This window comes from Stenella coeruleoalba, assembly GCF_951394435.1.
Source record: "Stenella coeruleoalba genome assembly, chromosome: 3".
NCBI lineage: Eukaryota > Metazoa > Chordata > Mammalia > Artiodactyla > Delphinidae > Stenella > Stenella coeruleoalba.
Genome location: NC_137148.1, coordinates 9,290,273 through 10,383,555, shown reverse-complemented (window position 1 = coordinate 10,383,555; position 1,093,283 = coordinate 9,290,273). Strand labels below are relative to the sequence as shown.

The 1,093,283-nt window shown below is 40.2% G+C and overlaps 2 protein-coding genes and 1 pseudogene across 3 annotated transcripts; 2 read left to right on the top strand and 1 right to left on the bottom strand.

Annotated features, from left to right (window-relative positions):
- Nucleotides 1-119,336: 119,336 nt before the first annotated feature.
- On the top strand, nucleotides 119,337-1,054,620 carry CTNND2 (catenin delta 2). Its single transcript, XM_079915963.1, has 23 exons — nucleotides 119,337-119,617; nucleotides 277,644-277,780; nucleotides 456,225-456,337; nucleotides 617,482-617,516; nucleotides 618,487-618,603; nucleotides 635,086-635,258; nucleotides 648,747-649,326; nucleotides 671,030-671,224; nucleotides 682,932-683,187; nucleotides 797,857-797,989; nucleotides 831,927-832,140; nucleotides 870,269-870,452; nucleotides 912,670-912,787; nucleotides 918,508-918,693; nucleotides 934,207-934,380; nucleotides 947,105-947,179; nucleotides 948,221-948,371; nucleotides 999,630-999,840; nucleotides 1,009,859-1,009,943; nucleotides 1,036,377-1,036,503; nucleotides 1,040,237-1,040,368; nucleotides 1,045,871-1,045,944; nucleotides 1,053,141-1,054,620. The coding sequence occupies exons 1-23, from the start codon at nucleotides 119,581-119,583 to the stop codon at nucleotides 1,053,396-1,053,398; spliced, it is 3,765 nt and encodes a 1,254-aa protein (XP_079772089.1). The 5' UTR covers nucleotides 119,337-119,580; the 3' UTR covers nucleotides 1,053,399-1,054,620.
- LOC307183454 (sialomucin core protein 24-like) lies at nucleotides 361,410-361,999 on the bottom strand (annotated as a pseudogene). The gene has a single exon. The product of its transcript is annotated as a sialomucin core protein 24-like (transcript).
- On the top strand, nucleotides 520,940-559,455 carry LOC307183573 (ubiquitin-ribosomal protein eS31 fusion protein-like; the record flags this gene model as incomplete). The annotated part of the gene is made up of 2 exons (XM_079916298.1): nucleotides 520,940-521,117; nucleotides 558,938-559,455. The coding sequence occupies 2 exons, from the start codon at nucleotides 520,940-520,942 to the stop codon at nucleotides 559,438-559,440; spliced, it is 681 nt and encodes a 226-aa protein (XP_079772424.1). The 3' UTR covers nucleotides 559,441-559,455.
- Nucleotides 1,054,621-1,093,283: the final 38,663 nt, after the last annotated feature.

The window sequence follows — 1,093,283 nt, the reverse complement described above, 5'->3', positions numbered from 1 at the left end:
CCAAACTGATCATCAAAATTTGGTGTCAAAAGTTCTTTATTTTAAATTATACATTGTGTAATATGAGAGCACAGAGAAAAATGCTCCTTACAGAGGAATTAACACTTGAACAATCTGTACAATGGGTAGTGTAGATATTTTCACCAAGAAGAGGAAAGGCCACCCTAGGCTTAGAGATATCACTGTATCTTACCAAATAAATGAAGTGATGGATGAAAGAATCTCTCTCACAATTAATAAAAGACAATGCAACCTAATTTCCAAGAGAGGTTGTGTCTGCCTTCTCATGTGGGGTTTCAATTTATGTCTAACGAACTGCAGAAGCATATTGTGAGTTTCATTGCTTGAAAAAGAAAATGATGAATATCATGTCGAGAATTTGTGCCTGTCTACAGGCAGTTATAAACTAGGCAGTAAAAACCAAAACCATCCATCACCCCAAACCATCCATCACCTGTCTCATCATTAAGATAGCTTAATTTCCATAATCACCAAATTGCATAATCACTTCTCAATGCATAATTATTAAAGGGAGTTAACCATTGCATAGGCAAAGTGTCTGGATCATCAGTTCCAAGCATTTCAATGCCTTAAAAGTGAAGCCAATGGCTGTGTCACTTAGGCAGCAGCATGTTTCTAGAAAGAATTAGCAAATTAAGTGGAAAGCATTATATCTACGTATTATAGATTGTATGGGTTTTTGTAAGCTCCAAATTTCGGTTATTTTACAAGTCACTTCCTCCTTTCATGACCATTAAAATCCACTGAACTAATCATTCTACAAATCCCTGGAAATCCATAGTTCTCACCTAGATGAAAATTTATGTAAACTCATCTTTCAGAAGTTAAAGGTAGTAATAAAATATAAAACCTATACACCTTTGAAAATTTAGGGAGTATATGAACATGATTATTAAAAAAGACTTGTGATATTACTGTGCTCAAATAAATATACACTGCATCATACACGTAATGTGGCCCATTTCCTTTTATCATGGGATCACAGAAGTTCCTTAAACTTTAAAAATACGATGTTCGAAACGTGACAGTTTATAGCCATTACTTTGCAGAACATCAGTAAGTTCTTAGGTTTCTAATCAAGACTGTCATTTCCCGCTGACTTCTGATGCTCTCTGAGAAAGAAAAAATTATTTTTCCTCTTGATTTATTCTGCCTGTCTAATATGCAACCCTAACTGAATTTTTATGAGGCTTCTTTCAACATACATTGGTACAGTGGATGGTGAGCTGATGTTTAGACTAATAATTTTTTGTGTGGGTTTATACAAAATTATTGGGTTCTAGAGATTTCCTTTTGGTAAAATACTGAAACATAATGTTCTATATAATAATTTAGGGTGGGAGAGAGATATTATGGAAATTGGTTTAAATTAAATACATCAGCTAAGCAATGCTGTAAAATTCATGTTCTTTCTCAGTGTTGTGAAAACTTCTTACAAACCCATAGATAACATCTGGATGTACCAACCCTAATTAAACAAACACGGCAGGAAAAGATCTCCTTACTGCTAACCCATCTGACACCTGCAAATTCCTCATTAAACCATACATACCAATGAGAAGAAGGTTTTAGACATTAGCAAAGCCTACCTCTACCCTTCACTGCCAAACTTAACAAAAGTCAGTGAAATGAGAAATCAACTTTGTGTTTAAATGTAGACTCTCAACTCCCTTGTTTTACTTTTAAAAGTTAGTGCTAACTTCTAATCTTTTAATGTCTAATCCTTTAAAATACACCACATTTTACATACTAATTTGACGACGTAGCTGTTAAATTCAGTATGTAACTTTATATTTGAACGTACACTATTTTAGGCTTTGCGTTTTAATAAAATCCGAAATAAGGCCAATAATTTCTCTCTTTAGGAATGTGTTATCTCTTCCTCAAGAAAAATAATCCAAAAAGGGCTCCACGTAACTCTATACTTGAGAATATTCCTTAGGTGTTTTATTGACAAACAAGATTTGGTAAACACTACATTCTTTATCTATCTTGAATGGTCATGTTTCATAGGAACATATTAAAGTCTCTTAGAATTGCTGCAGTAAAGACTTGTTTTCATTGATAATAGAACCTTTTTTCCCACTAAAATTCCTGTTAAAAAGATAAACTCTGGTACAACCTATCCTAGAATATTCACCGATCTTAATTTCATTTAGTATTTGCAAAGAAGCATCTCATATAGTAAAGCTAAATAGCCCCTTATGTGATACCAAGTTCCTGTCCACTGAAAGGACTGGCATGCCTAGGACGGTCAGCTGAGAAATCATGAAATGTCCACCATCTGGCAGCTGGAAAACTAGAATGAAAGGTCTGAATCAAAACAGGCCATGTTTTTCAACTCCTAACCCCTCTTATCTTCCAACTTTAAAAAAAAGTGGAAAATGCCCTTTATTCAAATGTAATGCTAAGTAAGTTCCTCTCTAAATAACCGTTCAGCCAAGTGGAAAAGTCTATCAGGACTACTAGAATGCTATCATTTCCATGCATTTTTTGGGTTGAAAAACTGCAGAAGTCTCCTCTGGAGCTGCTTCCTTTATTCCACAGATGACACAATAATCCGTCTCAGTAATTCTTGCACTGTCCTTTTTGTCATGCCATCCCAGGACTTCCTTTGATGGAGCACCATGGGATTAAAGATTAACATACAAATTAATTTTTTTTTATTTTATTGATTCTTTTCTCTTCTATTGGGTATAATGTACAGATTTGAAGCATACCATGGAGTTCTGACAAATAAATACACTCATATGAATGACACTCCTATAAAGATCAATGCACTCATATGAGTGACACTCCTATAAAGGTTAAAAGTTCTTTTTGGCCTTGCCAGGGGCCCCCATGACCACCCCACACACGTGGTTTAGTGATTGCTAGGAGGATCCCAGGACTCAGCATATAGTTGTGCTCACAGCAGCAAAAGGATACAAAGCAAAACCAAAGAAGGGAAAAGGCACACACAGTGATGACTAGAGGAAACCAGGTGAGAGCTTTCAAGAGTCATCAATCAGTAGAGTCACACAGAATGAGCTTCATTCCCCCAGCGGCAAGCTATGATGACACATGTGGAATGCTGTCAACCAAGGGGACTCCCTGGAGACTCAGCACCCATTGTTTTTATTGGGGTTGATCACGTAGACACAATAGGTCATACACAATGTATGAACATTTCAGACTCTGAGAAAGAAAGCAGATGTTCAGAATCAACCAATTCTTTGCATAAACAGTTTAGTCCAAGGAACCATTCTTATCAGAGAGTGGTGGGAACCCTTCCAAAATACAAATTCCCAGATGCAAGTCAAAGGCCAATCTTGCAAGCAGGCCTTGCTAAAGTCTCAGGATTGCTATGCTAACTCTTTTATGCATGTGTGTCCATTGCCCATCAATCCTTCAAGAAATCACAGATCTATTTTCCAGCAAAATAAATTAGTTTTGCCCATTCTATAAATTCCTGTCAATGGAATCACATAGAATAGCAAAATGTTATTTAACCATTTAATTTTCATGCATAATTCATAGTTCTAAAATACTTAGGGTTTGATTTAGTCTGCATTTTAAATTGCAACATTTTATATCTCAGGAACCAGGGCCCTCTGCAGCTCCTGGCTCACCTTTACACAGCTTGGCCCCTCAAAAGGAAAATGAAGTCTCCAGTCAAGTGTCCATTTGAAAACCTCAGGTTTCTTAGTCTATTTGAGCTGCTATAACAAAACATCATAGACCAGGTGGCTTATAAAGAACAGAAATTGATCTCTTACAGTTCTGGAGGCTGGAAGTCCAAGGTTGAGGCACCAGGATGGTCACATTCTGGTGAAGGCCCTCTTCAGTGTTGCAAACTTCTTGTGTCCTCACATGGTGAAAGGTGCTACAGAGTTCTGTGGGGTCTCTCTTATAAGAACACTAATCCCATTCATGAGCGCTCTACTCTCATGACCTAATCATGTCCCAAAGCCCCCTTGCCCCATACCATTATCTTGGAGGGTTAGGATTTCAACATAGGAATTTTGGGGAGACCCAAATATTCAGATTATAGCACCAGCGAAGAATTCTGATTGGCCTTTGTTGAGTGATGCCTCACTTCTGACCAAGGCCTGGAGCAAAGAAGGTAGTTCAGCTGGCATTTACAGCTTAAATAGAGGTTATCGGGGAGGAGCAGTTTTCAGAAAGAGCAGGATCCAGCCGCTAGGGGAGAGGACATTGAGGGAGACCACCGTTCCAATGCAACAATATGATATGATGTTAACATTTTAAGATGTCTATGAATTTTCAATTCCAAACCAAAGAATTTTAATTTATTCAACAATGTCATCACTCTGCTAGGCACCTGGGACAATACAAAAATGAATAGGAGGAAGGTTCTCTCTCACATAATTTGTTGTAGACCATCCTAGAGAATGGCAGTTACAGCCAGCCAGGCTAACATTCAGTAGATCTTATAAAGTGGACAAAAAGCATTCCACTGGAAACAATTACATCTTCCACTTTAGAATTAAAAATATTTTCCCCATTGCATGTTCATCTTCTTTGACTTCTTGATAAGGAAACTTATCTGACAAGTATTTAGCCAGAAAGCTAAATGCCAGAGTTCAATCCAAGACCCACCATCACTCTGCCTTTCCGGGCAGGCAAGAGACTGAATAAAAAGTACTCCCTAGTCAAAACAGAAGTAGACTTCTTAAGTTATTTATTACCATTTTTAAAAATTATGGTCTTAATAGTAATACTTACTCTAATTGAACTGAATCATGGATTAGAAGATGACATATTGAGTGAATATTTTCCCAAACTGATCTATATATTTATTTCAATTTTTATCAAAATTCCAGAAAAATATATATATATTTTTTTTAATATTTACAAGCTTGATCTAAATTTTATTTTGAAATGCAGATGAACTAGAAGAGCTCAAACAAGTTTGAAAAGAAAAGTCTGATTTCAAAACTTTCTTAAAAGGTACAGTAATAAATAGAGTATGATAATGCGGGAAAGATACACATAATGATCAATGTAACAAAGTAGTGTGTCCAAAAATAGACCCACACACGGAGTTTTGGCCAAGGCCAAAACCAATTCAATGGAGAAAGAATAGTGTTTTCAACAAATGGTGCTGACACAATTAAATACCGTATGACAAAAAGATTAACTTGATCCTTACCTCATATGTTACGTAAAAATCCACACAAACTGTTTTGTAGACCTATATGTAAAACTTAAAACTGTAAAACTTTTCAAATAAAATGCAAAAGAACATCTACTATGGGTAGGCAAAGATTTCTTAACTATATAAAAACCACGATCCATAGTTGTAAAAATGATAAATTTATTTTAAAATGGTGACACTATAAAGAAAATGTACAGAGAAGACAGCCAGAGACTAGAGAAAATATTAGCAAATCACATATATGGTGAAGGACTTGTACCAAGAATATATAAAAATCTCTCAAAATTCGATAATCAGAAAACAAGTTATCCAATAAAAAAATGGGTGAAAGTACATGAAAACAGGTTCAACATCACTAGTTACCAAAGAAATGCAAATTAAAACCACAATGTAATACCAAAATATATCTAATAGAATGGCTAAAAAGAGCACCAGAGAAATTTTTGGTGTGATGGAAATGTTCTATATCTTGATCATGGTGTGGTTTCATGACTGTCAAAGTTCTGTCAAAACACAAAAATTAAACTAAAAAAGCTGAATTTTACTGTATCTCAATTAAACCTTGATTTTTAAAAAAGGAAAAAAATCATGACAGACAAAGAGTATTCATGCACAGATGAAATTGTAAAGCAAACCTTTTATTTGGCTTTTTGAAGTATGTTCTCCAATTATATTCCAGAAATTATAACTGTTAAGAAAATTGGATAAACACAGTAAAGTTATCACAAGTAAGTAAAAATTATCTTATTTATGTCTATGGATGGAGAGATTGATGGATAGATAGATATGACATAAATACGGAGATACGTGTTCATTTTCAATAGATTTTTCTCATAAGCTTTTTAAAAGAGTGATTGTCAAGTAATTACTGACAAGTTATAGTCATCTGAACTAGACTAAGTAAAAGAAACTATAATAAAAGACCTAACGACTTTAATTTAAAACAAAACAAAATGGCACAGTCTAAAGCTATTTTCCTGAGACATCTAAGGAACTGAGTGATTTCTCAATATTTTGTAACTAAAGAAGTATTGGACTTAAATAAAATGCTTTGGCACGTCATGAAAAGTCTATGTACTAAATGCAACATTTCCTACAGGTGACTCATGATCTGACCTCTATTTACGACCCTTGCAAAGTTTCTACATATATGTCAGGCTGTGTAAGCTTTTTCTGCTTCTACTTTTAAGAGAATCGTATAATGTGTGCTTTACACTTGAGCTTACTATTTACAAAAGAGTACAGTGAATCACGGAAAGTTTTACCGAGATCGATAATTAGTAATAATTAGTAGTGGAGCCAGGCAGTCTGAATCTGAGTCATCCCTCTTAAAGACTATAGAATATCATTAAGGAAAACTCACTGTGAATTTTGATGTAGATATATTTATATATCAATCTGTGGGTGCTGTTTGATATTTGACCCTCTGGGGCTAGAGCTTAAGGCAAATACGTATCAAATCGCATTCATTAATGATACATTGGGGATAGGTCATGAGAAAGCATCCCGAAAAAGATTAATTTACCAAGTGATCCAAGGGGGTGGAGGAGACAATTCAAGAATCAGCAGACGTCTCCAAGAGCATGGCCTGTGGGGAAGCAATCAGTCTTGGAGTCTGATTGGAAACACAAGAAGGTCAGTTGTATGGGTCAAGGAAAACTCTGCAAAGGAAGAAATCAGACTGGGCCAGGTGTCCTTGAGCGCTCCTACTTCTAATAAATTAGGGGGTGCATCATAAAATGTCATATATATACATATATATATGAAGAATCATTTTTATCATATTTACTATCATGAATATTTCACGTTGAGCGAAATAATGCAGATATTGTTACCACTAATTAATGTTGAAGAAACCGAGCCTCCCTTGGCTGCCAAGGTTTTACATTCCAGAAACAGAGCTCAAACTTGGTTCTTTGAACTTCAAAGGAAGTGTTCTTTCCCCTTTCCAAATTGCTTCTTGTTTAATAAATCCTAGAAACACAGACAGCTAACCCTTAATGTAGAATTAATTCATTATTGAGGTATCTGCGCTGCCACACTTAACTCTGTGTATGAAAAGGAAGGAGTGGTAAAATCTTACCACTAAAATCTTACCATCACTTAAAACTGATGTTTTTCAGTTTTAACATAGGTGGTGCTTTTTAGCACCACCTTTTTAGATAGAGGGCCTGCAGGAGACAACAGCTTGGAGTCAAGGGTTAACACTGAGATTGTGATTAAACCAAAATGGTTTAGATAATCCAGAGTCTAAGATACCTGAATTTATTTTTCATTAGCTAGGAAATCCAACTACATATTTGTATGCATTTATAATTAATCAAAGTATTAAATTAAATATGTATATTTTATATATGGGTTTATGGACACTGTGACACATACCGTATTCCCAGCCCTGCTCACCAAACCCACTCAGCACCAGCCTTCAGCATCTTGTCAAACGGAATTGATTAGTTTTCTGAAAACTTGATTTCGTAAGTGCTCATCTCCAACACCCAAAACATCAGAATGTTCTGCCTTCAGAAAGGGAGCTCAGCCTGGTGCTCTGTGATGACCTAGATGGGCAGGATGGGGGTGAGGGTGGGAGGGAGGTCCAAGAGGGAGTGGATATATGTATACATACAGCTGATTCACTTCTTTGTACAGCACAAACTAACACAACATTGTAAAGCAATTATACTCCAATTAAACAAAAAAAGAATATATCCTCCTCTGATCACTTGTCACACTTTGTCAAGCCGGGCCACACGGGCCAACGTCCATCATCTCTCACACGGCTTCGTCTAAAAGCCTCCTTCTTTTTCCCATCGTCTCCACTCTTTACTCACTATAGTCCAATCTCTATACAACTACCAAAGAGAATGTTCTAAACTGTAAATTATATTGTATATGCAATCCTCCTGCTTGTAACTCTTGAATGGCTTTCCATTATTTGTAACATTATATTTGAAATAAATCCCAAACATGTACCCATTACCAACACAGGCCCATATCATCTACCCTGCTAACTCCCCACTTCTGTCTTCATCACTCTTGACCTCTCTCAGGAGAAATCAATAGGGCATGCCCTTCTCCATCTCAAAGCCTTTATATTTGCTGCAAACTCTGTAACTCACCCTTTCCCCAACAACTCCCCAGAGCTGGAATCTTTCCCATCCCTCAAGTTTTTGCTCAATTGTTCCCTTTACAGATAAATTGTCCATCAACAACTTCTGGAAAAAAGAATACTCTCCCAACTTCCATGCGGTCACTATCCAGTTACCCTGCTTCATTTTCCTATGGCAATTATCATGGCCTGAAATTACACAATTTTTGCATTTATTTACTGTCTGACCTCTAAACAGTAGGCTCCAAGATAGCAGCAACTCAACTGTCCTGCTCCTTATGAAATACCCAATGCCTTGAACAACTTTGGTTTCTCCAAGGGGCTCAGAGTAGATGTCAGTATTAGCGGCCCCATCCTTTCTTCTGGCAAGTGCAGCCATCCCTCAGCTGGAGTGAGTATTGGCTGATAATAAGCTGCCTTCTCAGAGGAGTTCCATCACTCTCCTCTGAGAGGCTACGCGTTCCTTAGCACATGCGGGACTTGGCTAAGGATGACTGACACAGAGGACAAAGGTCTGCCTGCCTTGCACCAACCAAGATGACAAACATTCAGTCCAGTTTGTGCTCCAGAGTTTCTCGGTGGGATTAGAGTCAAACCAGTGCCGAGCTGAGTCCCTAAACCTCATTCTTGCCTAGCTTCTTCTCTGCCGTGCTACTCTGCTCCTCTTATTTCCCCTCTGAGAACATGCCCTCAATAAATTACTTAAAATAGAATCAGCATCTCAAGGGCTGCTTCTAGGGAAGCTGAACAAAAACAACATTCGATAAATTTCTTATGAGTGAATGACTGTTGCCCAGCAAGCCCAGTTAATGAAGGCAGCAGACTCTGAGCCCCAAGATTAATTCTTGGGAACCAGAAGAAAGTTGTGAACATGGAATGCTTTTTTTATATTGGTTTAACTGAACTTTCCTGAAAGTCTCAAAAACCAACATGTTTTTTTAAAAAGAAGAAAAAAAGAAATAGATTTCCTAGTCAAATATTCTTGAGAAACATTATATAATCTAAACATTATATAATCTAATATAAGCACAAAAGGGCTTAGGGATTGATATCAACATATTAAAGGACCTAAAAATATTTAAGCCCCTATAAAATATTCACATACTACTCCTGGAACCTGCGATTCTGCCATGTTAGATGGCAAGAGGAATTAGAGTTGCAGGTGGAATTAAGGTTGCTAATCACTTTATCATAAAATAGAGTATAATAGATTATCCAGGTGGGTTCCGTACAATCAAAGAGTCCTTTAACATCAGAAAGGAAGGCAGAAGAGGAGTTCAAAGTCAGAAAATGACTCCCTGCCTGCTAGTCTGCTGGCTTGGAAGCTGGAGAAAGAGGCCAGGAGCCCTGCAATGAAGGTGGCCTCTAGAAGCTTGAAAAGGCAATGAGTGGATTCCCCCCTAGAACCTCCAGAAGGAACACAGACCTGCTGACACCTTGATTTCAGACCAGTGAGACCCACTCTGACTTCTGACCTCCAAAAACACAAGATAATAAATTTGTGTTGTTTAAAACCACTTTGGGGATAATCTGTTACAGCAGCGATATGAAACTAAGAGATGAAGTAAAGAAGCTGGTTTACTTTTGTTGAATTCAACGTTCATCAAATACAGTGGAGCAAAAACCATATTTTCTTTAAATACCCGTTAACACTTTTTGTTAAATTTAACCGTCATTATTATTAAATAAATCTAACCACCATTATTATCATACCTAAGTTAAACCTGATTTTCTGAAATGTAGAAAAGTCTTCTTTTTTTTTTTTTTACAATATAATGCTTCTGTTTCTGTAAACTATCTACAAATTGTGTCATAGGGAGAAAAAAATCATGATTAAATATTTAATCATACTCAAATCTTGGCAAATAATGAAAATATGCTTTTTGTATAAATTTTGTAGAATTTCGATCTGGATTCACTCCTTTTAAAATAAATATTTATTCAACAATGATAGAAAATAACTTTGCTCACCATGTAAAATACAGAGAAGACCTTTAAACAAGTAGTAGCAGTGCTATTAGCTTTTGAAGCCTTAAACATGAAAGAAAGGTCTCAGTAGCATCTCCCAAAACATCCAATACTTTGCCACACACAAAAAACTACAATAAACGATTAATAAAGTCAGTTTATCCTCTGTCTCCTGCGTGTTTTCCATTCCAGAGATTCACTACTCTCATCCTCTAGCCTGTAAAATATACAAAAATAAATTGTCTTTGATCTTCAAACTACCCTACCCCCACTTTCTCTACCACCACTGACGTTCTTTTTTTCTTTTTAACATCTTTATTGGAGTATAATTGCTTTACAGTGTTGTGTTAGTTTCTGCTGTATAACAAAGTGAATCAACTATATGCATACGTATATCCCCATAATGCCTCCCTCTTGCATCTCCCTCCCACCCTCCTTATCCCACCCCTCTAGGTGGTCGCAAAGCACAGAGCTGATCTCCCTGTGCTATGCAGCTGCTTCCCACTAGCCATCCATTTTACATTTGGTATTGTATATATGTCAGTGCCACTCTCTCACTTCATCCCAGCTTACCCTTCCCCCTCCCCATGTCCTCAAGTCCATTCTCTATGTCTGTGTCCTTATTCCTGTCCTTCCCCTAGGTTCATCAGAACCACTTTTTTTTTAGATTCCATATATATGTGTTAACATATGGTATTTGTTTTTCTCTTTTTTCTAACTTATTTCACTCTGTATGACAGACTCGAGGTCCATCCACCTCGCTACAAATAACTCAATTTCGTTTCTTTTTATGGCTGAGTAATATTCCATTGTATATATGTGCCACATCTTCTTTATCCATTCATCGGTTGATGGACACTTAGGTTGCTTCCATGTCCCGGCCACTGTAAACTACTACAATGAACATTGTGGCACATGACTCCTTTTGAATTATGGTTTTCTCAGGGTATATGCCCAGTAGTGGGATTGCTGGGTCATATGGTAGTTCTACTTTTAGTTTTTTAAGGAACCTCCATCTGTTCTCCATAGTGGCTGTATCAATTTACATTCCCACCGACAGTGCAAGAGGGTCCCCCCCTCTCCACACTCTGTCCAGAATTTATCATTTGTAGATTTTTTGATGATGGCCACTTTGACCGGTGTGAGGTGATACCTCACTGTAGTTTTGATTTGCATTTCTCTAATGATTCCACCACTGACATTCTTGACAAGGTGATTTATGTTCATTAACCACCTTCCATGCACTGTTATCTGATTTTTATTCACCCTCCTCTTTTGGCACCAGGGACTCAGGCTTCATATTAGTAGGTATCCATGTAGCATTTGATCTGCATTAGCATAGCTTCAGGTGGCCTTGAGAGAAGCATTCTAGGTCTAGCCCATTACGTGTATCTAGAGGTCTTGAGTGGTGTGAAGTGGTGTGAAGGTTAGTGTGTTCAAGAGGGCAGGTCCACTGTGGTGGAGGTGCCTTAGAACTGGAAACAACTTTAATTGACTCTGTATCTAGAGGTTCAAAGAATGTCTGTGGGAGAGGGCATGTGGAGAGGCCCTCCAGCCCATGGCCCCGTGGGCTCCGAGCCAGCCACCGTAGAGAGCTGTTCAAGACACCCAGCCCAGTCAAACCTTCAGAGGACTCATCCCCAGCCTCCTTCAGACTACACCCCAGGAGACCCCAAGGAAGAGTTTCCTCTATGATCAGTCAACCTGGAGGACCATGAGAGATCATAAAAACTGAGTGTTGAGCACCTATGTTTTGAGCGTGTTGTTAAATAGCAATAGATAACAAGAAGTAGTTCCCATGTTGCATTTAAGCACTGTTTTGTTTTGTTCCTCTACCTGACTCCATTTTCCATCCTGATAGGCAATACATACTTCTGTGTCTTTCCTAGGGGAAAAAAAAACACATAGACTGTCTGTGGACAGGTTTCTAATCTTGGTAGGTTTTCAGGCAAACAATTATACATAGAGAATTATAACTCATATAATTAAATGTTTAAAAAATACTCTTTTCTTAAATGATGGAATTCTGTAAGGAGTAATGGCTTTATTTTGCATCTGAGCTTAATTCAGTATGTTTGTGGCTCTCAGTTTGTGCTGGACAGTTGTATCATAAAATGCATAATACATTCCCCAATTCTTTACAAAGCTCGGTGAACGTATGTTATTGTGTAAGTTAGTCCTTAAGACTAAATTAGTACTTAGGTACTCATTGAGAGTATTCAATTTATTAACTAATACATTAAGTAGAAAGCAGTGCTAATTCAATAACAGAATTACTATGGTTTAATAAAATCCACTGATCTCTGGGTTTTGTAAGTTTACATCCTCTCGATCAATGTAAACATGCAGAATAACCTAATTAGAACACATGTATACTTGCCCAGTTCTAAAAAATTTAAAGTGAAACTGTGTTTCATTCCATATATTATTGCTTTGATCAATGTTTCTTTATGAAATAGCCAAATACTAACTTGCATGAAATTTATTGCATGAAATTTAATTGCATGAAATTTAATTGCATGAATTTCATTGCATGAAAACTTTAAACATACTTCCAATTTCATGAGAAAAGGTAGATGCTCAAAGGCATCAAAAGTATTGATGTTATATAATGGATGATCTTCCAAAAGACTAAGGCACAGCCAGGCATGTAATTTGTAACATCCTTGCTCAAAATTAAAAGCCACATCTTTGGCATGTTGTACCTTTTTCACACCGACATTTTCAAAACAAGTTTCAGAGTTAAAATGTCCAAGAAATTACTCTCTTTTGCTAAGGGTTTTATTATTTTCTTTAAATCTGAGTTCTTATTTTTCAAATAAGGAAGCCTGTTTAGTGTAAAATAGTTAATATTGATTAAAAACATCACTGAGTACCTGCATTTAATGACCAGGAAAAAAATCAGATTCTATTTTAACATGTAAAAGTTTTAACTTCTATAGACATTTTAATTTTATAAATGGACATCCAAAATTAGCTGCCTTTCAAAAGTACTGAAATATATTTCCTTCTTTTTTGGGTGAAAATGGGATAAACTAGAAGAGTGATTCCATTTACTTATGGTTTGAATGATAAAACACATTTCTAGAAGTAACTGAATGAAAATGTGAGATGTCTAAGTGAATAAATAGTATTTAATAGAACGAAGTTGTATTTTTCCTGTTTTACATTTGTGTTTTCATATTACTTTTGTAAGTAGCAACTACTTGATTAGACATCCTTAAAATTGGTAGTATTATTTATAAAAATTTATATAACTTTTGTTTCTAAAAAAATATTTTAGGGCTTCCCTGGTGGTGCAGTGGTTGAGCGTCCGCCTGCCGATGCAGGGGACACGGGTTCGTGCCCCGGTCCGGGAAGACCCCACATGCCGCGGAGCGGCTGCGCCCGTGAGCCATGGCCGCTGAGCCTGCGCATCCGGAGCCTGTGCTCCGCAACGGGAGAGGCCACAGCAGTGAGAGGCCCGCACACCGCAAAAAACAAAACAAACAAACAAACAAAATATTTTAGAAAGGAGATGGTAACTCAGAAGAATTATTTAAACAATACCTAAAGAAAATGAGGTTCCAACCATAATCTGGAAAGTTTAAAAGTTTATAATCTAACGACTCCTAAAGAAAATGTGAGAGTGTTTTTGTTCAGCAAGTTTCTGAACTCTGCAGTTGTATTCCTGCTGATCAGAAGGTAAATTGACCTAAATTTTATAGGCTCTCCATTTCTGTGTAGGAGAGAGTTGGAGAATTGTCATTCAATTGCTTGGGGAGCATGGCTTCAATTGTAGATTTAATTTATTAATATTGATTTTTGTACCAACTTCACAAAGCCACATGTTTACTTTCTACACAAAATAAAGTATCCTTTTTTTGCAGGTGAGGGGGTTAAATTTTTACCTTAAATTTTGCTGGTGAATCAGTTTCAAGATAATATTGAGCTAATATTTTATGAAATCTACAATGTGAGGCCCTAGAGAGAAGAAAATGAAAGGAAAGAGTAATTTCCTATCAAGATGCATAAATTCTAGTGAGGTAGGCAGACATAACTTGCATAAAGGCTTCTAAGCAGAACTGAGTGCCAGGAAACTTCCTGGGGCCGTATAAAGGACAGATTTTAATTCTGATGGTTGGGATCAGAAATGACTTAATGGGGAAGGTACGTTTGAGATGAAGCATGATCGGAGCTTCTCTTGCTGTCAAGATGGAGATGGAGTGGCAGAGCCTTCTGAGATGAAAAATAACAGAATAATATGCCAAAGTGGCTGGACATCGTAAAGTCAGAGTTAACAAATGGTCTGATGTGGCTGGAACTGATAGACAAAACGCAGCAAGAGAGATGTGGAAAGACAGTGCAGGTGTTAGGAGAAAGGATGTAAATTAAGGCAGTGTGACTGGTAAGTGAGAACAGGAAATAGTATAGATACCACTGTCCAGAGCTAGAACCTGCCAGACTTTTCCAAGTAGATGCAGATACTATTGAAGGATCCGTGTTAGGAAACTACACAGGCCAGCACCCACCTTTATTTTTTATTTTATTTTATTTTATTTTTGCCACACCACACGGCTTGTGGGACATTAGTTTCCTGACCAGGGATCAAACCCAGACCCCCGGCAGTGGAAGCGCAGAGTCCTAACCACTGGACCACCAGGGAATTCCCAGCACCCATCTTTAGATCTCCTCCAGCTTCTCACAAGTTCTTGGTCTCTTTTTATCAGGTCCTACATGTTCAACCTACTTTCCTCCAAAGTCCCATGTGTGGATCTACAACCCAAACCCACCTGTAATGTCTATTCTTCAGAACAATGTGTAAAAGTAAACCATGTGAAGTTTAAAAGGAACTTAAACACCTTTCTTTATTCCTTCATTCTGCTTTAAAAAATAGCAAAGGAACCTTCTTTCCAGGACCCCCCCCCCTTTCTGGCTTCAAGTTTTAATCAGGCTAAAAATGCCCACAAGTGACTCATTATTTCCTGTGAGTAAACATCATCACACAAGCCTTTCAGTCATAAGTCCAGTCCCCAGGCCAGTCACCTGCTGATGAGAGAGCACCTTGTAGACTCACGTAATCAACCAGGGATAGGTCCAAGGTTTCCACCTACTGTGACTAGGAAGATAACTGTGAAATTTACCACGAAACAAAATAAGAAGCAAAGAAAGAATGGAAAAGAAAAGGGAATATAGAAAATGTGAGGAGAAGACAAGGGAAGAAAATGACTGCTGTATGTGTTTGGTGTAGGCTCTTGGTACTGAAAGCTGGGGTTTCCAAGCTCTTGTTAATCCAGGCCTGTGATGTGTATCTCAGGGGTGAAACATTCTCATTCACCCATGCAGCCAAAGTCTGCATTATATCAGGAGAAAGATACCTGTCTGCTAGTGTGCTACAAAGAAGTCTTCTCCTATCTCTAAGTACATACAATGAAATGTTAAGTTCCTCAGTCTTAGAAATCTGTTACTTGTTTTTAGCATTGTGAGGCCTGCATTTGAAATAAGGCTAATATTTTTTTTTAAAAAAACTCAAATTGATACTCTTATTACTACTTGAATAAATATAACAATGTATGATTCCATATGAAGTCTTCATACATATGTCAATCTTAAAATTTATGTTCTCTAATTTCTGTCCAAGGTCATGTTTAACGTTACTTCAGTTTAACTGTACTTTATAAGTTTACAGGAAATTTTCTTTTTTCTAAAGTATTAATAGTGAACAAGTGGTTAGTACTTCTAGATTCTCTATTTGGCATTTCAATTTCAGTCATCATAGGAGTCAAGGACACATTACTAATGAGAGTTCAGGGTTCATCTGTTCAGATGCACAGAACAGAACCTTGATAAAGGAGGAAAATATCAATAAAAATCCAGATGCTTGGGCTTCCCTGGTGGCACAGTGGTTGAGAGTCTGCCTGCCGATGCAGGGGACACGGGTTCGTGCCCCGGTCCGGGAGGATCCCACATGCCGCGGAGCAACTAGGCCCATGAGTCATGGCCGCTGAGCCTGTGCGTCCGGAGCCTGTGCTCTGCAATGGGAGAGGACACAGTGGTGAGAGGCCCGCGCACTGAAAAAAACAAAAAAAAATCCAGATGCTTTACATGACTGTCCAAAGCTACAAAACAACTGTCTTTAATTAGAACCTTAAATGATGTTGTAAAGAAAATTTTTCGATGCATTCTTCATAGTTTATATTTAGTGGATAATGCAATAAACTGTTATGTACACAACATAAACATATCTGCCACAAATAAGTGCCTGTTAAGGAAATTAATGCTAAATTCTTACTGTCAGTAAGACAGTGTGCTGTACCAGTAGTGATAATGATATTGTTATAGATTACACATATAGCATATGTTATTTGATAGTTGCTAGTCTAAGTACGTGACATATTAATTCACAATGATACTATGAAGTAGGCAATATTAGTATCCCAATTTTTCAGATGAGATATTGAAGTTTGGGAAGTTTACTCTGCTTGCCTGAAGTCACATTGTTATTATGTTTGCCAGGATTGGATTCTAGACTGTCTGGTTTCTGAGTCTGAGCCTCTGACCACACTCTAATTGCTAGCACCCTAACATGTCGTGTCTTATTGTGCTGACACTATTTCTATTCCACAAAAAAAACCCACCAGAATGAGTTCTGCTACCCTTTATTCTGTAACAAATTAAAATACAAATTAAAATTTTGGAAAAGATTGTTTTGATGGTAATTGTCAATAATAATGATATTTTCCTTCTGAGAAGAAATTAATATGATTAATTTTAAGAGTTTTGGATAATAATTATTCACATAAATATAATTCAAATTTAGAGAACTAAATCTCATGGATTACAAGTTTATTTATGAGATTTCTTGTTAATACTGAATCATTTTCTCATCTAAATCAGCACATTATAATAGCAGTTGTAGATATTCATTTATTCAAGAGTATTACTGAATATTTCTTACGTACTAAGATAATTTCTAGGAATATCCGGCCTGGATAAAACAATGGATGTTTAAAGGTATAAATGGAGAGTAAAGAACTTACTAAAAATTCAGAGGAAAAGAAAGTACATCAATACATTGCAATTCTTATACTGCTTGCCATAAAAATTACAAAAAGATATTTCAGCTTGGACTCACTTTTATTTCTCAGTGACAACAAAAAGCCATGGGATGAGAATTCAAAATGCAGTTTTAAGCAGCCTCTCATTGTTCTCCACTGAATGATAATTCTTTCGTGTCTTATTACAAGACAATATAACTATAATTGCTTCAAGAGGCTCCTGAGGGAGTGACATCACCAAGAGGGTGACATAGGTCATTCCTGATTTCCCTCCCCCTCACAAGAAGAACTAACAACTGTTCAAGAATAGGACACTACTGAGAGAATTCTAGAACACGGGGGTGAGACTGAAGCACATCCTGCACCTCAGAGACCAAGAGACCAAGACAGATTCCATTAGAAGGTAAAAGAAGTGTCTACACACTGACCGAATTGCCCCTCCCCCAGGCCAGCACAGCATCACAGGGAGAGGCCTCCCCGGAACCTCCTGGTCCTTCTTCTGGGAAAAGAGAATCTGGGGGGACTAACAATATCCCCCATCTTGTGGGTCAATTTGAGGAGCCCCTACTCTGACCCTGCACCACGAGGGTTGCAGAAGTACCACTGGGACACTTGAACAGAGAGCACAGCCTATTGCTTCCCCACCAGAGTATACAGGCAAACACAGAGCCCATCCTACAGCCTCACTTGGGTAGGGAACCAGGCCAGCAGTCCTACCTAACTATTCTCAGCCAGTGGCAACCCCCCACCTTGTCCTCAGAGCCCAAATAGTTGTCTTACCAAAAAACAATAGGTCACAATACCAAGAGCCACCTGCCCAAAAAAATTACCAGCAGATACACCCAGAGACCCAAACTGAGCTGACTGGTGAAGAACTGCTTCTGCCAAAGAAAAACCTGCGAAGTCTGGGAGGAGAGCACCATCATTCAAAAGTGCAAATACAAACATAAGGGATCAAGGACCACAAAAATCAGGCAACCATCACCAAAGGAAACTAATAAAGATCCAATAACAGATCCTAAAGAAATGGAAATCTGTGAACTGTCAGAAGAAAGAATTCAGAATAACTCTCTTAAGGAAGTTTTGTAAACTACAAGAAAACACAAGCAGGTAACTAAACAAAAGTAGGAAAATAAAGCACAAACAAATGAGAAGTTTTACAAAGAAATAGCAACCATGAAAAAAAATGCAGAAATCCTAGAGTTAAAACATACAGTAACTGAACTGAAGAAGTCAATAGGATAGGACAATGGAAATTACCCGGAGTTGCAAAAAGAAAAAAAAGAATGAAAAAGAGTGAAGAGAGCCTATGGTAAACATAGGGAGCAATGAAAGTAAACAATATTTGCATTATGAGAATTCCAGAAGACAAAGGAAAAGGGACAGAAAGTATAGTTAAAGCAATAATAGCTGAAAACTTCCCAAACCTGGTGAGAGAAATGGACATCCAGAACCATGAGGCCCAAAGGACCCCAAAAGAGGTTGAACCTGAAAGGGTCACACTGGGACACATTATAATTAAATTGTCAAAATTTACACACAAAGAAAAAAATTTAGGAGCAACAAAAGAGAGAAGTTATATGCAGGGGAAACCTGCAGACATAAGACTAGCAGTGAATGTCTATCCAGAAACTTTTCAAGCCAGAAGGGAATAGAGTGACATATGCCAAATATTGAAAGAAAGTAACTGTCGACTGAGAAATCTATAGCCAACAAAGCTGTCCTTCAAAAATGAAGGAGGGGTAAAGATTTTCCCAAACAAACAAAAGCTGAGGGAGTTCATTACCTACAGGACTGCCTTACGAGAAATGCTAAAGGGAGTCCTTTGAGTGGAAGTAGAAGAACACTAATTAACATCATAAAAACATAAAAAGGTATCATAAATCTCACTGGTAATGGTGACTATATCGCAATGGTAGTAACAGTGTATAAGTCACTTACAACACTAGTTGAAAAGTTAAAAATGGAATAGAAAGGTTTCCCGTATTCATGGATTGGAACAATTAATTTTTTAAACTGTCAATACCACACAAAGTCTCCTATAGATTTAATGTAATCCCTATAAGTTTCTAATGGCATTTTTTACAGAAGTAGAAAAACACTCCTAAAATTTTATATGAAACCACAAAGGACCCTGAATAGCGAAAGAAATCTTGAGAAAGAAGAACAAGCTGGAGTCATCACATTTCCTGGTTTCAAGCTATGCAAGTAAAGATATAGTCATCAAAACTTTTGGAACTGGCATAAAAACAGACAAAGACACCAATGGAAGAGAACTGAGAGCCCAGAAATAAACCAATGCATATACAGTCAACTAATATTTGACAAGGGAGCCAAGAATACTCAGTGGAGAAAAGACAATCTCTTCAATAAATGGTGCTGGGATAATTGAACATTCACAGGTAAAAGAATGCAACTGGACCCATATCTTACACCACTTACAAAAATTAACTTGAAATGCATTAAAGGTGTAAATGTAAGACCTGAAACCATGAAACTCCTAGGAAAAAATATAAGAATAAATCTCCTTGACATGGATCTTGATAATGATTTTTTGGTTATGATACCTAAATCATGAGTAACAAAATAAAAATTATACAAATGGGACTACATCAACTAAAAAGCTTCTGTACAGCAAAAGAAACCATGAAAAAAGTGAAAAGACAACCTAGAGAATGGGAAAAAATATTTGCAAACCATTTATCTAATAAAGGGTTAATATTCAAAATGTATAAAGAACTTATACAACTCAATAGCAAAAAGCAAATAATCCAGTTTAAAAACAAATGGGCAAAGGACCTAAATAGACATTTCTCCAAAGAAGATATTTAAAAGGCCAACTGGTATATGAAAACTTGCTCAACATCACTAGTCGTTAGGGAAATGCAAATTAAAACCACAGTGAGATATCACTTCACACATGTTAAAATGGCCATCATCAAAAGGAAAAGAGAAAACGAATGCTGATGAGGATGTAAAGAAAAGAACACTTGCATACTCTTGGTTGGATTGTAAATTGGTACAGCCTCTATGGAAAACAATATGGAGATCCTCAAGAAAATTAAAACAGAACTACCAAATGATCCAGCACTTCTGCTTCTGGGAATATATCCAAAAGAAAACACTAACGCAAAAAAATATCTGCACCCTCATAGTCATAGCAGCATTATTTATATAGGCAAAGCTCAGAAACAGCCTAAGTGTCCACTGAAGGATGAATGGATAATGAAGTTGTGAGGTAGATAGACAGATAAATAGTTAGATAATAGGTAGATAGATAGATGATAGACAGATAAATAGATAGATAGATAGATAGATATGCATACAATGGAATATTATTCAGCCATAAAAAATAAGGAAATCCTATCATTTGGACAACACAGATGGACCTTGAAGGCATTATGTGAAGTGAAATAAGTCAGAGAAAGACAAATACTGTATGACTCACTTTTATGTGGGCTCAAAAAGAAGAAATCCAAACACCAAACTCATAGAAAAAGAGATCAGACTTGTGGTTGCCATAGGCAGAGGATCGGGGTGAGGGAGAAATGGAGGAAGTTGTTCAAAAGATACAACATTCCACTTATAAGAAAAATACTAGAGATATAATGTGGCTAACACTGACATACGATATACAGGAAAGTTGTTGAGAGTAAATCCTAAGATTCTCATTGCAAGGAGAAATTTTCCATCTTTCTTTTCTTTTTATTGTATCTATATGAGAAGATGAATGTTAGCCGAATCTACTGTGGTATGGTAATTGTTTTGCAATATATGTAAATCAAACAATCATGTGTACACCTTAAACTTACACAGTGATGTACGTCAATTAGTCTTTTTTTTTTAAAGAGAACTAGGTGTCTCTCTTTTATTTACTTATTAATTTATTTATTTTGTTGTGCCAGGTCTCTTAGTTGCAACAGGCAGGCTCCTCAGTTGCGGGAGGTGGGTTCCTTAGTTGTGGCATGCAAACTCTTAGTTGTGGCATGCATGTGGGATCTAGTTCCCTGAGCAGGGATCGAACACAGGGCCCCCTGCATTGGGAGCGTGGAGTCTTAACCACTGCACCACCAGGGAAGTACCTGTCAATTATTTTTCAATAAAACTGGGAAAACAAAGATGCTCCTCAGTCTAATTATTTATAATGTGTACATTGTAAAATTCATGAATTCTTTCAAAATATGAAAGGTGAATATTTTCATCAAATATAAACTGCAAAGTATATAAATCTCTTATACAAAATAACCATATTTGTATGACTTCCCTCACGACATTTTCCTTCTTTTCTTGTTTATTTGTTTGTTACTTGGTTGTTTTTCTTACTACTACTACTATGGACCATCATCAAGAGTTTGAACTAAATAATGGACAAAAAAGAAATAGAAAGTTACAATGTACAACTAAGGCGTATTCTACAGTGAACTTTGTTGCTTTAAAAATAAATAAATATGATTTTTTTTTTTAAAAAAAGGATCTGTGTCTGTGGTATTTCATCGTGTGTCCCAACTGCAAAACAAAAGGCAACATGGAGAACAGGAACTTCTCTTAAATTGGAACTAAGTAACTTTTGTCCTGGTTATACTTCCAAGTCACTTTCACTTGAATAATTTACTTTTCTTCTAAATTAAGCATAGCAAAATCAATATTTCCTCCTCTTTTCTCTGGAGTACACCAGTTCCTAGAGCTACTACAAATATTTATGAAAACAAAAACAGAACAAAAAAATCACTGGGGAAATTCTGTGTAAACTACAGAACAGGGACTTCCCTGGTGGCGCAGTGGTTAAGAATCCACCTGCCAATTCAGGGGAAACGGGTTCCAGCCCCGGTCCGGGAAGATCCCACATGACACAGAGCAGCTAAGCCCGTGCACCACAACTACTGAGCCTGAGCCTGCGCACTAGAGCCCGTGAGCCACAGCTACTGAGTCTCTGTGCCACAACTGCTGAAACCTGCTCGTCTATAGCCCGTGCTCCGCAAAGAGAATCCACCGCAATGAGCAGCCTGTGCACTGCAACGAAGTGTAGCCCCGGCTCGCTGCAACTAGAGAAAGCCCGTGCACAGCAACGAAGACCCAACGCAGCCAATAAATAGATAAATAATTTCTTTTTAAACTACAAAACATATCAGTGATTTGATGGTGTTAATATACAAGACAAACCTCTCGATGAGACTTTTCATACTCATGAGCTTATTTTATAGGGAATCAGAAAAAACAGAAAAACAATCACCCAAATAAATTTTAAAAATTGCATATTGTAACTCCCAGAAGGAAAAACGTCTGGGGTCATAAATGTTCATAGAAGTGGGGCATCCCTATTTTGGGGTGTTCAGACAGGACTCCCCACTGAAAGAGATATTAGATGAGACAGTTGAAAAGTGAGGTTCCTTGTTTTTTACCCTATCTCCAACAGTGATTCTATGAACGTGTTGTACACCTTTCCCTGTATATGTCATAACGTTGCTGCAGGTAATGTACCTAGGGGTGTAATTTCAGGGTTTAAGGCTATGCATATTTTCACATTTGCTAGATTTTGCCAAATTATTTTCCAAATGGTGTATTCCAATTTATCTTTACATTTCCATGATCATTCCCATGATTTGACATCCTCATTGATACTTAACATTATCTAATTTTAAATTTGTCGCCAATCTGATAAACATGGAGTGGTATTTTATGATGGTTTTTCCATCTCCCTGACTACCTGTGCATTTGATAATCTCTCATATATTCATCAGTCATTCTTATATTCTCTCCTTAAAATTGCCTGTTCATTTATGTCTCCTATTTTTCTACGGAGTTACTTAGTATTTTCATTTAGATTTATATTTTTTCTATCTTAGGAATATTATACATTGCATTAATGTTTTGCAAATACATTTTCCCAACTCTGGCCTATTATTTCACTTTTTACACTTTTTCTTTTTAATTTTGATGAAGAGCAAGTTTTTTTCACTTTTCAGTTTTGGAGTTTTTCTTCATTTTAATGTGGTTGACAATATTAATCATTTCCTTTGTTCTTTTGCTTTGTGTTACTGGCTCAAGAAATTCTCCCATAAAGTCATGAATGGATTCTCTTATTTTATCTAAAATTGTTTAAGCTTTGCATTTTATATTTGAATTACCTGAAGTGTATTTTTTCAATATATAAGGAAGGCATCCAATTCTATTCTTTACATATGGATTACTAATTGTCCCAGAACTCTTTATTAAATAATTCATTCTTTCACATCTGATCTATATGGACAAATCTGTCATGTATCAGATTTGTATATACCTGTGTCACTTTCAGCTTATTATATTTCTTTGATCAATTTGCCCATTGCTGGGCCAACAAAAAACTGCTTTAATTGCAACACTTTATGTCTTTATATCTAGAGGACAACTCCCTTCAACCTGTTCTTCTTCCCTTGAGGGGGTGTAAAGAAGAATCGTAGATTTAAAATATCACTATGGCCGCCTAGGAAAAGCCAAGGTAACTGGCACTAAGGACGTGGTGATCTGAGAGATGAATGAACACTATGGGTGTTTACAAGGTAAGACAGATGCAATAGTTGGTTGGATATGCTTGGTGATGGAAAGAAACATTTGATAGATGACTTCAATATTCTTCCTTGAAGAAATAAAAGAACAATGGTGCCATGTTTAGAGACAGAAAAATACCAAAGAAGGGTAAAGATGATCTGCTACTTACTCAGGAACTAGCAAATGTGTGACTCAGCCAGCATTGGACTAAGATCTAATGTACCAAAACAAAACATGGTTGTTATCTATGATTCACTTGGATTTTCTAATTGTCTCTGCACTTGACATACTTGTGTTGAAAAGGAGAGAATGTTAGCAGATGGATATTACTTGAATGCATGAGGTTGAAGGATAAACTGTTGGCACTGTAGATGCTAGTACTATTTCTGAATTGATAAATTGGTTTTTATTTTGAAAAATGTATTAGCTCTACAAGATAATAATTTCAGACTTGTCCCAGCTAGAATTCCTGCTTTTTTATAATTTTATCTTCTAAAGATTTCACTTTCCATCCTATTATTCTACCTATTGACATTCAAGGGAATTAAGAATTTTGCCATGTTAGAACAGAAAGGAATTTAAAGCTTGTGTAGTTATACTACCTACACTTCAAGGGAAGCAGCTATGACATAGAGGTTTAGAGTTTAGACTCTAAGCTAGATCGTCTGGGTCCAATTCTTCCCTAGAAGTTATATGATTTAGGAAGTTACTTAACTCTCTCTGTCTCAGGTTTCTCCAATTGTAGTGGCAATATTTTTACTACTTCATATAACTGTGATTACAGTGTTTATGCATGTAACAGTCTGAATGGTGTCTGGAACATAGTAAATGGTCAATAAAAATGTCTACTTTGTTATTAAATTTTACTTCCATAGAAGAGATACATGAAATTCCAAATCACTGCCAATTGCCCTTCTTAATGTAGCCAGCCTCACGGGCATAGAATATGGACCAGAATCTATTTCTTTTCTTTCTGATTTCAAATTCTTTCCAGAAGTCTGATGTACATTTCTCCCTCCACCCAACATATACATTAAAGTAAAATGCATACCTTATACTACAATATTTTCATTCATTTATGAGTTGTTCATTGATCTTCACCTATGTGCCAGGAGGAAAAGAGAAATGATAGTATAAAATAAATGATAAACTATACTAGTGATGCTTTATAATCTAATGGATGAACTGATGCTAGAGAACAGTTCTTCTTATACGTGCTCCTTTCTGAAGAGTACAAACATGTACCACAAACCTTCCAGAATGGAGCAAGGGGTGAGTATCCCAACCCCAGACACAGAGCAAGTGAGTTTCCAAATCAGGCCAGTGAGGGTGGAGACAATGGATCGGAGACCTCAAGAAAAAAACTGTTAAAAAAAAGTAGGAATTGGAGAAAATCTTTGAGGTTCCTGTCTTAGCCAACTTTGAATAGATTGTATATCAGTCCAGAGAAAAAAGTACATAAATATTTTGAACCATTATAACCATCTATGGTAAGTTAAAAGAAATTTTGGCAATGCACTGTACATGAATGCTTGCCCAGAGTTTGCAGGGCATAATAATGGCTACAAATCTATTACATTATTGCATCATAAGTAGGGGCATATATTTTCAATAAGGTTAACATACTTCAAAAAATAATCATTTTCTGTACATAGAAGTTTAAAATCCAGCCTGTGAGGGTGGATTTAAGAGTATGTATAAATTGTTAAACTGAGGGATATAGCAGAATCTCAATGGCTTGACTGCAAAGTGCATGATTGGTGAGAAGAGAGGGTTGGCTGCAAAGACTACAATTCGGGTTAGTCTGAAGTGTTAAAACAATTTTTTTATATCCACTATTATTTAAAGGGCATAGAAAGAAGAGTGGTTAAAACTAAGAGGCAAAAACATTAATCTTCTTCTACCAGCTTTAATGTAGTAAAGCAAGACACTTTCTGTTGCATAAAGAAAATTTCATTTGAGATTATTTTTAAGAGGATTTCTGTTATTAGGAAAGTAAGATAAAAAGCAAAACTCCAGGGCTTCCCTGGTGGCACAGTGGTTGAGAATCTGCCTGCTAATGCAGGGGACACAGGTTTGAGCCCTGGTCTGGGAGGATCCCACATGCCGCAGAGCAACTGGGCCCGTGAGCCACAACTACTGAGCCTGCGCGTCTGGAGCCTGTGCTCCACAACAAGAGAGGCTGCGATAGTGAGAGGCCCGTGCACCGCGATGAAGAGTGGCCGCCGCTTGCCACAACTAGAGAAAGCCCTCGCACCAAAATGAAGACCCAACACAGCAAAAATAAATTAATTAATTAATAAACTCCTACCCCCAACATCTTCTTTAAAAAAAAAAGCAAAACTCCATTACCACCCCATTACAAAAGGTCTTGCTATTCTATGAACACAATTGTATTTCAGGAGAAGTCACATGCCCCATGTGCATATTCACAGACAGTAAACTCTGGCTAACCTCATGGAGAGCAGTCATGGTAGAGATGTTGTGAAAGGTGCGATTCTTGATCTCTTTAGAGGAGTATGGTGTGGCCATAGACCTCAGAATTTAGTGAGAAACATACTTGGGATTTAATACTGACTCCTACTCTCTGCTACTTTTGACAATTAAATTGGGTTTTTTTGTTCATAAGATGAGAAAAATAATAGCCACTTCACAACTTTGTTTCCAGGATTAAATAATATAATGTCTGGAAAGCCCCTTACAAACATCTTGCACCTATCCCATTCACCATTGCAACATAAAGAAAAAAATACCTGGGAATAAACCTACCTCAGGAGGTAAAAGAACTGTACTCAGAGAACTATAAGACACTGATGAAAGAAATCAAAGATGACAGAAACAGATGGAGAGATATACCATGCTCTTGGATTAGAAGAATCAATATTGTGAAAATTACTATTCTACCCAAAGCAATCTATAGATTCAATGCAATCCCTATCAAATTACCAATGGCATTTTTTACAGAACTAGAACAAAAAAATCTTAAAATTTGTATGGAGATACAAAAGACCCCAAATAGCCAAAGCAATCTTGAGGGAAAAAACACAGAGCTGGAGGAATCAGACTCCCCGACTTCAGATTATGCCACAAAACTACAGTAATCAAGACAATATGGTACTGGCACAAAAACAGAAATATAGATCAATGAAACAGGATAGAAAGTCCAGAGATAAACCCATGCACCTATGGTCAACTAATCTATGACAAAGGAGGCAAGGATATACAATGGAGAAAAGACAGTTTGTTCAATAAATGGTGTTGGAAAAACTGGACAGCTACATGTAAAAGAATGAAATTAGAACACTCCCTAATACCATATACAAAAATAAACTCAAAATGGATTAGAGACCTAAATGTAAGACCAGACACTATAAAACTCTCAGAGGAAAACATGGGAAGAATACTCTTTGACGTAAATCACAGCAAGATCTTTTCTGATCTACCTCTTAGACTAATGGAAATAAAAACAAATAAACAATGGGACCTAACAAAACTTAAAAGCTTTTGCACATCAAAGGAAACTATAAACAAGACAAAAAGACAACTGTCAGAATGGGAGAAAATATTTGCAAATGAATCAGCCGACAAAGGATTAATCTCCAAAATATATAAACAGCTCATGCAGCTCAATATTAAAAAAACAAACAACCCAGTCAAAAACTGGTCAGAAGACCTAAATAGACATTTCTCCAAAGAAGACATACAGATGGCCAAGAAGCACATGAAAAGCTGCTCAACATTACTAATTATTAGAGAAATGCAAATCAAAACTACATGAGATGTCTCCTCACACCAGTTAGAATGAGCATCATCAGAAAATCTACAAACAACAAATGCTAGAGAAAAGGGAACCCTCTTGCACTGTTGGTGGGAATGTAAATTGATACAGCCACTATGGCGAACAGTATGGAGGTTCCTTAAAAAACTAAACATAGAATTACCATGTGACCCAGCAATCCCACTACTGGGCATATACCCAGAGAAAACCATAATTCAAAAAGACATGTGAACCCCAATGTTCATTGCAGTACTATTTACAAGAGCCAGGTCATGGAAACAACCTAAATGCTCATCGACAGACAAATGGATAAAGAAGATGTGGTACATATATACAGTGGAATATTACTCAGCCATAAAAAGGAATGATATTGGGCCATTTGTAGAGACCTGGATGGACCTAGAGACTGTCATACAGAGTGAAATAAGTCAGAAAGTGAAAAACAAATATCGTATATAATTGCATATATGTGGAATCTAGAAAAATGGTACAGATGAACTGGTTTGCAAGGCAGAAATAGAGACACAGATGTAGAGAACAAACCTATGGACACCAAGGGGGGAAAGAGAGAGGTGGGGTGGTAGTGGGATGAACTGGGAGATTGGGATTGACATGTATACACTGATGTGTATAAAACAGATAACTAATAAGAACCTGCTGTATAAAAATAAATAAAATTCAAAAAAAATCTTGCATATAAAACAATGAATAGATATTAAGTATTATTAGTAGTATTATTATATAATTATTACCTTTACTAAAACAATAATATAAATCTACCAGGCTCAAATCATATACTTGGAGAAAGTGTGTCCCCAGGCAGAGTAATTTTTTTTTAACCCCTATTCAAATCTGATACTTTAAAGACTAATCTATACCCAGTTCTCCTAGGAATCCTATCAGTGGATGCTCCAGCTATCCCTTGTCATCTCTCTTTCTCTGAGAACTCCAACATGTAATACATTGTGATTTCTTTGTAGGTAATCTGGCTTTTCTCCCTAACAAATTTTTAATGTCTCACTTTGTCTTTAATATGTTGCAGTTTTACCACTATGCATCTCGGTATGAATTTTTCATTTATTTTGCTCAACATTCAAAGCACACCTTTGACCAAGACAATCAAGTCCTTTTCCCATCCGAAGAAAAGCAGAGTTTTGTCTCTTGAGTACTGTTTCTGGTAAAGATTTTACATGTTCTCCTGAAATTCCCAATGGATATAAGGGAACACAGATCATCTCCTCTCTGTTTTCCTTTAACATTTTAGGTTTCATATTTTCCAACTCTCTGTATGCTAACACCACACATGCTTGTCTAGTTCTTTATTTTCCTGGGTGGAATCTTCTGTCCTACATGCTGTGTCAGGTTGTGTGGTCCAAAGTCCAAAGACAGCCCTGTAGGAAGCTAGCCGCCATGTCACATGAATGACGACTCTGGAGGGGGCGGGAAGATGAGACACAGCGCACTGTGGAGGGAGAGGCTCTGTGGACAGTGGCTCCTCCAGCCTCTCAATGTGGATCAGAGATAAATATTGTCCATCTTAAACTCATCCCAAATTTCCAACCCTCAAAATAAAATGCTTGCTTTGCAGCAGTAACTTAGAGCAAGGGTCTATTGTTACTTGGCCATAGATATCAATGAAACAGCTGTGTCTCTTTTTATCATTTCACCCACTTTAATATTATTTTAGAACTTCCTTTGAAGGTGTCTATGATTTTCAATTCTTGTGGGACTGATGTCTCTCCATGTTAAGCTGTTCTTTTCTGTAGTTGTTTTGGTTTTGAGTTCATTTCCAATGGAGAATGATTTGATTGATTGATTATTGATTGATTGGCATATACGTGTCCTTGTAGAGCTGCTTTCCCCCCTTTTAAAGCCACACGGTTTCCTTGGTCTTTTCAGCTATTTTCATATTAACTTGACACACAGAAACTCACACCTAGAGTTTTCCATTTCTTGCAGTTGGCTTTTTCCTCCATTCTAATTAAGGATTTGTTTGGTAGTAGCCATCCTAGCAACTTCCTTGTGCCAGTATACAGAGTTTCCCTAGTCTTTTCATTGTGAACTGGGCAGCACTTACAGAAATCTAGCTTTGGGCAGGGGTATTATTTTAAGCACCCTCCCTGTGGGGGCTTAAGCATTTTCTCTTGTCTCTTACTTGAATAATAAAGTCACCAACACCTGGACATTATTTAGGTACCAAACAAATATGGTGGCCATGGTGTTATTTCCCACTTAATGTTCTGCATCTCTCTTCATTTCTGCACATAAGGACTTTCAAACTTGACAACATTTTAAAAATAATCTCTTTGGGTAACTTCTTCCACCCAGGATGCACAAATCTGGGATGAGTGTCACTGCACCCTAACAATCAGAAAAATCTGGTTACACAATTAAACTCAACCGTATATATGAATGTATTTAATTCCAATGCTGGGCAACAACATAGTTCATATATGTAAACTTCTTCTTCCACAGAGAGAACTCTGGCTCCCAAACATTTATATAGTTACTCAGGTACTTAAATCTACTCTACAGATAATGTTGTTTAAGAATTTCTTTTTTTTTAAATTTTATTGGATTGGAGTATAGTTGATTTACAATGTCATGTTAGTTTCAGGTGTACCGCAAAGTGATTCAGTTATACATGTATATATATATTCATCCTCTTTCAGAAGAATTTCTATTCTATGACATTAATTAAAAAAACTTACTAAATAAATTCCGAAGTTTCAAATTTTTTTCTTCCTGTCTTTAGAATACATTCTTCCCAGATATATACTACTGTTCAAAAATAACTTGGATTAGTTCTGTATTGCTTTTTGGAGATGTTATTGTCAATGTGATATGCAGTTAGAGTTAGCGGTTTTTTTCATATCTTTGTTGATATCAATATATAGGTTATTTTTTTTGTTCATTTGTTTGTTTTTATACTCCTAAGCCCATCTGTTTTGTAAACAGCTTTATCGAGGGGTAATTTACATACCGTAACATTCCCTCATTTTACATGTACAACTCAATAAATTTATTAAATTACAGAATTATGCAACCAACACCACAATCTAATATGAAACATTTCCATCATTCCAAAAAGAAATATCATGCCATTCGCGTCCATCTTCATTCCCACTGCCAACCCCAGGCAACCATAAATCATCTTTCTGTCTCTACTCTTTTTTTTTTTTTTTTTTGCGGTACACGGGCCTCTCACTGCTGTGGCCTCTCCCGTTGCGGAGCACAGGCTCCGGACGCGCAGGCTCAGAGGCCATGGCTCACGGGCCCAGCCGCTCCGCGGCATGTGGGATCCTCCCGGACCGGGGCACGAACCCGTGTCCCCTGTATCGGCAGGCAGACTCTCAACCACTGCGCCACCAGGGAAGACCCCTGTCTCTACTCTTATTCTGAACTAGAACAAAGGTCAACTCTATTAAGAAAAATATTAACTAAATTAATTAAATATTAACATTTTTAAATGCATGACATAAAAAATTTGAAAACAAAGAAAACAGTTATAAACACAACTGTCAAATCATTTAAAAATATGATATGGTGAAGTGATACGTGCTTTATTACTAATGCATTAAATAACAATATCTAGTATTGACTCTATAACAAATAATTTTAAAGTAATGAGGAGTATTAGTGATAATTTGAGTATCTGCAACAAGTATGATATGAAAGAAAGATGATTCCTATTGCTGATAAACTCTCATTATTCTTATGGTTTTCTACTTAGATTTATAAATGAAGAAAATGCTAAATCTCAGAAAAATAGTATGTATGTATTTTCTATTCACATTTAATGTAGATTCCCCTAAGTTCTCTTCATGGCCCCCTATGAACCATAAAGAATTCCTGTTCTAGAGAAATAGAAGACAGTTTTGGTTCAGTCATTGGATGTGACTGACTGTGTGTGTGTGTAATGTCATGATGGATTCTTTCTTTTTAGAAAGGTCTCTGAAGGTAGGATAAGTGTTCAATAGCCCCAGGAAACCTCAGTAGATGGAATTTTCTCCAGGTAAAAATTTAAAGCACTGCCACCACATCCTTACCAGTCACATGGCTTTTAAAAGAAACTCATACAATTAAGAGTCTAATCTCTTTGGAATTTTTATGAATATAGCTCTACTTATGATACAATTTTATTGGATTGACATTATTTGAAAAAAATTTCAGTAAAATATTCTTGAAGGAAAAAAATTCTCCCTGAAAGCCATCTGAGAGGCTTTCCATCTTCAGGTTAGAAAATTTATTTAGTCAAAAAGAGGATCAACAGAAACTATTTTCAGAGAACTTGGCCCTGACATCAGATACTCCTTTGCTCCTAGTTGGCAAATAATTTTGCTGTATCCTCAGTATTCACAGGAGGGTGTCAATTCCACCTTAGTTCAACTAATTTTTAAAAATGTGTTCAGTACTTAGCAAGTACCATGAAATATTATTATAGGTAACTGTAAGGGAATATGATATAGAAATGGCTGCCATTCTGGATCTTCTAAAACTCTGGTTGATAAAAACATATTAATATGATATACAAGATTAATAAAGACATGAACTTTATTCAATTTTAGATCATGTATATAGAAAAATATTTTTTGTGCTTTCTGCCACCTTTAAATGTTCTAAAATATATATATATACATATATATTTCATATACGTATACATATGTATATATACATATATATGTATATATCATATACATATATATTTCATATTTTCAATAGTTATTCAGTATTACTTAGAGTTTATGTTTATAAGCACTGTGATATTGAGTTTATGATATTTGTATTGAACATTTGTCTTTTGGGTTAAGGAGTAATTAACATAATCTAGCATGGTATTAATTTCTAAAACCCCTGCCCTACACTGTAACAGAATATAAGGAGAGAAAGAAAAAATACACTTCACAGTTCCTCACTGATATCTCACAGAAAGTATTCCTGAAAGCAAACAACATTATATCACCATCTAAATATAAACTCATCATAAATATAGCTAAAGTTATCAACAAAATAAAGCTATAAATAAAATAAAAGGTAATATTACTCTCTACCTGCCTCAGGTACCAGCTCAGATAAAAAAATCCTTGAAATTAATGCCATACTGACTTTAATTTCCTTATCACTTAACTGGTTTATAATACAATATACCAGTTATCTCATATATTTAAGCCATCAAAGGATCTAAGGTCAAATCAAGATCTTCTCACATGCAAATCAAAGAATACATTTATTCAGAACAAGAACATAGCAAAGTATTGTTATATAAAAGTGTCTATACGGAGAAGTCAAAGATTCTCATATTCTATGATCACATTCCTCAGCGCCTTCAGGTTAAAAAATATCAGGGTAGATAATTTGAATTATCTTTTCATATATTCTCTACTCTTAAGCAATTAGAAATCCATTAATAACATCAGATTTTTCTTTACCCAGTAGAGGGCAGTGCTACATATGGAAACCAATATATTACTAGGTCTTCCAGGGTTAGTGAATGAATGACCCCATTAACTCCCATGCCTGGAATTATTTAATTTGGCTTCTTGAAACAGAGAATCAAATCCAAAGGAAATAAGTGGCGATAGAGATATAGAGCAGTAAAATGTACACACAGCTAAGCAATAACTACAGAGCTGGCCAGCAATGATAACACTAGTCTTACTGTTTAATATGAGTTAGAGAAGTGTTTTCAAACAACGGATCAAACAGATAAGTACATGAGAGTCAGAAATAAGACAAGTTTTCAGAATTAATAGTCAAGAGTATTAGAAAATGTATAAATTATCTTGTATTTTCCTCTGCTTACTAGAATTAAGATTGCAAAAGTCATCCAAGACCAATGTCCTGGATGACATCATAATTTGGTAGGATGTAAATTATAGCTATTGAAGTTTTCACTCCATTTGGATCTCCACAGTGAGTGATTCATTCTTTTGAATCAAAAATCCCAACTTCATGATCCAGTTTTATTTTGCTATATATATTATGATGACATCAATATCCTAGCACCAAAAAAATTGAAGTATTATTTCCTAATAAACCTTCTTTACAAAGATACTGAAATAATAACAAAATGACTTTTTTCAGCATTTGAGCACCTTACTATATATTTTTTTTAATTTTTATTTTATATTGGAGTATAGCTGATTTACAATATTGTGTTACTTTCAGGTGCACAGCAAAGTGATTCAGTTATACATATACATAAATCTATTCTTTGAGCACCTTACTTTAAAAAGCCAGGAGCTGTTATGTGTGTTTGGTCCTTAGAGGAAGACAGCATCTACTCTTTTCTGCTATATATAGTTTCATTTGTTTTTACACTATATACATATGAAACCAGCTCCTAAAAATTGCTATGCTAGTTTATCACTTTACAACTTTGTTACATATTACAATGGGTAAAATGTTTACCTTCAAACATTTCCGCAATATTTTTCATTTGAATCATTCCTTTAAAATTTATTTGTTTTTTTATTTGTAAATGTAAATATAATTACCTGTTGAAAATGATTTCATTCTGGATGTTTAGTCCTTAGACTGCCCTCTTTTCAGATGTTAGTTTTAGGAAGTAGGAATTGTGTCTTCTGTATTTTGTAAAGTGCTTAGAAATAAATGTTGGGTGATGATAATGATGATGATGATGAAGCATCCATGGGATTTCTCCTCTAGTCCATTATTGAAATCTTGACTAAGAGGAATGTCTGAAAAAAGATCTAAATAAGCATGACAAACATTTCCAGCTAGTCTATGTGGCAGCACCTGAATCAACAGTGCTATATGCTGACTCTCCTATTAAAGCACTCTGCAGGGAGGAGAAGAAATTGGTAACTTGACAGAAAATTACTATTCAAAATAGTGGCTTTAAAAAAAAAAGATACCGTCTGCAGAAATCTCCAGGAAACTACTATAAATTATTCTATATTTAATCATTTGACCTGAAAAATATGGACCCAGATTATTCTGCTATCATTAAAAATTCATTGATATAAACTGTTAAATGAGGAGAAAAGAAGATAATAGGAAAACTATTTTATGACTCACAGTGAAATGCTCTTCATTTAGTTCTAGTCTCTGACACTTACTTAGCTGGGTTAACGTCTGTTCTCCTATCAGTTAATTGGTAGTAACATTAAATACCTTGGAATGTTGATGCTAGCATCACAGGCAGATATATATAGGGCGCTTATCTTTATGACCAGGCTGTTTGTTGCTTAGCAAATGCTGATGACTCTCATTAGTTCTGCAAATCACATTTTATTTGATGTTGGGCAAATGATGGACTTCTCTGAATCTTTTCTTCATCCCTCAGATTGGAATTATCATGCTCACCCTTCTTACCAAGGAGTTTCATTGATTTGAAATGAGATAATAATTGTGCAAGTGTGAAAACTTTGCAAGTGATAAAGTGCTGTATAAATATTAAGGTATATAATTAACTGAGAATATACACAGGAATTAAAACTGGCATAAGAGAAGCTCTTTTGCATACACCATCTTCTGGGAAATTGTTAGAAAGATCACTCTGAATGAAAGTTTCCATTGGCTGTAGAGAGCAGTTCATTATTTATAGCATCATTATAATTTTTGTTTGTTTTGTGGAAATCATGTTTACATTTCAGAGTTTTGCCTGAATACTGATGGATTGATTTAGTGGGTCAGAACTAAGTGTTGACTATAAGTATGAAGTACGAGACTCCCAAAATACATTTACATTTACCCTTCTAAGATAAATTTTATTCCATAAACAGGAGAATTTCACATTTTCACTCAAGGAAAATTCTGTTACTGCAAATTTACTGATAAGAAAAGCCTGGCCAATATTACAAGGATTTGTATTCAAAATTACTGTATATATCTGTTACTTGGGAGTTCCTTAAGAGGCAAAGGACATGGATGCTTTAAACCTATAGTCTCTGAAAAAGCCGTGCAAATGTGAAAAGGCAATCTTTTTTTTTTCTCCTTTTCTTTGTCTTTTAATTTGAACAATAACAACCACAGAAAACCAATTACATTTTATTCACACATAATTATCTGAGCTTAATAACTTGCAATTATGCTATTTAAGGTAGGTTTAACTCACACAGTCAGCTCTTCTTTTTTTTGTTTGTATTTTTTGTTATTGTTATTTCTTTAACATCTTTATTGGAGTATAATTGCTTTACAATGTTGTGTTAGTTTCTGCTGCATAACAAAGTGAATCAGCTATATGCATACATATATCCCCATATCCTCTCCTTCTTGCATCTTCCTCCCACCCTCCCTACCCCACCCCTCCAGGTGGTCACAAAGCACCTAGCTGATCTCCCTGTGCTATACAGCTGCCTCCCACTAGCTATCCATTTTACATTTGGTAGTGTATATATGTCCATGTCACGCTCTCACTTCGTCCCAGCTTACCCTTCCCCCTTCCCTTGTCCTCAAGTCTATTCTCTACATCTGCGTCTCTATTTCTGTCCTGCCCCTAGGTTCATCAGAACTAATTTTTTTTTTTAGATTCCATATATATGTTAGCATACTGTATTTGTTTTTCTCTTTCTGACTTATTTCACTCTGTATGACAGACTCTAGGTCCATCCACCTCACTACAAATAACTCAATTTTGTTTCTTTTTATGGCTGAGTAATATTCCATTGTATATATGTGCCACATCTTCTTTATCCATTCATCGGTCAATGGACACTTAGGTTGCTTCCATCTCCTGGCTACTGTAAATAGAGCTGCAATGAACATTGTGGTACATGACTCTTTTTGAATTATGGTTTTCTCAGGGTATATGCCCAGTAGTGGGATTGCTGGGTGATATGGTAGTTCTATTTTTATTTTTTTTAAGGAACCTCCATACTGTTCTCCATAGTGACTGTATGGAAAGGCAATCTTAACATCTCTCTTTTACAGGACTATCATCATCAAGAGCTAAGTCCTTCCAGAGGACTACTGTAGAAGAAAACGTGTTGAATAGCCTTTAACTTCTTCCAGTATCTTTTCCCCACCAACAACCACAGCTTTGCTGTGTCCTCTGAATGCCTATTCATATCCAGCTTCCTTGGAGGATAGGAAAAGACAAGACTACTTCTACATTTAAACAAACACTTTTGGTAGTTGTGAGGATATTGGTAAGACCAAATTTTCTGTCTCGTGTATCTACTTACTTAATTAGGATGCCTTAACCTCCTAAACACACACATACACTAATAATCACTATAAAATTTAAGTAGATGACAGTTGATAGATAGATAGATAGATAGATAGATAGATAGATAGATGATAGATAGATTTTAAGCTTGTGGAATTGCCAAGCCAAAGTCTCTATCTTTAACTTATAAGTGGTAATGACTTATCCCTCTAATGGACCATATTCATAAGAACAAAAAATGAATGGGAGAAATACGTTGTTCACCTTGATGAGGAAATGCCCCAGCCGAGGGTAACATCAGAGACCGTTTGAATTGTTCCCTCCATAGACATCTGAATGGACTCAGATCCCACAGTAAATCCAGCTGCCTAATAAAGCACTCAGAGCATCATACTTTAAGACACACATATCTTGTACTTTTTCCTTTTTTACACCTACAGATTCTTTTTTTTTCAGTTCTTAAAACACATCATGCTACTTCCAACCACAGGCCTGCTTGCTCAACCTGGAATGAAATCTCCCTGCATCAAAGTCAGGCTCCTTTCAGACAGGTTGTCCTAGAAATGAGGCCCCTCCCTTGGGAGTACCCCTCTGTAAACAGGCACTGTATGACAACGTCTATCAATGTGTCTTTCCCACTAGACTGCAAGCCACAGAAAAAGCAGGGCTGGTGTCTATTTTCTCATTACTGTACCTAGAGATCCTTGCACAGTGTAAGCTCATAGTAGGTACCCAGTAAATGTTGCTGAATAAATAAAGTTGGGAGGAATGAGCATTTTAATCAAAGAAGAAGGAATTCCCTTTTGCAAGAGTTTCAGATTATAGTGTCTCATTTTAAAAAGCAAAAGATATTATGGGGTTGTTTTATGGTTAGTTAAGGAGAAAAGAGTTAGCATCAAATCCACGGAGAGGCAGAAAGGTATGGCAACAGAGGGGGAAAATGATGTGGAAAAAATAAAAGTACGCTCTGTGGAGAATTTTGTAAACAGTGTTGGAAAGAGTACGTACATTGAAAGTTGCTCAATGGAAAGTGAGAGGTGACCTAGGAGTATCAAACCGTCCGTAAACATGAGAGGAGATGGTAGCAGAGAATGACTATGAAAGATGATGAAACAATACTTGTTATACGATTCTTGCTGCTGTGAAATCATGTACATTTTCTCCTACAGCTAATTAGGTGCTTGTGGAGTTACTTTAATGTTTATTTAACCAACTGAAAGTAATATCATGATAATACCTAAATAAGATAGAACAAAAGAATCATAGAATGGACTTCCCTGGCGGTCCAGTGGTTAAGAATGCGCCTTCCAATGCAGGAGTTGCGGGTTCAATCCCTGGTTGGGGAACTAAGATCCCACATGCCACGGGGCAGCTAAGCCCATGCACCACAACTAGAGAGCCCGTGTGACTCAACTATGGAACCCGCGTGCTGCAACTAAGACCCGAAGCAGCCAAATAAATAAATAAATAAAAAAGAATCATAGAAGGTAATCCATGGAAAGGTGGAAAGTCAGCTAGTTCAACTCCTCCAGTATGAAAACTCAGAGGCAGAGAGCTAGTGTTTTGTTTCAAGTAACCAAGCACTTTAAGGATACGGGTGGAACTGATCAACTTCTATTTCACCAAATTTTACACCAAATACGACAAACATTTATTAGAATTTGTTACGTATATTTTTTCAGTATACTTTAAAGGGATGCAAAGTAGAAGCTTTTGTTCTACAAAAACTGCTTCTGCTAATTAAATCATAATTAGTTAAAACCATGTAATTTGATTTAATTTTGATGATATGCCTTTATTCTTCAGAAACCGAAAGAGTGTTTCTATAGTTCTGCTTACATTTTTCATTTGGTAGCTATCCAAGTACAGCTCTTTGCAAGTTATGTATCATAAAAGCTAAAAATAATGTCTGGGTATTTGTTTCAGAATAGAAGGAATTCGAGACTAATGTGATAAGTGGCATTCCCCCAGCTGCACCCATCACGATTCCATTTTGGTTATAGAGTCAGTTCCAAGACTATACAGAGTCTAAAATGCCTACCTTAATGTACTTTAAGTTGACGACATTCAGAATTTCAGAGATGGGAATGCATTTGCTTCTGTGTGCTTTAATCCATAGGTATAATAGTGAATTCTAACTCTTATTTTATTTTATCTTATTTTATTTTACTTGAGCATCATTTGAATGGCCAACATTCAGAACATTTAGGTGAAAATTATCAAAATAGGAGCCGTCGTGGGGGGAAATACATATATATATAATATATATTTTATATATATATATATATATATTTGTGTCCCAATGTCCAAGTCTGGTAAGGAGAATGCCAAGGTATATATTTTTTCCTCTTTTTAAAAATGCATTTATGCCCCCTTGAAACTCACATGGACATTGCTGTTATGCCAAGTAAGAAGAGAAAACCATTACTACTTAGAGAGCTAAGAATTTAATGACATTACAATCACATTATCAATGATCAGAATTAAATTAGTTTCTCTCAATATATTCCTTTCTGGTACAATCATGTCTTCAGTCAGAACCACAGAACTCATTTCAAAACGGCGAGGATTCGATTCTAAAGAATATCAAAAAGAGAAAAAAAAAAAAGTTCCCAAATTCCACTCTCTGATCCATCCTTTTAAACTTTTTTTTCAAACGTGTATTTCCCATAATTACAAACAAATCTTTCCAGCCAGCCCAGAACTAATTCATCATCAGCAAAGGAATAGACATCATGGCACCCTGAAATATACATACCATCCTATGTGTCAAAGCTATGACCAAGAAATGGTTACTGTACTTATTTGTACCAATTCCATGGAGTAATAGTGGGGAAAAGTGGGAAATGGGGTTGAGTAATCACCGGCAATGAGGAAAAGCTCTATAATCACTTGCTGGTTGTGACAGAGGCTTTGTCCAAAAGGAAGAATATTTTACTTTTGGTTAGAGATGGATTGGCAAGAACTTGACTCTGAACTAGCAGCACAATGGATACTCATTAATTTTAATTGAATGAATTGAATGTCCAGTCTAGATACAATTTTTCAAACCCAATTAATAAGGTACTTAAGGTATTGACAAAAGTCACTGCAAGACTTCTAGCTATAATTTAGAGAATTTGAAAGGTGGGCAAGATGCCTAGAAATTACAAGAGTCAATGCAGTAATTCTAGTTGAAAGCAGGAGAGAGGAGATGATCCTGTATGCACTAGAAGTCGCAACTTATTTATTCACTTCTGCACAAGAAGTCTGAATTAGAAATGTCAGTTTTAAAACACCTGGGTGAGAGCAGAGTCCTAGGGAACAAACAACACTGCCAAAGAAAGAAAAAGATATGTCAGATTCCTTCTATTTCTCACTGTGCACAAGAGCCAAAATTAACATCTTGTGCTGGGAACACCTTTTATCTCTTCAAATATTATCTTTCTTGTTAAGAATATTCATATTTCAGACTTCCCTGCTGGCGCAGTGGTTAAGAATCTGCCTGCCAATGCAGGGGGCACGAGTTTGAGCCCTGGTCCAGAAAGATTCCACATGCCTTGGAGCAGCTAAGCCCACGAACCACAACTACTGAGCCCATGTGCCACAACTACTGAAGCCCGTGCGCCTAGAGCCCGTGCTCCGCAACAAGAGAAGCCACTGCAATGAGAAGCCTGCACGCCGCAACGAAGAGTAGCCCCCACTCACCACAACTAGAGAAAGCCCACACGCAGCAACAAAGGCCCACCACAGCCAAAAATAAAATACAAATAAATTAATTCATTTTTTAAAAAAAGAATATTCATATTTTTTTCTTCCTTTGGCAAAATGTTTAATATTTTCTCCTCTAAACTGGCCCATTACTTATGCTTAACCATCCCTCTCCAGGCTAAATTTTACTGAAAGATTGATTTGTACATTCTAGCATGCAATTTTTTTTTTTTTTTTTTTTTTTTTTTTTTTGCGGTATCTGGGCCTCTCACTGTTGTGGCCTCTCCCGCTGCAGAGCACAGGCTCCGGACGCACACGCTCAGCAGCCATGGCTCACGGGCCCAGCCGCTCCACGGCATGTGGGATCTTCCCGGACCGGGGCACGAACCCGTGTCCCCTGCATCGGCAGGCGGACTCTCAACCACTGTGCCACCAGGGAAGCCCAAGCATGCATTTTTAAAACTGGTATCACAATATATGGCAATGTCACACGTCACGCTTTCTGAAATAAATACATTCAGATCGAGTAACTTATTCAGTTTGATCTTCGCAAATGTCTTGCATGCAGAGCCCTGTTGCCTTTGCTAAGTCAGTTCTAAGTAAGAGAAGGTTCCCTGGGCTCTGATGGTGGGGCTGAGAGGAAGCTGGCAGCCGGCTGGGGGAGGACGAGGGCCAGGGGCTGTGGCTGCGATCGAGAAGATTCAGAGCTAAACCCTGTGGTGTGGGGTAGCGATCCAGAGCTGGCAATGGGGCTCTGACCAGAGGGAAACCTGATTGACAGAGAGAGTGGATGCAGGAGGAGGGGGCTGATGCCCTGCGGCAGGTCCAATAGACAACTAGAAGCCGTAAGGGCAGAAGGAGCCCAGCTGCAGAAACTGGCGGCAGGTCGGGGTGTCAGGTGTAGAATAGGTCCCTGTGGGACTCAAGTGGAGCGGCTATGTGGGATCAAGGCTGCAAATCATGTGAGGATGCAAAAGAACTTTTTCATGTTGCCCGGGCTCCAGGCTTTAGGGATAGAGTTAATGATTTATGAGACCCTCAGAGTGTGGACAGAAACAGAGGCCATAAGAATGAAAATGCTAATTCTTAACTTACGGAATTATGTATTTTATATTAAGAGAGAGAGAAGCTGCTAGGTACATAATAACGTGCTAGATTCGGATCATTTTAAAAATAATAAACCTACCTTCTGTGTGTGTATGCCTGCGGTTGAATCTAATTATAATCCAATTGAGAATCGAAGCGAGGAGGTATATATTGATCTCAGCCCTCCCGCTGGAGCTGGCCTCACCAGCACCCCTGAAGGGGACACAGGGGAGCACCCTAAGAGAAGACAGAGGGGCTCCAGGACTCAGCAGGAGGGAGGCAACTCTGCCTCTGGAAGGGACTGGAAACAGCTCTGGAGTCCCTTCTGATTTTCTTCCTCTCAACTCAGCTCATCTCAGTTCTGTTTACTGAATCTCCTTCCTCATCAGGCCTGCATTTTTTTTTTTTCCCTGCCATATGGAAGAGAGAAACAAATGTTCTCTCCATTTCCAGACTTACAGATGTTGACGAGATGAATGCCTGAGGAAAGCGCTGCTCATTGGAGCAGATCAGTCACCTCCATGTAGGGCTGGGTTCAGGGCATGAAACGGCAGCCTGTGGCCTCTGCTCTACTGAAGGGGAGAGACTTTAATACAAATGGGAAGTGTCAAGTTTTTTTAAGTGAGGTTGTTTTTATGTAGATCTCACATATGGTAAATTTTGCTCAGATGTCTCATTATTTGTCTGGATTATGAAGTCACATACATGAATGAAAGGGTCAAATGCTGCTTAGAAACTTGTGGCAACTGGATGGGCTTTGTCAAATCCCAGACTGACAGGGAGACAGTTGCAAAGTTGCAAGATCACTGAAACTATGGATATCTCTACCTGGAGGTATACTTTTATTTTCCTTTTTCCCCTTTCCTTTTTTTTTTTTTTTTTTTTTTTTTTTTTTTTTTTTTTTCCTAAGGGTAGGCACCTGATGTCTGGTATTTGTGAAACGGAGGGAGGGGAGTTGGGAAGGGTGGAGGAATGAAAACCAGAGAAAAGTCCACATTTTGGTTGGGAGTTTCCTGACTTCGTTTCCTTCTTTCATTAAGAAAGCTGTGGTTTTATGTTTTTAATTCTCATTTTCATTGAAGAGAAAATGTCAGTTTCCAGCAGCAAAACTTCCCCCAGATATTATCTGTAATAAACATCATCACAGCGGGTCCCACATAGGCCATGTGGAGGGGGATGATGCACTTCCTTACATAGTGCCATTTCCTGCAGCAGCTCTTCATGAATCAGTGGGAAACTGCCCCAATGCAGCTGCAACTCTGCAAGCTTTCAGAACCAAATGGTCCCTGGATACAGTGCTCAGGTGATCTGACTTAATTAATGATGAAATCTGAGAGAGAAAAGGGTCAGCTTGGTCTTCCAGAGTCACCCATAATTACAAAGTCTCTCAAATCACCCTCTGATGATGCTAAACAGAGATATTTCCAGGTTGTGTTCTTTGGTGAAGACTTGGATTGTAAGTGAAGCAAATCTGCCCACTGATATTTAACTCTATTTTATTTATTTTATGTAATTTCAAATGATTTTTATGTCTTAGTATTTTTTAAGAATTTATCCAAGAGAGCATGATTACTTCTCTTGGAAAGTGGGGTCCATACTTTTTCTACCAGGGTTACCAATCATTCCTTACCCTTCTCATGTCCTTTTTTGAATGTATCCCTATGCGTGTTTTGGGAATACCTCCACACAGCGGCCTGTGGTTAGTACTCTGTGACGCACCAAGACTCTGTGAATCTATTGGGCCAGAAGTATTGTCGTTCAATGATATGCGACCTGTTTCACAAAGTTAACCTGAGATCATTATATTCTCTACCTTGAGACTCTGGACCCACCCAACAAGACAATTTGAGGGCGAGGACTTGAGAAAATATGTCATGGAGCTCTGAGATTGGGACAGCCTTCATGGAGCAAAGGGCACAGGAAAGTGGGTAGCATGTAAATATCCAGACACAACTGGTAAGAAGAAACAGACAAAAAGTTGCAGATGCACAGAGAAAGGGAAAAGTCATGAGTAAAAGATATGGGGGTAAAAACTACTTATCTATGAGCTGCCTGGAGTCCTGCCTTTGCAAGCTCTTCTGCGTTCAACTTTTCCCAGAGTCAGAGAGATGCCTCTACACTGTTCGAGCATCAGATAAATCTGGGCATAACAACAGCAACAAAAATGGCACGGACCTGCAAAGACCATCATACAAAAGCACAATTGAAAGAAATCATCAGTGTCTTATGATAAGAGAAAGTTACCTTAAGCCCAGAGATCCCAGGTCTCAGCCCCAGCAATACTCTCCTTACTTTCTTGACCTCTATAACTCAGATGACTCTGGAATCCTTGCAATGAGCCACCTCCTCATTTTTCTTGATCTAGCTCAAGAGCATCTCTTTTACTGTAGAAAAAGAAAGTCAACATTAATTAGCATCTCTTTATTTTACTAAAGATAAATAATAAATGCATAACTATGTATTACATTTCCTTGTGGAAAATACATAAATAATCCTAGCTGTTACTTATCCTTTGTTTTTTATATCAAATGTTATGTCTCAGTTAAGCTTCACAAAGTATCTTTTTTGCAATGAGGAAATTGAGACATTAGTTGCTATTATTACTATAATAAAAATTCACCTAACAACAAGCCCCCTTTTTTTTTAACATCTTTATTGGAGTATAATTGCTTTACAATGGTGCGTTAGTTTCTGCTTTATAACAAAGTGAATCAGCTATACATATACATATATCCCCATATCTCTTCCCTCTTGCATCTCCCTCCCACTTTCCCTACCCCATCCCTCTAGGTGGTCACAAAGCACTGAGCTGATCTCCCTGTGCTATGTGGCTGCTTCCCACTAATTATCTACTTTACATTTGGTAGTATATATAAGTCCATGCCACTCTCTCACTTGGTTCCAGCTTACCCTTCCCCCTCCCGGTGTCCTCAAGTCAACTGGCCCTCTTGAGGAGATCAAAGAGATGGCATATAGTTTAAGGTAAAATATCTAAAGGAATAAAGTAGAAAACTATTTACAATTTAATCCCCAGTATAAATGAAACTAGTTTAAATTAAACCTTAATAAAATGTTATAAATAAAAGAATTGACTGAGTTTGGCTTTATGTTATGAAATTTAAAGATAGGGAGTGAAATTGAAGCATATTTCATATTATGACTTGCTTATAGATATAATTCAAAGCACAAATCTTTATCTTTTTCCCAACTACAGCATATTAGCTGGTTAAGTCTTTGATTGTAACATGTACATATGTTAAACTACTTGAAAATGCATAAAACAAATTATAGCAATAAATAAATTCACTTAGGCATGTTAACATATAGTAAACATGTTCGTTTTAATCATACAAAAATATTTGTTTATTATCTATCAGTCTTTTGTGCAATGTAATATAATAGCTTCTATGAATCCATTCTACTTGTTTGCATGGGTTGTAACAAAAACAACCAAGAAACAAACAAACATAAAAACAGAGAAAAGGAGAATTTGTGACTCTATGAGGATGAGGGAATTTATAAACCAATTTTCAAAGTCTCAACAGGGCATATATTTTTGAAATCCAAATTTTTCAACTCAGTGGTTTATTCTCATGCAGATAGCAAAATGGGAAAAGCATAAAGCATTTATGGGATAGAAAGGTACTGACATTACCCCGTAAAAAGAGAAATGTTAAGAGAGGAAACTAGAAGGATGGAAGGACACTCTACAAAAATGAGAAGCTAAAAACCCAAGAGCTGGTGGAGGAGACTGGCTGGTATTGATCCCACATTAGATGCATCTTGCAAACCCTGTCTGTGTCAAATTCAGTCTTGCACTGGCTCACATATTTGGCCAATATCCTTGCTCTTTCTCCAGCCTTTTTCAGAATCTCTCTGTTTGATCACAAAGGGATTTGATGGTATTCTCAGCTGCTAATCCAAAGAGAATTTTCCCAGGCTGATTTCTAAATGTCTAATATGTTAACTGGATCTAAAAGATCTAAGGGAACTTTGGGGAACCAGGAAAGAACCAGAGTGTTTTCTTTTTTCCTACTGAAAATTTAGAGCATTAATATCAAATCAGAGATAATAAAAACCCAAAGATACTCATGAGGTCTCATTTAAACCAGTATTTTCAACTTCTTTCATTTTGAAATTGAGGCCAGCTCTAAAACTGAGCAGGGAAATGAGTGCTTTGACCTCTGTGTTCTCTCCTACATTTGTCTCTGTGTGGTATGACACTCAAGATTACTGAAAGGGCATCATTTGTGGGCAAGGGAAGAAGGTGAAAGGGAGCAACAGTTCTTTTAACTTCTTTAAGCTTGATAATTAGATCAAAAATGTAATGACTGTACTCAAGAATGTTTAATTAATAGAGTAAATTGGGCAGCTAAATATATCATTCAAATATGCTTTTAGCATACATATTTTTTTTAACTCCATGTACCCCACACTAAACTGTTTATTAGGAACATATTCAATTACAAAGAGTTTGATACGATTATGACATATCAGAAATTAAAGAGAAATTAATGCACACCACACCTCTTTTCCCATGGAAGGATATTTGAATGTTGGTCAAATCGACTAGTCATACCATAAAGGAACTGCGGCAATTTCTACCACACGGAAGGGGGTAGAAAAGAAGATAAAAAATAAAGGACTTAAGGTTTTCTGAGTGCCTACTATGGACCAGAAACCTCAAGAGGAACTTTTCTACATGAGGTCTAACAATTTTTATAAATATTTTACTGGGTATAATTATTCCTATTTAAAGGTGAGTGAAGTGAGGCTCAGAAAAACCAAGACTTGCTGTAGATCACACAAGTAGAAAGTAGCTAAGCTTTTCTGAAATTAATATTCAGGCATGTCTAGGCCCACAAACAAATTATTTTAAATCTGCCAACTTGTTTGTTAAGTTCCTTGTTATCAGATCAGAGAAAGTTTGGCGTTAGTGGAACTTTGAAGTCAATTTCTGTTGCTAAAAAATTGGTTGGGAAAGTGGAAATCAAGAGCTACAAGATCCCATCTACAACCTTAACTAATAAAAAGTTAGAATATCTCTTGAAGTACAGATGCATTTAATATATTTAAATCCATGGGTTCATAATGATGGGGAAAAATGCGTTGGGTATCTTTAAAGTGTACTGAGAAACCAACCAGTTAATTTCAGAACTGGTAGGTAACGGAAAGGAATTTGTTTTTCCATGTGTTTTTCCTTTCCTATATGAACTGTACCTTAAGGTAACTGAACAGTTGATGTGGGAAAGTTCCTTACTGTAGAAGTATTCCAGATGATAAGTAAAGTACTGATAGAATTAGGATATCACCAGTTAGTAACCTGGTTAAAAGCATGTATGAGTTATCCATTATTCTATAATAAATCTTCCCAAAAAATAGTGGTTTAAAAGAACAGTCATGTGTTAGCTTACAGTTCTTTGGAGAGGAAATTCTGTGAATGTAAGGACTCAGCCTAACAGACCTTCTGTTTGTTTCTCCTGAATCACATCTGGATTCAGTCAGATATGCTGGTTTAAGAGAGCATCACTCACACATCTGTCCATTGGCACTATTAGCTGGACCTCTATCTCTACACATCGTCTTTCACATGTAAGAGGCTACTGTAAACTTCTTCAACTAGTGGTCACAGGGCAGCACGAGGGCAAGAAGGTCTCTCTTAGGTACTCCATTTCAAACACCCAAATTCATGTCCACTGAATTATGTCAATCACAGCAAGTCACAATACCAGCCCAGAGTCAAGAGGGTGGGAAGTGAATATATCCTTCCTATATCTTAATGGGAGGATTGGAAAAGTCCATTGCAGACAGAGCAGGGCTAATGGGATGAGAAGAATTTGTGGCTAATTTTGAAATCTATCAATTTTTCATAGCAGCATTATTCATAATAGCCAAAAATGGAATAATCCAAATGTCTCTCAACTGATAAATTGTTAAACAAAATGTAGTATATCCACACATTGGATTATTATTTAGCAATGAAAAGAATAAGGTACTAATACATGCTACAACATGAATGACCCTGAACGACACTGCTATGTGAATGAAGCCAGTCACACAAGACCACATCGTATGCCTATTTTTGTACGAAATGTCCAGAGAAGGCAAATCTTCCAAGAGAATATAGATCAAAGGTCCTGAGGAATGGGGGATAGTGGAAAATGGAGAGTGACTGCTAATGAATATGAATTCTTTTTGGGTGTTGAGAATGTTGTGAAATCAGAGAGTAGTGATCATTACACAAGTCTGTGAATATACTAAAAAAACACTAAATTGTACATTTAAAAGGCTGAATATATAGTATGTGTAGTATATGCCAATTGAGATAACATTTTTAAAAAATAGTAAAATCTACTTGTGACATCAGAGTTACTTTCAATTTAAAATCTCTTTTAGGAATAAATAAAAAGTGCTTAATGCTGTATAAATTTTTCAAGGGCAATTTGAAGATATGCCAATTTCTTAGAAACTGGAATAAAAAGTATATTATCACTGCTGAATTTTTAGACCCAGAGTGGGTCTTCCTTATCTTTTCATTTATTAAATTGCCCATTTTAGAATTATCATTCATTGAACCGAGATAAATTGTCTTTTTGCAGATGAATGAACCAAAGTCAAGTGAAAGAATTTAGAACTTTTAAATGATGTCCAAACTTTAAATTATGAAAAGATGATATTACCCATTTTAAAGAAATATCATTTCATTTTCCTTTCATGTTATTTTACATTCATACTGCTGATAAGCCTAACAACATATCAATGAAAAATACTAACAGTATACATTTCAACAGAAGGAAAAAGGAGAGGATCTTGTATGGTGATTATAAAATGCTGATTGTAACCCAGTCATCCTTTATAATCATGCAAACTTCTAGTTTTTGTTTATTATTTTGGGTAGATTTTGTTTGCATTGATTTATTAGAATGTTTTACACAAGGATATTTGCTCACTGCGTATTATTTTAGCTAGCATAAGATATACGTTTAAAATAGATTTCTACTTTGTCTTTAAGTTGTAAATAAAACTTAACCCAGATTAGCAGTATTGTTGGAACTAAACAAATAAAAGATTAAATACATTGGACTTGTCTTTGGAATGATTTATCAATATGCCTATAAATAACTGGGCTGGTTTAAACAGGAGTGTACTGTATAAAAATCATGGGACATACAGCTGTGTACAATGAAATCACTGTCAAGGTTTACTTCATTTAAATTCTCTTCTGAAACCATCACTTTCATACTTGTTTAATTTGTGTATTTAAATAAATTTAGTGATGCCCCCACCATGTTTTATTGACTCTAAATTTTTTTAAAATAATTTTTAGTTGGTGGATGTTACGATCAATAGAATTTTTTGTTATTGCAGTTAATGTTGCTTTCTTTTCTTTTTTTCGGCTCCTATTTGTTCATTGTGCCATGGAGGGTCCATTGTTAGTCTGAGTTTCATGTTTCAAAGCCTCTGTTTAGTGCATACATTATATTTGATTATATTTGATTAACACCTTGACTTGGATAAAAATAAAAATTTCCATCTTTATTTTGTCTTGGCTGGCTAAAATACAGGGTCTCACTTTCTTCCCCTCAGAATTTTAAACATTACTCCATTATTTTTTCACACTGGAAATTGCTGAGCAGAAATCCTTTTATAGTCCTTTTATAATGAAAAACAAAACACAATGAACATTTTAAAAACACTTGTAGAAAATAGAATCAAAGAAATTCCCCTACTGATTAAAAAAAGCAACAGTGTATATTATATTTAACAATAACAAAGAAAGGGAGACTAGGGATAAATTTAATTAAAGATGCCAGAGAACATTTTGGAGAAGATTACAAAATGTTATTGAATGACATTAAAGAAAGCCCAAATAAATAGAAAGCTAATGTCTCAGATTGCCCCATTCTTTGCATAAAAGAAGGAGTGATTTGGAGTCCCCAAAGCTCAGCCTGATTCTTATTCTAGGACATTTTGCTCAGCTGTTGCTAAAGAGTTTTTTATTCCAGGATGAAGAAGATTCACACAAGGAGTTTGAAAGATGGCACAGACTCAGTCAAGCCTAGATAGAATGATTTTCTTAAATTAACTATAAAGTTAATTCCCCAAACGCTACCCTATTCTAGATGATTTAAAGAGCCATTGCCTGACACCTCCACTTGCTCCAGCAAGCTGGGTTAGGGCCCAGCACCTAATAAATGTATCAAAACATGCAGTAATGATTCCAATTTCTGTCTCTACTCCACCAGGACAGGGTCCACAGAGGGCAAGAACCCTTTTATATGTGTCTTTCATTACTGTGACTAGCAAAGAATAGGTGCTAAATAAATAGGTGTATAAAAATGTCCTGGATGTAAGCCCTGACTTCACAACTACATGTGTGAATGAATTACCAAATGTGCAAATTTGAATTTTCTCATTTATAAGATGAGGTCAGTGATCCTGACCTTCCTACACTCCAGCATGGTTTAGAGAATCAAATGAGATCATGTGAGAAGGTAAGCTATAGATTGCCAGTCATTTATTAGTATTGATTTTATTGTTATTAATTATATACCCTCCAGCAATTACAACTTATATAAACATATGGTTAGTGTTTTATAAATAGTTCTTTTAAACATGAATTGCCCCCAAACTTTAAAAAATGTCATGTGTGTCCTAATGCCTTCATGCTGTGGTATCCCAAGTGTGACACTTACATTTAAGAAGTTGTACAGTCATATATTCAATAAAAATGTACAGAAATGAATTATGAAAATATAGAACAGCAGGAGTAAAGGACCATTGATGAAGTGATGTAAATAGGTTGAACTTTGCCTTCTGAATTGAGTAATTTATAAATTATTATACAAAGAGAATCAGATGTTTGTGTTGGTTACAAGTCATGAAATTTCACTGTGGCAAAGGAACTTGGAGCACTTGCTTAAAAGAAATTAACACATTTATTTTCATTAACCATTAACTAAAATATGCCTTTTCCTTCAAGTATGTACTTGTGCAACAAACCACAGTGGTATCAGTAGTACTTGTGTCTGTCACAAAAAGAAATCACAGATATTGTCATATCCTACTATGGACTTCAAACATCTCAAAATATCACTATTTTGAAATTGTAGAAGTTATCAGACCCAAGGTTATGCCTTGATATTTAATGTGTTAATAATGAAGCACATATATTACCATCGAGCAAACTATTTTATAATAGTTTGATGCTGGTATTTATAATTGCTCCTTTTGTAAACTTATTTATTTTATGAACTTTATTACATTATTTTGAGAAAGGTCCATAGGCTTCATAAACCTCTCAAAAGAACCCATGACACAAATTTTTAAGAATGATTAAGAACCTCTGCCCTACAGGATATCCAATCTTACTCCGCGTCCCCTGTGGCCTTTCTACTAAGAGTGATGACCAGCAGCATTAACTAGGAGCTTACCAGAAATGCAGACCTTTCAGCCCTACTTCAAAACCACAAAATCAGAATCTTCATTTCAACATATTCTTTGGAGATCTGGACATATTTCAGTGTATAATTCTATAATTTTAACATATTTCCTAGAGCAAGACCCTCTTATTACCTATATACTTCTCATGACATTACCTAAACTATAGTCAATCAACCAAGATCAAAATAAAACAGAGAGAGTGGAAGGCAGGAGGAGGAAGGAAGGAAGGAAGGAAGGAAGGAAGGAAGGAAGGAAGGAAGGAAGGAAGGGAAAGAAAGAAAACCAAAAGAATAGCAATAATCTATTACCAATAAACAATGCATTTTCTGGTTTTAATTAGACACAGACACTACTTATCTAAAGTAATTATTTATTATATTAAATCCATGGAGGAAATAATCTTTCTAGGTTCCAAGAGACATGACTGGAACTGCCCCAAAAATGAACACACTTTGATTCTTTTTAGTCCCACTTTATAATTTAAAAGTCCATGAAAATGTGGGTTTATCTTGGGGGCAGGGAAGAAGGAAGAAGAAACAGGTCACAAGGGAACATGAGGGCATTTGGTTAGCAAAAGCATCTATATTAAGACTTGTAAAATGAGAACCAAGAGAGGAAGAGATGGCTAAGGGAAACTGACATTGGCTAATTACTTCAGTTTATCATCCAGTTTTGAAAATTAAACGGATATATTAATATACTCATTAATTTAAAGGGTACTTGGAAGTCACAGAAGTGTCTGCATGATTTTCATAGAAATCCAAAATGATACTGAACTTTTGGAAAGCAAAGTTCATAAAGTAAATGATGCGATATCTTTCTACAAAAATTTTGACTCAGTGATTTCCTGCCAAAAATGTCTTTAGCAGTACTGCTTTCCAAGAACATGAATAAAATGATGAAGCACAGAATACCTTCAAAATATGAGATAAGGCAACATGCTTGTGTAATGACACTTTCTGAAATAAAATTAAATGTGCATTTTTTATTCCTTGACAGCAGTATTTATTGACTATGATGTCAAAATTCTGAGCAGCTTATGAAGAAATGAGTGGAGGAGCAAACACTGATGCTGCAACTTTCTTTTAATTCCATTTATTAAAGTTGAAAAGCTATAGACAGCCAGTTATTTTTTAAAAATAAATAAATAAGACACACACACACACACACACACACACACACACACACACACACACACACCTACTATTTAACCAGGAGATCTAAAGTGAGGATTTTTTCTTCTAGCCACATTAGGAAAAAGTATATTTTTAAAAGAACATTTTTCCTGAGGAAGCAATGATTTATCAGATCAGACACTAAGACTTTTTCATCATAAGAAAAAACTGAAAAATATAAGTGAAAATGATGAAACATACACATTTGGAAATAGAATGGAATCTGTATTATCAAGTATAATTACTATCAGAACTCATGAATAAATGGACATAAACAGTGAGCAAATTTAATTACACTTCTTTCTAGGGAACAGGATTCAAGATTCAGAGTAAAAAAAAAAAAAAGGACTCTCATTGAACATGAGCCACTTTGGAAACTAGACGATGATGCAAAAATCACTCATCTTTGAGAAGAAATAGCCCAGCTGTAAAGAGCAACTACAATAGGGCCCCCTTCCTATCTCACAGTGAGGTTTTACCCTTATGCCTTCAGGTGTGAAAAGTTTCCAATGTAGTCTGCCATCTTGGATTTCTCTCTGCATCCCTGCCCTGATCTGGTGTAAGTTTCAGGTGTACAGCACAGCGATTCCTTTATATATATATATATATATATATATATATATATACTTGTTCAGATTCATTTTCCTTGTAGGTTATTACAAGATATTGAGTATATAGTTCCCTGTGCTATACAGTAGGTCCTTGTTGTTTATCTATTTCATACGTAGTGGCACGTATATGTTAATCCCAAAAGGATCACATACTTTAGACTTGACAGGACCGAGGGTCTCTGTCTCAGTTACTTCACTCCATCATTTTAACATAAAAGCAGCCATAGGAAATATATCAACGAATGATCGTGGCTGTGTTCCAATAAAACAATTTTTGTGGACACTGAAATTTGCTTAATAATCATTTTGCAATAATTTGTGAATATGTACCGTGTTTTCAAGGTTTTGAAACTTATCAGGACACAAGAAAAGTAACTTTTGTGCTCATGATAGGACATGCAGAGGTGCCATCCAGACTTCCCAACAAGGACCGACATTTTCCACTGATGCTGATATGGCAAAGCTGAGCTCCACTTCAAGGACTGCCTCAGCTGCAGAGTCACCCATCCCAAGACTGTGGCCTTTGTGGGCAGATCTGCATCCAAAGACGTATGAGGCCAGGCTATAAAGGCTCACTCAATCATTTCATCCAACAAGGGACAACTCTTCAGGCCATTGTAGCCCTGGAGCTGCCTGGGAAAGGGACCAAGCTTTTGCCAGTCTCCATTGTACCTTTACTCCTCCCTCTTCCCAACCTGCTCCCTGGGTGATGCTGAACCTAAAGGCACTCCCTAATAAGCACCTTGCTCTCTTGCGGACTCGTACTTTATCTCAGAACCTACTTTCCGAGGAACACTACCTGAGACGCTGCTACTTTAGAAAACCTAAGCAGGCAAGGATGGTCTTTGTTCTTTTTCTTTTTTTCCTTTTTTTTTTCCTTCCACCTAATAGACTTTCTCTGTCTAGTAGTCTATTTTTGAAAGTATTCCAGTTAGCTAACTGCCAATTTAGTTGATGGTTAAGCACCTCCCAAGAGTGCATTTTAATGAGGAGATTTTTGAAGGTGATATTGCCTTGACAACCCAAAGGAATGAAGCAAAAATGATAGGAAAAGAAGTAGAAGTTAGTATTTTGATGCAGGCAACTTCTTAGCATCAACTCTTACACCATTAAGGAGCATAGCAATGACAGGAAAACCAATGCTCAAAAGGTCTCTGACCTCAAAAGGAACTCATAGAGAACCAACTAAGAGCAACATAATGGAGCACATAGCAATACACCAAATGAATCTCTACATTCAAGGATCCACTTGAATTATTCCCTAAGCATCTGGGGGAACCACACCTAAAAGGCTTGGAGACCTCACCTTTACCTCTTCCTAAAACACACTTATAAGGATACTCTATTGTTTGGAAATTCTAATGGATCACAGATGTTAGAAGGCTTGCTGATGTCTATCATTCTCATCAACAGCCTTCCCAGAATCATCCTTGGTAATGATCAGAAACCCAGGCCAAGGTGACAAGTTACATGCTGCCATAGTCTGGCCTGTACCAAATGCCCTTTATATACTTTATGTAACTCTTATAAAAATTATTTATGGAAATGATTTTGGATTTGTTTAGGAGCTTTGTAAATATGTCCAATATGTCTAAATTCTCCTTAAATTCATGCATACATATAGCTCTTCAGCAAAAAGCACTCAGTTACATGGAAATAACTATATTTTCTTATTGTAAAAAAATAGTTTGCTTCTTTTATTTTTATATTGAAAAGAACATGTGATCAAGCAATAGAAATTCATAACCACTCATTACATTTAACCACTTAACTTTTCATTCAATATTTGTTAAAGCACTGAGCTTTTTATACTATGGCGAACACGTGACTCAATAGATTTTTTTCTGAGTCATCTAATATCCTTGAAAAGAATAAAATAAGTGGAATATATATATAACTGACTGAAGCCACTTAACTTTCAAAAATATATCCAACAGATGTTTTTAAAGAAAGCATACTATAAGCATTTTTCCATGTAAAAAAAAGTGAAATCTTCTCTTTGGCATAGCAAAAGAAATGAAGTAATTTATTGAATGATTCCAACATAATATGATTTTTACTTGAAATTTTACTTGAAAATTCCACTTGTTCTGTCACTGAAACAAGATAGATTTTTCCATAGTTACTTTGTTTGGGAATGATATGCTAAAAAAGTAATCAGTTGGACATTTGCAGTAACACAGGAAAATGTTAAATACCTTTAAAATACTATTCTTAGTGAATTTAGAGATAGAATTATATTAATTTCACTTGCTTCTTAAAGCAATTTTCACTATTAATAGAATATTTGATGTAGAAAAAAGTGGCATATATTTTAAAACCATCATAGTAATTAATACATATTTTGTGGAGGACACTCTGAGACTGTACAAATATTGTTTCTTGCTAAAATTTAGCCTAATAATTTTAGCATTAATTTGTAGATCTTGCCTGCCACAATTATTATTGTGATGTTCTAATAATGATTTCTATTTCCCTAATTCCTTCTATATTTATGGAACGGAATTCTCTCGTGAGGAAGAGTTGTTCCTTCTATTTATTTCCTTATTTATTCGTTTAATCATTAGTTTATATCAGTATACTCAGAGCATTTGATTTCTATTCACAGGATTTATTTTGAGAATTAAAATCCAAATACTATCATTATTTATTTTGCTACTCAAATTGTTCCAGATTTAGTCATTGAGAGCTCTTTAAGGTTTTTTTCTTATGTTCTTTGGACATGTCCATCTTTATTTTCTCCTTTCTTACTTCTTTGTATCCCTTTGCTTAAGGCACGTTCTTACTTTCTGGTACAAGACACTCTAGACTCAATTATATTTTCCCTGTCTCAACCCCATCTCTCCAAGAAATTCTTCTCTCTTGTGTTAGAGAAGGGGCTTTAGAAACCAAGATCTGGACATTAGGTATATTCATTGCTCAACATGCTTAATTTTATGTTCACTAATCATTTTCACAAAATCATGACATTTCATTAACTTTATTGCCTGTCCATGTCTTTTTTTTTCCATTTCTTTCTCCTTGTCTCTGTGCTACCCATTCTTCAATATTTTCTCCTGATAGTATGATACCAGAGCACACTAAGACATCTTGTTAAAATAAAATAAAACAGAGACCAGGCTTGAAAATCACCCAAGCAGACAAAACCATTTAAGTCACACAAGCAAATCTATATCTAACTTATTTTGTGAACACAAGCAAAACTTAACATATGCTATTTCTTATAAATGCTCCAATAATCATAAAAGAACTTAAGTCATCTTCCTAAAACGGCATAAGATAAACACTTTTAACCAATCCCCTGCCATCTGGAAACTCCCGTTGTAATGTCCAGTCATTGTAGAGGTCAATAACTTCCTCATTTTCATCTTAGAAGTCATCCTGAGCTTCAGCTCAGTTTTGGATTTGAAGACTCCCAATTCTTGAACTGTTCTTTCATGCACAATAAACTCTTACTAAATACTATTTTACTAATCTAGTTTTCATTTTTACTGGATTTTTGACAACCTCTTACTTTTGGATTTACTTTTCTTATTTTGTCCGTCTAAAACTCCACTACATCCTGAAACGTTCATCCTTCTGCTCTCCTCTTTAGTATCTGTCTTAGAAACCTTAACTCATTTCACTGATTCACAATTGACCTACAACGTGGACCTCCTTCTATTTCCTATTTGAGCCCTCCTTTCAGGTTAAATTGCTTCAAATGTTATATTTGCCATATCCGTCCTCAACTGTCTTCAATAATACTCCATTTATTTTCACTAGAATTTTCATGGTGATACAAAAAAGGACTGCCAAAGAGTAGTTTGAAGAGGGAGTTGAATTTTTGAAGGATTTTTTTTTGTCTTCCCCCTGGCTTTCTTTCCATTCTTGCAGGATGTTCGCTAGCAATACGAGAACAATAAAGCTGCCTAGAACTGGATGAAAGCCTTCCCTCTGTAATATGGGTCCTCGGGAAAGCCATAAAATTAGAAAGGGACAAAATCCTGAAACTGTTTAATAGACAAAAGCCTCATCCATTAGGACATAAGTTCAGATACTACTATAACAGAAACCCAAATGACGATGGCTTAAACTAGATAGAAATTTATCTGTCTCCTACATTAATGTTGAGGTCCAGGGTTGACACAGCAGTTCTGCTGTATCAGGTCATCAAGGGACCCTGGTTCCTTCTGACCTGGAATGTTCTGCAGTCTTTAGGGTCCTCCCCATGATTCAAGGTTGCTCAACACCCTCTCTACACTTCAGCACACAGGAGGGGCAAGGAAAGAAAGGAGAGGGTCTTCCAGAAGTCCCAACACCTCTTTTCCCTTTGATATGTTTCCTCTCTACTCTATCCTTGCTCAGGTTGCCCTCTCCTTAAATTTTAACATGCTTCTAAATCACAATCCCTAGATGTAGGATTTTGTAAACCCGTTCACGTATCTTCTGCAGGATCCTGTGATATGTAATGTTAACCTGTACTACACACTTCCATGTATATTTCTTGTGAAATTATCCAAAAACTACTACTCCACATTTGTTTTGCCCCCTCAATAAACATCACTAAAATTTTGGAATTCTCTTGATTCCACTGCTTTATTAAAATATTACTTGGAAATATTATTGCTTCATATATTATTAATAACAAATAAAAAATTTCTTGTGACATGATACCAGGCCGCCGTTATCATGTCAAGAACCCCCTGTATTCACGATTATTAGGAAACACATTAATGATACATTACTTTTCTTTGGAAAAAGTATCAACTGATTCTCATTGTCTGGAGCTTGGATGAAACTCTTTTGTCTGATTTTTATACTTTTTGGATTTAGAAATTGGATACTTGCTAAAAATTCTGTATAGATACTCACTTCTTCCATTCTATAACAGTAAATTTCCATGTCTGAGTTTTTCTCTGGACTGCATTGTTTGCTCACTGGCACAGGGATATGCAAAATTGGTCCCATGGAATATCATATTTGTTTTTAGCAGCCACCCTACTTCTGATTTCCCAAGTCTGCCCATCAACTAAAAAAAGCATTTTCCTACAGAACCAAGAATACATAGTCCTTTGATAAATACAAGAAATTTTTTGTTTCTTTGATCCCAGAAATTTTTTTACTTGCTCACCTTATTTTGTCTTTCCTGTATTCTAAGTTGCCAATGGCCTTACCCTCCTCTCCTAAGGAAGTCCTGCTACTTAAGGCAGCCAATGAAATATTTCGATAATGATAATTTTTCTTCCAACTATTCATTGGTCATTACCCTCTTCATATTAGTAATGGGAAAGTTTCTCCCCTCAAAAATATTTTCTATATTTCCATTCTTTGAGGTACATTATGATTCAAGGTATCACACAATGGTGATTAGATTTATATAAAGAAAAACTAGTGGAAACCATGCTTTATTTCTAACTTATGATCCATCGTGGAATTTTAATCATACAGTATCATTCAGCTCTTCATTTGATTCAACTAGGAATCCCATCCATCTTCAGTTCATCTGAAAACAAAACCATTTCAGTTTTACTTTTCATATTATTTTTCCCAGTAGGACACCATATTCTTAGAAACTTGCACACACATCACTTTGATTTTACTTTCCCATAGAAATAACAGAAGGTCTGAACTACACTGTATGTATTTACATATATTCGCTCTTTCTGCCTGTCACCTCTGTGCTACCTTCCAAAGTTTATCAGGAGCTCCCGCACTATAGTTGCGCTGTGAAGCTTGTCATATGGCATTTTTTCAGTTGCCTTTCACAAAATGGCACCATTTTCTGTATTAACACTTAACTGTCAAGACATTATGCAATACAAGCAGGTTCCTCCAAGATAAAACTCTCACATCTACCTCCAGTTTAAAACAGCAGTGTCAGGTGTGGATCCTGGTGCTTGGTCTGGATCAAAAGAAGGAAAGAGGGAAATAAACACGGAAATCAATCATTCTGTATTAAGCCATAGCTTGAACCAATTATAAGAATTAGTATGCTTGCATTCCAAAGCACACTTGGCAAAATATAATTATCTGTTACTCTTTCCAAGCTCCCCCTTTCCACAGTCACAGTCCAGGAAAGTTCTGAATTATCTGCAAAATGGAAGACTTAGACCAATGGTCTGACAGTAGTTAAAGATGTTATTTTGCTCAGCGGAGTCCCCAAAACCTATCTAATTGGTGCATGTAATTAAATACATCTACAATCATCATCAAATTATCCTCTGTTCCAAGCGATAAACAGCTAGATATTCCCACGCTTGAGTGAGAGATGGTGCATCATGTGGAAGAGCATTATAAGAAAGATGGAATAAAGCATTATAAGAAAGATGGAATAAAGATGGAATAAAGCATTATAAGAAAGGTGGAATAAAGAAAGATTCCATAAAGATGGAATAAGCCTCTGTAATACCTGCCTGTTGTCCTGGAAATTTCTTTCCAAACTTCTCCTTGTGATTTCCTAGCATTTCATGACCTTTGCTACAAGCATCAAGGTCTTTCCTAAGGTGTGGCACCAAGTGTTTTGGATCATCCCTATACATAAACTTTACAGACCCAATGAGTATTAAGGTTGCATAGATCCTACATGAATGCTGGGAGTACCAGCATCACGAGAAAATAAGAATAGAGGGAAAGCAGTCATCAGACGGACATTAGATAAGGAATTACAAAATGATGTTCAACTCTAATGGTTTAAAAATCCTAGGAAGCCTCTAACTCTAAACTCCTGAGGCTAAGGAGGGGCTCTCAGAAGAATGCCACAATCTAATTAAACCATCAAATACCAACTGTTCTCAAAAGGAGCATCAGTCAATGATCTCACTGTCCAGATGACAACCAATGGATGGTTTTCAGAGATTAGTAAAGACAATTGGCAACACTTTCGAATACATATTAAAGTTCAATTCCTGATTGTTAAAAAGACAGAACAGGCTTTTTTTTTTTTTCCAAAATAAAAGTTCAGTGCAAGACATAGGAGAGAGAAAAAGTAGCCTCTGGAGAAAAAAAGTATAAAAAAATATTAAAAAGGAAGGGTTTAGTGGGAGCTTGTAAAAAATGAATAGAGCAATGAAGCTAAGCAATAACACAGAAAGATGGTAAATTTTGATATATCATATTTTGGCCAGCAGTGGAAGTTGGCTTACTGGTGAAGAGACAAAGATCGCCCTGGGGAGTAATAGAAGCAAAGAAGTGGAGAAAGAAAATATGCTGTGTATAGTTTCATAGTTCAAAATCTGAGTTTAATTTTTTAAAAGTCCTTTCATAAGAAGGAGATATACAGAAGAAAATAAAATAAAAATTTTTAACATACACTCGAGTATATCTGAAACTCTTCTACTCTTGTTTCTTATTAAATTCAATCTCAAATTAGATATTTAATTCTAGATTTCACTCTACAATACAAATTTTTAAAGCCAAATAAAGAAACTCCCCTCAGCATTTTCTAGAAGACTTAGAAAACATATAAGGCATTCCCTGGTGGCGCCTGCCAATGCAGGGGACACGGGTTCGTGTCCCGGTCCGGGAGGATCCCACATGCTGGGGAGCGGCTGGGCCCGTGAGCCATGGCCGCTGAGCCTGCACGTCCGGAGCCTGTGCTCGGCAACAGGAGAGGCCACAACAGTGAGAGGCCCGCGTACTGCAAAAAAAAAAAAAAAGAAAAGAAAACATGTATAAGGCACCGTGTGGCTATGCTTATTAATTTAATGATGATGAATCTGAAGAGAAATTTATGATTGTATTATCCAATTACGTGGGTCCAGCCTTGTCAGGAAATAAAATTTGTATACACTCTTAGTAGAGAATAACCACCCTTAATGTTCAGATTGCCAATTGTCAGCAACTAAAACACAGTAAGTATACCTACCTCTGTTTTTACAATTCCTACTTTCCTACCACTCTCCTCAACCCAACCTCCACCCTGAGTATATTTTCTTAACTTCTCTTCCATGCTGACAACTACATTTCCACTCCAGTTGCATTTCCTATTTTAGGATTGGAGCATCCAATCCTTTTCTGATGCTCTTCATTAACAAAAATGGTCAGCCATTGTGTAGGTGAGTATGTGATAAAAATTTAGTACAGTTTAGATAGTGGAACAAAGACCAGTATTCCTATACCATCTGTATTAATATAACCAGAATTTCCTTTACAAAATTACATGATTTTGGGGGGGAGGGTGTTTTTATTTTGGTTTTTATTACTTGTAATATATAGTAGATATACAATATTACATAACTTACAGTTGTACAATATATTGATTCACAATTTTAAAGGTTATACTCCATTTACAGTTATTTAAAATATTGGCTATATTCCCTGTGTTGTACAATATTTACTGGTGGCTTATTTTATACCTAACAAATTTAAGTTTTTTAAATGTTCATTGCGCATGTGAACTTTGAGTCATTGAACAAATTTGTATTCAGTGTTCCACAATATTGTAAATCAAAATTCATTATCTACATTCATACTTGACTTATACACCATGATTATTATTCATTTCATAGTAATTTTATATTATCACCTATGTTACTTAGCTTTTGCTGCATAACAAATTATCATAAAACTCAGCCACCTAGAGCAACCAGTATTTCTTATGTCACCATTTCTGTGGATGGGAATCTGGCACAGGCTCTCTGGATGTCAGTGGCTGCAGGTCTCTCACAGGCTGCAGTCAGGGTGTCATTCAGGGCTGCAGTCTCATCTGGAGGCTCAACTGGGGGAGGATCCACTTCTAAGATCAGTCACATGATTGTGGGAAATCACGCTTTGAGTTTCCTTCTGGGTTTTGGACTAAGTTGTCTTAGTTTGTCACTGTCTGTTCACTGAGGTCTCCCTCCCTGTCTGTGGAGCACCACAGAGAGAAGCTCACAAGATGGCAGCTGCCCTCCATCAGAGTAAGTAAAACTAGCAAGAGAGGGTGCATAAGATGTCTCTTTACACCCTAATCTCAGAAGTAACAGTCTATCCTTTTTTCCATATTCTAAGTGTTTGAAGTGAGTCACTAGGGCCAGCTCACAGAGGGAAATAGATTACACAAGGGTGTGAACACCAAGAGCTGCAGAATTTGGGCACCTTCGTAGGGGTTGCCTGCCACCTCACGTTTAACCACTGATTCCCTGAGTCCATGTGGTAGACAAACACTGAAATGACCCCAACGAATCTGGCCTGTGTAACTGCACCTCGCCTCCCTTGAGTAGAGCCTATGAATGTGATGAGATACCAATCCAGTGATGAAGTATGTGAGAGAGTTGACTACAGAAAGGGAGATTGTCTGCATGGACTTGTCTGAATCACTTGAGCCCTTTGAAAGCAGAGAGCTTCCTCCATGCTGTGGCAGAAGAGAAAGTCAGAGGGAGTAGAAGTTTGAGAGGGATTCAAAGTAAAAGAGATTATTCATTGTTGACTTTGATGATGGAGGGGGCCACATGGAAAGGGACAGAGAGCAGCCTCTAGGAGCTGTGAGGAGCCCCAGGGCCACAGCCAGCAAGAGAGCGGTGATCACAGTCTTATAGCCATGAGGAAATAAACTCTTCAACTGTCAGGATGAGCTTTGAAACAGACACTTCCCCAGAGCCTCTGGATGAGAACTTAACTCAGCCAACATTTTGCTATCTACCTTGAGATACCCACAGCAGAGCATCAAACTGCATTGTGCCAGACTTCTGACTTACAAAGTGTGAGATAATAAAGGGGTGTGGGAAGTCACTTGGTTTGTGGTAATTCGTTATGCAGCAGCAAAAACGAATATACCCAGCTAACCAACTTTAGCCTCCTGAGGCACATTCTCCCTAGAGACTTTTTGGTGTTCAGACAAGCTTATACAAATATAAGCATTTGTGTAGTTGATTTGACTTTTTGAATTTTTTAAACAGGATATTTAACAGCTTGTATTACTGTTACATGCATGCATATCTATATGCCTATATATAGACATATGCACATGAACACATACATATACACATATATGATGACATATTCAATATATTATATCAATAAGTATATATATATTTAATTGTTTTTAAATATACCTCTGAAGATTGCCTCCTCATTTATTACAACTTGGCCATTCCCCCAAGTTCATGACTAGTAATCTAGATCAGTAGTTCTCTAACTTTTGTGGGTGGTTGACAGCAAGGTCAAAAATATTTTCATAATAATATTAAGGCTTTAGTTGCTTTCTTTACTTTCATTCTCTCACAAGTACAAAATGGAGTCTTCCAGAAGCTACATGAAGTGTGATATCACAACAGAATGAATGTAGAAGCAACTATGATAACCCAGGAATCTTCTATTAAGGCAGGCATTGAAGAGATTTTCCAAATGAAAACAATGCCACTCTTCTTGATGTTATTTTTCATTTTAGTAAACATAGTTGTTTTCTTTGAAAATATAATTTATCTTAATATGTAATGAATTTACAATCATTATTTTTAAATGAATGAATACATAATGATTTTGATGTATCCTCAGTATTAATTGCTTCTATGGTAAATATTGATAGGTAACACCCATTTAAATAAAAGTTCTTTGGGTTCCCAATTGTTTTTAAAAATATAAAGCAATCCTGTGACAAAACATTTAAGAAGTCTTATTCTAAACCTTTTCTTTTTGGAAGTGCTTTATTAGCTCACTGAGTGAAGGAACCACATTTTATACTGGGGTATTTGTTGATTTCGTGACTGTGAATTCCTTCACCTTTTGTTTCAAAGTATTCTAGTAAAATATAGAACCTAAAACATACATACCTTTGATCCAGCAGCTCTATTTCTGCGTATCAAGCCTAGGGAAAACAAGTTGTGATAGGAGAGAGGAGAAAAAAATGTAGTAGCAGTATTAATTAGGGAGGCTAGGCTAATCCTCTTGGAACAAAGAAACCCAAAATAGCAGTGAATTCACACGTGAAAGGTTTAAGTCCCATTCATGCTGTATGTCCACAAGGAGGCAGTTGGACTTTGCTCCACAGGGACAAAGAAAAAATTAAGAACTAATCCGAATACTAGACAATTTATTTATAGATGTATGAGGTCAATTGTGCAAAATATAAAGCACTAATGAACTTGTTATTTTAAGACAACACTCACTATGCCACATTAGTGTTGTGATAAAAACATAAAAATAGATTGCTTTATGTGGAGAGGATTAGAAAGAAGTCATAGAAAAGTATGTAAGGCTTTTTTTTTAACAACAATTTAAGGTGGAAGTATATATTATGGTCAATGGCTTATTGTCTTTTCATCAAACTAAATATCTCACTTTCTTTCTCTTTGCATAATATTCTGCAACGTGTACCCATACTTGTCTTTTATGTCAGTTAAATTTTAAGAGCAATGTATTTTAGACAGAAAATTTTGGATGACTTTCAAAAAATAACATTTTTGTGAAGTTGCTTTGACAAATAATTAGATGTGAAATGTGTATTTACGTTTCAGACTAGCAGTTGCTGCCTAGCAGGGTTTTTTTAAGCCAATAAAGCTCGAGTAAATTGTACAGATGACAGATCTAAAAGTTCATAGCTTTTTTCATCAGTCTATTGTAGATACAAGGGAAAGTGGTTGACATATTTTTGAACAGTGGTAAGTTTTTCAGAACGTGATATTTTCAATTATTTTTAAATCTTGAGATTCCACTTCGAAGGTGGAAGGAAAATATCAACAAGGTTTCTCCTGAGAGTTTGAGGATATGAGTTAGGTGCTCAAATCTGAGAGTAATGCACTAGTCACATGTACATAAATCGAAAAATATATATAACCCCCCAATAATTCTAGATTTCCAAATCTTTTTTTTTTTTTTATTTTTTGGTATCAAACTACCCTGATCAAGGATGATTTATTGCAAAAAAAAAAAGGTCTTTTGAAGATGTCATTGACATAACCCTTCAGGACTTTGAGATTTTTGTACATATTTATTCATACAATCTGAAATCTGGCTTCTGCTGGCATGGATTTGCCCAGCAAACAAAATTGCAGCACAAATTATATTCCCAGATTCTGGTTTTTTCTTCATTGTTGTTTTTGTTGTATGAAAAGACCAAAATATAAAAAGCTAACTATGCATACTGAGAACATCTCTGCTGTGACATTCAGTAATCAAAGGCCGTGAAAACTGACAGAGCTATGCATGATGAGAGGCATAATCAAAGAGCTCAAAGTGAATTATTTAAAAAGCTATTGCAAAAGATGCAGATGTAGAGAATGGACTTGAGGACACAGGAAGGGGGAAGGGTAAGCTGAGACGAAATGAGAGAGTGGCATTGACATATATACACTACCAAATGTAAAATAGATAGCTAGTGGGAAGCAGCCGCATAGCATCAGGCTTCCCTGGTGGCGCAGTGATTGAGAGTCCGCCTGCCGATGCAGGGGACGCGGGTTCATGCCCCGGTCCGGGAAGATCCCACATGCTGTGGAGCGGCTGGGCCAGTGAGCCATGGCTTCTAAGCCTGCGCATCCGGAGCCTGTGCTCTGCAACAGGAGAGGCCACAACAGTGAGAGGCCCACATACAGCAAAAAAAAAAAAAAAAAAAAAGGCCGCATAGCACAGGGAGATCAGCTCAGTGCTTTGTGACCACCTAGAGGGGTGGGATAAGGAAGGTGAGAGGGAGATGCAAGAGGGAGGGGATATGGGGATATATGTATATGTATAGCTGATTCATGTTGTTATACAGCAGAAACTAACACAACATTGTAAAGCAATTATACTCCGATAAAGATGTTTAAAAAAAAATAAAAAGCTATTCCATACTACTCAGCCATAAAAAAGAATAAAATAATGCCATTGGCAGCAACATGGATAGATCTAGAAATTATGACACTAAGTGAAGTAAGTCAGAAAGAAAAAGACAAATACCAGATGATATTTATATCTGGAATCTAAAATATGACACAATTTTTCTACGAAACAGAAACAAACTCACAGACATAGAGAACAGACTTGTGGTTTCCAAGGGGGAAGAGGGTAAAGGAGGGAAGATTTGGGAGTTTGGGATTAGCAGATGCAAACTATTATGTATAGAATGGATAAACAACAAGGTCCTACTGTATAGCACAGGGAACTATATTCAATACCCTGTGATAAACCATAACGGAAGAGAATATGGAACAGAATATATATACATATATAGAGAGAAATATCTGAATCACTTTGCTGTACCCCAGAAACTAACACAACATTGAAAATTAACTATACTTCAGTAAAATAATTTTTTTTAAAAGCTATTGCAAAGTGGTGTAGGAAGCAAAAAGAAGTGAATTTGGAATATGGAGAAATAGATTCTGACTGTAGATAATTTTCATGGCACCTCTAAGCAGCTCTATTTGGAGGGAGGAGGATGGAGTCTCCATAGGCTCCCTATGTGGTTACAGCAACTTTCTTGTAGGCACCATCAATCACTTATTCCAAATCAGTCCCACTTGTCCCCTGCTTCAACTTGCTTCAACTGAAGAAAATTCTTCTGGGAAAAAGGAACCACGAGGCAGAAGAAACCTTAAGGTAATATTCTAAACCTAAATAAATATATACAAACATTTGAGGATAGGGGAAAATACCATGAATCACAACATATAAAACTAAGAACAGAATTCTTTTTGAAAAAGGAAGAAATGAAGAGTTGATTTATGTAGGAAGGAAACAAACAAACAAAAAAGATAGAATAATCTTGGAAATGAAGCCTAGACCAAAAGGTTTAATTGACAAGGCAAAACTGACTTCAGTGAAATATAATGAGGACCACTGAAGAAGCACTGTAGGGCTTCCCTGGTGGCGCAGTGGTTGAGAGTCCGCCTGCCGATGCAGGAGACACGGGTTCGTGCCCCGGTCCGGGAAGATCCCACATGCTGCGGAGCGGCTGGGGCCGTGAGCCATGGCCGCTAAGCCTGCGCGTCCGGAGCCTGTGCTCCGCAGCGGGAGAGGCCACAACAGTGAGAGGCCCGTGTACCGCAAAAAAAAAAAAAAAAAAAAAAAGAAGCACTGTAAAATTACAAGAAGAATGAAAATGAGATTTTAAGAAAGGAAGTAAAAAAAAGTCACAATGGGAAGTGGTGGCAAAGTGGAAAGCAAGAAAGGAATAATATTCATATCATCGATGTCTCTGGGAAGAAACACAAAACAATGGAACAGACTAATATTGAAACATGAGCCAAGAAAATTTTCCAAAAAAGGATTAGAATCTAAATACTGAAATAACCTACCCAGCAATCCAGAAAAGTTAACTCTGAGACATCTCCTAATAAAACTGTAAGATTCTAAAATGAAATCTTCAAGGCTTCCAGGTACAAAGATAACTTACATGGGCAAAAGACATCAGTTTCTTCACAAACCACACACAAAACAAGGCAACAATGGAGCAGCTTCTTTACAAAACTCAATAAAAGAAAGTATAAGCCAAAAAATTTATACCAGCCAAGTTTCCCTTCAAGAACCAAGGCTTTGACAGAGGTGCCAAGAATGCACAATGGGGAAAGGATAGTCTCTTTAACACAGCATGTTGGGAAAACGGGATATCCACATGCAAAAGAATGAAATTGGATTCCCGGGCTACAATCCTCGTTTTGCCCCAAATAAAACTTAGCTCCAACTCTCATCTTGTGCATTTTTTTCAGTCGACACTAGGAGGAGCCGAGATTGGCCATCCTTCCTCTCTCCGAGGCTTGATCATTTTCCTTTCCTCTTCACTTCCCCGAAGTGCCTGTGACTACCTTGTGGGGAGGATGGAGGTGGGGAGGGAGGAGGGGTGAGTTTCAGGCACAGGTGCAAGCCAGGCTGTGCCCTAGGACCCTGGCAGATGCCCCTGCTGATTCCCTTCTCTCTTGTCTTCTTGGAGGCCCTCTTGAGCTCGGACTGGACATGGCCCAGGACCAGCTCTCCCCTCAGAAGCTCCCTTGGCTGACCCTCCTCCCATCAGTGAGTCTGGCCCCCAGCAAGGCACATCGCCTAATCCCAGCCCCACGCCCTGAAATACCTTCTCCCATTGCCCACCTCCACCTACCCGCATGTCCAGAAGGGCTAATTACTCGCTCCTGTTTCTCAAAGTAAAAAAAGACTAATAGCACATCTAATAGAGTTGAACCTTCGTATCCAGAGTCAAATGCAAGAATGAAGTTTACTTGGGGGCATTTTAAATGACCAGATATTACAAGTGACCTAAGACTTGAAGTGTGCTGCTGAAACATAAGGAGTCTCATTCAGATAAATTTCTTTTAAGCTATTTTTCTTCTTTCAGGCTCAGTCAGGTTAAAACAGTTGTTAAATATAACGCATTTAGCCAAGGTTGGCAGCAGTAACCCAGGCCTTTGGGGTGATAATCCGTATGATAATAATTTTTTAAAACTGAAGAAATGTTTTGCTTTTAACTGTCAATTTACATCAACTCTAAAATACAGGTTTTGCTTTTTAAATTAACAATAAGAACCAAGCTGTATATAACTTTAGATTTTTATATACGGTAGTTTGATAAGGGTTTATAAAAATAAACACATGCACTTTTTATAATGCCAAACACTGAAATCTGGCATCATGACTCGTGGATATAGCTACAGACGGAAGTGTAGGATGGTATATGTTTAAAAAAGTCTATTTTCGGAAACACTGCAATAACAAACAAAAAAATGTGTCTGAAACTCTTCCTTCTTACGGTCAGTCCCAGCCTGGACATCAATTCTCTGATAGATCGTGTGTGTTCACCTGGCTACGAGGGCATAGTACTAAGTGAGAGGTTTTTAATTACATTTAAAATTGTTTCACTTATAGAATATTCTTAGCAACTAAGGGATATAGATTCAATTAATTAATAAAGGGACACACACACTCACACATAGAGGGAGGATTAACATATTCCACACTGAGCCAAGAAGACCTCTTCTTTTTCTGGATTACATTCCTATACCCAGAGGTGATACGTTGATGAAAGTGTCTGTAGATAAAGAAGACTATAATATTCCTGGAATAACCCTTTCTTTTCCTAAAAAAGTAGGGGTGGGCATATTAGCTGAGGTTATATGTAACACAAAGGCATTAAACAACATGGAAATTAAATTTATAATAACTATGAAGCTCTACAATGCAAATCTAACAGAAATGAGTATTATTTATTAAACTGGATGACACTATTTTTCGTGCAGTAGAAATTTTAGGAAGTATAAAGAGAAGGTAACAAAGAGGTAAGAAACTTATATCATTTCTATTAGCCCAGATTAAATGGGGGGAAAACATATAAGCCATGTAAAATAATTAATTAGGCAAATCTTATGGGTGTATTTATATGAACTACTCTATTTGTATTTATCTGTACAACTTCTTAGCAATTACCCATGAAACATTTGAAAAGCTTACCACTAGCCAAAACTAAAACTTCATGGTATTCTTCAATAAAGCAGGAAACTAAGAAAACTATGAAACATGATTTGCTGTACCACTTAGAGATGTTTTTTAAATGATGATCAAGGAACTCTAAGACCCAAAGGAAATCAAGCCACAATTCAATAAGATATAGAAAACAATGATGAAGACATTATCTCTTAGAAATTATCGAATGTCAACAAAGCAGTGCTCAGAGGAATATTCAAGGCCAAAAATGCATTCATCATTTGGCAAAAGTAAATTAAAATAATTTAGGCATGTAATTTAAAATGTTAGAACTAGAACCACAGACTATCCTGTGAAAAAAAGTGAATTAAAATAGCTTAGGCATGAAATTTAAAAGTTAGAACTGGAACCACAAACTAAACCTGTGAAAAAAACTGAATTAAAATAATTTAGGCAAGTAATTTAAAAGTTAGAACTAGAACCACAAACTAAATCTGTGGAAAGCATACGAATGAATTAGTAAAGATTAAAGCAGAAAATAGTAGCAAAACAAAAATGTTCAGAAAGAACAATACAAAAATCCAGTGGCTGTTTCTCTGAAATAAAATAATAATAGAGAAAAGATAACTAATCAAGAATTTTCTCAAAAGAGAACAAATTCACATATCATAGTCAGCATCTTACATACACATATATTCAAGAAATATAAACTAAAAGCAGGAAGCGAGATCCAGCAGTGCATTAAAATATTCATAAAACACGTTAAAATTTATTCCAAGAAAGCAGAGGTAGCTAAACATTTGGCAATCTATTAATGCAATTCATCATATTAACACATTAAATAGAAAATAACTCATGAAAATGGTAATAATAAAACCCCCATGAGAGGTGGGGAAATCGCTTGGAAATATTCAACACATCTTTAAGATAAGTTGTAAACAAAGAAGCTAAGAAACTTTCTTACAATGATAAGTGTATTCATTAAAAATCTACATCCAACACCATATTTAATGAGAAAAACGTTGAAGCATTAGTTTTAAAGTTAGGAACAAAACAAAGGTAACCACTCTGGCTGAGAGTATCAGCATAAAAACACAGTAAAGACTATCTTATACAATAAGACAAAAAATGATAAAATATTTGAGATTGGAAACAAAAACTGAAACTATCACTGTTAAGAGAAAATACTGTTTAGGAGAGTATCACAGACAAACGGAATTAATCATAAATTTCAACAATGTTGCTGGTTACAAGATCAATATAAAATAGGTAGCTTTAGACGAAACAACTATAACAATTAGCAAATTTATTCAATAAAATAAAAATCCCATTCTGACAGCAACAGAAAACGGAAGTTACCTAGGTGTGAATCTTAAGTGATGTATAAACCTCCATGGAAGAAATGATAAATTCCAGGTATAAATAAAGATGACTATAACATCAAAATTTATACTATTATGTAGAATTAGAAAATGTCTGTTTAAAAATCACACTGCCCATCTGGAGCTGGTTTTTAAGTACTGTGGTGCTAATAGCCAAATTTTTAAGCATATTGATTGTTCTTCAAAAATCAAGGATGTTCCAAGATCAAAAAGAGTAGTATTCCAAGGGTAACAAATTAGATAATATATTGTCTAAAATGTACTTAATACACAGATCTAAATATGCAGTGTGTTATTTAATCTACATGTGGCATGGCTCAAGGGCTTTTAAAGCAGCCCAAAGACGCTGTAGATTGTTTTTAACTGACAGGCAACCCCACTGGCATTAATTTCAATTGACCTTCATGCCCCTATTCCTGAATTTTCCCCATCAGACTGATTATACTGACATCCCTTGTGATGTTAGCTTTAACTCCAGCACACAACTGGGGTGTCCACAATTCTGTCCTCCTTCTTTTTAAATCTTTTTCTTTGTTTTTCTTTTCTCTTTCCTTTTTTTTAAACAAAGCTCAAACAGGATTTCCCAGTTGGTACCTTGGCTACTGCCCCATAGGGTTTCACAACCTTCTCTCTGAAGAACTGCTATTTCCAAATTGAATTTTCTATTTAATGAGCAAAATTTCCTCAGGCCTAAGTATTTAGGCTTTAGAGACAATTTGCAGGGAAAACATACAAAGAGAGATTTTAACCACTGGATTAAAAACACAGGGTTCAAAAGTGGCCACTTGAAAGGAGACAATATTTTGGACGGGTAATGTCACTTCACACCAAATATTTTTGGAGTACTTTCTGTTGAAAGCAAGCAAGAAATTCTCCACCTCTGCTGAGCATAACTTTTTAAATACATCATTTTAGAGTCACCGTTGATTTTTAAATTTAATAATTTATTTAAATATGTATATAATTTTTTACATTTCCTTGAAACCAAGGTGTGTTTATTTGTAGAGCAATATTTTGTTGCAGGAAGAACTCATGTACCTGCATACAGAACTGTGACATTCTTAGGTCAAAAGTCAACTTGAAATTAAAATAGTTTATTATAGAATTAAAATATCTAAAATAAAGTCCGTCCCAAAATTGTCATCCATATTCATTTTCTCTCCCTTCTGGATGATTGAAATATTTAGAGCACCAAGTTCAGCTACAGGAGGTTTTGGAGGAGTTGAAGGGCAGATAAAATCCCTCGAGGCACCTTCACCACCAGGACTTGCTGAGGTCTGCGAACTATTTATCTAGGGGATCTCTCCGAGAAAATCGTTCCTCAGCCTCTGTTGCTGCTTTCTCTTGCAAAATTTCTCATCCAAATTATCTAAAGAGAAATGGATACCCTAGTTGAATGGCTAATCATAAACAATAAAGAACAATAGAAACAGAAGCAAGTGAACTATAAAGACAAAAACAATAATATTTATGTGCTTCTAGACCAGCGATGCCTCCCATTTATATGTCTTAATAAAAATTCAGGAACTCTTTTATTAGAAATGGGTTTTTTTACAGGTTTACACACTTATAACTCTATTAAAAACAAAATTAATGTATTTAAACTAAAATGTCGAATAAACTAGAAAGTAAAGTTTGCATGTACATACATGTATTCACACACATGAATACTAATGCAGCTCTTTACACTAAGGGATCATAAAAATTTAATGATGCAACACAGGATATTCTGAAACTGTTTCAAACCAATTTTGAATGTCTTTGAAAAGAATAGTCATTTATAGTTAGAGTGATCTTCTTGTTTCTAGAAGAGAACAAATTCACTCTTCACCATTATCACATTTGAGTTTTTTGAACAAAGTAGTCTCTCAAAAAATGAGGTCTCAAAAAAGCCCTTCCAAAAAATGTTTATAATGGTGAATGTTCAAGAAAGAGTTTGGTTGATTGACTTTTATATTTACATAAATTACTTTTTTAAGACTCCTTGATGCCTTACTGTGCTTCTACCCTAAATAATATATTGATAATAATTTGATAATTTGAACAATATTTTATTAGTCTCTAATGCTCTTACTCAAAAATAGACAAGTGACATAATGGCATTACTAATTATTTTTATGTTCAGTTTTCCTAATCTTGTGAATATTATTTTTGAAGTCATGAAAAATAAAACTTCTTCTTAAACAATTTATTTTTTTCCTCCACAAATAACCCAAAATAACGGTGAGAACAAAGTACACATCGAAGATTCATACTTTGTGGACAATTCTAGTCAGTTTATATTAACTTTATTGGTTTTACAGTCCTTTGATTTGATTTTTAATTTAGAGATAATTTTGGATTTCTAAAAAAAAGGAAATAAATAAAAACCATTCTCTTGAGATAAGATGATACCTCTGACATATTCTATTCTATTTGATACTTGTCACCTTTTGATGACAGTGAAAAAAAAAATTCTAAGACATTTTTATGAATCATAAATCTTAAAATTAGAATATCCATATCCCAGGAATCTAAAAATAGTAACCCCCCGACCCTTGTGTAGTGCAATCCAATAGAGTTGGCCACAGGGTGTAAACATCAAAATGATATGGAACTCATTCAAAAGGCAGCTTACAGGTTTCTAGAATATTAATTGAAAACAATTACAATCGGATGGAAGGTATATTAAAAGGTGATGGAATTTTATACTTATAGGTGATTCTGAAGAAACTGAATCTTGTGAAGTTTTTTCAGTCTTCAATCCTGAAGAATCTTGTGAAGAATCTTTCATGAATCTTCACATGAAGAATGTGAAGAAAAATTTCATTCACATTGTCTTAAAAAATGACGGTTTGTCTCAATGATCTAATATATTTTATGGACCATTCATTAATCTTCTCATGTCTGTGCAGAATTATATTAAACTAACCCTGAAATTTTTAAAAAATAAAACACTAAATCTATAACATTATTTACAAAGACATTAAAAATTCTAATTACAGAACATAATATTCTATTTATTGATCAAATTAAATAGTATAATAAAGCTAAAGACAGGTATTATTATTTTAATGATAGCATTTTTTGCATAACAACAGTATAGAAGTAAGCACATCTAAGATTCTGATGAATGAGCTGAGAGATTATAAAGTAAAGAGAAATACAAGCTCTGTGGAGAGAGGGTTATTCACGTTTTTTACAGCATGGAGTAAATTATGCTTTGATGACATTACAGAGAAGGATACTTAAAATTTATTTATTTTTTATTGAAGTATAGTTGATTTTCAATGTTGGTTAGTTTAGAAAAAAGGATACTTTTAATAAATTAGCATCTCTAGAATATTATATTAAAAAGTTATCAAGGAAAATACCTATAAAACATGGTAAAATGATAACTAAAATTTTACTAGCTATCTGCAACAGAGTGGCATGGTCCCCTATGTCCTAATACATGATACTGGTGTTCAGATTCCTGAGACCACTCTTTGAATTCACCTCTTCACTGCCTGATTGCTTTGGATGGGCAATTTCTACGTGACCCGCAGGCATCTATGAAAATCAAGAGTTCCTTTGTTACAACTCAGAAACAGGAATCAATTTTTTGACACACAGAAAGGAGTGCCTCTTTAACCTTCCAAAACTTATGCTGCTTCAGTGATTACAAGTTAATTGATCTTTTCTCCTCTGTGAAAAGCCAGTCTAAATCCATGGTTTTCTCTAAGGATGCTCTAACGAGAACTGTTCTTGCCTCTTTGGAAGTATGCAGTTTAAGCCAATCTGAAAAAGATTTTAAGTGTAAAAGTCTCCATCATTTCAAGTATACAGTTAATGTTCTCTATAATTTTATTCAAATCCAACCTTAGAAATATTTTTCTCACAAGGTATTTTTATTTTACTTTATTTTTTTAACATCTTTATTGGAGTATAATTGCTTTACAATGGGGTGTTAGTTTCTGCTTTATAACAAAGTGAATCAGTTATACATATACATATATCCCCATATCTCTTCCCTCTTGCATCTCCCTCCCTCCTACCCTCCCTATCCCACCCCTCTAGGTGGTCACCAGGTATTTTAAAAATGAAGCTTCAAGAAAAGAACTGGGAGAAATAAAAGAACAACCCACAAAAGTATAAAGCTCAGCTTTTTAGTGTTTTCCCTCATGCTTCTTTTGTGAAAAGAAATGGAGGTGGAGAGTTTTTCTATTGAGAATTTGGGTGTGAGATTTATATATTTGTTTCCTTCCTTTGAGTAGTAGCAGTAGAAGGAAAGCTATCAAAACCAAACCTCTCAGATTGCCAACAAACACATGAAAGAATGCTCAACATCATTAATCATTAGAGAAATGCAAGTCAAAACTACAATGAGGTACCATCTCACACTGGTCAGAATGGCCATCATCAAAAAATCTACAAACAATAAGTGCTGGAGAGGATGTGGAGAAAGGGGAACCCTCTTGTACTGTTGGTGGGAATGTAAATTGATACAGCCACTATGGAAAACAGTATGGAGGTTCCTTAAGAAACTAAAACTAGAACTACCATAGCACCCAGCAATCCCACTACTGGGCATATACCCTGAGAAAACCATAATTCAAAAAGAGTCATGTACCACAATGTTCATTGCAGCTCTATTTACAATAGCCAGGACATGACAGCAACCTAAGTGTCCATCAATAGATGAATAGATAAAGAAGATGTGGCACATATATACAATGGAATATTACTCAGCCATAAAAAGGAATGAAACTGAGTTATTTGTAGTGAGGTGGATGGACATAGAGACTGTCATACAGAGTGAAGTAAGTCAGAAAGAGAAAAACAAATACCATATGCTAACACATATATATGGAATCTAAACCAAAGAAAATGGTCAGAAGAACCTAGGGACGAGACGGGAATAAAGATGCAGACCTACTAGAGAATGGACTTGAGGATACAGGGAGGGGGAAGGGTAAGCTGGGACAAAGTGAGAGAGTGGCATGGACATATATACACTACCTAATGTAAAATAGATAGCTAGTGGGAAGCAGCAGCATAGCATAGGGAGATCAGCTCGGTGCTTTGTGACCACCTAGAGGGGTGGGTTAGGGAGGGTGGGAGGGAGGGAGACGCTAGAGTGAAGAGATATAGGGACATATGTATATGTATAACTCATTCACTTTGTTATAAAGCAGAAACTAACACACCATTGTAAAGTAGTTATACTCCAATAAAGATGTTTTAAAAAAAAAAAAAAACTCCTTGTACAGGGTTTCATGTGAGAGAATTTAATCTGAGTACCAAATAGCATCAGGCTCCTGCAAGTGTCTGACACTTCTGCCCCAGGGCTGTTTTTAAACAATTTTCCGCTTTCCTGTCAATGAAATTTGGCATACAGCTCCACGCACTGCCTTATTACTAAAGGAGGAGGAGTAAATAAAAGTCGTTTTCCCACCTAATGAGATGTCAGAGGTGAAATCAACAAAATAAAGCAAACTCGGACTCCAATGTGGAAAAAAATATTTCACGTGTAAATTTTGTACTATGTGGACTCAGTTCTTCATAAAATTAACAGTAGTCACACAAAATATGGATTAGGATTGTTTGGTTTTCTGTGAATTATCTAAGTCCTGATAGTTTCATTTATAAAGATGGGTGAACATTAGCAGTATTGGAATTTCACCTGTAATATTATTTGCAGGAAAAGAATTTAATTCCATGATCTCTGTTAAGATGAAATAACACAATGGAAAAAGTTCCAGAGCCATAAGTAAAATGCATGAATAACTTTTCAGAAATGACTCCAACTCCAGCTGAAATGTTTCTAACGTTTTAAATACGGTCCTTAGACAGAATATGTTCTTTACCTTGAAAGGCAAAAATTTCTCCGATATTTGTTTAGAGAGTTTTTTACTTGTTTATTTCAATAGCAGGATGACAATTTAAAAGAAATGTCCTTTCAGATAATGATGTAACCAAGTTACATTATTTGCTATCAGCTATGATTTTTTTATTAAAACCTACTCACACATACTTGCACAAATACTTATAGATTCATGGCTATAAGTTTTGCCTTCAAAGTAATCTAAAAGTGTTATTTTATTAAAACTGAAGCATAGAGACATTAAATGACTTGAACTTGTACCCAGATAGCTACTAACGGAAACTGAAGTGTAATAAATTTCTAGTGTAATGTTTGCTTTCTTGTTCAATGATAAAATGTATGCTACCAGTGAAATGCTTGTTATTTTAGTATTGGTTGATAAGTATTATTGAGAATAGTCATAATCATTTGTCTCATGCTATTTGCCTTCTGTATTTGTTTTACTTCAAAGTACTTCACAATCATCTTTGAAAAGAAGATATAGATTGTCTAATGTCAGAGATGGAAAAAATAAGACAGGGAGAAATTGAAGGAAAAGGTCAGCCATAACTAAAGATTCAAGCAAGAATTACAACTTAGATCTCTCTTGAAAAGAAATTCAGTTCTAAGTGACCTATAAGACACTGTCACTGTCTGTAAAATTAGTTTTTTGTTTAACATCTCCATTGTTGAAGAATCTCATTTGCCAGATTTGTTTTCAGTGCATTGTATCATTGTTTTATTAAGGTTGCATATAATAATAGAAGGAAAGACCATTAGAATAAACATTGCATCTCTCAATTTATTTGATAACTCCTTTTACACATACCAAACTATGTGACCTTTCTTTAAAGTAAACTTTTAAGTGCACCAAACATACTGACCCCTTTCTTAAATACTGGCATAACGTTAATGGAAGTAATGGGATTGTTTCACGGTATTATCAGAGTATTCATAGTGTAGCACATTAAGACTGGAGGTTACAGAGATCTAAAAATAATAATGAGCAATCAGTACAAAACCATATTTAGATTCCCAGGTGTAAAGCTGTAATATCTTCTGAATCCAATTCCTGAAGGGATAGGACACATTTACAGCAATTAAACAACACTCCTTTTTATCTCATGAAATGGTGAAAATCTATTTTTGCAATCAGCGGCCATTATTGGTCCATTATCCTATTTTCCCTCTGAGGATTGTTCATGATCTTGGACCTCCTTAAACACATGAGCTCCCATCACTTTAGCCTTAAGGTAATAGCCATCACCATGTAAAGACAGCTTAGTAATGGCCCATCATGAAATAAAGATAGAGCACTCAGGACAGGTGGCCTCAGAATATTCAAGTAAATATGTGAAATTAACAAGGGCATTCTGAAATTGCACATCATAAGACATAATCAAGCATATACTGATTATGTCAATATAAATGGTATTCTCTAGAGCGGAAGGAGAACTCAGAAGAATTAAGATTTGGTAATCCACACATAAAAACCAAGCAAGTGCCTAATTATATATGGTTTCAGGGATATCATCCCAGATCAAAATAGCAATAAATAAAATAAATTTATCAATCTAGTATTCAGGGAGATAAGACATAGAAGGAAGCGATTAATGACAGCAGTTTACCTTTTCCCTTGAAGGATTTCAAACTACTTTTGTAACAATAAAAATACACCTTAAAAAAAAACCACCATGCAAGTGCCTCTCATATGCAAAGCACTACTGGGGGCTGTGATGTGGTAGCCTCAGAGTTATAAGCAGAATTCTACCTGCCAAAAAATTTAGTCAGGAGGTCCCACAGGTAATGACTTCAAGGTGAAATGTGATTAACGACCTCTAAGTGGGCAAACCATGCTGGACAGTTATAGCCACTTAAATCACTCCTGGCTGGAATAGCCAGGGAACATTTAATTTAAAAAAAGGAATATTTCATCTGACTTTTATCCTTTCTGGGGGAATCTCAAATATAGCTGGACAAGTTTATTTATGCCAATGTATTTTCTGATACAGGGCGGGGTGGAAAGGCATCCCTAAGACCAGTATACCTGTCCGTTCCAGGCTATTATGAAAAAGGAGGCATTCATTCTAGGAAGGATGCATAGCTACAGTTCTCAAGCCAATAAGTGTATGGTGGTACATAACATGGCATCCTTTGGTTGACTAGGGCCTAAAGATTGTTCTGTCCTCCTGTATGTTGTACCAGTTGACCCTCCTTGAGACAAAGGTGAGAATGATTTTTTTTTATTGAAGGTAGTTGATTTACAACGTTGTGTTAATTTCTGCTGTACAGCAAAGTGATTCAGTTATATGTATATATGCATTATTTTAATATTCTTTTCCATTATGGTTTATCACAGGATATTGGATATAGCTCCCCGTGTTATACAATAGGACCTTGTTATTTATCCATTCTGTATATACTAGTTTGCATCTGCTAATCCCAAACGCCCAATCCATCGTTCCCCCATCCCTCCTCCCCCTTGGCAACCACATGTCTATTCAAGGTGAGAATGATTTGAAGTTCCATGACTTAGAACTTCTGACCTCTAAGAAAAGTGACTACATGCTCATAAAATAAATGGAGTCACCTGGGTAAATACTGTCTGGGTTCACGTGAGTCATAGCCATTTCCACATTTCCTGGAATATGATTCCACTGTTTAAAAATTCCCACCATGGACAAACAATCCGAGATATCATAGCTATGCAGTTTGTTTTCACCCAAGAGCTTCCTCTCCAGATATTAATCCAACTGATTCTCATCTCTCCCTCCAGCTAGCAGTGTTCAAAATCATTACAGGGCACGGTAAACGATGGTTTCCAGCATAAGAGAGAAAGCAAGTTTGTTAGGAAGGCTAAAAATTCTCTTATCTTCATGGTACTATCAAGCTTACCCATTTGCTTTACAAAAAAGTAGTCTCGTTAATTGAGGTTTAGTTAAAGAGTTAAGGAACTCTTTAAAACATTTCCCTCTTACTATATATTAAAGAAGAAAAAAGATAGAACCAATCGTGCATATGTGTTTTGTTTATGCCAAAGTAAAACACAGATCTCATCAGAAAGCCTCTAAAGTGATATATTAAAAGCTGTACCTGGGCTTCCCTGGTGGCGCAGTGGTTGAGAGTCCGCCTGCCGATGCACGGGACACGATTTCGTGCCCCGGTCCGCAAAGATCCCACATGCCGCAGAGCAACTAAGCCCATGAGCCATGGCCGCTGAGCCTGCGCGTCCGGAGCCTCCGCTCCGCAACGGGAGAGGCCACAACAGTGACGAGGCCCGCGTACCGCAGGAAAAAAAAAAAAATGCTCGCTCTTATGAAACTTTCCACAGTAAACAAGTGTTTATTTTTTTCTTTTTTTTTTTAACATCTTTATTGGGGTATAATTGCTTTACAATGGGGTGTTAGTTTCTGCTTTATAACAAAGTGAATCAGTTATACATATACATATGTTCCCATATCTCTTCCCTCTTGCGTCTCCCTCCCTCCCACCCTCCCTAGCCCACCCCTCCAGGCGGTCACAATGCACCGAGCTGATCTCCCTGTGCTATGCGGCTGCTTCCCACTAGCTATCTACCTTACGTTTCGTAGTGTATATATGTCCATGCCTCCCTCTCGCTTTGTCACAGCTCACCCTTCCCCCTCCCCATATCCTCAAGTCCGTTCTCTTGTAGGTCTGTGTCTTTATTCCTGTCTTATCCCTAGGTTCTTCACGACATTTTTTCTCTTAAATTCCATATATATGTGTTAGCATATGGTATTTGTCCTTCTCTTTCTGACTTACTTCACTGTGTATGAAAGACTCTAGGTCTATCCACCTCATTACAAATAGCTCGATTTCATTTCTTTTTACAGCTGAGTAATATTCCATTGTATATATGTGCCACATCTTCTTCATCTATTCATCCAAAGATGAAACAACACTTAGGTTGTTTCCATCTCTGGGCTATTGTAAACAGAGCTGCAATGAACATTTTGGTACATGACTCTTTTTGAATTTCGGTTTTCTCAGGGTATATGCCCAGTAGTGGGATTGCTGGGTCATATGGTAGTTCTATTTGTAGTTTTTTAAGGACCCTCCATACTGTTCTCCATAGTGGCTGTACCAATTCACATTCCCACCAGCAGTGCAAGAGTGTTCCCTTCTCTCCACACCCTCTCCAGAATTTACTGTTTCTAGATTTTTTATGATGGCCATTCTGACTGCTGTGAGACGATATCTCATTGTAGTTTTGATTTGCATTTCTCTAATGATTAATGATGTTGAGCATTCTTTCATGTGTTTGTTGACAGTCTGTATATCTTCTTTGGAGATATGTCTATTTAGGTCTTCTGACCATTTTTGGATTGGGTTGTTTGTTTTTTTGTTATTGAGCTGCTTGTAAATTTTGAAGATTAATCCTTTGTCAGTTGCTTCATTTGCAAATATTTTCTCCCATTCTGAGGGATGTCTTTTAGTCTTGTTTATGGTTTCCTTTGCTGTGCAAAAGCTTTGAAGTTTCATTAGGTCCCATTTGTTTATTTTTGTTTTTATTTCCATTTCTCTAGGAGGTGGGTCAAAAAGGATCTTGCTGTGATTTATGTCATAGAGTGTTCTGCCTATGTTTTCCTCTAAGAAGCTTGATAGTTTCTGGCCTTACATTTAGGTCTTTAATCCATTTTGAGCTTATTTTTGTGTATGGTGTTAGGGAGTGATCTAATCTCATACGTTTACATGTGCCTGTCAGGTTTTCCCAGCACCACTTATTGAAGAGACGTCCTTTCTCCACTGTACATTCCTGCCTCCTTTATCAAAGATAAGGTGACCATATGTGCATGGGTTTATCTCTGGGCTTTCTATCCTGTTCCATTGATCTATCCTTCTGTTTTTGTGCCAGTACCATACTGTTTGATTACTGTAGCTTTGTAGTATAGTCTGAAGTCAGGGAGCCTGATTCCTCCAGCTCCGTTTTTCATTCTCAAGATTGCTTTGGCTATTCGGGGTCTTTTGTGTTTCCACACAAATTGTGAAATTTTTTGTTCTAGCTCTGTGAAAAATGCCAGTGGTAGTTTGATAGGGATTGCATTAAATCTGTAGATTGCTTTGGGTAGTAGAGTCATTTTCACAATGTTGATTCTTCCAATCCAAGAACATTGTATATCTCTCCATCTATTTGTATCATCTTTAATTTCTTTCATCAGTGTCTTATAATTTTCTGCATACAGGTCTTTTGTCTCCTTAGGTAGGTTTATTCCTAGATATTTTATTCTTTTTGTTGCAGTGGTAAATGGGAGTGTCTTCTTCATTTCACTTTCAGATTTTTCATCATTAGTGTATAGGAATGCCAGAGATTTCTGTGCATTAATTTTGTATTCTGCAACTTTACCAAATTCATTGATTAGCTCTAGTAGTTTTCTGGTAGCATCTTTAGGATTCTCTATGTATAGTATCACGTCATCTGCAAACAGTGACAGCTTTACTTCTTCTTTTCTGATTTGGATTCCTCTTATTTCCTTTTCTTCTCTGATTGCTGTGGCTAAAACTTCTAAAACTGTGTTGAATAAGAGTGGTGAGAGTGGGCAACCTTGTCTTGTTCCTGATCTTAGTGGAAATGCTTTCAGTTTTTCACCATTGAGGATGATGTTGGCTGTGGGTTTGTCATATATAGCCTTTATTATGTTGAGGAAAGTTCCCTCTTGCCTACTTTCTGCAGGGTTTTTATCATAAATGGGTGTTGAATTTTGTCAAAAGCTTTCTCTGCATCTATTGAGATGATCAGATGGTTTTTCTCCTTCAATTTGTTAATATGGTTTATCACATTGATTGATTTGCGTATATTGAAGAATCCTTGCATTCCTGGAATAAACCCCAGTTGATCATGCTGTATGATCTTTTTAGTGTGCTGTTGGATTCTGTTTGCTAGTATTTTGTTGAGGATTTTTGCATCTATGTTCATTAGTGATATTGGCCTGTAGTTTTCTTTCTTTGTGACATCCTTGTCTGGTTTTGGTATCAAGGTGATGGTGGCCTCGTAGAACGAGTTTGGGAGTGTTCCTCCCTCTGCTATATTTTGGAAGAGTTTGAGAAGGATAGGTGTTAGCTCTTCTCTAAATGTTTGATAGAATTCACCTGTGAAGCCATCTGGTCCTAGGCTTTTGTTTGTTGGAAGATATTTAATCATAGTTTCAATTTCAGTGCTTGTGATTGGTCTGTTCATATTTTCTATTTCTTCCTGATTCAGTCTTGGCAGGTTGTGCATTTCTAAGAATTTGTCCATTTCTTCCAGGTTGTCCATTTTATTGGCATAGAATTGCTTGTAGTAATCTCTCATGATCTTTTGTATTTCTGCAGTGTCAGTTGTTACTTCTCCTTTTTCATTTCTAAATCTATTGATTTCAGTCTTCTCCCTTTTTTTTTTTTTTGATGAGTCTGGTTTATGGTTTATCTATTTTGCTTATCTTCTCAAAGAACCAGCTTTTAGTTTTATTGATATTTGCTATCGTTTCTTCATTTCTTTTTCATTTATTTCTGATCTGATTTTTATGATTTCTTTCCTTCTGCTAACGTTGGGGTTTTTGCTCTTCTTTCTCTAATTGCTTTAGGTGGAAGGTTAGGTTGTTTATTCGAGATGTTTCCTGTTTCTTAAGGTGGGCTTGTATTGCTATAAACTTCCCTCTTAGAACTGCTTTTGCTGCATCCCATAGGTTTTGGGTCGTCGTGTCTCCATTGTCATTTGTTTCTAGGTATTTTTTGATTTCCTCTTTGATTTCTTCAGTGATCTCTTCATTATTAAGTAGTGTATTGTTTAGCCTCCATGTGTTTGTATTTTTTACAGATCTTTTCCTGTAATTGATATCTAGTCTCATAGCGTTGTGGTCAGAAAAGATATTTGATACAATTTCAATTTTCTAAAATTTACCAAGACTTGATTTGTGACCCAAGATATGATCTATCCTGGAGAATGTTCCATGAGCACTTGAGAAAAATGTGTATTCTGTTGTTTTTGGATGGAGTGTCCTATAAGTATCAATTAAGTCCGTCTTGTTTAATGTATCATTTAAAGCTTGTGTTTCCTTATTTATTTTCATTTTGGATGATCTGTCCATTGGTGAAAGTGGGGTGTTAAAGTCCCCTACTATGAATGTGTTACTGTTGATTTTCCCTTTTATGGCTGTTAGTATTTGCCTTATGTATGGAGGTGCTCCTATGTTGGGTGCATAAATATTTACAATTGTTATATCTTCTTCTTGGATCAATCCCTTGATCATTATATAGTGTCCTTCTTTGTCTCTTGTAATAGTCTTTATTTTAAAGTCTATTTTTTTCTGATATGAGAATTGTTACTCCAGCTTTCTTTTGGTTTCCATTTGCATGGAATACCTTTCTCCATCCCCTTACTTTCAGCCTGTATGTGTCTCTAGGTTTGAAGTGGGTCTCTTGTAGATAGCATATATATGGGTCTTGTTTTTGTATCCATTCAGCCAATCTGTGTCTTTTGGTGGGAGCATTTAGTCCATTTACATTTAAGGTAATTATCGATATGTATGTTCTTATTCCCATTTTCTAAATTGTTTTGGGTTTGTTATTGTAGGTCTTTTCTTCCTCTTGTGTTTCTTGCCTAGAGAAGTTCCTTTAGCATTTGTTGTAAAGCTGGTTTGGTGGTGCTGAACTCTCTCAACTTTTGCTTGTCTGTAAAGGTTTTAATTTCTCTATCAAATATGAATGAGATCCTTGCTGGGTAGAGTAATCTTGGTTGCAGGTTTTTCTCCTTCATCACTTTAAATATATCCTGCCACTCCCTTCTGGCTTGTAGAGTTTCTGCTGAAAGATCAGCTGTTAACCTTAAGGGGATTCCCTTGTGTGTTATTTGTTGTTTTTCCCTTGCTTTTTAATATGTTTTCTTTGTATTTAATTTTTGACAGTTTGATCAGTATGTGTCTTGGCGTATTTCTCCTTGGATTTATCCTGTATGGGACTCTCTGTGCTTCCTGGACTACTTGATTAACTATTTCCTTTCCCATATTAGGGAAGTTCCCATATTAGGGAACTATAATCTCTTCAAATATTTTCTCAGTCCCTTTCTTTTTCTCTTCTTCTTCTAGAACCCCTATAATTCGAATGTTGGTACATTTAATGTCATCCCAGAGGTCTCTGAGATTGTCCTCATTTCTTTCCTTTCTTTTTCCTTTATTCTGCTCTGCAGTAGTTATTTCCACTATTTTATCTTCCAGGTCACTTATCCATTCTTCTGTCTCAGTTATTCTGCTATTGATCCCATCTAGAGTAGTTTTCATTTCATTTATTGTGTTGTTCATCATTGCTTGTTTCATCTTTAGTTCTTCTAGGTCCTTGTTAAATGTTTCTTGCATATTGTCTATTCTATTTCCAAGATTTTGGATCATCTTTACTATCATTATTCTGATTATTTTTTCAGGTAGACTGCCTATTTCCTCTTCATTTGTTAGGTCTGGTGGTTTTTATCTTGCACCTTCATCTGCACTGTTTTTCTGTCTTCTCATTTTGCCTATCTTACTGTGTTTGGGGTCTCCTTTTTGCAGGCTGCAGGTTCGTAGTTCCCATTGTTTTTGGTGTCTGTCCCCAGTGGCTAAGGTTGGTTCAGTGGGTTGTATAGGTTTCCTGGTGGAGGGGACTAGTGCTTGTGTTCTGGTGGATGAGGCTGGATTTGTCTCTCTGGTGGGCAGGTCCACGTCTGGTGGTGTGTTTTGAGGTGTCTGTGGACTTATTATGATTTTAGGCAGCCTCTGTGCTAATGGGTGGCGTTGTGTTCCTGTCTTGCTAGTTGTTTGGCATAGGGTGTCCAGCACTGTAGCTTGCTGGTCGTTGAATGAAGTTGGGTGTTGGCGTTGAGATGGAGATCTCTGGGAGATTTTTGCCGTTTGATATTATGTGGAGCTGGGAGGTCTCTTGTGGACCAGTGTCCTGAAGTTGGCTCTCCCACCTCAGAGGCACAGCACTGACTCCTGGCTGCAGCACCAAGAGCCTTTCCTCCACACAGCTCAGAATAAAAGGGAGAAAAAGTAGAAAGAAAGAACTAGTAGAAGTAGAAAGAAAGAAAGAAAGAAAGAAAGAAAGAAAGAAAGAAAGAAAGAAAGAAAGAAAGAAAGAAAAAGAAAGAAAGAAAGAAAGGAAGGAAGGAAGGAAGGAAGAAAAGAAGGAAAGAAGGAAAGAAAGAAAGAAAGAAAGGAAGAAGGGAGGGAGGGAGGGACGGTGGGAGGAAAGAAGGAAGGAGAAAGGAGGGAAGGAAGGAAAAAATAAAGAAAGAAGGAAGATAATGTAAAATAAAAGAGTAAAATATAGTAATGTTATTAAATTAAAAAATAATTATTAAGAAAATAAAAAGTATGGATAGAACCTTAGGACAAATGGTGGAAGCAAAGCTATACAGACAAAATCTCACACAGAAGCATACACATACACACTCACAAAAAGAGGAAAAGGGGAAAAAATCATAAATCCTGTGCTCAAAGTCCACCTCCTCAATTTGGGATGATTCGTTGTCTAAAGGAGGGAAGGAAGGAAAAAAAGAAAGAAAGAAGATAAAGTAAAATAAATAGAGTTATTAAAATTAAATATTAAGAAAGAAAAAAATTAAAAAAAAGAACGGACAGACAGAACCCTAGGACAAATGGTGGATGCAAAGCTATACAGACAAAATCTCACACAGAAGCATACACATACACACTCACAAAAAGAGGAAAAGGGGAAAAAATCATAAATCTTGCGCTCAAAGTCCACCTCCTCACGTTGGGATGATTCGCTGTCTATTCATGTATTCCACAGATGCAGGGTACATCAAGTTGATTGTGGAGCTTTAATCAGCTGCTTCTGAGGCTGCTGGGAGAGATTTCCCTTTCTCTTCTTTGTTCTCATAGCTCCCGGGGGCTCAGCTTTGGATTTGGCCCTGCCTCTGCGTGTAGGTCGCCGGAGGGCGTCTGTTTTTTGCTCGGACAGGTCGGGGTTAAAGGAGTCGCTGATTCAGGGGCTCTGCCTCACTCAGGCCGGTGGGAGGGAGGGGCATGGAGTGCTGGGTGAGCCTGCAGTGGCAGAGGCTGGCGTGACGTTGCACCAGCCTGAGGCTCGCCGTGTGTTCTCCAGGGGGAGTTGTCCCTGGATTCCGGGACCCTGGCAGTGGCGGGCTGCACAGGCTCCCCGGAAGGGAGGTGTGGAGAGTGACCTGTGCTCGCACACAGGCTTCTTGGCGGCGGCAGCAGCAGCCTTAGAGTCTCATGCCCGTCTCTGGGGTCCGCGCCTTTAGCCGCTGCTCCCGCCCGTCTCTGGAGCTCCTTTAAGCAGCGCTCTTAATCCCCTCTCCTCGCACACCAGGAAACAATGATCTCTTGCCTCTTAGGCAGTTCCAGACTTTTCCCCGGACTCCCTCCCGGCTAGCCGTGACGCACTAAACCCTTCAGGCTGTATTCACGCCGCCAACCCCAGTCCTCTCCCTGCGCTCCGACCAAAGCCCGAGCCTCAGCTCGCAGCCCCGCCCGCCCCGGCGGGTGAGCAGACAAGCCTCTCGTGCTGGTGAGTGCCTGTCAGCACCGATCCTCTGTGCGGGAATCTCCCCGCTTTGCCCTCCGCACCCCTGTTGCTGTGCTCTCCTCTACGGCTCCGAAGCTCCCCCACTCCGCCACCTGCAGTCTCCGCCCGCGAAGGGGCTTCCTAGTGTGTGGAAACCTTTCCTCCTTCACAGCTCCTTCCCACTGGTGCAAGTCCCGTCCCTTTTCTTTTTTTTTTTTTTTTTTTTGTCTCTGTTTATTCTTTTTTCCTTTTGCCCTACCCAGGTACGTGGGGTTTCTTGCCTTTTGGGAGGTCTGAGGTCTTCTGCCAGCGTTCAGTAGGTGTTCTGTAGGAGTTGTTCCACGTGTAGATGTATTTCTAGTGTATCTGTGGGGAGGAAGGTGATCTCCGCGTCTTACTCTTCCGCCATCTTCCCCTCGTCCCCCAGTGTTTATTCTTGAAGTCAGGTCAAGAAGAAACATATGTCTTAGATCCTGCTTTATTTTCTTTCTGTCACTGCAGAGTTAAAGCTATTTTTTACAACTTTAATTACTAATGTTTATCACAGTGCAAGATATTTAAATTTAAATCACATGTTCATATTATTGTGCCAGTTAATTTCTAGTTTCTTATCTGCAGCATTGTTTTTTCCTGTACCCATTTCAATACTTTAGAAGGAAACGAAGGGATGGGGGAAATAAGGATTCATTCAATGATACTCAAGATTCTCTATTATCTAACTAGATTAAGATGCTCACTGTAAAGACTGGGAGTTTGGGATTAACAGATGCAAACTAGCATAAATAGGATGGATGAACAACAAGGTCCTACTGTATAGCACAGGGAACTATAGTCAATATCCTGTAATAAGACATAATGGAAAAGAATATGAAAAATAATAGATATATGTATAACTGAGTCACTTTGCTATACAGCAGACATTAAACACAGTTGTAAATCAACTATATTTCAATAAATTTTTTTTAAAAAGATGCTTACTGTAACTGATATGAAAATTTTCCTGAAATTATTCCCAGTCACTAGCATGGTGTTTTCCCTTATTCCTGTGGAGAAAATCCTATAATTCATTCAAGATTCACCTCAGATCCGAACTCTGTTTAGCATATTCACTATAGAAATTAACCACTATGATACTAGAGCATCTAACTTTGCCACAATCATAGCATTTATCAAAGTTTATATTTTGCCACTCTCATTGCATTTTTATGATATTACATGTTTATTGACTCATTTATTCAATTTTCTTGTTTAATAAATGCTGTCCATTATTCTAAATTCTGAAAAGAAGAAAACTGAGTCAGACTTGGATGTGCTACTCATAAATCTTTCTGTCAACGTGACACTTTGGGCGTGTACATAGATATGTGAGATTATTAAATAACATGCTAGGCCCCAATTAAGAGTTATAGGAGCTCATAAATTGGAAAAGGGAGTATCAGAAATGATGATGAAGAGTATAGTGTGCCACATGGTTGCATAGTTTGGGCTTTCCTCTGTAAGATCAAAGTGAAGTTATTCAGCAGCAGAGTTAAATGGTCAGATATAGCCTTAAGGAAAATTAACCTGACAGCAATGATTATGTTGAGTCAGGCGGAGCATGGTTGGAATGTGAGAAAGCACTACACTATTTGAGATTTAATGGGAACCCAAATTAAGTAAGTGTCAGTGAAAGAAAAGAGAAAGAAATAGTCTCAAGATAAATGTTAAAGGTAGATTTAGCTGCACCCAGACGCTGATGATGAGACATTGGAGGTAAGGGTGGGAATCAATGTTTTGGGAACTGAATGACTGAAAGGTTTGTGAGAAGAGGAATCAGACATACAAGAAAAGAAACCTAGTCTGGAAAAGAGGGCAATTTCAGATGGGACACTCAAGAATGAAGGTTAGTAAGATATGCATCCACATTTTAGGAGACATGTAAACAATTCCATTACAAAATATGAGGAGGAATTTAAAATCCACATAGAGATATGTGAAATCATGATCTAACGAAACTTCTCGGGGGATATATAAAAAGAAAGACAAAGTTGGCCCTTCCTTTTGAGGGTAATTCTTACAAGGAACTTTTTAGTAGGTTATGGTTCCTCTGGGCTGAACTCCTACGTGGCAGGGACAGACAGTATTGAGAGATTTTTATAGGCAGAATTCCAAAACATGTTTACGATATTTAATCATTTCAAAATCTGTGCCAAGGATTTTATGCATGTTTTTATAAGGCAAATTAAGAGGAGTGGATTATGTGCTCCATAAGTTTCTGCTCCCATCTTTGCTTATTTCTGCACAACAAAATTCCTTTCTTTGCAACATAATAGCTTGCTGATAATATCACTGCTAATGGTGAATGAGAGGCTGAATATACAAATGGACACTAGTCAGACCACGTATGACAATGTAAGTCTGAATCACCACCTGGCAGCAACCAGCTCAGGAATCCACACACCAACCTCTGTAAGCTTTAGACCCAGAAAGATCAGGACTTGGTGAATGACTGCCAGCTTTATTCATTTTTGTCCCTGTTAGGAAGCAGGACCAACTAAAGAAAGCCAAATATGTTCCTCTAAGCAATCATATGAGATGCCCCACTTCTAGTTACCTGTCTTCAGCTTCCCCACGCCAACAGCGTCTAGTTGGAGCACATGTGAAGTCTTCTCCTTTTACACTATAAACCTTGCCCACTCCCCTGCCTGCCTTTGAGTCTCTGCCAAGTGCAAGTGATGGTGGCCAACCCCCTTTGCTTCAGCAAGCTCTGAGGAAATAGCTCCTGTCTTTCTCATTTGGGTGGAGCTTCATTTATTTCCATTCTTCCTGGAGAAAACTTCTGCACTGCTCATCCTCAGACCCCAGCCTTCAAACAGGCGCAGGACCCATGGCATCCCCTTGTGCCTTGCCTCTCATAGCTTGTCAAGTCTGCATCGATGTGGTATGTCAACACCAGGTCTGAAATCTGCTGTTTGTGTTGGGGTCCTCAACTATTCTCAGGATGCCTGTAAATATTGTAACAGAATAAAGATTGTCCTGCCAGTAAAACAAACAAACAAACAAACCAAAAAAAAAAAACCACTGAAGATACTGATTTGTTCAATCAGGACCATAAACAAAATTGTTATCCCTCAATTCCCAGTGATACCTATCCCAAATATCGTCCTGTCTTCAATTCCTCTGGAGCCACTGATTTCATTGTAATAGAATGTGCCTTTTTCAGTGTGCCTGTAGACTAGGATAGTCAAGAGCTTTACGCCTTAACCTGGGGAGGACAAAAATATACCTGGACACTTACGCTCTAGGGATTCACTGAAGGCCCCTCCTATTTTTCTGAGGCCCTCGATCAAGACTTAAAAGACCTAAATTTCCTTTGTGATTCAGTTCTGATACAATAAGTAGATGATCTCCTACTGTGTTGAAAGAACAAGGAAATCTATTAAAAGGATCCCATTTTCTTGTTCTCAAGGTTAGAAGAAAAAAAGACATAAAGTTGCAGAAGATAAATTACAATTTTACCAAAACACAGTCCATTATTTAGGCCATGACCTATATCTACAGAATAAAAAAAAAAAATCTCTCTCTACAGACTAAAGCCTATCCACACTTATCCTAGAGCTCTTACATAACAGTTGAGAAGATTTCTAGGTTTAATTGTGTGTTGCAGACACTGGAAGCCAAATTCCTCTGAGACTGCAGCTCTCCTTTATTAATTGCCTCAGTAAGAGACCCGTGGCTTTGGGAACCCAAATATGAACAGGACTTCTAGAACCTTAGGGAGTTTCTTTAAAAGCTTCCTTAGCTACAAAATACTTTTTATTTTTATGTATTTATTTATTTTTGTCTACCTACGCATGAGTGATTTGGACAAACCTTTCTGCCCTTTTGATGGTTTATGGGAACGATCAAAAATTCATCACTTACTACATATAGTCTCACCTTTTACCCAGTTGCAAAGGCTTATCCTCAACCGCCCCTCACACTCATCTTAGGGCAATAGTTACCACTAAAAACTTGTCAATACTTGTGCTAAACTAGCTCTAGGCTCCGTACTTCACCTCCTGATTCTCAGTCAGTAGCCACACAACAGCCAGCTAATTGATGCTGTGAGATTCTGTTACTTTCTTCCTCTTATACTACTATTCACCACTACAACATCCTGAGTCCCACCATTCTCAAATCCCTATCTGAAAAAGAGGGACCTTGGGATTATCTTATGTGGGTTAGGAAACTTTTGATACCTCACTTAGATGTATCAGAGGCTCCCATTGAGAACACTGACCTAATATTACTTGTTGGTGTGTCCTACTCAAAACTGAGTCTGTAGGTTATCAAACTATATGCCACCACTAATTTAAACTCTCCCTTTATGGAATTCCCTGGTGGTCCAGTGGTTAAGACTTCACCTTCCAATGCAGAGGGTGCATGTTCGATCCTTGGTTGTGGAGCTAAGATCACACATGCCTTGCAGCCAAAAAACCAAAACATAAAACAGAAGCAATATTGTAACAAATTCAGTAAAGACTTTAAAAATGATCCACATCAAAAAAAAACCTTTAAAAAATAATAAACTCTCCTTTAGATACAGTCCTCTACCTGAGATAAAATCTGCCCAGATGGAAGAACTTATTGAACTTGCTAGAATTTTTCAATAAGCCAAAGTTCAGAGTGCATATACATATTGATAGCAGGCATGCTTTTGGAGTAGTACATGACTTTGGGATGCTTTGGAAACAAAAAGTTTTCTCATTACCTGGAACACCCACTGAAAACAAAAATGGACTACAAGTCAAGAAACTTTTAGTTGTACTCCTACTTGTAGAGAGATGGCTCTTGTAAAGCTTTAAGCCCATATAAAATAATAATAATATGGAAACTAAAAGAAATTGTCCAGCCAAACAGGTAAGCTTAACCAGTTACAATTCTATCTAAACCCTCAAAAGATAAATCTCTGGAGAGAGTCAAAGAGGCCATTATAGAATACAATGTTTAGTCTCTGATTTTGAAAAGGAAGAATGAAACGATCTGGTTGTACCCTTCACTCTGGTAATCTCACTCCCAAAATAGACTCTTGGTGGTACCAGATGATTTTAAATGGAGATTAGCTAAATTTCTCCATGAAACTTCTTGTCATGATACGTATAAATTGATTACTTTCTTCAATCAACCTTAGTGGAGAAAGTTTAAAAAGATAGCTGACATATTTTCATGGCTTATGTCAACTGTCAACAGCATAAGTGTAAAGGTGACACACAGTCATGAACCAAAGCTTCTAAGGTCCCTCTGAACACCTTGAGATGGATTTTTATTCAGGGTCATTGTTCAGTAATTGTATATGTATATTTTCAGGATGGGTTGAAAATATTCATTTCTGAAGATCTACAGCAATTACAGTTGCCAGAAAGGCTACTTGATTTTGTTTCCAACCAGGAGCATACCAACTTTTTACGAAGAGACTGAAACTATATTAACTTTACAGGATGCATTACAGAAAACAAAAACAGAAACAAAACAAAACAAAACAAAAACCTCTGTAAGGCATGAACACTTACTCAAATACCACAATGCCATTATTACCTACAATCTTCTGGGAAGGTTGAAAGAACAAATGACATCCTTACATTAGAATTAGCAAAGCTTTCAGAAACCCTGAAGCTCCTTTTTCTAAAGGACCTCCCACTATCCTTTATGGCCATATGGTTCCTTCCCTCAGAGACATATCCATTATCTTCCTATGAATTGGTAGCTGGAAGACTGGTGCCTGTAGGAATTTCAGCTTCTTACTAGACTCTTCCCTGCTGCATGAAGACATGGCAAAATGTTGCAAGGGACTCATGTACTATAGCCAGTCCTATCACCAACAGGTTAACTTCAGCTTCCCATAACATCTTCCTGAACAATCTCTTCATAATGTTCAACCAGAAGAGTTCATGCACTAGAAGACACATCAGAGAAGAAGTGCTCTTGAACTGACCTTTGAACACCATCAGATGGATTTTATCCACCTCCCACTCTCCAGGGGATTTGAGTATATTTTAACTATTGTATCTTATCAGTTAACAACAAATATCTTATTGTTATCTTACTGTTAACAAGTACAGCAGTGAAATTTCAAGAAGTCAATCCTTAGGTTGACATTTCACAATTAAATGATCAATTCAGAATTCCATACAATTCGAAGACTATTCCCAGAGAAGGTCCCATGCTAAGGATTCTCAGAAATCCAATGCCCTCAGTCTTACAGACTGCTGGATCAGTTGTCCATCACCAGACCCCCTGATAAATTGCCTCTGGGCAACTCTGGTCTCATCAAATGAAACCATAGAGAATTACAGCTGATGGTACTTCCACTTGCCCCTCCATGGGCAAATGACCTTAAACAAATCCATCTATAAGCAGAAGAAAAGCCAATTGTTACAATCTGTTTGTCAGACCCTAGGTAATTCTAAATTTGAATTCAACAACCTTCATAGGACAATAAGCTAATTATTTGCCACCTAGAAGACACTGATAGAGATCCAAATATGTAGCCCAGATAATGTAAGACCTTGGTTCGGACCTTATGTTGTAATAATAAATATCTTTTCTCCTCCATCTCCATGTACCCTGACCAAGTATTACCTTCCTTTGTGATCAAGATACATGGACCTGTTTGTCTCAGACTAAAGCTTCCTGAACTTCAGGATAGTATTTCAAAATTTGTCTGTACACAGAGATACTAATCCCACAAATAACCAAGGCAGGAGATTCAAAACAAGACATGAGCTTCAAAACAAGGCCATTCTTGACTATGCAGGCAATATACCTGGGAGAAATACTGACTCATTATTTCTGCAAACAATTCGAGCAGTGTTCCCAAAGGAAGGGAATTATACAAACAGAAAAGACTGTAATAAATTGATCGCTAACTTTGACAAATATAATTAATGATAACATTTTGCCATAAATCGGAAGCAGATCAGTCTCAACATGTTGGCAAAAGTCATGATGAACAATTACTTTGCTCTAGATTTCTTGTTGGCAGGTCATGGTTGTGTCTGTGCTATTGCTAATATTTTGTATTGTATTTGGATCAATGAAATAGGTGAGGTATAACAGGCTATACATCGCCTTAAGGAAAAAACTACTTGGCTCTCTAAGGTTGATTCTCATGCCCTATGGGGTTTGTTTTCTTGGCCTGAGTTGGGCAATTGGGGTTACTGGTGCCAAAGCATCTTACAGGGAATGTTATTTGTTCTTGGTGTGTGTGTGTGTGTGTGTGTGTGTGTGTGTGTGTGTGTGTGTGTGTGTGTGTGTGTGTGTGTGTGTGTGTGTGAGATAGTGGTCCTGACGCTGGTCTGATGCATTCTATCCCAGAATCTTAAATTTTCTGTGCAGTTGCTCTCTTCCCAGGTAATCTCCATGATGACACAACAACAAAAAATTCAAGAAGATCTCTAAATACAGTTGACTAAGGAGAAATATGGACCACCCCCCAAGCCATAAAGATCTAGAAATTTAGCCTTCCCTGAACTGTTAAACTTCTCACAAGCAAGAGGGGGGATTAGGACTTGAATATACAAATGAATGTTTGAATATACAAATAGACAATGACTAGACCATATATAACAACAGAACGCTGACCCACATCCCCTGTAACTACCAACCCAGGAAGCCAAACCACAAGCTCTAAGGCAATCATCCCAAAACATTAAGGACTTTTTCAGTAATTGCCAGCTTCCCTGTTTTCTGTCACGACTTCTAAGTCAGACCAGTTACTTTTAGCTAGCTCACCTCCAGCTTCTCCATGTCTACCCCTGCAACCAGAGCACACCTGAAGCCTTCCTTTTAAGTCAATACAGCATTCCCTCTCCCCTCCCTGACTTGGTAGTTATCCAGTGGGCATGATATAAGTATAAATTTTTATCATTTATTGTTCACTGGTATTAAAGGTTGCAAAATATCTTGTGAAAGATGCTGTATCACTAAGTACTCATTTTCAATTATTGTGACTTCTTTTATCAATGTGTATTGGATCCATAAAACTGAATAAAAGCTGAAAGTAATTTCATGTGAAAAAAATCTATTTAAAAATTGTTATAGTTTTATAGACCTTGGTTTAGTATCCATGTTCATAACAAAAGTCTGTGTCAGAAAAAAATAAAAGTCTGTGTCAAATATTTCTTTTGCTATTAAGAATCATATTTGCTATAGAATTGAGAGCAAAATACAATACTAACTCGTTTGTAATTTTTTCCAGTGTTCCTTTTGATTATGTTGCTTTTTGTGGTAATTTATAGAATAAAAAAATCCTGAAACTCAACAGCTTTTTTTTAACTGGTTGGATTTTTATCTTCTAACGCAAAAGCATATTTAAGTCTATTTTTAGAGATATCTCCTCATACAATAATTTTTTAATTACTAAATGTGATCTAACCTAATTTTCATTTCATATCAAAATCAAGATCGAATATATGAATGAAAAGTATTATCTTTCAGATTGTTCATAATGTAAAGTTTGGATCCTCTTGAAACCCTTATTCCCCAAGCCTATTTTTATGGAAAGATATAGACACCAATAAACAAAGTAGGATCTTGGATTGTGTAGTTACTGTAGTATTTACTATGGAAAAAATCTGTGTATAAGTGGACCTGCACAGTTCAGACCTGTTGTTCAAGGGTCAATTGTACTGCATTTTGTTTGTCAGCTAAAGGCCATTTGGGTTGTTCCCACTTTTTACCTATTATGAATAATGCTGCTATGAATATTTGTATACAGGTTTTTGTGTGGCCATGTATTTTCATCCTTTTGGAGACCCAAAAATTGGTCCTCTTACCTAGAGTCCTAGTAGGCCTATGGTAAGTCTGTGACCACATATCACATACAAGAAGTGTGTGAGTGAATCCGTGTGTGTGTGTGTGTGTGTGTGTGTGTGTGTGTGCGCACGTGTGTGTGCGTTCCTTGTGTGTTGGGGGTGGTACCTGTGGAGGTGATGGGTTGTTTGTTTTATGAGATGAAAGGAATAGAAGAGAAATCCTTAAATGGAAATTAAATATAAACATAGCCTTATAATTTAACAGAAAATATGTTTATTTTAGGTTTCTTTACACGCAAAATGACATAGAGACATAGCATTTATAGTTTGTGACATTTTAAAAAATATTTCTAACTTTACTCTGTCACCTAAATAATATCCCAACCCTAGATTCTATTTATTACCTATTCTAATGAAAATACAACTTTGAGATATTGAAGTCTTCCTCATTCTCTTATATGTATCTTAGTATTAATCAACAATTATGCCATTGTTTGCTTTAGCCTGCTCACATGCTTCAGTCAGCTGAGAAAGACCAGCCTGCCACTTAATGGTGTAGAATGGATGAGAAGAATATCAGATTCCATGATCTCCAGAGCAGGCAAAGTGGTTCAGCAAAGCTGAGGGAGGGAGAACATGCTTCAATCCGAGCTCATCCACCATTGGCCTCACTTAGAGTCTGCTGAGGATGGGCTACTCTCGGAGAGTGGAAAATGGTTAGATAATGGATGAGGAATTAATAAGGTGAGTTAATATGCTAGTAAATTTACTACATCGGATAGCAGATCAATACCTAAATTATATAACAATGTTATTCAATGTGACTTTCCAGCAATGAAAGGCAGGATTTTTAATGATAAGCCTCTCTTTTATATCCCTTCACTTACCTGTTAGTTAAAAATGCAAATCCAAGTCTCTGATGATTTTAACCCAGTTTCCTCTCTCCTATGGTGTGCTGTAAAACACACCATCCACTATTTCTGTTCACCATCCACTTTAACTCTATTTTCCTGTTTCAACCACCCATATTTTTCTAGTTATTGTTACATAATATGTGAATGGGATTTATGAGCTCTAAGGATGAAAAAATTGTACTTTAAAAAAAGACTGATATTTCTCTCATAAATGAGAGATTATTGGTGCAATAATGCAGTTATTCTGTCTAGTCTGTTGAGAAATCTGTATTAGTCTGCTTGGGCTGCCATAACAAGAGCCCAGAGTCTAGGTAACCTAAAGAACAGAAATTCATTCTCTCACAGTTCATGTGGCTGCAAGTCCGAGGTGATGGTCCAACAGAGTCAGTTTCTGGTAAGACCTCTCTTCCTGGCTTACAGGTGGACACTTTCTTGCTGTGTCTTCTCATGGTCTTTCTTCAGTTCATGTGCACACACACGAGACAGGAGAGGGGGAGAGAGAAAGAGACAGAGAGACAGAGAGTTCTCTGGTTTCACCTCCTCCTTTTATAAGGACACCAATCCCATCAGATTAGGGCCCCACGCTTTTGACCTCATTTAACCTTAATTGCCTCCATAAAGTTCTAATCTCCAAATACCACGTGGGGGTTAAGGTTTCGACATGTGAATTGAAGTGGTGCAGGGTGGGGGGGGGGGAGGCACAATTTAGTCCATAGCAAACCCAATCAGTTTTGGGTAATTATACATGAACTCAGGTTGTGAGTTTTCAACTTTATTGATTACATAATATTGAGGCTAAACACTATATTCTAAAAACACATTCTAACTATGTGCTAGTTATCTGATTGAGACTTCTATGTATGCTGATACATCAATTCATAAACGAACATCAGCATTCCTGGTAATCTATTCCAATTTTTAAAAGCAGGATTTTAGTCATTGTTTAATTAAAATAATATAAATTTATTTCTAACAGGTCATGAGATAGAGTTGAAAAAAATCTCCTTTCACATCAGATATGCTTGAGCATGTTTAGGAGAGAGAGTATTGGGACTTTGTCAAACTAAAAAGTTTCTACACAACAAAGGTAACAATCAACAGAATGAAAAGGCAACCTACAAAATGGGGAAAAAATATTCACAAACCATATATCTGAGAAGAGGTTAATATACAAAATATGTAAGCAACTCACAAAACTCGATAGCAAAAAAAAAAAAAAAAGTATCCTGATTGAAAAATAAGTAAAGGACCTGAATAGGTATTTTTCTAAAAATGTCATTTGAAAAAATACTCAATGTCACTAATCATAAAGAAAAAGCAAATAAAAAACACTATGAGATATCACCTGTTAGGATGGCTATTACCAAAAAGATAAATGATAACAAGTGTAGGCAAGTGTGTAAGGAAAAGGGAACCCTTGGACACTATTGTGGGAATGTAACTGGCACAGTCTCTATGGAATGCAGGACAGAATTTCCTCAAAAAATTGAAAATAGAACTACTATATGATTCAACGAGCCCACTTCTGGGTATATATCCAAAGGAAATGAAATAAGTATCTCAAAGAGATATCTGTACTCCCCTGTTCATTGTAACATTATTCACTACAGCCAAGATATGGAAACAACCTAAGGGTCTATTTAGCAGATGAATGGATAAAGAAAATGTAATACACAAACACACACACAATGGAATCAGTAGACCATTATTCAGCCATAAATAGGAAATCCTGCCATTTTTGACAACATGGATGAACCTGCAGAATATTATGCTCAGTGAAATAATCCAAACACAGAAATCAAATACTCAAATATATAAGCAAACATATAAGTGAATAATCTCACTAATATATGAAACGTAGAAAAGTCAAATTCACAGAACCATAAAGTAGAACAGTGGTTGTCAGGGGCTAAGGGGTGGAAGAAATGGGGAGATATTGGTCAGAGGGTACAAATTTTCATTTATAAGATGAATAAGTTCTATGGATCTAATGTACAACATGGTGAGTACAGTTAATACTGCTGTATTGTGTACTTGAAATTTGCTGAGACAGTAGATGTTAAGTGTTCTCACCACATACAGAAGAAAGTAATTATGTGAGGTGATGGGTATGTTAATTAAGTTTATTATGGTAATCATTTCACAATAAATACATATATTGGATCATCCTAGAATTTTTATTTGTCAATTACACAAAATAAATAAATGACAAAGAGTATTTCCATCACTAGTATTAATTTTGAAATTTTAAGATAAATAATATGTCGGTCTTGGAAGGCTGCTCTTTTATGAATTTGTCAATAAAATCCATTAGTGTCCCATATTTTTTCTTATGTGTGAAATATACACATATTTGACTGTTTTGCATACTACTTATTGTTCACAACTGTAATCGATTTTACTTTTTTTTTACTATGTGCAATAAAAATGACCATTAGTAGTTTCTTTGTCTTGTGGAAGAAAATTATGTTTGCAAAGATAAATCATGTCTGATACAGAGAAAATGTCTACTCAACTGCTGTTTAATAATCAAAAGTTAAAAGACAAACTTGCTCTGGTAAAGCTGCCAACAACATTCAGAAATACCTGTGTATGCATGTGCTTCCCTTTTTCCAGCAAATTTAGACTACTTACTGTATATAGAATTTCGAGTGGCATTCTGGTTGTAAAATACAATGTTGATGCATCAAATGTCAGGCTGAAATTTACAATAGTAACAGCAAATACTTTTTCATAGTAACCTTCTGCAATTATCACCACATTTAAAAATTTTGCATAATCATTTTGACTGATGTGGTATAAAGTTTTTCAACAAGTGTCCGCTCTCATTCAATGATGAATCTAGTAAATAATAGGAGGCATGTCAATATCAGTGTGGTATCTTAAAGCATAATTTCATTTCTCTATTTTTTTTAATTAAAAATAAGTTATAATTAAAGCATAACCTTGGGTCTGATGTTTCATCCTAACTCTTGTGACCTTGGCCAAATAACTTATCTTCTTTAGGCTTCACATGCAAAATGAGGGAGTTTATTCAAATGATTTATGATATCCTTTTAAGGTAAGACTTTCTGTGATAATCATGTGAAATAAAAAACTCATTTCCTTCAGGCAACAAACATTTTAATCAGACTCAGATTAAAAAGTCTTCCGTTTATGGGCTTCCCTGGTGGCGCAGTGGTTGAGAGTCTGCCTGCTGATGCAGGGGACACGGGTTCGTGCCCCGGTCCGGGAAGATCCCACGTGCCGCGGAGCGGCTGGGCCCGTGAGCCATGGCCGCTGAGCCTGCGCGTCCAGAGCCTGTGCTCTGCAACGGGAGAGGCCACAACAGTGAGAGGCCCGCGTACAGCAAAAAAAAAAAAAAAAAAAAAGTCTTCTGTTTAATGGCATCCCTGAAAAAAATGTGATTTCTGATTCAACCCCCATTTCCTTTCCAAAAAAAAAAAGAACACAATCACTCAACACATACACAAATATTGAATTTAATAAAAACAGCAGTCTAGCACAAAAAAATTAATGATTTATCAGGAACACACTCGCACTGTCTGTGTCTTGCCCTCTTATGGTGTGAACAAGAAATGGGAGGAGTGAAGGTCTAATGGTTCCCTGTTATCAGCCTTGGGTAAAAAGACTTGGAGTGTAAAATATTTGGCAACATCCAATATTTTTATATAATTATACACTGACATGATTTTGCCTAAATACAGTAAAAAAAAAAAAAGAGAGACATTATTTGTCTCATGGAAGTGATGTCAGGATTCCATGACAAATGTGGTTAAAACACTCATACAGTATCAGGCACACAAAACACACACTGATGGGGGTTCTTTCATCCCTGTGGGAGTGTATTTTACCCTATCCCTCACCTCTTCTTCCAGTGGGACAGGCACTCTTCCCACAGACAAGGGTGGTCTGTCTCCTCGCCCTGAAACTGGGGTGGCGGGGATTCTGGCCCCAACTGACCAATGGAATAAAGCTGAAGTGATGCCATTGACTTTCTGAGGCAAGGTCATTCAAAGAACACAGCTTCTTCCTGGTTCTCTCACTCTTTCTCTTTCATTCTCTCTCATTCTCACTCTCTTCGCACAGAGAACCAGCCATCATCTTGCGAGGAAGCCCGGTCCACACGGGGAAACCACATGAAGGTGTCCCAGCTGAAGGTGACAGCTAAGCTTTCAGCCAACAGCCAGCATCAAACCCAGATTCATGGGTGGATTAGCCTCAAGTGGTCCGAGCTCACAGCCTTCACATCTTCCGTCAGAGGCTCCGTGTATGGAGCACAGGACAGCTGTCCTCACTGAGTCCCCTTCAGTTCCTCACCTGCAGAAACTGACAGGTCAGTAAAGGATTACTAGGACTTCCCTGGTGGCGCAGTGGTTAAGAATCCACCTGCCAATGCAAGGGACAGGAATTTGAGCCCTGGTCCTGGAAGATCCCACATGCCACGGAGCAACTAAGCCCATGCGCCACAACTACTGAACCAGCATGCTACAACTACTGAAGCCTGTGTGCCACAACTACTGAAGCCCGCAAGCCTAGAGCCCATGCTCCACAACAAGAGAAGCCACTGCAATGAGAAGCCCGTGCACCGCAATGAAAAGTAGCCCCCACTCGCCGCAACTAGAGAAAGCCCGCATGCAGCAAAGAAGACCCAATGCAGCCAAAAATAAATAAATTAAATAAATAAAAATTTTAAATAAAGGATTACTATTGTTTTAAGCCACAGAATGCTGTGACAATTTGTTACACAGAAAAAGATAACTAATACAACTTTAAAAAATTTTCTTCTGTGATGGAACATTTCAAAGGGACACCCCCTCAGTACCATTGTTACTTAATAAATGTTGATTGACTTGAATTAAAACAAATTTTATATCACAAGCATACACTAGGGTATACCTCACATGCTGTAATCAGATAAAACTCTTGAGTAATGCTTATTATAATAAAGATAATGATAGTTCTAATATTGGGCCCTAAAAAGATGGGGGAGTAAACATAGACACCATATAATGACAGCTAAAGTCATAATTATATGTTTTACATCTGTTGTCAAACGTTAGTGAAAACATACATTTTATTAAAATTATATTATTATTTAAATTAACTAACTAGTAATGAAAAAGAATATTTTAATATAAATGCTTCGTTTCCCCTATTTTGTTGCCCCCCTCACTGAGCCTTAGCCAGGACCACAGTGGCAGCCTGTGATCGTACATAATATAGTGTCCCACTAGGGGGTCCACTTTACTGCACAGGAGGTGCACGAAGAGCCCATTTCCATGGGACCAACTGTTCACTTCACTTTCCTCACCGCTCAGAGGCGCCTGGTCCAAGAAAGTGCTGGGCTGGGCTGCTAGAGGCATAGCTAGAGTGCCAGCTCAGAGGCGGCATGCCCAAAGAATGGGTGCTATTCTCCCAGGACACAGCGTACGCTTTGAGTCAAAGTCCTTTCAATAGCGATGTGTCTCTGAGAAGAAGAATACACGGGTCAGGAATCAAGGGGTAAAAACAGCAGGGTCTCATTTTACAAACTGTGCTTTCTGTCCTTGCAGTGCTGGGTTCTGCAGGTTTTGAAGCCCTGGTCCCCAGAGAAGGTATATTTCCACCAGGGACACACCAGCTGTTGCTGTCCTACTGGTCCTTTGGCCAAGAAGAGAAGTGTATTCATTTCCTAGGCTTGCATTAACACAAATTACCACATACAGGGGGGCTTAGAAAGAACAGAAATGTATCCTCTCACAGTTCTGGAGTCTATAAGTCTGAAATCAAGCTATCAGCAGGACTCTGCTCCTTTTGGAAGGTTCTAAGGAAGAATCTATCCTTGCCTCTTCCCAGCTTCTGGTGTCTGCATGCCATCCTTAGCTTGTAGCTGCACCTCAAATCTCTGCCTCTGTCTTCCCATAGCCTTCTTCCTTGTGTGTGTCTGTGTGTCCTTTCCTCTAGTAAGGACCCAGCATTGGATTTAGGGCCCACCCTAACCCAGTCTGACCTCATCTTAAGTTCATTGTTGATACCTGCAAAGACTCCCTTTCCAAATAAGGTCATATTCTGAGCGTCCAGGCAGAAGTGGCTATTTGGGGGACACTATTCACCCACTCCAAGGAGTCACTCTCCTGGCAGAGTCCACGGACTTTGATCACCAGCAGAGAAAGAAAATACATTGTACAATGGGAGTAGGGAGGAACCTAATAAATATTGGAAAATCCCTAAGTATAAGCTCTGATTTTATTAATATGTTGTGAATATTGATATTTTCTCAGATATATTTAACTGTATATTTTTCTATTAAGGTATAATTTACATTCAGTAAAATTAATTTGGGTGGGAGTGTACTGGTCTATCAGTTGTCAGAAAGGCATTGGAAAAATTTATTAGCTCAAAGGGAAATCTAACTTCCAGGATTGTATACGCGAAACACAAGTTTGTTCTTCTAAATCATCTTGGTAACCCATATGGTGTTTATTCTAGCAGCTTATAATATTTCAAGGCTGGAGGCTCATATTTCATATTGGTGAAGATTGCAAAACTGATTCTCCAAATCACAGAGATTTAGTGTTAAAAACTGTATCCACACATGGGGTCAGGCTTCCAGATAATATTTCTTACTGAGATAAGGGATAGCCTTACAAATTCATCCTCTTACATTGACACAACTATGCATTTGGGTGTCATAAATACACTCCCCTTTGCTCACAAACAGGAGTTTTGTCAACCAGTTGCCTGACCTCAATATCTTCAAAAGAGTGTGAGTATGCTCTGGCACTGGTCACGTTAGTGATGTGACAGTTTTCAATGTTTCCTTGAAACAAAACCTCTCCGAGGGCAAAGCACTTGAACAAGTTCACCTACAAGTTAGTCTTACAAGCAGTCAGTCTTATAAGCAGTCACTCTTACAGGCTGTCTAAGCTGTATCACCTCACCCCGTGATCATTCACAGGGATCATTCACAAGGACAAAGGTTTGAAGAGTGAAGTTTCTTTAAAACAATTTGGTAGAAAAAAGTGTGAGGAGAGTTAGTAGTTGGTAGATAAAGCATACACGTTTTTTTCCTCTTTCAACTCTGAAAGTCCAGAGTGAGTTTTATTTTTCCAGTTCAAAAGAGAAATGCAAAAAACAAACAAAACCCAAAAATGACCCCCAAACCAAGGTCATGTTTCAAAACCCTGCTCACCTTGAAGTGGTAAATCTATTATCCACGTGCCTCATTGCCCTGAGTAATGTATCCTTCACTCCCCATGTGCAAGGTTGTGTGCAAGTTCCTCATTACCTATGTTCAACAAGTAACGGTAGGTTATTTATGGATTTCTGGGACATTTTGAGATTTCATGGACACAAACGTGAGTACATAGTGCTAAAAATTGTAAATGTATATATGACAAATTACTTAAATTTCCTAATTTGTTAAAATGTAGGCTTTTCCTGAAGGATCAAGAAACACTTTGAAAGTAAAAATAAAATTAGAGCTTTAGCCTGGATCCTGACAAAGCGTAGTTATCGGTTGAGGCAACCAAATCCGGGGAGACTGATACTGAGTTGAAGAAGGGCATTCTACACAAAGAGAAATCATGGAAAAAAGGACTCAGAAAACGTTGACCCCATAAAGCAAAATCTGATAGGAAAATCTTATATAGGACATCATACTTTATGGGAAAATGTTACGCTCATTAAAATTCAGTGTAATGAGATAAGGAAAAAAAGGGATGAGATTTCAAAAGGGAAAACACCAACCTGATGATCTGTTAACAGTATAATTGTCTACTTAGAAAATCAAAGGCAGCACTCTTTAAATATCTAGCACCATCTTCTTCACTATTTTTCCTCAGAGACCTTACCACTCACAATCTGATGGTATAATATGGAAAAATGAATTTCTGTGTTTGCTGTGATGAGGTAAGTAATATTGCTGTATGTTCGATGCCTAGAGCATGGTCTGTCGCTGAATTGGTATTTAGCAAATAATTGATGAGCTGATGAACAAATGAGGGAATAATTGGTCCAAGAGAGTGAAACTGAAGGGTGATTGACTGAAAGAGAACTAAACCCTCAATTATCATTACAAGCAATCAGTAGATGGTAGCTAAATAGGAAAAGCCAAGAATCAGTAGCAGAGAAACTTGTTTAGAAATACAGAAGTGAGCACAGTAAAAATAGATGAAGGAACTAGTACTTAGTCTATTAAGCAAATTGATTCAAAGTTTTAAATCTAGCCTAAAAACCTTTTTAACAAATTAGGGAAATCACATTTCTGACAAAATTTTATTAAGAAATTCATGTAAGTTTCTAAGTAAAAGGCATATGGATTACCTATTGTTAAATTTTGCTGGAACTAGAACAGATTTTAGTTTTAAATAAAAGAGACTGAGTTAAATAAGCACAAGTTGGTTGAATACTCCTCATTTAGAGCAACAGCTACTGTAAATCTATCTACTAAAGTTGAAATTTAGTTTTTGGCCACACTTTAGTACATTGATAGTTGAGCAGTGCAGGTAAGTAAGAGTAATTTATGCTTAATGAAGAACAATGTTAAATTATATGGAAAGAGTGAGAATTATGAAACTTGAAGTTAATGGATACATGTCAACCTGAAGAGGTCTCCTAAAAATTGGTACACATTAATGAATTTTAATAATAAAATTAAAACTAATTAAAAATAATAATGTAGGAGGGTTTAATTGTGTCAAGCCAAAAATTCCAGAGGAGTACACAGAATGGTGAGAGGGTGACAGTTAATGAGAAGCAAAGTGACCAGAGGGTTTGAATATTACGTGGCAGCTGGGGATGGCAGTGCTGAGAGTCACAACTAAGTGACTCTGAAGGGGATCCAGGTGGCATCAGAGGTCTGCTAGGTATAGTAGACCTAGTGGGGCTTAATTTTCATGTCCATACTAGGATGAAGATAGCTTTCCAAGCCTGTGGGGAATTAGATTAGCTGGTGTCACTGATGTTCACCTCCGAATAGAATTAGCAGCAGTTTGCAATAGTTAGGAAATTCAATCTTCCCTTGAAGGCACTGGAAGGAAATTTCCCTAAACAGATCGAATGGAGTGTGTATCATTTCGTTCCATGAATACTCATGTCCCAAGGACTGGATGCAGCCAGTGCAGGCCTGGTACAGGGGATCACTGTCCAGAATCTATGACATCCCAAGCTGGACTTGTTCGTACCATTGTTTTAACCTAAGGGAAGGACTTTATGTTTCTCTGCAGTGAATTTCATTTTGTTAATTTTAGACCACTGTGTTCATCTCCTAAAATATGTCCTGAAACTTTTTGCTCTCTTTCAATCCTTTGATTTTTATTTCTTGCATGTCCAACCTCATATTATGCTTTCTGTGCCTTCATTTACTTTTATGAGCTTACAGTATGAAACAGGGCAAGGTCACTTGCAAATCACTAAGAAACCTCTTTTCTGATTGACGTCTATCCATTAAACAACTCCAGAAATCCACTCCACAGCAAAATCATCCTGCTCAGTATTTTTCATTCTTTTTGGTCTGGAAGTGTTTTACAAAATATTTTATTATATGTCCTGGAAAAATAAAGATAGAAAAGTCCTAAGGAAGTCTCGTGATCTCTACCAGAGCAGAGACTCTGACGAAACGAGATAGGTATCTTAATTTTGCATGTGTGCGTGCATGCATGCGTGTGTGTCGTGAAAGCAGCGGCACCCAAGTAACCTATATTGATAAGTTCTTGCTTGGTTATGGCTAGATGTTCAGAGACCAGGATCATTTCAAATGGGGGCAAGGGGAACGACAAGGACACCGGAGACTATCATGGCCTCTTAAGTGCATTAACATTTAAATTATTGCTCTGAGTAATCATAGAAAGGTTTGACTGTTTGCCATGCTCTGCTTAATAAAAAAAGAAATATGCCCTTCAAAAACATTTTACACAACATAGACAAAGTTTGGAATGTTTTTCAGGATCCTGTCATATATTGCAAACTAACCACTAAAACTGTTATGATAAATGTGCCTTTTATTATCATTTTTCCATTCTAACTAACACTGAATATTATAAGTGAAGGAGAGTTAGCAAATTTGATAGTGGCATATTGGCATGGTAAAACTGTTTTAGTTATTATGCCTATTATTACTAAATTCATTTCAGTGATTACATTTTACATATTTTTGTGTATTTTATATAGCTATATGTGGGTATTATAAATTTCCATAATCACATGCACAATCAATCATTTTAAGGTAACATCCATATACTTTTATTCCTAGTGGTACACACTGACTTTCCAAGGGTACTGTTCAGTTTAAGGAAGTTGCTTTCCGTATAATCAATTTCCATATATGTTCTTTAAAAAATGTTATAACCCCATATTATGATTGTTGTATAAAAGGAGAGCTTTCTTCCCTACTCCCCCTTCCAAATTTCCCTCTTTGCCAATCAGACAGAAGAAAGGTGTATCACTCATTCAATCCTAATCTTTTTTATCTTTATGAAATGTTCCTCTTTATCTCAGTAAATTCTCTTTGTCTTAAAGTTCATTTTATAGACACTATAGCTTTCTTTTGCTTACTTTTGTGTGGTAGATCTTTTTTCATCTTTTACTTTCAATATATTTCTACCTTTGTATTTAGCCTCTAGTAGGATCTTCCTTGTTACTCAGTTTTTAAATGGAGTGTTTGAACAATTAACATTTAACATAGTTATTAATATGGTTGAATTTAGATGCACCAATTTATTTTCTTTTTTTATTTGCTCCTTCTTTTTTGTTCCATTGCTTCCCCTTGCCTACCCTGCTTTGGATTACTTAGAATATTTTAATAATTCTGTTTTAACATGTCTATTGTTCTTCTAGCAATATCTCTTTGTATTATTTTTATTATTGGTTGCTAGGGGAAATAATGCACTACTTCAATGAAGACATAGAAACCTTGCAATCATATAAGCATAAATGCCAACTGACATTTATGTTATAGTTGCTAAATGTGTTACATTTATGTAAATCAAAAAACACACCAGAAAACGTTAGAAGTCTCGTTTTTAACAGTCATATATCTATAACCAGACTTAAGAGGAGAGAATAGTCTTTTGTATTTGTCCAGATATTTACTATTTCTGTTGCTCTTCCTTACTTCCTAAAGTTTCAAGTTTTCCTCTGATATTTCCTATCAGCCTGAAGAACTTCCTTTAACTTTTCTATTAGAGCAAGACTGCTAGTAATGAATTTTCTTGTTTTCTTTCATTTGAGGATGTCTTTATTTTGCCATTCATGCCCAAAGGATATTTTCAATGAATTTCAAAATCTGGGTTGATATTCTTTTCTTTCTGTTTTTTTAAAGATTTGTTCCATTGTTTTATACTTCCATACCTCTTTTGAGAAATCTATGGGTTTTTCCCAATTGTTATTTTCCTCTATGAATGTATTGTTTTTCTCTAACTGCTTTTAAGGTTTTTTAAAATGTTTTAGTTTTCAACAAATTTATTTTGATGAGTCCTTTTCCTTCTTTATTTGTATGGTTCTTTCCCCTTCTTCTTTCCATACATAATTGTGTTTTTTATTGCATTCTGAAAAATTCAGATAATATCTTGAAGAGGCACTGGGTTACATTATTTTTCCTCAAAAAATACTGTTTTATGTTGGCAGACAGTTAAGTCTAATAGGGTATGTTGATCTGTCATGCTCTGGTTTTAGGCTTTCTTCAAAGAGGTCTATTACAGTTTTTTCTTTTTTTCCCCCATACTTCTAGATTGTAGCCCTCAATCCTAATGTGCAACTAGCTTTACACTTTGTATGAGTTTGCTAGGGCTGCCATAACAAAATCCCACAGACTGAGTGGCTGAAGCAACAGAAATTTAATTTCTCACAATTCCGAAGGCTGGAAGTCCAAGATCAAGGTCTCAGCAGGATGAGATTCTCTGAGGTCTCTCTCCCTGATTTGCATATAGCCACCTTCTCATCATGTCCTCACATGGCCTTTTCTCTGTGTGTGGACATCTGTGGTTATCTCTTCCCTTTCTTATAAGAACACGAGTCCTATTGGATTAGAGCCCAATCTCTCTGAACTTATTTAACCTTAATTACCTCTTTAAAGGTTCCATCTTTACATGCAGTCGCACTGGGGGTTAAGGTTCCCACATATGAATTCTGAGAGAACAGAATTCAGTCCATACACTCTTTAACCTGATATCTCAACTCGGTCTTTGATTTGTTCATAAAGACTTTCTACTCTATTTAGGCCTGACCACCCAAGTCTCCATAATACAAAACAAGTTCCAGGCTTTCTGCTCAGTTTGCTGCTGCCCAGCAGTTACTCTCTACCTAGCTTTTATGAGTCTTGTGCCCCTCTAATGAATCCAGGATTTGGTCAAGACACCCAAGAGGGAGCTCAATGGAAACTTCTGGATTTCCCTATCCATAACTCCTCTTTTTCAAGTACCTTCTCTTCCAGATCACAACCAGCTTAATAATCCCCAACTCTGATATCTGCCTTTTCTGTCCAGTGAAACTAATGCTCTTGTTTGCATTCTATATAAATGCACCACACCCCAGAAAATTTCCCTAGGAAGAAAACCAGTATAAAAGTAGGACATCCTTTGTAAGTATCCTCTCTCTGAAGGACCTCAGCCTCACATTGACTGCTGTCCAATGCCTGCAGCTTGCTGTAGTTCATATATTTTGTACACGACATAATAGATTTTATGGATACTGTAAAGATGTCATAGTTGCATCTCACAGGTTTTGATATACATATGCTTATCATTTATGTGAATATAATTCAACCTTCTTAAGTAGATATATTCTGAAGTAGTATAGATTAACCTCCTAACAGGGAGAATTTTCTGCTTTCTTTTTTTTTTTTTGGTATGCGGGCCTCTCACTATTGTGGCCTCTCCCGTTGCGGAGCACAGGCTCCAGACATGCAGGCTCAGCGGCCATGGCTCACAGGCCCAGCCGCTCTGCGGCATGAGGGATCCTCCCGGACCGGGGCACGAACCCTTGTCCCCTGCATCGGCAGGTGGACTCTCAACCACTGCGCCACCAGGGAAGCCCCTCTGCTTTCTATTTTTTAAATTGAGTTATAATTAAAAAGCAATATTATATTCGTTTCATGTGTACCACATAGTGATTCAATACTTTTATACATTATGAAATGATCACCACAATAGTTATTCATTTCTGACTTAATTCCACAACTGTCTGAGAATATGCTCTGAATGATTCCAAACATTTCAAACTTGTTGTGACTTGCTTTATCATCCAGCATGTGATAGATTTTGTCAAATGTTACATGTGCATTTGATAATATTTTACATATAATGTGTTAAATTAAATTTATTATTAAAATTAATTTCAGTTGTTATATTTTTAAGTTCTGGAATTCCCAGTGGATTCTTTCTCATAGATTCCAATTCTCTGGTGAACTTCTCCATCTTTTCATGTTTTTCTCTATTTATTCCTACATTCCTATATTTTCTTGAACATATTGATCATTATTATTTTAAAAATCTTGTCTGCTAGTTTCAATATCTGGGTCACCTATGTTTCTATTTTTATCATAGATTTGTTGATTGGTTATTGGTCATTTATTCCTATCCTTGCATAATAAATTTTACTGAATATTGGACACTGTAGATTAAAAATTGTGGAGTTTTGCCTGGAAGGGTTCACTCTTTCCTCTGTTAGTCAAATAGATGACCCGATCACCTCTAATGTAATAGGGACTTTTAGCTGAATTTAGCTGGGGTCACAGCACTGTTAAGTGTCCATCTGTGTCTGTTTTTCCCAGTTCTCAGAGAGCACCCTTCTAGGAATTTTTAACTTAAAACTTGATGAGTTTCCCAAGACACTATCTCAGGAAGGTCTTGGATGCAAATGCTTTTCTCTTCTGCATAACAAGACTGTTAAAATTATATTCTGATTTTCAGAGGCTCTTTTCTTAACTTTTTAGCCCCATGCAGTTCAGAAATTAGCAAATTTTTGAAGGGAAAATCAGCCATGTTTCAGCCTCAGTTCTCCCTCTGTTTCCCCCTTCTCACTGGGATCTTGATTAGGTTTTAATTTGAAGCCCTAGGAGATCAGCAAAACCTCTGCTTGCATCTGTGTCTCAAATGATGACCCTCTGCCCAGGAAAATTCTCAAAACTCAGCCTCTTTCACTGCATCCAGTATTGGTAAAAGTTCCAGGGAATATACAGATATACAGCATCATTTCAACCTTCCATATCTTCTGCTGTTTGAAATCTTGGAGCCTCTAGTCATTTTTGCTTCAGCAGATTTCTGATACTTTAGAGAAATATTTTTGGTTTTTATTCACTAATTATAATTATTTTCAGTAGAAGAATTGGGCGGCCACAAGTGATTCCATCTTAATCAGAAATAGAAGTTTGATCTATTTTTCAATTGGGATGTTTATCATTTCCAACAACTTGAGAAAACAGTCTTAATTGAAACTTTATTATCATGGAAGAAATCATGTAATAACAGCCAAGTGTATAAAATAGAAAATTGGCTATATAATTAATAACCTTATAATAAGCAAGTATAGTCATAAAAATGAAATGGGAAAATTACAAGAATATAATTTTAACTGAATGAGAGGATGTACATTTGTGGACTATAATTAAACAAACTGCTTTAGTTCTGGGTCATGTGATTATGGTTTTTTTTCTTTTTCATAATTTTTTGATTTTTCTAATTTATTTAGTATGAGAATTTGTTGCGTTTAAAACAAGCAAAATTTTACACAAACTTAATGTTCAGTTATTGGGAAAATTCATCCCCAACAATTCTGCAAGCTTGATGGGTATGACTGCAGGAAATATAAAGTCTAACCAGCCATGTGCGTGTTCCATGTACACAGACAAAATCTTAGAGAATATGGGAACTATTCGATAACATTATTATCAAAAGATAAACTAAAGTGATAAATTGTATACAATACCCAATGAATGCCTATAAGATATATACCATTATGAAATATAACAGAGAGGAAAGCTACTTGAGTCTGGTCTGGATGTCATGCATCTTGGAATTCCTAAAAATTCAGTGAAAGCAATAAACACAGCCAGTTTACAAAATGAAGATCAGTGTAAACTCTCATCATTAGTCTACAAGATATACTTATCTGCATGTGGAAGAAATTTAGTTAATGCTTATTAGGAATAATGAATATGAAAAGCATTCATTGACAAGAGTGTATCACCTCTGTGTCTTGATGACTGAATAAGATACCAACAATCAGATAATAGGTGTGCTTTGCTATAGCAGCTAAAACAGCAGGAGTAAAAGGGCATTTGAATGTCATCACTCATATTCTCCATAATTTATTAGTTGCTCCCTGTATGCTAGGCATAGAACCATTCATTCATGTAATTCTCACAATAATCTAAGAAGGAAAATTTTGCTTATACTACCTAAAAAATAGGTAGTAAAATGAGATCTTCAAGAATTTTAATGAGTAAATTCATTTCAGAATGTGAACTCTATACAACCTTAAGAGTAACATTGGAATGGTGGAAAACATTAAGGAGACCCAGAAACTGAAAATCGTTATTCATTTTGGGAGATTGTGTTAAAATCATTGGTTATGTAGGGTGGACTCATTTTGCAAAACTTTGAACATGACTTCATTTATTGGTCACTGACAAAAATCTCATCCTATATTAGATTTCTTTTTTTTTTTTTTTTGCGGTATGCGGGCCTCTCACTGTTGTGGCCTCTCCCGTTGCGGAGCACAGGCTCCGGACGCGCAGGCTCAGCGGCCATGGCTCACGGGCCCAGCCGCTCCGTGGCATGTGCGATCCTCCCGGACCGGGGCACGAACCCACGTCCCCTGCATCGGCAGGTGGACTCTCAACCACTGCGCCACCAGGGAAGCCCTAATAGATTTTTTTAATCATTGATTTATCTTCTACTACATGTAATTTCCGACCATATTGATGTAGTCATTTCTCTGAAAAAATTTAAATTTCATAGAAATATATTGCAAGGGAAATACTTAAAGTGATAACAGCTATAGTAAGCAGAGGGGCGAGATTATGAACATATATATCCGAGATTGCATTTGACTGAACATAACAGAAACCTACTACAATGGCTTAACCAAATAAAGGTTAATTTTTCTCCCATAATAAGAAACTAAGGGAGTAGAAGTCCCAGGCTGGTACAGTGGCTTCAGGAAACTTTCAACATCCTTCTATTTTAGGTTTAGCCACCTTTGGTCTGTGGCTCTCATTCTATGGAAAATTCCCAGTTGCAATGTGGCAGGTCCAAATCCAGCCTGCAGTCTGCATTTCAGACCGTAGGAAGAAGGAAGGAACAAGCAACATTGGGGAATTTTCCTCAAAAGCAAACTGCTCTCGGAACACTCCCTTAGACTCTCATGTTTGTCTTGATGACAGATGACATGCAGCAGCAATAGAAGCTGAGAAGTGTTTTTTTGTTGTTGTTGGTTTGTTTGTTTTTAATACATTTATTTATTTGGCTGTTGGGTCTTCGTTGCTGTGTGCGGGCTTTCTCTAGTTGTGGCAAGCGGGGGCTACTCTTTGTTGCGTTGTGTGGGCTTCTCTTGTGGATCATGGGCTCTAGGCGTGTGGGCTTCAGTAGTTGTGGCACGCAGGCTCAGTAGTTGTGGCGCAGGGGCTTAGTTGCTCCGCAGCATGTGGGAATCTTCCCAGACCAGGGCTTGAACCCATGTCCCCTGAATTGGCAGGCAGATTCTTAACCACTGCGCCACCAGGGAAGTCTGAGAAGTGTTTTATAGGCGGTCACATGCCTCTCCAAACAAAATTTGGGTCCTGTACAAAAGGAAGATGGGGAAGACAGATATTGGGAAGGTAACCAACAGCGATTTGGACTTAATTAGATTAGTTTGGCTTAATTAGAAGAGTGAATAGAGAAAGTAGAGGATAAATAAATTTGAAAGGCCAAATCAAAGTTCTAAGGCAAAACAACACAATAAATGGTGATATCGACAAATATTTGGGATTCAGGGAAGAAGCTGAATCTGAGGCTGTACGACTGAGGGAAAATCAGGATTAATTTGTAGATTCTTCCTATGCATGCATGCCAAATTTAAGGCCTGTGTAGGTGAGTAATCATTAATTATAATTTTTACACTATAAAAATAATAGAATAATAATTAACATGTTTGGTGGGGTCCAAACTCTTTAATGAACACAGCTTCCCTTCCTGAGGCTACAGTATACATGATTATAATAGATAACTATTGATTTTCCTAAGTGAATCATTTAGATATTTCATTCTCAAACCTATTGAAACCCCAATGCCTTATTTCTATAACAAATATTGTATAATGCTTAATTTGCTATTTTGAAAAGAATTTCACAGATATTAACTGATTCTTAAGGGCCTACACAATACTTTAAGATAAATATAGAGAAGAAAAAAAGGAAACTTATTTAAAATAAAATATTATGTTTTTCTTTATGTAAATGCTTGGTCACAACTAGGTTTGAAGAGCTAACCAAATACTCAGATACTTCCCCCTACGTGTAGCATCACCATAATGATAATGGCTATAACAACAGACTGATACAGGAGTCTTCTTTTGGTGAGAAGTATACTACTGGTGACATTGTTCTTAATCTTCTGAACAAACCGTGGTCAATTTCTGAACAAAACAATGTTAAATCTTTCCATAATTTATATCTTAATAGCATTCCTGCAAAATTCAAGTTATATTAAAAGCATGCAAAATTTTTTCTTGCTTCCATGTAAAATGGAGTAATGTAGTTGGTTTAGTTACATATGAACAGGTTCTTAACAACATGGATGAAAAGCTGTGAGGGATCCAAGATTCCTGTATCCTTCCTCCTGTGGGATTTTCACATATATTGCAGAATGTTTAAAAGGTGTGGCTCGTGACCACAGACTGCTAGTGACAATTAGAAAATACCCTCTTCCACATTTCTAAAATGGAAACAGTAATGCTTCCATTAAGAACCACTGACCTAGATGTTTGGTGGAAAAACTGAAATTTTTTTGATGAAATTTTTCTACTAAATCAACTCTGCCTTAAAATTTATCTAGAAAGTCTGGATGAACCTTGATAAGAAATTCTCTGGTCCACTCTTTGGATCTTATTTTACAGGATTCTCCTTCCTATTCTTTGTCTGTAGGTATCAAGCCAGCCAATTTGGGGAGTCAATTCCTTCATCCTCTAGAAGTACATTAAATTTATAAGCATTGCTGATAAATCATAGCATAACATTTATTTCTCCTTGTTACCAATGCCTGTTATTAAGATCCTGCGTCCAGGTCCATACTCCATAATTTGATGTTTTCTTTCTGTATATGTAATTCACCAATGCCTGTTGACCTAGACTTCTGACTCATTGCCCGTTTCTGATCTGTAATGCTTAGCCTTCTCCATGCCTGACCAGCCTACGTTGGATTTAGACATTTTTAAAAAAATTAATTAATTAATTAAGTTTAATTTTTGGCTGCACCATGCGGCATGTGGGATCTTAGTTCCTGGACCAGGGATTGAACCTCTGCCCCATGCAGTGGAAGGGTGGAGCCTTAACCACTGGACCACCAGGGAAGTCCCGGATTTAGACATTTTAATACTAGGTTGTAACTTTTGATACATGTAGGGGCCTTCGTTAGATCCCTCACTTCTCATTGATTCCTTCCCTGGGTTCACTCCTGTTCCGTTGTATCTCCAAGAACCTCAGCCCTTACTGAACACACTCGTTGTATACCTCTTCTTGCTTTGCTTCAGTACTTTAGGTCCTATTTCCTCACCATGCTGCCCATGCCTGGCATAAAACACGAAATTCCTGGAAGAGGCAAAAACAATGAGAAAACATGGAAAGAAAGACATTGATTAAAAGAATCATCAACACCATAAGCATATAGACAATTAGAAAGAAATAAGGCTATATGAGTGTGGTTACGTCGTCAGTATTTTTCTTTTCTCCCATCATCTAATAACCCCAATTTATAATTAAATTCCATAAGGATAGGGATTTAGTTTTCTTGCCTATTGTGTGCTATTGATTTTCCAAATTTTATCCAGTGTCTGAACCACAGTAGATGCTCAATAAACGTTTGCTGGTGAATGAATGAATGACACCATCACATGAATAGTAGCAGCAGTAAAAGGTAGTTTGTGTGAAAGTGCGAGGTTTCAAATCAAATAATGAAATAACCCACACATTTGTCTTAATTATAATGGTTAATTCAAATTAGTTAACTTACTTTGAAAGTCTTTTAATAACATTCTCTAGTAACAAATGCATACTTTTAAGACCAGTAACAGTGTTTATTAGCCATATATATGTGTATATATATATATATATATATATATATATATATATAGTTTTGTCCGTATTTTAGAGAATTTGATTTGAAATTTAAATTGCAAATTTTAAAGGAGCATCATTACTCTCTCTGTTTAAATGCTGGACAGCAACAACAATCACTTACATAGTTTAATTTTCCAACTTGAGAAATTTCCACTTGTTTATCTAGTGGGTAATTCACTTTAAAAATTACACGAATACTATCTTCTATTTGAACCTCAATGGCAAGTTACACTGCTATATTTAAATCACTTCAAATCAAACAAGAGTGTCAATCTCCTAAAACTGGCATATTTTGAAGTATAAAATATGATACATTAATGTCTAAGACTATTTTAAACTATTTGGTCTTATTCCTAAAAAAATAAGTAAAATTCCCATATAGAATATATTTGCTTCAAATTTTGAATTGATCTGAAAAATCCAGAGGTAGAACGCTCAGTATTTAGATGTAATTTCTGTATCACATAACTCTTTTGATGTATAAACAGAAGAAACAGTAAAAATTTCTCTTTTAGCATTGAGTACTATAATTTGAAAATAATAAGTTAATAATTTTCTGGTCTCATGGTGAACTAGGGAATTCAGAATATTCCTTTTCACAGGAACCAACAGAAGCAGGAGGCAAAAGATGGCAGCAGTGAGTCGTTCCAAGATCTCACACTACCCAGGTTCATTTTATTTTTCAATACTATCAAATTGTGCATTTACTAATATCTTCAGTTACAAATTATTTTAGAAGAACAGAAATCATCCGCCTTCTAAAGAAGTCTATAGGCACTGCCTACGGCTCATTTCCAAGGGATACAATTAGTGAATAGGGTTTGCTATTGCTCAGCTCAAAAATAACTCTAAAAAACTTTAGAAAATTATTTTCTTAACTTAGATCTATACGGGCATAAAAGACACCTGTATTTTCTGTGGATGGTATCTATACACCTACTTCAAATTTAATCTAAAATGGAACTGACCTACCCTCCAAGTCTGCATCCGTCCCCCCCACCCCCCACCCCCCCTGCCAAAGACTTCCTGAGTTAAAAGATGCAAAGAGGAGTAAAGGTTAAATTTTTTTTTCTAAAAATCTGACCAAAGCTACGGTGAAAACAAAGAACATCCTTTAAAATATAATGTGCCCTAACGGATACAGCACTGCTAATTAGTCTTGTACCAAATACTCCACAGTAACTGAACTGCCTTTCTGAGAACTAAAATAAAAAATACAGTTCAGCATCTGCTGAAAAATGGCCCAGCAGTGTCCTCCCTCAGAGGAGTCAGAAGTATATATATTTTAAATAAATTTATTTATATTTTTGGGTCTTTGTTGCTGTGCACGGCTTTCTCTAGTTGTGGCGAGCCGGGGCTGCTCTTCGTTGTGGTGCACAGGCTTCTCATTGCGGTGGCTTCTCCTGTTGCGGAGCACGGGCTCTAGGTGCACGGGCTTCAGTAGTTGTGGCACATGGGCTCAGTAGTTGTGGCTTGTGGGCTCAGCAGTGGTGGTGCACAGGCTTAAGTTGCTCTGCGGCACGTGGGATCTTTCCCGACCAGGGATCGAACCCGTGTCCCCGGCCTTTCCAGGCAAATTCTTAACCACTGCGCCACCAGGGAAGCCCCAAGTCAGAAGTACTTTAACATAGAGCAAGCTTTAAACTTGGAGCCAGGTTGGAGAACTACTTTTGGAGGTGAGACCAAGCCTATATATGCCTATCCAGCCTTGAGGTAGGAGGATTAAAAACGTACATTTGCACTGTTGTCAAAAGTCCTTGCTTAATCTTGCCCCTTGCATATATTTCTACCCGTCTAGTCTGTTTAAACACTTCTCCTTTGCTCTTACTTCAAATTTTAACTTCCTCCAAAGTATGCTAGAGAATAGCCTGGGATAAATATTCAGGTCATTTAACTTTGTTGGATAATCTCTTCTGACACAAAAGAGAAATACTTTGTTTCTGAGAATCACAAGCCCCTGGAATCCCTCTGATGACAACTTCCTGTATGCTGCCATGCTTATCTGTGTCTCGGAAACCAGCTCTGGGGAGGGGAGGAGTGAAGATCACAACCTCAGACAGTCTGGGATCCACAGGGTCAGGGATGGTGCACGGTGGCATCGTTAGGAAGGGTGTTTGCCCTGGTCCCCGGGCACGCTGCGCTCTGCCTACCCAAGTCTTGTAATTGCAACAGGGGTGAGCCCCGTCGTGACTTCCAAAACCGAGGGACACTGGTGAAGGCCCAGAGGACTTCCTTGGCACAAGGGTCTTGTTTTCTAACAAGACTTTCACTGTTCACTGCGGTGATGCTCCTTGCTGTATTTCACAGCAAAGAGAGGCAGGCAAAGAGAAGTCCCCATGAAGTCAACGAGCTGTCAAACCAGGAGGTGACACAGAAAACCAATCTGAAAGTGACAAGAACAATACAGGGGGTATAGGAAGACTTTGGGGGAAGAAACGGGTGAGGGTTTTCATCTTAGCCTGGGAGAGGGGGTGGGGGGGGGGAGGAAGACAAGGTGGCAGAGGTGCGGAAGTTGGAAGAAAGAAGAGGCGGCGCTGGAGGAGGAGGTGAAGTTAGCATTACGATCCATTCAAGATCCAGACTAGACAAAGGTCTTTCTCGCAGGAAGTTACATACTTCCAGGTTCAAAACCAGAGGGATTTCGTTTAAGGAGAAAGTCTCTCCACCCGCGAAAAGCATGTTTAATCGAAGCACTGGAAGTGACAGAAGACTGGACAGACGCTGTGGGGAAGACCGGAGATGGATGTCTTGCCTTCTTCGCTCTAGAACCACAGGATTTGAGAGCCTCCATCTCCACCCAGCAGCAGTCACATTCAGCCTCCAGCCTGCCCCGGCGCACACACATGCTGTCTTAGAACCCCCTCCATCCCTGCCCTTTGTTTGCACGCTGACTTCTGCCAGACCACCATAAACTGTCAGCATCTTGCACGTAAATGAAGGCACTGGCCCTATGAGCACCGTTCTAACCCCGGGTTCCAGGCCTTCCTCGGGTCCTTCCCAGCTTTCGCCTGGTTCGCGAGCATCCACCCATCTGAGGGCCGGAGTCTGCGTTCGCAAGGATGCTCAGCCCTCTCCCAACCCGCGGCCTCCTCCCCTCTCTCCTGCTGCTGCCGCTGCTGCAGCGAAAACCAGGAGAAGTGGAATGCGCACGGCGAAGCGCGGCGCTCTCGCGGTGGCACTGGGCATGCTCGGCACCCAGGGCAGGTTCGGGCGGCGGGGCGGACGCTGCTTCACTAGCCGGGTGCCCGAGCCGGCCGCCGAGGTATAGGTGGAGGCTGAGGCTGCCGCGCGCCGCGGGAGGAGCTTCGCCCGCGGCGGCGGCGGCGGCGGCACAGGTGGCGCGGGCCGCGCGCGGGGCGCAGCACGGGAGCGCTCGGCGCCGGGCGCCGCGGCGGCCCCAGGCTCGCGCCCGCGGCGGCAGCCGGCCGAGCGGAGCTGCGGGCGAGGCGGTGGCGGCTCTCTCAGCCCGGCCGGCCGGCGGCGGCGGCAGCGGCGGCGGCGGCGGCGGCGCCCGGAGCCCGGAGGAGCCCGGAGGAGCCGGGAGGAGCCCGGAGGAGCCGGCGGGAGTCCGCAGGAGCCCCGAGCCCGCGGAGCCCGCGGAGCCGGGCAGGGGGCGCTGCGCTCGCTGCGCTCGGAGGGGCCGCCGGGCCGGGCGCAGCGCACTGGCGTCGGGAGCCGCCTCTCCCCCGCGGCGCTCGCCCCTGCTCCCGGCCGGCATCCCTTGTTCCGCGGCCGCGCTCAGACAACAAAAGCGGAAGATGCTGCAGTTGGGCAAGGTCAGGACCTTGCCCTGAAGCCGGGCGGCGGCGCGCACGCCTTTCCCCGGACTGAGAAGCTGTCGCTGGTGGCGGGTGCATGTTCGCGAGGAGGCAGTCGGGCGCCGCGCCGTTCGGTGAGTTGCCTTCCGCCGGGCTGCTGGGGCCAGGCGCATCCTTCTCGGCGTCGTCGTCGTCGTTCTCCTCCTCCTCGCCGCCAGTGGGGGTTGGTCCTCAGCTGCTCCCGGCCGGCGGTGACGGCGGCGGCTGCTGCGCGGTCCTGTCAGCCGGGGGAGGACCGCGATCGCGCCGGGTCCCCTCTCGGAAGACGGCTCTGCCTGGAACGTGGCGCGGGGTTAGTGCCTTTCTCGGAGCGGTGACCAAGTGGCTCCTCTGCGTGTTCCCGCTCCCCGCCACCCGTCTCACCCGGAGGAGGCGTATATAGGGCAACACCAACAATACTGCTCCCTGCCACTCTCTCGAATATACCCGTTGCATCCATGACGTCCCTAATATACGGGAGAAGACGGGTGGGGGTGGGGAGGACTTCCCTCCAGTCTTTCGCCCTTATGTTCAATGTCATTACGATGTTTGGCTAGAACAAAATGGAAATACTTGGTCGTATGTGTCCATGGCTGTTTCTTCAGTCTCCCGCTGCTTGCCAGACCCAGAACCCCTTTGGTCTATATTTAGCTGTTTCAGAGGAAGCATTTGCAGCTCGATTCACAGGTTTCGGGGGCTTCTGCGTCCTGACAATAGAGAGCGAGGCTCCGGCAAGCGCCGTCTGAAACCCAGGTTCGGAACGCTGTGCATGTGGGTGGGAGGTGGCTAGGCGATATTTGGGTGATCGGTAATTAATGGCCGAAGGCAAAGCTGCTTTTCTTTTTCGCCGACCTTCCTCTCGTTCTGGCGTGTACTGTGTTTCTGTCGATTGCTGCTCAGCTGGTTCCAACCACTGCGTCCCGAATTAAGTCGCTAGAGAGGTGGTGCAGCCTCCCTGGTCTGTGTGGTAGGAAAACAGTCTGAGAGGTTTTGGGATGTGTGTGTGTGTCTGTGTGTGTGGTTCCCACCACGAACAGTTACTTATAAAAATGCCTAAAGTTGTGTTTTCCTGCGAATGTTGGGGTAGTGAAGGGTGTGGAAAAAAAGATGGGCAGGTTGTGGTTCCAAGATGTTTATTTTCCCCTTGCGTGCTTCTCTTGAACTGATCTGATTTGCTTTGGCTCTGAAAGGTGTTTTTAAGCATGCATGCCTAATGCTACCAAGCAAATACGTTAGTTTCGAAAAGGGATATGTTACAACCATAGTGTCAGGTCTGATATGTATATATTTTCACTTTTAGGAACTAGGTGACCGATATTTAAGATGCTTGGAATTTTCTGCAACGACTTCTATGAAAATAGGGAGGTGCTGAAACTACTTAAGAGTTATCTCATTGTGCATCTTTCCATCTGCAGCTTTAAATTACCATGGCTACTGATGGTAGTTTAGTTCGCCTCTTTGCTGTTAGTAGTTCACCTGCAGGATTAAAAGGCTTTAGAGCTGTACCACTTAAAAAAATCTCATGGAAGAGTGTTTGATATGACTCATACCGAATTACAGGGCTGAACCTGTGCCTCATTTGGGGCGCTTGCTCTATGAGAAGTATGACAGATAGGGGTGGGCATCCTCAACTGTGGACTCAATGCTTTAAAGCTCTGTGAAATCTCTTTGCCACATGCAGAATCCATTTTTAATGTTTTGGGGAAAACGTTCGATGGCATCCTCACTGATTGGTGGGTTACACGATCTCAGGGCTTGAATGAAGATGATTGCATCTGGAGTTAGATGTTGAAATTTGGGAAGCCTGTAATTATACAGCTAACAAGGCTCAGCGTCGCAGAAGGACTAGCAAGGTCTATATGGCTCGAGTTAATCGAAGACTGTGATTAGTTTTACCAATGTTGCTTTAGTTTCACCTTATTCATATTCAGAGAACTTTCCAAGAGCACTCTGAACACACTCTTGTGCTTGTTGCATTGTTTTAACATCAGATTTCTTGCAGAAAGAAGCAATAGGTGACATACACATTCATTTCTCTTTTCAATTTTCCTTTTGAATCTAGTGTTTCAGTTTTAAACATGATTCTTAGAGGACCAGTAGAGATTACTCTGTGCCTATGTGTGCACACGGAGAGCAGCTGATGGGCGTGGGAAAAACTACATGGATCGGATGTGTGAGTTTTATGTTATATTGCGGGTTGAAAATGATAGTAGTTGATTGAACGGCAGTTGTAGTGAGTACAGGAGGTCGTTGCCCTAGTAAAATTGTCATAGTCTTGTGGAAAGGAGTTATTTAATTTGGTGTATGTTTGTGTCGTTGTAGAACCTAATCATTAGAGATGTCACTAATGTTTTCGTTGTTCACAATAATACTCATGCACTGTCAAATTACAGTAATTCCAGCAAATTCACATCTTTCACAATTAGAATACAAGCCACTTCTTTCTTCCACTGAAATAGTTCATCAGAGAGAAAAATGGAATTCAGATGATATTAGTTGAAAATGTGATCTATAATTTTGTTAAATAACTTCTAAGGATAATATCACATTCATAGTGACCTTTAAAATTAAAATGAAGTTATAATATTATCAAATATAACATTACTTTTGACATGTAAGTGAATACGCAGTACTTTTCCTGACAGTGTTTTGGAACTTGACAGTTTCTATTGTGCTTTTTCAAAGTTCTGTTTTATATGGTATGCATTTATGTAGAATTGTTGAAGAGTTCTCCAGAGTAATTTCATCAGGTTGTCTTTATGTAAGAAAATACTAAAGTTAACATTTAAAATAATTTATTGTAATTTGTCCATAAAGTGAGGGATAGTTTGTATGGACCAGTATTTCTGGTTGTAACAAGTCAGTTGAACTAAAATAGGAACTGTTGCCATTTTGAACTGCCAAAAGTGTTCTTTTTTTTCTTTCTTTCTTTCTTTTTCTGATGATTATCCCCAGAAGATATGAATGCCCATTAATGGTTATTTCTCTGTGTGAACTTTAATTTATTTAGTGGGGAATTGGTTATGCTAGGATTACTATTCCTAAAAGTTTTTATTTTTTATAAAGATTTTTATCTTTAAAAGATGCCACATAGTTGAGAGTACCTAAACTTGAACACACATACTTCAGAGGGTGAACAGTAATCAAGAGAATACCAACAGGTGTTTTTAAATCCAGTACTTCCATTGATGGCGTAGTTCAGTGGGTCTTTGCTGGGCTGAAATACACCTTCAAGCCAAATTCTTCAGTTGGCTTCCATGATGGTTTTCATGACTCATATTCCAAAGGTGTTCTCAGGACTATGGTACTTTGATGGCTTTGTGATAAGTGTCACATGGATAGGGATGAAAAGTTAATTTGAGCGAGAATAGTTCATGATACTTGTTGCTGGCTTTATTTTATCTGATAATATGCCAAAGCAACAGGTTTTTATATTAATGTAAAATATTAAACATGTCATAGATAAATAATTTCTATCACATTCTGTGCCAGTCTAGCCTACTGATTAATAAACTGCCTGGTTGGCTTTAATGAATCCAGTTATATTCACAAACACTACCTCCAGCCCAGGAATCTCACAGAAATATTTTACCATACTGTGCTTTTAGTCCATGAAAAATGTTAAGACTCATTACAGAAATGTGTAGTTATGACACCTCCACTTGTTTATCTTTTGATCACGTAGCAGCTGAGTGTAATTTTAAGTTCTGTATCATGGTTAATTGCTTTGTAGGAAATGTCTTAGCTATATTAGGCTATGGAAGTTACACTCTGTATCAATTAGTTTTTGACATACTGCAAATAATGACTAAGTGAAACAATGCTTCCTAGAAGCTTTCCATCTTAGGCAAATATTCACCTGTGTCCCTTGGTGAGATTCTTGAAAAGTTATCTGTGAAATGAATTACGTGTATTGAAACTTATTATTCCATTAATTGTTATTTCAGGTCAGAAATATATTTCTAGCGAAAAAGTTGGGCTTTGCCCTATAACATATATATGTCATATTTTTACTATTTAACATATTTATGTATAATATTAGAATATAGATATCATAGTGTAATGCTATTTTGGATTCTGCTTCGAGTAAGTGGAGAGGTGAGAGAGCACCGGCTTTGGATGGATCCCAGCTCTGTCTATACTAAGCTGTGTGTCCTTGGCCATTTATGTGATCCTCAGTTTTTAGCTCGGTTTTTTCAGATGTAAAATGGGTACGATAAATAAATGTATACATTCAATAAATAAATAAACAAACAAAATGAACGAGTCATGGCGATGAAATGTACAGCATGGGGAATATAGTCAATAATAATGTATAATAGATTTGTGTGTCTTATTTTAAAAAATGAGTACAATAACACAGGATTTCAAAGTGTTTTAGGGTAAAGTAAGTGCATAAGTAGCTTGTAATTATAAATATTTGTACAAGAGGTGGATATCTATATATTAGGATGAGTACTTATGCTTCGTTGTAAAGCCATGACCCTCTCTAACAAAGGCTTTTAAATAGATATATTCTCTCCCTACTACTATTGATATTATTAGTGTGTTATGTAGATTTACATATAAAATATGTTTTCTGCTCTTCAACATGCCAGTCCTTTACATATGAAAATATATAATAGTTAAGCTAAAAGAGAAGCAAATTATATCTCCTGGCACCATTATTTAAAAAGACTCTAATCTAACAGTCAGAAATTGCAAAATTTTGATATTTTCTATTAACATTATACTATTCACCTGATTACAGTCAAATTTTCTACAAAGATGAACAGTGTACAAAGAATATTATAGACGGTTTAATAAACATCCCTCTTCAGGAGGTCAAATGTCAGACATCCGCTCTGTTTAGAACCACAGAGCATGAATCCCGTCATAAAATCATTGTGACAAAGAAAAAAAGAAACTTAAACAGCTAAATTTATTGCATAAGGAGAAGGCACACCCCACCCATAATTACAATCAAGTTTTTTTGGAAAAAAAAAAGTGTGAGTCCATTGGTACCTTTTTGAAAATAAATGGTCATTTCCACTTGTCCTTTCACTCTTAGTTGCTTCAGTGAAATGCTGAACCCCTCTGGGTTTGATTGTGCCCAGCTCCTGTGAGGTAGAACTGAGAGCTTCAGCATAATTTTTATGATAATAATGCTTGTATGCATCTTAGACTTTGTTACAGAATGTGACCCGTATAACAGGAGGCTAATTTATCTTCAGTCAGAAAAACATTTTGACAATAAATGTGGGTATTTATATTCAAATTTATGTATTGCTGCGGGAACTGCCAGTTATAAGTTACCAGAGTGAAATCCATGTTACCATAAAAGACCGTTCTGCTTTTTAGATCAAAGTATCTGGGTGAGCCAATTATGTTTGGTTAAATAACTATGTGTCAGAGTTTCTGTAAGTTTTGAATGATACGGAGTGTGTTACTAGATGGGATGTTTAGTTTATAACATTAGATGATAGGGAACAGTTAATTCTATCATTGAAATTAGTTATTACATTTATCCTGAATAGCTGAGGACTGGAGATTTTTCATGAATAACATTTTTTGCTTAATAGATGTCATTATTACAACTTTCATTAGACATTTGGTTTAATATATATGTATTAAGAAAAATGCATTTTGTACACGTGTTTTGAATAATGTATGATTTGGTTTAGAAGCATCTTCATAATCTTATAATGCTTATTGTAATCTTTTCCTCCTTAAATATGCAACAACATAAACCACAGAAAGGTATGCATTTACCTCAAATTATAAAATGTGCAGAAATGTGGACTGGTGGTATCTCTAAGGAACCCAGTAAATATCAACCCTCCCTGATTCTGAAAAAAGTTGGGATGTGGGAAGAAAAAAAGGAGAAAGGGGTGGCCACCATGGGGGAAATACCATTTTGATTAGTATAGCCTGATGTGATGCCAAATGACATCCAGGACCCTGGCCTTCCTCCCTCCCCCCTTCCCACGGGGACAGAGCTGGCTCTGAGCTCTAGAGCCCAAGCCTTGCTCTCTGCAGGCAGGGAGATCTCCAGAGGAAGAAGGAAGAAGCTAGCCAAGCTGCTTCCTTTATTCTTGAGAGGCAGAGAAAACCAAGGGCTGGGGAGAGGCCAGAAGTGTTATATTAATTAAGTTCCTTTCGCCTGGAAGGAAATATCACCAGTAGGGAAAAAGTGTTCCTTTTATTGATATGGTTTATAAAGAATTCTGGTTGTAGAATTCTGGATATAGTAGCTTTAATGGTATTTTGCTTGATGGTTGAACTCTTTAAATATTTTATGGTATTTTGACACTATAACAGGAATTACCAGGGGAGTGTGCAATGCCCTGGCTGATTTATAGAGTATGGTCCATGAAATTCAGCTGATTTATGTATTGCCAACTTAAAAATAACTCATTTCTTCCCTTACTCCCCATGCTAGACTTTGACTGCCAGTAATTGGATGGCCTTGTAAGTGGTACAAATTGGACATAAAAAGGACAGTGTCAAAATCTGACTTCCCAAACTGTATATAAATGGTGACCCATGCTAGCTATTATTCACAGCACTTTCTACCTCAGTGTAGATAATTAGAGTTTGGCTGTTGTTTCATGTTTTAACTTTGAATAGGAGCAATAATGGACACCATTAAGAAAGAAGGAAAAAAACAGGATTTCCATAGACATGATGTCTGATTTGACTTCAAGCATGACTACTCAACCTAAAAAAACCCAAAAAACGAAAAGCTCATTTCTTAAAATAAATTTTCTTCTTCTCTCTCAAATATTTTATTTGGACTTTCAAACATTAGAGTAACATAGCGGTCATTACCTTCAGTAACACAGAATAATTTAATTTCCAGGAAGAGCAACTTCTTTGGCAGCAAAGCAAGTCTTCCGAATATAAAAGAGCCCCAATTCAGCCTCTTGTTTCTAACACATTCCTCGTTGGTGCTGAGCATGGTATTTTTAGGCTCACTGGATGAGGAGGGAAGGAGTTCTCCAGAAAGACAGACAGGTGACGTGGGCATCGTGTAGATAGTCTGAGAGACAGGAGGAATCATGTCACATTTACCCAGGGCATGGAAGGTAGTGCAGAAAGACTGGGGCTTGTAGTGTGTGGATCAAACTGTTTGGCCTGAGTTGGGTTGGAAAAGAATATAATGTTGAATGCATAGTAGGTGTATAGACATGCAATGGCACCTCTATCCAACAGAATATTATGTAGCTATGAGTTATCTTTTCAAAGAATAGTTGAGTATATGGGCAGTATTCATGGTACTGAAGGTGAAGAAGAAAATCCAGACAAAAACCTGTATTGAATAGGATACCCATCCTACACACCCACTCACGTAGACACACAAACACAAGAACATAGTATTTATGGCAGTTTCAAGTGTTTTGTTCTTTGTATATTATCTCTCCACCAAGTATATCATAACTTGATATATAATACATCACCACACAGGAAAAAAATCATGCCTTTAAATTTTTGAAAAGAATATTATATATTTGCTTTGGGATGAATTTCATTAATCAGCTGAATGTCTGACTGAAAATAAACAGAGCTCATTGTTCGTGGAGTGCATATTACACATATTCTAATCAGTGCCACACCTAGGTTTTTTCTGCTTTTAAATTTGAGAGATGTATTGTGTAGTTTTAGCAAGTTGTTGTCTTCTTGAGAACTCCGCAGCATGTTAGTGAAATATTTTTCTCTTTTTCAACTAATGCTTTATTATTGTTTTCCGTTTTTAAAAGTAATGCACGCTTATTAACAATTTGGAAAATAGGGAATTGATTCAAAGAAGCTAAAGTTCATGTATGAGTATATTTTTAGTAGAAATGCTATCCCATATCCCATACACATATTTAAATTTGGAAGACTTCTCATATTCTGTTTTGTTACCCTTTTAACATGTAAAATGGCATTTGTCATATAATTAATATTCATCCATACTTTTATATAACATCAGTTACTTAAATAACTTGCTGTTTTTGGAGATTGATGGCATTTTCATTTTGGGGTCGTGTACATGATGTTATAATTAAAGCTATATAGTTTTCATCTGGTTATTTTCTCTAGGTTACTTCCCTAGAACTGGATGTTTTCAGGACTATTGATATATGTTGTCACATTGTCCTCCAGAAAGATTCCATAAATTATATTTCTTCAGGCAAGGCAAGAGTGGGCCAATTTCCCCATAATTTTGATAACACTGGGTATTATAATTAAAAAATAAAACCAAAACAACAATTTTCAATTAAATAGGGGAAATATCGTGTTTTCCTGTGGTTTAGTTTCCTTCTCATTGAATATGGCTGAGGTTAAATATTGTATAAGTTTATGACGCACTCCTAATTCTTTGGAGCATTATCTTTCTGTATCTTCTGCATACTGCTTAATTGGTCTATTTGCCTTGTCCTTGATTTGTGTTCTTGTTGATAGTAATTACATTACCCTTTGCCATGTTTTATCCGTTTATCCCTCATTTTATGAATTCTTATTTTATTTCATTTATTTTTGATGTTGGGGTAGGAGTTTATTAATTAATTAATTTATTTTTGCTGTGGTGGGTCTTCGTTTCTGTGCGAGGGCTTTCTCTAGTTGTGGCAAGCGGGGACCACTCTTCATCGCGTTGCGCGGGCCTATCACTATCGCGGCCTCTCTAGTTGCGGAGCACACGCTCCAGAAGCGCAGGCTCAGTAGTTGTGGCTCACGGGCCCAGTTGCTCCGCGGTATGTGGGATCTTCCCAGACCAGGGCTCGAACCCGTGTCCCCTGCATTAGCAGGCAGATTCTCAACCACTGCACCACCAGGGAAGCCCTGAATTCTTATTTTTAAAGCATAATTCTAAAGCTTGTAGTTCAGTATATCCCCATTTCTTAGAAGGAATTCTTCTTTAAGGAAACTTTCTACTGCTCTCTGCTTCTGTGTGCCCCAGTAGTAAAGATGCCAGTGGAACACATGGAGGGAATAGCTTAATAGTTGTATCTCGACATGACGGAGTTCATAGCTCAACTTTTCCATTTTTTAGTGAGTAGATAAGTTACCACTAAGCGTCATAGTTGATGGAGGGGAAATAAAAATTCCTGTGTCTTCAGGTTTTTGTGTGGGCAAACTAAGAGAGTATGGACTTAAAATACATAGCGAGAAACTAGTACATTAGTGAACCTCACTTACTTTCGTAATTTAGTAATCATATATACAGGTACATATATATCTACATATATCATATATACAATGTACAAGTCATAGAGGACCATGCTTCTCCCGACCCCCACCCCATATTGCTAATCAGTCCCTTTTTATCACTGATTCTAAAATCGTAGGACATAGTTGGCCCACAGTAAACACTCTGCTAATCATGGTGAGATATATGTACACTTTAAAAAAATTTATTTATTTATTTATTTATTTATTTATTTTACAGCAAGTTCCTATTAGTTATCTGTTTAATACATGTCAATCCCAGTCTCCCAATTCATCACTGCCCCCCCCGCACCACTCTCCCTCCCCCTTGGTGTCCATACGTTAGTTCTCTACATCTGTGTCTCTGTTTCTGTCTTGCAAACCAGTTCATCTGTACCATTTTTCTAGTTCCACATATATGCGTTAATATACAATATTTGTTTTTCTCTTTCTGACTTACTTCACTCTGTATGATAGTCTCTAGATCCATCCATGTCTCTACAAATGACCCAATTTTGTTCCTTTTTATGGCTGAGTAATATTCCATTGTATATATGTACCACATCTTCTTTATCCATTCATCTGTCGATGGGCATTTAGGTTGTTTCCATGACCTGGCTATTGTAAATAGTGCTGCAGTGAACATTGGGGTGCATGTGTCTTTTTGAATTATGGTTTTCTCTGGATATATGCCCAGTAGTGGGATCGCTGGGTCATATGGTAGTTCTATTTTTAGTTTTTTAAGGAACCTCCATACTGTTCTCCATAGTGGCTGTATCAATTTACATTCCCACCAACAGTGCAAGAGGGTTCCCTTTCTCTACACCCTCTCCAGCATTTGTTGTTTGTAGATTTTCTGATGATGCCCATTCTAACTGGTGTGAGGTGATACCTCATTGTAGTTTTGATTTGCATTTCTCTAATAATTAGTGATGTTGAGCAGCTTTTCATGTGCTTCTCGGCCATCTGTATGTCTTCTTTTGAGAAATGTCTATTTAGGTCTTCTGACCATTTTTGGATTGGGTGGTTTGTTATTTTTATATTGAGTTGCATGAGCTGTTTATATATTTTGGAGATTAATCCTTTGCCCGTTGGTTCATTGGCAAATAGTTTCTCCCATTCTGAGGGTTTTCTTTTAATCTAGTTTATAGTTTTCCTTTGCTGTGCAAAAGCTCTTACATTTCATTAGGTCCCATTTGTTTATTTTTGTTTTTATTTCCATTACTCTAGGAGGTGGGTCAAAAAAGATCTTGCTGTGATTTATGTCAAAGAGTGTTCTTCCTATGTTTTCCTCTAAGAGTTTTATACTGTCTAGTCTTACATTTAGGTCTTTAATCCATTTTGAGTTCACTTTTGTGTACGGTGTTATGAAGTATTCTAATTTCATTCTTTTACATATAGCTGCCCAGTTTTCCCAGCACCAATTATTGAACAAACTGTCTTTTCTCCATTGTATGTCCTTGCCTCCTTTGTCATAGATTAGTTGACCGTAGGTGCGTGGGTTTATCTCTGGGCTTTGTGTCCTGTTCCGTTGATCTATATTTCCAATTTTGTGCCAGTACCATATTGTCTTGATTACTGCAGCTTTGTAGTATGGTTTGAAGTCAGGGAGTCTGATTCCTCCAGCTCTGTTTTTTTCCCTCAAGTTTGCTTTGGCTTATTTGGGGTCTTTTGTGTCTCCATACAAATTTTAAGATTTTTTTGTTCTAGTTCTGTAAAAAATGCCATTAGTAATTTGATAGGGATTGCACTGAATCTTTAGATTGCTTTTGGTAGTATAGTCATTTTCACAATACTGATTCTTCCAATGCAGGAACATGGTATATCTCTCCATCTGTTTGTGTCATCTTTGATTTCTTTCATCAGTGTCTTACAATTTTCTGCTTACAGGTCTTTTACCTCCTTAGTTAGGTTTATTCCTAGGTATTTTATTCTTTTTGTTGCAATGGTGAATGGGATTGTTTCCTTTATTTCTCTTTCTGATCCTTCATTGATAGTGTATAGGAATGCAAGAGATTTCTGTGTATTAATTTTGTATCCTGCAACTTTACCAAACTCATTGATTAGCTCTAATAGTTTTCTGGTGGTATCTTTAGGATTCTCTATATATAGTATCATGTCACCTGCAAACAGTGAGAGTTTTACTTCTTCTTTTCCAATTTGTATTCCTTTTATTTCTTTTTCTTCTCTGATTGCTGTGGCTAGGACTTCTACAACTATTATGAATAATAGTGGCGAGAGTGGACATCCTTGTCTTGCTCCTGGTCTTATGGGAAATGCTTTCATTTTTTCACCATTGAGAATGATGTTTCCTGTGGGTTTGTCATATATGGCCTTTATTATGTTGAGGTAGGATCCCTCTATGCCCACTTTCTGGAGAGTTTTTTTCGTAAATGCATGTTGAATTTTGTCAAAAGCTTTTTCTGCATCTATTGAGATGATCATATGGTTTTTATCCTTCAGTTTGTTAGTATGGCATATCACATTGATTGATTTGCATATATTGAAGAATCCTTGCATCCCTGGGATAAATCCCACTTTATCATAGTGTATGAGCCTTTTAATATGTTGTTGGATTCCGTTTGCTAGTATTTTGTTGAGGATTTTTGCATCTATATTCATCAGTGATATTGGTCTGTAATTTTCTTTTTTTGTAGTATCTTTGTCTGTTTTTAGTATTAGGGTGATGGTGGCATTGTAGAATGAGTTTGGGAGTGTTCCTTCCCCTGCAACTTTTTGGAAGAGTTTGAGAAGAATGGGTATTGCTCTTCTCTAAATGTTTGATAGAATTCACCTGTGAAGCCATCTGGTCCAGGGCTTTTGTTCGTTGGAAGATTTTTAATCATGGTTTCACTTCCATTACTTGTGTTTGGTCTGTTCATATTTTCTATTTCTTCCTGGTTCAGTCTTGGAAGATTATACCTTTCTAAGAATTTGTCCATTTCTTCCAGCTTTTCCATTTTATTGGCATAGAGTTGCTTGTAGTAGTCTCTTATGATGCTTTGTATTTTTGTGGTGTCTGTTGTTACTTCCCCTTCTTCATTTTTAATTTTATTGATTTGAGTCCTCTCCCTGTTTTTCTTGATGAGTCTGGATAAAAGTTTATCAATTTTGTTTATCTTCTTAAAGAATCAGCTCTTAGTTTTATTGATCTGTGGTGTTGTTTTCTTTGTTTCTATTTCATTTATTTCTGCTCTGATCTTTATGATTTCTTTCCTTCTGCTAACTTTGGTTTTTTGGTGGTGTTGTTCTTCTTTCTCTAATTGCTTTACGTGTAAGGTTAGGTTGCTTATTTGAGGTGTTTCTTTTTTCTTGAGGTAGGATTGTATTGCTGTAAACTTCCCTCTTAGAACTGCTTTTGCTGTATCCCATAGGTTTTGGGTCATCGCATTTTCATTGTTATATGTTTCTACATATTTTTGATTTCCTCTTTGATTTCTTCAGTCATTTCTTGGTTATTTAGTAGTGTATTGTTTATCCTCCACGTGTTTGTGTTTTTTATAGTTTTTTTCCTGTAATTGATATCTAGTCTCATAGTGTTGCATATCGAAAAGATACTTGATATGATTTCAATTTCCTTAAATTTACCAAGGCTTGATTTGTGACCCAAAATATGATCTAGCCTATAGAATGTTCCATGAGCACTTGAGAAGAAAGTGTATTTTGTTGTTTTTGGATGGAATGTCCTATAAATATCAATTAAGTCCATCTTGTTTAATGTATCATTTAAAGTTTGTGTTTCCTTATTTATTTTCAATTTGGTTGATCTGTCCATTGGTGAAAGTGTGCTGTTACAGTCCCCTACTAGTGTTGCATTATTGTCGATTTCCCCTTTTATGACTGTTAGTATTTGCCTTATGTATTGAGGTGCTCCTATGTTGGGTGCATAAATATTTACAATTGTTATATCTTCTTCTTGGATTGATCCCTTGATCATTATGTAGTGTCCTTCTTTGTCTCTAGTAATAGTCTTTTTTTTAACGTCTACTTTGTCTAGTATGAGAATTGCTTCTCCAGCTTTCTTTTGATTTTCATTTGCTTGGAATATCTTTTTCCGTCCCCTCACTTTCAGTCTGTATGTGTCCCTAGGTCTGAAGTGTGTCTCTTATAGACAGCATATATATGGGCCTTGTTTTTGTAGCCATTCAGCCAGTCTTTGTCTTCTGGTGGGATCATTTAATCCATTTACATTTAAGGTAATTATCAATATGTATGTTCCTGTTACCATTTTCTTAATTGTTGTGGGTTTTTTTTTTGTATGTTCTTTTCTTCTCTTGTGTTTCCCATTTAGATAAGTTCCTTTAGCATTTGTTGTAGAGCTGTTCGGTGGTGCTGAATTCTCTTAGCTTTTGCTTGTCTGTAAAGCTTTTGATTTCTCTGTGGAATCTGAATGAGATCCTTGCTGGGTAGAGTGCTCTTCGTTGTAGGTTCTTCCCTTTCATCACTTTAAGTATATCATGCCACTCCCTTCTGGCTTGTAGAGTTTCTGCTGAGAAATCAGCTCTTAACCTTATGGAAGTTCCCTTGTATGTTTTGTTGTTTTTCCCTTGTTGCTTTTAATAATTTTTTTTGTCTTTAATTTTTGGCAGTTTGATTACTGTGTGTCTCAGCATGTTTCTCTTTGGGTTTATCTTGCCTGGGACTGTCTGTGCTTCCTGGACTTGGGTGGCTATTTTCTTTCCCATGTTAGGGAAGTTTTTGACTATACTCTCTTCAAATATTTTCTTGGGTCCTTTCTCTCTCTCTTCTCCTTCTGGGACCCCTATAATGTGAATGTTGGTGCATTTACTGTTGTCTCAGAGGTCTCTTAGGCTGTCTTCATTTCTTTTCATTCTTTTTTCTTTATTTTGTTCTGCAGCAGTGATTTCCACCATTCTGTGTTCCAGGTCACTTATTCATTCTTGTGCCTCAGTTATTCTGCTATTGATTCCTTCTAGTATATTTTCCATTTCAGTTATTGTATTGTTTCTCTGTTTGTTTGTTCTTTAATTCTTCTTGGTCTTTGTTTAGTGTTTGCTTCATCTCGATCTTTGCCTCCGTTCTTTTTTGAGGTCCTGCATCATTTTCACTATCATTATTCTGAATTCTTTTTCTGGAAGATTGCCTATCTCCACTTCATTTAGTCGTTTTTCTGGGTTTTTTTCTTTTCCTTCATCTGGTACATAGCCCTCTGCCTTTTCATTTTGTTTATCTTTCTGTGAATGTGTTTTTTGTTCCACAGGTTTCAGGACTGTAGTTCTTCTTGCTTCTGCTGTCTGCCCTCTGGTGGGTGAGGCTATCTAAGAGGCTTGTGTAAGCTTCCTGATGGGAGGGACTGGTGGTGGGTAGAGCTGGGTGTTGCTCTGATGGGCGGAGCTCAGTAAAACTTTAATCTGCTTGTCTGCTAAAGGGTGGGGCTCAGTTCCCTCCCCGTTGGTTGTTTGGCCTGAGGCGACCCAACACTGAAGCCTACAGGCTCTTTGGTGGGGCTACTGGTGGTCTCCCCGAGGGCTAACGCCAAGGAGTACTTCACAGAACTTCTGCTGCCAGTGTCCTTGTCCCTGCAGTGAGCCACAGCCGACCCCGCCTCTGCAGGAGACCCTCCAACACTAGCAGGTAGGTCTGGTTCAGTCTCGTCTGGGGTCACCGCTCCTTCCCCTGGGTCCTGATGCACACAATACTTAGTGTGTGCCCTCCAGGAGAGGAAGGTCTGTTTCCCCCAGTCCAGTGGAAGTCCTGCAGTCAAATCCCACTAGCCTTCAAAGTCTGATTCTTTGGGAGTTCCTTCTCCCATTGCTGGACCCCCAGGTTGGGAAGCCTGACGTGGGGCTCAGAACCTTCACTCCAGTGGGTGGACTTCTGTGGTATAATTGTTCTCCAGTTTGTGGGTCACACACCTAGTTATGGGATTTGATTTTATTGTGATTGTGCCCCTCCTACCATCTCATTGTGGCTTCTCCTTTGTCTTTGGATGTGGGGTATCTTTTTTGGCGAGTTCCAGTGTCTTCCTGTCGATGATTGTTCAGCAGTTAGTTGTAACTCCGGTGCTCTCACGATACGTACAGTTATGTTTTCATTGTCCAAAATGATTCATGAACTAAGATTTGTTTGCTTTTGGTTCGTTTTGAGTGCTCAGCACTGTGGCTCTCTGGAGGGAACACTGGCTTAGAATTCCGAGTTCTGGCATCCAGGTCATGCTTGATACTAGCTTTCTATCGTGACCTTGAGTCTGTACTTATTTTGTCTTCTGCTCATTGGGATCAAAATTCACAGGGCTTTTGTGAATGTGATATGATAATTCATATGAAAATGCTTTGGGAGGCCGAATCATAACAAGCATTTAAGTATAAAATATATTCCCTGGAACTTTCGATGTGCTTCAAAAATAGAGTAATCTTTTTTTTTTTGCATGAATTGGAATCAAAAGATTTTCTTGTCTGTAAAACTAAGTCTCTGACCTCCATTACTAATAGCGTCATAAACTGCCCAATTCTCTGATGGTTGTAAAGATACTGCTACATTTCACGCCATTGGGTATCGCCTAAAGGAAGAATTCTCCTTTATCCATCAGCGGAAGTAATTCCTGTTCTTTCTTTATACCACTTCAAAAGTTATATGTTATACCAAAGTGGCTCAATAAAATTCCTTCTATATTTTTCTTTTTTGCACAGATATTTGCCACTTAAAAAGGAAGTAGAATGAAGCCCTATTGTTCCTCAGAGATTGAAGTCTGTAGAAATGTCCCCAGAATATTATTTTCTCTCCTGGTGGGCTGCGGAGTCTGGCGCCTGGAAGGCTTTATCAGAACAGTTTTAGAAGTGTGAACGATAGCTGGCTTCCATTTTTTGAGCAGATTTCCTTAAATACTTGGAAGAAAATTTCAGAGAATTCTTATCACTGTAACTGTAGCCTGCCAATAGGAAGAAATCATGTGTAAGTTACAGAAAAAAAAACACCCTTTAATTTGTTCCCTATTCTTATATAACTTTTGAAGGAAGGGGAGTTAATATGCGTCACTGAGAACATTTCTTAGTGAGTAGCAAAGTTTTAGGTACTCAGGAGGAGATGCAAATTATGGTTTTGCTCACTGCTTGGAGCAGGCTCAGGTATGATCCTTTTCTCTTAGAAATATGAAGTCTTCTTTCTGCAGCTGAGGGCAGGTTGGGTGATAAATTGGATAGTGATTTCATATTTCCTGGTTCAGCAGTTGAGATGATTCATGGGGTGCTTTCAGCTTGCACATATGAACCCTAGAAAGAAGCAGAGTGTGAGAAGGTGGGGCAAGAGGATGGCTGGGGGAAATTGATGCTTGGCGACATTCCATCTTCCTCCACAGATACAGACTGTGGACGCACAAGACAGTATGTTCTGGAGAGCTCTGATAGATGGCGTGGGAACTTGCTAACACCTGGGAAGAAGTGTGGAAATTTTAAGTGAGAAGAAGCAGGCAGCTTAAACTACTTTTGGCAACATAACATTTTTTAACGGGCTGGTCAACTGTTCACTGATTAATCCATTCAGTCAACAATGGGCTGAATATGAGTTTTGAAGGAGCAGTAAGTTGTAAATAGTTGCAAACAACATGCTACTTCAGAGCCAGATAATGTGCCCTGCTCTGAGTAGTTTAGCCATTTTCTCTAGTTGGAGAGTAGCTACTTCTATCCTTTGCAGTCTTGGATTTGAAACTTAGGTGGCCATGCTGCCTTGTTTCCCATCACACCTCTGAAATCCTTCCCTTCCTCCCTGCCAGTTCTATTTAAAATGCATTCATTACTGCTAGGACTCAAGATCTTTCATTGCTAAACATAAATACTTTACGTTTATATAGTGTAATAATATGAGTTTATGTGGCTTCCTGGCAGCCTGACAAATAATGCATTTTATAATAGCAGGTATACCTACAGAATAGCAGGTGATACAGACCTACAAGGGGGAGAGCTGGGGGCAGCCTGATAAAGTGCTGTCTTGAGTTGAACAGGGTGTGAGAGGAAATACAAGCGGAGTTATTCCTTTAAGTTTCATAGCATGTTAGTCATTACAGGTGCTTTCCCATATTTTATCTTTTGAAAGGGAGGATAAGGATTTTGAAAGCAATGTAACAGATCTTCGAACCAATAGGAAATTTTGTCAGTTTTGCTTATTCTCGGAAGCTTCTTAGGTGATTTTTTTTTTATCTGAGTTTAAATACATATGCTGATCCTTGCAGTTATTCATGATTTTAGTTATTTGAGATGTGGCGGGTTGCGGGTTTGGTGGCTGGATGAGTTTTTTAGCTCTGACACAGAGAAGATGCTCTTAAACTCAGAACTAGTTTCACAGTTTCGCTCAACGTCTCAATGTTATGCTTACCCAGCTGTGTTTGGTGTCTCTTGTCTTTTCTTCTTCTTACTTTTTAGAACAAGTTGTTTTGTGGACTGTCAGGGAGAATTCTGTTTCTTATTTATTGTACCTTATTTTCAATACGTATGCCCATAATTTACTTTAAAAAGCTGCTCGCATACTATAGGAGTCATTTCAGTGTTTCTGCTACATAGTTTTTATATAAGTAGATCATTGTTACCTACATGTTTACTGCTAATGTATCTCTGAAGATAAATATCTTTGGGCATTTGGCAAAGAGTAAGGCTGCTTCTACATTCATTTCAAGGCATTGAGAAGGACAGTGCGGGCAGGTGGGTCATCCCAGTATATCCATATGGTACTCAACACTTTGCAGTGATACTGTTGGCACATGGAAAAGTTGCCACCATCCTATCAAGAAGCTAAGCTGTGCATGCATATTAAGCTAAAAGTGTAGATGCGAAGTGCGATTTCAGGTGTTGGGATGTGCAGATGTGTGACGTTATGGAGAATGTCATGATGTCAGAGGAATTTGTGGAGCTGTTTGCAGATCACCAGGAGAAGATGGTAGAACGTTCTGACAAGAGATCTATAGACTCCTCTGTAGCACTGAGTGGATAATTGAATACCTTGCTAAGTGGTGGGACTTTTACCTCATTCAAAAATGAGAACACACCATGTCCCCTCAGTCAGAGAATGATATCATTTCATGACTCACTACTAGCCCTCATACACAACCCATGAAATCCCCAGGATGCGCCTAGGGTTAGGGTTGCTAGATTTAGCAAATGAAAATATAGGACACTTAGTTAATTTGAATTGCAGATAATAGTAGGGTTTTTTTTTTTTTTTCCAGTATAAGTATGTCTCAAATATTGCATTGGATACACTTATACTAAAAAATATTTGTTGTTTTTCTGCAGTTGAAATTCAACTGGACCTACCCACGTAGAATCTTTTGGGCACAATAAGGACCTGCAGTTCTCTGGCTCTAATAATGATAATAATAATAAGTTGTTGAGCCTTTATTGTGTGTCATAGACTGCCACACCTTACTTGTGGTAGAAGGCCTTCTTGGTTTACTAATCATTCAACATCATTATTTTAAATGCCACTTTCTTGTGCTAATAAGCCTTTTAGTCTTAACCTCAGGCCAAATTGAACTGCTACAGAAATTTTGTTTTTCATGTATGGAGTATTTCATTGCCCTTTATATCAATCATCTAGGAAAGAATCTGTTATAATTCTCTGGGCACCTCATACAAATGACCATAAATATTAAAATATTTTATGATTGAAAGAGGAGGTTGTGTATCCTCCTCTAGGATAAGCTAGATTATGCTGCTATAACAAACAGCCCCGAGATTTCAGCAGCTTAAAAGGGTAAAAGTTGGTCCATCTGCAGCATGGGTTGGTGAAAAGTGGGAATGGAAACTTGGATAATCCTTTTTACCCTGGGACTCAGGCCAATGGCTCCCACATCTTTGCCTATTCTTCCATGATCATGGAAGTAGCGAAAGGGAAATGGAAAATTGTGTCTTATATCATTCAGTCTTATTCCATCAGGCAAACCAAATTATGTGGCCATGTGCAAATTTAAAGGGAGGGTGAAGCCCAGTCCCACCATATGCCCAGAGGATGAGGAAAACCAGCATACTGGTGAGCAGCCCTGAACACATCATAGAAAAAAAAAAAATATTGGTGGAATCCTTGAATGAGAGCTGGACAGCTTACATATACTCTAACTTTAGGAGTTAGTCTTTGTGAGCCTACAGTTTTTATTAGTGAAACAAATCTTGCTTCAGAATTCTTATACATAAAGTAAAAACCGAGGATTTCAGAAAAGTAGGAGAAGATGAATGTCAAAGTCTCATTAATGGCACAGACTAGGGCGTGAATCATGATCGGGAATAAATATTATGATAATGTGCTCAAATCAAACTGTATACTCCAAAGCCCTCTTGCTGTTTTTCGATATTTCCATGAAAATTAACTCTTTGATGTTGGGAAAAGGCAGATCAAACTTTTCCTATGTATACACACACATGCATATGAATGCATCTGTATCGTTTTTTAAATAAACTTGAAGACCTGATTTTTACATTTCATATTGGTAGAAACCGGGCATCATATCCTGAGACGCTTGCCAATGCTAAAAGTCCCTTTCTCATCTCAGTTTGTTTTCTGTCCTATCATTTCCCCGCCTTCCCGTCCCTGTGGCTGACATGTCTGTCCCGAGGACCTCAGGAGGCCGTGGTGTGGCGGTCAGGGTCCGCTGCTCCACTTGGCATCTGCCTTGCCCCGCCCTCCTCCGTGCGGGCCACCGTCTCCATGGAAACCGCAGGCTGCTCTGCAGGCAGCTCTGCGTGCGGGGCGGCTGGAGCTGGCAGAGGCAATCAAAGAGCGAGCAGGCCTTGAAGAGCCCTGGAAAAAGCTTCCAGTGTAATTGCGGAGACAGGACTGAAAAATGTTATTAATCTGAGACATTCAGGCCAGCGGCGAAGCTCCCAGGAGGCCCCATCTGCCCTCGCATCTTGCAGATGTGATGCTGCCACGTCCACGTGCTTCCTGCTCCCCTACCCTTGTGTTCTCTTTCAGGGTCTGAGGAAATCTGGGGAAGGCAGTGTCCAGGCTGAGCCCCTGCTCACATGCAGGAAACAGGCATGGCTCTTATGCAATAATAATCCAAAAAAAGATGTAGACACCGAATTTCATGGTCCATGGATCTTCAGCTACAGACTTCAGCTCAGGGTTCTAGAAATAACTTCCAGTCCCTTTTGCAGCTCGAGGAGCTGTAGAGTTTTCTAATGTACTCAGTTTGAGTGCTGAGTTATAGAACTCTGCCGGACATTTGCTTCTCCTCTTTTCTCTAAGCATTGATCCACCTTAAGGATGGTAGTAAAGAACAGTACAGATGCCGTTAGTTTCTTGAGTTCCTCTGAACCCTGCCTCACTTGGCCCTGACCTATTCTCTGGGGAGCTGATCCTGGCGACAAGTGAGCAAACTTTTACAAGACATAACACATCTTGGTGAGGAGAGACAGCAAAGAAGACAGAGAAGAAATTCTTCGAGGAAGAGACTGAGGAAAATGTGCGATATCTGTAATAGGTTTTTAAAAAAATACAGCTCTGGTTTTGTTTTTTTTGCGGTACGCGGACCTCTCACTGTTGCGGCCTCTCCCGTTGCGGAGCACAGGCTCCGGACACGCAGGCTCAGCGGCCACGGCTCACGGGCGCAGCCGCTGCGCGGCATGTGGGATCCTCCCGGACTGGGGCATGAACCCGCGTCCTCTGCATCGGCAGGCGGACTCCCAACCACTGCGCCACCAGGGAAGCCCTGTAATAGTTTAAAAAAAAAATACAGCTCTGTTATAACATGTTTGTTAACATGTTTCACATATAAAATGAAAAACAATTCAGGAAAAAATCACATTTTTGAGTAGGTCTCTGATTGCTTCCCAAATTTCTGTTCCTTTGTGTGTGCCTCTATATAACATTGTTAAGCTGTTCTAGAAAGCACTTTCAAAAGCAGAAAGCTTGAATAGGAGATAATTGTCTTCTGCATTTCTTTTCTTATATGCAAGATTGGCTTATTTGATTCTGTCCTACAGAAAGTTTCAAAATTTTGCATGCTGCTCTTTGGTGCTTACATATTTTTACTTATTAGGTGGATTTATATATAGTCTTATAGACTTTGATGTTTATGACTTGAAATTGCATTTTTCTTCCCTTTGTACTATAGCACTTCTTCCCAAGTAAAATAAGGCATTAGTCCTTCACATTTGATTCTCTTATGTCTCTGTCCTAAAGATCAGTGACAGTTGCAAACAGAATATGATGATAATGATGTTGATGATGATGGTGATGATATTAAAAGTGAGGACAATTTTTTCCAAAGCTTTTATTTTCCAGCTGTGGATCAAGCAGTAATATGAAGTAAAAGCTTCTCAATAATAGATACCTTAAACACTGGGGATTATCTCCAAACATACTCAAGTGTTGATAATACAGTTTAAGAATTATTTCCTTATCTTTTGAGAAATACTTCTTTTACAAATTAAATATGATTTATTTCTTATAAGTTGGATTTATAATGATAATTCAAAGTTATTTTTAAAAGCTAACTTTGAGACATCATGATGAATTTTAGAAAATGTAACGGAATGCCAGTTAAAACTGCAAATAGCAACATTCAAAGAATGTACTTAGTGTAGTGCATAGAGACCAACTTTTCACATTCATTGCATATATCAGAAAAGAAGAATAACTGCTAATTAATGAACTAAGTGTTCATCTCAAGAAATTAGAAAAAAAAGGCAATGGAGGAAAATGAAAGAAAGCAAATAAAAGTCAGCTCTTATACAAAGATCCATGCTACAGTCATTCCTAAGAATCCAAGTATGATTTAGTAATAGAAATTTGTTTCATTAATCACAGACCGCTTGAGTATTTACAGCAGAGAGAATTTAATGTAGGGGATTGGTTACCTTAGTTGAGAGAAAAACTGAGAAGTCAAATAAGAAGGCAGAGAAAACTCAAGAGACTAGCCTCAGGAAGCATGACTTCCATTAGCCTAGAGCAATATTTCCCAGTCAGGGACTATGTGGCTTCCTCTCTGCACCAGGAGCAACTCATAACCTTTGGAGATGTTTTGATTGTCATGACTGGGTCAGGGTGCTACCAGTATCTAGTATGTAGAGGCCAGGGATGCTGCTAAACATTCTGTAATGCATAGGACAGTCCCCACAACAAAGAATTATCTGGCCACAAAATGTCAGCAGGGTGAAGATTGAGAAACTATGGCCTTGAAAGATAGGAGGAGGCAAGGCCACCAGAACCCAAGGCCTGGACTTCCCAGAGGGAGGGAGCCATCTAGCAGGACTTAGAGACAAGGAGGGGATGCAGCAGCTGTCAGAGAGGCTGTGGGAGGCCAGAGGAAGGGAGAGTGATATTCTGCCTCCCCGCTCCTCCCACCCAGCCTCCCCCCTAGGGCCTCCTGTTGGCTGAACTCAGCTGAAAGTCTGCTGTTACTGAAGCACAGAAAACTGCCTGCAGGGCAACCCCATGAGGCAGGGCAGAGCCAGGAAGGTGGAGGGGTGGATCTGAGGACACAAGGAGGGGACTAGCCAACAATCACTACATTAACAGGTGAAGGAAAGCAACCATTTCAATCAATGTTTTATAAAAATAATAAATTTTAATACTAGGTCATAATTAACAATTCTTAGTAAACTGGGAATTAAGAAGAATATTCTTAAACTAAAAAATACTGAAATCGTAAATTTATAGTACCATTTTAATCACAAGAACAAAAGAATGCCTGCTGTCACCACTTCTTTGACCTCAGCCATCACAATAAGACAAGAAAAGACATAAGAAGCAAAGTTAACTTTGAGACATTATAATAAACTCTAGAAGATGTTTATAACTCAGGGCCAATTAAAGTGGCAAAAGTGCAAAGCAAAACAATACTGGCTATGAATACTTATTTCAATTCATAACATTATTAAATGTTCATGAATATGTGGTATGTTTTGAAGATAACTTTTTATGTAGTTTAGGCTGTTAGACTATATCTCTCAGCTTCATTTTCCATGCAAAGTTATCTTTCCGTTTTGTTTAAATATTTATATGCATTTTCATATGTATGTGTGTATACACACACACACAGTTTGTTGAAGGAATATGATTATACTGATTTAGCTCTATGAGTAACTGTTAAACTTGTAGACTTTTGGAAATGGAATTCTTCTCTATGAAGTGCATTTGTGACCCGAGTTACCCTGTTGAAAGATTATATGTATAAATTTATAAATATATATATAAATGTATAATCACACACATGACATAGTCTTTCTGTTCTTTCAGGGGAATAGGAATAGGAGTGGACCTGGTCTTCTTCTTTTTTATGTGAATAGCACCAGGTTAAATATCTTATGTAACATTATTCAGTCATCATAGGGCTGTTATGAAAATGGAGAATTTATATGCTTTCTTCATGACTTTCTTTAATTCCTTACCAAGGATGCTCCCTTAAGACTGTTGTGGAATCAGTAATATTCCTGATGGGGAGCCAGTATTTGACTTTTTTTTTTTTTTTGCGGTACACGGGCCTCCCAATGCCGTGGCCTCTCCCGTTGCGGAGCACAGGCTCCGGACGTGCAGGCTCAGCGGCCATGGCTCACAGGCCCAGCCGCTCCGCAACACGTGGGATCCTCCTGGACCGGGGCACGAACCCGTGTCCCCTGCATCGGCAGGCGGACTCTCAACCACTGCGCCACCAGGGAAGCCCCCAGTATTTGACTTTTGATGACCTTGATTGCTGTCTTACCGATGTTTATGGATTGGAAACTCCATGTGCTAGTAGTGATTCTTTCCAGTAAAACCCAGAGTCTAATCCCAAGTGCTAAGGTCCTTTGGGCAGCACTTTTTCTTTGCCAGGTATGAAGATTTTTGATTGAGTTACATATCTTTGAGTAATCACCATAAAAGCAGCATACTTGCATGAGATGGATTTAGGAGGTTAAGAAGCAAAAATTGAGACTGGGGGGTAAGGGAAGTATTATAATTATGAAGTTGGCCACTTGGATAGGACAATAGGCTGGTAACTAGTGTTTGAAACTCAGTAGAATACAGGTTTCTGCCAGAATGATTTGGCAGTTTGGAAACCTTTGTGCTTAAATGGATAAAGGCTTTGTAGTTCTATAGGAAAATTATTTCTAAATTACTCACAAAATTGGAGGATGTAGCCATGAATAGTGTAAGAGGTTAAAAGTCTTATTTGTTTTCCACTTGTACAAACAAATATTTGGGGTTAATTTAACTTTTTCAAAATTGGAAATATCAACTTAAATCACTGGTACATATGCATTCTTTTATATTTGGGATTAATTTTTGCAAAAGTGAAAATATCAACTTAATCACTGGTATATATACATTGTTTTGTATCTAATGTGAAACGTGTCTGGGTTCTATTTTCCTTTGAAAACTAATGATGGGCTTTACCTTGACTTAGTACAGTTTATCTGGGTGAGGGATTGTGGTGCTAATTTCCTAATGTAAGTGTTATTACACATTACTGGTTCAATGACATTTGATTTTAATACCATGTTTTTCTGCAATGTGGAGGTTATGATAAGTTTTTCACAAAGAGATGGTAAGAACGAGAGAATTTTATCATTAAAGGTTGCTGTTTTCACATAGAACTAGGATAGGGCCTCAGTGTATGGGTAATGAGTTCAAAGTTTTCCTTTTCCCCCTCTTTTCCTTTAAAGCAAGTCTATAAAAGTGATCAACATTCTATTTACCATAGACTAGTAGGGCTTGAAAGTCTATATTAGTCATGATATGGCTATTATGAAAATGGAAAATTTATGCATTTACACACAAACATGACAATTTAACCAAACTTATAATACCTTTCCCACAAGTTGTTCTCTTTGGGACACAGATAGCGTGAGCAAAAATGAAAATGTAACTAGCCTAGTTTTTATATTTAGAAGAAAATAACAATGTCCAATGAAATGAGAAATGTGGGATCTTTTATGTGTTCTTACGCATGAGCTATGAAAGTGTTTCCCTGCAAAGGGAAGAGCCTTATTGCATTGTCACAAAATGATGGGGTGTGCAGAGGGAAGGTGAGATATAAAGTCATTAACTGGAATAACAAACAGTATGCACCTTGGGTGTTAGCAAAAGCAAAGCTAAGAAGTTATAAAAAACATGTGAAGTATATACAGTAAAAATGATTTCATATACATCTTAATTTAAAATAATGCCATCAGAACCCTGTTGTACGACTTCAACCCGAATATCAAATTTAAGAGTCCAGACATGTTACCGTGGCTCTTCCCCACATGTAACACACACACAGTATCAAAAATAAATTGATAAACCCTTCATATTCTTGACTCTAGGTTAGTGAGGTGTTTCTCTAAAAATCTTCCAAATAAATAGCTTTAAAAAAGGAAGTATATCTTAAGCCTGTGCTAGTTTTCCCATCCCCTGCACTCCCTGGATGTGGTAATATTAAATGGTCTCTTCTGGGCTCTTTCTCTGTTGTCTTCTTTGTCACCACCAGTGAAGGCGTGTCAGCCCGCCGGGCCTTCTATTGGAACGAATGTGCTGAAGGTCAGTACTCAGCGCAAGGCTGCTGTCAAGTGCATGTTCTCCACTTCTTATCACCTCCTCCTTGGGCCGATGTCATGGGACGGGCCTCTGTTCCAACCCCTTTCCCAGTTGGGAAGGTTCCACTCAGAAAGGGAGGTTGTGGAGTGGCTGCTTTGGCCTCTAGTCCAAGCTGACAATTTAGCTCCGCCAGCAACAAAGTGGATGCTGTGTTTTAAATTCCATCCACTCCTTCCTAATTGGTTCAGAATAGAGAGATGACTTATAGGCATTGTTGTTTATATTGATTTTAACTTTATGATAAAGTGGTAGTAAACGCATAGACAATCAATAAAATCTCCTTGTGACCCAGTTCACCTTGGAAGGTAAATAGATAGGGGTTAGTGAGAAGAATTCTCTGCCATCCCAGGATACGTCTCTGTCCACACGCTGGTCCTGGGAGTAGACACACTGTAGCTCACCTTCCGCTGGTTGCCTTGTTTGGTTTGGAAAAGATGGTCACATTTTAGGGTAACTGTTTCCATCTTAAAGTGCCACTTCAGGTCATTTCAGGTGGTATCATGATAGTGATTAACGTTTAGATACTTGTGTATGAGTGTGCTCTGCCTTAAATACTGTAAATATCTTGGAACTACCTTTGGCTTTTTTTTGGTTGTTGTTGTTATTGTGTAGGAGTTTTGGACAGACATGCAAGAGATTACTAACTGTTTAGGAATGAATAGGTTTTCTGCGGGAAATACCCAGAAGTGGTCACATCGAATCATACTGCTTCTTTACCCACCCTCCCCCAAATGGTTATTGGTTTCTCCTTCCCAATAATAGAATAGGAGATTTGCCAGTGACAGCTCTTACTACCTCCATTGTCTCTTATTCTTCCCTAATCTCAGGTCTCAAAATGAATTGGGCAGAGCGGCTTCACTTTAAACTACTGAAACGTTACCAGCATCACCAGGAGGAACTACATACTCAGTGGGGAATCATTTAGAGACACAAGTAAATCCTCTAGAGGGTGCCAGAAAGTCTGTCTTTGGTACAGCTTATGAGAACTTGGTAAACTGTCAGTTAAGCTTCTGAAGATTTCAGCATCTTTTCTTTTTTAAAAAAATAGGTTGTTACAAAATCTGATAGTTCTGAACAAAACGAAACAGTAAAGAGAAACAAGGGGTTCCATGAAACCAGCCTGCATCGAATGCATTTTGTAGGTTTGCTTCAAAAGCAGTATAGGACGTGAGCTCACTGTCCTTTGAAAAGGAGACCTTGCTGGGGCCTGAGAACCACTGGGCAGATACTCACATGCAGAGTGACTGTGAGTGGAAAAGAGGTCATGGTCAAGTCCACCACCCCTGTCATGCTGGTCCCAGTGAGAGGGCCAGAAGGGAGAGCATGGGGTGGCTGGCGGGGGCATTGGGTCTGGTAAAAGCCTCTTTTGATCCACATCGTGGTTCTCATCCATGGGTGACTTCCCACCCCAACCTCCAGGAGACATTTGGCAATCTCTAGAGACATGCTGGTTACAACAGGAGTGGGGTACTGCTGGCACCTGGCGAATGGAGGCCAGGGCTGCTGCTAAACGTCCCACAGTGCACGGGGTGGCTCTTCACAACCAAGAGTTACCCAGCCCACGACGCCACGGGAGCTGAGGTGGAGACACCCTGTCCCGGGAGAAAGCTGAGCCTGCTTGGTAGTCAGTCTAGCCATTATAACTGTGCTTCCTTTTGTATCAAAAATATTCATATTGGGGCTTCCCTGGTGGCGCAGTGGTTGAGAATCTGCCTACTAATGCAGGGGACACGGGTTCGAGCCCTGGTCTGGGAGGATCCCACATGCCGCGGAGCAACTACGCCCGTGAGCCACAACTACTGAGCTTGCGCGTCTGGAGCCTTGCTCCGCCACAAGAGAGGCCGCGATAGTGAGAGGCCTGTGCACCGCGATGAAGAGTGGCCCCCGCTTGCCGCAACTAGAGAAAGCCCTCGCACAGAAACGAAGACCCAACACAGCAAAAATAAATAAATTAATTAATAAACTCCTATCCCCAACATCTTTAAAAAAATTTTTTTTCATATTGCATGTAATATACACACAGAGGTAAGCCCACAGTAATTTGAAATTAAATTAAACTTGTCGATGTCAGGCAAATATCTCTCAAGTTTATGGACAAATAATAGTTTTTATTCGCAAACCCACAAGTATCAGTAGACTGGGTGCGACACTGTAAAGTGATACCCCCCAGCCACTAGCATTCATCGTTCTACTTTCTCTGTCTCTGTGAATTTGGCTATTCTAGGTACAGCCTATAGGTGGAATCACACAATGTTCGTCCTTTTGTGTCTGACTTATTTCCTGTAGCATGATGCTTATAGCTGAATAATATTCCTTTGTATGTGTAGACCATATTTTGTTTATACGTTCGCCTATTGATGGACACTTGAGTTGTTTGCATCTTTTGGCTATTGTGAATAATGCTGCTACGACATGGGTGTGTCTCCTTGAGGCCCTTCTTTCAGTTCTTTTGGGTGTATCCTCGGTGTGGAATTGCTGGATCTTATGGCAATTGTTTCTTTTTGGGTCACTGCTCTGTTTTCCATGGTAATTACACCATTTTACATTCCCACCAGCACTGCATGAGAGTTACAATTTTTCCACGTTCTCACCAACACTTATTTTCCATTTTTAAAAAATTATAGCCATCCTAAGGGGTATGAATCTGTATCTCATTGTGGTTTGAATTTGCACTTCCCTGATGACTAATGACATTGAGGATCTTTTCATGTGCTTCTTGGCCATTTGTGTATCTTCTTTGGAGACATGTCTCTTCAAGGCTTTTGCCCATTTTTGTAGTTGTTATTGTTGTTGTTGAAGGGGATACTTTTAAAGAACAGGTGAATTCCATGGTCTTCTTGATTCTGACCATCCAGTTGTTTAACAGCAAAGGCCATTAGTTTGATTCATTTAGTTTATATGGGTTTCATCCCTCATTTGAACTGGTACTTTGTCCTAATATTAATGTTTCCCATATGAGACTGCCTTGAGGTTGGAATGCGTACAAAAATGAGGTCACACAGGAAAACACGGAGGCTGTCCTGATAAGTGGTCCAGCCCCAGCTCTTAGTCGTGGTCAACCTGGTCATAAAGCAGCACTGCAGGGAGAGAGGCTGGAAGTGAGGCTGGAAGACCTGCCACTTCACATCTCACCGTGGCCGTGTCTACACTTGACATCTAGCCTTCGTTTAGATCGGAGGATTCGCACCTGCATCCCTTCTCTCCCTGGAACCCAGTTTTCTGTCATGGTGCCCAGAACAGCTTGGCAAGTCTCGACATGAGTCATAGGATCCACTTTCCATTTTATGGTGAGAACTCACTGTAAAGAGGTTCATCCTAATCATTGCTCATCAGTGTGAAGGTGGCAGAGTTTCTAAATATAAAAACCAGTAAAACCCCCCAGGAACCCTGTGAGCATGGAGGCAGCTCTATAATATTGATGAGAAAGATGAGGATAAGAATGGGGAAGTGACTTGCCAGAGGTCACATGTTGTCATGATTGTCACGGCCAGTCTCTACATTGGGACTCTGTGCATGCTGTCCCTGCTTCTGCACGGCGGGTTTTTCTTGGATGATCCAAGATGATGCTGAATGGCATCAACCCCATGATGGCTGGGGAGAAGAATCTGATGAGGGTTAGATCATGAAACAAGGAGAAATTTTACATGTCCAGCTCTGTGTAGATTCCACTTCTGTTTTTCATATATTCTTACAATCTATGAGCAGTCGATTATTTTCTTTAGTTACAATGTAAGTTGGTATTTTAATAGGCATGTCGATTGATCTGTGAAAGTTCTTTTTTTTTTTGTGGTACACGGGCCTCACTGTTGTGGCCTCTCCCGCTGTGGCGCACAGGCTCCGGACACGCAGACTCAGCGGCCATGGCTCACGGGCCCAGCCACTCCGTGGCATGTGGGATCTTCCCGGACCGGGGCACGAACCCGTGTTCCTTGCATCGGCAGGCAGACTCTCAACCACTGTGCCACCAGGGAAGCCCCCCCCTTTTGTTTTTTTAATCTCTTTCCTTTATTTATTTACTTATTGGCTGCGTCGGGTCTTAGTTGCAGCACGTGGGCTCTTTGATGTGGTGGGCAGGCTTCTCTCTAGTTGTGGCCCACGGGCTCCAGGGCGGGCCTCTGTAGTTTACGGCAGGCGGGCTCTCTAGTTGAGGCATGCGAGCTCAGTAGTTGTGGCGCAAGGGCTTAGTTGTCCCGAGGCCTGTGGGATCTTAGTTCCCCTACCAGAGATCGAACCCAGGTCCCCTGCACTGGAAGGCGGATTCTTTACCACTGGACCACCGGGAAGTCCCTGATCTGTGAAAGTTCTTGTCTTAGGAACACAGCTTGGTTACTGATTTTTGCTGGGTGCTTCAGGGTCCACGTCTGACTACTTGAGACCTGCTCAGGACTTAGAGAGCATAGATATTATTGTTAAATGAACTAATAAGCAAAGAGTCTCCCTATCTGTCACTAAGGGCATAAGAGATTGCTCTTTCAAGTTACCCTCAGCTTTAATCCACAGTAATTCGAAAAGTGATGATTGTTCATCTCTCAAGCAGTAACCTCTAAGTTTTCTGCCAGGGTGACAGAGCATTCTGTTGATGGGACAGAACTGCCATCTCCATAGAGGAGAGAGAGAGAGAGAGAGAATCTTAAACAATTCATTAAAGTTCTGATTGACTGATTATAATAATCTGAGACGTTCCTTTTCGTCTGTAGTGTTTTCTCTGATTTTGTATTTTCTTCCCACAAATAGAAACAAAAACAGCAATTATTTCTTGCTTCAAATAATTATCGGACATCTTTTTCTGAAATCACTACGAAGTCTGAGCGAAGGGCAGTTTTTCCTGGCTAGAATTAATGTGATACACGATTAGCACTGAAGCCTTTAGCAAGTTCATGCTTCTCTGGAGTAACGTAATTTGTTGAAACTATCCCTGGCTTCACCGTAGATTTGCATAAGTCAACCGGCTGGGTATTCTAGGCAAGGTCGTTATGCCTTGACAGTCTAGAAGGCATTAACCTGCAAGCTTGAATCAGAACCATGAGGCCTTACATGCAGACTTGTGTTATTAAAACAAGGCTGGGTGGAGAAAATAGAATGCCATATCAAGCATTTGTCACAATGATCGATGTGCTTGCAGACATCCAGAAAAATTGTTACTGCTTATCTACTGCTCCTGATAAGGTGTCAGGGAGGCAACAGCTTGGAGTGAGTTCATGATGACTGGAATCGTGTATTGATCGGGACCACACAGAATAGCACACAGTTATTGATCATCCTGAGGATTCAGAGAGAGGCCTAAGGGCATGTGATTTCTCTCACTCCCTGTGTGTTTTGCATGAGCAGAAGTGTAGCTTGTTGTCAGGCCAACACAGGAAAGACTCTTCCATTGTGGCAAAAGCTTTTTCTGTTTGTCCTCAGGGGAAATGCAGTAGAATATCCACGATAAGCATTTATTTAGCACTTAGGGTGTGCCAGGCACTGAGCTGCATGCTCTATGTACAAAATCTCCTTAACTTCTCCCAATGGGTCTCTGAGATGGATTTCTTTTCGAATTTCCTGTATCACAGATGTCAGCTAGGGCCTCCTGATTTTCACAGATGATGAACTGTGGCCCACACTCCCGTTGATAAGGCTGTTGAGATATGGGCATCTTCCACTGTACAGGTTCTGTAAATTCCTGATAGTTCAGTTGCTAAGGCTTCCCTGTAGCCAAGCGGTATGTCCTCCCATGCTCTGTCAGGTAGAGCAGCTGACTGTGGCAGTTTGCTTTTGCTGCTACAAATTATCATGAGTTGAGTGGCTTAAAACAATACAAATCTATCCCCTTACGGTTTTTTTTTTTAATTGGAGTATAGTTGCTTTACAATGTTGTGTTAGTTTCTGCTGTGTAACCAAGTGAATGAATCAGCTATATATATATATATATATATATATATATATATACACACACACACACACGTATCTCCTCCCTCTTGGACCTCCCTCCCACTCCCCTCCCCCATCCCACCCATCTAGGTCATCACAGAGCACCGAGCTGAGCTCCCTGTGCTATACAGCAGGTTCCCACTAGCTATCGATTTTACACATGGTAGTGTTAGGTTAGAAATCGAATATGAGTCTCACTTGGCTAAAATTAAAATGTTAGTGAGGCTTCGTTCCTTTCTGGAGGCTCTAGGGGAGAATTTGTTTTCTGCCTCTTCTGGCTTCTAGAGGCTGCCTGCATTCTTTGGCTCCTGGCCCCTCCCTCCATATTCAAAGCCAGAAACAGAAGGTTGAGTCCTTCTTACATCACATCCCTTCAATTTCTTCTTCTGCTTCCTTTGTTCACTTTTCAGGGCCCTTGTGAGTTCATTGGGATAATCCAGGATTATCTCCCTATTTTAAGGTTAGCCGATTAGCAACCTCAGTTCTATCTGTACTCTTAACTCCATTTTGCATGTAACATGAAATATTCATGGGTTCCAGGGATTAGAAGGATATAGACATCTCTGAGGGGTATCATTTTGCCTCCCATAGCGATTCAGACTGAAAGTGAAAATCTGACTCCATTCTCGTCTCTATTAATAAGCCATTTATCTCAATTATATCAGGAGTTTATTCACTCTGTCAAGGGCTAAAGACGTCGATGATTATACCGCCTCTCTCCCCCTTTCTCTCGTTTCCTTTTCTCTCTGGAGTTATTGGTAAATGTCCCTCCTTTCTCAAACCAGAGAATTCTTTCCATCTCAGGCATATCTCTCAGTCACAGATGGGCTACCAAAAAAAAAAAGCAACTTCAGAACAATAGAATATTCATCCTGAAAGAAACCTTGGTGAATATGCTTTTCTTCATCTCATGTTAGCCCATTTTACAGATTAACAACAGCAACTGGGACTAGGCAGGTTAGTGATTCTCATCAGGGGTTGATTTTGCCCCCGTACGGGACACCTGGCACCAACTGGAGGTATTTTGCTTGTCACAATTAGGGGAGGAGTGGGGAGCTACCGACATCTATAATAGTTTTCCAGACTCAAGGGGTGCTGTTAACATCCTTCAATGCACGGGACAGCCCCCTCCCCAACTCCCCACCACCCCGCCCCCGGAAAGAGTTCTCTGACCCGTAAGGTCAGCAGTCCCATGGTTGAGAAACTCTGCTGAGTCATGGTGGATCTAGGAAAGTCGCCTGAGTGCCAATCCCACATCTGCCAGACGGCCACGCAGGGGCTGAGTGCAGTAAACTGAGCTATCATTCCAGGGAAGAAAAATGACGTTTTTAGATAAACTTCCAGCTTTTCTTAATTGTAAGATTGTCGTATTTGTTTTTCATGTATCGTGTTCAGAGGATTTGTAAATATCCAAAAAAAATGCATTGTTTTGGCTGTGTTCGCTACGGCTTCCCCATTTCTTGGTAGTCCAGTGATGACTTCTACTATACACCTGCCGTAGACACGTCTAAGAAGAGCAGCATCATTTGTCTGACCTTAATATTACATGACTCTGCTTCTGTGAATGAAACCTTTTTTCTTGAACTGGGTGTCATCGCAGGCCCTTGGTGATGGCATCCCTAGGTTAGCTCTTGGGAAGAATGTCTTCCTGTGATTAATGAAGACAAAGCAAGTCAAGGAATAACTAGGAGGTGGAAATCCTGACCTGAGCAGTGAAGTGAAACAATAGCCAGTATTTATCATCCGCTTATGATAAACCAGTAGAGAAGGCCTGAACTATTGAAAGAAACCAGAGTTCTGTTCTATGTGGACCACAAATTAGACCTTAGATAAGCGGATGTTAGGCCTGGGTGTACTAATTCTGATCTCAAATGATCATCATTCCTGTTTCATAGAGAATGTTAGAGCAAATTCTAGAATTTGGAAGTGTAAAACCATTTCTTTGTCTCAGACAACTGTAAATCAGACTACCCTTAATTATATATTCTATGTAATATGTTGCCTTCAAAAATGTGATTTTTTTTTTTTTTTGCGGTACGCGGGCCTCTCACTGTTGTGGCCTCTCCCGTTGCGGAGCACAGGCTCCGGACGCGCAGGCTCAGCGGCCATGGCTCACGGGCCCAGCCGCTCTGCAGCATGTGGGATCTTCCCGGACCGGGGCACGAACCCGCGTCCCCTGCATCGGCAGGCGGACGCTCAACCACTGCACCACCAGGGAAGCCCCAAAAATGTGATTTTAATATTCTCAAGTTTAGTTTGGACAGAAGTGGTGCTTTAATGGAAGAAGCAAAGTATGGATGTGGTTACAATTTTATGCTGATTATTTACTTGTAGCACTTTGATATTTACCGAGCAGTTGTTAAGTTGAGCTTCCAGTGCTCAGATTTTATTATTTTCATGAAAATCAGCACTAAGAAAGAAGAGCTTCCCTCTCCTCCTGCTTTGCCCATGTAAGACATACACAAGCACCTATTGTCCTAATAATTGAATTTACTTCTGGAAGTTATTAATAATGGTAGTAGCCTTCCATGTAATGCTTTTACCAATGAAAAATAATTGGTTTGGGAGCGGGGGAAGCTATTATGCTTGGGATCTAGTTGTGATATATCTGGCTCCATAATTTGAGTTTTTCCCATTGAGTAAAATCCTTTGAGATCTACAGCTCAGGTTCTGAAAGAGACTATTTTTCGGGATATACCATTTACGGTAGGAAACAGCTAGTGTTTGGCAATCAACAGCTTTATTATTGGGTATTTATTTGCATAACAGTGTGCTGGGTACCATGAAGAATGTATATGGACATCAATATATGGTTTATTCTCTTTAAGAGAAAGCTTTCAATTTCATTAGAAAGACATAAAACATGAGCATTTAAAAAAATAAGTTTAAGAGTTAAATAAAAAACGAGAAAATAGATATCATCAGGTTGCGTTGCTAAAATGGGGAGTCCTAGACAATCAAAGCCTCCGGATCAGATGTGAGCTGCACAACTGAGCCTTGAAGTCTAACTAGTCTTCATATTTTATTTTGGCTCCAATTTTTCTTTTGGGAAAAAGAAAATGGGATGCAGAAGACTTTTTATTTTTATCTTGTGTCTTCAAATCATAGTCACTCTACTTAATTTATATTCAATTTTGATATTCAATTTAATATCAGCCTCGTTTGTATCACATTACATGTATTAAAAAATGGATGGTTAGTGGGCTTCCCTGGTGGCGCAGTGGTTGAGGGTCCGCCTGCCGATGCAGGGGATGCGGGTTCGTGCCCCGGTCTGCGAGGATCCCACATGCCGCGGAGCGGCTGGGCCCGTGAGCCATGGCCGCTGAGCCTGCGCGTCCGGAGCCTGTGCTCCGCGGCGGGAGAGGCCGCAGCAGTGAGGGGCCCGCGTACCGCAAAAAAAAAAAAAAAAAAAAAAAAAAAAGGATACTTAGTAAATACAAAGGGGTTTGAGAACTGTCAGTAGGCTAAAAACAGGAGAGTCGGCCCCGCGGTAAAGGGAGTAGATTGAAGTATAACCAAGAAACAGTGTTCTCATAATTACGATAAAACGAAGACTCCTTTTGGGCCAAAGGGTGGGAGTGAGAAGGAACATGAAGTAGCAGTCGTAAGGTTATTATTTTTTAGTAACTCTTCAAAATGTCAACCTTTTAGGATTATAAGGTAACTCATTAAAACTTTTATTTTAGTACTAATGCTAAGGAAAGCATCAAGTTCTTGTTTCCTAATGGCATTCTATACAAATGCATGTTTGGGGTGAACTCTTTGAATAGGTGGAATATAAGTTTATTTCAAAACCATAGTGCCTGCAAAATAGGAAGAGGGCATGTTAATGAATACTCGGACAGATTCCATGGTTTGAAAGGAAACATCCTCAAGATTTGACCAACAGTCCTTAAAATACAATGGCAAGCATGAATGACTGTGGCAGATACCTTCCTATATACTAGTTTATACTGGCTGAAACAGAACAGTCTTTGAGAAAAGTTTCATAGCAATCAGTCCATATTTATGTGAAACAAATGTGGATATTTGGTTAAATCAGCAGTTGGAAGAAGTCTTGATTTTTATTTTCCATTTCATTTCATTTCACCCAATTAGAGGAGAAGGTGGTAAATGCTATGAAAAAGCATACAGCGTGGTTAGAGGGATCAGGTTTTAAAAGATAGGGTGCATTATTTGAAATTTTAAAAAGGGTAGTCAGAGTAGGCTAGATGGAGAAGTGTCATTTGAGCTATACTTTCAAGAAGGTTGGGATGTTAGCCTTGTGGCCAGCTGCTGGCTGGAGAGCTAGGAAACAGTGGATGAGGTCCCCAGGTGTTCAAATGCCCAGTGTCCTCAAGGAATAACAAGGATGCCAGTTGTGGCTGGACCACAGGAGGGATAACTAATAGGAAATGTAGTCATGACAACAGAGCAGCAATGGGAGGGCAAATGCAGTGATTTTGTCCTCACCACCGTGAGGACACTTCCACTTTCATTTCTGAACAGTTTTGAGAAGAGAAGTGACGTGATCCAATCCATGTTTTAAAAGAATTCTCTGATTGCCCTGGAAAAGTTGGTTGGGGGGGCGAGTGTGGAAGCAGGAAGCTCAGTTGGGAGCCTCTTGCAGGGATCCAGACAAGAGCTGTCGGCTTGGACAGTGGTGTGGAGATGCTGAGAGAAGTGACCGTATTTTGGATATGTTCTGAAGGTCAAAGAACTTGCTGACCAATTGGACAGTGGCATAAGAAACAGAGGGATAAAAAATGACTTCAGGTTTCTGATGGAAACTGGAAGAATTGACTTTAGTCCTCTGATGAGAGAGGAGAGAGTGAAGGTTGGAATGGAAGTTCAGTAGATCACTTCTGTGATGTTATTATGTTACCGTTATGTTATGTGGCAGCATTTTTTATCTGATATCAAAGTGAAGGTGTCCAGTAGGCTATAGATTATGCAGGTATGGCCTTGAGCTCTCTGCTTAATAGGACTAGGAAACGTGAAAGCATGAGGTTGGTAATCATTATATAGACATAAAAGTGGACTACATATGGGTTTAGAATATGTATGTGCAGTTTGTTTTCTGTTCAGGTCTTTTCTGTGGTTTACAACTTAGAGAACAGTAACAGGAAGAACATTCCAGTGATTTTTAGAACGCTGTCATTTAACAATCTTATTTAGATTGTTATTTGCAATATAGAGAGATTTCAGAAGACGTTAACCTTTAACAACAAAAAGAAACTTATGTTTTATTGAGAGAAGACTTCTACTCTCGTAGTACAACGTAGAGGAAAATTTAGTCAGACCTTGTGCCACGCTCCGTACTTACAACACTTACAGAGATGGAATGTTTTACGTGAGATCTTGGATTAATGGGATTTGCCAGTCTTCTTCAAGAACTATTATATTTAAATGCCACATCACAGTTGCTGAGGTCACTGCTTGAACTAAAGAAAATTAACAGTTCTAATTGATGTCTAAATTACCTGGTTTAGCTTCTTTGTGTGCTTTAAGGTAAATTATAGCACTTGTTTATTTTTTAACAACAAACTGACCTCTGGCTTCCATAGGATGTAATTGTTACAAGCAGTAAAGTTATATGTTTTACTTTTTCCTGTTGTGTAACTGGAACACATTTCATGTGCATTATAGAATTTTATGTATAATTACCAGGAATCCAATTAAGATTCTGAAACAACAAAATTTACAGATGAGCTTAAAAGTACCTAGCTCTAACAGAGAATTGGTCATTCACCTCAGTGTTAAACATTACTGATCATGTGTCTTTTGAAATGCTACAGAATGTATTACTAAAACAACAACATTCACAACTGTGCTCTAAAATTTTCTGAGAAGGGAATTGCCCGGCAGATGTGATTACAGGATTGACCAGTGGTTGAAACATTAGTAAATCTGCAAAAAGCAGTTGCAGAGAGGGAAATGTGAGAGCTGTTTTACTTAGAATATGCAATGCTTCTTAACAGAAGAATTGAACGTAAGATTAAACCATTTGTATAGCCAGTACGTCTTGGTTACAAAACATCCCAATTTTTTTTTAAATGGTGTGTTATTACAAATATCCCATCTATACATTCATATTCTCTAAGGATTCAAGAGCATCCCAATGCTATATAATACTTACTGAAATCACTTGCTATTTAATTCCAGGGTGAGCCAGTATAAATAGAGGAAGCATATACTGCTTAGAAAAGTAAGCTTTAGAGCAGGAATTGCTTGCAAAAAGTAGCAATTTTTTCATTCTCAGTACTCCTGCAATTTCTATTTTCATGGGAAATGGAAGTGGCAAGGCTGAAATACTGATAGAATCACTGTTCCAATGGCATTCCCTGGAAGATTAGAAACCCAGGACGTCTAAAGCAGAGTCCAATTTCTGAATGCAGTTGTACTTCACATTTACTGTCCAGGAAAGTTGTAGAGGTTTTACTTTTTTTTTTATCATAGGATAATCTGGTTGAACCAGAAATACTTCAGAGGTTTCGCCTGATTGATTTCGATTCATAAGATGAACCAGTGTATGACTGACATGTGCATAAAAATAGAGCACCGATTCAAGTGACATTTTGTTTGGTTTTGTTTTGTTTTCTCACTGTGACAGTTACATTCCATCTCTGTAAGTGTTGTAAGTATGGAGCGTGGCACAAGGTCTGACTAAATTTTCCTCTATATTGTTCTTTGTAAATAAGACCGGGGCAGAATCTTGTCTATTGCTGGTAGTGTCTACACTGTGCTTATACTGCGGCAAGTGTAGGCATTGAGGACAGCGTGCTCAATCCAGAGCAGCTGTACTACCTGCCCTCGTGGTACTCGGTCTTGTGGCAAAGCTGAGCTGAAAGCTAAGCGGGAGGAAAGCAGGATGCTGGCAGAGAGAGTACTGGACAAAGGCTGATGTGTGGAGTGTACGTGAGAAACAGACATGTAAGTAGGTCTACAGAATGAACAGTAGTTATGAATGTAGGAGTCGGAGATAGAGAGCTCTGGGGAGAGCACGTGCAGAGACTCTGGGCCAAGAAAAAGCATAGACCCTTCCCTGAATTGAAAGAAGGCCTGTGAGAAGCAGGATGGGGAACAGTGGAGGCCGTCCAGGTCAGGGTAGAGATTCAGAAGGGCCAGATCATGCAGGAACTGGATTTCTTCTGAGAATTGGGAATTTATATTTCCTGTAATAATGTCATGAATTGAAATTGGGTCTGATGATCGGCTGAAAGATGTTTTGATGATTTTTGTCATTGTTGTTGGGTTTTTAAAATAAATTTATTTATTTATTTATTTTTGGCTGCGTTGGGTCTTCATTGCGGCACGCGGGCTTCTCATTGCAGCGGCTTCTCTTGTTGCGGAGCATGGGCTCTAGGTGCTCAGGCTCAGTAGTTGTGGCTCGCAGGCTCTAGAGCACAGGCTCAGTAGTTGTGGTGCATGGGCTTAGCTGCTGTGCGGCATGTGGGATCTTCCCGGACCAGGGCTCGACCCCATATCCCCTGCATTGGCAGGCGGATTCTTAACCACTGCGCCACCAGGGAAGCCAGTCATTGTTGTTTAGTGTATCTTGTTTTGTTTTTCCAGACCTGTTGCTACATGAAGGTATACATGTGGAACTTAACTCGTGCAGAGAGAGTGTGAACTATAGCTGCTAGCACTATGGGTTAGGTGTGATATCGGTAGCACAGGAATGAACTGCTTCAATTATTTGTAGGAAGCAGACATCAGTGTTAAAGGAAAGTGAAGTGAACTGCTTTTAGCTGGGTTTGAGCCACATTGGCTCTAATTTTATTCGATCACATCATTTTGAGGCAGTAAGTCCAGCCACCCAGAGCCTGCCGCAAGGAGTCCCAGTCTTGCTGTGGGCCCCAAGCACGTGTTCCTAAGGAATTCACAACGTACGTGTCTCCCATCAGAAAGTTCTCTCTTCTCCAGCCTCGTGCTGTCCGTGAGCAGGCCTCGTCAGCCTTTCGTGGATCCCAGTTGGAAGGCTTATTTTGAAATCATAATATATTATATTGTGTCTTCTTCTTTTTCCTATATGCTTGTGTACTATATCAAAACACATAAGATAGCAGACTGGCATCGTTTCCCTTAGATGGAGATGATATTTTTTTCTTTAATAGAAGAGGTAGTCAGTGATTAAATATGCACATTTGTAGCTTAGCTTATCTTGATTAAATATGACATTAAGTGGGTTAACCCATACTTAATGATATTAGCTCGTATGCTTATTGACCCAACAGATACCCTTATGAGTCAGGAGCTTTTTTTTTTACATTATTCTGGGTCTGGATGACAAGATTTGCATTACTCATTAGAACATAAGCATAAACTCATTGGCAAAGAGTAACTGGATCGTGTTATTCTTCTGCTTACCACCCTCCCCAGCGATTCAGTGCACTAGGGAGACCACCTTTTCCGTGGCCTGCAAGGACATGCCCCTTTGGCCTCTGGGTCCCACCTACACGTGGCGTCTCCATTTCTCTCACACACCAAGTATGTTCCTGCCTCAGTGCCTTTGCATCTGTCACATGTCCCTTCACAAATATCTTTGATGGAGCTTCACACCTTGATGTGGCTGGCTGGTCCTTATCATCTTGGACTCTTTTCAAAAGTTTCCTCCAGGGCTTCCCTGGTGGCGCAGTGGTTGAGAGTCTGCCTGCCAATGCAGGGGACGCGGGTTCGTGCCCCGGTCCTGGAGGATCCCTCATGCCGCGGAGCGGCTGGGCCCGTAAGCCATGGCCGCTGGACCTGCGTGTCCGGAGACTGTTTCCTCCACAGGGAGGCCCATTTCTATATCTATTATCTTATACAAGATTTAAATTAATCACATGCAAGTAGAGAACGTTGAAATATGAAAACAGATGTTTTCAATGTTCAGAACAAACTTTAGGATTTGGGAATCTAGTCCTGATGTTGGTAGCGTAGGAATGATTTCTAAGTACAGATATCTAAAGAAGAACATGAAATTTTTAAAACGCACGTTCTCAAAACAGCTAATTGGACATTGGTATGTCTTTATCCCTGACTAATTTCAGCTGTGTAAGTGGATTGTGTGGGGATTTGATAAATTCGAGAATAAACAGTCTTGCGTAGTATTAAAGGGGTTTCCATAATCGTGTTTCCATTTTGGTTTGACACTCTAAAGTGCTGCGATTTTGGTTTTGTTTCCTGTGCACTAACCCATCATATAAAGCTCAAATTTTTTCCAGTACGAATATACATTTTAAACATATTGTACATAGCTTAGCTTCAGCCACATTATCAGCAAATGCATCATATCCAATGCCACATGCATGTTGAAGGAAAATATATTGGGAGGTTCATTTTAGTTTTAAACCTGGGACCATATTTGGCTCATGCAGTAAGTAACTCATCCTGCAGATCTAGCCATTGATGCCCTTGTGGGCTCTATCCAAATTATGCTTTGCGGTTTTTGCTTCCATTCCATCCTCATCACTTCTCTTTCTCTGCACAGCAGTCTATTCTTCAAATCTCTATCTAGCCTCTTTCTTCTCTGCACCTCAAATTGTTACTAAACTATCATCCTGAACTGAGTTTTGTGGACATGGAGACACTCTCTAAGACCTTCAGCAACTTTGTACTGAAAAAAAGAATAAAGATCAAACTCCTCAGGATGACAACCAAGTCCCAATAGCACATCCAGCCTCCTCTCTAAGAACATCCTTGTTACCTCTTTGCCTCCTGCCATGCCTGACCAACTACTGTTGTGATCATTCCTTGCGTGTTTAATGTTCCAGAGCCTTTCTCGGTTGCTTCTTAGTTGTGACATCAGGAGCTACATTTGGCTTTGTATTTTTGTTAGTCTTTCTGGGTCTGAATACCTCATAATGTTATAAACTCCCAGGGGAAAAGGCCCATGTTGTATTCTTTTTGTCTCTCCTGTTGTATAGGGTGGTGGCCAGGTAGATATTTGTGAGATGAAGGTTTTATGTCCTGCCAAACCAAATACAATTTTACCATGAATACTGTTTACACTTAATGTTTTCTACAGACATTTTCTTGCAATCAAACACTGTAAACTAGGCGCTCAGATACAGCAGTGGAGAGTCAGGTGTGATCCTTCATTGATACCTTGTCTTTTGGGAGTTGATGGCTTAGGGCAGTGGTTCTCAGACTTTGGAGCACGTCCCCGTCATCTGGGGGCTTGTTATAACTCAGATTGCTGAGTCCCAGACCCCCAGTTTCTGATTCATTAGGTCTGTGTGGAGGCCCAGGAATATGCATGTCCTCCAGGCTGCCAGCTGATGTGGATCCTGCTGTCCCAGAGCCCTGCTTCCTGAGGGAACCTCAGGTTTAGGGTGACCGGGAGTCGCTGGTACTCTGTCCTAAAGTGACTGAGGCAGAGAATGCCCACTCTGGGGGTAATCTTAACACTAGAGGTTCAGGTAGAGTCAAGTCATGTCTATTTCCACATCCCCTTTGGCTTTAGATTTTCTTTGTTTCTCTTCCCAATGAGAAGGTGCTTCCCCACCTCCCCTCCACTGGCCTTTACTTAACTGGCAGGGAAAATGTTTTCACCCGCTGTATACATATATTGAACTTTGTTTTGCTCGTTTCCCCAGGCTTGGTTACCCAAGAGAATTCCTTGGTTGACTACAGGTCTTCTAAGTGCTCCGTAGGTGGTAGCTCATGTAATTCTCAGGCTAAGCGTAGGGATTGTCTCCATTTTTCAGATGGGGGGAGGTTAGGCAGTTGGTCCGAGGCCATTTACACTGTCAAGGTAGGTGAGCCAGGGGTTGAACCCGGAAGTCTGGCACAGGAGCCCGGGCATCTCACCCCTTTCCTTCGGTCTCTCTCCAGGTAAAATAAGCTGCTGTTGTCCTTGTCTCAAACCTATGGCTTGATGCCTTCTCCACAAATCCTTTTGGCATCTCCAGTTAATCCCTGGTTTAAGGCTGCCTTCTGGGCATCATAGGATTCTGACGCTTGAATGGGAAAACCCAAGTAACCATCACTCTTTAAGGAACTGTGTCTCAATCAGATTTATTTTGGTCTGTGAGTGCAGCTGCACATCACAATTACAGAGTATTTTTATTACTTGCTTTGTAAAAAATGACAGCACATGGCAAATGGTCCAGTGCAGGGGAAGAGTGGACCCTCTCATATGATCTTTTGCACTTTTGAATTTATCGTTTTACATGCATCGTCATATTTGGTCTTAAACATAAAAACAACAACAAGAAACTGTGAAACAACTATGAAACTGTGTATTCTGATTTTATAGAGGAGGAACTGGGTCTTGGGGAAATTAAAGAATTTCTTCAAGGCCAAGTGGTAAGAACGGGGTCCCAGCTCATCTCTAGGTTTTTGATTCCCAGTTCAGTACTGAGTTCAGTCCACATTAGGAATCTGCCTTAAGTTGAAATATATGTCTTTTGTAAATTTTAGGGCAGATTTTGCAAATATTGCATACAATTTTCAAGTTAGTGCTTTGAGTATTCTTTTTTTTTTTTTTTTTTTTTTGCTGTACGCAGGCCTCTCACTGTTGTGGTCTTTCCCGTTGTGGAGCACAGGCTCCAGACGCGCAGGCTCAGTGGCCGTGGCTCACGGGCCCAGTCGCTCCGCGGCATGTGGGATCTTCCCGGACCGAGGCACAAACCCGTGTCCCCTGCATCAGCAGGCAGACTCTCAACCACTGTGCCACCAGGGAAGCCCCTGGGTATTCATTTATTCAACAAGTGTTCACGGAGCCTCTTCTTTGAGCCAAGCACTATTCTGGGTGCTCAGAATATATTAGTGAACAAAACGCAGAGACGTGTTCGTGGGGAGTTTGGGCTGTCATGGGGGGACTGACAGTCAGCAGTAAGCATAAATGAGTGAACTATAGTGTATGTTAGAAGCCGACAAGTGCCATGGAAAACTAAACAAAACAAGAGCAAGGCGAGGGAGAGCGGTGAGCAGGGAAGAGGAGGTTATTGACATTTTGCATTGAGTAGCGAGGAAGAGGTGAGGCTGAGCAGTGAGTCAATGTGAGGGAGTGAGCCGGGGACCTGTCTGGAAGAAGACTGGTCCAGGCACTGAGAGTGGCCGGGACAAAGGCCACCTGGACGTGGGATTTAGGAATAGCAAGGACGATGTGGCTGTGGGGATAGGGGTAGGGGAATATATCAGAGAGCTGATGCTCAGCCGGAGTTTTCTAGGGCCTTGTGTCCCGTGGAAGGTGTTGATCTCAGGACCGGCGTGATCTGACATGGGCTTAGATCAGTCTGGTGACTCTGTTAAGAACCCACTGTAGGGAAGTGATGGTGGAAGCAGGGCACCAGTTAGGACGCTGTGTCATGAGCCCAGTGAGTGAAGATGGGTCTCAGACTAGGGACAGAGGACCGTGGAGGTGGTGAGAGGTGGCCCAGCGCTGGATGTATTTGGAAGGGAGAAGCAAATGAATGACCCAAGGGGGGTTGGGCATAGGGTGGGGGGAGGCAAAGCCGGGTTAAGATTTTTGGCCTGAGTAACCACGAAGGATGGAGTTGGCATCACATGAGACATCACAGAAGGATGTGGGTAGAGTAGGTGTGAGAGGTGGGTGAGCTTGAGAGATCAGTGCTGAGTTCAGAAGGCCTCTTGGGCATTTGGATGTCAGTGTCGAGTAGGCGGGGTGGGGGAGGATTTAGGCGTCTGGGTCCAGGCTGGAGAGAGTGATAATCAGCAGGTGTGTGATGTTTGAGGCCACCAGACTGGCTGCAATCCCCCAAGAAGCGAGTGTACAAGTAGAGAAGAGGACATCAGGCCAGTGAGCCGTGGCGCACATGTTATAGGGAGGTCAGGGTAAGGAGGAGATAGCAGAAGAGCGAGGACGGGTATGGCCAGTGAAGCAGGAGGAAAACCATCAGAGTATGATGTCCATGAAGCCAAACAAAATCAGTCAAGACCTTGGCTGTGGTGAAACCTGAAAACACTGTTGGTGGATGAAGGAAGGCAGGCCTGAGAATCCACCCTGAGTTTACCAAAGGGATGGCCACAGGGGGACTGTGGCCAAAGTGGTTTTGGTGGAGTGAGGGGAGCAAAGCTGAATGGAGCGTTTCCCATGGAGTGGGAGATGGGGCGGGGTGTGGGCACAGTGGATGCTTCACACAAGTTTGCTTATTCAGCTTCCAATTTGGAGATGATTTGACTAGGTTCCTCGGATTGGACTGTTATTTGATTATTTGGGGGAGGTTCAAAAAGAGAAAAAAACATTGAAAGATAGATACAGGGAAGCAGATAAGAGACAGGGGAGAAAGAAAAGAGATGTAACAGAATGAATGACTCTCCGATTATGGGGGGGCGGGCGGGGACTTTGAGCTGTGAAAGTGCACAAGGCCAGATGCATTATGAAATCAGTTTCCTATTGTTCATTTCCAGCCACCTGTTTCTTCTAATGAATAACAGTTGGGTCCTCTGTGAACACGTAACTCAAGTACATGTTTTTGGCCTTCTGTTACATTTCTTACCTGGTTAAGCTTCGGATGTATCCCATAAGCCATTTCCAAAGGGTCAGTGGAATTCCAAGATCTAGGAGAGACTGTGTTCAAACCCCATTTAAACAAAAGTTTTGAGGTTTCAGAATGTAAGTGTAGAGTATCTTTTCACTAGATGTGTAGTTTTGAACTTGATGCTATTTGGACACCTTGGTGGTGTTGAGCCTCTAATGTTGTTTCTCTGACCCGTGATATTGTCATAATCTCTGTTGAGGAAAGGGAGTGTCAGCAGTTTCCTTTGTATGATGCTGTACCATGAGGAGGTGCCCCGTGTTTACTCAAATATGATTTCTTACAGTATCTTCCTCAGTTTTCTATTGATTCTTGTTATTGTTTGTATTACGATTAGACCATCACTGGGGTCAAGGGAGGAAAATAATAGTTTAGAATTGTACTGATCAAGTTTTATCTATCACTAGCAAACAGGGATTCTGTTATCATTTGTTTCTAATTTGAAGAATGCACTTTTCTTTTTAATCTTTTTTGGACTTTTAAATATCACCTTTGATTATAACGAATGGCTCTGAAGTGAGCCTTTCGAGGTCAGGTGCTGGGTGATGTTCTTAGAGCTGAGCACAGGGCAGTTGCCCATGGTGGGAACTGAAAAATGTAAAGTTAATAACTGGAAGCTAATGACTGAAAAAGGTAAAGGAAAGGGAGAACAAACAAGTAACACTGGATACAGTGAAGGAGGGAGCAAGGTCAAGATCTGTAAGCCTCTTCTCAGTGAATAGAGGGGAACAGAAGGAGATGGAGAGGGAACGAAGGCTTGTGGTTGACTTGAGGTAGAAGGAGAAAATGCACCATGGCTGTTTGACTAGGAAATCATACTCAGAAGCTTTTACTTACGGTTTCTGGAACGCGTGGAATGCATTCAGCTGCCCTCTGACCTAACCCATTTGTTTACCACTGATTAAAATATGAATAGCTTGTTCTGGCTAGGTTTTTGGAAATCAAGACTTAGATTTTAGAGATTACTTTTACCATCAGCACCTTAGGAAACATATTGTGTTTACCAAAATCACAAATGGCATTGTTTATTGCCAAAGTGGAGAGCTGGCAGCAACACACAGGCCAAGCAAACTCCCAGAAATATAAACAGTCTTGCTGGTGGATTCAGAACTCCAAGCAGAATTCAGCACTTATGAGAGAATGTCCTGGTGAGACTCTGTTGAATGACTTTAGAAGTAGGATCACCAAACAGGCTCTGTGTTGATTAACAAGAAGGCAGAGAGCCAGCTGCTCCTGTTGACTGTGGATGGGTGGAACCAGCCACCATCAGGCCCTAGAGTGGAGTTGGGAAGTTACCTTGAGAGATAAGTAGAGCTGAGAATACAGAGCGCCAGTTCCTTCAGTCATGCAGAGTAAGGACTTTTCTTCTCCTCATAGGTAGAGTTTAAGCCAAGATCTTTTTTGATGGCATTTAAATCTCATTCCAATAAAAGAAATCCACTCCGTGGTGAACCATGTGACCATATTCTGTTTTATCATTGAAGGTGTAGATTTTCATTGGTAAATGTATTAGTCAGGATTCATTCTCTCTCTCTCTCATATATGTGTATAACATATAAGTAATATATGTATATATTATGTATAAATATGTATAAAACATTTACACATATCTAGAGAGAGAGATACATATCTATCTATATATTGATTTATATATATATATAGATCTTTAATCGATTTTGAGTTTATTTTTGTGTATGGTGTTAAGGTGTGTTCTAATTTCATTCTTTTACATGTAGCTGTCCAGTTTTCTCAGCACCACTTATTGAAGAGGCTGTCTTTTCTCCATTGTATATTCTTGCCTCCTGTGTCATAGATTATGTGACCATAAGTGCATGGGTTTATCTCTGGACTTCCTATCCTGTTCCGTTGATCTATATTTGTGTTTTTGTGCCAGTACCATACTGTTTTGATGACTGTAGCTTTGTAGTATAGTCTGAAGTCAGGGAGCCTGATTCCTCCAGCTCCATTTTTCTTTCTCAGGATTGCTTTGGCTATTCGTGGTCTTTTGTGTTTCCATACAAATTATTTTAAAAAGGCTACAAATGAACTTATCTACAAAACCCAAATAGAGTTACAGATGTAGAAAATAAATTTATGGTTAAGAGGGGGAGGGATAAATTGGAAGATTGGGATTGACACATACATACTACTATATATAAAATAGATAACTTATAAGGACCTACTGCATAGTACAGGGAACTCTACTCAATACTCTGTAATGTCCTATAGGGGAATAGAATCTAAAAAAAGAGTGGATATATGTATTTGTATAACAGATTCACTTTGCTGTCACCTGAAACTAACACAACATTGTAAATCAATTAAACCCCAATAAAATTTTTAAAAAATATATAGAAAGAGTAATAAAATATACTAGGGTTCTCTCTCTCTCTCTCTTTCCCTGTCTTTATATATAAGAGAGAGAGGGAGAGAGAGGGAGAAAGATACATATCTATCTATCTAGATTTATTTTAAGGCATTGGCTCATGTAATTGTGGGGACTGACAGATCCAAAATCTGTAGGGCAAATTGGCAGATTGAAATTTTAGGTGAGAGTTGATGTTGCCATCTTAGTCCATTTGGGCTGCTGTAACAAAATACCACAGACTGGGTAGTTTATAAACAAATTTATTGCTCACGGTTCTGGATGCTAGAAGTCCAAGATCAAGGCGTCAGCATGGTCAGGTGAGGACCCTCTTCCCTGTCTCTTGCAGACTTCTCCTTGTATCCTCACATGGTGTAAGGGGCAAGGGAGCTCTCCCAGGCCCCTTTTATAAAGGCATCAATTTCATTTTATTGGCTCCACCCTTATGACTTAATTGCCTTCCAGAGGCTCCGCCTCCTAATACCATCATATTGGGGCTTAGGATTTCAACATATGGATTTTGAGGGGACATAACATTCAGACCATGGCAGTTACAGTCTTAAGTTCAGAATCTGCATGGCAGGCTAGTCAGCTGGGAACTCAGGCAGGGTTTCTATGTGGGAACTCAGGCAGGGTTTCTATGTTGTAGTCTTGCGGCAGAATCCCTTGTTTGGGAAACTTGAGTCTTTTCCTAAGGATTTCAACGAATTGGATGAGGTCCATCCACACCTGGAGGGTAATCTGCTTTACTTCAAGTCAGCTGATTATAAATGTTCATCACACCCACAGACACCTTTACAGCAACATCTAGACTAGTTCTTGACCAAAGAACTGAGTACCATAGCCACAGCAAATTGACACACAAAATTAACCACAGTAAATGGGGAAGCTTTAGGTAGTAATTTACTTTATAAATAAATAGTATGTCTGAACTATATTTAAGGAAGCTTATCTCAGGTGGTATAAAGGATTATATCTATTTGAAATAGAAACTTTCACTTTTCATTAATCAGAGGCAAATGTCTATGAGTGAAATACTGTAATCTTAGATTTGTATCCAGGTGCTATTATCTTTATTTATTAGTGCCCAGTAGCAGAATATATTTGAAAATAAATGAACAAAAGAATTCCCCCCTATAAACAATAAATGCTGGAGAGGGTGTGGAGAAAAGGGAACCCTCTTGCACTGTTGGTGGGAATATAAATTGATACAGCCACTATGGAGAACAGTATGGAGGTTCCTTAAAAATCTAAAAATAGAACTACCATATGACCCAGCAATCCCACTACTGGGCATATATCCAGAGAAAACCATAATTCAAAAAGACACATGCACCCCAATGTTCAGTGCAGCACTATTTACAATATCCAGGTCATGGAAGGAACCTAAATGCCCACTGACAGACGAATGGATAAAGCCGATGTGGTACATACATACAATGGAATATTACTCAGCCATAAAAAAGGAATGAAATTGGGTCATTTTAGAGACATGGATGGATCAAAAGACTGTCATACAGAGTGAAGTAAGTCAGAAAGAGAAAAACAAATATTACATATTAACTAATATATGTGGAATCTAGAAAAATGGTACAGGTGAACTGGTTTGCAGGGCAAAAATAGAGACACAGATGTAGAGAACAAACGTATGGACACCAAGGGGGGAAAGTGGCGGGGTGGTGGGGGTGGTGGGATGAATTGGGAGATTGGAATTGACATGTGTACACTAATGTGTATAAAATAGATAACTAATAAGAACCTGATGTAGAAAAATAAATAAAATAAAATTCAAAAAAATGAATAAAAGACGTTTTCTTATGTTAACAAAGAAAAAAAAAAAAGAAAGGTGTCTTTCCTCAACTGAATTGCTTTTGAACCTTTGTCAAAAATCAGTTGTGTAGGGGCTTCCCTGGTGGCACAGTGGTTGAGAGTCCGCCTGCCGATGCAGGGGACACAGGTTCGTGCCCTGATCTGGGAAGATCCCACATGCCGCGGAGTGGCTGGGCCCGTGAGCCATGGCTGCTGAGCCTGTGCGTCCAGAGCCTGTGCTCCACAACAGGAGAGGCCACAACAGTGAGAGGCCCACGTACCGCAAAAAAAAAAAAAATCAGTTGTGTAAATTCAACAACAACAAAAACCAACCTAATTCAAAAATGGGCAAAGGATTGAAGAGACATTCCTCCAATGAAGATATACATATAGCTAATAAGCATGTAAAGATGCTCAACATTACTAGCCATTAAGGAAATGCAAATCAAACCCACAGTGGGATACCACTCCATACCCATTAGGATGGCTGTTATTTAAAAAATGGAAAATAATCATTGTTGTCCAAGATGTGGAAAAATTGAAACCCTTATGCATTGCTGGTGAGAGTGTAAAATGGTGCAGCTGCTGTAGGAAAGTTTGGCAGTTCCTCAAAAATTTAAACATAGAGTACAATCCAGAAATTTACTTCTGAGTATATGCCCAGAATATGAAAGCAAACAGATACTTGTACACCAGTGTCCATAGTAGCATTATTCACAATGGCCAAAAGGTGGAAACAATGCAACTGTCCATCTATAGATGAATGGATAAACAAAATGTGGTATTATCCATTAAATGGAATATTATTCAGCCATAAAAAGGAATGAAGTACCGATACATGCTACAACATGGATGAACCTTGAAAACATTATGCTGAGTGAAATAAGCCAGACACCAAAGGACAACTATTGTATGATTCCACTTGTATTAGGTTCCTAGGATAGAGATAGATAGTAGGACAGAGATTGCCAGGGAGCAGGGGAAGAGGGAAATGGGGAGTTATTATTAAAGGTTATGAAATTTCTGTTTGGAATGAGGAAAAGGTTCTGGAGGCAGATGATGATAATGGTTGCATAGCATTTTAAGTATCCTTAGTGCCACTGAACTGTACACTTAAAAATGCTTAAAATAGTAAATTGCTATGTATATTTTAAGTAAATTTTTTTTTAAAAACCAGTTGAGCATAAAAAAAAGAATTCCCCTTATTTTTAGGAAAAATTATGTTTTTACATTAGTAATATTGGCCTTCCTTCTCATTCCCCAATCCAGTTTCTTCTGTCAATTTAATTACTTATGAAAAATGTGCAGTAGGAATAATATTAGTATTCATAAAGGACATAAAGCTGGATATTTGGTAGAAATAATGCAAATGAATCCATGCTTTCTGTATAAATGAGCAGTTGATTGTTAGTAGCTATTTTATTGCCAATGTATTACCTTTAGAATTTCACATCTAGGAAATGTGCTTGTCTTTATGAAACAAAATATGTTCATAATTTTTAATTTGACACACAATTTAAGCCTACGTTTTCCACTTACCGTTTCTCATTTCCTTGGAATTTTTGGCAAAGTGGAATGAAACTTCCTTCATGTTGGTAGTCTCTTGTCTTTGGATGTATTGTATAAATGAAAACTTCTAGTTTATCTTTGTGCCCAGAGCACCCCCTCTCAGCTGGCTTGATATATTTTTTATATTTATTTTATTGAAATATAGTTGATTTACAATGTTGTGTTAATTTCTACCATACAGCAAAGTGATTCAGTTGTACATATATATACATTCTTTTTCATATTCTTTTCCATTATGGTTTATCACAGGATATTGAATATAGTTCCCTGTAGGAACTACAGCTGATTATAGTGATTAATAAGAAAAAGAACCCAGTTAACTGCGATTTCTGAAAAACCATCAATGCATCAAAAGGCTGGCAACAGGATAAACATGGCATCATGGCATCACCTCAAAGAGGTGAGGTTAAAGTAAACAACAGGTGCTCTGTGAATCCAGGAGTTCTACAATGAAAAACAAAGTGATATAGATGTTCTGGGCTGTACTACTTTATGCTGTAACCGATTTCTCAATTTGCAGAATGAATGAAATAATTATAGCTAGGAGATTGCTTTCATTTTAATGGGAATTTGCACATGCATATCCTGATTTGCTTCAGGAGTTGCAATGTTAGACTTCAGAATCTGGCAAGGAATGGTGTGTGTGTGTGTGTGTGTGTGTGTGTGTGTGTGTGTGTGTGTGTGTGTGTGTGTATTTCAGTCTATCCATCCCTTACTTAGGAGTATTCCTAATGCATTCAAGATAGATGGCTTTATCAATTTTAAAAAGTCTTTGGGGGGCTACTATACATCCTTCTTAGAAATATGTATTAAAATATTTCTGTGAGGTTATTCAGTCTTAAATATCACATAGGCTTTATTTGGATGAAAATGGGTTTTCTTGGGTTAAAGAGGAGGTCCTATTTTCCTTCCACTTACATAGGAATATGGACTAAGGAGAGTGGAGCTGGAGGAATGATAGTTCAACACCCAATGACCGAGCAAACTAAAATCTCATAATTTAACCTTGATGAGAAGTAGGATTCAAACTGAGTTCTCTTGAATCTAAATCCAAATTGGACAGCAGTGTTTGAACCACTTTGGGCTACTGATATTTTTAATATTTTTTATATTTTTATTTTTTAAATTTCTTTGCATTACGTGGGAGCCTGTCACTGTTGTGGCCTCTCCCGTTGTGGAGCACAGGCTCCAGACACGCAGGCTCAGTGGCCATGGCTCACGGGCCCAGCCGCTCTGCGGCATGTGGGATCTTCCCGGACCGGGGCACGAACCTGTGTCCCTTGCATCGGCAGGCGGACTCTCAACCACTGCGCCACCAGGGAAGCCCCGGATATTTTTTAATTCAAAGATAGATCCAGCTACTCTTCAGATTCTTTGTGCCAGATCCAATAATATTTTTTTCTCTTTAAAAGCCTGGTCTGTTAAAACCACATAGCCCTTGAAAACATTTACTTTTTGAGATTTTATTGATCCAAGTAGAGACAATCTCGTAGGACCATAAATAATTACTTAGCATTTTTAATAGACAGCTAGAAGATGAGTTACTTAAATCCGAAATATGAGCCAGAATTTTGTAGCTTTGTCTTGGAATCAAGAGAGTTAATTGTTTTGCATTATCTTCAATATCATATTGGTGAGATAGATATTTCTTGCTAAACTCTGTTGTCAGTCTTCATCATATATTGTTGATCAGATTTATGGAAACAGAGAGACTGTATTCACTTATTTATTTTCTCCTCCTGTAGTAGTGAAGCAGGCTGGCTGGGAAGCTTGACAGTCTCAACACAGCAATCTTTGTTCTAATAGGTGATGTGTAATTTATCCACATAGACAATAGCGAGGGTCCGTGGCATCTTTGGGAAGATGTCCACCTGCAAGCATGGATATCAGTTCCTCTGATCATGCTCTAGCCTGTCTGCACCCCCACCAGTCCTTCTCCAGAGACTCTTAGATTCAGTGATGAATCTGTGGAAGTGATGACATTCCCTACTGGGCATGTTTGGAAAACAGGAGATTTCTTTACCTGCTCGGGGTCATATAACATTATTAAGTCCTTGTTCTAATGTTTGGTTGTGTCTGAGACAGGTTAATATTTCTTCCATACAGTGGGGCTCCACACGTTTGAAAAGAGCCACCATGTGTCCTCCTGGGTGTGTCTACAGTAGCGCTGTCAGATAGAAATAAAATGGGAGCCACATAGGCAATTTAAAATATTCTAGTAAGCCATGTTAAAAAATGCCCATAGGGCTTCCCTGGTGGCGCAGTGGTTGAGAGTCCGCCTGCCGATGCAGGGGACACGGGTTCGTGCCCCGGTCCGGGAGGATCCCACGTGCCGCGGAGCAGCTGGGCCTGTGAGCCATGGCCGCTGAGCCTGCACGTCCGGAGCCTGTGCTCCGCAACGGGAGAGGCCACAACAGGGAGAGGCCCCCGCGTACTGCAAAAAAAAAAAAAAAAAAAATGCCCATAGAAATAGGTGAAATTAATTTTAGTAATATACTGCAGTTAATCCAATATATCCAACATATTATGTCAACATAATGAATATAAAAATTATTAAAGAGATATTTCACATTCATTTTTTGCTTACTAAGTCTTTGCAGCTAGGGGTGTATTTTATGCTTACAGAACATCTTAATTGAGACTAGCTTCATTTTAAGTGCTAAATATTTGCATGTCTTTGGCTAGTGGATTTGTGTGTTACAGAGCACATTCTGAACTAAGCATCCCCAGCGCCTTTGAATAATCCTGATAGTTATAGGGGTTTAAGCTTATCCCCTGTCATGGTTTAACTGATCTACATCTCATTATCATGTGATGACAGGTACTCCTGTATTGCAGGTGTGGTCTCCCTAGGCTGGACTAGAGTTTCACCTGGTGTGACCTGGTTAAGAGCTCGGGGTGGCACTTCCCAAGCTTTGATGTGTATACAAAATCACCTGGGAACCTTTGTAATCTGCAGAGTCTGCTTACGTATGTCTGGGGTGTGTCCTAAGATTTTGCATTTCTAACCAGCTCCCAGGTAATACTGATATAGCTGGTCCAGAGACCACACTTTAGGTAGGAAGAGCCTAGGGCGACTGCCTGCAAGAATCTCTTATTATAGGTTATTCCAACATATACTTATTACTGCTAAAACTCCTAAGGAGATTTTCTTCATATGTGTTGCTACCCAGTCTCTCCATGCGATTCTTGTTCATTTGGTTTTCTAATCCCTAGTGTAGAATTTTGCATTTGTTATTGATACATCTTACAGGATTCAGCCCATCAAACTGGACTTAAGAGGTCACCGAGGATCCTGGTTCTTCAGCCAGTGTATTCAGAATTGTCTCCTCCCTTCATGTAATCCCTACTTGTGGTACCACGTCCTCAATATCATCTTTCATATCATTTAAAAAAATGTCAGAGTTTCTGCACTGACATTGATTTCATCAATTACAGTTTTTCAGGTTATGAGGATTTGGGCAGTAAATAATCAGTAACAAATTAGATATCTTACCTGTTCAGCAAGATAAGTTAACATGGAATCCTGAAAATTCATTGCTAATGTTCAGAAATATTATATCTGGTCAATAAATGGTACTGGCAAACTGGACAGCACATGCAAAAGAATGAAACTGGACCACTGTCTTACACCATACACAAAACTTAACTCACTGGCTGAAAGACATGAGTGTAAGAGCTGAAACCATAAATCTCCTAGAAGAAAACATTGGTGATAAGCTCTGTGACATCAGTCTTGGCGATGATTTTTTGTATCTGACTCCAAAAGCAAAGGCAACAAAAGCAAACAATAAACAAGTAGGACTACATCAAACTGAAAAGCTTTGCAAAGCAAAGAAAATCATTAATGAAATGAAAAGGCAACCTATGGAATGGGAGAAAATATTTTAAAGTATATATCTGATAAGGGGTTAATATCTAAACTGTATGAAGAACTTATACTACTCTATAGCACACAAACAAACAGACCCCCCAAACAATCTAATTATAGAATGAGAGGAAGATCTGAATAGATATTTTTTCCAAAGAAGACATACAGATGGCCAACAGGTACATTTTGAAAAGATGCTCAACACCACTAATCATCAGGAAATACAAATCAAAACCACAATGAGGTATGAACTCACACCTGTTAGAATGGCCATCAGCAAAAAGACAAGTGATAACAAATGCTGGTGTAGATGTGGAGAAAAGGGAACCCTTGTGCACTGTTGGTGGAATTATAATTTGGTGCAGGCACTATGGAAAACAATATGGAATTTCCTCAAAAAATTAAAAATAGAACTGCCATATAATTCAGCAATTTCACTTCTGGATATTTATCTGAAGAAAACGAAAATACTAATTCAAAAAGATATATGCACCCCCAGGTTCATTGCAGCATTATTTACAATAGCCAAGATATGGAAGCAACCTAAGTGTCTGTCAGTGGATGAATGGTTAAAGAAAACGTAGCGCGTATATATATATATATATATATATATATATATATATATATATATATATGAATATTATTCGGCCATAAGAAAGAATGAAATCCCTTCATTTGCGACAACATGCCTGGACCTTGAGGGCATTATGCTAAGTGCAATGAGTCAGACAAAGAAAGACAAATACTGTGTGATCTCACTTGTATGTAGAATCAAAAAACAAACAAGAAAACAAGCTCATAGATACGAGAACAGATTGGTGGTTGCCCGAGGTATGAGTGGGCAAAATAAATGAATGGGCTCAGAAGGTACAAACGTCCAGTTATAAAATAAATAGGTCACGGGGATTTAAAAAACAAAATTAAAAAGTGTTATGTCTATTTTATAACAATGTTTGCTAGTTAAACAACGTTCTTAGATTAAAAAGAAGAGCTCAGACCTTGCCTCTCGGCGGGAAAGGTTCATAAGGAGATGCAGCATGGTGGTAGATTGGAACCAGAGGGTCTTTAGTTAGTAGAACAAACTCTTCACTGTAAGGCTTTCTTTTTATTTATTTTGCGGTACGCGGGCCTCTCACTGTCGTGGCCTCTCCCGTTGTGGAGCACAGGCCCCGGACGGCTCACGGGGCTCAGCCGCTCCGTGGCATGTGGGATCTTCCCGGACCGGGGCACGAACCAGTGTCCCCCGCATCGGCAGGTGGACTCTCAACCACTGCGCCACCAGGGAAGTCCCTGTAAGGCTTTCTTTTGAATGAAAGGTCTCTGAGTGACAGAACTTCAAAGCCTGAAGGTCCATTAAGTGCCATTCTAGTCTAATCTGTAATTTTACAGATCAGGAAATTTGGAACTAAAAGGTTATGTGATTTGTCCAGGGAAAGCCAGCCAGTTTCTAGATAAACCATAAAATATAATGTCACCTCTGCTGAAATGTCAACCCCCTAGAAAGGCCATCCCTGCCAGGGTCACTCTCTACATTCCTTGCCCTGCTTCATGTTTGTTTCTTACCACTATGTCTTTATTTTGCTGTTTATTTCTTGTCTACCTCAACTTCTAGAATGGAAGCTCCAAGAGAAGAGGCATTTGTTGTTTTGACTGTTTTATTCTTTTGCCCGTCACAGAGTGTGTGGTCAGTAAAGATTTTCATTGACTTAATCAATTTAAGGCTTAAATTCAGTGACCATGTTCCAAGTTTAATTAATTCTTTAACTGCAGTGACTTACGGGGCTGGGGAGGACCCAGTATCTCATTAGATTTTTTGTTTTATTTTGTCTGGGATTAATTGATTGCAGGTCTGGGAACTAGATATCCTATAAGGCTGATGGTAGTGATTCTGTAAAGGACTGGCATGAGGAAACAGGGGCTTCTAAAATGGACTAGTGAGGAACGAGAGGGTGAAGATTGCCTGTGGGAAGGTTATTTTACTTCTTCTTTCATTATTGTTGGTTGTGAAGAGTTGAAATGATTCCTTGAGCATTTACGGAAAATTGGGTGGTTTGTACACTGGGTTTCTTAGATCTAAAATTGAGGGGATATCATTGGTCTTGTAGGTTTGTGGTGAGAATTCAATGAAACAAGGTATATCAGGATGGTGTTTAAAATAAAATGTGTTTCATTAATACCATTATCATGAAAATATCTTAATTGAAAAATTTTGTGTCATCAATTTCTCTGTTACATTGAAAACATATATATATATATATTTAGCATCTTTATTGGAGTATAATTGCTTTACAATGGTGTGTTAGTTTCTGCTGTATAACAAAGTGAGTCAGCTATACATGTACATATATCCCCATATCTCCTCCCTCTTGCGTCTCCCTCCCACCCTCCCTATCCCACCCCTCTAGGTGGTCACAAAGCACCGAGCTGATCTTCCTGTGCTATGCGGCTGCTTCCCACTAGCTATCTCTTTTTCCTTCGGTAGTGTATGTATGTCCATGCCCCACTCTCTCACTTTGTCCCAGCTTACCCTTCCCCCTCCCCATATCCTCAAGTCCATTCTCTAGTAGGTCTGCATCTTTATTCCCGTCTTGCCCCTAGGTTCTTCATGACCATTTTTTTTGTTTGTTTTTGAAAACATATTTTTAAAGTTTGTTAGTGGCTGCTTTTCAGGATAGGTATGTACATTAAAAAGTGGTATTTCTAAATCACTTTAATTCATAGCACCTGGACAAACATTTTGGGTGTTTCTTGTTTTAAAGTTGAATACATTATTTACCAACATTACCTACCTCCTGTTAAATCTATGATTTCCCCTTGTGCCTAATTCCCATTGAAAATCAAGCTCAAAATGCTAATTCTGGAGGCTTTTTACCCTACACAGCATAGATTCTCATTCACATATACTCATGATCTTAAATAACATGAAATAACACAGAATTATTTTGGGGGGCTTGGCTTGCAGCTTTTAAATCCGAGTGTGCAGGTTTTAAAAGTTGAGTCTAAATCACAGAGAATGGGTATTGCCCCGTTAATGTTTGTTTCATTGAAGAATATAAAACATATAGAGCATGTTTATTGTTTTGATTATTCAGGTCACTAGACCTCACATTTCTCCAGATGCAGTTCATAGATAAGAAGAAATACCTTCCACTAACCTGAGATAATTAATTCTGAGGGACACAGATCCTTTCATAGCATTTTGAAAGTGGTCTTCCACACATGGTAGTAAGCAATGAATATTTCATAAAGAAACATTATTTATGGTATTTTAAGCAACTTTGTTGAGAGATTTCGTATTGATCCAGTTTGTCTTTAGGAAAGGCATGCTTGCAGATCTGTGAATTTTTTTATGCTGTTTAGAATTGTTTGCCTTGGAAGAATACTTACATGTAGTTATGATATTTTTTTTCCTACTAGTCAAAAATATCGCAGTAACTTTTATAAGTTTTTTAAGAAAAAAAATCAGATTTTTCAGTGATTAACTTTCCCAGTAGAGATTATTTAAAATAGAAGGCTTGACTTTAATGTTCAGAGAATGGTCACTTTTTAAAATTTAAAATACCTCCTTGTGGCAGTTTTAAAACTTATCCATAAATTTAATTATCTGCTCCTTGAATATAGACTGGGTTTAGTGATCCAGTTCTAATAAATACTATGCAGAGGACTCATGACTACGTAGGCTGGGTCATAAAGAGCTAAGCAATTTCCATAGGCTCTCTCTCCATTTCTGTCTCTCTCTCTGTCTCTGTTTTTGTCTCTCTATATCTCTATCTGTATCCCTACCCCTATCCCTGTCTCTACCCCATCCCTACCTCTAACTCTATCTCTTTCTCTTTCTCTCCCTGGAAACACCCACCTTTGGAGCCCTGAGCCTACATGTAAGAAATCTGACAACTAGAAGCCAGCATCCTGGAGAGACCTCATAAACAGGCCACATAGAGATTGAGAGAGTTGCTCAAGGAACCCAAATGTCCTATCGCCAGCTGTTTGTGTCTTTCCATCTCAGGCATCATATATGTGAGATGCCTCCAGCCCTTAGTCGCTCATGATCTGGCTGCAGCCCCTTGCAGGACCCCAATGAACTCCACTTAGTTGAGCCCAAAGTAACCCTTGCAGCCATGATAGGTAGCAGTAATTTTTAAAATTGTCATTGTTTTATACTACTAGGTCTGGGGTACTCTGTTATGCAGAAATAGGCAACGCTGCAACACTCTGTTTCCTGAAGGGTGCTCATGATGAACCCGAGTTTGGTGACCCACAAATCAAGAAATTCAGAACTGAAATGTGGTCCAAGTCCCTCCCTTTCATGGCTCCTGAGAAGTCAAATTCACTCTTGGAAGGAAAGACTTCAGTTCTCTAGGTGATTAAATACTAGATCACCATGTCAATTTCTCTTTTATACTTTCATATTTAAATATCCTAAACTGAGTTAAATAGATCATTTTAATATTGTACCTTTCTGCCATCTTATTTCCATAATACTATTAGAATTGTTTGGTTACAGCTTCTCTCTTGTCTTCAAGTTACAGTAGGACTTCCTTATCTTTAAATTTTGATTGTACATTGCACCATTATATTAGGTGTTAATGTGAAAGAAGAGATGCTGACAAATATTTTGAAGATGCAGTTTTTAAAACATAATCCCAACATCAAAGACATTAAAATGTGAAAAAAAGTGTGTCTCATAAATGGATGCAATATAATATTTAATATTGATACTCATATTTAGCAAAGAATACTAAAAACTAAAAATTACATTTCAAGATAGGCATCAGGGAGCGCCACGTGATTTGGGTGAGTCTGCTCTAGGACCTGACTTTCGTTCTAAAATACAGAATTCGGTAGTCAGTTACTCAAAACAGAACCTTTCTGGGGCAGCTGAATCATATTACCCCAGATCCACAGCAGTATCTTTCAGATGTCCACATACATCAGAATCCTTGCCGGGAGAGCTGGTAAGTCACAAAAAGGCTGACATTCATTTAAGGAGAGGACTTGGGCTTCTGCATCTTTACCAAATCTTCCGTCTGACTCTCACACACTCCAAAGTTTAAGAACTGTTACTCTGGAACATACTTAACTTCACATCTGGCAGAAAAAAAATGCAAAATAAATGTGCCTGATGGTTGTGAAAGCCTTAAGGGACAGCTCAGGAAATCTAAAAATGAAGAGCTGGAAGAAAAGGAGTTCCAAGAAGCATAAGTAAATCCTAGGAATTGTGCTGTTTGGTGGAAGCAAAGGTCTGAGGTTTGGACAATTAGGAAATTCCTTTATGGGGAGAGGAACTATATGAGATGTGAGACATCTTCCTGGGATGTCAGGAAGGGCGGGTTCTCTAAGGAGGGAACACAAGGATAAAAATGAAAGAGAGCTCGAAGAAGATGAGTGGTGTTTTCAGAGCAGAAACTGTGTGTAAAATGTCCCAGCACGGGTGAGGGACCGGAGTCAGGGGAACCAATTATATGTGCCTCGTGCCGGTCCAGGGGGAAGGTAACGAGAGCTTGTCATGGGGGAGGGGCTGTTGTAGTGAAGAAGAGTCGAGGCCCTGGAAATATTAATAAGAGCAAAAGTATATACGTTTAACTCTTTTCAGAATTGATTTCTTCTCAAAATATGATCCAAAGTCCCAGTAACCAACTGCTTTGTGGATATTCATGACCAGAAGTTGTGTACTTTATTTTCTCAGTCTAGAACGTGTTCTCAAGTCTTTGAGCTGAAGAAACAAATTCAAGAAAAGATCAAAAAGTCCTTGAGCTGGGAAAAACAAGAGCAGAAACTTCAAACCTCTTGTCCAAAGGGTCTGTTTGGTCCTCAAAGATATTCATACTATAAAAGTTAAAAAACATGGACAGATCCATTTTCGCACAATCCAACAGCTAGGGCAGTGGCATAAATACCCAGCTATGGACTGTGATTCCAGATCGCCACCTCTTATAGTGACTAGTCTTCTCTGCCCTTGCCTAATCTTCCTTTCCTTATCATATGCTGGTTAAAACAAAAAGTAAATAAAGCTAATTAGTTAAAAATTCCATAAAAGCGATGAAGTCATGAGGCCTTATCAGTTCTGTTCCTCAGATATTGACCACTGGCAATGATGTCCTTATTGTATATTTGCAACTTCCAAAGCATTTAAAAAAGGAACCAACCTGAAAAGGTTACATATTGTGTGGTTCCATTTATGTGGTATTTATGAAAGGATAAAATTATGAGTGACAGAGAACAGATCAGTGGTTGCCAGTGGTTAAGGGAAAGAGGAGGGTGTAGTACAAAGGGGCAAGGGAGTTTTTTGAGTGGCGGGTATGTTCTGTGTCTTTATTGTGGCGGTGGTTATGCAAATTTATGCATGTGTTAAAATTCATAGAACTGTACATAAAAAGGTAATTTTACTGCCTGTTAATTTGAAAATAAAATTCAAAAAATGTGAACCCTAAAAGTAACGGAAAGGATAGAGTGTCGGTAAAAGCTGCAAAAAATATAGAAAGGATAAAGATACTTGAGTTATCTCAATACCTCACAATAATTAACTTCTCTGGACTTCTCTGGACTTAGAAAAACAGTATTTCATACACACACACACACACACACACACACACACACACGTATTATGTGTATTTATAGCTGAATTACAGTTGAAAATAATATATAACTTTTAAAATTGAAAATTTTAGATTCATTGTCATCTAAAGAAACATAATACTTGTAATATGATCACATGCTCCATGATTATATTTGGTTTGTATGCTGTTTCCTAAGAATGAATCTGAAATTCTGTTATGTGATAACTAATCATATAAAAATTATACACTCATCAAGGAGGACAATATATATAGAAAGTACTGCAGAAATTCTAGCAACTGGTTTTGATTTTCTTCTACAAATACACAAGCTATTCATCACCAATTTCTATCTTAAATATTAGATTAACTTAAACAAAGCCCTGTTAGGTACCCTGTCAGAACAATTTGTTGGAAATGAATTGTTTTCAACAGGTAAATTATTACCTTCCAGTGGTGGTGTTACCTTTTTATTATTATCAATTACCAGTATTAAATGGCCATTAATTATGTTTAGTGCATGCCATGTATTTTTTTAAAGTTAATTAATTAATTAATTAATTTTTTGGCTGTGCTGGGTCTTCGTTGATGCGCGTGGGGTTTCTCTAGTTGAGGCGAGCAGGGGCTACTGCTTGTTGCAGTGCACGGGCTTCTCATTGCGGTGGCTTCTCTTTGTTGTGGAGCACAGGCTCTAGGCGCATGGGCTTCAGTAGTTGCGGTACGCGGGCTCATTAGTTGTGGCTCACGGGCTCTAGAGCACAGGCTCAGTAGTTGTGGCACATGGGCTTAGTTGTTCCGCGGCATGTGAGATCTTCCCGGACCAGGGCTTGAACCCATGTCCCCTGCATTGGCAGGTGGATTCTTAATCACTGTACCACCAGGGAAGCCCCGCATACCATGTATTGAGTAGATTCCTTCAGTAGTCTCGCTTCATGGGAGAACATAGGGTAGGGTAAGCCAAGAGCCTTGTAGAGAGCAGGCACTCAGTACATTTCTGTTCTCTTCCTTTCCTCATCCATTTGTTTAAAAAGTTCTGTAGTCATGTTTCTTTCAAGGGATGTCACCTTGAAAGGGGGCAAGTTGAGAGACCTGTGAAATCAGGAGATGTGCTTCTTGTGTTTGTCATTCTGGTTTCCCCAGTGTCAGAGTCAGAGTTCAGTACTCTGTTATGTAATAAAGGGACACTCAAAATGCCATCCATCCCAAGGCCCTGCAGGGTACAGGTGTTCATGTATATTCCAACTTAGCTGAGTGCTTTCAGATCACCTTTTATCTTATGCTCAAAAATCAACACTGCACAATTACTTGTTTTGGCTTCTCGTGCTATCTAGGGAAGCAGAATTAGAACGCATAGGAAAAATCTGTGGATACTAGTGGTTCAGGTGTTGCAGATGAAGGTAAACATGGGTGGACCGGGAGAGCGAAGCAGAGGAAGAGATCATGATTTGTTTTGTAAAGCATTTATTTTCACATGTGTAGGTTTACTAAAGGGGTGGCCTTAATATTTTTGCAGGCATTTTGATGGCGCAAGGATTAGGAGTATTAGCTCTTTGTCACCGGGTGTGTGCTTTCATTTTAATCCCCAAAGTTCTCTTTCTCTTTAGTTTTTTTTTTTTTTTTTGAGATTTTATTTTTTAATTTTTAAAAATTTATTATTATTATTTTTTTACAGTAGGTCCTTGTTGGTTATCTATTTTAAATATAGCAGTGTGTACATGTCAATCCCAGACTCCAGGGGAGGGACAGATTGGGAGTTTTCCTTCAGTTTTTATCTTAAGCTACTGCCCGGCTGCTCCAAAAACACACCACCCCCTCCCCTCCTCCAGGCTCAACTGCCTCTTCCACATGCATTGAATTTGTCACGGCATTAGTCCTTTGGATCTCTGTCATGTGATTCATATTTTTAAAAATTCAAGTATGTTTCAGGATAGATTGAGGCTTTGGTGTATAATATCCATACAATAAAAGTCAAGTTTTTAGGTTTAAATCCAATGAGTTTTGACAGACGCGTACAGTCTTATAACCACCACCCGAAGTGAGATATGAAATAGTTCTCTCCTTCCTCAAAGCTCTGTTTTGCCCCTTTGTAGTCATCCCCTCTCTCCATCATATCCCCTGGCAACCACATCTGACGTCTGTCCCTGTAGTTTTGCCTCTTCCAGAATGTCATTTATGAGATTCACACCATATGTAGCCTTTGGGGTCTGGCTTCTTCACTCAGCATAATGTAGTTGAGTTCCACTATACTGTATCTGGCATCAATAGTGCAATAAAAAGCTACTGCATAGCATTCTGTATGATGTATCACAACTTGTTTATCCATTCACCAGTTAATGGACTTCTACCTGGTTTCCAGTTATTAGCTATTATGAATAAAGTTGCTATAACCATCTGCTTACAGATATCAGACATATGTTTTTGTTTTCCAAGTCCATGCCTCTGAGTGGAATTGCTGGGGCACACTTTCAAGTGTATGTTTTGGCTTTTTAAAAACCATCAAACTCTCCCCAAATTGCTGTTGCACTTTTCCATTCCCATCACCAATGTATGAGGGTTCCAGTTCCTCCACATCCTTGTCAGCACTCTGAAGTTTTAATATATTTCTCTTTTATGCATTTCAGTAAATGGGTAGTGGGATTTCATTGTGGGTTTACTTTGCATTTCCTTAATAGCTACTGATGTTGAACACTTTAAATGGCCTTTTTGCCCTCTGTATTACTTCTTTGGTCAAGTGTAAACACTCCAGTACCACAGTCCATGATTGGTTGAATCCAGGGATGTGGAAGAACCGAAGGTGTGGAGGAACCATGGGTACGGAGGACCCATTATAAATTCTATGTGGATTAACCCCTGCATTGTTCAAGGGTCAACTTTGTTTCAAAGAGCAGAAGTTTTAGATCTTAGTGAAGTTCTGTTTTGTCATTTTTCTCTTTGATGACTCATACCTTTTGTGTCATATGTATGAGATCTTTACTTAACTCAGGGTTATTTATAAAGACTTCTGTGCTTTCTTTGAGCATTTTTACACATTAAGTTTTACATTAGGTCTGTGATCTTTTTAAGTTGATTTTTTGTCTATGGTGTTAGGTTCCTTTTATGTATATGTCCAAAAATACAGCATCATTTGTTGAGAAGACTTTCTTATCTCCAATGAATTATGTTGATACATTTGTCAAAAAGCAGTTGACCCCCTATAAGTGGGCATATTTCTGAAATGTCTTCTATTCCTTGGTTCTATAAGTCGGTTCTTATGTCAAAAAGATATTGCCTTGATCACTCCAGCTTCATGTTAGGTCTTGAATGAGATAATGTAAGTCTTCCAACTTTATTCTTCTTTTTCAAATGATAATGAGTATTCCAGTGCATGAGAAAACTACCTTTCCTTTAATTTCCTTATAATTTTCACTGCATAAATCTTGTTATTTTATGATATTTATCCCTACATATTATATATGCTTTGATACTATAAATAGAATTGTTCTGTTTCAATTTCCAATTGTTCATTGCAAGCATATACATAAAAAATAAATTTTTCTATATTGATCTGTGTCCTGCAGTCTTGCTAAGACAACTTATTAGTTCTAGTAATCTTTATGTAAATTCCATACGAATCAGTACATAATCAATTCTGTTGTCTGTGAATAATTACTGTTTCATTTCTGCCTTTCCAAACGATGTATCATTTATTTTCTTTCTTTTACTGTCTAACTCTCTAGGACAATGTTAAATAAAAGTGGTGAGAATATACATCCTTACTGTATATTCATTCTTAGAGGAAATCATTAACTCTTTTGTCATTGAGTGATTTTAGCCATTAGTTTTTTCCTAGCTCTTTGTCAGGTTGAGATTGTCCCCTTCTGTTCTTAGTTTGCGGAGAGGTTTTATTATGATGCTGAAGTTGGTCAAGTGCTTTTTCTTCCTCTGCTTCCTGCAGAGGTAGGATGGAGGGCTACCCTTTCCCCTCCTCAGGAGAAGGACACTTTTTGCTTCTACTACCCACCGCCGCTACCACCCTCACTCAGGCCTGGAGTGAAAGCATTTGCTGACCCCCCCCACCCCCCCCACCCCCGCTTAATGCTCTTTTTCCCATGTGAGAAGGGTTTGGGGATGAGGGCTGTGTTTTTTGCCTGTTGGTTGCATTTTTAACTGTGTACTAAGGACATTTATGAGGCGACTTCTCATTGGCAGAAACAGTGCTTATGTCTAACTCACTTCTTTTCAAGTCTGGATGGATTCTGAGGGACCTGGTGAGAAGAGCATCTGTCTCATATTTTTTTAACCTAAACATTTTTATTTGCATTTATAAATGTTTTCTAAAATTCCAAATATATGTACATATATATACATACACACACACACATATATATATACACATATATAAAATTATGACATTACACATATATTGAAAGATAGTAAAAACTACAGTGAAATGGCATTTATTACCATAACATCCCTATTCCCTGTGTATAAGAGCAGTGTAATCTCTTCAAGTTTCACGCCTTTGTTCTCTTCCTTACCTATTCCAAACCCTCCATGAAGCTAATCTGACATTTTATACTTCTCTAATACAGCAGCTTTAAATACCTTTCATGTACTTCCCTGTCAACATAATCAATTTTTTGAAAATTTCTGTAATTTTTTTTGCGGTACGCGGGCCTCTCGCTGTTGTGGCCTCTCCCGTTGCGGAGCACAGGCTCTGGATGCGCAGGCTCAGCGGCCATGGCTCACGGGCCCAGCCGCTTCGTGGCATGTGGGATCTTCCCGGACCTGGGCACAAACCCATGTCCCCTGCATCGGCAGGCGGACTCTCAACCACTGCGCCACCAGAGAAGCCCGAACATTTCTATAATTTTAAGAATTATTTAATTTAGTCCTACTTCTTGTCCTCAGAGATAACAGTTACAACTCATCAATTAACTAAAACAAACAAACAAGCAGACAATACAAACAAAATATTCACTAATGTTTCTGTAAATGTGTCAGATGGAGGACTCTGCACATTTAGCTTGTTTTTTGTTGAATGTGCAGGTCAGAACAGAAATGCTTGATACCCACTTCCTTTTTGATGCTTTCCAAATTTATTTAAATTACTGATAACGCTTTATTATTTTGCTATTGATGCTTTTGTGCAAAGTGCTTAAGAAAGGAAAAAACTATCTTTATTCTTAAATTGTTTAACTTTATGCTCATGTGTGTATCCATACAAATAAAGAGGTCTGTGATAAGGATGCTAGTGACGGAGCATAGCAATATACCTTTGGAGCTTAGTGATTAAAAGTGCCTCACGTTGTGTATCATACTTTGCATGTAAACACTTCCCGGGATGTCATTCATAATTTCTAATAAAGATTTAATTTTTAAAGTAAAACTGTATGATATAGCACTAAAATGGTACCTAATAGCATAGAAACCTTTTACATATCATCATGAATACCTTCCCCCCAATTAATTACTAATATGAGAACATTGTTCTACCTTATAAAATTTTTGTCATGTAAAGAAAATATATAACATCAATTTACTTAATGAAAATGAGCTGCATAACAGCTAAAAATTCAATGGTTTGATACTGACTCGTATTTACACCTTCATCATCATTATCTTCAGTTGTGAAAATATCCTCAGTGATTAATATCTGAGTAGGCTGCTAGTATATTTCCATAACTGTGACTGTAATGCTTTTAGTATCAAGCTAACAATAAATAATGAGATGTTGTATTTGAAAATATTTGAGAACCAAATTGAGTCAATAACATTCCTGATAGACTATAATAATCCTCTCAGTGCAACCCGGCCCAAACTCAACAACACAGTAATTGGGAAAAATTGCAGACATCATTAGTGGTTTTCCTTAATTTGATCTTTTCATCTTCTATTTTAGAGGGCAGTAATGTCAAAGCTTAAAATCTTCACCATGTGTAGCTCTTTAATTCTTCTCCTTTTAATCAGTGTTTTACTTCTGAACAAAATTCCTATTAATTTAGCTCAATATATATTTGAATTATTGACACAGGTATTAAAATTATGCTTAGGATATAGATTCAAGGAAATTAGAACTAAATATAAATAATCAATGGCTAGAATAATTGAATCATTTTAGCATAGCATTATTGAATGTTTCATTTTTTGTTTTGTAACAAAAAAAACTGTAAACATAACAGCTTAAGGCAGTATACATTCATCATTGTATGGCTTCTGTGGGTAAGGAATGGCCTTAAATGGGTCCTCTATTTCATAGTCTCTCTCAAGGCCTGAATCAAGATCTGCAGTCTCATCTGAAGGTTTGACTGCAGAAGGGCCCACTTCCATGTTCCCTCATAGTTCTTAGTAGCCTTGAGTTCCTTGCAACTTGTTAGAGTGAGGTCGTCATATCCTTGTTGGCTTTTGACCAGAGACCTCCTCAGTTCTTTGCCATGTTAGCCTCTCCACTATGGCAGCTTGTTTCATCACTGCGTGCAAGCAAAGAAGCAATAAAGAGAGTCTACTAGCAATAAGAAGTCACAATTTTAACCTAATCATGGAAATGACATCCCATCAACATTGCCTGTTATTGGTTAGAGGGAAGTTATTCATAGGGAAGGAATTACACAAGTCTCTTAATACTGGATGTGGGGGTCATTGGGGTCTGTGTTCGAGGCTTCCTACACATTGAAATAGCATTCGTTACACAAACCAGGTATTGTTTGAATCTTTTGTTAGACTAACTGAAATTCTTCATCCTAGTATTAAGTTGCTTTGGAGAATTTGAAACTCATACACTGTTCATGGTTTTTTTTTACCATGTCACCAAAATTTCTTCTCAACCAAAATGTTTTTCTGAATTCAAATTGTACCATAATTTATAACAACCTTTCATTTCAAAACACAGTGTTAGAAATACAGATGAAGATGGTTATTAGGAATATAATGGAAGAAGTCAAGACATGATTTTATTCAAATTCTTTTCCTGCCAGCTTTTACATATCTTTGAGACTCATTTCTTCTTTTTCAAATGGATATAGCAATGCCATCCCATTTGATAGTTTTTACAGTTTAACATAAGGTAATAAAAATAAAGCACTTAATATAGTACTAGTACACATTGTTACATAAATGGGCTTTATCAGTATTATGCATATCATTACTTAAAGAATGAGGAAGCCTATTGATGAAAAACTGTTAACTCATCCTTAGTAAACTGAAGTTGTTTGCTAATTTTGGAACATTTTTGCTGGTAAGATTGTTTATTTAAAGTGACATTTAAGTGAAATAGAATTGAAATGATCAATTATTAATTAGTTACTGAATCGTGGGCTACAAAGGAGCCATGTCTTATTGAGAAGTCTCCATAAATCAGTTACTGAGGTCATATTTCCAGATTTAATATTGTCAAAATGTCCATATTTTCCAAAATGATTGACATCGATGCAATTCCTATCAAAATGCCAATGGCATTTTTCACAGACACAGGAAAGATGTCCTGAAATTTGTATGAAACCACGAAAGACTTCAAACAGCCAAAGCAATCTTGAGAAAGAAGGAAAAAGATGGAGGTTTCACACTACCTGATTTCAAAGTATATTATGAAGCTATAGTAATCAAAACAATATGGTACTGGCATTAAAACAGACAGATAGATAAATGGAACAGAGTAGAGAGTCCAGAAATAAACCCAGGCATATAAAGTCAACTAATCTTTGACAAAGACACCAAGAATACACAATGGGAAAGGATTGTCTCTTCGATAGAATGTGTTGAAAAAACTGGACAGCCACATGCAAAAGAATCAAATTAGACCCTATCTTACACCATCCACAAAGATCAATTCAAAATGGATTAGAGACTTAAATTTAAGACCTGTAACCATAAAGCTATTAGAAGAAAACCTAGGGAAAAAAACTCCTTGACATTGGTCTTGGCAACACCTTTTTGCACGTGGCAAAAAGAGCACAGGCAACGAAAGCAAAAATAAATGAGTGGGACTGCATCAAACTGAAAAGTTTCTGCACAGCAAAGGAAACAGCAAAATGTGAAGGCAACCTACAGAATGGGAGAAAATATTTGCAAACCATATATCTGATAGGGAACTAATAGCCAAAATATATAAGGAACTCATACAACCCAATATAAAAAACAACAACAACTATAACAGCAACAACAAGTAACCTGATTAAAAAATGGGCAAAGGATCTGAATGGACATTTTTGCATAGAAGATTTATAAATGGCCAACAAATACATGAAAAGATGCTCAACGTCACTAATCAGTAAGAGAATGCAAGTCAAAACCATGATGACATATCTCCTCACACCTATTTAGATGGCTATTTTCAAAAAGTCAAAAAATATCAAGTGTTGGTGAGGATGTGAAGAAAAGGGAACCCTTGTACACTGTTGGTGTGATTGTGAATTGATGTAGCCACTATAGAAAACAATGTGGAATTTTCTCAAAAAACTAAAAACAGCACTGATGTATGATTCAACAATGCTATTTCTGGGTATATAGGCAAACAAAATGAAATCAGTATGTCAAAGAGGTATCTTCACTCCCATTTTTATTACAACATTATTCACAGTAGCCAAGATATGGAAACATCCTAAATGTCCATCAACAGATGAATGGATAAAGAAAATGTGACACACACACACACACACACACACACACACACACACATACACACACGAATATTATTCAGTCTTAAAAAATAAGGAGATCCTGCCATTTGTGACAACATGGATGAACCTAGAGGATATTATGCTAAGAAGCTAGACACAGAAAGACAAGTACTGCATGATCTCACTTATATATGGAATCTAAAAAAATTGAACTCATAGACAGTGAGAATAGAATGGTGGTTTCCAGAGGCTGGAGGGAGGGAAAAATCAATCTATAGATATTGGTCAAAGGGTACTGACTTTCAGTAATAAGATGAAGATTTGAAGATCTACTGTACAGCATGGTGACTATAGTTAATAATAATGTGTACTTGAAATTTGCTAAGAGAATAAATTTCAGCTGTTCTCATCACAAAGAAAGAGGCATATATAGAAAAAGAGAAAGTTTAACTTAGACATAACCGTCTTTTCTAAAATTTGTTACCCTGCATGGAAACAAATGAAATAGTAAAGTAATTTGCAATTAAAAAAAGTAAGTTGTGTATGTTAAGTACTCTATATTCACTGTATATTTAAATACCTGCCAACTAGTGTTTAATGTTGCCTACCATCAACTAGAACTCAGTATTTCTTTATGGTTTCTTCTTAGGTAAACTTTACATAAAATGGTTTGAATAAACTTGTGTCCATTCAATAAGTTCTGATGAATGAATTTTCTTTCAACCTTAGTTTATATGTGATACATATTTAAAAAAATCAGTGTGAGAAAACAGAGACAACTGGCCAAAGTTACCTATAAAAAATCATATGAATTAAAGTTATAAATAGAGATTTTATTTTTATAATAAGTAAGAGACAATGTTACAGAATGCCAGGGACATCAGTAGTTTGACCAATAAAGGATGGTTAATACATCCCTCTGCAAGCTTAATTTACCATTGAGGATCATTTCTGTTACTGTGAAAATCCTGGGACTGTCAGACTGCTGCCAACTGGGGAATGAACTGGACTTGACATTTACTGCAAGTGCAGAGAGCGGGCATCCTTTAAAACCCACTTCATGCAATGCCCGAAGTTGCAAGGAATTTACTCAACTTGCTTAATAGAAATAGAGCAACTATCTTAGTGAGTGCCATGTTGACAGAAGACCTTATATCAAAGTAGCACATTAATTTTCAGACCATATAGAAAAAATCTGAATTGGAGAAATTCTGTAAATTGTGAGAAATTAAATCCTGTATGTAGGGTCATTGGCCAAGAGAATTTCATTTGAATATGTAAAACTTTTTATGAACACATCTTAGTTTGAGAGTTGGAAATGTTGCCATTGTGTTAATTTACCATAAAGTATGTGTCAATACAGACAGTGTGATTAATTTTGGAGCAGACACTAGTGTAGTATGGATAATATTTTTCAAATATTAAAGGAATGCATTTAAATTTCTACATGCAGACTTGTTTGGGACACCATTCTCATTCTACATTTGGGCCTTCAGGTTTATAGTGCTGGGGAAGGAGATAGATATTAGCTAGTGTGGAGAGGCAACTTTGCATGTCAAGTTGACTTTCTTGTCCTCTTAACATGACAGAGACATGAATGGCATGGGATGTATAGACATAGAAGGATATTCCAGATTTCCTTAATCCCATTTACCATATAACCAGGATTGGCAGATTAGACTATAGAGTTTCATATCTGAGTCCTGATCAGATGAGGAAATGAGAGCTCCCATTTTATGCCTGTGGGTGCTGTAAAGAAAGGAGACAAAGCAGGGGAATCAGGTAGTTGGACATGTGTTCCTGTGTCCCCTCTTCCAACCGGAAGTTCTGAAAAGAAGGAGGTGTGTTAGGTCAATGTAGGAGAAAACCAAAGGCGGAGGGTGATTGAGGGCTCTTTAGGTAGCAATCAGAGAAGAATTCGCTTTCCATACTGCTAAGTAAGAACAGACTCATGAAAGTACATTTGGGGGCTTTTTGTTTTTTTAAGAGTGCCGGCTTTGTTTAGCTCTCCTGTAGCACTCTGAGATCTCCTATCAGGGAATAAGTCATGAAGTACCCCGACAGGACCCAGGAGTCTGCTGAGATGCCTCCTGGAGAGTTTGCCAAAGGTGTCGCCAGGTCAGAGGGGCCGCGCCGTCAAGGATGCAGCAAAGATTGTCTTGGCCTGGATTCGTCCAGACCTCAAGAGGATGGAGAGCACCTGCTGGCTCACCTGAGTCCTAAGAGAGGCTGAATTGACTCTGCTCCAGCGGAGCATGAGAAGAGATTCTGAGGTTTCACCTGCTTCCAGCGTCTGTAGCAAAACCCGACAGAATGCCAAGGGAGAGTCCCAGCAATGCTTCGGCTCCAAAGATGGTGAACAGTCCAGACCAGAGAACGTCAGGCATTTGCAGAGTCCGTCTCCCTGTCCACGTACTCCGGGCACATTGAAATTGGGTACCGTCTGGGGAAGGAAAGGGGTTGGCCGGCCTCTGAAATACTGAGCATTGATCCCAGACGTACAGGTAAAGACTGTTACCTTTAGGCTGTTTAAATTATTCAGTCTTGTAAGAATCACCTCATTGCAGTAAAATTTAATTTTCTGCCAACTGGTGGCTGCAGCTCAGGGAAATCAAAATTGTTATGGAGAATTAGGAGACATATGTTTTTTAGGCTGGCATGTGTGAGTGGACAGCTGAGACTTCACTCTGATGTTTCTCTTTGTCAGTTTTGTAGTTAAATTATTCTAAGGTGTATTTATTACGTGCGATAAAAACCGTAGCTGGTATATTGCAGATATACGCCCAAAGTCCATAAGAAACAAGGAAAACCATTTTGAATTCCTTGCTTCACCTCTCTCCACTCCTCAGTATGTCTTCAGGAAGACCCAAGTGTAGAGGAAAATAGGAAAAACTTATTAGTTGCTGCTGCCTCAAGCTACAGAACCCTGAACAGAGATGGATCCACCAGAGCTGGGATAGTTCCTGTGGGGCTGCATCCCACAGGCCTGCAAGCCTTATAGTTGTCCATCCTCAAGACTGAAGAAGGAGCCTGCAGTCAGCGACAGAGACATCCATGGCTTAATGGTTGGAGGAGCTTACTTGTCTGAAGCCAGGTCCTAGAGCGACTCTCCACCGTGTATGGCAGATGGTGGGCAGGATGTGGCAGTCATGTTCGCTCTTGGGGACAGGGGAGGTGTTACCAGTTATAGGGGGAATTGACCTTGACTTCAGGGTGGCTCATCAGTTGCCAGAGAAACCAGCAGAGGAGCACACCCCTCACTGCCCCTTTGATAAGCTATTAGGGTGGAGATGTTCTGATACAAAGATTAGAACAATCACTAGTTGGGGTGCAGGGTAAGTACGTAGACATTTACTGAGGAGGGAAGGTCAGTCAGGTGAGTAGGTGTAGGTGAGGCAGGGACTGGTCGAGCAGGGGATGCACAGATAGCAAGAGAACAGCCATCGTGGGGGGCCTGACCATACATTCCCCAAAAGTATCTGAAAAGAAAATTACTTGAGGTTTTGCACGGTTTTTTTTAAGAAAATAGAGATTTTTGTTGCTTTTACAATCTGTGAACCTTCTTTTCTCTCATACTCATAAAGCCTGATTTAACAGTATTAAGTATTTATTGAATTCCTACCATACTGGTATGATTTAAGCGGGGTCTCAGTAACGCACAGCCCTTTCCTACAGCTGGGATCCGCAGCGCGGCTGGTAAGCAGGGCACAGGGAGAAGCTGTTTCCTCTCCTGACAGGTACCCTCTTATATCTCAGTGGGTATCTTGGAGATCCCATCAGTGGCATGAGGGGTGGGAGTGGAGCCTTCCTCTCTGGTCTCCCAAAGTTAGGACCAGACTCCCCACTTCTTAGTGAGTCTTGGAGGAGGCAGATGGCAGCTCATCTCAGCTGCTCTCCTTGGAGGGAGAACCTGCTTTGGGATTCTGCTCGAATGCCCAGACAGCAGGAAGGGTTCCATCCTTCATCCTGTTATACTAACCAATGGTTGGCACAAGCTCCGGTACCTGAATGACACCTGAATGACGCAGTTGATTTGATCAGATCTGTCACTAAGGAACACTGCTTTCATGTAAGGTGTGTATTTACCACTTAGATTTTAAAAATTTGGCATTGTAATCCAGGTCATGTTTGTTGTACAACACAAAGAGCAACTGATCTGTAATCAGAAGAATTCAGTTTGAGTCTCATAAGGATTTTATAAGATAAAAGTAATCAGCAGCTGTCAATTGGTTGAAACAATTTGTCAAATGATATCTTTCATTTAAGCATTTACTGTTACTGGTATAAGTATGAAAGTAGGCATATTGTTGGCAATATTTCCTCCAATTTCAATATGTAAAGTAAAATAATACAGGTAAAAAGTTCTACATTAATGTTGGTTCTAATTAAGATTTAATGTTAATTTTAATTCATTGGTACAGAAACTTCACCTTTCTCTGTGGTTTTGAATTAATTTAAATTTCCTTATTTTCATTTTCTTTCCATTCATGGCAGTCTTGTGTTATCTCTATATCTGGTTGTATAGAACACCTTAGTGATATCTGTCCTCTTTTAATGAACCTGCATTTTGTAGGGATTTGGGTTTTAGATATAATTTGTAGATACGATTTCTTTAGCAAGTAGGATCCTGGCATTCACAAAACTCTCATTAATGAGAATTCTACAAAATGAGAGAAGAGCTTAAAGGTAAGTTCTTTGAAAAGTATTTACCTTTTATAATATAAACCTATTGGATTTGCCCTGGTCAATTATAACTTAGCTGCATTTGGTCATAATAGTGGAAACACCAACTCACTTATCTTGTTAAGAAATCCTAACTCTAGGGACTTCCCTGGTGGTGCAGTGGTTTAGAATCCCCCTGCCAATGCAGGGGACACGGGTTCGAGCCCTGGTCCGGGAAGATCCCCCATTGCCACGGAGCAACTAAGCCCGTGCACCACAACTACTGAGTCTGCGCTCTAGAGCCCGCGACGCATAGCTACTGAGCCCACATGCCACAACTGCTGAAGCCCGTGTGCTTAGAGCCCATACTGTGCAACAAGAGAAGCCACCGCAATGAGAAGCCTGCACGCTGCAACGAAGGGTAGCTCCCGCTCGCCACAACTAGAGAAAGCCTGCGTGCAGCACCAAAGACCCAACACAGCCAAAAATAAATAAATAAATTTATTTAAAAAAAGAAAGAAAGAAAGAAATCCTACCTATAAATCTATATTGTAACCTCACAATGAGACTTATGGTGTTTTTTCTGCTATACGTTTATTTGATGCTTTATTTTATTTTGATCAAGTGGAGAAAGTTCTCTATATTTGGGCGACGGACTGAGACTTGGGAATCTCTAGCAAGATCCTTGACATTTGCCCATTAAAACTTCAACTTTCGGCTTCCCTGGTGGCGCAGTGGTTGAGAGTCCACCTGCCGATGCAGGGGACACGGGTTCATGCCCCGGTCCGGGAAGATCCCACGTGCCGTGGAGCGGCTGGGCCCGTGAGCCATGGCTGCTGAGCCTGTGCGTCCGGAGCCTGTGCTCCGCAACAGGAGAGGGCACAACAGTGAGAGGCCCACGTACCACAAAAAACCAAAACAAAACAAAACAAAAACTGCAACTTTGATAGGATTCAAAGTAGCTGAGCCCTAACCAGCAGTAGCTCACCATATGCTATATAGCTTTCTCTTTTCAACTGGCCAGTTGCCATTCACTTTGCTTTTCATATATATCATGCAGTTCTCTCCATTCCATCAGCTCATGTGCTGTCACTATTGCTTTCAAACTTTTAAGGTACATTTTAGATGGCTCTGCCTTACTGTCATAGAACTATTTAAATGAGCAATCCATTACAGTGTTAATACATCCATCAGTGATCTCCCACCCACATAGACTTGAACTGCCATCGTCTACCACATCTTTTAATTAAATGGGTGTCCACTGGGAACCCAGGGTTTCACAATAAGATGTCTTCACTGTTAAGTATGAGATTCCCGATTGCTCTCTGTAGGTACACTGAAATGTGTTCTGTTTCAAAGTATAGACACATTTAATATTCATTTTAAAATCTGCAGTAGCATGATTTGAAATATTTTGGGTACCACCTAATTGAACTCTGAAATATTTGAATTTCATCAATATTAAAACAACATATGTTGGAAATAATAGATATATACATTAAATAAGACACATAGATGATGAAAATATTATTAGATGCATAAACAAGCATAAATTAAAAGGTCCCCAAATTATAATAACAGCATAATTTTATTAGCAATTTTATGGTAGCTGTAATAGATTATACTTCTCAAATAATTAATCAAGTTCTTACAGGACTTACCTGGAGCAGTAAGTGTGCCCATCAATGACTTGTGGTAAAGCATGAAGATTATAGCTTCATTTTAAAGCCTCGTTAACATTTCAATTAAAATGCTTCTTAAAATATTTGTTCTAAAACAGATGTGGGCTCTTTTAGAAAGTGGATGCTGGCACAAAATGAGATATATGTATCACCAAAAATGTTGGTTGCTAGGGAAATATTTGGATATTCATGTCAGTTCATACAAGACCCAATTAAGAGCAGCAGTATTTGAATACACTTCTGTAACAGGTGATGGAGGAGGAGAGTTATTCAAGCTATGAAAATGATAAATTAACAGAGAACATTTCAGATTGTGAAGACATTCCAGGGTTTGGGTAGCTGAGGCAGAGCTATGCTATTTCACTTTATTCTGGAAGGGTGTAATACAAATAGATTCTGAAAAAGCCTCATGAAGGTGTATATCTGAGTATGTGTGTACATTTTTGTGTATGTAGGGGGGGTGGTAGTTTAGGTTGCTTTGGTCCCATAAAGTAGGAAAAAAATAGTTGTAGGGATTTATTACTTGACATATCTGAAAAGTCTGCTGGTATCGTGAACTTCAGGCATGGTTTGATCAGGGCTCCATGACATGTCTATGTGATTGCCTTTACTTTGTCTTCTCCTAAGAGGCAGCTTGATTCCAGGCTGTCTTCCGTTATCATAAAACAAACGCTATGACAGTTCTGTGTGTCACCTTTCCAAATACATAAACCAGAGAAAGGAACCTTCTTTTTCCTGACCAGCAAACAAAAATGCTCAGCTTTGTTTGCTCTCATTTTCCTATCTTAGATTTTGTGTACATCTGAGTTGTTCACTGAGGCCAGTGGAATGACATGCGTGGGTTAGCTTAGACCTGGGATACTGACCCATCACTACCCCAAGTTCTGTCACAGTGTGCTGATCAAGTCAGTCCAAAGCAAAAGCCATGGCCACTGAAAAAATGGGCTAGGAAAGGAATGGAACTCTGCAATGTCTGCTCTTGGGGAGAATGTGAAATAGGAAACCAGAAGGATAAAACAGGGGCCATGCCATGTCAGCCTCAGAATGGTTTCCAGGCTTGCAGTTCTAAAACGACAGAAGGAATTTGGACCTACTTCCAAACTGAACTCTTAACTAAAGAGTATGTTTTTCACAGAATCTTAAAAAAATGTTCTAATATAACATAAGAATAAAAATAGGGCTAGAGGGCTTCCCTGGTGGCGCAGTGGTTGAGTCCGCCTACCAATGCAGGGGACACGGGTTCGTGCCCCGGTCCGGGAAGATCCCACATGCCGTGGAGCGGCTGGGCCCGTGAGCCATGGCCGCTGAGCCTGCGCGTCTGGAGCCTGTGCTCCTTAACGGGAGAGACCACAACAGTGAGAGGCTCGCGTACCGCAAAAAAAAAAAAAAAGAAAAAAAGAAAAATAGGGCTAGAATAGCAATGACTGCAAACGTGGAGTAATGATAATAACATGTGATTGTAATTAACGTAATTAACTTGATTCCTGCCCCTTAGGTGACTTCTTATCTTTCTTCAGATGTTTGTGTTCTCAGGGAGGACATCTTGATCCACTCTGTTTAAAAAGCAACATCTCTTAGCACAATTCCAGTTCACTTTCTCTGCTTGATTTCTCGTACACAACTGAACATCTGTAACGCACTAATTTATTTCAATGTATAGTGTTTATTTCTCTCCTCTAGAAGATAAGCTCCATGAGAACAGGGATTTTTGAACATTGAATGGAATGGTGCTTCATTTGGTAGGTGTTTAATAAATAGTTGATGGGTACATTATCATGTATCCTTTTATTATGTTACAGTAGCACTTGAAGTTTATGAGGATGACATTTTAATAAAGGTTTTTAAAGAAGATCATTGAATAGAAAAGCACTCACATATCTTGCTCAGGGATACCATGTCTGATGCTGTTCCTAACCTAAGACACTGCCAGCTTCCCTCTGTCCAGCCAAGGATAGTGTAGTAGTCAGCTCGAGCTGCCATAGCAAAATGCCAGAGACTGGGTAGCCTAAAGAACAGAGATGTATGTAGTCACAGTTGTGGAGGTAAGAAGTCCAAGATCAAGGTTTTGGCCAATTCGCTTTCTGGTGAGGAGACTCTTCCCAGCCTGGAGGGAGATGGAGAGGGGGAGGGGCAGGGGAGGGGAGAGGAAGGGGTAGGGGAGGGGAAGGGGGGACAGGCGAGGAGGGCAGGAGGAGGGAGCACACAAGCTCTGGTTTCACTTCTAAAAGGACACTAATCCTGTCTAGTCAGGGTCCCATTCTTATGACCTCATTTAACCTTAATTACTTTCTCCTCCAAATAGAACCACACCGGGGCTGGGGCTTCAACATGTGAATTTGGGGCGAGGGGAAGGGAGTGGAGTACAGACATTCAGTCTGCAACACACAGCTTACCTGAAGATCCGGGGTCTAAAAAGAGGCTGGCTACCAAGTTTTAACTCACAGAGTGACAGTGGAACTCAGTATCATGTGATTTTACTAATCAGATCCTCCCAGTATTGAAGTGGAGAAATCTTGACTAGTTGTTCCCCTTTGTCTTTTTTTTTTTTTGACTGTTTAATTTTTTTAAACATCTTTATTGGAGTATAATTGCTTTACAATGTTGTGTTAGTTTCTGCTGTATACCAAAGTGAACCAGCTGTACGTATACATATATCCCCATATCTCCTCCCTCTTGCGTCTCCCTCCCACCCTCCCTATCCCACCCTCTAGGTGGTCACAAAGCACGGAGCTGATCTCCCTGTGCTATGCAGCTGCCTCCCACTAGCTATCTATTTTACATTTGGTAGTGTATATATGTCCATGCCACTCTCTCACTTCATCCCAGCTTACCCTTCCCCCTCCCGGTTTCCTCAAGTCCATTCTCTACATCTGCGTCTTTATTCCTGTCCTGCCCCTAGGTTCATCAGAACCTTTTTTTTTTTTTTTTGAGATTCCATATATATGTGTTAGCATATGGTATCTGTTTTTCTCTTTCTGACTTACTTCACTCTGTATGACAGACTCTGGGTCCATCCAGCTCAATATAAACAACTTAATTTCGTTTCTTTTTATGGTTGAGTAATATTCCATTGTATATATGTGCCACATCTTCTTTATCCATTCACCTGTCGATGGACACCTGGGTTGCTTCCATGTCCTGGCGATTGTAAATACTGCTGCAATGAACATTGCGGTACATGACTTTTTTTGAATTATGGTTTTCTCAGGGTATATGCCCAGTAGTGGAATTGCTGGGTCATAGGGTAGTTCTATTTTTAGTATTTTAAAGAACCTCCATACTGTTCTCCATAGTGGCTTTATCATTTTAGATTCCCACCAACAGTGTAAGAGGGTTCCCTTTTCTCCACACCCCCTCCAGCATTTATTGTTAGTAGACTTTCTGATGATGGCCATTCTTACTGGTGTGGTGTACCTCATTGTGGTTTTCATTTGCATTTCTCTAATGATTAGTGATGTTGAGCATCCTTTCATGTGTTTGTTGGGAATCTGTATATCTTCTTTGGAGAAATGACTATTTAGATTTTCTGCCCACTTTTGGATTGGGTTTCTGCTTTTTTTGATATTGAGCTGCTTGTATGTTTTGTAGATTAATCCTTTGTCCAGTGATTCATTGGCAAATATTTTCTCCCATCCTGAGGGTTGTCTTTTCGTCTTTTTTATGGTTTCCTTTGCTGTGCAAAAGATTTGAAGTTTCATTAGGTCCCATTTGTTTATTTTTGTTTTTATTTCCATTTCTCTAGGAGGTGGGTCAAAAAGGATCCTGCTGTGATTTATGTCATAGAGTGTTCTGCCTATGTTTTCCTCTAGGAGTTTTAAAGTGTCTGGACTTACATTAAGGTCTTTAATCCATTTTGAGTTTATCTTTGTGTATGGTGTTAGGAAGTGTTCTAATTTCATTCTTTTCCATGTAGCTGTCCAGTTTTCCCTGCACCAATTATTGAAGACGCTGTCTTTTCTCCATTGTATATTCTTGCCTTCTTTATCAAAGATAAGGTGACCATATGTGCATGGTTTTATCTCTGGGCTTTCTCTCCTGTTCCATTGATTTGTATTTCTCTTTTTGTGCCAGTATCATATTGTCTTGATTACTGTAGCTTTGTAGTATAGTCTGAAGTCAGGGAGCCGGATTCCTCCAACTCCATTTTTCTTTCTCAAGATTGATTTGACTATTTGGGGTCTTTTGTGTTTCCATACAAATTGTGAAATTTTTTATTCTAATTCTGTGAAAAATGCCATTGGTAGTTTGATAGGGATTGCATTGAATCTGTGTATTGCTTTTGGTAGTATAATCATTTTCACAATGTATAGTCATTTTCACAATGTTGATTCTTCCGATCCAAGAACATGGTATATCTCTCCATCTGTTTGTATCATTTTAAATTTCTTTCATCAGTGTCTTATAGTTTTCTGCATACAGGTCTTTTGTATCCTTAGGTAGGTTTATTCCTAGGTATTTTATTCTTTTTGTTGCAGTGATAAATGGGAGTGTTTTCTTAATTTCTTGCTCAGAGTTTTCATCATTAGTGTATAGGAATGCAGGAGATTTCTTTGCATTAATTTTGTATCCTACTACTTTACCAAATTCATTGATTAGCTCTAGCAGTTTTCTGGTGACATCTTTATGATTCTCTATGTACAGTATCATGTCATCTGCAAACAGTGATAGTTTTACTTCTTTTCCAATTTGGATTCCTTTAATTTCTTTTTCTTCTCTGATTGCTGTGGCTAAAACTTCCAAAAATATGTTGAATAGTAATGGTGAGAGTGTCAACCTTGTCTTGCTCCTGATTTTAGAGGAAATGGTTTCAGTTTTTCACCATTGAGCACGATGTTGGCTGTGGGTTTGTCATATATGGTCTTTATTATGTTGAGGTAAGTTCCCTCTATGCCTACTTTCTGGGGGGTTTTATCATAAATGGGTGTTGCTTTTGTCAAAAGTTTTTTCTGCATCTGTTGAGGTGATCATATGGTTTTTATCCTTCAATTTGTTAATATGGTGTACCACATTGATTGATTTCAGTATATTGAAGAATCCTGCATCCCTGGGGTAAACCCTGCTTCATCATAGTGTATGATCCTTTTAATGTGCTGTTGGATTCTATTTGCTAGTATTTTGTTGAGGATTTTTGTATCTATATTCATCAGTGATATAGGTGCGTAGTTTTCTTTTTTTGTTACATCTTTGTCTGGTTTTGGTATCAGGGTGATGGTAGCGTCATAGAATGAGTTTGGAAGCATTCCTCCCTCTGCTATATTTTGGAAGAGTTTGAGAAAGATAGGTCTTAGCTCTTCTCTAAATGTTTGATAGAATTTGCCCATGAAGGCATCTGGTCCTGGGCTTTTGTTTTTTGGAAGATTTTTAATCACAGTTTCAATTTCAGTGCTTGTGATTGGTCTGTTTATATTTTCTATTTCTTCCTGGTTCAGTCTCAGAAGGTTGTGCTTTTGTAAGAATTTGTCCATTTCTTCCAGGTTGTCTGTTTTATTGGCATATAGTTGCTTGTAGTAATCTCTCATGATCCTTTATATTTCTGCAGTGTCAGCTCTTCCTTCTGCTTTTTCATTTCTAATTCTGTTGCTTTGAGTCTTCTCCCTTTTTTTCTTGATGAGTCTGGCTAATGGTTTATCAGTTTTGTTTATCTTCTTAAAGAATCAGCTTTTAGTTTATTTATCTTTGCTCTTGTTTTCTTCATTCCTTTTTCATTTATTTCTGATCTGATCTTTATAATTTCTTTCCTTCTGGTAACTTTGGGTTTTTTTGTTCTTCTTTCTCTAATTGCTTTAGGTGTAAGGTTAGGTTGTTTGTTTGAGATTTTTCTTGTTTCTTGAGGTAAGATTGTATTGGTATAAACTTCCCTCTTAGAACTAGTTTTGCTGCATCACATAGATTTTGGGTTGTTGTGTTTTCATTGTCATTTTTTTCTAGGTATTTTTGGTTTCCTCTTTGATTTCTTCAGTGATCTTTTGGTTATTTAGTAGTATATTTTTTAGCCTCTGTGTGTTTGTATTTTTTAAAGTTTTTTTTTTTTTCCCTGTGATTGATGTCTAGTCTCATAGCGTTGTGGTCAGAAAAGATACTTGATATGATTTGAATATTCTTAAATTTACCAAGGCTTGATTTGTGACCCAAGATATGGTCTATCCTGGAGAATATCCCACGAGCACTTGAGAAGAAAGTGTATTCTGATGTTTTTGAATAGAATCTATAAATATCAGTTACGTCCATCTTGTTGAATGTGTCATTTAAAGCTTGTGTTTCCTTATTTATTTTCATTTTGGATGACCTGTCCATGGGTGAAAGTGGGGTGTTAAAGTCCCCTACTATTATTGTGTTACTGTCGATTTCCCTTTATATGGCTGTTAGCATTTGCCTTATGTATTAAGGTGCTCCTATGTTCGGTGCATAAATATTTACAATCATTATATCTTCTTCTTGGATTGATCGCTTGATCATTATGTCATGTCCTTCTTTGTCTCTTGTAATAGTCTTTATTTTAAAGTCTATTTTGTTCATATGAGAATTGCTACTCCAGCTTTCTTTTGATTTCCATTTGCATGGAATATGTCTTTCCATCTCCTCACTTTCAGTCTGTATGTGTCCCTAGATCTGAAGTGGGTCTCTTGTAGACAGAATATATATGGGTCTTGTTTTTGTATCCATTTAACCAGTCTGTGTTTGGAGCATTCAATCCATTTACATTTAAGGTAATTATTGATATATATGTTCCTATTACCATTTCCTTAATTTTTGGGGGTTTGTTATTGTAGGTCTATTCCTTGTCTTGTGTCTCCTGCCTAGAGAAGTTCTTTCAGCATTTGATGTAAAACTGTTTTGGGGGTGCTGAATTCTCCTAACTTTTACTTGTCTGTAAAGCTTTTAATTTCTCCATCGAATGTGAATGAGATCCTTGCTGGGTAAAGTAATCTTGGTTGTAGGTTTTTCCCTTTCATCACTTTAAATATGTCCTGTGACTCCCTTCTGGTTTGCAGAGTTTCTGCTGAAAGATCAGTTGTAAACCTTATGGGGATTCCCTTGTATGTTATTTGTTGCTTTTCCCTTGCTACTTTTAATATTTTTTCTTTGCATTTAACTTCTGATAGTTAGATTAATATGTGTCTTGGCGTGTTTCTCCTTGGATTTATCCTGTTTGGGACTCTCTGTGCTTCCTGGACTTGATTGGCTATTTCCTTTCTCATGTTAGGGAAGTTTTCAAGTATAATCTCTTCAAATATTTTCTCGGACCCTTTCTTTTTCTCTTCTTCTTCTGGGACCCCTATAATTCGAATGTTGGTACATTTAATGTTGTACCAGAGGTCTCTGAGACTGTCCTCAATTCTTTTCATTCTTTTTTCTTTATTCTGCTCTGCAGTAGTTATTTCCACGATTTTATCTTCCAGGTCCCTTATCCGTTCTTCTGCCTCATTTATTCTGCTATTGATTTCTTCTAGAGAATTTTTAATTTCATTTATTATGTTGTTCATCATTGTTCGTTTGCTCTTTAGTTCTTCTAGGTCCTTGTTAATCATTTTTTGTATTTTCTCCATTCTATTTCCACGATTTTTGATCATCTTTACTATCATTACTCTGAATTGTTTTTCTGCTCGACTGCCTATTTCCTCTTCATTTGTTTGGTCTGGTAGGTTTTTACCTTGCTCCTTCATCTGCTGTGTGTTTTTCTGTCTTCTCATTTTGCTTAACTTACTTTGTTTGGGGTCTCCTTTTGACAGGCTACAAGTTCATAGTTCCCCTTGTTTTTGGTGTCTGCCCCCAGTGGGTGAGGTTGGTTCAGTGGATTGTGTAGGCTTCCTGGTGGAGGGGACTGGTGCCTGTGTTCTGGTAGGTGGGGCTGGATCTTGTCTTTCTACTGGGCAGGGCTGTGTCCGGTGGTATGTTTTAGGGTGTCTGTGAACTTACTATGATTTTAGGCAGCCTGTCTGCTAACAGGTGGGTTTGTATTCCTGTCTTGGTACTTGTTTGGCATGGGGCATCTAGCACTGGAGCTTGCTGGCCATTGCGTGGAGCTGGCTCTTAGCATTGAGACAGAGATCCCTAGGAGAGCTCTCGCCGACTGATACCACATGGGGCCAGGAGGTCTCTGCTGGTCCAGTGTCCTGAACTGGGCTCTCCCTCCTCAGAGGCTCGGGACTGACACCAGGCCAGGGCACCAAGACCCTGTCAGACGCACGGCTTAGAAGGATAGGGAGGAAAAAAGAGAAAAAAATAAAAAATAAAATAAAATAATTAAAATAAAAAAAATTAAATAGTATTAAAATAAAAAAGTAACAAAAAAAAAGGAAGGGAGCAACCAAACTAATAAACAAATCCCCCAATGTTAACAAGCACTAAGAACTATACTAAGATAAACATAAAAATCAGAAACAAGTCAGTCGCTGACAGGAAACCCCAAGTCTACAGTTACTCCCAAAGTCCACTACCTCAGTTTTGGGACAATTCCTTGTCTATTCAGGTATTCCACAGATGCAGGTACATCAAGTTGACTGTGGAGATTTAATCCGCTGCTCCTGAGGCTGCTGGGAGAGATTTCCCTTTCTCTTCTTTGTTTGCACAGCTCCCAGGGTTCAGCTTTGGATTTGAACCTGCCTTTGCCTATAGGTCACCCTCAGGCTTCTGTTACCGCCCAGACAGGATGGGGCTAAAGGAGTGGCTGATTCAGGGGCTCTGGCTCACTCAGGCTGGGGGAGGGAGGGGTATGGAATGCAGGGTGAGCCTGTGGCAGCAGAAGCTGTTGTGACATTGTACCAGCCTGAGGCATGCCGTGTGTTCTCCCGGGAAGTTGTCCCTGGATCATGGAACCCTGGCAGTGGCGGGCTGCACAGCCTCCCGGGAGGGGACGTGTGGATAGTGACCTGCGTTTGCACACAGGCTTCTTGGTGGCTGCAGCAGCAGCCTTAGCATCTCATGCCAATCTCTGGGGTCCACGCTGATAGCCATGGGTCGAACCCATCTCTGGAGCTCGTTTAGGCTGTGCTCTGATTCCCCTCTCTTTGCACACCCCGAAAGAGTGGTCTCTTGACTCTTAGGCAGGTCCAGACTTTTTCCCGGACTCCCTCCCACCTAGCCATGGTGCACTAGCCCCCTTCAGGCTATGTTCACGCAGCCAAGTCCAGTCCTCTCCCTGGGATCTGACCTCTGAAGGCCGAGCCTCAGCTCCCAGACCCCATCTGCCCCGGCAGGTGAGCAGACAAGCTTCTCGGGCTGGGGAGTGCTGGTCGGCACTGATCCTCCGTGTGGGAATCTCTCCGCTTTGCCCTCTGCACCCCTGTTGCTGTGCTCTTCTCTGTGGCTCTCTGAAGGAGCCCCTGCCACCTCTCCCCTGCCACCCTGTCTCCGCCAGTGAAGGGGCTTCCTAGTGTGTGGAAACTTTTCCTCCTTCACAGCTCCCTCCCCGAGGTGCAAGTCCCATCCCTATTCTTTTGTCTCTGTTTTTTCCTTTTTTTTTTTTTGCCCTACCCAGGTACCTGGGGAGTTTCTTGTCTTTTGGGAAGTCTGAGGTCTTCTGCCAGCGTTCAGTAGGTGTTCTGTAGGAGTTGTTCCACGTGTAGATGTATTTTTGATGTATTTGTGGGGAGGAAGGTGATCTCCGCGTCTTACTCCTCTGCCATCTGGAAGGTCCCTCTCCCCTTTATCTTTAAATGTCAAAATGAAAATAGATCAGAAGCTTAAGTCACTTTTTATCAATGCATAATATAGGGCATATATATAGGGCATCAATTGGACTCTGTTGAAATTGGGTAGATCTAGCTTTTAAATGGGAACTTTTGCCACCTTACATGTTGGCTTATCCAAAGGGAACTTCTGAAAGCCTACTCTATTTATTTTTGTTAATACATCATCTTAGTTCCTTACAGTCTTTTACAAAAATCTAATCTAGGATCAGTCAATTGTGTTACATATGTGCACTCAGTCAGGGCAGTTAAGATGGCATTATCGGCCAAATCCTATCAGCAGTTTTACCGACCCATTAAACTGAGCTGGAGTCGGTGTTTTCAGTTCCCAAGGCAGTATTTAACCACCTTCTCTGTAGTTTACGCTCTCTACCCAGCTGTCAATTAAGCAGCAGTGTTGGGCTGGGGAGAGCATGTGGCGATTGGAATTGGAATACCAAGGTCAGATTTTAGCTCAGCTGCAAGATATGTGAGAAGGTTTGTACAAGTGATGCAGTCAACTCTTAGGCTCAATTTCCTCAGTATCTCTTACAGAACCTGAGAGTGCCTGCTTCCTAGGAAATCCAATAAGTATTTGTTGGCTGAATGTAAAATCCTCATATATTTCTAATAATGTTTTTTGAATACAAAATTTTCATTTTTAAGATGATTTCTTAAGGCTTAAAGTATAATGAACGTATCTGATCCATATAAAGGGTAGTATTATGGATACCAATATACGAACCGTTTTCACCATTGTATGTCACAAACTATGTCTTTCTTTAAAAATAGGTCCTTACCTACTGACTCCAAGTATTGATTAATTTACCCTAGGATTTTAAGCTCACATTTAAAATGATATGACAGTATTTAATTAGCTGATTTAAGAGGTTCATTGTTTTTCATTTTAATCAATAGCATACGTGTATACACACATACACCCACAAACACACCCAGGTAATTTGGTTGCTCTTTAAATTACAATCATGCCTTATAATTAGCATTAGAAACAAAGTTGTTTTTTACATTAATGGTTTTTCTAACACAACACAGTTGATGTAATTGCAACTTACATTTTACAGTGAGTGGAAAATATGCTCATTTTTAATTTAGAAATCAACATTTGTTAAAAGTACTAATCCACATGCAAAAATTTAATGCAATGCACGTTTAATTTTCAAAACATTGCTTCAGGCAGTGGTTTGACATTTCTTATAATTTATCAGATTGCTTTTCAAAATTAAGCTAAAAAATTAATTTGCTGTAGTAAACCCTTTAAAAAATTATGATTATCATCCCAAACTCTACAACCGTCCTTAATGAAGGCCTTTCTTCTTTTTCATCATCAGTGTCATGGTTATTGTTAATTGCTTTTTAAGCTTATGTCATAATCTTAGCAATTTAACTCCAATTAACACGATAGCTCAGATGGCAACTTCAGCAAATGCTCAGGAAATGTACGTAACACCCTTTAAAATTACTGTGCTGTATACCAGATATGGATTTTTGTATAAAAAACAGCATATTATATGGAAATATTTCATAGATTCAAGAATATGAAGTTCAACTTGGGTGCATGTGGCCTTAAATTTAGTTCTTATATTTAGGATGCCAAGTTTTTCTGGGCATATGGTTTTTTCAGTATTTGAAACATGGAGAACTGTCAGGTTCCATGCTTTTGCTTCAGAGACTGACATTTTCTTTGGTACATTTACTGGATCATTGATGCCTGCATTTATAGCTGATAGTGTTTCTTACGTTCTACTCTTCCATTGAGAACTGGTCCAAGTCCTCCCTCCTGAAAGAGAAACTTTTCATGATAGGGTACCAGCGACTTCCCTCATACTTTGCACCATTTAATTATTACTGATTGCACCATGCATTTGACAAAAGATACCATTGATTGTTGTTCACAATTGTTTTTCTGGTTCTCCTCAGCTAAATTGTGAGCCTTCTATGAGCTGTGACCCATTCCTTTATCTTGGTGTAAAACAAGAGCTTTACCTTGTCTCTGTGTACACCTAGTGATAAATCAGTATTTGGTGATGATGAGGAAGTATCACCTGATTTTGGAGACCTGGGAGTTTGCTCTCACTGAGTTATTCCTTTGTGTGCCACAACGGATGAATTTCTTCTAAGGCTCACTCTTTCTTTACCATTTGCTACATTCATGCTTTAAAGGTATCCCATGGGGCTTCCCTGGTGGTGCAGTGGTTGAGAATCTGCCTGCCAATGCAGGGGACACGGGTTCGAGCCCTGGTCTGGGAAGATCCCACGTGCCGCAGAGCAACTAGGCCCGTGAGCCACAATTACTGAGCCTGCGCGTCTGGAGCCTGTGCTCCGCGACAAGAGAGGCCACGATAGTGAGAGGCCCGCACACCGCGATGAAGAGTGGCCCCCACTTGCTGCAACTAGAGAAAGCCCTCGCACAGAAACGAAGACCCAACACAGCCATAAATAAAATAAAATAAAATAAAATAAAATAAAAAAGGTATCCCACGGAGGTGAGTAAATTCAGAGTTGGGTAATGAAATTGTGTGCATGTTCCCTGATTTTTGAAATAAGCTTCCCAGTATATAGTCTAAGAAAAGATGACTAAGTTAGAGTCCTGCCAACTTACTGTGACACGCATATACTTTTTGAATTTGAAGCTTGATACCTCTCAAAATTCATCTTTTGTGTTCTATTATGTTATGCATGGCTTTACATCACTTTGAGTGGTGTAATTCCGTGGAATACTAGAATAATGGGTAGCCCATTTAGAATTCATTCGTGCTGAGAGGCTTACAATAAGGTTGCCATAGTTGAAAACCCGATGATGAAAACATCCAGATCCCCCGTCCTCACTGCAGAAATGTTTATGTTTTCATGTTTTGCACGTACATTTAGAATTTAGCTCGATGCTCAACCAGCACCATTCCCAGGGAGGTAAATTCTGGGAAGCCTCCACTTCCATTTCACCCACAGATTAAAGTAGCCCCCAGCAGCTTCGTTGTTGATAATTCTGGCAGCCTTCCCTTCTTATTGGACTTGGACCTAAGTGGCTCAAGTTAATTTCATTAGTATCTCCTTGGATGTCTTATTGGTAGTTGTCAGTACTCTCGTTTCCACTTCCAAAATCTTTTATAATAATACATATAATGAAACTTATTTATAACCACTGAGCTTGTGGTCACATGAATATTGAGATGAAAATACGCTTTGTATTTCAGTACAAATCTGTTTTGCTGAAATGTTTTTAAGACATGTTCTGATGGATTGGAATAAATAACTAAAGGAGGATAAAATCACTTTAAAGACGAAATCTCAGTATCAGATTTGATGTGCGTTTGATTGTTCAGGGACCAGATAGTGTGGCCAGTGCAAGTATTTGATGCCTTACCCACGATTTGGAGATGCAGAAGGCTTGGAAAACTAAGAGCTCTTTCACGTGTTCATGGAAACGCCATTGGGGCAACGTCAACCTGGACAGATGCACAGTTATACATAATCATTGTTTATCCCACTTATCGTGAGTACTCATATTTTTGTCTCAGAAATGTCAACATGTTTGTTGATGAGTACTGTCCCGGACCCTGCTGGGGGTGTTAACTAAAAATGATGGATGCAGCTTTCTCAGTCCAAAAGAATTTGAACATGGGAACACATGTGATTCCAAGGATCCAGATAACCAGCTGAGGAGCCTGTAAAAGATGAAGGTTAATAATTTTTTTTTTTTTTACTGAAAAATTGATGGGGTCATGATCAGGATAGAGAAGAGTTGCTGCATCTAGGAAGATACAGACATGTTGGTCTCTATTGCTAATTCTGCACTGAATGACTGATTTCTATTTCCTTAGCCTCAGTGCCTGTCATAGATGAAATAACTGGATGCCGGTGAATCCAAGGTGGTGAACTAGAAGGGAAAGATATTAAAATATAAGCCATCTAGTTGTAACAGAAATCAGCTTCTGACAGCTATAAAAAGCACCACAAAAAGTTGGCATGAAACTGCTCGAAAGCCCAGAGGTACAGAAAAGCCCTGAGAGGATCTGATTCTAAATTAAAGAATTCCCAGTGGAGGTTAGGTTTGGGTTAAGTAGTGATTGATCTTAGTACTTGCTGAGCTGCATCGTTATTGCCTGTTTATATCTCTGTACCCTGCTCTAGGCCACAAGCTCTGAGTGTGGTTGTTTCTATGTTATGGGGGGAGGGCTTCTCAGTTCTGAGCATGTGGCCTGCCAGGTGGTGGGTGTTGATTAAACATTTGGCCATAAGTGGATGAAGTGTCTTTAGTTATGCTCCAGTGACTGTAAGTCTGCACATTATATTTCAAATCTATGATGTTTATTGTGGTTTGGTGGAGTAGGGGAGAAGGAGGGAGGTGGCCACAGGCTTCTAGAACCTCTTTGGACAGGGAAGTGGGATTTATTTTCAAACTACAGTGCTCATGCTGTCCATCCAAATTCTGATATGTCCTGGCAGCCTACATCTGATGAGAATTTCTGTTGTAAGGAACCAGTATTACTGGTGGAATATTTCCTGTTTTTGCTTTGCATCAAAGTGAAAAATAAGGGTGAGAACCACTGTAGAAACAGCACATAATTTAGAATCATGAATGATACCAGTTAATGTGTCGGCTTAGCGGTTCTAATAATAATGGCTGTTTTAATATATATTTGATAGAAAACCCATGGCATGCATTTCCTTTTGGTTAAGTAAGCCTGTGGAACATGCGGACAAAACTGGGATGTCTCCATTCATGGGTCTCAGTACATGTAAATTACAGACAAAGTACCAAGGGGAAATGTGCAATGTGTTACGGTTGGCTTTGCACACACAAATCTATAGCAGTGACAGCGTGAAAATTCTAAAGTAATGTTCGAGATTAAGTCTGTGTTTTCTTGGATTTCCAATAAATTCTACCATGTAGATCACAGCTCTGAACTGTATGTTATATACTCTCATTTCTCTGGCCTTGGTGACCTTGGTACCATAATTGCTGAAGTAATACTGGGGAACATTGGTGGCAAAAGAAATAGAGGCTTATGAATATTATTTAAATTTAAAAACCTAACCAATACAGGAACTTAAAGTTCTAAGTACAAAAATTGGGAAGCAGACAAGAGTAGGGATGGTTTAAATGAGCTAAATTCTCCTATATTAAAGTAGGAAGTCAAAAGACAATGTCTAATTAGATATAACAAGCATTCATGAGATATAATTTATAGGTGTGGAAGTGACCAGTAGGAGAAGCACAAATAGAAAAATGTTAGTGTCGCCAGCACTAAATGAGGAAATGAATGCAGAACGAGGTGGGAAAGGAAAGAGTTGCTTTTCAATATAAATCCTCCTGAACTATCTAACATGCAAGTATGTGAATATATTATTTTCATAATATAACATTTAAAAAGAGATGATATAAGCATTGACTTAATATATCAAATTGATTCAGAATTTTAAATATTTTTATTACAAGTTAATACAGATTCATTAGCAATTTGAGAAATACAGAAGAGCAAAAATTAAAATAAAATCACCGGTGATCCATCCACTCAAAGGCAGTTGCTACTAGCAGTGTGGTGTCTGTCCTAGCAATTCCATGCCTGCCCCACAGATAACAATAAAATGGAATTTTAGAGTAATTGCTGATCATTTGTAATGATAATTTCTTCATGATAATAAACATCATCATAATGCTAACTAGTATTTTTTGTTATGATAGGTATCCTTTTAAGTGGTTTATATATATTAATTCTTTTTATTTCCCCAGCACCCTATGAAGTAAGTGCTTTTACAGTTTCCCTGTTAGAGGTAAGGTAACCAAAGTCCAGAGTGTTAAGAACTTACTTAAGACACTAGTAGATGGCAGATTCTGGAAATGAACCCTGGAAATGAATAAACAGGAGTGATAAAAGATTGTCAACCAAATTTTGAATATGTTCTACCCTATGCGATACGAATTAGATATTAAGATATCTTTGATCCTTTAAAATTCCTTTAGGTATCTCTTCTGTATTCAGTGTATAATGTGGACTCTGGTTATCAGTTCCTGTTGCTTTTATTCACTTTAAATTGTTAAAGTGTAATACTTTTTTTGAAATACATTTTAAAACATTTTAGAACAGTTTTATTTCTACAGAAAAGTTGATTAAGATAATACAGAGAGTTCTTGTATGTCCGACAACTGGTTTCCCGTTATGCATTTCTTATATTAATATGGCATATTTATTATAACTAAAGAGTCACTGTTGATACATCGTTAATAACTGAAGTCTGTACTTTATTTCAGATTTCGTTAGGTTTTACCTACTGCCCTTCTTCAATTCCAGGATCCCATCCAGGATACCGCTTAGATAACTCTTGCCTGTGGGTATTTCTCAGTTTTCTCTTGTTTTTGTTGATGTTGACAGTTTTGAATAGTACTGGCCAGGTACACTGTAGGGTGACTCCTACTGGAATTTGATGGTTTTCTCATGTGTGGACCAGCCTTAGTGTACGTGTGAATGTGATTTTCCATTGGTGATGTTAACCTGATCACCTGGCTGAGGTAGTGTCTATCAGATTTCTCTCATGTAAAGTAACCCTTTTCTCCTTTGCAGTCATTGTGCAGCCCACACTCAAGGAAGGGGGAGCTATGTTCTACCCTTTTTGAAGCTGGTGTATCTATATGAATTATTTGGAATTCTTTTGAATGAAAGATTTGGCCTTTATTCTCTATTTATTTATTTATTCAATCCTTTATTAGTATGGACATGTGGATATTTATTTTATACTTTCAGTTATAATCCCATATTACTTTATTTTCTTGCTCAAATTGTTCCAGCTTTGATCAGAGGCGTTCCTGCGTCTCTTTGACATACTCCTATCTTTTTTTACTAGCACTTCCTTACTTTCTGACACCATAAGATGCCCCAAACTCATCTTTATTTTCTCCATTGCAGTCCTAGAATCATCCATGTCTCCAAGGAGCCCTGGCTCCTTTTATTGGAGAATGGTGTTAAAAACCGCGAGTGGTAGGCGTGCTCATTGCTACCGGGGTGTCCTTGTTTTAGGCCCTCTCAGCTGACTGAGCAACAAATACACAGTGAGTGTATTCACCCATCAGTAATTGTTTCTGTGTGTAACAGTATGTATCTGTATGAAGCTATCCATGAGTCCATGTGATGTCTGCAACTCGATTCCCTCACCACATGGATCGTTCTAGCCTCTTACCCTTGTTTATGTGTAGCTTCCCGCTCTAAATATGAGGAATCTGGTTCAAACCACCTGCCATCCATTTACTTAGTCATCCACGGATAGTTTACACGGATAGCAGGAGCAGAACTGTTAACCTGTGCCCCTGTGGAAAATAGCATCAACTAGATGACAGTGCTTTAGAGCAGTTTATTTCCCCTTCAGTCTTGCAGACTCCTCATGTCTGAAGTTACTTAGGTCACACCTCTCTCCCCCTGCCCCTTCAGTGAGATTATTTCATACATTTGTAAGGCAGTCAGATTGCTTCGTCACATTCCGCATTCCATTCTTGGATTCCCTGGTCTCCTACATGATTTTTAAAATTTGCATACATCAAGCTTCACTCTTGTACTGTAAAGTTCAGTGGGTTTTGGAAAATGTATAATGTCATGTATCCACCGTTACAGTTTCATATTGAATACTTTCACTGCCCTAAAATACCTCCTGTGCTTCACTATTCAGCCCTTTTTTTCCTCCCTCAGAACCCCTGGCAACCACTGATCTGTTTACTATCCCAATAGTTTTGCTTTTCCCGAGTATCACATATTTAGAATCACACAGTGTGTAGCCTTTTCAGATTGGCTTCTTTCGTTTAACAATAGGCATTTAAGATTCATCCATGTCTTTTCATAGCATGATAGCTCATTTCTTTTTGTTGCTGAATAATTTTCTATTTTCTGTGGATGTACTGCAGTTTATCCATTTACCTACTGAAGGAAATCTTGGTTGCTTCCAGTTTTGATAATGAATAAAGCTAAAAACATTTACATGCAGGGTTTCTTACCCCCTCCCCCAATTTATTGAGGTATAAATGACATGTAATATTGTGATATGCATATATCTATTATGTATGTATTTAACGTATACAGTGTGACAATTTGGACATGTTTTCAAATAAGTTGGGTAAATACCTAGGAGTGTAATTGCTGGATACTATAGTAAAACTATATTTAGCTGCCAGTTGTCTTCCAAAGTGGCTGTACTGTTTCACGTTTCCATCAGCAATGAATAAGCGTTAAGTTGTTCTGTATCCTTGGTAGCAATTGGTATTATCAGGTTTATCCTTATTTTTTAGCCATTCTAATAGATGGGTAGTGGTATCTCGTAGTTTTAATGTGTAATGTATTATCTAAAAGAAACGATGGCTTTTACTTGAAATAGCATCTAGAAGTTCCTAGACGTCCCTGATTAGAGTCTTTGCGAATCTTACTCCAGAAAGTGTGGAGACTTTGAAAATGCGGAGAACTCATATGAATCCTCAGAATGAATGCCAGCAGTTAAAATTTAGTAAGACTTTTTTTTTTTAACTGATTTGAGCAGAAAAAAATGAGTGAAAAAAGAAAAAAACAGGATCAGATAAAGGGAAGTGTGGACACTGGCAATAAAACTTTGAATTCCAGGAGGAGTGGTATAAAATTTTGTGAGTCCTGGGATCTTCCTTTGAAATAGTAAGAGAAATAGCCTATAGAATAGTAATAAGTTCATCTTCCATTGGAAGGGCACTAGGCAATGGCAGCCTGAAAACCCCCGGAAAATGAGCTGCGTTTGAGTCACGTATGGCAGGAAAAGGGTTAATTTCTTTAATATTTCACTAGCCTTCAGTTTGGTGGCACCTATCTTTCTTTTACCCCCATTTACTGAATCACTAAGAAGTCCTATTGAGTCCACCTCTGAAATATCACAAAGCCCCCTAGTTTATGTCATCCATTCATAATTGGATGGTGGCAACAGCCTGTTCTACTCAATCTTGTCCACTTCAGATCCATTTTCCTCATTGGAACCAAAATAATCTTTCAAAAACACAAAGTGAAATTCCTTAACAGCTCTTCTTCCTATGAAAGCTGAAACTTCTTAATTTGGTTAAAAGCCTACGTGAACTCATCCTTTCTTAATAAATTATTTATACATCAAGATACTCTCTTCCTTCTTTTTAAGTCAAGGTCCCTGATCTTTGGTGTTTCAAGAGAAGTCTAGGACACTAGATTGTAAGTTTTTGAGAGCAAAGACTGATTTTATTACGTAATTGTTCATACAGAGTACTCAAAGGTTATTAGTTGAATGAATATACATTTCATAAAGTGTTTATTATAATGCACTTAATAATAATAAGTAAAATTTTCCAAATAGCTAATAGTAGGAAACTGTTAAATAAATTAGAGAGAGCCATATAATGAACTACTATGTACTGTTAAGTGGTGTTTGGCTTGTATTCTTGGTAAAGTATATGCACTGTAACAAACAATAAATAAAGCTGTTTATATAGTATGATTCCAGTATCAGACACATATGGACATAGAGATGAGTTTGGAAAAAGGGCATCAGAACATTAGTACATTAATATCTCTTGAGTATCAGGACTATTTTTGTTTCTATGCCTTTCCTGTATTTTCCAAATACTCTATAGTTAATCATGGAATTGCTTATTTTTTCAAAATTCATTATAAAATATATTTTTGTATTCTATAGAAAACAAACTTATGGTTACCAAAGGGGAAAGGCAGGGGGAGGATAAATTAGGGGTTTGGGATTAACATATACACACTCCTATATATAAAATAGATAACCAACAAGGACCTACTATATAGCACAGGGAAAAATACTCAATATTTTTAAATGACCTATGAGGGAAAATAATCTGAATATTCTTTTTTTTTTTTTTTTTTTTTCTGCGGTATGCAGGCCTCTCACTGTTGTGGCCTCTCCCGTTGCGGAGCACAGGCTCCGGACGCGCAGGCTCAGCGGCCATGGCTCACAGGCCCAGCCGCTCCGCGGCATGTGGGATCTTCCTGGACCGGGGCACGAACCCATGTCCCCTGCATCGGCAGGCGGACTCTCAACCACTGGGCCACCAGGGAAGCCCAAATATGTATTTTGAGTATATAAAAGAACGTATATATGTATACATATATATGTTCATATATATATGTATATTTATAACTGAATCACTGTGCTGTACATCTGAAACTAACATTGTAAAAACTTAAAATAACTGATTATTGTTTAGTGATTTGATATCATAGGATTACTTTTAACTTTGACGAAAGAAAAGTGCTAGCTTTATGTTCATGCAGTTAAAAGGTCCAGTTCTAAGTAATACAGTATAGCCAAGGGTATAGAAGCAGATACAAACACCAAAAAAACAAACAAACTCACACACAAAAAACAATTGCTGCCTATGGAGATTCCCCAGTTATATACCTGGAATGTTCTAGCCATTCTCATTTCAAATGCTGTTAGATACAGTGTCCCCCCAGCAGCATTGCAAAAAATGGAAATGATAATTGCTGAGTTATCATAGGTAAGAAAAAGCCAGTGCTAACTTTACACATCTCTGTGCCTACTCAAATTAGGTTATTCACAACTGAGTGAAAGCCCAGGTTTCTTTATTAAACACGGAGCCAAAAACAGATGTGAGTTAAGAGAGATCCAAAAGCAACTGTGTCATCAATTCAATGTTTTGTACTTTGTAAATGCAGCTATCACTGTTACTCACCCTAGGTAAGAGTTTGCTCATTATTACATTTGTTCTGTATTGGCTCAGAAAACAAAACCACTGTGTAACTTACACAAAAGCGCCATGCTTAAATAGCACCTATCAGCTATCAAGGCATTTTGCCAGTGTGCTGTTTAACTTGGAACAACAACAGCACAAGAATGTATTCGTTTTGGAAGATAAAATTGTAAAAGAAAATTGTGGAAGAACACCCCCGGAACTGTGGAAACCATGTATCATTCCTGCGGGAAATTAGCTTCTTAAATACCTTCTTTCTTTCAGCACTGATAGATGCAAAGAACACGCTCCTGAAGAACGGTAAGGAAACACCGTCTGCAGGTCCTCATTAGGTAATTAGCATGCTACTAGACTCAGCAACAGTATTTTCTGGAAGTCCTAAAAGTACGAGAAGGGAAGTACAAAATGTATTTTATTATTTATAAATATCATAAAGTATCTACTACTTTATCTTTGGGCTTTAAATATAATACTCAATTTTAAAGAAGAATCATCAGGTTTCCCCTTAGCTGATTATGACAAAATGCTGTTATTCTGCTAAAAGATACTCTTGCTGCCTGATTATCTCAGTTGATTCCATTTTTATCAATCATTGTTTCATATATTGAAGAAGAGTCTAATGATAATAATTATAAAATCTTTTTTAGCCGACTGAAGGGTAGGCCATTTTTTTCCACTGTAACGGGTACCCAGCAGAATTTCTGGACCACAACAAATATCCGAAGCATGGATGAATAAATTAAGGAATTTATTCTGTCAGCTTGACAATTCAGCTAATTAGATCGTCAGACTCGATAACATTCTTAATATGTATTATGTGATTCCATGACTACAGTACTGAGTATATGATGTCTATTTAGAAATTTGAAGTGTATGTCTCCACCTGTTTATGTCATTAAGCATTTTGAATCACACAGACAATATTAATATTCAGTGCTAGGGGCCCAGCTATCTTTATGCCGTACCATATTGAATCATCTTTGTCTTCAGCTCTTCTCAGCAGTTTTATACCTGCTAATAGGTGGTTACATAGGGAAAGCCCAAACTGATACTCTGTAATGTGAGTAATTATTTGAAGGTTTAAATTCCATTCAACAACATTTACTCAACATCTATAATGTATCAGGCCTTTTCACATACTTTATTTCATTTAGTTGCTTCAGTGACCCATGAAGTGGATATATTATCACTTACATTTTGGGGAAAATATTATTGAAGTTAAGAGAAATTAATTCACTTGACATAGTAAGTAGCTGGGTGCGCAGCCAGTCTAAGATTCTGTAATATCCAGCGCTACCACCCTAGTCTGTTCCTCCTTGAAATAATTTTAGAGGGAGTTTGGTGTAGTAAAAAATTCATGCAGTATCTTGACATGAGTCTGAATCCCTGCTTTGCTGTTTGTTTGTACTATGACTTTGAGTAAATTACATAAACTTTTCCAGCTCATTTTCTTTTTTTTTTAATTTATTTGATTGACGTGTAGTTGATTTATAATGTGTTAGTTTCTGGTGTGCAGCAAAGTGATTCTGTTATACATATATATATATATATTTATATTCTTTTCCATTATAGTTTATTACAGGACACTGAGTGTAGTTCTCTGTGCTATACAGTAGGAGCTTTGTTATCCATTCTATATATAATAGTTTGCATCTGCTAGTCCCAAACTCCCAATCCATCCCTCTCCCATCCCTGCCCTTTGACAGCCAGAAGTCTTTTCTCTGTGTCTGTGAATCTGTTTCTGTTTCATAGATAAGTTCACGTGTGCTGCCGTATTTTATATTCCACCTGTAAGTGATATCATATGGTATTTGTCTTTCTCTTCCTGACTGACTTCACTTAGTATGATAATCTCCAGGTCCGTTGGTATTGCTGCAAATGGCATTACAGTACTATCTATACTGTTAAAACATTGTTTCATTATAAAGTGTTGCTAACACATATGCAACATTAAACAGCCCCTTCTTTAGATTTGGACAGAAAAAGGGGGGATATTTCGTAGTAGAGGTACAGTAACATCTCATATCTTCTCCCGTTAAATTCTATATAAATGTCTATAAATTGCCTGAAAGAAAATAAGCGCATTGAAAATAATATAACTTAAAGTGGGAGTAGAAGTTCATAAAAAGCAATGTTGGATGATTAAATGTTTTGAAAACACACATAACACCTCAAAGGTGGGGGGCAGTAAAAGTGAAGAAATGAACTCTAAGCCATGAAATTCTGCCACAAAATAAAGACATCGAAACCAGCAACGAATCCAGATCTTTACTCCAAGAGATAAAAGAGTAAAACATGCGGTAAAGCAAAACAATATGGGATAAAAAAAAAAAAAAAACCAGAGAAAGAAAACTACTGTAGAAATTATTAAAGTGACACAGAATGGGAAATTAAATCAGTGAAATAGAAGGTAAAGTCCTGACACAACTGGAGAATGTGGGAAAACTTGTTAAAAAGATAGAGTAGGTGACAGATCATGTAGGACCCAAAGGAAAAAGTACAGAAGTCCAAACCGAGTATACTGGTTTCCAAAGTGGCAGAAAGTATATCACATACTAAATTGCTGAGTATTTCCAAAGTAGAAAGAGGAATTGAGTTTTCAGTTTGAGAGACATTATAGACTACCAAGAAAAATATGAAAAACACAAACTAATACAGAGAAAATTATTTACAAAGTTTATAAACATTAGGGGAACCTTGATATATGGTGTAAATTGAAAAATGTGCATTGTGTATAAGTCAACTCTTTTGGATGTTTCCCCTATTAACTGAAGGTCATGATACGTGTGTGTATATATATATATATACACACACACACACATATACACATACACACATATATATGTGTATGTATATATATACACATGTAATGCATATATATGCATATATGAATTTCACTAAGTGATATATACTTGTGTAAATAAGTTACATATATATTTCCAGTATTATTTTACTGAAATAAATTGATGTTAAAGAAATGAAAAATTCACCTAAATGTTTCTCCACAGTTTCAGGATCAGTTATTCTTGAATGGAGGGCTGTGACATTGCTGTGGAAATGTATGAATTATGACAATTAGTTATCCAGACAACTTGTATAAAGATGCCATTCATTATATAAGCACTGGAGGGAATAAATGAATATTTAAATAAACAAAGCAAAACTGTAATTTAACAATATCTTAAATTTAATGCTCAACAGGTCAGTCTTATAATAAGGAAAAAAAAGTGAAAATACAACATGTTATTGTTATGGTCTGAATGTGTCCTCCAAAATCCATATGTCGAGCAACCCCCCCCAATAACGTGATGGTAGTAAGAGGTTTTGGGTGGTGATTAGGTTTAGATGAGGTCATAAGGTCTCTTATAAGGATTAGTGCCCTTGTAATAGTCACTAGAGAGCTTGCTCTGTTATGCTCTCTGCCTTGTCCGATACAGTGAGAAGATGGTCGTCCATGAGCCAGGAAGTGTGCTCTTACCAGACAGCGGATCTGAGAGGACCTTGATCTTGGACTTCTAGCCTCCAGAATTGTATCAAATGAATGTTTGTTTAAGTCACTCAGTCTTTGGTATTTAGTTAAAATAGCCTGAACTAAGTCACCAATAGGGATTTGATAATGGCATAAAACAAGCAAACTTCTTCTGCATGATCGTCTGTAAAATCATATGGTAAATTAGAAGAGCTAATAGTGACTAAAATATGAAGTAAGTGGTAAAAACTTTAGTCCAGTGAGATGTGTGATCTACGAAAAGAAAACTTAGAAATTTTATTTGAAAATATGTGTAATCTTTTTTGTTTAGTAATGTTTTCTGGTGATCTATACAGTTTGATTTTGTACCCACATATATTATGCTCCTATTTTGTGCCTTGAAGAAAAGGTAGAATACAGTGTTTAGTTACTCAATCAAGTTACTTCTTGATTGAATGAATGGTGGCTCTGAATCAAGACCCCTCTTTCCAGTGGATGCCATTTCTGCTCCAAACTACATGGGTTCATCCATCTTTGAATTCCTTAGAACACATTTACTTGTAGCACACTTTTAGTTAATTCAAGAACTAGTTATATATATTTGCTAGTGAATTATCCTCCTTAATAATAATGATAAAAATTGTAGGTACCTCTGTTTAGGAAAGTGTTACAAAATGGAGATCTCACATATTTAAATTTTAAATAGTTGTGTTGACACCAGAGCTTGTTTATTAGGGAAGAATTGCATCTTCACTGATCATGTAATCAACTTGAAATGTGCAATGTGCAGTGATAGTTTCAATGCATTTAGTGTAAAGTTTCTCAGGGAACAATGATAAAAAATGAAGTGCATGAGGGGAAGCTAACAAACTTAGATTTGAATGATGCTATTAATGTTTTAATGGTTTCTCAATGGTTTAACAGTATATGGGTTTAAAAAGAAACTTTTTTTTTTTTTTTTTTTTTTTGCGGTACGCGGGCCTCTCACTGTTGTGGCCTCTCCCGTTGCGGAGCACAGGCTCCGGACGCGCAGGCTCAGCGGCCATGGCTCACGGGCCTAGCCGCTCCGCGGCATGTGGGATCTTCCCGGACTGGGGCACGAACCCGTGTCCCCTGCATCGGCAGGCAGGCTCTCAACCACTGCGCCACCAGGGAAGCCCTAAAAAGAAACTTTTTTGAGGATAAGATTATTTTTCTGTGGTAATGCATTTCTAAAATATAAGCCAGCTTGAAAATTGTTGTCCAGTTTCTCAGGAATATCTATCCTAAATTGAAGACAACCTCTTTTGAATTTTATGGATGAGAAGTATTTTTTTTAATTTGATCTCTTCCTCTGAATCATTCTCGAAAATCCTCTATTTCAATATAAATGTCTCCTCTGGATTCTTCTGGGTAAATAATTTATATTCTAGCCTACTCACTTGCCATTTGAATCTGCATACAAAGTTCTGTTGCTCATATTTGTCAGTGATATTCTAATTAGTGTACATATTTATGATGTATTGTTTCATGAAAATATTGAATTATAAACATAATTTTCTATTTCATTGAATATATTAGGATAATGTGTTTCATAATTCATATCACCCAGAAATGCTCCTTTGGAATGGTTTTACATTATTATTATTATTTACAAATAAATGCTAGTACATTGAAGATTGAAGATTTTACAAATTAGTAAGTTATGGTTTATAAAGATTAACTAACTCAAAGAACACTCAACAAGGAAAAAAAAATATTGAAAATATTGAAAAAGCAAGATTCAGCCTTAGCCTTAGCCTCAGAATTCTGAGCTAGCCTTCTTATTTATGAATGAAACTGCCTGCAATCTCCCTCAAATTCTGAAATAAAGATGATCTGTACCGTGAGAGGTACGAACATTTTCTAAATGATTTACACTACATGATATGTGCTGTGTATAATGTGTTCAGTAAGTTTTAATGCAAAGCCTTTTCAAGCAAAACTTTTCCTGCTGAATACTTGCTGCAGAATAATGTTTACACCTATATAAATTATCTACATTTTAGAAAATGTCAAAGCATTTGGTGTTACTTTACACTTTACACACACACATAGACACACACACACACACACACACACACACACACAAACCAGCAGTTATCAGAAGAACGGAAAGATTCTAATATACAAGAAAATGGTTCCCAGTATAAGGAAGTTGTATGTAAAATATTTAACGAAGTACATTCATATCTTGGTTTGAAGAAACATAAGCCACTGAAACACTTTCTCTTTTCACTTTTGCTCTGTGGTACATTTAAACTGCATCCAGGGTTAAATAAAAGTTACTTAAAACATACAGAAAAAATAGAATGTTGCATTTTTGCATGGTTACTGATGGGGGAAAGGCAACGCATGAGACCATCTTTTTTGTTAAATAAGTCTAGCAACTGTGCTTATGAATTAAATTGTTAAAATGAATTGATACAGGAAAATAATTAAAATTTACATCTATTGTTAGATAATCTTAAATTTCTAGGGTACTAGCAAATATTTATTGCCAAGCATATTTTGAAACAGTCTATTATTTTCATAATTGTTTAAAAAAATTCCACATGTAGAAATATGATTATAGACATTTATATTTAAATTATTCAGATAAATAATGTGGAGATGTAAGTTTAGAGATGAGTTACTTGAGAACAGCATATTTAATACTGAACATTTAATTTGGGATAGTATGCTTACAAGTGATTATTAAATAAAATACTTACACAATTTATGTTTGATCATAAAGTTATCCTATAATAACGATACCACTGAACCCTCGATCTTCAGATACGTTCAAAATGAAGGAAAAAAATAATCCTTCTTATCCTTTTCCCATTCTGATAGCCCTGGCTGGAGACCAGGACCTTTCATCAGTCCAGATGAGGTATGGCCCGGGTGCAGGGCTGTGACAGTGACAGGAATGCAGGGTGTCCCTAGTGCCCTGTGACAGCAGTCAGGCTACCCCAGCTGAAATGATCAAGGATCATTTATTCAATTGCAGCAGTGAACGGAGGGGACTTTTAAAACTCTTTTCACAGTTGTTTCATCAAGAGAGCTCATTTAGGAAAAATACTTGCAACATCAATCTATATTAAAATTTTTCTTCTCACTTAATTTTGCCTTTTTTAGGATCTTTAATCACTCTTTTTCTGGTTTATTTGCCTTTTGACTACTCTTGGTAATGAGATAAATGCAGGCACAACCCAGTGTGTGGGGGGGCCTTGGTTCTGTAAAAGACTTTAGTCCAGTGCTAAGTCAAAGAAAAAAATGGATAATAATTACAAACTTGTCTTTGACAGTTTGCTTTTTAAGTTGCACCAACTGCAGTATCACTAAATCTGCTCTTTTTGGTAGGAGTTTTCGGTAATTTCTATAGGTATTTAATTTTAGCAGCCATTTTTTTTTTCTACTGAACTATTCTGTTACAAAAATATAAGTAAATGCATTGTATAAATCAACGTTCAGTTTTCATATGGATTTTTGTGGCACTTGACTATTTGAAGAATGAAACCATCCTACAAATGGCCCTAATACCTATGATTTTAAGTACAGTATTTCAGTTTTTAAAAAAGGTTCAGCTCATTACCTTGAAAACTGGCAAATGTTTATACTTGAAAATGTTGAAGGAAAGCAGTAAGAAGTAAATTAAGTGGTTCACAGTGCGAGACAGGGTTTTCACAATGCTGTGGCTACAGAAGGACCAACTGCCTGTCTTGGGAATTCTTTTTTGGTAGGGATTATGCTGAAATACACTGCAGAGGAAAGCCCTCTCAGTCAAGGCTGGAGGGGAAGAACGTGCCCCTCAATGTGCTCTGTTCAGAATAAAATAGCATAAAAATAATTTCTAAGGAAGTAATTGGACTGGATTGGACCTCAGGTGTGTGGGCAGAAACATGGCATATGTGTGGGTTGGCGGAAGAGTGGCCCGCAATGATATCCACGTCCTAGTCCTAGGAAACTGAATATGTGATGTTACATGGCCAAGGGCGCTAGGGTTGCAGTGAATGAATGTTGCTAAACAACCAATTAATGATCATGGGAGGAAGCAGCTGACCTTGAGAGGGGGCGATGAACCTGAATTACCTGGTGGGTCTGAAGATGAGAACTTGTCCTGGCTGTGGTCAAAGGGAGAGGTGACTGGAAGAAACAGAGGAGGACTCTACCTGCCCTGGCGGGCTTCGAAGGTAAAGGGAGGGGCCAGGAACCAAGTAATGTGGGCAGCCTCTAGGAGCCGGAAAAGGCAGGGAACCAGATTCTCCCCAGAGCTTCCAGAAAATAACGCAGCTTTGTTGGCCCCTTGATGTGGCCTGCTGAGACCTGTGCTGGCCTTCTGCCCTAAAGAGCTGTAAGGTAATAACTTTGTGGTGTTGGAAGCCACAGAGGCTGTGGTAAAAATTTTCCATCAGCAGTAAAAATCTAAAAGGTGAGGTAGAAATGTCAGACCTTCCATGCTGAATTGTTCCTTCCTGTAAAGGAATAACATTTTGCATGTTAAGAAATTGCATTTTCCTTCCTGAGACATCTTGGCCTCCTTCCTCTTCAGCTGGCATGTACCACCAGCCACTGCTGTCTTGCCTTCCACATTCTGAATCCGTCTCAGATCAGTTTGGTTCTTTCCATCCCCCTTGCTTTTCTTCTACCCCTGCCGTTCCACTTTGAATCTAGATCTGGAAGCCACCTCCTAGCTGGTCTCCATTCTCTAGTTTCACCCTTGCCTTTGAGAGACCCATTAAATCTAGGGTCACGAGCCCTAAATTCCACTTGACCTTCTCAGTTCTCTTCAGGGAAAACTGCTCAGTGGGTTCTCATGACTCATAGGATAAAATCGCATCTCCTTGAAGAATGGTAAATCTTGCTTTCAGACTTGAATTTCTTTGTGGTTTGTATCCTCACCTGTTGGTTTGGTGACTCTTTCTTTCTTCAGTGCTCTGCTTAAGTGTCTCTTCCTCCAGAGACCCTCTTTGACCTTCTAAACAAAGGTGAACTTGGCATCTGCTACCTCTGCCTAACTCCCCACAGCGGTGGGCTTTAAAGTTTACCTGGGTGCCACTGGGTTCACAGCCCTTCGTGAATTATCTAGCCTGGTAGGCTCACTCTGTATTTGTTTCAAAATTGAATGAGTTAATGCATAAATAAATGGATATTTATTATCCCTGAAGCATATTTTAATTGATTGTTTTTTCACCCCATTGCATGATGTTGTGAAAAGAGAGAAGTCAAAAATTAATGAGAGGGCTTCCCTGGTGGCGCAGTGGTTGAGAGTCCGCCTGCCGATGGAGGGGCCGCGGGTTCGTGCCCCGGTCCGGGAAGATCGCGCATGCCGCGGAGCGGCTGGGCCCGTGAGCCATGGCCGCTGAGCCTGCGTGTCCGGAGCCTGTGCTCCGCAACGGGAGAGGCCACAACAGTGAGAGGGCCGTGTACCGCAAAAAAACAAAACAAAACAAAAACATGAGAAAACATGAGGCTGGTGATTACAAATACAGTACTATTTGGAAAGAGAATAATAGTAAGTTTGTTTTCTAGGGGGCTTATAACATGAGTTTTCCTGTGTTGAGCCTACTAATAATGAATACAAAAGTTTAAACCATTACAGATGCAAAAGGACATCCAAGTGAATATTCCTTACCCAGGAAGACTTGGAGCCACGCAGATGGGGAAAACTCATCTGCTTGGGTCCTAATAAGCATTCATTTCATTTCCCGTCAGTCATTCATACACTGGAGGAAAGGAGGTCCAAAATCTAATTTTGTAACTGGCTGGTGTTTATAATTCTTGCTCTCCCTACTGCTTTACAAGTTATTGCCTTTCAATTCTGTTGGAAAATCAGGATTCCTCGTGGACAAAGATGTTTAAGCACGCTTTCATATAGTAAATTAATTCTAAATACTTAAAAAATATCCCAAACAGAGATGAAGGTACAGATGACAAAGCAAACCAAAGAGAGAAACACACACAGCAAGACTCCAATCCTCTCATTGATCTAAGCCTCCTCTGATCTCTTCCAGCATGGAACATCTGTCTGCACAATTTAGCAACTAATTACACAGCGCCTCATATCAGTAGCTGTTGCATTTCAGGTTCACAAACTATTTTTTCCAAGTTTAGCTCGGTTACTACATTTTCAACGGACTGATTGAAAAACTGTAAACCCAATGGATGTATTAAAATACAGTGAGAAATGATAGTGCTTAGTAATTTTGAGGACTTCAGCTGGCGTTTTTGCTCATCCCTTTTCCAGCAGAAAAACGCTTTGGGAAACAGAATTAATATTGAAAGCTTGACTGTGAATAAAGATGAAGAGAATCTCTACTTGGACCCCAGGTGGATTGCCCGCTGTGTAGACATGTAGCAGGTGGACAGGCTTCTCCGCGATCAGCCAGAGAGGGTGGAGGAAACGACAAGCCATCGAGCTTCATACCTTTTCCCATATTTCTTCTCAGTCAATTTAAAATAATTTTACACCATGAGTATTGGAGTCAAGGTGAAACTAACAGTATTTCAACAAAAACTTGCTTGTGGGAAGAAAAACCTAGGAATAGCCCCAGAGTTAGAAGGGAAACATTTGCGAGTAACTGTATAGGTACAGAGAGACAATAGGATTGGCTGATGGATTGGATACTCTATTAGTTTGCCAGGGATGCTGTAATAACGTACCACACACTAGGTAGCTTCAGACAACAGAAGTTTTTTTTCTTATGGTTTTGGAAGCCAGAAGTCTGAAATCAAGGTGTCAACAGGGCACTGCTCTCTCTGAAAGCAATAGGGAAGGATCTGTTCCAGGCGCTTCTCCCAGCTTCTGGTGGTTCCCTGGCTGGTGGCAGCATAACTCCAGTGTTCACATGGCATTCTCACTGTGTGTCTCTGTGTCCAATTTCCCTTTTTCATAAGGATCATATTGGATGGGGGGCTCACCCTACTCCAATACAACCTCCTGTTAATTACATCTGCAATGACCCTATTTCCAAATAAGGTCATATTCTGAGATATTGGGGGTTAGGACCTGAACCTATGAATTTGGGGGAGGACACAGTTTCACCCATAACCAATACTGTATGTGAAAATAGAGAGTCAAAAATGAGGCAACTAGAAGAATACAATTGCCCTTCAATGGGGAAGCGAAGGCTGAGAGGACCAGATATATGGGGGAAATCAGATGTAGGGCCCTGGAAAAATGGATTTTGTTGGATCTTTTTGAAGAGTGTATGTTTAGAGTGAGGATTGGGGAGTCTCATAAACCAATAAAACAATAAATGACAAAATATTTAATTCTCTGTGTCTGGAAATTCATATCAATAATGCTTGTGTGGAGAAAAATATATTGATTGCATAAGATAATTTTTAACTATCCAAAGCATTTATAATTTTTCTTAATGGGCATCAAGGGGTAATCATCATCTATATTAAAGAGTTATGCAAATGCGGACTTTTTCTTTTTCCTAAATAAATGTATCTTATGCATTTTATCCCTGAGTTAGTTTTTCATTTCCAGTCTTTGCTGGCAAGAGTTTATGGGCTGTGAATGGGATTTGGCAAGGAAGCCTTCCTTAGGGAATAAGGAAATGGAAAGCAGAATAGAAGCATTGTGCACTGCTAGAAGATTTTTCTTTTAAGAGGACATTGCTGTTTTATTGGTGGAAGTAACCATGGAATTTGATAATTAAAAGAAAGAATAAGCAAAATTCCAGGCAACAAGAAGTGAGACTTTTATAAGAAACCATGTGAAGCATGAATAATATCTTGAACACTCAATTCATTGGCCTTGATATACTTCCTCTTAGACCCCTGCTGTAATCATATTTAAATTTCTGAAAGCTTTCATGCTCACACAAAAGGAGACAGGGAAGAAGTGTCTCAGGACTTTTTCTCTCTCTTACAGTAGCAGGCCATGTGATAATACAATATTTGTGTATTCTTTCAGTTAACCATTATTTCTGAATTATTTGGAAATGGAAAGTAAAACATAAGCATCACAGCTAATTCGATAGTCATACATTTGGGCTAATAATTATCAATGATAGATTTTTAATATCTACACATTCAGACAATTGAAAGATATGTGCATATATGTTATAAAGAAAATTGGATCTTGGTATCTATATCAGTCAGCATTGCTCAACAATTTTTGAGGGTAGAACATTGCAATAATTATTATCTGTCCTTCCTAACTATGTAATTAGAGCATTGAGTTTGGCAGGAGGTTTCTCATTTAAATTGATGATCATTGAAGAATAAAAACTTTTAGACTGCATGGTCTGGAAAAGAGAAAAGAGAACTGGTGGTGAGAAATCCTGGTTTTGTTCCCAGATTTAGAATAGCTCCATCATATGACTTGGAGAGCAAGTCAATTAATTCTATTTGTAGAGTGTTAAATGCAGTCACCCACTTTCTTGGCATGGTATCCACATCTTTGATCTTGTTTGACCAGAGTGAAACCAGCATGACTACATTTTGCATGCCTAGACTATCTGATCAGATAGAGTAATGATCCATGTAGCCTTAGTCATCAGTCAGGAAATAGGGAAAGATGAGGAAGAGGAAATTCTGAAGGTTGAGATTGACATGATCCAAGAAAGGTGCAGAGCTCAAGTTTTAGCAGCAATGAATTGATGGGACAAATGTGAGTTACCAGGCAAGAAAGAGTCTCAGTGCCCAAGATGCTTTTTCGTGAACCACTTTTCTTGCAGAATTACATTGGGGATTATGACTTGTTTAGTGTTACTGTGCCTGCAAGAAATTGTGCTTTATGGCAACATCTACAAGACACATTGTCAAATATGTGCTAGCAATTAACACTGTAGCCATTACCCAATGAATTAATGAGTATCTGATATAACTTTGGTAACTCTTTACCCCAGTTCACCATTATGATAAATGGCCATATTCTTTGCCCCCTTCTAGCCATGTCCACTTGTGTTCTGCTTGGTTCACAGTTCAGAACATGATCCTGTTTTCATCCTAGCTCGAGTTAACATTTGACTTAATATCAACACTTTTTTGTTACCGGTGCTGTACCACCTTCCTCTTGGTTTATTCCTTTGACAACCTGAAACTCCAGCCATTCCCTGGTTCTGATCCACAGGATACTCCTAGGGCTGCCATAACAAAGTAACTCCAAGTGGATGGCTTAAACAGAAATTTATTATCTTAGACTTCTGGAGGCTAGAAAAGTGGAATCAAGGTGTAGGCAGAGCCACACTCCCTCCAAAGCTTCTAGAGGAGGATCCTTCCTTGTCTCTTCCAGCTTCTGGTAGACCCAGGTGTTCCTTTGCTTGTAGATGCATCATTCCAGCCTCTGCCTCTCTCGTCACCTGGCGTTCTCCCGGTGTGCTGTTGTCTTCACTTTATCTTCTTCTTTTTATAAGCATACCTGTCATATTGGATTAAGAGCCCACGTTCCTCCAGTGTGACCTCATCCTAACTCTTTATATCTGCAAAGGTTCTCTTTCCGAATAAGGTAACATTTACAATCACTGCAGGTGGGATGCCCCTCAACAATTCATCTTGGGGGACACGATTTAACTCAAACGTCACTTTTATGAGTGATATTTGTGCATTTCCTGTGTAAACCCTGTGCATCACTTGACATGCGAAGGCTGACATATCCAAAGAAACAAATGCTTATGTCCCTGTTGGTCAAGGAAAATCATCACAGTCACTATTTATAGAAAATCCTGTATATACCAGATACTCTGTGAGGATTAACTTAGTGTTTTCAGCAGCATGCAGGTAGGTATATTCATTTTACAGAGGAGAAGTAGGTCTCATATCACACAATTATCATGGGCCACATCAGATCTGACTCAAAAGTTGGTGCACATTCTGCAACTGTATGACACTGCCCTCGACCCAGAGGGCTTATTAAAGTGCTCTTTGAACAATTAGTGATAAGCATATGGTGGGCACTAAGTGGGTGAAACGTAATCTGGGTCAGGGAAATGGAAAGGGTGTCAAGCCAGTGACACAATGTAATTTGAGTTGATTAACCAAGGGAAGGTTATTTCAGAGAAATTTAATGTTATATAAGCAATACAGGACCCCAATACCCAAACCAGAAATGGGTGAAATTATAATTATAAATTATTATATATAATAAATTATAATTATAAGTGAAATTATAGCTCAACTTCACTTCTAAGCATTGGAGCAAAAACCTTAAGTAAAATTCAGTCATATAAATGTGAAAGGATCATAGCAAATTGAGTTTTCTTTCAGATATGCAAGGATAGCTCAATATTAGAAAGCTAAATAATGAAACCTAGCATATTAATATTAATCAGAAGATAAGCCTGTGGCTATGTCCACAGATGCCTAATATGCATTTGATAAAGTATAATACCCTGTCATAATGAGAAATAATTATTTTAGGAGAATAACATAGACAGGAAGGTCTTTAACTTCTTGAGGAGTTAACAGTCAGAAATATCATATTTAGGAGTATAGTAGAAGTACTTCCATAAAAATATGGAATATTATGCCTTCTACCACCTGTAATATTCAGCATTATACTTGAGATATTAGGCAATCTTAAACATAAGGGTTAAAAGGATGGGGAAGCAAGAGACAGGCCATCATATTTGTAGAAGTCACAGTCATGTACCTAGAAGACACAAGGGAATAACTAACAAGCTGTTATCACTAATAAAGTGAGTCCATTATGCTATCCAGATCCAATCTCAAAACACAAAAAAATCAATAGTTTTCCTACATACCGGCCATAAATAACTAGAACATGTAAAATGGTATGAAGTCCCTTCTACAAAAATAATAAAAGCATAAGATATGGGTAAAATCCTCACAAAAACATGCAAAACTTATTGGGAGAAAAATATTAATTCATTAAAGTCCATAACAAAGACCAGAGGAGAAGGAGGATATATATCAGATTCATGAATGACAAGACTCACTATAGAATCCTTGCTTATAAAAGAGAGAATTCTTTCTAGTATACAAATTTAATGCACCTCCATTCGAAAACTCCAAGATTTTTCAGAAGTGGGGAAAAATTGATTCAAAAAATCACATGTAAATAAAAATGAATAAAACAATCCAAGACAATTAAAAAATAGTCATAATGATAATAAGACAAAGTAAGTACAGGCACTTTTTTTTACATGAATTACCTCGTTAAGTCCTTAAAACAAAAATATGAAGACTAGAAATAGACTTCTATATATGTAACAATTTCATATATGGGAGGGAGAGAAAGAAGAGACTCTTTCAATCAGTGCTCTCGCCCGAATGAGGTATCATTGGCTCTCTGTATGGAAAAATGAAGTAAAACTAGATTTCTGCCTGCACACTATAAAAAAACATAAATTCTGGGTAAAGGCCTGTTTTAAGAGAATAAAATAATAGGTAAAGTCATGGAAATGTTTATTAACGTTGCATATTTAATGTCCTTATGGTCATTAAACGTGAAATGGACAACACAATTAAGGATTGAGAAATTTAACCATGTCGATCCTTAAATCTTATGGAGAGAGAAAAAAAATGTCTTCATAACTAAGGTTAAACGTCCAGGGACAGGGGCTTCCCTGGTGGCGCAGTGGTTGAGAGTCCACCTGCCAATGCAGGGAACACGGGTTCGTGCCCCGGTCCGGGAAGATCCCACATGCCGCGGAGCGGCTGGGCCCGTGAGCCATGGCCGCTGAGCCTGCGCGTCCGGAGCCTGTGCTCTGCAACGGGAGAGGCCACAACGGTGAGAGGCTCGCGTACCGCAAAAAAAAAAAAAAAAAAAAAAAAAGTCAAGGGACATGCAAATTAAAACAATAGCGAGATACCACAACTCATCTACTAGAATGGCCAAAATACAAAAATACTGGTGACACCAAATTTTGGTGAAGCTGTGGAGTAGCAGGAACTCTCTTTTATTGCTGAAGGGGATGCAAAATGGTGCAGTCACTTTGGAAGACAGTTTGTCAGTTTCTTACAAAACTAAGCATAGCCATACCATATGATCCAGCATGTGCTCCTTGGTGTTTACCCAAAGGAGTTGAAAACAGCTCCACACAAAAACCTGCACATGGAAATATGCAGCTGTATCCATATTTGCCAAAACTTGGAAGCAACCAAGATGTCCTTCAGTAGGTGAATGGGTAAATTAATTATGGTACAGCCAGACAATGGAATATTATTCAACGCTGAAAAGAAATGGCCTATCAAGCCATAAAAAGACATGGAGGAAATTTAAATGCATATTACTACGTGAAAGAAGCCAATCTGAAAAAGCTGTGCTGTATGATTTCAACTTGATGTCCTGGAAAAGGCAGAACCATGGAGACAGTAAAAAGATCAGTGCTTGCTAGGGGTTGGGGGAAGGAGGGGTGAATAGGTGGAGCACAGAGGCTTCTTAGGGCAGGGAAAATACTCTGTGTGATACCATAATAATGGATACATATAATAATATATTCGTCCAAATGCAGAGAATGTGTAACATAGAGACTAAGCCGTAAGATAAACTGTGGACATTGGCTGATTATGATGTGTCAATGTAGATTCATTTGTTGTAACAAATGTAGTGCTTTGGTGGAGGATGTTATAATGCGGGAGACTCTGCATGTGTTGCGTGGGTGATATTGGAAATCTCTGTACTTTTCCCTCACTTTTGCTGTGAACCTTAAACCTCTCTAAAAAATTAATTCTGAATACAAAAAAGCCAAGGGACTGATGGGAATACACACTTATAAAAGCAAAGAATGAATACCGTGAATATGTACAGAACTCCCATGAATGAATTTTCAAAAGTCACATACATGAATAGAAAGGAAACAGAGATGGACAATACACATAAGAAGAGACGCTCAACCTTGCTTGCACTCTGAAAGCGCAAACTAGAAGGAAATACAGTTTTCACCCATTGAGGTGACGGTAATTAATGTTGGGTAGTATGATGATTAGCTAAAGGTGTGGGAACTCTGGGACTCAAGCTGAAGAGCAACTGCTTGGGAGGGCGCTTTGGCAAGATTGTGTTAAATTTGACATCTGCATCACTCATGCTCCAGCCATTCTGTGTCTTTGTCTCTTTCCTGTATCAGTGATTCTAAAAGTGTATCTCCATTCTAGCAGCATCAGCACCACTTGGGATAATATCAAAAATGCAGAGGTTCCAGCCCCACCCTGGGTATACCCAATCAGCAGTTAATGGTTCAGCAGGTCCTCCAGGGTGATCCAAATGCCCAAATTTGACAAGCAGGATTAGGGCCGTTATTAGGGAAATAATAAGGAATGACAGAGCCATGCAGTGGAACACTATAGGCTGTAATTAAGCAAATATGGGATAGATCTGTAAGTCTTGCTATGCCAAGTTATATTGTTTCCACCATGCAAGCTATAGAATAGAACGTGAAGAGTAGCCATTTATGCAAGTGGTTCAGGTAAGACTTGAGTCTTACCTCAAATGATTCCATTTGTTATGAAGGAGAAAGTATCACGTGTTATGTATGTACATTAAAATGAACAACAACAAAAGGTCTTCCCGAGAGTGACTAGCCCAGCATAGACCAAATAGAATTCACCATCGCCAAGTGGGCCATGTCTGGCATGGTCTCCAAATTGGGGTATGCCCAAACCATACAGTACACCTTGGGCTCTTGGAGAATACATTAGATATTCTGCTTAAATATTCAGTTTTTATATCCTGAAACAGGAAGAAAACATTGAATTTTATAAGTTTTAATAATGGGATGATAAAGGGGCCTTTGTTCTGTACATCAGATGGTTGTCTGCAGTACCCATGATAAACTGAGGGAAGGGTTGATATTCCACCGTGCAGTAATGTACCTCTGATTTTTCATTGTCTTTGGTTTATTCAGTTTAAAAGGTTAATGGAACATGTTCTTTTAATATCACAGAAACTTGATGATACTTTGTAATGGCTAGTGAGGGTAAAAAAAAAATTTGTATTCTATGTTCACAGGTTAAATGATCACTGATGGGAAAAGTTGCAACCTTCACATTTCCCAAAGGAAAAGGTTTCAAGTTTTCCTGAATTTTTCTGTGATGACAGGTGGCTGTCAGAAATATACTACATATTTGAGAAGAAAACACATTTAAAAAGTGGATATTTAAAAGTGGCCCTTAAAAAGTGAAGAGTAAGTTAAGTGCTTTTATAAGTGTGTCATTGCTCTGGAAGGAGCATTTTGAATGTTTGAAAGGACTTGGAATGTTTGATTAATCGTTACATGATTTTGTTGCTAAAATCATGTAAGCCATCTTGTATTTTTTTTCGTATTCGCCCACTTCACAAACCCTGAAAAATAGACGTTCTAAACATTTTCGATTATTCAAACATACAATTTTATTTGGAATTTGGACCCATTTGTTCAAAGCTATTAACATGAAATAACTAAGTTGGATGACCAGAGTGGAAATAAAAAATTACTACCTCAAGTTCAATAAAATATACCTTAATAGGGCTTCCCTGGTGGCGCAGTGGTTGAGAGTCCGCCTGCCGATGCAGGGGACACGGGTTCGTGCCCCGGTCCGAGAAGATCCCACATGCCGCGGAGCGGCTGGGCCCTTGAGCCATGGCCACCGAGCCTGCGTGTCCAGAGCCTGTGCTCCGCAACGGGAGAGGCCACAACAGTGAGAGGCCCACGTACTGGGAAAAAAAAAAAATATATATATATATATATATATACCTTAATAATAATGAATAATAGCTAACTTTAGTCAGTTACAAGTGAAATTGATCAAGCATGTGCAGAAAGGAGCACTCAGTCTCTTTGCTGTTCAGCTCTCTCTCTGCTATTCTCTTCATTGCTAATTTCTAATAATTCTGTATTTTCTTCCAAAAGCTCCCTTTTCCTTTTCTTGCCTGTCCCACCCATGCCTCTCTCACTTTGGCTGATTTTATGGAAGTTGTTGAAAGATCATCACTGTCTTGCGCAGAAGCCCAGTTCAAGGAACTGATTCACAGCAACCGTGGTCACCGGCCAGGGCTTCAGAACATGTGGTGTCCCATGCATGTGCTGTCAGGTGCAATAATCATTTTTTATGAAGTTTATTTCATTCATTCAAATTTTCAGCCAACACAAATGGGTGTACTTGAGATGAACAAAATATAATTCCTTCCCTCAAAGAACTGGCAACCTAGGGAGGAAACGGTTAATACAACAGCAGTGTACATAGTCGTGGGGAGAGTCTGGGACCATATGGTTTATGTGACCATCTGGGAGGAGAAAGACATCAAGGAAAGTTTCCAGGAGAAGTAGGATTGGCCAGTTGGAAACAGGGCATTCTAAGAGCATACAAAGACAGGAGAGTGAAAAACAGTATAGTTTTGAGAGGAAATTACCGCGGTTTGCTCTGCTGGTAGAAAGCTGGTCCGCAGCGGATGAAATCTGGTTTTAGGCTGTTTTATTCATTGCATTATAAAGTTGTGGTTCTCAGCCCTGGCTGTACATCAGACTTCTCTGGGACCCAACCCTGACACTACTGAATCAGAAATTTCAAGTGGGCCCAGGCACTGGATTTTTTATAAGGTTAGTTAATTCTGAGGGGCTGAGAAGCTTGTCTACAGGTTGTCTGTATTTAATGCTCTTTTGATATTGCAGAGTCCCTACTTTATAGTTTACCTGTTTCAGCATGTATCCATGGCATTCCTAAGTTAGTTAGTTGTTTCCAGGCCTTGGTGTTTGCTGGAGTTGAAGGCAGCACTCTTACAGATTTGAGCAGAGCTTACTAAGAGTCCTCAGCACTAACTTGAGCATAAAGTTATTAGTCTGATTTAATGTGCAGGAATAACCTTAATAGCCAGACAATGAAAGTCTTGAATACCATGCTAAGTTATTTAAAATTTAAATTGACTGAAAAGGTGGATAATCAAACAGAGCAAAACCAACCAGGGTTAAAAATTAGATGTGGCCATCAGGTAATGACTTCAGTTTAAAATCTCCTGAAAATACCTTTAATTTGGGTTTGAACAAGAGGAACATAACTGGATTTTCAGCGTCTTCTCCAAACACAGTAAAGTGCGAGCGAGCAGTGTTCTACAGATGAGTATCAGCTGTGTATTTGTTGGGAAATCAGGCATTAATTTCTAGAGCCCTGTCAATACATATTCATTTCTTTATACGTCCATGTAAAAGTGCATTAGAAATGGGACCTGGTCTCAGCAGGAAGTAGAAATATTCTCCCAACAAAATGCAACTGTATTTTAGGATTCACTTTCATCTTTCTTATTGAAACTCCAAAGATCGCTGTATAAAGTAATCTTCATAGAAATAATCCTTCCTAACTCATCTCAAAACTAGAGTCAGGCAGGCACACGCATGCATGCACACTCACACGTACACACACTGAGCCCATTATTAAGTGATGGGAGTTTGTGCAAAATCCAATAATTTCTAATATAAACAGCCAAAAATTTCAAATGAAGTTTCAATAATCCTTTCTGTTAATTAAAAATCTTAAATACTCCCGATTCAGCTTATTAAGAAATAAAAAGTAAACTTTATAAGTGCTCTACATAACTAGACTGATTGCAGATGTGATTAGAGTAGTCATAACTGGAGAACCTATTTCACAGTGTAGCTATGGTGGCATAGACGTGATTCCCTAGAAAAGTGGCTAAAACAGTGTTTAATAAATCATGAATTATGATTGTTAATATCGCTGCATTTATTTTATCTGTGATTTATGTTCACTCTCAGATCTTTTTCTGAGTTGTGACATAGAAATATCTTATAGGTCTTGATTATGAACAGACTTTTCAATCTAGGTGTACATATGCATAATAATTTTGCTTAGCTCTATTTAAGCAGAATAGTATATAAAGATACCACTGTTTAAGTGAATAAAATTTATTAGTAGTACTGAAGACTTGCATTTACAAACATTTTGTGTCTTTAATAACTTGCCCACTGTAGTGTAGTCCAGAAATTCTACGTTGGGGTGGGATAATTCTGTCCATAACATGTCACAGATGGAGAGCTGACTTTAGCTCTGGAGCACATGTAAGTTGTTGCTATGACTTTATTGTTTAACCAATTTCGCATCTTTGTGGCAGCCAAGCATTAAGAAGGTAAAGAGTCCCTTCCTCTGGAATTTTCATGATCTGACTGCTGGCCTACGAGTCCATTCTAACACTTAGAAAAAAAAGAAACTCTCGGGCAATAATAATATGAAAATGTGGGTAAACCCTAAACTATCACCGGGAATCACAAACTCAGTATATTAGTTAGCATAACGTGAAAACTTTGGACCATTGAAGATAAATGTTTATTCATGAGAGTTATTAAGGAAAAAGTGCCAAACTTAGAAGGAGAGAGATTTCAAAGAAGAGTTATTCATTTTTTACTTCAGTTCAGTTTCTTTCGTCCAAAATAAACTGATTTGCTTTAATGATCCTAGGATAGTTTCACATCATCTTTGTCATTTCATTTTCATTTTGTCTAACACCTGAAAATGTTTTATCTGTATCTTGCTCCAGCCTTTTCTGATTTAAGGAAAGAAGTGAATTTCCAACATCAGTTAATTTTCGTAACACCTCTCTGGAAAATCAGTAGCATTTACTTTTCTGGCCTGGGTATTGAGGGACTTAAGGTGTCATGCTTTATTTATAACCACTGCAATGATTTATCGAACAGAGAGCACCCTGGGAAGCTACATCACTTTAAGAAGTATTAATACATTAATAGAGTAACGGAAAGCAGTCTCAAGGAAATATGCAAATTGAAGCATTCCCTTCTGAGAGGGCTGTCTTACACTTTTCTAAAATACAATTATGACAGTTGTAGAAGCGGCTCGTGATGATAGAGAAAGAAGCAGCAGCCCCTGGGGTCCGGGAGCTGTCCTGGCGCCCAGGGCTCCACCCGGTGATCATCCGCACTTCAGCAGGGGGAGGTGGGCCAGGCGTGCAGCCCCGAGCTGGGTACACAGAGATGCTCCAGGGAGCACCGCTGCTAAAGGAGATAGCAGCGGGACAGCCATCCATGACTGCCCAGAACACTTCACTGTCCAGCGCGAGAGGCTGCAGGGCCAGTTCCGCTTCAGGCCTGGGAGCTGAGATTCAGGAAGGGGCTCAACTCCAAACACCATATCCTGGTCTTACCAGTATGTCACCACTTCTGCTATGGGGGAGGAGCTGGGGGAGGAATTCTCTTCCCCTCTTGAAAAAGTTGGGGAAGATGCTAACAGCCCATCTCCAAAATTCAATCAAGGCACTTTCTTCTGCAAGATAAATTCTGACACTAGCTGCTAAGGTTCATTTGTCTGTTTTCACTGTATAACCTCCAAATTTGGGATACTATTATATTTTCTATTTTGCAGTTTCCGTTTTTTCTCTGTTAACAGTATGTGATTGGAGTATTTTCATTCCACTTCTTCTTTCAACTATGTTAAATAGTATAGATCTATTTTGATAGAAAATGCATTAAGCAACCAATTTGGATTTTATTCACTTTAAACTGGAGCTTAATTTTTTTTAATTAGCTTTTAATATTTGATGTTAAGGTGTTCAAGGTACTGTAAAGTATTTAAAAATGGTTATCTTGTTAAAAAACCACACTGATGGGCTTCCCTGGTGGCGCAGTGGTTGGGAGTCCGCCTGCCGATGCAGGGGACGCGGGTTCGTGCCCCGGTTCGGGAAGATCCCACATGCACTGGAGCGGTTGGGCCCGTGAGCCATGGCCGCCGAGCCTGCGCGTCCGGAGCCTGTGCTCCGCAACGGGAGAGGCCACAACAGTGAGAGGCCCGCATACCGCAAAAAAAAAACAACACACTGATTAACCTTTCTTTACTTCAGCCATCATTATTTATTATATTTCTTTTAAAACTCTACCTGTCCTACTTCTAACCAGATGGCTTACAAAATTGTTAGTGACTATTTTTGATCCACAAATTATCATAATCTTTTACTAGGTATATGTAAATATTATAATATTGGGATACATTAATTATGTTTCAGTGTGTTATAATTCTCAGTATACACTGTAACTCCTATTTTGTTGGAAGGAAAACAACTATGCATAAATGTTGCAATTAGATAAACAACTGTAATCAAGAATTTTTTGTTTTTCCTTTGTGTGCACATATAAGCAAGATAGACATACATGTAGTCACGTAATTTGCATGCACAGTAGAAGAAAAGTATGGCACAAATTGTGCCTGTGTTATCTGTTGCTGCATAACCAATTACCACAAAGTTAGTGGCTGAAAACAACACCCATCCGTTATCTCACACAGTGTCTGTAGGTCAGAGGTCCAGCCGTGGCTTAGCTGGTCCTTAGCTCAGCACACCGCCAGGCTGAAATCAAGGCACTGGCCAGGCTGCAGTCTCACCTGCAGGCTCGACTAGGGAATGATGCACTTCCACATTCTTTCAGGTTGTTGGCAGAATTCATTTCCTTTTGGCTGTAGAAGTCACGGGGCTTGCCTGTTCATAGCTGATAACAGAGAAAGATAGTCTGTGGCTTCAAGTTTTTTATCTCTAGACCTGCTTTAAAGAGCTCACCTGATTAGGTCAGGCCCACCAGGGCACTGGACATCCATCGTATTTACAAGTCTTGCCCACACTGAAGAGGAGGGCATATAACACAAGGGCAGAGGTATTAGGGGTCATTTTAGAGTTCTGCCTCCCATCTCCCATTTCCCAAATTCAGTTATTACTGGCATTCTTTGAGTTACTAGTATATGATAGAACCTGTATTATTATCATTTATTAAGCACTTAAAATCGTTATTTTCACAAAAATTTTAAATGTGCCACATTTAAAATTTCTCTTATTTTCCATTGTCCACTTGACTTCCATGAACATTTGTTTGATGGCTTGCATGTTTTCCAGTATGTCAATAATTGTTGTCACTTTGCCATAGCTTATGTCATTTCCACCAAGGCACCAATACATTTTACTGTTAGCAACATCGTATTCGTTCACTGATCCCAGCAGAAAGTCTCCTTATTCTCTAGTGGGTTTTGTGAACTGTTGTTGTTTTTGTTCTACTCTGTTCTGCAGCCACAACGGTGGGTACAGTGCCTACTGAACGTGGTTGCGATGCCCTGCTGTGTAAGTGGGTTTACAGGGCTCCTCCCTGACTCTCCTAGCTTCTCTGTGAGCGTTCTCTCGCCCAGGGCACCACGGAGAGCCATCACCCATGAAGTCCTGGGGAATGGGACTACCGCGTGGGTGGTCAGGGCCTCAACTACCCCTGGTGGCCTTGGGAAGGAAACTAGGAATTCCCTGAGCAGTGGAGCAGAGTAATGTCTTTTTTAGAATTAGAGCAGGTGATGTAATTGTAGGTGGCAAATTGGAAGCCCTGCCAGGATGAAACAGTGGTGCCTATTTGGCAGTTGGTAGTGGACATCATGACTGGGTCTGCTTGTCTACCAGTAATTCCATGTGTGTATGCAAAGGGGGAGAAGCTTCTTTTGCCCAGCTTTCGCTTGCCACATGGAGGCACACCAACTAGAGCAATCATCTGAATTTTTCTCAGCAGCTGTGTCACTCCTGTCCCCTTGGTTGCTGCAGAGCCTACGAACTGGCAGGTATGATCCCACCCCTCTTTCTTCTCTTTGGGATCTGCCTCTCCATTGCCCTGCTTCTTAATTGGTTAAGTTGGCCAAAGGCACCCTCAGTCCGTCTAGCTATGTATATGCTTCAGTATTAGAATTCCTTCTGACCCACAGCTGTAAACCGCATTCACCAAAGTCCACTAGACCAGCACTGAAGGTGAATTTTCTCTGTACATTTGCCTGAATCTTGCATCAGTCTCTTCTTTGGTTCTAAACCTGAGTGCTAAACATGAGTGCAATTTACTCAGCTTCCTAGAGGATTCACATCATAGATGTTGGGGAATTGTTTCATAATCACAGGAGAGGTCAACATGTAGAAGAGAAATAAAATTCTTATATCATAAAGAAATATGATAATGAAATATGTGAAAGATATTGTGCATTTCATGGTGAACCTAGATAGTTCAAAGATGAAAAAGGTTAAATTAGGCCCAAGCCAATGATTTTTTTCGGCATGCTGCTTGAAATAAATTTTTGGTAGTGATATGCAACCATTATTAAAATATTCCAGCAGTAGATAACAAAGGATGAAGTTTTAAAAGAAAAACATACATATATGTAGACTTGCTTTTATGCCGCCATGTTGACACAGGATTTGCTTGGATGGAGCCTAGATGATGGGTCTACCTTAGCCATTTTGTTGCCTTGTTATAGGATGACATAGGGTTAGTCTTCAATCTTATTCCTTAAAAGCAAATTCTAAATATTGTAAGTTTACAAAAGATAATTTTTTTCATACTTAGCATTTAGTAGAGCAGTAGCTTTCAAACAGTGGCACATATTAAAGTTACCTTCCCAAATCCAGTATTCACCGCAGCTCAATTTCATCAGAATCTCTTGGGACAAGGACCTAGGTATCAATATACTGATATTGATATATCAATATGTATATCAAATATATATTGATATCAATAAATATCAATATATATTTAAATCCAGACAATCCCAAAGTATAGACAAGTCTAAGAACCACTGTAGCAGTAATTTAAAAGTAGTACATTTCAAATAGTCAGCGTGTAGAAATTAGAGAGATGGTGGTTACCAAATACATGTCCATGTTATCAAACGTGGTCATTGTGATACATTGCCAGTGTCATTCAGTGTAGAGAAACTCAAAGGAGAAAAGATTGTGAATATATTTTTTTTGCACTGGTGATAAATCAGTTGTCAGCCTGTGTGAATTATTTAATGTGTAAATTGTTACGTATATTTCAGAGAAAAGCAGACATTTCCCCTTGCATGTTACTCTTCATTTCAAAATCTATCTTAACATAGGTTATGTTCACAAAGCACCCTGCAGTTTTATCAAGTATTCTCCAAATTATAAAACTTATTGCAAAAAGACAGTTGAAGTGCAGTAAGAAGCAAAAGCAAGGAGGCCCTTGGGGAAAGGAGCCCTCAACCTTGACTGTACGCTCCCAGAGGGCAGGACCCAGTATTGTTCATTTCTCTGCATTCCTCAGAATCCTTAATGCTTGGTTGTGTTTCCATTAAACTCTGGATACTTGGGAAGTGATCGTGGTAGGGAATTTATAGATTGGAATGATGATGCAGTGAGAAAGGGCATGAAATTGGAAAGGTATGGCCTTTTTATATTCAGCTGGGTGGACCTCAAGCTGGGTTGTATTTAGTTCCCTCCTCTGTAAATAGGATTAGTGTCCTCTATCTTATCAGCTTGGTTAAGTGAGATAGTATTTGTAAAACTCCTAGGGACTGCAATAACATATGTATGTTAACATAGTTCTTTTCCATACCTGTCTTGAAAACAATTTATCTGTGTATTTAGGTAAAGCAGTGGCTATAAAAAGGAAATAAAGTAGTTGGCTTGGGACAAAGGTTAAGGATGTTGTTACATTTAAATTTGAAGGAAATGGAGAGCCCTTTATTGGTTAAAGAAACTCTTGTAGAATACAATTCAATTTCAAAAAAAACAACCCAATCATAAAATGGGCAGAAGACCTAGATAGACATTTCTCCAAAGAAGACATACAGATGGCCAATAAGCACATGAAAAGATCTTAACACTGCTAATTATTAGAGAAATGCAAATCAAAACTACAATGAGGGGCTTCCCTGGTGGCGCAGTGGTTGAGAGTCCGCCTGCCGATGCAGGGGATGCAGGTTCATGCCCCAGTTCGGGAAGATCCCACATGCTGTGGAGCGGCTGGGCCCATGAGCCATGCTGCTGAGCCTGCGCGTCTGGAGCCTGTGCTCCGCAGTGGGAGAGGCCGCAACAGTGAGAGGCCCACATACCACAAAAAAAAACAAAACTACAATGAGGTATCACACTGGTATCACACTGTTCAGAATGGCCATCATAAAAAGTCTACAAATAACAAATGCTGGAGAAAAGGGAACCCTCCTGTACTGTTGGTAGAAATGTAAATTGGTGCAGCCACGATGGAAAACAGTATGGAGGTTACTTAAAAAACTGAAAATAGAGGTACCATATGATCCAGCAGTCCCACTCCTGGGCATATATCCGGAGAAAACTCTAATTCGAAAAAATAATTGCACCTCAGTGTTCATAGCAGCACTATTTACATTAGCCAAGACATGGAAGCCACCTAAGTGTCCATTGACAGCTGAATGGAAAAGAAGCTGTGGATATATACAATGGAATGTTACTCAGCCATAAAAAAGAATGAAATAACGCCCTTTGCAGCAACATGGATGGACCTAGAGATTATCATACTAAGTGAAGTAAGTCAGAAAGACAGATACCATACGGTATCACTTATATGTGGAGTCTAAAATATTGAATATGATACGAGTGAACTTACTTACAAAACAGAGACTCACAGACATAGAAAACAAATTTATGGTTACCAAAGGGGAAAGGGGGTGGGGGAGGGATTAATTAGGAGTTTGGGATTAAAATATACATACTGTTACATATAAAATAATCAACAAGGACCTACTGTGTAGCACAGGGAACTATACTCAGTATCCTGTAATAAGCCCTAATGGAAAAGAATGTGAAAAAAGAATACATAGATATATCTGAGTCACTTTGCTGTAACCAGAACTAACACAACATTGTAAATCGACTATACTTCAATTTTAAAAAATTGTAAATTAAATATTCAAACATTAAAAAGAAAAAAAGAAATTCTTGTAGAAATCCATGGCCCCAGGTACTTTGCTTTCCTTGTTTTCCACCTCAGTGGGAAATGACTGGCCAACTTTTGATGGGCTCTTTGGCTCCCTGGTGATGTCACTGCCCTGTTTGCTTACAGGGCTGGCCTTGGGGAAGTCATAGAGAAGGAAGGCACCGCCTGCTTTCAGCATCTCCAGGTTCAGCTTTCTGTGCCACCTTCCTTGCACCAAGGAAGCACCCCTGCCAGCCTCTCTCCACACCCCCATCCCTCTCCTGGTAGGAGCCAGTGAGAGAACGTCTGTGTGACTGGGGGTGGGCGTGCTAGATGGGATCGTCTCTTCTCTGAACTGGGGATAGGGGTCCATGGGTTCAATCACATTCTGCCTTCAGAGGTTTGCCATCTGGGGGTTCTCACTCAGGGGTGATGAGAGGTGCCATTTCACAGAACAGTCACCAAGGCCTCAACACTCCCCGGGGTGGGGGGGGCAGCGGGAGGAGTCATGGTGGCCTTTGGGGGCCAGTGCAGTGTGAACAGAGGCAGTCCTTCCTCATCTTCCCCAGGTGGAGGGGCGGCTCGGGACCCTGGAGGGTGTTCCCTTCCTGAGGTCACGGCAGTGACTGACAGAGGTGGGCGATGCCAGCACGAGTGGAGTTGACCACTCGCTGAAGTTGACCATCAGGAAGAAGTGTTGTGATGGCTGGCTGGCATTGCTTTGAATTTTGGTTTCTGGGTGGGTGAAAGATGGGTCCCACCTGTGCCCAGGGGCTCAGAATTGGGCTGCAGAAGGTGGATGAGATGGGAGCCCTCGGCTTCCCAGGGGACACAGTGGTGCACTGCTCTCAGGCATGTGACTTGAAGGTTGCAGGTGGGTCATCTGGATGGCTTGGTCCCTCCTCTACAGGGTCTGCTGATGCTCAGAACAGATGCTGTGGTCCGACCTGCTCTCACGTGGCATGGGAGAGCTTTGTCTTTCCAGGAGCTGTACAGGTGGGACCCCTTCCAGAAAGGAGACGTCACACTCAACAGGGAAAGTCACATGAAGGCCCCATTAAAAAAAAAAAACAAACCCGGGGCTTCCCTGGTGGCGCAGTGGTTGAGAGTCCGCCTGCCGATGCAGGGGACACGGGTTCGTGCCCCAGTCCGGGAAGATCCCACGTGCCGCGGAGCGGCTGGGCCCATGAGCCATGGCCGCTGAGCCTGCGCGTCTGGAGCCTGTGCTCTGTAACGGGAGAGGCCACAGCAGTGAGGCCCGCGTACCACAAAAAAAGAAGAAAAAAAATCCTGCCTTGACCTTTCCCAAATCCTAGAAGAGGAAGAGAGAGAAAAGAGAAGTTGCAGCATGTAGCCTCCACTCTCTGTACAGTAGAAAATAGATAATTGACTTGAGAATGATGTTGGGGTCTTAAAATTGACAAGCATTAAGTCCTATTAACTGAAACAAGACTGTTTTAGTAACCAAGTCAATGAAAATTTAATAAATTGGACTCAGCTGTCCTGAAGCAAACCAGCCACCCAGCAGAAAAGGAAAGATTGACAAATCACAACAGGTAGAAGTTACTGGAGAAGAGAAAACCATTTGATATTTATACATCAACAACTGGCAACTTCTCATATAACCAAGAATAGATACTTTGAGACCAGGAGAAGCTGTGATAACAGCTGATCTCCGTCTAAGTGTCTTACCAGTTCTGCCGACTCATTACCAATGTTCTAACCCATGTCAGCACCCTGTTATAAGCCAGTAGATAACCCATGTTATATGCAGACTGAGATCACCATCTTTCTGGGTGCTCTCTGTACAAGGCACCCTATGATTCCCCCCCCCCCCCCCGCCCAGGGCTTGTTTGTGCCCCTCGTGTTACCATGAATTGGTAATTTAGCTAAATAGCATATAAACCAATGGAATGGAAGGTCAAAGTGAAAGCTGTTGTTTCAATGAAAGCTACAGTAAGTGCTGGAAGGTGAGAATGAAAAGATAGCCATTGGATTACGGTGTGGGAGAAAGCAGTAAGAAATATGGTTAAAAAAAATCATAAAAACCCAAAATTGGTCTTCATTCAATCTATTTCACGGTTTTGTTTTTTAATCCGCCCACCATTTTCAAATAACTGAGATGTGAACTCATAGCGCCCACACCATGCATTACATATCATGTGTGAGGATAACGTGACCTTCTGATCCAAGGCTCAGACCTCACAATGGCGTGTTCTTCCGTAAAAAAGATGGGAGATGTGTATATTATGTTCTAAGATTTAAAAATATTGAGATGTATCTAGTTCTGTCAATTTTTTAATCATAACTGATTTTTTGGCATTTTCTTCTTATTTTAGGACACTTTTAGATTTACAGAACAATTGTGAAGATAGTAGAGAGTTTCTGTATGCCTCACACCCAATTTTCCCTATTATCAATATCTTACATTCTTATATTACATTTGTCACAGTTAACGAACCAATATTGATAATTACTCTCTTAAGTCTATAGTTTATTCAGATTTCTTCACATTTTTCCTAATGTTTTTCTGTTGCAGGATCCCATCTAGGATTCTATGTTATATTTAATAGTCATGTCTCCTTAGGCTCCTCTGAGCTATGCAGTTTTTCTGACTCCTTATTTTTGATGACCTTGACAGTTTTGAGGTCAGGGATTTTTTAGAATATCCCTCCACTGGGATTTATCTCATGTTCTTCTCATGAGTAGACTGGGGTCATGGGGTTTGGAAAGGAAGACCACAGGGATAAAGTACCATTCCCATCACATCCTATTAAGGGTATGTCCTGTCAACATGACTTGTTTCCATTGATGTTGACCTTGATCCCCAGGCTGGGGTAGTTGCTCAGAATCACCTGGAGAACTAACTCACTGACCATTCACACCCTTGGGCCTGGAGCTTTTCGTTCCAGAATTAAAAGATATTGATCACAGGTGGTTGATACAAACAGTGCAAGGACTGGAATGCAACAAATACCATTAAGAGCCTTGGGCTCTGAAATTTTTAAATTCTGGGACCATCTTAGAACCAAATGCCAGGTGCCAAAACTTACAAGTTTATGGCATAGACCAGTGGTTCTTAAATACTCAAGTATATCAGAATCACCTGGGAGAGCTAATAAAGTACCCCCAGGGTTCCCAGGGGCCTGGAGTCATTGAAAGAGCCAGGGCCTGGGCTTTTGTATTTTTTACTAAGATTTTCAGGTGAATTTTGGTATGACTGATGATTGAGAACTAAAAATAAAAACATTGGATGTAGAATAACTTTACTGTGGAAGATGCCTGTTTTTTTTGTTTTTTTTCCTATCAAGCATTCAGTTCCCTACTTCAGTCACAAGCCCCTAATACTTATTAGAGAAGCCCACCCTTCCCAATGTTTATGGTGGCCTCTGCTAAGATTCATAAGTGAAGCTCTGACCTGGCTAATCAACCAACTCCATGTTCCTTGTCTCAGAACTTGACCCGGGACTGGAAAGATGAACACGTGAACCTGATTCACTGGAGTTAAGCATATTGAATGGGAACAATGAATATATACTTTGTTTCTAACACTTTTGATGTATTGAATACTGACATATGAAATACCAAGGTAAACTTGACTCAAGAAGTGTTTTGTAGGGCTTCCCTGGTGGCGCAGTGGTTGAGAGTCCGCTTGCCGATTCAGGGGACACGGGTTCGTGCCCCAGTCCGGGAAGATCCCGCATGCCGCGGAGTGGCTGGGCCCATGAGCCATGGCTGCTGAGCCTGTGCGTCTGGAGCCTTGTCCACAACGGGAGAGGCCACAACAGCGAGAGGCCCACGTACCCCGAAAAAAAAAAAAAAAAAAAAGAAGTGTTTTGTAATCAATAGTGAACTGATTATCTAGTTATAGGCAAAACGCCGTTTTGGGACTCATGATAGATGGCTATTGTTAAAGTAATTGTGTATAAAGGCCCTGTTTGTTGAAGAGAAAGGTGATTCATTTGTAGCTGAGAGGCAGATTCTCATGCCAAGAGATGTTTCTTGATGGTTTGCTCATGTGAAGGTCAATTATGGTAATTTATTTAAACAATTCATTGAGCATAATAAAACAAAGTAATTGAAAGTGAGGATGTGCTTCTACAATTAATTTTTTTTTTTTTTTTGCGGTACGCGGCCCTCTCACTGTTTCGGCCTCTCCCGTTGTGGAGCACAGGCTCCGGACGCGCAGGCTCAGCGGCCATGGCTCACGGACCCACCCGCTCCGCGGCATGTGGGATCCTCCCAGACCGGGGCACAAACCCGTGTCCCCTGCAGCGGCAGGTGGACTCTCAACCACTGCACCACCAGGGAAGCCCCCTAATTTTTATTATGGGATGCTTCCTAGTTCTCAATTATTCAGTTATTTTGACCTTTATTGTTAAGAACTTGTAACTATAGAATGTTTAAATATAAAGTATTTCTATCCTTTAGTATTCAAGAGTATGTCCTTTTTTAAAAAAAAAAGAACATGGAATATTTTGCTTACTACGTGATTAACTTGGGAACATCTTGCTGGGGTAAAGCAACCTGTAATCGCTACAATCAGGTATTTTGTGTGGGAATCCCAGATCAGTCACTCATCAGCTGTTTGTGAGGTTGAATATGTTAATTAATCTTTCTAAGTCTCGGTGTTCCCATCTGTGAAATAATTGAGATTTTCAATGTTACATCTCTGATTCTGTGGATAAAAAAATACGCAATAAGCCTATCGATAGTATGTACTGAAATAATGGTAGCTCTTTTAGAGTCTTCATCCATTGCATCTGTTACTTTTCCCCATCCGTGTCCCTGCAGACACACTTGTATTCTCAACAGAGGCGTACAAGGAATTAAATTAACAGAAGATATTCTTTAAAATGCATTATTGGTAGAATGCGAGTTGACAATTTCAAGTCCCAGCGTTTTCAACATTGTTTTTCTTGCTCACTGGCTGAGAGGTGAAGTCTCTCAGCTCCCCACCCCCTCTGCTCTGCAATCTCATGACCACAGCAAAACCAGATTCGGGCACACTTCTCCCTCCCCAGGTGTATTTGTTTCCTAAGGCTGCTGTAACAAATTACCATGAACTGAGTGGCTTAAAGCAAGAGAAATTTATTCTCTCACAATCTGGAGGCTGGAAGTCCTCAGTCAGCGTGTCAGAATGCCACGGATGCTCTTCGAATGCTCTAGGGGAGAGGTCTTCCTTGACTCTTCTAGTGTTGGTTGGTTGCTGGCAATGCTTGGTGTTCCTTGGCTTGTGGCAACATGCTCCAGTCTCTGCCTTCAGCATCCCATGGCCGTTTCCCTCTATGTGTATCAGTGTCCAGATTTTCCTCTTAGAAGGACACCAGTGATTGGATTAGCCCTCACCCCAATCCAGCATGACCTCTGCTTGATTACATCTGCAAAGTCCCTATCTGCAAATAGGATCCCATTCACAGGTTCCAGCTGACATAAATTTGGGGGGGACACATTTAAGCCAGTTCACCAAGGCTTCAGACACATGCTCCCTCCCTAATCCCTTCTGGAAACCAGGGTCTCTCACATGCTTTGCCCCTCTGACCCCTCTGCAAGCAGCAGCCACCCATAAGAGCGACGCATAGCCCTCCATGACATTCTGTAGGAAGGAAAGAGGCCAAGTTCTCCTTGTGATATTATCCATGTCAATTCATTAGGTAAAATAGCTGTAAATCCTCTGTGGGGTGATAGTCTCTAGGAGAAAGTGATGTCAAGTTGCAAGAGAGTTGGGGAAAATGCAGTGGAGGAACATTGTCGTAGTTATTGAATGTTCCCTGGTGTGGTGAGCTCAACCTTCATGTGCTCAGCCTCTCCCCTCCCCTCTCCTCCCCTCCCCTCCCCTGTTAGTACTTAGTGTTATCTCAATTTCACAGATGAGGAAATGGATATGGAAGTTACATGACTTCTTCAAGATCCTGTAGCTAATACATGGCACAGAGGAATTGTATGTCCAGTTTTCTCCGACTCAGATATCCAAATTCTTTCCTGTTCTCCAAGGATTTAGGATATGTCTTTTTCCCTTTGAACTGCCCACTGAATTTATATCATCTTTTCTCATGTGAAATCAGAATGGTGAAATGAGTCCTGAAAAGATGATCTAGTAAAAACTGCACCTTTCTAACCAGAGGTATTAGTACCCCATGTGTCCTCTTCATCCTCTTTGTTTTGCTGTCTTTGATTAAAAACCCTCTCTGACTGCTCCTTAAAAGTCAGACAAGATGTGCATTTTGCAGGACAGAAGGAAAACCGGGATGGATTTGGATGTGAGAAGTGAATGCTTCTGGAAACGCTGCTGACTGCGCTTCCAGCTGAACTGTATTGTAGTTGGAAAATTGCCAGCGTTTGAAGTTACGGGAAAGCATACGGTAACACAAAAAGAGTAGTATTCTACAGTTGAAAAAAATCCATTCCTTAGATCAAGACTGAGATTATACATTATTTCTATTTTGCAGATGAGCATTTAAGTGACTGTAATAATATAATCAACAAGGCCAGCATAGAAACCAAGTGTTTCAGACAAAAGCCAGCATTGTTTTGTTCTCCATCAACAAATAAACAAATTGATTTAGGCTTGAAATATATTCCAATGAACTATTCTGTGTATGTATTGAAAAGTTAATGACATAGTAACATTAAGGTTTATTTAGTTTTTTTTTAAGTTATACTTGAATTTCCTTCTGTTCAATATTATTTGATAACCAGTGTTCCATCCTACAATTAGATTAATGTACTATCACTTCTTGCTTTACATGTTCAGTATTTTATCTCCTTTAACAAATTGTTCAGAACAGCAAGTGCAAAATTTAAAAGATAATGTCTATGGATCAACCCTATTGTTCATTCTTAGTATTAAAAAAAGAATTGAATGGCTTCTACGTGATGATTTCCTTTTAAAATTGATTGGGTATAAATTTGCATGTGTTTTGCATGCTTTTTTATTCGGTCCTGATATGTGGAAACTAGTTATAAAGCAAAACAAAATTATGAGAGTTCTGTCCTTAAACAGCATCTAGGGCTAAGGCTAAGCTTGGCATAACTAATTCTATATCACAATAGTTTCCAAATCAGTTGTCTATATTATTCATATAATAAAAATTAACTGTTTTGAGCAGTATTTTAATACTGCACAAAATAGGACAGCTATAAAAACCTGAGTTTTACCGCTTGAGAAAATGATTACATTTGCGTGGGCTTACAGACATATTTAAATTTACATGTGGATGCATTTTTTCCTGTTACTTTCTCAGTTGGGTGAGTGAACCCTTGCAGATTATTGACAGGAAGTTTGGGATTTTCAGTGGGCTCTACTGGTATTTGAGGTTGATTTCATGGTGGACAGTCACTGTTCAGCACAGAAAGCTCCCTCTGTGATACTGTCAATCCAGTTTTGCAGTAAAGCCAGACAGTCTGATACAGGATGATGACTTGGGTCATCTTATATTCAGCTGTTTGAGATAAGGGTGCATCTCCCTTAACTAGTCCACTGCATAATTTATTTCAGATTCTACAACTGTCACAAATTTGACTTAGGATGAGTCGTTCAGAGAACTTCTATTTGCAGAGGTAGAAGAGGAATTCATATGGCACATATTTTGCCCCTTGAACCATATTCTAATACAGTATTTTCAGATTCTGCTCCAGATTTCTAGGATCTGCAGCTCATCCTTTAGCAGAAGAACTTTGCTGTATCTGTTGGGCTTTGTGTGACATTTCATTGGAACAAAGGTTGGCAGTGGCCAAAAGATCAGATGGCTATGTCTGCTCTTCTGAAATTTAAGGGGATTTACCATCTTTTTAAAGAAAAGGGCCACTGTGTGCTTAATCTATATTTTATTCTTTAAAGCCAAGTTCTTCACCATTTAGGTTTCATATGCCTCACTGAGAATTTCACAGAAGCTATAAGACTTTTTAGTAAAATTCACAAATGCATAGGCATCCAACTTTTCAGAGACAATTTAAAATATTCAAAGTCCACTGTAAGACCTGGGATCCCAGGTTAAGAACTCTTATCTAAATTTTATATTACTGTTATTAATTCTGCCACCAGAAAACCTGAGACAAAAAGCCCTACCACTTGACTTTATACTCTTTATCAAAATGAATTCAATAGAGATGTAATTTTAAGTCTAAAAATAAAATTTTAGAAATAGTTGAGAAAATGTAAGTATTCATAGAATATCAGAAAATCAAAGGCAGAAATAATAGTCAAAGATTGAATCAAGATTAAAACTTCAAATTTCTAAGTAACAAAATCAATAACATACATATGCTAGTTAGAGAGTTCATCTCTCTCCTATGTAAGGAACAATGTATAAGAAAATCAATGTCACAATGGTAGAAAAATGGATAAAGACCATGAATGTGCAGATTGTAAAATGAGAAATAAAAATGGTCAAGAGGGGGAAAAATCATTTTCCCTAGTAATTAAAACTATGAGGTAACTGTTTGTCCTTCAGATCAGCAAACTTGACAAAAAATTCCTAGTACCCAGCATGGCATTCTCATTTTCCTACTGAACCCATAAATCGAACAAGCTACCTGGAGTGAAATTTTTCAGTATGTTGCAAAAGCCCTAAAATGGTACAAGGCTCGAGGCAATAATCCCATCCCAAAGAATTTAAGAAAATGGACAAGCAAGCAAGGTTTCTGTTGCAACCTCTTTCAGTAGTGGAAAATTGGAGACAAAGTACAAATTCAAAACAGCAGATGGAGTGGATACATTATAATGCATCAGTTAATTAGATACAGTGGAGTCATTAAGATACTGCAGAAAATGATTACTGATATAGAAGGGGGTCAAGAGAGATATTAATAGAAGACGGCGTGTTACAAAGTAACTATAGAATTTTGTGTATCTATGAAAAATATCAGTTTTATATGTCAACATATTAATATTGGTTTTCTCTAAATGGTGGTAGTTTAAGTATGTTTATTCTTTAAAAAATTATGTTGCTTATCTGTATCTTCTGTTTGCTATTGTAGTCCTGTGCTAATGGGATAATTTTTTTTTTATTTGGTCAGGCAGTTGCAAAGGTTTTATTTCCTCTGACCCACATATCTAATTGTAGAAGTAGTTTATTATCGCTGCTTATATTACAAATGTGTAGCTAATTAACTCATCATATTCTCCCTGAAACATTCTCTTCCCCCTCCTTCTGTGCTCTCAGTTTCTTTTCTTTTCTTTTCTTTCTTTCTTTTAATGGGATACTTTTTAAATTTAAGCAAGTTCATACCAAATTCTAAAAAAATAGTGCTGAAGATGTGGCTCTATGAAAGATGTAGTTATTTCCAAGATGGTAAGAGATTTGGACTCCTTCCTTTGTTATATCGTAAAGCTTTTAACTTCATGTATATATGTGATTTCATATATATATTCCTATTCACATGCATATATTCGTATTAGTAGGGATATGTGATTCTGATGGAATTCAATTCATATATGGTTAAGAAAAGAAGTGGGATTTGTTTTGTTTTATAATGATGTAGTTGTGTCTCCCTAACCCAAGAAGAGGCATGTGGCTGTTTCAGGAAACATGAAACTAATCAACCCTCTGCTTCTTCTTGGGCACTTGCTGTGTCCCTCCCCCCCCCCCCGCCCCCCCATTCATTCTCTCTCTCGCTCTCTCGCTTCCTCCCTTCCTCTGAGTCTCTCTGTCTCTCTCCTTGCTTTGCTGGCTGACATGGTGGAAAACGCAAGCACTCACTGCTTTCAAACTCTACAGTCTTAGGGCTGTGGTCGTTGGAGGAAGATGGCGTAACCCCCCTGGAACCCAAGCCGAGGATCCCAGGGTCTGTCTGTGGTGGCATGGGTCAGATGCCCATGGCAGACAGTTGGCTTGGAAGGAGGTGTGCAGTGTGGTCTAAGAACATGTCAGCTCTCCCCTGCTCCCTGTGGATTGCAGTGCAGGCATGAGTTGTTCCTTGAACATTGGGAAAAGATCAACCAAGTGAAAAATGTATCCACCATACTGAACAGTCTTTTTTGTTTCCTTTTGCGTAATGCCTGACTAGCTAAATCTGAATCTTCACTAGTATTTCATGATCTTTATATATTCTAATTATGTGTCCTTGGTATAGTGTTAGTTCAGCACTAAACATTCAGATTAAGATTAGAGTAATAAATTGCTATCAAGTTCCGTGAATGCTAGTTCTGTGTTTTGAAAAATATGGTGACCAGGTTTTGGTGCTCCTCCTGTCTGTCTCTAAGTCTGTGATGCTGGTGAGGTCTTCTCAGCTTCAGGGCATCTCTGTTTTGTCTTCTAGCACGTGACTACGGCTTCTCTGCAAAGACTTGCCCAACCCTGAAAGCCTAGGCTATTCTTAACGATTTAACCCATGGTGGTAGCTTACTTGAATAGTTCTCACAGGCTGATTACATTCTTTTACATTTAGCTTTTTTGAACTTCATAATTTTCCCCAGAGTTCTAGCAGAATATAGTCCTAAAAATATACAGAAAGTTATTAAACCTGGAATTAGACTGCCAACATATTTTCAAATCAAATGCTTAATTTCATAATTGGAAAATGATACATCTGCATGGAGAAAATCAGTGGGGTTGGAAAACAAATTATGTGTCTACGGTGTTGGTACAGAAAAATTATACATATTTATGAACGGCCAAATCATCTTATTACTGGAATTTGAAAATATAATTACCAATCATTTATAATGATTTCAAGTGAATGCCCTATCTCAGGGCATGTATTTTATGTGTGTGTGAATTTACACATATATGCTATATACTATACAGTATTTCTAGGTACCGTCTGATTTGATTTTTTAACTAGAATTCAGATTTTAGGGAATTCAGTGCTAGGGCAGATAGACACTATGTGAAATGATTAGTAAAATAAATTGCCACTTTTAAGCTCTAGAAGAATGCTATGCTTTACAGTATTTTAATAATAATGTATAATATACACTTTAAGTACATTGTGTGAATTGTTCAAAGACCATATTAAACTAAGTTCCTTGAAGGATTTCGTTTTACGGTCGTAAATGTGAAAGGATTGTTCTTCCATATGTGTTTTTATTGTAGTTCATATAATTCTCTCTTAATATTGCTGGGACTGGGTGACATCAACCTTCAGAGAGACACTCTGGAGGCCCCACCACTGCCTCCCACAAAGTTGCCATGGAGACAGCCTCACTGCAGCTTCGTGTCTGGGTTGTCAAAGTGAGGTGCAGGGCAGGTGGTCCCTGCAGTGACCCGGGCCCAGATCCCTGAAGGAATTCTGGAACTTATAAATCTGATTTTCTGGTATGCTGCCTAAAAATCTACATTTTTACCAAGGTCCTCAAGGTGATTCTGTTACACATTGAAGTCTGAGACCCACTGATTTGATTCAGATGGGAAATGCATCCTTTATATAATGTATGGAAATCCGAGCATAGACAACACTTATTTCCCTTTTAAGAGAAATCGACTTTATTATCTTAGCGGAGTGAGCCCTATCCTGCAGAAATATAAATCTGGGCAGAAAAACTCCACTGAAACTTTCCATCACTGAATTCTCCAAATGTCTGAAAGGCAGAGAAAGATCCCAGGATCCTGAAGACATGGGGAATCTGGGTCCTTAGTGGCAGTCTGTTTCTCTTGGGAGCATCTCAGTGATTCACCTCTGGTACTGCTTTGTCCTCAGAAGTGACTACAGGTAGTTTTTGTCAGTCAGCTCGAGACAATAGTATTTGTTTGCACGATGCAGGATGGCGTGCTGCTGAGAACACCGAATGCCCAGTCAGACAACCTGGGTTCTGGGTCTAGCTTAGTCCCTCACTGGTTATACGAACTTGGTAAATTCTTAGGGTCCCAGATACTTTGGCCCTTTACTAACATCCGGATTGGAAGGAGGCTCTTTGGGTTCTAGGTGACCCTCACTGCCCACGATTTAGTATAACATGTCCGTAATGTACTGCAGTGGTTGTTAGAAAGGCAATAGACTAATTGAGGGACGACAGAAAACGGGGTTCATTTAGTTTTGTGAAGCTTCATATAAGAGTTTTTTCATCCCTAATACTGTAATTAGACCAAAGCATTTGGAATGACAAGGCATGTCAACCCCCATTTTGGGTTATTAATAGAAGAGCAGGAGTCTGTAAATGCAACCTAGAATTTTTATATTTTAAGAATTTGGTCAGACATTATTGGAATACTCTCCTAGTTGACCAATAAAACTATGGGTTATTATGCATATTATTTGCATGTGTTATATATTTTTGTTTTCACTTAATTTGATAAATATTATCCAAAGAATGTACAATGAAGTAGCCGGGGGTGTAGCAACAAAGATTCTGTGGACAGAATGTGCAGTGCTGTTTGTCAGGTGGTCATCAAATAACAAGTTTGCTTCACGCCACCTTCGGCCCTCCTTTGAAAGTGGACATCAGTACCCGGTCAGTGGGAAACCAGCGCAGACTCAGGGAGAATTGTGCCTTATGGCAGTCGGCCGTGATATACATTCTCTAGGAATCTATTTTCAGTATACTAAAAGAGAGGCTAAAAACACTCTGGAAGTTTACCAAAAGACAGTAAGACAAAAATGGGCGTTCATCGGACTCACTCTGCAGAGGGATATCATTCTTGTTAGTGGCTCCTTCTAAATCATCTCTTGAGCGTAGCATGTACCCGGTGGTCTTTTGTCTTAGAGACAGAGGTGCTCAGGCTCGCACCCTGAATTTCTGGAAGTGGAATCGTAGAAATTCAGTGGATGTATATGAACAGACAGGGATAGAGACACAGCACACACACACTCACACCTTAGTCATCGACGGACATTGTGTAGGCAATGGTTTTCCTGCCATCAAAGCAGTATTGAAGTGGTGGTGGTGTTCGGGCCACCACGTACAGCTGCACAGGTTGTACACTGCACAACTCTAGGAGATGTTATCCATCTATACCTCTGCCTCTCACATGTGCTTACGATCTTGTTACAATGCTCATTCCGTTCAGCTGCCAGGTGAAAGCCAATGCTGCTGGTGTACTGACCACATGGAGTAACGAGTACCCAGATGACAATGTGGATGGAACCCCCCAGAGTTGTGTGGTGGTGGAGCCCTGGGGCTGAGTTAGGCTCACAGTGAAACGCCACACTCCTGGCCACAGCTGCGTGTTACAGAGATCAGCCAGTCCTCGGTGCCCCTCACCTTTAGGGTGTATTACTGTGAATACTTCTGACTCACAGTCGTTGCCCTAAAATACAGGGTAGGTTTGAGATTTTATGTTAACTCTGCTTTAAAATTTAAGAGCAAGGAGAGATGAGAAAGAGAAGTTACAGCACATCAGTTCATGGGTGACAGGACTAAACAGCTTCCCTTCATGGATAGCGTGGGGCTTCCAACACCACCCTGGTCTGAACTGAGGGTCAATTAAGTGTCCCCCAGGCTAACCATTCTGAACATCAAATGGATCCAAGTCACCAGCACTAATATCATTGTAACTTGCATTATCTCGATGTAGTGTTTTCCAAATTCTCCACATGGGATGTGCATTCACTCAGCCAGCCAATGACACGTTGACTGCACAAGTATATGTTAATGATTTATTGCTAGAATGTGATCTAATTATTTAATGTAAATTTAATAAAAAAATAAAAATGTATAACTTGAGTTCTCATTAGAGGAGTGAAATAGCTAAAATACCTGTTATAAATACCACAGGATTTCCCCAAATTGAATATTATAGTACTGGCTTCATGGAAGATATTTTAGAAAATCCAAGTCTTTGTGTTCTATCTCTATGATGACTCTAGTTATTCAGAAACCATGAAAAGTCCACAGTGTATAATGGATCTGTTCTGATGCAATAAACACATAACATTTTACTATCTCAATAATTGTTTTTAATTGAAATATTTAATAACTCATTACTGATAAATTACCTGTTATTGAAAAATCATGATCTAACCCTAAGTAGTTTTGAGTCATTTTGAAACACCCACGTCCATCAAATGGGCTGCTTTTTTTTTTGTTTTTTTGTGGTACGCGGGCCTCTCACTGTTGTGGCCTCTCCCGTTGCGGAGCACAGGCTCCGGACGCGCAGGCTCAGCGGCCATGGCTCACGGGCCCAGCCGCTCCACGGTATGTGGGATCTTCCCGGACCGGGGCACGAACCTGCGTCCCCTGCATCGGCAGGCGGACTCTCAACCACTGTGCCACCACGGAAGCCCCTCAGATGGGCTTCTTGATATTGATTCCTGGCATCTCCTGTCTTTGCCCTTCTCTCCACCTTCTTATTTGAGCCCATTATACACATAGATGACTCCAAGAGTCTTATAACTAAACTCTCCCACAACTACTACACCTTTTTTCAAAATAATTTTCAGGCTGGATTTAGAATAAAATTTTCAAAATATTATCTCAAAGGTCACTAGCCCATGGATGAAATCTCATTTTTAAAAACATTTTTATGTTTTAAAATTTGTTTTATTGAATTATAGTTGATTTACAATCTTGTGTTAGTTTCTGGTGTACAGCAAAGTGATTCAGTTATATATATATTTTTTTTTTCATATTCTTTTCCATTATGGTTTATCACAGGATATTGAATATAGTTCCCTGTGTTATACAGTAGGACCTTGTTGTTTATCCGTTCTATAATGGTTTGCCTCTGCTAACCCCAAACTCCCAATCTACCCCTCCCTCACCCCCTCCCCCTTGGCAACCACAGGTCTGTTCTCTATGTCTGTGAGTCTGTTGCTGTTTCATAGATAAGTTCATTTGTGTCATATTTTAGATTCCACATATAAGTGATATATCATGTGATATTTGTCTTTCTCTTTCTGACTTGGTTCACTTAGTATGGTAATCTCTAGGTCCATCCATGTTGCTGGAAATGGCATTATTTCATTCTTTTTTATGGCTGAGTAGTATTCCATTGTATATACGTACCACATCTTCTTTATCCATTCATGGATGAAATCTCTTAATTCATGGCCAGGTTCTTCAAAATATCTAAAGAGTGCAAGTTCAAAAGAGTGGACACCAGACCTTTCTGGCCTGGATCTTCCTTTCTTTCTTGTTACATCTTCTAAGAGTCTTTTCTCTGGGCCTTCACTCCACTTTTCTGATCCATTTGGCAGCCTGGAGACTTGCTCTATATATCACTGCCTCAGGCCAGCACGCATACTCCCGGTTACTGAAACTCCCCTGCTGACCGACTTCTGCCTGTCCCTCAGGACTCAGCTCAGCATGCTCTCCTCAGGGGTACTCCTGACCTTTCCGTGCCTGCCTGGCTCCGTCAGAACATTTGTCTCACTGCAGCAGCTGTCTCTTTATTCATCTGCTTCCCACTCAGGACCACAGAACTGCAAGATCCTTTGACTTCATTTCTCTGCCTGCTGTTCCCTGAGCTCAATGCATTAAATAGGGGCTTCATGAACACCTGCTGTCTGAGCAGACTGAAGGAAGGAAGAAGGAAGAAAGGAAGCAGGGAGGGAAGGAAGGAAGGAAGGAAGAGCCCTACCTGAAGAGAGATTTAGTGACTCCCTTCTTGAAGACAGATATTACAGTATGCACGGTGCATATTATGCGTCCATGGCCAACAGAATCTTGACACATTTGCAGTCTGAGTTTGTGCCAGTTAGACGATGTTCTTTGCTTTTCATCTAGACATATTTTTCTTGGTATGAATATAACTTATTCCTGCGAATTGGATGTGCAAGATTGGCTATTAAATTGTAAGCCCTTTGTAGTAGAAACAGCTTTTCCTCTTAATGTCTTGACTCTCTGTGTCTAGCACAGTGTCTGGCCCTTGGGAAATACAATTTTAATAGCACAAGGGACCAGTGGTATTACTGCAACCAGGTTAGGTAGCTGGATTGAGTGAAGTGTATCAGTTAGGGTCGTTGGTTGGTTACAAATCAAAGAACCACTGATTTGCTCAAGGGGGAAAAATTATTTGTTGGAACAATATGAGATGCTCATAAAAGAAAAGGACATGTCCAAAAGCTAGGGTTTAGGAAGGGCAGGACCCAGGAAAACTGCAGAGGTATAGGCAGCAGGGACTAGCAGATGACTTCAGGGTGTCCCCATCGGCAGAATCAAATTCAACTATTTTTTGTCTTTGTGTTGCTCTCCTTAAGGCTCAGAGCCTAAGAGGAGCTCACTGGATTAGAGACATGCCTACAATTGGCCAGGAAAGCATGCTGTATTAGTTTCCTATGGCTGCTGTAACAAATCATCACCAATTCAGTGGCTTAAAACAACACAGATTTATTGTTTTCTAATTCTGGAGGTCAGGGACCTGAAATAATTCTCGCTAGGCTAAAGTCAAGGTGTTAGAAGGGCTGCATTGCTTCTGGAGGCTCTAGAGGAGGACCTATTTCCTGCCTTTTCCGACTTCGAGAGGCTGCCTACATTCCTAGGCCCGTGGTCATCTTCCATCTTCAAAGCCAGCAATCACATCCCTCCATCTTATTCCATTGTCCTGTCTCCCCTGACTCTAACCTTCCTGACTCCCTCTCCACTAGTTGGGATCCTTGTGATTACACTGGGCCCACCCAGATAATCCAGGATCATCATCTCAATGGAGGGCAGCTAATTAGCAATGTTACTTCCATCTGCACTCATCCCCCCTTGCCATGTAACATGACATAGTTGCAAGTTCTGGGGGTTGGAACATGAACATCTTTGGGGGCCATTGTTCTGCCTACCACAGATGGGCACCCTTGATTGTGAGCACTAGAAACTTCATGCATTGTAAATGAATAACTCCCCCAGGGAAAAACTCAAGGTTCAACCAGCAAAAGCAGGGAGGAGGGCTACAGATCAGACAAAACCAACAGACTTCCCCTGCACATGTTGAAGTTCCATTTTTAGCACTAAAAAGTGCATTCTAAAGATGTTTCTCCTTGCAGTGAAGGTATCTGAAATTAGGTGAGTAAATTTGACAATATGAAATGTTTAAAATAGCATTCATGTAAGTCATTCTCTTTCTTCCACTGAAAGCTCTTGTAATGCCAACTGGCCAAGTCTGGCAGACAATTAAAGCCAAGTCAGCATTTCTTCTACAAAAGTATTGCCTTGGTCAGTTGAACCATAGGCAGGTGAGACACTAAATGACTGCTACAGAGAGGGTTCCCATCCTACAGTGAAATGGCCTAAAGGCTTTGTTATCAATTTGCATGTTTTCAGAGGATTGCATTGGCCTGGGTAACCGGGCAGATTGTAATAGCTCTGAGTAAAGGTGTGTTTCTACCATTTCTGTTGCCTTTTATGAGCCTTACTGAAAGCAAGTGGAAAGAGATTCTGTGCCCTAGATTAAGAATAGTTGTCCAGGCAGGATTCAATTCATGAATTCTCTTTCTTTTGCCAAGTTAAATGTGTGATTGCAGAATCAAACTTGCAGATACGCAGTAGAAAAGAGGACACAGGCCAGTGTTTGCGGTTGGCTGGCCCCTATAGAAGATGTACTTACTTCCTGTAAGGAGTTGCTCCTGGCCATTCGAAGACAGTTAAACTCGTAATTCATGATGCCCTAGACTAAACTCACAAGGTCACTGCAAAGCACATGAATAAAAACAAGCAAAGGAGAAATACGATTGAACACTGTCATTTATCTTAAAGCAAGCTCTCATTTGGAAATTGTAGTGCTCCTTTATTTCATCTTTCATTTACTTTTTGAAGTAATTCTTTTTCGGGTCATTTCGTTTCTTGGATACCCACGTGTTTCATGTTACCCATAAGAGGGTTGTCCAGTGCCAGCTCTTCCTTTTGGTTCATTGTGCAAGAGTACAAGATTGGAAGCTTGCTCTAGACATTACAGTGTATATATCTAACAGACGAAACGTATGGTTTTATTCTCTGCTCTATTAAAGACTCAGGGTTTGACCTTGAAAATATTACATAGTTCCTTTGTGCCTCATTACCCTCCCATTTATAAAATATATCTGCAAAGAGTCCTTACTGGCCCAGGCTGCTTGCTCTAGGGCTGCTCGTGTGCTTCTGTACTTTTTGCTGTGTAACAAGAAGAAACTTATGCATTAGATGTCAGTACTGTAGGGGACTCCAGGATTGATGAAGTGAAATTGAGGTTTCACCTAGTTATATCAACAACAAATGTATTTTTCATATTTAAATTATTACTTTATATTGGAGTATAGTTGATTTACAATGTTAGTTTCAGGTGAATCTGAAAAAGAATAGATATATGTATATGTATAACTGAATCACTTTGCTATATTTTTCATATTTAAAGGTGAAATTTATCTTCCCCATATCTAAAACCTAAATATATTAGAAGTCACGTATGTATGGGAATAACATAGGTTTTCCTCTTACTAATTTGACCAATAACACTTACTCTACATGATGTGATTCAGTCCCTTGATTTTTCAAGTCCCATATTCTTCTCAACATGAGAGAGTCCAGTTTCCAAATTTGCCTAACATGTTAGCTAATGTGGTCAATTTGAATTTTAAATTGGAAGTTGTCTTGGTGACCATCACAAGCTACACATTCTTTTGGTATAAAATCCTGTATGTTGGAGACATTGGTTTTAGAGCCTATTCATGGTTAATGGCAGCTGAGTGAGGTCTTCTGCCACCATGGCAGCATTTCTTATATTCAGACTCTGTTTATCATCTGTTCTGAGGTTGTTCACTCCTAAATCCTTATGTAGTAACTGTAACAACTTGAATATATAAAATTAAAATTCAATGCATTATTATTCAGTTTTCTCTAGGTACTTATACAGTGACTAAATCATGACCAGTTATAAATGATCTTGAAAATAAAATCTGTAAATTAATTTCTGATTAATGTTCTTCACCCTATTTTGTTCAATTCGTTCAACCTATCACTGGAACTTTAATCCTGTGTTCAAAGTTCAGAGAGATTTAAAAAAAAAAAACAGTTGAGGGTGTTTTTTTCTCAATTGCACAAATTATATGTGTGGTACACAGAAATTAGATAATGATTTTTCCGATAGGGTGATGGGTTGATTTGTTATTCTAAATTGAAATTCAGTCACTTGTACAATTTAAATTTAGCATCGTTCTCAGAGTAATTACTGTTTCATAAAAGCAGTCTATCAGATGGCATTGCCTCATGTGGCTGCCACGTACAGACAAAAAGTCACAGGGGAACAGAGGCAGAATCCATGCAAAACAAAAGGTTCTTTCAAAACCCGGCATCATTTTCTTTGGTGGAATTATTGACATCAACAAGTACCGATAGCCACTTGTTTCTTAATTAAGTTAATAAATGACTAATTGATCTAGTAAGTAAATGATTCCAGGCAAAACAAATGCTCATACAATGAAAAGACCAACTAAATAATCACATACAGACGAATAAGTTAAACATTATCAATTCACTTGCTACGTTATTCATTAATTCATTCAACAAAGCAGTATTGAGCCACTGGTTGGTAAGAAAAACTCTTAACTAAGGGATTGGGACAAGTCAGTAAAGAGAAGTCATTTAAAATTAGAGAGTCATTAAAAAATACATAAAAGATATATTCATTTGATTTTGACATATTTATACCTGTGTTCACTGATCTTATAGGACCTGGTCCATTTACTTAACTATGGGCCTGCTCATAAAGGTTCCAAACGAACATTCTTGCAAACCCTTCCTCACCCTAGTCTCCCCTCATTGCATCCTCTACGATGTCCAGTTTCCATTTATCTAAAGTAAGAAATCAAGACACTTTTGGAGTATTTTGAAGGAAAAATCCTTCTAGATGTGTATAATTGTTCCCTAGCCATTTACAATCATCCCATCTATAAATCCACGGCATTTTAAAATGGATTTTCTTAAAGGAGTTTCACCAAAGCATTAAAAAAATAGTAATAACAACAACCTTTTATGCAGTTGTATCTCACTGGTTTACGTGTTTAGTTAAATAATAGAATCACAAGTTAAACTGGAATGAATGGATTTGGAAGCAACACAGCTAGCTGCTGGTAAACTACCCCTTAACCGCTGAGGGCAGGGAAGGCCCAGCCTGCTTTGGAGTGGAGAGCCGACCACAAGTGCGGAAGGGGTCGGTCAGCGAGGGTTTAGAATGGAGCCAGTTAAAAGAGCTTCTAGAATATGTACTGCTCATTGTGCTAGGCACTGGGACACTAAAATAATAAGCACTCTGAAGGCATTCTGACTTGTAAACTTTTCCTCTTTAGAACAAAGATCCACACTTTAGATCCAATCTCTGCATTCACCATTTTTCTCTGGGGCACCTCCAAGGTGGGAAGAGACCATTTCCTATTTGTTTTTTGCATCCACTACTCGATGCCTAGTAGTGGGCCTGGCACACTTTGTGGTCAGTGAGTTATTTTTAAATTAATGAACTGCTTTTTAAATTGGTACCAGCATTGAGGCATCTTATAGATTTGTAGGACAGTATTGTGATTGAGAACCACAGGCTGTGTAGCTTTAAACAGTAGCTCCTCCCTTGGTAACTTAGGGAGGTTAACCTCCCTCAGTTTCACCATCCGGGAGTTGGGGATAGTAATAGAAGTGCAGCATAGGGTTGTTGTAGTAATTCATCATACTGGTGAAGAGCTCAGGAGAGTGCCTAGTACACAGTAAGTATGCATTAGTATGCTTATGATATTGTCTTGTAAAACATATTTATTCAATTGTAACTTAAAATTTTAAATATAACTTCATAGCTATTTCCTCATTTGTACAACCATCCACTTATAGATAATATTCTTTTGTATACCTGCCAGGTTGGGTATGACACTGATATGCATTTTTTATTGCTTTTTCATCTAAGACACAGAAAGTAATTGATAGGAAACTTTATTGTAGGGAAGATAAATATAAGAGAAAATTTTTGTAGTTAAATATTTATGGTTTTTCTAACCAAATTCTATATACCTACGGTGTTTACATAATTGAGATTTTTAAATAAATACCATGTTGATTTATCTTTAGGTAGATTTTATTTTTTTAAGTCTCTTGGACATTTGGATACAAAAAATTCAATTTCCAGTACTTGTTACTATGCTTTTAATAACCCCTACAGTTTAATAAGGTTTTCACATTAGCTAGAACTTAAAAACTTTTTTCACCCTTTAAAAAATAACATCATCTTTGATTGAAATTTCATCTATCAGTTATCTTTTGGAGATAGTGAAAGTTTGTCAACAATAGAAAGATATAAAAGATTGTAATCAAGTTTACTCTTGGACCTCTCCCTCCAGAAAGACCAATACAAACACCGAAATATTACCCCATAAAAAGTACAAAATTCCTACCTAAGTGGCAAAAATTTTATTTTTCTCTCTGGACATAAAACCACAATTTCATTTTATAAGGGTTATGCTCATTTTCTTTAAATTTGTCTATATTTGAACTCTTATAATTGACTAATTTTTTTAATTGACTAATTTTATAACAACTAAATATCAAAATGTTTGGCATTTTATTCAGGAATAATTTGTGTACTAGAGAGTGGGAACTACTGACCTTGGGAGATATTGTAAATATTTAGGAAAAGGAGAAAGAAGAAGTAGAAAGTGGGAAACCTAATGCTAGAAAGAGACTTTTCCCCATACATAGAAGGAACTAATTGTGAAAGAAATCATTTTTAAAAGTATACTCGAAAAATGATACAGATGTATTTTTAAATGTTAAATATCAGTTTTAAATCAGGAATATGACATCATCATACCAATCCTATTTACTCATATCTGAGATTTAAAATATGATGTGATTGCGTACAATCACAGAACATATAGAGAAAATTTTTCAAACAGCTTTGCTGAAATTTTCCCTTGGAGATTTGAACAAGTTGAGTCTTTTAGCGCATGATGGACTTCATAACATATTAAAAAGGTGTTGACATAATGGTGACTTAAAAAGGTGACATTCTATTTTCAAGATCTCAAGAGTAGTTGGTACCTTAGTGACAAAAACCTAAGGATTTATCTAAAATTAAAAAAAAAATAAATCTTCCCTGTAACTGATGAGTATTGTTTGGTAGTCAGATTTTTAATGTAAAAGAACTATTACATTCAAACATTGAGAATCCTGAGGTCTAATCAAAAGGATATGACAAGATATCAGGTATTTGAGTTAAAATCCTCGATCCCTGTTGACTTCTTACCTCTGAGACTGGACTTGCTATTTATTTTTTCTGAGTCTCATTGTTCTACACTCGTGAAATGAAGTTATTAGTAACTACTTTTTACGTTTGCTGTGAGGGTCAGAATTTTTATCTGTAATCTCAGTACGGTGGATAAAGTGCTATAAGAGAAACATAATAACACCCACTTGAAAAGTCACAGAGTGAAAGATGACTCAGGTTTCTCTGTGGTTGGAATCAGCTTTTTGTTTGCTGTATTTATTCTACAATTTAAAATATAATTTTATGGGAAGAGGCGCTGAATAGACACTTTTTTCCAGAGAAGATATATAAATAGCCAGCAGGTACATGAAAAGGCACGAAACATCACTAGTCATCTGGGAAACACAAATCAAATCCACAAGGTAACATCGCACCCCTGTCAGAATGGCTATCATCAAAAAGAGAAGAGATAGTCAGTGCTGCGGAGGATGTTGGGAAAAGGGAACCCTTGGGCACTGTTTGTGCAAATGTAGTTTGGTGCAGCCATTATGGAAAACGGTGTGGAGGTTCGTCACAAAATTAAAACTCTAGAACTACTTTATGATCCAGCAATCCGACTTCTGGGTATATATCAGGAAAAGCAAACAGGATATCGAAGAAATATCTGCTCTCCCATGTTCATTGCAGCATTATTCACAGTAGCCAAGATACGGAAACAACCTGTGCCCATCCGTGGATGAATAGATAGAGAAGATGTGGTACATATGTACAATAGAATATTATTCAGCCGTGAGAAAGAAGGAAGTCCTGCCATCACAACAACATGAATGAACCTGGAAGGCATAATGCTAAGTGAGATGTCAGACAGAGAAAAACAAATGCTGTAGGATATCACTTATATGTGGATCTAAAAAAACTGATCTCATAGAAACAGAGCCTAGAAAACAGAAAACAAATTGGCAGAAGTAGGGCTGGGGATTGGTAATCTCCTCTTCATATATCCAATCGTTCATCCATTTAAAATATTGATTGATCCCATACCAAAGATATTGAAACCCCTGATATGTAATATTTAATGAATATAAATACAAAAATAAGAAAGGTTCTTTACTGTATAACCTTCACAAGTACAATAAAAACCTCTTGTACACATCTAATTTAGATTTAATTCTCTAAGCAAAGCTTTACTTTTTTTTCTCGAGGTTGTGTGCTGTAATAAGCTAATAATGTCACTTAAAATTTCTGTCTGTAGGTAAAAAATGTCAACATATCTTGGCAACTTTCAGAAATGATCATGACTGTATTTAGGTTTTGTTTTATTTTTGTTCTTTTAAGGACAGTAGAGAGATTTATTTTTAAAATTTCCAAGTCTGTGCTAACACCTAAAGTTGTATAGGAGTAGCTGAAACGCTGTGTTCTATAGTTAAATATAAAATACTGATTGACAGTTTCCCTGCTGCAGTGGGTTAACTATATCGGCTAAGGAGGACAGATATCTATTTACGGTGTGAGATTTTGTCCTTGAATGCCCATTGATAGTAATTCCGGAAAAAAAAATGCGTGGTTGAGCTCCAGTATCTTGAGAAATTGTGAAGTGGCAGATACGTATTTGGAATCAATGTGAAGGGCAAATTGCCATAATTTGAGTAGACACTTTCAAGTACTATGAAGTGAGACCACGTTGCAAGCCAGCGTGTGGGTGGTATTTGGGGACTTGTTTAATAGATTGTGACAGTCAGAGTTGGTACTTCACAGTAAATTGTTGTGCACTGGCTTTAGAGTATGATTTTTTTTTTTTTTGGGCCAGACTTCATCTTGTGAATCTATGATTAAGCAAAGAAATATAAAATGGAAAACTGCATGTTTGTGTAAAATATTATTAACGAGAATATTTGGGAAGCCAGGTTGTCTTTGCTTATAAGCTTAGACGTTGTTCAGCCTCTTGCACAGAAACGATGTAGGAGATGGATGGTAAGTCTTCAGAAGCTGTGCTAAGGGGAACCCCAGTGCCTGGGACATTTGGCAACGACAGTATTTTCTGGAAAGTCACTGTGTGTGATGTGGGACGAGCACTGGATTAGGAGCTGCGCTCAGCATACTGTGAAATTTCAGCCAAAAGAATAGTCGCTCTACCACTGAGCCTCTTTATTATAGAATATATTAAAACTTCCCCTCCTATTAAGGGGGAGTCAAAATCTAAAATATTTTACCTATTTCAATTTCTGTTGAACTTGCTATTACTGTGATGGATCTATTCTTGCAGAATCTCAGACTTTCTTTCTCTGGCACAAAGAGAAATGTCTCTGTAGCCTAGTAAACCCATGGAATCAACTGTTAACACATATTTGTGGTGTCTGGGAGAGCTAGGATGGTTATTGATTCTAGAAGTAGGGTCACTATCTGTTTTTTCGTAAAGAGGAGCCCTAAAATTTTATACTGTTTTTATAATAATTAAAATTGAAATAATTAATTTCATCCAGATATATTCCCACTGTAAATGTAGACACAGGTATGATTAGGAGAACTAGATATGGTTTGGCTACTTTAATATTATATATTACCCACGCTCAGTAATTTGAATATTTTTATTTTATAAACCCAGGAAGATTTATAGGACATTTATGTACCAATCACTGTTGTAAGAGTAAAATTCCCTGACAATTTTAAATAGGGCTGATGATGCATTATAAATATTCTTTCATTATAACTTATTCACTAAGCATTAAATGATGCCAACTCTTTACTGGGAACTATTCTAGGTACTGAGGTTGTTAAAATGAATAAGACAGTTTCTGTGCTCAAAGAATTCATGACCTAATTAGGAGATATATAATGTAAAATAAAGGGTATTTCCATAAATCTGAGATGCTGAGAAGTGTATCATTGATTTAATAACTTTTAGTGGCAAGTGACACAAAATCCATCCCAAACGACTTAAAGGAAAAGGGTGCCAACAGTCACGTAAAGAAGCATCCCAATTTTAAAGACATTCGAAGTTTTAAAAAATCCCAGAAGAGGTAAGATCATGACAGCTCGTTGTGATAAAGGCACTGCTTGAGGGAGGTTCTAGTTATACAAGTAGCAGTCAGGAGGAAGTGGTTCAGATTGTGGAGTGGTTCAGAAAGGCTGTGGAGAGCAAGAAATGCTTGTGGGAAATTATGAAGGAGGAAGAGAGTTTAATAGCCAAACAAAATCTTGGAGGTGATAAAAACATGCAGGGAGAGAAATCTGCGTGTGCAGAGTTTGATTGGATAAGACGTATTTGGAACTATAAGAAGCTCAGGGTATCTGTGGTATAAGGTGTGAGGGGAGAAGCAGCCGGGCTTGAGAATGGAGATGTGAACGCTGGCCGGAGCAACAACAGCCTCCTACGTCAGGCAGAGGAGATTTCACTCCATCCTCCAGGTCACTGGTCTCCAAACTCTCTTGTAGCCATCAGTTTAGTGGGTGACCATTAGGATTTTTAAATGAAATGGAATAAAATAGAATAGAAATATGGTGCATCCCATGTTTTAAGGTTTTATATTTCCTGAAATTTTGTTTCAGTTAAGATGTGGGAGTCATGATATAACATACATTTCCTGTCTCTGTAGGTGTTGGAAACCTCTGTCCTAGGTGTTGGGATCCATTCAACTCAATTTAGAAAAAAGGTGTGTCATAATCAGATTGATGGTAAGAAAGTTGACTCTCCCAATAAATAGTGCAGGAGTTTGATTGGGCGAGGCACTATTTATTGCAGGCAAGCCAGACAATTTGGACAGTTTTTGTGGCTGTCCAGGCGAGAGATGAGAAGTCACGCCAAATTTGGTGCATTGGTGGGGTTTTCAGGGAAACATTTGTAATAGGTAGTGAGATATTTGGATATTAGGTGTGAACTCGCGGGAGAAAACATCTGAGTCATTATTTGCATACCCAATGTCAGGTGTGCATGGCTTTACCCAAGAGAGGTGTGGATGGTGTTCAGTGAGAAGAAATGGACCATGTGAAGCCTTTGGAAACTCACGTGTAAAACAAAGGTTGTCAGTCTTGGTGTACTGGCCCACCGGGATTCCACCAACAGTTGTAGAAAATGTCTCAAGTCACTTGTGAATGTAATAGATGCGACAAATCATTTGTTTTTTAAAATTACCAAGTTTAAGTTCATGATCTCCATCAAATTCCAGGTCATAGCCAAACTTCTAACAATCAAGAATCTCCCTCCAGCCCAGCAGCAACCCCCAATTACCCCCCTCTCTGTGTTTCCAGGCTCACCCCGATACTGCCTGAATCCCAGCCCAGGTGTTTACCCTTCCTGCTCATCTTATCTCACATTATAGATTTATTCTGGTCCTTTCCTCTCTGCCAGGAACCCCTGGCCTTTCCAATGTCCACTAGTCAAACCCCAACCTTCCTTCAGCTTTTTCTCTTACTCATTGGGTTCTGAGGGGACCCTGCTTGCAGTTGAGGAATCTGCCAGATGTCACTAAACAATCTTACCTGTCGGGAGACACACGTGTAGGAGGTTGAGGTACCTGCCCCTTGCTTTACCTGTGTGGACTTTGGCATCTCAGGTCACAAGCTTGGCTGGGGCAGGGCTCAGGAGGGCCAAGGACTCACCCTCATCTGCTGACTCCTTGGTCACGAGTACAACCTTTTCAATACTTTTTTAAGGTATTAAGTGTTGATAGAGTGTTTGTTAAGACTAGATGAAGATGCCTGAGATGATGCTTTAGAAGACAAGACTGTGAGTTACTGAGAGAAAAGAGCCAAGAGAAGACCCTCTCCTGTCCTCACCAACTTCATTTTGCTAGAACTTTCCTGTGTGTGTGCCTCCCCCAGGCCTGAGCACTGCTATGCCACCTTGCCCCGTGGTCTCCACAGAAGCTTTCTTTTTTACCTTCAGACATAATTCAGGTCCTTAAGAATAATCATACAGGTGGGCCTTAAGTCTGTGGTGATATTTCGGTTGGTCCCATTTTCCTCAACAGTTAATAGAGCACGCGGTGACTCATAATGGATTTCCTGACCTTCCGTGTTAGGCTCAGCCTCCTACTGTTCCCTCTTTTCTGAATACAGGTAAAAGAGTCCTGTCATGTTTGACACATGGACTCAGCATTCAGAACTCAACAGCTCTCCACGCTGCCATCATACATCTTCCACCACAGCAACCAATGACCTTGTGTCTCTGACTCCATGGCTATCTCACACCTTATCCCCAACTTATCAGGTAGAATCGGACATTTCTCCACCTCCTGGCTTTGCCTGCTGGTGCCCCTGTAGTTGCATGTTCTGAATATGGCTCAGTGCTTCTTCCCATCCTTGCGTGGTGCTCTCCATAACTTTTGCCAGATTCTGTTTGCAAGTTGCGGGTTGCAAGTATCAAGTCCTAGAAGCCCCAGAGTGTGCTCGATGGGTGGTCCTTGTCTTAGAACCAACAGCCCAGGGTAGTGCACTAAGGCAAAAGCCTTACACTCGTTCTAGGATTTGGGAAGAGCAGCTTTCTTGAGTCGAAATAAAAAGATGTCATTTCAAATATCATTTAGAGAAACGTTCTTAATGCAAAGCCCGTTTTACTTATATTACGTGCTCTAGTGAGCAACCACTACTGATTTTATAGTAATAGTTCATGCATTAACTCAGCAAATATTTATTAACTGGCTGCTATACACTAGATGCTGAGCTAGATGTGGGAAATTTAACATCGACCAAGACAGGTTGAGTTTCTGCCCTAATTGTATTGAGTTTTGACAAATTTTAATTATGATATTGTTTATGTTATTAGAAGAAGCTGAAATTTTACAGTTTTCTTTAAAAGGAAGGAGCAAGGATGGGTATATCTTTATGTGTGTAGCGTGCATCTGAGAGAGAATGATGCTATGCCTACTTCTCTTGGTAGTGACATGCTAGTTACAGATACAGAATTGCAATTTTGGTGACCAGAGTGGTTACACAAATGAGGTGTTCCATAGTGTTGTTCAGGTCATTAGTTCATACTAATTCACACATTCCCTGTACCCTAATGTTAATGGGATGTTTAGGCTTATTCTTCCATTTCACATAATCATAGTCTTTTAAATGTTGCCTGTGGAGTGGAAGGTTATAAGATCAACATGTTAATTACGTTCAGTTTTAAAATATTAAATTGCATATGTATTATATATAGATACATATATAAATGATAATATTTGGAATATTCTAATGGCCAGTTTCATTATCTACTTGGGTGGAAGGTGATGGCCAGTTATGAAAGTGATGCCTAATGTTGAGGGTAAAGCTAAAAGTCAGCATTTGCTAATATTTTTGTGTTTTAGAACATAGAAGGGGGACTGTCTTGAAGAGGGTGGGACTCATGAGAAGGGAGTAAGGCTAGGTGTGGCAACATGAGTTTTGCTTGCTGGTTTGGTGTGAGGGCAAGAAGTCAAGAAAGTTAATAGCAGAGAGTCTTGAAGCCATAGTCTAAAGGTGAGGGAAGAAGAGAAAAGTTCTAGAAGTTTCTAGCAACTGTAAAGTAAAAAGTGAAAAGGGACCTGGCTGAAGGGGAAAAAAGCAGTATTTGGAAATCATCAATCTTTACATTCCCTCATTCACATAAGAGTGTGGTTTCTGGCTAGAGCTGCTGTGTGCTGTCCAGATGTCAGCAGCAAAGAAGACTCACAGGTATATGTATTTGAGGTTGTAATTTTTCAGGCCAGGTCACCTTCCTCCGCCCCAAATCTGTTCCAACTGCAGTGTGGACACCTTGGCTGGTGGCCACTCAGACCAAATCCCGGAATCACCTGTACTCCTCTCTCTTTGTCTTATGTACCACATGCAGTCTGTCAACGATCCTGGCAGTTCTCACTTCAAAATATAATTATAATCTGACCACTTCTTCCATCTTCTACTGCCCATGACTAAAGCCAAAGATGAAAGATTACATGAGAGAATTGACTATAGGGTCAATTGGGTATAGATCAAGGCCGTCAAGGGAGCTTTCTCCAATAATGGAATTCTTCTGTATTTTCACTGTTCAGTGCAGTAGCCACTGGCCACATGTGGCGGTTGAGTACTTGAAATGTGAATAGTGCAACTCATAAACTGGCTTTTTAAAATGTTATTTAAATTTAAATAGCCCCATGTTGCTAGGAGCTACTGTATTGGACAGTGCAAGTCTAGCTAATGAAATACAAAGTGAGAGAGTGGCATGGACATATATACACTACCAAACGTAAAATAGATAGCTAGTGGGAAGTAGCCGCATAGCACAGGGAGATCAGCTAGGTAGTTTGTGACCACCTAGAGGGATGGGATAGGGAGGGTGGGAGGGAGGGAGATGCAAGAGGGAGGAGATATGGGGACATATGTATATGTATAACTGATTCACTTTGTTATAAAGCAGAAACTAACACACCATTGTAAAGCAATTATACTCCAATAAAGATGTTAAAAAATGAATTAAACATATGACATTTGTATTTAAAAAACAATATGTGTAAATAAAGTAACATTTTGTTATCAATGTAAAAAAAAAATACTTAGTGAGTCCCACTGTATGCAAGGAATTTGGAGACTCTGGAATTTGAAGCAGGTAGGACTTGCTAACCTAGGAGGAAAAAGAAAACAGGTCTCCATGACAGCAGAGTATAACTGAAAGGATAAGAGGTTGTGGGTTACAGATTGGGGGTGGGCAGCTCAAGAGGAACAAAGACCGTATCATGGCGAAAGGAACTTGTTTCTGACTCAGAGAGGAGGAGATCCAGTAATGCTGGCACAAGAATGCTGGGTTTGTCACTGAATTAGATGATTGTGTGACACAACGGTTCATCAGTTATTTTTTGAAGATGGCTTTATTTTGGTGTCAAAGTCATCAGTTGCTAGGCAGAAGTGGCTAAAGAAGGAACAGGTTTGAATTACAGAATAAAATAAGGATTTATTTTCCTTCTGTGTGTTGGAGGTCAATAAAATATAACATTGAATTGAGAGCAAGAGAGTTTAGCCTTTCTAAGCGCAGATGCGATTTTAACATGTTACCTAGTGTAAATTCATAGTGACTATGTTTGGAGAATAAAGGTTTAGAACATATATTTGGACCTTACAAAATCTTATTACATATGCATATAAGAGTTCAAGTTGAAAAAGAGTCTCTGTATACGGGAACTACCTGATTTTGCTATTACTGTCATCCTAACCAAGCTTCCTGAGTTTCTTATCAGATTGTCTACGAAAGTGGTCGTACTATGGATGTTCTTAAGTTAGTGCTTTGTTCTCCAGGCTTATTTCACAGCACGGGCACACATCTTTTTGTAAGCTTTGGTTTATCCAGGTGTGCTGATTTGAAGCAGTCCGTGCCTTATCTCGACACCTGTAGTTCATCTGGGATGAGTGTGTTAGCAGAGGGCTGCACTAAATAGTACCACCCTGCTACTCTCGCGATTCCCGGGCCTCCCGTGCCCACCCGGAGGTAATTAAGGGAAAGGAAGCTGAGAACGATCTAACCCTGTTTGTATCAGTCTGTTTGGGCCGCCATGACATGGTATCACAGACTGGGTGACTTAAACAGCAGACATTTATTTCCCCACGGCTCCGGAGGCCAGAAGTCCAAGATCAAGGTGCTATAGCCACGGAGGTTTCTGGTGAGAACCCCCTTCCTGGTGGTCACTTTCTCTCCGTGTCCTCACGTGGTGGAGAGAAAAGCTCTGGTGTCTCTTCCTCTTCCTCTTTTTTTTTTTTAATTTACCATTTACTCATTATTTATTTATTTGGCATGCAGGATCTTAGTTCCCCAATCAGGGATCAAACCCGTGCCCCCTGCAGTGGAAGCACGGATTCCTGGTCCCTGGACTGCTCTTCTTATAAGGACACCAGTCCTCTCAGATTAGCACCCCACCCTTATGACCTCGTATAACGTTAGTGACCTCCCTGAAGGCACCATCTCCAAATACAGTCACAGTAGGAGTTAGGGCTTCAATCTGTGGTTTTTGGGCGGCAGTGAAGGAGGGGAAGGTGACACAATTCTGCCCATAACACAGCTCCTGCATGTGAGAGTGTAGAGCAGTGTAACGTGGGCCCAGGGGCGGCTAGTCGTGTTGTTTTGTATTTTCTAGACCTAGAACATGTGAGTAGCAAATTCTGCTAGAGAATAAACCACCCAAAATCTGACATTATGGTTCCTTCATGTTGTCTCTTTTTCTCATGCTGATGATGAGTCTGTTTAACATGCAATTTGGGTGTTTGTAGATTCTCATTCGACTACATATATGGAAAGACTTCTTACACAGTAATCGTGTAAAGGGTGTGAAGGGGTATTGTATGTAGGAGGAATAAATCTGTGGGAAAATATTTCTTGTATTCGTGGTAAAATAAAAACAAAGTCAAAGAGATAAGTTTTTCTATATCAAGTTGGTGAAAGCAAGACAGGGTAATAAAGGCCAGTGTTGTCATCCTTTTGGGGAGGAGACATTCTCATGACACTGCTGGTGGGCAGGTATGTTGATTTGCTGTTGGCTCTCAGAATCCGTGCAGATTCTTCATTCCATCAAGTAACACTTTTGGGAATTTATCGAAAATGTCAGAAATGTAAAAATGGGTAAAATGATAAAAAATAAGTGAATTATGATGCATACAATTATTGAATACTAAATATTTATTACATCATTAAACTATATAACAATTTTTGCTGATGTAAGAACTAGTTCATGATAATGTTGCTGAGTGAAAAATTTTTTAAAAATCAAAAATATTACATTAATACTCCATTATGTAAAGTTCATTATGCAAAATAAGTCAAATCAAAAAAAAAAAAAGGAAAAAACCTATACCAAAATACCAAAGTAAATATGTTTATCTGGGATGGCAGAATTACTAATGGTTGCTTTTCCTTTTTTTTCTTTTTTTTCTTTTTGTCTCTCTACATTCTACAGATTTCCTGGAGTTAGAATAGATTAATTACTAATATTTAATGGATTAGCTCTGTTTAAGACTGAAGTACTTAACCGTAGGCTGCAAAGTCTGAAGGCTTAAGGCTTTTTATACTTATTAGCAATCCAGGGCTTGGTTCTGTCAGTATTTACCCAGCACTCCCTCTTTTCTGTAAGCTCTAAGCTAAGAAGGTTGGAAGTGGAGGGCTGACAGTCTTTACCACCCATACGTAGTGATGACCAATGGTTAAATTAAATCTGGATGTTAAAAATTACGAACCACGGAAATTATTCCAAGTCATTTTCACTAGGACATAGAGGTTGCCTTGGGTAGCAGTGCCTCTATGGTGGGAAAAGCCTTAAAGATTTCACTTCTCTTTCTGTTATTGCGATCAGGGGGAAGGAGGGAGCATATAAACAAACCGAATCATTGCTTGTACTCTGTGGGTCAAAGTTGTCAAGTGCCTAAGGATATACTTTGATTTGTTGCCTATTAAATCCCATATTTTAAGAAGACAGGTGACTGTCATACTTTTAAGAGTTACATTTTATAGAAATTGGTGTGTAGACAGCATTTAGAAGGCAATAGAAGGTATGGGAAATAGGCTGAAACATCAAAGCCCACTAAAATAGGGAAAAAAAGGGAGAAAACTTGAGTTCTAGGTCCACTTATGTTACTTAATAACTTTGGAACCTCAGACAATTTCGTTGTTGAAAAATTGTGTTGATAATAATACTGGCCCAGAGCTTGAATTCAAATCAGCCCAATAAAATTTAGAAACCACAGAAGTTAAAATAATAATTTGAGGTATGTAAGAACCCTTTTTTCTCAGCGTAAGGCTGTTCTTACGTAGAGTGCCCTTTGGAGGCCCCTGCCATGGATGTAGGTGGAGATGCACGGTCAAGGGGGGGCTCCCCTAATGACCAGAGGTGACTCTTTCTTCAAGAACTGCCATTTTCCTTTCTTCTTTCTTTCTTCCAGTGCCCTGTTCTCCCATCTCCCAAACTTCCCCTAAATAGAAGGACATGCCTTTCAGGCTGTTTTACCAGGCATGACATTTGCTGGTCTGTTTATGTCCATCCTTGTGATTATAAGGCTTGATCAAATTAGAAAACCACATATGAAAGTAAACTGAACACACAAAAGTACTTTATTTTTAATTTCCCACCCCCAGCATCATAATTACCTAAACCTCTTTCTTTCCTCCTGTTGGTATCCATCACCTAATATACTTTCCACTTGTTTGCCATGGTTGCATTTGGCCAAATTATATTTCACTTGATCCTTATCCTTTGCTTGCATTCTGCTTGTTAATGTCATTTGCCCAAATCCTCCCATATATTCTATGTTTGTAACAGATTTATTTTTCCAATGATATTCTAATCCCCATTAGTAATATTATAAGGAACTTCAAAAAATAAAAACAAGTCAAAACTAAATTGGAATGTCCAATGAGAACATTAGGTTACCACGTTTTTGTCATATATTTAAAGGAAAATTCTATACTGGAGCCCTTTGGGGTTTGCATATCCCTAAATTATTAACTAAATGCCGCTAATAACATAGGACAAGGGCTGTGAAGAAAATTATGTTGCTTAGTTTGAAACCCAGGATGCTCAGATACAGTATAATAGGAGATACCTTTTAACATTCACACAGCAATGGTTCCTGGAAGGACATGTAATATAATAGCTTAAGGCAAGAAAATAACCTTGATCTACTGCCAGCCTTTTATTTGAACAGTGATTTTTGTTGTGCCTGGGTAAAAATTGCCCTGAGTTACTTATTACTTCCTCTGCTGATGACCATTGCTAAGTAATACATGTGACAGATACTTCAGTCATATTTATTTGTGTGAGAAAGAGAAGTACAGTGGAAAAAATAACTTCTGAGAGTCCTGTTTTTAACCCATACATGTCTGTCCCTTTATGAAGTGGGCTGATGTTATCTGAGTCTCTCCTTTCTTTCATCAGTGAACTCAGACAATAAACTGTGGCCAATGAGTCTCGCCAGCTTTGCAGCTCTTGTCTGCTGTTGGTCTCAGAGTTAAGAACTCAGCAAATATTTGTGGAGTAGGCTAGCCATTTACTATATTTCACAATAGCAGCCGAGGTTCTTATGTCAACTGTGGTGTTTCTTAATTACTTATAAATTATTGATCACTTATTTTGTGTGATTTTCATATCGAGGAGAATATCTTTAGGTTTTCTTTTTTTGAGGTGAAAGTATGTCAGTGCACAAGTAATAAATGTATCTAAATCAGATAGAAAATGGTAGTTTGACGAGCTTTTTATCTTTACTTCTTTATCCCTCTGTTTTTTCTCATCTTACTTGCCTTTTCTATCTCATCATTTCTTCCTCCATTTACCTCAAAGACAAGACACAAAGTTGTGAGCGTATTTTGGAATTTGGTCGGGGTGGATATAGGAGAGACTGTCTATTTGCTTGCTTCTCCTTCTACAATTATGTCACGTGCTTTCTCTGTAGTTCATACTTTCCATCTTGCCAAAGTGTACCTCTTAGAGCTGCCTGATAGTTACGTCTGTTTACAGGGCCAATATCCAATGGCACTGAGCGTGTCCTCTTGCATTGCAGGAGCTATGCCTGTCCCAGACCAGCCTCCATCAGCCTCGGAGAAGACCAGCTCCTTGAGCCCTGGCCTCACCACCTCCAATGGGGATGGCTCAGAGACAGAGACCACCTCTGCTATCCTCGCCTCGGTCAAAGAACAGGTAGAAACATTCCACTTTTCTGACATACACGTGGGGACATTGTAAACATCATTCTTTCCAGATGAAAGATGGTGATTTAATTATGTTGGGATGAAAATCATGGTTTTCTAGCAGAATGTTGGTATTCATTATACAATTGCTATTCACGTATGATTATAATAGCTTTTGACTCCGTTTTTATTTGAGATTTAGGCAGCTTTCCTTGAAAAAATATTCTACAGGAACAAAAACGAAAATTGCAGTCAAAAATCCTATAGGTGAAGTTTTGGCAGATTAAGTGATGGACCTGACGTTTAATACTGTTAAATGTGTGAAGCCAAATAATTGGTCTGTAGAAACCTAAAGTTTAATAAAATTTCAAAGTATATCCATGACGCTAACAAACTGGTAAGAGTGAGAGCAGATGAATATCGTATCATTGTGGGCCTAAGCAAATTTGTTTTCCCAGTGTTTCCAAGATGGCTCTGGAAGAATGCATTTGAGAACTTTTCCTGTAAAGCTGTAGTCTAAATGATTCTTCCTCGACCGTTTCTTTGCCATAAAAATGAATAAGCAGATAAATCTGAAGTCTTAGATTTAAAAGTAATTGTTTCATAAAATTCATGTTTCTTATAATTAAAATGTAATAAATGATTAAAGAAAGCTGGAAAATAAAAAATTTTTAATTTGTTTCTTTTGCTTACCATGAGCTAGAATGCAAATCAATATTCTTTTTAAGAGCAAAAGCATCCTGTGTTTGAATTATATGATTCAGGGAATTAGCAGCAGCAGTGGGGTAAGAGTGACATAACTTCACTGATCCCAGGAACCTCTCAACAGAGCAATAGACTAAATGCGGCAATTAAGGACTCAACTAGTAGAAGGACTCAGTTTTCCTAGAGGACATTGATTTTGTTTAATAAATGGGGACTGATTTAGGTAAAGGTAGATGCTCAAGTTATCAAAGAGTAGCTAAGGAAAGGTTCATTGATGGAAAGGATCAATGATGCTGTCAGTCAGAATTGTGTCACTAGGTCAAGAAAGTGTGAAGCAAAAGTAGGTTCACAAAGGAGAGTCGAATAGATTGATTGGATAATCTAGTTTGTGAAAATGGTAAGTGAGCAGGAAATTGGGTTGAGGCCCAGGCTGTATTGCTTGATTAGTTTGCTTCCAAAAGCCTACCTGTGAGAGTTTTCTGATTATTTTTCAGGGGTAATGGAAAAGGGGAGCAAAAGTTCATGATACTTCTTATACTCCAAATACTGCTTTGTTATATAGCTGGGTTAGGTCATGGATTTTTATTCTGTCATGGTCTGGAAATCTTGCTAGGCCACTAGCTTTAGAGCAGTGACAAAATGTAAAACACGAGGAATAAATTTGATAAGATAACCAGACCCGTCTGATGAACACTATAGTATTTTATCAAAGCACATAAAAGAATTCAGAATAAAGGACAAGGCATGCTACAGTCCTGTGTAGACGAGCTTGACACCATACCAATATTACTGTCTCCCAAATTAATGTAACATTTAGGCAGTTGTACTCAGGATTCTGTGGCTGACTGTTTCTTTGGCAAATTGGATCAAGCTATTTTAAAGATCATATGGAAGCATAAATATGTGAGAGTTGCAGGGAAAATTTTGATCGAAATATTTTACCTTGGACTTATATATACTACCAAATGTAAAATAGATAGCTAGTGGGAAGCAGCCGCATAGCACAGGGAGATCAGCTCCGTGCTTTGTGACAGCCTGGAGGGGTGGGATAGGGAGGGTGGGAGGGAGGGAGATGCAAGAGGGAGGAGATACGGGGATATATGTATATGTATAACTGATTCACTTTGTTATAAAGCAGAAACTAACATACCATTGTAAAGCAATTATACTCCAATAAAGATGTTTAAAAAAAAAAAAGAAATATTTTACCTTACTAAACATACAGTTGTGTCCAGTTGGCCCCAAATAGAAAGAATAATCTCTCTAGGACATAACTAGAGATTCAGAACAGATTAAAAAATATAGAGGAGCCTGACTCATTTCACAGTATCTCAGTTGAGTACAAAGCAGTGGTGGAAATGGTGTTAGCATAACTGACTAAACATCTGGAAGAAAATTAAGGCCCTTAACTCACAATATATTCAGAAATAAATCTCAAAGGGAAAGCAATGTAACTGTCAAAATAAAACTATAGACTTGATGGGAGAAACATTGGGAAAATATTCATACAACCTAGAGGTGGAGAAGGCTTTCTAAAGTACGTGCAGGAAACTCAGAAGCCATACATGAATGGTTGGTACAGTTGGCAGTGTGAATACCAACAATAATAGCAAGGAATAATTTAACATAAAAAAGGTTAAAAATAGACCACGGGAAATAACGTGTCACAAATATGACAAAATGTTGATATAATTAATATATTAAGACTTCCTAATGTTGATGAGAAAAAGACAAAGGAATAGAAAACTAGGCAAAAAATATCAACAGGAAATTCAGAGAAGAAAAATGCAAAGAACCAATAAACATATGCAAATATTTTTCACCCTAATGTGCCAATCAAGGACATAGAATTCAGAATGAAAACATGATTTTCTTTAATCTACCAAATAGACAAACATTAAAAAACAGTATATATTATAAGCTAGCTACAGTTAAATTTTGAGGAAATTCACATTCTTTTTCATTCCAAATGAAAATGTGCTTTACTGTAATCTTTTTGTAAAATGGTATGTTGCTGTGAGTTGGGTTTTGAAATACTTCATAGCCTTTGATTAGTCATGCTTAGACATAGGTTCTATAGAAATGAGTGACCTAGAACATAAGGTATTAAGTATGAGTATGTATTGCAGAATTATTTGGGATAGTAAAAAAAAAAAAAAAAAAAAGAACAGTATTGATTGATGAAAAGTTTTAAAAATGGTATCTCCTTTATATAAAATCCTCCATATAAAAGATATATCCTTTCTATGCAGTTATTAATAAAAGTGAGTTAGATATATATCTAAACTTTGAAAAAAATCCATGAAGATTTTAGAAAGGAATGGTATAGTATTGTATTATCCTGTTTTTAAATAGCGAAATAGTGAACATATTTTTTGTTTGTACATGTTTATGAGCCTCTAGAAAAGTGTACAAGGAAATAAGCCAAATTATTAGATTTCTTGCCATACACGTTTACATTTGGACAGAGGTAGGAATGGGCATAGAGGACTTAGAGGGTCAGGAAGTGTATCAAAAAAGGGGAAGATAATTGGGAGACTGGAAGAAATATTAATTGGGTTTGGATAATAGGAAATAGTCCTTCAGCTTAAATAGTGATGTCTGTAGTTGAGAGAGTGGATAAGCTACTTAAAGGAAAAATACATTACAGTAAATAAAATGGCCTCTCCAAAGCCTTGATGAGAATTTAATAAAAACTTACTGTGAAGAGTTTTTTTCTAATTATTAAAATAAATTCATTGCTCGTTTTTGGACAGTAAAGGTGAGATGCTTTGTGGCAGATAAGTAACGTGAGGAGGAATGAAAATGTCTTGGGAAGCTGAGTTAGGGCAGGTGGGAGCGGCCGAATCAGAGACGCGGCGGTCAGGTCCCATGTGTGCTGTCTGGCAGTTTGAAGGCAGAAATCAACAAGCGGCTAAGCCCGTGGACTTCCTTAGTGTGGCCTCTTGCAAACAACCAAGCTCTTCCTTCACTGGGACATTTTTGTCCTAAATTATTCTTAAAACGTCCTTCCTCTCTTTTTCTCATGCATAGACCATCCTTTATGGAGTTAAAACTAAGTTAAATATATTTTTAAAAAATATTAGCTGAGATGAAAGAAAAACGACATTAGAAATTAATACCTTCTATGATTCTTAACAATTACGTGTATAACCTATTTATAAATCTTTCCACGTAAAGAATATCGTTTGCCTGGTGCTTCTGGTGCTCAGAAGAGATAGCTTTCTTGAGTAAAAATCCTATTTATTCATTTAGAGAATTTCAAGTAAAAATATTTTATGACATTACAATTATGTACCACTCTAGTCCTGGCTTCTTGGACGTCAGTTCTGTAGGAGGGAAGTGATTTTTTTTTTTTTTTAATCATAGCAAGCATATATTCTGAGCTGACTGGATATAATAGGTTCCATAATGTAATTACTAGTTCATTAAATATATTGCATACCTTATTTAAGCAAATCACAATAAAGGATAATAACAGAAATGGATACGTAAAGAAAATTCAGTCTAGTAAGAATTCATTGGAATAAGTTGTTAGTGAGACTAAGAACAGAAGTTCTGGGGCTGGTAGTTGACATTGCATAGAAATAAATTCTACTCTATAACCATGGAGTGGAACTTAAGTCATGCCAAACCATGAACCATGAAATGCACCCCACGTAGCATGTATGGCACGACTTAGACATTTTAAGCTGAGCCCTAAGTGTTTGAACACACAGCAGCCATGGATTGCTCAGTGAAAAGGTGTTCATTGATTTTTTTCTTTCTTTGCTCTGATTTCCCATCTTGATTGCTTTTTAGCTGGTGAATTTTGTACTTTTATATTAACATAAACAGAACCATGATTTATGCTATACTCTATGGATAATTTTCTGTATTTCAGACACATCTGTCTCGTTGCCAACAGTTACCAAGTCTCTTGTCCCATGGGGCTCTAAGAGAGAGGGACCCAGTCCCCACTCCCTCTCTTGTGAGTGTCCTTCACCAGAAGAGGAAGAGAGGACAGAGGTTGGGCATGTGATGATTCCCATCATATCATTTGAGCAAATAGCTGAGAGGAGACTGATAACCCTTCATCACAAAGAGGAGACAGAATGATGTGATGGCTAAAGGGGCGAGAAGGGCCGAGGGATTTCAGGCTGGGAGATACTGCTATGATGATGGCAGTGACCCAAAAGAAATTAATGATGCTCGGGAGGGGTATAATTTCAGTGGGAAAATCACTGAGTAGGTGAGAGTGAAGGGGACCCAGTGCACCAGCAGAGGGAATGGCTTTTAGAACAAAGACATCTATGAGAATGGGAGAGAGGCAAAGTTCATGGCCGCAGGAGGTCTGAAGGCTTGGTACGGGAAACATATGTATTTCTCTTCTCCTGTCATCAGGTAGACATGGTCAGTTTGTTTTGAGTTGTTTTGGGGTCTGGAGAGCTGGGCTGAGCCGAGGTGGAGAGGCACTGGATATGATGAATGCAAGAAAATGATTATAGTGACGGATTTTGGAATTGCTGCTAAGTGAAAAGGGGTAAAAGGCAGAAAAAGTGGTAGGAACAGTGGATTCACAGAGTGAATATGTATGGTGATAGCATGAGAACTGTGTGCTTAAATGAAGAATTTGAAAGTAATTATTGTTAGTGTCGAGACCTAGGTAATGACTCTGGGAAATGAGATCAAATCAAGAAAAGAGAGAGAGGGGACTTCCCTGGTGGCGCAGTGGTTAAGAATCAGCCTGCCAGTGCAGGGGACACGGGTTCAAGCCCTGGTCCGGGAACATCCCACATGCCACGGAGCAACTAAGCCCGTGCGCCACGACTACTGAGCCTGCGCTCTAGAGCCCCGAGCCACAACTACTGAAACCCGTGTGCCTAGAGCCCATGCTCCACAGCAAGAGAAGCCACTGCAATGAGAAGCCCGCGCACCGCCATGAAGAGTAGGCCCCGCTCGCCCCAACTAGAGAAAGCCCGCGAGCAGCAACAAAGACCCCGTGCAGCCAAAAAAAATAAATAAATAAATAAATTAATTAATTAAAAAAGAGAGAGAGAAAGCTTGTTGTTGACTGTGAAAGCTGATGTGAGAATGAGGACAGGGCAGAGGCTCACATCCCCATCACTGGAGAGACCCGAGGTGGCCTCATGACTGCAAGAAATACAACGTGTTTGCTTGTGGTTTGCCTGGGAGTAGTCATCTGATCTTCATATTTTCATTAAAAAAAAAAATTGTTCCAGTGCTGGTCTGTACTATTAGACAAGAATTTACATTTACTCATGCCATGTAATGTCGACCTATGTATTTTACCTTAAATCAATATGTGTACTACTTTGCTCTTAAGAAAACCATGGCTTTCCTAAAACTACACTTGTTTTGAAATACATTTCTTTCCCTTCAGTTGACCTATGTCTCCTTTGATCATCACATGCTTCCAGAGTTGATATCTAAAGGGTCTTCTTATGTAAGCTAAAAAAATTATGGGGACTTTAAAAACCATGTTATAATTGAAGTATAGTTAACTTACAATGTTGGGTTAGTACAGCAAAGTGATTCAGCAAAGTGATTATGATTTCAGATCCTTTTCCATGGGGAACTTTTTAAAAACCTTTAGAGCTCATATTGATCTTTGTAAATTATTATGGCTCAGATAAATGTGTTTTTTGTCATGATTCTACCAGTGAAATATACTTAATAATGAACAGATTAAATAGAAAATTCTAGGTACATAACAGTATATGCAAATGTGTCATTTTGTTGGGTTTATTTAATAGTGTTTATCAATTGCCTGCTATGTGCATAACACTGTGCTTCCCCTGGGTGATACACAGATTTGGAGTTTCACTGCTTTCAGTTAGTTAGCCATGAAGCTAAAAAGATAAGACAAACATATATAAAAAGTTATAAAACATTAAAAAATTGTAGGTGAAATTTTAAGAAAACTCTCGTCAATATATTATGAAATTCCAAGTTATTTATACCAATAAACTTATTCCTTAAACTTTGTAGTGTTTATAACCTTAGATACTGTATTGCTACGGTAATTTCTCCTGTTCTTTACATTCCACAAGGACAGACGATTACATTATTGCTTTTAGAGGAAATTTTTAGGACCACAATTTAGGGTATTGCTGATTTTCAGGTAGTAAGACAGAATTCTCTTGCTTTTAATCAGTTTTTTATTATGTTTAATGTAGAAAAGTAGGAGAAAGGCATTTCTGAGCTCCCACTCTGCAAAACTACTGCACAGAGGACTTTGTATATGTTTGAACCATATAAAGGTACTAAAAAAGCATTTTAAAGGATTTATCTTATGTAAAATCTAAAAAAAATGTAGATCATTTACATTGACTCATGTGTGAGGATAGCATGCCTTTATTTTCACTTAGTGTCTACATTTATAATTTTAAAATTACATAGCTCTGTATAACAAGAATGCTATTGGGAAGGAGTACATTATAAAACACTTCCTTAATTGGTATTTTTCCAGTGCCACGTAGCAATGCAGAATCTCTCAGTATTATTAGTGTTCCTGTAATGTGCAACAATAGTTTCTGATAACACAGTGTGGGAAATGACCTATATAACTAATCGATTTCCCAACTGTATTTTGGAAAACCGTTTTATGAAAGTAATGACAAAATTATCGTCCATGAAAAAGAGGAAATTAAAACACCTTTAGGAAAGGTCGAGAAGATAGAGAAGGATTATCTGTAAAGACTAGTGAACTTTATATTCATTTAATCAGGGAGGAAAAGAATTAGACCATAGTGCCACAAGTTGAACTTTCTACATGTATTAAAATTAAAATGAGGATTATTTGATTGATGATTTTCAAATTTATTTTTTGTGTTAGGCCAGATATAGATTGAAAGTGAAAAAAAGGGCATGATTTTCCCCCTATTTTCATTGCTAGACCACAGACTATGTTAGGAGCAGTAAATGACTGTCTGGACATGTGGATGGGGAGAGGAAGGTGCAAGCCAGGAATCTGTAGACCTGGGTCTTTGTCGATGGTATAGTTCATAACAAGGAAAGTATTAGAAAGCCTTGTAGATATCACATATACAGGAGGGGAGCCAGATGTAGATATAGTGACCAAATGGGTATTAGACTTCCAGCCGGGCAAAGAAAGCAAGCACGTGGTGTAGGTAGAGTTCCAGACTTCCAAGTAGGAAGGAAAGGGATGGTCATGTGGCACCAGCCTGATAGGACTGGCTAGGTTTGAAGCAAGTCTGTTTCTTTGTGTATCGTGGATCTTTTGAATCACAAGAATGGTGGTTGAAATTGGAGATCAAAGAAAGACAAGGGTCATAAACCATTTGTGTAAGATTTGGGGAATTAATGCTAGGAGTTCTAGTTATGGCTGAATAATTCTGGAAGTGTGGATACATCATCTGCCTCCCTTCTCCGCACCCTCCCATGCTCCCTCATGTGTATTCTAGTTGTGCCTGTAAGTTATTTTGACTTTTTTTCCTAAAGCTTGATTTTTCCCTTAACATTTTACTTTGTAACTCTTCTCAAGACACATACATACTCATCCGTCTTTTTAATAACCCCAGATTCTATTCTAAGAATTAATTCATTTGGTTGCTGTCTGCCCCGCCCCTTTGAAGGTATTAGTTCAGTTTTTAGGGGACTGAAGGCTATAATGGGAAAAATAAAAATGGATTAACCCTTTATATGCTAAGTTAGAAGGTAAGCTTTTAATAGGTGGGATTTTGTAACAGGACATCATAGTGCATTTCTAATGCTTCTTTCATATTTATTGTTAGAATTCATTGTTGAATATTAATATGTGAAATCACATTGACTATTTTAAATGTGATGTTTTAATAGTTTTTAATGAATTTGCCATTATAAAATAATTCATGCACATTGTGGAAAGTTTAAAAAACTCAGAAAGGAATAAAGATGCAAATTTTCTTTGAGAATAACACTGCAGCTAGAGGCTGCTGCAAGTATTTGGGAAGATTTCCTTCTAAGATTTTTACGTGACTATAAAATTATTTGTGCACACTTTTAATATTTTATACTTTGTACATTTAACAGTTATATCAAGAGTATTTTATATCACTAAATATTAAAACATTTTTCTAATGGCTATATGAGCAGACACACTGAATTATTTAATATTATAATTTTATTTAACTTTTTCCATCTTAATCCAGTTCTTTGGTTGATTCAGTTTTCTCAGATTGAAAAAAAAAATGACATGTCTTACTTTCTTGTACATAAATCATTGGGTCTACTTTGACAGAGGCTGCCTGGAGCAAAGTTTTGAGAATGATTTTAAAGACCCTTACAAACTCACTGAGAAAATCTGCCAAAATTAATTACTGATAAGAGCCACAGGCAGGACATATGAAGCAGGAGCTCCTGGGGTATAACCCTCTACAGGATTTGTACAGAGCTGGAAATTAACAAATAGAATATTCTAGAGGGAGTAAATGGGGAAAACATGTTTAGTATTCAGAGCAACTGAACCAAATATGGTCGAAATAGGCAAAATAAACATAGGAATTATCATAGGGCGAGGAGACAATGTTAGTGTCTCAAAATAACAAAAACATTTTTTAAAAGGACAGATGTTAAATTTCTTTAAACTTTGTATATTTTAATGAAATATATATTATATATTTCATTAAGATCTCTATGTAAATCTTATTTCATCAGACATATAATTAAATAATGACTTTTTTCTTCAGTGATTATTTTGTTCAGTGTTTCCTGTATATGACCAAAGAAACTCGAACTTTAAAAACTACTCAGTTTACCTACCATATAGGAAATTGCTATAGAACTGAAATGAGAAATTAGCTTGTTTTTCTCTATGACCAAGGTTTTGCTGAGGTCAAATTAAGTGTTGCGCCTTCCTGTATTGTTCTTATTTAACTCAGAAAAGGGAGGTGGGTCATTTCACCAGTTTGATCTGCAATGTGTTTTTGAAATCTGAAGGAATCATTAATGAGACTCCAAACAGATAGAATTCAACGAACTTATACAGCTCAGTGTTAGTTAATTTCTGTGGAGAAAATGTGAGGCGACAGGAGTCCCGTGGATTAAATACCGTAACATTGCTTTCCTGGAACATTCCTGTTTCTGAGAGTCAGTGGTTTGGACTGACGCTATCTCTGGCATGCATCAGCAACACAGGTAAACATGCCCCAGGCAGCCCATCGATCATGTTCAAGTTGCTGTCATTCGGCTGCAGTCATTAAAGGAATGTGCAGGTTCATGCCCTGGGCTCTAAATGAGCCGGCTGTCTAGCGGCTGCCATAGAAAAGTGAAGACCAGCGTCTCTCACTAATGACAAGTTCTGACTTTCACATTCTACTCATGGTCTCTGAAAGCAGCTGGAGGACTCAATATCAATGAGACCAAAACAAAAAAAAACAAAAATCACTTTTGACAAGTAATCTTCGGCATTTATGTAGCGAATACTAACTAGTTCTATTCACCAAGTCTATAGATTTAGTTATCTGGGGAATCATTTTGCAGCTTACATCTCCTGGCAGATCTGCTGTATGAAGAAGTTAAGTTCAGAATTAAAAACTGAATTACATAACAGTCAACCTAAGGTTGTTCCACAGTTGTAGGCAAGTCCAAGCAATTCCATGCACAGTTGGACACTGCCATCTCTTGTGCTCTGGGAAGCAGGACTCCAAGGTATCAACTAAGGGTCTTTACAGCTTTGAGCGGATTGGAAGCTTTTGAAGGGCAACTGTAGCTCTGCTGGCCAGCGCTTCTGCCCAACACCTCCACAACTGAGAAGCCCTCCACCCAAACAAAAGATCTGCTTTGAACCTAGCCCATTAGCTAACGCAGACACTTTTAAGAAATAATACCGTTCATTCCAGCTGCTTGTCAGAGACCTGCAGTTGCCTGCTATAGACCTGTCGAAAGTCAGAGGCAGTTTATTCTTAAAATGAATAACCTAGAATGTAAATTCTCTCTATTTTGGGATCTCTGCTCATATCAGGGATCGCACCTCAGTCCTCCGCAGTAATGTCTTCCAAGAGCATGGCTTTAATAATGCTGCAGTAATGCGATGACTCCACCTTTAGGGAGAATAGAGATAAGAAATTACCATCCTGGGAGCTTTTCTGGGTTGTATGGAAACCTGATGTTGAAAACCTTTTGCACACTGTAGTCACTTGATTTAGCAGAAATGAAACATTTTAGTACTAGATAGATAATACTGTTATTCCTAGAAATAATAATTAATAATGCTTATTTTCTGAGAAACATCTAAGTTTACTGATTAATTTATCGGTTAGGTTGTGACCAGGTCTCCTCCCCTTACTGTGTCACCAGCACCCAGGTGAGTGCCAGACCCAGAGGGCATGTTTAATATATTTGTGTTGAGGGTGTAAGTTGACGAATAAACTTACTGTGTTTTCCTGTTCTGTTGTAGCTCAAAAGTGAATGCTTTGTCTAATTGTGATGAAAGCCATTAGTTTAGTTGTATGGCACAAGGATCTCGTCTCCATTGTTACACTGATCATGTTCTTTTATCCTTATTTGAATGGTTGTATTGCATCCGTGTCTTCCCTGCATGTTGTTTCAGAATTAGCCCATTTACTTTGATGAATCCCAGACCCCCAAATTGCAGTTTCCTCCATAAACAACCCAAATCGAAACTTTAAAATGAGGCATGTTAACTGAAACATATCCTTCACTAATAAAATATGTAGGCGAGTGTCTTTTTTTTTTTCCTTGAATGGACTTGTGTGCCTTATTTCAGCCGAAAGTAAAAACAAAAAACAAGCCACCAACTTCCCTGTTAGTACATGAATCAGCAACTTCACACATAAAAAGACACACAGACACCCAATTCCTTTTGTTTCTATGCAGTTATACCAAATTTCTCATATTTGTTGAGTATCTGTCTCAATCATTTCTAACTATTCTTTGAAAATATACTTTCCCCCAGAGGTTAGAGCAATCCAGCTACAATAATTGTTTGCTGGTCTTGCATTTCCTTTGTGTTTGGGAGATTTTTCACCTATTCACAGTTGATGGAACTCCATATGGTCATAGTAGAATCTTCTGATTATTACAGATTTTGACATACGTTGTTCTGTAGTTGCTATTTATTTGTATGTTTTTTTAATGGTGGTATGCTGTATGTATTGTGGGGTTTTCTTGTTGTTGGCTTTTTTATGTATTGGCATAAGATATATTGTGTCTTTTAAAATTAAATTAATTTTTAAATTGAAATATAGTTGATTTACAATGTTGTGTTAGTTTCAGATGTACAGCAAAGTGGTTCAGTTATATACATATCTGATATATCTGATGTATATCTGATATATATATCAGTTATCTATCTATCTATCTCTCTCTATATATATTCTTTTTCAGATTCTTTTCCCTTGTAGGTTATTACAAAATATTGAGTATAGTCCCCTGTGCTATACAGTAGGTCTTTGTTGTTTATGAATTTTATATATAGTAGTGTGTATAGTAGTGTGTATAGTAGTGTATATATGTTAATCCTAAACTCCTAACTTATCCCTTCCCCCCATCATGAGCTTCTTTATTTGGACTTTTCTGGACACATAGGAAGCTTGCTTCTTCATAACTCAATACGAGACTAATTTCAGTCGTATCTGCAGGTTACAGGAAATAGAGTCTTCATATTAAAATGTTATAAGGATTTCGTTTGAATAATCATAAGCGCTATTGTAGCATATCCTGATTATGTCCCCAGCTCATTTGAGGGTTATTTTGCAGGATTTTCTCATGAGAAAACTCTACAAAGTGAAGATGGCCTTAAAACAGCTTGTTACTGAAAGCCACTTCACTAAAACATAAAATCGGAGTATACTTTCTATGTCAACACCAGAAGTGCACAGGTTGTTTTTGTGAGAAATGTGGACCCTATATAAATGTTGCCTCATGGTGAATTAAAACAGGTGACAATATATTGACCCTGTAATACTCACTGTGCGAGGTTGTATTGTCAAAAAGTGGCCATAGCGTTATTTCCCATCTCTGTGACCTTCTTCTGATGTGATTCTGACACTCTCCCATTGACAGATGGGCTCTCTATTCCCTGTCCTTCACTTTGTATGGACTCGAGACTATGGCGGAAGTGACACCGTCTGACTTTTAAGACGAGAGTGTGAGGGGCAGTACACTTTCTAGGTGGTTCTCTTGGGATACTCATTCTTAGAAACCAGCCACCATAAAGTGGAGGTGACTATGTGGAGAAATGCTCAGTCCTTGAGCTCATAGCCCCGTCTGAACTTTCAGCTGACACCAGCATCAACTCGCCAGCTTTCTGTCATCAACTTTCCAATGAGTTATCTACAGTCGAGTCCCAGACAAGTGGCCCCAGCTACAGTCTGATCCCACCGATACTTGAAGAATGATGACCAAGCTAAACCATTGTAGTTTTAAGCCAGTTTGGGAGTGGTTGGCTGCATAGCAGTAGATAACTGATTTAGTTGATTTTCCATGTTTATAAAAAATCAGTTGTATTAGACCGTCTGTATACTTTTCTCTACTTCTAAGTCTTATGGTTCTATACATCCTGAGGTAACTTTAAAAGATAAGCTTATTGAAATATAACTCACATACCATACAGTTCACCCATTTCAGTGGTTTTCAGTGTAGTCACAGAGTCAAGTATAGTCACAGATGCAACCGTCACCACCATCTAGCTTTGAAACACTTTTGTCCCCTCAAAAAGAAATCCCATGCCCATTAACGGTCACTCTGCATTCTCTCCAAGCCTCACAACCCTAGGAAACAATTAATATACTTTCTTTCCTGATAGATTTTCCTCTTCTGGCCATTTCATATAAATGAAATCATACATATATGGTCTTTTGTGAATAGCTTCTTTCACTTTTCATAATGTTTCAAGGTTCACCCATGTGGTAGTATGCATCATTATTTCACATTCCTTTTTATTTCCAAATAATATTCCATTGTATGAATATATTTCATTTATTTCATTTATCCATTCATCTCTTGATGGGCTTTTGGGTTGTTTCTACTTCTTGGCCATTGGGGATACCGTTGCTATGAGTAGTTATGTATAAGTTTTTGTGTGGACATATGTTTTTATTTCTCTTGGGTAAACACCTAGAAATGGAAGTGCTGGGTCATCTGATAACTCTCAGCTCAGTATTTTGAGGAACTGCCAAACTGTTTTGCAAAGAATTTGCATCTATTAGTGTACCACATTCTTCACATCCTGCCATCACTTGTTCTTGTCTGTCTTACTTACTTTAACCATGCTCTTGGGCCGAGACAACTTTTTTAAATGAACTGCTAGACCAGAGCCTGAGGACACACACCAGACAATCCTATGGTAGATCAATAATACATATTTAAATATTTAAGTATTATATTTTAAAAACTATTTAGCAATATATTTTTGCAGTAGACAAAATAAGCTCCCAAACATTTGTTATAAGCCCCAGTGTTTCCAGGGCAGCATACTCAGTCCTGTGAAGAGTCCAGAAGCCAAGTTACGTTGAGTTTCAAATGGAAGAGCCAATGATGTTTGGCTTGCAAACTATGGTGGTAGAGTGGGAGGGGTGGGAGAGGGAAGAAGGGCTATAAGAACTGCCGTCAAATATGGAAAAGAAGGAGGAAACATCTATTGAGCAGATGTTGTACGGCTAAGAGAATTAGGACAAAGGATCAACATTTGGAGGAGGCGCGTTTCAGTTTCGTATCAGACGTGATTCTTAATTGAAACTTAGGCAATTTTAAGCTGAAAAGGAATAATGCAAAGACATAGGTAACTCATGAAATATTTTGAAGGTCCAAATAGTCAGACTTGGGGTTCATATTGCTAAGGATGATGGCCAGTTTTCTTGCAGGTCTACCTTGGGGATGGGTTCAAAAGGTGGTAACTTTCAAAAATGGAAGGAATGTTCTCAAGGATGCTGGCAAATGACAAATTTAGGAAAGTACCAAAAAGTACAACTAGTTATTACTGCCTCTTCAGGAAATTCACCAGCAAATGAGGATCAATGGCAGCCCTTTTGACCAGTGGGTGGCAGCACAGAAATGTACCGTGATTGTCTATAAATTTGTTGATAGCGATCCCTGCAGCCCTGGGTGGGGCTGGTGGGGGAGCCCTTTGTTGCCAGTTTCGTCTATTGCCTTTCCACAGGATGCTCAAAAAATGTTATTCTTTTTCTGACTAGGACATAAAACTAGGATATGGAATTTCTAGGATACTAGGATATGAAAAATTGGGGAAGGATATGTGCTGTACCATTACCTAACCCCCAACCCCCCCAAAAAATTAGACTTCCCATAATTTCAAAGAAAGAAACATCAAATTCTTGATTATTAAAATTAAGCAAGGAGAATCTAAATGAGTATCTGTCAGGGACTCACTTTGGATAAAAGGTTGAATTAAGTGAACTCAGGGCTTCTCCAAATGTTAAATATTTTTGAAGTCTGACATTCAACTTGTTAGTAAATAAAATCTCCTAATTAGTACTCCATCACTAAAGACAAATATTGCAAATTATTTTATAAATATTGGCAAAGTTTGAATGTATGCAGATTTGTCATACCTGCTAAGAGTCTTTTCCCAGGTCTGAGATAGTCCTAACTTTTAAATATTTGGTATCTATCAACAGACCGATTATTATCGCGGAGCATTAGAAACTATTGCCTCCATAGCAAGTCCAGTTAAAGACTTAAGCTAAGACATTTGATGAACTTTGATAGGGGGAAAGGCAATTGGCATTACTGGGCTGAAAATGTTTCTTCCAGTTTCAAGGACAAATTAAAACTTCAGAGCTTCTGCCATGGCACCATAGTAAGCTAGCAGTAGCTCCTGTAGGTGAAGTGTATCATCTTGTTTTAATGATTTATTTGTAAGTAGATATGGGATTTGGGCCAATATTTGGCATGATGGGAAAAGTAATAAACTTGGCATCAGTAGATTTGATTCAAATTCTTCCAGCATTTTCTTATTGAATGGCTTTGGTTAAGGCATGTAACATCTCTCCAAAACTAAGTTTGATGATCTAGTGAAATGCGGACAATCATATATCAGAGTTACGATGGAATGTATGCAAATTATAACACAACTTGTAAAAACACATGTTATTTAATTAGTTCATTATGATCTCATGGAAATCTATGCTCTTAATGAGTTTATATCAGCTTGGTGAATTGCTCTTCACCAGTCTTTCTTAGGCAGTTAAACATATATGCAATCTCAAACTTTGGATGAGTTCATGAAACCCAAAGGTAAATCTGGAGTTTCTTTAGTTACTTAGGAAATTGAGAGAGAAGAGGCTATTTGACTGAGAATAAAACTATATTAAATTAGCTTTTAGAGTTTTACTTATTGTCAGATTATTACATGAGATGGTCGATAAATGTAATGCTGAAGAGAGAGTGTGGGAGGTGTTTTGAAGCTCCTTGATGACACATAACTATGTTAAATTTCAACTTGCTGGGAGAATATGTAGATCATTCTTTCTCTCACTTTTCTAAATCAAACTCTTCATAAAGAAATAAAGAAACATGTGTTTAGAACTCTTGATAATCAGGTCATTTTTGTTGCTGTGATTTAAAATCCTCTGAAACCACAGGCCTGTGTAAGTCCTAGCACAGGCCAGTGTCTGATATCAAGGAGTCTGGGGAAAATCAAAGACAGCAAGTTGTGTTCCTCATATTCGTCTGCACGCGGAATAGTTGTTGTGTTTGAGAGAGGAGGGAGCTCTTTCCTACAGACCTGGAGCTCAGAGCCAAAGATGCCTGGAAGAACATTAGGCCCTAGGGTTTGCATAAATCTTGGGCCAGTGGGGATTCTCACAAAGTGAAATCGGGGACCCCAGGTAGTTCTACTTAAATATCAAGGACATTAGCAATATTTGAATGATACTGTGGAAAGTGCTCCTTTTTTCTTTTGTATACTATATGAAGGGCCTTTCATAGTACCTGGCATATGGAGGCTGCTCTTTGTACAGTGGTTACAATGAAGAAAGTTGGCATTATTTTGTTAATTAATAATATGACTAACAGTAGTAATGAATTTCATTCTTAACCACCAAGGTTGAATTGATTGTGTAAAATTCATTCCAGGAGTTCTGATATTTTATTGCTATTGGACTGTTTTATGGAAGTAAGTGAAATGAATCCACCTATTTCATTCAAATTGTTGGAATCCTTATAGTGTTAATAAGTGAGCTTAGTGAAACACATTTTATGGCTTTTGCAAAATTTTTGTTTGATAACAAAATTCCTAGTATCAAGGCTCCAGTACTGTCTAATTTCATAACTGGTGATGATTCAGTTTTTGGTGGAACGAATGAATGAATAATTAAATAACAGCTGTTAGGAATTATATGTAGAAAGAAAATAAGTAGATGAAATTTAATATTTTTAGATAGAGGTAAGAGTTGTAAGGTCATGATGTAACTATTTCATTAGCAGTAATACCTCACATTTAATTTTAAAATAATTGAAGCAAAGTAAACCATCTTTCCTACTCACAATAATGTGATACGTCCGGGTATTTGCTTGAATTGTACCTTTCTGATAACGTACACATGAAGAATGAATGAGAAATTGCATTTTCACCTTGTTAACTTCCTTCATTTATGATTTCGTTCTTTAAACTGCTTAGCTGTGTGTATAACTGAATTGCTATTCTTTTTATTGCTAAGATTTACATTTTTTTAAGCATTATGACTTTATAATGACACAGTGTCACTGCAGGCCTCCAGAAGTTTACTACCAGAGATGAGACAGCTTAGAGGTGTCTGCCAGGTTACCCTAAGCCCCCAGTTTTTGTACAGTCCCAGTTACCCAGTGTTTCTGTTGGCACAGAGGATTGATGGCCTCTGCGTGGCGACTTGAACAGTGGTGGGCATATTATCACATTTCTCTGAGTCTTTTTGTCCCAGCAGTTTATATTGAGTAGACTCTGATGGTCTAACATACGAAGTTTGGACAGTTGGAGGTCTTGTTGACCTGTGAAGAAAGCCAGAACGCTTGGTTGTTCAACTTTTTGAAAAATTCACTGAGATATCCCAGTACCTTTCCAATAAGTTATTATTTTTTTAACACCTTTATTGGAGTATAACTACTTTACAATGGTGTTAGTTTCTGCTTTATAACAAAGTGAATCAGTTATACATATACATATATCCCCATATCTCTTCCCTTGCGCCTCCCTCCCTCCCACCCTCCCTATCCCACTCCTCTAGGTGGTCACAAAGCACTGAGCTGATCTCCCTGTGCTATGGGGCTGCTTCCCACTAGCTATCTATTTTACATTTGGTAGTGTGTATATGTCCATGCCACTCTCTCACTTCGTCCCAGTTTACCGTTCCCCCTCCCCATATCCTCAAGTCCATTCTCTAGTAGGTCTGCATCTTTTTTCCTGTTTTACCCCTAGGTTCTTCATGACCATTTTTTTTGTTTTGTTTTTTAGATTCCATATATATGTGTTAGCATACGGTATTTGTTTTTCTCTTTCTGACTTACTTCACTCTGTATGACAGACTCTAGGTCCATCCACCTCACTACAAATAACTCAATTTTGTTTCTTTTATGGCTGAGTAGTATTCCATTGTATATATGTGCCACATCTTCTTTATCCATTCATCTGATAATGGACACTTAGGTTGCTTCCATGTCCTGGCTATTGTAAATAGAGCAGCAGTGAACATTTTGGTACATGACTCTTTTTGAATTATGGTTTTCTCAGGGTATATGCCCAATAGTGGGATTGCTGGGTCATATGGTAGTTCTGTTTTTGGTTTTTTAAGGAACCTCCATACTGTTCTCCATAGTGGCTGGACCATTTCACATTCCCACCAACAGTGCAAGAGGGTTCCCTTTTCTCCACACCCTCTCCAGCATTTATTGTTTGTAGATTTTTTGATGATGGCCATTCTGACTGGTGTGAGATGATATCTCATCGTAGTTTTGATTTGCATTTCTCTAATGATTAATGATGTTGAGCATTCTTTCATGTGTTTGTTGGCAATCTGTGTATCTTCTTTGGAGAAATGTCTGTTTAGGTCTTCTGCCCATTTTTGGATTGGGTTCTTTGTTTTTTTGATATTGAGCTGCACGAGCTGCTTGTAAATTTTGGAGATTAATCCTTTGTCAGTTGCTTCATTTGCAAATATTTATTTTTTGATGTTTGTTTTGTGTCTTTTTTTTTTTTTTTTACTTAAACCAGTTCAAATTGAGCTTCTGTCACTTAAAACCAAATGAGTCCTGGCTAAATCATGTATTTGAAAATGATGGGCAAGCTTGTTAAAGCAGACCCATCACTTTTCCTTCTCTATTTTAAGACACATAAAAAATGCTTTAAAAAGGCTGTTGAAGAGTTAAAGCATTCCAGAATATTGAGTTCCCGCAAGACCTCTCAGAACTGAATTCCCAGCAAAGAGCAGGAGAAGAAATCTGCTTTCCACATGTAGCTGTGATTTAGACAATATTTTGTAGTTGGTTAAAGGATCTTTTCCTTGGGTAAGAAAAGACTTGCTTGACTCAGAGGAGAGTTCTGGAAGTAACTATGAAGTCAATTATTTGTGAATACTTGTAAAAAAAAGTCATCACAAGGAGTCGATCAAGATGCATTAAGAAGGAACTTTTACAGATTGCCTTTTAAAAAATTTTTTTCTTTTTCAAAAAATAGATTAACATACAGATAAGAGCAGTGACAATCTGAAGATGTAGTGCTTTCTGAGTTCAATAAAGCCTTTGACGGTCTCCGGTGATATTCTTATGTAAAATGAGGAAGTGAAGCGTTTATGCATGACAGTACAGTTCACATCTGCACTGGCCATGGAAATAAACTCTTGCCCAGAGAGTACTGAATATTAAATTGGGGCACTTAAAAAATTCTGCCTGCCTGGATTTATGGCAACAGAGGGAAATCTAATCTAAATTTAATCTAAGACAAAAATCCTGTCTCCCAAAAGCTTAAGATATTTTATTTTTACATAGCCACTATTGTTGCTTTTAATAATGATAATCATAATAACATAATAGCTAAGGATTACATGCCATAATACAAATAAGTATGTATCACTCTTTAGCTTCCTGAATCCTTACAACTTACTTGGGAGGAAGGTTGCTTTATCCCCATTTTGAAATGAAGTTGAGATTGATAGAATTTGCAACTTGCTCAGATTATATTATATTATATTAAATTATTATATTATATTAAATTTCAGAGTGGATCCCAACCTAAATTTCCTTGCCTTGAAAGCGAGCTCACATCCACACTGCTCTATAATGTATTTAAATGAAGTAAGCAATCAGGGCAACAAGTGTTGGGCTCTGAAACTTTACCTGAATAAGGTGTCAGAGAGGAGAGAGAGAAATTCAGGCAATTATTTTTAGAAAAATATGGAGGTTCTCATTTAAAAAATCATCATGCCTAAGAAGATAAAAACGTTTAAAGACTTGTTGAGGCGTTTGTTTCTCTGTCTGGAAGATCGACACCAGTCCATTTTTGCTGGGGTTTCCCTTTTTCATTTTCTACCAGTTTTAGCACCACAGGAACCCTCTTCCATCAGATTTGTTCACTTTGTTTTCAGATATAATCACAAGAAAAGTCTTTCAGGTTCTCTTTAAAAATAAACCATCACTCACAGGAAACATATTCTCTCTGTATCACGGAATTAAATATAGAGGGTAATTTACAGTTAGGGAAATATTTCACTTGCTGTCAGACCTACAGTCTTGTCGGAGACAAGGGTTTGAATGGGTATAACTTGAAATCCTCAGGGTGCCCCTGGTCTCCTCTCCAGGAGAACAGTAGGTCAAGATGGATTGAGCTTTTCAGACCACTAATTTTAATCTTCAGATCCATCACAAATTTTCTTCCAATTTATACCCTAAGAAAGATGCAGAACTGACGCTCTGTGTTAAACTTAATTTCTCCCTATTGAAGTGGAGCTGTTTTAAAATATTTTAATGATATTGACGTTGTTGGTATAGAAGCCTTATCTTCCTGATGAAAATACTAGGAAAAGAACTGTTCTGGGTATGTGCATATTTGCATTTCTTGTGTATCTAGGTGCTAAATATCTCTATAAAGAGTAAATAATTCTTAACTCAGCCTTCATAATAATAGCAAAAAAAAATATGGTGTTGGTGAAATATCTGAATCATGTTCATTTCTTCATCCTAAAGTGAAAATAAAACACTGAGTATATTTACTATTTCTGTTTGGTCATATTCAATGTTATTTTTCATAGGAAGATATAAATACCTGAAGTTCTCATTTCTTCCATCTTTTAATCTAATTTGCAACAGTGTATACATAACACTTTTGCAGTGACTGGGATTATAACTTTATTTTTATTTAGCTTTAGCATGATTTCAGGCTCATATAGAAGAAATTATTATCAAGAAATAACCCTACTTTCATATGTGCTTTGGTACCATTTTCCCATAATTATATTGCATATAATTAATCAAAAATTAACCTTATACAGCCTTTCCTTCTCAAACCAGTATATTTGTTTTGTGTTGTTTTGAACCTATTTTAAGCCACTGGATATGGGAACTGTGGGAAGTTACTAAAGTCTAAGTTCTAGAATGAATGACTGGTTAGTGTTATTTTACTCTTTGTTTGCTACATGCAAAAGCAATGCTTATATCTCTAGGTTTTAAAAATATTGAATTATACCCATTTACTCAACATTGTTGGAAAATGAGTTTAAAATAAATAAGGGAATTTACATTTTATTAATGTTTGATCTTTGTCAGCACTATAATATTTTCATCTAAATTATCTTATAAAATTATTTTTATCTTAAGATCTATTTCCTTTAGTGAATTAAGAACAAACACTGAAAACATTTCAAAGTTTTCTTGTTGCCTGGGTATTGTTTGTGGGAACACAAAATTTACTGAATTTCACCCATAATTGTAGAAACAAGGGCTATGAAACTTTGAAGAGACAGACCTGTGTCCCAAGACAATCTCAGAGAGTTGCTTTGTTGAATATATTCCTGAAAGCTGTTTCTCTTTTCTTTTTTTTTTAAAAATCATCTCCCACTTTGCCATTAAAAAAAAATGTAGTGAAAACATTTCGCTGTGTGAGCTCAGGGACCCTGAAACTTTCTGAAATGGTAATTGTGGAATAAAAGGTCAAAGCAATTTTCTCCCAGTTGATTTAGTAAAAGTGATAGTTTGTATGTATATAGTTCTTTACATTTGACCAACTGCTTCTGCAAACACGGTTTGATGTGGTTTTGTGCTACCTGATGTGGTCGGCAGAGGAGGTTTAGCTCATTTCACTCCACAGGTAAAGAAACTGGGGAAACTCGGGGCTTACGTGTCTTCTCCAACATTATACAGATTATTAGCTCCAGATCCAAGGCTAGAAGTCAATGTCGAATCCTAGTCATAATAATATTAACTAAACATCATTGAGGACATACTCTGAGCCAGGCACTGTGCCAGACACATTATCTTATTAATCCTCCCCATATTCAAGCGTATACAATTGCAATGCCCATGTGACAGATGAGGTTTAGTGAGGTAAAGTAACTTGCCTAATCCCATGTGGCTAGTATGTAGCAAAGCACAAATGCTCAAGATGTAAGAGTTATTCATAACTAAAAGTGTTGTAAAATATATTTCATTACGTTATTTAACCTCTCTGTGTTTCAGTTTCCTCATCTGTTCATACATCAGTAATACTGTCTACCTCATAAGGGCTTGTGAGAATTTCACAGTTCATATGTAAAGAGCCTCAGACAGTGCATGGTATGTAGTAAACACGCCATAATTATGAGATATTACTTTTATGTGATATTAGCCTCAGAATATCTGCTTATTTTTTTAATTTAAAAGACAATCGTAAAACCTGAGCATTTATGTCTTTTATAGCTTGGTGTTAAACCAATTGAAAGTGACAGAAATACATTTCTATATATAGGTGGCAAGTGATAAAAATGCCCTACAGGTTAAAATTAGGACTATGCCAATTAAATTATAAACAGTGTCATCAAATAGGACCAGTCATGGGTAAACAAGAATGTGAATCTCAGTGGTACCCCTTGGAGAACTAAATCAATAAGAAAGACATTTGAAAGCAAAGAGTAGTATCTGTATGGGTTACGTGGAGTGACAGGTGATTAAAACTTGTTTGCCTTCATGTGTTTAAAGTTAATCGGCAAGGGATCAGATCACATTGTATTTTGTTTTGCCATGACAAAGAATAAAAGAGTGGGCTTCCCTGGTGGCGCAGTGGTTGAGAGTCCGCCTGCGGATGCAGGGGACACGGGTTCGTGCCCCTGTCCGGGAAGATCCCACATGCCGCGGAGCGACTGGGCCCGTGAGCCACGGCCACTGAGCCTGCGCGTCTGGAGCCTGTGCTCCACAACGGGAGAGGCCACAACAGCGAGAGGCCCGCGTACCGCAAAAAAAAAAAAAAAGAATAAAAGAGTAATTTAGCAGAAATCTTACTGCTAATAGTTGAATCATGCCTACCCTTCCGCCCACTGACTATGCTCTTGTGGTGGCCCACTATCCCGAGCTGCAGCTGCAGCTGCTGGAGGAGGGACCAGGGTAGGGTATTTAGTGAAAACACTAGATACATGCAGTTAAAGTCTGATTGATCTTCAATTCCTTCCCCCCAGACCTATCCTAGAGGATTTCCATGTATAAACTAATGAAAGAGAAAGTTTAGACATCCTTTCTGTTGCTTTTGCTATATCTGAGATCAGTTTGCAGGGAAACTGTTTTAGGCTTCTTCACAACTATTTGACCATCAACTCCATTTTTTCAACTTCCAAGAAGTATTTAGTTTATCACAGAGACACAGCCTTGGATTCATATGTCAAATCTGGGGAATAAATTCCTTAGAACTGTTGAAGAGTTCACCCAGTTAAAGTTAGACTTAACCCCTGTATCTCTTCAGATTTATTGGGCTGGAATTTTGAGAACATCAGCTGAGGAGCTTTGTAAGAGATATGTTAAATGAGCTCATTTACATCATATAGGAAAAGCAACAGCGAATTAGGTATAGGATAGGGTCTTGAAAAAGTTCATTCATGTGTTCATTCAACTATTTATAGATTCTACCAGTCAACAAACATTTATTGAGCTATTTATATGCCAGAACTGGAAAGATTAGTGAAAGTTCGTGCCTCTTTGAACAAATCACAATTAGAGTGGTGGCAGTGGTTGTGTTTTAAAACAAGAGAGTACTGTAATCAGATTATCCTTTGGGGAAAAAAAAATGACTCCAGGGGCCTTGCTGGGAATCTAATCGAAAGGGTAGGAGCTTTTGCAAAACTCCAGGAGAGCGAAAGCAGACCCCTATCCCAAGGAGGTAGCCTGGGGAGTGGAGTAGCATAAGAGAGAACTGAAGGTGATGGGATTTGGTCGCTGGTTGGATGTTGACAGTCACAGGGAGGGGTTAGTGGATCCTTTTAGCCTAAAACTTTAGGTGAGGGCTTCGCTGGTGGCGCAGTGGTTGAGAGTCCGCCTGCCGATGCAGGGGACACGGGTTCGTGCCCCGGTCCGGGAGGATCCCATGTGCCACGGAGCGGCTGGGCCCGTGAGCCATGGCCGCTGAGCCTGCGCGTCCGGAGCCTGTGCTCCGCAACGGGAGAGGCCACAACAGTGAGAGGCCCACGTACCGCAAAAAAAACAAAAAAACAAAAAAAACTTCAGGTAATTTAGGACATGGAGACAAAGCAAAGCTGGTCGAGATCCAAATTAATTGTTCTTGGCTTCCCAAAGCCTCCCCAAGGAACAGTCATCTCTCCTGTGCCTGCATCTCTCTTGGGACCCATCACACTTTTCAACTGGTATTAGAGTTATCTGTGTATGTCTCCTCTCCCTTGCTAGATTGAAAGATCCCTCTGGGTTTAGGTTAATTCTACAATGAAAATGTGTTTAACTTCCATGTATCACAGAATACAGAGCATTCATGGATTTTAAGTGAAACACTACAGTCATTTTCCTAAGTACATTTTGGTAATAATCTACCAATATGATTTTTATAGTATCTCCATTTAATCTTATTTAAATGAGGTTAATTTCTATTTTTTTAAATATACTTAGATGGCAGTTTTACTACAGGATGTTTTAGCTAACAGAATATGAATTTAATATTAAAATATTGTTCTTGGGCTTTCCTGGTGGCGCAGTGGTTGAGAGTCCGCCTGCCAATGCAGGGGACACGGGCTCGTGCCCCGGTCTGGGAAGATCCTGCATGCCACGGAGTGGCTGGGCCTGTGAGCCATGGCCGCTGAGCCTGCGCGTCCGGAGCCTGTGCTCCGCAGCGGGAGAGGCCGCAACAGTGAGAGGCCCACGTACCGCAAAAAAAAAAAAAAAAAAAAAAATGTTCTTTACAAAATCTGTTTATATTAACAAGATCCCAATCTTATACTAATTGACAACAGCATTTGCATTCTTTTCACATAATTTGAGTACCATTTCAAAAATGCTGGAAACCATTCTCTCTGGGCTGCTCTTACTGCTTTTTGCATAACTTTTAACTTTGTACATTGTTTTTGCAGTTCACTGCATGTTCTTAGTAAGCAGGAAAGACATTAAAATAACTCAAAGTACTTGGCATTATTGTGTACCATTTTAGAATACAGTATTAGTTCATCATCATATTTTATCCGACGTTTTGACAAGTGTCTTAACAGATCAGAGAAAAGAGAAGCTTTTACATGATTAAATTATACAAAGAAACACAGACAAACCATATCACAGTGTAGCTGAGAGTTTTCCCAGAGTCAGTAATCATTAAATAAGAGATAATTCATACCTATATATAACTGGGCCTGGGAGTTAACTCTAGCTACTGAGGTCCTTAAAAATGAAAAAATGTAAAAACTCTTTGAACTTTTAAAGTCTCTGCCAGTCACTGCAGATTGGCCAAGTTCAACCACCATCTCCCTTTCCGACCTTGCTATAAAAATGAGAAAGCTGAATTTTACCTTCCAGCTTCTTCTACAGCGAGGCTGACATATATTTGACAAATAAGAGCATAAACCTACCGAGACAGTTCTCGCTTCCCGGATAACGGTTGATGCACTGTCCTTCCCCATTATCCCTGCCTCAACTGTGGATTGATGCCTGGAACTACAACAGCAGCTCACGGCCCTGAGTTGGCCAGCAGCACACCCAGGATGGGGAAGCGTCAGGAAAGATAGAGCTTGGGTCTTCAGCATCTTTCAGTCACAGCATTGAAGTCCTAGACTAAATACCTCCAGACTCATCATGCAAGGAATATAAACCTTTAGTTTTTAGACATTGTTATTCAGATCGTGCAGCTGGACACATCCCAGCAGATATAACAGTAGGTAAATAAAAGAGTTATAGTTAGTGTTATTTTAAGTATTAGAAGTACTAGAATCTCTCTGATGTCTGGAAAGAGCCATAATTAAACCCTTGCAGAAGGATGTAATCTTTTCTTACTTAAAGCTTTTCGTTGTAGGAGATTTTTCAGCCTCCTCTGATATATCTTGATTGTGGTAGTGCTTATACAACTCTAGACATTCGTTAAAATTCGTTAAACTTTATACTTAAAAAGGGTGAATTTTACTGAATGTAAATTTTACATCAGTGAACTTGACTTTTAAAAAGTGTTTGGAGAACACAGGTCTTGAGTTCTCCTCATCCCTCTCCCCTGCCCTGCTCATGTTTTATCACCATGATTCAGATCCTACTAATGGAAATAGTTTCAGTTTCAGAATTTTGCTTTTATTTTGTTTTTGGCCTAAAACAGCACACATATGTGATTTCACAGTTTCTGCAGGTCAGAAGTTTCTGCATGGTTTAACGGGGCCCTCTGCTCACAATTTCACATGAAGGTGATACAGGTATCAGCTGGGTTGGGTTCTCATCCAAAGGCTCAACTGAGGAAGAATCTGCTTCCATGTTCACTCAGGTTATTGGCAGACTTCATTTTGTCACACCTGTAGGTCTGAGTGTCCACACCCGTTCAGCCTGTAAGAGGTTGCAGGCTGCCCTCAGCTCTTGGGGAGGCTTCCCTGGTTCCTTGAAATTGCCTGCAGTTCCTAGCCACGTGGACTTCCCTAAAGTGACTGCTTACCTCACCAAGCCAGCCAGGAGAGTCTCTTCAGCAAGGCTGTTAGCAAAGGGAGTCTTAGTAATGTAGTGTAATCACAGAGAGTAATGTAATGTAAATCTTTTGGTTAGAAGCAAGTCCCATGTGCTACCCATGCTTAAGAGGAGAGTATTACACGAAGGTGTGAACACCAGAAGACAGACATCATGGGGGTATATCCTAAAGTCTTCTACCACAGCCAGGGGGAAGAGAGAGGGGAGTTTGCTGGTTACTGGAGGGGAGCAGTTCATGGCATGACAGAAGTGGGAGCTGGATCAGGACCAGGGAAGTACTGAGTATGTGAGGATGAGCGTTTGGCAGGGGGTGGATAGGGTAAAGGTTCAACTTTGACTCAGCATTACAGTACTTTTCTGGAGAGATGTCCACTCTTTCCAGAGACTAAACTCAGCTCAGATCTTTTTTTTTGTGGTCCGCGGGCCTCTCACTGTTGTGGCCTCTCCCGGTGCGGAGCACAGGCTCCGGATGCACGGGCTCAGCGGCCATGGCTCACGGGCCCAGCCGCTCCGCGGCACATGGGATCCTCCCAGACCGGGGCACGAACCCGTGTCCCCTGCATCGGCAGGCGGACTCTCAACCACTGCGCCACCAGGGAAGCCCTCAGGTCTTTTTAAAATGGTATTTTAAGAGAATCAAAAGGTACCTGTATGAGGAAAAAGTAGAAGTTTCACCTTCCTTCCTTTAGCTCATGACTCAGATATCTGTTTACATCTTCAGATGTTTCACGTGAGATATTTTCTTCATATGCCTACATATACATATATATTTATATAAATGGGATCAGGCTATATAAACAGTTTTGTAGCTTATTGATCTATTTCTCTCATCTTTTCTTTTTCTAATAATTATTATTCTTCTTTGAGTAGAGATCTTGCCCACAGTTTGCTCAAGAATGAAATTGGGTGGGGGAAGTAATCTTGGTAGGCCTACTTGCTCAGATATGTTCTGTTTCTCCATATACAATCTGTAGCATCCTTTGGACTGGAGACACATCTCCAGGTGAAGGAGTGGATCATCCTGGAAGAGGGCCCATGTGGTATTTTCCCTTTACAGGTATTTGACTGGCCATTTGGATAGGGTTTATTTCTGTACCGTTGGCAAATGTCAGCTCTTCAAATGCTTGTAGTTATTTTCTTTTTCTTTCCCTCTGGCTTCATCTTCAGTTTCTCTAGTTTAATTGTCAGAAAATGGATCATTGGTTGAGACTCTGAGGATTCTCTTATTTTATTCTAGAGAAATCTGCCTTCTGGTCAAGCTCTGGAGAGAAACACTTTGGCTTTTGTGTATCCTTAGTTGAGTTTCACTGGTTTGCATTTGTGTTGTACATATTTTCTGTTTTTAGTATATGTGATTACATCAGTTATTCTCCTTCATTCCAGGAGGTTCCAGGGAAGGGGGCCAAGAAAATATACTTAGGCAGCTTTTCTCCTTTTCGTAACTCTGAGCCACAACTAAACTGTAAAAACTACTTCATAACTAGGCTGGACAGAAGGTCTATAAAGGAATAAGCTGAATGTATATTCATTTAGATGTGAGCTTAAGTGCATTCATCATATTATGGGTTAAAGATTAGGATGCATCCATTAGAGCTGATACAAATGGACTCCTCTAGGACCAGCACATTCAGTTTTAAACCTCAGTGGCCTCCACTAATGTGTGCTGTTATCTGAAAACCAGAACTTGAGCTGCATCCCTGAGGCTCAGGGCTGGGGTCCAGGATCCCTCTGCGTGACTGTGGTGCCTTCAACACTCCGCCACGTGAAAACTGAGAGGCGCTCACTCCTGTTTTCATCAAGTCCATGTTAAAGTTAACCATCTGCTACTTGACCTAAGTGAAAAATGGTATGTGTCACTTCAGTTCTCATTAGATAGGCATCTGTATTCTGAGAAGCCTTCTTAATTAATCTTCATGAATGTCAGCCAAGGCCATGCATGGGACAGTTCTGAAGTGTGAGCTTCCTTCACACCTTTGTAGGTGGTCCTTTGAGGTCAAGCCCAAACAAGATTGATAGGAAAGGTGCTCTTGAGACTTCTTAGATAATTAATTTCAAAGGAGTTTGACTACATGTAGTCTTCTAGTCATTGCTATTAAAACAGTATGTTCAGATATTTGATTCAGAAATCATTTTCTTTCTTCTTCTCTCTCCTCCTAATGAAAGATGCGAAGATTGTAGGATTATGGACTAATGATGCTTTGAGATGAAGATTCCAGTGCAAGTACTAAGATACTATATATTGTCTTTTAAGATTCCACAAGAATCCCTCAGGCAAGAGATGATTCTTTTCGTTTTCTCCCTCCAGGAAAATATTCCTTTATTCCTTCTTAACTAATTCAGTTACTAATTGGTTCTGATCAAAGACAACTTGTTCTAATTAAAGTGTATTTTATACCTTTATTCCAAATTCTAATTCTTTGGTAAATATACAAGATATCCAGATAAATAATTCAAATCCAGTTTTTTTAAATTACCTTTTTCAGACACAAAAGACTGAAAGTCGTATGTTTCTTTATTTACTAAATACTTCTGTGCAGTTATCTCTCTACTCCCTTGAGGGTAGAGACAATGTTTTCTTCTGCTCTAAATCCTTGAGACAACTAAAGCAGTACCTTGAGCTTAACAATTGCTCGATAAGCATTAGAATGATGGTGAAGATTTTATTTCAATATATATTTGAGGTTGGCAGGAGCTGTGATTTGACAGTGACAATACAGGTTTGCCTGTGTAGCCTGTGAGTGCCTCTGTGTTACACTCTGACTCTGCAAAACTCAGTTAAAGGCAAGATGGGAGCATGTCGTTTCCAATAAACAGCATGGTCCAGGTACCTCTCAGGTTTTTCTGCTGGAACAATCCCCCAAATAGCTCAAACCCCTTTGGTTAGTTGCCATCTCCTGATTCAAAGGTAGCAAAACTATAGCCCCAATATCTATTTTGTTTGGACCAGGTTAAGATTTTCTTTAAAAATCAGTTGCCAACTATGTATTTTTTATTACTTTTGAGCATTTGGAAGATTGAAACACTTTTCTTGGGAAGGATTGACAAGAGCTTGAGTAGCTCTTCCCTGCTTTGGATGGAGCTAGCAGATTCTGGTCAGTTCTACGCCAGCCAACCCACTGTAACCATGTGCATTACCTGCCTGATCCTATAGGAATTTGCCTTTCTGGTCCCTGGAAACTTCACCCTAAATCTCCCTGTGGCGGGTTTCTCCTATTGCCATGTTTTGGAGGTGACATTGTGACTAAAGTTGACATGATGAGGTACTTGGTCTCTCCTCCAAGTTAAGGTAAGGAGCTTGGTTGTCTGGCTTAGGGTGGGGTCATTAGACCTCATTTGCATCTGCAGAGAGTTGAGCCAGAAGAAATGGAAGAAAGCATCCCAGGAAAAGAGGGACTCAGTACCTCTGAGTAGAGAGAGAGAAACTGGGTTAATAACCTTGGTGTTTTTGAAGAGTGTCTAAGGGAAGCCCTCCCTATATGAAGGGATTATGTTCACATCTAGGCAGAACAGCCGGACAAGGTCTTCGCCTTGGGTTTTCACCACCAGGATCCAACGTAACAATCCTTGACCTTCAGAGAGTGGCTTGGGGATGGTGACACTTGGTTATCTTTTCAGTTGTGTGTGGAAGGAGGAAAAGAAGAGAAGTGATATTGGTGGTGGATAGAAGCACTAAACGATGTGGAAAAAGTAGAGCTCGGCGGGGTCAAGGAGAATGACTCATGTTAACATCTGGGCAAGAAGTACAGTAAAAGAAGTACTCTCTGATACTGCCTTCGTGTATTCTGTGTAACTCTTGGTCTGTGGATAGGGGAAACTGACACATAGGTGTGGGCTTGCAACTGATTTTAAATGATGTCCATCAAAACAGGAAAATGAACTGGGAGGTACCTTCAGATACCAGGGGATTGATAGCTATGTCAGTCGTCTGTTACCAAAATTACGCTGTGTAACAGCAACCACAAAACCTCAGAGGTACACAGCGAGAAGCAGTTATTGCTCACAACGCTGGGATGTTAGCTCAGTTCTGCTGACTTGGGCTACACTTCCTCATATGTTTAGGGTCAGCTGGATGTCAGCTGGGACAACTGGGCACCCAGGTCTGCTCTCTATGTTTCATAGGCTCATCTTTGCTTATTTTCATAGCAGTGGCTGAAGCACAAGAGAGAGGACAAACCCAACTGTGCAAGTGCTTTTCAGGCCTTTGCTTGTGTCGTGTTTGCCGTTACACATTATTTGGCCAAATCCAGAGACAGAGTGGAAGGGCACTGCAGAATTAATCTTCACTAAAATTTTGTTGTGTTAAGCCACTAAGTTTTTAGGATGTCCTTACTATAGTGTAACCCAGCCTACCTTGGCTGATGGAATTATTAAATATTTTCTCAGCATTATTTTTTTGTCACAGATAAAAAGTATACAAATGACAAATATGTATGGTCATACATTTTACAAGACTTTGTGATGAAAATTCTATGCTTATACTGTAGGGATCTTATATAAAGGAGTGTGCCATAACACTCCATTCTCTCTTATTCTTTTATTCGTATATTCATAAACAGGTATTTTTTAATGAATTTTAATACACTGATTATGTTATAGTAAATGAAGTGAAAAAAATTATGTTCTCATATACTGTCATCACATATATAGTCACCTATAAAACTTAATAATTCAGTATCTTATAATTCCTGAAGTTTAGCTTAAGGTAAAATAAATATTGACTGTATAGAAATCCTTTGAGACATTTATATTGATATAATCACTTTTGTGCAAGATGTCAATTGGCTGAATTTGATGTTATCATTAAGCTGTCAGTTAATTTCAATGTGGATTCATTTATACTTTACACACTTTTATCTTGAGCATTCAGCTGCCAGTTCCTCATGTCTGTCCAGCAGACTGGTTGAACTGCAGTTGTTATCTCTGGCATCGGGTGATGGAATTCCTTTCATGGGAAGTTCCTAGCTGATGGCATAGCGCTGGAGGCTCCTCTTAGGAGATGTCATCATGGAGAGGAAGGTCTTATTAAAGCAGAAATAGACACTCAGAAAGCCTGCTGTGCCTTCAAATAAAGAGGAGAAATATCTACTCGTGGCTCATGTTTATCTTAGAAGCCCCCTTTCAGAATTTTGACAACTCAGCTAGACACCCTAGATAATTATTCTATGCAGAATGGTCTTGGGTGATCACAGAATATTTAACCAAAATAAACATCTGTTTAATAAAGCAACTGCCATTTGATTAGGTATGATATTAATGAAGCAGAGATAATCTTCTCTGAGTAATCCAGAATTCACACAGATTCTATCTTCACCAGCTTCTTACCTATCCTGTCAACAGAATAAGTTTATATTGTAGACCCAATCCTCTAATTTCAGTAGATCAACATGTTTTAACAACAAATTGATCACTTGTTTTTAAAAGGCCTGTCTTTCTCTTTAGCTCAGTTGTTCATTAGGACTCTTATTTCAGGATCACATCTCTCTCTCTCTCTTATTTTTTGAAGCTTCCAAGAATTGTTGAGTTTTTAAGAAATTCTTGTGAATTTCTATTGGTATTTATAGTGACTGTTGGCTTCAGTGAGTGGACAGGTAACAGAAAAAAGTATGCCAGTGCAAGAAGATGACAGAAAATACAACTGTGTAGTGCAAATGAAAAGCTCTCAAATGTGTGTAACTATGTGGCACATTTTCACTGCACGTTATTTTCCAATCACACTTAATAAAACCAAGTGGGGATTTGATTCATTAAGTCATTATCCCACAATAAACTGTAAGCTAAGTGTCAGGGGCCATCACCTTCAGTAATTAAATCTTTGAATCAAAAATTAATTTTCAGTAAATATTGAAATGATATTAAATGCACACACACACACACACACACACACACACACACAAACATTTTAAAACCCAATGTATAAGTGATCTGGACAAAGCCTCTAAGATCAGTAAAATGGAGTTTCTGCAAAGCACCCAACTTCCTCTGCTATACAAGAATGAAGCTAGACCAAAGAGGAGGGAAACCACTTTCTATGAATTCGATTAAATTTACAGTCTGGTGCATTGTATTCTTTTCATGCTCATCCTTATAATTTCTAATTTCAGAAAGGACTAATTAAAATTTTGCTTAAGCAGGTATTTTCATTTTGGAAAGAAACTTGTGGACTATATACAATTCCATGTGGCAAGAATTTATAGAGATGCCAACAAGAGAAAGGAGATGTGGGCCAAAGTTGTTTTTATTTTATTTTTTTTTTGAGGCTCCTCTTTCTCTTCTTCTCCTTTAAATATTTCTTTTCCTCTTGTCTCTTTTCTGTCCCTCTCACTGTATCTTTGAAGAATATTTTCCTTCCCGTTTTCACTTACATTGCTGAAAATTTGGAAAAGTTTTGCCCAATACTTTCTTCAGTGATTTAGACTTTTTGATTCAATTGCCCATTCCCCGTGGACACCTTGAGCTCAGCACACCCTTAACTAACCTCATTTTCCACCCACCCCAATCTTCTTCTCTTGTCATCCTCAATCTAAATCCTCAGAAGACTCAGTTTTCCTCCCAGTTCCCAAGCAGAAAGCCCAAGGCCATGACATGCTCCTTTCTTCTTTGCACACAGCCAATTAATTACCAAGCCCTCATTCTTCTCTCTTACCTCTTTTTAATATCTGTTCCCCTCCATCCCTACCTCCACTTAGTTTATGCTTCTGACTCCTTACTTTCCACTTTGTCTCCTGATGGGCTCTTGACCTCTATTCTGATTTGTTCCAACTTATCCATACAATGACGAGCAAAACTCCTGAAATGCAAACCTCACAATATCATTCTAGTTCTTAATATTATGATTGAGTGTGGCAAACCTATTCTACAGATATTCATTGATAAGTATTGACATGATTAGTGACAATTTTTAAAAGTTTGCTCCCTTTTTAAAAGAATACCTACATACTTCTAAATAATACATGGGTCAAAAAAGAAATCTCAAAAGAAATTTTTAAATATTTTTAACTTAATCAAAATGAAAATACAACTTATGAAAATTTGTGGGATGCAGCAAAAGTTATGCTTTGAAGGGAATTTATAGCATTGAATGCATATGTTAGAAAAGCTTCGCTCTAAAATCAATAATCTAAATTTCTACCTTAAGAAATTATAAAAGGAACAAATTAGATCAAAATCAGCAAAAGAAAAGAAATAATGAGAATCAGAGCAAAAATCAATAAAGTTAAAAACAGGAAATCAATAGAGAAAATCAACAAAACCCAAAACTGGTTCTTTGAACAGTTCAATAAAACTAATAAGCCTCTAGCCAGAATAACTAAGAAAAAAAGAAAAAGGACACATACTACTAATACCAGAGATGAAAGAGGGGATGCCACTACAGACCCCATAGAAATAAAAAGGATAATAAACGAATACTGTGAACAACTCTCTGCCCCAAATTTGATATCCTAGATGACATGGACCAATTCCTTGAAAAGCAATTTGCCAAAACCTCATAAGAAGAAAAAAAGATGAACCAAATTGGCTTATATCTATTAGAGAATTGAACTGACAATAAATAACCTTCCAAAGCAGAAAGTGCCAGGCCCAGATGGGTTCATTGGTGAATTCTACCAAATATTTAAGGAGGAAATCATAGCAATTATCTCTAATCTCTTTCAGAGGATAGAAGCAGAGGGACTACTTTCTAACTCATTCCATGAGACCAACATTACACAAATACCATAAGTAGACAAAGACATTACAAGAAAAGAAAACTGCCAAATTTGCCAGAAAAGACCAATATCTCTCACAAACATAGATGGAAAAATACTCAATAAAATATTAGCAAATTAAATTCCATAAGAGTGTATAAAGAATTATACACTATGGCCAAGTGGGATTCATCCCAGTTAAACAAGGCTGGTTCAACATTCAAAAATCAATTAATGTAACCTATTACATTAACAGACTAAAAAACGAAAATCATCTTAATAGATACAGACAAAGCATTTGACAAAATCCAACAACCATTAATGATAAGAAACTATCAGTAAATTAGGAATGGAAGGGAACCTTCTCAAACGGATAAAGACTATTCACAAAGATACCCCTACAGTTTACATCATACTTAATAGTGAGAAACTTGAAGCTTCTCCACTAAGATCAGGTACAACACAAGGATGTTTCCTCTCACCACTCCTTTTGAACCTTGTCCTAGAAGGCCTTACTAATTCAATAAGTCAAGAAAAGAAGATAAAAGGTGTACAGATTGAGAAGGAAGACATAAAAATATCTTTGTTCACAAATTGTGTGATCATCCATGTAGAAAATCTGAACGCATCTGTAAAAAAATCTCCTGGAACTAAGAAGTGATTATAGTAAGGTTTCAGGATACAAGGTCATGTACAAAAGTCAGTTGATTTCCTGTATAACAACAATGAGAAAGTGGAATTAGAAATTTAAAACACAATGCATTTCCATCAGCACCCAGACAAAAAGAAAAACTTAGGTATAAGTCTAACAAATTATGTACAAGATCTATATAAGGAAAACCACAAAACCTGATGAGCAAAATCAAATAAATGAATGGAGAGATATTCCGTGTTCATGGATAGGAAGACGCAATATTGTCAAGATATCGGTTCTTCCCAACTTGATGGGTAGATTCAACTCAATCTCAGTCTAAACCTGAGTAGGTTATTTGGTGGATATTGACAAACTGATTCTGAAGTTTATAAGGAGAGGCAGAAGACCAGAATAGCCAACACATGTTGAAGGAGAACAAAGTTGACACTACCCGAATTCAAGACTTAGCATAAAGCTATTGTAATCAAGACAGTGTGGTATTGGTGAAAAAACAGACAAATTGATCAGTGGAACAGAATAGAAAGCCCAGAAGTAGACCTCATAAATATAATCAATTGATCTTTGACAAAGGAGCAAAGGCAACATAATGAAGCAAAGATAGTCTCTTCACTAAATGGTGCTGGAACAACTGGACATCCACATGCAAAAAAATGAATCAAGACACACACCTTACACACTTCACAAAATTTAACTCAAAATGGATCACAGACCTAACTGTAAAATGCAAACTATAAAACTCCTAAAGATTACATGGAAAAAACCTTGATAATCTTGCTTTTTAGACACAACACTAAAGACATGATCCATGAAAGAAATAATAGATAAGTTAGACTTCATTAAAATTGAAAACTTCTGCTCTTTGAAAGACAATATCAAGAGAATTTAAAAACAAGCTACAGACTGGAAGAAAATATTTGCCAGAGACATGGCTGATAAAGGACTGCTTTCCAAAATAGTCAAAGAACTCTTAAACACTCAACAGTAAGAAACCAAACAATGCAATTTTAAAAATGAGCCAAAGACAATAGACCAAAATAGACATACAGATGACAAACAGCATATGAAAAGATGCCCCACATCATATGTCACCTGGGAAATGCAAATTAAAATAACAATGAGATACCACTACACACCTACCAGAAAGGCCAAAACCTGGCACACTGACAACACCAAATGCTGGCAAGGGCGTGGAACAACAGGAACTCTCATACATTGCTAGGAGGAATGCAAAATGGTAGAGCCATTTTGGAAGACATTTTGATAATTTCTTACCAAACTAAACGTACTCTTACCACAGAATCCAGCAATCACACTCCTCGGTGTTTACCCAAAAGTGCTAAAATCTTATGTCCACACAAAATCCTGCACATGGATGTTTATAGCAGCTGTATTCATAATTGCCAAAACTTGGAAGCAACCAACCTGTTCTTCGGTAGGTGAACGGGTAAATAAACTATGGTATATCCAGATAATGGAATAGTGTACAGCACTGAAAAGAACTGAGCTATCAAGCCATGACAAGACACAGAGGAACTGCCTGTTTCTAAGTGAAAGAAGCCAATCTGAAAGCCTCCATACTGTGCGATTCAAACTGTATGACATCCTGGAGAAAGCAAAACTGTAGAGGCAATAAAAAAATCAGTGGTTGTTTGGCGCTGGGGTTGGCGAGAGAAGAGTAGAGAGACCAGAGAATTTTTAGGATAGTGAAAATACTCTGAATGATATTATAATAATGGATTTATGTCATCATACTTTTGTCTAAACCCACAGAATGCACACCACCAAGAGTGAACTCTAAGGTAAGCTGTGGACTTTGGGTGATTATGATGTGTCAATGTAGATTCATCCTTGGTAAAAAGAAAAAAAAAAAGAAAAATACCATTCTGGAGAGTGATGTTGATAATGAAGGAGGTTATACATATCTAGAAGTAGAGGGTATATGGAAAAGCTGTGTACTTTCAATTTTCTTATAAATCTAAAACTGCTCTTAAATCACAAAGTCTTAAAAAATAAATAATAAAAAGATGATTAGATAGCTAGGTAGCTAGGTAAAATTACAGATATGTGTGTATGTATATTATGTATATAGAATTATATATTTAGTTAACTAAAACATAAATTGTAATAATTTTAATCACTTTTTAAAGAAAACAATTTTATCTTTTTCTTCCAGTTTTATTGAGATCTAATTGACTTATAGCACTATAAGTTTGTGTCCAGCATAATGATTTTACTTACATACATCATGAAATGATGACCATGATAAGTTCAGTGAATATCCATCATCTCATGTCAATACAAAATTAAAGGAAAAAAATGTTTCCTTGTGATGAGAACTCTTAAGATTTACTTTCTTAACAATTTCCATGTATAACGTACAGCTGTGTTAATTATATTTATCATGTTGTACATTACATCCCTATATTTGTCTTATAACTGGAAGTTTGTACTTTTTGACTACCTTCATCCAGTTCCCCGTCTCTCACCTCCTGCCTTTGGTAATCACAAATCTGATCTCTTTTTCTATGAGTTTTTTGTTTTTGAAGTATAATTGACCTACAACACTATGTTAGTTCCTGGTATGCACCATAGTGATTTGATATTCCTGTGCATTTCAAAATGATCATCATGATAAATCTAGTTTAATTGCTTTTAATAGCATAGTAGTATGTGGCAATAGGTAAAAGGAAATATGTCTATTGATATGAATTATGCTTGAATAATTGTAATTTATATAAAAATTTATAGTTTAGAATAAATGATAGACTATATCTGTAAATTCTCTAAAAGTTTAGTTTTCCAAAAATGATGTGCATAATGGATTACATTTGACAGTTCTTACTGTCAACTTTGTTGCGATACTAGCTCCACTGCTTTTGTGATGTTTTCAATGAATTTACCTATGGCTCAGTTGGATAAGAAAAAAAAAAATTCTTCCTATTTAAATTCAGTCCCTTATTTCCAGTGCTCCAGGGAGAGGGAGGTAGGTGCAAACCCGAGAAAAAGGGAGTGTGTAATTTAGTGTAAGATAATGTATTCCTTTAATATGAGAAATACAGTGATTTATCCTCAGCATCAAGTTGATTTCATGGAGAGTTAGGTTGGGGATCATGGTTTAGAAGCTTTTGAACTGTTTCTTAAATGGGCTCTGGCAGTTTCTCTCTCTACAGCATTTACCCAGGTCTAAGCTGCTATTGTTTCTGGTCTTCAACAACCACTAGCCTGTGTCACCTTATACATTCTTGTCCCCAACTCTCCTTACCCAGTTTCTACTCAGTCACCAGAGTGATTTTTAAAATTAAATCTGATCTGTGACTCTCCTACTTTCAACCCTGCATTGACTTTCTGCTGCCTTAACACGAAAGCCTAGCTCCTAACCACGGCTTCTGGTTTTCCAGGCGTATCAGCTTCCTTTCTGTTCCAGGAACAGAGAAATCTTCCAGATTCAGGGTCTGAGATGCGCTGATTGGAATGCTTGCCTTTTTCCATGGATGATTCTTTCCCATACTTTAGGCTTCAGTTTAAATTATCCCTGCTAAGATAGGCTTTCCCTGAAGGCCCTCCTAAGCAACCCTGCCACCCCAAAGTTCCTCCACCTGGAAGTGCAGAGGTTAAGAGCACAGACTCAGCCTCCAGCAGCTCGGGTTACAATCCAAAACCACCATCTTAAGGTTTTATGATGTCAAGAGATTCCTTAATCCTTGAGGATGTCCTTCAGCTTCCTCATCTGAAAGATAGGGATAATAACATTAGGGATAACTTATTGGATAATTTGGGGTTTTGAATATGTGTCATGGCCTCAGTGCATGAGGCCAGTGCTTGGCACATAGAAATCCCTACTGTGATTTCTATTATAATAGAAATTGTGTGATTATAGTGATTACTATGCTACCCTGTTATTATCTTATAACATAGAAAAGAATGTTTAATACATTTTGTTTGCTTACTTTTTAATTCCCTCTTTTATAATAACACTGTCACGTCAGTGACCATATCTTCTTTTTTCTACCACTATTTCCCCAGTCATTCCTGGCACATAGGAGAACCTCAGCCAATATTTTACTGAAGATCTGTGAATTGAGGTTTTCGTAAATGAAATCAAACCATATTGCTGAGGCACAACCTTTTTTTTTTTTTTTAAACAGCTAAAAGTGGAAGCAGTTCTCAAAAGCAATTCTGCCATGCCTACAGACATTAGTAAGACAAACTGATTCTCAAGCAGGCAGGAAAAGAGTGCCTCCGCCTGTATGTGAGATCAGAGAGTCCCTTCAGGCAGGGCTGATTTCAGCTACTGTGCCCTGGCCCCGCTAAATCGGTTGTTAAATGCTAGCTGTTCGTGCTAGGTGGTATATAATTCCTGGCAGTTCCCAGAGTTCCTCTGACCTCCCTTAAAATCTATAGGAGCTCTGAATGAGTAAGAAAGGGTTAAAATCTGGCACTGAATACCACTAATTTCAACAGTGAGAGCTCATTTCTAATATCTGTTATGCTAACAAGCCCCCAATTTCACCACTGACAACTCATTCTGATATAAATTTTAAAAAATAGCTGCTTAAACTGGAGATCTGCAAACTGCAGCCTGAGGGCCAGATCCAGGCTGCTGCTGGTTTCTCTGTGGCCTATGAGCTAAGAATGATTTTTCATATTTGTAAATAGTTGGAAAAAAATCAGAAGAAGAATATATTCTTTGACATGTGAAAATGATGTAAAAGTCCAATTTCAGCGTCTATAAACAAGGTTTTATTGGAACACATTGTTTATGCACCGTGTATCACAATTTGGCATTACTATGACTGAGATGAGTAATTGGGACAGAGACCTTGTGACCCAGAAATCCAAAAATATTTACTTGGTACCTTTGTTGCTGAACCAAACTTGGGTCCTCTCACCTGCACACACACCTGTACACAGTAAAGCCAGTTTACTGATGTGGGGTTGCAGTGAAGGAGAGTTCAGTGTTTATTGTAAGGTGGCAGACGAGGCGTCTGGGGCAGCTAATGCTCAAAAACCCTGAACTCCCTGATGGGTTTCAGGAAAACTTTTTTTTTTAAATTTTTTTTTTGATGTCGACCATTTATAAAGTCTTCACTGAATTTTTGTTACAATATTGCTTCTGTTTTATGTTTTGGCTTTTTGGCCACGAGGCATGTGGGATCTTAGCTCCCCCACCAGGGATCGAACCCACATCCCCTGCATTGGAAGGCGAAGTCTTAACCACTGGACCGCCAGGGAAGTCCCAGGGAAGCATTTTTAAAGGCCAGGTGAGGGAGGGTGGTTGCAGGGTGTGTGATCAGCTCGTGCACAATTCTCTGCTTGATGGTGAGGTAACAGGGCAGTGTCACTGGGGTTAACGTTATCAGTCCTCAGGCTCCAGTAAGTCTGGGGGCTACATGCTCATGGTCATCAAGTATTTAATTTCTTCCATTTAGTGGTGGTTTTAGCATCTGCAAAATAACTGAGGCCATGTGCATGAGATACTGTTATCTAGGTACTTCAGAAAAGAGCTAAAGATTCTGTGACTGCCATATGGCTGATTTAGTGTTTAAATTCTTACCAGTTCTCCTGGTCCAGTTGCTACTTTTGTTACTACCTGTTAGCATGCTTTGGATCACTAATTCTTCAGCCAGGCTTTTGTGACTCAGGGGAGGCCTGGGAGACTATAGCTTTTCTATAAACAAGAGGCAGGCAGGGAGGATGGGGGGAGGGGTCTATCCCAGGAAGGCCCCATAGGGTCCTGCTTGGTCACACCTTTACAGAAAGAGTTTGTTGATCCTGGCTTAAACTAACACAGGGGCAATATCACGCTATCTGTGCTCAGTATTTTAAAGCAAATTATAGATATTTGTAAAAAGTGTACAAATACTTATAATAAATGTGGCTAGTGTTTAAATAGCTCAGGCAATACAGGTGTGAACTAAGACTGTCACCTGCCATATCAGTAAACAAAGGATGTTGCAGCCATCAGCCAGTAGATCTGCCCTGGGACGGTGCACCCTGAGGAAACTCAGGATGAGAAAATGGAGGATACTGGCCCCAGAGAGCTGAGGTGCATATCAAAGGAATGATTTCAGTGAGCCCAGACTTTGCATTATCCCATACACAGAAAAACGCTAAATTCCTTAACTTGAGATGTCTGGTTTTCTTTAATTAACAGTCATCTTTTGGTGTTCTGACCACCTGGTCTTTGTTACAAAAACTCTTATGTATCCTGGCTCCAACCCCCTTGCATCTTCAGAGCCATCTCCCAGTTATCTGAGATGCTGGGTCCCAGGCTTAAGTCCTCAGGTTTGTCCACCGAATAAAACATAACTCTCAACTTTTAGGTTGTGTGATCAGCTCTTGCACAATTCTCTGATTGGTTGATGGTGAGGTAACAGGGAAGTGTCACCAGGGTGAACATTGAGGCACAGGTACTGTGAACTCTTTTGGAAGACTGTTTAGTGACATTGGACAATGCTCATTATGTATTAAATGTTTAAAATACATATGTATTGAGATCACAATTTTAATATTAACATATGTACATTTATAATGAAAAAGAAAGTGGGCATATTAAGGGATTATGGATTTTACTTTTCTGTATTTATTGCCTAAATAAACCTATATTTATTGTACATAAGCCTCATCAGCTTTAAAATAACAAGACTCCATAATAATATAAAACGTCAAACTCATGCCAAAGCAAAGAAAAAGGAAGTTTGCATAGTCTTTTTTTTACAAATGAAGTAAACATGAATGTGACATCATTAGGGAATAAAAATATTTCATTTATTCACAAGAGATAGGAAAGCATTGTTATAAGATATCAGCAGGAAAACACCTCTGAATTGCTTGTTATTTGTCCATCGTATTATAAGAGAGGAAGGAGAGGTGGTGGGTGCTCTCTCTGTAGTGCTTAATGATTCTCTAGAGAATAATTCTACTCTAGTGCTTTAGTGGGGTCAGAAACTCTAAACCAATGCACGAAACACAGAGCTGTCAAGACAAAATATCTTTTCCCCTCACTGCTTGCCAGGAGCAATGGCTTGGATAGATTATGATAGGGTATTAATTTCCTCTAAAGCCAGTTGCTAGACTTTGTCCTGAACAATAAGGGATGTGACAGGATGTGACAGAATCAGCATTTTTAATAATGTACTATTTAAACCCACTTCCTCCTTTGTGTGATGTCTCTTCTTCCAGGCTGCCTCTTCCTGATCTGACCTTTTGTGATTGTAACTTTCTATAGTCCTTGATTGAAGCTAGTGATTTTCTCTATCAGCTTCCTCTTTACTCAACCCCATGTAACACATTTCCATTTCTTCTAACTGTTCCACAGCCCAGCAATATTTGTTTAAGGCCGTACCTCTGTTGGTAACATCTTTCAAAATAACCTGCTGTATATAATATTTTTTGGATGGCAACTCTACTGTAAATATTTAAGATGACAAGCAAAGTTGTGAGATTCTTAGTCCTGTTGTATATGTTGTTTCCATTGGCCTTAAAAACCTCCCAAACGTGCTCATTTTCCTATTTAGCAAGCGCTGATTGGGTGTTTACTGCTTGAAAAGCAGTATTCAAGATACTGTTGAACAGAGAGAAGGGGAGAGGAGAAAGGTATATAAGATTAGCAAGTGTGATCCTTATTGGAGTCTCTTATATTCCCTATTAGATATACAGTCAGTCCTCATTGTTTGCAAATTTTGTATTTGTGAAATTTGCCTACTTGCTAACATTTATCCGTAACCCCCAAATCAATATTGGTGTTTCTTTTGCAGTCATTCACAAGACTTGCACAGGGTGGGGAAAACTGTTAGTCACCTGGCATGCACTTTCAGAACTGAGGTCAAACGAGGTGACACGCTACCTTTCTTTCCCCAGCTCTCATACTATAAACAAGTGTCCTTTTTGCAGTCTACTTAGTGCCCTTGTTTCAACTTCTGTGCTTGTTTTGTATTTATTTTGCTGTTTCAAATGGGTCCCAGGCATAGTGCTTACGTGCTGTCTAGTGTTCCTAAGTGTGAGAAAGCTGTGACGTGCCTTATAGAGAAAATACGTATATTAGGTAAACTTCATTCGGGCATGAGTTATAGTGCTGTTGGCCATGAGTTCAAGGTTAACGAATCAACAATATATTCTGAATAAGGTGTCTTTAAACAGAAACTCACATAAAACAAGGTGATATATTGATAGGTTGTTGAAAACGTTGTGACCCAGAGCCTCGCAGGAACCTAACCCTTTATCTCCTCTATGAACAGTGGTTCCTTTGTCACTAATTCAGTGTTCACATTGACCTTGTAAAACATAAGAGAATCTACTGTATTATGTTTAGGTTGGTACCTACTTTTAGGGAAAATTCTTAGAATAATTATTGATAATAACAGTAGTTATTCATTCAACAAATAGTTATTGAGCATTTCTGTGTGCTAGGTGAACTGCAGTGATCAGAAGATGAACATTCCTGCCTTTGTTGTGCTTCCATCACAGTTAAGATTTTTTGATTTCTAGGAGCTGTGCCCATCACTTCATGTATATCACATAATCCCCTCAACAGTACCATGAAGCAGATATTTTTAATCCCATCTTAAAGAAAGCAAGCTGTAATTCAAATAAATAAGTTGTCCAAGATAAAACAGAGTATCTTCCAGGATTGAGTTTCAAACTCGAGATGACTTGATCTAAAGTCTGTGCTCTTAAGTACTATGCTATTATGTCACCATTTATTTTTAAATTACCGAAAACAACATGCTGAGAATATAGTCATAGAAAATCCACATGACTACCGAATATTTGTTTCATATATTAAATGCTACAGAGTAGCATTTCTTCAGCTTCAGTAATTTAGATGACTATTACATCATGGTACTAATTTTGCTTTGTCTTTGGTAGATCTTTTTCATCTTGTTCTTTGGAAATTGGAGTTACCTTTTGAAACTGTTCTTGGTTTCTGGATTGTGAGTTTATGTGTAGCAATATGTGAAGATAGATAACCCAGACATTTTTAGGTTTAAACTTTGAAGAGGGATGGAGATTTTTTTCTAAAGTTTTGGGGCCACAGGAAGAAGAGATTTTTATCAACCATCTCACAGTTAAACTTCTAAAAATTTTTAATCTATGTCTGCATCATTTTCTAAATTTCACTGTGGCATTTATCATCTCAGCGTCATTGTCTTTTCTGTCTCATATGCCTCCAGCCTCCTCTTGAGCTATTCCTCATCCTCAGGACCCTCCTCAGTCTTTATGTCCTCTTGTCAACATTTCTTGGCTACCCAGTAAGACAAAGTCCAGACACTGAGAATTTACCAAAGCTGTATCTGTGGCAGCAGGCTCATTATGCCTCTGGTTAGTTTCGTTTTAATACCTTGTTCTTTTTCTGATATTTTTCCAATTCAAGTTTTATATTTTTTAAGATGGCTTAAGATTCATATTTCCTTATTTTAAAAATAGGGTGTTTTTTTTGTTATTATTTTGTTTGGCTTTTTTTTTTGTTTTGTTTTGCTGGAGAGTTTAGAAAAAAGAGCAAAAGGGAGAAAATTAAAATCTCCAGCAATTATATGCTCAGTGTTTTCCAAGGTTAAAATTAAAAAATATATTGCAGCCATGTTTCCAAATTATTAAATATTCATCTGCTAAAACACAAGGTTTTAATGATAGCATCATCATTCAAAAATATATTTGTGATGTTTTGAGATATTAGGTTGAGTAAACTTTTTTAAACTAAAATTTCAATTGTATACTTTAAAATTATTAGCTACATAACCTTTAGATTTTAGAGAACCACTTCAAAGAAAATGTTAACATTTTGTGTGGAAAAAGGCACTGAGCACATTTAAAAAATATAGTTGCATAATTGAGAACCAGAATATTTCTTTATTTTCTTTATACTTAAATTTTCCTTCAAAAACATAAAAAATTGTATTGAACTTTGTATCTTTAAGATGAAAGTCACTTTTCAAAGCATTGATGCTTTTGTTGAGTACTTGTGTGTTTGGGGAACCTATAATTTTCGAAACTCACCCTGAATACCACATTCTGTGATCTATTAACCAAACATATCATTTCTGTCAAGATATTTACTTCATTCACATTCCTTTGTCTTTATCTTGTGGAGACTCCGTGTCTGATGGATTTTTTTTAAAAAGCATCAAAACAATGCGGCTGTTGACATGGTCAGAATCATTACGTTTTGTTAACTAAAGGTTTACTTTTTCTTTTCAGTGTGTTTTCAGGTTAGTATGCTACGATCCTCCTGTGTGGAGTTATTAATTTCATGTTAACCCATAGTAAACAGTAGTGTTTTATATCATAATTATAAATAGTCAGACTTATTATTTTGGAAACAGTATTTTGTTGAGAGCACAGATTTCTTAAGTCAGAGCTCCTGCAACCTTGAATGAGTAAGAGAGCTGTGGCGTCATTTGTGCATTTTCACTTTGTTTCACTTCTCCTATAATTCTAAAAATGAAGCAGCAGTTGAGGACCATGTGGTCTTCAACAAATACACTTTCTTATTCATTTGTAACATTGTTTGACAGATTTTTTTTAAACGTTTAGTTGTGCATTTAAGCTCCTGTGTTGCTGAGTAAGGATTTGTCAACAGTTACATGATCTTGTGATATGCCAGTGGCCTGATACATTGGATTGCATTCTCTTCCAGCTCACTCCTGGCGCTGACTTTATTTCCCCATCAAAGTGCAATTTTCTTTGACTTTGTCACTTTCAAGTCATTTTACAATTGCGGCAATTTGAAAATTGCCAAACTTGGAATGATTATCTTTTAAAACTTGTACTCAGGTTATTCTTTCTCAAAGAGCAAGACAGATTTCTCCCTGATGTTTGACTGGTGCTACATATTCTTCACAATTTTGTGTAGGAGGGAGGAAGAATGGCGATTCACTCATGCCGTACATTTGCTATCCTGCCTGGAGGCCAGGGATTGTAATACTGCTGTGACAAAGTAACTTTTACTATATGACAGGATATACTGTTGGAAAGAGATGGTAGGATCCTCATATTAAGTTGGAGGAAATAAATTTCCTTACTTTAGCTTTCCAGGTAATTTGATGTAACTCATTCTTTATTTCTTTATGGTCACAAGCTTTTATAGCTACCCCTTGTCAAATGTCACAATATCACCATAATAAAATGTAGAAGTGGTCTTGCTGAATAACAGACCTATTAGACAGTTTCTGCAATTCAGTGATTATTAACTGTATGAAAATGCGACACATTCTGTGTGAAAAAAAAATAGTATGTCTCAACATTTTCTACAGTGACATTCACAAATTGATTTATTTACTCAAAAGTTATGAAAGAGAGTGGAGTGTAATGCTGGGTTTAGGTTCTGCTAGTTATCTAGATGGTAGAAAAATTCCTTCATATATATTTTATAATTATAATAAAATAAATCCTTAGTATAACATCATGTAATTTTAAGGCAACACAATTAATCCACAAATATATATGGAGAGAGAGATTTTCATTATCTCTTACCTTCAGACTACACATCATCATTTTTAATAACCTACCGTATTATTCGTCCTGTAATAAACCTTTAAAAAAGATATTGTCACCCCCATTTTACAGATTGGAAAACTGAGTACCAGGATTAAAATAAAGAAGCATGTCAAAGATCTCCTAGGTAGTTAAATGCAGAGTCTCTCCTGAGTCCGAGCACAGTGTTCATTAGTCTTTGATTGGCGCTACAGCTGCTCTGCATTATATATTACAGATTATACTACTACATCAGCATTAGACTAGACAAAAATACAATATAATAAAACAGCACTATGGAGAATAGACACTATCGGGAGTAGTTTTGGCATAAATACTGTTGGATCAAGTCACCTTGGCAGTTCTTGTCAGCGCCTCTAGTTTTGTGGTCCCCACTGCCTCATTCATCAAAAGGGTGACGCCGTCTGTGATTAGTAGGTGCAGAATGAAATTCTTTCCTGCTTATGTGCTACCCCCTCACTCTCAAAATTTGCTTCACTGTCTCAGATGGTTGTTAGAATTTTTCTGCCCCATCCCAGCTCCCTCTGCTGCAGCCGGTCTGCTCTGATGTGGGTGTTCTTCTGTGCTCTCTGTGCTGTAAAGTGTAGAGCTGTTCAGTACAAGCAGCCAGCCCCTTCTCAGAGGACGTGGGTTCCTGAGTTCTAGGACTGCGTCTGCCTCTAGTCACTTGTTATTTCAGGCCTCAATTTTGTTACTTGGAGAACTGAGATACTTCAGTCTGAAAAGCACAGGGTTATTTTTGAGACAGATTTAGAGAACACATGCAAGAATTTTGAAAATTATAAAAATAATTTTCGCAAAGTAGTCTAGTGTCTCTGAACCTGATTGCTGAAAATCCAAACATGATGTCAGTGGGAGACATATGCTTATTTTCTATCACCGTTTTTAGAATCTTTTTTAAAAAATAATTTTTATTGGAGTATAGTTGATTTACAATGTTGTGTTAGTTTCAGGTGTACAGCAAAGTGATTCGGTTATACATATACATATATCCACTCTTTTTTATATTCTGTTCCCATATAGGTCATTACAGAGTATTGAGTAGAGTTCCCTGTGCTCTACAGTAGGCCCTTATTAGTTATCTATTTTATATATAGTAGTGTGTATATATCAATCCCAGTCTCCCAGTTTATCCCTTCCCCCCCAACCCCCTGGTAACCGTAAGTTTGTTTTCTACATCTGTGACTCTATTTCTGTTTTGTAGATAAGTTCATTTGTACCCTTTTCTTAGATTCCACATATAAGCGATATCATATGATATTTCCTCAGCTCACTGTGGCATGGACACTTTTTGTTGGCCTTCTGAAAGTGTGTCGCTTATTGTTCATTTGTTTGTTCACCATTTATTCATTCGTTCTTTATCGAACCATCCCTGCATGCTGAGCACCCAGAAAATCGCTGGTACTGAGATGAATGACAGAACCTTGTTGAGTCGGAGATTTGCAAAGGCTTCTGTAATAAATGCCATGATGAAGGTACTAGGTACCCTATGGGAGCAGAGACAGAGGGTTTCTTACCCAGCTTGGAAGATTTGGGTAAAATTTCCCACAAAGATGAATAAGTGCGAATAACCAGCAGTGGAGTAAGACCCAACATCCTTACAATGGCTCCCAAATCACAGCACAATCTGCTTCGCCGTGGTTTTTTGTTTAGTTTTGTGTTGTTTTGTTTGGCCAAGCTGCACTGCGTGTGGGATCTTAGTTCCTGAGCAGGGAATCGAACCTGTGCCCCCTGCAGTGGAAGCTCAGAGTCTTAACCCCTGGACCATTAGGGAAGTTCTACTATGGCTTTTCTGATTTTATTCTCACGGTCACCTCGGCAACTGTGAGGCAGTCAGCCTCACAGGTCTCCCTGCCATCCTCAAATCCAACAGGCACATTCCCTCTGCAGGGTCTTTACCCTGTCCTTTCCTCTGCCTGAATCTTTTTCCCCAGATGTCCATGCAGCTGCTCACCTACTCACCTTCTTCACATCTTTGATCGAATGCCACTTTCTCAAGGTCTTCCCTGCCTGCCATACTTAAAGTGACACTTCTGCTAATCCTGCATTAGTGTTCTTCATAGGAGTTTTTAACTTCCAGCATACTATATAAAATTCATCAATTTTTTAAATTGTCTGTCTCCACTGGAATACGTGTTCTATGAGGGCTGGGGTTTCCCCTGCCTGTTCTGTTAAGTGTAATGCATTTTTAGCTCTTAGAATAGGGCCCTGCAAGTATTACCAGTGGGTGAGCCAAGCTCTGTAGGGAAAGCTTTCCATGCGTTATCTCCTTTGATCCTTACAGCTAAGCTCTGAGTTAGGTCCGATTAGGTCCTTCCTATTACAGCAGAAACCACGGCTTCAAGAGGTATAGCAGCTTCCCCAGGCCTGTGCTAGTGAGGTATCGAAGCAGGTTTTGAATCCTGGTAGATGCTGCTAGAGCCCACACGCTGAATCTTTACCCTTGAGTCTAGACAGGAAAGAGAACCCCATGTATCGGGGGCACTGGGAATAGTTACAGTGATCAGTGTGATGGCTGTGGGTCAGGAGTGCCAGAAATGGAGGCAGTGAGGAGGCCAGCAGGAGGCCGTGATGGAGGCTGTCTGCTGGCTTCGTGGTGCAGTTCGTTTTCTATACAGGACAGTTATTGTAGGATGCTGAGCAGGGGGTGATGGGATCAGACTTGGGTTTCAGGAAGATCATTCCAGCTAAAGTATGAATAAATTGGAGAGAATCAGTGTTCTGTTTTGGAAGCCAGTTAGGGGGTTATCAGAGTAGCCCAGGCAAAAAATGGACAAAGAATTGAACCCGGTGAATGGCAGTGGAAATAGAGAGGGTGAATTCAAAAGACTTTTGAAGGCAAAATGGACTGAATTTTAGTAAAAGTAGATACACAGAGCACGTGAGAGAGAGTCTTGGGTTACACATTTCTCGGAGGGATGGGAGATGAAAGTTTCCATTTTCTTACCTTCTTGACTATGTTTTCTACTTTCCTCTATATTAAAAATATATTACTCTATAGTTTATATAATGATTATGTATAATATACTATTATACAGTATTAAATATTATATATGACTTCCACTAACAAACCATGTTGTGAGATTTTTTAATGAGAATTTTATCAATTTTTAAAAAAAAGTTTTTGGTGAGATTTTTTTTAACGTGCTAACATTTAGGGATGTATCACCCTCGCACATTCAGCAGCAAGAGCTGTTTCATGAGGGGTCAGGGATACTAGCTCTGGTAACCCCTGTCGGGAGCTCACAGATGCTCCTGCGAGAGCCCTTTGAATATGGCAAAAATAAAAAAAATAAGTATAGTTTATTCATTAGTAATAGTATTATCATTATGATGATGATGATGTAATTTAATAGCACATCCTCCCCCCTCCACCCCCGTCAACTAACAGCTCACCTCCAAAAGGTTGCTTCCCTAACTGCCTGGAAAAGAAGGTTTACTGAATACAGAGGTGGGCTGCTGCTGACTGTAACCAGTGCAGCGGTCTGCTGTTGGCGGGTTCTTCTGCCATGCCTGGCAAAGTTATCCACGGTCTCTTTATCCCTTTATCTTTTGTACTACAGCAGAATTTTCCAAAGTGCAGTGTTTCCTATGAGTTTTCTTTTTTAATTTGTTAAGCTTGTATTTATAATGTATGTGAATGTTAAGGGGACTTCTTTTTAGGGATTGTGAGGGGTTAATGATAAACACTTCCGATCTTCATCGCCTCATCTCTACACTAGGGAAAATAACTCCCATGTAGGTGTGGTGTGTAGGAATTACATGAGATAATGTTTGTAGAGTTTCTCGGAACAGAGATCAATAAAATTACAAGTGTTCGTCAAATGGCAGTTAGGAGTAATAAGATTGGTATTATCATTAAAATGATTATTGCATTATTTATGGATTTAATTTACCCTAGAAAAACCTTCCAGTGTTTACATGCAAAGCTTGCTGTCTTGAGGGTCTTTATTAATAAGTAAAAGGTTGAGTTTAAGAAAATAATTTTGTTTGGTAAAGTAAGTTGTAGTTAGAAGAAATTGCTTTATTTAAATTAATTCTTACACCTAAATCCCCAAATCTCTCTTGAAGCAACTGGTAGGTCATGTAATACTAGTCTGATTGTTTACATAAATTTGAGTACAACCTGGCACTTGAATAACCAGAAAACTCAAATTTTTTGTAAGAAATTCATGAAAGATGAGATTGTGAACTGTCCCTGTGTTTATTATGATGGCTGCCATTTTTATTTCATTTTTAAAGAGATTGAACCAGTTTTGGCAGAACATGCGTTCTTCGGGTCACTTTGGTCCTCATGACTCCCTTAGTTTTTATGATCATCAACTTCATACATACACTTCACCTGCTGCCCCTCTTTTGAATGTGTGACCTCAGGTCTAGTGAAGAAAAATGTCTTAGCGGTCAGCATCATCTTGATATTCCTGAATGCTATCTGGGTTTTGTAATCATCTACTTTTCTGAAAGTAACAATCCACTTATGCTGAACTACATGGAATTGCTGATACTAGACTGTTTTAGACCCATAAAATGGCACTTTTATTTGGTTCTATCACTAATAAGACGAAGGTAATAAGCTGCAAAGCTTCAGTCTAATGCTAATTTCATGAGGGTAACAAGTAGGTGATCATTTAACAGAGAAGAGGGAAGACAGTGGATCCTACTTGTTTGACTATAATAGTAGAAAGGATTCTAAGGAAGGAAGGTCAAGGAGTTTCAGAAATGGGGAAACTCTTCTTGTCCTTAAAGCAGTTAAGTAAGGAGATGATTCACATACACATCTTGAGACGTACAGGTGAGATGCCTCACCAAAGTGTTTGTCCAAGCACATAGTAATCACAGGAGTATTCAGTGGATCACATGAGAGTACTATAGTGACAAAGTACTGCAGGTACCGTATACTCTGCAACATCAAGCCTTTTGATCACCCACCTTGATGTGCTTTTAGTGAATATTATAATAAGCCTAATGTGTTCTTCCTTCTTTTTAGTCTTTGTGAAGTTTTTGGTTCTTTACTAGGGGTTCTCCTCCAATCTTCTGTCCTTTTGTAGCAAAATCAAAAACTGTCAACATGTAAAAAAGTTGTTAATATAAGTAAACATAACTGGTTTGAAAAGCCATGTTGACATTTATAATTAGAAAGGAAGGACCTTCCGGGGCTGGGGATGGGAGGAATACTCCTATCTGTCTAAGAAGTAAAGTTCTGTTGGCATCAAGCACAGACTGTAAGATCACAGCTTCTCTCTGAAAGCGAAATTGCCACGAAAAGCCTATCATCATCCCCTGGGATATACTCGATAGTGTGTTGAACACTGGTCAACATGAAAATCAGACAGACACACAAAGGCAGGATTTTTTTTGCCTATACTCTTCCCCAGATGTGGCACAGCTGCAGAAACCTTTTAAAAATGTGTCACTGTCGTCCCGGAAATCATGCGACCCTGGCACTTTTACCGTCATAACGCTTTAGAACTGTTCAGAGCTCAGTTTATTTCCTCCAAACCCTTCATGTTACACATGAGGAAGTGGGGACGTGGGCAGGACACAGTGATTTGGAGCTTTGACCTGGAGGCTGTCACTCAATCATCATGATGGAAATACACTGTCATCCTGGCTGGAGCTCTGTATGTTGTTTCTCCATGGGGTTTCAGCAGAGATTTCTAGTTTACCCTGTGTGATTTCAAGTGGCATTTTAAAGGCGCGAGATTGGAAACTCACTGTGTCTGATCGGGGTGATCTGTCCCTTGGACCATTTTAGCCGTGGCATTTCCACTTCCCAGAGCGTATTTGCCTTCACTTAAAAGTCTAAGAAGATATGCATTCCTTTTCTCTTTGAGCACTTTATAAAGAGCAGTCTTGTAGAAAAGAAACAAAGAATGCTAATTATCAGCAGAGTACCATGTAAATGCACAGGAGGCTTTCAGCAATTATGGGATCATTAAGTTAGGTTGTCTATGAACCATTAAAAAAGATAAATACGGGTTTTGGGGGGGAAAATCATCGTCTTTATACTGGATTATGAGTATCCTACTGGTAATTTGATCATGGATTATAAATCAAGGTTTAAATATGTGACTTAGGAGAAAGTAAATGTTAGAAGCAAATGAAACTTGCTCACTTTCTACTGCTGTTTAACACATAGTTTGTGCAACGCTGAGAGTACTTTAAATTGTTGCAGTGAAATTTTTATCACCTCTTTGGAGTTTACATTCTGACATGGAAGCTTAATATTCTGGTTAATGCACTGCATTTAAAAGAATATTTAAATGTCTTGAGTCTCCACTATGTGTCTGTGAATTTCTAAGTGATGTACAGAGAAGGATAAGTAAGATATGTCAGAAACTAGTCAGGTAACCGATAAGAACATGATTAGTAGCAGTGCAAACTGAACCTTAAGAAAATACAGGTGAATTTATAAATCGATGAATGATTGATTGGCAGATATATGATGGGGAAAAATGGGATTTAAATTATGTTGTGGTGATATCTGTTCTATTCTGAGAAAATTAATAATTATCTGTATTAAATTATTACATTTTCCACTTTTAGTTTGTAAATTTTAATTCTCCCTTTCTTTTCTTCCTCATTCATATGTGTTTATTTCTGTGATATTTGTTTTGTTGCTGTTGTCGAATCCTATTCTGAACAGCAGAATACGTGCCAACATATTTAGGTTCTTGGTCTGATTATTTGTTGCCTTTCTCTCCAAGACTAAGGACCCTTAGTATTACCTGCACTGAATCACTGAATACCTGCAATATACCAGGAACTGGGAATGAGACAGTATGTGTCTCCTTCTACTGTTCACCTTCCGTTTATCGTGAAATGTGTTTGGATATACATTGCACCAAGTTTGTTGACCTTTATAAATATAGCAAAATAAGTAAGAAGGAAAATAAAGGTGGACCCTTGTTTTTCTCCTCCAGATTTACTCAAGGAAATGTCCTTCCCATATACATTCAGTGGAATTCTTTGCTTTTGAACACATTCACCATCTACACATGCTCACATTTTATAAGTGTATCCAGATGTCACTGGTATAACGTGCAAATGGTCCTGAGTAAATTGTGTTTGGATCATCTATGGAATATTGTGTGTTAGGGCGCAAGGGCGGTCTTCAACACCTGGCCCTATCTTGTCATCCTGCTTCCAACTGTTGGTTGCCAGTAAATGTTGAAACCAGCCCAGTAGAAGTGCCCTGGGCTTCAGGTACAGAGAATCACTTTAATACAAAGATCTGCTTATCTCAGAAGAGGATGTAAGGCTGCCATACATTAAACCACGGCGCTGCCTCTGCATGTCTTCTCCCTAAAAGCCAGAGAGAATTCAGATGCTGCATGACTTTGTGCTGTGATTCAATGGCGGGGAGCTACAGAGAGGCCAGTGTGCTGTTCCCAGGTGCCCGGGGGGAGAACATGCAGCGCATTTACCTGCACAGAAGGACAGCAAGCTGTTGCGGTCATTTCTATGTAGACAGCTTGTCTGTTTCCTGCTATATGGTGATAATTACTTCAAAAGGTGGCCAGGGGAAGGCTGCTGAGAAAAAGTAACCCTTTCCTGACATGTCAGGAGATTCTCATAACAGGTAATTAGTAAACTTGCAGGTAGCTGGCAAGATCTGCCTTTCTGAGGGGTGTGAGCCGATTTTTTAAAGGAATTTTGCATAAACTTGTAACACGTATCCTGGAATGGTCAGTAGTAATTACCTTGTGATAAATGACTTTATAATTAAGATTACTGTGTAGTAATAAAAAGTGTTGGCTTGTACAAATAAATGAGTCTTTATACTTTTCTGTTGCATTTCTCCTCCCTTCATTAACTTACCCTGTTGGAAAGAGAAGGAGAAGGGTTTGTTTACTCAGGAACCAGGATTGCTGAGAGTCTTTTAGGTAGTGCACAGTAGAGGCACTGTGGAATAGGTAGCAAGATCAGGTTTGCTAAAGAAACCAAACCAGTACTGTATGCTATCACTCAACTGTGGAATTTAAAAAAGCCCCGTGCATAGCAACAAAGACTAGAATGAGGGTTACCAGGGGCTGGGGTGGGAGTGAGGAATAATGGAAGATGTAGGCCAAAGAGTACTAACTTCCAACTATAAGATGAATATATTCTGGGGATCTAATGTACAAACATCATGACCATAGCTAATAACACTGTACTAGAAAGATGTTAAGAGAGTAGATCTTAAATGCTGTCACCACCAAAAAAGAAATGGTACACATCTTCCTTGATTTACAACGGGGCTACATCCCAATAAACCCGCTGTAAGTTGAAAATATCCTAAGTTGAAAATACATTTAATACACCTAACCTACAGAACATCATAGCTTAGCCTATTCTGCCTTAAAATGTGGTCAGAACACTTATGGTAACCTACAGTGGGGCAACATCACCTAACACAAAGCCTATTTTATAATAAAGTGTTGAATGTCTCATGTAATTTGTTGAATTCTGTACTGAAAGTGAAAAGCAGCATGGTTGTCTGGGTACAGAATGCTTGTAGGTGTGTTGATTGTTGACCCTCCTGATCGCACGGCTGGCTGGGAGCTGAGGCTCGCTGCCACTGCCACGAGAGAGTATCCACCACATGTTGGTAGCCCTGGAAAAGATCAAAATTCAGAATTCAACGTATGCTTTTCACAGGATGCATATCCCTTTCACACCATCGTAAGGTCAAAAAATCGTAAGTTAAGCCATCATAAGTCAGGGATCCTCTGTAGTTTGTGATGTGATGCAGATAGCTAACACTCTGGTGGTAATCCTTTTGCAGTACACGAATGTATCAAATAAACACAGACCCCCTGAAACTTATGCATTGTTGTAAGTCAATTATATCTCGGTAAAGCCAGGGAAGGGGAAAAGCCAAACTAAGAAAGTAAAAGGTAATCTGAAAAGGCAGGACTCATACATCAGTGCAGACACATGCTTTTGACTTTAAAAAAGTAAAGTTTTTATTAAGTTCCAAAGTCTTTAATTTGGGATCACTTAGATTCATTCATTTGAATATTTCTTGAGTGTCAGCTGTGAACATGGTTCTGTTCTTATTTTACTTCATCTCCAGACTCCATGCTATAGTGTTGAAGGCTCCATCCTTCTTGAAATACTCTTTTGGCTGCTGAGTACAAAATATTCTTCTTCTCTGGGTTTACCCTCTGGCTGTTCCTTTCATTTCCTTTGCCACCTTATTCTTCCCGTCTTTTTTTTTTTTTTAAGTATTTTCTATATATAATAGTGTGATTTACAATGTTGTGTTAATTTCTGCTGTGCAGCAAAGCAATTCAGTTGTACATACACATATATATGTATTTTATATATATATATATATATATATATACATTCTTTTAAAAATTCTTTTTTTATTATGGTTTATCACAGGATATTGAATACAGTTCCCTTTGCTATACAGTAGGACCTTGTTGTTTATCCACTCTATATATAATAGTGTGCATCTGCTGACCCCAAACTCCCAATCCATCCCTTCCCCACCCCCTCTTCCCCTTGGCAACCACAAGTCTGTTCTCCATGTCTGTGAATCTGTTTCTGTTTCTTAGATCGATTTATTTGTGTTAAGTTTCGTGTTCCACATATAAGTGATATCATATGATATTTGTCTTTCTCTGACTTATTTCACTTAGTATGAGAATCATCTCTAGGTCCATCCATGTTGCTGCAAATGGCATTATTTCATTCTTTTTATGGCTGAGTAGTATTCCACTGTATATATATGTACCACATCTTCTTTGTCCATTCATCTGTCAATGGATATGTAGGTTGCTTCCATGTCTTGGCTATAGTGAGTAGTGCTGGTATGAACAGAGGGTTGCAGGTATCTTTTTGAATTGTGGTTTTGTCTGGATATATGCCCAGGAGTAGGATTGCTGGATCATATGGTAACTCTGTTTTTAATTTTTTGAGGACCCTCCATACTGTTTTACATAGTGGCTGCACCAACTTACATTCCCACCAACAGTGTAGGTTCCTTCCCACCTTTTAAATGTGGAATAGAACTCCACGAGGCTCTGCTGGAGCCTTTCTGTGCATCTCATCCTGGTCTTCCTAGATGAGCTCATTCGTGTCCATCACTGACATCTGTAATTAATAACAGCCCCACCTTCCCTACTTCCTCTAAATCTCCACTTCACTGCTTCAGAGGCACCTCAAACTCAAAACATCCAAACTGAGTGTGTATTTTTTCTCTCCAAAAGCTGGTCTTCCTGGAGCCTTCCCTTTGTTGGTGAATGGTATCTCTACCTGCCCAGTTGCAAAAACTAAAACCATAGGAGTCATTCTTGGAACCTTCTCTTCTCATGTTCCCCCCCATGGCTGATTACAAACAAGCCCCTTGGGCTTTGCTTCATGACATTTCTTGAATATGCTCCTACTTTTCACCTCTGCAGCCACACCTGTCTGTGCCATCATTTCTGTTCTGACCTCCTGGAGCAATTCCCCCTTTGTCCACCCCACATCTACTGTTGCTCTCCTATTTGTTTTCCTAGTAGGAGCTTCAGTTTTTTGTTTGTGTGAAGTACATTTTGTGCACATTTTAACTTAGTAGTTCTCTGCCTAAAACCTTTCTAGGTCTTCCCATTGTTCTAAGGCAGGGTTTCTTAACCTCAGCACTGTTGACATTCAGGCCAGACAACTCTTTGTTGTGGTGCTGTCCTCTGTATTGTATGATTTAGCATCATCCCTGGTCTCTACCCGCTAGATGTCAGTAGCATCCCCATCCTCACAGTTACAACAGCCATGAATATTACCTTATGTGGCAGAAGAAATTTTACAGGTGTGATTCAGTTAAAGACCTTGAGAAATTGTCCTGGATTATCTGGATTTTTCACAAACCATCCTTATAGGAGGGAGGCAGAAGGGGGGATTTGACTACAGAAGAAGGCAATAGGATGATGGAAGGAAGAGGTGACATTGCTGGCTTTAAAGACAGAGGAAGGGGCCATGGGCCAAGGAATGAAGGCAACCTTCAGAAACAAGAGAAGACAGTTAAATAAAGTCTCCCCTAGAACCTCTGGAAGGAAACAGCCCTGCTGATACTTTGATATTACCTTAGTGAAACTGATTTTTCACTAAGTGAAACTGAATTAAGACCTCCAGAATCTATAGTGCGTTAAGCCACTAAGTCTGTGGTAACTTATTATAGCAGCAATAGCAACTAATACATCAAGGCAAAGTTCTAGTGGTGAGAGAATCTATGGAGAGAAGATAGTTTTTGGCATCAAAGACTTTATAATCTAAGTTTAAAAATACACATAATTATAGGACAAGATAAATGGGTTATAATTGAGGTACAAAGAATACGCTGTTCTGGTGCAAAGGAAAGATTGGCAATATCCTGTGAGAAAGATCAGGAGAGGCTTATTAGAACATTTGCAATTTGAGGGGGTCTAAAGGACACATGGTGTTTGGATGCACAGAGATAATGTGAGGAAAGTTCAGGCAGTAGAAACAGCTTGCAGGAGGGAAGGATGGAAACTATGAAATACATTGGGGAAAAAGGTCTAATTTATCTTGAGTGTAGAATGCCTTGAAATTAACTGAAATGAACTCAACAGCATGAGTTTGCTCAGTAAGGTAGGCTGGGACAGATGACAGAGGATCTTGACTGACAGCTATCCAGTTGGTCACATTGTTCGGTAGCCCATGAGAAATCACTGAAGTTTTTGACCAGGGCATGAGATGATAGAGCTCTGCTTTAGAAAGCAAGCCTTGGTGCATTGTATAACATGTGCTTGGTTAGAGAGAGACTGGAGACAGAAAAACAAAGTAGATGTCTTATCAGCCGAGGTTAGAGATAACTAGACCTTGACTAAGGGTGGTAACAGAGGGAATAAAAACCAAAGGAACATCTGGAGAGATATTTTGGAAGTGAGAGCCACAACAATGTAATGAAAGGTCAGGAGAACAAAAAAATTGATGTTGTCACCAAATAGGGATTTCCATCTGAGAAATGAGGGTGTCAGAGGAACGAGGTAGTTTGGGGTTATGATGGTGAGTACTGAATGAATTTGGCTCATGCATGGGACGTGCAGAAAGGGCAGCTCCTGTTCAGAGAGGCATGAGCTGGAGATCCTCCATCCGGAGAGTCAGTAAGTGAAACGCTGGAAGGTGGGTGAGATTGCCTAGAAGGTGGGGCCTGTGAAAAGGAGCAGCCGTGTGGGTTTAGGGGAAATTACAGGATGCTTTAGGCTGCAAGAAACAGAAAAATCTCACCTCAGACTAGCTTAAACCACAAGATAGTGTGTTATTCCCCAAAGCAGGGTGTATAGAGATAGGTTGGATCTTAAGTCTTGCTGCTCCACTGTTCTTTCAGGCTTGCTGTCCTCTGCTCGTAGACTCAGTACTCAGGCAGGTGGGAAGCAGGCTGTAGTACACGTAGACATGACAATTTCCAGACAGAGAGGAGGCTAGCTCTTCCAAGGTCTCTTTCTTAGTAGCAAGACAGCATATCACAGAAGCATCACCCAACCCTCACATGTCTGCCTGCCAGTTTCAAACTGGTACATCCCTGAACCAGGCACTGTCAAAGTGACCGGGATGACCATGATTTGCTTGGTAGACGCTTCCTGATCTCCCCCCTTCACGTTTCTGACTACCCCCTTCAACACACACTGACCGTGTGGAGGAGAAGTAAACTCCTGACCAAATCCTGGTCCTGGGGAGGGATCAGTGTTTGGTAGGCGTCCAATAGTGTCTGCTCATGGTGATGTTTAGGAAAGGCAGGGAGGACGAGGAACAAGTCAAGCAAGCATGGAAAGAAAAGTCAGTTAAGAATAATTCGAAGACACTGGTTCCTCAAAAAAAGACAAGAAAGGAGAGTTTCAAGAAACTGTTCAGCAGTACCAGAAGCCACAGAAGTGGTGCAAGGTGAGGTGATAAGAAGGTCATTGGTTACATGAGAGGGGACATTTCAGTGAATAGGTAGCCACAATAAATCAGGTTAAAGGGAGGCAAGAGCTTGAAAATAATGAAGATTCACTCTTGGCTTAAAATGTTTGACAACAAAGACAAGATCAAAAGAAACATGACACCGGCTTAGAAAGATATATTATGTGGAGTTGGTTTGCCTCTGTTTGTTGACATGTTTATGAAGGTAGTATGTAAGAGTCCTGAGCATATTTAGGTACAGAAAGTAAGGAAGTTGGCAAGAGTGGTAAAAGAAAGGGACCACTGAATTAGCCAGTAAAGCCATTGAGGCAGTTATTTCAAAGTCTATCCCTAAAGCTTTGGGTTGTGGTTAAAGTTATTAGCACCTGACTGGGTGAGACCCAGCCTGGATGAAAATTCCTTGACCTTATTGCAGACTGTGTTTTAGACTTGGTTGTACACTTCTGTTAATTACAATACTTTAATTGGGATAGAAATGGATAGCAGCATCAGTTTTAATTCACATGTTTCTGGTTTTCTAGGGCTTTGCACAGGCCTGGCCCATACTAGATACTCAGTAAATAGTATCCAAATGGAATGAAAAAAAAAAATGTCTGTAGTAGACTCATTCTGTGTGGTTCTATTGGAATGGTTGATTTTAGTTGTCAAGGATAGGGATGTGACTCATGTCTGGCCAGTGAAGGACTTCATCTCCTTGATCACAGTGATTGGTTTCTGGATGGACATCACCCCATGAAGGGTTAGTCAGAGTCCCTCCATGGAATATAGTTATAAGGATGCTGAGAAACTGTATGTTTGTGTCCCCCACAAATTCATATGTTGAAATCTAATCCTCAACGAGATAGTATTTGGAGACAGGGCCTTTGGAAGGTAGTTAGGCCATGAGGGTGGAGCTCTCATGAAGGGGATTAGTGCCCATATAACAAAGACCCCAGAGACCTTCCTTGTCCCTTCTGCCATGTGAGGACACAGTGAGAAGACTGCCATCTATGAACCAGGAAACAGGTCTCACTGACACTGAATCTGCTGGTCTTAGAATTCCCAGCCTCCAGAACTCTGGGAAATGAATTTCTGTTATTTATAAGTCACCCAGTCTGTGGTGTTTTGTTATAGCATCCTGAACAGATGAAGATACTCTTTCTCCTTCTGGTATCTCAAACTTCCAGAATGTTGTAACCCTAGAACCATCGGTGTCTATCTTGACACCATGTGGAATATGTATATCTGTTAATGGGACCAAGCACAGGCCAGTAAAGAAAAGAAATGGTAATGAGAAAAGGATCAAACAGACATCTCTTCTTGGTTCCTGGAACCAGCTATGCCAGAAACTCAGGTACCTGGACTTCTCATTTATAGGAGCCAGAAAAAAAAATTTTTTTTTAAACTAAGCTATAATTTGCCACAGTCTTATTAACACAGTGCATTAGAATAGTGTTTGTTACTTTTTACTGAAGGAAGAACAGCCTTAACTCTTTTCATGATCTGCCTGGTTTACGTGAATTTAACCAGATTAATTTGCAGGGTGGATCAAAGGATGCAGAACCTCACGTTAGACTTAATCCACTGCTTGTATCAATATCCAGCAGTGCTAGAGTGCTGTGCCTTAATATTTAACTTCCTAACCAAGCCCCATGGTTGTTATAGCATTAACTAATCCTTCTTGTTTCATTTGAGATCTTTCATAGACTCTGCTGTGTGCATTGTGGCCTCTTGACCTGTCCAGATGAAGGAATACTGGGTTTTATTATCACTCTGGACTCAGTAGAGGCCCATAGCTCTAGACAATTCTATTCAGGTAAAATACAGTCCTGAAATTCTGAAGTCATCACTCAGGAAACCTAGGCTCCCCCCAATAGATATTGGAGTTGTTAAGTTGCAGCTATTTGAATAGTAAATGAAAGCACATTTCTATCAGAAGAGGAGGTAACTCCAAGTTGGCATACAGAGGATTGATCTGATACGAAAATACCTACTCAGATTATTTTCCTGACAGTGAAGGGAATTCTGACGTTCCATATTTGCTTCATTGTCAATGCCGAGTTATTTTTAACTGTTTATTGTCAAAGTTTTGGTCAATTTCCTGCTCATCAATGATTTATGATGGAGTGGATGTTTCTTCTGATTTGATGAAGGAATCCTTTCTCTCTCTTTGTGGTACACTATCCATTTATGGAATGTTGGGCCAGAATAGTATTCTGAAAGGGTAGAAAATAAGGAAAAAGAAACATTTCCAACATAAATAGGACCCCTGAAGTGTTCCGCTTGAAACCTCCCGAATCAGGTTAACCTGACCTTTGCCACAAATCTGGACTTCTTGTTAGAAATGTCTTGGATAAGCACTGACAAAATCTAGGTATTTGGTGAGGAAATGATACATACTTATGATCAAAATAGAATTTACTCAGAAAATGTTCATTTTCACATTTTTGAACAACTGTGATTGGATAAAAACGACGACTTGAATGCATGGGTTTGCCTAAGACTGTATATAGACTTTGTAGTTGCTCACATTTCTTAAATACATTATTATACCTCATAGTTTTAAATATTTCTGCTGGAAGCCTTTTCCACCTCTTAATATCTCTTCATATTAACCTCTGTTTCTAGGAATGGCCATCACTATAATAATCTGTCTGGTGTCACTTTACTGGAGAACCACTTAGAAACAAAAAGGTCAGCAGAGAATCAATTAAGCAAGCCAGGAGAAAATGAAAAGTTTCGTTTACAGTGGAAGCAACCAATGGAGAACCATCCTTTTAGAGAATTTTGAAAAAATGGAATGTTTGGTAAACTTTATACCATTTACTGGTAATATATTAATTTACACAAAAGGGAAACAGATTCAGTATTAATTGGAGTAGTATATTTCATAGGAAAAGTCCTGGGCTTAAGAATTTGCAGTCAAATATGTGGCATCTAAAAAAATGCTACAAATGAACTTATTTACAAAACAGAAACATACTCATAGACATAGGAAACAAACTTATGGTTACCAAAGGGAAAAGGTCGGGGGAGGGATAAAGTAGGAATTTGGGAATAACATATAAATGCTACTATATATAAAATAGATGAACAACAAGGACCTGCTGTACAGCACAGGGAACTATACACAATATTTTGTAATAACCTATATGGGAGAAGAATCTGAAAAAGAATATACATATATATGTATAACTGAATCACTTTGCTGTACACCTGAAGCTAACACAACACTGCAACTATACTTCAATAAAAAATAAATCAGTTTTAAAAAGAATTTGAAGTCAAGCAGAATAGCAGAAAACCTTGGTAAACTTAAAATACAATTTATCTACACCAGTGAGGAATGTCTCAAGTCCCTTCTACCCTTGAGAGAAAAACCCTGTGAAGGAATGATAAAATGTGGCCCAGATTTAGGGTTAAAAGAGTTTTTTCAGGTATTGAAAAAATAACTCCAAGGGATTTGAAAGATGTACATCTTGTTTCTTTTAACTTTTGTGACCATCCAAAGATTATTTAGACTAAGTTTAATATTCTGATTGCTACCCTAAAACTTTGGAGATTTACATCACTCATAAATGCTCATTCATTTCCAATCTGCGAGCTTCTCCTTAATGTATTTAATCACCGAATTTCACCCCACTCTTCTCCTTTCTGACTCCTTGCCCCATAAATCAGGCCCGGGATTGACAATACTGAAGATGTGTGAAACATCTATTTCACTTCCATATTTTATGACTCTCTAAGAATTTCCCACCTCTTTTCTCAGTAATTGTAACCCTGTTGAGAGTGACACAGCAATCGTGACAATATTCAGCTATGATGTAGATTTTCTTACCACATCTAATAAGGCCTCTTTAGAAAGTAAGCTGCTAGAGAAAGCTGTCTTTATACCTGAAAGGTAATAGAGAAAAAAGGGAAATTTATGTAAGCCATTGAAAAATGTTATGCATAGGTAGGACTTGTGTTCTTTAAAAAAAATTCAGGGGGCTTCCCTGGTGGCACAGTGGTTGAGAGTCCGCCTGCCAATTCAGGGGACACGGATTTGTGCCCCGGTCCGGGAAGATCCCACGTGCCGCGGAGCGGCTGGGCCCGTGAGCCATGGCCGCTAAGCCTGCGCGTCCGGAGCCTGTGCTCTGCAATGGGAGAGGCCACGACAGTGAGAGGCCCGCGTACCGCAAAAAAAAAAAAAAAAGAAAGAAAAAAAAAATTTCATATTTACTGAATTTATGGATATTTCATTCACAGGGAAAATTTTTGATTGTTGCTACATTAAAAATCTCTTTGGGGTCACCTATGATTTGAAAGACTGACAACAGAAAATGCAGGAGAGAAAGGAAGAAACAAAAAGAGAGAAAAATTGGGGAGGGCTCAGGTTACACAGAGGTGGTGAGAGAAAATGGGGTCCTGGGAGGAGCAAGACCAGCCCTTTCCAGTTGCTTCAGGGTCTCTGTAACCGCTTGTGTTTCCCTCCCTTCTGTCCCACTGCATTTCCTGACCAGAGGCCACCATCCCACTTGGATTCAAAATGTCTGTACCCGCCTGGCAGACCACAGGTTCTATTTGGATAAGTCTCTGTTGGCTATGCCAATGGATGTTTCAAAAATGAGATGACAGAATTGAAACAGGGGTTGGAGTAGGTGGTATGGAAGACAAGTTTCTACCTGCTGCACTGATTGGTTTATTCCCCATTTCAAGTACGTGTATGGCATATCAGGTGCTTTTTGTTGTTATTGTTTCTGTTTTTGGTAAATGCTATACTTTCTTTAGTTCAGTGCCTTTCAGAATAGTTCCATCTGCAATCTTACTTTGAATATTTGAATCAACGCAAAAATTCTGCCTTCCTTAAGTAGGTTATAAAGCTCTTAATGAAACTTGACACATGTTATCAAACCAGACTCATTAAAACTCTCTTTTTGAAAGTCAGTGGATTATTTCATTAAGCGAAAAAGCTCTAGATACCATTTTACTTTAAAATCCGCTGGTGTACCTTATGTTTGGCATTCAAAAGACATTCAAAGGTTCAACACGTAGACTGACCATATTGTATACTTGTTTGGGGTCCAAAAAGTCATCACATTTACTCATTTGAATTTATGGATGACTTTTTCTTGTAATTAGATACTTAGATCTATTTCCCAAATCTCTGTGAATATATGTGGCTTCACTTCTTTTTTTAAGGAGATGAGTGTGCCCAGGTCTGGTCAACATGGTTTAAACTGAATTGATCTTCCCTAGATCTTGAACTTATCAAGTCATAATTATGGTCTAGGGGAGATGCACAAATCAGAAACCTTGCCAGGAGCCAACACCTGGGAACCTTTCCTCTTCCTTTCTGTGGTTCTGATGTAGGACTTGTTGATCAATGAGAGAGCCTCCAACTAACATCGGTATATAGATGTGTGTGTGTGTGTGTGTGTGTGTGTGTGTGTGTGTTCAGTTTTGTATCCCATTCTCTTATTTGAAGTTATGAATAAAGGCCTTCCTAAAACACCACTTTAATTTTAATGTAAAAATCAGTTATTCCTGATATTGAATAAGTACCAGCATGCTAACTTCAACTCGAAACCTTAATGCTTTTGGCCAGAGGCCATTGTAAAACTTCCAGAACAATAAAACACAGCCTTCGGAATAAGATTTTAAAATATGAGAAAAAGATTAGACTGAATTCCCAAATGTAAAGCCACAACATCCCAAGTTAATTTTAACTCATAAAAACCAAAGCATCTGCATAATTACTTACTGCAATTTGAAACAAGTCTTTGCTCAGTGTTGGAAGCAGCTTTTCAAAAAAAAATACTGTAAAACCACAAACATGCCTTTCTACAGTGGCATTTATATCCATATCTATCTATATACATAGTGAGAGCTATATCTGTAAATAGATGGAAAGATAAATATAACGAGAGTACAGGCAGTAAAGGCAACAGCAAGAAGTACGGCCCCCCTGCTGCTCCCTCCTTGTGTGGGGAAATCAGATTAATCCCACCTAACGCTGCATAAGTTCCAGACTTTCTGGAAAATTCAGGAGTGGTGTGTTTCCAAAATGGAGGTCTTGGATTTCCTGATTGTATAACCTGTGAGTATTGAAACGATCAACTAAAACATGATAAGTGATTTGCCGATTCGTATCCCAAATTTGTGGCCTTCATATCAGTTTCATAGAAATCTGATTCTCTCAACTTTAAATGCAAAAGAATTCATTCACTTCACATTACGAGAGAGTGATTAAGACGCTCCAGCACGTTCTTTCTTTTGTTTATACAGAAATGGGCCAGGCAACAAGCTCTGTGTCTACTACTCAGATGCAGAAAGAGAACAATGTGCAACGATGAGGCACAACTAGTGTCGTTTTACAATCTTATTACAGTGCACTTTTATTTTTACCCAGACGTATTCCTCCAACTTAATGTGGGGAAACTTTTTTTTTATTTTGTCAGTTCTGACTATTGAGATCATCCCATCTATGAAAAGTCTTCTTTAAAACTTCCTCTCTGAAGGGTGTGTGGATCTTTCTAGGCAAAAGCATTCTTTCCTTGTTCTTTGTCCTTTTCTTAAGGTACTTGTTTTCTTCTGAGTCTCTAAGGTTTGGTTTCCCCTCTGGTATGCAAGCCTATTGACTTGGGATGTTCATTCTAGGAAGACAGCCCTGGAAAAGGGTGCATAACTCAGCCAGTGTAATGATTTCAGCCTCTAGTTACTTATTCCTCCAACAACTTTTTGGGCAGTGCACAAACTGTGCAGCTGGACATGGGGGCCATGATGTTATGTCAGGTTGCAGTTTGTGTAAATGCCTTTATCCCCCTTAACCTTTGGTTTCAGAATCATCTCATCTTTCTTCTCCATCCTTCTATAGTACAAATCCAATTTGTGTGAAGTAAATTTAATAATTGTTTGCTCACTGCATCCAGGTCTGGTGAAGAGTTCAGATCTTTGGAAATTGTTTATATTTCTTTGCTCATAATACATATGATTCCTAAGTGATGTTTAGCTTAAAAATATGCTGTATTTTCTTCTCCTCTGACACATTTCAGCTGTATATCATAAGCATGACACTGTATTTGAGAAGCAGGAGGGTAACTGGTCCATTTGGAAGTACAAAGCAGAGGGATTCAGGCAAGGTGAGGCAGGTAAGGCTGAGGGGATTGACTGCAGTGAGTCCTTTCTTGTCACTGAGCTGGTCTCTGAAGACACATCTTACTCAGTTCTCAATTCTGCACCAACATTTTAAGATAGAAGTTGATAGATTTTATTTAATATATGTGCAATTCTGTAAAGCTACCATTTTAGAATGTTAAAACTATCCAAGAAAATAGCCATGCTTGATGTAATATCTGCTATAACGTTAAAATATAAAACAAATTACAACACCTGAAAAGGAGAAAACCCTTATATCACGTAGTCTGTTTTCTTTTCAAGCTAAATCCCTTACGACAGTAACTTTCTGTCTGTGGAAATATGGTTAAGAATTATACACAGGTCTCAGGAGTTCTGTTTGTATTATGTAGCCTGCTGTATGCTACAACTAGATACTTTGCAATTTATATCAACCTGTACAACAATTCTTAAATATAAATGTTATTATCCCAATTCTAGTGACGAAGCAACTCAGCTTAACTTGTTCACTATCTCATCGCTAAGTAGTGGGGCTGAGATTCACGGGCTCAGTTCCCAGGGAGTCTTTGTACTCATCACCATATCTGTGAGCTACATAATTTCATTATTGATACATACTGTGTGCCAATTCCAAATATTAACCCAGTTACCTGTAAACTCAATCGTGACTTTAGTTAGTTATTCAGCGGAAATCTGGTTGGGGAAATTAACTTCCATTTCACCCTCGCGCTCATTGTTTAACGAGGGCCAGCACCTTGAATACTAGGAAACCAGAAGACACCAAATATAAACATCTCGGTGATTTCTCATTCAGAGGAGCCATTCCTTTAGCTGGGGTTCTTTCTCCAAAGCAGTGATTTCACAATGCAATTAATTTGTCTTCGTTCTACAATTACATACTTAATCCTGCAGTGAAGAGCAACTTCATACTTCATTCTCTGAACAAGAGCTAATGGAGCAGTTCATTTTGTGGAGAATTGAAAACTAAGTTGTCAATTCCAGCTTTCCCCGATAAGTATCCGTGGGGGGAAGTAGCAAGGCAGATGAATTAGAGCTGATAATTTGGATGAAAATGATCTCAGCCATCTGAGACTCAGGCAATGAACACATGTTTTTCTGTGATATTTTAATTTGTTCATGAGTTTATGTTATGAGATTAAGGTATCTATTTTAATTTTTTAAAGTCTCCTTAATACAATTTGTCCTGAAATTGTATTTTTTCACTATTTATGTTTATTTATTTATTTATTTTAACATCGTTATTGGAGTATAATTGCTTTACAATGTTGTGTTAGTTTCTGCTGTACAACAAAGTGAATCAGCTGTATGTATACATATATCCCCATATCTCCTCCCTCTTGTGTCTCCCTCCCACCCTCCCCATCCCACCCCTCTAGGTGGTCACAAAGCACCGAGCTGATCTCCCCTTGCTCTGTGGCTGCTTCCCACTAGCTGTCTATTTTACATCTGGTAGTGGATATATGTCCATGCCACTCTCTCACTTTGTCCCAGGTTACCCTTCCCCCTCCCTGTGTCCTCAAGTCCATTCTCTATGTCTGCGTCTTTATTCCTGTTCTGCCCCTAGGTTCTTCAGAACCATTTTTTTTTTTTTTTTAGATTCCATATATATGTGTTAGCATATGGTATTTCTCTCTTTCTGACTTACTTCACTCTGTATGACAGACTCTAGGTCCATCTACCTCACTACAAATAACTCAATTTTGTTTCTCTTTATGGCTGACTAATATGCCATTGTATATATGTGCCACATCTTCTTTATCCATTCATCTGTCGATGGACACTTACGTTGCTTCCATGTCCTGGCTATTGTAAATAGAGCTGCAATGAACATTGTGGTACAGGACTCTTTCTGAATTACGGTTTTACATTTAAAATTTTTTTAAAAAAATTAAAAAAAAATTTTTCTTGAAGAATGTCCCAGCAGTGATCTTTTTTTTTTCAAATGCTCTTTTGACAATGATATGGTATGTGCGTAAGTATTTGATAGATGTTAGCAACCAGTTTCTATTAGTATGGAATAGCATTTTCATTAGCAGCTTCAGCTGAGGCATTGAGATCTGAATGAATTTCAAAACTAAACCTTTTTTTAATTAACTTCTCTGTAGCTTTGAGATATGTTGGCAACTAATGGAATTTGAAGATGGAGTAGCCATCTGGTTTTAAAATGGTTTCTACCTTCTTGGCTCACTAGGAAGTGCTAATGTGGAACATTGCCAATCAAGTCCCTTCTACCATCATTAAAATTAATTTCACAAACTAACATAATTCAATGACATAACTTAGAGTTACTTAATGCTATCAGGCATGAATGCAATGGTGAAATAAAGAATATCTTTAAATATTATTATTTTACCTATCTAATATCTTATACTTATTTTCTTATTCTTCCTGAGTGAAATTCTGACTCCTTTCTGGATTATTTTATTAGACATAATCCTTGATTATTCAGGGTCTTTGAACTGAATGTTCATGTTTGAAGACTTCATGAGAGTTTAAACTTTGGCTTCATCATCTCCCATTTATAAATACTGTACTAGAATATAGTCTTTTAGAAGGGTAATTAAGAAGAATGTTTATCCTCTGTTAATTGCAAACATATACATTCTGTACATATACACATGTAATACTAATTCATGGTCTTAGGAGCACATCATACTTCAGCGGTCTTTCTTGTTATTTTCATAAAGAAAAAAACCATTTGATTTTCCAGGAATAGATATCTTTTCTTCCCGCAATATCTCCATCCTACTCATTAAGCACCTTAATAGTTAACTTGACTCTATTTTCCGTTGGATACATAGGCTGTATATATTACAATGTCACTTGCAGATAGGAATGGAAATTCAAGTTCATCGTTGAATATTTCCTCTTTAGTGGGAAAATATGATTCTCTTTTAATTATAGATCAACCTATGGACAGAGAACATTAGGATAGTGGAGAACATTAAGATAATCTTTTTTTTTTTTTTTTTTGCGGTATGCGGGCCTCTCACTGTTGTGGCCTCTCCCATTGCGGCGGAGCACAGGCTCCGGACGCGCAGGCTCAGCGGCCATGGCTCACGGGCCCAGCCGCTCTGCGGCATGTGGGTTCTTCCCGGACCGGGGCACGAACCCGCGTCCCCTGCATCGTTAGGTGGACTCTCAACCACTGTGCCACCAGGGAAGCCCAAGGTAATCTAATTTTTATTTCAAGTTTATATTTCACATCAGTTATGCAGACATGGTGTTCTTCAATGCCATGGTCACTTTTTCTCCAGAAAGTCCAGATTCATGGAAAGTCATCTGCAATGACTCGGTGGGTGCTGTGTTTGAGTCTTGCCTTCATTAAGACACATATTAGAGGCATTTCTTTAAAATGAAAATCTTAAAAATAACTAGGAACCTTTGGTTTCTTCCTGACTCCCAAAACCCATTTAACTGATGACTTAATACAATCCTCTCTGGTACTTTCTTTCTCAAGCGAGTAGAGACTGGAGAATTTTGGCTACTGTGTTTGTTCACTGGTGGCTTTTGTCTAAGCAGTTGTCTAGTAATCATGTTAGGCTCATAGAATGAATTGAAGTAAAAGCCTTAGTTTGCTTTCCTTATTATTTACACCAATTAGAAGGACTTACTCTTCACTTGGAACTTATTTCTGTCTCCAAAAGGTAATAAGAAAAGAAGAAATATCCATCTCTGAAATAGAAATCTAAAATTCTTTCTTATTTGGTCTTTCCAATCAGAAAGAAGTAATTACTTTCTAAAGAGGGAGGACATGGCTCTCTTTCCATTTTCAGTTCCATGAGTGGCTTTCTCAATGGCCTAGTAAAGGTAAAATTTGCAGCAACTTTAGAGATATACTTTTATAAAATTATCTCATCTGTATATTTTAACAATATATTAAAGTAATTTTGAGATGATTTTAACAATATATTAATTTTGAGATGATTTAATCATGTTTAGGGAAAATTAATTTTGTGAAATATAAACCACTGAAGAGATCACACTGAAGAAAGTCACAAGACTCAAAAAAGTTGGCATTTCAAGAGACAGGTGATGGATTCCATAAGAATCAGTGCCTTAGTTTAAGACATCAGGAGCTAAGTTTCTAAAGGGTCTGAAGAGGCAGTAAAAAGTTAGAAATGTAGTTCCAATTTTGCTGCTTTTTTCAGTGTAAACTTTTGCAAATTCTTCTCACCTTTCTGAACCTCAGATTTTCTTCTCTAGAAAGAGCGATCTCTAAGATGTCTTCCAAGTAACATCATGGGATCTGTGTGGCAAAATAGAGAGTATTCTTGCTTTTGTCTAGTACTCTTTTTAAGTCTAGAGGCTTTTTGCTCACTCTCACTTCTTATTATAATTATAATCAATTTTTTAAAAATTAATGGATTTCCTGGTAACTTTTGTAACAACTGCTTTCTTTGGGTTTAGTAGGAAGAAAAGAACAATCATCATACACTTATATTTATATCCCTAAGAGTTTATTTTTCAGATATAATAGACTGACTTTTTAGGTTTTCTTATTTTATATATTTCACGGGGAAAGTTATCATGGTTAGTAAATAAATATTACTTGAATAATTCTTTAATCCAGGAATCAACTACACATGTTTCAGAAATTCAGGCACATTTTCAAATGCCACTAATATTCTTCTTTACAGTTTTCCATTTATTATTTTTTCTCAAGATTTTAAAATTAAATTTTGCTTTTAATGATACTCATCCTACATAACTTTGTGTGCTTTAACTGTGTTTTACTTTATTATCACCTGGATAATACTGTGTCATTACAATGATAACCGTTTTAAGGTTTAATATGTCAACTTGGGAAACACAGACACACACAGACAGACAGACAGACAGACACACACACACACACACACACGCAAGCTAGATTAATACTTTAAATGCAAAGACTTCTAATGGTCCCAAAGTATGAATAATTGAGACCATGTAGGTATTGCCATCTTCCCTTTCCCAGTTTGGGTTTTTCCCCAAATTCTATCTTATGCTAATGATTCATTGTCTCTCCTTATGTCACTCACCCATCTCCTACATATAAACAAATATTCTCAAATTAATGTCTTGAATTCAGTTCTATCAGGAGACTCTAGACCAATATTATCAGCTGTCTGTTGGTCCTTTCCATCTTGGTACCTCATTTTTCAATGTTTGCTATCCTACCAGCCCTCCCACTCAAAATGATAGAGTTGTTTTTGAAATCAGCTACTTTCGGGAATTCCCTGGCAGTCCAGTGGTTAGGACTCCATGTTTTCACTGCTGAGGGGGCTGGTTCAGTCCCTGGTTGGGTTATTAAGATCCCACAAGCTGCATGGTGGCCAAAGAAAGAAAAAAAAAAAAAAAGAAAGAAATCAGGTACTTTCCCCAAATTCCTCATTTCTAGTGACTGTACTTTCCCCCTCCCCCAGATCAGGCAGACTCAAAACCTTTGGCTTGTACTTTTCTTGCACCACACTAATCTAGTTGTAGTCCTTCAAAATGGAGTGTACTACTATCCTTGCATTAAATTCCTCACTGTCCCCATCCTTGTTTGTGGCCGTACCACCTCAGGTAGCAGCATCTTCACTGGTCTCTCTGTCTATGCAGATCTCATCCCTTTTCTGGTCTCTGCTAAAGCTCAGCTGGATTAAACTCCCTCAAGCACAAACTGTTGATCTCATGCTATGGGCTCAGGATTCTTCAAAGCTGCCGCTTTGCCAATCTAATGGAGTAAAAACTCTTTATTGGCAGCTAAAGAAGTCCAGTGTAGTCAATGGAATATGACTCAGCCATAAAAAGGAATGAAATTGGGTCATTTGTAGAGACATGAATGGACCTAGAGACTGTCATACAGAGTGAACTAAGTCAGAAAGAGAAAAACAAATATCGCATATTAGAAAATGCATATTGTGGATTCTGAAAAAATTGGTATAGACGATCTTATTTACAAAGCAGAAGTAGAGACACAGACGTAGAGAACAAGCATATGGATCCCAAGGGGGAAGGGGGGGAGTGGGATGAAATGGGAGGTTGGGATTGACATATACACACTACTGACACTATGTATAAAATAGATGACGAATGAGAACCTACTGTATATCTCAGGGAACTCTACTCAGTGCTCTGTGGTGACCTAAATGAGAAGGAAATCCATAAAAGAGGGAATATATGTATACGTATAGCTGATTCACTTTGCTGTACAGTAGAAACTAACACAATGTTATAAAGCAACTATACTCCAATAAAAATAAAAAATAAAATTTTAAAGAATAAAATAGGATGGACCAATGGGGAAAAGAAATCTGTTCTCCTTTTTGTTCTCTTTTATTTCCTTCTTTTGGATTTATTGTTATTATTATTATTGTTATTCTTTTCCTTGCTAGTTTGTAAATTATGTATTCTATTTTCTTTCTTTCAATAATTACTCCACAAATAAAAATATTTACACGTAAAACAAAAAAAAAGTCCAAAATCTGATTCCGTCTATCTTTCTACTATTTCAGTAAGTGGACCTAATATTCTAACCTGTTTTAGTGTTTACTGGTCACCTGAAAATGTTCATTATGTTAGTTAAATACTATTACTACAATAATAACAATTCTTCTTCACGTGTATTTGACTGGAATTCTGCTTCTGGTCATAAAGAAACAATTAGTAGAAGATGGGAACTTATGGCATAAGCAAATGTAAACACTGAACAAATATTGGATATGATGCAGTCATTTTCAGGCTTTGGCCAACAGGTTGTGCAGGACTTGATTCTTGAGAGAAAAGAAGCACATGAGGTGTCTCATATTTGTCTCAGCTTTCAGCCTAGGTGTGGTTTCCCAGCACTGACCCAAGGAGAGAAAGTGGAGCTTTGTGAGGGAAGGAGCAGATATCAGAGAAGAGGAAAATGTAAGATCTGCATAGGATGGTCCCTCAGGTCCATCTGAGTGCACCTGAGGGCTGAGTGCACATGCACAGGAAAAGACTCCCAAAGGCTTCAGGTAGGACAGCTGCTGTGGAACTAAGAGTTGAATGGAGATTCAACTCCACAGTCAGAGGTCATGTGGTGCTGAGTGATGTTGGAGTTCTGGTCTCTCCAGAATGAATCAGCCTAGCTGAGCACAGTGGACATTCAGTTGAGATCCCAGAAAAGCCACATTTTGGAAGTAACCACAGCCAAGAGTAAAAGTGATGTCTTAGTACTAAGGAGAAAACCAGAATACACTGACACTATCACGCATGAAATCAAGCCTGACTCTGGGGTGTTTTCGAACCCTAATAACCAGTTTTCCGATTCTCTGGATACCAACCAGGTGCTCAACAAGTAAATTCTGACAGTAACTACCCAGAGTTATGATAGATCCCACAGCTTAAGCGCTCAGGGCTGCAAGACTGCTCCTCATTTCAGATGCCTACTGCAAGTCCCGGAGTCACCTGTACTTCTAATCAACGAGCTATAAATCGGGGGTTCCCACAACCTCTCCTCAGGTCTAATTTGCTAGAACAACTCACAGAAATCAGGAAAACACTTTACTGTGACTCATTTATTGTAGAGGATACAGCTCAGGAACAGCCACATGGAAGAGATGCACAGGGCAAGTTACATCTTGTGGCATACAGAGTTTCCATGCCCTCTCTGGGTGCACCAGCCTCCCAGCAACCAGTGTGTTCAACAAGCCAGAAGCTTTCTGAACCCCGACATTTAGGGGCTTGCAGAGGAGGGTTATGGAGGTTTCATTACACAGGCATGATTTAGTAAATCATTGGCTACTGGTGATTATTAACTCAATCTCCGGCACCTCTCCATACACCCCCCCACCAAATTTGGGGGCTGGGGCTAAAGTTCCAAGCTTCTAACCAAGGCTTGGTCTTTCTTACAACCAGTCTCCATCCTGAAGCTGTCTAGGAGCTGGCCAAGGGTTGCCTAATTAGAAAAAAGAGGCATGCCTATCAATCACCCTTATCACTCAGGGAATTCCAAGGGTTTTAGGAGCTGTGTGCCAGGAGCCTGGAACAAAAAAACAAATACATATTTCCTGTTATACCACACTGAGAGAATCCAGATGTTCCACTTGTAGCTCAACTATCTGTTAGAGAAAAAGTTAGCACACTTTATAGGGGAACAGCGTAATCTGCACTCCCTGCAATGAATCATTAACAAATAGAAAAGTGTAGAAATATGGTAGATTAAATTCAACCTTATTAAAAATTACAATAAATATAAATGGACTAAACATTCCATTTTAAGGGTAGAAATTGTCATATTGTGTGAAAAGAAGACTCAAATCTGTCTACAAGAGTTACACTTGAAGTATAAGGTCACAGATATTCTGAAAATAACTTAAAAATTATACAGGCATAAATTGTTTCATTGTGCTTCTTTTTATTGCACTTTGCAGATAATGAACTTTTTACAAATTGAAGGTTTGTGGCAACCTTGCATTGAGCAAGTCTGTTGGTGCCGTTTTTCCAACAGCATTGACACACTTCATGTCTTTGTGTCACATTTTGGTAATTTCTGCAATACTTCAAACTTTTTCATCATTATTATATTTGTTATGGTGATCTGTGATCAGTGAGTTTTGATGTTACTATTGCAAAAATATTATGATTCGCTAAAGGCTCAGATGATGGTTAGCATGTTTTAGCGATAAAGTATTTTTAATTAAGAGATGTGCATTTTTTAGACATAATGCTATAGCACACTTAATAGACCACAGTATAGTATAAATGTAGCTATTATATGCACTGGGAAACCAAATAAATTTGTGTGACTGACTTTATTACGATATTTGCTTTATTGCAGTGGTCTGGACAAAACTTGCAATATCTTTGCGGTTTCCTGTGTGCAGATTTTTTTAAATTAATGAAATCTAAATTGACCTTTTAAAAGTTTATATTTAGAGCTTTCCTAGTCTCTCTAAAATATTCTTCCCTAGGTCAAGATTGTAAAAATATTCCCTTATAACAAGGATAATGCAGCAACTGGACTTTTCATATATTACTAGTGGGAGTATAAAGTGATATAACCATTCTGGAGAAAATTCTGGTAGTTTGTTATAAATTTAATCATACATCTACCATATGACATAGCATTCTACTTCTAGATATTTACCCAAGAGAAATGGAAACGTTTGTCTGAAAAGAGATTTGTACCAGAATGTCATGGTAGCTTTATTAATAATAGCCCCAAGGTGAAAACAACCCAAATGTCTGTGATGATAAGCGTATTGTGGTAGAGCCATAGAATGGAATATTGCTCATCAATGATATATGCATGTATGTATGTATATGTATGTATACACACTTCTGAAACATACAACAACATGGATGAAACCTCAAAAAATCATTTTGCTGAGCAAAAGACCCTGAACACAATTTATTTGTGATTCTGTTTATATAAAGTTCAAGAACAAGCAAAACTACTCTCTGGTGACAGAAATCACATAGTGGCTGAGGCATGAATAAAAAGAACATGAAGGTACTTTTAGATGTGATAGAAATGTTCTGTGTCTTGACTCAAGTGTGAATTATCTGGTTGTATGTATTTAGCAACTTATCAAATTATATACTTAAGATCTGTGCATTTCACTTTAGGCATATGTTATCTCATATTTTCAAGAAGATAATTAACTACTTTAAGAAATTGAGTTTGACCTGGAAAAAACAAAGAAATGAGAAAAATACTTTTGAATGCCCCCTTGTCTGACTTTTAAAATTTTCTAATTTATTTCCTCTCATTTGAATCCTACCGGGCTTCCAAGCCCATTTCAGATGGGAATTACACTAAATTCTAGGAATTACACTAGATATACATGGGTGCATTCATAGAGCAACTGTCAGAAATGATCCTGCCTCACAACTGTTTGTATAAATGATATATCAGCAAACATAAATGTCCACTGCTTAAGGCAAATAATTCACCTGTTCATTCAAGAAAAAATAATTGAACTGGACATTGGGCTGAGTGTTGTCAAATCTAAGAAAAGGTACTGTCTTGGGCTTCAAGGCTCCTTTTGTTTTGAATGAATTTGTTCACTAAATGGATCTATTAATAGCATTTATTCCTCAACATTTATTTTACACAAAGTATTACCTACCATATTCAATAAAATGTTCCCAGGCATTAAGGATAACAATGATGTCTAATAGAATATGGCTCATGACTTCAAAGATCTCACAGTTAATGTTCAAGTCAAACAACTGAATAAGGAATTACAAAAATTTAGACCTGTGCCAAATGCTTACATAAGGTTAAAAGAAGCAGACTGGGGAAATGCCCTGGAGGGAAGGACTTTTAAATTGAAACTTGAAGAGAGAATATTAGGGTAAACCTTACAACCTTGCAGTATTGCTGAGATTCCGCTACTTTTGACCTACAGAAATGGCAAATCCATATGACTCAAGCTAATACCTACAAGAGCACTGTTTCTAGCAAGAGGACCTGGGGAAAGGCCCCCAAAGAAAACAAAGTATGATGCATTCAAGGAACTGAACAATTTAATTCAGTTCTAGTAAGACCAAACCCTAGGGTGAGAGTTGAAACTGCAGCACAATGTCAAAATTATAGAGTGAGGCAGCCATTATTTCAGAATGGCAATGAGAAGAAACAAACATCAGAGAGAGAGAGGAAAAAAAGCACAAAAACATCAAGCCTGAATTCAGGAAGTGATGCATTTGGCCATCACATCTCCTAAGCTTGATGTTCTGGAAGGTCCGTTACAGCTGCATAGAGAGAACCCACTGAACAGGTATCATGAGTCCTTATTCCCATGGTCCCTGTTCCAATGCTATCTGTAGAGACATTTATGAGCTGGTGCTCCTGCTGTAATGGACCTGCTGAGACTGGGAAGCTGTGATGCACTAGACAAATAGAAGAATGATGCCTGGAAGTCTAGAGTCTCCGCTTACTCCTCTATAGGACTTAGTGACTCATTCGAAGAGCATATACTACATTAAGAACCTTTGCGAGAAAATAGCCTACCAATTGTGCACAACCTACCAAAATGAATTTTTTAACTTTTTATGAAAATGTGAAATGATTCTAAAATGCTATCTAGTTATACTCACCATGTAATGATAATATTGAAATCATTGTAGATCTATACATTCTTTTCACTTATTCTTTGTAAACTAGATAAAAATGTGACTTCTTTTTATCAAAAATTATTGTAATTTTTATTACAATTTTACTACAATTGAAGGACTTCAATTTAGAAAATTCTAAATTCTGTACCTCTTTTCAAAACACATCTTAGCAGCCAATAATGCTAATTCTCAGGAAATGTATTCATATAGCACAGTGTAAACTTGTAATTCACTAATGTGTCACTTCCTCCCATTAGGAAGCAACCGTCATTTATGGAGAGCTTGAGAGCAGAGTGCACAGAGCCGGAGGGCTTAAGTGACTTCAAGATGTTGACTGTAATGTTTTTAGGGCCTTGACAACGATGAGGGATGTCAGGTTTTTTCGGTTTAGTGAGTTTCCCACTGAATACAGCAATTCAGCATAGCACAGGGAGACAGGAAGTAAGAGCTTTCTGGTAATGGATTCTGTTTATTTGTTGGTTGTCAGTGATTTGACTTCACTCCTGATCCACTCCAGAACAGCCGATGAACTCAGAATGCACCACCGCCATCAAGCTACTGTAAAATACCTGATGTTCAGACAGGCTTTCCTTAATGCATGTTTCTTTCTTTCTTCTTTTTGCTCTTGTTCTTGACCTCTGCAGTGATTATGTTCCTTGTTATCTGTGAAAGGTCTGTTGAACAAAGCTCGTGTGTCAATATGAACACTCATACATACAAGTTATTTTCAGGAAATATGTGTTATTCTCATTTGGTGACAAAGATATGATAATGCCAGTTTCACCTTCTTTATAAAACTTGAAAGTTTATTGTAACTTGTGGATATGGACATTCAGAATATGTTTGTTATGTTAACTAGCAAATAAAAAAGATGAATGCAGTAATTTTTTAAAAAAGAAAAAAATTACTTGAATAATAAAATAACATTCTCTTGGACGATGGTTTGGAGAAGAAGATTTTTCAGCTACTTTGAAGATTATAAACATCTATATGGCAAAAGTCATGGAGTGAATAAGAAACAACCCAGGTATTTATGTCATTTAAAATATAAAGCATTGAGGCTTCCCTGGTGGCGCAGTGGTTGAGAGTCCACCTGCCGATGCAGGGGACACAGGTTCGTGCCCCGGTCCGGGAAGATCCCACAGCGGCTGGGACCGTGAGCCATGGCCGCTGAGCCTGCGCGGCCGGAGCCTGTGCTCCGCAACGGGAGAGGCCACAACACTGAGGGACCCGTGTACCGCAAAAAATAATAATAATAAATAAAATAAAATATAAAGCATTAACTTGGTGAGTATTTGAATTTTAAGTTCAATAGGATTATCAGAAATACTTTAAAAATATATTTTGATTAGTATGCCATTTAAAATGTACTTATAAAAACATATTAATTGGAAAATTGCTTTTTGTATTATCAGTCTTCAGATTCATTGTCATTAATTGTGTGACTAATTGTCAGAATCACTAGCACTATTTAAATTATTGCCAAATTTCATAAAATCTGAGACACTTTAAATATGCACCATTATTTTATATACAACTAAGAGAGAAAGGAAAAGGGAAGAAAGGAAGAAAAGGAGGGAAGAAAAAAAGAAACAGCAGAGTAAAGGAAGGGGAGGGGGAGGAGGAAAGGGAGAGAGAGAGAAGGAAGGGCAGGAGGGAGGAAGGAAGAAAGGAAGGAAGGAAGGAGAAGGAGAAAAAGAGAAAGAAAATTAGGATGCAAACTGGGACACAAGGGTTTTTTTTTACTTAAAATTTTGTTTCATTCCTATTGGAAAAGCTCTTTTAGATTCATCTAGATATAGATTTTTTGTTATCATATATTATTGTACATTCTTAAAAATGAACGTACAAGCTCCATAAGTTGGTGAAGTATTCCCAAAACTTTTCCACAGTCTCTCTTATGATTCACTTTTGATGCTCTGTCATCAGCATCTTAGTTTTCCATGCACAGCCATCCTCAGTGACACTAAAAGTGGTGAGGGTACAGAACCTTTTTAAGAAGGGTTTCACGGTTGCCTCTGTGATTGTCTATCCAGCTCTTGTGGCACATCCTGCAAGTTTTCTTTTCTTGATCTCACCAGAATATGTTCCTGGAAGGTTTTCAGATAATAGTCAGAACTGATATTTCTTCCTCAAAGTCCTTCAAGTGGTTTTTGAATGAAACACAGCAGGCCCAAGTTCCCACCTGTGGCAGGACTTGAGAACAGTGTCATGACCACCATCTGGCTGAAAGTGATTGTAAGAAACTACTGGCTGGAAGATGCATTCTGATTTCAGAGATGTTAGGATATGAAAAGTGTGCATCTCAGAATTGTTGGAATGCAATAATTTTATCATTCGCTTCTTTTTGTCACTCTTATTGAGTTTGTATAGTTAAATTAAAAGGTGTTAAATGTCTGTCTTATGGGGCTCTGCTTTAAAGCTCATCTGTGTAGGACAGGTTAAAGGCTTTCCTATCTGTAGGTTTCTGTGGCTCATAGGTCAGTAAGAACAAAAGTTACCTCTTGAGATGGAGAGCTGCTGAGTTCATTGGGGGAGACAGCATGATATAGGTTTGAGGTAACCTCTGCGGTGACTGGGACAGAGAATCCAGAACACAAAGAACCTTTAACAGATGCTCTGAGGATGAAAATGGGGTTGTACGGTGGCTCTAGTCCATGTTGGTATGGCACTTTTCTCTGGCAGCATTCAGCAGAAGGATAGAAGCAGAGATGTGGGGTTAATCAGAGGTAGAGGTTTTATAAAGCAAGCTTCGAAGGAAAATCTCCTAAGACCCACACTGCTCTTACTTAGTTGAGTTTTGTACGACCACTGCAAAGGGTGACATTGCAAACAGAATTAAGGAAAGAGCAGAGAGGTAAAACCACTTCTTGATTATATTTCTGCATAAGGTGCATATGGATTAAAACAGGAAAAGAATATAAATATAGATTTTAAAAGTTCAGATTTGTCTTGCTTCACCTGCCAGTCTTCTTTGGCTGCAGTTCAGTCTTGTGCCAATTTATAGGTGTTCACATTTTGTGGAACTCTCTCTAAGTTCTGTAACCATTTCAATGACTGAAACCACAAGTGTGTGTAGTGTTTACTTCCCAGGTAACCATATATGAAATGTGTGAGAGCTGCTTCCGGCTGCTTCTAGTGCATTTGGATTGATCTAATTTGATTCCTAAGCCCTGAGTGAAAATAATCATTCAGTATAGGCAAAGGCTTCTGCCATTTGGATTGTGATTTCTTTCAATCAAAAACACATAACCTTGGGCCGAACAACGAATGCCTTCCTTAAAAATTACCTCTAAATATAATTTATTATAGAATGATTTTAAATTAACTCAGAAGGATTAATGACGACAAGAATGAGGAATAAATTTCTCCTCTTGCCTTTCCTCTGTATTTACAAATGCCAGTTGTTATCTATCCATATTATGGAAATCAGAGGTCTCCTGGGTGATACATAGCTTTCTTTTCCATCGAATATATAGCCCTATTTTGTAGGATGTGGGAGAGCTTTGGTACCCTATAATAATGAAAAATCCAGGAAATGATAGTCACTGACTGAATATAAGAATCTCAATATTATTGGTTTTTTTAATAGGTTAGACAGTACCTGTCTTAAAAAAAATAGTAGAAGTTCTTTTTTATTTTTTAATCCAAAAAACATGTACGTTTATTTTAAATCAGTTTGGTACATGATACAGATTGGTTTTGGAGTTTTTAATGAACTGAAATAGAAATTTCTAAATACAGCAGTGTCTGTGCAACAAATATCTGTAAGGTAAAATAAGGGATTTTAATAGAACTACAGTCTACCTGAACAAGTCAGATGAAAAATCTGCAAAGGTTTCTATATACCTTCGGGATTAAAAAAAAAACCCCAAATTACTAATGGCTCAAGATACTAAACAGCTAAAGGAAGAGGGGAAAAGGCTGTGAGTTCTGTTGTAAGAGCTCTTTTTGTAAAATCCAATTCCATATTATCATTCTGTTAGAGCAGTATTCAAAATTACAGAAGATGAGAGGCTTCATCAGCTATATTTTCACAAAAATAGCTATAGTGTTAACATTAATGTGTGGCAAGGTATTCCTGTCTAGGTAAATGACAATTATAACATTGTAGCTAATTTTTACCACTTTGGGAGAATGGAAATTGTGTATATTTTCAACTGAATCTTGTATCTTAAAGCACTCACTAAAAACTAATAGCCATGGCACTGTAATAAAATTTGTTGTGCAGTACCAAAAATATTACTACTGAGGGAAACAAAAATGTGAGGTAAGCCTGCCTTTCCCCAAAAACCTTTGAAGCCAGAGATTTTAAACAATTAAGGCACTTGAAAACATTAGGTATATATACCAGTGTGCAAGTAAAACAAACTTTAGCTGTACCAGCAAGTAAAGGAGAAACAGTAAATCTTCATTTTAAGAACCTTTTATTATCTAAATGTAAGGAATTTTGGCTTCAGAAATGGACCAAAGCAACTTGTCATTTCTTACTATAAAATACTGAAAACCAAGTGCTAAACACAGCTGCTATAGGCTAGAGAAACTAAAACAAAAAACCTTAATGACCTAGAAAAGCAAAAGCTCATTTTAAACTGATTTAAGCCTCTGAACTAATGCAAGGTGTCAAAGGCAGGGAAGAAGTATCCCTCTAAACCTGAAAAAACTAGGGCTTCATAAGGAAACTAAAAAAATAAAAGTATGCATGCTTATCATACTACAGGAATTGAAACTAAGAAGAAGGAAGGGTGGAAAAGGAGAAAGAAAAAGTACAATCTATTTATCCAGGGCAATCATCATTAAAAATCTACAGTAATCTGATAAACTAAATTTTTTTCTGAAATTACACTGCTCACATTTGCTATCTTAAAACGATTGTCTTATTTAAAGAGTTAATAAATGATTCTAAAACAACTTCTTTCTTTCTTGCCTTATAGAAGTTACTTTTCCAGAAAGCTTGGTGGAAATCCTTTTAAGGTACAACAGTGTTAGGATAAGTTTTTGAAGTACAAAGGAAAATATAATTAAATCAACTTTATACTTTTTAACAGCCATAAGCAAAATGTTGGGAGGTTCAGTAGATCAAGGCTTTCGACTTTGTGTAACATCCTTTAAGTTACTCAGGCTTGAGATAAAGTAGGTAAGTTTTCAATTAAATAGTAACATTATGGTATCTAAAAGCAGGTTTACTACTGCTCACATCAACAGTTACATCCTCAGTCCAACCTTTCCCTTCATTAATGTGAAAGAACAAATCACCAACATTTTAAGTTACAGTCTACCTTTCAGTCTGTCTTTTAAGGCACTGTTCTTTATTTTCTCAACGATATAAGGTGCTTTACAAGTATCAACAATAACCTGCTACACTTTAATGTTTTGTATACTTTCCCTTCATTTCTTTAAATCTGGAATGTAATTCTTTGTGTGGCATCTTTTTTCTAATGTAGAAAAAATAACTTATCAAGCACAAAATTCCACTCTAAGGATACTAAATTTATAAATTTATTCCACTTTTTGCAATTGTAGCCCCAAATCCACCTGATTGCTGCTCATTTGGCACATTTTTCTCAATTCTGGTCACTAAACTACATCCCAAGTTAGCATGAAAAAATGCAGCTTTCAGGCTTTAAAATGACTACATTTGAATTGCTAAAAGAGTCATGAGGTCGTCTGCGCAGGACAATGTTTTCCATCACTTATAGAGTTACATTTGGCATGTCAAGAAGAGAGAACTTAATCACACAGCAGCAGCCATTTAAAATAAAAGAAGACAGCCACAAGCATTCATGCAGAATATTTTAAATATTCCCGTTGAGCAAATAGATTTAACTGGTTTCTCTTCAAGGGCGATGCTCCTATATGTATCCTCTGAAAAATTAAAGATCCTAGAATAGCGTCTCCCATGTGGCACATCTTGGAAGAGAATATTTTGGTTTCAGTGAGTTACACACCAGTCCGTGTTAATTTAGCGGATCTGTTTACAGAGTGCGGTAGTTTCGATCTTTCGATTTGCGGAATTTATAGAGAAAGAAAATTACAGCCTGCACACCCAAGACAAGGACACTTCCTTCAACGAAACTGGCTGCCCCAAAGGTAGACTTGCGCACAGGTTGTGAAGCCGGAGTTGAAGTGGTATCCGTTGTGCCTGATGTAGTAGCCGTGGTGCAGGCTGTAGACGGGGAAGGCGGAGTTGTGGTTTTCGCTGCAGAATTGGTTGGCAGTGGTGTGGCAGGGAGCCCAGGACAGAATTCTGTGCTGGTCACCCCCTTGCCATCACGAACTGTGGGATTATCTGAACAGTAGCTTTTACCTTTGCATTCTGACCCCAAACGGGTAGCGTTAGCATCAAAACAGGAAACACCGTGCTGCGGCTCTCACAGATTTCTGGGGCTGGAGTGGTGCCCGGCGGGAGCGGCGGCGGCGGCGCCGAGGCTGTGCTGGCGATAGTCGGTAAAGCCGCGAGTGTAGTTGCGCTCGCGGCCAGGGTGGTGGTGTGAGCCGCGCTCAGCCCGCAGAGCGCTGCCAGTCAGACGGCGGCCAAAAGCCGCGGTCGCCGGAGCCCGGGCATCGCGGCCGATGCGCTGGCCTTCGAGCGAAGGCTGGGACACCCAAGGTTGCGTCCGTCCCTCAGAAGTTCTTTTACTAGAGGAAAACTAGAGGCCTTACCCCTAAAGTGGAATAGGATGTCTAATGCAAAATTATTCATTTAAAATTTGGGGGAGGTGCTAACCCAAACAGTTTTTTAAAAGCATAGAAAAGGATGCATTTTGCATATTGAGGAACAAAACCTAGCTTTATTTTGATGACTTCCCTGAATAACCCAAGATAATCAACTGATAATCGTTGGAATTTATAGCTTCAACAGGTTAGCAAGAAAATATACAAAAAACAATGCTTTCCTGTAGACTAGCAATAACAAGATAAAAATAGATTGAGAAAAGTTTCCCTGGTAAATATCAATAATATATGAACAGATAGAAATATAGTACTTTACCCATGATTTGAGAGGTAAATCTGAGAGCTTAGTAGCCAAAGTCATGGGTTCTGGAGCCAAGAGAGTATACTAAAAATACCAGCTTTGTCACTCACTGGCTATGTGATACGAAGTCATTTAATGTGAAGAGCCATCTCTGTGCTTCGGTTCCCTATCTGTGAAATGGAAATAATAACAAGGCCAACACCAAAGGGTCACGGTGAGAATTAAAGTAGTTAATATTTGCAAAGCATTTAAACAATGTCTACAGTGTGGTCAGTACTCTGTAAATATTACTTCTATTGACAGTATAAAACTTTACTGAAGAACATAAATAAGTAATTGGATAAAAAATAATCATAATACTGAATAGGAAGACTTAGCATTCAACACTGTCAGTCCTTCCCAAATAAATCTAGAGATTTCATCCAAATCTGAGCCCAGTCTCAACAAGAGTTTTTATAATGGAAGTGATGCCCTGTAGTCATACATGGCACAAGTTCTAGAATCAGACAGCTTGAGTTCCTTCCTTAATGGTGCCAATGATTGTTCTCCTAATCTGTAAAGTTAATATAATGATGAAGTATATCTCATAAGATTAAGTTTGATGATTCATGTCAATAAAGCCTTTGACCCAGTGCCTGACCCATGGAAAGCAATTTGCAAGTAAAAGTTGACTGTTAATATTTGAGGGGGAAAGTGTTTTACTAAAGAAATAATTGTACAAGAGTAGAAAAGTGATTTTTTTTTTTAAATAAGGGAAGGAGGGAAAGGGGCAATGACTCAGGGAGATTATTCTAGACAGGGAACTGTGTTCTCTTTCTACAGCAGTTAGAACAGTGCGGCACAGGCTCAAAGATGAGCGGGTGAACAGAGCTGAAGATGAAGTATCTAAACAGATGACAGTAATAATCTACAGGAGGAATTAAAGATCTACTCTGTATCAGTACTCTTTTGAGCAGTTTACATGTAAATTAATCACAACACTGAAAGATACTATTGTTGTTACCCCTGAATTACAGAGGCACAGGGAGGTTAAGTGACCTGCCCGAGGACTAGTGAGTGTCAGTGTGGGGTTGGATCTGAGAAGCTGGCCCTAGAGTCCACACTCTTCTCCACGCCCTAGGAGATTTTACTGTTTGGTAGAGCTGAAACGTTAGATCACGGGAGAATATTTAAAGAGTTTGATAAATAGTGCTAGGATAACTAACCAACTGGAAAAAGAACTATATATATATATATATATATATATATATATATATATATATATATATCGCCTTACATCCCAAATTGATTAAAGATTTGAGCATGCTAGGTAAATCTAAATAAACTTGGAAGAAATCATCATGGGAAGGACTTTCCAAAGTGTAGCAAGGTGTAAAGCTGAACCCAGATGGGTCTGTTGATTCCTCGTTGAGAAATGGATGGGTCTTCATTGGCATCAGTTAGCAAGAGTCGATAAGCTTGGAGAAAGGGGCTTTTGAAGCAGATGTCTGTGCAACCATCCCTAAAAAATGAGAGCTGAGGCATGGGGATTAACAGGGCAGGACAAAACTGCCTGGCCTTGGTGGCCTCTGTATGGAGAGAAAACCCAGGAAGAATCTAATTCCATCCAGTTCAGTTCATCTCAGTAACATGAGCACCTGCTGTGTGCCCTGTGTAATGTTGCAAATACAGTGTGGAAAAAAATCAGCACTTTCTCTGTCCTCATGGGGCCAGTTTACAGTCAACTGAGAGAGACAAAAAAATTGTGTAAGAAATTATAATACAGTGTGTTAAGTGCTGTGATAGAAATTCAGGCTGTTTTGAATAAGAAGGGCACTTAATCCAGATTTGGCACTTATAGAAGGCTTCCCAGAGAAAACAATATCTAGGCTAAGATCTCAAAGTTAAGTAAGATGTAGCCAAGCATGCCTGCCCCTTTTCCTATGCCTATTTGTGACCACAACCATATTTTATCCAGGTGGCAAAGGCAGAAACCTGGACTTCTAAGGAAATAGGCAAATAAACAACCAGATATATAGGCTCCAAATCAGGAGCAAGATTGGATGGATGTGTAGAATGCAGGCCTCGTCAAGCCAGCTGCTAGTGATGGAAAACACATGAGAAGAGATTGTCAAGGGACAGGGTGTAGAGTTAGCACAGGTCCTAAAGCAGCATCCCGAGTCACCACCAGTTCTGGGACAGACAGAGAAACCCAGAAAGTATAGTGGGAAAGGGGAAAAATCATATAGAAAAACACTAGGAGAGTGAGGTGTCCTGGAAACCAGCGGAAGAGGATTTCAGACTTACAGGAGAGGTGAAGTGAGATCATCACTGATGAGCAGAAGGTTGGTGTGAGAGCTCAGTCCGCAGAGGAGTTCACGAGGAAGCCAGACCACAGTGGTCAGAGTGATGGATGGAGAGGAGGGGCCAGGTGACTGGGGACCTAGAAGTACTGTAGGGAGAGCTGGGGTTGGATTCCCCGCAGCATGGGTTCTCAGGAACAGCAGTCTGTGCATCTGGGCTATTTTTCCAGCGGAAATCAAATAGTTGGAACTCAGACATGGAGAAGGCAGACAGCCTAATTGGATGTTTTGCCAGACTAGTAATGAAAGGAAATGGACAAGGGATTTAGAGGTCCTTGAGGAAAGCTGGCTGAGGGTTTTAATACAGCGGGGAGTTCAGCTAAGGAATGACGGGAGTGAAGAGCACTAGAGATGCTGGATAGGCAGAAACGGTGATGGGACAGGCCAGTCGTCACAGGTCGAGTCGCCCATGAGCACAGGAATGATTTTACCAGACCTAACGGATTGGAGGTGCTGGAAGAATAGAAGGCTGAAGTGGACTAGAAGACAGAAAAAGAGAAGGCTGTTTTTACGAGGCTCCCCTGGACTTTGCAACCTGGGCACACGCTGCTTTGGCATCCTGGAGACATTGTGAGGGGGTGTCGGGAGAGACGGTCAGTTCTAAGGAGGAGAGTGCCCAGTGTGCACGGGGACCAAAGAGACCAGACCCCAAGTGTCAACAGCTCTGTGAGCATGGAGGGACAGCACCTGGGACCAGAATGCACCTTTGGCATCTAAGGGTTTGACTGCATTAGGAGGTCAGACAGCGTTATCCTTGGACATCCTCAGGAAGTCTAGGTCAGTAGGCTTATTCCTCTGGTGAGCTCAGGAGGTATGAGACTGCGGAGGAGACTCCTACCTCAGCAGATCAGAACAAAAAGACAAATTGAACAAAAATATTACTAAATATTGAATAAAGAAAATTGGATCCCAAGAAGTGGACAGCCAAGAATTTCCACACATGTTTGGCAAAATGTGAATTGAAGATCATTTGAAAATACATGTCACAAGTTTTAAATTAGGACATGAGTAATTCCACTGCGGGAAATTTATTCTGAGAAAAACGTTCTGGCAATTTGGGTTTCAAGGTCTGTTTCAGTGAAATGGTTAAGGGAGGGTTATAGAAAACTGACCCTCCTGGATTTGGATCTCAGCTTTGCCGCTTACTATTCTTGATGACCTTGGGCAATTCCTCTGTCTCTCTAATTCTCACTTTTCATTATCAGTAAAATGGGTGCATTAGTACTGACTACTTAGAAAGTTTTGAGGGACACCATAATGACACATATAAAACCCTGAACACAGAAGCTGAGATATCACATGGTAAGTCCTCAGTTTATTTTAATCATGCTAAAAAAAGAAAAAAAAAACAGAGGGAGAGAAGAGAACTGAGAAAAAGAAAAGGGGAGAGAAGAAATCATTCACAGCCTACTGGTGAAATAAAATACAGTATATTGAGAAGATGAATACTATATTATATATTTATGCATATTGACAAGAACAATTGTGGGAAACAGATTTTTTAATTTTACAAAAGCAGATTATGAAACTAGATAAATAGCATGATCCCATTTTTTAAAAATTTGAACATGGTTAATTTTTATAAAATAAGTATTTATACAGATGTAGTTTTTTTTGTATTATTTCATAGGTGGTGTGATGATTATTTTCTTCTTAATATTGTTTACTTTTCTGAATATTTTATGGTAAGGAGGTAATACTTAGATGATCAGTAAGCACACAAAAATTTTTATTTTCCTGTTTCTAAAAAGGAAACTACTACAAGTGAGTGAGTAATACAGAAAATGTGTCTGGAAGTGCTACAGACTTTTTCTTAATTACTGCACCAGAAGAGAGTCCCAATCTATTGAAAGACTATAATGATTATCATTGACATATTCAAATATCTCAATAAAGAATTGTTCATATATGGTTTAATTTAGCACAAATAACTATAGGAAATGATTTTAATATCTCTTTTAAAAAATGCTATGAAGAGCAAAATTTCTGGGTATAATGTTATGTTATATATACCTGTTTCATATTCTGCTGGGTCATAGTATAATAAATATATGGAAGGAATCATTATAGCTTGGAGTTTGTATATCAGAGAAAATTAATAGTTTGCTTCTTGATGGTTTTATAACACATCTACTAGGTTTCTGCCATCAAACTAAATTACTTCTGTCGTATCTCTACTTGAAAAACGTACCCATTGAGTTTATTTTAATATTTAACCTCAGGTTGATTTATAGGTGACAAGTATCAATTGTCTAATTTTATGCATGAAGGGCCAATACAATGATAGACAGTCATGACTGATGTCCTCTGTCATTATGTATTTATAAAACCAGCAGGATTTAGAAAAATACATTATGGGGTATCATTCACACAATTTAAGTGTTGCTGTAGTTAGAAGTAACGATTACAGTTGTTTACCTAAAACATGTTCCAGATATTTACAGCCATAAAATAAGTTAATGTATTGCCGTACATATTACACAAAGTGACACTTTGGTATCTGTGTTCTCTATCTGGCATGACGTGTTCCTATCAGCCTTTCAGATCCTATTATCTAGGTTGTTTTCACTTTTTCCTATTGATCCATTTATTGATTCAACTATTAATGAACCTTTTCCTACTGTGGAGAAGATGGCCAAAAGTAACAAAGTTGGACTGTAGACTAAGTGATTTTTCTTGTACTTCGTACACTGAATATTTAAGAAACAAAATCGAGGGGCTGCTTCCCATCATCGGCCTATCTTGTGTATTTGACAACTGGAGTGGGTCATTTTTTAACATTCCCTCCTCTAGACAAAAAGTTATTTCCAATAATAATTATGAAATCAGATGAATAATAGTTATGACCAGAGAAAAGGTGAAATTGAAAATTTCTTTGATTGTACTTTTATGTATATTCAGGCTGGTAAAAAACAAACAAATATAATGGTAAAAAGGAAATATGTAATTGTTTCATATTTCTTAGTTACATTAGTGCATTTTTGAGGAAAAAAATAGAAAAGAAACATATTGCTTTTTGGTGTCACACAGTAATAGATAATATTACAGTTTAATAAACTACATTTCAGGAAAAATTAAAAAATAATACTGCAGTTTAATAAGTTATGATATAAGATGAATAACAATTTAAAAATAATTTTCTAAAGTTGCAGTTGAAAACAAGTAAAATATTACTTGTATGAACTAAAATTTGCACACACACACACACACACACAGAATTACACCTTACAGTTTGCAATCTGTTTTGCTGTTTTCAATTTGAAACACAAGTGCCAAGAGCTTACATAGAATATAACTCAAGATCTACTTCTTTGCCGTTCTAATCACTATCCTATCCTGACTTTGAATCTAAAGGCAGTAGATCCGCAATCCTGTAGTACCACAAGGATTGGAGACGCAAACTGAATCCAGAGCAAATTCAGGCAATCTGGATCATTACAGACTTTCTCCTGCAATGAATACCTGTGGCTGAGTCGGCAGCTTTTAGGGGTTGACTGATAGCAGGAAGTTATACTGTATATCTTACAAACAATTAAAATTTCACAGTAACCACAGCAATCATTTAGAACTTAGACCAACAGATTTAGGGGTTGAGAAGTATTTTATCTGCGACATTGCTTAGAGTTACTGGCACGTGATGTAAAAGAAAAGTATAGTGATTCCAGTTGGGTTTTTTTAAATTGAAAAATATTTTTTAATTGAAGTATAGTTGATTTACTGTGTTGTGTTAGTTTCAGTTATCAGCAAAGTGATTCAGTTATACATATACATATATTTATTCATTTGTTTGTTTATTCTTTTTCAGATTATTTTCCATTACCAGTTGGTTTGTTATTATCATTAAATTCTCCACAAAGTGTATCTTTATTGCCTGTACCTAGGTGCTCTCTCCCCAATGTCCCACTCAGGGGAACCCTGCTTCCTCTTCTTTTAAGACCTGGCAGGCCCCCTATCACCTCTTGGCCCTCACCTGCCCACCTTGCCTAGCTCCCCTGCAGGCCTTGTGCATGCCAGTTTGGTTTAACCTCAGGGCCTTTGCATTGCTCCTTCCTCTGCCTGGAAAGCTCATCTACTATTCTTTTTAAAAATACTTGATTAGCATTTCCAGCAGACTATATAATTTGTTATAATAATCATTATTTATTTTCTGCCTCCTGCTGCTAGTATCTAAGTTCCATGAGGACAGGCATTTTTGTGTGTTTTCATCACTGAAGTTGTCCAAACATCTGGGCAATATCTGATACATAACGGTACTCAATCAGTATTTGTTGAATAGCTACCCCTTGATTTTTACTATGTGTAACTGGGGTACAAAGTTGTTTTCAAAGCCTTGTGTCTTTTTTTCACTTTTAGGAAAAATTTTCCCTGATCTTACATGTCAATCTTGTGCAATTTAATATCCACTGAGGACAGCAAGCAACAATTACATTAAGCCTTATGAGAGAAGGATGTGATTGTATCATGCCCCATAAAGAAGAGGCTATTGGGAAGATAATGGGATCAATGAATAGCTTTATCATTTTATACAAATGTTATTTTATGATACCTGAATGAATTCTTTGAATAACCTTGTGAGTGAGGGAAAAATATTTTTTTTTCCTTTATTCTTGTTCTGAGAAGGAAATAGATGCCAAAAGAGATTGAACGACTTTTCTGATAGGACATGGACAGTCATAGCAGAAGTGAGAGCGGAGTAGAGTTTATCTTGTTCCTGGACCAATGATGTTTCCAGTGTATGCTTTTAACCCTCACATTGCACACAGTAGGGCAAAATGTCTGAGAGAATTAAGAGGTACCTAGCTGATGATTCTATACTGTTAAAGAATCAAACTGTTCAGTAATTTCACATGGAATCATAAAAGGGGAGGATGGCTCGCCTTTTCCAAAATCCTGTACCTTGTACTCAGAGTGGGCTTGAATCCATTCATGGTTACCTTTAGAAAAACCTCTGCCCAACACCTTGAACTCAATCCCGCATCTCATAGTAAACACTTGATTTTTTAAAAATATAAATGCTACACTCAGTAAAAGTTAAGTACTTTTAAGGTTTGCTCTTAATGCTGTGTGGCTCTGGCATTTATCACTCCACTGATCAGCGGAATTGATGTGGTTCATTATCCCTTTATCACACCATTGATTGTCACAGGTGATTGGGCTCATTTTTCCTTATGGGAACTCTGTCCAAGAGAATGACTTTGATAAACTGAAATGACTGGTGTTCACCCAATGATGTCTCAGTAGCTAGGTAATATCTCAGTAGCTAGGAAGCCTTAAAAATATAAATTTAAAATAAAATGATAGTAATTGCTGGTACCACACTGCCTTATTACGTACAAGATCCCTGCTCTTATAGCTCAGATCTCTCATGCCATGTTGGTACAGGTGTTTGGTAAGGAAGGTATAGTGCTTTCTTTTATATGGCTGGGGGTGCCGTGTATGGGGAATTCAGACCTTAATAAGGCGGCGCTGTTGAGGTTTGAACCCAGACATGTGTGACTCCATGTTCTGGTCTTGTAGCCATTATTCACAGATATAAAGGTATGCTTTTTTTTTCTTGTAGTGTAACACTGTATCTATTTATAAATAAGTCCATTAAGTGCCAGGGATTCAAACTTAGTATGTAGCATCCCTAAGGCATTGTTAATTGCTAAGGAAATGTCCATGATTTTTGCAAAGCTGTGGCAATTCCATTCATTAAGTGAATCTTATATAACCCTTAGTATAATTAGTGATGAAAAGAGACAGTCTGTGACTACACATAATTTATGTGCATAATAAAGTCACCATTGGCCTTGAATTACTTATGTCTTTTCCCTTCTATTTTGCAATTTGTTCCAAAGAATTGCTTGTGAAATGATTTTTTTTTTTTTTACTGTGACATTCTGAAGAAAGTGTGATATCACTAGAGCAGTCAGATAGTATGAGGAAAGCATGTATCTTTTTAATATGATTTCTGAACAAGGAGATTTCATCTTCAGGCCTAAAGTTTGTTTTTCCTTTCAATATGCAGTGGTACCCAGGAGATTCTTCACTCTCAAGGCAGGCCTTGGGTTTTGTCTTTTGTTGAAGCAACATGTAGTATCATAGGTAATAACTCATTCAAGACGCTATTGAGAGAGATCTGAACTTTAATCAGTTTCTCTTTAGTTTCCATGCTGAGAAAAGGAAAATGTGTTCTGTGAAACCTTAAGCCTCTTTAATGCTCTGAGGAAAAATAGATCCTATGGTTAAGTAATTTGGGGAAATAGTACATATGATAGCTCTCTCTTGGAGATTATTAAGGTACATTAGCGTATTAGAGATTTCAATACATTTAAGTTTGCTCTACATAGAATTCTCCATATTATTGAGCAATGGATTTTTTTTGTGTATGTAACAATGACTGATATCCAGTGGAACTAGTGGTAATAAGGGTAATATTGTATTAAAGACAAGATGCTGTAGCAGTGAGCCTATTATTTAAGTTAAGGGTATTCTTTTGGGCTGTGAGACAGCTGATCTTTTATAACACTTAAGGATTGACTAAGTGTTGTATAATCAGTGCTTCTCAAACTTGACAGTCCATGTGAATCACCTGGTGATCTTGCTAATGTAGATTGATTGAGTAGGTCTTGTGGTGGGACTCAAGTTTCTAAGAAGCTTCGAGAAGAGCTCAAAGCTGCTGGTATGAGGACAGTACTCGGAGTAGCAAGAATTCAGATCAAGGCTGTCACCCCTGGCACAACTGGCAATTTGGGCATCCCTGTCGTGTGTGGTGTCCTGTACATAGTAGGATGTGTAGTCCCGTCGCTGGCCTCTGTCCACTAGATGACTGACTATGTAGCACCTCCTCACTCAGTTTTGTTTTGTTTTGTTTTTTTTTTGCGGTACACGGGCCTCTCACTGTTGTGGCCTCTCCTGTTGCGGAGCACAGGCTCCGGACGCACAGGCTCAGCGGCCATGGCTCACGGGCCCAGCCGCTCCGCGGCACGTGGGATCTTCCTGAACCGGGGCACGAACCCGTGTCCCCTGCATCGGCAGGTGGACTCTCAACCACTGTGCCACGAGGGAAGCCCCTCACTCAGTTTTGACAGTCAAAAACGTCTACAGACATTGCCAGATACTCCTTGGAGGAAGAATCGCCCTCTTTGAAAGCCACTTATTATGATAGTTTGTACTGAGATGATGTGCTGTCTCTGATTTCTCAAATCTTTCTTTACAGTTCCAGTGGAAATGATTGGCCAAAACCAGGATATTTAAATTGTCATAGATCATGGAAGTGTTTTCTTCTTAAAAAGCAATAAGAAAGTAACCTTTTGCAAAATGGGGGTTACTGGAAAGAGAGTAGTTGGCCCCCATGTTCTGTTCAGTTATAGGGATGGTTGGTGTGCAGTTAACGACTTTTTTCCAGGGAACATGTTTATAATTCAAATGGACTTTGTAGAACTGAAGAACTAAACGGGAATTCAGCAAATTTAAGGACGTATGCAGAGCTAACGAGGAGAATGAAGGCATCCAGTGTATTGCTAGAATACCAGTTATACCTTAGACTAATGCTAGCGCTTCTTGCTAATTTTTAAAGTGACAGTAGAATTGAGGCAAAAAGAAAAGATTAGGAAACATAATATAAAATGCGAAAAGTTAGTGTTGATAGCTTTCCGAGGAACTGGATTCTCTAGTGAGAGAGTCCTTGGCAGAACTTTTGGGAATGGATCATTCAGTCTGGAGGCATCCTTTTTTAAAAGTGTTTTTTTTACTATTATTATTATTATTTTTTTTTTTACTGAAGTATAGTTGATTTACAATATTGTGTTAGTTTCAGGTATACAGCAAAGTGATTTGGTTATACATATATATGTATATATCTATATTCTTTTTTTTCAATTATTTTCCATTATAGTTTATTATAAGATATTATAGTTCCCTGTGCTATACAGTAAATCCTTGTTGTTTATCTATTTTATATACAGTAGTGTGCATGTGTTAATCCTATACTCCCAATTTATCCCTCCCCCCTTTCCTTTTTGGTAACCATAAGTTTGTTTTCTATAACTGTAAGTCAATTTCTGTTTTGTAAATATGTTCGTTTATACTATATTTTAGATTCCACATATAAGGGATATCATATCATATTTGCCTTCCTCTGACTTACTTCACTTAGTATGATCATCTCTAGGTCCATCCCTGTTGCTGCAAATGGCATTATTTCATTCTTTTTTATGGCTGAGTAATATTGTATATATGTACCACATCTTTATCCATTCATCTGTCAATGGACGTTTAGGTTGCTTCCATGTCTTGGCTATTGTGAATAGTGCTGCTATGAATATTGGGATGCAAATACCTTTTCGAATTAGAGTTTCCATCTTTTCTGGGTATATGCCCAGGAGTCGCATTGCTGGATCATATGGTAGCTCTATGTTTAGTTTTTTAAAGAACTGTGTGCATGTTCTTTACAGAGCCATAGAGAAGAGATGTGCTGTAGCCAGACCTGGACATTAGTGTGCTGTAGCCATTAATCTCCAGGAGGGGGCAAACGCTACCCCCTCATCTAATCTAAAGTTCTCAGAATACATTCACAAAACTTTAAAAAGTCTGAAGTGAATTCATTTGAATTAAAAGAGAGAGAGAGAGAGAGAGAGAGAGAGGCCATTATCTTTTCTCATTAAAATCAAAGACTCTGGAGACCAGTTCTTTACATTAGATTTTACTGATGCCTTGTTCTCAGGTACTACTTTTCTCAAGCAGATTAGCCTATATCCTTCTATGTATTTCTTCTCGGGGCCCCAATGTCCTTCCCTATAAACTTTACAGCTACGAAATTAAATGGCTGTCTTTTTATTCTGATTCCCATCTGTTTGAGGTAGTGACTCCTTTTTCTGCTGGTATCCTTTTTTTTCCCCATGGTTTTCTAGATCATGATACTATTTATTCCTAGTACAGTCCGCCTGCACCTTGGAACTCCGAGAAATAAATTCTAAATGCATAAAAGTCCATGTGAGGAATTGCCTCCAACTTCTAAGTGGAAGGTCATCGCTTACTGTTTATGCGGTCTCCACTGCTCTTTCTTCATGCTCCATTCAGCACCAGGGTGCAAGTCTTCAGCTTGCTCTCTGCATGAATTGATAAATAGATTTGCTCCAAGTGGATGCACTCCAGCTGGTTGCTAAGATGACACACTTTATAATGTTTCAGAAGTATCTTCCAAACTCGAACATTGGACCTGATTTTCTTTAAGAGAGTTCCACTTTTTCAGGCAGTAGAGGTGGCTTGCCAAGTTGTACTGGAGGGTGGGATATAATCAAGAGGGGGTAGAAATACTCACTGACAGTTGCCTGCACTGTCATCACTGCCTCTTATTAGTGGATATTAGTCATTGGCACAACTTCCTCCACTCCAAGTCTATATTCCCTTTCTAGAAAAAGTTTTGTCTCCATAATTACTGAGGACAGGAAATCTCTGCTATAACCGCTATCTAGATGGAGGTAGCAAAGCAGTATGCCCCTTCACAAAAATTACTTCCTACTTTAATAGATATTTCATCCCAGAATGGGAAGAAGGGGAAGGCAAAGCTGATATTTCCTGTAGAATGATCCTGGGGCAAGAGTAGATTTGAGACTGGCAGTAGTTACAGCTATAAAAGAGTCTATAGCCAACTTATAAAGAGTTGTGTTTGTGTGTGTGTGTGTGTGTGTGTGTGTGTGTAATTTCCATTGGAAGTGTAATATACATGCTAAATTGATTATGTATCAAAGGATCGTTTGTAGTGTTCATTGAAGGGGCAGGTTTTTCTCATTTTTCTTTCATCTCCTTTAAACTCCATTAAGGTGATAGTAGAAACATGAATGAATGGGGATTAAACTAGTGATGCTGTGTTCTTCATGTCCTCAGAACATGAAGAATTTGAACACAGTTCTAGAAGACCGCAAATTAGCAGAAGAGCTTTGACTTATGACATCAAGTAGGGGACAGAGAAATTCAGAATGCTTGCAGAAAAGCTGGCATCCAGGATGAGGGAGGGCTGGAAACTGGGAGCTGATCTGCTGATCTGCTGGCAGAACCCAGAGAGGCTCCAGGTCCCGGACAGGAGATCTGCAAGGCAAGACCGAAAAGGGACCTGAAAACAAGGAGTTAAAAAAATAGCCTATCTACCTTATAAGAAGAGAAAGCAAGCTCTTTCCTGTGAGGAATGTCAAGAGCTGATTTACTAAAGTACAGTCATAGAAACAGGAAAAGAAATGAATGTTAGAAATAAGATGAGCATATTAACCGTGTTGAGATGTGGCTGAATTGTGGTGATTCTGAAAAAGAATTTGGAGAACTGTAGATGTTAATAATAGAGATGTATTATCCCTGACGTCCCTTCAGAAATAATGAAAGTTCCATCCTCCCAGTCTCAACTCTTAAAGCGCCTATGGAATTATTTCAGTACATAATAAACAAGGCCCTGGTGAGCTCCATTTCTGCCCCTGCATCTCCTCCCTCCCCCAAGCTTCCTGCTCTCTTGTTTCCTTCCTGCTTAGGAGGTGACCTTAAGACTCCAATTTCTCATCTTCTATCCAGTCATTACCCCTTTCTCAGGGGTGGTCCCTTCTCCTTTTTAAAGATAACATTTAATCACACTCCTCCACACTCTTTCCTGTCCATATTCTTCTGAATCTTGCTTCATAACTTATTCTTCCTCAAATTTTTAATAACACTCTTTCTATTGCTCCATATTCTTTGCCTAAAAACATGCCCAAATCATTGCCTCCATCCTATATTTATAGGGGAAAAAAAATCTTTGATTTTTTCTTTTCAAGCTATCTTTCCCTTGCTGTTACCACCAAATGTCTTGAAAGGGTGCTGTACACTCTTTGCCTCTAATTCCTCATTTCCTATTGATCTTTCAACCTCTTGGCTCAATCTTCTGCCCACAATATGACATTAAAACTGCTCTAAAGGCTCATGATCTCCAGGCTGCCCAAATAATAGCCTCTTTTTGTTTCTTAACCTATTGACATGTTCACAGCATCTAATACTGTGGGCTGCACATTTAGGAAACTGTTTTCATCCTGAATTTTCTTGAAAATTCTTCTCATTTCAAGCACTGGTTCATTTTCTTCCATCTTTCCCTTAAATATTACAATGCCCGTAATTCTACCCTGATCCTCTTGCCACTATTCACGTACTTTCTGGGTCATTTCATCTTACCTTCTCTTCAACTACCACCTACTTAAAACAGTAAACTATTTAACTTTCCTGACCTGTCTTTCAAACTTCAGTGCATAGAGTGCACAGAAACTGCAACCATTGAGAACTTAGCCTCTCTTGGGAGAGAATCCTGGTTTGTCACCTCTCCTCTTCCAGAGTAGGAGGAGGACTGCAGAGATGGTACAGGATTGGGACTAAGAAGAATAAAGGAGGCTATCCATGCATTTTACATCCCCATGAAGTGGAAGGGAAAAGTGCTTATCTATTTCCTGCTGCCCAAAGTCCCAAGATGTGAATTGTCCAGAGAATCCATTGGGAGGTTTATGAGTACTTTCAAGAAGAGCTGCCCTGCTCATGGCTCTGTATCTGTGAGCCTGTGGTGCTGCTCTGGTTCCACTGGGGCTAAAAAAAATTGGAAAAATATGGTACTAGGTACAACCAGATAAAGAAAGGATAAAGTTCTCTTTTTCTGGTGAGGGTATGGTTCCTTGAAGGTAGAGAAGATTGATCCCATTGTAGCCAAAGGCCTGAGAGTTGGGAAAGGAAGATAGATGAGATTGGGGGCTACGAAAGCATAAGACAGAGTTGTGTGCAGCAGAAGCATGAGCCTGATTCTGTCGGCCGGATATTGGACTAACAAGGTACCTGGGTTTCACAAGTCATTCCCAGGGGGTGCTGCCTGGCACCATGTCCCTTATGCTTTCTCAGTCTCCACCAGCTCTCACAACGATATTTCTCAAGTTGCTGGGTGTGCCATGATAACCAGCACAAGGGGGATATCCATCTTTTCACTATGATTGGAATTCCGTGGTAGAATTGTTCTTGTTGTTGTCAAACCCAAGTTCGTGTGGCTGACACACAGTGAGGCCAAACAAACTGACACCTTGGAGTCTTGTGCAGAGAAAGGTTTATTGCGAGGGCCAAGCAAGGACTATGGGTGGCTCATGCTCAAAAGACCTGAACTCTCCAATGGTTTTCAGGCAAGAGTTTTTAAAGGCAAATTTTGGGGGGAGGGCTGCAGGGTGTGTGCCTTTCTTCTGATTGGTTGGTGGTGAGGTAACAGGGTGGTGCTCCAGGAATCTCAATCATCAGCCTTCTTGTTCCAACCAGTCTGAGGTCCACATGCTTGTGCTCAGCCTGAAGTTACCATCCTCCACCTGGGTGGGGGCCTTGGTTCCTGCAGAAGAACTGAGAGATATGTTTCAGATTGTTATGTTTATCCCCTGTGGAGGAACTGGCCTCTGCTTTATGTTGCATTATTGTTTCTTGACTGCTTTTCTTTTGTTTCTGTGTTCCCTCACTTCCCTGATTAGTAACTGTTTGAATTTGCCCTTTAGAACTTAGGGAAGGTCTGCAAACAAGAAATGAGGGACACAGAAAGGCTTTTGTACCTGGGAGGGCCCTACAGGGACCTGCTTGGTTTCAATCCTCTGTTTTCTTTGATACTCCTCAATCTTGAGAGAAAACAGGTGAGGAACAAGAAAGGGAATAAAGTTTTGGATACAGAGGTTAATTATAAACTCAGCAGAGAACTTGGCTTTAGGAGAACTGGGTTTCATTGTGTTTACAAATAATTACCCACTTTCAATGACAGCTTCATAAACAAACACCTTCTCTTTCCCTATCCCTGGTTAATACCCAAGGAGAAAGATCGGGTATAAGAAGATGGACTTCACCCCTATCCACTCAAAATCACTAAAAGCCTCAAGTCTAGACCTCATTGGAAGAAGGAAGATATTTGATTCCAAGTGAAGGTTTTACACAAATGGATAGAATCAAGTCTTAATCTGAAAGACACTGTTTTCAACAACCTAATATAACTAGAAAGTTATGGGCTCAGACTGAAATGTTTTAAGAAAGTCTGTACCCAACACAAAGGGGAAGAATTCCAGTGCTAACCATAAGGGTACAAGTTTATTTCTAGACTTTCAATTCTATTCCACTGATCTATATTTCTATCACGTTTTTCTATACATTACTATAAATGGAATACTTAAATCTCCAACTAATAGTGTTGAATTTTCTTTGTCTCCCTTTAAATCTATCAGTTTTTACTTTGTGTATTTTGGGGCTCAATAGTTTATTGCATTGTATGTACAGAAATTTTATATCCTCTGGATGGACTGACCCTTTTATTATTAAAAATGTCCCTCTTTATCTGTAGTGACATGTTTGTTTAAAGTTTATTTTGTCTAGTATGAGGATAGCCATTCCAGTTTTCTCTCTCTCTCCCCCTTTTTTTTCTTCTATTTGTACAGTGTCTTTTCCCATCCATTTGTTTTTTTTTTTTTTTTTTTTTTTTGCTGTACTTGGGCCTCTCACTGTTGTGGCCTCTCCCGTCCCGGAGCACAGGCTCCAGACGCGCAGGCTCAGCGGCCATGGCTCACGGGCCCAGCCGCTCTGCGGCATGCGGGATCCTCCCGGACCGGGGCACGAACCCATGTCCCCTGCATCGGCAGGCGGACTCTCAACCACTGCACCACCAGGGAAGCCCCTATCCATTTGTTTTTAATCTGTTTATATCTTTTAATCTAAAGGGTGTCTCCTCTGGATAGCATATACTTTGATCTTGTGTTTTTTGTGCTTTTTGTTTGTTTGTTTCAGTATGATGATCTATGCTTTTGATTGGATTATTTAATTCATATACATTTAATATTTGCAATAATTGAATTTATATCTGTCATTCTTTTTGTTTTCTATATGCCTCATGTCTTTTTTGTTCCTCTTTCTTGTTTTCTCTTGCATTGAGTGAATATTTTCTAGTATAATATTTTAAATCTTTTAATACATTTTTTACTACGTGTTTTTAGTGATTTTCTTGTGCAGTTGTTCCACAAGGGATTGGTTCCAGGATACCAAAATTCTCAGATGTTCAAGTCCCTCATGTAAAATGGGACTTGCATATAGCCTATGAACATCCTCCCATACACTTTGTCATCTCTAGGTTACTTACAATACCTTATACAATGTAAATACTATGTAAATGGTTACCAGTGCACAGCAAATTCAAGTTTTGCTTTGGGAACTTTCTGGAATTTTTTTCCTGAATATTTTCAATCCGGTTGGTTGAATCTACTGATGTGGAATCCATGGATACGGAGGGCCAACTGTGGTTGCTTTAGGGCCTAAATATGCATATTAACTTACCAGATCTATACTAAATTAATTCCAGGGAGCTATGGAAAAGTTATCCTCATATAGCTTATTTTCTTCTTCCCACTTTTTTTGTGCTTTTATTGTTATATTATGACAAATACCTGTGTTCCATTACAAAACCAAAAACGTATTGTTATAATTATTCGTTGTAAAACTTTATGTTTTTAAAAGAAAATGAGACAGGAAAAGAGAAAAAGAATGTATTTACAGAATTAAAAAAAAAATAATTCTCGGGCTTCCCTGGTGGTGCAGTGGATGAGAGTCTGCCTGCCGATGCAAGGGACACAGGTTCATGCCCCGGTCCAGGAAGATCCCACATGCCACGGAATGGCTAGTCCTGTGAGCCATGGCCACTGAGCCTGCGCGTCCGGAGTCTGTGCTCCGCAACGGGAGAGGCCACAACAGTGAGAGGCCCATGTACCGCAAAAAAAAAAATAATTCTCTTCATTTGTTTCTGCATATTCTATTTATCATCTGGTGTCATTCCTTACTCTAATGATGCTTTCTTCCCATTTATTTCCTTTGTGCCATTTTTGTCAAATACATTTATATATATGACAGGAGCAATACTATAATGATATACACGTATTATTTTATGCAGTTGTTTTTAAAATCAGTTAAGAGAAGAAAGGGGAAGAAATAAACATTTACACTAAATACGTAATTACCTTGAATGGTGCTCTTTGTTTCTTCATGTTGATTTGAATTAATGTCTGGTGTCATATACTTTCAGCCTGAAGAACTTTCCTTAGTACTTCCCATAAGATGGGTGTGCTAGCAATAATCTCTTATTTTTGTTTATTTAAGAATTTATTTATCTCACCTTCATTTTTGAAAGATGGTTTTGCTGAATATAAGATTCTTGGCTGACAGTTTATTTTCCTTTCAGTACTTTGAATATTTCATCCCACTGCTTTCTTATGTCCATTGTTTCAGGTGAGAAGTCAACTGTGAATTTTATTGGTATTCCCTTGAAATGAGGAGTCATTTTTCTTTTGCTGCTTTCAAGATTTCTCATTGACTTTTTTTAACATTTTAACCATGGTGTGTCTGGATGTGAATCTCTGTGTTTATTCTACTTGAAGTTTATTGGGCTTCTTGGGTGTATAGATTAATGTTTTCCATTGAATTTAGGACGTTTACAATTATTATTTATATGAGTTTTTCTGTTTCTATCTCTCTTGTCCTTCTGGTACTCCTTTTACATGTATCATAGAATACATAATAGTGTTCCACATTTCTCTGAGCTATGTTCAATTTTGTTCTTTTTTCTCTGATCTTCAGGTTGCATATTTTCTATTGGTCCATCTTCGAGTTTTCTGCATCTTTCTATTGCCAGCTCAGATCTACCATGGATCCCCTGTAGTGAATTTTTCATTTCAGTTATTGTACTTTTCAACTCCAGAATTTCCACTTGGTTCTTATTGATATTCTGTGTTTGATTAGTCATTGTTCATACATTCCTTGTATTCTTTAAATATTTTCTTTAGTTCTTTTCTTTCTTTATACATCTTTACTGGAATATAATTACTTCACAATGTTGTGTTAGTTTCTGCTGTACAACAGAGTGAATCAGCTATATTCACACACATATCCCCATATCCCCTCCCTCTTGAACCTCCCTCCCACCCCTCTAGATGGTCACAAAGCACTGAACTGATATCCCTGTGCTATGCAGCAGCTTCCAACCAGCCATCCATTTTACATTTGGTAATGTATGTATGTCAATGTTACTCTCTCACTATGTCCCAGCCTCCTCTTCCCCACTGTGTCCTCAAGTCCATTCTCAACACCTGCATCTTTATTCCTGCCCTACCACTAGGTTCATCAGTACCATTTTTCTAGATTCCATATTTATGTGTTAGCATATGGTATTTGTTTTTCTCTTTCTGACTTACTTCATTCTGTGTGACAGACTCTAGGTCCATACACCTCACTACAAATAACTCAATTTTGTTTCTCTTTATGGCTGAGTAATATTCCATTGTATATATGTGCCACATCTTCTTTATCCATTCATCTGTTGATGGACATTTAGGTTGCTTCCATGTTCTGGCTGTTGTAAATAGTGGTGCCAAAACCAGACAAAGATATCTAGGTATTTTTTGATTTCCTCTTTTATTTCTTCAGTGATCTCTTGGTTATTTAGTAGTGTGTTGTTTAGCCTCCATGTGTTCGTAATTTTTACAGTTTTTCCCCCCTGTAATTGATATCTACTCTCATATCGTTGTGGTCAGAAAAGGTGCTTGATATGATTTCAATTTTCTTAAATTTACCTAGGCATAATTTGTGACTCAGGCTGTGTTCTATCCTGGAGAATGTTCCGTGTGCACTTGAGAAGAAAGTGTTTTCTGTTGTTTTTGGATGGAAAGTCCTACAAATATCAATTAAGTCCATCTGGTTTAATGTGTCATTTAAAGCTTGTGTTTCCTTATTTATTTTCATTTTGGGTAATCTGTCCATTGGTGTAAGTTGGGTGTTAAAGTCCCCTACTGTTATTGTATTACTGTTGATTTCCCCTTTTATGGCTGTTAGCATTTGACTTATGTATTGAGGTGCTCCTATGTTGGGTGCATAAATATTTACACTCACTTCTGGCTTGCAGAGTTTCTGCTGAAAAATCAGCTGATAACCTTATGGGAATTTCCTTGTATGTTATTTGTTACTTTTCCCTTGCTGCTTTTAATATTTTTTCTTTGTATTTAACTTTTAATAGTTTGATTAATATGTGTCTCGGTGTGTTTCTCCTTGGATTTATCCTGTATGGGACTTTCTGTGCCTCCTGGACTTGATTGACCATTTCCTTTCCCATGTTAGGGAAGTTTTCCACTATAATCCCTTCAAATATTTTCTCAGACTTTTTCTCTTCTTCTGGGACCCCTATAATTCGAATGTTGGTGCGTTTAATGTTGTCCCAGAGGTCTCTGAGACTGTCTTCAATTCTTTTCATTCTTTTTTCTTTATCCTGCTCCGTGGCAGTTACTTCCAACATTCTATATTCCAGCTCACTTATCCATTCTTCTGCCTCAGTTATTCTGCTATTGATTCCTTCTAGAGTATTTTTAATTTCAGTTATTGTGTTGTCCATCACTGTTTGTTTGCTCTTTAGTTCTTCTAGTTCCTTTTTAAGCGTTTCTTGTATTTTCTCCATTCTATTTCTGAGATTTTGGATCATCTTTACTATCATTACTCTGAATTCTGTTTCAGGTAAACTGCCTGTCTCCTCTTCATTTGTTGGTCTTGTTGGTTTTTACCTCGCTCCTTCATCTGCTGCATATTTCTCTGTCTTCTCATTTTGTTTAACTTACTGTGTTTGGGGTCCTTTCTGCAGGCTGCAGGGTCATAGTTCCTCTTACTTCTGTTTTAGGTCCCCATTGGGTGAGGTTTGTCCAGTGGCTTGTGTAGGCTTCCTGGTGGAGGGGACTGGAACCTGTGTTCTGGTGGGTAGAGCTGGATCTTGTTCCTCTGATGGGCAGGGCTGAATCCAGTGGTGTGTTTTGGGGTGACTGTGAGCTTAATATGACTTTAGGTAGCCTGTATGCTAACAGGTGGGGTTGTGTTCCTTTCTTGCTAGTTGTTTGGCATGAGGCGTCCAGCACTACAGCTTGTTGGCCGTTGGTGGAACCGGGTGTTAGTGTTGAGACGGTGACCTTTGGGAGATCTCTCACTGATTAATATTGCATGGGGTCAGGAGTTCTCTGGTGGTCTGACATCCTGGACTCTCCTCTCCCACCTCAGAGGCTCAGGCCTGACCCTGGGCCAGAGCACCAAGACCCTGCAAGCCACACGGCATGGAGGAAAAGTAATAAGAAAAAATAAAACAAAACAGAACAAAAAAAGAACCCAAACAAACAAACAGACAAAATCCCAACAGAAATGGTTAAAGCAAAACTAAACAGACAGAATGACACAAAGAAACATAAATACATGCACTTACAAAAAGCAGAAAAAGAGAAAACAAAGAAGAGAGCAACCAAACCAATAAACAAATCCAAAAACGAAAACAAACACTAAAAACTAAAGTAACAAAAAATAAAACCAGAAACAAATCGAATGCAGAAAGCAAACTAAAAAAGGCAATGAAAGCATAAAACTAATACACAAAAACGATCAAAGAAAAATGTGATGACAAAAGAAAGATGAAAACAAAAGGAAAAAAATTAAGAAAGGTAAAAATAAAAAAGTATAAAATATAGTTAAAAATAAAGTGAAAACAGAGAAAAACAAGGGAAAAAATCAAACACCAGGAAAAATCACAATATAATGAAAAAGTGCAGTAGAATTAGGAAAGTAAATAAAATAAAATATATATTAAAAATAAAAGAATGAAAAGTAAATAAAAAAGTAAAAGTAAAATAATAATACTAAAAAAGAACAACAGAACCAAAAAAAAAAAAATGGAGCGATGTCGTCCTGTGGCCTCAGCTGTCAGTGTCCTGGCCCCCACAGTGAGCCACAGGCAGTTGCTGCCTCCCCAGGAAGCCCTCCAGTCCTTCTGGGTAGGTCCCTGCACCTGCTCTGGGCTCTGTGGGGCAGCTCAGACTCTGACCTGGCCTTAGTCCTGCGTGTCCTGGCCCCCAAAGCCCATAGTTGCCCCCAGCGTCCCCACCCTCAATTGTGGGCATACTTGTTTTCTATTCAGGTGTTCCACAGGTGCGGGGTTTACCCAGCCAATTGAGGGCGATCAATCCAATGCTCCTGCAGTTACACAGGGATATTTATCTTTCTCTTCTTTGTTCGCATTTCCCCTGGGGTTCAGCTTTGGTTTCTTCCCTGCCCGTGCGTGTGGGCCACCCTTAGGCGTCTGTTCCCTGCCTAGGCAAGAGGGGGCGAGAGCAGTGGCTGATTAGGGCTCACTGGCTCCCTCAGGCCTGGGGGGAGGGAAGGAAACGGCAGTCATAATTGGGATGTGCGGGGAGTGCCTGCTCAGGGCAGAGGCCGGCGTGAAGTTGCAAGAGCCCGAGGTGCATCGTGAGTTCTCTCCGGAAAGTTGGCCCTGGTGCGTGGGACCCTTGGCCGTGGCTGGCTGCGTGGGCTGCTGGGAAGGTGTGGGCAGGGACCTGCCTTCCACACAGGACCCTTGGCGAGAGCAATGGCAGCCTCTGGGGTCCAAGATCACAGCCGCATCTCGTGCTCGTGTTCACATAGGCATTGCCCTGCCGTCTGTGAGTGCATGGAGCGGGAAGCTCTTATGGCATGCCCACGCCTGTCCTTGTGCATCCTGCAACAAAGCTCTCCTGCCTCTCCGGCGGGCCCAGGTTTTTTCCCAGACTCCCTCCCAGCTAGCTGTGGCACACTAGCCCCCTTCAGGCTGTGTTCACACAGCCAACCCCAGACCTCTCCCTGCGCTCCGACCGAAGCCCGAGCCTCAGCTCCCAGCCCCGCCTGCCCCAGCCAGTGAGCAGACAAGCCTCTCGGGCTGGTGAGTGCCGGTCAGTACCGATCCTCTGTGCGGGAATCTCTCCGCTTTGCCCTCTGCACCCCTGTTGCTGCGCTCTCCTCTGCGGCTCCGAAGCTCCCCCGCCCTGTCTCCGCCAGTGAAGGGGCTTCCTACTGCGTGGAAACTTTTCCTCCTTCACAGCTCCCTCCTAGAGGGGCAGGTCCCATCCTGATTGCTTTGTCTCTGTTTTTTCTTTTTCTTTTCCCCTACCCAGTTATGTGGGGATTTTCTCACCTTTTTGGAAGTCTAAGGTCCCCTACTAGCATTCAGTAGGTGTCCTGTAGGCACAGTTCCATATGTAGATGTATTGATGTATTTGTGGGGAGGAAGGTGATCTCCACATCTTACTCCTCCACCATCTTGCAGGTCTCGTCTGGTTTCCTTTAGTTCTGTGGACATGTTTGCAACAGCTGCTTGGAAATCTTTGTCTGCTAAATCTACCACCTGTGCCCCTTTCAACAACAGTTTCATATGTCTCCTTTTGTTGTCCTTTTTATGGGTCCTGCTTTCCTACTTCTTTGTACGTCTCATCACATTTTGGTTGAAACCTTGACATTTTAGATAATATAGATAGTATTAATACACTGCAGCAATTCTAAATACTGATTCGATTCCTCCTCTGACACGCATGCCTGGGCTTGTTTCCATTGTTTGCTTCCTTAAATTTTTAGTGACTTTGGTGGACTAGTTCAGTGAGGTCTGTTTTCCCTGGTCATCACCTGATGTTGCTCCTCAGAGGGTACACCCTTAGGCATACACACAGTCTCCCTTACTGCCTTCCTTCACTCCATGGTTGACTTTGGTTTAGCCAGGCTGTCTTTCCCTGTCTCTTTCCTTGATCTCCTGAGTCTTTGAGATTTGCTCCATCCCCAGGAGCTGTCTGCATAGCTGTCTGTTTCCTGGATTTTCTCTGGTAAACTTCTAGCTGGTCTGCCACTTCATTTATTGCTATCGTGGAGCTGCCAGCTTTCTCTTAAATGCCTATCACCAAGATGATCTTTGTTTTCAGTATACCCTTAGGCTTGAACTTCCCTGTGCTCTGTTTCTAATACATTCAATCCCATCAGGGAGCGGACTGGTGCTCTCTGTTCTTTCTTTCTTTCTTTTTTTTTTTTTTTGCAGTAGGCGGGCCTCTCACTGTTGTGGCCTCTCCCGTTTCGGAGCACAGGCTCCGGACGCGCAGGCTCAGCGGCCATGGCTCACGGGCCCAGCCGCTCCGCGGCATGTGGGATCTTCCCGGACCGGGGCACGAACCCGTGTCCCCTGCATCGGCAGGCGGACTCTCAACCACTGCGCCACCAGGGAAGCCCTCTCTGTTCCTTCTTGCATCTCCCTTTCTGCAGAACATCTGCCCCACTGCTCTGGAGTTGGGACCAGGACAGTGGCCCACTTCTTTGGAGTGACACTCGTGCTCTATGAGCAGAGCGCTGAGCTGGGATGATAATTCCTGGTCTCAGCTTTCCTCTCCCAGCACGGAACCATCTCCTTACAAGCAAGATGGGGTGAGACCAATCAGAGCCAGCTTGCTGCAGCTGGGATAGAGCTTTCCTCATACACATTGGGCTGGGTGGAGAAAGAGTGCCCCAGACCTCTCGGTCACATTGCCTGAAACAGAGCTTCTGCGAGATGGAGCTGCAGGGGATAGATAAGTAATGCTGATAGTTTGCCCTTCCTGAGAAGAAACTACAGTCCTAGACTCGGAGGTGGTGAGAGGGGGAGCCCTGTCTTCTTGGCCTAGCCACCCAGAGTAGAGCTTCCATTCCATTGAAGGGCAAGGAGGGGAGTCTGCGATGGTTCCAATGCCACAGGTTCTCTTCATACCAAGATTTAGTTGACTGTCTTATGTAAAAATTTCTCCCTTTGTTACATGACCTTAAGATAATATCCAGAGATTTTAAATGGTTGCTTGTTTTTTTAAAAAAAAATCATTCTTACCAGTTTGTTTCATTGGAGAAAGGGTTCCTGATGTTTGTCACACCCCCATTCTTGGAAGGGCTTCCCTACCACAGTCCAGTTTTAGAATCTCCCTTACCCTGAAAACTTCTATGTCCTTTTCCGGTTAATCCCTGTTCCCAATCTCAGCTTCAGGCAACTGCTAATCTGCTTTCTGACTCTATAGCTTTGCCTTGTGTAAACATTTCATATTAAAATGACATCCTAAATATATCATCTTGTGCCTCTGGCTTCTTTCATTTTTCATAATGGTTTTGAGAGTCATGCACGTCTTAGCATGCATCAGTAGTTCATTCCTGTTGACTGCTGAGTAGTATTCCATTGTGTTGATATTCCACATTTTGTTTACCCATTTCCCAGTTGGTGGACTTTGGTATTGTTTCCAGTGTTGGGCCATTGGGAATAATCCTTCTATGAACATTTACATCCAAGTCTTTATGAGGACATACATTTTCATTTTTCGTGGATGTATCCTTAGGAGTATAATTTCTGGGTATGATGAGTTTATGTTTAACTTTTAAGAAACTGCCACACTTTTTCAACGTGGCTGTATCATTTTACGTTCCCACCAGCCATGTATGAATATTATAGTTTTTCCACATCCCAGGCAGCATTTCTTATTATCTGTCTTTATTTCAGCCAACCTGGAGAGTGTGTAATGTTGCCTCATTTTAAAATTGTGATAATGAAATAGTTATTTTAATGCCCCTAAGTAAAACTTCTTACATTTTTGAAAGTTACTATAGATTTCCTCTAAAATACCTGAAGAAACTCAGTTTTGTCTGAGGGGAAAACTGGCGTAATTATAAGTTACCAGTATTAAGTGATATTACATATCATATTTTTGAAATAATGATATGTATTAAAAATGATGTACTCTTTCCCCCTGAGATCTCACAAAGAAACATTTCAGTAAATATTCTATAATGTTTAGACATAGAAAGGTGCCTTTTTGTCTCTACGTAAATTTGATTCGTAAGAACACATTTGTACAGTACCATTTTAGAAATACAGATTTGGTTTGATGAGGTATGTCTAATCCTTTTATCTCTTGTTTTATTAAATTGTTCATCTTCAGTCCTGAAGCATGTTACATTAGTAAGTATTAATTTAACATAAATTTTCGTAGTTCTCTGTTGTTTTCACTATTTAATTTTTAATCAACCTACTTTGGAACAAAGGAAGTTTCTGTACCCTCAGTTGGTCTAGATATGATCTTATGTTTGAGACAAGGCATGAAGGTGAATGCCTGAGAAATCCTACCTTCTAGGAAACTTTTCCAGAAATAGAGATAGATTACCTTTTTCACTGAAATTTCTATTTGGCTTATTTTTTGTTTTTTTAAAAGAAGATGTTGGGGGTAGGAGTTTATTAATTTATTAATTTATTTTTGCTGTGTTGGGTCTTCGTTTCCACGCAAGAGCTTTCTCTAGTTGTGGCAAGCGGGGGTCACTCTTCATCGCGTTGCGCGGGCCTCTCACTATCACGGCCTCTCTTGTTGCGGAGCACAGGCTCCAGACGCGCAGGCTCAGTAGTTGTGGCTCATGGGCCTAGTTGCTCCGCGGCATGTGGGATCCTCCCAGACCAGGGCTCGAACCCGTGGCCCCTGCATTAGCAGGCAGATTCTCAACCACTGCGCCACCAGGGAAGCCCTATTTGGCTGATTTTTATAGGCTCATAAAAAATTTAGAGCTTAAACAGACCTTCAACATCATCATGTCCATTCATTTTATTTTAGAAATGTGAAAACCACGTCCTGGCATCAGATTTTAGTTGTAAAGAAACCTTAAACCTTATAAAACTTTCCCTTATATTAAAACTAAATGTTTATACTTCACAGGAAATATGGTGAACAGAGTCCTTATCAATGAAAATATATGGATGTCTTTGTGATAACTTAACAGTGTATCCCTTAATCTAGTATGAATATTATCAAGAACTTAATGTTTTTATTCAATATTGTAGAATATTGAATGGAACTTTTTAAAATTAAGTATCTTATCTTCAGTATATTAAAATACTAAGGCCTTTTGTTTACCATGTAGTAAGAACAGTTTCATAATAATAAAGTCTGTGTATGCTTGTTCAGGAAAAGAAAAACAGATCTTTGCTTCCGAGGAGTCCAGAAAGGACACTCATGAATATATGCAAACTTGATACAAGGTAAAAGTAGTATAGCTTGCGAGGAAACTTCTCTTACGATGGGAAGAGAGTATAAAAGTTCTGATCTTGTAGAGACCTAAATGTGATCCCTGGTCGGGGAGCTAAAATCCCATAAGCTGCACGGTGTGGCCAAAAAAATAAGTAAATAAAAATAATAAATAAATAAATAGATACCTAAATGTGAAAGGTAAATCCTATAAAGTGTGGAGAATAAAATGTGGATAATTTTTTTTTTTTTTGGAGAATGTTTTAATGACATCAGGATAAGAAAAGCTTTCTTGAACAGCCTTTTTTTCCCCCTAAAAAGCAAAAGTCATAAGGGAAAACAATTGATATTATAAGACTATATTAGAATTAGTATTTCTATTCAGTGGAAGAGAACATGGAGAAGTAATTTAAGAGATGTATGAAATCTCTTACATCTGAGAGTTTGGGAGAAGACATGTTTATTTACCAGCAGAGAATTAATACCTATAATATATAAGGAAGCGATAGAAATACATTTTAAAAAGGAGAGGTTATCCTAGTGGAAAAATGGGCAAAAGCATTTAGCTGGACAGGTTGCCAAAGAAGAAACCAAAACCTCTTCTTAGTAATTTGTGAATGCAATTTAATAAAAAGATTATCTCCTTATACCAGTCAGTTTGGAAAAAGGCAGATGATATCAAGTGCTGTCGAGAATAGGGAAAACGGAATCCCACCTGCTGTCCTGGTCGGCGTGTGTGCTGATCAGCCCTCCAGAAGCCAGTACGATTGAACTGGGTGAAATTCGGTCTGTGTGTTGTCCAGTGTCCTGTCCACCCTGGCGGATGTTACCAGAAACATTCTCCTAGCTCACAAGGAGCCATGCATTGCAGGCACCCATCACAGCATTTTGGGTAGCAAAGAGCAAGAGAGATGCCTCAAGGAATGAAAAAACAGTGCATGGAGAACTCAGCATCGACCTCAAGTAATGAGTTGTCCCTATACAGGCACAAGGGCTCAGAAGCATAATGTTAGGTGAAAAAAAAGGCAAACGGAGCTAAAAGACACAATGTGTCTTTTTCAAAGATACACATATAAATAGATAACCGTATGGAGAATGAATTAGAAGAATGTATGGTAAGTCAACTTGGGTGAGTTAGTATGAGGGAATAGGGATTGCATTGAGGATAGAAGATGAAGAAGAGGATGATCAAAGCAAACACATACAAACACAGGAACAAACATACAAAAAACATAGAGTGACCTTTCATAGACCAAAAATAAGTGTTTAACCTGGGGGAAAATATGCAGGTACATTTCTATATTTTCTTCTGTAAAAAATAAGGTAGTTTAACTTTCCATTAATTTAATTAGCTTTGTTTTTTCAACCATTAAAGTAGGACATATCATAGCATGTTTGATTTGGGGACTGACTCTACATTTAAAAGGAAATTGAGCAAGTGTTCAGATATAAACAACATGTGCCTTCAAATAAAACAGAAAATGGATAACACTGTAAATGGGCAAAAAAAGCCAGTGGTGTTACTCAGTTCTTGGTCACTATGTCATGATCTCCCTTAACGGCTGCTAGTTTTTTTTGTTGTTTTTTGGGTTTTTTTTAGGTTCAAACTGTTCTGTTTTAGAGGTAGAGATATTATTTCCACATAAATACTATTATCACTCTTAGTGATGTGAGCATCCTGGAGAATTTTAAAGAGATGCCTGGAGTCCCTATACCGCCTGTGGAGAACAGCTGTTACAATGTGCACCACACACATCTGTCCCATCTCCTTCTGTATCTTTATTGGCTTCAGGCTTATTGACTCTTATGAATTTCCCCCCCTTTTCTGGGTTAGGCAATGAGAGTATAGCCATGTTCAGTAATTCAAAGAAATACTTGATATGCATTTTTCAAAAATACTGACTCGGAACTTAGTTTTTGAATCATAATTAACATTTTCATCGGTTCTGCTAACTAGGTCATTGGTGAATATAGAATTACAGATACTTAGGGTGGCGAGGCACCTCTGGGGTCACCTGGTCAAATCGGCTGGCCTGGTTCAGCTCCCTGAACTTGCGTCATGCACCTTCCAAATGAGCACTCTCCTATGTAGAGGAATTTCCCATTTCACAAATTAGCCTGTTCTCTTTGGGGGCACTTGTAATTGCTAAGTAGTTTTTCCAGTTGGCTCTTGTCCCACCTTCTGGAGTCAGGCCAAAAAGGAAAAGTCCAATTTGCAAAGGACAGTCCTTCAGATATTTCAAGATGACGGTCATGTCCTTCCAAGTCTTCTCAAAAGTTGTAACCATTTTTTGTGTTTTTGGATACTTTACCATCCTGGAAATGCTGTAATTTGGACAACCATAATTTTATAATGTACAAAAAGTGGTGAAGAACAGTCACCCTTCTTAGTCTGGACATAATACATCTGTTAGCACGGCTTAAAGTTGTAATATTTTAAGGGGCCAAGTCACACTTAGACTTCATTGAGAATCAGTGTAGCATGTGGATCAAGGCTTTGGACCTGGAGAACCAAGGATCTCGCTCTGTGTTGTGTCACACACTATTTGTGTGGCCATAGGTAGGTTACCTAAGCCGTCCTCCCAGTTTCAGCTGCCTCATCTTTTACTTACAGATTCTGATATTACTACCTTGTAATGTTAGAGTATTGAGCTGAGTGATACCTGTAAAATGCTTAGCACTTAAACTGATGAAGAAGAGGTGCTCTAGGACTGTTCGCCACTAATTTGTAGTCTTCTATGCATGTTATGGTATTAAGCTTCAGTGTCTTGATCCTGGACCATAAAATATTTTAACTTGAGATTAGGACTTTTTCATTTATCCTGATTAAATTCTACCTTTTAATCTTTAACCCAGTGTTCCAGCATCGTGAAAATTCATCGAATTCTTTCTGTCTTCCAAGTAATAGCTATCCTTAGCCAAATCACAAGTTAATAAAAAAGTCATTCGGATACTGTAAGATAACTCTCTGTCATTTGAAATAGTAGATACTGTTTCCATGTTGTCATTAAGTATCAATCTATATCTAGTGTTACTCTAGTAAATTTTTAAGATGTTGTCTGAAGGACTTCAGCTACAGCTGTCTACAAATATTTTTGAAACCTTAATGCAGGCCAAGCATTATATTACATTACTAGTCATATTCTAGTAGAGGAGGCTGGTGTTAAAACAAATTATTAAAAGCACTGTGATGCACACCTGATAAAATGACATCATAGAGAACATCTGTTCTAAGGAACTAGTGAACAGCTTCTGGTGACTCTACCTGGATTAACTAAGGTCTGCTTTGCAGAGTTGGCCACATCTGGATAGGTCTTAAAGAATGACCAGGAATGATGAGAGTTAGAAGGGCATTCCGGGATACTATGAACAGACTTCTCAGATGCTTGACTAAAGTCCAGAAACATTGTTTTCACAGAATTCGCTAGTTCTTCCAGTGCTCATACATCTATCAGAAAGACAAAAGGTCTGTATTAGGGGACTTGTGCTTTATGACCCAATTTTGGAGCCTAGAGATCACCAGTAATTTTTCAAATGCTTTCCAAACACCTCTGCAAATTAACTCAATTTTTATTCACCATCTATTCTCTACCTGGCAGCTAAAAATAGATGAAACAGGTTCCTGGCTTAGCAGAAATAGTGAAAGATCCTCCAGCACACCAAGTAAAGAGAAAGAAGAACAATTTTGCATGACTTTTAGATTAAAACACCAATGGGTAATTTGTGTATGTGTGTAAAACTCTTCTTATGTTTTTACTTTCCTATTTACATATAAAACTTATTGCATAGTCTAGAGCAAGTATTTCATTTTATAAAAAGCACAAATGACTGTATTTTTGTGGGTGGCTATGGGTGTCATGGCTTCTTCTATCAAAGGTAGTGCTAATCTTGCTGTCTTTGCTTCTCTAAAAAGAGAACATTAATTACACAGTGGCAGCCACCAGAGACAAAGTCAGCGTGTCTAGCAAACACATTCCAAGACCCAATTACTTAACAGCTTGTTAAGTGTCTTAAATACCCTGACTCTTCAATTTGTGGTCGTTGATGGAATATAATTTTGTAATTAGCAATGTGTACATTCCTAATATGATAGTGTTTTATACAATCTCAGTGAATTATGTAAATGTCTTACCTGTAAGCTTATATTTTAGTTTTTACCTAATTACTCAATATCACACATGCTATAGTGTTCACTTTTAAGACAATGCAATTAAAAACTTTAAGCGAGGGCTTCCCAGGTGGCGCAGTGGTTGAGAGTCCGCCTGCCGATGCAGGGGACACGGGTTCGTGCCCCGGTCTGGGAAGATCCCACATGCTGCGGAGCGGCTGGGCCCGTGAGCCATGGCCACTGAGCCTGCGCGTCCAGAGCCTGTGCTCCGCAACGGGAGAGGCCATAACAGTGAGATGCCTGTGTACTGCAAAAAAAAAAAAAAAAAGTTTAAGCGAGGTAATAAGGAGGCCACGACAAGCAATCAGCCTGAAATATGCAGTCAAATGGAATAAGAGGTAAACATTACTGAGTGTTTGGGGGAACAAAAGGCTTGGGTGGAAGAAACGTGTCCTTTTTCTGTGCTTGCAATGGGGAAACTTTCTAACCAATGCTTTCTTAGATTTTAGTTGGGTTTCGTTTCCATTAGGGCCTCAAAGTTTATTTCACATGAGGTATCTGATATACCTAGTACTTTGTATTCAGTCTTTTAAAGAGGTATTAAAATGATAATACCATTCTATACTGGTCAGCAGAATATTAAAAAATATATGTTTTAGAGTATCTGGATGTTCTTTGTCTTCAACTGTATTACTAGATTTTTGCTGTGTACTCATACTTTTTCTCACTTCTTGATATTACCCAATGCTTCTTGCTCTAAGTGTCAATGACTCTAAGCCCCTGGTCATTTGCAGCCCTGGTCAGAGATGACTGACCTTCTCGGAATTGTGTCTATAACAAAAAACAATGTCTGTGGTGGAGAGGGGATGCCAGGGAGTGGTCTAAGGGCTACTAATGATTCATGATTGGATTATTGTGAGGTCCATTTTGACTGTCTAGCACTTTTGTATTGTATCTAGGATTCTGAGTGTGATTCAGATAAAATTCTCAAGGCAGTGGGCTAGTAGCAAAATCCTCAGATAGGATTGGTCTATCTTATTTCATAAGTTTCTTGGGGTGGCTGGTTGCTTTCCACAGTGGAATCCCCTCAAACGAAGAGGTGGAGAAAGATAGATTGACTCTCCCTAACATAGATGAGGATAGTTCTTTCTTTCACGACGTCATGAGCAAGAACTTGAACTCTAAAGATAGAAACCGAGAGACGCCAGGTCTTTGAACAGACCCATCAAGAGTTGGACACCAGTGATATTAGTTGAAGAGACTGTTAAGTTCCCGTTGCGAAGTTCTTGTTTGTTTGCTTGTTTAAATCTCATTCCTGAAGTTATCTCACCAGTCTTCTCACCATCCTTGTTATTGGTCCTCATCCTCCCACATCATCACAGAATCCTGTACCACCTTTCATGTCCTCACCTGTGACCCTGCTGCTGACCTTCACCCTGCCTGGGGGTGAGTCTGACTGGTTCCTGGGTGGTCAGTGTATTCATATCCACCTCCTCCTGTGCTAAAGCTGCACTATAAATCTGAGCCTCGTTACTTCAAGGGAACTGACTCCTACTCTTGCTAATATTTTTCCCCCCTGTATTCTATATTGCTGAAAGAAGCTGCGTTAACTTTTATATTCCCTTCCTTTCTTTGGCAGTAGCTGCCTGACTAGAAGATATATCCACAAAGGAAATATCCTAGGACAGTAGAGATGATCATGCTTATGTTTCCACAAATGACAGCATTTTCCTCAGAATGTATTAAGCTCTATTCCTCTGGAATATATATTTGGGGTGAAAATAATATGCTTGTAATTTTAAAGTTAAACAAGTAATTCTGGGGCTTCCCTAGTGGCTCAGTGGTTGAGAGTCCACTTGCCGATGCAGGGGACACGGGTTCGTGCCCCGGTGCGGGAAGATCCCACATGCCGTGGAGCGGCTGGGCCCGTGAGCCATGGCCGCTGAGCCTGTGCGTCCAGAGCCTGTGCTCCGCAACGGGGGAGGCCACAACAGTGAGAGGCCCGCGTACCGCAAAAAAAAAAAAAAAAAAAAAAAAAAAGTAATTCTGTACCTGAATTATCATCTGAAAAATTAAATCAGTATCTAAACTCTGCAGCAAACACCTGTACTATTAAATTTTTTTGTTAGACTTATTGAAGTCTAATTTACTAAATCATAAAACTGAAAAATGTTAAGGATGTAGTTTGATGAGTTTTGGCAAATGCATTCGGTCATGTAGCCACCACCACAAGCATGACTGGAAACCTCCCCATCACCCTGAAAAGTCCTCTTGTGCCGCTTTGTCATCAGTCCCCTCCTCCCCCTCCCTCTGACCCCTGGCAACCATTGATCTATTTTCAGACACTGTATTTGTGTGTTTTCTGGAAGTTCATATAGATAGACTCAGAGTACTTAGTCTTTGGTGTATGATTTCTTTTAATTAGCAAAGTACTTTGAAGATTCATCCATGTTACTGAGTGTGTCAGTGATATGTTCCCTTTTATTTTTGAATAGTATTTTACTGTATTTGTTTATCCAATCACCAGTTATTTCCATTTTTTTGTGATTGTGAATAAAGCTGTTATGAACGTTCAAGTACAAGTCTTAATATGGACTTGTTTTCATTATCTTGGATAGATGCATAGAGGTCGAATTGCTGAATCATATGTTAAGTGTATTTATTTTTTAAGGAAACCACCAAACTCTTTTTCGAGTGGCCCTCCCCTTTTGCTTTTCCATCAGTAGTTTGGGAGCTTCCATTGTACTGCATCCACACACAGTATTATCAATTGTTTTCATTTTAGCAAATCTAGAGTTTGTTGTAGTATCTCATTGTGGTTTTAATCTGCATTCTCCAGTGACTCACTATGTTGTGCATCTTTTCATATGCATATTTATCACCCATATATCTTCTTGTTTTAAATGCTCAGTCAAATCATTTGCTCATCTTTTTAATTGAGTTGTTTGTAATATTGCTATGATTGAGTCATAAGAGTTCTTCATACACTCTGGTGACAAGTCCTGTGTCAGATGTGTGTCCTGCAGATATGTGATTTCAGTCTGTAATTACTTTTTCATTTTTTTAAATGTTTTTTGGAGAGCAAAAGTTTGCACTTTTGATGAATTCCGATATATGCATGTTTTTATTGTGTAGTTCATTTGTGTATGTTATTTTAAAGAAATCTTTGCCTAAACCATGCTCACAACAATTTTCTCATACTATTCTCTACAAGTTTTATAGTTTTAGGTTCCATATTTAAGTCTATGGTTCATTTAATTAATTTTTAATGGCATGATATAACGGTAGGATAGAGATTGATTGTTTTTCCTTTTTTTATTTTTGCATATCATTTCTTAATTGTTCCAACACAGTTTGTTGAAAACATTATCCTTTCCCCATTGAATTGGAGGGACCCTTTGTTGAAAATCAATTGACTGTGTATATGTGGTCTTTCATTACAAGTTTTAGACAAAATGCACCCCCCACCAATCATCCTAAAAAAAAATTTGGTGGAAAGAATTTTTCAGGATAAAGTCCCTTTCCTATGAAGATGAGAAGTAAGAAACAAAGGACATACTGATTCGTAGCTATTTTGTAAATGTCATTGATTAATTTTTTTATGCTCTAGCAATTTCAGCCACGTGGTCATTTCTCTGCATGCTGTTTCCAATGCATGTTATTGAAGTTAATTGTAGTTTTGTGTTTTGTTGTTGCTGTTAGTATTTCTGGATTTTTTGTTTGGCTTTGCTTCTAAAAATAGAGATAAAAGTAGTAGATTACATGCACTTTAAGTACACACCTGGCATTCAGTAGACTCTAAAAAGATGTCAGTTGAATGAATGCACAATTGATAGATCCAGGTTTATCAATGGTAGTTATATCTTTGAATTTTATTTTGGAATTTTTTTTGTCAAAATTTGGAACACCTGCAAATTTCGGGGAGAGAAAAGATCTATCATTGCGAAGTTCCTCCTGTTAATTTTCCTTAACTGGAGAAAAATCATTTTGTTTTATTTTCCTTTTCTAACATCTTCTGAACCAAAATCACAAAAAACACTTAAAAAATTACTCTTAATAAATATAAATTTTTCTGAATATTCTTGCTCCATTTTTTCAAGTCTCCTTTTAATTTTATATTTGAAATTACATCTGTTTAACAAAATTGCATCTGAAATTAAATCTCTTTAACAAAATACAACCTACACAGTATATTTTGTCAATGACTAAAATGTCACAGTTGTCACTAAGTATTAAAAAGAATTCCTTATGTAAATGAAAACAGTAGTTCGATATTTTTATTCATCCCTAGAGATAGATTTCACATTTGTGCCTCTTTCCTCTTAACAAGCCAGTTGATATGAGCTATTTCTTTAGTTAAAGGAGATGGCTTGAGAGTTCTCATATTTCTGAGTGTTCAGTCTTCATCAAGACATGATCTTTTTCCTTATCCTATAAATTGCTAATATAGTATTCTCCATACCATTCCTACCTAATTTGCATAAGATTTTTTCCCAAATATATACTCTTTTTGTTACTCCTTGTTATATTTTCTTTCACTTTCCTGACTGCCAAGGGGTTTTTTTGTTTGTTTGAATTCATTCCTGAACCCAATTCATATTATATTTTCATCCATATTATTCCTACACACACAGCCACACACACACACACACACAGGAGTAAACACAATTTTGCACCAAGAGAACTCATCCAGTTCTAAACTGGTGGGAACTGAACAATATAGTTCCCTCTTCTCTTTTAAATCTGAGCTTAAATTCTAACTCTTTAAAAGATCCTCTTGTTATTCTAGATCACAGTGACTTAATGAATTTCTCCATGCAGTTACTCAAATGTGTAATTTAAAAACTGTATTTAATTGTTATTCTCTGTCTCTTCCAATAAAATGGAAGGCAGGGAGGGACCATTTCTGTCTTTCTGGGTTTATATCCCCACCACAGACTTGTGCTAAACTTCTAGTCATCACAGGAAAGGGACTTTATCCTCAAAAATTCTTTCCACCAATTTTTTTTTTTAGGATGATTGGCATGGGGGGTCATTTTATCTAAAACTTGTAATAGAAGACCACATATACACAGTCAATTGATTTTCAACAAAGGGTCCCTCCAAATCAATGGGGAAAGGATAATGTTTTCAACAAACGGTGTTGGAACAATTAAGAAACGATATGCAAAAATGAAAAAGGAAAAATAATCAGTCTCTATCCTACCCTTATATCATGCCATTAAAAATTAATTAAATGAACCATAGACTTAAATATGGAACCTAAAACTTGTAGAGAATAGTATGAGAAAATTGTTGTGAGCATGGTTTAGGCAAAGATTTCTTTAAAATGACATAAATGAACTACACAATAAAAACATGCATACATTGGAATTCATCAAAAGTGCAAACTTTTGCTCTCCAAAAAAATCTTTGTCTGTGAAAACAGAATAATAGATCCTCTCTGGGGATCCAATGAGATCTTATCTTAAAGCCTTTGGCACTGAATCTAACACATAGTAAGTACTCAATGCATGAAGTGTGGTCCTAATTTCACTTCTTTACCAGCCTATAAAGAAATAAATATAATCCAGTGCAAATTTATCAATGCATTCTTCTCCTGACTTGGCATTTTTCCCTCTAAAATGAAGAGCAGTCTGCCTGGAGGTTAAAAGTCTCATACATGTATGAAGGAAGGAATATTTCCACTGGAAAATTTTCAAAGAACAACTGGGTAATTTAAGTTTCTCGTTCCGTGGGAGCAGTTTGCCGGTAAATATTCTCCTTATGCTGCCAGAAAGAAACCTGTCATTCTGTTAATGTGACTTTGAAGGACATAGTCATTGGAGACTGAAAATAGTGGAAATCATGCATGTTTTGGAGCAGCATGCCGTTTCAATCATTCTGAAGTTTAATGTGAAAGATACAAAAGTTATTTGCTAGTTTGCTTTTTCTTTCTTTCTAGGTTTTTTTTTCTCTTTGATATAATTGTCTCAAATCCATTTTGAAGTAGACAGGATATAAATAAATGCTTAAGAAGATATGGTTGTATGAGTGTGGGGAAGCTTTCAGGACCATGCTTTTGTGGTGACAAGTTTGCCTCTGTGGAGGCCATGTTTTTCTAGAAAACACTGGACAGAGCCATAGTCAATGTTATCATTTAGCCATTTTAACTGCATGGTCAGTCCAAACAGTTTTGCCATATAGGATGGTTGGAATGAAACCAAATCAACGAAAACTGTTCAGTCCACCAGCCGATAGGAATACCACTGAGATCTCTATTTATTGACAAGGACTCTTTTCAAGAAAATAGTCAAAACTATCTTTTATTATTACTGTGTTTACTGCAAAATTCATTAGCTGTATTTGCTTTCTATTGATGTTTGATATTAAGCTGGCTAGTCTTATATCTCCAATCAATAGTATATTCATTACGTTTTATGTTGGTAAGAAAATAAGTTCATCTAATTTTTGGTCATTTAATGTAAATCTTCACTTGGGAAATAGAATCTATTCAGTGTAAATTCCTATATACAATCATCATTTTAAAGTATATTGAGAGCTAGAGGAACGAGTTACATGATTCCTTAACAGAATTTTATGTTAGGTAATTATTGGTAAATCTGCAAGAAGATACAAGTGTTGTTCATTTCTCTAAGTAAGCATTATGAATTAAACCCAGTATTTGGGTTTAGTCATATTTACAGACTGTTGAATTTTAAAGAATCCATTTGAGGAATTTGAATTTAGTTTTATTTTGAAACGATGATGAATATTTCATTTTTAAAATAGTATATTTTCATTTGTAGATTATATGTGCAGGCCACAGAGGCTTTGGGATAAGGGAAGGAAAGGTGATTAAAGACAGCTTAAAGAACAAGTCAACTCCAGCAGGCAAACTTTCATATATTTAATGAAGCAATCCTTAATATAGGACATAGCCTGGGTCCCTGGGGGATGGGAAGTATCACAGAACAATTTTAGTAGAATCTTTCCATAACATTAGTGCTACAGCTCTTTCCCTTTTGAGTCAGACTTTTTACCATGTTCTCTTTTGTTGCATGAAGGAAACTGGGGTGGGTTGATACCTCATGTATACACAGCTAAATAAAATAAGCCATGCCACATTTGTTTGAAAGCTATGTTATCATGTTTTTACATTATTTAAGCATATTTATGTAAACTGTACATGTGTGCTATTTACAGTTTTTTCTCAATAAAAAATAGGAATTCCACATTCAAGGAAATCTGTTATCTAACAAAATCTCTAAAAATATAAATGAAACTTCTGGAATGAACACCACATTAATTCTCAATTGTGAAATCAGCTCGTAGGCTACTGGAAAAGTGAAATATTTACATTTGTCTTATAGTTCAAGCAAAATGTAATGATTAATGTAATCAACATGAAATTTGTATTTAACAGATTTTTTTCCTTTGCCAAAATATAATTACTGTTGTTATCTGCCAATGAGTGTGTGTGTGTACACAAACATATATTTTAAAATTATCTTCTAATATATGCAAATATGGTAGTCCAAAATCTGATATTGATTTTCCATAGTTTCCTTGATATTGATTTTACATGTTTACATACAGTAGAATTACTTTAAGAAAGATATATGCAAGTGTACGCGTGTGTATGTGAACGTGTGTACGTATGAGATGCATGCAAGCACTCATCCACGGAACTCCTGGGAATGCCGGATAAATAGCAATGAGCCAGGACTTGGAGTTGACCAGGATCTCCGGCACGAGACAGTGTCAGGCAGACCAAATGTTGGCTAACAGGTTGTATTTTCCGTAGCCATAAACAGCTCATCAGGGCCGTACTGGGGCTGGTATGCCCTGAGCACCAGAAGAGCCATTCCGGCATTTGCATTAGGAAACGCTGGGAGTCATATCAGAGCCACTGGGTTGAGTGTCATCTGACACTTGTGCCTAGAACTAGGAACCCAGATAGAGGGGCGGGGATTCATAGTTGACAAACATGGAAACTTACAAGCAGATATTAAGACCTGGACCCAGTGACCTATTGTTTTAAAATGTAAGTTTTAGGGCTTCCCTGGTGGTGCAGTGGTTGAGAGTCCGCCTGCCGATGCTAGGGGACACGGGTTCGTGTCCCGGTGCGGGAAGATCCCACATGCTGCAAAGCGGCTGGGCCCGTGAGCCATGGCCGCTGAGCCTGCGCGTCCGGAGCCTGTGCTCCGCAACGGGAGAGGCCACAGCAGTGAGAGGCCCACGTACCGCAAAAAAATAAAAAAAAGAAATAAAGAAATAAAATGTAAGTTTTATTAGTATTCAGGTATGGTGAGGCCAGCAGATCAGGAGATGGTTGCCATTGAAAAGTCACAGATCCAGAGAGGCAAGGATGTGCCACATGGTGAGGGGCCTTACCGGGAAAGGCCAGGGTCAGTCAGGAGGCAGAGGGAGTAAGGGGGTAAATGTGGGCAAGAATCTGTGTCGTGTTTCCCATGGGAAGGAACAGGTGAGGCAGGGCAAGCAGGTTTAGGATTGGCTAGCTTCCAGAATAATATCAGGGGACTCGGGGGGGGGGGGGGGAGGTGTAGGGGATGCCCCAGCTTGTCTTATTTCCTGGCCCTGGGGGTGATGAAGGCAAGAGAATATTGACCCTGAAAGTGAGAGCGTAATGGAGGGTGCAATGGGGAGCCTGGGCTCTGGACTGGCTCATTTGCATATGAAAGGCCTGCTCCTTGGGAGGGTCATTTACTATGCCTGGGAGGGGCAGTCTCTCCAGAGGCGTCAAAGCATCAGAATTACAGAAAATAAAAGGGCACGATTCATACACCTATGATACAGAATACTCTGGGGAAGAATCACAACAATAACGATACAACTGCTATTTTCCAAGTTTTTATTCAAGATGTTGGAGATTTTTAAAATCTAGAAATGCGAAACATCATTGATTACGAATTTCTTTTTGTTAATATTAAAATGCATTTGACACATTATTTTAAATATTTCTTGAAAGCCTATTTAAAAACAAACGTAAAGCTCAATGTTTGGCCGCAAGTTCAAATCAGTATAACTGGAAATGAGCTGTGACACCAAGTAGAGGGTGCCCACCAGAGATGCTTCCTGCCTTGTAAGGCAATAGAGCCATGTGAAAAATTGAGGCATATACTATGATGATAACTTCAGAATTCAAATAATAAGATGACTCGTGATGTTTCCTCAGTGAAATATCCATATACCTTCCAATTTGGGTGCTCATTCCCTAAGTCCCAACAGATGGCAACAGTCGTTGATGGTGAAGGGTTATGACTCTGAGATAAGTGAGGGAATTAGAGAGTCTCAGTTCCTTGTGCAACATTTGAGAAACTGGGATATTTTGATAATGTCATTTTTGTATACTCAGCTAAACCAAAAATACTTACGCCTTCTGTTTGGAGTGTTTAAACTCTACCGTCATGGAAGCAAGTTCAGAAATCTAAAATATATTAATTATGACCCGCTTTAAAAGTACAGACAGGTTCTGATCAGCAGAGAGTCTCACACATGGGAATGAAAAAAGACTAAATAATGAATAACCCACTGGATCACAAAGCCCCTGTACTTTCAGACCACACACAGGGCAAGGCAAAGGAAGGGGAAAATATTGAAAATATATTTGGAATCGTTTTAGATTTAGATTAGGGTGTTTAAGATTAAGTTTGTAGTGCCTATAAATGAAAGTCATACACCACCAGAAAAAAACCCAGAAAGGAGATAATGGCTTTTTTAAATGATTGTCTATTAATTTTTACAAAATTCTTATTTGGATTCATCTCCTAAAATTACATAACTTACAAAAAAATTGGAGGGCAACGTAGTTTCTGGTTAATTGGTAATATGTTTAGTAGAATTTTATTTTTCGCAAAATGAAATAAACATTTGAGAGATAAAATAATGTACTGATAAAGTAAGGATGCAAACGATGCCAAATATATGTAGAGGCTCATCTAATTCCTGAGAGATTGCTTGGGTGGTAATCATAGTGTTTCTTGTAACTAGAATAGGCTATAATTATTTGATTATAAAAAAAATATTTATTGTAAATTGTACCACTGAATGAGAATTATTTCTTGTTATTATCAATCTAATGTATTAAGTAGTAATTTTACCAAATGACAGCTATTATCATTTAACTCCAAAATCTGTGAGAGGGGTGTGTGTGTGTGTGTGTGTGTGTGTGTGTGTGTGTGGTGAATATTGGGTTGTGAAGATGTTTCCTGGGACTAATTAGCAGTATATTGTCAGCAAGGTCTTAAGGAGACAAGTGACCAAAAGCTTTTTGCCTTTTGAATCTAAACCTGACCTGAACTAATACGATGTATTATTATCATATTAGTTAATACAATGTGCCAGAATTATTTCCCCATAACATTTATGAAAATATTGTTCCCTAGAAGGCATTTGGGAAAATGGCCCATATTCCTCAGCATACCAGTATTACACAGGAATGGAGGTCAAGAGCCGTATTTTACTCCTATTCATATTAATGTGTTCTTGACCTAACAAAGAGCCTAGAATAGCTGCTCAGTAAATGTTTGTCGAGTGATCACATGAAAAATAACTCTTATCCAAGTACACATTACATTATCCATACTCCATAAATGATAAATGAATGGTGTGGATGAGCTAAAAAATGGCAGCATGGAAGGCACAACCTGAATCAAGTTGAGAGATTATGACATCAAGTGCCTTGTGGGTGTTAGATGAGATGAGAATGAAATGGTACCAGGGGTCCAGCTAGTGAGAAATGCCCAGGAATTTCTCTCCAGGGGTGAGAAATAATAAAGATGGTCTCACTAGAGGTAAATGAAGGGTCATATTTGACAGACACTCATGAACTTGGAAATAAATATAGGAAGCAAATGAACAAGAAGAGTCAAAGCTAACATCATGGGTTTGAGCCTGGGGGGCAGGAAGAATGTATTGTTATAAACCAAGATAGGGAAGCTAGAAATAGGAGCATTTGTATAAGGGAGAAAAATACTGTTGTGATCATGATTTTCAGTAACCCTTGGCTCATCCATGGAGGTAATGGACAGTTAGAAATATATTCCTGGGACTTCTGAGGCAAGAGATGGCTGGAAGGGTGAAACACGTAGTTATGATGGATGATGCTTTGGGGGCAGACAAAATAATGGAAGAAATGTATGGAGAAGAATCAATCCTTGGAGGCAGAACGTAAGAGAATGGCTATGTTTAGAAGGAAGCAAGAGGGGACAAAAAGGTGGGCAAAAATAAATGGTGTAGAGATAGAAATTAGGCTAGTATGAACATCACGGCCAAGGTACATAAACTGTGTCAAGAAGGGTGGGTCATCAACAGTCAGATACTACAGACATGAAATGAAGTCTCTCGGGAAGGCAGTCACCCTTTAGAATGAGGAAACCATTGGCCGTGTTTGACAAAGAGTTTCTGTGGAGTGACAATGATAGAAACTCTTGCAGTGGACTAAGATGTGGATGGATGGAAAGAATCGAATGAAATATCTTGCGATGCTTGACAAAAAGTCACAGTAGAAAGTGTCTTAACCAAAAAGGTTGAAGGAAACTACAAAGTGAGCATTTTTGTAGTGAGAGTGACCCAATGAAGAAAGTGAGATTAGGGCTTCCCTGGTGGCACAGTGGTTGAAAGTCCTCCTGCCGATGCAGGGGACACGGGTTCATGCCCCGGTCCAGGAGGATCCCACATGTCGCGGAGCGGCTGGACCCGTGAGCCATGGCCGCTGAGCCTGTGCGTCCAGAGCCTGTGCTCCGCAACAGGAGAGGCCACAACAGTGAGAGGCCCGTGTACCACAAAAAAAAAAAAAAAGAAAGAAAGAAAATGAGATTAAGTGTGAAAGCAAAGTTAGGGGTTAATTGAGCATCCCAGCCCTGGAGGAGCCCAAGCAGAGGGAGGAGAAGAATCTTGGCTGCAGGAGCAAAGAAGGGGAGGCTTCCTGAAGACCCAGATGGATTTTAAAGTACAGGGAAGTAAGAAGTTGCTGCTGGGAGTTGAGCGTCTGTTGAAAGTAGAGGTAAGATCGGAGGGCGTGGAGGCTGGAGAGGTCGTTAGGCCTCAGGGAGACAACAGGGGCTCCTCAAAACTGTCATTCTCCCCTCAAGGTCTTTGGGAAGCTGGGCTTACTGCCTAAGAAGTTCCTCTCGGACGTATCCACAAGGCTAACTTCCTCCTAGAAGACGTTGCTACATCCCACCAGCAACAGTGCAGTTCAGAAAGTCAGCTCAACTCTTGTGTTATCTGTTGTATTCTTTTTAATGCATTTATATGATGTACTAGAAAGCAAACTTGCTAGCAGTCCATACGTATGGTTTCCAGTTATTCGCCTGTCCCCAACTCATGTAATTGTTTTTGGATTTTGGGGTCTCAGTCTTCCCCGTTTGAAAAATCAAGGGCTGTGAATACATGATTTCAAAGATTTACTCCAATTTGGAATTTTTTTCTCTTTCTAAGAACTATCTCCATCGTTTCTAATTTCGGCTTTTAATTGAAGAATGTATAGTCATGCTAAAGTGCTCATTTAGTAGGTGGCCTTACGTTATTTTTAAGAATAGAGAGTATTTTAAATATAAACCCAATTAGGATTGGAAAATACTTTATATTGAGTGTCTACATGTTTCCTTAAGTAACTGCGGATGAACAATAACTACTATCCTTCCATGTTTAATAACTGCTATAATTCCAGTTAAATATATCCGAACCTTTTCATATGTTAAATATAACAAATATAGTTATGCTATAAGAAGTAGAATGGATCTCTTCTACATGTACTTAATAAATATGAACATTAAATATATTTGAATTTTACTCAAATCCTATATTCTAGTAAAATATATTCAAATAGTAAGAACAAACGCATATGTAGGGCCATTACCCCTTCTAGGTGCTGTGTCTGTATATATACTCATTAATTCTCACGAAGGCACTGTGAGATGGGTACCATTATTCTCACTCTCGAGATGAGGAAACTGAGAAAAAAAGAGGTTACAGAATTTCCCAAGGTCACACTGATATTAGTGCCAGAGCTGGTCTGGCTCCTTCATCTGGACTCTCAACCCCATGCTACCCACTCCCACAAAATGGTGAAACACAGATTTAGATGCCTGCATGCTGTGCCCAGCTGTAGTTCACTGAGTTCACTGCTCTGGGATATTCAATCATGTGACAGTGCCACAATTTGTCCATTCACCCTTTATGACCATTTGAGTTGTTTCTGAGGTTTTGCTATTATGAACAGTACTGTCATGAACGGTCTTGTACATACCCCTGGCTTAATTTATAGTTTCCAAGAGTTTCTCTTCATTATATACCCAGGAGTCAAAGTTCATCTTAATAAGTTAATACTAAATTATTTCCAATATAAACTACATTCCTATCAGCAAGAGAAGAGATTCTGTTGCTTCACATTTTTCTACATCACTTGCATTTCTTAATCTTGGTAGACTGAAGTGGAAAAAATAATCCATCAGGTGGTAAAAAGGAAGTCGGTATTTGATACAGAGGCAAAAGACAGCTCTAGAGGCAACAGAACTTGCTGTGTTTGAAATCTTGTTTCTTCAGACTTATCAGAAGTCATACCTCAGGCGCAATTTTTAACCTTTCTGAACATTATTATGTACTTTTGTAAATGAAAGATATTTTATTACTCAGTTAAACATAGTCGCTACATAACAGGCAGTCAGTATAAATTTGCTAAAAATGTGAATGATGTGTAAGTAATTGGAAGTATAATTGTACCTTCAAAGGAATTTAAAACAAAAGTATAGAAGAAAAGGCATATTATCAAGCAAGGAATTGAATTTTGTATCAAAATAATAAAACTTTTAAAGTTGGCATCCATTTTGTCTTTCTGTACATAAATACATGTATATTTTATATACAGTCTGATTTGTCACTGTGGATGCAAAGATGAACAAGATTGAAAGGAGTTGATAAATCTAATAAAATGGAAATGGGGATTTGGTTGGTGAGTCAGAGGAAGAGGAGGGGTAGCAAAGTTAAAATACCCAGATCAGTTGTTATTGAGCTACAGATATGCACTAACTATTACGAAAACACAGATTAAGGTCTAATCCTAATTCCAGCCCTAACCAGGCTGTGGAAAGTAGGGGAGCAGGTAGGAAAGAGGTGACACAGGAACTGAGACTTCCATGGGCAACAAAGCCTAATTCCTTGCGCTACTTACATATGGTTGTCTCTGGGAGGAGTGTGCATGCAGTATTTAATTCAATCCTGAAGCAATAAATTGCCTGTAGCAGAAAGAGCAAATTTTTGTATAAAAATTAAATTCTGAGCAGGTCAATTATGATACCTTTGAATGCCCTGATTGGACCTCAGGTTTGGTTAGCTACTTAGCTCCTAGCAGTGGTTTATCTTCTGGATTCTGTATACCATGGTGGTCTTGGTGATATTTTCTTATCTTTTTTTTTTTTTTTTTTTTTTTTGCGGTACGCAGGCCTCTCACTGTTGTGGCCTCTCCCGTTGCGGAGCACAGGCTCCGGACGCGCAGGCTCAGCGGCCATGGCTCACGGGCCATGTGGGATCCTCCGTGGCATGTGGTATCCTCCCGGACCGGGGCACGAACCCACGTCCCCTGCATTGGCAGGCCGTCTCTCAACTACTGCGCCACCAGGGAAGCCCCTCTTATCATTTTGAAGGAAGCAGCAGGGTTTGCTTTTGTCTTTCATAAATGTCATAGGCAATTTTAATAAGAAGGACTTTTAAAAAGATTAATTTAAGCTTCAACAAATGACATAGACATACACACACATGCATATGTCTACACAGTTGTGGGAAAGAAGCAAGTTAATCTGTAATTTCATTACTTATACAAGCTACTTTAAACAGGATAATTGCTATATGAATGTCATCTTGACATTAAAGGCAACTCCAAAGCAAAATGGATTTTGATTAAGAAATCTTGACATTGGCAAACAATTATTAGAAAATGTCACACAAGAAGTAGGTTGGTACCGTACTCCACAGCCGTAGACCATCAACAGCATCATTCTGTTCAAAGGGGAAAAGATGGGGGAATTACCTGGCAGTCCTCGGGTTAAGACTCCGCACCTCCACTGCAGGGGGCGCAGGTTCGATCCCTGGTCGGGGAACTAAGATCCCACATGCCATGCAGTGCGGCCAAAAACCAAAAACAAAAATAAACAACAACAAAAGGGAAAAGGTGGGCTCAAGAGACTGATGTCATACCCAGGACAGAAAACCTGTGACTCTATCGTAAGGTGTTGTTAATTGACCCTTAGAAAACACTGAAAGTTTTTTTGTGGTTTTGTTTTTAGAGATAAGAAGAACCTAGTCTTATTAAGCAATATAATCTTAAAGCCATGCTTTCTATGAACAGTTTTTCTTTATATTCAAATTTACCATGTAACGTGTACCATGAAAGAATAGGAAGGTGCATAGGTGGTATTCAGTGTATTGTGGCATAAATCTGCTTCTTTAGGTCATTAGTAATTTAAATATATTTCAGGAATACTGAATTGTTTAATATTTTTTGAAGATGATTCCTTCTGAAAAATTGTGGTTTCTATAAAGACAAAACTTCCAACTCAGAAGGCATGAGAAGTGGTATACTGAAAGATAGGGATTAAAATCAAACAAAAAAATCGCACTTTCATATGTTCCTTTTGCCCAAAGTCAACACCGTTTAAGTGATAGAACAGAGTGCCCACCCTCTAATATTTGGGGTTTCCTATCAGAAATGCTCATATATATATATATATATATACAATATTAGGTTTAAAGCTCTATATTTCTACATTTTGTGACTACAGTCTAGGCTTGGTGAATACCTAGAATTGGGACTTATGTCAATAGAAATGAAAAGGATGTGATATTTTGTTCTTAGTGTCAAATGTTCCTTGATTACTTATTTGTATTGGGAACACAAGTAGGAATTACATACAGTCCTTGCCTTCAAAGAGCTCCGAGCTTAGAGAGGACTGGTGGTGAGAGACAAATGTTTATCATACACTGGACTGAGAGTTGGGATAACACATCTGCCTGGTGTTTTGAGCATGTGGTGGTCCCTCTCCTTGGGGGGAGGAGGAAAGCTTTGTATGGCAGTTGACCCTTGAACTAGGCACGAGCTAACGTTTGCCGGACTGGAGTGGTGATTGCTAAGGGATTCCTGTAGAAGGAACCGAACCTGCAAAGGCTTGTGAAGCAGGGCTGAGTGTTCACTCCAGTGATGCTATCTGTCATCATAGAGACACCTAGGGTACCCAGGGCCTGCATGCTGAGCAGAGCACAGGAAGAGGAGACCTGGTCAAGGCGTCCACCTCATCTGTTCTGGGTTCAAGAAGACCTTTATCATTGCATCCTGATCAACAGAGTACAAAGTGAAAATACATAGACTCCATGATTAAGTGTAGACTAACAAGGGTGGTCCTAAATCTTGCTTAAAGTGCAATTTTGAAGGTTTTAGAGTTGATAGATTTTGCTGTTAGAGAGACTCTTTCTACTGACTTAGACCCTAGGTTTGCATCCTAACTCTTGGCTCGAAATTGCAGTCTACCTCTAATCTAATTGCTTTAGGTAAAGTGTCTCCTTTCAGCAGACAAGAGCTTCCTTTGATAGCTTGCAGTAGCATTTTTTCCACCTAAACGTACATGCAGCTAAAGTTCAATAAGGCATCCGTGTAGCCAGATCTATAATATGTCATTTCTATTAGAAATATGAATTTATTGCACTTCTTTGAGATAAATAGAACTCTGGATGATATTTTTGAATCAACATTTTTTCCCTAGGATTGATATAGGCAACATTCATGATAATAATATTCTATTGCTTAAAAGTTACAGACCATCAGCTAGAACCCTAAGGGTTTGTTTTCATAAGCAGAGGAAGGAAAGTGGCTTAATGGAAGGTGGGTGCCCTTGGCTGAGAGGAAAACTCCAGACAGCCCTCTGGCATTAAAATGTAGTGATTTATGAACCTGGGTAACACACTTCACTCCTCTAGACCAAAGTTTCTCACCCTGAAGGGAGAATACTCTTTCTCATGCTTTATGGGGTTGTGGTGAATATCACATCAGTTATCACAGGTTTATCTTTTTAAAATATTTTAGAATGTTCAGCTATTCTTTTTTTTTGGCTTTATTGGGTCTTTGTTGCTGCGCACAGGCTTTCTCTAGTTGCAGCGCGAGGGGGCTACTCTTCGTTGCGGTGCACGGACTTCTCATTGCAGTGGCTTCTCTTGTTGTGGAGCATGGGCTCTAGGCACACGGGCTTCAGTAGTTGTGGCACATGGGCTTCAGTACTCGTGGCTTGCGGGCTTTAGAGCGCAGGCTCCATAGTTGGGGTGCACGGGCTTAGTTGTTCCACGGCATGTGGGATCTTCTCGGACAGGGCTAGAACCCGTGTCCCCTGCATTGGCAGGTGGATTCTTAATCACTGTGCCACCAGGGGAGTCCTGTTCAGCTATTCTTATAAATACATTCTTCAAGATCTTTTCAACTAGAGAGTTTGAAATCGTTAGTATTTTGAGATACAATATACAAAACAAGATGTGGCTTTTGAATGTCATTTCCTTGATGGTACAAACCAAATGTTTGTCCTTCCCAAACACACAAGGCGCTGGGTTTTTGCTTAGGATCCATTTATGAAAGTCACGACTTTCCTTGGGGTGGCTGGGCCTTAGTCAGCTCTGGCCTGGAGACTTTCGTCTGTGCCTTTAGAGGGAACTCAGTGTATGGGGAATGATAGTCGAACTTTGGGTCAGGAACCAGTCATAAAACTCTTTGTCATGAGCACTTATATTGTTATCGTAAATCAACATAACAGATACTAGGACTCAAACCAAATTGCTGTCAAATAAATCAGTTCTAAATTTCTCCTCATGTTTAAAGGAGGTCACTGTGTAGGTTAAAAGATTCTCAATGTGATTTTGTTGGGAGGAAACTAAAATGATAAAAGGCTAATAGAGTCTGGCCAAGTGGAAGAACTTTATTATCACCATGTTGTGAGGTCAAGATCCCAACCCTTGGGGTGGGGTGAGGAGGGCCCTCAGGTTCAGGCCAGCCCTTGGCAATTGGCTTCAAACCTAAGGACTCCTGGGTCCAGACCAGGCTTTGTCTAGACACATCTTTCCAGGACTAGAACACAGTCAGACCTTCAGACAAGGTGTTCCCTTCTGTTACCTCACTGGTCAGTGTTGGGCATTATTAATCTCTACTGGACCAAAAAATAAGTTTCAAAATTGTGTCCATCATCAGTATTATGAAATAGACTATTGTTCTCCCAAAGGTTCAAGAATGTCATTCTCGCATTAGGGTGTCAGTGATTAATAATTCTCCCTCAGTTAAGACTATCATAGTAACAGAGGGTCAACTGAGATCCACTGATTTGTTTGTTTTTTGTTTGTTTGTTTCTGCGGTACGTGGGCCTCTCACTGTTGTGGCCTCTCCCGTTGCGGAGCACAGGCTCCAGACGCACAGGCTCAGTAGTTGTGGCTCACGGGCCTAGCCGCTCCACGGCATGTGGGATCTTCCCGGACCGTGGCACGAACCCGTGTGCCCTGCATCGGCAGGCGGACTCTCAACCACTGCGCCACCAGAGAAGCCCTGAGATCCACTGATTTGGAAGGAAAATTTATACTCTTGAAGAGCGCACATATTCTGTGTTCAGTAGGAAAAGAAATAGCTGCAACCTTAGGTCAACAATTCATAATTCATCAACAAGAAAAAAAAAAACCTTCCTGTTTTGTAAGTAAATAGAAACTAAACCATATTGATTTACTGGGGGAGACAATAAAAGTATACGTAGAAACAACAATCAAAGATGAAAAATAAATAAGCAGTACATATACTTTCAGGTAGTGGTCAGTGGTATGAAGAAAATGAAATACATGGGGCAATGAAATTGAGCTTAAATGGGGGAGAGTTGGGCAAGATTAGGTGGGGGAAGACTTCTTTGGATAAGCAACATGTGTGCTAAAACTCAGAGAAAGAGCAGGAGAAGCCAGGTGAGAAAGAATGATCCAGGTAAAGGAATTGCTTCAGGGGTCTAAGGAAGAAAATGCCATGTTTGGAGCTTAGCGAAAAGAGGGAACACTGGAAGAAAATAAAGTCAGAGAAGTAGGCAGGGACCAAATCCAGGTGCTCTGTGAATGAGATGCTGCTGCTGCTGCTGCCGCTGCTGCTGCTGCTGATGATGATAATGATGCTGATGTTGATGATGATGATGATCATGGGAAGCCATTTGAACATTACAAGCAAAGGAGTGAAATGATGTGATTAAGATTTGGATAAGACTCTCTGACTGCTCTGTGGAAAATAAGACTCTAGAGGCAGAGGGGAATGGGACAAGAAGGGAAGGAGGGAAACCAAGTAAGATGCTGTTGCAGAAAAGCAGAATAGAGATGATGGACTAGTTGGAATCAGTAGGGATGATGTGAGGTGGAGGAGATCAAGATATAGTTTGCAGGAGAGCAGAGCAAACACATTTGCTGATGTATTTTTGTAGGGTATAAGGAAAAGAATCTGGTCCCGAATCTCTTCTGTTTTTGTCCCCAAGGACTGGATTGATGGTGATCCAATTTTACAGAGATGAGGAAAGGTTGGGAGAAATAAAAAAATCTATTCTGGTGTGTGAACTTATGAGAATTCTGGTAAACAAATACCCAGTGGAAATGGGCAGAAGGTAGTTGACTAGACTGGTCTAGAGTCAGTGGGGAGGGCAGAGCCAAAGATGAAAGCATTGGGAATCATCAGCATATAGATGATGTTTAATGCCTTGGGCCTGGACAAGATAACTGTATGAAATTTCTCCTTCCAGTCATTTGTTTTCTGGGTTTCTATGAATCATAGTTTTTCGGAATTTAACAGGACTCTTCATAGCTTCCATTGCTCTGGGTAGGTTCACATTACATTTAGCATAATACATTAAGTTTGCAGCTTCTACTTCCAGGTTTGTTGCAAATTGTTGATAAAACTCACAAGTGCTCTATTTTATAACAGTGCCCTGGGTTCTTTTCTTATGGTTGTTAATGAGCTTGAGAATTTTTTATAATGCATAGTGTCAACTTTAAGCACATTTCCTTGCATGGGACCTAATTATGTATAAATTTCTGCTTATAGCAGAAGGTATGTTGCTTTTAAAATTGGAGGAGGGTTGATACCTGCTGTGTTCATAGACATTCAGCCCAAGTTTTGAGTTTCTTCTACTTGGGATGTTGACAGTTTGACATGTTTAACAGGTCTGAATTAAATAAAACGGTATTTGAATGAACACAAGGAGTATCGTGGCGAAGTAGATTCATAACTGAGACTGTTGGGCACCTTTCTTTCCGTAATTTTTCACAGGCTTAATAGTCAAATAATAGTAATTTATATCAATTGAATTGCAGTTGATTTTAATATCATCTAATAAAAGACAGTTAAACTTCTAAGTGAATTTATGCATTATAATTAATATGTGTTTGCTGTTTCTTAAAAAATTAAATACTTAAAATTGTGTGATTACTGCTAGAATTATTTTAATAGATCATTTTTCCTTGCCATATTTTCAATGATTTTATTTATTTTAAAATGGGTGATAATTTTATATATGCCAATTTTATATAGAGAGACTGTACTCAAAATACATCTCAAAATATATCTATGCAGCTACCTCAGGGGTCAACTTTGCAATATTAAGTGTGTGATTTAGTTAGTTAGGGCTGCTGTAACAAGGTCCCACCAACTCGGTGGCTTAAACAACAGAAATGTATTGTCTCTGTATTCTGTAGACTAAAGACCTAAGGTCAAGGTGTTGCTTCCTTCTGAGGTTGGAAGAGGGAATCTGGTCCATGATCTTCCCAGACTTCTGGTGGTTTGCTGGCCATCTTTGGTGTCCCTTGCCTTGAGGAAGCATCACCCTGGTATCTGCCTTTATCTTCAATGATGTTTCCCCTCTGTGCATGTCTCTGTCCAAATTTCCCCTTTTCATAAGGACACAAGTCATTTTGGATTAGGGGCCACCCTAATGACTTCATTTTAACTTGATTTTATCTTTAAAGATGCTAAAACCAGTTATGATCACATCCACATGTTCTGGGCACTAGGATGCCAATATGTTTTTTTGGGAGAGACACAATTCAACATGTAAAGGTATGTAATCTCCTTTCCTCCCTAACATTGGTTACTTTCCTTAGACATTTTTAGTGAAAAATCTTGAGGATTTTCTAATTTTATCTATATACGTATATCCCTAGGAACACACACGTAGCCCCATTTATACGTTTATAACACATCTGTGAAGCCAGTGTACATCTCCTGCCCTGACCACTTCTCTATGCTCCAAATGTGTATTTCTGCCTGCTTTCTTATCACCTCCAACTGGATGAATGGTAGACATTTCCAGCTTAACATGTTCAAAACAAATTTTTGTTTTCTATCCCCATCCTCTAATGTTCTTCCATCATTCTTTTCCACCTCAGTAAATGATTCTTCTATTCCCCTAAATTCTGCCCAAAGAGCTAAGTCATCCTGACATGTCTCTTTTCCTTATTCCTTTCTTATATCTATTCCATTGCTGTAGTAGTTTCATACTGCTGCTGTGTCAAATTACCACAACTTAGTGGCTGAAAAGGATACACGTTTATCCCACTGTTGTAGTCCACCATGTGTCTCACTGGGCTAAAATTAAGGTGTCAGCGGTGTTGCATTCCTTTCTGGAGGTACTGGGAAGAATAAACTGCTTCTAAGTTTATTCAAGTTGTTGGTCAAATTCACTTGCATGCAGTCCTAGCATTGAGGTTTCCATTTCTCTGCTGGCTGGTGGCCGAGAGCCATTCTCTGCTTCTAGAGCCCACCTGTATTCCGTGGCTCGTGACTCCCTTTCTTCATCTTCAGAGCCAGCAGCAGTGGCTTTGAATCTCTCTGACCTGTTCTCTGCCTCATCTCTTGCCTCCTCTATTTTATCTCTCTGGCTCTAGCTGGAGAAAATTCTAGACTTTTAGTCGCTCATGTGCTTAAATTGGACCAACCTGGATGCAGGATAATCTCCATATTTTTAGGTCAACTCCTGTGTAACTTTAAGTTTATCTTCAAAGGTGCTCCTTGGTGGAATTTCAATGACTGTTTCAATAACCAGAGCACAGGCATCTTGCGGGGAGAGCGACCCTTTAGAATTCTCCTTTTTACAGCTCCCATGTCCTGTTTGCTCCATTTCAGGACAGTTTTGCTTTTCTCCTTTCATCACAGTAACCATATTCCCAACCACCGTTACTTTTCTGGATTATCATCATATCCTCCTCACTGGTCACCCTACGTGATTTCTATGAATCATGGTTTATCAGATCCAAACAGGACTCTTTCTTCATAACTTGTATTATACCAGGTGGTTTCACATTAACTTAATATAGTAAGTCGATCTTTTTAAAAACAATGCCTAGATAACCAACAAGGACCTATGGTAGAGCACAGGGATCTCTACTCAATACTCTGTAACGGCCTATATGGGAAAAGAATCTAAAAAATGAGTGGATATATGTATACGTATAACTGATTCACTTTGCTGTACACCTGAAACTAACACAACATTGTAAATCAACTATACGCCAATAAAAATTAAAGCAAAACAAAAAAGTAAAACAATGCCTGTCACATCACGTCACTTAGATCCCTCCAATGGCTCCCTTTAGCGTAAGATCCAAACCTTAAAATGCTCTACAAGGCCCTGTTTACTCCTGTGAAGTCTTGGTCACTTCACCAGACTTCTTTCTTATCCCTGCAAGAAGCCATCTTCGTCATGTATGGTGGGTGTGAATTGTCTGTGATTCTCTGTTAGAATGTGAGAACCTGATCTGTTTCCTTAGTGCCAAACCTTCAGCTCCTACAGCACACGGACATTGGGATTGTTCCACACGTTTGTTTCCCTGTAGAATTTAGGTTGCTTTCTTAATGTGTACCTTCATTCCATAGCATGTGAGGCTGTTGCAGTGCTGGGTGCCCTCTCCTTTTCCTGATGAGGAGTTCCCCTTAGACACTATATGTGTTAGGCAAGTCCTTGACCCCCCAAAACTTGTAGCTTGGGCTTCCCTGGTGGCGCAGTGGTTGAGAGTCCGCCTGCCGATGCAGGGGACGCGGGTTCGTGCCCCGGTCCGGGAGGATCCCACATGCCGCGGAGCGGCTGGGCCCGTGAGCCATGGCCGCTGAGCCTGCGCGTCCGGTGCCTGTGCTCCGCAATGGGAGGGGCCACAACAGTGAGAGGCCCGCGTACCGCAAAAGAAAAAAAAAAAAGAAAAGGTGAACTGTAAGCTGTGTGAGGGTGGAGCCACTCTGTGTATTTTACCACACTTCAGAATAGTGCCTGGAGCAAAACAGATGTTTAATAACTATTTGTTGAATGAATGAATGAATGAACGAATAAATGAATGAAAATCAAAACAAGAGCCTTCTCAAATTGAGAGATTTCCCAACTTTATTGAGCTATGTAATAGACTTCTCTACAATACTTGTCATCTGTCGTAAACTCAACCTCCGTCTACATTGGCTTTTATTTTTAGGGAAAATAATCTTCCTGGATTTTATATTTTACATTAAAATCATGTGATTATGTAAATCAACCATACTTCAATAAGAAAATAATAATAAAAGAAGAAAATAAAATCATATGATTATGAAGTGGAATGCAGGACCTCTGTAATTAGCCATTAACCATGGATTCCTTTGGGAATCCAGTCTATTTCAAAGCAGGTACTGGCAGGTAATCTTGGTTACTTAAGATCAGGCAAGGTTTTTCAGGAGTCCTAAGGCAGCACATGAAGTCCTAACAGTAATACCAACAAAGGGTAGCAAAGTTGAAAACCATCAGCTGCTGCAGCTGTGACATTTACAGTTATAATGGGGATAACTAATTATGTTTGTTACATGGTATGGTTCATGGTAAATTTGTATTCTTTGAATCTATTTTAAAACTAGAATTGACAACTTTCATATTGCAAGAGTAGGTGGCCTCTTTTTTTTTTTGCTGTACTCTCACTGTTGTGGCCTCTTCCGTTGCGGAGCACAGGCTCCGGACGTGCAGGCTCAGCGGCCATGGCTCACGGGCCCAGCTACTCCGCGGCATGTGGGATCTTCCTGGACCAGGGCACAAACCCATGTCCCCTGCATCGGCAGGCGGACTCTCAACCACTGCGCCACCAGGGAAACCCCTGAGTCACATATTTTAATCATGAGTCATTTACCCTCGGATTCATATTTATATCCATGTGTCAGTATTGGATAATGAACATCCTAATATTTGGGATTTCCTGAAAGTAGGAAGGAAGTAGTAAGTTGATGCATTTTTGAGCCACTTCTAACTTTGGAATCCTCAGCACGTAACTCAAGTATCCATTCAATTGCAAGAGAATGCCATCAGCATGTCAGAAGAAACTCTTTGAGATTCCTTTGAGACTCCCATGCACATATATAATAAGACCCTTAAGAGACTGGGTAGTCATATCCACGTGCCATTTCTCATCAAATCAATAAACCTCGTGGCTTTATGAACCTCAATAGAAAGGCTAAATTATAATTTCATTAAACCCTTTTCCGTTGCTCTGATTCGTTACTGAATTGTACTCCCAGGCATAATTCTCACATTTGATCCACACCAACCTCATAGGTAAGTAGGGCTTCCAACCTTTTTGGGTTTTAGGAACCAGCAAAAATAAAACAAAAAGCAAAAAATCCTTTGACAGCCATGGATATCACACTTTGGGGAAAAACACTGTATCTGGTAAAAACTGTTGTTGGCAAGTTCAAGATTCCATTCATGATTGGGGATAATGAAAACAAATTGCAAAAATGTCATTAAATAAGTACTCAGATATGTTGATACCTACAAAAACGTTCTAGAAGACACAAGCTTCCAAAAAAAATCTGTTAGAAATAAAATACCTGTTTGAGATAAAACTTGCCATGGTAAGTAACTTTTCTCGTTTAACACTGTTTCTTTCAGTTTTCCAGAAAATACCCCTGTGGTTTCATGATCTACTAAAGCAGATTTCCATGCACATTTTAGTTGTTATTACAGGCACTGTACTTACCTTTGATATTTATAAGCCAGTCCTTAGTGAATATTAACTTTAATGAATATTAACATTTTTACACTTGCCTTTATTGATAAAATGTTTTGGTTAAGTCCTGTACTTCTCATAAATTTTCATGGCGAGTGAAGATATGTTTTTTTCAGCTCTTGGTCTTCAATCCATATATGAAAAGGCTATAAGTAATAGACACTTCTTCTCTCTCCTTATCTTTAAACCATCCCCTAGGAGGCTAATGAAGGAGAAATTGAAATGTGTTTCCTTTCACTTAAAGAAGTACAGCTAAGTCATTCAAATGTAAGAGAATAAGAGATATTTAAATTTCTGTATACAATATTGATCTTAATGACCTTTGAAATGGTCCGCAAAACCCTAGTTGGTGAAGGATTACTTAGTAGGTAGACTGGATGGGGGGTAGCTCCCTCAGGAATGTGGCTGATTCTTGGGGGCTGGAATTTCTCCTCATCAGAGCCTTCTTCCTTGGTAGGGGGTAGGGAGATGGATAATCCAATTCTTCATTGCTGTGCAAACCCCATAAGAACATGATGCTGTTGTGGTTTTGGGGCAGTACTCTAGGAGACAAACTTAAACCTTTGCAAATAGTGATAGGTATCATCGTGGTTAATAACACCAGTTCTGAAGTCAAACTGCTCAAGTTTATACACAGGTTTCATTACTTAAAATCTGTGTGATTTGGGGCAAATTTTTTAATCTTTCTGAATCTCTTTTCTCATCGATAAAATGAGATTTAACTTGTTCCATTTAAATGTGTGCAGAAACAATGGTAAAATTCCACTCTGTGCTTAAATGGCTTTTTATTACAACAAAAAAGACAACTCTTCCTTACCCCACGAGGATATGGACTGAGGCAGTTACAGGGCTGTGGGAAGCGAGCCCTCTTTGTTGTCCAGTGGTGAGTTACCTACCCAATAAAAGGCCAGCTTTTCTCATCTTCATTATTTTTTTTAAATATGCCCCAGTCCAGAGTGCTCGATTGTGAATTAAGGGAAGCACATGGGCTTCCCTGGTGGCGCAGTGGTTGAGAGTCCGCCTGCCGATGCAGGGGACATGGGTTCGTGCCCCCGTCCGGGAAGATCCCACATGCCGCGAGTGGCTGGGCCCGTGAGCTATCGCTGCTGAGCTTGCGCGTCCGGAGCCTGTTGCTCCCGCGTACCGCAAAAAAAAAAAAAAAAAGATCAGTTTGGACTTGTGTAGGCGAGCTCCCTGCCCTGCCCCACACACATCCAAACCCACCATAGGGCAAAGAATGAACTTACAGAGTGTTCTCAGGCATCCAAGAAGAAATGGAACAAATACACTATAATTCAGATTATAGTGAAAGATTGCTGAGGAAATATTTAAATATTGCTCTCAGTTAAAAAAAAAAAAAAACTGCAGAGAAACAAATAAAAAGCACAAAAAGGACACTAGAGTCCTAAAGTTAAAGGAACACCAGCCATATTGAGCCTGTTCATCCATGTGTAATCCGCGTCTCCATGACAGAAGTCCCAGTAGCCACTGTCCTCTGTATCTTAACTTCCCACACAGTTAAATCTTAGAAGTGAGAGGACAGAATGTTCCAGGCTAAATGTAAAAAATCGTGCTAATACCCAAGGAGGATGAATATCTTCTACAGGGAATAATTATAACAAAATACTTAGAGTTATGACTTGATGTATTGAAATGTATGTTTTCAAGAATTTCCTCATTTTTTTAAAAACACATCCTTCTGATTTCTTTGAACTCTAGTGGTTTTTTTTTTTTGCAAAGAACTATTTTTAAAGTATTCCCTTTGGCTTGTATCTTAGCCAGACACATTGTGGGAAGAACTTAAAAAGCTTAGTCATGTGCGTTTTCTTATTGGTATTCCTGAGGTGCCTTGGCCTAGGGCAGTGACATCATACCTAACTTTGGCCAAAGGGACAGGGCTCACTGTGTTTTGAGAGAGTATTATTCACGATCACCACTTTACAGAAATGTTAAAGAATATCACATAAAGACATGAGCTAATTATGCAAAAAATCAAAACAAAAGCTACTTTTAATACTGGGAGATGAAGACCCAATAATCTTTAGTAGTCAGGGAAATTGAGTTATTTCTTAGGAGATAGTGCCTCAGATATATGCTTGAGATATGAAAAAGGGTAAAATAAGATAGACATTTTCCATCTGCATTCTGCCATAAGGAAATTTAAAATGTTGCATCATTCTGCCAAGGAGTATGTTTGCGTGTGTGTGTGTGTGTGTGTGTGTGTGTGTGTGTGTGTGTGTGTCTATGCGCAGGCTTGTGTGAGAGACAGAGAGAGAGAGAACTTTAAAAATGAGGAATTCTGCTTTTGTTATTACTAGTCTTTGGAAAGCATGTATACTCATTGTAAAACGGTTGCATTGTGGCGTTTTAGGAGTAGTCTATAGAGCAGATGTGTTTCTACCTCTAATTAATTAATGCATGAAAAAGATTGTGTTCTAAATTCATTCTCTTGCAGTCTTTGCAAGCATGTATTCAGTAACTGGAGATTCCTGTGTTCAGGCTTTGTTTATGCCTAAAATATAAATTTATATGAATTTCATGGATTGACAGTGTACAACATCAGTGATGCCAGGGGTTTGCTGAACTATAACCGGATGGTCAGTACACATTCTATGTGAGAAACCAAGAGTACTTTGAATACAGTGAACTTAATTCCATACCAGAGGAGAGCCCTGAAATCCTTCTGTCTTAGTCCATCATTGTATGAGCTTTAATTTTAGGCAAAGAGTGAAGGAAGGCAAGTGTCTTGCTCAGTGTAAAAGGTCACACATAAGAGGGCATTTGCCCCAATAGGGCAAATGAGAACCAAAGTATGTTTTGTTAATGGGATTTAGTATAAAGATCCTACACTCCTAGTTAGAGGGTTCAAATTTACACCGATTCACGAATATGAGCTGGTGTGTGAAGGTATGTATTTCCAGCCTCTGAGTACGGACAGTCCTACTTCTGAGTGTGTCCCACACCAGGTCACCAGGGTTTAGCTGCAGCAGGCGCCATGGCAGTTTCGGTTTTATTTGAGTCGTTGTCACTACCAGCGCCCTGGGCAAAAGGCCAGCGTTGTTTGTTTGAGTTCCTTCCTCTTCCTTTCCTCCCCTTCTTTCCTCGCCCACGTCCTGCCATCCATTCTGGCCATGGACAGCAGAGATAACTGCAGACTACAAATGAAAAGCTGAACTGGCTCTAAAAATATGACTCCTTGCAACTGTTTAATTGCAAAAGAATCTTTTTGCTAGAGCTTCACCATGCCCCTCAGAAGGCCTACTCAGTAATTTGGCTGTCAGTCATTTGTAATTTTATACCTTAGAGTCTGGAGGGGTAATAAATAGAATTAGCGTTTTCCATTGGAATGCTGATTGTTAGAAAATGAAAAGCCAGAATTTCCAGAAGAGCCTTTACAACGTCTCTTCAAGAGATCTGGTTTTATCAAAATAAATCAATAAACTATTCATAGTAAACTTACTTAAAATCACCACGAAGTCTGTCACTTATTTATGTTAAAGCATTCCTGTATTATTGCTACTTGTTCTTCTTACCCTGCTGTCAGTATTAGTAGATAAAAATAGCCAGGATGTTAAAATGCAGTTTCTTTCTTTTTATGTGGTCTGAGAAATTGGATTATTTGCCCAAAAGAACCACAACATAGTGAATTATTTTAAAACGGATGATAGTACACCAAATAGTGAGTCCTTCATTCTTTGGTTCTACTTTTATTTTGTAAGACTTAAAAAATCTTTTATTTTCTTTTAAAACAAAATTGGTAGGATATTGCTGGAAAACTATAAGGTTAAAATGGTATTTTAAAAAAATCGAGCACGTTAGAAGGTAAATAATATTCCTGTTTTCATGCATGCCTATTATAATGTCCAAATATCTGGGATTGAAGATAACTTAGGGTTTTATTTTTTAAGTATAACATACATACAAAAAAGAGCATATGCCATCAGGTATAGCTTGCTCAAGATGATGTGTGTAACACTCGACCACGGTACTGCATTTGGTTATTGGCTTATTTTCTTTGCTAAATAGCGTTTCACTGTGCACATATAGCATACTATATCCATTCTTGTAACTGGGCATTTCAGTAGTGTCCAGTGGGGGCTGGTATTAATATTGCTGATATGAGCATCCTAGGTGGTGTCTTCTGATGCACTTAAGAACATTTCTGTTGAGTGTATATATGAAAGAATTTCTGGGACACAGAATATGCATAAAAGAGCTTTAAAAGAGGTAGAGAGACATCAAATTTCTGTTACCATTTTATATTCCCACTCACAGTCTATGAAAGTTCTGATAACACCCAATATTTGCCAATATTTGGCATTTCCTTTCCTCTCTCTTTTTTATTTTAACCCTTCTGATGGGTAGGTATTGACATCCCATGAAAGTTTAAATTTCATATCCCTGTGAGTAATGAAGTTGTTCATCTTTTCATTTGTTTATTGGCCATGTGGATATCCTGTTTTATAAAGTGCTTGTCCAAGTATTTTGAAATATATATGTGTGTGTGTATACACACACACGCACACACACACATACACTTGTATATACACACGCACATGCACACATACACAGAATACAATATTTTCTTCCATTACTGCTTCTTCACTTTTTCAGTGGAGTCTTTGATAAACTGATTTCTCCAATTAATATGGCCCAACTTATACCTTTTTTATTCTTTTTATGGTTAGCAATTTTTGTGTCCTGTGTAAGAAAGCCTTGGCTACTGTAAGGTCATACATGTATTCTGTATTTCATTTTCAAAGCTTTATTGTTTAATCTTTCATATCTAGACCAGCACTTTTCATGGAATTGATTTTTGCATATTTTTGAGATGGGAATCAAGGTGCATTTTTTCACCATACAGATATCCAGATGAAAGCACCATCTTTTCCACTGCATGGCAGTGTCATCAGCCTCATAAATTAGGAATATGTGTGGCTTGGTGTCCAGATTCTCTCTTGTTCCACTATTCTGTCTCTCCTTACGTGGACACCACATGGTACTAATTGCCACAACTTTGTAATGTGCCTTCTTATCTGTTAGGTTCAGCCTTCCGGATTTGTTTCTTTTCTTCAAGACTACTTGTTCTTCTTGGCAACTTGCATTTTCATGTACATGTTAGAATCCACTATCCATTACCTCAGCCTCTCCCTGAAAGGAGAGGCTGAAAAACACAGGCTGAGGTTCGTATTGGAATTGTGTTAAATCTATCAGTTAACCCAAGGAGATTGAAATCTTTACAGTATTGAATCTGTCAATCCATAAACACGGTATTTCCCTCCAATGATTTGGGTCTGCTTTAATTTCAACAGGGTTGTTGTTACCACACTCAGGTTAGGCAGCTTGCTGCTCAAAAGCCAATAATCGAGGGGCAAGTGTCAGTAGAAAGGAAAGATGCTGTATTCAGAAAAGCCGGCAATCTGGGGAGAAGGTGGACTCATGTCCAGAAACCAACTCTGAAGATTGTGCTCAGCCATGACAATTTTTAAAGGGAAAAAGGGGTGACAATCTCAGTTAATCATTAAGGTAGGAGGTCGGATTCTTCATCATCTTTCCATTGCATGCAGACCTGCTGACTTCTCCTGATCTTCCTTTGGATGCTTTCTTGCCTGCATGGTCTGCCTGCAGATCTACTAAGGGGAAGCTGGGAGTGTAGAGTCAGACATTCTTTAACTACTTAATTCTTCATTCACTCCTCTAATCCAGGAAAGGAATCAACAGGTTAGGCAAGGCATTGTGTACATTCAGTAAAGCAAGAATCAGGAGCTAGCCTAGTGATCTCATCTTTATGATGAAGGTCTGAGGAAAACAGGGATGAACAAACAGTAAAGGGGCAGAGGAGCTGCTTACATTGTGTAGTGTTTAGTGTGGAGGTCTTATACCACTTTCACAGATATGTTCCTAGTCACTGGATGTTTTTCTATGATATTTATATATATGATTATTGTTTTAATTTCTTTATTGCTAATGTACATTAAAGAAAATTGATGTATTTTTACATTTCCTTTTTGTTTTTACTCTATTGCCTAAGACCTCCAGTATGGTGTTAAGAAGTGTGGTGATAGCAGTGAATGACATTTCATTCATATTTAAGGAGATGTTTTCAGTATTTAACTCCGATTGTAATTTTTTCATTATCAAATGGAGGGGACTCCTCTCCATGCCTAGTTTGCAAAGATAGTTTTTTAAACTACAAATGACTGTTAAATTTTGTGAAAAACAAGTGTTTATGCTTTTTTAGGATATAGTTTTAAACCATTATTATGAATATTCCACAATGTTCGGCTCATTCTGCTTCTTTCCGGGAAACACTAAGATCAACCAAGAATACAAAAAATTAGAAATACGATTCCACTTACAACAATGCTGGGAACAGAATCAGCCACAAACTCATATAAAGAAGGTACGCAGAGTTTAGAAACCGCTTTTCAGATTTCATTCGGTATGCAAATTTCATTTCAAAAGAAGGAAGGAGGGAACGATGGATGGAAGGAAGGAAGGAGGGTCATGACTCAGCATTCTTCATAGGAACATGGAGCCCTGAAGATGTGGGGGAACATGGGAGTGACAAAAGGCCCCAAGGAGGACAAGCTCCAACAAGAGAGAATAATCTTGAGGGGGTGTTACAAAAACTGCATTTTTAGTTTTCACTTCCTTCATACTCAGCACCCCTGTCTTCCTCAATCTGTTTTTAAGCAAAAGTCAGGCCAAGATAAGGTCACCATAATTCAAAAATAAGTAATAAACCGAAGAGTTTAAATAAAGACAGTGGGTTAACACTATCAAAAAAAGTAAAAAATCAGAAAGAGAAGAAAGTAACACAATAATATACAAAAGGCAGAGAAAGTATAACTCCAGAAAATAAAATTACCCCCAGGAAACTTAAGAGAAAGTTAGCCATATTCTTTTTTATAGCCTGAAGACATTTAAAATCATGGGGGAAAAATGAGATCAAAGAGATGATGATAAGACAAAAAAGACATGAAAGGAGTAACAGTGAGCTGGTGACGCTCATGGAAAGATAGGAAAAAATGAAGCCATTTCCTGAAATGAAACCACATTTGAAGCCTCAAGAATAGAGAGTGCAGAAATAAAGAGGACTGGTGTGGGGAAATAAAACAAAGAGAGAAAAACACATAAAAGCAACAAAAAAGAAGGCAATAGATATGGAAGAGAGAGAGCTGGGAACTAATAACTAATTTCTCACCTGGGAAAGTAATTTTCTTAAAAGAGGGACTATCAGCCTGAGAATATCAGCCTCAGGCAGCATTGCCTTCTTCAGTTTTCAGTGTCAGAAGAGACCTGGATGACTTATTCACACACATTGAAGAACCTCTAAGTAGGGCCATGATTTGCCCGACTTCAGGGGTATCTTCACAGAAATGGAGGTGAGCTGAACTCTGGAGGCACCAGGAACACCCCATTCTAGGTGAATAAAGCCTCCTGGCCTTATGGGACAGGGATATTTACCAATCTTGCAGGTGACAGAAAATCTTATCAAATCTGCACTGGCAGGAAACACAGGCACCCATGAAGCATTCTTGCAAAACTGTCTTAGGGACAACATAGTCAATCAAGACCTAGATCAAGGTGCATGATTTAGGCCTGGACATACAACTGTATTAAGGGAGAGTGGGATTGGTGTTGGTGTGTGGAATAAGAAATACCCTTTACTTTATAAAAGTATGTGCTCTTTGAATTTTTAATAGTAAGCTTGTATTGTTTAAAACAAATCAAAACTTACTTTTAAAAAGTCACTGTTTCTACTATATATAAAATAGATAACCAACAAAAGGACCTACTGTATAGCACAGGGAACTATACTCAATATTTTGTAATAACCTATAAGAGAAAAGAATCTGAAAAACAATATATACACATATATATAAATATATATGTATATATATATATATATATATATAACTGTGTTGCTTTGCTGTATACCTGAAACTAACACAACATTGTAAATCAACTGTACTTCAATTAAAAAATTAAAAAAAAATAAAACCACAAAAAGTTTTTTTCAGTTGTAATAAACCATAAAAAAGTCACCCTGTTTGGTTCTTATCTGAGCTAATACTAAATACAGTCCTTTTCAAATGAGGTCTAGTAGTACTTCCTTTCAACATCATCAAGTATTATCCTGACAATTATAGTTGTATAAACTTTTAGAATTAAAGACAGTATTTCGTCAATAAGTTATCACCTTGTTAATACTCTCAGTTACCTAATTACATTGAGCTGTCATCTCTGTTTTTAACTTGCCCCAGTTTGTATAACTATAAAATGTGACCTGAGTCCCTTCCGTACACTGTTCAATAAAAAATGTTTAAAATACGTTGTTCAATTTGTGTGTTTGTAAGTCATGGCTAAAATGGGGAAAATCGGGTAAAAGATTCAAAGGAGTGTTTGAGGTATTATAATAGCTGGGGGTGGATATCAGTATATAAAGTTTAGTTTCAGAGTCAGCATCTAGACAAGTTCTCTTTTCTGTGAGCCTTTTGGGTTGTTTACACTTTGCCGTATTTTTTATTTCTTTTGAATTACAATCTCATTTCAAAAAATAAAAAAAAAATTTGAATAAACTTGTGTTGGTTGCAGTGCCCATCTTTGAAATATAACTAGACTGGCTTTGAATGTGAACTCTAAACAATCTTGAATCTATCTCCTGCCTTTGAATTCACCACGGAAACAAAGTCTAGATTCAGTTTGAGAATAATTTTATGATTCTGTGGGGAATTTTGTTTTTCAATGTTGAGATGCAGGTAGGGATCCAGATACAAATTCAGGGCAAAGCAATGGAAGATTAGAAAACTAGAATTTGCTAGGCAGGCTAGTGGGAGGGTCCTTTTGTGATGAAATGTTGCATAAATAATGCCGATGGGGGTCTAAATTCACTGTTGCCATGGAGACCTTTGTGCCTGGCTGAACTCAATTCTTTTCTCTTTTAAGACTGCAACCACTAAGCTTGTGGTATCTCTGATGCTTCTTGCTTTGCTTTCTCTTCAACAATTTGCAAGTGAAAGCAGAAATTAAACTCTGATAATTTGACGTCCTGACTTTTTTGAGGCTGTTTTTCCACGCCGTTCGTGATTTTTGAGCTCCTCTGGGGTTCCTTGTAGCCGTGGTGCGGGACGGGAGGAGTGGAGGGAACCGCCTGCCTCGTTGCTTGGGAAGGAGGGAAAAGTAAGCCCGCATCTTTGTGGCTAGTGGACTTGTTTGCCTAGACTACGGTTTTGAGGTATTTAAGGACCATTTATTTCCAAAGGTAACAGAGAAAAAATGAAAAGTAAACGTATTTGTTTTTTGAATGCTTTCATTGTGAATGTTGTTTTTGTGATGGTTTTAACTAAAGTTTTAAAACTGCAGGTTGAGAGTTCTGTGTAGAAAACATGGTTAGAATTTATTTCTGGCTTCACAGTTGTCAGTGTGTTCAGAGTATTAATGTTGAAATTGTAAAAGAAAATTAAATACCAAACTACCAAATACCAAATTAAACAGAAAGCAGTTGTAAGGATCGATGTGCCATTTCCCTTTCAACTAACCATTGTAACTGTTTAATAATCGTTTTTAGTAAAACTTGGTGTGCCGTAGATACATACTTTAGATTTTATGAAAGTTACAGGTTGTCCGTGTAAGTAGCCATGTATAATTAAGTGCGAATTATCTAGTAATTAAAAGCTAATTTGGAAATTATGGGTCTTTTCTTTTTCCCTTTCGGTACAGAATTAAATGAATAACCTCACCCAGAAAGAAATTACTCATAGAGAGTAAAGGCATAAAAATCACCCAAACACTGACACTATATAAGGTAACTAAAAATTCAGTATACTGGGCAGCTAACTTGTTGCATTGCATACCCTTTCTTATAGAGGTAATTTGATCCCTTTCTTATAGGGATAATTTAGTTCTCAATGATGAGCTTATATTGGAACTAGAATACAATAATTACATGTTTTGATCGTTCTAAATGGTGCAGGTGTAAATGGGTTTCAGTCATCCCATAATTATAGAAAACCTTTACCATAGAAATGTTTCCAGATTGCTTTTATCCAGATAACTCATTGAGAGAATCATTGACCAAATTTACAATGACTTCATAGATTTTACCTGTGTTGCTGCTAGAGTTAGAATATTTGTGATACTCAAGGGATTAAAGAAACAATTTCAGAATGCTGGCAATTTAACAAGATGACCGTCTGTGGGTGTTGTATATCAGACTGTATATCTGTAGGAGAGATGTACATTGTAGAATTGTGAGTATAGTAAGATGGAATGCCTCATAAAGTCTTTAGGTTTTTATCTTTAGAGCGTTTCCAAATGGATGATAATAGCAACAGAGAATGACTCTCAGCTTATGACAATCACAAATTAACAATTCTACATGATTAGTATTATTTGAAACTTGAATGACTTTGTAACTCAAATACTAAGTACAAATAATGACCATGTTGACATAAAGGAATGATTTATTTTTATCAGATACATATTGTTACATGTTTTAGTATTTTAATTGCCTAGCATGGATAAATTTTATTTTAAAGAAGCTAACAAAGGAAGGCTTGCATATACTCTGGGGGTACCTCTTGATAAATATTTCATTTAATTAAAGTTAAAAGTATATGTTAATCATATTAAGGCTAAGAAATCTTTTCATTTTTAAGGAATGGAAGTAAACCTCAATGGTATAGATTGAGGATAGTGTCTTAAGAAAACTTTGATCTTTGAAAGATTTTCCATATATTGACTTATTTAATAATACTGCCTATATATAAAGGTAAATGACTGTTAAGCTTCACTTCAGGAATATAGTGCCTAGGTACTCACTTTGGGTAACATCAGTCTAATGGGTACAAATGACATTAAATCTTTAAACCACAGAGCACAGTATATGCATTTTATCCAAATAGTTTCTTTCTTTTTTTTTTTTTTTTTGCCCTATGCGGGCCTCTCACTGTTGTGGCCTCTCCCGTTGCGGAGCTCAGGCTCCGGACGCACAGGCTCAGCGACCATGGCTCACGGGCCCAGCCGCTTCGCGGCATGGGGGATCCTCCCAGACCGGGGCACAAACCCGTGTCCCCTGCATCGGCAGGCGGACTCTCAACCACTGCGCCACCGGGGAAGCCCCAAATAGTTTTTCAAAAGACAAAAAGTTAACTGACATGCAGAGATGCTATTACCCCACATTGCCAAGTATAAATATTTTTATGGGAAGGACATTTAAACTATTTTTAAGTAACTTCTTTTTAAAATCCAGGTATTTATATCATGTGGATATATCTGAAAACACACTTAAATAGGTCCTTTAGGTGACATCCTGAAACATAAGCAGAGAGTCAAACAAAATATGATTTTAAAAAAATAGGCATTCTGATGATTTCCAAATGCCAAATGGCATTTGGAAATGGGCTATTTCACTCTTAAGTTTTATGCACACAATTAAGAAAAATATTTTCACATTTACCCAGGAGATTCCAGATTCAGTCCAACTCAGCTGATTATATTGTCAAGTTGCAGAATTACAGTGAATAAATCTGACCAACAGTTCCTGTTGGAATGGTTTTGGAACAAAGATTTGGGTTTGTGTTTCTACAAGTAGCTTATTAACATGTGAATTCTGATTTAGAATTCTGCTTTATAGCTCTTTTATAATTCTTGTATTTCACAATACCTTCTACTCACCAAATCTTTGTTGAGTCCCTTTTAGGTGCTAAACATTGCATCAGATGCCAGGTACAAAAATGGAAAGAGGTATTTTCGAGGTTCCAAGAACTGAAAAATCTGGTGGGGATGCAGATGTGAGAACTAGTAACTGTCATGCAGTAGACTCATTGCTCTCATGGAGGTGTGGCCAAGGAGACCATGAAACGTCACTCAGGTTTATACAGGACGTTAAAATATGTTTATTTGATCCTCCCAACCTGAGATGAAAAAAGGTTAAGTGACTTGTAGAAAATGACTGTAAATGAATGACTATAAAGATCATTTCTGTATAGCAGTCAGAGATATCCTATGAAAATGTAAATCCTATCATGTTACTACTCTATGTAGAGTAGAAGTCAAAGGCCACGCAGTGGTGGGCAAGCCCCTCTGTGGTCTGCTGCCTGCTGCCCCTGTCTCCCCTGCATCTCCTCGGAGTCTTGCCTCTTGTTTACTTGGCTCCCTCGTACAAAACTCCTTGCTTCTCCTGGAGGGCGCCCACAGCACAGGGCCTGTGCATTTGCCCTTTACCTCTGCTTAAAACCCGACAGCAGCCTCCCTCCGCCCCAAATCCAGCCCAGGTAGACACGTTGCCTCACTCCATCAGCTCTTTCAGATCTTTGCTCAGCCGTCACCTTGTCAATGAGTTCATTCTTGATAACTACTTAAATTCCCTCCCCATCTCTTCCTGAATTGTTATTCTCCATCGCCTTTACCAAAGATGGGGCTCTATGTAATCCACCTGTCCGTTTTGTTCAATGTTCATTTTCTCCACTAGATTGTACGCTCCACAAAGACAGGGATTTTTGTCTGATTTTTTCATTGATGCTTTCCTAGCACCTAGACCCATGGCTGCCTTTTCTTTACTGAATGAACAAATGAAGATCTGAATGTAGTTGCCTCTTTGTATTGATGGGTCCCACATCCACAGTTCAACCAACTGCAGATCGAAATAGTTGGGAAAAAGTAATTCCAGAAAGTTCCAAAAAGCAAAACGAATTTGCTGTGCCCTATTTACAAAGAATTTACATTGTATTCACAACTATTTATTGTTACACAGCATTTACATTGTATTAGGTATTATACGTTATCTAGAGATGGTTGAATGTGTGTAGGAGAATATACACAGGTTATATGGGACTACTTTTTATATAAGGAACTTGAACCTCTGTGGATTTTGATATCCACTGGGTGTTCCGGGACCAATTCCTCAAGGATACCGAGGGATGACACCAAATATATAGCGTTCTACTTTATTGTTGTTTCAGATTTTTAAAAATAAAGTAGAGGATGTTGAAAGTTATCACTTGCAACCTATTATTGTAGCTTAAATGTGAAAGCAGTCAAATAACAAGAAGCAGATTCATAATTGCTTGTGCATGAACTTGCTTGCCATGTCTCCTATGTTATTACAGAATAGGAGTTGGGAATTTCCCTTCTGTGGCATGGTCTGTGACATCAGTTGGACTCTTAGTGAAAAAACCCAGCTTCTTCTCCCCTCGTCCCACCCTCCAGCTGTGGAAACTTGACCAATGCCTTCAGTTAGTTTCTATAGCCTTAGGTTGCTTCTCACCATAAAAGCTGTGGTTGTCACTGTAATAGTCCAGCTCTCCCTAAGGTTCTGTCATTTACCTGCATGGTCTCCAAAGTATTTTTTATAAGAAACACATAAAGAAGTATGTAAAATCTCTAAAATGTTAAATCATGTATTTCTTGATGTTTCTAATGTCCATTGACATGAGAAAAAGAGTCAACGGCCTGAATTATTTATGTGATCGTGTTCAGTCAGCAGCTGGGTTAAATAAAATGCTACTCAAAAAGCACAATACATTCTTGGGATCTTAAGAACGACCAATCAATATTAATCGTGTCCGTAGTGATGTCTTGAATCGTTTGGCCATGTCTCATGCTGGCTCACCTAGAAAACATAATAACACTGGGTATATTTTGTTATTTGTGGATCAGATCACCTGCCTCTGTCTCATCAAGTTCATTGTACACTTGACAAGTTTAATTAAACCCAGTACTTGTGGTTTTAAAAATAAACTCTGCAAGCTCTAGGAATTTAGTAAACACTACAGTGTGGCTAATTTCATAGTGACCTTCTCTAGCGTCTCAATATTTTTCAAAGATGTGAAGGTTACTTCCTCTAGGAATAAAACTGTTGACTTTGTCTGTAGATTCCAGTGGTACTAGCTCACTTTTGAAGAAGAAAAACTAATTTTCCATGACGGTCAACTGTCTGTTTCAGTATGAGGCAGATAGATTATTGGACCTTTCTGTATGCCGTAAGCCTCAGCTATTTGCACAGAGAGTGTAATGTTTGTATGCATGTCCCTCCAACGAGAGGAACTCGGAATGTGATTATTTATTGCATGGGCTCCCCATTGGTCACATGGCCCCTCTTCATGAATTTCAGCTGCTTCAGTTCATTTCAAGCCCTCATGCTCTTCTGAACCAATTTCTGATCATTTTCGTCAGCATTAATAGAGTTTCTGCAGGAGATACTATATTTGACATGGAAATGTGAAAGGCAATTAAATTTAGGTGCCACGTTTGGGGATTAACTGCACCTACACTGTCACAGACAACTTCTGCCAAAAATTAAAAAAAAAAACATCAGTGCAGAGGTGAAGGTGAAAAGACTTAATGAGGGAAACTTTGAGTGGGCTGTCGCCTGTGTCTACGAAATCACAGGCCCCTGGGTTGCTGGGCCGTGTGGCCTCGCTGCTCCCCAGCTGTTTGCAGCCCAGGGAGCTGTGCTGGAGCGCAGTCCTGCCTTGTATCTGATATTACTTTGCAGACTCTGTATTGTATTTGGCAAACAAAGTACACAGATATTTGTCAAATATCGTACATTTCCCCTTTAGGGACTTATTTATTCTCTAGGCATATGGACTTAAACAGGAACTTAGCATTTCTTCATTTAAAAAATGATTAACTTGAGCCTTCCTTTTATTATTGCTCTGAAATTATAAGTGATACACTTACTGAGCCCATCCATTGATCCTGATTATGTGTTTACTTACCGTATCTCATTAAATCCTCACAAAGGCCTTATATATGTTAGATATTATCCCTGTGCTATGGATGAGAAACAGTAAGCTGAGTAATCATTTTGTTCTGTGGTATGTCCAAGACCACAGAGATAAATTAATGTAAGATTTAAAACCCGTGTCTGCTTAACTCTGCAACTCACTCTTCTTCAGCCTTCCATCCAATGGCACTGCTCACTTTAACTGTCTCACTTAGATTTTGGAAAACCTTTGTTGAGTTTTGCCTTTTCACTGATACCCACTCCCCACCCATCCCCCCCATTTCATGTCACTCCCTCTGTTTTTTTGTTGTTTTTTTGTGGTTTTTTTTTTACTAGTCACCTCCGGCCCAGGGGCTCCAGTCCACTCTCCCTTTTACTGTAAATGGTTTTACCCACGAATCGGCATGTTCCTATTTGGAATCCTGCGGGGCCCAGAGCTCAGGGATGGGTAACGGTGTGCTCCGGAAAGCCCTCCCGTATCAGAATCAGCAACCGTTATAAATGCAACTTCCTGACTCAGCGTCTCAAAGGCTGGGCTTGGACATCTGCATTTTTAATAGTTTTCCCTAGAAAACTGCTAGATCCATGACTACTTGAGAACCACCTCTCTGATTCTACAGATGGAGAAATTGGCTGTACAGGAGGTGGAGGGTCAAGTTCAAGGGCGATCTGACAGTTCTCTGCAGAGAATAGGGAGCAGGGTAGAGATTGGAACGGTCCTATCTGCCACCTTGGAGACTCATGCAGGTGACAGGTTCAAGGTGATAAGAGATTGGAGGGGTCACCGGCAGCTGATTAGTCTCAATCTTGTATTTTTCCAGACCCTCTCTCTGCTGTGCTGTATTTGTGCATGCACACATAGACACAGAGAGGGAGGCAATCAGATGGGGGGGGTGGGCAAGTTCTGTTTGCCTGGATACCAGCTGGGCCACTCAGTGCTAAGAGGGTGGATGCTGTACACGTGGGTCCAGGCCTGATCTTAGGAGGTTGTCCCCATTTCTCAGTCCACTTCATTTTCACTCCATTTAATAAGTCTACAGATCTCAGTATTTCCAAAGCATCTCACAAGGATGTTTAAATGAAATAGCATACATCGTGCAGTTGTTTTTACAACCCTCTTTACTAAGCTTCTACTACTTGCCATTCCCTCTTCTAAAAGTTAGGAATAAAGAGATGCCAAGCCACTGCCATCGTGGAGCTGTCATCCTAGTAGGGACCGGAAGATAAATCAATGACTACTGTTACTATCACTCCTCCTTTCCAAAGCACCACGATCTAGGAGTAGAGTGTGTTATGGTGACACAGAGGCTACACCCCTCCTAATGAGACACGACAGGTTTATCACTGTCAGTGTTCTGTAAGACCTTACTCTTAACTTCCATTTTTAAAAGGAAGCCAGGGCAACTTTTTGTACCGTCCTTGTTTGTAGGTAACATTGATATTTTGTGGAAAATTCAAGAATGTGTGTTTTCATTGGAGACAAAGTTTGTAGTGTATTTAACCAGGTATGAAGTAGCTTTTCATGGTAGCTTTTCACCCTTATCTGGGGTGTAGTAGGAAAAAACATGGGCCTGGAGGTCAGAGGCTTAGTTTCTTGTTTGCTTAATTTTTTTTTCAGAGGCTTAGTTTTATATGCAGGCCTCGGTACACTCCAATTGTAGGATTTTAAGAAAATGTGGACATACTTTGTACACAACTTTTTCTCCGTAGGAATAGTGACATTCTTCTTATCGTGCTCAGGTGCAAGGTGATGGCATTTATAAAGTATATGGTAACTTCCTTTTCCATCTGCACAGGAACATTTTACTGGATCAAGGTTCCCCTACTGTAATCTTGATTTATTTTGTGGCAGTGTATTATTCATCTTAGAACAGTGTGTGTGTTCACAACTTCTGAAGATAGCATTCTAAAGGGGTTCAAAGTTAGAAGACGACTCTGCTCACTGAGGGATGAGCTGGAAGATGCCGAAAGATGTAGTTAAGTGACTATCTCCCTCCAATCCCTTCTATTTCTTTTCTTTCTTTGTTGTTGTTTTTGGCTTTTGGTTTGTTTGTTTACTTCCTTATGGGGGTAACATATTTGGAGTAAGAGCAATAGAGTGGGATCAGGTCTAGCTCTGGTGTTCACCTTATTTCATTTCATTTTCTTCTCGCTGGTATGTCCCCAAAGGGCTCTGAGGCTCTCAATCTAGTCACTAAATCCCTCTGTACCTCAGTTTTTGTACCTGCAAAATTAAAAGCTTCAATTTTGTGATCCCTTCCAAATGAACAGGATTTTATTATCTCTCGTACAAGGGCCTCCCAGTGCTGAGTTGTCACCGTTTAGCTGTGGAGCAGAGCGGATTGGCTGAAGCTGGTACCATACTCGGGTTTGCCTGCTCACGACTCTAAAGCCAGTACTTGAGAGGCAAGTGGTGGTTGGAAAGGACAGGTTGCTTTATTCAGGAGGCCAGCAACCTGGGAGAAGGTGGATTCGCGTCCAAAAACCTATTCCAAAGATGCTCCTCGGTCATGAAGGTTCTTAAAAGGAAAAAGGAGAAGCTAGTCGCAGTTAATCATTTGGGAAGGGGTTCAGAGTCCTCTTCATTTTTCACTGTGTGCAGACCTGCTGACTCTGTGTAATCTTTCTTTAGGTACCATTTTGTTCACACAGTTTGTTCAATTGGATTATTGAAGGGGAAGCTGGGGGAAAGGTCTAGTCATCTGTTAATTACTTATTCTTCATTTCTACTTCTTTAATCTAAGAAAAGAATCAACAGGTTAGGCAAGGTATTTTGTGATCAAAAGATTTGAAAGGTGTGCTTGGCCTGGAGGTTAGTTAAGCATGGGGCATGGGGGCACCTGGTGTAAAGGTTAGTTAAAGTTTAGCTTTGCTAAACTGACAAGACAAAGGGCCTCCTGCAAAGAGCTGCTTCCTGCAAAGAGCTGCTTACAAGATCAAGTCTTACCTGGGTCCCTGGCCCAACCTGTGTGTGTCTCTCATCGAGGGGTCTCCAGCCTTTGTCAGTTTCACTCCTTGATTAGTAAAAGTCTTTTGGGCAAGAATATCCATTATGTGCTTATTTATTTATACATGATATATATATATATATACTACTGTATCAAAACTCCTATGTTAGAAAATATAAAAATATCATTTAAAAAATAAAAGAACAGTAATTTAAAATATATCAAACCTTTGCTTTCCCAACTCCAGTGGGTTGTCTGGTGCATCCCACTTTAGACACAGTTGCTGCCACATCTGAGCTGAACAGCTCAGCAGTGTTGGGAAATTAACAATCAAATTCAAAACCCGAGGTATGAGAAATAGGTATACTTGTAAAGCTCAGCCATTTGTCCCTTTAAGACCCTCTGCCTTGACTATAACTAAAATTGATGAAGAAGATCATATAGCTGTGAACGATCATTCATCATTTGCAAATGAGTGCATAATAACCAACAGGCATTCTGCAGGTGAGGGGCCAGTAAGGCAGTGTGGACACCACAGTGTACTCCATCTAGGGACTAGAAAGCAATCCAAGGCTTATGCTGTGCTTTGTATGCTGATGGCATGTATTAAACATGTTTTTATATATCCCTTTGGATACACCATTTAGTAGATTGTTAAGAACTTGAAATAGAGCCTGCATTAGAGAAGCATTGAGCTATGTGTGTTCTATTCAAAACTATAATCAAAGAATGGAGCTAATGTCTTCAAAGCAAGCTTATAAAATTTGTAGATTATACAAGGCTAAGAAAGTATGCATACATTTGATGCAAATATGCATGCATTCGATTTCAAGAAGAACCTAAAATGCTGAAAAATTTGAGATAAAAACAAGAAGTTGAAAATTTGGGATATATGTCCAGCCTTGTCTTTAGCTTGAAAGGTATCAACTGCAGACGTACATCCTGTATGGAAACCTAACTTGGCAGCAGTTTAGGGAAAAAAGTACTAGAGGTTTAGTTGAATTCAAATTTCATATAAGGCAACTATTTGACAAGGTGAAGAAAACTAATGCAATCTTAGGTTACGTCAACGGAAGTTCAATTTCAATGCTACAAGGCAAAGGATGCTTAAGTACTTGGCACTTTTCAGACTATATTTGGAATAGTGTGTGAAATGTTGGGTATTAAGAATTAAGGGTTGGGGGAATCTACACACTAGAGAGACAATACAGAAGTGGGTAGAGGATGATGAGACCTCTAAGTACGATGACGAGGCTTCTGAACGGCCCCTTTGTAAATCACAGAAGAGAAGGTGAGTTTTCAAATATTGGTTGGTCTGTCGTATTAGTGAAAAAGTCAGTGTGATGCTTTGGTGAATCAGAAGACAGAACTAGAACAGAAGTCAGAATCAGAATCAATTACTAGATTTTTACTAGAAGGCATATTATGGTTTTGACAACCGGAGCTGTCCTTCCGTGGAATGGCATGCATCTAAGGTTGAGCTGCTGTCCATGGTAGCTCTTCAGCCAGCGACTGTTTGAGGGGCTGACTCATCAAGAAGGATGGATGATGAGGTAAATGACCCTCTAGGTCCCATCCACTTATGAAATCCTGTGAGATGTTTAAGACATTGTATGTAGGTTGATTAGAACTAGATGTAGGCTGAGTGCATCTAGATTTTGACAAAAATCTAGAAAACTCATATTGATATTTGCAGCACCCATTTTTCTACATGCTAAGGTTTTTGGAGGTAGGAGGAAGGATATGAATTTTGAAAACACTGCCCAAGTGATTCAGGCACACCCACTGTTTTTAAGAAAGAAGAAAAATAGGGAAGTTATACTTTTCATGTAAGTATTTATTCATTCTAGACATAAAACTCTATGAAAATACCTTAAACTATATATTAAGTGTCTGTTCCCTTAGCTTAGCAACCAGTAAACTTTGGGTAATCTATTGCACTGTTGCCTCATCTATAAAACAGAAATAATAATTATTATAATAGTGATATTATTACTATTATTATTATAATTATTGTTATTATTTCCTGAATCCCTACAGGATATTCACTCCACTATGGGAAGAGGAGGGGCACATTGCTTTATTAGGGAAAACAATGGCAATGGCCTAAATTAATTAAAATAGGAGGGTTCTTCATGCTGAGTTTAGTAGGATATGGTTTAAGTCATTTTGCTTAAAAAAGTATAAGTTTTATAGATAGGCACATCTTGTTGACTAATTTATGACTAGACTTGCTTTTCCCACTTGAATAGCAAGAGGAAATGGTTTGGGAGAAAATTGGCCTAATGTGTGCAGAACAGCTGCCAGAATCACGAGCAACTTGCTGCCCAGCTCTGTGGCCGGGGAGGTTGACGTTGATCAGCTCTACCCTCTCTAGCAGTTAAAAACTGCAGTTGATGGAAATTACAGTCCCTGGTTTCAGGGGACACGAGGATAATTTGGCTGTTCCTAAAAAGGCATAAACAAAATATTGGCTAAGCACAGACAGATGTTAAGGTTATACTCTGTACATGGATTCATGTACTTGAATTCCCTTTAATAGTGTGGAGCTTATGTTGTAAGATCTTGCAGCCCATTATAACGAAGTTGTTATGGGCTGCTAATTTGCTAGAAGCTGCTGTATCATGAGCTAGCCCAGCTACCTTGATGGGTCTTCTGGTAGTTAATATGGACTAAATGTGAATCTTTTCTTTTTTCCCCTGTGGTCTATCATAATGAGATTAGCTTGTCTACAGTGTGACCAATTCAGTGTACCAGGAGCATCTGGTACACCCTTCTTTATGACTGAAAATAAGCCTGCAAACTTGGTAATGTGTATCCATTAAGACACTTCCCCAAATTGGGGAGATGTGGAAGGATGACGACTAGGGAAGGGATTTATTGGTCACAGTTCATTTTGCTTCTCAACGGTGGTACAGTCATCAACACTGCATTCCTACAAGTTCTTGTTTGAATTTCAGGATGCAAATATGGATATATTCCTTGATATAGTCCACTTAATTCATTTCCAATAGAGAAATTTTGAAAAGGAAAAAAAAATAAAAGGAAAAGAAACTAAAACTTTCATAGCTTGAAGATAGGTTTAAATTCAGCCTTTGGAAGTTGATTAGAGAAAGGATCACAATGAGATGTAGCTACTCAAGCCATGAAGCTACTGTAGTAAAGAGGGTATTTTTTAAATCATCTGTGTAGTATGATAAGGAACGAAAAGTGGACTCAACTCCTGTTGTTCTATTTGTATTTAAACAAGTTAATATAAGAATGTTCATGTTTTGAATGTATTACTACCTAAGCAATGGGGAAATATATTTCACAGATGAAACAAAAGAGTTGATATGCATATTACATACCTGGTCAAGAACAGGAAAGACCTCTGGGCTGGCTGTCACTGTGTTATTGTCTCTGCGACACTACTAACTGGGTAATCTTGAATTATTCACTTAACCTCTCTGATGGCCAGTTCCTTCCTCTTTACACAAATGGATTGTATTTCATATCCTAAATCGTTCACTGGGTCATTTGAAGACAAAATAATTAGAGTAACAGTACAGCTGTTGTTATACAAAGAGTGAAACCATTATACTATTATATCAGGGTACAATTAACATATACTAATAACTCCCTCTTACCTGATGTCAGCCGAGTACTAACCTCGGGTCCCTCAATCAACAGCATATGTAACAGTAGCAATTAGAAACCACTCTAGGGGCTTCCCTGGTGGCACAGTGGTTGAGAGTCCGCCTGCTAATGCAGGGGACGCGGGTTCGTGCCCCGGTCCGGGAAGATCCCACGTGCCGCGGAACGGCTGGGCCCGTGAGCCACGGCCGCTGAGCCTAGGCGTCTGGAGCCTGTTCTCCACAATGGGAGAGGCCACAGCAGTGAGAGGCCCGCGTACCGCAAAAAAAACAACAACAACAACAAAAAAAAAACACTCTGGAGGCAATGAAGAACAGGAGTTCTGAAGGATACACACAAAAGTCACCAGAAAGAAATGTCAATAATATAAATGTAGCGGAAGAGAAATGAGACCATTTCTTTGGTTGTAAAAGCCGATAGCTGTCTGTGTCCACAACCCCAGAGGACTTGACTATGTCCAGCTAATTATGAAAAAACTCTAGAGTTGTCAGGGACATTTCAGGACAGGCAAACTAACATCCTTGCAGTGCAATATCCTTATAATGTAGTATAGGATCTATGTTAACACTACTGACCTTCAGATGTTAAAAAAAAAAAAAGTTAAATTTTATTAGGTATTTCCTTAACAAGGAAACAGATGAGCTCAATAAAATTTCAAGGGACTCTTTACTTGGAGTATGGAAATAGATGAGATATGGTGCATCACAGTCAATGAATAAGGAAAATCAGGATCATTGTTGAATATAACCTTTTACTTCTGTCTAAACTTCCAAGCTAATTTGCTTAGTATTCAGTCTTGCTTTATATGCTTCAATCAAACTGAACTCCAGTTATTCCCTGAAACACGTAAGCGCACGTTTAGTATTTGCCTACTTCTGTGCCTTAATTCATGCTGTTCCATCTGTAATGCTTTTCCGCTACCCTTTCACGTGGTCAAATAGTAACCTCTCTCTGTCCATCTCAGGTGCCACCTTCTGCTTGTGCCATTGTCCTTGATTTCTTCATTCTCCCCACCCCCTTCCATCTTCCCCAAGTGGATGTTGTCTTTGAAATTCATTTAAGTCTCTCATCACAATTTAGTATTTTACTTTGTACTCTAGCTGATGATATACTTTCAAAGAATTGAGAAAGATTTCAACAATTTTGCTAGACGTAAATCAACAGGATCTTTATTAGAAAGGAGCACAATGAAACATTTAAGTCACGAAGCTACTTTAGTATAAAGAGCATATTTTTTTAAATCAACTGTGTAGAATGATAACATATGAAAAATAAAATCAGACTCTGTTGTTCATCTGTATTAAACAAGTTAATATAAGCGTGTCCTTGTTTTTAACATTGTAATTAACACCATCTTGAATGATGCCCGCCTGCATTGGTGAGAGTGGTCTTCTGTACTTAGTCTCCTGTTTCAAATGTCAAACTCTTCCAGAAACACTCTCAGAGATATACCAAGAAATAATGTTTTACCAGCTGTCTGGGCAGCCCTTAGCCCTGTCAAGTTGACACATAAAATTAACCATCACAGGATCCGTACATGAACTAATTTTGTACCCATGCCTTTCCTATTTGTGTCATTCAGCACCTTGCAGAATTCTTTGCATGTAAATATCTGCTGCCCTGCTTTTTTTTTTAATTATTCATTCCATCAATGTTTATTTAGCATCTACTGTTTAGCAGGTACTAGAGATTTGAAGGAAAAGGTAGTATTGTTCTTGCCTTGGAATCAATCATAAGAATAATCACTCTAAAATAATTGGAACTTGTGGTTTGCTACCAGGCAAGTAAGTGTTGATGGCTCAGTCCCCTCCTTAGGTTGCTGTTAGTGAGAAGTATTACTTTTGCATGTCATTTGTGTGCCAGAGGAACCTGAGAAATTAAGCAGCAAAATCACCAGATTACTGGAGACAAATTTTGATTTATAGGGATCTAATGAGAGAATTCTCTAAGAATTTTGGAGCCACTGAAGACACTGGACACATCTCCTAGTTTTGAAATAATGACAGGTGCTCAGTAAACTTCAGAGAGCTACCAGTAAATTTCATTAGAGAATTTTGTGCTAACAAGATGGTAAATCATGGGAAAATTGATTATTCTGCCACACAAATGATATAGCATAAAAGTAACTGACAATGTCAGTTTTACAGTTGAGACTTTTTTTTTAAATACAGATTTCACAATCTCTCAAGAGAAATTTGGAGGCTAGGTCACTAGAAAGCAAGTACTTCCTGATGCTTTTCTCAAAATGAAAGATGTGTTCTGGGCTTCCCTGGTGGCGCAGTGGTTGAGAGTCCGCCTGCCAATGCGGGGAACACGGGCTCGTGCCCCGGTCTGGGAAGATCCCACATGCCGCAGAGCGGCTGGGCCCGTGAGCCATGGCCGCTGAGCCTGCGTGCCCAGAGCCTGTGCTCCGCAATGGGAGAGGCCACAACAGTGAGAGGCCCGCGTATCGCAAAAAAAAAAAAAAAAAAAAGAAAAAAAAAAGATGTGTTCTGTCTTGCTCCGAAAATTATGACATACACTTCCTGGTGGCCAAAGGGAGAATATGTTTGAACATGGGAGTAACTGAGTTGTAATTACCACAAAAATTGTTTGATTGTAATTAAACAGTAGTAAAGTTTGGAAGAAAATGTGATGACAGAATTAAGTTTCAGTTAATTATTTTAGGTTATGTCTATAATTTCAAATTAATAACTATATTAACTTGCAAAAATCTGTCTTTGTGTAAACAAAAGAAAAATATGAATAGGGACAACCAGTCAGACTTGTTTAACACGTTCAAGTCCTCCAATTAATATATAGACTTAAGAGAGACATCATGACGCTTGTGGTCAGGAATATTTCCTTTACTGTTATAAAGCGCTCAGCCATTGGAGGATTAAGTGTTAAGAACTATTAATTTTTATCTTTAGGAAATAAGGAGTCATTGAAAGGTTCTAGGTAGATGAATAACGGAATCACATTTGTTTATTTTTTTAAAGATGTTTTTTGGCTGTATCATGGAGAAGAGATTGAAAGCAGGTACGAACGAGAGGCAGACACTCTAATTAGGATAATGAGTTTAGGTTTCTGGGCAAGAGATGCTGGTGGCCAGAATGAGAGCGGTGTCACTGGGGATAGTGGACAGATTAGAGAGTTATAATTCTGCTGTCAATTTCAGCTTGGGGTTTTCCCTCACAGAAGCAATTCTTTGGTACCTGCTGGGTGTCCTGCAATTCAACTCCATTCTGACACTATCTATCTGGAGATGCCAACATCAGATCCCATAGGCTAAAGGCTCAGTCCTACAAGATCCTCCCCTGACAGCCACCACCCTGACATACACTTAAGATGCCAATGGAAAGTCCAAGTTGGCACTTGTTCTTCTAACCAACTGACAACCTCCTTTGCAGTTTCAGTTAATTGGCTAGACTGGCTCACAGAACTCAGAGAAACATTTTACTTACTAGATTACTGTTTTTTTATAAAAGGATGTAATTCAGAAACAAATGGATGAGAGGTATAGGGCAGGGTATGGGGAAAGGGCCCAGAAATCTCTCAGAGCAGGCCACTCTCCACAAATCACCACGTGTTCACCAACCCAGAGGATCTCTGAACCACATCCTTTTGGGATTTTATGGAGGCCTCATTACATTGGCATGGTTGATTAAATCATTGGCCATTGGCACTTGAACTCAATCTCCAGCTCCCTCCCCCTTCCTGGAGGTCCAGGGGCTGGGACTGAAAGTTTCAACCTTTTAATTACCTTGTTGCTTCTCCTGGCAACCAGCCCCCATCCTTACGTGTGGTCCAAAAGTCACCTCATTAACATAACAAGACACCTTTGTCACACTCTTCTCACTTGGGAAATTCCAAGGGTTTCTGTGATAGAAATGGGGATGAAGACCAAACGTATACTTCTTATTATAAATCACAATATCACAGTGGTACTTAATGATTTGTTACGTATATTTGGAGAGGACAAAGTCCAGAATGATACACAAATTTGGGGATTAGGCAACTTGGGTAAATGAAGGTGCCATTTTCTGAAACAGGAAAACAAAGGAGTGACTGCAGGTTTATAGGCTGGCTGTGATTTCAGCTTTGGACAGAACCTCTGGGTTTTCCAGAATAGATGTCAGTGGACAGTGGGATATACACCATTACTGGTTATTGAAGCTGTGGAAATGGATGAGATTATTCAGAGGAAGTTTAAGAAAATAGAAATTTAAAAGAATTCCAGGGAGAACGGTTGCTTAAGAGAGAGACATTCACTGAGAATCAGGTCAGCCAGAGAGGTGGGAAGGAAAGCAGGGGAGGGGTGTATTGAAAACCATATGACGACTTTGCTCCAGGAAGGAAGGAGAGGCCAACGAATTAAATGCTAACTGTAGGTCAAGTAAAATACTGATGTGGTTTAGTTATGAGAGCATATATAATTATTCCACTGGTATGAATATTTAGCTATTTAAATTTCAACAAAGAGCAGTGAGTGAGAAAAGATAAATATTGGCCTTTTGTCACTCAAACATTTCTGTTCTGAATAGAATTTTTTTTTTAACATCTTTATGGGAGTATACTTGCTTGACAATGGTGTGTTAGTTTCTGCTTTATAACAAAGTGAATCAGCTATACATATACCTATATCCACATATCTCCTCCCTCTTGCATCTCCCTCCCACCCTCCCTATTCCCACCCCTCTGGGTGGTCACAGAGCATAGAGCTGATCTCCCTGTGCTATGAGGCTGCTTCCCAGTAGCTATCTATTTTACATTTGCTAGTATATATATGTCCATGCGACTCTCTCACTTTGTCCCAGCTTACCCTTCCCCCTGCCCGTGTCCTCAAGTCCATTCTCTACATCTGCATCTTTATTCCTGTCCTGACCCTAGGTCCTTCTGAACCTTTTTTTTTTTAGATTCCATATATATGTGTTAGCATACGGTATTTGTTTTTCTCTTTCTGACTTATTTCACTCTGTATGACAGACTCTAGGTCCATCCACCTCACTACAAATAACTCAATTTCATTTCTTTTTATGGCTGAGTAATATTCCATTGTATATATGTACCACATCTTCTTTATCCATTCGTCTGTCGATGGACACTTAGGTTGTTTCCATGTCCTGGCTATTGTAAATACAGCTGCAGTGAACATTGTGGTACATGACTCTTTTCGAATTATGGTTTTCTCAGGGTATATGCCCAGTAGTGGGATTGCTGGGTCGTATGGTAGTTCTATGTTTAGTTTTTTAAGGAACCTCCATACTCTTCTCCATAGTGGCTGTACCAATTCACATTCCCACCAGCAGTGCAAGAGGGCTCCCTTTTCTCCACACCCTCTCCAGCATTTATTGTTTGTAGATATTTTGATGATGGCCATTCTGACTGGTATGAGGTGATACCTCATTGTAGTTTTGATTTGCATTTCTCTAGTGATTAATGATGATGAGCATTCTTTCATGTGTTTGTTGGCAGTCTGTATATCTTCTTTGGAGAAATGTCTGTTTAGGTCTTCTGCCCATTTTTGGATTGAGTTGTTTGTTTTTTTGATATTGAGCTGCATGAGCTGCTTGTATATTTTGGAGATTAATCCTTTGTCAGTTTCTTCATTTGCAAATATTTTCTCCCATTCTGAGGGATGTCTTTTCGTCTTGTTTATGGTTTCCTTTGCTGTGCAAAAGCTTTTAAGTTTCATTAGGTGCCATTTGTTTATTTTTTGAATAGAATTATTCTTACAGTTCTTATCCCATAATTCAAGTTAGTTATACAGAAGTCATATAATGAAAGAGAAAGAGAGAGAGAGAAATTCATGGAAAAGATTATAGAAATTTTGCATTGGAAGTGCCACAAAAGTAATTTAACTTCAACTTCTACATTTTATCAGATGCATTAGTAAGTTTGTTCTATGCATACACACTATTGCACAGTTTCTTATATTGACCCAATATAATATATTTGGATCATACATTAAATCATCCATCCATCATCCATCCATCCATCAATGCATCCATCCATCCATCTATCCATCCATTTACTGAATGCACTCTATGCTTGATGAGAAGAAGGTGATATTCAAAGGCATGGTCTCTGCCAACAAGACATGTATGTTCTAAGAAAGAAGACGAGTATGTAGTTAAGTGAATTCAATACAGCTGTTGGTGCTGTGAATGTCATGGTCATTTGTTGTCTTGTGTAAGGAGTGAGGGGCAGGTCATGAATGTACTTGTATAGAACAGATGGAATTAAATGAGTCAATTGCTGAGATTGGCACCATAAAAATTGAAGGCAAAGGTATTTTCCCTAGACTTAGAATCAAGCAAAGAGTGGGGAAGAGGAAGTGGATATTCAGAGCAATGGGTACAAAGTGAGACCGTTCAGAGTTAATTTGAGGGACTGCAAGTCATGGTTCTTGGCTGAGCCTGGGGTCTGGTACTTCTTCTTTCACCCTTTAAATATTGGAAGGCTGGTCTCTCCATTACGGGCTAAATATAGACAAGGACACTGAAGTATAACCCCTCAGCATCCTCATTGCCTTCATGGGGTATATCTGAGTTTGGCAGTGACCCTCTTAAAAGTCAAGGGCCTTTATTAGAAGAAAATATTTCAGTGGTGGTGTGGACTTAAATGGTACAGTGAGCATAATTCTTCCTATGATTGGACATAGTAATTCCAATATTTTATATCTAGAAAGGGAAGAAAAACTAAGATGAGTGAGCTGTAGTCATTCCTCATTAAGGAGAGTTGTGTTATTATGTTGGCTGTGTTGTTCCTAGTTCTATAGCTTCCATTAAAACAATGCGAACAAATACTCAAGAGCTTTGAGGCAGTGGGGTTCTGAACAGTTAATTTGAGATAGACTTCTAGTCCGAGTGCCAGCTAATCTTTGGGGAAGCTAGTTAACATCCTTAAATTTGCAATGTCTTAGAAAATAAAATGCCTCCCTTTTTGGGTCAATGTGAGGAATAAATAAGTTAATGCATGTAAAGCATTTAGTTGAGCATGATACGCGATAAGTAAATACGTAAAATATTGATTGCGATTATTGTGGGCTGTGTCGTACATAAAAGTTATTCCCAAGTAGTTAAGGGCATAAAAATCACTAGTAGAAAATTTTCAAGATGTACATTAGGGCCCCATTACCAAGAAAATTTTATTTTGTGGCTCTGAGTTACACACCAGGCTTTAAAAAACAGTTCCAGAGATTATCATGATGTAGGTAAAGGGTCACCCTTATAGTAGCATCACTAAACTTTGTATGCAACCTAGTGGATTCTTACATGATCTAAAACGCCCAAGAAATGTGGCCTCCTTTATTTTGTGGAGCCCTGCCTTTTAGTGGAATTAAGTAAATTTTGATAAACAAGCTTTATTTGGATATCAAGGCATTGGCTAGAACAAAGCAGATGGAATCTTACAGATTGAAGGAGTTGGTCAGAAAGAGGTATTTGTTATATTTTATTTTATTGAAACTGTTCTGGAAAGGTGCGTTATGATTCCGCTTTGGGGCGCTGATTCCTGTCATCCGCTGTCTTGCTAGGTGACCCAGGATGACAGCGTGATTGTTTAAAACATTAATCTGTCAGTTTTGGTAACTTTCACGGACAGCTCTTTGCCATAGTTTTTGACTCATCGATGAGGTTTACATAGTTTTACAGTTGACATTGATTTGTTCCATTCCATCTCGACCTCTGGGCTTGTTCTTTCCAAACTTGTTGGATGCTTTGCTGTAAGCCTGCTATTATTACCCTGTCATCTGTGCCACCTTCCCTTCAGATTTGGCTTCAGAACATGTCTCCATGGGATGAAATTAACGTTGCCCAGAATTTGTGGCTATGGAGTCCACTCGTTCATATGAAAGGAGAATTAAAAGTGATGTGAGAATAAAGGTCTCCCAGGATCACTTGATAATACAAATCCTTGATGGGTGCAGAGATGAGGGAATCAGGGGGCAAGAACTCATCTACACAGTGGAAAACTAGTCTTTCATCTTTGCTGCAGAGATTCAAGCCAGAGGACAGAGAACAATTCCTAGACCCTGATTCTCTCCCAGGTGGAAAAACATCTGAGGACAACATTTATACGATGATAATGACTATAATTCACTCTCTAATAAAATATTTCAAAACATTTGAACAGTCATTTTGCTCCACTGTTGCAAGCAGAGTCACTAAGTCAAGATTCCCTAAAATCATTGCATCTTAGAGCCTGAAAAGAACTAGCAATGATCTTCCACTTCTCTCCTTTGACATAAAATTAAAGTGATTGTGTTGATATTGGTGCTTCTAAAAACTAGATCTGATCTGCAGAAAAGATGGCAAGACATGGGGGGGACTGAAATACAGAGGATGTAGTGAGCGTCTGGGCGAAATAGACAATGTGCTGAGTCTCCAGCAAGAGGCAGGGAGATATTAGGCAACGGGCAGCCTTAGACGGGGGGATGGAAGAGGTCAGGGGAAAGCAGAGTTATCTGTTGGGTGAAGGGCTCATTGGACAGGCCAAGGGACCATCGAATGAAGCCAGCAGCAGGCACAGAAATGGAATATAGAGAAAGGGCCTCAGTCCCCAAGAAGGTTGATTCCTTAACAAGACGCTCCTATAAAGGCCCCAGGCCTAGAGCATGATTGCTATCTTTATTACCGACCCAGGGATTTACTCAAAATTAAAACGAGGTATGGACCAAATGGAAGAAATAGAGGACACAGTAGGAAAGTTGACTGAGTCTTTCAATTTTCCTCACAGGACTAGCACCTTGAACAAGACCAGTACCTTCTGTGGCTCATTAATAGGTTTTCCTTCCTCATCTAACTTGATTCAGCACGAGGGGCAAGTTTTCTTGAGGGCTCATTGAGGAGAACCCTGGGGCCTCCACTGTGGAGGTTGAACCCGACAGAGCCCATGCCCCTTTCTGCCCTCCGCCCTCTTGCCCGCCACCATTCCGTTAGCAAACAAGAGGAGGACTTTTGGGCTTCCCTGGTGTCGCAGTGGTTGAGAGTCCGCCTGCCAATGCAGGGAACGCAGGTTCGGGCCCCGGTCCGGGAAGATCCCACATGCTGCGGAGCGGCTGGGCCCGTGAGCCATGGCCGCTGAGCCTGCGCGTCCGGAGCCTGTGCTCCGCATCGGGAGAGGCCACAACAGTGAGAGGCCCGCGGACCGCAAAAAACAAACAAACAAACAAAAAACAAATAAAAAACCTCCTTTACTGTAGGATGCCCTCTCTAATCTACCCACTTCTTTTTTCTTTTTAATTGGCACACAGTTGATTTACAATGTTGTATTAGTTTCAGGTGTACAACAAAGTGATTCAATTGCATATATGTGTATATATATATATATATATATATATATATATATATATATATATATATATAGGTTCTTTTTCAGATTTTTTTCCATTATAGGTTATTACAAGATATTGAATATAGTTCCCTGTGCTATACAGTATGACCTTATTACATAGTAACGGGTATCTGCTAATCTCAAACTCCTAATTTATCCCTCCCACCACTTCCTCTTTGATAACCATAAGTTTGATTTCTATGTCTGTGAGTCTGTTGCTGTTTTGTAAATAAGTTCATTTGTGTCATTTTTTAGATGCCACATATAAGTGATAACATATAGTATTTGTCTTTCTCTGTCCGACTTCCCTCTAGGTCCATCCGTGTTTCTGCAGATGGCATTATATCATTCTTTTTGTGGCTGAGTAGTATTACATTGTACCACATCTTTATCCATTCATCTGTCGACGGACATTTATGATGCTTCCATGTCTTGACTATTGTAAATAGTGCTGCTATGATTCACCCACTAGTCTTAATTCCCATGAAATCCCATTCTCTAGACAGTTTCTAAGTCCACATTTTGGGGGTATTTTTTTAACAATTTTATTTAGTATAATTGATATACAACCTCCACCCCTCACCCCGCCGCCTATATTTAATGTATACAGTTTGATGAGTTTGGACATATACATACACCCAGGATACCATCACCACAATCAAGGAAATAAATATGTAAACATACCCATCACCTCCAAATGTTTCCTTGTGTCCCTTTCCTTTTTTTTTGAGGGGGGTGCTATAGAAACACTAAAAATGAGATATACTCTCTTGACAAAATTTTAAGTTAACAATTTTAACACTGTTGTTAAATATAGGAGATCTCAAGACTTATTCATCTTGTATAACTGAAACTTTATACCCTTGAACAGCAACTCCCCATTCACCTCACTCCCTAGCCCCTGGCAACCACCATTCTATTTTCTGCTTCTGTTGTAAGTTGGACTCTTTTAGATACCTATGTAAGTGGAATCATAAAATTTTTGTCTTTCTGTAACTGACTTATTTCACTTAGCGTGTCTTCCAGGTCCATCCATGTTGTCGCAAATAGTACAATTTTCTTCTTTTCAAAGGCTGAATAATGTTGCATTATATGTATATACCGCATTTTCCTTACCTATTTGTCTGTTGGACATTTAAGTTGTTACATATCTTGGCTGCTGTGAATAATGCTGTGGTGAACATGGGGGTGCAGGTATCTCCTTTAGATCCTGATTTCTCTTCTTTTGGATATATATACCCAGGAGTGGGATTGCCAGATCATATGGTAGTTCTGTTCCTAATTTTTTAAAAAATAAATTTCTTTGTTTATTTATTTATTTTTTGCTGTGTTGGGTCTTCATTGCTGCACGTGGGCTTTCTCTAGTTGTGGCGAGCAGCGGGTACTCTGTTGCGGTGCGCGGGCTTCTCATGGCAGTGTCTTCTCTTGTTGTGGAGCATGGGCTCTAGGTAGTTTTGGCTCACGGGCTCTAGAGCGCAGGCTCAGTAGTTGTGGTGCACGGGCTTAGTTGCTCTGCGGCAAGTGGGATCTTCCCGGACCAGGGCTCGAACCCATGTCCCCTGCATTGGAAGGCAGATTCTTAACCACTGCACCACCAGGGAAGCCCCTGTTTCTAATTTTTTAAGAAACCTCCATACTGTTTTACATAGTGCCTGCACCATTTTACATTTCCATCAACACTGTACAATTTCTCCACATCCTCAATAACACTTGTTATCCTTTGTTCTTTTGATATATCCATCCTAATAGTTATTAGATGATATCATATTGTGGTTATGATTTGTATTTCCTTGATAATTAGTGATGTTCAGTGCCTTTTTTATATACCTGTTGACCATTTGCATTGAATCTTCTTTGGAGAAATGTCTAGTCACGTACTTAATGCATTTTTTAATTGGTTTGTTTTTGTTTTGTTTTTTTACTATTGAGTTGTATGAATTCCTTATCTATTTTAGAAATTAACCCCTTTAAATATTTTCTTCCATTCCATAGTTGGCCTTTTCACTCTGTTGGCTGTTTCCTTTGCTGACAGAAAAGGAAGCTTTTTAGTTTGATGTAGTCCTACTTGTCTGTTTTTGCTTTTGTTTCCTGTGTTTTTGGTGTCATATCATGTTTTATATAGCCTGATTTATATCACCACTTCTCCACTGAAAGTGCCCAGGAGAAGCCATATTAGCGGTCTTGTGCCTTACGCCTATTCTTGTATTTATTTTGCTGACTTCTCTTGTTCCTTGTCCCTCCAAATCCAGATAACCTGCAAAGATCTTTCTTCACCCTTCTTCTCATCTCTCTTTATAGTTTCACCTTCACTGAATTAATTTAATAGCACATATTCACTTACAACCAGTATTATAAAGTTCACTAAATATATCTACATTTATTTTTCCCATTAATTTCTTGGGTACCCACCAGCCCTTATTAGCAACATCCCTCTCTTGAATGCCCTCTCATCTTAAAGTCTCTAAGATACCCAAGAATTATTCAGTCCTGAGAGGTCTGTTCTCCCTCCAGATATCAAACTGAGTTAGAACTGGGGAAGGTCATCTTCCCACCCACATCACAGCATAAGTATCTCCCAATGGAATAGAAGCTCATTCACGGTTGTAATGTTGCCCTGGAGGATACTACAGATGCTTTTACGCCACAGGAGTGATCCAAGTTTGAGAACCTCAGTTGCAGCTCAGCTAGTTCCCAATTCTAAGGTCAGTTTTCAATTCCAAGTGTAAAACCATACAGGACTAGCTTAGGTCCTGACAGTTCCCATCCCCAACCATGTGCTGTGGCCAAAACAGCCCTTCCTATAAGTCTTAGGCCCTTGGGTTGGGGTAAGGTAGAAAATGGATGTAAAATAAGTGACAATGCAGTAAGGCATTTTGGAACCCAATCTCTAGAGTTCATACTAATAAAAACTATTTAAATAATGAGTAAATATGAATGTTAATGAACTTCATAGTTGACACTGACATCTCATGTCTCTACAGTAATGGACTGCTGTGGTCTCTGAAACAAAATAATTGACAGTATTGAGAATATTTAGTTCATTCAATATTAATTCGTTCATTCAACATTTCCCTTCTCTATGTCCAGATCTCCTAAGACATCATCTTTGATCTCATTCTCTTTCCTACTTTTGAAGGAAGAATTTCTTTCCTGACCAAGGCTAATCCTTTCATCCCATTACCTTAACATTTTTGTAAAGTAAGGAAAAAAACAGAACCTAAGAAATAGCAGGTTTATGATGTTTATATAAGGCAATGCATGTAAAGCACTTAGTATCGGTATATTTATTTAAAAGATATTTATTGAGCACCTACTATGTGCCAGGACTGTCCTAGATACCAGATACAGTGGCAACTCAGCAGGAAACGTTTCCTCCTTATATGCTGTCCTAGTAATTATGCACTCAATAGTAAGTGATCAATAAATACTTTTGCCTCCAATTTTTTTATTATGTTTTGTGTTACTTTATTAATAAAATATAGGATTTTAGGTGCAGAAGAGAAACCTCCTTGCTCCTGGAAGACCTTGACATTTGCTGTGTACTCCTTAGAGAAACACAGAGGGAAAATTCACTTAATTACTTGCTTGTTTCATATATGCCATGACAAAGTAAACATTTATTGAATGGACATTTTAAAAGGCAAAACATTGATTCAGTTTCCTTAATAAAGAAAATTCCAATTCAATTAAAAAGTCATCATGCAAACTAAAGATACAAGTAACCCAAAAAGAGCTTCTATTTTTAATACTGAAATAGTGAACAAAATTAAACGGGTAAAAACTTCAGTACTTAGCTGTTTAGTAGTACATTTAGTATGAATTTTTAAATACAGTGGAAAATAAACATTTACAAATCAAGCATGGGGGAAAAATAGTTAATTCTTAATCTTTCACCTTTCAGCTAAGAAAGTAACAGTGACCCAGAAGTAATACCTTCCCACCTGAAACAACAACAACAAAAACAAAAACACCAGTTTTCAAAACACTACACTTTAGGCAATGAAGGACAGTGATTTTTTTTTTAATTTTTATTGAAGTAGAGTTGACATATATATATATATATTTTCAGATTCTTTTTCCTTTTAGGTTATTAAAAACTTTTGAATATAGTTCCCTGTGCTGTACAGTAGGCCCTTGTTGGTTATCTATTTTATATATAGCACTGTGTGTGATTATGAGTGTGTGTGTGTGTGTGTGTGTGTGTGAAAGAACCATAAAGCTCTGTAAGACAACTTTTATTTCTCAAAACTGCATTGTGTGGGGCTTCCCTGGTGGCGCAGTGGTTGAGAGTCCGCCTGCCGATGCAGGGGACACGGGTTCGTGCCCTGGTCCAGGAAGATCCCACATGCCACAGAGCGGCTGGGCCCGTGAGCCATGGCCGCTGAGCCTGCGTGTCCGGAGCCTGTGCTCCGCAACGGGAGAGGCCACAACAGTGAGAGCCCCGCGTACCGCATTGTGTGTATGTTACAAAAACATATATATATATATATATATATATATATATATATATATATATATACACACACACACACACACACACACACACACATAGGTTATATATATAGATTATATACATATATATATATATATATATATAAAACTGAGTCACTTTGCTGTACACCTGAAGCTAACACAACATTGTAAATCAACTATACTTCAATTACAAATAAAACTGAAAAAAAAGATTCTTTAGATACATAAAGCAAATGAGGTGAGCCCTACAATTGCCCCAGCTTACTGCCTTGAGAGAGTTTCCCCACAACAGTGGAGAAAAGGAAGGGGGACCCAGGCAGAGCCCAGAGGACTCCCTGAGTTGGGGAGAAAGTACTGAGAACCCAGAGAGGTAAAGGTGCCTGAAATTTGCAGGGCAAAATAGAAGAAAGGTGATTGCTGCTCAGAAAGAGAACCCTTGAGATCTGCAGAGGGTCCTCTTGGACTATTCAGCAGAGAACTGAGCAGCACATGTATGTAAGGAAACCAGCAGGGGGCAGGGAAAGAACTACCTGGAAGGATGGGAGGAACTAGTACCTGGTGTTCACACCAGGACCCAGAATATGTGCTTACACCCTCCAGCCAAGCTGGGAAACCAGCTGGGAACCTGATGCAGATGCTAGAATTAGCAAATCAGGACAGTGAAACAGTTTTTAATATGTGTATTCCATATGTTTAGAAAGTTAAATAGAGACATGGAGGATTTTTTTAAAAAGACCCAAATGAAACTTCTAGACATGTTTGATTCATCAGTGTTTGAGATTAAAAATACACTCCATGGGACTGATGGTGGATTAGACACTGCAGAAGAAAAGACTGGTTAACTTGAAGACACCAATAGGAATTAAACAAAATGAAATACAAAGAAAGAAAAAAAGACTTTTAAAAGTGGAAAAAGGAATCCATGACCTGTGAGACAATTCCAAGTGGCCTAATGTACACTTAATTGTAGTCACCAAAGGAGAGAAGATAGCGGGAAAGAAAAAAAAAAAATTTTGAAGAATTAATGGCTGAAAAATTTCCAGATTTGATGAAAACTATAAAGTCACAGATCCAAGAAACCCACTGAACCCCAAGCATAAGAAACCTGAAGAAAACTACACCCAGAGAACTTTAAAATCAAGTTGTTCAGCACTGATGATAAAGAGAAAATCTTAAAAGGAGGCAGAGAAAAAAGATACAATATATTCAAAGACATGAAGACAAGGAATATCATAGTTTTGTTTGGTTAGAAACAGTAAATGCAAGAGAGAACAGTGGAGCAAAAATGTCTTTCAAAAATGAGGGCAAAATGAGAACTTTACTAGGCATATACATCTGAAAGAATTCATTACTGAAGGAGCCATATTACAAGAAATATTAAAAGAAGCCTTTCAGACAGAAAGGAAGTGATGTCAGATGGAATTAAATAGCTGCACACAGATGAAGAGCACTGAGTATTGTGACTATAAGTTTGGAAGGCAGATTTCATGAAGAAAATGTCTACTAACACCCCCCTCCCATAAAACTAATGTGAAGAAAACATTTAGTGAGGCCACAGCCTTCAGCAAGCACACCCAAGGGTAGTGTCTGTCCTAGCAGAAGCCCAAAAAGTTTTGTAAATCCTGACTCAGATTGTCTTGCCATATTGGACTGCTTGTAACATATGCAAAAATGCAGCAAATTAAAGTGCTTTAGATAATACGAATAATGAATTTCTGTTTACCTATGAGGAGCTCTGTATAATCTTTGTGTTAATGTTTTTAAGGTGTTATCAATTCAAAAGTATGAGTTTGTTTACTGTTATACAGACACATTTAAGATAAAATATACAGACATACCTCGTTTTATTGCACTTCACAGATATTGCATTTTTTAAAAAATAATTAATTAATTTTGGGGGGCTGCATTGGGTCTTCGTTGCCTGCATGCAGGCTTTCTCGTTGCGGCAAGCGGGGGCTACTCTTCATTGCGGTGCACGGGCTTCTCACTTCAGTGGCTTCTCTTGTTGCGGCGCATGGGCTCTAGGCACGTGGGTTTCAGTAGTTGTGGCATGTGGGCTCAGTAGTTGTGGCTCATGGGCTCTGGAGTGCAGGCTCAGTAGTTGTGGCACACGTGCTTAGTTGTTCTGTGGCATGTGGGATCTTCCTGGACCGGGGCACGAACCCGTGTCCCCTGCATCGGCAGGTGGACTCTCAACCACTGCGCCACCAGGGAAGCCCCCAGACCCTACTTTTTAAAGGTCTCACCCTAGGGCATCCCAGGGTAGCAAATAAAATAAACTCATCTTTTCTGGGAAGACAAATCCCTGTAATGCTGGGAGTTTTACTTCTCCCAAGTTAACCCGTACCCTCTTTTTCAGTATTTTTCCACATTCTTAGAAGGTTTCCCATCCTTAAAATACAACTGTGCCAATAATTTATTTTTTAAAAGAAGTTATTTGTGACATTATGAAAACTTTTTCAGAATTTTTTAGTTAAAATACATAATTTACTATAATTATGTTTATAAAAACTTAAGTATATGGAAAAATAAAACATAAAGATTACAATATGGTATAAAAGTCCTGTAGCTGGAACAGCTGAAATCCTTGCCGTACTCAATGAATCATTTTTCATTAAAGTTAATCTTTTAACAGCGGGTGTCAGGCAGATTTTTAGAAGCATTCTTCCTTGGTTCAGCTGGCTGTTTTTTAAGGTGATGTATCAAATATCACAAAGGTAATTCACCGTGTAATTAGACTCTGTAATTAGAATCAGCATCCTTGTCCTTCTGCTGGAATATAAAGAAGGAACAGTGTAGGTTTAAGGCATTATTTTCTTCAATCTGCAATAGGTAAGTAATATGAAGATGCAATTAGTATATAGAAGCACCTAGATGGCCAGTAGGGACTAAACACGATACTCCAAATCATATAACAAATAAATTATTTATTGTTTCACTTTTGGTTACAGGGGTATTAATATCTGTTGGGTACAGGACATTTGCCAAACATAGCACAGGCTTATTTTTCATGGTCAGTGTCTCATTTAATCTTCACCTCAACCTAATGAAGTAAGTATTGTAAACCCATTTTACAGATGATGAAACTGATCCTTAGAAAGACTATAGCTTATTCAAGGCCCTGCGGCTGATGGGTCCCAGGACTGTGATATGAATTCAGGTCTGTTTGAAATCCTCATCCTTCTTCGGGTCCACATCAGCAACCTCTGCTTCTCAAATTTAACATCTTGAGAAATCCTAATCTTCCCTTTGACCATACTGTCTTTTTGGTCTGATTTCCAGTTTCCGTATAGCTGATAACATTAATCTTTTTGACGGTTTTATTTCAGGAATTACAGTTTGAAAGGCTGACCCGAGAACTAGAGGCAGAACGCCAGATCGTCGCCAGCCAACTGGAGCGATGCAAGCTTGGATCCGAGACCGGCAGCATGAGCAGTGTCAGGTACTGTGCGCACTGCTCCTCAGGGCTGGGCTTTGAGCTGCCAGTGGAAGGAAATTGTGTTTCTCTTCTCCTTGCAAACCTGGCGGTCGAATTAGAACATTCAGTCAGATAGATGTTGGAAAGGAATTGTAACCAACCCAATTTAAGATGTTCAAAAGGTGTCTGATCTGATTTGTACTTGAAACTCTTCATAAAATGAATGCCTGCCCTGAATGCAAATTATGCATCATTTTACACAAAAAGGAGGCCTTGCGTTTAGTCAACTTACTGGAAATGAGGAGATGCCATGTCACAGTCTCTCAGCTTGGTTCTTTTTTCTAAATGATCCAGAGTTGCAGGTTCTGGAAATGAAGGCGAGAAGGTTTTGGTGTAACTTGTATTGTTTGCTAATATACAATGCTAAATTATAAAATTGCTCCTCAGACATCAACCAATGCAATTCCTGTGTGTGAAAGCATTCAAATCCATGGATAGAATGGATTGCTTCTTCAGTTAGGGGTTGGTTTGAGATTATGAAATATTTAAAAACAAACTTAGTCGCTTGACCACAAAATAAATTATCTGCCTAAGGATCATGTGTTCATATTTAAAAATTGAAGTGTGTGTATGTGAGTGTGGCGTGTGAGTGTGTGTGTGAAAGAAACATAAATAAACCTCCGTAAGATGACTTTATTTTTCAAAAATGCATCGTACTTTCCTGTCATCTTGTTCTGTATTGTGGTTTTGGCATGCTACATTTTTAGGGAGGTATATTCTTTAAGGAAACAACAGTTGCTATGGCAAATAAACTCCAGCATTCTAGCGACTTAACACAATAGCGGTTTGTTTCTTATTCATGCAACAGATAGAGGTGGTGGATGCTGGTCAGGGGGCTGCTTCCCTTCCACGCAGTAATTAAGGACCCGGCTTCTCTCTTGAGAGCCCTGCCATCCCCTACGGCCTCTTGGTCAATTGCATTTTCAATTGCATCACTGCAACCACAGTCCATTGGTGAGAACCAGTCACATGCCCTCTCATAGATGGAAATGGGGCAGGGATTCCTAGTCTTGGCATCTGTAGCCACTCTGCCTAAGAGGCAGGAACATGAGTTTGAGGGTCTCTTAACCAACTACTGCCACAAAAGAACTAAAACGTGCTTGAATCCATTGCTCTTAAAATATTCTATCATTGTAAGATTAATTTGTAGTTGGAATGTTTCCTATTGGAGCTACCTGCCATTAATCTTTTAACATTGTTCTTTGCTTTGTCCAACAGTGATAACCTTTAAATGGAAATCATTGCACCTCTTGTTAGACTAAATTGCTTTGAAATATCATTTTCAATAGTAAAGCCTTAATTGCGGAATGTTAAAGCCCATCTGCTTTGGCACACAAGTACCTAGGCTATACTAGCTACAAATAGGTACATTGTAATCTCTTAAACTCATCACAGACTTGTCTGAACATCCATATTGACTAAAGTAGGTTGGACAAGAAAAAGGAGAAGTGAATTGTGTCCACTGGAAATTGTTTTCAGAAGGGTGACTGGTTGAAGTTAGTGAGACTAAAGTATGGGGGAAAATAATATTTATAAGTGTGTATTTGATTTAGTACATGTGGTTGTACATATTTGAAGAGCTCTTTTTTAATGGTGAACATTGCCTGAGAAGCTAAGTCTGTCAGATTTTTTTAGGTCTGTAAACACTGGTTGAGTTGACATCTACATCATTTGCTTTGAAACCCATTGTTTCACCATTGGTCAGATTACCTTTTCAATTTGTATTCCTAATCTTTCTGTGTGATAACTTTGCATACTCTCCATCTCCATCTTGTATTTTGTTTCACCCCCCTCCAGCCCTTGGTAGCAGCAGGCCTGGGGGACCATGTTGTATCCTGTGTCTCAATTCCCAACTTCTGATTGGATCAGAAATGGATATCTGACCCAAGGGTGATTAATCCAGTAACTGGCCTGCAAGAAATTAGTCTTGTGCTCTTGAGAATGTGAACCAAGTGACCCCAAATCTGTGACATCTAATGGTTTGTGCTAGGAGATGGTGGCCATGAGGATTGGGTGCTGGTAGAAGAATCTGTGGTGACATAGAGTAGTCCAACAGAGACTCTGTGTTCCTGAAAGTCAGAGACCAGTTTAGTTCCCATTAGGACTGGCTGCATTTAGATGTTGCATCTATTAGATTACCTTTTAAATTCTTAAAAACTTTCCTCCTCCCTCATTTGATTTGATTGAGTTGATATCTTTTCTTAGGTCTAATGTTTCATGAATAGAACACATCAGTGAACTGCCAAAGTAGGCAGAAAAATTATCCCATGACAGCTTGTGATTATTTATACTGTCTCTTGTATTCCCAGATCACAGCCCATGATACATAATCAATAATTCTGTATTAAATATATATTAAATAACAGTGCTGAGTGCAGATGACTCTGCCTAATTATTTCCCCTTGCCATATAGCTATATATATGTCTTCATCAAGCTTGATTATTTTTGTATTTTGGAAATGTCTAATATATGAATCTGCATTTCAATAATACAAGAAATTTACTGATATTTCACTGGAGAAAATCCAATACATACCTTCCACTGTTTTTTGTTTGTTTGTTTGTTTGTTTGTTTGTTTTGTCACAACCTAGTTGTTTGCTCAGCTTCAGAAATGCATCTTTGGAAATTCAAGTCTTTATTAAGGGTGATAGACTAACCTAGTTAGCACATCAAAGGGGATGTTTAAAAATAAAGAAAATAGAATGTAAACAATTTTTGAAAAAGGAGAGCAGGTAAAGAAGTCTGTGATGGTTTAGATTTGTTTTATCTTCTTAGGGATACTAGGGAGGAGTAAGAGGGTTTGTTAGAGGGAATGAAACAGAATCAAATATTTTTCAGATTTTTATATAAGTGGTAAAAATGACTGGTAAATACAGTTTGGTTTTCCTCTGCCTGTACTGGCGTTAGGAAATTGCTCCATCTGATTCCTAAGACATTTCCTGGTAGTTACACTGACAATTTAAATGTAATGAAAAGACATTATTAGTATGCATTAATAACAGCCAACTTTGTAATAGTCAATCAAATCATAAATGAGAATGCTGAGAATTTGGAGAGGGGATAATCTGGCGATAGCTATTGTTGCAGCACAAAGCAACTTCTGCATCCTCATATCTAGGGTACAAGTAGCTGCAAATAAGAACACTGTGATCTCTTAAACTCTTCTCAGACTTTTCTAAGCAAATTCATATCATAGCTTCCAGAAATCAGATCAATTAGTGGTTGTTGAAGTGTTATCAGTCTTCTAGAATAGAATTATTGTTGCTTCTTACTGTAGCTACAGTTCCACTATGTCCCTCATCGCCTTCCTCTCTTGGCTTTCCTCACTGGTTTCAGGCCAAACCTTTCCAAGCTCTTGGATCCTCCTTCCTCCTACAACAAGAGAGTTTGGTTCCCTGGCTTCTCCCTAATTCCCCAGAACCATCCAGATCTGAATCAGGCATGTTATTTATATAGAGGAGGCCCTTTATTTAGGGTCATGACCAAATCTTTCTTGCTAATAGGCTAATAGCCCAATTCCACCCACTGGCCAGTTGCAACTACTTGGTTCTCACCCATTCCACAGGCTAAGACCTGTCAGGGAGGTCTTGGTCCAGCAGCCCTAGGAGCCACCTGGTCCTCTTCTAGATGGGGCCCTGTGTTGCTCCTGCAAGCCCCAGAGGACCTGCCTGTACCCATGCCCTTGTCATACTCTCTATAGACCCCTGGAACAGCATTCTAATTCATCCCTTTGCCTGCATTCTGCCCAAATCCATCCTCCATGTGGTGTGAAATTGATCTATGTAAACACATAGATCAGAACCATGTCTGTGAAGGACCTGTTCCCGCTTCTGCAATTTCATGAATACACCACTCTTTCTCACCTCACGTGGTTATAGGCATGTGATCCCTTCCATCTAGAATATCCTGCTTCTTTTGCCAGGTCATCTTTTCCTGTGGATCCAGTTACCCAGCTCAGGGCTCACATTCTTCTGAATGTCTTCTTGATCTGTTCAAATTGGGGCCAGATGTCCCTTCCTTGGGAGTTATTAGAACTTAACAAAGTTTGGAGTCTGGGACTCTGTTGACCCTTCTAGAAGATCCTTGCTGCAGAATGTTTTAACCTTCAGTCAAAGGACACTGAGGATTTTCTCAAGTGCTACTGAAAATTTAAGAATACCAGACTAGATGCCTTATTCATATCCCTTGATTCCCATGGGCAGCAGGAGCATAATGGGAGAGAACTTGAATTCAAGTAATAGTTGGACCTATCTTATGAACTCTTCCTAAAGGAGACCTGAAGCTTGGAAGACTGATGATGATGATGCTGACGATGATTTTGACAAGAGTCGGTCTGGAGCTCAAAGACAATGTCAAAAAATTCAAAGCTAGAGAGATTTGACACATGATAAATTCTCCTTTGCTGGCTTTAAAGATGGAGCTAAAGATGTGGCTAGCAACACATGTGGCTTCTAGATCCTGAGAGTGATTCCCAGCTGACAGCTGGCAAGGAGAAGGGGACCTCAGTCTTAGGACCAAAGGGAATTGCATTCCACTCATAGCCTGAATGAACTTGCAAGCAGGTTATTCCCCAGAACCTTTAGAAAGGAAAGTAGCCCAGCAGAAACTCTGATGAGAACCTTGTAAGACCCTGAACAGAGAATCCAGCCATGCCACACCTGAAAAACTTATGAAATTTACAAAATTTACAAAACTTACAAAACTGTTAGCTATAAAAAAATTATATGTTTTCTAAGCTGCTCAGTTTGTGGTAACTAGTTATGCAGTAATAGAAAATGAATACAGTGCTTTTCTATTGGTGGTATTATATATTACAAGCTGAATTATGAAAGTTTTTTAGAGAAAATAAATTTTATTCTATGAGCATCTGTATTCTATTCAAAAGTTTAATTTCTGTTGCCAATTTTATTTTTCATGCATATGCACATGCATTTGGATTCACATATTAAAATAATCTATGGCTTTGATTCTAAGAAGTAGAGGTATTTGAATGTAGAGTGGAGTCATTATTTACTATAGAATAAGGAAAACTAATAAAGCAATCATCTTTAGCCTTGCCATTTTTATAATATAGATACCCAAGACTCCAATTGGAGTAATATATGTTTAAAAAGACAAAATGTAGGAACTTCCCTGGCAGTCCAGTGGTTAAGACTCTGCCTTCCAGTGCAGGAGACAGGGGTTCGATCCCTGATTGGGGAACTAAGATCCCACATACCAGAGGGGCACAGCCAAAAATTACAAAATGTAATATATGTGTAAAAAATGCTTGCTCCACATTAGAAAATGCTCTTTCTTTCTAGCAGATGAATTATTGAATTTCTCACAAACCAGTTTCTTCAAAAGTCTGCCATATTTTGGAGATTGGGATACAAAAGGAATTAATGTTATAAATGTTATCAAAGGTCATTCTCTTTATTAACTAGCTTCTGTGAGTATGCCAACAGTTTTATAAATAGAGTCTAAAAATCTTTTCCAGACCTACAAAGAAGTCAGGCTTATTTTAGAGTAAATACTGATCTGGTTAAATTAGCAGTGAAGAAATATGTCAAGTAGTCACAAACTTTTGTCAGATGAAATGTATTTATTTAAAAGCATAATTTCTGCATTTTCTTAAGAAGTCATATATGAATGTAATTGTTTTCCAAAGTAAGGCATATTGTGCATTTCTTAATTATCCTGCAGGATATGATTTTGAAACAAGTAGATATTTCCATTTATTCTTTTTAAATAAAGAAGGAAGAAATTTGCCAAAATACTTCATTTTGGAAACCAGACATATTAAATAATTACTTAAAATTTTTCAAATAAAGTTTTTTTTAAATTATGTAGATATTTCTACATATACACACATTCCTAAACAGTCATGTAGCCAAAGGCAAAAAAACACTCAAAGCCATAAGATTCTAGATTCTTACCACCAGTGAATACTTCTGCCATTAAAAGCAAAAGAAACAAAAAAAAAAGAAAAGAGCTTTTGAATAATTTTTAGTTTTTAAGAATTTTTTTTTCATTAAATGAAGTTTTTATTTAAAAAACCTGGACAAAAACTGCTGCCTCTTCCTCCCCTGCACTGGGACTTTGTGAGCCTCCGCAGCCACTAGAAGTAGGTGATGGGCCTCTTGTTTCTTCCCCTCATCTCCAAGTAATTCCCCAAGGACAGAGCCTCAGAGTATATGGCAAAGCAGTGGCCATATACTGCTCATAACAGTTCAATCAATGCCGAATGAATGAATAAAAAATGAATGAGTACACAGTACTTTCATTACTGTTCTTATTCTCATTGCTATTTTTTGGGGGGCAAAAATCACCAGTCTTACTATCTATACATATTTCCATCTCTATACATTACATATAAGATATTGTATATTATTCTGACCTTGCCAGATTCCAAAATAGTACTCTGGAATCCAAGGCCTGTTGGTTTGATGTGCTCTGTGGTGTGGAACTGTGGTTGACCTGTTCTCATATTTTCACTCTCATCTTAAGAAGATGATGATAATAGTGATAATTTTAACAATAATAATGGTAGTATTTTTGCAGCAATTTCCATAGGCTGGGCACAATATTAACTGTGGTTTATATAGGTCATGCCATTTACTCTTAGTTAACCCTATGAGTTAATAAGTCTTACTTGTATTTCATTTTGTAGATGAGAAAACTGAGATTCTGAGTGAGAAATTGCTTTCCCAACATCCAGCAGCTAGTGACCAGACATTGGTTTTTGAACCCATGATTTTTGAACCCAGGTATCTTTACTCCCCAAGTACACATTTAAAATGCCTCGCTGGAATGCTGTTATTATCGTGTCTTAAATGGTGTCTTGAATTATGTTGTAAATAACCATCTAAATGTCTTCAGTCCATTTTCACCCTAGAGGTAAAATGTTTTTGAACTGATTTTCTTCTTCTTCCTTCTCCTCCCCCATGCCCCCCCCACCTCCAATGATTATAGCAGTTTCGAAGTTCTTCATCTGAATATGTTTCTGATTTCAGTCTTATACAAATGACGTAAAGAGTGTCAATAGTATAGGTTATCATTGCTTTTAAGTGCATCCAAAGTAACTGTTCAGTATTCTCTTGCAAATTGCCAGTGGACAAATTACACTAAGTCTATAAAATACTAGTTATCACATTGTCTTAGTTCAGGCTGCTGTAAGTGAATGCTATACATTGGGTGGCTTACAAACAACATAAATGTATTTCTCACATTTCTGGAGGCTGGGAAGTGCAAGATCAAAGCACAGGCAAATTCACTGTTTGGTGAGAAGCTGCTTCCTGGGTCATACTCTTTATGCTGTGTCATTACACAGTGAAAGGGACACGGGAGCTCTCCAGGGCCTTCTGTATAAGGGCACTAATCCCATTCATGAAGGCTCCATCCTCATGACCTCACCTCCCAGAGGCCTCACCTCCAGATACCATCACACTAGGGATTAGGTTTCACCATAAAACGTAAATTTTGGAGGGACACAAACATTCATTCTATAGCACAATTAAACACATTGTTCTAGATTTCTGTGGGATAAGAAATAGTCAACTGTCCTGAGAATTTTATGTAGGTCCTAAAAATATTTAATAGTTATAATTATCTGATATATGTCTTAGGGCAATTATTGTATCTTAACACTTTTGCATCAAATCTGAAGCCTGTCCTCTTTCCAAAGTGAGATATCAACAAACTAATATTAGTTTTACATCTAAAAATTATTAATATACCAAATTTTATTTAGAGGTTTTGCATTGTAAAACAGATTTTTGAGGAAAACTAACTCTAATATATATTGAAATTTAATATTCCAATTGGTAGAAAACTGCAAATATTTATAAATATAGTTAGTCTAGAAGATGCTTCATGTTTTCTTTCATCTTTACAGCATTTTTTTTTCAAACTCATAGATCTGAAAGGTGAAGTTTGTGGCTCCATAAATTGGACCTAAATTTCATCATTGTGTTTGTTTTTTTTTTCTTTTTGCTGTACGCGGGCCTCTCACTGTTGTGGCCTCTCCCGCCATGGAGCACAGGCTCCGGACGCACAGGCTCAGCGGCCATGGCTCACGGGCCCAGCCGCTCCGCAGCATGTGGGATCTTCCCAGACCGGGGCACGAACCCGTGTCCCCTGCATCGGCAGGCGGACTCTCAACCACTGCGCCACCAGGGAAGCCCCCATCATTGTGTTTTTATGGTATGGCCTAGCTTTCCTAATTTCTCTGAATTTTACTTTTCTCATCTACACAAATGGGGATAATGCTTTTCAGTAATTTTGTAAAGATTAAATGAGAAATGTAAGTAAAGCGTCTCACACAGCATCTTGCATGCTGTTACTAGTGAATCATATATGTTTTTTGCCCTGATACAGATAAGTTTTTCACTGAAGTCTCCTTAATTTTTCTGCAAAAAATTATAAAATAGTTCCTCTCACTAGGACTAAAAGGATCTATCAGGATAGCACCACTTTTGTCTCTTTCATAATATAGACTAGAGAACCACATGGAAATTGACACAATGAAATGGAAGAAAGCCAAATCAGTTTCCCTTTCACCTGGGGCAACTTAATGTGTCTCTGGACCCACTGCTAGAGCTAGAGATGGGACTTTTGATATTGTGTCATCATCAAAAGGAGAACAGTAATGCAAGGATAACATGTGTTTAGCAGGAAATAGTAAATTAAGGTATAGAAGCCAGTGACTCTCTGAATAGATGTGTTTCAAACAGGGAACAGCAAGAGACGAATGCATTGACCAAAAGATGCACGCTTATTAGTCTCCTGGTTACATAAAGGTATAAGTGTGCTGAGAAGTAGAAGGACCTGTTGATGAAGGTATTTTGTGTGTCCTCCATTCTGCCTTTGCTCAGATGCCGAAGGTCCAAAAGCTTTTACCAAGTTTACTTAAATTTATATTTGTCTGTTATGCTCATGTCAGAGGACTGGAAACCAGTGATATTTCAACTGACAAAAAAACAAGGAGTATTTGATCCACTTAAGAAGAAACAACTTCAGTTGTCAAGACTGGATGATGAACACCATGAACGCTGTATATTCAAATTATTAAGATGGAAAGGCAGTCGGGGCATAGCAGGAAGATCATGGTCTTGGCACTGAAACACTCAAGCTGTGACTTGGGAAAAGTCATTTGGGTTTTCTGGGCCTCTGTTTCCTCACCTGTAAAATAGGAAACATTGAGCACCTAAGTCTGTTCCAGATGTGTCACTGTGCCCTTCATCTCATTCAAACCTTTCATGATACACAGTAAGTCACGTCTGAATATTTTAACATGGGGACTTTTCTTGGACTTGAATAGTAGAGCCAAGTAATTCAGTCGTGAGGATGGCAAGATGTTACCAAATAGATCTGGTGCTTCAGAGGAAGGCAGATAGATGTCTACACGTTTATGTGGGGAGTTTGTTCAATATGGGAACATCTCCAGTTGGGTTATGGCATGGACTTTATATTTGGGAAAACACAGTCTAAAAGAAGTTTGTAAGTATATTGTAAACTGCCTCAGATAGTCTTGGTGTGTTCTACATTGGCTAAAAGCTGGGCGAAAGACAGGTAGCTGGAAGAGAGCTTTTCACACTGAGAGCTCACGTGGACCGGGACTCTTAAGAAGTAAAATCACTGGTTTTATTTATTTAAAAAAAGATGCTTGTGAAAGACTGTATGGACCCAACATGTTAGCAGGCACTCCTTGGGCTTCAAAAGTGAATGTGGGGCTTCCCTGGTGGCGCAGTGGTTGAGAGTCCGCCTGCCAATGCAGGGGACACGGGTTTGTGCCCCGGTCCGGGAAGGTCCCACATGCCACAGAGCAGCTGGGCCCATGAGCCATGGCCGCTGAGCCTGCGCGTCCGGAGCCTGTGCTCCACAACGGGAGAGGCCACGGCAGTGAGAGGCCCGCGTACTGCAAAAGAACAAAAATAAATAAATAAATAAAAAGTGAATGTGGTGAAGCTCCTGGTCTCCAGGGGGTTACTGTCAAATACAGAGAGAGACGCATAAGCAGGCAGAACATGCTGGAACATGTTGGTGCCATGAAGAGAACAGGAGGCCATGCCAGTGATGGTTTCACAGAGGGATATTTGTGTGTCGAAGATGTGAAACATTGGCAGGGAAAGAACTGGGATAAAGGCATTGCTCAGAAGGAAAGTACAAAGTCAGAAAGACAAGGGTGGATAGGAATCAGTGTGGTTGGTATAGTGAGCCCATAGATGGACTGGTGTTGATTAAGGGTGCAGACAGACAGGACCATTTGGTGAGCAGTCAGGCTAGAGACTTTGGGTTTTGTTGAGTGGGCGATGGAACATGGAAGACGGTTCTCCCCAAGGAAGTGATATTCTGGAAGGAAGCATTGGTTCTGCCAGCTGCGTGGAGAATGGATTGAAGCCCATGGAGGCTGGTGACAGCCACATAAGATGCTAGCCTCTGTGCAGGAGATGGGTCATAAAACTGAAAGCAAGGTCATGAGCACTTGACAGTGGTTTCAGAGTTAGAGTTGGGAGGGTCTGGAAACTCACTTGTGTCAAAGGAGACAGAGCAGGATTGCAAAATTACTTTTTTTTTTTTTAACTTAAACATTTGGGTAGGCTAAGCCAACACTGTGAGCTTAGCTCCAACACAGCCATTGCCTATTTTCAACAAGGAACCTTTGATTTTTTTATTTCATGGTATGTGAATGTATGCTAATTCCCTTTTATCCAGGAGAAGCTATCATAGAATTTTAAATTTAAGAGATTGCTGTGTTAGCAGCAGGCAGCAAAGATGTTGCCTAATTTGTTGACAGTAAAGTGGTATTCATAAGCCCCAGTCTTCGGAAACATCTGTTTGTTTAGTACCTCAAGAGCTGAGGAAGTTTAAAACTTGTCACAAATTGTTGCTTCGTCTTACACACTTATTTGAGAATGAAACTCTCAGCAAGATTTTATTGAAAAGATCTGTCCAAGGAATTGACTGCCAGCTTTACCCCAAATCTAGCAATTAACCTTCTCTTTCTGATGTGTAGATGATGGTCTCCACCTGTTGAGACTCACTGTCATTTTGACATTCCTCATTTAAGGTAAAGAGTTCATTCTGTCTTTCGGGATTCTTGGATTGCCTGTCGTATCATAAATGCCCAAGAAATACTGAAGCTCTAATGTTTAGGAGGTGGTCCGGGTGGTGTTTAAGACAATGCAGTTTGGAACCAGTAAGTTTTGGCTTTGAATCTTCGCTCTGCCTATTGCTAAGTGTGTGACATGGGGAAATATACTAGTCCTCTAGAAACTCAATTTATCTGCCTGTAAATTGGGGCGAATAGTACTTATCTGAGATGTTGGTTATAAGGATCAAATGTGGAAAAGTGTTTAAAATAAATAACATAGTGTTTGTCACTGAGAAAATATTTGATATATGTGGGCTAGTCCTCTTCTTAATGAATTAATTAATTTTTATAAATATTATAATTCTGACTCACTTGTCACGTGCACAAGTAGATAGGAAATGCCCTCATCTTCATAGAGCACTGTTATTTGTTTATACCTTTCCTTCTTTTTGTTTTATTTAGTGGATGATTATGATGATATCAAGTTAACTGAAGACAGAATATCTTGACTGTCACCATTTTCTGCTAGGGACACCACAGTATGGTGATATTCTTGAATTAATGTGTGAGCAGTATGTATGTGATCATATAGCCACGATGTACTGAAACATCACACTGTTGGATATGGTCTCATAACCATAAAAATTGCACTTGCCTCAGGTGGACAGTTGCTCCAGTCACTATAATTTTGAGTGTCTGTGTCCTACTGTTATTAATAAGCTCATTTAATGCCTTTGTAACCTGGTACTAGAAAATAATTTTACCAAAGAGATGAAGGTGGGAATAGAGAAATTCCTCCATGTTACTGAAACACTGGAATTGTTAGCACTGTTTTAAAGCCTTTTGAGGTCTTTGAGGGACTGTGGAAGCTAATAGCATCCCTCTGGGACTTGTGTCTAAAGCTGAGGTCTGCCTATCCAGTTCCCAAATCAGAGAAGTGTTGCCCTCAGCCATGTGAGTGGGTTGCTAGGTCCAGTGAAACAAGGACAAGTCTATAAGAACATGGGTTTGTGGAGTCCTCTTTTAGGACAGGAAGGAGTGCAAGATCTCATTCATCCATTCATTCATGGCTTCGTTAAACACACATAAAGTATGGCCCTACTATGTGTCACACAATGTAATAGGCACTGGGAGTACAGCTCTGGATGAGAAAAGCACATTGCCTGCCCTCAGGTAGCTTAGTCTTCATGCTGCCTTAGGGATGTTATTTAGGATAATAGCAAGATCCTTCTCTGCTGTCCTAGTGTCTATAGCAAGATGTCTATCAAGCTAACCTTCGTGTGTGTGATCAACCACTTAATATGAAGATAACGCAGCAAATGCAAGAGCGAAACTCAAGAGACAGAATTAAGTTAGCTCGATTCTATTTAAACTGCCCTTTGGGGTGCGGGTACAGAGATTTATTTTAAGCTTGAACCTGGCCATTTCAAACACTTCTTATATTTGGCTAATGAACTAGCATTCCAGAGGGAGAAAATTCATCCGAACTTCGTTTCCTGTGCAGCTCAAGAGTCAGAACAAAGGAATAATAAACTAATGAAGAAATAAAGCTCTGTAGGATATTTGAAAGTTTTTAGAGAAATATTAAAAACTTAAAAATAAGGGAATTTTAGGAAATAAGATATAAAGGAATCAGCAGTGTTTCTGCCAGGGGATTGAATTCATCATTTTTCACAGATTTCACTGGCATCATTATTCCCAGGGAGAATTCTTTCATGTTAAGTCAGAAAAGCACAAAACCAAATAAAACTCTGAAATGCTAATTGAATACAATGATAAAATAAGGTACTTCCAAATAAAAGTATTCTATTAAAATGGACTGATAGCTTATTTTTTAAATGTTATCATTGATTCATAGGGCTTTAGTTATGAAGTGAATTTTTTTGAGATTATGCTTTACAAATGATTCTCAGAAAAATCTTATACTTTAAGATAGTGGTATATATAGTATAATGAAATATATGATATATACAATGGAAAATATGTGGTATGTTTACATGGATGTTTTCAAAAATGCCACAGCTCTACTGAGGAAATAGAATTTGACCAATGGTTGTTCGAGATGCTTTTCTGCCTTTCTTTAATTGCCTACCTCACCGTCTTAGAGATAAACACTAAACTGAATTTTCATGTTTATTCATTCCCTTGGATTTCTTTGTATTTTCTCACATGCAAACATCCAGATATGCAAAATATTATTTGGTTGGCCTGTTTTTGTTTTTTTGTGTGTTTTTCTAATTAATTAATTTAATTAATTTATTTTTAGCTGCATTGGGTCTTTATTGCTGTGCGCGGGATTTCTCTAGTTGCGGCGAGTAGGGGCTACTCTTCGTTGCGGTGTGCAGGCTTCTCACTGCGGTGGCTTCTCTTGTTGTGGAGCACAGGCTCTAGGCGCGAGGGCTTCAGTAGTTGTGGCTCACGGGCTCAGTAGTTGTGGCTCGTAGGCTGTAGAGCACATGCTCAGTAGTTGTGGCGCATGGGCTTAGTTGCTCCGCGGCATGTGGGATCTTCCCGGACAGGGCTCGAACCCATGTGCCCTGCATTGGCAGGCGGATTCTTAACCACCGCGCCACCAGGGAAGTCCAGTTGGCCTGTTTTTGAATCTTACATAATTATGTTACATATTCTTTGCAACTTGCATTTTTTTCACTCAACCGTCTCTTTTGCAGATTTATTCATGTCGATATAGGTGCTTGTAGTTCATGATTTTTTTTTTTTTCACTGATGCCTCCTAGTTCATTATCTGACTATGCCAAAAAGCATTTATCCTTTCTCCTGAGAAGAACATTTGCAGAGTTTGCAGGGTTTGCTTTTTGGAAACATATGGCTTGGGATATGGTTGTGTGGGACTCCTAGTGTAGGTGTGCATGTGTTTCTTTTGGGTACGCACAGGGCAGCCCTGGCAGCCTTGCAGGATTTGAACGTCTTCAGCTTCCTTTATAAAGTCAAAGAGCTTTCAAAAGTAACTGTACAAATTTACGGTCCCATCAGAGATGACTAATCCTTTGCTCCATATACTCAGCAAAAATTTGCTACTTTCCAAGTTTTCTTGGCCCTTTTGTTGCAAATCTGGTGGCTTTGAAGTTGGCATCTCCCTACCTTCTGCACTAACAGGACTTTTTACATATTTATTAGAGATTTGTGTTTATTTTTCCATTAAATGCCTATTGATGTCTTTTACACATTTTTCTGTTACTGATTTTCCTTTTTCTTAGTTATTTTAATTCTCAGTATATTTGGACACTCATTTTCTGTTAATTTAATGTGTTTACCACCATGTTCTTCCAGTTTGAGCTTTTTCACCTTCTTCTGGTGTCCTCTGATGAACAGAAGGGCTTATTTTAGTTTTGCTAGATTGATCAGTCTGTTTTCTTTAGGATTCATGCTTTTTGGAATCTTGCTTAAGAAATCATATCTACTAAAACAACATTAAAACAATTTCCTAAGTTTTTTGTGTTTTTTTTGGCTCTGCCACGCAGCTTGTGGGATCTCATTTCCCTGACCAGGGATTGAACCTGGGCCACAGCAGTGAAAGCCCGTAATCCTAGCCACTGGGCCACCAGAGAACTCCCTATAGCTTCTTATATTAAAGCCTTTTTTTTTTTTTTTTTGCGGGTACGTGGGCCTCTCACTGTTGTGGCCTCTCCCATTGCGGAGCACAGGCTCCGGACGCACAGGCTCAACAGCCATGGCTCACGGGCCCAGCCACTCCGTGGCATGTGGGATCTTCCCGGACCGGGGCATGAACACGTGTCCCCTGTATCGGCAGGCGGACTCTCAACCACTGCGCCACCAGGGAAGCCCTATTAAAGTCTTTAATTCGCTTGTAATTGATTTCCTCGTTGTGTTTTGGTTTTTGATTTTGTTTTTTTTTTTTGGAGGGGTGCGCCTGGAAAAGGTAGAGATTCAGTTTCTTTTTTTTTTTCATGTAAATAACTGATTGTCCCAATACCTGCTATTGAGTAGATTGTCATTTGCTCCATGAGCTTAGAATGCCATCTGTATCATATGTCAGATTTTCACATATATGTGGTCTACTTCTGGGATATTGGAGGAAATTATAGCTTTGTTATTTTAAGTCTTCCTATTCATGAACCTGATGTCAATCCATTTTGTTTACTGTCTTTCAATGAAGTTTATATGTTTCTTCTTAAAGACTTAGCACTATTCTTTTTTTCATTCATGCTTAGGCCCCTTAGAGTTTTCATTGCTCTTGGAAATGTTATCCTTTTTATAAGGTGCAACTTCTAAGCGCTTCTTTTTATATAGAAATGCAATTGATTTTTATGTATTGATCTGATACCAAGCAAACTTGCTAAAAACTCTTTAAGTATTTCTGTAATTAGTTTTTAGATTCCTTCAGGGTTTTTATATGAGTAACCTGTAAAGATTACTATCTTCTGTTTTCTTTTAAAATCTTTTAACTTTCATTTCGTTTTGTTTTCTTTTTGTACTGATAAGAAGTGGGCAAGGCTAGGCAACCTTTTATTTAATGGAATTCCTTTATCATTACAAGAATTGCTGCAGGTGTTTTTAAGTAACAACTTTATTGATATATAATTCATATACCATTCAATTAAAATGTAAAAGTTAATGGGTTCTAGTATATTTATAGGGTTTTACAGCCATTACCACAGTCAGTTTTAGAACATTTTCATCACCCCAGAAAGAAACCTCATACCCTTCTCAGCCCTATAGATTTGCCTTTTCTAGACGTTTCATATAAATGGAATCATGCCATATGGGGTCTTTGGGGATTGGCCCTTTTATCTAGCATAGTGTTTTCAATGTTCATCCATGTTGTGCCATGTATCCATATGTCATTTCTTTTTTATTGCCCAGTAAAGTTCAAATGAATGGACATAACACACTTCATCCATTAACCAAGTGTTGGACATTTAGGTTGTTTCCAATTGGGGGATATTATGATTGGGCTTCTGTGAACACTCATGTACATATCTTTGTGTGCACAAATGTTTTCATTTCTCTTGGGTGTATAGCTACAAGTAGAATTGCTGGGTCATGCTATATCAATACAGTTTTTTAAAAAATAAACTCAATTATATAGTTAAGGTCTTTCCTTTTAATCCCTAGTTTGCCAAGTGTTTTATCATAAAGAATTATTAAATTTTAATTGTTACAGATATCACTAGCTCATTCATTTTTGGTGCTGAGTAGTATTCCATTGTATGAATGTAGCACAATTTATGTGTTCATTCGCCTGTTGATGGACATTTGGGTTGTTGATAGTTTTTGCTATTTACAGATGAAGCTGCTATGAACAAGTCTTGTACACAAGTCTTTGTATGACATATACTTTCTTTTCATTCAGGTAAATATCTACATGCAGAATATCTGGGTCATATGGCAGGTGCATGTTTAACTTTTCAAGAGAATGCCAAACTGTTTCCCAAAGCAGTTGTACCACCTCCAATCCTATGAATGGCATATGAGGGTTCTATTAAGCTATTTCTAATATGCTAATTTAAATTATGTTTTTCATTTCTCTAAGTTCAATTTGTTCTCATTCATATTTGCTTTGACATATTGGATGCTCTCTTTTAAGTTTCAAAGTCCCCTTTATATCTTTAAGCATATTAAGTATGGGGTTTTTTCATATTCTGAATCTGATAATTCCACTGTCTTCAATGCTTGTGGATTTTATTCTTCTGCTTATTGCTTCTAATTAATATGGCTCATAGGGACTTACTCATTCTGCTGTTTGAGATTTCTGATTGCAGGTTCATGTTCCTAGGAGCTTATGTGTGGGCATTATATGAGGTCTGAGTTTAAAGGTGGTCCTCCAAGGAAGATATGTCATTTCTTCTGCCAAGTATGAGAAAGCCCTGATGACTTAAAAGCACTTTAAACTAAATTATTCACCTGAATTTGGAGAGAGTATCACAAGTAGTATAAACCTGGCATTAAACTCAATTGAGTGATGACTTCTATTTTTTTTAATTAATTTTTATTGGAGTATAGTTGCTTTCCAATTTGTGTTAGTTTCTTGCTGTACAGCAAAGTGAATCAGTCATACATATATCCACTGTTTTTTCGATTTCCTTCCCATTTAGGTCACCACATAGCATTGAGTAGAGTTCCCTGTGCTATACAGTACGTTCTCATTAGCTATCTATTTTATACATGGTAGTGTATATATATGACTTTTCTATCTTGTAATGCCTGTGACTCTCCTCTGTGTTTAGATTGAGCTGATAAATGATACATATCATACTTGTTTTAATTGCTTCAGTACATACTTGTGGCTTTAAACAGAAGTTGTTGACATCATCCATCTTTTTATCAATGAATGAATGAATGAGTAAAACACAACAAAATAAAGCAAAGCAAAGCAGAACAACAGTAAACCTCCAAACTATTTAGTTATTGCAAACATGAATTTTACAAGTGATGTAGGGCTGTTTTTATTTGTAAGTGTTCGGTTGAAAGAAGTATCTTCTGCCCTAAACCCCCATCTTCCTTACATCACAGAATGCTTCTATGTGTGGAGTACACTTACTTTGAGTGGAGAGCACATCTCATTACCTTTCTGATCAACCCCTACTCTATTTCTATGTAAATAAGCATTATTATGAGCCTGGAATATTCGAAGACTTAATCTACATAGAAAATGATAAGAGGACCCTGCCTGTTTTGACTGTCCCTGAATAGGTTAGACCCGAAGTTAGACCCGAAAAGAATTCAGTGATTTGACTTCAGATGATTGAGCAGCCTCATAGGCAAAAGAGGATTTCACTTACTTGACATACCTGTTTGTAACCCCAGAGCACAGTTAGATGAGGTATACACATGTTTATCCGAGTTCTACAGATGCCAGACAATTATGTATCTTGCCTATTCTGAGATTTTGATGTGAAAAATCCAGTGTCAATAAATGAGAAGACTAGAATTCAGAAATAAAGGGCAGGAACAGACTGTACCCCATCCCAAATGTTTCGCCTCTGTTTCCCATTGCTGTGGGTTTTGCAGGACACACATAAATCTGAGGTAGGGTGATGCATTATTAAGCCTTTGTCATTTTCCAGAAAAGGCATGGGTTTTGATCCACACACAAAGAGTGAAAATGAAAATGGAAGCCACCATTTTCATAAGTTTATTGAGAAATTGCCATTTCTTTCAAAGGTATAATTATAATAACTTGACTGGATTATAGGCCTTCTTAAGTTTATTTGTAAATACATAATCATTTCATCACCTTTCCATTACTTAAATAGGATAATATAGCAAAAGCATTTTTAAATGGTAAAATCCAACGTAAATGAACGTTGTTATGGATAGTAATAACATATTTTGCATTACTAGCTGCTATACATCCCCAACTTATGTTGGCCGCAGTAGCCATCAAATTGTTTATTTTAAAACTAAACAAAGTTAATACTCAGAATTCTCATTTTGAGAGTTTACTCAGAGAATGAGCAGAAAAATCTAGAACATCAAGAGAACATTTCAGATAATGGATAAGTGGAGTCATTATTTTACAATTATCCATCAATTTACCTTTCCCTCAAAAGAAGGTGGTATCCACCAAACAGTAGGATTCTGCAGCATGGTATGGGTGAGGGGTTAGAACTTGACCCAGTTCATTATCGATTATGAGTATTTACTGATTCCAAGATTTAAGACTATTCTTTTGGGTTTCCTCTGAAGCTGAAGTGAGCTGCAAGACAAGAGACTTTGAACGCAGCTCATTTGAAGCTGGAGCCGTGTTATACAGGGTGCTGTCGATTTGTAGAAATATTTGGTCAAACTTATGAGATTGCTAATATCCAGCCCCTTGACCCACAGCCATAGTAATTTCATATGGTTCAGCTTCTGAGAGAGGGTGATCCCACTAGAGAGACTAGCAAGTGACAGTACCGTGAGAGTCCCTGTGGTTGCCGACCAGATAGCATCAGCTGGAGAAGGCTGAGATCTCCACTGGCCATTGGTGTCATCCATGGCTTGCTGATTACGTCAGTGTTATATCCAGGAGATTCTTGCACTTGGCTCATCTAGACCACAGACCTGTACTGATGGTCCCCCAAACAGCAACAGTACAGAGTGACTCAGAAGTCACTAAGCCCCTTGTAATTGACAAGTTAAAATAGGTGATCAGAAGAGAGTTGGAGTCAATGCTTCCTTCATTAGGGCTGAGAGCTCTCAAGACTGAACAGAACTGAACCAATAAGGCAAACCCTTGGCTGGGTCCTGGGCCTCAGAGATGGGTGAGCTCTTTCCCAGAGCACCACCCCCCAGAAGGAGTAAGAATTCGAGTGTGGGTGCACTCTGTAGTCAACTAGAGCAACTTCCAAGTCAAAGAACAGTCTTCACACGCACTCAATGTTTGATGAATTCTGCGTCTCACATCTGCCGTGAGGCGCACCTGGAGAGCAGTGACATTGACATTTGCACCTTGGACTGCCCCCAAAGTCTGAACATCGGACATCAAAGAGCACTGCACACTTGTAAGCTGAATTGACTCGAAGTATATCTTACGCATTGAGGAAGCAACAATTAATGTTATAAGCAACAATTTTAATTAACTTTAATAACGATAACTTAGGGATTTTTAAAAAATTGAACGTACACGCTACACATCATTATTATAAGAAATACGGTTTTTGTTGATTCCATTTAAATCTTATCATAGACAGCCAGGTGAAAAATCTTACTAGTGAACTGGAAAACTATTGAGAATTGTTTATGAGAACTTTGTCATTAAAAGTAATATCCTGTGACTTGTTGGAGAGCTCTACAAAACAGAATGCATGGGCCTAAGTGTTCCCAGCCAGTCTGATTAGGAAAGAGCTCTTCACAAAAAATAACTAACAAGACACCAAGAAATAGATAACTTACATTTCCCTTCATTAAGCATCGATATCTCAAGTAGAATGCCATTGAGTAACGATATAATATATAAAGTTGATCAACTGCCAAGATACTGGATTTCTTAGCATCCAGACAGTGTTATGAAAATAGCAGAAGCAGCAGCCTTAATGGCAGCAATTAATCTTGGAAATTAAGATCAGGAAAAAAAATATTGTAATAAATCTCTTTGCCCTATTTATGCAGCATTCTTTTATAGGCTAAGAATACTATTAAAGATAGTGGGCATTGGCTAAATGAGCAAAGTGTTACATTGATAAAAGTTGAAATGAGTTTAAGTTATAGCTGGGCTTCCTTTGAATGAGCATTGCTTAGTGTCAGAAAATTATTACACAATCAGCACAGATGTGTATGCTTTGCTGGGTGTCCTGCAAAGAGCGTGCAGTTTTCTTCCTTTCCCCCCACGCTTCTGTTAGAGGAAAATCCTGACTTCTAAACAATTCCATTACAATTGGGAACTGAGTTTATGTAACTGTGGTGTAATTCGAGGCTGTGGTCAATCTTCCAGTCTCAGGGAAGGAACTGGTTTATGGACACACTGCTGCTTTGCTATTTGGAATAAACCAGCATGAGCATGGATCACCTGTTCCAAAAGGGTGCTCATGCAGGAAGAGTTTCTTCAAATTAAGTTCAGGGTGAATCCCACAAATGGTAGATAGGCTCTGGAGTGGCTTCAGGATATTCTAGGAATACTGTCGGTGAGTACAGAGAGTCTTAAATTGGTGATTAATGAGCTCAGCAGTAGCACTTGTGATTCTACACGCTATAATATTATCTTCCAGGAGAATATAATGGAGAAATATTTATAAAAGTTTTATGAATATGTATTTAAACAGATTGCTTTTACTTTACTTTTCTGTAGGAAGTTAAGATATGCTTTTCATAATTTTATTTACTAAAAATTATGCTGTTAGTATGTATCCTACCTTTCTTCTTGCTCTTGGGAGAGTACCATCCTGTATTCCCACTACAAGAGTTCTCATTCCCCCAACCTAAGGGCGACTATCTTTATCATCTGGTCGTTGCCTTTCTTTTCCATGTCAAAATAGAATGAAAAGGAAATGGCATTTTTAAGGTAACTATTAACTCTCTTTCTATAGGATACTAATGCCCAACTCAAAAGAATCATTAAGCATTGACTTATCATTTGTTAATCATTTAATATCTGAGAATGAATGGATTTTCAAAACTATGAGTGCTATGTGTGAGTCCTATTCAATCCCGTAACGTTTTTTTATTAAAATAAAGTTTTTAATACTGATATTTGCTCTTCATTTTGTGTGGCATTATAACAGAAAGGAAAATTTTAACATTATATTTTAGTTATCTAGTTTGTTAACCTGAGGATGGATTTTGTCTCAGAATGCCTAAGATTCACAGAGATCATTAATTAATGTTAAAGATGCCTGGGTCAGCTATACTCTAGGTAGTGCTTTATAGCTGTTAACCAGCCTTTCCCTCACCACCTCAAATTAATTAATCCATAAAAGAAAACTGGAAAACCGTTGGGAATTCATATCTATAAAAAGGGTCAGTGGTATATTCTGCCTTTATCCCAGTGGTTTGCAAACTTAAGAGGGCATTGGAATGACCAGGAGGCTTATTGAAAGACTGATTGCTGTCCCCCTCTTTTCTGATTCCGTTGGTCTTGGATCAGGCCCACGAGTTTGTAATTCTAAGTTCCCAGGTGATGATGATACTGCGGGTCTGAGGACCATACTTTGGGAATCACTGCTGTCACCCATGAAATGCACTTTGATGTAATTAGCACTATATTTATTGAGTACTTACTATGAATCGAGGGCTCTTGTGAGCGCTTTGCATATAGAATTGCATTTAATTCTTACAACAAGCCCATGAGGGAGTTTCTTGGCTTAGCCCTGTTTTATGGAGGGGGTAATGGAAAGTCATAGAGTTCAAGATACTTTTCTAAGTCACCTAAGCAGTAAATGGCGTATCTGGGATTTAAGCCCAGTAATGAAGGTCCAGAGTTCGTGCTTGTAACACCAGGAGAAAATGATCTTTGTAGGTCAACCCTTTCATATATTTTACTAATTGTGTAATTTTCACACTGCACAGTTTTCATATTCCACCAATTCCATTTGTTCTGAGATGGGTCAAGCATGGAAATACCATATTTTTTTGATACTATTCTGTGAGATTACAGATGCAGTAATGCTTTTTGTTTCCCTTCAATCTATAAATACTCAAGGAACAAACAACGAAAAAAGCTGCCTCTTACAAGATTACACTTGTAAAAAATGCTCATGTTATAATGGACAGTAATGAAAGCAGGGTAAGAAATTTCACACTCAGCGTGATACTACCTATGGGGAAAAATTATGTATAGGAAACAAACAAATTTGAGAAGAAAATACACCATAATCCTAACACACACACACACAAGGGAGTGTTGCTGTATGTTAGTTGGGGTATTTTGAAGCCTGCTTTATCCCATAGCAGCCTGTTTCTTTGACAAGGCAGTATAGTTGAGTAGATTGAGAAAGTGAAATTGTTTTATTAACATTCCTTTTGTATATTAAATTAGTGCAGATTAATGTACCATAGAAGTAGATGTAGTCATTTTTACTTTTTTAAGTTTAAGAACCAAAGCGAGAGCAGGGAGAATGGTTTGTCAGAAAAGTCTTTGAGGAAAAGATAGCTTATGTGTTTCTTAGAATATTTAGACCACAAACATCTAGCAACCAACTAAAGAGGGAGGCATCACTCCCATTTTCAGACAAGGAGCCTGAGACTCTTATTTTAAATGCATGTTGCCATTCATCTGTCGATGTGGTAGATATACACAATGGAATATTCCTCAGCCATTAAAAAATGAATGAAATAATGCCATTTGCACTGACATGGATGGACCTAGAGATGACCATACTAAGTGAAGTAAGCCAGATAGAGAAAGACAAATACCATATGATATCACTTATATGTAGAATCTAAAAAAAACAAAATTAATACAAATGAACTTATTTACAGAACAGAAATGGACTCACAGACATAGAAAACAAACTTATGGTTACCAAAGGAGAAGGGGGGAGGGATAAATTAGTAAGTTGGCAATTAAAACTTATACACTACTATATATAAAATAGATAAGCAACAAAGACCTCCTGTGTAGCAGAGGGAACTATACTCAATATCTTGTAATAACCTATAATGGAAAAGAATCTAAAAAAAAATAGATATATGTATATGTGTGTGTATAAAACGGAATCATTTTGCTGTATACCTGAAACTAACACAACATTGTAAACCAACTATATTTCAACAAAAATTTAAAAAACAAAAAACCCAGCATCTAAATAAATAAAGCATGGTGCCAGGACTCTGGCAAAGAATCAGCCCTGGGGTCTCTCGGCCTCCGACCCCTGTGAGCTACATCGTTTCCTAACTCCTTCCAAGAAAATGGGACTCTAGTGCCTCCCAAGCCTGGGAAGCTATGGTGGTTGCAGGTATTTGCAACAGCTTTGTGTTAGGAGTCCAAGCTGACTCTGCTCAGCACAAGACAGGCCAATAAATCGTGAGAGGAGGTGCTGAGGCAAGGAATATGACTTTATTGGGAGAGCCGGCAGACCAAGAAGATGGACGATTAGGGTCCCCCAAAACCATCTTCTCGGAGACTGGTTACTTGGCTTTCAAAGTGAGGTGCCGGGGGCTCAGGAACATCATCTCTTGGGAGCTTGTCAGACACGCAGAATCTCAAGGCTCTGGGGTGATGTCAGTACACATCAGGGCTTGAGAGGATGTTGACGTGGGGAGGGGAGGCCTTTGCCCAGAAGGGAAGCTTCCTGGTCCCCCAGGAGAGCTGGAGTTGTCTTGGAAGCCAGGGCTCAGCCTCCGGGCTCCCGCTAGAGCTCTGTGGTTTGGTCAGGGCTAAAGGGTGCTGATTGCCTGAGGTCCCAGCAGCTTTTGCTCGTGATGCCCAGTGGATCTGCTGGAAACGTGTTCTCCTTTGGCAGCTGTGGACCAGCAAGTCCCATCCCAGGTGGAAGGAGTCCTGAGGTCAAGTCCCCTTAAGACTTCAGGGACTGTTCCTCAGTATGATTTTTGCAGGGCTATTGAGGGCTATTGTATACATATAAGCATGGCTGATTATGTTGTTCCCTATTAAAAATGCTTATCCATTTAGGCATTAAAAGTCTTGCATTTGATGCGAGAATTCATGTCAATTCAGTATTTTTAGCAAAGATAGTGACTCTTTGGCATATGGATGTGAGCTCTCCTAGACTGCTTTTAGCTCTGAGTGTCTTTGTGATGAACCTGCATTACCGCCTTTCCCCTCCTTGGGCCCCCGGGGGCTGCACTTCACCGTGAACACTAGTGGCTGGTGTTTCCACTAATTGCCTTATCATTTCATAAAGAGGCATTAATTGCTCACATAATTTCCTCTTTTTCTCTGAATTGCATGTTCCTTTTATGCAAAATGACTACTTCAAATGCTTTGCTATCCCCCTCCCTCTTTTTTTTTTTTTCCCCCTGTCATAAGAGAACAACAAGCAAGCCGTGGGTGGCTTTGGAAGCCAGCATCCAACTCATCCAGCATCCTCGACATTTACTCTATGAAGCAGTGCTTAAAGTTTGTTTCCTGAGCTAGCATGATTTTTTTTTCTTTTTTATTCTATTTTGAATATATAGAAATAATTTGAAATGATAGAACGAAATATTTTTATACACGGTGGTTTTCTTATTTCCCGTTAATTTCATCAGTTTCATACCATATTGTCAATAGTTCTGTTCTCTGTAGACTCTTCACCCCAACTCACATACGTACGTACAATACACACACACACACATATCAGTAATCTCCACAGAGTCTACAGAGCAAGGACTATGTTTGTTTTAATATTTTCAGCCCCTGGCAAGGTGGATACCCTGCATTGTTGCTCAATAGCTCAATAAAATTTGCTTTTTAGTTCAAAGGTCTTAAATATCCTTTTGAGTCGGTCTTTTAAAATGTTGAGATTGAAATTGTCTTGTAGAATGCTGTCGCAAAAGTAGTTGGAGATTAAAGAGCTTACGTTCCTAATAAATGCTCCCGTCTTTCAGGCCGGGGTCCCCAGGAAGCTGACTCTGACATGAAAAATAGCATACAGGAGGCTTCTTGGGGTGCTCTTGGGGTCAGCACTGCTCAAGGGAAGGGAAGGGAACAGGACACTGGCCAGGACGGAGGGAGAAGTTGGGCTGTGGTACAGTCACAACAGAGGCTCCAGCTGACCTACAGGAGAGCTGCAGGGCTTGCTTGGGGTAAGGGGGCTGGGCCTACATATCCTCACAGCCAACCAGTCAAGGGTTGTAGGCTGCTCTGGAAGGGAAGGGAGCGTGATTCTTGGGCTGAGCCACTCCCCAGGGGGCTGACAGCTGAGGGTCGTCTGGCAGCTGGGGGAATAGATCCTTCCTGGGAGGGATCTGATCATAGCACCCACCCCAGTTAGTAGGTCTTGTAATAACGTCACTGGACCTGATTTAGTGGACAAGCAAATCAATGATCAAAATCATTGTTAAATGACATTAATTGTAATCTTTGGTGACAACAGCAGAATATAAATTCCTATGTGACGACCTAAATGGGAAGACAATCCAAAAAAGAGGGGATAGATATATATGTATAGCTGATTCACTTTGCTGTACAGTAGAAACTAACCCAACATTGTAAAGCAACTACAATACAAATTTTTTAAAGATAAATAAATAAATAAATTCCTATGTGCAGTGTTTCAACTGTGTAAAAATATTCATAGGAAAGAAGCCTGGAAAATCATATAACAAAAGGATGAGTGTTGTCTTTGGGTGGTTTTTATTTTGTTCTTTTCTGAGTTCTCCGGCTTTAATAATACCGTGTGGTAAAAATCGCCCATGTAAGTGGCTCACCCTAGCTTTTTGAGTTCACCCCCGTGAGCCAAGGTCTCCTACCATCCTCCATGTCCACTTCCCTTACCTGCATAGATTTGATTCGTTGATATACTCCCCTGTTGTTTGCTTTTGTTCCCATACTTGACCTGTTGCCATGCCCCTATTCCTATTTTCCTTGGCCAGCCCTGCTTTTCTGGGAACAAGTGTCTCATCTACTTCAGCCTGATCACACTGGATTAGGCCCTTTTTGTAAATTCAGAATTAGTGGTTCTAAGAAGGTAATAACTTTTTCCATCACTGCCTGTCCCACCAGTGGAGTAAGCCTGTAATGATGATTATGTCTGCAGGATGTGTTACATTGTCCAGAGAGTAATTTATTTTGAAAATAGCTCAGTGTAAAATGCGTGTGTTTGCAAGTTAACATTATTTTTCACCCTAGGCATGGATGATTAGCACTTGAGAATCCCAATCAGGAGTCCATAATCTAGGTATGGTCACTGGGCCCTTCAACAATGGGTACCAAGATCTACACCAATGGGTTCTGCCAATGCAGAAGGGGTGCTAGAGACATGTAGTCATGGATGAGATGAACAGGGTCAAGATATATATATGGTTAGAAATGTTGGCAAGGCCCTGCCGCCCTTGTGTGACAGGGTGTCAGGTTCTGGAAAATCCTGCACTCTAGAACTTTGGGTGCAGTGCTCAGGGCTTGAGGTCCGAAGTCTTGTGGGTCCCACATCTCCCCAGCTGCAGAGGACTCTGTCTCCTGGATTGATTGGAGATTGGTCATGGAAATGCTGCTGTGTCCATCTTGGAGTGAACTTCAGCTTTCTCCTGGAAAGTGCTGGCCCCAGGGCCTAAAAGCAGAGTGGGGAAGGAACTCCCTGAAGCCACAGACACAGTCTGTGTGACTTTGTGTCTACTGGGCAACGATGCCAAAAGGGGTCTAAAACTGGATTCTTTTAAACCACATGGATAGGACAGGATTATTCCTCTCCTACCCATTTCTATTGACATTTACCAAAAGAATCTTTCCTTGTTGTTTTCATTATGTGTATAGAGATAATACACCTTTCTGGAATCCTCACCTCACACTTGCTTCTCAGCTAGAATTATAACAACCTCTTTGGTAATGAAAAGTTTGAGGTGGGCACTTAGAGAGTGAAAAACCGAAGGAACTATTTTACTCAAGGAACATCTGGGGTGCCCGTTTGGTAGAAACATTTTGGTAGCTGAAGCTAAGCTGACTTCAGGGTACAGTATAGCTTAAAGCTCTGGAAAGCATACAGCTTAAAAAGCAATCTCATAGCATATAGTATGCAATTTTCAAGGTAAATTATTATTTCTAAATAATGTAGGAATGGTAGAGTAATCAGTACCAAAGGATTTTGATAATTCTGTTCTAGATACCTAAGCGCATATTGTTCTGAGTAATTTTTGAAGACAATAAACCAGAGCAAGATCTTTTAAATCCATGATTTTAGATTGTTTGAAGTACGATTAATCTCTTTACAGCCCTTTTTTATGAAAATATTTCTAAATCTGTGTGAAATTTTGCTCTGAGTAAAGCTTAAGCTATCTGCATAATCTTGGGTTACTTGGAAGTTCCCATTCATATTCATAGTTTTGCTGAAAATCTAGTAAATCCATCACATGCTTTGCATTTAGGAGACTACAAAACATGTTTCCAAACTAAGCTTTATTTGATTATGCTCCCATGGGGATATTGCTTTTTATTGAATCATTTTTTCCCTGTGAGTTTCTCTTGAGCACAAAAGCAGAGTTAAAAATAGATCAGAGATGGCTCAGGTTATGGGGAAACACAGTGTATATTTCTTACTTATGAACTATAGAAGAATTCCCCTTTTTTCGTCGCCTTTTTTGAATATCTACAAATAAAATGTACTTCACTGAAAGAAGATTTTGGATTTACAGAGCATTTGATTTTTTTTTTTTTTTTTTTTTTGCGGTACGCGGGCCTCTCACTGTTGTGGCCTCTCCCATTGCGGAGCACAGGCTCCAGACGCGCAGGCTCAGCGGCCACGGCTTACGGGCCCAGTCGCTCCGTGGCACGTGGGATCCTCCCGGACCGGGGCACGAACCCGTGTCCCCTGCATCGGCAGGCGGACACTCAACCACTGCACCACCAGGGAAGCCCACATTTGATTTTTTAATAGAAATTAGATAATCCGTTTATTAGCATTCCCAAACATAATGATATCTCTGTTGAAAAAACAAACAAACAGTAAACCTGTTTTTACATACTTGATAGAACATCCAAGCTAAGCATTGTTCCACCCCTGGGCAGGGTATATATAATTAGTATTCCCACTTTGATTTGGGAAGACTTCTTAGTAGGATGGAAACAGCACTGCCTTGGGTCAAGCCTTGATTTCCTTCACCTTTTGGCCAAGGATAACCAACCTTTACTCCCCAGATCTCTCAGTAGGTAATGCAGATTGCCCAAGCATCCCTGTTCTGCTCATTGCCATTTACTGCAAGCATTCACTTACCAAAGTGTGAGCCTGGGGTTTCTCTTCCCCAATATTTTCATCACCCCACTGGTCTCAGCATAGGCCTGCTGCCTCCTGTTAGTGGACTGGAGACTCAGGTGTGTCCCCTGAAGCCGCTGACATAAACTGCCGACCGCAGGCAGCTCTGCCTGGTCCAGGCAGCGGCCATGGGGGCTACCTCCATGCTGATGATAAGCAGCTTGGTGTCCCCACTAAAATGAGGCTAGATGGGGATTAATTCAAAGAAAGGCCCTGCCACACCTGACTGCCTTATTCTATCCAGCAAGCACATGGGTGCTCACATCCTGTGTGGCCTGGTCCAGACTCTGCCCCAGGTGTCCAGCTGAGAATGGTCATCTTCCCTGAGGTAGGGCCAGGCTGAGTTGGGCGGGGTTTTTTGGCGTCGGTGTGTATCTGGCCATTTGGGACGGAGTTGTGAGGACCTTGGCCGTGCTCAGAATCTGGTACCAGACCCCGATCCTGCACCCCCCTTTTGGTGGTTTCCGAGGGACCTGGATTCCCATCCTAGTCGGGGCTGCCCTGATCCCTCTGATACATTTCAATTACTTTGACTTTCTAAAACCTCCAATGAGGCGGAGGGCTAACTCCTGAATATATTTAGTAGTAAGATATTTCATTTTTAAGTGAATCGTTGGGAAAAGATACTCTTCATTTCACGGGTTGCTGTGTTTTACTTGATGAACCCAATTGAAAAGCTGGCCATTCATTCTTTAAGAGTATGGCTTTGAAGCTCTGAGAATAGTCAGTGTTCCCAAAAGCCTCTGTGCATACGGCTCAAGGCAGGCTTCACTTGAATTGACCGCGATGCCTCCTTGATGGATGACGTTGTCATTGGACACCAAGTACAATTGCAGGAATAACAATATGTTCATTCTTTCTGAACCCTGTATGAGACGGACTGTGAAACTGACGGTGATGGATAAGTCCGCTGGGAGCTTTAAATGTGCCTCTCTATATGGGTACTCATATGGCATGCTTTCTTTTTTTCACTGAACCTGTTACTATTATTATGTTACTATGATGTTACTCAAGGTTATTTACTTTTCTTGAGAAATCTGTTTAATTCTGTTTAGAAAAAAATGCTCCACACCTGTAATGCATCTCACTATCCAAGTCACAAACTGTGGCCCTTACCTCGATGACTCCCTAGTGTGTCTGTTAGGAAGACATTTGTTAGGCAAATGTTTAGTGCTTGTCTCTGTGTCCGCTGTTCTCTGTTAAGTGCTGAGGGAAAAATAAAACATAAAATCACCCTCTCTTCTTTAAGAGGACACAGTAAAATTCCGAAGACAGGTTTGTAGGAAATGTTAAACACAGTGACATCGTCGCTTAGAAGAGTGTTACGTGGTCACAGAATTCTTGGTGAGGATCTATAGCTGGCGTAACAAACAAACAAACAAAAAGTCCGAGAGATGTATACTGGAATGTTGTAGAAGATGTTGGTGGAACAGACATTGATGGCTGACGGAACAGCTCCCATCTGTGCTTCAGTTGATCCAAAGTGAAACATGCAAGAACTAGGAAAGGTGATCTTGAGAACCTGGAGATAAAGGGAAGACGGTGTAGGTGGTTAGCTGAGGTAGGCAGGGTGCTGGGAGACGCAGAGTGTGGGTCAGAGGTGTGTACGAAGGAGAGTGGGAGCCGTGGGCAGGCTGGCAGACGGCCTCGTCAGGGTCTAGTCGAAGCTTGGCAGGTGTGCCAGCGTCAGCTGTAGTCTGCCACGATGTGCCTTGCGCACGAGCGTCTCTGCGCGTTCCCATGACTAGCTCTGATGGCAGATGTGGGTGCAGGTATGTGACTCCAGCAGCCACGTAGCTAACATGTGGCCTCTGGTGCCAGACCCCCTAAGCTCTAGGCCAAGCTCTGCCATGTACAGGCTCAAGGATTTAGAGCATGACATTGCACTTGTACCTTACTTCTTTTCTTTTCTTTCATGGTGGTAAAATATAAATAACATAAAATCTATCATCTTAACCATGTTAAGTGTGCAATTCAGTATCATTAAGTACATACACGACGTTGTGTAACCATCACCACTGTTTCTAGAACCTTCTCGTCATCCAAAACTGAAACTCTGTGTCCATTAAATAATAACTCCCCTCTCCCCAGCCTCTAGTAACCTCTATTCTACTTTCTCCCTCTGTGAGTTTGACTCTTGTCGGTACCTCGTGTAAATGGAATCATACAAGATTTGTTCTTCTGTGTCTGCCGTATTTCACTTAGCATCATGTCTTCACATTTCATCCATGTTGTAGCTTACATCAGAATTTCATTCCTTTTTAAGGCTGAATAATATTCCACTGTATGGATAGACCACATTATGTTTATCCATTCATCTGCTGATGGCTGTTCAGGTTGTTTTCCTCTTTTGGCTGTGGTGAATAATGCTACTCTGAACATGGTATACAAGTATCAAGTCGAATCCCTGCTTTCTTTTTTTTTTTTTTTTTTTTTTTGCAAATATATCTGGAAGTGGACATTGCTGGTTCCAATGGTATTTCTGTTTTTAACTTTGCACGTTAGTTTTCTTAAGTATAAAATGGGGATAATGATAGTTCCTAGTGAGCAGGTTGTTGTGAGGATTAAATGTATATGAAGTGTTTAGACGTGCTTAGAGGCATGTAGCAAGCTACAGGTAAGTGTCGGCTGGTTGATTTTACCTGAAAGCACAGCCTTGTGCAGCCTGAGTGGTGAACACCTGCAGATGAGGTCTAAACATCAGCGCTTTTACTAGCAAGGCAGCGTGCCCCTGCCAGTAGTAATGGACAGTCCTTCTGAGATGCGTGCCATCCGTGACAGTCCTGCTGTTCCTCCAGCTTTGGGTATTTCTGGTGTCCCACGGGTAACAGGTGATAGAAAATTAGATCTCCTTACCTGCAAAACCTGAGATCTTAAATCAAAATGTTTAAATTGAACTCCTTCCTAAATTCTTTGGGAAAATCAAATATGATTATGTGTTTTTAATGTGAACATTTTATTCATAATATAAAAAGACAGTGTACCTATTGGTGTACCATCTGTTAATTTTAACTCTGAAACATCACATGTGTTCTAGGAGCGTCCTGGTGAAGGGGGTGTAGCCGGAGAGGTGGTTTCCTGTTGATAATTTAACAATTATTGGCAACTAATAATTCGGTAACCATTTCATATTGATAATCGTGCTCTAAGTGCTATGAGTTGGACTGAGGGTGAAAAATCTTCTTGGATACATAACTCCCACGTGGATGTTTGACCATATTTAACAGCACTAAAGTCCTCACTGGTGCATTTCTCCTGAGGAAGTTAGTACCTTGGATGTATTCCTCACTGTCTCCGGAAAGACTGTCTCTAATAAACACAAAAGCCACTTTCAGCTTCTTTAGACAACCTGCCTTCCTAACTTAGGTAAAATTACTTAAATATTCTATTCAAATTCCTTTGTCAAATCATATCATACAAACAATTGTAAGCTGTGGATCAATGAACACAGCATATAAAGAATGCAAGTTAAAGGATTCAAGTAAAAGGATACCATTTTATATATATATATATATATATATATATATATATATTTTTTTTAGATTATATATATTTATATATATAATATATATATTACATATATATATATATATATATATATAAATATATAATGTTTGCTTCCTTCACATGATGGAAAACAAAGAGAAGCTTTGCAAAATGAGCTGACTCTCCATACATAATTGGACCTATGATGCAAGGCCCAGTGTATGTTGCCACTAGAGAACATTCATACTATATTTATTTTGTTATGGGCAATAACTGTGTGGAGGTGTGTTGGTGCTTTGTTGAAAATAGAAAAGGTGGACTTTTTTAGAGACAGGAATTTGCTAAGGAGCAGACAGAAGCTATTCTCCACCCACGAACCCCCCATTCGTCTCTAGCACCAATCTTCCTAGTACCTAAAATCCTTTTGGAGAGGGCTTTGTTGGGGAAAGAAATGTGTGAACACAGCTTTCTCTGTGCATGCCATGTCACTGTCACCATTAAAGCAGCAAGGACTGGCGCATCGCTTCAATGGTCCTTCTAGACCCCAAACAACAATAAAACTCTTCTGTTTGCTGATGCTTCAAATTATGTTAGCCAAAGAACAAAAGCTTTTCATGCCGCAACTTAACAGCGAGAATACTTTGGGTTTAATGCTTTAGTGTGATTGTGTTGAAGTTGGGTTGTAATAAGTCAAGGAAAGCATTAAAATGACTCTGTTTTGGTAGGAAGAGAAAGGGCACACTTGTGACTGAGTGCCTGGTATTGGGGGTGTGTGGGCAGAGGGGACGTGGTAAGGCAGAGATCCAGGGTGGGGTACACGGGGTGTGGAGGGATGCCAGGGTGCTGAGGGATTAGAGATTCCAGCAGGGGCTTTACGGCTCCTCCTGTCTGTCATCTTACCTTCAACAGAGACAGTTCTAAAAGGAGCTGGCCCCGAAGGGATTTCTTTTTTCTTCTAAACAAGCATTTCTGCCCATCATGATTTATGAGGATCACTTTTGAAACTTGGCTGAACTTGCATAATCAGAGGATTAATTAGCTGAAGAATCACCGTGACAATAACATAGATAAAGCGCCAGGACCCAGGGCTATGGGTCCATGGGTGGAGGATTGGAGACCACACAGATCGTGGAGGAAAGGAAAATGGGAGGTGCAGGCATTCCCACCCCTCCACCCCCCCCACCCCCCACCATGCACAGCAAGGAGAGGTCAGTGTGTGCTGACCGGGTCCAAGGAGGGTTGATGAAGAGTAGGGTTATTGGACCTAAATAAAAAGCATGGACAGGATTTGGATATGTGAAAAGGAGGCATTCTAGCCAGAGTGAGGAGAGAGGGAGAGAGAGAGAGAGAAGATTCAGGAAGCCCTCCATGCATTGGATCTTTCAGACACCAGTACCTAGACCAGTCCATTCTTGTCATTATATTCCACTTGGTGATGCCCTGGCATTTTCACTATTCTGTATTCTGTATTCACCCCAGATTTCTCTCTCAAGCGATGTGGACTCCAGCCTATGGTACTTCGCACATGAACCTCTAAGCCTATGGGCACCTGAGAGATGCCCCTTTGTGGGTCTGGGATTATCCTGGTACAGAGTGGTAAAATATAAACATAGGATTGAAGTTCCTGGTCTGCGTGCTGAAGTGTAGGATCATTCATTGTTGAGGGATTGATGGCTGTGCAGCTGTGCCTCAGTACATACACTCTGTGCATTTGTGTCTACTGGGGAATTATTTTCAAAGGCGTAAAAACAGCTCCAAAATAGAAACCAAACATAAAAAGTAATCTTATGTGATATAAAAATAGCGCTGTTACACATCCACTTATTGCTGCAGATATTGTAAATGATTTGCTTTAGAGCTGGAACAAGCATTGGAGAAAACCTAATTGTTATCCTTCATCATTTTGTTCTGTATTGAATTCTGAACATGGCCAGTATTTGTGGATTATGTGTGAAATTAGTACCGCAGAAAATTTTTTTAAATCAACATATTCAGTAGCAATGACGTGGCAAGCCAGCCCATTGCATATAATCATGCCACATCACTCTACTATAACTTCTTGATATCAGAAATATTAGACAGTGTATGCTGAAAATTTCCTTGTTTTCCCACAGAAACTTGATTTTTAAAGTAATTAAAATTTATGTGTGCTGCTGTACAAAAGTATATGTGTATGTGTAGCTTATAGAGACAGTATTTATCGTACCAAATTTTTCTAATGTCCAGACATTTCTGTCTGCTCCTTTATTATCCAAGAATGGTGCCTGTGTCTATAGGGAATGATGGGATTTAATTAGTTCTGAGTAATGTGATCTGATACCAGCTATGGCCCAGTCTGCCATCTTGTCATGAGTAGGCTGTGATCAGAATGAATGGGAAATATTGGTTTATGATATCTTTGGACTGTGTGAGATGCTCATTCACATGGAGAAAGAGTTGCCTGGCTGCAACAAATCCTCATTGTGAGTGCTGATTTAATATTGTCTCCCTGCAGATAGAGCCAGGATAGAATGTTGAATTCTAAGGTGGAAAATAGAGTTGACTGTCATCTGTGACAGTGCTTCCAGAGGAAGATACTAACAAAACACCGATTGTGATGATGAGGTTATTATTTGAAACTTAGAGTTTTACAACTGGAAGGGAACGGACAGGTTTCAGTCCTGGAGATAAAGTGACTTGTCCAAAATCATGAAATTGAGACTAGACATCTGGATTCCTGTGACTTCCTGTCCAGGACTCTTTCCACTAAATCAACCAGTCTGGAGGCTGAGTAATCAATTGTACCTTCATCATGTCTGTCATGCAAAATTTACAATCATAAATGCAACACACACATTCAAAAATCTGTTTCAGTGACGGTATTAAATGGATTACTCTCTATTTAACATCTACCTACCTATTTAATATTTTAAATTCTCACACTCTTTGATGCCAGATTTAATAGCCAATAACCACACAGTGTGCCGTCTTGATTTGAGATCCATCTCTTTCTTCTCTGTGCTTTAATATCACCACGTAAAGCTGGTCCCAGACAGCTGTGTAGATGCTATAGGTTACAGCAATGTTCTTATACAGGTAATCAGTTAACAGTAAAGAGCAAGAGAGGAGAGTTTATAAATTATTCTTGTTGGGAGTGGATCTGGTGTCACTTGTCACCGTAATGGAATACATAGGTCTCTGCATCATTTCCTAATGGCTGTTTAACGTTGGCTGTGCACTCTTCATTCAGTGAGTATCTGTTGAGTTTGCTGTTCCTAACACTATATCCAGCCTTGGAAGGGATGCAGCATGACCTTTATCTCAGCAGAACTACAGAAGAGGATGGTACATGAACAACACTCCATATACATTTACTAAATGCTTAATTTCTGCCAGATGCTGGTTTAGGACCAGAATCCTCATAATGTGTGGCAGACTACTTTGAAGAGTGCTAAGGACATTCAAAGTAGGTGTTGATTAAGTATTTGTTGAGTGGTGATGGTGATGAGGACGACGATGACAAACGTGTGTTGAGCCTTTACTATGAACCAAGCATGCAGTAAATATTATACCTGGATTATTTCATTCAATATTCAGAACAAAGGTCAGAGCTATTATTATTCCTTTGTAGGCATGATGATGAGGAAATAGAGACTTCGATAGATTAAATAAATTGATCAAGAGTTATCAAGGAAGGCTCAATTAGAAAGATGAGTCCTTTGATAGGCACCTTGATGTTAAGATAGGATTTATTTGACTTGCCATTGCTGGAGGAGGGGACAAAATTAAAAGTACTATTGAAAGGTAAATAGCCTTAAAAATGTATGACCATCTTAATTTTGAAAAGAGCCTTTGATATGTCATTTTTCCTTTGATATGAATATTTATTATATTTCTGAGTGTTAATAAGTATATCACCTGCTTGAGCATTCAAATGACTCCTGTACTTCTCTGTGAATTAACATAGGAAATATAGAAAGTAGGAAAACAATGAAAATTGCATTCAGTAAACTATAAACCAAATAGCACAAAGTAGTCATTTCTTTTCATTTGTTTCTTTAGGTTCAGAGAATCACACTGTTTCCTTGTGAAATGTAAATCATTATCATCATTAGCATTTCTCCTAAACAGAAATCCTGACTATATTAAGTCTATTTATTGCAAACTGCTAGGTGCTGAGCTCTGGCATATGGTAGATGAAATAACACAGCTTCCTACAAAAGCTGCCGAGGAACAGCTGGAGATCAGGGCTGCCCATCTGACTGGGGAAGGCGGAAGCGTGATGTTTGATGAGTTGACACTGGATGCAGGCCCTCAAAACTGGAAGGACCACACTTTGAGGTCAATCTAGACAGCATCAGACGGGACTCTTAAGGAAATTAAATAAAGCCTCGAGTGTCTTGTGAGCGACAAGTCGCTATGACGGAAATCAAGGCCTGGTGCTAAACTGTAGGTTTCTCAGAAACACCTTGTAAAAGGGATTCTACTCTGAGCTTACTCACTTTAGACCTAGTACAGACTTCACTCTGCTGCTCTGAGTTTTGGCTTCCCTGCTTGTTGAGAGGGTGGTTAAATCCAGCATGACAGTTCCCTTCTGGAGAGTTTAAACTCATACCATGTATCACAAACTGAACTGGTCCAACTTTAATCTATTTCAATCTTAGAATTCAATAGAGGCAGGCCAGGATAATACTCGGAATCAACAATTCTGATGCAGATTGGCCAAGGAAGTGGAATTCAGACAAAGCCGACCCAAGCTTTGTCAGAAAAGAGAGCCCTTAAAGTAGAGAGATTCTATGGTCACTCCTTACCAGGTCAGGTCACAGTTTTTCCAGGAAGAAGAGATTAAAGATTATACCCACACTACACTCTCTCCCTTCCCTCCTTCCATCCATCCATCCATCCATCCACTCACCCACCATTCATCTATCCATCCATCCATCCACCCACCCACCATTCATCTATCCATCCATCCATCCACCCACCCACCATTCATCTATCCATCCATCCATCCACCCACCCACCATTCATCTATCCATCCATCCATCCACCCACCCACCATTCATCTATCCATCCATTCATCCATCCACCCACCATTCATCCATCTGTCCTTTGATCTAGAAAACACTTACTAAATACTTCCTATGTGTCATGACTCATGGATCTTACATACTAGTGTGGGGAGACAATAAATCAGTAAACGAGGAAATAAAATCCCAATAATTTCAAACAGTATCTTCTGTCCACCTCTGAAAATGCAGATGCAGAAGCCAAGTTGCCAATGGTATAGGACTGAACCACCCTAATATAGCAGTTGAGCAGAAGGAAAGAGCCCACAGAAGAGAATGAAAAGCAAAGTATAGGAAACTTGAAGTCATAGCTGACAAGAAGAGAGGATTTCAGTGCTGCTTAGAAGATGTGGAAGATGAATCAAGACTAGGAACTGTTGGCTTGGCTAACATGGAAGTCATGGGTGACCCTGGCAGATCAATTTCAGTGAAATGGTAGGCATGAATGTTCTTAGTAGGTGAACAGTACCCAAAGATGTAGAAGCTTTTGAAAAGTTTTGCTGTAAAAAGAAGCAGTAAATGGTTGCTGTTAAGAATGTAATAATGATCACATATGGGGTCTATAAAATGAGACTGAGTTCAGTTCTGGCTCCAGTGGTTGTGAGCCATGTTACAATGTACTGGTCACTTAGCCTTCATGGGCTTCAGTTACTTCATCTGTATAATGATTTTAATAACGCCTATTAAGGAAAGACACACAGGGCTAAATGTTTTCTTTTTTTCTTTCAACATTCTTACATTTGTATACGTGTTTGGAGGTAGGGAGGGGCATAGAAAAAAAAGAAGAAGAAACAGTAGATGTTTTGGAGGTAAAATTATATTGTCTTAAAGTCGCTTAAGTAATATAATCACTTAAATTAGTGTTTCCCTCTCTTAAATACACGATTTTAGGCCTACTAGGTTTACTTGAACTTGATTTTGTGTGCAAGCAATTTAATTTCAGTGGGGATAGATGTAAAGGCTTGACCTTTTTTGTGTGTTCTTCTTAGATTTATTAGTAAGTATATATCTTAGTCAAAGTAGATGTAAAATTATGGAAGATCAAGTTAAGCTGGTGATTGAAGGCATAAGACGATAATCCACACGATGTGCGTATGTTTTGTGCGAGGTATTTAGCAGCGTGCGCTACACGGATCTTATATGGAGCTTACAGTGGTCAAGTATGCTTATTCAGATACTAAGACGTCCTGGTGTCTGGAATATTGAAATTCCTTTTGATATTGGAAAGTAACTATCATATACCTGCCCAAGAAATATGTATTTCATATGCAAGCTACATTGTAGATGGTAGTTAACAATATAAACATCAATACCTGTAATAGTTATTACCATTAATAACTACAGTTACTGTATTTATATGAAAGTACAGTGCCTCTAAGTAGATCTTGTTTTAAATTTATGACATCTTTTTGAGGTAGGCATGGTGAAAGAAAATCCCTCTTCCAAACAGAAATGCTTAAGTTCCTTGGTATGATCATATGGTAGCAGACAGGTGATTGCAAGCAAGGCCTTCTGATTCTCAGAATAGTGCTTTCTTATCTAGAGAAGTGTCAGCATAATTAGATTGATACAGTGCAAGCAAGAAAATATCAAACACAGCTCAGACCATTGTGCAAGTAGTTGGTCTTCATTCTAAGTGCTTTCTAATGGCAGCCAAAACATCTCTGGCCCAATTTTATACAGTTTTTCAACGAGCAGAAAATGAGTATTTTAGCTATAGTTGCACATTCTCCATGCCAAAGAAGCAGTGGTTCTGTTGCTGTAAAGATGATTTTTTAATAACAGCTTTATTAAGTTCACATGCCGTGAAATCCACACTTTCAAATGTACACTTCAGTGAGTTTTAATGTAGTCACCCTGTAGTGCAATTATTACCACTATCTAATACTAGAACATTCTCATTAACCCCCAAAGAAATCCGGTACCCGTTATCTATCACTCCTCATTCTCCTCTCCTCCTATCCCTCTTAGCCATGAATCGACTCTCTCTGTATTTGCTTCTTCTAGACCTTTCATATAAATGGAACCATACAGGGTGTGACCTTTTGTAACTGATTTCTTTATCTTAGCACCATGTTTTCAAGGATCATTCATTTTGTAACATGTATTGATACTTCATTCCTGTTTATGGCTGAATATTCCATTGTATGGATATACCACACATTGTTTATCCAGTCTTCAAGTGATGGACATTTGATTTGTTTTCACTTTTTTTTGGCTGTTATACTAATGCTACAAGAACATTCATGTACAAGTTTCTATGTGGAGGTGTGCTTTCATTTATTGTGAGTATATGTCTAAGAGTGGAATTGCTGGGTCATATGGTACCTCCATCTTTAATAATTTGAGGAACTGCCAGACTGTTTTCCCAAATGAGAGCACCATTTTACATTACCAGCAGCAAATGAATGAGGGTTCAGATTTCTCAACATTGTGGCCGATACTTGTTAACATCTGTCTTTTTTTTTTTAGTTTTTATTGGGGTATAATTGATTCACAATGTTGTGTTAGTTTCAGGTGTACAGCAAAGTGAATCTGTTATACAGATACATATATCCACTCTTTTTTAGATTCTTTTCCCATATAGGCCATTACAGAGTATTGAGTAGAGTTCACTGTGCTATACAGTAGTAGGTCCTTATTAGTTATCTATTTTATATATAGTAGTGTGTATGTGTCAATCCCAATCTCCAATGTATCCCTCCCCCCCTTACCCTCCTGTAACCATAAGTTTATTTTCTATGTCTGTAACTCTATTTTGGTTTTGTAAATAAGTTCATTTGTACCGTATTTTTAGATTCCACATATAAGCAATATCATATGATATTTGTCTTTCTGTGTCTGACTTACTTCACTCAGTATGAGAATCTCTAGGTCCATCCATGTTGCTTCAAATGGCATTATTTTGTTCTCTTTTATGGCTGAGTAATATTCCATTGTATATATGTACCACATATATACATTTCTCTGTTGATGGACATTTAGGTTGCTTCCATGTCCTGGCTATTGTGAATAGTGCTGCAATGAACATTGGGGTGCATGTATCTGTTCGACTTACGGTTTTCTCTATATAAATGCCCAGGAGTGGGATTGCTGGATCACATGGTAGCTCTATTTTCAGTTTTTTAAGGAACCTCCATACTGTTCTCCATAGTGGCTATACCAGTTTGCATTCCCATCAACAGTTAGGAGGGTTCCCTTTTCTCCACACCCTCTCCGGCATTTATTGTTGTAGACTTTTTGATGATGGCCATTCTGACCGGTGTGAGGTGATACCATCTATCTTTTTATTTCATTTTAGCATCCTAGTAGGTGTGAAGTGGTATCTCATTGTGGTTTTGATTTGTATTGTCCCAAATGACTAGCAACATTGAGGAACTTTTCATTTGCTTATTGGCCATTTTTATATCTTCTCTGTAGAAATGTCTGCTCAGATCCTGTGCTCATTTTTAAATTGGCTTTTCTTCATATTGTTGAGTTTCAAATGTTTCCTAAGATTCTGTGGTTTTTCATTTCAAATTCTTAACGGTGTCCTTTGAAGCACAAATATTTTTAATTTTGATGCAGTCCAATTTATCTAGTTTTATTTTTTGTTGCTTACTTTTTTTTTTGTCATATCCAAGAAAACCATTGCCTACTCCTAAGTCATGAAGATATATCCCTGCATTTTCTTCTAAGAGTTTTATAGTTTTAATGTTTACATGTAGATCTGTGTTCCATTTTGAGTTAATTTTAGTATACGTTGTAAGGTTAGAGCTCCAATTTCATTCTTTTGCATGTGGCTGTCTGTTTGTTGAAAATACTATCATTTTTCCATTAAATTTTCTTGTCATCATTGAAGAAATCAGTTGACTGTAAATCTAAGGATTTGTTTCTGGATTCTCAACTTTATTCCATTGATTTACACGTCTACCATTATGTCAGTATTTCACTGTCGTGATTACTGTAGTCTTTCCCAGTTTTGAAACTGGGCAATATGAGTTCTCCATATTTGTTCTTCTTTTTTAAGTTTGTTTGACTACTCCATGCCCTTGCATCTTCATATGAATTTTAGGACCAGCTTGTTAATTTCTGCAAGGAAAAAAAAGATAACAGCTGAGATTTTGATAGAGATTTTGTTGAATCTGTAGGTTAATTTGGAGAGTATTGCCATCTTAACAATATTATAATTTCCAATCTGTGAACGTGGAATGTCTTTACATTTATTTAGATCTTCTTTGATTTCTTTCAACACTAAAAAATTTTTTTCACAGTGTAGGTTTTGCACTTATTTTGCTAAATTTATTCCTAGATATTTTCTTTCTGATGCTACTGTAAGTGGAATTTTGTTCTTAATTTCACCTTCAGATCGCCCATTGTGTAGAAAAGCAAATGACTTTTTGTATATTGATCTCATGTTCTGCAACCTTGTTGAACTTAATTATCAGTTCTAAAAGTTGTTTTCTGGATTTTTAGGATTTTCTTCAGGTAAGATCATATCATTTGTGAACAGAGATAGTCTTACTTCTTCCATTCCAATCTAAGTTCCTCTTATTTCTTTTTCTTGACTAATTACTCTGGCCAGGACTGCTATTGGCATGTTGAGTAGAAGTGGCTGTAGTGAACATCCTTGTCTTGTTCTTGGTTTTAGGGGTTATGGTTTGTTTTAAGATGTAACTTGTAATGAGGTGTATTGGTGGTGACTCTGAAAATTCAGATACTTTTGTTCTCTTTCTTGTTTAGTAATAATGAAATTATTGTACTTAATAAGTTAAGTAAATATTTTTGACCTGAGTGGAACTATTAACAAGTTTTCTATTTACTAAAAGATTTTTATTATTGACTCTATAGCTATTTTAGGGCTTTTTAGCAGAAAGCTGTATCTTTGAATATTTAGATTTTCCTGTAATTAACACATGCAATTCTGCTGAAATTCAAACATGAGTGTTATTTTAAAGCCCAATGTGGTGCTATGTGCATAAAAAGACACTTTGTATTTTGAAGATTGTGTGATCACATATTTGTGTTTCACTTATGTCTGGGATTACCAATACAAAGGAATTCAAAGATATATTGGTATAGACTATGATATAACTCAACCTAGTTTGCCCCTTGGTTATAACGTCTTGAATCCTCTTAACCATGAATTAAATACCTATATGTATGTCTATATGCTATCTAGTAAAGTGGAGCCCCTGCTCTGGTAAAAATATGTCATAAACTGAATTTCCATCTGAGACTCTTTTTTTTTTTTTTTAAGCAAATTATTTATTTATTTTTATTTTTGGCTGCGCTGGGTCTTTGTTGCTGTGCGCAGGCTTTCTCTAGTTACGGTGAGCTGAGGCTACTCTTCATTGCGGTGCGCGGGCTTCTTATTGCGGTGGCTTCTCTTGTTGCAGAGCACGGGCTCTAGGTGCATGGGCTTCAGTAGCTGTGGCACACACGCTCAGTAGTTGTGGCTTGCGGGCTCTAGAGCGCAGGCTCAGTAGTTCTGGCACACGGGCTTAGTTGCTCCGCGGCATGTGGGATCTTCCCGGACCAGGGCTCGAACCTGTGTCCCCTGCATTGGCAGGTGGATCCTTAACCACTGTGCCACCAGGGAAGGCCCCCGTCTGAGACTCTTGATCTCTTTTCTAATTTTTTCACATTGCATTACTATGGTCTTTTCAGCAGAAAGAGGATAGTAGCTTCATTTTGCCTGTAGGGTTTCACATCATTAACCTTCCAGTATCATTTTTATTATATGAGGAAAAGAAATGGACTAATATTTGAGGAAAAGCACACAATATTCTCCATGCTGAGAAAATACACTTTCAGAGTGTGATGACCACAATGCTCTACCAAAGAAAAGCATCCTCTTTTGTAAAAGAATTGATTTTGTTGGTGTGAATTAATGGGATGCATGTTTTTTGCTTGTGTGTTTATTTGTGTGCTTGCCTTGTTTTAAGGAAACTTGATTGGTTTGACATTCTTATTATGTGACACAAACATTAGAATACATTCTTTTCATTACTGCAACGCAAAAAGTATTTGAATGTATTCTATAGGAATATCATTGCCTATGATTTTTTGAGGTGTGTGTGCCTGTATGTGCATGCACGGATACGTGTTTGCATCTTATGCAGAAGTGAGGTCAGAGTCTAAGCAAATGGGTACTTTAGAGGTTTGTTTTAATATGTCCTGTGCATATGCCTAACATGCCAACTCCCGTGCATAACTGTCACTGCACATTCATGCAATGTTGCTTTCTGAGGTCACACTTTGACATTTAAAGACAAGAAAAATTTTATTTTGTAGAGAGTTTAAAGGGCACAATAAAATAATCTTGAAGCTGGTCATCCTTGAAATGTGTTAGCAATTATATAGAGAGAAAACGATTTTTAAATATTTGTTTTACGTTCATACTCTTAAACATGTTAGTAACACAATATCCATCATGTGATTACAGCCAGTTGTCAGGGAAAGAACATAGCTAACTTCTTTCTAAAACAAGACAAATTTATACAACATCATTTTTAAAGGCTGAATTATCTTGCATGTATAGCCAGGTAGTAGGTTTTATCTCAAATCTTTTAGTATATCAATCAAGATGATTATTGCTGAATACTGGTTCACTTCTTAAATTATTTCTTTATTATAAATACATGGAAATGGAATTGCTAGGTCAAAGGCATGCTTGTCTTTAGGGCATTTGATACTTATACCTACCTTATATTATCTTATGATGTATTTGTAAATATATCCCTCTTCCTTTTTAGATTATTGAGTTATATGTTTCTCGACTAAGCACAATAGTTAGTATGGACTTAATAAATGTCTATTAAATAAATGGTTCTACTTATAGTTAGGCTATTTTGGAAATTAAGACATATTGAAGAGATTTTTTTAAACTATAGGACTGAATTGCAAAAAAAAATTCAATCATTTATATGTATTTGGTGATCTTCAGTTATACATTTTCACCCATCTTCTATTTTTTTCTCTAATGGAGGTGGTTTTTAATGTAATAGTGAAAATCATAATTTTTAAAGTGAAATGGTGAGGTACAGAAAAGTTGAGTGAAGTTAAGTTTCTATTCTTACAGGAACATAAGAATTAACAAGGTCAATCCATTCTCCATCCCATTGACTAAACATTTTACAGCCTATCTTATGAAATAGATGTGAAAAGATCCAGAAATATCAGACGTGGCCCTTGCTGTCAAGGATTTCACTGTTCGTTGTTAGTCGGGACTAGTTTGTAGAACAAGCATAGTGTGAGGTCACGCATTCAGGGGCATGAGTTCAGGGCCTTTATTCCTTACAGAGAGAAATGGAAAAGAAGGAGAGGGAACTTTGGACTGTGGACAGTCCTGCAGTGCCTGGAAGGGGTGAGGTGAGTCAAGTCATGCACAGAGCTAGGAAAACAGCCATGAAACGTAGGCCATGATTTCAAGCGGGTGAGTTAGTGCCATCTTCAGGAAGATCTGGAAAGAAGCATTGGGAGAGTTTTGTACCACAGAGAAGAAATGAAGTCAAGAAAGGAAGCATTTGGGATTGGTATGAAAAGTCTAGCTTGAACCGATGCCCTGGAGAGAAGATGTGGTTTGGGAGCATATGTTTTTTTCTCCCTCTGACTTTGGTCAAAGCCAAGGTAATTAATTACCTGCCTGAGTTTCCTCACCTATTCTTGTCATCAGCCACGCTGCTGGAAGAAACCGTGGGCTGGAAGAGAGTCATTCCTCATTGCCCTGGAGCCCTAGGTGAATCAGCTGGCAATCTTTTTCCCTGCAGTACAGTTGACCCAAGGTGAGGGGCCCTACCCAGAGAGAGTGATGAAAAGCGATGAAGAGCCATACACCTCATTAGTAAAATTGAATCTTGAAGGATGGATAGAGTTGTCAAATATAGAAAGGAAGAAGTGACTTCAAGTCCATGTGATATTGACACAGACACATGAACGCCAGGGCGGATGCCCCCTGTAGGTAGGTAGAGGTAAAGATGCTTGGGAATTTACACTGGTGAATTAATTGCAGTCAAGGCCCAAAACACTTGTTTTAACTTTACTCTTTGGGAAATTGATAGCAGAACTTTAGTCTTTAAAAACAAAAATAATGGAGGTGAGAAGTGCCTAGATTTTATTTATGAAACTAATTCTGACAACAGGGTGTAGGGACAGATTATAGAGAGGCAGGACTAGGGACAGAATTTATAGGATTTGGGGACACAGCCAGTCATATAATTCATAGGGTCCAATTCACAATGAAATGTGGAGCTTGTTGTTCAAAAATTATTAAGAATTTTGAGATAGCAACAGCAGAGCATTAAACCAAGCACAGAGTTCTTCTGAGCGCAGGATCCTATTTGACTGCCCAGCTCGTGTGCCCATGCAACCGGCCCTGGTTGGGGAATGAGTGAGAGGTGAGATAAATCCAAGAAACCTCTGTGTTTATGTTTGAATGGATGAAAGTGCTATTGTCCTATTAAATGAAAACTGAATTCTGAAAGAAAATCTGCTTCATGAGAATGCAAGTAGATTTATCCTGATGATTTTGAGCTGATTTCAAAAAAAAATTTTTGGTAACATCCAAGGGCAATCAGAAATATTAATCTGGACCTCAGAGATGTGAAATCTTGAGTAAAAAGCTGAGTGTTAGAAGGTGGTTTGTGATAGCCTCAGGAAAACTATATAAATAAGAGTAAAGGTGACCAAGGACAGAAGCCTGTGGGACACCAGGATTCAAAATCGGGGAAAATTTCTTAGGATGTCTCTTTATCTCAAGTTTCCAGCTCAAGCTCAGTGCTTGGCATATAAAAGGGAAATTAATGGGCAGGAGAAAAATGAAAGGTGAAATAATTATTTGAGACAAGATGGGATTATTTCAAATAATTTGAAATAATCATTATAATTATAATAATTATTCCACAAGATGGAAATAATTATTTGAGACAAGATGGAAACTTTCTCGAACTACATTTCTCGAAATTAGACAGTCCATCTACCGAATGTTCCCAGATGGGCTTGTTCATCACCCTCTAAGTTTGGGGAGAGCCAAATGGAACGGGAAATCCTTGAAGTTCGGTCTCCCCACTCTCTAAGCTTGCCTCCATCATTTACCTTCCTCCTTGAAACCATCTTGGCACTAATATAGGATTCCTGCCATCTCTAACCTTCCCCAAAACCATGGCTCTGGATCAATTATTCTAACTCCCCAGCACATCCTGGGTTAAAACTTTGGTTGTGATCTTTGCCTACTGCAGACAGAAACCAAATAAAATGATATGTCTCTGACTCATTAAATGTTAGGTAATTTTTTCTTAGGAAAGTGAAATGGCCTTTAACATTTTCTGAGAAAACATGACAGAAATGCTGAGAGTAATGATTCCTTTAAACCAGGGGTTCCCAACCCCTGGGCCGCAGACCGCTGTCAGGAACTGGCCACACAGCAGGAGGTGAGCAGTGGGCAAGCGAGCAAAGCTTCATCTGCAGCTCCCCACCGCTTCCAATGGCTCGCATTGCCGCCAGACCCATCTGCCATTACCGCCTGAACCATCCGCCCATTACCTCCTGAACCATCCCCCCATTACCTCCTGAACCATCCCCCCATTATCTCCTGAACCATCCCCCCATTATCTCCTGAACAATCCCCCCATTACCTCCTGAACCATCCCCCCATTACCTCCTGAACCATGCCCCCATTATCTCCTGAAGCATCCCCCCATTACCTCCTGAGCCATCCCCCGTTATCTCTGAACCATCCCCCCATTATCTCCTGAACCATTCCCCCATTACCGCCTGAACCATCCCCCATTACCTCCTGAACCATCCCCCCATTATCTCCTGAACCATCCCCCATTACCTCCTGAACCATCCCCCCATTATCTCCTGAACCATCCCCCCATTACCGCCTGAACCATCCCTCCATTACCTCCTGAACCGTCCCCCCATTATCTCCTGAACCATCCCCCCATTACCGCCTGAACCATCCCCCTGTTACCTCCTGAACCATCTCCCCCATTATCTCCTGAACCATCCCCCCATTACCTCCTGAACCGTCCCCCTATTATCACCTCAACCATCCCCCCATTACCTCCTGAACCATCCCCCCATTATTTCCTGAACCATCCCCCATTATCTCCTGAACCATCCCCCCATTACCTCCTGAACCATCCCCCCATTATCTCCTGAACCATCCCCCCATTACCGCCTGAACCATCCCTCCATTACCACCTGAACCATCCCTCCATTACCTCCTGAACCATCCCCACATTATCTCCTGAACCATCCCCTCATTACCTCCTGAACCATCCCCCCATTACCGCCTGAACCGTCCCCCCATTACCTCCTGAACCATCTCCCCCATTATCTTCTGAACCATCCCCCCCATTACCTCCTGAACCATCCCCCTATTATCGCCTCAACCATCCCCCCATTACTGCCTGAACCATCCCCCCCATTACCTCCTGAACCATCCCCCCCATTACCGCCAAGCCATCCCCCCACCTCGCCATCCGTGGAAAAATTGTCTTCTACGAAACTGGTCCCTTGTGCCAAAAAGGTTGGGGACCTCTGCTTTAAAGAATAACTGCAGTCAGCTCTCAGCAAGACAACATGAAATGCCACAGGGCTTTTACTGTGCAAGGCCTTATTATCCTACAGTTCAAATGCTTGGACATAGTACCGCAGTATGAGTTTCCTGTTTGCTATGTAGAAACTCTGCTATGTGTTCCCCTTTCATGAAATGATGACGAGAGCTAGAGGCAGAATTTCTGTGCAAATGCATTTTAATGTGAGTCTATTTACTTTTTCATTACTTTGAATTCGGTTTCTTACATAATTTTTAATGCCACTCACAAATATGTACAATTAGAGAGAGTCTTAGTAATAACTAATAAAAGAAAAGTTGGAATTAGGGCCGTTCAAATTATATGAACATAACTACGAGGTAAAGTTGTCATAAATGATACCCACCTAAACAAACTCAGTTTATCTCTCATAACAGTTATTTAGACTAGTGCATCTGAAACTACTGATCATAGGAATCGAGCGTCTTGCTGAATGCAGATTCAGACAGGGTAGCTTGCTGATGGAGCCTGAGGATCAGCATTTTTAACAAGTTCCTAGCTGACTCCCATATTGCCAGGATCAAAGACCACACTTTAAGTAGCAGGGGTTTTGGTCTGAGTGCAAAATGCATGACTTTAAAAAAAAAATTGTCATTTTTGTACCTTATAAAGATTTGATTCTGTTCCTGAAACTTACAACAAGCATTTCTGTCTTCCTAAGGAGGGGAACCCTCTCTAGAGAAGGTGAGAAATTTAAACACACTCCCCAGTAAACCCTGTTTGGAACAGCCATGTCTGTGCTATAATGTAAATGCATTTTTGCCTTAAGAAAGGGAAAGGGGCTACTACATGGACTCAAGACTTTTCCTACTTCAGAGATTTTATATGAGTTGTACCTTTTTTAAAAAATAAACAAACCAAACACTCATTTCTTATTTATTTTCCTTTGGAACTCTTTGTGGCCCTTTTCTCTACTGGTCAATTTATATTTATAATTATAAATATTCTCCTACTTTCAAGCCCTCTTACATGATTCACTCTCTACCTCCCCCCCCCATACTTTTGTGTTTTTTTTTTCTTTTTTAATTTACTTATTCATTTATTTATTTATTTTTGGTTGCATTGGGTCTTTGTTGCTGCACGTGGGCTTTCTCTAGTTGCGGTGAGCGGGGGCTACTCTTCGTTGCATTGTGCAGGCTTCTCACTGTGGTGGCTTCTCTTTGTTGCAGAGCATGGGCTCTAGGCATGCAGGCTTCAGTAGTTGTGGCACACGGGCTCAGTAGTTGTGGCACATGGGCTCAGTAGTTGTGGCACACGGGCTCAGTAGTTGTGGCGCACGGGCTCAGTTGCTCCATGGCATGTGGGATCTTCCCAGACCAGGGCTCGAACCTGTGTCCCCTGCACTGGCAGGCAGATTATAAACCACTGCGCCACCAGGGAAGTCTCCCCACCCCTCCCTGCCATACTTTTCTTACTTTTTTCCATTATTTACTTTCTTTTCCTCCCCGCATCCCCTAAGTCTACTACTGGATGGGAGAATCAGAGGAAATATAAAGCTGTTTCCAAGTAGATCAATGTCGTAGGACATCCTATGGGATGCCTTTTTAAATAGTTTTTTTTTTATAGTTCCACAATGTCTGTAATTTCTGGCATCCTCCCTCTATATTACAAGTACCTTTTATAAGTCAAAATGCCTGTATTTACAGACAATTGTTCCCTTTAGCCAATAAAACTCAAACCTGTTCACTGATGCAATCCCTTAGGGAAACCAAAAAAACGCCAGACTTCAGAGTTACTGGAAATGTAGTCTTTTTTATTAACACTTAGTTATTTGATCTTCATGGTACTCTTGCATTGTAAAGCAGTTGATTGGTTTTTGGCTCTAAAAAAATCAAAAGATATCGATAAGTTACCTACATTAAAGTCAAATCATGTTAATATCATATTAAAGTCACCCTGACTTAATGATATTTCTAGTGATTCCCTTCAGTTCTAGCATCAATATTACCTGTTTTGTCATTTAAATGATGACTTGGCAATTGAGCTACATCCTGGAGGAATTTTTTTTGTTACATTTCTTTTTTTCTAACTCTAAGCATTTCTTATTTCCACATGAATATTAAAAATTTTTCAGAGTGCAACATAAAAGAGGTGACTTCACTTGATAATGTGTCGATAGATGGTGTTTGGGGCTACATTAAAGAAAACTAATTTTCTCCGTTGCATTATCATATCAGAAGCAGAAGAGAAACCCCTTCCTCTCCAGCTCTGCATCTGTTGTTTCAACCTGAAGTCTGATGAACACAGTAATTGTTTGCTTAGCCAACTATCAACATAAACGCAAGGAAAACAGGATCCCCTTCAGCCTAAAGCTTTGTATTAAAATGCTATGTGGAAGAGAGAACCTTGGCTACAAAATAGTTTTGTCCCTAAGAAAAGGAAGTGTTTGTAAGCGAAATTTTTCTGGGCCAAGGAGAGACCAGCAATTTCTAGTAGCTGAATTATTTGCTTAGAATAACTCCTCAGAGATAGTAGAATATTATTTCATATACTTAAAGTAATTCTAAATCCTAGCAGCCATAACATAAAGTTGAGTGCCTGAAGACAAAGAGGTAGAGTAAATACCGTGCCTTTATCTGCAGCTAATGCTGACAAAGTAAAATCCTACGGCTTTGTATGTCCAGTGCATCCTTTCCTGATTTGTTGGAGCTCAGCCCACTCAGGGTTATTCTAAGTATTCCAGAGCGTTGCATGTGGGACCTCAGTGCCACAGCTGTGGAATACATCCTCCATCGCTTGCGCTTCGATTCCTCTGTTCCCCAGGGCTCTGTCGATGCTGATATGCCCAGGAGCGCGTGATCTGGGCAACTCCAGGTAGTGGGCTGGAACCGCATCATCCGGTTCTCATAGCATCGATCATTCTAAAACTTGGGAAACCCCACGAGGAAAGGGTGTACACGTGCTCTCAGACCCGGCTGCTGGCCACCCTCGGGCCTGTGACAGGCTTTCAGCAGCGTCATGACGGGGGTGGGGACGCTGCGTAGCTCATTGCCACACCCGTGAGCCCATGGGGCAACACCCCGTGCCACTGAGGAAGAGGATCCCTTCCCCACTCAGAAGCCCAGCTCCTGGAAGAGGGAGATGCTCGGAGCAGAATCCCCTGCCCACCTCTGCAAGGTGGACCCTGTAGCCTGCATAAGACTGTCTTACTCCGTTCAAGCTGCTCTAACCAAGTTTCACAGGCTAGGAGGCTACTAAAAAAACAGCAATTTCTTTCTCACAGTTCCGGAGGCTGAAGTCTGAGATCAGGGTGCCAGCGTGGAGGGGCTTCTGGTGAACTCCCTCCTTCTTGGTGGCAGAACTGTTTTCTCACTGTGTCCTCATATGGCAGAGAGTGGGTGACAGAGCTCCCTGGGGTCCCTAAAAGGGACTGATCCCATCTTGGGGCTTCACCCTCATGACCTGGCCACCTCCCAAGGCCCCATCTCCTGAGAGCATCGTGCTGGAAGGTTAGAATTTCAACATACGAATATGGGGTGGGCCGGGGCGGGGCAGGGCGGGGGGAGGGGGGGAGGTTGGGGACACACAGTTCAGTCCGTTGCAGAGACCGTCACAATACACAGCAGTAAGACTGGGCAGTCCTCATCTTAACCGCATGAGGCTCCAACAATAGAATCCAAGTTATATGGGGCCAAACTCTGTCTGATTTCTAGTCACTGGTTTTTTCTTTTTCTTTTTTTTTTTCTTTTTTTTTTTTTTTTTTTTGCTGTACGCGGGCCTCTCACTGTTGCGCAGGCTCAGCGGCCATGGCTCACGGGCCCAGCCGCTCTGCGGCATGTGGGATCTTCCGGGACCGGGGCACGAACCCGCGTCCCCTGCATCAGCAGGCGGACTCTCAACCACTGCGCCACCAGGGAAGTCCTGGTTTTTTCTTTAACGAGAGTTTAAGAGAGGATCAGACCAGCCCTGATACCCACTCCCCACAACCTACCCCAGATTTTCTGAGAACTGTGTGGAGGAAGTATGAACATGTCTCAAACACAGGCACTGAGTACTTTCTTCCTCTTCATAGGCATAATCCAGCCAAAAATACACCCAATTTATATTACTAAGCAGCACTTAAAGTCTCGGGCTGAAGCACGTGCTGGGTTCACATTTGTCTGCCATCTGGGTGCCTGAAAGGGTTCCCTAAAGCAGTATCCCACCCAAAGAGAGAACAGTACCGCAAAGCTGAATTCCACTTGGCATTATCGAATGCAGGGTCTGCAATAGTTGAAGGAGCACCATTTCAGCTTCAAAAATTCCGAGATCCTTTTCCCCAACAGAACCCCCATCATCGTGGAACCAGAACATCATGATTAGCTGAGGATATTACACCGCACGGCAGGAAAATGACTGCATCTTCCAAAGGCATCTAACTTGTTCCCCAAATATGCATCCGCCACTTGGGGGTTCTGGAACAATTGTCAGGATCAAGAATAAGAACTTATTTTCCAACTTGGAGTGTTGTCATTTAGATGGAATCAAAGCCTTGATTCTTTCAGGTTTGTTCCTTCCACCAACATTTAAGGGCTGATGACTCCGGTTGGGGATCTGAATAGCAGCAGAAGATATTTAATTAAAATAAAAATAGTTTCTATCCTCTAAGCACTCAGATTTCCTACTGGTGGAGGGAGTCAGATGTTTAATGCAAAATGAGGTGATAGATATTAAAATAAAGGTGTGAAGTAAAGCACACTGAGAGGAACATCAAGGTAGGAGATGGCCCTTGGAAGACTGTTGTCTAAAGTGTGTGTTGAAAGGTAGAAGTTATCCAGGCTGACCTCATGGTACGATGGCATGCATAAAGAGAATGAGTAGAAGTAGAGAATCTAAACATTGTACATATCCCTATTATCTAATAAGGTAATTGAATGTTTCCTGAACTATGGACACAAATTATAGTTACATTCTTCTGCAGGGATCTCTTTTCAGTGAGACTTTTGATACTTCTTTTCTTCAGGGCTTTTGCCTTTTTTTCTTCTCAAAGGGGCTTTCTGTCGAATTGTCCCTTATTATATACAAGTGGGAGATCATTCCCTAACACCCAGGAATTGGGTCTCTCACCAGAGACTTCTATCAGTTTAATAGACTCCAGGCATCTGTTAAGGAAAGAGTACCAAGTTCCAGGAGAGAATTTGGTCTCTGGAAGTTTGGGTTGGCACAGTTTGCTTGTCTAGGAGTGTAGCATGTGGAGGCAAGGGGCCAGATACATCTAAAGGAATATCTTTAAAGGAATTTAAAGGAATAGTCAAATAAAAATGCCAGGTGAGTCATCCCCAGACTCTGTACTGGAGGTCTCACACAGAGAGGAAGAAACTGTCAGAAACCCAATAGGACTGGAAGTCATAAGACAGTGGATGCTCAAAGTAGAGAGATGGAAGGATCTAGAAGGCACCAGGGTATTTTATAGGATTTCTGCCCCTGTAATAGGAATATGTGAAAAATGTAGCACAAAGTGAGCCTAAGTCCATCTGATTTGAAGTCTGATCTTCATTGTTCAGCCACAAAGTTTTTTAGATTGTAATAAATTTATAATAGATAATATATAAGCCAGTGTTGACTAACAACTTTGGGGATTTATTTTATATAATCTGGAAAAAAATGTGTTTCCTGCCATATATTTTATAACACATTTCAAAATGCCATAACTCACAGGTAGATATATATAGCATAGAATATATTCATACATTCATTCATTCATTTTTGAACCCATCCACTGCTCTGTTAGTAAAATTAAGATAAGTAAAATCTTCAATGAGCATGTAGTCTATTAGTCTGTAACATATATGTATGTGTCGAAATATATTTGCATATAATGTATGTGTGTGTATAGGTTATTATTAAACATGGAAAAATACATGGTTTATGACAGTTTTGAGGAAGTAGCACAGAAAGATGGAGAAGGAATTAATTCTTTAATTCCAAAGAAAGTTTATTTAGGAGAACATCAGGAAAATGATGGGCTTTGAAATACAGGTAGGACTTTTATGGTCTGAAATGGAAGCAAAGTTTCTTGTGCACAAGGGTGTACAATGATTGGAAGACTGGGAATCTGAGAAGGTGCCACGTGCAGGGAATCACAGGTGCCTGCCTGCCTGCACCTGGGAGAGGAAGTTGGAAAGGTGGGTTGAGGTCAGGCCATTCGTTGCTTAGAATCACCTGGATTGATTCCTCAGGTGGTAAAGAGCCATTGAAAGTTTCTGAGCCGTTTAAAGACAGTATTACGTAGGGACATTACTGGCAACCGTATAAGGGTATTTTCGAAGCCAAGGGGAACTATTATGGGCTAGTACTCTACAAGGGAGTCCATTGTACAGTAACCCAGTGAGGGGCCTCCTGCAGGGTCTAGATGAAATGTGACGAGGGCCCAAAGTAGGTCAGTGGCTGTGGGAACATAAAGAGGAACACAGCTCAGCTTTAAGATTTAATTTTTAGATTTTGGGGGAGGTTGGGGGAATGGGCGGGATTTGGCAATTTATTGGATGTGAGGCTTGAGAAAGAAGTAGAAAATGACTCAGAAATTGATTACTGGTCTCAGTGATTAAAGCTGTGCTAATTCGGTTACTGAAGCAGGGCACAGAGGACAGATGTGAGGTGCTATCTAACAAGCAGTTAACAAAGCTGCTGTTTGTGGAGGGCTAGCTATGTTCCCAGCACTTTGTAAGTCCTTGACATGCCTCATACTGTTTATAATATAATGTTTGTCATTTTATTATCATCAGTGATATTTTATTACCACTTCTGGAGCCCAGATAAAGGAAAAGAGTCTTAATTGAGTAACTGTCCCTGTTGGCCACTGCCCAGTGATAGCCCCTGAGTATGTGGATTTGGAGTCTGGGGAGAAGTCAAGGCTGACAGTGGAAGTTACCCATTTATTCACGGGCTTTACTGCATCCCTGCCAGTGGCAAAGTGCAGTGCTCTCAGCTATGGGCACCCGGACACCGTTGGCAACACCCCAGAAGCGTGAGTTGAAATAACAAGGAGTTGTGAGCAAGGGGGAGAGAAGAAGCTGAAACAAGAGGACCTTGGTTGTGCCCATGAAGGCACCATGGAAGAAGAGGAAAAATAAGTAGTCAGAGAAAGAGGAAGAAAACCCAACTCAACAGCCCAGGAACCAGGGTGGGCACCCTTGTCATTGCTCCAGGAAGTAACTCGATGGAAGAAGACTGAGGAGCTTACTTTGGGGGGTGATGAATTCCCTTCATGGAAACCAGCCTGTATGACTTTCTGAGGGATTATGAAGTGCAAAAGTGGACATATAAGTAGACTAATAGAATTGAGACTTGAAAGAAAAAACAGGGGAGGATAACTTAAGGGAGAACCAAAATGAGAAGAGGTTTTGCTTTTGTTTTCTACCTCAGATTTTTTGGGGTTTTCCTTTTGTCTCCTGATTCTACAACCTGAGGAAAGGAGACGACGGAAGAATGGAAGCTCTCCGTGTTCACAAAGTCAGCAATGGTGGGGAGAGGGTCAGGCAGTTGAAAAACCTGGTTCAAACAGAGAATCGTAAATATGATACATGTGTACATTGGGTATTTTATTTTGACATAAACCTTGTAAATGTTGATTTCTTCACTAACTTTTTGCTTAGGAGCTGGGCCTTTTCTTTGCATGGGGGCCTGCTGCTTGCATTGCCTCCCCATCCATTCTGTACAAACTGCACCCCTAATACTACAGTCCTGCCCCTTCCAGTTCTGGTGTCTTTAAAGAGAAGCGGACCTCGAGTTACTTGTGAAACAATTTGAATACAGAGACCTTCTTGACGGATTTTTAAATATATGGTTCTTTCCCTCTTTGTCCATTTTTTTCTCCTAAGTTATTCAATAATTTTTTTTTTTTTTTCGGTACGCGGACCTCTCACTGTTGTGGCCTCTTCCGTTGCGGAGCACAGGCTCCGGACGCACAGGCTCAGCGGCCATGGCTCACGGGCCCAGCCGCTCTGCGGCATGTGGGATCTTCCTGGACCGGGGCACGAACCCGTGTCCCCTGCATCGGCAGGCGGACTCTCAACACTGCGCCACCAGGGAAGCCCTTTTCAAAAATTTTTGATAATGCCTTTCCAGAGCATTCAACCTAGTTTTCTTAGAAGCATCAACTCTCTTTTACAGAAAGTTTCTTAGAAATGCATCAACTCTCTTTTATAGAAATGTTTTATACTCTGATTCAAGCCTGCCCAGCCTCCAAGCAGGAAACTGGCTGGAGTGGCCCACAGCAGCAGGGTGCAGGGCCACGGGAGAGAAGATGGCCCTTTGGACTGTAGGGCGAAAGCCAGATATGGACTCTGGGGTGGGTGCCTTGCTGGGTCATTGGGAAAGAAGCCCACTCAAGAGACCTGCCAGGAGCAGGAAACTTCAGGAAAGAAGGCTGCAGGGGCACCCTCAGGTGCTCACGCAGGGCTTGGGGTGGGTCTTAGCAAAGGAATGGTGGAGAGCTACTGCCCACTTCCATTGCCCAGGCAGTGGCCTTCAGATGTTCACTGATGAACATCTCTCCCACAAAGAGTCAGCTCCAGAGCATCAAGGCTGGGCCATGACCTGCTCCTGCAATCAGACTCTCCCGTCCTCAGCACTCACTCCCACCCACGGTGACCCCTGAAGAAGTGGGAAACCCCGGCCAGCAAGCTTGGGTGTGAAGAAAAGGGAATGCAAGGCAAGGGGGTCAGTGAAAAGTCCCACACCCTTGACTGTACGACCAGAGACTTCCCAACTGAAGCACGTCCTACCTGGGAAGACTCTTGATGAAACCGTATATATATTTTGGAATTTTGACTCTTACAAGAGACTGGGAATTTTAATTACTGAAATTATCTCGCTTTTATGATTAGTCATGACCAAAAGACTTCTAAAATTATGATCTGAGTAATCAATGTAAGGATAATAAGAATGGGGATAGGCATAGGAATTTTTAAGAGTCTCTTGCAGTGCTATTCACACTAGCCAAGACATGGAAGCAACCTAAATGTCCATGGACAGATGAATGGATAAAGAAGATGTGGTACATATATACAATGGAATATTACTCAGCCATAAAAAAGAATGAGGGCTTCCCTGGTGACACAGTGGTTGAGAGTCCGCCTGCTGATGCAGGGGACATGGGTTCATGCCCCGATCTGGGAAGATCCCACATGCCATGGAGCGGCTGGGCCTGAGCCATGGCCGCTGAGCCTGCACGTCTGGAGCCTGTGCTCCACAACAGGAGCGGCCAAAACAGTGAGAGGCCTGCATACCACAAAAAAAAAGAAAGAATGAAATAATGCCATTTGCAGCAATATGGATGGGCCTAGAGATTCTCATACTGAGTGAAGTAAGCCAGAGAAAAACAAATATCATATGATATTGCTTACATGTGGAATCTAAAAAAATGATACAAATGAACTTATTTATAAAGCAGAAATAGATCCACAGACATAGAAAACAAACTTATGTTTGCCAAAGAGGAAAGGGGGTAGGGGAGAGATAAATTAGGAGTTTGGAGTTAACATAGACACACTACTATATATATTTATTTTTTTATTTTTGGCTGCGCTGGCTCTTCATTGCTGTATGTGGGCTTTCTCTAGTTGTGGCGAGTGGGGGCTACTTTCTTCGTTGCGGTGTGTGGGCTTCCCATTGCGGTGGCTTCTCTTGTTGCAGAGCACGGACTCTAGGCGCGTGAGCTTCAGTAGTTGTGGCTCGCGGGCTCTAGAGCACAGGCTCAGTAGTTGTGGCTTGTGGGCTCTAGAGTGCGGGCTCAGTAGTTGTGGCTCATGGGCTTAGTTGCTCCACAGGATGTGGGATCTTCCCGGACCAGGGCTCGAACCCATGTTCCCTGCATTGGCAGGTGGATTCTTAACCACTGTGCCACCAGGGAAGGCCCACACTACTATATATAAAATAGATAAACAACAAGGACCTACTGTATAGCACAGGGAACTATACTCAATATTTTATAATAACCTATAAGGGAAAAGAATCTGAAAAAGAATATATAGATGTAGATATAGATACAGATATGGATATATAACTGAATCACTGTGCTGTACACCTGAAAACAGCACAACATTGTAAATCAACTGTACTTCAATAAAAACGTAAACAAAAAATAAAATTGAGTCTCATTGTATACACATGTAATTTCTATATCATACGTTTTTCCTTTATAAGTAATTCACAGCCGTGTATGATCTCCACCACTTCCTACAGATGCTAAGTAACTAGCCCAGCCACTGTTTAGATCCCACAACCAGCACAGCTGATATTAAATCCCTTGACCAGTCTTCCATCTCCCAACTCAGAGCAACCGTCAGCTAGAGCTAGTTGTGTATTACGGGTTGTGTAGGATTTGGTCCCCCCCAACAAGGCTCCTTGAGTTTATTTTCTTCAAAGAAAGGTGTCAGTTTGTCCAGCACCATATGACCAGCACCTTAAAAAAATGCACAGCACATAGTAGTTGCATAATAAACATTGGTTGAACCTATGAGTGTAACGGTGACTTTCAAATTGTGGTATAAGGCCCTTTCAGTGTTGAGAGGCAGGGCTTCAATAGTTTCTGCTTGGATGGTCCTTGGTCAGGTGAGAGGTCCGACAGTCACTCTATGTTGGCCAGGAGCACAGATTCTAGAGTGCCATTCTCCTGGGACAGTGGAGCTCTTACCTGGAAAGAGTCCATCATGGAGGCTCCTGCCTTCTTCTTGGAGCACAGAAAACTGTGGGGCTTCTCCTTAGTTCCCAGGAATGGGTTCAAGAGGGATGCAAAGAAGTAAGTCTGTTGAGGACAAGAACTGTGACTTTTTATCCTGTTCTGTCATGTTGGCTAAGCTTGTAAGCATAGTGTTTTAACAAGTTGTCTAATGAAAGAATGAACAGTCAGATAACCTGCCTTCCTTCAGTGACTAAGCAAGAGTCATCTCTGTTTTTTTTTTTTAATAAAATTATTTATTTATTTAATTTTTGGCTGCATTGGGTCTTCGCTGCTGCATGCGGGCTTTCTCTAGTTGCAGTGAGCGGGGGCTACTCTTTGTTGTGGTGCACAGGCTTCTCATTGTGGTGGCTTCTCTTGTTGCAGAGCACAGGCTTTAGGCACACGGGCTTCAGTAGTTGTGGCTCGCAGGCTCAGTAGTTGTGGCACACGGGCTTAGTTGCTCCGCGGCATGTGGGATCTTCCTGGACCAGGGCTCAAACCCGTGTCCCCTGCATTGGCAGGCAGATTCTTAACCACTGCGCCACCAGGGAAGCCCCTCATCTCTGCTTTTAAGGAGTTTTGAAATACGCTTGAGAAGCACAGAAAGTTAAACAACAAGAAAATTCAGTAAGAGAGATATTCCAAGGCAGTTGCTGAGTGATTGCACATTAAGAGGAGCTGACGGCTGACATGCTCATGTTCTTCCAAATGCAGCCCTCACATCAGGGTTCATTAGACTTTGTCTATATCAGTTCTAATAATAATCCTTAGTTTTCTCCGAGTAGCAGATTTGAAGTCTACCTGAGAGAGTACAAAAAAATCAATTCTGTTTATGTTCTTCAGATAAGATCATAACTGACTTTGAGATGCATTTAACATCGCGTACTTCACAGCCTGGTGTTCAATGTCTATGTTAGAAAGTGTATCGGTAGCTACTGGAGGATAAAGCTGGGCGGTATGTGGGGTGACAGACTGGCGATGAGTATGTGGAGAATTCATTTTTCCTGTGACTGTACGATGTGAACCAACTAAAATACTTTTTTGCCTTCCTAAGTTGTATTGAGTATTCAGCCTTTTCACTGGGTATTTTTTTTACTGTTTGATTTATCAGTTTTCGGAACCAGATAAGCACACAGTTCTGGAGAAGTTGACGTCATGTGTAACCAAGAATGGGAAGGTGTATTCTTATTCCATTGTCAATACAGAGAATCTTGGTTTATGTTGTGATGAGTTGTTTTCCTTAATCCAGAAGCTGATTATTTATTTTAATAACTGAGATAGAGTTATTGGGAGTAATTGAGATTTCCTTCAGTTCAACTTCAGCCAACATTGAAGACCTGGCCATTTTTAGGGGGACTGTGCCAGGTGCTTCCATGCATACTGTCCCAGGGCAAGATGTGGAATACATTTTATTACAGCCCATCTGCTCTACAAACAGATCATATGCAGGAAAAAGATAGTTGCTTTATCAGGAAAGGCCTGTTCCTTAGAAGAGTAATGAATCAGTAAAATGATGAAAACACGTATTATAAAAGACCGGAGGGAAGTTCAGACTGAAAGGTAAAAATATGTCTTCCATTGATCCTACTCTCCATTGAGTGAAAGGATTCTCATAGACTTTTGCTCCCTTCTAGATTAAACAGAATAAAGCCACAAATAAACATCACCTGTCTCTAATTCCCAGATTTTAGGGCCTCATAGGATGGAGGAAGAAATTCAATGAGAGTGCAAGGAAGTTATTGGCCAAACCCGAAATGTGGGAGATGCTTTGAGAAAAAAAATTAAAAATTCATTTAAAAACAAATCAATAAAAAAAAAACATTCAGGAAGGGACTATTAAATAGAAAAGAGTAAAGAGATAACAAGCAAATTAAATGTGCAAATTTTGGAGAATCTTGATTTAAACAAACCAACTGTTTAAAAAATCTTCAAGATGAGAAATTTTTTTTAAATATTATATGGTCACGTTATTTATTTATTTAGCTGCACCAGGTCTTAGTTGCAGGATACGGGATCTTCACTGTGGCATGCAGGATCTTTAGTTGTGGCATGCGGACTTCTTAGTTGCAGCATGCGTGTGGGATCTAGTTTCCCAACCAGGGATCGAACCCCAGGCCTCCTGCATTGGAAGTGCAGAGTCTTACCCACTGGACCACCAGGGAAGTCCCAAGATGAGAAATTGTAATATGAAGTTGGGATTAGACGATAGGAGGGATTTCTACTAATTTGGATAATGGTATATCCTCATCATCTAGAGATGCACATTGCAGGTTTCATGGATGAAATAGTAGGATGCCATGGATTTGTTTTTTAAATAGCTCAGCCAAAAAAGTGAGGGAGGGGGAATAGATGAAACCAGGTAGCCAGAGGCTGACAGTTAGAGCTGGGCGACAGGTACACCACAGCATAGTAAATTTCTCTCTAAATACTTATGAATGTTTGAAATAAACCAGAAGCAAGTTGACAGACAGTAATCCTGTAGTGGTCTGGCCTCTCTCCAGGCTTTTAACCACCACTGAGCCTGCAGGGCAATGGGAATTAGATGGATAAAACAGGAAAAATGATTCACATCTAGCATGCGGACAGGATCAGAGCTCTTATTCTGGAGACCATGAACTCATGAGATGTCCATAGATGGGTTTCAGAATGGTCTGAACTCCCTGTAGGTACATACCAAGTTTTGATACGAATTTTTTTCTGGGGTAGCATCTAGGTTTCACTAGATCCTGAAAGGCATTCATGACTCACACAATTTGAGATACACTAGGTTACAGCAGTTTCCGAAGCCTATTTCAACTCTAAAATTCTGTAAACTCATATATCTAAGAACAAGAAATTTAATTGTCCTATTTGAACAACTCTCTGCATAGTGGAAAGGACTCTAGAATTCATGAAATCTGTATTTTAGTATATTTAAATTCTTAGGATATGAGAATGTTTAAGAGCCATCAGATACATTTTTTAAAAATCACATCTAGAGGGGCTTCCCTGGTGGTGCAGTGGTTGAGAGTCCGCCTGCCGATGCAGGGAACATGGGTTCATGCCCCAGTCCGGGAAGATTCCACATGCCGCGGAGCGGCTGGGCCCGTGAGCCATGGCTGCTGTACCTGCGCGTCTGGAGCCTGTGCTCTGCAACGGGAGAGACCACAACGGTGAGAGGCCCGCGTACCGCAAAAAAAAATAAAATAAAAATCACATCTAGATCTTAGACTGGTTCAGCGATTAACACAATGGCCAAATATATCAATGCAATTTTCTCTCTTTTAGATGCCTTTCAATGTCATCCTGGAGTCTATGCAGTAAAACCTCACTGTTAAAAGACTTACTTCAAAAAACCCGTAAGAAGTGGGAAGCATTATAGCAATATAAAAATCCCCCAGTTATACACAAGGGAGCGATGTAATAGCTTTAAGTGCCAGCATCTTATTGGCTGTAAAGACGTGTGCTAGAAAAGACGGAGGTTTCCCTAAGCTGGAAACCGAAATGGTGTATGTGCAGCTGCTCAAAGCAGTTCTCTTTTGCCATTGCATTTTACTGATATCCTTCCCTTTTTTTTGAGTAAAATAATTTTGCAGAAGATCTGAAATATTCTGTATAATGGGTTTATAATGAAGCCAGAGCAGTGCAGTCAGTAGTAGCAGCCTGGTTTAATTCGATTACAAAGTCACGGTCTAACTAGCCATCATTTAGGGTAGAGTCAAGGATAGTGCTTCACATGCTGCCTAGACTGCTAGACTTTATTTTTCGGTTTCTTCTTCTGTTGTCTAGAGGAGAGCAAATGTGTGTGTGTCTGTGTGCGTGCGTGTGTGCTTGCAAGTGCACCTGTGCGTGTGTGTTGGGGGGCGGACACTGAGGGCAGTTCTTCATGTTACAGCTTTGTGTTAACTATTGCTCCAGCAAAACCACGTTGTGCACCACCCAGAGCTCCACAGATTGTTATGCGAAGCATTTATTCACACACTCACAGTTATGCACGTCACTTGTGAAGCGTGGTTTCTGGACGGCCTTGATGCGTGCAGGTTGCTGTCTGCTTTTGCTTCCCGGCTGCAGGCAGGTTCAGATCAGCTTGATGTGTGGTCATTCTGGGCCTAGGATGAATGGGCGTGTCCTTCTTCTGGTTGGTCACCACGTCTTCCTGAGGCTCACATCCCATACTCTTCCATCCCAATGACTGAATCAAGTCCCCTGGCCAACCTAATGTCAGTAAGGCACAGAAGCCTAGTCCAGCACAGTGGGGTGGGGCGGAAGTCAGCTTTGCTGAAAGATAATCTAATTTATCATAGAACCATTTTCTTACAATATTACACAAGTATGTCAATAATTTTTCTTGTTCAATGTATAGGTAGTTTCTGACATAAAAATGCTAGATTTATGGGTGATTTACACATACAAATCAATGTCTAAAATGTACAGCTCCCTGATCTAGTATGGGCCACCTATCTTTTATTTTCTAATATAAAATTCTTCTGCCCTTTGGAGATACTCCTGATCTCACCCCTGCCTATTTTTGCACACTTTCCCCTCACCACTCTTCCCCCCTCTCTACCTCCAGCAGGTCTTTCAGTTTCCTAAAATGCACCAAGCTCTTTTGTGCCTCAGGGCCTTTGCACACACCATCCCTTCTACTCTACCCATAATTCTTTGCCTCCTAGACATCTACTTATCCTTCCTATCTGAGCTTAAATGTTACCCCCAAAGTGGTCTTCACTGACCACTGAATCTAATATTGCCCTCATTAAGTTTGGGTCACCCTACCCCTTTCTTCATAATTTCTATTTACATAGTTCTTTCTTTTTAATTTTTTAATTTTATTTATTTATTTTTGGCTGTGTTGTGTCTTTGTTCGTGCACATGGGCTTCTCATTACAGTGGCTTCTCTTGTTGCTGAGCACAGGCTCTTGGCACACTGGCTCTAGAGCGCAGGCTCGGTAGTTGTGGCCCACAGGCTTAGTTGCTCCGCGGCATGTGGGATCTTCCTGGACCAGGGCTCGAACCCGTGTCCCCTGCATTGGCAGGCAGATTCTTAACCACTGCACCACCAGGGAAGCCCTATTTACATAGTTATTTATGTGATCTGACCTTTCACGTTAGACGAGGAGTGTCATTGATGCAGAAGTGACGTCTTTGTTCTCCTTTGCATTGGAAGCACTCAGCCTGGTACTCAGAAAAGATAGTTTTCTAATGAATGAGTGAAAATAATTAGAACCTGGGGGAGGGGGGATTTCCACTTTTCAGATGTACAGAGTTTATAAGTTTGGAGACACATAGACAGACATGAGTTTGAGCCCCAGCTCTAGTGGTTAACCAGGCCTCCATCCTTCCCCAAGTGACTTGACTTTTCTGTGCCTGTGTTTACTCCTTCTGTCCTCCCACACTCTGATTGTATGTTTGAGGAGTAATGAGGCATACAGTGGATGCAAAGATTTTGGCCCAGAGCTAGAGGCGGTCAGACTCAGGCATCCAGTGCATGGCTACTGTCTTTCTTCTTCCCTGAGTATGAGGCCTGCCCCAATCTCAAACTGTGGCCAGCATTTTAGAGCTCTGGTCATACTTTCTGCTTAGTGTAGTCCAAAGAGTGTGCTTAGACACTGAGTCCAGTAATACTATGATTTATGTCAAAGAGTGTTCTGCCTGTGTTTTCCTCTAGGAATTTTTATAGTATCTGGTCTTACGTTTAGGTCTTTAATCCATTTTGGGTTTATTTTTGTGTATGGTGTTAGGGAGTGTTCTAATTTCATTCTTTCACATGTAACTGTCCAGTTTTCCCAGCACCACTTATTCAAGAGACTGTCGATCTAAAAAATGATACAAATGAACTTATTTAGAAAACAGGAATAGACTCATAGACATAGAAAACAAACTTATGGTTCCCAAAGGGGCAAGGGAGGAGGGATAACTTAGGAGTTTGGGATGAACAGTCCTGTATATAAAATAGACAAACAACAAGGACCTACTGTATGGCATAGGCAACAATATTCACTCTCTTGTAATAACCTGTAATGGAAAAGTATCTGAAAAAGAATATATGTGTAACTGAATCACTTTGCTGTACACCTGAAACTAACACAACATTGTAAATCAACTACGTTATGCATCAATAAAAAGCTGTTTGTTTTGACAAAAGAAAGTAATATTATGAGTGGGACATGGAACTAACGATCATGAGTGACACCGTTTCCATGGGCAAATGAATTTGGACTTCAGAACAACTGGCTGAGTAAAGGGCTTTTGGTTTATGGTACTTAAACAGAGGATTCTCTCTGGTGAGTTCCCTTTACTGGTACTAATGAGGGAATCTCTGTCCCCCCCGATTGCATAGACCTCTCCCAAGTTCATCGTCAAGATGTATAGTATTTCATCCAAGTTCCTAACGTGGCGGGTGGCGTGGGGGACTGAAAACCCTGACTGCAGCTTCCGATGGAATGCAGAATGCCAGTAGCTGCGTCCACTGAACAACCCTATTTTAGCATCCTGGGCCTGAAGAACAGCTCTGATGGCATTAACCCCATGAAGAAATCTGACAATAAAACCACCAATGCCCTGAATCACTGCTGGGATGAAAACCAAACATGCTCTCGGCGTGACAGTTCTGACCCTGCACTGTTTGGTAACCGGGGATGGGGGGTAGGGAGGGGGGCGCACAGGACGTGCCTGATGGAGAAAGAAGACGGCTGAACCTGGCCTGGCTGTTTGAAACCTATTCATTCCTGATGGTCCTGAGGTTACCACACACACTTTCATGGTCCCTACTTTTTAAGGCTGTTTTATCATGGCTTACAACAACAGATAAATAAACGTTAAAACTCAGCCTTGGGCTTCCCTGGTGGCACAGTGGTTGGGAGTCCGCCTGACGATGCAGGGGACGCGGGTTCATGCGCCGATCCGGAGGATCCCGCGCGCCGCGGAGTGGCTGGGCCCATGAGCCATGGCCACTGAGCCTGCGCGTCCGGAGCCTGTGCTCCGCGGCGGGAGGGGCCACGGCAGTGAGAGGCCCACGTACCACAAAAAAAAAAAAAAAAAAAAAAAAAAAAAAAAAAAACCTCAGCCTTGGCGGAATAGCCATGGAGCTATCTTATCCAGGTAGGGAGAGACAGACAGGGAGGCGTCTGGGGCATTGTTTAATGTAATGCTCTCAGTTCAGAATTATCGTGATGAAGGATGCTGAGTGAGTGAATTAAAAAGGAGGAGCTGTGAGGCAGGATACAGGGTGAGGAAAGGAGAGGCATGGTAATAAAGTCGTAGGAAATGATTTCAGACACTGTTGGCCTCATGGTTCCTCTCGAGGGAGAAGCATCTTTGGGGTCATTGGGTTGAGGGGCTGTGGAAGAGGTGTGTGGGATGCGAGGGGCAGAGAAGGAGCTGGGGTTCTGTGTGTCCCCACCCTCTTCAGGCCCCTGTAAGAGAGGCTGGAAGTTAGAACTTGGATGAGTTTCTGTTGCAAAAGTCACTTAAGGGCTGAGCATCATGGCGTGGTCTGCAAGGGTCGGGAGATGCGACAGTAGGAACTCAGAAGTTTAAGAGCCAGGGATGGAAGCTCTGCTGTGACTCTTGGAATATGCAATATCCAGCGAGGGCCTGGGGCGTCCACCTACCACTGTGCAGTGAAAACGTCCGAAGCACTGTGTTCCAGACCTCAAGGGGCAGTGATGGTCTCAGCCTAAATATCGGCTGTACACTGAAGGGCAGTTCAAGGTCAACGCTAGTATAAAAAACTCGATTAGGTCTTCCCTGGTGGCACAGTGGTTGAGAGTCCACCTGCCGATGCAAGGGACACGGGTTTGTGCCCCGGCCTGGGAGGATCCCACATGCCGCGGAGCGGCTGGGCCCGTGAGCCATGGCCGCTGAGCCTGCGCGTCCGGAGCCTGTGCTCCACAATGGGAGAGGCCACAACGGTGAGAGGCCCGCGTACCGCAAAAAAACAAACAAACAAACAAAAAAACTGGATTAAATCTCAATTTCCTTGAGTCCTTTAACATTAGCCCATGGCTTACGTGGTTGGACACTGTTCCTTTAGTCTGCAGGTACATTTTGGAAACCCTGTAAATCTTTGGCATGTGGAGTCATTGATTTGAATAAATAATTATTTTAAGGGAATTGAAGAGGGCTTCCCTGGTGGTGCAGTGGTTGAGAGTCCGCCTGCCGATGCAGGGGACACGGGTTCGTGCCCCGGTCTGGGAAGATCCCACATGCCGCGAAGCGGCTGAGCCCGTGAGCCATGGCCATGGCCGCTGAGCCTGCGCGTCCGGAGCACAGGCTCCACAACGGGAGAGGCCACAACAGTGAGAGGCCTGTGTACCGCAAAAAAAAAAAAAAAAAAAAAAAAAGGAATTGAAGAAATATTGTAAGTACCAGCAATGCTACTCAATATTCCTTAAGACAACTGCTCAATTGTTAAAGTGAAATAATTGACATTTAGCATACCATGATTAGCATTTCAACTTGTTAAAATATTTTGATAAATAATAAATATCACCATTTGACTCTAAAAAGTTTCAATTTCAAGTCAGTCAGTTAAATGAAGTCATTAAAAAAATCATGGGGCCTCTTCTTATTATAATTATTGATTAGACTATAGTAGGAAATTATTTCCTAAGCAGTACCTGTTGTTTCAACCTTAAAGCAAATTAATTCCTTAGGAATGAAAGAAATTTTAAAGAACTTACAAGAAAAGCAAAATTTGACCCCTACTCTATTTAGAGAATGGAATTAGTAAAAAGATACTCACAAATATGAGAAATAATGAATGATGAAATGAGACATGAAGTCTAAATGGAATGCTGAGTACAGAAGGTGTATGTGATCTTTCCTAGTCTTCTGTTCAGTAGAATAAAAATTACCTTTTGTTGCCTCAGTTGGTTGGTGTGATGGGCATAGCGTTAACATGCCTGACCTCAAAAAAACTTGGAACGTTCTCCATTTCTAAAATGGATCTTTTCTACTGCTGTATTAACATTTGGAAAAATTACTTCATATCAACGAGTCTGAAACCTATCAAGAAGAGTGGGAGCCATCTAAGTAAGAAATTCCGAGGACATCACAGAATTGCTTATGATTCTGAAATGTTCAGTCATTTCATTCAGGGCTTCTCCTGACTTCACAAGCTTTCAGGAATGAGTGTATGCTTCATGGAAGAACAACCAAAAGGTGGCAGCATCTCTTTGAAAATTATTTCTATTTATTTCATGTCCACATTTCTTTTTCAAATAACCACTCCCACTTAGTTGAACCATGTTATAATAGGCATTTATAGATCAGAAAGCACCCTTCCTTTTGCAAATGAGATGAATGCAGTAATTGCTATTGATACAATGGAACTTCAAAAAATGTTTACTTTCAATGAAGGCTTGACCTTCTCTTTAGACAAATGGTTCATCATGTCTGATGACGTAGCAACAAAGACACATCTTCTTCCGAGTCAGAAAATATTAACGGAGTCACCTAATCGTTAACAATGACTATTAATTATCATCTGGAAGATTTAGAATCTTGCTTGGCAGGATATTATGAAAACTGATATATTCTTAAAAACCATGAGTAGATCTTTTATTCCTGAAGAGTGGACACTGAATGAACAATCCTTTAAATGTAAATATTTTTCCTTAAGCACAAATCCTACCATTGTTTTCTTATAAAACGTTTTAAATCACTGTGATATTTGGCACTCCTTTAGTGTTACGTATTTAAAATTTTTTTTAAATAATTCAGATGTTCGTAAATCCGAATTCTCAACTACAAATCTACCTTTATCCTAGGTTAATGTTTTTCAGAACCTTAATATTTCTCATATACTGAAGATTTATAGAGAAAATTAGCAAAGCTGAATTCAAAATTTTAATAGTTTGCTCTTCTGAAATAAGACATTATGTAAAACCTCATTGATTCAAATAAAATAAGTTCTGAAGATTAGTATTCTGTTAAATGAAATTTCATTACTGTTGAGCACTTACGGTTAACCTAAATTAAGCAACCTTAGGCAACAGCTCATATCAGAGTCTTGCTTTTATATATATATATATACACCCACACACATTATAGATAGGTAACAGTGACTTCTAGACAATTAGATTGTCAGCTCCATTAAAACAGCAATATTAGAGGGAAGAGATATGGGGACATATGTATATGTATAAATGATTCACTTTGTTATAAAGCAGAAACTAACACACCATTGTAAAACAATTATACTCCAATAAAGATGTTTAAAAAAAAAAAACACTGGGCTTCCCTGGTGGCGCAGTGGTTGAGAGTCCGCCTGCCGATGCAGGGGACACGGGTTCATGCCCCGGTCCAGGAGGATCCCACATGCCACGGAGCGGCTGGGCCCGTGAGCCATGGCCACTGAGCCTGTGCGTCCGGAGCCTGTGCTCCACAACGGGAGAGGCCACAACAGTGAGAGGCCCGCGTACCGAAAAAAAAAAAAAAAAAACAATATTGTACTTTTCTGTATTTTGCACATATGTGTGGAGAGTGAAGATGCCATGCTATATAAGGTCACAGTAAATATTAAGATCAGTGTGTCTCTTTAAGGAATTAAATGACAAATGTACTGTAAGTGGCCTTAAAGATCAGAGATTTTCACACAGGTTTTGATCTTGAATTTCTAGTGAAATCTTCCTCAGAAGTCCAGTCTATAACTCAGCCCAGAGAGGTGGAGTTTTAAGTTGCTTGATGGGTGTGAAGCCTAGAGTCTTACCTCCTCCCGCTGCACCCCAGACACACCGAGACTGGAAACTCAGGGACTCTGCAGACCTTAGGTTGAAAGGCACTGGTGTCGTCCAGTGCCTTAACCAAATCCCTTTTTTTCCCAAATGGCAAGTCAGGATTCCATCACCTAATAAGCAAGTGGTTCAAAGTCATTGAGGTCCATAATTCAAACCCAGTCATTGTAAGAATAATTATATGAATCAAAATCTATATTTCTTTTTATTTTACTATATCTTATGTTAGTCCATTTTTTCACACACACACAAAAAGGCTGGCAGTAGAGAGAAAATCTAGATATAAATATAGGTATAGCTATATAGACATAGATATAGGTATCAGAAAATCAATTCACAGCACATATATATAGGCATACTGTATATATGTATACACATTTTCTGATATATACACATACTTATAAACATGTGTAAGACATACCCACACCATTGAATAAAACTTTCCTAGCGCTGAGACGTCAAGAAACAAAGAATGGATAATATTCTGTAAAGGAAAGAACACTAGTCTAGAAGCTGGTTCGCCACAGGGTAGTCATACAAGATTCATGTTTAAACCTGTTCAAGCCTTGAAGAACTTTACTGAGATAGAGCAAGTAGAAATACCTACTTACCTACCCTACATGGTGGTCGTAGAGATCATGTGAAATAACACAGGCAAGTGTGTTTTGCTAACGTTATAAAGCAACATATGGATGTGTGCAAAAGAGTATTACTGGTTAGGAGATTTGAAATTAATATCCAAGTGCTGTACCCGGTTTCCATTTCACGCCTAAAGATACCCAACAGCTTATTTCAGGATTCCTCACATTGCAAAGGTTATGATCATTTTTGACAGCTGTCCTTATTCTTTTTGAAAATATTTTTTGCTAAGCAAATTCTCATGCATGAAATAGCAGTATTTTGGTGACAGCAAAGTGTCTACAGAGAACCAAATGTGCGATGGTAATTAGAAAGAATGCGTCACAAGTAGTTGCTGAGTTGCTAGATTCTTTCCAAAATATGTTATTTAAAACACTGACTGGGTATCTGCTTGGAAATCAGACTTGTCACCGTAGCATCTTTGCATTTTGGCATCAGCAACTGCTTTAAGGGTCCCCCACTCTCACAGGGAACCAGGGTGCTTGCAGAGAGGAGGGAGTTAACGGGATGAGAGTTGGAGGGAGGCTTCAGTCTTTCTAGAGCATCCACTGTAGAGGCGATGCCTGTTATTCTTGGGAGGATGTTCTGTGTTTCTGTCTTCCTAGGAGGCAGGCAGGGGTTAAGATTGTGGACCCCCAAGCCAGACTGCCTGGGTTGGAATCCCAGCTCTGCCTCTTCCTAGCTCTGGGGACCTGCAAAAACTTTTTCTCTTCTCCATGCCTCAGTTTGCTCTCCGCAGTGTTGGGGATGGTATTAGTAATGTCCTAATCTCCTGGAGTGGTTGAGAAGATGATTGAGATAACAGGAAAGCCCTCAGAATAGTGCCTGGTACCCACCCAGTCAGTGCTGTTTAACTGTTTGCCCTTACTATAGTAAAGGATCCAGCCCATTACACATTCCAAATCCTGTCGTCAATGTAAAAGTAGAGGCCTCCCCAAGGTCCTGGAGGCGACCGTGCATCACTGGGGAAGCTGTTTCTTATCAGGACAGGTGGACCCTAGGTAGAGATCATCATCATAATTGTGTAGCACTGTGGAATTTAAAAGGCCACAGGCCTTCTAAAAATGTACTCTTGCTACCTTTTCAAAAATTGGGGAATTAATAGTCACATTCATCTTACTTTCTGATTTTTTAGTAATGGCTACATTTTCCGTCATAAGCAGTCTCTTGCATTTTTATTTTAATGTGTGTTCTTTTGAATATTTCATTTCAAGGAGGGAGTTTACTTGAAAGTTATTCAAGACTTCTGATTAACTGTGATCATGCATCCTGATATATTTATTAACACTGAAGAATGTGAGGTTACAGATTATCCAAGCAATGAAGAAACAAAATTAAAACAGAGAGAGTGTGTGTGCCCGGACACACATATGTTCCATTTTGTTTCTTAAAGCCAACGTTTATTGTCAGGCACAAAAATTGGAATATAACATTTTAAATGAAAAGGCTTGAGATGTTTAAAGAGTCCTCATTACATTTGTCTGGCGTTTTGTGGATCTTTTAGATCTCTTGGCTAGTGCCTCGACTCGTTTTTGCCCAAGAGTAAATGTGGGATAAGTATGCATTGAATTTCAAAAGCTATGGAAGAAATGAAAGCTATGGAAACTAAATCTGTTTATCTTTTAATGTTTATGTTTTATAAATAGAACATAAGGAATAAAACTCCACATAGTTCTCAAAATATCTTTTCATTTTTAATAGATAAAATACAAGTGTGAACCATTTTCCTATTCTTTGACTTTTAATATCTGGCTTCAAAAATGCATGCATTATTACTTTTTCATGTGGAAATTTTGAAAATCTCATAGACCAGAGTTTTAAAATATCCTGTTGCAAGCTCTGGGTAGCAAAAAAGTCAACCGTTAACACGATCAGTCTAGAAAGTGAGATTCTTAAGGAGAGGTTTAGGTTCTGCTTTATTTTGAAGTTTGTTCCACCACCAGCATGAATTCACATCAGGAACTTTGTGCACCTCCAGTGTAGCCTGGGGTTTCTGCTAGGCTGTCTGGGAAGCGCTTTCTAGAATATGAATCTGAGCCATTACAGAGCAGGTGGAGCCAGGATGCATTGGAATAAACACAGTAAACCTAGAACGCAATTTGCAAAGACTGCCTCTTAGGCGTTCACCAAGTTGTCGTTTCATACACAGCTGTGCCTGCAGATGACAGAAATGCTTTCCTAATAACAAATCTAGTTTTTAAAAAACCTATGAATAAAGCGAATAATAATTGAATGTGTGTTAGGACACCTCGATGAGCAGGTATAGAGAATAAATTTATGCGAATGTAAAAGTTATGTGGGCAGCTGTGTGCCAATCACTGCATTACTACTCATTAACTTTGCTCTCCTTTGCATATTTGGTTACATTATCCAGAATGCATCTCCCAACTCATTCTGTTTGCATTTCACTCGAAGGAAGTAAAACTGTGTGTTGAAAAGCTCCTCTATTCATATGTTTATTTCTATTCAGTGATTTTGAGAGCACATTTATGGAATTTATAAAAGCAAAATGAGTTGAAGGCGTAAGGAATTCAAAAGGATTGCCTAATCCAGCCATATTTTTATAGCCTATAGATCTTATCTAGAAAAATGACAAAGAAGAAGTATCTCTGGAGTTTAAAATGAAAGCATATACAGAGGACTTGAATAGACACTTCATCAAGAGGATATGAAGATGGCAAGAAAGCACTGGGGAAGATGTTCTCCATCATTAACCATTGGGAGAAAGCAAATGGGAACCATAATGAGATATCAGAATGGCTAAAATTTAATAACAAACAATTATTTTTTTAAAAACACTGACAGGGCTTCCCTGGTGGTGCAGTGGTTGAGAGTCCGCCTGCCGATGCAGGGGACACGGGTTCGTGCCCCAGTCCAGGAAGATCCCACATGCCGCGGAGCGGCTGGGCCTGTTAGCCATGGCCGCTGAGCCCAGGCATCCGGAGCCTGTGCTCCGCAACGGGAGAGGCCACAACAGTGAGAGGCCCGCGTACCGCAAAAAAAACCAAAACCAAAAACGCTGACAATACCAGGAACACACAAGAGCTGGAACTCTTACACATTCCTGGAAGGAATGCAAAATACTACGACTCTGGAAAATGAGTAATTTCTTATAAGGTTAGATATCTACTTACCACATGACCCAGAATCAAACTTATGGGTATTTACCCTAGAGAAATGAAAACTTATGTTTATATTAAGACTGAATATGAGTATTCGTGTTAACTTTATTTGTAATAGTCGAAGCTAGAAACAACCCAAATCTCTTTCAACAGCTGAATGCTGAAACTAAATATGGTACATCCCCAGAGGGAATACTACTCAGCAGTAAAAAAAGAACAAACTATTAATTTTTCATGTTTACTTTTTTATTTTATTGAAGTATAGTTGATTTACAATGTTACGTTAATTTCTGCTGTACAGCAAAGTGACTCAGTTATACATATATATATTCCTTTCATATTCTTTTCCATTATGGTTTATCACAGGATACTGAATATAGTTCCCTGCGCTATATACAGCAGGACCTTATTGTTTATCCATCTTATATATACTGGTTTGCACCTGCTAATCCCAAACTCCAAATACTTCCCTCCCCCTTGGCAACCACAAGTCTGTTCTCTACTCTGTCAGTCTGTTTCTGTTTCGTAGATATAAAAAGGAACAAACTATTGATACCTGCCACAACTTCAACAAATCCTAAGACATTTGCTAAGTGAGAAAAGTCATGACATTCTCCAAAGACAAAGTTGTAAAGATGGAAAACAAACCAGTGATTGTCAGATTGTCAGGGGCTATAAGTGGGAGGAAGGAGTGTCTAAAGGGATTGCATGAGGGAAGTTTCTAGGGTATTGGAACTGTTCTGAATTCTGATTATGCTACTGGTCACATGAATCTATGTGTTGAAATTCACAAAACTCTACATCACAAGGAAAAATACCAATTTTATTGTATGGTCATTAAAATTATTTTTTAAAATCATGGGTTAATGTATTTCTAGTTAAACTGCATAAGAAGCTAAAGTCACATATGGAAAAGGCCAAGTCAATGGCAATATCAAAAACTTTAAAATATGTGATGAAATTATATTTTTGGTTAACATGTTCTTTATCACCTTTGTGAACGAGAAATACCTGCCTCTCAGGCAGCGCTAAGTTGGGGGAGTGAGCTGGTGCCCTATGGGATGGTTGCATGTGGCTCATGGCTGAACCTTTGCATTTTAACAGCTATATATTTCTTTCAGTGAGTACTTAAAAGACACAAATAACATGTCAGATCCGTAATTTCATGGATAATGTTGCCTAAATGTAGGCAAACTACAAAAGTGGCAGGATAATTTACAGTCATTTAAAGATTATATAAATAACCATAATGGGTGATTCAAAGATAGCCAAGAAAATTGTTTGAAATTTAAGAGACTCTGAGTAGGTTAGTATTTTCAGAGATAACGAGCTTTTTGGATCATATACAGTAGGAAAGAAAAGGTTATAAGGAAATGACCATATAGTCAGGTTTTTAAGTTACAGTAAAAGTAGTAGTTTGTTTCTGAAAAAAGAAGAAAACATTATACTGAGAATTTCCATTGCTTAAAAAGTGTGTCTGTGTGGGCTTGTGTTGTAAAGGTAAATTCTAAAATGTAGAACAGGCAAGAAAAACCTAGTTTCACACTTTGCAAAATAAAAACTCATGGGTAAAAAAATTCAAATAAATGTTCTTTCTCGATTTATCTATTTTAAATTATTTCTGATGTGACCATTTATATCCTATATTCCATGTTCAGTCATGGATATTTCAGTGAGGATAATAAAATCTCATTAACATACAAGTGAATAAAAATATTTAACTTGTTTCATATTTTCACTGAGCCAAGTAAAGAATTGTTTTTATGTGAACATAACTATGGGCATTAAAATAATTGAACAATTTTATATATTGTCCGAAGCTTTGGGTTATTGCTATGTATGTCATATGCTTCCCAACAAACTGTGGGTATTATAAACTATATTTATAAGCAACAAGAAGGAAAACAAAACACATAGCTAATCAAGATGTGATTATTTATATTAAAATTTAAATTATTTAGTTGACAACCTTGGAAAGATTTTTCTCAAGTTAGAGATTAAAAAAGATAGTTTCACATTGTCATAATACTATGAAGACTACTTAGGTTTGGTTTCTCTGGAGATAAACTGGCGATGATTGTTGAATTGCTTTTCTTTCTCAGTCCCTCCTTTAGTTCTTTTTTAAAAGAAAAACTATCTTATATTGCAGTATAGTTGATTTACAATGTTGCATTAGTTTCAGGTGTACAGCAAAGTGATTCAGTTATACATATACATGTATCTATTCCTTTTTCCTTCTTTCTCCCTTCCTTCCTTCCCATCTGCTTTGCTCTTCCTTCCTCTCCCCTCCTTCAATCCCCCGCTCCCTTTCAGCCTTCCTTTATTTTTTCCTTCTGTCTTTCCACCTTCTTTCTTTCCTTCTTGCACAAGGAGCTTTCGGATCGAAGAGTAGACGCACTGATGTTTCAGTCGTTACTGACGAAACCGGTTTCCTGAAAGGTTCTGCCAACTCACCCCACCTGCTGCCGTGCAGATGAACCCTGGATATTATCAATCAAGGATATCTCATTCTTATATAAATTTGCATTTCCCTGACCACTAATGAGGTTGAGTGTGTTTCCTTCTGTCTGTAAGCAATTTTTATTTCTTCTCCTTTTTGAGTTACCTCATTGGTCATTTTTCTATTGGGCATTTGTCTTTTTCTTCTTGACTGCCTGGGCTTCTTTTTATACTATTTTTATTAGCTATGTATATACTTTGCAAAAATTTTTCAGTCTTCTTTTATATTTTTTTTAACTTTGTTTTATACTGGAGTATAGTTGACTAACAATGTTGTGATAGTTTCAGGTGAAGTGATTCAGTTATACATATACATGTATCTCTTCTTTTTCAAATTCTTTTCCCGTTTAGGTTGTTACATAATATTGAGCAGAGCTCCCTGTGCTGTACAGTAGGTCCTTGTTGGTTATCCATTTAAAATATGTCAGTATTTTAAATTGTTTATGGTATCCTTGGACTTAGAGAAACTTTAATTTGATCACTTCTGCCTTTTGCATCTTGATTATTAGGAAGAGCTTCCTCAGTACAAGATTATAAAATAAAAATAATGGCCTCATATGTTTTCATCAACTTTCATAGTTATTTTTTTCTTCCTTGGATTTTTTTTGTTTCAAATTTTTATCTAGCTGGGATGTATTTTCAATATCATGACACAGAGATCTATGTATTTTTTTCTAAAATGAGTATATAACATTCCTAACACTTATTATTTACTAAGTAATATTATTTACTAAATCCTCACATACTATGAGTTATTCTGGACACTCAGTTATGTCCCATTTGATATAGTTGTCTATATCTGTCCTAATAACAAGCTATTTAAGTTATTGTCATTTTAGAATACATTTTGATAACTGATAGGTCTTCTTTTTCAAAACTGAGTTTACTGATTTTCTATAGGTAGTATTTCATATGAATCTACTTTGACACTGTAAGTAAAGAAAGGATCCAAATAGATTTTGAGGGGATTGCATTGAAGACATATATATGTTCTGGTGAGAAGTGGCATTAAAATAATATTATCTCTTTCTATCTAGGAATATGATTTTTTTTCCCAATTTGCATGAAAGGTTTTTATTTTGTTTTCACTCCTTCAATGAACTTTTATGCTTTTATTTTTTACATTTCTTTCACTTTTTCTGTTAAATGTATGTTTAGGTATTTTATAATTTGATCCTATGGTGAATTTTTCCCCCAATAATATTCTACATTATGTTGTGTTTTTGCCAACATATGGAAAAACTATTGAGTTTTTGATATATAACCTGTCATTAAGCTGATTTCTTTTTTGGAGACGTGGTAATTAAAGATATTTTTCAGTTGATTATTTTTGACCCTTCTCGGTGTATGATAAAATCAAGTATCAGTAGAGAGGGTTTTGTATTTTTCCTATTACATTTCTTTTGGAAAGTGTTGGTAGGCACTCCAGGACATGGTTAGATACCCTAGTGAAGGTAAGGGTTGCTGACTGTGGGAGCATTTTCTAGTATACATTGTGCTCGTCATTTTAAAAACTGCTCTATTTGTTTGCTACCATTTTAACTAGAATCTTTGCTTTGCTTTTCATAAATAAGGTAGTATTTATTTGTCTGATTTTTATGAGTTCATGCTTGTTCTATATAAATACGTACAGATTCTCTCTCATTCTCTGTGCTTTAGAATAGTTAAAATAACAGAATATAATATGCAGAATTATCAAGGAAAACTAAAGGGCCTGGAATATAGAATCTCCTCAGTAAACTACAAGGTAATGGTTAAGAGCATAGAGTTCGGAGGCAGATCTGGGTTTAAATTTCAGGTCTGTCACTGACTCCCAGTTTGACCTGGTGCAGTTTACTTAGTCTGTCCAAGTGGCCATTTCCTGGTCTATAAAGTGCAGATGACAATAATATCTGTTTTCTGAACCGCTCTCACCTGTCTCTTTGATAATAGCCTCCCCCAACATACAGTCTGGCCTGCTGTTCCATATCCGTCCGTTTTCATGTTCTGAAGTAGATTATAAGACTCTTGAGCGTCCTATATTTACATTGAGTCCCCTGAAACTCAGAACCTACAGAGCGGCATGCAATATACTGTCTGATTAATTGAATTTCAGTACTTTCTTCTTTTTTCCTCACATCTTTTTCAGGTTATGATTCTTATTTTGCCGACACAGCACATTTTATTTATTCACCGATTATCAGTAGACTCTGGTGAACTCTATTCTACTAACCAAAACCAGGAAGCTCATTTTTAAACCGTAGCTGAAATGCCTTAAATGCCTTTTAGAAGTGAAGAGTGTATTTGTCACCAAATATTTGTCCTCCATCAAAGGTAATTATTTTTCAGTGTCAGGTATGAAAAGTTAAATTAAGAAGCAAAGGATTGCTTTTGTTATTGACTAGTCCAATGCATCGGGTCTGCTGCTATCTGTGTAATTACAAAGTCGGTACCCACAGATGTTGATAGGAAGGAAAGGTGCCTTTGATCAGAATGCCGGCAATCTGGGGAGATGGTGGACGCAACGTCTCCCAGTAACCACCTCCGAAGATTCTGCTGGGCTGTGAAAGCTTTTAAAGGGAAACTGGGAAGCAACTCAGTTAATCATTGAGATGGGGGTCAGGGTCGTCACCAAACCCCACTGTGTGCAGGCTTGTTGACTCCTCATGATTCCCCTCTAGACGTTATCTTGTTCACACAGTTTGGTCACACAGTTTGTTCAGGAGTTTACTGAAGGGGAAGCTGGGGAAGAGATCTGGTCATTTGTTAATTATTTATTCTTCATTTCTACTTCTTTGATCTACGGAAAGAACCGACACGTTACACAAGGTATTGTGTGATTAGAAGATTTGAAAGATGTGCTAGGGCCGGAGATGAGTAGAGCATGGGGGTGCCCAGTTTAAAAGTTAGTTACAATATAGCTTTGCTAAAGTGACAACAGAAAGGGCTTCCTGCCGAGGGCGGTTTCCTGCAAAGAGCTACTTACAAATCCCCACTTGTCAGAGAACATCATCCCATTGCTATGGGATTAGGGCAAAGGTCTATCTTCTGTAACTTCATGCCGACATAGGCACCGTATTCTCAGAGTGGGTCAGCAAGGGTCTGTAGCATCTCTTTCCTGACAATTTTAATTGCCCGCCTAAATATACGAGCAGAGCAAGCTACAATTATTTGATGCCCATAAAGATATTGGTTATTATAAGCAATAATGTTAATCCCATTCTCTTGAGACTAGTTCTTGGAACTGCTTAGCCATAGATTCAGTACTGCTCAGGATGGAGCAGCTTATGTCATGGCTACTGCCTGGTCATCATGCAGTTAGCTTTTTTTCCTCTGGTGTCAGTTATAGTAAAACGACTCAGGAACGTGCATCAGACACTGAGCCTGTGACTCTGTCGTCCTAATCATTAACTGCTCAGTTTTGTGCTTGGCGGAGGGAGGGGTGCCTTGCAGGTTTCTGCTTGGTTCCACTTTGTGAACATGAAATTAAAAAACAAAACCGTGGGCTTCCCTGGTGGCACAGTGGTTGAGAGTCCGCCTGCCGTTGCAGGGGACATGGGTTCGTGCCCCAGTCCGGGAAGATCCCACATGCCGCGGAGCGGCTGGGCCCGTGAGCCGTGGCCACTGAGCCTGCGCTCCGCAACGGGAGAGGCCACAACAGTGAGAGGCCCGCGTACCGCAAAAACAAACAAACAAAACAAAACCGAATCCAACATGGGGGCAGGGAAGAGTTGGTCTTGGGTGACCCATCTCAGCATGTTTGGGATCCACGGACTCCTCTCTACAGGATAGAGTTGCTGCCTTCCCTAGTGAGTAGATGTTGGTTCCCTTTGGATATAGCCCCTTCCCACGAAAGACTGACCCTTTCTTATTTGTCGGCTCTCTGTTTCTAGCTCTTGTGCTACATCAAATGGAACACACATTTACTGGCTCTTCCATAGGTGTTGCACTGCTGCCTATACAGTATACCATGTATACTTCGATGTACGTGAGCCAAATGACTGATTCAGACCCGAAGTCAACTCTGCACACCACCACGTGACAGAGTCTAAAGTTTATATGAAGTAGTGATGGGAGATGTTCAAAAGCAAATTCTTGGTGAGAGCTTTGAATAAGGAGGGAGTGTCCACAGGTAGAAGAGTAGAGGAAGGGCTTGGAGAAGAGCCTGATCTAGGAGGTGTGAACAAACGTGGATGTGTGTGAAATGTGGAGGGGTCCTCAGTTTAGCTACTTGAACATCGAGTGTGGCTAAAATGCAACTGGAAAACCAGACTGGGGAGGCTGATTCGTGATGCCAACAAATTTGTGCCGCCACGTTGACCCAGACTGATTCTGATCTCTAGTTCTAAGGCCTGCTTTTAATGCCCTTCTCAATTCGACCCTCTTGATTCACTTGTATTAACAATCCGGTTTTCCATCCCCTAGGTCTGCCTGATAATGAAAAGTCCATTCTGGGACATTTCTTTCTTCTCAGTCTGTTTCCTCCCTCACTTTCTAATCTTCCCATATACTCCTAGGACTTGACATTCCTCTAAACTTTGTTGAGCCCTTTCACTATTCTGCACCAGAAATCAGCAAGATCCCTACTCATTCGTGAGGAGCTTACAGGGAGCCTGGGCATCATGCAGGTGGCATAGGACAGGTATAAAGCCAAAGAGAGTGATGGGAGCAAAAGAGAGTAATCAAGGGTTACATGCTCCATCTAATGACACACAAATTCTCCTTTAAAACAACCCACAGCACAGTGAACCAAGCCTGCCAGTTGAGTCCACTCCAACTTTAAATGCTATCTGTTCTCTGCCAACTGCCAAATATCTATCTCCAGCCCAGAATTCTCCGTTGAACTCCAAATTCCATGAACTCCAGAGCTTCCAACTCTCATGACCTCTTGGATGTCTGATGGGCACCTAGCACTCCCCAGGGTGAAAAGTGGACTTCTGCTCTCACCCATCCCAAACCTGAGTTTCTGCGCCCGCCTCTCCAAGTCAGGAAATAGCAATTCCACACTTCCAGCTGGTCAGATAGGAAAACTCAGGTGTTATCTCTGACTCTCATTTTTTACCACATCAGATATTCAGTTCATTAGACCCATTGGCTCTAACTTCAAAAATTATTCTGAATTCAAATTATTCAGAATAAAATTATTCTGAATTCAAAAATTATCCAGAATTCAGACAGTTTTTTCTGCTCCTCTGCTGCCACCTTTGTCCCAGCCACCTCTGCCCTCCGCCCATTTTCACCTTTGTCCCCAAGCAAACTCATTTCCATAGTAGCCAGAGGGAGCCTGTAAACAAAAGTCAAATCATTTTACTCCTCCCTCAGATACCCGTCTAAGCTTTCCCATCTCAGAGAAAAGTCCAATATTTACAGGGGCCTCAAAGACCCCATATACAGTCTGCTTTCTCCCTCTTCCTACTATCCCTCCTTCCCACCCAACCACACTCCCTGCACCACCCACTCACCCCTTCTGGTTTCAATACTTTAGTCTCCTTGCTGATAATGAGTCTTCCAGCCAAGCTCAGCCTCAGGGATTTGCATTTGCTAGAACTTTCCCACCAACCCCCTAGTTCACCACTTACCCCCTCATCTGATTAAAGTCTTTGTTCAAATGTCCCCTTCTCAGTGGGTTCTCGGTGAGACTGTTTTTTTTAATGTATTATTTTTTTAATTGAAGTATAGTTGATTTACCATGTTTCAGGTGTACAGCAAAGTGATTCAGTTATATATATATGTATATATATGTATTTTTCAGATTATTTTCCATTATAGGTTATTATAAGATATTGGATATAGTTCCCTGTGCTACACAGTAGGTTCTTGTTGTTTATCTATTTTATATATAGTAGTGAGTATCTGTTAATCCCAAACTCCTAATTTATCCATCCCCCCTTCCCCCTTTGGTAACCATAAGTTTGTTTTCTATGTCTGTGAGTTTGTTTCTGTTTTGCAAATAAGTTCATTTGTATAGTTTTTTAGATTGGGTGAGACTTTTTTTTTTTCTTTTTAATGACCAACATACCTAAAATGACATCTGCCCACTATGGGCGGTCTCCACCCCATCCCTGCTTCATTATCCTCTCCAGCACTTCTCCCTCTCTGACTCACCATCTATTTTACTTATGTATCTATTTATTGGCAGTCTTTCCCCACTGGAATGTTAGCACCTTGAGGGCAGGGAGTTTTGATCCTTTTATTCACTGCTTCACTCCCAGCCTCTAGAAAGGAGTGGGATACATAAAAGGCAGTCACAAATTCTTTGTTTAATGAATGCATAAACGAATGCATTCACAACTACTGAAGCCTATGTACCTAGAGCCCATTCCATGCACTGAATCTTGAATACTGTTGGGGTCAGTGCTCAGAATATTTATCATTTAAATAGTGTGTGTGTGGAGGTAGCAGGGGAGCATTTCACAAAGGGGCCTTGCTCTACAGACTGATCCCTAAAAACACGATGCGCTGGGGGGTACACACTCCAGACTGAGGAGCTGCCAGAAAGATGCAAAGTATAGAAGCGTGCACAGGAAGGGCCCTGGGAAACCTCCCAACACTGCCTCCTGCAACACTGAGGTCTATGCCAGAGCAAAATCTAGTTCAGGTATGAGGCTGGGCTTCGGTGGTGGGAGAGAGTTGGACTTTTGAGCTATAGCTTTTGAACTGGTACAAAGACGTTTTCCTCAGACCCAGGGAGGCAATAGCAGGGGGTCAGGCGCTCCCTCCAACCCCCAAGGCTGTATGTTGTTCTTTACCCTTTACAGTCGAAAGGAATTCAGAAAGAAACAGCATAGCTAAACACTTTCCAAACAGTGAGGCTTGTACTGACTGCTGGTGTCGGTGATTCCCGGGAGATTCCCGGGAGAGTTTGGTCTCCCTGTACCAGTGGCTTTCCACCTTGTTTGGCTGTGACTGCAGGAAGGAATACGTTTTATAGCCCAGGCCTCTCAGTGCAGATATGAATGTTTAAAATAAAAAATACTCAAGCTTCCTATGGATGAGGCACCCAGAGGATTCCTGTTTCGTTCCCTTTCATTTTATTATTACTACTTTCTTAATGCTGGCTGATGGAGCAGGATTAGGGTAAAGCAAGTGAGGAACTTCCAGCAGCACAGAACTTAAGGGGGAGCCAACAACCACAACAACCACAATGAACCACAGTTAATAGAGAAAAATGCTATTTTAAGTCAATATTTTTAAAAGCCCAGGTTAAGGCAAACAGTCCATCAATATGATGTGGAGACTTTACATAAAGGCAGGTAGTTGTGTTTTATGACCCTGGTCAATGGCACCCTTAGTTACTGTTACAGCATCCTTTGCACTCAGCCGCGCATCCCCTCCAGCTGTGTGTACGAGGGTTGACAATGGCCTGGGAAAGATTGAGCAGCATGGGGGCTTTAAAGTCATGCTTTTTTTTTAATTAAAAAAATTTTTATTGATGTACGTATGTATATATATGTATTTGAATATATATATATATATATATATATATATATATATATGTTCTGTTTCAGATTTTTTTCCATTATAGGTTATTACAGGATATTGAATACAGTTCCCTGTGCTACATAGTAGGACCTTGTTGTTTATCTCTTTTACGTACAGCAGTGGTGTCATGCTTTTTGATTGTAGAACATATATTAGCTTATTCTACTTGGTTCAAAATATGGGAGTGTGTCTTGATGAGTGGCTATAGGGGCACATTTCTCCTTTGGCCTCAGGCTCCAACATGGCTCAGCACAGCACTGTGGGTTGACTTATGCCCACATTTATTTCCTACACAGCTACCCTGTTACCTGCCTTCCTGGGGTCTGTGGCTCCACCAGCCTGGAGAGTTCACTTGATGTCAACCCCTTCCCACCCACCAGTCTCCTAGACAGCCCACCACCCCACACACCTGGAAACTCTCTCACCTGCATGGGGCTCTGCGTCCCTGCTTCTCTTCCAAGAACTTTTTTTTCTTAAATAATCTATTGAATTATATATCCGTGTAAACACACACATTTTTAAATCATAAAGAGGGCTCATTTTATTTGGGGTTTAGTTAACAGAAACATATCTAAGTGGTTTCAGCAGAGTAAAGAACTATTACTGAATTGACATGAGACATAATATGCTGGGGCTCTGAAGGGAGTTTTCAGGGTTCTTCATCTGCGCACCTCACTTACATCATGGGAGCAACAGGTCAGAGAGTAAAGTTCTATAATCAGCTCCTTCAAACAATAACACCAGTGGGGCTTCCCTTCCCTGGTGGCGCAGTGGTTGAGAGTCCGCCTGCCGATGCAGGGGACACCGGTTCGTGCCCCGGGCCGGGAAGATCCCACATGCCGCGGAGCGGCTGGGCCCGTGAGCCATGGCCGCTGAGCCTGCGCGTCCGGAGCCTGTGCTCCGCAATGGGAGAGGCCACAGCAGTGAGAGGCCTGCGTACCGCAAAAAACAATAAAATAAAATAACACCGGAGATACAAAGAGTGCGCTCTGTGTTTTGCTGGTGGAAACTTTCAATCGTAAAGAGGTGATTACCCTGTCCAAGGTTGCTCAGAGTGGCATTGAATTAAAATTCCAAGTTTGTTTCCCCCTCTGGTGTTGAGTATTTTTTTTCTTAATGTTATAGTTAAACATTTTTGCAGACTTCCCTGGTGGCGCAGTGGTTAAGAATCCACCTGCCAATGCAGAGGACACAGGTTCGAGCCCTGGTCTGGGAAGGTCCCACATGCTGCAGAGCAACTAAGCCCGTGAGCCACAACTACTGAGCCTGCACTCTAGAGCCTGCAAGCTACAACTACTGAGCCCATGTGCCACAGCTACTGAAGCCTATGTACCTAGAGCCCATGCTCTGCAACAAGAGAAGCCACCCGAATGAAAAGTCCATGCACCACAACGCAGAGTAGCCCCCGCTCGCCGCAACTAGAGAAAGCCTGTGCATAGCAACAAAGACCCAATACAGCCATAAATAAATAAATAAATAAATATATATATAAATAAATACATAACTTTATTAAAAAAACAAAAACATGTTTGGACCACAATGAGACTTTAAGTGAGGGAGGTCATCAGAGTGGATACAGTTTTCATCTAGTGTCTCCTAACCTTAGATCTAATCTTAGATCTAATCCTATTTGCATTTCTTTATGTTCAGATTTAAGCTTAGCAGATCGACTGTGTTAAAAAGTTCCAAGTTCACAATTAATTGCAGTGGAGATGACTAAGTTGCTTTCAGGAAGCCAGAGTACTCATGGACCAGTGCAGATTTCAGAGGACTGTGAAATGACATGCATAATTATAGTAGGCCAATGAGAAGTTCAGCCCGTCAAGGGGAAAAATAATGTATACCTTTGGGAAGTCATCAAGCAGCAGCAATATGCCCTATCTAAGAAGATCTTAAAAGCTGTTTTCTCTGGTTCAGATAAATGAGCAGATGTGGCTGGTCTGATGTGTTTTGACAAAGTGCTCCAAAGACACTGTGCTTAACAGGCTGAAAAGCCACTGCTCCAGCAATTCCCGTCTTCTGAGAGCCACGTAGCCAGATTTCACAGGTCTCACACAGGATATGAAAGCAGTTTATGAAAGTGCAAGGGATGGGGGCAATTTCAGAGCCACAGGTAAAATGCAGGATTTTACATTCAATCAGCTGTGCTGTAAAAACTGCTTTGGTAAAATAGACATCAAATTCAGAGGTCCCCCAAGCACAGCAAAGGCAGTGGGTTCACAATGTAATGGATACAAGTTGATAAAATAGGGTGGGAGAAATTACAGTCCTCTATGAAATAGAAGGAAAAAAATATGTGCACACACATTCATGTATCAGTCCATCCATACATACAAGAGCAAAAGCCTGGCATGAAGTCTACTGTAAGTGGGCAATGAAAAATCATTCTAATAGACAGGTTAGTTTTTACCAAAGTCATATTGTTTTTTTGACTGAGTTAATTTGAGGTAAAACCCTGTCACCCAAAGCTGAATGAGTTAAGGTAATGCCTCACTATTTGACAGCAGTCATATTTGCTTGATCCTAAATCCCTAAAAACCAGACAGCACAAGAGTACAAGAGTTAATTGCCAGTGGTTCACTATTTGTACCAATGTTTTCTTAGCCTCCACCCAACTTTTCTAAAAGAAATTCTTCATAGACCACTGAAACCACCATAGAAAGATAAAGTTGTAAGCGGTGGTTTTGTGGTCATATCAAGATAGGTGATATGTACTAACTCGTAAACGTTTTTCCCTTGGGTTGAATTTACCTCCCTATCAGGTGTGTCTACTCTGTCCCAGATTACCCTCATATAGTTGTTAAAAAAAACAAAAACAAAAATAACTTGCTTTTCAAAGACCAGATCCTGTAGAGTTGAGAGTTAGTTGTCATGATAATTGTGGTATAAATCATGATCTGCTAATAAAACAGTGAGATGTAAAAACTCCACCTGTAAAGCTATGGGACTGATTTCACTAATAATCATTCAACACAGTCTCATTCTTCTTGACATTCAACTTGTTCTAGTCAAGTTAGAAAAGACATGACTAAGGGCCAATTATTTCCTTAGTCAAATATTCTTAAATGTGAATCCACCAAGTTTCTATGTTAAAATGAGACCCTTATATATTGATAAAAAGGGGGACGGTTCACTTCAGTCATTCGAAGGTATCTTGAACCCTTTCCATTCTGTACGATGTTATAATTTAGTTGGAAGGAAAAGACAAGCACAGAAATATCTCTGATAACACAACTGTGGCTTCAATATTACACAATTGTTTAGTATTATTTTTTACTATAAAGTGTATTTTTTACTATAAAGTATTTATATAGCACTTTACTTTTTTCAGTGTTTGGGGCTATCCTTTAATTAAATTCTAACAATAATCATGTGTGTTTAGTCTAGATTTCTTGCTCTACCCAGATATAATGCCCTCTGGGCATGTCCCCATACTGGATAGGAAATGGATGTTATTATTTATAGAAAAAGAAACTTGTGAGAAGCTGTTACAGGGAAGATTGTTGAGTGTGTGGGTGTGTGGAGCTGTAAATATGTGAAGGTGATTCAGAATCAGCTGGTGTTCAGTTTTGCCTCCAAAGTTTCCTTACCTATCTGGGCCCTACATTGCCTCACCTGAAAAACATGAATGATAATACTTATCTTGCATTATTATTGAGAAGTTTGAGTGAAATTGTGCATGTAACTCACGTAGTATGTTGTCTGGCACCTAGTAAATCATCCAAGTAATAACTTTTATTGGTAATTATAGCTGAGCACAGAAGAGTCAAGTGGGAATTTAAAGGCGTTCTGAAATTCTGAAAAGTCAGTAATAATGTAAAACTATGGATAGCGTTACAAGCCCGTAAGTGGATAATCCAAGTTAATTAGTTCCCAAAATTCTTTGGTTTGAGTCCATTCAGGTTTAGCAATATGAGGTTGTCTCTTTCCTTTATGTAACTATAGGACATAAGATGCCCAAAGCAACCCTGCATTTAAAGATGGAAAGTAGAAAAATATAAAAGTTGAATTGTTTCAGCTTTTGCTTTCCCTTATCAGTTGACTCTGCAATGTATTACAATATCCAAGTTCTTACTTTAATTGATAGCATTGGGAAAGCTTAATACATTAAATTTTAGGCATTCCTTCTGTCCTGATTAGAATTCACTCTTTATATGTGTGTGTCCCCTAAATTCCTTGAGAGGAAGAGTCTAATCAAGTGTTTTGCACACTCAAATTAGGTATATAATAAATGCTGTTGGACCCAAACTGATTCAGGATGGTGTATTGGAAATTTTTATGCCATTAGTTGTTCACTTTTAGGTTCTAGGGTGGAGAGAAGGCAGTAGGAATTAGTCATCCACTGCTCCTTGTGTATCTGGAATCCTAAATTTAATTTCTCGCAGTTTGGCTTCTTGAGTAAGCTTCGTAAGTCATATAACCCCTTGGTCTTACTGGACAAAAAACAAACCAGAAAAACAAACACAAAAACCTCTCATCAATTCTATATTCTCTCACTTTCTGCCAATATCCATTGTAGCTCACACAGGCTGTGTATGTGAAATAAACCTCATGAGCCACATTGCCTTGTTTGCAGTGTGAATGTGAGACTTGCTTAATTTATAACTTCTAACTTAAAGACTTTCCATAGATTGGTGGTTCAGAAAATTATCCCTGTGGAAGCAGCACAGCTTTAATAATCACACCTCAACTTTGCTGGGCAAATGCAAATGGCTGACAAGGAGATGCCCCAGAAGCACACAGAGCCAGTGAGAGGCAGGTGTACACAATACAAGTGCTGAGGACACTTCAAGGGTACCATGTAAGATACTTTGTACTATAGTAAAAAGAGCTGGGAAGCAACCATAGGGAACTTGCTGAACTAATGGGACTCATCTAAGGGGCTCGGTTTGAACATATATAATGAAGTCAAGACTGAGAAATTACAGTTATCCTGGTCTTCAAAGATACTTCATAAGAAAAAAAAAAAATTTCCATCCAATATTCACAATGATGCTCCAAGCCAAGCCATGACTTTGGAGTAGACACGTGCCAGGGCCCCTTTTGTCTTGGTGCCCTCTCTCTGATTTTCCACCAAGAAAATCTCTAGTCCCCACCTCTGTCTTTTGAAAGCTACCCAGTGCCCAAGGCCAAGGTCAAATACTACTTTCTCCAAAGTAGTTTTTTGATTCTCACTTCTTGATTAAGTTTTGTCTTAGTCTATTTGGGCTGCTGTAACAGAAGTACCATAGCCTGGGTGGCTTATAAACAACATAAATTTACTGCTCACATCTTTAGAGGCTGGAAGTCCAAGATCAGGGTGCCAGCATGGTCTGACTCTGCTGGATTCCTCTTCAGGGTTACAAACTTCCAACACATGGCAGAGAGCAGAGAGAGAAAGCAAATGGTCTTATGACCCTTATAAGGGCACTAATCCCATTCATGAGGGCTCCACCCTCATGACTTCATCTAATCCTAATTACCTCCTTTGGGTCTACCACCTAATACCATTGGAGAGGGAGGGAAAGTAGAGTGACTATTTTTTTCTCTTTCTCCTGGGCTCTCCTGATGCCATTTTTGAAACTTGATTCTCACTGTTATAAAAATATTTTTTTTGTATTACAATATTTATGTTCCCACTGGATAGATTGGAAGATCTTTGATAAGTCTTGCTTATTTAGAGGAGGGGGGGTGAAGAACACAGTATCTTGCCCAATGCATAGAGTAGGGGCTAATAATGAATTTAATCATTAAATATATAATAAGTATCTAAATAAATAATTAATCAAAGTCTTAACCATAGAAACTGTGCTTAATTTTTTTTTCCTTCCAATTTCACATGGCCAGAATGCAAAAATCTGCAGTTACAAAGGTTTGGTTTTTCTCTAGACAAATCTCAGTGGAAACCAAATGATCATATACAGATATCTCTCTTGTTTGTGTGCCCTCAGCTCCAAACAGCATCGATGCTTTTCTTAAGGCTCTTGTGTTTGCTGCTTACCAAGGAAGAAAGGGCCCTTTAATTCTAGCCAGGCTTGGTCACATGCTCATGCAGGAGCTTAAAATTATAAGAGGGGTAAGGGATATGTTCACACTTGTCACTGCAGTTTCACTAGGATGGGTGCAGCTCCTTTGCACCCTGAGGGTTATACCCAGCATACCCATTGGAATAGCTGTGTGCCCTACAGAGACTCTTCTTAGATACCCTGACCTCAGACTTTGTCCTGTTATTCATAGTTGTCCTTGCTAACTTCCTCCTCAGTTCCTGATTCAGTAGTTGGTCTTCTTACAGTGTTTTGAGTGTGCGCATACCTGCTGTATCCTCTTCCTGGTGCACCAGGAGAGGTTTTTAACTCTCGCCTGATATGAACATCTTCCCTGGGAGAGGTGTTGGAACCATTCCCCCTCTTGTTGACTGTACCAGTGAATTCTTCTCAGCATCAGTGAGAATAAACCTGCTTGGGCTCCCTCCTTTGCTCTGGAAGCCACTGTGAATGCTGCCCCATCCAGAACTCAATATCCCCTTCTTAATTGAATGGATGCCCTTGGGATGCCAGGTGTTGCTTAAATCTTTATTACTTGGTCTAGAGAAAGCTTATTACTTACAATAAACTATGTGGACATTCAATGCCCGGAGTGTGCTAGGAGATGCTACAAGTCACAGTTGCCTCTTATTGATTTTGCATTTTCTCTCCTCCCCGCTCATGCTGTTGGCATGCCTCTGTTGTGTGCTATAAAATCTTTGAGAATGTAATTGTCATCTATTCTCCTTAGTCCTATACTCAAAGGCTCTAGCTATAAAATGAATCCCATTACTTCAGCTCTTGAGGTCTGGCAATCCATTTTGTATTTTCTGCTGAAGATTTTGACCTGCCACTAAATTTTGAGTATGGGTGACACTGCTAAAATTTAATCAGTAAAGGTCTCTCATCTTAGATGAGACTAGGAAACATTTCAGTTTTATCCATTTCACTCTTTGTACCAAACTTGATGTCACATAATTGCTGGTCGGTCTAACACTTTCATACTGTAAATCTTTCCAAATTAGAAAATATGCTATAATTAAAAAAAATCAATAGCAGCCCTAAATATCTGTAAGAACCTGTTAGAAAACTTAACAGTATAAGATCTCAAATTCAGCGGCTGCAGAACTATAACATTCTTGGAAGTTATTTCAACCAAAACTGCTTGAAATCTAAATGCAGAAACTTATAGAAGTGATAAAAGTGTTATCTATTGAGAGACTTTGTGTAAAAACTGCACATTGAAAAGATGTAAGTTCTTCCCCAACACACTTATAGATTGAATACAGTTCCAGGTAAAAAACCCAATTCATTAAGGATGAGGCAAAATATAGGAAATAAAAATTAATCTAAAGTTTATCTGGAAAAAATCAATGGGTGAAGCAAAAAAACTTAGGAAAAGCATAATAAGAGACAAAATTTATCTTCGATTATGCAACAAAGGATGGTACTGGTGCCAAGCATTTTATACAAAGCTATGGCAAAGCATGAGAGAATTCCACTGCGAGTTATTGCTGGTTATCGCATAAGCTGTAAAGTGAGAATCAACACATTAGTAAGAGTTCTGTTAAGTTCAATGTTTTCCAACAATCATAGGACTCAAATGAAAATCCACCATAAAATAAACCAGGATGAAGTAAGTACTCATATCAGATGAGAGCCTCACACAGTGGTACCTTTCATTCTTCAGCATTTAATTTTAAAGGCAAGAAATTAAACAGATTTGGGGGATGTCTTTGGATATTAAAATGTTTGCTCCTGAAAATAAAGGCTGAGTTGTTTTCACATGGTAACAGGAAGGACAAGTCATTTTGCCAGGCCGTATTATAACCCAGACATAGATTTATTCACTTTAACAATTTTAATAGTTAAATAGTACCAAATTCCAGTACCCTGTGACTTGACTTTGGGAACTAATGTCATATTAAACCTAATTCCTGTTCTTCTTAACAGTTATATTTATTCTCTTTGTCATGGGTAACTCCTACCTGGAAATTAAGCCTTTACAATGACAGGGAGTTCCCATATCAATTTTTCTCAGGATGATTTTGGCACGATACTTAATGAACCCGTTTTTGGCCTTTACAGAATGAACTGTCTGAGCTTTTAAAAGTTATCGTCAATATGTGTCTGTCAGATAGAGAGGGACACACTGATTAGTAGCATGTGTCACCCATTTGTTTAGCATTTACTGTCAGTACATACCTTTATCAAAAGCAATATTCTCTTCCTGGAATTTATTTACAGATGTTGATAACATCACCAACTGTGCTTTAAAGACAGTAGGAAACAATAAATTCTGAGTATAATCAGTCCTTGTTTCTCCTTGTTAAAGAAAAAAAAAATGAAAGAAACTATTTCAGTAGAAGAGGGTTCAAATGTGTCTAATTTCATTTCTTATACTACAAAATATGTCATAAGATCATATAAAAAGAAAATTAAAAAACAATTAATAGCTAGAAAATACATTAAAATTATAAACTTTATACCAAATAGTTAAAATAGAAGGATTTGGAGACTGAGAAATCTAAGTTGAAGTCCAGCTCTGCCCATACTAGTTGTGTAATTTGGTGAAGTTTCTTGACCTAGCAAAATCTCAGTTATTGGGGATATAAGTATGTTAGAACAATATAAGCATTAAATGAGTTATAGAATCCAAGTGCTTAAACATAGGGCCTCGCAAAAAATATTAACCCTCAGTACCTTGGAACCATTATTATTTTTATGGTTTTGTTCAGATAAAGACAGTGAATTTTCTATTTCCCATGAGGAATGTTCTTCTGTGTTAACTGTCATAAAGCCACTGGAGCAAGCTGAGGTTGTGAGAGGTTCTGCTCTATTCCATAGTGCATGAGTTAGGTAAATAATAATTACTGATCATTGAAGTAGACCTCTCTCCCTATGGTCCAAATAAGGGGATATAGCGTAAAAGTAGGAACAGAGATTTTTAACTTTAGACATCCTGGGTTTAAATCCCTACTCTAGCAGTTACTTATTAGCTATGCAAGTCTGGGCAAGCTTCAAATTTTTGTCTACAAAATGTCAGTAATAATCTTTGCTACTTCCTAGAACTATGCAATAGGACATGCAATGAATGTTCATTAATCCTGTTGTTTTATTTTGCCCCATAAGAAGAGGAAACAGTAGCTCTGATGGCCTACGAAACTGGCCAGTGGTCATGCAGCTGGTAAGTGGCAAAGATTTAGAGGTTTTACTACCTCTTTGGGGTTTAGTGTTAGCGGGGGAGATAGGGTGCTTGGACATGCAATGAATTAAACAACTAAATTAAAACGGGTATTTAAGAAGAATCCACAGAGAGGTTGGATTTTGAAAGACAAGTAAAGTATGGATATGTAGAGATAAGAGAAAAACATAAGCCCATTTAACTATAACTTATATAATTATGCTTTTTTATTAGGACTGGCATTGAGTATGATCAATAGTTATAAGTTAATAATAACCCAGCAAACTAGAATCCAATATCAGAGCTGGGTACTTAAGGGAACCTTGTGTTTGGTGATCTTGACATCATAAGTCACAGGATAAAGATGATGTTCAGTGCCTGATGTTGAAAATTGGCTCACTCCATGGAGAAAAATTAGTTTTATCTCAATATCAAATTGTATAAACTCATAATCTAGAATAGTATATTGACCACCATAAGAAAAATATTTCTTAAACAAGATACACAGAGGCCAAACCATAAGTTGAGAATTTGATGTATTTGACTACAGCAAAATAAAAGATTACTACTTTGAGTAAGGGCATCATAAACATAGGTGAAAGCTGGGACAAGGTAATTGCAGCAGGTATCCAGAGTGTGCAAGAAACTTTAGTCCACATCCACTGGAAGGGCAAAATCACAAAATACAAAAAAAAAAAAAAAAAAAAAAAAAAAGAAATGGACAGAGGAGAGGATTAGGCAATTCATAGGAAGCAAACAAATGGTAAAACTTGTAAAAATAAGTTAGACCTTACTAATTGTGATGGTTAATTCTCTGTGTCAACCTGACTGGCCATGGGGTGAGAGAACCCTGACTGATACACTAATAATCAAAAATACAAATGAAAACAGTAAGGATAGACTGCTTTATACCCATCAGTGTGGAGAATGCTGCAAAGTCAAATAAAATTAAATCCTGGGGGGGATGTGGGCAAAGAAGCACTCACATCCCATGTAAACAGGTGCAGGCGCTTTGGAGCTGGATTGCAAAAAGCCCCAGGACCCAGTGTTTCTACCCCTGGGCAAATAAGAGGGGAAAATTCTCCCACAGGACCATAAGGAGACCATCCCAGGAATTAACTCAAGCACTTGGTGTGTACAGAGAAGCTGGAAGTATTCTAGTCTCCATAATTTGAGTCATCGATAAAAGAAAATATGGTTGATATACCCAAAGAACCATTAGGCAGCAGTCAGAAGTAATGAACTGGATGGTTACCCAAACCTAATGTTATTTGAAGAAAGTTTCTTTAAAAAGTTATTGTAACACATAGGTGTTTTTTAAATTATGCATGCAGAAGTACCACCTTTTATCTAATAAGGATAGAGAAGATAAATAGGATGGTTATACATTTAATATGTTAAGAGGATATATTGGGGTAGGCATGGCATGGATGGGTATAGGGATAGAGGATGAAGGAAAAAATAATAAAATAAAATTGAACAAAAGAGGGACCTCACTAAAAGCCTTCTTAAGCATGTGCCATGAACTAATGTGTGACCAAGATGCAAGCGATGAGTGGATGCACCAAGGAGTCCTGAAAAGAAGGGGAGAAACCTGACAAATAAACAGTACCTTAGCCAAGTCATGAAGATCCACATCAACAGGGGAAAGTCATGTGGACGGTGTGCACCCTTGTTCTGACGTGATGAAGTGCTCTCTTCTCTTCTGGGGTCTTCCTCCCCAAAACCTACAATCTCAGTCTTATCATGAGAAAATAGAAAGATAAATCCCAATACTGGACATCCTACAAAACACCAGACCAGCATTCATCAAAACTGTCAAAATCATCAAACACTAGAAAAGTCTGAGACACTGTCTCAGCCAAGAGGAGTCTGAGGAGACACGATGACCAAAGGCAACGCGGGATCCTGGTGGATGGGTTCCTGGGACAGAAAAAGGACATCAGAAAAAAACTGAAAAGGAAATTGAAGAAACTATGGACATTAGTTAATGATGATGTACCAATATAGGTTTAATAATTGTGATCAATATGCCATACTAATATTAATAATGTAAATTATTAATGTAAATTAATAATATAAAAGATGTTAATAATAGGGGGAAAATTGGATGTGGGGTATATGGGAACTCTCTGCACTGTTTTCTCAATTTTTCTAAAACTATTCTAAAAGGTATAGTCTAGGGGCTTCCCTGGTGGCACAGTGGTTGAGAGTCCGCCTGTCAATGCAGGGGACACGGGTTCGTGCCGCGGTCCGGGAAGATCCCACATGCCACAGAATGGCTGGGCCCGTGAGCCATGGCCGCTGAGCCTGCGCGTCTGGAGCCTGTGCGTACCGCCAAAAAAAAAAAAAAAAAAAAAAAAAAGAAATGGAGAAATCGAAGCTGATGGAGCTTAAACCCAAGGCTTTATGATCCAGATATAATCCAAGAGGAAAGAGGACCAGATGCTAAAGGCTCACTACCATAAACTGAATATTTTTGTGTCGTCCCACCCAAGCTGCAACTTCATGTGTTGGGACCTAATCCCCAATGTGATGCTATTTGGAGGTGGGGCCTTTGGGAATTGAATCATCATGAAGGTGGAGCCCTCAAGAATAGGATTAGTGCCCTTATAAGAAAGGCCCCACAGAGCTTCCTCATCCCGTCTGCTATGTGAGGACACAGCAGGAAGGTGGCCGTCTGCCAGGAAGAGGGCCCTCACCAGACTCCAGCCCTGCTGGCACCCTGATTCAGACTTCCAGCCTCCAGAACTGTGAGAAATAAACTTCTGTTGTTTATAAGCCACCACCCAGTATATGGTACTTTGTTGTAGCAGCCAAGCGGACTTAGATATCCACCAAGAAAGAAGGAAATGATTTTAAGCTGGATGAGAAGGGAGCTGGAACAGGGTCTCTGCACAAAGCCTGTGGACTGAAAGGGCAGCCCCACCTGTGGAAAGAGCTCAAAATGCCTCATCACTGATTTGGGATCACCAGGGAAGCTTGTCCTCTCTGGTGCTTAAGTGGGGAAATTTTTCTCCTTTGAGAAACCAGACGTGTTTGAGGGCAGGGTCTGAACTTACAGCTTGTCTGTTGTAAAGAAACTTGAGCTGAAAAGAATAAACTGAAGACTTGTCTAGAAACCCTGAGGTTTCCTAGCATTAGGTGAACATAACACTTTTCTGCAAAGCTTTTCCACACAGTAGATCATGCAAGAACTCCTTAGGAAAGAAGAGAAACCCCACTGATGATAAGCTCAGAGTTCAAAAATGTCAAGGACAAGACAAATGAGTCACCAGGAAGGAGTCAGCACTTTCAGCAGACTAAATGATTTGGGGATCCAGGAATTTGAGTGACTAGAGCAAGCTGAAAGAAACCATAAAATAAGAGACTATAAAATTTTTAAAAGGCCCAAATAGAATTTCTAGGAATGAACAAGTATAGTCACTATAAGTAAAGCCACCCGGGAATGTTTGACTGACTCAAGGATTGTCCCTATGCTCCTTGGACATTTCCGGATAAACACCTTGCATACTGTGTCTGGAGAGTGATCTGAAATCTTGCTGTTCTTTTGACAGATCATCTCTTCTGTGGTTTACACCGTGGAACCACTGAGATGGCTTCATTCTCCCCCAATTTTTATCCTGAGTGAGTTTGCTTTGATCGAAAAGTACTTCATAATCCCCCCCCCTTTTTTTTTTGTTTGCAGTATGCGGGCCTCTCACTGTTGTGGCCTCTCCCATTGCAGAGCACAGGCTCCGGACGCGCAGGTTCAGCGGCCATGGCTCACGGGCCCAGCCGCTCTGCGGCATGTGGGATCTTCCTGGACCGGGGCATGAACCCACGTCCCCTGCATCGGCAGGCGGACTCTCAACTGCTGCGCCACCAGGGAACCACCCCCCCTTTTTTCTTTTACAACAAGAATGCCATAAGTGTATTTACTATTTATCTTAATGACTCTATTTTATGATCACATAATGATAAAATTATTTTACCCTTTCACCTTCACCTCCAGTGGCCAGAAGACCTGATTGATACTTAAATTCTCATTCAAAGGATCATATAACCTATTAGGTTGCTGTGATTCCCTCTTCCATCGGCTGGGGACCACCTTGATCCCAGGATACCTGGCACCCTGGAAATATCACAACAGTGCAGTTTTCTTTTATTGTTAATTGAGCCTTGAGTTTCATTCTCCCTGCTGCTTCTGCCATTTCTTGGTGTAGATTAATTATTCCAGCTTGGCATTTTACAGTGAGAGATTTTTAACTCTAATTTGAATTAATAAAAGAAGAAAAAGCAAATACTTTAGTTAAAAGAAAAAGAACAGCACAGTATCACTAAAAGCTAACATGTACTTTTAATCCTATTCTTTTTATTAACTAAATTTAAAAATAGGAAGTTTTTCTTATTCATCTTTATTCCCCCTAAAAATATTGTATATGTGTTAGATGCTTAAAGACTTACTCAACGTTTTAAATAATTCTGCATATCCAAAAAAATGGAATGTTAGTCGTACAAGACAACCAGTTGGTCATAATTCACTGGAACTAAATCTCCAATACCTGCTGCTTAAATAACTTTAAAATTTCTATAAGTACAAAGATACTCCTAGGAACCCAATCACCTTTTTTAAAAATCGAATCAAAATGTATTTATTTGTTTACTTAGTTATTTTTTTACATACCTACACACACAGAGAAAACCAACCAAATTATATTTCAAAGGCCAGACCCTATCACAAGTTATTTACCTTCAGGAATGTTCTGGGTAGCGTCAGGCACCAGCCCAACTTACAGAACAGGAACTGACACAATAGCCACTCACCCCAGAGACCTCAACTGTCCGGACTCTCCTCAGCCTTGGACATGTAGTAAGACTGGTCCCAGTGAGAGAAGAGGAGAGAGGGGCTTCTCAGGGTTGGTCCATTTGAAATAAAGCCAGGACAAGTAGAAAGCACGCAGGAAGAGGAAGGTGGGGAGAAAAGAGGGAAGCAATCACATGGTCTAGGTGGCCTGTCGTGTCTGGGGTGGGGGCAGGTGAGCCTGGAGAGCCTGGCTCTCCTCACCCTCTGATGGAACCCACAGCCTGTGCTGGTTCCAGTGACACCTCCTGCATGTGTGGGCCACGGTTCAGACCAACTGCAGGCAATGACGTGGGTACCAGTCTTGTGGATTAGCTTATGCCTGTGCTCTTTGGATGGCTCCAGTGAGTACCCTTGTGAGTAATACCACCCTTGGGCCTGGGCATCTGGGTCCTATTATGGGCTCTATGTCTTTGCTGTGTCCAGCCCCTTCTTCTTGACCACACTTGGGATCCCTGGACCCTGGAAAGATGGCCATAACACCGTTTTCTTTCCTTGTTAATTCTACCTGTGTAACATTTCTGCTTCTGTACATGCATGTGTGGAAACCTGACCAACACATAGAACATTGTTTGCCCTGAAAATGAGCCTGTCACAAATAATTGGTTGGTTGATGGGGCGGGGGGAAGCAAGTGGATGAGAAGGCATCAGTCACTTTCATACTGACAGTCTTACAGAACAGTGATGAACAGGGGCCTTGGAAATGCTGTCATCTTGTCAGTATCTCAGGAGTCTGGGAATAAGTATGCTCTTTAGCAAGTAATTTTTTGACTGTCGTTATTAGAGGCATGATTTTTTTTTTAAATACTTCAAATTAGAATGCAAGATGGTAGCTGGTAATTTTGAACACTTTGGAAAAGGAAGAGAAAGGAGATAAAATTTTCTTATTGTTCATAGTAATTTTTACACTTGAGTCTGTAAACTTTCCTCTAAATGTGATTCGTCATAGTCTAGTGTTGATTTGATGGTAGAGTTTGGAAGACATTGGCTAGTCCATTTTGCCATAATTTCTTCAATTTTTTTCAAAGACGGTGGATCCAAACGAACTCATGAATAAACTGACGGGTGAGTGTCAGGATATAGGACACACCGAAAAAAGGTCTAGAACTCAATGATAATCAGTAGCTCTTCCAAATGAGCTACCTTCCAGGTGAATGGCTGTAGGACAGAGCAGTCTCTTATTAAAAATTGTTTTATCTTTTTAAATTAGGAAATAAAAGTCCCATGAAGTTTATTTTTAGTTGTACTCCCAAACTGTTTCCATAAAGTCTGCCATTAGGGAAGGTTACTCAAAAATGGCTATCTGTACCTGTGGACTGAAGTTGACTACTGTCTTTGACCACATTCTGTGTGAGTTAGTCCCCGTGTGCTGTAGCAGTACCCACATTCTTATAATGAAATTCCAAGGAATATCAATAAACTCCAGACGGATTTGGTTATCTTCTCTCCAGTATTTTCTGAGAGGCTAAACTGGACCACCCTGCTAAATGTATTTAATCGCCTTAATCGGTTTTAATATTTTCAGGGTCTGAACGATTGTGGAGAGAGAAACAGATGTTTTGTGATAGCTCTGAATTTTTCAGGAGTTGTTCCTGAAATAATTACAGATCGGGAATCATACAGTCAAAAGTCATCTTCATTTGAGTCAGTTTGGCAAAATAAAGGTGACAGGAAAGCTGTCTCACTTTTGTTTGCTTAATCCTTGCATTTCAAAATTGGGACAGAGATCATGTGAGAATGCCCAGGTGCACAGCTGCTACACTTATTATGTTTCAAATTTTTTACCATTTGCTGAAACATGCATATCCATCTACAGTAATTGAGAGCAACCCATGAATTGTATTCACTTTGTGAAAGTAGCAACATGGACTGGAAGAGAATGCAAAAAAAAGAACAGTCTAGTTTGGGGTGTCTTCTGCTATTTCAAGAAAAACTTTGAGTACACATAGTGAAAGAGTTTTCTAAAAAAATATTTTACAGTTTAATGGGAAAAGGTATGCAGATTAATAACAATATGAACAGTAACTATGTGAAAATATAAGATATATTTAGTAATTTTCAACATAATTATTTAAGAAAAAATGTGTGCTCTGAAAGACAAAAAAACGTTAAGATGTTTATGAAGTCTAAAGAAAATATTTGGCAGGGGAGAAGAAAGAAATATCTTTTCAATGAGGGAAATCAAAGCATAAAGGGAGAAATCATATTGGAATCCCTACCTGTACTCAAGGTAGCTTAGAAAGATTTCCTTCTTTCATGTTTTTAGGAATTCATAGTAAATATGGTCACAATGAATGAACACCTACATCAAACCCATGATTGACTATTCCTATAATTTTAGTTAATAAAGCATATGAGTCAATCTTGGCTCTTTTTATCTCTTAAATCCTATATTCTAACCAATAACCAATCCTGCCACCTTACTTTCATGATCCAGCCAGGGTCAACCACCTCTCACCACCTCCTTACCTGCCTGGTCCACTGGCCCACTGAACCTAAATTGTTACCTTTACCCCATTACCAGCCTCCCAGCTTCAGTTCCCCAACAGTCTGTTCTCAACACCAGAGTCAGCATGATCTTTAAAAGCATAAATTAGGTCAGTTCACTTCCTAGTTCAAATACTTCCTATGGCCTTTCAGATACTCAGAGTAAACATCAAAGTTCCTACAGTGATGGGCCATTCTCCTTCTTGCCGGAGCCCTGTTGCTCCACTGAGCTCGTCTTTTGATGCTCAGCCCCTTTCTGGGCTGTAGGCACACTGTCCTTGGGGTGCTCTGTCCCCCCAGAGACATTGAAGATGCTCCTCCCTCACCTGGGGCTCTCCTGACATCTCATCACCTGCCTGCTCCCTCTCAACATCCACTCAGTGAGGACCCCACAATACTTTATTTAGAGCTGAACCCTTGACACTGCGTATCCCTGTTTCCTTTATATCGCCTTCTAACATACTCTATATGTATTTACTTATTTACTTTGTTATCTTTCTCTCTCAACTACAAGTGAAGGAATTTTTGTCTGTTTGGTTAACTACCAAATTTCCCAATGCCTTAAAGAGGCATAGGCACATTGTAGGGTATCAGTAAATATCTGATGAATGAATGAAAAATCCAACATATTTACAATTTAGTTTTAGAATCATTTACCTAGATATAATCTCAAAAGTGAATCTTAGTTCTGGATCACCTCTAGTTAACAAAAATTAACTCGAAATAATTAATTAAAATTGGTTCTAATTAATTTTGGCAATCTCTGTAGAGCTAGCCACACTAATCAGTTGAGAGTGGAAAAGAAAACCAGAAATCTGTCTCTCTCATTTACAAATAAAATCATATTTATTAGGAACACTTTTCTGGCTGCCAAAGCTTAGCTTGACCTGGAGTTCATGAACATCTGTCTCCTTCACTCAGTGCTTTCCAATTCATTAAAAATCAAAAAGAAAAGAAATTGAGTCAGTGTTTGCTGTGTTTGCTGTTTTGCATGACAAAGGAAAAAAAAGGATCCTTAAGATTAGTTTTTTTTTTATTTAATATTGTAAACACATCCATATATGCTTTCTCGAGTATCTAGGACAGCTAGAACAAGGGTTTTGTGCTCTGACTTAATCCTGGAGAAGGATAAGTCAAGAGTTGGGACATAAGGAATGATGCCAGGAACTGCTTCTCTCTCTAACTCATAGGATCGACTAAGCACAGTGATTTCTCAAAACTCATAACTGGGAACCATATTCCCGTTATGCATCTGTTTATAAGCCTGAGCAGGCAAATGAATGTGATCTCTGGTATAAATTTCTTATTAAAAACACAAGTGAGGGACTTCCCCAGTGGTCCAGTGGTTAAGGCTCCGCGCTTCCACTGCAGGGAGCGTGGGTTCGATCCCTGTTCTGGGAACTAAGATCCCGCATGCCGCACGGCGAGCCCCCCCAAAAAAAACACAGACACACAAGTGAGAGATAGAAAAGTGGTTGCATAAAAAGCCAAGACACCCAAAGGGTAAGTAATTAGCCCTTCTTATGGCTTTATGGATATTTACATAACCACACAGTTTAAGGGATGGATGGGTGGATGGATGGATGGATGGATGGATGGATAGATAGATAGATAGATAGACAGGCAGACAAAGACAATCTTACCTCTTTAGACACATAAGTACATTTTCAAGTTTTGTGCATAATTAACATGAGAAATAGTGCTAAGAGTGTACCATATACCAAAAATAGGATTATTATTTGAATAAATTTTCTAACTCGACCAGAAACTATATAATATAATTACAATACACTTGAAATGAAACGGTAAAGCGGGAGCATTTTAATTGGCAAAGCTATCATGTTGGACTTGTGTGATTAATCTTTTAGAGGAATGGCAAATAGATTTTTAATGAGTTTTAAATGTAAGACTGAGATTGATGGATCGTCCACACTTTATCAAGACTGAGGAGTGAGCAGTATGCAAATACAGAGAAGGGACGGCACCCATGCAGAGTCCACATGGGACAGAGGCAGTTTCTGGGTAGTTAACGTGGTTGTCCTTTTGCTTGCTTCTTTACACTGTGGTGGTTTGTTTGCTGTAAACCAAAGTTAAGAAACACATAGACTGGAATGGTAGCAGCTCATTTCTTTGTTGAATCTGTAATTATTTAAACAAAACACTCTATAATATAAAAGTCAGTTACTTTCCACGACCCCAGTAATGGAATTTATTTCCCATTTATATTTCTAACTTCACTTTTTATTTGAATTCCTTTGCTTCAGTTTTCATGTTGACATTTTTTCTCATTGTAGCCTATTTCAGTATCCAGCTTATCATTCTGAAGAATTTCTTACATAAATGCACTTACAATATCCTAAGACTGAAGCCTGTGGCCACAAATGGTGAACAGTGTCCACTGCCACACCAGGAAGTGGGCAATGAAGAACAGAGAAGCCAGAAGAGGCCAAGGCCAGGACTCAGGTTGAGAGGAGAAGCTTTGCAGATATCAGTGCTTTTAATAGCTCAAATTCAGACTGAATGCCAGGGATCCAGGCCGTGCCTGAAGTGGGAGAGGCAGGTTACCTGAGTCCTCTGCCTAACAAGTCATTAAAAACGAGGCATGAATAGCCTAGACTTTAAAACTAGAACTGTGATCTCTCTAGTCCTCAGCTATTTGCTCTTAGCCAGGAATTATGCCCTCTGTTTGGTCCAAGTGGCCACAACTTGCAGAAGTGTGTTTAGATATCTTTGGATTACAATGAGGAGAGGGGCGTTCATTTGTCAGCAAGGTCAAATTTCAGTGACTCTCTGTGGATGCCTTGAAATCAACCACCATGGTCTGAATGTGTCCCCCCAAAATTCATATGTTGAAATCTTAACCCCCTAATGTGATGGTATTAGGAGGTGGGGCCTTTGGGAGCCACTTAGGTCATGAGGATGGGGCCCACAGGAATGGGATTAGTGTCTTATAATAGAGACCCCAGAGAGTTCCCTCATCCCTTCTGCCATATGAGGACACAATGAGAAGTCTTTGACCAGAGGAGGTTCCTCACCCGACCATGCTGGCACCTTGATCTCAGACTTGCAGCCTCCAGAGCTGTGAGCAATAAATCTCTGTTGTTTATAAGCCACACTCTGTGGGGTATTTTTGTTAGAGCGGCCCAAATGGACAAAGATACCACCATGGCCTGGTCACTCACCTGGTTACCTCCTGCCCTTGTTTTCCTCTGTCACCTTTTGTTAGTTCAACCCAGACCACAGGACTCAATATACCTGGGTATCAAATAACAGTGTAGCACACTGATAGTAACATCACTCTATTCTTCTGTAAATTTTCAAGCTTCACCAGGGATTTCTGTGGATGCTACATAGCATCTCTCAGAAGCAATGACTCAGTCCTTATTTCTTTCTAATCTAAAATTATTTCTTGGAAGATAGTTTCCCCAAGCCTTGAGTGCAAACATTTGAATTTTTACAAATGCCACTCTAGCTTTTGGATCCTCCATCTGCAGTGGCACCGCCGCCAATGTGCAGATTTTCGTGAAGACCCAGACGGGGAAGACCATCACTCTCGAGGTCGAACCCTCGGATGCAGTAGAAAACGTAAAGGCCAAGATCCAGGACAAGGAAGGAATTCCTCCTGACCAGCAAAGACTGATCTTTGCTGGCAAGCAACTGGAAGATGGACGTACTTTGTCTGACTACAACATTCAGAAGGAGTCCACTCTTCATCTTGTGTTGAGTCTTCGTGGTGGTGCTAAGAAAAGGAAGAAGTCGTACACCACTCCCAAGAAGAACAAGCGTAAGAGAAAGAAGGTTAAGCTGGCTGTCCTGAAATACTATAAGGTGGATGAGAATGGCAAAATCAGTCTCCTTCGTTGGGAGTGCCCTTCAAATGAATGTGGTGCTGGAGTTTTTGTGGCCAGCCACTTTGACAGACATTGTGGCAAATGTTGTCTGACCTATTGTTTCAACAAACCAGAAGACAAGTAATTGTATATTGGTTAATAAAAGACATGAACTAATGAAAAAAATTTTCACTCTATTGTTTACTCATTTATGAGGCGTGTTGGCTCAACTACGCAAAAATCCATGCCAGCTTTGAAATTCAAGGATTTTATAATACTATTTCATTGGAGCCAGACATGCTCTAGATGAGTTAGGTCATCCACATTGAAGGGCAGGGGAACAGACTGCACACTGATCTTGACCCCTTTTCTCTGGGCTTAATCCACCCCTGAGAACAGCCAGTCACAGAATTCTTGAAGCAGAGACATTCTTAGTTCCAATAGCTGAGAGGTTTGTGAGCAATCTCTGACTCTAAGTCTTAGTGGGTCTACTCCCACCTGGCCTGTTTCTCACTCCTTGAGTTTATCTTTACATTTAGTCTCAGGTTCTTTTTGTTTGTTTATTAATTAATTAATTTATTTTTGCTGTGTTGGGTCTTCGTTTCTGTGTGAGGGCTTTCTCTAGTTGTGGCAAGCAGGGGCCACTCTTTATCATGGTGCGCAGGCCTCTCACTCTCTTGGCCTCTCTTGTTGCGGAGCACAGGCTCCAGACGCGCAGGCTCGGTAGTTGTGGCTCACGGGCCTAGTTGCTCCGTGGCATGTGGGATCTTCCCGGACCGGGGCTCGAACCCGTGTCCCCTGCATTAGCAGGCAGATTCTCAACCACTGTGCCACCAGGGAAGCCCAGTCTCAGGTTCTTAATAAAGGAGTGGGTTTGGCCTGACATGGGGACCGTTGTGCCTTCTGCACTCTGTTTGCATATTTGGCCACGTGCAGATAAGATTTGAAAATGCTTCACTTATTTATTCACACAGTTGATCCAGTGAATTATTATTTCATGACACTTTTATTCCACAAATTTCCAGGGCTTGAGATTCAGCAGTAAACAAAACAAGCAAAGTTTCTGCCTTCATGAAGTTCACGCCTAGTGAGGGGAGAAAGAAAATTGAAGAACCATAAAGAACAATGAAGGAGAACAAGGGGAAAAAGAGTGAAGGGAGGGGTGCTATGGTGAAATGATGCTTGAGCAGAGAACCCTACAGGAAGAAGAAAGGGAGGAAGCTGTGTCCCAGGGTAAAGTACTAGGAGTAGCAAGTGCAAAGGCCCTGAGGTATTTACAGGAGACCAGCATGGCTGGAATGAGGCCAGATTTAGGAACAGATAGAGAAATGCAGCAGGGCCACTTCTGGGGGTAGAACATTAATCAATTAATGAGGGTGGCATAGTAGAGAACAGTGGAAAGGTACATTTCGTGTTCTCATGCACACATTTCTCAATATGAAAATATGAGTGAAATCTAGTGTCTCAACTTTTAAGCTCTTCTGATGTAAGTTAAATTCAGAAATTGGCTGGGCAGGACTTCCCTGGTGGCACAGTGGTTAAGAATCCGCCTGCCAGTGCAGGCGACACAAGTTTGATCCCTGGTCCGGGAAGATCCCACATGCTGCAGAGCAACTAAGCCCGTGTGCCACAACTACTGAGCCCACGTGCCACAGCTACTGAAGCCCATGCACCTAGAGCCCGTGCTCCGCAACAAGAGAAGCCACCACGATGAGAAGCCCGCGCACCACAACGAAGCGTAGCCCCCGCTCACCTCAACTAGAGGAAGCCCATGTGCAGCAACGAAGACCCAACACAGCAAAAAATAAATAAATAAATACATTTATTAAAAAAAAAGAGAGAGAAGAAATTGGCTGGGCAATTAAGGAAACAGATGACAAATATTAGACATAAATTTATTCTCTGCATTTTTCCACTGAATTTCTTCCTTAGGTCATCTGTTTTCTGTTCCTTCTTAGATTATTGTTTTCTGAGACAGCTCTATGACGAGTGAGATGGGAAGCTTTCAGCAGGCTATTAGTGAGGAATACCAGAGTCTCACCTATGTTGGAGGCACCCTCTGACTGTTGTAGAATGAACTTTTGAGGGCAGAATGTACTGGAAGCAGGACCATTAAATCTTTTGTCAAAAGGGCATGAGAGCCCTGTCCATTCCAGTTGGATGATCTTGTCAAAATGATGCATAAATATTATTGTTTGAGAAAGGTTCAGCTTCATCAAAATTCAAAGTGTAAACTTTGCAATATTGCAACATCATTTGATCAGATTGCTTCAGTTATTAACCGTCACACCCTTTGTTGGTACACAGACCACAAGGTTTGTGAGAGGTGAGGAGAAGAATGTAGAATCTGATTTCATCTGAAGGTACTTGCAACATGATATGGACCTAAATGTATATGTAAAATCATAAAATATTAAGCACAAATACAATATTGACTGAACACACTCTGGCAGGTGTACACATGACTCCTTCCACATGGGTTAGAAATTATATTAGAATAGTTTTATCGTTATTGTCATTTGTTTTGAAGTTTTAAATGAAAGTATATTTCAATATCTTTATGCAAGTTTGAGGATTCATGGTCTGTGGAGAAGAAGTGCTTTCCTTGCCTAGTGGAGAAATAAAAGGATTATCTGGAAACATTTTCCATTCTGAGATCAGATACCTCAGTTAGCAGTGTGTGCTGATGAAGTACGTGAAGGTCGGGCAGCTTTAAGTCTATCACTTTATTTGTTGTTTTTCTTCTTGGCTTTTAAAAAGTGCAAAAAAGATGTATATCATTCTTTTTCAATCTATTGTAGTTAATAAGACAAAGCAAAACCTTTCCATCACCTACCGCCAAGTAGAACTTAAGGCGCAGTTTTCATATTTACGACACTACTTGTTTTTCTAAATTGGCAAATTTAAGACTGTTTCCAGAGATAAGATTTCAGTGAAAACCTAGGACTCTGGCCTCATATTTGGAAGACAGAGTTCTTTTTATCACCAACCGTGTTGTTGTACTCTAAGTGTTTAAGCTTTTTTTTAATTAATTTTTATTGGAGTAGAGTTGATTTACGATGTTGTGTTAGTTTCAGGTGTACAGCAAAGTGAATCCGTTATACATATACATATATCCACTCTTTTTTGGATTATTTTCCCATATAGGTCATTACAGAGTGTTGAGTAGAGTTCCTTGTGCTATACAGCAGGTTCTTATCTATTTTATATACAGTAGTGTGTATATGTCAGTCCCAATCTCCCAGTTTATCCCCCCTCCCTTCCTCCTTGGTGACCATAAGTTTGTTTTCTGCATCTGTGACTCTATTTCTGTTTTGTAAATAAGTTCATTTGTACCATTTTTTTTAGATTCCACATATAAGCTATATCATATGATATTTGTTAAATAGCTTAAGCTTTTGAACACTGTAAACCGAAGAGTAAAATAACAATAATAAAAGCAGAACTTGTAATATCTCCTTTATCTGTGTCAAGCCCTCTGCTAAGCACTTTCCATGCATTGTCTCATTTAACTTTTACCTTCTTTTTTCCTTTGAGTCAGACCAGCACTATAATCTCTACTATATAGGTGAACAAAGTGAGATGGCAGAGTTCAGGGGGTTATCCCCTAGTATTTGCATAGAGAGCTAGTTTTTGGAATCAAGGAACCCAGTGTTTTTCTCTTATACACGTGAATCACTAAATCCAAACCATCTCTGCAAAAGTGAACTTCCTAGAACTGTGTACTCTGGTAACTTTTTCTAACATGGTCTTGTATCTTGTCCTTTATTTTCTCCATGGTAAAAATCTCACATCTGATCTCCTAGATTGGGGTGAAGATAAGATGAACATAGAATAAATAAAAGTTAGGAACAGGAGGACCAGGCTGCAACACAGTTAAGCTTACTGGTTTACAATAGGAGTTCTAAGAAACTTCAATATGTGAATGTGCCTTAGGAGTCTCCAAGGTACAAAGTCAAGTCAGGGAACAGCTATTACTGTGTTCCCCTTCTCCCAGACAGAGAAATAATGAACTGGAGAGGAAGATTTGCTTGCTCTCTGATTCACTTCCCAGTCTTTTGACCCATTCTGCTCAGATACTGTTTTCTTGAAGGGAATTTCACATTCACACATTCACCTGGAATTCCCCAGCCATCAGGCTTGTGTGAAAATGTGCTTTAGGATGACTCATCCCTGCCTATGTTTCCTGGGCTCACAGTGTTCCCAGTTTTCTCATGTTACTCAGAATCCAGCAGCCTATCTGGACGTTGCTCCCATCCCTGTATCTGTAAACCCCATCATTTGTGCTTCTTTCCATGCACCTGTGTCTTCCATGCATCTATGTTGGTCTAGGAACCACTCTCTCATGGAAGTTAGCCAGCGGGTTTCCATTCCTTCACAGATTCACAGTCACAATTCTCAGGGATTTCCCCCAGTATACACATTGGTGAAGACTGGAGAGAAAAAGGGGGTCAAAGGTTGAAGGGCTTAAAAAGATGCTATTTATTCAGCACTAACTAAATGCCAGATTGTTTGGCTCTTTACATGTATTATTAACTCTTTTCATCTTATCAACTTTTTTAGGACCATGACACTAAAACTTGCCCAGCTAGTAAACTGTAGAACTGGAATAGGGTTGAAGTCCAGGGGTCAGATTCCAGAGCCCATGAAAGTAACACTGTGCTGTTTTTTTGTTTTTTGTTGTTGTTGTTGTTGTTTAGTTTTTTGTTTTTTTTTGTGGTACGTGGGCCTCTCACTGTTGTGGCCTCTCCCGTTGCGGAGCACAGGCTCCGGACGCGCAGGCTCGGTGGCCATGGCTCACGGGCCTAGCCGCTCTGCGGCGTGTGGGATCTTCCTGGACCGGGGCATGAGCCCACGTCCCCAGCATCGGCAGGCGGACTCTCAACCACTGTGCCACCAGGGAAGCCCCACTGTACTGTTTTGCCTCTCATCAGGTAACGTGATTAAGTTTCTAGGGGGTTACAGTCAGGGAGACGACAGTGGATTCCAGGGGGTGGCTGAACTGGTGGGAAGCAGATGTCTCAGCAGTGGAGACAGGCAAGGAGCTGAAGGGCCGTGTTTTGGCGTTTTGGAGTCATCCAAAACGATGGCAAGAATCTGCTCTAAGGGAGGCTATGAAAGCATATCCTGGCATGAATTGAAAGGTGACCAAAACAGTCCACATCTGGGGAATAATCAAGCATGACCCTTAGGAGCTGAAGATACATTTCCTCTTCTTTACCAATGATGAATGGATGAGTATTCCAATTTCTTAAGGAAATAAAGTGGAAAGAATGTCAACTGTGGAGTCATAAGTCCTGGTGCCACCACCGACTAGCTCTGTGACCTTGAACAAATGATGTCACCTCTTTTGATCTTAAAAATGTGGATAATACTATAAAGGGTGTCACATGAATTAACGTGATGACATGTCAATTGTCGTGCAAATAAAATGTGGTGAATTAATATTGCTTCTCCATGGTGGAGCTGATATATATAGCAATTCTGCTTCTAAAACATTTTACGTTTTGAGATTATCTGTACAAAATAGCTCCTAGACCTTTACTCTGGATAATATTTGGGGCAAAAATAATTTATGATAAAATTTTTAATTAACACAACATATTGAAGTCTGCCTTCCCAGGTATTAGGACTGAAATGTAGAAACATGCAACTAAATGCATGAGCAGAATTTTCTCTACTCCCGTGTGATACAGCTCTCTGCTGGGTCACAGCACCTGTGTCTAGCCACTGATGTGAGACCATAAATCTGTGTATAACTTCCTGTTACTATAAATACAATATCACGTAAAATTGGAGGGTTTCCCTAAAATGAGTCTCTTTTCCATGCTCACCACACCCTATTTTGCACAGCAAACATGCAGAGCAAGACTGTTTTTACAAGTGGGTAGAACCGACACAGTCTCTTAGACTCAGGGAGGAAAACCAAACAAAATCCTTCTTCCCTTGGGGCACATCAAGAAGTAGCAGAACCCATTAAAATCTATTGCCTAGATGATTGAATTAGATTCTAAATGAACGGTGGTAATAAGTGCGCATTTGGCCAAGTGGATAAAGACAGAAATATAATTTGTAGTCTTGTGGGTGCTGTGCTGTGCAAAGACTAATTCGTAACAGTGGATAAAAGTTCCATTGTCTTTAATTGTATTCATTTAGTAGCATTAATTCTCCTGGCATAGGAAAGGTTTCTTTCTTTTTCTTTTTTTTCCTAAATAAATAAATAGATTCCCATTGCCAATAGGGAAGATTTATGCTGACAGGATCTAATAGCCTAAGTCATCTTGTGTTGTTTCTCAAAGGCGCTTGAGCAAGCAGTCTTGGTTTGGATGGAAAGCAAAATGCTAAACTCCTATTATATATGATGACTTTAATTCTGAGCCAAACAAACATTCCTTGATAAGCATTTGTTACCCTTATTTAGAGTAAAAAAGTCATCTTTTCTCATGCCCTTACTTTCTCTCCTGTTGGAAATGTATGATCACTTCTTGAATGACAAAATGATTGATTTTTAAACCAACACATCCAAAACTGAAAGGCAAAGAGGAGGAAGGAAGAGGGAATGATTCCCACAGAACTTTCTAAGCGGTCTCTGGAAGAGACTTTTAAAGGTCACCTCTTGCCATTTAATTTGAAATTTCCAATGGATACTTGGAATTCTAAATCAAGAAATCTCACGATGAGAGAGAGGTGAGCCGCCTCTGTGTCACACATTGTTGTTCATACAAATATACGTGGCTTGGATAAATTATTTGCACTATAACAGTAGGAGGATCATGGTCATAACGTGTATACCCTGCAGTAAAGTGGCCTGGAAAAAATTAGAAGGGGGTCCAGAAAAAACTGTGTTATTATCCTACCTGGCAAAACCAACAGGATTCTTTACACTGTGCTTTGCCTTGGAAGCAGGGAAAATAATACTGAGTATCTCTTCCTTCTCTTCTGCAACAGAATGAAAGCACCTTTTAAAAGTTACATCAATTCCATGTATCAGTCCTACACTTGGACTTCTTTACTACCAGTGTTTGAATAGTGTACAGAACCTGGTGCCATGCATTCTTCCTAAGTCTACCGAAAAAAACAACAAAAGCCAGAAATTCTTCCCTACCTTGTCCAGCTTAGACCTGGAAAACGTTAATTACTTCCATCTTCAATGTCATGATGCAAAAGGGGAGTTAAATTATTTGCCCATATTCAGTTTCCTAATCCTCAGAAAAGTTATCTTATTTGTAAGAAAGAATCCAAAAAAGTACTCTTCTCAGAAAAACCACTTTCTATCATAGATACTCTATTATATCTTAAGGTTGCATAGCATGGAGAAATCACAAGATTCCTCTAAACAAACATTATATTTGATTTGAATATAAATAAAATTGATTTAGAACCTAGGAAAAACAAAATAAATATCACGCTAATCACATTTGTTTTTCTTCTACCAGTTGTATTGAAATATAATTGACATACAGCACAGTACAAGTCTAAGGTCTCCAGCATAATGATTTAAATTACATGCATCATGAAATGATTATCACGATAAATTCAGTGACCATCCATCATCCCATAGGGAAATGAGATTAAAAAACTAGAAATAACATTTGTGTATGTGATGAGAACTCTTAGGGTTTGCTCTCTTAACAACTTCCATGTATACCACACAGCTGTGTTAATTATATTTATCATGTTGCACGTTACATCCCCAGTACTCGTTTATCTTATAACTGGAAGTTTGTAGCACCTTCTGACTGCCTTCATCCAGTTACTCCTTCCTCCGCCTCCGCCTCTGGTAACCACAAATCTGATCTCTTTCTGTGAGTTTGTGTGTATGGTTGTTTGTTTTTGAAGTATAATTGACCTACAGCGGCAGGTCAATTTTTTTTCTATACATTTTTTTCTATACATTTCAAAATGATCACCAATGATCTTGATATGGCATCACAAAGATATTACTTAGTTATTGACTACATTCTACACACTGTGCATTTCATACCCAATGACTCATTTACTTTGCAGCTGGAAGTTTGTACCTCTTAATTACTACCCTCACCCCTTCCTTCCTTCCCTCCTTCCTTCCTTCCTCTTTCTTTCTTTCCTTTCTTTCTCTCTTTCTTTCTTTCTATATTTATTTTTTTATTATATTTTTATAAGTAGAGTCCTAATATAATCAAGGAAATGTTACAGAGAATACAGGACAACCCATATGGAGAGAATCAAATTAAATACTTTGCTATTTAATAGTTCACCCTGTGGCTCATTTTAAGTATGTTAAAGCTTATAAAATGTTAATGTTGATAAGGTAAATTTTTATTGATAACAGTACTCCATAAGAGAATGAGTCTCAATTCTCCATAAATCAGTCCTGTTTATTATTTATTTATTTATTTATTTGGCTGCGTCGGATCTTAGTTGTGGCACGTGGGACCTTTCGTTGTGGCGCATGGGCTTCTCTCTCTAGTTGTGGCGCCTGGGTTCCAAGAGTGTGGGTTCTGTAGTTTACAGCACGCGGCCTCTCTAGTTGAGGCACAAGAGCTCAGTAGTTGTGGTGAGTGGGCTTAGTTGCCCTGCAGCATGTGGGGTTCTAGTTCCCCGACCAGGGATTGAACCCGCGTCCTCTGAATTGGAAGACGGATTCTTTACCACTGGACCACCAGGGAAGTCCCAGTCCTGTTTATTTTTAAAAAGTTACTTGTCGGGCTTCCCCGGTGGCGTAGTGGTTGGGAGTCCGCCTGCCAATGTAGGGGACACGGGTTCGTGCCCCGGTCCGGGAGGATCCCACGTGCCGCAGAGCGGCTGGGCCCGTGAGCCGTGGTCGCTGGGCCTGCACATCCGGAGCCTGTGCTCCGCGACGGGAGAGGCCACAGCAGTGACAGGCTCGCGTACCGCAAAAAAATAAAATAAAATAAAATAAAAAAAGTTACTTGTCATCAAATTTTAAATGACTTTCAAACACAGTAATATAAATTTAACAAAAAAGAACGATCTTCAAAAGGAAGAGTACAAGTATGCATGTAAAGAATAAAAAGAGAATCATGTTATATCTTTACCTAATGAAAAACGAAATGCTTAAATTGCATAAATGCGATTTTGAATTTGTTTTTTAATGAGATGTTTGTTTGTTTGTGGGGAGGGCTACACCACAGCTGGTAATCCTGGGTTATATATTCTTTCAGTATACTAGAACTAAGATAGAATATTGCGTAGATGGAAAACTCTCCCTCTTTGTCATAAATAATTCTGAGTCTTGTCCTTTTGGTTCCAACTCCATATGATTTACATTAAGCAATGACAAATTTTCCAGTGATTAAATTGCAGGACAATAGGAAAGAGATTGTGATTAGGTCTCAATAAATCTACAAGTGACATAGTTTCACAGCCTCTCCAAAGAGAGCTAAAATATTTTGCAGGGACATTGGGACAGCTTATAGTGGCTGGTGATTTCACTCTTGATAACACGGTTTTTGGTGTTAGAAGTCAGCCTCTGATATTAGCTCCCACCGACATGTACCCATTAACTTAGGATGGTGGTGAAGATTTATTGATACAGTAGTTGTGTCTGTTATAAGTAAGAAGCAGGGTTTTAGGAGACAGGTGTAGTGGAGAGGGCACAAGTTTTGAAGTTGCTGAGATCTAAGCCAGCTTCATTTGTCACCTGCTAGCTCTATGGCCTTTGGCAAGTCACTTCGGTTCCCAAGCCTGTGAAATGGAGGTGATGCCACTTGCTTTTCTGGGTAGTTGACAGAGTCTCAGTTGTATATGTAAAGAACCTGAAACAGGCAGGGACTCATCACTGGTAGCTGTTGATGAGTAGGATAGAAGATTTTTCTCCAGAAATTTCTTTCTTCAACCTAAAGTTGATCAGTGTAATATAATTACATTATGATGGATTTGAAACATATGCATTTCAAACAAATGTTGCACATAGTCTGCAAACCACAAAATTCTTCAAACTTTCACTCAAATGAAGTATTTCAAAGGAAGTTTGAGTTTCCTGTCTGAGCTTTTTTTTCTTCCTGAAAACAGCCAATATTGTGGAAATTATTGGATACAGGTCAAAATGCTCATTGGTGTAACAGGCTACAGAGAACAGATAGAATTAATAGAATCTTGAATAACTACACGTCACTCAGCATCTAGCTGTATTTTACTTTTTTAAAAAAATATGGATCAGACGTTGTCAGATAATGGCATCCATTACTGAACCCCAAAGCAAAGTCTTTAGAAGTTTCAGCAGAGAGAGTTGTAAAAAGTGAATTTTCTGTGAGAAAAGAGCAGCTTTCCAACAATTTCCCAGCTCCTCCCTAAACATCAGTGTTTCCAGTCACATATATATATATATACATATATATATATATATATATATATTTGGAATTCTGCAGTAAAATTGTATGACCTAAAATATTTGCATTTCTGAAAAACTTGAGACTTCCCAGCATTTTAAAAAGGTTTAAATTAGTTTTTGGGTTTTGAAATTTTTTTTAGAAAAAGCGTAAAATTTTATCATTATTTGGGGGTATATTTTTCCATAGCAACTCAATTTCCCTTTGTGGAACATGAAATGCATTTCTGTTTACCAGTGTATTCTCTTCATTAATTCAGAGACTTGCCATAAACTATATCAGCCATAATAGTTGAAAGACTAGGATAAAAAAGGCAAACACTGAATTCCATTTGCTCTTTTTATTGATGTCCTAGAGCCTGGCTTTCCATCCTCTCTGTGCCAGCATTGGGTTCTTAGCCCAGAGGGATGTAATAGTTCTTAACCACGCAAACATGTAACGTCATTAAAATAAGCTAATCTATTATTTTTAAAGTTTCTTCCTGAGGATGCTTAGCCATAGAATTTACAGTTATGCCCGGGATTATCCTTGTAATTACCATAGAAATTATCACTATAGGGGCAAACAACAGAAAAGCAATCTTTGGAATGCTCTGGTTGCTAGTGGTACTTATTTGGGTATAAATAACTAAAGGATAATGCTAAGTAGAAGGATATGCCATTACATTTTTTTTTTAATGAAAGAATGTATTATTCACATGTATTGTTTAATTTGAAAAAGTCCTGATCGGTTTCCTGTTACAGATTTAACATAGGCATATTATAGGATTTAGGCAAACATATTAGATCTTTACTACGTGAATGATATCAGTAAAAATAAGTTGAAAAAGTCTTTCATAATAAATAATGTGCCATTAAAATTTAGTATTGCAGCCTGATGCTATTGTAATATTACCATTCTTAAGATAATTGTGATGGAAATTTTTCAAAAAATGCAAGGCTTGCGTGTGTCATTGGTATACACAGTTGGGGGAGAAGAATTTTGCTGTACTTGATATGCTTCTAAATCCCCTGGTTCTAGCTATGACTCTGCAACCAAAGTAGAGTGAGCTTAGGGAAATATATAATGCCTCTGTTGTAGGAAAAAATGGGGTGCGAGAGGATGGACATGTCCCAAGTCTCGAGTGAGTCCCTGGGCCGGGCATCCAAGTGAGCGTCCTTGGCTTCATGCAGGAAAGAATTCAAGGGTGAGCCCTAGTGAAGTGAAAGCAGGTTTATTTAGAGAGATACACAACCCACAAACAGAGTGTGGGCCATCTCAGAAGGCAATAGCAGGCCCCAAAGTGTAGAGGTGGTACATTTTTATGGGAATTGAGCCACCACCCACTTTTTGACCTTTTATGGTGGGCCTTGGAACTGTCATGGCGCCTGTGGGTGTGTCATTTAGATGCTAATGTATTATACTCAGTATATAATAAGGATTAAGGTCGCCTGGAAGTCAAGTCTTCCAGCATCTTGGGCCTAGTTGGTTCTAACCAGTTTATGTCATATCCTGTTCTTAATGGTTGTGCTCTGCCCCCTTCTTTCCTGTCTCACCTCCAACCTTCAACTCTTACGTTAAGTATGGCTTTTCTATTAGCTGAGCTACAAAGCCTTTTTTTGGGGCATCCAGGTTAAAAGCTTATATACTACTTAAGACTGTGATTATTACCCCAAAGGTATATTTCTAATTCAGAAATGGATAGGTATCGTAAGTATAAGCCTAATCTGCATTACAAGTGACTCTGGTCCTAAAGTTAATATTTTTGTCCTTTTTAAAAAGTTTCTATAAGCCTCAGAAATTTTGCAACATTAAACTACTCCTTTGTATTAAAGACTGCTCCTATATTTCCTTCTTATGTCTACCCTATATGTTAACTTATAACAATGAGAATAGTGTATTAAAAGAGACACCGGGGCTTCCCTGGTGGCGCAGTGGTTGAGAGTCCGCCTGCCGATGCAGGGGACACGGGTTCGTGCCCCGGTCCGGGAAGATCCCACATGCCGCGGAGTGGCTGGGCCCATGAGCCATGGCCGCTGAGCCTGCGCGTCTGGAGCCTGTGCTCCACAACGGGAGAGGCCACAACAGTGAGAGGCCCGCGTACCGCAAAAAAAAAAAAAAAAAGAGGCACCGGACATTTGAAATGAGAATAAGGAATTATTAGTATTATTAATAAAGAAAGAGCACTTACAAATAACAACAAAAAAATAACAAAAATTCTAGTGGAAAAGTGTGCAAAGGATATGACATAAAATTACCAAGAAAAAAGTAACTCTTTACAAGATAAATAAAAATGGAGTCAAGGTTTTAAAATATCAGAGAAACCAAAATTAAAAGAATTGTTAATGGGCTAATATTTGTGACCCCCTCCAAGATTCGTAGATTGAAATCCTAACCCCCAATGTGATGGTTTGGGGTGTTAGATCATGAAAGGGGAGGCTTCATGAATGAGACGACTGCCCTAATAAAAGGGACCCCAGAGAGCTCTACAGCCCTTTCTCTGCCATGTGAGGGTATAAGAAAACAGCTCTGCAACCAGAAGAGAGTCTGCACCAGAAGCAGATCATGCTGGCACCCTGATCGCAGGTTTCCAGCTTCTACAACTGTAAAAAATAAATTTCTGTTGTTTATACGGCACCTAGTCTCTGATATTCTGTTTTAATAGTCCAAACACACTAAGACCAGAAGATATACTACTTGTACCTACAAAATTGAGAAATACATGTTCTGAAATACCCAGTGCTAGCTTGGATGCAGGATACCCATAATGCTCATAAACTACAGGCAGGGCGAGAATATAGGTCTCAATTTTTTTAAGTGGCAATATGTTTGCCATCCTTAAAAATTATTACAGGGCTTCCCTGGTGGCGTGGTGGTTGGGAGTCCGCCTGCCGATGCGGGGGACGCGGGTTCGTGCCCCGGTCCGGGAGGATCCCGCATGCCGCGGAGTGGCTGGGCGCGTGAGCCATGGCCGCTGAGCCTGCGCGTCCGGAGCCTGTGCTCTGCAGCGGGAGGGGCCACAGCGGTGAGGGGCCCGCGTGCCGCAGGGGGGAAAAAAAAGAATATGCATAAAAGTTTAGATATAATTTAATAAGAAAAATACAAAACTAACCCTCAATATAAGGTGAATAGTTAAAAAAAATCACAGTGCATCTACTGGTTAGAGCGTTATTAAGCCATTACTTTTTAATGAGGTGATATAGGAAAAAAATTGACAATAATATTGAGGGACAATATCACATATGCCAATAATACACATAAAAAACAGGATACCGCTGGTTAAGTTGTGTTAGTATAAATTTTATATTTCTCTCTCTTAGCTGTGGAATATGGTTAATTTTTATATTAAATATAAATTTACTATTTCTGAAACTTCAACAATAGCATATATTGACCTGATAAGCTGAAAAAAGGAGACAGTCTGGACACAATTCACTCTTTAATATTGGTAAATTATTGAACTCATTTTCTTGTTCAGAATTATGAACTTGAATAAAAGGCTATTTTGGAACATATTTTTAGGTTTAAAATCCATGTCTTTCCAGAAACTCATGTTTTGTCTTGAACCTTTGATAGGACAAGGCCCTTTGAAGAAGCCAGCTGTGAGCTGGGCATTAGTGGTGCAAACCTGGAGACGTGCTGGCTTCCCTCCCTAGTACTAACATGTTGGACCATTGGATGTGATAATTGACAATACAGCTCTCTCCAGTGCCGTTAAGTCATTCTTAGGAGCTTGAAGTTCTACCCACTGACACCATCACTGGAGACATGAATGTTCCATTGCAGAGTCCTAGAAATTGTTAGGATGACATGCAGAGTAACATCTTCTGTAGATTTTATGATAAAATTTACCAGTAGCAGCTTTGACTGATCCAGATTTGACAAGTATGATGGCCCAAGGGTAGAATCTTCTGAGCGAAATTTACAGTATATATTATAGACATGGAAGAAGTAACCCATTTTATAAAAATGATATGTAGTCAAGATCTGCAGAAGGCAAGGAGTGTGGGCATGAGATGTGTGAGTCAGTGGAGACAAACCATGTCTTTCCTAAGAGCTAAGTCTGGGAAGGGCTTTTCCATCACTCAGCTTATGATAATTCTGTAAAAAGAAGGGCTCTTTCCAAATCTCTCAGAATAAAACTATAGCACATCATGCTTTCAGGCAACTGTAAAGGTGGAGAATTCCTTGGACTAACATTATATTCATTGGATCCAGCAAAAGCTATCTTATATTCAGTCAACATTTATTCAGTGTCTGTGTGCCAGACGGGGTAGATATTGGGGATACAGCAGTGAATGAGATAGAAACTATCTTCACTCTCAAGGAAAGTATATTCTAGTGAATGATACAGATAGTAGGTGACTGAGCAATAAATAATATAATTTCATATTACACTAAGGGACATCTAAAAAATAATAATATCAGTTAGGATGCTTTCAGCTGCAGGTAACAGAGAACCCAACTAGCACAACCAATTAATTTAGTATCTCACTTCTCTTGAAGTGACAGTCTGGATTGGTTGTGACTCAGTGGAGTCATTAGGGACCAGAGAATTTCAGAGTCTGCTTTTCTGTGTACCATGTTGTCTATATCCTGTGAATGCACAACCTCTACCTCCATTTCATAGTCCTCAGGTGGCTCCTGGCCTCTATAAGGCCACCTGTTGTTTGTCCATGTTCGAGGGGAGAGACCAGCTTCTTGATGAATAGCTGATCTAAATCTTGTTGGCATCACAGTGGCCAATAACAAAGTGGGTTTTGGCTGCAGTATTGTAGCTACATGTGCTCATTGTCAAAGCCTAAAGACGCTGAGTTTTCCATCCATTCACTATTCATTTGAAACAGTTGATCAATTAATTTGCCTTCAAATACAGGGACAATGAAATGCTCATGAGACAAAAGCTTAGCTTTCTCTTATAGACAGTCATGTTATATATCTATCAATAACCTTAACATAAACAAATGGCATTTTTATGACAGCATTGAAAACATTTATTTGACCTCATAATGAGCCAGAACAGTGAATTGTTTGTGTATTTTTAAACTTATTTTATTGAAGTATAGTTGATTTACAGTGTTGTGTTAGTTTCTGGTATACAGCAAAGTGATTCAGTTATATATATATGTGTGTGTATATATATATATATATATATATATATATATATACACACACACACACACACATATATATATAGTTATTCACATTCTTTTCCATTATGGTTTATTAAAAAATATTGAATATTGTTCCCTCTGCTATACAGTAGGACTTTGTTGTTTATCCATTCTATATACAATAGTTTGTGTCTGCTAGTCCCAAACTTCCAATCTATCCCTCCCTCACCCCCCTCCCCTTGGCAACCACAACCCTGTTCTCTATGTCTGTGAGTCTGTTTCTGTTTCATAGATAAGTTCATTTTTGTCATATTTTATATTCCACCTATAAGTGATATCATATAGTATTTGTATTTCTCTTTATGAATTATTTGTGTTTTGATTAGAATTAACTTTAAGTGAAAAGTTTAGATACCTAGACGATTGTGTTTTTCTTTTTCATTCTTTGGGCTTTATTAGAATCAGAACCCAGGCACTTCCCTGGTGGCACAGTGGTTAAGAATCCACCTGCCAATGCAGGGGATACAGGTTCGAGCTCTGGTCCGGGAAGATCCCACATGCCACGGAGCACCTAAGCCTGTGCGCCACAACTACTGAGCCTGTGCTCTAGAGCCCGCAAGCCACAACTACTGAGCCCGTGTGCCATAGCAACTGAAGCCCGCACACCTAGACCCCGTGCTCCACAACAAGAGAAGCCACCGCAGTGAGAAGCCCGTGCACTGCAACGAAGAGTAGCCCTTGCTCACTGCAACTAGAGAAAGCCCCCGTGCAACAATGAAGACTCAACACAGCCAAAAATAAATAAATAAATAAATTTATTTTTTTAAAAAAGAATCAGAGCTCAAATTCTAGGATTAAAAATTATATATTAGATAAGAATGGGTGGGTAAGCATTTTCTACCTTTCAAAGGCACTTGAGTAAAATAAAAACTTTAAAAATTTTAAATTAGACCCTTTTACTTGCATTCTTATAGTAACACTTGTAAAACTAAAACCTGATTCTTTTCTTGTTTGTTAAAATACAAAACAAAGCAAAATCAAACACACTAACAAGACATTAATACAGCAAGCAAATCTAACCTCTCTGAAGGTTTTGACATATCCTGATAATATTCTGTTTTGTTTTTTTCTTGGCTCCTGGGTAAGGACACATGTATCCCACCTGTCACCTACTGATTAAAAAATAATAATAATAACTAAAATTTTAAATAAATTTAATAAGCCTAGCACAAAAGTCCATAAACTCAGTGTTCAAATTGATGGTATTCTAGATCACATATCAAATGTTTTTAGAGTTATATATTATTGTTGGCTGTTTTAAACCATTTGGTTTGAACAATGTCAATAGCAGTAACAACTGGATGGCATGGCTAATCTTAAATGCACACAGCTAGGATAAAATTACAGTTTTGTGATTCCACACAGGGAATCCATCACCTTTTTCCCACCATTCAGAAGATTTTGCCTCTCTCTCCTTCTCTTGCTTCCCAGAACAATTGCTCATTGTTTTATTTGGGGGCCAGTCTCACCTCCCAATTTCTACAACCTCATCCTTAGGAAATTGAATATGGTACAGTTGTAGATATCAGACCATCTCTAATCAGCTCATTAGTTAATATAAATAACTAGTATATCAGTCAGTCAAGATTCATGGGATGAAATCACAAGCATTTTTACTTAGTTCCCATTATCCCTTTAAAATGTATTCCGTGGGAAAACTCGTTCCTAGCCCCATGGTTTTCAGGCAGCCCTTGACAGCCAAGTGGTTGTTAAAATATCAACACACTGCTATATGGGTTGATAACAGCCATCTGCCTTGAATAAACCTCACCCATCCAGTGCCAGCCAATGACAGGGCACCCTGACTTCTCCCCTGTAACCCGCTCTTCCCAAATTCCCCATATCTCAGCAGCTTAAATGCACAACAAAGGGCCCCCAAGACTCTGCTCCAACATCGCTGGTACCTATTCTTAGTGACTGGTGCCCATGCCATACTGGTTGTTAACTATTTTGAATATTTGGTTAATAAATATTTTTTGAAGTTACTTTAGTTTTTAAAACAGAGCTGCAGTATGGTACTTAGAATACCTACTCCCGTATAATAGTCAAAGCTTCCAGTTTCATTCAAAGTTACAGCTCTTCAGTCTCCCTCCAGGGAAGGTGTCCTACAGGGTTTTCTTCCGGCTACTTGGGAAGGGAATGATGAACCCCTTGCGAGGGGCACGTGTGCGTGTTTGTGTATGTAGGTAGGTATGTAGGTGTGTGTATGATTATGGTGGGGAAATAGGGAGGAAAGGACCCCAGAGAGTTGAGAGGTGCAGGAAGGTCTTGCATCACTGGCACTGGTCTCAGCTGGCTTCTTAACATCGGCATCCCCAGCACCACCCTCTCTGAAGAGCTCTCACCTGCAGTTGCCTTGTTGCGGACGATGTACTCTCCTGCAGGCTTTCTGCTCTCTCTGTGGAGGTCTGCCCGTCAAGGTGCCCCTCATCCCCAACTCACTGTCTGGTAACCCACATCAGGTCCACAGAATCCACGTCCCTTTCCCACCCCTCTCTCTTGTGCAGCTTGCATCCTATGTAGCCACCTGTCCTTCAGACCATCACTCAGCAGCCAGACAGCCTATCTCTTGCCCTTGTTAGCTTTTCCAGTTCAGACTTAGAATATGAGTCCCTTGTGTCCACACAAATAGTCACTGCAGGCTTGAAGGCACACAGGAACGTCTGCCTCTAAGGACAGAAGGTGAGCATGCAGGTGGTACACTGGCCCCATAAATCTTCTTCCTGTGGCACACCTCACCCCTACCCACGTAGGGGTGGCCAGAGGATGTCACGTGACTGCTTTTAACCTGTGGGGCTAGGAAATCCCAACCCTCCCCTGCATCTGGGAGGAGACCAGAATTTTTGTCAGCATCACTGATTAGTACAAGTCAGGGAGCCGGATTCACTGAAAATTTGCGTCTAAGTTTGCATCTCATTTGGTATCTGATCCATGCTGTCTTATGTCTGTGCCCAAACTTCCATTTAAGTACTCTGTTGCATTTACATTTAATGGTTGAGAAATAATGCATTGCACACTGACACTGTATTTTAGAAAATTGGTTTTCATGTTATTATTTATAGAATTCACTGCCTGACCAAAAAAAAAATCTCCTTGCCTTGTAGAGCATTTGCTTTCCCATTTTCAACTCTGTCACCCAGCAGTTGTGCCTCATCAGCTCTATGATTGATTGTTTTGCCCAAGTTCCCTCCCTCTGACCTCACGGCCCCTACAAATGGGCCTGCATTAATATTGATTTTTTTCTGTTGGTTCCCTGGGGTTCAGTCTTACTGTTTGGGTATCTTAGCATATTTTGGTCCTAGGTGTGGGTGCAGAAAAGCATACAGAACCTGGCAGTGTGGCACCTAGGAGAAGCCTCTTTGCTCTTGGGCCCCCAGCTCTCACAGACTTAAGGGAAAGGGAGGTATAGCCTGCCATTTAGTTCTGGTTCTGACGTGTTGAAGTCCTAACCCCAGAAACAGCACGTGACCTTATTTGGAAATAGGGTCTTTGCAGATGTAATCAAGTTATGATGAAGTCATACTGGATTAAGGTGGGCCATACCCCAACGTGACTGGTGTATTTATGAGAAGAGGGCAATCTGGACGCAGAGACACACACGGGAGAGTGCGACGGGTGGCAGAAATGGGAGTGATGCCTTTGCAAGCCAAAGAATGCCAAGGATTGCCAGCAACCACCAGAAACTAAAAGAGAAAAGAAAGGATCCCCTCTCAAATATACCAAGAGAACATGGTCCTTCCAACACGTTGACTTCATACTTCCAGCCTCCAGAACTCGAGAAAATAAATTTCTGTTGTCATAAAGCCACCCAGTTGTTGATAGTTTGTTACGTCAGCCCTAGGAAACTAAGACAGTTCCCTCTTGGCTTTCTGTGGCAAGCAGACCCTCACACCCACTTGGGGTTGAATAGGTCTTCTCTACCCTAAGCAGACCTCTGCTTGTCAGTTCTTCCTATATTTGGACACCCCATCCATGCCCCTGAGTACTCCCACATCCACAGAACCTCAGTGCAGCTCAGGGCTCTACCCACACTCGATTTTCCACAGCCCCCAAGCGGCCCCCAGAACAGGAGAGGATAAGAACCAGGGTCCTACAAACTCCTACAAACCACCAAGTTCCCAGAACTGGTCAGTTATTTATATATAATTACTGTTTCAAATACATGGACTCGTTCCATCTTATACTCCTGATTTTCCCATTGCTCTTAGCATAGCCACTGGTGCCTTAGAGGAAGTGAATTGAATACTTTTGGGGCATTTTAGAGAATTGCTTTGTCTATATGAGGATCCACAGTTCTCTCCTGTTTTTCACCTGAGTCATTTAAGGCAATGGTAGGAAAAGTCATATTTTTGTGAATGCTTTTCAGTGTATTAGGTTCTAAAGAAGAGAAAATGTTTTGTCTGTTTTCTACATAATCCCAAAAGTTGTTAGGTGATACTATTTCTCCAGTAACCTAGTGATTTATGCAGGACACATATCACTTCCACAGTGTATTAGACCAGTTGTTGAGTTGTCCGTTGCTTACTTCTAAGTGTCTTAATTCTCCTGAATTCTGGCAGTGAGTCAATGTTAGTGTAGCTCCTTTAGCTTTTTCTAGTTACTGTTAATGAACTGAGTTAAGCAAAGCCAATATTCTGCACTACTGATGGAGAGTAATTAATCACTTTATTTATCCATATGTGTAGATCATGCCATTGCTAAGCACCCAATAAACAGTTGGTGTCAGTGTGGAATAAATAGATTAAGTGGAAGGAAACTAATGTTTATCCAATGCATACTTTTTGTTAAGCCTACCCATTAAGGTTGATATTATAATGCTTTCTTGGAAAAGAAACCTGAAACTCAACAGTGTTTAAAAATCTTACTAAAGTTTATGCTGTTGAGAAATCACAGATTGAATTTGAACCTGATTTTCTGTGATTTCCAAATGAAAAATATTTCCTTTGTTGTCCAACTGTCTCATTCTCATTATTTAGAGTGCTGGTAAATGGTCACATTTGGTTTAGTTTTTCTTAGGATTAGCAGTATATAACTTAATGGAATGTAAGGACAAGTAAAAAAACAGATCATCAAAATAGAGAGGAAGATAAAGATAAAAATTTGGAAGAGAATTTCTAAGTAGGGAATTTAAGTTAATCTGTATCTATCTGCATGTGTGTGTATATTATATATATTGAATAATATAAAATAATAATAATCAATATATTACATAGTTGAAGACTGAAGTCAAAATCTGGACTTGTCATAAAACAAAAGTGACCTGTGTTGCGTACCAGTGCCATAGTGCCAATGTATTCTCATTGGGTCACATCAATGGCTTTTCTTCACATGCAGAATAAGTCAATATATACTTTGTTTATATGCATCGTGGTATATATCATGATTGCAATCCCATAAGATATTCCCCCCGTCCCTGTTATGCTGATTCAAGTGCTTTTCTTTCTGTAAACTTCAGAAATAGTTTAGGTTCAAAGCCGGAACACAACACATCTGAATTTACCCTACGTTCACTCCTTCAGCACTGAGCCTTCAACAAAGAGAAACACATTTCACAAAACTATTGATACGCACAATAAGGAAATTCTTGAAGTTTCTGCAGACTAACTGTTCTTTCTTCTACAAATGGTGATTGAATAATTTTTTAGTTCTTATGTTATATGTTTTTAATCAGCTAGTGCAGTTGATTTTCTGTGTTTATTTATTCAGTGTCAGTGTTAGTTTTATTTCCACAATAAGGAGCCGCTAAGCCACGTGTTTAATAGACTAATTAGATAACTCTTTTGTATATGCATAAGAAATGCTAATTTGGCAATCTATCCAATATATGTCTGTATCTTTATCTATATATTTTTATACAAAAATGAGTTAGAGAAAAAATATCAATACACAAACTATTTTAATAACATACACGTTCCCCCCCCCCCACCCTTATTCTGTTTAATAGAGTACTGGTGGCCCATGTAGGATGAATCTGTTGGGTAGATGTGTGGTACCTTTTTCGTGGTTATTTCATGGAAGCTACAGCAGAGTATTGCATGGGTATCTCTTCATTCAAAGAAATATTAAGCTATTGTTAAATGAAAGAAGAGATTGATGGGATTTTTACACTCACAAAATCTAGATTCAAATTTGAGATACTGTAATTGTAAAAACATGAAAGAATGAAAAATTATTGGCACCATGTCAACTGTTTACCTGTAAGTAGTGTTATAAAGAAGGAAATGATAACCCAGTGGAAAATTCAGTCGTTCTCTTTTGCTAAATTAAGTTGAATTTGATCAGAACAAAACAAATTCAGCCAATTATACATAAGCATGTGGAGTTTTAATATTAGGCAGTATTGCTTTTATAGTTCTTTTGAGGAACATAGGGATAACATAAAAGTAGATTTATTGTGTGCTTTATAAAGGGCAGAGTGTTTTTTCAACATTTTAATCTATTTGGACTTAATTTGTATATAACTTATTGATCTTATATATTCCTATATTTTATGAAATTAGGAATTTGACCTACTGAGAATTTTCAGTTTGTAGTTGAATATTAATTTAATCTTTTGTTTTAAGATGTTTTTTGATGTGTGCCATTTTTAAAGTCTTTATTGAATTTATTACAGTATTGCTTCTGTTTTATGTTAGTTTGGTTTTTTGGCCATGAGGCATGTGGGATCTTAGCTCCCCAACCAAGGATCAAACTCTCACCCCTGCATTGGAAGGTGAAGTCTTAACCACTGGACTGCCAAAGAAGTCCCTATGTAGTTTAATCTTAATATGAAATTCAGATTTATTTTTAAAAGCCGTATATGACTTGAACTTTTGTCAAACTAACTGTAAACAGTATTTTTGGAAAGAAATTTGTAAAATTAATTAAGAACACTAAAAATTGTTTGTGTTTGTCCTCACAATGCCACCTCTAGAAATCTGATTAAGGAAAACAATCGAAATTTTGTAACAATTCATTACAGCCATATGTATATATTTATACATATATATATATATAATGAGATATCTATAGCATTTATGAAAATAAATATATAATCAAAATAAATTAGAAATAAACTAAATGATCAAAAATAAGGTAACTTTTAAGTGTTTAATACATCTATAATGATGTGGTATGTAGCCATTACAAATTATTTCCTTAAGGAGTAAAGGCTAGGAGAAATGCTAACAAAACAGCGGCAAATAAAAAAGGAGTATGATTTTAAATTTGTAAAGTATAAAATAAAAAACAAATACATGTTAATGGATAATAGAGGAAGAAAATGCAATGAAATGTTCACAGTGATTGCCTCTGACTTACGGGATTAAAAGTGATTTTAATTTTTTTTAACTTTACTGAATTTCTCACTTTTTTACCATAAATGTGTATTACTTTTATTTTTAAAAAGTCTTAAGAAGTAATCAAAAGAAACTGGATTAAAAGGCACACAAAAGAATGTCATCCCTGACAAGTTTGGAAAAAGACTAGATGAGAAAGCCACATGGGTCTATTTGCTACTGCAATTTTTATGTCAGATATTTAAAGATGAAAAAAAGTATAAGGTAATTAGGGCCCAGAATTATGCTAATGGAAGCACATATTGGAGAAAATATCTTGTTAATAGTCACATTAACTGATGATTAAATGAGAAGACAGTTTGACTGATAGACTTTCCCCCCGACATGGTAACAGAGCTGAGCGGTTGCCTCTGCTCCCATCCCCTGTTGGAAATTTGCACCATTTTCCTTGTTTTCAATTGTGCATATAATGACCTCAATAATAAATGTCTTGTTGAGTAGTTTTTACACTTATACCAACTCTGCTCTATGCAACCGAAATTAAACATTACAAGATTATACATAGTTGTAAGAAAAATTCTAAAATCTCACTAGTTTATTCATTATTAATTCTATGACATATTTCAGTTGCAAACATAATTAATTACCAAGCATGATCTTGATGTCGTATTTTTTTAACTTTGACTCACAGCAAAACTATCATCCTTTTAAAAACAAAATCAGTATAATTGTAATACATTACGTTTTCAGCTCTCTAGATCAAAAGAAAAACATATTCTTCTCAATCCAAAACTGTCTTCCTGGCAACTGTGGATATTCTCTATATAGTTTATATCTTTTCATGAAGGATAGTCAGGCATTGACAGATATATAATCTGTCTCTGCATGATGATATTTACATTATATTTGTTTGCGTACTACTGTGCTTAGCATGTAAAAGCTAAAAGATAGTTGACAAATGTATAGATAATAGGGCTTTAGGAATAACTTTGTGCTCTCTGAAAGTTAAATTTTAATTTGTGGAGGGAATAAATCTGTGCATAGTATTTTCCCAACACCTACTTACTTTAGCATAAATATGTAAACAGATTCATATTAGCCCTCTAACATCATTCTAGCTTTGAATATTGGTACATATATTTTATAATGCTGTGACTGTGAGTATTTCCAAATAGTAGTTACAATTCAAAATATACTTGAGCCTTCTTAGCTTCTGAATATAAGGCTAGATTATTTCCCAGTATTTCTCATCTGGGGATTCTCTAGAGTCAACATGGTTTCATCCAATAATAGTACCTAAGAATTTAAAACTACATTTTATTTGCTTGGAGCTTTTCATAGGAGTTCCAATATTCTCAAGGTAAATTGCCTGTCTTATTAAATAGTTTTAAGAACTCCACACAGCTAGGATCATAACCTATCACAGCCCTCTACAGCCAGTTTTCTAGGAAAGTATCAGTAAAATTGAGCTTGAGGAGAATAAAAACCTACATCATTTCCTTTTAAATTTGAGATAAGATGAAGCATCACTTCCAGAGAATTTTAATGCAGGGGATGAGCCAAGTTTCTCCATTGACTAAAAAAGTTGCTATTTAGTATACATTAAAATTAATGAAAGAATATGTAGAGATGAAGGAAAATTTATTAGATTGAGCAAATAATCATCTAAATAATACTTTTACTTGAATATTAACAATGAAATCCTTAAATTTCTGCTTAATTATGGGGAGAAGGTCCTATTCCTTGTTTGTCCAGAACAGGCTGGTTTATGCCAGTTGTCCTGACATTATTATTAAAAACCTGCCCTCTAGTCTTTCTCTCCAAAAATGTCCCAGTTTGGTTCTACTATTAGTAATAGGTGCTACTATTCACATTCATTTATCCCACCCTTTTCCGTGGAGCCCATTAACAAGAAATTAAAGGAATAAAAGGGAAAGAGTGTTTGACTTCCCCTTTTTGGCTAATGAGGGTGCCACAGAGCTTCTGGCTAACTCACGGTCAGAAGACCCACTCTTCGCAACCATTAAGGTCTGTGGGGACCCTCTGTCCCCCATTACCCCCAAAAGAATACTCTGTGCAGTCTAGGTGTGATTTGCCTAAGGAATGACTTGATGCCAAGTTAAGGATACTGAATGGTAACTAGGAAAAGCATCATATGGCTTGACTTTCAAGTTGAACAGTGTGGAAATGTGTGGCTGGTCACAGAGGCCTGAAAAGCCCATGCCTTGGGTCCCAGGCTTGGCTGGCACAGAAACTGAGACCTGATTATTGAGCTGCCTCTCTGCCAGGTAAATGCCCTCTGTGGGAGAAGGCGTGTCTGCTGCTAGTTGTAGATACACACCAATCATGGTGGTGTGACTCACATCTCACAATCAGCATTGGATATTTCATTGAGTGCTATTGCGAGTTGTTGAACTTGTGTAACTTATAGGTGTAACCACGTTTTCGCAGCTCTATTCACTTGCTCTGGGAGAAGGAATAAGGAATAGAGAAGAATTACGTGTAGATTAGATTTGCCATAAAGGAAGTAAGTCCCTTAAGCAAGGCTATGTACTTTATTTCCTATAAAGTTAAAATCGAGGCATGTCTTTTGGGAAGAAGTTAATCATGTTTTTCTAGACGTTGATTAAATAATCTGATCTCAACTGGTCTATGTAATAAGAACATGGGTGATAATGCAAAAATATTGTTTCTCTTGTATGTGAGACCATCCAAATACTCTCCCTTTATAAACCATAGAGCACTAAGATTAACTAGTATTGTTTTCATTCTTAGTAATTTGCTGTTTCTTACATTCTTTAAATCTTATAACTCAGAACCTTTTATCAAGTGTGATTGTGAAACTGGGTACACATTTTTAGTATGGGACCGTATGTTTTTCTCAAGACCATGGGTAGTTCATATATTAGAACTTGGAAACTCCCTACCTACTCCCAGAATCTTCCCCAGACAGCTCACCCTGTCCAATCCATGTGGATTCTGTATTCACAGTGGCACCTCCTTGTCTGTTCACCATTGAATCCTTGGCTTCCAAAAGTACCTGGAGCATTGTAGACACTCATATATATCTGTTGACTGACTGACTGAATTAATTAATTAATTAAATGAAAAAAATTTAAGTGTGTGTACTTTGGTAGTTGTATATTCTCTATGAGATGCCTTTACCATAGTGATACTGAATGTCCTTTGAACATGAAGATCCTGCTCTCCCAGTTTTGTACATTTGGCCCACCATTAAGCACCTGGCTATTTTGTGTACCTTTGAGATCCTCTTAACCTTCCTCCCCGACCAAAACTCAGCAGTATCAGTTATGGATGGACTATGGCATCTTCCCCCATGTTGCTGGTGTCTGACTGCACAGACACCCTGGGATTGCTAAGTTGAGACACCACATAGCAGCCTATACTGAATCTGCAATGAGCCACACAGGTACCAAGTTTGAGATCTAGAACCTCAGACAAGGCTCAGCCGCCCCTAAGCTTGTGATGCTTGTGTGAAGGTGCTTGTGGGAAATTCTTCCCTCCATCTTCTTTCATCAGGCCATCCTACTGCTCAGAAATCTTCAGTGGCACCTAAGGCCTTCCAAAATAAATGTCAAATATTGGCATTTGGGGTCTCTCACAAACTGGCTCCAGTGTATCATCTGGGACCATCTTCTACTACCCCTTTTTTCCTTTCTTTCCCTTCTTAAAGGCACCTCCTTTACTTCCGACCTACCAGGGTATTGTCTGGGCCCCAGACTTACCCTTTAGGTTCACACACGTCTTTATTTATCCCAATGTACTCTTTCCTTCATGCATCCAGTCCCCAACTGTAATCACACTCCCACTGTTTGTTCCTCAAAAGTCACCCTCAGCTGTCCAGTCCAGCTCCCACACCATCTCTCCTTGGACATTTCTGCTGTTTCTTTCCTCACACCAAATCCTTCCTAACACTGTGTTTCTGATGCCACAATATCCTAGACTTGGTGCCCCCCCAAGCCTGTTCTTGCCACTGAATCCCGAGCACCCCAAGGGAAGGAATGCTGTTTGTTATCTTTTCCCTCCAGTGATGGGCACAGTGTTGGGTGCAGATGAGGCACGTTAAGGTGATGCTAAATGACCTGAACTCTTATTTGTTCCCTCCTTGGAAAACACTCTCTCAGAAGAAAGCAGTGAATCTCTACACCTAACTTGATGTCTTGTATGAGGAATCAAGAACTGCTGTTATGAATGTACAGGGCTCCTGAACCTCAGAGTTCAATAAAACAAACATAAGGAAGCAGTTTGATTATCTTAGTCTTAAAAGGTCTAAACTACATAGTAATAATTCAGTAAATTTTCCACTTGCATATACTGACAAGTGCATTGTTGAGTTTTTAGAGTGCTTCGGTATTTCCATTTGGAACTCCAAATCATTTTTTACAAATGATGAGTTTATTTCAAAATATTAAGAAAATGTATGGCTTCAAACATGGGTAGGTTTAGTATAATAGACTACCCCATATTTTTAGATAGCTATCATTTTCACTTGTAAGTTAACATTTTAAGACATGACTAATAAACTAACAAATAAAATACAGTGTCAACTAATTGAGGTGTTATAGTTATTTAATTTCCATTACTTTTATCTTTCAATTTGTAAGGGAGTCAGTATCAGGGAACTAAAAGATCTTAAAAGCAGTCAGTCTCACTTGTGTCATTTTGAAAGTGTCAGCAAAAGATAATGAGTGAAATTTTGTTAAATTCCATTTTCTAAATAAAATAGCTTGCTTTAACCCCTGACGAGATAAAGAGGCAGATGGTTTACAAATGTTTCATTCTTTTTTCTAAATCAATCAGACCTCAGGAAAATTTAATGAACATCTTTGGAAAGGAACTGATCATTGTAGTCTGCTGAATTCTCAGTAAAGAAAAAAGTTGGTACAGGTAAAAATATCTTCAAATACTGTGCACAATGAGTAACAAGGCCCTGTTACTGAGTATAATCTGTTTAATCTGATATTTTCTCTCTTCCGGTAACAAATTAGATTTGTAAACTGTGACCATATGTGTCCGCTTCTGGATTTAGTCCTTCTAATTGAGGCATTGTTCTAATATGCATGCCTGACTGGGGATCATTTTCTTCTCCTTGATTAATTCCAGAGATGGTGAGCTTCCTCCATCCCCAAGTATAAAACCCAAATCAGATGACTGCAATTATAGGAAGACCTTTTTAATGGATGAATTTTTCTTCCATTCACCTCTTATCCATTGTCCTGTTCCCAGAAGTTAACTAACAGTATAAGTTCCTGAAGGGCAGGAACTAGGTCTTGGTAGAGGTTGGTTCTCCCACCTTGCCAGCACTGACTAGGAGCTGAGTAAAGGGAGGGAATCTCCTCTCCCCTGCAGGAACAAGTCCTCTGAAGGCCCTTACTCTACCCAGCCAGGTCTTCTTTCTCCTACCATGATTCTCTCAACACTCCTCCTAGTTATATCCAGTACTATTACTTTATCCTCATCATTATACATGAATAATAAAAACCCCAAGCACTCAAGGCATCAGGACATGTGAACATTTGACACCCAGTGAATTTGAAAGCAAGACCTGGGGCACAAAGCAAACCCAACCAGAAAAATATCCTGTAAAAAGAAACCTCATCAGGTAATAGAACTATGTCCCTAAAGTTATTTGAATTAGAAGACTTGAAAAAAGTAAGGTTGACATACTAGTTGAAGTTACTATCTGAAACCAATATTCACATTATAAATTCTATAATATCTGTGATGCAAGGTTGCAGTATAATTCAATTATGAATACTCTTCAAATAGAACAGGAGTAGGCAGACTACAGCCCGAGGCCCAAATATGGCCTGCTGCCTGTTTTTGTAAATAGTTTATGGGAACTCAACCCATTTGTTTAGGTGTTGTCTGTGGCGGCTTCTGCACTGCAACACCGGAGTCCAGTAACCGTGGTACAGACCTTGTGGCCCACGGAGCCTGAAACATCTGCCCCAACCCCTAAGTAGAATATCAACGAAAATAGACATTCCTCTCATAGCCCTGAATAACTCAGATATTTCTGTAGTAAAATAGAATATTTTATTTGGATTAGCATTGGAGAAGAACTATCTCAAGCATGTTGTCAGTGATTGTATGTTACACTTGTGCATGCTATATTTTCTATACAGTTATCCAGTTAGATTAGATTAGATACACTCTTTACATGGGGAATTTGCTTTTTCCATTCATGTATACTGCACAACATGTTTGAGCCACGAATATAGGATTCATTCTTTTCCCAATTATTTTCTATCATTTAATTATGAAAAAAATTAAACATGCAGGTAAGTTGAATCTGTTTTACAGTGAACATCCATAAACCTACCACCTATATCCTACCACTAACAGTTTGATATATTTGATTTATCATATTTATTTATGTATTCATCTATCTATTCTCTATTCATGTTATTTGTTATAACAAACAAATGTTATTTCCTGATGCATTTCAAAAAAATCACAGACATAACTACACTTCCCCTCCAAAATACTTCAGCAGGCACGTCAATAACTAGAATTTAATATTTATCTCCAGTTCCTATTTTTTCCTTTGAAGTATAATTTATATGCAAAGAAATGCACAAATTTTAAGTATACCATTCATCAAGTTGTAATAAATAACACAGATGTGTAACCCAAACCTCTATCAAGGTATAGACATTGCCCATCACCCCAGGAAGTTGATTCATGCCCCTGCCCAGTAAATCTGTAAACCTCCACCCTACTATCTCAAAGGCAGCCTTGTTGTTACTCTGTTGTTGTTGTTTTTCCTGCCATCAGTTAGTTTTGCCTGTTCAAGAGTTCCATATTAAATGAAACCAAGAGTATGCATCATTTTGCCTGAATCTTCCTTTATTAAGCATGAAACTTTGGGATTCATCATTACTATTGTGTGTATCCACAGCTGTTTCTTTTCCATTACTAGGCAGCATCCCATTGTATGAATGGACCACAGATTTTTTTTTTTTTTTTTTTTTTTCTGTACACGGGCCTCTCACCATTGTGGCCTCTCCCATTGTGGAGCACAGGCTCCGGACGCTCAGGCTCAGCAGCCATGGCTCACAGGCCCAGCCACTCCGCAGCATGTGGGATCTTCCCGGACCGGGGCATGAACCCGTGTCCCCTGCATCGGTAGGCGGACTCTCAACCACTGCGCCACCAGGGAAGCCCCACAGAATTTTTTTTAATCCATTCTCCTATTGTTGAGCATCTGGGCTCTTTCCAGTTTGGGGCTATTATAAATAAAGCTGCCAAGAACATTCTCGTACAAGCCTTTTTGTATATATATGTTTTGATTTTCTTGGGAAAATATCTAGGCTTGGAATCTCTGGATCATTGAGTAGGTGTCTGTATAGTTTTGTAAGAAACTGGCTGACCTTTCCCCACAGTAATTGCGGTTTTACAGTCCCACAAAAATATATGAGTTTCAGTTTCTTCGCAGCCTTGCCAACTTTTGGTAGTATCAGTATTGTAGAAATAGTCATTCAAGTGAGTATGAAGCACTATCTCATTTTGGTTTTAATTTGCCCTTCACTTGTGACCAAGGGTATTGAGTATTTCTAAATTTTCTTACAAATAATTTTAACATAGGTATTTACTGCTAGTACAGCAATCTTAAAACTATGAAAAACTTGATGTGAGGAAAATGCACATACAGTTTCATTTTTTTAAGAGCAGTTTTCCCTATAAAATTTCCTTATATAACTAATTTTAACCCCCTTTTTTCCAAGACACCTAAGATATTAAAATATTTGCTGTTGCAAAACGTATGTGCATGAACAGAGAATTATTGTAATTTGTTCAAAGCAAGGTGCCCCTGTAGTAGTTTCTCATTACTTTGTATGTTTTTTTGTTTGTTCGTTTGTTGGTTGTTTTGGGGGAGGAGGTTGTTTTATTTTGCCTATCATTTTATTTGGCTTATTTTCTCACACTTTTTCTCCTTCTGATAGATCCCAAATATCAGTGTTCAGTTGAAATGACCAATCTCCCCCCTGACACTTCCCTTTTACCACCACAATAGCATTAGAAGAAATATTTCCCAGGCTGAATTACATTCTGCAGAGCTGAGCTAGGATGTTGTCTAGAAATGTTAAAGTGACTTAAATAAGTTACTGATGTTTATTTTTTCTTTCATCTTTACCTCACATTAGAAACCTGCCATGTCAGTACTCCCTTGGAGTTACCCTCCATTCTGTTGTCTAATTTTATCCTATCATTTTTTTTTAAGATCTGTTCAAACCACATTTCTGCCCAGATAGCTTCCCTGGTGAATTTCACTTCTTTTTTTTTTTTTTTCTGGTCTATGTGGTTATATGCCCCTGTATGCTAAGTTAACAGTTTCTATGTTACCCACTCTTAATTTATAATTTTATACATTGTTTCCATTTCAAACTGTATTCCTCAAGGTAACAAGCCTTAAGTGTTTTACTTTTTTTTGAATCTCAACCCCAGAAGCTTATTGTATGGAGTCCATCTAGTGTGTATTCACTTTCATTCAATGTAAGATTAAATAAAATACAAGATTAATTTACTCAGGGTACAATGAAGCAGATAGTTAAATGTTTGACCCTGTATTTCTGCAAGTATTCTTCTCTTCAAAACAAAATGCAGAAATACATTATCCCTTGTAAATTTAAAAGTCAATCACTAGATCAGTTTCCTTTACTACTGTTGGCTGCCAAGGAGTGTTCTGTGCTATGCACTTGTTTTGATTATCTGTTACCTTTGACAAACTAGCCCAAACCCTAGTGGCTTTAACAACAAACCCTGTTTTACTTGCTCAGGATCCTGTGGGTGAAGAATCCAGGCAGGGTTCATGTGGGTAGTTCTCTTGCATGTGGCATTAACTGAGGTCATACACTCTACTGGCTGGGCTCTCAAAAGGAAGCTCCAGGAAGGGCCTGCATGTGCCCCGCCTCTCCATGTGTCTAACTTGCGCTTCCTCCCAGCATGGTTGTCACCAAGTAGTCAAACATCTAATATAGAGGCTGGCTTCCGAAAGGAGCATTCTGTCATGAAGGGATCTACAACTGTGTATCTCTGAAGGCCCAGCCTTAAGAAGTTAGAAGGTTACAAAGCATCACCTCTGCTGCATTTCAGTGGTCTAAGTCCAGATGCAAGGGGAAAGGGAGTGAAATCACTCCTCTGTGGATGCAGTGGCAAGAATTTGCAGCTAACTTTATCACTCATCTTCCTGACATAAGTGTGTCTAGCTAGTTTAACTGGCTAGACTTCCTTTTAACCAGGATTCACTGCTGCACTGGGGCTATAGAGTATTAGTCTGAAAGCTCTGGGGTGATTTTCTGACCTCTCTATGAACTTGTGGTTTTAGCTGAATTCGCAGCAAGAGCTCTTTGTCACCTTTCACCTCTATGTGCAGAACACAGGCTTGGGATGTGACAGCAATGCAACACCTTCCACCAAAAGAGGGCTCAGGAAAAAGATGAAGAAATTACATAAAAATCCTCTAAAAATGACATAACCTCAGGAAAGAATAGCTACCGAATGCTGTTTTATTTTGCATAAAGGTATTTCTGATGACCAATTCTCAATAGGTAGTATATGCTAATTATTTTTTTTCAAACAGTGATGATACCTTTCAAGGACCTGGGCATGTTAAACTGCTAACCCTGTTGCAATACAGAGCCCACATTTATGGCATAACAGGCTAGAGTTCTTTACTGGATCTCTGGAAAGGATCAAAAAGGGGAGATACAAAGTATGACCCCTATGCTTAGCTTATTTTGTACAGACTTTACATTTTCCTTATGTTAATGCTAAGGTTAAATAATGGCATTTCTATTCTCTACTCCCTGACCTCCCTGACACAAAATGCTGTTCCAACATCCATATTAGGACAAAAGAAGCTTGGTGCTTTTGGTGGTAACGGTGGGGTGGAAGGTGTGTGTGCGTGTGTGCGTGCACACACATGCAATTATATGACGATGGCAAGGGGACAGGAGGTCTAAGTAAATGATGGGAAAATAAAGAAACACTTATTTTCATGAGTTAAATAAATTGACACCGAGTCTAGCTTGTCTAGTCACCATGGGTAAAATCAAGTCATTTTCCAGGATAGTGCATTAATTATATAAAATTCTAAGTTTGGAGGAATTGAAATTTTTGGTATTTTCCTATATTTTGAGGGTCAAAAAGGACAAAAGAAAGGAATTATGATGTTTATTTTTGTTTTGACTTTCCGCTTCCTTTTTAAAAATTTCATATTATTCTTACCTAATAATTATTTGTTTATTTTTCTTCCAGGTTTATTAAAATATAATTGACAGCACTATATAAGGTTAAGGGGTACAGCATCATGATTTGACTGACATACATCATGAAATTATGACCACAATAAATTTAATGAATATCTATCATCTCATCTAGATACAACGTCAAAGAAATAGAAAAAAAATTTTTTTTTCCTTGTGATGAGAACTCTTAGGATTTCCTGTCTTGACAACTTCATCTATATCATACGGCCGTGTTAATTATATTCATCATATTGTACGTTACATCGCCAGTACTCATTCTCTTATAACTGGAGATTTGTACCTTTCGACCACCTTCATCCAGTTCCCCCTCCTCACACCCCTGTCTGTGAGAGCCACAAATCCGATCTCTTTTTCCATGAGCTTGCTTGTTTGTTTTTGAAGTATAATTGAGTTACAGCACTATCTTCATTCCCAGTACACAACATAGCGATTTGGTATTTCTGTACATTTCAAAATGATCACCACGATAAGTCTAGTTTACTATCTGCCACTGCACAAAGATATTACATAATTATTGATTATATTCCCCACTCTGTGTGACTCACTTGTCTTGTAACTGAAAGTTTGTACCTCTTAATCTCCCTTACCTATTTCTCTCCTCCCCCCACCTCTGGCAGCCACCTGTTTGTTCTCTGTAGCTATGACTCTGTTTCTGTTTAGTTATGTTTGTTCATTTGTTTTGTTTTTTAGATTCCCCTTATAAGTGAAATCATACAGTATTTGTCCTTCTCTGTCTGACATTTCATTTAGCATAATACCTCTAGGTATTATTATTTTTTAAGGGAAGTACTTTTATTTTATTATTATTTTTTACTTATTTATCTATTTTGGCTGAGCCAGGTCTTAGTTGCAGCTTGTGGGATCTTTAGTTGCGGCATGAGAACTCTTAGTTGCGGCATGCACGCGGGATCTAGTTCCCTGACCAGGGATCGAACCCAGGCCCCCTGCAGTGGGAGCATGGAATCTTAGCCACTGGACCACCAGGGAAGTCCCTTTAAACTATTAACCATTTATACAATAAAGCAAGAGAGCTATGTCTTCCTTGATTCTGGAGGAATCATTTTATTCTGTTTATGTTCCATTCCAACATTTTACTCCTTTTCATATATATATATATATATTTCTGTAAGATTTTTTTTTTTTTTTTGCTGTGGACCATTTTTAAGTCTTCATTGAATTTGTTACAATATTGCTTCTGCTTTATGTTTTGGTTTTTTGGCCCTGAGGCATGTGGGACCTTAGCTTCCCAACCAGGGATTGAACCTGCACCCCCTGTATTGGAAGGCAAAGTCTTAACCACTGGACCACCAGGGAAGTCCCTCATATATATATTTTTTAAATAACTCATGTTAATTTTTTAAAAGTCACTTTTTAAAGTAATCAGTAATGCAGTTCAACCCCACCAATAACAAATAAAACAAAACAAAAATTACGTTTGTTCTCCCGGTTATCTCCTTCTGAACAGGAAAAGAAAATGAAGAAAATCTCTCCTCTGGTTGGGATAGCATTTTCTCATAGGTTGATACTGACCTGTGTTTTGATAACCTGCTTACTGAAGACACTTTCATTTTACTTTTTTGATGCTTTAAAAAATCTATGCAGAATACCAAGATCTAGTTTCCATGGTACATTTTCTGTGAGAAGAGCTCATTAGAGTAATTCATCGGGGCTTGTATGACTTAGAAATGGGTCCAACAGGAGGTAAACCAATACCACCAACCCATTTCATGTAGACCATTAAACACATTAGGTGATGAAGATTCTGTCAGCTCCCCTCCAGCCAGATTAAACCAACAAATTAAAAATGAAGGATGCCCGCATTGCCTGCGAATTTCCTGAGCTGCTTTATCAAGGCTTCCGCTGGGGTCCTGATTTGCCCTATTGCCTTCGACCAGCATGGAGGCATCCGAAGCAGAACAGACCCAGCCCTCTTGCTGACTCAGCGGCCACTGCTCACTTCAGATTGATCTTCATATAATTGTCCCCAATTAGCAACCCCTAGGAACACATCATGGAACATTTATAAGTGAAAATAATGTTTCATTTAACAGGAAGCTTGAGTGAATGAAATATGGCAATGGGCTTAATTAGGGAGAGGACAATTAGTGTGTTCAAGTCTGTAGGATAAGTAGAATTTAACAGTTGAAAAAGAGAGAGATTACTACATAGTGACATTAAAAAAAGTAGTACTTCTGGGAAAGGACGGATTTTCCTATGTGTGTGGACATCACCCTCACCCCCTACCCCACAGAGGAAACATTTTGCCCACTGCAGCCTTCCCTTGAATCAAGATATACACTGAGTTTTAGAAAAAAAAAAAAAAGGTTATATGTAAATTTAGATATACAGAAATGTAATAAAGGTTTTGTTGTTTTTATAAAAGGATTTGTCATGGTGCAACATTAGATAATAGGTACCCTTGAAGTATTTAATATTTGGGGCAACTGATAGCTTAGCAGCTGATTAGTGAATGTTTTTATTCCAGTTGAGGTTGTACAAGTCAAAACATCCACTCAGGAGGTTACTTGCTTATTCCAATGACGCTTTACGACAGAAGTATAATAAAAGTGTTAGCATTCCCTTTTTTCACAGTGCAGTTCTAAGACAAACTTCAGGGAGATAAAGGATACACTTAGAATACGAAGTGAATGTCCTGCCTTTTACTGACTGTGCTCATCTCCATCGGTGAACAATTTTTTTGAGTACAAGGCACAGAACTTCCTATTTTGAAGTACAGAGGTGTGAGTGCTATTTGGTCTCTGTCCTCAAGGAGCTGACAATCTGGCAAAGACAAATATTAAAAACAAATCATCGTAGCATGTTTTGATAAGTGATAAAGCTGCTCTGGGGTCTCCAGGGATGCAGAGCCTTGATCAGCCTAGACACCTAAGGCAGGTGGCTGAGACTGCCTTCTTAAGGTGGGTCACAGGGTCCTCGCAGACGGAGCGTGCTCTGCAAAGGAGTTTGCTTGGGTTTGATCTCACAGACAGTGGGAAACCACGGAAGGCTTTGGAACTGGGGATTGCCATGATCAGACTTCTGCTTTAGGATGTTGGTTTCAGTGAAATGGAGGATAATTGATTGGAGCAAGAAAAGACTGCAGACATGAAGAATAGGAGAGAGGCAGTTGGGTGGAGTGAATCGGGGAGAATTAAGGGGGATTGGTTGATGTTCTGTTTGTGCCCAGGACCTTCATATACATTATCATTTCATCCTACAGAAGTAAGCTGAGGTAGCTCATGTGTAGGGCTGGCTATATAATCTGCAGCGCCCAGTGCAAAATGAACATTTAAAGCTTGTTGTTCAAAAAGCAGGAAGGGTGGACTTCCCTGGTGGAGCAGTGGTTAAGAATCCACCTGCCAATGCAGGGGATACGGGTTCGAGCCCTGGTCCGGGAAGATCCCACATGTCACGGGGCAACTAAGCCCGTGCACCACAACTACCGAGCCTGCGCTCTAGAGCCCGCGTGCCACAACTACTGAGCCCGCGAGCCACAACTACTGAAGCCCGCGTGCCTAGAGCCTGTGCCCTGCAACAAGAGAAGCCACCGCAATGAGAAGCCCACGCACCACAACGAAGAGTAGGCCCCGCTCACCACAACTAGAGAAAGCCCATGCTTAGCAGCAAAGACCCAACACAGCCAAAATATTAAAAACAAAAAAAAAAAGCAGGAAGGGAAATGCCATTAAATGTACTAAAAAGATACTCAAGCTTTATTCTTTCTTCCATGGTCTCTCTCTTGACTTGTCTTGATTTTTTTTTTAATTTATTATTTAATGTCATTCTAAATAGAGAATAATTAAAATTTCAAATTATTTCCATGCAATCTACCATTTATCTGTATATTTTGCAATGTCAGATTTAAATACAAATACAAGAGCATGTATCTTGTATGCAGAATCACAGGAATTACACAATTCATATTTTATAGTCTATACATGCATATGTATTTCATTCTTACCAAAACAGTAGAAACACTGCACCAATCTACCTCAGCTGGTTTTGTTTCACTTCTTAATATGAGTGTATTCTACCAAGTTCTCTTACTGAAGACTGAGGAAGGACTGGAAGGAAATAGAACTGTGGGTTGACACAACTTCCCTTTCCTCCTAGGTCATCATTTCCAGTATAAGTAGTTGGCTAACCCAGGTAAATAATACGAGTAAGAAAGGGTTACTCTGTGATAAGTTTCCTTGATCATTCGTGCTTCTTGGAACATCATTGCCTTCTTCAATCAAAGGCAGTTCTGGTTCAGAGGGAGTATGGGGGCTGTTAGCCCTCTTGCTGACTCGGTCATAAATGTAACACACTTACACTGTGCTCTCCCCGAGTCTTATTCAACTCCCACAACACGTCATGGCCCCAGTAGGGCTGGATTGCAGTATTCACATATTACAAATGCTATGTGTGAATGAGGCAGCAGGGAACAGAGGAGTCTACTCATGCACGTGTTTCCTTGTCCTGTTAGATTTCACTTGCAAAACACAAGTTCAAAGGTAGAATTATTGGGAGTTCCAAGATGGTGGCAGTAGAGAGTTTAACCAAGCTTGGGGTCCTCTGAGCGTGGAGCCCTATATTATTGCACAGGTCTCCGGCCCATGAAACTGGCACTGATAGCATTATCTCAGTACAAGGGAGGAGACTGAGGTTAGAGAGGGGATATGACTTCGTCCATATTCCTCTCTGGCAGGGGGAACTTGTGATGAGTTTAAAGAAAAAAATTTTCCATGACACCTGTTAAGGAACAGTAAGGCAGACTTTATTCAAGGGGGGCTACCACAGTGAGGTTTTGTCGTAGTGGGGAGAGATTGGGCTCAACGCCAAACATAAGGAATAAAGGGAACTTATTGCTAAGGAACAGGGTGGGAGTCAGTGGATGGAAAAATCACTAACAGAAAATATCAGGAGGGAGAGATTCTGGCTGAACAGACCTAACAGGATTCTTGCTGAAGGCAGGCCAGTGATCAGACCTCATCACCTGGGGGAGGAGGGTGGAGAATGAGGAACCTGACCAGATGTCAAGGGTGATCAAATATCGAGAGTGGGGGGTTCTGGTTGACCTGACTTAGCAGGATTCTTGCTACAACCGGACTTTGCGAAGAAAGACATGAGAACCCAAGATTAAGCCTAGTTGAAAAGAGAGTCCAGAGGAGCCAAACCCAAGTTTGGACAAGGAGAATGTCATCGTCCATGGGAAGACTTACTCCTGTCCTCTGGGTGAGAGATAACAAAACTTGAGTTTCGGGGGACATTTATAGTGGCGAATGGATAGGTAGAGGCTAAGGATCTTAAAAATGAGTTACGGGAAGAAATGCTTTAAATATTTTGAGAGCCTTAGTAGATATTTCAATTCATTGCTTTTTAAACAATTTTATACATTTGACAGGCAGTACAATTGTTTAGTGACACGTCACATCCAAATCCTCATTCTTTCTTAAAAGGAGGAAAAATACAGCTGCCATGTGATGGCAAAATGAGAGAAGGTTTGGAGGCTGATCTAGCTTTTCAGTTTCAAATATCTGATGTTAAATGTTGGAAAGAAAGTGATTTTTTTAATGCATGATTTTTTTTCCACTGCAATAAATATGGAGAGAAACGGCCAGATGTAATCACGTAGACCAGTTTCCAGGAGTCAGGGTGGGGGGAGGGGACCATGAAAGTCGATGGGCACTACTAGTCCCACTATGAATTAGTGGGAGAAGAGGTGCTTACCTGCCAGGTGAGAGCCTAACTTGAATGAACTTGCTTCCCAGCGAGCCAGTGAATTATATCGTTTGAGGTCTCTTAGACTCATGTAGAATGCATTAAGACCTAAGCTTTGCTTTACTACTGTCGACCAAAATGCCATTTTTAATTTTCCTCAAAAGCATACAATAGTAGAAGTGAATGTGGGGATGAGCAGGAAGCTGAGATGTAATGGATAAGTTTTCATTGAGAAGCAGCACAGTTCCTTGCATCTGATTGGCAGTGGGCAGTATGATTGGTATATTATGCTCCAGGGATAATGCCTTCATTTACAGGACAAAGCAGAAATGAGCCGAGAGCAGGGCCACTTGAGCTTTGCCTGTTAAGGATCCAGAGAACAAAAAGGATAATCACAAGTGGGTACTGGTGTGTTTTTTCTTTTTCCTTCCTATTTACTCCATTATTCTCAATCTTCTTTTAATCCTAATTTAATTATTACATGAGAATAATTAACTGATTGCATGTAGAAAAATCCGTTCAGGGCAAAGAAATAAAGTGACACTGAACCATACCCCACTGAATTGTTTTTTACCTTTTTAGTTTGAAATGATCATAGATTCATAGGAAGTTGCAAAATAAAATCCACAGAGAAGTGCACTATGACTTCTCCCAGTTCCTGCCCGTGGCAGCATCGTGCATGACCATATATGTAGCACAGTATCAAGACCAGGAAATTGACGTTGGCACCATCCACAGATTTCCCCAGTTTTACATGCACTCATCTGTGCGTGTGTGTTTAGTTCTCTGCAATTTTATTACCTAAGTAGCTCCTGTAACCACTGCCACAATGAAGATTCAGGACTTTTCCATCACAAGGCCCCCTCCTGCTACCCCTGTTATAGCCACACCCACACTCATCCTCCCAAAGCCCTGATGACCACTAATCTGTTCTCCACTTCTATAATTTTGTTATTTCAAGAACGTTATTTATCTTCTTCCCTCAGCATAATGGCCATGAGATCTTTCCAATTGCTGCTTGTTACATATATCATAATTGGTTCCTTTTTATCGCTACCTGTGTCTCCTTGGTATGGATGTATCAGCTTGTTCAACCACTCACATGTTGCAGGACATCTGGTTGCTTCTAGTTTGTGGAAATTATGAATAAACTACTATGAACATTTGTACACCCATTAAACGTTTGAACTGAACTTTCAAATGGTTTAAAGACCACTCACTACTGGTCGTAAGGAAGTAAAGATATGATGAGAGCTGTTCATGAATATTACATGGTTTCTGCTCTATAAGGGCACTAAAATTGAAATTTATTTTCACAAATCATCTGTTGGTACTCAAAGTCATAAAACAGAAGATTCAGGTTTGTCTTTCCTATAAAACAGGCAATGGTGATTTGCATAATTTTCCTTAAATATCTAAGGGGTGTTAGCTTCACTTATATTAATAAAATTATATCAATTCCAGTCAAACCCAGTACCCAGGGTTTAACATATCTGCAATAGACCACACACTTATGCAGAAGAGCAGGTGAAAGAAAAACTATGAGTACATCAGTGTGTTTTAGAGGAAAGGAAAGGTGAGATGGACCCACATGCACGTTCACACACACTCACACATAAACACACTTTTCACCCACTCACACACACACAAGATCACCCGATCACAGGAAGCTAGGAAAACTTAAACCTAAACCCTCCTTTTGCCCAGCGATGTCTCCAGGTTAAGGTGCTCCCTTCACTGAGGGGACGCTAACAATGGGCATATTTCTGGGAAATTGAATGCAAAAGACTGAAACTTGGAACATCAGAGAACCTTGGTAGGGGCTCCACCTCTGTCAGCAAACACACCAACTAACCTTCTCTTGCCTAAGAAATCAGTTTTGAATGATCAGACTGCAAAATACAGAGACTTTCTGTTCACGCTCAGGATCAGTGAATAGGGCATTCAGGTTAATCAGAGACCTAACTGTGAGTTACGATGAATACCAAAGGAGATTATTAATATAACAATGTATATAACACGGTAGTAAACACTGAGCATATAAACCACCAAAACTATTCAATGTTTGATGGTTTGGAAAGCATTTCAAAATATTATAAGATCTCAGAATCATTTGGTTAACAGTATCCCTGGTCATCTGCAATTGCGATTTATATATTCCAATCTACGGTATGCTCACAGAGATAATATAGTACTTTATTGCCTAGTGTGGCTGGCATTCAGAAATTTTGCTTCAACTACTGTAAAATTCTTGTGTACTAGTATAAGCATCTTAAAAAACACCTAGTCCGTGCGTGAGAAGTCTCCCAAAAGACTGCAGAGGGAAATATAACGTGAGAATTTTCTAGTTTATAATTCACCATTTGTTCCTTCTTCTGATATTGAATTTTACACATAATATGTCTATTGTAGTATAACTACAATCAACTCCAAAACTGTGAAAGCATTTCCAAAAGAGAAACTTGACAGTATGTCTTTCCCATGGTAAGAACTTGGCTTTATTTAGATAGTACATTTAGGGTGATTGAGCCTAGGGCTAATTCTTTCTGGTTGCTAGAAACTGCAGTATGTATTTTGAAGGCATCAAGACAACACAGAATTCCTGTTTGTTCCCCCTCGTTTCGCTCTAGCTGGCCAGCTCACAAACCTGACAGTGTTGTGGTGCCCTGTGATAAACACTGGGGCCGTCTGTATCCAGGCCATGGCCTGGGAGCCTTACCGCTTTGCGGTATCAGTTGCCTGGATAATTGGTCAGCCGCCACGTCCAACAAAATTAGCTTAGGAATATGAATTTCCCCTGCCTCAAACTAAAACGAAATTACTAATAGCAATTTGGGTCTGATTCATTTTCTTCCAGGGTTTTGAAAATAGCAAATGGTCTTTATGCTTTTTACTATGGCAAGAACAGTAGTAGTTGCCAGGTGAGGCAGCCTGTGTGGGGTTTTTTAAGCCCTAGGAAAACCCAGGGTTTGAAAAGCAAGTCATCTTTCTTTGGAAATCACAGACTGCCTCTTTTCCTTCCCCAGTTTAGTGTGGAACAAAGAAAAAGGTAGACAATTTAAATTCTGCAAAGCCTGTAACATATTTGCGTGATAATATTCATTGGCCCCCAACACTGACAAGTGGGATTCTGTAAGATAACTTATTGAACTTTCAGTTCTATGAGTTATTCTTTCTCAGGCCTCTATTCTTTTGCATGTGATAATGTTAGCTTCCTTTGTCTTGTTTTTTTTTTTTTTTAACATCTTTATTGGAGTATAGTTGCTTTACAATGTTGCATTAGTTTCTGCTGTATAACAAAGTGAATCAGCTATATGTATACATATATCCCCATATCACCTCCCTCTTACGTCTCCCTCCCAGCCTTCCTATACCACCTCTCTAGGTGGTTGCAAAGCACCAAGCTGATCTCCCTGTGCTATGCGGCTTCTTCCCTCTAGATATCTGTTTTACATTTGGTAGTGTATATATGTCCACGCCACTCTCTCACTTCTCCCCAGCTTACCCTTCTACCTCCCCGTGTCCTCAAGTCCATTCTCCACATCTGTGTCTTTATTCCTGTCCTGCCCTAGGTTCATTAGAACATTTTTTTTTTTAGATTCCATATATATGTGTTAACATACGGTATTTGTTTTTCTCTTTCTGACTTACTTCACTCTGTATGACAGACTCCACGTCCATCCACCTCACTACAAATAACTTAATTTTGTTTCTTTTTATGGCTGAATAATATCCCATTGTATATATGTGCCACATCTTCTTTATCCATTCATCTGTCAGTGGACACTCAGGTTGCCTCCATGTCCTGGCTATTGTAAATAGAGCTGCAATGAACATTGTGGTACATGACTCTTTTTAAATTATGGTTGTCTCAGCCCAGTAGTGGGATTGCTGGGTTGTATGGTAGTTCTACTTTTAGTTTTTTAAGGAACCTCCATACTGTTCTCCATAGTGGCTGTATCAATTTACATTCCCACCAACAGTGCAAGAAGGTTCCCTTTTCTCCACACCCTCTCCAGCATTTATTGTTTGTAGATATTTTGATGATGGCCATTCTGACCAGTGTGAGGTGATATCTCATTATAGTTTTGATTTGCATTCCTGTAATGATTAGTGATGTTGAGCATCCTTTCATGTGTTTCTTGGCAATCTGTATATCTTCTTTAGAGAAATGTCTATTTAGGTCTTCTGCACATTTTTGGATTGAGTTGCTTGTTCTCTTGATATTGAGCTGCACAAGGTGCTTGTATATGTTGGAGATTAATCCTTTGTCAGTTGCTTCATTTGCAAATATTTTCTCCCATTCTGAGGGTTGTCTTTTCGTCTTGTTTATGGTTTCCTTTGCTGTGCAAAAGCTTTTAAGTTTCATTAGGTCCCATTTGTTTATTTTTGTTTTAATTTCTATTTCTCTAGGAGGTGAGTCAAAAAGCATCTTGCTCTGACTTATGTCATAGAGTGTTCTCCCTATGTTTTCCTCTAAGTGTTTTATAGTGTCTGGCCTCAAAACTCCATTTTGAGTTTATTTTTGTGTTTGGTGTTAGGAAGTGTTCTAATTTCATTCTTTTCCATGTAGCTGTCAAGTTTTCCCAGCACCACTTATTGAAGAGGCTGTCTTTTCTCCATTATATACTCTTGCCTCCTTTATCAAAGATAAGGTGACCATATGTACATGGGTTTATCTCTGGGCTTTCTATCCTGTTCCATTGATCTGTATTTCTGTTTTTGTGCCAGTACCATACTGTCTTGATTACTGTAGCTTTGTAGTATAGTCTGAAGTCTGGGAGCCTGATTCCTCCAGCTCCGTTTTTCTTTCTCAAGATTGCTTTGGATATTTGGGGTCTTTTGTGTTTCCATACAAATTGTAAAATTTTTTGTTTTAGTTCTGTGAAAAATGCCATTGGTAGTTTGATAGGGATTGCATTGAATCTGTAGACTGCTTTGGGTGGTATAATCATTTTCACAATGTTGATTCTTCCAATCCAAGAACATGGTATAACTCTCCATCTGTTTGTATCATTTTAAATTTCTTCCATCAGTGTGTTATAGTTTTCTGCATACTGGTCTTTTGTCTCCATAGGTAGGTTTATTCCTAGGTATTTCCTTCTTTTTGTTGCAGTGGTAAATGGGAGTGTTTCCTTCATTTCTCTTTCAGATTTTTCATCATTAGTGTATAGGAATGCAAAAGATTTCTGTGCATTAAGTTTGTATCCTGCTATTCTACCAAATTCATTGATTAGCTCTAGTAGTTTTCTGGTAGCATCTTTAGGATTCTCTATGTATAGTATCATGTCATCTGCAAACAGTGACAGTTTTACTTCTTTTCTCACTTGGATTCCTTTTATATCTTTTTCTTCTCTGATTGCTATGGCTAAAACTTCCAAAACTATGTTGAATAATACTGGTGAGTCAGCAACCTTGTCTTGTTCCTGATCTTAGAGGAAATGGTTTCAGTTTTTCACCATTGAGAACAATACTGGCTGTGGTTTTGTCATATATGGCCTTTATTATGTTGAGGTAGGTTCCCTCTATGCCTGCTTTCTGGAGAGTTTTTATCATAAGTGGGTGTTGAATTTTGTCAAAAGCTTTTCTGCATCTATTGAGATGATCATATGTTTTTTTTCTCCTTCAATTTGTTAATTTGGTGTACCACATTGACTGATTTGCATATATTGAAGAATCCTTGCATTCCTGGGGTAAACCCCACTTGATCATGGTGTATGATCCTTTTAATGTGCTGTTGGATTCTGTTTCCTAGTATTTTGTTGACGATTTTTGCATCTATGTTCATCAGTGCTATTGGCCTGTAGTTTGCTTTCTTTCTGACATCATTGTCTGGTTTGGTATCAGGGTGATGGTGGTCATGGTGCTAGAATGAGTTTGGGAGTGTTCCTCCCTCTGCTATATTTTGGAAGAGCTTGAGAAGGATAGGTTTTAGCTCTTCTCTAAATGTTTGATAGAATTCACCTGTGAATCCATCTGGTCCTAGGCTTTTATTTGTTGGAAGATTTTTAATCGCAGTTTCAATTTTGGTGCTTCTGATTGGTCTGTTTATATTTTCTGTTTCTTCCTGGTTCAGTCTTGGAAGGTTGTTCTTTTCTAAGAATTTGTCCATTTCTTCCAGGTTGTCCATTATATGTCCATATAGTTGCTTGTGGTGATCTCTCATGATCCTTTGTATTTCTGCAGTGTCAGTTGTTACTTCTCCTTTTCATTTCTAATTCTGCTGATTTGAGTCGTCTCCCGTTTTTTGTTGATGAGTCTAGCTAATTGTTTATCAACTTTGTTTATCTTCTCGAAGAACCAGCTTTTAGTTTTATTGATCTTTGCTATTGATCTTCATTTCTCTTTCATTTATTTCTGATCTGATCTTTATGATTTCTTTCCTTCTGCTAACTTTGGGATTTTTTGTTCTTCTTGCTCTGATTGCTTTGGGTGTAAGGTTAGGTTGTTTATTTGAGATTTTTCTTGTTTCTTGAGGTAGGATTGTATTGCTATAAACTTCACTCTTAGAACTGCTTTTGCTGCATCCCATAGGTTTTCGGTCATCTTGTTTTCATTGTCATTTGTTTCTAGGTTTTTTTTGATTTCCTCTTTGGTTTCTTCAGTGCCCTCTTGGTTATTTAATAGCGTATTGTTTAGCCTCCATGTGTTTGTATTTTTTACAGTTTTTTTCCTGTAATTGATGTCTAGTCTCATAGCGTTGTGGTCAGAAAAGATACTTGATACGATTTCAATTTTCTTAAATTTACCAAAGCTTGACTTGTGACCCAAGATATGATCTATCCTGGAGAATGTCCCATGAGCACTTGAGAAGAAAGTGTATTCTGTTGTTTTTGGATGGAATGTCCTATGAATATCAAATAAGTCCATCTTGTTTAATGTGTCATTTAAAGCTTGTGTTTCCTTATTTATTTTCATTTTGGATATCTGTCCATTGGTGAAAGTGGGGTGTTAAAATCCCCTACTATAATTGTGTCAATTTCCCCTTTCATGGCTGTTAGCATTTGCCTTATATATTGAAGTGCTCCTATATTGGGTGCATAAGTATTTACAATTGTTATATCTTCTTCTTGTATTGATCCCTTGATCATTATGTAGTGTCCTTCTTTGTCTCTTGTAGTAGTCTTTATTTTAACATATATTTTTTCGGATATGAGAATTGCTACTCCAGCTTTCTTTTGATTTCCATTTGCATGGAATATCTTATTCCATCCCCTCACTTTCAGTCAGTATATGTCCCTAGGTCTGAAGTGTGTCTATTGTAGACAGCATATATACGGGTCTTGTTTTTGTATCCATTCAGCGAGTCTGTGTCTTTTGATTGGAGCATTTAATCCATTTAACTTTAAGGTAATTATCACTATGTATGTTCCTATTACTATTTTCTTAATTGTTCTGGGTTTGTTTTCATAGGTCTTTTCCTTCTCTTGTGTTTCCTGCTTAGAGAAGTTCCTTTAGCATTTGTTGTAAAGTTGTTTTGGTGGTGCTGAATTCTGTTAACTTTTGCTTGTCTGTAAAGGTTTTAATTTCTCCATCGCATCTGAATGAGATCCTTGCTGCATAGAGTAATCTTGGCTTTAGGTTTTTCTGTTTCATCACTTTAAATATATCCTGCCACTCCCTTCTGGCTTGCAATGTTTCTGCTGAAATTTCAGCTGTTAATCTTATGGTATTTCCCTTGTATGTTATTTGTTGCTTTTCCCTTGCTGCTTTTGATATTTTTTCTTTGTATTTAATTTTTGATAGTTTGATTATTATTTGACTTGCTGTGTTTCTCCCTGGATTTATCCTGTGTGGGTCTCTCTGTACTTCCTGGACTTAAGATTGACTATTTCCTTTCCCATGTTAGGGAAGTTTTCAACTATAATCTCTTCAAATATTTTCTCAGTCCCTTTCTTTTCTCTTCTGCATCCCCTATAATTTGAATATTGGTGCTTTTAATGTTGTCCCATAGGTCTCTGACACTGTCCTCCATTTTTTTCATTCTTTTTTCTTTGTTCTGCACCCTGGCAGTTATTTCCACCATTTTATCTTCCAGCTCATTTATCTGTTCTTCCACCTTAGTTGTTCTGCTATTGATTCCTTCTAGAGTATTTTTGATTTCAGTAATTGTGTTGTTCACCACTGTTTGTTTGCTCCTTAGTTCTTCTAGATCCTTGTTAAATGTTGCTTTTATTTTCTCCATTCTGTTTCCGAGATTTTGGATAATCATTACTATCATTACTCTGAATTCTTTTTCAGGTAGGTTGCCTATTTCATCTTCATTTATTTGGTCTTGTACGTTTTTTCCTTGCTCCTTTGTCTGTAACATATTATTTTGTCGTTTCAATTTTTTTTGTTTTTTTGATGGGTGGTGCTCTCTTCCTGTCTTACTGGTTATTTGGCCTGAGACATCCAGCACTGGAGTTTGCAGGCTGTTGGATAGAGCCAGCTTTTGGTGCTGAGATGAGGAACTCTGGGAGGCCTCACTCTGATTAATATTCCCTCGGGTCTGAGGTTCTCTGTTAGTCCAGCGGTTTGGACTCGGAGCTCCCACCAAGGGAGCTCGGGCCCAACCTCCAGCCTGGGAACCAAGATCCTGCAAGATTCGTGGCGCAGTTAAGAAAAAAAAAAAAAGAAAGGAAAAAATGAGGAGTACAGTATCAAGGAATAAAAAACAAAATAAAATTAGAAAGGTAAAAAATATAGTAGGAAAAATAAAACTGTAATTGAAACAACTGATTGCTGGGTGTTCCTCCTGTCCCCTTAGGTATCCGTGGTACCCCACCTGTGCCTGGTAGGTGCCCTAGTTGTGCGGAGACGCAAATTCCACGTCCTCCTAGTATGCCATCTTGACTCTGCCCTCCACTTACTTCGTTTTTAATCGCTTCTATGTTCCCAGCACTGTTTTATGGGTTTTACATACATTACACACTTAACTTTTACAAGATCCTGCTCAATGTTATGTAATAACTTAAGTGGGAAAATAATTTGAAAAAGAAAAATAGATGTATATGTATAACTGAATCGCTTTGCTGTACACCTGAAACTAACACAACATTGTTAATCAACTATACTCCAATATAAAATTAAAAAGTTTAAAAAAATTAAATTAAAAAAATACAAGATCCCTATGGGGAAATTTCTAGTAATAGCCCCATTTTACAAATAGGGAAACTGAGACTTGGAGTAAGTGACGTGCTCAAGGTTCCATGGACCTGTGTGCAGTAGTGCCTGAACACACCTGTTCCTGAGTGGTCCTTCCTGCTTTTTGTGCTTACTGTTCCATCCCCCATGAGAATGCCAAAACATGGGGATCTGTCACTGTGTCTCTCTGTCTGCAAGCCCAAAGTCATGGTGAGCACTCACCTAGGGTTTGTGGTGGACGTTGTTTTACATTTTCTCCAGGACTGGGTGTGACCGAGAGCCTAGGCACGGTCACACCATTCCTGGGTATTTCCTTAATGTCCCCTGTTCCCATTTCCCCATGTCTGTCCCCATTTTAACCCTCCCACAGTGTCTGCAGTGTATGCTAAGGGATGAAATAGATGAGAATAAGCCAGAATCTAGAAACCATACAAACCATTTGAATAATAAAATAGGGCACAGTTGCATCCTTACTCAACATGTGCCAGGTCCTGATCACTTAATACATAAATCACTTGATATTAAGTCATTTCTTTAAGCCTCAAAATGTCTCCATTTAGGCCCAGAGAGGTTAAGTAACTTGCCAGAAGTGTCCTATATAGGACAGAGCTGGAGGGAGTCTGGCCTTTGAGCCCACACACCTGGACACCATGCACACAGCCTCCTAGTTTGGGAGCTTTGTGGTCCTATGACTACCCACTGTATCCCTGTAAACATTATTGTAATAGCTGTAAAATTACATGTTGATGAAAATAGTTAAAGCAGGTAGAAGATATGTGACTTAAGAAAGAAATAAACATTCTAATTGCACAGTGGAGATATTATGACCTTCATTTGGGAATATATCACAGATACTTATAGAGACTAAAAGGCAATAGACTGAAAGGAAGTCAGCTCTGCAGAAAGTTCTGGGGGAAGCACGGTTACTCACCAACCAAACTAATAAGGGTTGGATACAGAGCACTAAAGTGCAAGGGCAACAGCAGCCTAAACAGAGCTCCAGAGGTACCACTTCTCACTATTTTTTCTAAATATGTTTTATTTCCACGGTATTCGAGACTTGACCAAGCTCATTTGATTTTGCCACCGATGCCTAGTTTTGTGATATGGCTGCATGCAAAAGCCATATACCAAAAAAGACTTTATGTCATAATACAGTTTCAGGTCATATGGACATCATAAATATAAAGCCCTTTGTTCCTGTGACCTGAGGATCGAACATCAGTTTGGAAACAGTTTACTGCACATTAGTTTCTCTGCCTTATGTTTTAGGTACATTGCTTAACTTGAAAGCCAACTAACCAAAAACTTATAGTTTCCTTCTTTATTTCATTTTGAACGACATTGTGAGCAGTAGCATGCCACACGATACAGTGCAGGGATTGATGCCTTGGACATCAAAAAGTTGAAAAAGAAAATAAGAAAATGTATTTGAGCAGGTTCATAACAGTCAGAGTAGCTGTAGTAATGGTTTGCTTTGTGCCTTTTCCTGACGTTAAGAAAACTCTCTGAACTTTCTTATTAATTAATTAGAAATGGCCCACAGGTGGATAAGGAGACTATCATGCTAAATATGTTGAGGGTGAAAATCACTTCTTGAGGAACTCAAAGGTTATTCTTTGGTTTAAACTAGATTTCCCCCCCCACCTCATCCCCTCAGAACTTGAAAGTTATTGTTTGCTTACTTGAAATGTTCAAAGTATGTCAGACTTGAGCCACAGTAAAAGTGATACTGTCATTTTTCTCATGTGCACAATAGAGGAAAAAAGTAATTATATTCAAAACCATTATTTTTCCTCTATTATTTATAAATTTCAGAATTGTTTTGCATCATTTGAGTTTCAACTATGAGTGACTCCAACAATGATGAGAATATGATGTAGAATTGAATCACAAGGTTTTATGAAAGCATTTAACTAAACATGTTTCTAAATGTAAGATTCGTGATTTCCCTATTTCAAGCATCAGAGACATTCTTAAAGTAGTGTTAACATTTTCCCTTTTTTTTCATAACATAAAAATATAGAGATAGGTCTTCCCTGGTGACGCAGTGGTTGAGAGTCCGCCTGCCGATGCAGGGGACACGGGTTCGTGCCCCGGTCCGGGAAGATCCTACATGCCGTGGAGCGGCTGGGCCCGTGAGCCATGGCCGCTGAGCCTGCGCGTCCGGAGCCTGTGCTCCGCAACGGGAGAGGCCACAACAGTGAGAAGCCCGCGTAACACAACAAAACGAAAACAAACCAACAAAAAAACCCCAAAAAAACCATAGAGATAAAAGTGAAATTCCCTTTTTGCCCCTCCTTAGACTTATTTCTCTCTTTTCTCCCCCAGAGGCCACCACCATCATGAATTTGGGTGTATCTTTTTTTGTTTTGTTTTGCGGTACGCGGGCCTCTCACTGTTGTGGCCTCTCCCGTTGCAGAGCACAGGCTCCGGACGCGCAGGCTCAGAGGCAATGGCTCACTGGCCCAGCCGCTCCGCAGCCTGTGAGATCTTCCCAGACCGGGGCACGAACCTGTGTCGCCTGCATCGGCAGGCGGACTCTCAAACACTGCGCCACCAGGGAAGCCCTGGTTGCATCTTTTTAATCCATGTTTGTTTGATCTCTGTCTCACACACATATATGTGTGTGTGTGTGTGTTTGTATTTATACACAATATTATTTAGTCAGTGTTTTAAATATTTTCATAATTGGAGTCCTGCAGTACACGTCCTATGGGCAATTTACATTTTCCACTCTTATTTCACTTTTGAGCCTGACCCATGTTGATACATTGTGTATCTGGCTAATTTGTTTTACTTGCCAAATAGTGTTTATTGCATATTTTGTCATATATGATTTGGAATCATATTATTATATTTATCCATTCTCCTATTGCTGATAACTTAGGTCATTTCTCTTGTTTTGCTACTGCCAACATAGAGGCATGAACAGTCTTGTACAAGTCTCCTGGGCACAGGTGCACAGGTTTTTCTCAAGGCTCTACCAAGAAGCAGAACTGCTGGACGATTGGGCATTTGCTCATAAAACATTATCAGGTCTTGACTGATAGCTCACCCAAGTGTTTCACTAATTTACTCTCCCACATACAATGTATGAGAGTTCATATTTCCTCATCTCCTCTTCAACACTTAGTACAGTCAGACTTTCTAATTGTTTTACAGCCTATGAAGTATAAAGAGGTATCTTTCTATTTCTATTCTTTCAATTCCTAATAGGGTTGAGTATCTTTTAATGTGTTTGGTGACCATAAATTCCTGATTTTTCTGCTCTGCAGCTGCTTTACATATATTTGTTGACCTCTCTTCTATCTGATCATTTAATCTCTATTTCATTGATTTGTAGGAGTTATTTATTTGTTCTGGAAACTAACCCTTTGTAAGCTGTATGCATTGCAAATATCTTCTCTCAGGATGTGGCTTGTTTTTTCAACTTGGCTTCTGGTGTTTATGTTTTCGTTTTTAATTGCATAGGAGTTCAACTTTTGTGCCAAGTGTGTGAATAGAATATTAGTTCAGAATGTGGCCTCTAGAACCAGATGGCCAGGGTCACAATCATGGCTTAATTATTTGCTGGCTGGGGGATCTCCAGCAACTTCCTTAAGCACTTTTTAACCTTACCTTAGTTTCATTATCAATAAAACGGGAAAATATCACCTCTCTCAAAAGTTTTGTCATGAAGATTAACTATAAACCAGTTAGAATATTGCCTGTTGTAATGTGAGAGCTATCTATGCATTAGCTACTAGGATTTTTGCTTGTGATACATTGTTTTAAAAATTCGTTCCTGGGCACCACAGTGGCTTTGGGACAAGTGCCTGCGTGTGGCCACATCTGCAGGAAAAGAGTGTTTCCTGTCTGTACCCTGACATCTGAGGAGAGGCGCTGCCGACTTTTTTTTTTTAACATCTTTATCGGAGTGTAATTGACCCACAATGCTGTCTCTGCTGCACAACCAAGTGAATCAGCCACATGTATACATGTGTCCCCATATCCCCTCCCTCTTGCGTCTCCCTCCCACCCTCCCTATCCCACCCCTCTAGATGGTCTCAAAGCACCGAGCTGATCTCCCTGTGCTATGCAGCTGCTTCCCACTAGCCATCCATTCTACATTTGGTAGTGTATATATGTCCACGCCACTCTCTTACTTCGTCCCGCACTGACAACTTTTATCCAGGATTTTTTTTTTTTTTAAATAGCAGCATGGAATCTTCCTTTTCTAGAGGCTCCCATGTGGTTTACCTTCTGTTTTCTCAGGTTTTAATTCTAGAAGGAAGAAAGTTTCCACCTGCTACTATAACCATGATTCCACTGAACTGGAAGTGAAAGCTGCCACTCAAGAACTTCAGATTCCTCATGCTTCTGGAACAACAGGCAAAGGAGGGAATTATGGTGTTAGCTGGCGTAATTGATCCTGATTACCAAGTGGAAATTGGTCTACTATTCCAAACTGGAGGAGGGTTACCTGGCATATGAGCACTTCTGCTACTTGAAATAAGTCACAAATTAAGTGAGTGGCAGGATTCTACTTCCCATTAAAAAAAAAAAAAGGCTGTAAAGAGGATGTCTTCTCTTTCCTTCTCCCTAGCTGTGGGGATGTTTTTGTTTTTGTTTTTGTTTTTGCGGTACGTGGGCCTCTCAGTGTTGTGACCTCTCCCTTTGCGGACCTCTCCCTTTGCGGAGCCCTGATTCTTTTTCTTAAAGACTGCTCTAAGGTGGATACTTTTATAAAAAGCAAACTCTTTATTCATTCAATAAACACAAATCATGCCTATGTCTCACACACTCTTATTTCAGGTGTTTAGGAATTACTTGCGGCTTTCTCCCAGTTATATTATTCAATTTAATATAACATAAAAGTCACTTCTGAGGTTGTTGTAACTTTCATGCATGTTCAAATTCAGGAAATAAAGTTTGCTTTCACTACTGAAATTCTATTTCTTTAAATAGAAATAGTTTCTAAAGAATTAAAATTAATAAAAATGTAGATGTAATTTAGATTAGTCTATATTTAAACATAACTTTGTATAAGTTTCAGAACTCAGTTATTATGAGAAAATATATATATATTTATAACAAAAACTATCATAAGTAACATTTACCTTTTAAACATACACATAATATACACGTAAGACTGGTAGTGCTAGGAAAGACATTTTTTTTTTAAGCAAAAAAAAGAAATTTATTGGAAGGATTTCTGGGACCTCACAAAACTGACAAGAAAGCTGAAACACCAACCATGAAAAGTGTGCAAGAGTGAAGAGGCCAGGCAGCTGAAAGCACAGCCAAGGTCAGGCCCCAGGAGCAGTATGAATGGGAAACCACTTGGTTCTGCTGCTACCACGCTAAAAATCTCCAACTGTTTCAGGGTCTTTGTGTCACCAGGTCAAGCTTGAAGTCCCATGTGGAGGCATCCAGCTGACTAAACTTAAAACATCCCCACAGGGGCTTCCCTGCTGGTGCAGTGGTTGAGGGTCCGCCTGCCGATGCAGGGGACGCGGGTTCGTGTCCCAGTCCGCGAAGATCCCACATGCCGCGGAGCGGCTGGGCCCGTGAGCCATGGCCGCTGAGCCTGCGCGTCCGGAGCCTGTGCTCCGCAACGGGAGAGGCCACAACAGTGAGAGGCCACGTACCGCAAAAAAAAAAAAAAAAAAAAAAAAAAGAAAGAAAAAGAATCAAATGCACAAAATATGCAGTTGTATAGAATCCCCTAACAGAGAGAGTAAAGTGTGCACTTAGAGGAAATAAAATCTAAACCCAGTTTCTCTTGGGACTTCTATTTTCTATGATAAGTCATACTTTTAATGCATTTTAACTGTGCTAAAGGAATCAGGAAACCATTTAAGTGATTAGTGCTCTTTGTCTACTCAAAAGGAGGATGCTCATGCTTTGAGAACATAGTTTCATATTCAGTGTCAGTGTTATTTTTTCAATTTTAATAAAAAAGTTCCTTCTTGTTTCTGTTGCACGTAAAATCGAAACACTTTTGAAAGAGACAAACAAAAAGTAAATATTATTTAACAGTGTGTTGTGTAGTTCTGTATATAAAATCACCCATTATGGTGGATGAGTGGATAAATCTCAAAGGATGCGTGAAAGTGGTGGCACCACCTTGTTTGTGCCAGGTGACCCAGGACATTGTCTTCCAGCTCTAAACTGTGGAAATGAAAGATGGAGAAGTAGAAAATGCCTTATGAACTCAAATAATGGCACATTTCTTTATTAGTCAGTGTGACATTTATTCTACCAAAACAAACAACCCTCCAACTTCAGAGTTTCAGCAAAACAGTGGTTTATTTCTCACTTGTGTTGTGTCTTCTCTGGGTTGGCGGAAATCTTCCCTTCGCACGGTTACTCAGAGACCCACCTCAACTCAGGGCTTAACAAGGGAGTACGTGGAGATCGCGTACCTGCCCTTCTGTGCTTGCGGAAGGAGGTGGCACATGCCCCCATCTACATGCCAGGGGGCAGGGAAGTGTGCTCTTCAATGTGCCTGGAAGGAGAAGAGAACGGGGCTTTGATGATACATGGGAGAAGCTTCCAGTGACTTGGGCATTCTTATTGTTTCATGTGGGAAGTAACAAGTGTGTTTCCCTCCATGACTTTTTTTTGTTTTCATTGAATGGAGGATTCTTTAAATTCTGTGGTGCTTTACAATTTTCAAAAGTTTCAGACACATGATTTTATATAATTCTATAATAACGCTTTTTTCCCTCTACCCCTTTCTTACCCCTCCCTTCTTCCCTCTCCCCACTGGTAACCACTAGTTTGTCCTCTACACCTGTGAGTCTGCTTTTTTCCTGTTCTCTAGTGTGTTGGGTTTTTTTTTTTTTTTTTTTTTAGATTCCATCTATAAGTGATATTTTACAGTATTTGTCTTTCTGTGTCTGACTTTTTTTTTTTGCGGTACGCGGGCCTCTCACTGTTGTGGCCTCTCCCGTTGCAGAGCACAGGCTCCAGACACGCAGGCTCAACGGCCATGGCTCACGGGCCCAGCCGCTCCGTGGCATGTGGGATCTTCCCGGACCAGGGCACGAACCTGCATCCCCTGCATCAGCAGGCAGACTCTCAACCACTGCGCCACCAGGGAAGCCCTGTCTGACATATTTCATTTAGCATAATGCCCTCTAAGTCCATCCATGTTGCTGCAAATGGCAAAATTTCCTTCTTTTGTATTGCTGAGTAGTATTCCATTATATATCATATCTTCTTTATCCATTCATCTGCTGATGGACACCTCAGTTGCTTCCATAGCTTGGCAATTGTAAACAATGCTGCTATGAACATTGGAGTGCACTATCTTTTCAAAATAGTTGGGTGTTTTTTGGATATGTACCCAGGAGTGGAATTGCTGGCTCATATGTAGTTCTGTTTCTAGTTTTTTGAGGAACCTCCATACTGTTTTCCACAGTGACTGCAGCAATTTACATTCCCACCAACAGTGTACAAGGATTCCCTTTTTTCCACATCCTTGCCAACATCTATTATTAGTGTTCTTTTTGATGATAGCCATTCTGACAAGTGTGAGGTGATATCTCATTGCGGTTTTGATTTGCATTTCCCTGATGACTAGCAATATTGAGCATCTTTTCATGTGCCTGGTGGCCATCTGCATTTCCTCTTTGAAAAAAATGTCTATTCAGTTCTTTTGCCCATTTTTTAATTGAGTTGTTTATTTTTTTGATATCGAGTTGTATGAGCTATTTGTATATTTTGGAATTAAGCCCTTTTTGGTCATATCATTTGCAAATACCTTCTCCCATTCAGTAGGTTGTGTTGTCATTTTGTCGATGGTTTCCTTTCTTGTGGAAAAGCTTTTAAGTTTAATGAGGTCCCATTAGTTTATTTTTACTTTTGTTTCCTTTGCTTTAGGATATGGATCCAATAAAAAAAAAATTGCTGAGATTTATGTCAAAGAGTGTTCTGCCTACGTTTTCCTCTATGAGTTTTATAGTATCTGGTCTTACTCCAGTTTGAGTTTATCTTTGTATATGATGATAGAGAATGTTCTAATTTCATTCTTTTACATGTAGCTATCCAGTTTTTCCAGCACCACTTATTGAAGAGGCTGTCTTCTCTCCATTGTATATTCTTGCCTCCTTTGTCATAGATTAATTGACCAAAAGTGTGTGGGTTTATTTCTGGACTCTTTATTCTACTCCATTGATCTATATGTGTGTTTTTGCACCAGTACCATACTCTTTTGATTACTAGAGCTTTGTAGTGTAGTCTGAAGACAGGGAGCCTGATTATTCCAGCTCTGTTCTATGACTTTTGGAGTTGGACAGATTAGTTTAAATCCCTGCTGAGTTCCTTATGATGTGTGTGGTCAAGTTATTTAACATCAATAAGCCAGTTATTCCCCATCCACCAAAAGATGTTAATGATTGTTGTGAATTAGCAGAGCCTTGGTGTACAGTAAGTACTCAGCAAAGGACTGAACTGGGAAAAGGAATGTAGTAGCATAGAGATAGTAGTAAATCTTGAAGGATATAGCATGAGAATATTTTTACTGTATCAGAAGAATACTGTATTGGCTTCCTTGGGCTGCCATAACAACTTACTACAACTGAGTGGCTTAAAATAAAGGACATTTATTATCTCACAGTTTGGGAGTCCAGAAGTTCAAAATCAAGTTCTGTCCACAGGGCTATGTTCCCTAGGAAGGCTAAAGGGGAGGAGTTTTTCTTAACTCTTCCAGGTTCTGCTGGCTCCAGACATTCCTTGGCTTAAAGATGCATAACTGCAGTCTCTTCCTCTGCCTCTGACCTTCTCCTCTGCATCTTTCTCCTCTAAGGATCTTTTTTAAGGACACTTGTCATTGGATTTAGGATGATCTTATCTGAAGATCTTTAACTTAATTACATCTGAGAAAACCCTTTTCCAATAAGTAACCATTCACAATTTCTAGGGATTTGGTGTGGACATATCTTTTGCGGGGGAAGGGCACCATTCAACTCACTACAATTATGAAAGCGTTTTCCACCCCTATATTAAATGCCACTTACTAAGTGAACATGCTTTGTAATTTTTAAAATATTAATTATAGGATTACATTTCTGTTTTAAGTGTTAAACTTTGCAGTTAGACCTTACTACTTTATCATGCTATATCTTTTTGAAGCAAGAAGTTGCATTGGACTGAATTTGTAATGTTATCGTTTCATGTATCAATTGTCTATAGCTCTCATCATTGCAAAACCATTTTCCACTTTTCTAAAATGGATTGGCTGAGAAGAAAGATAGCCTAAAAAAGTCATATGTCTCTTAAGGGACTACTCTTATATTCATGTATATCAATCATGGCTATTCTGAATGCTGATTTATACCAGAATTTCCTTTTCCCCCAGCAAATGTATTCAGAAGCCGTCTCTAAGGTACAGATTAAAGTTCTAAAACCTGCTTGCTGTTGTGAAACTGATGAGCTATTCATAGAAGCTGCTTGATCAGAGTAAAAGATCTAGTGAAATAAGGGTAGAAAGTCATTCTCAAAATGATACCTGTGTGTAATTGGCCTCTAGATTTCCCACAAATTATTGACATATTAAAAAAGGGTATGTTGGAACTATTTGCATATATAATGAAAGAGCTGTTCATATTTAGAAATTTTTAATTTATTTTTGTATTTTAATAAATCATTCAGAATAAATTTATGTGCCTACATCATTACAATCTGCACAGTATCTTTGGCATATCATTTAGATGAGCAACCCTTTCTACCTGGGTCATTTTATAAGATGTACTTATAAAGTGAGAATTTGGGAACTGTATATTCAATTGGTGTAAAGTGTTAAAACTTTTATATTACTTAATTTAAAATATAGTAAACAGCTGAAAGGAACTCCTTATATGATATGTCTAGAAGAAGGTATAGATTTATTTTATCTCTTTATAATGAAAATGGAGAAAGTTATTTCTTTGTTAGAATACCTTACAAAGTCTACATGAAACTATTCAGATTTGTATTTTAAAATGACTAAAGTTGAATAGAACTGTATGTATGTAGAAATTATTGTAAGGAATAAGTATGATATGTTGGGATTTGTAAAAAATGAGCTGTTCTTCTGAAAATTACTGAACGACGTCCATTTATAACACGCTAATACCTGTGATTCAAAAGAGGTATACATCAAACATGTTAAAGCTAAGATCGTGTTAAAATGGGATCCCTTTTCTCAGTCAGAAATTAAAGGGAGTTCCATGGAGCCACCATTACTACCCTCATGTGCCTTTGTGTCTTATAGTCTAGAGTTCTTTTGTTTCTAACCGATTCATTATACCTATGTATTCTCTCTTTTATAGTTCAGCAGAAGAGCAGTTTCACTGGCAATCACAAGGTAAAGTACAGCTTCTTTTTTTTATTGAAGTATAGTTGATTTACAGTTTTGTGTTAGTTCCTGGTGTACAGGAAAGTGATTCATATATATATATATATATATATATATATATATATATATATATATATATATATTCTTTTTCATATTCCTTTCCATTATGGTTTATTACAAGATATTCGATATATTTCCCTGTGCTATACAGTAGGTCCTTGTTGTTTATCTATTTTACATAAAGTAGTTTGTATCTGCTAATCCCAAACTCCTAATTTATCCATCCCCTACCCCGTTTCCCCTTTGGTAACCATAAGTTTGTTTTCTATGTCTGTGAGTCTGTTTTCTATTTTGCAAATAAATTCATTTGTATCATATTTTAGGTTTCACACACAAGTGATATCATATGGTCTTTGCCTTTCTCTCTTTGACTTACTTCACTTAGTATGATCATCTCTAGGTCCATCCATGTTGCTGCAAATGGCATTATTTCACTCTTTTTTATGGCTGAGTAATATTCCATTGTATATATATATATACGCACCACATCTTCTTTATCCATTCTTCTGTTGATGGACATTTAGATTGAAAGTACAGCTTCTTGATGAGCATTTATACTTAACTGCTGCATATATCTCTGTTGATTAATTTTCTTGTGAACTTTAGGAAGAGACTTATGAAAATGAATATGACAACACATGACACTAAAATTAGATGAAGCTGTTCTGATAGCTCAAGATTTCGTGGGAGTTAAGTTCTCCCAATTCCCTAGGAACTTTATGTTCTTCATGGATACATGGACTTGGCTGGCCTTGGTTTTTAATGGTGGTTGACCAAGGGTTGCAATGTGATATCTAATGAGCATTTCAAAAAGATAATATCTTTGGTTAGGATATTTTTGATTATTAAATGATAGTCTTAAGCTTTAATATTGACATTACCATGTATTTGTTCATGTCTTTAAAATATTATATTTCAGATGGTCAAAAAGATATCGAAGATGAGCTCACAACAGGTCTTGAATTGGTGGACTCCTGTATTAGATCACTGCAGGAATCAGGAATACTTGACCCACAAGACTATTCAACAAGTGAAAGTAAGTCAAATGACAGTTAAGCTTGAAGACAATTAAAATATAAGAGCATTATGTCATTAATATTATAATATTATTATAATTTATATCATGAGTCATATCTAATAGGACTTCAAGATGTGTTTATACTTGTTTTATCCATTTCACTCCTCTCTCACCTACTTCCTTCCAACATTACCCCACACTAATTCACATTTGATTAGAAACTCTCTTAAGTCAGTAATTATCATCTAGATTTCTCACCAATTATTGACATATTGGTGATCCTCACCAATTCTCTGATATCCTTTTTGGCATCTAGAGTAGCACATTGTACAAACTCATCATTTAGTTGTTTAATCAACACAGTGTCTGCTTTAAAGTTAACTATCAATGCTTTACTCATACAGATTATTGTTGGTAGAGATCTTAAACGGTAGAGCAATTATATAACAAAATAGAAAAAAAATGATGTAACATATGCAGTACTATTTAGCACCATGCTATAGTACTATGCAATAACTCCTTCTATTTCTATGTTTAGCTATCTTGCATAGCTATATTAATCTCAATAGAATATTTAAAGATTTCTTTCTTTTACTTAGTTATGTATTTTTCAACCAGAGTAGCTGAGGCTTTGAAATTAAAGTTCTATGAATTGAAATGAGCCTCATTTTAATAAATTATAAAATTCTCTTGACCTATTTTAATAAAATCCCACAAAAAGCTAAAAATTAAATCATTAAAATGTACCTTACCCTGATAATTTCTACATGAGAAATCAGTGGAGCATTTCATTCCTTAATTAAAAAAAATAAAATTTCCTTGAATACCCATCAAGGTTTGCTATATAAAAGAAAGATATAAGAGTAAGATAGCATAGTGATCTCAAAACCATTTAATTTATATATTAGTTCACTTCTCTATGATCTTTATAATACCACGACTCTTAGGGTAACATCATCATGAATATCCAGATTTATTTTAACCATATGCATCCCCTTAATAAAACTCCTAAAGTAAGATGCATGATTTGTATTATACTTGTTCTCTGTGTTTTATATTTTAAAATGTAAGATTGCTACCTCTTTTTTCTCAACGTCTATAAATATATTTCTTTTGTAGGGGTAGTTGTAGTTAGAACTATATTTAATTAATATTTGAGGCACATGTACTCATTTTATTATAGAGTAAGGAAAGCAGAGATAAAATAATGTGTCTCAGGAGGATGATATTGGCTATCTTATTTTTTATAGAATAATAGAGAAATATATTTTATTATGATTTTAGGAGGGAGATAACCTTTTATTCATAGAAAGTACAGAAAAAAGAAGGAAGAAAAGAGTAAATTAAGAAGCAAATTAAAATAGAAGTGATAAGTCAAGTATATCAATCTAACATTATATGTAAGCACTAAATTCTCTGAAAAGAATGAAAATTCAAATTTGCAGTAAATGAAAATAAAATAGTGATGTTATGTTTAATATACACACTTATATTAATGAAATAAATATTGAAATTAAAGGAATAGACAAAGTAGTGACAGCAAATACAATGAACACAAGGAGTGGGATTGGGAAGAATAATGTGAGGGACGTGGACTTTAATGCAGAAGCACTAAGCAGGATCAAAAAGGAATTATCCAGTAGAAATATCTTAACTTATAATTATGTGGTAAAATCTGGTGAATATGTATGTGCCAAACAAAATAGCACCTGAATATTAAAAATTATTAAAAATGTAAGAAGGTGATGAAAAATATTGTGAACACTTTTTCTTTTAGTATTCAGAATCAGACTGAATCCTAAAAGAAAAAGCCACAGAAAGTTGGAATAAATAATTAACAAATCAATGCATTAAATAAATTAAAAACATTTTTTGAAGAATAATAAACACTTGTTATATATGTCCAAGGAAAATTTATAAAAATTGATCAGCTGATGGACTGTAAAGACAATCCTAAAAATTAAAAAGCATAGGAAGGCCACGTTCTTTGATGATAATTCAGTAAAATTAAAAGTAAATAATAAAATGCTAAGCAAACATATAATCACATTAAAATTAAGAGACATACTTTTGGCTACTGTGAATCAAAACGGAAGCAAAAAGAAAATTACATGCTATTTACAAAGCAAATAGAATAGCAACATTTTATAATGAAAACATAAGTGTATGGTAAAAAAACTGCACTCAGAGGAAATCAGAATTTTATTATTAAAAATAAAAGACAAAGTAAAGAGATGTGTATTCATTACTGGGACACCTTAAAAAGAGTTAAATAAACCAAAAGAAGCTAGGAAGATGGAAATACTAGAAGCAATTCAGAGATAAAGTAATATAAAAAAGAGTAGAAGAAATAAATAAATGAATACTAAAAGAGATAAATAAATAAAATAATAGAAAGGATAAGTATATGAACTTTAAAAAAAAACTTTAAGTCAATTAATAATCCTGAATTTCTGAATTGAGACACTCTGCTACACCCAGGAGAAGTAGAAAGAACTTTTAGTGTTCACTTTTGTATTTCTGCAGAATATTTTCAAACACTATCTACAAAAGATGTATCTTTATTATGGGAAATTTAAATACTCCAGTAAGAGTTTTTTGAAATGTATTTGCTAACTGCTGAATTAGTTGGTTTTCAGAAATTTTACTTAGTTTATGATATTAGGTAGTGAATTATCTTTTTGAAGACTCCTAGGATTTTAGTTAATTATTCTTTTTGGAAGGCCCTGCTTCCTTGTTTGAAGATAGGAAAAAAAACAAAGCAAAATTAAAAAACGAACAAACAGGCAAAAAACGCAGGTGATGAAAATGCCACTTGAAAATTTTATACCAAAAGATCTGAACCACAGTGAAATGTGGAATATTTATGTGCTTATGAAATGTTTGTTCTTAACATTTTCAGAGTCAGTTTGAGACTGAATGAATTGAATAAAGTTTAGGAAGTTAATTTAAAAATATTGAGTAGACAGCTATCATTTGGGGGATCAATTATTGCTAATTTTAAGTACTGAGACTATCATAAATTAAAAATCCTGGGCTTCCCTGGTGGCACAGTGGTTGAGAGACCGCCTGCCGATAAAGGGGATGTGGGTTCGTGCCCCGGTCTGGGAATATCCCACATGCCGCGGAGTGGCTAGGCCCGTGAGCCATGGTCGCTGAGCCTGCGCGTCCGGAGCCTGTGCTTCACAACGGGAGAGGCCACAACAGTGAGAGGCCTGCGTACCGTACTGCACACACACACAAAAAATCCTAATTGCTGTTTGTATTTGCATCAGGGTCCAGATGGGAAATAGAGTCTACTCAAAAAAAGTTTAACTGAAGAGAATTTAATTAGGGGACGATTTACAAAGAACTGAGCAAGATTCAGGGAGCAATCAATGCCTGCAGAAGTACTCAGGGGGTAGCAACCGATGGAAACCCTTGCTACCCTTAGTCCCGAAGGGAAAATCGAGGGACTAGTGCCAGTAGAGTCAAGAGGCAAGGCTGGCGGGAGCAGAGAAATAAATATCCTGGCCTCTCTCTCCTCTAACCTCTGATGCCCTTCTCGTGCCTCTCGCTGGCCAAGTCCAATCATAAACCAAGTGCCAAGTGACCCTTGTGATACAGTCTCTGTGGGGAGAAGGGTGGAGAATGAATATGGGGAACAAAGAGAATAATCAGCACAACCTTCTACTCAATACTAGAACAATATACGTGTTTATATTTATATAAACATAACTCATATAATATGTAATGGCTCTTTGACACGTTTCATATAATTAGCACAAGCCTATGAGATTCTGCTCGTCCCTTGTTTGTGTGATGATTCAATCAATGGACTCATTAGCTAGAACAGACATGAAATAGCTGATGCTAAATTGGACCTGGCACGCTGCCCTTGAGAGCCAGTGTCTTAGTCCTAACCCGAAAGAGACTCAAACAACACGAAATACAGTCTAAAACCAGCTTGAAACATTACTACAATGGCAACCAGTCTCAGCCCCTAAGCACATAGTACGGAATTTGTTGTTTAAAAGCTTTTGTTATCTTTCTTTCCAAGATCTGATTAAAGTAAAATTTGAATCTTAGTAAACCCATCTTCTTGACCCTAAGGCAAGCAATAACTGCTCTAGTATACAGACTGTAGCGTCCTACAGTTATCAGTGTTTTCCAACACTTCGCATTTTTTACAAAGTGCCATCATAAACAGTATGTAAATCATGTGTACAGCCTCTGCCACCCACCACTATTTTGTGACTGCCGGCTGTGTAATTTCAGTTCTAATAAATACGTGTCATGGAGTCACCAGAATTGCTGCTGCTTTACTGGGAAAAAAAAAAAGTTATTGACAGAAGCTCAGGGCCATTAGCTTCTCATATAATATACAGCTTGACCTAAACTGCCATGGACCAAGTACCATATTTAATCCATGCATCCTTGGAGATACAAACTCAGAAATAAGGGTCATTATATCTCAGCCAAAAGTTAATGAAAGTATTTGTCAGTCGAAATCAGAAAGAGAATGGACAACTTGGGGGAAAAGGGCCTATATGTTTATAGAGATTGTTAATTTGTTTAATTATTATATTTTGAAATAGCAAGTATTTTTCTATAGCAGCTGGACAAATTGAAATTCCACCATATCCTAGAAAATCCCAACATTTAATAGGAAGGAAATCTTAGGAAATTAAGATATTCTGAGTATTATGGCAAAGAAAGCAGTGTTATCTTATTGAGTTCTCAAATCAGAATATATTCAAGAAATCAAGAATCAATCATGTAAGTTACCATTCTTAGCAGGTAAAATCCAAATAGAATAATCATATGTAGTTTGACAGAAGGGAATGTATTACTTACTCTTGATTTACAGTCTGTCATTTTCATTTAATTACTGTGAATATACTTAATTCTATGTGGTGAGAAAATTGTTGAGAGATCAGGTTATTAAAATGCTATAAAATGTTATCCCATATATTCTTATGTAATAATAACAAAGGTAAGAGACATCCTTGTGAAGTGAATATTTTCATAACTCCTGGCAAGCATGGCAACAAAGGATTCAGAAGTGGTTTAAGAGTATAAGATTTTTATAGTAATTAGAATAATCAAAATAATAAATATATACATAATGTGGCTCACAATATTGATAACCTGTTGTGGTGGAAACCAGGTCCTCAGTTAGACCCGATGGGGTGGAGAGCCTCTGGGTAGGGGTTCAAGGTAGCCCATCCTGCCCTTGGAACCATAAGACCTGGATTCAAGTCCTACTGTTCCCCTCACTCCACCAGTGGTTAACGACTGTCACCTGGGCTCTGGAGACCCCAAGTCCTTTCCTGGACATGCACGTATTCAAGTTAGTTGAGTACATCCTTGAATTGTTCATTTCTTGTGAAAATACTTCATCATATGCCCTTTGGTCCAAATTTTTGAAATACAAACACGAGAGTCTCCTCTGCAGAAGTTTGTCATGGTTCAAGCCTGAAGTCGTCTGATGCTACATGTGTCCTTTTGTTTCCTTTCCAAATTCTCTCACACCCACCTCCTCCACTACCTTTGGCGTTATAGAGCCAATGGGAAGTTAGCAGTGGAAGGTGTGAGCAAAAGGTGAGGGAAATCACCCAGGTAGCACACAGGCTGTAGTGATATCCTCCAGGGAGCTATCATTATCTTTCCCTCCAGATTTTCTCTCCACCTGTTTTTCAGCTAATGTTCACTTCTTTCTCTTAAATTTCCTTCTTTCACATAGACATTTAAGAAGCATGCTATACCTTCTCCAAAGAGGTCACCAGCTCAGAGGCAGACCTCGGAATTAAGACCTTGTCTTGTTATTGTGGCTTCAGCTTCCACCACTGATGTGCAAAGACGTAAAATACCAAGTGCTCCTTATACATTCCCTAAGCAAGAGAAAACAATGCAAATTTCTCACTAAAAACATCATTCTCATCTGTGTAATCCAGGTCTCCTGGAATCAAGCACAGAGTTTAGAGCCTGGGGAATTTTTTTTTTTTTTTTTTTTTTTTTTGCGGTACGCGGGCCTCTCACTGCTGTGGCCTCTCCCGTTGTGGAGCACAGGCTCCGGACGCGCAGGCTCAGCGGCCATGGCTCACGGGTCCAGCCGCTCTGCGGCACGTGGGATCTTCCCGGACCGGGGCACGAACCCGTGTGCCCTGCATCGGCAGGCGGACTCTCAACCACTGCGCCACCAGGGAGGCCCATGGGAAAATTTTTAATGAAAATATAATTGGGTTTTGAAATTGTCAAGGCACGCTAGGTGCACAACACACAAACATGAGGGTCAGATGAAAGCTGGTGGAAGTGAGGAAAAGTAAAGAGGCAGAAAGCTCTGGTGAGAAAGTCAGATTAAGCAGACTTTTCCCCGGGGCAGAGTGGAGGGAGGGGTCTCCTGGTAATACCTTATGGAGATGTCATATAGGATTCCCCCAGAAGTTAAAACATTAAAACTGCCACTGATCAAACACTAAGTCACTTCAACAGCAATTGATAAAATCAAATCTTAACATACTGGCTTTTTATTGTATCACTATAGGCACAGGTAAGTGTTACATTCTTGTTTTAAACGTCTGTATTAAGCACTTATTAACTGTAGCACAGACAGTCTCTGCCCTTGTGGCATTTACATTCTAGGCAAAAAAGGCTGAAATCAAGCACTCTAAATACTGTAAAGTCAGGTAGGTAGTTGCCTCCAGCAATGACAAAGCCAGTGGGGAGTAGAGTAGGACAGTGTTTCCCAGAGTGCACTTGGGATTCCTGGGGGTCCTTGAGAACTTTTCAAGGGGGACTGCAAAGGCACCCATTTTCACAGTAATCCCATGATGCTCGTTGCCTTTCCATGCTCATTTTCACACAATGAGAGCGAGAGTGAGAATGAGAGTCACAGAGAGAACAGACTTGTGGTTACCAAGGGCGGGGCGCGGTGGGAGAGGGATGGAGTGGGAGTTTGGGGTTAGCAGATGCAAACTATTATATATAGGATGGATAAACAACAGGGTCCTACTGTAGAGCACAGGGAACTGTATTCATTATCCTGTGATAAACCATAATGGAAAAGAATATGAAAAAGAATGTATATATATGTATAAATGAATCACTTTGCTGTACAGCAGAAATTAACACAACATTGTACATCCACTGTACTTCAATAAAATAAACAACAACAAAAAAAGAATGAGAGTCACACATGATGAGTGTTCAGTGAAGCTTCCCGGATGCTACGTGGCACTTGATAGCATCATCGCTCTGACGGCTCATGGAAAGTGTGTGATGCAGCCTTCTCTTTTAAACACTTCCCAGCTTTAGTATCATAAATAGTATTCTATGTCACTCATATGGTAAATAAAAGCTCTTTGGGGCATGTGGGGTCTTAGTTCTCCGACCAGGGATTGAACCTGTACCCCCTGCAGTGGAAGCGTCATCTTAACCACTGGACCGCCCACGAAGTCCCAAAACTACTCTAGTTTTGAGAGAATGATCAAAGGAAGTTATCCTTTGTGAGAATATACTTGATCAGGGACCTGAATAAATGTGTGAGCAAACCATGCAGGCATCTAGGGAAAAGTCTGTGATTTGCAGCAAACCAAAAACTGGTTCTTTAAGCTAGTGTAATTCCATAAATACATTGTAATGTTTTCAGAATTTTGCTTTTAAATTTTGTTTTCTCCTAAACTGATTTGTATTAGTTTTCTATTTCTTTTCACAGTTATTGATAGTGAGGAATATAAATCTATTATCTTCAGACTGTTAATTTATAAAGAAATATAGGGAATGCTTTTCCTCATTTTGTGCTACATTAATTTTTTTAAATGGTAAATAATCCAAAGACAAAACTGTTCAAGGAAATAGTTGGGGACTAGAGCAAGCTATAAAAATACCTTTCTATGGGGCTTCCCTGGTGGCGCGGTGTTTGGGAGTCTGCCTGCTGATGCAGGGGACGCGGGTTCGTGACCCGGTCCGGGAGGATCCCACATGCCGCGGAGCAGCTGGGCCCGTGAGCCACGGCCCCTGGGCCTGCGCGTCCGGGTCCTGTGCTCCGCAGCAGGGGAGGCCGCAGCGGTTAGAGGCCCGCATAACGCAAAATAAATAAATAAATAAATAAATACCATTCTATGATTATAACATTATGTAAGAATCCCATGCCCAGTAAAATTCTTGAGCTGTACATTTTAAACCAAAGTTTTATATTTGAAGTTTATTTTTTGTGATAAATGTCATTTTGCTCATTTCCCTCCATTGTATACAGATGTAAAGAAACTGAGTTACTGTATTTAGTGTGAAAGCTTTACCCATCTTTGGTTATTTCACATACAGTAGTCAAACTCGAAAGAGCGGACTAGCTAGGCCAGTAGCATTGATTGAATCTAAATCAGTTTAAAAACTAAATGAGTACTTCTGTATTCTTGGGACCATTACAGTTCTCACTTTTAGTAAAGCATTATACATTGAAAGGAGCTGACCAGATGAAACTGATATTCTGAAGAAAGAGACTTAGAAATCAAGTTTAGGAACACGTCTGCCTATAGAACAACCACATCAGCCCTGAGCTTTCTTACATAAGTGGGCCGCTCGAGCTTTTGCCCCCAGTTAATTTTAGGGATGGTAGATTTTAGGTTAGTGAAACTCCTTCCTGTGATCTTTTCAAGTTACTAGTGAAGATCAGGAGAAAACAACTAGTTTTTCACTACGATCTACCTCTTATTCCAAGTGGGTTTGTAAATTGGCAAGTTCATCCAAAGCCCATAAAGAAGAAACTGCGGCTGTGAATGAAACTGATTAATAGTGCAATTTAAGCAAAAGTCAGTACTTGTACGGTATAGAGTTAACTTGCAGTTAGATATGACTAAAGTGCTTTAAGCTTGATTTAAATCAGTTCAATCACCTTACAAATAATTGACAATTTTTCTCATTGATTTTGGAATCTATAATAGCCCTTTTGTGTGTGTGTATATATACACACACGTATGTATACATAATTTCCACTAGCTATTTCCTTTCTTCTTACTCAACATTTTCCACTAAAAGATTTCCCCTTTCTTTTTATGTGTTGCTGCTCTAAGATTTTATTTTCATTTAAAATGAAATAATACTTAACCTTCAAGTTATTCTTAGCCTTCCACAAAGATTGGATAATAAGAGCGTGGAAATGAATGCAGATTCTCTGACGGTTATCGATGTGTGTGAATCTTATTGGCTTTATTTTTCATGGTCTACGTAAAGATGAGATTTTATATTATTTTGAAAGAGTCAGTTTAACCTAAGAGTAAGTAAAGAATGTTTCTAAACTTCCTGACAAACGGAAATCTAAACAAAGCTGCCTTTGTCAGTTATTCAGTCCTGAATTTGTCTGTCTCAACTTGTGTGTTTATTATTCCTGATTATCCTGAATTAACAACCTAACAAAACATTCATTGAGCGCCTATGCGAGACATTGCCTAGATCTCATAGCTGTTTATTTCAGTGCCTTCTTGTCAATAACTCTTTTGATGGTAAAATAATCCCTCGGAATTAAATTGATATCTTAGTTACCACTTAGAGACCTTGTCTTGTTCTTGTGGCTTCAGCTTCCACCACTGATGACTTGGAAGATTACATCTCTGTCCTAAAATTTCACTAACATATAACCAAACTTTGATCTTGGAAATTTTTTAAGATCTAGAAAGAGAGTCAGGTCTGTTAGAGCCAGTATTAAAACCAAGCCCAGACTCCCTTTCTAACTATGTGAACTCCCACCATCTCCAACAACTCTGTAATTTTAAGATTAAGCCTGTCCTTCCCCAAAAAATGGGGTCCCCAACATATGTCTCTTGCTAATCCTTCCCTTGGAATGACATGTGAGGGGAGTTTTTGCTTTTTTCACACTCCTTTAGTGAATATTTGCTGAGTTCTGGGACAGATGTTCAACCGAAGCAGACCAGAATTAGCAACTGCCAATAAATCACCTTAAAACTTGTAGAAACAGAAGGTGTGCACCTGACACTAAGAGTTCTGTCTTGTCTGCTCGGCTTTCTAAAAGGACTTACTCTGCACTGTGGGAATCTCCCCAGCGCCCAGTGCAGTGTCAGCGAGATCCTGCTAGAGATCAGCTGAAGAGTGGCCAGTCATTTCAGCTGTCCTTCCCTTCCTGTCTACTTAGTCCCCAAATACCGATGAGCTTTTTAAAAAGGATGCCTCTTAAATGTGCACTTTCTCTTCCTTCCTACCATGGCCACTACCGCAGTTCATGTTTCCTCCATTATTACTGGTTTCCTTTCTCTGCACTCCAGGAAATCCCTGGCCTCTAGTGTCTCCAAGTATCCAATCCCAGAGTCCTGCTGCTTTCACATGAATGTTCAGACTCCCTGTTTTTATCCTATTACTCTACTTCTGTATAATACTGTACACATATCTCTGTTGAAATTTCTCAGAGTCTGGTCTATGCAGAGTGTTAAGGTAGCATGATGGGGGTAGGGTTAATTTCCTCGGGGCAATCAGGTATCAGGGCAGGCTGCATGGAGGAGGTAACATTTAAACAGCACTTGAAGTTTGAGAATGTTTTGAGGTTGATAAAGACAGGAATTTCAGGCTAAGAGAGAACTTTCTCTTCCCCATCTCTTGGCTCTGACACTAGGTTTTATTTGGTTTGGTTTTAATTTCAAGCCATTTTAATGATCTATGCCTTGTATGTCTCCTTTGCAGAATGAAAGCTCACAGGCTGTTGAAAGAAAACACTGATATATGGGACAGTACTATAATAAGGTTTTCAGGACAAATTCCAATCAGCATTTTATTCCCAGATCATGTGGCTCAGTAATTAGATAATTAGATAATAATACTAATAACCGACATTTGTGTAGCAGTTTATATTTTTCCAAGCACTTTCACATCCATTATCTCATTAGGTACTCAAATTTGTAGATATTAAAATTTTAGAGGACAAATAATGAAGCGTGGAAAGAACACACACTCTGAAGCCAGAATGCCTTGCCTGCACCAGGCATCAGTGTGTGTGGTCTCAGTCATTGGGACCTTCAGCTCTGTCATCGTAAAGGGGGATAACGGCACGTTTATTGGGATCTTGTTAAGATTCCAGGGGTTAATAGATGTAAACTGCTCAGGACAGTTCCTGGAACTTAGCACTCAGGAAAGGTGAGCTGGTATTGATGTCCTCATCATCATTTTCATCATCATCATCATCATCATCATCTTCTTCTTCTTCTTCATCCTTATCTTCTTCTTCATCATCATCTTCTTATTCTTCATCCTCATCTTCTTTTTTTTTTTTTTTTTTTCCCGGTACACGGGCCTCTCACTGTTGTGGCCTCTCCCGTTGCGGAGCACAGGCTCTGGACGCACAGGCTCAGCGGCCATGGCTCACGGGCCCAGCCGCTCCACGGCATGTGGGATCCTCCTGGACCGGGGCACGAACCTGTGTCCCCTGCATCGGCAGGCAGACTCTCAACCACTGTGCCACCAGGGAAGCCCCATCCTCATCTTCTTCATCATCATCATCATCTTCTTCTTCATCCTCATCTTCATCATCATCTGTGCTTTCATAAACGTGGAAATGGACTAGAGTCCGCCAGGTCTGCTGAGTTCCAGTCCTGGATTTTTTTCCAACACACACCTGCTCCAACTGGCATGATTGTGACCCAAATAATGACTTGGGAATGCCACTTTGTACACCTCTGGCCTTTTCTTTGTTATTGCAAGGTATGTAATTTAATTAAGGTTTACAGTTTTCTGGGACCAATATTTAGCTAAAGGAGACAAGAATAAGCAATTCCAAATGAAGTCTTTTTAAAATCCGTGTAAAGATAATGAGTGCACATAATCAGGAAAACTCTAAACTATCTAGTTAATTTAAGGAGAAACTGACTATATGCTTTAGTGTATGTTAATACAACCTATAAGTGAGTCTGAAGTTTTATGCAAGAAATGAACACTTTAGCCTTTCCGTCTGCTGAGGTTGACTTCTGCCCCACTCCTGGAGGACAGCAGACTTCCTCCAGCCAACACCTGGAATCTCTAAGGAGAGGGTTTTTGGGGAAGCAGTACCACAATCTGAGGCATGAAGATCTCTCCCGCAAATAAACTGATGAAAGAATTTTTCAACCTTCAAATGTTGATGTGTGTATATGACTTCAATATGCTTTGATGTTAACCAACCACAACTCCCAGAGCTGAAGGTGGGAGACAAGAATAGGGTCTCATCTTCATTTTACGGAGTGTACGACACTGGCCGACTGCTTAACCTCCCCACACTCCTGTTTATATTTCTCAGAATAATGACAAACATACAAGGGCATTTTTTTTCATGGGTTGCTAGGTGGTCTTTAGTCAATTCATATATTGATATTTGAAGACATATTAAGATATTGGTATAACACTAAGATGCTCTCCTAGGATCAATGGCGGGTCCCATGTCCCTCAACTCTGTAGTTCCTTCGGAATTTCTCCCCTCTGTCCATTTGGAACTAGTGTGTCTTTTTCTTTTTTTTGTCCGCACCATGCAGAGTATGGGATCTTAATTCCCCCACTAGGGATCGAACCAGTGCCCCCTGCCTTTGAAGCATGGAGTCTTTAACCACTGGACCACCAGGGAAGTCCCTGAAATAGTGTGTCTTGAGCAGATCAGGGGCACATACTCTTTTGACTTTTATCAATTCATCAGTAAACAGTTTCCCCTCTCCTTCCTAGCCCCCAGGGCTGAGATATTTTGAATAGGACCCCTGGGCTTAGCTTTGAGGACTGTCCCAAGATGGAGAAGGTCCAGAAAGGTCAAAGGAGTCACCTGTGACCTCTTAGGTCAATGTCCTGGAAGCATACATGCGAGAGGGTGGCTTCTGCTTTTGGTGACCTAATAGGACATGGTGATCGACTGTTACCCATAGTTGAAGTTTCCTCTGAAGCAACTAATTACACTAAAGGCAAAATTCCATTTCCCTAGCTGGAATTTTAAACCCAGTCTCTTCCTGTCCCCACTGAGCATCCCAAGAAATCCTCTTACATTGTCCCCATCCCCCAGTGGTGGATATACTTCATGTCCTCAGGAATACAGCCTAATTTTACCTCTAGTCCAAACAAGACTTGATGGAAAGTCCTAAGTTCTTGAGAAAATAAAAAAATCATCATTTAAAACCCCAAACTAAAAATGTTTTTGAAATCTCTGGAAAATTGTATTTTCTACCCCAATGCACAGTAATGTTAATAAAGCTAATCAAGAGTTAGTTACATGTAAATTTTACTTTTATTATAAACTAATTAAGAATTGTCCTGTAATTTCAACCTTTTTCATATTCTCGTATATCTGTCCTCTCTAAAATTGGAGTGAATAAATGCCATTCATCTGAAACCTAGTAAGCAATGGGAAAATCATTCTAAAATGCATGTGGTGTTTTGGCTGTTGTCCTGACTGTTTTGTCCTTGCCAGGTGCTATGTCAGGGTTGTAATATTATGATATATTGCTTATTGTCGCAATTACCTTTGTCAAAGTACATCTTGGTTCCGTGCTTGACATGTGTGAACCAAGTAATGAGACAGAGAATCGTGGTTTGTTTTCATGGAGTATTGATCAGATACACGACTGATTCTATAAAATATGCACAGATTTGATTATTTCATGATGCATATTTCAGGAGCACATAAATCATATTTTTGATTGAAATTGCTTTAAAATGGGACTGTCTATTTGTAGTGAGGTGGATGGACCTAGAGACTGTCATACAGAGTGAAGTAAGTCAGAAAGAGAAAAACAAATACCGTATGCTAACACATATATATGGAATCTAAAAAAAAATGGTTCTGAAAAACCTAGGGGCAGGATAGGAATAAAGACACAGACATAGAGAATGGAGTTGAAGACACGGGGAGGGGGAAGAGTAAGCTGGGATGAAGTGAGAGTGGCATGGACATATATACACTACCAAATGTAAAATAGATAGCTAGTGGGAAGCAGCCGCATGGCACAGGGAGATCAGCTCAGTGCTTTGTGTCCACCTAGAGGGGTGGGATAGGGAGGGTGGGAGGGAGAGGCAAGAGGGAGGGGATATGGGGATATATGTATATGTATAGTTGATTCACTTTGTTACAAATCCGAAACTAACACACCATTGCAAAGCAATTATACTCCAATAAAGATGTTAAAAAAAAAAAAAAAAACAGGACTCTCAAGTGCCACCGTTAGATCCTGCCTGGAGAGCATTTGTAGGTTTCTAGAGACTATTTTATGAATCTATTCAGAATTGACAACTTTGTTTGACTTGCTAGCTACATATGCAAGTTCATCAGAGCAAAGTCACATCATCTCTTTAAAAAAGCAAATAACCAGGACATGCAATGTTTTTGCTTTATAGATTGTTAAATTATTTATATGACAGTAAAGATTTTTTTCCATTTTATTGACATCTCCAAAAGTCTTTGCACTATTGTATCTGTTTCAACTTTCATTGCCCTGGAGATGCATTATCGTGGAGGAGGGGACATGGCCAGTGCAAGCCATTGTGTCAGGGTGGACTGTCCTGAAAGAAATAGCCAAAGAAGTCTCAGAGGGAAGCTGCCCATTGGTAGGTAGAATGCTGACCACTAACCTTAAAGGCCCCCTCTTATTCTACCGTGACTCACTCCCCTCCATTGAGCAGTGACCTCCAGGAGGATAGGGACGAGGGGGAAAGCCCTTGGCTACAGTTCATCACTGTCGTCCCAGTACCTACCTCATTCTCCTCCATTTTGCAGTCAGTTCCCATCTGCCTCTGCCCCATCATTGGTCCTTCTTCCCTTCCAGAGGCTCTCCCACATCTCAGCCTGCCCATGGCCTGGGCATCAGAGACCACCCCTTGACTCCGTCTCCATGCCTGACAGCTTCAACAGCAGCAGTGGGGAAACTATGTTCTTGGCATCCAGAATGAAACTCTGAATGCACTCCCCATAGATGCGTTATATTCTGGTGATTAGCCCTATTATACCATTAGTATGGATTAAATGATTTTTTGCAAGCTATCGCAAACTTCACCATCTGGTATGTACTATTTTCTTGGGACTCTGTTTTCTAAATTGCAAGAAAAAGGATTACAACTGTACTTTTGTTATGCCCTTCATGATGAAATTGGGACTGGATGGAAATGGTTTTATTTCCTTGCTTGACTTTTTTTCCAGAAACTGTATAGATTCCGAAATACCAAGTCTTACCTATTTTAGCTAATTGACTTGTTATCCAATATCTCATGATGAAAAACTATTTTTGCATTTTTTACACGTTCCATCAGGGAATTAGAGGGAAGGGTAAGGTCTTGAAGGCAAAGATTATGTGAACCTATGCTTATTAAGAGAAGACATGTTATTTTCCCACAAAAACAAATGGCCCGTGTCATGTCAAATCTGAAGTCTCATTTGAAATTAAAAAAACATGTTCTGTCCTTAGAAAGAAAGAAGTAAGGAACTTGAAGTTTGTTTATACTTATTAGAAATTATACTATTGTCTAAAAAACAGCCAAAGAGGCAGGTTAAGGATGGGATAATGATTATACCATAATCCATGTGTATATAATTACCCTCCTTCAAAAAAGAAGTGACTTTGTATGATGGTTAAGATAACATGAGAAAACTTGTGATGTCACGTCCTCCCTCCCCCACCCAACTCACTCTATTTACCCCAGTCCCCTCTCAAACACACACAGTAAAAAATAGTAGTATACTTACACTCTTCTATACTTCTTTTCATTCCCGAAGTGAGTATGAAATTTGATTAAAGAAAATTTGCTTACAAAGGAAATGGGCAAACTGTGGCAAAGATCCCATCTAAAAAGAAAGTAAGAAAATAAACCACATTTTCTCATACAAAGTATGATCAAATAATGAGGCCAGGAACTCCTTTCTCCATCACTTGTATTACCAGCCATGTTAGCAGCACCGATTTAAACACTGTATCTCCTCTTTGTTCTCCTACTGTGCGTTGCTGTGATGGCAAAGATAACCAGCCATCAGAGATCATGTGAGATCAGGGTGAATCCTACATTGTATGGGAGCCATTAATATTTTACATACCGTCTACCCTTCAGGCATTAAGGTATTACATCACTATTTATACAATAGAATGTGTTACTGATTGGAAGGTTTTGAGTGTTTTAGCATCCTGATAATTAAGTAGGAGACATAATTATATTAATGCAATTAACACGTATCAAAAGGTAGACCTTTCAGTTATTTCAAATGTTTCCGATATTGTCTGGTATAAAAACAACTGCTTGATTAACTAATTTGTCTTGTTAGAAATGTCTTTTTGTAGGTCAGGATGAGATCATTTGAAAAAAAATCTACTCTTTGGAGAACTTTTAAACCACCAAAAGAAAAAAAAAAATCCCACTTAAGACCTGGAGTCGAATTATACGGTCATTTTAGTTCTCAGAATTCAAAGCATAGATGGCTGGAATCATGTGCGTGTTATAATTCTAGGCTACTCTTCAATAAATAATACATGTCATTTCTGCTTCACTGAAGCTGTCACTTACTGCTCTAAATGACTTTCAATGCAGGGCCCAGCCTGCTCTCCCAGAGTGCACTCCAGCTCAATTCCAAACCTGAAGGGTCCTTCCAGTATCCAGCCAGCTACCATAGCAACCAGACCTTGGCCCTGGGTGAGACAGCCCCGTCGCAGCTCCCTGCCCGCAGCGCACAAGCCCGAGGTGCAGGCCAGAGTTTCAGCCAGGTACGTGCGGGGATGGGGCCCTCTGCTGTGTTGGACTTTGGGCTCCAAGGAGCCAGGCAGGAAGCAGGGTTGTCAAATGGCTGTGGTGTCCCCTCCTGCCTTTTTTACGAGTGCTCTACAACTTTGGAGAGATGCCCTCTGTGCTGTGAGTGAAGGAAATGAATAATACAATATGATTATAGAGTAACTCGGAGTTATAAGCATATTTTCTGCAGGAATGTCTGTGAATTGCTCATGTTCTATCTGCTTTATATATACTTACCTATGTAAATATGCAAATGTGTGCCTGGTTCCTATTTCCGTGTTGATATGTGATGTAAATATGACATACATTCTGAGTTTGTAAGGGCACCTGGAACACATTTTCTCTCCATAAAAAAAAAAAAAAAGCGGGCTTCCCTGGTGGCGCAGTGGTTGAGAGTCCGCCTGCCGATGCAGGGGACGCGGGTTCGTGCCCCGGTCCGGGAGGATCCCACGTGCCGTGGAGTGGCTGGGCCCGTGAGCCATGGCTGCTGAGCCTGCGCGTCCGGAGCCTGTGCTCCACAACGGGAGAGGCCACAGCGGTGAGAGGCCCGCGTACCGCAAAAAAAAAAAGAAAAAAAAAAGCATGAAATTATTATTTGGGGTTAATCATACAAAGGAACACAGTATAAATGCATCAACACATATACAGAACTGTTCTGAAGATACTTGTGATTAGGGTAGGAATAGTTACACTTTGTCAAGTTTGATTTTGAAATGTGCCCTTAGTTGTTTCTTTAAGATATGTACTTGTTCTTATAGTTTCAATGTACACATTTATTAGCTGCAGTTAAAATCAGCTCTTGGTAAAAAGTGGCTACCAACCTCAATTTTTTTTTTCAAAAACATGTAAATGTTGTAATATGTGTGTGTGTGTGTGTGTGTGTGTGTGTGTGTGTGTGTGTGTACCATTTAATACTTCCGTTTTGATAATTTGGGGGTGCAGGCTATATTCAATCAGCCCTCCAGAATTAATCTATTGGAGGCCTATCTTGTTTTAAGCTATTTTATACTTATTTTCAGTATAAAAGGGCCCGAGACCTTTTAATCTCTGTGCATTCATTCCTGGAATGAAGAACCCACAACCCCAAAAGCACTACTTAAACTGAAGAGCTTAATTTCATCCTTTCTGCATTTATTGGACAGTGCCTCTAGGCCAGAAACCCTTCCCCAGGCCCACTACCCACCACAGGCTACTGTAACAACAAAACTCATCTCTGTCACCAATTTATGGTTATTAGGCATCCATATGTCTTTCCAACTAAACTAAAAGCTACCTCAGGGCCGGGCCATTTTCATCTTTTATCACTAGGCCCTAGCCATCCACATGGCCCCCAAGAAATGTCTGCAGACAGAGAGGAGTCAGTGAGAGTTAGAATGTCATCATGCATTCCCGGGTGGCGCAGTGGTTGAGAGTCCGCCTGCCAATGCAGGGGACACGGGTTCAAGCTCTGGTCCGGGAAGATCCCACATGCCGCGTAGCAGCTAAGCCCGTGCACCACAACTACTGAGCCTGCTGTCCAGAGCCCGCGAGCCACAACTACTGAGCCCGCATGCCACAACTACTGAGCCCGTGTGCCTAGAGCCCGTGCTCCGCAACAAGAGAAGCCACCGCAACGAGAAGCCCACGCACCACAACCAAGAGTAGCCCCAGCTCGGTGCAACTAGAGAAAGCCCACGTGCAGCAACAAAGACCCAACTCAGCCAAAAATAAATAAATAAATATATTTATTTTTTTTAAATGGCATCGTACGGTCACCATGAGATGCTTTTCATAGGTGATATGAACATAAATGAAGCATAAGCTGAAAAGTCTCAGCGCATTTCAACTATTAAAGTTAAATGATTGTCCCAGCTATCTATTAAAAACATGATTGTCTTTTTCAGGTAAAACCCTGATCCATCAGTGGCTTTGTAATTTTTACCTTCTTGTGATGCCAAGGTTATGTGGATAAAAGGGGATGGTAAATAAAACATCCCACTGAGATGGACCTGTCCCCCCATGGTGGTCTAGTGCATGACCTGGTTCAGAGGGTGCGCCCACTTTAGATGGAGAGCTGGAGGTGTATGGTGCTTGGGAAGGGAAGGACCTCGAAGTCACTGAGTCCAGGTCCACGCACACAGACTAACCCTGGAGTTGTGCTATTTCCCAGCTCCTGGATCACTGCTCTTTCAAAGCACTGGTCTGTTCTGCCTCCCTTACAGAAATGTTTTAGGACACAAGAGGGAATGTCTAAAAAAAAAGTGTTTTTTAATTAATTAGAAAAAATTATTTGATATACGTGCATTTATCATATATACAAAATAGTCCTTATTGTTTGCTTACGTAAGAACATTATATAATGTTTGAAATACTGAGTGATGTTATTAGCATAGCAAACGTTATTAGATTTTTTAATCTTATTTTGTTTTATTAAAAGATGAAATGGAAGCTATAGGATATTTTTTCTCTAGGTATAGTTTTTTTTTTTTCTCTCAAAAGTATCCCATTCTCGAAAGGAACTATTTTTCATCTTCCCATCTATACTGACTCTCTTTGACAGTGATACAGTGATCATGGTGGAATATATGTAATTTTGAATCCTTTGGAAGCAAGCAAGTGGATTACAGTCCTTTTTTTACCCTTCTATCTGTCCATACTTCTAGGTCCAAGGGGCCAGAAATATTCAGAAATAAGGAATATAGTATACTCAAATTAACCTATGAAAGGTATGAATTTAGCTTTTACCAGTTTTCTAGAACTTCTAAGACATGTAGCTAGTAAAACAATAAAGTTCTGCCTTTCTTTTATTTTTATCTTGAACTCATTTAATACTCATCCTTGGCTTTTTCTCATAAATATCTAAGACCCCTATAATTTGAGTTGAAAACATTAAGTCAAATGAAAAAAAAAATCAGATTTCCCCTAGCTGGGCATCATGGGAAATCGAACTATCAGTATCAAAACAAAAAAATCAGTTAATTATCAACTTGATTTGTGAGCGTCTTATAAGCTCAATGGACACATAGGACTAACTGTTAAATCAAAGCTTTCTTATTTATAAAATTTTATAAAATTAATCATTACCATGTATCGAGGCCTGGAAGTAATCTGTTTCACATACATCCTCTTACTTAATCCCCACAGCAGGGCTGTACTAACATTTACATTTTAAAGATGCAAAAACTAAAACTAAACCCATTTAGAGAAGTTGTACCATTTTAAGGCAGCAGTAGTAAGAATGGGGACAGATTCTTGAATGAATTGAAGTCTAATCCTTTCGAAAGAGTGTTTCGTAGGTTTCCTTTTCTATGTTGACTGTTTCAATTAAATATATCTACAGCTTGACCCTATTAAGAGCTCTATACGTGTGGACAAACAATATGGCGATTGATCTACTTCCATGTTGCTGGAGTTATTTCTGTCATCCGCCAGTCGCCATGGAATTGAAACAGTGAAAGCTCAAAGGACAGATTGGGCCTCACACTAAAAGTCTGCCTTAAAGTTTAATCAGGAAACTTGGTTGTAAAGATATCAAAGCTCTATATTTGAAGGCATCTATAAATGTGGATGTTCAAGGTGGTAACTTCAGTTTGAGCCAAAGGTTACCGGCCTACACTCATTTACCTGACAGGTGGGTGGTTGAAGTCTGAATATTCAAACCAGGGGGTTATTCTAATCCACTTCATTAGCGGGAGGGAGGCTGCCGGTGGATAGCGGAATCCTGTTTATTTTAGCAAAGTGGCGGATCTGGTACCGTGATTCTCTTTCAGCTTCAATATGCTGTAGTGTGAAAGGCGTGTTTTATTGTGACTTCAAAATCATGTCGGAGAAATGCTGAACTAGTAAATCAGTATTTTTACTCGGCATTTAGTGTTATAATACCCTTGAAAGCAGGGAGGCTACATCCCATTCCCGTAACATCTCCTTTCTTCAGATTATCCTAAGAATCCCTGTCTTCCAGGGGTTTTGCACAGCCCTGTGACACATTCTTTTCAGTATTCTGAATGGCTCATTCCTTCCAGGCTAGATTGATTTTTAGAATATCCTGTTGTCATAAAGTGCCAAAAGGACCAGTAAAGTTCAAAAAATGGCTCACAGATGCCAGACCAGGTTAATAAGGTCAATAATCTAGCTCATAGATCACGTCAGAATATAATTTCAAAGGAATATCACGTTCAAAGATTCTTTCAATTTTTAACAAACGCGAGTTTGTTCAACATAATAAATGTTTGTTGGGTGATCATCGCCAGGCTGTACTCCAGGCCCTGGTGCATAGCCTGCCTTGCCCTACCACGTCAGTCTGAAAGAACTGTGAGTCACAAAATTGCTATAAATTACTAAAATCCTTGAAAGTCGTTCTCTTCAGACTCTAAGATGAGTTCACGGGACTGGGCTGGAGGGGAGAGAGAGCGTAAGATCCTTCCCATCAGACCCCAAGGCCTTTCCAGAAAGTGACGTGAGCTGATTCAGTTACTCTTTGCTGCACCCCAGCGCTCTGCTCAGCCGCCCTGCAAGCTCCCCGTCCCAGCCTCTAAGGCTGTGTGTAGACTACCCCTCCGTCCCGCTCTTCCTCGTCTGAGTCAACCTTGGGCTTTGTGTGGCTCCTGTGAGGTGCCCCAATCAAAACAGAGCTGCTTTTCCAGTTGCATTTATAGATCTCTGGGCTATTCTTTTTTTTTTTTTTTTTTTTTTTTTTGCGGTACGCAGGCCTCTCACTGTTGTGGCCTCTCCCGTTGCGGAGCACAGGCTTCGGACGCGCAGGCTCAGCGGCCATGGCTCACGGGCCCAGCCGCTCCGCGGCATGTGGGATCTTCCCGGACCGGGGCACGAACCCGTGGCCCCTGCATCGGCAGGCAGACTGTCAACCACTGCGCCACCAGGGAGGCCCCTCTGGGCTATTCTTTAATGCCTTCAAGATGTTATGTGTGCTTATTGTATGCCATGAGCTATTATATGTGCTTGGGCTGGAGAAGTAAAGAGAACAGACATGATCCCTGTCCTTAAGGAACTTATATTCTAGTAGCAGCAATGGGAATTCAGAAAGTCAACACAGTGAATGAGTAAGTTGCATAGTTTGTTAGAAGGTGATGAATCCTATAAGGAAGGAAAGGATGCAGACTAGAATGAGAGGCCTCCAGAGTCCAGGATGGGGTGTGGCATATGGGACCTTTGCCCCAAGTTTGGGGCAAAGACACGAAGGAGAAGAGAGGGAAGCTGTGTGGCTGTCTGGGGGACAGCAAAGGCAGAGGCTCCTGGATGAGGTGAACTGGCATGTTGACAGGACAGCAAGGAGGCCCAGGTGGCCAGAGAGGGGAGCAGGAGTTTGTAAGTAGATGGGAAGCCAAGTTGGCCATCAGTTGATCATCATGATGACCTTGTCCTTTCCTGGAAGTGGAAACAGGAGGTGGCAGAGAATTTTGAGCAGAGGCACAACGTGGCCCGACTTATGTGTTGAAAGCATCATTTTGTCATCTCACATATAACATCCTATAGTTAGTTGCATGGAAGTCTATCTGTTCCTATCAGATAGCCTTGCTGCAAGAGAGGAAACCATACAAAATTAATGTCCATATCTTGAGTGACTGACCCAGGGTTCACCAAATATTCATCACGTTCCTCAAACCGCAGCCTTCTTGATGCTCATACTGCAAGGGCTGTGGATGGGTGCAGAAGCTGGGTCTTCTCCAGGTTTTGCCTGCTTCCACTCACATCCAATTTCCTGTGCATTATATGAAATGCCGAACATAAAACTTCTGGTCCAGAAGAGTCCCTCTAAAAATGTTGGTTTCTCCCCATGGCCAAACACAAAGTAGTCTTATCAAGTGTTTCCTTCCTCAAAGAAACAAAATAAGCAAGAAATAGGAAAGTATACACCTGTACACAGAATACTGGCAAAGAAGTACAGGGACCAAAAGATTTTAAAACCACTTTCATATCCAGCAGAACTGAAGTGAGCCTCATGTGCCTTCATGATCCTAGGAAATGCCTGCTTGCTGCAGGAAATTGAGAATTGTATGACAGTTTATTAAAATAAAGCTTGAACTGTGGTAGGTACACTAAAAAAGCGGTCAGCTTTTCGAGAAGCAACTTGCCATTTCTTTTGATCTGGCCCGTCTATTTAACGCTGCACTGCCTTTTATGTCTTAAAAGTTCTCATTTGTGCTATATTATAATTATAAATACACCATCTGCTCACTCCTGCCAGAGGCTGACGAGTTTGGAACATTGGTTATTGGTGCACTTTTACATCAGGTAGATGTGAAGGTCAAGGGGATGGAGAACTCTGGATGGTGGTGGGATGGACACAGAGACACCCAGGGCTCAAAGGAGGCAGCAGTCCCCCAATAAACGCCTGCTTCTTGATTACTGAATGCAAGAAGTTATACAGAGAGCTGGTGTGACATCACTCCAGTTTGCTGACTTAGGAAAGAAGTTGTTGCTGGTAGCACCTGTAAAGAGAAAAGTCACTAAAAAACTTGGAAACCACAAAATTGGTGAGATGTCTTTAGTGTAGAATGTATACACTATGCTGCATTTAGAGGAGAAATCATGTCATTTTGTATACGTTGTCTGGCATATCTGTGGGAAACTGGCAGCTTGTTTGTCTTTAAGGTAGGTTTCAGAAGATTACCTGTGGGAAATCCTTTCTCCATGCTCTGCTTTAAAATCTTATCCATTTTCTCTTTCTAGTAGAAATATATTTAATCTGGTTTCAATAACTGAAACATTTCTCGTTGTGGGGAGGGTGGGTACGTGTTTTACTATAACATTTCTTCTGAGTAAAGGTTTGGGGGTATTAAAGTTATACTACGTGAGCCCCTTGCTGAAGTAAAAGTCTTACAGAGTGTAGTTTTGCCAAGGCTCGTGTTTTTTTGGAAAGAGTTGCCATCAAAAAAATCTCTCCTAAAGATAAATTTCTATGACACGCATGTCATTGTTTTAGTTTTTTCTTCTCTATTTTCTTTCCACTTGGTAGACCATAGAAATGATCACGTGAAATACTTTTGAGAATATTTATTGATGATGACCCTAATCATACTTTTTATTAAAGGGATGTCAGAGGGAAGGAAAAACCAGTACCCAGCATGCAAAAGTCTGCACTACCCTGTTTATACTAGTGACTTAGGGGTCCTGGGCAATGGACCACTACCACCCCCTTCTCCTTCTGCCTGCCTGCCTGCAGTGACAGGGGTGATGTTGTTTGCAAGGTATTTCACTCTCTCTCTCTCTTTCTCTCTCTCTCTCTCCATCCCTCCCTCTTGATCGTCCATAATTTGTGGGCCCTCATGCAAAGAGAAAGCAATAAGGGTGGCCCCCATTATTATCTCAAACATTATAGCTCTTATTTAATTGAGATGTTCTCATCCGAGGAAGAAATTCTTTTCAAGTGTCTTCATTTTGCAATTACTTAAGTTTAATTTGCTCTGGGGACCACCTTTCAGTGTTAGTGTAACTTCCCCACCAGGTAAACCCAGCCTTCCTTTCCTCACTCCATCCCAGTGGTGATGCCTTCAGGGATGGTGTGTAAACTGTGCACAGAAGCTGTCTCTTCATTTTACGTTTCATGTGAGTTTTCACCCCAAGCAGCACTCCTCAAAGGAATTGCTAGACAAGGCACTTGATTTTATTTGGTTATTTCCAAAATCACATCTTTCTCACAGAACCAGGATTTTCTATCTTGGGAATTATTTAGAGAGTGGCCTTTCTTCTGAGGACAATTTCAGAAGAGAAGTTACTGAGATTTGGGGAGCCGTGATAGTAGTGTTCAAGCAAATTGATTTCATTCCAGAGAGTCAAGGGCACAAAACGTACTTTGGGGCTGTAGATTCAGGTTACTTGCATTGTACTCTATTACACGCACACTTCATATAATACCGAAATGAGACCTTGGCATTTTGGAGTTGGCGGTTTCTTCTCGTTTCCAAGTTGTGAGAGCAGATGGCTCTGTCCATCTTCCTGTGCAAGGCTAGAACCCTGTGCCAACTTCCCCTAGAAAGTTCAACACATTCTCAGACATTCTAATCAGCAGCGCGTAGCTGATATTACAAAATCATGTTACCAGATCGTTCTGGTTTCGCAATGGATTTCTTCAAAGATGTCATCTTAAAGCCATGTCCTCTTTTTTTTGTTTGTATTCAAAAGTTATTCAGGCTTCTTAACTCACTGAAAGAATGTTCTCTGGTCATCGCTGTTATGTTCTCACCACTTACTCCTATCTGTACTTGCATTCCTTCAAACAGCAGCCAGACTCCTTCCCACCAAATCTACTCTCCATTCCTGTGTTTGGGCTCTTCTGTGGCGCTGGCCCTGATGCCTCTGCCTTCCTTTGAAACGTACTCTCCAGCTCTGCCTCTGCGACACCGTTTGTGCCCAGGAGCACCATTCCTGGCGGTGACCTCAGTCCCTACAACCAGGATGACCTACAAAAGGGAGAAGTCGTGAGATGAGTGATGCCAGGAAAATGAAAAGTGATGAACACAGTCTGCTGGGGGAGCAGACTGCTGATCCCAAGTCATTAGGCTCCCATCTGGGAGGCCACAAAACACAGGCTCCAGCTTCCCATTCCTGACATTGCTGGCCCGGCTGCCCAGCATTCTGGGCAGATATTCCTCCTGACCCGGAGTTAGGGGCCTCGCTGACAATTCCAGGAAACTTGGCAGGTCTAAATGCATCTCCACAAGGACTGCTTGTAAATCATGGGTCTGCTCTATAAAACGTGGTTGTGCTGGTGACAGTGCTAACTCATGATCCAAAGTCACGATTCCTTAGAGAGTTCAGGCTGTCAAGTCCCTTGTTAACTGGCTGTAAGCATTGGGTTTTTGTTTTGGTCTTTTGAGCTGCCAAATCGAGAGTGAGGCTTAAATAAGTTTCCAAGTTTGAAGAATTTTTCCCCCTTGTCACCCTTATGCTGTCTCTACCCTCTTTACAGAAGATACAACCTGAAAAGGTCAGGAAACAGCTATGCTGAGTATTCAGGCCTAATGCCATGTTCTGGTCCAAGAGAGCCATATTTTGGGGGTTGGAATTTCCCAATAAAAAAACAAAACAAGCAATGTAATTGTGAGCCAGATATTATTCTGTAACGACAAAAATATAGCAATTTTAGATCTCCAAAATAATGTCAAGATAATGTGCCCCAGACTCTGCCTACTGGAAACTCTTTAATCAGAGCATCTACTTAACAGTTTTCTGCTTCCTTGTCAATTGCACATAGATGGGTTCCCCACTTTGGAGGGGTGGCAAAGACATTTAAAGTAGTCCTTTGGTTTGAGACTGATTCGGAGAGCTGGGAATGACAGACCCAGTAGGAATTGTCCTGGTCAGTAGCCTGTACTGTGTGATCCAGGACAGTATTGGGGCACCATCTTATCCAAATGTTTCCAAAAAATCTTGTATCATCATTTATCTCTTATTTATCATTATCAGTCAAAAAATGTTCAATGCTCATCACTTGTACACACACATTTCCAAATAGTAGGATGTAATAGTCATTAGTTTAAGAAAAAGTTAAGTTTTAGAACTTTAACATTGGATTTACAGTTTTATTTATAGTTCTAACATATGTTTAAGGTAGAATTGAGCTTCCATGACAGTAAAGTAGATGAAATTCTATGTGTGTTGAAATGTGCTTATATTATCTTTAATCCAATGACCTAGGTCATAATAAACCATCCTATGAATCAGGCAGCTGTCTTGAAATGTATCCTTAAGAGTTGCTAAATGAAATTACATAATGGAACAAAACATAAACACAAGAGTGGAGATAAGCTCCCAAAAGATTACTCTTTGTTCAATTGATGCTAAAAATAATTTTTTCTGTTTAGCCAAGGACCAATCTTAGGTACTTATTATTCTGTAGACTATTGGAATGGAGTATAATACCCCCAGGTTATTTATTAAAAACTGCAGAAGGGCTTACCTAACTGTGCAATCCAGGAAGGTAGCCACTAGATACATTTGACAGTTTAAATTCAAATTAATTCAAATTAAATGTGTGTTAAAATCAGTGCATGTGTCTAGGGCCCATGTGTCTAATGGCTACCATATTGGACAGTACAGATATAGAACATTTCCAACATAGACAATACCCATCTTAAAATGCATATACAGTTTTATTGTTTATGTTTTTCTTTTTTACTTGTAGAAAAGTTACTGGCAACATTTCACCAAGATCCTACCATATTTTAAAAGGTTTTTGAATTGGTTGCTATAGCCTGTCAAAATACCTGGAAATAGTTTGGCGGTTCTCAAAACTTTTATAGATTTGGGGGCCATTTAAGAATCCTTATGAATAATATTTAGCAGAGTTAGCACTTCTCCAGTTGGAAGTTCCAGCATATTAAAGGGAAAATAAATTATTTGCAAAATTTATTCTAGGTTTCCCTAGGATCCATGTTATTCTAATACTTAAAGACTAGAATACTACATGATGTTGTTTTAATTTATATTAGGGTACTTTAGTATTTATTTTATTGAAAACTATGCTACTAGGGAATAGGATCTTTGAGGTCACATAGGGTTATTAATATTATATATCCAAGACATACCAAAAAGTATTTGTCCTGTTGTCAGCAGGGAACTCTCCTTAGACCCTCTGGGGTTCTTTCTCCTCCTCATGTGCCTGTGGGAAAGATTTCCAGAAATTCCTGTTGGAGGCTTTTCTGTCACTTGACAGCTGGGTTCTGCACAGTGGAATGTTGCTCAGGCCCCAGGAGAGCTTCCAAAGAAAAGTGAAGAAAGACAGTCCCTATCTGCACCTTAGCAGTAGTTCTCAGACCAGCAGCATCTTCCGGGAGATTGTTAGCCATGCAGACCCTCAGGCCCACTTCAGAGCCCTGAATCAGAATCTCTTCTAGATCAGAGGCTTGCAAACTTTAAACAAGCATCATCATCACCTTGAGAACATGATAAAACACAGATCCCTGGGCCCCTCCCCCAGAGTTCCCCACTCGGTAAATGTGGGGTGATGCTGTTGCTACTTCTAATGCTGGCTGATGGAACGGGGACCACACTTGGAAAACCACTGCTCTAGGGATGACTTGTTCTTATATTCGATTGTACATTAGAATCACCTGGTGAGCGTCCCCAAAGCCTGATGTTTGGGTCCCCCCTCCAGAGATCCTGAATTAAATGGCTAGTGGATACAGCCTGGGTACTGAGATTTTTTTCAAAAGTTCCCCGGGCAATTATAACATGCAGCCATGTTTGAGAAGCCCAGGCTATGCATTTCATGCTCAGAACTTCTACTGGGAGGGAAGCACAATTAGATGTAAGCAGCTCCCCACCCCCATGACTCTGGATGATATTAGACAATATCTCTGGGGTCCAGGTGAGTGCACCAGCTCTGCAGAGCTTCTCCACCATGGAAACCCTCATGCCAAAGCCTCGGGACCAGTTTTATTAACCATTCCTTCACTAATTCCACAAACATTCGTGGTATCTCTGCTATGAATCCTTCTTGTTCTCGTTGCTGGAGGCGCATTACTGAACAAAATCATGGAGCTTACATTTTACTTCCACTCCTACTGTTGGACTCAAAATAATTGCTTTGTGATGCTAAAGAAAAACCAGAACTGGATAGTAGTTAAAGTGGTAAATACCGTTTCGATTCAGAAAAGAATTTTTAAGTATTGCACTAGGGGAAGAGAGATCTCAGTATAGAACTGGGCTCAATTTTGAAAACAACAAGGAAAAGGAGGAATGTTTAGCCAAGGAGTAGCTTGGAGGTCAGTGGGTGGAAAATCACTAAGAGGAAATGTCAGGGCTTGGGGGGAGATTCTGGCTAAACAGACCTAACAGGATTCTTGCTGAAGACAGGCCAGAGTGCTGCGACATTGCCTGGGAGATGGTGGAGAATGAGGAACTGGAACAGGTATGGAGGGTGACCAGACACTGAGAGTGGAGGATTCTTGCTAAAACTGGGCAGTGCAGAGCCATGTTGAGAAGGGAGTTCAGAGGAGCCTGACTAGAGTTTGGTCAAGGAGAGAAACTTTGTCAGTGGATTGATGAATACATACATATACACACCCACGTATGCAAATACGTGAAATATATACATCATATATGAATAAATACACACACACACACACATACATCTCCCACAGAATGTCTTTCAACAGACTCTCTTCCTATCTAGGATACTCTTAATAGAGGATTTTGATATTGGTCCACTAACTCCCTCAGATCTTCACATGAATCTGACATCCAGATAAAATTTGGAACGCTGTGTGTGCGATGGTCTGTTTTTTGCCAATTGCAGTTCCAAAGCGAGTGGAGAGGCAACATTGAAACTCTTAATGTAGAGCATCTGTTCCGGTCTCTCTCTCTCCCCCTTCCCTCCATCTCACCCGCATCCTCCTCCCTACCTAATTCCCACCCCTAATTTCAGAACCTGCTCTCCCCAGTTTCTCTTTTTCTGTGTACAGTCCTACCCCCTTTTCACACCAGCCTGCTCTCAAAAAACTTTTCTGCTCCTCCGGGAAAGCCTGGAAGATCCCAGAGCTCCTGCCCAGAAGTGGTTGACAATGTAGTGTTTTCATTCGAATGCAAATTTATCTCTGGATCAGATTCAAGGAAAGTGCTTTCCCCTCCAACTGTCTCTCCAGCTCCACCCCAGCCCTTGTTGTCTTTTGTGTTCTTGAAAATAGACCAGAGGCAACTGGCTTTCAATTTGAAGACACAGCTGCAGGGGGCTCTTAAAAGCGAGCTGGAGAGAGAGAGAGAGAGAGATGCTGAAAGATTTGGAGCCCAGCGTTAAAATCTAGAAAAGGGAGGGTTTTTTAGTCTTTTCATTTACAACTGCTCTGCTTCCTCTGGAAATGCTTTTTCTTTTAAAGCCTGAAAGCCCAAGCATATTTATTCCGACTTCATATTTTCCCCTCCTTTTAACTTATCCACAAAGAAGAACCAACGGGAAAATGGCAACAGAATAAACTCCACGAAGTATGCTTATTTCTTACGTTCTCCAGATAAGTAGGCAACTTGGCCAATTTCAGAGGTAGAAACTGTATCCAATGAAATGCCCGTGCGAGTGGGGGGCGGGATGGGGAGGAAAGGCTGGACGCCTGAATTTCTCGTTAAAACTAACAGATCGGGACTGCCTGCAGGTAGATCCCGATGGCCCCGCTGGCTGGCCTTTTCAGAGCGTTCGGAGACAATTGCGATGCCTCTGCTCTTCCAGAAACCTCTGAGATTTGTGAGCAGCATACGTGTCCCACTTGTCAGACGGGATCCCCATCCCCTGGTCAGCCGCCCTTTGCTCTCCGGTTTTTGTTTGTTTGTTTGTTTGTTCTTTCGGTCGGACAGGAGCCGCTCCCAAGCGGCCGGAGGGGCGCGTGCGTCTCCACACCCCGCGCGGTTCTGCTTCTCGGGGGCCCCGGCGCGCTCGCGCCGCCCCGGGTCGCCGGGGCCGGGCGGCGCGCGCGGGGGGTTCCCTCTGCTTGCCGCTGGCTAAGAGCGCGTGTTCTCTGCTCTCCCGCGCACAGGGCACCACGAGCCGCGCGGGGCACCTGGCGGGGCCCGAGCCCGCGCCGCCGCCGCCGCCGCCGCCGCCGCCGCTGCGGGAGCCGTTCGCGCCCAGCCTGGGCAGCGCCTTCCACCTGCCCGACGCGCCGCCCGCCGCTGCCGCCGCCGCCGCCGCGCTCTACTACTCGAGCTCCACGCTGCCCGCGCCCCCGCGCGGGGGCTCCCCGCTGGCCGCGCCCCAGGGCGGCTCGCCCACCAAGCTGCAGCGCGGAGGCTCGGCCCCCGAGGGCGCCTCCTACGCCGCGCCGCGCGGCTCCTCGCCCAAGCAGTCGCCCAGCCGCCTGGCCAAGTCCTACAGCACCAGCTCGCCCATCAACATCGTCGTGTCCTCGGCCGGCCTGTCCCCGATCCGCGTGACCTCGCCCCCCACCGTGCAGTCCACCCTCTCCTCCTCGCCCATCCACCAGCTGAGCTCCACCATCGGCACGTACGCCACCCTGTCGCCCACCAAGCGTCTGGTCCACGCGTCCGAGCCGTACGGCAAGCACACGCAGGAGCTGTATGCCACGGCCACCCTCCAGAGGCCGGGCAGCCTGGCAGGTAAAGGGCTCGCCGCCCGCCTCCCGCGGCTCGGCCCCGGGGGCGCCTGGGCGCGTGCTGGGGCCCCGGACATGAGGCAGGCAGGCGGCTGGGCTGGAGCCAACTCAGGCTGGGCGTGTCCGTGGGCAGGTTTTCAGCATCCGCTGAAGGAAGGGAAGGCCAGGGTGTCCCTAGGTAGGCTGTGGTAGCATCTGAACTCAAAGCTATCGGTTGCTTCTGTTTGGAAGTAATGCAGTCTCCCAAACTCTTAGTGCTCTCTCTCTCTCTCTCACTCTCTCTGTCTCTGTGTGTCTCTCTCTCTCCCTCTCCCTCTGTCCCCCTCTCCCCTTCTCCCTCTCCCTCTCTCTCCCTCCCATCCCCTGCCAATCTGAAGACGAAGATATCCATCCTTAAAGTCAAGTTTAATAAAGAATCACATAGGGCTTCCCTGGTGGCTCAGTGGCTGAGAGTCCGCCTGCCGATGCAGGGGACATGGGTTCGTGCCCCGGTCCGGGAAGATCCCACATGCCGCGGAGCGGCTGGGCCCGTGAGCCATGGCCGCTGAGCCTGCGCGTCCGGAGCCTGTGCTCTGCAGCGGGAGAGGCCACAACAGTGAGAGGCCCAAGTACCGCAAAAAAAATAAATAAATAAAAGAATCACATAGACCTGTTGATCGTATCCAGAAAAAGAGTGTAGAGAATAAAAATAACACTTTCTGTGATCACCCAGGTAGTTATCTACATTCAGTTGTAGAAAAAAGTAAGGAGTTTTCCCAAAGCAGACATTCACCTTACAAAGATTTCAGTAGTAATGAAAAGTTAACCCATGATTAATTGCCTTGAATTTTTACTACTTTGTGATGGCTCGAATTTATTATATTTTGTCTAAGTTTAGTCACTGGGAAAAGGAAAGGACACTCCCATACCTGTCATTGAAATTACATAGATTCCAGCAATGGGGAAAAAGTAACCAGTGATGAAGTCCCTTGAGTTTGTTGCCTGCTTATTAAAGGGACGGGGGAGCTGGGCTGGACTGGGTTTTCGGGATGAAGCCTGCTTTTCTCTGCCAGTTCGGAGGAGGTGGCACTTCTGTGGTCGTTATGCCCATCAAAAACCAGGCTGAACTGGCGAGTGTCTGCTGGTAGCACCATATGTTCAGCTTAAACAAGACACTATGATTGAACGACTAAAGTTTTGTCTCCTAAAACATCTGACAACTAACCCGGATTTACCGTCTTTTTTTTTTTCCTCTTTTGAAGGTATTTGGTAATTGTGTCACTCTAGTAACATGCTGCACTCATATGTTTCCCTTCTTGACATAAATGGATGACTGTGAAGATAAATAAGATTAAATAAAAGGAACTTGGAAGCATGCGAGAGGCATGTCCAAGGGCCTTTTCAATTCAACACAGTAATTGCTGGCGTGGACTGGCCTGGCGTAGCAGGATGCAGGCTGCAATTCCGCTGCCCCTGAAATCTGCTAAGAATGCTTATTCTCTCACTCACTCCTTCTCTCTCTGTAATAGAATTTTGGAAGTGACACTGATGCCAACCTAGTGCCAGTATCCAAATACCTAGTATGTAGGGACTCAGGAGTGGCAATCTAGTTGGAAGACAGGGCTAGGGAGACCTGTATGGAATCTTCTTTTATATAAGTTTGGAAACTTTGTTTTAGAAGTGTGTAAAATAAGTTACTAGATCGTGGCAAGGAGTGGGAACCTGGGGGAGCTTGTGGGAGACTCAAGCCCCAGGACCCACTTCCCAGCCACCAGAGAGAAGAGGCAGCTCAGCCCCAGAGAGGCCCAGGTGACTTGCTAAAGGCCATTTCATCCCCTGCACAGACCTGGGGAAAGAAACCAGGAGTCTTAGCTTGCAGCTCTTTATCTCAGTGATCATACTTGCTAAACTTGGGCATATTCCACTCTATCATTTTAGTAAAAATAGGGAGTGTGGGTCTGGTGGCGGGGGGACGTGAATGGGGCGGGGAGAGAGCCTGACAGCTCCTTATGTCACTGAATGTAGGAAGAAGCTTTAAAAGCAAATGTGTCGTGAAGATCGCTTATACTCTAATATCTGGAGTGAATGTTTCTGAGGATATGATGCGTGTGTGTGTGTGTGTGTGTGTGTGTGTGTGTGTCTGTGTCTGTTTGTGGGTAGGAAGGCTTTGGCCAGAATTCAGAGAACTTCAGTTGTTCAACACAATCCCATGTGCCTTCACTTCCCTCCTCATTTCCATCCATTCCTCAAATTCTCTGACACGATTTCATTTTTGCTCCCTGGTGGGAAAAGAATTCGTTGTGCCATTGAAGATTCTTGATTTATGAGCTACAGCGAGCACTTTTCATGTTTGAATTACTTTGTTTCAAATGCATACTTTTAAATATTCATTTAAAGGTTTTTTCATGCAAATTGCTGCTGGTGGGTTTTTGAGTTCCAAATTATTCTATAACTCTGCATAAATACTTGGGTTGCATAAGATCCTTGGCCCTATTTAGAATTTAGCAAACTACGGCCCAGGAAAGGTGTGGGGACCGAGTCTAACCTTTGTGAGAGATCAGGAATCTTGGAGCTTTTGGCCTCCGTACCTAAATCTGTATGCTTGGTACCGTTCCAGGCATCGTAAAGTTTGGAGCCACCTGGTTTGCTCACTGAAAGCACAAAGTCAAGACTGAAAAATAGCGTTTGCGTTTTCAGGATTGTGATTTTGGAGGTTTGTCACTGATAGCCAGGAAGTGTGAATACAGGGTAGACAGTGACTTACACTGTTGGGTGCATTCATTCCTTTAATTATTTATTAAGCATCTCTTAGGTACTGGCACTGGTTTAGACCCTAGGGATACAGAATTCATCAATATCAACCAAAATCCCTGGCCTCATTTCAGCTGGAGAAGACAGAAAAGTCACAGGAATTCTTAGCAGAGTGGCGAGGGAAAGCTCCACTTAGAAGGTAACTTTTGAGTCAATTATGAAGGCAGTGAGGGTGCTGGCCGTATTAATATCCAGCGGAATGGTGTTCTGACCAGAAGGAGCAGCAGTCTCAAAGGCTGGTAAATGGAGGCGTGTCTGATGTGATTGCAGAAGAGCAAGAAGACCAGTGAGGGTGCATCAGAGAAAAGGGGGCAAAGAAATGACACAAGGTCAGCAAAGTGACTAGCAACGTGGGGCTGGAAGGCCTCATATCATCAGTCTTGATGAAGATTTCAGGATGCTGGCTGTGCCCCTCCCCGGGAGCTGTTGTGCATCTGTGCAGAGGAGCGACACAATGTGGCTTAGTCTGTAACAGAATACGCTGTAGGGGATCAAGGGCAAGAGCAAGAATACAGGTTGGGAGGTAATTACAGTAAAATGTAAGCAAGAGACAGTGATGGCTTGGGCCGGCATGGTAGCATTGGAGGTTATGAAAAAGTGGTTTAATTCTGGATATGTATATATGGTAGAGCTGACCGGATTGTCTCATGGACTAGGTGATGACAGTAAGAGAAAGAGGACTCAAGGATGCCACCGACTCAACAACCAGTAGAACGGAGTCACCATTGACTGAGATGGGGCAGGATACAGAGGGATCTGGTTGGTTTGGGGGCAGTGCTGGTGTATATCAAGATCATGGATTTGGACGTGTGATATCTGTCTATCAAAAGGTACATGTGAAGTAGACTGTTGGATACACAAGTTGGAGTTCAGGGGAGAAGCCCAGGCTGGAGATAAAAATTAGGTAGTCATCAGCAAGTAGACGGTATTTGAAACCATGAGTCTTAGAAGATACTACATAGGAAGTAAGTTTAGAGAGAAGAGGTCCAAAGACTGAGCCCAGATGCCTCCCACCAATGTAGAGGTCTAGGAGCTGAGCGGGAACCCAGACAAAAGAAAGATAAGCCAGAAGTGTAGGTCAGTGTCATTTCTTAGAAGCCAAGAGAATAGCATGTCTCATGTAGTTTCTAACAAAAACTTAATGAGGTAGGTGTGATTCTTACCCCCATTCTGCAGATTCGAAAACTGAGGCTTATTATCAATGATAAGTCTCTTGCCCAAAGTTATCGATACTTTGGCTGGAAATGACAGGGATGCGATTTGAACCTAGATCACTTTGAATCCAACATCTCTATACTCTTCAATACACATGATACATGGATAGAGGTGGTGTATTTTGTGTTATTGAAGAAAAACACCAAAGATGTAGAAATACAGTATAAGTTTTCAACTTATTTAGATGACCAGTGATTTTCAAGAAGCAAAAATATCTCAAAAATGTGTCAACATCCTGTTGAATATGACTAGCAGCACCAATTTTTGTTCAATTTCATAAAGCAGATTACATAATCCTTTCATTTTCCAGTTTAGAACAAAATTAATCCTGTTAAAAATAGAAATCTGAGTTGTAAATATGTATTAAAGTTAAGTCAAACATCAGAAGCTTATTTTTAAGTAAAAATGAAATGGATTAAATGAAGATTCTTAGCCAACGATTGTAATCAAAACTGACCTAATATGGAGAGGAATTTGGTCCAGGCGTGTCTGTCTTGTAACCCTGCCAAAGGGACATCAAACGCACTGTTTAGAGGGGATCACACACTATAAATCCCACATTCCACGTATTTGGAGATCTGATTCATTCCCTGATTTGTTAATACTTTCAGGTGCACCTGTTATAAGAAAGAAAAAGAAAAAAAAAAGCCTAATCCTAGATAAAAAGCTTTGCAATCTGCACTGTCAGGTTCTCAGAGGAAACCTGAAGTCTCCTCAGGTAATGAGCGAGTTTGTTTATCCCACAGCCCTTGGGATGTGGTCGGAATGCAATGTGATACCTGGCTGCTTCAGCCCCTTTAAATTGCATTTCCTGAAGGTGATCTCTCCCTGCCTGTGGACAAATGCTTGAACGACTCTTGTGAACCTTCTGGCTCACCCTCAAGTGAAAAAAGAAAAGAAAAAATCCCAGTTTAGATTTACTAATTAGAATGTGATCAGCCTGTGATATCAGTCAACACTTCCATCTTCTTTCCAAGGTGGTTACAGCTGGCTGTCTAGAACTTCCAGGGGTTCTTTGGAACTGGACCTCACTGGGGACCCTTCCCCAACTGCAGAAGCTCCAGTGCTTTCCCCGCTGGCCATGCCCCTCAGCCCCTTCCCCCTCCTGAGAAGCTCATGCTCTCAGAGCCCCGGCCCTGCCCAGGCATCTCCTTCTGGCTCAGAAAGTAAAACAGATCTCTCTCTTGCACTGTGCACTGAGCCATCCTGCACCCCAATGCACTTGGGGAGTATGGGCCGATTCCCACTCATTGACTGTCTCCAGCTTCCACCAATAAAGTGATCATTCAGCCAGCCATTTTCCCTCTACAGCTCTGGGATCCCATTTCACAGCAGGGAACCCATATCTGAGTGGAAGCCCGCTCTCTCCAGGCTTTCTCTCCAGAGACAGCAGGTACTAAAATCTCTTCAGCAAACCTCCTTTGTACTTGCTGACCCCTGTCTAACAGCCTCCATGTGCCTGGGGGCCCGGGACTCCCAGACATTCCTTTTAAAGTCACTCCGTGCAGCATCTGATTGCAACTTACATAGTATCTGATTGCTCTCCAATTGCTGTCCATCCAGGTCAGACAGCAGCAGGCAGTGTCGTTTTAATATCCCGTTTCTGTGAGTTAATAGCTGGATCTGGAGCTAAGTGTTTGGGATGCTAGGGACCCCAAAGGCTTTCCTGATGCCTTTCTTTTTTGTTTCTTCACAGAAATTAATATCTTCCCTTCTCTCCCTACCACATGGCGACCTTGCTAGTTAAAATGGGGTAAACAGGTCTTTTTTGTTCTTTTGTAAGAGAGTGGCATCTTTATGTAGACTTCTGTGCTAGCCTTTCCAATGTTATTGATACTTACATGATTTTGATCATGCTTTAATTTAACGGGGAACATGTAAATTTTAAAAATGACAGTGTGTCTTGGACAACAGTTAAGCTAACATGACTCTCTCCGCTCATTTGCCTCCCCCAGCCTCAGACCCTCTGAAAAATAGAGTACAGAATTACAATGGAGAATGCAGTCACAAAAGAGACAAGAACACAGAGACCAGCGGGTGGGTGTCACCAACAAGCAAGCCATTGAAAGTGTTCTAGAAAGCAGAGTAGATAGGAATGATAAGCAATGAAAATGTAGAAGTTTCTCCCGAGAATCTGCTATGTCAGCGTGGCGGAGGTGGCTGTCTCACGTGAATGTTTGGCCAGGTTCAGCCTTCAGAGTTCGGCTGGGGGGCTGAAGAGAAGCGAGGCTCAAGGTGGAGGGATTCATTGAAAGCCAGAGCTTGAGACAGTGACTCCCTCCTCCCATTGCATCCCCTCCCTCCTACCAAGATGGCGACCCTGTGGCCAGCGTTTACTCCAGGGGGAAGACCAGGTGTGATCTCTTAAAAAAACTGAACAAACTGCCTGAGAAAGTGAGACTTCAGTTATGGCTGTTAGTGGCCTAGATAAAGTTCATTGCATACAGGCTTGTGGGGTGATGGGCTGGCAGGGGGCTGAGAGCTGCCGCCCACATTCTCATTCTGCAGGAAGGCTGCCAGCCCATATGCCCACCCTTCTCATCATAAATTCTAATACAGGGGCGCACAGTGGAAAACATTTCTATTGATGTCGTAGCAGAAGACGCTGCCTCTGGGTTTCTCCTTCTCAAATGTGAGAAATTAGCAAGGATTACTGAGGAATTTGGGTGAATTAGTGGCATTGAAAAAAAAACAGAAAAATGAACTGCCTCTCAGAAGAAACAGAGCTGATTTACAGAAAAGGGGGAGATTAAAAGAAACAAGATAAAACTTTAGATTCAGTACTGAGAAAGATTTAAGAAGATCTTGTATTTATTAAGTAAGAACTGTGTTGATATGTGAAAGGATCAAAGAACAAGAAAATCTCTTTAGGCTGTAAAAAATATAACTACCCACATTAAAAATTTGATAGAATGAGTGGGAAATAGTCAAGGAAATCACTGGGAAAGGAGAACATACAGGGAAAGAGACAGAAAATGAGAATAATGCAGCAAGAGCCAAAAAGGACAAATCTGGGAGATCTGACATATTACTAACAGCCCCAGAAAGAAAATGGAGAGAAGCAAATTATCGATGAAGTAATGCAGAACAATTCCTCAGAGCTGGGGGACCTGTGTCTTCATAGGAAATACCCTACACTTGGAATAGAAAATATTTCATCTTCTACATCATGAAATTTCACAGCACCGACATAAAATAGATCCTGAAACCTAGGGAGAGGAATAAAATAGCTGCCACCTGACTTTCAGTAGTGATATGGTAGGAAAAGAAACACTCAGGTGATGCTCTCAAAGTTCTGAGGGAAAGTAAGTTTCAACCTAAAATCTGTACACGGCCACATTATCCGTCATCTATAAAAAGAGTATCAGATATTTTCAGACTTGCAAGTACTCATGAAATCTCTCTCTTAGGCACCCTTTCCTAGAAAGTTACCACAATTGGAGGATGTATTCTAGCTAAATAAGGGCATAAAACAAGAGGAAAATATGGTACCCAGGGAAGCAATGTATGCTGACCAGAAGGGCGATGAAAAGAAATCCCTGGGGGGTGGAAAGGTGAGACTCAACACATGAATGTTGACAGTCAGGAATGGAATGTTGGGGAAATTCCAAAGGAGTCTGAGCCATCTTAATATTGGTGACAGAGCAAGTAGAAGCATGAGTAAGTACTGAATTTACTTGCAGTTGTAGAAGAAATCATTGCATTATGTTGAGTTACACAAATACAGGATGCAGTGATTAACAGCATGGATTGAGGGGCTAGACAGACATGGGTGCATATCTTGGTTCCATTACCAGCCCCGTGACCTTGGGTAGTTGAGTTTGGTTCAACAAGTCTTTACTGAGCACCTGTTTTGTGCCAGCCACTCTTCTAGGTGCTGGACACACATCTGTGAACAACAGAGGCCAAAGCCCCTGTCCTCTTAGAGGTAATGGTCTGATGCTGATAGGATATTAGGTGGTGAGAAGAGCCAGGTGGAGAAAGACTAAGAGAATTAGAGATGTTCTAGGGCAGGGTGGCCAAGCCCTCCACGATAAGGTGTCCACTGAGCAAACACCTGAAGCCAGGAGCCATGGCGAATGGACCTGGGGAAGGATGTACCAGGCAGAGGGAATAACCAGTGCAGGGGTCCTGAGGTGAAATCATGCTTAGCCTGTTTGGGGAACAAAATAGGGCTTCTCTGAGATTGTTTGCGTATCCTATTGTGGGGATAACAATACTGCAGCAATTATACAGAGTCATTACAAAGATCCTGTGAGATTGAGATCATGCCTATCAGTTGTTTATTAGCATGTCTGCATGTTAAAAGGGCCCAATAAATAACTATTGTTACTATGGAGAATCATGATATCAGCCCGGCTCTACTGGACATTCACATATACATACAATGAAAGTCATGACTCCGGGGGTCTCCCTTGACTGGAATGGGGTAGGAGTGATATCAGTTCAGAAGTATCTTGTGATACCAAAGCTGTGAGAGAGGACCAAAGGCTGGGGGCATCCGTGGAGGGAGAGGCACATCCAGGTAGGAGGATCAGGAAAGGGCTCTTGAAGAAGGCAGCATTTGAGGGGGGAGTTTAACGAAGTGCAACCGGACAGGTTCAGTCAAGTAGGAGAACGAGGTATAGCTAGGGAGGGACGGGCTACATATCGGTTATGGGTAAGTGTCCAGTGGTGCCCTGAGTCCATGCAGGTTTAAGGTAGAGCTTAGGGCAGGCACCGGGGATGTACGTGAGGTCGAAGCCACACGTGGTCTGAGGTCTGCTCTCCTGAGCTTGGCTCCAAGGAGGTCTGACCACACTCAGGAAGCACGCAGGAGCTAGGGGTGGTTTTTCTGAATAGAGATTTTTATCCCACTTTTTTTTAAATCAGGGTCCATGAGATATTTTTGAAATAATTTCACCAGAACACCTTGTAAGCTTCTTTTCACTTGGGATTAGGACCCCAGGAGTATGGGAATGACTATTTGAGACGATGGACATGGAGGTAAGGTGAGGGTGTGAGGGGTTTGAAGAGGAACAGACTAAAATAAGGACCTGATGCTGCGAGGTGAGGCCAAAAATGGATGGATGGATGGATGGATGGATGGGTGGGTGGATGGGTGGATGGGTGGATGGGTGGATGGATGGATGGATGGATGGATAGATAGGTAGATAGATAGGTAAAAATAAGGACCTACTGTAGAGCACAGGGAACTCTTCTTAATACTGTGTAATGACCTATATGGGAAAAGAATCTAAAAAAGAATGGATATATGTTTATGTATAACTGATTCACTTTGCTGTACACCTGAAACTAACACAACATTGTAAATCAACTCTACTCCAATAAAAATTTAAAGAAAAAAAAAAAAAGGGACAAGTTCTCCAGCCCCAGAAATGAGCCAACTCTCAGGACAATCCCCTTTTTCCCTCATTGAGAAATAGGCCAAGTAGTGTTCAGCCAGGTGTTTCTTTGGTCCTGAAGTCTAGAAACCCGTCTTATTTCCTCAGTGCTGCAGATCACATGGACGGCTGGTAGAAATAGGAGTCTGCTGGAAAAATGCTTTTAGGTATAATGTCGAATCAGAGAAGGAAGTGATAAGATGGGAAGAGAGAGACACGGAGACACACGCAGCCCTGCCTTGGTTGGTCACCTGGACTGTGGCTTCCTAGGGGGACCCCAGCACCCCACAGTGAGAAAACCTAGCTTGTATCTGACACCATGGTGTGAGCTTCTTCCACTCGTCAGACTCCGTGCTTCTGAACTTAGGGCCAATGGGACATCGATGGTAAAATAATGCCTTGGTTCCTCCGCAGTGCTTACACAATTTAGGTCACCGGTGTGGGTTAGTTTGGGCAAACAGGTGTCTGTGGTAGCCACTCACTTTAAGTATCAATGATCCTAGTTAGCCAATATCTCTGCGTTAATAAGTGTGAGGCTTCTTTGAAACATTTTTTCTTTTTATCTAAGCAAGAGGGATTATGGAGAGACCAATAGTTTTAGTAGCTGTGAAAAGAACCTTCGATAATTAATAACTCAAAATCTCTCAAAATGGAGTTCATTTGCAACCGAGCCTGCATCAAAATCCCTCCCACCACGATATTTAACCGATGTGCATTTTATAATTTTTTAAAATTTATTTTATTGAAATATAGTTGACTTACAATGTTGTGTCAATTGCATTTTGTAATGTTAAAAAATGTGTCATATATTTAGCCCATGTTATACATAATATATATGTTACGTATAATGCATATTTCTGCTTATTATCCATATTCTAAATGTATGACAAAAATCACTATGCACACACCCATGTGTATGTATATGTACATACACATATATGTGTGTGTGTGTATATATGTGGGGGGGTAGTTTTATACACGGATAAGACTTTGCATTTGCCATGGGATAACTAAAGTGAAATACCTACAATCTCTAAAGGCTAATCTCAAGCAGATCTATTGATCAATATATGTATTTTTTTGTGCTGTGTATTACGAAAGCACTGACTTTGCTACAAAGAAGAAAGTATCCTGAATTTTCTGCAATCAGAAGAGGCGGAGCATTTAAATAAGGGGGTTTATGGGCTCCCTGAGGGCAGCTGAGCCTTCTGCATGTTTCAGAATGCCTCACCACGCCTCATCTAGTAGATATTCAACAAATGTCTTCAACTAGCTATTATAAAGCTAGCTGGTTGGTGAAAGTGTTACATCCCATTGATAATTGGAAATCATCCTTAGTACAAAGCGAAGCATGAACACAAAGAGATACCAGGTTCTCCCCAAAGTGAGTGAAATATGAAAAAATTACCAACAGCTAACAGAAAAACTTGGCTCAATGGGTATTAAAAATCTGAAGGGTAAAATGCCTGTCCTCTCACCTCTGAGTTTCCCAGTGCTTTGGAAAGTGGCTTCCTATGTCTTTAGGTATCACAGTATTAACAGACGCCCAGACAGCGGTCCGTGGAATGTCATAGGCTCACCGGGAGAGCTAGCAGCTCCCTGTGTGTAACTCCAGAGACGAAAGCGATCATAAAACAGACTGCTTATTCTGTGGCGTCTGTATATGCTAAGGACCTGCCCAGGAACCTGCAGGTAGAGACTTGGCAGCAAAGGAACCAAAGAAAACCATTAATGGTCTTGACCCAGTGGACTTGAGCAGCGCTTCAAATTTCTATTTGCTTGTAAATATCTTCACACATACTTGATAGCATTGATTTTTCCTGTCTGGGTTCCTGGATGGTGCCTGGGCCCACGGGTGCCATGCTATTAAAGAGGGGGAGCCCGTCCTGATCTGGACTGATACCTGCCTGCATTCCTTGGCGTTTCTGGCTTCAACCCTAGCTCTCCTTGAATGGACTGGCAACATATGAAAGGGGTCAAAACCTCCCCTAGGAGATAAGTGCACACATACACGTGTGCGCGCACACACACATGTATTCATTTAGGTCATAAGCTCAGCTGGTTAGAATCAGATCGTGCCACAGTCCCTTCTGTGGCTGAGTCAGTAGCTGATTGTGGTTGACACTGCCACAAACAGACCCTTCACCTTGACAGTCTTCTAGCATATGTAGTATTTGTTCTGCACTGGAAGAATCAATACAAATTTCTGTACTAGGAAAGCACCAGTAACATCACTACTGTACCAAAGCAACTGGTGGTTAGTAGTAACTTCTTTGGATAACGTAACAGACCAAAAAAAATGGGTGGGAGAATTAATAGCCTCATCAATTGTGCATTTATTAGGGAGTTAATGTTTTAATATAACTTGTATTCAAATAGTAATTACTCATGTGTAATTCAGTGACTAACTGGATTCTAAAACACACACATACACATATTAAAGCTTTTACTGGAAAAGAATCAAGGAATAATTTTAGTCCTCGGAACTGTTTATTACACAGCATAATTCCTCCCCTCTCAAACTCTTTTTTTGTATGCCAAGTATTATGTTGAGTAAAGTAATAAAACTTTAATAAAAGTGTTGATATACAGAAATTACAAAATGTAAATATAGAGAATGACTAATCTATGAAACAGCTTATTTGCCATTTTCCCCCCCAAAATTATGTTGAGAGTTAATGGTGTCTTTTGCTTCTGCAATTATCACTAACGCCATTCCGTGGGTATTGGTGAAACATAGAAAGCAGTAGAAAAATGATACAGGGAGAATACATTTGAAGTTTGCGTTTTATCAGATAAATATCAAATTTTTGAAAAGGAATGTATACATCTATCTATGGTATATCTAGTACAATCTGAGTAAAAGGCCTCTGTTTAAGATGCTGAGATGCAGAACATCTCAGTTCAGATATTTTTCAAAATATTTAAAGCAATTTATGAAGAAAATTGCATACCTTAGCTTACTTCTGCCTGATACAACCCTTCTCTTTATCCGTACATTGAGAATTTCCTCTGTGCCCTTTGATGGGCAGAAACCACATGCACAAAAATGAAAACTGAGCTTTAGTCCCCACAGCAGTTAGCTCTTTGGAAAGCAGGATGAAGATTTCCCATCCCTCCCAGCCGAAGTCTGTCTTTGCATCTCGATATAACAAAAAAGATGGGTCAGAAACACCTTGTCCTGGATTCTTTTCTTGCAAAGATTCTTCATTGTCCCTAGCGATTGGGTCTGAGACCCAGACTCCAGATGTACTGTTGGAACGTTGCACTGATGGGGTATTGAGAAGCATCTGTGGAGAGAGAAAATGACACTCGTTGAGTTTTATCCGCCTTGTCGATGAAGAAGAGTATCTGTGTAGATGTGAGACTATCTCCAGGGCTCCAGAAGGATGCCAAAGTTGAAAACGTCTAGCAGCCAAGGTATACATCCATAGCTAAATCAGTAAGTCCTGGCTTCTCAAAGGGTGGTCTGTGGACCAGCAACACCAAGATTGCCCAAGACCTTGTTAAAAATGCAGGACCTCAGGCCCTTCCCCAAAGCTGTTGAGTCAGAACCTGAATGTTAATCAGGGGACTCAAATGCCCGTGACATTTTGAGAAATACTGAAACACACAGCTGGTCCACTCAGAGCCACACTCTACCTACCCTGAGATAAGAAACCAAAAACAGACGGGCGCCAAACCACCACTGTCTATCTTGTGTGTTTCACTAGTACGAGTACTGTCTTAGACAAGTAGGTTTGCACAGACTCTTTACTTGGAGCTATGTGTGAGTTGACACAGAACAACATCCAGTTCAGTGTGGGCAGGGAGCCACATGACCCTGGACTGAAAATAAAAATGGAAATGGTCCGTCCTATGAATGCAAAGATGTCAGACTCCCCATTACTCATGCTTCATTACCACCGTCTCATCACTTTGTGCATGCCTGCCTGTCACAAAAGGAATTGAACAAAAGAAGCCTATTTTTCTAACAGCTTGGGAAGAAATGCTTGTGGTTAGAGAGGAAAGACAAGGAGATAAGATCACAGGGGCACACTTACTGCTGCATCCTGACCAGGGATTTTGGCCTTTAAATTATTCTCACTGTAAAGTATTTGAGCCCCAATAGATGACAGTATTCATTTGGTAAAAGGTGAGGTAAAGTGTCGTAATTACAATAAGTTGTATTGGAAACTTTATCAAGAAAATTACAGAAGCAAATGCTTCTGCGTTTATTCATTGTCAGAGACCGTGTGAGCGTTCAAGTTCTTCGTGATAGCAGCAAAGCAGTATTACGTTGGCAAAATATAGGAAAAAGCTAGGATTTATGAAAAAGATGGAACAGGAGGAAATTTTTTGCTTTCCAAAACAGACTTATCATAGAATCATTTTATATCATCAGATGGCCTGTTTGTTACATTGAAATTATTAAGCTTCAGTACAATTTTACCACTGAATACAAATGAATTAATAATCTCCCTTCCAAACAAATATGGCTCGTAGCCTATCGTATAGGAAATGTGTCCATATATTTTAACATTTATAACAATATGAGATAAGATGTCAAACTAATTCAATGAATGATGATCATTTGCAAATGAAATTTAGTGCATGGACTTGACTCAAGATACACAGGAAATATTTGAGGGTCCTTTAAATACTGAAATTAATATGTGAATTGGCATAGGAGTAGGAAGTAGATTTTGGAATTTTGATTTGTGTCAAAAAGCAAAAAGCAAGAATAAATCAAGTAAGTATCATGGCGAACATTTCTTACATCTAAGGTGTAATATTTGCATCTCTTGGCAATTTACTTAGAACCCGTTTATGATATTAAAAAGTTAACCAAAATTATGTGACCTTTTGTATTTCTGAAAGTGCTTTTGCTGAGGTCATTTTTCTCCCAGGAGTTTAATGATAACAAATATCAAGCCAGACTTTTTAAGAAGTTCAAAGTCCACAGAATACCTAGTTCAAAGCCATAAACTCTCACAGAGGGAAGGCGTTCTGCCTACACAGGCCATGCTGCTTGGCCACGTCGCCTAGTGATGCCAACATATCTGCAGGGAACATACCCTGAAATCAGAGCATTCAGCAAGGAAGAGGTGCAGTGGGGATTTGCGAGGGGATTTGCCAGGCTCTATGTGTCTCTATAAAAGTCCTATTTTGCCCTTCAAAGATGTGGTTTCACTAATAAATAGCAATGCATGAGCTGATTGCACACAGAATATTTTTAAAAAACCCTGAATTCTTAGATTTTACTTTGGACTTTACTTCATAGCACAAGAAGGTTATAGCTCTTCTTCTGAAGACAGCTCTTCATCTCAGAAATGAAAGTACTCAGCTGTGCCATCTGGTCACAAACTCATCGAGTCAGCTTGCTGTGGTCCACTGACCAGTATGTCGTTTAGGTCCTTCCATTTCTTTGCAAATGAGTATGTGAAACTGGCTCCCAAATTTGAAGAGAACAGGTCAATGGCAGTGTGTCCTTAAGAACCTAATATTGATATTTCCAAATGAAAACCTGCAAATATTGTTTCTTTGCAAAAGCAAGTGAATTCACATTGAATTAGAGAGCCAGAAATTGTATAGTATAGAAATAAGAGAATGTGAATGGGTCCCAGTGAAAAACAGAATGAATTTGTTTCGTTCTGTTCAGTAAAGTAATTGGCATAATGTGGTAGTAAATGATATTATTTGAAGAAAGCAAGAAATGGTAAATTGAGGGTTGTAACACATTAGATACTGATTTCTTTCGGATATGCCTATCTCCTCTCTCTTTGATTTATCTGGGACAGGGAGGCTGTCAGGGTGATTCCTGTAGTAGAGTGATGAGGCATATGGGGTGCCCATTAAATGCACCTCGCCGCTCCACGCTTAGATGGACTGAGTTAGAATCTTTTGGGGGTTGTGTTCGGGAATCATTGTTTCAAAGTCTCGCAGATGATTCTGCAAGGAAGAAATGAAGATTTGAGAACTAATCATATTCTAAGGAATGAAAATTCAAATGCAAATATATATATGTATGTATGTGTGTGTATATATATGTATGTATGTGTGTATACATACACACACACACACACACACATATATATATATACATATATGTATTTGAGCTGAATCTTTGGTCATGCAGTTCTCATGAGTTCCTTAAGTGTGATCTCCTGTTGAATATTTCAAATGCTTTTGCTGAAAATGTGGTTACTGTGATTGTGAAATTGTGAGTTAAAAAATATCTGTTCAGTTTTTATAATCAGTTGTGGTATGAACTTATAAAGAGTCCGTATACTAACTGGCATTTCTTTTAAAAGACAATATGGTGGTCACTTCTGTAAGTATTCTGAATTGACTCTCCGACAGAGGGCCTTTGCTCTCACTTCTGGTCCCCTCTATCTGAGAAACACATGGATCTCCCTCCAGCATGGCTCCCTTAAGTAGTCTGCTGCTGAAATGTCAGATCCTCATAAAGAACTTTCTTGACCACCATATGAAAACAGTATACCCTCCGACACTGTCTACCTTCCCCACCCTCCTTTATTTTCCTTCAGTACCTTTATCTCTAAATGTGATGACTGATTTATTTTCAAGGCCAGGGACCTTGTGAGTCTTAAGCATCATGGTGTCCAAAACTCCTAGAAGTTGCTCACTCAGTAAATATGTGTTAAATGAGTGAACGTATCAATCAATATGGATTAACTGGCACGGGTGAACGCTCTAGGTAAAATCTAGCAAGTAGAAATTTATTTGCAAATCAGTCTAGAAGTGTTTTCTGTTGCTGGTCAAATGGAACAGAGCCTGTTGGATTCTCTCTCTGTGGGGTGGAGGCATGAGACGAGCAAGGCAGTGAGGATACTTTGCCCTTTCAGCTTTGTAATTACTTTCCATGTCAAGAACTCCCTGCAGGTCCATCGCTGGCTTCCTTCTGGATCAGCAGATGTTTGCTATCTTCGCTCAGCAAGTTTAATGTATGCCATATCCCTTTCTAAAAAGGATTCCACCTTCTCTTGGTTATTTCAATATTTCTTTCCCTTTGAACTTCATTCATTCCTTCATTCTTTACAATTATCCATTAAAAAGCAACATTAATTTTTTAAGAAAAAATAAAACCTTAAAATTTACATTTTCCAATGATATTTCACAAAATTATCAGCTTTTTTTCCATTTATAATATTTCACAATTAAATCTCTTAAGTTGTTTTTGATATTTTGATAGTTTAAATTACAGTGTTTGATTGTGTTTTAGAATCAAAAGATATATTTTCATGAGATAACAATTTCTTGATTCTAAGATCGAGTGACGTGAGAATACCTATGTTTACGCTGCTTTATCAATTGCAGAGCCCTTCACACAGATTTCTCTGACCTTGATCCTCCCACAATGCCATGTCATACAAACACATACTATTATTTGTATTTTTTTTTAATTTTTATTTACTTATTTATTTTTGGGTATGTTGGGTCTTCGTTTCTGTATGTAGGCTTTCTCTAGTTGTGGCGAGCGGGGGCCACTCTTCATCGCGGTGCGCGGGCCTCTCACTGTCGCAGCCTCCCCTGTTGCGGAGCCCAAGCTCCAGACGCGCAGGCTCAGTACTTGTGGCTCACGGGCCTAGTTGCTCCACGGCATGTGGGATCTTCCCAGACCAGGGCTCGAACCCGTGTCCCCCACATTGGCAGGCAGATTCTCAACCACTGTGCTACCAGAGAAGCCCTATTATTTGTATTTTTACACTAGAGGTAACCAGGGCTCAGAGAGGTTCAATGACTTGCCTTGATTTGCGCAGCTGGTTAAACACAAATCTGGAGCCCAAATCATGTCTCCCTATTTCAGTTTGTTTGGGAAAAAAAAAATGACACAAGAAAAGAGCAGTAGAATTACTACTTTAGATGCTATTTGAGTTTACTTCAAACTGTTGGACATTATACGTCTGTGCTCCTAAGGCCCCCTTTTGTGTGCAGAATTGGAGAGGCAGCCATGCTTTCAAGCTTCTGTTCCCCGAAAACTGGGTTCACTTCTTGGTGGGTGTTGAGCCAATAGCCACAACCGAGCCAAAGAGCAGGAAGAGGAAAGATTTATTACTCGCAGCGAATAAGGAGAACACAGGGGATCTTTGCCAAAGCAGAGTCTCCCCAAACAGCAAAATTGGGGACGTTTTAAGCTAAGGGTCCATGCATCTTCATGAGGGGGCTTGAGCAGAGGAGAATTCAGCATAGAACTGGGGCACAGGTTGACAGAGGCCAAGCTTTAGCTGATTGAAGTCAGGAAGGTCAGCATCATCCTTCCATCCTCTACCGGAGTGAGGGTTTTAGTTTCTGCAGAACTCAAAGGTATATTGTTATGTATATCCCTTAAGGAACCAGGACCCTGCCCCAAGGCTGCACTGTTGTTTCTTGAATGCTCCTCCCTTGTTTCTGCATTCCCTCCCTTAAGATCACTAATTACTGAGATGTGTTCAACGGCAAGCACTGTAGCCAGGCGTAGATCACAAAATGGCTTAGACCAAAATGGGTTCTCTTCTGTCAAGAAAGCCATTCCTGGTTCTCTTTCTCCAGGGACTCCCTAACCTACCTGCTTACACTTCTGTGTAGGAGTTGCTCTTGTAAGTGGTGGTGCTGGAGTGAAGGTACCTACAGAGCTCCAGGGGATGTCCCAGGTCTAGGGCCCCTCTACTCTCCAGGGTCCAGTCTGCCCTCTGAGCCCCTGGAGCCCATATCTCCATCTGTTACCCAATGCAAGTTCCTGTGCCCGACGCACAGTGAGACAAACCCAAACGTCAATGATTGGATCAGAGAAAGGTTTATTGCAGGGCCAAGGCCAAGCAAGGAGAATGGGTGGCTTGTGCTCTAGATACCCCGAACTCCCTGAAGGGTTTCAGCAAAGCATTTTTAAAAGCCAGGTGAGGGAGGGGGTCACAGGGTATGTGATCGTGCACAGTTCTCTGATTGGTTGATGGTGAGGTAACAGGACAGTTAACATTATCAATCCTTAGGCATCTGTAGGTCTCGGGGCTCACGGTCATCCAGTAGTTAATTTCTTCTATTTGGTGGTGGTTTTAGCATCTGTAAAACAACTCAGGAAGCGTACATCAGATACTGTTATCAAGGTACTTCAGAGAGTAGCTACAGCAGAGGACATGGAGGGAGGGGTCTGTCCCAGGAAGACCCCATAGGGTCCTGCTTGGTTACACATCTCTGCCACAGAACTGAACCTTTCCTCTCACCTCCCATTACCAGCGCCACAGCTGAGTGGCCAGGAGTGACCTGTTCTGAGCCATCTGAACATCCTTCCAAGTCAGCCCTAGCAGCAGTGGGCCAGTGACTGAGGTCCTAGGACACATGGTAGCTCTTGTGCAGCAAATGTCTCAAGCCTGTTCCTACATCAATTTGCAGGTTCTTCCCAGTCCTCCAGGGCTCCCGGACCTTCAGGAGGGCCTGGCCTGCACAGAGCACCCATGTGGTTGTTACACTACCCTTCAGCCCTCCTGGATCACAACCTCTCTTAGCCTGTAAGCTGAGCATTCATGCTTTAGATGTGAGTCTTAAAACCCATTGATTTCAGAAACATACTATATATATGAACACTGCCAGGGCCTGGGCTCTCTAGACCCAAACTTTGTCTTCTGAAGAGGAGAAGTAGGACGAGTAAAAGCATATGATAGCATTGAAAGGTTAACATTGGATGCTGTAAGCGTTGTGGCAGAAATTGGTCATAAAGTCTGGACACAGGTATTATACTTGCATGACCTGGGTCTGCAATGGCGGGGGACCGGTTGATGCAGTTGGGCTGGTCCGTGGGGTCTGCTTTCCCTTTTCTCTTGGGCCCATCCATGTTTCCATTGCCCTTTGTCACACTGCTGTTCTGAGCCCTCAGCTTGGTCCAGGTGAGGCTCTCAGAATGGTTCTCCACCAACATAATTGACCTGGACATCTGTGACATTTTAACGAAGTCAGTTTCTCCAGCAATTTTTCTTGTTAACATTGTTTCAGTTTCTGGCAAAGATGCAGATGTTTACAAGTGGTGTTTTGAGTCCAGTGTTAACGCTGAGAACTCACTGTCAAATAGAACTAGATGGTAAAAGAAAATGACTACTAAAGAAAAGCGTATTTTCTTTTTTTTTCTTGTTTTTAAATTGGAGTATAGTTGCTTTACAACGTTGTGTTAGTGTCTGCTGTGCAGCAAAGTGAATCAGCCACATGTATACATATATCCCCTCTTCCTTGGATTTCCTTCCCATTTAGGTCACCATAGGCACTGAGTAGAGTTCCCTGTGCTACACAGTCAGTTCTCATTAGTTATCTGTTTTATACATAGTAATGGATATATGTCATACCCTCAGCTCATGTCGCCACTTAAAAGATCAGCAGGTCCTTTTACTGTTCATCGTTGGATATTTTTAGCTGCTTAGAACCAAGGAATGGTGATAAAGTTACACCTCTAAATCTACCAGGGATGGATAACTTTTATTTAACTATATGACTTTTATTTAACTATATGACTTTCGGATGTAATGACTGTTTCCTTGTTTTTTACACTTGTAAGTCCTTGGCAATATTATCAAAACCTTCAGAGGTAGAAAGAACTGACAGCAGGAACTCAAGGCATATCGTACTTAAATAGATTCCTGGAAGATATAAGCATGTGATAATATTCAGTGTGATGTTGGCATTTGATAAATCAGATGCAATGAACCTAATTATGTAAAACAGTTATTTTGAATCTATCACTCATCTGAACGCTCTCTAAATCAGAACTTATTTAATTACTAGCAAAGGGAAAGGTAAGGAACTTGCCCACTTGATTCCCTTCCCTTCCTCAAAACATTCAGTGTTTGTTATCCAGACCGAATTCATAGAAGTCTTAGCACTGCCCCACTCCTTCAGAATTGCTCTATTCTGTTGATTTAAATATAAAGCAGCCTGTGTAAAATAAACCAGTAAAACATTTATCTGTTGGCAATTTCAAAACTTTTGCATGGCTTTGTCCTCAAATATACTAGACAAGAATATCAAAATCTTTGGGGTTAGATCATGCTGAGGAAGCAGCCCAATCACTGAGCACTGAAGATGTTGGCTTTAAGGTGGCCACCGGTGAAGGCCGGCAAGCAGCAGGACAGAGGGAGAAGTGTCCACAAACACTACCAAAATCAAGGAACTCCAACTCCCTCTAACTTTAAGCTGGAATGGAGGGCTCCCAGTTGGGATGATTCAAAGGCAGTTGACAGTGAAATCCCAGCGTGCCATGCGGGTTATTAGCTTTGGAGAGTTAGCTGAAGGGTCTTTGCTAAAATCATCTGTAGCCTTGTTTGGGTTTTGTGTGTGTCCTGTGCTCACCATTGTTAGATAACCGTCTCTCCTTGATGCCCCTTCACTGTCCCTAGATGTCCTCCACTCCATCTGTCCCCGTGGAGATGATTCTCCTGGCATGTCTACTCCTGTGACTCTGGCTTTCCCTCGGACGAAATATTCGCTCTCAGTCAACATCTTCTTTTTCGTGTGTCAACTCAAGCTCTTAACCCTCACGAGAGTGTTTCCTCTTGCGCAGAGTTTCCCTGTCCCACAGCACTGCTTCAAAGCCACACCTCCTCCTATACAGTGAAGAAAGAAAAAAAAAAGACACAAATAAGGATTTACAACCACTACAGGCAAATGCTATGTAGCCTCGATTTATAAATTAAACCAGTTTGTGGCAACCATTTGAACTGTTTCAGGGGAAGGTAGACTAAATGCAGATCCTTCCATTTGGAGGGTAAGAGTAAAGGAAAACGTAACTTGAAAACCTTTTTCTTTAAAATCTGCTTCTCTCAGGGATTTAGACTACTGTTAAGTCCGAACATTTTGGTTCATTCATTGTCCAGGGAAAAACTGCTGATGAGAGAACAAATTCTGGTCCATTTTTCAGGAACAACATCAAGATGGCTTGCCACCCTGGCTTATGCATTTGCTCATCGTTTTAAATAAGAATTCCTGTCGTAAAATTTCAGGTGCAAGGACTAAGGCATAATAAGAGCTTTTTAGGTTTGACTTCAATCTGACTGATCTCTTTAATGAGGAAACCTGTTACATTCGTTAGGCTGGGAAAGATGCTGTTTCACTGGCCCTGTTCAATGGGCATTTATCTCAGAATCATTATCATCCTTATACAGAGATCAGGTTTGGGCACAAAGCAAGGCAGCTGGGTGATGCAGATAAGCTGATCAGCTTGACCTTTTCCTGCCATTCATCTGATTTTCTGCAGAGTTCAACATTCCTGTCCCCCCCAGATTCAAGTACGTCTTGGTTAAAACAAGTTCTGTTTGAATGTCGGTCGGGTCTTACTGTCTCCTTGTCCATTCCTTTCAGCTGGGTCCCGGGCCTCATACAGCAGCCAGCACGGCCACCTGGGCCCGGAGCTGCGAGCCCTGCAGTCCCCAGAGCACCACATAGACCCCATCTATGAAGACCGCGTCTATCAGAAGCCCCCCATGAGGAGTCTCAGCCAGAGCCAGGGGGACCCTCTGCCGCCAGCACACACGGGCACGTACCGCACGAGCACAGGTGTGTATTCAGGACCCCGATGGGGGACCTGTCCACAGAGGGTGGGCCTGTCCACAGAGGGTGGGCCTGTCCACAGAGGGCGGGCCTGTCCACAGTGGAGTGGCCTGTCCACAGGCTTGTCCATGGACGGGGGCCTGTCCACAGATGGGGGCCTGTCCACAGATGGGGGTCTGTCCACAGAGGGGTGGCTTGTCCACAGAGTGGGGCCTGTCCACAGAGGGGTGGCTTGTCCACTTAGGGGGGCCTGTCCACAGAGGGGTGGGCCTGCTTGGAAGCTTAAAGAACACTCCCTTGTGAAAGGGGTGTGTGTGCGTGTGTGCGTGTGTGTGTCCTGTTTCCTCAGAAGCATTATGATACACCTGCTTCTCTCGTTAATGTTGGTGATGAGGATAGAAACCAAATATGACTCCACTTTAGCTCCCTGAGTAGATTGTAAATGAAATAAGTACAGGGGGGTTGTCAGCTCATTTTGTCACACAGGCAAATCGAAGGAGCAGTACCAATTTTTTGTACATCCTTATTAACGTATTTAATGACTATAACTACTTTAGGGAAGCACGGTCACTGTACAGGACATATAAAGGCATATGCCTCATGCTGGTAACTTTTTTAATGACACAGTCTACCTGTTTGGCAAGCTTGGTGGGAAGGAAGCATATTTACTAAAAAATGTAGCATATTTTGTAAAGCCAACTGAGAATTTATTTCATACACACTATTAGGTTGAATCATATGAAATTATTTCTGAAAAGTCGGTTATTGGCAATTGCATATGGTTCATTCAACTGTATAGCTTTCCTGGATTAAATATATATTTTAACTTGACACAACCTTAGGCCACGTGAAGAAGGACAAGTGTTTTCCAGAACATGAAGCCATTTGCAAAATAACTGGTCAAGTGTCATGATTAAATGTGCTCGAGCACACTTATCTTAACTGTAAAATCAATATCGTTAAGATACTGAGAATTGCACTTCCTCTAAAGCCTCCCATGGCTAAGTTAGCTTAGAAAACATTATGCTGCCGGTCTGCAGACAGTAGAGCTGTCTCCTTCATTTCTAATGATACACATTATCATCCCGGGCAGGGGCCGAGGTATGGGGATGCGGAAGCTCTGGTCCAGGCCTTGGCACCGGGCACTTCATCTTCAGACTGTTGTAACTTCCAGTTCCCAAGAAGTAGATCATAGCAATTTTGTTAAACTTCATTGTGATACTAACTTATATGTTTTGAAATCCAGGCAAGCTACGTTGCTTTTCTAGCTGATTATTGGTATTTACATTTCAGTATTTCACTGCATCATAGGAAGAAAAGCACAGAATACTCCTTGATTTTACTCTTGACGTTGTAAATGCCATCCAGTGTTAATAGTACATATCTTAGTTTAGGTAGAAAGAATACCCATTTATTCTTCTGTCAGAGTTTCTCTCACCTTCAGCCTGCTAAACCTACTCCAGTCTGAGGCTGGGCTAGTTTAACATTTAGCTTGTTGCATATTATTAACTAGGGTAATTTTATTTCCACCCACTCCTTATAAAAGACAAAGATAACAATCTCGGTGACATTCAATATCTAATTTGAAGAAAAACTGACAACAAAAGGGATTATGTTGATTCCCTGTTCCATATTCATAGGCTTTTAGAATTAGCTCTCGTTGATAAACTTCTGGAGGTTTAATGAAAAATTAGCTACAATAGGAAAAAAGTATTTCATTCATCGATCTCAAATTAAGGACCAGGACTGATGTTCACACTTAACAACAACAAAAAAAAACAATGACGACAACAAAAGTAGTGTTTTCTCTAAGCCAGGGGTTGGCAAACGATGGCCCACAGTCTAAATCCAGCTCGTCCCCTGTGGTAGTAGTGCTTGCGCGTTAAAAACGATTATCACATTTTTAAATGGTTTGCGGTCAAAAGATGGATAATATTTGGGGATATGTAAAAGTCATATGAATTCCAAATTGCGGAGTCCTAAACATTTATTGGAATACAGCCCCACCCTTTTGTTTCCAGATCATCTGTAGTTGCTGTCACCCTGCAGCAGCCCAGTTGAATAGTGACAGAGACCATATGGTTGGTTAAGCTGAGAATACTTACTTGCTGCCGCTTTACAGAAGTTTGCTGACCCCCATTCTAAGCCATCAGTGGAGAACCAGGCTGAATGAATAAATGAGTGTTTTTCTCCTATCTCTCCTCTGAGAGAAGGCAGGAGGGTCCTCTGAGTGCTTCAGAGGGGACAATCTGTTTGCCCAGCCCTTTCCCACTAATAGTAACCTCTGTCCTGGCCGAGATCTGTTGAGGTATGCCATCCAGATGCCCAAGACACCCTCCCTGCCCGCATCTTTGAACTTGTGGCACTTTTGAGGAAATATGCTGATTTCTACAACACTATGGAAATTTACAGAAGTCCATGAATGGTCTCTTGGGAACAGGTGGGGAGAAGCCATGTCTCCAGCTCCTAAGCGTAAAGCCACAAGCCCTCTCTCCCTCACCCCTGCTCAGGTTACTCCCTATTTCTATCCTGAATTCATTTCAAGTCCTTACCCTCTCCCAGCTAACCCTGCACCTCCAGGAACTGTCTCTATCAGAACCCACATGTTTGAGAAAATGCTTTTCATACAGGTATATATCTCTCACTTATAAATTACATACATATTATACAATAGTATTAAATTATATCTAGTAGAGGCAAGATTAAACTTCAATAAAGAAACATTTTAAGATTGCTTTCCCAGGAATTCCCTGGCGGTCCAGTGGTTAGGACACCGTGCTCTCACTGTCGGGGGCCCCGGTTCGATCCCTGATCGGGGAACTAAGATCCCACAAGCTGTGCAGTGCAACCAAACAAATAAAGTAAAAAAAAAAAAACATTGCTTTTCTATATCCAGAGGGTTATTTTTCACATCCTCTGTGCTATACACACCCCACACTTAGTGCCACCACCGGTACAGACTTTTAAGAAGCGTCCAGAGTCAGAGCAAATACCCTAATTCCTTGGGAGAAGAGGACAGGTTCTTACGAGGCCTGTTAGACCTGAACTGTTCCGGGGTCACTGGCTTTTGGCTCAGATCGGTGGCCAAGGCGGCTCTTCAGCCTTACCTCTCTGCTTTGAAGTAAGGCCACTGGCCGGAGGTCCTTCAGTTCCATCTGTAGAGCATTTCCAGAGGATACTTCCAGGAGAGTGGGGCAGGGGAATTGAAGGCCACTTGCTGCTCTTGAGGGAATCCCCACTTGGGAGTGAAGTCAAGTGTATTGGCCTTAACAATTTGGGAATTACTGGGTGGTGCTGTCGCGTCAAGCAGGTGAGACAGGATGACAAAGCATATAGCATGTCTGCCACTTTCAGCCATGGTTCTCAATGCTTTGAATGTACTTACTAATCCTCAGAACCGCCCTATGAAGGAGGTGCTATTATGATGCTCACTTTACGAATCAGAATACTGAGGCACAGAGATGTTGAGTAATCTGCCCAAGGTCACACAGGTGGTATGGAGCCAGTCTTTAAAGCTTCACACCCAGGCAGTTTTGCCCTGGGACCTGGGCTCTTAACAGTCATCTTGGTGGACGCTGCATTTGCAAAAATCATCATTCAAAAACAAAATAAAGGGCTTCCCTGTTGGCGCAGTGGTTGAGAGTCCGCCTGCCGATGCAGGGGACACGGGTTCGTGCCCCGGTCCGGGAGGATCCCACATGCCGCGGAGCGGCTGGGCCCGTGAGCCATGGCCGCTGAGCCTGCGCGTCCGGAGCCTGTGCTCCACAACGGGAGAGGCTACAGCAGTGAGAGGCCCGCGTACTGCAAAAATAAATAAATAAATATACACCCATTTTCATCTAGAGAGCGTCAGGATTTCCTGTGTCCTGCGTTAATCAGATAATATCTGTTGAAAACAAACCACGTGCTCCATGGGCTTCAGGTCCAAAGAAGCTTAAACCAACTTTGTCCTCACGCATGCTCATTTTAGTTTCAGAGAAGGACCTAAAATAGGACAAAATAACTGGTAACGGAAGGTAATATATTAAAGGCTAAATGAATATTCCAGACAAAAATGAAGACAGAGTATTAAGAAAAGCACCAAAAAAATAGAACATATTCAAAATTAAGCAAGCAGGATCATTACAAAAGAGAAAAGGACATCCCTCAACTGGTGACACTGGACTCAGAGGCTCAAAAGTAACTCCTTTGAAAGGTCAGCCATTCAAATTAGTTTCTTGGATGCCTGACTCACTTGCTTAGATTTGGCACAAATTCAACTAAACTGAAATAATTTTACTTACTAATATGTATTTTCCTCTCACAGGAAAAACTGGGAAAAAAAACTCCCCTCCTCTTTATACAATTGCAAAATTAAAATGACCTTAACTGTTAAAAAAAAAAAAAAAAAGCACAGAACAACACATACTGTCGTTTCTTTCCTAGATAACATGTAACTCAAGATTGCACTATACACGATTCCTGCCGCCCTCCCAGGTCATCCTGTAGTTTCTCAGCAGGGAGTGGGGCTGTGGAATGGTACCCACTCTTGGTCGCTCAGTACTTCAGCTCTGCTTCCACCTGGCTCAGGGTCCCGGGCATTATCTCCCGTGGCCACTCTTCTCTCCCATCCCTGGTCAGGCCCGTGCTGACCCCATCCCTGGGCCTCCCTTTCCAAACACCACTAAGGCCATCCTGAGTCATAGATTGTACCAGAGCTGAGAGATACACTGAGATGACTATACCGAGAAGAGCAGGAAACAGCTGTAGTCCTCGAAGATGAGACAGAGTGAAGCTCCCTAAACTTCCCCTCCAAAGGTGATTTCTCAGTTAGCTTCTCCCCCTATACCCAACCTACCGCCATCTTTTTTCCATCCCTCCGTCTTGGCCGCCATAGTTACCCTCTCACCCTTGTTACTTTATTATGAAGACTGACTTAGATCCCGATTCAGACAAGAAGCACAGTCTACCTTTGGGTGTTCAGAAAGGTCTTCGAGCCTTTCCCAAACCAAAAAACTTCCTGACCATAATGTCAGAGCCTTACATGCGTGCATTTGTATACATTTGTGTGCGTGTTAGAGAATCTGGGTTGACGACTCCCACTTCTCCCCTCTCACACTCCAGGGTGGTGGATGGTAAAACATGCAACAGGGTTCACAACTCAGACACAAGAAATCAATCGGATTTTATTCAGCTGGGCCAGGACTCTGTGGACCATGGCTGTGTCAGGGAGCATGGTCTGAAGAGGGTCTTCTGCCCGCATCCCAGACCTAGCTCTGACCCTTCCTGCTTGGGCACCCCAGCCAGTGCTGGACAATGTCAACTGAAAGAAAAATGCACAACGTGAGAGGTGTGAGTTGTTTTATTTGGGGCAAAATGAGGACTATAGCCTGGGAGACAGCATCTCAGATAGCTCTGAGGAACTGGTCCAAAGAGGTAGGAGGGAAGGTCAGTATAGATGTGATTTTGGTGAAGGGAGGGGTCCATGCAATCAGGCACATATTTTTTGCAGAAGGTTTCTGCTAGTCACCAGGAGCAGACGTCACCGTTAATGATTTTAGTGCTTTTCTAGATATGAGGAGATGCAGGAAGTGGGCTCATAAAATCTTCCCCTGAAAGTATCTAACTCTCTGAAGACCTGTTCTGCCAGTTTTACCCAGAGCACAGAGGGCAGCATTCCTCATCTCCACCCTGAACTCCTTTCAGGGGGTGTTGAAGGTCAGCGGTCGCAGCAGCTTGTGATTCCATCCCTGTAGAGGCAGGTGGCACGTGCCAGCTTTTAGTTGGCAACAAGAACCACAGACCTTTCCCCCCACTCTGTCCCAGCAGAAGGGAGCAGCCTTGGAGGATGACCACCCCAGCCTCCCTGGGCCCGGATGTGACTTTGTAGGGTGGCAGAGACAGTAGAGAAGTTGCCCCTAGGGGCACCAGGACAGGACTGAGACAGGAGCCAGCACGGTGGCCCCAGAGATCTAGCAGCACGAGAGAACATAAAAGCGTCACTTCCTGAATCAGCAGTGGTCGCCACTCAACAGGGCTCCCCAGAGGGGACCCTCTTATCAGATCCATCCGTGCTGTCTCCCTGGGCAAGGAGACAGGATGCTGTGGCCGCAGCAGAAGACCAGGCCACTGAGCAGTGAGTGGGGCAGTAGAGCCAATATCCCCACCTGCTCTTCCAGGACCATCCACCCAACGTCTGAGTCTTTACTTCTTGCACAATGAAAATTTAAAGAGGCACACTTTTAATTTGGGCGTCGGTTTAAATAGAATATACCTTTTGTCCGGGATAAACCTTGTCCAAACAGAGCTTATATAAGAAGGAACACGGCCAGACAAAGAACGTGTGACTCTCATGGATCTGCTTATGCTAAAGTCTATTAAGATGACACAGATTTTTATTTCAAACTCAAACATATCAATGACTGTCAACTTAGGAGTCCTTTGATGAACGTAAATACTTGATTCTGACAACCCCCCAAACACCTCTTTCTAAACTAGCAAAAATGGCCAACATCGGCTGGGTTGATAGTCACATGCATTTCCTTTCGGATAAATGTGATCCTGAGTGGAGAAAACAAGCTTTCTGTGATGAATGTGTCAGCTTCTAATAAAGAATGAATTAGCGTAGGTACGCTGCAGGGAGAAAACCTGCTAAATATCCTTATGAGGCTGACAAATATTGCAACATAACAAGAAATAAGAATGGGGTGAAAATATTTGCCCATATGGAGAAAGCATTTTTTAAAAAACTTAACTTTCTGCAGCAAGACTCAATGCTTCATAAAGTTATAGAGGGATTACATAGAACCTTCATATTCATAAAATTTTATTGCTATTCTTCAATAAAATATAAATAACATTTTCAATGAAATTCATCTTTTGAGTCCACAAAAGATATAATAGTAACAGTTTATTACTTATTAAAGGCTGTTACTTCAAATTGTAAAAATGATTGCTTCCCACTGGAGTAAGTCAAATTAGATCCTCCGTAACCTCTTAGTTAAAATTTTTACCTCTTTTAAATCTAAAAAGTCAGGGGCACATGATTACCCAACTGGAAATTTTTAATGAGCCCAGTGATAAATATCATCTTAAAACCAAGAAGAGCTTCCAGATGCTTACCTATATCAATTCACCTAAAATGGTGTAAATACAAAGTAATTACAGCTGAAGGAGAACAGAGTGTTTGCTGGTAGAACAGTCGATAAAATTTAGAAACAGCAACATCGACACCAGTAATCAACATCAACACTAATAATAATCCTGCATTAAATGCCTCCCCCCCACAAACATAATGACATATGAAGTTAAAAGATTATGTTAAATTTACCCTTGAATATTTTTCCATTGAGCTCAGCTTGGATCAACCTGTGCAGAGTGCAGAAAATTGGAAGACATGTATAATTCAGTTCTAGATGATAATACTATTGGGAATATAGTGGATTGGGTGGTGAAGGTTCCTCATCCCTGAAATGATAGAGTTGTTATTATTTAAGTAATAACTTTAAAGGTATATAGGCCATGTTTTTGGACCCATTGTCACCTAAGCCATTTTTATTTTCTGAGCTTGCAGAAGGAATGTTATTTAATCAGCTTATCGTTTGCTTACTTTGTATTTTATAACATGTGTAAAAGTATTTTATGTTTTCATATCTCTCTATGTACAAATATACATAAAAGCAAAGATAAATAATATGAAAACAAAAATAAATGTTTTTTCTTTCTTCTGTTGAACCCTACTTTATATTCCATCTCCCAAGTTTCTTCATGTGCCAGAGTCTTGTATTTTATTCTGTTCTCCTTTTTTTCCATTGTCAGTAAATAATGCATGTAACCATCTATCCTCATCAAAATAGAATGTTTGCTTTTATTAAAAAGGATCTCCCTTCCCTTCTTTCAAACAAAATACAACACATAAAACATCTTTTTTTTTTCCCTTTACGCACTAGACCTTTATTTGTGTAGCTCTTCGGAAAACAGATAATTTCATGAGCAGAGTGAAAAGGCGAAGTATCAGGTCAACTGCTGAAGAGGCCACTTTTAAAATCTCCCCGAAGAGGCTACTTTTAAACTCTCCCCAAGGAGACCAGCAGTGTGATTCATTGAGTTGGAAGAGCTTATTGAGGGGAGAGGGGGCTGTTTGCAGAGCAGGTGAGAAGAGAGAGGAGTGTTTACAGAGCTGATAAAGCACCTTTTACTTCAAATGTTTGCCATAAGAAAGTTCAGTTGAATAGAGTAATCCTCCAAGGTGGGTGATTTGGTCAACTGAGCTCTAAAACTCAAATGAGAGCAAACATAGGCCATAACGTCGTTTCGGGTTCCTCCGTACCATCTTGCGAACAACCCGAACGCACTTTTTGGCCAACCGAGTATAACAGGACAGAAATTAAGGGAAAATTTGTGTTAAAGAAAAGTCTTTTAATCGTGTGAGCGGTATCGGCTTATCTGTATTAATAGAGAGCCACCGTCTGCATCAAACACACCGCAGTCTGAACAGGCAAAAAGGGAGAAATCAGTGTTAACGTGTTGAAATCAGTCTTTTACCTCATGCTTAAAAAAGTAGAAAGTATTACATTGTTACATTACCGATGGCTCGTTTGAGATCTCTTCGTTTCTCATGCATTTTCTTCTATATGATCATATAACCTACCCTTTAAAATAGTGTATTTTTCTCCCCATTTGTATTGCTATTTTGCATTATTTTCCTTGCATTGATCAGTCTCTAATTTATTTGAATTTGACAGTATCAGTTTGAGTTCTAATTTTATATTTTGAAATTCTCATCGGGTACTCTATTTATTGTGACCTAAAAAAGTTGAAACTTATGGCTTCAGGAATGATACTTCTGAAAGGCCATTTGTCAAGTGACAGAAATGTGATTGCGATTTTTTTTTTTTTTTCAAATATGATCTTTCTGGAAGTTGTTTACCCGTCTTAAATTTCATAGTCCACTCTCTTTTTTTTTTTTTTTTTTTTTTGCGGTATGCAGGCCTCTCACTGTTGTGGCCCCTCCCGTTGCGGAGCATAGGCTCCGGACGCGCAGGCTCAGCGGCCATGGCTCACGGGCCTAGCCGCTCCGCGACATGTGGGATCCTCCCGGACCAGGGCACGAACCCACGTCCCCTGCATTGGCAGGCGGACTCTCAACTACTGCGCCACCAGGGAAGCCCAAGGGATTGCTTTTCTTAAACTGCTCGTTATACTATGTTCTTTTTTCTTTAATACCTTTTTTTTTCCCCCTTTTTCCTGGCCGTGCCACGTGGCTTGCAAGATCTTAGTTCCCCGACCAGGATCAAACCTGTGCTCCCTGCATTGGAAGGGCGGCGTCCTAACCACTGGACCACCAGGGAAGTCCCTATTCTTTTTAAATTTATAGTCCTTTGAGAGTTTCTGGTGTGGCTAGTTAGCTTGTTTCCCTTACCTATATTGTCTTTTTTTTTTTTTTTTTTTTGCGGCACACGGGCCTCTCACTGTTGTGGCCTCTCCCGTTGCGGAGCATAGGCTCCGGGCGCGCAGGCTCAGTGGCCATGGCTCACGGGCCCAGCCGCTCCGCGCCATGTGGCATCCTCCCGGACCGGGGCACGAACCCGTGTCCCCTGCATCGGCAGGCGGACTCTCAACCACTACGCCACCAGGGAAGCCCAATATATTATCATTTTTTTAACAAGAGTGTTTCTTCACGTTTCATTATTAAATCCTGATCTCTGCCATTTTGCCCTCCCTTCCTGTTAATCACTATATCTAATGTATGAATAACAAATAATTTTGCATAGAAAAGGATTTTTTTCTGATATTAGTAACCCTTTTCAGCAAGCTTAAGTGCAGATATTTAGTTCCTGAATGGAAAACATGCATTTATCTGAAAAATGTCAGGTTATAGTTAGTTTTCCCCGTTTGCCCTTGATTTGCTGGCTGGCTTTTCACAACTCTTCTAGAAAATGAAATTGTGTTTACCTCTTTGCATTTGTTCTTCCAAGAGCATGGTTATGCCTGGCCTGAATTTTTAACCCCTGTCCCCATGACATAAAGCACATTGTTCATAAATTTTAAAACATGACTTTTAATTAGACATGCTTGTAAAATTTTGGAGACAATCTAAATGCTCCATAAATTGCCTAAAGACGTAAGACAGATTTTCTGGTTGTGAACTTAATGCTTATTAGTCTAATCCAATGACTTTGAAACTTAATCCATCAGGGCAGCCCTCATCATTTCGAAATACTGCTCTTCTGGGAAAATAGGCACTTTTTGTTTAGAAAGTTTTCTTAAATATTTTTCTAGTCTTCACCATGTCACAGTGCCTAGTCTCCTAATTTTGGTTATTATAAGATTAAGTATTAAAAGTTCTTTGGAATGAGAAGCCCTGAACTCTGTTAAAATCAGCTCTCATATTAGGATATGTTTCTCCAGTTCACTTTGCAACTTTTTGTCATTCCGACATGATATCCTTAACTTTTAACATTAACGTTGTTTCCTCAATGTGACATAATTTCTTTTGTATTTGATTTCACATATGTCTTCTAATGAGAGAGAGGATAAAATAAGCTCTATCACCATCCACTATGAAGCTCTCAGAAAGTCCGAGTTGTGGGGTGTGATTCGTAATCGGAAACTAATTCCACGTAGAGCTTGCATGGTAAACGGCCTTATCTAGACACTGGCTGTATTTGGGATATATTCCGATCTACAATGCTAGAAAGTAAAGGTGCTATCTAATATCGATCATGGCTAAATATCACAACAATTAATAACAGGTCGCATTCTATTAATATGGAAGATGCTATTTTCATTGTATATGTCAACTAAACCTTAGACGTCAAGTATTTCTGAGAACCAGATAAAAATAATGACAGGAAACAAACTCCAAAGAACCCAGGAAGGAAACAAAAAACTGAAATTCAGTTTGGAAATAGTCAAACCAATTTTAGTAACTGGTGTCAAATCTTCTCCAAACAATTTAGGCGTATTGAAAAGATGCAAATACTTCTGGAAAAGCCAAGTCAGCTTCTTATTTTGTTTGTGTTGCAGTTGGGCAGGTCTTCATCTCCTCTCCCATGCCCACCCTTCACCAAATGTATTTGTTACTATGACAGCTCAACTTGAGAAAGAGGCATATAAAACTCCTGTGGGTGTTTGTTAAACTTTACAAGAACTAGGACAGTCCTGCATTTAATGCTCGAGTACTAACTATGGACCTGTGTTCACCTCCACCCCCATGCATACACATCCTCTCACGTTGCCTTATTTTCTTTTATTTAGGAGAAATTAACCACATTACTAAATTTCTTTCACACCCTGAATAGAATTAATGTAACATCACCTGAGCGAGCACTTTCTGAGTTTTCTCAACCTAAACAGTAAAGAAGTCACTGTACACGACTCCTTAGAAGATGTTCCTTACATTTCTTCTGGGTTTTAGCTCCGCACAGAGTTTACATTTCCGATTAACAAACCTTCTCGTGGAGGTTGGTAAGCAGCAAACACACCGCAGATGTGTTTTTGCCCTAGAGTGGAAAGGTTTATTCCTGAAATAGCATGCTAATTATCACTTTAATGGGTAACATCGAATGTGTTAGTTCAAATATGACAGAATTTTTTTTTTTTTATTCTTTCAAACCCTTGTTTTTGTTTTTGTTTTTGTATGTGTGTAATTTTCCCCCCTGCCTAGACCTGGTTAACCGTTTCTGTGAGCAGGTCCTCAATTTTTTACTTTGTCCCTACTTTCCTGTCCTAGCCCCGTCTTCCCCCGGTGTCGACTCCGTCCCCTTGCAGCGCACAGGCAGCCAGCATGGCCCGCAGAGCGCTGCCGTGGCCACCTTCCAGAGGGCCAGCTACGCCGCCGGCCCAGCCTCCAGCTACGCGGACCCCTACCGGCAGCTGCAGTATTGTCCTTCCGTCGAGTCTCCGTACAGCAAATCCGGCCCTGCCCTCCCTCCCGAAGGCACCTTGGCCAGATCCCCGTCCATCGATAGCATTCAGAAAGATCCCAGGTGGGTATCAACCTTTTTCTCTTCCCAATCACTGCTAAAGAGGTTTTTCAAACCAGGCCTTGTTACTACATGATTTCTTTTTGCGTCGCGTTATTGCCTCCATGTCACTGGCTGAGTATGAAAGTGTTGACTTTGGTTGGGTTTTATAATCTTCTGTTTGATTTGGAATATTGGTATCGATCATGGATCCCTAGTATCTTCTTGGTTCAACAGCAAAGACGATCTTTTGATCAGAACATTTGTAGGTGCTTGAAGGTTTCAGCTATTTGATGAGATGTTGAACAATTTTCTTTCATGCAGTAGAAATGGAGGATTGGGGGGTTATATCATTTGACTTCAAATACTGTGGTCTAGGTATTTTCTTGTCTTAGTAGAAGCATGCTTTGTCACGCTGTATGTTTCCATCCATTAGAGTGGAAAGTGGCACACCTACCAGGTTATACTAAAAATTGGACATTTAGAAAACCCTTATTACCTTCATTTTTGTGTCTGAAAATAAACATGAGGCTGAAGTTGATTGGACATTGATTAAAAACTTGAATATAATATATTAAAGAAATTGTTATTATTGAGAAGTGTTTCTTTTTTGCTTTCTTTTTTCAACAGTGGTGAGGGATTTAGTGATACTCTACTTCTGAAATTGGAATTGAATTCCTGTAGAGTTCAATGATGTTTTATTCATAGACATTTGAGTTATGCAGAGCCCCATAAATACATAGCTGCATCTGTGAATACTATAGATACATCAGATTCCTGGTATGTCTTTGTAACGGGGCATGTGACTTGAATCTGGCGGTAAAATTCATCTCAAGGAATTTTTGGATATTTTCTCTGATAGAGCACACAAGTGCATGTGTACTATATTGAGGGGTTTGCATAGATTCTTTTGTAAAAAGAAATCACTTCTACATACATAAAAGGCAGACTGGGACCATTTTACCAAATGGGACCATTTGGTATTCTTTGAGATCGCTTCTTTAGCACCATTCAAACCTGCTTGGAGGGTTTATGTTAAATATTATACGTGGTAGAACCTCCATTGTAAAGGTGAATTGTAATAAGTGCTCACTGTTAACTACTAGAAATAAGAAGAATTCTTATACTTACATTGTCCGGCATCCTGCTTCTCTAGATTTTCAGTCGAAACAGGGATCTCTATCGTCTTGGTCCTGCAATCTGCCCCAGATCCTTCAGTATTCTTGGCATGTGTGGGTAGAATGTTCTTCAGATAACAACACCTCAACATTCTCTATTTCTTTCTTTCTTCAATATTTATTATTTTTTTATTCAAGTATAGTTGATTTACAATGTTGTGTTAGTTTCTGCTGTACAGCAAAGTGATTCCGTTATACGTATATATGCATGCTTTTTTATACTATTTTCCATTATGATTTATCCCAGGATATTGAATATAGCTCCCTGTGCTCTACAGTAGTGTCTTGTTGTTTATCCATTCTATATATAATAGTTTGCATCTGCTAACCCCAAACTCCCAATCCATCCCTCCCCCAACACTCTCTATTTTTAAATAATTTTTCTAGACATGCTATTGAAAACATGTAGAAATAGAAGCAAACTCCTAGGAAATGCTAAATAGAAAAATACATAATTGGATTGGCATTGCTTTATTGAACATTGTTTACTTAAATTGAGGCTAAGCGTTTAATCTTCAGTGGAAAGGTTTTAAAATTTCATATTAGGGGAATTTGGCTTGATAGGAACCCAAATTTATGTTTCTCTAGCTACAGCTTCGCTTCTTTATTTTATACTGTGTATTAAATGCATTTTATTTTATTAAATGGCATAGCCTTCTTATTTTATGTTACTGTCACTTTTATAGCCTTTTTTCTTCTTTCAGTGTATCATGGCTACTATCTTTTTAAGTTATGGATTATGTGACATATATTTATTGAGTGCCCACTATAAACCAAAAAAGAGAAACACCAATAAGAAATGTTAGAATGAATAAGAGTATACTGGCCACTGACCTTTTGTAGGTGTGAACTTATATACAACTCAGTGTTATAGGAATTACAGTTTACTATTTTATTTTTAAGAATGCTAAGCATTGGCTTTAAATATGTGTTAATTCTGAAAAAAAAAATCATACCACCATCCTAAGGTCAGGTATAGAATCAAAACAAACAGAACGAGATCTAGAACCAGAACTGAATTATTATGGCTTAATGTAAAAGGAACTAATAATAATAACCTGGCATTATGCAAAATGGGTATATAAAATACAATAATGCCTTTCTTGTAGAGTTTTTTTTTTAATAAAGGAATATGTCAAAGTGTTCAGATTTAATTGAGACAGCCCAAATCTAATCTAAAATTCTAGTCCACAATCTAATGCTTCTTTTATGATAACATCTTTGCATCTTCTTTTGAATAATGAATTTTGGTTCTTCCTAGGTGAATATTACTAGAACGGGTATCTTTTACTTTGGGTGTTCAAAATTGTTTTTTTCAGCATTATAACTTATGATTTAAACTTTTCCAGCTTTTAGATTTCTTTCAAGCTTCTATACATACATTTTTGAAGAGAATTTGTTAAAGTTTTATTTATCATTAAATACCAGACCGTGTAAGCCTCTTTGCCATTGCAAACATGTATTTATAGCACATTACAATTCTCAAAGCACTTTTCCTTACATCTTTAACTTAATTCTCCTTTGTGGGAGAAAACTGATATCCCCATATTTTGTGCCTTAAATAAATGGAGAATTAGAATAAATGACCTGTGGGTACACAGGCTAGAATCCACACTTCTAGGACACGAGGCACGTATTGGCATGGGCATTTATATTTCTTTATAAAAAATAAAATGGAAAAGGAAAGATTATACTCACATCTTTTATGATTTTCTTGGAGGACGAGTAAATGGTAGCACCAGTTTTCTGTGTGTAGGAGTGAGTGAAGGAATGAAGGAAATGATACAAATTGTCTAAATAGGTCTGGTCTCTCTGATAATTGCTTATGAATATGTGGTCTTTGTTTTGTTTTTCCTTTCTTTTCTCTTCTACTATCTGCCTATCTGTCTTATTGCAGACCAGTATCTTTTCTCTATTAAGGAGCTTCAGTGAGGAGTTTTCAAGCAAATCATCCATTTTAAAATAAGAATCAAGGTAGCCCCAATTCAGTCATTAGACTTGAAACCAGAAACTCCCTGTTATCTTTTTTTTTTGATATTTTGATGACATTTATTTATTTAGTTAGGCTATTTTATTTTATTTTTAAAATTTATTTATTTATTATTATTATTGTTATTTTTTCGGTACGCGGACCTCTCTCACTGTTGTGGCCTCTCCCGTTACGGAGCACAGGCTCCGGATGCGCAGGCTCAGCGGCCATGGCTCACGGGCCCAGCCGCTCCGCGGCATGTGGGATCTTCCCAGACCGGGGCACGAACCCGTGTCCCCTTCATCGGCAGGCGGACTCTCAACCACTGCGCCACCAGGGAAGCCCTAATTTATTTTTTTTAATTGAAGTATAGTTGATATACAGTGTTGCATTAGTTTCAGATGTACAGCAAAGTGCTTCAGTTATACATATATATATTCTTTAAAACAATTTTTAAAAATTTTTTCTAAGCCATAGGATATGAAAGGATTGGTTCTGAAGGATTAGGTTTCTCTAGCTTACTTGGCTGAGTCATACGGATCGGGGCAAAACTTTGGACTCTTCACTTTTAATTGCCCCTGCTGTACTCCAGCAAAGAATGCACAGAGACCTTTTATGAAAGGAGATGGGGGCTTCCCTGGTGGCGCAGTGGTTGAGAGTCCGCCTGCCAATGCAGGGGACACGGGTTCGTGCCCCGGTCCGGGAAGATCCCACATGCCGCGGAGCGGCTGGGCCCGTGAGCCATGGCCGATGAGCCTGTGCATCCAGAGCCTGTGCTCCACAACGGGAGAGGCCACAACAGTGAGAGGCCCGCGTACAGCAAAAAAAAAAAAAAAAAAAAAAGGAGATGGTAGGATCTGATTGCCTTTTTAAGTCAGCAATCACTTTGAAAAAAAAATTTATATATATAATGTTTGCTTTACAGCCACGTTTGCTGAGAACTTTTTGTTAATTGCATGTTCTCTTCCATAAAATGTGAATTTCTTAAGAATTATCACAGCTAATACGTTGTTGGTACTATACCAGATATTGAGTTTTATACAGTGCTTTTAAACATGTAGGCCAAATATAAATCTTTAAATTATATGAAAGGACTCATCCCAACTCAGTGATGTTGGGAGTGATAAGTCATAGCATCCTTATTTTGAAAATGTGATTGATGAAATAACCAGAAAAAAAGCAAGACTAATGTACCTGGTGTACGAATGATGCTATAAATGTTCTTGTCTATATAAGAAGAAAAGTTATGGCTAAGACATTTACTGACATAACTTAATGTGTAGGTTGCAGCATGAATGGCATCTTTTAATCAAGTTGGATTAATCCCTTTTCAGGGTATTGTAATCGTTGATGTAAACTACCTCAAAAGCAGTTTTTCAAGGCTGATAAAGGAATCTAACTTACTGTAAACATGATTCACAATAAAATCCTATCTTCTTTTTGTTATGCAGTGTAACAGAGAAATAAATGCAGTGACACATCTTTATGCTGAATTTGAGCGCAAATTAGCAACTGAATTTTCAGTTGGCTCTATCAAACTTGTTCTCCATGTTTTGTTTCAATCCCCAGTATTTGACCAATAATCTAAAAATATGCACTTTTAAGGAATTACCTAGTGTATTACTAAAATTATTTTATTATTGGATGTTGTATTAGTATATATTATTAAGTAATACTGCTTATAAATATCATTAGGTAAACCTAGGTTAAGAATGTTTTCCAAATGCTGGGTTTTTTTTTCATTGCTTACCTGCCCACTCTATAACCACACATAGCATATAGTGAAATGAATGCTCAGGAAACAAAATATATACAAAGATGCTTTTTTAAAGGTGAAGATTTAAAAACTATTTTTAGAGTCTTTATTAACATTTAAAGTGCCATTATTATGTCATTTAGGTAACATGTCTGAAGTGTTTGCAATAAAGCAGTCATAATATTCTTCCTGGTTCAGTTACGGGGTGGTGAACCTCTGGGGAGTTTGTTTTTCACTTTAATTGTTCAATAATCATTTATTTAACTGGGGAAATGTCAGAGGGGGAAAAATACAGCATCTGCAATTTAAAGACCCTCAGTGTGAAGAGCACTTGGACGTCATTTATTCAGTTAGGCCAAGGGCAAGCCCAACAATTGGCCATTCAGTCTCTGTTTGAATGCCTCTCGAAATGGGCCACTCACCATCTCTTGAAGCATTTTATTAATTTCTTGAATAATGCAAGCCTTGTACACTCATTTATATTGAAATCTTCACCCCTTGTAAGTTCACTCCCTGATCTTGTTTCTGACCTTTGCAGTCACGTTAGAATATGTCTTTCCCTTCTTCAGAGACAGCCCTGAGGACAGTTATTACTCCTCCCCCAGTGCCTTCTCAGTGAGACTTTTTTTAATTTATTATTTTTTTTATTGAACTATAGTTGATTTACAATGTTCCAGGTGTACAGCAAAATGATTCAGATATCTATATATATATGTATATATATTCTTTTTCATATTCTTTTCCATTATGGTTTATCACAGGGTACTGGATATAGTTCCCTGTGCTGTACAGTAGGACCTTGTTGTTTATCTATTTTATATATAGTAGTGTGTATCTGCTAATCGCAAACTCCTAATTTATCCCTCCCCTCCCCCCTTTCCCTGTTGGTAACCATAAGCTTGTTTTCTATGTCTGTGAGTCTGTTTCTGTTTTGTAAATAAGTTCATTTGTGTCATATTTTAGATTCCACATATACGTGATATCAAATGGTATTAGTCTTTCTCTGTCTGACTTACTTCACTTAGTATCATAAGCTCTAGGGCCATCCATGTTGCTGCAAATGGCATTATTTCATTCTTTTTCTTAATGGCTAAGTAGTATTCCATTATATATATAAAATGAAATTTTATATATATATATATATATATATATATATATATATATATATATAATTTTCTTTTTAACTTAAATGAGGGGCTTAACATTCACTTCTTGTTGGGGGTGATTCCGTTATGTGATACTTCAGATTCCAGTTTTGTTATCCAGCATGATTATTATAATGCACTGCTCCTGCCACTTGGAAATATGAAAAGCACACATATATGTCCTCAGCGAGGTTTTATCAACACATGGCCAGAGCTGGGCAGGGACACAGCCCTGTAGCTCTCATTCCTTTAAACTCTTCCCTCCAGGTCCATCTGAAGGCACATATGTTCTCGGTGACTTTTCTGGGGAATATTGTAGGATGAACTCTGCAGGTGCAATGATAGCATGTAAAGAGCTTCATTCTTTAAGGAGCTTTTAAAGGTATGTGAGAGAGAAAGGTATATCCACAAATGACTGTAGTGCATTGGGTAAATAAGACAGATGTGATAGAAGTACAGAGGCGGAATTGAGTGGTTGGCCGGAACCTTTAGGAATAGTTGATATTTACATATGAAAAAATGGGAGAGAAAGCTCTCTAGTTGAAAAGAAAGGAGGGCTGGAGTCGGGGGTGGTGCCTGTTTGAAGTACTCCAGCCTGGTTGGGCTGGGATGGGAGGGCAGCTGTCCACCCACCGAGTCAGCAAAAAATGTTAGCTTGCATCTCTGTATGCGGATTTTTTTACTTATAAATTATGAACATGGTATGTTAATTTCCTAGGGCTGCCTTGCCATGCAAATTACCACAAACTGGGTGGCTTCAACCAACAAAAATGTATTCTCTTACGGTTGTGGAGGCCAGAAGTCTGAAAAATCACGGCCTGAGCAGGGTCATGCTCCCTCCAAAGGGTCTGGGGTGGCCCCGCCATCCCTTGAATGTGGCTGCAGAGCTTCAGTCTCTGCCTGTGTCTTCACTTACACCTTCCTCTCTGTCTCACGTCTCCCATGCTGTTCCTATGAAGACACCAGTCACTGTATTTAGGATCCACGCTAATCCAGGACGACTTCGTCTTCACCTAATTACATCTGCAAAGACACTATTTCCAAATAAGGCCATATTCTGAGCTTCTGAATAGATATGAATTTTGGGGAGATACACTAACTCAACTAACTACACGTTTCAGTGTACTGTTATACTATTTACACTGTAAAATAGATGTGCACTAAAGATAGAACTTGAAACAGGGGATGTTAAAGATAAAACACCACAATTAAAAGCTTTTATTTCAGTTTACATTTTTAAAATTTCTTTTATTGAAGTATAGTTGATGTACAATGTTGTGTTAATTTCTGCTATACAGCAGTGTGATTCAGTTATACATATATATGCTTTCTTTTTTATATTCTTTGCCATTACGGTTTATCACAGGATATTGAATATAGTTCCCTGTGTTGTACAGTAGGACCTTGTTGTTTATCCATTCTGTGTATAATAGTTTGCATCTGCTAATCCCAAAGTCCCAATCCATCCCTCCCCACCCCCTCCCCCTTGGCAACCGCATGTCTGTTCTCTATGACTGTGAGTCTGCTTTGTAGATAGGTTCATTTGTGCCACATTTTAGATTCCACATATAAATGCTATCATATGGCATTTGCCTTTCTCTTTCTCACTTACTTCACTTAGTGTGATAATCTCTAGTTGCATCCATGTTGCAGCAAATGGTACTATTTCATACTTATTTTACGACGGAGTAATATTCCATCATACATATACCACATCTTCTTTATTCATTCATCTGTCAATGGACATTTAGGGAGCTGTGAAAGACCAGTATACACTTTTAATCATAAAAACCTTTCTTTAGGGATTCCCTGGTGGCACAGTGGTTGAGAGTCCGCCTGCCGATGCAGGGGACGCGGGTTCGTGCCCCGGTCCGGGAAGATCCCACATGCCGCGGAGCGGCTGGGCCCACGAGCCATGGCCGCTGAGCCTGCGCGTCTGGAGCTTGTGCTCTGCAACGGGAGAGGCCACAACAGTGAGAGGCCCGCGTACCGCAAAAAAAAAAAATAATAAAAAAAAAATAAATAAAATAAAATAAAAAATAAAAACCTTTCTTTAGAAAGAGCAATATGGTTGAATGTGTTAGATCTGAGTATATTATCACTGTTTCTGCTGGTTAACGTGGCTGACGTTCATCCCTCCGGGTGTGGATAGATGGGTGAGCATAGCTATTTTCTTAGCCCTTGGCCATGCTTGAATCATTTTTGCTACCTTGTTCGCATCGGGAGGGTTAGTTTAAAGCTAGATCGTATAATCTAAAACTTCACATGGACCGGCACACATCAATAGCAATAAGGAGCCCTAGTGGTCAAATTAGCAAGGGTGTGACTGTCATCCTTGCTGTGTTGTGGCTTCCAGGAAAAAATGCACCGTCATCTGAAATGTGGGCCCAGTGAGAGGGCCAGTGCCAACCTGTGGAGAATGATCGTTCTGAATTGCTTTATTCTGTTTGGTTAAGTAAATAAGTAGAATTTCAAATGTTCTCCCCTCTCAGCCCAGGTGATGATCTTGTGCAGCCCTGCAGTGCAGGCTCTCATCCACCACAGGAAGAGTAGAGGAGGTCTGGGTTGTAAAGGGCGTCTAATACCCAGGGGAAAGGATTCTCAGCAAGTCATGATTCCAGGTGTGATGCTCACCTGCTCTGTCTTCAGCGTCCGTGTATGTAAAGCGGAAATGATCAAAGCACCTTCCTCATGAAGTTGTTGTGAGATGACAGGTGTTCAGACCTCAAGGTCTTTGGGGCGTTTCCCGGCATAGGGAAGGGTCCACTGTCGTCACCACTGCCTCTCTGCTGCCAGCACAGCGCCTGCCTTCAGGAGCACCTGTGGCCCAAGCCTCGTGCTGAGAATGGCACTTGGGAGTCAGAGACGTGGAAGAAGCGGATGAAGGCACAGAGGCCGTGTGCTGCCGAGTGGCAAAGACCGGGGAGCAGATCCTGGGGGGATGCCCTGCTGGGAGGCCAGGGATGGGAGGGCATCTGGGGAGGCCAGAGCACAGGCCAGCAGGGGCGGCAAGGAGGGAAAACTGAGACCTGGGCCCTCACGACCAGGAAGCAGAATCGGAAGATGGAAGGGAAGACTCCAACTGCAAAAGGATTTTGTTTGTTTTACAAAAGCCTCCTTTTCAGGATTCCTTTTATCAACTGAAAGGAAAGCAGTGTTTACACACAATACTTGTCTGTGCCCATCTTGATTCTCCCAGAGCCCAGATTACTCATTTTGCCGTCTGTCTTCTGAATCCCTCGTAGGAGTGAACAATTGCATTTCTAAAAGAGCGACTCATTTGTAATACTACGCCCTCACCTCGTTTACACCAAAGCGGGTTCTGGCATAGGGACCTTGGCAACATCCCAGATGCATCCTTCTACCCAGGGTACTAATTAGTTGGTTAATGAGTCATTAGCAGATACTCCATCAGTTGTGATGGTAGAAATCTCTGCTTTGTGTTTTTCTGGTTTACAGGCTTTCCTCCTGAGAACCAGCCCCGTCCTTCCCCTCAGTCCACATGCTTTTGGTAAAACAGGCTCTACCGCAGGTTCAGAAGGTGAGCCTGTAGCTCACACCTGGTCCAAGAGCCACCCACTCATTGGGGCCTCCACCCACTAGCCAGACCCCCAGGGGTGCAGAGGAGCCTGAGAAAATCAAGTCCCTGCTCTCGAAAGTGGGCCACTGGACTTTCCTGCCTCATTTAGGGCAAAAAGCCAAATCCATGCTACCTGGAGCCTACCACGGGAGCAAAGGCTGTTGTACACCCTCCCCTTCTTCCCAGCAGAGTTCCCCCTCCCCTCCCCAGCCTCTCTGAAGGTGGCCGTGGTGATCCTGGGTTTGGTCTCCATTATGAAGCCAGGAATATTTGTCTTTGGTCACTTAAGTTGTGTCTCTAATGATCTACCCGTGTGTCTGTCATATATCCTGATGCAGTCTTTCCAGAACTTAACGTTAACCCCTCTATTTAAGGCCAACTACACTCATTCCCTGTTTTAGGAACAGAAATAGCATCTTTCCCCTGATTCAAAGCAACTGAGAAGTTCCATTCAATAATTTAATTATCATGAAATCTTTACCCAATCTGTTTATAGGAGAGATGAACTCTGGTGACACCATTTAGCATCAGGGGACCACCTCAGATCCCTAGAAGTCAGAACTCTGAAACATCAGGCAACTTTAGTTTTAATATTAAGGTCCCCAGTAATGATAAGTACAATGATAACATCAAAATAAAGATAATTGATGGTTTACAGGAATGGCATATTGGATTCCTAAGTAAAACAAATAATTAGTTTGCAGTGTTGTTATCAGCCCTTAGTATATTACTTTTGCTAATAATTCATCTTACTTCCTGCCTTAAGGTTAATCTCTGTTTTCTCACTGATAACCAGGTTCATATGTTTGTGTCTGTGTGTTGTCTATTGGACTTAGATGTTCTCATACTGAAGAGAGAGTAGGATCTTGCAGGTGAAGTCATTCTTTGACAGGCATTTAGGATGAAGCAGAAAGCTAAGCTACAGGTGGGAGGGAGGAAATAAATCTCTCTCTTCATCTTCCTTGTGAAAGAAATGATCAGAATATTGAAGAGCCCAAAAGGAGTGTGAATATTAAAAACAGTGCTCCTTAGAAACAAGCTGAGAACCAAAAATGAGGCAGCCTCTTTCCTTGGTTTCTCAATGAGGGTTAGAGAGGCCCACAGACCTGGAACAGAAGCTCCTAAATCTCGGGGCTCCATTTTGGGGTCTCTGCCTCTATTTCCCGTCTGCGTGCTCTCCTTTCACTTCCCACTTGATGCTTTCTAGAGTTCTGGGAAATGGTTTGAAGGAATCAAAAGAAGGGTTTGTGCTTCAGAAGGGATCAAAGGAAAGTTCTGTGGGTCCAGTATTGAATAAGATTATAAAAACAGACAAGAGCATCCCTCTTCCCCAAGGTTGGTTCCCACGAGTTGGACCCCCCCCCCCCCAGGAAAAAAGAGAAACCAAGAAAATCCAGGGTGACAGAACTGGCTTCCTTGGTCAGTCATTCCTCAAGGACTGTCTCCTTCTAGGGGGAACCTAGCCAGCCCTACATTTGATTTTATTAAGGAAACTGGCATCTACATATAGGCCACATAGATTATGTGTATACATATATTATGTGTGTATATGTACATAAATAAACTATCTGTTAATCAGCTCTGCACACAGTTACCCAGAGATAAGATCTGCAAAACTTACGTAAGAACTTGATTTTTAATGCGACAAAAGACACATAGTAACAAGGTATTGATTTTGCTTCTTGTCTGTTTATCCATCAGTCTGCTTTCCCAACTTCTGTGCTTTGCTTTTATTTTGTTTTACCATTTTAAAAGAGTCATTCTAAATAGGTTCCATTCTTCAAGTCCATGTTGATAGAATGTTGAAAACTAAAAATATAAATTCACAAAATGAGAGAAACGCAACATTTGTTTTCCCTTCAGAAATCCCAGTAGCTGTGAGAATATTGGAAAGCACATCCTGGCTGTTTGTTTCCGTCTTTAATCAGCATCTACATAGTTATGCTCAACCTTTTGAAATTATGTCCTCTTTAAAGGGCTCTATGCTTCTCAGAGAACATGACCATATTATGAAAAGAATTTCCTTTCTTCATTATTCAACTTATTTTGCTGTAACTATGGAAAGCCAGTCTCAGTCTGTCCTCAAAACCTCCCTGTTTATCCTACCACAAGCGAAAATCTGAAATCCCCTTTGGTCATTTCACACACAAACCAGTTTTAATATTTTTCTGGATGGCTTAAGTCACTTTTCTTCACCATCTGACTTTGAACATTTAATTGAGGACCAAAATGGAGCATTCAGAACTTTTATTGTCTTACAAGGCAGGTGGTAGTTGACTGTCAGTTTGTAACTAATGGAAATTAATTTCCAGCGCTTCTTGAGATGTTTTGCAGCTAATAGAGCTCATTAATTTAGAGGCACTGACATCTGTAGAGAGAAAGTGAGCATTTTATAGTAAGAAAAAGTACATTTGGAACTGATATTTCCATTGTTCATGATACATTATAAACCTAGTAACTTAAATTCTTTCATCTACTGAAGATCATGTTCAACTACCTTAACTGGTTTGCTGAACTGAGTGTGTTCTAACATCCACTTAATTCTATAAGAAGAGTAGAAGCATGGGGAAGGGGAAGAGTAGAAAGAGAAGAAGATATCCAGTGGGAAATCCAGTGGGCGGGGTTCCTGCAAAACAGAATATTTTACGTATTGAAAGGCATCTCATCAAGTGAGATGCGACATGTGTCCTCATTCTTTTCGTTGTTTTACCTTTTCAGTTTTCTAGGGGCATTTCGCTCTGTGCTTTGCTCTTTCGATGTGCCTATTGCTTAAAATGTCATGCTAGAACAGGGCCCATGGGCCACCAGTTTTGGAAGCTCTTAAGAGCTGAAACCACCACACCAAGACAACTCTGATTGTGTTTGATAACCGGGCCGTTTGCCTAGAGGCCCCAAAAGTGAGGGCCTCCATCTACCCTCAGCTGCTCTGTACTGACAGATGCTACAGTGAGCCCCCAGGGTGACTCCCCATGACTGAAATGTGACACAGTGATTCCCAACATTTTTGGAATACAAACACTAGTTCCATTCCAAAAGCCATGAGGGTGCCAGCCCAGGGTAGCTGGGCTTTTACTTTGCAGATAGTCTTCTCCAGCCTTAGCCTCCTCTTAGCACACAGGAAAGGCAGACATGAAATAACCTTGGAATATAGGACAGTCTTTTCAGTTGCATAAAGGGGCCCCTATGAAAAAAAATCAAAGTTGGTTTCAGACAAACGTCTGGGAACCATTGGCTTAGAAGCCACAATGTAGCAGAAATAATTTCTCTGAACAGGTGGGTAATGTAAAATTAGCTTAAGATGCTCACTATTATTCCAGTGAATGTGAAAAAGAAATCCTGGCCTTTTACCTTATTCTCTTTGCTTGTGTATACTGGGTTGTTTTTTCTGTTTTTGTTTTTAATTTTTATTTTTTTTTATTGCAGTATAGTTGATTTACAGTGTTTCAGGTGTACAGCAGTGACTCAGTTATATGTATATGTATATATATATATATATATATATATATATTCTTTTTCAGATTCTTTTCTATTATAGGTTATTACAAGATATTGAATATAGTTCCCTGCGCTTTTCAGTAGATCCTTGTTGTTTATCTATTTTATGTATAGTTGTCAGTGTCTGTTAATCCCAGATTCGAAATTTATCCCTCCCCCCCTTTCCCTTCTGGTAACTATAAGTTTGTTTTCTATGTCTGAGAGTCTATTTCTGTTTTGTAAATAAGTTCATTTGTATCATTTTTTTTAGATTCCACATATAGGTGATATCATGAGATATTCATCTTTCTCTGTCTGACTTACTTCACTTAGTCTGATCATCTCTAGGTCCATCCATGTTGCTGCAAATGGCATTATTTCATTCTTTTTTATGGCTGAGTAATACTCCATTGTGTATACACCACATCTTCTTTATCCGTTCGTCTATCAGCAGACACTTAGGCTGCTTCCATGTCTTGGCTACTGTAAATAGTGATGCTGTGAACATTGGGGTGCATATATATACAGTTTTGAATATATTTGCTGACTGACTAGAATTATACATTTCTTCTGAATATTTTCAAGTTTTTCAAAGCAGTAATATTCTAAAATATTAATCATTTCTGAAAAATCTCCAAATATTTAGCCTACTTTATATAATGAGCAGTAATAAGGTTTGTAGTAGGTGGTGTCCAAGATGTCCCCGATCACACTGTCATCTGGTGCTCACACCTTTGTGGGCCCTCTCTCACTCTGAATCAGAGGTGGCCTCTGTGACCAGTTCAACATCCTAAGGCTCTCAGCATCCCAGTGGAGAGGTCTGCATGGGGAAGAACCAATTGGCCCACCATGTGACGGAGCCACTTTCAAAGCAGATCCCCCAGTGCCAGTCAGGCCTTTGGGTCTTCCAGCTTAGATCCCAGACATTGTGGAGTAGAGACTAATTGTCCCTGCTCTTCTCTGTCTTGAATTACTGCACAAAGAAGCCATGAGATAATTAATGATGCTTATTGTCTTTAGCCTTTGAGTCGTGGGATGATTTTTTATGCTTAATCTGACTGGTCATCTCACCAAGGTAGTTGGCCTTTCCTTCCAGTATCTTCTGTGAATCCCCCTTTCCCCTTTTCTTGTTTGAACCCAAGCATCCATCAAAGGGTGAAGGGATAAACAAAATGTGGTCTGTACACTGGATTGAATATTATTCAGCCTTAAAAAGGAAGACACGTGTTACAACATGGATGAGCCTTAAAGACGTTATGATAAGTGAAATAATCCGGATATAAAAAGACAACTCCTGTATGATTCCACGTGTATAAGGTCCCTAGAGTAGTCAAAAACAGAGAGACAGAAATTAGAGTAGTGGCTGCCAGGGGCAAGGAGGAGGAGGGAGTTGGGAAATTTGTGTTTAATGGATAGAGTTTCTGTTGGGGATGATGAAAAAGTTCTGCACAGGGATGGTGGTGGTTGCACGGCAGTGTACGGCGAGCTGTAGACTTAAAAATGGTTGAAATGGTAAATTTTGTTATGTTTATTTTACCACAATGAAAAGGAAAGAAAATAAAACAGCCAGCTAAAGGCTGCCCAGGCACTACTAATAGACAGAAACCAAGGTCATCTGGAGGAGCAGCAGATGGGACCATGGAGAAGAAGAATGAATGGAAATGGCTCCGGGGCTCTTGAACGTAACCCCTTGCAAAACAGTGCCTTCCACCACTTTGTGGGAAGCTCTGGAGCCCATTTGTAAGGAGAACATACTCAGTGTCCTATATCATTTATTACTTGCCAGATATGTTACCTAATATGAGCTCTTTAATCTCTTGCTAACGTTTTCTTTTCTTTTTTTAATTTATATTGGCACATCGTTGATTAACAGTGTTGTGTGAGTTTCGGTGTACAGCAAAGTGATTCAGTTACACATATACTTTTAATATGCATAATATACACTTATACATAGATATTTAATCTTATGATTAAATAAAATAATATATTATAATCGTATATTAGCTAATGTATTAGCTGTAAGACTCACAGTTAAAATCATGAATGTGAAGGAGCTTCTTCAATTAGATGGCACAATATTATTCTGTAGAATAAAACTAGTTATTAATATTATTTGAGAAATACTACCTAAGGGTTATAAGTTTGAAATGTTTTCATTCAGTCATTTAACAAATATTTATTGGGTACCAACAGCCAGCCAGCACCCTTTTGGACACTAGAAACTTTTGGATAGGAACGATGAGGTAGGAATATTAACCAGGAAACAAATAGGAAAAAATCTCATTTGAAATCATATAAACTTAAAAATAAATCAAATTTAAACAAAAACTATCTGTTACAGTTTTATTAAAAATGTCCCTTAGTAACTGGTTATACCAGCTACCACATAATTCTATTTTAATAACCTCAGGAGCTCCTACTGTGGTTTTTGCTTTCAGAGCCTAAGTTCTATTTCATGGCTTCTCCTGGGGTTCGTTTTCCCTCACGCAGAAGATGAAGGCAGTAACTCAGACCTCAAAGGTCCTAAATCAGAAAGCCTGCAACCAACACAAACCAAGCAGACAGAAAAGAAAAAGCGTCCCATTTCTCCCAGGAGCCAACAGACCTCCTATTCCTGTCTCTTCTTGACAAAAAAGTCTGCTGTATTTCAAGCCAGGCTATTTTATATCAGAAAAGAAGTCATTAAGATAAGTGGCAATTAACATCTCTACTGCAGTAAAAATGCTTCTGACTTTAAAGAAGAAAATGTAAAACATAGGCTCTTTTAGATAAACTACCATGTTTCTGCAGGGGGCCTTCCAAGATACTTGCTGGGCTTTGTTTTGAAGATTATTGAAACGTAACCAGATTTAAATTCACCATAAATCAGCGTGAAAGAAATAGGCAGTACTGCTAATATTGTCAAAGTGGCCATTAGGAGCACAGAATCTGGGCGTGTCTGTGAAGCAGCGTGCACGCTCACACACAGGCTAGACCTGCCCTGTTTAAGTAACTGCGAATCCTTGATGACTATAAATTTTCATTTGTATCCATTAGAAAGGAAAGGAGTTTCTGTTTGATTACCCTACACTGTTGCTTTAATAAAAAAGAAGGCAAAGCATGCAACATATAATGAGACCCTTAGGTACATCTCCATAGAACATACAGGTCATTCAAGCCATACCGTCTACTGAAGCGCTTGTATGTAACATGCAGCATTAGCTCCCTCACTGCAATAAGCACTTACAAATTGCAAGGAATAAAAATGCCCTCTGGTTACCTCAGTCAATAGGAGCTTGTTGTAAGTTTCCAGAGGGGTATGAAAGAGACAGGAAGCTGTTTCAGCAGCCCCAGCTAGGCAGGTCTCATTGAAAACCAGATCACAGTTCTGGATACAAAAGCTGCTTTGGGGCCCTGGCAGGAACTCCCGAGCACGGCCCTGAGAAGTAGGCATTTGCTGGGGCCTCCTGCAGAGCTTTGGGGTGTGGGGCCTCGGCCACTCTGCCACTGCCCCCTGTCCCCCTCTGACCCCCTTCCCTTCTCCTTCTTGTCTCTTAACACCGACTGCCAGGACTGCCCTGTCTTCTCTCTGCATCTCTCTTCAGTTGTGTGTCACTCTACAGTGCCTTGAATTCAGATGTGAATTCAAGAGGGCTGCAATGTGTCTCCTCAAATTCATATGTTGAAGTTCCAACCCCCAGGACCTCAGAATGGGACCGTATATGGAGAGAAGGTCCTTGAAGAGGTGATTAAGTTAATGAAGCCATCAGGATGGGGCCCTAATCCAACAAGACTGGTGTCCTTATAAGAGAAAAGGCCATGTGAGGACACGAGGAGAGGGTGGCCGTCTGCAAGCCAAGGAGAGAGGCCTCGGGAGAAACCAGACCTGCTAGCACCTTGATCTTGGGTTTCTAGCCTCCAGAACTGTGATAAAATCAACTTCCAGCTTGTGGTTTTTGTGATGGCAGCCCTAGCAGACCAATGCAAGAGGCTGTGTTTGGAGCTACCGGTGGGTGTCCAGGGTAAAACACATTGTATGGCGCTCTTAGGCAGAGCTGCCTTTGGTTCAGCGGGAATCCCAGAGGTATTCAGCTGTGGTGAGATTTTACAATAATCTAGTTATATGTGTCCCCAGAGGAGGGCTTTTGGGGGTACGATTGCCACTCTCAGAAGGCCCCAAAGGAGACAGTTTACCTGGCCAGTCATTTTGCTCATATAGATGTACCTTTTCTGAAGATGATTTTTTTTTAAATAAATTTATTTATTTTTTGTTTTGTTTTTATTTTTGGCTGTGTTGGATCATCGTTGCTGTGTGCCAGCTTTCTCTAGTTGTGGTGAGCAGGGGCTACTCTTCGTTGCGGTGCGTGGGCTTCTCGCTGCAGTGGCTTCTCTTGTTGCAGAGCACGGGCTCTAGGCACGCAGGCTTCAGTAGTTGTGGCACATGGGCTCAGTAGTTGTGGCTTGCGGGCTCTAGAGCATGGGCTCAGTAGTTGTGGTGCATGGGCTCAGTAGTTGAGGCTCACGGGCTCCAGAGTGCAGGCTCAGTAGTCATGGTGCACGGGCTTAGTTGCTCCGCGGCATGTGGGATCTTCCGGACCAGGGCTCGAACCCGTGTCCCTTAAGTTGGCAGGCAGATTCTTAACCACTGCGCCACCAGGGAAGCCCTAAAGATGAATTTTGTATAGTGTTTAAAATATCACATGTAGGTCCACATGTATACTTTATCTTCTGTAAATTTGAAAAAGTTTGTGTAGTTTATGGAAAATGAGATTCCAAATCAAAGAGTAGTTTTACTAATTTTACACGTAAACCATTAAACCTATGACCAACCTCATATAATAAGTCACTAGTGCTTTGATAAATTGGTCATACCCACTTATGGAATGGAATAATTTCTACAAAATAATCACTGTCTTTTCTGTTTCATTCCATCAGTTTTAAAATCACTGAAATAAAGTATCTCGATCCACCACATTTTGAATCTTATATTAGACTATATCTTTGTACTTAAAAAATTACAAATGCTAAAATGACCAAAACTTACATTTTCTAGCTCCTTCTCTAGAGCCTTGTCATCCAAACTGTGGTCCAGGACCTGGCTGCTGGTTAGAAATCCATTTACTGCATGAGAATCTGCAATTTAACAAGACACCAAGGTGATTTCTGTGCACTTGAAAGTGAATCACTGATCTATAGTGAGAAACATCTTAAATATCACATCTGGTTTATTGCAGAAGTTAGAAATCAAGCTATGACATTAAGATGTTAATCATATTTGACCTCGCAAGTGTGCTTTTTATTGTATTGGAATATTAGTGGCATAATAAGGCACTAGGATCATTTGACTTTTGCTGTAAGAGTTTTCTCTTACTTGAAGAAAAGTCTGAATTTAGGAACCCACGTGTTCAAAATATATAGTTGATCATATAATCAACAAAATTTAAAGTCGCCTTTCAAAACGTTGCAGCATGAATTTGTAAAGACATAATTTACTTTAAAAAATTTTATCACAATATCTATTCCCCTTCTTTTGTATTTTTGCAATAATTGTATCATATCTTTATTATTTGTAGCTTTTTTTTTATTCATGTGATATGTCTTGGTCATCTTTTCTGTCAAAATATGTAGGCTGACTTTATTCGGTTAACCATTGCATCCACAGTCTAGGTTGTAACACAGTTTACTTCACCTCCCATGGATTGTTTTCAAGGCTCTCTTCAGGGAACTGTTTTCCTTGATTATTATCCAAGTACTGGAATTTATGAGGTGATGTTGTTCCCTTTAAAACAACAAAATTTTCAGCTTGCCTTTCAAAGATACCCAACAATTCCTTCCCTTTCCCTGATCCCAGCCAAATCCTCCTAATGTCTCTTTTTTCTCCTCTGGAGCCTTCCTCAGCTAGCTGAGGTCATCTGAATGAATCGTGCCCGAATCGCTTAGATTTGCTCACAGCCTTATTATTTCTCCTCTCTTTTCCCTTCCCTGCCTGCCCTTGACCTCCAGCAGACCCATCGTCCTACTTAGCCACATCCAACCTCTCTGATTAGTTTCAGCCCAGAGCATCCCCCTGTAGCCTGAGCCCCCTCATCGTGGAGATAGGCATTTCATGCTCTCTGGGGATTCAGCCGTGCCTTGTGCATTGCTCCTACCAAATCAGGTGGCCAGCATGGAGGTGGATGCAAGACCATCCTCTACAGCAAAAGTGCCTCCCAAGCAGAGCCCTTTAGAAAATGCGGAATCCCAGACCCCACCCCTGACCTGCTGATCAGAATCTGCATTTTAACAAGATCCCCAGGGATGCATTTTGCACTTCAGTTTAGGAAGCCCTGATCTGAAGGTCAGTATTGCCCAGGCATTTTGGTTCTGCCTCATTAAGAAAAGGCCTTGATATGTTGTCACACACTGTTGTGGAGTTTGCACCCCCGATGAAGAGTCTGGAACTAAGCTGTCAGGAAGCACAGGGACCTGGAGCCCTTGGGAGGGAGGAGAGAGAAAGTAGGACACACCCGGAAGGCAGCAGCAATACTGTCTCTGTTGTCCTGATGCTTTCTGAGGTTCAGAATAGGAGTCGTACCCCCTAAATCCTGGACAGGTAGCTGTGAGGCTGAGGCGGTGTGTCCCAGGTGGGGTGAGGAACACTGAGCCTTCCAAGGCATCAGTTTCAATATGCTCAACTTCACCAACATCTATCTGCCTTTCACCCCTTCTCCTTTCTACCTCCCTTTCTCTCCACCATCTTTACAAAGAAAGGCCAACCTCGCACTCATCCAGGACCTCGCTGTATAGTTATGTGAACAGGGTTCTCAAAACTGGCATCTATAAGAGCCAAAAATAGAAAGATCGGTCCTGACCTGTCTCATTCTAGCAAAAAATAACATTCGTTCATGGAGTCATAAACTAATTTTTTAAAACGCTATATCCTTCTCATCAAAGGAAGCATTTTAAATAAAATTATGTCTTATATTTAATAACAGTGTATCAAATATTGTATGCTCTAATCATCATATGTTTTGATCATTGAGTACTATTCATATCCATGATCATAGCTCAAACCTAAAGAAAAAATTTACAGTTAGATCTTTATGATTATGGGAAACAAAGGATATAAAGATATATGTATATATGGACCTGTTTATACGATATTTTAATGAAATAACCAGGCACCGTCTTTTGATCTCCTACAGATGATTATTTTAAAGGGAAAGATCATGGAGGTTCCTTCAACATCTGAGATTACTTCATCATCTAGATTTTACTGGGTCAAGCTCTGAGCCTTTCATTAAGCCTGCAAAGGAAAATAAAACTTCTGAAGACTTCCATTAGGCTTGACCTTTGAACTAGTTTCTCAGAAGAAAGGAAATGTGTAGTGTCCGCTCTTGTTAAACACCAGTTCAGGCAAAGAGGGTTAGTTCTTGTGCTTCAGACTTTGATTTCCATTTAAGGCTTTCTCTCTTTAGAAAAAAAGGATAATGTGTCCCTAGGTTGAAAGCTGGAATAATTAAACTTGGCTTTGAGTTTTTTTGAGAAATCATTCCTTAGCAGATTTCAGAAGCAAACTGTTTTAGCCACAAAACAAATGGTTTCTTTCAATTAATACACAGCCAATGAGGATGTGTGGAGTCCCTTTTAAACAATGGTCCAACTATACTTTTTCCCATCCTTTTACCCTCTCCGCAGTCAATGGCACACTGTGGCAGCGATGGCAGGCTGCCCTCAGGCTGAGAAGCCTTGGGTGTTTCATCTTTTCAAGGAAGCCAGAATTCTCCCCTGCCAGTCACCTGATGTGCCCCCGACCCTGTTAGGATAGGCACCATTTCGTTTTTTCATATTATTAAGAAAAGAGAAGCAAAAGGAGATACTCTCAAATACTTCCAAGGTGGTTAATGCAAGCAGAGAGCATATTTTCTTTCAATGATCCTTGCAATCCATGGGAAAAGTCTCGTTAGTAAATTTCAGTGACAAAGAGAGCATGAGATTACCTTCTAATAGGCACCCTTCAAGGTTTCCCCAGGTGGGTTTCAAGTGGTTACCCGTGGCAAATGATAGGTAGGCTGTAACCTGGAGAACACCGCCGGCAGGGAGGCTGTTGCATAGGATTTCTGTCTGATGGGAAACATTACCTGTAAAGGGGTCTGGGCGTTATTATTTATTGTTGCTTTGGAACCTGTGGATATTTGGCATAGGGACTTAAGAACAGGGTTCCTTGGGCTTGTCCAGAGTTCCTTCTGCCCCTATCAGTAGGTGTAGCCCCTCCAGGCCCTGGAATCAGAAACGATGAAGACAGTGTCAGTCATTTTCGTAGGATTCAACAGCAAGTTGAATCAAGGGCCTGAGCCCACCTTGAAAATGCAGCATCTCAGCTCAGCGCCCCTAAAGCGAGGTGCTTATCTGCTCTGGTGATTCCCATCCCTTCGTGGAGGCTGGAATCCCATCCTGGGCTCCTTGCTGGTCAGAATTCCCAGCTGCCGTCTGCTTAACCTGCCCGCAGCCCACCTGCCCAGACTATATCCCCAACGCCAGGCTCCTCTCCTGAGGGCCATGTTTGCACGCATTGGGTAATTGTTCCCGATACCTCAGAAGCCTTCTATTTTATCTCCAAAGACTCTAAATCTGTTCTGGTCCCTCAAGTCTGTGCCCCCTGCAGCCTTCTATGTCCTAAGCTAAAAACCTGGGCAGAGCTGTCAAGTCCCTCTCCTCCTCCCAGATCACAACATTGGCCGTTGGCTTTATCTCTGACATCCCATTCATCTAGACTTCCCCCTCCAGCCCCACTGCTTTTCCCTTAATGCAGACCCTTGTCATCACTTACCTGGAAAGACGCAAAGCCTTTCACCTTGTCCCACTGACCCGGGTTCTCAGTTCTAGGCATCCTCCTTCCTGTCCCCAAAACACCATGGTCAAAACTACCTTGATCACATCATTCTCCTTCTTAGGAGCTTTCACTCATGCTCTGTTGCCTACGGAATAAAATCCAAATCCACACTCTGAAATAAAAGACTGTGCAACTTTGTACCACCTGAAGTCCTGGACCCCATCTCTACCCTTCTCCTCCATTCCACTGTCTGTGTGATCCAGCGCTCCTCCTTTGCAGGAGATTTTGTGCCCTGTGAGGCTGCTGTGCTTTTTCGCAATCTCTTCTCTCAACGGAAAGGCCCTTTTCCCTTCTTACTTCTGGAAAATTCAAATCCTTCTTCCAGTATCGAGTATGATCTCTTTTGCCTCTCTCTGTGCTCCCCCTGGAGGGTCTACAGAAACCTGCAGATTTGTCTAAAGAAAGGATGGGAAGGGAAAGGAAAGAGAGAGGAAAAAAAAAACAAAAACCCAGAGCCCTATAATTTGAGAAATTTGGAAGCGAAAGATTTTCCAGAGGAATGGAACCTTGGCAAATGTCCAGTTTTCACACACACACACACACACACACACACACACACACACGGAGTTTAATTCTGGAGACTAGAGATCAGTATGTCCCAGACTTATCTTTTAGGAAAAAAAAAAAATCATGAAAATATTAATAAAAATATTAGCACATTGAGGGCTTCCCTGGTGGCGCAGTGGTTGAGAGTCCGCCTGCCGATGCAGGGGACGCGGGTTCGTGCCCCGGTCCGGGAAGATCCCACGTGCCGCGGAGCGGCTGGGCCCATGAGCCATGGCCGCTGAGCCTGTGCGTCCGGAGGCTGTGCTCCGCAACGGGAGAGGCCACAACAGCGAGAGGCCTGCGTACTGCAAAAAAAAAAAAAAAAAAAAAAAAAAAAAAAAAAACCACCATATTTTTACGGAGATTGAGTAATGGCAAGCTAATGTCAATTTAGGTTTTTAATAAAGTTATTAGATTTAAACATTAGGAATGATTCAAAGGTATGCCATTTATTTTGAAAAAGCCCTTGAAAAAGTTTCTTATGTTGTTGTAAAGAAGCGATAAACTAGTTGATTACACAGTGAGATAGTTCAAGGTCTATATTATGTGCTTTTAAACTACCTAGAGGTAGTAGGTCTCCTGCAGGAACTTATTTCTTGCCACTGTCTGAGTCCATTTACTAATAGTACAGGTGACTTTATAGCTTCTTTCTTACTTTACTTTTGCTAATATCTTATTTGACAACATTCTTAGTTTTTAAAACTAGAATGATATAAAGTGTGAACCTCTTCCCCAAACTTGCCATGGTTTGCTGGGCTTGGGGTGTTTGGAAAGATGTGGAAGAATCTCACCCTCAGAGTCGACAGAGACCTTTGTGAAGCAGGTCTTTCTAGTGGAGAAGTGAAATGGAGTGCTGATTTTAAAGTCTTTGAATCCAAAGAGACTTGTCTTTGTCGTCTATCATCTTTTAAAACTCTCCTAAAGATAAGGAAAAAGTAAGCATAAAGCATGAAGTATTTGGAAGAAATGTGAAATGAAGTTAACAACCATGAGTCTTATTAGTTACCCTCAGGAGGTTTTCAGCATGTGATGCTCTTTCTCTTGGGGGTCAAGTTCAAAACCAGGGAGGGCAGGTTGATTTCAAACCTTTTCAGAATGGTGCCACTGGGAGGGAAGAACTTACCTAGTGGCTGCCTCCTGTCTGATGGCAGACTGACTAGTTACCTTTCTCCACTAGTTTGTCATCCTAGATCATGTGACTCACTGCCTTTCAAAATGCTTTGAATATGAGTCAGAGTGTGTGGAAAACATTCAGAAGTATATCTCAGGTGCTAAAGTGGTGTCTCATGTATTCATGAAATAAACTACACTGTGGTCAAAGATTGCTGACAGATGACCACATCTGCCCACTGAACTAAAGACCGTGTTACTTTTGCCCTCTTATCACTTAAGTTTACCCATATATCTTTCAGCAAAATGCCCTGTAGCGTTCCCCAGAGTGCAGGTTTCTCCATACACAGAGTAGGTATACATAGGAGCTTTTGGAAAGTATTGAATTCCTCAAAAGATTACATATATGTGCTTTGTTACCTGCCAAAGGAGAACGCCCATACTTTGAGAGAAATCTATTTTGACTTTGAATATATTTCATTCTATACCATACACATCATTCAAGTCTCTTGCTTGTAGTAAAATAACTTTTTATCTTATAGCTGTCCAGATGAACAGAGCTTACGTGGCAAACGCATTCAAGAGGCCACTCAAAATACATATATATTATTGTGCAATTCCATAAAATATCGAAAACAAGTATCACCCCAATGTAATAACTTGGCTGCTTTTTTATATACAAAAATGACACTTCAATGAGACTTTTATGGGGGATACTGCATTTATGTCACTAATCTTTTTGGAGGCAATTCACGAATACTTATTACATATTATTCTACAACTCTGCCTTCCTTATGTCATCAGAGATTCTTTGCAGCAAATACTGCGATATCATTAAAATTACAGAGATGATTAAGATGTATACACATTTTCAAAAAACTTTGAGATGTCTGTGGAAAGTGACAGATGTCTAGTTCCAGTCCTGTAACATGTGCTAGTAAAATGCTGAGCTCTGGAGCGGGAGCATTTAATGACAGGAGGTAGGGAAAGCTTTTTTTTTTTTTTTTTTTAGCAATGTTTGAAAACTTTTTTCTCTTTTTTTAAATTAATTTACGTTGGCTGGGTTGGGTCTTTGTTGCTGCGCACAGGCTTTCTCTAGTTGCGGCGAATGGGGGCTACTCTTCATTGTGGTGCATGGGCGTCTCATTGCGGTGGCTCCTCTTGTTGCGGAGCATGAGCTCTAGGTGTGGGGGCTTCAGTAGTTGTGGTGCACGGGCTCAGTAGTTGTGGCTTGTGGGCTCTAGAGCGCAGGCTCAGTAGTTGTGGCACACGGGCTTAGCTGTTCCGCAGCATGTGGGATCTTCCCGGACCAGGGATCAAAACCATGTCCCCTGTATTGGCAGGTGGATTCTTAACCACTGTGCCACCAGGGAAGTCCTAGAGAAGGCTTTCCAGAGCAAATTGCACGAGGTGCTTGGAGAAGAGGCAGTTCCTAAGGCAGGCTGATGATGAGTTTCACATGAAAGAAGAGTATGTTCCATGCAGGGAGCAAAAGTTATCCAGCATGGAAGGTGCAGATATACGGAGGAGAGGTGGGGACAGGACACCACCAGGGGGCACAGTGTGTGAGCCTTTGCATTGGTCAGAAGGACTTGGGACTGGGAGATGGTGTAATCAGATTTCATTGTGTCTCAAATCAAGGTCATAAAAGGTAGGGGAATGGGGCTGGACTTAGGAAACTGGCCTCTGCTTTAGGATCAGACATGGGAGACAGTGCTAATAGCTAGTCTTCTGTGTTCCAAATCTCTTCACCAGTGACCACATCTTGACCCAGTACTTGTTCATTACACTTGTGTGCGTGTGTGTATGTGTGTGCACACGCATGTGTGCCTGCGTGTGGTATTTCAGCAATCTCTTTGAAACCAAGCAATCTGTTCCTGCACACGTTTCCCATCTTTCTCTTTCAACTGTATTACTTTCCATTTTTATGAACTTATCACAATTGCAACTTTACATTTTTATTACGTCATTATCTAAATGTCTTGTGTTGAGCAGGCCATAATTTGGGATGGCTTTTGCAAGTGATGACAGGTCTTTCTTCAATAGCGGTATGTGCAGGTGTGATGAAGAGTGTAATATGAGCAGTAAATCAGAGCGACTTTCTCTGGCTTGATGACTGTCGTCTGAAGCTTTAAACCTGTGTCCTGTTACCACTGTCACCTGGGTAGAGCGTGGAGATGAACCCATGACAATGGGCTGGCAGCAGCCATACTACAGAACACAGTGGGTGATCTGTGGAGGGTTATATTGATTTGATCTAATCATCTTTATTATCATTCACGTCTGCAGGTGACAAAAATGGACAAGTAAGTCTTTTCAATGCAGCAAAATGCGTATGTAGAAAATCACGATATTATCCACTTTTCTGTCGAGTTTTCTGATAGCTCAAACTGTTTGAATTCTACTTTGCTTGGTGGTGGATCCATCACCATTTCAGTTTTATGTCACATGTATTAGAAAGGTGATAAATGGATTTTTAGAATGCACTGTTAAGCTCTGCATTTACCTGAGAAAGAAAGGATAATGTGTGTGAATTTTTAACATTGTAGATATTATTTGTTGCATAATATATTGAAGACATCTTCATATTTATCAAGCTGGAAAGTAGATCACATAAAGAAATACATTCTGTTTCTTTAATCTTAAGCATTGGTGTTTCTTTTCAGAATTTTTGAAGATTAAAGAGTACCTTTTTTTGTTTTTCTTTAAGATACTTTTCCTTTTCTATTTATGGGCTGATTAAATGTTTAATATTCTATATTATTTCCTCACCCACAGAGGTATTTTTTAAAACTGTAATTTAGTTGCTGGTTTGTCTGAGGGCGCCAATATTTAGATCAACAAAAAACTGAGTGAAAAAAAATAACAAAAACTGAAGCAATTTTACTTCTAGGAGTGAAAGTGAACTATATTAATATTCCCAAAGAACTCTTTCCTGCCAAAACCTGTCAACTGACTTGACAAAAACTAAAGAAAAAAGAGTTACACCAAATGCATTTGAGCATCAATTTAATATCCTTTTGATACTTGCTTCTCTTGTAAGTGGACTGTGCCAGTTGAATCGAATTAGCAATGCCCGTGACTTATGAGCTTGAAGGTGAAGTCCGTGTCGAATGGTACAACTGTTCGGTTATACAACCGTTCAACACTCAGCATCATTTCCATTTCAAGTGTGATGAGTGTTTTCAAATGCCAGGTCGGTGCACGTGCATCTACAGCTGTAGGCATAATGGCTTCATGGAAATAGGAAACACGCTAATCATTTCGGAGTAAAATATGATCTACTAAAATATTCTGACCATCAGTTAAAGAAAATCCAAATATGCAAAATTGAAAAGAACTGTGGACTTAGCCTGTGATCTATCATGCAAAAAATTTTGCAAATGACGTGGCAGGATTACTTTAAGATGTTCGTTGAACGTACATTTTTAATTTATAAATATTTATTTGGGGTCTTCTTAAAAATATCTATATTGCACAAAATCATGGTGTAGGTATTTAACATTCTTTATTTAACAAATACTTATATGAGCATCAACCGTGGACCTGGCACTTTTTCGGGCGTTGGAAAACAAACACAGTTTCTATTATGTTGGAACTTACAGAGTAGTCAGAGGAAAGAGATGTTAAACAAAGAAATACAATCACAGGTAGATAAAGGGTGCTGAAGAAAGTGAAGCAAGATAAGGAGCTAGAGGATGAAGTGGTGTGCTGCTTTACACAGGGCAGTGGGGAAAGCTTTTCTGTGGAAGTGACGTTTGAATAAAGACTGAAATGAGAAGTGGGTGTCATTCAGCAGACAGCTGGAAGAAGAGTATTTGAGCCACTGGGAACTGGATGTGCAAGGGCCCTGAGGCACAGGCCTGGGTGGTACGTCTGAAGTAAAGTATTTTGAAGGCAGAACCCACAGGGTGTACTGGTGAACTGACTTTAGGATGTTAGAAACAAGGAGGAGGTAAGGACAATTGCAGTGGTTTTGTCCTGAGTGGTGGGAAGAATAGGGATTCCATTTCCTAAGATGGGAGACTCCAGGAGATCTGCAGACTGGGGGGAGGGGGGAGAGGGAAACAGTTTGGGCCTTGTCCATTCTGAGATACTATTTTATATCCAAGTAGAGACTGGAGACTGGAGCTCAGGGGATAGGTGGGAGAAAACTTTGGGAGCCATCGGTATGTAAATCCCAAGAGATTGGAATCTCCCAGAGAGACAAGCGAAGACATGCAGGAACCCCTGCAGCTTGTAAGGGCTGTGCAGAGAGAAGGGTCCAGCAGAGAAAACTGAGCGAGCTAGGAGACCCAGGTCAATGCTGTGTCTGGTATCAGGAAGACAGTGACCAGAGAAAGAGGAAGTAATCCTGATGGTCCTGTGCTGCTGACAGGACCAGTACGATGAGGGTTGAGAATTAACCACCGGATTTCACAGCATGAGGTTTTGGGGGGTGAGGTGCTAAACCCCGATTTACTGGCTTCACCAGAATATGGGAGAGGAAATGTAGGCATCGAATGCAGATAAAATTCGGAGAGATGGTTGAGAGTATGAGCTACCATGGTTCGACTCTTAGCTCATCTGGGTCTGGGCTGATGTGACCTGGGACGTTTAACCTCTGTGTGACTCCGTTTAGTCACATGTAAAATGAGGATGATAACGGTCCTTACTTTATTGTTAACAGTTACAGGATTGTCGTGTGGAGTCATTAAGTTAATACGTGCAAAATACTGAAAACAGTGTTTGGCATTACATAGGTGTTTGCTATCATTATTAATATTTTATTTTTGGTACCATTATCATTTTAAGCATTTCTAAGAATTTTTTTCTAGGGAGAGCAGGGAAGGGAAAATAGCATAGTGCTTAGAGGTCAGTGCGGGGTCAGGAGTGTTTGTGTGTGTGTGTTTGTTTGCTTTGTTTTATTTCAGATAAGAGATTGTACAGCATGTTCTAATCCTGGTGGGAATGCCCCAGAAGAAGGATTAAAAATTAGTGGTGCAGGAGGGAGAGGAGAATTGTAGGTAAGGATCTTACATATGGAAGAAGCAGTGGGTTTAGTGGTACCAAAGGGAATGGGGGACACTTTATTAATTTGAAGAAAAGGAGAGGCAGAGGGGATTGGTACAGACATAGCTGGGTTGGAAGATCTGGTGAAGATAGGGGGGCTGATTTTGCTTTCTGGCCGGGATAAAAGCCTGCTTCTCAGTTGCATAAGGGGAGGGTGCGGGGACTGGAGGACAGATGTGAGATTTCAGGGCAGGGCTGAGAGCCCACTTGGTTTGGGATTTGTCTTCAGTGATGTTCAAGACCCTCGGCAGAGCAGGCAGTGAGCCCAATGTCACCAGCCTAGAGGTTTTGCCAGGTGACTCAGTGGAGGGACAGAGGAGCAAGGGGTGTTCGCATCTCGACTCTGAGTGTCAGCCAGTGGGGAGAGCCAGGGTGCGGGAGCAACACATAGGTGACAGATGGTGAAAAGGTGAGAGGGTCCGTGTGTTGAAGGTTTCCTTGAAAGAAATAACAGATTCCCTGAGTCTGCCAAAGTCAGGGGTCGTGAGACTCAAATCCTGAATTTCCACTGGGAGTGACAGAGGGCTCCCTGGGCACCTCTGAGCACCTCTGAGCACCTCAAGCACGCCACCTATGCCCCTAGCAGCTGTCCAAGAGCTGAGACTAACTCTTAACCAGCTTCAGCAGGAGCTCCAGTACAAAGAAGCATCAGAATCCAGGTATTATTTTAGTACCATAATCCACTGGGTACTAAACTTGAAGTCATGGACTTTTTAAAAAAACATCCGATGAAAGCTATGAGCATCTTAATATTACCAACTTTGCATGTACTCAAATATCCTGGCAAAATTCCATATACAATTCCAGTGTTACTTGAGGGCTAGGGAATTCCATCCATAGGCATGGGAACCCCAGGTTGAGAAGCCCTGCTTTAAAACTCTGCCTTACATAAAATACTAATTATCATTTGAGTGTAAAGCAATGGTGATATTCAGAATTTAAAAATGCTTTGTGTAGAAGATATGCTCTTGGCTGCAAGGAATTAGTTGAAATTAAAAGATAATTAAAAATTACTTATAATTAGCTCAAGAACTATACTTTAAAAGGACAAAGTACAATATAGGAATACATAAAGGTTTATACGATGTTCAAAATTCAATCCAGTGGGTAATTTGGAATCTATTATATATTGTAGGGAAAAAGCAAGATGAGTAGTAATAATATTTAGAAATTATGCAAGAATGTACCTAACTAAGTGTGCTCTCTGGGTACTAAAGTATTAATTTTCTAGCTGACTATGCTACCAGAGGCACCAAGAAGCTGTTATCAGTGAAAAAAGGATGTAGTAAATGGTGTACAGCAGGTAAAACGAGGGAATCTACAGTGAATGGGTTCAAATCTTCATTTGCTACTAATTGGCTGTGTGACCCTAAGCTACGTAATAAACCTCAATAAACCTCAGTTTCTTAGCCTGTAATATGGGGTTAAAATAATAATACCTACCTCATGGAGATGTTTTTAAGGAGGAAAAGAGATAATGCATCTCAAGTGTGTAGAATGTATCTAGCAGCTAATAAGGGTTCAAAAAATGGTAACTGTTGACCTTGCTTTTCAACTTTAAAAGGATGTAACTTAATGAGATATTCAAAAGGTAGTATTTTGTTTTCCCCTTGGCTGTAACCTTCTAGTTGAGGTCTGGAATCAGTTTTAACATTTAGAAGTCTTGTTAATAAAAAGAACTGTAAAAAAAAATCTTAATTAATGGGATCAAATGCTTCTTACCTCTTGGTCTCTGGAGGCACATTAGTCCAGGTGGGTAATGGCCAAAAGTGGTCTTTTTTATTAACTGCTGGAGGATTATCTGAAATTAATTTCTGTCTGCTGGTTATGGGAGGGCTGAGTGTTCCAGCCCAATGTTATTTATAAATTCATTCAAGTCAAACTCTGCTGTCAGGCTTACTGTGTAGGACCAACCAAAGATTAGGAATTTTAACCATCCATTTCCATGGCCAAGGCAAAGCCTGCCAATCTCGACCAGTGAGTATGTCATTGAACTAGAACGCTGAAAACTGAAGTTTTTAATAGCAGAACTCCAACACGTTCTACAAAATTAATTAGCTCTCAGAATAACTGAGAGGAAAAAGTCGAAAAGCTGTGAATTTCTGCTACCCAGCCACAAAAATCAATTGATCTCTGAATTTCCTGTGTTTAACATAGATATTCTCATTTATGTGTGTATTAATAACATTTTAAATCAAAATATTATTATAATTTCCAAGTTATTTCATCAGGTTGTGCTAACAATGATAATTCTAAAATTAAAACTTCCTTGATATAAATTTTTACCATAAAAGCTGGTGAAATGCAAAAAAAAAGTCAACAGTATAGAATTATTTATAAATTAATTTAATCTTTCAGAAACGCAGAGTATAAAGTAATTTAAGGTCTCCATTAATCTCTAAATTATATCATCTTTAAACTAATAAAATGATAACAGAAAGCCCTACTCCTGTATTGAAGAGATTGTCATATGGGATCATTGCTTTATCTGCTCCACTTTTTTTTTTTTTTTTTTTTTTGTGGTACGCGGGCCCCTCACTGTTGTGGCCTCTCCCGTTGCAGAGCACAGGCTCCGGACGCGCAGGCTCAGCGGCCATGGCTCACGGGCCCAGCCGCTCTGCGGCATGTGGGATCTTCCCGGACCGGGGCACGAACCCGTGTCCCCTGCATCGGCGGGCGGACTCTCAACCACTGGGCCACCAGGGAAGCCCTATCTGCTCCACTTTTTATAGTTCAGTGTAGTATAAAGAAGACCATCATTTTGAAAACATTAAACTGATGTATTTCATTCCTGGTGAAGCCTCTGCCACCAGCCACACCTGTTTCTACTTAGAGTTCTTACTGTGAACTAATAGAACCTAATAGAAGAGCTGGGAAATTAGAATTAATAATTATTTTTAGAGGTAAATGAAGATACATGACACCAGTTAAATTTAAATTTCAGATAGTCAATCAGTTATATTTAGTATAATATGATTTGTGCAATATTTTGGACATACTCATACTGAAAGTTTGTCAGTATCGTTTATCTGAAATTCACATGTAACGGAGCGCATTTAATCTGTAACCCTGCCAGCCACACCTGATTGGCCCCTCCCACACTGCGGCCAGGGCACTCACTTCTTCACGGAGACAGGAATCCAAGAACTCGAAGATTACCCCTCAGCTCTAAGCTTCAAACAGACATTTAAAAGCGGTTAGCTCAATTTTGGTGTGCCCACAAGATTCTTTGATTTGAAAAAGCCAGGCTGTGATGTAGTTGGGGGAAGACTTACGGGGTCCCCAAACCACAGCTTGGAGGTTGGCCAGAGAGCAGGCCAGAAACCAGAGAGAATACCAAGCAGATTTCCTGAATTCTGGAAAGAAGTTGAAAGATGAAGCAAAAATCAGGAAGTCTAGAAATTCAGCGAAGGCGGGTCTGGGGTTTGCCGCTGCATGGGACCCTCACGAAGGAACCCGGTGGATCCCACCTCCTGAGGTTCAGCCAGGGTGGGTAGGAGTTGACACATCAGAAACCCCAGAAAGGGTGGCTACTCCTCTTTGGGCTTCTGGAAGCGCCCAAGTGGTCAAGCAGGAAGGCAGCGTGGCGTGGTGGGACCGCCCCTTTCTCTCAGCCTGCAGGAATTCCACATGTTTCCCCAGGATCCCTGCAGAAGCGTCAGAGTGTCAGGCACTTGAAGGAGGGTGTCAGGACCATCCCCCAAGAGGGATGCGGTCCTTGGGTCTTTGTTGCCGGGGCTTGTGCTGCCCTTGGACCTGAGCACCATGGAGACCCTAGCCTAGCTCCCTGCCCATGACCCAGGTCTTGCTCTGGGGGGGGAGAAGGAGGCAGGGGAAGACATTCTGAACAACGTGAGGATTTTCCTCTGGGTAGCAAGGTTGAAAATGAGACACATCTCTAGGAGCTGACTGTAACTTACGAAGCACCAGATTGTAAACGGAATGGAGGAGAGTGTCAGGCCCAAGCAAATAGAGGCTCTGGAACCGGTGGGAGTTTATTTAGAGGAAAAGGAGGCAGTCCCATTTCTTCACTAGAGATTAGTAATGTTGAGATTTCCACCTGCTCCAGCAGGATGTGATAAGGACAAAAGGAGCTGGAAAGCACAGGCCCTGTAATTCTCCATGGAGGAAGGGGAGTGGAAACTGATTTTTACCCGTGTTTTGAAATGCAGATAAAGTTATCCTAGAAGGATGGATGAAACACCAAGCAATATGTTGTTGAGAAGATACAGGAGCATGCGCAAAAGGCAGGCTGTCCAGGGGACTCTGGGGGTATTTGAGGGTCTGTGTCTCAAAGGAGGGGCCTGAGAGGGATGTGGGCTGGGGACGAGGCACCCCACACTCAGAGGGAGCGCACAGGTAAATCTGGGTGCTACGGATGATTTCCACATTGCAGAGCAGTGGGCCTTTGTTTTTGAAGGTAGAAGACAACTCCCCAGGTGTCATGAACGAGGACTGACAGAATCAGTTCTGAGTTGTAGGAAGATTACGGTGATTATAATGTGTAGGATGGCGTGAAGGGACGGATCCGTGAGCTGTCACCAAAGATGACTTTGGAGTTTTAAACCTTAGACAGCAATGTTATAAATAGAAGAAATGAAGGCAGAAGGAGAAATTAAGTTTTAGGGGAAGGTAAGGATTCACTTCAGATGTGTCAAAGAGGATATTGAAGTTCAGTTTATCAACAAAGATGTTTTGAACACCTACTAGGCACCAGGCCTGCTTCAGTGCTGGAGTTGTAATGAACAAGACACTGAAAGCATTCAGGCCCCGTGCAGCAGGAACCCTACAAGGGGGTAGTTTGATTTATTTCTGTTTAGACACCACCTAGCACAGGACCCAGCCCACTGGAAGAGCTCAGATATTTGTAATAAATGAAGCCGGTAACAAACAGACTGTGGTACACTCACATGGAAAAATCTAAGCAATTACACATGCTGCCTAGATTTGCGTCATTACTAATTGCTTCTGATTACTTTTGCCTTGAATGAAGCTAAATTCATTTTTCAAAATAAAAACAAAACCAATAGCTATTGGAAAATTAACAAAGACTTCACGTTGCATGGAGTTCATCACTAATTTTCAGTTTTTGATTAATGGAGCCTGGGGGAAAGTGAACCTACATTCCCTAAATCAGGGTCGGCAGATCCAGCCCACAGCCTGATTTTTAAATAAAGTTTTATTGTAACACAGCCATGCTCACTGTTCATGTATTGTCTGTGGCTGTTTTTGTACTATGAGGAGGAACTGAGTAATTGTGAGACTGTCCTGCAAAACCTAAAATGTTTACTGTCTGGATCTTTCCAGAAAAAGTTTGCTTACCCCTGCTTCTAAACCAGTGAGTGGTAAGTTAAAAGCAGGTTTGCAAATGCAGTAGATCAACAACTTGCTTAAAAAAATGTAATCTAAGCAAAGGGTAATGTTTCTTAGGCATGCAGTTGGTAACACTGATTACAGAACATCTTTACACGTAGTGATTAAAGTAAGGCTCTTCATAGGCAGTACTGTGAGTCCAATGTAATGAATATACTTAAAAGTAATAAATTTCCTTTATTCTGCAAAATTTTCGATAATCCACAGTTTTTATGTCGTTAAACCAAACTATGTACTGATGTTTGTTTTCTTAGGCAATCGTGATATTTTTCCCCTAGATAATTGTTTAGTGAGCGCCAGTTAATATGAGCATACAACAATCTCATTAGACAATGAGTTAATATAATGCAAGTTATTATCAGTGTGAACCTCTTTAAAAATACAGGCAGCACTCAACTACTGGCGTGTCCCTTAGCCCCTTGGCCTCTGTTATTTTTGTTTACAACACATCCGTCACAAATCGGGTCTCACGTGGTCTGTCTCACACTGGAATAAGAAGGCTTTCCTTCCACCAGGCTGCCTCCACCAACTGGCCCCTTTACTTTGTGCTCCGTGCCCGTGAACACACGTGCACGCACATGCACGCACATAGCCATATGTTCACACACATGGGCACACACACACATACACACTCCTCTGTGGTTTGGGTATTATCTCAGCAACGTGGGCCTCTGATCTGCCCTCACTTTATGATCGACTCGAAAGCAGAGAAGGAGGACGAACATACTTCTGAGTGTGGCAGGTGGAAAGCATCCCTATAGCCATAAAGAACACTGGTTAAAACTCCGCCGCCAGGCCACATGCATGAGCCCTGCACACAGACCACGAGCATCGTCCCGGAGAGGGATCCGGAAGGGAAACACAGCCCCTGGGGAGGCGGCCATCCTCAGTTTTGAGGCAGAATGTGGCACTGTCACTAAAGATAGAAGACCAGATTGTATGAATTTAAGGTCAGACTTGGTCCGCTGTGCCTTTTGGGCACAGGGCAAGCCAAGCCTTTGAGGCATTTTGGCATTTAGACTGAGCAACACGGTAAATTATCAAAGCATCAAACAGCCCTGTGCGTACATGTGGATAGAAAAGCACCCCCCTACATTTTAAAGATAGCTGTGCCTTGCGTAACAGGGCCCAAGGTGAACCTGTGTGTTCTGAAAAGTTAGCAGATCAAGAAACCTAAATTCTTCCTGTTTCCAAGGCAACTGAATGACAAGTAGCTTGATTCTCAATCAAATGGATAATATGATGATTCTGGTACCTTTTCAATTAGAAAATGACTGTAGGAAAACAGACATCCCTAGATTCACCCCCATGCTGGCCCAAGGAGCCTATTTTCCAAACAGCATTGATGGAAGCATCCGGCTTCTGATCTGCTGCCAAAAAAACTATAGGCAGAAAATGGAGAGAGAGAATTTGATAACCGTATATTGCATGTTACCATACTAACTGTATGGGATTGGTTCCAGTGCCTTACTTACTTGGTTTATATATTCTTGAGAAAATATGCTGGTGGAGAAAAGAGGAGAAAGAGTGATGAACCCACACTGGGGAATTAGAAAGGCTACAGACTAGGCCCACGGAGCTTTGAAGGATGAATAGGATTTGGAGGCAAAGAGGTAGGGGAATGCAAGCCTGGCAGACGTGGAATGAGGATGGTCAGTGATGGCGGCAAGGGGTCCATTTAAGGAGTGCTGATAACTGACGGGGCCTTGGTCCTGTGATGGGAAAGAAAGACACACAGGTTGGAAGAGGATATTGAGGTTTTAGAAGTTACCATTTCCAGAAATGTGGGTAATATCTTGCAGGCAGAGTGCTATCAGACTTAATTTTAGAAATAGAAATCTAGGAACATGCTGAGTAAAAGAAGGAGAAGTTGAGGCCAAGAGCCCATTCTTTAATTCACATAACAAATGTTTATCAAGAACAACCACTTGCCCAAACCTACCCTCCGACTTTAGCACAAATCCGTTCAATCATCTTCGGCAGCACCTGCACGTCCTTGCTCTGAGCTGGCATCGTCTCCTGCCTGGACCACTGCGGACCAGCCTCCTCACTGGCTTCTTCCCGCTTCTTGTCTTACTCCCTTCTAACCCACTCTTCTCACAGCAGACAGAATATTTATTCTGCAGTTATGGAAATCAGCTTGCCTCCCTTCCCAGTGCAAATCCTTCAGTGTCTTCCCATGACATTTAAGATCAAGGTCTGAAGTCGTCAACAAAATACCCCCTAAGACTGTGCCTGGTCCAGCCCGCCTGGATCTCATCTCATCCACGTGTCCCATCCCCCTTCATCCTGTACATCCTGAATCAGCCTGGGAGGCCTTCTTTCCGTGCCTTCAATGGGCCAATCTCATTTCCACCTCAAGCCCTTCCCACGGGCAACCCTCTGCCTTGGACATGCCCCACCCTTCTCACTGGACCAACCCTACTGGGCTCTCAGGTGTGCGCAAGAGAAGCATGTTTTTGACTTCACCACCACCTGCCCATCTAAATCACATTCTTTATGAAAAGCCTTCCTGGCATCCTTAACCTTTCCTCCTGGACCCCCCAACCCTCAAAGGGGAGGAACGAGGGTCTCTGGAGGAGAAAGGGCAGCTGCAGTGACCTCCGTGACTATCTTCTGCATTTGTGAAACCTGCCAGGGGATGCCTCAGGATACAGGCAGCATATGCCAGGCATTTTCACCTCCTCCCTTTGCCAGGAGGTGGATTTCACCCCACTGCTCTCAGTGGTCCCAGGCAGCTTGGCAGAGCTGGGGACCAGAGGCCACCTTTGTAATTGCACATAACTCTTCGGCATGGTTTCCTCTCCAGTAAGTGTTAGTAGAGAGCAGGGCAAGTATCATAACAGAACTTGGGGAGGCTTTGTTTTTTTCTGCCTGTCTCTTAAGTCAACCTGAGGCTGGTGAGCTCAGTTCTTCTCACATTCAGTATTTATGGGATTTGTTGTAAACCTCCAGCCTCGCCCCTGATAAAGGTATGCACTATTCCTTTCTCCCAGGACCCCATATACATACTTAGCACAGGAGCGGACTGTGAAAACCAGAGCACACACCTCCAAGATTGCAGCCCAGGGCATCCCAGGGTGAGAACAACCATCTCCAGATGGGGGAAGGCTCTGTACAAACAACACCGCCTCCATCTCCCTTGACCTTTCCCTGTGCCAATGGCCTTCCTTCTGATCGGGGGTGATGGTCATACCCAGCCGCTAGGAGAGCACTGCAGAGAGAAACACAGCCCTCCATCCCTCCATCCTTCTTAGAACAAATGAAACAGGTCAACCTTGGGGGAAGAATTTTATCCAAAACCACAGGGAGCAGAGAGCGATTACTGACAAAGCAAAAGCCAGAGGCACGCCTAAGAAAGCGAATTTAGTGTAGGTTTATGATTCGACAACGATCTAATTCCCACACCAGTCCCAGCTACAAGCGCTCCAAGGATCTGGTTCCCAGCTGCTCCTTCTAAGGACTGTCCCTGCCCTCCTCTGATTTACCCATTTTCCAGAGGACACACTCAGTTATTCAGGTTGAAAGCAACGCAGGATAGAACATAACGGGACAGTAAGGGCCATCGTGTTCCAGCAGAAGTGTCATTTCCTTAGGAGAGATGATAGGAAAATCTAGGGCAATTGAGTTTGCAAAGAATGGAATATTTTCTTCTTTTGTGGGGTAGGAGGGGCCAGACCAGGTAGAACTTCCGGTGTTTGTAATGGACGTGAGGTATGTGATTTTAATGTAAAAACGCACATTTTAGGATTGAAACAAAAATGTTTTAACTCACGCCCTGCCTGCCTGCAGACTGTCCTTCATCGTGGTGCTGAGGGAGCCGTGAGCAGCTAGAAATGTGATCTCTTCTTTCTCGACGGTGAATCTTCAGGGGAAACAAAATACATTGTTTTATATTTTTTGGTGTCTTGGAAAGGAGCAAAATAGGGGAAAGAGCATCAAGTTTGAGGAAGTCCTTGAAAAACAAGCCATTCCTGGTTGTTTGTATTAAATTTTTCCAGTGGTGATACAGACCCTTCATGGTTCACCCCTCAACCCATAGTCTTGGAACCACAGGCTTTGGAATCTACTTTATCTCCTAGTTCATTTCAGCTACTCCACTTGAGAGGATCAAAGCTGCTTCCTGTTTTCTGGACCCTAGATGAGGAAGATGTGGGAGGATCATGTACTAAGATACTAGTTACTGTTTAGCTCTGTTTTATTTTCCTCCCCCGCCATCATCTGTAATCCCAGGGGAAGACTGTGCTGCAGCCCCATGTTGTCTGAGGACAGCACCCCTGCCTGCTCCCCGTTTCCAGAAACCTGTTCCCTTCAGGGTATGGGATGGAGAGGGCGGGGCTGCTCTTAGTAGGAGGCAGGGCTGAGCAGATAGTGGGGTGGGGCTGGGGGCTGTCAGCTAAAAGACAGGACATCCAGATACGTTCAAATTTCAGATAAACAGACACATTTTAGTATAACTATGTCGAATATTGCATGGGACATACTTACACTACAAACTTGTTGTTTGTCTGAAATTCAAGTTTAATTGGGCCTCCTATATGTTTATTTGCTAAATTTGGAAACTTCTGGCCTGGAGGAGAGTGTGGACGACTAGGGGGTTCTGTAGTGAGTGGAGCTCCTAGCCTGGTCCTCACACAGGAAACGTCCAGGAGAGATGAGCATGTGCAGAGGCTGACTGGACCCAAGGGATCATGAAAATATAACAGTGGGCATCTCTAAGGTTGCCGGTGATGACCAAGGACCAGAGGGCCACCAGACAGAATAGTTTCCTCCACTTGTCTCCCCAGATATGACATAGCCTTGTGCTTCCTGTACCTACCCTGCCTTTTGGTGGAGTTCCCACCCACATTCCCTTCTCCAGGACCACCATCCTACTCTCTTCTCACAAGAGGAGGGAGTCTTATCTATTTTCCCCATTCAAGGAATCTGAGTGTTATCCACAGGATTTATGATGCCATGGGCATAGGGAATTGAGATCCCTCCTGAAAGGGGGCCTGTCCTCCCCCAGAGACCACGGACTCCATAGCATCTAAGATGATCAAACTGAGAAGTGAACAACTGAATGACAGCAACCAGGAAAGCTGATTACTTCTTTTGAAAGCATCATGTGTAATGTTTTCACATGTATGTCTTATTCCCGTCAATCAGCAAAACATAAAGGCCACTGTTTTTACATGATGCATCACAGTAATGAGACACCTACCCTTGCTGAAGCTCCCTCACCAGCCCCATGACTACTTAAGGACCAAGCTATCTGAAAATGCCAAGGCTGGCATTTTCATGGCTGGCCAAGGCCCCCTGGCATTCTGACGGTCAAGGCTTTGCAGTTGTCTTCCTCAGTGGCCTTAGTCTGGAAGTGACCTCAGCAAGGGATCAGACCCATCTCAGGGCCACACAACAATACGGCCCTTACAGGTGCTTCTACCCTGGAGAACCCACAGATCCTGCTGGTAGGCTGTGACGGCTTCTCAAGGAGTTTCTCTCGAGGTGATGAGCATGTAGAGTAGACACACCTGCATGTGGACCATGAGATGTGACAACAGGAAAGACTGTAGCTCTTCAGGAGTATCATCTCAACAAATGTGTGTCCTTGGCACGTGTGGAACTGGGAGCCAAAAAGTTCGAGTTCCGTCTCGCCTCGGCTACTTTGAGTTTTGTGACCTTGGGCGGGACCCTTTCCGTGCTGAGCCTCACTTTCTTCAACTGTGAAATGGAAGCGATTGTGTTGAGGTCTCAGCTTGTTGAGATAAAAGGTATGAAAAGAGCTTTGCGTGTGCTTCTGTATGATAAATACACAAATGGTAGTTAAACCTTCACGAGTTGAACATCTAAATTTAGGCAAAACAGCGCAGAACAGTCAATCAAAACCCTACGAACTGGTAGGTAAACAAAATAGATACTAAGATGAGAAAAGAAGCAAAGAGAAAGACAACCTAAAGAGTTGACTTAGAGCTGATGGAGAGGCAATATATCATTTTATTCTCTAATAACATAATCCACTAAAGAGACCCTTAACTCATATCCAGAGAGAACATTTATCCATCTGTACCACAAGAGCTTCTGCATGCTGGTAATAGAAAGATGACCCAAGTAAACAGATTTATCAGCTGTATTATAATAAGTGGCCACCACACACCAGGCACTGTTCTGAAGTGTTCACCAATTAGAACTCATTTTAATTCTCACCAAACTCTCTGAAGTACTATTACTAACCCCATATCATAGCTGAGCAAGCTGAGGCATTGACACATGCGTAGTTTGTTCATCATCACTCAGATGTATGTGGTGGAGTTTGGCTTCATCATTATAGCCTGTACCCTGAAACTTATTTTTATACCTACTATGCAAACCGGCCTGGCAGAAGCAATTTAAAAATTTCCCCTAGGAGGGGGACTTCCCTGTTGGTCCAGTGCTTAAGAACCCGCCTTCCAATGCAGGGAACGCAGCTTTGATCCCTGGTCAGGGAACTAAGATCCCACATGCCGCGGGGCAACTAAACCCGCACGCCACAGCTACTGAGCCTGCGTGCCCCAACTAGAGAGAAGCCCGCGCGCCACAACAAAGGTGCTGTGTGCTGCAACTAAGACCCGACGCAGCCAAATAAATAAATATTTAAAAAAATATTCCCATAAGGAACGTTTATAGATAAAATCACCAGAAACAAGATCATAGAATTAATAGAACTAGCTTGATGAGAGACATAACAAAATGAGAGATAATCCAATTACTCAGACATTTTCAAAGTGAAGTATAAAGAGTTCAGGAGAAAAGGAATTTTACCCTTCTGACTTACACATTCATTTCCGAGCTTTAGCATCTAATTAGGAAACAAGAGACAGCCATTTATTTCCTAAGGATTTTGTTATAATTTTAAAATTGCCGTGCTTTTGGTAAGGCATGAAGCTTTGATGACGGGACGGAGTTTCAGTGGCTTACTGCCTTATGTAAAAGTTACTCACTTAGAAATGCAACTTCCTTGGACAGATGGAAAGAAAGGCAACTTTGTAAGGCTGTGCTCAGCATCAAAGTCCTTTGTCAGCCAACTTGTCCAGGGTATACGGTGCTAACTGGGATTTCAACATTAGGATGGATGGTGTTTTCATTTTGTCTCAATTGTCACTGTACATTTTGAGCTGAAAGTAACTAAAAATGTGATGCTTGGAAATTTGTTTGATGATGGGAGGTGAAATACATTTCTGCGTCTTGGAATAAAATCCAGACTAATGCATACTTTAGCCTGTTTATTGATCGTCCCCACTCCTCCCACCCAAATCCTTTGAGACAGTGGTTCTCAATCCCTCTTCTACAGGCTTAAAACATACAGAAAAACTCAAAGAGCTTTTGTCTATGTGAATTATGTCTATTAATATTTACTGTATCAGATACTAAACTTGGAAATGTTTAAATATAGAGTTCAACATGTTCATTAAGAATTCATTTTAAAGTTATAGTGAATCCATTATATATCGATATATTTGTTTTAAAATTACTACATTTTTCCAAATATGGCATTCTTTTTTATTTTTATTTACTTACCTATTTATTTTTTAACATCTTGATTAGAGTATACTTGCTTTACATTATTGTGTTAGTTTCTGCTGTATAACAAAGTGAATCAGCTGTAAGTATACATATATCCCCATATCCCCTCTCTCTTGAGCCTCCGTCCCACCCTCCCTATCCCACCCCTCTAGGTGGACACAAAGCACCGAGCTGATCGCCCTGTGCTATGCAGCTGCTTCCCACTAGCCATCTGTTTTACATTTGGTAGTGTTTATATGTCAATGCCGCTCTCTCACTTCGTCCCAGCTTACCAGTACCCCTCTCCATATCCTCAAGTCCATTCTCTACATCTGCATCCTTATTCCTGTCCTGCCCCTAGGTTCTTCAGGAACATTTTTTTTTTTTTAGATTCCATATATGTGTGTTAGCATATGGTATTTGTTTTTCTCTTTCTGACTTAACTTCACTCTGTATGACAGACTCTAGATCCATCCACCTCACTACGAATAACTCAGTTTCATTTCTTTTTATGGCTGAGTAATATTCCATTGTATATATGTGCCACATCTTCTTTATCCATTCATGTGTCAATGGACACTTAGGTTGCTTCCATGTCCTGGCTATTGTAAATAGAGCTGCAGTGAACATTGTGGTACATGACTCTTTTTGAATTATGGTTTTCTCAGGGTATATGCCCAGTAGTGGGATTGCTGGGTCATATAGTAGTTCTATTTTTAGTTTTTTAAGGAACCTCCATACTGTTCTCCATAGTGGCTGTATCAATTTACATTCCCACCAACAGTGCAAGAGGGTTCCCTTTACTCCACACCCTCTCCAGCATTGATTGTTTGTAGATTTTTTGATGATGGCCATTCTGACAAGTGTGAGGTGATATCTCATTGTAGTTTTGATTTGCATTTCTCTAATGAATAATGATGTTGAGCATCCTTTCATGTGTTTGTTGCCAATCTGTGTATCTTCTCTGGAGAAATGTCTATTTAGGTCTTCTGCCCATTTTTTCGATTGAGTTGTTTGTTTTTTGATATTGAGCTGCACGAGCTGCTTTTATGTTTTGGAGGTTAATCCTTTGTCTCTTGCTTCATTTGCAAATATATTCTCCCATTCTGAGGGTTGTCTTTTCATCTTTTTTTTTGGTTTCCTTTGATGTGCAAAAGCTTTTAAGTTTCATTAGGTCCCATTTGTTTATTTTTGTTTTTATTTCCATTTCTCTAGGAGGTGGGTCAAAAAGGATCTTGCTGTGATTTATGTCATACAGTGTCTGCCTATGATTTCCTCTAAGAGTTTGATAGTGTCTGGCCTTACATTTAGGTCTTTAATCCATTTTGAGTTTATTTTTGTATATGGTGTTAGGGAGTGTTCTAATTTCATTCTTTTACATGTAGCTGGCCAGTTTTCCCAGCACCACTTATTGAAGAGGCTGTCTTTTCTCCATTGTATATTCTTGCTTCCTTTATCAAAGATAAGGTGACCATATGTGCATGGGTTTATCTCTGGGCTTTCTATCCTGTTCCATCGATCTATCTTTCTGTTTCTGTGCCAGTACCATACTCTCTTGATTACTGTAGCTTCGTAGTATAGTCTGAAGTCAGGGAGCCTGATTCCTCCAGCTGCATTTTTCTTTCTCAAGATTGCTTTAGCTCTTCGGGGTCTTTTTTGTTTCCATACAGATTGTTCAATTTTTTTTTTCTAGTTCTGTGAAAAATGCCATTGGTAGTTTCATAGGGATTGCATTGAATCTGCAGATTGCTTTGGGTAGTATAGTCATTTTCGCAATGTTGATTCTTCCAATCCAAGAACATGGTATATCTCTCCATCTGTTTCTATCATCTTTGATATCTTTCATCAGTGTCTTATAGTTTTCTGCATATAGGTCTTTTATCTCCTTAGGTAGGTTTATTCCTAGGTATTTTATTCTTTTTGTCGCCATGGTAAATGTTTCCTTAATTTCTCTTTCAGGTTTTTCATCATTAGTGTATAGGAATGCAGGAGATTTCTGTGCATTACTATTGTATCCTGCTGACACTTTACCAAATTCATTGATTAGCTCTAGTAGTTTTCTGCTAGCATCTTTAGGATTCTCTATGTATTGTATCATGTCGTCTGCAAACAGTGACAGTTTTACTTCTTCTTTTCTGATTTGGATTCCTTTTATTTCTTTTTCTTCTCTGATTGCTGTGGTTAAACCTTCCAAAACTATGTTGAATAATACTGGTGAGAGTGGGCAACCTTGTCTTGTTCCTGATCTTAGTGGAAATGGATTCAGTTTTTCACCATTGACAATGATGTTGGCTGTGATTTGTCATATATGACCTTTATTATGTTGAGGTAAGTTCCCTCTATGCCTACTTTCTGCAGGGTTTTTATCATAAATGGGTGTTGAATTTTGTCGAAAGCTTTTTCTGCATCTATTGAGATTATCATATGGTTTTTCTCCTTCAATTTGTTAATATGGTATATCACATTGATTGATTTGTGTATATTGAAGAATCCTTGCATTCCTGGGATAAACCCCACTTGATCATGGTGTATGATCCTTTTAATGTGCTGCTGGATTCTGTTTGCTAGTATTTTGTTGAGGATTTTTGCATCTATGTTCATCAGTGATATTGGCCTGTAGTTTTCTTTTTTTGTGACATCTTTGTCTGCTTTTGGTATCAGGGTGATGGTGGCCTCGTAGAAGGAATTTGGGAGTGTTCCTCCCTCTGCTATATTTTGGAAGAGTTTGAGAAGGATAGGTGTTAGCTCTTCTCTAAATGTTTGATAGAATTCACGTATGAAACCATCTGGTCCTCAGCTTCTGTTTGTTGGAAGATTTTTAATCATACTCTCAATTTCAGTGCTTCTGATTGGTATGTTTATATTTTCTATTTCTTCCTGGTTCAGTCTCGGAAGGTTTGCTTTTCTAAGAATTTGTCCGTTTCTTCCAGGTTGTCCATTTTATTGGCATATAGTTGCCTGTAGTAGTCTCTCATGATCCTTTGTATTTCTGCAGTGTCAGTTGCTACTTCTTCTTTTTCATTTCTAATTCTATTGATTTGAGTCATCTCCCTTTTTTTCTTGATGAGCCTGGCTAATGGTTTATCAATTTTGTTTATCTTCTCAAAGAACCAGCTTTTGGTTTTATTGATCTTTGCTGTTGACCTTTATTTCTCTTTAATTTGTTTCTGTTCTGATCTTTATGATTTCTTTCCTTCTGCTAACTTTGGGGGTTTTTTGCTGTGCTTTCTCTAATTGCTTTAGGTGTAAGGTTAGGTTGTTTATTTGAGCTTTTTCTTGTTTCTTGAGGTAGGATTGTATTTCTATAAACTTCTCTCTTAGAATTGCTTTTGCTGCATCCCATAGCTTTTGGGTCATCGTGTTTTCATTGTCATTTGTTTGTATGTATCTCTTGATTTCCTCTTTGATTTCTTCAGTGATCTCTTTGTTATTTAATAGCATATTATTTAGCCTCCATGTGTTTGTATTTTTTATAGTTTTTTTCCTGTAATTGATACCTAGTCTCACAGCGTTGTGGTCAGAAAAGATACTTGATACGATTTTAGTTTTCTTAAATTTACCAAGGCTTGATTTGTGACCCAGGATATGGTCTGTCCTGGAGAATGTTCCATGAGCACTTGAGAAGAAAGTGTATTCTGTTGTTTTTGGATGGAATGTACTATAAATATCAATTAAGTCCATCTTGTTTAATGTATCATTTAAAGCTTGTGTTTCCTTATTTATTTTCATTTTGGATGATCTGTCCATTTGTGAAAGTGGGGTGTTAAAGTCCCCTACTATTACTGTGTTGCTGTTGATTTCCCCTTTTATGGCTGTTAGCATTTGCCTTATGTATTGAGGTGCTCCTATATTGGGTGCCTAAATATTTACAATTGTTATATTTTCTTCTTAGATGGATCCCTTGATCATTACGGAGAAATACTCCAGCTTTCTTTTGATTTCGATTTGCATGGAATATGTTATTCCATCCCCTACCTTTCAGTCTATATGTGTCCCTAGGTCTGAAGTGGGTCTCTTGTAGGCAGCATATAGATGGGTCTTGTTTTTGTATGCTTTCAGCCAGTGTATGTCTTTTGGTTGGAGCATTTAATCCATTTACATTTAAGATGATTATCGATATGTATGTTCCTATTACCATTTTCTTAATTCTTTTGGGTTTATTTTTGTAGGTCTTTTCCTTCTCTTGTGTTTGCTGCCTAGAGGAGTTCCTTTAGCATTTGTTGTAAAGCTAGTTTGGGGATGCTGAATTCTCTTAGCTTTTGCTTACCTGTAAGGGTTTTAATTTCTCAATCGAATCTGAATGAGACCCTTGCTGGGTCGAGTAATCTTGGTTGTAGGTTTTTCCCTTTCATCACTTTAAATATGTCCCACCACTTCCTTCTGGCTTGCAGAGTTTCTGCTGAAAGATCAGCTGTTAATCTTATGGGGATTCCCTTGTATGTTATTTGTTCCTTTTCCCTTGCTGCTTTTAATATTTTTTCTTTGTATTTAATTTTTGATAGTTTAATATGTGTCTTGGTGTGTTTTTCCTTGGATTTATCCTGTATGAGACTCTGCACTTCCTGAACTTGATTGACTATTTCATTTCCCATGTTAGGGAAGTTTTCAACTATAATCTCTTCAAATACTTTCTCATACCCTTTCTTTTTCTCTTCTTCTTCTGGGACCCCTATAATTCGAACGTTGGTGCATATAATGTTGTCCCAGAGGTCTCTGAGACTGTCCTCAATTCTTTTTATTCTTTTTTCTCTTTTCTGCTCTGCAGTAGTTAGTTCCACTATTTTATCTTCCAGGTCACTTATCCATTTTTCTGCCTCAGTTATACTGCTATTGATTCCTTCTAGAGTATTTTTAATTTCATTTACTGTGTTTTTCATCACTGTTTGTTTGCTCTTTAGTTCTTCTAGGTCCTTGTTAAACGTTTCTTGTGTTTTCTCCATTCTGTTTCCAAGATTTTGGATCATCTTTCCTATCATTACTCTCAGTTCTTTTTCAGGTAGACTGCCTATTTTCTCTTCATTTGTTTGGTCTGGTGGGTTTTTACATTGCTCCTTCATCTGCTGCGTATTTCTCTGTCTTCTCATTTTTCTTAACTTACTGTGTTTGGGATCTTCTTTTCACAGGCTGCAGCTTCGTACTTCCTGTTGTTTTTGGTGTCTGCCCCCAGTGGCTAAGGTTGGTTCAGTGGGTTGTGTAGGCTTCCTGTGGAGGGGACTGGTGCCTGTGTTCTGGTTAATGAGGCTGGATCTTGTCTTTCTGGTGGGCAGGACCACATCCAGTGGTGTGTTTTGGGATGTCTGTGAACTTAGTATGATTTTAGGCAGCCTCTCTACTAATGGGTGGAGTTGTGTTGCTGTCTTGCTAGTTGTTTGGCATGGGATGTCCAGCACTGTCACTTGCTGGTCGTTGAGTGGAGCTGGGTCTTAGCGTTGAGACAGAGATCTCTGGGAGAGCTCTCGCCTGTTGATATTACATGGGGCCGGGAGGTCTCTGGTGGTCCAATGTCCTGAACTCGGCTCTCCCACCTCAGAAACTTAGGCCTGACACCTGGCCAGAGTACCAAGACCCTGTCAGCCACATGGCCAGGTATGTGGGGAGTTTCTTGCCTTTTGGGTGGTCTGAGGTCTTCTGCCAGCATTCAGTAGGTGTTCTGTCAGAGCTGTTCCACATGTAGATGTATTTTTGATGTATTTGTGGGGAGGAATGTGATCTCCATGTCTTACTCCTCCGCCGTCTTGAAGGCCCTCCCTGGTTTTTATTTTTGAAAATCTCTCTACTTTCTGGCATTTTTTTTTCTTTTTTGCTGGTATTCTTATAATAATTTAATGAAGCAATGACTAGTTGTCTAGGGTTTTACAATTTATGTGAGTCTTTCAGAAGCATTCCATCCTTGAGTTTCAAATAATTCCCTGTGAAGTTTTCTAGGGGTTATGAAGGGGCCTCCCTGACCAAAGAGGAAGAAGCCAAATTGAGGTAATATTATGACCCCCCAAAATTCAGTCTATTGGCTTTTAAAATTTTATATTGGAGTGTTGTTGATTTACAATGTTGTGTTAGTTTCAGGTTTACAGCAAAGTGATTCCGTTACATATTTCCGATACATATACCTGTACCTATTCTTTTTCAGCTTCTTTTCCCATATAGGTTATTGCAGTGTTGAGTAGAGTTCCCTGTGCTCTACAGTAGGTCCTTATTATCTATTTTATATATTCTACTGTCTGGCTTAATAGAAGGCAGCTATGTTCTCATGCCTGCTTCTTTGTTTAGTCTGTTGTGATATATTTTGTTTGAAATATGGGAAGAAAATCTGGCCTCACATAGATGTGTAATTGGAAAAGGAAGGATTATTTTTGTAGCTTTTTAGATAATTGTGGATATTCTTTGATACTACACCAAAACTCTATAAGTTATAGTCCCTTAAAGGTTAGTAGAAATAAGGAATTTTCAAATATAGCAATGAACTTTTTGGACTGTGTTACTTAAAATCCATTGCTCTATCTTGAATGGATCATGAATGTGTTGAATGGATCTCTTGCCCATGATGATGTTGGCATATGTTGCTGATTATGAAGGTATTCTAAATGTTGATACATTTTATTAAATGATATATTTTTTTCAAGTTGTATTCATTAGTATTACCAACAATCTCATGAGAATGTCTTTAAGTACTGGGAAATGTTTAAATTCAAGGTGGCTGGTCCAGGTTTTCCCACATTCTAATGTTTCCATGAACCTTTGAGTACTGTCAGTAACTTTCCTTGAAGAGGGAAGCTCCTTGTCATTGTGGTCCATAAGAAAATGCCTGCACATACCCAAGACTGAGTAGCTGTAGCTTGTCTGTCAGTCTTTCTTCCACGTAAAATTAGTGTCCCCGCAAAGAGCAGCCAATTCATTTCACAACTCAACACACAAATATGTTTCTTCAGGAGAAAACCATTTTAAAGCAGAAGAGCCTTATCTGTATTTTCCACTTTATCACCCAGAATATTAAACAGAAGTGCAATCAAGGGTCAAGATTTAATAAAATTAATCAATTTTTACTGCTATGTCAAGGACAGTCTTAATTGGAACTGGCTTTTTTTTTTTACTGCGACTATGTGACCACGAAGAATATAACGGCTACAAGAACAGTTTGATGTCACTGGCTGGAATGCTGCAAAGGAAGGTACAAGCAATTTTACCCACTGTTGCTTCTGCAGCTTCAGTGAAAATGTCAACAAAGTTGAAAGTACAAATATAATCTTAGTAGCAATCTGACAGTAGTCTTATAGAGTCCCAGAATGAGGTTCCTGGACCAGATTTTGAGAACTGCCCCTCTAGATTAGCCGTGGTCTATGCTGGTTTGAGGACTGCTTTCCCTCAAAGAGAATTTTACAGAAAAACTCACAACTCTCCCCTGGGATATTTAAAACAAAACAAAACAAAACAAAAACACAAACTACACATTTCTTTGAGTAGTGTTTAATGCTTAAAGAAAACACACTTATGTTCTGTATTTAGTAGTTTACATCATTCCTCTCTTTGAAATAGCGAGCAAATGTTTGGGTTGTTTGTTGCTTTTTCATTCATTCACACACTGCATATTAAGACCAAATATAAATTTTGAAATGTGTTCAGAATTTAATTTTCCTTATTTGTGCACAGCGTGATGCTACCATTTTAATTTCTTTTAGCAATAGCATGTTTGCCTCATAAACAGTAAAAAATGTGCAGCCATCATGTTTGATTTCTTTATGATTCATTTCATTTTAAATAATACATCTGATAAATTAGATAAAGAGAAAGTTGCCTTTGGGACCTTTCGGTGAATGTGGGCTTGTCTAAAATAAAATGAATTATTTTATTCAAGTTTCTATTTACATGCAGCACGTGAAGGAATATCTTAAGTGGAAACTCTATAGTGTAGAGAACTGAAGCTGTGTGATTGCCACCTCTGTGACCTTGTCCCAGCCTGGGAAGGTGTCAGAAGAGGTCCTCCAGGGGCCAGGAGTAGAGTGGATATGAGCTTGAGTTTTGGAATCGCAGATGCTTTGGTTTGCTCCACTATTTATATCCAGGAGATGGCCTCAGTACTTAATTTTTCTAAGCATTTGTTTCTAGCTGTAAAATGGAGTAATGGTGGTGTGAACCCCTAACTGTAGATGACCCCCTGGCTACTATGAGCATTAAATAACTGTCAGTCTGCAAAACTTCCCAGCACATTGGCTGGAACTCAGCGTATTAGTTTACTAGGGCTGCCATAGCAAAGTGCCACAAACTCAGGGGCTTCCATGAGAGAAATTGACTGTCTCCCAGTTCTGGAAGCTGGAAGTCTGAGGTCAGGGTGTTGGCAAAGTCATGGTCCTTCTGAAGGCGCTAAGGGAGGATCCCCTAGTAGCTTTAGGAAACTCCAGACTGCACGTGGCGTTCTCCCTGTGTGCACGTCTGTGCCCAAATGGCCCCTAGTTACGAGGAGTCTAGCCAACCATACCAGATTAGGTGGACTCCATCCACCTTACTGCAGGATGACCTCAGATTAACTAATTGTGCCTAATAAAGACGCATTCTGAAGTACTGGGGGTTAGGACTTCAACAGATGAATTTGGGGGGATACAGCTGAACCCATAACACTTAGTAAACCCTCAATAAATGTAAGGTTTTGCTATTGTTGTTTTGTTGTTATATTGCAATGCAGGTAACTCTTACATGGTGAGTAGGAGGAGTTGGAACTGAGGACAATTCTGAGGTTCTAGTTTCGACAACTACTGGATAGATACATAACTGCCATAACGACCGATGGAAACTCAAAAGGAGGAGCAGAGTCGGTGGGGAGAAGGGGGAAGTGGATGGGTCAAGGGTGTGCATTTTTTTGTAATTTAGGAACATTTTATATATCTGGTTGGTATATCAAGTAAAAATTGTAATGAAATCCTGAAGAAGAAACATCGATTTAAGGTAAAATTTTGCCAATCAACAGAAAAAAGTTTTGTCTCTGTATTACATACAAATGTTTTCATTGATTCCACAGACACTCATCAACTGCTTATTCTGTGCCAGGCATTCAAATAATTTTTGTTGCAAGTTACCAGGTATTTGGGAGGTTTGGGGAACTAACAAGTTGTAAAACTAGAGACATGTTTGGAGAAAAATGAATAGACTAGTTTGACAGGAGCCACAAGGGAATTCAAGAGATTCATCTGGAGTAGGTCGGAGCCGGGTAGTAGAGGACCAGATTTTTTTCTTTGTTTTCCTAAAGGTCATGGGAAAGCATTGAGGGCTTTGAGCAGGTAATTGGCATGCGCAAGGCTGTGTTTTCGGAAGACTAATCTGGAAGTAATTGTGTAATGGATTGGAAGTGGTGGGCACTGGCACGGGGAACTCAGGGGATGATTAGATTCACCCACAGGAAAGGGATCAAACAGGGACCAATGAATAGGAGAAACCCATGGAGGAAATCATGATGGTATTTGGAGACTGAACGTAAACAGGGAGAGGGCAGTTGAAATTTACTCCAGAATTTCTAGCCTAGGATAATGGGAAAACCTGGTATTGCTGAAGAAGAATTGAGAAAGGGAAGTCCAGAGAGGAAACAGATTTGTGGGAAGAAGCCATTTGTCTTCAGTTGACATCACACACCGGGTGGAGGAATCCCACTCGGAGGGAACCTGGGTCGGAAGCAACGGCCCCGTGATGTCAGAGAAGAACCTGACACCAGCCATTAAACATGTCGTTCCCTGAAGATGGCTCATACTTGATACCTCTGTCTTAGCTTCTCTGCTAAGTATCCAACTTCTCTCTCTCCAGTAGCTTAACTTTGTCAGGGCCCTAAGGTAGGCGAAATGTTAATTCCCTGGGACCCTGCTCAAATCGACAGCACTGTTAAACCGCACAAAACCAGCTGCCACCACACGTCCCATATTTGGGGCCCAGCGTATCCTACTTTACTTTATTAAGTTAAAGTAACAACTGAGGTTACTTTTTGTTAAACTCATAAGAGTCTTTTAAAAAGACTCAGATTTTCATTTATCTCTTTTCATGTGGAAGAGGGGTCTGAGCCTGAGGGATGACGTCAGAGATTACGTAGAAAGACCAATGTTGGGTAAAACAGATGTTCTCAATGGAATGTATCCTTTTATATGATCCTTTTATAGTTTTTAAAAAGTCCTCTCTGAAGGTCAATTCTGGTTGCATTCAGGATCATTTGTTCATCTGACATCATGAAATGAGGGATATTTATTCATATGAGGTCATGTATGGATGGATAAAATATAACTCTCAAAATAAAAGTGATTATTTGAAGGAATAAAGACATGGTGGAAGTAGAAATGGTCCAAGACAAGTCATCATCTTTATTGTTGAAACTGAAGGTGGGTGTGGAATGCACTATCATTGACTACGTGAGCAGCAAATCCAAAGTGCCGAGAAGAAAGACACAGTCATGTGTGGTTAGTGGAGCTCTTCTTGGGCCAGAACATCCTGTTAGATACCTCATAGGCAGTTCTAAACAAAATTAAAAAGCTACTTTTGTTCTCGTATAGCTTAAATCGAGTTTAAGGGATGAGATGCAAATTGAAATTACTTAAAGAGACTTAGGCAGTAAGAGAGTGGACCTTTGCTCACGAGTAGGGGAAAGTGCTACAAATGAATATTGTAAAACCATGTGAAAATGGAGATACACTCTAGGAGTGTGCCGTAGACACTCATCAGTTTCTGTGTCCAGAATAATAGCTCCCTCTCTTCTGCAAAAGGTGTGTCTCTGTGCTCCATCCACGTGGTTGCCAGGGGAGCGGCCGTTTTCTGAGGCTGCGGAAGGATGGTGACTTTTTCCAGTGGCGACCAATCAGGGCCTCCCTCCTGCTGACAGTGACGACCCACGATTCAGTACCTCACCCGGGCGGAGCCATGGCAGCCCTTCCCTGGAAATTCTGGACTTGGGACCAGAAAGGGTGATGTGCATTTATCCCTGGTGGTGAAGAGTGAAGAGATGGAAGCAGGGGAGTCCTTAGAAGAGATGAGGGACTGCATTTGGAGAGAAGCAGTGATGGGGACCTGGGCAAGAGGGACTGTGAGGCTCTTTTTGAGCCTGCTCTTTTGGAGGTTACTGGAGCTCGATGATAAGGTCCCCTGGCCTGGGAAGCCACTGTTGTTGTTTGCTTGCGTGTTGTTTTTTTCCTCTTGTGTTGTTGTCACTTGCAACCAGAGGATTCTGATTAATACAGAAGAGCACCTCAGAACTTGATCTGTAGGAGAATGAGTCTGTCCTCATCATGCACTGTTTGGAGAGGAAGGGGTTGCTCTCTTGTGAGCGGACCCTATGAATAACTTTCCCAGTGCTCAACTGGTGTTCTTTTGACCAAATTCAGTTTGATAAAGAAGATGCCAGATGCCATATGCATTAGAATGTGAATGTTTTCGTTGTGCTGCTAAGTAGTTGCTCTCCCTTTGAGAAATGGCATCAGAGCCTGAGGTCAGGATATGGGCACCTAGGAGCATCTGAGTGAAAATGTAAAAGACAGGATGTATTTTATTCCTATCGTGGACGTCTGATGGTCCCCCGCTTTGTGTCAGGTACTGTGTGAGGTGCTCGGGATGCTAAGAATAACACAGGTTCCATTCTTCAGGCACTCAGAGCCACGTAAACAGATGACAACCCCAGGATCTGATGAGACTAGAGGTGTGCAGACAGTGACGTGGGGACACGGCCAAGGAGGAGGTCAGGTCAGGGAGGCTTCCAGGCAAGGGGGAGCACCCAGGCTGAGACTGGCAGGCTGTCTCCACCTAGACGGAGGGGACCGTTAACTATAAAGGCACGTGGTCACTTTTAGGGCAACAGAGCAAGAAGAATGGTGTAAGAAGCAGAACTGATGATTTTTTTTAAAAGCCTAGAATATATCAGAGATAAAGAAATTAAATTAAAGCTATATCTTTGCAACTATTTTATGACTTTATATCCTAATTCTGAATCTAAAAGTATGATATTGCTGAAAGGATATACAACATCTTAGCAAACGTATTTTCTGGAAAAAATATAATACAACATATAATTTTTCCATTTAAACTGTGTCTTCTGTTAACTACTAAAATTAATGGAATATGGACTGTATAATCTGATACTTTATTATGAATCTGACATCAACACGTAAAATTCTCTGAAAGACAGGAAGGACTTCTATCATCGGATCATCTCCTCTTCATTATTTCTTACTTTTACCAAGTAATAAAAGCAAGGCACAAAGAGCATGGATGGTATCTTCAAGCTCCTAGGAAGACTGGTCTAGACTAATGATTTTTAAGCTACAGGTTGCAACTGATAGGTAAGGGTTTTGAAATCAATTTTGTGAAACAAGAGTCAGAGAGAAAGAGAGAATATGACAGAATGGAAGAGGTCAGATTTCATCATGTATAGTAAGAATAAAGTTTCTGACCTTTTTGTTCATTTATATACCCAGTGAATAATAAATATAAATATGCATATGTACTTGTGTACATGTACATAAGCTCTGGCTGCCAAGCAAAATGTATTTCTTAGCAAAGGTTACAGGAAAAAAGTGGCGAAACCAGTAGTGGTCTGGGCACTGTGTCCCAGCGGAAGTGAGGTCAGCTGATGGCTCAGCTGCTTGGGAAACAGCAGGATTCTTAGAATTCCAGATGGATGCTCAGGCCAAGGTGACTCCTGACCACCTTCAGGCCAGCATCTCGGCATCTCATTACCGCACAGGCCCGCGGCTCACCTCCTGCTGGTACCTCAGCTGGACTTGTCCTCCTTCTTCCCCCCGAGCGCCCTGCTTTCACCAGGCAATCTGGCGATTCAGACCAGTTTGGTGATCTCTCTTCTTTAGCGCTGGCCAAAGTTGGGACCCCTAAAAGCCACACCTGAGACAAAGACTTGGACGCAAGCGGGAGAGTGAGTCAGGGAAGGAGGGAAAATAACCTAAGCATTGACCATCAAGGTCACTGCCTTTGGCACTGAGTGAGGGGTTGAATTCTAGGAAGCAGACGAATGCTTCCCCTAGTGGTCCGGGGAGGTGGGCTGTTTATCCGCCAGCTTTCATTGGTTGTGGGTTGCCTGGGCTCATTAACTTCCCTGCACTTCTGGGCTATGCTTACTTGCAGCCAAGTGGGCCGCCGTGGTTTTGGTGACGGCCCCAGGCAGAAAGTACAAGACCATGGCAGATACTGCTGTGTCATCTGAACTCACAGAGAAACGTCCCCGGCAGCAGTGGCTGAGATTAGAGGTGGGCCATGAGACACCAAGAAGCTTCTGCTCTGCCCGGTGTGGCTCTCATGTCTGTCACACGATTTGGATTCGGGTGCTTTTCATCTAGTGAAATAACAAAAGGGGAGTGGAGTCCAGCATCCTGAGTCCTAACACAGCCTGCTCCTTCCAGGATCGCCACACTGACCCCACCGCGGATTTTAGTTTGCAAACTTTCTGGCTTGTTCTTCTTCAGTTGGACTAATTTATCTGATACTCCCTGGAGGGTCCACCTTTTTGTAGTATTAGAAAACTGTATTTACAAGTGAAAATTATTTGTTTTTTACACAAAAGAAACATTCTTTCTGTCTCGCTTGAATTATTTATGTCTCTTGGAAGAAGGCTGAACATAAAGGTTCATTTACATCCCTGGCTTTTCATCACCTAGGAATCCAGTAGTCAAGGCAGCCTGGGAATTGCAGATGCTGACAACGGGAAGGATAAATCACCAAGAACTCTGGTCCCTCATGGAGAAGAGTCCCATATTGAGATGAGCTTTTCCAGAGCACACGTATATCAGGCTGGTCTATTAGGAAATGAGGATTCGAACCCAGGTGTTTCCATAAACGTAGAGAAGATTTAGTGCCTTCGTGTGTGCCTCTGCTTTTATTAGGTTTCAACATTTTCTTGGAACCTCAGTGGAATTTAGAAGTGGCGAAGTCCTAATTATAGACTTGTCAGATTCATAAAGCAAATATGTGCCATGTGTGGTTTCCCAGAGTTCACTTTTTTAGGCATAGATGGTTTGACTAATTGCACACACGTAGTGGAGAAGCAGGAGGTTTTCGTTACCCTAATTAGCCCTCCGTGTCTCCTGGGACCCATGACAAGATGACGTCTTGAGCTGATTGCTGTTGTGGATGTAAAGATAAACACTTCGCCATCCACTTTGCTACCTGATCATCGAAATAAGTGTTTGCTCTTTGGAGGTGTCAGGCCCTTTTCCCATCTATTCTGTTCCTACACGATGAGGGTGGCAACTTGGGAGCCTGTTACTTCTCTACCACACAAGAGCCATTGCTGCCTTGCAAATTCATTTACAAATAGAAGAGGAGAATTTTCAACGTAAAATCCTGTTTGATGGGCAACAAGCTCAGTCATGATCTTATTCCCGTTTCTCGTTGCAGCCTTCTCTTTTATTAACACCCCTCTACTGCAGTGCTAAGCTACACCCACAGAGGATCGATATCAATCCCCTCAGTGAACCTGCTGTCTCTCATTTAGGAGCCTTTAGGCAACGCTGCTTCTCTATGTGAAATGCCTTCCTGCCCCCTCTTTGTCAACAACCGTGACATTTAGAACTGTGCTCAAAAGCCATCTCTTCCAGGAAGCTCTCCTTGATTCTCAGCCTGGATGAGGTGCCCCTTATAGCCCAACACACTCTGTACTACACTTTCTGGCTTACTGCTTCTGTCCCTGCCAGGCAAGCATCCTGCTTTAAAGCCGTGTCTGTGTCTTATTTAGTGGTGTTCCCAGAACCTAGCACAGGGCCAGGCAAGTAGTAGGGACCGAAATGGACATACTTGCTTTGCTGAGGTTTCCACATTTAGCAGCGTCTGAAGTTACAATGTCCAGAACATCCCCCCCCAAAGGAACACTTATATCTTACAGCATAGAAGTTGCTGTAGATTTATATATTTTTCATTATACAATCGCGTATAATCAGCCTGAAATATGATAATGTCCAAATTGCCCTATCCACTGTTTCTGACTCTTTTTAAGAAAGCTAGTTCTTACCCCTCAGTCCCTTCTTGCCTCCCAGGATATTTCATTTTCCTAATGAGCATCAATTAGCCTACCTCCATGGTACCTTAAATATTAGACTATCACCATTAATTTGCCCAATGCTTATGGCAGGCAGAACTAGATATGTCAAAAGATCTGTATACAGCCAAGCCCATTCTATAGGTTCATGTAAACTTAATAAGTATCTGATGGCTGACAGCCTGTATAATAACACACATACACACAAGGACTGATTTACATCACAAGGATTTTAATTAGAATTTTATTAGCAAAATTGACATGGTGTTAAAATTAATTAGCAATTGTTTTTTCTGAGTCATCTTTAAAGAAATTTCTTGAAGGCACACTAGAAAACATTTTATGAGCTGTTTCTATACAAAAACAAGAATATGACTGTAGATGATTTTTAATATATTAGTGTCACTTAGTATTTGTGTTTCTTTTGGAATTCTGATCTCATAGGGCTTTAAATATGCAGCAGGTGGTTCCCATGCCACATCACCTTGAAATATTGGCATAATGTTTCATGCAAAAAGAGAAATGACCTGCAGCCATGAATCTGCCTACAGTGACATCATAACTTAGAATGCATTGAATTATTTGTGTCATATCTGAATGATGTCTGACATGGTCCAGAAACCAGCACAGCATACTTTTCTCTAATTCATAATGAAAAAACACATTGTAAAGTATAATACACATTGGCAGATAAATTATTTTCTGTTACAAAATAAAAAAATAAATAAAAACGACAGCCCAGAAAAATGGGTAATTTGCACTGACTGTATCAATTGATTGATGTGAAGTTTTTATTCTGATATAACACTTCAGTACAGTTTTTAGAACTGGTCCAGTGATTTAAATTATAGTTGAGGAAAATCCAGTCATCTTAGTCTCATGCTGGAAAATGAGGCATATTCACTTTCCTGAAAAATGAAACTCACTTGAAAAGCAACTCTCGGAATTGTCTGTCCCCCAGCACTTCTTGCATGTTAATGGGAATTTTAAACCATCCTCTGCAGTGCCATGAAGGTTGTGTATGGCCCACTGTTTATGACACTGAGAAATAAGCAGGACATTACCGTACAGCCCTAGGAATGTCATTCACATATGTGTGTCCATAAACTGTTCTGTGCGTTTGTGACATTTATATCATCATCTCTATGAGTCAGGCTTCTCCAAAGAAACAGAGCCAACAGAATGTATAGATAAAGAGAGATTTATTTCAGGAATTGGCTCATGTAACTGTGAAGTGTGGGCAAATCCAAATTCTGCAGGGTAGGTCATCAGGCTGAAGACCCAGGGAAGAGTTGTGATTTGAGTCCAAAGGCAGTCTGCTGGCAGAATTCCCTCTCCTTCCCAGAAAGTCAATCTTTTTCTTTTCAGACCTTCAGCTGATTTGATAAGGCCCACCCAGATTATGGAGAGCAATCTGCTTTGCTCAAAGTCTGCTGAATTGAAAGTTAGTCTCATCTAAAAAATACCTTCACAGAAACATCTAGGATAATGTTTGGCCGAATATCTGAGTACCATGTTGACACATAAAATTAACCATAACAGCATCATACTACATAGATATAGATATGGATATATAGATCCACCTAAACCTTGCTTTTGTGACTCAACCTTGTTGAGATTTATCCACATAAATGTATGTATACATACTTCATGCATTTTTCTGCTTTGTCGTATCCCATGGCATGCATAGACTGCAATGTATTTATCCGTTCTCTGATTGATAGATATTTAGATGGTTTCCACACTCTTCTTGGTGAACATTTAGCAAGTAAAGACTGTCTTTGTATGTGTGTCCTTTGAAATTGTTGGACCAGAGGGATGTGCATCTTCAAATTTAAGAGCTACCTTTCATTGTCGTCTGAAATGGTTGTGCTAGTTGATGCTCTCACTATCAGTTAACAACAGTTCCTGTTTCACCCCATGTGTGCCAACTCTTGGTATTGTCAGCCTTTTAAATCTTTGCCAATTTGATGGGTCTGTTGTTTCAATTTGCATTTCCTCAGTTATCCCTGAAGTTTAGCATCTTCAGAGTCGTTAGTTGTCTGAGAAATGCCTGTTCACACACTTTCCCATTTTACTATTGGATTAAGAGTGAGGGTGCTGGAACCAGCACCTGAAGGTATTTTTTAGATGAGACTATTACCTGCTTGTAGATCCCACACCTCTAATTGTGCGCTCTTGTACAAATTTAATCTTGATTACCTGTAGTTTATCTTAATCTTTAAAATGAGACTAATATAATTATCTACCTTGTTAGAGTTGTATGTTCTTAATAAATTACAACACGTACAGTACTTAAATGGGCTTGGTGTTCAATAAAGGAAAGCCATTATTAATAAAAATAGGAGATATTTATACATTCTTGATGTTATCTTGATTCTAATATATTCTCCCAACTTATGACTTGTCTCTTAATGGGTTTTTTTTTTTTTTTTGCTTTTAAATTTTAATGTATTCAAATTTTGTTCTTCCTCTGTCTAAGAAATCCTCCCCTCAGCTAAGTTCATAGTATCAGTCTCCTTTATTTTCTTATTAAAATATTTAAGATTTAATTCTTCAGATTTGTTCTCTAATGGATCTTGAACTTATTGTTGTGTATGGCGTGAAGTAGGGATTTAATTTTATTTTATTTTTCATATTAATATCAGTTTTTGGAAAGGCCCTTATTTTTCCAGCACCTTTGCCCCCTCTGATCTGTAATATTACCTCTGACTTTATAATGTGGCATCACATTATTTATCGGCATCCACCTATGCTCTCTTATTAACACTTACATCATGGTGTGTATTCGTAAAGATTTTTAAAACCATGTTGTGTTTAACATATATGTACAGGTCTGCCTCCCCTCCCACTCCCAGAAATACACCCCGGCTTTCAGTTCCCAACTACCTTCTTCATGCCTGTGGGCAGCAGGAGAGAGCCCAGGGCTCATAGGAACTACTGAGGACCCAGGTTGGGAGGGGAGGGGAGGGGAGGGATGGATCAAGAGGACGGAGCTTTATCTCAGGCTCCCCTGCTCAAAGGCACCAGTTCTACTGCTGTCATAACCAGTCCTTGGAGAATGGCCACCTGCCTACTACTCCCTGGAGGGCAGAGGGGAAAATCCCCCTCTTTTCGGGTCCCTAAACCTAAGGGGCAGAAATTATGGTCTAGCACCTCACACTAGCATCCATATCCTACTGGTTTTCTCCTCTAGTCTTTTCTAGAACTCTTTTTCCTGGTCCAGAGAGAGTTCTGGTCTCTTCCTGGCATGATGTCAACTTGTGTTCCTCCCGGTTCCGTGGCTCTCAGTAACTTCTCTAAACCAGGCTTGTGTTTGATTTACAAAGCCAAGTTTTTGTGTAGCATTCCAAAAGTCTTTTTTTTCTGTCCCTTCTTCCAATGAATACACTCTGGCTGTCAGACTAGTGTATCCACTTCAAAAACTGTCTTTTGAAACCCAAGTGGTTGTGAGCTTACATTGCACAAAGGGTGTAAGCTGTGTTCTTCCCTAATGCTCTGAAGCACCTACCTTTCAGTATTTCCTAAAGTTCTTAAATGTCCTAATATTTCCAATATTTCCTAAAATTCAAGGATGGACAATGCAAGTCATCCAAAAATTAAATAATAATGATATGCATAAGAATACATTGCAAAGAATAAAAAGCGTACTAGAGGAGTATTACAAGCAATATAGATTTTATTTGGTAACAGAATCAGAGACTAAAAAACTTATTACCCATTACGTGACTTTCCAATTCTAACCATTACAGACAAATTCTAAGATAGTGTCTTTTGATTTAATCCATACATACCAATGGCCACTTTATACTTCAGTCGTTGTTTTTAGGCCCAATTTAATTCTTTTCTTCTGCCACATGCTTGAACAACAAAAGGAAATACTAGCAAGAATAGTCATTTCTTTTTCAAAGGAATGTTGTGAAATTCAGAGGATACAGATACATGAAGTCTGTAACTGCAAAACTGCTCACCAAATAGAAGGCATTCCTCGCTAATTCGGTGGGTGGGCAGAGGGGAGCTGCACATGGCAGGTGGGAAGGTTAATAAGCATAGATGAGATCGTACCAAGAGTCAGACATCAGATGTACCTGTGAGCTTTGGTCTTCCTCTGTTCTTGTTCAGGAAAACTTTTAGACTGGGGCCTGTCAAAGAGAACCAGAGCTGGACAGCAATTAAAGTGGCAAAACCAGATTTTATTCAGGAATTACTGCAACAGGGGCAAGGAGACCCCAATATAGACCTGAGCTCAATCCTGAATCCAAGAAATAGTCGGTATTTATAGCCCAGGAGTGGATGAGGAGGTCAGCGGGTGGGAAATTCCTAAGAGACTGTGGAGAAAAGAAGAAAATTGTAAAGGTAACCACATTTTTGGAGGATTTTAAGACCAGCCATTGAAGATTAAATCAGGTGAGCTTGTTAGGTTGGCTCCAGGAACTTCATTTTTCACTCTTTCATCTTACAAAGATCTGAGAAGAAAAAAATGCTAGATTGCAACAAGTTTTAACATGAGTTTCCTATGTTGTGAGTAAAAGTTCTGTGGCAAAGATCTATTAGTACTTGGAGGGCACAGTAGCAGGGATATTAATTGTTGTTAGTTAAGGTTGTAGGTAAATCTATACAGCAATTAAAAATTTAAAAGTAATAATTTGTCAGTATTACATTTACTCATGGTTCATTGTTCTATAAGTGTTAAATGCAAGTCCACTATTCATGAAATTCATGAAAGTCTACTTATTTTTTTAAATTTATTTAATTTATTTATTTTTTGGCTGTGTTGGTTCTTCGTTGCTGCACACGGGCTTTCTCTGGTTGTGGCGAGCGGGGGCTACTCTTCATTGTGGTGTGTGGGCTTCTCATTGTGGTGGCTTCTCTTGTTGCAGAGCATGGGCTCTAGGCGTGTGGGCTTCAATAGTTGTGGCACGTGGGCTCAGTAGTTGTGGCTCATGGGCTCTAGAGCGCAGGCTCAGTAGTTGGTGCACGGGCTTAGTTGCTCCGCGGCATGTGGGATCTTCCCGGACCAGGGCTCGAACCCATGTCCCCTGCATTGGCAGGTGGATTCTTAACCACTGCACCACCAGGGAAGCCCATGAAAGGCTACTTTTTATCAGAATTAACCGATTCAAAAAGAGATTAAGTCACACCCACCTGGGTGCCCTAAGTCAATGTTGATTCCTAGCACCTTGGAAGACACAACAGTCATACCATAAAGGTGGGCGCCTGGGAGTGCTGGCTTCAGGTCGTCACTACTGGTCCTCCATAAACCAAGACCACAATGGGGGCTTGAAGCTTATTAGAACCACTTTTTTTTTTCATTTTTAATATATTTTTTATTGGAGTATAGTTGATTTACAGTGTTGTATTAGTTTCAGGTGTACAGCAAAGTGAATCAGTTATACATATACATACATCCACTGTTTCTTAGATTTTTTTTTCCCCATATAAGTCATTAAAGAGTATTGGGTAGAGTTCCCTGTGCTATACAGTAGGTCCTTATTAGTTATCTATTTTATTTTTTAATTAATTTTTATTGGAGTATAGTTGCTTTACAGTGTTGTGTTAGTTTCTACTGTACAGCAAAGTATATATAGATAGATAGATAGATAGATAGATAGATAGATAGATAGATAGATATAGATACAGATATAGATATAGATATCTGTCTCCCCTCTTTTTTGGATTTCCTTCCCATTTAGGTCACCACAGAGCATTGAGTAGAGTTTTCCCTGAGCTATACAGTCAGTTTTCATTAGTTATCTATTTTATACATAGTATCAGTAGTGTATATATGTCAATCCCAATCTCCCAATTCATCCCACCCTCCTCCTTTCCCCCCTTGGTGTCCATACATTTTTTCTCTATGTCTGTGTCTCTATTTCTGCTTTGCAAATAAGATCATCTATACCATTTTTCTAGATTCCACCTATATGCGTTAATATACCATATTTGTTTTTCTTTTTCTGACTTACTTCACTCTGTATGACAGTCTCTAGGTCCACCACTTTTTAATAGGTGCTTTTAAAAGAGTGCTTTTTGAAAGGACACATGATTCTCTGGCTCATAACATTCCCCAAATCAGGTATTTCTTTCTAGGAGGGAGAGTAGTGTACCAATGCCCAACCCTCTTGAGTGTCCCTATCAAGTATACCTTCTTTGGTGATTTAAAAATCAGTATTTTTGGGGCTCTGAAACTAATTGGTATGATAGTTTAATGGTGGGTACATGTCACTATACATTTGTCGAAACCCATAGGTTGTACATCATCAAGAGTGAACCCGGGTGTAAACTGTGGACTTTGGGTGATTATGATGTGTCAGCATTGCCTCAACGTTTGTAACAAATGCTGCCACTCTGGAGGGGACGTTGATAACCAGAGATGCTATGCAGGGGGGGGGAGGCAGGGGTCGTAGAGGACATCTCTGTACCTTCCACTCAGTTTTGCTAATGAACCTAAAACTCTCTAAAAAACTAAGTCTATTAAAAAACAAAAACAGTTCAGTATTTGTTTAATATCTGCTTCATGCCCGTCACCCCACTGGGTGTTGGTGTAGAAAGGTTAGAAACATCAGGCAGAAGGCTTGATTTGCCACCTCTTGAGCATCTAAGAACATTGACTACTGCTGCTGATGGAACTGAGATCTCTAGCCCATAACCCCCACCCCATGCTGAGTGCCCAGCTCGCAGCCAACCCCACCAGCTTGTCAGCCGTGGTCATTAACCATCTGAAGACAGGATTCTCCAACCCCAGCTGAGTCTCCCCACATTACACAACCTGGAGCAGAGATGATCTGTGCCTGCTGAGCCCTGTGTAATTAGATTTGTGAGCAGAATAAATGACTGTTGTTTCAAATTACTAAGTGTTGGAGTATTTGTTAGGCACTATGTTATGGGCTGAATTGTGTCCCCCCAGATTCATGCTTTGAGGACGTACCCCCCAGGATCTCAGAACGTGACTGCATTTGGACATAGGGTCTTTGAGAAGTGATTAAGTTTAAATGAGGTCATTAGGGTGGGCTCTAATCCAGTAGGATCGGTGTTCTTAGAAGAAGAGGAAATTTGAACGTGAAACACCAGGGATGCACAGACCCAGAAGAGAGGCCATGTAAGAATGCAGAGAGAAGACGTCTATCTACAAGCCAAGGAGAGGGGCCTCAGAAGAAACCAACCCTGTGCTCGCTTCAGCAGCATAGATACTAAAACTGGAAGGATACAGAGATTAGCGTGGCCCTTGGGCAAGGATACCCTTGCAAATTCATGAAGCATTGAATAGTTTTTGGTGGTGAGCGTGCTGTAGTGTAACCAGAAGTCAAATTATAAGGTACACATAAACTTACATAAAACAGTGTTACCTCAATTTAAAAAGAAGAAGAAGAAGAAGCCAGATCTGCTGACACCTTGGCCTTGGCTGGACTTTCAGCCTCTAGAACTGTGGGAAAACAAATGCTCATTTTTTAAGCCACCCAGTTTGTGGTATTTTGTTATGGCGGCTCTTGCAAACTAATACATGCAATAGGAAAACAGAGTCAGTCTCCAAGGTTTGACTTCATTTGTACAATCCTTCAAGTGTTTGCTATTGGCCATTCGTTTCCTGTTGCTTCATGGTTGCTGTTTCCTATGATTGAATGATTTCAGTAGCACTAACACCTTTCATGGGGTAACAATGCCAGTCAGTTAAAGGGAACATTTTATAAAAGCTGGTGGATTTTCTGAACTTCTCCTAACACGTGGCTTACCCAGACCTCTTCTAGCCAGTAATGTAAACATACATGACCTTTCCTTTCCCTCACTGAACTTATCTCCTCCGGAATTCACTGGGCTTGTGTAATTATTTCTGAAAGGTGAAGAAAACATTTGCCCCAAGGAGAAAAGAGCTGCTATTAAAGGGCTAAAAAGATAAAATGTTTGATACAATGTTTTTTGCAGTCAACTAGCTACACGTTCATTAATTCTGATTTATCTTGAGGATTTCACATGTGGTAATCAGTAGGTACTATTTTAAAGAGGATAAATCCTGATATTCTTATTGCTTGTTGGCCACCACTCTCTGGGTAATGCAGAGCAAGCCTTTCTCCAGCCAGCACCATCCACATGCATTCCTGTTTGCTCATTGCTGTGTCCTGGGAGTTGAAGACACACAATTGAAGGGGGCTGGGGGTCTGCAGAGGGAGGAGACTGGGCTGGTTAATAGAATATTCAGGGTTGGGGCAGAATGAAACCTTCAGACAAAAACTAGCGGGGGGGCTTCCCTGGTGGCGCAGTGGTTGAGAGTCCGCCTGCCGATGCAGGGGACACGGGTTCGTGCCCCGGTTCGGGAAGATCCCACATGCTGTGGAGCGGCTAGGCCCGTGAGCCATGGCCTCTGAGCCTGCGTGTCCGGAGCCTGTGCTCCACAACGGGAGAGGCCACAACAGTGAGAGGCCCGCATACCACAAAAAAAAAAAAAAAAACTAGGGGGAAGGAAGAGACCCAAAGGACACAACTGAAAGCATTTGGTGATTGTCACAGAGTGTGTAAGAGAGAAACATGCAAGTAGACACTTTAACCTATTGCTGTGGACTGAATCATGTCTCCCCGAATGTATATGTTGAAACCTAAACCCCCCTGTATGTGACTGTATTTGGAGACAGAGCCTTTGAAGAGGCAATTAGGTTAAATGAGGTCATAAGGAGCCCTGGTCTGATGGAACAGGTGTCTTTGTGAAAGAGGAAGAGATACCAGAGCTCTCTCTCTCCCCACCCTGTGAGGATGCAGTGAGAAGGCTGCCGTCTGCAAGCCAGGAAGAGTGCCCTCACCAGAACCCAGTCAAGGTGTCACCCTGACCTTAGACTTCCCAGCCTCCAGAACTGTGACAAATTATGTCCGCTGTTTAAGTCACTGAGTCTGTGGTCCTTTGTTAAGGCAGCTTGAGTAGACTAAGACATCTATTATTCCACCCATGATACTGGTCCGCTTTTAGTACATTGGTATTAATACTGGCTGGCCTCTGTGTGTCCCTCTCCATATGCAGTAAGCTATTTCTGGATTGTAAGTGTCTGAACTTTACAATAAGTGCCGCTTATAAAGATGAGGGGGAGGGGAAAGCAGATATAAGTTACAGAATAGAAAACACCAGACTTTTGAACTGAGTGTGGCTGGGTCTCTTCCTCCGTGTGAGATGAGGCACCAAAGGGATTGAGCACCAGAAGGACAGGACCTTACCTAGCTCTGGGGTGGATCACTCTGAGTACCTTGAAAGTAGACTCCGGGGGCAAGATTCGAAGCAGGGAAGCTTGCTGTTGAGGAGGCCGCTGCAGAAATCTGGGGTAGAGATGGCGGTGGCTTAGGCCAGTGTGGTGCAGGGCTGGGAGTAAGGAGGGCTCAGGTTATAGGTATATTTTGAAGGTAGAGGAGACAGACTTGGCTGCCATCTCAAAGCAGGCTTTAGGCCCAGGAGGCTGTGAGATTGGGGCTGTCATTCACTGAGATGTCGGAGATGGTGAGGGGAACGGTTCTGGAGGCAATTTCACAGTCACCGTTGGGTCACGTTAAGTGTGAAATGTCACATAAACGTCTGAGGGCAGAATCGCAGAGGCTCCAGTAGCCAATTCTGGAAGACAGGTAGTTCTGGATTGGCAGTGTAAACCCAAGAGGCATTTGTGTACGGAATCAAGCAACCATACTTTCTCAGATGCCCAAGATAATCCAATGCCGTTTTTACCCCCAGTGTAATTATCCAACAAATTTCATCATCAGTTTAACCTACCCCTAGTCTGATTAAAATCATGATATGAAATGGGAGCACTATGGCAGGGGGTGAAGATAAAGAAAAGAAGAGAAGCGGGATGAGCCCTGGGGATGCCGCCATTTAGAGGTCAAGCGATGAGAGAGGCCAGCAAAGGAGACAGAGAAAGGGCCTGTGAAAGAAGGTGACCAGGAGAGGGTCAGGTCCCAGAAGATGGTGTATTGAGAAGGTAGGATGACCAGTGTAGGGCCACTGCAGGCACAGCCCTTGGGCGTCTTCTCTGTCCATCTTCATTCATTTCCCCATGAGCCCATCCAGGCTTGAGGCTTTCATTACCAAGGTGTATGTGGACTCATCTGCTGACACCTTGAGCTTCCTAACTGGCCTCCCTACTTCCATCTGTGCCCCTGCCCCAGTCTCCTCTCCTGAGAGCAGCCACGTAAGATCCCCACAGATGTCACCTCCTCGTCAAAGGCTCCCCTGGACACTGGCTTTTATGGCAGCCCTTTCCCCATTTCATTTCCTGTTTGTTCTCTTTAGCACATAGGAATATTGGAGGTACCTTCATGTCTCCCCTACTGCTCGCCTCCCCCAAAGGATGTGAGCTCCATGGAGGAAGGACTCTTTCTCTATTTGTTTCCCTGCCTGGCACATAATAGGTGCTCCATGAATATTTGTGGAATAAATGAATGACAGAAAAAGAAACAGGACCTGTGAAGGAAGCCCAGCGAGTAGTCAGAGGGGGGAGGGAGGCAAGGATAGTTCAAGTGCAGACACCAATGGAAGGAAAACTCATCCGTGTTGCGAAGAGGTTGAGTAGAATGACGAGTGCACAGAAGCATTGGGTTTGCTGGTCCCTTGAGACCACTGACGGAGCTGTCCAGGTGGAGTGCCACCAAGAGAACTGAGCTATGAGAAATTAAGGAGCACGTTATGGCTGAAGGGGCCGGTGGGCGATGCGGGGCCGTTTTGAGAAGATGCTGGGGCAGAACAGAGGCGCTGGAGTGGGGGGGAAATTAGCAAGCAAAGAGGTGAACAGGGTGGGATGCAGGGAAGCAAGGACAGGCTTTCAGCACAGGTGCAGATGTGGAGGTCCACTGAAGCCGGGGGGGGAGCACGGGTGAGGTTGAGGTTGGGTGTCCAGGGCGGAGGGAGCACAGGGGAGCTGCCATCTCCCAAGTGCAGCAGCTTTGAAGCAGAAAGGCCCAGAGCAGCCCCATCACCCCACGGCCGACCACAGCAGTACCTGGAAACTAGCCCTTGCGGTTTCTGGGACTCAAGCTGTTCTATGGTTCTTTTCTTTTTTTAATTAACACATGAGTTCAACATGTTTTATTTTTTAAGTCAATTATTTATTCTTCCTTAAAGAGGGAAACTATAAAAGCAGGAAAAAAAACCCCAGTAATTTCTGTTGCTCATAATAAAAACGATAGTTTTAAATGCTTACGTTTTCTTAAAGAATGTTAGAGAACCAGCACACCTGTTGAGTTGTATGCTTAGATTATGCTCTTAGGACTGTTGTTTAAATCTTTTCTCCCACTGCTCCAGGGGAGGAGAAAAAGGCAAGGGGGCACTTTCAAGTAGTTCTGTACATTAAAGAATATTTTCATTCCGTGTTTTTCTTTTTCTCTTCAAAAATATAGTGTACCTGTTTCATAAGGCTGCCATAACAAATTACCCCAGAGCTGAGAGAACTATATTCTCTCACAGCTCTGGAATCCATAAATCTGAAACCACGGTGTCAGCAGGGCCACACTCCTTCCGAAGGCTCTAGGGGAGGGTCCTTCCTCTCCTCTTCCAGATCTTGGAGGCTCCAGAGGCTGCTTGACTTGGGGCTGCATCCCTCCAGTCTCTGCCTCTGTCTTCAGGTCACCTTCTTCCCTGTGTGTCTGTCTCAAATTCCTCTCTCTTTTCCCTTATGAGGACACCAGTCATTGGATTGAGGGCCCACTCTAAATCCAAGATGGTTTTGTGTTGAGACCCTTAACTACGTCTACAAGGACCCTATTTCAAATAAAGTCACCTTCATAGGTACTGAAGGTTAGGACTTGGGCATATCTTTTCAGGGGCCCCTTTGCAACTCACGATGTGTCGTTTTGTAATTTGAGATGTGATTTATTTCTTGTGTTCATTGTTATTTTGTGTTCTGGAGAGTTGCATCAGTTAAAACAATTATATAAATAAATAAAGTAGCTTTCAGTTTCAAAGAAACAACTAAGTCCATTCTTTAATTGTATTCTAGATCATGTGTAAGGAATGGATGACTTGGGAATTAAAATCAGATATTCAGCAATGTGCAAATTGTAAGTTTCTCTTGCTGACAGTAAATCGACTAGAAAACACAGTTAGGAAAATATCTTTTGAAGAAATATATTTTGTTCAGCACATTCTCCACGGATTGGCACAAAATAGAATCCTGATTAATTTGAAGTCATGTCGAACTTCAGTTCCTCTTGTTTCAAATGATTGTTTCCCTTGAACGTTAAGCTGTAGGAGTTTGTGAATAAGCTGGGAACAGAGAGACGTTTAAGATGTGGGTGTAAGGGGGAGGGAATGAAGTTTATTAAGCATCTACTTGATGAAAAGTGCTCTCACCCTGGAATTTCATTCATTATCAGAGCAACTCAGGGAGATGGATTGAGTCTGTCCTGTCTCATTGTTGAAGTGGCCGTGTCCAGGACACGGCCCAGAGCACAGCTAGGAGCCTACAAAGGCAGGATTTGGAGTGTGAAGACGGAGCAGAAGTCAGTTTTGTTCCTGTTCTGACTTCACCACTTACCCACCCGTGAACCTGAGTGCTGATCAGGAGATGGGGCTGTGAGGTTGTTGAGAGCGCCCACCTCTGGCACAAGATGCCAGGTTTTGAAACCCGTCTGTGCTCCTTGCTTGCTCTGTGACCTTGGGTCACTGCCTATGTGCCTCAGTTTCCCCGTCTGTAAAGTGGGGATGATATTAGCGCCTCCCTCATAGAGTTGTGTGAGGATTAAATGGAGGGATTTATACATAAAGCACTTGTGACAGTGACAGGCACTTAGAAGCCCTGTTGAGCACACCTGGTCCCACCCTTCTCTCACCAGGGTACATTTATTCAGATAAAGAGTGTGAGAGTCAGTCCTTTCACCTCACCTTCAAATCCTGTATAATGAGATGCCTAACTGGTGAAATGCCCTACGAGGACCAAATACCAGTTAAGCCCAACAGGTACTGTTTTTATTTCAATACAAAGATTTTTGAGATTTGCATTAGCTATTAAGAAAAAAATTTTTAGTTTTTTTTTTTTTTTTAGAACTTTCTTGTACATCTGTAGTTCTAAATCTGCCTAATTCTGTCATTGAAAACCAACTCTTTGTTCAAAAACAACCTTTGCTTGGAAAAAGAAAAAAAAAGATACACTATTTTTATCAGAGGCTTAAGGGCAAAAATGAGCTATAGCATTTTATGCAGGGAGAAAATAATCATTAATTATTAGACTTGATTATTTGAGTTTAGAATCTATTTCCAGAGGGATCGTATTTAATTTAATCTATGTGCCAAGACTGTGCTAAATAAACCTTGAACAAATCTTGTTCCAGGGAAATTTTTAACATATTCTGTTGCTTTTTTTTTATATCAACTAGGTTTTTTTGTGGAAATAGTTTTATTTGTTTCTGAATGTTGGTTTTCAAATTACTTTCCAAAGATGTTTGTAATTTGACATTGAGGATGCTTTTTTTTTTTTTTTTTGCGGTACATGGGCCTCTCACTGTTGTGGCCTCTCCCGTTGTGGAGCCTGTCCGGACGCGCAGGCTCAGCGGCCATGGCTCACGGGCCCAGCCGCTCCGCGGCATGTGTGATCTTCCCAGACCGGGGCACGAACCCGTGTCCCCTGCATCGGCAGGCAGACTCTCAACCACTGCGCCACCAGGGAAGACCTAGAGGATGCTTTTTTCATGCATAGTTTTCTCTAGCATTTTTACTAATGAACCTCACTGTGTGTTCACATGAAATGGGGATTTAACAACATGGTAGTTTTATAAGAAAAAGTTATTATGTATTGTTAAAACAGACATACAACCAACAAAAATTTAATAAGGACCCAAAGCAGACATACAAATTGCCACACCAAAGGCCTTAAAAACAAGGCTTTGATTAATATGTCATGTGAAAATTAAGATTTTCATGAAGTTGTAAAATATTGCCCACAGGATAAGTAAAACCATCAATGATCATGCCAGTAAGGTACACCTTGGCTCACCCCCTAGTTAAAATGCAAAGAAGGGATGAATATTGATGAAGATCGTTGTTTAAGGTTTTCCATTAAGCGTGTTCTAAAGAGAAGTATTTATGATGATTGGAAAGAGGGAGAGAAAGAAACAGGAGCAATCAAGGTAAAACATGGTAAAAATTAAAAGCAGAAAACATAAATACTCCCCAGAAACTCTTTGTATTTATTCAAATTGTGTTTGTCCAGTGCTAAATTTTAAAACCTTAATACCCCAAAGGGCAACACATCTTTTTCAGGGAAACTTCCTGTGTATCAGGGTAGAGTAAAACGTTTTTTTCTAGTGGAAAATGTACACAGAGGGAGCTCAGCCATGATGCTTCATGTCCACCTGAAAACAAATAAGAATTTCTTAAATGCAATAAACATGAGGTGGTTCAATAGCCCCATTTATCTGGACCCAGAAGTGGCAATTATCCAGAGTGCAGTTGCTATGGTGAGGAGACAGGAAGTGCTCCTTTTACTGAGATGCTTATTAAGTAGATCGTCTCCTGCTGCAGCTCTGTGCACCTCCTGTGACATCTCCGGAACTAGGCGAAAAGTAATTTCATTGAAAGAAAAGCCCAATTTCCCTCTGAGCTTATGGATCTTAATAAAACAAAAGCAAAGTTTTTTTTTGTTTTTTTTGAGCTTTTCTGTCCTCCGGGCCCTTGGGAGATTTCCCCAGATGTTTTATTATTATTTTCTATGTCTTCTTTTTTTTTTTTTTACATCTTTATTGGAGTATAATTGCCCCACAATGGTGTGCTAGTTTCTGCTCTACAACAAAGTGAATCAGCTATACATATACATATGTTCCCTTGTCTCTTGTGTCTCCCTCCCAAATCACTTGCAAAGTTATTTTTAACAAAGGCATCTGAGTTGCCTTGGCTACAGAGAGGTTCTCCTCTTCAGGGGAATGGTTTTCCCTAGAACCAAAGGGTTACTTTCACATCTGGAGCTGGGGGGTGCGGGGAGGTAGGGTGGGGAATTCCTGCACTTAGTCATGAACCTGGAGCATCTATCACCTGCGTGCTCACCTGGGTACCAGAGTGTGGTTAAGGCTGCAGTCAGATCACTGTTTAATTAATACTGATTAGTATTAATAGAAATTATTATAACAATTTAAAAATGACACTCTAATGCATGGATCAGCAAAGTTTCCGTAAAGGGGCCAGATAGCCAATATTTTAGTCTTTGTGGGCCAAGGGGCAAATCAAGAATATTATGTACATACTTATATAAGAAGAGAGGAAACACATTTCTACAAAATTATTATTAATGAAATCCAAAATATAATAAAATGTTAATAATAATGTTTTTTAATAGATGTCTGTCAATAAGAATGAGATTATTTGGGGGAGATAACATTTCGTGTAATTGGACTTCAAGATTTTAATGTTCCCTATCATCCAATTTATTGTAACTGCCTGTCTGTTAAAGCCATTTCTAGCTGGCAGGCCATACAAACACAGGAGGTGGCCTGGATTGGGCCCAGGTACTAACCCGGCTCAAACATATTGTTGATTTTACGTGCTCATGGTTATAATTCAGGTATTCTTCTCGTAAATATAAAAGTTGATATTTTGGACTTCCCTGGTGGTGCAGTGGTTGAGAGGCCACCTGCCGATGCAGGAGACACGGGTTCGTGCCCCAGTCCGGGAAGATCCTACATGCCGCGGAGTGGCTGGGCCTCTGAGCCATGGCCGCTGAGCCTGCGCGTCTGGAGCCTGTGCTCTGCAACGGGAGAGGCCACAACAGTGAGAGGCCCGCGTACCGCAAAAAAAAAAAGTTGATATTTTGCCCTTATATGTTTTAATAAGATAGCCCTTTGAGTTTAAGTGATTAAAATGAATTTCTATATTTTTATGAAATAGATGCATTCTATCTATAGAATCTCCTGTATCTATCTATCTCTTATAGAAGTCAGGAGTCCATGGCCTGATTGGATTAGTACAGTTTTGTTTTCCAAATGGGGACCACCTATGAGTGAGTAGTCAAGTCAATTTAGAGGTTTTTGACCAGCATTTAAAAGATTGAATCAGATAGCCTAGAATGATCACAACGCCCATAGTAAGGAAAGTTTGGTTTGGTGTCTTGGAAAAGAGGTGTCAGACATGTGAGTGTGTGTGTGTGTGTGTGTGTATGTCTGTGAGTCTAAGATATATTTTTACTGTGGGTCTTAATGCAAAATATATGCAAAACGCTGAGAAGTATTTCCTTTCCCCAAATAATACATTCCAAAAAATCTCCTAGATGCTGACAGAGTAACAACATTATCAAATACCTCCAGCTATTCAATGCTAATAACTTATGTCATAACTGATGGGTATAAATTGATTTGTGTGGCTGTGGCGTAGTGTTTTCCACAGTAGATGTTGAATGATCAGAGGAAGAAATGACATAATTCTGTCAAGAAAATAATGTCACATTGCTGTGTTTTCTGAAGCAGTCCACAAGTTTGAGTGCAAAAATAATCTAAACTCTTCCTTTATTTGTCAGGAATTGGTATTATAACTGCATGTCCTTGTTAGAAAATAGAACTTATAGTTGTAAAAAATATATTTTTAAATATTTTAGTTCACATTCTGAAAACAGCTTAGGCATCGTATTTCACACAATTTTTCTCTTTCCTTGTAAAAGTTGTTTTCTCCTTACGTTAAGTGGGATGGTTTGTATCTCAGAATGAAGTCTCTTCTCTCTGCCTCTTTATTTCAACCTCCCATTCATTTCTCATTCAGCCAGTTCTTGGTAGGGACTCATCCAGTACTTGGAGCCAAAACTGTAGGTGACGTGAGATACTCAAAGGGACCACGTGGTCCTTCCCAGTGATCATGGAAGCCCAGTGTTCCCTCTTCATTTGAATATAAAATATTTCATGAGGGCAGTAGGGCCCAACTGAGAACTGAGATGAGTGTCCAGATGGAAGTGGGCAGTATTGTCACTGTCACTGTCATTCTCATCATCTTCATGTGTTTCTGTAAAGTGTTTCATATGTGTGAAAGAAGGCAAGGGACAAAGGGCTGAGTAGACCAGGAGTTTAAATAAAATTAAAGTCATCTTTCCTCCCAATCTAACTTTAGCCTTTAAAGTTAATTAGTACCCAAATTGTTAAACAAGTATGATTTTATATGCAGTACTTTATATGTGATGTGTGTGTGCATGATTATCTAACACTCATATATTAATATATACATATATGTATTTACATATATTGCACATACTTATGTACATAGATGTGTGTGTCTATATATATGTGTATATATGTATATATATGTGTGTGTATGTGTGTATATACACACATTTTTTAAATTGCAGATTATGACCCCTCAGTGGGTAGTAAAATCCTTTTATTGGTCATGAACAGCGGTTTGGAAAATAATTTAATAGACTCGAACAGAGTAGAAAAGAACAGAACAGCAGCTATCTAAATGCATGTATCTAGTCAGGATACCTTTTCCCCACTGAATTAGGTACACATTTATGTGTGCTTGGGCTTGTATGAACTGAGTTGCAAATATTTCACATTGTGTTTCATTGGAAACAATCCTGAGAGACAGCACTAAAGTCTCAGTGACAGCAGTGATTAACATGTGCCTTTTATTCTCCTGGATAGAGTGTATTTTATCACCATGTGCCAAAGCATAATAATTAGTAGGTTACTTCCTGGAAGTGCATCACATAATTTAATTTAGATAAATATTTGTATGTTTGGTTCCACATGGAATTCACATGAACTATTATTTAGTTAGCTTCTTCTATCTGCTGGTTATTGTAGGTTTTTTTTTTATCTGCTATTTTAAGCTTTCTTTCGATAATAAGGCTAAGCATGGGGTTGCAGTAATCCAATAACGCCAATCAAAGAAGGTATTAAGAGACATAACCTGGTGGTGTGATGAACTGGGAGATTGGGATTGACATATATACACTAATATGTATAAAACAGATAACTAATAAGAACCTGCTGTATAAAAAAAAATTAAATAAAATTCAAAAATTCAGGAAAAAAAAAAGAGACATAGCCTGGAAGTATAATGTTGAACACTGATTTAGGGAGAAAAGAGCTTAATCCTCAATAATACTGCTTCTAATGACACCATGTGTTGAAGCAGGGATCCTGTATTTTTTATGAGTGTTACATAATCTATTGTTTCCCTGTTGCATAAAAATCAATCCAGCCAGAAATCTGACACTGCAAAAGCGTGAGAATTCTCACAGTCCAACTATTACAATGGATTTTTTTGTTTGTTTTTTTACCGTATTGTTTTCCTTTGAATGAATACAAAGAGTAAGCTTATAGAAAACACAATAATGTACCTGATAAGCGGCATAGTTGTTATGTGTGGTATTTCACCAGCTGGTATTAGCCAGTGTATACTAACTACATATAAATGCATTACTTAATGTGTGGGTCTCTAGGTATATAAATTAGTAGTTGCTTGTTAGAACTTGAGAAATAATGTAGAGGCAAAAATCCTACCGTGCTTGAACTTTTTGTTTGTGAGCAAAATAAAAATAAAAACAGCCCCACGTTGGGGAAGCCTTCTAATAGGAACAAATTCTAGTAAATTCCAACACTGTGGAAAGGGAACTTGAAATTGAGGGCTTAAATACAAATGTCATTCAAGTTCATCTTGAAGATTTTGTTTGCACCTTGGAATTCAGAAGTGGTGAAATACAGTGTTTGTGAATGGCAGTGTTTTACAAACATGGGAGCTTTTGGAATATAGTTATTATATGATTACAATACCCAAAGTTGACATAATCATACAGTTCCAGGCTCCATGTGTAATAATTTTCAATCACTTTTTTAATTCTATAGTTCATAGATAGACATCTAACTTTCTGAACATTTCTGCCTTTTGGTTTACGTTATGTGAATGTGAATATTGATGATGTCCTGCATATGCTGACGGGGAGGGCTTACTCCTGTGAAAATCATCCTGCAGGGTTCCCAAGGGCAAGCGTAGAGAGGAACTCTGGCAACAGTTTCAAAAAGAGGCACCCTTTTTGTAAGTATTTACATTTATGCCAAACATGTACTGTGAACTTCATGTACATATACACTTTGTTGACACCAGAGCACCGGTTTCTTTCATTACACATGTAAACCTGCGTCAGTTCATTTGGCCGTCTGACAACACTACAAGTTCAGCATGCGCTGTGGTCCAGTTGGACATGAGGTATGGATGCAACATAAATGTAGGTTGAAGTTTTTAAGTGAAGAAACAGTCTGCTCTTTTTACATTGAAGACTGTATCTATTTTGGTCAAGAACAATAAACCAGAGAAAACATTTTTCTAGCGTTTCCTTTATAGCCCAGAATAGATTTCAAATTATTCAGATTTAAGAGCCCAAAGTGTTATAAAGCTGTTCTCTTATATTTCTCAAGGCCAGGAAATGATGAAAGATGAGTGAGTTGGTATCTCTTGCTGGGGCGGGCATTGTGCTAAGCTCTCTCCCTGCCGTACCTCCCTGACTTCTCTGTAACCCTATAGGCTGGATGCTGGTATCTCCCCATTTTGTAGGCGTGCAAACCAAGTCCCACGGAGCCCACGTACCTGGCCCATGGTCTCACAGCCAATAAGTAGAAGAGCCTGGCTCACCCCAAGGCAGGTTGCCTCCAGAGGCCGAGCTCTTAGCCATGATGTATTTTTAAATGAAACATTTGATAAAAGAAAGAAAAGGAACAGAGTAAATGTCAGTGCCGTGGTTGAAATGAAGATAGATTAGCTTGGTTGACGAACACCCCATACGTCTTCAGACACCTGTGAGAATTCTATTGGGAAAAAGGTCAGTATACATATTGCTCATTATTATGAAAATCCTATTGCAAAGGAAAAGACACTTATGCATAATTTTGAAGAAATAAGTACAAATTTAATTTAACTGTTCAGCAGACCCGTGAGCTGTAACTGGTTGAAAAATGACACTGAGAAAAATACAGATTGTGGTGTCATACATGAGCCTTCATTATATAATTTTCATTTTGTTTAGTGTAAATAGTGTAATGCTTGACATGCATTTGTTTTTTTGTTTGGTTTGTTTTGTTTTGTTTGCGGTACACGGGCCTCTCACTCTTGTGGCCTCTCCCGTTGCGGAGCACAGGCTCCTGATGCGCGCTCACTGGCCATGGCTCACGGGCCCAGCCGCTCCGCAGCATGTGGGATCTTCCTGGACCGGGGCACGAACCCGTGACCCCTGCATCGGCAGGCAGACTCTCAACCACTGCGCCACCAGAGAAGCCCCGTTTGTTATTTTTAAGTTGTACCTTTGGTGATTGTGAAAGTACATAGGTATCTTAATGAAATGACTCTTTAAGCTCACTCAGAATTTTCTTTAAAATAGGCTTCAAGATTCTAATAAACATCTGGAAAAGAAAATGTGGAAGTATTGAGGTAGAGGAGACACATGTCCTGTGGCCACTTCATACAAGACCCCTGAATCACGCCTTCTGCCATCAGCACTTTCACATTATAGGCAGAGTTTCTTGGGTTTCATCGTCATTGGTTAGATCCACCTGCTTCCTCCAGACTTTTCTTTTATAGAGTTTGTCTGCCTAACAGCGACAACTTCTCACCCCTCTCTAGACTTTTAACCCTTCTCTGATACTGTCCCTTCCCTTTCAGTGTTGCAGACTCAGAGGGAGCAAATGCCCCAGGCTTCCCTCTGAGTAACAAATAGAAACAATGCAGGGCTTGGTTAAAATGTTAACACCAAAACCATTAGCACACGCTCTTTTGTGAAGTCATTTGAATAGTTAAATATCCATGCAAAATATAATGAGCTACTAGAACGGAAGATTTTCCTTTAATCAGTCATCTGATTTTCCAAACCAGATGACTTTGGTTATTATTAGGACAAATTTGCAATACTTGGACAATGAGTGCGGTCCTACTAAGTCACACAATAGGTATTTGCCAGTTTAGTGCCAGATGGGTGGGACGACTCCCTCTCATGGTTGGTTGGTCTCCCACAAGGGAGCCTTGGAAGAGGGTCTTGCAAGTTGGTAAAAAATCTCTTAAAGGCCTCATTTATCTGTGTCTCAGTTACTAACTGGTGCCCTCTGGTGGTGGGTGGATTTGATGCACTCAAGCGGCCATCCCTTGCAGATGAAGATACAAAACAAACTGCAGAGATGTTTTTCACACCTCGGACTAGGCATTTACAGACTGATGAGGGCAAACCCCAGCACCACGTGGCCCAATTGACAATGGGTAATTATGAAGGGTGAACCCTCTAAGGGCTACTCCTGCCCTAGGAGGACCATGGCAGTTTAGGAGATTCCATCAGGTCCCCTCCATGCCCTTCCCAAGACTCATCTCTCATGGAAAGTAGCCTTCAGGTCATCTCAGCGCCTTTGTGGCCATTCACCAGCAGGAGGCATTTGTCTCTCCTCGTGATGTTCCCTGGAAGAGTTTCCACATGGGGAGCTGAGCCATCATGGCAGCTTCTCTATTCAAATATGTGCAGTGGAAATTACACTAATTAAGCTGGAGTGTAATTATAGACCAGAAAGATTCTTCACAGTCTGAATTGAATTGTTGTAGATAAACGTGCACTAAGTTAATAGTGTGCAGCTAATTGTGAAAGGTAAAGGAGAGGAAGAGGGGTAACCAGTTTCGTGATGTTTTAGAGATGCTGCTGTCCCAGGCGAACACTCCCATTAAAAGCCCAGGTAACCCTGATGGTGAGAATTCTTCTAGCGTTTGCCTCTGATTTTCAATACTGCAATTAAAATAGCCACCAGTGACTAATTAACCCAGTTAACTCTATTTGTCTGTGGCATTTATTACAGCAGAGAGTTAAATGCAGTGACACTCTGCCGCTTTATGTCCTATCTCAAGTAGATGCGTGAAGTTAATTCTTTATTCTTTACTTAGGCTTCTGTGTGCACTTATGATAATTACGAAAATGAGGTGAGGATCCATCGTCCCTATGTGATTTTGCCAAGCTCCACTAAAGCTGTATTCTGGGAAATAAATTCTTTTTACTTAGAATCAAAACAAGCTCAAGTGGCAGTCATCTGCCTTTTGTTCCAAAGCTATCAGTTCAAAGGATCTGAGAGATGTTATCGTCATGCTGTGAGTACAGGAAGAAATAGTTAGTCATTTAATGCTTTCAGCTAGAGTCTTATCAGTAAGGTGGGTTTCCTGTGTTCCTTGATCAAAGCCACCTGAACTAGCTAAATGAGAGGTACTTTTTTTTTTTTTTTAACACAGAGAATACATACAGTGATGCTGAGTGATTTTTCAGCTAATTTGGGAAAATGTAATGTTCACGTGCCTTCTGAGCAGAGTGGCCTGACGCCCAGTTGAACACTGTTAGAGAGTCTGGAAGAATCTAGCAAAGCCCCGAGTGTTAAAAGGACCTGATGAAGAGGGGTCCTTTACAGAGGATGTGACCGTCCAGTAAAAGGAGGGGGCTGATGTCGTGGGACGTCACACCTCACTGTTTCTTCTGTGTTTCCAGGGAACTTTAAAAAATCCCTTCAGTTGCTTTTCTTCAGCTAGAAAACCAACAGAAATGTTGAGATGTGCATCAGAGTTTTACTGATTCCTTTAAATGTCTGTTTTCTCTCATTTCTTATTTGCAATATTGCTGAGTAGCCTTACACATAGTTGTTTGAGACACTAACAATCAATAACCCTGACTTTTAACTGGAATTTCCTAAACCTTTTCTGAAATATCTGTATGTTCTTTAGAGCATTTATAGCAGTTTCTTTTTTGACTTCATAAAATTTAGCCTGTCTTTGTTGTACTTCTGACGTGTCGTTACTTTTCTTTATGCCAAGATAGTATTGGCATCAGAAAGTTTCTTAAAGTTCATTATTTAATCAGTACACTTTTGAGGAAAGTATGAAGTTTTTCTTGCCTGTGAGATGAGACAGTGTTACTGAATGATGACAACCATAGTTTCTGAAGATTTGATGTCGGGTTGAGACTCCAGAACTACTCTGTAGTAACTGTGTGACTTTGCACAAAGTTTTTAACTTTCAGCCTCAGTTCCCTCACCTGTGAACCAGTAAAATCATTGATTATCTTCCTCAAAAGGTTATAGCAAGGGTCAGCAAACCACAGCCCAAGGGCCAAGTCCAGCCCACCACCTGTTTTGCTTTTTTTAAAATACATTTATTCATTTATTTATTTTTGGCTGCGTTGGGTCTTCGTTGCTGCATGCGGGCTTTCTCTAGTTGCGGTGAGCAGGGGCTACTCTTTGTTGTGGTGCGTGGGCTTCTCATTGCAGTGGCTTCTCTTGCTGTGGAGCATGGGCTCTAGGTATGCAGGCTTCAGTAGTTGTGGTACGTGGGCTCAGTAGTTGTGGCACACGGGCTTAGTTGCTCCGCGGCATGTGGGATCGTCCCGGACCAGGGATTGAACCCATGTCCCCTGCATTGGCAGGTGGATTCTAAACCACTGTGCCACCAGGGAAGTCCTGCCCACCACCTGTTTTTGTAAATAAAGTTTTATTGGAACACAGCCGTGCCCAGTTTTTACATTTCGTCTGTGGCTGCTTTTGAGCTACAACTGCAGAGTTGAATAGTTGTGACAGAGACTGTGTGGCCAGCGAAGGCTAAAATATTTATTTTCCATCTCTTAACAGGAAAGGTTTGCTGATCCCTAGATGGAATAGTAAATTTATGTGTTTGTGTATAAAACATAAAAACCTTTGTGTGTATAATACGACCTACATACGTGTGTGTGCATATATGTACGTAATATGCATATAAAGGTTTCAGCATAATGCTTGGCACATTGCAAGCATTCAATATATGTTGACAATTTTAATTATTATTACTTAAATGTTATTATCTTGTTAAATCCACTTTTACTTCAGTGGTAGAGAATTAGTTATGAAGAGGACATTAGATGAGATATCATTAAGCCCTCAAATTAATCACAATTAAAATACTTTGCTTTAAAAATATTTTCTAAAGTAAAGGCATTGTTTATCACTTAAGCAGATGTTGATTATAAATACATATATCATGGCACGTTCCCCAATGTAGTAGTTTCCTGGAATGGCCATAAAAAATTACCACCCACTTGGATGGCTTAAAACAACAGAAATTGATTGTCTCACCGTTCAGAGGCTGAAAGTCCAAGGTCGTGGTATCAGCAGGGCCATACTCTCTCTGAAGAAATTAGGGGAGGGTCCTTCCTGGTCTCTTACAGCTGCTGGTGGTTGCAGTCCTTGGTGTCCTTGGCTTGCAGACACGCCACTCCAATCCCTGCCTCTGTAGTCACAGAGTGACCCCTGTGTCCGTCTTCACATGGTCTTCTCTCTATGAGTGTCTGTATCCAAATTTCTCTCTTACCTTAAAGATGCTGGTCATTGGGTGAGAGCCCACCCTAATCAAGATGACCTCGCAACTCTATTCCATCTGCAAAGACCCTATTTCCAAATAAGGTCACACTCACAGGTTCTGGGGGTTAAGACTTTAACATAGCAACGTATCTTATCAAAAAATACAGAATCCAACCTATAATATCAAGTAACTACCCTTTAGAAAATGGATAATTGTCCTTATATTTTAGAATATATGTTAGCGCAAAATAGATGATTGAAGTAAATATTTCAGTCAGTCATTTTGATGCCTGGAACTAATAATAAAGACTAACCAAACTGCTATTAGCAACACATTTTTTGAAAGGACATCTCTGTTTAGTTGATTGAAAGGTAAACATGAGATTCCAGATGACAGGCCACCAGAGGCAACATGAACTCAGATGCCCGGTTAGAAGGACCCTGTCCAGGGCAAGGGGGACCACATCCACTGCACGTGAGCCAGGCAGGTCACACCTGGGGCACTGTGTCCACTGTTGGCAGCTTGTGAAGAAAGCAAACCGGAGTGCGTTCAGAGGAGAGGGCAACATACTCAGAATCTCACCAGATGAGGAAGATTTGGCATTTGATGTAAGCAGATATGAAGGGTATGCGGTGGATGTGAGAACGGAGAGGCAGGCAGTAATTATAAGAGCCACCGGAAATTCCCGCTGGAGCGTCGCAGGCCATATGTAAATAAATTAAATGACTCGGACTGGAAAGTCTTTTTTCAAGAAACAGATTTTTTTATAACCTGTTGTTGAAAGGAGTCTGAAGGATCAAGAAAATTGGCCTGTGAATGTAAAAAGTGCCCATGAAACTCCTGATGTCTTTCATAGATAAACTGTGATTTAAATAACTAACATGTGGGATAAGTTCTAATACACCTAGATTTCTTGGTTAACTTAGACCTTTGACGTAAGCTTTTTTTTTTTTTTTTAAACTTTAAATCGTTGTGTAACATTGCCGGTCTGGGTAGTCACTGAGTTGTTTTATGTTGTATCATCCTAGTACTTTAACTTCAGGTTGACTTTCAGAACGGAAAATTGTGAGCCAGTTCATTTGCAGATACAGCTACAAAATCCATCCGATTCCCCGCTTTTTCTTTTTTTTCATTTACCAATACTAGTTGTAGGTTGGAAAGACCAAAGGCCGCTGGAGGTCCTCACACATTCTATATCTGCTTCAGGGCCAGTAGAACTTACAGGTCGAGCCTATATTTGTCCTTCGGCTGTCCCACTCCACAGCTGGAGAAACAAAGCACCCTTGGTTTGTTCAGCAGGATTCTGAGGGCTGTTTAGTGTCCGACACGGAGGCCAAATAAAAATGCTGAGTGACTCTGTCGTGGGGAGAGTTAACTGCCTTTTCAGCCGGTGGATTTTATAACTGGGTATCTGTCGGTCTCCCTTGCCAGGCACCCAGGAGGACACCGGGACGCTTGCCAAAGCCTGAGCACTGGGTCAGCATGCACAAGTAACAGATGCAGTAGTCTATCAGCAAGCTCTGGAGGAAGGAACCCCCCAAATACAAAAAGGCTCGAGCCTCAGCTCCTTGTCTAACTTCGGGGCAAAACCAAGAGACGGCCTGGATCCATGGAAGGCCAGGACCTTGTTTCTAATGCTTACTGGATCATTCGCCTCCATATTTAGAGCCTTAATTTTTAATTTTTTATTAGAGTAAAGAAACCACCCTAAATCCCTTCTGGGCCAAGGTGAAGTGCAAGTACATACATGCACACATGACTGTGGCTCTGAATCATGCTGAAAACGTCCCAGCCCTGCCTGCACCAGCCTGTACTTGGGGCCAGACTCATTCCTCCAAGATGTGTGTGCCAACGACAGTGAAAATCTTCAGCGTCCTGCTCTTGGGCTAGTTGTAATTATGTCAGAATTAATTTAATAATAATAATAATTTAATAATAACCTCTCTACCCACTGACTCATCGAGCCCACTTCCCAGTAACGCTAAATTTAATGTGACTTCCTGAATGACCGCCAGGAACATCATAATCTTTACTTGTCACCTTGCTCTTTTTTCCAGATTATCGACTGTCCTTTTTGTGTACATTAAAAATCCAAATTACATGATATTTTAAAATATTTTTAGATTAAAATATTAGTTGTATGGTCTTCTCACTGGGTTTTCACTTGAGATCTTGTGTTTTTTAAGCCCCCCCTTTTAGATTGTAAGTTAGAGCCTTTAGAAGAAGCAAGACTTTAAAAACGTGTCGTACTTTATACAGTATAGTAGTCATTTGTTACTTAATAGCTCTATGGACCAGACCTTCCAGAGAGGTCTAACCACCGGGCAGGGCCATTTTGTCCTTTAACCTTTCTGCACGAGTGAGTGGTTGTCTGTGTAACACATTTGTACACCTGCTCTATTCCTCTTTCTCGTTCTCATCTTCTGTTCCTCACTCCTAGCGACACACTTCAGGCAGTAAGTATTAGACGTGCACACATCACTCTAGATAGGACCCTCTCCGCTCGAAATGAAACAGCCCGACGCAGCCAAGTGCCATAGAGAGAGGCGCAGGTGAGGAGAAGAAGTTAGGTCACATCTGCGTTATCTCCATTTTAGGACAATTTCCAAGTGGCTTAAAGAGCGTGTGGTTTTTTATTCTTTTATGAGACCGTCGGTCAGGTGAGGCCACATGAGGAGACAGAGAAGAGTCTTTGTTATTCTCACAGATCTGAGGACAAGAGGCCCGCACACCACACAGGGCCACGTGGAGACATCAGAGCGCTCAGAGAAGGCAGGAGGGTAGCACACAGGCCCCAGCCTTGAATAGGGTTTCTGTGGGACAGGCAAGGCAGGACAGAGAGAACAGTTTAGGACTGGCTGCTGGGAATAATCCCAGTGGGCTCTCAACTAGAGGGCTGCTCCCTAGTGGCCTGGCCTCTGGCCCTGGGATGATTAAGGCAGAGAAATACTGCCTTAATATTAACATCCTGGGGTGCACAGGCCAGACAGAGATGTGGCTCTGGGTTAGTTAGTTCTCTGGGTCCTTGGCTACCCTAAGAATTGGGAGCCCCAAGAAGAGGCAGTCTCTCCTCACCAGAAAGGTTTTCTTAAGATGTCGAAACGTAGCGTACAGGAAGTTAAAAATGTATGCAGTACAGTGAGTTTAGCCCTTTAAAAATGTTAGTGAGAAGGCTAGGAGTTGAACTCCCCTCCAGACCCACCCACAGTCTTTTAATTAATTTATTAATTTATTTATTTTTGGCTGTGTTGGGTCTTTGTTTCTGTACGTGGGCTTTCTCTAGTTGCGGAGAGTGGGGGCTACTCTTCGTTGCGGTGCGCGGGCTTCTCATTGCGGTGGCTTCTCCTGTCATAGAGCACAGGCTCTAGGCATGCAGGCTCAGTAGTTGTGGCTCGTGGGCTCAGTAGTTGTGGCTCGCGGGCTTCGTTGCTCCGTGGCATGTGGGATCTTCCCAGACCAGGGCTCGAACCCGTGTCCCCTGCATTGGCAGGCGGATTCGTAACCACTGTACCACCAGGGAAGTTCCTACCCACAGTCTTGATACAGGTGAGGCAGGTCCAGTAGTGCCATCTTCTGGGTTTTTAACAACAGGCTGATGGTCTCAAAATGCTTCTCTCAGACCTTTTATCCCTGTCTGGTGGGAAAGAATTTAACAACATCAAGGCACTGTTTGGTTACATTGCATCCGGTTGCACCTTAAGAACAATGTGACAAAAGCTGTTCCTATAGGCTGTAGTTGCCTGTTGCCTTATAACAAACCACCACAAAATCGAGTGGCTTAGAACAACGATGTATCAGAGCCTCTCGGTTCTGTCCACTGGGAAAAAAAATGCACAACCTAAAAGCTGAGAGTTATGTTTTACTTGGCAGGCATTCTTAGGACTTCAAGCCTGGGAGACAGCATCTCAGATAACTGAGAAAACTGTTGTGGGATTGGAGGGGTGGGTCGGGTAGGCCAGGATATACAGGAGTTTTTGCAACAAAACCAGGTAGTGAGAACAGAAGGTCATTGTCAGCAAAAGAAAATGAGATATTTCAAGTTAAGGAATTTAGTGTTTTTCTACGTATAGAAAGACGCAAGAGTCTGGGCTCACTGAAATCATTCCTTTGATACGCACTTCGGCTCTCTGAGGCTGGTATCCTGTGTTTTCTCATCCTGAATTTCCTCAAGCTGCACCGTTGGGGGGGTGACTGCAGTCTCTTGCCTGCTAGATGGCAGGCATTTCTTATTTCCATCCTGAGTTCCCTCAGGGCTCACCCTTGTGGGTGGCTGCAGTCACTGATGGCTGCGACATCCTTTGTTTACTGACGTGGCAGGCAGCATTCTTGGTCTACATGTCTCTGGGTAGACTGGGCTTAGCTGCAAGTTCTCCTGTGTATCTTCCCGAGGATTTGGTGAGAGGCTGGTGGGACTCTGGTTATGTAATGGCCTCACAGAGGGCTGGATGTTGTGGGGGAGGGAAAATAATTCTCCCTCTGCCCTTCTGAGTTATTGGCTGAAACTCCTCCACCCTGGTGATAAAAGATTAACAAGAGAAAAAGAAACAAGTTTATTAACATGTATACTTCGTATATACGTGGAAGATCCCCAGGAAAAATGGGTGGCTCCCCAAGATGGCCCAAGCCACCATTTAAATAAACATCTTCAGCTAAAGACAGAAGAAAGAGATGTTGGGGGTAGGATTGGTGGGGGGAATGGCCAGTTATGGGAGGGTACCAGGAAAAGCATGGTAAATAAGGGTAAGGTTTGTTATGCAGATTTTAAGTTTCTGCCTTCTCCATTGATAAGTTTCTTGTAATTTAGTGTCATCTTACTCTTCCTGGTACGGAGAGGAAGACACCCTTACAAACGGAGATTTCTTTTATAAATGTAAATGTTTGTCACAAAAGAGTGGCTTCTACTCTGTTTTCAGAGCATCTTCTGTATCTGTCATTTCTCCAAAATATTCAGCTCAAAATAACCCTTATGCCAAAGCAGCCTGTTCGGGGGTGGCCCACGCTGCTACCCTTTGGCCTCCGAGGTGGTGCCCGCTCAAGCAGGCAGCTGATTCTGGATGCCAGCCGGAAGCTCAGCTGGCGCGGGTGACCAGAACACCTACGCCATGTGACTTGGGCTCTCAGCATGGTGGCTGGAATCCAAGAGGGAGTCTCTAAGAGCGAACATCCCAAGAGACCAAGATGGAAGCCATAAGGCTTCTTATGACCTGACCTCAGAGCCATACTCTGTTAATGCAGGCAAGTCACTTAGCCCAGCCCCAGTCACGGAGGGGGGCAGCGGGGAGACGACAGCACTCCACCTCTTGAGGTGGGAAGTAGGTGTGAGGACAGGACAGGAAAGGAGCTGGCGGCTTCTTTAACTTCCCGCAGCACCAAATACAGCCATCATTTGAGATCTGGCGTAGAGAATTCCTATTTTCTCTTTCAGTCTTTATATAAAGTATGTGAGTGTGTGTATATGTGTATGTCTAGATACTTGTATACATCACACACACGTACACAACACACACACACACACACACTGAGAGAGAGAGAGAGAGAGAGATGTAGATTGTAAGAAATTGTCTCATGAGATTGTGGTTAGCTGGTCTGAAATTTGTAGGACAGACCAGTAGGCTAGAAATCAGGCAGGAGTTAATATTGCATTTCTGAAACAGAATTACTTCTGGAAGTGTGTTTTTACTCTTATGGACTTTCAGTTGATGGGATGAGGCTCACTCGTGTTAGGGAGGGTGTTGTGGCCTGGGGGAGAATCTTCCTGAGTTCTTTTGGCTGGTCTGATCATTAAATTGGCACAGACAGATTAACAGGAGAAAAAAAATATTTGGACGTACAGAGGTCTTATAGATATGGAACCCAAGAAGTGGCCAAAGCAGGAAGCTTTTATAATTTTTAGACAAAGAGACAGTAAATTTGTGAAGAGATGACAAGACAAAGAAGTTTGGGCTTGGGCAGTAAATTAGTGGAGAAGTAACAAGGTTTGTTTATACAGGCTTCTCAGCCCCAAATTCCTTATCTCTGGTGATAAGAATGTCTCTCTACCTCCTGCTGCAGGGAGGGGGGATTTCTTTCCTGCACTCAGGGAGACAGAAGGGAGGGTCAGGGTGTCCTGGCACTAGCGGTTTCTTAAGTAATTTTAATTCAAAATAATCCATATGCCACTTTGGCATATTTGGGGGCAGCTTGCCCTGAGCCCCAATAGTTTCCGCCTCTGAAAGGTCCCTGGAAGTTTCACGTATGAAAAGCTGAGCTGGTACATTGCTCCATTATGTCATTGAATCCCTTTCCGAGTCTTGAGAGTAGGTCAGTTCAGTTCATTTCAGGAGGCAGTGATAGAGTTCGGCTACATTACCCAAGCAATCAGGTGTTTAACAAGAGGCATATCTAAGGAAACAGAAGAACACAAAGGTTAATGATTAGGAGCCGACTCTGTTCCAGTTTCTGAGCCCAGGGCGCAGCTAGTCAAGAGATTTCTAAATCTCAGCGTCAAAGCGTCTTTTGCAGTTTGAGATGTCCCCGATGATGGTGTCAGGTGTTCAGGCAAACTTTTGAGTGGCTCACACAGCAACAGGCACAAAGAAGAGTATCGAAACATAAACTGTGGTGGCAGTTTTTCTGAAGATTAAATTAAGTCATGTAGCTTCGGTTTGGAGGGCTTCTGGAAAAAGGGCAGTTGTAGTTCTCAATGATTCCAAGTTAAAAGGATGGGAGCGAAAATTGGAAATGTTAGTTTGGAGAGTTGTAGCCAAATATGTAGGAAACTAGAAGAATTCGGGATCCAGTCCAGCTTACAAGTAGAAAACAAAATCTCAAAGACATTTAATAGAACTAGAATCTGATATCCACAAGTGTATAGTATTATTTCTATAGAAACGTAATTTTCTTCTATAAAATCACCTCCATTTTTACCAAAGATACCCAAGTTAAGACTAATTTGTTTGCAAAATGAGTCTAGATAAACTTGGCCTGGTTATTTACAGAAGTGCAGCATGAATAACGGTTGATCATATAGGCTCTTTTAAGTTTGCTTTGCTGGAACCTTTTATGAAGAATCTCCAGATTGAACTTTCAATAAGCTCTTAAAGCTAAGAAGTCAATTGAAATATTTGCCATCAGACTTCGCTAGCAATACCTATAAATTTGAATGAATTCCTTTCTTCTTGAGGTTTCTAAAATACCCTGAGGTTTCTGGGCCTGCCAGGAAGTGACCTCCCTTATTCACCTAGTAAGGCTGCTGGGAACCCTGTAAACAAGGTACCAGGCTGATTTTCCAAGGGGCTTTATTGGTTTCATAAAGTCAGTCTTAGCTTCTGAAAGCTGTCTGGTCATATCTGAGCCTATGTATGTCTCTCTCAAATATGACACTCTGGTTAAAGCCTTGATAATATAACCAGTTTCCAATTGTGTTGTGTGATAAGGAGAACAGATTTTTATTGAATTTATGTAAATAAATATATTTTCAAGAAAATAAGAATGCTCACTGAGAGTTTCTAAATTCTGGAGGGATGGGATAGGGAGAAAAAGATAAATGTTTCTATTCCACTTACAAAGGTATAATTTACCAAATTTCTCCAAGTCATAGTTAGCTTAAGAGAAAAGAGCAGGAAGTTTCTTTAAATCTGGGGAAACAAAACAAAACAAAACAAAATCAGCAGTTTCAAATTTGAAAACAAAACATTAAAAATTATAATCATCCTCATCAGTTCATTCACTCCCATGTAATTAATTCTTTTGCTGCTTGTTGTTTTGTTAGAAAGTTTTGAAGCCATAAGGTTTTTCTTTTTTTTTCAATTAGGGTTTGTAAACGTTTACCCAGTTCAGTGTTATGATTTAAAGGTTATCAGAAACTTGTATTCTAGAGTACTTCTTAGATTCCTTCTCATGAATTTCTCTGAAGATAAAACACATTTGCAAGAAGCTTTTGTAAAAGCATCTGAGCAAAACAATAATGGTAAATGACAAATTTTCATGTTTAAAGATCTGATTCTCTAATGATGGAACTGACAAGGCAATTTGGTTACTTCTGTGACAGACAACATTTCAGATAATGACTACAACTTTGAATGATAACATTATACCACAACATATACAAATTTTAGGAATTTCATATAATTTCTAGAACATTTATGTTACTAACATTTACCCATACAATATAACCCAAGACAGCTTATCATCACTTATTTGACAATGCTTTCCATGTAATTTAACATTCCAAATAAGCCTAATTAGTTTAATATCTCTCTTTTATAAGGAGGTAAAACAAATATTTTGAGTGTTCCAGGGGCCCTCTGGAAAACCCCAAAGTTACCTCCAGGTCAGTAAGACTTACTTAGAATTTGATTTGGGGAAGTTTGTCCAAAATGTCAAAAGGTTTTAAAACACTTGGTCAAATAGGTCACTGTGAAACAGTGCTTAGTTATGCGTTAACCAAGGTGGCAAAGACATCCTAGGCAAATTCAGAAGGTTAAATAGTTGTAAAATGTCTTAGCTCTTTTAACATTGAAAAGACTTGGTTTACTAAACTAATCAAAAGCCTGATGAAGACAGCAAACACAGGGTATTGTTTTGATAAACCATAGAATCTTTGTTTTTGTTTTGTTTTGTTTATAGGCAGATTACTTTAAAAGGTAAAGAAAACCTTTATCATTGGCTTACCAGGAGCAGACCAATAGTCCAAGTAAACTTTGTTCTTTCAGCAGATGAAAACAATTAAATACCACATTTACATAAGTACACTAATGATATTAAAGCTTGTTTTTAAAACCTTTATAACAAATGCATTTAATCTTATCCAGCTTGATCACATATAAAATTCCTTTCCCAAGATTCCTTTTCAATAAAACTTCTATAACTTTCTGTGTTCATATTAGGTTTGTCCCTTGTTCTTTTTCCTGTTCTTAAAATAACCAGCTTTAATACTCTCTTTTTTCTCAAGAAAATGCATCTCCATACCTCATACCTTTTCTTATCCCCAAATACGTTTTATTTTCTTTGCATACAGAATTGCTTCCCTTATTATTTCTAGGAGATTTATTCACATATATTAGAATTTTTAACCCTTAGAAACCTTTAATTTCTAGTGATAACTAAAAAGTAAGCAATTATGAGCTGTCTTTTACATTAACATTCTGTGGGTTAGCAAATGTATAAATGCTCTTTATAATTTCTAGAAGCATGTCCTTTCTCATAGAGAATTTCTCAGTGTGTCATAAAACATGCTTACTAATAGATCATATTATGTTTATTTCTTTTGTGAAAAGAAGCCAAAAGTAGATAAACCAGGGTTGAGGAATTAATGTTCAAATATTTTATCTTTTTTAGAAATGATCTAGATATCCAATGAAATTCTATCATTTAACTTAGCAAAATTCTTAACAGTGTAAGCCACCAGAGAGATTTGGGTACCTATTTTTAAGTAAACATACCATAAAACAATTATTGTTTAAAAATTCACCTAAAAACTTTTATTCCACTTACATTTATTTAATTTGTTTTCAACAATTGGGTTTAGATTACTCATGAACATTTCATCATACCAAGCTACTTTTTTTTGCTGACAAATTTCGTAACGTGAACTTATTTGATTAAGAAGCTCGGGTACTATAAAAGTTGCCTGTTTGCTTTATATTCAATGTTAATAACTTTAAAGTATGCCTGCTTTAATTAAACCAACATCCTTAAACTAGCTTCAGCTTATTAAAGATTAATCTTAGACCAGGTGAACTTGAAAAGCATTTGGGTTGGTTTCTCTTATATTTTAATTCATATAATCACTTCTTTATTTTTAAGTCAATTAAGTAGAGCTCTTTTACAAAATAATTTTGGCAGTACCGTCTCAAGGTAGAAAAACACCATACCTGTAATGTACATATATAGACATACAGACAGACACAAACAGAGTTCTCTTAACTTCCATCTTAAAATTTTAGCCATGAGTCAGGTACAAGACAACATTCACCAGTTTGTAACGAACAGTTGGACTAAATTCAGTTTACTCACTGAGATGGCTAAAGTCTTTTATTATTTGTGGAGGAGACTTTTAAGATTTGTGTTTGCCCCTGACAAGCAGTCTTAAGGAGGCTGTGATTTAGAATTGGAGCAAAGAGGGCACTTTAACAGTTTGTGTTTAAAAAGGCTTTTTTCCCTTTCTTTTTTTTTTTCCTTTCATTATCAGGTGATTGTGGGCTGTGTTTACATTTTAAAGACTTGGTAAGATTTACACCTTCAAGAGACAGAGGAAGAAAATATGTTTATATAAAAGCATATTTATCTACTATCAGAAGTCTAGGGAATTACTTTTTTTTTTTTTTTTTTTTTTGAGTAGAGGACAATGTTGTTCCCAGTATCTTGATCTTTTACAACATCTACTGGCATTTTGAGAGGAACAGGCAGGGTTTGAGGACTGGTAAAGATAGGTGGGCCGTGACTTGCATTTCTGGTTTTGTGGAGATTTGCAAGACAAAGACAGTTGCTTCTATTAGCCTTTGAATACTGGCTTCCAGCTGATCCATTTTCTGATTATTTGTAGGAAGGCCTGAGGGAATTGCTGAGGATATCAGGGTGGATTTCAAGAAGGGGAATTTACATTGGGTTTTTTGGTTTTGTTTTGTTTTGTTTTGTTTTGTTTTGTTTTAAACCTGATTTCTGGGACTTCCCTGGCAGTCCAATGGTTAAGACTTCGCCTTCCAAATGCAGGGGGTACAGGTTCGATCCCTGGTCAGGGAGCTAAGATCCCACACACCTCAGGGCCAAAAAAACAAAACATAAAACAGAAGCAATATTATAACAAATTCAATAAAGACTTTAAAAATGGTCCACATCAAAAAAATAAAAATCTTAAAAAAAGAAACTAATTTCTCTTCTTTCATCTTATTGGGGCATCCCTAAGGCTAACCCTTATATACTATATATATGTATAATATATATATATATTTTTTTTAACCCACTTTTTAATTTGGTTTTAGGTGAAAGCTCTCTATATTTTTTCTTTTTAAATATAGCCTATTCTGGGACTTCCCTGGTAGCACAGTGGTTAAGAATCTGCCTGCCAGTGCAGGGGACACGGGTTCGAGCCCTGGTCCAGGAAGATCTCACGTGCTGTGGAGCAACTAAGCCCGTGCGCCACAACTACTGAGCCTCGCTCTAGAGCCCGCGAGCCACAACTACTGAAGCCTGCATGCCTAGAGCCCGTGCTCCACAACAAGAGAAGCCACCGCAATGAGAAGCCCACACGCCGCAAGGAAGAGTAACCCCCCGCTCGCCGCAACTAGAGAAAACCTGCGTGCAGCAATGAAGACCCAATGCAGCCAAAAATAAATAAAATAAAAAATAAGTAAATTTATTTTTAAAAAAATATATGTATATATATATATAGCCCATTCCTAGGATCCATTGTCTGGCCATTGTTGAGTAGGATCTTACAGTAATCTCAAATAGTGACTCAAACCAATAAGCCTTTTTATGGCTTAACTGAAGATCCTCGAGGTGTCCCACAAGAGTAGGCAGTCCTCAAAAGATCCAGAAAGTTTACTCTCAGAGTTAGTCTAAGAAAGTAAAAGCCCTTCATTGTTACAGGTGATAAGAATGGTATAGTGAAAATGGTATATCCAGTTTCTCAAGGAACAGGAGATGCCTCCAGATATAAACCCGCTAATCTGTGTCACCTGGCAGAGCTACTGGAATGGGATTTTTCCGGCATTAACAAAGCAACAGGGGGTTGAGACAACAAAGACCCCTTATGGATTGGAACCCCTTATGACAAACTCCCCTGAGAGCTGTCACAGCTAGACGAAGTTCTGCTTGTGACTTCATGTCTCAGAACCTTAGTCTCTTTGGCCAGCAAAGTGCACCCTGCTAAGGGCACCCTCCGGATGGTCATAAAGCCAAGCTCTCAGGACACAGAACAAGATGAAAGGAAAAAACCTCATCTGGTTTTTTACGTAGGGAACCCACCGCAAAGTTGGTCTAAATGGACACCTGTCTAGTGAGAACCATTAACTCGCCAGCCTGTAAGGCTGGCAGGGACAGCAGATTTACAGGGACTCTTCTTGCTGTTCAGCCCTGTGGTTCTTCCTTCTTACGACAAGTGACATAAAAGACAAAGAAAAACAGTGACCATCCCTGGGAGGAAAAGGTTCAATGCCAGAGTGGTTATATCTAAGGAACTAGTTCCCCAAATATTTTCTCTTGCTAATATAAGTGCAGAAAGAGGGAAAAACGATTCTTACCACTTTCCCTTACACTGGGCCCTGCAGGAGAGATCTGGTAAGAAATCTTACCTTCTGCAGGCCTTTGTCAGATGCCCCAGGATTTCTAAGCTGCAGCAGACTCACGGGAAAACAGGGTCCAGCCAGTATCCTGCTGACTATGCCAGCTGTCGGGGAGGGGGAAGTTACCCCCGCCCTTCTCAGTTCTTTTGACTGGTCTAATAATTAAATTGCCGCAAGACAGAATAACAACAACAAAAAAAATCAAATTTAAGTTGTACATACAGAGGTCTCGTGGATATGGAACCCAAGACATGGCCAAAGCAGGCAGCTTTCTGCTTCTCAGACAAAGAAACAACGAATTTGTGAAGAACTGACAAGACAAAGAAACTTGGGCTTGTGTTAGTCAATTGCGAAGAACCAACCAGGTTTGCTTTTACAGGCTTCTTGGCCCTGAATTCCCTATCTCTGGTGGTAAGAATGTCTCTCCACCTCCTGTACAGGGAGGGTACCTTTTACATGGGAGATTTGTTTCCTACTTTCAGGGAGACAGAAGGGAGGGTCAGAGTGTCCTTCTTGCACTGGCTGTTTCTTAAGTCATTTTAATTCAAAATAATCAATGTGCCACTTTGGCATATTTGGGACGGCTTGCCATATGTCCCAACAAGGGTAATCTTAAAGTCAACTGCTTGTAAATGTTAATCTCAGCTGTAAAATACCTTCAAGGCACCCCCTAAATTAGTGTTTAATTAAATAACTGGGTCTGTAGCCTAGCCAAGTTGATGTATAAAACTAACCTTCACAGTATCTATGAAGAAACAGCAGTTAAGGTAATGGAGATAAATGAAAAACAGGAGAAGGACACGAGAATCTTCTAATTCGCTGGTCTTTTGTATGCAGAGGGAAATCAGAAGTAAAGAGTAAATAAAAGATTATGGAGAATATACAGACCTTTTCTGTTTCAGTGCACCTTGGTTAAAACCTTATGAAATCTAAACATAGGAATACTGTTTTAAATGACCTAAAATTCTTGGGGGTTTATTTTTTTGAATTTCACAAACTTCGGAAGCATGACTGCTTTTTCTCTTGATCATGGTGAAGATTGTTTCCTTTCTTTTATATCCTTTTGTCTCAGATACAATGACCTTCTTTCTTTCCAAAGATGAAAAAATTACTTAGTGTTTTGTGTAACCTCTTCAATTAAAATTTAAAAAACCTTTTTTTGTGCAAAAATGAAGAGTAGCCAAAAACTTACCAAGATTGGATGATTTCCCTTTTTTTTTTTTTCGGTACGCGGGCCTCTCACTGCTGTGGCCTCTCCCGTTGTGGAGCACGGGCTCCGGACGCGCAGGCGCAGCGGCCATGGCTCACGGGCCCAGCCACTCCGCGGCATGTGGGATCTTCCCGGACGGGGGCACGAACCCGTGTCCCCTGCATCGGCAGGCGGACTCTCAACCACTGCGCCACCAGGGAAGCCCGAGGTGATTTCCTTTTAATAAGGATGAAGTGATGACCAGATGCTCTTGACTTGGTGGAATAATTAAAACGTGGAAATCTTTTTCAGCTTAAGATTTTCCCGTGTGCCCTTGAATCATTCCCCTGCCAAGCTGGTGCCTGAGCATACGCTTATTTTTCAGTGTTGACAAGTTAATGTTTGAAAGGGTTTGAGGTAACCAGATGGAAGCCACTATGTTTCCAGGGGGATAAAGTTGAGGAGAGCAGGGTCCGGAGCCAGCCCCTCCAAATGCTTTCAGCTTTACCAGCTTTCCAGCCCCTCTGGCCCATATGTCTGTTGCCTGCCTTGCCTGTGGTCCTTGTTACAAGGCAACATATGACGGGATCCCTGATGGGAAGGGTCTTGTGCTGCTCTGATGTCTGGGGTTTGTTACAGGAAATCCATTAAGCCTGAGGTACCAGGCTGGCTTCCTGCCATCACGGTGCTCATGGAAGCGGGGCTGAAAGGATCTGACTTTCAGTGAGATCTCAGTTTGATTGAGACACCAGATCAGTTGCAGAGCTTTATTCACCCCAGGAATGTAACGACTGAAAAAGCGACCCCAGCTCTAGTCCTTGATGGAGGAGGGTCTGGCAGGGTAACAGGAGAACGACGATGATGTTAAAAGGCATGAGGAGAGTTGTTTAGTAGCGGGACACCCAGGTGCCTTTTCTTGCAAATATATGCACAGACTGCAGAGCTGCCTGTGGGGAACCAGCATAAAATAGTCGTCCCTTCAGCCCACGGTTGTAGTGAGCTCTGAGAAGGCAGGCTGTGCTGTAGGAGGCCTGTCGGCCATCAGTCTGCCGCAGGGGTGGCTGACGAAGTCCTAGAACATCCCCTCTCCACCTGCCACCTGCCACGGGGTTCTCTGCGCCTCATGCAGGGCGGACGCCTACGCACTCGCTTAGGTCCTGAACTGAAGGTAAAAGAGGTATTTACTGTACACCTTCCCCCTACTCTTTCCTTCAGACCCACAATTCTAGACCAGAACTCCCTGAAATCCCATGCAGGAAGCCTACTCTGTCTTTCGGCAACTTTATCAGCAGGAAAGGAGTTGGCGGAGACCTACGTCATAGGACCGGAACCGATTAGTTTCCTGTGGCCTTTCTCCGGTGGCATCAAAAGTCTGCCAGTCGTTCTCAACAGGGGGTGATTCTGCAACCCCACTCTCCAGGATATTGGGCAATACCTGGGGACATTTGGGGTTGTCATAGTGTTAAGCCACTATCATGATGTAAAGTGTTCCTAGGAAACCTTCCATAAGCCGAAATGGTGTGAAGCAAAGAAGGAATTTTCACTTTTTGCCTTTTTTTTTTTTTTTTTTTTTTTTTGTAAAAGGGGAAACCCTTTTCAGATTTCTTTCGGTTAGTAAACACAGATACTAATGCAGGTCTTTCCTGAAAGCAAAGTGGTGTAAGGGGATGCCTGTACTGGCATCTCATTGTTCGAGGCCAGGGATGTTGCCAAACCATCTGACAATCCAAAGAAGCCCCTCGCTTCCCTAACCCAGAATCATCCACCCCCAGAAGTCCGTAGTGCTGAGGGTGAGCAGACCTGCCTTAGTCGTGTGTCTTCTCTCCCTTCCCTCACTCCTCAGCCTCCCAGACCGAAGCTCCTGGCGGCCCACGATCTTAACATTATTCGCTGTGTCTCCTTGACATTTGGTCAATAGTGAAGAATGAAGGAATGGGGTCAGGGAGGTGTGGCAAGCAAGGGAGCAGGTAACTATTTAGTTAGCACTTAGATGATATTTGCACTTATATACTTTCTTTCATTGTTACTGTTACTGTTACTGTTACTGTCCTTGAGATGTTTTTACCTTGGAATAATTTCATTTGTTCACTGAGTACCCACTAAACATGAGCCGGTGTGCTTATATACACTAGGAGCTTGGTAATGAGTTCAAAAACCCCATGACCCCTGCTCGCTGGAGTTTGCTTCGCTAGTGAAGAAAACCATCATTAACCAGTTACACAGATAAGTGTAAAATTTCAGGGTGACAAGTGCTACAAACTCTGTTGGCTTGCCACAAGAGAAGCCAGAGAAATTTCCATAGTGTCAGGAACTAGATACCATTTTCTCCATAGTGGTGTGACCCACAGGTGATAGTATGTAGGCTAACGTACCAATATCGCTATAGATATTATCAACTTCTTTGTCATCAGAAAAGGGCTTTTGCAGGTACTAATGCTGGTGCAGAATAGCATTTGCCAGGCAAATGGGAAATGAGCCAAGTTAGCAGTGGAAGAGGTGGCGCTGCCAGGCCTGAGTAGGGAAATACAAACAGTACAGCGGTGGGAGGGAGCAGGGGCCGGTGTGTGGGGATTTTTCTGGAGCAAAGTCCTGTGAGTGAAGGAATGCAAGTGCAGGGTTTCTAGAAGGTCCGTGAGACATTTAGGGTTGCCTTTAGAAGCACTGCAGCTTTAAAGCTTCTAGAACACAGCAGTGGTAGTGTGCAGGATAAACTGGGGGTTCCAGCCTGGAGTGAGGGAGCCCATTAGGAAACGTCACAGTTTTCAAAGCAAGGAGTAATGAGGCCGTGGGCCACGGCTCCAGCAATGGGACTGTTGTGGAAATTGAATTTACAGTTCTCGTGTCTGATTGGATACTGCGAGTTGAGAGAGAGGGAGGGACTTAATAAGGACTCTTTTATTTGCGGTAATATTTTCTTCCCAACTGGTAAAGAAGAAAGAGTCCCTTGTAACTAGTCGTGTTCTTATGGGATAATGGTGCCTGCCTAGCCCTTCATCAGCATCCTTCTAGATTGGGTAACCATCATGTTCATGGCAACTTATGGAGTTTACATTTCAGAGAAAATGAGACAAGATTGACTTCTTCTCTATGTTATAATATTATGGTGATTTTAGTTCTAAGAGTCTTTTCCCAAAAATAGTTGCTATCTCCCCAGCTGCTAAATGAACAGAAAAACAGCTAGGATCCAAAGATGCTTCTTTGTCATACACTTGCCTGCCTGAAGTTCTGGTTGGGTTGTGTGTAAAACCAGCAGATGCAGTCTGCTCTCTGGGAAGGGTGTTCGGAGAGAGCTGGATGCCAAACTGCAGCAGGAAGGAGCCCAGACCTGGGAGTCTCGGGTGCAGCTGGAAAGGCCCATGTTTTCCATAAATAAGGTTTAGTTTTGTTCCATCCCCTCCCCTGCATTACTGATTCCAGCCTCTAAATCACACAATAGGCAGTCACTTACAGTCTCAAGTATTTCAGAGACTCAACATAAATAGGCCAAGGCGTAGGTACAAACACTCATCGATGACACATACATAATAGGGGATGAAGGGAAGGTGTTTAAAACGGATCCCTAAACTTTGAGTTCTGGCGTCCTCCAGGGTACAGATCTTAAATTAAAACCACCACCCAAACCACTTGGCATTACTCTGAGCCATGAAGACACTCAGCTGACTTGTCAGTGTTTTTCACCTAAAGTAGTGCCTTTTATAGCTGATGTCTTGACTATCAAACCGAACATAACATTTTAGTCAACCGTAAGTATTTTCAAATCTGCGAAGGAGGGTGATACTTGCTTCTGTTAACTTCGAGAAATATTTCATAGATATTACACCTTCTGTTTGGATTTTAAAAACAGGAAAATCTTCTGCTTTTTCATTTGTACATCCCCGGTAGAATGAATCTCAGTGCTCTCATAACTTGAGGAAATGTGCATTCTCCTGTGACCTAGTGGAAGAAAGCCTTCTTTGAGATCTTGCCTCTGAGCACAGCCTGTACCTCTGTTACTTATTTAGATGGAAGTCAGACACTCCCTACAGAACACCAAAATACTTGAGTGTGTTTAATTTTATCTTGCAAAACAGGAACAGTATTCTTTGCGCCACCTGTGAATAAATTACTCCTTTGTGCCCAAAGTCCAGCTTCCTTAACCATCCCTGAGAACCACAGCCATGAATGGGATGGGTTCAGCTTCATGCAGTGAGCATATGCTATGGACTTATGGAAACCCAAGGTGACGCTTGGGGCTTCCTTCTACCAACTTTGGGCAAATCACTTAGACTCTCTGAACCGCAGTCTCCTCATCTTTAAAGTAAAGATAATCATAGACCCTACCTTACAGAGTCCTCGGGAAGAAAACTCAATTGACTACTAATATTTATTTAGCAACTACAAAGGCCTATCACTCTGCTAAGTCAGATATATTAAAACTGGGGTGATTCATGTAAATTTAAAAGATCTAGTCAAGATTTTAGCTTATTAGGTTTAGACAGTCATCATATTCCGAACATCCACGCAGTGAAAAGCTTTATGTGGTCCTCATAGTGAATTTGTTTGTTTGTTTTTTGCTGTACGCGGGCCTCTCACCGTTGTGGCCTCTCCCGTTGCGGAGCACAGGCTCCGGACGCATAGGCTCAGCGGCCATGGCTCACGGGCCCAGCCGCTCGGCGGCACGTGGGATCCTCCCGGACCGGGGCACGAACCTGTGTCCCCTGCATCGGCAGACGGACTCTCAACCACTGCGCCACCAGGGAAGCCCTCTCATAGTGGATTTTAATAGAAAATACTACATAGTTTGGGGATAAGGTAATATATTACATCGGGTAAATAAATATAAATAAATGAATATACTGAGGGTAAAGAAAGAACTAGTTTATATCAGACCTTTTTTAAAGAACGTATCTGGATTTAATCCCAACCAGCAGATTTTGATTGGCATAGAAAATCCCTTATGGAAGACAAAAATGGGAGAACACTAAGGTTAGTAGAAGAATAGAAATTAAGAAAATGTATTATATCTGGAAAATGTTATTGCTCTTTCTCCGGTAAGGCCTCTCATTCTCTGTTCCATCACTTGTCTCTGAGACCTGGGACCCTTACAGTATTGCCTGAAATTGTAAATAGAGGAAGCACAACAGACATGCGTGCTTAAAAATAATGTTGCCGCTTTGTAAAAGTCGGCGATATAACATGTCTTTGTGTGAGTTATTGATAATTTTAAAATGATACAATTCGTGATTTAAAGAGAGAAATCAGTTGCCACTGGAAAATACATAATAGACATGGTGTTAGTCCTGATTTAGATGAATTCTGTCTTCTCCTAATTTCTAAGGGATAGAGATGCTTTCTACCTTCCAGTGGTTTGTCGAAATAGTAATGAAAACTGTTTGGTTAGACAGTGTAGCATCCTGGTTAAGAGCGTGGGCTCTGAACCAAATCTCCCTGAATTTTAATTCTGGCCCCGTCACTCGACTGTCTCTGGGACTTCAGGCAAGTTGTAAAGCCCTCTGTGCCACAGTTGCTACCTCTATAAAATCAGGATGTTAATGGCACCGCCCTGATGGGACTGCAGTGGGTATGAAGTAGGTAAGGTGTCCAGAGCAGCTCCGAGCATGCAGAAGGGGCTCAGTAAACGTGAGCTCTTCACTGCGTTGACTTGTGTTTGTGCGAAGGACAGTCATGTCAGTGCTTAATGTCAAGTCGTGTTGTGTAAGGAGATATTCTCTCTGATTATTAAATCTGTAATGGTCTCTGGAGGTAGTGGATAAAATATTTTCTCTGTACAGTCTCTGTTCATTCCAGTTCAGTCAAATCTAGAAAGAGTGCCTGTTACAGTCACCCGAGAGCAGAGTTTTCATATCACTGACCCCATTTGCTTTCCGTGGCTCTCTCGTCCCTCATGAGATTTCTTATCTGGCAATCTAAGTCCATAGAGCCCAACAGAGACCCTGGAGCAAGGGCAGGAAGTGCGTATGCAGGAGGTCCCTCAAAATCAAGCGCACGAATGAAAACTTTAACGGCAATTTGAGACAGTTAAGAGCATGTTGGATGTAATAAGAGAAGTGTTTACAGTAATGCCACTGGCACTAAAGTAGAATTTTTGTCGTGAACATTTCATGAGTCCATTTACTATACTCTTTATTGCTAAAGAGAAGAAAGAGAGAAAGAGAAGACAATTTTAAATGTTGGTACCTCCCCAAATTCTGTTGTAAGCATCTTTTAAATACTGAAAGAATCATTAAGGAATGCTGATTCAGGCCTTTAAAAGTCATAAAATAATACATTTGAAAACATTTACCAAAGGAGAAGTTGTTACAACTGAGTAAGAATATTTTCCCAGATGACAGGTGTTTTTGTTCATTAAACTTATATTCTGCGTCACTTAATTGAAATTCCATATTTAAACTTACAATATAAAGTTCCCCTTCCCCAATAATTCTTTGTTATGCTAAAATTCCTTATTTAGGTTTAGGTCATAGCTATTGGAAGGACCATTCATTTACTGCTGTTCCCAAGCTGTGTGCCAAGGAGCCCCAGGGCGACACAGCAAAATCACACAGCATCTGTCAGATGCCAAGTGAAGCATGAGTTTGACTGAGTTCAGTTTCAAAATTCAATTGTACCCAGACTTCCCTGGTGGTCCAGCAGTAAAGAATCCACTTTCCAATACAGGGGACGTGGGTTTGATCCCTGGTCGGGGAGCTAAGATCCCACAGGCTGTGGGGCAACCAAGCCCGCGCACCACAGCTAGAGAGCCCTCATGATGCACCTAAGACCCGTCACAGGCAAAAATAAATAAATATTTTAAAAAGAAAAGGTAACACCTACTGGTAGAAAGGATCTAAAGAAGAAAAAAACTGAATCACTTTGCTGCATGGCAGAAATTAAGGTAACATTGTAAAACCGTTATACTCCAATAAAAAGAAATAATAATAAAAGAATAAATTAATTAAAAAAAACACAAATGCCTTGTGAACATTGTCAGGAGAGGAACCAAAGATGGCAATGTTTGATGTCAAGGTTTGAGAAGTGTGCGGCCCAGAAGGCACTAGCTCATCAAGACAGAGACAATTCTTAAGTTGTTTGGACCTGACTCCTTTTTTGTTTTTTTTTAATTGAAGTATAGTTAATTTATAATGTTGGGTTAGTTTCAGGTACACAGCAAAGTGATTCAGTTCTACATAAATATATATATATATATATATATATATATATATATATATATATATGTATGTATGTATCTATTCTGTTTCAGATTCTTTTCCCTTGTATGGTTATTACAGAGTATTGAGCAGAGTTCCCTGTGCTTTACAGCAGGTCCTTGTTGGTTACCTATTTTACATATAGTCCTGCGTGTATGTTAATCCCAAGCTCCTGATTTATCTTCGCCTCCACGCCCCAATCTGACTCCTTAGCAAATGAAATGGTCAGGCATCTCTTTGGGCCCAGGGGCACCATGTGAAACACTGACAGACACAAAGGGCCCTGTGATCTATGCGGTTTGGGAGCCTCTGAAATGATACAAAGTCAAGCTCTGCCCAATTATTGTATTCAGTCACTTCTCACAAAGAAAAAATATTTGATTCAAAAATTGAATGTATACAATTAAATATTAAATTAGTTTTCTTCAAGAGCCAAATTATTTGTTTCCTTGTGGCTTCAGTTTGCTGCTGAACTTAAAGCAATGTTTTTCTAGTGAATAAAGAAATGTTTGATGAAGAAACCGTAATTGTTAATTAGTGGAAAAATGTAAAAGAAACATTGTATGCTTTTATTATCTGCATAAAGGAAACTATATTTATCTGCCATTTGCTCTTTTTTTTCTGTAATCAAAACTATTCCATCAGCCCTGTCCACCCATCTACCTCGGTTTAAGTTGTAAGAGTCTGTGGCAGCGGTAACAATGTCTTTAAACTCATTGCGGTTTTCGATTCATTTTCAAATTAATCACAGCCATTCCACTGAGAGTTAGGTGGACACAGAGGTAATAAAAGCCTAGTCTAAGACTTCATCAATGTGTAGGAATTAAAGGTTATTGAACACTATCATCTTGAAAGAAATACTTTCTTCTTACTTTTTTTTTTTTTTTTTTTTACTGTGGCACTTTAAAAAGAAGCTTTAATGTATTCAGCTGCACATGTATGGAATCTTTCAGTGTAGCGGTATACAGCTGGCCGCTCCCTACCCCTTTCACCCATCATCTGTAAGAGCTACTAATAAACAGCCAGTGTTGGTTATTTTATTCAAAATAAAAGGTGATTATATCCTCTGCATTTTATGTTTGGAAACATCCAGACACCAGAAATGGAGGTAAATTAATAGTTTTGTAGCAAAAGTACTGTGAAATATGATGAAAGGAAATATCTATGGATGGAATTCCTTTGCACCTAATGTCTAGTCATGAGAAATAATTGTGAATGGCCACTTGAACACTGTATTCTTTTTTCTAACGTTAAGAGTTTACCCAGAGTATTCACAGCTTCTTTAGAATCCCTTTAAGAGCAACGTGAAGTAATAGACCTAGATAAGCGTGTTTTTGGTACGGACACTAGTAACAACAGACCTAACTGAATGTCGATAGTTTGGGTTGTTGTTTTTTTTTTTCTTCCCTATTTTAGCAGCTAAACAACGACTCTCAAAATCTTTCCTTCCATTCCTAGTGCATTTCTTCAGGTAACAACAACAAAAGGTGCTAAGAGACACGATACATGACGTCATTCATCAGGATTTTATACCCAAGTGTCTGACTTGCTGTCTACAAGATTGCAAAATAACCAGTCAGCGATACAAAAAGAGTTGGAGTGTGGCTTCATGGAGACAGAGCCACTGGTTTCTTCTCTTTTCTTTCCTTTTCTTGTCACTTGTAGTTTTCGTTTCATGTTGACAGAGCTGAACAACACCATTTAACCCCCAGAGTGACGCCTCTGCAGAGGCAGCCAGTGTCAGAAAAGGACGCTTGTCTTTAGCACCTTCCCTTCCCTTTCCCTGGTTCTCACTGGGCAGCCCAGGCCTCATGGCCAAGAAAGAGAAGAGCTGGTCAGGCATCCACAGTGAGGCCTGTTTTTCTCTTGAGCGTAGACAATTTCACAGAATATAAACATCTCATGAGGCCACTCTGATGAGCCACAATGATGGTTCCAGACAAAATCAAGGCCCCCTTATACTCATGTCTGAACACAGACAAAACATGAACATTGTCTGAACCACAGACTGATGAAAACAACCACCTTTCCTGGATCATTTGAATGACTGCTGTTTCTTCACCAGTCATGGTTTGAGCCTTGCTCCGTTCTTCCTTCTTCTAAGAATCTTTAAGATACCCAGTCACAGAATTTCCCCCTCATCCTGGCAGCAGCCAATCCAGAACAAAGTCCTGCTGCCTTGAATCTGCCCAAAGCACGAAGCCCAAATCCTGGAAGTATGTTCTAACACCGTCTTAGTGAAATGCCCCACAGTCCCGTGATGTAGGTTCTTTCTTGGGAGCAACAAGCCGTGGGCACGTGTGGTCCTGATGGTCTTGTCTGGATGGCATCAACATGCTAGCCACTTGGTTTTTGAAGTTTACTCTTCCTGAATAACCACCTCCTTACACCCCATGACCCCGTGTCCGTCAGGAAATTATCCGCAAAACCATAGGAGTTAGCGCTCTCTTCCTTCTTAGATAACGTGCTTTTTCTACTAGATAATAATGCTCCCACGTTACTGACTGCTACAGTCCAGAGGCCGGAATGTTTGGAGCTAGAGGCTTGAGTGCACTGCAGCACAGACTGATGGACGAGTTAGCTTGGGCAAATGTCACTTTGATGAAGCTTTGAATCTTGACAATTGGGCACCAGCGTCCATTCACAGACTCATCTGTGCCCTTGGTCAAGTCACTGAACTGTCTGACCTGAGTTTCCCCGTCTCCACAGTAAGCACAGGAAATGCCAGCGAAGGTCCCTTCCCACTTCAAAATGTAAAGAAAATCAAACAAAAATACATAGTGAAAGTTTTGGAAATTACAAGCCATCATTATGGCTATTCATGATGGTATAGTTATTTATGTTAGTAATAATGTAACTGAACTCAGGTTTGGCCACTCACCTCTCATAAGCCAATAACTCGAGAGGCAAGTGTCCGTAGAAAGGAAAGCTTCTTTAATCAGAAAAGCCGGCAATCTGGGGAGAAGACTGGCTGACTCTTTCTTCAGATGTTATCTTGCCCACGTGATCTACCTGCAGGATTGCTTAGGGGGGGCTACTGGGGGTAGAAAGCTAGTCTTACTTCTTTTCATCTAGGAGAAGAATCAACAGGTTAGACAAGACACCGGTGTACATTCAGGAGAGCATAAGTCAGGAGTTAGTTTCAGTTGCTTAGTGATCTCATTCCTATAATTAGGTTCTGTTACGGTTAGAGGGGAACAGAAATGGGCAAACAGGAAAGGGGCAAAAGAGCTGCTTTCCATTCCTATTTCTGTTATCGTTTAGACTGATTTGAATCCAGCACCATCCTGAAGGAGAGAGGTCACCTCCAAGGGCTTTAAATGCAGCTCTTGCATTTCCTGAATAATGTCTCTTACTCAGGGTATGATCATTACCTATTTATAGTCTGTCTTCTCCACTAAACTATAAGTGGTTTGTAGTCAGGACTCAATATTCGTATCCCCAGGACCTAGGACTAGTCCTAATTCATTAAAAGTCCTATCAAATACTTCTGGAGGGAGACAATGCATGGGTGCTATTTTCAGACAATCGGTTACCTCATTTTAAAGAATATCTTCAAATAACTTTCTCACTTGGTACCTCATCTAAGACCAAATTTTGTTAGAAATTAAGACTTTATTCAGATTTTATTTAAAGGAAGTATCTCTGTTCACTGTTATCTGAAATAAATTAAGTTCTCATCCTTTGGAGAACTAAAATAAGGTGACAAAGGTGTACCTGTATGTGTGAGACATGCTTCAAATATTTACAGGACTAAAATCAACAATGGATATGGTAAAGTAATTGCTGTCGCCCAGAGCGGACTCTGGTTAGCAATCGGCCCTCAAGTATGCACTCACAGCTTACTTTGTAAAGACACCATGACATGTGCCATGGGACACGTTCTCACTTCCAGAAACGTGGAGCCTCCCATGGTAACTTAAGAGATGGTGTCCCTGCCTTTAGAATATATCTCCCAATACAATGTGACTTCTGTCAGAAGTTCAGAAGTTTTCATCAACAGAATCATTACAAGCACTGTTTTCATTGTTTCACAGAGAATGGTCAGATGATCCAGTTACCTGATGAATAAGTGTGCTGCATTCTGTGATTTATACACAGTATATTTCTAGTCCATTATTTGATATTGTTTAACATTAAGTCCTCTTTAATACACACACACGTATATATATAGTATAGTAAAACCTTTTGAGGGTGATCCAGGCCTTTGTGGCCTTCTCTCAGATTCTTAATCTAATCTCGAGGTAGAATCCTGATCATCTCCTGATATTGACAAGGTAAAAACTTGCTTAAAAATACGTGAATGGGGCTTCCCTGGTGGCGCAGTGGTTGAGAGTCTGCCTGCTGATGCAGGGGACACGGGTTCGTGTCCCGGTCCTGGAAGATCCCACATGCCGTGGAGCAGCTGGGCCCATGAGCCATGGCCACTGAGCCTGTGCGTCCGGAGCCTGTGCTCCGCAATGGGAGAGGCCACAACAGTGAGAGTCCCGTGTACCGCAAAAAAAAAAAAAATACATGAATGTTATACTCCTAACCAGGACCTTGGGCATCAAATCCCTTCCCTCTTGTTGTCACTGAAGGTTCACAGGACCAGGTGATTTTCCTAAGCATAATAGATTGTTAATTTTAAAATGGGTACGTAGTCGTAGAATATAAACATTTTCCATAAATCATTATGGCTTACAAGGAGAAGTTTATGGGTACTAATTTGTCGTTCATTTCCCTTGGGCTGTTATCACTAAGCACACCCTTTTAGAATTTCCAGGGCAACTAAATGCTTGTAGGTATGAAGTTAATTTTTTATTGTGGGGCATGTTTTTATTGAAAAAGTCTAGTTGCATTAATGAATAAATAAATAGTATTTAAAACTCAATTGTTACTGAATAAGTATTACAGTAAAACTGATAAGATTCTTTGTAATCTAATGCACTTTTAGAAGTCTTCAATAGAGGCAGAAATTCACTGGCACTTAAAATACATGTGATTAAAAATGGCAAATAATGGCATAAATCTTGCCTGAACATTTTACATTATTTTCACCTCTCAACCCCTAAAAGGCTACTGCTGGGCTAAGATTTACTTAAGGTGCCCAGTATCCGTAATGGTTCAGAAATAACCGATTTTCCCGTTATTTTACTGTTTGTCTCTCTGCAGTTCAGCCCGGTAGAAAACTTGCTAGTTGAAACTGCTCCTGCTTATTCTGAAATAATAGACACCAGTCCCCAAAAGGGGGTCCTAGCCTAACCAGTCCACCCCACTGGCTCCAGGCTGGGCCTGAGATGTGAGGCAACAGGGGTCGCCAGTTCATGGGGACCAGCAGATGGGAGAAGGAGAGGGGGCTTACGGGAGGGATTCACTGGGCATCTCTTTGGCATCCATCTGGCCGCCCACAGTCTGTTCTCAACCCCACAGCCAGAGGGATCCCCTCTGTAGACCCAGCGTTATCAAGGTATAACAGCGTTGTCAAGGTATAGACAATAGACATGTCATTTTAGGCCTGCAGCTTATGAGTTTTGACAGATGCATACATCCTTGCAACCACCGACAGAGTGATCCTCTAAAAATATGAACCAGATCACGACATTCGGATGGCTCCCAGAGCTGTCAGAGAAGAAGCCAACGGCCCGCTGAGGCTGACAAATGCTGTGTAATCTGCACCCCATCGCCTCTCTCAACATGGTCCTCAAGACTTGCTCCACTTCACTCGCTGGCCTTCTCACCTCTCGTCTGACATGCCAAGCATGCTCCTGCCTCCGTGTCTTGTGACCGTTCTCCCTTTCGGAACGTCCCTTCCACCCGGCAGCACCTGTAGGTCTGTGCCCCAGGTCACCTTCTCGGGAAGGTCTTCCACAGCCACTGTATTTGCAGTGTCAGCGGACACACACACACACACACACACACACACACACACACACACACACATCTGGCCTACGTCTGCTCTGCTCTATTCTTCCCATCACGCTTGTATCAGTTTCCTGTGGTTGCCATAACAGAGTACCACAAACTAGGTGGCTGAAAACGGCAGAAATTATACTGTAAGAGTTCGGGAGATCAGAAGCCCCAAATCAAGGTGTGGGCAGGGTTGGTTCTGTCTAGAGGCTCCGAAGCAGAAACCATGCCATGCCTCTCTCCTCTGGCAGTTGCAGGAAATCCTTGGCATCCCTGGGCTTGTAGCCACCTCCCTGCCCTCTCTGCTTCCATCTTCACGTCACCTCCTCTCTCTGTCTCTTTGTGTCCTTTTCTGTCTCTTATAAGCACACTGCCATTGGATTTAGGGCCCATCCTAATCCAGTGAGAGCCCATCTTGGTCCTGAATTACATTTGCAAAGACCCTGTTTCAAATAAAGTGACATTCTGAGGTTCCGAGTGGACTTGAATTTGGTGGGTGGGGGACACTATTCAACCCAATACACACTTATCACTATCTGGCAAATAATATGTTTTGCCCTTTCAGGAATTAATTGGCAGTTACCATTAGAAGGTTCCCCAAGGACAGGAACTTTTGCCGCGTCCACTACTGCATCCTCAGTGGCCGCTCAGTGAACGTTGGCTGGAGGAGGGAGGGGTTCATGGCTGAATCCCAAGGTGAAGCAGGCAGCCAGGCAGCTGAGGATCAGAGAAGCTGCAGTTCCGAATAGATAAACAGGAGGTGGTTGGGAATTCAGGGTAAATTAATAGAGGCGTCTGCCTGATAATCAGAAGTCAGGGAGGACTCCCAGAGGCATACATTGGAGGTGGTGCCTCTCGGGATACTCCAGACAGCTCCCGCTACACCCTTGGAGTCACTCCAATGAGGTGGTGTCTTCTAGGCTTAGGAAGGCCATATCCTGGGGTCAGGTGGGCCTCTGCATCTGATATACAAATTAACACAAAGTCAGTGATGTAAAAAAACACCTTTCTTCTCCTATGGTTCTGAAGGCCAGAAGTCTGAAATCAGGTGTACTGGCCCGTAAGTAAGGTGTCCGCAAAGCCATGCTGCTTCCAGAGGTTCTGGGCAAAATCCTTCTCCTTGCCTTTTCCAGCTTCAAGTGCTGCATCCCTTGCATTCCTTGGCTCCTGGCCCCTTCCTGTGTTCTCAGAAGCAGCAGCGTGTCATCTTACTTCAGTGGTCTGTTACCTTCTGATTCTCTGTGCAGTTTGTTTTGCCATGTAAGGTGACATGAACATGTTCCAAGGATTAAGACCCGGACACCTTTGTAGCATGATTCAGTCTCTACCCCAGTACCCTAACCAGAGACCTGCCGCAAATAGCGGGACACGTAGAGAGATCCCAGATTCTTTCCTCCCGGTTTCCCGGTGCATGAAGTGGTGGGGATTGTGTCCTTTCACCTAACAGGGATGGCCCCTTCTCTCCTCTGTGAGTTTCTCTTCTGACAGCAGAGCAGTTTGTAAAGAAAGAGTCAAATCTGCACCAAGCTAAGCAAGCATGCTGGCCTTTTGCTCATCGCATTTGCGTTCTCTCTCTTTCGTGGGCTTGATTTTTCATTCCTGTTTCACCACATCCTCATAGGTGATTCGTCTGAGTTGCTTCAATATTTCTTGAAAAGAGAGGGTATAATTAATAATACAGATTTTAGATGAGAAACAAGTCACTGACAATAGGGAAGAACTGCTGGCTTCGGGGTCCCAGTTTCTAGTTTCCCGGGAGCTAAACGTGTCTACAAGGAGTAGTATGGTTGCTCCACCCAGAGACAGGTCGAGAAACTATGGTAGAGTGAATGAACGCTGTTGATTTCTCAGAATGTAAAGCTTGGAGAGAGACACTGCTTTCTACAAACTATAGCAATTGTGTTTGCTTTCTAGGCAGTCATAATTCCAGTGCTGCCATTTATATAAAAGCAAAGATGTGTTTTATAAATGTGATTAACCATATAAAGGGCAGCTTTTTGTTTTGGCGACAAACTGTTCAGGGATGAGAATTAAGACATTTGTGCTTCCATGGGTTCATCATTGGATAAGTTCTTATCTGTCAACAAGCGTGAAAACATCTCCATTTTAAGAAAAAAAGAAAAATCTTTCCACCTAACTTATTCTTGTGACCACTATCTCTGCATCCCCTTAACCCCATCATTTCAACAAGACCAAATCAAAAAACAAAACACCTCATCTCATTGACTCTGGATGGAAAAGTTAAAGCCAATATGGTCTTTAAAACTTTTAGCTAGAGTTCAAAAGATTATAAACGGTTGAGATTTTCATACCCTTAAATAATGTCCCTACAGCCCCGCTACCAATGTAGTTTATTGACCTTGCAGTCAAAAGTGAACTCTCTCCCTCCGACATAAAGCTTTGCTGAAAAATGACAGTTTGAATTTCTGAAGACTCTGATTGCCCTGGGGCTCTTTTCGACATGGAAGTCAACTTGATAAAAATGTTGTGACAGTACATTGGCTCTGTTTCATCGGCAGCCTAACACAGTAACAAATTTCAAACTGTTTGCTATTTAGCTCCGTGCTAAGCGCCTTGTAATTTTAACAACTCAGAGAGTCCTTAGAAGAGTGACGGTTTAGTCACAATATTGTCAGTCTGTGTGACAAGTTTTAATGGAGAAAAGGTTACATTTGCATATTCTCCAGTTCCATGAACATTTCTCAAGTGAAGCCCAGTAACAAATGAGAGTTATGAGCTGGGCTTCCGTAGAAAATTGTAGATGGTTCTTATTTTTCATTCTTCTCTTCTTCATCTAGTTATATACAACACCTGACATTTCTTGAGGGTCCACACTGTGTGCCAAACATTGCTCTAAGGGGTTCCTATATATTACTTCTACTCATCCCAACAGCACTCTAAGGTAGAAATTATTATCTCAGTCTAACGGATGGACTCCGTGGACATTTACTCAGAGCAGACCTCGCATGCCAGCCAGTGGAGGTTCAGCAGCAAACAAGACACAGACAGGAGGAACGCTCACAGAGGAACAGCATCTGAGCCAACTCTGACTGTGTCCAGAACACTTTGCCCTTCCTAGGACTCTGCCTCTGAAGGGAGATGGGGGAAAAATCATTTCAAAATGGCACGTTTTAATGCACAGTTTTTACTACAGGCTACAGCAGTATCTCTTCTTACACTTATATTCCTTCAAATAAGTCTAATGTCCAAATGAATACACAACAGTAAAAGGTTATTTTTTTAATTAAATGGGTATGATATAAATTTTTAAAATATACATATATATATATATATACCCTTATAACAGTCTTAGAGTAACAATTAGTAGTTATATCTAGCTTTTAATAGTTTGCCAAGCACTTTCACTTTCATATAGATTATTTTATGGTGGCTTTTAAAAAGAAGTCCCATGAAATAGATGGTATCATTCTCTGTATTTGATCCATGGAAACCAAGACCAGCAAGCACTGAGGGACTCTCCTGTATTTATAGTCTAGAAGGGAGAAAGCCAGATGCTCAGGTTCTGAACTCTTGCCTAATTATCCTGATGCCAAATCCTATGCCAGCTCTGTTACAGTAATCACGGAGTAAAAGATTCATAACATGCTTACTCAACAAAAACGATCAAATCCAGTCCATGTTTAGACCAGGGTATCTCAATCCTGGCTCTAATGATATTTTGGGACAGACAGTTCTTTGTCATGGGGATTGTATCTGCATTGTAGCATGTTGAGCCGTATTCCTGACCTCTGCCCCCCGGATGCCGGTAGCATCTTCCAGTTGTGACAACCAAAACTGTCTTCTGGCGTCGTCAGATGTCCCCTAGGGACACGGTTTTAAACATGTTTATGTTTTAGACATTGTCTAAAAAAAATCACTGTTTTAGACATTATTTCTGTTTTAGACATTACTTCAAGACAGTGATTACAGCAGGCATCATTGTTAGACGGTTAAATTTATCTATTTGAAAGCAGAAAGCTAGAGTTTTATTTCCGCCCCACCACTTAAGTTCATGAACATCTCTAAGTCTAAATTTCCTCCTGCGTGAAATGAAAGGAAACTACATAAGACTAGTTAAGGATTAAAGCGTGAAAGCATGTGAACGGGGAACCTTGGCAACCGACTTTTGGTTTGTCCTCGCAGTATTACTTACGATTTTTTTTTTGTCTGTTCTATAAGCCTAAACATATCTAAATTTCCTTAGATTTCTTTGTCACAGTACTGACCGCAGACCAGGCCCAGACTTTTTGTATTTGAGTGAAAGGCTCTACGTGATCTCATGCTAACCTTGCTTTCCAGCTTCATCTCCACCACCCGCCCCGCAATTCCCAGGCAGCGCCCCCGCCCCCCCCAACGGCCTCCTGTCCCACAGCCAGCCCGGCTGAATGCACACCTTGCCCAAATCTGTCAACTCCTCTTATGGCCCCATATCTTCCCTCGTGCTGTTCTTCTGCTGGTTTTGTCTCTTCCAGAACTTTTTTTTGTCTTGTGAGCACTGTTTGTTCTTAAGGATTAAGACCTCGTGTGAAGGATAACCAACAAGGACCTACAGTATGGCACAGGGAACTATACCCAATGTTTCGTAATAATTATATGGGAAGAGAACCTGAAAAAGAATACACACACACACACACACACACACACACACACACATATATCTGAATCACTTTGCTGTACATGTGAAACAACACTGTAAATCAACTATACTTCAATTGAAAAAAAAAAAAAGACCTCATGTAAAGAATCCATGCCTTGTACTGAATTCTGGCCCAAATAAGATAGACATTTTGTTTCCTCTAGCTCTTCCCTAGAAGCACATAGGCAGCACAAAATCCAAGCGGAATCTCATCTAGGTAACACAAAGCTTTTCTAGAAAAAGAGACTTGGGTGACTCTTTGGAATTTTCCTCCTTCTGTTGATTTTGGGCTGTGCGTGTGCGTGTGCGTGTGTGTGTGCGTGTGCATGTGTGTGCACGTGTGCGTGCGTGTGCGCGTACGCACGCACTCTCGTGTGCGTCTGTGCGTGCATGCATCGACACAAGCAAGGCCGTGTGTTTGCGTGTGTGCAGAGCCCCTAAGACTGTTCCTCCAGAGCTCTTGTTCAAAGACGTTCTTGATCTATGCTGTGTAAGCCTAATAGAGCAATTCCCATCTGGTTAATAAAACAGGCTGAAATGAGTTCTTTACTAATCACTTTCCAATAGCACAGGCTTACCTGAATTCACCTAGCCATCCAGTGTCTTTACATGTGATCCTTCTAACTTCAATTTACAGGGGTTCTGTAGCTTTTGATTTAACCTGAACAAAGGATATAATTTTAAGAGGCTGCTATTGTAAGAACAAAGACTGTGCTTTCTGGATGTTGCACATTGAGGTGGTTTAGGATCATGCAACGGAAGGAAATGAAATTAAAAAGAAAAACAGGCTTCCTGTGTTTTCATCCATAATTTTTTTCTACTGTGATCACCTAGCCAAAAAAAAAATCCGATAAGTTTGTCCATTATCAGCAACCACTTAAGTATGTTTTGTGGCAAAGGTGCTCCTGTACTATATGCCCATTTGAAAATGGGTGTCTGCCTAAGGTTTTAGGTAAATTTATTAGGTACTTACTGCACATTAAATCGAATGCTTTATGTTTCCCATAAAAACTGAGCCAATTCGAAAGGAACCCTATTCCGCATTGTCTTTAGTAGCTGTAAGGAGGCACCAACATGCTTCACGGTTTGCTTGACAACCTCTACCAGTCGTGATAAAGAAAAGATAAAGAGAACAGGTTAGAATCTATGAGGAAACTTTTAACCTTTGTCTGCTCCGTCTCTGTCCCATTTTTCATGACTCCTCTTCTGAGGTGACAACACTGACCTGGTGACAACATCAATAGGATGTATGCTTTTGAGTTGTTTTTCCAGGAGTCAAGTGATTGCTGCAAAGCTGTCTCTCTTCCAGCCTGGCCTTCGGAGAAATAGTACCCTTTTGTGGCTCGTGGGGTCAGGGTTTTATCTGTGGTCTCAGAGGTTGCTTTTTTATGTCTCTGTTAAAAATTGGCTCCCTGATGCAAGAATGGAACCCATACATCCGACCCTGTTAGCTCCATGCTCTGACTGGTTGAGCTGATCGATTTCACGAAAGAATATTCATTTGCGTAATGGTACAGTTAACCTTGTGTTTTAGAATGGATTTAAGTATCCTGGAGCATATTTCTTAAAGTTAAATAGACAACCAGCTTCTTGGAGTAGCTCAGATGTAAACAGGAGGATACAGGAAAAGAATGTACCATGCATAAGGTTTATTAACATTGTTTGAATAAACCTAACTCTTTAAATAATTAATTTCCTTTTATAAAGCCTTCTTCGTTTTTTTTACAAATGTATTTATTTATTTTTAATTTATTTTATTTTTGGCTGCGTTAGGTCTTCGTTGCTATGTGCAGGCTTTCTCTAGTTGCGGCGAGCGGGGGCTATTCTTCGTTGCAGTGCATGGGCTTCTCATTGAGGTGGCTTCTCTTGTTGCGGAGCATGGGCTCTAGACCCGCTGGCTTCAGTAGTTGTGGTTCCCGGGCTCTAGAGCGCAGGCTCAGTAGTTGTGGCTCACAGGCTCAGTAGTTGTAGCACACAGGCTCAGTAGTTGTGGCTCACAGCCTCAGTAGTTGTAACACATGGGCTCAGTAGTTGTGGCTCACGGGCTTAGTTGCTCCGCGGCATGTGGGATCTTCCTGGACAAGGGCTCAAACCCGTGTCCCCTGCATTGGCAGGCAGATTCTTAACCACTGTGCCGCCAGGGAAGCCCTATAAAGGCTTCTTGTTACAATACTTTTATCCCTAGAAAATTGTTGTGTTATGATAATAACAATAATAATTATAAATATAACAAAGATGGCATTAACTGCTATCGTGACATTTTAGATTGGACCCATCCAGTTATATTTTCTCTTGTCTGATAATTTAACTAAATGCTGTACCTGAACAAGACTGTTGAAATAACATATTAGAAAATAAATGTGATCTTATAAATTATCTACTGAAGACTAAATGAAACATGTCTATATTAATAAACTCATGTGCCATTTTAAGTCATTTTTTTCAATCTTCATAAACATGTAACTTCAGTTGATACATTTAAGATTATATATGTGTATGTACACATGTATATACTTACAAACCATTTACTCAAGGAAATCTTTTCAAATCCTTTTTTAAGTTGGTGCATGGGCAAGGAAACCAGAACAATCAGTTGTGAAATATTCCCGTGTAAACTCTCATAGGCGTTACATAAGTGAGTTAACCATAGGCTAACAGTACTGCAGGATTTCCCTCTCATGTTCTCCTGCCTTCCTTTTGTTCAGAGAATTTGGATGGAGAGACCCGGAACTGCCTGAAGTGATTCAGATGTTGCAACATCAGTTTCCTTCTGTCCAGTCTAATGCTGCAGCCTATTTACAGCACCTCTGCTTTGGAGACAATAAAATTAAAGCCGAGGTAAGCACCACTTGGAATCGCAAACGACTGGTGTCAGATTCATCACCTCTTAGGTGTTCAGAGTAATGTTGAAAGAGAAAGAAACACGAAACTTAAAGTTATGTTATCAAAACTTAGATCCACATTTATGACTGAAGCATAGCACTTTTCATCTAAGTATATGGCATGCCTATGTATACATTCTTCTTTTTTATATTTGAATACTGAAGGAATAGAGGACCAAGGATATATGCTAGTATCACAGAGGCAAGACTATGAAATGCTATACTTTTGGTGTGATTTGCCTTTTGCTTCCCAATTCTGTCTCTGGAGTCATCTCTGCTTCTAAATCCTAAAGAAATACAAAGCATCTTCGTTGTCTCGTCAAATTACAGCAAGATTACCACATCAATATATGGTATCCTCTGTCCTTTCTGGAAAACTCATTGGTAAGGTAGGAACTTTAGGCAATAAACCAGCTTTGTGTTATAACCAAGCATTCTGAGCCATTTACAAAGATGCCAGTGGATATCATACAGATACATGTGTTCTGTTAAAGAGACTACTATCTGTGTCCAGCATGTAAACAATTGTTAACATGCTCTACGTTTTTGGAATACTTTAAAGTGCATAAATTGTGGTGTGTGATATTTCTGGAAAATCACAGTGGTCAGCACAGCTAACTCTGATTTTTTAGACAAGGGACAAAGCGTTTGCACATGAGCAGCTGAGTAATCAAATTTTTAGAAGAGATTTTATAAGCTACAAAGAGTCATCTCCATAGCATGTAAGCAATTTTGAGGATGAGTCTAAATTAGTTTAAGAGTGGAAAGAGGAGATTTGAAGATATAATTGCAATTTATTATAGATTTTGCTTGCTTGCATTGAGATGTATATAGCCTAGCAGCTTTTCTTTTTTTTTTTTTTCCCTGTCTCTATTTCCCTGGGACTATGGAGGGCTTGACCCATGCTCATTCTTACTAGAACAGTCATATTTCTTTATGGAAAGAATATAGGGCAGTGGTTCTCAACCAGGTGTGATTTTGCCTCCCGAGGGACACTTGACAACATCTGGAGGTATCTTTGGTCGTCAGAACTGAAGGAGGTTGTGGTGGAGCCTTCAGCATCTAGTGGGTAGCAGTCAGGGTTTTAACCCAACTCAGGTTCAGACGCTCACCGCTCAAAAGCTGGTACTTGAGAGACAAGTGTTGGTAGGAAAGGAAAGATTGCTTTATTCAGGAGACCAGCAACCTGGGGAGAAGGTGGACCTGTGTCCAAGAAGCAACTACCAACTACTGATCAGGGGGCAAGAGCTTTTAAAGGGGGGTTTCGGGGGTGTACAGGTGGCGGGCATGGCTACATGCAGAACAGCACAGTCAGCTCTGACGGTCATCTCGAAATTGGTCATGCCATGGTCTGATCAGGGTCATCTTGATTATTTTAAGTACAGTTAGTCTTCAGTTCCAGGGTCGGCTTGTTCCCATGTCCTTGAGGCCAGTTCTTGGAACTGTGCGAGACGGAGCAGCTTATGTCACGGCTTCAGTCTGGGCATCATGTAGTTAACTTCTTCCGCCAGGTGGGTGTTTCAGTATCTACAAATCAGCTCCAAGAATATGGCTCAGCATATTACCTGTAGCCCTTGGGGAGGAACTAAAGGTCTTCGACTTTGTTTAATGGCTGAACTATTATTACTTTGTCTTGCTTGACTGTTTCCCTCTCTTTCTGCATTTTCTCACTTCTCCGATTAAATGTATTCTTTGGCTAAAGTTTTTCTACAGACAAGAGACAGGTGGACAACACAGAGGGTCTGTCCTGGGAAGGCCCCATAGGGTCCTGCTCGGTTACGAAGGATGCTGCAGGACATTCTGTAATACACAGGGCAGCCTCCATAACGAGGAATTGTCCAGACCCAAATATCAGTAGTGCCAAGGCTGAGATCAAAGAAATGATTGTTCATCTAAGATAACCTTCAAGTGTCAAAAAATACTCTTAAAATGATCTAAGAATAAAGTTATGTGGCTCCTGTCCCAAATAGTAATTATTGTAATCATTCTCTGCCTTTAGTAAAAAACAAAGTAGCCATTCAAAATGAAGGATAGATTTCTGATTAAGGGGTAACGTACCATCATTTTTGGAAGATGATGCCTTTGAGGGTTTCTCTAGAGACCATGAAAGTGTTTCATCCCATGACTGGCATAAAGTTGATTCAGAAGTGGTGTGGCTACCCCTTAGCAGCAGGACTCCTCCCCCAGATTTGGTTCCGATGTCAAGACTGAGGACACTGCACACGCCCCACGAGAGTGTGAAAAGGTGTGTTACTCACATAATGAGGCTTATGAGGGTGAGCAGGGCGGCTCCCATAAGGGGCTGAACTTGGCTGGAGAGCACAGGGAAGAAGAATGGCTCAGGGATTTGGTGGTGGTTATGGGCTGTACCAGGGTGGGGTTCGTACATACAGACAGGGACTTGCATGGCTTGAACCTCCTACTGGTGCCAAAGGAAGAGGCATGAGAGCTTTGTTATCAGCTTGCTCAGCTGTGGGCAGAAGAGAAAGAGCTGTCAGGGGCCAAACATGAAACAACGCAGTCAGATGCCATGACTGGGCAAGTTCAAAGTTGCTGCCTCTGTCTACATGATCCATGACTGGCTTTGAAGCCTCTCCACAGCAATGGCACCCAACAGCTAACTGACTACGGACTTGTGTATGGCCACATCAGAAGCATCCCCATGCCCTGTGGGAGACTGAAGGTGGTGTGAGGGAAGGGGTGCCCAGCACACACATCAGTGTCAGAGAGATACATCTTCCCACACCGCTTGCCTACTCACCAGCTGTGTCTCCTTGAACAAACTGATTGTTGACTCTTACCTTTAAAATAGAGATGCTGATACCTCCCCTGTAGAGTCTCTGTAGGGACTAAATGACTTAATGGATGCAAACTGCTAAGTGGTGACTACTCAGTTATTCATATTCTTTTTTGGCCAGGAACACAGTTAAGACACTTAAGTCACTATTCTATCTTATGTGTGTATGTATGTGTCTGGGTGTATGTGTGATCACTTTTTCATTTTGCTGTGGGTGCCCCCCAAGGTTGCCTGTACCACCTTTCCCGACAGCTGATCCTTAGAGCTGTGGTTCATGTGGAATTCATTCCTCTCCTCCACCTCCTAAAGGCTCCGGACGCAGACAGGACCCCATGATAATGTCCCCCGGGTACCTGGGAGGCTGTGATGACAAGGAAGGGAAAGGTATGTAGGGCACAGCCTGATGTCATGTTGACAAAATGAGATCAGAGTTAGTAAACGTGAGCCAAAGGAACGGGGCAAATGTAGGAGGGCCACATAAAATGCAGAGTGAGCCATCTGGAGTTTCTCTTCGTCTCTCCTTCAGTCGCACTGGGAGCCCACGTGTGTGCTTGTGTATACACACACACACACCTACACACAGATATACAGATGTGTAGGGACTTTGCACAGACCTGTTTTGTTCTCTCATTCTAACTCAAGCCCAAACCATCATTAATGGTTCTCCCTTTGTGACGGATGGCTGCCTATCATCTCTTCATATACGGGCATTGATTTTTGTAATTACCTATTGTCCAAATACTTTCCAAATTTGCTCAGTCTTCTAGTCTTTCTATTGCGTTTTATTGAATTGATTTAGCCCTTCCGTCTACATTTCATTATTGGTATTGACTTTGTCCACACAATGGATAGGCCGCTGAGCAAAAGGCAGAATTAAATCTCCTGTATGTGGAGGGTCATAAATCATGGCTTTCTCATTCCTTATTGCAGTGCTTTGTACAGTTTTCAGAGAATGAAGCCAAGAAATTAAGTTTTGTTCAAAATGATGCCGGATCTCATAGGTACAAAGTCGAGAATTCACTTCCATAAATCAGCAGACAGAAACCGTGTCCCTAACTTCTCCTACTGGTCTAGTGAACTTGGATTTGAGGCATTCTCCTGGTTCCCTCCCAGCAGGGAGGTGGAAATGAGGGGAGAAGGATGGGTGTGGTGAGTTCAGCAACCACCAGTGACTATGGGAGAGTCTGCAATCCACTGGGTGCCCTGACCCGGGCACAACATTCAGTTAGGAAATGCTTTGAAGACCAGCAAGTGTCCAAGAATTGGGATAGGAGGGTGTCATGAAAACAAGAGTTTAAAGTCAGACTGAGATAAGATCAGAAGAAAAGCAGTTGAGGAAAAACAAAAGAGGAGGGGGGAAGGAGACAGTGGAAGCAGAAGATCCAGGCATTGTAGAAAACACCCCACAGCTCATCTGGTGCAGCTCATTTCTGTGGGCTGACGAGTAGCTAAGATGTAGGCGGGTCCCCCAGCTTTAAAGAGCAGAGGTGTGATTGGCGTGGATGGCTGTCAGTAATATTTGAACTATGTCTGCCATGCACGCTGCCTCCTAAATTGTTGGGAATGTCATAATAAAATGAGCTTTAGATAATCTAGGTAGTTTTTAGACATGAAAACCTGCTCATGTATATGTACTATAGGCATCTTTTAGGAGGTGCCTAAATGTTGATAATTTTTTAATGGTTTTTCAAAAATCCTTTTTTCATTCTTTCCGGGAACCTTCATCAGTTAAGAACATTAAGGACATCTCATTGATTTAGGGATAATACTAAGTGCCTCTCATGAGTTATAATGATTTGGATTTATTTACACTCCTCCCTCCTGTGTTTTCCCCCATTTCTTCTCATGCATAAATAGAGTAGGCAGGTGGGCATCCCCAGTTCACACCAGGCAGGCATACACAGCCAGGGGTATATGTATCCATGGGTGTGCTACGTGGTGGCATTCAAAGCAGTATGTTGTCTGGAGATAAAAAGGTATTTGCACATTTTTATGTGACAAGAAGGGATTATTTTTAAATGTTTGAATCCTTTATTTCATTGTAAATTAATAAATTAAATTTAATAAAAGTTTAATACAATTAAATCTAAAAATTTTTATAATTTTAAAATGTCTTTTTTAAACATAAGACCATTCACTTAAATAGCATGCCTTTGTAAAAACTCAGACTTTATCATATGATGTTATACGTGAGAAGGACTTATATCCATGTCTCTGTAATGGATGAATGGCTGGTGACCACCACTGATTTAATTTAGATTTTGGCCTGAGGGCCTCTTTGTATATGAAAAATTGTCTTCAGCCATCAATTGTGTAACCCAAGTATATGAAGATCTTAGACAGTAAATGCTTGCAATCTGAAGATAAGAACGATTTCTCTAAGAAACCAACACTGATTTTATTTTGCTAACTCCCAACGAAACTCTCCCCAATTATCATCATCCTAACTCCAATAAAACATTTCTTGTTTTTAAAGAAATGGAATTTCCAGTTCTAGTGGAAAGAAGAGTTTATTGACAGCCTGTTCTGGGTTAGTAGGAGAATCAAATATTAATAACATAGATCCTACCTTTAAGGGATCCACAACACCCTGGAAGAACAACATGTAAACAGGGCAATATAACACCTTGTGCAAATAAGCTCCACGGAAAAGCAAATCACCATATCCTGTGAGTCTGTTTGCAAAATGCTTAAAACCTAGCCTTGTGGAGTCTTGAAACCTAGCCTTGTGGAGTCTTGAAACCTAGCCTTGTGGAGTCTTTTAAAACCTAGCCTTGTGGAGTCAGAGAAAAATTCCTACTTCCTACAGTGATGAGTACACTGGATTTTAAATTACAAGTTGCCAGAAAATATAGCCAAAGTCACACTCACTTAGGCTTGATGAAATAGGGGTTAGACTTAAGGTTATCAGTCCTTTGGAGAGCGCGTGCGCGTGTGTGTGTCTGTGTATGTGTGTGCGAGTGTGTGCGTGTGCGTGTGTGTGTATGAGATCATGTCCATATAGTTTCAATATGTTTGTACCATTTACACTCATTTTTTCCCAGTAGCATTATTTTCTTTAGTGCTGTTAACTAGAACATAGAAATTGACTTCTCTGTATAAAAATCCGCATACTGTCCCCCTCTCCCATAATTTTTATTCTACTCAGACTGATTTAGAGCATTTCATATGTTAAAAAAAAAATTCAGACTTGCTCCTATCTACTACACTTAAAGGGCTTCATAGTTTCTATTTTATTCTCAGTTCTTTCTACCTCACAGAATTCAAGAGAAGGTGCTATCCATCTTTTCAGTTGATTAGTTTTGAATCATTTCTTCTCTTTCCTTCATCATAAATTGTTCCACAGTTTTTGAGAAAGAGCCTCTATGAGTTACTAGATGTCAGGAGACAGCGTCCCACTGAGCTGACAGCACGGACCCTGGAGCCGGGCTGCCTGCCTTTGAACCCTGGCTGCTCTCCTACTTTCTAGCTCTGTGATCTCGGGCAAGTTTCTTTACCTCTCTGAGCTTTCGTCTCCCAGACCGCAAAATGACTCCACATCGCTGCAGAGAAAATGCACACAGACTGCCAGTCAGAGTAAGTGGGTTAAGACATGTGGGTTATTGTTAGTATATGTGGAATATATAAATTAAGGAAATCTCTTCCTGACAATCTCATAGTGTTATAGACAGAATGCCACTGGGAAGTTAGAATCAAAGGACCATTTGCACATGCCAGCATAAAAGAACAAGCAAACAGGTCCCAATGATTAATACACTGATATTACGTGAAAGTGGAATTCATGAGTATATTCATTCAACAGATATTCATTGATCAGCCATACAGTCCCAGGCTCTGTTCTTGGCCCTGGCCGTACAGCACTGAATGAACTAGACTCAGATGAATGGGGGGAGGCGACAGGAAACAAATAAACATGTAGGTCTATCACGTGTCAGATGGTGGTGCCCACCACGAAGAAAACGTAGCAGGGAAGTGAAGGCAGAGGGTGATGGAGGGCGGCAGGAATCGACTTCCGTTTTGTGTAAGATGCTCAGGAAAGTCATCTCTGAGGAACAGCGTTTGAGCAGAGCCCGGAAGCAGTGAGAGGGAAGCACAGAGTTAGTCTCTGAGGAGAAGTGTCCCGGCACAAAGCAGCTGGAGGCAGGCTGGGCTGCGTGTACTCCAGGAGTGCGTTGGTCCCCTAGGGCTGCTGGAACACAGTACCACGCGTTGGGGAGGGCCTAAAGCAACAGAGATTGATTCTCCACAGTTCTGGAGCCGGAAGTCCAAGATCAAGGTATGAGCAGGGCCAGGCTCCCTCGGAGGTTCCGGTAGGATGAATGCTTGCTCGCCTCTTCCTGGCTTCTGGTGTGGCCCTCAGTCCTGGCCGTTCCCCGGCTTATCTGTGCATCACTGCGATTACTGCCCCTGACATCCCATGGGCTTCTCCTCTCCGTGTGTCTCTGTCTGCGCCTCTTCTCCTCTGATAAGGACACCAGTCATATTGGATTAGGGCCCACTCTAATGACCTGATGTTAATTTGGTTACATCTGCAAAGACCCTGTTTTTAAATAAGCTCACTTTCAGAGGTACCTGGGGTTAGGATTTTAGTGTATCTTTGAGAGGGCACAATTCAACCCATAACCCTGACTGACAAGGAGTGTGGCTGGAAGCTGGTAAATGAGGGGAACAGGGGTGGAGATGAGAGCAGAGCGCTGAGTGTCCAGGGCTGGGTCACGCAGGCTTGTCAGGTAACCTTCAGAGAAGAGAAATCCGGGGCCCACTGTTTGGCAGGGTATTTTGGGAAGTAGCACATTTCAAGAAAGGATGCTTAGGGAGATTTTGGAACCTATGAAATGGTTCAGAGGAGAGGGTAGCTGGTGATACGCAAAAACATGAGGAGAGGCATGCATAGAGACAGTAAATGGCTAAATGAAGTGGGCAGGCTTGTCCCAGAAAATGTAGAAAGGTAGACTTCTGAGTCAGAAGCCAGAAAAGGAAGGGAGGTAACCTCGGGTAGCCTCCTGTGGCTATCTCAACGTGATTGAGAAAGTGGGAGAAGAACAAAGTGGCCACTGCCTCTGAGGGAAGTGTGGGTAGTTTCGGAGGGGACAGGGGAGCATTTGGAAAACTCTGACATGAAGGAGGAAGACTTAGAAATGAGAGGCTCTCCGTCTGTAGGAGGGGTGGCAGGGCCGCTGACTGACAACCTTCCAGAAAACACTGTGGAGAGGTGGCCAGCAGCCAAGCGGCAGATGAGGGAACGTGAGGAGGTGGAAACAGCTGGTGATAAGTGACCGTTAGATCTGCATAGAGAAAAAGGAGAAAGGCAGTGACTTTAACAAGCTACACTCTAAGACCTTGCTGTATTGGGGGGTCAGGTGGTAGCAAGTTATGCTCAGAGACTGAAATTGTCTTTGCCTGTAGTTTATTTAACACAGGTGCGCAGCGGGATTTGTAATAATTTCACAAGCTAATAGCAGAGAGGATAATGTCTCTTAATGAGCCAATAGAGAAATAGCACCTTCCACACAAATGATGGGTTAATTACGCTTTTGTTCCAGGCGAGGGGAGATACAGAAAGAAAGTCAGAATTAAGTTGAGGTGCACCTTTTATGCAAGTTTGCTTTCTCAGGAGAGCTGGCTTCACCCAAGCCGGATCTGACTTCTAGCTGCCAGGGCAAAACCCAGGTCCCTTGTTGCTAAGGCTGGTTGCTGGGGAACAAAGGCACCTGAGTCGGCGGGCCGGCCAGGGTTATCACTCCAGGGACGGCTGCAGAGCTTGGGCCACTGCCTACAAGGAGTGCCTTGCCGAGGCAAGAACAGTGTCCCTTCTCTTCCTGGAGCTGCCGCTTATCTCAGCACCACTGCTGGCGCACGGCAGCCCGGCCTTGAACAAGAGTCTCGAGACCTTCGGAGAGCTAGAGCAACCAAGGGTAGGTTTGCCCAGACTGGAACTCTCACGATATTCCTCACCAGCTCCCAGAGTTTATAGTCTAAATGTCCACTTGCTTCTCCACATGTTCTTACTGAGAAGCCCCCAGCGGGCCCCTCAGCAGCTGGGCTACTAAGTGCTTATCAGTGACAACAGATGAGAGGTTAACATCCTGACATGAAAATGACGAAAGTCATAAACACGTGAGTTTGAGATCATGTCACACCATACGTAACGGACCTGTTTCCAAAATATGTGATCTCATCATTTTTCAATTCCATCAGGGAGCAGGAGGGAGGGTACACAGCGTGACAAAGGCCAGGAGTGCTGGTCACTCCCCAAGGAGATTGCTTCTGGGTGTTGGGGAAGTGTTGGCTCGATGGAGAAGCTAAGGCTTCTCAGGGACCACAACCTTTATGAACGCAGGAGCCCTGTGATACGTGATCCATGCTGAGCTCCATCGCAGCCGGGAGCTAAAACAGAATGGGTGAAAGAAGCAGCCAGAGGCCTCTCTGGTTTGATGGCCTTTTCTGTTGAGAAGTTTAACAGGGGAAGTGGGAGAAAGAAGGAAGCCATGTTGGGGAAAGAGTGGTCATTCGGATAAAAACAGGCCGTAGTTTGTAGGTGGCAGCAAAAAAGGAAGACTGGCATCTTCTTCCCAGACTGGCTGTCAGCTCAGCTTCAGAGCTGGTGACTTGCCTTGTGCCACCAGGGCACAGGGGAGAGACAGCATAGAGGTATGGTCAGACGTAGTGGGCAAGGACAGTGTTCCCTCAAGTTGAAGGTCCCTTCAAGGAAGATGGACCCCTGCAGGAGAGAGGAGTCCAGGGGTGTCGGGGATGTGGGTGTGTTCCTGCAGGAGTCTGGAAGCTCAGGGTGAAGCAAGATGGGGTCAGAAGATGCAGAGTGAGGCCGTCCACTTGGGGCATCAGAGAGTTACAGCCACCTGGTCGCAGGGAAGCCGTGGACCACAGAGGCAGAGGAGACCGGCGTCAGAGCCTCCTCCGGCTGCTTCAGTGCAGGAAACATCTCGCCTCCCTCCCCACAGCAGTACAAGAGAAAGAAAGAGGAAGAAGGGGAGGGGAGAGGAGAACCAGAGGCTGGAGTTCATGGTCCAGCCTGCTTCCTGAGGCTGGGATGTTGGAGGATGGGTAGGAGACTAGGACTGAAGTCAAAATGGTCAAGCAACATTCTTTGTAACTGGAATGAGACCATTTTAATAACCTAAAGTGAATGAAAGTTAAGCAATCAGACTGATATGGTGTTGAAATAGAGCCAGCCTGCTGCGAGAGTCCTGATTAAAACCACCAAGTACAGAAGGTTCTCTTGGCAAGACAGGGATGAGTCAGAGAACAATTTATGGGGTCAAGACTCAGGAACAATGATGTAGCGGGTATTTTTCTAATCTTTGAAGTTTCCTTGCTGGGACTGCTAAAATTCGCTTGGGTTATTTTCACTTCATTTCGTCTTTGGGCCGCGCTCTCCTTCTATTTTAATGAATTATCTTTTTATCTGCCCACCCCCTGAATCAGTTTGTATTCTTTCTGATAATTAACAAAAGAAACAGATGACCTATCTAAATGTCAACCTATCGCATTTCTGTCACAGGTAGAGGACCCCGGGTCTAACCTAGCAATTTCTCACCAGGCTTTTTTTTTCCCGCCGCATTTCCGAATGAGAGCTCCTATATCATATTTTAGAAAAGAAGACCTCTACCTGAAGAACGAATCCCTCATTCAGGGGCATAGTCCAACTGTATATCCACCCTAAACTTCTTCAGCCCGCGTTAAAGTCACTTTTTTTCCTTTGGCCTTTAGGAGGGACGGCAGAAAACACCTGGCCTCTGTCATCCTGCTAACACTTTGCTTCTTACTGCTGCTGATTTATCACCATTAGACCTTGTTTCTAGGTGAGAAATCTCTAAATCGTTGAACCAAGGAAGAGGCATCTTGTTTATCTGTCATCCTTTTGATTTTTTCCCTTCTAAACAGTCTCTGGGTTTTCCAGGCACAGAGAACTAGAGAGAACATTTTGTCAAAATACTGGTAGAAACAGCACAGAAGCTTCTACATCAGATTAGGCGCATACATAGATGATGGTGCACACTTCTCTTCTTTATGATGCCCTTGTGGCTCTGTGCTTGCCTGTATTTCCGCGATCAGTTTCATTAATCCACTCTAAGTAAATGAGTTTGCTGTCACCTCTTTTGAGCCTTTGATCACGTCTCCAGCTTCACCAAGGTTATTGTTCCAGTTCATTCTAAATCCATCAGACCTCATCAACCTGATGGCACTTGTATATTCATTAATGACCCTGCTCTCTGCGTGCTTGCGTGCGCCATCTTGGAAATGGTTAACACCACTGGAGCCAGATACCATGCAGGACAAGAGCCTCTCTGACTTATTTTAAGCATGTGTGAGTTTCTAGCTCGTATTTCAGTCATTCAGAATCAGACTCTTATTGGAAGAAATGTGTCTTTATACCCAAACTATCCTGTAGATGTTTTGTCACACCTCTCCCCTATTAGGTGCACTTCATCGTTACAGCTGTTTTTTAAATGTTTCAAGGAAAGCTACCAGTGATCATTATACGATAACAGTTCCTGTTTGGTAGCCCCAGTGCACTTTTCAACCAAACCTTTAATACAAGTGAAAGAAAAAAATCTCCTTTGTTAAGGGCTCTTCAGAATTCAAATTGGTCTCTTGTATTTACAATCCTCCTTCATTAATTTGCCTCTTGAACACAGAGTAAAACACGGAGTGGGCATTAATGCTTTTGTTACTCGTATTTAATTTTTGGATGGAACAATTTGTGCATTTCCTTTGGATCTATACAAGCTGTCTTCAATTTCCAAAGATTGTTTGAAAGAAAGAATCTTACGATTGAAATGTATTTTCCATTAACATAGTGGTATATAAGGAGACCAGTCTCCCCAGGCCGGCTCAGAAAAGCCTCACTATCCCAAAATGTCCCTGTACTATAACAGTGGGTGAAGTTGTAGCAGTGGGTGAACAGTACTACAATATCCAGTCTGTATTCATGAGGAAAGGCAAAAAGTGTTCCAGTGGGAATGCGGGGATCTCACCTCCAGTACTCTGCTTAGAAGGCAGGTTCACTGTACCTTCCCTGTGGGTTTTGGGGTGGGAGTGGACACCATCCTTGCTACAAACCACAAGTGATGGAATCTGCTGTCTGGGGCAGGGGCTCGAGGAAAATAGAGACAGATGAAAGGGAGCAGGAAAACAATAAGTGTTATTGGCGGGAGGGTGGGTGGGTTCTGAGACTCCGTGGTGTGGACCGAATGAAGGGGAATTGGGGATGGGTCAAAACTGGATTCTAGGAGGTTGCAAACTAAAAAGATGTGGGGAGCAGGAGGTCTGCTCTGAGTTACCCTTATAGCCCAGTGAAAGTCCCCAGGCCTCACCGACTCCCTGACACTGGCTTCATTTGCTTCTCCTTTAACTACTGTCCTTTCTACTGCCACCACCTATAGCTCTTAAGCCAGTTTCTCTCCCTCCTGGTCCACTAGAGAAGAGGATTATCTTCCCAGACATCCCCTATTCTTTTATATATAATGCAAATACGCTCAACGTTGATGTTTTATATAGATTTTACTGCCTTCACAGGTGATGGAGAAGCATACCAGGAATAAAATGTTTCCCTCATAAATATCACCCCTCTGTTTTCCTCTTACATCTTAAAGACACAAATAATGTCACATATAGATGGTAGAATGGCGGCTTGTATATTTGACAGAAAGCTTCTCTCGGTGTCTCGTAGTGTTCTCCTTTCAAGATGGAGCTGTTTGGGGACTCCTGGTGAGAAGCAGGGTGGAGCTGGGGAGGTGGGGTGAGAATTGGGCCCCCTATTTGCAGGCTGAAATAACCCTATCCTGTTCTAAGAGATACTGAAATCAGATCACAGGAGAAAGAACTCTCTGTCAACGGAGACTCTGAAATTCCATCAAGCTCTTTTAGTCAGGCATGTTTCTGAATTCCTGTTTCACTGAATATTTCCTCTTTCTGCTGATAAAGATACTGCAGAGTCACCCCTCTCCCCGCCACATACACATCCAGTTATTTCCAGTGGTCACCTGACAAGTATCTATGTTCAGAAACATGCCTATCAGCTGTGGGATGAGAGGCACCGTTTCTTTCCTCTCTTGCTGCTGTTGGCTGCATGCAGAGGGAGCCCAGTGCCCTCAGGAGTCGATGGTGGTGATTATAAGCAAGCCGTCCTTAGCTGGTGCCCTTATTCCAATTGCTCCCTCCTGGCCTGGCCTGCCAAGCACCTCTGACACTCTCCATCACTGTATCTCACCAAAGCCAACCACCCTTGCCAGGCACTGTTGCCTCTTCTCATGGGTATCACCATCTCCTTGCATCAACCATTACCCGTGCCATGAGTGTGATAGATCTTTCAAAGCCTAAAAAATGTCAAAAGTGGTGAGAATGTATCTGTACTACTCCTGATTTAGTGTTTCTGTTTCTTATGTGGATCAGGAAAGCAACAAAATAAAACAGATACCACCAATTTTACTTATAACCTCCATATTTTGTATGGTCCGTATAGGACTCCAAGAAAGGCCAGTTAATCCAAGAGTTAAAAACCAGGCTGTATCCAGAATTATCCCTCTTCTTAACCATGAAGTCCTTGCTACTGGATCCAGCTGCCCAACTCCCCCTTTCTTCAGTCCCCAAAGCTTGTTCAGCATGCCCAAATAGGTCTAAGGAACAGCAGTTCACCATTTAGGCTCAAACTCCTTGCCATGTTCTTTAATTTACAAACTTACCTGTACAAAGCCAAGAATGTGTCTCATCTCTAGTGGGTGGTGACTGTCCCTAAGCTCCCCAGCCTCTCAGTCTCTCGTGGGAACACACAGCACAGTTCAAATCAACCATGCAGATTGGTGTCCAAAGTGGGATTGATACACAGACTTCACAGACTTTGTTAAGATGGTGTGGAGCACACATACGAAAACTGAAAGGGATGGAGATAATTCTGTAATACCATCTTGGTGGCCAGATGATTCTTAGTATGAAACCATACAACTTTGCATTTATGAAAGAAAGGAACTACTTCAGTGGAATATGTCCGCTATCCCTTTGATCCTGGGTGTCACAACATTATATTGTGTAGAAATTATAATCCAAAGAGAAAGGATTGTTTCCACTGGGTCTTACCAAGCAAGCAGAGATGTCTGAGGCATTTAGCAAGGATATAAAATCCAACATGTAAAAAATATGAAAATTGTACTTGGTGTGCTAGTATCTGTATTGTAGACAGGCGGGGCAGATGTGAAAGGCGAACTTGGCTCTTGGTAAAATGTTCTCTTCAAGGAGTAATGCCTCTCTTTAGTCCCATCTGTCATTATTAGACGTGTCCAGAGAGCCATGGACTTGGGACTGTAGAGGTTTGGGCGCAAAAGAACTGGGAAATTGTTCCAATGAATATAAGCAAGGATTGAGGTAAAAATATTACTAGGGATATTGATAATGAACCAAAGACTATTAGTCTCCGATGGATATTAGTGATATCAGGCTTTAAGTAGAATAAGTGTTAATCATAGGTAGCAGCTATGCAGCCTAATGCTTTTGCCTCTAATCCAAGGTTATGTCCCTCTGACCTGGGTAGAAAACATGGTGTATGAGGCTTACCCCAAAGGGTAGAGTTATCATATTACCTCCAACCCCATCACTGATCCTGAAGAGAGGGGGTATGGACAGATGAAGCCAACTTGGATTGATCTGTGACCATGCCCCAAATCAAATGGCACCAAATATCTTTTTGGATCAAACAATGGATGGTACAGTGATCTGGGGAGCCCTCTTTTAGAGGACCCCCATATTTCTTGATTTTTTAATTAGTTGAAGATGTCCAAGAGGAAGTTAGGGCACTCTTGCTTGACTTACCATGAAAGAGGCTAGTGGGTTCTTTGGTCAAGCTGGTGCAAACAGCCATGAAAAGATGAGGAATCACAGGCAACAGAAAGGCTAGACAAAAATGGGACAGGGCAACCTAGGACAGATTCGATTTGGGAGGTGTTTGTATGGTCATTAATGAAAGAAATGGAAAAACAGTTGTCATATAGGTTGTATTAGTTTCCTCTTGCTGCTATAACAAATGACTGCAAGGGGGTGGGGAGGCTGAGTTACTCTTGTGACATTCCCAACAGGAGAGTTGAGGCCACATGCTGAGGCTTGTTTGATTGGCAAGAATCTGGGAAACCATATTTTCTGGGCTTAATCAATGTAATTTTACCTGGCCATTACACTAAAGAATTAGAGGTTGTTTGGAAAGAGAATGGTAATGTTCAGAAACAAAGGGTAATTTTTCATACCCACTGGCCTAGACATATCACATGTGCAGACCACAGTGAGTTTACATTCCCATGACACACAAGGGGAATAGGTATGGTGGCATAATCCAGTTGTGATTATATAAACTAAGTGAAAGCCCCTTGGCCAACCAAGGTCCAACATGCTCAAAACTAAAACAAAATAGATTTTCTGGAGAGGTGCTAGCAATATCTGTATTAACAAAGGAGGTAGTAGGAACTGGTCCCCTGGCTCCCAACACCTCCTTATACAAAAGACTTATTTTACCAAAGCAAGTCAGCTTTTCTAGGTCAGCTTTGTAGATTATTAGCGTCTAAATAGAATGTTCTCCCTATGGCTTTGACAGTATCCAATATAGTTCAGGCTAATAAGGAAACTCAGTGGGCACCAGGGATTTCAGTGCTGTCATTGATCTGGAAAATTCTTTATTTTTTGCCCCAATTCCAATTTCTAAGAAAAAGCCAATCTCAATTGGCCTATACCCGAGAGACCATACTGTCTATTGTAACAGTTCTCACACAGGATATGTTAATTCTCTTACCCGTGGCCAAAATTCTTGTGAAGGGACTCACATTTACTGATGATAGAAGATACTCTGATATATGACTTTGATGGTGTAATGATTATCAGGCCTATAAAAGAGCAGGCCAACAGAATTGCAACTAGGGTGACTCATGACAAGGTGAAGCTGGCTTGTAAATTCTGCAGAGTTATGAGGGGTGACCCAACAAGGAATATTTGAACAATCAGGGCTATTTCTCAACTGATGAAAAATATTCTCCTGATGCCACTCTGAAATGAATAAGAAACATAATAGTTGGTAGAACTCCTTGGGTCCTGGAGAAGTCATATCTCAAATCTGGGGATACTATCAAGTCTCATTAGAATAAAAGAAAAGAAGGGAAAAGAGAAGGAAAAAAAGAAAAGGAAAGAAAGAGAGTTGCTTGTTGCTTTTTTTTTTTTTTTTTTTTTTTTTTGCGGTACGCGGGCCTCTCACTGCTGTGGCCTCTCCTGTTGCGGAGCACAGGCTCCGGACACGCAGGCTCAGCGGCCATGGCTCATGGGCCCAGCCGCTCCGCGGCATGCGGGATCCTCACGGACCGGGGCACGAACCCACGTCCCCTGCATCGGCAGGCGGACTCCCAACCACTGCACCACCAGGGAAGCCTGAGAGTCGCTTTTGAAGGTCGTCCCAACAACAAAACTTCTTAAGGTCTTCAGTGGATAAGAGTTTCGAGTATAACTTCCACATGCCTAAAATCCACACTTCTTTATCCAAACAGTGACAAATACCCAATGAGACTGGAGTTTATGGCAAAATCGAGTAAGGGCAGCAGAAGGACAACCTTAAGGTTTTGAACATACTGACTGCCTCACTCCACCTTTAGGTATTTACTTTGTAGAAGGTGATCCGTGGCTTGCTCTGGGCACTAGTAGAGATTCCTCGCATCTTCAAGAGACATTTGAGGCCTGAAATTCCTGTCGAGCCTTGGAGAAAACACTGACATAAGAAAGGTTCCGTCCAAAATCTCTCTGATTAAGTGCAAGGATTTGCTCAAGAACCTCTAGGTTTGGCTTACCAAAGGTGTCCACTAGATGCATGAACAGGATGCCTTAGATGCCTTAGAACCCAGGTTCCCTGCTTTATCTTTTTCATCCTCTTCTACAGAGAAATCAGAGGCCCAAACTATGCCTCCTTCCCAGAACAAGTCCAGTAAGAGCAGGACTTGCGGACAAGAGCATTAAAACGATGCAGGAGGAACACTTTGGGAAGGCTGCCTTCTTCCAACCTAGTTCTTCAAAAAGTTAATGTTAACAGGACAAAAACCAAAACACCAGAGTTTATCTTCCTAGTTGGCCATGTTGTATTCTTCTGAATGATCATCTGAAATACTAGTTATAGTATAGTATACTAATCATTCATTACTCGTACAGACAGGGTCAGCCATCCAGTGTGCAACCTGTCCCATTAGGAGGACTCTTTCTGTCTTTCCTCATTGAAGTTATCTCAAGAGAGAATCATGTAACACTGACTGGTGTGCAGTGACCAGTGGATTAGCCATTGAGTCCAGAAAATGGGCAAAGAGCGTTGCCCTATCCTTGGTACTTCTTTATACAGAGCAAATATACAGAGAGATATGAGACTTCCTTGGTTCTACCAGACTTAAATGTGTCCTGGTGATCTAGATACACGTCAACCAACAGCCAAAGAATAAGCCCTGGTGGTTAGGCAGGAGGTGACCTGTTGGTCCTGACTACGTAGACAGTAACTTAGGCATTGGAAATGGATGGGCAGAGCAGCCCTGTGCTCTCCACAAGTGGGCTGATAGAAGCAGTGAAGCCTGGAGGGCAGCTCATGAACACATGATAGATCAACATTAGATCGACAATAGATTGACTGAGTCCACCTGTGTATGGGCTTCGTATTGCTGCTGTAACAAATTACCAAAAATGTAGTGCTTTAACAGAATGTAACTTTATTATCTAATAGCTCTGGAGCTCAGAAGTCCAAAATTGGTCTTACTGGGCTTAAATCCAGGGCTGCAATTTTTTTTTTTTTTGGAGGCTCTAGGGAAGAATTCGTTTTCTTAACCTTCTCCTGTTTCTAGAGGCTTCCCACATTCCTTGGTTTATGGCCCCTTCGATCTTTAAGGCCAGCGGTAGCTCGGTGAGTCTTTCTCATGCTGCCATCCTTCTGATCCTGACTCTTCTGTCTCCCTCTTCCTCTTATGTAAAAGAACTTCATGAAGACACTGGGCTCACCCAGATCACCCAGGATAAACTCTTTAAGGTCAGCTGATCAGCAGCCTTAATTCCATGTACAGCCTTCATTCCCCTTTGCCATGTAACGTGCGTATTTGTAGGTTTCAGGGATTAGGATATGGACGTCTTTGGGATGGGATGGAGGCATTATTCTGCCTACACAACCTGTTAGAGCAAAGAAACCCTGAGAAGCCATACCTCTGACTGAAGGATGCCACGTGACCTCCAGCTCTGTGGAGCTCTCTGCCTACAGATAAGGTTCTGGATTCTTCCCACTAAGAAAGCATTTTTCCCTTGATTAGGTTGGCTTTGTCACATCAGTCTGTTTCATCTTGATGGCCACGGGGTCTCGAAAGCAAGTGCACTGATCATGTGTTGGGCAGGTGCCAATTCTTGTTATGAAAATTCCCTTCCAAGTATTTTAACGTAAATCACAATTTTCTTCATTTTGTCATTCAAACTTGCCAGGTCCCCACCCCTGTGAGCATGGATATCTATATTAATAAATATCCCACAGTTTTTCATATTACCTCACAGAGTTTCCAAAGCTAACATTTTTCTCCTTTTTGCTAGTCTTCCAGGCTCTAGATTTAATTTTTTTCTGCAATAAGCATCCTAAGAAATGAATCAATAGATGATAATTTGCTTTGCAATTTAGATTTTTCCATTTTAGTGTCTTCAACCCTGAAGAGTGACAGCAGAATGTGAAGATTTTGAATTATGAATAATCTTCCTTATTGTTCTGACTTTTATCTGTCTCTCTACCGTTTAGCCCAAGTTCATCTAATGGAAATTGGATATTCAACTATGGGCCTGAGTGCTACACTATTTCACATGCTTTTATATGTTTTTCTGCATTAAAGAAGACAAGAAATTTGCATACCTATAATTAGCTAATATATTCAGCATTGGCTCCTATAAACAAGATGCAGGTGTATGTAGTACAGAAGCATTTTATACGTAGTGTTGGCTTTCACTTGTGGGAAAAAGTACTCTCACTTCATGAAGTGAAAAGATAAAGTTATAAGAAAAACATTTTTTTAAAATTTTTATTTATTTATTTATGACTGTGTTGGGTCTTCGTTTCTGTGCGTGGGCTTTCTCTAGTTGTGGCGAGCGGGGGCCGATCTTCATCGCGGTGCACGGGCCTCTCACTGTCGCGGCCTCTCTTGTTGTGGAGCACAAGCTCCAGACGCGCAGGCTCAGTACTTGTGGCTCACGGGCCTCGTTGCTCCGCGGCATGTGGGATCTTCCCAGACCAGGGCTCGAACCCGTGTCCCCTGAATTGGCAGGCAGATTCTCAACCACTGCGCCACCAGGGAAGCCCAGAAAAACATTTTTTAAATGTGCATAACATTTGCTGGTCCACTCTCATTATATTTACAGTTGTACTATATTCTAAGGTTCTAAGGTCCCTTTTAGGCACCGGGAGTCTTTGTTCTTAAGTTCTGATTTGCTTGCTTGGCATATGATATTTCTCCTGAAGGGTGGACTGTAAAAATTGGCTTTATTTCAAAATTTCAAAAATTGCATCATCAAAACTGCATTGCTCAAAAAATAATATGGATCATCTGTGTGCCAGATAATTCTCTCAGCCCTGGGGATTCAGTGCTGAACAAATCAGGCAAGATTTCTGCTCTCACAGCTTCATATCCTTCTGGGTAGGAGTGGGGTAGAAAATCAAGAAACAAATATGTATATGAAACGTACCAGGTGGTAAATGGGAGCGAAGGAGGAATCCAGAGATGGGGATGTGGACCAGGAGAGGAGGGGGAGGGGTGTAGAGTCATGTGCTAGTTTTGATGGTTTATCAGGCTGAGCGGATTCTGACTGACTGCTGTGTGTACAGAATTTCAAAACAAAACAAAATTCTCCCTTAGGTCCCTGCTTTGTTATTAGTGCTCCACAGCTACCAGCCTGTTAACAACAGAGTAGAGCTGTCGATGTCCTTCTAGTCTGGAAAAAAAAATGTATGCAATAGCACACGGAACTCATTTGAAAATTCTTAAAGAATTAAAAATGCAAACCAAAGCATTTATGTATCTAGCATGTTTTAAATGAATAATGAGAAAATCAGTAAATAAGACAGAAAATAAGGAAACTTTTTAAACCTGGGATATTATATGTTGAAGATTTTTAAAAAGAGTGTCGATAAACTATGCGGAGAACTAAAATCTGAAAATAGGGTGAAAGCATTTGATTCTTTAGAATCGGGGTTCTTATCATTTAACCTGGTACACTCCAGGACAGAAGATCTTTGAACCAAAATTATTAATTTAGAGAAATAACAGTCTTCTCAATCTCTGTGGCTGTTTTTTTTTTTTTTATTAGAAGGTAGAATACCTACTGGGCAGGTCCTTTAAACCCACAAGTGTGAGTTACGAAAACAAGGAAAATGAGTGCTACAAAACTTAAATTGGAATAAAATAATTGAAAGAACTGAATGAATCCCATGTTGGTAGGGGAAGGGAAAGGAGACATTTCCGAATTGCTTTCCCTTTTAAATATGTACATATAGGCGTAGTTCAGAGATATTGTGGATTCGGCTCCAGACCACCACAATAAATGGAAGATCGAAATAAAGCAGGTCACACACATTTTTTTGGTTTCCCAGTGCATATAAAAATTCTTTTTACACTATACCGTAGTTTATTAAGTGTGCAACAGCATTATACCTGAAAAACAATTTCCATACCTTATTTAAAAAATACTTTAGTGCTAAAAAATGCTAACCATCATGTGAGTCTTCAGCGGGTCACAATCTTTTTGCAGTTGATCACTGATCAGAAATCACCGTAACATGGTCACCAGAGGGGAAGGGTTGGGGGGACGGATAGTTAGGGAGTTTGGGGTTGACATGTACACACTACTATATTTAAAATGGATAACCAGCAAGGACCTCCTGCATAGCACAGGGAACTCTGCTTAATGTTATGTAACAACCTAAATGGGAGAAGAACTTGAAAAAGAATAGATACGTGTATATGTATAACTGAATCAACTTTGCTGTACACCTGAAACTATCACAACATTGTTAATCAACTGTACTCCAATATAGAATTAAAAAGTTTAAAAAATAATTTTAAAAAGAAATCACGATAACAAATATAATAATAATGAAAAAGTTTGAAATTTTGCGAGAATTACCAAAATGTGGCACAGAGACATGAAGTGAGCAAGTACTGTTGGAAAAATAGCACCAGTAGACTTGCTCAACACAGGGCTTCCACAGACCTTCAACTTGTAAAAAACACAGTATCTGCAAAGCACGATAAACTGAAGTATAATAAAGCGAGGTATGCCTGTATAAATATATATTTATTTGTTTATACATATACATTTATTGGTAACTATGTTATATATTATTATATGTGTGTAACACTCTAGTGTATATGTATGTCAAATTATAGACATGGGTGTGATTTAGTACTAGTCACTTACTAAAATTACTAGGGCAGTTGTGATGCTGTTAGAATTTCTAAGGTACCATCCACCTGATGCCGGGAGTAAAGTCTCTTTCCTCATAAAGGATGACACACGGGTTTAGGCTGCACTGCATTGCACTTGATGGGATTTCTTAGTACCTAATTTTTAAAATCTCAAAGGTTACAGACGCACCAAACAAGTGTGTTTTCTTATTACACCAAGATCCAAGTGTCATATAAATGTTCTGCTTGGGCTGATGGACAAAATGAAGAGTGAATAACATTTAATCAGCTGACAGTATCATTGAATAACTCATATTTCAAGATGCCATGTTGCAGACGGATTTCCCTGGTAACAGCTTTCTTTGTGTTCAAGAGAAACATGGGGGGAAATGAGGTTGACATGTTCCGGTTTGTGGATTCTCAAAAGCACTGGTCACAGCGGTTGAACCCGACGGGTGGGGAGCTCTGAGTGGTGGAACTTATGGTTTTTTGCTCAGCTTCTGGGATCCCCTGCAGCCTCCACTCTGATTCTGGAGGCAGAGCTAACTGGAGAAATAGGAGACGGGCTTCTCCAGTTTCCTTGGTGGGGCTCAGAGCACAGAGCTAGCAAAATAAGAAAATCAAAGTTAATTTAAACAAATGATTGAGAGATGCAGGAAACCCAGCATGCATGTTACACTCTATAAATTCCCAGATGCCAGGAAAGTGGTCAGAAAATGTTTGATATCTAGGATATACTTCTGCACGACACATGATGCCTTCTTTGTGACACTGTCAAGTTAATTCTCTTGCCTCATTGCCACAACTGCCATCCCTCTGCTCAAAAAGCATGAGTGGGTCTCCACATCCTATAGCCGCTGAAATTTTCCTTGTTCTTGTGGTTTTCAGTGCCAGCCTTAGCCTGGCCCCTTGCCGGCATCCCAACATTTCCTGGGTCCCGCCTCTGGGAGGCGCTCTATGCAGACAGATGCTCCTCTCCACGCGCCTCCCATGCTCTCCCACCTCCGCTGCCAATCGCTCTTCAGAGCCATCATCCGTGTGAGCTGCAGGAATCTTGGGCTACTGGCCAGAGAAACTTCCTACAAGCATACCATTCCCTTAAGTTCAGCGATTTTTCTTTAAAATCCCACAAGTCTTATATTCTACTTCGTAAAGTGTCCAAGTCTGATTATAAAATAATAGTAGTAGTAAAAATAATAATAATACCCCCTAATCTTTGGGTAAGTTTAAGGGCCAAAAGATGTACCACCCTCTAACACACTGATGCCTACTCTTCCCCCGCAACCCTACCGTAACTTGTCGCCCACTTTATAAGCATGGACTACCCCAAGCATTTTAGAATTTAATCATGTTCTACACTGTATAGTTCACCAGTTTTAATCTTCTTAAAATCAATTCAGCTGTTATTTCTTCCAGAAGTAATTCCCCCGCTCCACTTCCCAAGGAGGCTGGTTTCATGCCTTTCCTGTGGGTTTCAGAGCATCTTGTTTGTTCCTGTACATATCTCCTGTCCATGAGATCCTCAAGGAGCATAGAACAGTGCTTAGTAAATATCAACTGAACTGAACAAAGCTAAAATTCTTTTCTCAACCAATGTTTACTCCAGTAAATGTTGGCTTGTTGCTACCGCAAAAGAGCCTATGAGCAAATATATCTCCCAGACATATAGGTGACTTTGTCACCTAAAATAGAAAAGAAAGAAAAAAGGACATATGCACAACAGGAAAACACTTAAGCAAATTTTATATTCTGTACAATTTTTGTAGGTATAATGAAAGTTTTACTTGATATAGTTTAAATTTTTAAAAATTTAGATATTTAACTTAAAAATAAAATAAATGCATAGGAAAGTTTTCTCTATATATCTATCATAACTCCTTTTGGTGGAATATGTTAGGTTTACTTTAATATTCATTATTTGTTATAACCATAGGCTATCTAAGATATGAAACAATTTCTCTATTATTGCTATGTCTGTATTTAGCATAATTTTATATTTTAGAAAGATGTTCTGTTCCATCTGGCAATGACAGAAGAATCACAATTTTTTAAATGTGTGCTTTCGTAATGCCAGTGAAATAGAAATTTAAATGAGAGGCTGTGTCTTTCATAAACACTTTGCCATCTGTCGGTCAACCAAAAACTATTGTGATGATTATCAACATACTTGTTTTATTAAAAATGAAAGGCCAAAAACCTTAGTCACTAGTGATTCCTTTCTTTTGGTCAGACCCCATATTTTCCGCATTTTTCTACCTGCAACACAGATCTAGAATTTCACCATTTCTTGGCACTTGCATTCCCATCATTCTGATCTAAAGCTACCGAGTTTCTCAAACCTGGACGATCTCACTGGTGTCCCTGCCTCTACCTTTGGGCCCCTACAGTCTGTTCGCCACATGGCACATACAACAGTCTTTAAATAAGCATGTTAGGTCAACTCTCATTCCCATCTTCTTCAGAGTACACCCAATGCCCTAGTGGCCAAAAGGCCCCAGATCCAGCCCTGCACCACCTAGCTGTCACCCCATCTCATCTCTCCTTCACTCTGCTCCAGCCACACCGACCTCCTTGCCCTTACTTGGAACCCTCCATCACTCCCTCGTGTCATTGGTCTCTGCTCAAACATTCCCTAATCATGGTACCCGGACTGGCCCCATGCAACACCTTCCTGCGTGCTCCATCCTCTTTTCCTCTCTTCTCTATGGTTCTTATCACCAGAGAAGATCTGGGTTTTGAGGGGCTTAAAGCTTGTACAATTTGATGGATCCTCTTTAAGGATCAAAATTACAACTAGAAAATTGCTAGGTCCTCCTTCAGGTAGAGCTGCCTCTGTTTTTCACTACTGAAATGATCTTATTAGCTTCATTGCTGGTTTCTTTGGTTTCTGATTCCTCTACAGATATGTGGACTCCTTTAAAGGAAGGACCCGGTCCATCTCCCCCACTCTGAGCCCAGCACCTGAACAGACTAGCCATTCCATAACCATGGGTCAAAGAGGGACTGTCCAATCTGTACAACAGTGAAAGCTTTGGGGTTAATATTTGTGGGCTTCCTGCATTCACATCCTGAGATCTCTTAATAATTTTTAAATAGTTAAGTTATACATCTGCCTTACACAAGTTTGTGTTTTCAAAATTTATGTGTGCTCATCTACAATTCTCTTTTGAGACGCTGAAGTGTCTGAATTTAGTGTTGCCACTTACGATATGTTGGATTGAGTTCAGTTTGGAACACAATAACAGAGACTTTTATTGGAGGCATTCTTTGCAATTGTCACTACTTAGTGATTTTGTATCTTGTATGTGCAAGGACAGCTCAAAACTTACGCCAGGTAATGGAAACCATTAGCCATATTTAGAACATTTGAGTGTGTCTGAGTGGCATCTTTAGAAAACGAATTTGTGGAATCCATTGAAATTCTTGCTTGTTAAAAAAGAAAAGAGGGGCCTTTCCTGAGTGCTCTTACAGAATAATGTTGAAACTCGCAGCAATTCTGAGTGCCCAGGAGTGTTTGTGGAGGGTGTCAGCTCCCAGTCTCCAGCTGCACAGCTCTGAGGCCCCTTTTGACCTCCTGCCCGCTTCACTGGTGACAGCAAGTTTTTGAGTAGAGAATCCTGCCGCTGGCTTCTCATCCACTTAGACTGACTATTTCATTCTGCAATGGGGGAACGTCTAGAAAACTTCTCTGCTTATGATCGCAGTTAACAAGAGGGGAATCGAAAGGGCCAAGGACTCTGGTATATGTAATTTGTTTGCAATGATTCAGGTGTTTTTTTCCTTTTAAAGTGTTTTGTAAAATGCGTCACTGGGTGGAATAATGATTCATGTTCAGGCTAAAAGAAAGGGCTTTTCTCCTTTTACCTTTATCTCTTTAAATTATAGGATAATGACGGTGATGAGAACATGAATGTTCAAACTGCTGTAAAACAGGTCATTTCAGAGATTTTGATGGGAAATAGTTTTCTTTAAACAGAGATATGGACAGGAACCTTTTACCAATACATAACTCATACAATATCAGCTACTTCTCTTAAATTGAGGATAGTTTAAAAAAAAAAAAGATGGGCTTCCCTGGTCGTGCAGTGGTTAAGAATCCGCCTGCCAATGCAGGGGACACGGGTTCGAGCCCTGGTCCGGGAAGATGCCGTGGAGCAACTAAGCCCGTGCGCTACACCTACTGAGCCTGCGCTCTAGAGCCCGCGAGCCACAACTACTGAGCCTACGTGCCACAACTACTGAAGCCTGCGTGCCTAGAGCCCGTGCTCCGCAACAAGAGAAGCCACTGCAATAAGAAGCCCGTGCACCGCGATGAAGAGTAGCCCCCGCTCACCACAACTAGAGAAAGCCCACATGCAGCAATGAAGACCCAACACAGCCAAAAATAAATAAAATAAAATAAATAAATTTATAAAAAATAAGTAAATAAAGAAAAATTTTTAAAGGGAAAACATGTTCAGATTCCCCCCTACCATTTTGTTATATGTTCATGCGGTTACCTCTGTGATGGTCTTCAGTGCCAGCTGAGGTCAAGTTCGGTGGGGTGGGAGCTGGATTTGGAAATCTGTCCAGGGTGACAAAGATTCTAGGAGTGTAGGGGCCTTTGGATTGGAAAAATAAGGGAACTCAAATAACAATAATAATGTAGTTGTAGACTTGTTTATTCTTTCCATGTCAGTTTCAAACACCAAAGAGCTTTCTGCTACACACAGAGATGAAACCCAAACCCCTACTCATCCTGCATCATGGCGCATGAGTAGCATCTGGGAGGATCTACGTGAAACTAGAACCTTCACAGACACTTAACTTGTTACTGTTTATATGTTTTGCTGCTGGTTGCATTTTTTTATTACAGGCTAATTTGTTAAAATCAAAACATGGTCCTTCTCTCTTTTTGCCTAATAATTCTCTCTATATTTCAGGAAAAAAATTTTCTCTTTTTCCCAGAACTAGTATCACCTCAAAATTATTTTGAATGCCTTTTTTATTTTCCTGATCAATTCAGTTACTATAACAAGAAAAAGCATTGCATTTCTGTTCTTCTTAAAATATAGATCAATTAATCCACTGTACTTCCCTTGGAAATATATCTAGCAAAATATCTCAGGGGTTCAATACTGATGCAGCAGACTTTGATATTATTTCTTAAACATGACCAATACAATTCACACAGCTCATTCTAGAATAAATATATCCCTTATATAATCTCATTAGTGGTATACCAGAATGGATTAATGATATATTCAATAATATTCAGTTTATACACTCAATGAAATTGATGAAGTTATAACCCTGAATTATATGCCTTTCACTGATTCTATCATATGTTATATGAGCATATTATTGAGTCATATATTGACCAGGTAATAAGTCAATTAAGAACATCCTTTAACAACTTGATACCGTGGGTAGTTCCTTGACAGATATTTACTGAGCTCATTGTTAAACAATTCACATTTGAGATTTAACTTAATCCTAAAAACAACCCTATGAGACAGGTTCACTTTCTGTTCATGTTTTACAGACATTTAAGTAACTTGCCTCGGGGTACATGGGTTTTAAGAGAAGGAGGGATGATTTGAATCCAGTTGCTCCAGCTTCATAGCCAGCACCACCAAAACACAATAGACCCTCTTTCTAAAACATAATTTGAAAAGAAACATAAGTCATCTTGGTTTACCTGTTGAATGGAGAAAGTAGATCATTTCCCACAACTGTAAAGAGAGATGTATTTTCTCTCAAAATTCTCAAAAATAGTTTCTATCATAAAACCAAAGAAGATTTTAGCCTTTAAGAATTGTACTTCTATTTTACTCAGAGGCAACTGCATGTACATACATCAACTCAAATTATACAGAAACTACGATGGCTTAACTATGAGGACGAGAGGTGGAGTTCGTTGAGATAAAATATGTATTTTACAAACTGATAACCTTGCAATTTCTGCATTAAAGTTGACAGTGAGATTCAGTTACCTCTGGTTAAGCCTCTGGTTTCAGATCTACAAACTTTGTATCTTCCAGTAGCTTTTTTTTTTTGGCGGTACGCGGGCCTCTCACTGCCGTGGCCTCTCCCGTTGCGGAGCACAGGCTCCGGACGCGCAGGCTCAGCGGCCATGGCTCACGGGACCAGCCGCTCTGCGGCATGTGGGATCCTCCCGGACCAGGGCACGAACCCGCGTCCCCTGCATCAGCAGGTGGACTCTCAACCACTGCGCCACCAAGGGAAGCCCATTCCAGTAGCTTTTTAAGCAGAGAAAATTAATTTTTAAACATTCATAAGGAATATAAAACAACTGTGTCTTTTTTGCCAATTTTTCTAACCAACACCATTGAAAAATAACAGTTAATTGGAAATTTACTGAAATCACTGAGTACTTCTTTTTAGTCAGCTTTCTATAAACCAGTTCTCAGACATTGTGCCTTGATCATAAATATCTCGAGCAAGAGGAAGTACTATGTGTTCTTAGTCCTGCAGACTAGGATTTAAATTTACTTTGCATCTCAGGTCCAGCCTAGTTTCTTTTAGCACAAAGCCAGAAGCACAAAAATATATCCATGTTGCTTCCAGTAGACTAGATCCCAGAGAGGCAGAGAAATGTATACCCAGGTCCTTAGCTGTTTGAGGTCCTTATCTCACCAACCAGTAGGTTAACAAAAGGCTACTCCAGTCTCTTTTCTCTTCTAATCCCAGCTTCAAATTCCTCTCCCTTTTAAATGCAGAGTAGGTGAGCAATCTCATTTGTTGCCATGAACACCTGTAACTCATGCCCTCAGGGTCTCCCTATCCTCAAACTAACCTTTCATACTATTTTTCTAAATGAAGACCGGTACCTCCCAAGAGGAATCCTGTTTCCTGATAACTTTTCCACCCGATATACATCATCATCATCAAAGTTTTATGAAGGCTGTCATTAACATACAAACACTGCTTTACTTGGATATGTTCTAAATTATTCATTGATGTTGATATCAACTTAATGATAATAGCTAATTCATTTGGTAAATATAGTTTATTCTCAATAAATGCAAATAATGTTAAGAGCACCAGATCCATTAAATGGTGAGGCCCCATTTTTTTGCAATGGGCGATATTGCATTACTCGCATTTTTCTTGTATTTAATTTAATTGCCCAACCATTTGTTTTCTGAGTTAAAAGAGTTTTATATATATTCTGCCTTGTTATGAAAGGACAAAGAAGAAAACCATTGCATCCTACTCCTGAATGATTTTTAGATAATTTTAGTTCCAGAGTCTAAATTGAAAAAAGCTCTTTTAAACAGTGGACTGGATGGCAAAGGTATATAAGCTCTTTTCATTCTTCCCTGGTGCAAACTGGGTGAGCTTTACTGATTCTTCGCGCATACATCCCAGCTTTCATCCCCAAGAGACTGTCTACATTAGGTTTAAGAAGGTTCTCTTTGTAAACAACCTAAAAGGACAGGTAGCAGGGCAAAGTTTCGCTTTGTTTGATTGGTTAATTCATTTTTATTTCCCCTGGGTATGGGGTTCATCAGCCTCCAACTTTCTTACTTCTTATATAGATTACTTCCTCCATCTAAATTCCTGAAGTTCACAGCTCAGCAGAGAAATAAACATGAGCTATTGACACAGGAACTAAAGTGGACCATGTATCAAAGAATCATTTAATAAACGAATTTAAGATTGTCTAATCAGGTCTTCACTGGTGGCGCAGTGGTTGAGAGTCCGCCTGCTGATGCAGGGGACACGGGTTCATGCCCCGGTCTGGGAAGATTCCACATGCCGCGGAGTGGCTGGGCCCGTGAGCCATGGCCGCTGAGCCTGCGCGTCCGGAGCCTGTGCTCCGCAGCGGGAGAGGCCACAGCAGTGAGAGACCCGCGTACCGCAACAAAACAAAACAAAAAAAAACGTGTACCGCAAAAAAAAAAAAAAAAAAAAAAAAGATTGTCTAATCAGATTATGTATGAAAAGCCCTTTCCAGTCATTCCCTGTCAAGTTCAAGAAAGTAGGAGATGTGAGATTTGTTCAGTCCAGATCCAACTCAAGCTATTGTTTCCCTATATGTATTTCAGTATTGATAGTTTTTTTTCAATGATTTGTATTAATGTAAATAAATTGGAATCACACAGTCAGAATGAAAAGAGAAAGAAACACAACAATAAGATACTACTACAATCTAGTAGAATGGCCAAAACGCAGAGCACTGACAACACGAAATGATGGCGAGGATGTGTAGCAACAGAAACTCTCATTCACTGTTGGTGGGATGCAAAATGGTACAGCCACTTGGGAAGACAGTTTGGTGGTTTCTTACAAAACTAAACATCCTCTCACTGTACAACCCAGCAATAGCTCTCTTTGGTATTTACCCAAAGGAGTTAAAAATTTATGTCCTCACAGAAACTTGCACACAGATGTTTATAGCAGCTTTCTTCCTAATTGTCAAAACTTAGAAGCAACCAAGATGTCTTTTAGCAGGTGAATGGATCAACTAGGTTACATCTAGACGGTGAAATGTGATTCATCGCTAAAAAAAAACGAGCTGTCAAAACTGTGCAAAGACATAGAGGAATCTTAAATGCATCCACTAGGTGAAAGACGCCAGTCTGAGAAGGCTGCTTACTGGATGATTCCCACTCGATGACATTCTAGAAAAGGCAAAACCGTGGAGACCGTAAAAAGATCAGTGATTTCTCCAGGGGTTCATGAGGAGGGGTGGGGGGATGAACAGGCAGAGCAAAGAGGGCTTTTAGGGCAGTGAAATTATTCTATGTGACACTATAATGGTGGATACATGTCATTATACGTTTATCAAGACCCATAGAAGGTACAACACCCAAGAGTGAACCCTAATGTAAACTGTGTACTTCGGGTGATAATGGTGTATCAGTGTAGGTGCACAGATCGTAACAGATGTAGGGCTCTGGGGAGGATGTTGATAATGGAGGAGACCGTGCATGTGTAAGGGCAGTGGTATATGGGAAATCTCTGTACTTTCTGCTCAAATATGCTGTGAACAAAAAACTGCTCTAAAAAATAACTTCTATTAAAAAAACTTTTTAAAGAGAGAGAAGGAAACTGACATACGATAAGCACTGTACCATTCTTCCACTCATCTGATCCATATTTATTGACTTAGCACTCTATGACAGGCGTTCTGCTACTGGGTTTGATTTTGTTATGATTTGTAGAGATTGGATATGATATTATATAATATTTTATTGACTTGGTTTCAATAATAGTAGACCTAGAATTTTTAAAGATTTGACTTTTGAAGAATTCTGCATGAGGATGATGAAGGGAGGAAGAAGAAGGGGTACACTGGCCTGAAATGATAGCATGGGGACCAAAACAAGGGCCCCACCTCTTGGATGTGGAGTGATCGTTGGGGAGGATTAAAGAAAAATAGACTGCTTTAAAGAAAAATAGTGGGAGAGGAAGTACCTTTTAAAAAGGTACCTTTTTAGAAAGGAGAGTTTCCCCTGATCATCTTTCAAAGAGAGTTGTACTTTGTTAATGTTTACAGTGGGTTTGTTTGGAGGCTTATAAGAGTTTAAGGTTGGACACAAGAAGAGACTAGAAGAATTGGTTGCCAGGAGAAGTTGAAGAGAGAGAGGATCCAGGGGAAAAGCAGAGGGGAAGTGAACAGGGCAACATTGGACCCATCCATACCACCAGAGGTCCTGCAAGGAATCAAGACCCTGCAAGAGAATTGAAAGTCTGCCCTACGGCTCTCTTTCGGGTCCTGCTGGGAGCGGGGAGGCTGCAGGAGGGGGCAGAACCAAGGACCTGACCATCACATTCATGTCTGTGATGGTCAACTCTGACGCATGTTTGACTTCAGAAAACTGAAGTAGGATTCTCATATGCTTAGGTAAATTTCAATCCCAAGAAAACAAAAGGTTTTTTTTATATTGATGATCCGGTGACCCTCAAAATAAGAGCAAATGAGAAAGTTTATCATCTTATTTGTGTTGCTCTAAATGGGTTAAAATAGAAGGTTTCATTATAAAGTTGGATATATGGCATTAATTAGGGTCACACTGAAAACAGCATTTTCTCATTATACATTAAGAATTGATATTGCCTTCATTTTGAATTCATTTTCCCTTTTCAAGCTTTGGAATAGTATTTTAATAGCTTGATTCATTAAGTTATATGAATGGGAAATATATTATCATAAATTAGGAATCTTAACTATAATATACAGAATAGCTAAGGTAGAGAGATAGATGGATGTACTTCACCATTTACCTTTAATACATAACCAATTGGTGAACTGTAAGAATGGCTTTATTTCCACTTTTATAATAGCTTCATCATTATTAAAATAATTAAACCTAGATAATTTTAACGTACAGCACATACATGCAGACACAAACACATTGAGAAAATGACATTCATAGTTTAACCTTTTTTGTACAAATGGAAATAAAAATAAAATGCATGCGTTAAAGCTCAGATGTATTTACGGGACACATGCATAGCAAGAGATTTCATCTCTCTTGGGTGAGTGCCAGGCAGGCCCTGGGTCAAACTGTAAGTTGAGAAAAAGTGGTTTTCTGATCCTTTGATAGCTTTTTCTAATTGCCCCAATGGTCCCTTTAGCCACCTTCCACCGGTGCTATCACCAGTGCAGACTGTACAGGCACCTCGGGGACATTAACGCCTGTCTCTACACCCCTGTCCCCCTCTGGGGGTGGAGCTGTGTGGAGGTCTCCTCTCCTCTCCTCTCCTCTGTCCCTGGTCCTGATCTCACAGTGGGTGTGATACCACAGTCAAGTTTTCTAAATTAGGGACCTAGAGTCCATGAGTTCTGGGAGGATTTCAACTTTCTCTGTTTTCATTTGGTTGATGGATGAAAATAATTCCTCCAGACATATTCTGAATCATGAGATGGTCCACCTTATGTGTGAGACATGCATCCTCATTTTTTTGTAAGCTGGTCCCAGAAGAGCTGCAGTAGCCCCTTGGAGACGTTCTTAGATGTTTACAAAAGGGTTTTGTTTGTTTGTTTTGTTTTCCTTTAAAGACTATTACTCAGTTTTGAGTTAGCTGACCTGAGAAAGAAACACTGCTATAACAAGTAATCCCTCTGCATTTACTCAAATACTTACTGAACTTCTACTGTGTGCCTGGCATTGCACTTGGAATAGGGATGGGGTCTACCAATGAACAAGACAAAGAGACTTGCCTTCCAAGAATATACATTCTAGCAGAAGACAGACAATAACAAGAAACATAATAAAGAAGTTAGGACACATGCTGTGAAGGATTCTATGATAGATTAAGGTGCAACAAGACTGCTGGATTAGGGGGGTGGTGTGATTCAGATGGCAGTTTTAAACAGTGTAGCTGAGTGGCCTCCTGGAGAACGGGGCACTAGAGCACTGTTGAAGGAGTCTGGGGGTCCGGCCCTATGCCCCTGCACATCTGTGGGATGAATGAGTTTTCTGTAATCAGAAAACTAAGTAGGGAAGGTGTCAGATTATATTCATTCATGCAAAATTATAATTCTTCAATCCCTGAGGGATATTGAGGTTAAAAAAAGGAAAGAATATTACTGAGTGAATTGTATGTATTCTTCTTCCAAATGCAGAAGTATTCAAATACAGCTCTGCTAATGAAAACTCCATGAAATGTTCTGTATGTTAACTAGACCATTTGTTTGCAGTTTAAATTTTGAAATGGGTCTGACTATTAAAGGACAGCAAGGAGAAAACACGTCTGGAAACATAGTGCAAGGGCTTTTTTTTTTTATTTACTTATTTAAAAAAAGAAACGTTTTCTTTGGGTAAAAAGAACACCCAAATGTAATATTATTTTACTGTTGTTATTAATCAAATACCTACGTTCTGCAGAACATGACTCGGTCCTCGTGTTCAGACCAGCTGCCATTGTGGTGACGTAGTTTCCAGGTCTTCTCAGATGAAAAGACTTGTGTCATTTCTGGTTTTTCATTTGGCTTCTGGTTCCTTTGAAAGGTTGGGAGCATTCCCCTCTTAAGCATCCTTTTCACATTTTGTACAGCAATCCTGCAGCCCTTTAAGACAGCGGTTACATTTAATAAGTCTTAGGAGTGAGAAGCATTCTTTTGCCCGTGCATCTGCTTCATGCCCTGAGTATGTGGCATTTTTTTTTTTTTTTTTTTTTTTTTTTTTTTTTTTTTTTGCGGTACGCAGGCCTCTCACTGTTGTGGCCTCTCCCGTTGTGGAGCACAGGCTCCGGACGCGCAGGCTCAGCGGCCATGGCTCACAGGCCCAGCTGCTCCACGGCATGTGAGATCTTCCTGGACTGGGGCACAAACCCGCATCCCCTGCATCGGCAGGCGGACTCTCAACCACTGCGCCACCAGGGAAGCCCTGTGGCATATTTTTATAGAGAGAAATGGCTGAGACACCCATTAGGAGGTTAAAATCATCTTTTCAAAATTCTGCGCCTTGAAAGGAAATGCATTTGAATTTTTATTGGTAGGATATTAAAACAAGTAAAAGCAATAGAATCTAAAGAGAACAATAATTTGTTTCCTTCTCCCTTTGTAAAAGGCCTTCATTCAGTTCAGTGTAATTAATTGTATGGATAGCAAGTACCTCATATAGAAAACCTGTTGGGGTTTAAATAGTGAAATCATCCTCTCTAAGGCAACCTTCCTTTCTCCTTTACTCCTTCAGATAAGGAGACAAGGAGGTATTCAGCTCCTGGTGGACCTGCTGGACCATCGGATGACGGAAGTCCACCGTAGTGCCTGTGGGGCGTTGAGAAACTTGGTGTATGGGAAAGCCAACGATGACAACAAAATCGCCCTGAAGAACTGTGGCGGCATCCCGGCACTGGTCAGGTTGCTCCGCAAGACCACCGACTTGGAGATCCGGGAGCTGGTCACAGGTCAGAATCCTTATTAACGGCATGACTGACTCTCAGATAAATTACCCATCATCCAGCACGGTTGCAATGTGCTCACCAAGTATTATGGTCCCGGCCTCTCTGAGAGCTAATAACACCAGTCGTCCCGATGTGTCTCTGTAAATAACAAATGTGAATGAGAGGGTATCAGGTGTCACGCCAGTAGATGGGTCATATTAAATAACTAGCATCCAGTAAACATAACCCTCCTAAAATTCTATGACCGTATTTCAGTCTTTGTCATTTGATTTAGAAGTAGTTGACATCTTAAAATACCCATGGGTCATCATTGGAATGACATTAATCATAATGGATGAAAGGACAGAGCATGTGAGTTATTGCTAATCAGGTATATATTCTGGCTTAGAGCGTGGTTAACAACAGAGAGCTTATTGTACTTAACAGTTAATTTCTTGGATAAAATATTTATGCCTAGTAAAAGCCCCCAGGTTGTATAAAATTACAGATTAAGGGATTTCTCAAAAGTGATCATGAGAGAAAGCCTTTCTATGGGCAGAGGACTTTGGAGTTTTGTGAAATGGACATAATCATGGTAACTACCTTCTAGCGCCATAGGATTAATCAATGAAAAAATATAAAGCAGTTAGCGTGTGCCTTTGTGGAATATGTATGGATACAGGAAACATTAGTCATTTGCTGTTGCCCTTCACTTTTTACATGTGCAGTTTTACTTGTTGGAGGGCTATGGATATCGGTGGTCTCAGTACAGAATTTCAAATCACTTTTCTTGATTATATATATATATATATATGCATATATTGCTGTTCTATGTGATATTTGTTTTTTGGCTCATAAAAGTACTCCTTCAAGTATTTGGCAAGGGGATTGCAAGGTTGACTCTCAGAGAAGGATCTTTTAATTATCCATGTTTCCACTGACCTTCTATCTCAACTCTAAAAGTTCCTTGAAACTATGCTGCTGAGCATATGCGCAGTTGCTCATTTAAGAAAATACATTACCGAAGCTAGAGTCATAAGTATTTGTTTATTCTTGGGTCAGGACTCCCAGCTGCAGTATGTTTTCTTTAACTTACACCCTTTAAGATTATTGTCACATCTCCTTTGTACTTAGCTAAATTAGAACTAGACTCCCAATTGTCTTTCCTTTTGTTTTTTTCTTTTTCCTTGTCCTTTTTTTTTTTTTTCTTTCTCTAAGTGGAGGATTGTCTTTGTGGGGAAAAAAAAAGTTGTCAAGGGTTGTGTTATGATAGTAATGTTTCACACTAAACTAGCATGGGGTGGCTTGGTCAGGGAAGGAAAAACTGTTGTTATGCACGTATTATGATGTGCAGGATAGTTTGGGGATGAGTGAAATAACTGAAAACATACCCTGCCATTAAAGTTAGGAACACCTGTGCTTATTTTTATGGAATTGGAAATTAATTATTCCAATTATTTAATTGGAAATTAAATTGGAAATGGCTGCAAGTGAAAGGACTCAATGTGCATGATGGAAAACAAACACCATGGTGCTTCTGTGCCTTGGCTTCCTTGCCAGTGGATGGATGAGGCCAACACAACTAAAGGAACACCCTGCTGTGTACTTACGCATCCATTTCATGATTTGAAAAGAATTGGATTCTACCAAGATTTGGATTTGCTCCAGCACAAATCCCTTGTCTTGAAGCGCTCTCTGTGGTGGCTTATCTCATTGCCAGAGAAACTCAGCCCATGCAAAAGGTTGAGGTGTTGATGGCTTCAATCAGAAAGGAGATGGAAGCAATGCCTGTGCCCCATGACGCTGTCTACCACAGCATGCCCTGCGCTTCTTGTGATATTTGAAGCTGCTGTGAAAGAAATGAAGGCTGGCTCCTCCCTTGCCTTTAGCTCTGCTTCTGACAGATGCTGGGTGTCACTCATTATGTGCCCCTGAGCAACATCAAAAATTTCTGTGTGAGCCCCATTTGGAAACATCAAAGGCAGAAAAACTCTTCAGAATGTCCACAAGTTTCCTTTCCTGGTGAAGCTTTGGCTGTAGGAAAGATGCTTGGACTTGTTATACCTAGAAAACGTATGCCTCTTATTCTGCTCCTTTTGAGAAGAACAAAAGTTTGCACCCATGGTCAAATCATGACCCACTGTTTCCTCATCAACCTGAGCTTGTGGCCCAGACTCTCTCCTAGAAAAAATGCTGTCTTCTGCCATGACGCCATCCAAGCCATCAGAACCGAATGGATTCAGGGTGACAGTGGTTGCTACTTCAATAGATGTTTTCTGCCTTTCCAGAGGCAGGGTCTTATTGTGCCCGGCTAAACTTCAGGCACGAATTTCACCTTTTTCAAAGAAAACTAGGTTGTCAAAACATCTAGACTGGCTGAAGCTCCTGGTTTCGGGAATTGCCACGGTGGATGCTGTCGAAAAACAACAAGCCCGTTGGCCAAGCTCCCCCTCCAGAAAAGGAAGTCCGAGGCAAGCATCTAGGAGAGCAATCCAGCATGGAAGGAATTGCCACTGCAGGTCAGTCTTTAGTGACAAAGCCTTCTAAATTTCCACGCTGGTGGAAACCTGGGGCCGCCTGGAAGCCTGCGAGGCTCGCTGACTTCCATTTAAACAGAGCAGCAAGGTGCAAATCTAGCCAAAGCTGACTCCACTGCCTGAAGAAAAAAGTCAAATGAGGCAAACGGATTCACCTCCGAGAGGCTTAGAGAGTCATTTGCATCTTCAGCACCGGCCATGGTCAACCGCCAAAGTGAGCTGTGAGAGCTGGGATTCCGCCGGCTCCTGCAGAGCTTTGAGGATACACGATTTTAGTACCGCCAACCCAATTGAACTTCAAGGTTATCCAGTCCTCCATTTCTCTTATGTGTTATCCTCTTTCCTCTCCTCTGAGAGTCTTGGACTCGGCTTCTGTGCACCGGTGCCGAATCGAATCTCAGAGACAGAGTTTTGGGTGAAGTAGAAAAGAATAGCTTTATTGCTTTGCCAGCAGGCTCCTGTGTGTCCCCGTGCATCCTAACCCAGGGGGATTTGGTGAGGAGTTTTATAACCATAGTTCAAAGGTGGGGCTGCTGATAAGATTAGGGTGTGTGCAGGGCCTGCACTCCTTTCATCTGGTCTCAGGTGATCTTCTTGATGAGCTTCTCTGGTTCCTTTTAATGTGGCCTCAGGTGGTCTTCTCTAGAATGAAGAATGCTGACATCTTCTATTTATTGGGGGTTTTAGTTCTATGAAGAGCTCAAAAGGGCTTCCCTGGTGGCGCAGTGGTTGAGAGTCTGCCTGCCGATGCAGGGGACATGGATCCGTGCCCCGGTCTGGGAAGATCCCACGTGCCGCGGAGCGGCTGGGCCAGTGAGCCATGGCCGCTGAGCCTGCGCGTCCGGAGCCTGTGCTCTGCAGCGGGAGAGGCCATAACAGTGAGAGGCCCGCATGCTGTGGAAAAAAAAAAAAAAAAAAAAAAGAGCTCAGAAGATATCGTTCTGTGTATCCTTTGAGGAACCAGGACCTGCCCCAAGGCTGCACTGTTGTTTTCTGGCTGATCCTCCCTTGTCTCTCTGTTCCCTCCCTTCTCTGATTAGCAAATGGTTGAATCTGCCCTTTGGGACCCAGGGAAGATCATGGAAGCTGCGGTCCGTTCCCTACAAACAAGGAACGGGGCCGTGGCGGGGAGGGGGCGACACAGAAAGGCTTCTGTGCCTAGGAGCCCCACAGGGTCCTGCTTGGTTTCAGTCTCTGCCCAAGTTTGATGAACTTTCTACTCCAGTAAGCCAGGCCTTTCGCTCATTCCTTAGTTGCTCACTTCTCAAATGTTTTTGAATGTCTATGGGCATTGGGTGTGTGCTAAGCCCTGGACATCTGCACATGCAGGCTTGGCGGTCAGCTAACCCACACCAGCACAGCCACCTTGATGCTTCCGCCAGCGCCTGCTATAATGGTTGGGGACACTGCTGTGAATTGTCACACCCTGGCATTACTGGCTGCTAATCATTAAAAGAGATGTCCTGGCAAACGTGTCCATGTTTTAGAAGCTTAACTAGATGAGCATAAAAAGAGGTGATGGCGGGCTTCCCTGGTCGCACAGTGGTTAAGAATCCACCTGCCAGTGCAGGGAACACGGGTTCGAGCCCTGGTCCAGGAAGATCCCACATGCCGCAGAGCAACTAAGCCCGTGTGCCACAACTACTGAGCCTGTGCGCCACAACTACTGAGCCCATGTGCCACAACTACTGAAGCCCATGCACCTAGAGCCTGTGCTCCACAACAAGAGAAGCCACCGCAATGAGAAGCCCGCGCACTGCAACGAAGAGCAGCCCCCGCTCGCCGCAACTAGAGAAAGCCCATGCGCAGGAACAAAGACCCAATGCAGCCAAAAATAAATAAATAAATTTATGGAAAGAAAAAGAGGTGATGGCTTTGGAGGATGGAGTAGAGGGTAAAAGGATCACTTCACTTCTGTTGTCACAAGGACCCTCCTCAAAACCTTTTTGGAATTAGGTTACACACTCGTGCATGAATCAAAAAAACAGTGATTCAGGCGTAACAACTCTGCCCATTACTTCCTTTGTAATTCTTCAGCAGACCTAATCGTTCAGCAAGGAATAAAGACATCCCAGGCCGTCTCTAGTACAGGAAGTTTTTTCTGTTGTATTTTCCTTTCCTTCCTGCCTGTTAGTGAATTTGTGAAAATAGATGTGCATTGAAAAAAAAATTATAGCGGAAGGGAGGGTGACAGACACTTTGAATTCCTCTCTAGATATTTACAAACTAGGATGTTTTGTAAAGAAATATTCGAAAGAACAATTCTAGTGATTTAAAAAAAATAAAGCATGTTTATAAACCAGACTTTAGATTAGACTTAAGCTCTGTATCCAGAAGGGTCGAGAGCACCAAATTATAAACAATAAAAGACTAAAAGAACTAAATGACTTTGCAGAACTTTACATTATTTACTGAGTATTCCTTGGCAAACAGTTTGAACAGTAATAAAATGTTAAAAATTGAGCTATTTACATGCATTTACATTCAACACATAACCATGCTTGCTTAAAAAAACAGCTGCCTGTTTGCACTTCAGTATCTATTCATAGCAGAATATATTTTGCCACTGCCTGTTAGGTCTTGCAATAAATAATTTTCTTCCTATGCAATAATTACTATGAGATGATGATCAGAATTTTATTTAAATCCAGTTGAAGCTATTTCATGCTGGCCATTACTTGAAATGTTCCTAAGCAAATAAACTTTGATTAGAACTGCTGCCTGTCCTTTGGGCTTGACTAATACAACTTTTCTCTCCCTAAAGATGGAAATAACCTAAATTTTGAAATGCCCAACTAAAGATTTCAATCTTTATTAAACCATAACACTTAATAAATAAGTTTTATTTCTGTTGAAAGCAAGTGTCCTTAAGAGTTCTACTTCTCCAAGAGCAGAGTATATTTTTTCATTTTATGCTTCGTGTTCCCAAATAGTCTTTTCTTTTAACTAAGGAGACAGGCCTCAGTTTAACTATTTTACTTACTGGCATTAGGTCATTTGATTTAATGCCTAGTCTCCAAAGGGCCCCAAAGTTGAGTTATATGCCCTCAAAATTCATATGTTGAAGTCCTAACCCACAGACCCTCAAAACGTGACTCGGATGTAATTAAGTTCGGATGCTAGAGTAGGATAGGCCCCTAATCTGATATAGCTGATGTCTTTATGAAAAAAGGAAATTTGGACACAGACACACACAGGGAGAAGGCCATGTGAAGATAAAGGTGGAGATCGAGGTGATGCTTCTGCAAGCCAAGGAACACCAAAGATGGCCAGCAAACCACCAGAAGCCAGGAGAAAGGCATGGTCAGATTCTCCCTCACAGCCTCCGAAGGAACCAAACCTGCTGACACCTTGATCTTGGATTTCTAGCCTCCAAAACCATAAGTCTGGTAGACAAAGTGTAAATATTACTAAATATTATCTCTACTGCCAATGGAAGCCAGGTTGGAGGCATTACTCTGTGTCTGTTAGCCAGTGGGCTTACTATTTCAAAAGAATTCTGGGGTGTAACAAACACCCTTTATGGAAGGAGACATTGGAACAGAGGAGAAGCATTTTCCCCACTAGCATCCTCCAGCCTTTTTTTCTTCTCTTATTTTATTTGTATGATCAGCCAGAGGCATGGCTCATCTCTCCAAAGCAGGAGCCAAGCATCATCAAAGTAGCCTTTCTTCCATCTTCCTGGGGCTTTTTGGTCTTCACCTGGGACTCCTGGTGGGCATTTTATAAATTATACCAAGCGGTACTGAAATGGGTCAGAATAGCACATTATTTAAGTCAATCCAGGGTCACTATCTTCCTAAGATTTAAAATTAAAATCCAGATTTATTTTTTATCCCAAATAATGTCCAGCCATGTTATCCAACATAGCATATCAGAGGTTTTGCAATAATGTTAAGCATCATCATAAAGGTAAAAATGAACAGAGACATTCAAGTAATGAAATGCCAGCAATGTAGAGATGCTTTGAATTTTAATATAATCCCCACCAAATACCAAATTCCCAAGGAGAAATTAAAAATCAAAGTTTAAATCCACTTTCATGTTGAAGTCCAAAGACATTAAAGTTCAAAGGAATTAAAGCCAAAAAATCAATATCTCTTGCCATTGTGTGTTAAAGTTCAAAGACCACGATTCTTAAGTTAACTAAAGTGTAAAAACCATCCTCCCCAACTTCTTTATTCTGCATAGTCTCTGCCAGAAGGGTTCTCTGGGGTTTAGTTTCTTCAGCAACAGGGGCTACCTCACACTGGAACTGCTGACATACTTTCAGGGCCCTCAGAAGATACATTATTTCAGTGTCAGCTCCCACTCTTCTCACTGTTTAAGGATGTGAACCCTGGCGTGTGCCCATCACCTTTAGGAAAGAAGCCACCCTCAGCCCTCAAGAACGGTTATCCCAGACACAGGTGGGTACCCAGGACCAGCCGGAGTCAAGACCATGGCAGTCACTTACTGAAGTCCGTATTGATTACCTATTGCCACTACAACAAATTTCCACAAATTTAGCCCTGAAAACAATGCAAATTTATTATCTTCCAGTTCTGGAGGTTAGAAGTCCAACACAAGTCTCACTGGGCTAAAATGGCTAAAATCAAGGTGTCAGCAGGACTGTGTTCCTTTCTGGAGACTTTATGGGGGGCAGGCCTTGCCTTTTCAAGCTTCTAGAGGCCATCCACATCCCCTAACTGTGACCCACTTCCTCTGTTTTCAAAACTGGCAACATGGCATCACTGAGGAGTCTTCCACAGTCACATTTCCCATGACTGCTGCCTGGAACGGTCCTCTGCTTTTAAGGACCCACGTACCTAGACTGGACCCACCGGCATCTCCAGGAGACTCACCTCATCTCAAGATCCTTAAATTAATTGCAGCTTCAGAGTCCCTTTTGGCATATAAGGTAACATATTCACAGGTTCTGTGGACATTGTTGGAGGACCATTATTTTGCCAACCACAGTATCAGAGGAAAGATGAGTAAATGAAGATCTCCTTGGATTCAGTGAGTCCGATGAGGCCAGTCTGGTGGTACCCAGCTTCCAGAGTCCACAATGGGTGAACTTAAATTGACTCAGGAGAAAAAAATCCCAGCCAAAGGTTCATCTGGGTGTTATGCATTCATGCATATAGTCTCCTCTTTGGGAAATTGGCATTGTATACATTGCTGCCATCTTGGAATATTGAGAAGCCTTCACCAGGTGTGTCAGCTGGGCTTTGACCAGAGAAGCATGAGCAAAATGAGTTGTCTGGAGAAAGGGATTTATTATCAGAATGAGACCTGACATCCCAGCAGGAGCTGGTGAAGGAGTCTGCGGAAGGCTGTACCTCTGTGTCTGGTGCTGGGGCGGAAGTTGACGTAGGTCGGCAGGTAAAGATGAGGAAGGAAAGCTGAATATGAAGCAGGGGAGAGTGAGGGCCAGCGGGCACCCGTGAGGATAGCCTGGCGCCCTCTTCCGCCTCTCCTTGGCTGCATGCTGGCTACGTGAGAGACGCACGAAAGCTGGCGCCCTTTGCCGTAGCCCTTTGCCTGGCCCAGGACATGGGGAAGCATGGTGCCCCCCGCCCTCCAGAGCTCACCGCCTGCTGCTTCCCCGAACCTTCCAGATTGCCTGCAGATTTCTCCCCTGACAACCTCAACCTGGAACGTGCAGGGAAGGGAATTCTGGGAGGCGTGGCTGCAGCTCTGTGGGGTGACAGAGCACGGACCCACCACAGCAGGTATCACCAGAGCGGACTCCTTTCCCTTTCTACGTGCTTGAAACCTTTGACTGTTAATTTCCTCTTTGGGAGTTGGGTGTCTCAGCTCTGCGCCGAGGGCGTGTGTCCTGTCTGATGACATGCCTTCCACGCTCACTTGTTCACAGATGTCTCTCAACCCTGTGCCACACAGCTCTTTCCCTGCTTTGTATTTTGGAATTGTGAAATCGCCTAGCTGCAGAATCACCCTCCACAGATTCCCAGACTGAAGACACTCTTTCTTTTTTTTTTTAAGTTTTTTTATTTTTTGATGTGAACCATTTCTAAAGTCTTTATTGAAGTTGTTACAATGTTGCTTCTGTTTTATGTTTTGGTTTTTTGGCCACGAGCCGTGTGGGATCCTAGCTCCCCGACCAGGGATCCAACCCGCACCCCCTGCATTGGAAGGGGAAGTCTTAACCACTGGACCGCCAGGGAAGTCCCTGAAGATACTGTTGATGTCGCTGAAAAGGGTGCTTCCAGGGGCACCTCTGCTCTGTGCTGCTCAAGTCTCTGTCTCTGTTCGTGTTCTGGGCCCTGAGATCCACGTCTTCCTTTTAACCGCTGCGATGGGATGCATGTCTGTGAAGCATTCCCCTCTGCTCGTGCCCCATACCTTTCAGGAGAACTCAGTTGAGTTTCCACCTGTTACACCGGCTTCCTGGGTTGGACGCTGCTTCCTAGCGTGCGTAGGGAGAGAGCTGTTTGCTGGAATTGAGTTCTGCGTTCCCTTTACTTTCCCTTTGCCCTTGAACCTGAAAGCACTCTAGCAGCGACCTGCTTTTCTAACATTCCTCTAGATTCCAGAACAGGAGTTGGCAAACTTTTTCTGTAAAGGGCCAGATGGTGACTGTTTTAGCTTGTAGGCCGTAGAGTCTCTGTTACAACTATTCAGTTCCAATACCGGGTGAAAGCAGCTGTAGACAATACGGAAACAAATGGGCGTGGCTGAGTTTTAATAAAACATTATACATAAAAGCAAGTGGCTGGCACCCAGGTCATAGTTCATAGGACCCTCTGTTACCCCGTCTCTTCCGCAGCCAAGTTCTAGATGCAATAAAGAGGGAAGCTACCTCATCAACTCCTTACTCTAAGGGGTCAGGTTGGAGGCCAGGCTGCAGGTTTGTTTGCCCAGCAGGTTTGCTAATCCAGAAGCTCGGAATTAGGCAGAGGTATCCACCAACGCACAGCTGCAGAGGGGCCAGGGCAGCCTTCCTCCCCTGCTACCAACCTCCAGGGACACATCCAGTGGAGCCCAGGGGAACCAGAGTTCCCCGTGGCCACTCATTCCCAAGAGGAAGAAGGACAGAGCTGATCGAAGCCCTGGGTGCCCACTGACTACTTGAATCAGTCCCTCCACTCCCACGGGAAGAATGAGTGAGGGGTGTGGGAGAAGACTGTTTTACATTCATTGTGCTCCATTCAGAGAAAGGAAACAACAGCCCTGGGGAAGAAGCATTCCCCACCAACCCATGGCTGTGAATTCTAATGGATCCCTGAAGGCGAGAAGAAATCAGTGTTTGTACTTCGTCTGCCTCTTGACCCCAGGTCGTCTCCTAACCAACTCTGTATCTCACACATTTTTTATAGAGATGTCTGCTCTTATCCTCTGTCATTTTAACCATTTTAAGGGTTACCTCTCTCTATAGTAGATTGCCCAGTTATATCCAAATACAAAAGACAAAAGCAAACCTCAGCACTAGTTCTGATTTCTGATTTCCTCTCCAACCAGACCTAATCAAATTAGGAAATGTAGACCATTAACTTCTTGCCCACCCCTACTCTTAGTCCTAGGGATTGAAGGAGGTCTGTAGGCCTTGGGTCTAATTTATTCATTAAACAAATGCTTCTGGAGTGTCTTCTATGTGGCAGTGAGGTTTAGGTGCTTGGCATATAGGAATAAGTACCCAGGTACCTTCTAGCCAGAGACCATCTCTAGGGTATGGCACTCCTCCTAATGGCCAAGATGGTGGTACCTGTGCTCCAGGGAGCTGGATGGAGAAAGAGAGAATAAAAGGGCACAGTTGGGAGAGATCGTGGATTCCAGTTGATTTCAAAGTAAAGAAGTGAACTATAGCAAGACTTTAAGTGTAATTTCAATATGCATCAACAGAACCATTGCAGAATGTTTCAAGCTAGGAGCTCAGAGGCCTGCTCCCGTAGAGCTTATGTGGCAGTGGACAAGACAGATAATAAACCTGTAATTTCAGGGAGTGGCAAGTACCGTGATGAAAAATGAAGCCGGCTAAGGAGATCAGAAAGTGATGGGAATTTATTACTTGGAATGAAGCTCAGCTTAAAAAAATGAAAAGCCCCAAATCAATCTGTGTTCACGAAGATGGACATTTCTTTTTCTCTCTCCCATAAATGAAGTCTGAAGGTTGTAGGTGATAACACAGCTGTGTCCCATAGTCTTTAGAAACCCAGCCTCCATCCAGTCATAGATCATATTCTTTAGGGTGTGGCTGTCTTATTAACGACCAAGGTGGTGGCGCCTGTGTTCCGATGAGCTAGACATTTTGATATACAGTGTTTTAAAGGAGTTTATGCTTCCTTGTGTTATGGTAAGATAAGACGTTGACTATAAATCAGTTCTACAACCCGTCTTTATTACACGTTCCATAGGGTAGAACACCAGACAATGTATCTAAAGTTGTCATGTCACAGTGTTTCCTGTGTATTACATTCTTCCTGCTCTTCAACGTGCCTCACCTAAGAATCAGGGTATTCTCTGCATTCTTGTATCCCCGAAAGGGATGAACAAACGTTCCTCAATACCCACCACTTACCAATCGTTGTGCTGGGTCCCCTGAGCCTGGAATTAAAGGAGTTGCTCAATGTCACTGCTGGGCTCTGGTACATGCCTGGGCCTCTATTTCCAATGCCTGTCTGCTTTACAACAATGATTTCCCAGTCCCCACCCCCGGCAATCAAATACAGATTTCCAGGCTCAGGATCTCTATGGTAATAGCCTGGGACTCCACGTTTTTAATAAAATCTGACAGCAGTTCTCATGATCATGGATGTTTCAGGAATATCACTTTCTATTCTCTCCAGGCCAACAGTTACCACTGTGGGTTAGGAGGCATGGATGTATTTTGAGAGATACCAGAACAGTGTGTTGCTAATAGTAACTGAGTTATGAAAACATGTGGCTCATTTATCATGTTTCGCAAATTAGAAAGAATTTGAGGTTACCGCTTATTCTAATGTGCTTGCCCATGTGAGAGAGAAACAGTGGGGTGACTTCTAACAGACATAGCAGAAATTGCCTATAACAGTTCCCTAACTTACAGCCTGCAGTAAGCAACTGTTATTGCTGGTACTGTGAGCTGGGGTGGGGCTTGCCGCTGTCACAGCCCTCTACGTCCCTGAAAAACCTTTTGGGGTTTCCTCAGTACCTCTGAGCCTACTGCATGAGTGCATCCCATTTTCCATGCTGCCGGGGTAACGTGTTGGATGTTCCCAGACTGTCTGAGGTTGTCTTCATTTCTCACTGCCACGATCATTGGTTGCTGATGACGTGAAACATACCCATGGTTACCTACAATTAAGTTTCAGAGCACGCCAGCACGTTGGAAAGGTTCAAAGGAAAGTATTGCCAGGGGCACTGTGTCTTGCTGTGTTTATTTGTCCGGTTGGAAACGTACAGTGTGTTTTACTCGTTAGGTCTGACAGTGCATAACTGATTTGTGGCTCTATGTTGCAACCCACGAGATACAAGTTAATTAGAAGCACTTTTCCCTAATTATATTTGAGAGTTTGCTCTATTTGTTCTACAATTATCACAAAAATTACATTAACTAGTGTTAACGAACACACATCGAATTCCCCACCGGATCCTGGAGGAGAGGAGAGAATTAAAGAATGTCTGCATCCCCAGCCCAACACCTGGTTTCCTTCCCAGTAGATGTTTTTATTTGTTATTCTCCACGAAATGGTCAAAACAAACTTCCTCGCTGGTTGTCCTTTAGAGCAACAGTCCCCAATCTTTTTGGCACCAGGGACTGGTTTCGTGGAAGACCATTTTTCCACGGACCGGGGGTGGAGGGGGGAGCGGGATGGTTTCGGGATGATTCAAGCGCATTGCATTCATTGTGCACTTTATTTCTATTATTATTACATCAGCTGCACCTCAGCTCATCAGACATTAGATCCCGGAGGTTGGGGACCCCTGCCTTAGAGGATGAAGCTCAGCCTGGCAGGGAGAAGCTTCGGTTTGGGTTTGCGTGCACTAAATTATCTTCACAGAGCGACTTTCTCTTCCAGTGGGCTGCCCATCATGACTGAGGGTATATTTGCCATCACGGCAGCTGGGTGCCATTGATGAGGTGTCCCCCCCTCCCCCCATGGGAATGCCCAGAAGAAGAATCTCTGTGAAATGATTTCTTAACACAGGGACCTGTATCATAGAGACCTGTAATCCCAGAGAAATAAGGAAATTGTCCTTAGCAGGCAGGCTTCCTGTTCATCTTCTTTCTTTCCTGTGTTCTCCAGTGTATACCTGAGCAACACTGTGTGCAAGGTCAAGTGGATGATATAAAATATAAAAATGATGTAGGTATGAGCTCTGTCCACAAGGAGTTGTCAGTCAAGTATGAGAGAGAAGACACATGGGTACAAAGTAAGCACCGAGAAAGAGCCATAAGAACTTTCAGGAGCAAAGAGAATTCTCAGTCGAAGAGATCAAGAAAGACTTACTGAGGAAAGCAGTGTTTGAACAGTAGTCTCCTCTTATCCGAGGTTTCACTTCCACGGTTTCAGTTACCTGCAGTCAACCATGGTCTGAAACTATTTAAAAATTCCAGAAATAAGCAACTGCTGATAAGTTTTAAATCTTGTGCCGTTCTGAGGGGTGTGATGAAATCTTCACGCCCGGAAGTGAATCGCCCCTTTGTCCAGCGTGTCCCGCCCATTAGTCACTTAGTAGCCGGCTGGGTTATCGGATGGACCGTCGGGGTATCACAATGCTTGTGTTTGAGTCACCCTTATTGTATTTCATAGTGGCCTCGAAGTGCAAAAGTAGTGATGCTGGCAATTCGGATATTCTCTTGCCCTGCCTAATTTAGAAATTAAACTTTATCATAGGTACATATGTGTAGGAAAACAACATACTCTACGTAGTGTTCAGTGCTGCCTGCGGTTTCAGGCATCCATCGGGCATCTTGGAACGAACGCATCCCCCTCAGACAAAGGGGTACGACTCTCATGGGTTTTAAAGATGGGCATGAGTTTGGCTTTCAGATAATTGTAGCAGGAGACTAAAACACAAGTCCAGAAGGTAGTAGGGTTAAAGCTCCCCTAGGTTATCCTAGAATCACCTCTCCTCCAATAAGAATGAACTGAGTGCATCACTCCCGCGCATGCGTGGGAGAGCATGTGCCCTCCCCCCCCCGGCCCCCCGCGCACTCCCCAGAGAGTCAGTCCCTTCTGTATCTCTGATGTTGCCCCTCTCCGCACCTTAAGGCCCAAGGCCGCCTGCTTCAAACAGTTCTGGTTTTCTCTCTCCATCCATGTGTACCTTTTAATCTCTTACCCTTCTAGAAGCCGAGCGCCTTTCGCGGGGAGGGCATCCTCAGGATGGTGCTTTACCGTTCTCTATGTGACTTGATCTGCTTCACCTGAATATTGATGGAGGTCCTCCCAGGGTCAGCATTGTTCCCTTCAATGAGAAACAACGTGCACACGCTCTTAATTCACAAACAAACAGTGATCAGGAATTAATTTACTATGCAAATGACAGTTATCCAACTTAAAAGTTTGGAAATTTTTTCAAATAATTGTTAAAACACAGAAATTTGAGCATAAAAGTATTCAGTACTTCACTTTGAGCAGTCCCATAACAAACGCATGTAGTATTTAAAATAATGAGAGACATTAGCTGAAAGAGCCGCTTGCCCTACATTCCATGTGGCTTTCACGCATGTTGGCTTTTTTTGTTAGAGAAAATGGATTTTAATTCATAAACTGATTTCCATCTTCAAATGGCATACCCGCTCTGTTCAGAAATATAGTTTTGAAGCTTAGCTTTGCAGTTACTAACTAAAAGCAAACATAAGCCGGTATTCTAATCTGATTTCCAGATATATTTAATAGTTATATTTTACATTCATAAGTATCAGTAGTAAAAAGGCTACTTCCATTCGTCACATTTTATGTTATCCTCTGTTTTTTATTCTCCATTCACAGTTTTTTTTCCTGTAAAGTTAGTGAGAGGCTGTAACATGCTTGGAATGTAAGGCTGGGAAATACAAACTCCAAAGCAGTCAGAAAATGTTTTTATTAATAAAAAGAGATCTTGGATATTAACTGTAGCAGTTTTTGTTTTGTTTCAGTTCTTTGTTTGCTTTTTAAGTGGCTTTATAGTCTGGATGGAGCAGATGTTTAATTTTATATTGGTTCCAAGCATGCTCAGGGCAATGAAATAAAAGTTTAAAAAAGAGAGAGAGAAGAAAAGTACATTCGTTTCTCTTTGGCAGTGGAGCCTCAGCTCCGGGGCATCTTTTCCAGATGCTCCCCTTTTTCCTTTGACTCTGAAGACGTTTTCTGATATGTGTAATCACTTATACACCCCCCATCACACGTATCCTTCACGAAGGGCATTTATAGGCGGGATGGTGTTAAATTGCTTTACCCTCCATGCCATTTTCAGGAGACTTCCCAATGCTTTGTTAAATTAACAGGAAGTAGAAATTTGTGTTTAACCCTCAGTTGTAGTTATAAGATGAACATGCATCATTTAGGATTTTCAAGCAGTTTGTCAATTTAATAATTTTCTGCAAAACTACCCTTGATATTAACTTAGTTATTGGAGTATGTAAACACAGATGTGAAATTTTATTGTCATGTATAAACTTCACATTGAGCACAACTAGGTGTTTATAACTTGAACCTAATGAAAATGGGATCGAAAAGAAAGAAATGGCCACGTGATTCCAGGATGAGCACTTTCCTATAGGCGAGCACTAAGTCGGACTAAATAAGCCACACAATCAGTGAAAGGAAAGGGATGCCTTGCTACAGTTTGCAGGTGAACCTCCAAACATCAGGGTCTTTTTCAAAGTCTTTTTACCCCAGGGAGTCCCCTTGCCATCTCTAGGTAGCTTTGCTACAGCTTCCATTAGGGCCGAGATGTAATGTAACAGTATCTGAGTTGCTGTCGAAACAGCTACATCTATGCAAATTAGTTTTAAAAAATCATTAGGCCACAAAAAGTCTGTCTGACAAATGAAATTTTCAAGGACCCTAGCCTACAGCCACTCTTGGCATCGTGCCTTCCAACTGTCCCCAATTTCTTCTGCTGTATCTGTTTTATACAAACACTGTTGAATCCTTGGGAGAGATCACGGGTAGTCAGAGCTGAAGGCAGTAAGTTGAGGGAATCACCTGCAGTAAGTGTTCTGAGAGCTTTGGGAGATGTGGAAGAATAAAGTTACCCAGACACGGGTTGGGGGAGAGAGAGGCTGAAGTTAAGGTAGATCTGCTTAAAATGCCAACTGTCTCCCATTCATCCCTCTTCTCCAAAAAATAAAAGGCGCTGCTATACATACGCCAACCTAGGCATGCACACACTCATGCAAGTGTGTCTGTGCCATGCGGGCATGCTTACACAGACACACACACGCTGACACACACACATGCGAGGAGCCCCGGGTTTGTCAAACATTTAGGTCCCTTGCACAGCCGTATCCTTACTCTGCCGGGCTCAGTTCTGCCTTAGAAGGACTGCTGTGCCCAGCTCCCTTTGGGTAACTGTTTTATACACTGGACTTAGCAGGGACCTTATAATTCTCCAACAGAGCTTTGCGGTTTCTTCCCCGCTGCTCACCGCAGCTTCCCTGGGCATGGCAGGCACTGCTCTCCTGTTGGCATGGTCTCGCCTTCTGCTCCCTGGGAGAAGTACCCCCAGAGGTGTCTGTCCTGAGCTTCCAGGAGGCTGTAGCTAAGAGGTAGTATGTGACCCAGAGAGGAGGAATGACCGGCTGCCCTTTGCATTATAATTTGTTCTGGAATCCCCTACAGTTTCTTCTGCCCCAGGCATTACACAAATACCTTTTTTCCATCTTTACTTCTGTGCCTTTCTGCTTGCTGGGCTGGAGACAGATCTAAGTAAAGGCTTCCCCTCTGGTCACCGAGTCCATGTTCCCCATCACTCCATCCTGCTCATGGTATCTGGTGGCTGGTTCTCACTCAAGTCAGTTCTCCCCTAGGAGGCTTTCCCGCCCCACTGGTCAGTTATGGCCTAGCCTGACTGACCTCCCCAGATACATCTAGGTCCCCACGGTGCACAGGGCTTGAGTCCTGAGTCTCTATTCTAACAGATTCTGCCAGCTCCATGCCTCCAAGCTGCCAGGAGTGCCCAGTCCTGTCTGAACTCAGCAGTGGACACAAGTACCAGCTTAGATTTGAGTCAGCATCCCTGCCACACATGAATCCTTTACAGCAGTAGTCAGCTTGCATCATAACAAGTGTGCATATTTCAGTCGGGTTCTCCGAGGAAACAGCTTGCGTCTCCATGTTTGCTGTGGAGTAGCAGACCAGGAAGGTCTTGCCCAGCTGAGCCCTTTGGGCAAAGACGGAGAAGGGACAGGTGTTACCTGCCTTGTGGGTCAGGGACCTCAATAGATCAGCCCACCTCCTTGCAGGCACCGTGATGCAGAGATGCTACAACATGAGCATCATTTATGATTCAGTGTCTAAAATGTTAAAGTGAGTTCTCAACCAATCACAATTATCTTTTTTCCTTTTAATGCTTTAAATATTAACCTGGAATTCTACCTTCGAAATAAGTGTGTTACAATTTAAGTCCACATTTTCCTACTTTCTTTGCTAGTTTCAGAATGAGCGCCCTAGGCACAGCCTTCCTTCCATGAAGATCAGTGTTGTAAGTTATTTCCTCAAAGAGCAGAGTCCTTAGTTCATTATTCCCAGCAAGTGAAAAGTGTGTCATTGTCATTATCTCCATGTTGGGATGAGAAGGGAACATTGAAAGGCTAATATCATATGTCCCAAACCAAAAGTTCTTTCTTATTTAAATAGAATCAATTATTAGAATACCAATACATGCTTTCTCCAAGCCAATTACATGTATTTATAAAATTAGATATTATCCAGGCTTGCCTATTCTGAGAATAATTTAAACCTTTAATTGGAGAGTATAAATAAGATGAAATGTCCTCAGACCTCAAACTTACTAACTTTTAGGAGTGAAGGTCAGAATATGATTTCATAAAACCACATCTCTAACAAAACATCCCTTTGTGAAAAGAATTAGAGGTATTATAGAGTGTCAGTGTGATATATCTGTAAATATATATATGTATATGTGTATTTAAAGGCATAGTCCCTATTTTAAACTATAGCCTTGTTTTAAAAAATACAGTACAGTGTTCTGCTTTTATCTTTAAAATGAATGTCCATGTGATTTACCTTGAGATGTTTCCATCGAGGAAAGTGTGCCCATCTGAAATGGAGAAAACTTAAGCTATGAAAAATTGCTTATTATGGAACATACCAACCAACTCCGTAATTAATAAATAGTTGTAAAATATTCGAGTTATCTCTGTGGGGTAATTTTAAATAAGAATTTTTGAGCTATGAATATAGTAGTTGCGTAGTCTCAAAAAGAACACTAAAACATAGGTCTTTTTTTTTAAGAATATCTTTCTAACAGCTAAATTTAAATAGAGGATTCATGATATATTTGTCTTCCTTGTACACTAACTTGATAACCATCATTATATTCTTTTCTAGGTTGAAATGATTAAAAGTTGCGACTCCTCTGAGTCTAATTAATTTTAATGATGAAAATTTATATACTATAAATTTCTAATTTTGCATACACTTTTAAACGTTGTAAAATTCTACAAGGCTCCATCGACTCCTCTCATCTCAGATATACCAGGCTTCCTCATTTGCCCTTCCTTTCATTTTGTGGGTACCATCTTCCATCATGAGCCATCGTTAATCATACTTTCCCCAGCCAGTGCTGATAGGACAGATCTCCCATTTACGTTGTATAGCAGATATTTGATATTATCTTCTATTGTGAACATTAACCCATAAGCTCCTTAAGGGCAGGGACAGTGTCATAGTCATCTGTGTATCCACAATGCTCAGCCCAGCACATAGTTAGTGCTCAAGAAACCCCTCCTGGATTAATTTGGAAGCTCTGTTCCAGATTTATCCTTATTAAGCTGCACATCTGCTCTCAAACATACTCCTCAGATAATAACCACTGTTCTCCTTTTAGTTGCTAAGAGAGAGGACTAGAGCAGCGGTGGACTTACTCCGGTTCAGTGACTGCTCATCTGTCTCTGATTTCAGAGTCGGAGCTTGCTAGGTGAAAGTATGTTAACCCTTCTGTAGAGAATACCTGAACACTATTGCAAGGATTAGAATGGGCAAAGAGATCTCATTACCACCTCAAACAGTATAAACCCAGCTTGAATTCTAGGCCAACTTTTTGTCTTTTTCAACTCTTCCTTTTCTACTTCATTACTTTCAATGCCATCACCATCACCACCTCCACCACCATCACTATTACCACCTCCATCACCATCACCATCACCATCACCACCATCATCACACCATCACCACCATCACCTCCTCTACCACCATCACCATCACCACCTCCATCGTCATCACCCCTCCACCACCATCACCATCACCACCCCCACCTGCATCACCATCTCCAGTTCCACCACCATCACCATCACTGCCTCCACCACCATCACTATCACCACCATCATCACACCATCACCACCATTACCACCTCTACCACCACCACCACCATCACACCATCACCACCATCACCTCCTGTACTACCATCACCATCACCATTACCACCACCATCACCATCACTATCACCACCATCATCAAACCATCACCACCATCACCGCCTCTACCACCATCACCATCACCACCCCCACCTCCATCACCATCTCCAATTCCACCACCATCACCATCACCACCACTACCACAGTCTTCACCACCACCACAGTCTTCACCACCACCATACCAGTAGCTACCTGGAATCAATGTGTTACCTTATATAACTTTATCTGATATAAACAACTTAACATAGTTTTTAGATAAATTGATGCATGTTTTCCTGTAATAAAATCAAGGATACCTTCCATTGAATGACATGTTTTATTATCACAAAGCATAATTCACTTGGAAAAATAATTGACAATGCTATCTAAATATTGCCATGAGGAGCAACTCAATATCAAAGATCACAAAACTTGTTTTTGCAAGATATTTTTCAGAATGCAAATGGATGATGCAAACATTTCTAATAGAAATTCCATGTAGTTTAATGATATTGTGGATCTAATTACTCTGAGCAAGATCCAAAGAAATGATGACCTTCAATATCTTCTCATAAATATTTTTTTCAGTCTCTAGGAGATGATAGTTAAAAGTTATTCTTAATCATTTGCAGTGCTTATATGTTTTACGTATATTTTGATTATTTTTCTCTTACAAACTTTGGAGTCTAAGTAGTGCCTTTGATCCTTGAGTAGACAAGGATTTGTTTGCTGTTTTTATTTTTTAATAACAATGTGAATCCTGACTCACAGATAGTTTGTTAGATATCACGTATTGTAGATATAGAGTTGGCAGGAAACTGAAAATCCAATGCCTTGAATTTTGTGATTGAACATCAGTTTTCCTATCTCGACACCTAGAAACAAAAACACAAGGATTTTCCTTGAGTCTAAGACACAGAATATCTACAACCCACTCTTCTTAGAACTCTAAGCTCTTCTTTACTCCGTGCTGAAAATCTAAGTGCTTGGGAATTTGTTGAGGTTAGCTAAGAGATATAATACTCACCCAACTTTACAGGTGTTATAAACTCCACCTGTCTATAACGTTCAGTCACAGGATTGTGTACCTGAACCTCATTAGCTCAGACCCCAGAAGAGAGCTTGTCTTTTAACGTTATCATCCTTAGAGTTTATATGAGAAACTAGTATGGAAAGCATATCAGCAAATCCTACCACCTTGCTCTTATGTCATTTGCTCTCTTATTCTGTCATTTTCCTTAAATCTGTTGGTGATGGGGCCAAGCAGATGGTTGTTGAGTAGGGCAGTGACATGAATCCCTACTGCTGGGTAGGAACACTAATCTGACAGCAGTGACATGATGGATTGGAATAAATAGCCTGGTTTGGGATAAACAGAGGTGGTGAGAACAGCCAGATTATCGTGGTATTTCAAGTTAGAAATGATGTGGGATTTTAAGCTAGACATAATGAACCAGAATTGTGACAATAGAGTCCAATTAGGATGATACTGGATCCTGAGTTCCCATTATTGCAAGTTGGGGTAAGGAAACTGGGCTTCGCAGAGTAGCATGGTGTGGAGAGAGGGGTGGAAATTACTAGAGAGATAAGAGCTCATCCCATGAATTGAGTTCATCCCACTCTTCAACCGTACCGATGCTACCATCTTCAACCTACAAACACAATACAACGGATATACTTACTAACATGGATGACTAGAGCTTTATGGTCTTAGACTCTGGTAACAGAGAAAAGAGTTTGCCCTTGAGGCAGTGTGTAAATGTTAACATCCATTGTCAACTGTACATGTCCGTTGGCTGCAGGTTCTCAAAGTCTTTTTACACATTCTGTTTATAATTGCGTAAGCGTGCTCCTAGCAGGACACACAGTAGACAAATCACGTCAGGGGGAAACAGCAAAGACAAATGCCAACTGGATTTTAAAAAGAAGTATTAGTCATAGAAAACAGATGAATTAAAAGGTGCCATTAAAAGTGAAATGTAGGCATCAGTAGACTAAGGGTCACAAAAAGATGAAGATTAGAAGTAAAAAGAATAAATAATGGTTGTGGGCATCAGTACTACTTCTGATACCTTCTAAATTCTTCGGGTTCTTTACAACTTTGCAACTTTTAGTAGCTTTATTTATGTGTTTGTTCCCATGCATGACCCAATTGGGAAATACAATAACAAAAACTATGAACTGGCATTTCAAAAAACAACATGCAAGTAGTTTGTATGCTCATAAGAAGAGGTTTAATTAAACGGAATGCCAATGGGAAGGAGACACTGTGTTTGGTATTGGATCTCCAAAGATGAAAATGATTGCTGGCATGCAGCATTGGCTAGGGCTTGCAAAACGGGCACTATTGGTGAAAGTGTCATGACTACCATCTTTCTGGAGAGCATTTTGGCAATATGCCTCAGTATTTAAAATGTAAAGACTCTTTATCCAGCAATTCAAGTTTTAGGAATTTATATTGAGGAGCCACTAAGAAAAATCTTCAGAGCAGATGAGTTAATATATAGAATGTATTTAAAATATTCTCTGGCACACAGTAGGAGCCAATGTCAGCCAAAGGAAAAAGACATTCAGAAATGATCTAAATGTCCATCAGTACCCAACTGGATGAAAACAGTCCATCAAATAGAACATTACCAGGCGTTAAAAATTAAGATGTGTCTAGATATTTGTTGATATCAAAATATATCCATGACATATGTTGAGTGCAAAAAACATATTAAACAGCACTTGTGCTGTGGTTCTGTTTCTGTAAAGTGACACACGTGAGTGCATGATAAGCACAGAGAAATGTACAGAAAAGTGTTCCCTCAAATCTGAATATCTCTTGGTAGATTCTTTTTCCCTTTATCCTTCATCCTTTTTTAATAGACAGTTTTTAAGGTTACCTTGTGTTAATTTTATAATCAGAAAAAAAATAGCTATTGTTTTCTTAGAAAACTTCAAAATATATAGCAAGACATGCACTTCGGGAAACTTAAAATCTGATAAAAATTAACTATACTGTAAAAGAGAATTCATTTTATAGTCTATATATCCATACAGAGAAATTGCTAATGTCAAAAAAATAGATGCATTCTAAAATTTGGTTTGAAATAGACAAAGCCTAGAAACTCCAAAGTTTTGGCATGATGACTCAGGAAAAGTTGCCTTCAATTCTCAGGAAACAGTGTAGTTTTTACACTAACCTAAGAGTTAGTCAACAGATAAATGCACCACATTTGTTCAGCATATTCAACAGTATCTCTAAAAGTCATTTTATCAATTTTGTAATTTTACCTGAAGGAATAATACTGAATGTCACGTAGCATTTAAATAAGCAAGATCGTCACTTTTCCTAAATTGTTTTCTGAAAATCCTATTACGTTTTACATTCCAATCATAATAGAGGCTTTGGCATTATGCATGCTTTGCCACGCTGTGGTTCTGTTGCTACTGCTTTGATTCGGGAAATACCGAAAATAAGTGATTTTATCCCCTCATGTCATTTGTTCTACCTAAAGTCACTGAATACATGCTGTAATGATCGTCTGGGTAACGTGTTTTCATTTGTCCTCAGTCAACCCACTGATGGACCTAAAACAGATGCTTTTAGATGAGAACTGTGGCTGTTTTTCATGAACGCGCGTAACAAAAGAACTTGAACTTTCAGATTACCTGTGATTAAAACAAAACAAAACAAAAACAGCAACTAACAGAGGAAGGTGTCAGCTCAGACTCTTGGGAGCAGTGTTTCCCAAGGTTAACCGTTTGTGCAGCTACATTTTTTCTAGTGCTTTTCTTCTTTGTGCCAAAATGCCTTCACCACCAGACTCTAAATGTAGGCGTGCTTAGGACCAGCCCTGGGCTTTCGGTTCTTGGTTTGAACGCTATTTCTGTGACGTCATCTAGTCCCACAGTTTCAAATCCCATCTAGATTTCTCTCTCGAGTGCTGTGCTCCAGACTCCTGCATCCAGCTGCCTCTTGACATCGCCACCGGGTGTCTAATTGGCATCTCAAAGATAACACACCCCAGGCTGCAATCTGCGCTTGCCCTCCAGACCTCTGTGTCCTCCAGTCCGCCTCACCCCTGTTGCACAAGGCCGGAATATCTCTATTTCCTCAGCCCCTCCACCCAGCCCATCTGCCAGGTCTAGCTTGACCACCTCCATCTCTGCCGACCTGATCATGTCTCCCCTGGAAATCCGAAGAAGACTTCTCACTGGTCTGCTCACTCCTTGTCTCATTTCAGCCCATTCTCTGCTGAAAACCTCCAGAATGGTGTCTTTAAAAACCAACTGTCTTTTAGGGGTGATGGAAATGTTTTGGAATGGATGGACGTGATGGTTGCACATCACGGAGAATGCCCTAAATGCCGCTGATTGTATACTTTAAAATGGTTAATTGTGTGTTATATGAATTTCATCTTAATAATTTAAAGAAAAATTGTTAAGTTACCCTTGTAGCTGGGCAAACAATTGGGAATTTTTGTTGCACTTCGTTTTTTTTTTTTTTTTTTTTTTTCGGTACGTGCGCCTCTCACTGCTGTGGCCTCTCCCGTTGTGGAGCACAGGCTCCGGACGCGCAGGCTCAGCGGCCATGGCTCACGGGCCCAGCCGCTCCGCGGCATGTGGGATCTTCCCGGACCAGGGCATGAACCCGTGTCCCCTGCATCAGCAGGCGGACTCTCAACCACTGCGCCACCAGGGAAGCCCTGCACTTCGTTTTTTCATGCTGTAGATGCACTAGGAAAGAATGAAACCTTGTAAAACAAAGATCCAATCATGACAGTTACCTGCTAAGTGATGTCCCTCTGCACTTTTTGATTCAAACAGAAACTTCTGATCGTGGCCTCCAAGACCCTTTTTAAGATGTGCTCCCCCCGCTCACCTGCTCTCATCAGGGTGCCGGCAGGACAACTTAAAAAAAAAAAGACGTCATAGTGCTGTAGACACGGATTTGGTGGGAAAGTGAACATCAAATGCCTTGACTTTATCATTGAACATCAGTTTTCCTATCTAGACACGTAAAAGACAAAAGCACAGGGATTTTCCTTGGATCCTAAACACAGAACACCTACATCCCACTCTCTTCTCATAGTCTTGATGTAAACTATATCGTCTTTTCTGAAAATCACTTAGTGCAGAGGGAGCAGATGGCATGCCCATTACCCCACCCCAGACGCTGTCTATCCACACAGACCTTCCTTGTGTTTCCTAAAGAGGATGTTCTCTCTGTCTGCTTTGACTTTTGCAAGACCTTTTGACGTGCTACTCTCAGTAGCTCCACCAAAGCTCCTTGACACTTGAGACCGCTGCTGCCGCATTTTCATTGCTGTCTCCCCAGCTCAGCTCCAATAAAATGGCTGAATTTTGTGAAATTGAATTCTTAGGTGGCTTGCTCGCTCTAAGGCTTGAAACAGTTCTTCCAGACAAAGAATATTCTATTGACTGGATGGACAAATAATCAAATGAATGAACAAATAAAGGATTGAATGATGCTGCTGGGTCATGATGATGTTCAGGTACCAAGATCTCAAAGTATGAGTCTCATGAATCACTTTCCTTTAGTCATAACTGGTAGTTTTCCTGTGTTCTTCAGCGAGAAGTCATCATGGAAGAAACTGACCGTAACTCAGTTAAATTCACCAAGGCTAAGATACAATAAATTCCAGTCATTCTTCACTCTGGCTACTTTCAAAAATATGCTGGTGTCAGGGCCCACCCGAGACCACTTATATCAGAATTTCCAGAGATGGAGACTGTGCATGAGTATTATTCTTAATTTCCCCATGGTGGATAGCATGACAACTACTGTTCTAATGTAAGACTCTGATTGTCCAAGTGGTAAGTATCCATTTGATTGTTGAGAAATGTATTTTTTTACTCAATGACTTTCAGTGGGTATCTACCATTCAATTAGGTCCATGGACGTTGACCGTTACCCGTTCACACCTGCAGGCATTTGCTTTCTCTTTCTGGACGCCTGGATGCCTTGCTCAGATTCCCTGGATAATTCTTCTCGTCCCTCAAGGGCTCATTAAAGACCCCTCCCCCATATAGCCTTTCTGATCCCCTCCTTGGTGATCTTTCCTAACGTGAATTTTCATGGCATATCATCTCTGGCAGTTAATGGGTTTTATTGTATACAACTCTATAGTGTAAATTTCAGTTTTCATCAGGCAAGTGTACATTTGATCTTCCCAAGCAGACTCTGCTTAATTTACTATATACTACCCAGAGCTCCTAGCAATACCTTGTTTTTAGGCACTCAGAATGTAATCGATTTTCTTGAGGAATATAAGAGAGAAGAAAATATGTTTGAAGGAAAATATGCAATAATGAATGTTCGAACTTGGAGTTATGCAAGTGAAACTCAGAAATATAAATTTGAGATTGATCATCAGAGATTATAATTGCGTCTTAATGTTCTAATTCACTGTCATCATATTTTCCATGAAAAATAACCTCTGAATGGAGTCTCTCTAAGAGGCAAGATAATTTGGAGTGTGAGAGCCTGTATTTATAGCCCAGCTCTGTCTCTCTTGTTTGTTACCTGTCCTTGGGAGATTGTGTAACCCCTTAAATCTTTAGTTATGAATCTGTAAAATGAAATCAATAGCAGTACCTCCCTCCCAGGCTTGGGTTAAGGATTTAATAAAACAGTGCATGTGACCTGATATTGTCCCTATAAATGCGGGCTTATGATTACCATTAGTATCATTATGATGCAACACCAGTGTTAGACAATTTTGATGTAACTGAAAATAAGACCTAGTTTTAAAATGAATATGGTGGACAGAGGAAGGATTGAGTTTTTTAAACTACCCTTCATCTCAGTCTGATTTTTCGTTCAGTATTTTCCATGGACGATTATAGCTATGTGTGTATAATATTTTTAGTAGAGATCAGCAGAATTAAATGTTTGCAAGAAAAATTATTTGTAAAAGTTGTTTCAAAACTGAATGTTCTTCATTCTATGAACTTAAATGACTTCCTGAAATTTCGCAAGTTATATGACCTGAGGCTAAGAAGGAACTGGCAAGAGATGAAAAGGAGAACATTCTCTCCTGTTCATGTATTCTGCTTCAAAGGACTGCATGCCACACCACCTCTCTCCAATTTCAAGGAGCAGATTTATATGTCTGACATTTGTCTGATTGTTCATATATATCATAGTCAGACTCATCTGACCTTCACTTTCACCTACAAGTGCAATGCCATTGGATGAGGGACTCGCTTTCTCTGTGTCTGTTTCCTCATCTGTAAAATGGAGTTGGTTGAAGTTTACCTGAGTTAATACATACTGGGTGATCAGCAAAGACCCGAGTGTATAACAAGAACTCAAAAATGTTAGGTATTTTTGGCTATTATTTTTCTTGTTTGTTTCAGTGTGATCTTATTTGGATGCCTGACTCAGCCACGCTCTGTGAAAATTTGGGATCCTTGTACATCATCCTATCCCAGTAACTTCATTCGTTTACTTGTTCATTCATTCAATTACTCATCCATTCAGGAAGGCACCTATTGCAAGCTTACCAAAAACTAAATTCTCTTCAATCCTGATTATGTGAGAGCTGAATTAAAACTTCAGTCTCTGGTTCCCAGCTGTTTTTACTCTACCCATCTGTGTCTTCATCAAGACTGCTTTTTTTTGAGAGCCATAGGAGCTAAGGGTGTGCTTTTTAAATAAAATTTTCATTGAAGTGTAGTTGCTGTACAGTATTATATGTTACATGTATACAATACAGTGATTCACAATTTTTAAAGGTTATACTCCATTTCTAGTTTTTAGAAAATATTGGCTGTGTTCCCTGTGTTGTACAGTATATCCTTGTAGCTTATTTTATACCTAATAGTTTGTACCAGAAATTATGGTGGTTTACTTCCCACATTTTTCCCCAATCATTATATAATGAGAATGTTTGCCTTTGACTCTCTCTCCCTGCACGCACGTGTATGTGCGCACACAAACACAAACACACACACAGTCTGTCCATCAGTCTGTCTCTCTTTTACTCCCTCCTTCTCTCTCTCTCTTTTCTCAGTCATTTATGAAGGGCCCAAACATAAGCTACTTTATTTAATACATATACTTTGAGGGCACAAAACTGCCAAGAAACACAACCAAAGTAATAAGTAATTATTTTTATTAGCACGTATAAGAATATGATAATTGTCAGAAAAAGGACATCATCTTTAACTGCCGTCACTTTTAGAAAAAGAGGCCCAGGGCCAGTTTCCAGAGATTATAAAATTTAGCCTGGGTGCTTTGGTGACATTTTTCCAAGGTTCTGGCATATCCAAGGTCATTGGGGAAGGCTATAGTTTCAAGCAAGCCCACTTTTATATTCCCAATTTGATCACTTGGGAATTGAGAAATAGAGAATTCTATGGTTCACTTACAAAATGCTGTGATCAGACATGAACCCATGACTGTCACAGATGGTTACTATCAGACACTGACATCTGTAGGGGAGGAGATTTTTTTTCCTGTGCCCATCTTAGGTTGCCCAGCTGAGGTCCTGTAATTTACACAGGCAGAAGACAGATTAACAAGAGAAAAACAGAAGTTTATTAACATGTGCATGACACATACCTATGGGAGCATCCGGTGATGAATAACCCAAAGAGGTGGGTAGACCTTGGGCTCATATACCATCTTAGGCTAAACAAGGGAAAAGGAGTGTGGACTTCTAGGAGGGGGAGATAAGTTATGGGAAGATGACTCGGAAAAGTATGGTAAACAAGGATTGTATGTTTAGGTTTTTTATGCAAATTTAAGTCAGTGCCTTCTTCATTGATGAGTTGTTAAGAATATTCCTCTTCCTGGTATAAGAGAGGTAGACTTCTTGACCAATGGAAATTTCCTTTATAAAAGGAGAACTTATGCTGATTTGAGAGCTCTTCCTGCCTCTGTTGGTGCTCATTGGCCTTTAACTCAGAATTATGCATACGCCACAGAGGCATGTTTCAGGGTGGCACATTCGGTGTCCTTCACATCCAAGCTATTTTCAACTACAATTTAATTTTTTAAAAAAAATTACCCTGGGAAGAGCTTCCCCATTCTTAGACAGGTGCTACATTGCCTTGTCCCAGCTGGAGACAAGACTCAATTCCCATGAGTAGAATCTGACCTGTTATTCCTTTGTTGTAAACACTTAATAGAAGAATTCTAAAGAAACTAGAATCTGCAGACCCCAACATAGACACACCTGAGTCTTGATTCTTTCTTCAAAAAAAGTTAGTCATCATCTTTTGTCTGCAAAATTACTTTGTTTTAAATGACATTAATTCAGGCTCTGAAACAACAGTAAAGGTCAGTTTCTCAACTACTCTTCAAAAATTTAAGCGAACGTGGGCCTTTTTTGTTCGTCTATACCAGCTCGATTTAAACTTTTAATATAAGCTGCTGGTGCTAAAGTTTAAATATGAGAGTGTTGCTGGGATCAGTTTTGGCTTTGGAACAAGCCAACACCTCAACATTGATGGCTGTATCTCGTAACACAGTTGATTTAGAACTTCAGGAATTAAAATGTCTCAGGGGGGCCCAGGTGGATTTAATCGGCTTAAACCAGAATTTCCCTGGTGTGTAATAGAGAACATCTGAATTGCTTTCTGGTGTAAAGAATAGCCCATTCTTCATCCATCCTGAAGTTAAGCATATTCTGTACATATTTTGAAAATAAGCAAGGATAAATCTGTTTGATCTCCCAGTGTTTCTGCATATGTGATTATTTTTAAAAGAATTCTATATTTGGACCAGAAGCCGTAGGTGGCAACAGTAGGGTGACAGTGTATAGTTATTGACCGTGACAACCCAGTTCTTCTGCCTGCTCACCACAGACATTTACCAGCCCCTGCAGCCCTCTGATCTGGTCATCATCTCTGTGAGACTCTCAACTTACAATGATTCAGTGAGTTAGATTCTAAAAGGATTAACCCTCACCTAAGCCCCAAGGTCATCGCAGTTTCCTCCCTGGGACTATTAAAGAGGAGAACTCAGAGGTCACTTTTCTGGTCAGCCAACTCCCGGGACCCCTAAAAGAAAACTTGAGGAGTTTTGGCTTAAGGAACTACCCATTTTTTAATTTTTTAAAATTATTTTTCGATGGTCTCAGGTTTATTATAAATTGGTGGGATCATTTATTGTCAAAGAATGAATTGCTCTTGAGAGAAGGTTTACAAAGGAAGACAAAAGTTCAAATAGAACTTATTTCCCCACACATATCCTGAAAATACTTATATTCCATTGATAAAATCCATTAAGGCTCTGTCACTATATCCATCATCCTACTCTAATTTTCTGAAACATTAATATATACAATTATTTTTAAAAATTCCTAAGAATCTGAAAAAAATAGATATATGTCTATGTATAACCGAATCACTTTGCTGTACGTCGGAAACTAACACAACACTGTAAATCAACTATACTCCAATATAAAATAAAATGTTTTAAAATAAAGAAAAAATAAAATTTCCTATGATGCAAGACACTAGGTATTAAAATAAAATTCTTTTTCTTTGTTTAATGCACTCATAACCATCTTTATTACATGTATTTTTAAACACTTCCCTGCATGCATTACACACACATTTCTTATCACACCCATTACCTGAAATAACACACTTATCCAAGTGATGTTTACATAACATACTTTTAAAAAATAATTTCTGTTGTTTTAATGAGATCTAATTGACATATAACATTGTGTGAGTTTAAGGTGTACAATGTGTTGAGTTGATTCACCTTTATATTACAATATGATTACCATCTTTGTGTTAGTTAACACTTCTATCATGTCACGTAATTATCATCTTTTTTGTGGTGAGAGCAGTTAAGATCTAGTCTCTTAGCACCTTTGAAGTTCATAATACAGTAATGTTGACTGTGATCACTGTGCTGTGCATCAGATCTTCAGGACTTATTTAACCATGAGTTGCAAGTTTGTACCTTAAACAATATCTCCCCAATTCTCTGACCCCAATCCCCTGGTAACCACCATTCCATTCTCTGTTTTTATGAGTTTGGCTATTTTAGATTCCACATGAGTGATATCATACAGTATTTGTCTTTTTCTGTCTGACTTATCTCACTTAGCATAATACCCTCAGGGTCCATCCGTGTTGTCCAAATGGCAGAATTTCCTTCTTTTTCATGACTGAATAATATTCCATTGTACCACATCTTCATTTTCAGTCCATCTGTGGAGGGACATTTAGGTTGTTTCCATATTTTGGTTATTGTGAAGAATGCTGCACCAACATACGTTCCTACCAACAGTGCACAAAGGTTTCCTTTTCTCTGCATCCTCGTCAGCACCAGTTATCTCTTGTCTTGATGGTTAGGCATTCTAATGGGTAGGAGGCAATATTTCATTGTGATTTTGACTTGCATTTTCCTGATGAGTAGTGATGCTAAGCATCTTGTTATGTACCTGTTGGCCATTTGGGTATCTTCCTTAGAAAAATGTCTACTCAGTTCCTCTATTTTTTAATCAGATTGTTTATTCTTTTTTTTGTTACTGAGCTGTATGATTTTCTTCTATATTTTAGAGGTGAACCCCTTTTCTGATCTATGATTTGCAATTATCTTCTCCCATTTCATAGGTTGCCTTGTCATCTTGTTATTGTTTTTGTTGCGCAGAAGCTTTTTAGTTTTGATGAAGTCCCACCTGATTATTGCTTTGAACTATCCATTATTACAGCAACATTTTGGTAAACTTTAGCATTGTCTCAAGATCAATGCTTTTATTTTTAAAAGCATTAAGTGAGTGTGATTTATTAATCTTTTGAGGCTATCACATATACTGTCTGGAAGGATTCTCAAAACAATTCTAATTCAACAATTGCACCTTGAAGGTCATGACGTCTGAGGGACAAGGTGAGAGTATTTATGTGATGCACGCAAATACTCACATTACAGTGTGCACACACACATAGACACATGCTTGTGTGTGCATGTGCACATATGTACACTCACGTACATACTCTTGCACGTTTGTATATTCATACACACATGTGCTCACACACAAATGCACACAGTACAAGTTCAGGGCCCCAGTTTTTTTTGTTTGTTTTGCTTCTTTTTTTTTTTTTTTTTTGCGGTACGCAGGCCTCTCACTGTTGTGGCCGCTCCCATCGCGGAGCACAGGCACCGGATGCGCAGGCCCAGCGGCCATGGCTCACAGGCCCAGCCGCTCTGCGGCACGTGGGAATCTTCCCAGACCGGGGCACGAACCCTCGTCCCCTGCATCGGCAGGCGGACTCTCAACCACTGTGCCACCAGGGAAGCCCTGCATCTGCTATTTTATTCTTTCAAATCATTACTTCATTTTGCTAACAGTAGAATACTCTTAAAATGTTCACTGCTTGGAGCACGCATCATCCTTTAAAGGTCATATCAGCCAATTATTAATTCTTGTAATCATTTAACACCGATTAGGTGAGCACCTAATGTGTGTCAGAGCATATTCTGTGTGCTGTACGTGTTCTGTATGCTCTGAACACTCAGGGTCCTTGCCTTCATGTCTTGGCTGGGACCTGGTGGGGAAGAGCAGTGAGAGAATGAAAAAAAAGCAAGTAATGAAAAAGCATGGGAACAGGGGGCTGGGGGAAGGAGAGAAATAGGTGAGGGAGAGGGTAAGAGATATGAACTTTCAGTTACAAAATAAATGAGCTGCAGGTATGAAACGTACAGTATCGAGAATATAGTCAATAATTAGGTAATATTTGTATGGTGACAGATGACAATAGGCTTATATGGTGATCATTTCAAAATGTATGGAAATATCACATCACTGTGTTGTGTAACGGGAACTAACATAGTGTTGTAGGTCAATTATATTTCAGAAACAAACTCATAGAAGAAGATCAGATTTGTGGTTACCAGCAGCAGAGGATGGGAGAAGAGGGAGTTGGATGAAGGCAGTCAAAAGATACAAACTTCCAGTTATAAGCACTAGGGTTATAACATACAACATGAAAAATTTAGTTAACACTACTGTACGTTATATGTGGAAGTCGTTAAGAGACTAAATCCTAAGAGTTCTCATTACAAGAAAATTTTTTTTTTATTTTATTAATGTTGTGTCTTTACAAGGTGATGGATGTTCACTCAACCTATTGTGGTCATCATTTCATGGTGTGTGCAAGTCGGATCATTATGCTGGACACCTTAAATTCACACAGTGCTACTGTCGATAACGTCTGCATAAAACTGGGGGAACAAAGAAAAAGCATGGGAAATATGAGACGGTGATGCGGTCTCTGCTGAAAATTAAAATAGGAGATCTGAGAGCAAGAGTCTGGGAAGGTAGTTTAGACCAATCCAAAAGAGCTTGTCTGAGTTTAGCACATTTAAGGTATATGTGAACAGAAAGAAGGATCAGCCTTGGAGAGTGTTCCAAACTGAGAGAGCAGCAAGTTCAAGAAATGTGAGTTACCAACGAGCTTGTTGTCCAAGGAGAAGAAATAAGGCGACAACGACAAGAGCGTAATGAGTTACAGCGATGGCAGAGCCACGAGGGCAGGGACTTTTTGTTTTGTTCACTCATGTTCCCACTGTATCCAACAGAGCCTGGTCCTTAATATGCGCAGACTGGGTAAATGAATGAACCAAAGGATCTGATTCAAAATGAATTTAGAGAAGGAGGGAAGAGGGCCTGATCATCAAACTACAGTCAGAAGTTTAATTTTATTTGAAGCATGACAGAATATTTTAAGGGATGCGTGGTAGACTGAACAATGGACCCCCGAAGATGTCCACGGTCCTAAATCTCAGAGCCTGTGGATGTTATCTTCCATGGTGAAAGGGACTGTGCAGATGGGATTAAGTTAAGGATCTTGAAATGCGGGAGATGATCCTGGATTATCTAGCCAGGCTCAATGTCATCACAAGTGTCCTTGTAACAGGGAGGGAGGGGGATCAGTCAGAGAAGAGGATTTGGTCGTGGATGCTGAGGTTGCAGTGATGCAGGCTTCAAGCCATGGAGCGTGGGCAGCCTTTAGAAGCTTAAAAAGACAAGGGGGCTTCCCTGGTGGCGCAGTGGTTGAGAGTCCGCCTGCTGATGCAGGGGACACATGTTCGTGCCCCGGTCCAGGAAGATCCCACATGCCGCGGAGCATCTGGGCCCGTGAGCCATGGCCGCTGAGCCTGCACGTCCGGAGCCTGTGCTCTGCAACGGGAGAGGCCACAACAGTGAGAGGCCCGTGTACCTCAATAAACTAAAACAAAAAAACAAAAACAAGCAAAAAAAAAGACAAGGAAATTCTCCCCTGGAGCCTCCAGAAGGAGCATTGCCTGCTGGTCCATTATAGACTTCAGACCTCCAGAACTGTAAGATAACAAATGTGCCTTATTTTAAGCACTACACTTGCAGTAACTTGTTACAGCAGCAATAGGAAACTAATACAAGATTATTCCAAATTAAAGAAAGCGTTTGGCCATCTCATAAGTCACAAACATGAAGAGGGATGCCTTTTTAAAAGATAAATATCATTTGTCACCTAAATTTAAATGCATTTTAAATTTAGTTACAAGGTTGAGCTGGATTCCCTTCCTGTATCTCCTGTACTCTCACAGTAGACCTTAGGAGAGGATGGAGGGCTTGTAGGGAAGGAGAAAAGCAGTGAATCTAAGTCAGAATGAGAGGCGTAACTAGGAAGAAAGTGCTGTAAAGGGAAAAGTGTCCAGCAGACAGAGGGAAAGGAGAGGGAAGGGAAAGGAAGGGACATTAATTACCATTGCTGCATAACAAATTACAGCCCCCCCCCCCCATTTAACAATTTAAAACAACAGACGTTTATCCCATACAGTGTCTGAGTGAACCCAGGAGTGGCAGGTTTGCGTGTTTCTGGCTCAGGGTCCCACGCGGATGAGGCTGTATCGTCTGAAGGCTTGACTCGGGCTGGAGGGTCCACTTCCAAGACGGCTCCCTGCTGGCTACTGGCGGGAGGCCTCCGTTCCTCTCCCCATAGGCCTCTTCTCGTACTGCTTGAGGGTCCTCACAGGGTGATGGCAGGCTCCCCCTCCGACAGGCAACCCCAGACACAGCTGGGAGGGAGCAGCAGTACCTCTTCCCTGACCTCGTCTCAGAAGTCACTCAGTTACCGCCTCCGTATTCTGCGGGTCAGAAGCGAGACACTAAGTGCAGCCCTCACTCAGGGGAAGAAGGGTCGGGCTCCTGCGTTTGAAGGGAATGCCAGAAAACCACCCCAGAAGAAGGAGAGGGAGAAGTGAAGAGAAATTTGAGCAAAACACGTATTTCTCCTCTGTTCACAGAGAATGCTTGATACGTCCGTTTTTCTCCACTAATCTGTCTCCCTTCGTTGGGGACTAACGGATGTGTGTGTGTGAATGTCTGTGTGTGAGCGTGTGTGTGTGTGTGTCAGTGTATGTGTCTGAGTTTGTATATGTGTGAATGTGTAAATATGTTGTGTGGGTGTGAGTGTGTATGTATGTGTGAGTATATGTAATGTGTGTGTGAGTGTGTGAATGTGTGTGTGTAGATGTGAATGTGGATGTGTGTGTGTGAATGTGTGTGTAGATGTGAGTGTGTGGATGTGTGTGCATAGATGTGAGTGTGTGGATGTGTGTGAGTGTGAATGTGTGTGCATAGATATGAGTGTGTGTGGATGTGGATGTGAGTGTGTGAATGTGTATGCATAGATGTGAGTGTGGGGCGTGTATATGTGTGTGTGCATAGATGTGTGTGTGTGAATGTGTATGTGCATAGATGTGAGTGTGTGTGTGTGTATGTCAGTGTGTGAATGTGTGTGTGCATAGGTGAGTGTGTGTGTGCATAGTTGTGAGGGTGGGGTGTGTGTATGTGAGTGTGTGAATGTGTATGCGTAGATGTGAGTGTGTGTGTGTGTGTGTGTGTGTGTGTGTGTGTGTGTGTGTCTGGCAAGACAGGTGTAGGCTTCCCAGCTGTTTCCCACTTTTGACTCCTGCCAGACGTTTATCTCAGCGTCCCCAGAGACTGCTGATTCTACACTCAAGCTTGTCTCTGTGTCCAGATAATCTAACCAAAACTCCAGGTTTGGAGGGCACCCTGCAACTAACTGGTTTGCTGAATTCCCCCAAAAGAAATTCTGCCATGTTGCATCCACTTGACCAAGTCCTCATCCAGGCAGACGTGGTAAAAATGCCCCTGACCAGAGATCCGCTGCGTTTCTTGTAAGTCCAGGAAGCACACGTGGGCTGCAGATAGAAACTGGGATAGAAAGTTCAGAGATTTGGGTCAAGTACTGTGGTAAGTTCATTGGAATGTGAAACACAGATGGAGCCGTCTGGAAAGGCAGAGGGAATGTGAATAGGAAACTTCTCTCCATGCCTGATTCGGAATTAGGTTACACTAATTGATGAATTAATGAGAAAGGTAATGCAGAGAACAGCCCGATAAAGAGTTACCTGAAAGGCCATCTTCTTTCCCATCCTTTTCACTTCTCGTCAGATATTAGATTAGGCCTTTACCTTTTCTTGATTTCCCCCCTTTCCTTTCCTACCTCTTTTCTGTTTGTTAGGAAACAGTAAAAATTGTTTTATTATCATAGAATGCCTTTAGATTCTTTTAAATTCATTGCATGGAGAAATGCAAAAGTCTTTTACTATTTAGTCTTTAGAGGAAATGTATTTTACAGCAAAATATGCCACCCATATTTTAAAACACTTACAAGCCTCAGTTTTCATGTATTGGCATTTTCAAATCAGGATTTAGGAATGAAAAAAAATCATTTTGTGTCTGCATAGGTGTGTTGTGTACTTAGAAAAACAGAATAACCTATAATGGAAAAGAATCAGAAAAAATATATATATAAGTGAATCACTTTGATGTACACCTGAAACTAATGCAAATATTGTAAGTCAACTATACCTTAGTTAAAAAAAGAAAAACAGACAAAAACCCTTTAATGTGATATTTTTAAAAGTTATCCTCAAATATGGTGTAAATAGTAATTTCATTTAAATGTGTTTTTTTTTTAACAAACTTTTTTTTTTTTTGGCTGCCTTGGGTCTTTGTTGTTGCACGCTGGCAGCCAGCGGTGGCTACTCTTCATTGCGATGCACGGGCTTCTCATCATGGTGGCTTCTCTTGTTGCAGAGCAAGGGCTCTAGGCGCACGGGCTTCAGTAGTTACGGTGCATGGACTCAGTAGTTGTGGCACACGGGCTTAGTTGCTCCAAGGCATATGGGCTCTTCCCAGACCAGGGCTCGAACCTGTGTTCCCTGCATTGGCAGGTGGATTCTTAACCACTGCACCACCAGAGAAGTCCTAAATGTGCTTTTTTTAAGCTGAAAACTGATTATTTTACTAGGAAAAGGAATACTGTTGTTAGACTACAAGTGAATGAAAGTATTCATTTTGATTATTTTGATTACCCAAAATTCTGTAAAACGTTTCCTAATGGGATGAATAAAAATAAAGCTTCATATATTATTTAATTCAAAATAAATGCATATGATAATACTAGCATTTCACATCTGTCCAAGTCAGAATATATTTTGAGCAACTTCTGTGTACCAATAAGCATTTTTTTATACAGTCAATTTAGGGTTCTAATGGCAAGGTAAACACACACACAGAAATGTGTAGAAAATGATCCACATACTAACACAGAGGTGCCCAAGATTTTTCTGTAAAAGGCCAGACAGTAAATTGTTTAGGCTTGTGAGCCATACTGTCTCTGTCACAAAATCTCAAGCTTTTCCCGTGTAGGACAGAGGCAGCCATAGATAATATGTAAGTGAACAGGCAGGGCCATGTTCCAATAAAACTTTATTTACAAAAACAGGCAGGCAGGATTCTCCCTCAGTCCAATCCTCTGTACTGAAGGACTGATTTATACATTCTCAGCACCAAAACCATATTGTTTCCTTTGCATTTACCTAAATAAAATTCCCAGCAAATGTTCTTTTGAAAGACCAGTGGAAAAGTTTGTCTCTAAAGTCACATTTTTTATAGAACTGATTTAAAACTGTTATTTTAGTTATTAACAAGCAAATATCATTAACTTTCAGGTTAGTGTTATTAATGCCTTTGGATAGTTCAACATGTGCAATGCAAGAAACTAATAAAACAAATTTCAGAAATAAGTGAGTTCTGTTTATTCATAACATGGTAAATGAAACACAACGTCATTTTAAAATCTATTGAAAGCTTATTAAACAAGTAAAGTGGAAGTTGTGTTTCTAAAGATGACTATGATATTTTATTCTCAGTATCTGAAGTGATGGTGTCTATTTAGGTTAGTCTTGAGGAAAATGCAGTTTTTCTTTCATACGAAAAGAGAATATTATTCTTTGTTGTAGTTTTTTTTTACCTTTAGGTGTACAACTTTGAACAACAAAAAGTAATTATTTTAAAAGCATCTTCAAATGATATTATAATGTATATGTAATTCTTAAGGCCTTTTCTAAAGTGAATCCCAGTTTAAAGTCTCTGTCTATTGTTGACACGCCCTCCCCTTTCTCCTGCTTTCTTTGTTGTTAACAATCTGTAGGCCCTCCATGAACATCGTTTTCAGAGAAAAGCTTACAGAACGGTCACAAGTGACACTAAATTTACATTTCGTGTTGGGCTTGTTATCATCAGACCTGATACTCGATTCTTGAAAGGTCCTGTACAATGATGGCTGGTTCTATATGGAAACTAAGTGAATCAAACAGACCACAGGTGCATATTGAGGTCCTGGATAAAACAAAGATGTCTCACTAGTCTATTTCAGATGTCTTAATAGCCCATTTCAGATAACTTTCACAGCTCTTTGGTCTTGGTTAGAATTTGGGTACTTGGGTCCATTGTACTAATTGTGGATGGAAGCCTGGTTGGTATCCTCAATTCCATCAGCGCTCTCAACCTCAGTTACTCTCCACGATGGAACCAAGATAATCATGTTACAGTTCCTCTGCGTACTTGTCAGATTTTCACAGCACGTTTGTAATGGCTTCACACAGATGGTCTAAAATGAAGGGCACGCCCTAGCACACGTGCTTACACCATCTTTGTCTCTCCTGCCTGTGCTTTTAACTGGGGAAAACAGTGGCCGTCCAAAAGCTCTGTTTGTGTGTATCTTGCAGGAGTCCTTTGGAACCTTTCGTCTTGCGATGCACTCAAAATGCCAATCATACAGGACACCCTGGCCGTGTTGACCAATGCCGTGATCATCCCCCACTCAGGCTGGGAAAATTCACCTCTTCAGGACGATCGGAAAATACAGCTGCATTCCTCACAGGTGCTGCGAAATGCCACTGGATGCCTAAGGTGAGTCCCGTGTTGTTGCTACCTCCCTCTGTCAACGGGTGCTTTTTGTTTCTGTAACTTTAATTGCTGTTTTGCTAAGGATCAGAGCGTTTTGGAATACTGATACGGCAGCAGTGCAAGAAGCTGGTGAAGATCATTTCTAACGAGGTACTGAAGACGTATATGCGTCTTCCACTGTCCTCTACCTACCCCAGTATTTGACTTATTTAACATGTTTTCTTAGGCCTTAGGCAAAGAAATAAACATTTTCATTCCAACCAAAAATAGTTTTCTTTGATTGAAAACAATAGTTAACAGTCATTTCCCTGCTGTGATATATTATGCATCTTGAATAACCAGGCAGACCAATTGGTTAGAAGAAGAGTCTATGACAAATACATAGAGATCTAGTTGACTGTCTCCAGTAGCTATTTTTATTTTTTAAAAATTTTCAGTGTGACTGCAAGAGCCTGTGTTTCTTGAAAATAGCTCTTTAATAAGGACTGTGGTGTGAAATGTCTTTTTAAAATAATAAAAGTAGCAAATGTATTCTAATTATCTCCCAATGCCTTCTTACAAAACTCATCACCCGGAAATCTCTTGAGATGTTTTAGATGTTTTGTTTAGTTTTTGCTCTCAGAAAAGAATGTAATAATCAATGTATACTTCTTCCAGACTCTAGAAACTGTGTTCCCAAGGATGTTGTACGTTGTACCAAAGTGGGAAATCTCTGCCGGTTAAACTTAATGATAGGATGGGTGTGATTGAAAATACCTCGTCAAATAATCTCTATTTCAAAAGTAAAATGTACAGAATTGCTTCAGCATGGCTGCCTCAAAGCTGCCATTTCTCTTACAGTTGATCAGTTTCTAGGTATAAGAACCAGTCTCTCCTGGAGAAGGAACAGAATCACCTTGGTGACATTAATAATAACGATCTCATGTATATTTACAACAGTGCTCTCAGCCTGCAGTCTTGAGAGGGGTGTGTGTGTTTGTGTGAATGGGGCATGCATAAAGGGAGATAAAGAGAGTTGGCCTCCATAAATATCAGTGTGCATTCATGGGCAGGAATAGGAAACCCTCTGACAATTTTGCTTTTCCTCAAGGTCATGAAATAATGATCTTTTGGCATGATTTCTCTGGATAGGCTCCTCCATAAGTCAAGTTTACAGTTTTCTAAACCCCACTTTTGAGACGTCCATCTTATAACCTCTTAAATTCTATTATCTTTCAGAAACCTCCTGCCCCACCAGCAGAAATATAACTCTTCCAAAGCTAAAACTATAAGCACTCCTGACCCTTCTTACCTGATTTTTCTATTTCAGTTATATGCAGCTGTTACAAGTAATTTTCCTTTCTTAACATCCTTGACTTGTAAAGAGTGTCATTGTTCCTAATGAAGATTGTGGAAGGAAGTGTCTCAATCAATTGTATACATATAGTCTGTAAAGATCTGCTAAGTTCCATCAGTTAAAATTCTCTCTGAATAATATAGTAACATAATTATATATTCAGGATGTTTGACATAAGGATGAAGGATACTGATACACGAGCATTCAGCTTCATTTGATGAAAAGTCAGATGAAGAAACCAGACTAGTGTCAGTTCACCGGTCCCCTTTGCAGGTCATCTGGCCAAGTTCACACACACAGAGGCTTGAGCGGTGCTGCTTCTGCTGCCAGCCAGGATTGACCACATCACAGGAAGCAAAAAGGAGGACATCTGATTTAGAAAGTGTTTCATGTAGCCTAATCGTTTTTTTTTAGTCCAGTTGAAACCAAGTTTAGGGTTTTCCCACTTTTCAGAGTTTATCATGTGAATGACAAAGCAAGATCTATCAAAATATGAATATTTCACTTCCCTCTTAATTCATTAAACTCCTTCTGTTGCCAAAACTTGGCCTTTGTTCACTGGTGCCAAATAGAAACGCAGAGACAGAGTTTTGGGTGAGGTAGAAAGAAATAGCTTTATTTCTTTGCCAGGCCAAGGGGACCACAGCGGGCTACTGCCCTCAAGACAGTGTGTCCCACACGGGAGGGGGCAGTGAGGGGTCTTATGGTGTTCAATGAGCGGGGTGTGATCAGCTCATGGACATTCCTCTGATTGGTTGGTGGTGAGGTAACTGGGAGTTAGCATCATCAACTTTCTGGTTCCAACTGGTCTGGGGTCTATGTGCTTTGTGGGCAGCGTACAATTAACTTCTCCCACCTGGTGGGCGTTTCAGTATCTGCAAAACAGCTCAAAGGACATGGCTCAGAATATCATCTATAGTCCTTGGGGAAGAACTAAAGGTACTTGACTTTGTTTAATGGCTAAAGTATTATTATTTTGTCTTGCTTGCCTGTTTTCTTTTCTTTTTGCATTTTTTCTCCCTTCTCTGATTCAATGTATTCTTTGGCTAAAGTTTTTCTACAGACAACAGGCAGGTGGACGACATGGGTGGGAGTCTATTCCGGGAAGACCTTACAGTGTCCTGCTCGGTTACACTTCCCTTCTCACAAAAAGAAATATAATTTTTTCTCTCTTATTTAAATGTGTTTATGAATCAGTCTACATTAATGAACAGGTTGGACTAAGAGAGGAAGAAAATAGCCTTGGGAAGGGGCCAAAATGAACTTATCAAATAAAGACTCAGCAGATAAAAGATTTCAAGAAATTTCTACTATTACCATTTACTTAGAACCAAGTTGGAAACACACCAAAACAGTCGTAAATATTTATATCATGATGGAAGATTCTACATATTAGTACGTGAGGTTGTAGTTACATTCTTAATTCTTTCAACAAAACCTAGATCTTTATTTACCGTAAAGAAATTACTATGTATGCTGTTCCTGCTTTTCAGCAGTTTGATCCATGAGCATTTGCTAAGTGCCTGCTGTGTGCCAGGGAAGGGCAGGGAGGCTGAAATAAACATGGCAACCTCTTCTGCCCTTCAGAAACTCCTCCTCTAGTGGAAGACGGTGGTACCCATACAATGAGTCCTAGTGTTATATCTTAGTATAATATAAAGCTGTGATTAGGATAGTATAGAAGGAAAACCTGGGAAGGGAGTGGCTAACTCAGTGAGTGTGGTCACGAAACGTTTCAAGAACCAGGTGAGACTGGGGTCAAGCAGAGAAAGGGCATCACCAGTCAATGCTCTGGGAGATGCTCGAGGCCAGAGGAACAGCAGGAACACCCTGACGCTGACATGGGAGAACTAACTCCAGCATCTGCAGGCAGTCTACAAAACTAGCAGACTTTAGGAAGTGCAGCTTGTTTAGTTGTTTCATTCCAGGTGATAAAGGGCGTTCAAAGCAGAGCTAAGAAGAATAGACTTGAGTCTGTGAGGAACAGAGAGCTATGGCGAAGCTTTGACCAAGAGAACACAATGGTCAGCTATGTCTGGGAGCAATTTTACAGGACAGTGTAGAAGCGGGTAGGGAGGGGAGAGGTGACATTAAGAACAGAGCTGTGAATTGATGGGCTGCCCTGCAGGCTTCATTTCTAAGGGACTTCCTGTAGACAACTGTAAATATCAATATTTTGTTCCATTCAATTAATTTAACCACCACTGATTTGTGGCTATGAGAACTCTCTCCATAGCTGTTGTAGTTCTGCTTTTTATCTTGGAATGTTTTTCTTCCTTTTAGTCATACTATTCTTATTAAAATGGCAGCTCCGTTATCTTATCAAACGTTAGAGGAGTTTTACGGCACATGCCATTATTTGTATGTAACTGAGGTTTAATAAATCAAATCCCCAAAAACAAAAGGATTTCAAACACACATAACTAGGCTAAATTATGGATAATGCAGTAGACTCAGCAAAAGTCCTCCTGGAACTGCAGAAATGATTTCAATATAGTCTTTAAAATGTACATTAATAACCAGATCATCTCAATTTATAAATCAGATCTGGGCTTATACCTTTGCAGGGAACAATTTTTTTTCTATCACAATATTTGGAAAGAATTTGGTTCTTTGGTGCTTCTCTTTTTTTAAATTTATTTTATTTTATTTTGTTACGTCTTTATTGGAGTATAATTGCTTTACAATGGTGTGTTAGTTTCTGCTTTATAACAAAGTGAATCAGTTATACATATGTTCCCATATCTCTTCCCTCTTGCGTCTCCCTCCCTCCCACCCTCCCTATCCCACCCCTCTAGGTGGTCACAAAGCACCTAGCTGATCTCCCTGTGCTATGCGGCTGCTTCCCACTAGCTATCTATTTTACGTTTGGTAGTGTATATATGTCCATGTCTTTGGTGCTTCTGAAAGCAGAACATAAACTCACAGCACTTGTTCTTCTAGTCATTTTTATGTATTAAATATATATATTTATATGAAAAATGATACAGTGATTTTTGTACAAGAAGATGGTATAGCGGGTTTGTGTAATATTTGCATACCTTGATCTGGTCCATTAATTTATAGCTTTACTCTTTTTTTTCACTTTTAAAGACATTTATTGTTTTTTTTTCAAATTTTATAAGCAATACATGTTTATTGCTGACTACTAGAAATACATGCAAGCATAAACTAATAATTAACAGTCACCCATAATCTCACCCCCCAGAGATAACCATCGTTAGCATTTTTATACATTTCCTCCCAATGTCTACATATCTTTCTACTCTTTTTTTTAACATCTTTATTGGAGTATAATTGCTTAAAATGTTGTGTTAGTTTCTACTGTATGACAAAATTAATCATCTATAAGTATAAATATATCCCCATATCCCCTCCCTCTTGAGTCTCCCTCCCACCCTCCCTATCCCACCCCACTAGGTGGTCACAAAACACCGAGCTGATCTCCCTGTGCTATGCAGCTGCTTCCCACTAGCTATCTATTTTATATTTGGTAGTGTATATATGTCAATGCTACTCTCTCACTTTGTCCAAGCTTCCCCTTCCCACTCCCTGTGTCCTCAAGTCCATTCTCTAGTAGGTCTGTGTCTTTATTCCTGTCCTGCCCCTACGTTCATCAGAACCATTTTTTCTTTTTTTCTTAGATTCCATATATATGGGTTAGCATACGGTATTTATTGTTCTCTTTCTGACTTACTTCACTCTGTATGACAGACTCTAGGTCCATCCATCTAACTACAAATAGTTAAATTTCCTTTCTTTTTGTGGCTGAGTAATATTCCATTGTATATATGTGCCTCCTTTTCTTTATCCATTCATCTGTCGATGGACACTTAGGTTGCTTCCATGTCCTGGCTATTGTAAATAGTGCCGCAATGAACATTGTGGTACATGTCTCTTTTTGAATTATGGTTTTCTCAGGGTATATGCCCAGTAGTGGGATTGCTGGGTCGTATGGTAGTTCTATTTTTAGTTTTTTAAGGAACCTCCATATTGTTCTCCATAATGGCTGTATCAATTTACGTTCCCACCAACAGTGAAAGAGGGTTCCCTTTTCTCCACACCATCTCCAGCATTTATTGTTTGTAGATTTTTTGATGATGGCCATTCTTACTGGTGTGAGGTGATACCTTATTGTAGTTTTGATTTGCGTTTCTCTAATGATTAGTGATGTTGAGCATCCTTTCATGTGTTTGTTGCCAATCTGTGTATCTTCTTTGGAGAAATGTCTATTTAGGTCTTCTGCCCATTTTTGGATTGGGTTGTTTGCTTTTTTGATATTGAGCTAAATGGGCTGCTTGTATATTTTGGAGATTAATCCTTTGTCCATTGCTTCGTTTGCAAATATTTTCTCCCATTATGAGGGTTGTCCTTTCATCTTGTTTATGGCTTCCTTTGCTGTGAAAAAGCTTTTCAATTTCATTAGGTCCCATTTTTTAGTTTCGTATTTATTTCCATTTCTCTAGGAGGTGGGTCAAAAAGGATCTTGCTGTGATTTATGTCATAGAGTGTTTTGCCTATTTTTTCCTCTAAGAGTTTTATAGTGTCTGGCCTTACATTTAGGTCTTTGATCCATTTTGAGTTTATTTTTGTGTTTGGTGTTAGGGAGTGTTCTAGTTTCATTCTTTTACATGTAGCTGTCCAGTTTTCCCAGCACCACTTATTGATGAGACTGGCTATTCTCCATTGTATATTCTTGCCTCCTTTATGAAAGATAAGGTGACCACATGTGTGTGAGTTTATCTCTGGGCTTTCTATCCTGTTCCACTGACCTATATTTCTGTTTTTCTGCCAGTACCATACTGTCTTGATTACTGTAGCTTTGTAATATAGTCTGAAGTCAGGGAGACTGATTCCTCCAGCTCTGTTTTTCTTTCTCAAGATTGCTTTGGCTATTTGGGGTGTTTTGTGTTTCCATACAAATCGTGAAAATTTTTGTTCTAATTCTGTGAAAAATGCCATTGGTAGTTTTATAGGGATTGCATTGAATCTGTAGATTGCTTTGGGTAGTATAGTCATTTTCACAATGTTGATTTTTGCAATCCAAGAATATGGTATTACTCTCCATCTGTTTGTATCATCTTTAATTTCTTTCATCAGTGTCTTATAGTTCTGCATATAGGTCTTTTGTCTCCTTAGGTGGGTTAATCCTAGATATTTTATTCTTTTTGCTGCAATGGTAAATGGGAGTGTTTCTTTGATTTCTCTTTCAGATTTTTTGTCGTTAGTGTGTAGGGATGCAAGCGATTTCTGAGCATTAATTTTGTATCCTGCTACTTTACCAAATTCATTGATTAGTCCTAATAGTTTTCTGCTAGCATCTTTAGGATTCTCTATGTATAGTATCATGTCATCTGCAAACAGTGACAGTTTTACTTCTTCTTTTCTGATGTGTACTCCTTTCAGTTCTTTTTCTTCTCTGATAGCTGTGGCTAAAACTTCCAAAACTATGTTGAATAGTAGCAATGAGTCTGGGCAACCTTGTCTTGTTCCTGATCTTAGAGAAAATGGTTTCAGTTTCACCATTGAGAACGATGTTGGCTGTGGGTTTGTCACATATGGCCTTTATTATGTTGAGGTTGGTTCCCTCTATGCCTACTTTCTGGAGGGTTTTTATCATAAGTGGGTGTAGAATTTTGTGGAAAGCTTTTTCTGCATCTATTGAGATGATCATATGGTTTTTCTCCTTCAGTTTGTTAATATGCTGTATCACATTGATTGATTTGCGTACATTGAAGAATCCTTGCATTCCTGGGGCAAATCCCACTTGATCATGGTGTATGATCCTTTTAATGTGCTGCTGGATTCTGTTTGCTAGTATTATGTTGTGGAGTTTTGCATCTATGTTCATCAGTGATATTGGACTGTACTTTTCTTTTTTTGTAACATCTTTGTCTGGTTTTGGTATCAGGGTGATGGTGGCCTTGTAGAATGAGTTTGGGAATGTTCTTCCCTCTGCTATATTTGGGAAGCGTTTGAGAAAGATAGGTGTTAGGTCTTCTCTAAATGTTTGATAGCATTTGCCTGTGAAGCCATCTGGTCCTGGGCTTTTGATTGTTGGAAGATTTTTAATCACAGTTTCAGTTTCATTGCTTATGATTGGTCTGTTTATATTTTCTATTTCTTCCTGGTTCAGTCTCGGAAGGTTGTGCTTTTCTAAGAATTTGTCCATTTCTTCCAGGTTGTCCATTTTGTTGGCATATAGATGATTGTAGTAATCTCTCATGATCCTTTGTATTTCTGCAGTGTCAGTTGCTACTTCTCCTTTTTCATTTCTAATTCTGTTGATCTGAGTCTTCTCCATTTTTTTCTTGATGAGTCTGGCTAATGGTTTATCAATTTTGTTTATCTTCTCAAAGAACCAGCTTTTAGTTTTATTGATCTTTGTTATTGTTTCTTTCATTTCTTTTTCACTTATTTCTCATCTGATCTTTATGATTTCTTTCCTTCTGCTAACTTTGGGCTTTTATTGTTCTTCTTTCTCTAATTGCTTTAGGTGTAAGGCTGGGTTGCTTATTTGAGATGTTTCTTGTTTCTTGAGGTAGGATTGTATTGCTATAAACTTCCCTCTTAGAACTGCTTTTGCTGCATCCCATAGGTTTTGGGTCATCGTGTTTTCATTGTCATTTGTTTTTAGGTATTTTTTGATTCCCTCTTTGATTTCTTCAGTGATCTCTTGGGTATTAAGTAGTGTCTTGTTTAGCCTCCTTGTGTTTATTTTTTTTCCCAGATTTTTTCCTGTAACTGAGATCTAGTCTCATGGCATGTGGTCAGGAAAGAAACTTGATATGATTTCAATTTTCTTAAATTTACCAAAGCTTGATTTGTGACCCAAGATATGATCTATCCTGGAGAATGTTCCATGAGCACTTGAGAAGACTGTGTATTCTGTTGTTTTTTTGATGGAATATCTATAAATATCAATCAAGTCCATCTTGTTTAATGTATCATTTAAAGGTTGTGTTTCCTGATTTATTTTCATTTTGGATGATCTGTCCATTGGTGAAAGTGGGGTGTTAAAGTCCCCTACTATGATTGTGTTACTCTCGATTTCCCCTTTTATGGCTGTTAGCATTTGCCATATGTATTGAAGTGCTCCTATGTTGGGTGCATAAATATTTACAATTGTTATATCTTCTTCTTGGATTGATCCCTTGATCATTATGTAGTGTCCTTCTTTGTCTCTTGAAATAGTCTTTAAAGTCTGTCTTGTCTGATATGAGTATTGCTACTCCAACTTCCTTTTGATTTCCATTTGCATGGAATATTTTTATCCATCCCCCCACTTTCAGTCTGTATGTGTCCCTAGGTCTGAAATGGGTCTATTATAGACAGCATATATACTGTCTAATGTCTGTCATAATGGGTCTTGTTTTTGTATCCATTCAGCCAGTCTGTGTCTTTTGGTTGGAGTGTTTAAACCATTTACATTTAATGTAATTATCAATATGTATGTTCCTTTCACCTTTTTCTTAATTCTTTTGGGTTTGTTTTTGTAGGTCTCTTCCTTCTCTTGTGTTTCCTGCCTAGAGAAGTTCCTTTAGCATTTGTTTTAAAGCTGGTTTGGGGGTGCGGAATTCTCTTAACTTTTGCTTGTCTGTAAAGCTTTTAATTTCTCTGTTGAATCTAAATGATATCCTTGCGTGGTAGAGTAATCTTGGTTGTAGGTTTTTCCCTTTTATCACTTTAAATATGTCCTGCCACTCCATTCTGGCTTGTAGAGTTTCTGCTGAAAGATCAGCTGTTAACCTTATGGGGATTCCCTTCTATGTTATTTGTTGCTTTTCCCTTGCTGCTTTTAATATTTTTTTCTTTGTATTTAACTTTGATCATTTGATTAATATGTGTCTTGGTTTGTTTGTCCTTGGATTTATCCTGTATGGGACTCTCTGTGCTTCCTGGACTTGATTAACTATTTCCTTTCCCATGTTAGGGATATTTTCAAGTATAATCTCTTCAAATATTTTCTCAGACCCTTTCTTTTTCTCTTCCTCTTCTGGGACCCCTATAATTCGAATGTTGGTGCATTTAATGTTGTCCCAGTAGTCTCTGAGACTGTCCTGAATTCTTTTCATTCTTTTTTCTTTATTCTGCTCTGCAGTAGTTATTTCCACTATTTTATCTTCCAGGTCACTTATCCGATCTTCTGCCTCAGTTACTCTGCTATTGATTCCTTCTAGAGAATTTTTAATTTCATTTACTGTGTTTTTCATCATTGTTTGTTTGCTCTTTAGCTCTTCTAGGTCCTTGTTAAATGTTTCCTGTATTTTCTCCATTCTATTTCCAAGATTTTGGATCATCTTACTATCATTACTCTGAATTCTTTTTCAGGTAGACTGCCTATTTCCTCTTCCTTTGTTTGGTCTGGTGGGGTTTTACCTTGCTCCTTCATCTGCTGCATATTTCTCTGTCTTCTCATTTTATTTACCTTACTTTGTTTGGGATCTCCTTTTTGCAGCCTGCAGGTTCATAGTTCCCATTGTTTTTGGTGTCTGCCTTCAGTGGGTGAGGTTCGTTCAGTGGCTTTTGCAGGCTTCCTGGTGGCGGGGACTGGAGCCTGTGTTCTGCTGGGTGGGGCTGGATCTTGTCTTTCTGGTGGGCAGGGCCATGTCTGATGGTGTGTTTTGAGGTGTCTGTGAACTTAGTATGATTTTAGACAGCCTCTCTGCTAATGGGTGGTGTTTTGTTCCTATCTTCCTAATTGTTTGTCATGGGGCATCCAGCACTGGGGCTTGCTGTCCATTGGGTGTGGCTGGGTCTTGGTGTTGAGACGGAGATCTCTGGGAGAGCTGTCACCGACTGATATTTCGTGCAAGGAAGTCTCTGGTGGTCCAATGTCCTGAACTTGGCTCTCCCATCTCAGAGGCTCAGGCCCGACAGCAGGCCTGAGCACCAAGACCCTGTCAGCCACATAGATATGTTACAGGGTCTTTTTCCTTCTAGGGACTCAGCCAGGATTTCAGGCAGTGGGCCCTGAGTCCAAAAATTGCCTCTATTTGGGAACTTGCCAAACACGACACAGGAGAGACTTCAATATTTTCTTGGAGTTGGATTTGCTCTCTTGTACTTCTCCCATTGCCACAAAAAAAATCCTTCCCTGAGTAGCTGCTGCTCCTTTATCCTTAATTCCCCAACTGAACACTCTTGTTACTCTTGAAAGTTACCTAAATTTTATAAAAATGCCTCAGTTGCATGTTATAAGTCTTTTCCAATGTGTCATAACCATCACTATCATATTCCATGAAATCAGGCTAAAACATAAGCACGTGATTTAGGACCTTGTTTATCTGGTAAAAGAAAACAATAACTTGCACTTGTTCTACAAAGTGTGCCACGTGTGTGTGTGTTTAAGGAATTCTTAAAAAACTCTGGAAGTGAAATGTGACTACTTTGGTATAAACCAAGTGAGTTGTCACAACCGGAAAACAATTCAGTTCCCTTGGTGTGATTTATGGGTATTCCACTGGGTCAAGGCAAAGAAAATTAGTAACTGTAAGAAAGTAAACTGTGTACAAAATATTTCTTACTACTGAACTTCTCTTCCTTTTTTAGATCTTCTTTATTAGGGAACCATCTTGAAAACTAAGGCATTATTGTCAAGGACCATTCTGTTGTCAAAAATTCTTTTAAATTATTTCCTTTTATATACTTCAGTTATAGAAATTCTCCAAAGCCTCTGTTGGGAGTTAAATATAATTTAGTCCTTGACATAATCATACCTTTTATAAATTTGTTTTGAGATTGTATTTTTCTCATTACCATTCATTGTCAAACAATACTTTTTGTAAAAAAAAAAAGTACAATAAGCAAGATAGCATGAGGTCACTATTTAATATATTTAATATGTGAGATGTCAGTTAAGTTGGATTCAGTATCTGTCCTCAGGTGATGTTATCTCTGATATTGAGTTGGAATAGGAAGTCTCCTTTCTCAAGAAATACAGAGAAATTGAAGATGGGAGCTGTCTGTGTGTGTGTGTGTGTCTGTGTGTGTGTGTGTGTGTGTGTGTGTCTGTGTGCCTGTGTTTTGTTTGAGTGTATGGGGGGGGGCAGTTTGTTCATTCAGTCATTGCAAGTTATGACCTGGCAACATAGTAGATATTCATTCAATCATTTTACACACTGTGACTAGAGACACGATTTTTATGTAAAATTAAAATGAGAATTTTTATTCATAAAATTCCTGACTTCCAAGGACCAGGAAGTTCTGCTTTGAATACATCATTCATTCTCGTATTTATTATAAGTTCAAAAGTTCATGTGTAGCAAGTCGTGAAGCCAGTATTTTCACCCACATCCTGACTCCTGATCCAGACCATCCCCACTATACCACACTGAGGGGAAATATAATGTTATGTGAGATGAGATTGCAGATCTGTGCTAGAGCAACACAAACAAACACACGACCAATGAATGGACAGCATGCTGGTTCTTTTAATTTGCTTCTCAACATTTACCAAGTGACATCCACTTAGCCAACATCCCTTTTGCCTTTAATTGTCATCTGTCTTCTCCCTCCCCCTTATTTGTTACTGTCCCTTCTCCTCCTCTAAGACCCAAAGTATGGATGGCAGGGAACCCAGACAGAGTTAGTCACAAAGCCCTACCTAAGTCCCTTCTCTCCATCTCCATCTTAAATCTTAATTTTGACAATTAGAACGATGGGTGTCTTTTTCTTTTAAGACTAAATTTTAAGGCATGTTCTAGATAGTAGAGTTGACATTATTTTTCCAGTCCTTAGATACCTCCATCCTTTTACTGATGACATAAAATGAGTTAATATTTTTGGCTTGTTTCTATAGCTACAGTTTCAAGAATATATAAAAAAAATGAAATGGAAAAGAAAATAAAACTCTTTTCCAAGGATAGTATTTCCTAACCTAGTGTACCTTATAACTCCAGTAGGAGCATATGGTAGGTAAAAGTAAATTGATCAGATCATTATCGGAGAACATTATTCTCAATGTTTGTTCCTAGCAGTATTCAAGCTTGTTTAAGTCATTTCAGGGCGGGAAGCTGAGGTTAGGCATGTAAGCAATTACTATTCTGAAGGAGTACACGTTTTTATTTTTCAGAAAGAAAAAAAAAAGATTATAAATGCAAATGGTACCACTCTTAAATATTCAAAAGCTTATCAGAGTGAAATTTAAGTTGGAAAAAAGGTCTATGCCTTAATAAGCTAAAATCTAGAACACTAACATTGTCCAATATTTAGACAAATTAAAATATCTTAAAAGACTGTCCAGTTTCTTGAGCCTTCTCTTTGGCAGTACGTGTTGTACCAATATCGATGGTGGTGCCCACCCCACCAGCCTCAAGCACAGGACATACTAACCGGGAACATTCTAAAGAGAAGAGCCTCTTGGCTTTGCCTTTTCTTTCTTTCTTTTTTTTTTTTTTTAACATCTTTATTGGAGTATAATTGCTTTACAATGGTGTGTTAGTTTCTGCTTTATAACAAAGTGAATGAGCTATACGTATACATATATCCCCATGTCTCTTCCCTCTTGCATCTCCCTCCCACCCTCCCTATCCCACCCCTCTAGGTGGTCACAAAGCACCGAGTTGATCTCCCTGTGCTGTGCGGCTGCTTCGCACTAGCTATCTATTTTACATTTGGTAGTGTATATATGTCCATGCCACTCTCCCACTTCGTCCCAGCTTACCCTTCCCCCTCCCCGTGTCCTCAAGTCCATTCTCTACGTCTGCATCTTTATTCCTGTCCTGCCCCTAGGTTCTTCAGAACCTTTTTTTTTTTTAATATTCCATATATATGTGTTAGCATATGGTATTTGTTTTTCTCCTTCTGACTTACTTCATTCTGTATGACAGACTCTAGGTCCATCCACCTCACTAGAAATAACTCAATTTCATTTCCTTTTATGGGCTTTGCCTTTTCTAAAAAGGCATGGTGAATCTTCATAGGAAGATGGCATATCACGTTGACATAGCAAAAATTTAAGCACATATAAAATATAAAATGAAAATGTAAAGCCCTTAGTTCTTTTCCATTTAAAATTGATTTTGGGGGTAGGAAATGAAATTTTTCAAAAGCTGACCTGTTTGTTCCTGAAATATCTATCCATCACTGAGAAAAGAGGATAGAAATGGAAAAGCAGATCTCTTAAATTTTGTTGGAGGAACAAGTTGGTAAGAGTGATCACAGCTAGATTATGGGATTCTGGGAGGTGGTGGCATGTGGGGCTGGTGGCAGTTGGAGCTGGGGGTGCTGGGCAGGGGGTGGGCCTCATCTCTGCACACTTCCTCCCAGCCCCACCCTCTCCCACCCTGTCCCCAGTACACACGCCTCATTTGTCCCCCTTTTCTAATTTTGTCCTTTGTTCCAATTCTGCTCAATTAAAGCTTTATTTTTTAATAAAAAAATGTAAATATGTCCTAAAATAAATTTGGGAAAATGTTAGATCAGCCTAGGACTTAATTATGCATGAAGTTATTGTGCTAGTTTTTTTCTTTTTTATGCTTAAGGATGGCTCCAGGGAAACCACTTTTCTATGGCCTTAATCAGGTGATTTAGACCTTGAAATTGATTCAGTTGTGTACCTGTGATTGTTTCACTGCACAGTGTGTAGTCAAATACCTTCCAGTAACCTTTGGCTGGAATAATTATCACCTTCAGCCAAAATGTGTGTTGACCAACCGCACACTGAAGGCTCACTAGTGAAGGTCACACTGACTCAGCCTACGGACAAGCTCATTTTGGTTGAGGTCACTGCAGTAGGTTGGATAAGTGTCCCCCAAAATCTGTGTCAACCAAGAACCTCAGAATGTGATCCTGTTTGGAAATAGGGTCTTTGCAGATATAATTAGCTAAGTTAAGGTAAGGTCATACTGCAAATGCCATATGATATAACTCATATGTGCAATCTAAAATACGACACAAATGAACATATCTACGAAAGAGAAACAGACTCACAGACATAGAGAACAGACTTGTGGTTGCCAAGGGGGAGGGGGTGTGGGAGAGGGATGGAGTGGGAGTTTGGGATTAGCAGGTGCAAACTATTGTATATAGAATGGATAAACAACAGGGTCCTACTGTAGAGCACAGGAAACTATATTCAATAGATTGTGATAAACCATAATGGAAAAGAATATGAAAAAGAATGTGTATGTGTACAATTGAATCACTTAGCTATACAGCAGAAATTAACACAACATTGTAAATCAACTATACAATAAATTTTTTTTTTAAGAAATGAGGTCACACTGAATTAGGGTAGGCCCTAAATCTAAAGTGTGTTGTCTTTATTTTTTTTTTAAATAAATATATTTATTTCTGGCGTTGGGTCTTGGTTGCTGCGTGCAGGCTTTCTCTAGTTGTGGAGAGCGGGGGCTACTCTTCGTTGTGGTGCATGGGCTTCTCATTGTGGTGGCTTCTATTGTTGTGGAACACGGGCTCTAGGTCACGAGCTCAGTAGTTGTGGCTTGCTGGCTCTAGAGAGCAGGCTCAGTAGTTGTGGTGCACAGGCTTAGTTGCTCCGCAGCATGTGGGATCTTCCCAGTCCAGGGCTCGAACCATGTCCCCTGCATTGGCAGGTGGATTCTTAACCACTGTGCCACCAGCAAAGCCCTAAAGCATGGTATCTTTATAAGAAGAGGACATACACACAGAGACACACAGAGAGGAAATCCGTGTGAAGACAGAGGCAGAGACTGGAGTGATGCAGCTGTAAGCCAGGGAATGACAAGGGCTGCCGACAACCACGGGAAGCTAGGAGGAGGTAAAGGGTTCTTCTCCAGAGCCTTCAGAGAGATCACAGCCCTGCTGACACCTTGGTTTTGGACTTCTAATCTCCAGAACTATGCAAGAATAACATTCTGTTGTTTAGGCCACCAGACCGTGGCACTTTGTTCCGGCAGCTCCAGGAGCCTGTTAAGGTCACCCTAGTAAGGAACCCAGTGGAGTCTGCCAAGCAGAGAAGCCACCGGAGGACACAGCACAGGAAAATAAAGGGGTGAATAACTCAGAGAAGCTGCCTGTCCCCAAACAGTGCCCACACCCTGAACAGATACAGGCAGATCCAGATAGAAAGCCGTTTTTCCCTAAGCCAAGGCCATTCCCCTCCATAGCTCACGTTCAAGGCAACTCACCCCCTGCGGCAGGATTGGCTCTGCAAGCCCAGGTGAGGCTGCCTCCGCCAGAGAAGTTCAAATCCAACCTGTGTGGTGAGTGACTGTGAAAGAAGCATCTCCCCACGTGTGGATCCGAGGCTTATGTTTTCTGCCCATTTATGAGCCAGGCTCCCTTTCCCTCCTGACTTTGAACTTGCTTCTGAAAGCTAAGAGGACTTGTTGACTGTGAACTTGTTGGGTACCATGGACAGCCAGCAGTCATTCTCGGGTCTCGTGCAGAGCACGTGACATGACTTAAGTCTCATTTAAGGAAGTCGGCTCCAGCAGCTGTGTACAGAATGAATGCTCTCTGGATTTAGTATGAAAGGTGACTATGTTTTTCCATTTAAAATATCACAAATCAGGGACTTCCCTGGTGGTGCAGTGGTTAAGAATCCGCCTGCCAGTGCAGGGGACAGGTGTTCGATCCCTGGTCCGGGAAGATCCCACGTGCCGTGGAGCAACTAAGCCCATGCACCACAACTACTGAGCCTGTGCTCTAGAGCCCATGAGCCACAACTGCTGAGCCCACGTGCCACAACTACTGAAGCCTGCGCACCTAGAGCCCCTGCTCTGCAACAAGAGAAGCCATGGCAATGTGAAGCCCGCGCACCGCAACAAAGACCCAACATAGCCAAAAATAAATAAATATATTTTTTTAATGATAAAATGTCATAAATCAATATCCTAAAGATCCCTTCCTGGCCATTATTATCATTTCAGCATGAACTATGGGTATAGCCTTGCTGAGTATCCTTTTTCACTTTTTAAAAATCTGCCAGCTCAAAATGGCAATTCGGATCGGCATTACGGTCTGTCTGTGTTACATTTCGTCATTTGCGCGTAGGACTTCATCTCCAGCGGAAATAATTTACATAAGGCTGACATTGCTAACTAACATCCACAGCTCATTTCCTGGTGCCACCCAGTCATTTCTTTATTTTTATTATTCTGGTCCCACTTCAGCATCTTGTCTGGAAGGACAACAATATACAACCCTAATTTTTTCCATCTCTCTTTGTGTACAGAGAATGTTATTAAGGCCGTCAAAAGGGCTGCACTGTGCCTTTGCTTATGAGTATAATTAAACTCAGACCCTCAATTAGTCATTTTAACCCATATAACGGATGAGCGCTTGGTCCCGTGGTGCCACTAATTCTAGAGTGACCTTGAGAAAACCCCATCACGAAGTCATACTAGTGATAATCACAGTCTCCCTAGAAAGCTCCTAGGAAATTTATTTTATCTGGTTTACTCTTGCGTTAGACGCAGGAAAGAAGAATTATTATTATTTTTATGTTAAGTTCAGTTGGTTGCCAATGTTATGCATCTAATGCATAACATTAGATGTTAATGCATAACATTTATGCATCTAATGCATAAAAAAGAATCTGTTTTTTAAAGTATTTTTAAGTCTCGGAGAATAAGTTCTGGATTTATCCCAATCTTGTGTTGCCGCTGCATTGAGTACTCTTACCCAGGCCCTGAAAAGAGGAGGACCTAGTCTACATGGATGCTATGCACAGACACGACATCACTCACCCCATCCACACTCCATCTTCCCACACCTGCTCCCAAAGCAGAGGGTGCTCCCAAAGCAGAGGGTGCTCCCAAAGCAGAGGGTGCTCCCCACGTGAGCAGTTCTCCACTTCCTGATCAGTGTATCTATTACGGAGGCAAAGTGGATGGTTTTCTTGAGTCATGACTCAATAATAAAGGTCCTCTTTGAAGGAAGGGAACAGAATTCAGGGGGACAGAATGAGTAGGGGGTCTTAGGAGTCCATCAGAGAAGATGGTTGGTTTGCCCATCTCTGCAGCTCCATCAGTGACGGGGGCTCCAGTTTCCATGGTGCACCCCAATGCCTCTAACTTACTTCCTCTTACCTAATCAGAAGGAGATGGTGGTTTGTACCCTTATCACTTTGCTTGGGCTGTCGTAACATGGCACCACAGGTGGGGTGGCTTAAACCACATAAATTTATTGTATCACAGTTCTAGAGCTTAGAAGTCTAAGATTAGGATGTTGGCAGGGCTGGTTCTCAGAGGCCTCTGTCCTCAGCTTGCAGGTGGCCACCTACTGGCCATGTCCTCACTTGGTCTCCCCTCTGTGCGTCTGTGTCCTGATCTCCTCTTTCTCTAAGGACACCATATTGGATTAGGGCCCAGGCTAAAGACCTTCTTTTATCTTAATTACCTCTTTGAAGACAATTTTTATATACAGTAACATTCTGAGGTACAGGGGGTTAGGACCTAACATCTGAGCTTGGGAAGGACATAATTCAGCCCATAATAATACTCCAATAGTTGGATTTCACTGTCTGTTCTCACTTTGGGAAACAATTTTTGATAAATTAAAACATTCTTCTAGCAAGGTCATGTTGACCAGTGTGAAGCCTATTTTAATTTATTGTATAACAAAGCCAAAATCATACTTATTCCCTAACCAAAAAAATAAATAAATAAAGGGCTTCCCTGGTGGCGCAGTGGTTGAGAGTCCGCCTGCTGATGCAGGGGACGCAGGTTCGTGCCCCGGTCCGGGAGGATCCCACATGCCGTGGAGCGGCTGGGCCCATGAGCCATGGCCGCTGGGCCTGCGCATCCAGAGCCTGTGCTCCGCAACAGGAGAGGCCACAACAGTGAGAGGCCCGCGTATCGCAAAAACAAAAAAAAAACAAAAAAAAAGGTTAAATGAGAAAGTTTAGTTAATTCCCAATTGGTAGACAATGATGTTTAATATTTATTCCTGTAAACCATTGGGTTATAAAGTGTTAGCTCCCTGATAAATAAAAAGCAAATTGTAAATACTGGTTCCTTCTTAACATCTTTCATAACTTCTTAATATTAAAAATACAATTTTCCTTCTTCTGCCTCCCAAATTATATTACATTGCTTCAGAAGTAGCTTCCCTGGATGAAAAGCTAAGAAACAAGTCTATTAACCGTAAATTGAAGAAGAAAGAGCTTGCCAAACAGTTTTACTTATTGCTTACATACTAATCTTCTCCAATACTTCAATCCATCTGTTTTCATACCATTTCTCCTTTCCCTTTTCAAAGTGACATTTATTTTGAAGTAGAGCCAATATTTACCAGAGTTGGGACAAAACAACCAAGGAGATGGTCCAGTTCACAGAAGAACATCAGAGCACACACACAGGCTAACCCATGTCCAGTAATATTGATGAAGATCTCCAACTTGCAGTTATGACTGCTCTTGGAGGAAAGAGAAACATAGTCAATGAGAGCCATGAATAACATTGTCCAGAAGCATCAGTTCAGAGAGCACCCTCCTAGCCACCGTCTTACGGGTTCAGAGTGAAGAGCTGGATGTGCAGCTCTGCCCCACCCAGCCTATCTCTTAATTCTGCTGCTGTCCTTATTCTCTTCCTTGAGTCTATTTGAAATAAATTTAATTTCTTCCTTAGGTGACCAAGAATATTTGAAAAAAAGAGTAGAAAATTTTCCGGTTGCCCTCCTGTTCTCACAGGCCCCCTTTCCTGGGTTAGTGATTTCCTTGTGTCCCTGTACAGGTGTCCATGACTGTTCACTGCAGGGCATTTGACAGACAGCTGCAGGGGAGGCTGACTGTGATGTCTGGTTCCCTGGGCTCCTCTCCATCACCCTTTGAAGCTGCGATAGGGAGGGATGAGAAATGGGGTCTTTGTACTCAGAGAGCTATGGCTGCATGAAGATCATAAGAAGCAGAGGTGCAGGTGGGCAGAATAGAGACTCCCCACTGGAGTACCTGCATCATGGACTTCCATGTTGCCTCTCTGCTACGCGATCGTCAGCATCTCATAGAGAGTTCCCCGAGCACTGGGGAAGCTACTGAAGGTAAAAATCATTCTTTAGTGCTTATTAGGAAGTTCTCATTCTGAGCTGGCAGAAGCTTCTGGAAGTACCAACTAAAGTGTTCTTCTTAAGCAGAGAAAAGTCAAAGAGAGGGGAGCCCTGTCCAGATTTCATGCTTGGTCTACATTTTCTTGCTTCCAAAAGGTTTAAGCAAAAGAAGCAATAGTTAGGAAAAACGTGACAACCTTCACACTAGATTTTCAGGACTCTGTGCTTTTCTAAGTCTGTATCATAAAGTCACTTTCAGTTTTTCAGTCTGCTAAGTAAAAGGACAAACATGCCAGGACTTCAGACTAAGCCTATGTCCTTTGTTATTGTCCCATAGAAAGACAAATCCATCATTATTCCCCATTAACAGGCACTCCAGTAGCAAGGAGATGCCATGCTGTGGATGCACTGACTGGGGCTAATGAACCCCAACAGCTAATTACATTTCTCTTAAGGTAACTTATTACCAGAAAGGAGCTGTGTTAGCACAGAGATGTTATGAGAGAACGGCGATACCCAGGAAGAGGCCAGCGAATTAATCATCCCCCATAATTCTCCATGATAGCCCTGTCTGGACTTTGGTGTCCAGACCATTGTTCTTCCCGGCATTACATTTGGCCTGACCTTATTTTGGACCAACAGTGTTATTGGTAATGGCAGGCTAATTTATATAAACAAACGAGGGCCCTGCCATATAAAAGCATCATCATTGCAGTTGGCACTCACTGCTCTAAGAGCTCTCTATTCTGCACAAGTTTGGGTCAAGTGGTTACAGCCAATGAAGCTTACTGCAAAAAATAATTATTTCAGGGAAGAAAAAGCACCATGTCCTTGTAAAACCTGCCAGGAAGTGTGGCGTGTGGTCTGTTGCATAGAGTGGGTCCTCCCTCCCATGTTTTGGAGGAGACTGGTTTCAGGTCTTAGAATCTTAACAGGACCTGAAACGCTATTTTTCCTTAGCACGTATGAAGGGAGTGCTGATAAGCTTCTTCCTAGAACATAAAGGAACTTTACTTATTTCTCCTCTGCAGGCAGCACTGCCATCCTGACTAGCAAACCTGATTAAATGTCATTTGTCCTTGACCCCTGTCACTTTTAAGCAGCTGAAATAGATTAAGAGGCCGGTGCTTCCCAAATCAGGTGGCGCCAGGTGTCAGCAGCCAGGACCCCCTAGTAAGACTCACAAAGGAACTGATGCTGGGGTCTATTATGATTTTCCAGGGCTCGTTTCTATTTGAGGGGAGATGATTGAGACAGATTATCCTCCTGTTTCCTCTCAAGCACCCAGCCAGGTGCAAGCTTAGACAGAGATCTTCAGAAGACAAGTATCTGAGCATCCTTCCACTGAGGCCAGCAGGGGACCACAGCTCAGAAAGGCAAAGCTGTGGGTCTAAAGCACCCACGTGACCACTGAGACAGGAACATTGTTGGAGAAACGTTGGAGCCAACGTTTCTGGAGCCCTTACCTGTCACCTCTCAAGGACTGTAAGATTCCTCTTCTTTATATAGGAACTTTTTATGCTCCGAAGGCTTTGGTTTGAGTGAAGCCAAAGGTCGAGAAGTACGAGGAACCATAAAGATCAGATTCACCTGGCCCGTGGGTCAATCTGACCAGCCGCAAAGCTGCATCCCTCTCCTCAAGGGGCCCCTTCTATTTTGACTCTGGCATGAACCCCTACATCCCCAGCATTTCCTTCCCCCCAGCTTACTTTTCTTTCATTTAACATAAAATGAACCATTTAGAAGTGACCAATTCAGTGGCATTTCGTACATTCCCAATGTAGTGCAACCGCCTCTATCTAGTTCCAAAATACCTTCATGACCCCAAGAAGAAACTCTGAACCCATTAAATGGTTACTCCCCATGCTCCCTCCCGCTGGCCCTGGTGATCACCAGGCTGTGTTCTGTCTTTTTGGATTTACCCATTCTGGGTATTTCATTTAAATGGAGTCATGTAATGTATAGCCTTTTGTGACTGGCTTCTTTCACTTCGCATAAGGGCTTCAAGGTTCCTCCATGTTGTACCTTGGATGAGTACTTCATTCCTTCTCAGAGTGGACTGACGAATATTTCTTTGGGTGGATAGACTACATTCTGTTCATCCATTCGTCCATCGATGGACATTTGGGCTGTGTCTGCCCCTTGGGTACCGTGACTAATGCTGCTATTAACATGTCCCTCTATTTGCTTGAGCCCCTATTTTCATTCTTTGGGGCATACGTTTAGGAGCAGAATTGCTGGATCGTATGGTGCCTCTTGGTATAAGATTTTAGGAACTGTCAGATTGTTTCCCTGCCTATTTTATGTATGTCCATCCCATCACATTTTCTGGGCTAGACTATTCTCTTTTTCTCACCTTGTTTGCCTTTTCTTTTGTCTATTCATTCCAGAGAAGTTTTCTCTCCAACTGTTGGATTATTAAGGCCATTTGTCTTTATAGCACTCTGCATGAGTCCTTAAAAGAAAGGCACTGGGCTTCCCTGGTGGCTCAGTGGTTGAGAGTCCGCCTGCCGATGCAGGGGACACAGGTTCGTGCCCCAGTCTGGGAAGATCCCACGTGCCGTGGAGCGGCTGGGCCCATGAGCCATGGCTGCTGAGCCTGCGCGTCCAGAGCCTGTGCTCCGCAACGGGAGAGGCCACAACAGTGAGAGGCCCGCGTACCGCAAAGAAAAAAAAAAAAAGAAAAAAGAAAGGCACTACGTTAATGTTACAGTTTTCACTTTAAAACTCTGAGGACTGGGAACAACTCACTGCAGCTACATGGTCAGAGCTAGCCAGACACGCCGAGTCTCCAGCCCCACACTGGGCCCCTCTGCCCTCACTGTGTTTGCAATGCTGGCCTCTTTTCTGTTGCTCTATACACTGAGATCTTTTCTACCTCAGGACCTATACGTGTGACTCCCAGCACCTGGAGGACTTTATTCTCTCTTTTTTACCTTTAGGCTCAGTTTAAATGTCTTCTCTTCAGAGAGACTTTCCTCAACACCTTCCCCTCCCTAATGCCTTTGCAAAGCATGCTGAGCTCTTGATCAAACCTTCTGACAGTTTGGAGTGATGTCCTTGCCTGTGTTCTTGTGTGTGTCAGGCCAGTTGCTCCACAAGCTACGTTCTTATCTACCTAAGGATCGTGTCTTTTATCGTCATAGATTTCCCTGCCCCAGAACAGCCTCTGGCCCTGATAGACCCCTATAAATAGCTCTTAACTGAATGAATGAATGAATGAATGAATGAATCAGTGAACAGTCCTTCTGTTGCTGCTTTGCTGGCTGCCTAAAAAGTGTCCTGTACTAATTTTCACCAAAGCAAGGAACCTTTTAACTTTCCTGGCTACTCATAAAATCTTCCCAATTGCAGAGAGAATGTTACTTGCATGATCACCAGTTTCCCCGTGAGATCAATTTCTTGGTTAGAGCCACGTACCTGCTTATTTTCCAGTGTGGGTGTTTGTGATATTTCTGTTAAATAAAACCACCACATCAATCAGTTTCACCAAATGGCAGAATATATTTTCTCCTGTTTAATTCAGTTTGTCCTTGCAGTTTGGTCTTATTACCCCTGGTTCTTACGATGCTGAATTCTTCTCCCACCTCATTGAAAGGAAGCTGTTGGACTGTTGGTGTATCAGCGCAGTTAGATAATAAATATGGACAAAAACTCTCTAATATCACTAATCATCACTTAATTCTCACAACAACTTTATAAATGATAGGTTACTGTGTGGGGTTTTATCCCCCAATTTTAAATAAGAAGAAACTGCAGCTCAGAGAACTTCAGCAGTTTGCCTTAGAGCTCGTGGTAGAAAGCTGTGAGCCAAGATTTAAACCTGGGCTTTCAGAATCCGAATATCGAATAGAATGCTCTGCCGTGACGTTAGCCTCGGTGTCAGCCTATCAGCGCTCAGCACTGCAGCCAACCTGCCCCACTCGTAAAGCATCAGGACAGCCGTAGCCATCTCATCATCGCCTCCTTGGTCAAGTGCTAAATCAACAGCGTAGATAAAATGGGTGACGTCTCTTGTTCCACACAAACAGATACTGAGTTTCTAGTATGTGCCCAGGACTCTGCTAGGTACCAGAGAAACACACATGAATAAGACATGATACGTATGGCCTAAAAGGGTAGAAGGGAACCTGAGCTATAGGGCGTAATGTGTGCCCTTGGTGCCATAAAAAGTTTATGCAGAATTTCTAGAAGACCTCAGAGTGAAGGAATCATAGATTCCACCTGCAGGACTCCAGGAAGACAGCCCAGAGGCCTGCGCTGGGAGGAAGGAACGCTTTCAGGGGAAGGGGGTAGAGGAGCGGTGTGGTCCAGGCCATAGGGTCTGTATGCAGGAAGAGCCCGAGGCCCACTGGGGCTTAGCAAGTGGCTGAGGGGGGCTAGTCAGCGTGTGGTTGGCAGAGAAGGACCTGAGAGGCCCCTGGGAGGGGAAGGGTCTTTTGGGAGCCGATTGTTAAGATTGTTGGGAGGGAGGGTCACTTTGAAGAGGTTCCTTTATTCTTGTAGGCCACGGGGAACCGTGGAGCGGTAAGCTGTTAGAGACACAGCGTTCCCTGTGCCGTAGAGATTCAGCCGTGCCCACAGGCAGGAGGAAGGATGTGGGCGGGGGAGAGGCAAGGGGAGGGGATTGTGGAGCTGAGGGGCACGTGGGGCCGTGATGGGACTGGCTCTGCTTGCTGAGCCTGGACCAGTCCAGGCCATGCACTAGAAACTTCAGACGCCCTGTCTTTGAGATAGGTGTGATGTTGTTATGGGACACCATCTTAACTGTAAAGTCCAAACCAAGAGGAGCTGGCCTTCAAATCTAGATCTGACTGGAAACCCACTAGCTGTGTGATCTTGGGCACCAGAGGTGGCCTCTCCAAGCCTCAGTTTCTCCATCCATGAACGGCGGTGATGGTGTTGATGCAGGGCAAGGACAAGGGTGAGGCGAGGAAGGCTGAGCTGTGCAGAGTTGGAGCCCGCTTTTATTTAAAATGTTGATATTTGAGGGCACTCCCTGGCATCCCAGTGGTTAGGACTCTGTGCTTTCACTGCTGGGGGCCTGGGCCCAATCCCTGGTCAGGGAACTAAGCTCCCACAAGCCGCATGGCGCGGCCAAAAAAAGAGAATTTTTTTTAATTAAAAAAATGTTTTAAAAATTAAAAAACAGGAAATTATCTCATTAGTACCAAAGTTCTGAAACTCCAATGCCTATAAGCACCAGAGAACTGACGTTAATAACAGACAGGCATAGTTGTTCCATAAGGAATACTTAATTTAAAAAACTTAAAAGTAAGTAAATAAAATAAAATAAAATTTTGATATTTTGTTCATCATAGATTTTTTCATTAATTTTGATGAAAAAATATTGTGTTAAAATTATTTAGTACAGCAGTGTAAAGGTACTCAACGCAACTGAACTGTACACTAAAAAATGGTTAAGATGGGGCTTCCCTGGTGGCGCAGTAGTTGAGAGTCCGCCTGCCGATGCAGGGGACACGGGTTCATGCCCCGGTCTGGGAGGATCCCACATGCCGCGGAGCGGCTGGGCCCGTGAGCCATGGCCGCTGAGCCTGCGCATCCGGAGCCTGTGCTCCGCAACGGGAGAGGCCACAGCAGTGAGAGGCCCGCGTACCGCAAAAAAAAAAGAAAAAAAAAAAGTTAAGATGATAAATTTTGTTATTTATATTTTATCACAATTAAAAATTACCTATTATTTCTGATGATCAGTGAATTTTTGGAGTACCCCCCCTAAATTTTGCACTGAGTAAAGGCCTCGTTCACCTCACCCTTATGCTGGCCCTGCAGCCATGCATATAACTAGCTCGACACAGGGCCTGGCCCACAGGAAACTCACTTTAACTGCTGGCTGCTGGCTCTGGACAGCAGCCATCATGCAATTGGAATGAAAGTCTTGGGAGCTACTGGGAATGATCAAGGGAGAGTTGAGGGCTAAGTGTTGGGTCCCCTCTGTCTCCTAGGTGCTTCACAGACTATGCCTCGTCTAATCCTCTCAAATATAAGCCCACTTTACAGATGGAGAAACTGAGGGTCAGAGAGCTTAAATGTGTTGTCCAAGGCCAGGCTGATAATATCAGAGTGGAAATTTGACGCCAAAGCTTTTCTACTCCCCCAGGCTGAGTTTCAGAGCATAAAATACTTCCATTCTTTACAAATGAATGCCAACATTTCACAAACATTGTATGACACAAATCAGAAGCTGCTAAGAGAAGGGTGTGGAGGTATTCATGGCGTGTCACTGTGTGTATCCTTCTCCCTGGCTCCCCAAGAAGCCCCACTACCTGCCACTCCAGAGTGTCTTGCCTGAAATTCCTTTAACGAGATAAGAAGGTGGCCTGGTCTCTCTCTGAACCCTCTATGGACCAGGGCTGGAGAAGGAGCGGGCGGCTGGAGGCTGGTTTCCAATTTTATGTCCTTTCTGTGGCTACAGTCCATTAGTATTGCTGTCACTTAGTCCTCTGTCTCCTTCCCATGCTAGAAGGTTATCATTCACTTGACAAGCAAAGAAGTCAATCACAAGCAGCGATGCATATTTAGTCACAGACCAAAATAGGACCTGGGTGGAGACACAGGACCATCGAGGGCTGCCTACTGCCAGCCTGTGCCTCTGAGTGCAGGAGTGCAGACCTGCTGGCGGAGGGCATCTGTCTGTTTTTTCCTAACCCTAATCAGAGTTTGTCTTCACTTCGTCAGCTTGAATGGCTGCCCACCCTTCCCGCAGCTGTCCTTCTCGCAGGCCAGCTGCCCAGCCTCTAGCTCTTTCCCAGAGTAGCATGATGCTCTGTGACCTGAGTGTGGAATGGGCAGATGCCAGGGGGCAGTATAATGTAAGTGGGGTGAGAAGTAGGAAAGCGTACAACGAATGAGCATAGAACAAAGGGATTTCACCCAGTCAGGGGAACAGGGAAAGCCTTCCTGTGAAAAAGACAAGAAAGATGAGTAGGAGTTGGCCAAGTGACAAAGAAGGAAGTGTCCCAGCCATGTGCCATGGGCAGGACCTTGAGTTTGACTCTGAGTACAATGGAAGGTCTTGGGGTGGTGGACTCGTGCTCCATTGTACATCTTTTTTTTTTTTTTTTTTTTTTTTTTTTTTTTTGCTATACACAGGCCTCTCACTGTTGTGGCCTCTCCCATTGTGAAGCACAGGTTCCAGACGCGCAGGCTCATTGGCCATAGCTCACGGGCCCATGACTCACGGGCCCAGCCGCTCCGCGGCATGTGGGATCTTCCCAGACCGGGGCACGAACCCGTGTCTCCTGCATCGGCAGGCGGACTCTCAACCACTGCGCCACCAGGGAAGCCCCCAACGTACATCTTAGCAGAATCGCTGACGCTTCCCTGGGAGGTGGGGGAACTGTAGCCAAAATTTGGCCTCTATACACCGGTACTGAATTGAATCTCGGAGACAGAGTTTTGGGTGAAGTAGAAAAGCATTGCTTTGCCTGGCAAAGGGGACACAACAGGCTAATGCCCTCAAAACTGTGTGTCCTGACCTGGGGGGGTAGTGAGGAGTTTTATCCTAATGGTTTGCAGAGGGCATGATGAGCTTGTGGACATTCTTCTGATTGGTTTGTGGGGAGGTACGTGGAATCAGCATCATCAGCCTTCTGGTTCCAACCAGAACCAGAAGGGATGTGTGTGCTTGTGGGCAGCAGTCAGTTAACTTCTTCCACCTGGTAGGGTTCTAGTATCTGCAGAACAGCTCAAAGATACTGTTATGTGTATCCTTGAGGGGGAACCAGGACCGTGCCCCAAGGCTGCGCTGTTGTTTCTTTTGACTGCTCCTCCCTTGTCTCCACATCCCCCCTCTTCCCTAATTAGCAACCAACTGTTTGAACCTGCCCTTTGGGACTCAGGGAAGGTCATGGAGGCTGAATGAAGCCTATTTCCTACAAACAAGAAATGGGGGGACACAGACAGACTTTTGTGCCCAGGTCCTGCTCAGTTTCAGAATGAGGGCAGAAGCAGAGAGACCGATTAAGAGACAAGAGATGCCAGTGCTATGGACCTGGCAGTAGCCATGGAGGAGGATTCTGGAGATGCTTTGACATTGGCGCTGACTTAATGTGCTGGATGATTGGATGTAGATGTGTGGCTAACACAGGATCCGAGCAAGAGTGACACCATATTGATCCAGCAAGTTAACGTGTCCGGTGCACAGCAAAATAACGTTTAAGGAAACCCTCTGAACAGGTCCCAGTTAGCACTACTTTTCTTTTTCTCCATTACATTTTTCTCTCTATTTTTTTCTCAGCTTTTAAGATTTCTTCTTTAGTCACCTCTGTTGATCACTGTGACCACAAATATACTTCGTAAAGGCTCCTTGTCACCCTCCTTCTTCCTATTCTGTTCATCCCCAGTGTAATTCAGGGGCTCCGTGGTGAGGGAAATCGGAATTAAAACCAAACAAACAAACCAAGGACACCACCACTAATTTAGAGGTAAGTGTCTCTGCCCATCCGCTGTGATGCAGACCAGGTGGAGAGCAGGGATAAGGCTGTGGCTGGCTGCCTTGTAGCTGCTTGTTACCCACAAGCCCCCCCGACATCTCCCCACACTGCCAGTGGCCAGTGCTGTTGGGAGGGTGTCGGTCATGGGCACACTGTCCTTGAGGTGTGTCCATGTGGAAGAAGAAAAGAAAGAGCTTTTGCTTTACACCTGAAGCAATTCTCAGTTTCTTTGATGTGGAAATAAACTATATACTTGATTTTTAGCATGTTCTGTAAAGAACATATTCTGTGGTGAGTACTTGTGATTAAAACTAAAGTAACACGTTGTGTTTCTTGGGGAATTTTAGGGGAATATTGGATTATTGGAAATAACGGATTCGTTCACTGTGTCTACTGGTCTGATAGCTGGTGAATCTGTATAACATATAAGGATCCTCTCCCTGCTTCCCTGTTGCACAAAAATGGAATCATTCTATCCTGTCTTTGCTGTAACTTTTTTTCTTAATTCATTAACAGATGAAAACCGTCCCATATTAGCACATATAAAAGGATTGGTCATAAGAGTAATTATAATAAAGTGAGTGTTAGAAAAACCTTGTGTTTCCAAATTATATTTTCTAGATTATTTTTATGGTGCATGGATGCCTTGACATTTTTCTCATGAAGTCGTTTTGTGTGTCTTGTGCCAGAATTCCAGGAACCATTATCATTTCCAAAGGGCAGTGCAGCCAGGCAACACACGTGCCCTGGGCCCGTAGTGAAAGGTACAAGTCTTGTCTTTTGTTTTTTAGTTATTCTCAGGGTGGCCCCTGAGCTGCTTAAGGTACAGTTTTTAAATAAAACCTTAACATTGGTTCAGCATCAGGAGAATGGCACCGGTACCATAACAGGTGAGAAACCCTCTAAATGAAGAACTTATTTAGAATGACGAGGAGAGACAGGGAAACCAGACTCTTCATGAGCAACCTGTGAGCTGATTTAACAAGGCTCTGTGGCTGCTCGAAGTGTCTTTGCTGTGTGACCTTTCTATGCAGCATTATAAATCTTGGATTTTTTTAAAGCATGACTCGCTTCACCCCTAAAGCACTAAAAGGAAATTTGCACCCAGCAGTGCCATTATCCTGTACTCATGTTGAGAGCAAGCCATCTGATGGTAGTAAACCAAGAAAAGTCACATTAGGTTATCTGGAGTTGGTGAGAGATGCGTTTAGCTTACCAGTCCTGCAGCAAGAGTCATCTGAAAATCCTAACGACGGTATCTCATCATTCAGAACCTCTAAAATGCCTCCATTGGAAAATGCAAAAAGTTTGTCTCAAAGTTTTGAAATACTTCAGCAGAAATGTTAAAATGAACATGTATGAAAGATAGGCATATTTTTTTCTTCTGTGGCTGTGCAAATGAAGTGGTTCTTCCATCGCTGCCATTTCAAATTACCACACATTTAGGGGGTTGGAACAACACAGACTTACTGTCTCATAGTGGTTTACATCAGAAGTCCAGGGAGCTTGGCTGGTCTCTCTGCTTGAAGTCTCACAAATCCAAAGTCAAGGTGTCTGCCAGCGGCTCTTCTCAGGAAGCTCTGGGGAGGACCTACTTCCTGGCTCTTTTAGGTCAGTGGCCACATTCAGGTCCTTGCAGCTGTAGACTGAGAGCCTCATTCCCTGGCTGGCTGGAGGCTGGGAGGTGTTCTTAGCTTCCAGAGGCCACCACCTGCCCTGGATGGTGGTCCCCTTCCTTCATCCTGCAGAGTCAGCAATGTCAGGCCCTCTATCCTAACATTTCCCCATCTCTCCAAGCCCCTCAGTCAGCCTGGACTGACCCTCTGCCTCTCCCTCTTTTGTATTAAAGAGCTCACGTGATGACACTGAGCCCAGGAATCCTCATTCCTAAAAATGATCCTAAAAACTCAGGATCATTGCCCTGCCTTAAGGTCAGCTGATTAGTAACCTTAATTCCGTCTGCAAAGCCCCTTCACAGCAGTGCCTAGGTTAGTGTTTGAGTGTTTGATTGAACCACCAGGGGTCAGCCATCTTGAAGAGACATTTTTTTTTTAAGTGGATTTTTGGTTTTTGGTTTTTGGTTTTTAATTTTATTGGAGTAGAGTTGATTTACAATGCTGTGTTAGTTTCAGGCGTACAGCAAAGTGATTCAGTTCTACATATACATGTATTCATTCTTTTTCAAATTCATTTCTCATATATGCTATCACGGAATATTGAGTAGAGTTCCGTTGCTCTACAGTAGGTCCTTGTTGGTTATCCATCTTACATATAGTAGTGTGTCTACGTTCATCCCAAACTCCTGATTTATCCCTCCCCCCCACGTTTCCCCTTTGCTAACCATAAGTTTGTTTTCGATATCTGTAAGTCTGTTTGTTTTGTAAATAAGTTCATTTGTGTCATTTTTTAAAATGAGATGCCACATGTGCATGACGTCATGTGATATTGAAGAGACAGCTTTAGAATTTGCCCTTCCCACAACCAAGAAGAAAAAGTCCAGTCATAGCAATAATGGAGGCAGACAATTAAACTTGATTTTAAAATGTGAGTTTCTTTGAATTGTTCTGATACTGATTTTTCCAACATTATTCCTAAATTGCGATTAAGACCAGTGCATAAACTCGGAAGGCCACATTGACACACCTCTTTAAGAAGCTGGCTTCTGCTTTCTTTTAATAAGTCTCTCAGAAATGTCTTCCAGAAATTAAAGATGTTTCAGTATTTAAGATTAAAAGTATACTGTTCTCCCTTTCAGAAAAAAATTAAAAGACAAGTGATCTTAGTTTTACTGAGTTTTCTGTATGTTTTTCTCACACAAATTATTTATGTATTCTTAGAGTTTCTCCTCCCTCCTGTCACCTATCACTCCTACACTAGATATTTCCATTCCAAACCAAGAAGAAAAGACGGTGGTCCAGAGACACCTTCTGCAGCTTTCATTCATTTTTGGCCAAAGATTGGCTTTCTTTGTTCGTTTCTCTTAGCTAGAACTATACAATAATCTCTGGCCAAATTAACTGGAGTCTAGATTTTTCATCATTTATCATGTTCTTTGGCCCAAATAAAAGGCTGCTGAATGAGTCATCAAAACGTCTAAATTCATGAAATAGCAATTAGGAGAGATGGGTACATTTTAAGAGATTAAAGGAAAAGTTGTTTTTTTTTTTTATTTTTAATCACTTACTTCGCATTTGGACATGAGGCTTAAGCTGTTTTGATCCAGGGACTATTTTTATTAGCATTTTGGCCACAAATTTAAGGAGTCGTCTTTCAAAAAAGAAATGTAAGGAAACAAGCAAACAAAAATGTTTGAAGCAGAGACGGATGTTGTTACCAGCAGGCATCTGGTCTGGAGCAACGGAGTAACAGGGGCTTTTGCCTTCTGTTTCCGGTGTCTCCCTCTTCTAACCCCTTAACCCTCCCATGCTGGGCAAGGACAGTGAGCCCTCAGCCTAGAGAAATGCTGATGGCAACAGTCTGACAGTAGAATAAAGCCATATTTGGGAGGGGCTGGGGAACTGCACGGAGCACAGTGGGGTAGAAGCAGAAAGAAGAGGGAAGACACAAGAGGAAATGCACTTCTTTGCCTCTGATGATACTTTGAGTGTTTTGATTGTTGTTTCTGGGACTCAGTGTTATCTGTGAGTGATCAAAGCAATGATGAAAACAAGAAATGCACCTCAAGGAAAATGTATCATCTAGATGAGTGAGCTTTAAAAACTCACATGGATTCCCAGCTTTAATAAGTGTTTGAAGTATGATTTGTTAAAATTTCCTGTAAGTAAATAAATTGAAAGACTACCTGACTGCATATGGAGAACTAGGTGTTGAATTGGAATGAAAATGAGAAAGGTGGTTTTCATAATAGCGATTAATAATCCAGAAATAATGCCAAATCTTGAAAGTGTTCGGACCCACAGTCTGACATTTAAAAGGCAAGTAGCCAATTACCTATAATCCCTTATCAGTCAGCTTTGTTCTACTTCTTAGAAGATGGAGGACTCAAAATACCCGGAATCGGATGGCCTCAGCTTTACTCATTATTTATTTAGCCACGACGCTCATTTTCCTGGAAGCTGTCTGCTTGGTGAAGTGAATACCGCATTTCTATTTCACAGTTTCCTAGCATATTTATTTATTATATGTGCTTTAAAACTTAGGTTTTGTGATTTGTGTTAACTCGATCTGGTTGATCACTGGTTTAGCAGAAAAAGAAGAAAACACTGTTTTTAATTCATGTTTGAACTTCGTTTGCGTTTTGACCCATGACATTTTCTTTTTGCTGTTGTTGCATTTGTAATCAGGCCAGAGCTGGCAAATGGTTTTGTTCTATGGAAATGCTCATTGCGGTGGTGACAGTGGTACATAGACTTGACGGGATGCCGAGGTGCCAGGACGAAGGTGGGATCTGGGGGCTTCCAATGTGAGTTGCATCCTGACTCTGAGTCTGCGCTCCAGAAAGAAGAGCCCACCACAGATGTACCTGAGTGATATATTTCAGGAGTTAGTGGAAAACAGGGCAGGTGGGCATCAATTGGGCCACGTGGCACTGCTCCAAGCTCACGATGTGGTCCAGTAACTACAGGCTAGAAAACAATTGCGGGTGTTCGCAGAGCACAAAAAAAACATGGGCACAATTAGGTTCACAGGTAACGGTTTTAGCCACACAGCATTCACCCTTTTTTCCCTACAATTTCCTTGTAATTTAGCCCAACAGGAAACTTTGAGCAGACATTTCATAGAGCACTTAACTCTGTGGCATCCATCAATTTTAATTGGAATCATGGAGCTGAAACCCTAGGTAGTACTTGACAGCAATAGGGTGTCTGTTAACGCGGGTGTTTCTGGTTCTGCTCTGGGCATCTCCGGAACAGTGTGTGGGATGCGTGGCTGACTTCAGAAGACACGCATCTAGGTGGTCCTCAAAAGGGACAGCATTGAACAGTCAGTGTCAGAGGGGCTCCTCCGTCTGTCTCTGCTGGTTTACATTCCTGAGTGGAGGTGGCAGTGTCAACAGGGGGCCTTCGCTCTGAGGACAGCATGGCAGTGGGGTTTACTGCTGGCTCGGTGCATAGTTGTCCTTTAGGCCACTGAAGCATTCTGTCTCTGCAGCTCAGCAAAGCAATTACTGAGCTATCACTGTCCTGATTTATAAAGAAATTGCCTTCCTTGGGAGAAGACAGGAAGGTGCATAGCAGGAATCTAAGCAGTAAGACTGTGCTAATCTTAAGAAAAAGAAAGAAAGAAAAAGGGAAATTGATTTCTCGGGAAATTGTTCTGACTTGACTATAATGAAGTACCAGCTTTAAAAACACATATGCAGAGACAGAAATCAAGAGCTTTTCAAGTAAATTCAACCTCCCATTATTTGTACCCAATAAAATTTGTGGAGGTGGGGCTATTCCTAATGCTGTTCCTACCATTTGGTACTTAGGGTTAGCATTTCAGATGATGTTCTGGGAATTCACTTAAAGCAAGGAGGCCACACTACAGACTTCACTCAATCAGAGCTGGGAAGCTGCCTCATTTCTCTCCCTTACAATCCACACACTTGTTTCCCACGCAGTGTAGAGTACCAGCTGCTGTACTTTCTGTTCCCTTGAAGCCGTGAAGACTGAGGTTTTCAGGCAACTCTTCTGCCAGAAAGAGGGCTGGCAGAAGTGAAGGATTTCAGCTAAGCAGGAGAGCAAGCTGATACCCACTGACCTGGTGGCGCTCTTGTGGTTAATCAGATCAGAGATGGGGGAAAGAAAAGCAGCATACTTTATGGTGCATCGTCATATCACATCAATATCTCCTGTGCAGAGGGCCTTAGTATGCTCTGAGTTACATAGAATATCTCCTGGCCTTGCACAGTCGAGGGCAGCACCTCACCCCATTAGGAAGAATTTTTATTGTCTTATATATGGGGTATTTGGGTCTTGGTCAAATCAATACAATTATTTGATCATCTGGAAATATCTTAAAACTTGCATGAGCCCATTGCAGATAAGCAGTTTTCCAGGGAAAGGATGGAGTGTGAAACATTTAGGGATGGTGTTGAGAAGAACTCCACTTACCCTTGAGTAAAAGCTAAATGCTGTGTATTTGTTTCCTATTGCTGCTGTAACAAATTACTATGAACTTAGTGACTTAGAACAACACAAATTTATTATCCTACAGTTTGTTTCTGTGGATTGGAAGTCTGACTCCAGTCTCACCAACTTAAAATCAAGGTATGGGCAGGGTTGTGTTCCTTTCTAGTGGCTCTTGGGAGAATCTGCTTCCAAGCTTCTTCAGGTTGTGGCCAGAACCCAGTTCCTTGTGTCTGTAGGACTGATGTCTCTGTTTCGTTTCCGGCTGTCAGCTGGAAGCCAGCCGCCTCTCTCTCTCATCTTTGCATGTGGCCCCCATACGTCAGAACCAGCAACAGGAAGTTGAAACTTCATGCTGGGATCTCTCTGACTTCCCTTCTGCTGCATCTCTCTGACTCCAGCCAGAGAATGTTCTCTGCTTTTAAGGCTCATGTGATTAAATTGGGCCCACAGGGATCATCCAGGACAGTCTCCCTATTTTAAAGTCCATAACCTTAATTCCATTCTCAAAGTCCCTTTTTCCATGTAAGGTAATCCATTCAGTTTCCAGGGATTAGGACATAGACATCTTGGGGGGCCATTGTTTGTCCACCACAGTGCACCCTCTGGTCCCCAAAGATCCACATCCACCCCACATATTTTCATCTCATCCCAAGGTCTCATCCCAATTACAGCGTCAACTCAAAGTCCTAAATCTCTTCAGCTCAAAAGTCCATAACCAGAAGCATCTAAATCCAACGTAGATGAGTAACCCATGATGTACAGCTGCTGGGGAACAATTTCTCTTCACTTGTGAACCTATGATTCTAAAGAAACAGGTTATTTGCCCTCGACATACAGTGCTGGGACAGGCACAGGATAATAGTTATAGACATTCCAGTTCCAGAAAGGGAGACATGGAAAATAAAATGGAGTGCTGGTCCAAAGCAACTTGGAAACCCAGCCCAGCAAATCCCAACTGCAAGGTTTCAAAGCCAGGGACTTATCCTCTGTCATCGTTGGCTCTGCTCTCTGGGTAGGATGTCAGAAAAAGGCAACACTGGAAATGCTTCTGGAATGACTTGAATTCACCAGGCAGGTGGGGGGAGCCCAAATGTCATAAATGTTCACCCGCGTGTTCCTGCTGAGCTACACCAGGCAGGAGGAGAAGGTCTGGTGATGCACTGCCTGGCACTCAGAGCAACCCACCTGGGCTGCCAGCAGCTAGATGTCAAGGAGGACTTAGCACAGGTTATGTGGTTTGGTAAGAGCTTCAACAAGGTTACGCGGGTGAACCATGCGCCCACCATGGTTTTAGTAGATACAAGGGGCTGGCTTAGGATGCCAGGCTTAGTAAAAATGTATCAGCTATGTGCCAGAATTGATATTTGCCACGGAATGCCACCTCTCACTTCCAGGTCCTATCCTCTGTTCATGCCGAGAGTGACCCAGAGACCCCACCTCTGCATGGCTGTGCTTGGTTGGTATTTACACAGGCTGTTCACCTAAAACTGCCCCTAAGTCCATGTGTACCCTTCAAATTTGAAGGTACTTTCCACTAAATTTTCATGAAATGCTTTCTTACTAAGAACGCATGTAGTGTACTCTGTGTTCTTACTTCTTAAGTCCCAACCCAGGACTTGATGCTACAAATGTTAAAGAAAACAGTTGATGTCCAAGTTTACAGAATTATAACTTAAGCAAAGATTTTAATTACACCTTAAATAAAGGTGAGTCGTAAAACTTCCATCCACGTCATCCTGTGTTCGCTTTCTAGGAACATCTAGATTTCACTGGAAGTGCCTGGACATCACTTCCAAGGGGGATTGGTTCCCAAATTCTTCATACTGCTAGTTTCATGCTGATGATATCAGATTCAGGCCCATCAAATGTACATCTGCTTACTTTCCTGGACTGTGAACTCCTAAGGTCAACGGCCAGGTGTTTTCCTCTTTATCCCAAGACTTAGCACTGGGTGTGGAGCACAGTAGGTGCCAATCAGGGTGGGTCGTTTTGTTGGTTTGAACTGATTTATCTCTGCTACCCTTTCTTCCTAATTTCAGCTTAACGTTACTTACTACACTAAAAAGTTTAAAATAACTTGGATGTCTATTAATAGGATAATAATTTTAAAAAATAGATGATGATACGCTTTTGAAGGACACAGGCACAGTGACTGAGCAATCACTGTGGCAAAAAGCCAAAACATTCCTACGTGTTTTATTTGTATGAATAGAAAACAATCTTGAATGATAAACACCACATGGTCACAGTAATGTCCTTGGACAGAGGAGAAGGAAAGTGTGGATGTTTACTTTTACTGATACATTTCCCCCTTTGTTTTAATGAGTTTACATTAGTTTGAGATTGTTTACAGATCCGTGATCAAAGTCAAGAAAATGAGGTTGTCAGGGCGGTGAGAAACCTTCCATGCTTCCCCACCCTCTCTGAGTGCTTGTGGTATGACACACCCCCCCATGGTGCCCCAGTGGTCCACATGGCGTCTCACTCACCCCTGGGTGGGAGGCTCTGAGGGAGAAGCAGCTGAAGCAGTAGACATTTATCTCTGGGACTCTGCCCAGGCCCTGAGCACCTGGCTGTGTGTCCCTGTGAGGCAGTGATGTCAAACCATCCCTGTAGGCTCGTTCCGGATGAGGAGACCAAGAGAAGGCATTTATGTGCCTTCGCCCCTAGGTAGCCCCATACCAGGTACACAAGAGCATCCATCTTCATTGAGGTTACTGAGTGATAAGAGGGAAACAAGCTGCTCCCTTTCTGCAGAGAAGCTACAAATCAAAAGGATGAGCCCTAGTGGTTTCTGGGGCACAGCTCCTCTGAGTGAAGAGAGAGGGGGAAGGACAGACGTGGCAGGGCTCACGCAACACCAAGGACCCCGTAACTGTCGCACCTGGAGTGAGAGAATCTGGCTGGGTGGCTCTTGCTGTGTTGACCCAGCTGGCCGCGCAGAGGACCCCTTCCTCCCAGGCCCTGCACACTCAGCTTTCCCAGAGAGGAAAAGATTGGGGGTTTCTGGTCGGTGATTTTGGAACCCAGAGACAAGTTCTCCCAAGGTCTTTTGTAGGAGAGAACGAGGCATAGCTGCTGTTTCCCCAAGGAGACAAATACACTTGATTCCTGGAACCCAGGTTTGGGAGCAGTGTCCTGCTCACAACCACGGCACTGCTGATTTTGAGCGGAAGTTCTTAGTAACACCCCCTCCCTCCACATTTGGGACAACCAAAATGTCCTTTGGTGCCCAGACATCAGTAAATGTTTCCCGGTGGCAAAATCACCCTGGCAGAGTACTTCTGGTCTAGAAGGAGACAGACCTGAAAACAATCGTGCGTCATGTCATTCAGCAGTCACTCACTGAGTTCCTCATCAGTGCTATGCACTGGGGACCAAGGAACAGACAACCAGAAAGAGGAGGCATCCCATCCCTCCTCCACATCATGGAGGGACCAGCTTGAACATCAGGTCTCCTCTGTGCTGTCATCTGTGGTGGATCCTGCCTCTCCCCCTGCCTGTCCTGATGGGTTGGCATCAAGGCCCTACTCAGTGTGTGACTTCATATTTCAGCTTTACCTCTAGACTACCTGTGTTTCTTTTTTTTTTTTTTTAACATCTTTATTGGGGTATAATTGCTTTACAATGGTGTGTTAGTTTCTGCTTTATAACAAAGTGAATCAGTTATACATATACATATGTTCCCATATCTCTTCCCTCTTGCGTCTCCCTCCCTCCCACCCTCCCTATCCCACCCCTCCAGGCTGTCACAAAGCACCAAGCCAATATCCCTGTGCCATGCGGCTGCTTCCAACTAGCTATCTACCTTACTAGGTTTGTTAGTGTGTATATGTCCATGACTCTCTCTCGCCCTGTCACAGCTCACCCTTCCCCCTCCCCATAACCTCAAGTCCGTTCTCTAGGAGGTCTGCGTCTTTATTCCTGCCTTACCCCTAGGTTCTTCATGACATTTTTTTTTTCTTAAATTCCATATATATGTGTTAGCATACGACTACCTGTGTTTCTTGAAACGATCTCTGCTCCGCTCTCTAGAGCCCTCTGGCAGCCCCATCCCACTCTTGACACCTGTATGTAGTCTCAGGAACCCAGCCCAGATCCTGTAGAGACCCAGCATCTGGGCTCTGCTGATTATAAATTGGGAAATGAGACAAAGTTGCCCAATGAGCAGCAGCATAGAGTTGTGTGCGGCTGTAGGGAAGGATGGTACGGAGTTTTAGCAGGGCTGGAACCCAGGACTCCAGGGGCTGGGGGTGGGCCAGGTATGAGATGACCCCCTATAGAGGCCAGATTATAAAGGCCCAAGGATCAGGTGGGGTGGAGAGGAGAGGAGGTAACAGAGAGCGCAGCAAGACAAACTAATCTTAAACTAGAGAACTCTTCCTACAAGCCGGAGGGTGAGGTGGGTGTGACACTGGGACAGCCTGGTTGGCTTCAGGTGGCGAAACTGTGCATATCGCTCGACACACGGTGTGGATGGTCAATATTATTAACAAGCGTAAGAAACTTCAAACTGAACAAGTTTCGTCCCCCAAGTTATACACTTTGCAACTGCTTTATCTTTCTTTGCAAATTGAGACAGCCCTGAATAATCCAGGATAAACCTGAATAAACCACAAGGTGAGAAGGCTGCACTCATGGTGTGACAGACATCTGATACTTACCCAATGAGCGTGGAGCACAGAGGTCAATCAGTCACGGACTGCATGTGAACTCCAATCCCACGGAAGAGCTGAATACGCATGTAATAGCCACCTGGCAGTGAGCACCTTGGACGTGTTGGGCACTCAGCTGCATGCTGGGTATACAAATACCCTCCTGAAGGCCCCAAGGCAGCAATAAGGTCACAGCCTAAATAGTTCTAGTTCAAAATCAATGGTGATCAGTAATGGAGATTCAAAGAGCTAAGGGAGTACGGAGAAGGGAGAGATTAATTTCAAGTAGCTTGATTACTCAAAATCTCATCCCTTGGTTTTCTGTGTGATTTGATCCCCCCTATCCTGACCGTCTGAAGTGGCATCATGCAAACCAAAGCCTTCCGTGTAAGTTCCACTGTGGATCCTATGAGCACTGTATGTTGAATTTTTTTTTTTAATGAGCGTAACGAGTGAGGAAGTCTCTGAGTAATGAGATGTGAAACAGCACTGAAGATAGGGAAAATAGAGCAGTTTAGCTAGTTACCTTTGAATAAGAGAGACTGTAAGAGATTTTATATCTTTTAATTGTAAGATATAATAATTCGTGTTTATTTTTCATCTATTAGATAAAAAGATTATAGAATCTACTTTAAGCAGAAATGACATAGCAACTGGCAGTTCAATCAAGATTATAGAGATTATTTCTAAGGAGTAGATATTATAGCATCATTGTGCTTTTTACAAAATAATTACAAGTCTTTGTTTCAGTGTTACGTTTATGCATAGAATTTTGCTGCACCAGTTTCTAGCCAGACATGGAAATCATCTCCCTCAAGACGAGCAGAAGATGATTTAAGTACAACAGGAAGGAGGAACTTTGTAGGTTGGACATGGGCTCTTTATCAGATACCTACCTGGGACCATAATTACAACTAACTGTTCAGTGACCAACACATAAAGCTATTGAGATTTTTATTTTTAAACAGTGAAACGCACAAGTATAGTAAATTTTGTGTTGGGACAGGGGGGGAAGCAAGGAAAGGAAACCTCCTCTCCTCCAGAGTGAACAACCAAAGGTAATCTTGTGATACGTTTCACTTGTTCGGGAATAGTTGATAAAAAGCGGAAACCCAACCCCAAAGGCTTGAAGGACACAGTTACTCATTGAAAGAGAGACGTGTTCACACCTCAGTTCACTTAAAAATACATATGGAGCCTCATCCTACCTGCAGACACTGTGGTAACTGCACTCTCCCCTCTGTATCATTGTGAGGGGTGGTGTTTATGTGTGTGTCCTAATTACTTCCTCTTCCCTACTGGGACCTTAACTTATAATATTAGTCTTTCTCATTTCTCAGTATCTTACACATTTTAATATGTAATATCTTACATATTTTAATATAGTAGGCAGTTAATAATTTTTTTTAATTATGGAGGAGACTAGATGAGAACAAAGCAGAATAAGAAAATGCTCAAATTAATATTGAAAACATAATGTTGACAAAGTTGTTAATTCCTGGTCTTTCCCATCGGTTGCCCCTGCCCATTCATTGACTACCAGTGAAAATAGGACTGATCATGAGGATGTTTATTTGTGAATCAGGAGGCAGCCTGCCCCCATCGTGAAGCCACTCAAAGGAAAGACTGAGCATTCGTGGATAAGGGGAAAGGCTAGAGGATATTCAAGACTAAGGTGCACATGAGCTATCCCTACAGTTCTTTCAAGTCCAAATTCCATTCTTCTGTCTTTGGAAACATGACCTCATCAAAGCACAAAGAGGCAGGATTTAAGACTGACAGTCATACGTTGCACCCAGTGTTCTTCAGACCAAAGAGGTCTTATTGGAATTTTTTTCTTTTTGAATGCTGTAATGATTGGAATTTTTGACAAACCTAGTACGCTAACAGTGTCAAAGCTCGACCTGGTGAAAGTCATTTCAAGGATAAATGCTCTAAAAATGCTCTTTTACAAAGACCATCCTTCTAATAATAATACCAGAGTGCCTCTCACCACTTTTTCTTTTGCAAAAAGATTTCTTTCCTCCCTCCCAGAGATGCTGTCAGAACGAGGGTTGGCCACCCCAAGGCAGATTCTATAACACTTTCCATAAAAATGCTGCCAGTATTTGCTCAGTTATGTTATCTAAGGAACTGAGGAGTTTTGTTTATATTTTAAGATCCGCAAATGCCAAAAATACTAATGTGAATTGAATAACCTTTCCCAGTGTTACATTAAAACACTGATAGATCGTCTTTAAACATGTCTGCAGAACTTTTTAGATATTAAAGAAAACATTTATGTTCAGTAGCATTTTAGCATTGAGCCTATTTTATTTTGATTTAATTCCTAAAAGGTATAGTCCATATTGTACACCAAGCCTGAAGCCTTTGCTTTCCTGTCCTTCACAGACCTGGGTCTGTTCTAGCTTCTCCGCTTACTACCTGTGTAGCCTTGGACAGCCTGTCTGAGCCTCAGTTCTCTTATCTGTAAAACAGAATGAAGTATAACAGGGAAAGATGTTGGAAAAATGAAATGAGAACACTTGTGTCAATTACAGCATGAGTTTGAAGATTCATTCTGTTCAGCTACTCCTGTGTGCTCTAAGGCCACAGGTTCTTGGAATCTGCCCCATGGCTGGCCCCAGCAGTCACTGAAGAACACTACCCTCCCCAACCAAACCCTCCCCCTAGAAGTAGAGTTAGAGCTACTTTAGTTTAGGTCTTCAGTGTGAGCATCACCAAGTATGCAAATTACCGGATTCCACCAGTGATCTCAAAGTGAGGCCCAGCTATCTCCAGGAACATGCCCTCCAGGTGATTCTGATAATAGCCGTAGCTTGAGAACCATTGCCCTACCTAGATCATTCTCTCTTTCCATCACCCTTCCCCACAGTTTCTAAATGTTTTCAGGTCCTTTGTACCTTTCATTAACTCATCTCCTCCAGCATCCCTCTAATAGCCTGTGCTGTCTCTCATTCAGTTACTGCAAAAGTTCTCTGCTGGAACTGAATCCTTAATCACGGTTGGAGAGGAAGACCAGAACACCCTCTCAGGTGGAATAACTAAAAGCACCCAAAAGATTCACCTTTGACTAGATTGTCTCATGTCTTTTGTACCTTCTGGAAGCTCTCTCTGTCTCCCAGCCGTGCATTTCATTACAAGGGGCCCCTTCTGTTGGCTTTAGCTCAGGCTGTGCCATTGTAGGAAGGAGTCTGGGCAACTCCTACCCATAAAAGATACCATAGACATCCCGATGACTAAATTTTCACAGAAATCTCTGTGTTCTTAGAATAAATTTCTAGAAGTTTACCTCTGGCAGGGCCAAGGTAGGTATCTTTTTGAAGCAGGTGAAATTAGATCTCTAAAATACTTCAGTAAGTTGAAAAGCTTTGTGTTTGAAAAGTATTTCAAACTTCTCAAAGAAGAAGAATCCTTTGACTCAAAGAGCTTCTGATTCCCTGGTCGATTGTAAATGAAGCAGACCTTGAAGACTTGGCCCAAGTCTCCCTTCTTAGCAGTCACAGGACTCTCACGGATCACGTGTTTGGAATTCTGCATTCTCCATTTAGAGAGTTTCCTTGCAGATATCTGTGACTCACCTAATTCCAGGATGCTTTTGTGGAGGCCGTCCCCCCCGATTAAATTATATTCTTGGTAAACCTGAAAAGGCAAGGAAAGTGTTTTGATTAAAACTATGAGAGGAGGTGACCACCGTGAAGGGCGCTGACACATCCTTTTGCTTTGCAGGAATGTTAGTTCAGCCGGAGAGGAGGCCCGCAGGAGGATGCGGGAATGTGATGGGCTCACGGATGCGCTGCTCTACGTGATTCAGTCTGCGCTGGGGAGCAGCGAGATCGATAGCAAGGTTTGTTGAATTTGCATAGGTGAAGCATCTTAGAGAAGAAGGATGCCCAGGGGACCAAACAGTGGCTAACAAGGATGGAGAGTTAATGCGATGTTTACTACTTTCACTCTGAGATCTATATCGACGTTTAATCCTAGCCTAGAACTAGACACTTAATTCTTGATTAGTAGTGAATAAAATTTTAGATTAAGTTATTGTAACTACAGGTGTTCCAGATGAGTGTATAAACTCTCACATACGAGGTTGCCCACAATCTTCTAGCTTTATTTTCTAAAATCCATTGGCAAAAGAAAAAGAAATATTAAAACTACCTGAGAGTTGAATAATCCTATATTCTTACACGATAGCTCTTGAACAACTTAATTTTGTCCAGTGCCATGCAAGGAATGCCTGATGAAGTCTAAATAAATGCCATCAAAATGCTACATAAACGAGCCTGTCAAAGCATCCATCGTCAGCGTCCATTCAGTGCTTTAGTTCGCAAACCAAAATAGAATTGGATGGGCTTCACCAGCGCTGAGCTATTTTGTTTTGTCTTCACTTGTCTTTTGATGAGTTTTGGTTCGTTTTCAATAAAAAATTTGTCATTTCATAATATCCCGATATCAACACAGACTTTACTGATGCTTTCAAGTAATACATGTGATGAATGTGATACCTTAATAAGACCTTAATACATGTGATACCTTAATAAGACCTTCTCCAGAGCCACTCTGTTGACATCTGGGTCCAGTTCTCTGCTGGGGGCTGCCCTGTGCACTGTAGGATGGTGGGCGGCATCCCTGGTCTCCACCCACTAGATGCTAGTAGCATCCTTCCCGCAGCCCAGTTGTGACAAACAAAAATGGCTCCAGATATTGCCGGATATACCATAGGGAGCCAAAAATTGGCCCTGGTTCTGAACCAAAGCCTCAATCCCATGGTTTTTAATACCAACTCGTCTTCGGAATTGTCTTTGGAACATTTAATAAATGCATGTGCCTAGACCCCATCACAGCCCCCTGAGTGAATCTGAGTGTCCAACTCCCGTCTCCGATTTCTATTCCTCTTAAAGTTCATCAGGTGATTCGATGTGCATCTTGGATTGAGAACCGCCCTAGTAGATACAGCTTTGAAATGGACACTCGTCGGGAATACGATATAATATAACTTAGTTTTAAGGTCAGATAAAGAACAAATAAGAGTGATTTTATCCATTTAGTTACTCGTTGGCATGGGGGTGATTTGCCACGGTGCTTCTCTACACATTAGAGTGACTGAAAAATTTAGAAAATTACTAAAAAAACTAGAAAACTAAATTACTAGAAAAGCTAGAAAATTCCTGATGCCTGAGCCCTACTCCCTAAAGTTTAGGACCCATGATATTTTCTGGGACTCTAGCCCTTTGAGTACCAGCTGACTCCAGTTATGACACTGTCTGTCATTTTATCGCTGCCACTCAGTTACATTTGCATCCATTCATTTACCGTATATGACATCAATTGCAAAAGTGAAATATGATAGAAAAGATTTAATCAACCTCTCTTGTAAATGCCCTTAACAGCCATTTTAGACCTTTTAATATTATTGACAGGAAAGTTAAGTCCCTGAAGAAGCAACCAGTCAAGATGTCTTGAGTATTTACAGATACCTGTTAACACAATAGAGGAATTTTGAAAAGAGCTACTGAAGGTAATTCATAATTCACAGAAGCTGCAATGCTAAGGATCTTAAGATTCAAAGTGGTAAAGACTAACGCAGGGAATGCTAAGCCTATGGATACCAAGCAAGCTTTAATAGTGTCTGGGCCTTGTAGTTGAGAATAAAATAAGAGTCAACAGCCTCTTGTCTTGGTCCGGTGCCCACCACTGGGTAAGGCAGCCTTCAGGAGCATGGTCCAAAATCAGAGTGCTGTGAGGCACACACATCTTTCTTCTGATGTGTCAGAGGACCAGACTCCTCCGTCTCTCGGGAGACCTTGGAGATTCTCCTTGTTAATGTCCGTCCACATTTCCCCCAAAAGAGGAAACTGAAAAACTGAGGACCACTTAGGGCTGGAGTCAGAAAACTCAGATATTCCTTGAAATCATGCCATTTGCAGCAACATGGATGGACCTAGAGATGCTCATACTAAGTGAAGTGAGTCAGACAAAGACAAATATCTGATACCACTTATATGCAGACTCTAAAAAATATGACACAAATGAACTTATTTACAAACAGACTTACAGACTTAGAAAACAAACTTATGGTTACCAGAGGGGAAAGATGGGAGGGAGAGGGGATAAATTGGGAGTTTGGGATTGATGTGCACACCACTATATTTAAACTAAATAATCAACAAGGACCTACTGTACAGCACAAGGAACTCTGCTCAATATTCTGTAATAAACTAAATGGGAAAAGAATTGGAGAAAGAATAGATACACGTATCTGTATAACTGAATTGCTTTGCTGTACACCTGAAACTAACACAACATTGTAAATCAACGATGCTCCAATAGAAAATAAAAATTAAAAGAAGAAAAAACAGAAGACTCAGATATTCCTGATTGAGCAGCAAGAACACTGAGCTTGGCCCCGGGAGCGTGCTGGAAAACGTGCCATCTCGTCCTCCCGATGACCAAGGACAGGACCCGGGTGACCTCAGCTTTGAGACAAGGAGGATCCTTATAGCTGTTGAAAGGATCAAATGTGATAAACTACTCAGCAGTGCTCTGCTGGCCAGCATGTGCTATTGAGTTTTAACGTATTATTATTGTCCCATCACTTTCCACTCGGCCCTCTGCTTGGCCACTTCTGAGCTTTCTCAGTGACAAGTTAGAGGAGGGAAAAATGTGTGCACGCTGTCTTTGAGGCCAGCGAAGTTAATGAGTGCAAGAGCCTGGATTCCACGCACGCTCTCAGCTCAGCGCCTGGTAACTGGAACAGTTTGTTGAAAGGGTAACATATGGTGGAGCGTTCTACAGACAGCTTCCAAATTAGCCCTTTCTAATAGAAAATAAGGAGTCAAAATGACCCTGGTGACCAAGAGGAGCTACTGAAAGCTCTGTTGACGGCAATGGATATGGAAACCAAAACCACCAGCTGCCACCCACCTTCTGCTGGTGTCCCCAAGGAGGGCAGTGGCAGTCTTCTTTTTTCTTCTTTTTTTCCTGCCCCTGCAGAGAAAAGCTCTTGACTTGGTAACCCTCCCAAACCAAGCTTAAGGAGAGATAAGTTCAACCCCTGGGGCCACCCCCATCCATCCCTCTCTACCACTTCCTCTGTCTCCCTTCCGCCCTCCCCATCCCCTCTCTGTCTCTCCTTCCTCTCCCCACCATCCAGCTTCTCTCAAAATCATCCCTCAGCCACAGGTAGATTATAAAACATTTCTCAAAACGGCGGATTTATTCCCCAGTGGTCATTTGTTAAACAGAGGCATGGAGGTGCCCCAGGGAAGATGAACAGCAGGATGAGAAAGGAGTTTATTCTCCCAAGTCTTTGATGTAAGAAAAATCAGTTTGAGCTGATTTAAAAATCGTTCTGCCTTATGCCATAACATTTTCTTTTCAGGGAGAGACTTTTCTCCCTTTCATGTATTGTCCTGTGTTTACCTGCTTTCATGCCGGTTCCTTTTTCGATGCTGAGAGGATGCTTGAAATAGAAGATCAAGTTGACTCAAAGCCTGTGGGATTAGCAGCCCATGAAACCTTGAGAAGCGGACAAGAAACGCTTGGAATGGCAAAGGTCCCAAAATATACCCTGAAAACTGCTTTTCCTGCTTGGTTTTCCTGCCCACAGTAGTCATGTCAAACATATACAGTGCCTTTTACCAGATCCCAGTCATAGGTGGGAACAGTGCAGGATCTGGACCCTGGCAGCTCTCACCACCTTTCCAGTCCCAACCTAGGACTAGAAAAAGTGGTGCCATCTGGTATAAGTTAATGAAAGCTTCAGACCTCATCTGTACAATGGAACGATCTTCCCTGCCTTGAATGGTGGCTGTCACACAGTTGGTGCCTGAAAAATGATAGCCAAGTTGGCATGCTTTTAAAAAGACAACTTATCTCTTCTTTTTCAGATTTTGTACGCCTGAAACTGACATGACATTGTAAATAAACTAGACTTCAATAAAAAAATTTGAACTTAAAAAATAAAATAAAACTTATCTCCGTTCAATTTATTCTCCATCATTATCTTGTCCTTTGTAAAAATTTGGTATTTTTTTTCCTCTTCCCTCGGTTCCTCAAATCCAGGACAAAGGTCTAAAGGTTGATGCGCTGGTCTGAATGTTTGGTTCCCCCAAAATCCGTATGTTGAGACCTAATCTGCAATTTGCCAGTGGGGAGTTTGGGAGGAAACAGGAGCACAGGGAGAGTTCACACTTTGGCCAAGGTCACACAGCTCATTAAATGGCAGAGCCAGGACTCCATCATGGACCCATTAGATCTAGGTCACAAGCTCTGGACCTCCCAGCAGTACCATCTCCACCATTGTTAATGATATAGATCCTTGTACAGCACTTGCTGTGTGCCAGGAACTCTTCTCAGTACCTACATACCGGGTTAGTTTCCTGTTGCTGCTATAACAAGCAGCCACAAACATGGCAGCTTAAAAACATAAACTTATTATCTTACCATCTTAGACATCAGGAGTCCAAAAGGGGTCTTTGGGGGCTAAAATCAACGTGTCGACAGGGCTGCATTCCTTCTGGAGGCTTGAGGGAGGCATCTGTTTCCTTGTCTTTACAGCTTCTCAAGGCCGCCCACGTTCCTTGTCTCACGGCCCCTTCCTGCATCTCTAAAGCCAGCAATAGCAGGTCACGTCCTTCTCACGGGGTTTCACTCTAACTCTTCTGCCTCCTCTTTTGCTTATAGGACCCTCAGGATTCCATGCCCCCCCTGGGTAATCCAGGGTAATCTCCCCAACTGATTAGCAACCTTAATTCCCTCCACCACATAACCTAACGTATTCGCAGGTTTCAGAGACTAAGATGTCGACATCTTTGGGGCAGAGAGCTTTATTCTGCCTATCACATGTAAATACTCTAATTCCCGTATTCCACACAGCAGCCTAAAACGTGGCCACTATCATGGCCGTCTTACAGAGCAGGTTATGGTCACGGAGATATTGGGTGCACTGTCCAAGTCACACAGCCAGTGGTCAGAGGCCTAGGGTTCTACAGGTATCCAGCTCTATGTGTGTCCTTAACCACTGTTTAACGCCCCTGCCAGGAAAATCAGCATGGAAACACGGATGCCCCCGGGTGAACACAGAACCCGGCTTACCTGGGACCACCCTGGTTTGCACCTCTTGCCCTGTTTCACCCCCAGAAAGCGCCCTGGTAGATGGTAAATGTTAATGTCGCCCTCCCAGAGCTGACAGAAATCCAGTTATCTGTGCTCTTGGTGGTTCAGAGCCCTAGTCCCCATGCGGCCATTGTCCGTAAGTGGACGCCATCTGGGACCTCTCGTGGTTGTGGGTTCTTCCTCGCTCACAAGTGAATTTCAATCAGTGGCAGCTGCTTAGAAAAGGACCTCTTGTTGATAAGTAGTATCTTTGGGGTGAGAAAATGTCTTAGGACTTTCCAAGCTTCCCTAAATTCTTTCCACTGTGGCTGTCAAGGGAGCCATTAGGGGCAGCGGCTACATGCATCCAAAGAAAAATGTGTGTGTAAAGACGGATTGCTTTTCTGGGTGGAGGAGTGCTGGTTAGTTTTTATTCACTCCTCCTCCTTTTTTTTTTTTTGGATTCTCCAGACCGTTGAAAACTGTGTGTGCATTTTAAGGAACCTTTCGTACCGGCTGGCAGCGGAAACGTCTCAGGGACAGCACCTGGGCACAGATGAGCTGGACGGGCTGCTCTGTGGTGAGGCCAATGGCAAAGATGCAGAGAGCTCCGGGTGCTGGGGCAAGAAGAAGAAGAAAAAGAAATCTCAAGATCAGGTGATGTGGGGACTCGCAGCTGCATGCAATCTTCCCTTGCCCTAATCACAACATGCATGTTTCGTCTGTGTCTGCAGGTGCAGGGCTCTGCGTTTCTAACACGCGGTCACATCACTAATGTGTCTGCACAGGCTTTCCGTGGGGATTTCATAGCTGAGACAGTGGAGCATTACATGACTCCCCTCAGGTTCTGCAGCCACGCCAAGATAGGAAATTTCAAAAAGGGAAAGAGCCGCTTGAGTCCAGGGCAAGCTCTAAGGTTCCAGCTCACACAGTCGAGTCAGATGCAGGCGCTGACTCTTCTGTGTCGATGCACTCATTTATTGCGGTCCTTGCGGGGTCCAGGCGGGTGCCTTGCAGGTGGTACAGTTGCACAAGGATAGGTGTGGTCTAAGAAGGGAAGCTGTGGAGAGAGGCGCAGAAATCCAACATATATTGTATAGGTCATTTGGGAACTTTTGGACATGCAATCTTGCACTTATTGTTGGAAAACGGAATAATTCACAGCCCTCCCAACAGAATGACATTAGAAGCTTGGCCCTGGGGGGCAATTCCGGTTACTCCAGATAGCTGTCCGGCCGGAGAGGCCTCTTCAAAATGGAACGGCCTTTCCTCCAGCAGCTGTCGGTTGCCCTGCATTGAAGTAAAGGCCCACAGGCTGTGATTCTCAGCCTTGGCAAAAACAGAACAGCCTCCAGCCCTGCCCCTCGGGAGCCTCTGGGAGGTAGAACCCCTCACCCACCAGGCCCCCAGGTAAGGGAGTAATGAGAAAAAGTGCCCGTCCTGTGGCTGCCGGAAACCCCTGCTACTGAGATCTTCCTGTCTCCTCCGGACACTGTGGTCATGTTCCCAGCCTTCCCCGACACTGTGGTTATACCTCTAGCCTTGCCCTGGACGCTATGGTTGTTATCTCCAGCTGCTGAGGGTCCTATAAACCCAAGATCTGACTGTCCTCAGGAGTGGATGACTGAGAAAGTGGGACAGAATCCCCAACATGCTCTCTTGCCAGGTTTTTAATTCAAAATAAATTTTCAAAAATATCTGTTTAGGTCACAGCACACTATTTTCTAAACTATTTTTGGAAAAGTTTAACTCCGAGTGAGGGTTAAAGGAACTATTTTATTCACGGTAAGGATTAATGGGAATGTGTCCTTAAATATAATTCCTACATTTAACCTGAATGTGTCAGTGTTAGCATTTTTGTAGGTTCCAGTTCTCAAGCTGCTTGTAGCCCCTGAGGCTCCAGGTCTTTCTACAGCTTCTGGATCTGTATGTTGCAGCTTAAACACGCCTATAATTTAGGAGATACAGGCTCATTGCCTCTTTGACGGTGACCTTCCACTCTGAGAAATAAATCCCCAGCCCTGCTTTTTCTCCTGTCCTGGATCAGTACTCTGTGTCTTCCATCTCCCCCTGAACTGGAGGAGCCTTTTGGGAGTATCGAGCCATGGTTCTTAATTCTGCCTCTTAGAACCCTCCTACCAGGGGGGATGCAGTGGTTAGCCAGCACCTGCCATGTGCCAAGTATTATACTAAGTGATGTCACACACTTCAGTTATCCTACCTGGTACTTAAGGGCGCCAAACGATTATGGGTTCTGAATATTTTTCAATATCAAATAAGTTAAAGATGGCCTAACAAAGGCACATGGGTTCTTCTCATGGTTTCCTTTTGTGGTATTGCATACCATGGGGCCCAGTCCCTACACTGCTTTACCCTGGAAAGCAAGCTCAGTAAAGTTGAAAGGAAGCAAAGCCTATGGGCAAGAATATAGTGCTTTACAGTCTACCCTGTGATCAAAATCACCTGAATCTCACCTACAACCTAATGATTCAGAACCTCTGGGATGGGCCCAGGCAACTTTGGAAATCAGATTTGTGGAAGTCCATTAATATGACATTAGCCTTGGCAGGCAGAATGAAAGAAAGAAAGAGAGAAAGAGAGAGGGAGGGAGGGAGGAAGAAAGAAAAGAAAGAAAGAAAAACTTTAAACTGAGGTTAAATTCACTCTGATTTCATGGTTTTCTCTTTAGTCTATGGCTTAGATTTTGAAGCACACCCTTCTGATAGCTTCTGTGCCTGGCCCTGGTGTCTCCTTTAGTAAGATTCTGCCCCGACACTGAACCCTTTTCCCAACTCTGCCAAGGTGTGCTCTCGTGGCTTGAGGTCTTTCAAATGACAGGTGAGATTAGGAGTTGATTGGGTCCAGAGAAGCCAGGGGTCAGAAGAGAACATTCATGGACATCACGCCAAGATAGAGCCCTTCTTCCAAGGGGCTTAGCTGCTTCCATGAAACCTCACGGTGAGCGATATTCCACCTCAGAACGCTGTACTTCAAACCATAATTTATGACATCAGTGAGCTCTCTTCTAAGTTCAGTCCACTAAAATGATGAGTAGAATCTTACGATTTTTGCCTGAAATCTAAATGAAAATGAGTACAGTCTGTTCCATTTTTCTTCTTACAATATTCTTTTAAGGGAGAAAAAAATAATTTCTTTAAGAAAGTTTTGCTGAAACCACCGTAAGTTAAAACACAATGGAACTTTGTTGTTTATAAAGGAACTTCAAAGTTATTTCAACCAAATGATAGTTTTAAAAAATGTTTTCAAACTGTTCTCCCACATAATATAAAAATATTTTGAAGTGCCAGGAAATTCAGTATCAAGCTTAATGAGGATGTAAACAGATGGAGTGTTAGGTTTGCAGCTATAAAAATGGTCAGATATAATACATCCCCTGGAATCTCTACTGCTCATAAAGTCAGTCTCTTTAAAGAATAGGTAGTGATTATAGAAAGTGTATAATACAAAGTGAAATGAAGAAAGAGGTATATAGATATAGATACGATGCAGATAAAACCTGGCCAGTTTAGTAAAATATGTGTCATATGCAAATTCAAAATATATGCATGTACCAAAAATGTTTTTTTAGAAAAAGTGCAGCACATCAAAGATGATGGAAGATAGTGACTGATTCTTCTTATATGTATCTGTAAATTTTCTACAATGGGCATTACAATTGCAATCTTTTCAAATATTATTTTAAAATAATATTCAAAAAGGAACTAACGGACCAAGTCAGTGTTCGTTTATGCAAGTATATATGCTTTTTTCTCTTAAATTTGAGTTGCCTCAGAGAAAGGCATAAGATAAAATGAAAAGTTGTCTAATCCACGGCAGATCCTTACCAGGACAGAGGAGCCAGAGGTTTTACCAGGAAGCAAAAGTGATGAAAATCATAATATTGGTTTAGTGATTGACTCTGTCACTTGCTGAATTCCAGAAATTTACGCTGACTTTCACCTTGGGCATTGGTATTCTGTACCCTTGGAAAATACTATACTTTGCAGGTCAGATTTAGTTATAATAAAAATCTTGCAAACTTACTTTTAGATCCTTGATAGGGATAATTCACGAAAATATGTGATACAGAACCATCAGATGTAAGCCCCTGTGTGTGGCTGTATTGGACACTTCTATGCATCGTATTCTGGTCCAAAAGGACGTTGCAAATTCATTAATTTCTGACTTTGTGTTCAGTGCCTATCGCTGAATTATAAGAAATGACTGGTTTCTCTAGTAGCTCTTTTCAATTAGACCCTCTGCCAAAGCAGTCTACATGCCATGTGCCAAGAGGCGTATCTCACCCAGCACAGTCCTCACCGCTGCTGGCAGGGCTTTGTGCCAGCAGCCTGGCAGAGCAGGGCAGGGGTGGCAATCCGAAGATTGAGGTCCAGGGAAATAGCAGTAGACAAAATTGATTTAGCTGCTTTCCCACCCTTTGTAGAAATAAGCATTTTTGTTTGTTTTTCGATTTGGCATGTGGCCAAGGTTCCTGCGATGGTGTCCGGGGATCAGTGGTGCTCAAACGTGGATCAGAGGTAACAGGATACTGCTGGCTGATGGCCCGAGCAGACCTGGGCCTTCAAGATCTACTCTGTGTGAACTTGACTGTGTACAGAGAAACCCGCAGTGAAAAACAGAAGTAAAACAAGCAAGATCTCCTAGAGTTCAAAAATCTCTCTTCTGCTTGAATCACCTCTGAGTTTTTTAGTTCACAGGGGTATTTATATATCCACATGGGTGAGGATGTAAACCTATCAGAATTCAAAGGTGATTCTGATCCAGCATTTTTATACGATCAACTTCCTCTCTCTCCTGATAACCTTTGTTTAGTGAGCTGGGGTCAATCTAAGAGAAGTATTATTACTCTTTTTCATCTCTCTTCTAGGTTGTTGATGCCAAATGCATAGATTGTGGGAAGTTTCACTTAAGATATCAGCATGATATCTTATCCACAAAAGCAGTAGTATTGGGCTTCCGTGTAAAACCTTTAAGACCCCTTAATTTCTTCCATGACTATAGGCATGTCTCCACAGAAGCTCAAGGCCTTTAACCTGCATGCTTTCCCAGAGCAGCCCAGCCCCGCCCAGCTCAGCCCAGCCCAGCACAGCCCAGCACAGCACAGCCCAGCCCAGCACAGCCCAGCACAGCCCAGCCCAGCCCAGCCCGGCCCAGCCCGGCCCAGCCCGGCCCAGCTCAGCCCAGCCCAGCCCAGCCCAACCCAGCCCAACCCGGCCCAGCTCAGCCCAGCCCAGCCCAACCCAGCCCAGCCCAACCCAGCCCAGCCTGGCCCAGCTCAGCCCAGCCCAGCACAGCCCAGCACAGCACAGCCCAGCACAGCACAGCCCAGCACAGCACAGCACAGCACAGCACAGCACAGCACAGCACAGCCCAGCCCAGCCCAGCCCAGCCCAGCACAGCCCAGCACAGCACAGCACAGCCCAGCCCAGCACAGCACAGCACAGCCCAGCACAGCACAGCACAGCCCAACTCAGCACAGCCCAGCACAGCCCAGCCCAGCCCAGCCCAGCCAGCCCAGGCCAGCCAGCCCAGCCCAGCCCAGCATCCCGCAGGCCATCTCCTCACTTTTGCTCACACTCCTCCTCTGTCCAGCATTCCCCTTCCCTTCTTCCACTCCTTGGAGAATCATCCTTTAAAACCAAGTAAAACATCACTTTCACCCTTTCAAGAGTTCTCCCAAGTTAAAGTGAATCCTTCTCTCATCTGCATCTGCATGGTTTTATTTAAACTTCTCCTCCAATGCTCATCACATTATCAGTCACATACAGCTGTTGATCTCCTAGAGGGAGAATTTTCTGAGGGACAAGACTGTGTGGGTCTTCTTTCCATCTTTGACATCTAGCCCAAGGCCCAGCACCAGCTGTGCTGAATGGCAGTCCAGCTGTGGTCCACTGGGCCTCTAGCTCTTGCTGTGGGGTTGTTGCCAGTCGGTGGTCCCAGCCTCATCCATTGTCTTCTTGGGACCCTTGGCCTCCCACGGCTGCTGTGAGCCAGGAGCGCTGCATAGCCCTTCTCTTTCCGTTTGTGGTTCAGGCTGTTCCTCCGCTTCTCAGGGCAGTGCTGCATTTTATTACCTTCTGACTCTGCGATCACCAGCAAACCTAATGAACACTCTAGGTCTTGATAATCGTCTGAGAACTTGCAGTTCATGTCAACAAGTGTAGATGCATGTGTCTCAAAGTACCCCTGGAGAAGCAGTACTTTGATCACACCAGACTAAAAGATGCTTAGTTCTGAAGATGTCAGTGTGTGACATACATAAATGGGATTAGATGCCATGAAATCCCATCCCCTGAAAAGTGTCCTTGGAGTTTCAGGACTTTGGACTGGGGGCCGCCTCAAGAGACTCACGCATAGCCCACTGTGTCCCGTGGATGCTGTTGGCCCAGAAGTGAGACTCTGAGAATAAACAGCAATCAATGTCCCAAAGCACAAAAATGAATTTTATTGCTAGTTTAAGTCAGTACATTGCAGATTTGAATTTTAAACTTACTTAAATTTTAAATAAGTTTCTCCTTGAGACAAAATATATATTAATTATAAGTAAAAATATTATATCTATAAAAATATTTAAATAACTTCAAAAAATTTTATAAATATTTATATTAATAAATACATGCACAAATAATATGTAAACAATATACGAGTAAAATAGCAATAAGCTACAAGAAGAAAATAATGCACACACCCCCATCATCTTCCCTTCTACTGTGAGCCACAATAAAAATTTATACCTGGGCCTCTAATCCTCTCTGATCTCTTTCTCTCTGTATTTATGCATAGCTTTGTTTAACCTTTCAAAATACAATTATACGATATTGGTTGGAGTGTGAGTTAAGACACATCGGTACCACATCAGACAGCCAAGTTCATAGTGAATTAGAGAAGACAAGTGTGTTTCCCGCTAATGTAAAAGTCGGCGCTGCTGGCGGCTCTGGTCTGCAGAATCTCCGGAGGCTCCTTAGATCTGTCATGCTCACCTCTTTAGGATGCTGCCCTCCTCCTCATGGTCCAAAGATGGCTCTGTATCCAGAGTCCAGATATGGAGCCAAGAAGACAGAGGGGAGTACCCTTTCCTCTAGAACTGCCCCCGCTGAATGTCACACACATCACTGTTGCCCACACCCTCTCCGTCTGGACGGGACACATTAGCCCCTGAGTTGCAGGGGTGACTGGGATGTGTAGTGTTTTTGTGGGGCAACCGTGACCGTAGGTGAACCTTGGGCATTCTCTTAACCAAAGGGAAAAGGGGTACAGTGGCACACTAAGGGGGTGCAGTAGGAGTTCTCTACCTCAGTAAGGAGGGATATTTTATCATTGAAATGGTTTAGAATTGTCTGCACAGGGTAATAAGAAAGACCAACTTTCATCCATTTTGCTGTTTGCAAATTCTCTGCAGACAGTGTAGCCCCCGATTACCTGCAGCCAGGTGACTGGCACACCACTGAAGGGAAGGACAGGTGTGGGCGCTGCACCCACCCTGCCTCGCTCTGCCGGCTGTTGTAGACACTTTATCACTTGGCTCTGCGTGACCTCTCTCCTTGCCAGTAAATAGTCATCTACACCAGAATATGGAAAAGGCTACCAAGAATTCCATTGTAGGGGTCTGCCGTGTTGTATGAACCAGTCCCCGATGATCAGAGAATTAGGTTGCTCCCAAATTTTAACTAACATAAACTGCAATCAACATCCGTGTAGTTAAATCTCGCCTATATCCTTAATCACTTCTCAGGGATAAATTCTTAAAAGTAAAACATCTAGTTTTACTTTTACAGAGAATGCTTTTCAGGCTCTGGCGACATAGCCAGAATTTGTCTTAACCACTCTGGATGGCAGTGACAGACAGTGTGAGTACGTTTTGATTTGCTTTATTATCACCTGATGGATCTGCCCCTTTGTGACATGCTTGATGCTTTTAAGTCCTCGTTTCCTAATATCACAGGTGTTTTTTCTTTCTTCCAGGCAGTTTCCGTTTCCTTATTAGTAACCATACTTTCTCGTTTGTGGCTTAATACCATTTCCTTTCTGACCATCTGCTGATTTCAGCTGCCGCTCATCCCTCACGGCTGGTAGCAGTGTAGTCTTGCTCTGCTGTCACCTCACCGTATGCCAGGAGCTTGGTGACTCAAGACATGCTATTTCATGTCCTCAAAGCAATAAGTTGCATGCGCCCACAAAGATCACGGCTGCACAGTTCTGTGCAGTGACTGTCCTTTGCCACTCCCTGTGAATGAGTGAGATGCTTCTTCTTCTGCGCCTCTCATATAAAATTTATCCCATCACCTAGAAATGCTGCTTTTCCACTTTCAGTGGGTTTACAGACTTAACGCTCAATCTTTGGTGACTCATTTAGGTTGTGTTTACATTTTGCCATTCGGTACTCCACACCATCAGTCAATAGTCTGTGTCTTACAGACTAGACCTGGGTTTCTCAGCCTTGGCACTGTTGACATTTGGAGCCGGGTAATTCCCTGTGGTAGGTCTATCCTGGGCATTGTGCGATGTTTATCAGCATCACTGGCTTCTACCCAGTAGACACCCATCAATAGCACCGCTTTCCCTAGTTGTGACAACCAAAACTGTCTCCAGACATTGCCCACTATCCCCTTGGGTGTTAAAATCACTCCAGTTGAAAACCACTGTATTAGACTGTCTTTGAGGGATGTATCACCAAAGATATAAACAAGCAAGCCTACAGGACTACCTCAAGGAAGTTGGCGAGTCAGGGACAGAGTCCCTTGAAAAAGCAGGTAGTAGGGTGAGTTATAGCCCAGGTTTCCCTAGATGTGGATGAGAAGTTAGGAGCAGAGAGAATTCTAGGTGAGCATTGCTATGTTCCAGTTGGTTCCATCAGGATGACTTGGGGAAGCGGCGAGCGAGCCCGGTGATGTAGACCAGCCTTGATAACACTCCTCTTTGGTCACAACACAGTGGCCGCCTTGTGCCAATGTCTGGAGCTCACAGCATCACCCGCCTCCCTCCTGCCTTCTCCTGAGGGGTGTGCGCCCACACAGGCACGGAAGTGAGTCAGCAAGTCTGTCCCTGAATGTCTTTTGTTCTGAAGCCTTTTTTGGGAAACACCATAGCCGATCTCACCTTTAAGACAGGTTTCTAATCTCTCAAATGCAAAATTCCCCGTATCTTTTGCAAGGAGAGCCTGGAGACACGTGTACCACATGAATACGAGTCACTGGCCGTCACCTCTGTCCTCTCTTTCCGTAGGTTCAGCCTCCCTGTAGTTGACGGCTTCTGAACAGCTCCCAGGGGGAGTCAGACGCCCGAGCTACCCTTGCCTTCCAAATTCCCAAGCGTCAACACAAAAATCATTTCTCTTTTGGCTTTTGACAGTTGCTTGGAGTTTTTTTTTCTTAATAACCATTACTTCCATTCCCTTGCCCTCCTCCTTTTCCTCCTTCCCTCCCCGGATTAGCTGAAAGTGATGGTGAAACACGGTCAGGGCAAAAATCAATTAGTAACTGCTGTTCAGACCAAATCAAGCAACAGTGGCCAACAGTGGATGGACTGTGTTTAGGTTGTGGCTCTTCAAAGTATTTAGCACTGGCTGCAGCCTAATTTACCCAAACCCTGCATGAAGGAACATTCCCTGACAGTTTCCCATTTTAGAGCCATTTTCTCTTCCTGCATTCTGTGATGTGTAACTTCAGCTGGGAGGCAAGAGTGGGATTTTAAAATCAGACTGTTTTCCTGTCACTGCACATCCACTCCCTTTCCCTTGCAGTACCTCTGGCCCATTTATGTCACTGAAATCCCTTTAAAAGAAAAGTGAGCCTGCACACATGCTGACTGTCATTCTCTGTCGCTGGTAGAGAAATTTAGGCACTAGAGATGCATTCCGCTGGTGAAGAGGCCTTTTCTATTTGTGTTCCAAAGATACGGCAGCGAAAGCTCTTTTCTTTACATAGACTGGAATGGCTGTGACATATGCGACAGAAGGAGCTGTGTATTTTAGCAGCGCTCCTCCCAGAATGTAAATCCTTCTTCCATGTAGGCGAGAACGTCTTGTTAGCATCTCCGTGGTACCCAACCCGGTGCCTTGGAAGTAGAAACTGGGGTAGTTGTAAGCTCCTTCAGAGGGAGGAGCTGAAATTCCCTCATTAATTCTTCTCATTCAGTAGGGGCTTTTATGAATGTAATAATTAATCTCGTGAGCCACCGTCCCCTGAAGAATCCATTTACACAGTCTCTTTGTAAAGTGTACAGACATCTTTACTTTCTGGTTTTTGAACTTTCTGATTTTTTTTTTTTTTTGACGGTACCATGCAGCATGTGGGATCTTAGTTCCCCGACCAGGGATCAAACCCACACCCCCTGCACTGAGATCGCACAGTCCACTGGACCTCCAGGGAGGTCCCTGAACTTTCTGATTTTTATCCCTAAGCCAGACCTCTCTTTTCATATAAGGAGCAAATGGCTTCCATGATTCCATCCTCAAACCAGCTAAGAGAGAAATCTTCAAAATAGAATTTAAGCCCTAAGGAGAAGTAAAAGTATTAAACGCCAGTCTAAAGAAAGGCCTTTTTAAAAAAAAAAAAACAACACACACATTGAGCCCATTCCCACAGCTGTGTGATTTTCTTCCTAAGCAGGCATTCCTTACAGTCAGTGGCCAGTGTGTATCTCCTTCCCTGACCGTGACTACATCAAAAACCACTGTGTCCAGATTTCAGCAGACCCTTGGCTTCTAACATGGGAGCGTCTTATTCTCCTCCTTTTTAAAAATGTTTGAGCACTACCTTCTCGGAGAGAGAATACATATTTTCAATTCTAACAATTTTGGATAGTGAATGATATAAACTGTTCACTTATTTGTTTTATTGATATTAGTTGTACACTCATACATTTAAAGCCAGTCAAGCAAAGTACTGATACATAAAAAGGAAGGAAATGATGCCATTTGCAGCAACATGGATGGACCTAGAGTTTGTCATACTGAGTGAAGTAAGTCAGAGAAAGACCAGTATCATATGATATCGCTTGTATGTGGAATCTTAAAAAATGATACAAATGAACTTATTTACAAAACAGAAATAAACTCACAGACATAGAAAACAAACTTATGGTTACCAAAGGGGGAAGGAGGAGAGGGATAAATTAGGACTATGGGATTGACAGATTCCAGCTATCAATACTACATGTAAAATAGATAAGCAATAAGGATTTACTATATAACACAGGGAACCATGTTCAATATCTTGTAATAACCTATAATGGAAAATAGGCTGATAAATATACATATATATATAACTGAAAATATATATATATAACTGAAAAACAAAAGTGCTGATAATATGTTAGTGAATGTGGTGCTACTTGGGATGACAAGTCAGTCTGTTGGTTTGTTCTGTGATCTACTGTCAGCATAATCCTGCCTTACACACTCCTTCTTTGCTGCCAGCCTGGCCCCAAAAGAGCTTCCAGGGCAGGACATCCAGGGTGTAGCTGGAGGTTCCTCGTAACACTGACACCAAACTTTCTTAGTGCTTACTGTCACTACTGTCCTGCTCAGCTCGGGCTGCTGTAACAAAATGCCCTAGACCAGGTGGCTTACACAAACAGACATTTCTTTCTCACGGTTCTGGAGGCTGGAGGTCCAAGGGGCCAGCAGATTCGGTGTCTATTGAGAGCCTCTTTCCTGATTCACAGATGGCCATCTTCTTTCTGTGTCCTTACAGGGCAGAAAGAGAAAGCTCTGGTCCCTTCATCTCTTTATCAGGATACTAATCCCGTCATAGGGGCCCCACCCTCAAGACCTCATCTAAACCCAATTACCTCCCAAAGGCCTCGCCTTTAAATACCATCACATTAAGGGTTAGGCTTTAACATATGAATTTGGGTGAGACACCCAACATTGTTTTTTGTTTTTTTATTTATTATGTTCGTTGCTGGTGTGGGCTCTCTCTAGTTGTGGCAAGCAGGGACTACTCTTCATTGCGGTGCATGGGCTTCTAATTGTGGTGGCTTCTCTTGTTGCGGAGCATGGGCTCTAGGCGTGTGGGCTTCAGTAGTTGTGGCTCACGGGCTCTAGAGCACAGGCTCAGTAGTGGGGTGCAGGGGCTTAGTTGCTCCGGGGCATGTGGGATCTTCCCGGACCAGGGCTCGAACCTGTGTCTCCTGCATTGGCAGGTGGATTCTTAACCACTGTGCCACCAGGGAGGTCCCAATCCAAAGTATTATCTGTTGAAAAAATCTAAAATACTCTGGCATAACCCACTCAATCCTTAACTTCTTAAACTTGAAGTATATTTGTAAATTCTCAATTCCTATAAATAAGACAATGAATAAGAGGAGCTTTAATGCTAGAGATTATCAGGGTTTTTTCCTATTTAATAACATGAATGACCTGCATAAAGTATAATTTGAACATTTAAGTACTAACTTTAAGAATCAAGAATATGGGCTCCCCTGGTGGCGCAGTGGTTGAGAGTCCGCCTGCCGATATAGGGGACACGGGTTCGTACCCCGGTCCGGGAAGATCCCACATGCCGCGGAGCAGCTGAGCCCGTGAGCCATGGCCGCTGAGCCTGCGCATCCGGAGCCTGTGCTCCGCAATAGGAGAGGCCACAGCAGTGAGAGGCCCGCATACCGCAAAAAAAAAAAAAAGAACAGTTAGAACTTTTGCAAGTTTTATTCGTTAAAATATAACAGATAAAATTTTAAGTGTGCTTAAAATTAAGGAACATTTATTTAACTTTCAAGCCTAAGGAGTAAAACTATGAGGAAGAAGGGATATTTTCACTCAACATTTCCCCTGTGCTGGAAGAAAACTTTAAAACCACAAATGCCTTTCTCCTTTTTCTTTTGCTTTCCCTTTGTCTAATTTCTGTTTGATTTTTAAACTTAAACCTGATAAATGAAGACATATAAACACACACACACACTTTTGTGTGTGTGTGTGTGTGTGTGTGTGTGTGTGTTTATATGTCCCAACTTGGCAATAATGCAGCCAATATAATCAAAAAATACTCCGCTAGCATTGCCCCTGTTGGTTTCCTGGAAATACTTTGTTGGTTGTGCCTTGTCTCTATTACATAGAAAGTTCTCCCTCCTGACCTGAAAACATTTTGTTTCTTTATATATTATTTTCATATTTCAAGTTCTTAGAAAATTTTTGGTAATATGCCCTTAAGGTACAGTCAAAAACAAATATAGTTTGCATAAGGCTTATTTATAAATGTAAGTTCTGTGTTCTTTGGACTAAATAGCTGTGTGATGAGTGTTTTGACTGTGTTAAAGATTTAGCCACTGCTTGTCTTCAAGCCATGTGGCAGTTTTGAAGAAATTTTAGGATAAATTCATCTTGTATTTAAATTTATAAATGATGTGTTTCCATTTTTTTGATAAAAGAGTTGCATATCCCTTGATTTCTCGTGGATCCTCACTCTAAAAGAAGGTTGGCATTAAACGTTCTCACGTGCAGAACTGTTTCACCACTTCAGTCTGATCCTGATGTCACCATTGCCCTGTAGTCCTGTTGGTATTGATTGGCTAGGCGACATGACTTCAGGTGTGTCAGCACAACTTTTAAAGAAGACTTCCGGTCTTTTATAGGTGATGAAAATCTATTTTTTAATGGACAGTTGATAGATACTTCTTTCCCTATTAACTCAATAAAAGTTTGAATAAAGTACCCAGATGAAGGCAGGATACACTGACTGGCTTTGAAATAGTTCTTTATCTTCTGTGTCGATGTGCCAGGGTGTCATCAGCGTTCTGAAATAGCAGAGAATCCCCTTTGAACTTCTTTTGTTGCCGTCAAAGGCTATCCATATTCACATCAGTTTTCCTTTTATTCCCTTCAGATTCTCTCTGTAGCCACTAAGAAAGGATTGTAATAAAAGGTATTTAAGAGCTACATAGATCACGTGTCAGAACGGAAGAAAATTATCTAATGATTTAGCCATTTATCCTGTTTTATTTGCACAGAAGTTAGAAGAAAAGAACCAGATGAAACCCAGCAAATGATAACACAGCTTTTTTTTTTTGCTCTTTTTACAGTTTGTCTGTCACATGTTGTAATGAGAGTGCAAATAAAACTTCTCTATACCTCACGCCGTTATGTTGGCTCTTACATGAGAGGGAAATTCCATCCATGTTGAGCTCTAAATCTTTATATGAAATCTAAATCTTTATATGAAAATGATAGCTTAAAAGTATTAAGGAGATAACAAAATGAAATAATTTTGCATTTCCTGTTGCACTAGCTAGCCGAGAGATTCAATACCCCCAGCTGGTTTCCTATGAGAAGACAATATCACTCCTGTTTCATCATCAAAGTCACCACATCTACAAAAGGGCTGTTCTCTTAGCCTAGTGCTCTCTTTCTATCTGGTGCAGTGAGCCAGTCTCAAATAATGAAGCAGGAGCAATGTGACAAGTCTGGTTCACTTTCAATTTTGTTTTGTTATGTATTTAAAAGAGATGGACTGGTTTTATTGATAGGCTGTGTACAGGTGCAAAGTCCGCTTTGAAGGGTTTAGAAGTGGCTTTGGTTGAAAGAACAGGAAGATCCTTACATTGAGTGTCCTTGTTATAAAGTTGAGATAGAGTGACACTCTGAATGAAAATGACCTTTAATGGGATGGCTGTCACCCGTCGATGGGATGTCATTCATCTCTGAGCTTTAGCCTTGAACTGAGTTAAGCTGTATCATAATTGAGAAAAAGAAGGCATGAATTTTTAATTTTTCTTTTGGAAAATAAGTGATAGAATTCTTGAAATTGTTTGTGACTGTTAAACAACTTTTCATTATTTCTACCAACACTTCTATTTTTGTTGCGAGGATAGGACGTAAGCTATATTTTCTTCTAGGTAAATTTTCAGAAGTAGGGAACTTACACAGATTCTGAAATACAATTTTGTTTTCATAGGTTTACATACATATATATGGACACAGGTGCACATATATGTATGTACATAAAATATCTGTGAGAAAGCTTAGTGTTGATATATATGTCTTTTAGATTATGTTTTAAGCAATCATTAATAAACACCAATAAGCAGTTAAATAACTTAATATTCCCACTCTGATACTATAAAGTAATTCTTTTGTTTTACTATGATTTTTCTCAAAAATGAATATGGGAGTATTTTTTCTACACTTATTACTTTATTTCTACCCTCATTATACTCATTGCCTTTATTTTTAATGAAAGAAAAAGGCTATGTGTGATCAAAGATCAGAATCATTATTGGAACTTTTAATATTTTTAAATTATAAGGATAATAAAACAGAAAATTAGAAAGGTAGAAAAAAATGAAAGACACTTCATTAATAATTTTTATTATCATTACATTTTTTTACTATGCATTTTATTTGGAATCAAACACAAACCCCCTACTACTTTGCATCCTGCTTTGTTTATTTAACTTTTATCATAAACATTTGTCCAAATTGCTACATGATCTTCATAGCTATCATTTTTAAGACTCTACCGATATGCCTTTGTGCATATAATCCATAATTTAAAATGTAATTAATTTTTAGTTACATATTCTGTTATTTATTAGATTCAATTCAAAGCAAACATCAGAATTTCTATAAGATCAAAATTTGCTTATAGCTCACGTCAATGTATGTAATAAACTGTAACAATTTTCTCTCCTTTGTCCATTCTGTCATTTGTTTGATGCCCATAGATGCAATGACAGAATATGTATTTTACAAGTGATATAGGAATTTATCACAGTTAACACTTGTGTATAAGAAGTGAAGGCATTTGATAGTTACTAACTACTATGCTATGCCTATGGTATGCTTACTGTAAGGTGCCTTGATGTTTAGCTTTCTTCCACCCTGACCGATTAAAATTAACCCATCTCTTCTCCTTTCTTCCTGTAGCAGTGTGCTAGAATTTTTCTCAGAGGGCTTAGCCATTCTACTGCCAGTTACATTCACTTATGTACATGCTCCGACCCCCTCCACCCTCCATCATAAGCTCTCGGTAGGTAGGAATGGCTCTCCCATTTTTGGTGGTCCTTGGACTGCTGATGTAGTATCCTACCTACAGTAGATGCTCACCAAACGTCATGACACCCTGCTTTTGTTTTTGTCTTTGATGTTTGCTGAAGGCAATATTGGGAAGTGTAAAGATGTTGAAGATGTTTACTCTCTCATTTCTCTTCCACCAGTGGGATGGAGTAGGACCTCTTCCAGACTGTGCAGAACCACCAAAAGGGATCCAGATGCTGTGGCACCCATCCATAGTCAAACCCTACCTCACACTGCTCTCTGAGTGCTCAAATGCAGACACGCTGGAAGGGGCGGCAGGCGCCCTGCAGAACTTGGCTGCAGGGAGCTGGAAGGTATGATGAGTTTGTTACAATAAGAAAGAAATCTGGAATGATGAGAAGGTCCTTAGGAAATATGAGAAGTCCAATTTTGAGAAGTGCAATTCTAATAAAGTTTCTAAGGATGTTAGAGAAAGACCAGTTCCATTGAACTGTTGGACTTAGAAAGGTATTTCTTTTAAAAATTCTTCTTAAAGGCTCAGGGGTCGTTGAAGAGCGCTACAAAATACAGAGGAATAGATGTAAGTATAGTCATTGAAGATGCTATGAATGCTTTCCGTTATATTTGTGTAGCTGAGCTACTTCATTTTCAGGGGCGACTGACATGTTGAGACTTTTCAAAGCACTGTCATTGACAGTTAAGGGAGCTGATACCCAAACATGTCATACGAAAACTGCTGTGAATCCTGAAATGTTGTAGCTGGTCCTGTCCCCAAAGGAAAAGAATCTCTTGCATTTTTAAATTACGGGATTACAGAGGAAAATAGTTATCTTTGGCAAAAGGTTACGGTAAAGCAACTGTATGATTGGGAAAGAGATTAGGAGGGTCTTTTTCTCTGGGTCTTTACAAATACACACTGTTCCAGGTCGGTTCTCACAAAAATTTTTTGTGGGTAGAAACAGATTCATGATAGCAAAGAATTCCTGAGTTTGGTCACTAATAGTTACATGGGCTAACTTGCCTTATGCACAAAAGAGTGTAACCTCTTAGAAGAACTGAGGGCATGTAGGGAAAATATCAAGACCTCCACCTTCAATTACTCATTCATTTAATTATCAATGCCTGGGGTTTGGGATATCCATAAATCAATCTTTTCTTTACCATTCATTTTCTTCAAAACAATATTAATATAGACACATAGCTACAGATAACTCTCAGAAGCTCAGTACCATGGGTACCACAGGTATTGGCTTCAGTATCGTGTAATAATACATTCCCTTCTTATTATACCTTCCAATACCTGACTCTTGTCACTTCTCTCTCTGCCATCTTCCTTTCCATGGCTACAGTGTCAGCTGCAGCATTTTCTTTCTTGGATGTGACCTCCCAGCTCTTGGGACCCAGCCCCTGATGATACTTCCCAGGAGCTGGCTACTTACTCATGCATGGCAGGCTCACTTCTTCGCTTGAGAGTCTTAGGAATGAACATAATTATCCCTTTCCCTCCCTGCCCATAAGGCATCACTAATGCTGTACCTTAAGAATTCAGTTTGGGATGAACTTGAGGTGAACTTGTCTCTTGCTTTCAACAAGAGAAAAGCTTCAAATGTAGAGTCTCACCAAGAAGAATGACAGAGTATAGCCTTGCATAAGTAGGAAAGAGATAGTAATGGAAGTCACTTCCTTGAAGTTGCCCTTAGCATTAACTTCCCTCTAAAGTTAGGAGACTTCAACTCAGATCACAATTCAAACCTAGGCTCTAACTTTTCTAAGCTTTGTGGTCCTGGGAAAATTAAAGCACCTCAGTGTTTCTCAGATGCATCGTCTTTAAGCAGAGGAGATCATGGCGGCTTCACCCCACATCATGCAGATCAGTCTCAACACTAGATGCAAAGATGCAGGATGTCATAAGCTAAGGGTTTGTCACTGTATATACCCAAGAGCACTAAGTTGCTGCAAGTCCCCACCCAGCTCCCTGGCTTTGGAAGATGGACTAGAAGGGGATGGGAAGAGAAGCTCTGGGTTCCAGGCCTGAGTCTGACCTGAAATGCAAAGCCATCTAGATAGTGGCAAATCAAGTTTGCCATCTCTTGATTTTTTTTTTTAATGAATTATTGCTTTACTTGAGAAACACTTAGGTTTTTATAAGAACAAGTTAAAAATGGAGAAATGTCTTTGAGCTCTAGAGGATTTTGAATGTAAGGCTTCCACCTTTGCTTTAAAAGTTAAACTCTGTGTTCCATGTGCTGAAAAAGTTAACTGGAAACATGGAAAATTTATAAAGATACAAATAAAACTTCTGGAGTTGAAAACAACATCTGGAATGAAAAATACATGGAATGGAATCAACAGCAGATTAGACATTGCAGAAGAAAAGATTAGTGAACTGAAAGATAGCAACTGGAAACTATACAAAATGAAACACAGAGGAAAAAGAAAAAAAAAATTGACAGTTCATCAGTGAGCTTCAAGTGGCCTGATGTGTAAATGGAGAACCAAACAAAACAAGAGAGAAAGGAGGAAGAGAACAGAAAAAACTATTTGAAGAAGTAATGTTGGACACTTTCCAAATTTACTGAAAACTGCAAGCTCACACATCTAAGCAACTCAAGAAACTCTAAGAGAAACATGAAAAGTTATCCCAAGTTACATTATAATCAAGTTGCTCGAAATCAGTAGTTAAAGAGATAATCTTAAAAGCAGCCAGAGAAAAAAGACATGTTACATACCAAGACTGTACCACATCTCAACACCACATTCAAGGATCAGTGTCACCAATCATTCATTTATTCATGTGAGTCCTTGTTGAGTTACTAAGAATGTCCTCTAGAAGACAATCTGGTCTATAAGGCTTCTAAGGGCAGAAACCCATTCCATTTATTTCTTTGTACCCCACTGCTCCCCCCTATGCTTGGCTGAGCAATAATGCTCAGACACAAGCTTTTAACTGAACTCGTGTCTATGTCCAGATGTCTTTCTTGTGGATAACAGTCTTTTATATTTATAAACATCTATCAGTCACTAAGCAGTTAATAGCACATATTGTGGCCAGGCCATCTTCAAATGGTCACACTTTATGATTCTTTATTTGGTCCTTTGATTCAGATGGGAACATGTAGTCAGTACAGTCTAAAATTGATAGAAAGGAGGAGTTTGGGGAGAACTATTTTCATTCCAGTTTCCAGACTCATCAGTGCTTTTCAGGATGCAGATTTTGATATCATTGCCCAGTTCCACAATTCCTGCTGCAGTATTGGACTTGCTGTTTAAATTGGTAATTAAAGACACAGGCTCTGTATCTCAAGGTAGCCAGGTCAGCTGGGAAAGCTGCTGAGATATGTCTGGGTCTTTAGGTGTTTAGAGTAATAAAACAATAAATTTATAGTTTATACTATTTTATACTAATTTATTTTATACTGATTTATACTATTTTGATATTCAAAAATTCTCTCCTACTTTGGGTTATATAATGAGAATTATGGAAGAAGTCTGATAAAAATTCTCAGTATTTTCTAACAATAACATCTTGCTGACTGTTTTCAGTGCATAACCCTGAACATTAGTTCGCAGTTATCCCCAGTATGACATTTATCCCCACATATCCAGATGCACTGATTTGGTAAATTTTTCGATTACTAATAGAGACCACTGAGAAAGAGGCAGAATGGTCTGGAACAGCTGAAATCAACATCACAAAAGCTGTTCTGTACTTTAGACAAAGTTTAACAACTATGACTCTCAGATTTCCCAGCCCTCATCAGATTTCAAGCAACAAATTAAAAAATACAAGGAGTTACTCTTGTAAGCAGGCACACAGATCTGCCTTAAGAAGGTAGAGTAGACACCCTGACAGCAAAGTGAAAAGATAGAAGAGTTAGAAGAAGTAAATACAAAGATGCAAGAAAGAAAAAAATGTCAGAGGCCATTCAAGGTTTCAGCTGTTTCATTTATTCTAATTGTGGATGGTCATAATGCTGACCCTCCGTTATCAGAAAATGTTTAATTATTACTTTAGATTATTATTACTAATTATTACTAAAGTTACTTTAGTAACTTTAGAAGACAGAAAGCATTTTAAAAGACTTTTATCCCAATGGTTAAGGTAGAATTTTGAGTCTACCTCAAAGGTAGACATAAGGATGTCAACCTTACTTATAGGAAACACTGGCTTTCCTGATAACTCTAGACAAATGGAATAGTCCTCAGGCAGGGCAAAGGGCCGTTAGGACATATTTGTGCATAGTTATAAATATACATACTTATATAAGAATTTTTTAATCAAAATACAAATACACAAGTATGCATAAAGGTCAATCATGTTATCATCATCTTTTGTATAATTTATTAATGTACCATATTAAATGGCAAGGGAATATGTGGGAAGGGAAGATAGATAATCTATAGGAATGATTTGAGAAGATTGTCATTAAGCCAAACACTGATAAATAGTTACAGATCTTTAGAGATCGAGAATAAATTGTACCAAAACCAAACAAAGAAACCCTTACTTTAAAAAAGCTTGATTTAAGTAAAAAAGAAAACAAAAACTGAGCAATTAAAAGATTGACTGAAGACACAGAAACAGCATCACATTTCATGCAGACAGCATTACCATCTAAAAGCTAGGGTTCTAAGAATGTGTTTTTATAGCAACTGTTGAAATTTAGTGGCGTTTTTTTAAGTGTCCTTAACGTTTATGGCCCAAACAAAAGCAGAAATATGAAGGTAAAACACCAGAATTTTGCATGGAGAGAGTTTTTTATAGACCTCATCATCTGAAACAATAACTTCTCTTTATGGGACGATCGTGCACACTCTTTTTCAGTGACAAATTGACTAGCAAGCTAGATCTTCATAATGGCCCAAATACTTTTTAAACTTTAAAACACTCATTACTTGGTTTACAAGCATCAGAAAAACGTAATGGCAGAAGCAAAGTGAAGTGATTTTATTAGCTAACATGGACTTCAGTTACGTTTTTCTCATTTACAGTAAAACGATTTTGTTTGTCACAGAATATTAAAACAGCCAGTTATAGTAGTTTGAGGAGTTCCAAAATGTGAATTAATGCTCTTTCAACTCCCATTTATGGGTTATTTTTATTGTAACTGAACTCTCTGAAAACTCAGGATTAGAACTGTAGAAATACATGTGTACTTGCTATTAAGTCAAACATTTTAGATATCTTTGTATGGTCAGTTTTCTCCCTAAAATGTGACTATTCTCAGAGAGTCTATTAGTTGCCCGCTTATGTTTAAAGTAAGATGGAATAAAGAGATACTTGGATATTAATCTGTTAATATTTAATGAAGTAACATGATAGGAATGTAGATTTACTGAGAAGGAAACAGAATCTCTGGCCATGTGGCACATATGAATAAAAAATAAGAGAAATGGGAAATTTGAGACTTGTTCCTAAGGACAGGGGCAATGCTTTGAAGGCATTGAATTTAGTTTAGCTTAGCAATTAGTGTATCATTAAAAGTGAACTAGGGCAGATGAGTGGAGTGCAAGAAATAAAAGTAAAAATCGTGGTTTAACATCTAAGACAAAGGTCTTTGTCCTACTTAACAGTGTGATGTAAAGCATAAGGTTTAAATGCAAAGAAACAGGGTGGTGAAAGATCATGATGAAAATGGGACATGAAGCATCATGCCTAATGGGTTAGCAATGGGGCCAAAATAAACACAGAGGTTATCTGAGGACTCAGCCCAATCAGCAGGCTCCTAGAGACAACACATTGAGTTGGACCTGATGCCCAGCCTGAGGCAGAATGAGGATGGGCCCAACCTCAGGAGGAGATAGAGAGGAGCCAGGGTCACCACCAGGTCATTGGTTCTAATCCCACAATATTTAGTGGTTACTTCTAAGACCCCAGTAAGTAGTACTGATGCCGAGGGCTGCACCTGTATTAGAAATGCCACATGCATCCAAACTGACTAGAGAGTAAGCCCATTTTTGGATAGTTTGTCTCTACTTTCATCATTGTCATTGAATAGCAAAGTGCTAAGTTACAGAATTACATTCAGAAACTGTAGAAACAGCTAAAGCTGAGGGATTTCCACTTCCACCCAAGAGGCCAAGATGGAGCACCAAGTTCCGTTAAGTAGTAATAATAACAACAACAATAGCAACAAGCCAGAGAAATATATGAAACAATGGTTGTTAAAACACTAAGCATTAGTCAATGAAGAAACTGATCTCTGAGAAACAGGAAATAAACAAGGTGAGCCCTGTGATTGTCCCAGCTTACTGTCTTGAGAGAGTTTCCAGACCACAGCACAAAGATTAGGAACCCAGGAGGAGCTCAGCAGACTCTCTGAGCTAAGGAGATGGAACTGAGTATCTAGGGAGACCAAGGTGACTAGAGCTCATAGGACAGAGCACCAAAGAGGAGAAAGCCACTCATAGAAAGAACTCTAGAAATATGTAGAGGATCTCCCTCAAATATTCAGCAGAGATCTGCCAGTGCATGCATGTGAGAGAAATACCCAAGGCTGAAGAAACAACCTTCTGAAATGATTAGACAGAATGAAACTTGGCACTTACACAGGAATGGGCATAATGTGCATTTCCAAGTGCCAGATAGGAAAACCTCATAATTCATGGATCACTGGGAAGAATACTCTCAGGTCTTGCCTCAGTATTGAGGTATAATTAGCCCTGGACTAAATATGCTCTAGTCTTTCCTATCAAATCTTAAAAGTAAGACCCAGAAGAATCAATAGTTTCCAAGTAAATTAACTGCATCCTTGAATAAAGTTTAAAAATACCGATAGGAGTACAAAAATATCCAGCACCCATTGCATTAAAATTAATAATGTCTGGCATCCAATTGAAAATAACCCTACAAGCAAATAAACAGGAAAATGCGATTCGTAATGAGGAGAAAAATCCACCATTCAAAACCAATTCAGAGCCAACAAAGATGTTAAAAATAGCAGGCAAGCAGTTATTGTAACTCTACTACATGTGTTCAAAAAGTTCATTAGAGTCATGGAAAATATATAAAAGGCCCAAATAAATGTCTAGAGTTGAAAATAAACTGTCTGAAATGAAAAAAAAAAAAAACATATGGAATGGGATTAACAGCAGGTTAGACATTGCTGAAGAAAGATTAATGAGTTTAAAGATGGCAGTGGAAACTATACAAGGCGAAATGCAGAGAGATTAAAAAAAACCCTACAGATCATCAGTGAGCCTCAAGTGGCCTAATATATGTGCCATTAGAATTTCCAGAGGAGAGGAGAGAGAAAGGAGAAAGAAAACAGAAAAAAATATTTGAAGAAATAATGGTTGAAAATCTTCCAAATGGTTCCAAATTTTTCAAATTTAATGAAAACCACAAACTCACATATCCAAGCAGCTCAAGGAACCCCAAGCCCAAGAAACATAATGAAACTATACCAAGGTGCTTCATAAACAAATGGCTCAAAATCAGTAATAAAGAGAAAATCTTAAAAGCAGCCAGAGGGGCTTCCCTGGTGGTACAGTGGTTGAGAGTCCGCCTGCCGATGCAGGGGAGACGGGTTCGTGCCCCGGTCCGGGAAGATCCCACGTGCCGTGGAGCGGCTGGGCCCGTGAGCCATGGCCGCTGAACCTGCACGTCCGGAGCCTGTGCTCCGCAACGGGAGAGGCCACAGCAGTGAGAGGCCCGCGTACAGCCAAAAAAAAAAAAAAAGCAGCTAGAGGACAAAAGACATGTTCCGTACAAAAGTAAGGATGACAGCTGATTCTTCACCAGCAATAATATTAGTGAGGAGACAGTGAGGCAGCATCTTTAAACCTCTTGGGCCTAATAACGTATAAAGTTGATTTTGGTTTGGTATCTAGCAGGTACAACCTGTCTCTATAGGAAATTCCCAGGATTCCTAGAGCAGCTGTAAAACTGTAAAAGAAATCCTTTCTGAGGCCAGTTTAAGACATGGGCTACCCTGGAAGCCGGCATGGTTAATTACCTGAGCAGTGGGGACACAGAGGAATTCTAATGTGGAAACTTCATTTTAACTGTCCCGGCATGATCAGAGCTGTGGTGGCCCAGGACATGCCACTCAGTATTGTGTTCTTCCGGCACTGAGGGCAAGCAAATATTCATAAGCCCTGCATCAAAAGTTCTGTTCCCACACGCAGAACTGAGGGATGAGTCTGGCTTTAGGAGAGACTCCCAAAGAAATATACGATCTCTTCAAACCCTGATTACACTCTTGTGGAAGGGGTTGGAACTTGCTGATCCTAGCTAATTGCCATGGCTTTGATCCTTTTTATCTAGTGCCTTTCAGTGCAGAATGCTGTTCTTAAGTAATACACACGTGGTACTAGAAATCAACCTGACATTTTCTTTCACCAGTTAAACATTTTTACTCTCCAGCTGTGAGCCAGAAATTAGAAGACAGCTGACATGAAGAGATGAATGTGACTTTGTAACTTCCCTCAGGTACCGATAATAAACATGTAAGCAAAAAGCCCAGAAAAAAACATGATAGATGCTATAATAGGAGTATATACACAAGGGTGTATACATACCTATATATACACACACACGCACATATATATATACGCACAGACATACACACACACACACACAAGGCAAAAGGGTGTCCCAGGGGTCAGTTTTACAAGGAAGAGGTCAGGGATGAGGAACCCCACTTCCAACATCACTAGTTAAAATCTAGGGCTAGGAGTCAATGATTACAGTTCATTTTAACACACTAGCACATCTCATTAGTTAGAGAAATTCTAGCTGCTGTAACAAAGAGACCCCCATATATGCAAGGGCTCAAATGAGATAGGAGGTAGAAGCTATTTTCTCTGGTGTAACAGGTAAGGGAAGGTGCGTGAGGAGGGAAGCTCCCCTCCATGAATTATTTCACCCAGGCTGACAGCTGTTCTGCCATCTTCAAGGTGTGGCAAAGATGTGATCTTCCAAGGCTACTCTTAGGGTCATCACCCGCTAGCGAGAAGCAGAAAAAGAGCGCAGATCCACGACCAGAAATGTTCTCTTTCGAAAGTCACCTGGAGCCCTCGTTTTGCCTGATGCAAAAAGAAAAAAAGAAAAAAAAGTCCCATAATCTAGACACTTCTAGCAAACTCAATCAAATTCAGCTATTTCCCAGTCCCTCAAGGTTTAACACTTGGCCTCATTTATGCTTGTCTTCCTTCATCTTCTCCTGCCCCCCTGTGGTTGCTGCTAAGCTTGGGGGTCTTACAGGCATTCGTGTCCCTGTGGGGGATGGAGATTGGCTATTCATTTCCGTCTGGAATCATTTCTCTCCTATGCTGCCTCTTGCCCAGGACAAGCCTCCTTGTCCTACTGATTTCCCAGCTGGGACAGGGCAATTGGAGATTGGACCGTCTCTGGTCCAAGGTGCTCTCCTGGCCCACACCTGCCTTCCTCACTGTTCAGCTTCCTGGAGATGCAGGCACTGTCCATGCCTGCCATTCTGATGCATCCCAACCTCCTGGCCAACTAACCCTTCTGCAGCCCTGGATCCTTAGCCTTTTTTCCTGGCTAACTTACACAGCCCACCCACTCAAGACCACAGAAACACTCAGGGGCTACCCCGTGCCACACTGGGGCCACAGGAATCCTCTTCTGCCCAGCAAGTCCTGTTGCCATTCCTACTGTGCGGCCCCTGCTCCGTGATGGTTCATGGCGGGACTTCCTGAGTCTTGTGCAACCAGCACTGAGGTCCAGGAAGGGCAGCAGAGCTTCTGTCGACTCTCTGCTCTTCTGTCTCCCAAGGGCTTTTATCACCAGCCTCTCACACTGAGGAGGACCTGTCCAGGGGCACTTCAGGTGGCAGCCCCCGAAGATACTTTTACATCTCTCACTTCCTCCCCAACCTGGATCCTTTCTCTCCCCTGCTAGGAAGCTCTGTGTGGGATCTGAGGAGGGGTCATAATATTTTCTGTCTATTCTCATTCCCTTTCAAGTCTATCCCATCTTTCACCTGCATCTGTGCTTTCTACCCTTAAACACTGTTTGCTGCTTTGTTATCTGTCCCATCCTGACATCACCTCATTGGACCAAATCATGGTGGAGCCTCTCTCCAGGAAGAGCCATGGTCAAGGAGGAGAAGAAACAGCATTTATTATTTCAAATTGTTGTCTCATCACATGCAAATAGAAGACATCCTTTCCTGACACAAGGCCTTTCTCATTGTCGTTCCAATTATACATGACTTCTTTTCTCAGATTTGCTAAATCCTGGCAGGTAGTTCTCAAGAACAGATTGAAACGTCCAGTAGCTCCATTGACAGTACTAGAAGGCTCTTTAACTCGGGAGTTTAGAGGAGTGCCAGATGGGTTATTGGAAGACTAAAATAATAACATCAATTGTTATGCCAAAGTGAATTGGTGAATTTGTAAGGGATCAGATCAACTATAAGTGCAGATTGTCTAACTTATCCTGTGTTTCTGAGAAGCACATGAGAGTGGTGGTCAATCACACCAACTCTGGGGCACTGCTCCCTGGGTTCAAGACCTGGCTGAGCATCTACAACGTGTGACCTTTTCTCATCTGTCTAATGTGAATAACAGTAGTGCCCACTGCATAGGGTTGAGATGAGCACTAAATGAGTTCGTACAGGTCTAAGTGTTAGGTGTGTCTTAGCTGAGATCATTTTGAGGGATCATAACTTTCTGGAGGTCCTCATTGGGAAAGCATCTCACCAGGAACAATTTGTGTCCTGTTTCTGTGCTGTTTTCTCCTGGACCAGAGCTTCCTCCTCCTCCTCCCCCTCCCCTCTTCTGCTCCTCCCTGCCTCTTCTCCTCCTCCCCCTCCCCTCTTCTCCTCCTTCCCCCTCCCCTCTTTTCCTCCTGCCCCCTCCCCTCTTCTCCTCCTCCCCCCTCCCCTCTTCTCCTCCTGCCCCCTCCCCTCTTCTCCTCCTCCCCCCTCCCCTCTTCTCCTCCTCCCCCCTTCTCCTCCTCCCCCTCCCCTCTTCTCCTCCTCCCCCCTCCCCTCTTCTCCTCCTCCCCCCCTCTTCTCCTCCTCCTCCTCCTCCATCTCTTCCTTCTCATCCTCCCCCTCCTCTTCCTTCTCCTCCTTTTGAATCACCAAGGATCCTCTCTTCAGCTCATGGACCATTCTTCTTAAAGCCATCCTAGTCTACCGGCTTTGTCCCTTCCCTCCTCACTGGTGGGCTTAGTGCATGACGCTCTCTTTCCGTTTGCAAAAAGTCAAGTTCTGTCCAAAGATTTCCACCTCAACCACAATGAGTTAAGGTACACTTATCTCTCTTGTTCATCTATTTTCATGCCAGTGATACTTCTTTTGTTTCAATTAAAAAGCTCTTGGCAACTCATACACGCCGCTGACCCCAGGGGCTGCAGTGCTGTCCAAGGTAACTCACTTCTCTTTTGGAAAAACTCTGTATGAGCCTCGCACTTCTGTGTTGAGTGCACTTGGGAAATATTCCTCATCTCCCCGGTACTGTATCATGTCTTTCTCTCTTTCCACTTCCGTGCTGTCTTTACTCCTTCTTGTTGGGGTACACATAGGTTCACATGTGGGTTACACATGACCTACTCCAAGACTGCTCATGTGCTGCTTAAAAAGCATCACTATCCTTGCATGTTAAGCAAACTTTGGAAACTTGCATCATCTTTTGAATGAAATGTAAATAATTCATTCTGAATTGTCATATACTGAGCTAATACTGGGGATTTTCCATATACACACAAACACACACACAACTAAAAGTTTCAAAATGAAGGTTGTTTTCTGTATATTGATAACATAAGATCAAACCCATTGTCTGATTTTCCCTTTTCACTTAGAACCTATCACTGTTGACCATTTTCTCATACCAAAAAGATGGATCTACAACTCACACACATTTTTGGCCATGCAGAGCCATTTTTGGTTACTCTCAAATCAGTCTTCAGCAAAGCTGAAGGACTCTCATTATTTTCCAAACACCAGATCATCTTTCCATCCAACATGAAGGGATATAATAGCTAGACTTCTAAGGAGGAAAAAGTTAAGCTATAGCCTACCTTTCTTGGTTCATTTCAGATATAGTCAGGTTCTCCCCTCTCAATGTTTGGAAGGATGGAAGGGAGGGGAAGGCAGTTTCTGGGAAACTGAGCCCAGAGGTATAGGCAAGAGAGAATGAGATAATGGCAGAGGAGAGAGTATTGTCAGCATCACAGAGCAGATAGAGGAAGAAGACTGGGGGCCAAGGGCACAGGTGACACCTGTGGGCAGGTTGTTTAAAATCTTTGTGTCTAGATTTTCTCATCTATAAAACAAGAACAGTAATGTCACTCTCCCAGGAGTTTGGGGGATTAGAAGAGATCACTAATGCACAAGCCAGCATCTGGGGTCTGGGAAGAGGTGGCTCTGGGAAAGAGGTCATCTTTGGGCCCATGCTTCAGCCTGCCCGAGTTGCCAAAACATCCCGTCTGGTCTCTCAAAAGGCCCAGAATATCTCCCCAGTGTTCAAATATATTGTTGATGTTTACCTTACAGTATGGAAATGTTGGCACCGCCCCCCCGCTCTGATTTCCATTTTCTTCCATTATTTTCTTTTCCATTAGCTTCCCCCCTTAGCCTTAAGGAAGAACCCAACAATGAATGGGCTGCAGAAGCCCAGGTGTCTAGTCTTTTCTGGGCCCTGGAGACCAAAAGGTTCACAAGCAGGGGAGGAAGTAGATGAAAATCACGTCTCATCGTATGTCAAATTGCAAATGACCTTTCCCGCGGACATGACGGAGGTTTTGAACCGTCTTCGTGAAACGCCTTCCCTTGGAAGGGAAATCCCATCCTCACAGCCAGATTTCAATAAGAAGCTGCCAAACCTGAAGCTTTTTCCATGTCTAAGACTTTCTGACCATCCATTTCTTTGCTCCCTGAGGTTGGGTCTATGAAACAGTTAATTGCAATCAAGAGATGCTCTCATGAGTTCCATGAGCGTCCCCACCCCCTCAGGCTTCATAGAGCTTGAGGCACAGAGTAGGGGCAGGAGAAAAGCACTCGGTCTGAGTTGATGGTGATAAGAAACTATGTGAATGTGACTTCTCTAACGTAGGACGGGATGAAGTTGTGTGTTTTTTTAATCTCATATTTCATGCAGGGCTGGGCTGAGGATGTGGCAGGCATGGCATATGCCCTACGTTCACTGCCAGAGGGGGCTCCCTGCCTGCCACAGGTGAGAGCCAGCTCTGGGGTGCCTGCCCCAAAGGGGAAAGGGGGTGGAGGGACCTGGTGGGGAGGGGTGGGAATTTTGTCCACCTTTGCTGGTCCCCAGGAGGACTCTGCCACAGAATCCAGAACCTCATGTTATGAATTTAATTCTCTTAGATCATAACTGAAATTGCAACAGAGTAAACCCTTATATTGGTTGATTTTTATGGTGCATGCTCTTCTCTGGAACACTGTCCAGGAGTATAAAGTGTGCATATGCAAATGTCTGGAAAACCTGAGCCTACCTGTATTCCGTTAAATGAATCTGAATACTTTATGGTCCTGATGCTGCAAGTACATTTCTATAAAGAGCCTTAGGTGTGTTCCACTAAGGCTAACGACTGCCAACCCAAAACAAATTGTATGCTTACTTTATAAATTAGACATTGAATTATGGCCCTAGGTATAATATTATATATTGCGATTTTTTTAATTTTACAATTTTTACCCTCCATCTTCGATGTCATATTTACCTCTCCTCACCCCTACCATTTTCTAACTTACTTCCTCCTAATTATTCAGCCAACAACTTAATTGACAGTACTTTCTGTAACTTATCTCTCTGCCCCACCTCCAAATTCAAGTCTCCTTTTTAAAAAGTCACCTGTACTCTACCTTTTATCGTTTTCTACTCTTCCCAGGATTTTTTTTTTTATTCCTCTTAATGTCAATAGCCAGCCCTTCCTGTCCCAGACCTCCATATCTTAAAGTACCAAGTATAGACACCACACAAATGGCTTCCTAACTCAGGGGCTGAGAAAGCTGGCACCGGCGAAATGAAGAGTGGTTAACTGATTAAAGCTGAAACCTTTATCCTATGTTGGAGGCAAAAATAAAGTTAAAATGTTTAAATACATGTCTAACACACTCAACCCATTCCACAATGAGATCTTGATCATCCAACCTTTTTGGCACCTGTAGACGGCAGTGTGAAAACCCACACGTGCTGTTTGCTTGTAGGGGTTCCACCCCAGCTCCTAATGTCTTTGCTTCCCCTCATTTGCAGTGGTCGGTATATATCCGAGCTGCTGTCCGGAAAGAGAAAGGCCTGCCCATCCTTGTGGAGCTGCTGCGGATAGACAATGACCGAGTGGTGTGTGCAGTGGCCACGGCACTCCGGAACATGGCCTTGGACGTCAGGAATAAGGAGCTCATTGGTATGTTCCCTCCGATTTACAGTGTCTGCATTTTTTTTTAATTGAAGTACAGTGTACTTCCCGTGGTTAAATCCATGTGCAGGACGTATATGCGTGTACAGAAACAGAGCATGTGTTAGAGGCCTTGCTTTTCCGGCTCTCCTTCTAGTGGAAATCAGTGCACTAATTTATCTTTTAGAATTTAGAGGAAAATGCGATGTTTGGTGACATTTCTAATCTTGCAAATTAAAAATGACCGCAGTACTCAGCACCGGATACCATCGTCCTGATCCTCTAAATCCCTGTCAGGCTGTTTGTTTGCTCCCCACATTGTGAACTGGAATTCTAATGGGATACAGGCCACTTTTCTTCCTCTCGCTATGTTAAAATTTACTTTGGATTAGACTATACTGGCTCTTTAATCCTATTTTTAAAGAATCATCTCCCTTTAGTTTGGTGTTCAAGAAATAGGGTGGCTCTTTTATTAATGAAGCATTAAAGAGGCATACATTCACCTATTTATTCAACAAATTTTTGTCCATGACCTACTTTGTTCCAGGCCTGTTCTAGGCCCGGAGATGATATCAAACAGCCAGGAAGCCTTGCCCTGGTGGAGTTTACATTCTGAAGAGGGGAGATGTACAGCCAACAAAATACACACGTGAATCCCACGATGTGGTAGAAACTTTCTATGGGGGAAAATGGAGCTGGGTCAGGCACAATGTAATTGGCGAGGTTGCGATTTTTTTTCCAGTGAAGTGAAATTTACATAACGTGAAATTAACCACTTTAAAATGTACCATTTAGCATTTTGGCGATGTCGTACAGCCAGCACCTATGTCAAGGTCCAAAATATTTCCATGACCCTAAGGAAAGCCCTGTACCCATTAGGTGGTCATCCCCCAATTCCCCTTCCTCCCAGCTCAGGCAGCCACCAGTCTGCTTTCTGTGGATTTTCCTATTCTGGATATTTCCTATAAATGGAATCACACAAGACGTGAGCTTTTGTGTCTGGTTTCTTGCACTTAGCGTAAGGGGTTGTGATTTTAAATGAGAGGTCAAAGTCAAAATAGGAGATGTTGGGAAGGTAACATTTGAGCAGAAGCCTGAGGGAGGTGAAACAGGGCCCTGTGGCTCTCTGGGGTGAAGAGCACCTAACTGAAGGAGGAGCCTCTGCAGACAGCCTCCCAGAAGGGAATCTGGAAGCAGGCGGTGGGGTTTAAGGCCTTTGCAGGGCCTGGTGTGCCTGGTACAGAGTGAGTGGTGGGAGCCCAGGCTGGAGAGACCTTCTGGTTCCTCCCTCTGTAACTGGGAGGATGCCCACCCAGGCCAAGGTCGAACCACAGGGACCTGCCCGGGGAGAGGCACAGCCTCCGCAGATACCACTGTCCTCCTGGGGTCGAAGATCTGACTCTGGTGTGGTAGTTGATCAGTGCAGCATGAAGCTTGCCCACAGGTAGCAGGTAGCCGCAGAGGTCAGGCAGCAGGGAGCTGGACCACCCATCGTGGCAAAGGTTCCGGTTATGCAGCTTCTGGGGGATTTGGGAAAAGCAGGTGAGAGCGGGCAAAGGGGGAAGATTCCATTCCTGGGGCAGTTGGAGTACCAGGCGTGGGTCCGAGTCTCATCCAAAGCATGCATAGATACAACAGTCTACCTCCACTATCCAAATTCCTGAACGTGGCGTACCAAGCCCTTCATGACCTAGGAACCAGCCACTTTTCTCCTGCCGTTTCGCAATACCCATCATAGCCTCCTATAAATACCAAAGGATTTGCAGGTCTCCAAGCCATTTATTTATTCACAGGGACCAGATTTCAAATCTGCGTCTAATAAATGCAATTATTTGTTATGCTTGAAGTACATCATAAGGCATGACATAAACTCACAATTTTATAATTACACTTGGTTTGAATTTAATTTAAATGGTGGTGGTGGATGTTACATATTTAAACTACACTCTTAGCCCTCTCCATATCCACTTTCCTTTTCCTTGCATAGGTGTTTTAGACAGGACAGCGCTGGGGCTTGTAATCAAATCCTGGAGCTCCTCTATAAAATGCAGGGAAAATCAATAGCTAATCAGTCTACTGCTTGGGTACGAACTACTAGGTGTTGTGCATTTGGGTGTTTTATTTCTTTTGGTGGATTAAAATATAACAAAATAGGGAACTATTGATTGGTTTTCTAGCCTCAAGGCGTCTCTTCTTTCCGAGAAGCCAGTTATCTAGAACTGTCTCTGAGGCAGGAACATTTGGAAGTCCATATTGCCCATGTTAAATTAAGCCTTTACTATCAAATGTCACCAGACAGGAAAGGGAACCAAATGTTTAAAAATAGGAGTGAAAATATCTCAGCTTTATGGAGTCAGTAACTTTTTTCTTGAGTAAGAAAAGCAGAATTGAACCAAAAAACACTCTTCTATTCTATCTAGGAGAAAGGAAATGTGACCTTTGCTAACTCTTTTGCTTTAAATATTGTATCAAAGTAGTGGTTCTTTATAAGAAAATGCTCTACAGAACTTTATATATTGAAAAAAAAGCTGCAACAACTTTGAACCAAGAACAAAGACAAAATTAAAGTTGGACTTTTCTATCAACTCTCAATCAAAGCTTTGGTGACCTCGATGGTTTCCTGGTGTTAAAGATCATTTATATTCTGAAAACTCCCAGATAGATATTTCTGGTATGAATCTCACATCTCTGTATCCAATAGTCTGTCCACCACCTGCACCGGATATCTGACAGGCATCTCAAGTAAAACACCTCCAGACCTGAGTTCCTTGTCTTTTCCTCCAAAACCAATCCTGCAGGCTTCCACATGGCAACCTGTCCCTGCAGTGGTCCAGGATAAGCACCTTGCTGTCCCCTTTGATTCTTTACTCTCATATCCATTCCATCAACAAATCTGGTCTTGCTTCTGAATTTTCCCATAACCTGACCCTTCTCACCTTCATTGCCTTGTCCCCCCAGATCCCATCCTCTCTCACCTGCGTTATTACCATGGCCACTTTCCTGGTGGCGCAGTGGTTGAGAACTCTCTGCTTCTACCCTCACCCCCTACCATCTACTCTCAAAGGAGCAGCCAGAGTGGTCCTATCAAAACCTCACAGCATGTCTTTTCTCCACTTAAAACCTTCCATCTGCTCCTCATTTCTTTCAGTGTAAAGTTAAGTCTTTGCAAGGCAGACACGGCTCTATACAATCCAGTTCTCTGTTCCCTCTCCAGCCTCAACTTCTTCCTCACTGGCATTAACCTTTCTGTGGCCACTGCTTCACTGCAGTTCCTTTATGACCTGAGCCAAAAGCCTGCCTCAGGGCCCTTGAACATGCAATTTCCTCTGCCTGCACTCCTCTTCCTGCAGATGTCCATGTGGTCAATCCTCACCCCCTCAGGTCTTTACTCAAGTGTTACTTTCCCAATACAACCTTTTCTGGTGCCCATTCTTAAAATTCTATCCCCTTTTCTGCTTTACTGATCTTCACAGTACTAATCACCCTCTAATATATAACATATTTATTTATCTTATTTCTTGTCCATCTCTCCACACTAGAATGTAAACCCATTAAGAGCAGGAAGTTCCACCTTGTGTGTTTACTGATATAGCTCGTGTACCTAGAACAATGCCTGACCCATACCAGGGATTCATCAGTATTTGCTGAATGAATAACTGAATTTTTTCCTGTCTGGCCTTTATCTTATAATGAACTCCACATCAGCAAAACATTAAGTAAGCAAATGAAATAAAACATTAACTAAAGAAAAGAATTTTATATTAATATAGAAAATCATCCAAAAGCCAGTTCATTTTCCTACTAAAGTTTACTAGATGTATGGAGACACTCAGAATTTCAGAAGGAATCCAGTTGTTTTCAATCACTGGGGTCCAGTTTAAATTACGTCTCTTCTTTAGATCATTCTTTTAATTGGAGGGGGCAGCTACCACAACTCTGGTTAAGGAAGGGTTCATCTTCCTTGGACTCCATGATAAGGAAAAGTCCAAATAAGCTATTGAACAACAATCAGTCCACCCCATCAGCTCTAATGAGGTTCAGGTAGTAGCACACATGATCTAACTTGATCATGGTATATGACCCTTTTAATGTATTGTTGGATTTGGATTGCTAGTATTTTGTTGAAGATTTTTGCATCTATGTTCATCAGTGATATTGGCCTGTAATTTTCTTTCTTTGTGGTATCTTTGTCTGGTTTTGGTATCAGGGTGATGGTGGCCTCATAGAATGAGTTTGGGAGTATTCCTTCCTCTGCAATTTTTTGGAATAGTTTCAGAAGGATAGGTGTTAGCTCTTCTCTAAATGTTTGATAGAATTCACCTGTGAAACCGTCTGGTCCTGGACTTTTGTTTGTTGGGAGTTTTTTAATCACAGTTTCAATTTCAGTCTTTGTGATGGTCTGTTCATATTTTCTATTTCTTCCTGGTTCATTCTTGGGAGATTGTGCCTTTCTAAGAATTTTTCCATTTCTTCGAGATTGTCCATTTTATTGATGTATAGTTGCTTGTAGTAGTCTCTTGTGATCCTTTGTATTTCTGTGGTGTCCATTGTAACTTCTCCTTTTTCATTTCTAATTTTATTGATTTGAGTCCTCTCCCTTTTTTTCTTGATGAGTCTCACTAAAGGTTTATCAATTTTGTTTATTTTTTCAAAGATCCAGGTTTTAGTTTCATTGATCTTTTCTATTGTTTTCTTGATCTCTATGCCATTTATTTCTGCTCTGATCTTTATGATTTCTTTCCTTCACTAGTTTTGGGTTTTGTTTGTTCTTCTTTCTCTAGTTGCTTTAGGTGTAAGGTTAGGTTGTTTATTTGTGATTTTTCTTGTTTCCTGAGGTAAGGTTGTATTGCTATGAACTTCCCTCTTAGAACTGCTTTTGCTGCATCCCATAGGTTTTGGATCGTTGTGCTTTTGTTTTCATTTATCTCAAGATATTTTTTGATTTCCTCTTTGATTTGTTCCAAAAAAAAATTTTTTTTAAGGTAGTAGCACTAAAGTAGTATCACATACTCTGCCTCTCCTTGTCTTTCCATTTGGGCTGTTTCCATGGTTCTGTGTATGTCTCTGCCATCAGGTGATAAGTAGGCTACAGGTAGATATTTGTGTGCTTCCAAATGACGTCATGCAGTGGTCCAGGTGAATGCACATCCATCCATTTCTTTGCAGCCTTCCAAAAATGTTAATTATCCTTCAGTATAAAGTGTTATTTCATCATTCAGAAAGAGGTTTTTTTTTTTGTGGTACACCGGCCTCTCAGTGTTGTGGCCTCTCCCGTTGTGGAGCACAGGCTCCAGACACACAGGCTCAGTGGCCATGGCTCACGGGCCTAGCCACTCCGCAGCATGTAGGATCTTCCCAGGCCGGGGCACGAACCCGTGTCCCCTGCATCGGCAGGCGGACTCTCAACCACTGAGCCACGAGGGAAGCCCAAGAGGTTTTTTTTTTAATGGTAATGATTAGCTTCAGAGAAAAGAACAAACAACACTGTCTTGTTCTAATAAGTTTACCAAAATACCATCCATTTCAGCACATTGACAGTTCCTGATGAAGATGGCAGGTATTTCTTTTCCGGATTCCCTATCCTCTCTGCCAACAAGCAAACAAACAAAACTAACAAAATAAAAAACTTCAAACACCTAGGAACACTGGACAGGAGAAGTACTGGGTGGTGTTACCAAATGGCCTCTTATCCCTAACCACTCTTTTTGATGAATTATTCAGCCAGACCGGTTTTTGTACCATCATCCCCACTCACAAACCTGTACCCAAGCTGTATCCCTCCCTGGCATGGTCTTTCATCTCTGTGCATTTACTCACCCCCCAGCCATCACTCAGAGCCCAGCTCTAGGTGGCCTTCCTGATGAACACTGCTCCTTGAACACAGAAAGGAGGTGGGTAATACCTACTTGATAAAAAATCTTTTAATTTACCTTGGATTTCCATTATTTAATTTTATTTTTGTGTTGTCTCTTTTTGTGTGTATGCATTGCATTTCCCCCCAATGAAATAAGAAGCAGGAATCAGGTTCCATATTTATTTGTATGTCCTACCATGCCTAGCCCTTTGCTATGCTCAGTACATATTTGCTGAACCAATTCTCTGATGGGAGAATAACACGGGTTTTTTATTCTGGAGAACAGATCTAGAGGAGGTTTGGGGAATCCCACAAAGAGAGAAGGAGGGGTAGAGGGGAGGTCTATTTCAGCCTCTTTCCACAGCATCCAGTGAAGAGAGAAAAGAAAGACAGCTCGGTTGCTGCCTGAAATCCTGGACTCTAGTCAAACTCATTCTGCTGCCACTTTGGAAGAGGTTTGGGATTGGGCAGGAATTAGTAACACTCTCTGCGTATGCCCAGATAGCTATCAGAGATTGGCAGAGCCACTGCACCCCTGCGGGTGGCATTGGCAGAGCTCACAGGGCACCCTCCCTTCACTTCCCTGGGTGGTGACTACATGCCACATTTTCCGGCAGGCAAGCCAGGGCTGGGGCGCTGGAAGCATCCTCCCGGCTGCCTCACTCCCCTCCCCGGACTCAAGAGAAGGACCTTCCACTGCTTTGTGAACCTGGCCCTTCCTTCCCCAGCTCATCTCAGTCCTTTAGCCATGTCCTCTCTACCTTGTGTGACCCTTTCCCTGCACTCTGTTATCATCTGGAGGCCAGGTCACCACGTTTGGAATTGTAGAATTCTGCCTCCATACATTCATATGATATGACCCATTCTTCTCATTGGGCTGACCTTCTTTTCACATTGTCGACTCTCTGAGCTTCTATTCAGGCAACACCCTCTCAACCCAATCCAGCCTCAAAGCACCAGACAGCACCAGACAGAATCCAGACACTCTGGCATCAGGGAGGGCCGTTTCCCAGGGGAGCCTGCTGGCTCCTAAGCACAGCTGTCCCCCAAAAGAGACAGAAGAGAAGGAGCCCCAAGTCTCCAGGGGCACCTAGCAGTGCATGTCTCACACTTTTCCACACTCACGAAATCGTGAACAAAAGAAGGGCAGTTTCTTGCCCGGGAGTTAATTATGATTTAAGCAACAAGCCCATTGCTACTTGTCTCATGGTTTTCAGATCGTCCCTTTCATTCATTCTGGGAAGGAGGGGGCAGTGGGGCTGACACAAGGGACATTCCCTTCCTAGCCTTTTTTCTTGCCACAATCTATTTTAAATATTCAAATAAAAGATTTTAGCTGACCACTGTAATGATTCTTTACGACAGTGGTTGCTTTTATTTAAAGGATTACATAAAAACGTTCTATATTTAAGTGAAAATAAAGACGGAATAAAGAAGGTAACGTTGATGGAATGTTAACCACCCCTCCCCTGACAGCCCCTGCCCCTGTGCCAGATCTTTACTTGGTGAGAAATGTGTTTTCCTTTGCAGAACTGGAGGGGGAAAACGGGGGGAACCTTCACTGTATCCACACTCTCCTAAATGTGTGTAGCTTTGTAAACATTCTCTTTTGTTTAGTCATCTCACAGCTGAAATTTTGAGATGTGTATCCATGGAATTCTACACCTGGCAGCCCTGATCTTCATCCAGACTTTGGGGTCTATTTTACCCAGGTCTCGAATCATGAGAGCATGTTCTCTCGGGGAATAAATGGACACCTAAGCCCGTGTCTCAGTCTCCATGAAGCAGCATTCCAGACGTTACTCAGGAGATCATTTCTCAACGTTTGTCTCCATTCTTTGGCCTAGGAATGAAATGACCTCCTGGTAACCATCCTCTGAGTATTCAGAATATCACTGCATCACAGTGTCTCCTAGGGCTCTTAAAATGTATGGCACTACCATCAGTTAAAATACACACGTGTGTGTGTTTTATTACCTTCTCATCTCATGCCAGTGGCTTCCGTGTAGCAGAACCCGCTGGGATGTGGGCACCCCATTCTGGAGGGCAGACTTTTCACAGGCCACTCATCACACATGGGCACTTTCTTTATCTGTGTTCCTGACCCTAGGGAATCCCACCTGTGCCCAGGGAAAGACTTGAGGTTCTGGAAACCTCAGTGCAACCTGGGAGGCAAAGTAATATTTTTATTCCTGGGAATGTCTGAGCTTTACTTTATTAAGTAGGTTTGAGGACATTTTTAGAGACATACCTTCTCTGCATTTCAAAACATGTTTCTTCAGACCCTGGCAGATGTTGTTTTAATTAAAACACATGTAATTTCAATTAGTATTTTAAAAAGAAGCCCGGTTTCCCAGACAAGGTGATTTTTCAGAACATTCTTTGCTGACTCGCTTTAATAACTTGATTTCACGAGCCAAATTCTAGGCAGCCAGAGAGCTGTGTGCTTTGGCCAGAACTTGGTATCTTCAGATTAGGTGCCTGTGTTAGAGCTCTCATCTCCCAAACCCGAGAACCTAATCTCATGAATGCTGCCCTCCTTTCCAGCAAAGACATGGGTTCTTTGTTAATGAACTTCAGACACCTGTTGGGGAATTTTGGCGGCTGGGTCTGGCAGATAAGAATTCCTTGGAAGGGGAAGTTGTAAATAAATTGAAGGGCCAATAATGATTTTATTAAACAAGACTTAATGATTGGCCCCTTGGAAATACTCGATGTGGGGAAAAGGCAAAACTGAGTCAACTGAAATTTCCAGTTGATGCAGATTTCAGAACCTCCACTGTAAGAAAAGAGGGAGAAAAACACCTAACTTTATTTGGACCATTTCGGTATTTATTTTAATGCCTAGTCAAACAGTTTCAGAAGAAAAGCTTTAGAGAAGAGAATGCATAAGAAATGAAATGGCTCTCCAAAATACCCCCACTCTTGAGAATCGAAAGTAAAAAAGAGGATTTTAGCAGAATAATGGTTTTTTTGTTTGTTTTTGCGGTACGCGGGCCTCTCACTGTTGTGGCCTCTCCCGTTGCAGAGCACAGGCTCCGGACGCGCAGGCTCAGCGGCCATGCTCACGGGCCGAGCCGCTCCGCGGCATGTGGGATCTTCCCAGACCGGGGCACAAACCCGTGTCCCCTGCATCGGCAGGCGGACTCTCAACCACTGCGCCACCAGGGAAGCCCCAGAATAATGTTTTTAAGTTATATTCCTTCTCCATGTTAACTGCTAGTTCTTCCCCTTGCCAAAAGGGGGGAAAAACATTTAATCGTGTGGAAATTAATTATTTTTTACTTTCTAATACTAAAAATAATGGATTAGAAAGTAGTTTAAAAGTTTTAAAATGAATACTTTTTTAGCCATTCTGCCTTATGCTTGATTGTATTTATTATGCTGGATCTTGAGGAATTGCAGAGCAGGCAAGGATAGATGTAATTGGGGGTTCCGCTTAAAAAAAAAAAAAAACATGTATAGGCTGGTGCCGTCAATTGAGTGGTCCAGTGGATCTGACCTGGAGGACACATAAGGCAGTAAGACGAAGAGAAGGCAGACACTGTAGAGAGGTGAGGCAGCCATCCCAGGACGAAGGACACAGCAAGCCCCAGAAGAGGCCGGGGACCCAGGAGGTGATGGAAGATTGGCAGGGCAGCTCCCCTAGCATCTGGGCAGCTGAGGCCAGGAGCTAGGATGCTGGTCTGTGAGATGGCACAAAAGCAGATTTTGCTCCTTGAGAAGAAGCAAGCTCGCTGAGATGCTGAGAAGAGACAGCCCATCTGTTCATCCTGCCAGACTGAGGTCAAAGAGGAGAAGAGAGGCAAAGAATCAGGCAGTTCCCAACAGCTCCTCCTCAAAATGTCCCAAAAAGTTCTTTCAAGACACTTATTTGAAATTTAGAGATTTCTTCTCTTATAACCAAGAAAGCTCATGAAAATGTACTGTCTCTGAGCAAACCTGTTTTTTCAAATTTAAAATGGAATTCCCTATTCAGTTTTGTGTATGATAACATCTTTGAACAATGTCAGGTAAAATACTGGCTTTGGAGTGGAATGATAAAAGACAAGCGGCTTGTTTCCTAAAGCACGTAATATCCTTTGAATCCCAGATTTTATCATCCTTACTATTTAATGTAGGCAGTTGAACTCGAGAGAGTACAAACCAGAATGGTGCAGGTGTATGGTAATATACAACATGTTGCTTTTCATTAGGAGTTACTAATATTCCAGCATCAACATTAGAGGGTGTTCAATGTGCAAGGTAGATCAAAGGATAAGAAATTCCCATGGTGCTCACTTGCAGGCTTGAACACTTTAATTGACTCATCAGAGAGGAATCTCATAGCTATGAAATGGAAAGTGATGTTAAACTTTTTAACTGAATATTAACTCCACGGACTAATACCGACTAGTGTTTGTGTGAGAGTCAGGTCCACTATAAGTGACCTTGTTACTTTTTTTCTTTTCTTTTTTTCTGGGGGGGAGACGGGTACTTATCTATTTTTTTAATTGAAGTACAGTTAATTTACAATATTGCATTAGTTTCAGGTGTACAGCAAAGTGATTCAGTTATATACATTTTTTTCAGATGCTTTTCCATTATAGGTTATTATAAGATATTGAATATAGTTCCCTGTGCTATACAGTGGGACCTTGTTGTTTATCTATTTTATATATAGTAGTGTGTATGAATTAATCCCATACTACTGATTTATCCCTCCCCCACATTCCCCTTTGGTAACCGTAACTTTTTTTCTATGTCTGTGAGTCTGTTTCTGTTTTGGAAATAAATTTATTTCTATTATTTTTTAGACTCCACATATGGTGATATCATATAATATTTGTCTTTCTCTGATTGACTTCACTTAGTATGATCATCTCTAGTTCCATCCATGTTGCTGCAAATGGCGTTATTTCATTCTTTTTTATGGCTGAGTAATATTCCACTGTATATATGTACCACATCTTATTTATCCATTTATCTGTCTATGGACACTTAGGTTGCTTTCATGTCCTGGCTATTGTAAATAGTGCCATTATGAACATTGGGTTGCATGTGTCTTTTCAAATTAGAGTTTTCATCTTTTGGGAGGTATATGCCCACTAGGAGTGGGATTGCAGGGTCATGGTAGCTCTATTTTCAGTTTTTGGAGGACCCTCCATACCGTTTTCCATAGTGGCTGCACCAGTTTACATTCCCACCAACAGTATAGGAGGGTTCCCTTTTCTCTGCTCCCTCTCCAGCATTTATTATTTGTAGAGTTTTTGATAATAGCCATCCTGACTGGTGTGAGGGGATACCTCGTAGTTTTGATTTGCATTTCTCTAATAATTAGTGATGTTGAGCATCTTTTCATGTGCCTGTTGGGCATCTGTATGTCTTCTTTGGAGAAATGTCTATTTAGCAACCTTGTTACTCTTAAAAAGTGAGAATAGAGGGTGTGTGTGAGAGAAGAGCCACAGGCCTCACTCAGCAGCAAATAGTTATGGAGGGACCACTGGGGCTACTGCAGGAAACAAGGCCTCAACTTGCTTCCTTAGACCAGAGTTCCCCCCACTGTGTACCACGAATGGGTCACAGATGTGCTGCAACTTTGATGCCCTCAGCCCTCAGGAAGGTCTGGGGAGCAAGCGCCTGGATCTGTAGCCCCCAGCAGGGCACAGCTCTGACCCCAGGACACAGTACAGGTATTAGCATTTTCTATGTGTGCCATGCTGAGGAAACAATTTAGAAGTTCTACCCAAGACCGGCCTCCCACCTCCACAGCCCAATACGAGACACCTGTGCTCTGTCACGCTACCTGAACCTCAAAAGGTTGAACTTTCAGGTCATCCTCCCCTTTACTCCTCAGATACTAACCCTAACCCTAGTTTTTTATTTGTCCCTATTTTTCCAGTGACAGAAATGGATAGACACTTTGGGTTTTTTTCCTTCTTTTCTTTATCCTTAGACGGTAAATCCTTCAGGATATCTTGTTGACACTTTTTTGGGGAGTTGCTTGAATTCCTTACTCTTCATGTGTATTTCACCTTCCAATTTCAGCCTGCAGTATGGCAAGTCCAGGGCACGCCCATGGCATCCTACCTGGGTCACTTTGTCCCTCTCACCCTTTCTGAGCTCCCACCCCCAAATCACTACTGCCACCCTGACCTTCGTAAAATCCTCCAATAAAGGAATCTTCGGTGTTTCCATGATATGCATGATACAAAGTGAACTCTGCCACCTGATTTTATTTTTCAGTAAAACAGTTTATATTAAGGCCCCTGCAAGAGTCTCCATGCTTCCTAGTATGGGCATGTCTCTCTTCTGATCTTGCTCCAACCTCTGAGAAGCATTTGAAATATTCATACATCTTCGTTCCTAAGAGAAAACTTTCCTAGTTTTCTTCCTTCCTCTTTCTTTTCCTTTGGCTTTTTCTCCTCCACTCTGCTTCAGGGCTCTGTCCTGGGTCAATCTTCTGTAAAGCCCATCACATAAATTCATTATTTCTGACATTGTATTTTCCAGTTCTAGAATTCCCATTTGGTTCTTTCTTATAGTTTCCATTTCTCTGCTGAATTTGTTCATTTTTTAATCATGCATGTTGTCCATTTCTCCACTTGATATTTAACATTTATATCACAGATCAAGTCCTTGTCTGCTTATTCTAGTATCTGGGTTATTTGTGGATTTGCCTGTATTGACTACCCTTTCTCTTCATTTTCCTGCTTTGTTACATGTCTTGTGATTTCTTGTTTATGCTAGACATTGTGTGTTAAAATATCAGAATTGACTGAAGTCGATAATGCATACCTCCAACAAAATACCCCATTTCTTCTATCAGTCTGCTAAGGTGGAGGGCTGAGTTAATCAAACATGTATTTTAGCTGTATCTGGGCTTTAGTTAAATTCAGTTTTTACCACTGATTCAAATGTTTCAAGAGCATGGTCAGTATTTAACCTACAGTTGGGCTTAGAAGCTGAGCACATACGGATTCTGGAGATGTCTCTGTGCATCACAGCCCAGTCATTACTTTCTGAGTCAGAGGAGATGTTTAGATCCCTGCACTACCTACATTTTTCAGACCTTAAATAATTTTACTCTCACTGTCTCTATCCAACCTCAATACTTACTTTTTATTTTTTATAAATTTATTTATTTATTTTTGGCTGCGTTGGGTCTTCATTGCTGCACGTGGGCTTTCTCTAGTTGTGGCGAGCAGGAGCTACTCTTCATTGCGGTGTGCAGGCTTCTCCCTGCAGTGGCTTCTCTTGTTGCAGAGCATGGGCTCTAAGTGCGCGGGCTTCAGTAGTTGTGGCACATGGGCTCAGTAGTTGTGACTCACAGGCTCTAGAGCGCAGGCTCAGTAGTTGTGGAACACGGGCTTAGTCGCTCCGCGGCATGTGGGATCTTCCCCGACCAGGGCTCAAACCCATGTACCCTGCATTGGTGGGTGGATTCTTAACCACTGTGCCACCAGGGAAGTCCCAACCTCAATACTTACTGTTCCTAAGTTCACAGCTGTCCTTCTAGTTGGGCTCTCTCCCCACTGTCCCTGCTCTTACCCTTCTCTTTCCACTTGAGCTATTCTATCCCCCACTCCCCACAGTTGCTCTTTCACCACCTCCTTTCTATCTACTCCTTACCCATCCTCCAAGACAAATTCTAGTTCCACCCCTTTTACAGAGCGTCCCTGAGAACTCTTTCTTTAATTTTGTGCTCTATTTGAACTCTTTCATGTTTATCAATGTATTTTCCCAAATTTAGCACATAAGGAGTATTGTGCACAAGACCCATATGAGTGCATAATGCTAATGGATGCAGCAGTATCGTCTCCTCGGCCAAGCCAGTAGCTCTTTAGGAATAAGAAAAGCATCTTTCTGTGTTTTCTCTTTTTATGCTTCTTTTTTTTTTTTTTAAGTCAACTTTATTAAGGTATAATTAACATACAATAAAATGCATGTATTTTAAGTATACAGTTGGTTGAGGTTTTTAAAAATATTTGTTTATTTATTTATGGCTGCGTCGGGTCTTAGCTGCAGTACGTTGGATCTTTGTTGCGGCATGGGGGATCTTGTGCTGTGGCACACGGGCTCCTTGTTGCGGCGCTTGAGCTTCTCTCTAGTTGTGGCACGCAGGCTCTCTAGTTGTGGCACACATACTCAGTAGTTGTGGCGCATGGGCTTAGTTGCCCCATGGCATGTGGGACCTTAGTTCCCCAGCCAGTGATTGAACCAACATCTCCTTAGAAGGTGGATTCTTAACCACTGGACCACCAGGGAAGTCCCCAGTTGGTTGAGTTTTTTTTTTTTTTTTTTTTTAACATCTTTATTGGAGTATAATTGCTTTACAATGGTATGTTAGTTTCAGCTTCACAACAAAATGAATCAGTTATATATACACATATATTCCCATATCTCTTCCCGCTTGCGTCTCCCTCCCTCCCACCCTCCCTATCCCACCCCTCCAGTTTATGCTTCTTTTGAAAGTCCTGGCAATGCCTAGCATCATATGAATGTGATGACAGCCACAGGGAGGTGTTGCATCGTTCTGCTAGAATATGAACTCCAGGGGAGCAGAGGGAGTAGCTTCCTTGTTTGCTGCTGGAACCCCCAGAACAGGGCTGTTCCAGCATCTGGCAGATAATTTTTAGGTTTTATTTGAATGCACAGTAGGTTGAAATCATAATATTGCAGTTTTATCAACCAAATTACCAATATTATATGTTGATTTTCCTAATTATTCAAAATTGGTTTGCAGTGATAACCTATAGCATATCATCGTTGACAAATGAGACCTACATACCTACCCTCACCCTCCTTCCTCACCTTGAACACACCACCACCACTACATCCCTAAAAATAGAGCTCCAAGCCTTATTTTTATTATGTAAACAAAAGCAGTTGAATAACACTTTTTCAGACCATGATTCTTGATCTCAGTTGTGTATTGGCATCACCGGAGCCCATCCCCAGAGACAGTGAGTTATTAGCACTTATTTTTCAGCTCCCTGGAGGTTGTAATATCTAGCCAAGGTTGAGAACTACTGCTTTAAATCTCTGTAAGACCCATCGTAAATAAAAACAGCCTGCTAATCTCCTGGAAAACTGTCTTCTCCCAATTTTGAAATGTTTTATAATGACTGCAGTCTAAACCTGAAGTCATTATCCTCTGAGCATTTTTCTCTGAGACATGCCATTTCTTTGATTGCAACAGACACAGAAATTTTCTCCAGAAATTATTCTGATTCAGACTTCCTCTTTACATTATTGTATGTAATGGATGATGGCTTTGAAATAGCTGATTTCAGTTAACATTGCCACTAAAGGTACTGATAGCTAGAGTCAAAACAAAGCATGAATTCTTGCAAATGTATTTACACATAGTAGGAATATCAAGTGGGCATCAGCTCCCTGTTGTAGAATAATCTTTCATAACACACACTTAGGTGAAGATGTCATGAGTCTCTTCAGTTTGGCAAAGGATTCTAACTTTACCTTTCCACTTAATTAAGCCCCTTATGGTTAAAGACTAATTGAATCAAGAGGATGGTTGTAAAGAGCTTTTTGGAAACATCAAATTCAAGGGTAAGGCTGACAATAGAGTTCAGGGCCGAGAAAGCTACAGGGACTGTCTCAGTTTTTCTGATGGAAGCAGGGTGTCCCCTTAGTGCCGTCCTTCCCGACTCAGGGTGTCTGAGTTCCCCACCACTTGGGAAGCCTGCCAGTGCCCAAGCTAAAAATGCCCGCGGGGTACCAATGAGCAAGTAAAGAAGGAGAAAAATAACCAGAAAATATACAAATTAATACTTTGAGTTATAACCCTGCCTCGCAAGCATCCTTCCAAAACACGAGGGTATTAGCGTTACCTTTCTGTGAGCTGCTTTTCTTGAGTTAAAGCTACTTATCACTTCCCAAATATACTCTTCTTTGCTGTGACCTTATACCCCTGCCTGGATGATTTATTAAAATGTGTTTTCTTTGATGTGCATAGGTGATGCTAGGCAGTGCGTGCTTTAAGTTGCTTTTGAATCTGGTATCTCTGGGGTTTGGTATGGGGGAGGCTGCATCAGCTATGGAAGAAGCTAATGGCTTCCCTTGAGGATCAAACCTTTGACCTTGCTTTCTTGGCTGGATGCTAATCTGCCGAACTAAGGAAAATCAGACAATGGGGAGACCCAAGGAATAATTCCATTGGCTTCATTGAACATCCCTCAGTTGACCTGATCCTGTATACCCTAGTGTTAAGTGTCACCTTCTTCTGTGACACCTCATTTACCCCCAGGAGCAATACCGGAATTGTATTCCATTCTCACCAGTTTTCACTACTGGCCCAGGCTGGGGGAGAAGAGCTAGTGGACAAAAAGATGTAGGGTAGGTGATGAATAGTGACAAGGCTATTTGTTGAATGAAGGTAAAGCGTATTGTTTCTGAAGCATCACTATAGGGGAAAATAGAGGATTGTTCAGTTACCTATTTTCCACTAGGCAAAGGACTAGAACTAGCTAAAAACGTCTGAATTACAAAGTAGAACACCTCCCTGGATCAATGTTTTAAATGGTAAGCAAGTGACTGTGCTACTCAATTGGATAGTAATGATCTGTGAGCAACAGACAATGAATGCCGAGCATTCAGTAATTAAGTACAGTTTGCCACACAGCCCATCTTAAATGGGTAAGTGATCTCCTACGTGTAAACATGACTGCATCCACGGTAATTAGGTGCAAATGTGAAGGGACAGACTGACTAAGTCAGGCTTTGTCTTCTTCCCACATTAGCTTAAAGCAGCACATATAGCCACCCTGCTTTTTATCTTCCCAGCTGGCTCCCTGGGTCACCCCCAGCCAGCTGGGCTGGTGGGCTCTGGGCAAGAATGGAGCAGAGGATTTGGGGGTTTGGAATGAGAGTGATCCTTGGAGAGCAGTGCTGGGGAAGTGGAGGAAAACCAGAACTACAGACAAGAGACAATACCAGTGACAGTAACAACTACAGCCTAGCCCCCATGCTTCATCTGCAAACACCCTCTCCTGTTCGGGGCTGCTGGAAGGAAGCTGAGGGCCTGGCATAAGCTGGATGCAGAATAAACAAACGGCAACTGCCTAGAACTAACTAGACAGACAAATCAGTGAGTCCAACTATTTGGGTGTCTTCTTTAGAAAAATGTCTATTCAGATCACTTTTAATCAGACTGAGTTTTTTTATATTGATTTCTCTGAGTTCTTTATATATTTTAGATATTAACTCCTTATCAGATATATGATTTGCAAATATCCTCTTCCATTCCATAGGCTGCCTTTTCATTTCCTTGATGGTTTCTTTAGCTGCACAGAATCACATTTTTAAATATAAACTGTTGCCAAAGATGTAGTTTCCTGTGTGGCATTTCAAAGATAAATCTGACAGATCCCTCTTTTAAGTATACCTGATCTGAATATCATAGTGGTTTAATATCCACCATCATCCTTTTAAATAATATGTAAGGAAGTTCTTCATTAATGTTAGAAATTATATATAATTTCTATTGCTTCTTGAGCATGTGACCATTTGACATTCCCCAAGAATTTTACTAAATGCTTAAAAGTCTCTTATTCAACATTCTTTCTGCAAACAAAAGATATACAGATTTTTTTTAAAATTTAATATTTCTTGTAGTATTAGGCTTTAAGTTTCTCTTATGTATTGTTATTACTGTAGTTCTTAGTAGGGCACGAGCAAAACAGCAACATATATGTGTCATATATCTTGATTAAAATTTTTAGATATAAAAAGTAAAATTGTATTTGAAATGTATCCCTTAGATGGATGACCCCTTTTATCCCAATCAATTCAGATAGTCAAAAATGAGTTTTACTTCTTGCTTGAATGAACAGGATTCAGTATCATTCTATTCTCATTGTGTATGTATGTTTATAGATTTAAATACTGAGAAACATCACTCAGATAAGGTGAAGGGAATCAAAGATCTTTATAGCAATATCACTTGATTCTTTCAACTTCTTTTGGATTTTATTTCAAAATCTCATTGGGTTCCATCACCAGAAGTTAGTTTTAGTTACCTATCCAATGGCAACCTGAGGAAGTTCTTCATTCTGGAGAAGGTAAAGAATTGGAAACTACCTCTTTGGGAAAAAAAAAAAATGGATGAACTGCCCGTCATTAGAGTTGTTTCCTTCTCAACCCAGACACTAACACTGTGCAGAAAAACACCTTGGTTTGGACTTAGAGCACATTTGCCACTCAGGAGCAGGGAGGGACTAGACTAGGTTCTGTACAGTCAGGTAAGGAAGGCTGTGAACATGCACATGGGAGGGTTTTCAAGCAGATCAGTTCTGTTGGAAGAGTGCATAGGAAAGCCAAGGATCTGAAAACGGGATCCCTGAAAACCCCAAGCCCTGTGTTCCCTCAGAGAGTCTTCACAAAGTCCCCGGGCACACAGGGCCCAGTTTGGAGACCACAGCCCCAGGGTAGCCTGACCCTGAAGGACTCCAGATATGACCTTCCCGCTGCTCCCACATGACCAGGGGTTGATGTTAGGAGAATGTGCTTCTCTGATGGGTTAGCTGTATTTTCACAAGCTGTTTCCACATGCGCCATTTTTGAGCTGCAGTTCCTCAGGGGGGGAGCTTTACCACGTGGAGAAAAGCAGCCAACTGCCTGGTGAGAAACACCAGGCAAGATTTAAGGATTACATGTGAAGCTAATAGACTACAGTATGAATTTTATGCTCAATCATAATTTCTTATCTACATATAAAGTATCATTATTGAGACAATGGGTAGAGTACTTGAAACTTCCTGGGGACTAATTAAATAGAAAGAAGTCTGGCTTTCAGACTGGAAGCTCCACAATTCAGTTCTCATACCATAAATGTCTGATGTGATGGTTTAATACAGTTGCCAAGACATTATACTAAGAAACAGCTGGATATTTCAAGGGGTTCGTGTGATTCTGTCCTTGTCTGCTGACTTCAAAAATGTGAAATTATCTCCTCATTCATTCATTTGACCAATATTTATTGAGTGCCAATTATGTGCTGACCCCAGTAGAGCATCAAAGTTTCTGCCTCCTGGAATGTATGGTCCAATGATGGAAAGAGTTTCAAAAGGAAGCAAAAAATATTCACTTTCTGCTTTGGATGTGAACAAAATATTGTAGTTTAAGGGATTAGGGCATAACAAGCGGAGGAAAGTGTTGAATGGGTGGTCAGGAGAGGCCTCTACCAGGTGACACCCAAGCAAATTCTGAGGGATGGGCAAGAACCACATGATAAGCCATCTGGAGAAAGAGCTCTCTGGGCAGAAGGAGCAGTGAAGCAAAATCCCTGCTGCAGGATGGAGCTTGGCATGTGCCTAAAATGGTGAGAAGGTCAATGTTTTGCAACTGGTAAATGAGGCAGGAATAGTTGGAGATGGTGATGGTGAGTGAGAGAAGTCTTTAAGCCTAGAGAAGGAATCTGAAGACTTTGGCTGGGAGAGAGTGATGGGATTTACAGTCCTTGAAGTCCTCTCATGTTGCTGGTCAGAGACTAGACTGTCGGAAAGCAAAAAGGTCATTGAGGGCTTGATTTCAGGAGTCTGGGAAGATCATGTTATCATGGTCCAGAGCTGTAGCAGAGGGGTTGGGAAAAGTATTTTGAAGGTGGAGCCAGCAGGACTTGCTGATGGATGGAATGCAAAACACTATAAATAGGAAAAGGAAGGAGAGGACACAGGCTAATAGAATCAGGAGTTTGGTTTGGGGCTGAAAGTTTGAAATGTGTATTAGATATGACAGGAGAGATGTCCAGTAGAAAAATGGGGAAAAATGGCTTTGATGCTTAGGACTGATATAGTCATAGGTGTATCATCAGTGGGAAAACCAAAAAGATATTTAAAGTCATGGTCCGATTATTTTAATTCTCTAAATACAGAAACAGCTATAGGAAACCTAATCTAAAAATAAAATGCCTAGCCACAGGTAGACAAGCATTTCTGGCTCATTAACTAAAGATAGGTTTCTTACATAATTGTATTCTTTTTCTTTCCCTTTCAGTAAAGCAGGCAAGAGATAATGTTTCTTTTGTGAGTGCTACTGGAAAATATAAGACCACATGCACACAAATAATTTTAGAATTATCTGTAGATCACATTGTGGAGCACTTTTAAGTTTGTCTTGTTTAAGTACAGTAAGCAGAGCTTATTCATACACTATAGTTGAGGCATCATGCCTGTTGATCCAACCCAGGAAAAAATATAGCAGTGGGGTGGGGAGAGGGTCAATCAGTTGAGATTGATGAGCAGTGTGGATTTCCATTCACTGGTCTAGACTCTCTTCTTGGGTATTATTTGTTTTACTTTGATTTCCTAAGGCTCATTATTCTGCATAGTCACATTTTACTACTGCAATTTTCGTCTGTCAAGTAATTTGTGTGTGTGTGTAGTCATCCCTTATTATAGTGCTTCTGGGAATTGATGAATCCCTGAGAACAGGACAGCGTACCTAGTCATTCTATCTTGTTCAGTTTTCCATGTGGCAGAAATTGTTTTAGGGGTGTATATGTGAAATGCCAAGTTATTTGAATGGAAATGCTTCTTTGCTAGTATATTTATAAACACAGCAGGGTGGCTACCTCCCCTTGACCCACTCATACAAATGGTCTGGTAGTGAAGTTATCTTCCATTTTTCACCTGTGTGCAAGTCTTGGCAGGTGACTTTGTCAAACATTTAGAAGTGAGAATAGCCTGCAGTGAGGGAACTGCTTCCCGGAGATAAAAATCTAATTGATAGAGGACCATTAGAGACACCTTGTAGTCGAGCTTGTTTTGTTTTGCAGGAAAAAAAAATATTTTGCTTCCTCCTTCTTTTGCAGTTCTAAGTAAGGCTCTACTAAATGACAATTCTATAGATAGATAGACAGATAGAGATACAGATATGAATATAGATATTGGAAACAGAGAGTTTTGTGATACTTTTTCTTATAAATTGAATACTTTTTTTTCATTCATTTGAATTTTAATTGACTGTGGGTGAATGATTTTCCTAACCTTATATATAACTGGATGTTTGAATGCCACCAGAGTTTTTGTCAGCAATGTGATTTTTGTCCCAAGCCATTTTTAGAGATTTATGTGACTCGTGAAATGGAAAATTGTGGTGGTTCTGCTTTCAAATTCCCAACAGAATTTGTACACTTGTTTGCTCAAAGTGGAGACCCAGCTCTGTAGTACTGATGGTCCACACAACCCACGCCATTAAACGATCAACATTCTTCCTGTAAGCTTACTGTTTCCTCTGGCTTCCTAGCTGCTCCATGAATGAGGCCATTTTCTGGTCTTGATAGCATCCTGGGACAGCTGCCCTCTACTCAGAGGCATGAGTTGGAGTTCAGGTGTTGGCGGAGGCATATGGTTGTCTATAATGCCGGTTAAAGGGTAGTTACAGGTATATAGATAGACCTGTGTCACGGCAATACAGCACAAGCAGGGACTCCACACACAGCGAGTAAATGAAAAAGGGTCAACATGGAATCACCTTTGGAAATATTCAGAACGACACATGTGCTGACTTGACCCTAGACCTCCTAAATCCAAGCCTCTGGCGTGGGGCCTGAGCATCTCTGTGTCTCCAAAGCTTCACAGGCAATTCTGATACCAGTCAGGGTGGAGATCATGTTCACTGTACTGTGTTTGCTCCCTCACAAGGCCAGCCATTTCCTCTTATGAATGCATACTGCCCTTTTTACAATTACGGGGCCACTTCTCACTGAACTCTAAATTATTATTTACAAAGGGTATTAGCATCCTTAAAAGACTCAGGTGCCACTAAGATTGTTCAAGGAGCCCATGAATTTAAAATACATAAGCAGTGCTCACTTCAGCAGCGCATCTACTAAAATGGAAAGGATACAGAGAAGATTAGCACGGCCGGCCCCTGTGCAAGGATTACACACGAATTCATGAAGCATTGCTTATTTTTATAGAAAAAAACTTACGATTACCAAAGGGAAAGTGGGGGAGGCATAAATTGGGAGTATGGGATTAGCAGATGCACACTACCATATATAAGATAGATAAACAACGAGGATTTACCATCTATCACAGGGAACTATGTTCAATATCTTGTAATAACTTATAATGGAAAAGAAATGAAAAAAGAAGACTATGTATATGTATAACTGAATCACTTTGCTATACACCTGAAGCTAACACAACGTTGTGAATCAACTATACTTCAATTTTAAAAAAACTTAGAAAAAAGAGAAATTTAAGAGACAAAATGACGAAATGCAACAGGTGAGTCTTAATTAAAAGAAAGTGTCAAACAATAAAAATAAATGAAACAATCAGGGAGTTTGAAAAAAATACATAAGCAACTTGAAGAGGAAACGTCATTATTTTGAAATAAGTTATACGAACTATGTCAGGTTCTCTAACACACAAATACAGGAATAAAACTAAATTTTTCCCAGATTCATTTAAATAGATTTGTTCTACATCTCATTTGTCAGTATTTCTTTAGTAACGATCTAAGTTAACTCATTCAGTGAACATGACCTTATTCAAGGCATCATGCTAGGTGCTGTGATACAACGATGGCATTTATTTAGGTTCTCAAAAGGTGATTCACTGATAGTATTGAGATGTGAAGGACTTATCCTCAGAAAAAGAATCTGTTGCTCAAACACCTAAGTTTGATTCCAGCATGTACCGAGTAAAGGCCCAGTGGTGGGAGACAGCCCTGGCCCAGGGTCCCAGCGCTGGACTCAGTCCTCAGGAGCTGGTGTATCTGAGAGCCCACAGTACCACAGGGGCTATGGCCTTGGGAGATGACTTCTTTCTGCAGCCAGGTAGCCAGATCAAACCCAACTCGGTGGTGTAGGTGGACCTCCCCTGTCTTCAGCGGACACAGATAGCCCACCGTGAGCCCTGTCTGGCCAGGTGGCTGTAGCGTGCCCCACTGTGATCCCGTCACACCTTATCATCCCCAACAATCTCAAGTGTAGGCCAGTAGCAGTTCAGTCTCTCCAGCCTTGCTCTTCATGGTAGGGTTTTCTTTCTCCAGAGCCAAAGACCACGTACGTACAGTACCGCCAAGCACAGCCAACCTCTAAAACAACCCACCACTGGCATGCCCCGGCACACCCAACTCTGGGCTTCAGATCAGACTGTGGGAGGAAAACTTCTTTTCTGCCAACTTAGGTCTTCGTGGCCTGGGGTGGTGTGCGGGAGTGCAAATTAATTGACAGTAGAGTCACATGCATGCGGGGTACTCAGTAATCTGAGTAATTCACTGAACAGCCAAGAGTAAAGGCTTATATACCAGCTTAATAGTGGAAAGGAGGGGGAACTAGGGCTTTCCGGGGGGAAATAAATGGAGTGTATGGCAGCTTCTATAGAATTTATTTATGCAATTTCTCATCACTGTGCTAATGGTCAGTCTCCTGGAAGCTCCTCAGAGAGAGGATTTATGGCATCTCCCTTCTCAGGAAGCTCTGCCTTTAGTCAGATAAGAGGAGCTCAGAAAAGGCTTCTTTCGGCATCTGGTGTATCTCAGACGTCTCCAGTTGAAAATAATCCTATGCCATTCTGTTGGGTCCCTTTAATAGTTTGGGAGTATTTGTTTAGGGAGCCTTGCTTATGGCTCCAGTTCTATGTCCGTCATACTACTTTCTCAGACCTTTCCACTTCCTTCGTTCCTCAATCAAGCCCGTGGTGTGAAAGAGATGATTCAGGTCTTGCCAGACCTCAAGCCAGCGTTCACATGACAGGTGGCAACTCTGACCCTCCGCATTGCTAAAGCTTCAGCCAGGCAAGAGGCTGGCCTGAAGCCCATGCCTTGTTCTCAAAAACCAGCTCAAAGACCTCAGTCTACTGTTCAACTTTGGCGAGTACATTAAAAATAAACCAGAAATGAACAGGCAATTTTATAGGATGCCAGTGTCACAACTCTCTGGATACCTGTAAACATAGAACGAACTGGGGCCGCTCAGTGTGGGGAAAGCAGCTCTTCATGAGAAGATTATTCTCATACAGAAAAATAAGTGGTGCCTCTGCACAAAGACCTGGAGTCATCTAGAAACTACTGCATTGTGTTTACTATGTAGCAAGCCTTCAACTTTTACAAACGTCACTGACAGCAGTGCCAGGCCAGGGGTAAGTTCTCTTTTCAAGGGAGGGAGGTGTGATATATGGGGTGGGAGGTGAGAAATGGGATGAGCTGTAAGGTTGGGGCTGAGAGTTGATACATGTGCCCTGGAACCACGAGGTGGGGTTGGCAGGAAACTGCTGATGAAGGTAATAGGAAATGTGTTTCTTGCCCTTGGTATCTCTGATATTCCTTTTTGTATCTTTTCCACTTGCTGACCTTTTTTTAAATTTTTATTTTATATTGGAGTATAGTTGATTTACAACATTGTGTTAGTTTCAGGCGTATAGCAGAGCGATTCAGTTATACATATACCTATATCTATTCTTTTTCAGATGCTTTTCCCATATAGGTTATTACAGAGTATTGAGTAGAGTTCCCTGTGGTATACAGTAGGTTCTTGTTGATTATCTATTTTATATATAGTAGTGTGTATATGTTAATCCCAACCTCCTAATTTTTGCCTCCCACCCACCTTTCCCCTTTGGTAACCATAAGTTTGTTTTCTAAGTCTGTGAGTCTGTTTCTGTTTTGTAAATAAGTTCATTTGTATCATTTTTTAGATTCCACGTAAAAGTGATATCATATGACATTTGTCTTCCTCTCTCTGACTTACTTCCCCTTGCTGACGTTTTCTTTCTGGCTCAGTGATAGGTGTTGTGCATTTTCTAGCTTGAATCACTTGGGCAAGTTACTTACCTTCTCTGTGCCTTTGATTCTTCATGGTTTTTTTTTTTTTTTTTTTGCGGTATGTGGGCCTCTCCCTGTTGTGGCCTCTCCCGCTGCGGAGCACAGGCTCCGGACGCGCAGGCTCAGCGGCCATGGCTCTCGGGCCCAGCCGCTCCGCGGCATGTGGGATCTTCCCAGACCGGGACACGAACCCATATCCCCTGCATCGGCAGGTGGACTCTCGACCACTGCGCCACCAGGGAAGCCCCTGATTCTTCATGTTTTAAATAGAAATAAAAATAGTGCTGACCTCATAGGACAGTCGTGAGAAATAAATGAAGACATACAGAGTACTTAGAACCATACTCGGGACTTGTCGGGCCCTGAGTTCACCACTGTTATCATTCGTCTTATGCCTCATGGCGATAGCAGCAGGATTAGTTCTAACCAGTTCTAGTTCTATTAATAGTGTCTGACTTGCTTATGCTCCTGCATATGTTTCCCTTGGTCCAGTGGAGGCTCCCAGACAATGGTTATTCAGTGCACTTGTTCTGTGAGAAAGAGGTTGAAAACTCTCAGTATGTTTAAAGTTATCTCAGGCCTATTGCGATGAGGCCTTTTCTCCAAAGCCCATTTTTCATTTTATTGCAGGCACAAATCTTTTTTTATGCAGATGCTTAAAATTTTTTTCCCAATAAAAAGCACTCCTTTCACGAAGACTTTCTGTTGGGCCATCGTATCTCTATTCTTCTAAGAAGCCCACTGGCAAATAATGGAACAATGAGGGAAAGTGTTGGCAATAAAGAACTATCTGCAAATGACACAAGTAGCTGGAATCCCCACTACCTGTAATTATATTCGCCTGCACATGTGCAGAGCTTGATAAAAAGAAAGAGCCTGTTTTGTTATTCCTTAATTTCGAGAGGAAACAACTGCCAAGAACTCTAGGCTTTAATGACCAAAACAAGCTTGCCTGAAACAGAGTCAGACACATGAACACAAAGTAGCAGATCAAATACACATTTTGTGACCCGGTGCACCCTCCAAGGGGTTCCATCCATGTCTCTCTTGGATATGCCATTGTCCCTGTACTGTCTACATGGTGCAACAAAAAGGGCCATCTCATGGTGTCTCCAGTGAACCACAAAAAATCTCAGGTAAGGGCTTCCCTGGTGGCGCAGTGGTTGAGAGTCCGCCTGCCGATGCAGGGGACGCAGGTTCGTGCCCCGGTCTGGGAAGATCCCACATGCCGCGGAGCGGCTGGGCCCGTGAGCCATGGCCGCTGAGCCTGCATGTCCGGAACCTGTGCTCTGCAACGGGAGAGGCCACAGCAGTGAGAGGCCCACGTGCCGCAAAAAAAAAAAAAAAATCTCAGGTAAAAAGTACGTTTTTAGGCAAATCCTTTGAGATGAGGATTTGCCGGAAGGATATGAGTGTAATATCCAGTGTAGTTGAATTCCTCCTTTGGTATTGAATCTGCTGTGCTTTATACCAAAGAGCTCAGCCTCTTCCTACAGACATTGAAATTCCTTTATTTCACTCATGGCACCATTTAAGCTTTTTTTTTTTTTTTCCTCTGAAACTTCTCTGATAAGCTTGCCTCCACTTACAAAAACATCAAAGCCTGGAAAGAAATTATTAGACAAGAAACAAGAAAAACACCTTTAGTTTAAGCTTCAAATGAGACCAAATTGATGAGCTATCTGAGATTAAGTTGGCTTGGCAGTCAGCTTATAGCCAATCATGTTTATCCCCCTCTTCCTATTCTAATTTCTCTTTTGAAACTTTCAGAAAACTGCCTACATTCAGTCATATGGTTAAGAGAGGCTGATTAAATCTAAAACCAAACTAGCTGTTGCCCTATTCGTGTCTTGTTTATTCTAAATAAGAAGAAAATAAACCAACTCATGGAAAAAAAGCATTACAGGCACAGACCATAAGTAACCACTTATTAACGAAAATGTAAGTGTTATTTAATAATTTTATAGCATGTCTAATGAAGGGCAAAGGCAAAAGGCTTGTTACGTCAAATGCCCTTCCCCACGTGAGTTTCGCGTGAGAAAAAGTGGTCCTTGATGGCATCCGGTTCTGGTTCCCCCAGAATCTCATCAGAACAGCCTGTTGCTAAAACCTAGCTGAGTTTATTGTTCACCTTGGCAAGGGACATCACCACTCAATGGAGCTTTGTCAGTGTCTCAGGGGGGTGAGGTGACGTCAGATTTTGTTGAAGTTTGTTTTAAGGTGGGTCTTTCAATGCTGGGACTTGCCACAGTTCAGGATTGGTAGAAACGGGAATTCAAGGCATCACAGGGCACAAACCGTCTGTAGATGTTTTGTGGAAGACTTCATGGGTCTTTCCCAAAGTTTCTGTATCGAACAGTCAGGTTCTTTTCCCGGGCAAGAGTCTCCTGGAATAGTAAGTGTCGTTCATGAGGACAGTGAGATAATTAAGCGATGTTCGTGAAGACAGTCAGCCCGGACTTGGATCCTCGTTGGCCGAGTTGTGTGTGTGCAGGAAGTGGGCACGGGGAGTTGGGAGTTGGGGGCAGAGAGTGTCAGTTCTCCATGGCCTGAGAGGGCGCATGCATCTCAGGAACTGCTCTGTTTCGTCGTGGGCAGGTAGCCAGATGATACTGAGAGGAAATAGAGGCGCAGGTAACGTAAAGCTGTTGATTATTCAAAATTCATTTTCATTTAACTTTAACAGCATTTGGGCTCCAGTGTCCCTACCTCTCCAGCCACACTCAGTTACTCCCTCCCAAGTAGGTGTGGAAAGTGTGACAGGGTCTCTACTCTCAGGGACTGGGTCATTCAGCTAGAGACTGAGCCCTGGCCCAAGAAACCAACCTTATGTATTTATTCACATACATTCAGATTACAGTGCACACTTTAAGTACTGTGGGAGTTTATAGAAAATAAACATAATGGGATGACAAGGCTTATTAAATGCACGGGTTTCAACTGTGAAGGAAGAATAAGCAAAAACTGAGTATGTTTAATGTAAAATTTAAAGTTTATTCTCAGTTGCATTAGAACATAGGTCTGATCATGTCACTCCTGTTTGCCTTTTGAATGAGTCCTAGGCCAACAAAATCTCCGACTGTCAATCAGTATTTGTTGAATGAACAATTGGTATTCATGCTTTAAGTTCGTAGAGAACAGATATTACAGAATCTGTAGCTAAAAAAAAAAAAACCAAAAAAACTAGTTCTATAAAAACAGGGGGAAATTCTCAATTCTCATAAAAAATCTCTTGCAAGTCTGACTTTCCAGCATTAGAACATTTTCATATATCCTACAGAGTTATTTATTAGTGTCAAAGGTCTGGATTTTTCTATTTCTCACTTTTTTTTTTCTGCTAGAGGGAGACATGCCAAGAGACGTTCCAAATGCACAAGATGGAATGGGTGATTCACAGTGGCTGAAGCACCTGTCCATCAGGGCCCAGGTTCTTGTCAGTTCATCTCCACTCCCTACCAGGATGAGCGAAGTTAGCCACGGAGTTGCGTGTCCGTTTTTCACAGGCTCCTTGTCCTGGCCGAGTTGCTGTATGGCCGATTGCATGTCTCTCATCCAGAATTCTCTTCGGTTTCAATTTGCTCTTGTATCCCTCTGCATGTTCTACATCTATCCCAGGGACGGTAGCATTTTTTAATAAAGAGCCTCCTTTGGAATTCCCCAGTTGTCCAGTGGTTAGGACTCCGTGCTTTCACTGCTGAGGGCCTGGTTCAATCCCTGGTCAGGGAACTAAGATCCCACATGCCAAAAAAAAAAAAAAAGAGTCTCCTTGAGACCCTTGGGAAGGAAAGCAGCTGATCTGGCAGTTTCCGAAAGAATGCACACCCGCTCACGATGGAGGGGTGGGTAGTATAGAAATGAACAAAGACCATCCGAAGCTTCTGTCTCTTCTGAGCCTCCTGTAGCAGGGGAGTTGGCCACCATCACTTGTGTGTTTGGCAGAGACTCATAGGCAGGCAGGGGAGTGGGAAAACTTCATAGTGGAGGAAAGAGGAGGCTTCCACTGGGCCCTGATGTGAGGCTGTTGGCCTGGGGAAGCTGGGGGAGGGCTAAGGAGAAGCAGACCATCCTATGTGATGGTTAGGGGTGCATGTTTGCCTTTCTCTGGTTGGTTTTCAGTTGGTCTCCAAATTAGGGAAGCTGCCAGTTATTCATCAAGTACTAGCCATTTGGGGACAATTGTTACAGTTATTCTTTAGCTTCCTGGATTGTCCCTGGAGGTAATGTGACTTTCCTGATAAGTCTGCCTTAGAGCAGGCTGGCTTCCTGTGTTTATTGTATAAGGGGCTGGTTTCCTGGGCAGGTTGCTGCAGGTTGTGGCTCCAAGTTCTATTTTTATACATGGTCTGGCCACTGCCCATTTGTATATTCCATCTCCCAGTGGGGATATTTGTGAAAGTTATAATGTAACAGAGCTCTGATTTTTAAAAAGACTTTATTTTCAAGTTGTATTTAATTACAGTTGTAATAAAACTAAATGTAGAGTCACAGCAAGACCCTTTTTGACCCACCTCCTAGGGAAATGGAAATAAAAACAAAAATAAACAAATGGGACCTAATGAAACATAAAAACTTTTGCACAGCAAAGGAAACCATAAACAAGATGAAAAGACATCCCTCAGAATGGGAGAAAATATTTGCCAACAAAGCAACTGACAAAGGATTAATCTCCAAAATATACAAGCAGCTTATGCAGCTCAATATCAAGAAAATAGACAACCCAATCCAAACATGGGCAGAAGACCTAAATAGATATTTCTCCAAAGAAGATATACAGATTGCCAGCAAACACATGAAAGGATGCTCAACATCACTGATCATTAGAGAAATGCAAATCAAAACTACAGTGAGGTATCACCTCACACCAATCAGAATGGCCATCATCAAAAAATCTAGAAACAATAATTGCTGGAGAGGGTGTGGAGAAATGAGAACCCTCTTGCACTGCTGGTGGTAATGTAAACTGATACAGCCACTATGGAGAACAGTATGAGGTTCCTTAAAAAACTAAAACTAGACCTACCGTATGACCCAGCAATCCCACTACTGGGCATATACCCTGAAAAAACCATAATTCAAAAAGAGTCACATACCACAATGTTCATTGCAGCACTATTTACAATAGCCAGGACGTGGAAGCAACCTAAGTGTCCATCGACAGATGAATGGATAAAGAAGATGTGGCACATATATACAGTGGAATATTACTCAGCCATAAAAAGAAACGAAATTGAGTTATCTGTAGTGAGGTGGATGGACCTAGAGTCTGTCATACAGAGTGAAGTAAGTCAGAAAGAGAAAAACAAATACCGTATGCTACCACATATATATGGAATCTAAAAAGTAAATGGTTCTGATGAACTTACGGGCAGGACAGGAATAAAGACGCAGACGTAGAGAATGGACTTGAGTACACAGTGAGGGGGAAGGGTAAGCTGGGACTAAATGAGAGAGTGGCATGGACATATATACACTACCAAATGTAAAATAGATAGCTAGTGGGAAGCAGCTGTATAGCACAGGGAGATCAGCTTGGTGCTCTGTGACCACCTAGAATGGGGGCATAGGGAGGGTGGGAGAGAGACGCAAGATGGAGGGGATATGGGGATATATGTATACCTATAGCTGATTCACTTTGTTATACAGCAGCAGCTAACACAACAATGTATAGTAATTATACTCCAATAAAGATGTTAAAAAAAAAAAAACTAAACCTAACCGGGTAATTTGGAGTAAGTTATCTACCATAGGTTTTTCTCTCCCTTCAGTATTAAATAGATAGACCAGTCTGTAGCAGTGCGCACTAATTAATTGTAAAAAAAAAGTAAGAACCAGGGTGTTAGTCAATGACAAAGATTTAACATAATTTGTTGTGTCCTTGGATCTATTTTCCATTGGGACCTGAGTTGGTGGATACCCCTGAGTGTGTTTCTTGCAAAGAAGTGTTCATGAATTCTTGGTCTAAAGGTCTAGGGACCAGCAGACCTGGATGAAGAAAGAGGAAAGAAATATATGGCTTGAAAGAGAAAAGAAATATATCAGAGATTGGTAGAGATGGAAGAAAAAAAGCCTTCAGTTAAAACTCGACCGGCTAAGAACACACACAATTCAATCGTCTAAACCACTTAAAAAACAAATTGCTGGGACTTCCCTGATGGTGCTGTGGTTAAGAATCCACCTGCCAATGCAGGGGACATGGGTTCAAGCCCTGGTCTGGGAAGATCCTACATGCTGCGGAGCAACTAAGCCCGTGCACCACAACTCCTGAGCCCACATGCCACAACTACTGAAGCCAGCATGCCTAGAGCCCATGCTCTGCAACAAGAGATGCCACCACAATGGGAAGCCCGCACACCACAACGAAGAGTTGCCCCCGCTCACCACAACTAGAGAATGCCCAAGCACAGCAACGAAGACCCAACACAGCCAAACAATAAATAAATTAATTATTTTTTTAAAAAATTGCTAAGAAGAGATTATTGAAAAGGTGCTTTATGGAACTCGTTAGATTCTTTCATTGAAAATTTGTTGGGCCGTACTATGAACCTGGCACTGGAAATATCTCCACTATTATTTGCTAACTATAGTCTATAATCACACGGAGGAAAACCCTATATATTTTCACTAAGACAGTGAATAGCTTGTGGCTTCCAAATTTACTATTTAAAAGAAATGACTATCAGGAGAGATAAAATGTGAGATAATTCCTGCTTAAGGAAAAAACACTCTTTATGTTACTTTTGCACAAGTGGTATTGAAACCAATTATTTATAGAACACACACCGTGCACAAGGGACTGGGTCAGGTGTCTGGAAAATGGAAAGTATTTCCAGAGTTGAAAGAATTTCGGGAAGCCTCGTAGATAAGGATGGACGCATACATCTGCAATGCAATGGTAGATAGTAAATGTGCCTCCTGAGTGGTATAAACTCAAGGGCTCCCTGGGGTCTTCTCTGAGAGGGTGCTATTTCCTTGCAGCTGGTGAGCAAGGAAGTTATCACAGCACATTTGACAAGTCTTACATTTTCATTTTTCAGGTTGAAAGTTAGTACAACGTCCATGCCAATGCATGTTTAGACATTTATTTTTCTTATATTACACTCTGCAGACAAGTGAGAGAGGAAATTTGACAAGCAATTTGTGTTATGTCAGTTACGCCAAATCACATCCCTCATCTGCCCCTCTAATCGCACAAAGCCCATGAGGCATGAAGTTCCAGGGTCACTGAGAAGTATGGAAAGGACACAAGGAGATGTCAGCAAAAAGAATCTTCCCATCAGCAACTTGATATGACTGTCCCGTGACTTTCAGAAAGTGACTTAACTTTGCCCACTTCTAGTAGTTACCTGGTGTTATGAGGTGAATATTTGTGTCCCCCCAGAATCTATACAGTGAAACCTTAACCCCCAATGTGATGGTATTCAGAGTTGGGACCTTTAGGAGGTGATTATGTTTGGATGGGTTCATGAGGGTGAGACCCTCCTGATGGGATTAGTGCCCTTATAAGAAGAGGATGCACATGCACCGGGGAAAGGCCATGTGAGCACACAGAGAAAGTGCTGTCTACAAGCCTGGAACACCAGGAACCCAATCTACCAGAACCTTGATCTTGGACTCTCCATCCTCAGCTTCTGTGAGAAACAAATATCTATTGTCTAAGCCACCCAATCTGTGTTATTTTGGTACAGCAGCCCAAGATGACAAAGACCCTGTCTCTCCTCACTGTGAATCTCTAGAGCAGTGACTCTCAGAAAGGTGCAATTTTTCCCCCCAGGGGATATTTGGCAAAGTCTGGAGACATTTTTTTCTTGGTATAGTGGGTTTGCTACTGGCATCTGGTGTGTAGAGGCCAGAGATGGTGCTGGCCATCCAGCATACAGGGCTGCCCCGCCACAGAAAAGCATGTGGTAGCCCAAAATAGCAATAGTGCCGAAACTGAGGAAATTAGCTCCAAATTCGGTACAGACATCTCCCGAGAAGCCCTGGAAACCTGACACCTCTCCCCAACAGCATTATTAACTCCTGTCTTTTTCTGATAATTCCGAAAACCACCACGACTAGGAAACCCATCAAAACACTACTCTTGGAGCCAGAAGCCATTAGCCGGAATGTGGCCCCTTATGAATGATCGAGCTGGGCCCTCTCCTCCGTTCTTGAGTCAGCACACCTTCCTCTCCCTGTGGGCTCACCCTGCGAGCTGTGCAGAGTGAGGTCTTCCAGCAGCTCAAGTGTATGTGATGGGCATCCATGGGGCAAGTGATGACACCAAGAGAGGACAATCCAGGAGCACTTCTGTGGCTAGTTTTCTTCAAACCATTTCTCTCACTCTGCATAGACCCTTTTGGTTTCCCAGGCAACTAAATGCATTACCGAAAAATATATATGCATGCAAGATTTGTATGGTAAAAATAAAACAACATAACGTTAAATTTAGGACTCACATTTGAGATCATTCAGTTCTCTGAAAGCAACTCCCTTCACTTGGGGAATAGCTTATGCTTCAGTTTTAAGTACTACCTTGGGATGCCTGACTGGTGTTTGCATTGGTTGGGGTTCGGTGGGTTCTGCTTTTTTAGTTCCTGGCTACCATTTAGGCGGAGAGATTGGAAGGTACGTCGTTCAGTGCGGTGTTTGTGGAATGCCTGCCTTGATCCAGGCCAGTCCCAAGTACCAGAAGCTCAGGTGTTAAGTGCCTCAAGGACACGACTGAGGTGAACAGACCCTCACATTCTGCTGGAGATAGGCCTGGATTGGAGGGTGGGCACAAGCCAAAGCATCTTCGGGAGAAGGGGATGTAGGAGCAGCCTCCTAAATGATGTGACCCCCCAGCTGAGCCTGCACAAGTCAGAAGAAGCCAGACAAAAGAGCAAACAATGGAGGAAGCAAGAACAACAGGAGTTAGACCCCAGTGACCCAACCCCTGTGCATAATTCACAAAACTACAACCAGGGCCACCTGGTGGGAGGAGAGAGCTCCCGAGACCTGCAGGGGTGCCGTTTGCCCGTCCCAGAGAGCGTGTGTTTCATCTGGTAAGCGAGGGGCTGCCATGGATGTGGTCAGAGGATGGTGACACACACTGGCTCGTGCTTCCCAGTTTAATTCTGCTGGGATGAAAATCTGACCAATTTGCATATGTTCGGACATATGCAGACCCATTCCACGGTATCAAGCGACGGGATAGATTGACTTTCCTGTTCTTATTGACCTCCCAATGAACAAAGTCACAGTATTGAAGTAAGCGTCCCAAATTCCCCATCCTCCTAACTCCACTCACATTCTGTCCCTCCCTCAGGTAGACAAGAAACCCCTTGGTAGATAATGGCCTTTATTTTTTTTTTTCTCCTGGAGCAAGTCCCCAACTTTATTTCTACCTTTTCCCAAGACAACTGAGGGACCTGGTCCCACAGGGACGGGCACGAGCTCCTGCTTCCCTTCTACCCCAAGGGGGCCCCGAGAACAGCACCACTGGGGCCTCCCAGCTTGCTCACTGGCATCCCTGGAGACTTTCTTTGCCCCGAGAACAGCCCTCACCAGGGAGGCCAGGAGCTTATGAGGAGTGGACTTGGCTGAAGGCAGAGCAGCAGGGGACCTACAGCCCCTTCCCACCTTCCGGGGCCTCCTTGGGCCAAGTCCCCAGGGGGGCAGGGGCGTGGGGTGGGTGTCAGATACAAAGAAGCTTCCTGGAAACAGCAACGCAGGGTGACAGCAGCTTTGAGTCCTGACTTCAGGGCGCTCACGTTCTTGCCGAGTTTCCCAGCACAAGGCCTTTTTCATGGAACAAAACCAAAAAGCATTTTTTTTTTTTTATCATTGCCGTTGGTGGAAAACTGTATGTGCTGAGACTTATTTCCCGTGTTCCTTCAGAACAAGTGTCCCAGCCCTTTCCTGGGCCGTCACCTTCCGGAAGGGTGGAGGTGAGCCCTGGCAGTTTCCCCTGCTTCTCTGCAGCATGCAGAGCTGTGTGTGGGAATCATCTTTCATTTCCAAGATAGAGAGACTTTACGGTCACTGATTTCCCGGAGAGAACCATGGCCTTCTCCAGGTATTCACCATAATAAAATCTATTAAAGCTCCTAAAATTCACGAGGAGACTCAGTTGAGAGGAGTCACATAGGACAGAATTTAAACTTGATTTTCTGTTCCCAGTAAAGTGGGAGATTATCCCCATGGAGACACCTGGGCGGCTTTCTGTTGCTGTTCAGGACTTCCTGTTGCTGTTCAGAAACTGGTCTGCTTGTCTTCGCATCCTGAGTTGGGACTGTGTGTTGTTGACTCTGGGGAACACGGAGCGAGTTCTCCTTCTCACAGAGTAAGATGAAGCGGAATCTAGTGGTAATGACAGTGACGATCACAGCTGGGGTCGTGGGCTGAATCATCATTTTTATTTAAGTAAGTCATGTTTATTTGATTTTGCTTATCTTGTCTCCACACTAATCTTAGGGACCTAGAAGGTGGGGAGGTCATTCAAGGGATTTCCAAGTGTGCTAGAAGTGGAATGACAGATTACGTGGGATCACATGTGACGGAGGATATGAGAATATTTGTCAAATAAAACGAAAGATAGCTAACTGTTGTCTGTGGTCTCCTCTTCAAAGGAGCTGCTCTGAACATGGGCCTAAATCCAAATGTGGCCCAGTATGTTCACTTGCTTCGGCTGCTGTAACAAAGTACCACTAACTGCGTGGATTAAACAATAGATATTTATTTTCTCAGGGTCCTGGAGGCAAGAAGGTTTCGGCAGGGCGGGTTCCTTCTGAGGCTGGGTGGGAAAATGTGTCCCATGTCTGTCCCCTAGCTTCTGGCATTTGCTGGCCATCTTCTGTGTTCTGTGGCTTATAGAAGCATCACCTCGATCTCTGTCTTCATCTTTACTTGATGTTCTCCCTGTATACGTATGTCCGTCTTCAAATCTCTCCTTTTTATAAGGACATCACTCATACTAGATTAGGGACCTACCTTGTTCCCATATGACCTCATCCTAAAAAATGACATCTGCAACGACTTTGTTTCCAAATAAAACCGCGTTCTGGAGTAATGGGGCCTATAGGACTTCAATGTATGAATGGGGGGGAGGGGAGATACCCAGTTCCACCTGAACAGTAGCATTCCCGTTTCCACCCTATTTCACCCAGAGTAGCCCCATCAGCTGCTAAGCAGGCAGCCACTCTGCCCTTCACCACAGGATGGAGGTCAGCCACTTAATTTTACTGGTTAGAACCAGCAAGGATGGCAGTCCTGAGTCTCCAGCTAAAGAAGGAAGGAAAGAAGAGAAGACAGAAAGCCCTGCCGACACCTGGATTTCAGACTTGAGGCATTAAGAACTGTGAGAAAATAAATTTCTGATAGAAATCAATTTCTAACACCCTGAGTATCACCAACAGTGGCTAAGGGGACACCTCCCTGAAGTTCCAAAGTCCTCTCCAGCTTTGCTCTGGCCTGAGTTCCTTGATGAAGAACAGAACCACCAGATGGTTCTATGCTGTTTCCCAAGTCATGGTTGTCCTTCCTTGAACCTGGCTATTTATTCTAGTCCCCACCCACCTCTCACCTCCTGTACTTGACCTTTGCAATTTGTCACTGGAAGGAAAGTAGTTTCTGCAAGACCTCCAGGCAGCTGGTGGAACTATGCTAGCCCTAACTGGCACCACTGAATCTTCACTCCTTCAAAGAAGCTAATGGCCCATACATTCTAGGAAGCCTATACTCCAAGTCTCTATTGACTTTGAAAATAAGGTAGCAGAGACTGTTCATACTGGATTATAAGATGTACATAGAAAAGCTTTTCTGTAACTTGAAGACTCCTCATTGTTTCTGATTGGTGCTTGGCTTGGGTTTGCATGCATTGTTTTGGTTTGTTTCGACGGTGCTGACCACAATCACTGCATTATCATAATTAAGTTGTTTGTACACCAGAGTTCAGGCTCTTCGGTGATCCTTTTAGTCACGACAAATCAGCTTGACACAGTGCCGGGGCAAAACCTGCAGTGTCCGTTCTAGAAGTTGACGCTGCTAAAAAAGTCATCCTTACCACAGGAATGGCCCTCTCATCACCACACCCCACTGCCATGAGGGCAGACAGCCAGGAAAATCAGATTTCTGAAGATGAATGCATACTTCAAGTTTTCAGAAACTGCAGCTGCTTAGATAAGAAAACTCAGACACCAGCCGCTTTGCTGGACTTTAGGGCAACTGATCTGCAGAAACCCTGTGTCTAATATTTTCCTGCCTTTTTTAATCTTCCCTACAATCTCTTCCATTCACTGTATCTTCCTCCTTTGCTACAAGTGAAATCCCATTACAATAAAGAAATTGCCAAAGGACTATCCAGTTTTTTTCCTTTTCCTAGAGTTTTGCAGTATTAAGTGTTGCTTGTAATAAATTTGTCATCAGCTGGTCCCAGATCTAATATTTAGTCATTTTGATTGAGTGGGATTAGTGGAAATAATCTTTGGTCTATGTTTGGTCCTCTAGGCTCATTTTTTGCTTCTGCCTTTATTCTCTTTTATTCTTTTATTGTTTATCTTCATGCTTTATCTTTTTTCTATTTATCACCTTATGGAGAGTCCATATAATTATAATAGTTGTTGATATAGCTGTTGATATAGTTGTTGATATAGTTGTTGATATATAATTATATAGTTGTTGATATATAGTTGTTGATATATATAGTTGTTGTATAGCACAAACACACCAAAGTTTTAAACTCATCAAAGTATAAATACTTTAAGTTTTAGTTGTACACACGGAGCATAAGCCTACAATATAAACACCGGAATTCTAGATACATTAATAATGCCAGCAATTCCATACAAAACGTCCACTGTGGTTAATTAATAAAGAAACGGGCAATATTGTATAGCCCAATATATTTTTACATTCATAGGAGGATTGTTTTCACTAGCTAGGGAATTTGGAGAAATATCTAAAACATGACCACTTTTTATTAAAATAATTTAACATTATCTTTGGGTTCCAATAATGAACCCAAAATTGAAATTGGAATTCTGTCTACTATAAAACTATAAAATATGCCACGTTTCTTTATTCTGAAAAAAATTTTAAAATACAGGCAGAAACTAAAAAAACTAAGCTTTGACCTAGACATTTAGTTTTATAAACAAATTTTGTTAAAAATCTATCTCAAAGTGAGGACAAATAAAGAGAAGTGTTTTTTTTTCAGAGTTGCTAAAACTGTTTATTTTCAACCCAAAATTACTAGATATGCAACAGTGATGTGTCTCATTCATAGGAAAAAAGGCAGTCAATAAAACCTGACTCGTAATGGGCCACATGCTGTGTTCAGCAATGACTTTAGAGAGGCTACTATAAAGAGAAGTTTTTTTTTAAAGAAAAGGTATTTTTACTGTTGTTGGTAGGGGCTGCTCTAAATCATCTTATACCCATGGAAGGAGATTATCTCCTAAGCATAAGGAGACAAGGATCTTATAAGATCTGGAACAAGTGCAGGTCCCTGGCATATACTTTAGGGTCCCATGATGTGTGTTAGAAGGTTAGAGTGATTGATGCCTCGAGTTACCTGCAGTCTGAAGTTTATTTCAGCTGTGAAGGTGGATCTTTCATGCCCTGGTTTGACCCTGGGGAAGCAGTCACCCAAAGCCAGATAAGACCCACTGGTATCCAAAGCTCAATTCAGTAATATAAATAGAATGAGAACTGCCTAGTAGAAACCAGTGCTTGGCTTGGCTGGTAGGTACTAGGAAGAAAATCAACTTGGGACAGAAAAGTAAGTGAATTTCAGTCAACGAATGTTCTCATTTGAGAACCTGCACGGGGAATTCATCCATAAGCAGCTCATTGGTTAACGAGGAAAGTGGAATTGTAGGCAAATAATTATAACTCTTTCTTCTGTGAGACTCATCTCTCTGGCTTATGAAGTCCTCTGTGAACGAAGTATGGGAGTAGGGGGTGAATGTATGAAATCAGAACAAGAAAAATGCATTTAGGAATAAAGTGTATTTAGAGTGAGTGGCTCCTATCAGACAATGCTTAACATACACTACCATGCATTCTCACCAGCCATCCTTTTGTGTAGTCGGAGCATTTCTTTTATTTCTGATTTTTATCAACATCAAATCAAGTTGCTGTGAAATTAAGGTGTCTTTGGTGGTACGGATCTGTGGGTATTTGGTGACATATAAGCATAGTAACGGGAACAGAAATGTAGCTGCCCTTATTCATCAGGACCACCCCAAGCGAGCCCCCCTCCCCAGACCCCCAGTCCTCTGGGAAGGGAATGGGTGTCATGCACAAGAAGGTTTCTCTTTTCAGATAAATTTGGGAAACTCTAGGTTAAACTAAATTCACCAAAGGGTTTCATTTTGTCTAACTGCAAGAGGCTTCACTTTGCTAATATACATTGTAAATTTCTGAGTTAAGCATCAGACACAGCATTTCCCACACATATGCTACAATGAAACCCTTTTTAGAATACAGCATCCTGTAGAACTAGAGTTCCAGGGATCTGTCACAGAGGTAGGTAACAACAGCAGGATAAATGTGAATGAATTCCCATCAAAGTCCTGTGGTTACATTGTGTAGTCAAAGAGCTGATGTAAATTGTTTATTCATTTATCAATAAATGTAAGGTTATTAGATGTCATCCTGTTCTTGGTTTATATTATTGTTGGAAAGATCAATTACATATATAAGCTAACTAGAGGAAACTTCAGTGAATGTCTATAGAGCAACTGAAAAAATGAGTTACAGGGTAGGTGTCATACAGGTGGTACAGATTATACCTGTGAAAAAAGTTCAGAGGAGGGAGTGAGGAGGGTTGGTTGGAGAGAGGAGTTTCTGGCCAAGAGACTCATGGAAAGATACCAAAGCCAGGATACAGTCAGCTCTGCAGCCTTACACACATCATTTAATCTCTTTGGGCTGCAGTTGTCTTCTATACAAATTGGAAATTGTATCTGCCTTTTCTATAGCCCTAGGGAGATACAAAGTAGAAACTGAAATAGATGTGACTTTTCTTGAAAAAATTAAACCACTCTCTAATGTAATCTATGAGTAGTAGCCCTTTGTGCCCTTTATTGAAACTCTTTTATTGTGGCAGAGGGGTAGATCAATTTGAGAAAGCAAGAACATGGGAATGCAATGTTAGAATTCTTCATTAGGCTACTTGCATTAATCAGTGCATTACTCTTATCCCAATGTGCTAATATCAGGCCAGAGGTTCTATTCCTGAAAACAAGCTTTTCTTACAGAAATACTGACCTCATCTTGTCTCAGACACGCTATTGTCTGAAATTTTCATCCTAGGAGAGTTCTTGGATCTTTGTTAGACAGAAATCTTGACCTAAAAATAAAAAGCCTTCCTAGGTTTCTCCCCTGAAGCTAGAATCAGTGTTTAAATTTTCACCTCTACTTCCTTTCTGCTTTTAAAATGAGGCAATGAATTGAGGTAATAATTTTTTTGCTATCATGCTTAATATTTAATCAAATTATTTAAATCTTGTTAAAATGTATTATACCAGTTACTTGCCTCATTTTCAGTATTTTTCAAAAATCAATTTATTTCTAGTTCAAAAAGGTGCTTCAGCAAACCTCCTGTTAATTAACTGTGGTTTTTATTTTTAGAGTGATTCTTCTACAAATTATGTATGCATATCTTAGGCACCTTCTTGTCCGTATTTCTACTCATTACCTTACTTCTTGACATTTCAACAATGTGAGAATTTCTCAGAGCCTAATTCAGTGAAATCCTCTGCATAAGATCTCAAGGTGCTAAAAAATACAATTCCTCTTGTCTTCCAAACAGATGGAGTAGGTTATTTATTTGGAGATGGTAACTCTTGAAAGAAATGCATACCATACACCGCAAATCTATAAGATTTGCTTTACTCGACATTATTTCTATTCAGAGGGTTGAGTTACTGATTGCATCATTTTCTCAGACCAACTGCTTACCAATTTTGGCATGTGAAATAGATTTTGATGTGTGTTATAAGGCTGTGCTTGTTTTTTCCAAATCATAGTTATTAGAAAAAAGCATAAGGAACTTTAGTGTTTCTTCCAGAATTTGTCTCAAGCTCTACCCACAGCAACCACTGACTGATTCCTTGACTCCAGCTGATCCCTTCTTACTATGACTTTTCCTCTCTCTTTCTATTTGGATAAATCGTTAATTAAAGCAGCTAGCAGATACATAAAAGAAGGTTCACTTTTTTAAAAAAATCAATGCATTTCATTAGATATTGATTCTAATCTGGCAGGAGCAAAGGGGCAGATGTAGAGACAAACAGGTCCCATTTTGGGAAAAAGGGGCCGGCGTGATGAAACCAGAGGGTCAGTGTTGTCACACCCATTTTCCAATCTGAGAAATAAAAGCATACAGACAAAAGCATCAAGAGAAAGGGATTTTTACTAACAAATTGTTGCAAGGGATCCAGACTTGAGAAAAACCAGCCTTCCACATTTAAAGTAAAAAAGCACAAATTTACCATGGTTTGTAAGGTCACATTTAGTCCATTCATGGTGGACAAACAGCAGTTTTCTCACAAGATAATCATACCGTCCGTCACATATCAGCGTTGTAAACAACAGAGATGAAGTTGATTCGAAAGTCAGCAGCTGCTAGAGAATTACTGAAAGATTCTTTAATTGGGATTAGGGATAGAAGGGCGATCCCGTGTTTCTTTTCCTTTCTCTGTTTTGGATTTGTTTCCCTGAGCTGGTTTCTTGTTTTGTTCTGTCTTCCTGATTCTGGATTGTGATGAGCACATGATGTGTAGACAGTCATGATGGAGTCAGAACAAGGTACCAGTTTTCCTTCTTGATCCCTCCGATGTTGAAGTTCTGCCCCTACAATGCAGATTTAACCACCGATGTTTGTGGTTTAGCAGTTTTCTGATTTGGTGGTTGACCAGTTGTACAGATGTAGGTGTATCAAGCAGTGTGGATTCATTCACAAAGACCTCTGTGCCTGGTTATCAAAACTAGACCTATGTGATAATAAATCTTGAGAGTTAACTTTTGGTTTGTTTGTAGATCCTAGGTCTGTAATTTTGTTTCCTTTATGTAGCAGAAATAACTTATTCCCTTTCACCTCATCTACTGGGATCAATGACACAGCAGTGGCCGAGGCATTTCTGCCAGTCTTCACCTCCACTACCTGTAACTCAGGGATTATTCCATTTCTCTGAGCTCCAACTTTTCAGTACTCCTGGCCGTGCTGCCTGTAGGCTAGGATTCCTTAAGCAATACATGAGCCAAACCAGTGTCCTAGGAGGATACTGTAGACCTCAATCCCACATATTAAATCTACTTGTTTTTAATGGCCTTGTCATGCCTAATTAAATGATATTTGCCTTTATATGTGACATCTCTGGCATGGTCATGGGTACAGATTTTATTTTTTTCAATTATGTTCTAGTAGAAAGGGGGACAGATTCTAGTTCAATCTATAAAAACCTATGGTCAAAGAAGGTAAACAGGCTAGTCAAGGCATTTTTATATTATTTAACTATTGTTTTAAGCTGTACAGACAGGACCACTCAACATATGTTGTTATACTAAAAGGATTATTATTAGTATTAACTTTTCCTGATAACTTATCTACTTTACAAATTTTCAAGAGATTTTTTCTGAATTCTGAAGAATTAATTAGAACAAGATTCCATTTAAAGAACATTTAATCTAGTTTTTATACACATAACCTGTTAAATCAAGCATTAAAGAAAGAGGAAGTAGAAAGAAGGATTTTATAATAAGCCCAATTCAAAATAGAACATGAACCACAACTAAATTTGTGTCATTTACTCGAAGTAATTAATCCTTGTTCTCTTGATCTTGGGTTAGTTTGAAGTCCAGATTCTCAAAGTGAATGAGTTCTAGAACCCTGACTCAATCCCTTGGTAGTCTGAAAGATGTTCATTTGTTTTGAGGATTTCAGCTTTCCAGGAGTGTCTGTAACCAAGAGCCTATTTTCTATTGTATCAAGTGTTAACGGTACCCATTAGAGTTCTCTGATCAGGCTCTTTTGATGTTTCTTCCAACAGACCTAATTATTATTACTATTATTTTTAGACACTAGGCAAACTCTCCAAGGCCAAGCAGGCAGCTGAGCCAGGGTTGGAACTCATCAGTTTGATTATATTTATTTATTTATTTATGGCTGTGTTGGGTCTTCGTTTCTGTGCGAGGGCTTTCTCTAGTTGTGGCAAACGGGGGCCACTCTTCATCGCAGTGCGCGGGCCTCTCACTATCGCGGCCTCTCTTGTTGCGGAGCATAGGCTCAGTAGTTGTGGCTCACGGGCCCAGTTGCTCCGTGGCATATGGGATCTTCCCAGACCAGGACTCGAACCCGTGTCCCCTGCATTGGCAGGCAGATTCTCAACCACTGCACCACCAGGGAAGCCCCAGACCTTTTTTTTTTTTCAGATCTAACTATTGATCTGTGGTTCTGGCAGGGTCTTTAGGAGAGTGTGGGAGAAAATCAGAAACCACCTGTTGATGATAAGGCTGAATTGCTCTGATTATTTATTCATTACAAACAACAATATCAAACTTGAGACAAGTTTAGTTTTGCGAGAAGTTAGTCAGTGACTACCATTACAGTAAGTGTATATTACGGACAGTGAGCGTAATGAAAACTCTCCAGGATCTTTTAATTTATTCCATAAAGAGTGTTTTAGGATTCCCACCAACTGAAAAGGCTCTTTTAAACCTAAAAATGGAATCTTTCTTTTATTGACCATTACTGTGCCATTCTTTAACATGAAAGGGAGCATGTTTCTAACAGAACCAAAATGTTCATAACTGCTGAAGTATCATCCTAAGACTTGTCATCACTAAGGAGGTTGAGTTTCTCCTTTTTTCATTTGCCAGGTCTTTTTTTTACTGAAGGCTTGATAAACAGGACAGCTCTTACAACAGTAATAAACCAAACAAAAACTTGCAGAATGCCAAACATTCCTAATTATTTCTAGCATCCCTTATTTCATAAGGTGATGAAGAAAACTCTTTGATGTTACCCAGCAGCAGTCAGGGAAATGCCAGGGACAGTTTAGATATAAAAGACATTTTTTTAAAGTTTTATTAGTTTGACTCTGGGGTGTAGATTTGGAGAAGGCAATTTCAAAAAGAGCTATCAGTGCAGCTCAATATTAAAAAAACAAACAGCCCAATCAAAAAATGGGCAGAAGATCTAAATAGACATTTCTCCAAAGAAGACATACAGATGGCCAGGAGGCACATGAAAAGCTGCTCAACATCACTAATTACTAGACAAATGCAAATCAAAACTACAATGAGGTATCACCTCACACCAGTTAGAATGGGCATCATCAGAAAATCTACAAACAACAGATGCTGGAGAAGGTGTGGAGAAAAGGGAACCGTCTTGCACTGTTGGCAGGAATGTAAATTGATACAGCCACTATGGAGAACAGTATGGAGGTTCCTCAAAACACTAAAAACAGAACTACCATATGACCCAGCAATCCCACTACTAGGCATATACCCAGAGAAAACCATAATTCCAAACGACACATGCACCCCAATGTTTGTTGCAGCACTATTTACAATAGCCAGGTCATGGAAGCCACCTAAATGCCCATTGACAGACGAATGGGTAAAGGAGATGTGGTACATATATACAATGGAATATTACTCAGCCATAAAAAGGAACGAAATTGGGTCATTTGTAGAGACGTGGATGGACCTAGAGACTGTCATACAGAATGAAGTCAGTCAGAAAGAGAAAAACAAATACCGTATATTAACACATATATGTGGAATCTAGAAAAAAGGTACAGATGAACCGGTTTGCAAGGCAGAAATAGAGACACAGATGTAGAGAACAAATGTATGGACACCAAGGGGGGAAGCGGGGGTGGTGGTGGTGGTGTGATGAATTGGGAGATTGGGATTGACATGTATACGCTAATATGTATAAAATAGATAACTAGTAAGAACCTGCTGTATAAAAAAATTAATTAAATGAATTTTTATAAAAATAGCTGTCAGGAGACACAAGATATAAGTTCTTAATGCCTAAAGACAGAAAGTAATTGCTGTTTTGTTCAGAACTTTCCCATGTAAACAAGCATTCAAACTCTTTCAATAACCAAATACTACCGTCTTGAATGCCTCACCTCTTTGGTTGGAAAGCCACATAAACCAGTCTTAAAATATAGATTTTTTGCATATGTTTTCTCCCCTTTTGTGATAAACTGTTCCTATAAATGTCCTTAAAGTGGTAGATTTTTATGAAACATTAAGCTCCAAACATTGACAAAAAGAGAAAGGAAAGAGAAAAAGGAGCTCGCCGCATTGCAGAAAGAGCTGTGGCCACCCACAGAGCACCGTGCTGCTGACCCTTGGTAAGGGCTAACAACTTTCCTTTGGCAAAGGAGGGAAAGGCTCTTTTCACATTTACGCGTAGACACACAGTCACAAGGAAATCAGTGCCTCACTTTTACATCTTCAACCACTGAGCAATGTAAATTCAGTGTGGAGAGAAGATTCTGGAAGATGGTGGGTAGGAAACCCAGGAATCTGTCCCCCGCACACACACAGCAGTCTCGCTGGCAGAATCTGTCCAGTGTAACTATTTCGGAACTCTGGAGTCTAATGAAGGCTTGCACCTGTTAGAGGAAAGCTTGGACGGTGAATTATGGTTAATTTTGGTCATCTTCAGCTCTTAGCACAGTAACAGCTACCCATTCTCACACCTAGCCCTTGGCAGGCAACTATACACGTGTTCATGGGGAACTTGTATGCAGTTGGTGGGAGCTAGGGTGGGCAATAAGGGATCCGTCCTCCAAATATTGGGCACTCTGTGTTCAGATTGTTGCTACTGATCATGGAGTTGCAGACACAGAGGCAGCTGTTGTTGCACACGCCCCCCAGTTGTCGAAAACCCCTCCCCCTCCAGCTGAAATGACTTCCAGGGAACTTAAAGAGCTGGTGCCCTTCCCTCCCCCTTCATTGTTCTCTTTTTCCCCTTTTGGGAGCCAGATATTAAAGATTAGGACGTTCAAAAGCAAATGTGTACGTGAGGGAAATTAGAAAGTCACCGTGGAAGCCCAGGGAAAGGCACAGGTTCAGAAAAGACCTGCAGAGACCTTCAGTTTACACCTCAGCACACAGACATCCTACAGCAATTAAAAACAAAACCCAGCAAACTGGCACAAGGGGAGGAATCTGAATTCCAGGGTTGCTATGTGGTTAGATTGCAGTGTCCAGTTTCCAACAACAACAAAATCACAGAGGATACAAAGAAACAGGGAAGTATAGCCCTTTCCAAGGAAAAAAGTGAACCAACAGAAACTTCCCTGAGAAAGAGTAAGTGGCAGAAGTGCTAGACAAAGACTTTAAAACGCTGGGTAATTATAAAAGCGAGTCTTATTGTAAAAACAGTTTGTAACTCCACTTTTTTTGTTTTTTACATGATTCAAGAGAATAATGCATTTTTAAAAATTATTAGTCTAAAAGCTAGTATTATTGTACCTTTGGCTTACAACTCCATGTTTTGTTTTCTACGTACTTTAAGAAAGTGATGCGTTAAAAAAGTTACCATTTTATGTTTTTGGACACAACATACAGAGATGTAGTTTTGTGATATCCATAATTGAAAGGGTTGGGGCTGGAACTATAAACGAGCAGAGTTTCTGTACATTATTGAAGTTAAACTGGTATAAATTTAAATTGGAGTGTTATAACTTTAGGACATTAAATGTAATCCACATGGTAACCACAAGTAGAATAGTTACAGAATATACACAAAAGGAAATGAGGAGGTTAAAACATTTCACTGCAAACAGAATCAAACACAAAGGAGAGAGTAGTGTAAGAAATAAGGGACCAGAAAAGCTACAAGGCATGTAGAAAACAAATAGCAAAATAACACAAGTTAAGTCCCTTCTTACAATAATTATTTTAAATATAGAGGGGTTAAACTCTCCAATCGAAAGTCAGAGATTGGCAGAATGGAAAGAAAGAAAAAAAAAATGATCCAACTATATGCTATCTACAAGAGACTCACTTTAGATCCAAAGACACATAAATCAAAAGAGAAAGGATATTTGTACACCTCTGTTCATAGTAGCATCGTTCACAATAACTGAAATAAGGAAGCAACCCAAGTGTCCACCAACAGATGAATGGATAAGCAGAATGTGGTATATGCATACAGGGGAGTATTATCCAGACTAAAAAAAAAAAAAGGGATAGTCTGATATATTCTACAATATGAATGAAGCTTGAAGACATTATTGCTGAGCAAAATAAAGACACACTGTATGGGTCCACTTATATAAGATACTTAAGAGTTGTCAAAATCATAGAGATGGAAAGTAGCACGTTGGTTGTTACTGGATGGGGGTGGGGAGTTATTGTCTAATGGTTTAGTAGAGTTTAATAGAATTGTAGTTTTGCAAGATGAAAAGAGTTCTGGAGATACGTGGTGGTGACGGTTGCACAACAATATGAATTTAATCAATATCACTGAACTGTACACTTAAAAGTAGATAAGATGATACATTTTTATTATGTGTATTTTGCCACCATAAAAAATGGAAGAAAAAAAATTAGTTTAGAGCAACTCAACAAAAACTCACAGGTAAGTTTTAGCATCTCCAGAAACAGGGAAGCCAAAGATGCACTAAGACCTCAGAGACAAAGGAGTTGTTGTATTCCTGATCCAGGGCTGTTCTCGGCTGACATTTTTTTTTTTTAACCTCTTTCCTCTAACGTTGGTTTGAGAGATTTGAGTTTACCATAGTGCATCACAAAGACCAGCTATACAGAGGACCATATGAACAATCCAGAGTGATATACAATCGGTTTAGGAAAGGACTCAAGATCACAGGTGGTTAGCCCATAAAACCACTCACTACTCAATACTGCCCCCACCAGTGGAGAAACCAAGGGGTAGTGCGCAAATCAATACCAGGAATAGGCTGAGTGCTGAAATAGAAACAGAAACAGGCACAGTCAGCGAGAGCAAAGCTCTGTTACCTCATCGTGAAATTCCTACCAGGTCTTATGTATACAGGAGCTCAGCAAGGAGCACCGCTCTAGGGCAACACAGTTTGTTAGGTCCCCTGAGTCCATCCAGAAGCCTCCACATGCCCACCCACTCTGAACGGAAGACCCCAAAAAGAAACATAAAGAGAAAATAGTTTTTAATTGTAATTTACAAACACGTCTGCCCACACACAGGGCAGGAAGGGTAGCAAAGTTACAAGGTTACAGTTAGTCTGTCACTGATAGGAACAGTAGTTTTTTTTTACACAATTGTCATATGTCCAGTAGTCATCTCATATCAGTATTACACATGTCAAAGATAAAGTTGTTTTCATGAGAGACTAAGTAACTTCAAAGAAATGGCCCGAGGATTCATTTCTGTTGAGAATTTGAGCAAGACAGAGTGACCTTTAGTTGGTGGTGGTGGTGGAGTTGTTTTTGTTTTGTTTTCATCTCAGGGAGCATCTGTCTGAATCTCGGAGCAACATGCTTTTCTTTTGTAACATGTGATGCCAGTGAGAGTGGATAATGGAAAGCACCTTGGTTCCCAATGGTGGCAAGGTATTCACTTTGTTTTCCCAAATCTAAGTGTCTTTTGAACCTGATGACCAGTTTGTCTCTCCCATATGATGTTTACTAGTTGTGCATGTTTTTTTTTTTTTTGGCCGTACCGTGCGGCTTGTAGGATGTAAGTTCCCTGATCAGGGATTGAACCCGGGTCCGGGCAGTGAAAGCACCAAGTCCTAACCGCTGGACCACCAGGGAATTGCTGAGCATGTTTTCTTTTGTGTGGAAAAATAAAATAGAAATCCAACTTGTCCATTATTATTAAGTTTCTGAATTCACTTGGTTTCCGCTACCCACCTCATTATCCCCGCTAGAAATTTCTGAATCCTCTTCCCCTGCGTTACCACCACCGTTTCACTGGGCTCGAAGCCTTGTCTGAGGACTCTCCATCATGGCTGCTCTTCTTTTCCTGATCCCCTCAGGGCCAGGTCTTTGTAGTCACAAGTTCCTTGCTCTTGTCCTGAAATATTAGTCACCTGCTAGGTGGTATGATCAGTATGAGTCGCTCTGTGATGTTAGGCTGTGTCATATTATTTACTTATTTTTAACCGAAGTTAAATGCAGAGGCGGGGGAGGGGTCTTCAGTCTGCAGTGGTTGGCTGCACCCGTTCTAAGACAGGAAGCTCCTCTGTTTCCTGGCAGGCTCATCCACAGGATGAGGCCTGTACACTTCTGCTCTCTTCCTCTGCACCCTCATAGCCTCCCAAAGCACTGCTGAGCCCCAGGTGCTCTTGATGTCCCTGTGCCCATATATATATGGCAGTGACTCCTGCCGTTTTCCACACTGGGGAGCACATTCGACAGTATTCGTCCAGCACACTGGGGCAAGTCGAAGAGGCTGCTCTGGGGAACGCGGTGGCTCCTGCCCCTTGAACATCATGCGGACACCTTGCTTCTCATTCAGGGCTCACGGGTTGGGAAGCTGTGTAAGATGAAACCACACTTTCAAGTCTGTTGTAATTTTTAAATTTTTATTTATTTATTTATGGCTGTGTCGGGTCTTCGTTTCTGTGCGAGGGCTTTCTCTAGTTGCGGCAAATGGGGGCCCCTCTTCATCGCGGTGCACAGGCCTCTCGCTATCACGGCCTCTCTTGTTGCGGAGCGTAGGCTTCAGACGCGCAGGCTCAGTAGTTGTGGCTCACGGGCCTAGTTGCTCCGCGGCATGTGGGATCTTCCCAGACCAGGGCTCGAACCCGTGTCCCCTGCATTGGCAGGCAGATTGTCAACCACTGCGCCACCAGGGAAACCTGTAATTTTTTAAATGATGATAACAAAAACTAAAAAAAAAATGCTCTAGCCTAATCCTCTCCCTCTCCTCATTTTTGCTTTCAATGTTGATGATGTGCAAGGCCACACAACCAGTCTTCTGTGCTCATTCAGGAGTGGGGATGCCCCTGTATGCACAAGGATTGAGAGAGTTTGCTACTTCCTTCCTCCATCACTTCCCTGATAAAGAATGCGCCCATCTTCTCACTTCTGTGAATTCAAGTTGGTCTGACAGTGGTTTGTGCGGGGTTAATGATAAAGTCGCCAGCCTGCTGAGCTCAACTAAACTCGTAGCCCGAGCTGAGTGTGATTTAATGATGAGTAGGTAAAGCCAGGTGCTCAGAGGACTATCGTGTACAGGGGATCTTCTCCAACCTGTTTTAAGTGCTGTCATTGGAAAATAAATATGCTACATTTGGGGGTTTTCAGGCAAACCATTTTTGTCAGACACTTCTCAGCTGTCGTCAAGTGAATGAAGACACTTTCCTATTTCGGTAATTTAGACATCAGCATTTTTTTTTTTCATCCAAGCTAAAATAAGCCACCTAAACATAGGATAAAAGCAGATACCAAAATTACGAAGTCTTATGTTTTATTTATTACTGCCTGGAATTAAGATGTCATTGCCTCCTTCCATGGTTCCATTTCCTGCCCCCCAAGCACCACGTGCCAGAGAATTAAACAGCAAAAGAAGTTATCCTTTAGAGACCTATAAGGAGGAAAAATACTTAAATGGCTTTTAGGAGCTGCCTAAATATGTCTAATTGGGGGATGGGAGACAAGACAGGAATTTAACTTTGGACACATGCCGATTTCACCTGAAAAATTTAGGAACAGGAAACTTTGCTACAGGCATTCCTCTACTTAGTTCCAGAAGTCAGTTAATGGAACAGAACTGCAAGCTGCAGGTGGGATGAATTAATTGTCTTGCAGGGTTATTGGTAATGCCTAAATGGCTTTGTAAACTAAAAGTATTCCATAAAGATGTCATTATAAGTACCTCTATCATGGGGAGTAGTATGATTAATAATGATAAAGTGAATTAAGGAAGCAAAGTTGCATTTTATCTTATTTTTTCCACGGGAAGTAACACATGTCAAATTAGTAAATGTTATATGGTAGAACCATTCAATAAAATCCCATCAGAGAGACAGATCGATCTTCCAGTTACCCTAGTTCAAAGGACACCTAGTTTTATATATTGTTTGTAAAGTTTCTCTCCCCGCCTTAAATGTTTCTCTTTGCTTTATAGGGACCAGAATGCAGATGTCATATATACATACATTTTTGTGTTTTGACTCTTATTTGTTAAACAATACAAGTCCCAACATAGCTCCCGTCAAGGCATTCTTGAGGTTATGTTAGAATTACCCTATGTTTTCCTGACTTCTGTGAATAGCAAGCAGGAACCCACTGATTGCTAACTTCTACTGAGTCCTGAGTCCAGAGTCATCACTGTGTGTTAAGTGCTTCCCACACATTTCTTCGCAACAGCCTTGTAAGGGAGGTACCATTATTCTTGCTTCGCAATTTAAAAAGCTGAGGCTCAGAGGCATGAAATAACTTGTCCAAAGAGTCAGTCCCACATCCATCCAGTACCAAAAGTCCGTACATTTGCTGTGAAGAAATACCGTTTTCTCTGTGTATGTGTCCACGGTTACCCCATAAAGAATAATCAGTGACGGGGAACAGACAACACTGCATTAACGTGGCCTCTTGTGTTCTCTTTTTCACCCCCGTCTGCACCTCTCCCTCCACACTCTTCCTCGGTTTTGACCACATTTCAACTCTTCCCTTCGTTTTCTTTTCCAAAGGCAAATACGCCATGCGAGACCTGGTCCATCGGCTTCCAGGCGGGAATAACAGCAGCAACGCGGCGAGCAAGGCCATGTCGGACGACACGGTGACAGCCGTGTGCTGCACCCTGCACGAGGTGATCACCAAGAACATGGAGAACGCCAAGGCCTTACGGGACGCTGGCGGCATCGAGAAGTTGGTCGGCATCTCCAAAAGCAAAGGAGACAAGTAAGTCAGACGGTGACTTCCTATCACAGAGAATTGGTATTGGTAGAATCGGTTCTAAGTGTGCCCAGCATCCCCTGGGTATGGGTAACACCACTGAATGTCACTGGGAAGCACTCTGGTGTCTGATAATCAAGAGAAACAGCAGATAGTTTCCAGTCTTCCAGTTTCCCCCCACACAAGGAAAGCTGATCTTACTAATAATTTTGATTTGATAAATAACTCATGACTTGGTGAGTCCTGGGATGTTAGTAAGATAGGCTTGACAATCCAGCGTCCAGTCTAGTGACTAGCAAGTTCCTTCCGTACGGAAGAGACGACGCTGATTCATGAAGGTATTTGGTGGCAGCTGTTCCTCTGCGGCTGCAAGTCCAAGTGTTGATGATGGATCCACATCCTTTTGTTCTGTGCCTCTTCAGTTCTGCTTAGCAAGTCAGGGAGGATGCGGGAGAAAACAGTGGGACGGAGTCAGAGAGAAATCAGTGTCCAGCCAGCACCCTCCCTTACCAGCTGTGCCTTTGGGACAAATTATTGAATTTAACAAGTCACTGTGCTCATACTTTCCAATCTAAAACTGAGGGAGGGGCTGTCATAAAATATTTCCTAAAAGAAGTAATAATCAAGTCTTAAAGACTGAATAGAAATTTCTGGGGCAGAGGGGATAGAGGCAGTGAGGAAGGAGGGCTTTTATGCCAATGGAATAAAGAGAGAAAAGGCTCATGTCAAAGGAGCGGCACCGCCAGAAACAGGAATGTCCCCAGTTTGATTTAAGAATCGATGGTATCTTACTCTGTGTAACCAAAACATATCTTCACAAGCCACAGTGTCAGTATATCAGCGAGCTGTCAATTTTACAAAAACATTCACTCACCTTAATTCAGTTTTGCCTCCTGGAAGTCCCTCAATGTAATCAAGTAAGATTAAAAGGGTAAACCTTTTGTTATCAAGGGCCTACTTCTTGACTTTGCATTCCTGGCCACACCCCTCCATTCCTTTATATCTAAACGCTGAATAATTTTTCTCCTATTATTAAAGGCTGTGAAGGAGGCGCTTTAAGACTTTTTGGAAATTCTCTCATTTAATTCAAGGTATTTTCATTGCATAATAAGTGAAGTTTCAGGGCTTCTGTTTAAGCACCCTGAGACCTCCAAATAGGTTCAGTGAACAATTCAGGATTAGGATTTGAATACTTTCCTATATCAAGTACAGAGAAGCCCCTCTGGACTCGTGTAATAATTGTGCAGTGTAGATGGATGGCTTGAATTATATCTTATAATACTTACGGTAAAATGCTCTTCCACATAGGCAGGAAGCCACGTGGTTTTCTGTTTTATATAGCTTCAGTAGACCTTTGGAATCTCTAATTGAAATGCTTACCTGTTTTGAGCATTAAGAACTTAATATGTTGATGCTTTTCTTAAGCAAACACACATGCTCACACAGTAAAACCATAGTCCACAAAAACTCTCTGATATATTTGTCTATATTCATGGGACATTCCAAGACGAAAGTGTTTTCTCTGAATCGTAAGACAGTAGAGCTGTGGGAGGTGGTCACATTAATTCCTTCCATCTGTGTGAGCATCCCTACAGGACCTTAAAGAGAAGAGATGCTTTTATCAGTCCTGTGGTCAAAGAAAATTATTTGATGAAACTAATTAAAAACTCATTTGTGGAAACCATCTATGAAACAGTATATATCCACATTGCCCATCCAGAAAATAGTCCTGTTCAGTCTGTTCCCATCTGGATTATTGTTAATGGGAGATTCCTTTCATTACAAATAATCTGAAATCTGTGCTTTAAACTGACTGAAAATTTCTTTATGGGATACTCATTTCATGTCATTGTTTATCTTTATTCCCCAGTGTTAGCAGTCTGGATTTATGAATTTAGTAACAAGTGTGGAATTGCTTTGAGTCAAGCATCTTCCCAGTTATAACTCTCCTGCTTAGTCAGTCTCATCCACTATTTTATGTGGTTTATCTCTTTTATATTTAGTGACTAATTTGGGGATCAAAACAAGGTTTTTATAACTGGAGATAACCTTGTCAGCCACCTACACTTCAATTTGATTATTACTTCTCACTGCTCTTAAAATGAATCCAGAAGAATTGCTCTGGATCTTACCACTAAACTCACCATTTATCACTCAATTCTGTCATGAGGGTAGGCACTGAGACTCCCATGGCCTTCTAGACGGGTTTGAACAAAATAGAAACATGTTATTGAAAATAGAATTTTTGGAATTGGAGATGATTTAATAATTGGAAAAGGGAGGGATATCAGTTGGCTCTAGTTAAGTTATAAAATGCTTGCAAACTTGCCCTCCTCAAAAAATTATTCAAACTTTTAACTTGAGATCGCATGAGAAAACACAGATGAAAAAACCTACGAGGCTATGATTCTGCCTTTAACATATTTATAGGTTTTATTTCTAGACATACACAAGCTTAAATATGCCGTGATACTAATGAGTCAGCCTGGCACATTGCCAATCACAGTCTGTTTGAACTGTATAGCTCACCATGTTTTGCCAATACACTGGAAGAATTATTCTGGAATCCTGCGGCTGGAATGGCCGTGCTGAACACCCACAATGAATGGCATCAACTGAAATTTTCAGCCGCCCCTAATTTGACACCTCTGGTGAAGATCAGACATTGTGTAATCGTTAATGACTCTCACAGGAGTCTTTCAGACTTACCATTTTAAGTCTTGATAACTTATTCTTTTCACATCATTTTAAACATGCAATATGGACAAGTCCATCTGTTTCAAAAGTACGTTTGTATTTTTTCAGATTTTAACAGTTATGTAGGAAATAGTGTTGAGTGTGTCGCTGTATTTTGTCATAAGACAGAAAAGCCATTTAACAGCCTCGACTGTTACTTGTCAGTAAGGAGCTCTGTTTGTGGCTGAAGTTATAATCACTTGTCACATAAGAGGTACTCAGTTGTTCAAGTCCTTCAATCAATAGTTATAGTTTTTCAAGTAGACGCTGCATGGGACCAGTCTAGTGGATGAATCAAAATTAAAGTCTAAAAAGAAAGTGATGTTTCTTTGACCTTCATCAGTTTTTTATAACACTGTGATGTATTGGCATTTTAATTGAGAGGTTAAAAGCTGCTATTCATTACGTATTCACAGTCTCTTTCTATTTTGTAACTAAGCAAGGAGTAGAAAAAAAATTACACCATCAGAGGAATTTTTGCATACTAAGTATGTTTCAACTATATTATCGCTACCTGAATATTATTAATACGTATTTCTCTAGAGTTGCTTGACTTTTGTCATAGCTACATATCTAGCTAGTGGTGATACACTACAGCAAAACATAGCATTTGATCTTTGCTCAGCATTGATTATATAAGAATAACATGTGAGGATCATCACAGTTGCAGAGGTTCTCCCCAAGGAGCCTACCTTGGGCTCGCCAGCACCAGGAAGACCAGCCCCGAGATGGGAGAGCTGGAGGGACACCATAGGAGACACAGACTCTGCTCTTAAAGGGCTCACGCAAAATCTCATACCTCAAAACAGAGCGTGCAGAGGCAGCAGTTTGAAAACAGCCTGGGTCAGACCCCTTGCCGATCTTAGAGAGCCTCTCAGAGAGGCAGGAGGCAACTGAGACTCCCCCGCCCTGGGGACCGAGATGCTAGCAGCAGGCATTTTGGGGAGCTAGTTCTACCATGAGGACACTGGTGCTAGCAAGTGCCTTTAGGAGTCCTCCCTCTGGTCTGTTAGCACCAGAGGCTTACCTGCCCACCAGCCAGTCAGCCCCAGTCCCGGGACCCCCTACATTGAGCAGCCGGCTGTGTCAGGACCCAGCCCTGCCCACCAGCAAGCCAGCAGCCTCCACACAAGGCAGGGCCTGGCAGCCAACTGGACCAGGGGCCAGCCCCCCTACCAGTGCACCCACAGTAGTTGGCCCTACCACAAAAGAAGGACCCACACAGACCACAAAGGGGACACCCCTAGAGCATACATCTCTGTGACCAGAGGAGAGCGTGCTGCTGGGCCCCATGAGACATCTCCTACATAAGACCACTTCTCCAAGATCAGGAAACGTAACGGGCCTACTTGATACATAGAAATAAAGACGGAGAATAAAGCAAAGTGACAGAGGAATATGTTGCAAATAAAGGAAAACTAAAACTCCAGAAGAAGAACTAAGTGAAATAGAAGTAAACAATCAACTTAATAAAGAGTTCAAGGTAATGATCATAAAGATGCTCAGGCGAAGAATGAGCACAGTGAGAAGTTTAACAGAGAGTTGGGAAATATGAAGAAGAACCAAACAGAACTGAAGACTACAGTAACTGAAATAAAAAACACACTAGAAAGAATCAATAGTAGATTAGATGATACAGAGGAATGGATCAGCAGACTGGAAGACAGAGTAGTGGAATTCAACCAAGCTCACCAAATACAAGAAAAATTTTAAATGAGGATAGTTTAAGATACCTTTGTAACAGCATTAAGCATACTAGTATTCACATTGTAGGGATCCAGAAGGAGAGAGAGAGAAAGGGGCAGAGAACTTGTTTGAAGGGATAATAGCTGAAAACTTCTCTAACCTGGGAAAGAAAAAAGACACCCAGGTCCAGGAAGTACAGCAAGTCCCAAACAAGATGAACCCAAAGAGGTCCTCACCAAGACACATTGTAATTAAGATGGAAAAAATTAAAGAGAAAGAGAGAATCTTAAAAGCAGCAAGGGAAAAGCAACTAAGTATGTACAAGGGAACTCCCATGAGACTCTCAGCTGACTTTTCCACAGAAACTTTGCGGACCAGAAGAGAGTGACATGATATATTCACAGCGATGAAAGGAAAAAACTGCTACAACCCAGAATACTCTATCCACCAAGATTATCATTCAGACTTGAGTTTTACAGGCAAGAAAAAGCTAAAAGAGTTCAGCACCACTAAACCAGATTTGCAAGAAATGTTAACGGGACTTCTCTAAGTGGAAAAGACAAGACCACAAGTAGAAATATGAAAATTACAGAAGGAAAAATATCATTGATAAATATACAGTAAAGGGCTTCCCTGGTGGTGCAGTGGTTGAGAGTCCGCCTGCCGATGCAGGGGACATGGGTTCGTGCCCCGGTCCGGGAAGATCCCACATGCCACGGAGCAGCTAGGCCTGTGAGCCATGGCCGCTGAGCCTGCGCTCCACAATGGGAGGGGCCACAACAGTGAGAGGCCCGCATACCACACACACACACACACACACACACACACACACACACACACAAAATATATATATATATATATATATATATATATATATATATATATATATACAGTAAAGCTAGTAGATAAACCACTTATAAAGCCAGTAGGAAGGTTAGAAAGCAGAAGTAGTAAAATCATCTATAACCACAATAAGTAGTTAAGGGATATACAAAACAAAAAAAGTTACAAAATAGGAAGTAAAAAATATTAAATGTGGAGGAGGGAGATCAAGATGGTGGAGTAGGAGGAAACCAAGCCCACCTTCCCCCAAAAAACACATCAAATCATCTTCACATGGAGCAACTCTACTGAAAGCAACCTGGAGACTTGCAGAAAGGCTCTTCTTCAACCAAGTCTGTAAAGAAAGATACACACGGAGTCTGTATCTACAGAGGAAGGGAGGAGTTGTGGTCGGGTCAGGACCTGTGCCCTTAGCAGAGGACACAGAAGAAGAAGGAGATATCATGGCCTTAGGGATCCTCCCTGGGCAGCGAGGGGTTCATATCACACACTGAGCACCCCAGCCCTGGGGTCAGACACCAGGAAGACAAGTTGCCTTACCTGGTTAAAAACCAGTAGGATTTACAGAAGAAGAGAACAAGACTCCTTGTCAACAGCCCATGCACAAACTTGCTTACTCCTGGGAATAGCTCAGAGGAAGCAGATTGAAAACTGTCTGGAGCTCTAGCTGGTTTCCCAAGACCATGCCAGCCCACACTGGGCACCTGCTCCAGCCCCTCTTGCTCCAGCACTGCTCTCCACTAGAGCGGAGGCCACCATGACCAAGGAGAGTGTGCACGCTTAGAGAGAACAGAGCCAGCTCAGACTAGACCCTCAGGGCTTCTGCTCCAGCCCCTGATATGGTGGTAACTGCCACTGAGCACAGCAGAGGCCCTGGTTCACACCTGGCTCTGACTCTAACCCCTCCATCTCCAGCCATATCATCCAACAAGGTGGTAGCTGCCAGCACACCCCAGGGGAAGACATGACCCATGCTCACTTCAGATCCAGCTCTCCCACTACTGTGCCAGCTATCTCTCCATCCACTGGGCACACACACAGATGGCATAGGGATGCTCCCACACAAGGACACCCCTTCAAGACTGGAAGAGTCAGCTCCTGCACCTAATTTCATAGAGACAGAGAATGTTGAACAAAATGAGAAGACAGAGGAATATGTTTCAAGCAAAAGCACAAGAGAAGACAGTGGAAAACAACCCTAATGAAACAGAGATAAATAGTTTACCAGACAAAGAGTTCAAAGCAAGAGTAATAAGAATGCTAACTGAGCTCGGGAAGAGGCTAGATGAACACAGTGAGAACTTTAACAAGGAGCTAGAAAATATAAAAAAATAACCAGTCAGACAAAGCTGCAGTCATCAAAACAGTATGGTACTGGCAGAAAAACAGACACATAGATCAATGGAACAGAATAGAAAGCCCAGAAATAAAACCCATGCACTTATGGTCAATTAATATATGACAAAGGAGGCAAGAATATATAATGGCAAAAAAAGACAGTCTCTTCAATAAGTGATGCTGGGAAAACTGAACAGCTACATGCAGAAGAATGAAACTAGAACATTCTCTAATACCATAAACAAAAATAAACCCAAAATGGATTAAAGACCTAAATGGAAGACCAGAAATCTGAAACTTCTAGAGGAAAACATAGGCAGGACACTCTTTGACATAAGTCATAGCAATATTTTGACAGGTCTGTCTCCTCAGGCAAAGGAAACAAAAGCAAAAATAAAAAAAAGGGACCTAATTAAACTTAAAAGCTTTTGCATAGCAAAGGGAACCATAAACAAAATGAAAAGACAACCTATTGAATATTCACAAATGATATAACCAACAAGGTGTTAATATCCAGTTGTATATATCCAAGATATATATATATATATCTAACATACAACTCAATATATCAAAAAACAACCCAATTAAAAAATAGGCAGAAGACCTCAATAGGCATTTTTCCAAAGAAGACATACAGATGGCCAACAGGCACATGAAAAGATGCTCAGCATCACTAATCATCAGGGAAATGCAAATCAAAACCACAGTGAGGTATCACCTCACACCTGTCAGAATGGCCGTCATCAAAAGGACAAAAATAACAAGTGTTGGCGAGGATGTGGAGGAAAGGGAACCCTCGTATGTTGTTGGTGGGAATGTAAATTGGTGCAGCCACTATGGAGAACAGCATGGAGGGTCCTCAAAAAATTAAAAATAGAACCACCATATGATCCAGCAATTCTAGTTCTGTATATTTTTCCAAAGAAAACAAAAACACGAATTAGAAAAAAATGCATGCACTTCAATGTTCATTACAGCATTATTTACAATAGTCAGTATATGGAAACTGCCTAAGTATCTATCGACAGGTGAATGGATAATGAAGATGTGAGATAGATATATATAGATAGATAGATAGATAGATAGTGAGAGAGACAGAGACAGAGACGACTATTACTTGGCCATAAAAAAGAATAAAATCTTGTAATTTGCAACAATATGGATGGACCTAGAGGGTATTATGCTAAGTGAAATAAGTCAGAGAAAGACAAATACCATATGATTTCACTTGTATTTGGAATCTACAAAACAAAAGAATAAACATAACTAAACAGAAACAGACTCACAGATACAGAGGACAAACAGGTGGTTGCCAGAGAAGAGCGGGATGGTGGGATTGGGGGGGGAGTGAATGAAATAGGTGAGGGAGATTAAAAGATACAAAATTCCAGTTGCAAAATAAATGACTCATAGGGATGAAATATACAGCACAGGGAATATAGTCAATAATATTTTAATAACTTTGTGTAGTGACAGAGTTATCACGGTATTTATTTTGTAATGTATACAGATATCGGATCACTAGGAACTGACTGTAGGTCAATTATAATTCAGTTTTTTAAAAAAAGAATAAAGTGTACCTGTGTCTGTATCCATGAAAAGATCTAAAATTCTCTCAATCAAAAGAATTTAATACATTTAGAGCATGATACTAGCATAAATGTGAAATCATTTAGCAACTGTCCATTTCAGTGAAAGAAAACATATTACTTAAATACAGCTTATCTCTCATAGAGAAAAAATCTTGAAATTTATAAGAACTCTGTATTTTTTTCTTTTAAAAGTACATGGTATAACTAAGAGATTTTCAAACACAAGCCAAAGTTGAATTCCAAGTCAGCAATAACAATAGTAAGAGTGACTGTTACTGTTTCCAGTAAGTAAACGGATGAAGAATACTTAAACGTAGTTGGTCTGCATTGCAAACGTGAAGACCCAGAAAAATAGCAGACATTTAATTGATCATGTATTAGCATCCCATCATTTCATTTGCAGGTCCTCACACATCCATTCGCTCTGGCTTTCAAATCCAAGCTCGACCTGATCCCATCTAACCATCTGCTTACTTTGCATTTTAAAAACTATTTTATGTCAAAAGCAGTTTTGATCTCAATTCAGATGTTCTCTTTGAGGAATCTGTGGGCCACTGCACCATGGGTCAGCTTCAGGGGTGGACTTCACCTTGGAGTCCTCATGAGTGGTTATGTCCTGCCCAACTCCAGGAGTCACCACATAGGCCAGGGGTCGGCCAACTGCAACCCACAAGCCAAATCCCCACCACCACCCGTTCTTGTAAGTAACACTTGATTAGAACACAGCCACTTCCATTCTTTTGTCTATTATTTATGACTCCTCTCATCCTGCAATGGCAGAGTTGAGCAGCTGCGACCGAGACCATATGGCCCACAAATCACAGAATATTTATTATTTGACCCTTTACAGCAAAAGTGTGCCAGCCCTTGCGATCAGGCACAGTGTCACAGTAGCCACTCCAGTTGTGCAGCTGTTGTGGACCCAGCCCGTTGGAACAAAGAATCCGCAGGTAGTTAATAGTTGCCCTCACCACTAGTCAAAGTGACTTCCAAGAATTGGATCAAATTTAATCAACATGGATGTATTGACCTAGTGTCTGTTCTGAGATGCAGGTTGGCACTGAACCAAAAGGCGAAATATTTAGCTGTAGTTTCATAGGGATTTCAAAGCCATGACTTGAAAAACATGATAAGAACCGCTAGTCCAAAGGTTTTCATGACCTTACTTTCTCACTCTGATCCAGAGGACAGAACTTTAATTGCATGAAGGGCTTTGTTTATAGATGCTTATCCACGCTCATCCCTCCATATAAATGTAAGAGAGTGTGTGTGCCAGTGTGTGCACACGTCAGCTTCATGCCAGTCACTTGGGCTTGGCATCATCAGCAAACGGAAAACAATTGCCTGTAACCCCTCAGGTATGTGGAGCCAACGCTATACGTGCTCTCACACTTCAGTTGAGAAAGTGAATATCTTTTTTCTCCTTGCTTACTACACAGGTGTTAAACAACACTGCCATTAAAACCCTTTTATCTGGCCTTTCCTAGTCGCTATCCTTCTCTTCTTTCTGTTCCATTTTGTAGTCCAGTGCTAAATCTGCCTCTGACTCTTGGGTTTGCATTTGCAATGCACAGCTCTTGGGTTTGCGTTTTGAAAATTCTTTGCCCAATTGCAGTGCCTTCCTGTCTCTCCCCTTCATGGGTATGTGGGTGAGAATGAGGCTGGAGACTGGTGACAGCCATCCCTTGTACTGTCCAGTCTGGAAAAAGAAAAGAGCCAGAAAAGCCATGAAGCTTTTATTCTTTTTATTCTTGCTGTTTCCTGACAAGTCAATTTGAAGCCCAGCTGTCCCGCTCACCATCTTGCGTGTCCTGTCTTTTCTTTATCAGACACTCTCCGAAGGTAATCAAGGCCGCATCTCAGGTTCTGAACAGCATGTGGCAGTACCGAGATCTGAGGAGTCTCTACAAAAAGGTAAGGTTTGCTTTACCTTCTTGGCTCGTTAGCTGCACACAGGCCCTGAGCCCAAAGACACCATATCTGGTCCTAACGAGATGTGTCATAGGTATGAAGGGACCTCGTCTGAGAATCTGAGCAATTGAAACACAGCTGAAACAAGAGATCAATGAAGAAGCAAAAGAAAAGGGTCACTAAGTGTCCCCAGGATATACACTAAGATTCATGAACTTTCTGGATTAGACAGACCAATAGCCATAGAGAATATAAGCTTGTTTTTCTGAGCTTCTATATTGTGTAATAGACTAAAAAGTAATAATGAACAGAGGGATTTTGCCAAAAAAAAAAAAAAGCGTCAATAAATAATGTAGTAATAGTAGAGAGGAGACAGAAAAAAATGTAAAAAGCAGTTCAGGAGGTTGAGAAGAATTGCAGCCCAGGAACATTGGGTAGAGACCCGACAGCCTGCCCCACGTTCCTAGCCTGAGACCCTGACGTAGTTACTGATCAGGTTGAAGGGCTGATGAGCCTAACGACAGCCGTAGATCATAGCAAGAGGCTGGGCATTCGTTCAGCAGACTCTCCCCAGGCTGGCTGGAATTTATATCATACATTTCAGAGGAGACTTCATCCCCAAAGTGGTTTAAAAATAAACCTTAAGAGAAAAAGGTCACATCTAGAAATTTTAATTCTACACCTCATTCCCAAATGCTGCTGAACAAAAGATGCATACTTTTCTTTTTTGCTTGGGAGGGGAGAGAGTCCTTTAACAACATCTCCCAGAAGTTGTCATCCCAGGATAGATTTGAGTTAACAAATGGGGCAGAGAACACCACTGACAGATTGGCAGGGAGAATAGCCTAGGCATCGATCTCCGTAGGATTTCAGAAAACGTGAGCAGGGCTTCCATCAACAGCGGCCCAGAGCACCTCCTTGCAGCCACTGGCAGCCTGCATGGAGGGAGAGGGGGAGCTGAAAGTCATTGCCACCTTGGTCCCCAGCCTCCCAGTCTTGGGATCGGGAGGTGGGGTCGCAGCAAGAGACGCACATCAGAGGGGGCAAGACCCATCTGGCCAGAGGGAAAATCTGTCATTTTCTAAGCCAGTGGGAAAAAGTAAATATTTAATACTGGTCCTACTAAGTTAGTCTATTTCTAGATTTCCCCGAGGTCTTTCTGTTTCCCGTAAGCATTCATTACTTTGTACTTTAAAGTTTAGCCCATATATTTCAAAATTCTCTTTCAAGATTTTTCTGTTCCTTAAGAGGAAGTATATTTAGGCTGAAACATTGCAAAATTAAGGGTTAGGGGAGTGTTCTGAATTAATTATATCCTTTCCTACGTATCTTGCTGTTCATCGAAAGTGTTTTGGGTTCCATGCTGTTTGAAATGCACATCCCAGCATCCCTACGTGGTTCCTTCCGGGACTCTTCCAGGAGACAAATGAATTCTCTCCCAGGACAGGATCCTTCAGCTAAACAGGCAGCCAGACATGAAGAACACGCTATAAATTAGAAAAGAGCTGGTCGTTCTGAATCGATGGCTCCAGAAGTTCAATGAAATATTACTGCCTCAAATAAACTCCACTTTCCCTCGGATCCCGGACATCTCTTTGCTGAAATGCACCTTCTCCTACTTCTTTGCATTGAAGGGAAACGGCTTTTAGAGACTCTACAAGTTATTTGTTGAATAGTAGTATGAGTTTTCCATCTTAGTTTTTTTCTGTGTTGGTAGTAGGGTTCAGAAAGTGTAATTGTCTCTCTCTTTACGTGAAAAAAAAAAAAAGAATGTGTTGACGAATTTAATGGAGCTAAAACTCAAGAGCTAAAGAGAGTTTAAAATGTGGTTCATGTGAGGAGACTCAAGAAAGACAGGCTGGAGAAGCTGATGGTGATGTTTTTCATTGATCCAGGATTTTAAAATATTGAGAAAGATCTGGGTTTTTTTGTTTTTTTTGGTTGCATTGGGTTGCTGTGCACGGGCTTTCTCTAGTTGCGGCAAGCAGGGGCTACTCTTCATTGCGGTGTGCGGGCTTCTCATTGCAGAGCACGGGCTCTAGGTGCACAGGCTTCAGTAGCTGCGGCACGTGGGCTCAGTAGTTGTAGCACCCGGGCTTCAGTAGTTGTGGCTCGCAGGCTCTAGAGCACAGGCTCAGTAGTCATGGCACACAGGCTTAGTTGCTCTGCGGCATGTGGGATCTTCCCAGACCTGGGCTCGAACCTGTGTCCCCTGCATTGGCAGGCTGATTCTTAACCACTGTGCCACCAGGGAAGTCCCAAGAGATGTTCTTAATAACTTCCATATTATGCAGTCGTGATATGGAATGAGGACTTTATGCTCAGTATAAGTGCTGCTAATAGCAAAGCTCAAAATGCACAGAAGCTTTTCTTTTCTGAAAGGTCCTTTGGTGAGAAAACCCACATTCATTCATCCTTATGAATTGTTTTTAATCAGCAGGACAATAGATTTCCATTTTGTTCTTCATTGACAATTAATATATCATTTAAAAAATGCCTGATCCATGTCTTTTAATTATCCATGCTTCAAATCTATGTATTAAACACCTGGTATAGGCTTAGAAAAGGAAGAATTCCAAAGAAAACATGACACGTAGAGCAGCTACTGTGGATAGAAATGAAATGTGGAACAACGATCGGCAACTACATTAGATTCAGAGTTATGTACCACAAGTCTACTGGATAAATTAAGAGAAGGAAAATTATAGAGCAAAACCTTGAATCTGTAGAGTGCGCGTAAGTTAGGAGGTAAGAGGAAAGGGCGTTATGTGTAAGAGGAAAAACATGAGTAGAGAGATGGAAATTGAAATAGAAGTGGCATATCTATGAGACAGAATTAAAGGTCCATCTGGCACTGGCTTATTTCCTCCTAGGACCCAAGCACAGAGGCCAGGATCACAATTCATTAGCTCAGCTACTTTATTTTACTTAGAAATCCATTTAATACATCAGAATATTCTTTTGGCCGGGAGTGCTGACCAAATTATGTTGGATTCCTGATACATTGTGAGCCAAAACATTTGCGTTATCCAAATCTTCAACTTCAGTGAGGGCTGGACTTCTGATTTTCTCCCCTAAGGGAAAATAAATAACTGAAGAAGAATGTTATCACTGGCAGGCTAAATAATACATCACGTTTCTGTATTTTTTTTAAATCAATCCTTAAGATTAGATAACCACAGAGAGAACTTTAAAATGTCTTTATCATCTGTACTGTATTTTTGCAGAGGATGTTTTCTAAAGGAAAAGAAGATGAGCCTTGGAATAGACTTGATAAAGGGATAAAAGAAAAGGAGGAGATCAAAAGTTCTTGACTTTTTTGAACATTGGTACTTTAAGAAAACGAGGTGACTGACATAGTAGACTGATTATGTTTGACTATGGTGTGGTCTGTTGGGACAACTCGTTTTCGAAGGAGATAAATTTGCTGGGGGTGTGTATATACAATTATTATAGAAATCATCTCTTACAAACCCTTATATAATACCTTAATCCTATGTACATCTCCAAAAAATCGTTTTTGGTTAGGACCCAGGCTAAGCCACTCTAACAGAGAGACTCAAAAATACAGAAGCTCCAGCTAAACATGTCTCTCTTTCCCTCTCATGGAACTGTAGCTGGTTAGGCAGGTGGTCCAGGGTCAGCAGGTAACCCTGGGACCCGTCTTGTTACTCTGCCTTGTACCAGGGTGTCATCCTTGCCTGTGTGGACAAAGCTCCCTAGCTTAGCTCTTCCCCTCTCATTCCAGCCCATAGGAAGAGAGAGAGGATGAGTGAAGGCAAGTCATGCTCTTTGAAGCAAGCAGCAAACTCCTGCTCTCCTCCCAGGAGTAAGAACTCAGTCATGTGGCCACGGCCAGTTACCCAGCTATGGGGGAGGACACGAAAAGTGGGCCGCCATGATACCTGCTAAAACTTGGTAGCAGGAGGAAAGGGGTTATTTTACTAAAAGAAGAAAGGCAGTATCAGCTCCAGTAGTCGTTTGATGTTGTTCAAATATCTTAAATATTCATTGTAATCGCTACCTAATGGGGCATTTTATTCCATTTCAGGGTGACCGTGATTTTTCAGAACTTCTTACATTAAGCAAAAATCTCCTATCTGCAACATCTGCCCTCCAACTGCATACTAAAAAGTCTAATTTCTCTTCTCTGTGATAGCCTTCCTGTTTTTGAAGTTAACCAACTCTGTACAAGGCCATCCCTTCTCAGTTGTAGGAATAGCAACATTTATTATTATTACAACTGTTGACTGAAAAAAAAAAAAGCACAACCTAAAAGTTAAAAGTTATGTTTTATTCGGTGTACAAAACTGAGGACTTAAGCCTGGGACCCAGCATCTCAGGTCACCCTGAGGGACTGCTCCAAAGAAGTAAGAGGGGAAGCCAGGAGACATAGGAGTTTCTGCGACAACGACCAGGTAGTCGGAATATCAAAAGATGCCTGTTAATTAAAGAAAACCAGACATCTCAAGTTAAGGAGCTTAGTGATTTTCTGTGTATGGGAAGATGCAAGAGTCTGGGCTCACTGAGATCATTGCTTTGATGTGCACCTCAGCTCTCTGGGGCCAGTATCCTGTGCTTTCCCATCCTAAGTCTCCTCAGGGGGCACCGTCAGGGGGTAGCTGCAGCGGCTGACTGCTAGACGGGGGGCATCTTGCCTCCATCCTGAGTCCCCTCAGGGCTCACTGTCAGGGCGGCTGTCATGTGATGGCTTGATGGCTGCAGCATCCTTTGCTTCCTGATACGGCAGGCAGTATTTTTCATTCACACAACTCATGCTCAGTTGTAACATATCAACGTTGCCACGACCTTCACCATCGCTATCACTTTTTTCCACGTGCGTGCAAGTTTGTCAGCATCCCTTTTGTAATGTAGCACCCCAAAATGAATATATTCTTCCAAGTTTATTTGCAGGAGAAGAAAGAGAATAATGAGACTATACTTCCCTGGTGCTGGGCACTGAACGTCAACTAATGAAGCCTGGGAGTGTATTAGTTCCTGGAAGGCTCATTGTACTAGCTGGTGAAGTACAAAGAGCACAGGACTTAGAATCAAACAGGCAGAGGTTAAGGGCACACCCCTGCCACTTACCAGCAGCATGACCTTGGGCAAGTTACGTGAGCCTCTCTGCCCATCGGTGCAGCAGCTGACTTTGGGCAGTCCTGTGGCCCACTCAGAGGGACAGGGACAATTCACCGGGCCTCACAGTCAGGGATCGGAGATGCGCTGGTGTTGTTTTGTATCCAGCTATCTGAACCTGGTGGGTGGGCAGGTTCCTGACATAGAGTCTCCAAAAAAGTAAATAACCTCTAAAAATGGTCTAAAATGGACCTCTGTGATGCCTTCCTTCTGCTTTATGTATCAGAGCCTGGAACTTTCCTCAACCCTTGCATCCGAGAACCTTCACATCTTTTCATGGAGACTGCGGGCATCTCCCCATTGGTCCCATTCCCGTCCCTTGCTTTCCTCATCCGTGAGGTAAACGCCATACACCTGCGTGGCCACATCGCTGATGACCTCAAAGGGGACAGTGGTCATCTAAGAGCTTTGTCAGCTGGAGAGTCACATACAAGTGGGAGTTAACGGCTGTGAATCCTAGAACAGTTTTCATGCCGTTTGGCTGACAAATGCTCTTTGCCGTCCTGTCCACAGGCAGCTGGACATTTGGATCCTAGTATTTCATTTTATCATTGTCATCGTTGTTCGCCTTCACCTACATTTTCACGATTCCCTTTCTTTGTTCGTCTTCCCTCTTTCCAGCCCCTCGATGCCTAATCCAGTGCCCCTTTCCCACGGTCTTTCTCCTAAGCAGCCGTGCCAGCCAATGATACTGGCAATGTCTGCACAGCCCCAAAGCAAAGGCTCTTGCATGGTGGGGTGTAGGTAAACCAAACTACACACACAGGGTTTTGTAGGAAGCCCAGTAGTGACAATGAAAGTTGTCAGGGTTTTAGAGGTAGCTGGAGCGCTTTTATTCCATTTTAGTGAGGAATTTGTGTACGTGGCAGGTCAAGGAGGCTGAAGACATGCTCGTTGGATTGAGGGTGGTGCAGAGGGTTGAAATGAGAAGGGGTGAGGTCAGGCCCTGGCTTAGGAAACAGCATGCCGTGTCCCTCCGATAAGAGGCCCTGCTGTGACCCTGTACCTTGATAGTTTGAAAAGGTGATAACCAGCGTCACCCTCAGAAAGTCTCCCGACTCCCCGTGACACCATTGTCCCCTGAGTTGCCTCAGGCTCTCTGGTTGTCCCTCCTCCATCCTTTATGGGCTCGTCTTCCTGTTCATTCCCTGAATGTTGGTGTCACTCAGGGCTCTGTGTTTAGATCTTTCTCATCTCGCACACGGCCTCTTGCTGGGTGTCTGGAGCTCTTCCTTGGGATCAGTTACCAGCCACGTGTAGTGGTCTCCCGCATCTCTTTCTCCAGGCCCGGCCTCTCCATATATCTAGCCATCCGCTAGATGACCTACTCAGATGCCTGCAGTGCCTCTCGTGAGCCCACTGTTTCTGGATCCGGCTCCTCTCCCTGCGTTCTCTGGTCACAGCCCTCCACCTGTCACCCTAGCCAGGACCCAGGAACCACCACTGGCTCTTTCCTCTCCTTCACACATCTGCGTCGAACCCACCAGAAAACCCCAGTCTTCTGTCTCCATCCACCTCTCTCCACGGTCATGGCCACGAAAAGCTGCTTCCATCTTCTGGATTATCAACCCCCATCCTAACTGGTCTCTGCGCCATCTGGCTTCCTCCACTCCTGTCTGTTCTCCAAAGGGCAGCTGGGGTGAACTTCCTAAAAAGCACATCTGATTAAATTACTATTGCACCTCTCAGTGACTCCCACTGTCCACAGGAAGAAATCCAGACATCTTAGCGCAGCCCATGAGACCTTTCAGGTGCAGCCGCAGCCTAGCTCTCCATTTAATCCCTGCTCTGCCTGCACTCCGCCACCAGCTGTACCTAACTTCTGTGCTTCCAGTTCCCTCTCCCTCCTTGTCTCCCACCCTGTGGAGCCTTTCCAAACATCTGTACTCCACCTTCCACCCTACCTGCCTCCCTGAATATTTTTTTTAATATCACCTCCTGTGAAAATCACTTTTCCGACCTCTTCACCACATCTGAATTAAAGATCATTCCATCTGAAATAATTGTAGAGCAAATTAATTTAGATGAATGATAACTGAATCACTTTGCTGTACACTGGAAACGAACACAACATTGTAAATCAACAATACTTCAATAAAAAGAAATAAATTTTCAATTCAAACTTCTAAAGAATGACTTAAGCATCATAAAGAGCATGAACTTAGAGCTAAAAATTGTGCAACATAATGGTGCTATAATATTTAATAACTAGATAAGATTTATTTGTACTTTTATAGAAAAAACAATTTTCCTCCTTGGTTCAGATATTAATTTGGGGAGGATGTGTATTACAAACTTACAAGTCATTTCTTCATAGAAGTTGCAGTGAGACTTGCCCCCAACTGTAGCATAATTAATGTCAACTCCTAACGAACGGAATTCTGAATGGATACCTTAAATGTATACTATGTAAAATGAACAAATGCTCCCTGAAAAAGACTGTGTGACTATGTGCTCGAAAACAAGAATGAAGTAAATGAAATAAGTTAAATGAAGCATGTCTACATCTTTGGCAAAAATAATGTAGATGGTTTAACTTTTTTAAAAATTGCAGTTTAGGGACTTCCCTGGTGGCACAGTGGTTAAGAATCCGCCTGCCAATGCAGGGGACACAGGTTCGAGCCCTGGTCCAGGAAGATCCCATATGCTGCGGAGCAACTAAGCCCATGCACCACAACTACTGAGCCTGTGCTCTAGAGTCCACAAGTCACAACTGCTGAGCCCATGTGCCACAACTAATGAAGCCCGCGCACCTAGAGCCCGTGCTGCACAACAAGAGAAGCCACCGCAATGAGAAGCCTGCGCACCGCAATGAAGACCCAACGCAGCCAAAAATAAATAAATAAATTTATTTTAAAAATTGCAGTTCAAACTTACTTTGATTTCTCTGTTTCTGCAACCTTCTAAATTTCCCTCTTGGCTACCAGTGTCCATGAAGGTTGTCAATGCAGCCATCGGCTTAATGACAAGAAAAATTGACATTTATCTCATTCTCAGCCAGTACAGATCACTGCTGGTCTTCGTGAGACATTAGGTCCAAGACCAATATAGTGGGGCTTCCTAAACACAAATTCCATTAACAGGCTTTGGTTTTAAAATTGGCGTGGCCCATTTTGCTTTCAAATGTTATTTACATAGCAGTCACTTAAAATGTAAGCTTTCTTATCACTTGAACTCAGACTTGAACAAGATTTAGCGTATGATTCTTAGGCTTTGAATCAAAATCTTCTTTCAATTCTAGTTAAATAGTTCTATGTTAATGTTTAATTATCAGAAATGCAAACAAGATCTTCACATTTGCTCTCATGTTGGGGCAAAATAACCTCTTATTAAAGAATTACAGCCAGCATGTCTAAATGTTGCACTGGATGGTGGTTAATTCCTACCTGGTCATGGTCGGCCCCTAGGTCAAGGTGCCAGCCAGAAGGTCCCCTGCCAACTCCCATGACATCTGCCTTATGTAGGACATGTTCCTAGAGTCCCAGGGTGAATATGCCAGCCCAGCACAGCAGCTTTTTGTCCTTCCCCGGCTCCCATCTGCACCTTCAGACAAGCACTGGTCTCTGGGTCTCAATGGGACTCAGCAGGTAAGACCCCTCTGCCCCAGCAAAGACCCTTGGGAACTCCAGACCACCGTAGAAGGTTCTGAGAAAAGCCACAATAGCAACATGGAGTCATCCCAGGCCATCCTGTGCGATACCATGGGAACCCTTCTCAGGGTGACGGATCTATGGGAAGTCGTGGAGCTCCAGGTACAATGAATCTGCTCTGTCCTCTGAGGCACAGACGTGTCCTGAGATGGAGTGAAGAAGTAGCAGGAAGCCTCAGGGCATCACGGTGAGAATGCCTCTGAGCACTGGGTACCAGAAGACGGTGATGTTAACTGAGGGGGCACCACCTCTGTTCTACTGTCTTGCTTCTCCATGGGCTGCTCACCAAGAAAACATGCTGAGCCTTTAAAACAGATCCTGTAAAGTCATCATGGAAAGGGACAGGGCGGTCCCTATTGTCAAGTAGACAATCATCATGGAAAGGGACAGGACTGTCCTTATTGTCAAGTAGACAGTCATCATGGAAAGGGACAGGGCTGTCCTTATTGTCAAGTGGACAATCATCATGGAAAGGGACAGGGTGGTCCCTATTGTCAAGTAGACAATCATCATGGAAAGGGACAGGGTGGTCCCTATTGTCAAGTAGACAATCATCATGGAAAGGGACAGGGTGGTCCCTGTTGTCAAGTAGACAGTTTGTCCAGTGTTCGGCTTATAATGCTGAGGCTCATTATTTTGCTCTACGTATCTCAAAGGCCTTCAGAGAGAACAGCATCTACTCAACCACTCTATGAGTGAATTAAAATCCTTCGTTCATAAATGCAGGGATCAAATCAAAGACAAATCAAAGGTCAGAATCCAACCTCTTGACAATCACCAGGGTTCGAAACCAGACTCATTTTACCCCCACTAATAGTCGTGTCCCCGTGTTTCTACAGTTGTGTTCCTGTAGGGCACCCTATCGCCCTACCCACCACGTGAAACGTTGGGATCTTGCACGATGAGCTTGTCTCAAAGAATGCCCAACCACCTGTGCTTGAAACAGAAAAAGGTGGTGTTTCTACAGATAGCAATATTGTATTCACTATTGCCATTTGGATGAGAGAAACAAAGCATAAAACTAATCTTTAAAGATAGACTCTCAGGCTGCGGGTACCATTCAGCCAGTGAGTAATGAGCTTTGATGGGAGTGGAGTCATGCCCTTCACAGCCTGAATCACGCAGGACTCTCTTTTCTTACTGCCATGGGATTCATTTCATTGGCCCTTGCCACCACTGCACTCACAAAACAAGAAATCAATAAGTAATTATGGATAGGGAAGGGGGTGCCTGCGGATTTCCTCAAATGTCCAAACTACAGTGGATGAGAGAGTGGACACAGCGCTCCGTGTTGTCTTTCGCTGCTTCCAGGAGACTGACCTCTATACCTAGATGAGCCAGTGGTCCTGACCCCTGCGAACTGAAGTCACATTTCATGCTTCACATCCCTCATCACCCTCACCTGCTGAATATTTAAAAATCAATACTGGATTGCAGCGAGAACTAGAAAGATATTTTGAAATACTGTCAAGGAAAAAAACACAACATGATCAAAATTCAAAATTTTGATCTTTAAGCTTTGCAGCAAGAAGAGCAAGAAATACTTTTATACTCGCTTTAGCATGTTGCCATTTTGAAAATTAAGAGATTTTTACTTGGGGAGTATCTAAGATGGTGATAGAAAGGTGGTAAATCCTCTATAGAAATAAATAAAACGACTGAATGTAGAGCTGTCATTTTAGCAAGGAAATTGCCTACCAGGAATTTATTAATCTTTCTACTGTGCTGGAAAATTCTTCACCAAGAGATGACTGGAAGGACGTGAAGACTTTTGGCCAGACTCTTAAACAACCTGAGTGCAGTGTCCTCAAGACTCAAAATTGTAGCTCCTTGAGTTCTTTCTTTTCTAAATCACTGTGTGTCAAGCTGGGGTCGGAAACAAAAAGGGTGAGGTTAAACTCAGCTATGACACACATTCGCGTGTTGATTTTTGTATCGACAAATAAGGTCCTCCTTCATGAGGTCCCGTAACCTCTTGGAGACGATTCGCAGACACTAATCGTATGATATCTGTCCAAAAACAAAGGCACAAATGGGAACAGAAGCAAAAATCAATTCTGCAAAAGTGGAAATCGATGCACATGGCAGTTTCTAAACAAGAAGTGAGTAGTTAGAGCTGTTGTGGGACTGGACCTCCAAGTTGGGGAAAATCCTCGCGAGCGGTGTCCAAGCTGAATGTTTCCTTCCTGCCTCTGCTCTGCCAGGTGGCTTTACTGTAACATTTTAAATCAGAACCTCCGAAAATACCCCAGAGACAAAAGGCAGAGGAAAAGGATTGAATCAGGAACTAGAAAACTCGCTAACCTTTTTTTTTTCTTGGAAGTATAATTGATTTACAATGTCGTGTTAGTTTCAGGTGTGCAGCAGGGTGATTCACTTATACATATATATACAGTTACATATATATATGTATGTATACATACACGTACATACATATATATGTACGTGTATGTATATTCTTGTTCAGATTCTTTTCCATTATAGGTTATTGCAAGATATTAAATGTAGTTCCCTATGCTCTACAGTAGGACCTTACCTTGTTGTTTATCTCTTTTATATATATTAATATGTATCTGTTAATCCCAAACTCCTAATTTATACACCGGCCTTTCCCCTTTGGTAACCATAGTTTGTTTTCTATGTCTGTGAGTCTATTTCTGTTTTGTAAATAAGTTCATTTGCCTCATGTATTTAAATTCTACATGTAAGTGATATTAAATGATATTTGTCTTTGTCTGACTTACTTCACTTAGTATGATCATCTCTAAGTCCATCCATGTTGCTGCAAATGGCATTATTTCATTCTTTTTTATGGCTGGGTAATATTCCATTGTATATATGTACCACATCTTCTTTATCCATTCACCTGTTGATGGGAGAGGACAGATCTATCATCTATCATCTATCCTTTAGGTTGCTTCCATGTCTTGGCTACTGTAAACGGTGGTACTGTGAACATTGGGGTGCATATCTCTTTTCAAATTAGAAAAGAAACTCACTAAGTTTAATGTAAATCTACCACCATTCTTGTTGTTTACTTTGGGCAGTTCATTCAAACTCACCCCACCTTTTCAGTGGATCCCAGTAGATGGGATAAACTACTCTAAGAGAGCCTTAATTTGACTGGGAAGAAAGAACATGATCAATTTCTTCTCTCTTCCTGCCTCCATCTGCCCCCCCCCCCACCCTCTCAGAAGCTGTTCCTTCCTATGTCCCCATGCACCCCCCCCCATCAGGCTCTGGCAGGGAAGGGGGATGAGCAGAGAGGAGAGAGAGCCCGGCCCATGAGGTTGTAGCCTGGCATTCGTATCCCGCCTATCCCCACATGCTGGCTCCTTCTCTCATGGGGGCAGTAGTGTAGTTTGCTCACCAGTACCAGCCTCCAACTGAGGACTTCTGGCCTGGACCTGGCCGCCTCCAGCTAACTGCTCCGAACTCTCCATCCACCTCAGGCTTCTGCTACTCCACTGCACATAGACCAGAGTGGATACAGATTTTGCGCCCTGTAGCTTAGGTAGTTTGGCTAATCCTGTTTAAGAAGAATATACTTTATGAATATAAAATTTCCTACAGGCCTTGGAGGGGGGTCATGCAGTGGACAGGCCTGAGACCTAATCTTCTTAAGCTCCATGGTTGGTCCACCTCTGGCACTGAGTCTGTGCATCACCCTGATAATGGTACTGCAGACACCAGTCCCTGTGACCCCCAAACTCCAGAGAGCCTGTGGTCAGGCAGAATAAGGAGTTCACTTCCTGGGCTTCAGGAGAGGAAGGATGGGGGATGCCCAGCCCATTGACTGCCTCCGAGGAAGCCCTCCCCACTGGCATTCTCCACCCACTAGTGAATTCTCAGCCTAATCTTATATAATCTGGAGATGGAGCATGTCTTAATGCTGCAGGACCTTATTTTGTCCTCCACTTTCACAGCTGTGAATGGATGATCTAATTCTTTATTTTGAGGATATATATGGAGCAATGGGGCATCTGGTATTCACTGCTTTGGGACCTTAGCCAAAACACAGGCAATGGAAGAAAATTATATTCACATCCTGTCGCAGTACCTTGTTGCAGGTATTTAATCATCTTAAGTTGTCCGCAAGTCTAATCAATTGTGTCTAGCACACCCCCAAATAAACATGGCTTTAAAACAAATTCATTGCTCTCTGTTAGTTTCCTATTGCTGCATTAGCAGATTACAGCAAACTTAGTGGCTTCAAGAAACACAAATTCATGATCTTACAGTTCTCGAGGTCAGAAGTGCAAACTGGGTTTCACTGGGCTGAAATCAAAGTGCTGGTTCTGGATGCACCCCTTCCTGAAGCTGTCTAGAGAATCCATCTCCTTTTCCAGCTTCTGGAGGCTGCTACTCTCCTTGGCCAGTGGCCCCTTCCTCCATTTTCTAAGCCATCAGCATAGCTCCTTTGATTTTCTTTCTCTGCTTCTATGGTCACATCACCTTCTCTAAATGCTGCCCTCTTGCATGTCTCTTTAAGGACCCTTGTGATTGCATTGGGCCCACTCAGATAATTCGGAGTAATCTCCCTCTTTCAGTATCTTTAACTTAATCACACCTGCAGAGTCCCTTTGCTACATAAGGTAGCCTATCACAGGTTCTAGGTAACTAGGACATTGATATCTTTGGGGGAGGGGTGCATTATTTAGCTGGATCTCCATCACATGGCCATACAAACTGTAAGGCAGGCTGGGACATGTGGTCCAGGTGTGTGTCTAGGAAGAAAAGTAAATGGATTTGTAGCAGTTCTGGCCACATCCTCCTCCCTTACACGATCTCCTCCCAGGCTTCTCCACTGCCGCTCTCCCCTGGGTGTTCTCTGAACTTGCAAGCCTCCATCTCAGTCTTTTTTGCAGACTCCTGGTCTTCCCTGAGGCATCTTTGCTTTTCATCCTATACCGTCTAGGGGAGATGACCTCATCTGGCCCATGGTTGTTTGTTTGTTTGTTTTAATAAATTTATTTATTTATTTATTTACTTATTTTTGGCTGCGTTGGGTCTTCATTGCCTTGGGGGCTTTCTTTAGTTGTGGCGAGCGGGGGCTACTCTTCGTTGTGGTGTGTGGGCCTCTCGTTGCCGTGGCTTCTCTTGTTGCAGAGCACAGGCTCTAGGTGCATGGGCTTCAGTAGTTGTGGCACGTGGGCTCAGTAGTTGTGGCTCGCGGGCTCTAGAGCACAGGCTCAGTACTTGTGGAACACGGGCTTAGTTGCTCCACGGCGTGTGGGATCTTCCCGGACCAGGGCTCGAACCTGTGTCCCCTGCATTGGCAGGCAGATTCTTAACCACTGTGCCACTGGGGAAGCCCCTGGCCCATGGATTTTAAATACATTTGAAGGCCAATGGCATCCACATTTATTTCTCTGTGTGGTCCTCACTCCTGAACTCTAAGCTTACACATACACAACAACCCATGTGACATCTCCACTGAACTAGCTCACAAGCTCTAACCTTCCACACATCTAACACGTACCTCTCAATATCTTCCCCAAATCTATTCTTCCTCCATTGTTGCCCATCTCTATAAAGAGCACCTAACCCACCTGGTTGTTCTTTCCAGAATTCTAGGAGTTATTTAATACCTCCTTTTTCCTTATCCCATTACATTTGGCACCAAGCCCTGCTGATTCTATACTCTGAATATCTCTCAAATCCACCTACCTCTCCCATCCTTATTTTCACATCATCTGTCCCTAGGCCTGATGAGATTGCTGCCTGCTTGGTTTCGTGGAATCTCCTTCACCATCTTCAATCTCTTTTCCCTTAAAAATTCAGAATACACTTTTATAAATCCAAACCTGGCCCAGTCAGTCTCCTGATTAAAACTTCTCAGTGGCTTCCAGTTTCTCTCACTTTCCTACCCTTCTCTCCAAGCTCACCTTCCTCAACCTCAGTGCCTTTGCACTGCATGGGCGAAGGTTCATTCCTCGGCCAAGAATGCCTTCCCTCCCCTCCCACCAAGCCTGGCTATTTCAATCTGTTTGTCTCTTCCCCAAGGTAACCTCCCTCTCCAACTCTCCAAGGCTAGTAAAGATCCCTCATAATAACCTGTGCCTTTTTCTTCCTGGCTCTTTCAGAAATGCAATGTGATATAATCCTATTTTAAATGTCCATCTCCCCTTTATCTTCCCCTCAGGAGCCATGCCTACCCGTCTCTGTTCTCGACCCTGTACCCAGCACAGGTACTTACTAATGTTTATTAAACACATCCAACCATGTAGCGACCCCAGGGTTTAAGATCAGCAGAGGGCTCATTCCATGACTGTGCTTCCATTTCCATGGTTTAAGGCATTCGGAAGCAGCGCGGAATGTGCAGACATTGAGGTTGGGACCCAGGGTGAGCTTTGAACGTGTTGGCCACTGATGAGTATAGATGCAAAATACCTGGCTTTTCAAATGTCAGAATGACGTTGCTGCTAGAAGCCAGACATTTGGATTTGTCAACGTGAAGATGGGACTTTGTACAGTTTCGCACCAAATGTAACTTTGCAGCACTAGCTGGAACACAAAGACCATTGTTAAAGATTATCCACATCAGATCTTTGTTTGAAGGTCTCCAAAGTGATGCCAGGGAAACACAGGCCTGAGCCGGTCTTATTTTAATTGGCCAGGTGGTTTTCTGCATTCCATTTGGCACCCGTTAACGACTGGTAGTTAACCATGATATACTTTCTTCGACCAAATTATATCAATTTCTTTCCAACTTGTCAAATCTTCTCAGTAATATTGTTTCTTTAGAATTAGTTCAATGGTAATAAATTGAATTCCTAAAATGGATTTACTCAGTATTTGCTTTTAAAAGATGGTACATACTGCAGAAGACTCTTATCCTTATGTATCCTTAAGTAGCCAAATCAATTTAATTAAATTTCATTAGAAGCACCAGAGCTGAAACAAACTAATGAAAGTAACTGGGTATGTCAGGTGGTATTTACTTCTGCAAATACTTCCTTGTGGCCCTTAAGATTTAGTTTAAATATTTAACTCTAATAGCTTTTGGAATTGTTGATGGAATTAGTTTTAATGAATCTTTAACAAACAGTTTACCTTAAAAATAGATGGAAGCTTGTTTTATTATAGCCAAGAGGAGCTGTGGTTTCATCGGCAGGCAAAATCTGGCTTGGCCTTCAATCACACAGACTCTGAATATTCTATTTCCATGTTTTTCTCTATAATACCTTTTACTGAAGTAAGGAGGATGTTTGTATAACTACCGCTAATTTGGAATCTTTTCTTTCTCTTCATGTGATTACATCAATAGGTGTATTCCACTTAAAAAATGACTGGAAAACTGGCACAATTTTGAGGAATCACGTTTGCTTAAGTGAGCAGTATCTCAGCTGGTTACCTTTTTCAGCAGATGGCAACAACTCAGGTTTTAACTTTCACTTGAAAAATAGGTTCCTGACGAAGTGATTGAAGTACAAGCTCTAAGTGTTCTGGGTTGAATGAGTGGATGAACTTGGTTTGCTTTAAGCCCCAAGGATTTTCACCACACTTTCTTTATGTCTCAAGTCATCATAGCAAATTAGAATTGACAAGCTCTATGGGCCGAGAGACTTCAAGGACAGCTTAACACAAAAAGCTTGTATTTGTTACTTCAGAACTAAAGAGACTCTGTATGCCTCCTGAGAAATCCTTGTTTAGATGCCAGATAAATCTTATCAAATTAAGGAAGCTCCAGAGCTGTTTTCAAAGAGAGGAAAAACATATACTGGCATAACAGTGTCTTAGTATCTATTTCGGGGAGCCAGTTAATATCCTCAGTGGAAAGAAAAACTATTCTCCATTTTCAACGTTAATTATTTTCTGAAGCTTTTGTCCAAGTCAGAGATGTCACTTATCACTAGAAAAGATTTGTTACATCTAAATTCTAAGTATAGAAGATAAAGATTCCAAAACTCACTTTGAAAACAGAACTGCAGATGGGAACCTCCCGGTTTAACTTATCCATCACAGCTGTAGATATTCACTAATTTTGTCACTTTCCACCCCACCGTTGTCTAGTCACTGAAGGGCACCTCTTCGAGAGGCCAGAGATCACAACATAAGTAACGTGAAATCCCATGCCCTATTTGTTTGTTTTTTTTTTCAATTTTTATTGGTGTATAGTTGATTTAAAATGTTGCATTGGTTTCTGCTGTACAGCAGGGTAAATCAGTTATAAGTATACATATATCCACCCATGCCCTGTTAATCTCATCTCCTGAAGCACGTTGATGAAGATTTGGTATTTAACCCCTTTTCTCTAGCCTCCCTCATCAGCAGATTCTCCGAACAGCCCTTGAGGTATTCACTCTTCCTCTCCACTTTCACCCTAAATTCTTTGTTACGCAGATTGAACAAGTTCTCTCCCTAATCTCTTTTCCCTCCTTGTCCAGCTGGCAGTGTCCTTCTCCATCCCTTCTCTAATCCAGCGCTAGGGGCGGGGCCCACTGCCCTGCTCCTCTGGCAGTGACAGGATGCTCTTTGGCGGTCAGGGAGGAGAAGGTCTGGGAACACTCCCGCCTGGCTCATTTCATTCCATCACAGCCACATGCCCTGCACACCTCCTGTTGGCATGCACAGCGCCCTGTTCCTGCTCCAGTGCAGTGACCCCGGTCATCAGTGTTCCATGCCCAGTAATGTTCCCACAAGGTGACCCCCTCCAGAAACCAGCCCATCAGTGCAGTGGACACAAGTCACACCTCACAGCAGGTGTGGGCTCCTATACCCAAACTGAAGGACATTGGAGCATATCTAATGAGAAATGTGATGTGCTCTCCCTTCTCCTCCTTTTTCCCCAGCTCTCCTAAGGATTGTGTTTGGGGAAAACTGAGTGCATTTGCTGTGGACAGCGGCTCGTGTTTTCTGAGCTGCAGGATGCAAGAAGCAGTAGAGATTGGGGGCAGGGCATGTGCAAGAGGTAAAGATATATGTGCTCTGAGAGCTGTGAATGGAATCAGAACCAGGCCAGGCCCAGATGTGGCAGGTATAATGATGCACCAGAATTATTTACAAGATTGGTTAAAGAGGAGACAATTTTATATACCTCGCATTGAAACATGGGGAACGGAGAGAAATTACCATTTCACGTAGAGTAGGCAATCCGTAGGCTACTTTTTTCTTTCTTTCGTTTTTTTTTTTTTTTTTTTTTTTTAGGTACCAGTTTACCTAAACCAACACTGCCTTCAGCCCAGCAGTAAGTATGTCGTAAAGGACAGATATACCAACAGCAGCAGATGAGACTGATGAGGTTGCTCTAAGCTAAAATTAAGAAAACAAAAAACTGTAAGGCTCTGATAACCTTCACTTGTTATAGAACTGTAAGAGTGTAAGAACTGTGGAGTTAGCAGTAAAGACTATGGCATTGATTATCATTGCATTTATAACAATTAATGCGGTCATCTTAAATCATTGAATCCATCTAGCAGCATTTATTAGGCACTTCGGTATTGCAGGTACTAGGCTAGAGACCAGGAAATAATAAGGCCCGGCCCAGCCCCACAGCTGGGCAGACGGACAGGCTTGCAGCAGACATAAGTGTGAGGTCATAGCATTTTGTTCATAGCAGGCAAGGAAAACCATAGCTGTATTGCTAAAAGCTCCCCTAAACCTTGGAGGCATAATTCATTTAGCAAGAGTGATTGAATGAACACGTGCTGCCTGCCTTCTGTTTACCTAGCACAAAACTGAGCCGCGAGAGTAAGATTTGACAGAAAAAGAGAAGGTGTTGTGTCAGGTCTCAGAGCTGCCTGATCAAAGGTGGAGACTGGGAAATTGAGTCACGTGGTGACTGCTGGGTAATCGGGTGTGATTGGGGCTCATTGCGGCAGGCGGGATCGGGGGGCACCTCTCTGCTCTGAGGTTGGACCTATTTTTGTTCCTGTAGAAGTCAGTGCCTTATCTGACACTGCGAAATGGAGTCGGAGACCTAAGGGCCTCCTAGGATTGAGCCCTCTACAATGTATTCTGTATCCCTATTAGTCACTGCCAAATATGCATGGAAACTCCAAGCCAGTGGTTCCCAGCCACGCTATTCATGAACATCACCTGAGTGCTTTTGAAAATACCAACACCCAGACCTTACTCAGAACAATTTCAACAGAATCTCAGAGCCCGAGGCCCCGGCAGGACTATATTTAAAACTCCCCGAGCTGACTGAATCATTTTGCCCTTATTTTATGGAAAAGAAACCAAGACAGAGCTGACCAGTCATCGTGGTCCTAATCGGTCGTGGGACAGAAAGGCTGACTTGAACAATTGTCTAATTCCACCTCTCTCAACAGAGACACCCAAGGTGAAAGCAGGTTTGAGCCTTGACAAACAGCTCTATTCATTTCTTTGCACACAAACCTAAGATATTCACGTGCTGATCTGAATTGAATGTCCTGCACGATTTCCAGAATAAGAGGCTATGGGGCGGGTGTGTGCTGTACTAGCCTCGTGCAGACGGGTCTGAAAACCACTTAGCCCCTTCATCTGGGCTCTGTTGGCGGAAGTCTCTCCAGTAACAGTCTTCGTGGAGATGTTTATGGGATGGTAAAAACTATATATAAAAAGGAGATGGTTATAAATTCAGGGACCTCGGAACACTTAAGGGAAAGATCTGTAGGAAATAGAGTGGCCACCATGTCGTCAAACTGTGAGGACCCAATGGTCATGAGGCTGTGAACAAAGTTACCTTGATTCTCGCACTTTCTGGACCATTGAGAGTAACGATGAAGATGAGAATAGCTTTGGGGAATAAAGCAATTTCATAAAGAAACACGCCGGGAAATTTCTGAAACTGGTGAAACTGGTGGAAGGACAGTAAAAGGGTAAGATAAAGAAAATCAGATTATTTCTGGTGGCAATTTAAAGTTCCATGACTTTGAAATCCTCTTCTCTTTTGGATTTCTATCTCTTATACTTGGAACAATTTAACAACCTCCGGTTTTAAATTTAATATGTTAAAAATAAAAACCAATCTGAGGTGCAGATATCATATCACATTTTTGACACCTTGGCTGTGTCTTGAGCTGAAGGGCACAACTTTGCGGTCATTTTGCTGGAGGTGAAAGGCAGATATTAAAAGAGTTCTTTATCATCAATATTAAGGATTAACGGCCCTGCCCTAGTTACTGTGGCTATTCTTCATTCTGTTTCCTTCCTTGAACTTTCTTATCTAAGCCAAAGGGATGGTATGAAGGGGAACTGGGGTTAAGCACCCAATAGAATTTGGGGAACAACCTCTGGTCTACAGAGACTTAAAAGGCTAAAAAGAAAATATCATCATCAAAGAGGCAAATAGGGCTTCTCTGGTGGCGCAGTGGTCAAGAATCTGCCTGCCAATGAAGGGGACACAGGTTTGAGCCCTGGTCCAGGAAGATCCCACATGCCGCGAAGCTACTAAGCCCGTGTGCCACAACTACTGAGCCTGCGCTCTAGAGCCCACGAGCCACAACTACTGAGCCCGTGTGCCACAGCTACTGAAGCCCGCGTGCCTAGAGCCCGTGCTCCACAACAAGAGAAGCCACCGCAATGAGAAGCCTGCACACCGCAACAAAGAGTAGCCCCCGCTTGCTGCAACTAGAGAAAGCCTGCGTGCAGCAATGAAGACCCAACGCAACCAAGAATAAATAAATTTATTAAAAAAGAGGCAAATAATGATTTTAAAGCTATGTGCCCAAGTTGTGTGTGTTTCTGTAAACCACTTTCAAGTCTTTCTGCATGACAGTGGGAAGTAAATGAATAAGGTTTTATTGCAGGCTGGCTAGATAACAAGTATGTCCATGGCTGGTTGGTTAAAAGAAATGTTAGCTCAGCAATAACTTTCCCAAAGAAAATATATCTTCATGTCCTACTTCTTTCGAAAGCAAAACATTTTTTTTTTCAGTAGAATGACTAAAAATTTCATGCAGTAAAAGATGTCAAGGGTCATGAGATCTACTCTCCAGGTAGTTTTTCAGCATCACTAAAACAAGTGTAGATTTATCTGTACCCTGGTCTCTAGCATCCAAGGTTACACTTTTCCATGATGTGTGGGAGGATGTGCCATCAGAACTAAACCTGAGGTCCCTTCTGGGCATTGGTGACGGTAGTGATGTTGGAAGTCTTTGTTTAGTCATCACACCTTTCACTCTGCATCAGGGAATGAGGGGGAAGATGGATATGGAGTGGGAACCAGGTCACCTTCCTTGCTCCTCCAGGGGCTCCCAAGCTGTGGCTCAGGAAACTGCTCTAATCCAGAGCCTTAACTGGGTTTCCACTCTGCCCTGTTCCCCAGGATCCCCCTTCCCACCTCCATTCAAAGTTTCTGTGCCCACATGCATACGATTACCGGCCATAAGCAGAGGTGTCTGGCTGGGGCGACATTCTCGGTGCCTCTGACACACTCCCTGTCATCCTCAGGTGTCCGCTGATCCCGTCACCCACAGACAAGTCACCTGCAAGACTCACCTCTGTCACACGATTGTATTCTCAGAAATGGGTCTTATAAAGGATTTGAAATCTTTTTCTGGTGCTTTCTTATGAGTTTCTTCCTTCATAAGAAGTTTTATTATTACATCCATTTTGCTAACACTTCCAGAGATGTAAGTACTTACCTAAGCATCATCAATTGTGAACCGTTGAGCAAAACATCTCCACTCACCTGCGTAAGAGGGAGATGCTGAGTACAGTGCTACTTGCCGAGTAAAACCAGACCTAGAGTTATACCACCTTTATGTCTGGTGTCTCCTTTGGTCTTAGGACATATCAGATATTAGCCCATATTCTTATTATGAAATACCTTGCCCACCTTTCATAACATATGGAGTATCATGACTTATTCATGACCAAAGAAGCCAAGGGTTTGATTAAAGCAATTTCCTGAGCCACTCCTTGGAACCCTGCCCCCCATGCAAAGAATATCTTCTAAATTGCAAGTGAGACAAACATAAAATTATCTGCCTCTGTTTGGTCATGTTTAAGGATTTTTGCTGTCAACAAAGCATTCCCTTCACAAGAAAGGAACATCTTCTTAAAACAAATTTTTTAATTGTTCCCGTATGTCAGTAATGGGTCCATTCACTTCTGAAGTACTTTACAGGCTTTTGTAAGACTGCTTCTGCCCTGTGCATGCTGCCATCCTCTGGAGGGTTTAAGGGAAATGCCCAGAATTCCTGCAGAGACAGTACATTTTCTCCTCCTGCCCTGACACCTGCCTGTTACCATGGCTCCCACCCTTCCTGGAAGAGGTTTCAGCTATTTGCCCTTAGACCCTCCTTGCCTCGGTCACCACCAACTGCCCAAGACTCCTGGGTAAGCCATCATTTCTGGACTCTTCTCACTCAAAGGCTCTAAAGAACCAGTAATCTGCTCCAGTATTCCCCCCTTTCTCCCTTTCTCCTACCCACCTCTCCTCCTTTCCCCCTTGAACCCACAGGCTACTGTCAGTAAGACCCCCTGTATCCAATACCCACCCCTTCTTTCTTCAGTCTTCTTGCTGTGACACCGGCTGTCCCCAAGGACACCCCCAGCCCCCGGCAACCCTCTCACGTGGTGGCTTGTCATGTCCCATCCCCTCTGCCCGACGTCACTAGGCTTGGAGGTGGACTAGGTATCTCCCTTGCTCCTCTTTGCTCTTTCTGGGAAGTTCTCCTCTCCTCCCTCAAGGAAACCCCTAGCATCTGTGAAAAGGCCCCATTACAATAGTCTCTGACCCTCTTCAGATCCTCAGTCCACTGCCTAGTGTTCATTCCCCATCTCCTCCCTCAATCTTCACTTTCCTCTCCACCCAGCTTAGATTCTGTGGGCTTCCATGACATGCCCTTTGCATCCCCTTGTCCCTGTCTCCTTCCAAATCACTTTTCTGACCACCCCTATCCGATTCCATCTACTCACACCTGCCCCAGGGCAGCTGAATGTGGCTGGAGGAAAACAAGCCACCATGGGGATGAGTCTTCTCCTTTTGAATTCATTGCCATGAGCCTCAAGTCACCTCTCAGCTCCTGGCCATCAGGCTACATGGCCACGGTCAGCCTGCACCCCTCCTACCTCAAAAACTGTCTCACGCTTCTCTTCTTGCTCTCTTCTTTCCTCTTCCCTCCCTGTCCCTCACCTCTTCCATCCTCTAAACTCCAACTCCTTCTCACTCTCAGCAGATGCATGACCTCACTTCTCATCCCCACATACCCTCCAGAAAATGTCAGAAAACAGAACAGGACATCCTCATCGTCCCATCACCAGATCAGCCCATCTCCCTGCTGCGTCTGTGGCTGTGCAGCCTGTCTGTCTTCTCTCCTGATTCCATGGCCCATGACCCCACAGCTCACTGAATCCCATCAACCCCTCCTTTCTTAAGAAATGTTTCCCTCTCTCTCCTGCGTCCCCAGCTTTTTTTCCTCTATGTCGAGTCATTCCCATCAGGATGCGAAATGCCGCAATCTCTTCCAGGTGATATATTAAAACTTCTCTTAGTCGCTCTAGCTCTTGAAGCCCCGTTTCTGGGCTCCCCTTAATAATCAGCTTTTGCCAAAGGCTGTCCGAACTCACCATTTTTCCATCAGTTCTCACTCTCTTTTGAGCCTACCTGAGTTAGAGATTTACCAACCAGACCAAAGAAAGTACTTTTGTTCCAGTCGTGCTGACTTCCATCTTCCCAGGGCCAAAGGACTGTGCTTGGTCCTCCTTGTTATTCAGCTGGTCTCCTTCTCCTCTCTGCATCTTCTTTCCTGGTCTTGCCTGACATCACACCCTTCTGGTTCTGCTCCCAGCTCACTCTGCTCGTTCTCAGCATCCTGGGAATTTTCTCCTTGCTCTCTGTGCCCTCTGAGTATTGGAACGTCCCAGCCCTGTGTCCTCTGCTTTCCTCTGTTTGCATTCACATGCAAGGCTTCCATCCATTCTCTTATCTTCAAATGATATCTGTATACTGAACTGCAAAAGTTTACCTCTAAGTCTGACGTCACTCCTGAAATTCCAGGTTTCAGGTTCTGCTTTATTCTCTCTCTTTTCTTTCATGTCCAGCAGGCATTTCTAACCCAGCACATCCCAGATGGCAGCACTGATCTCACTTCCTAAAGCCACTCCTCTTCCAGTGGTCCCCTGTCTCAGTAAGTGACATCTCCAGCTCCCCGTTGTTCACACCAGCAACATCGGGGTCAGGCTTGATTCCTCTCTCCCACGCCCAGTAGCCGAGTCATCAGCAAATCCAACTTAGATGCAAAATCTGCGCCTTGCTCACCACCAGCCCACACCCAAGCCAGGGTCATCTCTCCCTCCCTCTAGTGGAATAGCTCGTTAACTAGTCTCCCCATTTCTGTTCTACTCTCCCCAGACTGTCCTAGACGCTCAGAAGGCTTCTTGTCTTCCTGGCCCCACCTTGCTCACTCCCCTTCAGTCACAGAAACTTTCTGCTGTGCTCACATCAGCCAAGCACTTTCCCACCCCAGGCTCTTCACTTCTGCTCTTCCCTTGGCTTGGAAACCCCAACCTGTATCTTCAGTGTCTGGCTTCTCGTCATCTGCCAGGTCTCTGTCGCAACGTTAACTGTTCCCAGAGCGCTTGCCCGACCACACGCCCTCAAATAGCATCTCCTCACCTGCATTCCTCAATCCCCTCAGCTTGCTTCCAAGGACTTATCAATATGCCACATGTTTTTATTGAAGTGTAGTTGATTTACAATGTCTCAGGTGTACAGCAAAGTGATTCAGTTATATATATATATATATATATATATATATATATATATATTCTTTTTCAGATTATTTTCACTTATAGGTTATTATAAGATATTGAATATAGTTCCCTGTGCTCTACAGTAGGTCCTTGTTGTTTATCTGTTTTATAAACAGTATCTGTTAATCCCAAACTCCTAATTTATCCCTCCCCCCTTCCCCTTTGGTAACCGTTAAGTTTGTTTTCTATATCTGTGAGTCTGTTTCTGTTTCATAAATAAGTTCACTTGTATCATTTTTTTTAGATTCCACATATAAGTGATATCATATGATATTTGTCTTTCTCTGTCTGACTTACTTTACTTAGTATGAGAATCATCTCTAGGTCCATCCATGTTGCTGCAAATGGCACTATTTCATTCTTTTTTATAGCTGATTAGTATTCCATTGTATGTATATGTGTGTGTGTGTATATATATATATATATATATATATATATATATATATATAGCACATCTTCTTTATCTATTCATCTGTTGATGGGCATTTAGGTTGCTTCCATGTCCTGGCTTTTGTAAATAGTGCTGCTATGAATGTTGGGGTGCATGTATCTTTTCAAATTAGAGTTTTCAACTTTTCAATATGCCACATTTTAGTAGTTAACATGAGTCTTCACTTGTTTACTGTTTGACTTTGGGCGGCCCGTTAACTTTCTAAGGCTCAGATTCTTCCTCTGTAAAATGGAGCTAATAATAGTATCCAGCCCATGGGATTGTTGAGAAAATCTTGCCATGGAGTAAATACTCAATAAGCACTAGGTAGTAGCTTTTATAATAGCATACTTCTAATTTTGGCTTTATCGTACGGGTCAAATAGAACAGGAATAATGAGAATTACATAAAGACACAAATATTGAAATGAGTTTAAATTCTGTTCTTTGTTAACTTTCGTCCATTTATGTTTGCAATGATTCTTTATAGAGAATTGAGTCCCTTGAAAAGGTCAAAAAAGAAAAAAACAAAAGAGTTAAAAGTGGTTGCCTCTGTGAAGCAGGAACTGGGAGTGCAGCAGGTGTCTGCTTTTCCTTGATAATGTCAGTACTCTTTGACATCTTGCTTTGAGAAAACTAACCTTGAATTAAAGAAGAAAAAAGACTGAAAGGAAATACTGTGACATCTCAACAGAAGTTCTCTGGAGAGGAGGAGAGAGGAATTGTTGGCTATTTTTATTTTCTTCTTTATGCTTTCTAAATTCAAAAAATGATCCATAATGTATTTATATGGTTTTCATAATGAAAAATGGTATACATGCTTTTCCTGTATTAACCAGGTATTAGAAGGCGAATGGCGGATTGATTGGTAGGAGGCATTTTGAATATGCTATACATTGAAAAATAGAATTCCTGGGGCAAATCAGAGAACGTAGCAACCTGAGTGTGAATACTTGGCAGCAGTCATGCTGAAGGCCTTGAGCTGGTGGGGACGGGGCATTTGAGGCAGAGAAGGACCTTGAAACCATGTAAAGGAGATGAATGGTAAGGGACGAAGGGAAGGGACAATGCTTCTCGGCATTCTGATCACTAACAGATTGGTCCCGAGAAAAGAAGAGTAAACACTTTGGAAAACTTGGAGGTGGTTGAAAAGAGGACCGGACAGAGCTGGAGCCAGGCAGGCAAAAAATAGACAGTTTCAGGCTCATTCTGAGCAGCATGTTTTCATTTAAATACAATCTTCAGGCCAAAGCAGGTTTGCAAAGAGACCATTTGTCTCACATCTGGGGCGGAAAGCAAGCACCGAGGGCAGGCCCTCCCCGAGTCAGGCTGTCTGGAGGGGGCAGGGGGTGGGTCTCAGTTATCGCTCCTCTCTGTTAACCTGGACGATGGAGGCGCAGAGATCTGAGACCTCTCCTGACAGACTGGAGAAATGCTTTGCAAATTCCAATGCTTGGCATGTCCAAGTGTGAGGAAGTGAGGCATCTCTCTGTCTTCCCCAGTTAATAGGAGCTGCTGTCTATTGCAGGATGGATGGTCACAGTATCACTTCGTAGCCTCATCTTCAACCATCGAGAGGGATCGGCAAAGACCCTACTCCTCCTCTCGCACGCCCTCCATCTCCCCTGTGCGCGTGTCTCCCAACAACCGCTCAGGTAAGAGGGGCCCCGAGCCAGTGGCTGCTTCTCTTGGATCCAAGGCCCCCCGCCCCGACCCCTTAGCTGACCCCACAGGCAGGAGGGCCATCCGGACTGGGACACTTACTAGAAATCTCAAATGAATCTGTTTTCTTTTTACAGTGGTGGTGACTTTGTATCATACGTACACAGACTCAGAACAAACATCTTTCTAACAGGTTTCTAAAAACCTCTAACAGGTGTCACAGGCATGAAATGCACATCCTGGGCCTGCATTCAGGGAGGAATAGGAATGTATAAAACCACCAAGTGTTTGCAGTTCAGGGTTTTCCATGGACGTTTTACCCACTTAAGATAGTTTAGGTTGCATTTGATCGATTAGATTTGGGATAACAGAGTAGGGGAGAGAGGGTGTGCTCCTTCCTCCTTGAGAATGACCTACGTTTGAAAATTGTCATTGAGGCTTCCGTTACTGTTCCATACCTGATCTGCTTTTCATTATTACCTGTAAGCCAGCAGATAAATCATTTCATATATTCATATTACAATCAACTGTAACTTTTAAACCATTCAATTTAATTTTTTCTAATTTTATTTCATTCTTTCTTTTTAATTTTTTTATCAAAGTATAGTTGATGTACTATATTACATAAGTTACAGGTGTACAATACAGTGATTCACAATTTTTAAAGGTTATACTCCATTTATAGTTACTGTACAATATCAGCTGTGTTCCCTGTGCTGCACAGTATATCCTTGTAGCTTGTTTTATACATAATAGTTTATACTTCCTAATCCCCTACTGCTATATTGCCCCTCCCCCTGTCTCATTCTTATTAGATTTTATTGTTGTTTTATTCAATGTGTAATAAATAATTTTATATGGGCGAACACACACACATGCACAGATAGAGGCTTTTGTTTAAGAAAAGTTTCTCCTTGCTCTTCGCTGCCCTCCTCCTGCTGAGGAAACTATATTTTCTGGAACTGAGTCTCAAGGGCATGGTGCAGAGCACTCCCCAGCAGGGTGGCCCCTCTGCCCTTGAGGATGTTTGTCATGAAACTTTACACCATACTTTACTGTCATAACGATGGGGAGAATCAGAGATGAATGGGGAATATTTGACTGAAATAGATTACCCTCTCCCAGCCCCGTGAAAACTTATATTTTTAGTGCGGTGTTATCACTTCTGATGTTTAGCCCCACGCTGAACGAGAATTAGGAAGCCCCGTGTAACTGGAGGAACTTCCACCTGCCTCAGAGGCATGGAGGTGGCCTTTTACACATGTTATTTTCATAGTTCTTAAAAAGATAAAGAGCAGTGAGTCTTGGAAGCTAAAGGACAGTGTCTTTAAGAGCTCTAATTATGAAGAACCAATCAGTGTCAGGAAGATGGAATAATATAATAGATTGGAAGGTGCCCAGAAAGAGAGGCAGCGCCTTACAGGATGTCAGCATCCCAGAGATGCAGGTGGAGCACTGCCTGGTGGTACCCAGGCAAGGCACTTCGAAGACACCTAATAAACGCTTGTTGGCATGATGTGATTTTTCCAGGAGTATCCTCCTGGTTTACCGGAGACTCAGACCACTGTGTGTGAGGTCTCAGAAGATAATTACACACTTGACATAGTTTAGTAAACCCCACCATCTGTGCAATATCGGATTCTCATTTTAAAAGCTTTGGTCAAGAGGCTCCAAAATATTGTCCCTTCACGATTGCCTGGCAGTGACTCATAAAAGGCCAGTCTTTATGCAGAAGATCTAGGAGCAAGGGCAGGAGAGGACTCTCCCCAGAGAGGAAGATGGAGAGAGAAGAAAGGAGATGGGGCAGAGGTGGAGGGGGTGAGTGAGACGCAGCAGCCCGTGTTCTGAGAACACGCAGGAACTGGACCCAGAGCCCAGTTGAGTTACGTGGAACAATTGCAGGTTTCTTCCCTGCCTTCCCATTGGATTTACACCCAGAGACTCTGGTGCAACTGGCTGGGGGGCATGTTCAAGCATCAATGTATTTTTAAGTATTCTAGGTAACTAATTCTGATGGGCAGCTAGGATTGGAAATCTCTGAGGGTTTAAAGATCTCAGCAGTGAGCCTTGATTTTATTTGACAGGTCTGAGAGGTGGGTAGGGGGCCTTTCAGGAAAGGATGGGCAAAGACCCCCATTGTTACCTTCCCAGTGCTTGGCTAAGACATCCACTGAGCCATCTTCTGGTTTCACTTCCTCACCCGATGAAGAGCTCCTCAACTTCAGAAAGTGTGCTGTGACTCGTGTTTTTGTCCCCCGTGTCTAGCACGGGGCTTTGCACATAGAAGGTACTAAGTTTGGTGAAATGAATCAAGTGACTCAGATAGGCAACAAGCAGGCCCAGTGGGCTGGAGCTGGGGGAACCTGCAGAGGGTGTGAACAAACAGCTGAAAGGTAAACTGAGGCTTGACTGGGGAGGGGCTTGGACACTAGTGAAGGAAAACGAGCTTTATCCTAAAACTCGGAGTTCCCCAGAGATTCACCAGGCATGCTTGCTAAATTTGGATTCCTAGGCCCAACTGAAAATTCAGATTCACAAGGTCCAGGGTCGGGTTTTGTGATCCCCAGGTTCTCAGGTGAGTCTTAAGGTTAAACAAACTTATGAAGCACTGCCCTCGGGCATGGAAGCCGGGGAAGGCTCGGGGACCGAAGAGTAGCACGGCTGCACTCAGAATGGGTGAGATGCAATTGACTAAGCTTGGGATGCGAGTGGCCTCACTGAGGAGCGTGGAGACCAATGTGAGGTCAGCCCATAGGATGGGCGCACGGTAGCTGCCTTAGCGCTGGCACACACACTTAACCTCCACTTCTCCCAGCACATCTCTGCACTGGCAGGGCGGCTTAGTTGCTGGCAATCCATCCGATCTTTAAAGAAAACTAAACCTCTTTTTGTTTGCTTCCTTAAGTCCAAGTTCAGGTTTTCCTCTGTTCTGGGCCCAGTTTGTTAAAGAATCGTGGAATTCCTAAGGGAATCCTCTAATCACAGCCCATCACTGAAGACATGAAGACACAAACGGTTGACAGGGCTCAGTCCCCAGGTCCGACAGGCAGCGAGGGACCGGGGCGCAAGGTGTGTGGGGGAGATTGTTAGGGGCGTTTGAGATGGAGCAAGGACCCCCATCAGGAGACAGGTGCTCTCATGCCACACCCCCCAGCCCAGCCCCCAGGCTGATGGAGAAGACCTCGGTGGGTGGGGCTCTACTGGTTCCCCACATCATCCTCTGCCTTCCTTTAGGGCCGTTTCTGCGTGAAACGTGTTTAAGTAAAAGCGCATCTGATTTAATCAGGGATTCTTCAGTATCAGTAATCGCTCCTCTGAAACGCATCTAATTTTTTCAAAGGAAGGAAGGAAGAAGAGGGAGGGGAAAAAAAGGAAAAGAAAAAAGAAAGAAAAAGCAGCCAAGACGGATCTCATTCTTGAAACTGTCCTTGAGCAGGTCACATCCCCACGAGGATGTCTCTGTAGGGACGATGCTCCCAGGATATAGTCCTTAATTCCCTGCCTCCGAGTCGTGTGTCCCCTTAACTCTAAAGCACCAAGTGACGTGGCGTAAGGGAAGGGGGAAAGACAAGAACCAAAAGAATAAAAATAAAAATCAACAGGTCCATGTACACGTACTGACCTGTGTTGAGCCAGATGCATTTATGACTTTACCTGTTTGTGTGAAAAGCTATACGTGCTGTCGAATGAGACACAGAAAGTCATCCTTCCGATTTCTTTATGTAGCAAGTGCCCCAGCTTCACCTCGGGAAATGATCAGCCTCAAAGAAAGAAAAACAGACTATGAGTCCACTGGCAGCAACGCCACTTACCACGGAACTAAAGGAGAACACACTTCCAGGAAAGACACCATGACAGGTGAGCTTGGCTGTGCACGGTTCCTCTGCAGAGTTGGTGACAGGACCTGGGACAGGGCAGAGGGCTGGGACATCAGGCTTCAGCTTTGCTTGGCAGCTCTGCAGGACTTGAGAGCTTGATAGCGAAGATTCCCAGGGATTGGCCATGAGGAGATGAAGCTGGAGGTATAAAAACGGAGCATCTTATTCCTGGAATAGCTAAGAGAAAATACTCTCTGCACAATTTTTTTCTTCTGTCTTTCTTTCCCTACCCCTTTCCTTCTCACTTGCCCAGTTCATGATATTTTCTCAAATTAGAGGATGAGGTCACCATAGATTTCTTCTTCGTTGGCATAACCCAAGATGGTGGGCCAAGCTTTGTCCATGAGGATGGGGAAGAGAAAGAGGATAAGAAAAGGAAGGGAGGGAAGGGGAGGGGACGGGAGAGAAGCAGAGGAAGAGAGGATTTCAGGGAGACCCACAGAACTACTGTGGGCGTCTTCCCCTCTTGACATGAAACCACTCTCTGGCCATGACAAACTCCCAGGAAGATTCATCAGAACCACTGGCCTCAGTTTCCCTAGGGAGGCATTGATCTTTCATGCCCTTCATCCTTCACTCCCCCAATCGCACCCATTGGCTCATGAGCTGGGACTCTGCGGAGGCCAAAATTGGTGCCATTGCCCCCCAGGGCGCCCAGGCCAGCCTGCCTCGTGGCCAGCCTCAACTCAGCTCTCCTCTTACTCTGTACCACTCTCCTTGGGGTGGGGCTCGATGTCCACATTCATCGTCCCCTCCAGGATCCCCCCACACCTCTCTCCTGCCCCGGTTTGCTCCTGGATACGATTTGGCGTTATTGATGGGGGGCAGGGCGGCGGGGGTTATGCCTTGAAAGCAGAGCTGCCAGAACCATCAGGATCTCTAACCAGCGATTCCACACCCTTCTTTGCCACATGGATGTGGAGATGGGCCCCTCCTGAAAACAGACCATAGGGACTTCAACAGAACAGGGTCAGATTAGGGCATTCATAAAACTGCAGTACAAGGGTGCAATCCTAAACAGACACTGAGACCCTCTTATTCAGAAGAATCTTAAAAGCATCTGTTAAGTCTCCCTGATATTATTTAGGTGTAGACCTGCAGGGAAACAGAATAGACAAATTGGATGATTTATTGACATGTCTTTTGGACCCAGGACGTCTAAGATAAATTTTTCTCATGGTAACTGTATTTACCTCAGAGGCCGTGGTTTCCATGGTAACTCTCCCCGGCTCCAGAAAGGAGAGCCTCATAAACAGATGCTCGTGGTACCCAGCCCAGCTCAGCACTCTGCTTCCACATACACACTTCACCAGGGAACGCCTCACCCTCATGCCTGAAACGTCCCCTGAATGGAGAACTGAATGCATGGCGTAGGACATATCTTCTTTTTCTTTTTGGCTGTGCCCCACAGCATGTGGGAGCTTAGTTCCGCGACCAGGGATTGAACCCGCACCCCCTGCCCTGGAAGTGCAGAGTCTTAAGCACTGAACCACCAGGGAAGTCCAACATAGGATGTACCTTCTGATTCTCGTTCTCTGGTTCTTTTTTCCCCATAAGTGTTGTCCCCTGTCGTCAATGAGCATGAACAAAGAAGCTCATGAATCTGAGTGCCAAGTCCCTAGAGTTGAGATATTCAGTGGAGAATCTAATTTGTACTGATTACTCCAGAGCAGTGGTGACTCGAAATTCACCTGACCCTTTCGTTTTTCGATTATTATCGCCCTAGGTAGCCACATCACCAGCAGGCAGGGATAACAAAGTGAGACTATAATTACAAGAATAATTGTGAAATCGACTGCACTGTTATTATTTAAGTTGATCTTTTCACTTTAACTCTCTTGGCCGGTAGAATCATTCAAAAGGTTTTTCAGGGCTTCCCTGGTGGCGCAGTGGTTGAGAGTCCGCCTGCCGATGCAGGGGACCCGGGTTAGTGCCCCGGTCCAGGAAGATCCCACATGCCACGGAGCAGCTGGGCCCGTGAGCCATGGCCGCTGAGCCTGCGCGTCCGGAGCCTGTGTTCCGCAATGGGAGAGGCCACGACTGTGAGAGGCCCGCGTACCGCAAAAAAAAAAAAAAAAAAAAGGTTTTTCATTGTGGTGTGTTTGTATTGAAATAGTTCCAGTGGTACATGATCCTGCTCTGCACACATCAGACAATAAAAAATAAAATCTAATATGTTTCTAGATGTTTAATCTTCCTAGAAAATGGCAGGAATCTTGACAACTGCAGCATTGAGATATACGTAACTTTTCAAACTTATTTAGAGGCTTAAACACTTTGCTCTAACTTACTTAAAAATGCAATTCAAAACTACACTGTCAATCATGTAGCAAGCCTAGAAGAGCATGAGGTCATTATTGAATAATATGTTTATACAAGAAGGTTCCCTTTAAGCCAACAAGTACTGGGTGAAAGTTAGTTGTTAGCATCACAGTGATGTTGACGGTGATGGAGGAGGTGGGGGCGGTGTTGGTGTTGAGATTGGTGGGTGTGTTTGCCCCCCTCTACGATGGTATGAGTAGCTCCCCAGCCAAGCCGGGTGGAAATCAACATTTCATGTAGGGATGGAAATGATGAATTGCCAACCTCTGTTCTGCTTCCCTTTAGCAAATGTCCATCATTCCAGCGTTTACTGGCAGATCATATTTCTTGGGACCTCCGTATCCCAAGCAGTACCTTTTCTCATTCACCAATAAATCCAGGGGGCATTTAAAGTTCAGTTATTGAAAAAACATCTGAAAAACGGCCGTCTTCCTTGTTTCTAAGGCATCAGGGGATGTCTTATACCATTTCCCCCACAGGAAACATTCCCTTTGCTGTGGGAAAACCATGGGAAACGTCACCCTCAAAACGCAACTTGCAAAAGCTTTAAAGTGAAAAGCAGTTCCTTGCCTGGGTCATCATCTCCTCTCCCGAGCTCTCAGAAATGCAGATCCATCTGGGTTTATAGTTCAGGCTTCCCCTCCACCTGCCTTCTCTGTATTCAATCTCTAGCTTAGACGTCTCTTAAAATGTCTTCTCTCCTTAGTGTTTCTCTGCCTCTGAGGAGCCCTCAGAAAGCCAAAGGCAGCTGTTCATTCAGGCATGCAGCACTGTTATAGCTATTTCTCGCGGTCATGATTCCCTAGGAGTGTTACGTGCTCAGAAGCACGCATCAGAGGAGGGCTGTGTGATCCCAGCAGCTACACAGCCTGACTTAAAAATTCACCAGGGGATTTTGCCCTCCCACCTGAGCTTCCCAAATACCTTAACATCCAGTGGTCGATTCTGTTTCTGTCAGTATCTCTCTTATGCCTTTTAAAGCTGCTCTAATCTTCAATCTATTGATATAGTTGGAAATTGGGGTCTATAAAAAAAAAGAAAGGCATTTCCCTATGAGTTGACTCTTTGCTCAGACACATACATGGCAGAGCACCTGTGAAGACACGTGCTTCATGTATCCAGAAAGGCCACGAGTTCAATCTCAGCTACACAGTCTCCTTTAAACAGGTGAAGTGCACCAAAGAGCAGGAGGAAAGAACTTCCAGTAGAAACATCTTCAGCTTGGAAGCCACAAGCACAACAGGGAGGGAGGCCAAGGCTATAAAAATACACATTCTACCAAAAAAAAAATGTATTTTATTCTGAGTAATAGAAAAAAAATTTCACCTTATCCTTGGAGTAACATTTTCCATCAGCAGGTTATAGCTCTGAAGGCAGATTTTTCTAAGGTTTAGTCATTCATTCATTCACTCAGCAAAAAAAGCACTCACTCTGTGAGCATCCCTCAAGGCCAGGCACTGTCCGAGATGCTGGGGCAGCCTACAAAGGTGGCGGGACAGACAGATGTCTGTCCTCATGGAGCTTCTTATCTCCTAGATGAAGGGAGGTAATACACAAGGTAAACATGAAACAAACTCACTAACGAGGTGGTAGCCCTTGGCGTTGAGTGTGATGGTGGAAATAAATGGGGTAATGAGATAGAGGGCCCCAGGTGGGCAGGGTAACTTTAACTAACATGGTCAAGGAGGAGACGTTTGAGCTGAAACCCGAATATCAACAAGGAGAGATAGTCCAGAGTCTGGGGCAAGCAAGTTCCAGGGAGAAGCATCAGGAAGTCCAACATCCCTGATGCAAAATAAATTTGGATGCTCAAGCCAGGAAGGAGGGCCAGCACAGCTCCCTGAACTGTGGGAAGAAGAGCAGGAAATTCTGCAGGAAGTCAGGATGGGACCAGATCACACGGAGCCTCGAAGACCATAATGGGCAGGGAATCGAGTGACATAATCCGGTCTGTCTAACATGATGATCGCTCAGGTGATGGGAACAGGGGGGATGAAGGAACAGGCTGGGCAGAGTGGAAGCTGGGCCGTTGAGAATAGGATGCTGTAGCGGTGGTCCAGGCGAGGGATGGTGGTTTCCACAGTGATGCAGAGACAGGAGTGATGGGCGTTCAACCAGAGAGTCTATCAGAGTGGTCTTTAAAATGGGAAGTGGGCTCTCAGCTCTCACATTCTAAGCAGAATTTCCCAAGAGGAGTTTTATTGCACAGCTATTATGTGCTTTTAGTGATAAACATGGGTGGAATGATTATACTGACTTGGTATCTCTGAGAGAATAGTTGGTGTGTCATCCTATTTCATGATCCCATAGATACTGGAAGCAAAAGATAAATTTTTCTTGATATCTAGAGTGTTTTAGATACCCGCTGACCCTCGACAGACAATGTTTTTTTCCAGAGCTTTCTTAAACCAGGACCTTCTAGCAGCTATGAGGGGAGTCTTGCCCTGGGCCCTTCCTCTAGGCCTGTAACAGCAGCCTCAAGGGCCCCAGGGGAGGAGGCAGGCAAGTGGGCATCTTGCCCAGGACTTTGGAAGCTGCTGGCAACCGGAGGAGACCTTCCCTCCTTTTGTCTAGAACACAGACTGGTCACAAGACAGGGTGGGAGTCTCCCGTCTCTGTGTTGAACAGGACTCCGAAGCCGCAGCCGCCCAGATGCGCAGGGCAAAGGCGGGTGGTGCTTCCTGCCCATCCTTCAGGCCGTTGAGAAGTGAACTGTCTCAAAGATGATCAAGCACTTCTGTGAGCTCAAATTAGAAATTTCATTCTTGTCATTCCCCAGCTAAACACCAAGCGGCCGATCCAGATTCCTGCATGCTTCAGTGCAGGTGACACGCTTTTATCATCTGCCAGTTTTCACCAGAAAACAAGGCCATAGAACTGGCAAGATGACCATCTGTTTGATGCACCTGCCTTGACCCCGTCTGCAAGCTGAATGTTATTGCAAGAGGCTGACGTGCAACGGGGATTTTATACAATAACTGTTCTTCTCTCTTAATGTCTGCATGTAAAATGAAGTGTTCAGGGCTAACGAATTTCTTGCATCTGGAATGATCCATGAGACACCAAGCTTTGTCAGGGCAAAACTGGCCTCGATAACCATCATTCCTCATTTGAAGTCTGGCGTTCAGTGCTAATACTTTTGTTTCTCTTTTGCTTTCAGCTCAAAATACTGGAATTTCAACTTTGTATAGGAATTCATATGGTGCGCCCGCTGAAGACATCAAACATAACCAGGTAAAAGAGAGGTAGCACGTTGGTGTTTGTTTCTCCCTTCGACTCCTGTGAAATATCTTGGAAGTGTAAAAAATAAGTTAGTTTCTATTTAACATGCATAAAAAATGGAAAAAGAAAATAACGGTCCCCGCTGCTCTCTGCTCACGTGGGACACAGCGTACACGTGGGTGGTGGCAGTCATCAGAACAGCCTCAGATTTGAAAGCAATCTTTTGTTTTTTTGGCGGCATCAGGTGTTAGTTGTGGCAAGTGTAAGATGCTGGTTACTAGACAAATTGTCTAATTACTAGACATGGATTGAGTAGCTCCTGTAACCCAGCCAATTCTTATTTGGAAGAAAGCATTTATTATACATGACAGTTACTAATAACATAGACACATCAAGTTCAATGTAAACAACTGAATAGAAGGCATGGTGTTGTGCCTCGCCGCTCAGGCTAGTGGGGGAACAAGCAACAACAGCATCACCTGGGAGCTTGTTAGAAACACAGAAGAGATGCTTCTCTGGCCCCTAACCCTAACCCTAACCCGTTCAGGGTCTTCTGCATCCGAGTTGCATTTTATCAAGCTGTCTTGGTGATTCATGTGGATGTTGAAATTTGAGGAACCCTGGCTGATAGATACTTAAAAGAATCCATCTGTGTTTTTGCGTGTGTTTTATTTAGCAAATATTCGTTGAAGGCTCGTTTTCTCTCTGGTTCTAAGGGGAACTATAAAAGCAAGAAGGCACCGCCTCTGCTCCTTTACTGATGAATAACCTCATACTTTTCCTTCCCCATGGTGGTCATCACAGAAAGACTGACATTCTTTATAACTCTTGGCTACTGGTAATCGTTTCCAGAACTGGCTTCTGCTGACGCTCTAGATTCCTGCCATGTGTCATGAAAATAGTACTGAAAAGATAAACCTGAAAGCTGTTTACTTGATCACAGTAACCAGATGAAAGTCAACATGAAAGGGAAATGTGTGTTTTTAATCAGTTCTCACCACCCAGCAGGGCAGCATCTTTGAAGAGGAGAGGGACTCCCTTCCAGCAGGTAGAATGTCTGGCGCAAGACTGTTTCTAAGGGAAGAGGGAGGAGGACACAGTTCTGGTCTTTGCTAAAAGCAAAGAAGTCAGTGAATAAACAGAGGGGCATGAGCTCTAGACAAGAGGTCACCAGGGGTGGCCCCCAACTATTTGCAGATCAACATGCCTACCCAAACATAAAGGAAAATGGAAATGCCAACTCTATTTATGGAAATCAATGCTTTTTCTTCCAGCAAATATCAGGTACAGTGAGCCAGTCGTCTCCAGCTCTTAAAGATATTTGTCAGGATATGATAGGACCCTGGTTTTGCATCCAAGAGCATAAAATCAGTCTTCAGCTTCTATAGGTCAAGAGAAGCTCATCACCAGAATCAGCCTGTTCTACGTCAGCCTTTATCTCCAGGGAATCCCACTATTGTTGGCAATGGAGAAACACCCTGGTGTGGCCCAGGGGTCCTTGGCATCGCACAGTGTGGCTGCAGTACATTCCAACAGACTGCTTGCAACCTAGGTTTAGAGGACAGTCCACAATGGTTCTAAGAGGCACATTCTCTTCACCCAAGCCTATTCTGAGCATTTAAGAAAATTGGAATTAACGCACCAAGATGGCATCCCTGCCCCGAGAGAGTGAGCACAGCCTATTGTATGCAGCCTTTTCATTCTAGGGCCTCCTGGGCCCTAGAATGAACTCGACTCAACCTCGGTGTGAAACATCAAGGCCACGGTGTCTCAGGTGGATGTACTGAAACTCACTCTGGATGGAGAGCAAGCTCTGAGCCACTCGTCAGCACAGGGGAGACGTTGCAGGCCGACCCCCAGCAGAGCTGAGTCCTGTGACCATAGCTCAGTGCCATCATTATTCCCTCAGCTGGTCCAGCTGAGAGAAGGGGGCAACTGGACTGTTAACTCCATTCTAATATCAAGCAACATTTTTGAAATGTCCACCAGAGAGAGTTGTTTTTTACCTAAAAAATTTTTTCCAAGAAAATCATTATGACACTCCAGTGACTTGAGAAAGTAATAAAAGTTTTACTTGTTTTGGACTCTGTTATCAGGATACACTTTGACTTTACTTACAGCCTTCCCTCTTGGGAATTCGGTAAAGGAAGACCATCCTGACCATTCAGAAAAGCTGGCCATTTGCTCCTCTTCCAGATGGGTGCTTCTGGAGATGACCTTGTAAACAGCATCCATGGTGTGGATTTTCTGCCCATGTGAGCATGGTTGGTTATCACAGATGGCTTTTGTTTTTGGAACTTTTCTGGGCTAAAAGCCACTTCACAACCTCATAGCTAGTAAATGGCCAGCTTGAAAAATTTAACCGGGAGGGATGTGCCGGGGTCCATTCGGTTTCGGTGTCAAAGCTGGGCCTCCTGAGCTTTGCAGAGGAGTCTGAACAGGGATTCATCTTAGAGAAGAAGTGATTCACCGAGGGAAACTAGTTTCAGGGGGATCTCTGGGACGAGGCAAAAGACAGTGAGATCTGAAAATAAGGCAACAGCCCTGGATGCATGGCCAAGCAAGGGAGGGGCCGGGGCAGGAGGTGGGAGGCGGGCTTCCCCTGACTCAGCAGAGAAGCAGCCAGGCAGCCTCGCAGCTGTGGCACACCCCACGTGACTACCTGCCACTCCAGTTTCGAATCAGTGAATTCCGAGCATAAGGACTCCTAGAAGAAACAACCATTCGTGTGAAATAAGATTTGTGATCCTCGGTTTTATGTTTGGGGTCACAGATATTGTTTTAAGAGTTAAGTACTCAAACCCTTCAAAAACCCTGCTGAGCTTCTACCAGTCTATCCCACACTTATAAAGAAAAATAGCTTATTTAACCGTATCCCGCTGGCAATAGGATTTTTGTTCATAAACTAGAAACAAAGGGTTTTGGTGTTTTGCTGACTGGTTTTCAAATTATTACTGACAGCAATAAAAATGGCATCTTGAGTTCCTCAGTCTGGCTGCCAGGTGGGCAGGCAAATAAAATTATCCCCAGAGCTGAGGAAATTGGGATTCAAGGAGGGTAAGGGTTCGCCCTCAGTCACCTGAAGAAGCTCGGAAGAGGCAAAGACTCCAGCCTGGGTCTTCTGTCCTCTTGTGCCATGTGCCCTCCTGTATACCACTGGTTCTCAAATTTGAGGGTGAGTCAGGATCCCTGGAAGACTGTTAAACATAAATTACTGTGCCCCAACCCCAGATGTTCTGATTCAGTAGGTCTGGGATGGAGCCCAATAATTTGTACCCCTAAAGAGTTCCCAGGCAATACTGATGCTCCTGGTCTTGGGACCACACTTTGAGAAGCACTGATCTTCACCACGGCTTCATTCATTGTATAATGATAACACCCTGAGTCTTCAGCTTTCACTGTGCAGTAGACTTTGAAGGTCTGTAGTGGGCGGCTATTTCCCTTGTGTTAGGAATACGTTCAATTGGTGGGCAAACTCAGTGAGGAATACAAAGGAGTCTTCCATCAGCGTGCTACAGGGGTGGGAGCTAAGAAGGAGCAGCGTCCTTTATAATTTACACTAAACATTCTGCTGCTGAGGAAAGCTTTCAGCAAGGATGACTCTGTGGGAGCAGAAGCCACAGGACGGAGTGCCGAGAGTGTGGACCCCCGTGATGGCCATGTGAGCCAGCTGGTGGCACCTGCCCTTCCCAGAGAGGACACTGCCTTACGCAGAGCAGACAACAGCCTCAGGCTCCTTGGATGTGTCAGGGCTCCTCTGGACCACAAGAGACTCAGATTCAGAATACACCACTGTGGGATAGGAGCATCATTCCACCTCCTTTACAGAAGTCTGGCTTGTCCACACTGTATGTTAAAAAAAAAAAAAAAAAAAAAAAAAGCATTTATTTTAGCTCCTCTATGGGAAAGGCTGGTATTGGGGAGCATTTCACCTGCCTAATCTTGAACACTGTCAGATAGTCTCTTAAAGTAAATGACAAAATACAGCCAACATACCTCTGCGGTGAATGCATCTTAGCAGCCGACATCCATACCACTGGGGCCAGGGAGCAAATTTAATCCCTTCAAACACAGCTGTGCCACCATCAGCTCTTCTGGGTGGTTCGTTCACACAAATTCTCTGAACTGCAGAACTCAACCTGAGAAGGGGTTGATATGGGACCTTATGAACAATACAAATGAGCTGAAGAAGGTAACTCCTGATATGAGACTAAAATAAGCTTGTGCTCAACCCAAAAATGTCCACCAGCCAGAGAGAACATAGCAGTAGTAAGAAATTTGAAACAGGCTTTGCCAGAAAAGGAAAAAAAGAAAGAAGCAGCCACCGTGGAGGAGGGTCACGATCCTCGTAAGTAGCTTCCCCTGAAGACCTCCCAAGCTCTAGCACTGCCCCTCCCCTGGTTACTGAGACCAGCACAGAGAAGTCAGGCCTCATCTTGGTTTCCTTTGTCCATGGCCTCCCTTCTCATCACAGGGTCTGGAGTCAACTCAGTGAGGCTGCCTGCCCCCCGAGGTGGAGCCACCTTGGCTCAACAGAGACTGTGCTCCTGTCTCAGAGAGAACATGGACTTTGGAGTCAGCCAGGTGTGCATTCACATCCCAGCCTCACCCCACCAGGAGCCATGGCATCCTGCACAAGTTTCTTATCTTCTCTGACCTTCAGTTTCTTCATCTATAAATTGGGAATTGGATGGATAAATGGATGGATGGGAAGGAAGGAAGGAAGGAAGAAGGGAGGGAGGGAGAAATTGAGAGAGAGGAAAGGTGGAGGGAGAGAAGGAGATAGATTAGATAGATAAATAGGTAGATGATAGATGGATAAATGGATGGATGGATAGATATACAGACATAGACATGCATCCATATATGTATGCATATATACATATACAAGAGTAAACAAAGAAGAATTTGTTACATGTTGAATATAGAGCCCACTGAAATAGAGCCAGTAAATTCTAGTTCCGTCCCTGTGTAATTTTTCCAAACCTCCCAACTCTAATACTTTGTATGCTCCACACTTGGGGAGCAGCACCGAGATGGAGCGGAGAAGTTCCACGTAACGCTCAGCTCTTCAAAGACCAGCAAAGGGCACCTTAGCCTATCCCAGTGATCAGGTACACGTGGTCTTAGCAATGTTTAATTGCAGGTGTTGAAGTTCCGAATGTCCCCCTCATGCCCAGGCTCTTAGGCTAACACACATTTACACTCTGAGGACTTTCACAGGTAGACAGAAACCTCATTCATTCAGCCACCACTATCTGGAAGTGTGAGGCCACCTGGATGGCAGCTATGATGAAGTTCACCACTTCTTTGAAGAGCAGGTCGATTACTAGTGTAAATCAATGACATATAAAAGAGGGAGTTTCGCTTACCTGAGAGAAGAATTACGGGCAGGCCATTAGAAGCATTCATTCACACACAACGTGCTAATTACAAATCATTATCTATCAACTAAGACCAATTTCTAGAGGATGTTTCCATGCTGAACCTTAGTTAAATTAGTAGGGAATTACCGAGTCCACTGGCAGGTGATCAAACTGTGCTTTTTTAGGAGTGTTCCATCGTTCCCCCCAGACCTCCTGCACAATCATTGCACTCGGGGAACTTTGTGGATGCCATTATGCAGTGGCTGTGGGAATGGTCCTTCCCCCATGCCTTGGGGGTATCCTCACTTTGGGAGCGTGATGCTTAGGAAGGGACCTCAGAGGCAGTGGGAAGGGGATAGCTAGGCCCTGACATACAAATGCTAGTTATCAGCCTATGAACACTGTCTGTTTTACTGTCCTTAAAGCAAAGCGGAGAGAACTAACTAACTAACTAAACGTCACGTATCCCGAAGAATCCTGTGGTCCCTTTAGCCCCTAAAGGCCCCCTACATCAGACAGTAACCTGCAGAGGACAGGAATGGAAATGGGGGACACTGAAGTGGGCTGGGGGACATTGGACAAGTCTGAAGACCCCTCTCCCCTAACCAAAGTCTTCATAATCCCACATTATTCTCGAGTCCCATCAATTCTCAATTGAACCAAGTTAGGAGATGTTTTGGTTCTCCAGAGCATAGAGTATTTGAAGTGGATTCCCTCTTCTTCTCACATGCTTCTCTGTATCCTTCTAAGGCTGTGGTACCTGGTCACTTAGGCAGGTGTGATGGAATGGCCCTATTACCGGGAAGCCTCCATCCTCCAGAGAGGTATTGGTCACAGCCCTCCGAGCTGGCAGGAGGATGCCCAAGTGACCATTAGACCTTGTACATCTTCACTTTCTCTTTGTCTGGGATTACAGCACCCAGGTGTGATGGAAAAAATGCAGGAAAGATGACTATAAATTACTTGTGTTCTGTAGTGTCTAGTGTATACCTCTTTAATTTGAAAAAGGTTAACTAGTAAAATGGTTCACCTATCATGGCAGTTTTGGCAATTTCTCAAAAAGGTAAACATTGAATTACCATCAGATCCAACAATTCCACTTCTTGCTACATACCCCCCAGAAATTGAAAGCAGGGATTCAAACAGATACTGGTGCACCCACATTCACAGCAGCGTTATTCACAATAGTCAAAGGGTGCAAATAATACAAGTGTCCATCAGTGGATAAGTGGATAAACAAATGTGGTCTCTCCATACAATGGAATATTATTTAGCCTTAAAAAGGAAGGAAATTCTGTCACATGCTACAACATGGATAAACCTTGAGGACATTATGTTAAGTGAAAGAAGGGAGACCCAAAAGGACAAATACTCTATTATTCCACTTCTATGAGATACCTAGACTAGTGAAATTCATAGAGGTGGAAAATAGAACGACGGTTGCCACAAGCTGCGAAAAGAGGGTGGGATGGGGACTGAAGCTTAATGGATACAGAGTTTTTGTTTGCGATGATGAAAAAGTTATGAAAATGGATAGTGGTGACGGTGGCCCAGGCGACGAATTTACTTAATGCCACTGAAAACGATTAAAATGGTCCATTTTATGTTATGTATACTTTACCATAATAATAATTTTTAAAAAAAAGATTACCTAGAATGATAGCGCATGGACTCAGGAACCAACTTGAAAAAGGAAAGTCAATCAGGAGAAGCTCGATACTGGTAACCGCATGGAGGATGTTCGGAACCTTGACTTTGAGAGAGGGTTGAGCGCATCGGCGGCGGGGGAGGACGGGTCAAGGGCAAATGCGCTAACCCAGGTGGATCTTCTTTTCTGGGCAGGTTTCAGCACAGCCAGTCCCACAGGAGCCCAGCAGAAAAGACTACGAGACCTACCAGCCGTTTCCGAATTCCACGAGAAACTACGACGAGTCCTTCTTCGAGGACCAGGTCCACCACCGCCCTCCGGCCAGCGAGTACATGCACCTGGGACTCAAGTCCACGGGCAACTACGTCGACTTCTACTCTGCTGCCCGTCCCTACAGTGAACTGAACTATGAAACGAGCCACTACCCCGCGTCCCCCGACTCCTGGGTGTGAGGCAGGCAGCACCGGGAACAGTGCATGTGCATGCAAGACCACAGACATTGCTATTTTTCTTTTCCCCTGCAAATTTAGTTTGTTAAAGCCTGTTCCATAGGAAGGCTGGGATAACCAGTAAGGAAACATTAAGAGCTATTTCAGAAAGCTAACTGAATCGAACGTTAACTTGAAAGTCAATAGAAAGTGATCCTCAATCTGACCTTGTACAACACCTTTCTAGCGCGGGCTGGAGAGTCTAAAAAGTGCTTTCCACTGAATGTGGCTGAAGGCAGCACAGAAGGCAGTCGGGGTGACGGTTGTAAGCACAGAGGCACGTGGTTCACACACTTCAGAGGGACGGCTTCTCACGCTTTGTTTACTCTTCATCCGTTGTGATTCTAGGCTTCAAGTTGCACTCGGGTTCCTCTGTACAGCAAGATGTTTCTTGCCCTTTGTTAATGCATTGTTGTAAAGTATTTGATGTACATTACAGATTAAAGAAGAAAAGCGCATTGTGTATATTACACCAATGCTGCGGCGTTTCCTCATCTATGGTTCTAAATATTGCTTCAATTTCAAACTTTTGAAAGATGTATGGATTTCCAGTTTTTCTTTTCTTTCTCGCAGTATGTTTTAACAGAAAAAAAATGGGAAAAAAGGAATATTTAGCAGTATTGTTCGTTCTGATATGTGAATTTGTTTGTGGCAACTAAGCAAGGCATTCAACAGTTTCTGACAATTAACATCCATCATTCCACACTCCTTGTCAACAAAGTGCTTTTTCACTGCCTAAAATTTTAGATGTAGATATTTGAAATAGATTTTTTCATTTATACCAGTTTTCTTTATGATGATACAGTGTTAAAAGAAAATAAATTACAATTGATCTGTCATCCATATTTGCTAAGAATGTCTATTTCCAAGGACCTATCTTACAAAACACACATTCTACTCGTGTGTCTGTGTGTGTGTGGGTGTGTGTCCATGTATGTATAAAAATGACCTGTGTGAGATTTTATTTGGATAGAAGCTATTTCATTTGCTGTTCCTCTTGTACAAACTTTGTTTTTGGTTTCTAGTATGAATGTACATCAGCCGTTCCTTTTGTACTCTATCTATACTTCTGACCATCTAGTGACTCAGGATATTAGGCCAGTGGAGGTAAAGTTATAGGATTCTCACACATTCACGCATTCTTGGATACCAACCCTTTCTACGGGCCCATTTCCTTCCATGTTTCATGCCCTCAGAACATGATAAACCATGGCCAACTCAATAATTTCACTTTGGAGCCAATTACTTGAAATAGCCACAGAAAATGTAAACTGCTCGCCTTATTCCCCCCAAACTCTTTTGTTCGTGTGGCAGGGAGCAGTAGACAATTATGGATTCGATTATTAAAACTGAACTTGAAGCTAATGGTAGAATAGTTGTTAACAGAGCTAGGAAGTAAGGCTAACCATTCAAAAGAACAGGGGCTGTGGGTAAATTAGCTTTGCTCTTTAGATGCAAGTGACTGAGGCCAATAGGTGCCTAGTAAATGTTAACTGTTCTTGAAAAAATAAAACATTAAATAACAAAAGAAATTGGCTGCCATCTTCCTTTAAAACTTTCTCCCCTTCGCTCTACGTAGTTTAATTCAGCTCAAAGTCTAAAATTCATGGTTCTTTCTCCAAATTTAGCAACAACCAAACGATCTCTTGTTCATGCATATCTGTGCAAATGAGAAGCTCTTTTCTAGAGCAGCGTGGTAGACAGATATTTTCATATGAGTTGTCCTACAGTTTCTTACAAGTTGGCCCTTCTCGCCCTGTTTACTATAGGAATACACATTTCTGGGTCCCCTCCCAGGAATGCTCCAGCCCCTAAGAGAGATATAAATATGTAGCTTTGAGGACAGTGTTTCCACTTCATTACTGTCATAGAATGAAATAGTAAAGTTCATCAAGGCAGAGATATGGTACAGACATGATTTGTCCATAACCAAATAGCTGGTTTAACTTTTCCAAAAGTAAGGAGTAGGACTCATTCTCTGGCTTGAGTTGTGCAGAGGGAAGTTAATGCATGTCAAAAAGTCCTTGTCCTAGCAGGAGCTTTATATTTCCTCTGTGACTTTGAGTCTGTGCAAGCCCAACATTTGCAACCCTTGAAGACCAAGGAAGTCTCTGCTGCCTGTGCTTTTTTAAGAACACCTGGCACCAGGCTGACATGAACGAATTCAGCCAGAAACCTCTGGAAGCAGAGTTAGAGCTAGGAGAAAGTCAATTAAAAGTGTTCATAGTTACTCAAGTTGATTCTTTTATCCTTTTCATACACACGCACACATACACACACGGAAGTAAGAAGTAGGGAGACAGAGAAATGACAGATGGTGATGGTGGATAGATGATAGATGGTAGATAGATGATAGGTAGATGGTAGATAGATGATAGATAGATGATAGATAGATAGATAGATATAGATAGATATAGATGATTATGATATATGAGATAGACAGATAGATGATAGATAGATGATAGATAGATATAGATAGATATCTATAGATAGATGATAGATATAGATAGATATAGATATAGATGATGATGATATATGAGATAGACAGATAGATGATAGATAGATAGATAGATAGATAGATAGATAGATAGATAGATAGATAGATGAGGTTTTATCTGAACTGTGAAGTGGCCTAAAGCCATCCCATCTCCTTGGCAATAAAGGTTGATCAATGGGTGATTTATTATTTATAACACGTGTGCCTGGGACAAAAACCGAAAGTGGCCAGAAGCATTGTTTTGGCTTTCATTGTACCGAAGTGACCAAGTGTGACCCTGTCCTCCTAAGTGGCTGCCTCTTGGGTCTACAAGAGCCTCCAGATCTTGGATTTTCTACTGAGATTGGAATGGTGTTTTTCAGAGGAAAAGAGGAAAACAAAGAAAATAGAAAATTTATTTTTCCTCTCAATCCTTATTGTGGACCATACTTACACCCAATGTATTGAATAGAATGTGAAATCCAAACATTATGTATGAAAAAGGACCCATTGTTGTTTTCACTTGAGAGCTTTGATTGCCAGGGCCTAAGTAAGGAACACTTAAACTATATCACTATGAATAATATTAAATCAGATTTTTAATACTGATTCAATTTTAATACCACAATTAATACATCAATCCTCAATGTCAATCGTGAGTTAGACAATAAAATGTCAGACAGGTTTATAAGAATGAGGGTTACACAAGTTGTCACATCATACTTGGTGCTAACTAAGGTTAACCAGTGACAACCCATTTCTTGTTGATAAGACTCAGGCATTACAGAAAACTGCTATGAAAAAAAGCAGTGTTTAAATTCAGTGTTTATATACATATATAAATTTATTTGGCCTGTTTTGTTTCTCTTAGTTCAGCCCTTCTTCATGGACTGATACTGTCCCCCTATATCTGAGAGCTGTGCCCCTGAGAAGTGAGGTTTGGCTCTCTGAAGACACGGTATTTTCACTCAAGAGATTTGCAGTTGAGTCTGGGCTCCCTGGGGACAGGTCAGCTCTGCTCCACTCAGAATCAGCCGCTGAGGCTCAAAGGCTGGAAGCTGGAATCACTTGATGACTCAATCACTTAAATATCTGGCACCTGGGCCTGGAAAACTCCAGTAGCTGAGGGCAGGAATAGCTGCACCTCTTCAGACATCCTATGAGGTCCCTCCATAGGCTCTGGCCAGCAGGGATGCTTCAAGGGGGTCAAAATCCTGATATGTCATCTCAGGGTTCCCAAAGTCTATGTCCCAAGAGAAAGAACCAGCCACGAAAGTCAAGATGCATTCCATTACTCAATGCAATTGCAAAACAGTGCTCAGTTCCAGGGGGCAGGGGGCAGAAATAGACTCCATCTCTTGATGGTGGTGGGGGAGAGGGGGCAGTAGTGGCAAGATTATGGAAAAGCCTCTAGCATTGGAAATACCGGTGTTGCCTTTCTGATATAATCTACCAATCTATCATAAAACTGATAACATTTTGCCTTAATAAATTCAGCTTCTTTAACTTGTAGCCAATATGTCTTAATAATGGCAAAAGCAGTGAGTTTTATCATAAGTAAAAAACAATTTAACTAAAAAATGAGAGAAAAATCCATGTCCTTATGTCAGAAGGAAAGGTTTGGGGTCTTGGGTTTGTATTTTCCTCCAGCTGAATGCAAACATGGAAGCAAATGGCGACTCTGCTTCCTGGCAGCCATCTAACAACCATGAGGGGACCAGAATAAGTTGAAGCCGGACCTGAGAATAGCAGATTAGAGAGACGGAAAGAATTTGGCTCTCCTCTGAAATCACTTGAAGAGCATCTAATTCCCCAAATATTCCAAAATGGACCATCATTAAGCACTTATACACACATTCTAGAGACTTTCCTTTGCCTTCTCCTAGGAAGTAACAGAAGGCTGGACTGATGAAAAAAAATCTCAAGGTAAAGACTTACATATTCACATCATCATGTCCTCAGAATAAGAATATGCTTTTCTGAAGAGTCAGGAAAATAGATTATAAAAAATAGCCCCATTATTAATTTTTGGTAAGCAGAAAGGCATTCTGTAAACACTTTCTCTAGTTATCATTCTATCTTATTCTTTTAACTACCAGTAATATACACTATGGATTCATAACTGAATGGGTCTGAAATTGTGTTATTGCCTCAATTCACTATCAGTATTAGAGTAATTTTAGGTTCTTAAGAAATTACACCCTCTGTGGGCTCATGCTCTATCTCCAACGAGAACAAAGGAAAGATGATTAAAGCGTTGAAAAAACTAAGAAGTAAAAGAGGTCTGATGTATTATTGAACATTGATACAGCTTCCTTCTGAGTCACACTGTCTTTGGGAATACATAGTTTCTGAATGGGAGTGTCTCCAAGTTACATCGCCCTTTATCACTTCCTCTTCTGGTAACACACGCCACCTAAATTATCAACGTGATGTCATGACTGCCTTCTCTGTTTCCACAATTCCCAGCCCCACACCTTCCACTCACTGACACTGGTCCCTGGGCCCCATGAAGGTAAAGAAGATTCAGAGCATTCACAGCAAATGAAACGTTGCTACAGATGAATGGCTCTGGCTTCCAATCTCCATCTCCAGCCATCCAATCACAGCAGCTCTGCCAACAGCTGCTTCACCGGCCCAGACCTTTCACAAGTTCCGTTAGGGAAGCATCCCATCCAGATGTTCATTCAAGACCCAAGATTCTGAAGGGCAGAATCTTTACTTACCGAGAATTTACTATAAACCTAGAAGAAGAAGAAGAAGAAGAAGGAGAAGGAGAAGGAGAAGGAGAAGAAGAGGGAGGGGGAGGGGGAGGAGAAGAGGAAGAGAAAGAAGAAGAAGGAGAAGAGGAAGAAGAAGAAGGAGAAAAGAAGAAGAAGAAAAGAAGAAGAAGGAGAAGGAGAAGGAGAAGAAGAAGGAGAAAAGAAGAAGAAAGAAGAAGGAGAAAAGAAGAAGAAGAAGAAGGAAGAAAGAAGAAGGAGAAGAAGGAGAAGCTGTGATGACAACAGATAACAGAACTGGCACCAAATGTGCTCATGGCTGTTAGGACCAGGAGGAAATGACTAGTAAACTGCCGTATGAAATGGACACGAAAGGACAAGGAAAATTAGGTTTCTTAACGGTTCTGTTTTGCTTTAGACTACTCCAGAGGTGTCTAAAAAGCCAGAGAGGAGATTGGCAGTCCCTTTTGGGTGGAAGTTCACTGGGACAACAGTCACTAACCCAGTTACTAGGGAATCATAAGCATTTTTCTGCAATTAATTTTGACCCTAGTAAAGTTTGAAAGTTAGAGCTATATGTTTTAATAATTTAATAGGACTATAGCAAGAAATCTTCCCATCATGTTAATATGTAAACAAAGAGTATTTAATTAGGCTTACCAGATTCAGCAAATTAAGATAGAGTGTCCAGTTAAAATTAAATTTCAGTGAAATAGCCAATACTTTTTTTTAATGTAAGTATGTCCTGTACAATACTGGGAACATATTTACACTAAAATTTGTTTTCATTGTTATCTGAAATTCAAATATAACTGGGCACCTTGTATTTTATCTGGCAATCCTAATTTAACCTATAATTCTGCCATTATTTTTCTAAGGAGTAATACTTTACAGAAAAATTAAAATAAATTCAAGAATTCATTACTTGATTAATCTCATTATAGATGTATACATAATTTTATATATATGTGTGTGTGAAAATACAGAGTTAGGACTCAGAAACCCTGTTTGAATAAGCTAGGTAATGTTTGGGTCTCTCCTTATTAGTAAACGGGGGTGGGTGTGACAATATATGTTGTGCTTCCACTTTACAATTTTTGTGAAGATCAGATTGGGCTTATGACCAGGTGTGCTAGTGAATGTTTAACAACTGACTCTTAAAAAGAAAAGAAAAGAAAAGAAAAATTCCTCGGTTTACAGTATTTGCTAATTTCTGTGCTGTAAATACACAAACCGTGACCGATTTTAAGCTACCAATATGATGTCACCAAATGCAGAATCGAAAGTGGTGCTCAGTGACAGACCAATATATTATTTCCAGGATACAGATAAAATAAACATAGTAATTTAGATAACCTCAAGAGCATAGGTAATAGCAAAATGTAGTAAAATAATTAGGTTGTGATGGGTTCTGAGTATTTATTACCATTATTTTCTAAATAATTCATTTAATTGTAAATCTATATAACGTGATACTTAATAATGGCTGTGTTTAACCATCACCTTGCAAATTCCTGCTGACGCAGGCCAGCTCTAGGACATCACGTACGACTGCTTATGACACTATGAACTGCTGTCCAAATGTAGTTTATTAACGTTAACTCACTTACCAACATTGACGGAAGTTACCACGTAAGATGTATGGTACAAAACTTCTTGGAAAACAGACACAAGGAAAAGAGTGCTGTGCAGAAGCATGGCTAGCTTTCTAAGGGGGCAGGTCCGAGTGAAGGAGACTGTTTTCTGAGGGACGGAGGGCAGCGCTGACTGTCACCCATGCAAGTCGGAGAGGGAGCAAATGCCCTGCCCTGGGAGGAGAGATGGCCTAGCGGGGTAAGGGCTGGGAACTCTCGGGGTGGGGACTCTGGGTGCAGTCAGCAGGGTCGCAAGCTCTGTGGAGTACGGAGGAAGGGAAGGCCCCCAAGCTGAAGCACGTGGAGAGGAATGGGGAACAGAGCAGTGCAGAAGAGGAATTCGTGAATTGGAGGGCAAGACGACCGCCCTGGACCATCTCCCCACTGAATCCCAGACCAGGGCCAGCAGCAGCTGGAGCGGGAAGATATTGAGAACCTGAGCCATTTTGTTGGGCCCTTTAAGCCTCAGATTCTGCGAAAGCCCAGAGGAGAGAAAGCAGCTATAAAAATGATAGCTAGGGCACAGTCTTGTTTTAGAAAAGTAAAGAAGTAGAACACTGTTTTCCACCTTGGGCGTGTTGAGGCAAATATTCCCTCTACCCAGTAATAACGTTACACAGTTGCTTCTGGCTCCTACAGTAAATCAATTACAGTAGCCTATTAGTTTTCTACAGCTGCTATAAAAAATCACCACATATTCAATGGCTTAAAAAATAAATTTATTATCTCTGGAGGACAGAAATTCAAGATGGGTGGGCAGAGTTGTGTTCCTTTTGGGGAGAGTCTATTTCTTTGTTCTTTGCAGCTTCTACAGGTCACCTGTATTCCTAGGCACCATCTTTAAGACCAGAAACACAGCATCTCTGTCTGATGTCTCTCTCTTAACTTTACTCTCCTGCTTCCCTCTCTCCCATATAAGAACTCGTGATTACGTTGAAAATCTCCCCATCTCACTCTCTCCAACTTAATCACATCTACAAAGTCCGTTTTGCCATGTAAGGCAACATATTCACCAGTTCTGGGGGTAAGGATGCAGATATCTTTGGGAGGCCTTTATCCTGTCTACTTCATCTGGTTTTTGCTGTAGCATCATCGCAGAGTCCATACAAAAAAAAAAAGTCTTAAGATAGCTTCTTGCTGTATTGATATCTAAATTCCTAGAATAAGACCCTAAAATAATCTAGCTCATACTATGTTTCTTGTGGGGGACAGGGGGAATGAAACTCATTTATTTCCTGTAGCTGTATGCTTCCAGCATCCCTAAAGAGGTGACAATTCTCATACCTATTTCTGGTTTAAAAAAAAAGATTTCTTTTGCTAAATTTATTTACATTACTTAACAATATTCATACATCTTGAAGTGGAAGGGGCAGGATAGATTAAATCCAAATAAAACAAAAGGAACAGGAAGTGGGAGGAAAGGGAAGCCCTCACATAACAAAAGATCAGTGTATGATTTTTTTTCCAGCTTTATTGAGGTATAATTGACAAACAAAATTATAAGATGTTTAAAGTGTACAATGTGATGATTTGATATACATATACATTATGAAAGGATTCCCCCAGAGGTAGTTAACATAGCTTATATTAAGCTCTGCTCAGTAATGGGAATTACAGTTATAATGAGACCCCTTGTATTTTTGTCTCATACAAAGAAATAGGCTTATTTGCAACCTGGTCTGCTGATCACAGAGATGGATGAAAATTCCAGCGTAAGTGGAAGTCAGGTATAAATGTCCAGAGGGGGATCCCTACAGACTGGGATTCTCTCAGGGAAGATGTCAAGAAGCTGTTCTCCCAGCAACCCCACGAGCCCCCCTCCCCATTCATGCAGGCCCAGGCTTTCGGAATTGAGTCATGATTCTGAGGTCTCCTTCTGGCTTTGACTCACGGCTCTGCCATCTCACGTCTAAACATTTCTTGAAAGACAGTCATAACTTTCAGAGAAAGAAATGTGTCAACAAAGAAGGGCACGTAATTTGCTCACTCAGCACCAAAGTGTGAAATGGATTGTTTGTGGCTGAAATATAGCACACCCCCAAATTCATATATTGAAGCCCTAAACCCTAGTACCTCAAATGCAATCTTATTTGGAAACAGGATTGTTTAAGAGGCGATTAAGTTAAAATGAGGTCATTAGGGCAGATCCTAATCAGGTATGACTAGTGTCCTCAAAACAGGAGGAAATTTGGACACAGACATGCACAGGGGGCGACCATGTGAGGAGACAGGGAGAAGACCGTCATCTACAAGCCAAGGAGAGAAGCCGCAGAAGAAACCAACCCTGCCGACACCTGATCTCAAAATCCTAGCCTCCAGACTGTGAGAAAATAGATTTCTGCCGTTCAGGCCACCACTCTGTGTCACTTTGTATGGCAGCCCAAACAGACTAACACAGGGGTCAACGAGCAGCGTCACTGAAGCCAATCAACCTATGGAATAATTTAACTCAAACATGCCAGCCTCAAATCTCAGTCTTGGGGTGCTCACCATGAAAACTGGATTTAAAAGCACTGGTGACCACACAGGAGGCAACAGAAGGACATCCACGCTTCCCAAACTGGGCTTCATGATGCTTCTTCAAACGTCACAGCATTTCCTGACTCAGCCGCGTCCCCGCTAAAAAAACAGGCCAGCGCAGTCACTGACGGTCTCCACCCCCAGCGCACCTGAGCACTGAGCGATGGCATCCTGTCTCTTCCCTTCCCTTCCCACTTGCCTCCACGCAAACCCTTCTGTTTGGTCTCAGCCCTCTTTAAGGAGCATGCCTTTCCCAGGACCCCACGAGCCTGTAAAGGTTCTCTCCAGTCCACTTGGGAGTGCAGAAATTCAGCAATCTGATAAACGTGATAAAGAATGGGACTTTGTTTGAGTCCCTTAAGTTTGTGTACTGAATTGAATAGTGTCCCTAGAATTCATACCCACCTGTGGATACGTAAGCTCAGAATGTGACCTTATTTGGAAATAATGTAACCAAAGTAAGGATCGAGATAAGGTCATACAGAATTAGGGTGGGCCCTAAGTCCAAAGGGCACATCCTTTTACAAGACAGAAACCCAGAGAAGAACACCACGTGAAGATGCAGGCAGAGACTGGCGTGATGCATCCACATGACAAGGAACACTGAAGATTGCCAGCTGCCCCCAGAAACTTAAAAGAGATGTGGAATAAATTCTCCCTCAAAGCGTCCAGAGGGAACCGACCCTGCTGACACCTTGATTTCTGACTTCTAGCCTCCAGACTGTGAGAGAATACATTTCCACTGTTTTGAGGCATTCAGTTTGCTGTAATTTGTTAGAGCAGCCCTGGGAAACTAAAACAGTGTGTTTAGGCAAGATTACACCTAACTGTAATTAAGTCTGACCTTGCTCTTGATATTTCACTGTTTTCTTTTAAGTCTCACTCTCCCTTCCCCTTTGGCCCTATATCTGGACAGACTCATAGGAAGACCCTGAGCTCATTTCCTCCTCTGGAGCCAGGAGGAAATTTAACCTTCCCACGCTTGGGAACTTTTCCACTGTCCCACCCCTTAGCCATTTATTAGAGATGTCTAAACCCACTCCCTCTGCCCAGCCCAAGTCAACCTGGACTTGCTGGTGTCCACCCAGCTCTTCCTGGAAGTCCTCTGAGTGAGTAATACTACCTTCTCTGAAATTCTCTGGTGCTTGGAGAGCCATCAACCTCAATATCCAAACCAAATTTTAGGTGGCGTGTTTGCTGCGTTTTTTATTTTTTTTATTATTATTATTTTTTTTTCAGTACGCGGGCCTCTCACCGTTGTGGCCTCTCCCGTTGCGGAGCACAGGCTCCGGACGCACAGGCTCAGCAGCCGTGGCTCACGAGCCTAGCCGCTCCACGGCATGTGGGATCTTCCCGGACCGGGGCACGAACCCGTGTCCCCTGCATCGGCAGGCAGACTCTCAACCACTGCACCACCAGGGAAGCCCTGCTGCGTTTTTTAAATAGTGATTATACTTTTACTATCCAGTGATTAAGGACATGCATAATAACAAAGTTGCTCTGAATTTATTAATGCTTTGAAATAAATTGGTACTTTTTGGTTCAACATGATATATGCATTTGAATATAGTAAGTATATGTGACAGATGTTGTATATTCACTCTAAAGACAATGCTCATTTGGTATTCCAAATTCATTTTTTATCATTTTTTAAAATTGAAGTATAGTTGATTTACAATGTTGTGTTAATTTCAAATTCATTTTAATAGTGAATTGCCAGGTCAGAAGTCAGGGCACTAGACTAGTTCAATCCCAAAGACTTTTGTGGAACATGATAGATTCTCTCCAAAAAGTAAAACATTTTTAAAGTTTAAAACATTTTTTAAAAAGCTTCCATCGTGAAAAATATCTAGGAAATACTGCACATTAATCTTCTTCCTCTTGGAGTCACAAAGCAAAATAAGTTATAAAATTTCCGAGAAGTCCTGCAATAATGACAGCTGTTTACTTTTGTTTACCCTGGACTCTAAATCCTAGAGTCTCCCAGTCATATTTGATTACAAAACCCTTTCTTCCCATCAGACCTGTCGGGAGCTTGGCGCTTTTGCAGAGGGACTATACAGCACTAAAGAGGGAAGAGGCACCTCTGGGAAAGACACTGGCATCGAATGACTGATATCTACAGAAACCAGCAGGACCCTAAAGTTCTTCTCCAGCAACTGGGGCACCAACCTTCACCTTCAAGTTCATCAGCAGACCCGCTCCTTCCCTTGGAGTACATGAGAAGAATTCCAGAGGTCATTAAGACAAGCTGACATAAGAAAGAGCCAGTCAGTGTCTCTGAGAACTTTGCCATGATGGCACCATTGACTTGATGGCATCTCACTTCAGCTTTGACCCAATTTTCAGCAAGTTTTGACAAAGTTAGCTTAATTAGCAAGCAGACAATGGCAGCAATGCAACATAAAAGAAAAGAAAGAAAACTCCTATGGCTCTACATGGTGACAACACATTTCTCAGCATCTCTGATTTGGTTCCAACTTTTGCTGCCATGAGACCCAGACTTGGCATTCACCTCCTCAGGCCAGATGCTAAATTAAGTTTGAAGACATTCCAGGTATTCATTATTAATCAGGCTTTTGGCAGCAAGAGAGGGGACTAAAGAAGCAGCAGCTGTGGTTTGAAAGGTACCATCTCTAAGTTAAGAGCTGCCAAAAATAACAAGCAAACTTTTCAGGTCAGTGCGTCTTTGATGCATCAAAGTCCTCTGCCCTGGGGTCTCAGCAGAGATGATCAAGGAAAACAATGCCCCAGTGGCTCCGTAGCTCCCTGCATGGAAAAAAGGAGTAGCTGCCAGGTTGAGTGTTCACATTAAGTAATAACAATAAACCTATAAAGAAGTGAGAATGTCTCTCTCAAGGACCACATCTGTCACAATTCTTTGGTTGCATGTGACTGAAACCTTGACCCACACTGCAATAAGTAAAATGGAATTAATTTAATCATGTCCATGAAAAGTCCAGAAGTCAGCAGGCTTCAGGCATGGCTGGATTCAGGGGCCAGATAAAGTCACCATGGACCTGTTTCTCTCTACCTCTCAACTCTGTCTCCAGTGCTTCTGGCTGCAATAACCAGGTGCAGATGTCATGAAATCTCCAGGAAGTTTGTCCTCTCAGCTTTAAATCCATTAAGACAGAATAACTCCAAGAAGCCTCAGCAAAAGTCTCAGGGCATCTCATTAGTCATTATGGGGTTACACGCTCATTCCTGAATGAGTTACTATAGATGGAAGAATGGAAAGCTCTGAAGATACAAACTGTTTAAAAATTATTATTTTTAAATAATAATATAAAAATTTATACCACACTAAGAGTTTTACTGTGTATTTCTTAAACTCTTTTTTAAAAATCCTAATATTAAAATATACTTTGAAATATTTTTTAAAAATTTGATTTTATAGCCAAGGAAAGAGAGGCTCAGAGAGGTTAAATCACTCTCAAAGGTCACACAGTAAGTGGTGGGATTTAGAGAGTTATGTTGGTGTTTGGACTCATATACTTGAGTTACAGTGGGGCTTGGGGGCCATCTAGTCCAAAGCAGAATCATGTTTCAGCATCCCTGACATATGTTCACCTAGATCCTCACACCCTTTCAGGGAAGCACACAGAATAACGTCAGTCCGATCCAACCCAGTAAGTAGCAAAAATGTTCCCTCTTATACTGAACTTGCATCTATTCACCCTATAAGTTCCTTCCTCAGGGTTTCTTGGACACTGAGCCTTAATTTTTCCTTTAGTTTGTTCAACAGTCAAGTCACACTCTGTGCATCTGAAGCTTGAATCCATTAAAACTCTAGGTCACTTTTTTTTTTAAATTTTTTAAGACCAGACTCTCTCTTGTTGTTGCTTTTTCTTTTTAATTTATTGTTTATTTTTGGCTGCATTGGGTCTTTGTTGCGGTGCACGGGCTTCTCATTGCGGTGGCCTCTCCTGTTGCGGATCACGGGCTCCAGGCGCGCAGGCTTCGGTAGTTGTGGCACGTGGGCTCTAGAGCGCAGGCTCAGTAGTTGTGGTACATGGGCTTTGTTGCTCTGCAGCACGCGGGATCCTCCCAGACCAGGGCTCGAACCCGTATCCCCTGCATTGGCAGGCGAGTTCTAAAACTCTAGGTCACTTTTATCTGAGGGGTTTTGTTGTTTTCGGTTTTGTTTTTGCAAATATGAATTATTATCATCAGGACCTTCTTTCATTGCATCTACACATTTGATTTCTTTAATTGCACTTGGATTTCACCTTGATTGTTTCAACCCTGTCTTTCTGCATCTGATTCAGCAATGAAGCAATCAAGCGCCTCTCAGTGCCATAAACCTGATCTTGCAGGGCTTCATTCTGATCCCCTATTCCAATAGGAGAGAGCCCTTCAGGGATATGGAAACTCAGGTGACTTTTCAGAGTCAAACAATTTTATCAGTGGGGAATATTGCTCACCTTGCTGTTTGCATCTCGGAAGAGCTGTGCTTCTTAGCTTGTAAACGTTGCCCAGATTTTTACTCATGACAACGGACACATTATAGAGGTATTAGCGTCCTAGTCTAACCTTGTCCCATGCTCTGCCCTTATGATGTGGCCTTCTAAACTTGCACTATCTCACTACCTAATAAGTGACCTTGGGCCGGCCCCTTTCTTGCCAGGGACTCTGTTTCCTCCATTGGCAAAATAATAGTATTGCACTAAATGAGCATCAAGGGTCCCTTCCTGCAAAGTTATTCTCTGATATCTCCGGCTTTGCTTCCTATACAACCAAAAGCTCAACAAAGCTTTCACTTCTGGTTCTAATGGCTTGGTTTTGAATTTAGACACTATTTTTAAAACACCCTCAATTTACTGCAAGGTTAGACAACAGCTAGTTCAGTGTCTTACCTATTACGTTCACAGCCCATCCATTTACTTGCTTGTAGATTTTTTCATTCTCTCTCATCCCCTTTCAAAGGTTTGCGCAACAAAGTAGCTTCTCGCCTGTCCAGAAAAATCTCTCTGAGTAATTCTTGGAGATAAGTGAAGTGTACCATTCAGACATCTGAATATATACCTCTGCTCGAAGCAATTCCCACCAGAAACTCCAAGTGATATGCTTTCAATTACAGGCCAGGAATAGGCTATTTTCTGTTTAAAAGACAAGGAGTCAATGGTACTTTATTAAAATAGCATTTCCTATCTTCCGTGACCACATCTTGTCTAATTGACTCCTGGGACCTGTGTTCTCTATTAGCATCCTGGTTCAGTTGACATATTTAGGAGTCTATCAGGATACCACTACCCACACTGCTTTAAAAGCATGAGCATTTATTCATTTATCTCTGCACCATGCCAAGTATACTCATCTTTCAAAAGAATGAACTACAGGTGTAGTGGGTACATGTTTAGCTTATGAGTGTAAAGGAATGAGAAGTTATAAAATTAATGAATCCAGATGCTGTTTACAAATCTATTAGAGAAAGCCATTTGTCAACTGAATACCTTGATTACAAATGTCCCAGCTATGGAAATGTTGATGAAGCCTGGAAACTTGTTTCAGAAAAATCTATGATTTGGATAGGGCTGACACAGGTCGTTAAAATATCCAGTAACAATCACTGGACTAATAGGAGAGTTTATTTCCAACAGGAAAATTAATACAGTTGATAAGAGCAAGAGATAAGACCCTGAATAAGTAATGTCTTCACTTTCTTCTGGTCTTGGGCATCCATCCATGACAGACACAGAGAGCTATTAAGTAAGGACTCTGATCTACTTGGAAGAAGCTATTTGAATTTAGCTTTTCCTTTTATGGATAAAGTGATATCCATTTTTTTGTGTACATTTTTGTTTATAATCCTCTACTAAATCAAGCAATAATACAGTGAAGGCAATAAGTTGTCCAAATAAGAGTAATTGATTCTGGGGACTTCCCTTGTTGTCCAGTGGTTAGGACTCTGCAGTTTCACTGCTGCGGCCTGGGTTCGATCCATGGTTGGGGAACTAAGATCCCGCAAGAAACTGTGCAGCACAGCTGAAAAAAAAAAACGGAGTCATTGATTCTGGCTGATGGAGGAGAAAAATGAGGTTTTTACAGGACTGTTGGGAGGGCTAGTGAAACAGAATTGAGGGTAAGACTGCAGACATGATGCCTAAAACCCAGCCACAGAGCTGCCTAATGAGGAACCCATGCTTTGGCTGCTGCCTCTGGGCACAGAGGGAACTAGCCCTGATGTCACCTATCTATGCTGCTTCTGTATCAGAGAGGGATCTTGCCTGACAGCTGTGCCACCACCCATTCTAGGAGAATGGATTCTGCCCAGAGCCTCCCTCCTTGAGCCACTCACTTCCCAACTGAAATACCCCGTGATGGAGGCTGGGGGTCAAACTCAGGTCATATGTTTGCCTCAAAGACAGCTCAGGATCTGAATATTCCAGTCTCTCCTTGGAAAGGCTGGACTCAGTTCAAGCAAAGATGTCTGAACAGTGCCACACCTCCAGAAAACATGATAAATGCCACTAGGACATCCTCGGGAATTAAAATTACATCTACCTTTAAAAAACTAAAAATAGAGTTACCATATGATCCAGCAATCCCACTCCTGGGCATATTATCCAGAAAAGATGAAAACTCTAATCCAAAAAGATACATGCACCCCTATTTTCATAGCAGCACTATTCACAATAGCCAAGACATGGAAACAACCTAAATGTCTATCAACAGATGAATGGATAAAGAAGATGTGGTACATATATGCAATGGAATATTACTCAACCCTAAAAAAGAATGAAATAATGCCATTTGCAGCAACATGGATGGACCTAGAGATGATCATACTAAGTGAAGTAAGTCAAAGACAAATGTCATATGATATCACTTATATGTGAAATCTAAAAAAAATGATACAAATGAACTTATTTACAAAACAGAAATAGACTCACAGACATAGGAAACAAACTTATGGTTACCAAAGGGTAAAGGGGAGGGGGAGGGATAAATTAGGAGTATGGGATTAACAGATATACACTACTATATATAAAATAGATAAACAACAATGATCCACTGTATAGCATAGGGAACTATATTCAATATATTGTAATAACTTATAATGGAAAAGAATCTGAAGCTGTACACCAGAAACTAACATAATATTGTAAATCAACTATAGTTAAAGTTTTAAAAATTACATCTACCCTTTGTCATTCATCAGCAAACTAGCAGAAGCTGTGAGGAGGACATCCAACAGAACTCTGCAGCCAATCAGATCCCCCGGGTTCTTCTGTCCATTCCATGTGTGTCCTCCTTAGTCCTGACCTCCCTCCCAGCCAGAATCAAAGTATTCCAATGTCAAAGGCTGAGATGGAGTAACAGGAGCCAGATTTGCCCTCCCATCTTCAACACATGGAAGGCTGGACAAAATATGTGCAGCCAGGGTTTGGACAAAGGGCTGCCCGAGATTATGGTCCATGAGAGGAAGGAAACAAGGTGAACCCAGGATTGCACAAGCACACTGTCCAGGGCAGGGAGGGGAAGAGAACCTGGCTGAGCTGAGGAGAGCTCGAAGTCTGGGAAGGTCAAGGAGACACGATTGTGGTGCAGATACAGGAGAGAAGGAAGCTGCACAAGTTAAGTTGAACAGGGCCCCTCTCCCCCATCATGAAAAGTTCTTCCCTTGTCCTCCCTTCCTAGACCAATACACTGATTTTCTTTCAGTCTTCAGGCATGTTAAGGAACAGCTATTGGGCTATAGATTTCTTCAATTAGCACCGTATGGTCTCAAAACTGTACGCATTTTAACTGGACATGAGTGTTTCCCAAGCATCCCAGCACATACTTTTAAAAAAAGATCATCCTTGAGTTCCTTCTGCAAATGTATTAATTAATTCAATCTAAAATGGTCTTCTAACCAGCCTTTCAGCTCCAAGCATTACACTAAGTGATAGAGAGATTGAGATAACGTCCTTAACCCTTAAGGAGATCAGCTTGGTAAGGAACACACCTCTGACTCACTCTATAAGGTATATTTTGGAGGGTCATGTTTTCAGAGGGTAACCTTTGCTGAATATCCTGGGAACATCTTCTTTCTCTCGAATTTTCTGATAACTGCAGGCGTCTTGACTACCTGCAGCACCCTGAGAATCTTCAGTAACAATTTTGTACTCGTCTATAAAATTGAACTGCTTTAAACACATAGAGACCAAGATACATGCCAGCGAATGTTTGTTAGGTTCTGGCCACCAAGCACCCACTCATTCTGCTTCATGGAATAATGACAGTTTTCTTCTGGGGCACCACTACCTTCCCCACCCTCTGACCTGTGCATTGGGAAGGGAGTTGGCCCTTTCCCTGGCCCAGGACTCAGATCTGACCAATCAGAGTATGGTATCTCCCTAATCACTATGACTGGTTAAGAGATGATCATGTCATCCAATCGGAACCAGTGAAATACATGAAGACTTTTCCTGATGGCTCTTTAGCAATAAGGAAGATGAGAGTCAGCTGCCAGCAAGACCACCACATGGAGCCCTGAGAATGAAGCCAAAGAGGCAGAATTCAAAACCAGTAGATGAAGAGACATAAGGTTCTCCATGGCCATCTTAGAATGCCTTGACCAAGTCTCACCTTGAGGATTTTAGTAAATGAACCAATTACTCCTCCTTTTCTGCTTACGTTAGATGACCTTCCTATTGCTTGCTATTGAAGCACCAAACCCCACCTGAACCAGACCTACTCTTAAGCTTTTAAATAAATGGACCTGTAATTTCCCTTCTTCTGCTAAAGTTTGAGTTGCCTTTGGCAGTACTTGCTATTAAAATCCTCCTGATATACCAGCTGAGTAACTTCTCTGCCTCGTTTTGTGCTGATTCTCCAAACTGCTTTATTGCCTGCTCATCACTGAGGAAGACAGATCGATTTTTACAGATCCTTTCTTTTATGTGTGGTCTCTGGTCATCCCTGGTTCTGTGGACAATATGATGGGAAATACTGAACGTTAGACAAATTATTTGGCGCATGTTGTTTTCACACATGTCAATGTGCATTATGAATTTCCAAGGTTTATTTGGCAACCTCCAACTAAAAATTGGCACTGACCATCTGCCTCTACAAGGAGTAAGTCACTAACCAGTGCAGTCGCTGACTTCAACACACCCTGAAAGGAATGAGGCACTCTGTGCTCTGGGAAAAACTGGTAGAAGAGGCCTTCAGATAGTTAGATATTTTCAGGAAGATTTGTATGAGCCCAAATTCTTGCATCTCCTCATATCTAGAAAAGCACTAAAATCATTAACAGTGACATCTGTTCCTCATGACTAGCAACCAACCTCTGCCAACATGTGTGCTTGACTTCACGTGCCCCCTTCACTAGAGTCACATATATACTGACGTTCCCCCCACTTCTTTGGAGCAGTTCCTCAGAGCTATCTGGGAGGGTGTCTCCCTGGCTATAGTCCTTATTTTGCCCCAAATAAAACTTAACTCACAACTCTCATGTTGTGCATTTTTTTTTCAGTCGAAACAACTGAACCTATCTTTCATGTGGCAATGATTACATGCTAGGAAACCTGTGTTCTAAAGAACTCTAGTTAAAGTACTGTGTTTCCAGCAAGCCCAGAGAGAATAACAGAATAAGGTACCTTCATAAGAACCAGGTTATGAGATGTGTGACACCTGGAAGGAACCTGATGACATTGCTCTCAAGAAAAGACCTTCAAAGCTCATGAAAGATGCTGGAAGGGAGTAGAGGAGTTAGGTGGGAGAGCCAGGTGAGGCTCTGCCTCAGCGGGCTTTGAAGAGTCTGGGAGCTGCATAAGAGCACTGAGCACCAAATGAAGTAGGAAAAAGGGTGAGCAGAGTCAGAAAGAGCAGGAAAGGGTAGGTGGGGGAACACGTGACACTGTGCTTAGAACAATCTTTGGGAATAATAGATGACTAGAGATGGACTTGTTCTATAAATATGTATTGGTAATGGACAAGCCTCTCTCAATTTGGATTTAAATTACTTTAAAAAACCCACATATTAACAGAGGTCTTTCTCATTCCAATAGAAACTCTTGCAAATGAATTAACACTTTCAAATCATCACTGTGGGAAGAATTTCTCCAGCATCAAGTTTTTGTGTGATTTTTAAAGTGATTGTCCTTGGGAATTCCCTGTGGTCCAGTGGTTAGAACTCTGTGATTCCACTGCAGGGGGCACAGGTTCGATCCTTGGTTGGGGAACTAAGATCCCACATGCTGCACTGCGCAGCCAAAAAAAAAAAAAAGTGATTGTCCTTAATGTGGACCAGAGCACTTTTATATTGTTTACCAGAAGATGAGAGAAACAGGAAGATAACTGAGAGTTCAACTCATTTATAAACACACTTGTAGATAGTGACACAATTCGATACTGCTTTGTACACATGTTGTAGGACTCATTTTGTCTGTTGGAGTTTTAACTTACTTTGGTCGTGCTTGTAACATTAAATATGCTACTTGAACAGTTGAGACTTTTAAACATAAAAATGAAGGAAACGCATTTGCTCTGGGACTGTGTTGAAGTCATGGCGCAATGCTACTTATCCTGCCCTCTGCCCAGTGCACAATGGGGCATTTTTCAGGCTGCCATGATCCCTTGTGTTCTCTCCTATCTTGTCTCATAACTTATCCAGAATTGAGAGCTCATGTTATCGTGTGCAGGCTGTATATTCCCTTGATATATTAAAGGTATATAATCATTACTCCTACGTCAGTCCTTTGAAAGCAACTGAGTCAGAATAAAGCACGTGCAAAAGTGGAAGACAGAAGAGGAGAGAGATGGAGAATACACTTGGCCTCTAGAATCTAGAATCTAGAAAAGGGAAGGCAATGGGGTCTCCCCTAAAGCCTCCAGAAGGAATGCTATCCTACCGGCACATTCTGTCCCTGTAAGACTCATGGCAGGCTTCGGATCTCCAGAACTGGAAGATCATCAATTTGCATGGTTTTCACCCACTGAATTTGTGGGGATTTGTTACAGCAGCAATAGGAAACTAATACAGACTCTATTCCATCTGGGTCCACTAGATCTCCTTCTCTCTTACAAGCCTATTTCAATTAATAATTTACCTAGAAGATATTAAAACACTCTGATTATTAGTGGGAAATATTTTTATACCTCTATTTTACATTTTATTTAACTCACTCTGTTGAGGTCAAATATGTTTGAAGGATACATTTTCTTCTACATATCTAAAACAGTGGATTTCAAAGATGAAGGTCAATGTTATACAGTTTTATTAAATATTCAATGAGAGAAAAAAACCTTCTAACAGTAAAATTTATGTCAAGCTCTTTTCTTATCAGAAAGAGACCCCTCTTGAGATGTTCATATAAACCAGCATATCTTAGTATCTGATTTTGTTATTCCATTTCTGCTGGGTCTAAAAATGACTCAAGTAGCAAAGAAAGAGCTGGAATCTCAGGAGAGCCAACTGGTCATTTCCCTGATAAGTTGTAAGCAATCAAATTATCATACTATGTAGTCATTGATCGTTTCCAATAGAAAGGATTGGGTAAGTACAAAGAAGAACGGTGTCTCAAAGAGTAGACAATATAATGTAATTAGAGCTCCCCTGATATAGTAAAAATGCAAGCAAATGAAAGCAAAAGAAAAGTTACAAGGGCATTGACACCTGGAAAAACTGATTTAGGGTCTTTCAATAAAAAACAAGTGCTGGGCTTCCCTGGTGGCGCAGTGTTTGAGAATCTGCCTGCTAATGCAGGGGACACGGGTTCGAGCCCTGGTATGGGAGGGTCCCACATGCCGTGGAGCAACTAGGCCCATGTGCCACAACTACTGAGCCTGTGCGTCTGGAGCCTGTGCTCCACAACAAGAGAGGCCGCAATAGTGAGAGGCCTGCGCACCACGATGAAGAGTGGCCCCCGCTTGCCACAACTAGAGAAAGCCCTCGCACAGAAACGAAGACCCAACACAGCAAAAATAAATTAATTAATTAATAAACTCCTACCCCCAACATCTTCTTTAAAAAAAAAAGTGCTGAAAAATAAAATCATATCGAAGTGAATGAGTTCTTCATAAACTTGTAACAAAAAAGAACCATGCTAAGCAGTGATTGACAAAAGTTATGTTAATGAAAGATATCTAACTGTAGCTGAGTTTTTTATTTGTTCAAATTTTCTCTAAAATGTGCACCATTCTTTAAAAATACTTATTGATGATCAGAAATTTGTATGATTTGTTCCCGAAGAAGGTCATTTTAATTATATCCTAAGTCTAAGAAGAAGTAGCCTTTCTTCAGGACATAGAAACAAAAGAACTAATGATGCATGGAGCCACATAATTCATTAGGTCACTGAGAGACAGGGCCCGTCATTATAAGAATGTTAACCAAATGTGGGGACTTGTACAGTGAAAGGAAATATTTCCATTCATCTTGAGGAGTTCACAAGAAGAAAGGAAATGGAGCTGGCAGCAGTGAAGAAAGGCACGTCAACTCTATGGCAATCTATCTGGGATGTGAAGTGAAGATTCTGGAACAATCCTGGTCCTCCCTCCATCTCCATGACGATTCCTTTCCCGGCGTTGCCTTGGAGTGTTCTTCCTCCATTCATTCCCTAAATGATCATCCTCTAACCTCTCCTCTTCTTGCTCTGTGCCCTCCCTTTATATAAATCAATGATTTGAGCCATCAGCTGTTTGATAAGCACCTACAAGTTTGTATCTCGAGTCAAGACCTGTGCCCCAAGGTCCAGACTTAAATGTGAGAGTCTTCATACTTCTCCCATGAACCTCCCACATGAACCTGTCACATGTGCACACTGATTCATTTTCTTCCAACCCCCTGTAAACCTCCCCTTCTCTGCATCCCCCAGCTCAGAAGATGTCCCCACTGCCCATGCAGCAGTGACAGTCTTTCTAAACCCTCCTCCTTCCTCTGCCCACATCAGTAACTAGTTCCAGTGCCTTGATATTTCTCAGTCCTACACTTTCCTTTCCTTGCCACTGTCTCTGCTTTTATCAAGCCCTATTTCTTCTCACTGAAACAGCATCCTCGTTGGCTTCCTTTTCTCTATGCTCCCCCTCCAACCTATACTCTACACTTCGGCCACATCTATTCTTGCGCAACATAAATCAACTCATATTGCTGCCCAGCTTTTCAATTCCTTTCTGAGAACTTTCAGCATAAAGTTTGAATTTCAAGACCCTTCACAATCAGAAATTGCCTCCACGGTAGCTCCTGAAACCTTCTTCCATACCTGTCCTTACAACCATCCCAAACAATTGGCCATGACACAAAGTCCCCATGACGTGATGTCTTTTACGTGTGGAATGCACATTGCCACTCTTCAAGTCCCACGCATCCTTCAAGGATCAGACTAAACACCGTTGCCTTTAGGAAGAGGTCTCTGGTGCTGTCATCTGATTTGGACCCCTCTCACTTCCCACAGCGCCTCCTACATACCTCTGTGATGTCCTTCCCACTCTGTATTGTAATCATTGGTTTGCTTTGCTGTTTCCAAAACAGAAGGCAACTTGACAGACAGGAATACTCACCACTATACGAACGAGGAGAGAAGCCAATTTGAGGTCCACGCTGGGCATCTCCATGTCTTGAGCTTCTGGCACGATGCCTGGCACATAGTGGGTGCTCAATAAATGTGGCGACACAAAAGTGTGCTGGGTAATTGTCAGGGGGATGGAGGCTATTGAAATAATGGAAGAGTTACACAAAAATAGTGAGGTGGGCCTCTGCTCAGAAATTATCTCTCGCTTGGAAAAGACTTGGATGTATCAATGGAACCAACCAGCAAGAAATTGTACTATTATTTAATTGAAAGTGAAGCATATAGAATTTGGGGAACAGGGGCAGTATTTGACAGAGAAATTGGCCAGGTGACAGTTCTTGGGTCCCTAAAATAGGAGAGATTTTAGGCGTGGTAACAGACTGAAAAAATGATGATTTAGTACTTTGGTTAACTTCTTTTGGCTCATTCTCCAGTTTACTCAGACCATCGATCAGAAATCATATGTGGAGGCAACACCAATAAAAATGACCTCTATTCTATGAACAGGGTGTTTTATAAGACTCTATAAAATGGTAAATAAACCTTATGTGAAATCTTTTCAAATAATCCCAAAATACTACTCTGCCTCTATTTGGAGGATACAAATCTTTCCTTTGAAGACACAATATCTCTCCTATTATAAACCATTGAAACCTTCCTTTTTTTAACTGTTTCTTGATTTATGAGATATTGTCATCCATAAGATCTTTATTTACTCTAATGTAAACATTTACCCAATAATATCTCGATGTACCTCAATATCTCAAGAGACCAAAAAAACCCTAATGCAATGTGGATACCAATATAGGTTCGGTGGTTAACTGTTTCTCATTTAGTAAAGAAAAGCTCGCCAACCTTCCACTCTTCAGGGGCATTTTCCAAACTCCAATAACCACTGGATGTCAAGGCCATTTCTTTTATCCAGTTGGTAGCCTCACACGTAAGAACAGAGGAGTTCAGACATTAAAACACTGTTAAGATCACGTTGGTTGTAAGATTTCCACAGGCTCAGCAAATTTGGGCCTAATTACTGCCACCTTAAATGTGAAAAGAGGATATTCTGAAGTTGCTTACAGGAAGATCTGGCACGATTTTAAAAAAATGAAAATCAACAGTGAGACAGTAGATGACTTTAACTTAATTAAAGAATAGCTTCTGGTGAGAAAAGCAACATGTACTCAGAATTGCTGATACAGAAACATTGAAATACCTGAAGTGCTCTGATAATTAAACAAAATTCTTCAGCAATCCTGTTTTCTTCCTCTACTGCTGCAGGAGAGTTCCTTGCTTCTCTTCTTTTTTTAAGAAGGAAGGCAGGAAGGAAAGAATATGACCCCATGAAAATGAGTTTTAGATAGGAGGGGTGACCAGGAAAAGGACCTATGAGAAATGTGTGACCCCTTTAGAGGCCAACCAGAAGAGACCACAACTGAGATCCTCTTAAACCTGCAACCTTTTTTTTTCCACTCTTTCAATTCCAGAAAGACCCATCTTCTCTTTCAATACAGCCTCTTTCTAATCTTCACTCTTGTACTCACCTCTCTCTTAATTCATTCTTCATTTCCTTCCTTCTTCTTCCATCACTGTTGGTGATACAAATTGGGCAGTTGGGAGATGGGGTGCAGAGGTAAATAATTGTGGATTTTCCAATATTAATGTTGGCTTGAGAGGGATAGTAAGAGTCTGAGTCCACATTCTTGCAACAGCAATTCCATCTCAGTGTACTCAAAGTACAGTGAGCTTTGAACTGGAATTAAGTTAAATATAGAAAACCAGTTCAAAAGACATTTGAATATTGTATCAAATCCTCTGGATCCTCATTTACAAGACACCTCCGTGTGTCTTTCATTTAGGGAGGCACTAGGTAAGCTTATAGGTTTGGTAGAATACACAATCCCTGTGCAACCTGGAGGTTGCTAAAGAAATTTCGATCTTCTCTCCATAGACCCTGAACCTCCTCCAGACCTCCCGTGTCACCCCCCATGTGGGGCTCAGAGCTACTGGAAATAGCCACACAAGAGGCCATGCTATGACCCACCCATGGAGCTAGTACCCTCCTGTCCCACTTTCTCTTCCAGAACCTAGAAGGACAGTGAACTATAGAAGGCCCATCCTTCCATGGTCCACTCAAATCCCCAAAGCCAGAACACCAGACCACTAAGTATATAGGGATGGATTACCTCAGTCCATAAACTTGATGTTCAAGAGCTGTAGCAGTGTTTCTGCATCCAACCTAATTTCAATTCAAAGCACCCTTCAGTTCCCCCTGTGTGTGGTTGAGGCCTCAGTGCTCAGGCTGCCGAACATCTCTGCTCTCCTCTGGCCCATCTTAGGGACAGGTGGAATTAGAGGCAGGGGTTGGAGCAGGGTTTGCGGGGGCGGGTAGTGGGGGAGGTGGACAGTGCTCCAGATCTAGTCCCATTTACCCAGGGATGAGACCTGCCCACTGGCTCATGCCCTTACCAGGTGAAGGTCAGAGTCAGGCTTCTGGGGAAATCAGGACATTTTTAGTTTTGGTGATGTGGCCATGGGTGGTTGGCTTAGGGCTATCCTCAAACTGTAGCCTCCTTTTTGGTTTTTCTTTAACACGTGTACGTGTACTTCATTCTTTTTTGTTCAGAGTGGCATTCCATTGTGAGGATACACCACAATTTATTTATCCATCCACTTCTTGATGGACATTTGAGTCTATCACGGTTTGGGGCCATTATAAAGTAAACATTTATGAGCACTGTGTACTAGGAAGTTTGGGGGGGAGTGGTAAATACATATTTTCTTTCCTTTTGGGTAAACACCTAAGAGTAGAATTTTAGGGTTAAATAGTAAGTACATGTATAACTTTATAAGAAACTGCCAAATCATTTTCTAAAGAGGTTGGTCGTGTACCTCTCAGAGGTATCTGAGAGTTCCAACTGTACCATATTCTCACCAACATTTGAGATTGTCAGTTTTCAGATTTTAGCCTTTTTCATAGGTGAGTAGTAATATCTCATTGTGGTTTTAATTTGCTTTTCCCTGATGAATAATGATGTTAAGTAACTTTTGGTATACTTCTTGGCTCTTACAATATCTTTTTTTTTTTTCCTTTAAGAAACTGATGAAATATTTCACCCTTTTTTTTTTTTGGTGGTATGTGGGCCTCTCACTGTTGCGGCCTCTCCCGTTGTGGAGCACAGGCTCCGGACGCGCAGGCTCAGCGGCCATGGCTCACGGGCCCAGCCGCTCTGCGGCATGTGGGATCCTCCCGGACCAGGGCACGAACCCATGTCCTCTGCATCGGCAGGCGGACTCTCAACCACTGTACCACCAGGGAAGCCCCACCCTTATTTTAATAGGTTGTTGGCCTTCTTATTGAGTCATAAGAGTGCTTTACAAATTCTGGAAATCTTTGCCTACCCCCAAGGATATGTAGGTTTTCCCCCTCATTTCCTCTCAATGTCTTATATAATAGTTTTGGCTACTATATTCAGGTTTCTGATATATTTCAAGTTAGGGTTTTTTGTTTGTTTTGGGTTTCTTTGGTTTGGTTGGTTTTTATTTTGGATGGTTTTTTTATGTTGGAAAGTAGAGGTCAAATCTCAGCTTTTCCCATATGGATGTCAGCTGTCCTGGCACTGTTTGTTAAAAGACTATGCTTTCTCCATTAATTATGTTGACACTAAGGACCTCTACATCTAACCATGATGAAATAATAAGAATGGACTTACTCTTAAATAATTAGGAAGCTGGACAACTTAAATGAAATAACAGACCATAGGCAGTTCGGGACAGGGGTCATGCGAGAAGGGAAACAAATGAGGCGGTCTCTGCATTTGTGCCAGCTGACAGCCTGGAGTGTTGCCAGGCTGCAGTACAGGAAGGAGGGACCCAAATAAGCAGTCTCCCTGAGTTGAGAAGACCGAAGCTGGAGTCTAAGGAAGCCAGAGCTGCTAGAACTTACAGAGCAAAATACCTAAATGGCCAAGAAGCTGAGGTAGTTATCCTCTGTTCCCACCTATTATCAGCTGAGGAATGTCCCGGGGTGACTACTCCCAGGATTCCTGAGCTGCGCAGGTAAGCCAAGAGAGAGCCCTCAGGCTGGGACACGATGGGGCTCCATCTGTGTTTTCCAGAACGGTAACTACAGAGGCCGTGTGGGCGGGGAGCTAGCAGTCTCTGCCTCAGGGGGTCTTGAGTCCCTTCTGCCGGGAAACTAGCCCAACTGGAAAGCCCTGAAGAATGGAAACTTCAGGGGCAATCTTAGCCCCGCCGCTGCTGCCACCTGGGCCCCTATCCCATCTTGACCAGGACGGAGGTGGTGCCAGAGTACAGACTTTCCTAGGAACTTGGTGGGCCGTGGTGTGGGCAGCTGGGAGCCTAAGTCGAAACAGAAAAGGAAGAACAGGGCGAAGATGGCGTGGTGACGGCTGTGCAAACCTGTGCAGACTCATGGGAGGCGCATCAAGGGACTTGTTCCCAGAAATAGCTGGCTGTCTTTGGAGGGGGTGACTGAGGTTCTGCGACTACAAAAGCTGGAGCCATGGTGCCGTTTAGCCAGGGGGTTCCCGGTGAGTTCCAGCTAAGCAACTAGAGCCCGAGTTCCTTGACCTCATGTGTAATGACCTTTCACCTTTGGACCCATGACACCACCCACCTGTCCAATGTTAGCTCTGTGATACTGATTAACATTTTGCAGCAATTGTAGAGATCAGCTCATTTGTTTCCCTTTTCCCATGATCACTGTCCTAACATTTTGTACCTCCAGGAAAGTAGGAACTTATCCACTTAATTTGCCCAGCGCTTAGAATGGTATCTGGCATATAATAGACTGCAAGAAATATTTGGTGAAGAAATAAATATGAAACAATCTCACACCGCATGCTCTTCTCCCCCATCGTTCCCTCTGTTACATATATTCTCCCTTCCCCACCCCACCCCTTAACCCCATCTGTACTTCTCCAAAGCCCACGTCCAACGTTGCCTCCCATTATGAAACATTTTCTCTGGGGCAGAATTAGCAAGCGTACCTCCCAAAAGGCAAGTGAGAATCAGCTCATTCCTGTACTTAGCACTTACTCTCTTGGTCCAGAGCTGATCCTAAACCCATCGCTGGTCATGAGTTTCACTTAAAGATGACACATTTCGTTGCTGAGGCAAAGAAACTAAGCCTTAATTTAATCCATCTTCAACATGCACCTTCTTCTTTAAACCAAGACTGAAGTACTGATGATGCCAAAAGCCAAAAAGGGATGAACAATATATGCCAGGAGAAAAATGAAAATGACGAGTCTCTGTTTCCACCCCCTAATCAGTTAAGAATTACAACTGCCTTCAAGTTACTGGAAGGAGTCACAATTGAAGAGCCGTGACTTCTCCTGAGAGGAATATGTTTCTGAGTGTTTCACTCCTGGCTCTTGAAATTAAAAATCTCATTATTCAAAGAGCTTCTAGCAATATCTCAACATATTAAATTCAAAAGTTCATTCTCAAAAGCCTTATTCTACCGGATGCTGTGTTAGGCGGAAGAAAAGGCTCATGAAAAAAATGGAATAACAAGGCTGGAACAGATCTAAGTCATGAATTCCATCCTCTTTTCTTCAAGCAAGGCCCATTTTAGTCACTGTGCATGGAGGAAACTGACCCCATGTGATCCTTAAAGGCCTTTGGCGAGCATGCCACCAGTTGAGGCACTGTTACAGTTGAGACAGTACTTACATTAAAGTAAAGCCCAACTACCTCTTCTTGTGCAGCCCTCTTCGGCTTGGGCACCATGATTGGGCATGAAAATTCCAAATGCTACCAAACTAGGGGCATTCACTCTTGTGTATTTGAGACATTCACTCAGACTCAGCAAAATTCTATTGCAGCATGATTCAGAATCAGATATACTGTGACCCAAGCCTTACCTTCTGAAACATAAGAGTTCCAGGATAGTCTTCATGTAACACAGTTATACACATCTGCCCATCAGCAGTGTCCAGAGTCTCAGTGGAGATGCACAAACTTCAGTTTGCCACGTGAGAACCATTGGTTACCAAAGAGTGAAGGGACATAGCATGGAGATTGGTGGCTGATGCACAAATCCCCAGATATAAGATTAACTATCACACTTTAAGAATTAAGGCCCCCTGGGACTTCCCTAGCCGTCCAGTGGTTAAGACTCAGAGCTTCCACTGCAGGGGGTGCAGGTTAGACCCCTGGTTGGGGAACTAAGATCCCGCACCCTCCACATTGTGGCCAAAAAACAAAACAACAACAACAATTAAAAAAAAACAGAAACACTTTCCTCAATAAAGTGAAGAAAATATTTTTAAAAATAGTATTAAGGCCCCCAATAGGTGCATGAAAAGATGCTCAACATCACTAATTATTAGAGAAATGCAAATCAAAACAACAACGAGGTACCACCACACATCGGTCAGAATGACCATGATGAAAATGTCTGCAAATAACAAATGCTGGAGAGGGTGTGGAGAAAAGGGAGCCCTCCTACCCTGTTGGTGGGAATGTAAATTGATAGAGCCACTATGGAGAACAGTATGGAGGTTCCTCAGAAAACTAAAAATAGTGTTGCCATATGACCCAGCAAACCCACTCCTGAGAATATATCTGGACAAAACTATAATTTGAAAAGATACATGCACCCCTATGTTCATAGCACCACTATTCACAATAGTCAAGACATGGAAATGACCTAAATGTCCATCGACAGATGAATGGACAAAGAAGATGTGGTATATACGTATACAATGGAATATTTGCCACAAAAGAGAATGAAATAATGCCATGTGCAGCAACACGGATGGACCAGGAGATCGTCATACTAAGTGAAGTGAGTCAGAAAGAGAAAGACAAACATCATATGATATCATATATGTGGAATCTAAAATATGACACAAATTAACTTATCTATGAAACAGAAACAGACTCACAGACATAGAGAAGAGACTTGTGGTTGCCAAGGGGGAGTGAGGGGAGGGAGGGATGGATTAGGAGTTTGAGATTAGCAGATTAGGAGTTTGAGATTAGCAAACTATTATATGTAGGATGGATAAACACAAGGTCCTATTGTATAGCACAGGGAACTATATTCAATATTCCGTAATAAATCATAATGGAAAAGAATATGAAGAAAAGAAAAAGGAAAAAAAAAGAATTAAGGCTCTGAAGACAGAAACAATAGGGAGTCAACTCTTCCTTTCTCCTTCTAGTTTTATTGTCTTAACCACCTCTGATGATGTCTATATGAGACATTTCTAAGTAGATCTAGAGAAGCATTCTACTTTGAGTCAATTTCACTCTATTAAAAAAAAATACACAGAAGATGTCTTTAAATTTGGCCGAAACTCTCATAACTTCATGTCATGATTTCTTTGCAGCCTGAAATTAAAGACTCAATAATAAATTCAATTGCCCTAATTGGTAGTTACAGATCTTATCTTCAATTCATAGAGGCAATCTCCTCCGGCATATTTTAAAGTCAGGTTTACAGTTCACCGTGCAATTTGCAAAAGATTTTTTGACTAACTATTGTTTTGGCTTGGTTGAGGCCCTTATCACATCTCCCCTGGATCCTTTCACACCTTCCCAAGGCTCTCAGTCAGCTTGTAGGCCAAGCTGTTCCCATCCTCCATCTCCTCCTTGTAGCAGACCAGATGGAGTCACGTCCCTGCCTACGATCCTTCAGAGGCTCTGCTCAGACTTTGGGAAGATGTTGAAGCACCTTAAAAGGCTCTTTATCCCCCTGCCCTCACCTCTCCCATCCTCCTTGCCTCCCCCTGCCCTTCTTTCCAGCTGTACCAAACACCAACTGTTGCCCTAGATGTCACTGTTCTGATGGTCTCCAGACCTTTTCATATGCTCTAGCCTCTGCCTAAAATTCTCTTTCTTGAGCTTGAAGCCTTAGGTTAGCCATTCCCTTCTCCAGGGGTCCATCCTCCACCACGGTGCTTCCCGACAGCCATGTCATGACATTAGAGCTACAATAACACTTCAATAGCACCAACTAATGAATGGATTGAGGTGAAAAGAGAGGCCACCAGAGGTGTCCCTGGCCAGAGAGAGCAGACCCTGCCCACTGGTCACTCCACGCCCAACCTGACGGCTCCAAAGGCAGAGGACAGCTTGGAACCTCTCCAACCTGGTGTTGGCATTCCCACTGGGCAATCCCACTCTGAAGATGCTCCTCCCCAATCATGAAACAAAATGAAGTTGTTTAATTCTCCATTACAGCCCAGATGAGTGGTGTCGTTCTGTAGATTCTATAAAGGCAGCGGCTGTGGACTTTTGTGGGCAGCACGGTGACCCCAGCATGGTGTCCAGGGCATCCTCGGTGCTCAGTAAGTGTGTGTCGGCTGCCTTGCAAGCATAAACAAGTGCTAAGGAGAAACGTGGCACCGTCCCTTTGCACTGATGTGCAACCGCACAGGTATGTGACAGGAGGGACGACTTAGCCAAGCAAACCTTGTGGCTGACTGCCTTTATTCTTCTCCTGGCTGGTGTACGGGAGCTAGGAAAATTCTAAAGGCCAACATAGAAGGCATAAATGGCATCTCCTTTACATCGTAAATATGAGAGTCATCCCCACTACAAAGGAGTTAATTATGTTCGACAGACTCAACTTCTCTGGATTTGAACGATCCTCTGTAAGTTGCCAGAGCCGGTTGCGATGAAGATTTTTTCTTCGGCTACCAGGCAGCCAAGCACTTCCAAATCCCTCCCTGAGATGTCCGCTTCCACTGGGTTCTTGTCTGAGAGCCTGCAACCAGCTTCTCCTGCCGATTCCAAGACTGAAACACAGCATCATCATAATTACCCAGAAATACCATCCTAATAAATTGCCATGGGTTGTTCTGTCTCATTTGTACTGCCGAAACATATTTTTTGTAACCTAAGTACCACTGAATAGACACCCTCACGGACTTACTAGACACCATCGTGAACTTACTTTCCCAGAGAGGTTTAATTTAAGAGTTAATATCAAGGACCTTTACGTAGCTCTATGCAATCCTAGCACATCTGAACAGCACAACTGAGAAGCGCTTGTCAAAAGGAGAATGTATTCAGAAGAGACAGAGGCTTACATTTTTTTCCCTTTACCTTGAGCTTAACACTATTTCCACAGCAAAAATTACAGACTTGCTTTGTTTCTGGCCATGGCAGCAAATCCAAACAAACGCTTTCCCGGCAGCCCCAAAGCAAACCCGTGACCCCAAGCACCTGTCACTTCTGTGGGTTGTCATCACCACTCTCTTCTCCATAAAGAAGTAAATTTTCAAAAGGACAAAAATAAGCAAGCAGAGCTGTCTGTCATTTCAATTCTTTATTTTTCTGAATAGAATATCTGTCTTGGTCTATTAAAAAATACTTGGCCACTCATTCGGAATCCCTTCATTAACAGGAGGTATTAAGTCTAATCCATTTTACCATTTTGAAGAACTATCTCCTATGCATTTAAAAGCCTGTTCTCGTGGTGAGATTAAACCCTCCACCTCTCAGCACCGTTTCATTCTGCTCAAACTCCTGACTTCAGGTACACAAGGCATTTTTACTAAGTCACCGTAATTTATTGGAGAACAGAGTCTATATTGTATCTAGGAGATGAATATATGCAACATCTCATTTTTAAGCTCTAAAGAAAAACACAAGCATTAGCTACCTTTATCTTTATTATCCCTTTAGCACCTAATGCATAGCAAGGACTCAATAAATGTCTACTGAATTAGCGTAAATGTGGACAAACTGTAAAGAAACAAAGGGAAATATTTCATGAGGATAATAATAAATTCAAAACACAAAATATCCCATGGTGCCAGCATTGCTGACCCTACAGTGTTGGTTGGGGGCCAAAGTGGGCTCCCGATTCTGGACCTGTACCCACGGAACCAGACATGGCTGTTGTCCTTTGGGACCATCTGGTGCCAACCTAAGGTTGTACTCAGGGCTCACATTCTTCAAAAAGAAAACTGACCGCACCAGGCATTAGTGAGCAATGAGATTTTCCTGGAGAGTCCCCAGGGAGCCCAAGCATATCGCATCACACCCTGGGAGTGACAGCTCTCCCTCCACCCACCCCAGCGGACCCCAGCCCCTCCCTTGCTGCTCCAGACGGGGTCCTCCCACTCTCGATTCAACGCTGTCATCAGAGAGGTAAAAGGCAGTCCCAACTGAAGACGCTTATCACATGGGGGCTTTTCCAAATATGGGAGAGAGAAAAAGAGGTATGGAGAGAAAAGAAAAATATTCCATCCCAGAGCCATTGCACAAAAGACAGACCACGTGCTAAAGCTTACACCATGATACGTTGTAAATGGGCACAGCATTTTGTAAAGGGAAATGATGGCACACAGAAAGAGTACCGGTAATACCCATGCCCCTTGAGTCACTCCAGAGAACACAGTCCAAGAACATACACCCACAGGTGGAAGCAATGTCTACAGGAAGAGGCTCTGTGAAGCATTGTCCACACTGGAAACCAGAGAGGGCTGGGCTGGGGTGAAAAACATGGTAAGTGTTCTTTCTAGTAAATGATGCTGCACCCTCCCAGTGAAGTCCTCTTCTTTGATTAAAAAATATAATTAAGATGGCCACCTTGAAATGTAGAAAATAGTTATTTTTCACTTAATCGTATTAAATGAAAATTAAAAATAAATCAATAGACCGTGATTATAGACTATAGTGGCATTAGTAAATATGTGTATGGACAAAGGTCTGGAAGAACTTTTAGAATTTTTAAAATGGCGACCATGAAAAGACTGTAAGTTTATTGTTTTGTTTTGTTTTAGAAAACTTATTTAATAGTTACTTCATAAGCTTTTGAGGTAAAAAGAATAAAAATATTTGACCACACTCAAAAAGGGACTTTTAAATTTAGTTATGGATCCCAAATAATTTTTGACATAACAGTTTAAACTGCTACTTAAATGGAGAATAATTTTCCACGTGTGAGAGTTATCTCAGACTTAATATGGTGGGTACTTAGCCTGCAGGTACAGAAATTAAGATAAAAACAAGCTTTTTACATTTGTTCTAATGATGGGCTTTCAGATGGATGGGACCTTGGAAGTTCTAAAGACAAATCCTCTATTTTAACTTCCCCGAAGATCAGTGAACCCACAATTCTAAAGGGGAGTAACAGTCAGGACACGTTCAGACTCAGATTCCATTTTTCCTCTCAAAAAAAATGTATTCTAGAATAATATCATTTGTCAGGATGTGCAGCCTAGCCTAACAGCACCAGAGGAAACTGAACAGGTGAAAAGCATGTTAGCTTAAAGCAAGGTGAGAAGCAAAGCCTATCTTTGGCTAAAAGGTACGACTAAGGATGAACAGTTAGCCACTGACTCAGTGTAACCAGACACAACATACAAGAATGTGCAATGACTGAAATTATATTACAATGCTTATAGCAAATCATTAGCTAGATGGAGGTGGCATGGGTAAGTAACACAGAGGGACAGTTTTATATTGTTCTGGGTTGTCTCTGTGCTTGAGTCTAAAGATGTGTCCACCCCAGAGAGCAACCTGACTCCTTCAGCAAAGGCTGGGGGGCGGTGCTGGGAAGAAGCAGGGTGGGGTCTGCAATTCTACCCTCTTATAGGAGCATCCCTATCACCTGAGGTACCATTGTATAAACCCATCCGGTCCCCTTAGCTCTCATAAACAGGCTTGTTTCTCATCAAATCTGTAAAGTACCAATAGTGGTTTTTTTAATGTTTTAATTTTATTGGAGTAGAGTTGATTTACAAGAGTTGTATTAGTTTCAGGTGTACAGCAAAGTGATTCAGTTATACATATACATATATTCATTCTTTTTCAGACTCGTTTCTCTCGTAGGCTATCACAGAATATTGAGTAGAGTTCCCTGTGCTATACAGTAGGTCCTTGTTAGTCATCTATCTTATATATAGTCGTATGTGTGTGTTCATCCCAAGCTCCTGATTTATCCCTCCCCCTAAGTTTCCCCTTTGTTAACCATAAGTTTGTTTTCAATATCTATAAGTCTGCTTCTGTTTTGTAATTAATTCTCTTATATTTTTTCTTTTTTTTCAAGCAGATTCCACACATAAGCGATATCATATGATATTTGTCTTTCTTTGTCTGACCTACTTCACTTAGTAAGGCCCCAATAGTTTTAACATGCTTTCTTGGTAATGACTCACAGGCTTTTGAAGATGGGTTCTGGGGCCCCGTAAGCACAATCCAACCCTAACTCCTGAATTCTCATCATGGTCTCGGAGAGAGAAATTTCAACCAAGGCTGGGGGGAAAGGTATTGAATGGTTTCCCCTAAATACTGAACAGTAGAACTGTTGTTAATGATTCAAACCTTAACCAATTACCTCCCATAAATAAATATATATGTGTATATATATTTCATATATACATATGAGATAATGTATTTCTGTGTTTACATAATCAGGAGCTTGAAATTTCAAAGGGCTGCTCAGAAAAGGAAAATTATATATTCCTCTGTTAAAATGAATTACCCAGTAACCTTGCTTCACACCTTTGTAGTGCCTCAGGCTTAGGGAAAGAGCTTAGGGTATCTGTTCAAAATTCTTAGTGTGTAAGGAGGAAACTCCTGCTGAAATAGCTGACTTTGGCCCATGTGGCCTGAAGTCCCTTCCAGACCACTCTGTGTAGGTCTGGGCGTAGGGAGCAGTTAATGTGGATGGGAAAGCATGTTTGGGAACTAAGTTGTTATTATTTAGCAATTTTATTTTATTTATGAATATTTTATTTATTATATATTATTTATTTTATTTATCTATATATTATTTACTTTTTTTTTTTTTTTTTTGCGGTACGCGGGCCTCTCACTGTTGTGGCCTCTCCCATTGCGGAGCACAGACTCCGGACGTGCAGGCTCAGCGGCCATGGCTCACGGGCCCAGCCGCTCCGCGGCATTTGGGATCTTCCTGGACCGGGGCACGAACCTGCGTCCCCTGCATCGGCAGGCGGACTCTCAACCACTGTGCCACCAGGGAAGCCCTATTTACTTTTTTATATTTGCTTATAGTATGTTTTTGAAGCATTAGCTTATGAAAGTGGGAGAAGAATATTCTTCATCCATCTCATCATCTCCTCTTGCTAAGTAAAATACAGAGACAATGATACGTTCCACAGAGATTTAAAATGGAGGAGATGCAATAGTGAGAAGTTATGGACATGGTATCAGCACAAGGCAAGTTTCACCTGATTCTTGGTCTTCCTGACCCTTGATTTCAGGAGGTTTTTCATTGGTCATTGCTGCCCATGATCTAAACAGACGTTAAAAAATAAGATTAAACAATCATTGAAGGTGATGCACACACATCAGGTCCTGAAATCTGGATGTGGATAAATGACTCCTTGAATGGTCTTTGCAGCCTTCTATTGCATATGAAAGAACTTGCCATATACAGAGATGGACACTTCTAGCTCTACCACTGTCTTAACATGTCAAAGATAGATCACCACTTCCACGCCTCCTTCTTTTGAATCTCCATGTCAGCTCTTTCACAGCTATAGTTTTTAACTTTTAGAGTTAATAGACAGTACATTCACTTTGTCATTTATTCTGGAAGTGACTATAAACCACTGCCAGCCTTGGCTAAATCTGACTTTTCAATAAATAAACTATCAGGATTTGGACTGTTTTAATTATTTGCCTCTCTACTGGCAAACCTATCATTGGCAGTAAGAGATAGCCTTCCAGTGTTTTTGGAAATTTAATTTATGGCATGAACTGTGCAAAATTCCCTCCTTTCAGACCGGGTAAAATCTGTTAACCTCCAGAATTACAAATGCACCATGAGCCGCTTCCATCATTGTTGGGGAGATGTGAGAACGTCATGTTTGGGTGACAGCCGGTAGAACAGCCCCTGGCAAGTCCCTGGCATCATGTCAACAATGATCACATGTTGCCATATCAGAATGTACAGAGGGGAAACATATATCTCTGCCTATACATTCCTAAACATTTATTATTTTGCCATATTATTCTGATGAGAAAAAAACTGACTACTCTTAGAAAAAGATAAATGTATGTATGATTCCTTTCCTAGGGCTGACATAATGAAGTACAGTTGACCCTCGAACAACAGGGGTTTGAACTGCTGTGATTCCAATTATACATGAATTTTTGTCAATAAATACATACTGCAGTACTACACGACACAGTTGGTTGAATTTGCGGATGCAGAACAACAGATATGAAGGCCAACTGTAAAGCTCTATGCGGATATGGAAGGTCAGCATCCCTAATCCCTGCATTGTTCAAGGGTCAATTGTACTACAAAGTGGGTGGTTTAAACAACATAAACTTATTGTCTCACAGCTCTGGTAGCCAGGAGTTCAAGATCAAGGTGTCATCAGGGTTGGTTTCTTTTTTTTTTTTGCAGTACGCGGGCCTCTTACTGCTGTGGCCTCTCCCGTTGCGGAGCACAGGCTCCAGACGCGCAGGCTCAGCAGCCATGGCTCACGGGCCTAGCCGCTCCGTGGCATGTGGGATCTATCCGGACCGGGGCACGAACCCGTGTTCCCTGCATCGGCAGGCGGACTCTCAACCACTGCGCCACCAGGGAAGCCCCAGGGTTGGTTTCGTATGAGGCCTCTGAGGAAGAACCTGTTCCATGCCTCTCCCCCAACTTCTGGTGGTTTGCTAGCAAACTTTCATGGTCCTTGACTTATAGAATCATCACCTCTGTGTCTATCTTCATGTTCACATAGTGTTTATTCTCATAGTGTGTGTAGGTCTGTCTCCAAATTTCCCTTTTTTATAAGGATAGAAGTCATATTGGATTAGGGCCCACCCTAATGAATCGTTTTAACTTGATTACCTCTGTAAAGGCCCTGCTTCCAAATAAAGGTACATTCTGAGGTACTGGTGGTTAGGATTTCAACATACGAATTTTGGAGGGACACAATTCAACCCATAACAGTAGGTGTTCGTAAGAGATAAGGCACGAGGTTGGGTTTTGCTCTTAGGCCAGGCCTGGCGCCTGGCTTGCAGGTGCCTTTTCTTCTTGGATGAAATCACTGTTCTGTGCAGTATGTGGTAGAACCACATCCAGCCTTGTGAGGAGCCGCCACAGTTTGCAGTAGATGAGGCTGAGGAAGCCCCTCCATCTGATGTGAGACCAGCCTCCTAGTTAAACTGATCTCAGTAAGAAGTGAAACATCATCCAGCACTTTTCCTATAAGAAATTTTCAAGTTTCTGTAGACAGTCTAAGGAGGGTGTGATTCTTGGGCACCTACCAGGCTCTTCCTGTGTAGCACAGGAGGGCATATTTGTTGTCACAGTTGTTCTGTCATTGCTTAACTTTTATGTAGGTGCAGTGGATTGAAGAGTGACCCCCAAAGATAGGTGTAAGTCTTAACCCCAAAGATAGGTCTAAGTCTTAACCTCAGTTACATGTGAATGTGGCCTTCCTTGGAAATAAGGTCTTTGCAGATGTAATTAGTTAAGAATCTCAGTATGAGATCATCCTGGATTTAAAGAGGGCCCTAAATCCAATGACTGGCATCTTTATATGAGGAAGGAGAAGGAGGTTTGACACATGGGCCAATCAAAGGATCCAGTGCTTGAGAGACTGGATAAAGGAAAGTAAAGCAAACTAAGCACAAGAGTCTGAGCCACTTCTCCCTCAGAACATTCTCTGACTGTGAGGTGTGCAGGCCAAAAATGTGGGGAAACTGAGATGACCAAAGATGCTTACAAAGGTAAGAAACTAAGTAGAGCCATTGGCATGGTGTTGGGGAAATAAAAATGAGGACTGAATCTGTGACAAAGTGGTGGAGTCCTGGAAAATATTGCAGGTTTTCAGTTGGGACCCCTGAAGGGACTATACCCTAGAAGTAAGGGCAAACCATAAATAGACTAGACCTTACAAAGAGTGAGCAATTAGACTATAATCAATTTAATCCCCAATTGGATAAAAGTGATATGTTCCTACCCTCTTTGCCTATCAGAAGTGAAAGAGAAACCTCTCCAGAGGAAGGTAACACTATCCCGAGCCTCTACAATTTCTCATAATGTGTATAAATATATATGAATTTCCAGCATTCAATAAAAAATTGTAAGGCATATCAAAAGATAGGATATATCAAAAGGCAGGACAAAGACAATGAAATACAATAGAAATATACCCACAGGTGATCCAAGCAAAAGGGAGTTAAGAAATGTGGACTTTAACAGTTATTAATAAGTTTCAAGAAAATAGATGATAATATGGAGAACTTCATCAGAGAACTGAAATCTATTCAAATAAAATCAAAAAGAAATTCTAGGACTAAAACATACAATAACTGAAACTAAGATCTAAACAGATGAATTTCAGAAGCAGATTATACAGAGCTAGAAAGAGAATTAGTGATGTAGAAGACATGTCTTTAAAAAAATGTCCATACAGAATCACAGAGAGGAAAAAAGAGGAAATAATGAAAAAGAGGGTAAGAAATAAGAGTTACGGGACCTGATGAAAAGGCCTATCATATGTATAACTGGAATCTCAGAAATGGAGGAGAAAGAGAATAAGACAGAAGTAATATTTGAAGAAGTAATAACTGAAAATTTTTCTGAAATTGATGAAAGAAATCAAACTATAGATTTAAAAAATAATATAAGCTCAACAATTAAAATACATAAAAAATTACATTTAAGCACGTCACAGCTGAAACCCAAAAACAATGAGAAAATTTTAAAAGCAGCCAGAGAATGGAAAAACATATTATCTTCCCTAAAACAAGAAGATGGACAATTGACTGCTTACTATAATCAACTGAAGCCCAAACACAAAGTAATGACATTTAAAGTACTGAAAGAAAGTAAGTGCCACCACAGAATTCAATGCCCCATGAAAATATCCTTCAAAGTTAAAGATAAAATAAATATGTTTCACCAGCAGACCTGTACTAACCTAAAATAATTTTTTTCAGGGAGAAGAAATATGATCCGAACCAAAAGCAAGGAAATGTAGGAAGACATAAAAAGAAAAGAATTATAAAATGTGAATAAATCCAAATGAATACTAACC

Coding starts and splice junctions, on each gene's coding strand:
- CTNND2 (XM_079915963.1), top strand. CDS start 119,581: ATGTTCGCGAGGAGGCAGTCGGGCGCCGCGCCGTTCG. Junction 277,781..456,224: donor TCGCCTCGGTCAAAGAACAG/GTAGAAACATTC, acceptor GTTTTATTTCAG/GAATTACAGTTTGAAAGGCT. Junction 1,036,504..1,040,236: donor GTCTCCCAACAACCGCTCAG/GTAAGAGGGGCC, acceptor TTCTTTATGTAG/CAAGTGCCCCAGCTTCACCT.